General features: G+C 37.5%; 1 protein-coding gene across 7 annotated transcripts; it reads right to left on the bottom strand.

Annotated features, from left to right (window-relative positions):
- Positions 1–20,703: 20,703 nt before the first annotated feature.
- CTNND2 (catenin delta 2) lies at positions 20,704–656,741 on the bottom strand. Of its 7 annotated transcripts, XM_030971655.1 has the most exons (24): positions 656,465–656,496; positions 653,430–653,488; positions 535,139–535,272; positions 408,377–408,489; positions 321,144–321,178; positions 320,534–320,650; positions 297,565–297,737; positions 288,236–288,368; positions 266,910–267,104; positions 247,438–247,690; positions 185,509–185,641; positions 163,798–164,011; positions 148,402–148,585; positions 118,316–118,433; positions 115,140–115,325; positions 105,178–105,351; positions 92,978–93,128; positions 58,691–58,901; positions 55,322–55,406; positions 50,128–50,253; positions 35,887–36,013; positions 31,663–31,794; positions 24,405–24,478; positions 20,704–23,047 (listed from the first exon to the last, which is right to left on the bottom strand). In XM_030971655.1, the coding sequence occupies exons 1-24, from the start codon at positions 656,479–656,481 to the stop codon at positions 22,787–22,789; spliced, it is 3,405 nt and encodes a 1,134-aa protein (XP_030827515.1). In that variant the 5' UTR covers positions 656,482–656,496; the 3' UTR covers positions 20,704–22,786. The 7 variants fall into 7 exon arrangements, with proteins under 7 accessions (XP_030827515.1, XP_030827516.1, XP_030827517.1 ...); XM_030971656.1 differs by lacking the exons at positions 653,430–653,488; positions 656,465–656,496 and adding an exon at positions 656,636–656,741; XM_030971657.1 differs by lacking the exon at positions 653,430–653,488 and having other exon boundaries at positions 656,465–656,514.
- Between the last annotated feature and the right edge of the window lie 332,589 nt (positions 656,742–989,330).

Genomic DNA, 989,330 nt, shown 5'->3' with positions numbered 1-989,330 from the left:
GTGGTGGCTGTGGATACTTGAAAATTTGTCTCCAAAATGGTGTCTTAGTTAAGTGTAGAGTACAGTCCCTCGTTTAAGGGCCATAGCGATGCTGTGGGTAGGACATCCAGGGATATGGCGACAAGTGGGCGCCATTCAACTTACATAATAAAGCAACACTGTCATTAGTTATCAGGACCCACGGCAGTTAAACACATATATTTGCATCTTGTTACCACTTTTTGTGGGTTCAAAATTGCCTTTAGTCTAAAAACACACAAACAAAAAAAATTACTTGCCTTCTCTAGTTTATTCAGTAGTGATTCTGGCAGTGTAGGGCAAGTGGTGTATTTGAAAACTGAAGAAATTCAGTGTTATTAATAAAAGCAAGAACTTACAGGCCTCTAGAAATTACACCTTCAGCTCCCTCCTACGAAAGTTCTATCTCAGGAAGAAAAATCCCTCCAAAGCAAACTGGGCATCCAGCAATGCAGCTGTCTTTGTAGACTGTTTGAAGTGAAATGGTTTGATAGAATAGATAATAAAGGAAAGGGCACAATGAAACCAAAGAAAAATTTGGTATGTTTGCAATACCAGCCAGCTGATGGAAAAGCCAAACAAGTGCTGAGTGAGTCAGAGTCTGGCTGAGAGGCACAGCAGGTGTTAATGGGCTCCAATGGCTGAAGGGGCTTTTGAACTGAAAGGTATGGAAAAGTCAGGCCAGGATAAGGATGGCTGCCTCCTAAATTCCACCTTAACGATCGGCTAATGTGGAAAGAAAATGAAAGTTCAGCTCAGGCTCCATATTGGAACAGGAATTGAAAATTAATATCTCATAACTCCCAGTAATGCTGCCCAAGGATACGTAATGGTGTTTAAATAAAAGAATCTGTAGAGCCAGCTTGTTCATCTGTCTTGCTAAGAGGGTTAATGTTGGGAACCAAAGGCAATTAATCAGCTCATCTTCCAAACCTGTTTATTTCCCGTGGGAGTTGATTTCAGACTTGAAAGTCTTAGAGTCCTTATGGCTAAATAAAATAACTCAGTGCAACATTTGAAGTATGCAAATGGTTCTATGACAATTGTAGCTCTTTTTCTTTCAGCAAAGCATTTGCCAACAGGCTATGAATTTGAATTTGTTCCCAAACCAATTTCAACATAATTTTAGCATAATTTTTGTCAGCTTGCCATGATGAGTGTTCATTGTTTATTTGCGTCGTATGAATATTCATTCAAGTTTGCAATGATGTTTCTCTCTACTGATTTGGCAACAATCACATAAGCAAATAATTCATTGAATACATGTAATTTTTAAATACATCTTTGGTCTGAAGTCTACCAAGAGCATTGCAGCGCTGAGAAAGTTTTTCTTCCAGACACTCTCAAAAGTATTTGTGTTAGTGGATTTGATGTTTGGCTTTTTACAAAACTTCATGAACCCGTCATCCTCAACTTGCCACCTCAGTGCTACAGCACAGACTGCAGTCACAGATTTGCATAACTGCTGAAGTTTGAACTACTGATTTAATAGTTTATTCATGGAGTGAATAACCTACAATATACCTAATTTAAGATTTTGTAAACCATCTTGTGGTGCCTATAGGCATGTCTGTGTCAAGTGTTATGCTTATGTAATATACAAGTTTTCATCTAAGGCTCTTAAAGGCAAGGTTAGCAAAAGGGATTTCAAGATAATATAGCATAATGAGGATTATTTGTTGGTTATGTTTAATGCTGATTATTTTAACGATCCAATTTTCTGACAGAAAAGAAATTGATTTGCTAATGGAAATGAGAACTTTTCAATTTTCCATTCACTTCTATCTTCTTCCATATTTCATTTTATATTTTAAAACAAGAGAAAAAACTAACTAAAAGAATATTTGGGTGGAATATTTTTTTGGCTGCCATCACATTTTTTAATGTCTCCGAAGCCCACAAAGAAATCATGAGGTAGTTGTGGCACTTTTCTTCTGATTATAAATTGATAATGATATGCAGAGGCTCAGTCTTAGGGTAATCTTTTTAAAAATATTTTTGAATCTCAAAAATGTGTTGATAAAAAGATAGTACAAGCAATCCATAGCTGCTGTCAAGGGCTAGTGAAGTTTCTTTGATAAAATTCTCAGGCAGCATATTGTGAACTTCTCTGCAGTGATTCATTCCAGAGCTATTTTCCAGTTTACAGTTTCTCTGATTATTTGAGTAGAATAAAACCTGGGAAAAGAATACAAATAAAGGACCAGTAAACCTTTTTCAGCTTGGATTATATTTAGTTTTTGGAAAATTGAGAAATTTTTCATGCAACTGGAATGGCATGTTTCTCTTTTCATAATTGCTCTGTATGAGATATTTTTAAAATAGAACATTCTGGGTGCAAACCAACTGCATTATTGTTACTGTGTTATTTTTTGTCTTTTGACCACTTTATTGGCTGTTTGGTAAAAGGAAAAATCACTAAGCCTTGTGTTCATGTTCATTGCCATAGTCTGAAGATAAAAAAGGGACAATAGGCAGGGTTTTACGAACTTTTTATCTTGATTTGCCTTTCACTTGGATTAATGGAACACATTGCTTAAATTCCTGCTTAATATCCCACTTTATTCTTAAAGCAGGTGGCAACTGGTACTCAAAGTGTGCAGTAGGTCTGGAAACGGCAATCAGACATCTGCCGTGTGTGGAAATGAAGGGGGGTGTGTGTCTGTATATACATAAATACCTAAATATACACACATACGTACAAAAATGTGCATTCATATTTGCACCTGTCTGTGTACACATGCATGCAAAAGCAAATATACATGCAAATTCTAGATTTTCAAAATAAACCCTCAAATTAACCAGCTAACACATTCTGCTTTAGAGTTTTTCTCTGATTTCACTGCTAATATTTCCATGTGGTGTTTTTTGTTTTGAAAATAAACAAGTAAATATTTTCTGTCTGAACCTCCTCCACTCACATTATCTTCCCAGACAACACAATTTCTCTTCTTTATTTTCCATTTCACGTTTTCTCTCAAAGAAGCACCTCTGACTGCTTCTCCAAAATCACAGGGTTCTGACAGCTGTCTGCTCTATACTGATTTTTTTTTTCTCTTTGAAATACAGCATTCCTGGCAGCCCAACACCCTGTACTGTAACTGCATTTTAGTTTTAAATTCTTCTCCACCTTCCACACCCATTAGTCACATTCTCTTCCCCACGGTGGATCTCTGTGTTTATCTTGCTCACCATGATGAATTTACCCTGTGCTGGTTAACGATGTTCTCACAGAGCCAATTCATAAAACTAAGTTAGGTATTTATTAAGAGCAGTGATGGAGAGGTGCAATTGCACTTGCCTTTTAGCAATGTGTACACATGCTTCAAATCATGCCTTCCTCAGGCTTGGACTCACCAATTCCCATGCAGCCTGGTAGTGGATTTGAAAAATAGCTTGTAATGGCTTGGATTTCTCAGTTATTCCTCTGTCAGTTTATCACTGCCATATCTGTATGGCACTGCTATAAAGCCACCTGTGAAGCCATGTCTATTTCATATTTTGCATTGGGGCAGTTGGCCTTGAGACATCATCTCAAAAGCAATTTATTGACCTGTGCAATGGAAGGGTGTTTGCAAGATAATCTTCTAGTTAATTAGCTCTGCTAGAAATCCCATCGATGATCCTCCTTCCAATAAAGTAAAATGTCTTGGAGGGAAGTCTTTCATCTGCTTTCCAACAGAGCCAGGGAACATTTGGGCAATATTTTATGCATTGTTGTATGTGTAGGAAATGTGTCCTGGAGGAATTGATTGTAAAATCTGAGGAAAAACTTGCCTGAAACAGTGGCCTCCCACTTATTTCACAACAGGTACAAGTTAATAAGGAAAACTACAACTGCACTCCTGAACTTAATTTAATCAGCAGTGTTTGAGCTCATGCATAGAGCAATTTGCAATACCCAAACTCTTCCTTTCACCAAAAAGAAAAGGAGAAACCTCATCTATTTGAAGTGGTCTGAGACAATTCACTGAGGGTAGGAAGTGGGTGACTTCTCCCAGTTGTCCCACAGCAAACTGGCAGCCTGCTCAGATGAATCAGTTAAAAACAATGTAGGTTTTTTCTGAAAATAGAAATTATTATCTTTTACACAGTACTTAGTTCTTCAAAGCCTGTGTTCAGAGCAGTTACTATAATCTATTTCTGTGCAAATGATGTGAGACTTTTGCAAAGTGCTGAAAAAATACTTAATTACAAAAGAAATCTGAGAACTCTGTCTTTTCACAATTATATCAGAGCCTTTAGAATTTCATTTGCTTAATTACTGTCAAGAAATGTTTCAATGGTTTTGAGTGTAGGGTAGAAACTAGAGATGATAATTGCCCTGTTTTGCATGTGATACCTAGCAATAACCAGCAGTTTTAAGTTATGGAGAATAAATGAGCAAGAGAAACTGAGGCTGTGTCCTTTGTCAAGCAAAGGCACTTTCTGGAGCCTGCCTCCCACCTCTTCTTATTGCTCCTTATTGCGGCTTATCAGAGGTTATTTAGAAACTGGTGGTGGATTTCCCCTGCCTTTGTGTGGTCCTTGTTTGGAAAGGACACCAGGATGTTGAAGCATCTTCATGCTGTGAAACAGGAATGTGACCTGGGCCAGCCAGACTGGGGCAGAGCAGAGGGTTTGTAGGTTATATTAAGTGCTGTGTCCATTATTCTCTTGCTCTAGAATTGATCTTTGAAATCTTTATGGTCCAAATTTTAATCTGTGATGGTATCATGAATCTGTAGATGACATGCTTTAAGAGCAAATTGAATTGGTTCATTACCAATATCAGAATTGTGCTAAGCCAGATGCTGAAATAAAGTCCTGTACCAAATATACCTATGCACACACATACACAAACCATGAATATATATCATTCATATGAATGACAATGCACAATGATTTAACAGCACTCTTACAACATTCTGTTAATTTTATTTTCACTTTACCTCTGCATGCCAGCTTTAACTTTTGATTTCAATGTTTTGGCTTTTCTTATTTCAAAAAACCTACAAGTCTGTTGTAATATTAACAGAGTTGGTTTGGGGCTTAGATTTGTTTCTGCATTTTTTATTTTTTTTTACTTTAGAAAAGAACTTTTGCCTTGAAAGTGAGTTTAGTATTTATAGATTCCAAGCAGGTGCTGTAAATAGACATCCAGATGATGATATAAAATGGAAATAAAATTTGAGAGACCAGAAACTCTTCTCAGAGAACTAGAACTAAATCTTTTAGATATTTCAAAATTTATTTTTTTGAGTGGTAGTAAACAAAGTTATATGTTTGTATGTTGGTTATATAGTCAAGTTAGGACTGCCTTTATGAGGAACCTGACTAATTGTTTTGAAATTTAATCCCCTAATAATGAAAAGTCAGTATTTCTGCTGCTTGTGGGTTTTTTATAACCAAAAATAATGATGTTTAAGACATCATTATTTCTTAAGAAGCTCTGAAATGATTGTTGCCCAGTCAGGAGTGAAGGTGGCAAGGAACCCTCCAGTTGCACAAGAGACCAGAGCACAACAACCTCTCTGCTGAGGCAGAGACCCTTTAATGGGACTTACTGAGTGGCGCTAATTACACAGTACTTACCTAAATCTTATCATCTCTGGCTGACTGGGCAGAATCAGTTTCCTTCCCTGCAAGTTTCTTATGGCTTTGATTCAGGTGGCTGACAGCAGCTTATAGTGGAAAAGTCAGCAGATCCATACCTAGAGCTGAGCAAAGTCATTTCTGTAATACACAGAAAAAAGAAATGTCAGCTGACCCTAACCACATGAGTCTCACAAACTGTGAACAATTTGGAGCAAAATATTTTCTTGAGCTCAGTATAAAACAAAATCCCATCCTGTGGTCAAATATGTGAGAAGTTTAAAACTTCAGACAAGTAGTACTTGTGCCAAGATGATGTTACCTGTTTCAGTATAATATACATCAGATGTCAGAGAAGGGCCTGCTTGGTGAGCCTGAAAGCTATAAAGGTCTCAACAGAGAAAATTACAAGGTGCTTTATGGGACAATGTCCAATATTACAACTAAAGTAACAGAGAAGCAACACAGGAAACCCACCCCCCCCCCCTTCATCCATGTGCACTCAGCTGAGCCGTGGTGCCCTGAATTACTCCAAGCTGGATTTTTGTTGTTGTCTCACCTCCTGCTCATGCTCATGCTCATGCTCATGCTTGCTATTAGTCAGAAGAACATTACAAAACAGGATTGTCATACAAAAGTTTTTCAGGTCTTAAATATAATATCTGGCATTTGGGCTCCAGGGAGTGTACAAAATCAGATCAACTTAAGGGAAAATAAAATAGTTTTAAGCAGAAATTCCACTGATTTACCTGGAAGTGACAGAGGAAGCTGAGGCCCCTGTTCACCCTCAGGGCAAGGAGGAACATTTTGCACTTCAAAGCCCAAGTGGGAAGTTAGGACTCTGATCCTGAAAATAGTGCACAGTCCTGTGCAGCTTAACACCTACAAATGGTCTTGCAAAACCTTGGGTCTATTCATGGAGGCAGTGGCACTCACATGCAGAAATATCTGCAGCATCAAGCCCAAGTGATAAGTGGCAGTCCCAGATTTGGTACTCATAATTCCCATTTCTCAGGCTCAGTTCTAACCACCAGAAGTCTTTAAATGAGAAGGCCTGCTGTCCTAATTGTACAGTGAATTGTGATCTTACACATTGTAAATATGTTTAAATCATAATAAAAATAAAACCAGATTTATACAACTTTCCCCCTGCTCCTGAAGTCCATCTTATTTTTTTTTCTAACTGATCCTGAAAACTATTTAGTTTTTGTGTTTTATCACAGTCAGTCTCTTTCAGAGAATAATGTGTGTTTTCAAATTAGGAAGACTTGGACAGTCCTCTCTTGCTAAAACTGGAAAAGGTCAGTCTTGGCTTGGGTTCTTTCAAATTTAAGCTCTTGTCCATTTCTATTGTTGTTGTTGTTAAAATATTGTAAGTATACATCCAAAATCTCCTAGAGGTGAAACAAACATCTGGTGCAGGAACTTCCATGCCAACATTTAGCCTCGTGGCAATGCAAATTTTTAGCCCAAATTTCAACTCAAAATGAAAAGGCAGAGGGACAGCAGGGATTCAGGACCTGTCAGGTTATGCTTACCTGTCAGGTTTCTTTCTATCATCTGCCAACTAATTAAAGTAACCTTGTCAAAAAATTAAATTAACACTCAAGTGACATGACAGAGCTTTAGATGTTCTGGTTAGAGGTTATCCCATTTCTCTCTTCTTGGCTGCAAGTAGCTGTTGCACACAGCTTTCTGCGGCCCCACTGATATTATTTTACATTGCACCACTGAGATATTGCAGAGACGATTAATCTTTCTTCTTCACAAAGCCAACTTCTTTTTTCTCTCTGCTTTCTTGTTGAATTTTATGCACAGCAGTCAGACAAAACAAGGGTTGCACAGTGGAAGGATTTTGGGCTGTAGAAACACAACATAAAGAGTGAGGACATGGTGCCCATTTTTGCTGGCATTACTACAAACACACTGTGCAGCCCATCAGCTGCTTGGTAGAAGATGTATTTTATGAAAGAGGGTCAGGGAGACAGTTTTCAAAAGGAACTCATGTTTACTAATGAGATCTTCTGAAAAAATATCTGTCCATGAAAATTATGTCTGAAGCTTTAAAGTGCTGAGCATTTTGTAAATTTTTTTAATGCTTGTTAGGTTTATCTCTATGCTTTGCATTACCTTGATTCTTCATCCATGTAAGAGTGGTTTGCCTCTTACAGATATTTAGGGTAAAGGAATTGATTGCTGTCTGGAACACCATCACCACCTGAGAAAAATCACTGAGACAAACCCATTGGGTGGGCTAGAGGGCATCCTACTGCATACACCTAATCCCCATTTTCCACCTCTGGCATCTGTGGTCTGTTAAATTCAATCAACATAAATGGGGCAGAGTTGGAACTATAGCTAGGTTTTCTTCAGGAAGCCCCCAGTACAAATATCAGAACTGAACAAGATAATAAAGTAGATTGTTTATGAAAAACTCAAGTAAAAGAGCCTGTTGAATTGGAAAGATTGGAACAATCACTTAAATTAGTGAAAATATGACAAGAAAAAAGGAAGCTGAAGCAGCAGTGTCAGCTAAAAGTAGAGTGATCAGTGAATTTAATAGCTCTCCAGGGAGGGGGAAAACTCAAGACATAGAAAAAAAAATTGCAAACTCATTGAGGCAAGAGAACAAATGATAAAGGATACAAACACACTTGCTTATATAAGAGGTAAATAAGGAATATTGGAAATGAATACTGAATTAATAAGCAATGCTTGGAGCAATTATTTTGCAAGAGTAACACATGAAGAAAAAGCAAGAGAGGAATTAAATAATATAAATCCAACTGGGATGAGATAGGTTGTATTTAGAAGGAGCAAGTCATAAAACCAGGTAGGAATATCAAAGTGAGGAAAGTCTCTTGATGAAGTGCCAATACATTTGCTGAGGTGACTTGTTATGGAAGACATGTTTGATTGTTTTCCTAAGTCTAAGAAAGTACTAAACCAATGCTGTGAAAGCTTTGCAGGGTATTTATTTAAATGTGGAAAAGTGTTAAGCTCAGCACAAATTCAAGTGAAATGGTACTGCAGAATATGAAGCCTTGGCATAGATTACTGGAAGCATCTGTAGAGAGACTGAAATTTAGATGTGTTAGACAATTTCATGACAGGAGAGAGTGGAAAATTTGCTGTATTTATTTTCTTGAAAATGCAGAGAAAAAAGATAGCTACTGAAATCGTTCTTGTAGAAATGGAAAAGGTACATGTAAGAGAATGAGAACAAACAAGCTGGTTTGGAGAACTTTGTATGTGTCACCTTCTCCAGAAAAGGTGCTCAAAAGAGACAAAATATGAGGGGGACTACCACAGAACATGCTATCACATAATGAGATTCAAATCTTGTGATGGCATTTCAGCTAAATTTTAACTATGGCAACACTTTCTTACTTAGGCATGAGTTAGGGTGATCGTTGGCAAGACTGAAGCCTTGGCAGGAAGTGAAAAGCATCCTCCACAAGTGACAGCAAAGAACAAGACTTTAGAGAATGCAGTTCTAATACCTCTTTCTGATCACTTTTTCAGTGCACTTTAGCTCTGTGGTGAAAGTGTAGCTCAGATATTCTTTAAAGATTGTGTAGAAAATTATTGTGCTTTAATTTCTGGAAATTATGCCATATAGTTGGTAAAATGCTTGGCTACTCTGTGAAAGAGGAAAAAAAAAGAAGACATAAAATATTTTAGTTCAGCTCCAGACAAGCAGGGGGATTAAAAGGAAAAAAGGCACAACTTTGTCTGGGTTGTGCACATGCACCTCAGGGCTGTATTAGTAGGACAGTCCTAAAATGACAGACAAAGAGGCGATTGAGAGAGAGGCCATAGACTTCACATTCAGACATGATTTAGAAGCAAGAAAATTTTAAAAGAGATAGTTGGTTACAGGCATAGTAAGGAATCATGCAAATGTTCCTGACTTCAACCAAGGAGAATTGTATGACAGAAGAACAGCTAGGAATTTTGCCTCTTTTCTAGAAATCTGTCATAATCCAAAAATGCTGTGTTGGGAACACAAAACACAGAGGAAATGTATTTGGCATCTCAAACACAGGCAAATAACCTGTATTATAGTTCAGTTTCCTCTTCTTCTCACAATGCAGTCTCCACATGTGCAAAGAATATGTCTAGACAGACTGTAGGGTGTTGGTGTCTGGCTCTTTCACCAGCCTTTGGAAGCCATCAAAAAGCTTTGATCCAAAACCTTCAGTGCCCAAGCTTATGATCACATCCGTCTAATTATGGCCATCATTCAGGCTGCATGTTAAATTTTTCATAAGACTGACATCATATTGCCTACTTTAGCACTTTTATGACTGGACAAAAGGGGCTGCAAGCTGATTGTGAAAGCTGGACATTTCAAATGAAGAGTCCACAGCACTTACCAAGTCCTCAATTTGTTCTGCATACTGCTGCCGAGTATTGGCTTTGGGATTCTTGTTTGTTTTGGGATGTGGTTTTGTGTGTGGGTAGTCCAGGCCCTCCCAGCTCTGCTCTACAGATACAGTGTGGTATTCTCGTGATGGTTTTCTTTCACAGACATCTGCTGGCAGATAAAAGACTTTTGATGCAGAGCTCTCTCTTCAAGCTGTTAACCCTGTGACTAGCTAGTGCCTTGTTAGCTCTCTAGTACATTATATATTATTTTGGATTCTGTAATTATTTTCTCTAACATTAATCTAGCTTACAGTTGGCATCAAAAGCCATGGATTTTGCTCACACTGTTTTTCTGCCAGAAGAAACAATTCTTTAATATGCAAATCAGAGCAGCAAAATTAGATGAATGTATTCAGCATGCCCTTGAAGGAAAGAAAGGCTTTCATGGAAGACTCAAGGTTGCAGTTATGTTCCTAAGAGTGATGAAAAAGCTACTTAACCCTTTAGAACAGATAAGGGGAAAATTGTTTTCTCATGAAAAAGAAATTGTTCTTGTGTAAGATAGAAACAAAAAATGGGAGCTAATTAGTAGAAGGGATGATACAAGGAAACTGAACTGTCATTTTGACAAATGTTGCAGGCTTCTCTTTCTTATTTTATTGGACATAATGGACATACAAGCTCTAGTCAACATCCTAAAAAACCTGTCCTCATGCACACCCTTCAGGAGTCCATCTGGAAAATATCTTGACAAAAGAAGTATACTTATGCTAACAGGTGTTGGATTAGGCAAATACAATTTAATTTGGTTACATCACTATAAAGTGATTGTGAGCCGTAAGATTTGAAGCCTGTCATGCGATATGGTCATGCAGATTCTTCATAGTTTGCTATGCAAACCCAGACAAGGAAGATTTTTCTGATGAGTGCAGTTTCCCTTCAGGACTGAAGAGTAATACTTGACGTACTGAAATGTATGAAATCTTCTGCAACAAGTCCTTGTGCATGCGTTTTTCAGAAAGCACAGATCTAGATGAAAAGCTCAGCTAAAATGTATGTTTGTCCTTATTCAGAACTTCTCTTTCCTCCAGCCTACATCACATCTGTGAAGTCCAAAACAAGAGATGTTCCCTGCAACACAAAATTTTTATTGATTTTGATTGGATGAGTAAGGGAATTCTGGAACTAAACTTGACCCAGGACAAAAAGCTCTAGGCACCCTCTGATGTAAATCCAGTGTTAGGGTCTCATTTATGCTTTTATGAAGACCCTTCAGACAGTTTTATAAAGGACAAAACTCCAATGCCTATTGAACTCAATGACTTGATCACTCTTCGTTCTTGATGCCTCCTGAAGGCAGTAGAAAGCCAGTTATGCATTATTTGATTATCACTGTAAGGCTTCAGTGAATTAATAGAAATTGCAGATAAATAGTCTGTTTCCAGCAAAATCAATATAATCCATATTGTTCTACTGAGCTCTATCAACATTAAAGAAATTCAATAATAATGCAAATCAATTATCAAGCACATAAAAAGAACATTCATCATCCTTTCAGGAGACAATAATAACAGCATAAAGAACACAGATGAGAATACCAGCATTTGATTTCTTCTATCTGCACTGAATTCTGTCCTTATTTTAAAGCATCTGTCCTAATCAGAGTCAGCATCATCAGGCCATAGGTAAAGGATATCCCACTCTGCCTTTAGAAAACTGAGCTCAGGAAGAAAGGTTGGATACAGCAAAATCACCGCCTGATCAAGTACAACATTTTCATTGTCTTGTGGACATCCCCTCTGCTGTAATTAGTCTTCAACAGGCTTCAACAGGACTTTTGTTCCACACTCTACTGAGTCCTCTCCCATCATATTCCAGCAGGCAGGAATGCCATGTGGCATTTTCCTCTCCTGAAAGCTTTTGATTTTTTGATGTACCCAAGGGAATTTTTCTTTTCCAACAAAATGAAACAAAACCAGAATTGAGCAGTTCTGTGACTTTGACAGCTGAGAACTGACTGAAGCAGTACCTTATTAGAATAATTTTTGAGGTCCTCACCTATAAATTCAGAGTTGTAAATGTGCTAGGAAAAAGTAACTCCCCTTCTGGTTTTCATGCTGGGACAGACATGGATGCTACACTGATTTACAGGTTTTGGATACTTGGTGCTGCACACCAGCAACTTGGCAACACTTCCTGATTTTTGATGTAGTTTTAGCATGATCTCACACATGTGAAGAGACACACATTCAGACCTAAGCTCATTTTCCTTGCCTAGGCTTTCCAGGCTTGAGAAATGTCAGACTAGAGCTCCTTCTGCCCAGAGCATCCTCTTCTGGTACCCCTGCACTGAGGGGAAAATGCAGCATCTCCTTCACATATCTGCTGCTCACCAGTTAACATCCAGTTCCTGTCACAGGTTGCTTGGTTTGTGGGCACATCCATGCTTTTTAAGTGGTGTTAGCTTGGCCTTGGATGCAGCTTATGTCCTCCTTTCCTCCCTCATCACATGCTGTTCATGCCTTAAATGTGCAACTCTTTAATTGGTAATACTTTATCCCTCTGGTATTTGGATGAGTATTTTTGCTCATGCTGACTGCTGACACCACACAGTTTTGCAAGGCTAAGCAAAACCTGAGCTAAGACATACAAATACTGAGACAGCCAAAGAAAGATGGATAGCAAAGCTGCTACTGCAAAATGGGTTAAAACCCAGACAAATCCAGACAAGGTCTGAGGCTTAAAACATTCTAATATTGTTATAAAGATCAGAATTTACTGTAACCGTGCAAATGCATGATTGACATTAATATAATTTTTGCTTGACAGCCTTGCAGACCTTGGTGAGTCTCTGTCCCATTGTCTGAGTTCAGTGAAGCCTTGGTTCCCCATGGCTCTCCTTAGCTCCTGTACCTCTGCCAGTGCCACCCATGCATGGGACAAGCTCTGCTGCTGTCCTGCTGTGGCCGCTCAAACTGTGCCAGACGAGCTGCTGAAAAACCCTTGGCAGTGTCATCTGCTCTGGGGAAGAGTGGCTGGTGCCTGCTGTCCTGAGCAAAGGCACTGAAATGCAGGTGCAGCAAACTGGGTCCAGCTTGGCAGGCAGCAGTGCAAGCATCTGGCAGACCCAGTGCATCTCTGCCTCTTCTGCAGGCTCGGCGCCTTTCATCCCTTTCTTTGTCGAGGGGACCTCTTTTTTCAGGGGACACTTTAAACCACTGCAGGATCTTGCAAGTCTCCTCCATTATCTCGGGGCTTTAGCTGGTCAGAGTGACCCCGAGATGTGTTAGAAAGTCTCTTTTCCCAGCCTGGCAGTCGAAGAAGGAGTCAGGGCTCTTCATTTCTTGGTCTCAAGGTTGTTTATTGTATCTTATCTATAAAATTCTTTCTCCTGACCTGCCGAGGTCTGCTCAGCAAGACAGTCCAGGGCATTCTGCCTCCCCCGGGGCAGTGTTATGTCTTTATGCTAAAAATTACGTATACAATGTTTACAATTACTGTCCAATACCTATCACCTATGTTAGACAGTGAGCTTCTACTCTGAACCAATCTAAAAGTGCCAACATCACAGCAGAAGATGGAGGCCAAGAAAAAGAAGGAGAAAGGCCGGACATGCCCAGATTCCTCCCTCTTGCCCCCTGAACCCCCATTCTAAAAATCCCAAAAAAATCTATTTTTCACCCTGTGACTATCATTCTACTTAAACTTTTGTGGCTTGTAATTCTTGATATAAGGTTGGTAATTGTTTTTCCAAGGGCTAAATCAAAGGCACAGGGGTCTTGGGCTCTGTGCCAAGGTCTCTGAGTCCCCTGGTCAGGGGCTCGAGTCCTCCAGGGAAGCCAGAGGAATTTCCTGGGTTCCGACACCATTGCATCAAACTGCTTTGACTTTTTGAGCCTCAGTTCACTTCTCTTCCCAGTGGCACTATTTCATATCAGGTACAGGAACTAGGCAAGTCTGCAAGGATGTGGGTGGCAGTAAGGGGAGCAGTGGGTACATTTAATGAGGTTGCTAATAAACCAATGGCTTCAGCACCCTTAGAGGTGCTGAGGGGAAGGAAATTAGGCTGAAAGATTTTCTGCATGCAATAAGCTGATTTCTCCCTTTGCCATGGGGCACCCTTTGCCACTGGAGTATCCACACCAAAAAAAACCAACAAAAAAACCCCAAAAAACAAACAAACAAACAAAAAAACCTATGGGGCCATTAGACAGTTTTAGATGCTCCTAGTCCTATGTGGTGATATATTTCAAATAGGCTGGGGCAGTGATATCCCCTTTCTGCTCTTCTAGCCCTGTGTGGGGTGGACAAAGGTCTTGGAGCAAGGATCAGGAACTCAGTTGTGACAAGATGCAAAGCTGCTGATTTCCTTTCCAAGCACCTATTGCCTCTGCTGAGATGTCAGGGAAATATTGTTGGCCTTTTGCTGGGGTTCCAACAGTGCCTTGACAGATGGTCTTGTGAGAGGCAGTAAGTGCCATCAGCAAGGAACAGAGTAAATCCCTGGAAGTAAGAGTTCCAGTTTTTCTGGGGTAATTCATGATCTCTGGATATGGTATTGGAAACACAATAAAAGACTACATAGTTCATTTCCCACTTTTTACATCCCTCAGTCCAGCAGGTCAGGCTTAGTTGTGACTGAAGGTGTTCTGGTTTATAAAGCTAGTTTTATTTTTTAAATGAAAGTTAATACAGCAGACAAACATCATACTTAAACTGTGGCATGTCAGAGACAAGATGCATGACAGCCATCATCTGTCATTTATTAAGCAGCTACACAATCTTCCTGTCTTTTAACATTTTAACTTTAATTTTGCTGATTTGAGCAGTCATTAATTAACTATGTATAGGATACACTGCTGATAGACCTGGAATTTCACAGTCTATTAGAGTATTACATAATTTGCATTTACATCACAGTGTTCTTGAACCAAATCATTATCTTAAACTACACATATACATCAAATTTTAGGAAATCAAATGAACTTGCCTCCGGTTGGTTTTTTTTCAGTTGCATTTATTAATGTCCCTTTTCTTTTTGCTTATTCAAAATATATTCCACAGCTGGTTGCATCAAAAATGTTATTGCCCTAAACCATATTAATAAAAGCAAAAAAAAACCCCAAAACAAACCCCAAAAAAGCCCAAATCCCCAGACTACAGACCTTAGCAGCGGGAAGGATTGCTCACACTTTACATAGTAAACAATTGTAGTGTTAAATCTCCTGGTCTCTGGTTCCCAACTTTATATTTCCCTCTTGGTAACTTAAAAAGCCACAACTGATGTGGGGACTGTGGAGTAAGCCGTGGTCAGGGTGTCCCCACTGTGGCCAGGGTGTCCCCGCTTTGGGCAGTCTGCAGCCGCCTGCCCAACATCCTCCCGCCGTGTGCCCGGCCAGCTCAGGGCTGGGAGCTGTGCCCAGGCTTTCGTGCACCAGCAAGCCGTGCATGCTTAAACACCCCTAACACCCCTTTGTTTTGCTCAGAACACATAATCTAGGAACTGAGATTATTTTTTTTTCACTACATTACAGATAAACTGTGAGTGCAAGAGCAGATTGAGCTGCTGACATGCAAGCATTGGCTCTGCACCTGGGTTTTGGCAATCGGAGTGGACCCTAACCACTGCTTCATTATTACAAAGAATATGAAGAGAACAAAACAAACCCGAAAGGTAAGCTCTTAAACCATTCTGACTAAAGGCAGATAGGGATGGGACAAGTGGAGTGGTATTCAACTAAAAGACAGGAGATTTAGATTAGATGTTAGGAAGAAGTTCTTCACTGTGAGGCTGGTGAGACACTGGAACAGGTTGCCCAGAGAAGTTGTGAATGTACCCATCCCTGGAAGTGTTTAAGGCCAGGCTGGATGGGGCTCTGAGAAACCTGGTCTAGTGGTAGGTGCCCCTGCACACAAGAGGGAATTTGGACTAAATTATCTTTAAGGTCCCTTCAACCACTCCATGATTTTATGAAGTGTTGCATTGCTAGAAAAAGGACCAGAAGGGAAAAAAACCAACCAACCAACCAAACAAAAACAAGCAAAAAAACCCAGGTTACCTCTTAAACCATTCTAACTGAAAGTAAAGCAAAAATATGGAGAGGAAAGTCCCTAGCTGAGCCGCAGGAGCAGAGAAAGACAGCAGTGCCTGGTCAGCTCTGAGTCTCTTGAAGCTGCAGCACCCTCAGCACTCTCAGACCAGCAGCAGCTCCTTGGCCCCAGCATTTGTGCCCTGCTGAGATCTAAGATGCTTCTGCCCAATTTTGCCCTCTGTGCCCACCCTTGAGCCCCACATCCTCCTGCCCGTGGTGCTCCCACAGGCTGTGGGCTGCCCCACACTCTGTCACAGCCTGTCCCACTCAGCCCTGTGGCAGGGACAGCCACAGGCAGCCTGTCTGTCCTGAGCAGCTTTGCACAGCTCACTCCTTTCGCTCTCGGCTGTGCCTGTGGAACAGGAGGCTGACACTCTCTTTTTTCCTTCCCCTGATGACAAGCCTGCAGTGGTAGCCAGGGTATTGGAAGTGGTGGCTGTCACATTTGGCAATGCAGCTGCTATTTGGCATATTTTGATTTAATTTTTGCTTAATGCTGCTACAGCCCTACAGTGGGTGGTGCTCTTGCCCACATCCACAGACCTTAGGCAGAAACAAAAGCAACACAACATATTGTTCAAATATTGCATATAGAGCAAATTCTCGTCCCTTCCTGCCACCCCAATATAAAACTCAAACCCAGGGTAGCTTAAGGAAAAGGTTGAGAGGTTTTGGGATGGTATTTTTTTGTTTGTTTGTTTTTGGTGCTGTTTTCCCGAAGGAAAGAGTAGAAGTCTTTTTCAAAATGGACTTATATTTGCTAAAGAGGATGTTAGGCTTCAAATGGTGGAAGAGGCTTTTTTTTCCCTCTCTTCTCCTTGATGACAGAGGTAATAATTGATATTGCCTGCACACAGTAGCCTGAATTCCATGGCACAATTTTTTTTTTTTTCTCTTCTCTTGATGTTATTAAACAAGTTGCTGTCTTGATGTTTAGCTATCAACATTTTCTACCTATGTAACATTAATGTAAAAGAAATAAATTTTGTGAAAATCAGCCCCCATTGCCAGAGTTACTATTTTAATTGAATTTGTGAAAAAAAATGAATCAGCAAACCACTGCCATTTTGCTTTCCTAAATTTAGCGGCAAGTTTCAGATTTTACCTGCTTGGTAAAGAAAGATATTTTAGCATTTGAAACTACTCATCCAACTACTGAAATGAACTGCAACTATCAGTCACTGTGAGTACTTTTTATCTATGTCACTCTCTGAAAGCAGTGAAAGTAAAAGTGCAGAAAGGCAAAGGCTCTAGAGTAAATTTTGACAGATGGGTACTAGCAAATAACTTTTTGCTCCTGTTAGCTATTAGAAGGTTGCAGCCTTTGATGTGCTGGCAAGAGTGACCTTGATGAGGAGGTACTCCTTTGAGAAGGTTGTATCAATTCTTCACCTGTTCTCACTTGGGCCTGCTGAAGCTGATGAAAATCTTTCCAGGGAATTCCATAGGCTTTGAAATTGGGTGTAAGCTAAACATTTACAGGTTGCAAGAGTTTAGCATGTGCTTTCCTCTGGCAAGGCAACACCAATGCTTACAGAGGAAGGAAACTGCTTTTAAAATTGCATTAAAAATACTAAAGCGAGTTTGACTGAGAATTATGTTTAAGAATAATGAATTGGCATGGTGTCCTGCTAGACCAGTGCACCTGACTAGCAGCAGTACCCATGCATGTGCCTTGCTGGACTTGCAGAGGACTGTGGTCTGCTGCTCTTTTGACTGATGTGTCTCAGTTGAGAGGGTGCAAAACCCAGGGGGAGCACTGGGAAGGAAGAAGTAGAAATGTTTGTGTTATGTGGAGCTGTTTGGTTTGGCCCTCAGAAGCACAGAGCACAAGTTAGAAGCAAGTGCTCCTAACACAGGTTGTCAGAAGGTGTGCAATAGCCAGTACAGCTCTTCTCTTCTCTTCTTGTGTTTCAGAACAGCCTGGAAGGTGGGCATGCCCCTCTCCTCACAGGTACCAACCACAGGCTTCAGCCCTCTTGCCTAGGGATGAAACTCAAATCTCTCCCTTTCAGCCTGAATGTTTGAAACTGGCTTTAGGCCACTATTTAGAAACTGTCTAGTCCCCGGGAAAGAGCCAGGATTGCACAGCTCTTTGGCAGATGTTGGTGCCCATCTGTCCTCCAGGGAAAGTGCTGGACTTCAAATTGAAAGTGGCTGCAGCTGCTCAACAAGCTCAGCCCTGGCTCTGGCAGCTGTCAGACACACACCTGCACCAGGTATTTTCCAGCTGAGAGAAAAGAGCCTTTGCAAGGCCCTTGATAGGACTGCCCCCCATGTGCACCATGTGTCTGCCAGGGGAACCTCACTCTGCCATGGAGGATGGTGGGGCAAGGGGCAGGTTTGCAAAAAGTAGCCTCTGTTTTAGCTAATATTGTTTTGACTGAATCTGAAAGGCTTGGAACTAAAGTTATTCCTCAAAAGTCATCCCTCTCCTTCACAGCAGTAAGCAGGCCCTGCCCACATGCCCAACGTCTGCTGGCTAAAGCTGGGAGTGCCTAGTGGTGACCTGTGACTTCTCTCTGATGCTCCCTCCCACTTTTCTAGCATAAAGCTTTGTGTGCATCACACTGCTACTATTAAATGTTCATTACATTAACTTGATAGTAATATTTGAAGATCTTGCTGCATAAAATCTCCTGTTGGGTCAGTTCCACTGTTAGTAATTATGGGTGAGGATCTGTCTTCATGAACACACTCTGTATTTTTTAGGCCCTTCTGTTTCCTCCCCCTGGTTGAGATTGCTGTCTCCATCTCTCCCACTCATGATACAAGCAATAACTCTAAACTCAGGGCTCTTTCTGTCTGCTGGCAGGAGAAGATGAGTAACAGTGACAGAAGAGATGAGAAAGCCTCCCTTGCCATGCACTGGCATGCACAGCCTGTGCTGTGCCAAGGTACAAAAAAAAGTCAGCATTTCTGATTTGAGTTGCAAGTCTCCTGGCGAGACGCTTCTGCAAGCTCATGGAACCTGGGAAACAATTATTCCTGAGCCTTTATATGCACTGTGTGCTGGGTCTTCCAGCAACGCACAAGTAAATTAATGTTCTGCTCTTTGTTTCTTGGCTGTGGTTGATGTAACCTGTGGCCAAGATCATATATTTTACAGCATGTTCCTATCCAGTGGCACCAGCCTTGAGCTTTTCAGGTTTTTTTCTAGGGGTGTAGAAAAACTCTCTACTAGTGGTGGCAGCTGAACCCTTGCAGGCGTAATTAGGGGTGAACTGGGCGCTCTCAAAAATATCTTTTCCCTTGGCTGGTTGATGTAGAGCGGGTTGAGCTCATCAACCTTGTGGAGAGGGAGAGGGCAGTGACTGACTTCAGAGCTGAAAGTTAGGTTTCTGATCAATATTTAAAATACTTAAATCACAAGGATCTGTTTGCTGTGTGAAGCTGGGCAGCTTCTACAGAGTCAACTTCTGAGTTTAAAGATACTGCACTATGACCAGCGATTCTCCACAATACAGTAGGATTTATTAATAGAAAATACGTCAATATGAGTTTGTCTTTGTACATGTTAGCAACATGTACAGTGAAACATTTTTTTTTCTCAATCTATATTGTTATAGTTCTTTTGTGTTATCTGACATAACCATTTATATTTTGGGCTTAAATATGTTATTTGTCAAAATGTACTTTCAGTGTTAATATACCTTTAAAATCATAGTTTATCTTTCAAATATTGAATTAATATTTTTTTTCAAATTAATATTGCTCATGTTAGTGCAAATTTGTTAAATCTTGAGATAGGTTAACCATTCCTTCCAGACCATAAACAGCATTTAATAAAACAGTGAGATTTATATAGCTCTACACAGCTGAACAAGATTCTAATACGAAGCTTGTTAAAAAAAAAAAATCCGACATTTTACAGTACATCAATTGCATTTTATACATTTTTTTTGAACAATTTTGTTTCTTCTCTATTTCTGTGTGTGATCTAGTACAAGAATGAAGGGAACAGCAACAGGTAATGATACTTTCCTCAGTATTAAAAAGAATGCATCATATATATCTTGCTCAGTATGGCAGCAGTGTTGTATTTCCAAACCTGGAAAAGAAGCCAGGGAATTCAACACCTTCTCAAAACCCAGTACAGCAAGAGTGAACGATACCAGTCGGAGCACTTGCCACTACAGAAAAATGGAAACAAACCAACACAAAGTATAGACAAAAGGTATTTTATGCCACGTCATCAATCCAGAATCTCTCACTTGAGCAATGGTCAACATTTGACTCCCAGTAATTCCTAAGAGGAGCTGAAAGAGGGCAATGTGGGCATTTCAGTAGTTTGAAGAATGGAAATATATCCAACTTACAATAATCTCCTGTCCTAAGAGCTTCAAACAGAACGATGCATCCCCTCGGCCTGTTGGCAAACCTGTGCCTGGAGAGCTGCACCAGCCTGCTGTTTGTCAGGCAGTCAAGAAGAACTTCCAGTTGCGAGTGACATTCTTTATTAAAAAAAAGTTTTTATACTGAAAATGTGCTTTGTTCAAAAGAGCACTGCAAATGTCACTTATTAAAATCAATGTAATAAATAAAATATAAACAACCTGTGTCCAAAACTATGAATAGTATTTTTATCTACCTCACTATACATCTGGCCCACTGCGCCCCTCCCACCCACCCTTTCTGAAATTTTTAAAAAGTTTTTTGCATGCTATTTTTTTCCCCTTGTTTACTACAAAGAGCAAAGGTTACATATCGTACACTGGGAAAAGCTGCCCAAAAGATTAAACTATAGACCTAGATTACCAATAAACCAATTCTACATCACAATACCTGCCTGCATGAACTACTTGGGCTGCGTCCTATAGAGCAGGTGATGACTTGTGAGAGACTCCTCCCCCTGGGCAGAGCCAGAAGTGTGCCAGGTGATGTTAAAACTATTACAGTGACTAACCACAGAAATGCTCGCAACCTAAAACAAATTCCTTATTGGCAATTTAAGCAATTTACAACTACTCCATTAGTGGTGGGTCTTATGCTCTGAAAACTGTATGCTGAACTGTTTGTTGCCTGAATCATGGAAATGAAGAAATGCTTCTTTTTTTTTCCTTCCAGCATTACAAGAGCTAAGATGAATATGCCAGCTCTTCTGGCTTCCTAGCCTATGTAGCTGTTGTTTACTTTTAAAATTAAAAAAAAATCCTCTGTCCCTTACATTTTTTAGAATTTCACTTTAAATGCACAGAAATGGTCTTTATCATCATATTTGAGGAATGTGTTCTGGGTGTTGGCTTTTATTTTTGGTATGGGTTAAAATAAATGATTGTCCTAATGGTTCAAGAAATGGACCCTTCTAAAGAGTCTGGAGAGTCCAGATTAAAGTCTGATGGGTCTTAGTTTTGCATTCCCTCAGGGAGATGGCAAGATCAAACTCTGCCTTCCTTGAGCACTTACTGGTTGGTGGCTGGAGAGTAATGAAATTTCCTCAAGAGGAGATCAAAAGATGTTATTTTAAAGGAAATGGCACCTAAGGGTGATGGAGTTGGTGATAAAAAATCAGCTACCCCTTCTTTTGTGAGCATGTGGCCTAGCAATGTTGAATTGCTATCAATGGTTACGGAAGTGAGTCAGAGAAAGCACATACTGGAGTTTCCACTGTTTAAAAGAACTGAAAATCAAACAAAAACTGAAGCTCAACAAGGAGAACATTGGATGAAAATAAGAATTACACCACACAAACACACACGCTCAAACACACGCACACAGAATACTATGCATACGTGGACACACACGAGTAAGAATGTGTATTTGTATGGTAGGTTCTTGGAAATAGACATTCTTAGCAAATATGGATGACAGATCAATTGTAATTTATTTTCTTTTAACACTGTATCATCATAAAGAAAACTGGTATAAATGAAAAAAATCTATTTCAAATATCTACATCTAAAATTTTAGGCAGTGAAAAAGCACTTTGTTGACAAGGAGTGTGGAATGATGAATGTTAATTGTCAGAAACTGCTGAATGCCTTTTTTTTGAGTTGCCACAAACAAAGTCACATATCAGAACAAACAATACTGCTAAATATTCCTTTTTGTTTTTTTGATTTTTTTTTGATTTTTTTTTGTTAAAACGCACTGGGGAAAAGAAAACAAAAAACTGGAAATTCATACATCTTTCAAAATTTGAAATTGAAGCAATATTTAGAACCATAGATGAAGAAACACTGTGGCATTGGTGTAATATACACAATGCACCTTTTTTTTTATCTGTAATGTACATCAAATACTTTACAACAATGCATTAACAAAAGGCAAGAAACATCTTGCTGTACAGAGGAAACCCCAAATGCAACTTGAAGCCTAGATTCACAATGAATGAGGATATTAAACAAGGTGTGAGAAGCTGTTCCCCATAAAGTATGTATGCTGCTCAGTAACTTGTGCTTAACTCTTGACCCAGATCCACTGTCATGTTCTTCCTCCTTCCTTCAGCCACGTTCAATATACAGCACTCAACTTTAGACTCTACAGGCCAACAGTAAAGTTGCCCCACACTGTAAAATATATATATGTATATATATATTTCTTTCTAATTACTCCCAGGTTTAGCTTTCATATCTTTTACCCTTCTAAAAAAATCTCTTAATTTTCTCCATACTGGTTATCTGTGCCTTCCTATGGAACAGGCTTTAACAAACTAAATTTGCAGGAAAAAAAATGTCTCGTGGTATGCATGCACATGCACAGTTCCTGGAGCTTTTGTATCTGCCCAAGTCTCAAACCCAGGAGTCGGGAGAGGCTGGATAGTGGCTTGTTTCATAGTTAAGTTCACTATAGGGACGAGCAGCTGAGTAGAAGTCGACGTAGTTGCCAGTTGACTTTAGTCCCAGGTGCATGTTGTATTCGCTTGCAGGTGGACGATGATGCACTTGGTCCTCAAAGAAGGACTCGTCATAGTTTCTTGTTGAATTCTGAAATGACTGATATGGTTCATAATCTTTTCTGCTGGGCTCCTGTGGAACTGGCTGTGTTGAAACCTGAAAGACAGCAATACCCACAGCTTGTTAGATACAACTTATTGTAGGCAACAGGATGGAAGGAGTAAATTTCACTTACATCTCTCATGCTAAAAATACAAAATTGTGCATTATCTTAACTTTGATCAAAGCACTGCTTTAACAGTGAATTAATTCCACAGCTCTGCCTTGTCATTTTATTTCTTTACATTTATTTAATTGCATTGTTATTATCGAATATATTTATTACTTAATATTATTGCTGCAAAAGATGCTCGTTTATGTCAAAAGTAGTTAATCCAGCATAGCTTATACTTCACTTTCCTAACTACAATCTGTATGTAACTTGCAACTGTATAATGCAAATATTGGTGACCAAAACTCAGCCTCGAAGAATTTGAATATAATCAATTTACATTCTAAAGGTGCTAAACATTTTGCATCTGCCTTTGACTGAAGTGACATTTAGGGGAAGAGATGAAACCATATGCTTAAAAACCATTCACAGTGTTCAGGGCACTGACATGAGAAAAGTGCCCTGAAATAGGTTCTTCTGCTACTGTTAAGCAGAAGCATCTTCTTAACACCTCCTCAATACTTCAAATTGACATTGTTGTGTTGTTGGTACCTTGAAGTGGGAATGTTTTTGATGAGCAGAAAAATAAATCTGAGACAGTCCTCTAACCTAAGGTCGCCACACTTTTTTTTCAGACATCCCTAGTGAATCTCTGATTTTATAGCTGAGACTTTATTGAAATCTGAAATGTAAAAACACATGATGACTATCTTAGAAGACTATCCCCTGCTTCATGCCACCTCTGTGAGTTTGGGCAAACTTTGTGACTGCAAAAGGTAGCCTGTCATTCCTCAGATGGCTATCACTGGGAATACCAATGCTCAGACACTGATGTGAGAACACTTTGTGGATCCTGCTGCTCTGCACATGTTAGTAATGTTCCCTCAAGATGGCAGGAACAGTCGCACTGCTGTGGCCCAAACTTCATGATATTTGTTCAAAACAAATATTTGTATTGCACTCTATGAAGGGATTGAGAAAGGCTGCCTAAGTTCACTACTTTTAGCAGTCCCACAAGTGATGTTACAAGTTTTGGCCCGATATTACAGCTGCACAAAGGAGTGTAACTACTCTAGTTTCTAGTTTCTATTTCTAGAACTGCTATCAAGGAGTAAATGACCTTCAGGACCTCATTTCAGTTCCCATATTCAAACACAGGTGTTTGATTTGGACACAGGAGTAAAATTCTACATGAAGCAATCTGTTTATTTGTGATATTTTTAAATTTTTCCCATTTCCATAAACAATGTTGCACTGGTCTTTTGACATCTGGAACAGTAACATTTTAGTCCCTGTACTTACCTGGTTATGTTTGATATCTTCAGCAGGCGCACCATACGAATTCCTGTACAAAGTTGAGATTCCAGTGTTCTGAGCTGCAGAGAGAGAAAAAGCAGGTTTACAAAACATACCTCTTTGGCCCCAAAGTGAATTCTTCATTAAATACATCATACAAAGCCTGTTTCCCACAAACCAAAGTCTTTAAAATAATCTGCAGGCTCTTCCTCCCACTGAATGGTCATCATCTTTGCTTTGGTGTACATAGATCTCTTTGGTATTCATTTATTAATGGTAACAGGCGCCATGTCATGCTCATAACAATCTTGTGCACTTCTTATATGCATCAACAAAATAATTTCGTATAAAGCTAGCATTCAATAATAAATTTCAGGTTATAGATGGGCTTATGTAACACATGTAACAAACAGCAGCTGTAAATATTGAGATTAAGGAACATTTCGATTCTTTCACTTCAGTTGGACGACGTGGATCATTGATCCTACAGTCATTTTGCTTTATCATGAAATTATTCAAGCATAAAGTGATTAAATATAAGTGACAAACAAGTTATGCAAAAAGTATTATGTAGTTATACTGGAGAGGTCTGGTCAATATAGTCTCAAATGCTGTCACTGCTGTCACTGCTGCCACTTTCTTCTCAGATGTCCTACTACTCAGATGCACAGACAAAACTGAGCTACGAGTTTGAAACTGGAAGTATTTCTAAAGAGAAGGAGGATAGTATACAGTCTTGCAAAAATTTTTTTCCGATCCAGTCCCAAAAAAACCCAAATGAAAAGCAAAGGATTTTCCTTGCAAAGCTGACTCCACTGATCCCTCTGATTTGGCAATGTAGCTGAAGCTTAGTTTGCTGGTAAGACTTGAAAGACTGTAGTTCTCATATTTGAAAGACAATGAAGGTAGCATTTTGTGTGGCTGCTGCACACTTTTCATGCATTATTAACTTGCCAGACATTCTAACCAATGACTGAATGCTGTTATGAGGACTCTTACTGTTATAAAAGAACAGGCCTGAAACTAAAAATTGAGTAGCTGCAAATCAGAGTCACAAGTGGAACTGAAACACGTGGGTCATGACCACTCTCAGGTCTCTGTACAATGGCAAAAAACCTGGAGGCACCAAGAGTGGCCTTTAGTACTTTAACAGCTCAAAACTTGTGATGGCAAGTGCTGAGCATCAGAGCTGAAAGCTGGACATGGGATCCATGTCAGTCACACCACTAGGAAGAACCACATTACCGATGATGTAAGCACTCTTTCTTCCTTTGGCAATGCGCAAGCACAGACATCTGCACGTGAAACTTCCTCTATCTTTCCTCCCACCACTGCACCCTTTGAAAGGAATGGCATAGCCTTCAGCCAGAGCTGACTGGAATACATCACTTCTGGTCTTCACATGTGCCATGGGTTCCATGCTGAAGGTATAATTTTTGTCAGTTTGATGCACTGCTCCATGTTGCTGCTTTACACATCTCAGATGGTTTTTCTTAAAGATCTGCACTATGTTTGTAAAAACAAGATAAAGGCAGGGCTTATATTGTGACTTGATGAGCTCTAACAGCTGGAAAAAGAGACTTTTCATTTCACAACCATTAACTGATAGGGGTGAAACCCCTCTTGTTCCTTGAAGAGCTGGATGCAACAACTAAGAAAGTGCAGAGTCCTGTGTAGGAAATGGAGAAGAGCCTCAGAGGTCTCCAAGTGCAGCATGACCCTTTTTTTTAAGGTGGCAAGAATATGAACTCTAGTGACAGAGGCTGGTTGGGCTCCTCCAGTGGTAGATACTCTTAATTCTATCTATATGCCAACAGGCTGTAACAGATAGAAACAGGAGAAATGATGGAAACTAGTGCTTGAGTAGTTTTCTTTGGTTGTCAACATTAACACCAAGGAGTTGATCTGCAGATGTTCTCACTGTTCAGGTAACATTTTGTCACTTAAGGGATTTTTGAGACTTGACTGTTATTTCACTGGGTTTCTTTATATTCCAGCTGCAGCCTCTGCTGTGGTGTTTGAAAATACCCTTCCTGATGATCTTTAGTATTAGAGAAGTTAGCATCAATATTGCTCTTTATGGTGCATCTTATAACAACACGACTCTCAGTAGTACAGCTGCCAGATCTTTCCTTGATACCACCATCTTTTTAATGCTGTTTTTCTGATTTTCTTGCTTGTCCCACAAAATGCCAGAAGAAGTTTTGTTATACAAATTCCTCTTCTCAAGATCTAAAGATATTCAAGTGTTTCAGATATCCACTTCGTGAAGTCCTAGTTCTTGAAAAAACACTAAAGTGACATTCAGTGTATCAGACTGTCATAGATGGAGGAAGAACTTCTTGTAACCATTTTGCTTTTATGAACATATCTGCCCAGACAAGCGGGTTGGAAGTTTCATGCATGTGAGTTTCTAGTCAGACATGATTGGACATACTGAGTTCAGACAGGTCAATGCTGTTCCTGGTTGTTTGATGTCAAGAGCAAAAGACTGGTGCAAGGTGCAACTGTAATCTGAGGGTATTATGAAGAATCTGATGAAAAATAGCAAACTGGACACATGCTAATTTGCCTGTTGTTCCTTCAGGCAATCAGACATTAGAAGGGAGGTCATGACCTTTCCATATTGAGATATAAAAAGACATGTGGCACATATGTGCTGCTATTAGCCATGACTATTATAAACCTAGAAATAGTTCAGAGTTGGTGTGTAGCTGTCCAGTGCACTACTGTGACATTTGCACTGATGTGCTCACAAATGTCACATACCAGACTGAAATTTTACGGTCTCTCAGATCACATATTCTGCAATGGAAAACTGATAATTTCAGCTTCTGAAAATAGTTGCAAGCTCTGTGTTGCTAATTTCACTGCAGTGATGAGAATACAAATTCAAAAGTTAAAAATGAAAAAAAACCCTTCAAGCCCTTAGCAATATTTTCTCAAAACAATAAAAAACAATGAGACATAAAATGCTTGAAAATAAATCCCAGGAGTTCAAGAATAAGAAATCTTGGCTTAGGCTAGCTTGGAGGTTGAGGTAATTCTGATTCTGGAGGAAATGCAAGTCAAGAATGTAGCTGCGTGCAGTGAATGCAGCCCTGCTACAGTACCTGCTCCTGAACATGCAGGGGGAATCCCTGGGAACTCCATTACCACTCTGCCATGTTAAAGTGAGCAGTTGACTCTCGCTATCCAAAAGCAGAGGACAAATATACAAGAAAGGAGAGAATGAGCTAGATGAATGGATAGATATTGTGTGGTTAATATCTGATTTTTCCTGATAATATTGTATATTATACAATATATTTACATCATAATAGAACTGTAAAACAAATGGAAAGAGAAGTCAATGAAATATTTTTTTAAAAATAAAAATGGCAAGAGAAGGGAAGGGAGTGAAAGGAGTAAGAAACAGAGGTATTTCTGCAGCCACATTTCTTCACAGAGATATGAGAACTAGCTGAAAATTAAATTAATAGAGAAGTGATCAGTGTGTGTGTTTATGTGTGTATTTTATGCAGTCTCTATACATCAGTCCATGATAATACTGAAGAGGCACTTTCTGGTAGGCAAAATTGTGAGCATTCTAAAATGAATACTATGATCAACCTGCAGTACTTTGTGGTTCAATTGCATACAGGACATTATAGAAAAAGAGCTTTCTTTCTCCCTTCTGTTCAGTCTTCTAGGTGATACTGGTTAAAAAAAAAGTCACATAGTTGCTTAGAACAGTTTTCTTTAAGACAACAAAAACTGAAAATTATGTTACTCAGTGCTTTAGACGACAAAGATGTCATTGACCAAATTCATCCCCATATATACCAGTCACTTGATTCATGGTTTAACATTCAGCTGTCAGATCTTGGAAGTGCTGTAAATTCTGAGCACTTTTACAGACACTTTGGAATAACAAGATGCTAGCCTTTTGCCCTTAGGAACACAAAGTGATAGTAAGAAAGGACAGCTCAGCTGGACAGGTAGTCACCCTCATCTGGTATCACACAACCTGCTTTTTCTGCTATTAGCAGCAGGTCTCCATTTAAAAAAACAGTTCAACACAGTAAAAGAAAATGTTTCTGTACCTCCCAAATCTTAGGTAACAAAGATCATTACCTGTCACTACCACTGCCACCTTCCTGCACAGTGAAAAATGAGGTAAGGGCATGAGAAAAGATTACAGTGCACTATAGTTTCTGGAAGTAATCATAATAATAATCCTGACCACTTGTAACACCTGATGGCGGGTTTTTTTTGTGTGTTCCAAATGTGCATGGACTTGACAGTAAGTTTAAATAACAAAAGTATTCGTGATTGATTCTCCACAATCAAAGGAAAAAGAAATTAATCAGAAGTTTTTCTCTGCTGCTGGAAGAGAAGACACAGCATGTTGACTATGATGTACATATTAGTTCACTGAGGGAACTAAAAAAGTAAAAGAAACCTCAAAGAAGGAGTCCCATGATGGTCCACAGGAACCTTATCTTCCCTGTTCTGAAAGAAAACACCATGGCATAAATAACATTATCACGTGCACTTACAGTTCCCATTTTCCTAAACGGAATATAATAATTTTTGTCTTAAAAATATACTTTAGGTGACAAAATTTTATAATTGGTTATTATTTTCTACAGAGAGGAGAGAATGGACAGTACATATAAAAGGCATCATAAACCTGTGAAGAGAGCAATGAAAACTTTGATACTGTGTCTCTTTTTTTATCTATCCTCATGAAATCAATGTAAGTTATCATCTTCAGCTGAACTGTTTACTTCATAGATTCTCCATTTTTCCCAGAGGTTCCCTGACAAATCCTCAGGATGGCAGGAAGCCAACCTTCCTACTTCGAAAATCCATCAAAAAACCTTCATTTCAGTCTCAGCCCAAAGGTCATAAAATTTTTCAACTATAAACTGAGAAGAGCTTTGGAGAAGAGCATGGAGACAGTCATGGATAAATTGGGACTACAGCTGTGGCTCTATGCTCTGTGTAAAATCCATAAGTCAAAGCAAGCTTTGTGTAATACATCAGCTTGGCACAAAAGTAGAACAGCAGATCAAAATATGTGTGTGCCAGGTGGAACCTGAGAAAACATTCATCTAAGTCCCATCCATGTGGATGTATCGGCTGCAATGCACTGTCTGATGCACAAAATGAAACGCAGGCATTGCAAGAAACTTGCTGCATGAACTTGTATTAGGCCACTCAAGCAAAGTCAAAATGTGTCACAAAATCACAAATACTGACTTTATATGTTTTTTAAAATCAAATATTTATTATTTAATGAGCTACAATTATGCTACACAAATTCCATGTTGAATGTTGACGAGCAAAACTCTTTCCATCATTTTCTTTTGTTTCTATAACGGTGCTTAATTTGAGCTTAGACCAAACGTCCAGAGATTTGGTGATCTGAAAGAGAGAAAGTTACTTGTTAATTCCATATTTATTTGTACATTGGTCATGTAAGATTGTGAAATTTTACATTTTTTGATTGGAATTAGTTTGATTTTTTTTCCCTTCACTGAGCTCAGGAGCTGGAAAGACAGTTGATAGCTGAGTATGATGCTAATAGTTTCAAGTCTCCTTACTAATAGCCCACCCAAATAATCAACAGAAATAGACAAAATACAAGACAATATTAGAGGAAAACACAATGGAAAAATTAAAGTGGAGTAAAGGTTGCTGAGGCAGTACAAACCTCACAATTGGAAAATTATACTGTGAGAGAAAGGAAATAAGGGAAGTAGGAATCGGACAAGAAAAGCACCACACAAAAAAAGAAAGTGAAAAGGGGTGTGAAAAAAAAAAAGTCCATTTTTTAAACGTGTGGAGAGAGGCAAGATTATATGCAAGGAAACCCAAATTTTCAGCATGGAGACACTGTATTTTGGTGAACTTTCTCATATAATTTGCTAATCTGAATTTACAGATACAGCTAGAACAAAATACTACTGTTTCTGCCTTTTCCTTTGCAGCCTGATGCTCTTATTCCTGAGATTCACCCTTTATTGGTCCTTGACAAATGGTTGAAAAAACATCGGTGCTGTCCTTCACAATCAGCCAAGTAGGGGCCACTGAACTGTTATAGAAAACTACACCTCGTGCAGTGACGCTGAAACACTCAAAACACTACAGACACATAAAATGCAGTACCTTGACTGAATCTTCTGCACTTTCTCGTAGCACCCCACAGAAGTCATTCAGGACACTCCGAATTTCTGTGGCTTCCAAATGCTCGTGACTCTGATTCTTCTCTTCAGATTTTCACCTTCAGGCTAGTTAACATTCCATATAGCATTTTCACACAAGTTCCAAGGCTTCTCTTTATGTTTTGATTACATAATCACATTTAACATAGTAGATACAGTGTGAGTATCTTCATATCCTGCATACAGCCTTGAAAGATGGATCTTATGGATGGATTGATGCTGACTCACCATGTTCCTGGTAAGCAACTCATTCTGCTTCTGAGCAAGACCTCTACAGAGGGCATGGGAGAAGGTAACAGGCATTCAGACTTCTCATTGAGATTTTTTGCCTGCTCTAAGGTAGCAATTGAGGAAGAGGAGACTGTGATGCTTGGTACTGTATAAATGTGACAAGAAGTTCAAAAATGGTTATATCAGCCTGGGCAATGGTGATGGAGACCAGCATGTATTTTGCAAGAGAATTCATGAAGAGATACAGCACTGGGAAAAGCAGTCACAATTTCCTAATTACTGAAATGCTAAGAGATTAATGAGCTCACTGGGGAAGAGAGGCCTTCAGAGAAACCTGCAACAGATGCTACAAAATACACAGAAAATTACTGCATTCAAATCAGCCCTGCTAAGAAAGCAACATGGATAAACTTTACAAAGAGCCACAAACTTCCTATGAATACTGACATACAAAATAAGGTAACTCATCCTGGAGAGCATTTCCTGCAAAAGACAGATGTTAGGGATCACTGCACATGCTCAAATATACCAGTTAGTTCAAAGTGATCAACCAATTTCCTCCTGAAATGAAAACAAATGTAAAATGCAAGATTTGATTTAGAGCCTTTCTTCTGTGAAGAACCATGGTGTTTACAAATCATTTTCACATAGTCTTGTATTCATTCAAATGTATCTTCAGTTGTATTTCTCAAGGTGCCAAAACTAGGGAATTAACCAAAGCAGGCCAACTCTTTCCACAGTGCAGCAAGCCCAGGCAATCCTATAAAATCAGTGTTCTATCATAGCTGATTTCTATATATGCTATGCAAGCAAAATCTCACCTGTCATGGTGTCTTTCCTAGAAGTGTGTTCTCCCTTGCTTCCATGGTAAGTGGCGTTAGTTCCAGTTGATTCATAGTCTGTTTTTCTTTCTTTTAGGCTGATCATTTCCCGAGGTGAGGCTGGGGCACTTGCTAGATAACAAAAATGGATTTTTTCTTTTTTTAATCATACATGACTGAAAGTAGGGTTTAACTCTTGAGTAAGCATTCCAGTAAAGTTTATATCTGTTAGTTTTCTAACATGAAGCTGATTGAAGAAACACTACCACATAATGGAGGAAGAGATGCTGTTATTTCAAGGGCAAGGCAAATGTATTCATTGGACAATCAACTGCAAACATAATTTTATTTCTAAATGTTAAATTTCTTTTTACTTACATCCAACATCTAAGATGATCGCTATTCAAAAGGAAAAGTACAACAGTATTTTTTTTCTCCTTTCATTTTTCAGTTTCTTTAACTTGGCAAAACTTTCTGGTATGGACACTTCCATTTTTTTCCTCAAAATAGTTATTTTACTTCCGTTGAAAAGACTGTTAACTTTCAACTGTGTGGGAAAAACCCTTATAAAATTGTTTTTTTCCCTTTTCTCTTGAAAATAAATAAACCAATTAAGTTATTCTAATGGAAAAGGGAAGAAAAGAAAGCCTTTTCCCCCCTAGAAAACATATATCAAAGAATGCCTAACAGTTAAAGGTAATTCAAATAATTTCTCTGTTTTTAAATATCTATATGTGTGAATAACTGCCACTAAAGCAACAACTGCTACTTTAGGCAATTTTTATTAAAACTAAATCCTTTATCACCTATACTCACGGCACAACTAAAAGGAGGAAAGCACAGGTAGCACAAAAGAGAACTGGGTTTTGTACTCAAGTCTCACACACTGGAGAATGTGGAGGTGATCACTGGCACTGATCATGAAGCCTTAGCGCTTGCAATGCTTAGGAAAAGGGGAAAAGCAAAGGAAAAAATAATGGCTTTCAACTAAACTGACTTCAGTATATTTAGGTGTTGGTAAATAAAGTGCACTTTCCCTGTTGTGGAGGGCAGGAGGAGCACTGGGTGAGTAGCAGAGCTCCCCAGAACCTCATAAGGGCACAGTGGTACAAATATTACTGAAGTACTGGTGCTTGCCCCTACTCAACTGCCTCCATCCAGGTATTTGCTATGTAAAAAGAAGCTCAAAACCAGTAACAATCCCTTTGTTCATAAACAAAGAAAAGAAAAAAAATTAAAAATGTAATACAAACTCTTTGTGAAGCTCGACCTTGAGGCATATCTTCCAGCATCTCTAAATATGTTACATTTTTTAGTTGAGCAACAGTGAAGTACTTGCACTCAGCTATGGAGTAGGGAAGCACAAGTGAGGTTGAAATCTGCTTCACTTGGTTTTGCTGGCTCTGGCCTCTGAATTTACAGAGCAAATTTGGGACAGATGTTCTTTCTTATGAAGCCATTAGAACTGGGGATTGCTTTTAAACTGTTTGCCAACAGTGATGTAAATCTAAAGCTGATAATCCAGCAGATATAAAGAAACATGACGTTAAACCAGCAAATCAGCTAATGGCAGCTTGAGTCTAATGGGGAGAGGGCCAGAATGCAAACCTTGAAAAAGCTGCTAGCAGAGAGACACATTTTATTTCACATACTCTGGTAATGGTTATAAACACTCTGGTGTTTTGAACAAAATTGACTGATACAGATAAAATAATCTCTCTGTTCCCTGTGGGAATTCCCTCGCTCTTCCCCTGAGAGGAAAACTACTTTCTGGAAAGCATTAAAATGCAGAACTCTGAAACTCTTTCAGAGTTTTTACTGGAAGCAAAGATGAAGACTTTGGTTGATATTAGACTGAAAATTGAGATAAGGTTTTTCTGCTCTAATTCTTAAAGGACACAGAAAAGCCTGTTATCACCCAGTCCTAGGGATGGATGGGATGGTGTGAGTTCGTTTACTTCAACTCTTTATCCCAAAGTAGGATCCAGTATACCAACATAATTCTTAACAGATTTTCATCTGGAACTAAAGATCTCTAATGACAGAGATCACATAACAGCTCCAAGCACTCTGTTCCAGTGCTTTCTTTCCCCACTGCTAGGAAAAATCTAGCCTGACTCCTTGCTGCTCATTATTTCCATTTGTCTGCTATGAAAGCAGGAAAAAAATCACACCATTCCTCTTCATGGCTGGCTGTTACATGCTTGAAGACTTGGTGTGTACCTCTTCCCACTGTCTCCATTTCATGTCTCTTTTACTTGAGTTAAACAATTATAGTCCATTCAGTATATTCTCATATCCTAATTTTTCCACCTTCCAAATCATGTGTGCAACTGACAAAAATCCCCAGATAATTTTTAAAGAACTTTAGAAATTAGGAAATGTCACCTAGTCAGACATTCTCCTTATAACTTATTTTTAAAGGATTGGTTACTTTTTTCCCTTCGAATATTACCTCCAATTTTTCAGGATCAGTTTGAATTACAATAATGCCCATCAAAGAACGTGAGTTTCTCCCAGGTTTATGTCACCCACAAAGGTAAGAGGTAACTTTTGCATATTATCTGGGTCATTACTAAAACCACTGAAGAGTACTGGACCCAAGGTAGGCTCTAAGCACAGCATTCTGCCATTTTGGCAATAGACAATACTCTTTCCTTGTGAATGGTTTTCAGTAAGTTTTTTATTTACCACAGAGGATGTTTTCTGAACTGCTGGCTAGCTTGCCTTAGGCTTTTCCATAAAAATGTTGTGTGAAAGAGGCTTACTGATCATAGGATATTGTACTTACTGACTTTTCTTTCTGCAAATTCTTGTAGCAGGAATTCAGATGGATTTAATAAGAGCAACTGGTATTGAATCAATGCTTGCATTTGATATGGATACTACCAGACATACAGCAACTTACATTATTATGTAGAAATAGATACTCCTAGAGCTAAGTACTATATTATGTTCCTACTACCTTTGAGCTGTTCAGGTTCTGATTATTTGTTCCAGCAATTTTCTAGACTGACATTGAGCTGACTGGTATGTAATGACATGGGCTCTTCTTCCTCCAGAAACAGCCACTATTATTTGTGCTTTTCCAGTCTTTTCTAGGATAACTGAGGATGGCAGTAAAATTTCATCCGAAATTTAGAGTAACAGAAGTGAGAAGATGGTTCTGGCAAGAGACAGAACTAAGATCTTAGGGCTGGCCATTTCAAGTACCTTGCACTTACAGTCAAGATGAGATTTTAGAGAAGAAAAAAAAGAACAAGAGCCCTTTATGGACTTGTGTAATGGCAGATCTTAAAAACAGAATAGCAGCTCTCACTGTACTTCTGGCTACATTTTCACATCTCCTCAATTGTTGTTCTGCAGGACTAAGATGCAGCTTCCAGATAATTAACAAAACAATTTCCTTAAAAAGCAAACTATGGCATAATGGTAATAATAAGTTTGGCAACTTTAATCCTAAACTCTTGGAATGACAGCGTTTGATTGAAAAGCAGCAGAAAGGCCACTGAAAGACTGTCAGTGCACTCTGTTTATCGTGAAAATTTTTCACTGGGAATGACTTTATCTAATGAAGAAGGTATGTTTTACCTTAGAATAAAGTGAGGGAAAGATTACCCAATTTCTAGATAGAAAAATTAATTTGCACTATGGCATTAGTTGAGATACGCACATTAGTTCATTGTGCAGATCATATAAAATTGATAATAGCTGGTGTAAATATGCTATCAATGTTAGGAAGATGTGTAGACAAATCTGTGAAACTTACATTTGCATATGTATACACACATACCCAGAATAAAAGCTGACAAAAAAAGTAATGTCGGTCTTTAAACTTCTGCTAAGTGTGCAAAATGGTCATAAACCACATAGTGGCTTTCAAGACTAGCAAAGTGAGCAACAGAATTTCCTGGTGCTACCAATAGGTGCCATTGCCCTGAGACCTAGTCAGGTAATCCCCATCAAGAAAACATTTTGGGAGAATTTATGACAAAATGTTATGGAATAATCTTTCTTCTGTACAACTTTACGGAATAGTCTTTCTTCTGTAAAACTTTACCAGATGCTAATGAAAAAAAATTAAATCCTGTTTTGACCAAATAATTTGGTGACAGTAAAGAACGCACTTTGTGCCCTTCCACCAGAGTGAACAACAAATCCAGATGTCAGGGAAAATGACGGTGATGGATTTTTACCTGTGCCTTTGCTTGGGCCTGGCCTTACCTGAGCGGTTGTTGGGAGACATGCGCACGGGAGAGATGGAGGGCGTGCGTGATGAGGAGTACGGTCTTTGCCGATCCCTTTCTATTGTTGAAGATGAGGCTACAAAGTGATACTGTGACCATCCATCCTGCAACACCAAGAATGGTGACAACAGTCAGTGAAAATGCCACACAGCTCCCTGCTTTAAGCAGAGTATTTTTCTTTGGTGTTTTCACTACTGATACACCAGTAGGCTGCTGTCTTCTTCCTGCCACTGGGTGGTAAATACAGTTAGTGGTACAGGATAGGATGTGCTGATTGTATTGACACAGCAAGATTAAAAATAAATGTAGAAAGTTCTATAAAATAACACATCTCAGGAAGACTCAAATTATTAGCACTTGTTTTAGACTATTTGTTTAATAGTTCTGCCTTTTTTCCAAACCTAAATTTTCACATTATAAACAGCATTCTGGCTTGAAATATTTTCCATTTTATGCAGAGTTTTGGAATGAGTAGATTGGGAAGTTCCAGGATTACCAGACTGCACATCAAATTCAGCTGAGTTATACTAACTGCCCCTTTGCTCACACGCAAGAGAAAAAGAATCAATGCATTTCGTTCCAGTTTTCTTCAAGGCATATGGAATGAAATTCTATTCCTTCTATTTAAAACTGCGTTCATGGTGATGTATTAAAAAAACTGCAACAAAGTAATACAAATACTAGAAACAGCTAGTTCAAAAATAAAAAAGGAAAGTTTAAATATTTCATGATTTATTCCTGCACCATAACATAATGCAATAAAACAAAATAATGTACTTCACATTTTTAAAAACGTATTACATATAGTCTGAAACTATCATGAGAGCATAAACTGACTTCTGGTAGTGTTCTCATTAAATGACAGTATTTCAGCTGCCTTCAGCATTGATAGATTGCAACTGTCTTTATCAGTGTTTAATGTTAAATCTAAATCAGTAACATTGAGATTTCCAGTCTCACACAGTTTTGAAAATGCCCACTTTCTGTTGGGCTCAGTGGAAACTGAGTCAAGCACCAGGCATGCTGCTAAACAAAAGTTTTGCAACGAAATGCTGAAAAAAAGAAACACAATAAAACATTACCAAAAACCAGCTGGAATTTTCCTCTTGCTCACAGAAGAATAATTCATGGTTGGGGTAGTAAAGATATTCCCACCCCCCAACTCAGCCATTCCACACATCCAGCAATGAATTCCACACATCCAGCAAAATGCCTTTGCTCAAGGGATCTGTCTGACTTTGTTCCATCCACAGAAACCATGGGCACCTGGTTCTCAGAAGAGAAGATGGGTTGAAAATCCCCTTTCCATGAGACTCTTAGAAAAGAGAACTCAGCAAGACTGTGACACAGCAGGAGGAATGAAGATAACACTTCTTGTAGAAGGATATTTTATAAACAACTTAGGACAGCCAGAGGTGACACCTGATTACGGGTGCTGAATGACTGTACTCCTCATGTAATGCATTTGTACAAATAGGGGTGTATCTCAGCTGCAATTTTAAAGACAAAAATAAGGAAGAATGAAATCTGGGCTATGGCATTTACAGCACAGTCAGGACTCTCCCTGGAGTCAGCAGTGACTGTTTGTCCTCCATCGCTCCTGTTTAGGACACTTCACTAAACTGCACCTCATATTTAATCACAGTCATATAAGAAAATATAAGGGAGAAATCTTGTTAATTAATAAAAAATAGTAAGAGTAACTTGAAAAAATAAATACTTGATCGTTAATACAACTTCCTCAAACCAAAATTTTCTATATACAACATTTCCAATTTATATCTCATCTCCAAAAAGAAGTTTCTACACAAACCACATCCTCCAAGGTAGAGGGAGGGTTCATAATAATGGAAGAAAAAAATCTGTGAAGCCCTAACTTCTTAAATCAAATTGGAAATTACTCTACATGATATGTACATATATATAAAATACATGTATTTTAAAGAAGACATGATAGTTTATAGTTAGAGCTGTAATGAATAGCTGAAGTCCAATAATCTTAACCAAGGCTCCAAGTAACACATATAACCTTATTTTTTTTGTCTCTGGTTGACAGTAAGTTGTGCATTCATTTCTCTATTACGAAACTGAAGGAGCAAACATGTAAGAAGCCCATGCCTTTATCCTGATGAAGAAAAATGGTTCTTCTTTCTCCTTCTCTGGGGTTAAGAATTTCTTAAAAGAAAGGTGACTATATCTCATGCTGTTGTAGTTTTCTACAAAAGAATTTATTTCTTTTAAAAATAAGTTTTCTTTTAAACAGATGGAAGAAGGGGAAGCTATGAGGAGGACAGCCTTTAGATCTGACAAAAGGAAAAGGGATGTACTATTCATTACTCTCTGCCTGCGAAAGAAGAGACATCAACCATGCTTACATAGAACAAAGTAGAAATGTTTACAGTTTTGTGGATTTGGATACGTCCACGGCCAAGTATACTCTCCGTTTGCACTCTTGTTGCCCTCAAGTAAAACCCTGGCATATTTTTCAGAAAAAAGTGACAAGAGTCTTCCCCTAAGTCTTTCTTCTTGTTGCCTATTCCATTGGTGTTGTATACATTAATACCTGCAGCCTGGTTCTGACGGGAAGCAGATTAAATAAATCCCTGACACCTGCACTGTCCCACGGACTCTGCAGGAACAGCACATGGCACTGGTTTGGCTGTGCAGGACATCAGCAGGTGCTTTGTCAATGCTGCTTCCTCAGACACAGCACCGTGAGGTGCCTGAGCATCAAGGAGAGCTGCATGGATGCCGGCATCAGCAGTCTTTTTCTGCAGCAGAGGCTTTCCCTTCTTCTCTTCACTGCAAATTTTCATTTTTCTCTCTGGTGACAATAGTGCTTATAATGAGGTCTTTAAATAAATTCTGCTACAAACTCTCAAGCTGGCAAGCCAAATCAGCTCAACAAGACAAGTGAGGCAAACAATAAACTCTAAGGCAAGTTTTGTACTGGCTTGGCATTGCCTTTGACTAAACAAGGCACACTCCTACCACTGTATGACAACTTTCATGGTGTTTTTCCACAGACTGTGGGCAGCTCCCAGACCTCACAGTATTTCAAAACCCTAATACTTTCAAGTTATTTATCCTTAGCTCTCTTCTGGAGCGAGCAACAAGCTTCTTTCCGTGAAAAGGTAAACAGTTTGTAACAAATTTATTAAAACTATACCCATTAACAATTCCAAAAGCTATTAGTATTAAATATTGAAACTAATTTTTAAGAGCCTAAAGGGGGTATTTTCAATTTAATGGCTAAACAAATACCACCTGACATGATGGCTGCTTTCATTATTTTGTTTCAGGTCTACTGCCTGTAATGAAATTTAATTAAATTGACTTGCATACTTAAAGGTACAGTATACAGCAGTGTCCTAAAGAGATGAAAGCTAACTCAAGACCAAAGTATGTGAGGCTGAATTTAAGAAACCTATTTACTTGCCATAAATGTGATCTAGGAGAGGAAGAGTAAGACAAAAGCATCTGACAAATTGGAAAGCAATTCAATGCAATTCTGTTACAGAATGGATGTATTTTTTAAATGTAATGTTAAATGTATTTTATTAAATTAATTAACAGGTGGCAACTGCACACTACAGGAGGACAGAGAACAACCAGACTACAGAAATACCATTATACATCCTTCCAACACATCTTCTATTTGTCTATATTTTGACTATACTGAATATATCCATTATACTATTATATCAATGCTACTTTGTACAGTCCATATGCTAAAGCTTGATTTGCAGTGATGTCTTTGTGACAACATCCTCTTGAAAAAGTTTCAGGATTAAAATTGGGATGGGAGTTGGATGTTCACTATAGAAAATGAAAGTGATATTGTAGTCTCTCTGAACACTCTGCTGGGCTTAAGGGTTGAACAGGTTCTTTATCTCCTGCTCAACTTTCAGTCATTTTGAAAAGAAATCATTTTCATCAGGCCCATGTGAAAAGAATTATTTTGTCAGGATGACTAAACTTATTGCACCAAACACCTATTGCATATGTCTCATGAAAATATAATCTTCCTTCCTTCCTTCCTTCCTTCCTTCCTTCCTTCCTTCCTTCCTTCCTTCCTTCCTTCTTTTTTTTTTTCCTCCTTTCCCCTTCTTTTCTTCTTCTTCCTTCTTCTTCCTTCCTTCCTTCCTTCCTTCTTCCTTCCTTCCTTCCTTCTTCTTCTTCTTCTTCCTTCCTTCTTCCTTCTTCCTTCCTTCCTTTCTTCTTCTTTTCTTCTTCTTCTTCTTTTCTTTTTTTCTTTTTTTTTTTTTTTTTTTTTTCTTCCTTTTTCTTTTCCTTCTTCCTTCTTCCTTCTTCCTTCCTTTTCTTCTTCTTCCTTCCTTCCTTCTTCCTTCCTTCCTTCCTTCCTTCCTTCCTTCCTTCCTTCCTTCCTTCCTTCTTTCCTTCCTTCCTTCCTTCCTTCCTTCCTTCTTTCCTTCCTTCCTTCCTTCCGATGATATCAGACACACTACTTTCCCTCTTGTAGTACAGTAACATTGTGAAGACTGAATTAAATTAAGTCCTGATGGGAACTGACAACACGTTGACCCAACAGTTCCCAACAGGAATGAGGCATGTCCAGGAGTCAGGAAGGGTACAGTGCCTATCCTGGATACCTCACAGCATCCACTCAGAAAGAAATCCCACAACAGTCCATGTGATAATAGCCATGCAGCAAAAGTGAAAACAAGCTCTATCCTCTGACTGATCAACTTCTATAAGAAGACACTGACTGGAAAAGCACTGAGTGCTCTAGAAGAACTGTACGAGGTATGATGGCTGTGTGATAGCTCAGTATCTTACAGTGTTGAAGAGCACAGTCTGCTCTGACTCCCGGCCATAGGTACTTGAACATTTTCAGGAACAGAGAAGAGCAACTTCCTGTAAATGGAAAATTCCTACTAGAGAGAAAAAATTAAAATGATGCAAAAAATCCAATTAAAAAACAGCTAAAGCCTGAAAAAATATAGATAATGTTGTGTCCTGCCTTCCTGAAATTTACAATGTTGCCAGCACACTACTTCTTGCTTCAGGTCTGATCCTCTTGTAACCTAATTTAATAGATATTTACAGACAACTTGAAGCACACAGAACCAGACTTGCTTTGTCATCCTACTTCCTTATCCACAAGCCAGCTTTTTACTGGTTCCAGGATATTAACTGAAGTAATATCTGTTCTTGTAATGGTTATAAGGTGTAGAAATGTGAAGTTTTGATAGATAACTTCTTGCGGGGATCACTAACTGGACTCACTGTGGTGTTAGAAGTAGGTGACACAGCAACAAGGCAAAGCGCCTGTAAGTATGTAAGGTAGGATCTACTTGCTTTGAAACTGAGTCAGACACTGCTCTGAGTGCTGCTTCCTTCACAAGCCAAAGCAGCACTGTCAGGTTAAATGAAACATCCCAACTGCTGTGCACCAGTGTGACGCCGTCTACAGCAAAGGATAAATCTGATGTGAATTAAGTCAAGGCTCATCAGACTTACATAGGTCTGGGCAATTCTTCAGTGGTAATTTGCTGTCACAACTCTAATAGGACAAAGCAGAAATTACAACTGGATCAAATAATCTAGATACATTGCCATATGAAACTTATGTCTATGACTTGACTGTGGTGAGAAATCTGAAATGGTCACAAAGTTGGGTTATCCACATAAATATCTCATGGTGCTCTCACATGGGATTTCTGAAATAATCTATTTTTTATGATCACCAACAACCACCCTTACTTATTAGGATTCACAATCTGGAATCATATTATTTTGTTTTAATAAAAGAAAAAGAATAAATATATTTCCCAATGTTTCTCAAAAAAGATACCAAGCCAGCCCTGTGGCACCAAGGGAAGAAGCTAACTAGTCCCCACCAACAGAACCTGTGCGCCACTGGAGGGGGTGACAAGGAAATGTGAGCTGCTGAGCAGGAGATGGTGAGACAACTGTTCTCTAAAAAAGCACCTGCCTTTGTACTTGAGGAGTATTTCCTTTGGAAGAGAGATTTTAACTGAATTCTTACAGCTTCAAAAACTCTAGAAACACTCCTGAAAAACAAACCAACTAGTTTTATATAAACTATCTATTTTAAACCCAAAGGCTTTTTTAATTTTTAATTTGAATTTACAAATTCAAATTGAATTTACACTGTCAAATCCTAGTAACAGAAAATGACTCCTCAAAGTATTGTTTGTTTCTGGATTTGCTTGTGTTGTTTCCGGAAAAGAATTCCTGGGCATTGATCTGCTTTACTATGTATTATGAATAAACATTATTTTACTGCCATCAGTTACTCTACAATTCTAATGAGTATTACCATTTTTATTCCTAGGATTTTATCTTTTGCTTCTGAAGAGGTAAATCAAGATATGCTGCTCAAGAGAAGAGTAGGGATTGAGTGTGGAAGATCCTGGTGTTCCCCCAGTTTACATGTCCATTTGGTTTAAATCCTTTCTTCTGGAGCAATTTCAATGGCTTCAGAAGGGCTGCTGACTCCAAGTGTCATGCTTCCCCTCCTCTCCCAAAGAGTTATGAGCCAAGCACCCAAAATCAACAGACCCAAACTGAAGACATGCATCACTGAAGCTCATCTTAATTTGAAGATTTTAGTGTTTGTGCTTGTAGTCTCATTTCCACAACTTAGGGAAGCCAGAAGATTATTTTTAGAAGAGAAATTAATCATGTTTTGGGGCTTTAAAAATATTACATTAATTTGGATGAAAGTTGGGGACAGAATGAGAAGTTAGACAAAGCGGTTAAAGGAAACACAGCTTGCTTCCCATGCCTTTTCATGATGATGATGAAGCCAGTTGTTTGCTGGTTAAAGGTCATGCTGAGCGTACCACCCGTGTGAGCCTCTGAGGAAGGACACTCCCTCCTCCTCTGTACAGACCTAACTGGGGGGAGAGGATGGAGACTGCTGAGAACCCCATGGAAGCAATGCCATCACTTGAGCCAAGGCAAAGAGCAGCATTAGCAGCAGGGCCAGGCAGGTGGCAGAGCTCCACTGGAGCAGCCACCTCTCCCAGGGACCCTCAGTCCCCTGTCCCAGATGCTGCGGCTGCCACGTTGCTCCACAGCTGGTGCAGCTGTGTGACACACGTAGTGCTTCCGTCTCCTATCTGGTGCAGAGGGCTTGACCTCAGTGCTTCTTGTCTTCTCACTCTGAATTTCAGTGTACAAATGGCTTTTACTTATAAGTGACCCTTTCTGCATCCCAGACACAGCACAAGTTCAATGCTTAAGAAGCCAAAAGACAAATAGATATTGAAATACGTATTTAGGGCAGCATGAGGCTTAAAGAAGGGCTCCTAGTCAGACAGTCATTAACTGCAGCAAAACTGTCTGGAACAGGCTGAGGATTATTAAGTTTTCTGTAGGCTCTTTGAAGTGACATTTTCAGAATCGGTGGTTAAACTCTTTTTTTTTGAAATGAGATATACACCTCCCAGCCTCCACCTCGGCTTCTCTGAGAGCAACACCATTATTCTCCCACTGTCAGCATTCCACCTCAAAATAATCTACAATATTTTCTCTCCCTGTTTTTCTCTTCCATTGCAGTGCAAGGGGTACTATATTCTTCTGAGACTATAATCCATTTTTTTTCTTTCAAAATACCACAGATGGCCTTGGTGACTTTTCTCTTTTTTCAAATGCACTTCTTGATGTGCATTGTTATCATCTTCTAATCATAGATCTTGTATCTTAATTTTACACCTCATCCCTTGATTTTAGCTATGAAGAGACACAGGATGAGGGAGAGATAAAGTGCTAATTACTTGCCAAATCTATTCAAGTGAGAAACAGCAAGGAAACTATCCCCAGTGGTTTTATAAAGTGCAAGTCTTGGATGTTTTAGGCAATCAGTGAGGCATTGCTTTGCCTATCCATAATTAATTATTGATTTCCTGTTGTGTGAATTGCAAAGATGACAAGACCTAATCTGATAAATAAAATAGCTGCAAGAAAAGAGAACTGTATGTGAGGCAAAGCATGAAGGACAAGACTTCAGATATGGCAGAGTTCATTATTCATTTTGCTAAGGTTATATGCAGCCCAAAAATAAAACTTTCAAAACACTGCAATAAAATGAAATAAATTCATTTCTCAAAGCATCACTTTGCCTCTTATACAGAAAAGAAATTGTTTTAATATATTTTAGAGGAAACGAAGGCAGTACTTGGCCTTTCAGCTAGATTTTCTGTTCTTCTATTTTCTCCTGCACAAGGTATATAAGCTATAATTTAAACTTTTAGAACCACAAAAGAACTATTCTTGCTTGTATCTTCTATGTACAAAAAATATGTACAATGATTTTTTATTTGTATTCTAATTTTCATTCCAGTAATGCAATTCCACCTATCTAAACACGTATATTATCTAGAAATGTGAACTGTGGCTCTTGGCCACAAAATTTCAGCAGAGAGACAAGTACTACTTTATGTTCATGGTCAGTTTCTTAAATCTACTGTCCTTCCAAAGGCTAGAAACCAACCAACCTCTTACTCTTACTTTTCATGCATTAAACCATAAAATCAACCAGATACAACTCTTCTATTATACCTATGAGTGTGAAACATAAAAAAATCATTAGCAGAGTGAAATCTGCATCATTCTCCCTTATGGTAAAGAACATGGTATACTGATGATACTGACTGTGACCAAGAGCCATTAGAAGTTTGTGCTTCCCAAACAGCAGCAGTGCAGCTGAAAGCAGACAATCATTTCGTTCAAATGTGGAGCCGTCTGACAGAATAGGAATCAGTGCCCCTTCAGAAAACTCACTGGAGGAACTCATGCTCTCCTTGGTTTTAGGTGAAAAGTTTGTGCATAATACACTTGAATCAGAGAGTTAGAGATCCAAGTGATTGCTGCTGACCTGTGTGAGTTTAAGGATATTCTGCTTGAACATGGAGTTCACCAGCATACGTGGACGTTAATAATGAGAAATGCACATTGTTTTTTACTGATACCCCTTTAACAGTTTCCAATTCACAAAGTATATTGTTAACTCAAAGAGAAACATAATATTGAACCAAAGATTACAACTGTCAATTTAGAGGATCCTCAACTTTCTCTAAAAGCACTCTGTTCAATTAAAAATAATAAACCAATTCAGAAATTTCTCATTTCTACTTTTTGCAGGAAGAAGTAGCTACAGCTCTCTCATCAAGACAAACTGTATCAGCAAGTAAGGAAGTAAAACACTCAGAACAAAGCACACATACTACAAAAGAGACTCCTTTCAAAAGATAAGGTTTCTTTCTTTTTTAAAGTCTGAAATGGCAGACATATTTAGGGCATTTTTGAATTCCTTTAGCAGTTTTAGGAAGAGAAGAAGGAAGAAATGAGAAGGACTTCCTAGTAGTTTCCCCCCATTATTAGATCATGTAGAACACCAAAGACATGAAAGTAAGATGTTGATGCAGCAGCTTAATATTTCATTGACCTTTGACTAAATTAACATGTACCAGCCATACTGAATACACACTTTTGACCTCCTTGTAGAACCCAGAAGGATGAGAATGGTGATAGTGTCAGTATGGCAACACAGCCAGCAAAGACACCCACTGTTATGCATTGACTATCCCAGCTCAACTATTTACCTCTGAGACAGAAATATGCTGTGACTGACACAGGAATTAACTGATTTCCCTCCCCTCTGTGCTCCATGAGTGTGCTACTACTGCAAGTAAGAGTTCTACTGGTCTGATTCATTTGCAAAGCTGTGAGCAGCCATCCAACACCACTCAACAATTCTGCTCAAGTCTGCTGAGAGGAACTGAGTTTCTCACCCATACTCTTAACTGCACATCTTCTCTGATCTGTGCCTGAACTTAGATATGCAAATATTAAGCATACAAGTTAATGAAATATGACATTTTTTTCAGAATGGTAGAAATCATATTCCTTGAAAGAATTTTGGAGAAAAATATTGACATCAATTAAAAATAGTTTCTCTTTGCATGTATCTTTAAAACACCTTTGAAAGTCTTTAGGAAGATGTCTGGATTTTTTCCAGTATTGTACATATGAATCCATCTATGCATTGTTTGCCATTAACTAATGTAAATTAGTTTTAAAACATTTAATACATTATTTAAATGGACTAAAAATGTTCCCAGTACCAAAAGATATGTAGTTAATCTTCTTAGGTCACTATATTCTATTCAAATATTAAAATCCAATTTTATTCTAAGGTACCATACTTTTGAAAAACATCTGTAGATGTGACCTATGCCTAACCTTCTGGATTCTGGATGCCTCCTCATAGCTCTACCCTAAGGATATTTCAGAAACTTCAGTTATACAACTCCCTTCAGAAAGAAGGCTTTAACTTAAAGTACTGACTCCTGGGCTGCATTTTAAATTTTCTTTTCTTCAGAAAAGTTCAAAGGGTGGAGTACTTTGGGGACAGACTTTACGCAAGTATGAGATTAAATTTCTGTCTTCTAAATCTGTACTTAGCAACCTTAGAGTGGACTTGAGTTTTTAAGTGAACAATACCTCATCATTGCCTTATGAATACGCTAGAGCTTACCATGAGACCCAGCACCAATGCTGAGGATGCTTCAGTGTCACATATATATGGTGCACCCTGGAGAATTGTTCGGATAAACTTTGATTCTCTACTCATTTGTTTAGCACCTCTTGAATCTAGTAGATTTTGGATGAGAATGGAGCCAGCTTCCATGCTCTCCTTAGTGATTATCTGGATGAATTACTGCTAAATTTGGTTGTTGAATTATTGCTTGCTACAATGCTCAGTGCTAAAGGGAAGTACTATTATGCCCTTAGCACCCTCAGGGGAAAAGCAACAGTCAACTATAGCTGTAGATACTTTCTAAGCACACAATTAAAACCATTAAGGTTTATTTCTTTACATATTCCCAACTCTCTTTGTTTGGACATAGAATCACAGAATCTCCTGAATTAGAAGGGAGCTGTCAGAATCATTAAGTCCAACTCTCGCTCCTGCACCTGACACCCAAAGGTCACACCATGTGCCTGAGAGCATTGTCCAAACCCTTCTTGAGCTCTGTCAGGCTCAGTGCTGCAACCACTTCCCTGGGGAGCCTGTTCCAGTGCCCAATCATCGTCTGGGTGAAGAACCTTTCACAATATCCAACCTATGGGTATTGTGGGCACCATACTTAAAGGCAGGGTCCTCTAAATCTAATCTGTGGTTGTGTTCAAGTTTTACATCAACAGAGTCCATTTGTGTATACATGTACATGTATGTACAGAAAGGTATTTACCACCAAACACACAGATATGTTGTTCAATAGACACACAAGTATTTGCAAAAAAAAAAAACCAACCCATTAGTTTTGCTCTAATTCTGCTCAATTATCATACCTGATATTTTAAAATCTCATTCATTATTGAAATAGTACAAGTAAGGGCAGGTCTGTTTTCATGAAAAATGATCACTGGTATTGAATTTTCAGTTCAGCCCAGACTATCTTAGATTACTATTAATATTTTCAATATCAACATAGACATGGAAAATGTTTTAGAGAGAAACATGTAAATACTGAAACATAACTAAAGGAATGGTAGGTGATACTGCATAGTAAAAAATCTTTGTTGAGGGCATCACAAAAATTTTGACTATGTAAAATGCAAAATTATTAAAATAAATTATGATTATTAGTATATAGTAAAAAATGAAATCCATAAGGGTAAAACATTTGAGAACATCTCCTTCCAATAACTGATGTTGAAACAAATAATTTGATATTCCTCCATGTATTGCCATTGTGATATAGGTAAGAACATGAATAGTTTGCATTGCAAAATGTTTTTTACCCTCTCTAGGCCATGCAAAGTGTATTTTTATAATAGTAATCACTTGCTATCTTTCTAGTACTGTTTGAGATTGTTAATAAACTGAAAATTAGAAGGACTACAAAAAAAATTACTTGAGATGATGAAAAAGCCAAGGAAATCAGAACATATTCACTTGACACCACTAGTGAAATGATAATTATGAGCATTAAAAGGAAATCAAAACAACATTGTTTGACTTAGCATTTTGTAATATTTTGTTTTTTTAAAAATTGTTCTTCTTAAAAAAGTAGCCAAAAGATTTTGAATAGTAGCGCAGATAGGTGAAAACAAGACGTGTTTTGACAAATGATGAGATTTTTCTGTCTCTATTTTTAAAAATTCAGGAGTGGTTTTTACATCACTTTTTACCTGTGTGAATACTCCTGACTACTTCTGCATAAGCCAAAGAGTTTGCCTCTATATGTCAGTTCAATTTATTTGCACAATTTCCCCTTTAGGATTCATGATTTTTCTCATGATATGTAAATTCCTATTGTGCAGACAAATAGGGTGCTATTCAAGCAGGCAATTGGCAATCAAAAAGCCAGAAATGTTAAAATTTTCTTGCCAAAGGTTTGAATGATTCTTAAAAAAACAATCCCTGGGAAGGTTTATGCAATCAAAAGAGGAAATAATTTAAATGGTGAATTTATATGGTGATGCTGCCTAGGGAAAATTATGTTGAAAAAGTAACATCAGGGTAAAAAAGAAATTCCAGACTCTCATATCATTGCTCACTGAAGAGGTTCTCGTGTCTCTAAGAAATAATGTGAAAAGATTATCATATTATTCTTTGCTCTGCAGCAACTACCTGTTATTTGCTGCACAATACAAAATATGCCTTTGTTTTAATGATGAAATTCCTCATATTTTTGTGTGCATTGGGATAGGCAAACCTATCTGACATGAATACTGGAAAGTAATATTCAGCATAAAATGCAGAATTAGGAATGCACACACACACAAATCAGTAATGCTAACATTTTCTCTAGTAACGAACCTAATGACAATTTCAGGATTCAGTATTTCGCAAGATTGCCAACTGATAAAAAGCCACATTTAAAATGCTCAACTAAAGGCAAATTGCATGTTCCTTAAGAAAGAAAAAACAGATGCATACATTTGTAGACTATAACTCTTTTGCTATATTGGTTACAGAATCTCTTTCTACTAAAATTAATCAGATGATACTTTAAACAGGCCTGACAGTATTTTACTTCGGCAAAAAATTTCCACATTTCCTTTATTTGAAGTCAAATTAGGACTTTACCTAGTTCCTAAGCAAAAGAAAGTTCTGTAATATATCAGATGATGAAATGCTGGGTGTTTTAACTATATTCCTGTTAGCTAAAGATGAAAAGGATTTACCCTAACCTTGAAAGATATTTACATCTGGAGTGTTTAAATGAGGTCTTCTCTGATGTCTTCTCTTTTCCAGGCAAACGTAGTACAAAAAACCAAAAAGATGAAAGAAATAGCATAGCTACCATGTTCTGCGGGGCCAGAAAAACATGTAAATTCCAATTTCCTCTAAATATTTCATCAGAGATAATATACAGACATATATGTATGACTGTATATATAGGTCTGTATAATAAATAAATAAATAAATAAATAAATAAATAAATAAATACACACACACACACATACACACACATGCATAACGCACAGACATAAACACAGTCACTCCATGGACTTACTAGGATGTTGTACAAATGCAGAAGGCAATTTGGTTTTGCCGTAACGCCACAAAGTAATATTTTATTATGGAAAAAAAAAAAAAGGCCAGTCCAGCTAATTCACATCAATAATTCTGTCTGAAGGAAAAATATATTATCAATCTTAATAAAGATTTCGAAAATTAGCATTTTAAGAATTTCATTGGCTCTTGGACACTGATTTTCTACAGATGTGCCAGTTTACCTAGGACCCCTTATTGAAATGTACAGTCGTTTTTTTTTAAAGATGTTATTGTGCCAGAAAACAAAGCAATGTGCTTGATAAATTTAAAATGCTGTTGCAACATAGTGCTTATCAGCCGCCTCCTTTCTCTTTGAAAGGTTGAGACAATCAGGAAAGAGATCAAAGAAATGCTAGAAGGATTGTCAGGGAACTGGATTTAATGCACTTGTCCCTCTCATTGCTATGTGCTGTCCTCAGAGAGAGCAGAACTCTGCACACCTTCCTTGCAGGTACTCTCCTAACTGAAGCGAGGCACTTTCCTCACTAGAACCTACAGGGTTCAGTGAATTACACTGTGCAACTTAAGAACATATTCTCCAGTCAGGCTTTGTTACTTTTGATTCACAGGTCTCCTGAAGAACTGCTTTGGGTACAAATCTCAGTATGCATGAAATACAACAATTCAAGACTGGTCAGCTGACAGCCAGAATACCTGGGTTGGGGAATAGATTCTGGTTTCTTGGCTCTGGGAGAGAGTATGCTGAGCGTGCCATGACCCAGAGTCGTGGGTTGGTGAAAATCCTCTGTCATCAGTCACACTGAAGCTTGGGGACGCCCACTGCCATAAATCAATCAATCAGTCAATCATTTATTGATCAGGTACTTGCATTTTCATAGTTAATATAAAAATGGGCTCTGGACAATGCCTTCTCTATAATGATACTTTAGCTTCATATTACAGAAGGAGGTTTATCTTAAATTAATTCATCCTTTTTCTAAGAGGGTGACATATTAATCTGAAAAAGCTTTTGCCAATTGTACAGAAATAAATTAAGCCCCGCTGAAAGATCAGCACTGCAAAGTACATATGCTCATGAATAATCTGAACACATGAATAGTTCCTTCAAGATAAGCCACTATTTTTTGAGGAATTATTATGCTCTGGATTTAGAATTTAGATCTTTAATGTATGGTTTAAGTTCTGCACAGACCTTTTCACTAGATAAATTTAACCTAAACCAGCTTCCTTTTGGGGGATGTCTGACTGATAATAATAACCTTACCAGAAGAAAATCCAAATGATGTGTCCCAAGTTTACATGATTGGACATTGTAATTAACATTTTTAAAAGGTGAGTAGGTATATTTTATTTAAGAAAAGACTTTAGATTCCAAAAGTCCCTGAGACTAAGATTTTGAATTTTAATGCTGTCAATTTTCATGGAGCATTTAGTCATAAAGGACTTCTCATAAAAGCCATCCTATTATTCTGAAAGTCACATGAAAAGCAAGTCTTTTTCTATACTCACATGGCCTTAACTGCTAAGAAGACTTCAGGCAATTCTATCTATTTTTTCTGACCAATGACAGACGAGGCCATCTTCAGAGTGACTCCATTAAAAGTCTATCACAAAAGTATCCCTGCTGTAAATGGCACAGTACAAGCTGAAGGACAACTGCCCTGTACAGCCTCCCTGGTTTCCAACACTGGGTGGCATTTTTATTCAGATGGCAGGTGAATGGGACAAACATCTCTAATATTCTGTGCAGAACAGAAACCTACCACAATAAATTGGTAAGAAAAATATTTTCTATGAATTCATCATGACCTCTACTTACATACTGGAAGACAGAGTAAGTGTAAACATAATGATAGAATGTAAACATATTTTGTTGGAGCCTAAGTGGTTAGGCAAAGCAAACCAATTAACAGAAAACATATTCTTCCTGACAGTTCCTCCAGCTCTTTAATACTACACACATTTAATGCTAATTGAAGCTTGTTTTTAGCTAATAAATTTTCTTTCATGTTAAGCTCATTTAGCACAACCCTTTTGCTCAAATTTCCTCATGTAATTTAACAAGCTATCTGTATTTAAGAGTAGTTGGTGATTTTCTTGAATTTTGACATAGAGAAGAGTTTACCAGCTAATGGAAGTTTGCTCTCTTTATAGACACACCTGTATTTTCTCAGGTGTCCCCAAACATTCAACCAGTGAATACCCTAGAGACTGGAGCAGGGACAGCGATACTGAGTCAAAAATAGGTGCCTTGAAAGAAGCCATGTAGTAGCTCTTAAAAGGCTTAGCATAAATGGGGCAGGATCTCTCTTTCTGGATGCTGTAAGCAGCACTTATTTCTCCTGCTAACTCTATAATACAGGTTGCTAAGACACTTGAAGAGGACAGGTGTACCAGGAGTCTGAAGCGTAGGAACAAGCTGCAGGATAGGTCCTGTACCTTGTTTTTCCGACATGTTGAGCCACTGATCCACCCATGGGGCTTTGGGCCATGGGACCCTTAAGGATGTGTGAAAATCAGATTTTAAGTAATTTGGAACAGACTCATGAAAACAGAGACAGATTAATGATCATTTATGATTATATGTCTTACTTGTGAAAATGATGATATTGTCTTCGGGAGACCATATTTCCTCTACTGATGAAAAATGACATCACCTCCTTTCTAGAAATTAATCACACTAAATAATCTAATCACTGTCTATATGTGACTAAACCTGAACATTGTTTTCCTTTTGGTGGACTTTTTCAGACTAGATTTCTGTACCAGCTATTGCTTGTAAATTAAGCAGTATTTCCAATGAGTTCTTGCATGATGCAGGACCTGCAACTTTTGGGGTGGCTGGCAACTCCGTCATTTCAAGACTAAATTAACAGCTTCCTCTTTGTCTGTCAAGCCTTCATTTTTTTTGCTACAGTTTTAGGACCAGAAATATTTATGCATTTTATAAGTTTTCCTTGCTGGACTGTGTTAGGATAGTGCCAACTTAACCACATCAGGGAGCAAAATTTATTTTTTTCCCCTCAAAGCACAAGCCTACAGAGGACTATGTAACACTATTGCCTCACTCACAGATCTGAATGCTGTTTACTTGCTATGTCTTTTCCATGTCAGCCCAGCCTAAAGAGTCTGTGTGTCCCAGTAAAGCCACAACACAGCTTCCTTGACCTGGAAATCCCCAGACACTGGATAGAACCTGCCAGTGCAGGGTACAGGTTGTGGCATGGCTCTGCAAACACAGTGCATAAGATATTGTGGACTTAAAGAGCATCCACACCAATTCCCAACTCTGGATTTCTGTCAGTGCAGTTTATCTTCTGCTGGCTGTAGGATGTTCCTTGCAATGTTGAGCAAAATTAGAAAAATTAAAGAGTTTTAGTACTTTTGATGATCCAGTTATAGTTGGACTAAATATATTGACTGCTACTGTATCAGCAGTAAACAGGTATTGCCTTCTTTGCCCATTAATACAAAGAATAATACTTCTATTAATTTTACAACTTCTTACCTTATTGTGAACATGTAGCTCTAAAATATACCACAATTCAAACTATTTGGTTATATTGTTTCTCAAACAGAAGATAAGTGTTGCTGCTTTCAGCTAACTATAATGGGATGCTTGCAATTTCCTTGTATTACAATACAAAATTGTGTCTCTGTTGGCCAATTCTTTAAAAGCAATTGTATAGATACTTTGGTATATGGGAGCAAATTGCTGATGGTTATGCAATGGGATTTACCTGCACTTCAAAAAAAGGCTGCGCAAGTGCAAGATACTGCAAATGCTGATCTCATTACACTCTACGTTCACTCATTTTTACTGGTACATATATATTTTAATGGGAGAAAACAAATATTGCATTAATCCAGTATCTTTATATTACATAAGTAGCTGACTATTACTGTAATGCAAACTTCTCTAATTTCCTGTCATAAAACCATTGCCATTGCCTTCTAAGCAGTGGTTAAACTCAGACAGACAGCCTAAGAGTCAGCCTATTACAGGCAAGTTTAATAAATATTATAATTTTATAAAGATTATTGTATGTATTTCAACAAAAAGGAGTATTTAAAATTAACTATCTGAACATTTTATTAAAAGAAACCATATTTATACAAGGCTTAACAGCACATATAATGGCATGTAAATAATATACAAATATGTAGGAGAGACTGACCTTCATTTTAAGATTTTGTGTAGGAGTTAAATAATATAGATATTAATACAATTCTCTTCCTGATAATATAGATTATCTGTCTGCTATGAGTGTCTGGGAAGCTACCTCTAAAACTAGCCTGCCCTATTTTCCATATCACAAGTATGTATTTGTGGCCATGGAAAATGCTGTTGTAAGCATGCAAGGTACTTAGTACCTGAGCATGCTTAGTATGTAAGTCCATCACCAGCAGTCACACCAGCAGCCAACAGTGTCCCTTAGGTAGCAATAAACTCAGCAGCCACACAGCACAAACATTATTACCTCCTGCATGGAGCAACCCCAGAAACTGCTTTTCCATGATGGCATATATATACAGACAGAAGGCTGGACACGAGCCAGATATTGTAAGAACCTCTAAGTGATTACAGTGCAGAACAGCTCAGCCTCTACAGTGCAGCCACCCACAAGCACAGAAGTCAGGCTATGCACACTTCCAGTATGTTACTGCCTTAGATCAAGAAAAGCCTGCTCATGTTTGCTCCCATCCCTTAATGGGACAGTTGAGGACCAGCTTGTTACTTGGAACGTCTTCGCATATGGTATCCCTAGGGCTGCCAAGGATGACTGAAAATACTGGAAGTGAACAATGGGAGAGACTCAACAATCATCTTCCTCACTCCTCAGACTTGACACAAGCAGGGCTGAGGCATGCAAAAGAACAGCATTTCACACAGAAGGTCAGCTTCTGCCAGCTTGAGAATTGGTGCATACATTTCATGTAACTAAGCTATTTTCTTGTGCAGAATAAGTACAACACAGACCACACCATTGTGAACTTTCCCTCCTTCACAATCCTTATGCCTCAGCCTTACCTACGGCCTGAACTGAACATGCCACATGAAGTCTTAGCTCTCCCTGATGAGATTCCAAATAAAAGTATCACTCACATAAGATGTGACATTCCAAGCAAGAAGACATTGAAGAACTAAATCTGCAGGCTGATACTCACATGGAACAATGGAATGGAATTCAGTTTGGAAATATTCAGCAAGAATTACTGTAAATGTTTCCATTTACTAAGTAGACACATGTTAAAAAAGCTATATAGAATCTTGTTTCACATTGTTGTATTACTCTACTGCAATTCATTTCCAAGAGGTTAGCAGGCCTATGGGAATGGCATGGTACTATGGACTCAACAGGCTGAAAACCAAGTATATGGTGCCACTGTCTGCTGGCTGATTAGAAACAAAGCTATAGGTTTCTGCCCAGCTCCATATGTAGCTGGTCCCTAAGCACCTCTCCTTCAGATACTCTTGTTTACAATCTCATGAGGAAATTTGGGAGCTGAAGGGCTGGAAATCTGGTAATCTCCTTAGAAACACGAGGAGGTGTAAGAAAGACTGTTTCAGTAGGAGAGCTTATATACGTTTGTCCAGTGAACAGAGGATTTCACTCTCCAGGGCTGTCAGATCCAGCACCTTTTGTATGAATTTATTTCAAAACCAAATTCACATCTACTTTTCACCACCACACATGTTTTCAAAGGGCATTTTTATGTTAAAAGTAGAAATTAAAGAAAAAATATGAACTCCAAGTATCTGAAACTTTAAACTCCAAGTGAATTTCCAATTACATACACAAATATTTTGGTCTAAAGTCTCTCAGCCCCCAAATTTGGGTAACAGTATGAAAGATAATAAATCTAGAAAAAACCCAAGCCTTACCTTCTTGTAGAGACTTCTCAGGTCTCTGTACTGCCACATACTATTGAGGACCTGAGATGCTGCTTTCACCACTTTAGGCGAATGCCTGTTACATACATACATTTAAAAGGGAGAGAGAGAGAAAGAAAGAGTGAGAAAGAGACTGTTAAATAAAGGATACCATTCATTCCAATTTTCAGATGCATTGCTACAGATTTAAACTTTTCCATTTCTCACAAATGAAGTGTGTTTCAAGTATACTCAAGTTTCAAGTATATTCAAGTAAGATCTTTGCTTGGCATCTTGGAGACCAAGGTGTTTTTAGGCAAGGGCAAGATATCTCTATAGTAATAATCAATCAGTGAGGGGAAAAAAAACTTGTGCATCTCAGTACACACAGGGATTTCTGCTGAGAGCATAGTAAGAGGAATAGGAGGTAGCAATTGGTAAAATTGTTGAGGACCCAACTGGCATTATGTACATCTAAGATATGCTACAACTTTTGGCATAAAGGACAAGGAGACAGAGCAGAATTTCTTTCTTTGCTGAACTCTAGCTCAGGACAGTGTGCTCAACTCACTTAGCTCCTCTCAGCAGTGGCCAAAAGAAACTCTAGATGGGTGATGAGCACTGGTTTTGAAATGTATAGCCAAGATGCAGAAATACAACTGATTACAAAAAGTTATGATAAATTTCATTAGGAATCCAAATGTGGACTAGGATTTTGCTCACACCATTATCCTTTAATGACAGGAATACAATGTGGTGTTGAAAACCATGTAACTTCACATGGTATTTCCCTTCACAGAAGTTTTGAAAGAAGATCTAAACTATTGTTACAATCAGCTGGTATCATATAATCCTGCTGGAAAAGGTAATTAAAAAAATCTAAAAAAAAAAAAGGGTCAAATAGAAAAGGACCAGGAAGATAACCCAGCCCATTAAGGAAGCATACATTGTGCAGAATCAAAAACACATATAAAGCAGTAGAGCACTAGAAAACCTTGCAAAGGCCGAAGTCCAGAGTGAGGGTTGATGGAGTCTGGGGCAGTCATTGATGTGATTTATGTTTTACTCAGAAGAGGCATATGGTTTGAAAGATCAAAGAGAAACCAGAAAGCCAGAAGCAATCCTAAGTTGCTGCTTTGGGCAGGGGCCAGGCTTTGGTTCATTCTGTGACTTGTGAGAAGAATCACTGGTAGGCTGACATACAAGCTGGCAAAATGCTGTTATGACACAACTGATTTATTAATACAACATTTCCCTAGTAATTTATTTGGTGCTTCTTTCCCCACTTCTATTCCATTTCTCACCCAGAGTAGAGCAGTAGGTGGGTAATTGGTGAGTAAACAGGGTTTTGATAAACCCTTTCAAGCATAATTCTTTTTATTATACTTCCAGCTGTACTGGCTAGTGGGGTGCTGATAAGCATGGAGCAACCAGGAAAATAACTGTGCCAACCACTCCATGAGTATTGAGGAGAGGCAGGAGCTATGTGAAGCTGATATGGGCTTGGCCAATATAAATAACCTTCTGAATGCCAGTTCTCTCATGTGGTCATACAGACTGTTCAAGCCCTGGGCATATTCCAAAGGCTATCAGGGCCAGCTCCACACTACTGGCACTGATACCTACCAGGATGCATGGCCAGTTCAGTATCCTGCACATTCAGAAGCAGTTGCTTCACACTGGACAAAATGACTTCATACAGAAGTGATTTACTGTATTAAAGTGAGCATGTTAGAATTTTCTATCAGTCCAACAACCAGCAATTTCGGTTTTCAAACAATGAATTACCTGTAAGAAACCAAACCAAACCAACAGCACACAGTACTGACATTTCTGAAAGCTGAAAAATTGAACTTTTACTTAAGATGGGCATTTGCAGCACTGTGTGTTGACAGGTTTTCTTGTTCTAGAACTGTGTAACTTGTAAAAATAATAACATGGGACTGCGGGTCAAAGTACTTGCGAGGAGGGATACATATCATGACTTGGAAGGGCATTTTGGAATTACTGTGCTCTAGATTAATTAGAAATAGATGTCTTTCACAGTTATGAGGTATATTCACACAGGGAATTATGCCCTTGGATCCTCCTAAAACTGCTCATGATATTTCAAAAATTCCAGACTTAACAGGTATTCTTTACCAGATAATGAACAGGTAGACAGATGCATTATTCTGAGGAAATACACATTCAACTTAAGAGAAATGGATATGAACCTGCTTGCAATGTCAGGACATTTGATCTAGAAAATGTATTAAAAAAATTTAGGTAGATTCAATAATAACAAACTGCAAATATAAATAAATTGGCAGAGCATGGGGAGATCCCACAGCTGGAATCACATACTTGGTCACACTACTTTTTACCCCTTACAATTTGAATGCAAGAATGTTTCAATAATGAATTTGGTATGAAAGGAAAAGAGTGACAATAGAGGAAAAGAAATGCGATTAGATTATATTGGCAATGCTCTGATCACAGAGGCGAGCATAAGTTCTCATACCAAATGTAGGGTGCATAAATCTTTCCTTCAGGTTGTGGCCTGGCTTTGTGGGGCTCTTTAAGAGCTCTGATGCTGCAGTAGGCTGTGTGATGACAGCTCCGAGTAGCTGGACTGATGGGTTTTGTACACTACAGTGAAGGCTTTTTGTTTTCAAACTGCCATAGTCCCATTGCACTATACTTCATCAGGTTGACAAATATGAGAACCAGGCTATCTGTTTTAGGCAAAAGAAGGATAAAGAGTGAACTCTTCATGAAGAGTGTGTACATAGCCAAACAGACAAGATGAAACCATAGCTGTTCTGAAAATGTCACAGTTGTGTGCAAGACATTTTTTTGCCTCACAAAGCAGCCTAAAGGCTCTCTCAGAAGCAACCAGTCAGAAAATCCATGGATCTACTACCAAGCTGGAGGCAGGGAAAAGGGTGCTGTAAAGAGAGACAGTGACTTTACATTCTTCACTCCTAGATCAAGAGAAGCAGTACCAGAACTGTGGTGAGGTCCTTCCTTTCAAAGGACCCCTCCACCCGCATGTCATGCCTTGTGCAGGGTGCTATCCAACCACTCTGATCCCTAATGTTTATCGGGATCTTCTGCAATTGCTTAGAGGTAGGGTTTACTGTAGATAATTACTCTTTCTTAAAATGCACATGGACTGCACTCCCTGCACGGTGGATGGCACATCAAAAATAAACCAAAGCAGAGAGAGACTTTTGGTATTGGCATTGTCTGATTCTTATCACCCTTTGTGCTGGGCATGTGGTATCTGTTGAAACTAAAGGATTCAACTTGCGATTGCACAGAGAAGGCAAACACACTCAGGACTTGTAATAACTGCTGGAGAGGTTAAAAAGGTGCAAGGTGATTTGCAAAACATACTTGTCTCCTTTACTCTTAGATATGCCAACCAGTTTCTCAATGCCGCCCGCGTCCCGTAAGGCCTTGGCATTCTCCATGTTTTTAGTGATGACTTCGTGCAGAGTGCAGCAAATGGCAGTCACGGTGTCATCAGACATGGCCTTGCTCGCTGAGCTGTTGCTGTTGTTAGCGCCTGGCAGTCGGTGGACCAGATCCCTCATGGCATACTTGCCTTTGTTGAAAGAAAACGAAGGGACAATTCAGAAGATACAGCAATGAAGGGTGACGGAGAAGTAGAGGGAAAACATGCAAGACTAAGAGCACCATTTGTGTCATTGCAGGTAATTTAACTGGACACTGATATTCATTTGGAGCAAGTGATATTTACATGATTGCAATGTTCAAGCATTTCACACATTACAGACTCTGTTAATACTTCCATACTGCATCAGAGACTTCTGACATGGCCACATCACACCTGTAAGAGAATGGAACTGTGATGGTAAAGGCCAAGTATACGCACAAAGATAACCTGAATACCACAATTCACAGAACTTGGCAAGTCCTCATCTCTCACCAAACAACTCACAGCTTGTTACCATAAAATGAATGTGCATCAATTGTTGAAACCACAGCAGTGAATGCAAACCCAGTGATGTTGTTATTTGTGAAAAGGTCTTCTCTGAAGACTTCTCCCCTGTACAAAGTTAATTCTATTCTACATGCAGCAATTTAAATGGGTTTAGTAGTGTTTTTTAGACTGTGTTGCTCAAAAGGATGCGATCTTTTTCACACATCCTTAGTTGTATGCACGGTACTGGCCAAAAAAGGAGTCTTTCTAACATCTATTCCAATCTGGCACTTTGCAAGGATTTCCTGAATAAAACACTAACCTCTAGAACTTAAAATCTCCTCAAATGAGAATAATTTTTAAAATGGTCACATCAAACATTTAAATAAAAAGAAATTCTGTATATTATGTTTGGGCTTGATGGTCTTTTCAACCTAAGTGATTCTAAGATGATTATAATTTTTTTATGCTTAAATTAACAGATTTCTTTTTCAAAATTGCACCTAAAAGTCATGCAGTGCTGGTGAAAATAATAAAAAAACAGCTTCTGAGAATATATATCTATGCATATGGCAGGATTAGCACCAGCACAGACACACAAGGAGCCTCACATCAGTTCTAGAGGATTGCTATTATGGTGAATGCTCAATCCTTCAATGTGATAAAGAGAAGATCAGAGAAGGTGAAGGCCTGATGGAATTATTACCGAGGTCAGTGAAGCAACTCTGAATCACCTTCAGTGCAGATGGGCTAGGAATTTGCATACAGCAATCACCATAAGTGTATCATGCAGGATGAAAAGGACAGGAAAATTGGGAAATATAAACATAATTAGTAATCTAATCTACATTACATTTTGTGAATGATCAGGTATGATTATTGTATATAATATGGAAATTTAATCAGATTTTTTTATGATTTAAAAATGTTTATGCAGAGTGTTTATGCATACTTATTAAAAATCTTATTTCTGAATTCAAAATTCAGTTGTTTGTATCCATATTTGAAAGAAGAGGCAAGAGGAAAATCACATCTTTTAACTATCAGACATTCATAATTTTTATTTCTCACAGTTTTGCCTGATGTGGTGGAACTACAGTCAGTCATTTGAACAGAATATTCATAATACAGATAAAAACTTCAATCTCTGTACTGAACTGTTAAAGATTATCAAATAGATTTTGTGGTAATGTGAAGGGTTAGAAAATACTCACTCTATATTATGTAAAAACATTCCTGATTATAAAAAGCATTAGACTGTGTACAAAATGTGTACAGTAAGATTTGAATCTTTCCAGTGTGCTGCAATACAAATACAAATCCTGTCCTCAAACATTTTTATTTCTTTGAACTTAATATTTAATTTACTTGCACTGTAATGATTTTAAGCAATATTATTAATATCAGATGTAGAACAGTTGTTAGCACCTCCTTCTCTTTCATAAATTGTTTGAGCAAACTGAAAACCTTCTTTTCCCCCATACATTTATGAAATATTTGCAGAAAAGTCTGAAATCCTATTTTCACCTGCATCTGTCTGTTCTGTGCAACATGAACACATTAATAGCTGTATATCACTTACAGTGAGTACTTCAGTTTGCAACACATATCAAATTAAGCTGGTGTTTCAAAAGATAAACTATCATTTGATGCAGCTTTTACTCCTCTAGTGCAGTGTCTGCCACTGGTTGGAGTAAGTATAAGTAGATAAATCAGATCAGTGAGACTTTTCTGCTTTACTCTGTGCACACATCCAGAATAGACCATATTCCTTTTTCTTTTTGGGCCTCACTTAAATTGCAAGAGAGCATCTCAGCACCTCAGCCCTCTGGTGGAATCAGTTAATGATGATAATTTCATTAGCAGCCAAAGATTACATCCCAGAACACTGGGTGTAAGGAAATCTGGATGGCTGCCCCAAGCAGATTTCTTTCCTGGAACTAGTCTAGTATTCCAGGCAGTATTCACACCAGTACACATGCCTAGACATGAAGATGCTTCTTAAAACAAAGAAATGCTTTGGAGCTATTAGGGAAAGCTCAGTTGGAAAACTAAAACAGACACAATCAAGCAGGTTATAAGCATTCTGGAAACGCCAATGCTCAGCAGTTCTAACATTTCTGCTGTGCACACCCTTCAGTAAGGCACGAGAAGAATAAGTCAGTATTAAATACTCCAAAACAATAAAACAGGCTTTTTATACATAATGTGTAACAGTGGGATAGTACAGCATTCCTAATTCTGAGCAGTTGTAGTAATTCTAGCCTATTATTACCATTCAATTCTTAATCAGAAGCATATTTGAAGTAAAATATATCCTGAGTGGGTTTGCTAGGTTTTTAAACTGCTTTCCCCTTCTTTCTCCACCAAGAATTGCATCAAATTTAGCCTTTGGATAGCAAGTACTAGAAGACTCACATTTTTTAGATCTAAAATCTAGTTACTGTATTTCATCTGTGGCAGCTGTGCAAGTTGGTGCCCACTTTGGAGACTTCCCTACCAGAACCTGTAACATCAATGCCAGCTCCCCTGCCAGGAGCTGCCTGTTGGGGATACAGGCTTCCCTCTCCCTGCCCTGTCCCCAGGAGGCAGTAAAAGGCAGAACTGGTGCTTCCAACAAAGCTGCTCACCCATGTGGGTGCAGCAACTGACCACAATTCAACAGGCATCATGGTCAAGGACGTCAAAATGTTCTTCCAGAGGTTCACCAAACACAGGTGGCACACCAGCTGGAAGAAGAAGGGAGTGGCTGAGCTACAGAGTTGATCCAAGTCACTGTTTATGTGGGTCCTAAAACCTATTAAGGAGTGTAACTGTTAGCACATTTTCTGTGGTTTAAGTACTTCAAACACTGTGTTAGCTATGTGAAAATATATGAAAAAGCAGGGAATTTGCTTTAATATAGAACTAAGCCATGGAACTTGAAAGTCAAGCATATATAAAGTATATTCTTTATACTGCAAGATGTTTTTCTAAAACTATACATATAGTTAGTTAATAAATCACTGCAGGACATTCACAGAAAAAAAAACCCTGTTAGTTATTGGTCCATTTATCTCAGTTATTCTCCTACTTCTTTACTGCAGACATGAAGAAGAGTCATGTTTTCAACCACCAGCTATAGAAGAAACCTTGCTCTACAGTGGTGTGAATGTGAAGTCCTCCCACAGCTACTGTTGCACCAGCCCAACACAACTGCGATCCCTGACTTCTGCACTGGTGCGTGTTACATTCTGCAGAGCATTTGCACTTAGAATTTTGTTTGTCCGTGTTAAGAGCCCCTTCTGAAAGCAGACTGAAATGTGTAATGGAAACCAATGCTGGAATGTCAGCAACATGTTATCTAGCACCACTATTATCTAGCACTACTGGTAGGAGAGCTGGGCAATTCGGCTTGCAATATAAGAAGCCTTCCTGAATAGAAGAAGTGAGAACTGATGAGGATGCTGGGAAGAGAAGCAGACATGTGTGAGGATTATATTAAAAATAAATAGCCTTGTAATTTTCATTAGGGTCCATGCAGAACTACTTTAATCTACAAACAAATTGATTTTTTAAATTTATTTTTTGTATTTGAACAACATTATACATTGTAAGACCCAAAACTGATTTCAAGCTTTTAAAGAGGATTTACATAATATGATTAAACATAGCCAACAGCTCAACTACGAAAAAAGAAAACGTATTTAATTGTCCAATTTTACTCTTAAAGGAAGGAAGAAAGACATAAAACAGACATAACAGGAAAGGGGCTATCTTGTGGGTGCTTGGAAGAGCATTTTTCTGACACTATACATTTAAAAGTTATTTTTCTAAGATAAGACATCCATCATTTTCATATTAAGAAGGTGATTCATCTAACACCATGCACTAAGTCTATGACTGTAAGAGGACAGCATCTGCTTATTACTTCAACAATGAAGATTTAATGTCTTTTCCTTTGCATGATAAAAGTCTCAGCAGCTTATTACCTGCCTCCATTACTTAATTCAGGAAAATTTTCACATCAGAGGATCAAATAACTGTCCTAAGAATGATTCTGCCTTCAGAGGTAGATTAAACCAGAGCAAAATCATCACAGCTAGGGTTCTACTTCTGGAAATACCTCCCTACTATTGCCTTGAGACAAATTCGCTGCTGTTGTAACATTGTTGAAACCACTTCTATTTTCACTCATCTCTGAATAATGTCTTTGACACATTGGCAAATTTATTAAATAGTTGTGACATGATTCCTAGTTTGAGAGTACAAGATTAGGGAAATTGACCTATTAAAGAAACAAGACACCCCAAACAGATATTAATTCCAACAAAGACCCCTGTCCTAGAGATAGATCTTTTTCTATAAAAGTAATTGTTCACTATTCCTCCCCTCCAAAGATATCCATTAATTCATATCATGTAGCTAGCTAATATAAAAATGGCAAAATGCCACTTTGTTGTGAAGGCGCAGATACCCTATTCCAGAACTACCGGTGCCTATATGTCAGAATATATCTGAATTTTCTTCTCTTCATGCTAACATGTGCACTCCACTGAGACTTACGTGGTTTTGAGCACTTTCACCATCCCTGTGTTTTTAATACTACTCAACTTCAGCGTTTCACAGACTTACGGAAAGAATATGACTGGGAGAGCTTTTATTATTACTTTCAATCATTACTTAAGAAATGTGCCAAAGCTGTCTAGTTAATTTTTATGGAACAGATTTTGGTCTTAAGTCAGTGTATTATTCAACTGGTAGTCTAATACATTAGTGTGTATTCATCACACGACAGCAGCGGCTATATTTGATGATTCATTCCTCCACCGTGCTTTCCCTGTCAGATACCACTGTTCTAAGTGAAATATATTACCACTACTGGCACCTGTGTAGCACCTGGAACTCCCTCAGAGTCTAGCTGTCAGTGTTCCAGAGGAGCCCTGTGCATACTCTGAACACTGGAAATTTTCTAGTACATACTGAGGTGCAAGAGGGAAGGTAAGAGCCCATAAAAAAAGAATTATTATTGCAATATGTAGCAGACTCTGGTCTTGGACAATACAAGTTAAGTTATAGTGTAGGCATCAGAGCAGCAGTCAACCTCATGACATTCCGGAGGGTAAAGGTGTGTTAGTTTGCATAAGGAGATTTTCTATCACCAGTGAAAGACTCGAGGGAGAAAACTTCCCTGAATTTTAAAGACAAAATAGGCTAAGAGATAAGAAATGCTGTCATACTGGGTCTTAGAGCCAAACACGTGCTTTTTTTGGGTGCAGAGTTGGAAGCAAGCCCAAAGAAGCAGGGTAATGCCAGAGCTGCTGAGCCAGGAGTAAAGGCAGCAGATGGAAGGAGACACAAACCTATATCTTTGAAAGCAAAAAAGACTACAGTACTGAGGTTGAGAGACACTTGACCCACTGAGTAAATGATTACTCCTCAGACTTTGGGGAGCAGCAGGAAAGGTGAGTGAAGAGTAAGAAAAAATCGACCTTATGAAGCAATGTTGGTTTATAAAGGTTCGTAACCTTTTGAAGGAAGGTTTATAAAAGAAGACAGAGCAGCACAACCTGAAATAAGGGTCATCAGGCAGCACAGAGTTTAATGCCCTCTCACTCACCACTAAATGACATGACTGTCTCCAGACAGGCTTCCCACTGCAACCACCAACCAGTGACTTTGCTCTCTGCCTGACTCTGAAAGACACAGTCTGTGGCAGTGCCTGCTGCAGGGTACCTTGCATGTGAGGGAAGAGGGACTGCAAGTCCCATAGTTTGCATATAGCAATGCTCTCTTCCCTCTCTCTGGGGCCCCTCATTTGACATGACTGCAGCTGTGGACAGAGCAGGTTTATGATACTCCAAGGTAGGGTCCACTGTCAAACCCCCATGGCCTGGCCTGTGCTGGCTCATGGTCTGTGATGCTGCTCATCACAACGTATCTGTCCCTTTTCCTAAGACCACTGTGCATGAATTGTTACTGGAAGAAGAAAATGGAAAAACCCTGGAGCAGTAGGACTGAAAAGCACGCCCCAAATAGCATGAGCCCCACCACTTCTCCAGGTGTCAGAGAATGGATGATTCTGGATCACTTTGGCATGGAAGTGTAAAAAGAAAAAGGATCAAACCATTTTCAGGTAAATAGGGGGTAATTTATGTGTCCAAATAAATGGGGGCAATGTGGTTTCAAATTCCCTTGGATACTTGAGATACTTGCTCGGTTAGTAGACCTATGGAAGACAAACAGGCTTCTGAAAAAGCACATGTAAACAAAATACCCTTTGGTCCTTAAAGTTTAATGCTTATCTCTAGGCACCTAGATACCATTCTCAATGTTTGGCCAAAAATGCTGATCAGGCACACTCAGGTCCTTTTACTTCTTATGTTAGTGACATGCACAAACATTTGCAACCCGCAGCACTTCAAAATAAAAACGTATTGCACTACATAATGGGAATTGACTATAGTACTGCAATTATTCCTATCCAAAAAAACTATCACCTCAGCTCAATCATTTATAAAGGAAAGAGTGATGAGTTAACTTAAACTGGTTTTAGTAAGCAGCTCAAGCCTTATGGGCTGGAAGCCACTGTTTTAGCTGCTCCATATTAAGCATAACTTGCCTATTAAGCTGGGATAATGAGTACTTTGAGCTAGAGAACAATGCCAGATATAATTTCCTTGCAGTTTTTTTTTAATTTAAATTTTAAGAGTTTGTAGGAGAATTATTATTTGAGAATAAAGAAAGAATAAAAACCATTATACACACATGCCCTCCTGTGCCCCCAAGGATCCAGGTGCACTCTGCTGATGGCTGCTGAGACTGAACAAAGAATCAGGTGGAGGTCTCAGATTCCTTCTTCACTTCAGATAAATGATACACACTTTCAGTTTTTCACCATCTCTGATGACAGGCAGCAAGATTTCCAGACATAAGATTGGTATTTGGTATGGACCACAACAAAGAGGAACAGTATCTTCCCAGATGCATTATATGTGATGTGTCAGTCACTGGTTTTCTTTTTTAAAAATCTTTTTTATCAAGAATAAATTCAGCCATCAGCAGTGCAGCATATAAAGCCCTACAGGGAGCAGGAATAGTCATCTTTTACAGTTTTAGGGAAGAAACCCTTGAAGTACCACAGAGTGATGAAAGCATGTAGAACACTAATAACTGCATGGCAATGTCAGTTGAGATTTGCTTGTAAAAGAATCAAATATCTAAAAGGGTAACCAATATAGAAGCTTTTATCTTTTGAAAAACATTAAAGATGTTGGTTCTATATTTTGCAAAAGGTATGAGGAGAACAAGGAATGACAAAGGGCACATCCATAACAAGGATGAAAGAGCAGCATGTATAGAAACTATCAGCATTGCACAAAGACAAAAGAGAAGCATTTTGGTATTTTGAACCTGAACATGCCATGGGAAATCACAACTGGGTGCAGTGCAATCACCGCTTTTCAGCAATATGCTTTCTCAGACCCTTCACAGATTTTCTTTCCTGTAACAGCATTTTTACCCAGTTACCCTCCTCCTTCAGTCTCTCTGAAGCTTTTCTTTCTGCTTCCAGAAATGTAACTTTTCCATTTTGTATGTTTCCTGCCTCCCTCTGGCTGATTACTTTTCTTGTGTTCAAATCATCTTCTCAGGGCTACCCCCTCTCCCCTCTACTACATGACTAATAATTTTTCTTCCTTGAGCTGCATCCCCTTGAACCTTTGAGTCTTAACTGTGAAGTTTTCATCGTCCTTTGCCATGTCTTGTAAATCTCTGCATCTGCCTTGTTTGCCAAGCTTTTCCAATCTCTCCTCATTTTGGTTTCAATACCTACACTTTGATGGCCATCTAGATGCTGCTTTTGTCACACACCCTGCATTCCCAGTCCCACCCCTACCCACCACAGACTCACACTTTTTAATGTTCTGAACTAAAGGAGAATTTAACTAGTTTGTAAGCACAGATTTTAGACTCAAAAGTACCAGTGTGTTTAAACACTATTGCTCTTGTACTACTCTTGTTGCCTCTCTCGTATATCTCAATTCCACAGGCAGCTATTTGATCTGCTGTTACTTCTAATACTGATTTTACTCCTTTCTCAATGGCACTCCATATTCTGATTGTCTCTCACACAGCGAGATTACAGATATTCACACTTTATACCACTTTATATTGTAAAAACTACAGACTGAAGAATTCCCAGGGCTCTTTGGCTGACCATAGCCTACTGATTCATGTTCTAACATATGCTTTAAAGGCTAGATGCATGTCTGTACTTTGCATGCAGAAGCACTTCAGCTGGCTCTGTCAGAGGTAATGCCAAAGGTAGAGCACTGCATTGAGACCCTGCTGAACAGCTCTGCCTCTTCCATCTTTGCTGCTGTCCTTTTGGCAGTTTTCATGGGATGCAAGCTGCCTGCCATGTGGATTTCTGGAGAAACCAGATGTCCTTCCGGGGCGTATATATATCTGCAGCAAAACAGTCAGAAGACTAATCCTGAAATGGATTTATGTGTACCATGGCCAAATGGATTTTCTGTTTTGTAACAACACCTCTCACCCAGCACAGTGGATGGCTTCTGCTCTGAATGTTCAGCCATGTATCAGTAATCCTCCCTCTCTCATGCTGCAGAAGCGAAGCAACCATGAAACGCAACCCAACTCAAGGGTGTGCTCTCTGACTTGCAATCTGGTTTATGAAGATGAATTTGGGAAGAGGTGCAAGCATTAATTTGTTGACTGTCTCACCCATGCTGGGACTATAAAAATGAGCCAGTTCAAGTTCAGCATGACCTGTCTAATTATCTGCTGACCTGGTATGCCAAACAACTGCTGGGTCCACAGAAGGAGAAAAATCTCCACTAATAAGATTCTATTTGTCACCCTCAGCAGTGAAGAAAGCAGCATTTTTTAAGGCAATCAGAGGCATTGCTACTGTTCTGCTGCTTTGGCTGTCTTGGCCAGGAAAAAGAATTTGAGTGGTGGCTTTGCTGTCTCCCTTACAGACTTAGCTTTGGAGGGTTGTCTGAGAACAAAAATGACAACCTCAGGCTTAGTTGTTGTTGGATCCAAGGAATTTATTCTTGCATGTTTGGGTTTTATATCCAGAATGGATGGAGTCCATGTGTGCAATAACTCAAATAATTTCCTTTCTAATTAATTTTGATTGCATTTCCTGCCAGGTATACAAACTAGAAAATGCGTGGAAAGGAGCTGTGAGCCTACCTATTGCTTCAGATAGTGCAAATTTATCCAATTAACCAGCTCCTTTATACACCAACAGAGCTATTTCTTGTTTAGACTGCACTGTCATCTTTCCTTTCATCTTTCCACTAGCCCAAGGTAAAAAAGATTCTGCAAGGGAAGTGATTCCTCAGTTTAATTGCTGCAGGCTAAGTTTTCTGATTACTGGAGCTGGTTTTAGTCCCTTGCTATGCTCTTCCCTGCTCCCTGCAGAGAACAGAGCTTTTGGAAGGCTGAATTTTTAAAAAATATAGTCATTTAATTAATGCTATGATTAATCAGTGATGCTAAAATGCTTTGAAGAGGAAAAGTACTATGTGAGAGTTGAGTGGAATTTTAGTTTTATCTGCATTATTTTCTGAGATAGGATAATATTTTGTTAATAGTCTGATTCAAGGGACTTCAAATTAGGGCATAATGAAGAAATAAAAATGTTATCTATTTTTGGAAAAGTAAGTTTAGGCTTCCTGATCTATAGCCTGATCCAACACCCACTGAAATTAATGAGCCTGTCTACCAACATTAAAAGGTATGAAATCAGATGCAGAAAAAAGTAGCTTTTATTTTCCACTTTGGTTTTTATTTTGTGTCCAAAACAGAGCAAGATTCTGACAGAGGTAGTCAGAGGAAATTGCAACTAGACATTATCCTCCTTTAAGTATCCATGAAGGAATTGCAATTTATTTGCTACTCTTTTCGGCTTCTTTACTTGGGCTAGAATATTGCCTGAAACTCAAGAAGAAATTTTTCCCCGTGGTATGGTCTGAAAGACTGACTGTTTTTGCACGCTTTTATATACAACACCATGGTGAAAACATGAAGATTCTCTTACTTCATATTAAGAGAAATAAAACAGAACCTCATGATCTACTCTGTTATTAAAGGTTAAATAAAAAGCAAAAATGTAATACATGTAAATGTATTAGCTCAATAAATAAAAATCTTGGTAAAGGGGGAGTGTCTTTTGAGAGCAACTCTTCCAACAGACATCAAAACCACTTCAAGTCATACTGCAATGTTCATCTATTTTGTAATTACTTCAGTGTTCAAATATTTCTTAAGTCATCACCATGAAAAAGCTACATGGAATAGTTAGGATAATTAATCATGATGGTATAACACATCTGAGGGTATGCATGAGCATTTCCCATTGCTTTACTGTGCACCGTAAAATAAAATAATTTATATTTCAGTTACAAAATACAGGTTAGTTTCTAAGGCTCAGTGAAATCACACACTAACTTTACAGATTTCAGCGGCTGGGAGAAGGACATAAGGGAAAAGAACAAGTAAAAAGAGCACCAGAAAAAGTGATGGGTGTTTAAAAATTATTTTTTAAAACTTTAAAGACAATTAATCCACGAATGGGTAAGAATATAATACAGTATTTGATTTTTTTTCCCCTGCACTTTGCAATTGTTAGCAAATACCTTGTGGAAACAGTGTTCACCTGTTGAACTACTAATGTATCACTATAACTAAACCAGACCATCCAAAGGTCTGCTGGGGTAATGAAGCTATAAATACATTTATTAGAAACAGGGCCTCTCACATTACTCATGTAGAAAGTGGACATGTAGTTGGTTCTACAGGTATTTTTTAGAGGTCAATTAATTTTGCAAATATTACTAATGTTCTGACTCAGTTAAATTCCTGTTCCCTACAGTGTTTTACAGCCACTGGAAAAGAGCAAACTATATTGTAGTTCTATATTTTAAATCATCTAAAGCTACTACAATATAAGTACAGTAAGTGAATACAGTAAGTATGTGAGAAGGGATATGTATGATGCAGAGTCAAAGTAGGTTCTGTGTTCTCATAGGAAGGCCAAAAATGCATCCAATAACCTTCCTCAATAAATGAGCAGTATATTATTGTTTTGACTACAACACTACCAGTTCTTACATTTCTCATAAAAAAGTTTCTTAGCTCTTCTAAGGTATATAGCTCATTATTGTGTTTAAAGAAATTGTGTCAAACAAATCCTAGTCCCAACTGATCCATCAGAGAACAGATCTACTGGAGCACAGTTCTGTTTGTGCTTCCTCAGGAGGTGGGAGTCAAACTGTTCATAACGTGACTTGCTTTTGGTTTGTGCTACTGCTGATCCTTTCAAAATAACAGCTCCAGGCATCACCTTCAGGCTAGGAGCTGATCAAGTCTTCTCTCTAGTGGCCCACAAAGAAACCTTGCCTCCAGACACTCATTTGAGGTTGCTCAGTGTCAGTAAATTGTTGCTTTTTTAACCCAAGTCACAGCTGCTCACCTACAACCCAGTAACACGTGGCAGGAGGATTCTCAGGACTCTGTACCTACTCAGTTTTCTTTTCTTACCTCCATGGAGATGCAGTTAGCCAAATGGCAAGAGTCAGAGAGTCCATACGTTAAACTTGTTATGCTGGGATTTATCTCCTTCTTAGAGATAGGCTGGACAGAGGAGAGTCGCTTAAGGCAAAGCCCAAAACCTCCTAGATCCTTCAGGTTCACTCACTTCTGCAATGTTGGCTGACCTCAGTTACTTCCAAAGAGAGGGGGAAAATTGGGCAAATATTGCAAAAGTTTTCTTCCCCCTCCGGATTAACGGAAAAGACAAATTTGGCAGAGAACAGCTGGCTCCCAGGCTTCAGTGCCTTATTTTAAATGATCAGAGTGCTCTGAAAGACTACGGAGGAGTCAGAGTGAAAATTTTACATGTACTCAGCAGCCTTGCTACTTCCCTGAGATGTGGCAGAATATAAACTACACTCTGCATTGCAGGGAAGGGATGGGAGATCAGTCTTGGAGTGCTGGAAAAGATTTGACATAACAACAACAAAAAAACAAGGCTGAAAAAAAAAAGCTCTCAGCTAAACAAAACAGGTAACAGGTCAGATGCAATGCTGACCTCCTAATCACAGGAGATTCAGGAGACAATATTACCAAAGGTAAAATATTTCTTGATAGACTGCTCCTCTGAAAACCTTAAGTCTGCAGAATGTCATGTTCTCTTTGTGAGAGCAACCTTTATTAGTGTCACCTTGAAAAACTTTATACACAAATATATGACTTTGCATAATCTCACACTAATAGAAGCATTTTCCTCTAATTAAAATTAGCACTGATGATTTGCTAAAATAATCCTGAGTTATGAAATCCAAATAATGTATAAAACATATCACTTTAAGAGCACCCTGAGTAGCACACAATCTAAGAGATCCTGTAACTTTTCTCCTGAGAAGAGTGAGTAATGAGACAATTTATTTTTCTCATATTGCACATTAGATCCACCAAACAGCAGGTGAACTCTGAACACCACCATGGCATATTCTTTTGGTACACAGAGCTTATGCTGCAAAATCTGTAAATCTGGACTAGGAGCATTTTCATCTTAAGGTTGCAGAGAACTTCTCAGAAGAAAAGGTTACAGCCTATACCTTGAATAAAATACAAGAACAGCCACAAAACAGCAGGGTCACTCACTGGTGATTAATTAATCGACTAAGCTCCCTATGTTAGAAAGATTAGCCCATCTCTCTTTGTATTCCCCAAAAGACTAAGTGTGTAAAACTGAAATGCAACCACGAATGACTGAGGCCCCTAGCACAGTCATGCTTGATTGTGGACCTTGATGCTTCGAGCAAAAATTAAATAAAAATGTATGCAAACAATTTCCTTATATATTATAGAACAGTCGAGGTTGCCAGGATTCTCTAGAGATAACCTAGTTTAACCCCTCTGTTCAATGTAGGTTCAGCTCAGTGTTCTCTTATACTCAGGTGGAATTTCCTGTATTTCAATTTGTGCTGATGAACTTTTGTCCGGACACAGGGCAAGACTTGTCTGGCTCTGTCCTCTTTAAATGCCCATCAGGCATTTAAACAGCATATAAGATCTCACTGAGCCTCCTCTTTTCTGGGCTCAACAATCCCTGCTCCCTAAGCCTCTCCTCACAGGAGAGATGCTCCAGGCCCATAATTATTTTCAGGGCCCTTTACTGAACTCTCTCCAGTTTGTCTGTGTCTCTCCTGCACTGGTGAGCCCAGAACTGGACTTGGTGCTCCAAGTGTGGCCTCACCAGTGCTGAGCTGAGGGACATGATCTCCCTCACTGACTTGCTGCTAACACTTCTGACAGCCAGGAGGCTGCTGGCCCACTTTGCTGCTGGGGCATGCTGCTGACTCCAGGACTTTTTTAGATTTGTCTTGACAATGAAAATGATGGCAGCCTAGTGGGTACAGCAAACACAGGAGCACACTGTTTAAGCCTGTACCCAACTCTGTCCACTAACACAAAGCCTGTGTAACCTGACCCCTAACCCTTACCCCAGCACCCTTCACTAAACCCTAACCCCAAGCTCTATCACAAAGGCCAAAAACCAAACCCGAAACCCTTTATTTTATCCCTATCCCACATCCTTGTTCTGATGGCAGCCCTAATCTGCTGTCCCTACCCCTAATCCTAGTCCTTACTGTGACTCCACCTCCAATCTACAACCTACAATTGCTTACCAAAAACTCTTCATGGAAGTCCAAACCATGACCCAAAGCCCTTCTGTCACCCTAAAGGCCAATCCCTCTCCCCAAAAGGCAGGCTCAACCTCCAGCCCTAGACCTATGCAGATTCCCAAAGCCTAAGCCCTCCTTCTTCACCCTGGACATTCAGCCCCTCTCTTGACCCTAGCTCTCGGGTGCCAGTGCCCAGGAGGTAGGAGATGGGCAGAGGTCAAGGAGAACAGAATGTTTCTGCTGGATCTCTGGGGGTCCTCATGCCTCAGCCCTTGAATAGGCAGGATCTGGAGGCTGCCATGTGAAGCTCACACAAAGGGTGTGAGCTGGGCCAGCAAGGAAGGGCTGATTTTGTGGCTGTAAGTGGGTTTTGGATGTTAGACCATGCTTGTTAAGCCTTTACACTAACTCTGACCACTAACTCCAAACCTGACTCCTAGCTCCTACCTCTCCCCACCTCATACCCCAATCCCAAACTCTAATCCTTGACCCCAACAGCACAAATGACTTCTGAATCTATAACAAAACCCAAGACCAAGTAAGCCAGTAAAAGTACAAAATAAGCTGACACAAATGTTTGTAATTCCAAAAAAGAAACCAGTTTTTTTGGCATGATCTTGCCCTCATAAAGCTGAGCAGGAGCAATGAGGTAAGGCTTCATTTATCACTGTCTCAAGCAAACATTAGTCTTCACTATGTGAGAAAATTAAAGATTTTACTCCTGCTAGCCCTGCTTTTCCTGCAGCTCAAGCTGGTTCCCAGCTTGATTTAGCAGAAGCACCCAATTAAAATTCCTGCCTATGAATCAAATATGATGCAATGCACTAGCAAGTGGCAGTGGTCTTCCCTTTAACAATTATGCTAAATACTCCATTTAAATGGCACCATTAAGCTAAGTGGACCTTAAATATCATAGTGCTACTCCCAAAAAAATCCACTCAGATAAAATGAAACTTCTGTGAAAAACCATGAGGGAAGGAGAATATTAGAATTGGCATATCAGCTTTTGAGTGACACAGTTAACAGCAATATTGTGCAGCCACACATTCATTTAAACAAGAGCTCCTTATCTAATATAAACAGCAATACAAAGCACATTTGCAGTCATGTTGCATCAAATTTATAGCAGACAAACCATACTGAAAAGATTCTTTAAAGATCATTAATATAAAGCATTCTCTTACCAATTATGAGATATTCTATTGGGTAGCTCTTAGCTCCAGATTTATCCACACACACATCTCCTTATCTTTGAAAAGGTCTGAAATACATCCTTAGTACACATTTATTTCAAACATTAAAAGTAAATATACTGAAGCGCATCTTGGAACCTGGCCCACTTTTGAGCTATGAAATCCTCTTCTGAAAGCAAATAAAGTAGATAAAGCTGTCATTTATGTTCAAGTTCTTTTTATCCTGGAATTACTTCTCCTTTCAGAGACTGAGCCTGAAAATGCTGTCCTTATAATTCACAGAAGTATTTTACTTTATGCAGGTACACATGAAAAAATGCTTTTATTAATATCAAGTAAATTTAAAAATTACGTGTAGAACCAGAATAACTGAGGTTGGAAAGGACATCGGGAATTTTTCTAACCTAACCTCCCTGCCCACAACAAATGCAAAACCATCACAAGACAACTGCAGATCACTAGAAAACTGTTAAAAAAATACACATATTATATCTCATATAGTTGATGTAACACACTAGATGGCACATAATAGCCCCTCTGCTGCTCTCCTGTCAAAAAGATTATTATTCATAATGGAAGAAACATTTAAATACAACGAATGTGTGTCTTCAGGTGTGCACATTTGTTTAGCCTCTTCTCCCAGTACAAATTTTACCCACAATTTTAACTACATAAAGACGACAATGGACTGCATTCTTTTTGATAGGAATATATTCTGGGATATGAAGGCAGCAAGAGTATGCAAGAAGAAAGATTAAGTAATACAGAGGAGAAAATATGTATTTATTGACAGAACAGGGATGGAAGCTAAGATGGAACTGGTGCAGAAAGGATGAAAAAAGTTCACATGGTGCTACTCAGAACAGGTACTAATGAGTCATCATTTAAATACAAGCATTTATCAAAAGAATTTGGTAGAAAACATATGAACTAATTTCTGTAGACAGTCTTCTATCCTGGATATATGTCCATCCTGTGTGACAGTCTGCTGTATGGACAGAAACAAGGGCAGAGGGTTAAAAATGTTTGAGGACTGGTTTAGATTTCAGTTATCTTGATTTTGGAAGATGTAATTCATTAAAGTCAAATGGATAATATTATTACACAGAAGCAGGAGATGATTATCTGCAGAAATACAGAATGAAGAACAATTTACTGAGTAGCAATTCTGGAAGGAAGGGTCAGGAAGCCAGAGAAGATCATAAGATAGGCATGTGTCACAAGATGGGTTGCTGTGGCAAAGACGGCTATTGAGGAGTGTATTAACAACTATTCCTGGCAGAATATACAGATGATATGTTCCTCTGTGCAGAGTTTATGGAGAAATACCTCAACTAGGCTGAATGGTGGACTTCAGGAAACACAGGGACCAACCAGAATAAGTCCAAATGAAAGCAACAGGAGTAGCTAGGAAGACAGGCTGAACTGACTGCCATCTCAGCTTTAACTAGGTATTCAGCTACTCTACCCCTTCAACCAGCAAACAAGGAACAATGCTGTGTTCCTTATGGTAATGTACTGCAGTGGCACCACTCTTACTCAGTGTCTTCATGAACAACATACATGGCAGAGGAGGCTGCTACTGGAGACTGCAGGTCACCAAGAGACAGCAGAAAAAGAAGAGTCCCTGGACATATGGCCCCACTGCAAGTTTAGGATGAGGTCTTCATATAATCTACTTAAAGAACTGGAAGAAAGAAAACTGCAAGTTAGTGTCCAAAATGGGAAGAAAGAACTGGTTCATATGGGAAATTTTACTGTTTATGAATTTATGCTTGCAAGCTGCTCTTACTGGCCTTGAAATAGAGTGATTCACCTTATATGTGAGGTCCATCTCAGTTTCCCATTTTTTATGCATTGAGCTAAGTCCATATTTATAAAGGTCAATTAGGACTGAGAAACAGATTTCTTCAATGAGATAGTCTGGATCCCCAGACTATCCCCTTCCCTTCCAGGAAGGGACTCGTTCTGACAGGTTTTGGGGTCACAGTACATCAGGCGCAGCTTCACTGATTTCAGGAATGTTAATCCATGAGGCCCTGACATTATTGAGAGGCTAAGAAGCATTTTATTTTTCTCTTTGACCAAGAGTGGAAGGTTGTTTTTTGCAGACTTTGAAACAGATTTCTTGCTATAGTCCATCTGGAATATACCCTGTGGTACAAAAATACCACCTCCAGACCCTATGGAGCTGAACACACCACCACAGCTGTTAAATACACCTCTTGCTGTGGCTGCAACAGTGTGTCTGTGGTCTTCCTTCTCATCCTTGAGTGCTGAAGGGCTTATAGGAATGGCTTTAGGAACAGCATTAACATTATTGGGTTGATACTTAGGATTGTTGAACCTGTTCACTCAAGGTATTGTAGCCATTCCACTGTCAAACTTGGGAAGCTGCAATAAGCTGTGTGCTTTTGAAACAGCTTAGTGAGAATTGGTTTGGTGAGAACAGGGAGATTTGATGGTGACTGTGATTTACATTGAACTTCATTTGTCAAGAGATTGTGTTTGGCTTTAGGACTTTCAAACTTGTGCTCAAAGGGCCTTGCAGCACTAGGTAAGGTTTTATTTTAAAGCAGTTGTAAGAAGGACTGAGTGTTTTCTGAATCTGTTAGTTCCTTTAACAGGACCTTTGTCAGGGAAGCTTTTCTGAGGATAAGAAGTGAACTGCACCATGTCCTCTCCAGAGGATCTGAAAATTGCTGGCTTGTTCTGAGGTGGAGGAGGGTCAGGCACAGAGTTAACTTCAGAAAGTGGAGGCTTGTAATGTGCTGGAAGAGACAGGACAGGACTATCAATTCACTGAGGTTGTGTATGCTGTATGTTGAAAGAGTGGAAGGTGGAGCTGTAGCTTGATGGACTGGCTCATAGTGCTTTTTACTGACAGGCCTATCAACTGATTCAGCATCAGTTATTTCCCTCTAGAATAACGGGTGAATCTCAGCTGATTCTGCAAATGAATTGGTTTAGTGGGCTCAAAATGATGGCTGGCAGGAACCTGCACACAGAGCTTGTTTTCAAAACTCCTGCAGTCAAAATATGATATCTGCTTTTCATAACACTATCTTCTTCAGGATCATAATGGCTTGAGACTTTTACTTGAAGTCTCTGTGGTTCAGGGCCCTATAAATATACTCCTTAGATGAAGTACCCTTTTAGCTTGTGAATGAGTGCAATACTTGTTGGATGATAATATGATCTTGCAAAAGGAATGAACTGCTTAACTTCCTGGTATTTGGAAGAAAGGGAAAAAAAGAGCTCCAAGGCAAAAACCTTGATGAAAAATGGCAGATTCAGAATATGAATCTCCAGACCCAGGTCTCTGAATATTTTCCTTACATTTTCTAATTGTACAATTCCTTGAGTACATTTGACCACCATCCTTCTCTTCTCGCTCGTTGCTGTCCGCTCCCTTTCTTTCAGAATCAGGCGAAGCAGAATGCTGAGATATCTTATCTTCCTCCACTCCTTTTCATAATTCAGGGAATATTCTTTCTCTTTGTTCACAGCCTTCAGGTGACTCTGCTCCTGGGTCAGCTGCTGCTATGGCCAGATGGCCAAGTCCTACTCTGGCTCACCCATCCTGCAAGAGCTATGCACACACTGACGGGCCAATACTCAAAAGCACTGCTCTTTCCAGGAAGATTGTGTGTGAACAGCTCACCTTGGATGCTTTCTCCTGGGTTCCCACTGCAATCTAATCCAGGCTGTGCCCCAGGACCAGTTAAAAAGTCCATGCCATCCTAACTTTCAAATTAGTACCGCTGCTTCTGGAAGTATTTCCATCATTTTGTAATAATGATGTGCTTCTTAGAATTTCTTTTAATGGGTGATGTCTAGACATTTTCTGCACACTAATTGTCTCTCACAATGACAAAGCCACCCGTGATTATTCATTCACAGTTACAGAAACCAAGGCAAGATAGGCCAATGTCCAACTCAAGAAACCCCCTAAGACTTAATGTTTTTCTCCTCAGGAATGACTGAAGCAAATGAATTCTTCCAGCTTCAAGATGAGGTTTTTTAGTATTTGCTTTGTAAATAATTTCATTCTCTTTCTTTGTTTCTTTTGGTGGCAACTCTACAGCTAATCTCTAGCCACAGGGCTCTGAAGTGCAGCTTGTTATTAATATTGCCAGACTAATAGTTACTGATCTCTTAAGTTTTAAGTAGATTTTAGAATAAAATGGGGAAGGAAAGAGACAACACTTAATTTTCATGAGAATGTGGGAAGGGTTACAGTGAAGCTAATCTCTGACTCTTAATCGATTTTTGTATTGTTTGAAGATTGAACTAGAGGTGTAGTTCTTTTCTCTCTCTTTTAATAACTTTGCCTCAGCTTTGAAGTTTCTGTAAGCTGAGCACAGCTTATCAGAAAAGTCCTAGTGAATGAAAGATGCTCAAACAGGGCTACAACTGAACGAGATGAATTTCAGTCTCCCTAGGAAGAAGCTGAGCCTTTCAGTATAAGGCATATACATATTCAATCCCAAGGCAGAAGAATGGATTTAAGTACAGTGGATAATGCACAAAAATCCATCCTCAGAACATCCTGTCTCAAAGGCTTTGCTTGTGATGTACTTGGTATTTCAGATTGTTAGTGGCTCACAAGAGAGAAGTAGACATGGCCTTTTCTTTGGGGCTTGATTTAGACATTGTGGTACAGAATTGTACAGCAGAGGATAACACCTTTATCTGCTGAAGATTTAATACCAATGTAGAGAAATTATACATGCCAGTTTGCCAGCCTACCTGATACCATTATATTCCAAAGGACCCTGCTTTTGTCTGTCCAAGGAACACAGCTTCTTTGTTTTGCTATTCTAATTTTCCAGTAAGACATGAAGGAATTCCCAAAACTGGTTGTTTTGTTTTGTTTCATTTTGTTTTGGGAGGGATGGAAGGAGGGAGGGAGGGAAGAGGGGGAGGGTGGGTTTTTAGTAAAGTAACAGTTTACAGTAGTGCAATAACATTAAGGATAGGCTTCATGGTGGCTGGATTCTAACAAAATAAAACATCTTTCAGGCTGTGGGCAGACCTCCAGTATGCAAGTGTGAAAATGAATCATTTTGAGTCTCAGAAGCACTACTGGGGCAAGTCAGTGTTTTTCACATCTCAGGTCAGCTGCTCATCTGAGTCATTTGAGTTTGTTGGGTTTAATGAAATTAGTCAGTAAGAGGAAACAGTAATCCTTTTGCTCCCCCAGTTCATTCTGACAGATTAGTCAGGCAGTGCTGATTCCATGTAGATGTGATGTGCTAATGAGGGGCTGAATAGAGCCCAGAAGCAGGAGGATATTGTGTCACTGACTGGTTCACAGTGAATTACCACGGGTTAGGTTAGGGAACTGTAGTTTCTTAAAGAGGCTAACTCAACCAGCTGAGAACCTATAATTTTCAGAGTGAAAAGAAATTCCACTATTAAAAATGAACTGTATTATATAATATATTTAACATTAATTTGTTTCTATTAAATATACTTAATGGTGTAAATACAGCATTTTCAAAGAATCAAAGTGAATTAACTGGCATCCAACTCTGGTTTTCATAATAAGCTGTTAGTTCCTTAAAACAGTCCATTTAATGCTAATGTTAGGACTGAAAACAGAAATTCAGTTCTTAATTTACCATCAGGCACCTAAGAATTTTACCCAGATGTTATTAACATGGTAAGAATCACTTGTACTTTCACTTTACTCTCTTATTAATTAATTGATTTAAAGTAGACTTTAACATTGTTTGGCATTGTATGGTGATTAGTACCTATGCAGCCTACTCACTCTATCTTAATAATGCTGCTTTGTTACTCTGAGTTGAATCCTGCTTCTCGGAAACTTGATGGAAAAATTCCTTTTAGCTCCCATGAGATGATTAAGCTGACAGCAACAAGATTTTCTTCTAGTTGTTGCAATTGTATGCCATAATACAATGTGTGTTTTACAGGAAGGGAGTAATTTTCTACATGCACGTGTACTCCTTAGCACAGCTTCTCTTCCTCTTTGGTGCAGCTTAAAGGCTGGAATAGAACCTACCTAAATACAAATGAACACACACTACCACATACATATATAGTGTTGCAGTGTGTATATATTACTGTAAATAAAGATTAGGTTAAAGGTACTCTACATCAATTTAATATGCAGATACTTTTGCAGATGATATTCAGAGGTAAATTTCGAGTAAGTTATTTTAAAGGACAGAATAAAAATGCTTTTGTATATAAGAGTGTTCTGATTACATATCTAACAACCATTTTTTCCATGAGTGTAAAATAATTTAAAATTAATGTTATTGCTGCACAATGGAATTATGTATCAAATCAGAATCTATTAGTCTACATGTGGTTAGTTTAATAATAGGCATCACTGCTGAAGACTAGAGAAATTACATTTATTTCCACTGATTTGAAAGTAATCAATTCCAAAGACAAACTTAAATGTTAGGAAAAGGTTTTTCACCCAGGGGGTGGTTGAGCACTGGAATAGGCTCCCCAGGGAAGTGGTCACAGCACCAAGCCTGACAGAGTTCAAGAAGGATTTGGACAATGATCTCAGGCACAGGGTGTGACTCTTGGGGATCATCCTGTTCAGGGCCAGGAGTTGGACTCAAAGATCCTTGCAGGTCTCTTCTAACTTAGGATATTCTATGACATTCCACAGTATTTCCTTTTTAAAATCTACAAGTACGGTGCCTTACTAAAAATGCAACAAATGGAGCTACTATTACAATTCCCTCTGGTAAATAAAGCAAACTTCTGTGTTTAAGCGAATTTAGTTACAATTATCCTATTATGACCCTGATTCCACAATAAAATGGTTATTCCCTGAAGCTTATACACTGTCACACTGAAACTGTGGTTTAAAATTCAGCGAACCTTGTCCTGAAGTAACTTGAGTGTCTGCAATGATGTCACTGAGGTTAAAGACATTTAAATTGCATTTATCCACTTCTAATTTAAGAATTAGAGGCTTTACACTGCTTGAAATAACAAATGTGTCAGTTTACCCTTACTCCATATAGTGTCCTTACTGAGATTTTGACCAGCTAAATAGATGATATGGTAGGCAGAAAACTGGCTGGACAAAAGGGCTTCATTGCCAGTATGAAACCCAGCTGCCAGATGGCTACTTAGAGGTGCCCTGTAGGTGGTGGTACTGGGGGCAAGATTCTTTCACAACTGCATTAACAGCCTGAAGGACAGGACAGAAAAAAAGACTCTGGAGCATGTAATGCTGGGAGGAGTAATCAACACACTGGAGGGCAGGACTGCCATGAAGATGGACAGCTGAACAGCAAACTGAAAGTTCAACAAAGGCAAATGCACTCAAGATTAAATAAGCCCCTGTACCAGCACACAGATGGGTGTCAACTGGTTAGAAAGCAAGTTTTTAAAAAAAACCTCTGAATCCTTGAAGTGCTGGTAGACAAGTTGAGCATGAGTCCAGAATGTGCCCTTGCAGCGCAGAAGGCCAGTGACATCCTGGGCTTTATTACATGGAGTCCAGCCAACCCAACAAAAATATGATTCTTCCTCTCACTCCAATAGTTCTGCATCTATACTACACTTAGAGCACCACATGCAGTTTTTTTCTGCCCAGTTCAAAAAGGCATTGCAAAATACTGGAACAAGTTCAGTGGAAAGACAGCTGGGGACTGGAACACATGGCAGACAAGAATTGCATCATCTGGGCCTTAAAGGAAGGTTATGGAGAGATCTTGCTATTGTTTACTTAATCAAATGGTGTGGAGAAGATGGGGTCAGGATTGTCTTAAAGAGTTCCACAGCCTAAGAAAAAGAAGCAAAAGACATGCTGGAATACAGGAAATTCTAACTGATAAAAGGAAGACTAATTTTGCTATGGTGGTGGTCAAACAACAGAACAGGTTACCCAGGGAGGTTGAGGAATCTCCATCTCATCTTCTGGATAAAGTCCTAAGCAACCTTCTGTTACTGGACCAGCTTGACCTCTGGAGGCCCCTTCCAAGCCAAACAGATCCAGTAATACCAAATTTTGTCTTTACTGCACTTGCAGACTGAAGCCTTCCCTTCAACCTGAAAAAGTTACTTTAAGTGTATTTTCCAAAGTTACCCAGTTAACTTAATTTTCTAGACCTATATGGACTACAGGAAGTAAACTGGCACAATATCATCCAGTGACCAAAGGAATTTCATACTATATGTATCCCAGACTGTTAGCAATTACTTAACAACTGAGACCATAAAGACAAGAAATTTTGAAATTCATTGTTGTTTCCTTCCCTGCACATTTATCAAGGTTTATAAACCATCAGCAAGGTAGGTTTTATTTCTATTTCTTTTTGTAAGGCAGGGCTTGTTAATCTACTGACAATTCTCAAAACTATCTCTCTAAAGGTGTCTCTCTGATTACGTTTGCTTAGAATCTTGATTCTGGAATATTGGAGTGATTGTATCAATTATTTAGTTCATTTTTAAAGAAATAAAGGTCTTCAATTTTAAGTGCTGCCATCATGCTGTTTTCTTTTGTCTTAACCTGGTCTTTCAAACTGCACTACTCATATTACACATCTATACAAAAAGCATGGATTTAAGCATTAATGCATCTTAATAATTTCTTAGGTCAATTCCTGAAATCCAATCTATCATTATAAAATATCATACATTATACAAATATGAAATTGCTAACTCTAGGGGGTAGTCATTGAATCTTTTTCACGTTCACACAACCTCTTGCATAACACAGCCACAAGAAGCAAAAGAAAAATGGAAAACATAGTAACACTGAAGATTGTATCACTAATACCAGATTTCAAGTAATTTTATAGAGATGCCATGGAGAGATCAATGGGGCTTTGAAGCTGATTCTGAAGGTTCTCTAGGCTTTCCTTGGGAGCAAAACTGCATTTCTTTACTTTTGTTTAATTGAGCCCATCAAGATATTAAGTACAAGAATCACAGTCTTACCTTATGGAATTATGATAATAAGCCCCTCAGCAAATTGATTATTCCCTCACTTATCTCACATGATGAGAATTTGTTACCCTTTTAATATTTTGTAACTGTGTATTACAAAACTGCGGCTGTTCAATCCCACCAGTTACAAGCATGAAACAGCAGATTTTGATTTTGTAAAATACTGCTTGTTAAGTAGGGGTGGAAATGGATTTTTCTAAGACTTATTTAACCAATAAAAAAAATAAGAGCCCATAAATGAGCAAAAACCTAAGATACAGTGACAGTGCTACCAGCCAGTCCCAGCCAGTGCCTTTTGAGAGGTACTACATGTGCATAAAGGTGCAATATTCATAGGAAACACAAGCATTCATTTGCAAAGGCTGCAGCAAAAGACCATTATTCTGCTTTCTGTAATTAGGAGGATATTTGAAGTTTTACTAGTGTTATCTGAAACAAGGGCCTTTAACTCTAAAACCCATAATAAATGATGGAAACAACCAGGGTATGACCGTTATTACAAGTGAAAAAATCCTACATCAAAGTACTTAATGAGGACAAATTAAACTGTCAGGAAAGAGAAGCCTCTGAAGATGGCATGCAGAAGCCAACAAGTATTGTGACTGACTGCCTTTTTTATATCCATCAAAGACTAAACCAACACATGTTCACAGGTATTTTGGCACAGAGTGCACATAACCCAAGAAAGAACTACTATCGCCTTCTGCCCACACTGGGCAAGTGCTACGAACCAGAATATTGTGTAAGCACCTAATGGTCAGGAATAGAAAGAATAAGTAAATTCAAATTAACTGCACTGAGATTTAATTAAAATGACAGTTGTAAGAACCCAGACATTCACAATCTTTCCTAATCCTGCATTCTTTGAACACCAACTCTCTGGTATCTACTACCTTTGCTGTAGTTCTCGTTTCAATCAAGGACAGAGTTAATTTTCTGAGTAGCTGTGATGGGGTAGAGTCTGGAGCTGTGTGGATGTAGCTAAGATATGGTGCAGCTAGACACTATCACTGTCTCAGGCTTGAGGGAAAAAGAAAGCATGGACATGGACAGTCTGTCCACTGTTTTGTTCACAGTCCTGGTTGGAGAGCAATTTTTGCCAGTGAAACAGCCTCTTTTTGCATCAATTTTGTATCTTTTTGTTATCAACTTTGTTGCTGTTCCTGTTACTGTCTGTCTTCTTATCTCACTGTGGTTTCCAGTAAATTGTTCTTATCTCAGCTTGGTATGTCTGCCTTTTGTCTCTCACTGGAGGGGATGGGGACAGGGAAGCAGCTTGTGGTTTTTCACTTTAGTGGGAGCACTAAATTAAGGAATACCATTTCTAAACCCTGACAGTTACATTTTTATCCAGTGACAAAGAGACTTTCTATGGTGCATTTTTTAATCTAATTGATGATGACAAACATAGGGGTTGCATATTTGCAGGTATTTATTTGTGTGTTAGCCTACAATTAGTCCTCTTGTGCAAGGACATAGCTTAGGTCCCTGCAATCAGAATTTTCTACCAGTATCACCTTTGTGAATGGTGTTTGGGTTTTGTCCTTAACATTTTTCCTTTTCAAGCACTCTAAAATACGAAGAAAACAACTTTGGGGACACTAAAATAGAAGTGGAAGTATCTCTCAAAAGCCACACGAGGTGAGAGGGACATTGTGTGCTGCCCAGTTCACCTGTCAACATCTAACTTGGGAACTAGGATTGAATGAGATTTTGCAGGAAACAACTGCACTAATTTAGAGAGTGCATGGATGTAGATGCACAGAGAAAATTACTGTTAATATGATTGAAAGCCATCTATAGATAGTTTAAATTTAATCAATACACATTCATCCTTCCTTTTCTTACTGGTTTAAATTTTTTCCATTTCTCAGATCCACCTTCAACATCTTCTGAAACTACAGTGGCCCAGACCCATTCTCAGGGTCTTCACACCTGAGAAGAAAACCACATTCCTTTTCAAATGCTAATTCACCTGCCATGTTCTACTGTCTTGCACTGACATGTCATGAATGGGAATTTGAGTTTCTTCAAAGAAAAGTGCTTTTAGTAAAAAATGCCATATATGTCACTTCTATAATTTAAAAGTCATTTAAGGTGGTATGTATCTCAGGGGAAAACACTATTTTGAATCTTACAGAAAATAAAACCAGCTCGCTGTTTCATCAGTTGAAGTTCATACAGAATAGGCTGGAAACATGTTGTGATACACTTATCTGTTACTGTAAGGCTGTCACAAAACTTGGATTTTCAGAGCTGTTTTTCTATTCTCATGGATTTAAAAGTGCTTTTAAAATTACTTTGGCAGTTTCTGAAATTTGCATTTCTACCTTTGTATATTTCATGTGACTAAATTATATGCACTTTTTAGATCAGAACTCCAAAAGGTAAGTGGCACTTCTCAGCATGAACATACAGAGAAACAGAGATGAAAATTAATATTAAATTGTTTGAAATGTCAATCTTCTGAGTGAGAAAAGCCGATGCAGTTACAGTTTAATTGCTTGCTACTCTGTGCAGGAGAACAGAAATGAACAGAAATTGTTTATTTCAAACAAAATGTAAGGTGCAGGTCAGGGCACTTTATGATGTGTGAAATACACATCAGTGAAATGAAAAGGCACATCCCTCAGCTGTTTTTGGAGGTGGTGGTGTTTTTGGCAGTCACAATTAATCTAGGCTTTCTTGGGCCACCTCTACCAGATTTTTCAACTTTTATGACTTTCATTCAGAATTCAATCTTAAATAATACTGAATGTGAATACAAAATAATAAAACCTATAATAAAGACTTCAACGTTTATAAACCTTAAAGCTCTATATGGCATAATTTAACATTACCATCATCATCTAGAGAAGCTGTCATGGTGCAATACTGAAGATGATTCTCTTGATTACAGCACTTAAAATAGAAATACAGGCATTTTACAGGCATTTCCTCACAGCTTATTCCACTAGAAGGTACAGCTGACCTATGGCTGGGTTGTGGTTACAATTTGTGAAGCATCTTGACCTTACTATGACAGAGGTGAAATGATTCTTTGACTTGGCATTACAAGGAAAAACAGATCTGTGGAAGTAGTATCCCCCATTATCCTAGATTTGAATCTGCATGCAGTTATTTCTGCTGTTTTGGGTGACAATGAAAAATTGTAGAGCTTTTTCACTAATTGCCCTTGCCGAGTCTATTGACCTAATTAAAGGGGAGCAGGACAGTGCTTGGTCTGTATTACAAGAACAACTTCTGATGGGATACGACTTCGCTATCTTCAGTGACACAAAAGTTGGCCACTCAGTCTCTGGCCACTTCTCTAGGTTCTCACACAGGACCCATTAGACTGTAAGAGCAAACATTTTACCTGATAGAGATAAGTGGGATGAACACCTAGAGGTGCCATTTTCTTTCTACTGTTCAGAAGCCCAGCTGACTACTTGAAACACCATTTTTTCCAGATATTTAATGGAAGAGAAAAATCCCTCCAAATCCAGAGAGGTGTACTTAGACAATAGGGAAGTTCAGATGTAGAAGAGTTGATTGAATTCTGAAAGTGCTTGATCTTGAATTTGATACTAAAAAAAAGAAGTCAGTTTTACCAATGTTAGTTTTCCTCCTAAATCTCTTCATGTGAGAGTGTTTAATAAGAAATGACTGAGATTGAAAACCTTTTCTAACCTCTGTAACTACCAGGTCTGCTTGTCACAAATATATTTGAGGAAACATAGAGCAAAAAGCAACATGCAAGTGGCTAAGGCACATGAAAAGTCAACATCTCCTTGATACAAGGCTTTTACACCACAATGGAAAAAGTACTTAACATATAAACATTTATCAGGGTAAATTCTCAGCTAACTCATTTATACAACACTAAAAACCAGGGAGTTCAGATGTTGCTATACAGGTGCTATAAAACATCACCGTTTAATTATTTCTTTACTAACTTAAATAGCATCTTTCTCTTCACTGATGAAGACTAAGGAGCACCAGTTATTAATGCATGAAAACACGTTTAATTTTGTAAATCAACTTCCTCAACTTCTTGATGACAGCCTGTTCTCATTCGGGTATCTGTTTATTGTTTTGCCCAGCTCAACTACCAAACACAAAAATGAAGCGCAATAAAAACTGACACAATTTAAAAATTGCAGGATATACTATGTTTTCACCTTCTTCTGAACAAATGCCTGATTAGTGCTTTCTGGAATCTTCTGCATTGCGAATTTATGTCAATTTAGCATTACAGTGACTAAAATACTTTATACATCAATTAAAAATTCAATAAAAAAATTCACTCTCTCTCACTGTCAGCAGATGTATGTGTGAGAAATTTGGAAATGCTCACATCCAAAAATAAGAGAAAGCTGCATGTAGGCACTCTTAAGGGGGATGAAAGCTGCATATTTGATTTAATCATCTCCCAACACATCCCCACATTCACTATCAATGTACATTACTAGGACTTAGCTGTTGTTCTTGTAACTGCAAAACTGGAAACTCTTTTCACTTGGATTTATTACTAATTCTAAAACAAAATGCAACCATGCTGTAAGATAGGAGGACCCCAGGCAGCTGTTAATGTACCAGAAGAGCCATGCTCTGCTCTGAGAATGCAAATACTTGATTCTGATCCATTTTCAGTCTCACAGCCAAAAAGCAATCTTTCCAAACGTTGATATCACACTTTGAAATAACATATCTGACCTTTCTTTGAGTGCAAAGCTAGGCAAGGTGACCCTGTGAGGTTCCTTCCAACATGAATTATTCTACAAATCTAACAATTGATTAGAGTTGTGAACTCCTGATGCATCACTCAGTCAAACTTTCTCAAGTTTAGCAATGAAACTTTGAAACAAACACCAGGCTCCCAAATGGACTCACACTGCTATGAGATCACAAGACATACACTAACAATTTACACACTTAGATAATTTTCATCACTAAACAACAGTGATATGGTAATACAGGGTAACTTCCATCTTCTCACAATAAGTAATATCTTATTTTTAGACAAAATAAGTCACTTTCTGTGAGTCTCTCAGTCACCTATAAGGGCAACAGTTATCTTATCTTAGACAATTAATTTCTAGACACCTAGCAAAAGTAAGCAGTTTCCAGCACCCATTAGGTAATAATTTAATTGATGTGGTACTGTTGAATTTTGCATGTATAACTGCATTACTGACAAACAGTGAAAAGAGGATAATTCAGTACAGACACACAGTCCCCAACTCAGGAACCATTATTTAAAAATGAGCCCTGTTACAGGCCCTGTTTTGAAACCTAATTCAAAACCCTGTGAAGGCAGAAGAAATCACACCACTAACTTTACTTGTCTGAATCAAGCTTTTACAATGACAGCCGCATCAAGAAAGTTTTAATTATTATAACACTTCAACTTATCCCATCAAACTCCATAGAATCTAGAGCCCTGAACAGACTGGATTCTCTAAACATTTTAAGGGCATAGGTATGCAAGGACTTCTTTTCTACACAGTACAAGAAGTCAACAAAAAATTTTAAGTGGAACTGTCCTCCTTTTTCCCAAGGGATTAAAATACTACCAGTCTCTAAAAAAGAAAAAAAAAATCTTTTATTTAACTGTAGAAGTGCAGACCAAGACACCAAGAGAAAAAATGGTTCTTTTCAATTACTGGTACAATATTCCTCTTAATCAGCATTCTGACCCAGACCGGCATTAGAAACCACTGTCAGGATAAAATGAAAGTGACAGAAAGACTTAAAGCACAAAACTGTGCATTGAAGTTTTATACATTTTACCTCCAGCTCTGCTTTCTCTCCAAAGCTCGTACTCTGTGGACTTACCACTGAACAGTACTAATACAAATTCCAAATTTTCCTTCAAGTGGAAAAATCCTATATTGTACATATTTTGCAGTTCACGAATAGTGACAAATTTCTCATCTGGGGCAGCTAAAAAAATCAGTTTGACTTGTTTGAAAGACCACTTACTGCACTTTAAAATACCACAGTAACTGCCATTTAAAATAAAAGGTAAATGCCATGCATACACAAGAACAAGGAAAACACAAATTTTCAGGATAGTCATCCTTCAAAACTTTCAGACAGGGATAGTCTGAACCTGCTTCTTCAGGTAGAATAACAAGTCACATCATTTTTCAATTAACTGTACAATGCATAATGTTAAAGAGGTCATGGATAGCAGCAGAGAGGAAAATGCTGTCTGTCTTTCAGATAAAAGAAAGATGAAGCTGGCTTGTCTCCCTGGACTGAATGGGGAATCCTGATTTGGAAACCTTCTCACATGCAGAGTGGGTAGAGAAGGGAGGCCACTGCACCAGTGCTGGCTGGGAGACTCCTAAGGACACAAGTGTACAGTGCAGGCTCAGGTAACCCACAGAAAGTTCCCTGCAAGTCCAGAGGACTGTGTGGAAGGTGTTTAAACCAGAAAGCCATTGAAGGTTGCTGGGGCAGACTGCAAGGAAACAATTAATCCTGCAAAGATGTGGTTTACCAGAGAAAGGTTTACTTTCAAGCTTTTCTGCCCCATCCAGCTGATCCAAGTTTCTTCTAATTAGAGAAAAGAAACTACATTGAGTTAGAAATTTCTGATACCATGCCAATAAAATGTGGCTTTAGAGAATGGAAGTTTGTAGGTGCACTCAGTGTAGGGAAGACAGTGGGACAGCTTTGGTGTGAGGTGCTGGCCTGACCGGCACTGCCAGAAGCAAGAGGTCTGCAGGTAATCCTCAAGTTAAAAACTGCATTCCCAGCGGAAAGAGAATGATGTCATATCCTCAAACTAACACCAGTATAGTTCTGAGGAACACAGAACGGTGGGTTTGTTATTCTACTTTCCCTTACTCACCTTTTCTTCGAGAGAAAGGGACAGATGAAGCAGAGGGAAAGAAAATGGGAATGACATAACTGCACAAAGGTCTTCAACATAGCTTTTAGAGGACCTGTGGGATAAAAGTGATTTTCTTCTGCCTAAGTGAACAGTCAAAAGCAAATAAAAGTGATTTTTGTCAACTCAGTGACATCTACTGGGGCTGGGGGAAGAAGCTAATGGAACCATTGAGAAGTTTAGCTAAGACAGAACCTGCTTGAAGGACAGAAAAGAAGCCTTCCAAAATGCTGAGCACAGGAGTAGAAGTGGAAAAATGTGATACCAGAGGAACACAGGGATGCTGGGCAGCCTAGATCACTGAAACCAAGGAAGAACAAAACAGGCAATATCAATAGTGGATCTTTCCCTCAGCTGGAAGAGAGAAAAGGCTGAGAAATCTTTCCCTTGGGTGCTCTCTTGGGAACAACAAAGACTGTGTACTATTTTATGCAAACGAGGGTCTTGAAAGTCAAGTGAAAATGAATGTGGTCTAACCTGTGACCAGGAATGCACCTGGGCAGTGTGTTCAAGAAGAGAAAGCTGGGTGTTGCATTTTCTATTCCAGTACTAAATAGGCCAGATTTACCATGTTTTTGAGTGCAGTTGAATTTTGGGAAGGAGAAGGATGAATATGTCTGCTGTCTCAGCCAAGAGACACATGGCACAATGCAAAAACAATGAAGAAGAAGAAGAAAAGAACAGGTCCTTTTAAAGACATGGAGCATGCCTGAAATGAAACTCAGGAAGAAGACCTCAATATAAATAAAGAAATTGTTGCTATGGGGACGGCTCAGATAAATTATAAGAAAAGCCTCTCACCAGCCTTTAGCAATATAACATCATAGTTGATAGATCTGTGTGAAAAACAAAACAGATTGGTCAATCCAATGAAGTCTAGTATGAAACTTCTGGCCATCAAGAAAAGGGTCTTTTTGTTTGTTTTGTAGCACAGTACAGGTGAGCCTGGATTTTAGCAAGCTTTCTAATATATTTCCCAGGTTCCTCAATACTGATTTATGGGCTGCTTGGCAGCAGCAGAATTAAATATATCATTCTCTGGCACATTTCAGTAAAAAAATGTCAGTTGGGAATGGAACGACAGCACCACTGAAAAGAAAGCTTTATAAAGGCACTAAAAAACCCCCCAACCAACTCAATTCTAGCTATGTAACTTTACTATATATACAGTTAGAAAATTCTCCTTTAGGAAAGATAACCTTTAGGAAAGGTTATTTTATGGGGAAAATTCCAGCTTGTGAGGCAGTGTGTGTCACCACAAGAACCTGATGCACTAACAAAAATCAGAAAGAGGAAAGATAAATAGCATGTTGATTTTGCCTAGGCAGAAGGATGCTTGAGGAACTACCCTGATAAAGCACAAGCTCCTTTTGAGGCTTCCTTTGCATAGCAACAGCTAAGGCATCCTGCAATACATATACAATACACAGAAGTGCAATATCACAAAAATGGATGGACTACAACATGAGTTGAAATCCTTGACCACTGCTGATGTTTAGCATTTCTAAAAATCAGCTCTATGATACGCCCTATTTGCTAAGAAATACTAGAGAACAAGAGCAGTAATGACTGCTATTACTGTTTCTTTGAAGTTCAGTGATGAAAGCCAAAGAAATGAACATACAAAGATCACAGCTGAAATGGCCCAAGACTTATAATTGTAACTCCCCTGTCATATTGGCATGTTTGGACTGTTTTTAAGCTGCAGCAAATTACTATTGCAATTATGAAGTACAATTTCTCAGAATAACCCTACAAATAACATAAAGCAGAGCAGCACTCTACAGCTATTATTAGCTGGCTATGTAAATAAATATATTAGGTTATTATATTCACCAGATTCTTCCCACATTTTTTAAATTTATCTTTGCTTTTATGATGTGTTATTTAAGAATTTCATAAAATACTAAAATGTTGAGGTTGTGCAAATTTACTATCCATAATTTAACCAGTATTTTGAATGGCACACCAGAGTAAAACAGCTCAATTTTAAATGTAAAGTGTTACATTCCTAAATGAAATCTGCAGATCCGGGAACATTAATACAGTAAGACACTCCTCCCAATATGAGAGAAGTGATTGCCTTGTTTTAACAACTTGCAGAGCACTGATGTAAAGAAGCATTAACCCTAAGATAGCACAGGATGCAAATAATAAACATTATGATCATAGAATCTATTTATATAATTCTGTAATTAAAAGCAGAGAAGAAATATGCTGTAATGAGAACAAATCAACAAGTTAGGAAAAATTACCAGAAAATATGCTCTTAATGTACAGAAGTAGAAATAATCTGGTTATGATTGTTGAAATAGTTAAAAATCAAGGCAGTGATTATTTTTCAAAGACAGAACATGAAAATAAAAGCTCAATGACCCACAGTGTTTGTATGAATTTCAGCTAAAAAATCTCACCAAAAGCTTGAACAAAATAAAACCCCCATATGTGTGCTCCTGTATGATCAGAATTTAGGGACAATCACCATTTACAGAAATTATTGTCCTTTTCCTTAACACAATATTTGTTTGTGAAGCAAGAGTGTCCCAGTTCTCTTGCTGGAGCTACTAATCTGCCCAGTAAATTCCTATAACCTTCTTAAAATTTTTATGACTTGTTACTTCACGACTCCAAAGTTACTTGCAATAGGTAATCTGAGGATCAGGAGGGGTGCTCTGCTTAGATCCTTTATCTGGAAGATGCAAGTGCTACTGCCAGCCTAAGAATGAAATGCTAAAGCAGAACAAAGCCATTGCTTTTCTTACAGATATTACAGCCTGAGAGATCAAGAAACATTGCATGATGTTTAATTAATTTAACAATTCCTTGATATATACTAGCAAGCTGTCACATAAAATCTGAATATGACACACTAGAGAAAGAATTAAAGAAATTGTTCTAGAAATGTGAGAATAATTTTCATTGTGCTCATTCTGCTGCGAACTGGGAAAAACCAAAAACATCCCCAAGCCCACAGTATGTATCGATTGTTTGGAAAGAACATACCTATTAACTCTTTATTTCTGACATCTAAGGCCATGTTTCGTAAAGCTGTAGCAACTGCACACACCACCCGGTCATTGTCTATCCGGAGCAGCTCCACCAGGATGGGCAATCCTTTCTCCTTGCGGACGGCAGCGCGGATGTACACTGACCACTGCAAACACATGGGACAGGGAGAGAGAGAGAGGGGGACAAAGTGAGCAATCCACCACAGGCAGTGAGGCACCTGAACTCACAACAGAGTAAGGGCTAACAGAAGCATCTGGATGCAAAACTCAAAGGAATGAAAATAATTGCATTGATGACACCAGGCAACCACTTGATTTGGCAATCAGCACTCAATTTTTTTAATGGTGACAGAGAAATTAAAGATGAATTGACTTCCTTCCCAGCACACCTGGTTACATTTTCACGGTCCAAAGTCTGCAGACAACTTACTTTTCACCAGCATTTTGTATGCAACATGTAATGATGCTTGTTTACTGCTAAACTAACAATATTTATTTTACAAAATATGTATTTGTATTACAAAGCAAGTTCAAGAGGTCTGAGTATTCTTTGTTGTTACCATAATTATTCAGTCTATAAACATGAAAACACTATTATCATTTCTCTTGTGACTGTTAACTTGTTTAGAAGGAAAACTGAGGATATCTACATGCCTGGTTTTGGCAGCTGTAGTGATCCTAACTGGAATACTGTTGTACATTGAAGTGTTAGCCATTCCCTCAAGAGCTGACCTGAAGGCAGTGTGTGCCTGTGCTGTGCCTGGCTTCAGGTATCACGTGGGGCAGGATAAACCCAGTGGCTGATTCTACCAGAGAAGCCTGTAGGCATCTCCCACTTGACAGCTGGTCATGACACCACTGGCACGGCCTTGTCTTTGTATCAAAGCGAGCGGTATGTTCTCATGTAAACATCCTTTTCATTTGACAGCAGAAATGATGAATGGAGTTGTTTACCTCTAAAAAACTCTTCAGGAGCTCTAAAGATTATCATGTCAGTGAACAAGGGATCTGTGCAGTGTGCTGTAATTGATTAGGAAATCCATCCAGAGCTGTACAACTTGGGGTTCCCAGCACATAAAGGGGTGAAAGATCAGCTATATTACTCTGTTTTCCATTCTGCTGCTATCTCCAGCAGTTGCAAAACATATAAACAGGACAGCAGCTGTGACCTTGTGGGTTTAAAGTATATGGGTACTGCCAAAGTTAAGCTGTTTGGACATCTCTGGATGTACAGGTCTCCTCAGCACAGTCCCCTTCAAAACAAGCCATCCACAGGCACACATTCCTTTCACTTCATGATCTCTTCTCTGCAATTTTCATAAAGCTCACATTCTTATTCCTTGTACTGACAGTTGAAAGAAAATGATTGAAGCAGAATGTCTCCTTTCTTTCAGTGCCATGGTATGGATGCTTATCTTGCCATTGTACCTGGAAGGTGAAGACAAGTTCTGGAAGACCTTTGCTTTTGAAATATTTCAATTATTTCAGAAACTAGGATGATAAGTCTTAGGATCTCCTGATCTAGATGGCTCTTCTCTTTTGACAAAGACATCCCACTGTAAAGAATAATTACATTGCAATAGCATTACTCCATAGCCAGGCAGAGTAAAAAAAAAAAACCAAGGTTAGCCCATTCACTGTAAGCAGACCCTGCTTAACCCCTGCATACAGCCTCTACTTACCACAGCTGAAGAGCTCATTTTAAAAGCATCTGTTTGTATCAGATATATGCCCTGAATAGCAAAAACCAGAATATATATTTATGATAAAAACAGTAGATGTGGAGATAGACAAGAACTCCAGTGCTGCAATCTCCGTAGTGCAAATTCATTCCAGGTGATATGATTCAGGGGAAATTGGGAAAAAAAAGGAACACAAACCAGAATTTCACACCTTTAAGAGCATTTTTTAATTAATTCTCCTCTGTAGTAACTATGCATAAAAAAAGCCAGTTGGCTGGACTTTGCTGAAGATGAGAGTGCTAACAGTTATGATAAGCTATCTTGTCAGCTACATTGAGCAAGGGGTTCTCAGCATACCTGAGCATAGAAATGTGTCTAAAACATAAATGTGCTGACATTCAGTACTGCAAAGCAAACAGCTTAGGGTAGATAAGTGATAGCAGGACTCTTTGTTGATTTTATTCCATGCTCTCTCCTCCAGTCTCTTCTCTAGAATCAGTGTATAGCATGATCATCAGTTAAAAAAATAAAGCAGATCTTAAGGGTCAACGAGTTAACAGGAAGTATTTTGTGAAAAAGTTTCTTTCCTATACATTAATTTTAATGGGATATTAAGTATAAAGGATGCTATGGAAACAACAAATGGATATTTCTAACCTTTCTGGCATAATAAATATGTATTTACCTGCCAGTTAGATTTACTCTCACCTGCAACTGGGAAATGAGCAATACCTCCTTGCACTTAAAAAATGCTGTATTTTGTACATCACTCCCAGGGGAAGCATCTGTTGTGTCTGCTGTGATTACAAGGTGACTGCCAGCGTAAGAGTTCAAGATAACAGTGAGAATATTTTGAGAAAGAAGTGAGCCTGTCTGGTTGAGGTGAGAGTTCAGGCTGGCTGAGAGTATTATGAAAGATGCTGCTGTTCATTGCAGAAGTAAATCACAGAAGTAGCATCTCCAGAATGGGCTACATGGGGAACCAGTGGGGGTGTTTGTTTTGAGAGAAAAAAAACGTATCAATGTTGATTCAATACCAAGGAGAATCAAAAATAATCCCTTAGATTATTCACTATATTTTAAAAACCTCCGTATTAAAACCTCAGTAAACAGTTTTTCTTTGATTTTTTTTAGACACCTACCAAGAGAAAACATAAGCACTTGTTTTATAAAGCCAGGTTTACAACAGACTTCTTAGGATGTGGCACTTTCATTATCCATTCCAACCCAAAAGTTTAAGAGGAACAAATTAGGGAATCTTTTGCTTTTAAGCCTAGAGACAGTAGGAGACATTGTAGGAGAAACACTGAAATAACTCAGTATGAAAAATAAAGAGAAAATATAAACCTTCTTACTAAATAAACAACATGCAAGCCTTCAGGATCTGTAATGAACCAATTAATTTGATTACAACAGTAAAAAAGAGAGCTCCAAAGCTTTCACAGGGGAAAGATCTGGATATAATGTTTTACAGATGCACATATGCATACATACATATAATACAATGGGTGGAGTACTACAGAAAAGTTATGTACAAAACCTTTCCTCTCCCCTTTGCACTCCTTCCCAAGCTGTCTTTTTCCAGAGGATGTCATCCACTTTGGGAAGAGTTCACAGACTCCTCAATGTGTGATTTGCTATCATTTAATCTGCTGTTTCAAGTTATGAACCTTAGGCAGAAAGAGAGAAACACTTTTAATTGTTTCAAGGGTCTCTGGAGAACTTTCCATGTGGAAAGTGGTATGAACTGTCTGGTCCTCTTTCCTTAAGCTGCCAATTAGGACAAGTCTCTGCAAGCAATTACACTGCACTGTGTGGATTTCAGGAAAGCTCAAATGGAGATGCCTCAAAAGGCTATTTCATTCTTGCAGAGAATGGAGAAATTGATTCAGCCTTGCGTACACTGATGACCCTTCTGTTTGCCTAAAGCCATTGTGTGGTGCCTGCATTTCCACATTGTGGGTCAATTGCTAATATGAGCTCAGTGAAGCATAAAAGCAAAGAGATGAAAAATCATAAAAAAGAAAAGAGACAAAGGGTTTGTTGCCCATCAGTAAGTAAATGAGGCACTCTGCTAATACACTTAATCATCCTGTTACTGCACAAATCAGTGGCAGCGTCAACGATCAAATAGCTGTTCAGTTTGGAAAGCAAAAGCATTCCTGTAGGAACAGCAAACACTTTAGCAGGAACAAGTAGCTAGAAAATAAAATAATATCATTGTTGTTGCATCAGATTGAGGCTAAATTATCAGAGACAAGCACAGGAGCCGAAGTCTGTGCATGAATACACTTTAACCAATAACGGAATTTGGGGGGCATGACTACTACACATCACTTTGAAGGTACACAGTAGAGCTCTATGTCCACTTTCATTAGTAGCTTCCTTTTTATTTTCATCACAGCAATTAGGTAGAAAAATAGAGTAAACCTGCAAATTATTTTTTTGTTTGTCAGATACCAACTGCACAAGTGAATGGCTCTAGGGATTTAAGATTATATTAGGCTGAAACTCAAGAAAAGAGTAATTACTCTAGATAAAACTCAATTATATTTTTCAGAAAAATTTAAAAGCACTTATTTACTTAACTCTTTTTGGTGTTTCATATGGTTTTCTTTATTTCCCTATGAAGCAGCAATGCAGGAGACCAAACTGAACAATGAAGAAATTTCCATCATAAAATGAGAAAGAAGAAAACTACCAAAATAAATTCGCCCCCCAAAAATGCAAGAAATACCAACAACTGTATACACCTGACATTTTGAATGGATTCACTTTCCTGCCATTGACATTGGTGCTCCCAAAGTATCTGCAAAATATTTCATCCCATACTTCAGCTTGGACTAGAATTTGGATTGTACTGGTACAGTTCAACACTGTGACCCAAAGACTATTGAGTTATTGAATACTAAAAGGAACTACTGAGACATAAACCACAACATGAAAGCTAAATCAGGAGAGCAGGCATGACACAGTAAACTAAATTACTCAGTAAATTAGTATACCAGGAAGATTAGAGATATTTGAGGTCTGCTAGGAAAGGCTTAAAAAGAGTCCAGTAAAATAGCAGACCAGGGAAGAGAACTGCATTTAAAGATCAATGAGTAATTAAAGATTAATATTCCTCTCTGTTCCCTCTGATCAGACTCAATGTAATAAATCTATCAGGAAAAAAGAAAATATTCCTATATTCAAAAATTACAGATCTACTTTAGTCAAATAACTCTACTGGGATTGCTAAGAAGTCACATGAGCTGACAGAGAGCAACTTGGTTAACTTTCTGCAGTTTCTGAAGAGAGCAGTAAGACACATCCCAAGGACTTTATGCCCCCTGATTGCGGTGTTCTGCTCTCAGAAATGATCCTATCTGGTAAACTACTAGCAAGTTCTCTACATCTTTGTGTTGGGACAAGAGAAAAGTATTAACTGGCTACTCTTTTGCTCCACAACATTAGTCAAGGTTAAAGAGAAAGGAAAAAAATCCAGTGGGTTAAGATACAAAGTTAAGTAAATAAACTAGAGAGAAATGAAAGTGTTAACAGATGTTACCTTAAACAGGAAGACAAAACTGATAAGGAACTGCACTTTCACCTCATCATTCTTGGTTCTGAAGTACAAGTAGATATTGTTTCCAAAATGATTTGAGAACTTTTACTATCAGTTTTCCAAACATTGTAACCAATATAATTTAAAAAAAGAAAATATTTGGGACAAAAGTGACACATCTTACAGGAAGAAAACTGCTTATAGTAAGGGATTACCTTGAACATGAAGCCACTATGAACTACTGTGCTTCCCATTCCATATACAGATGGCCATGCTAATTTCCTCATGATGTCTGTAGTACGAGTGTTTGCAGCAGCAGGTCTTGCTTTTTAAATATTATCCTGTCCCTTCAATTTTGTCTTCTGTCCTCTAGAGCCAATACGTCTCCCTTTAACAATTGATGCTGCCTCATTAATGAGGTGTTTCTACCAGGTAAAAATTCCTGACAGAACAAAGCATTGGAATTCCTGACAGAATAAAGCACTGGTTATTTAAAAAATTGACTTTGTTGATCACATACTATAAGTGGTCTTCTGCATCCTATCATATAAAGATTCACAATACTACTATTTTGGAGAAAATGAAAGTAAGATTTTTCACTATAATCCAAGAAAATTTTCTCCTGGAACAGTCTGATAAAACTTCAAAGGGTTAATACATAAATAACTAGAGTAATCAGAAAAGTCTGGCAAGGAACCCACAATATGTCCTTGCCTGATAAGAGAAGATTGATAACCTAGATGTCTGCTGCTTTAAAAAATAATTACTCATTATCTTCAAGAGTCTGCATGGTAAGGAGCTTGAAACTCTTTCTCATACCACTCTTTGAAGCAGCTGCACTGACCTTGTGCCTAAAATGGTCCCTTTTATGTTTTCAGTTTCCTTATCTAATAATTTACTTAATGGAACTCTTGCTCCTATGAGAGTCAGATTTCCCTCGCATGGAATTAACAAAATAAATGCAGTTGCTTGTCTAAGGAACAAAGACTGAGATAGCATCTAGCCTATCTCAAGAGATCAGGCCAATGACCCATAAACACCATCCACATGGGTATTGTACCTGTATATTAGGGATCAAAGGCAGGGACATTCAGCAGTCTGACCAAAGAGCTCCTCATTCCCTGCTGAGTATGATCAAACATGGAACAGAAGGGAGAGGCACTAGAAAGAACCGGCCAAGGAATGCTGGAGTTTCATGAGACTGATACTGACCTCAACAGAGCAGCACTTCCTCCTCAGGTTACAGTCAAAGGATAAAAAAGGAGGAGGCTCAGCAGAATTGGTACCTTGGACTTGCAGAGGACAAACTCTGGTCTGTGAGGGAGACTGGTTTACAGAGTACCTTGGGAGACAGTACTGAAGGGCACAGAAGTTCAGGAAGGCTAGACATTGTTCAAGTCGGAAATCTTAAAAACTTGTTCCAGTTGTTGAGAGGGAACAAGTCATCCTTGTACGTTTAAAGATGAGCTGGTGGGGAAAGCAGCAGCCTGGCTGAACAGAGCTGGAGCTTAGGAAAAAATGAACAAGAGTTTTTCCCTCCCTTCAGAAGAAGGGAGCTCTGGAGAACTACATGGATGTTCTGAGGTTTCAGGGAGAAAATCAGAAGGGCCAAAGTCCAGCTAAAACTTAATCTGGCTACTGCTGTAAAAGACAACAAAAATGTTTCTATAAATACAGCACCAACAGAAAGAAGGCTAAGGAGAATCTCAATCATTTATTGGATACAGAGAGAAACACAGTGACAGGGGATGAGGAAAAGGCTGAGGTACCAAATGCTTCTTGCCCTTGGATCACAACAACCCCAGGCAGTGCCACAGCTAGGAGCAGAGTGGCTGGAAAGTGGCCCAGTGAAAAAGGACCTGAGGGTCTTCTTGACAGCGGCTGAACACCATCCAGCGTGTGTCCAGGTGGCCAAGAAGGCCAAGGGCATCCTGGCATGTATCAGCAATAGCGTGGAAAAGGAAGCTGGCCATCCTGTCATTAAAGCAGATGAGGGAGTTCATAAAGCCTTTAAAGTAACTGAGACAGAAAACTGAGTGCACAGAAGGGACTAAGCAAGGCCCAGAGCAGGTGTGCTATCAGTTCCAATGTAAGCCAGAAGAAATAAAGTAAATCATGTTTCCTGGTTTTAAAAGATAGGTATTGCCTACATAAGTCATGATAGTATTTTTTTTAAAGAATCAATATGAATGAAGAATTTATTTTTAAGGGTTTGACAAAACTAAGGAAATGTCACTTGTGGTGACAGCATTGTGTTACAGCCACATGTAACGGCAAAGGTAATGCAGGACCAGAGACAATGGGCAATAACTGAAATACAGGACTTTTGCAAAACAGCAGGAATTGCTTCTTCACTTGTGAGGGGGACTGAACACTAGCACAGGTTGCCCAGAGAGGTTGCAGAGTCTCCAGTCTTGGAGACATTCAGAAAACCATCCAGACATGGTCCCAGGCAACTGCCTCTAGGTGGCCTTGCTTAAGCAGGGGCTGGACCCGATGATCTCCAGAGGTCCCTGCCAACCTGGGCTCCTTCGTGATTCTATGAGTTCAGAGCAACAGGTCTTGCAATATTGCAGTAATGACTGGCAGATAAACTGACATCAACCTAAATTCAGCTGTCAGAAACACACACAGACACAGTAATAAGGAGATATCCTAATATTTCCTTTCTTCCTGAGAGGGTAATTTTATTCAGAAGGGACATAACCTTGGATGCTTGACATTGTTAACTCGAGGACATTTTGCATATAACTTTTTACAGGCTAGGAGATTTAATGTGTTAATAGCCAATTGACCAAGGTGAAAACTAAAAAGAACTTGCCACTTTTATTTTTACCATCTGAGGAGAAGTACTTATGTCAGACTACATATAAAAAGATAATCTTTTACAGGATCGCTCTTGTAATTTTAAACCATGTAATTTTTTCAATCCAAGGCATTAAAAGAAAAAAATTATATGAGGTTGCAGAAAGAACTTCTGGTTTGAAGAGTTGTAATGGGAGAGATTTCTTAATAAGCAGGCAATTGTCTTCAGAAGAGAGCTGAGAGAGTCAGAAAGTCTCCTTCTTTCTTATTTTACATTTTTGCACAAATTTGGTTAAAGACAAATTAAGTGGCAAAGAAAAATAACAGAGCTCCCAGCGAAAGTTAGTACCTAATGGGAAATAAAGAGTTTGCACTGCTTCCAAAGGCATGTCTCAAACCTTATTTGTTCAGGGAAAACTCCAGCTAAGATTGATGAGGAAAGTGTTTCCCTAGTTTTATTATTTCATATTTCTAAGCAGTTTTAATATTCAAGTTCACATCAAGTATAATTACAAAAAGCCTATTCTTTGAAAAAAAATCTTAGAGAGGCAATGAGAGGAAGCAAAGCCTAACCCAATGGCCACGCTTTTCACATGCTGCTCCTTCTGCCTGCAGGATGATCAGGATATCATGAAACTACTGTGGTTATGATCTGATGGGACAAAATGTTTTGGGAAGCAATGACTTCTCTAAAACAGCAACCCTTGCAGTCCCACATAGCAGCTGAGCTCAGCAGAAGGTGGTGGGTGGGTGCAGATCCAGGACTGACAAACTGCCCCACTGCTGTCAGGCAGCAGCACTGTGCTTGGAGTGTGTATTATGGCAGTCACCAGCCCTGCAGTGACTGCCATAATACATGCAGTGACCCCCTGCTGGTGTCAAGGTCACTGTGCAGGGCAGCAGTTGGACCTCAGGTAATGTGATACTCTGGCAGTGATGTGGATAATGTTAATTTGTCCAGCCTTTCCAAAAGACTTACATATTGGCTGTCTCCATAGATATTGTTCCAGAAGAGCCAATCCTATTTTTCATGGATGCATCAAGTAAGCACATGAACAAAAAAGATATCTCTGTGTGGATATGCATGTAATTTTCCACGACAAAGATGGTTCTTCTCCTTCAGATTCCAATACCAGTGTCCTCCTTATGTGATGACATTTTGATGCAGAACAGTGAGAAGAACAAATGTCCATGTTTATCTGAAACAGTCTCTTCCAAAATGAGTTCTGCTTTGTATAGAAGCTGTCAATCTTTTTCAAAACCAGAATATACACCAAAGTCAAGATACACAGTCATAAATTATGCCAGGTTAAATTTTCACATTGAAAATATTCTTCCTCATACCTCAAAATCAGTACCATGTTTTATTGATAAATCTTCATTTGGATCTCTTAATGTATTTGCCACCAAGATGCTCCTTTTCTGGTTTGTTACATACAGCGCTTGGTGTAATTATAATTGCACTGACCAAATATTTCATTGGTCATTATAAAAAACTCCCAAGTTTTACTTTGCAGATGGGTAATATATGTAGAGACTTTAGTCCTAAGTGTCTCATTTTGACATAGAAAAATTGTCCATAAATATAAGTATGTCCCACTTTTTTCTTTTATGTTAGTATTTAGCTTTAGAAGGAATTCCTGCGACTGAAGCAGTGCTAAAATTGTCCTACAGATTATGTTTCACCATGCGCATGTGTTGATTTTATGTGTATGTATCCCTGAAAAACTATACACCCTGAAATAATGAAAACTTTCAGCCTTTCTGAGCTATTAATCCTTAAAGCTACATACTGCCGCTTTCTTTTTGTGCCTGAAATTCTCCAAAGCAGTCTAGGGGATTTAGACACATATCATGTGCTAATTCTAGTGGTAGACATTTATCTAAATCCCCTACATAATTTTTTATTTTTTAAAAATTACTCAGGCTTCCTTTTATCTGCTCACTTTCTCTCTGTAATAGCACTGGCTAAGCACTGTCTGTGTTAAAAATATTACCTCTTGGCCACCCAAGAGGATTAGACAGCTTTGTACCAGAGGAACCAAAAGGGTGAAACGGCTAGGAAAGAATTGTGCAGTGTATCAACTGCATTGTATTTTTTTCCAGAAGAGACTGTATCTTCAGTTGTGTGTGAGCACACCTGGTAGGCTGGATGCTTCATATAGTCTGTGATTCTTCTGGTATTAAAATAATGCTAATTGGAAAAAGCCCACAACTGCTATTGCTATTAATAGCAACATTGTTTATCTTCACACAGTTTGCTCTTCTCTCTTTCAGTTAAAAGTTTCAGTAATCACAAAGTTCTTGAAAGAATTCAAGAAAAAAAAATTTCCATTCTTTATATAATTACCATTTGTTGGAGGAACTAAAAAGATTAAAATCTCCCTTATGAATAACCTCTTCTTTTAAGAGTCTTCTATCTTTTATTTCAGTCATTTTATATCTGGACTGCAGCAGTGGAAAGAAGAGGTCAAAAGGTGGAAACATCAATGCTTATGTAATCCCCAAAGAGGATTACTCCCCTCACAAAAATGGCTAGTATGACATGTGAAATTAAGGATATTCATTCTGTGTCTGCACATCCCTTGTAATAGAATTGGTGAATCTTTAGAAAAATAGAGCAATATGAGAACAACCCAGCTTTTCCCATGGTATCAGCACAGATAGCATTAAAGTCCAAAACAAGTTTTTCTAAGCCAGCACTTGCCAAAGAGCTCTGCAGAGCCTCCCTTCCTCTCACTGTACACTTCTGCCAACTAAAGGATGACAGGTATACAGATTTATTAGAAATGGGAGAAGGGACACCACTTGGATTTTAGCACTTCTATTAGTCCTGGCAAACATACATGCATTGTTTTCTCATTTGGACCAGGGCTACACCCATTCCCAGATGGATAGCACACATTTATTGCATTTTGCTGCCAGGATTACAACATCTGAAGCAGTCTACAACATGAGAATAATAAAACCATAATGATTTTCAGGCACAGTGCTTACATAGGACAAAAATCACTGAACAGATACTTTGTTAAATCATTTTACATGCCACTGAATGCAACAGTCAATGACGTATTATAAATCTGGTGGAACACCATTATAAAAAAACCCCAAAAACATAATATGCCTTGGAAGAGCTTGTGAGTGTGCCAACCCAACTTCCAATAAAACTTTATGTGAAAAAGAAAACAATTTCTTAGTGCCAGTGCTAATATTTCAAAATGAATGCCTAATTAAATTGGTATTTACATATCACATACAAATGCCCAACTGCTTAAAACCCAACAGGATACCTTTTGAGACATAACTTTGATCAGTGCATTTCCCTGTACATGACTGTTTTCATTGTAAATGAGAAAAAATCCTGCTGAGAGTTAATTTAAAATCAATGCATTATAGTTACACCATAGGATTACACCGTTAGTACTTTCAGCCAATTAAACCATTTACCACCAGGAAAGTTGCCCTAAAAAGTAAACAAAGTTCAATATTGAATTTTACTGATCTGTTCTAAATTTGAAAGCATTTTCTTAAATTTTTTACTGGACCTACTGCAAATAATACGTAAAAGAAAAATGGTGCTTTTGAATAGAATTGAAAAATAGGATTAGCTAGAGTGCCTTGATTGCACATTTCCTCACTCATTGTATATAATTAATAATATTATGAATGTATTTTAATAATGCCTTATTTTAAAAAAAAGTAGATGCTAAGATTACTTGGTGTCACATCATTTATATCTTGCTCTGCCATGCCCTGCCTTCTCCTAAGGGACAGAATGTCAACCAGTTTCTGCAGTGACAAAACAATATGGTTTCATTTGACTGTCACTGGTGGCATTTTTGGCCCATTTTTCATGGCTCTGTCACCCAGGTTCATAAAGAACTGCTTCTCCTTATTCTCCACATTTGGATATTGGTTTTCAGTGGCAATTTTTCATACTTGACTTGACCGATGCAATCTCCGCTGCTGTACGCTGACATTTGCTATGATATCAGTACCTAGGACTTGAAACACTGTCTCAGGTTTGACTTCAGATAGTTCTATGAGAACAGAAGGTTATTCCACTACCAGAAGCAATTAGATACATTTATATCACCAACCTGCTGTCAGCTGTAGGTTTCAGAACTGAAGAGGAAACATGTATTGGGTTAACATTCCTACCTTCCAACTCCCAGCAGCCAAGTTCTGCAGTGCCCCCGCTGCCCCCTCCAGCGTGTCTGGATTTGAGCACTCAGAAAGAAGTGTGAGGTAGGGTTTGACTATTGAAGGGTGCCACAGCATCTGGATTCCTTTGGGTGGTTCTGCACAGTCTGGGAGAGGTCCTACGCCATCCCACTGTTGGAAAGCACAAATCAGATTGTCAGCAAGGAACAGTGAAATACATTTGAGAATTGCCTCAGTTGAAACTATAACATCTGTGAAGGCATCTGCCCATAAACAGATGTTCTCAATTTTTGCACATCATGTGGTTCTTCCTGGAGGAACCAAATTTCCAACTCAGCATTCCATATAGATGAACTATATGATTGGCAGAAATGCCAGTTTTTTAGCTAGCTGAAAAAACAAAACCACTTTTCAATGTATGTATTTTTTTTGTGTGGGAACAGAAGCTCAATGAACATTATCTTAAGAGGCAAATCTAGAACTTGCATGGGGAGAAGAGATTTTCTTTTCACATCCTTCTCAGTTCTCTACATTCTCTCTCTTCCCATGAGAGGAAAAACAACACAGAATGCTACTATGGAAAGCAAAATCATTCAAGGCCATGAGCCCTCTGTCCCATGAAAGGCACAAGTGTGACAAGTCTTCTTCAATGGCACAACTTCTGTCTTCTCACAATGAGAGTGCAGGAGGTATTCAGCCAGCCAGCTGTGTGGTCTGAGACTCCAATGCAACTGGTAGAATCAGCCCTCACAAAACACGCTGTTCCTCTCATCACATACAGAGTTTTGCCATGAAAAACAACCCAAGTCTGATATCCAAAATGTGCAGTACTTAAACCTGAACAAATGGTAGGTTATTGCACAAAACCCACTCTTAGCAGAAATAACTACTTTATTCCAGGAGGACAGGGATTCTCCTCTCCATGGAGCACACAACACTTGCACCTACGTACGAAACATCCCAAAGGAAAATATACAGACTTTCTTTTTGCCTTTTAAACAAAAGTAAGATGTGGAATGCACTTTCAATAAAATTTTAAATGGAAATCTATATATATATTTATTGTACATTTTGTTTTGTTTTGTACAGATAAATAGATTTTAATAATTCATGGCACTAGTGCAACTGTTATGAACAAGCCTTAACTTTTTCATAAATATCTTTTTTAACACTTCTGATGTCCACATTGTGTAATAGAATAAAAAGTAAATCTTTTAGTACCTTGGGTTAGAGGTTACTGTGCCTATATAAACAAAAAATCTGTACCATAACATTAAACATCTACTAAACTGATAGCATAAGTTAAACTAACTCCTGGTTTAAATCTGCAACAGTTAATTTAACTAGTTGTGAGTGTACAATAATACTTGCACTGGGAAAGACCTAGAACCTCTTGTTTTCAGAAAGTATCAACCATAATTTTATTTACACTAACTTCAAAAATAAAATACATATATTTTAAGGGACAATCAATCAAGTCTTCCCCAATAACAACTAACCCAATTTCAACAAGGTTTTGTGCGATTAATACCTTTAGGAATGAAACCTGCTATTCTTTTCTAAATTAAATCAGAACAAACACCTAAGTGGAAAGCTAGAGGAACTATTTCATACACATGAGCGGTTACCAGAAAGCAGCTCAGGGGTGAAACTCAGTATGCTGGACAAATGCTATCATAGTTTAAAAGAACTGGCCTAGCAATGCCCAGTGGTGGTTGAGAAAGTAGAGGACAAATGCCTTCTAGAGAAACAATGCCTTCAAATGACACTGTTACGGGGCTGTGTCTTTGAAATTTTTGATGCATTTCTGCCTTTAAACCAATAGATTGTTTTCAGTGCATGTGACTCGATTCTTCTTTTTCCTCCTTATAAATCACCAGCCTTGCTAGAAATGAGTTCTTTTCAGCTCATAAAAAATACATTAAAGCCTGCTTCTTATTTTAACTCTCAGAATTCAATCATTCACACTGTCAGATTTTTTTTGAAAACAAATGAGAGACATATCTAACAGGTCAAATCTGACTTCACACCAGGTTTAGGTTTTGCACCTTAGTAAGACCACTAATGAATGACTTGCGATGTCCAAGGGCACCAGTTCAAGTCTTCACTTGTCTCATTCCAACTTGCATGAATTATGCATTATGCAACTAAAGAGTGTTTGTACAGGGTATATTATTTCAAGGACAAAGCACATGAAATGCATCAAATGTACCAGATCTACCCATATGAGGGGGTATATGCCTATGTGGGGGTATGATTTTTTTATGCTCAGCTATTTACACTAGTATGATCCCAAGGAGTACTGAAAATCAGCTGATATAAATAGAGCTCCATATACATGTTCATGCTGTGCTGGTACATATAAAGGACTAGAAACGATCTAGCAGATAAATTAATATTTAATGTTGTTTTGCCATTCTGCCGAGTAATGAGAAAACATAAAAAAAAAAAGGAGACAAATTACTGCATTTCCCTGCCCTCCTTGCAACTTACTTTCAGCATGATTGCATTAATTTATCACCAACTGAGAGGGAAGACCTTTTTCCCAAGATGCTGTGATGCCTTAGAGTCCATGTAATAATGATGAAAATCTTTGGTACCACACATGCATGTGCAGTGAAAGCACAGGAAATTCAGTCACCCTGGAAAATGTCCTGCAGTGCTCGCCACATGGGGTGTGTGTGCCCAGAGCAGCTGAGTGGCTGCACAGGGAGGGTGGCACTGCTCACCACGCTGTGCGGCTTTTGGCTGGGTAATTACCTTCGCAGTAGTTGGTATGCGGCCACGTTTTCAATTTGTGCTGAAACAGTGTTGGTAACCCAGGGATGTTTTAGTCACAGCTGAGTAGCACTGACACTCACACTGAGTAACACAGCCTTTTCTGCTCCTCATCCCATCCCACCAGCGAGGAGAATGGGGATGCACAGAGCTGGGAGGGAACACAGTCAGGACAGCTGACTCCAGCTGACCAAGGGGACATTCCATACCACATGGTGTCATGCTCAGAATATAAAGCTATGGGGAAGAAGAAGGAAGGGAGGGAGGACATTTGGATGGGGTTTATTTACCCAAATCACTGTTATCCGTTGTGGAGCCCTGCTTTCCTGGGGATGGCTGAAGATGGGAAGTGTTCATGCCTGCCCATGGGAAGTGGTGAATGAATTCCTTCCTTTGCTTTGCTTCCCTGTGGGGCTTTTGCTTTCCCCATTAAACTGCTTTTCCCTCAACCCACACATCTTCTCACTTTCACTGTTCTTCACCCCCTCCCACTGGGTGAGGCTGTGTGGGTTTTGTTGCTGACTGGGGTTAAACCATGACACCTGTGGCTGCTGTGTCTGTGGCAGTCTCTTCACTGTAGGGCTTGGTGGCTTCTGGTGTCTTCTGCGTAGCTGAGACCAGTGCCTGAAGCAGTGCAGCCCAACTGCTGCAGGGTATGCAGAATTGACACGGGTAAGCAAAGAGGCTATTGCAAAAGAGATTTGTCTGATCTTCATTCATTTATTTCATATTTCATAAACATCAACCACCTGAGCAAAAAAATGTTTTTCCCTGAGTGGTATTAGAGTCCATATCTAAAAGAGTGGTTAAGGCATGGCAGAAGTTACTTTGCAGTTTGCATTGCTAAATATTAATGAACTGAGGCAACATCCTCAGCCAGTAAACAGCTCTCCCCAGTAAATTACTGGAAGAGTTACTGTATTGTTGCTGCCCATCAGGAATGATCAGGAAGGTCTATTTGAAAAAGACTGAGGCTGCAGTAGGAGCCTCTGAAAAAGAGGAAAACATGCAATTACTCTTCCTAGCTTATACTAAGGAGAAAAAAAAAAGTCATAAACAAATATTCCTTCCAGGCTTCCTTCCTTCAGCTGAAATTACCCACATATATTGTGGTTGAAGCTGACAAACTGCTTGTTACGTGGGTGAGATACAAATCTCTCATTTCCTGAGACTGGTGCAAAAAAAGGATGAAAGTCTAGAAAAATAAAAAGCCAAATACCAAGATCTTTTAAGAACAACAGAGTTTTGACAGTAAGAGTACTCCAATAAAATTTCCAAATTTTTGTAATTGTAAGGAACTTTGAGAGGAGAAAAATATCACTTATCGAGATGCTTTCCTGTGCTGCACAATAGATTATCTACCACCACCTCTCATTTTAATGAAAGTAAATCCAAATTTATAGTGCAATTGTACTAAGTACCTGAGAAGGCTTCAGCTCAGCAAGAGAAGTATATTTATATTCTGCAGATTTTAGGGTTTCTACTAACAACCTCAAATTGTTGGGATTTGCTTTTAAATTGGTATCACATGACCACAGGCTTTCCTGTGATAACAAAAAAACAGTGTTTGATTTAAACCTGTTACATATGAATACTTCCTTTATCCAGTCTGTACAGAATACCACTACTAAAAAAAATCTAGGAAAAAATTAAAACAAACCCCAGCAATGTCTAACACCATCTAGACCTCTCTCCAATGATCCCAGACATTTGGGATAGTATGATTACACTGTAGCTATGCTCCTTGAAGCAGCAGTGACAAAATTCACATGAGCAATTACACAGCGCTTATTAAAACCATCTCTGAAATTACAAAGACTTTTAAATTAACAGGCCCCTAAGAAGACACTGATATCTCATCCTGCAATGTCTTTAGTAGCTGTGACAGTCTCTGGCAGCTCTCCCTAGACAGGTCAGTCCAAAAACCTCTTTTGGACAGCTCTGTCCAAGAGGTGAATTGGCCAATACTGAAAAAAGAGCAGAAATCAGAATTCAGCAACAAAAATACAACCAAGTCACAGAGCTTGATTTCAGAATCCATGCAGCTGGCACTAAGCAGGCAGGAATACTGCCTTCTCCTCTCCACTGTTTACATCAAGTCAAACTTCAGTTTAGACATCCAGGCCTGAATAAAGGTAGTGAATATAAGTGCAGATGTTAACTGACACAGAGACTACAGGAGCATGGTGGGAGAGAGCAGAGATCATTGCATAAATAAAGGTACCTTTCCCAGTTTGCTGCAACAACATTTGCAATTATAGGAAAGGTGTTTGAAATGCTTTCAAAACATTCAATGTATTGAATCATTATAATTAATCTCAGATATTAATACATCTAAATTGTACTTTACATTATACATTACACTCTTAAAATAATTGCCAATGCCTTTATTCAACTTTTTAATATTAGGCTTAATATTAGCTAAGAAAAACATATTAATTTAGTTTGTACATTTTCTCTTTGCTTAAAAACAGACCCTTCCCAAATGAAGGGGGATGGAGTTAAAGCTGCATGCCCTTCTCTCCACAGAAAGCTGAACCTAATTGGCTTTGTAGTATGTTCCACAAACTGACAAATACAAATTATATTTAATAACCCTGCAGTCTTGACATTGAAAACAAATTGGCCATACATGACACTGAGAGGCTCACAGAGTATCTGGCAAGATGCTGTGTTGGCAAGCAAGAAAGCAGAAATGTCTTCCAAAATGCTCTGTAAGGAATTGCTCAGGACAGTTGATTCTTGCTACTCAACATTTGACACAACCACCTTGTGGTACAAGATGAGGAAGCAGCAAGTGGAAATAATATTCCTTCTGAGCAAGAATGTATTGGCAACACAGCTTTTCATCCCTAATCACAGTTCATGTTATTGGTTAAACCCAGGGCCTGTCACCATTTCTCTGTTTCTTGGCTTATTAGCTTGGTATGGCTTGGTAGACCATGAAGCACACTTGGTAAAATAGTGGTCTCACCACGTGAAGAGACTTATCTGGCAGGTTTATTTTTTATGCTTTCTGAAATATTATTGCCTTAAACCTTCTATTTCACATAGATAGAAGAATTTATAGGCCATTTAGCAAGCATGCTAAAAAGGTGTGCCAGTCAATTCTTAATGATATATGACTTGAAATGTTGCTGTTACAGCTTAAGGCTCCTGACAGAAGGTGAAAAAGAAGGTCAGGCTCATTTCAGAAGTGTCACTTCCAATCAAAAAACAGACTTTGGGCTAGATTCTGGTTTGACAAGAATGATCACAGATAGGGAACTTGAGATAAGCATGAAGCCAAGAAGTCAACCTGTTTCTCTTAGAGAAGAAAGGAAAAGAAATGAAATTGCGCCACATGTATACATAATGGGCTGTGTAACAAGAAATAAATAAGGATTAATGACAACTCCCTGACATTTTTTTACTGAAGTTGGACCATACACCTGATTTGCCCTAACTGCTTTTTGTCATAAACCTCATTTCTCACACAGCTCAAAGAATAAATCTGTTGGCAGCAGTGAGCATGCCAGCAGCATGAACAGCATTCTCAGCAGTGGAAGAATCAGCTTCCATTTGAAGAGTGCCACAATATAAGGCAGAGAGGTTGATGTCTACAAGGTCCTAGTCAGAGATGAAGGGGTCTGAGGCTGGAGAGCTTATTGGGGTGAGGGTTCATACCAGCTGATCACAGGTAAGCAGCAGAGAAAAACTAACAAAACAGCAGAGCATTACAGTCCTGGAGGTTTGAGACAGAAGCCAAGTGAGATTCTCTTATTTTTTCTGAGGCCTTAACAGAAGTTTTGCTTTCTGTGTTTCCATAGATAAAACCAGTGCTATACCTAGATATTATCACAAGCCTTCAGAAGGTTTGGGCCTCTTCTAACATTTAATTTGTGCAACGAAGCAGATGCCTCAGAAACCTCTCTCAGGTCTGAAAAACAATTGTGGGCTCTTTCAACACCACCGACCTTTACTCTGAAATGTGGAAAACACTTGTTTCCTGTGATCCTAAGGGAACACCTTAAGTAAAGTAATTTGCAAGGTGTGATTAGACCTATGATCTGAACACAGACACATCTCTTACTTGATTCCAAGATGCACAGAAGTTGCCATTCTAGACAACTGATAGACAACTGGTGTCATTAATAAAAAAAAATCCAGTTTGTTCTTGAAAGGCCTTTGAAAGAAGACACATTTTATACTACCACTCAATTCTGTTCTTTCTTTCAAGTAATTTACATGTGACTACACCTGAAACATAACTTAGAAAAAATTGGGATACTTGCTCCATAAATCATAAACCAAAGAAATTAACTTGTACTTTCTTTGTAGAGAAAACCCATGAGAAAGTGACTTTAATATCAAACTTCTCTGTTTTATGGCTTAAGAAACAAAATCCCCTGTTCTGTGAAGGATTTTTTGTAAGTACAGAAAAGTGCATCTTCATCCATATTCTTTGTCTAAAATGATACATCTGTTTTTCTTTTGCAACTACAGTAGTTTTTCTACTATATTTTTACAAAGACTTTTATCCAAAAATTAAAGACTACCTCATAAATGCACAACGAAGTTCAAGTAAATACACATAAAAATGAAGAAACTAAGTTACAGCGATAGCGTAATAGGAAAATTTCAAAATTGCATTCACTTAAATCTGAACAATTTTCCTCCACACTGTTTTGTCCATCTTATATTCTGAGAAGGACTGAAACAGCAATTTTGTTTCGCAAAAACTCCATGGGCTGCCAATAAAACTAAAAAAACCTATACCCTGAACACATATCTTCTGGGAACATAAAATGTAGTAACCATAGACTGGATACTCCCCTGCATTGAGGTGTCACAACTGACAGAGATGTGCCTGTGCCCTGGGCTTTACCTGAAAAGACAAAATTCTCAAGTATTAAAGGAACCACAAAGACAAAGACGCAGAAAGAACAGGTCTTTCCACACAATTGGACAATTGTGTCCACACTGCACAAGTACCTCTGAACATACTTTTGTACTTATTTTTGCAAAATAAATGGACAAAAAGGTTAAATTTACCCTTATCACAGTTTAAGTTATTTTATGGTATTAATATAAATGTGGTTACATGAAAAATATTGCTTTTCTTTTCCATTTTTGAGGGTAAGTTAGGAGAACTGTTTCTGGCACAGTGATCTTGCTGCTATTGTTTTTGGTGGCATTCTAGTTAACTTGATAATATATTAACTTGATAATATGCTTCAAATCATTTGGAATGTTCAACAGCAATCGAAGATTATGTGGTGAAAATAACCTGCAGAAGGCTCACAAGGCCCCCTTAAAATTCCTGAACTGAGTAATATCCACATGTGAGACGTTGAATACGGCAAGATGAAGTAGGATGTCTGGATTTAAAGGAACTAGATGAAAGAGAAAACATTAGAAAAATGTTTCTAATACTTGTAAGACAAAGCAGTCCTATGCACAACAGAATCAGTTCTGGAGAGTAAATTTATGTCCTTGCTGCAGAAAATCCTAGTGATCATAAACCTGAAAAATATGTGTGTAGTTTTATTGTTCTTTAGACTTTGAAAATTATATAAAACCCTTCCATGAAGCCAACACTAACAGTTCTGAGGAGATCCTTACCATGCAACATGCTGATAATAAGCACTCCTAGAAACAGACAAAAAATATCTAAGAGCAGGCAAAAGCATGCACATTGTAAAGGTAATTGGCCAAAAGAGCTCAGCTCTTTGGCCTGGAGGAGCAAAAAAATGTTTTAAAGGGAACCATTACAGTACAGAGAGGCCTCATGGGAATACTGAGAGAGTCAACAGTACAGAGTTAAAAGCATGACTGCGAGATCCAAAAGTCACAGAAGAAAGAGAAGCGGAAGACTTAAAAAGCCTTTAGCTAGTGAGTGTGTGTGCATGTGTTAGTAAACAGAGCACCAGAGAGCAAGCCAAGCTGCAGTGTGACGCATTCATACCCAGACATACTATTTTTTGCTCCTGCACTTTGAATAACTGCAAGCACAGTGTGTGAGAACTGTTAATTCAGTAACAGGGATGATGACTACTTCATGGGATAAAATTAGTTTGCTTCAACACTTCTAATCTCACTGTAGCCTAACACAGGAATCCCAACAAAAGGCCATAATAAATTCAAGTTATCTGATGATAGGGTGTTTAACCACAAGAGTAGGTGAAATAAGTCTTACTAGTAACGAGTGCTGCATTTTCCAGTATCCAAGCTATAGCTTAGTAATGTTGCTAGATCCTTTCCACATCAACACAAGTTGGGTCAGGAACTCAGGAATATTTTCAGTACTGGTTGACATAATTTATTACCCTGTGCACTTAATTGCTTACTCAAATAAATATTTTCTTTGAGCAATCTGAAACAGAAATAAACTACAATGCAAAAAAGTGAGTAAGTGTAGGAAGAGGTGGAAAACTTATTACTGCCAGTACAGGCTGTCTGAAAAAGTCCATAAATCAGTAGCCATTCTTATTGCTATTTGCTGTGTGTACAGATGCAACAGTGTCTTTCTCTGCAATACAACAGTCAGTATTCCCCAAATTATAAGTTCTTGATAGGATTAAAAAAGAGATAAATACACTTTAACAATCAACCCACCCGAAATGATAACCTGTCAAATAACTTGAGGAAGCAATCAAGGCTTAGCTTTTCAAATTTTCTTTGGTAACAACATAAAATATATCAAAATATGAATGCTTTTATAACATTCACTCATATGACTTGATTCAGTCCTGTACAGTTTTCTTTCCATGTGTAGAGACATGGTACAAGACCAACTTTGAGGCAAGTGAGTGTACATATACAAGCCTGATGTTTGTTTGCATTAAACCCTTTCTACACACATGTGGCTCTGTGGAAGTACAGTGTGAAGTATATGCAGATTACACTTCTCATTAGGAATGGCTTCCTTTCAAAGGGCATTTTATGGTATTTATGGCATTCACAGTGTACCCATGACTACAGTTTCCAGGTGCACCATATAATGTACAATTTCTCAAGCAAATGTATTTTATTACTCCAGATCCATATTCTACTTTAAGCTCTCAGCTAATTAACAAGGACCACAGTTTTGTATATTATGCGTCACGCATTTAATTTCTAATACAGTGCATTAATTATTTATATTTTAAATGATGGGCACTTCAACTACTCACAACACAGCTGCAAATAACTTTCATTACCTGATCTTGTGATTTCTTTTTCTTCTTCTTCTTCCCCCAGCACCCTGAACTCTCTGCATCTTTTCCATTGGCATCACCACAGAGTAATCCATCAAGTTCATCTGTTCCCATCTGCTGTCCCTGAGATGTTTCTGCAGCTAGCCTGTATGAGAGGTTCCTCAAAATGCACACACAGTTTTCAACGGTCTGAAAAGTATGACAAAAAGAAAAATACAGAAAACAGAGAAATATTAAAATCCTCCCCTTGCTCACTCTGAATATGAAGCAGAAGGAACGTCATCTATCTTTAAACGTGCATTTTCCCAGCACAATTCTTACGTACACATTTCTGAGTACTCCCCAGTTAATCACAGGTTAAGAGATTCAGAAATTTTTATGGTAACAAAGCAGTGGTCTGGACAATACTTTTCTGGGAGTTTTTTTATTGTTGTTCTGAATTTCACACTGGAGCCCCATGTGAAACAGATGTTGAGGTAAAAAGCGATCAAGAGAACCTGAACACTCCGAATGTCAGAAAACTCCCACCTCAGGGAATAGAAAATGCTACAGAAAGTGGCAATAGATCCTGGGTTTTGTCCTTTTAAAATCAGAAAAAACCTTTTTTTTTCTGGCAGAAATTCTATGTAAATTGCCATAAAATTTGGTCTGAGTTCCATTTCACAAGTACTTGTAGCATGAACAGATGATGTTTCTCCAGTCCCAAAAGTAGGACTAGAAATCTGTCTTGCTGCCTTTACTGCTTCTAGCCAGGCTGCAAACAGATACCTTGTGTGCAGCCTTTCCCTTTCATCCATTTATCTCCCTAATATGTTGTGCCTTCTGTAGAAGATGCAAGCAGGAATCCATAAATGGATGAGACCCAGTGGAGGAAAATTCACTTGTAATTCAACCTAATTTCTCCAAGTCTAAAAGAAGTTCAGTTTAGACGTGAAACCTGCTCATTTAGTTGGTTCAATTTGGTTTGATTATCCCTAATAAGAAGGATATGAGCTTAATTTTCTCCCCACGAGGAAAGCATGGTTAAAAAAAGCCATTCTCTATCTATTTATTTCAACTGTTTCTAATGCTCTATGGAGATAAAAAGCAATAGCCACTACATCCCAGCTCTTTTGCTCCATTAACCCAGAATGGAATGACTGTGAGGCTTTCAGCTCTACCATACTCTGCCATATTCACCAATGAGGCAAACAGATGGGGCTTTGCTTCCTTTCATGTATGGCATGAGGTTCTGCCAGGTATGCACCCAGCACATGCTTTTTGTGATGACACAAAGCTCCAGAGGTGACATTGAATTCAGATTCATCTATACAGGAACACTTACGTATCTGTTTTTTAACATAGATGAAATGTCACAATTTCGCAATACATTTGTACTTATTTGAAATTTCTGCCAAATATATAACCACATGTAGAAATAAGTATGCATGTGTGTGTCTGTGTCTAGAAAGTGCTCTTAGTGCAGCTTTCATAGCTGAAAGCCTTGCAAACATCACAGTGACCATAATTCTTTTTCAAAGTTTGCTACCTCTTTGGTTTTTTTAACATGAATTTTATTCACTTTTGATATAGTATGCTGAAGTTGAAGATTGCATTTGTTGATTAGAATACTAAACTTTAATTTTCCTTTTAATAAATAATAGTTTTTGCATTTAAAATTCTAATTTTGTGGAAAACATAAGCTGAGCCATCACAAGGACAACGTTACCTTAAACTAAAAACTGATAAGCAAACTTCCAAGGCTCAAATTCAATCAACACCTTTTCTCTATTAAGGTGAACTCCTACAAGCCAAGAAAGCTGGTTCTAACCACACAGCTGGACAGACTTCACTCCTCCTTGACTTTCAAGGATTCTTGAGATGCTTATTCTGTTTTCAGTTTCATCATAAAGGGGCTAAGCACAAGCTCACTAGTTTTTCTACTCTAGCTGCTTTTAAGCTACTCTGAAGCTGATGAAGTTAAAAACACCCCTGTGTTTGGGGGCTGCTCTGCAGGAAGTGTCTGGGTGGGGTAGTGGCGGCTGGCAACAGCCAAGTTTGCCCGAAACCTTGCTGCCAGGTGTTGTGCCTGCCTTACAGGTTGGTGTCCTCTGAACATCCCTCTACTAACTTCTATTAATGGAAAACTGATCACAGGGTAATGGGTTGTGAGATTTTTTTGGGTGTTTTGAACGTTTTTGTTTTTTTCTTAGAAAAACCAAAGCCATGCTCTTAGCCCAGCAACTCATGCTATGAGCTTCTCTTAATTCCTCTCTCTGTCCCCTGAATTCACAGGCAAATTTCCCCTATTTGATTCAGATGGTAGCCAGAGACTCCTGGAGGTTATTCCTCTCAAATCTATAAACCCATGGGGGTCCTCAGACAACTCTGTAAAGTAGTATTTGGAAATACAAGCCCAGCGGGCTTTGAAACCTTGCTGCACAAAAGGCTGTTCTCCTGCAATTCCTAGGGGTTTGCAAATGGACCAAGGTTGCCCTAGAGCAGCAACTGTAATTAATTTAGCACCATTTACTGAAAGCAAAAGAAACTGGCCTTTTTCTTTTTTCTCTGGAATACTTTAATGCATTACAAATCTTCAATTTGTAAATGCTTGGAGTCTTTTTAATTAGGGAGTGCCTTTCACCTCTGGAGAAGCTTGTTCATATCCTAGCATTTTAAGAGAAGTAAAGTTGACATAATGAGGCATCTTAACACAGTTGTTATTGAAAGCATTCATTGATCCTCTTCAAAGAAAAAATAATGTTGGTTTTACTGCAAAACTGCCTATTAATTGCCCAATTCATTTTTGCTTGTTTGCCTTCTAAGCCTACCTCACTCTCATTAGCTCTCATACAGGGTACTAAAAATAAATTTTAAGGTAAAACTGGAAGAGCAATGTAAGGAACCTTACATGGAATATGATATATTTGCTCTTCTTAAACCAGTATCATACTTTCTACTTCAATAATTCAATAGAGAGGATGACATGCTTACCTGTGCACAGGTACAAATACAATACTTAGCACATGAAAATAAACAGCTCAGCATAAAAAAAAAAAAAGAGATGGGCTAAATTATGCTTTGCTAAGACATTCCTCACACTGCATTAAAAAAAGAATATCATGAAAAAATGGTCTCTTTATAGTCCCCATGTACCCTGAATACCTGTATTTGCTGCTGAAAAGACAAAGACGACAAACCTTACTATCAATTTCACTGCTCCCCAGAGCAGACTGGATCACGTACAGCAATGCATCTGTCAGGCCATCACACTCCCTCATTCTTCTGCGGGCCTCCTCTCCAGCAGAGCTGACATTCCTGCAAGGCAACAGCAAGGGTCACTTTCCTCACAGCTCCCTGCCCCACGTGAAACCTCACAGTTCACATACAGATAGAACACACGTTTTCCTTCTTCCTCTCATCAGGTCAGAGCTGTGAATAATGGAGACAGCTGCCAAAGAGCTCAGGAAATGTAACGCAGAGGGGAACAAATGGAAGACATCAGGTCCCCCACAGGATGGGGCTGAGTGGCCAAGCAGCATGCGCCCACCTGCATGGGGAGACTCATGGCCCACTAAATTTGGAGAAGGGTTGATAATTTCCTCCCTTCCTTCCTTCCCCTCCCTCCCTCCCTCCCTTCCTTCCCTTCCTTCCTTCCCTTCCCTCCCTCCCTCCTTCCTTCCCTTCCTTCCTTCCTTCCTTCCTTCCTTCCTTCCTTCCTTCCCTTCCTCCCTCCTTTTCAAAATATGCTTATGTACATATAAATCAGGATTTCAAAAGTCTAGAGGTTTTGACAAATACATCTCCTAGGAACTGAAGAGCCCAGTAGTTAGGGTTCTTAACCAGAGAGAAAAATATTACCAGAGCATAATATAAAACACCTGCTGTTGCTTGTTTCTCATTTTACATGAGTGTTTCCTCTTCTCTTTTATTTTGAGAGAACATTAATGCCTCAGTCTTCTCTTTACGTAGTTTATTTTACATTGCAAAACTTAAGGCCTCAGAATATTGTAATAATATTGTAATTCTTGTGTTTCTTAGATGGGGTCACATGGCCTTCTGAATACATTTATACAAATCCAATTAAAACAAAATTCACCGCATAACATATTGTGTCATAAAGTTCAAAGTACTGATACACAAAGAAACAAATATGTATGAATGAGCATTTACAAACAGAATCTATACTTGCTAACATCAAGTCTCCCAGAGAAAAACTACATGCAAATTTGCATAGCAGGTTTGATTTGGAAATGGGTGAATTAGTAATCTCAAGAATGGGGTCTCCTTCAGTAGGGGAAGATAGCCCTTTGCTGATGTGGCTCATCTGCAGCTCTTCTCTCCCCACTACTAAAGTTTATACAAAGAAGGAACATAAAAAGCACATACACCAGCCCTATGTATTTAATGCTAACGTGTGGAAATGGAAGGGAGGACACTGGCCCTTAAATTTGGGAAGAAGGCAAGGCACTTTGTATCTTTTATGCCATTTTCAATGACCTTTGCATTAAAGGTGGGAAAAGCACAGGAATCCTGGGAAGGGGGAAAGAATTTCAGATAGAAGAAGATGAGAGGACTTAGGGCTAGCTTTCCTTTCAATTCTTTTTATGCTTTATCTACTTCATCCTGTTCTGCCTCCTTATTATCTAAAAAAACCTGAAAAAAAGCATTTTCATTTCCCCAAAGCAACAAAATGTCTTAAAACTGGACAATCCCCCAGTTCCAATGCAGGTTCCTAACTGACTCTGCCCCCTAAACATATATGATTTGCCATCTATACTTGCATCCCTACACAGTCCTAATTAGCGCTGCTCTCTCACACACAAACTGGCCCAATTAATTCAATACTGCTCCCTTCACCTCAGAAGACAGCTTGACAGAAAACATATAGCCCTGGAGCACTGGAATGAATTCTTGTATCTCTCTAGCAAACAAATTCACTCTCCTTGAAACCCCTCATTTTTTGCCACATTACACAGCAGACGCCTGCCCTTCATAACAGCTTGCAAGTTTTGTGTTGTCTGGTTCCTCTGGTCCCTGAACTCCAATGCCTCCTTCCTTTATCTCTCTGGTGCTATAAGATCAGCAGGTGAGGGGTTTTCCTCCAATTCATGGGGAAACTTTCTTCTAGGAAGTAGGGTCTGGATAACATCAACTGGAAAAACTCTCTCCCTTAGAAATGATGGAAAGTTCTGACTTACCTTTGTGTGGCAGAAACAAGAAGGTAAAAATATAGAGCATGGTTTTCCCCAAACAGAGTATGTGCCTGTATTTGCAGGGCTGGGGACTCCACCTAAAGTAGAGTAGACCGCCCTCTTTTAAAGGCAAGAGCTCCACCGACATTCTGAAAGGGCAGCACATGTAGGAAAAGCAGAATCATGGACCAGAAAAGCTCATTGTGGGGTACAGAGTGAGGACAAGAAGGATTATTTGACTTCTTTCTGGAATTTCCTTCTCTTACCCTCTAGGCATAAAGTAGGTAGATAAATATAGATGGAGAGAGGGCATTGAGGCACTCGTGCAGGTTACCCAGAGAAGTTGTGGATGTCCCATTCCCTGCTAGTGTTCAAGGCCAGGCTGGATGGGGCTCTGAGCTATCTGGTCTAGTGGAAGATGTTACTGTCCATGGTAAGGTGTTAGAATTCAGTAGTCTTTAAGATGCACTCCAACCTAAACCATTTTATGATCCTATGACTCTATGATGAAGAAAGCGGTATCCAGTCCTAGAAGAGCAACTGCAGAAATTACAATAGGAGGATGCTGAGGAGGAATTCTCAGCATGGCCTTGCGCCTTTCTTCGCATCACTATGAAAAAAAAAAAAGCTGAAATATTCCTGAATCCTTTTAAACAGAGATAGATCTTCAAGTCTGTACTAGAATGATGTGTAACTAGAATAATAAGGCTTCTTTATATACTGAGGGCAAGCTCTCAAAATAGACCGATTTAGACACCACCAGAAACAGAGAGATATAGTCTTCCTCATCTTCTAATTGAGGTGATTTTTCCTTCTCTCTATCACAGTGAACTGCATGTCACCTTGACAGTCCAGAGCTTGCAGAGACTGTCAGCCTTTCAGCTCCTCTTCAAGTTCACCAGAAACAACTCCTCACCAAGACAGCAATGTAGACAACCTTATAGTCCCTGAGCTGTGAGCTATCTGCCTCATTCATTTCCAGCAAACAGAGAATATGAGGCCTTTGCACAAAGTAATACAGACACACCAGGGGCACATCTTGCACAGACAATGCATCTGCTGGGTCTGTATGGAGGAGATGTAGAGTCGGGTTCTTCTGTTTATCATCCTTCCCCATTATGCTCCAGTTGCTCCTTTAATCAAGAGATGGATATTCTGAACTCCCATGACTGTCTTTCCTTTTCTTACAAAAGTCACTGTTTACTTTCTGAACTGACTCATAGCTACTACAGCCCTCACTGAGATATGGTGCATTTATTTACATAGGAAACAGCTAAAACACAACACAGATCCAAACCTTGCATCAGCATTTTGGCAGAAATCATCAGTTGATTATTTCAAAAGAAATACATCCCAATATCTAGCTAGTCTCATGTCACCTCTACTGAAGTAATCACTGTTAACTGAGATCATTCACAGAGGGTCTCTAATACCGTCATGTTCAGGCAAAAGAGAAACAATTCCAGATTACATGAGCGGTCAAAGAAAACATGCTGTTGTTTAAATTCTGTTTTTCACTGTTAACTTGGACATGCTGTAGCTGTCAGTGTGACAGGGAATAAGACATGATTTGTCATTTGTGGATTTACAGGTCACTGTGCAGATGCTAAACTGGAACATTAGTAGTATCTACTGTTGGTAAGATGTCCCACTAAGTCAGGATATATTTTTCCAGTGTCATTTTTCAAACAGGTGAAACCATGTTTTCTGGATGTCTTACAAGATGTGGAGATACGATGCACAATTTTCAGGGCAAAAATATTTCTCCATTCTAAATGCAGCCCACCCCGTATACTTTGATTCTTTGCGTAAACTCTGCTCATGGTATACGTGAGCCATAGGCTGTCATTTTGAATCTAACAGGGCAAGGAGTCCTTCAGCCTGCCATAAACCAGTAAAATGAATTTCAAGTAGAATCCAGTCATGCAGGAATACCAAGAATACAGAGGACTGAAGAATAATTCTTACTTTAGTCAGAAGGTTCTAGTTAGACCTCTAAAATTCAGGTAACACAAATAGCTTTTTCTCACGAGAGGAAGACTAAGAACAGATAGTCAGAGCAAGAGCTCAGACCCATGGCTCATCAAACTGATTTTCTGAATAAATGGCTGATTGACTTTGCTAATTACCTAGGAATGGGAAGAGAACTAAAATAATCCAGCTTTAGTTTCATGGGAAAGTGTGCCAACTATCACATCACCACCTGAAAAATATCAACAGGCATGATCCTCCTTACCTAGGGCATGTCAATCCAAGGTTCTCGGGATATGAAGGGTGTGGTATAAAGGAGTGCACTGTGCAGAACACACCTCACTCCTGTCAAGCCTGGCACTGGCATTAGTTATTCAATGCCATTTTCAGGCTCTGAGGTAGGGGAAGATGGGTGGTGCCAAGCAATTTCTTTCTGCTTTAGGGTCATTTTCCATACATTCATACAAACTGTGGGAGGTTCAGAGCAATGTCCTTATGATTCTAGGATAACTAAAATCATCTGCCTTATACAGGGGAGGGACATGAATTTCTACAGAAAGATCATCCAGAAGGCAAGCGAGTGTGCTGAGACATGACCTCTGGATATGGGAATATTTAGCAAGCTATTGACATTACTCCCAGGGCAGTTTTATCCATCTCAGAGACAGAATTAAAGCATCTGCACCTGCCTTCCCTAAGCATGCTCAGGTCACGCCAAGTAGTAGGACCTTCACTGTAGCAGCTACCAGTCTTCAGATTGCAGATCTCATTGCAGTCATGCCAGATAAGGGTTGAAAACAAATAATCTGCATTTAGCAATGGTGAAATTGAGAAAGGTATTCCTCAAAGCCCCATGATAAGAATTATGTTTAATATCTAGTGTATGCAATATTTTTGTCATGGACTGAATAAGAGAGGACAGACATGGGAAGGATAATATCCTAAATTAGCTGGAAAGCACAAGTTATCTTCAGCATGAAACTTCAGAGGCCTTGCAAGTATATAATTATTCCAAGAAGTTTTGTGTAAGAGGGACTAATCATAAAAGCCTCAATCTTTTTCATCTTTCTAGGTTATAAGAGCCACCAAACAAAGATTTTTCAAAGTAAGGGGGAAAGTTTTACACAAATCAAGAACTACACCAACCCCATTAATATTACAGTGACTGCGATTATGTTTGCTGGAGGATACCTAGCAAGGGAAAAGCCCTCAGAATACTGAGTAACTGAGTTACAACTGGCACACAAACTAATTTTAAATTAAAAACCCAAACAAACAAAACCTCACCCTGAAACTGGCCTCCTCTAGATGTGCTCTTTTATATGCTGCCTGTTTCTATTTCTGTCTGATAGACTGAGCATTTCTCCTTCAGGGACCAAGCCTTGTCTCAGGGGCAAGCTGGCATCCCCAGTCCCATCAGAGGGTGCTGTGGTGATGATCCTCTGAGCTGGCCTGCCATGTAACACATGATCCCCTAAGAGCTTTTGCTTTTTATGTACACTCCCAGCTGTTTCAGTCAGCATTCAGGCTCTTTGCTGCAAGGGTTTAATACAATGACACAGACAGCAAAATGAAGCAGTTAACACCATGCATGTATCCATCTAGTGTGCCCAGCGTTGTCAGCAGACCCTGTGCAACCATACAATCTGAGGGGCTTTTTATCGTGAAGTAGACCTCGAGTCACACTGCCTTATCTGTAAGTACTCAGTGCAGCCTTTGGACATGGAATAGATAGGTTAGCTGTAGTAGTTCTAGTTACTACTGTTACTTTTAGACAAATTCTGATTTTTTATAATTTGTACAGTAAGACTTTTTAAAATCATCTCTTTTTGCTGGAAACTAAACTAGCTGATAAGACTAGCTACTTCTGAGACAAAATAGAAATTTAAACAAAGCAGAGACAAAACAAAGAAAACACAAGATGATTCATTCTTCATTATTAGAGTTTCTAAGTGTTAGGTTTTCAGTGAATATAAAATCAGCTATAGTTTGGAAGTAAAAATAAATTAAAATAGATTTTTCAGTCACTGCCACAGATATCCCTTTAACTTTTCCTGATTTGAATGACAGTTCAGTGCAGTATCACCAAAATCAGCAAGATTTCTTTGTAAGTATTCTTAGCAACACTTATAACTTTCTTTATCTATTAGCTGGCTGTCAGAATTCAGCAATCCTTCATGTGGATTCAGTATAACATAAGTTTTGGTGAAAACCCATCTTGTATTAATTAGAATAGCCCAACTTAGTTAAAGAAGACCATTCTATATCAACAAGGAACTTGGCCTAAGTGAGATCTTTCTCCCTTAGGTATCACTTTCACTTTAAAAGAATACTTTTTAATTAGACAAACATCTGACAGTCTAATGTGGATACAGTCTTGGTTATTAACCTTTCTATCAAATGCTATAACAATGTTATTTAGCTTTGGTTATTCAGGTGGTACCTGTTTTCAAAGCATCAGAGCAATTAGCCCACCAAGTCAAGCACTCAACAGGTGCCTTTTACTGCTGTGCTTCTGCATGTCCAATCCTAAGGCTAAATGCACTGTTCTTAAAGACTGCTCTGTGGGATTTGTGAAGCAGTTGACTCCTAACATAATTTTTGCTATTTTGATAGTTTTGAAAGATACATGATGGGACAGCACATGAACTGCAATAAACACCTTAAAAGAAACCATCTCTGTAAAACAAACCCAAAACCACCCCGAATTTTCTGGCAGGAACAGTCTTGGTAAGATTTCATGCTATAATCAGCCATAGCTTCATCTAAAAGAAAAAAAAAAATTCTAACTACCCCTCTCCTCTTTTGCTGTGTTTTCATTTGATGTGCAATTCTATTTAACTACAATACACAGAATTAGACATAGTGTATTGAGGGAATCTTTAAAATTATGGTATAATGAAATCCTACCTGCATAAAATTTCTATTTTGATATTGAATTTCTCTGACATTCAGTATTTTGTTTCATAAAAATCACTGCACTCACTAATGCTCATCTGTTTATACAGCTTTTATTACACTACCTGCTCATTCAGAAAGAGCTGAAGTATTGAGTCACTTACTGCCCTTGGGAAGACCTGCTGTGGTACAGACTCTGAAGGTTAAAATGGGAATGGTTAAACATGTCAATGTCAAGATACTTTTCTCCATTTACAATTGTCATGTTGCTAAATGGAGCTCTAGATGTGTTGAAGACTGCGAGAATGTAAATACAACAGCATCAGCTTTTGATGATCCAGCATTAAATACCAGCATCAGCTCAGGCACTTCTGTCCTACAGAACCACTATCCAGAGGACTCTGCAAGTCTTACTCCCTGCATGGACTGAAGAGCAACAGGACACATTTGTAGAGAAGGATGGCACTGAGGCTGCCAAATGCAGGTATCACTCCCTCCACCAGCACTCAGTGAAACACCCACATGGCCAGTGGGAGCACGCCCTGAGGAACTACTACCGGTCTCATTCCACATTTCTTCCCTGGCTACCTGTTCTGATCACTGTGAAAACTCAAAATTACTGTGTCAGATGCTTCAGCACTGGAAAGTAGTCCATTTTTATTTTTCTGTTCAGCTTGTTATCTTATTCAGAAAAAAACTAATCAGACATAAACAGTTTTCAATTAACCTCATTCTACCTACTGTTTATCAGGTTATTTTCCTCAAATGCTTATGTATTGGTCTGTTTTGATGTTCTTAATTGCCTTTCTCTACATGAACCATTCAAGCAATCTCTAAAGTATTATAATTCATATTATTTGTACATCATTTCTATGTCTACTTTTCCTCTCCGCTAAAAGCCTCTGTTTGTCCTGTTCAGGACTGCAGGAAAGCCTTTGACTTGCATGAGCTGCCCTAGCAAAAATACTTCTGCAAGAATAAAAATGTCTCCTCTTTTATTTTTTGTAGGCTGTAGTCTCAGGAAAAACTTGGTATTATGACTGCATTCTTAAGAACAATTGAAAAGAAGCAGACAAAATGCTTTAGAGCTTGCAGTAAGCATCAAAGAAATACACTATCTGTAAAAGGCAGTAATTTACTATGTCTAAAATATTATTCTGTGTACCAGCACGCCTTACAGTGCTGAGACCTCTTTATAAAATTGTTTGAATGTTATTTCTCTAATACAATTTTAGCTGTAAAGAAAAATCACTCTCCTTCAGTCAAAATTGTAACATGCACAACAGCTGAGGAAAGAATTTTCATTCGTACCTGAACCTTGGAAAAGGAATTTAGCCAACCTTCCCAGTGTGTGAAATTTCTTGCCATCCTTTGATGTATTTGACCTTTTTTTTATCTGAAGAACAACTAGTACTAACAAATGAAAAAAAAAACCTCTTAGTTTTGACAGCTCTTTCCCCTTGACTTAATCCCAGTGTAGCTCTTGTGCTTTTCAGGAATACATGCAAGCCCCTTTTCTATGCAGTGAGAAATACTTCAATGCCTGAGTTGGTCATGATAAAAGGGGAACTTCAGGATCCAACACAGGGCCAAAATACACTCCTGACCTGCTGCCAGGTTTTACCTGAAATTGGTCACTACTAGTGGGCACATTCCACCAACAGAAGACATATTTGACTATAGTAATAGAAAAGGACCAGATCATCACATATAAGCATGATGCTTTTTGTAGCACAACAGTTTTCTTATTTAATAAAACTTCTAAACAACAACAACAACAACAAAATCAATGAAAAAGTTTCACAAGTATAATTTCTGTAATCAGGAAAAAACCCTACAAAATCTAAAAGCAAAACCTACAAAAAACAGACTTTGGGTTAATACCTTCTTAAAGGTTATTTGTTAAATATCTTGTGGTCTTAAAGGACTAATTTGTGCATCCTTTCTCCCCTCTCTCAAGTAATGATGATCTCAGTACCAGAGATTTGATACCCTCTGGAGCCATCCTCTGCTCCATTCTAATAAGGCACTTAGAACTGGGTCTCCAGCACACTCAGAAGTCTTTGTACAAAGAATGTCATTGCACTACCTCACAGAAGAAAAAAAGGAAGTGATATGAAGCCCAATATCTCTGCATTAAAACTTTCTCAGTCATTTGAGTGTCTTGCATTCCAGTGAGTCCTACTGTCCCTAAATTCTCTTAACTGAAAACTATGGAAGAAAAAAGCCCTTTAATGCCTAAGTTGTAGGTCCCTGTCTTGGTCTCCTTTGTGGCTCATACACACAAATGCAACAGTAAGAAGTCAGTTTGCCAGAAAAACCAGTCCATTTAAATATCAAGTGAATGCTTGTTACATGGAAAACAGTCCATTTGCCACATAGACCCACAGGCCACACAAATTCAGTTTAAGAGCAACCAAACACAGGTAGTAAAAAGTCAAGTGCCACAACTGTCAAACTCCTTCTACAACATGATGCAAGGAGCTAAATCTGTGATTCGGGTATAAACCCAGTAATTCTACATTTGCAAATAAACAGAGACTTTGAAAGGACGGGAAGCTGAAATGAGCTCTCCTAGTTTGATGATAAAGGGATGTGAATGCATTTCTAGGCAAACACAAAAGCCACATCTTGAAAAAAATTAAAAAAACCCACCAAAACCAGAAAAAGAAATAGAGCTTATTTCAGACATAGCAACTCAGGAGAGCATCTGTATGAGGAAAAACTACTTTAACCCTGGGATGGGATACCATGACCATGTCATTTTGGTTTCTCACTCTGTTAAAACAAGTATTCTACTTGGGCTAGATGACAGTTCAGATTTGACTTTCTAGTTGTATAAATATGAGAATAAATAATGGCATTAGAGATGAATCTTGGATTCCATTTTGACATAAGATTATACTTTTTATGCTATGATTTTCACTTTTCCATTGGGTATGCTGATTTTTAAGTTGGCACTGTTGTTACTAAACCAAACCTAGAAGTTTTGGATGAGGTATTACAACATAGTGCACATTCTTTTTATATACTTTGGTAGACACTTAAGCTCAGTAAGTCTGTTTGCCTCTGCCCTTAAGTTTGAAACACTTAAAAGCATTATCAGGAATGCAGTTCTTCTCAGGTCTTATAAATCAAAGTACTGGAAAGTTATACCGCTCTCTTGCTTTGGTTTTAGAACTCAGTGGAAAAGATAACTGCAAAAATAAGACCAGAAACAGTGTAAATAGGTATATTTAATAAAGTTACCACTGTAAAAATCCTATGAATAAAGATTAGGTTCCAGAAAAAACACAAGAAATATGCAATCCTATCAAACTGGAGGAACAAACAAATACGATCGTGATTGCTCAAGTAAGATGATTCCCTTAACCTACAAAGCAATCTCCCTGTCACATCTGAGTTTCAAGTGCCTTCCTGCATCTATTTTGCAGTCTTGAAAAGCCATTATCAGTGCACTGCCTTGAGAAGAAAGGAGGGTAAATCAGCTTTGGTTGTTGACTAATCAGATGAGCACAATTAATTACAACACCAATCAGTTCATTAGATTATTAGCTTCATCTCTTTTTGATCAGCCACTTAGAAATTTTAATACAGAGGATAAGAAGTCACAATGCAGAACACTTATTAGTATCAGAAGTATGAAATGCTGCTCGGAAACAAATTAAGTTAGAGCACAGCACAGCAAAGCAGAAGACATGCTTTCCATCTATGTGATTGCTCATGCTCTCAGTGAATTGACTGCTACTGATATTTCTCTGGCTGGAGTCTCTCCAAATCTGAGAGGCATCCTTCTTCCCTACCAAACTAAAAATCTTTAGAAATGCTGCTTATTTGCCATTTCTCCCTGTTCTTTGTCTAAACTAGTTTGCAGTATGTAAATTCTTTTACTGTCATAATCCTGTCACAAATGCTCTGTTACCAGCTCCTTCTTCAAATTTTCAGTTAGGCATCTCAAAATTAATTTATTATTTGCTCATATTATTTCTTTCTAGTCACATAATTAAACGATCCTGTTCCTGTGAAATTGCATTTTCTTATTTCTAGAATAATCTCAACCCTCAATTTTCTTTTCTTTATGCTTTAACTCCATTAAAGACATCAAGGTATCTAAGCTGATTCCCAGTAATAGCATCTCACGGTGTTATGAATTTTTGAGCTAAATACCTGTTAAAAAATCTCATTATCATAAATTGCCTAATTGTAAAAAACATATAATGCAATGCATAATAAATTACAATTCTTACGCTTTGTCCAAATGTGCCTTCAGCATAAGAAATAAATATGTATGTTCGTGTCCTATTTTTATGACAGTTCACCTGAAATTGCCTGTGAGCATCCTACCTCAAATTATGTCACATCATCCCATCTCCAAACAGCTTTATGTGCACACTGAGGGATGGAGAAAGAACTGACCCTCTAGTGTGTCCTTCAGCCTAATGAGTCCCTGTGCATCACTGCTGCTCAGCACCATGCTCTAACCAACTGAGCTAATCTCAGGGCCAACCTGTACAAAAAGAAGGGGATCACTCTATCACAAATCTACTTACCCCCACCTAGTCCATGCCAGAACAACGAACAAACTCTGCTATGAGGGTTACTGTTGATGCTCTGCACCCCTTTGGCTGATACCCCAGGGATGGCATCTGACAACCTGGATCTTCTGCCAGAACAAACTTCTTACAAGACCCTACACTGCCCTGTTTTGATGCCTAGCTCTGCTGTATGTCACAGGAACTGCTCAGGAGGGAGATATTACTTATTGTGAGAGATTAATTTTTTCCCTTTTCATTTTAATACATACCCTTTGAATCAATTTGCTCATTCCTGCTAAACTAAATCCCAAATTCAAACTTTGCATTGGTGCCTGAAGGTGTTTGCAAAATTCCTGCGTGTGTATCAGACTCTGTACTTCGTTATTTGCTTGACCATGAAATACACTACTATGCTTCAGATATTTTCCCCTCCCATCTGCAAAGACATGCATTTAACACATTTTTCTCATCCTGATTCTTCCTATAAATTGCACCAAAACACTTGTATGCCGTGAAAGAAGAGGACACCTCACCTTCAACCCTTCCTTTCCCCCAAAAATATAGTTCGCGGGAGCTGTGTGTATCTGATTGAGCAGTTTTCTGCAGAATCATTGTCTCCTTTCTCTCATGATGCACCTTTGTCTCCTTTCTGTCATGATGGACCTATTTTGATCAAGTTTCACCTTACATAAGAGGACATGTACATAGATACATATTTCTTGGGCCAAGAGACAGAATGCATTGTGTTCTAGAAACCCACAATTCACCAACAATAAAAAAAAAATTAGTGGGGGAAAAATTTATGCAAATTGAATAACCAGAAAAAGTTGAGAGCTGGTTTCAAATACAAAGTTACTGGTGCTGTGACAAACTTCTGCCTTGGTCTCTAGTTAATTAGTCCTACGCTGAGGAACTCCTGCAGTTGTTTTTACTTTTCAGTTGACAATAAGAATTCCCTGAGCAAGAGATACTCAGCACCATCAGTATTGCTGCCATGTGACCTGCTTTTACAACAAACCTCACCTCTAACAGTGTTCTGACTGCAGTGGTGCTATGCATGGGAAAAGATACATCCTCTGTATGCTTCGTTTGCCAGTCAGACCAAATTAGCAAAAAGATAATTACAGCTTATAAAGGTGCCTGTTCTTTTATGAATAAACACTCATTCTAATTTTGTAATTATTATTTTACCATTCTCAGTTAATTGTCAGTTACTCGAAAACATAGCTTCCTCTGAAACAGTGCAAACACAATTCCCTGAATTATAGTAAAATTTCCTATATTAGGTATAAAGACTGCAAATTATTTAACAGAACTTTAGGAGTCTTAGTACTTATTTCCCAGCTCAGAGAAGATTTCCATTGCCAAAACCTTGCTGAAATAAATATGTTAGTACCAAATACAAGAGCATTTTTTCTTCCTTTCTTAGCAGGTGGCTCTGGTAAAATGACACTCCATCAAGATAGTAAGTGTATAAATTGAGTATCAATAATGCTCCAGTTCCTTGTCCTTGAGTTATCTTTCTGCCCAGAGCAGATTGTCTGCATGTCCCTCCTCGGGACTTGCTCCATGACCTTCTGATTTTGGGGGCCCCAGAGCTGGATGCAGCACTCCAGCTGCTCTCTCAGGAGAGTACAGCAGTGCAGGAGAGCCACCTCCCTCAACCTCCTGGCTACGTTGCTTTTGATGCAGCCCAAGACACCACTGGGCTGTAAACACACACTCTTGCCTCATGTTCAGCCTTTCATCCACCAGAACTCCCAAGTGTTTCTTGGCAGGGCTCCTCTCAGTGGCTTCTCCCAGTCTGCACTCACCTCTGTGATTGCCTGACCCAGGTGTGGCACCTTGCAGTTTGACTTGTTGAGCTTCATGAGCTTCTCATGGGCCCACTTCTCAAGTTTGTTCGGGTCCCCCGAATGAGACCCCTTCCTTCTCTTGTGCCAACGGCACTGCTCAGCTTCACGTCATCTGCAAACTCACTGAAGGTGCACTCGATCACTGATAGTGAAGAGTGCCGGCCTCAAGACAGAGCCCTGAGGGGCACCACTCATCACCAATGTCCCCCTAAAGATAGAGCCATTGACCACAACTCTCTGTCTGCATCCATCCAGCCAATTCCTTATCCACCATGTGAGGCAGAGGTATTGGAGGGGCCTCAGCTGAGGCTCACCCTCCTTTCCCTACTGCAATCAGAATCAGACAGTGATTGGGCTTTGCTGGGCACAGGCACCACTCCTGGTATTCTTGGGCTCTGGCAGCTGGTAAGTGGGTCTCTGATCACAGCTCTGGGAACTTCTTGGCTGTATAACACCACACCAGGATTTAGAGGAAGGGAAGAACTGCACACATGCACTCCAGAAACAACCCCAGGCACCAATGGGTGCCACTGAACACTTCAGGAACATTTAGACACTGCATCAACTCTTCTACTGGAGGAAGCTTTGGCAAAGTTATCTGTATTTCATGTGCAGTATTTATCCTGCACTAACTTCCTCTGGAGACACAGGGTCTACCCTGAGAGTATTCACTGGGAGAATTATTGAAAAGTAATTATTCTGCAGTTCTTTGCTTTATGTTATTCCACAGTGTAGTGAAGTCCCTAAGATAAAACTCTTGGTTACAACAGACAAGTAGTAATCCATATGCAGCTTCAATTTTTTCTGCTTAACCTGCCTGATTCTCACCAAATATATCCTCACTATTGCCTCACCATTTTACCCTCAGCATCATGGTATTAAGCCACACAACACCACTGTCATCCATGTCATCTATTCTCTTGAGAATCTCCATGGAATGCGGCACCCTGGCAGATGGAAAAAACAACTTCAGTGTTTCCCCACATTTTTGGGGATGTGCTGGGCTTCTCCAAATACTATGTGTGCTGAGCAGTGGTACTGCTGTGATGGCTGCAGCCAAAGCTACTCACATGATTTTGGTGAATGCCTGAAATTCAATCCACACCATGAAGCATTTTCTCAAAACATGCCTAATTAAGTTGAGCTGCTAAACATTCCTAATTCAGGCAGCAAAACCTCATACACTTGTCTTTGCTATTTGTTACAGCCTCTTACAGGAATCACATCATGACTATCAATATGCCTCCTACCCTCTTTCCCCAAATAAAAGTTTTATCACCTAGGTCTTCAATTTACACATTTATAACCCAAAGTCCACTTGAAAACTGGCACTATAACCTGCCTCAGAAGATTCAGGCAGCCTGCTAGGCTGTAAACTTGATTTACAAATCTGCCCTGTTAACTGAACAAAACATGACAGCCAAAAAAAATAGCAATGCCTGAGAAGTTGATCATTACTATAACACCAGAAGGAACAGCAGCAACAAGTATAAATTCTCAAAGTTTACTTTAAAGATTAAGTGCAACCATCTTTATTTATTTAGACCAATGGCGAAGTCACTCTGAACAAACAGCAGAGTTCTGGAAATACTTTAGTGAACGAGTTCACGGAACTCCAGAAAAATATGGAGGTACCAATGAGATTGAAAAATAAGACCTAAATATCCCGAAGTTGTACTAGTTAGGTAAAGTGATTAACAAAAAAAATCTACTGTGTTTCCTCTATGTCCAGTTCTTCAAGAACTGTAGTATTAATATTTTGCATAGAATTTTAAAGTTTGGTTGCAATTTCAAGAGGATTTAATGGAATTTAGAAACTTACAAATGGCAAGACATTGTGAATGTAATGGTCAATACTTTTTCTCTGTAATTTCATCTTAATGTAAAGAATACAAAAAGCAGCTTGCAACTGCAATTCTAAAAGCGTCTATTTAAATTAACATTAATTAAAAATGTCCAATATTGTAACTGTACATACCAATTTAAAGTACTATCAAAATACCACTTACTTGCTTGTCTATTAAGAGAACCCAAATTAACACTTATTAGCCTATGTGACCATAATTGAAAAAAGATTTTCAAGTACAAATCTTCCTCGAGCTGTTTGGCTGACATTTGAAAGTAACATACTTGCAACTGCTAATCAGCTCATTGTTGTATCATGCTTTACAGAACAGTACAGTCAGAAAGTCAAGCACTGAGAACTCACACAATACCTAAATTGGCCTCTGCATCCTTCATTCAACCCCTTTTACAGAATGGTTGTGATGTGTTGTCTACGCTGTCACTTTTCACCCCTGTAGAACTCAGTGTGTGTGTGGGAATCCACCACACACAATGGATTTATTTGATGTGAATGCCAGTTTTGCTTAGAAGGGTTTGTAGGGCTGTTTTCCATTAACCTGCGCACCTCTGTCAGCAAGTGCTCCACGATCAGTGCAAGGGAAGACAAATAATGGCCGTGACATGAGAAAGGAGGTAAGGGAATTTTGTTCTGTTCCAGATTTTGTCTCAGAGCTTGTACTTTCTGTATTCCCAATTTTCCAGGGGCTTGACTTGAAATTCGAGTCACTCATGTAATCTTAGAATTTTTGGTTGGAAGAACCATTGGGAAGCCATGAGAGTCCAGCCTGCTGCCTATGGAAGGATTGTCAAGACCAGATAATGTCAGTGGTTTTGTTGGAGAGCCTTGAAGTGATCAAATGATGGACATTCCACCACCTCTATGTTCCAGCATTGCACTGCCTACCTGGAAAAGTGCAATGTCCAATGTGAACTTCCCAAACTGAAACTTGTGACCTCTTCCCTGCACCCTCTCCAGATTCTGAGAACTCTTATTGAATGGAGTAGTCCCAAACATGGAAACAGTGTTGCCCAGGCGTCCACAGCAGTACCAAGAAAACGGAGACAATATTCCATGCACCTGCTGGTCACAGATGTATCCCAGTCTGCCACATACAGAAAGAGAATACATTGCTGGCTCATATTTAGATTGGTGTCCTCTATAAACCTCAGTTCCTTTTCAAAAGTGTGCTGCTTTAGTCAGGATTTACAGCCTGTACTAAGAAAACAATAAAGGAATAGTATATTCCATCAGCATTCTCCTTTCATCCACGTGGACAAACACTTTATCACACAAGGCAATCACGCTCACTAAACATGATTTGCAAGTGGTAAATCCATGCTGACTGTTCCTCCATCATATGCTTTCAAATGGATTCTAAAAAGTCGTAGTCCATGCTTTTTTCGAGGTTTGAGATAAAGATGATCTTCAGACTATGTTTCTGTTCTCCTCAAAGCCAGATTAATTTTCAGCCTTTTTCTACTTCTCAGCCACCTCCCCAAAACACCAGTGTGACAGACGCCTCTCAACTGCACCAATCAGCTTTTTTTGCAGTACCCTTGGGTAAATTCCATCCAGTGTCATGGATCCAAATACATGCATACATATATATATGTATGTATCTTCTCCAAATAGCCCTTATCCTGTTGATGCCCATGCCTGCTTCTTCTTCTTGCTCTTCTTAAAACATACTGAAATGTACACGAGTCCAGTATTTGCCTGATAAAACTGTGGCACAACAGGTGTTGAGTTCTTCAGTCTTTTCCCTTTTATCCATCACTAATTTGTCTTCCCCATGCATTAATGAACTTATAGTTTCTCAACTTCCTTCTCCTTTTAGGATACATATGGTTGTAAAATCCCCTGCTGTGACCCTTTATATCCCAAGTTACCTCCTGCTGGTCTTTGATCTTCCTCATTTTATCTCCAAATGCAGCTTCTCATATTCCTTTAAAGGAATATGAAAAGCTGCATTTGTTGTTCAGGTTTCCATTCTGGTTTCTTCTTGTGCTTCAGGAGACTTTCTGTTTACCCAAGTGAGTGGTTCTGCCATAATTTCCAGTCCCAGTATAGCAGCATGATATGCTTCCAGGTTCCCAGCAAGCTGATTGATTTTTCTTTGGTGGTTTGGGGGACTTTTTGTTTGTTTGCTTGTTTTTGGTTTTGTTTGGTTTTTTTTTTAATTCATGCACACCTTTCTCCTGTGAAATGGATTCAAAATCCACTGAGTGAGTGACTGCCATGGATACCTTGATGCTGTGGTTAGGAGGAATGATTAAATACCTAAGCAGGCATGTTTAACAACCAAACTTAAACTTGGAAGAATGCCACTAGAGTTGAGAATAACAACCTAAATGTATAGTAAACAACCACAGGAGGTTGATATCAGATGCAATAGTCTGTACTACTGGCTGATGTGAACCTGCTGCAGGGCACACGTACCCAGTGCTGCAAGACACCTTCCACTTGCACTGCCAACATCATTCCGATTTCCTGCCTGGGTATCAAGGACTGCAACAGCAGTACTGCTTCAGGTGAGACAGTAGCAGGAGCTGTGCTGAGGTCCCTAACCTCATTTCACACTAACTATGAAAAAAGCAGAGCAAACTCCCAAATGGCATCTGCTGGAAACATTCTGTTTCTCATTGCAGATTCTAAGCATGAACAAATATTTATTACTGATAAAATTGATTAATAATTTGTTTCTTACTGAATACATGAACTCTAAAGAATGAGCAGCACAAGGACAGACCTCCAGCAGAGAGGAGTAAATGTGAAATGATTAAACAGGAAAGGTATGAATAAGTTTAGATGCCTGCCAAGAGACCCATTCCAAATATTGCTGCATGTCTGCAGCAGTAAAAACTCCAGGTATTCAGATGTCACTATAAACATGATCAATCTCCTTTCTTTCCTTATCTAAGAATAACAAGTAAGGAAAGAAAGTAGGAAATGTTATTATTAGTACTATTCAAAACCAAGAAGAAACGGATGGGTAGTTTCACTGTTATCCTCATAACACATTCCTGCACTTGATTTAAGAATGGGGGTTATCAGGGTAATTTAGATTATAAGGAACAATGGAAATCAATTACTTTTACTGTATGACAGCTACCTCAGAAGTTTTTGATAGATGAAGGTCAGTACATGACAGTTACCACAGTATTAAATAACCTCCAGATCCTGCATATTTTAAAATATCGATTACATCTGATACAAGCTGTGATTTGCATTAGAATCCCCCAAACTATACTAAATGGAAAATACCTGAAGTAACCTCACACAAAGTAAAATATATTTACTTTGCTAAAGTATGATCAATTGAAGTTCTCACATATTTATAGGGGAGGAAATATAAATAGTAACTAAGGGTTATGCTACTTTCACTTTGTAAACTCTAATCTTTTTAGTTTATAGTATAAAGATAATTTACTATAATGGTCTACCCAAACCGTTGAAGAATGGCTGACTACATAACCCATCCACTAGCAATAAAACATAATGATAGGGCTCATGCTATGAAAAACTAACATTTGTTTACATAAATTAGCCTCTATTTAGTAATTACACTGCATGTCTGCCATAAGGTCAGGCAAAATGTAACCCCAGCAGAAGCGACACTGTAAGCATTATAATTTAGACAGAGATACGTTGGAGAATTATGGGGGATAATTAATCAGTTAATGCTTTCCATGGTGTTTCATGATATGTGGAGCCATGATTCCTGAATAAAATATTTGTGCTAATGCAATCACTTCCCACTGCCTTAAAACAAATTCTACTAACCCCATTATTCAGACCAAAGAGTACAAAAAAAAAAAGAAAAATACATAAATACATACAATCCCCTCTAGAGATGCACACATCTTCCTGTTTTACTAGCAAGTAATTATGCATTTTCATTACAGATGATAATACTAGCAAAGTGCTTAAAGTACCTACATATTCAGGGGAAACAATTGTAAACCAAACTGATTATTTACAGATCATCTTCGTATACACAAATGTGACATACATACAGCACTAGTATGCCTCTAAACAACCAGTACCTCATTCAGGTGTCTAGTTAAATAGGACACCTAAAACAAGTCATAAATTGCTTTTATAATCAAAGGAAGACAATTTGTTTTCCTGAAATCCTTCAAGGTGGAAACACCGGCTATTTATGTATTCCAGTTTTTTTGATTAAAGCCCAAATAGAATAATAATAATACAAAACATCTTGGAAATCTTTGAGTAATTCAGTGCCAAAGGATTCTTTTAGCTGACTCTTCTATAACCTAGGTGAAGGCAAAAACAAAACTACCAATTCTCTAAAAGGTAAAGGAAACAAAAAAAGCAAACACATGGTTCTTGAAAAAACAACTAAAAACTCCCATGTCATTTCTGTATAAAATTTCAGTTCCGAAAATGGTATCATTCATGTGAATTTCCCTCTTCCCTGTTTCAGTGCTGGTGATTCCAGTGGCAGCCACACTCCTGCTGATTTTGCTGGTGGATCTTACGCCTTGTGTGTGGACCAGGTGTCCTCAGTAATCTCTGCAACCCAGTGACAGGGAAGGGTGATACCGTTCCATCTAAGAGTGGGCTAAGTAGGACTGCACTGTTTCCAAAACAGATTGATATCCAGCACAGAAGATACCACCCCAGTTACATCACCATCCTTGATGTTAAATTAATAAAGCTGCACCCTCCTTACTGAACTTGTCTCTGTTGGTTCTTCTCTTAAATGTGTTCCAGCTGATCCTTCTGTTGTGCATAGCAAATATTTATCCTAACTCACAAATGTTTGGTTTTGGTCATGCTGTTGGGGAACACAAAGAGAGACACTACTCCCTGCTCTGCTCCCTTTATCACATGGACTATAAAAAGGATGACCACCCACTTTAATTTGTTAACTAAAAATAAGATTGTCCTTATTCCTGTGGGTTTATGAAACTTAAATACTTCTGAGGTGATAAGCTGTGCCCAAGGCCAGGCAGCTGTGGGTCTCTCTTCTCACTGACTGCAAGTGCCCACCTGTGCAAACCACGAGCACAGGCAGCTGACCCTAACACATAAGTAACTACCATGAGTGCAAAAAAAATTGTGCATTTCCTCATATTTGCATTGATTAGAAGACACTTCTTAACATGAAGTCTGGCAAGCAAACACAGCAGGTATCAAAATCAACCAAAGTCAATCAATTTGTCTAGTCAACTAAAAAACCTCCTCAGCACAAATCAATTATATAAAGCGAATACAGGGAATTAAGTAAGTTTTTTGTAAATAACTATTTTTATTATCGATTCTAGTGGGTATTTTTACTTCATTAGGGGATTAAAAAAAAACCCTAAACTCAAATTTGTGTGGGCACAATACTTATATTGTGCCCTCTCGTGACATCTTTTTTGAAACACTTTCCAAAGATTGCTCTTTTGTGCACAGTAAATCCAATACAAAGATGGATGAATGACAGCAGGGGGAGAAGAGGAGGTGTTTCACAATACTACTGTCCTTCAAGAGGAAACACTGAAGCTGGAACCAACTAACTGCAATAAATGACTACATGACAAAAATAAATGAGCTGTGAATGTAAAAAAGCTACACTAGGACAAATACTTCAGAAGTACTTTGTCACAGAAATTGTCTGATGGAGTGTGCAATCCCAGCTAAAAATACTATTATAGAATCATAAAATGGTCTGGGTTGGAAGGGGCCTTATACACCATTTGGCTGCAGCCTCCCTGCCATGGGCAGGGACACTTTCCACTACCCCAGGTTGCTCAAATCCCCATCTCACCTGGCCTTGAACACTTCCAGGGATGGGGCATACACAAGTACTCTGGACAACCAGTTCCAGTGCCTTGCCACCCTCACAGTAAAAAAAATTTCCTTCTAACATATAATCTAAACCTACTCTCAGTTTGAAACCATTCCTTATTGTCGCTATATGCTCTGGTAAAAGGACATCTTTCAGGCAGATGTTAAATGTTTTTATAGTACAGGCTTATGCATTTAAAATACTGGATTCTTAATTTTTTTTTTACTGAATATATTCTTTCTTTTCCAAGAAAACGGTCCCACCAGTAATAAAGACGTTGAAAGTACTGTATATGAAGCTAATTTAGGGAAGACAGTAGGAAATAAACACCTGAAATACAAACCCCCCAGTATCTCTAACTAATTTTTGAAGAGGGCAGTGTGCCACCCTGTTTTCCATATTAGACAGAAATTAGCACAGACTTTGCCGGCAGAACAGACAAAAATCCTCTCCTTTTGTGCTGCTGCTGCCTTTCTGAGGCAGTGTTTGCAATGCTGTGTGTGTCTCAGTAAGCTGTAGCTGGAAATCAGCACCAGCTTGCCCAAGCTTTAAATCATCTCACTTCACTTGTGTGTTAGTTTGTATTATGACCACAGAAATATTCAAATTGGATAAAATCAACGAAATAGAATTGAATTAGTGAAAAACATCACTTGCTTTTTACTTCAGTCTTTACAGAAGCATCAATTTACCCTCAAATTACCTGTCCACTTTACTAATCCTCTCAGAAAGGGGGGGGAATCCATTTTATTGCAAGTAGTGGTCTTCATCTCCATTTCTCAATGTGTTCTTACCAGACTGCCCTCTCTTCATCAAAAGAGATCAATGAAAAATCATCCAAAGTGCTAAAACTCCTCTATGGAGATTTGCAGTGATGATAAGAACAACATAATCTCAACACTCACTAGGTAAAGTTTCACAAAATATGATATTCGGAAATGATCTGCTTTTCAGCGTTCAGATCAGACATTTTAAGTGGACTGCAAACTAAGCAGGCCTGGCAGTCCGCATGTTTCATTCCACCCCTCAGGAGCTGTATTTTTATTTATTTACTTACTTCATCAGGAGAGCTCTTGAGTTCTTGGGAAAATGTTTCCCAAACAGAAAAAAGTTGCAAAGTTTGTGAATGTGATTAGTAGGGACTGCAGCTCTTGGGGCTTCAGTGCTACACTTACTGCTGGAGAGCATTTCTCACCAGCTCTCAGTAGCTCACCAACTTGCAGACATTGGGAATGCCATCAAAGCATCTCTCAGGAGAAGATTTGAGCACTGCCTCAACTTGGGTTGCTGGCATTAATTACTCCTGTGCCTGAAGCCCAACAGTTCACATAACCACAACATTCTGAAAGGAGGTGATAAAATGTTTACTCTGTGATGTTGGCTGGCTTATCCAGAAGGCTGAAGCAAGCTCAGTGTACTTCAAATACATCTCTCTACTGCAAATCCTCAGACTGAGCAGAGACCAAATGATCTCCCATTCCTAGACAAAGTTTATTCAGATTTGAAGCCATTTATCAAGAGACAAAGAGGGAAAGTTGCAGAAGTACAACTGCTTTCCTTCACTATTCAGAGCCACATGTTTTCACAACTTCCTTTTTCATACTGCCTAGTAATGCAAATAGTTTTAGGAAGAGAAAATCTAGTCAATATAGAAACCATGCAATAAGCACCAAAGAACCCAAACTTCCTGAGTGTTATTTTATTATCTTTTGTGGAATTGAGTGAGCAAACAAACTCTGAATGACTGTGTTTCTCATCTTTCTTGGGTAAATAAAACATCATCTTCTATCATCAATCACTGTGACCATGAGTGGTGCCACAGAATTGTCACAATCAGCTTTTCTCTCATGCTGAGACAAATAATATTTTCTGTGGAGCCAGACAATATGAGCTTGTCAAAGTACCCATTCAAAAATGACTATTTAGGATTTCTGATGGTCCACAAAGCCACAACAGAGGTACACCTTGATTCCCAGTGACACTTGTGGTTATTCTTCTCAATGGGCCCAGACAACCAAAAAAAAAAAGGCTCCATCTCTTTATCTTCCTACACAGTGACTGCATGGATGAGCTCTAAAATACATGTGGTACCACACAGGCTTAGGGGGCTCTTCCCAAAAAGAAAACATCTGTGGCACTGTGATACTCAGCTCCGCAGCTGGCCAGTGAGAAGGAGACCTGTCATTGTCAGCTGTGCTTCAGAGTCAGCTGAAATCAAGCCAGCAGGACACTAAGACTCAAATCAGACTTTATTACAGTGTCTGCCAAGGTAACACTTGTTACTGCATAAATAGAAACTGTTTTGAAATGACAAAAAACCCAAACAACAAATTTGAAGCCATTTCATAAAAGAAACTATTTACTTTCTTCAAAGCATTCACATTCACAAGGCTTAAACCTCTGGCAGAGGAAATGTAAATTAACACTACCTAACTATGCAAATAAGAATGGACATTTAATTTTCACATTAGGCAGTACTTATCAGTAGGCATTCAACCTGAAAGGAATGAAAATCATCAAAAACTGGAAAAACAGTCAGTCCTTCCAAATATACTTGAGATATTCAACACCCCCCACATTTAAGGCTAGGATACATCATAAGCCATTCAGCATTAGAAGCAACACTTTATAATTTTGCCACTGCTGCTGAGCCTAAGAATATCGTAAGATGCAAAAGGCATATTCATTCTTTTCACATGTAGATCTATAATTTCCAGAAACAGTAAATTACTTAAATACAGGAAGAACACACTCCTGCCATAGCAATAAGTAAATATTTCTAATTGTATGACACCCAGTTAAGCTGTGGAGTTTTTTCCTGAAATAATCCACATACATTCATGTTAAAGAGAATAAAATATGTCAGTTGAAGAATAGGAACTAAATTTCAGCTAGGTCCTTAACTCTCAACATATAGGTCCAGTATTTCTATTTGGTGTCCAAACATGAAGCCCCACTGACCCATGATTGAGTTTCCCTGTTTGCCCAGGAACCACTTACACAATATTTTGAAGATGTATGTTGACAGATCATGTTTTGGCTAACTCTGTGCAAAATCAATACATTGGGAGTTTGTTCTGTGTTTGAAGATTATAGATTTTTGCAGAGCAGCCCAGCATTTCTTTTATCAGATAAAATGACGCAGGAAGGAGGTATGACACCAAAGCTTCTATGTTTTTAAGTACAGAAAAATAAAAAGTGGCTGGAATTATGTTGCATTATTTTTTAGACCAAAAAAGGATACAAAGAGCTTTCCATAATATCAGCTTAAAATCAAAATTTCTGTTTAAGATTTTCATTAGCTTGAGCCCAGAACAAACTTCCAGAGCTATATAGAATTTGAACCATCAATTTGATATGTTGAAATAATGCTTTTACTAGGAATGCTGAAGAAGCATTAAAAGCACTATACTTGAGAGTGCTATTTGAATGCCACTGCTATAATTAATGCAGTATGACCTTGTATAAACCTTAAAAATTAGTTCATGAATATGCAAATTAGAAATAACTACGCTGTGAAGAAAAAGTGGGGTGCTTAAATATCTGACACAACTACACATTTAATTCTGTTGGTACTTTTCCCTTGAGTATCTTCTGAATAAAAATATTACGGCAGTAATCAGAGGACACTGATCTATTCCTACTAAAATCTCTCTCTTCCTCTGAGTCTTAACATTATACTTTTATTTCAGCTACATTTCTGAACAATTGCAGCATTCAGGAAGGAACAATCTCTTTAATATCTTGCAGAAATTCACCTTCAAAACTTTAGGCTTAACTGGAATGCAATTGTTGTGACTTCTCAATTGGTTTGTAACTCTTTTCTAGGCTGGAACCTAGATTCTTGAAAAGATGAAATACACATTTTCCTGCAGACTGACTTTTTTATTTCTTGTGCTTTTTTCCATTTTGGCTTGTGGGAATTGCTTGTAGTAACAGTCCCCCCCTTGAGGAGGCTGTCTGTGGAAATACACAATTCATTTGAGTTTTGTCCTAACTTTCCATTCTGACAGGTTTCTTCCTGACAGAAAACGTGGGCTTTACGTGGACAAAATTGCATGGTCAGAACCTGAGAAGAGCTCCAGGTTCTAGAAAAGCATGGAGAGAACTGAGGTGGGTTGGTAAGTCCAAAATCTCTATATCCACCACAGCATCAACAGAGATGGACAAAACATGACTGCTCTGTTAACAGGAGGAGAATCACAAAATCAGCAACAACAATCCTGGTCCTATGGTAAGAAGCCAGCTGCATTTATACTCAACAGCAGATATTCAGGGCTTGCAGCAGTCAGTGAAGACAGAAAGGTACGATGGCTTCCACAATCATCCTTTCTATATCTGAATGTATACAACACAAAAACACCCACAGCCTTGCACATAATACATGTATCACTTTAGTCTCAAACACGTTTCACATACATGTGTGTACATATATATTTCTCTAGAAACTGAACAGATGACAAATAATACAGTCTAAGTCATTTATTTGATGCTGTTCCCATGTCTTATTTTGTTAGTATGCAGCAGAATGTTCTATCAAAAACAGAGTACAGAAGTTCCTAAGGACAGGAGTCAACAGACTTTGGATGTTTAGAAGAGAACTGGAGAAGATACAAGACAGTGAGACAAATGTATTGGATGTAAATCTCTGTGAGATACATCACTCACCCACAAACCAGTTGAAAACATTTGATATTCAAGTTTCTCAGCTAACAAAAATTGTTTTAACAAGGCAATTTGTTCCTTCCAAAAGTTGATCTATCCAGAAAATACGACTGGGTCAGTTATTCAAGTCATGTTTTAAAAGCACTTTTCCCCTTTGCTCTTCTACTTTGAGAGCTTGTTACATATTTATTCAGTTGAAAAATAATTGAAAATAATAAGGTATTTTGTTAAAGGTTTCACAAGTAAGAAAGTACGAAGTATGAAGCTTGGAAAGATATAGAGCTTTCTAAAGAAATAACTTCTTGAATGATACTCCCATACAATTTCTAATAGACTGATGGGGTAAAGAAAAATATTTTCACAGGCCTTTGATTTTCACAGTTGCCCCTGTACTTTCAGTGTATGGTTAAAGATTAAATATAACATGGAACAAAGAAAAATAATTTAACAATTCTGTGTCTAAACCCACATTAGAATTTTAAAACAGTAAAGTCTTAAAATTCTTTAAAGTCCTCAGATTGTATTAATTTGATTTAAATTCATTTTGAATTAATAGAAAAACAAGGTTCGAGATTGCACATGAGGCAAAAATTTTTGAAAATTTTTTGTCTGCAATTTTTTTCAAATAAATCTCCGGACAGGGATTTATGGTTTTGTAATAAGTAACCTTGATGTTTCAGGTTAAGACAACATTATTCAATGTCTCTCTTGTTGATTTTCAAATTTCAGATTGGGGATTGCAAACCCCTCCCCCATTAACAGCTGGGATTACAAATTCAGTTTTCACCTGACTATTCCTGACTTTAGGAGAATCAGAAATTATAAATCAAAGATACAGTATTTCCCTAACACAACTATAAGAGTCGCAGCTAAAATACAAAAGGAAAAAAAGAAGTCTAACTTTACCAGAGCTTAATGAGGTAAGGTACTAGTATCTCAGTAGGGAGGCAACTAAATTGGGTGATTACTCCAACATGTCACACTGAGGTCTGGCAATTTATGAAAGCTGAATATTTAGATTAAATTTGTAAGTGATAGCCATAATGCTGTATTTAGATCTTTGAATTATCTAAATAATTTCAAAGTGTTCCAGTTATTAATTTGTTTCAAAATTATTTTGTACGATATTGTATTAAAATACTTTCTTTTTTTCAAATCAGAAAAGTATGCAAAGTGCAGTTTGTAAATAACATGTTTAAGGAAAAGAGAAAATAACAGGAGAACGTCTGCTATTGCCGCTGCTTTTCATGTGATTTCAGCTGCATTACTGGGTGACTGGAGTTACAGACATAAGAATGTGGTTAAGAAAGATAATGAGTAAGCATGAGTACTAAAAATTGTAGGTAATAGCCAAATTTTTAAATTGAAAAATTGTAAAGAAATTCTCATCAAGAAACTGAGAAAACAAAGATCAGCAGAAAGAATAATAATTCATATACTGTTGTGACAAAAACACAAAACAAAGAGCTTACTATCCTGTATAATGGTCATTGTAAACTACTTACTAGTGTTGTATATGGGGTGGATTATACTACATCAGCTCTCAGATACTATTTAACATTTTCAGCAGTGAATACACCAGACAACCAAAGCCACAGAAGACTTAAAAAACCCTCGAACACAAATCCTCCTGGCATATTTGTTAGCATTAAACCTATGTAATACAACCTGAAGTCTCTAAAATCTGCCAACATTAGATGTTCCGAATTTGTCAAGTATCCTGAACACCACTACTCTTCCTCTGATACTGAGCACTGTCACTGGTAATCCCAATGCAAATGAATTTTAACTGTATCCCCTCAAAATGAGCTCTAGCAAAAACAGAAAACAGCAGAGGACGACCAAACCAAAGTCTTAGAAGAAATTCTCCCATGGAAGATGACAATGGACTTTCCATTTAGCAAATAAGGACAGCACAACCTCAGCCAGCAACCACATACATCTTTTTGATTTACCTCCCTTGTCCACTGAGCTCTTGAAATGGAACTACAAGTCTTGTAACTAGACCCAAGCGGAAAGTGTGGAAGCTGTTCAGTTTATTGAGGATGGTGGGTATTTCACCTGAACAGAGCAAGACTCCAACCATTTTCACATTATTTTCTAATCTTTTAATTCTGACACCTGCTATTTCCTCCAGTCCACAGTCCCGGTATATTACATTAATTCAACAGAAGAAACCAGTTACCTTCTCAGGGGTGAGCTTGCACTTTTCTCTCTTGCACAATCTCAGATTTGACATTTTGCATAGAGAGAGATACTTTCAACAGTGGGGAAAAGTAAGCAAGAGAAGTTACCGCTGGTGTGAAGTAGAAATAAGTTTCAATCCTCTCCAAATGTTCTTGCTGTGCCAAAGAGCATCCACACAGACTCAGTGGGATGGAACTATCTAAAGATGATGGATGGAGGCCAAAAAAAATATCTGAAGCCATTAGAGAGGATAGAAAGATGCATTTGGGAAATAGTGAGGGTTTGATATCCGAAAGATATTAAAAAGCTGTATTATGACTGAAAGGCCTGGGCTTAGAAGGAAGACCAAGCTGCTCAGGACAGCAGTGTGAGCTGCTGCTACAGCTATCTGTGAAGGATTGAGGAGCTCTAATATGCACAGTCTTTTGCAGGCAGATATGAGCTTATTTAGCACGAGCTGCCCAGAAGCCATTCTGCTGTGAGAGCAGCCCATCAAGCGCTGGGTAGGAAGCCTTGCTGCAAAGCCGTGTGTGTTCCATAGGCAACGTACCCTTCTGCCGTGGCCCCAGTCCTCAGGCTCACCCGGGCTGCAGGCTACTGTAAGCTCACATCAGTTTGCAAATGGGCGTGCACACACACTCACAAGAGAAAAAACAGAAAGAAGAAAGATTTCAAGACCAGTGTGCAATGAATCCATCAACTAAGAGGCAGGAAAAACTGAAGTTTGCAGGATCAGGGATGAGCATTGGTCCCTGAGAAGCAGTTGAGAAAAATTAATAGGAAGATGGAGCTTATGGTGAGGGGAGCGCAACACTGGACATGCTCATTCAGAGAGGGGACACTGTGAAGCTCCAAATTTGTACAAGAAGTATCTTTCAGAGGCAGCTCTTTAACTGAGACACATTAAATACTGGAAATGTGAGACTTTTAATGTAGGAAAGGTCTTCATGTAACATCTTTTGTCACCTCCTAGCGATTATAGCAACTTTTTTTGGTAGTGATTTGAATTCAATGTAACACAATTATATCATAAACTCTTTTCAAAAAAAGTCAAAACAACTCAGGTACAAACACCTGGCTTCAGTCACATACCCCAAAATAGCTGGTATTCACATAATCACACCTGGGTTGAAGTTCAATACTGCAATACTGCATTTAATTCCATATTTGCAGTATGGAAGTTATTATCTTCTATCTTTCATTCTCTTCAGATTGCATATAAACTGTCAATAATATTTATTGTTTTTTCCCTTAAACTTTTCAAATATAACTTTGGAAAGGGAGACATTTCATTTGATGAAAGAGCACAAAGACAAAAAGGTGCTTGCTACACATACATTAAAAATATTGCTATTTTACTTTGCTTCCTATCACTTTTTTATTTAGCTCTTTAATGTATATCTGCTTTAGATGCAGCGTACACCATAGATTGCCTTACTGACTCTTACTATTCACTATGTTATTTTCTGTGATCTATGTAAAAATATTAACAAATCTATTTTCATATCTCTGGGACAGATTATTTTCTCCAATATACGTGAAGAAAAAAAATCTACACTTAAAAAGAACCTGCCTGTTATCTTAAAACATTTCACAAAACTGATACGCATTGGAATTCAGAAATTGCTATGACTCTCTCCTTTAGTAAGATTTTGTCAAAACTGAAATTCTTCCTACTCATTCTACTTGCATTCTCACATCTACAGTGACTTTTAGGAATGGACAGATCAAATTGCACATATTTATATAAATGCACCTTTGCATTGCATATACAAATTTGACATTGAAACACAAACATAAATAGTTATCATATTTGTTAAGAATTTATTTAAGTATTTTGGTTGAAAAATGTTAAATTGATTGGTCTCTTTTTGAAATTCTCATCTTCCCAGAGCATAAAAATCTACTTATATATTTATCACAACTCCAGGAATGGCATCTGGAACCTTTAAGACACATTACTTTTTGTGAATATCTTAATCATTTTTTGTACTGATTAAATTTGATGTAACAGTGGGAACATACTGACTTTAGCAAATGGAGAAACAAGACAAATCTACAAGAGAGGAAATATATGTACTATACAAGCTTGGATGAAAACAGCTAAGAAAAGAAAAACAGAAAACCCCCAATAGCCCTTCTAAAGATTGTTTTTTAACGACCTGAAGCTTGTATTCCAATTAATTTCCAACTTTAGGTTCACATCACTGAAAGTCATCATCTTTCTTGATGGACAAACCAATTATTTAGTTCATGGATGACTAAGAATGAGGAATACCAATTCAAACAAAAGCAAGATGATTAAGGTAAAGCACAGGTTTTGAAGTACTCACCGTAGGCACCCAGTGGCATTGCGCAGCACCTGTGACGAATGGAGCTGTATTTTATGATCATCCTGGAGTGGAGAGTTTTCCCATCCAGAGTGAGGGATGATCACTGCATTGGTCAACACTGCAAGGGCATCCTGGATGATTGGCATTTTCAGTGCATCACAGGAGGATAGATTCCAGAGAACTCCTACAAAAAGTAAAATGACTAATAATGAACACTTCTCCAAAACAAGTTGGAATGTTTTTTGTTTAAAAAAACCCAACACAAACCAATATATTTCACAGCATTGATGTGTTTTATTTAGCTGTTTCTGTCAAAAATAAAACAGACTACATTGTAGATGGGGCTGAATGACACCTGCAAACTTTTGCAGCGGGAATACAGCTTTAAATATGAAACATGTAGACACAGGAGCACTGGAAATTTCTCAGAGCTCTGCCTAACATCTGAGCAGCTGGTTATGATCTAGGCCTATGCAGGCTGTGAAGCACAAATGGAATGAAGGAGTATTACAAGGAATTTTTTAGGGCTTGGTCTTCAGATATCTTCATTCTAAGTAAAATTAATAAAAACCAGTAGCAGAAAGCAGGTTCTGATTTACACTAAAACTTTCAGTGTTGATAGACACAAAATGAGAGAATAAAACCTCCACGCTGTGATCATCACTGTAATGGAAGTAACTGTCTAGGCTTGTTGGTACTACAAGCAAAAAGACTTCTTTCACAACCTGATACAGTAGTACTTTCAGCAAGTAATATTATATTATCTAAATATTTAGCTATACAAAGTTAGAGAATACTGTAATTTTTACATGGAAACAGCAAGCTCAGTGGTGCAACTAACAAGGAGATTTACTGGAGTTTCAAAAAACTAAAATCTCATCCATTGCAACTCGCAATGTGCCAAAGAAAAAGAAGAGAAACCAAGAGCCAAAGTTTTCTAAGCACATCTGCAAAGATCAAGGTCACTGCAATTGTGCCACACAGAAGGCAGGCAAGAAATTGTTAGGAGTAAAAGACACACTGCTTCCCATTCCCATATTTAAGTATTTGTGTATTTGCAGGAAAAGCACATGGGACTTTAGTGCTGTGCCAAGTGCCTGCTGCTGCTGGGCAGCTCTTACTGCCGGGGGAAGCTGGAGGACAATTTGCTGTTCTGAAGAACCAGTGGCCTTTATTTTAACTCAACACCCTCTCAGGAGTAGCTGGAAGAGGAAGCCTGCCTCATCATGCCACTCCCCTTGCCAACATGCATCCTCTTCTGTAGAATCCAATCCTACTCCTCCCTACTCTCCTTCCCAAACGACAGTAGCCTGGCCCCACGTCTGACCTTGAGTGGCAAAACTGAGTTTGGATTTTACATCTAATAAAGTTTTCAACCAAAAGAGAAGAATTACTACCATCATAATCATTGTATATAGGTTACAAATACAAACACTACAAAAAATCCAAGAGAGTGTGGTGGGAGGAAAATGCTGAAGGAAGGCCTTAGGAACACAGACTCAGTTATTTATAAATACAAGCAGCAAGAACACTACTTGCTCAAGATTTTCCTTAGCATTCTGTGCTTTGACAGAGCAGTGTCATTAACAGGAATCAACTTACATTTTTGGATTTCCCTTTAAAATTAATTACCTCTATAGGGAGACTGTTTCAGTTATAACATTTCATGTTTAAATTATTTTATATGTAACTATCTGCAAAGGTAGTTACACAGTTAATTATAAAACTTTGATCAGTATAGTAGTAAAAAGAAACCCTATTAACATGATCTGCATGAGGCAGACCAAATTCAGCTACAGACAAAAAAACCCAGAAATAAGAAAAATATTTTAATAATATTCATTTTTTCATTAAGAATTGCTACTTTAAAGAGAAAAGAGTCTTTGTTTGAATTCTGTTCTGAATGTCATTATGAAAAGGAATTCCATATTTAAAGGAATAAAGACCTTCATAAGGCTATTTATACTTGCTTTTCTATGTGTTCTTGTTCTTGGAAAGCTTTAATGGCACATCTTCTATTCTTGAAATACCTAGCATTTTGCTGGGTTTTGTCAGTAAGAACAACAATACAGTTGCCTTTTTTTTTTTACATTTATCTAGACAGGTGTAAAAGATGTGCATGGTATAAAAGCAGAGAATCAGAATGCAAATCTCTCCCCCTTTAAGGTTCAGTTTAGTTCTTATGCAAGACAGTGTACTGTAACTTTGTAAAGAAGTCCTATTTTAAAAGTGAAGCAGAAGAGAGTGTTTTGATGGCAACAAAACAATACTTTGGGTTTCAAGAAGTAGTCATGAACTGGAAAAGCAAAAATAATACAAAACAAGGCAAACATAAGAGCCCCATCTAGCAAAATGCTTAAAAACATGTATGTCAAAACTATTTTCTATTAACTTCAGGTTCTTGATAATTTAAGATAAATTCACATAAACATTGTGGTATGCAGCAACAGCTGAGCTCAGAAATATTCTTTAAGCTATCTTTCCCTCTGACTTCTCTAACTGGAAAATTAAACCTTCAGAGTAAGAGGATGATGGGATCACCAGCCTAAAATGGCTATTACACCTTCTCCTAAAATGATTTTAAGTCAAGGCAGAAGTGAGCAAAATTTAAGTCAAGGCAGAAGCATTGCCCTGATTCCTTCTTCCAAGTTTTTACTCATAGTTTAAAGAGTGAGATAATCCTCTTCCCTCCAGAACAATGCGTTTTATCTAATTGTGAAACCGAATACCGCCAACCACATGAACCAAAAATTTTCTACTGACATGTTACAATTTATTCTCACAAGCAGTGCAGTCTGCTACATGCTGAGGTTGGCATTCTACACATCTCCTTGTAACCTTCTTAATGAAGAAATTTGCAATTACGAAAGGGCACTGGCAATTCACTTCTCACTGCTTTTGCTGAGGATAACCTGGAGCTAGATTTATGTGGGGTCTGAGAAGACAATCCAGTGCCTTGACTCTTCAAGGGAGAATGACAATAAAATAAATCCTTTACCTGATACACCTTCCCTTCCAGAGCCACCTTCTCACCCCATGATTCTGAACATTATTTTCCAAGTGTGTATTCATGACATGCCCTTTAGGGCTACTGTAAGAAACTCTCAGAATACTCTGAAAGCCCTGCTTGAACTGGGTTTCTGAACACAAGAAGCAACTCTGCAAAAGCCGCAGAGGTGCCTTGACTAACCCCTGGAGAATTTGCGTTGTCATCAGCTGCTCACAGGAAGGTAAGGGACTGGACCCACCAGTGACTGACGCCAAAAAGCGGGATCCACCCAACAACCCAACAGTCCAACGCAACCATTTACCATCTGCAGATTGACTCTTGTGAGAGGTATGAAATAAAAAACTAATCAGTGCTGAACATCTATTAATCACTTTCATTCATATCTTATCTTCTTCTTGCTTATAAAGCTGTGAGGCATTCAGATTAAGCATTTTGTGTCTCCATTTTCAGATCACTTTTTGGTTATATTGGAAGACTTGTAGAAAGACAAAAAGAGCTACACCAGACTGAGCAAGTCTTTTTGCAGGTTGAGGTTTTTCACCCTTACATATAAAAAATGGAAATACAGTGAAAAAGTATCTTGCAATCACATTTTAAGCTTAAAACTGAGGAGAAACTGGTATTGAAAATATTCAGTTGATTCCAGTTAGAAGATGAATTTTGGGTCTGAGTATTATTTTAGCAGACATCAGATGAAGGATCCTTAGACTACAGGAATGCTTATTCTGGAGATCTTACTGCATCAAGTTGCATCTTCTGGAGCAGTTTATCAGAAGCCATGCAACTGCTATGGCCAATGGGTTGCTCAATTTATTGGGGCAGTCAGAGAGAAAACTCCATAATCTCTGAATCAGGCTGGAGCTCAAACTTGCGCTGATTAAACACTTCAATGCATTTTTGTGCTGGTGTTTTAGTTAGAGCTGGTATATGTATATCTAAAGTCAGATATAACTCAAGACCTGATAAGCCACATGCTATCCTTATTCCATTCAAAGTTAAGAAAATAGAGATCACATGCATCTATGCAAAAAATACCATCATAGCAAGAGAACATATGCACAACCAGGGACGTCTAAACAACTATTTAGCTCATGATTTAATGCGACCTCAAATGACAACTTATATATAAAAAACAAACCTCTCAGAACAACTTAAGACTACAAATATAAATGGAAACCAAGAAACTGGAAAAGTCATCTTTTCCAAACAGCATTGCCCCTGCCACTATGTTTTTAAAAATAAATTATATGGTAAAAAGATTGTAAGTAAACAAATACTATTTGGAGAAACAAGACTTCGATTCTTCTCAATATGGATGTTTAAGTAAACTTTCATATTCTCTGTAAAAATAAAAATCCAAAAGTATTCTAATACATCCAGGTTCTCCTTTTCCATGATAATTTAATAGGTTGGTCATGGAATGATGCAGAAACCCATTTGATAGTGCTGAGAGACTGCATCCCACAAACAGAGACCAAAGCACTGGCAGGCATTTTTGTTTATATGCTGAAGGCACAGAAATACTACTGGGTGTTTCCCTCATGAACATGACAATTAAGATTGAAATCTGAGTGCTAAATACCCTGCACAGAAGCCAAGCACAAGGGATCTTTTGCTGGAATCCTTAGGAAAAACAACTTCTAGCCCAAGCTCCCAAGTGCTAGAAAAGTCATTTGCTGGCTGCCGCTTGGAGCCCCCACTGTAATTGCAAGGCTGCTCTGCAGAGCTGGATCTGCTCCCTGGCAGCAGGTGTGGGCTCCTGATAGATCACAGCAGTTCTGCTGCAGAGATGCTGAATATCAGCCACAACATTTCTTAATACAAAGTGCAGTAAGACTTCACAACCAGCTCAACCGTGAGAAACTGGCTCAGTAACAGACTTTCTGTAGGAAAGAAAAAGTGGCTGATTTGAAAAGTTCTGGCACCTGAACAACACACAGCTCAGAAGGAATCTCCTTAAAAGCACACTCTGACAGTAAGTTAAAAACTGGCATAACAGATGAGGAACTTTCACCAATTTTCCTGAAATATTCATCTGGTTTGTGAATGAGTACTATGCATACCTTGCTGTAATTCACTGGTTGACATGCACAGAGGTGGTTTGCTATCTGTGTATAAGCTGACATAGGAAAATTCCACATTGAGAAATACTGAGTTTCAGTAAAAGCCATGAGCAGGCAGGAGCTTATGGAACGCTAAGCAAAGTTGCAGCAATAATTATTTTGCTTTTGCATCCACTCATAGCCTTACAGGGGAAAAGCTTCCACAGAGGAGAAGGATTATTATGGTATGGGTTTTTTTATTTCATTACAAAAAATACAACTGATCTTGACTACATAAAAATACAAGACTACATAGAGTATAAAAAGTATAAACAATTCCTCTGAAAAACTAGCCCTTTTTTTCCTCAATTGCTGCTCTTTTCATCTGAAAATTACATCTTGGATTTTATTAAAACAAAAAGGAGGGGCCAATTTTTGTATTGATTAAGACCAAGTTCCACCCAAATGCTATTGCTGTATTGTATTACTCTAATGGGACTGAATTTGGAGCTAAGGTTGCTCCTCTTTTTCTGCTGTACACTGAAAATTAACACATAGCTGTGGAAGGGAAGAAGTATCAGCCAAGAATGTTAGAGAGTTGTTAGCCTTCATGTTAAACAGCAAAGGAAACACTAGAAGAGTTGACCAAGGTTACTGCAGAAAGATCAGTGGTTCCTGCTTGACTTCCTTTCCTGGCTGATGAAATTCAACGAGTCCTGTTAAACACTGAAGCCAAACCAAAACCAATTCATTCTAAGTGACAGAAACACAGAAAAAATATATCAACTGCTTTCAAAAAAAGTTTTATCCTAACACATGACTAATGGCAGTTCCATTCCAAATTAAGTACTTTATTACAAAACATGGGAATCTAACAAGGATGGATATATATGAATGGCAAGATGTTTTTCAGTGCTTACACCTGTATTAGCACTCAAAATCAAAACATATGTTTGATAACAGATCCTAACAGAGAGAATAAAAATGTTGTAACTAAAGCTGAACATTAAGTTACAGCTCTAAATACAAAACTTCTTTCTAAAAAGAACCAGTTAGAAAGTTAGTCCTATCTATAAAATTGCATCTGTGTGCAAAATGAAAACCTTGGTGTATAGTTGCTAAAAAAGAAGAAAATAGGAAACATTTACTAACCAAATTGTTCCTAAGAAAAAGAGAATACTGTATATAACATTAAATGTAAATAACATTTGGGAGGGAAGAAGGGAAGTTGGCCTTTGAACTTAAAAACAACAAATAAAATTTAAAAAATAAATAAAAATAATAAAATTACTGGGCATAGTGAAAACAGTAATTTGACCACAGAATGAACATGTTTCACCATAACCTCAAAACTTTAGTTTTGTAAATGAAAAGTGAAATATTCCAATCTTTTTCTCAAAAAAAAAAATTTTCAAAATAAAATTTGCGTACTTGGTGTGGCAAATCTCAAACATTTCAAACTAAAAAGTGGTTTTAAACTGTAAGCATTTTAATACTCCATCATTCAGGCAGGCCCATTAAAACTGTATGTCCAGCTGACTTTTTCCAAAGAATTACTACTTGCTGAAAAACTTCAATGCAGCTCTTATGTCAAGCCATATGCTGCAACAGATGTCCTCTATGTATCACTCCAGATTACCCTGTTTGATATTTTCTCTTAAACTTAAAATTTGACTGAAGTAAAAAAATAAAAAAAGAAAATTATTTATGTAATATATTAACAAGCAAATTATGAAATCAGTTTCACTGCTCCATGAATTGAAACATGGGCAAAACTTGAATGACTTTTCTATAGAAGATGCATCTCACTGTACAAGAGAAAACAGTAACTTCCCACTTAGAAAAGGAGAGCAACAAGGGACCGCCTTGGGTTTTATGTTGGTACTGAGGGTGGTAAATGCAGGACAAATGAATGTGAATTTGCCTGGGAAATTGGGAGAAGGAAGCAGGCTGTGATGAGAAAACAGATTAAACCAGCCCCAAGCAGACCCCTAAAAGAGAGGAGAGGGACTCCCCTAGCAGGAGCATCGCACTGTTCCAGCAGAGACCTCAGCACCCAGTGACTTCTGCTCTGCCACATTCACCTGCAGGGAAACAGGCACTGCCAGCCTGGGGAATGTTTGGTATTGCCGTGGAACAGTACATTCCCTTCTACCTCTAAAAATCCTTTGGATTTAACACCTTACATGATAAATCAGTACCCCAGCCTGTTGCTAAGAAAGCAGGGTGTAAGATTTGAGAAAGTATCTATTTTAACACATCTCCTGATTTAACTGGGAGCAGCAGGGGGTGAAGAAGTTAATCTGATGATTCAGAAAAAGTTGAGAATAACTCTTCATGAAGACCACAGATTCTATCAGTGGGTTTTCCCATTTTCAGAGCCAAAATAGTGACAGCATATTGAGGAAGGGGGCAAAGATTGTTTTATAATTAGACAGTAAAATTGTAATAGATACAGTGTAAAATGATCCAGTTGAACTGTCAACATTGTTTGCCTAAGTGTTATTTGATAAGACAGCATAATTTCTGAAGAAAAATTACACAATTTATTAAATTACTTTTAGATTTGCTGGTACATATGAAGTATAAATAGGATGTGTTTTGAATGACTCTGGAATTTCTTGAAGATGTCACAGTCTATAGGCTGGAAATCAGTTTCCCAACATCATATGAGTGTAAGCTGTAGAACCCTTTGCCTTCCTGTTTTGCAAGGAAAATGACCACAGAGATTTGGTATTTTGGTGAGTGGTTTCACACTGGGTTCATATGACAACTTCATAAAATTCCAATTAATTCCTGCTCTGAATTCGTTTGAAAATAATTTCCACATTTCCAGAAATAATGGCAGTATTTTCTGTAAGTGATGTTAAAGTCTAAATTTAGATTTAAAATCTAAATCTAAATTTAAACTCTGCCACACTGTAGAATCATACTGTAAAGTAAAACGCACAGCTGTGCCTGGCTGTAGCACATCCACTGACTATGAAATGTCAGCCTATTAGTCTGGAGAAGTACAAATAGTACACAAAATACAAGCTTTAAGTAATTTATGAAAATGATGATGATGCAATAGTGATTTTGAGAGACTGTCTGTAAAACCTTTAAGTAAATGATGACTGGGGTGGAAAAACAGAGTTGCCATGCAGCCCACTAACCCTGCCATAGGGTTTGAACTACCTTGGTGGAGTTGTTTGAAGTTGTGTTGGGGCTCTTGGACCTTCAGCGAGATTAACTTGAGCAGCTGCTCCTGCAGACCACAAGCCTTCATTTATTTTGCTATTTCTTAGCTTTGATAATGATCTGGATTAAGCCAAATTTTATCAAGGTAGTAGTAACAAGTAGTCTTTTTGAGTTAAACAAACCCTTAGTTTCCTTTTGTCCCCCCAAAAGATTTTAGATATAACAGTATAAAATGACAAACTAGCCTGTGCAAAGTCTTGACTGTGAGATCAAACACATGGTTTTAAAGGCAAGCTGAGACTTGCAGGGGATTTGACTGAGTTTGGCTTTTTTAAAAAAATTCTCAGTGGTTCAGAGAACTCAGGGTGGAGATTGAAGTAAGGAGGTTGGCTTAAAAGTATCTCAAGCTAAAGGAGTGAGTCAAATTACTATGTAACCTCAGGGAACTGAAAAGGCTCTTTTACTGAAAGAAATACTGAAGAAACTACAATATGTAATTCCTTATTCAGCCACTGGCTTCGATCCAGAGTAAACAGATAGGAATTTTCATTACACAAATAATCTTGTTAATGTTGAAAACAACTTTTATTTAAAACACCTAATTAGAAGTAAAGTACTTCATAAGCTTTAATCAACTTTTAAAATTGATTGTGGTAGGATATTGTACTTGCTATTACATCCATTTAATGAAGGAGTAGGAAAGGTTTATTAGAGCTAATGCCGTTTAAATCTCCATTTTGAATAAAAATCGTTTAAAACAAACAAGCAAACTTTAGTGCCCAGGCAAGTAGATTTGTAATTTGTTAATCTTATCCTAAATCTGTTGGTGGAAAAATAATTCAAGTCTGTAAGGCACCTGCCTCTGTGCTTGGCAGAGTTCCTCAAAATACTTGTTTGAAGTTACCAAAGAGAATTCGCTTATGTTCAGAGCAGACACTAAGTAAGAAATGAATGAACATATTTTCCTGCCAAAATCAAAATCATCACTTCTGAAAGCAGTGTTCTGCGCTAGCAGTTATCTAACTCCATGCTTAACCTTTCTAATTTCTTTGACTTGAGAGGACACAGATACTGGAGGTGGAGGAGCTGCATCTTAAAAGGCACTTATGTACTTTCTGCATTTATCCCACATCTCCATTTTGTTTTGCCACATAGAGTTATGGGCCCCAAAGGATATTTGGCAGTCCTATTCTCTTAGCTAAGCATATATTGGACCAGAGCTATGTCAACCTTGTAGCAGCATTCTTAGAGCATGATTATGCCATCATGACAATTTAAGCACACATATATGGCTTTCCATGTCATCTGTTTGAAAAGCTTGTGATAGGCAGGATATGTATCTGAACCTGAAACATGTATCTTTATAATCTGCTTTTCAGTTTCTGTAATGCTGAAAACATCTCTTTGGTTACAAGAGCAAGTCACTTTGTACACTTATCTTCCTACTTGTATTTTTACATTACATATCAAAAGCTGCTAATTAATTAGGCCTTTCTCTGGTCAGGCTTCCCCACACTTGCATTGCTCCATTACAAAACTTGAACACAGTTAAGAAATGGGATACTTAATATGAGCAATACTGCAGCAGCACCTAATATAAACCTGCAAAGGAAAAGGGATACAATAGAGATTTAAGGAATTATATCAAGGTGAAATACTATAAGAATACAGAACTCATAGAAGAGTTTGGTTCTTTTTTACTTAAGGCTATGGGAAAGTCATCTCAGAATGGGATAAAAGAGCCTTTATTCATTTTCAAATCAAATTTCCAGAGAGCAATAAGTTTACAAATAGGTGCCACCTCCAAATGAATGTTTATATCACAATAAAATTTCACATCTGTGTTTACACACTCCAGTAACTAAAGTATGTCAAGGGTACATTTGCAGAAAACTATTAAATTAAACGGCTTCAAGATTCTAAGTACTAAACAGTCAACCCTTTGCCACAATATTGTTAAATAAGATTTAATATTATATACATTTATATATTTTTTTATATATATATTTAATATACAAAAAAATCACAAGTGGGATACCTTACAAAGTCCAATTAGAAAATAACATTACCAATAGAAAACAATTGCAGCCATGTGATTTTGACTTTGGGAACCCCCAACAAAAGAACTGCCATTGTACTAGGAAGTTAAAGATTCTAAATAATTGGCTAGAATTACTTTTAAAAAAATGAAATCCGATTAAATCTTCCACTGAAGTGAGCTAAAAGGTCCATTTAAATAGAATACTCCCTTAACCATGCTTTACATATCACTGCAGGCTCATTAACTTACGACTACACAGATCAGCAAAGGCAGATACAGGGCTCAAACGGGCCTTCTAGAGTGACTTGACCAACCTGCCAATAATTTATGCACATGCTAAGCAGCAGCATGCAATCAAAAGGAGCTTTCACCTGACAGATTTAAGGTGAACAGCATGTCATTGCTTTCAGTGACACTGAGAGCTTATCCATAAGGTTATAAACCCCTCCTTATAAACATATAGCAGCTACTAAAACTGAAACAGGACTATGCAATAATATTGCATAACATGGGGTGAAAACAGGGGACCAACCAGGCCAAAACTCAAACAGGCCAGAGCTGAAATTAAAGACAACACTAATGACTACTGCAATCCAAAGTCTGGGAAGTATATGAAATTTTTCCCTGTCCAGTTTGACAGTGGGCTAAGGAACCTTGAAGAACTAGTGCTCCTCAGGAAAAAAACATTTTGTACACAGTATCTTGTAGTGTTTTGCAGGAATGGAATATATGCCATTTAATTCAGTGAATAAAAATATGAATGAAGTACACAGAGTCAGTATCTACCTATCTATATTTGGTATGTATGTATAGTGTTAGTTTCTGCTTTATAATTTTTTATGCACTGATTTTTATAATTTATATATTTATAGTAGACAATAGTTAATCTCTGACACTTTACTGTCAACCAAAATAAGCAGGAGACTGGCTGGTAGCGCAGGAAAAAACCAGTTTCTCCTGACATTATTTATAGCTGCAGCTCTTTATCATCATGTACTTTCTAAAAGTGGATTATCCACTTTTACCTTTCAATCAGAAATGGTATTTACAGATTTTAAACAGGTGATGCAGTCATACAAGGGCCCTCTTTAAAAGAAGTTTCTTAAATCCAAGTACCTCATTGTTCATAGGCAGAAACTGTCATTCTAGCTGTGAAGGATCTTGTTTGTCAAAACTGAGAAGAATAACAGTTTAAACCATTTTATCTGAGACAGGTACCCAGTCAACCAATCAAGCAGATGGAAGAAGGAGCAAGCATAAGTTGAATTACAGAATCATAGAACAGCCTGAGTCGGAAAGATCTAGCAACAGCTGCTTGACCTCACCTTCTGCACAAGGCATCCATGAGATTCCTCTGTTATCCTTGCTAAAATGTCAGATTTTTCCATGTATTTTTTCCCTGACAGTAAAACAAATAGAAAAATTATAAACTTGAATTTTGTGGAAGGGTTCATAATTAACTTGTTAAAGGCAGGAGAATCAGAAATCAGTTACTCATTGTCATTATTACCAAGTGAAAACATTTCTTTCTACCATCTGCAGGATCTGTGCTAATTTTGTACTGTGTTCCTCTCTATTTATATTTATTAGAAAAGTGTTAACATTTAATTATTTTAAAATAGAAGGCTTTTATTTTTTCCCATTAACAGGTGCTACTGTGGAAACTGGCAGCACAGTGCTGGGGTAAAAAGATGGCTAGATTAAGTGTGGTGCATTCAGCTTACACCTATTTCTTTTCATTTACAGACTTACATTGTGATTCAGGTTTGAGTCTTTGGAAAAGTACCAGAGGCTGTAGGCCATGCCAATATCTCTATTTCTATCAGAGTATTTCACTTTTGCACAAACGTATATATTCATGGGTATACCTAATTTTATCCATGTTCTTCAAGTAAAAACCTGTAACTGTGGAAGTGTTTCTGTATGAATAATCTTCCTATATCTTAGGAAATACTTCCTGGGCATTAACATCATTTAATTTCATAACAGCCAGGCAGCACATTTCCCTCAGAGCTTCTTCATGGGAGCCTGCACTGCAACCATTTCCTTGACATAAGACAGCCTTGAAGCTCTAACACTTTGCTATAAGTTTAAGTTTGTGCAGTCCAAAAATTTGAGCATGGTAAGGTTTTCCAATACTAGCCCATGACCTCTGCTGCTGAGGAAGAGAAAGACAAGATAAAGGAAAAAGTAAAAAAACTCTGTTTTGGAGAGATTACGGCAGAAAGAAATCTCTGGAAAAGAGGACAAGCCACAAATGGTGCTGAAGGCAATCCTGACAATCAAGGAGCTACTGGGCTAGAAAGCTGGTCTGCAGGTTTAAATACCCTTCCAAAACCAGGCTTGAGATTGCCAGAAATGGAAGTCATAATCTACTTAGAGAAGAGCAACAAGAAGGAAGAGAATGTGCATGTTTGAGGAAGAAACTAATATCAGAACTTTTGCTCTGCTGGGCAAGTGCTTCACGGTACTTGGGGCAGGCAATGAATGCTTCACTACTGCCAGACAAATTGAGCTGCTAAAAAACCTCTCCAGGCCATATTTCTTCCCTTGCAGCTGGGTGCCTACTCAGAGTGATTCACACCTTCATCTTGCCAGATTTCTGGACAGGTCATTTACACTTGATAGGCTCAGCTCCCCATCTGTAGGACCGAGATAATGATACTTCCCCACCAAAGAGAAGTGCTCTGCAGACAAATGTGGATGACTATTTAGGGGCAGCCATGTCAGAGCCTGTATGAATTCCTAAGGCATGAACTTTGTGTCCTCTCTAAAAGTAACAAAGAAGAGCAGCCCGTATACACACAGGATGCACAATGAACATGAGATAGAAAGGCTCAAGGTATTATGTTTACTCCCAAAACAGACATTTGTTATTATTTTCTCTCCATCTCCTCCAGGCTGTGGAGCCCCTACTGAAATAATTACTTTCCTGCCACCTCAGCTCAGGAAGGCTGATGGAAAGCATGAGGAACTTTTTATTCTTCCTTATGCCTGCCACCAAGTCAAATCTTTTCATTACCAAGGGAGCTGCTGCAGGAGCTACCTTTCATTCCCCAGAAAGGACAGAAAGAAGGAATTCAGCTGTCACACTACAAAACTTAAACAAAATAAAAAGGAAAGGAGAACTGATTCAGATGCACGACTTTAGCCTGTTTCCTAAGAGATGCAAGATGAGAGCTGCAGCTATGAGCCTTGCTTTGGAAGGAAGCTTTGCAGAACACTACCACAAACATGTCTGCATTTTGAAAGCCAGGGCCAGTGATCTGCATTCTGAATGGCACAAAACATCTGCCTTTCAGAAAACATGGCACTGTGTGCCACGGCAAGCAGTGGCCTTCTGGGATGTAGTGGCTATTAAAAACAAACAAAAAACTCCAATACAAAAACAGGCTCAGGAATAAAATCTTGAAATACCACTGACTTTGACTCCATTCCTCAGGGTCACCATCTTGGTCTTCTCCCCTGTGTACACATCCAGCACTCCTGATGCTCACCATCCCTGGGAGCTGCATCTACCTGCACAAAGGCAGGTTACTGCCCATCATTGATGGTCACTACCTAATCCTCTTGGTAATAACACTTTGAGGGCATACTAGAAAAGAAACACTCTTTCTTTCAGTGGGAATTTGGGAATATTTAACAGCACACTGTGCAATGGAACCAACATAAACTGTAGCCCAGTATCTATTTTTTAAATGACCTAATGACATTGTTCCAGCTACAGATGGTGTGGGAAGTGCCACGGTGAATGCTGAGGTGTATTAGCAGTTTGCCACTTACTACTCAGAATAAATAGGCAGAATGTTCCCTGGAGCCAGGATACTGACAACATAACCAAGAGACAAACAAGTATGCTGAATATGAAGCAGTGGTTACACTTTATTAGATCTGTCAGTAATTCTGTCACTCCACAGGAGGCACAATTTGAGCTCATGTAACCTGTATCTCTGCCCCATTAATCCTGACTAACAAGTAGGAGGTGATAACTGTTGTAACTAAGAAACAAAATTAAATATAAAAAATCTACATTTAATAAACACCATGCAGTTTATTCAAACACCCTCAAGGAAGAAACCTGGACACAACCAAAGGATGATAATCTTATCAACTGTATCCTAAATGAGGCCTGATGTACAAGGCTAAGTAATTTCTGCACAAACACAGATGATAACGCGTACTGTGATGATTCGTGACAGAAATGACAAATTTTCTTACATATTTTAGTAGGAAAGTCATAATGAAAATACAATTGAAAACTGGAAACAGGATAATGAAAATATTTTTGATTTATAGTGTTAAATAATCACCAAATAGAATGAAATCACAAAGTGAAAAATAAAAAAACAACCCTATATCTCACTTCTGTTTTGCATATTAGATACACTAGCTTAAGGGCAAGGTGAAAAAACCTCCAAACATTTCATATCAGTCCTGTTTGACAGCATTCCTGTATTCCTGAATACCAGCACCCCTCCCCTCCCTTGAATTTCAGAAAGGAAAAAATCCACACAATCTTAAAAAGACCAGATCCTCCTACATCAAGAAAATAAATAAACTACTACTACCTGCATGCTCTGTGTGCAACACATCACATAGCATGCTACCAAATATCAGACAAAAGGCTTCAGAAGATGACGTCCACCACTCCAATACAGTTTTCCACTTTCCTGTAGGAACCCCCAGAAAGGCAGAAAACCCCTGAACAAATCCTCCCTCTCACAACATCACTACATAGGATATAAAAGCAATGAGTAACAGTTCTAAGTAAATTCAGTAAAATATGGCTCTTGCCTGTCCAGCCCTACATCAGACAGGAGGAGAGCAGAGGATTCCCACCACAACATATCCATGTGTGGAGCACATCTCCCACAAGTGCACTCACGGCTCACCAAGAACAAAGTGAACCAGCAACGACAGGCATAAACCATACATACATCTGTAAACTGCATGATATTGAAAGCCATTCATCCATTACATAAATCCAAACGGCTTGAAAGCTTTTTGCTATGGCAAACAAGATGGTCATGAAATGGTTACTGATGGAGCAAGTGGCATGTGGCACAGAACTGTGCTTGCAAGAATGACAGAGAATTTGAACAAAAATATAGAAAAATTCAAACCTGTGACCAGTTCTCTGATTTCCAAATCTGTAGTCTTGCGGAGTAACCGTACTAATGCTGGGATACCACCACAGTTTTTCAGAGCTATTTTGTTGTCATCATTTGCTTTCCCATACACCAAGTTTCTCAAAGCTCCACAGGCACTACGGTGGACTTCTGTCATCCGATGGTCCAATAGGTCCACCAGTAATTGTATTCCACCTTGTCTTCTTATCTGAAACAGGCCAAAGTGATAATCACACAGTTAGGCAATGAACATCAGTACCAATAAATGCTGTCCAATGTAATGAAGCTGTGTTTTATGCAGGCTGCAGGCCAGCAAAGGTGCGCTGGTAACATCACAGAGCTGCTACATTTCTCTGCCTTGATTCCTAGTATTATTCTTTCAGTGGCAACATAACTGTACGCTGACAAACCAGAACTTCTGTAAAAGCAGCTAAAATTAGTCAAGTGTTGCCTCATCAAGATTTCTCATGGTTTGTCAAGGTTTGCCTGGGCAAGAGTTTCTTCTGCACTCATCAGGCTCATCACCTTCAGAGTGTAACACATCACAAGCTAGAGAAAAAACCACAAGACTACAGCAAACAAAAAAAAGCACTTCACATCATAAAGTTTTTAGGTGTCCTGCCTTTACATTTTATTACTGGGAATGGGAACAACTACTGTAGTCTCAGTAAGGACATTTTATCAACTAAATCAGGATGAGCAATGATGAAAGGAAAAGGAGGAATCACCAGAAACATAAAGATAAGGATAGGAAATAAATTGTGGTAAGCTTGTTCTAACAATATTGAGAGAGACCCGTAAGTGATGCAGGAACAGAAGTCTTATGTGTACCCAAGGTGCCTACAAAATAAATTTCTAATGCGATATCTCATATAAAAATCATTCTAAAAAAAGCATATCTACAAAATATTTGGGAAAATCTATCAAGAAGATCAGGAATACTAAGTGCAATTTATTATGAAACCATTTCAAACAAATACTTTATTGTTCTGTGGCACTATTTGTTCCTCAAAGAGTAATCGTTCTTGGATCTAATTTTAAGAAACCACACAGGTTCATAACTAACATCTGAAGAGTACAATGCTTTAGCTTCAAGCAAACTACACAGACAACTCTGAAAAGGTCAAGAAGTTTCCCCATATGTATAGTTGGCTAAGGCCCAAAACAAGCCAGGCATTTCAGCTGGCCATTTTACATTTAGGACAACCAAAAATAATTTGAAATATTTGTGAAGCAGTTTTTGCATGGCCATGTGTTCTTGGGGCTCTGCAGGGGGAAGTCTTGGAAGAAGGAAACACTTAAAGTACAATAAAATCTATAAGGAATTCAAGCTTCACTTACTAACTTAAAATCTTTATGTAGAACCAATTTATAGGATTTCATAGATCTAACACAAGCTTAAGCAAGGTGAAGTGCTGGATTCTGTGGTACTGTCACAACAAGCCCATGCGATGCTACAGGCTTGTGGAAGAGTGGCTGGAAAGCTGAACATTGGAAAAGGAACTGTCTACAGCAAGCTGAACATGAGCCAAAGTGTGCCCAGGTGGCCAAGAAAGCCAATGGCATCCTGGCCTGTATCAGCAATAGTATGGCCAGCAGGAGCAGGGCAGTGATCCTCCCCCTCTGCTTGGCACTGGTGAGTATTCAAATCCTGTGCTCAGTCCTGGGGCCCTCACTAAAAGAAGGACATTGAGGTGCTGGAGCAAGTCCAGAGAAGGGCAATGGACTGGGGAAGGGTCTGGAGCACAAGTCCTGAGTGGGGCAGCTGAAGTAGCTGGAGGAAAGGAGGCTCAGGGATGACCTTATCACTCTCTACAACTGCCTAAAAGAAGTCTGACCACAGGTGGGAGTTGGTCTCTTCTCCTAAGTAACAAGTGGTAGGACAAGAGGAAATGGCCTCATGTTATGCCAGGGGGGGTTTAAGTTGGGTATTATGAAAAAATCTTCACCGAAAAGGTTATCAAGCATTGGAATGGGTTGCCCAGGGAATTGGTGGAGCCACCATCCCTGAAGGTATTTCAAAGGTGTGCAGACATGGCACTTATTGGTGGAATTTGAAGTGCTGAGTTAATAGCTGGACTACAGGATCTTGATTGTTTCCAACCTAAATGATTATGTGAATCTATGATTCACCTCAAAAAAGACTGAAAAGTGTTTCAGGCTTTAGGGTTCCAAAAATGAGCTATATGAAATTACTTACTGCTAAACCAGAAGGTCTCCCTTTCTTCTTCAAGTTTATCTGGCATATTCTTATTTTTTTATAAACAGCAAAACCAAAAAATAGAACAGCTGTGTTACCAAAAAGCATATACACCATGATGTTAAAGTATTAAATTAAGATGTTTTAATGTCTATACAATTACCAAACAACTTTGGTCTAAATGCCAAAGTGAGAGTGTTTAAAGATAAAATAGGATATCTTTCCTTAAATAGGCATTATATCAGCACTAATGTGCAACTTTCTGAGCAATATGCAGGTCACCTCAAAGACTACCGCAGCTGGCACTATATGATGCATGAAAAGATATGAATGGACATTGGCGAAATATATCAATTTCAGGCAGAAAAGTTCACCAATGTTTTGAGACTTTATGGTTCTGCTGCTTAGAGAAACCATGACCTCTTTCAGTTTAGAAATGAGAAAAGCAGGTCAAAGAGAAAAGGTGCTGCAAATTATATCACTAGTCAAATATTTTCCATGTGAACAGGATGACTTGCAATTATATAATGAGCTCATTTCTGAGCCAGAAAATAATTGACCAAGTTAATCTGGGAGAGATGCCGGGTGAATCTTGCTTGTTTTGTTTGCTTGGGTTTACAATCCATTACCATTTAACCTTCATATAAAAATACATTTGCTTCCCCTACTAACCAGATTTTAAAAACCAAGCATGCTACATGAAGAGCCACCTACATGACAAAACAGATGACATTTACTAAAAAGACTAGGAACAAAAATTTATGCATCAGTTCTACAAAAGGTGAATCAACCACAGAGCTTCACACTTCAACCTTGGAAAAGAAACAAGATCCGATAGAAGAAAGAATACAGTTAAAAAATATATGAGTTGCCTGGTGCGATGAGTAATATCAGGAACGACAGAACGAAAACATGCCTGCTGATCTTTGTGAATTATATTTTTAAACCACAATATGTTGAATGAATATTTTAATTGCTTTGCTGCTAAAAAAAAAAGAGTAAGAATGTGAAAAAGTATTAATTTGTAGAAAAAAATCATTCTGTGTTTTACAATTCAGCTGAAGACTCAGAGGGCTCTGTCTCCATTCAGAAGGACTCTGTGCCTATGCTGATTTTCCCAGTCCTTCCCTTGCACACAATCAAGTGGCATCTCATGCTCCCCAATAGTTTATCCTGTGGATGCTGTCAGGCGACAGGTTTTGCTATCTTCTGCTCATTTCTGAAGGGAAATGTGTGGTTCTGCTACACTGAGACAGTATTCCTGAGCTGCACCTTCCCTTTCCAGTTATGGTAGCTGACAGCATACTAGTGTTCAGCTCATGCAGCTCTTCCTCTCACAGGAACCTGAAGCCAGCAGCAGACTGAAGTGATTCAAAGATAGTTTCTTAAAAGCAAAGACATTAAATATTAATCTAAAATGCATTTCTGTCAGAAAAAAAAAGGGTAATACAACAGAAATGAAACAGTTGTTACATAACACTTTATATAACTTGACAAAATTTCTTAAATTTTACTGAAGAAAGAACCTATTCTTACCTAGGAGATAGAATATTTATTTTACAAACTTTCATTGAATTTCCAAGCTCAGGTATTTGGCAGAGTAACTGTGTCATGCAGGGAGAGATGGAACTGATTGTTCACAACTAGGAGTCCAGTTTCTGACGCTGTTTTTTATCTGGACTACTCTCTCGCTTTGTTTGCTTTGTTTGTTTTTTTTTTACAACAGGCCTTTATTCATTCCATCTTCATGCTTCTATCAAATATCTATATAGATGTTTAGAACTATACTCTCTAGCACGTTGAAGTAAGCCTGACAAATTGTGAGACTGTGATGGATGTCAGCAGGATCAATTTAAATGTATTGAAATAGAGGCAAAGGAAATGAAATTATTTGTTCAAGTCCTTTAGGAAGCTAAGAGCCATAGCCAGGAGGACAATTCTGATCTAGTCTCCTGGGGCATATCTCAGCTAAGTTAGTCACAGCTCCAGTGAATTCAGCAGTGCTACTGCCAAATGTCTATGCCAAAAATGCCTGGATGGATGGATAGGCAGCAATTTGTACCAATGGGGCATCAAATCCCAAATCCCAATTTGATACTTCTGTCTCTTTCCTAACTTAAGATGAAGAAAACATTTCTTAATATAATATTTACTGACATATCAGTGGCTGCTGCCTTGTTACATCTAGGAGGAAAAGAAAATAGAATATGTCAGAGTCTGTTTGCCTAACAAAAACAAACAGTGGAGTACCAACTTGTCAGGAGATACAGAGGACCAACTCTATTCTCACACAGAGCAGCCCCAAAGTAGCCACTTCTGATCTCAAAATAATGACCTTCAACTCTCCAGCAACTGAGTATGCCCAGTTGCATCTACCCATGTCCCAAATGCATTGTCCCCTTTTTACACCATCTTTTCTCAAAAATAAAAAAGAGAAGGATTAGCAATATTCACAAGGCTGGGTGAATCTGTGTTGTGTTCTTTCTCCTGATTCTCTTAATCCATGGATACCAGTAATTTCTGAAAGTTATTTTCCTTCCTTTTTCTCACCGAAAATATTTTGTGTATGTCTTTGGAAGACACTGTTAGAGAGCTGTTAAATACAGAGCTGTGATTAGGAATCTATGCCAATCAAAGTGAAAACTGAAAGAACAGAGATTACATAAATTTTGGGGAAAAAACTATTTCCATGGAAGAATGAATCTTCTTTCATCTGAGGAATCATGTTTTCTTTTACCAGGATATTTTCAAACTTTCCTTTAAAGTTGGCTCTCTGCCATTAATGTTACTGTCTACTTGCTGGCCACAAGCACTTTACCAGGCTCACTAATGCCAAAACACAGGCAGACAGGACAGGAATAGGTGCCAGACTCTCTAGTACACGGATTGATAAAAGTGCACTCATGTCAGCTTGATGACAGAGTCTTCTCTCTGAGAATATGTATTCGCATCCACACTACAAAAATAAAACTTAGATTCAAGAAGTAGTTCAGGGCACTACTGGAGGCAGTGAAGATGTCAATTATGTTCTTAGTAAGGACAGCTTCTATACCCCATGCCAAGAGCCTATGAGAAATTAATTTATCTGTTTCAAGGTTTATCTTTGACTCAGTGGTGTTCATCCTAAGAGTGGACTGTTAGACACTTAATCTACCAGGAGTTACACATGACCAGCCTGAAGCATATGTGAGGATAAAAACAAGTCAACAAGACATTGACAATATGTCTGAAACTATATCTGTATCTATATATATATATATATATGCTTGATTACTGTAAGATTTTAGCATATGAATTCTTGATAGCTTGCTTTTCCAATTCAATACAACAGATTGTCTGAATGTGTGGAAGAAAATGAAATGCAGGATGTGAAGGGTATGTAGATACCTGGAATGTAGAGGCACCTGTTTTGTGAGGACATCTGCTCAGGGGCTGTCCAGCGTATAAACAGAGATGAGATGGGAAAAGTAATAAACCACACTGACGTACACAAACCCTGCAGAGCAAGGGACAATGCCAAACACCAGGTCTGGGAGGTCACTGCTCCATGGGCTGCTGAAGGAACCACTCCAAGGCTTGGAGAGGTTCAGCCTGAGCTTTGTTAACTGGTAAAGTGGGCACACGGGGAAGAACGAACGGAAAGGTCCTTTGGTAAAGAGCATGCTGATGGGATTGTAGCAGTGCACCAGACTCACAGGATGTTTAGTAGAAGGGCAAAGAAAGGAAAAGGGAGTCATTCCAAAAGCATGGGGGAGGAATAACATGAGGAAATAGATAAGGGCATGATGAAAGGGATTGGTCATCTGTAAATAAGTTGTGCTTCAACATGCGTGTCTGGTCACACCCCTCATTTGATCACTGCACCCTGTTTTACCTTCTTATTAATCCTAATTGCTAACAATGCCATAACACTAGTGAACCTTTAGCTGGAATAGCTGAGAAGAACAGGAGATGTGGGAAAGAGCTATCAGAGACACTGTGGTTCTCAAGGATAGACACCAATGAGAGCAGAGTGAACAAAATGTAGGTGAGCGACCTCTCTTCATATCAAGCTGTGAGAAATCTGGCCCTGGAACCTGGCTACTGCTTATGGCTTTGCAACAGCAGAAGCAAAGTTAAAGCAAATAGATATTATCTGTTTTGACTCTCACTAAGGTTTTGAACCCAATTTTGAAATATATTCTTTGAAATCTGTGGAGTGAAAATTATTCGATTCCCCCCAGCAGCAAAGAAAAGAAGCAAAACCCGTTCTTTCAATCACTACATAATGGAAATTGCCTCTTGCAATTGGAATTCCTTGGAATGCTACAAAAATTAGAGCTAGAGATACAAAAAGAAAGAAAAGTGAAGCTTCAAGTTTTAAACAGTTTAGCCAAAGACTGTTAGATAATGAAGTATTCCAAAACAGCCTAAAAATACTTCTGTAACAGAAATCAAAACACCCTTCCTATTTATACTCAGCAAGTGGGTATCTGAGATATTGTTCAAATTTTGCCAGTAGGTATAAGTGAAACATCTTTTTCTGCATTTCATTCTGAGTACCCTGCCTAACAAAGTAAAATATAATGGAAACAGAAGTACGAATAGGTAAAAAAAGATCTGTTAGACTGACAGAGTGATGAAGTGTGCTGCTAAAATAACACAATCTTCTCTTCCCAGTAAGACATTAAGTGTTCCACTATTAACAGCTCCACGTTCCTAATTCAAAGATTAATTCATGGTTAGATGCTTACTTTCCACATTTTTCTTAATAATCACTATTGAGTAACTCTTCATCCAGTGGAGGTGAACGAAATCTAGCAACAATCAATCCTTTCTACACATCATAGATATTAATTGCCAGTTTAATTGACATACACTGCATCATCTGCCACATATTCTGTGACATTTCTGCTATTAAGAAAGCATGTTTAAATATATCAAAATACACATATTTAAACACGTGGAGTTATTTTTAATGTCACTCTGTTACATACAGAACAGAACTAAAAAATAACTGGCTGCCAGTACAGATGATGTTATGTATCCAATAAACACCAAATTAAAAGGACAATTCAGTTTAAGTCTGCTTCTGGAAACAATTAGTAAGAATTGGTTTTAATGTTGTTAGATACTGGTTTTCCAACCAGCAGGACAAGTACTAACCACTTCACACGTGAATGGATTTCGAGCAACTCTGTTCCACCAGTGCTGGAAGGAGAAGCTACAAGAGCCAAACCAAATTCCCAAGAATTTTTAAATGGTAGCAGGCTGTGTAGTGAGACACTCTTTGACTACAGGCACCCTGCTCTTGTCAGGCTCACTGTGTGAGCTGACTGGTTTGGCCACAAGGACCAGGGCACTGCAGCAAAGGCCAAGACAGCTGCACAGCAACATGACTGCACTGACTGTTTATCCACAATATCTATGAAATGATTCTATTTCTTCATGTTTTTACTGCAGTTACAAATTCTCTCAGTTATTTATCTTTGCCTTGCTTACATTACTAAAATGACTTCCATCTAAGAGGGTAAGAACCACAATTTTTTTTTGGAGAAGGGTTTGGAAGACAAGCAGCCCCACTGCTAGCTAGTTTCAGAGGGCCGACTCCTAGAACTTGAAATGGATGTGGAGGGGGGAAAACAACTCATCAGAACAGAGTATGGGAATAATATTTAGTGGAGCACATCTCTTAAGACAAACATACTGGTTCAAACTTTAAGTCCTCTCCACTATTTCTTCTGATGTGCCTATAAAACAGCAGGTAGACAATGCAAAATCTGTACATTGCAAATGCACACGAGATTTATTACAGACAAATTTACCTGTAACATCATGGGGTAATTTAGCCTCATTAGTGAAGTAATTTGCTATAGGTTTAAAAAAGTGCTGAGCAATTTTAGCTGAAAATAGAGCAGAATGTTATGCAAATTGCTGCATTAATTCCAAAGTCTAATTTGTTTAAGGGATCTAAATCAGGGTTTGGATGTAGCCATTTAAGAATGGCTTTCTCATTAGGATTTTTAGATCAGATACAAAGGTAACATAAAGCTGTGAACAGGCATAATGTAAATAAATTCAACTACCAGTATATATACAATGTTCTGCATAAAATGAAACAAGACTCGTTCCCTCTGTGTTAAACTGCACTGTGTGGAGAGGGATGGGGATCTTTTTTCTGTGTCTATAGAAACCAGGTGGGTGTTTGGTGGAAAGGTTGTGTGACGTGAGGATGCAAACATGGGATCAATACTCAGGAGCTTTTTTTTTTCAGTAGTGGGTGTCTTATTTCTGTTACTGAGTACAGATTGGTTTTTTTCCCCTGTGTCTCCTAAGTGACCTCTTTAGATCTTGGGATCTATGTCTGGGGTTGACAGAGGGTCAAAACCATTTTCTGAACAGGAGGAGACTCAAAATCATGTTCTAAAATTGCCCTGAGAAGGTATGAATAAATGTGTTGTTTTCTCAGTCAGTAAGCCTTAATGTATTCTGCTCTGTGACACATTTTGTTTTTCATGCTTGGTAGGAAGGCTATACCTATCATAAATCAAAGTTTTCATGTGATTTGAGATTTTACAAAAAAAAATCCCTGGGTAGGCCTGAGTTACCTATAATTGTAAAGCACTTTAATACTTTCAAAAAACATTACATTTGAAGGACAACACAAGTATCCTACTCTCATCATGAAGGGCTAGTGGGATCTTCCAAATAACACTTCTAACTGCAAGCACAGAGCTGACCTTTAGTGCTTGTCTGACTGAGAAGGCATCAGAAAAGCAATTTTCAGTCCCACTGCTAAAAGCAATATCTCCTAAATTTAACAGATTGGCACTGACCTACATTATAGACTGAGGAGCACACATAAATATGATAAAATACACACATGCCAAAGCCCTCAGTAGGTATTTCAACTACTTGATATTGATTCAGGGTCTTTATTTTTCAAAAAATGCATAATGCCAAAGAAGCTTCAGCAGCATGCACTTCATAGACAGTGTAATAGCAATATTAATTTAGGATGTAAAGACATTGGCATTACTCAACCAATCAACAGATTTAGTACTGTCTGGCATTAAATGAAAACTGATGATTAACAGCAACGGTTTGGATCATTTACTTTCCGGTATTTAAAAATGATTAATTATCTATTTGAGAATGGAGGTTTACATTTATTATTGGTGAAAAGAACTGACATATATATTTCAACTAAAAACATCCTGGTATTCCTATAGCCAGATACCTAGTGAAGTTTAACAAAATAAAGAAAATTCAATTTTTTTTTGGATGTAAAGCAAAAGTAAGTTTTTTAGAGATGGCAGTATGTCACTTCAAATATTTTAACAGCAACAAAGGACATCACCTCAGTGATATATGAAAATTTTTGAAGCTGTAGTTCACTCTATTCAGTTAAGGGTGTAATAAATGGGATTTAGTCAATGTGAACAGAAACAAGACCAAAGAATTTTTTTTTCCAATCATTTCAGCCCAAACAACAAAACGACTCTATCTGACATTTCAGCTGTAATTGGAAATTCAAGAAGTTCCTTTTTATTGATGCTTGCTGTAGTTACCTCAGTCTGCTCACAGAATAAACAAAAGGGTCCTTCTCAGATTAAAAATACATTTACAGTTTATTATGTTGAACACCATACCTGATGACCTCTGCTCACAGGACATTCTATACTGTGATTTGAATGTGAGGTGTTCTCTTCTTAGAAATGAGGTATTATCCTTCAAAGAATCTCTCAGTCACATGAGAATTTTCTGTCCTGAAGTATTGTGGGAGCAAGCTACTCCCTCAAGAGCTAATGAACACATTCTAACAACATCCCTCTTTGGTAGGAAGTTTTGGTAATAGAACCCCAGGCACATAAAATTTTAATTTTTGTCTAAGTTCACAAAGGCAGGCTATGACGTGTAGTTTAAGAATTTCGGTGAAGCAGAAAGCTGCACTACAGAATCTTTCCTCAATCTCCCCATCTACATGAGTTTTATAAATGAAGTAAAAATCAGCACAAGTAAACACCTGCCTCACAGCTAATACACTTCATATTACCCACAGATCAATATGCAAAACTTTTAATATATATATACACATATATATATTAAAAAGTATGTATTATATAATAAGTGTGTGTGTATAAATACATATGTAACTATAAATATAACTATAAATATATAAGTACTGGTTTCAAGGAGGGCATTTCTGTTTTAGAGCCTCAGGTGTTCTTATGTCTCTACAAACCTGTGCCTTCTGCTGCCACCACTCTCAGCAGCTTAGTAACAGCCATCTCTTTGTATTTTTAAACACATTTTGAAGATCAACTGATGGTCTTTACCTTAAAAGTTTCATTTGGCAGGTCCTTTTTATCAGGACTATGATTTTCCTTATTGAAATCATTTTGCTGCCAACCTTTTTAGTAGAGATATGTTGAGAAAGCACCAAATTACAGATATTGATATCAATCTGGGTTATTTTATTTCTACATATAGTGTGCAAAGTCTTACCATGGCTTGCTGGGTGATGAGAACAGTAATAAAAAATATGCTCTACAATAGGAAAGTGATCCTCTGCATTCACACATCAGTCTAATAAATCAGAGAAGCAATTGGCAGGTGAGTTATGAATAGAAAGAAATCCATGGCATACACAGTAGAGCACTATACTGCTTGAAAAAGCTGCAAATGTATTTATTACCCATTCAAAATGTCATACTCCCTGTGCCAAATGACACTGTCTTTCAGTGAATTACCCTTCTTTCCCTACCACCGAATATTTTCAAATACAAAATATAAAGCTTTTGCAAATGTTTTGATACAACTACAACATGCTTTCCTCAGACCAGTGGAGAGAGAAACAGTACAGTGCAATGCTCTTTCTGTGTCTGCTGCATGCCACAGAAAGTAGCACAAAGGCATTCATCTTGCACACATAATACTGCTTTTTTTCCTCTTCTAACTGTATGAAAAGTATTTTCACCAGATATTCACATCTGAATTTTTTTGCTTATCAAATTCATTGCCTGAAGTTCTTTTCTACGTGCTTATTCTGGCTGCCCAGAGGTGAAAAATATAGAAACCTTTACGCAATATTCCTATCTCCAGCAAGGCAGACAATGTAGGAATGAATGCTAAACCCAGATAAACAGGGAGTATAGACAGGTTCTTGTCCAGACTCACTCCCTTCAGCCTGCAAGAAGATCAGAACCAGGACCCTAAACAGCAGCAGAACAAAGGTCAAATTCTGCATCCCAAAGACGTTTGTGAACAGCTGCTACCAGCTTCCACTGTAGTGAATAAACCGTAGAGTCCAAACAGCAAAGCTGCAATTATCCAAATAAAACACAGATATTTGTTAACTACTACTACTATTACCTAAATATGTATAAAATTTTGGCTCACTTTCACCCTAAATAATTGCTGCTGACTGTTACTATAATAGAAAAACCTTAGAGATAAACTTCTTGGAAGGGTGGGAAAAATACTGTCCTTTTGGTTATTCCCTGTAAGGGAATAACTGGGCAGTGGGAGGGGAGAAACACAAAAGCAGTGTAAAGCAGTGTTGAGATGAAAACACCAACATACACTCTCAATATTAAGCCCATAATTTAGTAAAATAATGTTTTAAGTCACCTTGTAAATTTGCTTGATTCAATCTCTTTTCAAGATGAGATGTTACAAAACAACTGAAAACAGTAAGGTAAGAAAAATGTCTAATTTTTGCTTACCCAGCATTAACTCAAAAAAACCCAACCACAACTAGATGTTCCATTACATTTATGAAATAATACACTCTTAGTTACTTCTTTTTAAAATCATGTCACTTTACATGACTAAAGCTCTTTCCAACAGAAATAATTCTTGCCATAAACCCAAAGCATTTATCAAGATCCTTAGCAGAGCAGAGGAATACAAGACAAGAACTGGCCCTAGTAATTTGCCACTACTTTGTTGTGCAATCTTCAGTTAACATGCCAGCTTAACATCCTAAATCTGCCTTTCCCCCTTACTCCTGCGGGGCTTGTCATTAATTCATTTATTGAACAAATGGAACATTTTCCTAAACTTAAATCAAGTGAAATATATGCCAGGTACATAGTAAATCATTATTATAATTCAGGCACAGTATCTTGATGATGAAATCAAGAATAACCTTGGTTTAATAATCCCAGAGGGATCCCAAAGTGTAAAATGTCACTTTAGTGCTACAGAAAGCACATATTATGGGGACACAGCACAGCACTCAGTGACAGTCATTAATACTCAGTCTCAATCAGTGTAAAGATTGTGCACAAAACAGAGATGAAAAGAGAAATATCATCTCCCATCAGAAAAGAGAACTATAAGAAAATGGTGCTGTATAAGTAAGATGGCAAAAAGAAACACAGAAATGCACTCAGAATTGCTTTTGAAAGCAAGACTGTCAGTGTAAGATTTAAATGCCAGATAGAAAGTACACTTTTATGCTTTTGTCCTGTGAAAAGGCTTACCACTTTATAGTTTTTTTCTGGAAGTTACTAGCAAAATTAAGACAATATATTAGCAAAAAAAATAGAGTGATATACTTTCATAAATATTATTTAGTAACACAGTTTTGGTCTCTAGACCAAGAAACATAATTACAATACTTTATGTGAAGTGATTGAAACTGGATTTTTACTAGCATTTTAATTAATATTGAGATGGTTTTAACAGTGTTAACATAGACTGTTGTGTCAAGACCAATGTAGCCATTTCTGTCTCACCTGTTCTAGTTAATATCAAAGAGGAAAAATTTTCAGCCACAGGCTAGTACTATATGCAAAACTGAAAGAGGAGAGAGGGTATCATGGAGATGGCATAAAGGGACATCCAGAGCAGACATAGGAGATACTTCAAACTGGCACTGTAGTTACTGAAATGCTGTCATATAAACTCTCTTGTACACTTGTCAATAAAGAAGAGCTTGAAGCGCAGATATCATTGCTTTGCGCAGTAAAGACAAACCATTTATATCTGCCTGTCTTAAAAGAATTCAAGCTACTGACTGCTGGAATGAATAAAATGGAAGGGAGCAGAGTGATCACAAGTGTAGAAGATGGGAAAAAAAAGAAGAAAATCAAAACCAAGTAGAAGTAGCAGAAAACAAGGGCTAGTCTACTATTAAATTTTCTAAAAAATTTCTGTGGAAAGAAGGTGGGACAAGCCATAGTTAGTGTATCCAAGTGATGGGATCATGTGAGAATAAAAGGACATCATTTCTATTTCAAACAAAAAGTGGATTCATCTTTCAGCTGTCCCAGGTGCTTTAGAGATCTTCCAATAGGACAGGGGAAAGATATCTTCAGCCCCTCTATCCCACTTCAAATTAGTGGGACTGCAAGAAGAATACCACAAGATGTACGATGCCAGGCAAATTGCCTGCCCACACAAAGTGATGGAATAGGAAATTCCTTGTTTTGCTGTGACAAATTAATACCTTGGTTTGCTTTCCTAGTGTATGTGGCTTTTGCTCTCCTTATCAAAGTGTCTTTATTGCATCTCTTGAATTTTTTCACTTTTACTTTTCACTTTTTTCAGTCCTCCATCCCACTGTGGGGAAGTGAGTGAGCGGCTGCGGGAGTTTAGCTGCTGGTTGGGGTCAAGCCTTGACAGAGGAACAGCCCTCACAAATGTTTTCACCCTGAAGCCATGTAGGAGTTGGTATTGACAGGTTATTGCCAACTTAGAACCCTTAAGAAGAATAAAAGGAAATAATAATAATAATAAAAAATTAACATTCCCATTTACAAGAGTGTCCATCATCATGCAGAGCCAAAAATGGGCCACGAGTTTGAAACTTAGTCAGATGCTTTCCCTATAAACCCTTTTTATTCCAAGTACATTCATGTGTACAGCTTTTACTTAACATGTTCATTATTTGTAACACTCTTACATATTTACCCCTTTCTCTTCTCTGTCTGATGATAAGGAAACATAAATATGTGGGGATTTTTTTCATGTCACAGCATGATAGGAGTATTTGAGCCATAGGTGTGCTAGAGAAAGCTACAGCAATGGATACTCATATTGATCAAATTTATCATTCCTGTCACAGTTTGGTTTTGTAATTATCAACCACCCAGCTGACCAAATGTCATTTAGTAATTACAGGTCAGTTATTTGACACTCAAAGTTACTTCTTATGTAAGGTATATGCAGTACACCAGAAATACTGTAACAGTGCAGCCTCTTTTGACTGAAATGCATTCTTTAAGTAGTTCAAAAGCTCTTTGGAAAACTAACATTAAAATATAAATAAAATTTTGAAGTAGAATTAAAAATGGCATTCCTCATTCTAAAGAACAAAAAATTTGAATGTAGTGGGACAAGAAGTAATCATATATCTCTTTATATGCCTTGTCTTCCTTGTCTTACTGAGAAGAGTGAGACTCCCTGGTGGTGTTGGTGGCTCTGCATGGAAGTTACACCTATCTTTCTCTCAGTGTAAAATCATATCCTTGAATAACAAGACGCTAAGAGTGGAAAGCCTTGCTGCAGAAACTACTTCAACAATGCAAAATAAGACAATTTTGCAAAAGACAAATCAAAAGACAAATCAAAGGATCATTTCCAAAAATGACAAAAGACAAATCAAAGGATCATTTCCAAAAATGCTTTGAAAGTAAAGTATAAAAAACCCCAAAAAAGCAGCATTTTTTCTTTGAATACTTGACAGTAAATAACCCATCAATCAAATCTCCCAACCTTTACTGCAAAACTTATATACCATCTGTTGATTGACTTCTCAGAAAACAAACCAGAGATCAGTAAGAACCCAAAAGGGAAGTCTTGTAAAATCATCAATGAGGCTTTAGAAAATTAAAAAAAAAAAAAAATTCAAAGACTGTTTCTGGGTATGCCACTGGTTGCTGCTTTACTTCATTTAAGTAAGTTCTACCAGTAAAAACTCCACAGAAAGTGTATTGGAAATGGATTGCTTGACATCAGCCTGCAGAGATGAATACAGCTGCCCAGGGGGATGGGGGCACAGACCCAAAGTGTACTACAGTAATCCAAACACAGGTAAGCAAAAGCATGAACATCTCAGTGTTTGTTTTAGTAATCAGGTACAGCCAAGCACCTTTTAATATAAAAACTCATCACTACAATAGGAAGTTCCTTGTGAAGCCATTGAGGGAAGTATTTCTCAAATTGTGAGATCTTACCCATAGAGTTATTTTAATATATGAAAATTATGGTACTTATCAGAGTACTAACAAAATGTTTATGACCAAACAGGGAGGTAAAATTTCTCCAAAGGTATACAGGTGTTGTCTGCACTAAAATGCACTCTCAACAAATGCTGTAGAGCCTCTCTGCAATTACTACATTACTTTTCAGTATCACCTGTGAGATACTTCTTTCACTTAAATTAAATACTATGCCTATACCTTCTTCTATGCAGAGATTAAAGGAGTTCTCGTAATGTCTTTAATGGAAAACTGACAGGATTACCAGTGTACAAGCCACATTCCAGCCTTTAACTGAAGACATTTTAGAAGTAAAAGGAGAAGAGCAAGGCTATGTATAGGAAAGTGAATCCAGAACTATAATTCTTATTCAAACACATAGGGGGGGAAAAAAAAAGAACATCAAGTCATTTGGGTTAGAAAAGACATTTAAGATCATTGAGTCCAACCATTAACCCAGGACTGCCAAGTCCACCACCAAACTGTGTCCCCTAAGTGGCACACCTACATGACCAGCCCCTGCAGCAGCTCTGCTGCCCTTCTCGAGACATGCTTCGGCACTTTGATGTCCTTCTTGTAGTGAGGGGCCTAGAATTGGACTGGCACTCAAGGTGCAGCCTCACCTGTGCTGAGTGCAGGGGGACAGTCACCGCCCTGCTCCTGCTGGCCACACTATTGCTGGAACAGGCCAGGATGCCACTGATCTTCTTGGCCACCTGGGCACAGCTGGCTCATGTTCAGCTGGCTGTTGACCAGCACCAGGTGGAGATCCTTTCCTGCTGGGCAGCATTCCAACTTTTCCAGTAACTCTCTTCCCCAAGCCTGCAGCATGGTAAAATAATCTGCTTTCTCTGATATCCTTATGGAAACAGAGAGGAATCTTGCAGAACACTGTAGAATTCAAATCAAGATACCCTCTGACGATGAGGTCAGCACTTCCAATCACCCTTCTGGATCCTTCAAATACTATGAAGATTTCTGTCAGTCAGCATGTGTAAAAGCAACATTATGGACTGTTTCTCCATCACCCCATACTAAGTCCAAGTATTCCCTGGGAGAAAACCATGCTAGAAACAGGTATGTGAGTATCCTCGATCAAAAGGAACCTAGCAGTGCAATAGACGACATCAAAGTTACTACAACACTGCAACTATGTGTACTATAAAGATGAACAAGGGGCTAATAGAGTTTATGTCCACTGCCTGACATGTGAACAAGCAGGGTACTCTGTTGGAAGGGTGCTAGACACAGTCTAAAGAACTCACAGAAGAAGATGTAGAAATACCTTTAGTTTAATGACAAAATGACTATGAATGATGGGCTTCAACGAGTTGGGAAAATAGATGCTTTCAGCATGCAGTCACTCAGTTTTTACAACCCATGTGATAGTGTCTGGACTGACACTTTTCTTCTGAAGGGAGTTTATGGAAATGCTCTCCAAGATAAAGAGGACACTGTCCAATTCAGCACTATTTATTAAGGATGCAAGGGAAAGCTTCAGGCAGGACAGTTCAGCAGTTGCTGTTCTTTTATTTGGCATCTTTGAATTATTTTCCTGAGACGAGAATCTCAAGTGTTGTGACTTTGCTGGCAAAAATTAATTTCCTAGCTTGAGGAAGGGAATCACTGGTGCCAAAACCCCCAAGTGAACTGTTACACCTCTGCAGCTGATGGCAGGCTGCCATTTTCCATGAGGGTAAAATGGTGTTGGCGTGTGAAACTGCAGAATTCAATCCTTTTATATGGTGACCTCATGCAAAGGAGGAAAATGTCATTATAGGAAGAAAAGAATGCTGTGGAAGAATGAACCCTGTGTTTAATAGAATGTGCTCTTTTAAAGAAATTTTCTCTGCAGAGTATTTTAAAATGCTTCTCCTTTCCTATATCCCCTGTCTGTTCCTTTTGGCATCCAGGAGCAGCTACTCTGGCCCTGCTCACAATCTCACCATTGTTGGTGTAAGAGCCTCTCCTGAGGAGAAAAATGCCATCTGAAAGGGTCTTCTTGTGCTCTTCTGCCTGATAGGCTTTTCATTTGCTTTCAAATATCTGATCAAAACTTCTTCCCTCCTTCCCTTTTGCCTTTAAGTTACATTCTTCACTGTTACCAGTGAAGGAATAATTTATATAAGAATTTACTGAAGTATTCTGAGACTCTCAATTTTGGAATTATTATGCCTCACGGTAATGGGTTGCCCGGCAATTTTTATAATCTTTATATTATGACTTCTGCCTTCCTATGTCCCCTTCTACTTATGTGAGACCTTCAGCAATGATTGGTCACTACTCAAAGGAAGATGAAAAATCTAACTATCAAACAATACCAAAACCAATCCAATTTCTTCAACTCCATTCTAATATCTGCTGCACCACATAAGCACCCAGCACAGGGAATAAAAATAAAGGCAGAGAATGAAAAGCACTACTGAGAACATGCATAGCACCTGCCTTGCAGTCAGCAAGACTCAAGGAGACTCAGGAGTAGCATTTGCGAAAAACTTTCAGATTAGAGCAGCAGTTACAACTGTACTTTGAAATAAAGACTTGCACTGAATGCTTTTGAGCAGCATAGAAGTGGCAGCACCTGCAAGATGTAACACCACTGTCTTTATCAATGGCCAGTGTTTACTGCATTTGCCTATTGCTGTTCTGCTGTGATCAGGGCTGACAAAGGAAAAATAGAAATTCTTCCAGAAATACAAAACCTAATTCGCTCCAGAAGCTGGGTTTATTCTGTGAGAAAGAAAATTACTTCCGATAACCTTAGCATTCCACCTGGGACATCTTCACATAAACAGTTACCAACTTTGAAGTACTTTAAGATAGAGAAGGGGATTTGCAGACCTCATTGCTACGTAAGTCTGAGCAGGACATTTACGCTGATGCAGCAATAAAAGCACATTTCCAGTGACATCACCAAATTCGTAAGAACATCTGTGATCAATGTGCTCTAGAAGTAACACCTACTATAAAGAACATGGTCAGGAAGGGAAAAATAGCTCTAGTTTCCCTAGTCATGCATCCAACATTTTTGACTGAGCACCTTTTTCTCAGATGTTTTCTGGAGAGCATTTCCACTTCCTTTTCTTGAGGGGAGGGTTCAGAAGAAGCAAGGGGTAGTGTTCCACACTTCAGCCACAGAAATTGAAATATTTTAGAAGATAAAAACATAATAGTAAAACCATAAAAGATACTAAGAACCTCAGAAATGCATATAGTCACAGCTGCTATTTTCTATTTCTGTCTAAATTTTAGGTGACACTCTTCCACAAAAGGAATATAAGGTAGGCCTTTGTTCTACCAAGTACCTGAGGAGAAATTTTATACATATCCCACTAATTTATGAGAGTAGGACAAGTCTGCCACTATACAAAAACAATGGTCAGGTTTAGAGGAAAGATCCTTAATCATCTTTTTGGATAGGTGATACAGTATAAATCATGTTTAAAAGAATAATAAAAAAAGAAGTATTTCAGAACAGCTATTTCCAGAAACTCTGGATGAAATAGCCATTAACTGCAGTGTGAGAATTTGATGCTCAGTAGTGATAAAGGTAAGAGATTTTTTTCCCTGTCAGGTAACTCCAGAGTTAAAACTTTAACAACTGCATTACATTTCAAATTCAATACAACCAGGTAAATAAACTAAATTGTTGTACAATATTATTCTTTCTGTGCATGCATGACCAAGTGTACATTAAAGATTAACACTTAAAAAGTTATTTAGTGAATTCCATTTGCCTTTTCTTGAGTGGCTGTCAGGCACAAAAATAGCAGCAGCTATTCTTTACTTACACATATTTATGTTTGTTCTTTCTCTAGGATTTGAAAGACCACCAAGACAGTTTCTTATCTTTAGCCCAAGTCCTTTGCTATATTAAAGCTAGGTATTTCATCAAAGAGCATTTTTCTCTCCTTCAAAAGAAGTTTTTGGAATTTTTTTTTGCTCTGTAAGAGATTGTAAGGAAAATATACTGTATCCTGGTACTTTTTTCCTTGTGTCAGAGCTGGCAAGATTCCCTGCAACCATGTGCAGCAGGACTGGAATGCTGCCATCATGAAGAAGGAATTCAGTATTAAATGTGGTCATTCTCAGACAGAGGAAAACTGGCCACAACACACAACTACAACATAAATACTTTGCAGAAAAGAGAATTTTGGTATCAGTGTGTATTATTTAGGTTTATTATTTATAATTCAACTCATAATTCAGATACATCCTTAACAGTTATCACAGGAATTGCCCTGGGCAGGTTTGACAGGACTGCTCAAGTTCCTCTGGCTAGGTATACACCTACAAAGAATCTGAGGTATCTGTTGTGATATCTCCTCATCAACAGGATTTTGAACTCTCACAAAAAAGGCTCCTTGAGAAACTGACTCAGTGGAAGGTTGAGCAGGCCCTAGGCACACTACTATGCCATTTGGGTAGACTCTGATCCCAACAAGCAAACACAAAAACTGTTTCAAATGTTTCAAGTGCTCTGCTGAGGCACGACCTAAACACAACAGGAATTGCCATTAAATAACAGAGGTTGGTACATAGATGGATACAGACAGAGATAAAATAGTTTGATAATGCTGGGTGCTTTAGACTGAAAAGCTCCACAAAGCATTAGGAAAGTATTACAATACATCCCCTTATTTTGTCATCACAAAAATCCAAAGTACCAGAAGTTTGAAAGCTTATTCTTAGATGAACTGTTTTAAGAAAGGTACTTTGTTTTGTTTACATAGCAGTTTGTATTATTACATAGTGAGGGGTATATAAAAGTCCTGAATAATAACAAATGAAATGGGGGAATCCTTGTTTTATCTGCTATCCTTTCTCACAGAAGAAGCTCCGAATGCTGCCTAGTGCTCTACTGTTGTATTTACCTACCTTCCCCTCCCAGCTCATGAGCCTGAAGCTTGCAAGGGCTGATGTCCAAAGGCTGCTGGGACGGGTGAGATCAACAATGATCAGACCCCTTTTTTCATAATGGTTAGCAACAGAAATTAAACCATCTGCCTCCCTCAAATGGGATAGCTACTTGAGGGGTCTCAATCTGTGGCTAACAGGAGACAGCAGAGATTGTGCAATGAGTAAAGTGCTCTAGTAATTTCACTTCCTTTCTCAGAGATTTACCAATTCTTTTACTGAAAAACTTATTTCTGAATACAGATGAGAGTCAAGTACAGAGAGAGCACACAGTTAAAATTTTCAGTGATACCTGTACCAGAGCTCTCTTCTCCAGTGCATAAACATTCTTCACTTTACATTCATGCACATTTTTTTTTATTACTATATCTAAGATGTTTGAGGTGATGTTTGCAACCAGTGCAGCTCTGCCAACACCAGCAGACTACATGCTTACCCACTAAGGAATTTCCTGAGCACGAAAAAGCCTGCAAGGGAAAGTTCTATAGTGGGACAGATCCACGGAGTGGGTTGTGCTGAGGGTGAGGAAGATGAAGCGCTGGCAAGTCAGCATCACTGCACAGTTCTGACAAATAAGCAATAGCAGATCTTGATCTCAGTTTCCCTTTACATGCCAGGCTAAAAGGTGCCAGTAGAGGCACAGATTTATGTGCACACCACATGTCCCTGATTAGCAGTGTCTCTGAAAGGGGCAGGGGAAGCAGCTGGGGCTGGTAACAGCTTCACTCATTCAATTTTAATTGACTGCTGTGTGTTTGTCAGATCCCTCAGAGCTTCTGTTTAACTTGTGCCAAAAGCTGTGCTGGTCCTATTAACCACAGGGAACAAACAAGAAAGAAGTACCTGTCAGCTCCAGGTACAGAACAAGCTCTATACTGATGTCTGAATTACATTTTAGATACAATCTGCACTGAATCCCAAGATCATAGACCAATGAGCACCATTCAACCTGCAAATACAGCCAAATTAAACCTATTCACACAATTATGCATTAAAGGATGTATTGATTTAGAAATTTCTTGCTTAATTTTCATATTCTGTGTTTGTATTTAGTGTCTAGATGGCTCTCAGAGAACCCTAAGGAAATGCACATATGTTTCAGAGAGATCAAGACTACACCACCGGCTGATTACTGAACAACTGCGATACAGTGTTTAAATGGTATGCAATCAATCAAACTATTCCAAAGAAAAAAAACAATGAGTTACAACAGCACTTTATGCATTTTTTTTCATTTTGTAACAGTAACAAATGACTTAAGTAAATGCTTTAGTAAGAAAAGAAAGTCAGCCATATATCCACGATGTCTCTTTTAAGCTTTTTAAAGCACATATAAATAATTGTTGATGATAAATAGCAGACAGCAACAGTACTGGAAAAGGGGTTCATAAATCTTACCTCTGCTTTTATTTTATTGTCTCCAAAACAGAGGTGTTGTAAGTAGGCTGCAGCATTCGACTGTACTGAGGGAAACTGATGCTGTAACATCTGTATAACTTCTGGAAGCTCTGGATCCCGCCATCCAAACTCTCTGTGCGGAAGCAAATACAAAAGATTCATCAAAAAAATCTGCTATTAGCAGACAAATGTGCCAACAGTTAGGTCAACAAAGAAGACAGAAATGTCTAAATAAAATCTTTTTTGCCCCCACTACTGTCAAAGCAAACATTAAAATCAAATTTGAAGCTATTTGTCATTATAAGCTGTACTTCTCTGGAAAAGAAGTATACAAAGTATAACTAGAAGAAGTAACTTTGTGGAATTAGTTCTCTAACTGATTAAGTTTTCTAAATAAAAAGGCTACATGAAATCTTAATATACGGAGAGAAAGAAAATGCATGCTTATATCACCACAAATGGTTTGCTACGAAATGCTAATTTGCAAAAAAGTCCTTTTTTACTTATTGCTGTCTCCATGCAATACCAATTGCTATCTTATAGAGAAAGCAATGACCAATTTTGTCTTTTGTTTGGGTTTTTTTTCAGATACAGTCAATGTAAAACTCTTACACATCTCTGGCCCTACTTGAGCACTCAAGTCTTTGCACTTTAATCATACAAAACATGAAACACCATTAGCATCACATAAAATAATTGAATTCAAGTATGCTGAACAAGTCCCAGTATGTATTATGAAGCTTCCAGACCTGAACTTAAAATCAATCTGTCACTTCAGGTGAATTTTTCCACTCTGGGTTTACAGGTAAAATCATTCATGGAAATGGCTTTGGACTTCGTGTCCCTAAAACCAGAGATACACAGAGCCTCTCTACATGATATACTTCGTTATCATATGCCTTTTCCCCAAGAGTTTATTTTTTGTGCCATTTTCCATCTAGTGATACATTTTTAAGCTAAAAAAAGGAAATTAGGGAAACTAGGAAAAAGAGATAACTTACAAAAAAGTTCTCTGTTGCAGTTATCATGATCATCTGGGACATCATTGCCAAAAAAAACCCTGGCAGACCTGTTGCAGATTCCAGCTATAATATCTGGCCAAAATAATAGTGATCACCAGTCTCCTTCCTAAATTATAGAGATTTTTCTGCACTGAGGCCAAGTTTACATCACTAGGGGAATTCACAGCATCTCTCCAATCTGTCCCAAGCACACTTTAAATACAACAATTCTCCACAACATTTCAGGGAAGGAAGACTTATCTTACAATAATAATGAATTGCTACAGAAAGAGGGATTGTTTGGTCTTTTCTCAAATGTGATGTTTGCCAGATTGAGAGTTGTCACTACAGCTGTGTCTTTATGGAGATTCTGAATATGAATACAAGATGTAAAAAAACACTCCGAAATTCATTGGTTATTTCTCCTCTGCCAAAATGTAAGTTAACTCATAAATATTAAAATTCACATTAAACATTTAATACAAAGAAACCATAAAGAAGTAGTAATAAATCACATATGGACTATTCCAATGAATTTTTAGATGATAAAGACTGTTGGAAATCTCTGCAAGAGACATTTGCATAGGTTCAAAAAGATTTTAACATTTTATTGATGTTTTGAAAAGTCAGAGAACATTGTAAGAAGTATCAGGGAAGGCTACAAACTTCAGTAGCCAAAGACTGTGAACATCACATTTCCAGTTAACTATAACTCTGTCAACAGGTGAAAAGGAAGTGATTCACTGGGCGCACTTTTTTAATGTTTGAATCGCTAGAGATGATAGAAACAATGTTATCTGACAGGGTACCTTCCTCTTACATCTGCTTTCTTTCAATTAACAATATTAACACTTCCTAACAGGTTCTTCAAACCTATTAGACCTGCATGCTATAAAAACAGCTCTAAACAAACCAAAGACATCTTCCAGATTTTTTGTTTAAACAAAAATAAGAAATGAGAGCAAAATCCAATAAACTAACTGAAGACAAATTAATTAACCTATCTCCATTTCTTATTTATTCTCATTTTCAATCCTAGATGTCAAATGCAGGTGTGGGTAATCTGGAGATCACACAAAATACCAGAAGAAAACAGCTTGAATGAAAAGGCTACAGTACATCTTGAAGTGTGGGAACTTCTACCAACAAATTCTCTTGAAAAGGAAATTTCCTCCTTCTCAACATGTGTATTACTTAATCCAACCAAGAAACAAACCAACCAAAACCAAACTAAACCTAAGGGTCATTATGTGCAGTGGTACATTATGGGCTCTAACTATCTGCTCAGGTTTTTCTTCCTCATGTCCTGGAATCCAGAACAAAATAGGCAATGAGGGAGCATAAGGAAAAAGGTCCCTTCACCAATAAAACAGTTAATTGTTCTGAGAACCTGAAGCCTCTACATGGTACTTAAGTATGAAAACAAGGCTCTCCCTACTTTTACCCTCTGATCTCCCAAAGCAGTAAGCATATGAGTGAATTATGATTACTTGTTGCAAATGGATGTTAGCAGAAAATCAATTCAGAAAATAAGCCCTTAGCACCGAATACTGAGTTTGTTAAAGGAACCAGTTTTTGGAGAGATAATGAACAAAGCAGGAAAAGAAGTTTAAAAATTTAGCCCTAGTATGCACTGTCATTTTAAGCAGATGGTCTCTAAGATGATTTTATTTTTAGTAGTTTCTAAATGAAATACAGTAGCTACATAAAACAAACAAAAACTTCTGTCAACAGTTAGGGCTGCCTGGATAATTGTGATAATTTTAGCCACCTTCAGGGCAAGAAAGAGTAGTTCCTAGGAGTTAAAATTTTTCAATTTTTTATGTAAGTGTTGTATAGGTGGAAAAAAGTGAGAATGAGAAAGGATTTTTTTTAAGAACAGCAAGTTTGTGGCTCTATTAACATTTATTTTAAAAAATTAAATATAGGTTTATTTTTTTCTTAATTTAGCCTTATTATGAAAAGGAAGAAAGGCTACTTAATGAAGTCATCTGGCACATGCCTGGAGAAGGAAGGAGAACTGGTATTCCTTAAAGACAAAGGCACAAAATGTATGTGGAACAATTTGCATAGATGTGGGGGAAAATCAAGGCCATGTCTCCAAGCATACTTACCTAAATGACAAAAAAAAATGTATTAAAATAGAGAGCCAAACAAAAAGTAACAACTAGTAGGAAGGAGCTGGAACTAAGTGATCTTTTACTCCCTACTAATGAAAAGCAGTAGTGTCAGTATTTGATAGAGATGAGATTAAAGGAAAGTAGAAGGTTAATGAAAATCCAATCTACCTTGATTTCTGTGAAACATCTGATACTGTGCCACACGCAAATTGACAAAACTTGCATTTAGTAAAATTATAAAGTAGAATTAAGCAGAATTTGAAATGACAATGAACATCCTAAACAAACACTATCTAAGCCTGTGTCCCTTATTAAAACATCACCATGCTTACAAAATCTGAGTGAGGCAATCCACACAGATGGTGAAACCAGCTGAAAGGCTGGAGTAAATCTGAGGAGGTGTGTGGCATTTTGAGAACGTTAACAAAGTATCTGTGTGGCTGATCCAAAAATGAAGAGTAAGGTAGTAGCTGTACACGCAAGATCTTTTCCAAATCTACCATTTGCCTATGATTGCCTTGGAGTAAGAGCACTAATCCATTTAGGTCAGCCAAAGGCTTCTGCTGGCAGTGTGAGTGTCCACAACAGAATCCCAGCTGTGCAAGAACTTCACAGTTTGTCTGGAAAGCACCATTTGCTGGGGACTCCAAATATTTTGGCAGGTTGTAAAAGTGCATTTTTTCTAGGAACCATGTTCATCTGAGGAGACTGACTGGAACACACCAAGGTGTTCCAACCTTCTTTCTTTGATGAAAACTGTGCTCTAGGATTGTAGGATTGACCTGATTTTGAGTCCCGCAGAAGGTTTTAGCTTGAAGTGGTGACTAAGGCAGATGTTCCATGGATTACACCAGACTGCTGCTCCTGCAGTGGAAGAGAACCCAAAGGGGAACTCAAAGCTAGAGTTAGAGAGTTAGAGTTATATATGCCTAGAGTTATCCCAAAAGGCTGCATCATATTATGAACAACTGAAGAGATTCAAGGAGAAGTTCTACATGAGACACAACTCTGACACAGAAGCAGTAGCACCAAGAAATCCAGGCTGACTTGGGTACTGCAAATAATGCACTGAAAACAGGTCCTGCTCCTGCTGTAGTATCACATACATGTGCCAGGAAGTAAAAGAGATGCAAACTTAAGGTGATTGTTTGTAATACAGCTGGGTGCATTGGCTCTGTGGGTTCACTTAGAGGTGCTGCTGAACACAGAGGATGTACTGCATCTGAATATTTGCTTTAATTATGCCAGAATTTTCTTCTTCAGCTACTGAAAATGCTGATGGTATACAGAAAAGCAAAACCCAAAATCGTGTTACATATATATATATATCTGCAGTGATTTTAAAAAGGCTACTAAATGAGCTTCAAAAACACAGGTCTCCAGCTGGTAACTAAGGATACTGACTGCTTCTACAAAGCATTGCAAGAGCAGGTGTGATGGCTCTGTCTACTCTCCAGCCATTGGTCACAGTGAATCTCACGAGAGCTTGGTTCGTATTTCTGATTTACATTATTAGAGCAGAACATTCACATCTGATCAGGCAGTTGGCACAGGCAAGCACTGACACCCAGAGCTATTCCTGTCTCTGCAGCATTCCCCAAAGGCAGTGCTGTGAAGACGCCCGCTATAAAGAACCATATGCTTGACAAAGACTGAACTACCACCAAGCATTTATCAAACAAAGGGAATGCAGAATTTTTTATTAAAAGATTGTTTAAACCAAACTTGCCTGTGTGTTCCTGGCTGTCTTAATATGCATGTGAAACAGTCTTAACCAGTCTTCACTGGTGAAGGAAAGGTTTTCATACATGAAGTGGTGCTCAAAGGCAAAGGCAATTCAATTTGAGCTAAGAGTATTTCCTCAATTTTTACCTCATATACATTGTGGCATTGTTAATGCCAGTCTAAAAGACTTTCTGTTGAATTTATGACTACAGACATAGACCTTTCTGTTTGCTTCCTCCCTCAATTCAATAAATAAAGTCTGAAAATCTCTTTTCCTTCATTTCAGAAAGGAGACCTGTGAAAATGGTTTTCTAGTAGTACTAAAAGAAAATAAACTACATGTAGCTCAGGATCAAACAAGGAGAACTAATCAAAAGCCAAGAGAAGATCAAAGAACTAGCTTCTGTGTTTAAAGAGAGAAATTAACTTCTATTAAAATATTTGGAAGGCAATATACCAATACTACAAGCATCTCTAAGGACTTGGTACATTAAAAAAAAACCAAACAAAACCAAACCAAAACAAAACAAAACAAAAAAACAAACAAAAAAAAAAAAAAAAAAAAAAAAAAAAAAAAAAAAAACCCCACCAAAGATAGGAAGTTACACCCAAATAGAAAAAGAAATCAAGAATACTTAAACATAATCCACAGAAAATGAATGTGATATAAAGAGGAAGGAGCCATCTAACAGCTCATTTCCTTATTTTCTTTCTGTGGTTCTCTGACAGTTGGTCAAACACAAGAGAACACAGACTTATTAACAGACTTACTACACTTAATTTATTGTGAGTTAAATTTGAAGTGCTTCCTTGAAGTACTTTCTCTTTTTCAAACACACTTCTCCATATATACACACACACATACACAGAGATTGCCAGCCCGCTCTGTATTATCTCCTACAGTTTAAGAGGAAGCAGAACCACTATACTTACTTTGAAAATGGAACATATAAATACTGGGTAACTTCAGCACTCAATTTTAGGAAACAAAATAGATATGTCAATCTCTCTTCCTCTCCCCTTGGAAAACCCTCAAAACCCTTCAGCATACTCACTCCCCAGTCAAACTTGGTCAAAGGAGTGTATCATAGCAAGCAATTGACTGTCATTCTCAGACCCATGGTGACACAAACAACACATAACCAAACACAAGATGTAGTAATGGCCTGTTTGGGCCTAATGCAAACCCCTTAGGACAGAAATGAACCCTTATCAGCAGACAGCCCCTATGCTTCTCTTTTTGTCCTTTCAAATTAGATAAACCAAACCTTAGTGAAAAAGTAAGGAACAAAATAATCTGACATTTTAGTCTAAATTTGGAAGTACCAGAAGGATGACAGAGAAAAGGCACTGAAGATGTATCTTCCATGAATAAAAACATTAAGTTATTATGAAAAAAAGAAATATGTTATTGTTTATTCCAACCTGAAAACTGTAGCCTATGTAGTGCTGGTCACAGGTAATCCACCATCACATGGACTGAATGTGAACATCTCACCAAACCTGTGATTCCGGAATCTTGCAAATCTTCACCACTTCTTTCTTCCTCTAAAAGACCTCATTATACATTCTGAAAAGTTGCTCTTGTTAGAGCTTTTCAAATTCAACATGACTGTATGTAAAACAGATGAAAAAATATCTGGCACTATTGCCAAAAATCTGGATGTTGTTCTTGGGTTATGACATTTTCCTTGGTTTATGCTTTCATGTGGCCTAAACTAAAACTGCCATGCAGTAGTTCTTACACAGATTCAGCACAATGTGGTTTTTACAACACATTGTGTCTGCTAATGAGGTGCAGAGAAGGATGTGATGTACCACATGCACAGGATTCTTGTCCAGCTCTGCCAAGCAGCGATGGAGATGCTCAGCATGTCCCAGGTTCTTAACACAACCATAAACCTGGAGTTTCAGGGTTTATCCAGTACTTCAAAAACTTACATCTTGAATAGAGCAAAGGGCTAAAACCGGCTTGTACGATGGCAAATATACCCTCCTGCAGTTCTGCCTTTGTATCCCTTACATTTTCTCTGATAAGGCACCACTCTTCTGCTATTTAGATTTTAGAATTAAAAAACCCCTAAGAGGTGAGCATGTGAAGAGGCAAGATGAGAACTACTTCTCATGTAGAGAAATGGCCTAGAGCCGAACCATCTCTAGATTTTGTAAACGTTTCATTTAAGAGGACAAGATTTTAAAGATGATTCAGTTGAGTAAAGATTATCGAATTACACTGGACCATGTGTTACTATTTACAGTTCCAGGTTACTGCCTTCAACACAATATGATTATATTCAGAGGTATAAGTATCATCATTTCATTTACAAACGTCTTTTTAATGAAAATGTTTTTATGAACATTTTTGAAATATTTTTTCACTCTATACCAGTACTGATCAATATATTAGTTCTCTCACAGCTTGTGAGGGAGCTTGCATTTCTTATTCTTACGAGAAAAGTTGTCTGTATTGTGAGGTAACCATACCCTCAGTACCTGGTACAATGTTATCTCTCCTCTAGACTGTGTTTGGAGCAGGGACTTCAGTGCTTTAGACTATCTCTTAGTTTCCCATTTGTATTACTTAGTTTGTTTAGTTTGTCTTAGTTAGAAAGTGGTATTTGTCTTTTGGGGCTGTTGAGCTGAAAGTCTTGAAAAACTTGTTTTATCTGTTCCTCTGCAGGTATTTGCATATAGAGGGACTGCCTCTGCAAAAGCAAGTAAGAGGCAAATTAGCTAAGCTATCAAGATGTCTTTAAGCTGCCTAATTTGTCTTCTTTTTCCCTGTGATGAATAACATTTTTCTGACCTACAACTACCAAAGGGCTTTACAGTAGCTTAATACATTGCAGCTGTGAAAATATGCCAAGTTAACCCTTCCCTGGGAGACCAGCTTACACTTGGCCTCCTTCCATCTACACGAGTTCACACGTCACAGGGCAGATTCCAGGAGATTGTGAAATGTTATTCACTGGCAGCACTGCTGTTACAGATGCAGATATGCTTTCCTCATAGATCAGAAAGGTGGGAACATAGGCAGGAGATCAGAACAGTACACAGACCTAGGGGATTCCAGCCTTGACTCTGTCATTGACTTACACTGTCAGACAGAATTATTTACTTTAATGCCTTTCTCTGAGCTTTGAGAGGTTTTCCACCTCCACAGACCCATAAATCAAAGCTGTCTCCTTTTCTAGAACTACTATTTCAACTAAGAGGCTCCTAAACCATTCTGTATTTCAACAACAGGGGAAAAAAAGGTTTTTGAGACTCTGCTGCTATACAGCCATATAGAAATGTATCCTTTCTAAAGAACAAATGTTACTCTACAAACCCCTGATCTCCCTAGGAAAATCAGAGAAGAATTCTAGAAAGGAAGATATTTATTTTATTTCCCTACATGTATGATAACACCTAAATATTGCAGCTATAAAAAATGAAAGTGAAAAAAGCAGCAGGAGCATTCAAACATTAGCCGAACAGCACCAATGTTAATGACTGAAATCACATTCATCTGCAGGAGGGGAAGCTGGCACACACAATGCTCCCTGAAAGGCTCAAAGCATCCACATTATTTTTTTTAATAATCAGAAACATGAAAAGTTCCCAAAAGGTTTTGAGGCATTGCACCTCTCCCCAGTCAAAGCTTTTCAATGTTGTGCAATTAAGCAGCATGAGTTTCACAATAAGGGATGTGACAACACATGGTTTGTCTCTCCCTGCTGCTCTCTTTGCCTGATGAAACTTCTGGCTCCAGATCCCAAGTTCGATGGCAGTGACAGGAAAACTGCTTCTACCCTTTTCCAGCAGGGATGACAAAGCCAAGCTTTTTAAGGTTTAGGCAAACCAAGAAACAATGAAACTGGATGTTTCTCTCATGTTCTCAAATGTAAAGCTTGGACTTGCCACTGCCTGGGTAACCTGGAACTGCCACAGGAAAGCAGTGACCACCAACACTAGAAACTGGGTGTTTTCTACGTGTGCAAATAGCAGAAAATGGGAAATTCCAAGAGAGCATACAGTTCAGCACAAGCTGCAGAAATACTTTTTACAAGTTGGGGTGGGGTACCAAGGAAAGGCATTAATCTAAACTAACAGAAAGTCTTAATCCTAAATATTTCATGTTATCTCAGTCCTTAAATGATTACTCCACTGAGTGCACTTTTGCCTTGATTTCTTGCTGCACAGCAGAAATCCAAACCATTCTCATCCCCACACATACATACCAGGCATCATTCTTATCTATGCAACATTTTCCAGCACTCCCTGTTTTCCTGAGCACAGCAAACTCTTTGTAATAGGCATTCATTTGATGGTTAATAATGAATATTAAACAGTAAAACTTAACAGTGACTCAAGATATTGATAAAAACAATACAAATTTATAAGTTCAGAATTTGTCCTGAAACACCAACTCTGGAAAGCCAAGAAAAAAGCCTACATAAATTTCTAATACTGAATTTTTAAAAAGAGAAACAACAAACAGTATTCATTTTCTTTTCTTACAACTAGACTCCTATTCAGTCTTTTGGAAAAACTGAGGAATTAATTCTGTTCACTAAAGTTGCGAGCTGTACAATACTATAAATGCACTTGAAATTGCTTTTCTTGTCAAAGGGCAATACAGATTAATAGTCTTCCTGTGCTGCCTTTATTTCAGTTTTCATTAAGCATGGAAAAACTGATCTCCTGCATGCTAGCTTGATGTACCTCACTGTACAACCACCAAAACAATGCAATAATGCAAGACATACTTGACACTCATGAGACAGAAAGTTCATGGAGTCAGTAACAGGGGAGTTAAATTGTTAAAAAATTGCTCAAATAAAAGCTGTTGGATTGAAGAAAATGTATCTAACAGCAGTGAGTAGTGATACTCAAATACTATTGTTATTTCCCATCACATGCTTTTCATCTTCTTCAAAGCTTTGTAGAAATTCTAGGGAACTCTCCTAATGGAGTACATAGATATCATCATCTTCATGCCAAGCATGGGTAAAGAGAGAGAGTGCTTACATGACTCTCTGATAGAGGGGAAAAAAAAAAAAAAACTGGCAAAAGCTAAAAGGGTTGCTATTAAATCCTCAGTCCCGGAACCCAGAGAGACTGATGCACCATTAGCTGACTGCAAAAGGTTTTCAAGTATATAAAAAATGCAAAGAATCTGGACAGCACTTCAGGGGAGTGCAGGGCAAGAAGAGACCTTCTGGGCTACCAAAGCCAACCTCTGACTGCGACCCTCCTGCTCTTTGGCGTGGATGCTCCCACATACATTCCTTAAGCTACAGATGGCTTCTTGTAGCCATCAATTGGCTTGAATTTAAATCAATCTCAGATTCTGTTGATATAAACTGACAACAGTTTCATTTTATAAATAATAACAATAATAAAGATCTGTCTCACATTCCTTCAGAACAAGTGCTTTTTTGTTATTAGTATTGCTGTTTCTAACTGGGTACTTTGATTTCATCCTATTCTATGCAAAGCACCAACAAACATAATACATGTCCCACTTTTCTGAATATTAAGAAAACAAGAATGTACTTCAGCACTTAAAGGGGGAAGTAAACAGAGAAAGGATGATTTCTAGCTGGCTATCTGGCATGGTAATGTCTCTGATCTCTATTTGGGCCACAGCATAACCCAGAGAGTCTTATCAGTAACTCAAAAGCCAGCAGAAGAATGATGAGTTTGTCAGTGGTTAGAGTACTACCAAGTTCTTGTCAACACCAGAGAAATCCACAACCCTGAACTGATGTATCAGCAACAAAGGCAGACCAAGAACAGTGAATCCCAGCTAAAACCAGGAAGTGTCTTACTAAAATTAATGCAAAAGCTGAATCAGAAAAAGAAAAAAATTTACATGGATGATATTCAGATATGATATCCAGATATTAATATGATATTTAGTGCTGAAGTAGGCTGTATCTTTTAAAAGAACCTAAAATAGACATTTCACATATGTATTTGATAGTTTTATCTGAGTAAAATCCAGCTCACAGAAAAACACCCTTTGAATGAGGAAAATTAGCTCCTCCCTTAATTGCCATCCTGCCAGGATACAATGGTGAGATAACTCTTCCATTCTGGAGTAAAAGAATGAGGCTGCAGAATGTGCTGTACAGCATTTCTACAGAAACGTTTCCAGCTGAACTGTGAAACACTGCAAGTATCTAATAAATCCACTGGAGACAATAATCATGGTACTGACTCAAGGCAATTGCCCTTATTAACGAATGACAGATATACTGCCAGGGATCTGTCATTTGGAAATCAGAATCAATATCTTAAAGAGGCCTTTGAAACTTGAATATATTAAAGGAAAATATGTGCCTCAATCTATCAAAAATCTTTCCTCGGCCAGTGGAAGTACAGCTATTGACAGAAAAACAATGAGTTACTAGTATTTTGCTCAGTTGCTACTTGTATGGAACTTATTTCCATGCAACATGTTCTGGGTGGATTTTTCATCTGATATACTAAATTCCAGTGCCCATTACAATGTTTCACTGACCCAATAACTGAGTTGGTGAGCGACACTCTGCAATATGTTTTGCCAGCAGCAAGAAGTACAGACTGTGAATCGTACCTTTCCCTTTTCACTTCAGAGCTGATTTCTTTCAGACTTTGCTAATCTTTCCCTCCGTATTTCCTTATTGGAACTGAAAGGACAACACCACTCCCTCAAACTTTGAAACTCTTCTCTCTCTGCTCAACTGATAGCATCAACTACAGCTATAAAGTCCTTCAAAGCAGAAAAATTACATTTTTTGCACATCCTTAATTTTACATTTTTGGTCATGTTAGGAAAGATATGTATGATTTGGAAATTCATGTTGCAAATTCTTGTTGCAAATTCCAAAGCCAATTTCAAACATGACAAAGTTCACAGATTTTCAGCTGTGTTGTTTGCACGAGGGGTCTGGAAGTGGGAAAAGTCTGAGTTTGTGTCAATACCTGCTGTTCATAAGTTTTGCTCTAATGGCAAATACAAATTCACATAGGAGCTAGTGTTCTTGATATAACTTGATAAAAATGAAACTGATATCCAATTTCATTAAAACTCACTGCGGAAAATCCATGGAACTGTTCTGCAACAGAGGATATTATATCTGGTATTATTTATTTATTAGGGGAGAAATCACTACAATAGGTATCGAAATTATTTTTCTCTGTTTCATAAAAATATGTCCCTCTTCTATGTTTTTTCATTTCAGCATAAAGAAAGATGATCATACAGTAAAGCCCTGTAGGCAACACTGCACATGAAGTTCAGAGCACACCAGACTTCTGTTTGGGATTGCACTTTTTAATCACTACTTTAATTTATACTGGAGTCTCTTTCACTCTGAAGTCAATGGAAGACATATTATGCTCAGAGGTGGCTTATTTCTATATATGAATTTATATGCACAAATTAAATTACTGTATTAGATTTTTCCCAGAAACTGATACTAATATACATTAAGGAGAATGTTCTGCAGCCTTCCCTTCACACTTGTAAACACCTGAGACATACAGCTATAAAGGGTATTTTTGGAACATATAAAATTACATGTTTGTTTGCAAACACCTCAAGGCTTTTCAGTCTTTTAGGTGGGGGTCAAGTAATTCTGTTCTTTGGTTTTCAGGACTGTACCATGACTAGGCACTGCAGTACTCTAAGAGGTATTTAGTGGATGTATCTGAGCATGAAAGTAATTTGCTCTTTTCTTCCTAAAGCCATGCTAAGGACTAATGCCAGCTGGCAACAAATACAAAAAATTAAAGTTAGATATACACAGAAAATAAAGTCTCTATCTTAATTTGCTACACAATGAGATCCAAAGCAATTTAAATTTTGTGGAGAGTACAAGACACTGATGCTGTAACTGCTTTAGTATGAATTACAGATATAACTGTCAAACTGGCAAGTACATGACTTACTTGCATAATATATATTTTAAGTAGAAATAAAGTTTGTTAATTAGCTACTTTTGTCCACTGGAAGTTCAGACTAGGAAAACTAAGAAAAAATTCCAGCAAAACAATAATTAAAGAGAGATTTAGAGTGCACTCCCCATTGGCTTTGCAATATATTAATTTCTCAAGCTTTAGTATAACTGATTATATCTTTTTTAAAAATTTTTACAAGTAAATAGCAAAACTAATTAGCTGCACACTATTAAGTTAATGCACATTTATCTACAACAATTCGATTCTGACTGTGAAATAATCTTTCTAGCCCATAATTACACTCCAGCTTAATTAGCATAATTTCCGCAGCACATTCTTTAATAAAGAAGCTGACATAAGGGTTGTTCTAAAACACCAAGGATATTCTAGACAAGTAGAAAAAGGGAGACAGGCAGAGCTGCATTAAACACCTATTATGTTACAAAGATAGTACACATAAAACAAGAGTATGAATTCAATACTATCTGTACCAGCACAAGAATCTCAAGATGCTTTCGCTAAAGATAAGCAAAATACTTGAAGGATTTGAGATGTCTCTTGTCCACTTCACTAGAAGTGGTTCCACATCCTTCACAGCTCCTTCCTCCCCTGTCGCTGCATCTCACCCCCCTCACCAAGGGCAGCCTGCAGATTATTCATTCTCCCACTCCATGTATTAGTTTCCTTCAGAAAGAAAACACATACTGTCTTGCATTTCTTACACTAATTTAAGCACAGGCAGAATATTTTCCACTGAAGAGAGTCACTGTAGATGAAAACACAAATCAGTCTCCAGGCTCATTTAGTCTCTGGTTTGCTAGTGAGGATTTAGCAACTGGCACTCTTATGGACACCTATTTCCCTGGTACTACCAAACTAGCTTTCTATGGCAAAATGCAGACAATTCATATGTGGACAATGGCACCTGAGTACTGCTGTGCTCGATATTAACACTGAGTTTGGAGGAGGGGCTCTGCCTCCCTCAGCAACCCTCTGATTCAACTTGTTCTTCTCCTGCCAAAGCCCACGATGTGCTGGGTGTCAGAGTGTATCAGATTTATATCTCTGGTCTACAAAATGTAATCTCAACCATAACACAAACAGTCACAAAATCTCTACTGACAGTAAAGAACTATAATTTAAAAAAACTGCAAACAAATAAACTTTTTTGTGTCTTCACCTATCTATTTCTAAATAAAGGTCTTTTAAAATGAATTGTTATCTGAAGTGCTCTTGGGTTCTGTGAAAATTTTTGACTAAATCTATGCTGTTGCTGAGGATGTCCTTGTACTCCTCCGTAGCTGAGAGTGGTGAATTTCACCTGTGAAGGATTTCCATTTATTGTGAGAAATGATGAAAGACTCTAAGATTACCAAAATCAGCCAGGTGATTTAAAGCCAAAGTTCTATTTTCATGTAACCTCATAAAGGATTTTAATTTAATCAGGTTTCCAAAACGCCTAAGACTCTCCTGAAAAAACACAGACTTCAGCTTTTAAATCACACAGGCACTTTTAATAACTTCACTTGCTCTAATTAACTTTTTATTTTGAGGTTAGCACTATTAGGCAAGACCAGGACCAAAATGATCTCTGCATACTAATCAGTCACGGACTGCTGCTGCTGCAATATAACATAGGAGGAGATGTCCTAGAAATTCAACAAAAATTCAGAGCAACTGAAAAAAGAGGTCTTTGAGAAAAAAAAATTGGGAATACCTATTTCACTAACTGCTTTCTTCGGAATACGTACAATTAGGCAAGTTCTGCCTGATTAGAATTTAAGATAAGGAAATACATCCTAAATTAGCTCCTAAAAGAATTTTTGTTCAGACATATAAATGATGCATCAGCTACTGTCTCGATTCTATACAAACACAGCAGGTTCAACAGGTTTCAGAAGCACAAGGAAAACTGAAGACGCCCCTCGAAGCTGCTCTGCTGCCCCGCCCCAGAAGTGATGCAATCCAATATAGAGGGAGCCCCTGCTTTAGCAAAGCAGGGAGGGACTGAGGCCATGGCTAACTAGTTCTGCACCTGCAAAATCTGCTTGACCTTCAGGCCCAGGGCTGCATAGGAGGATGCTCCTGGGACAGGCAGCTTGGGTCTAAAGCATCACCAGCCAGGTTTGCTTACAGTTGCAGCTGTGCAGCTCCCAGCAGTCTGCATTGCAAAGCCAACAACAGCTGAGCCTTCTGTTCTCCTCCCTTTGAACTGGAGTTCCACACAGCAGAAATTAAAAGCTGGCTTGTCAGAAGACAAGTATTACGTTTTTTTGAAGGTAAACTTTCCTTGTTATAATTAAGACTGGAACACATGAACAATAAAAATAGTCATATTTTTCAACAGACTGAATTACCTTTGAAAATAAAATTTTACTTTAGCCAGCTGTTTAAAATCAGGTTATCTATAAAGATAGCATGGTAGCCAAGTTTATTAAATGATGCTAACAGTTTTGGCTGCCAAACTACAAGGGCTTGGCTGTGAGTCTTTGTTTGTCAACTGCACATCCAAAATGAATGCACCTAAAATTACTAGCCAATTTTGAAAACCTTGATCTGCTAGGTTTGTCTTGTTCTTTCTCTTTGACAGTTATTTACCTCTGCCAAATTTTCCTTGCAGAACATCAGAGCACTGAGAAAAGAAGAAAGCAAATCAGCTTTGCCTTCAGTCCCGCAGCTTTGAGTTAGGAGATAAAGAGTTATGGCTTGAAGACATGAGATAAAAGCAAAGCAATATAGTCACAGCCACAAACTCCTTGAATTAAACTAAGAAAAAACCCCTGTAGGTCAGACAGAGATCATGCAGAGTAAGCAAAGCAAGAGACAAGGAAATGGGAGGCATAAATATATTGTTATTTTTTCCATGTCATTTCATATCTCTATACATCTGGTTTGCTACCTATTAAAAATATCCCCTCTGAATGGCCCTTCTGAAAGATTTTTGAGACCTTGCTATAAAAATCACTGACTCCAGGGATAAAAGGTTATTATCAGCGCTGCCACAGAAGTGCAGAGCAGTCACCGAGACTGAAATGGTTTTAAAGAGGGTGAAGATCTAAGACAAAAAAAACCATCAGGAGGAAAATTATTGACTACCATTTGTTAAGCAAGCACTGTGCAAAAGAAAATGAGAGAAGCTTAGTAAAATGCAATTTGTTTCACATGCCTAAAGAAATTCTGTTTCTCAATTATGTTGTCAGGTATTTTGCCCTAAAACTCATATTTCTTGGAATAGAATCCTAACATCCCAGTTCTGAGAACTGATGCTGACTGGAGAATATAGGCACTACATGCATCTAAAGAGAGGCTTAAGAAAAAATTCCTCACCTTATTAAAACTAATCCCAGTGTATGCAGCTGCAAAATGGTAAATTACAAATACTCACTGAGGACAGCCCTTAATAAAATAACACCTTAGGTCAGCATTTTACCTGATCTGTTACTACATTGCTGACAAAATACATGAATGACTCTCACAGTTGAACAATTGAAACTGGGTGGTTTCACTACTGTTTTAGCAAGTTAGACTTGCTCTTGATTTTTCCCATGATAATGGAATTACTCAGCAATACAGAGGCTGAAAACCTGGATTTTGCTTTACATACACTCAAGAGCAATGTAATGACAAATCTCGAACAAACCTAGGATGTACACACAGGATAGCTGAGTATTTATATGATACCAACCACCAGACTCACCAATACCTATCAGCCTGTACTGCCATCTGTTCAGCAGTCTCAATTGTTTACCAACTGGGAAGCATCTAAATACCACTCCCATCATCTTCCTTAAAAATACTCTCATCATCCACACAACCAGATAAGAAGCTCAGATTTCTAGAGAATGCTGCTGGTCTTGGAACTGATTTCCTTCCACATCAATAAGGGGTAACATTTTTAAGAGTCAAAATTTTACTTATCAACATGATTTCTGAGCATTAGATTTTCTTTTCAGACATTTTGATTTTTATATGGTAGCCACATACTTAGATGGCATCTTTTATTTTATTCTAAGTGATAGCAGAATTATATCAAATAGTTTCTTTGCTGACTGAAATTCACTGCTGTATATTTTATTAATTGCATTTTATGTGTTAATAGTTTGGCATTGCATTTTATCCAATGCTCTTCTTCTCACAAATGGTATCTACAACCATACAAAGCACAGCATCAGACTCTCAGGGGGCTGCTTCATGAGGAAAGTCAAATGTGAATGAGAGAGAACCAGGAACATGACAAGTAATTTTCCATTATCCTGGATAAGACTTTTGAGAGTTGAAGATCAAATAAGCTGTGTGACTATTTAATGAGCAATTAACTGATCCTGGAAGGAGGACAAAAATTTTGTGCAAGTGCCATGGGGGTATCAATAGAGAGGTAACACTCACCCAGGAAATAAGTAATTGAACTAATCAAACCATTTGCAACCTTTTATCCACAGCTGTGTTGAGTAATCGTTAAGAACACATTTATTACCACATTAAACCTTCTGTGTCTTTCCAAGACTATCTTTGGTGCATGGTAAAACTCATGAGCCAAATGCTTCTCTAACTTTAAGAGTTTATTGACATACTGCACACCTACTTTCTTCCTGACTTCTACACATCTCAAAATAAGGACTTTAAAGGAAAAACTGTTCTAAAACGCCCATTGTGAGGTGAAGTCATGAGCCTTGCCTGTGTAAAACATTCCCACTGGCTGCTTCTTTGGTAGGCAGACAACTGCCCAGGATCTCCAGGTGCAACTGGACTGACTGACAGGCAGTTTCTTACACATCCAAGTGTTAAATCAAAGAACTACATCACACTTCATTGTGATGATTTAGCATAATCTAAGAACTCCAAAGCCCTGTTAAAACTCATAAGCAGGCAACGGTAAGACATGACAACCAGATGTCATATGAGCCCCAGAGAAGAGGACTGCTCAGCCAGGAGCCTGTCCAAGCTGTTCAGCATTTCTTTGGGTGTATCTGTCCACCTGGACTGTGACTGGATCAGGGTGTCCAGCCCTTGGAGATGCACTGACTGAAGTAGCTGCTGAAATGACAAGAACTGTTTCAGCAAATCCCACTTTGTACAGGTAACATCTCATGGATATTTAAAAAACATTGCATTTTTAATGTTTGTAATGAAATCCAGAAGTTAAAAGTCTGTGATAATTCAAACATTTCCTAGAGCTGTAATGGAGGTAAAAAGCAATTATTATCAATATTTTCATGTGATACAATTTGAACAAGAATTTCTGAGGCTCACTATTGCTGAAATTCAGATGGGCATCAGGAGTGAGTAAGATCATCCAGCACACAGCTCAGTGACAAGGACAGTGCTACAGTTAAAAAAACCTTACAGCTCTCTGTGACATTCATTTGACAGTGCTGAAAGTTAAGGACTAGCCAAAGAAATATACAGAAAAACTAAATAATGACTTGCATTCTGCAAAGGCTTGGTTTAAGGTATATTCAGAGCAAACTGGCCTTCAAGTATCTGCTGATATCTCAATTTCCATTTCAAAGGTGTGCACAGACATGGTAAGTAGACAAAAGAACTCCCAGCTTTTCTCTCTTCCCTAAGAGAAAGCAAAACCCTTATATGACTATCTGTTGAATGTTGTCCTACCACTGGTAGATAAAAGGACATGGAAAAGATAACAATCCATCACTGCAGAGCAGAGAGTTACCAGATTTAAACTCAGCAAGATCCAGTGAGAGAAGCAGCAATTAGATGTGGAACACTGCAGTCAGGGGACAGCTTTCTGAGCTGAGGATGCACACAGGCACGCACAGGATGCCAAGGCTGTACCAGCAGCTCCTAAGACACAAGAAAGTGGTGCCATAAAACACCCACAAGGAGCACTGAAATGTGCAGTCAGGCTTGAAAATGTGTGCTTCTCAAAGGTTTGTTCACTTAATCACTAGGATTTCTGCATCTCCCTATGACCTTCTACTCTAGCTTTTAGTCTTTAAACAGAACATTCACTTTCCATATAGAAGATCTGCTCCTATTTCAGTAAAATATGTGAAAGCAGCAGGGATAAGTTTTCTCCTCTTTTAAATAGTGATGGATCTTAGGTACAGATACAGAAATCCTTAAAAGTTACACACACTTCTCCCTTTCTAAAATTTCTCCATGCACATTAAAACTGACAATTAATAGTGCTAGATCTTGTAGTGGAATGCACTAGAAGATAATGAGGTCCAGCTGTCTAGACACAGAAATAGGGGAAAAAATACAGGATCACCAGCTGTAGCATCCATTAGCTTCAGAAAAGCACAAATATGTACACTGGGGGTTAAGCAAAAGAAGTACAAAACCAGAAGATGTCTTCTGCACCATTCAACTGGACCCTGAAACATCCTAAGTTTTTCTGGTATATATTTAACATGCCTTTTCTATTTCAGCAGAAAAGAAATTAAAACATTTCATTTAGTTTGTATATGATACTGATGTTCAAATAATTTGCATATTTTTAAGCTAACTTAAGAACAAAGAATTCTCTCAAGTGGTTGAAAAACTGGCAGCTAATACATACAACAGTCTTTACATTTTCAGACACGGCCATTTAAAAAATATCTTTGCAACAGGAAGGAGGTCAAGCTGACACTGCCACTGCACTGAAGAGCCGTGTCCATACAAAGCCTTCTAACATGGGCTGTTGACACTTGGGAACAAGTGAGCTGTGTCCTGCTTCACAAAACAAGTGAGCTAAGAGCAGCCAATTTTTAGAAGGATAGCACAGCCTTGTATTTGCACTATCTATTAGAGAGTATTCTGAATTTGGGATATATCAACTGCCTGTTGTTGATACAACACGTGCTTATGTGAGTCTTCCTTTATCACTGGTTAAACAAGATGGACAGTGTATGCAATTAACATCTCTATATGCAAACTTTTGTTTTAGATTGTACATACATTCCTGTGATCATGAATTCAAATCAGGTTTAAGAAACTTGCACAAAAAGCTATTTAGCTTTAAAATGTTTCTCAGCCTTGGCTATATATGAAGCAAAAACCTGCAAACACTTGCAGTTCTTCATAATAAAATGAAAAGTCTGCCCATGAAACTTTTGCTTTCCTTCTCACTGTAACAGAAAGAATACAGAAAACTGACACAATTAATACTTTGGTTCTTTAGCAAACCCCCCCCACTTTTAAGGTTTTTAAAAACATTTTCATTAAGCATAGTACAGAATATATCAATATATTTATTTGGATCTGTGATATAGCATCATTTAGCCACAGTGAGGCAGCCACTGAACTTGGCAGATTTTAAGCTTCTGACAGGTTACCAGGTATTTTTCTTCATTTTCTTCAGTTCAGTTGTTTGGCCATAGAGCTCTCTGACCACCCAGTGCCACAGAAAATTTGGGATGAGTGTAGTATATTACACTGAAGCCCCCAGTGGGGTAGCTGCTGGCATTCTGGCTTAATAGGGAAACATGGGTATTTTAACTGCCAGAGCAACTCAACTCTGAGCACATGCCATTCATGCACAATGACATTCTGTCAGCAAACTGCACCACTGAGCAATCCCAACGTTATTAGATTCTTAAATCCTAATTTGTTTCAGGTTGACATGACATAGTATGTTTCAGCTCCTGCTGTTAGTGATATTGTTGCAATGAAGAAAAAAAGCCCATCTGTATCTTCCCACACAGTCAATGACTGTGAGAATCTGTGTGCTAATGGATTTTTTTGCTGCTCTGGAGTGTGAAGACATTAAAATATATCTCTACCACAAACAGCATGAATGAGTTATTTAGATTTTCTAGTAGGTTTGTTAGTTTTTTGTTGGTGTTTTTTTTTGTTTTGCTCTTTGGGGGGGCATGGGGTTGTGTACAAACGTACATTTTTTCCAAAATCTTCCGTTTTCTCCATAGTTTTAATTTTTGAACAGTGCTTTGGATCACGTAGCTGAGTCACTGTATTCGTTAATACAGTGTTGTTAATAATAATTGTTAATTGCGTGTTTTAAATTAGACTGGCAGTGTTGGGACAGAACAGAAAATAGCAGTTGGTTGTGGAGACCCATAGAAGCGATTTAAAAGTCTATTTGGGACACACTTCTGAACATCATTTATGACTCACAAAGCAAAAGATGACTGATGTAGGGCTAGTACTTACACAGAAGAAAGGACAGCATGTGGTAAATCTCCATAATTACACTTAATAAAAAAGGTCTAATTTTATGAGTTGGAGGAAAGATACTTTAGTAATAAAAATGTATTTCACTGGTGGAGTAGATTTTAAGAAGACTGTGAAGAATTGCATGTGGACTAAAACCTTTTACTCCACCAGAAATCAAGGTTTATAGTAGTTCTGACAAAAAGTGTAGCAGAAGAATGGGCCACAAGACCCTCATCATGCCTCATACTGGCTTACAATGCACCACATGTCTATGTGAATTCATGACTTTTCCATATACATCACTTCATACTTGCACAAAATCAATTTTAACTGATTTCAGTGTGGCATCACAATTTCTTTCTTAAAACCTCCATGCTTTTCTCTCACACCACATTGTATTAATATATGAGCTAATCAGTTCTGCTCTTGATTGCCTTTTCTATTAGTCTGATGCAAATGTGATTCTGAGCTGCCTAGACCTACTTGGAAGCCCATCTGGAACACAGGCGTCCTATGAGACATTTTGTGGGGGCTAAAAGAGAAACTATAGCCTTCAGTTTAGCTCTTTTGTTTCTGAGTGTTCTTGCTACTCTTGGATTAACATTATCTAGTCCTGGCAATCTGTTATTCCTAATTTAGTATTTGTTCCCCAATTTTGCCACCGATACATTTTGAGATACTTCCTGTGATAAGTTCTTTTTCTCTTCTCTCAGAAATGCTTCTCAGAAGGAGAGAAAGCCAAAGCTTTTCACTTGCTCTTCAGTGAGCAAGTGCTGGCAGGGAAATTCAGGAAGAAATAAATGTTCCTCTAGTGTAACAAACACTGTGATTCACAGGCTGAACTAACTATTGGCAAAGTCTGCACAAGCAATCTGACACCAAGGGCATTTTCCCTGAACTGTTCCATTACATTCTTCTTGCCTTCATGCAAGCTCTTGTCACTTCTATGCTTTGCCTACCTTGACTTCAGAATGTCTGACTTGAGAACAGAACATCATTTTACATGATGACACAGGGCAGCTTTCCAGGTTAAAAGCTGGCCATCAACTGGGAATGGGCATATACATCTATGCCCTTAAAAACTGTGAGAAACAAATGGGAGGCAGTGAGGGCTAAGGGGGCCAGTAGGTCAACAGGTAGCGCATAAAGATGTGTCTCAAAGCTACCCAATGCTACCCCATACCCATAGCTATGACCAAATGTCTCACCATCCCTTATGCAGTAGAGGAAATCCAGACATTTTCTTGGCAAACCACAGCCTATGAGAGAAGGGGAAACCTGGAAGTCTTACAGACCAAGATTACCCTGTCAGTCTTCATCACAAGAAAAGGAGTAAAATGAGATTGGCAAATGCTGTGAGTAGGCTTGGGAACTTCTATACTGCATTAGGAATGGTAGGATGCAAAACCTCACACCAGGCTCACTGAATCCAGCAGGTTTAGCACATTATGTTTTGGACAATCCCTTATTTAAGAACGGCAATTTCATTCATGGCACAGTGTATATCAGAGAAAAAAAGATCAAATTTAATGCAGTGTCTCAAAAATAAAATTTATCAACATTTTAAGTGAAAAATTTAGAACAAAATTTAAGGTTAATTGTTAGATAGTGAAACTTTCCATTCTAAACACTATGAATCAGAATGTACTAAGCCAGAATTCGACACCAACCTTCTTACTTCTTCACATAAAATTTGTAATAGTTATAGAGAGGAGGAAAAAACGTGCAAGTTCGGTTGAGGCACTCTCAGCTTTCCATGTTCTTCTGTCTCCTCAAGGAATTATGTAGACACAGATCAAACTCAACATGTAATTCTTGGCCAACTCTGCTGTATTAATAAGAAACAGATTCTTTCCTGACAGTAGGTATAATTTGAATTAACCACAAGATGGGGAAAAAACCAAAACAAACTAGCTAGGAGAACACACATATAAGACTAAACATTTTGGTAGTTTCTGGAACATCTTATTAAAAGAAAATTAAAAATCATCTGATTTTCAGAGGAGCTACAGTCCCAGTATTGAGCTGTGCAAGCATCTGGCACTTCTGGAATGCAACTGCCTTTAAACATATTGATCATCTCTATTCAGTAGTAGTTGACTTTAATACATTGAACTTTGGGTTTGTTTTTCTTGCTTTTGTTGTTTCATTGAAAAGATGTCATAAACTGTGATTGTGACAAGGTAAATTACAAAAGTAATTCCAATTACATATTTTAATATTAATTTTAGGTCAATGAGAAACTTCATAAATTTCTTTTTTTACAGCAATAAAAGTTATGTGATTTGCTTCTTCATTATTTTCAGATTTTGCAATTTGCTTCTCCAATGAAGAGTAAAATTTGATTTAGATAAACACAATTATTTACATTTTTTCAGCAAATGCTTCTCAGATGAACTAGAAAACAATTACACTCTGCATACCCAAAGGAATAGCAAAATTCTTGCAAACAGCAACACATGCAGAAAATTTTAATTAGCTTTTTCTTTCCTGTGTTAAATTTAACACAGGTGCCTGTCCATCTTCTGACTAATTCTGAAGAACACCTTCCTGCATGTTATCCTGGCTAGCTTTCAAGTCATAAAATTTTTTGCACTTAACCATAGAAGAATCTTGTAAATTACTGTATCTCAAACATCATACCTGTAAAATATCTGATTTGCCGTCCACTCTCATTCATCATAATTTTTTCTTCATAATCTTTTTCAAACACATTATCAGTTTGAATTTAAATACAAGGATTTTACTTACTGACTTTTCTAGGTCTTTCATGTTTTCCTGTTTTTCTGAGGTACTGTAAGGCAGGCTTCCAAAGAAGAACTGCTTATGGCTTTTATTATTATGCTTCCTCACTCCCTCTTTGGCTTTTTTAATATAGACATCTCATTTAGAATGATCAGGCACAGATAATATTTCAAAAAATATACATTTTTCCACAATATAAGCCAAAAGATTTAATAATCATGACTAATCTAAAGCCTTTAACAAGCTCTTGGAATAGATGACAACATTCAAACTGTAAATATGTGAATTAATTTGAGACATATTTCATGTGACACAGTATAAAATGCAACCCTAAATCCTAATAGATTTCATATAAACTCCCCAAAATACTAATTAAAATTGCAATAAGAAACACCAAAATTACAAACGTCTATTCAGTTTTCTGTAGTACAAAAAAAAAAAAAAAAAAACAACCAACAGGACAATAATAATGAAACAATGGCCATAGAAGATTTATGACTGCTGGAAATTTATAATTGAAGTCTGAAACAGCCCTTTAAGAAAACATCCAGGCTACAAAAGAATAAATACAGCAAGAGAAAACTGGGATAAGTAAATGAATCAATGCTGTAAGTCTTGAGGAAAAGCTCATGTCATTTACACATCTATATGTCAAAGTCTGTTCCCTTGGAACACTGCTGAATCACTCAGTGCTCAGCAGCTACGTATCCTCCCTTACGCAAAACTTCTTCTGACACAAAGTATCTCTGAAAACACAAGCCATCTATCCTGCACAAACCAAAACAGAATAATGCCTTTTCATATTGCTACCAAACACAGACATGCAGCCACAGTAATGGGAAACAAAACATGATGATAGCATTTCAAATGCAGAAGGTCATTAATGACTAGTGGGGGCTCGTGGCAGGAGGGGTAAAAGATGGAGGGTACGGAGTAGGGTACATGGTCTAGGTTGGATCTTCTGCTGATGAAGACAAACAGTAAAACTCCTGTTTAAGGAGTTCAAAACAGAAAGCACAACTCTTGCCTCTGATGATGTGTAATCTCTTTGAGTTCTTGCAACTGAAGACACATTCCTCAAGTGACTAGAATGTCCTTTGGCTCAACATCCCAATGTGAAACAAGAATACCACAATATCCTCCAGTCTCACTGAGTTTCAGAGAAGGGAGCTACAGAAGAAAGGACTGTTTTCATAAAAGGGGTAGTGACGACACTTAATACAGTATCGATGCTCCTTTACAACATCCTAAGGAAAGGACAATAGCAGCAGGAATCACCTATCAAAAGGAGCCTGACAAAAAGGAAATATGAGCAAAAAAGATGAGGAAAGTTCATTTTTATGATGTGCTTCTGAGATCTTTGAAAACACAAGCCAGTGAAATCGAAGAATGAAGATCAATCAAGAGAAGGCTTAACTCTTCAACTCACTACAGGCATTGTGAAATTATATTGTTCTATCTACATTGATTGCATCAAACCCATGAGATGTGTCAGTAATGGAAGAAGCATTTGCATAGAGGTCAAGGATAACAGAAATTATTTAAACTGTTTTGTGATGTGCAAAGTCAAGAAGAACCTATGAAAGGAGAACCTGAACAATTTTTGTACTGTTCTCATTTCATCCTAAGAGCTGAAAATAAAAACCAATTTACTGAGATGGATAAAATGTCTGGTTTAAGAATGAAGCCACATCTAACTGGGACTTAACAGTTACTGAACACAATTTCCAAATGATCAGAAAGAGCATATCATTATTTCAGTGTAAGGCTAGAACAGGAGCTAGCTAATTATCTCACTGAAGGAGCAAATAAAACTAGATTCTGCCAATGAGGAAAGAGTCAGGCCTTTAGATATTCTCTCTCCTTGCTGGCACTCCCCTCCCATCACTCTGGGCTCTGAAGATGACCCAAAAGCAGAGCTACCCTGCCCTGCTGCCTTCCCAGCATCATTCAGAGGTTGTATTTGAATGTGCTTTCTGGCACACACCTGCAAAAGTGATAAAATCTGAAGAGATGGAAGCACAAGCTGGGAGGAGGAGGAAGCCATACTACAAGTTAAGGTGAGAGACACATTTAGAACGCTTTCCTGAACTAATCATTATCTTTTAATTTTGTTGCATAAGGATATATAGAGAACAACTCTCTGGACAGTGATCAATGAATACTTGCTATTTGCTACTAAAGCAGCAATTGTGAAATCTTTACAAGCAAATAATTTTCAAAAGCTGAATATTATGAAACCTTTGGAAAAGTACTGCTGTGAAAAAACAAGGGGAAAGGGACAAATATGGGAAGTTAAAAGAGTAACAAGAAATTCTAAAGTAATAAGTCAGTAGGGAATTTACCCTCTGGATCCTTTCCCTTTTGAGATTTTGTATGACTGGCATGATCATTAGACTATTGAACTAGACAGTTCATTAGTCAAAATGTCTCTTGCTCCTGAAGAGCATCATGGCCAAGAACCAGTACCTAAATTCATCTAAATCTGTTAAAAATAGCTTGAAATACTTAAAAACATTAAATGAGTTTATTATAACTAGTGACAGTGTTTAGTAAAATGAGATCAGTTGCATATGTGATTTAGTGAATGTAACTTGGGCTGAAACAAATGTCTACTGACCATCATCAATGACTAGTTGCAATGACTAGTACTTTAGCTACTTTTTCAACGCTCTAGTAACTAATTTTTATTGAAATCATATCCATGTACTTTGTGAAACTCAAACATATGCCTCCAGGCAAATTACTGAGCCATTTTTGTGGATTTCCAGCACTGATAACAGATCTATCGAGTTGATGTTCACCAACATCAATTCAAAGCCAGAAAAAAGACATCAAGATCATTATGTGTGATCTTGAAATGAGTGCCATCTCTTGTACTGCAGCTGAGTTAACTCAGGCAGTACCTGGAATCCTCAGTTACTGAGCTGGCACACATTTCCAGAGTACAAAAACTGTATTGATTCAGAAGACTGTGACCTTTTTGATACAGCACTCGATCTGTATTTTAGTCTACTTTAGTGAAGTATGTGGAAATTAACTACACATATGTAAGCAACTAAATCCAAGCTAAATTTTCAAGACTTTCTATTGCACAGAAGTACCATGGCTGTGTGATGCTTGGTTTCCAGCCTGGGTGAAACCACAGCTTAGTACACTTTTATTTTTACCCCAAGTAAATCATAACACATAAAAACCAGAGAAGTAACTCTAACCTGGGTCATTGCTTGGACTGTTATCATTCCTTTCCTGTTGAATCAAGATGGTGTGATCTGATGTCCAACCATGGAAAATATGGAGAGGAGACTCTTGGTGACTCCAGAGAAAATATCCTGATACAAAAATTCACCCGTAACATTACCTGAGAGAACACTGGGTCCCTGCTATTCTCTGAACTGCCCGGATAATCTCATCCTGAAGGGTAAAAATCTTACTGATACTTTAACATTTGCATAGTGACTGAGCAGTACTGGCTTGAGGTATTTTGAGAGACAACTAAAGAGATTACAGAAAAAGTCAAACTAAGAGACTGAAAACAAGCATTTTATCAAACAAATTTCTTAATCTGACTGGAGAAAAAAATTCTAAAGCAGATTTCAAAAACTGTAAAACTAACAAAGAGCAATCTCAAGATTATCCGGATAAGGTTTTAAAATAAATATTATTACCTTCATTAATCAATGCATATGAAGTTTGTCTTCCCAATAATTATTTGTCTATTGTTATTCCAGCTGATCAATTTCTTTCACTTATTTACTATAGTCCTAGTTTTTTTAGGTTCATTTTCCAGCTTGTTCATTTATTATCCCCACTTAGATAAAAACACAGCAAGATGTTTTAAGATGCCAAGCAACAGCTCCTCAAAGAGCAGCTTCATGATTTCAAGCAATGAAGAACTGTGTGTAGTGAAAATGAAATAATATCAGAAATTTATTATTACATCTGAAATTTAAATGTGTTTTCCTAGACATACACTCCTGAAGATGTAACTGTATGTATTGTGAATTAATTTCTTAAGCGAATGGTTATTATTCCAGGGCAATCTCTCTATGAAGTGACTCACATAAATGCTATGTTACACATACTATGTAAACATCTGTCCAGCTTACTATGCAGTCACTGTTTCTTGAACAACAATCTTCAGAAGAAACTGTAACAGGAACACTGTAATGACTGGAATTTTCCTGCAGGATTCACTAGAAATAATAAAAACAATTTGGTATAAACAATGGCATTATATCTTCATTTTCTGAATTTTCTATTTATTACCATTAATTTAACATTTAGTGAATTCATATTTATAAACTATAAAGCTAGCATTACTTGCTAAATGCTAAGAAGTACTTTTTCAATATGTATTATAGAAGCAAAGTTTTAATATGCTGTGGAGACTAAAACCAGCAAGATATACTAGCAAATATCAAGCAAATGTCATGCATAATCCCATATGCAGCAGAGGACATTACTTAAATATTCTCTACTTTTTTGAGACTTCTTGAACAGAAATTTCAAAAGAAATACATGAGAACAGAACACAGGTGAAGAAAGTAAATCTCAGCGTTTCAGCTCTGCAATTATTCTACTATTTTTTTATTATTATTAAAGGATAAAACCCAAACCACTGTTCCACACAGAATGAAAGCAATAAGGAAGAAAGTCAAGCACAAAGATACCTGTTGCTAAAATAAATTTGCCTTCCCAGACAGCAGATGTAAGAGAAATGCTGGTTTCTTTTCTATCCCCCAGTTTCATTCACCACAGTGTTGGCAAGCAAGTACTTGCTGCCTGAAGGAGTATCGGTGCAAGAAACACACTTGGCATTCTGAGCTGTTGTAAAACATCTCCAGTTTTGCTGTTCCTGTGCTTGTGCTGATGAACTTCTGCATGGCAGATTTTTCTGTTTTCCTGATAACTGTTTATGTTTTTGAATGTATTCAGATGGCATTTTCACACTGCAAAATGGCCAAATTCAGTGGCTGCCTGTAGCCTCTGTTCTGCTTAAGAATCCATAATAGTTTAACCACACTTCCAAGCTTTCCAGAACATCCTAGTGACAGATTAAGCCATATGCCAGTTTTTTTTTATCCCTGTGAAGTTTTAAGTCAACCCTCAACCTGTGATTTGTTTAAGTGCAGAACTGGTGACTCAATTTACTGATTACAAATGATTAAAAGGAAAACATGCACACTTGCTCAACACTGTCACAGATTCTAGTAGTTTTCCTTAAATCCCAATTTGACCTGGTTTTCCCCTCTCTGTCAAACAGCAACACATCTTTGCAGGAAAGTGCAGCTCTTCTTTCCTCATCCATGAGTGGAGAACTTTGTAATACAGCTCTCTGCACTCCCATCATGCTGCCAGGGAGAAGGAATGCCAAGGGTCTCTTGTAGTAACATTATTTCCTACATGAGTGTCTCTGTCTCTAAATAAATAAATTGGCCTCATTTCCCCTTAATTTCATCAGTTTGTAATTTCCAAGTCAAATACTATTCTGCCATTTTTTTCCCCCCAATAATAATATAATCATGCCAAATCACATTATGCTCTGTCCTGACTGGTAAAGTACAAGATTCTTCAATTCATAAGGTTCCATTTATGAAAGAAAAATATAAAATAAAACTTAACATATGTTTGCATTCTTTCCAAATTAATAACGAAGATAGAGAGTGGGACTGTTCCTAGCATCAAGCTCCTGGCACCATATGCTTTGCTGTCTATCCATACATTGCTGTCTAACCTTCTAAACAGTGTTTAGGTTATTTTTCCTTATGAGATCCAGCTTTTAGTTCAGCTGCTTTGAATTCATGACAGGCAATATCAACTGTTACACAGACACACAAAGGCTACATCTCCTCTATCCAATTTCTTCCAGATAGGACATATTTTTCTAATTTTTCTCGGGATTAAAGACTACATTGATAATCTTCCATTTTACAGTAAATTAATGTTACTTGCATGAACTTTACACAAAGCATGGATGAGTTTCAGTTATCACTGGAAACCTAGCTGACACTTTTCAGAAAATTCCAGACACGTGTTCTAAATACTGATTTATTTGTAAAATTAATTCAAATGAAGAAAATTAAGGCTAATTAACTGATTTATTTTTAGCATTTTGTTCTCAGCTTTTGTCACAGGACAAAGTTTGCATCAATCAGAAAAAAACCTCAAGTTTTAATGCTGAACAGACCACAAGCCAAGATTACTTATGTTAGTGTAGCAAGTAAAAAGTCTGAGGAACTCACCACGGAACTCCAGTGTAGCAAGGACGGGTACATGGGATACAAGTGAGGACAAGATGTGGAAAGAGGAAAGCAGTAATACTGCCTGAAAATGCATGGGTGCTGTTAAGAAAACTAAAAATGAACTTGAATTGAGATATGCAAGCAATGTCAAAGGCAATGAAAACAGCTCTTATTGCAACATTGACACCAGAAGATGAACGATGAAACCACAAATTCGTTGCTAAACCACTAATCGCACTCATGGACAAGATCAAGGTACCTGATACCTCCTGTGTCAGCCTTCCCCAGCAAAGTAACCCAGGGCTTTATGTCTGAAGAGTTCAAAGAGGAGAGACATTGACAGAGAAAAGTTTGCAAACAGCAGAAGACTTGACAAATCTGCTGCATGTGATGGTGCAGAGAGCCTGCTGGTGACCCTGAAAGTCTGCCATTTGGCATGTAATGTAGATTGGCTAAGGTCCTCAATAACAGAGGGAAAAGAACAACTACACTGGTGTTTAAAAACGGCAAGGTGATAGGATAGCAAGTCTTTCTTTGGCACCTGGAAAAATCATGGAGGAAGTTGTCTTGAAAGTCACTTCTAGGTACACGGATCAGAAACATTAATCTTCGCACTTCATCCAAAATTTCTCTGTTCCAACTCGTGTCTGCTGCATTTTATCCTATCTGGGGGCAACTTTGAGAGCTGCGCAGACAAACTTGGGGTCAGACTGGAGGAACAGACCAGCAGGAACCTCATGACATACAAAATGGACAAATGCAAAGTTCTGCTTCCAGGAATAAACACCTGCAATGGGACAGGGTGGGAAATAACTGTCTGGGGAGCAAGACCTAACAGCAACTCTCCTTTATGTAAGAGGAGGTTATACCAAAGGTTGATCTCTTCACTGAGATCCGTGGTTGAAGCATAAAAGATCATGGTAAAAAATTAAAATGAGGGAGGCTCTGACTTGGCATAAAGAAAGGAATGTTTAAAATCAGAAGAATTAAGCACTATAAAACTTTGCCTAGGGAGGCAGCATAATCTCTGCTCTTGGAGATTCTCAAGGCACACCTAGACAAAGCCTTCAGCATTCTGGTCTAAATTTGGTGTTGACTTTTTACTGAGAAGACGACTGGATCAGAACTTCTCAAGAGGTTACAGGGTGAGAGTTTCTACAATCTAAATAGCTCTTTTCAGGAAAGCACTAACCTGGTAACTAAAAACAAAGAACAAACACACCACTCCCCCCACAAACCAAAGCAAACCAAATCAAACCAAACCAAACCAAACCAAACCAAACCAAACCAAACCAAACCAAACCAAACCAAACCAAACCAAACCAAACCAAACCAAACTACAACAATAAAAAAATCACCACCAGTAGCATAGCCACCTTCTATTTGGCTAATATAATGTTTTCCTAGCTAGTTAGAATTGACACTGGATTTACAAACAGTCTCAGTGTTCATACATTGCAGATTTTTCAAAACAGTACTAAGTTGTTTCCACTTCAATGATTCAAGAATTTAATAATGTTTACTTCATGAGATAGAAAACTTTTACTTCTTTCTATGATGGTGCATAATTTCTACAGCAACATGCAAGTAGCAAATTCAGCTCTTCACCTTTTTAGATGTAAACAAAGTGGGAATAATGCCATTTTTCCTGCTCAATAAGACAGATACAAAACAATGTTTTGGTTTTTTTTGTGTGAGATAACAGAAGATTTTCTTACTGTAGATGGTCTGTGCAACCATATCACAATGTAACCATACGTATGTTCTAGTTTCTTGGCCAGCACTGGTACAGATATAAAAATCATTAAATGTGTTTCACTTACCCTTAATTTCAGAGAAGTATGTGCACCAACTCCAAAATCATTATTAATGAGCCTCAGTAGAAGCAAATCTCTTGAACTGATAATGACTAGTTGTGTAAGAAGGGACTATTTACATGAGAAAGGAACATCAAATACTTCCCATCTCAAATATCATACCTTAATGAGTATGTTTATTGTGTATTTATTTGATGACTGAACAGGAAAAGACTTAATTTGAATTTCTCTTTTATAGTTAAGCTACAGGCTAAGTAACATAAGCTGCTTCTTCTAATACAAAAATTATTTTAACAATCTAACCAAGTTAAACCATAAAGCTACTAGGAAACAGTAATTACAACTACTCATACCTCTTAAGTGACCTGTTCAAATGGATTAGAGGGGCAAATGAAAATATAAAGTAGTTTAAAAACCTTTGTGCTGTAACAATTACTCCTCTCTAAAGGATTCTCTGACCTCCTAAAAAAATTTCAGCAGTGATTAATACTTGCCTACTCTCATATAAATAGGAAAGCAAACAACATGTACAAGATGATTAAGTCTTTCTTTAGGAATATTTAAGTACTGAGGTATTAATAAAACAACCTGCGTTTATGATGTTTGAGGGAAAAAAATAGCAACATGAAAATTTTGTTTCAAATGAGGGCAAAATTCCTATTATGATTTTTTCTTTGATTAGTGCCAGCATGAACATACAGAACACAATAAATTTATAAACCAATTATCTTTCCATAATGAATTATTGTAAGCAGTTTATTTTAGAAACTCATAATGCATATTAAATATTAACTCAAGTAAACAATGCATGCCAATTACTATTTATCTTCTTTTTTTTCATGCAACCAGAAGGTTACTCAGAGGTTTCCCACAACACAGATACAGGTTTTCAGCTCCTCAGGCTAAAACATGGGTTGTAGAGATATATACAATACTCTAATCTAAAATTTCAATTTAGAAGTGTTTGTCCTTAAAATGACTTTTTAAACTATTGATTCTTTTTATGATATTTACCACTAAACTACTAAATCCCTTATGAAATACTGAGCAGCTATATGTTAGACATTTATACAATAACAGAAGTTACCAAAGTGCTTTGAACATGTAAACTATGATAAAATATTACAACAGTATTTTTCAACTTAATTTTGACTTCTCTCTAGCATCTGTCCCACATTGCTGCAATGAGAACCCAATATAGTTTTCTAAACTGTGTACAGATTTTTTATGTCAAAACTTTGTGATGAACTTCATCATTTAAGGATGATGAAGGAACTGGATGTGAATTATGAAAGGCCACCATCTGACAAACAGGTCTGTGACTGTCAGCTAGCTACAGAAACAACTCCTTTGTCCTATGTGCCTTACATGTTTGCCTTAGTTTGCTCCCTAGAGATAAAAAGATTATCAAGGATTTGCAGTCCTGCAGATTTACAGAATCAAAGAATATGCTACATTGGAAAAGACCTACAAGGTTCATTGAGGCCAATCCCGGTGCTATGCAGGACACTCCAAGAGTGACACTAATGTGCCTGACAGCATTGTCCAAATGTTTTTTGAACTCTGTGAGACTTGGTGCTGTGACCACTGCCCCAGGGAGCCTGTTCCAGTGCCCAGCCACCCTCTGGTTGAAGAACTTTCTCCTGATATCCATCCTTTCTCCTGATATCCATCCATCCTGCCCTGACTCAGCCTCATGCCATTTCCTCAAGTCCTGTCACTGGTCATGAGAGTGAAAATATCAATGCCAGCTCTTCCACTTCCCATCATAAGGAAGCTGTAACTGCAATGAGATCTCCCTTCAGTCTCCTCCAGGCTGAACAGACCAAGTGACCTCAGCTGCTCCCCTTACAGCTTCTCCTCAAGGCCCCTCACCATCCTTGTGACTCTCCGTGGGGCACTCTCTGGTACTGCGATGTCATTTTTATATTGTGGCACCCAAACCTGCACACAGGACTCGAGATAAGGCTGCCTCAGTGGAGACCAAAGTGGGAATAATCCCCATCCTTGCCTGGCTGGTGATGCTGTAACTGATGCCCCCCAGGACAGGGTTGGCCTTCTTGGTTGCCAGGGCACTGCTGGCTCATGTTCAACTTGACATCTACCAGGACCCCCAGGACCCTTTCAGCAGCATTGCATTTAGTTGCTAAAAGTTTACTTAAAAGAAATTTGCCTCTTTCAATTCCTTTAATCCCTAAAAACAATTAGTATTTCAGAATAAACAGCTGGAAATGGTAAAATAAACACCAATGAAAGTATAGCAGTACCTACGCCTTGAGTTTTTGCCAAATGTGAATACTGACTTCACAGCATCAGTTTCTCTAGGAAAAACATATATCCTACATATAATTACGTATGTGTAAATAAATACATAACTGTATGTATATTAAAATATATGTATTCAACTCTGTGCCAATAAATGCATATATGCATACACATACATAAATATGCACAACTTCTTGCAGTACTTTGCATTAAGAGAAGCAGAGTCATTGCACCCTGTGGTATTTACACATTTGTTTACTCTTTTAATATGCAAAAACTGCATTGATCAACTTGATCCCTTTCCTTTCACATGCCATTAGGATTCATGCACTATTTTGTGGAGTTTTTATAAATACAAGATTTTTAACAGGTGATTGTTATCTGCCACAGTCCAGATTGTTATCTGCCAAAGTAGAGGGCGAAAAAACACCAAGCCCTCTGTGAGGAAAGAAATGCATTTTGATACTGAGTCCAGAGCATACACCATGTTTTGAAAACTACTTTGATTTGGCCCCACAATCAGATTAAGCTTGCATTGAATTAAAAGTCCCATTTCTAAGGAAAACCATATGGTGTGATCCTAGAGGAAGGTAATACACCTCTAGCTGAAACAGCAGAAAGGTTTATTGTATCTCTGAAGTGCTGATCACAGCAGCTGAGACTTGTCTTGCATTGAACACACAAGAATCATTTAGGTTAGACAACAAAAATTGGGTTATCTTCTACAAGACTAAATGCTACAGCAAATAGTTATTAATGCTGGCAGAAACGTTTTGTTTGCTATTTTTTTCAGAAGGGTCCACCTAACCTCTGATTCAGCATTATTTGATTCATAGTCATGTTTTTTCTATTAAAGGAAAACTTTGATCCACATATTGATCCACATATCCACACATTCCTTCACAGATGTAAAACTCCTAATACTTTGTTGAAGTTAAACTAGAAGGTGAAATTTCTCTGAAGTGAATACTATGTTGTGAAATAACTACCATACAAACTATTAGATATATACTTGGGATGGGCTCTCAAATAGATTGTTCATGGCTACATATGAGACTGACAAATCCTGACAAAAACTGCAGTGGAATAAAGACATCTGTAAATGATGCATTAAATCCCAGTTAATCTTAGTTCTGTGGAGTCCTAATGGAGATAGTGCTTTTTCAACTGACATTAATGTCAGCACAGAGTGGAATTCACCTTTCATTCTTAAAAATGACAGCTGATTCCCAGCTCTTTTGGTCATCCCGTAGTCGCTGTGACAAATGTCTGAGCAGCAAGCCTGAATTGTGACATTCTCACTAAGATGCAGGGGAAAAAGCTTTCTCTGTCTTCCAAACATGACCTGAAGGAATCAAATCTATGGCCCAGTGGGCAGTTCAGAAACCAGATCCAGTCATTTCTTGTATGTTTTCCTATCCATTATCCTGGAGAACACTGCAACATTGTGCCTGGAACTGAACACCTATTCTAGGTTCCTAATACTACTCGACCCCTTGGAAAGCAGCTGTGATCCCTGACGTTGTGCTGTAGCCTCCATGCCCTCACCAGCAAGAGAGGGTAGAACATAACACTGCTGAGGCCAATCCCTATCAGCTCAAATGCTCGAGCACGGAGTTGTACATCCAACAAGCCCAAGCACTGGTGGCAATTCCTGTCATGGGACACTGACTCCATATGAGCTAAGTCCTCTCCTACCCCTGCCAACATTAAAGATAAACTTTAAGAAATATAACACCAAAAACTATTTCACTGAAAAGCATGCCACAGCCTGTATGCAAACAACCAGATGGAGAAAGGAGGCAACTCTCATTTGCATAACAACTTTAATTGGAAATGCTTTGCAAACACAGCATTAACAGCATGTAATATATCATTGTTACTACAGTGGCATCCCCAGATAGCACCAATGGGATCTAGGCCTCGTTAGAAGATGTACTCTATAAATGTATATGTAGAGACATAAACCATACTTTTAAAAAACCTTTCATCTATTACAGAATCTCATCTACTCCAATGCAATCTCATCTGACTGCAATGCAAGGAAAGGCAACAGATGGTTCAGATGGCAACTGTAAACAAATTTTACAGATAACTAAACTGCTCCTAAATATATCAGCTTTAAGATCTCCTGTTGCACCTTCACAATTCATAGTGTGCAGCCCCCTTAACCTCTCTATAAAAGTAACTACTGACTCCCTGCTTCTAGCTCAACACTCTCTCTGTCAACTGGAGTTTTTCCTTGTTCCCTTTATTAGTCTTCCAGAAGGAATGGAAAAGGTATGGAAAAGTGTTTCCCTTAGCTACTGCCTGAACTAGGAAAAGACTGAACAGAACAGCAGCTCAGGCAAAATTCACAGTAGGGGTAAGGCAATATTTCTCTGTGGTCCTGCCTTAATGTTGCCTCCTTGTGCAATAGTATCTGGTAGGGTCTTGACCAGCCTCTCAAAGGGCCAAGGAACTGGAGCTCCAGCTCACTGAGACAAGTCTGTTGCCATGCATAAGGGTGGCATAAAGGCACCTGGCTCCCTCTCTCCTCATTTGGATATCACTGCTCCCACCCTTCAGATGCTCCATTTTAGTGGACAGTTTCTGGTTAGTTACAATAAACTATTTAGGCTCTCATTATTTTCACTGCTTCTCTTTACAAAGAAATATCTAAAGCTAAATGCTACCTTGTAGAGGAAAAAAAATAGATCTTTTGTTACCTACAAGGAACATTTTTATGTGGTCGCCATGAGAAAAGTGCAGAAAAGTACTACTCTATTTTGAGAGCTTGAGTCTGTTCTTAGCTTTTAGTAAACTGAATGTCTAATGACTGCCTCATATATTGTGGTTGTAATCCCAGGATTCATGCTCTTTTCCCCAAGATAAAAGGAATGTGCATGTTAACAGGAAACACACACATGGATGGAGGCTGTAATTATGCTCCTTTCTGTCCTCAAAGTCAGCTACTACCTACACCTCTTTTTTGCAGTATGGACACAGAGCACCAGTCACATGTAAAAAAGAGAAACAGCACCTACACCCTAGGTCCAAATGGTGTCCTGAAACAAGATTATGCAGAGCTCATTCACTACCATACCTATAACAGGACTGCAGCTCAGTTTGGTTAATAATCTTCAGTCTAGTTTAACAATGGAAGGTTTTATTTTGTCTGTCATTGTGAAAGTGTACACAATTTAAATCATACTTTTAATTCTGAAATGTTTCATGAAGTAAGAGTTTCTTTACTTTAAGTCCAAGTTACAGATGTAATATCTGTAATTTAATTTTCAATGCTGTGTTCTAGCAATATTTTTAAACTGAGATGTTACACTAATGGATGTATTCAACCCTGATTCCCTGGGAGAAACACAAGCAGCCAGCCTAAATGAAACAGACACATTAGGAAAAAAGTGCTCAACAACCTTAAGGCAAGCAGAACAAAAAAGTGCCATTCATATACAGCAGCACTTGTGTTAGGCTTACTTGATTTCTTAGCAGCGTATTAGGAATTCTATATACCTGAATTGAGTTTTAAACCTAGTAAATCATAACAAATTCCATCAAAACCTCAGCAGCTTTGGGCAACATTTTCTTCCAGGGGAAGCATTGTAAAGTATCAGATCTGACTCTGCCTCAGGGACTACTTGTCTTCCTGTGCCAGCCTTCCTAACAACGAGTTGGGTTCAGATTGCAGCAAGGTGCATTCAAAGTCACTTGAAATTTAAACTGCTTTAACCTCCAGCTAATTAGAAAAAACACAATGGATATAAATAGGGAATTCAGATAGTATTTTAAGAGTGTTGAAAAATGATGATCCACTGGGGAACAGAGTGCTTTCACAAAGAATTATGACAGAACCAGCAACTGTGTAGGGACCAAATGACAGCTACTGATGTTCAAAGTGAGCTCCTGGTAAGTTTGCCCACTGCTTGTTCCTCCCAAGCCTTCCATCTTGTTCTTCTTTTTAAGAAAATCTACCCTGCCTTTGAGTACTCCACGTAAGGATACACAATACAGCAAAGACACCTTTGGTCATGGAATAGTAAGTTAGTAACCACTCTTTAGCAACAGATTGCAATACCCACAACAAACTGGTTTATTTCACATCATCCACACTACTTTCACTCCTAAACCCTAAAAAAATCATTAATTAATCTCAAATTCTTCATGTACGTATGTATGTGTATGCATGCACACACACACACACACGCAAAAAAAAAACCAAAAACAAAACAAAAAAGCTTGTAATTTTTTTCTGAAGGTGCAGTCAAACAGCAGGTAAGAATGAATGGTCATCCTTGGATGAGCTCGTGAACAAACTCAGAAAGTTTAGGTTGGAAGTGACAACCAAAGATCACCTCCTCCCACCTCCTGTTCAGATCAGGGTAAGCTTCAGACTAGATTGCCAAGAGTTTAAACTTGCCAGGTTTCATGTCTTGAAAATCTCAAGGATAAAAAAACCACAGCACCTCTGAGAGCAACCTTTTCCCAGGTTGAGTCTCCATGTGGTAAGAAAGGTTTTCTATATGAGCTCTACACCTCTCCTGTTTCAGCCTTTGCCTTCCTCCCATCCTTCTACCACACAACACTGTGAAAACGCTTCTCAGTAATCCTCCTAGGCACCAGAAAAGACATCACCAAAGCCTTCTCCATAAGCTCCATTCTCTGAGACTCTCCTCATGGGACTTACATCTGGCTCCCTGCTCATGTTTGAGGTTCTCTTCACAGAAGCTGCTTTGGTTTGCTGACATCTCTCCTGTATCAGCTGGGGGGACTGTGCACAGTAACTTACATGTGACTCAACAAGCACTAGCCAGAGACAGATCATTGCTTCCCCTGCTGTCCTGGCTGTGCCCCTGTAGACACAGCCCAGGGTGCAGCTGGCTGTCCCTGAAGTCAGGACACAGTGCTGGCTCCTGCCCAGCTTGTGCCTGCCAAGGTCCCAGGTCCCTTGCTGCAGAGCTGCTCCCAACCAGTCAGGCACCAGCCTGAGTCACTGCATGGCCTTATTCCTTGTCAGATGCAGGACTTGGCACCCGTCCAGCTGAAATTTCCTAAGGTTCCTCTGCTAACCCGTTTCCACATCCTCTCTAGGTCTCTCTGGATGGTGGCCTAGCCCTCAAGGGTATCAACTGGTCACCCTAATCTGGTGTCATCTAGATATTTGAATACAGTGTTCTCTATTATTTCTAGCCAGTTATTGATAAAGAAATTAAGCAGGAAAGGTCCCAGGATATTTCACCTGCTACTGGCCTCCAGGTATAGGATGTCCTTCAATCAGCCTCAGTGATTCTGCTCCTCTGCTGTGGTGAGACCCCACGTGCAGTACTGCATCCAGCTCTGGGGTCCCAGAGGACAGAAAGAACATGAAACTGTTGGAGTGAGTCCAGACAAGGGGCACAGAAATGACAGAGGAAAGGATCACTTCTCCTATGCAGAAATGCCGAGAGCTGGAGTTGAGGACCTCTTATTGTGGTCTTTCAATACTTAAAGGGAGTGTCTTAGAAAGCTGGGGACGAAGTTTTTAGCAGCAACAGAACAAAACATCGTTTTAAACTGAAGGAGGGTAGTTTGAGACAAGATCAAAGGAAGACGTTTTTTAGGTGTCTTCCAGATGAGGATGGCGAAACACTGGAACTGGCTGCCCAGAGAGATGCCCCATCTCTGGAAACATTCAAGGTCAGGTTGGATGGGACTCTGAGCCACCTGGTCTAGTTGAAGATCCCTGCCCATTGCAGGGGAGGTAGACTAGATGGCTTTTAAAGGTCCCTTCCAACTCAAAGTATTCTATGATGGCATGCACAATGAAAGAAATGCAAGAATGAAATAAGAGAACCTCTAGCTAAACTGTGCAACCTCCTGCTTAAAATTATATGTGTATTAAGTAATGGGGGGACGGACAGATAGAGGAATGCTAATTAATAAAGAAGAATATTTGGGGAATCACAGGCCTGTAAAAACCTGGCCAAATTTTTAGAAACTATTTTAAAAAACTGAATTAATGAGCACATGCAACCACATGAGCCACTGGAAGCTTGTGAAGAAGCCAAGGAGTGCATTGTTTTTCAAAAAATGAAAAAAAAACTTGGATTACAACAGTTCTAGGAAAGTATCAGCTTCATGCTGTGAGACATCTGTGAAATCAATATGTGATTAGAAAAACAATGTAAGACAAAGGCACCATTGTCATTACCTTTACTTGCATATCTATGGTACACACCTTGAATGCCTGGTTGTAGCCTCCCTCTTGCAAAAATAATTAAGTAAATCTTAATGAAAATAGAGAAGATGGTAAGGGAACCCTAACAGTTAATTAGCAGCTTCAATAATATGTACTTCTAAATATACAGAGAATGCTTCAACCTATAAAACAAATGAGTTACAGGACATGTGGTAGAGGTCTACACAATTATGACTGCCATGGAGAAGAGAAATATGGATCTCCTTTTAAAAGCTGTATTCAGTACAAGAACTGAAAGACATCTAACTAAAATATCAAATGTAAGTTCCCCAAGAGATCTTCAAAGAAGGTGCATATGAGTTGAAAAACTCCTTGAACACAATATGGATGCAAAAATATTTTGCATAATAACATCAGGCTTGCTCTGTCCTCTTCCCTGGTTGCTGGCCTCTGTCAGAAGGGATACAGGACTCAAAAGCCCTTTGAGCTAACTTAGAATCACAATTCTGAAGTTTCACTGCTTGTTCTTCCAGAATGCTGAGTGTACAGACCTCATTTAAAATCTCAGATCGAAATCACCAGGAATTTGAGAGGAGGGGAAAAATACATACATGTCCCTTGCATGCTTAATAGTGGTATTAATAAATAAAAAAGCATGGTGACTTCACAGGAGAAAATCAGCTAACACACCTCCACTGAGGAGTCTCCTTTGAAGAACAGTCATCTCTTAAGTTAAGGGGGCATTCAGCCACCTTAAGGTAGCCGATGATGTGACCTTGTTGCAGACAATCAGCCTGCAAGGACAGGCTCATCTCGTGTATTGTTACATAATATTCTTTTTAATCAGTAATATCCTTCCTTCACTCTGCTACCAAAGTACAGAAGCATCTGCCTTTGTATAAAAACTGTGTATCTAGCTCAACTATCTCTCTTTCCCTGAACTGAAAGAAATAACAAGGAAAATGCTTTGAAGCACTAATTTTGTTCATTTTTTTCATTTTCAATAAATGAAGCCCATTTAACAATTCTAGGCTTCAACAAGTTGCACCATCCAGAATTTTTTCTTTAGTGGCAGTGACATTCCTGGCTGCAGCTGAACTCCCTAGGACAAGGAGTGTTTTAGACTTTGAACAAAGTATGTTATGCCATTATTCTACTCTTATATTTTACCTGGCTAAATCTAACTAAAGGATAGTTACACTTTTAGAGAGAGAAACACCCTCAAGAATGTTTGGCCTAAAGAGTATTGTTTTCATTGCTATCTAATGATGAAATAGGCAGTCCAGACAGGCAGTCTACAATAAATAACATATTATAAAAACTGAAGTAACTTTAAAAGGATTTTCTAGCAACATATTGTAATAAGAAAATAGGAGGCCACATAGCTAACAAGCTTCATGAGTAATATCAATCTAAAAACCACCTTCCAGGTTATACAGTGTGATAAAAATAACTGATGTTTTTGAAGTTTATAAACTACTTTAACCTATATAAGGTAAGAAATGCTCAGAATCGGGACAAGCTGTCTCCCTCTTGGATTTTAAGTAAGTGAAGTCTGTAAGCAGAGCACAAAAAATATTGTAGTAGGAGGGTGTAAAAAAAACACGATGGGGAAGCCCCGCCCGGGGAAGTTGATTTTAATACAGATCTTGCACTGTACTCTACAATATCACAGTGTTAAGAAAAATAAGTACATTGTTTTATCATCTAAAAACCCATATGGCCACCAAGGAGCTGTTATTCAAGATAAGCTCTAGCATCCCAGAGGATTTTCAGTTTAATAATATGAAGTCAATTATGCATCTGAAAAAGTATGGCAACACTTTTTTTCATCTCAAGTCTAGTTAATCTTGTTTTAATGTATGGAGAGATATGGCCAGAAGTAAAAATTAGCACAGTACAGCTTTCATGGATAATTTCCAATGTGTTATATGACAAATCTCTGTCGTGATGTCTGCTTTTCAAATATTCCCCTGCTGAACAGAAAATGTTCTCAAGCATGTAACAGGAAAACAACTAAAACTGCTAGTTTGGGTTGTGGTTTGTTTTTATTTCTTTTTAAATTCAAATCACAGTGTTCAGCCTTCTTATGTTCAGAATTTTTTTTAGTAGTAATACAGTGCCTGCATGTCTACATTTAACCTCTGGCAAAAATGAGAGGTATATAATGAACCCAAGAGGGTTTTTGTGGAAGCTGAGCAACAAGATTTCATATGCACGGTAGTTGCTTTTTCACTAGATGATCCTATAATCACACATGGCTGAAAAATGCAACTACAATTCGGAAGGCTATTCACAACTCATTTGTAAAAAAGATGATATTCTTACTCCCAAACCTTTACGGAGATATAAAGCAGGTATTCAGTCACCATAAAGCAAAGCAGACACAGCTGATAATCAAACTCTGTCAAGTAATCTAAAAAACTCCAAAAACCCAAACAAACACAAAAACCCCCTAAGAAAGAACCTTTAAGAAGGTATGTTCAACATTGAAAATAACCCCCAATATACCCCAAATAAACTCCAAACAAAATACTCCAGGTCAACCCCTTATGTCACTTCTCTAAACACTATCTACACAACTACCGGATGAGTTCGCCCTTTACTCTCCAGTTAAAGTTCTGTGCATGAACCGGAAGTATGAAATAATATTACTTACTACCTGTTAGAATGAATTAGGATAACAGTACCTCAAGAAATTTCCAAGGATTATTTCAATTAGCAGATAAGGGGATTAAGGAGAGTAGGTAAATGCTCTGGGCCTGAAGCAACTGGTGGCAATACAATAAATATGGATCACAGCCTTGCATGCACGACTGTAGAATAAATACCAAGAACACATGAAAGGGATCATGTAAAAAACCCAACTTCTCTCAAAGTAGTGGAAAACAAAACGACAATCTGTGTCCAAAATTAGTGTTTATAACTGAGAAAAGCAGCATTTTGCTTCATGGGTAAGGCTGAGACAGGAAAATACCTGAACAACAACTATTACATACTAAATCATGACTGTATCCACAAGCCAAACTGGACCAATATGTGCTGGAGCTGCACAGTCACTGTGACAGCCACCCTGTGACATGACACAGGCTGAGTTCTGTACTAGACAGTGTAAATGAAAGATAAGGGATGTCACATGCCTTTTTTATTCCCACTCTTCCTTCTCTGTAACTACTATCCATCACACCTTTTATGGGACTTAAGAGATTAAGCCTGTTTCTGTGATACACAAGCAGCTACACATGTATCACCTCCCTTAGGACAATCTGCCTTCTCCCGAAGATGACAGTGGACAGTAAGGTGGGTAAAATTTGCAAACTCAGAAGCCACCCAAGCTAGAAATCATGTACTCTGTCACGCATTCAAATACTGTCCTCTGGAAGTCCCAGAGATGGATATCCTTCATTCACATCAACAAACAGATTTTCTTGACAACCTGTGAAAATTTTTGTTGGAGAATTCAGTAATTTCAGTGTATGTACAACTTAGACAGAGTTTATGCTGACAATTCAAAACAGCTTTCAGTTATAGCTGCCTCACCTACCCACTGAGATAGCACCTGATAGCCTCATTTTTTGGATTGCTTCACAGAGCGATCTTGGTTCTGCACATTTTTATCAGCACCCAGGCTGCCTGGCTCAGGCTCACAATAGATTATTTATGCTGCCTGTGTAACACTAACAGTACTGTACATGCACCTTTAGAGACAAGGCATCACCTTCAACACTAAGAGCTTAAAGAGGGGTTGCAAACAGTGTATTTTAGAACATTTGTTGTGAATCAGATACTATACCTTCTGTTAGAGATAAGACCAAGTGTCCAAACAAAAAAGGTAAATTTTGTAAACAAAATGAAGAAAGCAGTTACATGTGAGTGCATTGAAAAATTTCCTCTCAGTATTTTATACTCCAGATACTCCTGATACTCCCTCCACTCAAATTCTATTAAAGAAAAACTTAATCAATGTATTTGAAAGCATAACTTTGTATCTTAGAATGCAAAGACCAAAACATAATTTTATGCCTCATTTATTGATAAAAAGTTCAAGAAAGGCACTTTCCTTTCTGAAGGCATCTATATGCTTCTTCAACCACATAAAAAGGCAAAATACAGAAAAAATTGAATTTTGTCTGAAATAATTTAGAATATTTAAACTGTTTTGTAAATTCAGAATGAAGGCATAAAGGCAATTCACTTAAATACACATTAAAATAACTTTAAACCAGCAAACATTTAGTAATGCCATATTTTAGTAATTTACAGGTTCATATCATCTTCAGCTTTACTAATCTGTTGGAAGAAGAACCCTCAGACCTCTCAGTCTTTTCTGTGGGGAAAGGCAGACTTCATCCCTCGTTCTTGTTTTCTTGCTGCAGAGCAAGAAAAGCTGAGGTCACTGATATCACCTGCAAGTAACGGCAACATGTCACAGCTTTCAGGCCAGCCTTAATTCTGAAAATATTCATTAGCTATGCATGACAGAAGATTCTTGATCCTTGCTTCCCCCCTCAAATGGCATTCCATATGGCACATCATAAATTGCACTGCTGCAGTCTAACTACAACTTGTGGAGGAGACAGGGGCATGGAGGAAGGCAAAAAAGGCACCCTCCTCTATGTGCCTCCAACCAGTTTGAAAACAAGTTGTTCAATTATACAATACATGTCCAGTAACTCTGAAAAAGGAAATCCAGACCTGGTTTTCAGTGTTGTTTCTGGAAGTCTGATATATGCAAAAGGCTCCTACTATTAACTCATTAATATATAATTTCTCACTAGCAGCTATCAACCCTCAGAGCTTCTTCTACCAACTCCAACCAACATGGTTGTGCTTATTAGACCTGCTCTTAAAACATCAGACACCACCAGCTAGAGAACGGCCAATAATGACAATCCAAATACTAAACAAAAATAAGTCAAATTGATATAGCCTAGGCACACTGTGTACAGTACAGCAAGGAACAAGCCCCTCAGTATGCGTCTCTTCTACCATCAAGTTTAAGTTTTAATTTGCCCTATGAACTATTCTGAATGATGAGGCATTAAAGCCTTACATTTCACAGCTGAAGTATCACCACACTGTCTCTTCTACCCTTCCTAGCATGTAAACAAATAAGAGCTCAGCTTCACTCTCTCAGTTACTCACAACACTTTCTGTAACCATAATAAAATTCTGCTCTGAATTCTTGCTCTTTCAGCAGAGAAGTTAGTAGTTATCCCAATAAAAAATTGGCCAGCATCCTGCTCTGTGAGGAGAAAAAAAAAGGTGTGCGCATGAAATGGAATTCCCACTTTCATCAGGGACCACTTTAGAGTCAAAACCACATGAGATGAGATGGCTGCACACCCTGGCACACAGCACATCACTAGAGGCTCTAAAAATGATTTTAAAAAAAGGAGAAATAAAGGAAGAGACCGAGTGCCATTCCAAGGGAGTGTTTGACAGGACACATGTATGCTACAGTTCGCAAAAACATTACGAGAGGAAATCCTGAATGATGTCTTACACATCATACTTCAAATTTGAAGGTTCAGAAGCCCAGGAGCCAGAAATGCCTCCTAGGATGAAAATAAGCAGGTAACAAATTCGCAACTAGGATATCGCTCTTGGAGTTCACAAGCAAGTCTACTTTACTGTAGGTCTTAAAAAGTTTTTCTGCTTCACCCTTTGACAAATTTAGAAGAAACACATCCCTGCCAATCTTCTGACCATTTTAATTCATTCTAGTTTTATATCTGCCACTCACCTACATATTTTTAGCTACTTGTTGAAAAATCACTCAGCTCTGTCTAGTTGAAGTGTCAAATAAGAGAACAGGAAAGGAAGAAAGTACCTATTCTAAGAACTTCAGAGACTCAAGTCTTTGGTGTGGAAGTGAAGGTAACAGAAGGGGGAATTTTCACTTGACTCCTACTAGATTTGTATTCTTGCAATGTTTCTGAGATTCCCCAGTGATACAAAAAAAAAAAAAAACAAAAAACCCAAAAAAAACCCCAGACAATTTACTACTTTCCCTAATTTCTTGAGGTTCTATGGAGACCAGTCTTATGTAATAGACTATAAAACATAAATCTCTATTAAGCACATAGAGAATCTGCTTCTACCCAAAACAAGGAAGCATCATCTTATTAAATGTAACATACAATCGTCTTAAATTATTTTACAGGTCTTCAGCAAATGCAATTTTGAGCTTAAAAATTAAAATTAAAACACTATTCAGGAATAAATGTTCTTACAAATTTTTTAATAAAAAGCAAACAAAGAAATAAACAGTACCACATCACCCAATAATTAAATCTCATTTGAAAATAAACAACTTTGTTGTCCTAAATGGCAAATGTATCTTTTTACAACACAGAATTTGGTCACATATATGTGAAATATGCAAATACTTTACTTATATGTAAATATATATACTTATTTCATATGAATATTATTATTACTCTATAACTAATGCCCTTAAATTGTTCTAGTACTCTTTAAAGTTTAGGCAAATCCAGGTCTCAGTCATGCATCTTCTAGGAAGAGCAACATCTCCTAGCAAGCAAATTAGCTAGGACTTCAACAAATGCTACTTATTCCTTTACCTTTTTTGAAATGGAAAGCTTCTTTCCATCGTAAACTTAGTCATGAAATGAAGATAGAGAACTTCAGTCTCACAGATTGGCTCTACTGGGGGAGAGCTTCCAAATATCACACCCCTAGTAAGACACCAGCCTTTCCTAGACATACCAGCTGATGCAAACCAAGTCAGAACTCTTGTCACTTCAGGATTACACTACCTTGTCACATATTTTGGTTCTTCATATAATATGCCTGTGGATGTAATTTGGTGCAGCATGTGTCAGTCTGGTTAACCACTGAACTGGATTTGTGTTACTATCCAAGGTAAAGTTTTAAGCTACAGCAACTCATTAATGTGAAACCCGGGCAATATATTGCTCTTTTCTGAATACTCAGATTATTTTCATTTCTTTTTGACAAAACATCCATATTAACTCTGTATTTGAAACCATGGAAATAAAAGAGAATCTCTGTAACTTGCCTGTAACTTAAACACTGTAAATGACCATGACTGTTCCTTGAGCTATCAGTGAAAACCATCACAAATACCTGAAATAAAATGATACTGCAGCTTCCACTTTATAATAAAGGAAATCCCAATGGCATAAATAAAACTAGCTGCTGCAATTGAATTTGCATACGTAAAATTTGCACCTCCTGAGCTTGTAATTTCAGACAACAGAGAAGATACTTTGGAGAGATCATCATGAAGACCATAAAGGATATGGGCAATGACTCTACCTTCAGCAGAGGACACAATGAAGATGTATCTTTTCTGAAGATGCCACAGGACACACCATGTCCTTTGAACCTGAGGTTTCTATGTGAGGAGTGCTGGAGAGGCTGAGGTCTACATCAGGCCAAGTGCTTATCAGCATTTCACAGAATCATAGCATCACTGAATGGTTTGGGTTGGAACAGATCTCCCAGTTCCATGGGCTGTGACCTTTCACTAGACCATGTTGCTCAAAGCCCCATCCCATCAAGCCTTGAACACTCTCAGGGCTGAGGCATCCCCAGCTTCTCCTGGCAACCAGTTCCAGTGCCTCACCACCCTCACAATGAATAATTTCTTCCTAATATCTAAGCTAAACATACTCTCTTTCAATTTAATTTACACAAGGAATTTCAGCAGCAGCCAAGGAGATTCCACTCATGCTGTTCTGATCCTGTTTCTTATAAACCAAAGTAATCTCACATGTCTTTCAATAAAAATCACACCCTGCTCCTGTGCTCCATCTCCTCACCTACACACACACGCTGTCAGCATACAGATTCAAGCCAGACAAACATGGATTATGGTTGTTACATATGCATACATACTATCTATATAAATTGTATTTATTCTATATACAGAAAGACTGAAGTTTCCACAGGAAGCCTTCCACTGTCCTGTCCTTGCTAAAAATCCTGTGCTGTGTGCTTTCTCTTTTAAAGACATTCCATGGCCAGTACATGCTCAGGCTAAAAGCCCTACTTAATACTACATACAGAGATAAATACACAAAAATATATGTATATATAATAAGCTAAGAATAGTAAATGCCACGTGTGGAGTAGTAAAGGAAACAGATTTTTTTTCCAAGTTAGTTAACCAGACTTAACAGTCATGCAGTTAAATTGCTACTCTACTTCAAAGATGTGAGTTTTTCATTGCAGCAATCAAGCTTTCAAAGCAATTTTGATTTTTACAAGATGGTATCATGAGACTGTTGAATACAGTTGGGTACATTTTCCACATAGTTTTCTTAGATGTCCAAGGTCCTTCAGAGTTCTGCCCTTCGCTGCAGTCTTTGAAAAGCTCTTTTAACAACAACCTTGAGCATGTATTTGCCCACATTTTCCAAAAAGAATTTTGCAATTTTCACACTGCATCCTTCCTTACAGGCCTTCATAGCAGACCTGTCCAGAAAGAAGCTACTGATTTTTAATATTTGGCATCACTAAACAATTTAACTGTTCTTGTTTTTAATCCTGCCTTTCTTTCTCTTGTTCTTCATCAGTCCAGCTTTTCACATCTCATTTCAAACTGAACATGAGCTTTTCGGAACTAAACGTGTACAGCAAAATGAAACCACTGGACCATTTAAATGCTAGCAAGATGTGCAGAAACAGTGGAATCAATCCATTTTTACTTTTGGTTTGCATATTAAAAGAGGAGGCTGGCCAGTAAGTCTCCAGGCACTTTTCACAGCCTCCATTCCAACTTGCATCTTCTCAAAAGAATTGCATCACTATCACAGGCACATATTGAGAGAGATACATAAATCTTCACACCAGTCTCCTTTTCAATGGGATCCTAAGTGAATTCAGTATTACAAAGCCTAAATTTTACATGGGTGTGGGGAGAATGAGGAAGAAAATGGTCTTTGCCAAAATGTTCTTTGCCCAAGGTAAAAGAAACAAAGGCAGACATTGTAGTTTTTAAAATATTACAACACTCATGTAAAAGCAGCCATCTCTCTTTCCCTCTGAACTTTCTAAACACTCAATCAGTCTTTAAATTCCCAGAAAACATAAAAGCTACATTTATTAATTTTAGAATTTATTCTTTTTTTCCTGGCTTTTATTTCAAAAGAGCATTACTTTTTTCAGAATTTTCTAAACAAAACCAAATGCCAGCATATGAAAATCTTACTTGCTCTATTAAATGTTTGCTTTACTTTTTTACTGCTGAGAGTTCAATCTTTAGGTCTTACAAGAAAATCTAAAACATGTCTCTCCAGAAGTTTAAATTTTTTTAAGCAGGATGCATGACATCCCAACTGAAACAAAATTCTTACTTCAGAGAGATGATGACAATAAAAAATGCTTTTCTTGTAACACTGACATCTTACAATTTGAGTGATAAGTTATTAGACAGTTAATATCCAAGAAATGTTATTTTCTTGTTTAAATCAAGCAGCTTTATTTGTCTGAAAGTATGAAAAAAACCCCATCCCTGAACTGCTTCTAGCTGCTGTGAACTTGCTGAGAGACTCAGTTGTTGCACATAAGAGAGGTACAGGGAAACTACAAGACGATTTTAAAGGAAACAGGATGAAAATGTTTTCTCCACATATTTCTCATTGCACATATTTTGTGAACTTGACAACAGTGCCTTTTAAAAATTTTCTCCCCCACATACAAGATTCATGAAGTGGAGAATAATATACTGATAAAACTCCAGACTCTGGTTCTACTGTGAACAAATGCTGAACTTCAAACTGTCATCACCAAATTCTCAAGCTTCACTAGTTTACACTGTAATCTAACACAATGTCACACGACAGTTTTATCCTCTTATCCTCTTTTTTTTTTTCCAAAAACTAAAAAATTGCCTCTTAACCACCGATGATCAAAACTCATGGTCAATACTCCAGTAGAATAGAAGTTTATTTGAATTGTTGCACTTACTCCATTCAAAGTCATGTTACAAAGTAAATGAAATTTTCTCTTTGAAAAGACTGCAGGATTTAGCTTGTATTGCTTATATTCAGCACAACTGGGAGCACCATAAGTTTAGCTTTCCCAAGAAGCCTGCAACAGCAAGGAACTAAATCAACACCACATGCAGAGAACTGCAGTTTCCAAAAAAGTTTAAAATGTTAGAGACGTGAGCTCATAAATAGTTTTTCTTTAAAATGTTTCTGAAAAAAAAACTTTGCGCATTTAATGATCCTTCAGGCTGTGCTGAAGTTCTCAATACAAGTGTAGCAGGCTATCTTCACTATTCTGCATATCTCAGCTGTCACCTACCAGCTCTATCATTTCTCTGCCATTCATTCTATTCTTAATTGTAGAGAGGCAAAATAAATAAATAGTGCTCTGAAATAAATTTTAGTGAGATTGATACATTTTTTTCCTGACAAACTCTCTTTTGAAGGAAAACAGCTCCATCAGTTCCTCCCTTCACCCTTCCAAAACACCTTTTTTTTTTCTTTTAGCAATGAAGTGTACCCTGTTTTTCGTCACATGCTCTTGGAAAACAGTTGAGAAGCTAATGACTTCTACCCCATTCTTAGTGCTAACTACAAAAAGTAATTAACAAAAAAAGTCCACAATACAAACACTGAAACAGGATGAAAATTAGTCATGTTTAATATTAATAAATAATAAAATCTAAACCAAAATCTGATTTTATTTTAGAACAACAAGAGCAAAGAAGATGCAAGCTCGGTATCAGATAGTTTTATGTTAGTGAATATGAACTGAAACAGGAATAAGGCCTCTGCATTCACACTGCAGTTATTAAGTTATTCTGAGAAGCTGTCTGCATTATTACTATGAGGCAAATCTGGCTTAGTAATAAACCTACTGTGGATTAGGAACTATTAGGCTCAGTTTCACTGCACCCATGTGTACAACTGAAATGATTACAGGCATATAGGAGGTGATAAACAGGCTTCTCAATGAAAGTATTTCCACTTAGCTGACTTGAAAATTGATCAGCTCGAACTCATAACTGGAAAGGAAAAGGTGGAGAGATGTCCAGTGTGCATTTCTCCTGAATTTCTCCGTGAAAGTCATACACACACACTTTTGAATGAGAAAATTTCATGCAGGTCATTTCCCCCAGTGCAAAAGCAGCCCCCTCCTCCTGTTAAGCATAACCAAATTGCTCTAAAGTGTCTCTTATTAGACCCAAGAACAGGTCACTCACATTAACTGAAATCATTTATATAATCTTACATACTTCAAATGAAGTTTTGTGCAACACTTCTCTATGGTTTTGTTTTTGCAGTTTTGTTTTGTTGGTTTTTTTTTTTTTTTTTTAGGAGGGGAGATTCTGGTGTGTAAATCATGCAGCAGCAGAAAGGTAACAGATGGTTGCTGGAGCCACGCCACAGAAAAAGCAGTGGCTGACAGGATCTGTTATCCCTTCACAGCTGCAGATAAAACCTTGACAGTTTGGGATAAAATTTCATTTAAAAAATGTAGCTGCTGACAAATGAAAAAACATCCACCAGTGAAGACTATGCAAAGAAGATTTCATCCTGCAGAGATGATTTCATGTATTTAAATGAATTTCTAAATACATGAGAGGAAATGCCTTGCTGAAACAGAGGTTCTGCAATTTGACCAATCATGGCAAACTCAGGTAAAGGCACAAGAGATATCAAATATACTTTCTCCCATTTTTTCCTGAAAAAGCTAACAGCAAAACATCTAAAAGATTCCCCTGTGTGTCCATTTGTGTGCAGACAGAGCTTTACAAGACATTTGACAGCTATTCTCATGCAGAAAAATGTCAAGCTTTCTTTATAAAAAGGTATTGGATGGAATCAGAACTATACAGAAACATAAAAAGGTGTAAAAAGGGTAAGCCCATAAAGGCCAATTGCTTGGAGGATGAAAACAAATTCCTTTTATTTCAAGGCCATAAATCTAGCCATGGTGTAATGTAATTCATACTACATATGTAATTACAGGATCATTTCACCAAAAACCAGAGGCTGCTTCTCTCTGTGAATCACTGGACATGAATTAAAACTGACTAAAACAGTACAAATATTTTGTGTCTTCAGCTGCAGTAAACTTCACTGGCACCAAACCCCCTATTGTGAGCAGGCCTGGACATCCTGGCTCTCTGCAAGCAGGGAACTCCTGCTTCAGTCCTCAGCTCCAGGTTCTGAACCCGAACAGGCACAGCAGTAACCTCACACAGCTAACAGGAAAGTAACACCATCTCTGAAAAACAAACACCTCTGGGTTGCTCCAGGCTCACCATTTGCCTAAACACCTAGCAGCCCTCTCCTGGTCAAGAAAAGGGACCACTTTTCACACTAGCAACAGGAGCTGGATTAAGTGAGGCTGATGGATCAGCACAGATTCTGAGAGAGAGTCGCAATGAAATGTCATGCAGCCCTGGCTAATGGGAAAGTAATGGAATTGCTTTTACTAAGAAACCTGTTACACCTGTGTTGTTGTACTCATTCTTCTCACCAACACACACGCACACACACGATCACTCTTCTTAAGCTGCAGCTATTAGGCCCAAAATTTCAAACCAAGTTTTTACACTCAAGATGCTCAAATTCAGGTAGGTTCAGAAAGAAATTATTTTCAGAAAGAAAAACACAGCATCAAACAGAATAAAACCAAACATCAGTCCTCCTCTTCAAAAAGAAATTATGAAATAAATACATCATGTCCTCACATGGAATGAAAAGATTATCAAGCTAACTTCAAATGATTTCTAAAGAGCAAAAAACTATATTAAAATATTTTCCTTAAACCCGTGTAGCTTTTGGTCATTTCCTGACATAAATTATTTGTCTTGGGACAGAGTTTACATAGCTCTTCCTTCTCCTCATTTTTACCTTTGGTATGTTCAGAAAACCTAGATACCTCACTCTTAGCCCTCCTTTGGGCAAAGAAAACCCGACCATTTCATTCCAGGTCTTCAGCTATCCAGAAATTAATCAGGTATCCAGATCCTTCCACTTCATTACACAGTGAAGACAAACATGACCCCCAAATTGTTAATGGTAAATGGCAAGCTAAGCAGCAAGTGGTCCCACTGATGCTGCAGTGGCTTAAAGAAACAAACAAACAAAACCCAAACAAGTAAAAACCCCATATATTTCACAGTAAGTCTAGGGACTAGGAGTTCCCCTGGAAAAAATGGCTGCAGTTTTTTATGGGATCAGTGGTATCTTTTGCTTCCTAGGAAACTGCTTGCTTAGTGCTAAGAACTGAGGTGAATCTCTGAACCTCACTTATTCACTGAGCTTCTGGAGTGGGGCAGTGGAGTGGGCTGTGAAAGAACAATCCAAGTGAAGCTGGTGGAGATCGCCAGGGAACAGTGATGCACCAGAGAAATAAAAGCTCGAGTCTGGACTTCACATCAGGCTCTGATCCCAAAAGAGGGCTATGAAGATGGTGAAGGGCCTTGAGGGAAAGCCATATGAGGAATGGCCAAGGTCACTTGAGCTGAGACCTCACTGCAGTTACAACTTCGTCATGGGAGGAAGAAGAGGGGCAGACACGGACGTCTACTCTGGTGACCAGTGACAGGACCCGAGGGAATGGCCTGAGTTGTGTCAGAGAAGGTTTAGTTTTGATATCAGGAGAAGGCTCTTCAACCAGAGGTCGGGTACTGGAACAGGCTCCACAGGGACCTCCACAGGTCACAGCACCAAGCCTGACAGAGCTCAAGAAGCATTTGTACAATGCTTTCAGGCACAGGGTGTCACTCCCTGTGCAGGAATCATCCTATGATCATTTGATGATCCTTATGGGCCCCTTCTGACTCAGAATATTCTGAGTTTTTGTGATCTGAGTGAGTTAGCAGAGATAGGTCTATTACTATCTAACATTTTAAATCTACATAGAGCTGAAGTTCTTAAAGTCAAGTTTTTAATTTATAAAAGCTAAAAAGTTCTGCTAGAAACTAATAAAAGTTGTTGACCATTCTTTCCCTTCAAACATTTTAGCTCTGCACTAGACCAGAGATATGTTTTTAGCAAACAATTGATATTATTATCTTGCAGAATGTTCTCACTCCCAATGTTAGCTCTTGTTTCCTGCTTATAAAGCAGCTATGGTATATGACACTGAGGTCTGGGTTCTGAAATCTGCATGGCAATTTATCTCAAGATCAAGGATGACTTTCAGTTGCTTTTTTTAATGAAAAAAATTGAGACTATGCATCCTGATCTTCTATCAGTTCTTTAAATTTCCCCCCATCCAGCCCTCTTCTTGCTCCCATTGTATTTCCCATGAAAGTAAAAGCAAGATTATCATTTGAACTTCAATGCACTTAAAAATTTAACTTATTCTCACTATCCCTGTAAAAAGTAAGATCATTATTATCCATTTGGCTGATGAGTTGTCCAAGAGCTATTACTGAGAAGCTTCTTATGTGGTTTATCTTGCCAGAAGATCATAACAGCTTACATGAGCCCAGTAAAGCCTGAAAGTATGATTCTTCTCATTGTTTTTAATGTCTGGTTGGAAAATATACTTACAATATTTCCTGGCTCTTACAGTCTGTCATCACAGAAAGGCACCACACAGATTTTGCATCTGTCAAAGTTTGCAAATGAGGCACAGGATGCTGAGAGAAACGTGTGGCAAACAAAGGCAGAAACTGCACTGAAACATATATTTGCCATTAGCAGCTCAGTAATGCCATGCAAAAACCAGAAATGACCTATGAACAGTATGAAGTACACTGTCCACTGGTTTCTTCTTGGATGAATGAGGCCATTAAAATACACAACAGATAAAGAGAGAAAGAGAGCAAGTGCTTTGTTGCTGTTCTTCAAGTGGCAGACCAGCACTGGGGAGGAAGGAGAAATGACAAAACTTCAAAAAGGAAACATCAGTCTCATCTCCTCTGAGCTATGAGAAGTGCATTTACCACACTACTGGCTCTCCTGCCAGCATCCTCCTGAACACCCTGCCTCAGTCACAAGTACCTAAAGAGCCTTTTGCTTCCCTCCCTTCAGCATTATGGAAAGGAATTACTTTCTGGTAGGAGAAGACTGGAAGAGATAAACTTGCAGATCAAAACAAGAGACAAGGTATCATCTCTCTCAAAATTATACCCTGTTGCTAAATAACCTGACAAATAAAATGGCTACACATAACCTCTTCTACTCTGCTCGCAGGTTAGGAACTGTAAGCTCTCCTGGACATACTCATTATTCAATTCCAATTCATGGACCAGCACCATCCATCTTACTACAATACCCTGAAAGCACGATGTTCTGTGAGCACAACAGAGCAGATTTTCTAATGAAAGGATCAGATTTCTTGAATGACAGGATGGTAACATTACTGAGTGGCCTCCTGCACTGTCAGTAAAATGGTACCAGTCAAAAAGGAGAGAAAGAAGGTAGTAAGTACTTAATGAGCTAAAAGCAGAGTCACTTAATTCCTGTAGTTCCAAACAGATTTTAAAAAATTCCTATTTCTTGGTTCAGTTTGGTTGGGTTTTTTTTTTTTTAACTACCAAGCATTTATCCTAGAGAAAGAAGGTTGCTAAATAATATAGGGAAAATTCCAGTGAGAAAAAATAGCAAATACAGGTGGATAATTCTGTACATACAGAATTGCATTTGCTGTGCTGTGAGATGGTTCCACCTGTGCCCAACGCCTCCCGCCTCCCCAGCCATTTATAAACCACATCAATGTAAACAGTGGAAAGACAGGAACTGTTGGCACATACCACAATGTGCTCAAATACACACAAAAATAGGTTTTACAAGTTCTGGATATCAATTCTTTACCTCACCCTAAGTTCACACTTGCCATGATAAGTTAGATGCTTGTTTATTTTGCCATGCTCAAGCTGGAACTAAATGCTTGCTGGGAAAATCTTTTCCAGACAAAGTTTCCAGCTAGGTCCCAAAATCCCAAATTACCAGACTGTAGGACAGTCTATGTATTCCATCCCCATCTATTTTAAGGAAGCAAGATTCATCCTTAATAATCTTCATCAGGAAAGGAAAACAGATTGCTGTTTATTTTATCACAGCTACTATGCTTTTTAAAAACTAACTTGTGCACTAAGTAAAAATTCCCACCTTCAATGTAGAAGAGATCTCTACGAAGAATTGCAATGTGCTCCAGACTTGCTATTCTTGAATTGGGTGTATCTTTGTGCTGTTTAGACTCTTCAAATTTATTCTTCTGGGATCAGTTTGTCATACTGAGGAGTATAGATTAAATCCTGAGAGACTGTGTAGGGAAAGTAAACCTGGTATTTCCTTCCTGTATGAAAGAAAGACTTAAACACAGACCCATGAAATGAGCACTCTCAAACACTGTCCGGTTGGTTCTACCAATACAAGGGGCCTGGCCTGAGTAAATTTGATGCAAAAAAATCCCCAAAAAATTAGGGTGCTCACAGGACCTAGAGAGTTGAAACATGTGCTTCCAGAGACAAGCCTACACTGCCAAAATTTACATTATCTGATTCACTAAAAATGTGTTTCCCATGGCTGCCCTACTACCATCACCTCTGGAGAAACCTTCCCCTTTATCCTTAATTTCAGGTAAGGGTAAGAGGGACCAATTAAGAGAAAAGGAGAGCTGCCTATCATGCCTTGTGTCACATAAAAGCAGGAAGAGTATCTGCAAGCCCTGTTCTGTCTCATGCAGACTGTGAATTTGAACTTCAATCTTCTGCACCTTGCATTAGAGAGTTAGGCCAGAAACTCACCAATGCCACCACCAGTCCCTTGGAATTCTGAAAATTCCAGCCAATGTCTCAGGCCTGAAAACAGCAGTGTTGCACAGTGCTGCCACCAGCTATACCACAGTCACAGCAATGCCTTCCATCTCACCAGAAGTTTCTTTCTGAAAGTGACAACCCTTCCCAAAGAACCTACCAGAAACATTCCTACCAAGATTGCCAATGTCCCACCCATGCAGGATTATACTGTTATGTTCTTAATTCTTTAGACTCTCAGAGTGCCTGGCTGCTATTCAGACTTACAGCAGACTAACACTATTAATACTGAGACAATCTTTGTAACAAAGTGAGATTAAGTATTTGGAGAAGACTCCTGCAGAAACATTTAACAGGCCATGCTCCAAACTCTGTGTGCTAATCTCATAAGCAGTTTTACGGGAGCACAGAAATTAACCTAGAGTTTATTTTACTTCTGTCATTTTTCCTACAGAAAAAGAATGCTCTCTAGCTTGTATTTTGCAAATGAAATATATTTCTGGGGAAAAAAAAGGAGAAAAAAGATGAGTTCTGAAACTTACAGTTCACACAAAATGTTGTGATCTAATTTATATCCTTTCGTAAGCGAAAAGAAAGCTAGTTTAGAAGTTTAGAAGATAGCACTGTTGTTTTCTGCTTAGGAGGAAATTAAGGTCAGCAGAGGTAATGAAATGAGAAGTTGACTCTGAAAATGCAAAACCGACCAGAAATGTTTGAGAGTATTACAGTTAAATCATGCATCTCCTGGAAAACTTTTGTCTCTGTGCTGACTTACACCCAGACAGTTCTAAAGGTGAGGACTGCTACAAGATAACTGGGGTTTATTTCTTTTTTTTCTTGTGAAGTTGCAACATGATTCTCTAATGATAATGTTTTCTTCTTTTTAAACAAGAGCCAAATAATTATTGTAGTCTGTTCTATAATGCATAATGGACCTTTTACAGTTTCATTCACCAAATTACCCCACCTTTTCTGAATAAATAGTTCTAAAGGTTCTGAAGCACATGGAAAGTGAAGCCATAACGGAAAGTTTTAAGTGCAGATCAATATAATTCAAGGCAATATTAAAAGGGACAGTGAGCTCTGAAAATCACTTTGGTATCCATGGTGGAGTGTATTTCACACAATTCTTGCTGTTACCTCAGCTTTTTGCCAGCTTCTTTGCAGGAGATGACCTGTGTATACGTGTGTAAATAAAAACAGGTGGGAAGTCACACAACAATGAAGAATACCTGGTGACTGGACACATCAAACCACACAGTTTGAGTTCATAAACCAGCAAAACCAGTGCAATCACAGAACCTCACTGGTATGTATATAAATGGAGGAGATGAAAATGTTCTATTTTCATCTGTTGTGTAGCAAGTGTAACTTAGCCACAGCGGCACATGTACACAGTTTCTTACTAGGTTAAAACTTCAAAAAGTAACTTTTTGTCAAGTTCATACATATTTGGCAAGTTCAGAATTTGGAATTAAATCTGGAAGGTACACATACTGACAACTGGATCCCAACATTTCTAGGATTCCCCAGTTTTCCTAAAATTTAGAAACAGACAAAATAAAACTGGAGAATAAAATAATAATAAAGTAATAACAATAATAATAAGTATACACAAGCCACAGATAACTTGTTAGTGCCAAGAGAAAGATTAATCTTCCTTCATGAAAGTAGGCCGGAAAATACCACATTAACATGTATTTCTGATACCTTAAAACACTCAAGACTTCTCTCAATCACAGTTCAGAAGAAACCAAATAATTATGAAATAAATATTGTGTTATTTCCCTCCTTATACCACATCTTCATATAAGAAATTATGGCATGAAACAGTTGATATCACAGCCCTAGCACGTATTTATTTTCCATTTTTTTTTAATATGAAGGAAACATAAAAGAATGTTCTGAAAAATCAGTCTGCAATGATACAAAATTTTCCATTGCCCATATGCAGAACTTCAGTATTATTTCTGACAGTGATATGGGACTTATTTCCTTTTCAAACAGCAAAGCCTCACTCTCCAACAGGATAGATGTGTAAAGTTTTTACTACCTGTCTATAAACACCTATGAGCTAACAGTTTACCTGCATAAATTAAAAATTATCCTGTGCCAGAAACTGGATTGTAAACATCTTTTAATACCCTTTTTTTTTAGGCTTTTGTCCTAAACTCTAACTTAATGAACACTGAACTGCATTTTATGACAGCTGGATGATGTAGAACAGATGTTACACTAAAATTGCATTTGCCAAATGTCAGCTCAGAACATATATTCAAAATTAAGAGTATCAGTAAGACAAACTACATGGTGAAAACAATGGAAAAAAATGTCAATTACATCAGTGTCTGCCAACCATTTTTCTGGGCCTCCAGACAGAAATTCTGTCTGAATTGAAGATTCCAGAAAATTATGTTCAATTTCAAGAATGCTAATTGCTTATAAGGGTGAGTACTATCTCTTCTGGATATCTACATTTTCATCTTGAGCTGAATGATACATAGGCTAATCAAAAGCCTACAAATAGTGTGCTTTTGTCTTGTAGATTTTCCTCTGCCACTAAGCATTTTTTTGGACCTCTGGTTGGACAGGTAGGTTTGGTGTCTGAAAATGATGCCTACTATTGCCCTCTACAACTTGTACACTCTGACCACCAGCCAACAAAAGCAGCAACAGGTCTGTAAGGACACTTCTGACTTATCGGCTGACAAAGTGCAGCTGCTGACCAACCTGTGTACTTTTTTATTGCTGTGTAAGACATAACTGGTAACCCTCTGGGGCATACAGCACAGCTCAACACAGCCACTGAAAACCTGTATTGCATTTGGGTCATCTTCCTTTTCCTGATTGTATCTCCCACATTCTACCCAAAGTAATTTCAATCCTTCCATATTATTTTTTTGAAGTATATGGAAAGTCTTTCATTTTATCACTTTCTCACTTGTAATATATTGGCGTTTTTGTAATCTATTCATGTTAAAACAACATGTTAAAAGCATTCTGATTGCTTTTGTTACTTTTTCCCAACTCCTTTCAAATGTCCAATGTCTTTCCAATAGCTGAATGATCAGCAACTATTGTAGGCCACAGACAGTTTCACAAGTCAGTCTGCCTCGGCAGAGTATGGTTTCTGGGGATTAAGGCATAACATAACCAAGTGTGTTTCTGATATTTCTTTATCAGAATTATTCAAACCAACATGCAAGGGTAGAAATACTAATGTATACCACACAAAGCCTACAGATCAAATAAATGAAATCAAGAGTAATGCAAACCTATTTACAAAAGTTTTGTACAAATTTCCAATCCATCTAACAGTAATCAGTAATAACATTTAATGATCCCTTTAAAGGGTTGATGAAGTTCATTTTATACCTAGATGCCTCCTCACTCCTATTTTACCTCCAGAAATCAATACTCATGAATGTACAAATGCCACGACAAGGAAGAGCCAAAAAAGAAGCAAATGAAAAATACTAGCACATATTCTATATATCCTGTATATCCTATACATTAACAGTTGCAAAGTGATAACAAAGGAATTGAACAGAAATAACCTCTTCTTAAAAAGGTATTATGTCTAAGCCCTGTAGAGATACTGTAAGTATGTCTTTCCTGTTTAGAGGGAATAGCATTTTCAATTCTATCGTGCTTCTCCTAAGAACATTTCATATAGATTACAGTCATTTCTCATCTGGTCTAATGCTCTTCTAATGTAAGTTTCCTTAACTTTCAACATAACACAATTACAAAGCAAAGCTCTTTTTTATACATGGGCTGTATTATTTTGGAATAGAAATATAATATCATCATTTCAGAAAAATACCTTTCCCCTCTCGTTACTAATATTTGCTTTGGCACAGGGGGAAGAAAGGAAGCAATTAAATACAATTTTTTTTCCAAATTTCTCCAGTTAAAATTAAGAGGGCAAAAAAAAAAAAGAGTTGAAGACAGAACAAGTAAAACTCCACAAGCAGTGATATTTCTGATGTGCTATAAGATGTTATCTGCTGTTCCTGGGTGGAGAGAGAGAAAGAACTGCTATAATGCTAAACAAGTTAGGAATCAGTTTATGAATTTTTTTTTGAGATTTTGGGAAAGAAGTTTCTTCAAATTGTTACTTAAAAACCTCCAGCATTTTTGTTGTAGGCAAATTTTTGGACTCTTCTATCATTAAATTACACATCACAACAAACAAATAAATAAATCACACCATCTGCCAAAGAAAAACGTTGGTATAAACTAACACTTTCAACAAGTTTAAACTCAAGTTACCAAAGGGAATTCCTTTCTTTTCCCTCAGAAAACTGAACAGAATCACAAAGTGCATTGAGGATTCCAGCTAGCACTTCCGTTGATGTTATAGAAGTCAAATAATTTCCCAGAAAATTCTCTATCTATGTGACTGCTTGGGCTGTAAAGTTTCCTCTTTGCACTTTCCCTAAGTAGATTAGGATGGTCACCAGCAACATTAAAAATTGTGCTAAATACTTGAAAAGAATGCACAGCAATAACCATTTCTGCAGAACTGTAATCATACATTCTATTACCACATACTGGCACTGCAAGCCTGTACAACACATGGGATGAAACACAACCCTGGTTGCATGGTTTTTTCACATTGCTCAGTCTCACTGCACAACACCCAAATATCCTTTTCCACAGCATTTTAAACATTACATGTAGACAAACCAAGAACTTCAACAACTTCTGCCCAAGAAGCAACTTGAAAAGTCAATCCACAATGGCTACAGAGTCAACAGTCACTCCACTCCTCCCATTTCCAGAGAAAATTACTTTTCTTAAGCTTTTGAGGGGTGGCACTACTGAAAGCAGACTAAACACACATATTCAAGACCACATCTATCATTTCATCACACAGAACAGCTCATGAGAGCTTTCCGGGTGAAGCATTAGGACAATGCTGTCATGCAAACAAAGTCTTTCATGTACCACCACGGGCGTTTCTTTAATATCCAACAGCAGAAACACGCAAAGCAAACCGCAATTACAACCCTCAGCGCGAGCGGGAAATAAAAGACAATGAAGAAGGTTTCACCCACCTGGGGTCTTTCTGAATGCTATCAATGGAAGGTGACCTAGCCAAGGTCCCTTCAGGTGGGATGGCTGGCCCAGATTTGCTGTATGGTGATTCAACAGAAGGACAATACTGCAGCTGTCGGTAGGGGTCTGCGTAATTGGAGGCTGGGCCGGCCGCATAGCTGGCCCTCTGGAAGGTCGCGGTTGCGTTCTGTGTGCCGTGCTGGCTGCCTGTGCGCTGTAAGGGTACGGAGTCGACACCAGGGGAAGATGGGGCTACGACAGGAAAGTAGGGACAAAGTAAAAAATTGAGGACCTGTTCACAGAAATGGTTAACCAGGTCTAGGCAGAGGAAAAAAAAAACACACACATATAAAACGAGGGTTCAAAAAGAATGAGAAAAAAAACAAACAAAAAGAAACAAGCAACATTGTCATTTTCCAAACCTTAGAAGGAAATAACCATCAAACAAATTTCTAAATGACATGCCAGTTCTGCATTAGAAGACCTTAATTCCAATTAAACAGATTGGAGAGGTATTTTCACCTGGGGTTCTAACTTCACTAACACAAAATGAAGCGCAGAAGCAGCACGGGAATATTCAAGCTAAGGTTCACAACCACCACTGAGTGAGGCTTTTGCAGTCCTTACAGGAGTGGAAGTCAGTCAGATCCACCAACAGGAGGAGGATCAAAGCAGGCTCAAGAGTCCAAAATGACACAGATGGCTCTCCAGGAGAAGAAATACCCAGCCATCCTAGATTTGTAGCCCTGGTATCCATGAAGCAGGTAAAACCAGACACCTGCTACTGAGAATCACTGCATATGCTTTTCCCATCTCCTGGAAATTCACCTTAAGACTTAGGAGAGTGTTATTGCTAACTCAGTCTGAAAAACAGCTAAGCACAAGGTGACCATGTAGATGTCTTAATACACACCAGCAGCGACTACGCTCATACACCAGAGCTCAAGATTAATGCATTACCAGTTCTGAGCAGCTTAACCAATAGCTTTAAACTGGCTTAATGCTTTTGCTACTCAAAAATCTTAATCTCTCTTGTAGCCCATTATCTTTCTGTTACAGCACTGGGTACCAGTCCACTGGATTAAACATGCAGTATTTTTGAACCAAAGTCCAGTTAATGGCAAATGGATTACCACTGTAAGGGCAAGAGGACCAATACCCACACGATCTTTGGCATGGAGACAGATACAAATTAAATGCTGGCTCTGCTCAGAAGAAAATTTGGACTGTTTGAAGTGGCACATGAACTCATGGTGGTTGCCATTTCTTCCTGTCCCAAGACAACAAGAATACTTTTGCCAAAAGGAATGGCCTGAGTCCAGGGCTGTTTTTAGCTGGGTCAAATTCATATGCTAAACTGCAGACAAAACCACATACTGAAGAGACATGTTTTTATAACAGATTTCTCAATCATTTTTCATTGGCATGCACATTTAAAAATAAATATTTAATGCATTATATGTTCATGAAAGGGATTGTAAGCATTTTATCTCAAAGTGTCAGCAAATGAAATACAGTCAGCTTTAAATACAATTAACATGGTTTTGTATGACCTTGTACTTATCAAAATTACAACACCTGAAAATTTTAAATTTATATTGATTTTTTTACTAATTTTAATTTTTTTCTTATGGTCCAAAAGTATTTAATTTTACAATGGCAAGTATCATAACTTAATTCCAAACATAAGAAAGTGGGATCACCCACTTATCTATTACCCCATCCCTGGAAGTGCTCAAGGTCAGGTTAGATAGAGCTTGAGCAACCTGATCTAGCTGAAAGGGTCCCTGCTCACTGCAGGAGGCTGAAACTGGATGACCCTAAAGGTCCCTTCCAACCCAAACCACTCTATGATTCTACAGTCACATTTACTCGCATATATAGTAACATTTTACATGTATTGTTTTGGTTTAATTACTAGTCTGTGTAGATATATATATATGTATATACTTCCTTAAGAAATGAGTAATTAAGACACACAGACCTTTTCATAAAACTGCATCAGTTCAAATACATTAACAGTATCAACATATTTATACATCCCATGCACAAATCATGCTAAATTCAGTGTTAGAAAGAAGGACAAACATTGCATTTTAACAGAAAATACAGAGTTCAAAACCAAAATCACGTGCCTTGTGAGAAAAAGAGTAATAAAACAAGTTAGAGAAAATACTAGAAATATTTTCAAGTGAAAAAGAGAAAATGTAATTGTATACTGACCTAGCATACTCTTAAGCACTGTCATTCCATAGAATATGCTACTACCTTTTGACAAATTGTATGGGGAATTGCAAAAAACTCTACACCAATACTGCTGAAAACAAGAACTTCATCGTAATGTTTATTGGTTTGCAAAGTATTCCACTGTATTTCCTTCATCTTCTTTGCAAGACAGTTCAATGATAATCATGTTTGTTTTTAAATTATTTGAAAAGATTTCATTGTATTTTCTCCTTTGTCTTGTTATCAAAATAGGTATTTATATAAACTGAAATTGGCTGTCATCCTAACACCTACAAGCTTATCAAGTCACTCTGATTCATTTCTCAAATTACCTTCCTAGCAGACTGCTACTTCCTTTTGAATTTTATCACTATGAACACAGAAATGCCATATTCAGAATATGAGAATGAGACAAATCTATGACTTAAACACTCGCAATTGTGTTTATTTGAACTGTTACCCAGATCAATTAAAAGAAAAACAAAAAACCCAAACAACTACACATTAGAAAAACTTCTACATCTAACTTGACTACTTCCACTGTCATTGACTGTACATGAGTTATGCTTTAGCAGACATTTTTACAAAAATAAGTGTATGTAAAACTGAAGAAAAGTCATCTTCTACCAATACACTTCCCTTGCTTAAACAAAACCCTTTAGCAGCCAAACCTACTGAGTGAACTGTGGCTCTTCTAGGCTATGGCAAACTACTGAGAGCTCCCTTCTATTCAGCTATTCAAACAGCAAAGCCAGAGCAATTATGTCTAATGAAACAGATATAGAAGTTGATTTCCTCACCCAGCACAGTAAATCTTCTCTGAGCACAGGGCATCCAGAAGGCACACACCTGGACTGAACCAGAAAGCATTCACATACCAGGTACATTTGCAGATGGTCATGCAACCTTTTAACCTGTTTGTCAGGTTAAAAGGTTGAAGACAGCCTTTTCTCTAACTTTCGCATTTGACTGTCCTGTCAAATCCAAGCCAGCTACACTTTGACCAGAACCAGGTCAGTTTAGATGAGCTGACAAGGATAGGGGGTTTGCCCCAGCAAGGAAAGAGAGGAACAAAAAGGAATTACAACAGAACTGTTCCTGTGGAAATAGGCTGACCTTCCCTCTCCCACCAGCCTGAGATCTGGCCTGGCTGAAGCAGAATCATGGTCAAATCATGTTGTTTCCCTGGGTCTACTGCTGACCCTATTCTGCCTCTACAAAAAGGTAAAACCAAAACTCATAACCACACCGTGAAGAAGCAGGTTTAGTTTTGTGAAGTTTGAAGGTAAAGGTGTCCACAAAACCAGATCTTCCTCTGGTCTTCAAAGTCCCAAAACTCACAAGGAGATCAGATTAAAATCAAATAAGCAGAAGGACTCCAAATCTTATTTATCCTGTATTGTGTCTTGCCTAAGTGAAAACACTGCTTTCAGTAGTGACTGCTTTCCTCACCTATGAAAACACTGCTTTCAATAGTGACTGCACTCCTCACTTTTTAGGAATTTACCCGGAAATTCAGTGCATTCTGATGTCCGGTAAGTTTCTGAAGCTCTGCTTGCTCCTTTTGCACTGGTTGGCTTTCCCACAGCTCCTGCTCAGCACAGTGGCCTTGCAGGGACACAAGGAGAGGGTGACTGGGACCCGACCTCCCTTCCCAAGTGCCCCACTCCAGACATGCAGGAAGGGCTTGCGCAGTCCATGACCTGCCGCTGAGGCTGGCTCATGCTGGAGGGAGAGCCATAGCACACACTGTGCTGCAGCCAGCAAAGACCCAGCACAAAAAATGACATGCTCAGTTGTAGGCCAATGAATCTCTATATATTATCATCAATATTTTAAACTTCAATGTAAGAACTGTCCTTGAAAAGGAGAATTTTAATTTTGGGTTGAGAAAAGGGTTTCACTGAGAATTTCTGAAATGAAAATTTTCCAAATGAGCATTTCACACTGCAAATCAAGCACAGTCTCAGTGATGTCAGTTTGTCCCCTAAACATTTAAGATCTTGCTTTAATTTGCCATGTCATTAATACCTAAAAGATACTGTATCATCTCAGCCCCTGACTACTCCAACCAGAATCAGTAAATAGAGTATCTGGGGTACCACACAGACATTTAGTATGTTCTTACAAACATTTGTCGAAGAGAAAGAGAAGTCCCTGTTAAATATAATGAAAACCCTTTGAAAACCTGATATATGCCCTGATTATGGTTCTCTCGATTGCAGAAACAGCATATAGAAAAGCCAGTCTTTATAATTTAAATATCACAACTTTTATATTAATGCTGAAAATTTAGGTGTATCACTAAATATGCTCATAATGTGATACTCAGAAGCTGACTTTCAGCTTTTGAATGTTCTTCTCACATCTGTGGCAGATGTTAGGAACCACTAATGTAAAAAGCAAGACCACCTTGATCTATGCAAGGATTGTAATTGCACTATACCTGAGTATCTTATAGGGAGACCAAGTTTGCATATGAACTGCTAAAAAAGTTCAGACTTCTAAAGCCAAAGGACATTTTGCCAAGTTAACATAAGAAAGATCAGACCTTCAGAAATTATAAATTAATTAATGAGAATTATCTTGCTACACCTACTTGCTGAAAATTACCTCACTGATGCTGCTGTTTGATTTGCAGGTATTACCTTGTAATTTTGTCTTCTTATTATTTGATATTAGACATTCAATTCCTGTGCTAATCTTCTCCTAGTTTCTTCCATGGAGATTTCAAAATTATTTTCTTTGTTTTCTCCCTTTATTTGTTTTCTTCACTGCTTTGCACTTGCAGTTGATATATACCCTCTCGTGAAAGTTGAAAATTGGATCCCAGTGAGATATCTTTTCAGTGCAAAGTATGCCCACCATCCCACCATGAGTTCATAAATGATATAAATGCAGTACATTCTGTTGGTACCAAATTTATAAGAAGATTTATAAAGCAGATCCTTTTCCCACCAAATATACCATAAAAATAACAAGTGTCAATTATGAAAAAAACTCATCGAGCTTGGGACACACAAACACTTTAACTCAAAATGCTTAAATTAGTGTTTTAAGGCATGTACCAGCCTTTTTGGCATAGAAGTTAAAGAAAATAGCTGTTAATCAAGCTAGTAGCGAACTGGCAATCCAAAGGAACAAGCACAAACAGTCAATTTTAATACTGCTCAAGGTGCATGGTATTACATATAAAAATAATAAATACTACTAATAATAACCTGCTTAGATGTTACTTTTAGAAGCATTTTTCCACATGGGAAGTATAAAATTTTAGAGAAATACGTGCTTGAGGGAAACTGAAAATATTTACTGAAAGAGGGGAAAAATCCTTCCCTGTACTTGGTATTAGCAACTACCTCTAATGCTGTCAAGATTTGACAAAGGCACTATCCTATCTGCTGCTCAAAATACACATGCACATGCAATTTTGCACTTCAGACATGCAAAGTGAGAACAAAACAAAACAAAACAAAAAAGCAAACACTACAGGATTTCAAGATACAAGGCTTCAGTTTAGATTTAAAATATTTAGGACCTTCTGCAAATACCAAATACCACAGGAGTTCTGTGGAGGCTGAAATCTTTGCTATATGACTTCTCATACTCAAACCAGAAGAAACACCGTAAAAACTACAACAACTTTATATTTCTCTTGTTTTCCATTTGTTCCTCCCTCACTTTTCTGCACTCTTTATTTTGTCCTATCTAGTTTTTCTTGCAATCAAAATCCTCAGCCAGGGACAAATGAAAAGGACTTTTCAGCAAATCTTCCTTTGCATCCTCATGAGATGGGCTCTTCACCAGCCAGCCAGCCTTTGATTTCAAACACATCAACCTTTTAGGACTTCCAGGATTGTTCTGCCTAATTCTTTCTGCAGGCTTCAGCTTTCTCCAGATGCTCCTATTTTGTGTAAGTCAGGGGAAATACATCCTCCTTCCCTCCAGTCAGCTTCCCCATCCTCAGCTCCATGCTTTAAGCAGCTGCTCCTGGCAAACAGGTCTCCCTGCTGCACAAGGATATCTTTCAAGGGAACACAGCACAATGTACAGGGGAAATGCAAGCAAACTAAAAAAAACTAATACAGAACAGGATGGCGCATAGCAAAAAAGGCCTCTTTTCCACCCACAAACATGTTAGTCATAATTTCCTCAAGTACTGGTTACACCTAGCTGTCACACCTACTTGTAATTAGTATGTCTACAAGCTGGTAGAAGTAGGTATTCAGTAATATTTTAATCATCAGATGTTTTCATGACATGGTGAGGAGGAAGCCTTTTTATCAAGGCAACATCCCTGTCTACCAGATACCATCACAGGAGATTTAGATTTTTCTTACTTTTCCATCCCATCTTAAAAACCACAGGTGGCTGTTTAGCTGCTATGCTCCCACTGCTATGGGAAATACTCAGGGCCTCTCTGAATTATTTAATAGGCTCATTGCCATTGCTGGCAGCTGTAAAGTACTAATCCTAATGAAGGTCATGAACGTATTCATAGGGAGTGTACACTCCAACCAATCATCTCCTTACCACTGCAATATCTACATGCCATTCTTTTGCAGAAGAATTCCTTGTTTCAGAGAAACCAAGGAAACATCACTTGTGCTCTGTATATTGAGTTCAATGAGTCTTTCAACACAAAAATGGACAATCTTTGAAGACTGAAGAACTGAACTCAGTGCTACTGCACTGTGTCCTTTCAGTTCCATTTTGTAAGAATGTTCTTCAGATCTAACACTAATTGTAGTAGTAAGGCTGAACACTCCTCTCCTTTGCTTAGAAACCTACGTTTATTCTATAATGCAGAAAGAGTCAGTCAAAGAAAATAATGCTGCTTTGGTTTCTGAGCTATTCCTCTCTTTACATTACAGCTGTTACCTGGGCAATTCAAAGGCTTTTGTCTATCTTGTTCCACTTCAGTTTGCCCACTCTCACATTGTGTCTTAGTTCCTTTTTTTTTTCCTGTTGGGGGAAGCTGCATAACTGCCACTTCCTAACCTTCAGCATGGAGAATTATGGAATTATTTTCTTCATCACCAATTTAGACTTAGCATTTCTTTACTACTAATTAATTTACTTATGGGTTCGTTAGGCAATTAGCTGGTGTCAATCTGAAATCACCTGGTACCACCAGGATTGGCAATGGAAGCAAATAACTTTATGAATGAAGTCATCTATAAAGATTTTTGTACTTCTAAGCAAATGTTAATGCAGAAACATGTGGATGAAGTAATTCAGTGAGCACTAATAGTGACAGAATTTGTATTTTAGAAACCTGTATTTCAATTCAACAGATATAGTGGCTGAGTGAGTTCCTGCCCAAGTTAATTTTGCAACAGTGCTTAATGGGTCTTCAGTGAAGCCTGAAGTCCAAACCTGAATGCAGCCTCTTCCACAGCTGGGTTTGTCATGGGCTTCACTGCTGTGCCCCATCTCACATCCCCACATCCATAACCTCCTCCAATTCTACATCCTTCCCTCCTGGTCATTTACCACCAGGAGGTTCCAGAGTTACAGGGTGTCCAAGAGTTCCAGAGTTACAGGGTGTACAGTAACACAGCCTGCATCTCAAAGGCCTGTATCTCAAAAGCACATATAGCTAAAGCATAATTTTAAAATCCACCTAGTCCAAGTGGACACCAGGGTTTTATGCAGATATTAGAATTTCAACTGTATATTTTCAATTATTTCAGATTTCCAACTCAAGGCTGGAATGACTTCCTTGTTTACAACCAAACAGAGGAGAAGCCTCATTTTTCAAGTTATCAGTATTAAGAAATATAACACTTTTTTCCACCTCCAGGAACTGACTGCATTTTAAATCTGCCAGATTTTAATCTCAGTAATATATGCAACTTTCATTCTCAGGTTCAGCTCCTACCATGTTTCAGTGATGCTGCTCTGCACGTAAAAAATGGTGCGTACACATAATGTGATAATCAGATGCCAACTCTGGCTGCTGAAGACGTTATTGCCAAGATCTTTTCTCAGATTGTGTCTTCTCTCTCTGAGCTCCATCCCTCAGTTTAGGAAGAACGTGCAGTTTAATTCATTTGTTACATGAGCATTTAAACAGAGAAATCAACAACTGCCCTTCCAGAATTTGACATACTAAAATTCATCATGGGAATTTCCTCACTAGAGATAAAATTCAACCCTGAGCAATGGCACAATACAGGAGACATATACATCTCTTTCTTCTCTTTGCAGTAATACATGATTTCACACCCTGTGCGTGGGACAAAATGACCCAATCACAGCAAATCCACACAGACCACGCCGCTGCACATAAATGAGCCTACTGCAACTAAATCTCTGCTTTCACTCCTAAAACAACCTTCTCTTGAAATTTCTGAAGTTTCCTGTCCATCTGGCCAGCATAAAGCTGAACACATGGACAGAAGTCATAGTTAATATATAAAAAATATATATAAATAGTATGAGACGATAACAGATTAACAGACTGCACTGCATCATGCTACAGTCATCGAGCACATGGACATCATCTCCGTCAGATTTTGAGTTTTCCTTATTTAGGGCACTATAATCCTAAGCAGTCAAGTGGCTACTAAATGGTATTTCTTAGAACATCCTAATAAACATCAGCTTTTTAATTAGTAGTTTCCACTCTGGAATAGACAGTTGTTTTGTTATTAAGGTAATCACATTTGTGTTCCAGTGCCAGACCATGTGGTATGTTCACCTTAAACATTAGCCTAACTTCTGCAAATGATAGTTTAAAAATTGTTGAATACATTTAAGTAAAAACTACTTTATTTGTATACTTGTACTCATAAAAACTACAAGTGAACTGCTGAAAGTACGACAAAGGAATAGTTCTAAAAGTAGCCAGCCTTGTACTAAGAAAAAAGAGAAAGAGTATAGCCTGAGTAAAAAAAAAATGGACTGGTGATTTTTAAGGGTGCCTTTAAATGTAATACTGCAGAAGGAATGGTCCTCTAACAAAAGATTTAGTCATCTTAAAGACATGACTGGGGAGTTACCTGAGGCACAGCAGTGTTTTTGTTCAGCAAAGATTTACAAGAACAAGATTTATGAAGGGTGTTTGAATTGAATTTTTATTTCATGAATGACAACCTTGCATTTCTACGCAACACTGAAGTATACAAATGAGAATGGATGTCCTGCATCACTTAAATCTAATGTGATGAATCTTTAAAGAGAGACTACAGCTGTACAGTAAATAGATGACAAATACACCTACAGTTTCTGGCACAAACACTGTATTTTCTCAGTAGTGGCAGATGAGATTTACAGAGTATGTACTCCCTTGAGCAAGATTTTATAATCACAGCTCTCCCTCAACAGGTGGCAAAAGTCAAGGGGCACCTGAGAAATGCTCAGACATGTTACAAGTCATTCTCTTAAAAAAAGGAGAATACAAGAATTAGAAAATATATGGAATAAAATACAAGCCTCTGGAGGTATCCTGCTCATGGGACACAGGACAGAATTCACAGATACTAACCATTCTAAAAGGTTTCTATTCTGAGTGGTAAAATCTTGTCTGTATCCATATGGGTACAATTCCTCTACAGAACCCAATCACGGGCTCAGTACTTTGAAACTACAACTATTTTATTTGGAGAAATGCTTCTGCACTGTAAGGGGGGATATTGCTTTCAGATTACAAAGATGATTCTGAAGGGTTGTAACATCTGGCCCCTCCCTCTCCATTGCTGTCCACAGGATACTGCTGAAGTTGAAACTAGTGCATTTTGTTATTCCTCTGCTAAATTTTTAATAGGAAGGAAATAAAATAGAAAATTCTTTCTCACAGAAGAAAAAAAATCACCTAAAACATATATGCAAGACTATAACACAGGTAAGACTATACGAGCAAACCTGGATCTGACAAATGAAATGAGATTATGACTTTGTATTGCCTTGAGGTGATTTGTTATTCTTTATGCAGATTACTAAGGTATTTTCTGCTCAATTTACTTTGTACTGAAGATTTGTTCCCTGCTTGCTTCCTATAATTCTCTCTCCCAAAACAATGTTATCAAGTGGATGTCAGTTAGGAGTACAGGTCTATTATCACAACATCACCAAACTGAAAGAGATGTAGTTGTAGGAGTAATTCTTCTTTTTAATTTCTTTGAAAACATTATGTCCTATAGCCAGAACTCCATGCCGTGTGATTTATCAGCATGATCCTCAATTAATCTACAGCTGTGCCATCACAGCACATCCATGTACAGCAGCTTATGTCATAACAAAACAACCTGTCCCCCAGCCAGAAAAAAAGCCACCATCTAAGCAGAAAGAAGCAATATTTGGTATTTATAGCTAACTCTTTTAGATCAGAAAGAATGAAAAATTAAATACAGAATTAAGAAGCAGCATAAAGGACAAAGAGTTTAATCTAAATGGGGCAATTGAAAGCTGATAGTTCTGTTGTTCCTCCTTTTCCCTTGAACTGAGAGTTTTAGAGACAAATAAAAAAAATGTATATTTGAAACCAAAGTTCCCTTTTTCTTTTAAATCATGTATTTGTAATACAAGAAAGAGCATGTGACAGGTAACTTTTGATTAACAGCTAGCTGACATTCTGAAATTAATTACTATATCAATGTACTCACTGGTGCCTCCTGTAAGAACCTGACAACATCTAACTGCTGGTATACACAATTTTTTTTCTCCTCTAAGCCCCTTTAAATTCCTTTCACTCATTAATCTGAAGTCTATGGAATTAGAAGTGATACATCTGGTTAGCTAAATTCCAATTCCCTGCTGAAAAGCAATACTTAACCTGAGAAAGGATAACTGTCCATTTACTGGGATATAAAGTGCCTTTGGAAACTGCCACTGGGGATATGCAAGGCTCAGGCTTCTGATTCCCAAAGCTGAAGTTATGTTTGCACATCTTACAGGTGCAGCAAACTGAACTAAGCCCTCTGTATGTGATTCATCATGGCATTAAAATTGCAGTCCCTCAATGTCATTCTACATAGTCTCATTTTATTTCATGCTGTGTTAATTTTCTAAATTTTCTTCAGCATGTTTAAATCATAAGACAGCTTCACTGATTTGAAACAGCTAAAAACAAAGAAGTTACCAAGGGACCATCAAAAAGATATATCTCCAAGTAAAGCTTCAAAAAACCCCCCTTGTATTTGTTTCAGGTATCATCTCAATGTTGAGCATCAAATGCAAGGTGCAGAAAACCTGTGGTATCAATTCAGGTGGGGGATGAAGGGATTTAGAGCAGCCCTGCCCAGAAGGACCTGGGGGTGAATGAGAGGCTGGACATGACCCAGCCATAGGCCCTCACAGCCCAGAAACCAATTGTATCCTGGGCTGCATCCAAAGCAGTGTGGGCAGCAGAGTGAGGGAGGGGATTCTCCCCATCTATGCTGCTCTGGTGAGACCCCACCTGGAGTGCTGCAGCCAGCTGAGCATAAGAAAGACACAGACATGTTAGAGATGGTCCAGAGGAGGGCCACAGAGATGGTCAGAGGGCTGGAGTGCCTCTCTGATGATGGGAGGCTGAGAGAGTTGTGGTTGTTCAGCCTGGAAAAGAGAAAGCTTCAGGGAGATTTGAAAGGGTACCTGAAGGAGGCCTAAAATAAATCTGGGGAGGGACATTTTAGCAGGGCTGTTGCAATAGGACAAGAGGCAATGGTTTTAAACAGAGGCTAGAAAGAAGGAAAGCTTGTTTTACAATGAAGGTTGTAAAGAGCAACTGGAACAGGCTGCCCAGAGGCAGGTGGTAGATGGCCCATCCCTGAAGACATTCAAGATCAGGTTGGACAGGGCTCTGCACAACCTGGTCTGGTTGAAGAAGTCTCTCCCTACTGCAGAAGGCTTGGACTACAGGATCTTTGAAGGCCCCTTGCAACCCAATCTATTCTATGACTCTATCATTCTGTTCTAAACTATTTCATGACCACCATTAAAAAATCCCAACAAATTTCAAAGGTCAAAATATTAAGGTTTAAAACCTTAAAATTGGTTCAAGAACAGTTTATCTGTAAAAGCATACCTAAAACCACAACCCATTTGTGATAAAACACAACTACAATAAAGTAGCTTAACTGTTCTTGAAAGAAGAGTACATCACTCTAAAGGATTCAGACATCTAAGTTTTTCATATGTCAAATTTTTGAGTATTTGAAATTACTTCACAATATGTAAAAAATACCCATTGAAATAATGACTTCTAAAAATTTCGAAGATATTCACTACTTCATTAGATACCAAGGCAAGTATTTATGGTCTTGTGTAGATTATGTACTTTGGCTCATTTCATGCATCCTTTGTAGACTCATTCTCCTTTTCTACAGGACAACAAAGGAGGTTAGAGACATGACAAAATGTTGAGAACTAAAGAAAGGCTAAGCTGGACCAGCATAAAAAACATGCAGCAAATGAAGCCCTTGGGTATTTCAAAGCAGCATTAAGAAGCCCACGCAACACCCTCCTCCATCCTTGCTGCAAAAATCTGTTAAAAAAATTCCTTGGACCTACTCATCAATTACTGTTCCCACAGACCTCTGGCTCCCTTGCTGGCAAGGCAGGGCCATCAGGCAGCAGAGCAGCACTCCCTCCCAGGACAAGGCAAAGTCTCTGCCCCACCAGGCCAGCTGCAGAGGGAGGGCAGGGCAGAGGCAAGGAGATGGTGGCCAGGGCAGCTTTCCAGAAGCCACTTCACAATGCCAGACTTCTGTCTACCAGGTCAGTGAGATGGAAGTTTGAAGAGGTCAGGCCTTTCATAGAGGGAGGGAGCCCCCAGGGAGCCGGGGCAAATGACACATGAACCTGGCTCTGAGAGCCTGGACTGCCTCACTTCACTTGTGCAAAGCAAATGAGAAGAGGAAGAGGTCAGAGCCATTTGAATACCCCCAAGAACCAAAACTAGCAATGTCCCCTCCCTGCAAAAAAAACAAACTCAAACAAAGATTACAATTCATTTTGTATGGGGTATTCCTGCCTGGGGCAGAAGAAAAATGGGCTTTTGGCTTCTCCCTCCTACTTCTTCAGGTCACAAATAGAGACATGATCCTCACCATAGACACCTCATCAGATAGAACAAGGAGGCACTCAGTCATGTTGTGAAAAAGCCATCAGCCCGTGACAAAACAAGGACTAGGTTTTCTTGTACACCTTCTCCTTAGACACTGCTTAAACTCCAGGACAGCAAAAGCCCAGGCCAAGCACAGCAGGCATAAAGCAGCAAATGCTGCCACTGCCACCTGGCTCCTCTTCTCATCCCTCCAGCAGTATCTAGTCCACGAAGAAAGACTGGACTCCAGAAAAACACCCTGCTTCTACCCTACTAAAGAAGGGTAGAAGGAGAAATGCAACATTACTACAAGCAGCACTTGAGATAAAGCAGCCCTTAGTGGAGACACTTCCTTCAGCAAATGAAGTACCAGGCAGGAGTGGGATGGAAGGCAGAGAAGAGGACAAGAGCATCTGTCCAGATACTCAATGGCAATTCTCACCTTTGGCAGTTTTTCCTGACCTGCATCACAGGACAATGAAATATTGTGTTTATCCTGCCACTGGCAAATGGCCTGGAGCAGCAGATAACTCTTTCCTTTGAAAAGCTGCTGTCTTGGCTGTTAACCACTCTCCAGTCAGCATTCTTCCTCCACACAGAAATCCCGCTTGCAAATAGACATATTTCTGCTTTGCACCTGCCATCACAAATTCCACAGGTCTCTTCTCTTGGATCTCTGTGCCATGATGCCCAGGAAGTGGTGCAGCCTGTGGCAGTACAGCTTTTGGGAACAGACATGTTCAGAGCTGCTGGTGTACTGGTGGAAGCACTCAAGCATCAGCGGGAGGAATCTCAGGGAGGTGGACCTGGCCTGAAGGAATGGAGGCCATCAGAGAAGCCTGAGGGCAGCCTGGCAGCTGCCTGCACACACAGGGCCATTGGGCAGCTCTGAGGGTAGCACAGAAGTGCTGCAGTGTGCACCTGCCACAAACACGCTCCCTGATAGGTAACCCATTGCAAGAGCATGCCTGATAAGCCCTGCAGATCCCACCCTAAGCAACTCTTCAGAGACAATACAAACTTGTACTGCCTAGCCTTCTACTCCGCAATCTCCTTTCAATAAATCCTTCCTTTCAGGGTTCTCTTCAATTTCAGCAGATCAGTCACAGACTCCTCATCCTCCTAATGCTCTCAGAATGGTCGCTGCAGTACTCTGCATGCTCTGTCTCCATCAAGGAGATAGCTCAGCTCCATGCACCCAGAACTCCAACGGGTACCAAGTGGTCATGGAACCACACCAAGCTGCTGGACTTTGAAGCCCATTCAACTATGACTGAACTGTGTCACAACACCTTCCCTATGGTGACCTTCTGGGGACTGAGACAGAGACCATTCTCAGGTTGTGCATGCCAAGACCATCCCTAAGCTTTCATCCAGGCTGCCAGGGCTGTCCTGATGCCAGCAAGATGCACGTGCCCTTCACAGAGCTGAGGAGGACAGGTTCACCCCGCCAGCGCATCCTTGTCGCTTTTGTAAGGCTGGGGTCTAAAGTATTTGCCTGCAGCCCCTGAAACTAGTGAGTGCTCTTAAAGCATGTTTTAAGATCTCTGCAGGTTTTAAGATCTAAATGCTCACGGTTTACCAGCTCTTACACAGCAACACTTACTTCATCTGATAAAGCCGCTCTTTGTAGAGAGTTCAGAACAAGCACAGTTCTCCCATTTCTCATCCCTCCCTCCCAGACCACTGGGGATAGTGTTCTTTCAAGGCTTTTACAAACTTTACCTGGAAATTACATCCTTTTTACAGAAGAGGGCTCATCTGTTTCTCTGAGAGACCACAATAAAAGCATGAGCTTCCAGACAGTGATGCCAGCCTCTGGAGGGTGATGACAACTGTTCATACAGACCCCACAGCTGACAAAGCTGTGCTCCTGAGCTCAGCACTGACAGCCCACAACCAGAACAGTGAGGATGCTTTGTCCTCAAGGCAGCTACAGAAATCCCAGGCTTGCAAAATAGCGTGATTTTGTCTGTTTTGCCTGGTTTCATGTTTGATGTGGATTAAATGTCAATAACTATAGACTAAACCTCTAGTTCAAAATTCTAATTCTGCAAAAAAGCAAACAATCATTGACTCCATGTGCCACTCTGGCTGAAAGGCAACCCTTCCTCCCTCTTAATTAACAGCCCTCTTCAAATTCCATCAGTGTTCATGTAAACATCCCATCAAAAAAGCTTATCTCTCCTATATGAATAATTCAAAACCTTTAGGTTTATGAGGAAAATCAGTAACAAACCTGTCTGAACAAAAATTATTAGTGTTATTTAGTTGAGTTACAAATACAAGCTATAAGTTGCTATTCAGTAAATAAATTAATTTGCTTTTTCTATTGTGTCTGAGTGCTCCCTTCAAGCACATCCTTTGAGGCTTCCCATTTCAAAAGGAAAATTTCACACTTATTGCTTTTAGTGCAAAAGTCTGGGCTGGTACTTTTTATATGAGAGAAGGCATTACCCTTTGAAGAGCAAAAGGGATTGTTAAGTAAAAGCTTAACAACCAAAAGAGCTTTTACAGCTACTGCTGTCAAATTTGAAACATTATTTTTAGCTTGAACAGCATGACAGTAACACACCCAGTTATAATTTACACTACAGGTACAGGCTGGCTGGAGAATGGAACAAGACTAGACCTGGGGAGACAGACCTGGGAGAGTTTGTGGATGAAAAGCTCAACATGATCTGGCAATTTCTGCTTGCACTCCAAATATCCAACTGTGTCCTGGGCTGCATCCAAAGCAGCATGGCCAGGAGGGCCAGGGAGGGGATTCTGCCCCTCTCTTCTGGTCTCCTCTGAGACCCCACCTGCAGTGCTGCAGCTCTGGGGTCCTCTGCACAGGAGGGACAGGGAACTGCTGGAGCAAGCCCAGAGGAGGCCACTAAGATGCTCAGAGGGCTGGAGCACCTCTTCTGTGAAGACAGGCTGAGAGAGTTGCGGCTGCTCAGCCTGGAGAAGGCTCCAGGAAGACCTCAGAGCCCCCTTCAGTACCTGAAGAGGGCCTACAAGAGCTGGAGAGTGACTTTTCAAAAGAGCACTTAGTGACAGGACAAGGGGGAATAGAGTTAAACTAAAGGAGGATAGGTTTAGATAAGATATGAGGAAGAAATTCTTTATGCTGAGGGTGGTGAGGCACTGGAACAGGTTGCCCACAGAAGCTGTGGACTCCCCATCCCTGGAAATCCTCAAGACCAGGCTGGATGGGGCTCTGAGCAACCTGGTCTAGTGAAAGGTTTCCTGCCAGTGACAGGGAAGACAGAATGTCATGATCTTTAAGGTCCCTTTCTACACAAACCATTCAGTGATTCTTTGAAGAATTCATCATCGCCAAAGGTATTAGGGGGAGATGTTCAGACATGTTTTCTATCTTCTGCAGTATGCAGTGCAGAACAATCACCATGCATTTCATTCTCAAGTGAAATACAAAGAAAATACTAAAATTAAGAACCAAAACACCACCCAAAAAACAATGAGTATATACAACAAACTTAATTTAGTTCACCTCATAGAGAAATTTTAGCTTATTGTATTTTGCTTACTGAATGTTCATTCACCTAGAAGACAAAAAGCTCTTGAGAGGGCTTTATCCTCAGTTGTGTAAACATTCTTGAATGTAATATGTATTTAAGGGCTCATAAAATAGAAAGGTGATGTCTATAGTAAGTGACCATTCTTGGTTACTTTTCCAAAGTAAGTGAAATTTTCAAATTCAGGAATAACGTTCTTTAAAAGCAAACAAACAAACCAAACAAAAACCCCATAAAAATCCCTTCAAACCCCACAAAGTACAACAAAAGTAAAAAAAAAAAAAAAAAAAACCAAACCAAAACCAACCAAAAAAGAAACCCCACTAAAAAAGAAATTAAATGGCTTGCAAGTATAACTAACTTAATTTTTATTTCCAATGGGCAGTGTGAGCTGCAGAGAAAAAAATCCTTTGGACAGCATCTTAAAAGTTTGTCTTCCCTTTTTTTTCTGTTGGATGAGGAAAAGCATGCATCATCATCATGATTAAAGCTATTTTTGTCACACACAAAGGGTGTGAACTATGGTGTACGAAGGAGCGCTCTGAAGTCTTAAAGCTCCCCACTCTGCCATGACTCATGCACACAGAATATACAGGCCATGAATCCTTGGCACCTATCTTCACGGAGTACACAGTAATCTATATCCCCCATATCTTACACCAAATAGCAATCTAGTCTTAAATTAAAAAAAAAAAAGAAAAATCAACACTTAAGAAAACCCAATAAAGGAAAAAAAAATTATGTGCAAACTTGAACTCCTTTCTCTCCTCTCTGTTAATGTGAAAACAATTGTATGATTTCCATCAGAAAGGATATGTTCCTATTGGTATTTGGGCTAGAGGCAGGAGTCTGAGAGCTGATCCAATCCAGCTCAAAATTCCCTCTGAGCACTGACAGCTCTTCAGCCTGGCTGTGTGAAAAGCTGACAGCTACCAACACAGCAAAAGAGTGATCAGACTGGCACACATCTATCTGCTTTCATTTCCCCTGACCCTGATGATAGGGGTGCAGGGCAGAAGGCATGGGAGGATCAACCCAACACAAAGTTGGACTGATGGGGTCTTTCTTCAGAGTGAGCCTGCAGCAACATTCAAATCCACATCCCAAGTGGCAAAACAAAACTCATCTTCACAGGGGATGTTTCTGCTACCCATATGACTGTGGGGTTTTTTTAATTTTTTTCTCTTTCCTTTTGAAAACCCATCTCCATGTGTAACCAACTAACATCCCGTGTCCCAATTTAATTCACTGTAATTGGTATCTGTGTTGACTAGGTTTCCTTCCTTACTGAGGTGCTGTGAACAGTACAGTCACAAGACAGCCTGCTACTTCAGCACAGACAACCAAAGGGATATTTTGCAAGTGAAACAAGAAACCATCTTCAGGGCATGTCTGGGAAAGAGCATCATATAGGCAATATGAGGCAGCCAAAGGTGGAACAGAAGGCTTAAAGTTCAATAGAAACAGTAGTTTCAAACACTACCACTGCCTCCACAACTCATTGATGTAAGCAGAGATTTTTCTCCCTTTCATCCAAAGAATAGTAATTTTTCTTCATATCCATGTATGACTCTATAGAAAACATGAGACACTGACAGTTTCTTTAACAGAAGGGAAATGGTGCAGTGGTGCTCTCCAAAAAGCATAAAGCTGTTGTTACAGGTATTTTGCTAGATAATTCTCTGGCTAAATTTCCTTTTTTTAAGATTTCCTCTTGTACTCTGAACAACCAAACTTGCATAAGGCAGTAGGACATGCAAAAACGGCCAGCTTTTCCCTTGGAGAAATGGGTTTTTTAAAGAAGTTTTAAAAAAATAGTTTTAAAAGAAAGTGAAGTATCTTGCTCTGAAAAATGCACTTAACTTTTCCTTGATGAAAATAGGAGCGATCTGAAAATGGACATAATCTTCCCTCTTTGATAAACACAGCAAAGATGAAACACCAGAAATACTTACAATTCCTAAGGCAAGTTTCTTCTACATCTGCTTTAGGCTATTTTGGCTGTAGCATTTATATACTCTAATTATTTTGTGCATTAAATACCATAAATATCCCTGTTGATTTTTGATCTATTTGTGGGTTCCAACATACAGCTGTATTTCATTTGGTTGAGAGGACATTCTGCAAGTAGGACTTGTACACCAATGCATTTCAGGGACAATCATTATTATTTATGGATAAACCAGTGATGCTAATAGCTTTTCCCTATGTTACCATTCAATTTTATGTCTGTGTACCTACACCAAAGCATACCTCTGTGGGACAGAGGAAGAAAATGTATTTATGATTTACTTTGAAATCAAGTGAACAATCACTTAGCTTTATGTGGCAGGAACTTTGCAGTCCATTTGCAACACAAAAAATATCCTAGCAATTTCTTCAGAGACAACAGATCTTTCTCCAAGACAATACACTAGATTAATAAAAGTATTTTCTCTCTCTTTATGAGTAAGCTCCCTCCCCAAATTAGCTTAACCTACTGTACATGTAGCACATCATTAGGTACTTCTCCCTTTTGTGCATGTATCTGGGATTCTATTGGTAGCTGCCATCTGCAAAAGGTATTTTATTTGACTGGCATGCACAGAATACATTTGGTTAAGCACATCAGGAAGAGAAGAAGAGTTAGTAGCAGAGAGTAAGTTACATATCTCATAGAAAGACAGTCATGCAGGTTACATCCACCTACCTGTACTAGTGCGATATGTGCCTGTGTGTGCTGGTTGCAGAGGGTCCCCCTGACTCTGGCTGAGACTCCTCATAGGGGGCTTCTGATAAACTCTGTCTTCGTAAATAGGATCTATGTGGTGCTCTGGAGACTGCAGTGCCCTCAACTCGGAGCCAAGGTGGCTGTGCTGGCTGCTGTAAGATGCCCGAGACCCAGCTGCAAACAGATTTATAAGAGACGTTTAAGAGGGAGAAAACAAGAGACAAATACAGGATCTGACTGTTAAAATTTTACCTAAAAGTAGCATTTAAACACCAAAAAAAAAAAAAAATCCCCAAAGAAAGCTAAATAGTAAGTGTTTTCAACATGCAAATAGAAATAGCAAACAAGGGCAGCTACAGCTCAATTTAAACCCTTTAGCTGCATCATTCAGCTGCCTGCATCTACACAAAAATCCTATTTCTTCCAAGGAAACTATATATTTTGGTGAGATAAATATCATGATTATCATCTCTTCTTAAACAGAGACCAAAGAACCCACCACTTCCTCTTAAAAAAAAGAGGAAAAACCCCAACTCTCCCCCCTCCAAAAAACAAAAAAAAAAACCCTGAACAAATTAACCCCAAACCAACCCCCCACCCTCTCATTAAAAATAAAAAAAAACCAAAACCAAACAGACAAAAACAAACAAACAAGAAAAGGCAAAAGCTGTACAACCCAGGAATGTCCTCAACTAAACGGGTCCAGTACTGGGGAAGGTAGGAGGGTTGGGGAGAAAAAACCTGCAGCAGTCAGAACGAGTTTCACATGTTATGCCCATATCCGAAGATCTACAAATTAAATAAGCTGGAGTTGATGAATGGATGTAGATTTACACGAAGGCTGATCTTTCAAATGCTTCTCAAAATTGCAAGAGAATGGTTGTGTCTTATCAACATTTTGTCTTCAACACTTTGAAAAAAAATCAAGTTGCTAAGACTTTCTACAACTTAAATATCCTCTGAGAATGAATAAATTAAACACACCTCCTGAAAAAACCATTTTAAGGATACAGCTTTTTTTTTTTTAAATAACAAGACCAAATGCGATTTTAATAAAACATCTTCTTATTCTACTATTAAAAACAGATTATATTAGAACATTTAAAAAAGAGACTTGTATATTCCAGCTGTGATTGAAGTTGCCACTTCAATCCTTTTGCCACTCAGGTACTTCAGCTCTGTGGTCTGTTATCAAGATTGGCAAGAAGAGTCATGGGGATGCCATACAAACATTACACATTTTGAAGGTAAGAATAAAGTAAAGTAGGCAATAAGTTTGCAAGTGACACTTTACAAATGTCAGATCTATACCACAAAGTGATAACATGCTACTTAAGTGTTTAGAAAAGCAATCAAAGACACCACTATTCTGGCCCTTGCTGCTAGTTCTGTGAGGTTGAAATCCTGGATGTAGGTGATGTTTCAGTAGGCTGAGCTTGTACTGCTCACACCATGGGTGTAGCTATTCCTGCTGAAAGCCTCTGCCACTATCATTGTGTTTGCAGTGGTTTTGTTGCATAAACAGACACTAAATACTTTTAAAATGCAAAGCACAGATATAAAGTAAGATGAGATAGCAACACAGGATGGAAATGAGAAATATACACTGACATAACATTACTTAAACTTTAATACAAATTGTCTGGAGAAAAGAATAATTTATTCCCTTTCCTTCTTCTAATCAGCTTGTGCCATATACGTGTTTTCTTCTGAATTTTTCAACTTTTGTGCATGTTTTTAGCGGAATGCCCTATTTGCATATTTTTCCCTTCAAACATTTTTCAGTCTGAATTGCCATTAGCACACTGCTGAAAGTAATTCTGTTGCTCCCCTTACTAGAAAGTCTGCCAAGAATCCCAAATATTTTATCTATAACTACAGCAATTATCCAGAAAGTTGATATTACTATTACAGAATTAAATTCTTCATGGTCTACATTTTCAAAGTGCTCTTTAGCCTCGCACCCTTGAGACTGATTTTCAGAACAGCTGAACTGCTCCCACTAAGATCTAGTATCCTTCAGAGTGGCCTGAAAAACAGCCTGTTGTGATTACATCCAAATTTCAATGCAAATTTGGCTCAATCAATCTGCATCAGAGGAAAAAATACAGAAAAATTGAGGAGAACATTTCAGACATTTAACAGTGTATCAAAAAATCAGACTTGCTACAGGATAAAGAATTACAACTCCATTCTAGAAGCATTACAATTCTTTTGCCCATGTACAAGTTAACAGTGGTTTTCAAACAACAGATTTTCTTCCTAACTCAGCTTCCTGTAAGCCAAAAGATTTTTCCCATTGAATTCAGTAGCAGTATAACCCAGATATCAGCATGTTTCCAAACTGTTATGGTAATCTAGTGAGGTGGGCTTAATTCAACCTCCTTCATACTCTACCAATAGTTCTCCACTTACAAGTGCTGGTACTAATCTAAATAGAAGTTTAATATTAGTTTATTATGCTAATATTGAACAGAGATTGATTTGCAAATTATACATGTAATTAAGACTATAACACTACTGTACTAAACAGTAAGCACATGTATAACTAGAGGAACTTCTTGACCAAAACCTTTAACCAACCTGATTTGACTGAAAACAGTTAAGCAGCAATCTAAAAACAACTTCAAAGCATCTGAGTTAACAACATTATGACTGAACATCCCCCCAAGAAGGTCAAGAGTTAAAACCCTATCAGGGAGTAACTGCCACTATCCCTCTAACACTTCAAGAAAATGAAGATTTTAACAGGTAACTAAAATATTTTCATTTTAGAAACTAAACTACTCCCAAATCTCAGAAATTAAGGCCATTTTAAAATCACGTCTCTTAAACACCTTAAGTTTTAAGCAAAAATGATACTGTTCTGCATGCAGTTTTACTACTCTATTTCCAAATTATCAGGTATCAATATTTAAACACAAAATACTACTACCCTTTAAGGTTTTTAAATCTAGCTAAAAAGACAATAAATCCGAAGATTTAAAAAGAGATGTAACACTATCAAACTTTTTAATGTTTGTATTAAGTTTGTATTTTAAAAACTACAACAGCAAGTTGATTAAAGTTAAAATTTCCTTTCAGTTGCTCCTAGAAGTTTTTCTATGTATTAATTTATTCAAGTCTCAACTAAGGAGCAACAGTTTTTTATTGCATATTTTATTTAAATATTAAAATCAACTGACTAGTAGCTGTTATACCAAGAGTTATATCCAGGAAAGGTCACACAGATAACTTGGGGATTTCAGACAACTGAATCCCACCTCATCTACACACTCAACCCTCCACCATATTCTGCTGCTTTGGAAGGCACTGGAGAGACAGTTGAGATAACTGATCAAAACAAAGACCATGAACTCAAAGAACTGATGTCACTGAGAAGGAGAGGTGTAATGGGTCTCCTGCCTGTATCCTGGGTTAGCAGCCAACAGCTACATCCCTTCCTATTTAAAGCTGCAAGTTGATCTGTACCACTGCCTTCAAAAACTCTTGCGTTAAAGCAGTTTGAAGCTCACAGAGGCTGGAAAAGCAACCAGGTCAGAATGGAAAAGCAGCAACCAATATACTACTAGGAAGCAATAGAACATAAGATCAGCAAGGCCCATGAGCAGTTTCTCATTAAAGGAAGCTCAGCATCCTCAGAAGTGGTTTCCCTAAATGTAGAGGCATCATGAAAGCATGGCTCCCCCCAGACTGCACTCACCAAACCTTCTTATCCAGCTGCCAGCCCTTCACCCCACTAATAGCACTGCACCTCTCTGGGCTGCCTGAAATCAAAGCAGTGATGTGCAGCAAGGCCACACACATTTCTCCTACATATTCTGAAAATTGACTCAGCCCTACTCCCTGGCCAGCCTGCCCTGACATCAACGCTGGTTTTCTTTCAGAGACATCATCAGGCATCAAGCCCATTCACAGACAGGTCTATGCTCAAGTTCAAAGAAAACTCATCATTAAACTTTCAGTCCTGCTAGTTGTTATTTACAGATGATGTATTCAGCACCAGAGCATAGTCAGAACTTTCATGATCATGGTAGTCAAAAAGTGGGGTAGTAGATTAATTTAAAAAGTCCAAACAAACCAAAGCAATCCAAAACCATTGAGAAGAACTAAACCATTATTTAGGGATTCAAGAAACCATCCATTAATCAATTATTCCAATAGTCCAATCTTGTTTGACAAAAGACTGAGAAATTATTTGATTGCAGTGCCACAGATGCATCACAGCAGAAGGTATACAGAGGACTATACAGCTCTAAAATAGCTGTGATAGGCACCAAATTAAGAAAAAAAAGTTAAATATAATTTTTTTAAACAGAAACTGATTAACTATATGAACAAAAGCATAAGATAAGGAGAATCTTCTGTCTTCTGAAGCCTTCAAGACTGAAACCTGAAGCAAGTGGAACATCCTATCTTCTGCATCACTGTGGAGCTTTTAGAAGTCATCTGTGGCAAGGTTCCACTGGGGTATCACATGAGCTCCCAGCCAGGTGAACTGGATTAGGGCAACAAGGATAACCTAGAACTGTCCAGATGAAAATACATATTCCTACATGTGGTATTTCCTCTCTTCCCACTTTCAAGAGGGGCAATAGAAAGAACAAATGAAAAGTGCAGCCCTACCAAATTGGATCAAAAAGTCAATCTCTACTCTTCACACTTAAAAAATGCCCACCCTACTAGCTAAATTTTTCCATGTTAGTTTGATACATTCCTTCACAGCATAGGGAAATAGTTGTTTCCTAGGAAATGCTCTTTTTTGAAAAAGTCTCACTTCCCACAGGAAGATAAATACTGTAATCAGACAAGTGTAACATGAGAGATATACACCAAATAATCCCTAATTGCTCTTCATAGCTGGTGCAGGCTGTCAAGAAAATAAATACAACAGACACATTTGAATGACACTGCTGATCTGACAGTTTAGGTCAATAAAGTAAACCAATATATTGGCATTTGTCATTGCAAGAAACTAAAGACATTAAAATTACTGAAATTAATGGATCACGGCCATTGCATATGCTCTAATAAATCTTGTACAGTTTTTATTTGTGCCTCTTTTTAAAGGCTCTGTAACTTATCATCCTGCCTTGCTACACCTTTAAGAAGAAGCCCTACAAAGTCATGATACTCTCTAAACATTTCTAATAGCAAGAGCATGCGGTACTGTCCTCCTGTCCAGGATTTAAGAGCTCCTTGGAAACACAAAATATGCAAGTGATAATCTCGATGTTAAAAAACCTATTCAGATTTGACCAGGTATACCATTCAGCCCTCATTCAGAAATCCTTGATCATTAAATACATTGATCAAGAGTCCTGTTAAAAAATTTCCTTATGTATATGATGGAGGAGCATCATTAGTGACACATGAGCTGAAGATCAACAACCATTGTATTACCCCTTATCAGTTACATGTTAACAACTTAATTTAATTAATTAAACTTTGTTGCAACCCCACACCTATCAACACACAGCAGACCTCTGGCTACTTAAGGCTCTAAGTACCAAAATCAGACTGAACACACTACAACACTTTGCACTTAGAAGATGCCTCTTTCTGACAAGGAAGATTGAAGATCTACAGCTGGCTGCATCAATTCTTAACTTTAAATATAATGACAACGTTGCTTGCACTAGAAGTTTAAAAAAAAACAACAAAAAATAAACAACCACCCCAAGACTATGGTAAAATTGCAATAAGCCCATCATTGAGATAAGAGCCTGCAGGCACAAAATCTGAAAGAGAATCATAGGAATTTTGTGGCTTTGATTTATTGCATGCTTTTCAGAAGACTGAAAGAACTTTTTGATTTAAACAGCACATTATGGCTGAAAACCCTTTTTGATGTACCTTTCTCTTAGATGCTTGTCCTGAAATGTTACTATTAAGTAAATAGTAGCATAATAATAAAAATGCTACTTATTAAATAAATATATGTATACAGTAGATCAGGTCATAGCTTCACTGCAATTCTGAAAACATGTGAGAAAGAGCATATGAACAGTGGGATTTTTACTTTGAACTCATATGTTATGAAACCTGTTTTACAGACACTAACCTATTTTAATTTACATAGTAAAGAAATTGATGTGAACACAAGTGCAGAATTAGAAGTGAACAGGAGGAGAAGTGGAGTCAAACATTCACAGCTCAAGTTTTGATACTGACTTTGTTTTGTGCCAGAAATTTAAGCAGAAACATCTCCAAAATGCCTGCCTGAATGCATACTTCTTCAAGTTATAACATCGAAAAAGGAAAGTATGATCTACAAGTAATATGATTATAAATAAAACTAATAGAACTCAGATAAGGGAAATGTAACAGCACTGTATGATGAAAATTACTGCACCAAAGAGAAGAAAACCCTTCTAACCTGACTACTGAAAGTGAACACAAATTGTTAAGACATGACAGATGGTTAAATTAACCAGTAAGACACGACAGGCCATATGGCGGCTCCAGCTAATGCACACCTTGGTACATCAGCTTGGGCCCCTAGCACACCAAACACCTGCAGTCACTAGAATCAGGACACAGTCTCCAGTGAACTCTTTTTAACTGGGTTTAGGGCTTTTTTAAACACAGGATTCTCACCTGTTTAGATTTTACATACACACAAACACAAATGTATAATTTTTTTCTTTCCCAAAATACTAGAATGAAAGATTAATGAAAGCTCAGAACTGAAACTCATTTCTGTTTTTACACTTTTTTCATTCTCACTACATCACTCTCTCTCTGACTCAGGACTATTTGTACAGATACAGAAAGAAATAATGCCTTCAGTGAATTAACTAATTACACATGACATCTTTCAACTGATATCAAACTCTGGATGCCTGAAAAAAGCCCTACGGATATGCTACTCTGGCATCCTCAGCCCACATGACAGGAGCTCACCACCAAACAAAAAGCCCCAATATTCAAGTCCCCAGAACTAAAAGAGCAGCCTTGCCTCACCTGTCAGTATCTTAAATTTCTTTTCCCCAGGTTTTCTCCTTAAAGGATTGAAGTAGAATATGATGCATGGTCTGGAGTGTTTCTGCAAACTCTCACTGCACTGTTAAACCTATTAGCAGTGTCACTGTCAGGGTACTGCCACATTCAGCTCACACTGTGGAATTCCCCAGACATAATTTGTCTGTTAACTAGATTAAGCATCTTAGAAAAGTCTCCTCAAAACAGATTGGCTTTGGCTGCTTAAGGGACACTGCAAAACCAACATCTGAACTAAGGCCAGCAGTTTTCACATTAGTGCTAAAAATAGAGAAAGGACGGAGGAAAAAAAAAAGAGATTACACTTTTGTAAGTGTAATAAACAGGCCCCAAATAAACTTTAAAAATCATTCAATAAAGTTTATTATGTCTTATAAGAAGTACCCACATAATTTTTATCCTATTTAAACTAACCAAATATTAAGTTATTAAGTTTTTAACCAAATATTGGCATCCATTACATTTCTCAGCATGTTTAAAAGAAAAATAAAGGTAGAAATATTTTTAAATAGTCCATAATTTTAGCCATGCCATCTAACTTCACTGTAAAGTATTGTATCAGTTATTATAATTCTAAGAATCTAGGGAAAACAGAAGGACCACACTAGAAATTTGTACCTCATCCTGAGCATTTTCTTCTTTCTGCTACTGCCCTTGTTCTGTTGAAAAGCCCTCACCTGCTCACAACATTTTATCAAAAATAAATTGCTAGTGGAAAAGAAAAGTTTGACTGGGAGCAAAGATATAAGTGGCAAATATAGCCAGGAAGAAATAGCAGATTAAATGTGACAGACAAGTTCAGGGAGATAATTCCTATTTCATTTCTCATCTAGGGTACTGACAATGAAGAAAAAACTAAAAACAGAAATTGCCCCAAAGAAACCACTACCATACATCAACAATTTGCCTTCAGCTGGGAAGTAAAAGATAATTTTTTTAAAACCATTTAGCAAATGATCATCCTGGGTGTTACTTTGTGTTTGTTTGGTGTTTTTTCTCTCCCCTCTCTTAAGCTCTGCCTCTTCCATGCCCCTCAGCCCTGCCAATTTCACAAGAAAAGGGAAGAGAAGTCCCGTGCAAAAATGGGAACAGATGCTGCTATCTGGTTATACAAATCACTGTGCCTATCTTTCCTGCTCCCTACCCACTTTGAGTGAGGGCCGAGTGCCTCAGCAACAGGATGATGTTACTAAGCAACATGGCCAAGCAGCTCTGCAGAAGCAGTTTGGATAGCTCACCACAGCTACGTGACTATTGAAAACAATATTAGGCCTTTGCAGCAGCAGAGATCTTTGAAGTTTTGCTTATCTTGATCTTAGGAAAGATAAAAATTTATTATTTCCAATTCTGAATGTTAATAGTTTGTGTTGCACCATGGGCTCTATGCTGATGCAGGGGTTGTGGCAATGCATTCAAGTCAGCAAGTAAAGGTATGAAATACTGGTGTATTCATGAGACAGGCCCCAAAAGCAAATATCCAGAAATAAACCCTCTATGGGAAGCCCCACAGTGAATGCTTCATTGACAAGGATTGCAAACCAAAGGGAAGTAACAGTTCATCCTTAATTCCCCAGGCTGTGTCTTCCTTCTTTCACAAGGCTGTACCTAAGCAAACTTGGAGACCCAATTTCTGCTGGTTAAGCAGCAGTATAGGCTAAACATCCAAAACCCTGAAGGTCTTTGGAGGGCTAGAGACAACTTCCAGCAGCATGAGTGATTTGCTAAGAAGCACTGCCGCCTCCAGCAAAACAAATCAGGCACTACTGCACTAATGCCTGCTGGTGAAAATTTAACTCTCTGATCGTGTTTAACACTGTGGAAAAGCACAGCAGCTAAAAACCCCAGCAATTCTGAAGCCTTCCCCCAAACCAAGCATCAGCTCAGTCAACCTTAAACGGAGCAAGTTCTCACAGCAGCTCTGGTGCAGGGGAAAGGGGAAAACCTTTCTACATCAACTCCTTCCTGCACAGGGAACAGAAAGAATATCTAGAGCTTAAATCCAACTAGAAGAGAAATTCTCAAGATTTTTAGAGAATTTATTAAGGAAGGTGCTTTGTGGAACAGGGGTTCCCAAACGAAAAAAAAAAAAAACAGTCACTGTGCAACACTCTGGAAGAGGTAACAACAGAAAAAAACCCCAAAACTCAATTAGATAATGAAGTGTCAAGTCTGCCCAACTACAGTATTTCTCAACTGACTTTTGCTGGGCAACCCGAATTCTTAATCTAATTGTAATGTGCTTCCTAGAAGTTCACTGTTCCAAGAGGAGGTTTTCCTGCTAACACGGAAAAGGAAAACATAGTTCTAACAAATCTCAATCACACACGCACCTTTTAAAAAGTATTAACTTATTGTGAATATTTTTGTTTTGAAAACCTGTGTTCCAGTTTCTGACAGACACGGCTGAAATCTTAGACACTGCATCTGGGGTTTGCTCACAGAAAAGTGTTGGCAACTTGTCTTTTGTAATTCCTTTTACAATAAGATTGCACATTACTAGAGGTCTGAACAACACCAAATTTGGAAATTTTATCTGTAACTCTTTGTACTCAAACTTGCCTTTCATTAAGAGAATAGAGAAAAGCATTAGCAGTATTTGTTCTTTCATGTAAGGCAATCTTTGATAGAGTCTTAAACACTTTCTCCTCCCAGAGGCTTTCTCCTCTTCAGTGAACACTTAACTTGCAGCCCCTGGTTTCCAGACTTCACCAAGACATGAGGTGTAAGTATGTGACATTCCAGGAGAAAAAAATGGAGTTCATTATCTTTGTCTTTTTCTCAATGCCAAATTCAAGAAAGGGAAGATATCTCTGGATATTCTGTGATACCCTATTACTCATCAAGTTTTCACTATCCATTTGAGACTCATTGCATTTAAAATGCGGGAGTTAAAACATGGATGTTTTATTAAATGTATACAAAATCAATTTGAATGCAATTGAACTAAAGAATTTATTTATGACTGTAAAGAAGTTTAGGCCAACAATTACTCACTTTTAGAATTATGCTCAAAAGATTACTGTACCATTATTCAAGCTGGTTTTAGGTTGTTTGCATTATGTACCTATTGAGACCTCTGCTAGAAAACTTAAAATAGTTTCCTATTACTAAAGTCATTATAATCTAAAGCAATTCTAACAGGGATGCTCTAAATAAAAGAAACGCTGAATGTAGAGACAAAGAAAACGAATACTGTTAACACCATGACATTAGTAGCTCAAGGACTTAAAATTTATGCTGAAATAATCATTGCATCCCATAAAATAAAGTTCTCTTTTAATTCATTATTCTTACTAATATAGCAATCACTCAATAGCATGCATTTAGTATCCAACTTCCAAAGACTCAGAAAAATACCTGAAGTAAAACTTTTCACAATAAGCAACAAGCAAAAGAGGAAATGGATGGCTACAGATTCTTTTTAGCAGGCACTTATTGTAAGGAAAAAGAGGAAAAAAAAGAGAGCAGAGAAGAAAAGAAACAAACACAGAAGAACAGACTTTGCAATTAACCTCACAAATTCAGATTATTGCTGAAAAGCATGGCCAGAAAAGGACCTTAGGCTGAAAGAGTGCTGTCATTCCAGCAGAGCGTCCATGCTAAAATGAGACGGCCATGACAAATGCTGCAGGAGACAAATGGTGAAAGAAGGTCACTGGCAAAAGGAAAGTAGATCTAAGATAAGGAACATAAGAAATGTGCTCACAGCAGTTTGCAATAAACTACTGGAAGTGTTTAGCTTCAAGAATAGCTTTAACAGTAATTCCAATTAGAAGGATGCGATTCATGCAGTCCAAAGGTGACAAACACTTGAGGCATTCTGAAGTGTCACACCATTAGTTACTGGTTATTCATAAATGCAAATTGACGCTATTTGCATGTCAAATGGCTGCCCTGCCTGTGAAGCCAACACTTCCATGGCCATTTGGCTGGCTGAAGATGCGTGCATCAAGTTGTGCCTGATTTTACAAAAGTGGTCCAAAATCTAGTGTCGACTGAAAACAGCAGTGACATGCAATCACAACCTTGATAAACTTCAGAGAAAAAGAGTTTTTCAGCTAAGACAATTAATTCCTGAATTTATGGATTCACAAGATAGGATCTTAAGATGGTAGGACACAAACTAGATCACTTTGGAGAAGATGCTCAGTTATGTTCAGCATTAGCTGATTCTTGCCAAAGGCATCTCAAGATGCAACACAGACAAGGATGACATGAGCTACACAGGAACTACAACTCTGGAGAGAAAGAAACAAAAAATTTCAATCAATAAACCTGGAAAACTTTGAAGTTTGGTCAGAGACCAGACAAAGTGCAATCATGGCTGGGAGGTCACTGTATTCCCTAGGGCTACTGGGTTCAAATATTTTGAGGGAAAATGGAGGAGCACTAGCTGACAAAGATGCTCCAGTCAAACACATCATAGATGGTTAGTCAAAGCCCTAAAACCAAAGGCTGATGGTAAAAAGCAACTCAGGAGATACCTTTAACTCTCTCTCCCTCCTTGGTAAGATGAATTACAGAAAGACTTGAGTTGGAAATCACCTAGTTTCAAACATCCCTCACCATAGTTCATCAGAAATGAACTATACTAAAAGCTGCCAGGGACTCAACTAATCCTGTCTTTTTTCAAAGAAAGTAAATCCTTCATCAAATTAATTATTCTTACCAGGATTCATCACTCTTAACAAATAACCTCTATTTACTCTAAGAAGCTATGTAATCTAGCAGCCTCTTCTCTGTTAAGAAATGGAAGAAACACACTAAGTCAGGTCTATGCACAACAAGCTTCTTTATTTCTTGATAATCCATGCAGGACAGTTCAGAAGAAATGAAGGCTAGAAAGTGTCTCTTGCCTAGAGAGGGTCACAGCTGTGTACAGTTCTCCAGATGAAGTCCTAACCCTGTGTAACGCTCCCAGTTTTGCTTGTTATGTGAGGCCATGAAATATTCTATTATGTTCCTAATACAGGTGGCTGAGATATGCTGTACTCAACCAGGTCACATAGGTATTTTCCTACACTTCTTTTCAGCCAAAGATGCTGAATATGTGACTAGCTTTTAAGTGTATTATTACCTCAGCTCCAATCCTGTTCTTCCCCTTTCATCTTTCCATCTTCCATCCTTCTACACAGGATTTATCTTCCTCTCTTCAGAAAATGCCTCCTAATATTTCACTATCAAGAAGTTTCCTTGGCTTATTTCATGGTTTTGTGCCAAGATAATAAAATTAAAAAGTACTTTTCAAGTAGCCAAAAAGAGTTCTCCTTGCGGAACTTTATTAGGAGTACCCTTCCTTTCCATTATTTCAATCTTCAAAATGACAAACTGAAAATGTTCCTTTACCCAGATCCCTGCCCAACCACACTCTTGCAAGAATATCCATCTTCTCTAGCTTAAGTAAACATTTCCCAAGTGGCACTACAGAAAATCCATGCTCAGAGCCCTGACAGGAAATAGAAAGACATCAAATATCATCTAAGAAAAGGTCAGTAAGCAGGTCATTCCAGCACAATCTGGTTTTGGAGAACTCCTGTTGCAAACTATCCCTTTAACCATTTACTACCTTCATTCTTATATTATCCTTTCTATCAGTTTATGTTGCAGTGTCCAAAGAGCACTGTGATTAGCAGGTCTGTAACTTTTCTTCCACTCAGTCCTCCATTTCTCCATGGTATATTAGCCCCAAATACACAGAGGGCTGTCATCTTGTCCCCCTCCACCTTCTCTTCCCCCACAAATATCTGAAAGAGTCCATCTCACCCTCCTTTATGGACCATGCTCCCAGGACTTTGAAGAGCTTGTGACACCTTTTGGTGATCGAATGTAAACATTACTGCATTCCCACTGAACTAGGATAGTCAGGAAAGTAGTGGGGTGAGGGAAAGACCCCATGGAGAGGTGTCATTTTGCTCTATAATGACAGGAAATCTGCTCTGGTATCAGAGGGTCACAGCTTCTTCTCGACCCTTACTTTCCTCCCAGGCAACACTCTTTAAACCCAGGGACAGCTTTAGCTGGATGATCAAAAGCTTTTACTGTCTCAGAGCAGCACAGCTGGCTAGCTGATAAAAGGGATGCTTTGCACCTGGATTGGACTGGGAGGATAAGGGGCCATACGGCAAGACATAGACACACACTGTGGAGGAAGTAAATCTAGAAAAGCATATGTAAAAATTTCCTCAGTAAAGGGAGGATTGCATGAGATTTCGAACGACTTGTATCCAAACATAGCACTTTTCTATTACAGCATAGCAGAATGGTTTGGGCTGGAAGGGACCTTAAAGATTAGTTTCAACCCCCTGTCATGGGCAGGGACACTTCACTAATACACTGTAAGTTGCAACTTGATGTACTTATTAAAAATCTATGTGATCCAACTGGCAGTTTCATATGCTATGCCTTATAATTGTAAGATTAGTCATCACTTGGTCCTTCTCATTTCAGCATATTAAATTGTGACTTTTGCTTCTAACCGCTTATGGTAATGTACAGTTCCATGAATTCATTATCATTAGACAATATCTCTCTGTCCTCTCCAATATCACTTCTATAAAACCAAAAGGTATTCTGTTCTAGGTCTACATCTATGTGATCTTCAAATTTGACCCTATGATTACTGAAAAATTGCCTCATTTATCTCCCATGATTGCTCATAGAGCAAATTTGGCCCAGTGTAGCTTCTGGCAGCTGTTAGCACTGACAAGTAATGTGTTTCACCCATGAGCAGTCTGCATGTGGCACAGGCGGACATGGGCAACCTCCCCACACAAGCTTTGGCCTTAAAGCAAGGGGCCTTCCACAACTGCCCATTTTGCCATCTTCTTTCGGCCATAAGCAATTATTCTTGACCAGAGGCACCTGCACTGCTTTAAGAGAGTGTGTGCACACAACAACCAAAAAGCCATTAGATATGCCAACAAATGAATGCTTATGTTACTGATGAGCTGCATATTACTTCCTAAATCTGAGCTACTCCATCTATTACTACAAGTTTCTGTGCCACAGCAACTGGAAAGGATGATATTTTCTACCACAGTAAAAATGAAGGGCTTGTTTTCACATCCCTTAAATACCCAAACCATGATGAACATAAGATTTCTGTCATTTTATATCAATACTTTTGCAACAAACATTTCCAGGCTGCTGGATAACACCTTGCAACAGGGTTTGAGACTGAGGAAGCTGCAGCTTTCACATGTGCCTTCTTTGCTCAAGACAAACACAGTTATCCCATTTTAGACTGTACAGCAGAAATAAATCTTTTCACTCATGCCATAAAAGACTGAGTGTCAGAAATTTGATAGAAGGGGACCTTGCCTTTGCTTATACTCTCTATCCCATACGACAGCACCCTCCTCTGCCCTCAAGGAGTGAATTTGAGGCCAAAGACCTATAGCACAGAATCATGCTCCTGGCAACTGAAGAGAACAATAGGTACATGAGGACACCACTGAGACCTGAAGGCAAAAATGGGTTGTAATAGGCAAGGATGAGACTTAGCCTCACTAGCACACCCTTAAGACTGAAAAGTTTGAATGTATAATCGTTTATGAGGCCCTATTATCTTCCTGAAAACTCATACTAAACAGAACACAGATCAATATAAGCAAGACAAGCACAGGAACTGTAGTGCCAGCACTGGTTAATGTATGTCCATTGTTCTAACCTAAATTCCATAAAGTCAAGTTCCCAAAACACTGCCCTTTGACTTCATACATTCCATTGGATTTTAGTAGCCAAGAAAACTGGCAAATTCCAGCTCCTTGGCTTAACCATCCTTCTGCTAGGGACAGAGACTCTTCTCTGTTAGCTTTTTGTCAACTTCGCCTCCTTCTTGTCCTCCTGCTCAACAGGTGTATGAAGCAGAGAAATTTCAAATTCTGCTCTGAGGCTTAAGAAATTTCTTCTAGTGACTTTCATGCTTAAATTTGAATCCTGGCCTTCTTAAGTACACTGCTAAGGTTCAGGACCAGAGGCCAGAAACCACATTTGTGGTTACCAAGCAACAGCACAGGCCTCAGTAGTCCCCAGAAGCATGTTTGATGTTACATTCACCCAAAGTCCCAGAAACAGCTACTGCAAACAGTTTCCCAGTCATTTGGTTAAAATACTTGCAGCTTTATACAAACTGAGCCTATTTTCAGCAGTACTGCACACTGGTGCTCTTTGCCCAAAAAGCTTGTTAGTCTGCAATATTATTTGATTTGACACCCCTCTGAAAGATCATTATGAGGATCAGCCAAACAATGTCCCTTATCAAGAATGGGAAGCAAAGGGAAAGGTGGTAATCAGTGAAAGAACAGGACCCAAGTTTAGACATATTTCTTGTGTTTGCACACATTGGGAGCTAACATCAAGTTCAGTAGCTCAAAGATGCACATGGGGCTTCTGTATTTGCCTCTTGTCAATTATTCCTCTATTATGAGCAAGTTAATTTCATGTGATCTAAATCTGAAAAATACAGGAGCAAAAATCATGGCAATAATAACATATTTCAAAGTCATCCACCTTATTCCTTCTGCTTTCTTGCTGTACACTGTCCATTGTGGATACCTTTCCCAAACTGGAAATGAGCACAATTGTAAAGGTTCCAGCTGTAACAATTAGAAACATAACTATTGCTAAAGAAATAGGTAGAATAAGTAACAAAGAAAATCAAAGTGAACATTTAGTTGTATATTTGTATCAACTCTAAAGCAACACCAGCATACCTAACCTCCAGGTTGCAATGTGTGAGCAAGTAACTTTGTATCAGAAAGACACCAAATTCCATGTTCTAATTAAAATCTGATATATTGCTGGATATTACTCAAAATCGTCCACTTTGTTTTCTTATCTGAAAGAAAGAGTCTCAAAACAAATAAGAGTAAAAGGAGAAGAAAAAACTCCTAAGACTGCAGTGTCTGTCCCAGAAGAAAAGAGCATTAACAGTGTTCTCATGTGTAAAGGCTCTGGCAGCAGATAAAGGAATTTTCCAGCTAATAAAAACAAAAAAAAAAAAAAAACTTAGAAAAGAAATCTATGGAAAACTACTTAGGTTAAAATTAATGAAGTAATTTGGTTCTCTCTATAAAAGATACTCTCGGGATTCTGTAAAAATACAGAATAGTTACGGGAAACAACTGAGTGTCCTTTCTATTATGACCAATCATATAGATGGTCCAAGAGCTTATCTTAAAGCCAAAAAAAATGCAAATATTTTTCTTCCTTGCCTGCCAAAAAATGTACAATGGCACATCACACCTAGACTATTTTATTAGGTCAGCCCTGTGTCTCAGGTGGGGATTTAAAGGCACAGGGAACTTTTAATTCTGGGGTGATTTAGATTTACTTTGGCTGTAAGTTAACAGTAATGCAGTTCTTCTAGCACAAATACAAGTGTGGTGTGATTTATTGGAGACCTCTAACACTTAACAAGATAATCTTTTTAAAGATGGCAATGAACTAGTGATATACAGATGATCCAGTATTTTCGTGCAATCAAAAGGAAACATTAATCCATGCTAGTAGTAATGTACATCAGTTATCCCACAGGAAGTTGCTTAAGCTGTTCTGTGCCCCTGTGATTCACACTGACATGCTTTAACATGTCAACACTCACCACCAAATAGGAGTCCTACCTAAGCCCCAACAGGAAACCAGGGTTCAACACATCATATACAGTGAAAAGCTTACAGAAGGAGAAAGGATAAAGGATGGTCCTCAGCAAAGAGAGATGAGTGAGGCAAAACATATGAAGGAGCAGAAGGAACCAATTAAGAGCCTGATAAATTTAGAACTCTTTGCTCAACAAGGAGTGGAAAGCATATTTTATATATTAACCCACGCCACATTTTTATAAACTGCTGTTATTTTAATGTTAGTATTACACTTGCATACAAACAGTCCTCTTCAGATAGGAAAAATTCTTTTCCATTTTGTTTTACTTGAAAGAAGATTATAAACACCAGGCTGAGCACTGAAGTTTTCAACACTGGTAGAAGTAGAGCTGTCTAGAGGGATGCTGCAGCTCTTGTTTCAGTGAAATGTGTCACCACTACATGAAAGATAGCGGTGTAATATTCTTTCCATCTAACATTACATCAAGTGATTCACACCAACACTCATTTCTTAAACTTAACCTTTTAGTACAGCTTATGAAATATGGTGCAGTCTTCACGCAGGATTACTCTCCTTTGAATTTTCTGTAATAAGGCAATACATAAAACTACTTTCCATTGCTTTGCATGTCCCTAGTCTTCCCTAAACCTGGATGAAGAGGCAGGAATGGCTTTGCAACATTGGGGCTGCTCCCAGGGACATAACCTGAGGCACAAACCACATGAACAACACAGCTTGACTGCCTCCTTCCCCTTTGTTCCTAAAGAAACTCAGTACTCCTCTAGTACTGTCTGTCTGACTCTGCCCACCAGAAGATGCATCAGAAAAGCATGAAGAGTGGGCACCTGTGCATGACCTGCCTCCTGAAAGAGTTTTCCCATGTTTCTGCTGCTTGCTGTCCTAAACATTCCTTCTTCCAGGCAAAATGGGCTGCTTTGGTGAGTTTGGCTCCCAGCAGCACTCCGAAGTGCAGTGCAGGTGTGGAAGCTGCAAGAAGGTATTTACAAACTGTGCTTTCTGGATTTGGATCACTGCTTGAACAGACGGTCGAATATGCTTTGGAGCCGTGCAGAGCAGAAAACTACTTCTAAAACTGTAATTGCAGATCATAGCAATGAAGCATCTAGACTAAGAATAAACACAGCAAATGTACACTCACCAGAGCCACTATATACACATGTACACACACACCCATACACACACACACTTGGCAGTGGCAGTAGCTCAAATATAACTAGACTAAAAGCCATTTCTGAAGACGTTTCTAAGGTTACTCGGTTAAAACTGAGTCATTGCACACTGTTGCATGTCTCATTTGAAATTCAGGATGAAGTCTAAGAATTGCCATTTTTAAAATTTCAAGTTGTTTCATAATCAAATTTGTAGGAAATTAATATGAATAATGCCATCTCAGTTAAGTCTCGGACAGATTATGTTTTGGGTCATCTATGTAACTTTTTACTTGATTTTTTTAAAAAAATGGATCTTATCTGAATGTTTTATCTTTTAAATATCTAAGTCTGGCACTGATACAGTTTGGCTTGTTTAGCACACTGAAACCCAGTAGTATTCATGAACTAGATAGCTCCAGGACAAATTTCTAGTATAATGCAAAAATAATTAAAACAAATGCATCATTTGTGGTTTTAGTAATTACCACAAATACTTATTTTTTTATTGCCAGATATAAAAAAGATTACTTAGTATAACATCATCCCTGTGATGACACATCCATGCCAATGCAACTTCACATTAATCACAGTAGGCAAACCATCAATCAGTGCAATGTGACAACTGTTCTCCATTCTTCCTCCTCCTCCTCCTCTCTCTCTCTCTCTCAAAAACCCCAAAAAACTTCAACTCATCTTTGGATGTTTTGAACAAGAAGCAAAACCACTATTTATTGAACATTAGTTTTTCAAAGTACAATTGCTTGCTTTCCTTCTCAGTGGGTTTGATTTCTAACACAATGACTGAAAAACTCTTGCAAAAATATTATATACTTAGAGTTCAAATTCCAAACCTATTCTGAGCAAAAATACTTACAGAAAGAAGGAAGAAATTAAGATTACCTTAGTAGTATCTGTAACATCTGATCCTGGCTAACTCTAAAGCATATGCTAATTTTAAGCCTCTGAGTAGTCCATTGGTTTCAGTGAATCCAGTGAAAGTCTAGAAGATTAGTCAGGCACTTAACACTGCTGGCAAATGTGTAACTCTGGGATGGCAGTCAGGCCAGAGCAACATGCATAAGAATGGCAGTGGAAAATAAGGGGTAGGAGCTCACAATAGAAAACCTTTGCAAAAGAATGGATCATGTGATAGAGCTCCTTTCAAGGACTACTTGAAAGGCATGTCACCACTGCAGGGAAAAAAAAAAGAAAAGGTATTTACTAACATACTGTTGCTTACACTGAGTCTTTGAAGTAGCAAAACTTTCTCTCTCCAGGTCTGCCACCTAATACTTATTCAAGTTACACGATTTTCCATTTGTTATAAAATAAAACAACGAGGGTTTTTACATATCTTAAAATCAAATCCCTAAGGGATGAGTGACCCAGTAGATTGTTATATTTGCTCTGATCAGCCCAGTACCAAGCAAAGTTAGTGCTGCTTTATCAATTTTTACAAACTCAACAGCAAACTCAAATGGTCAATCACTACTTCTCTCCCATAGGAAAATCCACACAACATACACCAGCCATTTCCTAAATGCATGTATCATCTATAGGCTTTATATTTCACCAAAGCCATAAATCAGTAAATCAGGCAACGCCCTGCAGTAGGCTTTAAAAAGATGCAGGTTATGCAAGATGCAGAAGTCTTATCAAAAGCTTTTATTTAAAAGCAATTCAAGAAAATGAATGTCAGTTCCTTAACTTTTATTCAAAACAAAGTAGAAAATTCTGTTAGGAATGTCTATAGAAGCATTATTGGCCAAGAAGGCCAAAATAGCCTAAACCCAAGTTTCAACTTGGATCTAGCTCAGGACAAACAGCTTCTGTAGCACTTCAGAGTCATTATGCTGGACCTTAACCCCTAAATAAAGAAGTTTTGGACTAAGCTATCATCACAGACTTGATGCTGCAATGATACAAAGATGCCTCCTTAAGAAAAACAAATCAAAACCAAACCCCTAGTACAACACAAATGTCAATGCTAACAGTCCACAAACAGGAAAAAGTACTATGCCTGTTAGAAACTTCCCAAAGCAAAGACTTCTATCCTAGAATAAAGGTAAGAAAAATCAGGCAAATACTAATAGCTCATAGCCACAGGTATATAAATTTCAAATCGATTTTCTTCTCCATTCCCTTGATGCTGACATCAATGATGCTGACATCCATGCCTTTTTAGACTCAAACTCTTGCTATACAATGAAGTTATAAAACTGCCTAAAATACAAAGTCTGTGGCAATCCTAAATTTCTACTGTATAAAGCCAGTATTTAATACTTGTGGCCAACAGTGTATTGGACTACAGCAGGAAGAAGTTGTATTAATATAAATGGTAAATAAACCACTTAGTATTCTAAGACTCAGTATTTGACATCAGGCTTGATACAAGCATCCCGAGATCTTGAATTTCACCTTAATTTAATGATACTGCCACTTTACTCATTCTGAAATTAGAACATGGTGTTATATATATATAAAGACATAAAGTTTTAAAATCTCTGCCCTTTAAATATGAAAAAAAAATCCAGCAACTAGTTCTTACAAGGAGATAGATCAAAACAGTATTTTATTATTAGTTAATTCTGTCTGTGTGTTTAGACACACAGGAATTATATAGGATGCTGACAACAGCTGGAATGGGGGAGGGGAGGTGGGTGAGAGGAGAAAGGGGGGGAGGTCTTCACTCCAGTAAGAGACTTGTGTACCTGACTGATAAACTCAGCCTAACTTCTTCATGTATCCTATTTATCTTCAAATCTATTTATGTCACACAAGAGAACATATGAGCATAGCAGCTGTTACTATAGCAATGAAACTGAAAATTTTGAGAACACAAAAAACCCACCCCTGAAGGATGCTCAGTTTAGCAAAGAGATGGTTTAGAGAACAGCGCACCAGTATCTCACTTCTTGGATCTGCTCAAAGTCTGCATTTACAGAGACATTAAATCAGCTCTAACAGCCTGTTCCCCAAAGAGCACTCGGAGCCAAATCACCGCTACCTCTTACTCGGCACGACTCGGCACACCGGGAGTTCCTGCTAAGTAACCCCAAACTTGTCAAGTACGCCTGAGCCGCCTGTAAATCCGGTGAAAAGCGATTCCCTGCAAAAGGCTCAGAGGTTCTGATGGCGGCAGAGAAGAGATTCGCCATAGTAACAAACCCCCCACCCGCACCGCGGGTCACAGCGGGGAGCGCGGCGAGCCCCGCACCCCCAGCAGCACGCACACCTGCCCGGCGCCGGAAGGCGCCACGGGCCGGGACAACTCAGGTACTTTGCTCAAGCAGCGGCAAGCAGCCTCTCCGAGCACGGCCCGGGATGAAACCCACCCGCAATTCCCCCAAATGCCGTTCTCCTGTCAAACGCCCCCCATTCCCTCCCTCCCTCCCGTCCCCGGCCGGCGGCCCTGCCCCCCCACCTCACGCCGTCCCTCGCCCCTCACCGCCTCCCTCCGCGGGCGCGCCGGCCCCGCGCAGCCCCGGCCCCGCCGCGGACCCGAGGCGCTGCCGGCCGCGGTTTTACCTGCGAGGGAGCCGGGTCTCTGCAGGGTGGCGGTGGCGTACAGCTCCTGGGAGTGCTTGCTGTACTGATCGGCAGCGTGAACAAGCCGCTTGGTAGGCGACAGGGTGGCGTAAGTGCCGATGGTGGAGCTTAACTGGTGGATAGGAGAGGAGGAAATGTTAGACTGGACGGTGGGCGGGGAGGTCACTCGGATGGGGGACGGCGACAGTCCCGCCGAGGAGACGACGATGTTGATGGGCGAGCTGGTGCTGTAGGACTTGGCCAGGCGGCTGGGGGACTGCTTCGGGGAGGAGAGGCGCTGCGCGGTGGCGTAGGCGGCGCCCTCGGCGGCGGAGCCGGCCCGCGGCAGCTTGGTGGGGGAGCCGCCGGGCTGGGCGGGCAGCGGGGAGCTCACCCGCTGCGCCGGCAGCGTGGAGCTGGCGTAGTAGAGCGCGGCGGCGTGCTGGGGCTCGGGCAGGTGGAAGGCGCTGCCGTGGCTGGGCGCGAAGGGCTCCCGCGGCTGCGGGGCGGCGGGCGGCGGCGGCGGCTCCGGGCCGCCCGGGTGGGCGCCGCGGCCCCCGGGCCCTGCTGCGGGAAGGAAAGGCAGAGGCGTCAGCGGCGGCGGGCGCCCGGCTCCCCCGGCCCTGCGCGGGGCGGTGCGGGCCCGCCGGCCGGAGCAGCCCCCCGGACGCACGCAGCCCCGTCGCTGACCTCGAACCAGGCCGGCACCCGGCGCCCACGGGATTACGGGACTCGGTAATCTGCTAAAGCATTCCCGGCCTTTCAGGGGAAAAACAGCGGCCGGCTCGGCCCGAGAGGCGTCGAAACTCCTCCCGACGGCTGAAGCCGGCTCCCGGCCGTGGGGCACAGCGCTCCGGAGCGCCGGCTCCGGAACGCGCTCGCCTGCCAACCCCTAAACCAGGCAGGGTTTAGCCCCCGCTCAAATACTTACGTACGTACATACACACAGATAAATACACCCGCGCCCCTTTATTCTGCACACGTTAGAGAAGAGCGGCCGAAGCCTCGGAAAAGCCTTTAATCGAGTAACTTTCCTCGGTTTCCAGCAACCTGTGTCCCTACGAGGAGAAGCACCGCACCGGGAGCTCGCTGCTCCCCGCGGCCCGGACCTGTGTGAAGGGGCGGAGGGACGGGAAGCCCGGGCCGGTGCACGCCGAGCCCCCCGGGCAGCGCAGCACGGCACGGCACGGCAAGCGGCCGCCTCGCACTCAGTTACGCGGCACGAAAGGGGGCGGGGGTACGGGAGGAGCTGCCGGGGCCGGGCGCTTCCCTGGGCCGCATCCAGCGGGGAATCCGCATGGAGAACGAGGGAGAAAGCTCCCTGCCCCGACCCGCTGGCCGCCGGCAAGGCAGCGCTGAGCTCCGTCTAAGACCAGTAACTGAGGGGGGCTGGGAAGAGGGAGCGAGAGAAAATCCTCGGGAGATACTGCCTTATGAGAAATTTCGGTTCTGTGCCTGAGCCGCTTCTGAAGCCGCAGAGGATGGAGCTCGCCCTTACACACAGGCAGCTCCCCCTTTTTTTTTTTTTTATCAGGGATCTTCTAGGCTCAAGAGATTCTCTGTGAGTCTGGTAACATTAAAATCCTCTCATAACTGCACCCCGCAGTGAGTGAGAGCTCAGCGCTCTATTGGAAGATGCGCTGTTAGATTCAGATACTATTTTTTTTTTCTGGTTAGACAGGGGATTTACTTGAAACCTCAGAAAGTCCTCGGAGTTGACAGCATAGTTTGAATCGGTCTTCCCGGTGCTTTGCCCAATCACATGCACACGCCTCTCAGCTACTGATTTCCTTAGCCAGAAGAAGCTTTAAAATGTGAATAATGAATTTTGTGACTCAATTCAAAGAGGTGTTGTGAATGCCAACAGTAGCATTGTTATACATTGAATAGCAATGTGGTTTTCCAGTAGCATCCTACAAAAAAAACAAGTGGGCAAGAGCACCATGTTCCTGGTATGAAATTTGATTTATTTGCACCAGGATACTCAATAAAGGATTTGGTCAGGAACTGAGGACAGCATAACTAATCAGAGCAGAAAATAAACAAGATTCAGAATGCCAGAAATCTGTACTTCTTCCTATGTACACCCACTGGCAATGTTTGTGTCTTTTTTTTACTTTTGGAGCCTGCCCTTCATCTTAAATGCTTTGCGTCTGGGGGAAGAGTATGTCTTTTCCTAGACAGAGACAAGAAACAAGGCTTTGGAGAAGTTCCTCCTGGAGCTTTGCTCCCAGTTTCTAGTAGCATGGAAGAAGCTACCAGCACTGACATTGCGCAGGCTTCTTAAGAGAGCACTACCAGACCCAAACCTCTCTGGCTTTGAGGCTTTGCAGCTCACAGAGCAATGGCTTTACACATAAATGAAACATAAACTGTCCCACTCCAGGTGCTCTGTATGGTGACTGCCAGGTGAGCAAGGGGCTCACAGATGGAAGTTGCTGCTCTCTTTTGAGCTGGACTGTTCGGATTGCAGCAGCGAGTAACAAACACCACAGCTTCAAGTACAAGTCTTGACATTCTCAAAAATGGTCAACAAGCTCAAGTTGCTCACTTGAAAGGCTCCTAACAAAAATCAGGAAGGAAAACTGTGGGAACATCAGCAAACTTTTAAAAGCTACTTTCACGCTGAGCTACTTACCGTATATGCTTTAAAGTGGAAAGAAGGACTAATCTTCAGCTGACTGTCCAATAATGTATTTGACAGGAGTACACTTTTCATTTTCCAGGTTTAGACTATACGGTAACAACTTTCATTAAACAAAAAAAAGGTCGGCATGATTTAAGACAACATGGGCAGAGCAAATTTTGCACTTAACAAAATGTCATTCAAACTAGCTACATTATCAATTGATATTTGTTAATAAATTTTACTTTCTGGACTATTAAGTGGCATAATAATAATTTTGTAATAAACAGTGCTCTAAAGTACAGTCTTCTGCAGTGTTACCAGTGCACCAATTACTTCTTCAACACGCTGGTAACTTTAACAGTTTGCTGTTGATCCTAAGGATTTTAGGCAAGTACTGTCATCATGTATACAAAATTTCTTTTACTAATCTACTTCTACACTGCTTAATGTGTCAAGGATTTACAGTAATTAATTTCAAGTAAACCAGTATTATCCCATATTCCTAATAAATCTTTATAAAGCTGCGGGCATTCTGCAAGCACTAATTCAAAAAAACCCTAAAAATCCCATTTCATGATAATTTGTTATATGGAACAAGGTGTAGTGCTGGGACACAATAATTAAATGCTTAATGAAAAATGCAGTATATATCACTTCCTAAAAAGCTAAGCATGTGCTCTGTGTGAAGGAGAGAACTTATGGATGAACAGATTGCAATGAAAACACTAGCATGCAGTATTTTCTAGGATGTGACTAAGCTCAGACCTGTCTTAAATGTACCGTGAGGTTCTTAGGTTTTTTCAAAAGGCCAAGTGTGCAGTAACATTCTCCACACATCTTTTCAGAGACTAAATGTGGTTTAGTTTTTCATTGTGTTTCTCCCTGTCTGTGGCTTAAGACAGACATAAAGACAAGTCATTGTTCACCCTGCAATGTGACATACTTTGTATGGAAGAATAAAATACAGTGGTATTTTTCCCTTACTTTTTTTCCATTTATCCATTATTTTTGTCAACCTGATAACAAAACTGTGTTTAAGCTAATAAACTAAGAGCAAATTTGCTTCTCAGTAATTATATTCTCTACCATCATCCTATTTCATAGATGTGAATAAAAATCAAGGACTTTCTTACTACAGCCTCATGAATATCTATTCCAAGACACAGGGGTTTCATTTCCCTGGCATCCCAATGAAAAGTAGCCTTACTTATTTGGATTCAATATATGGATTCTGGTATATCCTTTTTAGAAACGGAAATGTGTGAAAAAAACATGAGAACATTAACACAGCTATAAAAATATTTTCTTTCCCATTTAATGTTACTAAGAAGATCATTTTCTACTGATTAAAAACAATATCTTTAGAGCTTCATACAGAAAATTACTGGGGGTATCCAGTTAGGTTATAAGAGACTAGAGAACAGTCTAACTGTTGTTTGCCTGTTCATTCAAGCATTTAATGCCCGGAATTCCGGGAAATTAGTTTTTGGGGGTTTGGGTTTTTTGTGGGTTTTTTTGGTTGCTTGGTTGTTCTTGTGGGGATTTTTTGTTGTTGTTTGGCTTTTTTGTTTTTGTTTGTTTGTTTGTTGTTTGTTTGTTTGTTTACAATCCAATTGATAATTTGAACTGGAACTTTAACCAAGAAAGAGTAAATAAAACACTGCAATATAAGATTTCTGTTCTATAGAGTAGAATTGAGAGGGCCAAATAACTATGTTGACTTATTTATTCTGCAGAAAATTTTTCATGGATAAGGAATTACAAAATGGCTAGACAACTTTAAGTGAAACTTTGGGGTCAGCTGCTAATATGAATCAGTATATTGATTCTTGGAGATTGCTCCCAGAGGTTTGAGTTAGTCTGCATGCCCATCTTAGGTCTGGATGAACTTCAGTTTAGCAGTAAATGCCAGTGCCAGTTTTCAGCTCATTTTGCTCTCTGGATCTCTTTGCCTTTATAATCTCAAACAAGTCACATCTGATGAATACTAAACATAGTCATATACAGCATACTGTGGTCCATAAGGAGACCCTTTCTCTTGATTTTAGGGAGCATTTTCCAAGTTGTGTAGAAAACCTCCCTCCAGAACACTTTGGCTTTTAGCTATTGGTGTGTGTTGGTAGCTTTAGGCAGAAAACTTGTTCATCCTGACCAGGGTTTTCCAGAGACATTCCACAGGTGCAGCTCCATTTCCCAGTCTCAGTGATGCTCTGAGCTTTTTCAGAGACTGCTAGACTTGCCAGTCTGTTGAGGGCTACTTTCTTTCCTGTAAGCCCAAATAACTTTCACTCAAGGCATCACTCTGCTGTGGTCTAATGCTTCAATCAGCACTCTTACAAAGGGAAGAGGAGGGCATGGAAATTGCATAACATCCTCTAGTCTTGGAATGCACCCTTCAGTCTTTGGCCAGGACCTACAGAAGGGCCCTTCTTCTGCAAGACTGCTGTAATGTAATTTGTAAGTTCCTGACCTGACTAGAAAGATGCTACCTATGTTCAAATGCTCTTATACAATAACAGATGCCAGACTATACCTCTGGATCCCTCAAATATGGCCTGTTCCATCTCTTTCTCCTGATTTTGTTCTATTGTTCCATTCCAAAATTCCAATACTATTAGGAAAATTTGTCAGCCTACCTGATCCTGCTCTCAAAAGTCATATATATAGATGAAGTTAGGTAATTGTAGTCTTCTACATCCACAAACAGAACTGTGTGAGATCTTTTCAGCATGTCCAGAGATGGTCCATCTCTGGTTTTAAAGCAGCCGTGAATGCTACAGTCATTACCTATGGTAGAATCAAAGCAGCATCACAGATTTCCACTGCCATAATCTCTACTAGTGAATTGTTCTCCGAGTGCTGTAATAAGAGTAATCTGTCTTAAGATTTCATCTTGTTTCCTTTATGACAGAAAAATTCTCATGTTTATATTTGGAATCTGGTTTTAAACACATCGTCATTGGCCACACCTCCCAGAAGGGAAATCTTTAGCTTTTGTCTGGGTAGTTTATCAAGCAGCCCGTTACCTTGTGGCCAGTACAGAGCTTCTGCTTAAAAACTTAATGTATTCTAGCACTCATTTGTTAGTGAGGTGTGGTGGTCTGACAAACTTGTTTATAGGGAAAAGGAGACAAGCTAGAACACTAACTGTAAAATGGGTTTTCAAGACTTTTTAATCACTTTTCCAAATCTGTGCCAGCTTATTCAGTCCAAAAGCATCAGGTGCACAGGATAATTATACAGAGGCCACAGCCTCTGAAAAGACTGCAGCATTACCAACCAACAGTTAAACAAGTCCTCATCCCACAACGTTAACTTCCTTTCCTGTCCCCTTGAAAACACATGGCAGAGCATGCAGAAAACCACTCTTTTTAGTACATGTTATACTTTATACTCCTTTGATATCTCTGCATCATAAGATGATCATTCTCAAGGTTGCACTAAACCTGGCTGGACACTGGGTTTGAAAACCAGTTTTCAGTGGGGAAGCAGAGTAATTCCCTGCCAGAGGAGCAGCTTTTGCTAAGAAATCCTGTCCCAGTAGCATTTAGAAGATAAAAGTTTTGTGTTCTAAAGTAGGCAAAGCACTGGAAAAACTCTATGATCTATAATGAACTCCACCAAATTGACAACAATGTTAGATTGCACTTTGCAACACTATACAGTAAGTCCCAAAACTAATTAGTTTGTCTTTTTTATACAATTGCATTTTCACAAATTGTTCTGGCTGTCACAGCTGGCCTTGGGACTATTTACATTTTTTTTGAAAGCATTTGGACTATCATTCATGTTGAGAGATAGCTATATTCCTTGCACAAAAATACCAAAGGAAATTATCACAATCTGAGAAGCTTCAGCTCTTGAGGCTTATTTAAATTGTAATAGGTATAGCAAAACAATTCTTAGGATTGACTTTTTTTTCTCTGAAATTGTGGGATCAGCAATAGTCATATTGAGAATTTTTTAATTTTGACTTTTGAATTTTCCTGTTTACCTCTTTTAAAACCCCTTTTATATACTTTTAATGGTATTAATTAATAGTTTATATGGCAGTTTGTTAGTATTTTCAAAATATATTTAAATTAATCTGAAGTTGTCAGGCATCTTTTGCAGCATCATGATGTGAAAAATTATTAAGTTCTCTGAATTATTTTCCTGCAGGAATATCTATCCTACAATATGTATGAAAATAAAAAGAACATCTATTTTCTGTCCTCTCATACCAAGAAAAACAAAGGATAGGAAATATTGCCTTTCTAACTTACTAATTACCTTTCTGAAGGAAACCAGTTCTCTCTGAAGTGATGGTTCATGAGAGCTTCTCAGATCTAAGCAATGTCTGATCAGTGTAATTCCAATGGAAAAAAATCTAGGTCATTAATTTTTTCCCCCTCCATAAATTGCAACTTTTTCTATCAATGAGTATAATAGAATTTATATTAATAATATATCTATTTCTGACCTTTACAAATCTGCATGACTTTCCTTCCTGACTTTTAAAAAGAAAAAGATTCTTTCTCCTTCCCCTCTCACTTCTACTTTGTTTTTGTTTCTGTTGCTCCCATAACGTGCTCCATTTCCATCATCTTATTTTTCCAGCCTCCCTAAAGACTCCATCACAGTCTTTCAGGCTAACCCCCAGGGTAAGATGCTTTTCAAAAAGCAGAACTCTAGATGATGCTATTTTCCACAAGATGCACCTGGAGAAACTGGCAGCCCATGGCATGGCTGGGTGCACTCTTCAGTAGGTAAAAAACTGGCTGGGTGACAGGGCCTAGGGAATAGTGGTGAAAGGTTGCATGAAGTGGGTGGCCTGCCATAAGTGGAATTCCCCAGGGGTCTGTGTTGTTTGATATCTTTAACAATGACCTGGACAAGGGGATGGAATGCACCCTCAACCAGTCTGCAGAAAAAAACAAGCTGGGCAGGAGTGTTGATCTGCTAGAGGGTAGGCCAGCTCTGCAGAGGGATCTGGGCAGGCAGGATCGATGGGCCAAGGCCAGCTGCATGAGGTTCAACAAGGTGAAGTGCCACGTCCTGCACTTTGGCCACAACAGCCTCATGCAGCTCTACAGGCTGGGGGAAGAGTGGCTGGAAAGCTGCCCATGGAAAAGGACATGGCAGGGCTGATACAGGTAACTGAACATTAGCCAGCATGAGCCCAGGTGGCCAAGAAGACCAACAGCATCCTGGCCTGGACCAGCAATAGTGTGGCCAGCAGGAGCAGGGCAGTGATCATCGTCCTGTACTCAGCACTGGTGAGGCCACACCTCAAATCCTGTGTCCAGTTTTGGATCTCTCAATGCAAGAAAGACATTGAGGTGCTGGAACACGTCCAGAGAAGGGCAGCAGAGCTGGTGAAGGGTCTGGAGCACCTGAGGGAGCTGGGGTAGCCTGGAGGAAGAGAGGCTCAGGAGAGACCTCATTGCTCTCTGCAACTGCCAGAAAGCCATATGGAGGTCGGTTCCTTTCTCCCAGGCAACCATCAACAGGACAAGAGGAAATGGTCTCAAGCTGCACCAGGGGAGGTTCAGGTTGGACATCAGGAAGAACTTTTTTCACTGAAAGGGTTGTCAGTTCACCATCCCTGAGGGTATTTAGAAGACATGCAGATGTGGCACTTGGGGACATGATTTATGATGGCCAGTGCTGGGTTAATATTTGGATTCTGTTCTTACCTACACAATTTGAAATTTAATTTAACTGTGCTTTATTTCATTTTTTAGTCTTAGAGAACAGGGACCTTTTCTGAGAAAATTGAGAGAATAGAATATTGTATGTGTCTCAGAATCTCACAAACTGTGCAACGACTCTAATACTTGAAATCTCTTAGCAATTTTAGGCTTTGAAATTCAAATAACTACTCTCTTCTACAGAATTCTGAACTGCAAAATGTCCTGGTATCACACTGAGATGATCTGCTTTGCTAGGATGGTTAGCATCTAAACAGAGAAAATAACCAGTGCTGACCGACACAACCCAGTTAGACTTTGTTTAGGTACAGAAGCATGAACACGTCTTGTCTCAAGTGAAGCTTAACTTTCTCCTGAGAGGCTTTGATGTCACAGTGAAAAGCACAGAAGGTGAGAGGGTTACATGTCAGAGCCAGGAGAGATGGTTTAGACAGGTAGAGGGATTTACAAAGTTTTCATGAGTATCTGAGACAATCTTTCAAAATGTTTCAAATGTAGAGGCCACAGTCCTACAATATGTGGTGAAAAAACTGTTTCCTACACTTGAGATGAGGCCATAGCACCATGTGATGCCTGGCATCCCAGGCAGGTTTCACATCTGGTGTCAGCCTGGCTTGGTTTGTTTCCTGGCACTTACTGCTTTCAGTAACGTGGCAATGCTGGCAGGTCCTAGACTTTAGGATGGACTCGTAATCAGTACAGGCACAGAAATTTGCTTTGAAAACTAAAATGCTTGAACATGCTATTACCAAAATATATATTCAGGCAAGTAAGTTAATCTGGTATGCAGATCTTCTTGTTAATCAGGATTACTTTATCACTATGCAAGTCAACCCACCGGAGATTTACAAAAATCAAGATGGTAACTCCACCCTGCTGCAGGTGTGTTGAACAAGACAGAAAGTAAAGGCAGAAATTCAGGTGTGGGAAGCAGCAAACAGCTCTTTCCTGGGAGCCACTCCACACAATTTCAGGAGTGAGAGACCACAATTGCTTAGGACACATACCTGGCTGTAGCTCTGGATGGAACCTCTGGCCTGACTGCTGCGGGACGGGAGCTGGGCAGAAGCTGTTTCGCCCAGGGCGAGGGTCTGGTTGCTGTGGTAGCTGGCTGAGTACTGGAAGGATCCTTCAGGTTTGGAATTGAGCTGGAGTGCACTCTGGGAGAGGAGGCTGGGCCCTGTGGGGACAGGATTTGTGAGCAGTCAGAAAGCCTCAGTGAAAGAACATTCCTGCATTATCTGTCAAGTGAGTCTTGAAATTTTCACATGTATCTGGCTTCAGATTTTCAGAATTTGACTTTTCAGTAATAAAAATACATGCACTACTTTGCTTCCTTAGCACTCAGTCCTCATGTTCAAACAACAGACCACATTGCTTTCTTTGTAAGAAATGTATCATTTTGACTGGTGAAGAAATTCTATGCCTGAACAAATCCAACCATGCTATTTGGTAGAGAACTGCTTTTCAACTCAGAACAGCTGATGAGGGTTTTTCCCCCTAAGGATAAGCCTTGTTTATTTCTCTTAATTATCCAGTCATTCTGCCTGGGAAATGCTAACTTGTCCCTCCCCGAGCCCCCAGCACATTAGATCTATTGATTACTGTCACTGTCCTGTACAGAGAGTGATGTAATACTTTGGTGCCTGTAGGGATGGATGGCAGCCTTTAAAATATTAATTGCTCTTCTCATCATGCAGGACACACCCTGATCTCAGTGAATCTTTGATAACTATTTTGCAGCTATCTTATCTTCCCCACCACAGCACTGCATAGCAGGAGAGCCAAGTACAGGCAGCGAGCCTGGACTGGGGCTGCAAGACTGAAGGGCATGTCAGGACCATGAACACTTTCCACAGTTATTTAGTAGTTCTGTTAAACTAAAACATTTTCTAATCTTCATTAGGTTCACCTACAAGTGATTTAGCTTACCACATGCACATAGCAAATTTCCCAATTTTTCCACACAGGAATCAAGTGCACCTGCAGCAAATTTGCAGATGACACCAAGCTGAGTGGTGCAGTTGCCACACCTGAAGGATGGGATGGCATACAGAGGGACCTGGACAAGCTTGAGAAGGGGGTGCATGGGAATCTTGTGAGGTTTAACAAGACCAAGTGCAAGGTGCTGCTCCTGGATCAGGGTAAACCCTGGTATCAAGCCAGGCTGGAGGATGAACAGATCAGAACAGCCCTGCCCAGAAGGACTTGGGGGTGCTGGTGAGGCTGGACATGAACCAGACATGGGCACTCACAGCCCAGAGAGCCAAACGTGTCCTGGGCTGCCAAAGCAGTGTGGCCAGCAGGGGAGGGAGGGAGGGAGGGGATTCTGCCCCCCTGCTCTGCTCTGCTGAGACCCCACCTGCAGTGCTGCACCCAGCTCTGGGGTCCCAGCACAGGAAGAACATCTGTTGGAGCAAGTCCAGAGGAGGGCCACTAAGTTAGATGGAGCACCTCTCCTATGATGAAAGGCTAAAAGAATTGGGATTGTTCAGTCTGGAAAAGTAAAGGCTTTAGGGTGACCTAACTGTGGGCTTCCACCACCTGAAGGGAACCTACGAGAAAGATGGAGAGAGACTTTTTATAAGGGCATGTAGTGGCAGCACAATGGCTTCACACTGATGGACTAGCTTTAAATTAGCTGTTAGGAAGAAAATCTTCCCTGTGGTGGTGAGGCAGTGGCACAAGTTGTCCAGACAAGATGTGAATAACTCACCTCTGTAAGTGTTCAAGGCTAGGTGGGATGGGCCCTGAGCAACCCAGTCTAGATGAAGATGTCCCCATCCACAGCTGTGGGGTTGGAACTAGATGATCCTAAAGATTCTCTCTGACCCAAGTCATTCTGTCATTCTATGATACACAGAGAGCTACATTAAAGAATACACACTTAATCCTCTCTCTGTCTTGACTTATATTAGTCTCTTTCAGTGTCTGGGCCCAGGAAGTGAAATACAAGAGGAGGAAAAAGGGTTATACCTTGGCCATTGCACAGGTTACCTTCAACCCAACAGCTGTCACGTGTAGCACACTCAGTGGCTCCACAGGGATGACAGGTTCACCCTCTGGTTAGCACTAACAAGCTCATGAGAGCACAGAAGGTGACACAAGCCTTAAGAGATGTGAAATGATTACAGTGATTTTGCTCCTACAGAACATGTGGTAAGTTCAGTTTTAAACAGACTCACAATGGAAAAATTCCAATGAATTTACCAGAAATAACTTCCAGTACATTCCTGATACAAAGGCAGTTTTTATGACCTTTAAATCTTTGCTATGAGGATGTAAAGCTGTTCCAAAAAGATTTCCACTTAGAAAACGTGCAAACAACCCCACCCCCGAATTACACAGAGAGTATTTTTTCCTCTAGCCTATTTCTCAGAAATGGCAGAACCATTAGAAGTGCTATTTTCTAAATCCAACCTGGACTGCTCGTATTATAAACAAATCGTAGTAGGCTATGTAAAGAGGAAGTGTTCCCATCTAAATGCAGACTGGGATTTTGACACTGTTTTACACATCAACACAATTTATACTGCAAAATCAATGGCATTCATCAGAACATTCGAGATACAGGACAAACTTAGAACTTAAGTTCTGGTCCCTGGATTTTCCTTAGAAGTACAGAAGGAGGTAGAGCCCTGTGTATGCTGTGAGGCCAGTAAAAATGTATCACATCCACAGGAGAGCTGAATTTAATCCTCTATGGGTGCTTATAAATCCAGCCTTTGGTACTTTCCACTCCCTGGCTCTACAAATAGGGTTTATTTAGCGTTTTCCATTTAACTGGTTTTGTTGCAAAATTTCTTCTTTAATGAAAGAAATACTTTCACAGATTTTTTTTTTTTAATTTTAAGAGCATAAAGAAAATACATGCTTAGTTCTAAAAAGATCTGTAGGGTTTATTTCAATCTTTTGGATTTTTAATTTTCACTGATAATTCTGTGATCAGGTGATGAACAAGATCAAGTTCAGAAATTTCACAAAGGCATAAGTTTCCCATGAGAAGCAAAAGTTGCAAGAAGAAAGAATTTTTTGTGCATGAAAGTGTTTGTACTCATTCTGAAAGTAATTATGCTGTGACATTTCTAAAGCTTAAATAATGATTAAACTATCACATGCTATGAATGCAATATGTTTAAATTTTCATTGCATCTGGCTTTCAAGTGCTGCTTTCATATTACTGTGGTTCACTAGGGGATTTACATTGCCAGCTAGAAACACATACATGGGTTCCCTGCACCATTTAGTTTAAACACTTCCATGCACTTAAAGAAACGTATCCAACCCCTTGAAAAAAGAATGTAAAAAGTTTGGCACATATAGTTTGAAGTTCACTAAAATACTGGTTTTATTTAGCAGTTTTTATTTTTTACCTTAACAAGCAGTAATGAACAATTAAAATGAACATACATTTCAATAATTACAAAGTAATTTCAGAGAGACAGATATATATTTTAAATAAGCCTAGAATTTTAAATAAGCCCAAGCAAGTGCAGAATAGAGTAGTGGTTGCTCACCTGTAAATAGCAAAGCCCTAAATCAAGCGTACAAACTAGAAGATGCATTTGAGATTAATCAAAGTGACCATGAGAAAACACAAGTTTGTTTTTTAGGGACTACAAGCAGTCCCCTCTTGTCTGATATGGAAAAGATGGATTGCTTTTCTCATTAACATTCTTGAGATTTCAATCTGAAGGCAAAACCAAACCTTCTAAAGAGCCTGCACTTCACTCAAGAAAAGAAGCTTGTGTCCTGTACACTGATGGCTCTTGACAATAATCTATCATTTCTTCCAGGCTAGAATTTAAACTCTGTTCATCCAACTGTTTTTCATTTGCTTTCAGAAGAGTTAAGGCAGCTGGAAATTCTCAATTTTCAGCTATGCCCTGGAAATCACTAGTTAACTGCTAGCACAGTTCAGTCTTACTGGTTCCCTTAATGAGACATAATTACTGCAATTGTTCAATTTAAAACAAACACTTTGGGCTTCATAAGATTTGATGTAGCAGATATCAATGATCTGTAGTATTGCTTTAAAATTTTGTACGTTTGGTTTTCATCTGAGGCTATGGGGAAGATATAAATACCTGTTCTCCCTTGGGCTTTCACCACCACATTAAAAAAAAATCCTTGTGAAACAATATTGATGTTGGATTATTCATGGTTGATAGTACCAATTTTTCACTGATTCAGTTTGTGCCACTCTCCTCCTTTATTAAAATAGTAGAGAGGTAAGAATGAAAATTCAGGAAACTGAGTCAGAGCCATCATACTGCAAGAGACACCTCTGTGGACTGACTTCAAATGATGGAGCAGAGTAGACCAATCAACTCTTTAGCTCGTCTCCAGTTTGGAGGACAGATACTGCAGACAATACCTTCCTCTTCCTCTTATCCTTGAGCAGAGCAGTGTGCAAGCCTCTCTAGGTTGCTCACCTTGGCCTCTGCAACCCAGCTCAGAAAGGAGCTGGAAGGAGAGGGAGAGGGTGGTGTCTTGCTTGGGACACAAAGTGCACTTAAGTGGGGGAAAGCTGCTGGAGCACAGAGAGAACCAGGCAAGAAGAGAAAATATGTAGATGGAGGATATGCTAACATCAGAGAGCCAACCCACAAAGAAACTTCAGAGGTGATGGAGAGTAGAGGACTTTTCTAGGATTAGAGAAGGGAAACAGGAATTTCTTCTGTAGTTTGGAAGCCCAGGTGCTGGCAGGCATTGACAGGGTTAGAGGAAAATTACTCTCCCATTCAGGCAGTGAGGAGAGGGGGCTTTCTGTGAAGCCCTTTCCCTTAGTTTATTTTATCCACCCCTCTTGCTGCCAGTTATGCTGGTTATTACATGGCTATTATTTTTTGTATTTCAAAACCTACTAGTTTAAGAGATGTGGAGGACCTGAGAGTACCTTGCACACCTCAAGCCAAATGGGGAAGAGGAGCAGAGGCAGTGCTCTCTTACTACAGAGAGCAGCACTGAAGCCCACTTGTCGTCTTCCTGCCACACTGCATTTGCCAAAGCAGTCTGACACTGCACTGACCAGCCTGTTCTTGGCACTGGGAACTCTGCATTGGCCATCGGTGTAATCTGGTGAGCTCCAGGCTCCAGACAAACCACAGCAGAGGGAGCTTCCACAGCAGCTGCCTGCTGCTGCCACGGGGGAACTGGGGGAAGCAGGAGGCCAGAGTTGCAGGGTGAGCCCCATGGCACAGCTAGGGCTGAGCTGTGCCCCCTGGCCTGGGAGGGACAGGGATCTGCACTGGCAGGACTCCTGCAGGGGCCACTGCTTTTCCTTCTGAAAATGCCATGCACAATGCTGCAATAAGGTGCAGTGTAGCTATTTAAAAACCAAACTAAGGAAGTGAGTGGTCTTAAATGATGAGACTATTATTAATTCAAGGACCTCACAGTAGGAGTTGATTACGGGAAGCAAGTGATGCAAAGAACCCAGGCTACTATTATAATTCATGACTGGGTCAAAAGTGAAGAAAAAAAAGAAATTATGAAAACATTTGTCTTTTTAATTTTCAAGAGCAATATTTTCTTTGAAAATAAAATATCTTGCCTGTCATTTCTGCTCTCTTCAGACCATGTCCTCTTCCTTCTTACATCATTCAGAGTAAAAAAACCAAAAATCAAACCAAGGAAACAAAATCACAACCTAAAAATTTAATTTTTAATTTATGTTTTAAATAAATTATTCTTGAATGGCAAGTGTTTGCAAGAAAAACTATTTTAAATAGCAGAAAAACAAAATACTAAGAAACTTCCCAGTACCTGCTTATACTGGTTCAGCTAAAAAAAACCAAAGCAAATCAAAACCAACAAAGACAAAAGTGCATCAACACATTGAATTTTGATTCAATGAAAAGTCATTAATGCTGACTGAAGCTTCATTGAGAGATTACAAAAAATAGTCATCAGCACCAGCAGTAGTTGAAAAGACAGGAATCTTGTTTGAGAGTCAGAGCTGGTGAGTCATTAAATGTTTTCTTCCCTTTCACCTTAGGCTAAGAACTTGTCTAGTGACCATCCAAGTAGCAGAGCTCACCTGAATCATAGCCCATGGTGGTCATAAACAGAAGAGTATCTCATATAAGAAAGCCAGTAGGAAATTGGGCTCCAAGGAGCTTACCAGTGTCAGAAGATAAGCAATTTTCTAAGTGCTGAGAGATTAATTCAGTACACTGACACTGATTAGAGATGGGGGGCAATGAAGCTTATCCTATTAAATTTGTAATATTTCTAATACTACCAGATCACGAGTGAGGTTTTAAAAACAAACACATGATGGAATCATAGAATTGTTAAGGTTGAAAAAAACTCCAGGATCATAGAGTCCAACCTTTGACTGAACACCACTTTATCAACTAAACCACAGCACTAAATGCCACTTCCAGTCATTCCTTGAAAACTTCCAGGGATTGTGACTCCACCACCTCCCTGGGAAGCTTCTTCCAATGCTTAACCACCATTTTGGTGAAAAAAATTCTTCCTGATGTCCAACCTGAACCGCCCCTGGTGCAGCTTGAGACCATTTCCTCTTGTCCTGTTGGTGGTTGCCTGGGAAAAGAGCCCAACCTCCACCTGGCTACAGTCTCCTGTCTGGCAGTTGTAGAGAGCAATGAGGTCTCCCTTGCGCCTCTCTTCCTCCAGGATAAACAACCCCAGCTCCCTCAGCTGCTCCTTATAAGACTTGTGCTCCAGACCCTTCACCAGCTCTGCTGCCCGTCTCTGGACATGCTGCAGCACCTCAATGTCTTTCTTGCATTGAGAGATCCAAAACTGGACACAGGATTTGAGGTGTGGCCTCACCAGTGCCGAGTACAGGATGATAATCACTGCCCTGCTCCTGCTGGCCACACTATTGCTGGTCCAGGCCAGGATGCCATTGGCCACCTGGACACACTCCTAGATCATGCTTAGCCAGCTGTCAACAGCCCTGCCATGTCCTTTTCCATGGGCAGCTTTCCAGCCACTCTTCCCCCAGCCTGTAGAGCTGCATGAGGCTATTGTGGCCAAAGTGCAGGACGTGGCACTTCACCTTGTTGAACCTCATGCAGCTGGCCTTGGCCCATCGATCCTGCCTGCCCAGATCCCTCTGCAGAGCTGGCCTACCCTCTAGCAGATCAACACTCCTGCCCAACTTGTTGTCAACAATGAACTTGCTGAGGGTGCACTCCATCCCCTTGTCCAGATTGATGATAAAGATATTACACAGGACTGGCTCCAATCCTGGCCACAACTGACTGGCCACCAAGTGGATGCAGAAACATTCACCACCACTCTTAGGGTCTGGCCATCATTCCAGTTTTTAACCCAAGTCCAAGCCATAGGCTACCAGTTTTTCCAGGAGAATGCTGTGGGAGAGAGCATCAAAAGCTTTACTGAAGTCCAGGTAGATTAAAATCCAGTCTTTCCCTCATAATCAAGGCAGGTCACCTGATCATAGAAGGAGATCAGGTTGGTGAACAGGACTTGCCTTCACTAAACCTAATCCTGACTGGGCCTGATCCCCTGATTGTCCAGTATATGCCATGTGATCACACTCAGGATAATCTGTTCCATAATCTTCCCCAGCACCAAGGTTGGGCTGACAGCCCTTGTAGTTTCTCCTTCTACACTTCTTGTAGACAGGCATCACATCTGCCAGCCTCCTGTTGTCTGGGACCTCCCTGGACAACCATCATGATAACTGATGGTAAATTATGGACAGCGACTTGGTGAGCTCTGCCAACTCCCTCAGCACCCTCTGGTGAATCCCATCCTGCCCCATATAGACTTGTGAGTGTGTAAGTGGAACAACAGGTCACTCACAACTTCCTCCTGCATTGCAGGAGGTCTGTTCTGCTCCCCATGCCTGTCTACCAGCTCAGGGGTCTGGCTCTTCTGAGGATAACTGGTCTTTCTGATAAAGACTCAGGCAAAGAAGACATTAAATACCTCAGCATTGTTCTCCCTCCTGCTCAAATCCAATAATGGATGGAGATTTTCCTTGGCCCTCCTTTTGTTGTTAATGTATTTATATAAATACATTTTATTATCTTTCACAGCAGTTAACAGATTGAGTTCTAGTGAGCTTTTGCCTTTCTCATTTTCTCTCTGCATGACCAGATAACATCTCTGTAGTCTTCCTGAGTTGCCTATCCCTTCTTCCAAAGGTCATAAACTCTTGTTTTCCCCTGAGTTCGAGCAAAAGCTCCCTCTTCAGCCAGGCAGGTCTTCTTCCCCATCAGCTCATCTTATGGCATGTAAGGATGTCCTACTCCTGTGCCATTAAGATTTCCTTCTTAAAGTGTGTACAGCCTAGCAGGACCCCTTTTTTCCTAAGAACAGTTTCCCAAGGGAAAGTCTGATAAGATTTAAGTACAATCAGTACTTATGATACGTATTTAAACTACAGGAGAGCAAGTTAAGGTTGCAGGGGTGTGGATTAACTCTATTACACGCTCAAAGATCTGTACAGTTTTTCTGTCACATTGTAGCACCATTGCTGTGTCACAAAGCTAAATTGGAGTTTCTTGTAAAGGAGGAACTCCTAAAAAGAAACAACAGAAATTGCTCTCTTGGGTATATCAATGACAATCTATCCCTACTGGCTGCCTGTAAAACATCTGAAAAGATGCTCCCATTTCCTAATCCTCAGACCACAGTATCTTAGGGAATACTTCAAACATTTTAGCTTCACAGTGTCTAACAATTCAAGATAATACTATAGCAATAGTATGGTCAATCCTTAAAACAAACAAACAAAACAAATAAAATAGCTGATTTATGAAACAGGATTAATATATTATACTACAGAGCAGAATTTAGTGTAGAACAAGTATTCAATAATACTTTATCTGGTAGTTTTTCCATTATAAAATAAATATCAGATAATGACAAGTTACATACAGTGCTACATTATTGCAAAATAATGGTATGATTAATTCAGTATTCCAAATCTATGCAATAATTACCTCTGAATTGGCTAAAATAATTACAGTACAAACAACAGAAACATCTACCTAGTCACCCTCTGTGAGGTAATTGCATGTTTGTTACCTGAGTTTTTCATATGAAGTTACAAACAAAAATAGCAGGGAAATGGAAGGAGAAGGGTTTTTTCTTCTTGAGATTAAAAGTCAGTTGGCTTCCCATTTGCTTCTCCAAGTAAGTAGTAAAGTGTAGCACTACTATTGTGCTATACATCTCCATTTGGTCAGTCATCTATTACGATGCCAGTTCTAATTGACAAAGGAAATAGACCAAAACGTGCTTGAACGACCATTTAATTAGCTCCCATACCAATTATAAACAACATTTCACTCACCTTCGATCAACTGACAAAAGTAGTAATGATAAATTATAGAGTAAGTGTAAATAAAGTGTTTTTAATTAGTGTAATTAATCACTTCACACATTCTTCAACCTGCTTTGCTCATTTGGATAACAGCTGAAAGAAAAACACCAGCAAAACTCCTTTAATGTCCTTTAAACATTCATTTACAGAGTTAATAGGTTGAGGTGCCTCACATCGAGAGGAGCCACCTCCTAACTGTTAGTATATGCCTAATTAAGGATCTCAAATACCAAAAAGTCATCACTTACTTGTTTCTTCTGCCTCTCAGGTCATTTAGTTTGAGTGCAAAAAATCGATTCCTACCCTACAACCTACTTTTTTATTAGTTCATTAAAGTGTCTGCACTCTGACTAAGTAGTTGCCAACCTCTCCTAAACCCAAGTTCTATCTGTTGCCCAGTTTTGCAAAGGAATAGATAATTTAAAAAGAACAGCATAACAAGAGAGAGTTTCTGATGGTAACCTGCTGGTGTCTTTCCACAGTATCTGCCATAGAGAAGAGGTGATGATAGTTAATGATAAGGTGGACAGACCTATTCCTGGTGATACTAAATTCTTTGGCATCTCACTTGTACATCCTATTTTCTAAGTCCTGCTCCCAGAATTAAACTGCTCCATCTGCAATGAGGAGTAACCCCTCCTTCTAACCCCCTCTGTTGCACTATGTCCTATTTTTGAGGTCATCTGAAACATTCTTTGAAGAAACTCTCTGTTGCCAAGATGATTTAGGATGGTTTTGGAAGTGGAGGAATTGAGAGAGCAGAAGGGAGGCCCTGCAGGTACCACAGAGGGTGGCAAAAAGCTGTGGCAATGCTATATAGGTACACACCTTCTCCATTTTCTAGTCTCCAGGGAAGCTGTGAGAAATGCAGACGCCTGGGGCAATAAGGAAAGTCCTTGGGAACTAGATGACAGAACTTTGTGGCAATCATAAAAAGACATTCTCTTAATTAGAAAAGGGAGAGATTTAACCAAGGCAAAACTTAAGTTCTACAGTTGGAAACACAAGTGGTCAAAGAGAATCTGTAGGAAAGGAAGGGTTTTCAAGGCACATGTTAGTCTGACCTCAAATAGAAGATAACAAGCAGCTCTCCTATACCAACAGGAATAAACATGGCACCCATTCTCCCTCCAAACCTTAGACTAGAACTAGAATAGGTCTAGGAAAATATTTCAACATCTACCTCCTAGGAGATATTAAATATTGAATATATCAGTAGCTTTGTATAACAAGAAAAAATGCCAAGGCTGCAATATAGCAAAGGAATTCCATACCCTAGAAATGAAGAAAGTTGAAGGGCAAAAAAAGGCATGGGGAGAGCAAGAGGGGGGACGCCATCTGCATACTTAAAACGTAGAAATAAATGGTAATACTTTAAATGCTTAATCACAAGCAGCTCCCTTGTTATGAACCAAACACATCTCTTTAGATGAGAGGCAGCAAATTTTAAATGGGTACACTGAAAACAAACCTGTTTTACAAAAAAGGAAAGTAATTTATATGCAATGCCATGCTCTACCAGCATTAAGAGGGCTATGTTCTACCTACAAATAGAGAAAAGGTCTTTATTACTGCTATAGAATGTATTCTTAGGTACTGGAAAATAGGATTTTGTGGAATGCATTCACAAGTGTGGAATAAGTTTATTTTCAACCAAGAATTCTATAACTGATATATATATGGAGAAATGATGCAAAAACTAGGCTGATACCATTATATAAGTGAACAATACAAGGATATCCCTTCTAACTCTCCTTCTGACCTAATTACTATTGGACAGAAAGATGAAAAACACTTTATTTCAAGAGTAAGTGAACTGGAAATAGAAACTAGTTTCATTAGATGCTGATTATCTTATGCTTTTTACACAAGATAACGCTTCTGCCAATACTGTAAAAAAACAGAGGCATCTTCTAGGATTTGAAATAATAAATCTCTACTCCAAGGGATAGCAAAGCACCATAAATGTCCACAAGAAGTAGTAGAAAAGTATAAGACTTGAAGAGCATAGAAAAGAAAAAGGGTTTGCATTCCATCTCAACAGTAAATATTTCTTTTTTGATTCCTGGAAGATTTTTTTTTTAACCTCATGGAATAAGGTAACATAGCAAACCTTAAGTAATCCTGACATGATACGGTAACTTCAGATAGTGTGTATTTTGCTTTTTATACCATATCATGCATAGCATTACTCCAGATGTATATATGAAATGTAAAACCAACCAGATCTTCTTTCATAAGCAATACTGGGTAATGTTTGACAGCAGGAAAAATCTGGAGTTCCATTACTAATGAGAGAAATTCCTGAAGATGCTGCAGACCAGGACTGAAATACATGCACTGAGCAAGAATAGATCTATACATATTTAAGTTCGCAATACAGAAGCTGGCCTTGTTTTTGTTTTTCTTCTGTTTGTTTGTTTTGGTTTTTTAACAGAAAAGCTATCCTCAACTGAGTTTAAAACCAAGGATAACCATACTGATGCAAGTTTTTAATTGACCCCAAGATTAAACCAATTTTTTTTGGTAGAGGATTAATCATATTTTATGAAATTATTTGCTAAATCCTGCAGATATCGAAATCAGATAGTCTCTGAACAAGATAATTTATCATTGGCCATTAGGAAAATGAGCTTTATTAGAGCAAAAGATAGAAACAATATAAGAACAAAATGGGCAGCAAGGATGATAACTAAATTACATTTCTGCATTACAGAAGACACAAAGAGGAAAAATAATATCCTCAAGCCTTTCTGATGCTGCTTCTGTGACACTGTGCAACACTAGGAATGGTAGAACACTTCCCTGTAACAGAAGCATGCTCTCTATTAAAATATCACTGTGGAACCACAGGAGAACAGTACCTGAGCAGGGCTCCTTAATGGGATTAGATACATTTGTGAAAGTGACCAGAAGAAGATACTCGTGTACAGAAGGAGGCACTGCACGTTGCAACACAGACAGGAAACTCCAACTCAGAAGGAACTGCCATGTTTCCATTTGAGAAACACTGGGTTTTGGCATTAAAAACTGTCATTTTTAAATTTGTGTTTTCATTATCAGTGTCCCATTTTTAAAGGAATAACTATATTTAAAATGCTGTGTGGGCTTTGATTACAGGAAAAAATTTGGTTGACTACGTTAAGAACATATTTTGCATTATTAAATCCTAATTTTCAGAAGTGTTTTCTACCTGTGAAAACCAGCTGCGAGCATCAAGTGTTTCTAGTCACCCTCTGTGCCTAGCACAGCCTAAAATTGCTATCAATAGTACTTAACTAATGTGTTCGCTTTTTATTACTAGGAAATACAATCAGATGTTTATAGACATCCCACAAACATGATGCACATGGAAGCTGAATGCATTATCCGAAAAGAAAACGAACAGACAAATCTACTCTGGTAGACCTAAATTAGACTGTTGGAAAAAAAAAAAAAGAAAGTGCCCAACAGCTTCTGATTATAAAAGTCTATAAAACCTCTCACAGATATATGGATCTAATACAAAAGATATCAGCAGATCTATTACACTATTATGTTGTTCTATGAACTTAACTACTAGCACAAAACAGGTTTCCTCTTCTTGTGCAAAGTAGAACTGCATTTTTTCCAGACCTTTGACAGGCTTAAATCCTGAATCTTTTCTGTCCACAAAAGAAAATGACTATTTGGTCTCTGAGGCGAGGCAGTTCAGAATGTGTTTAGCTCTGCTGCAGAAGTCAATTAAAAAGTAAGTCAAAAAGGTCAAAATTTTATTATGATCTTTTTCATCTGCCAAAACCTCCTCTGCCATAAACCAGAAAGTATACCCTTCTGCTTTCTTTCTCTATGTCCACACAAATGTGCACCATTCTCTGCTCTCACACTGTCCTGAGAAAATGCATTTCTCCATTTATAAGGCCAGAATGGAAAAAATGGAAGCAGCTCCCTAATCTGCGTTACCACAGAAGTCACAAAAATCCTACTTGATTGAGAGCTGTGTAAACTTCATGTAGCACAACAGAAATCAAACCCAAATCCATACCTGCCAAAATTTTATCTTCCACATACATCATTTTACATAGGCTAACAAGCCAACTACCTTTTTTTCAGGGCTGCCTCTCCACAATGCTTATGCTCACAAGCTGGCATCGGCAGATCCCAGAATTATGCAGCTCTTGGCACTCCTGACTAAGCCGAGTGTGCAGGCACTGGCACTGCCACTGAGGCAGGAGCAGGGTGAGTGGTTGATCAGTCTGTTGTGGGGATGTGGGTGCATTTGTTTCCTGGCCCGTACTACAGGCACAATATTTACTGATGTTCTTTTGCGCTCTGGGTTCGCATGCCAAAAGCCTTTCTTTGTTCTGCTCCTACAGATGCTGCTATAAGTCACTGTCATTTCCTAACGAGTTTCAGTAGCTGCTTCCTGCAGTGGATGAGGAAACACCTGGTTGCCTGTAAAGGATTTGTGTTTGACACAGACTAAGCATTACAAACCGATCATTACCTCCTATCCATCTTTGACATTGCCACTAATTGTTCCTGCTGTCCTGGTCTTGACTCTCATCTTTCCATTTCCCCCCTCCACGTATGTTTTACCTGCTGTTACTGCTTTATTTTTTTTTTACTATTCTGTACTACAGTACTAAAGCTAGATTGTGAGGGCTTGTTTTCCTTAGGCATGGATTTTAAGTCAGTTGCACAGCATTAAATGACACCAGATACCAAAATCAGATTTGTCACAGGACAAGTTCAGAGATATGAAGTAATATTGTAATATCAGTATGGAATTTATATATAAACACATTTCATCTTGCAGATATAAGTAAACTCCAAGAAAATCCATGTTACAGGTCACAGCACATTGAAACAAAAATTCAGCCTGTAGGCTGCTGTGCAGAAATTGAGGGAAATTAGAAATTCATTAGTTGCAATGTTCTCATAGTGCTACCTCTGACACAGCAATACACAATATGGGTTTGCTTCTACTTAATGGGAAAGCATGTGAAAAGTCAGGATAGCAAGGTCACTTATATGCAGAAAATGTGTGGGTTTTGGGGAGTTTTGATGGTTTTGGGTTTTTTTTGTCTCTGAGGATGAATGATCATCTGTTTTGGGGACAAGCACTGAGGCTTTATTGCATGACGTGAAAAAATAAAAGATAAAGGAAGAAGATAAAAGAAAAGATGTGAATTAAACAAGAAAGGATGCAAAAGACAAGGATGTGGCAAGACAGAAATGGGTGGTTTAGGGAAAGATGGTGCACTAAGAAAAGGCAAGAGAGCACAGAAAGGGAGAAGGCTGGATGTTACGATGGTGTGTCTCCAGCTGGAGAACTTCCAGAGGAGAGAAAATTGCAAGAGGCAGCCTGCAGAAGTTTAGGTCCAACAATAAGGGCATGTACTGGGCTACCAGTTTTAAACAGCACTTCTGCCAGTGGTTTCTAGTGCTTTGCCCCTAGAAGCCTGTAAACTCATTCAGGTACCTACCAATCTGCAGAAGGGCAGCAGAAGAATTGAGATGATTGAAGCCCTGCACAGGAGGGTGCCCACAGCAACTTCTGTGCCACCTCTGAGGAAACCAGGGAGAGCATAAACTGCTTCCCTGAACACTGATGGTCCATTCAGCCTTCACCAGGTTTCCTGCTTGCAACAATCACACATGAACTTGAAGACAGGCAGCAAACCAAAGAGTAACTGGACCTGAGTTCATCCTGAAGTAGATACCAAAGTCTGTCAGGAATCCTGGCGGTGAAAGCCCATATTGTGACTCTGCTCCTAAGTTTGTTCTCCTGCCTGCATAAGGGAAGCAGCCAAAAAGGAAAACTTCACTCATGCCCTTAAAGTAAAGAACACTGACATGAATTTACCAGGATGTGATATGTCAGTCACAAAGATGTGCCTGTTACACCATCCTGATACCCAGAAGGGCAGAGGTGATGGAGTACTGCATGGCAGTGTTTGAGCTACATCTCTTCTTCTGGTGCTATTCTCAATGCCTTTGAGCTCTGCCTGTTACAGAGAAGGAAAATATTCAATAGAGTTCAAGCTAAGGATGCTTAGTGCTGATGGAGCATCTTCTGAGGCAGCACTGGCTGTAAACACTGATGCTGAGATGTAAGAGCTGGCTCTCAGCAGCACTAGAGCCGGCTTCATTTCATCAAATCCTAATGTCTTAGTGGGGTGTAGCAATGAATCTACAGGAGCTTTTCATCGTCAGCTATTTGGTAAAGACATTCATCTCCTGCTGAGGATTGCCCCTGGAAAGCAGGTCTCTGTTTGTGATCAGCCAGTGGTTATTACAATGTTAAATGACTTAATAGCTATTTCATGCTCACACTTAGGGTGACTAGGGCCAAAAAGGGGAGATAGGTAAAGGAAACAACACCTTATCCCCATTTCTAACAAATCCACATATTTAACAACTACTTCAAAAGACTGAATTTGACTCACAGTTGAGACAACTTTCTCTGTGAGAACACACAATGAACAACTGTGAAACCACCCTCTGAAAAATGGTGCTCCCCTTTCAGAGATTTACTCCATTACAAATTGGGCAAAGATGACTTTAAGGCTTGTTTTAGAAGAGATGAATGGAGTAAATAGAGGCATCCAAAATGTCTAACCATCAATATTTACTCTAAATACATTACAATACTGACAGAAGGTTCCATAATAAATGAAAATTTCATCAGACTTCATACTCTGAGAGATTTACCTGGAGCTATGAACTGTTGTGTCAGACACTGCCAGGTTTGAATTAATGCAGCAGACAGAAAGATAATGTAGCCTGTGTTAGGCACTTATGCCACTTCTACTCCTAAGTCTCTGATCCTGAAATGGAGGAGGGGCGTGCACAGTTCCTAGGGGTTTTGCAGCTTGGAAACACTCTCAAAGAGCACATGATTTTATTAGTGTGTATGTTTACCAGGAGATCCCACAAGAAGACCTCCTTTGTGTGCACAAAGAATGACTAAACTGGATAGCCCTGGCTGTCAGGGCAGATAATGAAATGGAAATAACTTCATCTGTCAAAAACTGTGATGTCCACTGTTGCCAAATTTCATCTCTGACCATGTCCAGCCATCTGACAGGTGGCAATTTCACAAAGCAAGAGCTATGGGATGGAAAACAGACATCCTTTTAGACATTCATTGTGTAAATAGTGCCTTTTTGTTTCAATCCATTTTCAGCATCTATAATAAAATCAGCTGATAAAAGCTGAAAATCATACAGGTTGAACAAGGAGTGCTTTTTTCAAGCTGGGACAATTGCTTTCCACTGGGTAAGGAGGATCTCTCTTATTACAAAAAATTGCTGAAACAAAAGTGAATTAAGAGAATAAATTAAGAGTTTAGCCTACCTTTTCAGCCTCATAATTAGACAGGGGTTTTAAGTGAAATCTACATCTGTCTAATGCAACATCTGCATGTAATTTCATGTGGTGAAATGCTCTTGTAACATAATTAATTCTTCAGAGGGAAAAACCGCAGCATCTAAATGGTACTGCTACCTGTTTCTGCTACATTTGGGGCAAATAGTTTCAAATTACTATAAGAGTTAATATATTGTGGGATTGAGACCAGAGTGGCAAACCATTTTTTTTCTTCCCTAGAAGAACTTGGACATTTAATTGCCTGCATTTCTGTCAATATGTAGCATCTGTGAAGTGCATTATGAAATGGCCTTAGCCAAGAAGATGTCATTATTAAATCTTCATTGTATTTATCCCCTTATCAGTGCTCTGAATTCTGCAATTAATCCTGAGCACCAGGATAACAGGGTCACAGACATAAATAAAAATATGTATCCAGAAAATGTGGGGAAAAAATTCATCTGGAGTACTGGCAATGTTGTGTGGGAAAAACTGCAATTCTAATAGAAACTGCTTGTTCTAAAAAAAATTAAAAACTGAAATTAAAAATGAGCATTTAAAAATTATCAAGACAATTAGGAGAACTATCCAGAAAGTTTTCTGATCCATGTCAACGAGAGCTCTGTTCCTACAGTCTGTACTGTTGATTTAGAGAGCAAACAAGGAAGGTTGCCAAATGAAGTGATGAAGCAAGTGAAAAATAATTAAATTATTCTGTTTCAGTTAGAAACATAAACACTGAAAGCTTCATAAATCTGCCCAATAATCCTTTAAAGACCAGCCCGATGGTTATTTTGTGGAGGCTGAAGCAAAGGAAGAAGTGTGGAATATTTAAGAATAGATAAATTAAAATTAGAGACTTCTGTATTAGCAGACATTTGTGCCTGTGGTTTAAGCTAGGAAGAAACTGCCAATGGATTTGCTCAGTAATCTTAGAAGTCTGCTAACCCTCCTTTTGCTAATGCCATGACAGAAAGAAAAATCACTGCCTGTCTTCACCGCTGTAGACTGCAAGGATGCAGTGTGTTCTGTAAAGACTCAGTGAGCTTCAGCTAATTCTCTCAGAAATTGTTTTGATGACAGTGTCATGTCAATCCTCTAATGTGGCATGCTAGTGATCCACAGGAATAGGGGGACAGAGAAACTAATAGAAGGGAAAGAACTATAGAACCAACTTTTCCCCCTGTTCCACTTTTACCTTACACTACTCATCTGTAAACTGTGAATTTACAAACATCATCAGGAAAAGGTAGTTTGGTCTTAACAGCTGCTTAGAGGACTCCAGTTTCTCTGTCACAGAGGATGAACATCTGGGGGCCTCAGGCAGCTCATCAGGACCTTTCCCACTCATCTGCAGGCCAGACTGCAACCTTATTAAACCTTAATGACAAATGTCCTCAGCAACCAATCTTCTTAACTGAGACAACTGTATATCTGTGTTTACTGTCCTTCCTTCCATGCAGCTTTCCACCTTTTCAATTGTTCTTACATATAATGTTAGTGGAAAAAAGGAAAAAGAAACCAAACAAAAACAAAAAAGGAGGTGCATTGACAAGGCAGTAAAAGGAATGGATCTGAAGTAGTTGTGTGATTTTGAGACAGTGGTGCAGTGATGGGAAGGGCAGGAAATAATGTCTTGCTTCTTTATCCCGCATTTTTCCAAGATTTCTAGTCAGAAATATTAACTTTTCGTCTCCACAGTGCATACTCAGCCCTCACAAAATTTATTTTCATGTCTTTCCTCACTAGATTAAACCATTCTGCCATGAAAGTACCTTTCCTGAGCTACATTCACTGTTCAGTATTGCTGTGTCTCCTGAAACATCCTTAAAGAGATAATTCTGTTCTGAACTAAATTTTGTTCCTCTGCATGCTTCCTCACCCAGTGATTTCAGGTCCTGCAGTTACTGTGCATTCCCATCCCTCTTCCATGACTCGTTTCCAGCATCTTATATGGGATTACGTTGGCTCTCACACGTCTGGTCTTTCCCCTGACCCTATTTAGGGTGACAGTTACTTATCTTCATTTATGCAAAAGCAGTACTTTTGAGTTCCTGTTAGAAAAAGCTAGTGGCAGAAGGAAGAAATGTTTTCAGAGAGGAGCTGCCAGGCAAGCCGAGTGTTACAGCAATGAGGAGCAGGGAGGAGGATGGACTGAGTGCCCTCAGGGTGAACTCTGGACCCTTTGTACCTGATGTCTGCTGACACCAGCAGGAGCTGTAAGTGCCCTCCCTCAGAGACTGAGGGGATGTGTGGACCACTGTTGTTTGCTGATGATCCCCAGGAATGCTCAGGACAGGCTGAACAGCCCTCTGAGGCCACAAAACTATGACATGTTTGATGTAAACTGGAGTGACATAGTCTTGACAGATCTAGAGCAACAGAGAGGTGATGAGAAATCAGTGCAGTATGGGGAACTGGACCATGGAGATGCAGGCTCAGGCTCCAGTCAGCTGCAGTTTCTTGCATAATTTTGGAAGTTCCCTGATTCTCTGTCTGTCGGTTGCAGCTGGCAGCACATGGTTTGAGGAAGACAACTAACACTGAGTTGGGACAGAAGAAAGAGGCGGGGGACAGTGCAGGAACTCCCCTTGGTTGCATGTAACTTTGTCCCAGGGTCAGCTCCATCACAGGAAGCATGTATGAGAGCTTGTGGCAGTTATGAATGTGTCTGTCTGATAATAATTCCTTTAAAACCAGTGATCACTCTGCTTTCATTTCACCAAATAAAGAAGTTTTATGTACTTAAGGTTTTTTACATTTGCTGATTCACACTCAGTAAAGATAATTAGCAAGCATCTCTATTAGCAATCCAGAGCCCCTCCTGTGTAAGCCCCTTTCATGTGACTTGTCCCATTAGCCTTTTTTCCATGGCTTTTATTTGCTACCAAAGGAATAGCATATGTGAAGTGATGTTTGGGATTTGGAGTATTATAACAGCTCACTGCTATGTGACAACTTTTTACAATTAAGTTTGAGAAAATCAGAGTGCATGAAACCAAATTGTAAAGATTCTGAGTAGAGACACACTAATCCTCTACAAATGCAGGGCTACTGATAGATTAAGTCATTAGACTAGATGCACACAGTTCAGAAAAGGAAGCTCTGGTCACATCACTGGGCAGGCTTTCATATGATTATTTCAAAAAATCTGCTTCAAATGCATGGCAGGCAGGAAATGCTCTCCTCAGAGTCAGTCTTGTTACTTAAAATATAGTTTTGCAGTCAAACTGCAGAGAAGTAAACATAAGTAAAATTGTCAAATTGGGAGCTCAAAAGTTAGAAAATGCCAGACTAAGTTTCCTTTTCTGAGTCATCGCTCTTCCCCTCCTTCCTTGCCTTATGGCCAGTGCACACAATGCAAAATGGTTCTGTGTTTTTTACTGCATCACATCAGGTCTCCATTGAAAAATGTTCAATACAAAGGAAAAAAAATAGCACCCTGGAGGATAATTCTACAACACTCAATGTTTACTTCAGATATATCACAAATGGTGATTTTTGGAATACCTGTAAAGTGAGACATTTATACAGATCTCATTTCCTATTTCAAAATTGAAAGGATTAAGAACTGAAGTGTCTAGGAAATGCAAATACTGTGTTTGAGACATTACAGAGTGGGCTTTAAACTTCTTTTTGTATCATGCTTCAAATATTTGAGACTGTGCTCCCAAAGTGTTCTGTTACAACACTTTGTTCTCAGCACACCTAACTGGGAACACCTAAAACCATGTATCAGCAGAATATACTTTCAATGATTTCTCAACTATAACAGGAAAGCTTTACAACACAAAGGAGGGACACAAAAAAATCTTAAGTAAATATGAGACTTTTGTTTTCATTGTGTATGTGTTCTACTCGTTGCTTACAGAAGTCAGAAGCACTCTCCCCTCTAGTGTGCTGTTGCAATTTGAGCCTTAACTTGGGGTAACTGGGCGTGGACAGAAAATGTACAAAATAAGGCATAATAGTTGTTTTCTAATGCATTCATAAGAAATTCAAATTATGCTGTACAATCTTGACTTTTGTACTTTTGACTTTTAAAACACAGTAATGTTTTACATGTCTGATGTGTTTGTAACATTTTACTCAAAATTCAGAAAATACCTCCAAACCAGGAAAAAAAATCCAGTATATGACATCCTAATTATATTTATGAGTGATTAGCAGAGCTGCAACTGTTAGCTTTGGCATATAGATCTGATTCTTAATTAAACCCATAAATGGCAAATAGCAATCTAGTTTTATTACAAGCTGAGCCCAGAGCAGAGGAATAAGGGCACTGTGACAAAAGGCTTTATAAATATTTCCTGACAATGCAGAAGATCAAGCTTGCAGCCCTGTGGGGAAGCCTGCTTCCCTGTGAGCACATGCACCTGCCTGTTCTCTCCAAACCTATATTTCTTAGTGACAGCTACTGTCCTGTCCATAATGATACCACTTTTCCTTTTCTTGACTGTTGTTCTCATCGCCCTGTTGTTCCCTTTCTTTGCACTTAGCTCTTGCTCCCACAGGCAAATCATCCAGCCAAGCAAACTCAGCTTTCAATATTCTGTATGGACCTCCTGCTTCAACAAACCTCAATTCCTCTCCTGATGATCCCCTACAAATCCATCTCTATTGTTCCTCTTCTCCATCACCATTTTCCATTTGCTCATGTTCTTTATTTTTCTTTCTATCTACCTGCATTCCTATTTGTCTTTTAGCTTATTGTGATGCTCCCCAGAAATGTCTTTAGTATTCGTTTTTTTCATGTACACAAACTTCATTCCATGTACTATCTTCATCTTTCTCCAATATTTTTTTCTTAGTTTCCACCTCTTAAGCCAGTTTTTGGCAGTTCTCCACACAAGTTGGCCCCACTCTGCTCTCAATCTCCTCTATTGCCATCTACCCCATTTCATTTTTTTATCACAGTGCCACATTTTGAAGGCAATCCTTATCATGCTAGTCTGTTTTGTTTCTCCTCACCCCCAAATGAAGAAAAAACCAAGGGCTTGCATTGTTTCATCACTTTCCCCATTTTGTTCAGATCAAGCAACATTTTAACAGATGTCAATCATACAGACTATGTTCAGATTAAGCAAAACCATAACAAAAGTGTTAGTGACACTGTTGGCCCAGAAATCTTGTGTACATGAAAAATGAAACATTTTTTACTGTCCCAGGATTTTCAGCTTTAATTTGACAGCAAACCTTGTTTTAAAATAATGAAAAGTGTTCTGGAAAAATAAAATTCTGTATCCAATGTGCAATGTCTTCCTTCTGTCACCTGATGACCATATTGCAGGTGATGACTTGTCATTGCTAGAGATGCTTTGAAGAAGGTGGCTGTCACAGTTCATCAACTTTTTTAGATGAAGGGGAGATTTTCCCTTTTGATAGCAAGAAAGCTGAATTGGGCAGCCACCTCCAAAGATGTGACTCAGTCAGAAGGTACTGGGTAGCAGGGATCAACTGAGAAAGAGGGAATGACATGTAGAGGAATACTAAAAAAAAAGCAAAGCCAGTGTCAAGAACTTCAAAGAAGTGAATGTGGGTTTATATTGTGGCAGATGGGGACAGAATATGAGATAGGAGCCTGAGAAAAAAGAAAGGAATCTAGGGAATTAACCTGCCTTTTCATCATCTAGCGCTACATCTGATAACAGACCAGTTAACATGCTGGAAAACAGTCTTGGTGTGACTCATGAGCACAACTGTTGGTAGACATCTGCTCTACAAACACACTGAGTGGCATGTCCCTTGACACTTTTGCTGTTGTGTAGCCTTGATTCCCTTCCCCAGTGGCTGGTTCTAGCCAACAATCCATCCTCTCACTGCACAGCTGTGCCAACAGAATGGCTGGTAAGTGACCAGTGAGCCAACCTTGGAGGAAAGACTTCACTTTTTTTGCTCCAGCTGCCATTCTGTGCATTATCTTTAAGTTCACTTCTTTCTGTCTATGTATCCACAAGAAAATTTTAGTTGTAAGGAGTTACCAGCTACTTGGCCAAGTGGTTACAATCAGATGTCAGACTTCCTCACAGCCACCCAGTATGTTTTCATTTTCATTTTGGATAGTGAAAAATTGCTGTTTGAATGTTGTTTTCATGATGGTGATGCTGAAGTTTTGTAACATGACCTTATAGTATAGTACAGCAACATTGCAATTAGAAAATATTTTCCTTTAAATATATTTCATGTGCTTGTTTTCCCCCCAAAAAACTAGCAGAGCTTAAAGACATGCATTCAGTTTTAAAGCAAGAAATTTTTGAGTTCTAGAAAACGTATTTCTAGTAACTTACTTTCACTGGCTGAATAATCCTGTGGATCAAGTATCCCTGATTCCTGCAGCGATCTAATACAGGAGTCCACCAGCTCCAGACCAGTGGTGAGTTCATCTTCTATATCTTTCTGACCATCTGTAATGAAATTAACAACATAAAAATGTAAAAGAAGGCCAAAAAGGTAAAGCCATATACAAGGCAAAAGCTAAAACCAGTTATATGTGACTAAGCATTCACAGCTGATGAAGGAATGGAGGCCACACATTCCCAGGATGCTGGCCATACTGAAAATTGTGCCATCCTTTGAAAGTGAGGCCTTGGATTAATAAAAGCAAAATGAGAATATTTAGGTCTAGTAGTAAAAAAAGTAAAGACACATTTAGCAATGTCCCTTCTCAAAACTCTACTTAGTTTCAGTGTACTTTTTGTCAATCCTAAAAACTTTTGCCAAATCTTGTCACTTTTTAAGTACAGTTTTCACACACTAGCAATGAGAAAAAACACAAAAAAAAAACCAACAAAAACCTACACATACATCAATGTGCTTTTCCCCTCCATCTTTTTTAGGTAAAAATGATCTTTCTGGGAAAGAATGTAAGTGATACATATATGTAGATAGGTACATTACCTTGTGTTTGCCAGTGAAACTGCTCTTCTGTTGAACTGGAAAGAGAAAGAAAAAAGTGATCATTTTTAATTAAATTGTTTTGTAGTGTGCCATGAATATTCAGATATAAATCTATTGTGAAGGAACTGATTTAAGAGAAGAACACACTTAAGAGTAAAAAACGTATTTAGAATACATAATTTTACATATATTTTTAATTAATGACTTGTACATCATTCATTCAGCTGGAGGAAAGCATCTTTATTTCTTTATCAAGTAATTTGAATAATGCATATAGAAACTGGCCTCTTGGTCTTGATATACAAACTACACTATTTCAAAAAAACATTAGCATTCTTCAACTTTTTGGATCTTCCATTTGTCTGATTCTCCATGTTTATAAAGAAAATTATAAATTACTTTTGCAAGTGAATAGTTACATGTGATTTCTGAAAGAAATTATGAGTTCTGGTTCTACTGATCATCATGTGCATTTTTATATTATTCAAATGTGCAGCCAAGTTAATTCAATTGGCCTACACAGGAGAGTAAATTTAGATGTGTTTGTGCTTTTATGTACAAGCACTTAAGCAACAGAAGGTCTTAATTTTAAAATAATGAGCATGCACACCAGAGGATGGGTTTGGTAGGTTTTTTTTTTCAATAAAATGAAAGATACCTTAAAATGAATGATAAAATAAATTGTATATTCAATTAGGCAATGACTACATTTTCTTCCAAGGCATGTTCTGTTTATGCTTCAATACAGGGCTTTCTCACGTGACAAGAATACAAAAAGGATTGAAGTTACTCAGTACTACCCATTCTTTTGATAACAGTGAACTGATTATTATACCCATGACTGAAAGGTTTTTCTGGACATTTTTGTAAGATACTTATAAGGGAGAACAACATCATCTGTTGCATCTGTAAGCTAAAAAAAAAAAGAAAAAAAAGAAAAAAAATTGAAATTATTTTAACTTTTCCAATATTTTATTTATTTTTTCATTTATTTTCTTATGTTGAGACTAAATGCTCTTTTGGATGAATAAAAGGATTTAAATCTCTAATTGTTTTCCCTTTTCCCAGCAGATGCTGGATCACTTATGAATATATCAGTACACCTTCTACTATCTATGTTCTGAACAATAGTAATGTAAATGAAATTAAATGCTTCCATGTGGAGGTCTATTTTTACAGTAAAGAACTTGTGCAAATTATTTACCAGATTTGATAGTGTTAAAAAAAAAAAGAATTATTTTCTAATTTACATAAAAAATAGTTCTAAAAGAACTTTTAATTTCTACCTGGCATCATAAATGTTAACATGGCAAGTTCAAATCTATACATCATCATAAATTTCCTAATATCAATGGTCTGTGGTTTATATTGACTCAGAGTAGTGAGATGTTATAGATTAAGAAGACAGTCCTTTGATGAGATAGCGAACTAAAATTCTTGCATTCAAGTCCACTGAAATCAACAATATTGAAGAAAAGTGTTGCCAGAGTCCTCAGACAAACAATAATAACTGCAAAGTGCTGAACTGGACGAAATTAATTTAAATTACCTTTGAAATGAAGTCCTAGTGGTGACTAGGGACAGTGACTTTTTTTGAAATAACACTTTTTTTCCAATTTAACATTCCTCTTGTCTGATTTTCAGATGTACTAAATAACTGCAGCTTCATCTGACACACTGGGACTTGAGAGCAATCTTCCCTTCTGTAATTAGCACAATCCATAATAAGTAAGGTACTACTTTCCACTCCAAAGTCCCTCTTCCAGTATCCAGATTTCTTTGTGATAGATATCACCTCACCAGCCAGATAAAAAAGTAACATCTCAGGTGGCATTCTTGCTGGCAGAATGAATTACTAGATGTTGCTGGCAAGAACACCATGATGTAAAATCCTATGCCACCTCATCCAAGTAAGTTAGAAAAGAAAATCAAGTCATGCATAAAGAGTGAATTACCACTTCCAGGAATTCCAGCTTAGCCCTTTTTAAGTAGCAAACTTGCACAAAATATAACAAAGGTCATTATGTTCAATGAATCACTTGTGGTTGATTCATAGTAATCCCCAATACCACTTGTCTGACTTCCACAAAAACACTGTACAGTATCCATATTAATCTCAGGATCACAATGAATTTTCACTACATTTTGATTCTCCAATTTTAGTCATGCTTCTCCTCACCAGTACTGTAATGGTCTTTCAATAAATAATGCAGCTTTTAGAGTCATGATGGCAGATCCACCATCAGAATTTTTATCCTAATGCTACCTTCTTATTCAGCATGTGAAACATGAACCAGGCTGAGCAGGGCAGTGGTGAGTCCCCATCCCTGGAGGTATTTAAAACATGCATAGATGTGACACCTGGGGACATGATTTAGTGGTGGACTTGGCAGTGCTGGGTTAATGCTTGGACTTGATGGTCACAAAGGTCTTTTCCAACATAAAAGATGCTAGGATTCTCTATTAAAGTTGTATTTGCTCCTACAAAGATATCAGTATATTCTGGTATCAAAAGAGTGCTGTTTTCCTTAGTTAAATCCATGTTCATTAGCTTTTTAACAATCCAGTATAGTTGGATATTGAGCTGCCATTTCTTGGTTGCAATCCAATGCCAGAGCCTTGCAAACAAACATTTAAAGGGTTTCACTAGAAAACTTTATTAGAATTTGCCATAGGTTTAATCTAAATACTCTTTATTTTTCCTTTTTCCCTTTTTTTAACTGAGTTTCCCCTCCTTTTGGCCTGAAAAAAATTCCTGACTGAAGCAACCTGACTTGTTTGTGCAGGAAGCCTTTAGGCTGTGTCACGACTGTGCCAAATCTGCTGGAGTGAATAAAAGGGCACACTTTTCTGTCCTTTTCTTTCAGGTGCTTCCCAGCTGCACAAGAGATCAGTACAATTGACTGTATGGTTACGTCAAATACATGAAAAGACAAAAAAACCATTAATTAACAGAAGTATTGTCCTAATAAATTTTTTCAGCATGTTCAACAAAATGTATTTTTGCTTCATATTTTTTTTTAAAAAAGAAAAAATGCATTAGCAACCACTTTTCTGAATATTCCCATTCCTCATTATGTAAGCTTGCAAACGTTAGTATCTTTGACTGAGGAAAATGAGAAATAAAATTCTTTATCAAGCTGTTCTGAGCTATGGTAACCTGAGCCCACCTTAAGAGTTTTAGGAAGGGATTTTAACCAGAACTACACTAGTATAGCATTAGAAAATCCTAGCATAAAAAATGACTGACCTGAGAACTCAAGTAGATAGAATTACTACATCCCTTAACCCAAACTCAGAAGAATAACTGTAATTTATTTATTCTTCTTTTATTTTTGGTAGTCATTGCCTCCTGTTTATACTTCAAATGTTCTAGGTACAAATAACACTGCTGTTCTACTTAATTCTACCTGACTTACAGAAAGTAAGTCACTATTCAACTATGCAAAACTTGATTCTTCTATGCTTATATTGCCTTTGGAAAACTCAATGTATTGAAGGAAAACCTCAAGGAAGCTGAATAACTTAAGAATGAGAAGATAATGCTAAAACCCAAACAAATAAACAAAACACTAAGAGGAATATTGTTATAAGTTTAGTTCTTGATGTTAATGTTTAAGCTAATGAACCTGTCTTCTGTAAGGATGCACTACATTGTGCTTAAAGCTTTACCTTTAATAACTAGGATGTCTCCTTTAATAACTAGTATCTCCTAGGAAAGGAGATATTCCAGTAAAAATTGTTTTGCCTCCCTAGGCAAGAATGGGGAAAGTAAATATCCACAGAACAGTCATCTTAATTCCAGCTGAACTCACACGTTCCCATTTCCGCACAAATGTCATAAAAGCACCAAAGCAGTGAGAACCCTCTGAGTGTGCCCTTGCATAAGGGGAGGGTAAAAGGCAAATGAGCACAGCACGCTGCAGGGAGCTCATTTTGGGGAGCATCACCTGGGGAGCTCTACCTGCCTCTGCACAGTGAGGGAACAGCAGCAGCACAAAGCATTGCAAAAACCACAGATTTTCTACAGCCGGCTGAGGATGTCAGACTATTACCACCAGCTCTGTACATCAAGTTTATCCCTTTTCAGGCACAAATAGAAAAATCTCAGACTGACCTATAGTTTGTCCATAAGCAAGCAACAAACCAGGCCTTAGGGAGCCTTAGTTTTTTCCTGTGCCTCAAATCAAGTTAAACAAGAAGTGGGTGCCCCTTCATGATGGACTTGATAGGAATCCACCATGATAAGATGGGCTCTGTGTAGACAGCCAGCACCTGCATAGCAAGATGAGTTACAGAAGACCATCAAATGCGTCGCCCAGCAATTTACTGGAGTCAAAAGCAGTTTTGGTGGTGTAGCAGTGAATGCTCCACATGACACCAAAATAACCCTATCCTGGACAACATTCAGCAGCCATGTTTCTATAAAAGCAACCAAAGTCCTCAAGGGAGGTAACCCATAGGTGGGGAATGCTATTGAGTATTTTGGCAGAAGGAAAACTGCCTGAGACATCTCCAGACTGTGTTGCTATTAGGGCCTGTACAAACACCCAAAGATTCACTTCCAAAGCAGGTGCTGGGAAGCAGCAAGGGCACCTTGGACTCAGCTGAACTCCTGGAAGGTGGATGTGTGCCTGTGGCACTGGCAGCAGGGACAATGGTAGGCTAAGGTAAGTTACACCAAATCCCAGCCCAAGACACATTTTGCACACTACCTGGCCACAGCAGTGCTTGCAGCATCACATGGGCTTAGTTTTAGACATTGCATGGCCTAATGTGAGACCAGGCCCACTTTAGAGGAATGCCTTGATAGGTCCAGAACCATTCAGTGCAAGAAGGAGCTCCACTGCCCTGCACACACTTCTCCAGCAACAGTATTTACAATGCATCCTGCAGAAATTCATTGTTCTTACCACATGCACCAAAACACACCAGTGCACATGCACAGCAGGCCAAAGCAGTTATGGTTATTCATTGCCTTGCTGTTCCCCAGAAGAACACCACAGCAGAGAAACTCACTTCTTGTTGAGAAGGGAGGGAGGTAGGTTTTCTTTCATTCACTGTTTCTGGCACACTCCTTGCTTTATCACTGAGCCTGCATACAGGCTGCCAGGACAAATTCACACTTTTGTATTCCTCTAATTACCCAAGAAATGTTTGTGTGCCTCTCCTTTGTGTGAAGTCATTCAGTTTACAGTTGTCACTCATTTTTTGAAAAAGTGCTATAGCTATCTGCTACAGCAAAATATTCTTCTTGTTTTCTAAAACAATTGATGAAATTATACCTAAAACAATTAATGAAATTATATATAACACTACTGTAGAAAAGCTATGAAAGGATTTTACAAGGAGTTGTATCAGCACATGATCTTTTAAATTATTTCTACAATGGAGCTACACAACCGTTGCTGCATATAATTACAGGCAGATATTGTCTCATTGATTTTAAAATTGTTTTTTTGTTGTGGAAGGTGGAAGAAAAAAGATCCAGAAGCATTTCACAAAAAGCAAGGAGGCTGAAAAATTAATATTCCATCTAAAGCAAAGGAGAAGCAGATTTTAAATCAGCAGTACAGTTCAGGTTATCTGCAAAACAGTAAACAACTTTTAGTATCAACTATCTAGTGGGGGAAAAAACCAAACAACCTAAGAATAAATTTTACATTAAATAATCCTGCAAAAAAGTACCAACCCTTCCATAAATTGCCATAATAAAAAGCAATCCTCAAGAGCAACTTTTGGGTTTTGAGGCCAATTTAAAATAACATCAAAATCTGTGACATTGGTAGGCACTCCCTTCACCTCTATAAATGTGACACCATAGGCTCTCTCAAATATTGAATAGCACTCTATTAGTCAGCTGTGGTATCAACTTGGCTACCCTATCAAAAAGTCCTTTTTTTTGATGTTCCAACAAACCTCATCCAATTCCCTACAATGATCCTGGAAAATGAAAAAAAACCCAAAAACCAGCCCAACAAACCAAAATAAATAAACAATACCCCCACAAACCCACACATATTTTACTGATGGCTGCTCTCTTATACCTTGGAAATTTCAAACTGATTCTTAAAATGATGACAAAGTTCTTAGCTGCAGATGGCGGGAAACCATTCAGGTGGTTAATTCCCACCTTTATTAGAACAGCCTCGCTTCAAGTTCCTGCAGGGAAAGAAAACTGTCTAATTTTTTTCATAGAAAAATGATTTTTACTCCCTAGGTTTTATGAAATCAATTGCAGAATTTTGTGGCTGTGCTGTGAAAGTTTTGTACTTCTTTCCAATGATACAGGGAAACACTTGCAGCCAAATTTCCAAACAGGTCTCAAAAATCAATTTCTTCTACATTTAATACCTGCAGAAATTTACATGATTTTTCTTTAAAAACAATTTTTAAACTGTTTTAGTCCTATTTATATTCAATTTCCTTATGCTGACTGTGCTTAATAAAAGTGTTCTGTTTCTTCTTATTTAAATGTGATTTAAAATTCAGGTGCTACACCACTCAGAACACTGTTCAAGTACACAGCATTCATGGAAAGGCAGCAGCAGCCTTGCATTCCACACAGAGCCCTGCTAAAGGGCTTGCAAAGCAGGTGCCAGAGGCTGTTATTTAATGGACAAAGCATAACAGCTGGTTTTCTGTAGTTTTGACCATCACTCCTGAAATGGTCTACAAGAGCATCAATGACAGTAAATTTCATTTTGTTTCTGAATTAATTTCACACAGACCAAACCCCCAAAACCCATTTACTTCAGTTTTGAATGAACTTGGTCACCTAGGGAGAGAACACTTGCTACTTCACTTGGAACCAGCCAGTTTCCTTTAGCTTCAGTTCTGCAGACAGACCTGGCATGACAGTGAACACAGAGAATCCCTTCAGAGTGGAAGCCTTCGAAGCTCTGCTGTTCTAAGGAAAAGAATTTAGAGGGCAATAGGTACTTTGTGTATTTATTTAACTTTAAACTTGGACACAATAACAACATTAGGGTAACAAGCACCATGTGATTGCCCTGCTCTCACTCTTCCCCTGATGTCTCTTTCATGTCCTTAAGCATTCCAGCCAGGATACTGGGCTAAGTAGACCCTGGTTTTGAATCAATACAGCCACTCTTCTGTTCTTATTTAGAGAAGCCAAAATCAAACCAAATTACTTAATTTTGTAATTTCCCATTGTTAATTAATTAAGAAAAAGGATGATGGTTCACAATAAGAAGGAATTAGCTCAAGGCTGGATTTCTGCTAATACTGTTCTTCTGGTTTGCTTCAAACCTATTTTTATTTGAGAAAAGAGCTCATTTCCCTAACTGAACATGGCTACACAGGAACACATTTAGAAGAGAACAGAATTAGAATATTTCAATTGCAAGGGACCTACAATGACCACTGACTCCAGATACCTAACCACTCCAGGGCTGACTGAAGCTTATACAGCAGGTTGTTAAGGTCATTGTCCAAAAGCTTTTTAAAGGGACAGGTTTGGGGCCTCAAGCACCTCTCTAGGAGCCTGCTCCAGTGTTTGATCACTCTCTTGGCAAAGAAATGTTTCTTCATGCCCAGTCTGAACGTCCCCTGACACAGCTTTGAACTGTTCCCGGGTGTGCTCTGTCTCTGGATCCCAGGGAGAAGAGCTCAGCTCTTCCCTCCCTCCTTCACCTCCTCAGTGAGCAATGAGCTCATTGGTCAGCCATCTTAAATTTTAAATTTTGCTGCTTCTACACAGCAGAGCAGTTTAGACAGCAGCATACTGTGATATTCCTTCAGTCCCAGTGGTGGTATCTGAAACTGATCCAAACTCAACAAACATCTAAAATAGAATCAGAAATGGCAAATTAAAGAAATCAATAGTGGATAGATAGAATCATCTCTGCCCTAAGGCAACAGAGCAGTCTGGTGCCTGAATGATACCACAGCCTATCAGTACCCATAAAACTGTGTTCTTCAAGCATGCCTTATTGACAACATTGCACAAAATGTAGGATAGTTGTTGCCATGCTTTAAAGAAAACAGTACCATGCCCTAAAAGATAAAGTGAGATCTAGTTTCTTCATTCCCTCCTCCCTCTTATTTCAAAAGTTTAGCTATTAGAGCACTCGTGCACAATGTGATGGAACCAGTTACAATATTTTGTAAGAAATCAAAGCAGTGATTAAGTTCAATGTAACATCAGGCTATTCTGTCTTTCCTACTGAAATCTGTATTCTGTATAGAAAACAATACATTATTTGTTTAAGAAACTCCATTATAAAAGACACCACCACAGCTACATTTCCTTCACATCAAGTTTTGAAAGATGCCTTCAGGGAAAGTGTGCAGACAGTAGCACTGAGGAAAGGTATTTTCCTAGTGGAGCAGAAAAAGTTACTGAAGACCAAGGAGTGAGAGTGAACTTCTTGTAAGGTGCCTTACACAACCTGTGTTTTGATGCTGGGTAAGTAACATTCAGTGAATATGAGATCAACTATTTTCTGAGGCACATAGTTCCCTATGCATTGTATGAGCACTGTGGTTTGGGTGTTAACTCAAACCATGGATGTGTGGAGACAGTCACCTAAAAATAAGAATTACAACACATTTTTTCAGTGTATTTTTGGTTCTGGTCCTTGGTACCATAACATTCATTTCCAAATATATATGGTGTAATGTAAATGAAATTCCTTTAAGGAAATCCACTTCTGTAAATGAAGATATTGCAATATTTTTTTCCTAGGGACAGCTAACTGCTAGAGCAGGTAAAAAAGATACAGCAGTAGTAACATGAAGCTCGTGTCTTCTCAATACCAACAAATTGCACAAGGATATCCCTTCTGCAGTAGAGTTAATCCTTAACATGAAGTTCAAGCTGAGAGCTTCACGCTGACCATTGTTTTAGGTAAATTATGTAAAGTATGATCACACTTTATACGACTGTTTCAGCTACAATATTTGTTCTGTGTTGTCCTTGGTAAATAATAGAAAGGGATTTTCTCCATGTTTTCAGTGGATGATTCATTTTAAATTCAGCACTTCCTTAGGGAAATAAAGCAGACAGAAGCCAGACGGCCTCTACCTTGAAGAAAGTGTATTCCATGCAGGAAATTCCCAATACACACACACAGAGCCTGTCACTGCGAAATCACACATCACAGCCCTCCCCAGTTCTTCTCCCTTACAGCCTCTTCACATTAGCTTCACTCAGCTGCTTCCAAGAAACCTCCCTTCACAGGGCTCCTCACCTTCACCTCTTTCCTTGTAAACAATTCTTTCCTTGTCTTTGCATTCCTTTTCCCCTCTACAGAAGAAAATACAGAACCAGGATGTTTCTTCTTTTTATTTAGCTACTTCCTTCCCTTCAGCTTATGCCTGTTGGAGCCAAGAAGCAAACTCATACTGTGCCTCCACAGTGGTCGGAAAGCCCCTGTAACTAACAAAGAACAGTCTCAGTGTCAATATATTGTCTGAACTTGGCACTGAAGAGACTGCATGGTGGTCACCCACACCTTATAGGTTGTCTTTTGTTTCTGTATTCTCCACCAGATATGTGAACATGAAACACTCTCATTAAACACTCCCATGAAACACTCCCATGAAACATTCCCATGAAACAAGCTGATTCTGCATGAAGCAGGAAAGATTTTGTTGATCCTTTTTATGAGAGAATTTGCCAACATTTGGCCCAGTCCCCACTTAAAGCTGGGCTACTTTCAAAGTACTGTCCTGAATGTAACGCAGTAAAGCATGTGGAAGACTCCATCAGTATTCTGCTGTTCAGCATTTGTTCAGTTAATTATCTTTTTTTTAAACAGAGAAAATAAAGGCCGATAAAAGGTGAAATCAGAAGAGTTTGGTGAATTTAGATGAAAGAATTGAAGTTTGAGAAGGGAGCACACCTGGCTTTTATAATTTAGCAAGGCTGAAGAACAGGAGAAAAAGAAATAGTCAGAGGAAGCACATGTGGGACAAAGACAAACAAGTTCAAGCTGGTCACTGAAATTTTTGATGGGACTTTAAAAAAGGTATTAAAACATCCCAGAAGCAGCCCACCCCACACAATTTGAGCTGAGGTGTGAAAACTATACTCACTCTGCTCTTAGAAGGCTGGTTGGTAAGTTTATTAGAAAGAGCTGATATTAGTTCCAGCTTCAAGGAACCGGAGGACAGCCCAGGATGGTGGCTCCAGTTCTGTATTTGAAACAACCTTAATCTGTGATGCTGGCAAATTGATGATTGTTACAGAGCAGTATCCACACATAACTGATACCACCAGAAACACAGGCAATAGAGTTTTCTAGAAGCAGCTAGTACCAAGAATAATGTATGTAAGAACTGATGAGTGGAACATTTACATTTCACTGGATGAACATAAAGGGAGCAGAAAACTACTTTCTAACCTAAAATGTTAGATGAATGTAAAGGTAATTGGGTCTGTTAGGTGAGTGATAAGCAGCTGGATCAATCCATGAAAAATTGCTATTGGTTTATGATTTTAACAACAGGAGTGAAAGTTCTTATTTGTAAACTGTCTGTTTGTATACAGAGTTGACAAATTATCCAAGTAACTAAAATGGCACATGGTAATAACAGCTATTTAGCTATATGGATAACCTTTAATCACATATTTATTACTGAAAATGACTAAAATTATATTAATGCAAAATGACAAAAAGTAAATGTAACCTTTAGACAGATTGGGAGCATTGCTGTAAGCACAGAGTCTTTTTATTCTGGCTTTTTCCAACACTAAAGTGCAGAGGGGAAAACAAGAATCAGTTCCCTATGAAAATAATATTTCTTCCATTATTCACTGCCTACCAGAAGAAATACAACACAGGAGGCACGACACAAGTAAAACCAGGTTCCTAGGTCAGACATTTAGCAAAGACAGATGTAAGAAATATGCTGTATTTTTAAAAATTATATGCAGGCATTAAAAAAAATATTCCTAAAGAGTAAAAGGATATTTTTTTAGAATAAAGAAGAAAATATTTTACAGATATCATACTAGTGATGCTGAAAAAAATATTATTTTCAATCATCTTTATTCTTAGAAGAATATTACAATATAAAATATTGTGAAAGTTACTAGACAACTGAACCAATCCCTTGAAATTTTGTTTTGTTAACAAAAGGATGAAATCATCTTTCTACTTATATATTCTTTACATCCAGAACATGAAGTCTCACAAGACAGTTATATATTGAATCTTTAAATTTCATATATAATCTACACATTTCAATACTGAATCACTTCTGTTGCAATTACTTTGCAACAAAACTTTATGTCCTGATCCGGTCCCGAAGGTTTGCCAACCAGGTGAACCAAGACGGGATGTACTCTAGTAGCCAAAGTTAGACTAAAACTCTGATCAGATCCAAAAACAAGCGCTCATTCAACTTTGGAAATTCTACATCACTGCAACTTCTTTGGTTTTTTTGGCTTTTCTATAACCCCTCTATTGCTCACTGTCTGCATATTGAAGCAAGTACCAAATTCCCCATCTACACCTATTGCCATGCAGCTGATATTGCTACAGCCAAACTGCAAATTTTTTCCTAACACTTGTGGCCTGTTTTGGGCAATCTTACCAATAATCATTAAAAACAAAAGCATACCCTTGAATTCCATATCAATGCTCCATTAAGCTGCAAAAAAGACCATCTTCCTCTCCAGAAAATGGGGAGACCAAAGCAGAGTGTAAATTGGACAAGTAGTGAAAGCCGTCTGTTACTTATTTATTGCAAAGTTTTCCAATGCAAATGTGGCAAATACTAAAGAAGTGACTATATTCCCAAATATTACAGGTTTTCATGTTGCATTGAAAGAAAATGCAGGAGGCTTAGCAAAGTGCTTTTATTACTTTTAAATATTTAAGAGACCAACTAGTCTGTCACCTATGGTAGTACTGAGTTCATATCTAAGAACTTTTTCATAAAGGGATTCAACTGCTGAGATGGCTTGTTTGATAAAACAAAATTCTACCTACTGCAGTCCTCAAAGCACTTTTAACTTTGGAAGTTGTAAAAATTTAAAGTATTAAGACAGGGCAGTGATCCTCACCCTGTGCACAGGACCATCTAATACTTTCTGTAAAGTCTGCACAATTATGCAGAAAAATGTTAAACTATATTTGGTTAAATAAAATCACTACTTTTCTATGCTGCCTCTGCTGAAATGGCAGACAAAGGAATGAAACCCAGATCTCAAATAACTAGCTAAGCTTTACATTGGCAGACACAATTCTTTGAAAGTTCTTTGTTTTGGTGAAAAGGTTACTGAACCATAAGAAAATTGAGTTTTTGGCTACCTATGCAAATCCCCCTCTAGGATGCCTCAACATCACTTGTTCAAAACAATTAATTAAAATTCTTTCTTTCCATGCCTTGTAGATCCAGAATCCAGTTAGTTTTCACTAGACCTCATGCTACTATGTAATATTTTCCTCTTCGTGCCCATCTAAATCACCATGTTCCTTGTTCAGAAATACTACATATACATAGGAGATACCAGCTTTGCATTTATTTTAAGCTTTCTTTTCTCTGATTACACTAAATTAAACTTCAGGGGGTTGTCAACTGAGTTATGCCATCAGTCACTAACTCTCTTAGCTTCTTTCTCCTTGAGTATCTTAATCTAGGCTTAAAAGCTGATTGTAAAATTGAGATTTTATATTACTTATTCAGTGCATCTTGGAAATAGTCCAATCAAAAAGCTAAATCTGTTCTCACTGCAAAACAGAACTAATATGAAAAGCAAGGAAACCGATTTATTTTTTTTCTCTCAATATGAATCACATAAAATCTGTCCTAGACTTCACAAAATTAATTTTTCACAGTACAGAAATGCTAAAGCTAAGAGCTGAAAACAATAATTTTGCTAAAGAATGCAATGAGTTTTGTGGCCATTTTGAGGAAGAGCAGTATTTGCAAGTTAGCTTTAGGGCTGTCAGTGTCAAGAGTAGAGACAAATTTTTACTGCTCATCATGTAGCAAAACCTCTGCTCAAAGCCGGATCAATGAGTGCTGGCTGGGAGGTATTCCTAGCCTTCAATCGTTAAAAACTGTATCCAGATCCTAATTTTAATTTTGTTTAAAAAAAAACCAGAAAACAGTGACTAAGCAAAAAGTTTATAAAGAAAACAAGAAAAGACCCACAGATAAACAAAATTCTAAGAATCTCAATTTCCACAATTTCTTGTGTTGAGAAATATAGTTCAATACAACCCTGTGCACAACAACTGGATAGTTTAGACTTCAATGCAAAACAGCTTTGCTGTTAAGATGGACTGGAATAGAAGTGACCTGTACAGAGACAAACATTATATCTGGCCTGTTTTCAACAAGAATGGTGTTCTACTCAGGGATAATGGTAAGGAGAAATTGAATAATACAGTATACTCTATGTCCCATTATGAAAGATGTTGTGTCCAGTCCATAAGTGAAATAAGCAGATATAATCACACATTTTGTTATTCCATCAAGCTGGGGGTGGTAATTTATAAACGGACATTACAAAATATCATACTTATTTAAGGAAGGAGATAAAAATCAAAACTATCAACTCAAGCCTAGGCTGGCTTCTAAAGTTAAAAATTTGCTAGTAAGTTAAAAGGAAAAGAAGTAAATGCACTTGATTTTATTAAGGTTTCATAGAGCACAACTTCTTTCATGGAGTAAAACCAAAGAAAAGTAGATCTAATACATCTGGAATTCCACTGGGCATTTGACCCATTATCAGATGACATCGCCAAGTTAATAGCTTCAAAATGAAAGTGAGAAACAGTACAAGATTCAAACACTGTACATAAAAAGAGCTAGACAAGAGACAATTGGCAGTGTTAAACTGAAGCTGAGCAAGTGAGACACAACCCAGCATTCCCTAAAAGTCAGTCCTGGAGGAATTCAGTTTTCCACAGAAGTATGCAAGACAAATTCAGGCAGTTTGAAAATGAGGCAAGATCAGTACCTGAAAAAAGTATTAAAGCAGTCCTTTGGTATTAGATAAGACTGGACTTCTTGACCTCTGTCTGAAACTAAATACTATTAAAATTGCATGTGAAATGTCAGTGATGCACACTAATAGAGGCCAAAAGTTTTCTGCCCTTATTTTTCAAGTCATTGTTTTCACTACAGAAGAAAAGAAAAATTTGAAAACCTGTTCTTCTGCAAGAATGTGAGCCCGTAACACCTTTAAAATTTTCACATTAGACGTAAACACTGCCTTCTCAAGATTGACATGTTCTGTGAAGTCCCCTTTACAAGAGCAGAAGCGCTTTCGAGAAGTAATCCATAATTAAAGTAACCTACACAGGAATCCAGGTTGCACTCCATCACTGAGTGACTCCCCTGTGTGCGAGGTCAGTTGCAGGCAGCTGCAGAGCGCAGAGCTGGGGACACTGACAAGAGGTGACCTTGGTGTGACAGCCAGCACCTTCACCTGCCTTTTCACAGGGTGAGCTGAACTGGTGCTGGGCAGAATCCAGAAATACCGAAGCGCACGAGTGAGCACATCACCAGTAGTAGGAGAAGAGGATTGAAGATTCCCTGGTACGTCTATGTGAGGGAAAGCTCTCCTACAGCACATGGTGTTTGTACACATGGTGGGTGGCCTGACTGCCTAGTTAATTCCTCTTCACTCCAACCCAAAACTTCTATGTTCCTGCTCCCCAGCACCTCTACTCAAAGAGCTGTATTTCTGAAAACCTTTAACATGACTTCCTTGGGGTTTTTTTAAGATTTTGTTCAGTTTCCCTTATTTCAGAATTATCATCTCCTTCTCCCATCTCCTGCCTATTACAATAAGCATTAATGGAACCTGTGACAAGACCAAACACACTGGAATCTCAAATATTATTTACCCAGTGAATAAATATATTTATTGCAATCAATTAATGGATCCTTTTATTTCTTCCTAAGCAGATTTTAGATTCAGATTTTACTCACTTTAGTAGGAGTTGAAGAAGGTAGATTACTATGCAAGTGATGTTGTCCATAAAACATGAGATTAAAAATGTTGGTATGTTAAGCAACTTGATTCCAATACATGAAGCAGGTATATTTGCACATGCCAGTACACAGATTCGACACATAGATTTAAGTCCTGTAAACCCAGAGCCAATGCTGCTTAGAAAAAGCAGGTGGTTTTTTCTGGCTTGTTCAGTGTGCATTACTGTCAGTGTCCTCCTAACCAGGACATATGTAAGAAGGTCTGGCTGCATTTAAAATCCAGTCTCAAATTGCATTGCAGACAGGGAAAGGAGAAGGTGAATGCAATCCCCACGTTTGCTTTGAACCTGAGAAAGTATAACCTGGAGTCACTGGGACAGCAGAAACAGCAGGCCATCATACTATCTTCTCAGGGCTGACTTACATTTTCAGAAACGTATTTGAAAGGAAAGAATTCTTCCGACAACCTCTTCAGCTGAGGGCAATGAGACATATGTGGCATCACCGGAAAACCAATTGAAACTTGTGACCAGAAGCCTGCCTTCATGGAAATTCACTCTTTAGAGTGCTGACACAAAATATGCATGTGACAGATAGGGCTGCAGAACAACCTGCTAAGCAAAAGTGTGGCATCAGCTAAGTGAAGGGCTATCTGACATAAGATGGGCACCTTCCCCTTTCTCCTTCAAGCCCTTTGTAAGTGTGCATTTGAGCAAAAAACACTTACTTCTGGAAAAAAAAAATTCCTTGTCAGTCTATAACTAGCTCAGGACACTTGACATAATTACTATGTGTGGCAAATTCAGCTTTATGGGAGGAGCTGACCACACAGTTTTTCTGTAGTTTTCACTTTCTTCCACAAGGCTCAAGCTTTTCTGTTAATCCAAACAAATTTGTAACACCAGCCACATTATTTTATGAAAGGCTTGATTACCTGAATGAGCCCATAAAAAGCCAGGCCCTACAATGATGTGGATTACACCTGCCCTGAATTCAGCCTTCTTTCTCCATATCCCCCAATGTCCCAGTCCTATGTTACATCTTAAATACCCCAGCAGGAAATCTCCAGTAGATTCCATATTGTCCACTGCAGTGTATGTCACCTGTGTCTAACTTACTGTATCAGAGCCAAGGGTGCCCACAGCTCAGGCACTCCACTATTGCCACTACACCTTTCTGAGCCTATCACACTGACTCCAAGTGCATTTCCATTTCCTTCCTGCTCAGTGACAAACTGAACGTGGTTAAAATGTTCTGCATTGTAGTAGCCAAATACTGCCTTCCTTAGGAGTACAAACTCCTCTCAGCTTCTCAGGCAAACAGACTAGCCAGGGCCAGCACACCTTGTTGGTCCCACTCCTGACATGTGTACCAGCAGGTGATCCCCTTGACAGCCACACTCTTTGGCTGTGGAAGTCACAGGCTACTAGACTTGTCAGAAAACTACTTCCCCTACAAACTGGCCACATCTATGTAGCAAGTTCTAGACATATATACAGCAGCAAAAATATTGAATAATTCTACATAGAATTATATAGAATAATTCTATAAGACTAGAATATGGCCCAATCAGAAGGTAAGAGGTTTATTTTTGTTTTATTTATTTATTTAATTAAAGAAGCTATGCTCACTCCTCGCATCACAGTGTGAATCACATTTAAAATTAATTTAACCTTATAAATATTCCAGTCATAAAACATTTTTTCTATCCTTTTCTGACTTCCATGTCTAAATTCTATTTTATCAATTTTCAGCTTTAAGGTTGTGAGTAATACTTTGATTTTTATATAAATGGATTACTGGATCCACAGCTGTCAGTACAATTATGGCCAAGAACTTTGTACCCTAAACAAAACTACAGAAACATTTAAATAGAACCTACTTAAATGAATAACCAATAAACCACTATTCCTGGTAAAAATATCATATTTCCAGGGAGATAGTTATTAAATATGTTTTTATTGTCCATTAAGCATGGACTTTGAAATTGTGAACTACTATGTATAGACTTATGTAGAATACAGATTAGGTACCACTGCAGTAATTTTATGATGCTATTATCTCCTAAAAATTTGATAAAGCAATATGTAAAAAGACATTTAGACAGAATGAGATATGTACTTAGGGATCAAATACAGATAACAGTAAATTTATGAGATGTTACATGTGTAAGGTAGAAGAGGAATATAGTGAAAACAGAAACATGTGCTAGAGGTTATTTCCCTTTCATTGAGCCAGACCCAAAATTAATACATTTGGTGCTCAGAATGAAGTCAAAATGAGGCCTTGCATCTGAAAATGCTCCATTTCTACAGTATTCATACTAGACTCACCTAAGTTTTCAAGTCCAATATCCTTTACATCTGAACTATTGTTTTGTAGCCTCTTGTGAGGCTACAGGAAATTAAGAAGTGGTCTTTTGTTGTTTGCATACAGCACGTCTATTCCCTAACATATATTGCCTCTCTTCATCAATTCAAGGGAAAGGAAGATGTGTGAAAATACCACATGAATTAAATCAGTGTGGAGATGAGCATTTTAAGCATCATAATTTAACTGTGTAGATAATAGGACAGAATACAGCCTCAGCAAGTTTAGAGAAGATGAAAAATTGTGAAAAGTGTTTGAGAGACATGGGGATTGTGTTGCCATTCAGAGGCATCTAAACAGACTGAAGAAATGGGCCAACAGAAACCTCACAAAGTTCAACAAGGGGTTAAGGAGGAACAATCCCACCAGTGCAGGCCGGGGTCTAGCCAGCTAGAAAGAATCTTTGCAGAGAAGTCCTTTTGGGTAATAAATAGCACTCAAACCAACAGTGTGACCTTGCAGTAAAAGGTGGCAAAGAGGACCCAGAGCTGTATGAAGGAAATCATTGCCAGTGAGCTGAGGGAAGTGATCCTTTCCCTCAGCTCAGCATGGGTGAGGCCACACTTGGCACACAGTGGGCACTTCTGGGCTTCAGGACATAGGATAGAGAATTCGAGTGAGTCCAGTGAGGGCCCACAAAGATGACAACTGCACTTGAGTCTCTGCCATGCAAGGAAAGGCTGAGAGAGCTGTGAAGGCTTCAATAAGGAAAGGCTTGGAGGGATCTTACTGATTTGTGTAAGAATCTGATGGAAGGGTGCAAAGAGCCAGACCTCTCAGAGGTAGTGAGTGAGAGGACAAGCGGCAATGAGCCCAAATTAAGATTGAAGAAAATCCCCTTAAACATGAGGAAAATTGTCTTAGAGTTAGTAACTAGAACAGGTTGGTCAGAGAGGTTGTGGAGCCAACTCCACTGGATGCAATCTTGAGAAACGTGCTCTAGTTGACCGTGCTTTGAGCTGGCACCAGACACTTCCACACGTGCCTTGCAATCTTGACTGTTCACTGGTTTTACATCAGAATGTCAAAAAGATGGAGCATATTGGGATCTCAATGTGATTTTAAAAATACTCGTGTTTTGTAAAGGAAACCAATTTCTAGATTACCCTAAGACAATGTTAGCAAGATCAGATAAATTATAAACCAGAATTTAAACCCAGGCATGCTGAAAACTGCAAAATAAACTGATTAACAAAAATGCTAAAAGATCATTGTCTTCAACCTTTACATGCAACTTTGTGGGCACAGAGAAATAATGAACTTTCTCTGTTTAGAAAAGTAAAGCATGAACTTGAAATGCAGCTCTCAGCCCTTAACCACAGTGGTTCTCCTGGCTGAAGTGCTGATCTTCTGAAGAGATCTGCCCCACCCAACATGCACCTTACTGTACATCATCACTTTTCATTTTTAATGAAAATAAAATGCACCTGCTTTTGGAATAAAAGGATGATACAGCAGGTACAGCACTCTCTGACTGCTTAACAACATATTGCTCCATTTTGATCGAGTCTTGAGGATGCATACATGGGAAAAAACGTCACGTAAGTTACCCTTGTATGCCTCCTCCCCTGCTGCTTGCTATCACAATCAGAGACCTAATTAAGAAGACTCTATATCATTATTTTTCAAATTAAAAGTATTTTGAAGACAACATAGACACATTTTTCAGAAGACAGAAAGTGATGTTCGTGTTTGCAAAAGAAAGTACAATCAAAAACAAATTTTTAGAAGAATCTTAGCAGAACCCCACTCTCCTGGAACTCAGATTCTTTTAAGTTTCAGAACTCAAATGGATTATTGTTCCATCATCTAATGGTCAGCTGGAAAAAACTGAGATTTGATTTAAAACTGAAAAGACATCCTGAAAATAAGAAATGTTTGCAGCTCCCAAAACCCCTTGCCAGCACATATCAACTTAGCTGGATCATAAGCAAGCATCGGAAATACCACTTCTATTTTCAGAACATCATGAATCCAGGATGAAAGCTGGGTTCCTCCCACATCTAAATTGCTCAGTAAATCTTATATTTCAAGAACAGTCTTATGATAAATGTCAATTTTTTGCTAACTGCATTCTGCAAATATTTAAACTGAGATGTGTACAAAAAACAGATATGGTTTTTCGAACTGAGGATGCACCTTGACCAAGCAAGAAAAACATTTAAGCCATGTTTTTGTATACCCTTAAGAAGAGTTAAAAATATAACTTTTCATACAAGTGGAATGATTAAATATGAAGGTATGTGATACTACAAAATAATTACAGTTAGAACTTGAGGAAAAAAAATTAATAGACAGATGGTCTCCACTTACTCTGAGAAGTTAAAAAAAAATTATGATCACTCTAATCTCTGCACAGCAAACTATTTTTAAATTCCAGATTTTTGTGATGTATTAAAAAATAATCTGTTCAAATCAGATAGACATGGAAAATGAAAGCCTTGTTCAAATTTATGCCAATGTTGATTTCAGTTAAAATTATCATTACCTGACACTTGAACTATTAGAAATCTTGTCTTTCATGAGAAGTGTGACACCAGCACTCCTTCTAATTAGAACAGGGATTGCTACTAAATAGCATCTTTTACATATGAGTTGTATCAGTACAGAAAAAAGAAATTACAACTCTGAGACAAACTAGCTTATCATTCAAAAGAATCAAAATATTCCATTATTGGGTTCTAAATCTCAGAACTAAATAAATATCTACCATGACTACACCCCTAAACTGCCTGATTTTTTATAGTTATGTTCTTCTACTGCACTCAGCAGAGCACAGGCAGATGATAGGATAAGGATCTCTTCTTATTGTCTAAACTGGAATCCAAATTGGAAAACTGTGTCCCCAGCTAGCTGGTGGTCTGTGGATTAAAATTGAGTGGATAGTTTCAGTTCAATTTTTCCACAGAAAAAACCAAAAATAACTAAAGAAAAACAGCTTGGTTATCAGTCTTAGTGCAGTAAGAGGTAGGCCTGGAGATGATCACTATCTCTATAATGTGATATCCCAACATGTACTCTTGAAAATAGGCCTAAAATTAGTACCTGAATATTCAGAGCATTTTAGTCTTTCCTGTACTTAATATCCTCTTCATGAAGTCAATATATTATTTCACTTGTTTCTGGATATTTGTCATGCATTAAGATAAATCAGAGGCCCTTACATCAAGTTTCATCTATGCAAAATTCTGAGGTTGTAGCTGTATCAAATAACAAAGGGCAAAATCTGAGCAGTACACAGTAAGTATTGCTGCTAGAAAGGCATCTCTAAGAAGTCTGGATAAAGCTACTGAAGATGCAAATACTGACTTTCTCTCACTTGCAAAATATTGTCAAATCATTATGACAGTGCATGCACAGCTGTACATAAATGTTTAGTAATGATGATGGTATCCGTGCAAGAAATGAAAGAATAAGGATAGAATAAGTGGCTCCAGAGTCAACTTGACAGAAAGAAAAGCTTCTTCTGAAGAGATCTATAGATAGTAAATAATATAACTGGTTACTGAAAGCTATTTTATTTTTAAAATATTTGAAGACGTTTTATAGTGTAATCATTATGAGAAAGCCAAAGAGAATTTTGGCTAAAAAAAATTCAAACTGCATAATCAAGTGGAGAATAATATACATAGATTGAAGGAATGTTTCTAAATGGAAACATCATGGGAATATATTTTGAATAACATTACTCACTACCCAATATTTCTTAGGCTCCAGCTGCAAAAATCTATAACATTTTTATTTAATAGCTGAAGCTATTGTATTTTACTTGCTCTACAGAATTCATGTTTCTCCTTAGTTGTCATTTCCTGGAGTAAAAGATTAAACTAAAAAATTTGTATTGGAAATAAATGTTTCAATGGGCAACCGTGAACAGAGTATGAATCTTGTACTTCCCTATCAGCTAGAGAGAACAAACTTCTAGAAGATGCCTGAAGTAGATCAAAATTTTGAAGGGAAGAAGCCAAACTCTGCCAGTGTTTAGAAGTTTTTCCTCAAAACTACGGAACAGTGAAATATATTCTCACTGTATGGCGCATTCACAAAATTCACAAAATTGGCATGTAAAAGAAACTGTAAGTCGTTTGACAAAGGCAAAAGGCCATTCACTGGACAGTTAACAGTAAGCACACACCAAAGGAAGGGAGCTGTTTTCTCCTGCTCCTATCTCTGGATATTACATACTTTTGAATTACTCATTGTGAGTACCATATAACTTAATCAGGCTAATCACCAACGAGTGCTGCAAAGTGCTGTGATGCTGCATTGTTCTTCCTTATGAGCACATTTGCCAGGAAAAATGGAAGTGATTACATGTAGAGCTCACAGCAATGTGAACTATATGCAAGCATAAATACTTTAATTTTCACATTGTATTTTTGCTAGAACTGTAACATTGGCACATGCATTATCTACATGCTCCTGGTTCCTTAAGTGTTTTGGACAATTTCACACAAAAATAAGAATGGCACTTCATCCTGTAAAATTGACACAATTGTGATGCTTTTTTTTTTTTCATGCTGGACAAAAGAATTTAATTGAAAAAGGAGAAGAAAAAGGTCTTAGCTTTATTATAAATGACTGTAACAACTGCTACTGTCAAATGCAGCATCACTTACCAGACTTGGCAAAGACATGCAAATCTTTGTATTTACTGACTGAGGGGATCATCCACCCTATCAGCAGGCAACCAGAGCAGTCCCCGCACCCTTTCACCTCCAGCTCTCACACTGTGTGGTAATCCAAGCCATATGGCTCCTACCTACATCTCCTCAGCCGAACTCCTGAACGGGACAGTCAAGTGAGGAGAGGCTGCTTAGGTCTGTGAACCCTTCACAGCTGATTCTCAAGTGCAACTCAGCCACCAGTGAGCACTGCTACAGGTGTAGGAGCTGCTGAACTCACTGTGGCCTCTCTGTTAAGCCTGGTGTAGAAAGTACGGTCTGATATTATGTCTGATGGTTAAAAAAAAAAAAAAAAAGGTAAAAGGCAAACTGCCCACCTTTCCCCTCAGAACTGGGTAGTGTCACAAACATTTTGAACATCCTGCACACCTGCAGGCATATAAAAACCTACAGAAACAGATTTGTCTCAATTGAAAAGTAATCTTGACACTGCTGTGATTCAAATGTGAGAATCTAATATATTATACAGTCCAAACTACTTAACAATTTGAATAATGGAAAAGAGAAGATTGCGGGGTTTTAATTAAAACAAAAATTTAATACAGAAAACTCTACATTCAGTTAATAGGTTAATTTATTCCTGGATCCTACAAAAAGAATGGTGAATTATTTACAACAGATAGCAAATGCAACACCTTACAAAGCATGTGAAGCGCAGTTATAACAATTCCAATACTGGTTCATTTGCCCATGATCTCAAATGCTGATTCCAAAACCCTTCTGTCTCAATGAATTTAAAAAAGGTCAAGGTTAATCTCTCGCACAATTTACACTTAGAAAATTATAAGATTCACAATGAAATTTAAGTCACACATTCTAGTTAGCAACTTAGATTTAAGCCTGTATTCTAGTAAGACAATTAATTGTAAACATACTGACTGGCTGGACTATGCATGAACATTCGGGTACTATTAGGCAGTCTTGCTTATTTTCAGGAATACACTGAATACAGGACTATATAGCTACTTTGTTCACATCACTTGTGATCCAGTTATCAGACTACATGTTGGTTCAAACTGTAAATTCTTTTAGAGAACTCTGGTCAACCAAAAAAAAAAAGTATATTATTCTAAGCATAAATTTGTCAATAAATCATGCCTGAGTAACAACCATGGAAGCTGAAATTCTTTTGAGGGGTTCTACAGCAAGAGGGAGGAGAAACAACTTTATGAAAGTCTTTTTACAATTTTGCTTTAGTCTACCTTATTCTTCCACTTGCCGAATCAATTGGTGGGACTGTTAAGGCATTTTCTCTTTGCAATGACCAAGAGCTGGTCCCAAATGTCAGGCAATAACAGCTTACCAAGAATAGTTATTATGAAACCAATCTGATTGCCTTCCTAGATCTAAAGTTTCCCTTTTTTTAAATTAATGGTAGATACAGTTTACACAATGCCATTCTGCATAATATTTTCAGACAGAAAATAGGACTGGGCAGAATCAAAGCACATGTAGAGAAATGGCTGACATCGTCTGTAGCAAATGGGACAGTATGTAGGACAGCTAATGCTATTTTCACTGACGAGCTGTAAGAAAGTATTACAATGTCTTTATAAAGCTTGCTGATGCCTGGAATTGGCAAAATTATTAGATGTGAAGGAAACAAATGGAAAGAAAAATTGTGATTACTTTCCTAGGTATAAGTGTGTTTTATTATGGTCAAAAGAAGAGTAATTCATTAAACAATAAGGAATTCTGGTTTTTTTTCTGAAAAATGGAGAATGTATCTTGGAAAACAGTTAAAGAGGATTTTTGGTGTCATGGTTAAATATCTATTTATTTAAGCAATATGCCGTGGCAGGAAGAGCAAATTTAAAAACCTTGAATGTAAAAAGAGCACAAAAATAGTGGAGAATATTCTATTTCAGTTAAAGGCTTCCAGAAATATTCTTGATATTCAAATATTGCTCAGAGTGATAAAATTCAAAAGGGGTCATTAAAGAACTGGAGAAAAAAGTGAAGAATAATACAAATTAAACTAATGAAAATGCCTCTGTATGACCTGTATGATTAAAAGGCTTCTTTTGATCAGTTAATCAAGAAGATTGAGAGGGTTTCTGATTACAATATATGAAACTTTCTCTCAGTCAAAGCATTAGAGTTTTCTCCTGGTACAGAAAGCAGAACAGGAGAACATTACAATAGCAAACTCTTCCTTTGAATAATCTGATATAAATATTCATGAACGTATGTAACCACTAGAGCTGCAAACTACCAAGGGCACTTACTCAGACTCTCCATTCCTTAATGCCTATACACCAAGAATTTACATTTGTCTCAAAATTATGTGAGGTAAACACATGTTATTCAAGTACATATAAGCTGCCTGAAATGAAATGGCTTAAGGCAAATGAGAGGTCAGATCTGAACACTCACAGGGTTATTTCTGTCCATGATACTTTTAAAGACTGCACCCAATTTTTATCTACGTAACAGGGAAAGTAGTCAAATCCATACACAGAAGTTAGTGATTATGATGAAAACCAAAAAACCAATGGCAAAAGTCAGACATAGTTTCAATTACTGGTATTTAGTAAGTAGATTCTTGAACTCCAATGGCATCTACAATGTCCTGATGGCCATGGTCTAGACTTCACATTCAACTTTTCTCCAGCAGCTCCTCTACCCTATCAGAATTCTGCTTCACTTGAAAAACCAAGAGCATGAAACTCTTGTCTTTAGAAGCAACTGCATAAGAAAGGCAATTAGTGCATACAGCATAGTGCCTAAGTGCTTTAGGAATGCCAAAACAAGCTAGGCTTAGTTTTTATGAAAAGCCAGTTTCTGTGCTATAAAATATCCAAATAATATGATGATGGGTGAAGAAGTAGAAGAAAATGGGTGCCCTGAAGTGGCCTTTCTTATGTCACATGGGCTGTCTTCCAGTTCTGACAGCCTTCCAGTTCTCAATATCAACCTGCTCTGTAACCATCAGAGAATGCTTTCAGTTTTATTCAGTGACTGTGACAGAGTATATACCTCACTTTTGCAGCTCCCCTCACAAACACAGAAGACATCTGATCTGACAGCTAGGTGAGCTGAAAATTGACTTTGGACCTTAGCAATCAGCTTGTCCTATTCCTCTGTAAGAGTCTCACACAAACATTTTTAAAGGATGAAAGTGCAACAATGCATGTGTCAGAATAATTTAGGTCTTGTATGAACTTGCTTAAGAGGTTCAGACTATTTGCATCAAGTTTTCTGAATTCTCAGCCAGATATAGAATGAATAAATGCTTTCAACTGCCATAGGCAATCATGAATTGATGGGAAATCAGAAAATAATGAACAAATGAGGTGCTGAAATTCATAGCTGCAGATTAAGTGTTTATTCTTTATTTCTGATTTCACCTAAAGCATTATTATAATCACAAACACACACGTATGCTTTTCCATGTTGCTCATGAAATTGCCTGGATGATTACAAAGACATAAAGATGAAGTGCACTACAACAGATTATTCTAACACTTGATTGGTTTCAGATAGCTGCAGGGCTCTGACAGCTGATACTTGGCAGATGTGCTTCCATTTTAATACTGTTTATCTCCAAGTGATCTACTTCAAGGCATTTGATCTTTTATTTGGAATGTGTGATTGTCTTCAAGCAGGATCAGGCTAACCCTATGTAACCACTGGACTGCATGCAATGAACTGGAACTGTTAACTGTACAAAAAAGTGTGCACTTAGCTTGTAAAACCTTAGAAACAAGATTCATAAGGATAATTAATCTTATGACATCTGGCTCAAATGCTAAGGCTTAATATTTTACAAGCTTTGTTTCTCTTTGTTCATGCTAGAGATTTATGTGTTGTCACATGAGCAACAAATTGAACTTGGATGTTCTTTCTGTGAGAGCTACTACTAACTTAGTGGTTGTACTACTTCTCAATGTAGAAAAAGCTGGTGGGAGAAGGAAATTACCATTCCTTCTCATCAGCCTTCTGCTCTCTTAACTAAAATAATTTCTTAGTTAATTTATATCTACAACCAACTGAGAGCTAGGTATACTTGCAGGTAATGGGAACAGCTCTTGTCCTGGATTTCAATAGAAGATGTGATTGTCTAAGTTACAGTTCTCTCTTTTTTTATTTTTTTTTTCCTCCCTAAGGTTCCCAATACCACTGGGATATTCTCAAAAGAGAAGTGCTCAAGTATGACATTTGTGTGTGTTGCCAACAGCACAGTAGCAGTGATGCGTAAGATCATATCCACAGCTCCATGGGTGCTGATTTAAAAAAAACACAAACCTTTTGAACAGAAAGCCTGTAACTTTTTATAAAGCCCACCAAATTTGATATATACTCTCACCTCCCTGTGCCATTCTTATTGAACAACCTTCAACAGTTTCAGTTACACAAACTGTATTCTCACCTTCTCATAACAAAAGACACCACTGCTTTTTATAACACCAACAAGCAGAGAAATGACAAGACATCTTTCCATTTATGTTATTTCATTTGTTTACCTCAAAAAACAAATCACTCTTAGCAAATGTGGCATGTGGTGGTGATAAAGGGAAAAAATAAAAATAAAAGCTTTACATTTTAAAGGCTGATACTTCAGTCCATGAAACCACAGTACAGAAACAGTCCTGGAAGCACAGATGGAAATGCAGGTACCTCCCCAGCTGTCAGAATAATGTTCCTTGACCTCTTTCCACTCTAGTGAATCTTCAGTTCTGTGCATAGTAGAACAGCCATCATAGGGAGTATAAAAATAAATCTTAGCCAAAATAATTTATATTTCTTGTCATTAGAAAATCCTCCCTGTCGGTTGGCGAAATGAACTGAACTTAGCTTTCATACATTTTCTACGTAGAGCATTGAACACCTTTTCTGGTGGCCTTTTGGACATGAGTGGAAGACACCTGGTACATGTTTTTATATAGCAGAAAAGATTTAGGCCAGCATGCCTTAGCTGGACAGAGCTGACCTCCTGAAGCTTGCAGTGATGGACTGAAAATGTGAGTAGCTGTGTACAGCTGTGTTCTAATATGCTGTTGATTCAGGCGGTGCCGTGTTCAGTATGCTGGCTGCTCCACATCACAGTGACAAACTCTTAACCTCATGTGGTTTAGCTCACAGTAACAGTAAATTAAAGACAAGTTATGTCTACTGTAGGCAGTATTTAAACTCTTTGGTGCACAGTGCACTTGAAAAAACTCCAGGCATACCAAAGGACACTCAGCAAATGTCTGGTGGAGCAGTAACTTCACTGCTCTATGCACCTACCTGTCCAAACCACAAATACCAGAGATGAGCTCACAGAGCCTTACACACATGAAATTGAAGGTAACAACATAAATATGAGCTACAATCAAATGCAACCATACTAAAAGCTATGTATCTTTCCAGGATTATCCAAAAGATAGGTTATGATTATTACTATGTTGGCCTTAAAAATATTTGGATACAGGCCAAATGATAACAACTCAGCCTTATTTTGAATTACACTATTTTTTCTGGACACTGAGACTCACAAGGAATTTGTTTCAATATCCTTCTAGCATTTCATGATAAATCTTGAAGCCACAATTCCATTTTTACAGAGCTAAAATTCCAGTCATCCCCAAAGATTTTATCAAAGCTGTAAGATTTGACCGTGAGATAACAGATGTCAGAAGAGATACGTGCACAAATTTTTAACACAGGAAAAGAAGACAGGTATGTCCATGATGCCTAGGCAGGACCAAATAAACAGATCATCCCTTAAAAGTACCTCAAGAATCAAAATGGAAAAAGAAAGAACAAACTTTTATTTTGCTTTATCCTACAAGTTATTAAACATTACACAACTTTATGAGCACTATACAATCAGGAAACATACATTTTGTCTCAGACTTGTGTCCTCTATTGGTGTGACAGTTCTTGTATCTGCTGCTTATTGTTTTTAACTTTCTGTGTAAAAGCAGTATTTAGATACCAGATAATTGGTAATTCAATTTATGTTAAAGGAAACTCTGAGAAGAGTTGGTGCATTTGATTTCATTATTCCAAACCAGTATTTGGCTATTATTATACATATTTTGGATAACACATTCCTTTTCTATCTGAAATTCCTTTACAGGTGGACCCTCTGCCACTTTCACTTGATTTTCTAGCGTGGTAGCAATGCTATTTAGATTTAAATCTGTAGCAGCTTTGGCAATCTAGACTAAAGAACTTTTTACTTTCTGAAACATAAATGCATGAATATCACACAGTGTGATTTTAGTCTTCAGCACACAAATATGCAAAGGTCCTGCACTTGAAATGGTGTTAAGAAGTGCTCTGAATTTCAAATCTCCTGTTGATTACAGCTGGTTGAATGTAGATAATGAACATTTGATTCCTATTAAGTGCTTTCTTTATACTGGGCATTCACCTGATGCTCAGTTATTTTATTTCTGCCAAAATTATGCTTCATAATACTACCCCCAAAATGAAGTAAGAGAAACATTAAAGCAATTACTAATGCTGCTGTCACTTCCCCGTTTGCTATAAAAATTAAAAATTGCTATATACCTGTTCTCTTATATAAACATGTAGGAAAGTTAATATTAGGAATTAGTGCTTAAACTAGTCAAGTATTGAAGTGAACTTATAACTAAGAATTTGCTCTGGTTAAAGATGATTTTTCTTTTTAAAGACAGAAGAAAAAAAATGATTTGAACTGATAACTTCCAAGGGATTTGGCACAGGTTTTTTTTTGTTGGTTTTTTTGGTTGCTTTGGTCATAAGAAAAGTCACTCACATGCATTTTAGCTAAATGCAAACAACAACCTCACCTCAAAGAATCAATTTTTTGTCTCTTTGCATTTAGTTCTAGAGGAAAATCACTGGACCTTTGATATAAAGAGCAAAAAAATACCCATAAACATATTGCCCTCTATACTTTGGCCGAACTTGACAGTTCATTTCCAACAAACTTGCTTGCATCCTTCCTCATCTTGCAAGTCTTAGACCCCATCTTATCCCTACATTTATAGTTAATTTAGAACTGTTGTAACAAATCTTTTGAGGATTAAGAGAAAAAAATATCAATAAAGGCATTTTATTCGTTTTCTTTATATGTAGAGATTTTAATTGTAATGGAATATAATTGTATCTTCCTGCTTCTCACCCATTTACAATACAGAGTAATGTAAGAGAATCATCCAGTATGGTAAAGTATATCGAAGACAGGACTTCTATCATTTTCAACATGTGAAAAATGCATCTTTCTATCTAATAAATGAATAAGAAAATATATAAAATTAAAAAGAAGCTACTACATTGAATAGAGAATTAAGCAAATTTTTTATGCAGTAGTTTTTGTGTCTTAGATAGCTGTATTTATAGAATCATGGAGCAGGATTGTTGAAACTGGCTTGCAATAACAATCAAATAATGCAACTCAATGCACCTCCCTAAATTAGTTACCATCTTACCATCTTGCCACACTACAAAAGACAAAGGTTTAAAAAAGTGTTTATAGCTAATATTTCTCACAGCAAAAGAAGACCACAGATAGAAAGCTTGATTGATATGTATCAGCAAGGCTTTTGTTTCTGTCCCTTCTAATAGCACAGTGGCCTAGCATTCTTACATCTTCTCCTGGCAAGTCACTATTCTTCCCAAAATACTCTAAGCATTTACTCCCTCATCAACTGCTGTTCCTTGGACTTAACAAATAGAAAATCAGATCCAAGAGCTCATCTCCTTTGCCTTTAAAGGGACAGCATTCAGACACAGCAGAACACAGCTTCTCATTTCTTGGCTTATTAAAAGAGTAAGAATAGGTGATAACTGCACTTTAAATCCAGTGCAACATTTTTCATTAGAGAAGTAAAGTAATTTCCAACCAAAAAGCATTTGGCAGCACAGAATTTGTACTGCTTGCCATGCTGTGGTCTCTTCTATTAACACAAGGGACATCTACAGGCAGGGCCATGAATATGCAGTGCTCAATCTCAACCATTCTTATACTTTAAGAAATAGAGATTCCTATCACAGTTGTAAACAAACTACTGTTTGTAGAAGGGAAAACTAGAAACCATAACTTGCCTTCATGCATTTTCCTAACACACATCAGTGCTTGTCTCAGAAAGTGAAAAAGTGACACACACTGCAGCAAAGTAGAGCTGGCAAACCCTATAGGGGATTTTAGGGTTTCTGTTGTGGTGCAACCGTTTTCCCCTCCCCTTTTTAAAACAATTTCTTGGTCTCACACGTAATCAGCCTGACACTGCCATCCCAGTATTAACATGAGCTGCAGCCCAGGGGGAAAAAGTAACCAAAAGAACAAAAGCTGATAATGCAAGAAAGCCACAAGAAGTGTGGCTTGGAGAATAACTGTTGCAAGTACATGGATGAAATATGAGGTCACAAGGGTCAAATAATTAGTGAAATTCAGATCATGTTTAAGCTCCAAACAAGGTGGCATCAATTTGAAATGCATCCTCATAATTGCAGAGGGAGAGAAAATGCAGTATTGAGGTTCTACAGCATTTTTAAGTCATTACTCTGACAAATACTGTATTCTGTGCCTAAACAACCCTGCTAACTGTATGGCTAAGCTTGAAGAAGCAAATGATTCATGGGATATCTCACCGTTATGTACCAAGTGATGTACCTACCTAAATAAAATCTACTGAGTACAAATGGAAAGTATGAATGGAAAGCAGGAGTAGTTCAGGAAGCTTCAGAAATCATATCCAGAGTGACTATGCAATCATCTTTTAGGGTAAGAGATGAGAAGATTCCCATGGAAGACATAAGGACACCAGCTTTTGTGTCAATTTTTGACCTAAATTTCATCCTCTAAACAATTCAGATCCTACAATGCCTGGTGTTCTGCATTGCAGCATGGCATGCTTTAAGAGGAGAGGAGAGGAAATTTATCAGGACAGCCATTGTGGATGGCATGCAAGCCCTTTCTTCAAATCCTGCACCACCACAACCTTTTTTTTTTTCTTCAAAGAACCTTTCATGTTCCTGGTAGTATTACCAGTTAGTAAGTTTTAAATTTGCCAAAAGAACTTCAATTGTGGACTGGATTATTTCACTGACAGAACTTTCAGATCAGAACAGAAGTATATAGGAGATCTTAGATGGTCTTCACATTATTTGACATTTCAGCCCTTAAAATTGGATTTAAACAGTAAATTCTAGGGAAAATAATTTTCAGAAAGTCCCAAGTCTTCCATCATCTTTTTAGACCAGACAGAAAATTGTTTTTAAGTAAATAAAGATTAGGAATGCTTGAATTTCCATGCTAGTTGACTTTGAAGATGTACTAATGTTAATCGGCAAATCAAGACTTAAGACTAAATCACACTTTGATATATAAAAGCCAACGAAAAACCCAATAACTTGCTTGCTGCTCATCAATGTTCAAATTTCAGAACAATTTTTCAATAGTATAAGGATGACATGCAGTAATCTTGAGGGAAGCTGGTGAGGGGTAAATGCACTCCCGTTGCTTATTGAAACAAGAATACTTCTCTAATTTTTAATACAGTACACTTCAATTTGGGAACTGAGTACATCACTAACCATGATTACAATCACTGATAATCTGTGATTGATCATGACTGCAACTATTATAAATGGTGACATATTTGCTAAAAGACAAAAAAAAATTGAATAGAAAGTCCATGTATGATATTTTCACCTAAGGCTGAATAAAAAGAGAAGGAGGATTTGTTGCTCAGATTACTAATAAATCGGAGACACTGGAATGCAATACTCTGAGGAAGTGATGAGTAGTCATAACAGTATCAGATCATGTAGTAAGCAACTTTACTACCACTAAGTTGATTAAGGTTAATAATTACCTCACTCACATTAACTGTTGCATTAGTTGTACCAGCCAGTAGGATTTCCCAGCCCATTAAAATAATTACTTTTAAATGTTTCTTTCACTCTTTGCATATAAATTACAGGAAAGAGAACAGATGGTTTCACTCTGCAATGATTTCTGGATATTAAACCTAGTAGAACATCTTGATGGTTTTATTGCAGATACAATGTTACTGGTTTTCAGAAGTCTACTAAATTACTTGCTTCTTACAGTTTTTCCACTGATTTAAAGCATTTCTATGCAAATTTAGTGTTTCCTCTATCTTAATTTTTAATAAATTCCTTGTTCTCAAATTTTTTTTTTCATTATTTTACCAACTTACTAACCCTTGGATTGATTAGTCATTTAGGTAGCATCCACACCTGTGGCCAGTTACAGGATTTCAAGCCAGTGTCCTTAGTTAAGGACACTGTCCTTTAGACAGTCAATGATGAACTTTCATTGGGAAAGGTAAATTGGATTATGGATTATCTAATCTCCTTCAGGACTAGCCCATTTTATTTCCATGGTGAACAGATCAGCAATGCTTCCCTGAGCACCACTCTTCCAGTTCAATTAGGCCAAATTAAAAGTGGAAATTACGCCACTAGACAATTTGTCACCTAAAGCAATACAGGTACTCAAGAAATTTCCTTTTGAGAGACTAAAGCTATGTGAAGTTTGTTTGGCTGTTTGTTTTTCTGCTTTCTATCCTTTTTACAGAGCAGAAACAGAATGGAAACTGGGTAGCAAGACAAACTCCTACCTGCACCAGCAAGACATTTCCTTTGCCAGAGGGTTCTGGGAAGCTCTCTGAGAAAAGTGTTACAGGCTGCCACCTTCAATGCTTTAGGGAAATGTGCAGAGGCCTCCCCATTAGCCTAAGGCCTCAAATCTTTGACCAGCTCTTTCCCTGGATAGATGGTAACATTTTAGTATTCATTTTCTGTCTGCCCTACACGCCTCACCCTTCTTTGTGGACATACAGCGTTACAAATAAATCTGCAGCTTATCACTTTCTCCTGTAAGAGTCTTAATTTCTACCTTGGCTTGCACCCACATTCCAGACTCTCCCCTCAGAACCTTCCTGTTACACCAAAACACAAGGATAACTTATTGTATCAACACAACCTTATGCAAGACACCATTTCCTGCATCCCCCACTGAAACAGGAAGATGAATGCAATGCAGGAGAACCCATGGCAGTTGCTACGTCAACTTGAAACCAAGTGAGGAGAAAAAATAGCTTAGGAATTTCAGGTTAAAAAGTAATGCAGTCATTTTTTTAGAATTAGTTAATTATGGATGAATTTCTTACTGTTGTCTATATATTTTTTTTTTGCAATAAGGAGATGAATTATATATGTACATAAGGATCTCTTTTCATGTTATACAACTGGTATCTACATAACTTGAAGCTGACTGCTCCACCTTAGCAATACACGACCATATGAGTGTGTAACTGTGTTTTCAAGGCCTGTCCTGATTCTACAGGGAAAAATATGCCAAGCAAACACTGCTCCCTAAAACACCAAGATCGTACATTCAATTAATTTCACTCTTTGCTAAGGCTTCACAGGTGAGTTACAGTAGATGTAAGACATCACACAGATCAAATTCAAAGCTACCTAAACAAAGACTTTTATAAGCCAGGAAGAAGTTAACACACCTACATCAAAGCCTTAATTTGGAGATGTGCTTCCTGCTGTTAGCTCTTCCCATTCCTCTCAAAGGTGTAGGGAACAAACTGAGGTGGTAGACACACCCACTGAGTCCTGCCTTAGGATCCATCTTGTCCCTGCAAGGGCCAGAGCTTACAGCTGTAGTGAACAACAGCAATGCCTACTGAAGGATTGCTACTAGGCACCCAACCAATTTATCTACTTTATAATTATGAAAAAACAGGTGTAAGAGCAGGACTCTAAAGACATCTTTCATGATAACAGACATCGTTTCCTGAACCCAACACGCAACAGCTCAATACAAGATGACTCAATTTTTTTTTACTGGCATACTTTTTAACAAGGCTTTTCAAAATGTGCAAGTCTGCCTAAAGATAAAGAAATCACAGCACATTTTTGTATTCTGTAAGATCTTGCAACTTACCATATTTTTCTCACAATTATTTCCCTTCAATCATGGCAGCTATTTAACTTAAGATAAATGGACTTTGTGACTACAAATCAGCAGTATTTAATTTTCATATAGCTATGTGCCATGAAATTCAAACATTAACTATTTTTGTGACACCACTGAGGAGAGTGATTCTACACATATTTCAGAAATAAAAGAAATTCACACGTAACAACTCCAATATTTACTTCTGTACCTCACATCAGAGAATTCTTTCTCTTCGCAGTTCAGGTATAATCCACATTTGAATTCTTAACTAAGTTCTGCAAAGAAGCCCTAGAGCTGCAAGAAGAAGGATGCTGACTTCTTCCAAATACAACAAATTAAGTGCCTGAAAACAAAAGGTATACACCAGGAATAAAAGACTGCTTGTAAGAAAAGTCCAGGATCATACATACATACATACAGAGTTCTTTCCATTCACTGAGACTGCACTACTAAGATTTATGTTTTGCAGATAAATCCTATTAGACATTCTGGGTAAGCAGCCATAAAAATCTAAAAAAAATGGAGGAAATAATTCCACCTTATCCCTGCTCCTCATAAAGGTGCCATACAATTTTCTGGACTTGCAGTGAGAAAACATGAATTGGAAATCACACAGTTGGTAAAGAGACACTTGAGAACTTGACTTCCCTAAAAAGCGTTTGCATTATGGCTGATTTAACACATAAGATTAGGTTTAGAGGTGTTACTATATTTTTGTTTTAATTATAATTATTTATTTTTAGACTGTCTGGCCAAAAATTGCAAGGAGTGCCTGGGAGACAGAAGGAAGTGTGGCAATTCCAAAGGCATCCAATAAGCTTTTTCCTCTCAAATGGCATAGTTCTGCTAGAGTGAACAATACAGCATAACTGGATTAATAAAATTTTAATATAGTTTACAATTAAATAACTTATATTGAAGCTACATTGTGGATAAATGTATTTCCCACTGACTTCAGCACTAGTTTATGCTGAAATTTCTTTAGCCTAGTGACATTTGAAAGCAGCAAGTTTTATTTCTAAGAGAAATTGCCTGAGCTTACTCTATTATGACTTGACATTTACATCACAGTCACAGCCTGCAGCTCCAGCCAAGATCAAACCCTCACTGTTCATGCCCATATAAATGAATGGTCCCTGCTCCAGGGGATTTAAATCTGAGGTCATCTGCTAAGCCAGCTACAGAAAACCAGAGAATCTAAATAAAAAATTACTGAGGTAGCCATTTAGACGACTACCTGAGGTTATAGTTACTGACATACAAAAGCCTGAAGGAGGATCTTTGTTACCCACAGCAAAACTACTTTTTGCATGCCGTCCACATAATCTGGGTAAATATGCTTTCTATGATGGAAACCAAACAACATGGATTTGTTGTTTGGTCTAGTATTTGAATACAGCAGCTTTTCTTGTGCATTAACATCATGCTATTATTCAAACCACTGAGAAAGAGTCATTAATTTAGAATTCAATTTATTTTACTTGCACATGAAAGGTTTGCCTTACCAATTTCACTGAAGTTGCATTATGCTTGCTCAGATGAAAGCATACTTCTTGAAAAGGGTTTCATTTTCTATTTAAAAAAGCAGACCTGTTGGAAGTCTACACTTGGGTCTTACATTTGATTGTGAAATGCACCTTAACTTAATTTCTATGCCACCACAACTGGACAAATGTTGAAGGGCTATCTACAAGTCAAAGACCTGGGCTTTTCTCTTAATGCAAGGCAACTAAACAATGCACTGTTTAGCTCTACTTCTGTATTAGTTGCTCTTAATCCCTTCTAATATTCCTTTCTCAACTCCTACCCTACAATATTCCCACCTACATTAAAAAATCAAATTCAAATATAGATCAGTAAATACATATCAAACATGCAGCTGCCAATGCTTAATCTTTTAAGCTATTTTACCTGGCCTAAAGTCTATTGTTTGATGTAACTGTGCAGCCTGTCAGTGAACTGTGAGCAGTTGGCATCCAAAATTCAATTTTATCCTATTTGGGAAGGTCATACAGCAGGACACTGATAGGTTTCTCAACCCTCCCTCATTCTGTCTCCCGTGCATAGGTGTCTTTAGCAAGAAATTCTCTGGTGTCAGATAAAACACCTTCAGGCACTAATAGCATTACAGAGACAGGGCTTTTTCCATCAGTGTTGCAGCAATTGCTGGTGACCCAGCCCATTGTAATTCTGCAACTGAAGTAAGACCTGTTCTCTCTTACAAGACATTTCCTTAAGCATGCTCATGAAAGATTTTGCTGTCTCAAACACTTTCTTAGGCAAAACCTGTTGAATCTATTGTTTCTTTCCTTGAAAACATTCTCCATATAGAGGTTCTTTACAGCGTGTGTTTCCAGATGTTCAAGACTCTAAGACTGCCACTATATCCTGTATTTTTTTCTACGCTCAGCTTGTTGTTTACATGTGGAAAGGTACCGAGCTTCTTTCACAACTGTACTAATCTTTTGTAATTTATTGCAAACTACTTCTCTGACTACTTAGGAAAAACAAAATATTTGGTTTTCATGGCTGGAGAGTTTTCACTTTAAATTTCTCTGTCTGAGTAACTGCTTTCATATGCTGTATTTGACATTCTTTTACCACTTCAGATCAGACAGAGGAAAATTAAAAAGGCAGATATTTTGCTCAAACATAATTTTGTAGGGTTTATAATTTGCTGGAGCAAAGAAGTATAACTATTAGAGCTGAATCTTAGGAGCTAAAAAGCCTAAAAGACAAAAAACTTTACACAGTAGAATACATAACGTGAATTTCATTATTAGAATTTCTTTTTCTTCATCTTCAAATAAGTTTTCAGATTTTCTGTTAAAAGAATGCTTTCTTGTTAATCCAAATCTGAGTTAAATTCTTGAGTTAACTTTTACTATTACAGTTGGAATACTTTTTGCAATGCCATTTAAATTCTTTTACTGCATGACTGCATACCTCTGCTATGAAGAACTTTATTGGTTTGCTGGATATACTTCAAGTGCTATTAAAGATTACTCAGGATTTTGTTTCACTAGTTATTTTCCCACCAGTGAACACGAACTATTTTGTTGCACCTTTCACCAGTCTTGATTTGATCAATTTTATGCTTTCAAGGTTTTTTTCAAGTCACTTGCCAATAAAGTTGCTCAAATACCTTATTTATTAAAAGTGGCTGCATCTTCTGCTTAGTTAGGTGGATGAACCTATTACGAGTATTTATTGAATTAAAACAATGACTGAGGTTTTAACTATTATTATAATTTTCTCTGATTGGGATTATATCAACATTCATATTATTCATAGTGGTATCCTTTGAACTCTGAAGGCGATGAAGAAACGGAGATGCCACTTTTAAGTCAGTGAAGTTCTGAAAGCCTTTAGGCTTCATGAGGAATTTAAAAGTCCCATATTACTATTAGAAAGCTCTTTTACTGTATGGTTTGCATACATTTCAAACAGAGACACTGACAGAACATGTCTCTGTCCCTGGCCCAGCCTTTAGACAGACCTGTTGACCATCATTCAGATAAACACCTTCCAGTGCACTCCCATTTGTCCTCATTTGTCAAAGTCTACTGGGCTGTGAAATCCTTCAAAAGGTTTGAATTCTGCCAGGGTTTCTACTTCATTAATGACAGCACCCTCTCAGTCACAGAAGAGGAAAGGGAGACTTCAAGAAGAAAGTGAAGGAAAAGACACCATCTCTCCAGCCTAACTACAAAGAACTCTTTTTTGAAAATTACAGCCATTTTGAAAAAAGAAAATACAGGTCAATAAAGAAACCAGAGTTGCTCACTTCAGCTGGCTGCCCCAATGCCATCCCGGTGATTTACTCCACTGGACTCTCCACATTCCCATAGAAATGCTAAGCCACCATGACCTTTCTTTAGTGTTGTCACTTACAACACTGGTTGCATAACAAAGATTTTGCTTCATTTTCTCCTGTAGCTTTTGAAGGTATGTCTAAGGTGTACAAACATTCTATTGTAATGCCTGTAATATCTACTTGCAGCTGTTTGAGGTGTTCATTTTTTTTCCCTACAAATGCTGCCAATAAAGACTCCTGCTGTCATGAGTGGTCAATTCATGAGCTGCCCAGACATGTCAGGAACCCATGTGTTGCAGACATCTTTTGCGAAAATCCTTTTCTTTATAATTTTTCCTTCTGAGAAGCTGAGGCCTCAGAAACAAAATGTAAACAATGATTATCTGCTGCTGTGGAATGCATCAGGTGTGTCTGTGATTAGGCCATCTTTAATGTTTACAATTAATGGCCAACCACAGACTAGATAGGTTGGACTCTCTGTCCGAGCCACAGATCTTTGTTATTCATTCCTTTCTATTCTCACCTAGCCTTCTGAGGAAACCTTTCCTTCTATTTCATTTTAGTATAGTTATATTGTAATATATGTATCATAAAATAATAAATTAAGCCTTCTGAATATGGAGTCAACATTCTCGTCTCTCCCCTCATCCAAGAACCCTTGTGACAGCTGTCACACCCATGAGGCCTTGCAGTCCCTGCCCAGTCTTCCTTGGTGCTCCCCAAACCTAGCCACAGCCCAGGACCCCATGTCAGACCCCCAGGGCTGTCAGCCTCTACCCCAGTGATGCTGCAGCAGGGCCAGTCTCCAGCTCCCCACAGCCCTGCTCAGCCAGGGCTGGGCCCAAGTCCCAGCCTGACCTTATTTCATCCCCAGGGAGGTGCCACGGCTGGAGCTACCCCTGTGCCTCCCTCAGCTGCCCTGCTTGATCTGACAACTTCTAAGTTCAACACCAGCCCTAAATCATTGCCTTTTTTGCTGCCAGCACAAATCCAAGCCTGCCACAAGCAGCTCATGGGCACTGTGCTCCTCCTCACAGTTTGTGTCAATGGAAATACCCATCATGCAGAAAGGCACAGACACTGGCAAACAGTTATTGAAAAAAAAAAACAACCCAAAACTTGCTAATTTATGTGCTTTGCCTTGGGTAACACTCCCAGACATACACAGATTTCACACACAGCATGGCCAGCTGCTGAGTGGCAGCAGCATCATCTGCATGCACCCCTGCAGCAGTGGCTGCAACTTGGGTGAGATCTCCAGACTGTTTGTTCTGCTGGATTCCCACCACCTGTCTGTCCCTGCTCCATCACATAGGCACCATGTCTCCTAGCTGTCTTACCTCCTGGCATCACCATTTCTGCATCCAGAGAAATGGCTTACAATGGATCATTTAAAATTACCCACATGCAGTTCAGCAAATTTGATGGTTGAAGGCTCCTGGTGATGGCCACTTCCAGAGCAGTTGCAAAGACAAATCCTGAAATAACACAACTCTAATTCTGAATATGGATAATCATTTGGGTTATAAACTTTCTTTATAAGAAAAAACCACAGTGCTAATTTTAATATAATGATGGTCTATTCCATTCAGCAGCGCTGCAGTAAGACCAACCCAGGTGAGTACTGGAAGATGAGGAATGCCAGAAATAGGCTCATTTTCTCATGACAACACTGATTTCTTACTAGAAACATGGCAAGCTATTTTGTCAAATATTGCAAAAAACCACCAAGTTCAGGCCCATCAGCTTTTGCCTTTTTTTTCTGAATATTTAGGCACACACAGACAAAACAATTTTTGATCACTCTGAATCATCAAATGGTTCTGGGCTGAAAGATGAATATAGACTACGTGTTATGGAGTCTTTCTTGGCAAGATTGAAGGTTTTAAAACGCTAATCACAACCCACAAAACTCAAAAATCAAGCAGCACATTACCAAGTCACAGTAAGAGGTGATCTGAAAGTCAGTTTGCTAGAAACAGATGTTGATTCTAGGAGGGTCAAGTTAAATTTTCTTGCTTTTCAACATCATTTTAACACTGCAGCCATATATACATGTTAGTGACTTCTTTAAACACAAAATGAAAAATGCTCACATTTATATGCAGTGTATCAAACCTCACAATGTACCACAACCTATTTCACTTAATATTCAAATACTTTATTTGTAGTTTCAATCACCACATTTATACTGTCATCTTTTGCAGATGTCTAGCTGCTAAAAAAATCTTCAAAAATACAGTGTGAAAACAAAATTAGTTGATTAATTTTATTTCTTTGCATATACATAGTGACATAACATAACCATTACAATGTAAGAAACAAAGTGACTCTATACAGCCTATGAACAATTACTGAAATGCTAATAATCTCCTGACAGTTAATAATTCTTTGATGGTTATGTCCCCTCGAGGCTTTCTTTGGATTAACCTGAAGTGATTGATGTTCACTTCAGAAGGGTAGAAGGTATTTAAGCACACTGGTAAAAAGAAACCACTAAACATGAGCAGTTAGTTCAGTATCCTATATTCCAAAACACTTTGTCTGATGAAAACAATTTTTTTCTGAAATAAAAAATGAAACAGAAATCATTGTAAGGCAAAAAAGCAAATGATGAAGCAAGATTGCTCAGTGACACTGACCAAAGCCCCGTGGCACTTAAATATTCCCAGGAGTTCCTGTGTCTGTTAGGCTTTTCCTGCTGAAGAGATGAGACAGCATTATGCAAATCTGCAGTGGGAAAAGACAATTTCCATTAGCAGTAAGGCCAGGTCTTCTGTAAAGAAAGAACTACTCACTGAGTGGTGAAAGCATGTGCCAGGTACAAAGGGAAAGTTCAAAAGTATTACTGACAGATGTACCACTTCGTGCAGATGGTGCACACAGAATATTAAAAGCAGTGCTGCCATCTCTTGGTTGCTTTTGGCTGTAGTAAATACTCTATTTGCCACATACAAATAAAACAAACAATGAAACTGCAGAAATGAATGCCACAAGGCAACACTGTCAAGCAATGTCTGGATGAAAGGATATGAAAGGGTGACATTCAAATATTTCAGTAAATGGGGCTACCCTTACAGATTAAGTCTGTGCCTCCCTATTTGCTACACAAGAGACATATATACAGTGGTGGATGTTTTCCCCCTTTCTCTTTTTGCCTTTTGGGTAATTTTACTTCCTGTAAAAAGATCATATTTGGGTTAGACAGAAACAAAATATCTCAGGGAATATTTAGGACGTTATCTGTTAAATCCTAAGCCTATAAGTGTACGAGTCCTGCAGGGAAGATTTCTGCTGGGTTTCATTTTTTTACTCAAGAGAATATGTGTTCTACATTTCTATTTTTTTGTATGTATGCATATAAGTTTTTGCATATATACAAGAATATAGAAGCAATAAAATGGCCCTGTTACCTTGGAGGAATAAAAATCCATTTATCAATACTGCACAGACGTTTGGTGTTGCCCTTCTGGCAGAACCCAAAAGGCAAAAATTCCCAATGAAACATCAGAGTCATAGCCTTTTCTTCTCTTTCTGCATTTCAACTTCCTTGATTTGTAAACAAGGATTGTATTGCATATCCTTCCATAGAAAAAATACAATAAATCATGGCACAAGAGAAATCTACATCCCATCTCTCTTATGATTTAACACTCTTAATATTCTTAAAATAGATGCTTATTGCCATGGCCCTATTCACCTAAGTTTTGCTTGGATATCAATTTTTGAGACTCTGAAAATAGTCCTGTCTAACTTAATTTTTAAGACACTCCAATGAAACAGAACTTCTGTATATATAATACTGGTGTGGAATATTTCCTCCCTACAAATCCAGCCTTTCATAAGTTCTCGGCTGAAAATCTAAAATTTGAGTCAGTCACTGGTCTGTACTAAAAAGCAGGTTAAAATGTTGTTCAGAGTAAATTCACTAGACATAGTGAAAGTCACAAAATTCAAAAGCACTTTCTGAAAAATGAATCTTATTTAAGTTTGATTTCTTCTTTTACATTGAAAATTATATACATGAAAGTAAAAAACATCATTTGTTATTCCAAATTCAACAATGAAGTTGCAACACTAGCTACTTTCTGTTACCCTTGCAGGGCTCACCCTGGCTTATCATAAAACTATAGAGAAATTAAGGTCACAAAGGACCTCTGGAGACCATTTAGCCCAGCTCTCTGCCTAGGGTACTTCCAAGTAGATCAGGTTCTCAAGGCTGTATTTGTCTGACGATTCAATATCTATGAGGATGAAATTCCACAACCAAAGTGTGCACCTGTTCCCAAACCAGACTGCTCTCATGGTGAAAATAAAAGAATCCACAATATTTAATCAGAACTGGCTGTGCTGCAGTTTGTGACTGCTGCCTTTCATTCTGTCAATGCTGGTTCATGTCTACTGTACACCAGGGCCCGAGCGGCTTCCACCCAGGCAGCCCCAGCCCTGCTTTTGGATGGGGTTATTCCATTTCAGATGCAGAACTTATATTGTGTGTAAAATGGAGAGAACTGGAGGACATGAGACAATCGTCACAAGTGATTAAATGAAGTAGAGGGTGGAATAATAATACTGAAAAATATTCTTTTTAATGCGTACCCACTTCCACGGTTAGTTTTGTTTGGGGATTTTTTGCTTGTTTTGTGTTTGTTTTGATTTGGTTTTGTTTTGTTTTGCTTTACAGCAGCTATTTGGCAGCTAATTTCTTTGTCACCAGGGTACAGGTGCAGGATGGGAAAGGCATCAGATTATCAATTATCTGATGTAGCAGGACAGCCAAGTAGCGAATTGCAATTTATAATATAACTCTGTCACACTCGGCTTCCTGCTGCTTTGCTCCTGCATGGCTAACTCATGACAATTCAGCGGCCTTTAGATTTGGATGCAGGTAAGGACTCTGTGGCATTGGGGCCCCTCTGTAAGTAGCATGGGAAGAAAAGAAGAAAAATGAGAAGCCAAAACACAAAAATGAAAAAAACCTAACCATGATAAATAGAATTTAAAATCTGCCACAGATCAAACTAAGACATTCTGCCTAGAGCTGCAAAAGTATGCTAGTAATTAATATGTCAGGTAGCACAAGAGAAGAGAAATGCTCTGGTACTAAGCTGCATGGAAACTAAACAAAAACCTTCAGTACACAGTACAAACTTAACTGATTAAAATTATCTCAGTATCAGGAAATCCTGTATTATATGTCAATATTGATACAGTCAAGCACTTCAAATGGTGCACTCAGACATTTATATTTTTTCTTTCAATATCCCAGTGTTTTTGTCCAAGGGGATATAAGCAAAAACAACTTCTACATGAAGAAACTTATACTTAAGACTGAATGGATATCTCCATCTACTTAGCTGTGCTTTGGCCTGATGTGTCCAAAAAAAAAAAAGAATCTTTAAGTCCAAAGTGTGCTTAATTATTTAAAATTGGAGAAGTTGCAATAAAAATCAAAAACCACTAGGATATACCATTCTGAACCTTCTTTCCTTATATTACTGAACCAAATTTTCAACAATAAATGGTCCTTCATCAGATTATATTAACTAGTCACCAACATGACGAGAAACAGACAAGCTGTGGGAGATGTAATATTATGTTATGCTACAAAAATTGTATCTCTCAGTGACATCAAGAAGAATACAGAATCACCTTTTTTACTCAAATAATGCCGGTTAGAATTGTTTAAAATAATTTCTAAAGAAACCACAAATAATGCTTTTTAAGATATTATATGCCTGTTGCAGTATTTTACCATATAATTCAAGCATCATTTGCCACGCAAACAGTGTTTCAAATTAACTAGGGGCATCGAAAGGGCACCTTGTAGTATGGAAGTCATCAGATGCAAGAGCTGGGACTGCTCAGCCTGGGGAAGAGAACACTCAGGAAGGATCTTATAAATGGCTACAAATGACTGAAGGGAGGTGCAAAGAAGATGGAGTCAGACTATTTGCAAGTGGCAACCAGGGACAGAACAAGAGCCAATGGACACAAGGTGAAACACAGAAAGTACTGCATGAACATCAGGAGACACTTTTGTACTGGCCAGGTAGTGACACAGCTTGCTCATGGAGGTTGTAGCATCTCCATCCCTGGAGACACTCAAGAGCTGCCTGGACATGGTTATGGACAAGTAGATCTAGGTGGTTCTGCTTGAGAGATCCCTTCCAACACCAACTCTTCCATGAGACCAAGCAGGCATGAGAATAACTGGCACATAATAAAAGCAATCATCCTGCACCAACTGTAGGAGCTAACGACCATAGAAAGCTATCAAAATATTTGAAGACATACTTCAAGATGTAAAGCATTTTTTCTGTATGACAGTTGCTCATGTAGTTTTCCAGGGCATTATGTTTATTACTTTCAATAGCATTTGGGTCATAAATTAACCACTTTTCACAGACACACACTATATTAACAAGAATGGTAATTACAATAGTGTTTTATGTACTATTGACCTTCCACAAGTATATAATCTACATAACTGTGAATTTTTATAACAGCATCAGTCTCTGACAAGGCTTTTATTTATCACTTCTTTAGTTACAGTATCTAACCCTGGTTGTTTATCTTATGGATCCAACCATAATCTGGAACCAAGTTATCTCCTTTTTTGGAGACACCTCTACTCTCATCAGCGCAACAATGTACTGTCGTTATTGTGACTGATGGCCATTATATGGAATTTTATGGGTGGGACAGTGGAACAGAGGCTAATGCCATAATCACCTGTAACTTTTTTTTCAGTACCATTCCTGTGGATTTTCCAGGTTGCAATATAGGAATGCTTGTTAGTTACTATTAATTACTATTTTCACTGAATCTTGTTAGGTATTTTCTTAGTAATCTTACTGATACTATTAGAAAAATAAGAAAATTAGAAAAATAAGAAAAATGAGGAGAGACCCTAACTCAAGGGAAATTTTCAGAAACTAAATAAGCAGATTTATTTATGTAAGACAAACAATAATACAGGCTGGGGGTAGAACTGTTCAGAATGAAATGAAATGAAACTCTTTTACTGTTGTTTTGTTCACAACAGGTACTACCTGAGTGCTCTTGGCTAATATACATGCATGGTTTTCTTATCTACTTGAACTCGAACTGCCTTGCACAAGATATAACATTTAATTAATGATGGTTTTGTCTCATATAAGCTCAGAGGGAATATTGCTCTTCCTAAATAAATATGTCAATAGCAGTGAGTTTAAGGGCTTAAAGACACCATCACTTTAGTAATTCACAAAGTGGCCAAAAATAGTGTTATTTTAGTTATTGAAATTATTACCACATATGAGAGAAGGGACAGAAAGTTATCTTCAGGAAAAAATTCCTTAGTGAAGCCCATTTCTCACCTTAAATTCACAAAATGTCCTATTTCAGAAAACCAGCATGACTTCCAGGATTCAACACAGTTCTTGGCTTTTCTGTAAACTGTACATCCACATGAAGCCTCTGAAACCTCTGCATCCTCCAGTGTCATGTCCCACAGGAATCCAGGTACTATCAGATCTTTCTAACTGTCTGTTAACCATAAGACTTGCCTTAAAAAGAAATCAGTTGGTGTGGAGACAGCTATAGAAAGGAAAAATTCATCCCAAATTTGTCTCCTTCTTTCATATTGCCAGTATAAATATAATAGACAGTGGTACATTCTGTACTATTTATCTCTATTCCCTTCTATGAACTTCTCACAAGAGAGTTCCCTAGCTATAATGAAGAAAAAAATAAAAGAGGTGCTCCTAGAAATTCCAAGAGCAAGGAATTTGTTATGAAACTTTCTTCAGTTTCCAATGTTAACCCATTGAAATGTACTATGTGAGGTCAATTCACTTTCCTAGAATGTCTGTGAAGCACATTCCACAGTTAGAAACCTTTTACAGACAAGTTTCCACAGGCTCACCACCTTTAAGTATGAGCCATAAGCTTAAGAGTTCATGTTATCCACAGCTGTGATAAGGATAAAAGCAAACTTTCTAACAGACAGGTACTGGTCTTTGATAGTGGCCCAATGGCAGATTTTCTCCTAGGGCCCCATCTGAAAAAAGATCTGAGCTTGTCTCAGACAAGGCTGTTACATGGAAGCCAAAGAATAAAACCTACAAGGAGGGAACTGAAAACATTTTCAGGAGGGTGAATGAGGCCCATTTTACAGCAACATGTACCTCCTTCATCCTCCAGGCTAGAGAGAAATGTTTGCCATGGATGTGGCATTGATTTCAACATATCAATGCATTTTCAATGTTTTTCTTCTACATCTGCCCTATCCTACTTCCCCTCCAATGTTAATGTAGGATGTGCATTTTCAGGAAGGTATATGTGTCCAGATCTATGAAGCTTAAATTGTAACTGTGAATCAAAGACAAAATTATAAATCAGTCATGCCTGGGTATGAGGGATTTATTTGTGTGCACATCCAGGATGTCAGCCATCAGTTCCCCGGGTGGACCAAGACCTGCCATGCTTGGGTCAACCCAAGTGACACCCATGACTGATCTGAGCCACTGGACTAAGTGATCTCCACACTAGCCCTTTTCCAACAAACAGCCTGTCAGTGAGCACCTGCTCTATGCAACAAATATATCCAGCTGATCAGACACTCTGGAATCAAGGAGAAATGTTTCTCAGCTAGGATGAAAACTGATAAAAGCTATTTTCCCTGCCCCTATTATATCTTGCAAGTCCTTAATAGGTATTGTAATCACAGAAGTCTTCATTTTATTTCTAAAATTCTAAAGGGTGTGTTTATAATTATCTATAGTGAACCTATAATGAAACAACTTTCTTTAAAAACACTTCCATTTCAATTTCAATTTCTAATAAACCATTTTTATTTCATGCTTTACTACTTACCCATCATCCTGGATCATGTGAGATGCTTCTACTGTTTATTAGACACCAATTGACCTTGGCATAACATCCACCTCAGAAAAAAACTCAGTGAATGAAATTATGTTTAGCTATATGTGAAAGACCTAGACAGTTCTGATGAGAGAGTATACAGTTTAATAGAGGTCCAGGCTTTGGGAATTGCATTACCACTTGCATCAGCCTAAATGATCCTACAACAAGCATCTCACATTGACACAGCTTGCAGATTTATGCACTGTGTAGCAAAGAGCCAGCCTTATCACAGCTCATCCTCTATCAAGTGCTTGGAAAAGATAAGAATTCATTTGCATTTTTAATGATGGTTCAATGTCTTGACTTCTTTGCAGATGCTACACTGACAAATATAAATTATAGCTGCAAAAATTCACTTCCTCTAAGCTTACTACATATATTTTGGGGATGTATTTCTTCAGTAAAGATCAAGTACTTGTATGGCACCAACTGACACAGGTGAGTAATTATGCAATATTTAAAGCTATATTAGTTCTTTGATGGAGTATTTTAATATAACCTAAAACCTCCTAGATCAGAGGACTGAAAACCTCATTTGCATTCCAAGTCCACCCTTCCAGTAAGAGAAATCACTAAAAAGGGTTGCCAACTGATATACACAACACAGAAATTTTTTCGATCCCTTATTTCCATTCCTGTTCTGCCCTCATCAGGAGAATATGCACGGAAGACTGAAATAATCCACATTCATTTGCTAAACTACCTGGTTATTAATGATAGCTATTGGGCAGACTTTGACAGTTATCTCCTTTGTTTAGTTTTAACAGATATCCTTTGTTTCACCAATGTCCTTCCTCAAAAAAAGTATAATAAAATGGATGTAGGATATCCTGGATAGGAAAATGTTCGCAAAAAGGCAATCTAAAATACTATTAATGAGCTATGCACTATCTCTTTGACTTTAAGATAAGCATATGACCTTTTTACTACAAACATTTTTAAAAAGTGGTGTAGATCTCCTGAGAAGATAAGCTGAGATGAAGAATAACTAGCAAAGATTAACATAAAGTGCAGGTTGCAAGTCATTTAATTAAACATTTAGTTCTGATACATTTCTAGGAATGTACACTGAGCTTATATGATTTCTTACGTCTGTACCCATAATTCTGTATACTCTGAATTAAACACTAATCATTCACTTTCAAGATGTTAACTCCTTATACTGCATGACTATGGAACATTAACCATCCCTGCTCAAATCTCAATTGATTAACAAGGCTGCAGCTCATCTTTTGAGAGATCTGGTAAGGCATGGCAGATAAAGACATTTAGATAAATTCCATGCTGACACACATAATGTGCAACTTCACTGAAGGATTTGTATTTAAATCAGCTGAAGCATCTTGTATCATCATCACATGTGTTTTACAGCAGCTATTTAAAAAATGCAACAGCAACTTCCTGGAGGAGCTTCCACAGGAAACAGCAACAGAAGAGGCAGGTTGCAGAGTGCTTCTTCCACAGGGCTCACTTATTTACAATTCCATCATACGCTATAGCATGTTCCACTGTAGTGACAGTTATATGCAATTTTCTCTCACATTAAAGCTTCGGTTATATACAAAAGATAGAAAAAGTGGAAGTAAATCACTGTTGACGGTGAATACACTGTAGGAGACTCAAATATGCTTTACTGTAACAGTGATGGATGGACTGTTCAGTGGACAAGGAATTACTCAGATGGTCATATCCAGAGAGTAATGGTCAATGGCTCAATATCTGAACAGAGATCAGTGATGAGTGGTGTCCCTCAGGGGTTTGTACTGGCACCAGAGCTGTTTAACATCTCCATCAATGACACAGACAGAGGGACTGAGTGCACGCCCAGCAAGCCTGCAGGTGACACCAAGTAGCATGGTGAGCTGACATGACTGAGGAATGGGATGCCATCCAGAGGGACAGGCACAAACCTGAGAAGTGGGTGCATGGGAATCTCATGAGGTTCAGAAATGCCAAGTACAAGGTTGTGTACCAGAGTCAGGCTAAGCCCTGGTATCAAGAGTGGCTGGGAGATGAAGGGACTTGAGAGCAATCCTGCCAAGAAGGACTTGGGGCTGCTGGTGAATGAAAAGGGGACATGAGCCAACAATGTGTACTTGCAGCCCAGAAAGCCAACTGTATCCTGGGCTGTATCCAAACAAATACAGGCAGCACGTTCTGGCCCTCTGCTTCGCACTGGTGAGACCCTGCTCTGAGTACTCCATCGAGCTCTGGGATCCTCAGCACAGGAAAGACATGAGATGGGTTCACAAAGCAGCCACAAAGTGAGAGAGTTGGGTGCATCAAGACTGGAGAGGAAAGGGTCCAAGGAGACCTTGTTGTGTCCTTCCAGTACTTATAGGATACTTCTAACAAAGATGAGGACAAACATTTTAGTGGAGCCTGTTGTGACAAGAGAGGAGGTAAAGGTTTCAAAGTGAAAGAAAGTAGATTTAAATTAGATGTAAGGGCAACATTTTTAACTATGAGGCCCCTGAAACGCCAGAGTGATTTGCACAGAGAGCTGGCAGATGCCCCATCCCTGGAAATATTCAGGGCCAGGTTGGGTGGGCCTCTGAGCAACCTGACCTAGATGAAGTTGTCCCTGCTCTTTGCTTGGGGTTTGGACTAGATGATCTTTAAAGGTCCCTTCCAACACAAATTCTGTATTTCCATAATAATGGAAATATATCTATTCTATAATTCCATAACAATGAAAACTAACAGCTGGAAGTGACTCGTGAAATGTAAGAAATTTTCTCAAGATGTGTCTGAAAATACAGGCACACATCACAGTTTTATTGCAGTATGAAACTTTTTCTCAGTATTACCTACTCTGTTACTAAACACAATACTCTAACCAGCAACAGCGCTATTTCACAAACCCATAGCCAAATGTAAAACTTGGCAACACACAGGCTAATTAATGTGTGTCCATCAAGAGAGCATAAAAACAAGTATGCATTTGTTGGACTGGATATTTAGTATTTGTTAACAATTTTGTTAGCAAACAACATACATGTTTTCTCAGATTTCCATCTCTTAATTACTAGATTTTTCCTCAAAAGTGAAATATTTGACTTCTATTTTATACCCTTTCATCCTACAATACAGTTTTATTTATAATTTTATTTGTGCTCTCAGACATTTATATTTTACATTAAGAACTTAATATTTGTACAAGTATTTTGATTTTTTTTCACATGAGAGAATCATTTCCATCTAAAATGATAAATCAAATTCTTCAGCTTTGAAGGAGGTTTAAAGTAATTAGACCTGCAACTCTTCCTTAAACCAACAGGAATTGATAACTTTATCAAGGCTTCTTTGAAAATCTTAATCAGAAGATCAACTTACAAAATTTTAATTTTTTTCTTCATTTACCTAATGTACCTTGTATATACAATTTTAAGTTCTTGTTCACATTAGCCGTAATCTTTTTGTCCCATATTTTTACAACTCTTTGTTTCTATTTTACATAGTTTTCTCTTTGTGCTATCATATATTTGCTATGTTCATATTTCACTTAAGCCCAAGTCACAAGGGCAAGTGTAGCTACCACTTGCGTATGCAGCACATGTGCATGCCTGTGTGAGGCACAGAGTAGGCTCATGCCTTTTAGGACAACTGAGAGAAGCATTTTTTGGCTCAGTGCTCTCAGCTCCACACAAAATGAAATCACAATCTAAGTCTCTACCCTTCTACCTCTTGCAAGCAATGATTGGACAGAAAACTTATTGCTGTAATGAAAAATGTTTCATCCACAGACACCCTGCAAAGAAAAGAAAGAACAAAACAAAGGGAAGTACTAACCCAGGCCCACAGTGAGTTACACACTTGGCATCGCAAAACTGAAGTCAAATTGCAAAATTAATTCCATCTTGTGAAACCAGTGAAGTAATCCCAGGCATTTTCTTCGGTCCCACACTCAGTCCTCTCTTTACACATCTGTCCTGCTAGTTCATATATTCTTGGTTGCTTTTTATCACCAACGAACTTAATTTTACTAATTTGGTGAAGTCAGAGATTTTTTCAATTCACAATTTTTGCATCCCTTTAGCTGGATGTTAAATAAAGATGACAGGCAATATCCACAGTACACTACATGTTACTGTATGCATCAGAAAATTTCATCTGTAAAGTAAACTACTCACAATACACTACTGACCATGCAAAATAAATCTGAATCAATGCAGCAATAATAGCTCCTTATTTTGGTGAAAATATTTTCATGCAACATTTGAACTATTTCAAAAATTCAATGAAAGAAGTCTCCATGTATGCTGTCAAAACCCTGGGCTTTTAGCAAAATACAGACGTAGTCATCCATTGCTGTTTATCTGACCTGACAGGCAACAAAATTACACAAAGCTCTGGTGTTCCAGCACCCCTTTATGAGAAAAAGTTGCCTTCTTCTGCTGAAGACTCCACACCTACCACTTCATTAACTCATAGGTTTAAATAGGATTAGTCCCTACACTCCAGGAGCTCTTTGAATTAATTCAATGTCCTCCCTTTGACCTATGTGATGGAGCATTAGTAAGTCTGCAGGTGGTAAGACAACACATTACTATTGCTTGTTGACCTTTTTTATTTTTTAAGCAATTTTAGATAGGCAACCTTAAGACTGCAGTAGCTCATCTTTTTGCATTCAAGTACAAGTACTGTACACAAGCACTAACTAAATACATTGATGGAACGGGATAAAATTTGACATTTTGGAATGTAGGAAATGTTACTAAATCAAATTTTTAGAGAAGTATAAAAATCTCATTTTATTAGAAGGAATCCATCAACCAGATATTCTGATCTTTGCATGCCCTGCAGCACAGCATCTGCACACAAATTACAGTTTTACTGGGAAACAAGGAGCAATTTTCAGTAAACACAAACAGTTAGGAATATAAAAATCACTTATGGAGAAAGGGAATACACACATACTCAAGCCACTAAAAATGTAGAAATTAAGTGTCCCACATAGTTTTTAGCAGTAATCCGATTGAGACAGTTTCAATGTGGCACACTCAATAGCAGATGTGTGGAATACAACATTCTCTCAGACAAACAGGAATCATGAATATCAGCTTAAGTTTCCAAGAATTTAAAAGTCCTTGAAAAAAAATTCATAATTTTTCTTGTCATGTCTTCCCATACTCCCTGAAATAGTAGTTCAGAATTTAAACTGAGATGTAAAATAGATATGTACAGTTAACTTCTGTTTTACTTGTATACATCCTCTAGAAGAAGGGCAAAATTTTAAAAGAGATGCAGATATGACAAAGCAATGGAAAGGAGAAAATAATGAAGAAACAGGATAATAAAGTCTCACTTTCTCCATGTGCTCTTTACAGCCTTTAGAGATTTGAGACAGTTTAAGAGTCCACAGTGGATTACCAGTTTTCTATGTCAATCCTTCAGATTCTCAAAAGGAATATGTTTGTTACCTGCAAAGCTATGATTTTCAAATAAAAATCCTGGCAGTCTGGGAATTCATGTTGAGCACATACACACCAGTGCTGAAGTTTTGATTAACTGATCCAGAAAAGGGCTCCTAAGTAGGTCAAAATAACTCTGCCGGTCTGATGAATTTACTTGAAGGCTATAGACTCAATGACCGTCAACACATTTAATGTCAATATTTCAATGTTTTGGAACAGGCTCCCAAATTCACTGTTGTCAAATGAAATCCTCAGACTTCCATTCAGTTTTCAGTGGTTAATTTGTTACCTAAAAAGAGGAAGTGAGTGTTGAAACATGACTGAGTTTTGCAAGGTCCATCATTAATGATATTTATGTGCCAGCAAAACCACAAAGTGGGATTTCACAGTAAATAAAATCACAAAAACTAAATACTGCTCGTGGTGGTGGAACCTCTGTGTACAGAGAACAGTGACAAATAGAAGTCAAACAGTCATATCGTGAAATTTTACTATAGCTGATTTCTCAGAAATGGAAGATTTTCCTCTTTCTTCTCAGCACAAATGCATTGCTTCCATTACAGTCCATGCTCACACCTCACACTTGCCCTCTCTTGAGAAGCCAGTCAGAAAATGTCTTTAATAAGTTTATGGGGAAAAAAAAAAAAAAAAAAAAAAAGAAGTGAATAAAAAGAACCAGGAGATCTAAAAATCTTTATTCTTAAATGCTTGGCAGTTGTGGAAGTCACTGCTAGCAAATAAATTGTCCATTCCACTCAAGGCACATGAGCTGAAGACCACGACTTTGACTTGTCATCTGTAGCCTCAGGAGTTGTTATTGAAAGAGTTTCAACTTTTGTTTGATTGTAATTGCAGGGTTAAACCAGGAAAGCTCCAGTGCAGAAATAACAGTGAAAAATACACTTAACTTGAAACAAATGTTACTAGCTCTTATCTTGAATAGAGGCCTTAATGTTTTACTCCTGAATTACAGAAAGGATTAAATGCAAGTCCTTTTGCTGCATCTACAGTCCTGGAATGTTTCTTGTCAGTTACTAGTTACAAAAGAAAAACAAGCAGCAGTTAATCTTTAAAGAAAGCAAAGTTTGTCAAACACTCAAGGTATTCTCCATAAATACTCATTTCTCCTTCCTTCCTTCTTTGTGGAACCACCTCAAGTTGTGTGACTTATGAAGTTACTCAAATTGATATAGTATCAAGGTCACACATTGGAAAAACAAGACAGATAGAAGAAACATAATTTTGGGGTTTTATCTGATATTATACTGTAGCCATTTTCAGTTTTTTCTCCTCCTAACATGTAATTAGACTAGTCATCAATAAATACTAGAGCTATTTGTTTGAACATGAAATACAGACATGCACTACTATCCCAACATTTGTTCTTTTGAACTAGGTATTTTTAAGGAATGTTTTTTCTCTCGAGTCAGGAAAAAATACTAAAAAGAACAAGCATAATCAACAAATTAGGTAATTGCAACCCTTGTCACTTGTCAAGATGGTTTTCAGTCAAAGATAGCTTCCTTATGTCACAGAATCCTTTGGGTTGGAAGGCACCCTTAAAAATCTTCTAGTTTCAATTATGTGACAATGAGATGGAGTAGATGTCTAAACTGATGACAACTACTACTGTCAAAATTACATATCTGGATGTTTGCAGAGATTTAAAAGAAAAAAGATAAAAATGTTCAAAATTAGTAGTATTTTCAAAATAAGAATTCTTTAAATACTGGCCATCTTTTATCAAATGTTCCCTTCAATTTTACTTGCTCATCTTTTTATCTACATATTTTTCCTTCTCTACTTCCTTGTCTTCTTGATTGATCTTTTTTCTGCATATGGAAGCTCTGATCCGGTTAAATAATGAGTTTTATTGACATACATGACCAGATGAAGTGGTCATCTTGTGCAGGTATTGTCAAACAGAAGGAAACCTGATTAAAAAAAATCACCACTCTTCATAAAGGTGAAATGCTGCAGATCATATACATGAGAGCCTCCCTGAACCTCTACAGGCATGGAAGAAAACATCAGCACTGGAAATAAAATGGCAAGTCAAACCTTCTGAACTACTGTCACAGGGTGACACACATTAGTTACTTCTAACAGGATTCTTTTTTTTCGACATGTCTGTAAGTACTGATGTTTTTCTCTGAAAAAAGGTTCAGATTCTCAGTTTAAGATAACTAACCTGATCTCCTGGATGTTTACAGTAGCTGTTTGCTTAAAAATCCAAAGAGCTTAACCTGTTCAGGGTTCTTTTGAAAAGACTGGGCCCCACTACACAACTGCAGAGTGTAGACCAGACTTCATGTATTTGGGATAGATACCGTGTGTGATCTCCTCTTGATGAAAAGACAATAATGCTAACTAAACACAAGCTCAGTCACTGAAGCATTAAAAAAACTCTGAAATGTGCATTCTGTAAGCAACAGCATTATCTTTTCCAAATGAATGTGGAACTCCTTTTATTCATGAAGTTAAAGAGAGTATGCAAAAATAATGAAGATTAAAAAGATGAAAAAAGTAGCAAATTTAAATGCTTCAAACCTATCACTGAAATACTTGGTAAAACTTCTTCTGCCCTTTGAATTTTAGTATGCCTTCATCTTTGGTTTAATTTACATATTGGATTTTAGTATCTTTGAATCTTAAGTGAGTCCTGAACCTACTATGGGGTCACAGTGAATATTTAGTTATTAATTATTTAATTGTTATTATACCATGGACAACCATTTGTTCAAGTAAAAGTGGCACCAAATAAGCTTGTTGCACCTTTCCAAATTGGTGACCAAAGTGCAAACACTCCAATTGATAACTATTTGAAAATGGATTTAACCTCTTCCAGAGTATGCTGTCACCTCAGAAGACAAAGATTTTGAAAAAGCAAAGACTGATTTGGTAATAAAGCACGACAAGGGGAAAAAAACCCAACTGGGTAGAAGTGGCCCACTAACCCATGCTATTAAGTACAAAGCCCAAGGGCTCAGAGCCGATCTGTACAGTGGGGAAAGGTTAATTTCTTCTGTATATTTTGTATTCCATTTTTCCTGGTCTAGTTTCAGAAATCACCTCAGAAAATCTGAGTTCTAATTTTTTAAAGCACAGCTGTTGCCTTCACAGAGTAGGTGTCTTAGCTTCCATTTGGCCACTTACAAATACCTAGATACTTCTTTAAATTTCTAGTTAAAAACTGTATCAAATAGCTGCTAAAAAAACAAACAACAGAAAAACCTTTCAATCTATCACTTGTTCCAATTATGTATCTATATATAATTTCTCTTGGACTCAAGAAACCCTTTCTCTTGTACCTTGTTTTTAAATAAACTGGAATTACCTTATCTTCAGCAAGGCCTTGTAAACTAAATGTAAAAAGAGGCCGTTGGTTTAAATCTGCTTTTGTAATCCTCTCTTTTGCTCAAGATTTTATGCATGTAAAAATTGTATTTTAGCAGAAGAACGAAAAAAAGTTACAGAAATTTAAACAAAAAAAAAATTTGGCATATTTTTCTTATAGTTTTCTACTTAGCTTTATTCCCCTTTTTTGCCCATTCTTCTGCACTTAGAGAGTTCAGCTGAAGCTTCTTTATACAATTTTATATTTTAAACCTTGGTGATGGGAATCCCAAAATATTTTGCCAAGAGTAAGGAAAAGTCAATCTAAAATAGGACACTGAATCACATACTAGTTTGAGTAACTAATTTCTTGTTCAGCATATATACTAAACCAATCATATGGCTCAGTTACCATTAGTAGTGCACACACAGTCTGTAAGTGAGAACAGAATGAAGGAAACAAGCAGGGAGCTCAGGTGTACAGTGCAGCTTTAGAAACACATACCTAAAATTATACTGTGGTAAATAACTAAATTTTTACTTCAACAGTTAACCAAGGCTAAACTCTTTGGATATACAATATCATTTAACAGTGTCATGTGTCAGAATTTAAAAGGATCTTTTTAGCACTTGTTTTAATGTTCTGTTTTCCAAACATATTGGGGGTGGAGGGCATAGGCAAAGAACAGGATAGTGCTAAAAACGCAGGCTTCTATTTAATTTTTTAAAAGCATATTCAAATATGAAGGTTTTTATCAATAGGTAATAAGATTTCTAAAGTTAAAAGAACATTGTCAAACTAACAATGTGAAAATGTGCAGACAAAATAAGGGTAGTAACAGTCTTTGTTCACAGGCAACTGTAAACCAATAGAAGGGTAAAAAGCCAGACAAGCTAAAAAGACATGTCACTTAGAAGATTTCTACACATTATTTACTGGATAGATATTTGACAAATTCATCTTACTCAGCTTGTGAAGAAGTACAAAAGATTCAAAACACAATGTCAGTGTCAGCTTTTTAGTGAAAAACCCATCAAGCTGCAGTCCCGACAGCCATTCAATGTTTCTGCCTGCTCTGGTGTGACACTTGGAAAAGCCACTCAACAACTATTTAGTAAAGGGCACCTTTTCTTGTTTCCCTGCACCTGCCCATTTTCATAGCACACAGACCCTTATTAGCAGGTGTGGTATAACACAACAAAGAGGACTACCACTGAGAAAAGATGCCAGAGTTACTTTGAGATGCTGAGGAAAACTTCCTCCAATCCTGTGCTTGGAATTAGGAATTTTCCTCACTCATATATTGTCTCCAGCGAAGCAGTACAAAATCACACAGAAACTAGGGAATGTTGCTCAAATGAAGAAATATCAGCTTTATTAAGTCCTGGTTACCAGCAAACCCATATCTCTAACAGTATTAAAACACTCTTCCCTTGACTGTCTAGTGCTAACAGTAAGCCTTTAAATTCCAGAATAATTAAGGCTGCAGGCTGTTATTCCTTAAGTCAAGGGCAGCTTTGTTTTGCCTCTGCCCGAACTGTGATTTAGCAATTGCTGGAAAGCAGCAAGCAGCTGCATGCTGAGTAATTCAGTGCCTGTTGGGAAAGCTCTCACCATCCTCCCCGTCGAGGCCTGGGCTCCCGGAGGTATGCTCCGCTCCCTGAAGGGACCAGGCTGGAGCTTGTGCTTCCCCACTGGGATGCCCAGGGATGCCACTAAAAAGCAGACTGCCTGCTGGGGCAGGTGGCCATGATAGGATGTGAGGTGTGGGGGGAAGAAGAGAAACCAGAGGAACTCTGGAGCAGCTCAACATCAGGGGTAAGCAGAGAGGAAATGCAGCAAACCATGGCAGAGGAAGGAGGAGGGGGAGAAAATGTTCACAGTTTGCAACTCAAGGTCACTAGCTGGCATAAAACAAGGCCAGAAGGACTAAATCACTGTACCATGACACAGTAGGAACCACTTTCATCTCTGTGCTGTTTTCTTAGTCATTTGGAAATTTTCTGTATTTAAAAGATAAGTTTTCTACCTTCTTTTTTTTTCCCCTCTGCCCCTTCTGCACTTAAGAACCCTTTTAATCTTCTTTGGGCAGCTTATTTTTAGGAGGAAGACTAGGCTTGCTCATCTCACTTGAGATCTTGTCACAACTTCCCACATCTAGCAGCAAGGTAACTTCAGTAAGGTTCTGGTCTGAGGAATGGTTTTCAAACCAGATACCACATAGTTTTTGCCTTTTCCTCTAAGAAGCCACAAGTACAAAAATAGGGTGATGTGTTCTTCTGAAACAGAAGTTGGAGTACTGGAATGGTATCATCACATTGTCAGAAAGACTTAAAGACATTATACTGTATATGTATTTCAGATCAATTATCCTTGACAATAAACTACTATGTCTATAAATCATTTGGGTGTTCTAACACTTTCAGATTTTGTAGCATTTTTTCCAAAGATAATTGAGGCTGCATATCCCTTTTCACAAATTAAATTCAACACAATGTTCTTTATTAACTGTACTAATCCAGGAATTTGGCAGCATTGCTTGAATGCACTTGCCATTTCAAAATAAAACTTTCCAAGTGTACTTAAGTTGAACAGTTAAAAAACCACATATAGCAAAAATATTTTAATTTTGCATACCAACCATGTAACATTCAGAAGAAGAACCCACATAACAATTTTACAGCCACAAGTTTTCCTCATGCTTTTCTTCGTCTCTGGGAAAAAAAAAGTCTTCCAACTTTTATTCCTGACAAGTATGTATTAACTTAAGTACCAAAATAAATTTTACTTTATATATATATCTTGAAATTATTTTCTTTACTAAAAAACTTCCAGTTTTCCTACTCACTCCTTTCCAGTACACCATTAATCCAGTCGGAAAAATAAACAAATAAAAATTAGTAAACAAAAATTACTAAGCCATCGAATATAGTCTTCCCTAAACACACAGACAGTTTTGATTTAAGGGACTTTGTGTTTTTCCTGAATCGCTTTGTGCTGTGTCATTGCTCTATGCTGCTTTTGGCTGCTTCTCACTACCTTTCTACATGACAGAAAATAGATCCTGACACCTGTCAGAGTTCCTGTTGATCACAGAAGTTCAACAATGTCCCAGAACATTATCAGAGTAACCAGAAATCTCTCATTAAGTTAATTATTTAATTGCAGGGAAACAAAAGCAGAGAACGTAAGAAAAAATAACAACCTTTAATAGCGGCTGGTGCCTTTAGTGGGGTGAATGCCAAAGAAACTTTGAAGCACAAAAAACCCTCAGCAGTTCCCTGCAGACGCCCTGCTGAATGTCCCCACAATGCCCAGAAAGCTTTGCATGGGCTGTACATAAAACAGTGCCTTGATTCGAGTAATGAGGTCCACAAAAACACGACACTAAATAATCTATTCTGGTATATTCGGCAGGCAGGTCACAGCTGTCAGCTAGTGCCAGAAGAGACAGCTTTCCACTTCCTAAAGTCTGCCCACTAAATTGTGCCCAGGATCCCATAACCTTCAGCCAGGAGAGCTAAGAGCATAATAAGTTCATAGGGACAGGTGAGCCCGCTCCAGCATGGAAAAAATACCCCATGCCTCATAGTTATGGAAAGGGGAAGTCCTTCCCAATGGCAGTGAGCAGAAGAAATTGCACAGAAGGCACAGCTTGCTCACAAAACTGCAAGGCATCACAGTTACCTTGCCTTGCTCTAAATAGCCACGAGACACTTGCTAAAAAAAATTTCCTGCAACTTTGCTGCTTCACAAAATTTGATACTACAATGTTGGATGTGAGGGGCTAGTCCTAAAAGAGAGAAAATGGAGGGGCCTTCATTTATCCTTTTATTATACTGTTTAAGACCACGTGAATGATGCTGTCACTTATGCTGACCACAAGGTTAGCATCTACGCCTGGTAAAGTAAATTGAGTATTTGAGCTCCTGTTAATGATTTACAGAAACTTTTTTGTTGCAAGTATGTGGAATGTAAATAAGGAAAGTAGTCCCTCCCTAAACTGAGCTTTCTTTGGTTGACATGACCTCCATGAGTCATGGAAGTGATGAACAGAGGCCCTCACAGAGACCACCTAGCTTGCCTCCTATCATTCCCCCCCCCACCTTCCTCATGGCAGAAGAGGAAGGAAAAGTCTGTGGATGTGTCTTTCTGGAAGAAAATTAGATACTCTTCTGCTGATAAAAGCACATCCAGGGGGTTGAAGATCTTAAAATTATTTCCCTTAGATTTGCACTGTGGCAGGGCTAAGCTACTCTGCCTACAGGTACTTGAAAGAAAGTGTCAGTCTCTGAAAGCAGACTTTCATAGCTGTCTCGTCACTAGTTGACATGTACGGTCTGCCTCCAACATCATACAGAGCAGAGATTAAGTGTCATAGATCTGTGGATATACAGTATAAACAAGCAGTCCTATATAGTTTTTTTAAATTTTTTGATTATTCTTGACCATTCCATGTACTGTGGAAGATATGCCAGTAGGTTGTCCTTGGAGGTGTATCAGAAATGTCCTTACTTTGCTAAACATCGATCAAAAGAGAGTATTTTCTTATCACTGTTATATGGGACACAGAGGTGAGACTTCCCAGTGATTGTCTGGACTGCAACACACTCCAGCCCAGCTTTGTGTGGCAAAAGCCAGTGCTGAGACATCCTGGCAAGCCTGAAAGAGCTTTTCAGGAGGAAGCTGGAAGAAGCTTTGGTGGCTGCCCTACCCCTTATGTAGGAAAGGCTGCAGAGCTGAGGCTGCCACACTTGACCACAGACCACGTGAGCTATGCTGCCACCACACTGCAGGTGCCCGTGCCTGGTCACTGGCCCCACTGACCCAGACCCAGACCCAGACTGACTTCCCAGTCTGACACAGAAACTGCCTCGTCCCTGGGATCTCGCCTGGTGCCTCTGCACTCAGGCTCACCCAGCTACTGCCTCTGGGCCTGCCTCAAGCAGGAGTCACTGACTGGTGTTCTGGGCTTCACCTCAGCCCTGCCTCATCACCAGGAACTTATCTGACCTCTTCTGAACCTGGGGTGAACTCCTTTCTCCGCTGAACCTTGTTCCTGTCTCCAGACCCACCCTGCTCAGATCCTGAGGGTCGGGGTCCTGGCTGGTGAGCCCCCCATGCTGCCAGGCTTGTTAGCATGCTCTGCCCGGGCTCCCCAGTGCTGATGGCCAGCCATCCCTTGCTGGGGCTGACAGTCACGCTGGAACTGGGAATACAGACCGGATGCCCACAAAATAAAGGTCTGGCACTGTGTTAGAGCCCTGCTGAGTTGGAAAAAGAATCCAAGAGCATCCTGTTAAGTGGTAAGAAATACTATTTTGTACTTGAACACTGTAGCCTTTGTGAGGGATGCTGGCAGAGAAGCAAAGTAAAACCTCTTGAACAGTCATTCCAAAAGCAGAATTTATACTCCTTCAGCCTGACATTGGGCAAAAGAGAACCTCAGCTCCCCGCAACAGTTTGTGGTGTGGGATGATCCCACACAACAGGAACAGACTGCCAATGTGCTGACTAGTTGATCACAAAGGAAGTCTTCTGGCCATCAAATTTTAGTGCTGGGCTAGTTAAACAGCAATTGAACATAACCAGTAAATTACAGTATCACCCTCTAGTGATATTAAAAGCAAAGTCACATAAACAAGAAAACTGTACAAGATTCCAGGCACCGTGACTGAAGTTTAACATTAATGAGAAAATACACTAATTTTGACACGGAAACAAGTGGTACGCTGTAATACATATACAGAGATGAAGACAATCGCCAAAATGCTCAAATGTTCCATTAAATCAACATATTCTGAGGACTGTAAGTTCTTAACAGTTTTTTCAGATAGAGTCATCTAGAGGCAGTGTGATCCTGAGCATCAACTGAGAACACTCAGCGCTGTGCTGTATCTAATATTTATTGCAGATTATAACCTATATCTTGACACTGATATTTGACAAGTGAGCAACTTTATAAATTTGCATTGTCTGATACTGAGTTGCCAATTTTAAAGTTGCCCCACACAAGATAAAAGAATACATTCTTTTCTTCCTTCTGTTAGTTCATAACTTAAAATAATATCATCCATCAAATCCTGATACTTGACCCAGCCATCAAAACCTGCATTTCCCACAGGTGATGCACCAAGTTCTAAGAACTGTGGCCTGACAAAAGAAGGGTAAAATTGAGGAAAATAGAGGCCAACTAATTGTCCTTCATACTTTTCCACTGCAACACATTTAAGCTCATTAAGTACATCACTTACACCACTCTGGCTACATGAAACAAGTCAGAGCCACAGCTGCAAATCCCTGCAGACAGTCGTTGCTGAACTGATTGTGTAACCTGCTTCTGGCACTGCCCTCCCAGAACAGTCTGTGTCTTCTCCCATAGTGCTGCACACAACTGTAAGTACAGCAAAACACAGCACAGGGACATCCAAGCTCCCTGAATGTCTCTATAGCCAGGAAGGACATGAGAAAGCCCAGCTAGCTCACACAAAAGGCACAGTAGCCCCCTGGGTAAGGTGGCCACTCGGTCCCCAAAACACCAGCAGTTCAAGTTCTTGGGCAGCCGATCAGCAAAAATGAATGTCTGCAAATATTGCCACAATAGATTTTGAGTTATAATTTAAACTTCCTCCTTCTCCCAATCTTGGCATTTCAATTGCAGCTAAATAGGAACCTTTTTTTTTTCTGCAATTCCAGATCTGAATTAGTGTGTCTGTACTTTCCATGCCCAGAGCAAAAAGACCTAGACAGGGGATGAGCCAGAATGTGCAATGAACATGCCCTCTTTGGAGTTAAGTATTGAGTTTGAACAGTGATCCCTGAATCACTTACTTTGCCACAATAAGAATCCTTGAAATTAATCAAACCATGTAAAGAAAGCTGTGTATGCACCAGGTTTTCTTCCCAAAAGATACAGCACTGACCTTTTTCCAAAAAATAAAAATCAAAAATTAACAAAGCCTCCCCATCGGTGACACATTTCTTGGTACATTCAAGAAAACCTAAAATATATGTGGGTACTAAGTCATACTTTTTGAGCTCAGTTCCAATAAATCCAATAAATTAGATTGATAACTGGGTTGAAAAATCATTTTTTTCTGAAAGATAATCAAAATACATCTAAGCTGAGCACTTACTTTACTGTACTGATATCAAACAAAATTGTTATTGCTTTTACCTGCCATTTAATGCAGTGGAACAAAAATCCCTGCACTATAGCCTCAACACAGAACATGATTGTCTCATTATAAATACATGTTTTGGCTTCATCCTCATCTACTAGTTTTGTTGATAAATTCTTCTGTTCCTAGAAAGGAAAAAGCAGACTATTGTCAAAAACTGAATATCCAATTCAACTGTTTTCTCTTAAGTATATCCACAATATAACAAAAGCACAGATTAAATATGTTTTTCCATTAGGCTGTAACTGGCACCTTGACATGATGCAACAAACCTATTACTGCAAGAGAACAGGAGTGGAGAAGTCTGCATGCCTCCAGAGATATATATTTTGTGTGTGTGTGTGTGTGTGTGTGTGTGTGTGTATATATATATATATATATATATATATATATATATATAAAAAGATTATTAGGAACTTATTTTTGAGAATATTGAGCAGAATACAACCGATTTAAATATATTAATCTTTAATTTTTAATATCTCAAACTGCATAATGATGATGGACCATTCTGAGAGCTGACCCATCCAGTTTGCAGAATGATTGTGGAAAAATACCCTTGGATCACCCTCTTAAGCATTGTAACTTAAAATGTATAAAATACTATTTAACCTTGAAAATCTTCAACACAGATACACACTACTGCACAGTTTTCTCCATTACTACAGCATCATGCTGGGACCCATGCAGACAAATAGTACGATGAGACTTTCTGAATTGGTTTTGCATTCTGTATTAATAGAGTAGTTGGCAGATTTGAAGGCTGGTACATTTCGCCTGTAAGAAGACTGGACATACTTCCCAATAGACACTTGCTGACAGCAAAGAATGGGAACATGCAGGATCAATTCTGAATTTAAATTCAATTTCCTGGAGTCCATTAGTTCCTACTCCATAAGGCTACCTTTTCTCCAAGCCTGAGCTCCTCTGCGTTATAGTGCCAAGCTCTTTTGCCAAGTCCTGTATCCACAAGTACTCCATAAACATAACTCTGGTATCCCTTTTTTGGGTGGAGGGAGTCAGACTCCATCTCCCTATACAGCGACATATAGGTTCACTTTTCCAGTTTGATTATAACTCCAGCATCTTTGTCTTTTCCATCAGCCTTTCTCCCTTAGCTAAGGAAATACAGTTTTGGCTAACACTAGCACAAGGTCAGAGGCTTGCTGTTCAGCCAGGAGCACGGGATCTGTGGATGTGTCTGGCTCTGCCTTGGTGGAAGCTGCTTTTAGCTGTGGCAGCAGTTGTCTGATGGCCACATGCCTGTGTTTGGTTTGGGGGCACCCAGAGCACGGGGCTGGCACTCCTATGTAACCACTGTGTGACAAACAGCCCTTCCAGCATAATGGGACTTGGGGAGGCAGTGTGCAGCTCCCCAGTTTGGAAAGCAGAGGGAAGACAGACTGTGGTAAGATATTACATCAAAATATCCCAAGACTGAGGAGAAAGGGACTGCCTCTGTGAACCTTGCTCAGCAAAGCCCTCACACTGCTGAAAACTTGTTCTAATTGCCCCCTTTCCTCTTCAGAAACATTGACACTTTCAGCTCCAGAACCCAGAGGAACACTGAAAGAATACACACAGCAGCAGGGTGAAGGGGCACCTACTTGAAAGTGTCTCTTGTATTAAAAATTTAAAAGCTATTTCCAACGAGGTTTTCCTTTCTTTAAAATTATTTAAACTTTTAGACAACTTAAGTATTTATTTGCATTGGAGAGTTCCTCTTTACATATCTATATGGTGTGTACCCTTTTGTTGATAATAAGATTTTGAGTCTAGCAATCGTCATTTTGTGCTGAAACAGGTTTTCCTTATCTATAAACTGTGTACCCACTTCCTTTGGCTCCCATCGACCTAGCCTAGTTCCTTTCATAATCTCATGTTACTCTTTTCTCAAGTTATGGTACACCACTGCCTTCCTGTGTTTGCTCATCCAGTCTCAGCTTGCCACTCACCCTCTCCTGCTCCTAACTTACTCTCCTTACCTTGCTACTAAATTCCTGAGCCTCTCACCATTAAACATCCATTTAAATTTCTCTGCCACCTCCTCATTTTTTTAAGGTTTTGCTCTATTCTGCTCCTACCTTCCCCCTTTCTCATAAAATAGTAGCAAAACACAAGGAGAACCTTATGAAGACAAAAGGGAGAGGTCTGGAGGCTTACACTCTCTGCGCAGAGCAGACCCTTCTGAAGGCCAGAAGACTTATGGACTGTATCCACCCTCCTCACATTTATCAAGGACATGCAGAGAGAAGGCACATTTGCCAGCTTCTTTCCAGAAGCCATAGCTATTCATGTGAAGGTTCAAGCGCTGAGGGAAAACAGGGACTGACTTGTTTGCTTAGGTGAGATCTATAAAGTACTTAGGAACAAGGAATTCACCAATTCTGTCTCATAAGTTTTTAAAAAAAGAAATTTACAGAATCATGGAATATTCTGAGTTGGAAGGTGTGGCGTTGAGTGAGCTACAGAAGGGACTCACAAGGATCATTGAGTCCAGCTCTTAGCCCTGCAAAATAACTCCCCAGAATCACACTATGTGCCTGAGAGCATTATCTCTTGAACTCTCGTGGCTTTGGTGCTGTGACCACTTCCCTGAGGAGCCTGTTCCAGTGCCCAACCACCCTCTGGGTGATGAACCTTATTCTAATATCCAACCTAAACCTGTCACGACACAACTTCAGGCCATTCCCTCAGGTCCTGTCACTGGTCACCACAGAGAGGAGATCAGTGTTTGTTCCACTTCATGAGGAAGCTGTAACTGCAATGAGATCTCCCTTCAGTCTCCTCCAGGCTGAACAGACCAAGTGATACTCCTCATGCAGCTTCCCCTCAAGGCCCCTCATCATCCTCATGGCTCTCCTTTGGATGCTAAGAGCTGAATGTCTTTTTTTTATTGTGGCACCCAAAACTGCCCCCACCACTCGAGGTGAGGCCGCCCCAGTGCAGAGCAGAGCAGGACAGTCCCCTCCCTTGCTCAGCTGGTGATGCTGCGCCTGATGCCCCCCAGGACAGGGTTGGGCCTCCTGGCTGCCAGGGCAGAGTTGACTGAGGTTCAACTTGCCATCAACCAGAACCCCCAGGTCCCTTTCTGTGGCACTGCTTTCCAGCTTCTCATTCCCCAGTCTGTCTGAACATCCAGGGCTGTCCCATCCCAAGTGTAGAATCCAGCACTTGCCCTTATTAAAATTCATATGGTTGTGCCTTGGATTAGTTTTTGTCTTGGACTATTCTTAACTTCCTTATGCTGTTTTTTCAGTTGGATGAAACTCAGAAGTGCAACCAGAAGAGACACAATCGTTTCACCCAACATTATGGGGGTTCCTTGGGGACCCTAGGCAGAATGATGAAGGCACCAGGGGTTAGGAGCAGGGAGTACCTGCGACAAATAGATGTGGGTCCTACTTGAGGTCAGCAAAATTTCTGATAAAATTACATGTATGCAAATTCTCTGCAAATAATGACTCTAAAGCTTGTTCTAGCACAATCCTTAAGCACTCTCCAGAAGCAATTACTTGGTAATTTCTGTCTAAATCTCCAACACACAAACTTACATACTTCAACATATCCTGTCACAACCTTGCTGGACATACTCACATGTGTATTTTTCACAGCAGAAAAATAATTTTGGTTTCATGAATAGTAGCCATGGAATTGTCAGTTCAGCCAAGGTCTCCATAGCTAGATTTGTTTATCACACTTCACTTTCCCAAAGCATGCTTAATGTAATGGATATAATAAACATCAGATACCTTAAATTGTTCAACCATTCAGTTGTAGTCATTTGACACACACCTAGTGCTAAATCTGGACGGTCCTAGCTACAGGCTCACAACTGCAGGATTTAATTAAGGCCAAAGGATCTTCCTTGGTATCTGCTTCAGTCTCCATATTTTAACAGTGTGTTGGGCAAATTGTGCTCTTGAATGTGATGCACAAACATTATCTGCTATTATTGCTAAAAGTGTGTGTGGTCAGCTATCTTTCCTGGCTGCTGCACTCAGAACAATTATCCAGAGGGAAGAGGAAGGGCTTCCAGGATGAGGCTGAAAGGCAGAAATGCCCAGAAGGGAGAGGCTCTGCTCAGAGCAGAAAGCAGACCTCAGCCACACTGCAGAGCGACCTCTGGGGAAAAAAAGCCCAGACCCTTAAGAGCCTAGGAGGAAATGTATGGTACCTGTTCAATCTGGAAAAATCTTTGCAAGCTGCTAGCGTACAAAAGCAGCAAGAAACAACTTACAGTACAAGAACACAAAAGATTTTATTTTAAAACTTCCACCTTAATCTGCCCATACATCAGCACTGAGACTTCCCAATTTCCACAACTAATATGCTCTAATTAGATAACCTTATTTCTAACAAAATGTATATTTAGGGAATAGAATACCCTCCTGCTGTTTCTGTTCTGTTTAGTTCAAAGTGAGCTGAGAATAGTTCCAGCAGGAGATTCAAAATTCACTCCTTGACTGAGTGGTGTTTTAATATGGCATTTTAAAGAGGGTTGTTGGTGGTGTTTTTTTCTTAGAAAAAGATAAATAGATTGGAAAGAAAGCAGATAATATGCTTTTTGTAAATTATAGGTAGAAAAATACAATACCAAATTTTTATCTTTATCATCATCCAAGTACAGATACACAAAACCATATTAAAATTTGGAAAAATACTGAACTCATCCTAAAACAGATTTTGGAAAGATGAATAAAAGAAGCATGATCTTAGTGGTGCATTACCTACTGTATCTGCCTGTGAATATAATACTGATTATAACAGTTCACTGTTACTTTCTGATTTTTTTTCATTCTTCTGAGAAGGTCAGAACAAAAGAAGAAAACCAAACACATATCCAGTGTTTTTCCATTTGTCAAGAAAAACCTCCACAAGACATCTGACAATGTTTATTATCTGCTGAAAAAAAATGTCAGGGATTTGGGGAATTCCACCACACTTTTTTAAACAGTGACTCCTCAGCTGTGCAAATTCTCAACCAGTAGCAACAGTGTCTTCTCTAAATAAACTCTAAATAAATGATTCTCCTTCAGGGTGTATTTCCATATTAGACTTAATTCAATCTAAAAACAGGCGGAGGCCAGAGGGGGTAGACCCGTATTCTCCCTGCTTTTCTGACTTCTTCCCTTGAGTTAAATTTAGTAATTGTGCAGCTCTCTAGAGGCTCTCCTCAGCTTGCTGATCTGAGGGAAAGCTCGGAGGTTTTCATGAATTAGCTTTCCCTCCAAGCAGGGAATGTTTAGTGTGACAAGCAGAACTCAGAAGAGGAAGCAGAAGGAGCACAGAAAAAGTGATGTGAGCATGAGACAATTATTGCTCCTTTCAGTGGCTGGCAGTCATCATAAGATGTTCTAAGGCTGCATCTATGGTACTCTTTTCAGTCCTAAGCAGTAATATCATTTTGAAGCAAATCCATGAAGTAAAGTCCCATTGGAATGGGTACAGTGCATGCTAACTAGATCCTTTAAGGAAGAAATTTAGCTGAAAACATTGTTCCAGAGGTAAACCAAATACTCACTAAACATTCATATGCCATCCAAAAGGCTCTTGAAAGGCTTAGGGGCTCAGAGCTACTTTCCAGTGCTTCTTATACTACACTGCAATGTGCAAGCTGACCAGGTGCTGCATTGTCTTAATGAAGATGAAAACCTTCATCTTTGAAGACCCTAAACCACCACTAGACTTTGGGGGTAGCAAAACAGACATGTCTCTGTTACAGAGATCCCGAGCTCATTTTCACATGGAAACACAGCACTTAAGCTTTGTTCTCATTTGGATTGCCCCACCCACAGAACCAGGATCATCACATGGGAGAATCCTTCAGGATAGAAGTCTTCAAGCCCCCAAGGACAGAACACCCTTGTGAAGAAACATCCAGGGACACACCTTTGGTCTGCTCAGTGCCCCACACTGTGCTGTGGATAACCTCCTCACTTTTGCCAAGGAATTGAGCAGAGAGGGTGGTATCAGTCTACTTACAGTTCCCAAAACAGTGAAGTAACTGATTGGGTCTAGAATCCATCCAAGGGCTTGAGTCACGAGCATCCAGAGATAGGGCTGGGAACAGACCTGAATACAAGCTGTAGTGCCTGTCCAAGAGGTCCATCCAGGAGAGAAGTTACCCATAATATATATTCAAGGTCCCCCCGGATGACACAGCAATGCACACGGCTGAAGACATGGCTACCTACAATGGACATTCAGTGCTCCTAGAGGAAATGGGACTGGAAAAGGAACACCTACAAACTGGCTCTGTGCCCTTAGGACAGTGACATTTGGTCTCAGTGTCATACATTTTCTGGCTGAAAGCTAGTCCATGTGGAAAGACATGGAAAGTTTTCTAGAAACTTGAGCATTATTAGTGCACCATTCCATAAATTTATCCTGCGGGGGCAAGGATACCCACACTCTTCATTTGTTTTCCATTGGCCCCTGAATGCCTTACCAATACTATGCTGACAGCAGACAAAGAATGCTATCACAGATAACTTAAATTGCTCTGGGTAGGGTAATGAAATGGAAATGACATTAAAGATACCGGTGTATAGGAAAGTAATGGTGACACATTCATTTCAAGCATGACCTGCCTATACGTTTATGGAGTAACATAAGCAAACTGAAAAGCGAGTTCTGTGTTACTGTCACTCTCACAGCCAGTCTGCGAGTGCAGTCATCCTGTACACATCTCAGAGAGAACAAATATATTGCCACTTGGCTGCAACACTTGGTAAAACTGACAACACTATCTATCAGAGAAGCAGTATACATTTTCTGCAGGTGAAGCACTGGAATACATTCAGAAAGGATTTTCAGGTATAATTAGTTCAGAGAATGCTTAAATAGTCCCCATTAAGTAATTCCTCGCCTTTTTATTTGCTACAGCTTTTTTTCTTTACAGGTACTCTCTAAAAATGTCTGTGAAAGCCTTATGTATATATTTTTTTATAGCTTTCATTGAAATGGGGTCATTCCTTAACACCACTTGCATTTTATTACACAGTTATCCTGTGTACAAGGGAGCAATGACAGGTGCCTTGCTACAGTACATCAACTGTCCCCGTATGTCATTACCATGAGACAAGAGCAAGCATAAATTTAAAGTTTCACAGGCAAAACAGATTAAAACAATGAAAAATTCATAAGTGAAGTAAGAACTAAAAGGCACAGTTGGCTTCCACTTGAAAAGAACTTGGCTAAACAGGCAGTGATGGAGCCAGAACCAGACACCCAGAACTCCATGTCTGGACAACTGGTGGCCAAATGCAATGAGATTGTAAGGCACATAAAGCCAGTCACTACAGAAACCTTAAAGTTGCTTTTATTCCCCAAGTACCAGTAGAACAACTCATAGTATCCAAAATATCACAGTTTTGAATAAAATTGAGCACTATCTTTAATAGTTATAAACCATTTTGAACACTTGAGCTTTTAGGTTTTTTTACTTACAACATGTTTAAAATCTCAGAGAAAATCTGGAAATCAGTGAAGAACTCACAACAGACTTTCAAAGAATTGCCTAATATAATTTTCATTAATTGCAAACATAATTTTGATTCTGAGAAAAAAACTTCAGCTATTTACATAAAATATATTTCCTTTAGTAATTATTCTATAGCTCATGAATTTAGATGAAATATGAAAATAATCATATGCTGCAAAATTGAAAAAAAATTAATCTGAGCAGTAAGTCATTTCTTATAGTAATGTCGGAATATAGTAATAGTCGGAAATCCCTATGGTTGCCATAACTTTTAATAATGTAGTGAGCTTGTTTAAACTTATTTAAAAAAAGATATTTTGGGAAAATAATCACTAATTGCAATACCCAATGCAGTCAACACTGGCATTTGAAGGCATTTTGAACAGCATTCAGAAAGCAAGCAATGCCATTTCAGATGCTATATTTCCCATAAGAGGCTCTGTGTCCTCATGTATTTGAATCTTTTTTCTTAGTGTTAATAGCTTTGCCCCATGATGCTACCAAAAGGCCATCAAGATGCAGTGGAAAAGATAAGAGAAGTCACACTAACTGTGCTTACTGTCCTATCAAAAAAGTAAAGTAACTTTATACCACACTCATTGCTTCTCCCCTCTGTTGCCATTTCTTTCACTGCAAGCTTTCTGCTCACAGAGAACTGGCCAAGGTTTTCCAGGCAGTAGTTCATGGTGAATCCTTCCCATCAGGCTTCATGCTATCACACTGCAAAACCACAGGCCTAAAAGATCCTAGTTATAGAAAGTCTCCAACTTCAAAATAAAGGAGGTATCACAGTGTGACAATCTTGGCAGAGTACTGATGCCACAGAAGAGAATGGCTGCCTTGGCAGAGCTGAATGCTTCATTCAATCCCTGCCCTTCCTCCATGCAAATAAAGCTCTTTTTTTCCTTTTTTTTTTTTTTTTTCTTCTTCTTCTTTTCCTTTTTCTGTTTTCCCATTCCCCTGCACATGGGAACAAAAGAACTGAAAGAAGGAAATCAACTTGTCTCCACAGGGTACAGCACCTAGGTCCCTTCCTTTTAAAAAGAAGCATGACAATTCAGCAGAGAAGTAAAACTTCAATATTTATCTCTGTTCAAACTGTGTTATAAAAAGCAATTAAGATTTCAACTTTGGACCATAAAAATGGTCCATTACGAAATAACCTTGAATTTCTGCCCTGATGTTCTTTATAATCTTATTCCTACAGATATTCAGGGGTCTCAAGTTCCACAATAGAGAAATTGTAATTTAATACATATTGTCTAAATTTAACTGTGACTGTATAGGCTGTTTTGAAGCCTCTGCTTTCTCTTGTAATTCCATCTTGCGAGAAGGACCAATGTCAACCCCATGCTGTAAGGTGGGGGTTTTGCTTGTTTTTTCCCATTTTGTTTTTCTTTGATATTAACCCTTAACCATGACATAGTAAGTTAAAGTAAATACAGAAGCAGAAGCAAATCTACAGAATGTGCTTTTAATTATGGATTTACTACCTTTTGTTCTACTTCCACAGTTCTTCTCCATAAGAATGATGCAACATTTAAACAGACAAAATCAAAGGTCATTTTCTAACTTCTTTACCCAAGAAATACCATTTAAATTAATGAGCAGTCAATGAATTGAAGACTGGCTGCAAGATGTGTATCTTCCACTAAAAGGCTTGCTGCCTGCTTACAAGTCACATTGCATGGTATGCCTCTTTGAGATTTGTCTGCAATAAAATGAAACATCAGTCAAAATGGGTTTATTGGATTAATTTTTTAATAGATCACTTGCAAACTTCAGCAACATTAGTGGAAGACTTTCAGACTGAGCAGTTCAAAGGAACCCAAGTCAGGAAGGCAAACACATTTAATTGAAAGTAAAAAAAATTTGAGCTGCAATAAGTGCATGTGTTTGCATATAGTATTCTATTTATAGTGGCTACCAAGAAATGTAGCATGTAGTATTTCTGACAGACCTACATGGAAGTTCTTTTTTCAGTCAGATTGCTGACTGATCATCAGTCCCAATGAAAGCATTACCATTTTTTCCAAACTACACTATCTCTTGTCTTGTGTCCCCTGACTCTGACCCAGGAACCATTACTGAATTAGCAGAACATAGAGGGACCTATTATCATCATAAAGTGATGGAAAAACTAAGGGGACAAAGCAACTTGATTGTTCTTGCAGAAGCAAATAACAAGATACCTCCAAAGCCAAAAGAGAAAGTGGTATGGAGATTCTAAAGAAAGTAGACTGGAAAATCCTGTATCTCCTCCTAGATTAGCTGAGAACCAGAGATGATCAACAGAGAAAAAAAAATCTCTGTCCTTTCAGACACACCTTGTTTTTCAGAGTAGGTTAATTGGTAAGGATTTGCAGTCATTAAGACTTCAGGGCCCTTGGGTCTTGAAACTCATGAATATGACATCACTCCAGTAAAATAAATTATTTACCTCATCAGACATTCCAGGGTGGCAAGACCATTGAATCATACAGAACAGATCCGTGCTCATCAAAAGGCCTACGCCTTTATAATATCAATAGAAGAGAAAAGGAGAGAGAGAAGAAACTGCTATAAATATGACAAAAATTTAAAGCAGAACTGAAATGTAAAGAAAAATACAGAAGTGATTGAAAATACAAGATTTCAAAAAGTACAAAAATTACATTGAGAATATTCTTGTAGTTTCTTTGACATGAGATCTGCTGTACCTCACAAGCCAATTCAAGCCACTTGAACTCTGAACAGCAATAGTAACATCAAAACAACTTACTCCTGCGTATAGTTTGAACAAAAAATGCAAAATAAACCTTTAAAATCCTATCTTAATAATTGGATTAGATTAAGAATATTTAGCATTATTACTGCTTAGCATCACTTAATGTAGCTTTTAAATCATAACAAGATAGAGTAAAAAAAAATTAAGATCCAAAAAATTGTACCCCAGGCTGGCTGCACTCTTAAATAATGATGTGCTACTATCAAAACATTCAGCAAATGCAGTACTGTTTTTCACTAAAGTCAACATTAATGCACAAAGCTGTACATTAACTATAATATCTTTCTAAATGACTAGCCACAATTGTATCTCTTCACTATGTGTATCCTGCATTATTTTGAACAAAATAAAAGCAATTCATAACCTACATTTTCAGTAAATGCTTTAAATAATCAAAAATGCCTTTAATAATCAAAACCTGACAAGGGTTATATTATGCATGGTAACAGGGCTTTCTTTAAATTTTATTCATCAAGGGATAAAAATCATGCTTATTGAAATATCCTTGATGTTAGGCAGTTCCTGTCACAGATTATTTTAATAGCATGAAAAAGGGCATTTACTGTAATTATAAAAATATCCCTTTTTTGTTGTTGGGTCTTTCTTCTAAGCTGAATATAAACTATCATCTAAATTCACGACAAAGGAGTAAAGCAATATAGTACCAGTGTCTCGCTGTAGAAACAGAGATTAATATTGAAACAGTTGTATATTCCAAAGTCACTAAAATATGTCCATTTTTAGGTTTTATTAGTAGAGTTGACTATAGAAAGATTTACATGGATTTAAAAACCAGTTCAAAATCAGAACAAAAGCGACTTGCAGTACAATTAGATTCTTATAGTGGTAGTACAAAGTCCTCTTCAGATTACTGCCGAAAATAAAGACTCAAGGAAGGTGAAATTCTTAAAGTCTTTCTCTTCAAATATAAATACAGTGCCTTCTTAAATATGGCACTAAGTGAGAACCCTATGAGGATCTAAGTTAGGAGGAAAGGAAAGGAGAAGAGGTGGATGAGAAAATACCCAGTAATAAAAGTCCTAGTCTTCTGACATCTAAATGGAGGTATTTTTTACATCATAAACAAAAGCTGGGAAACATAAATGCTGCTACAGAAGCTGTTTCAGATTGACTTCTAGAATCTACTGCATAAAGTACACTCCCCTTTTCAAGAGCAGATTTATAAACACCATTATGTATGGATAAACTAGATCTCTGGCTCATTTCTTCAACACGATTAACATGGACTGGATGGAAGAAATCAGAAAGCTTTTTGTAAAAGCCTTTCATAAATATACAGAGTTCCTTATGCCCTTATGTTCACATATCCCTAAGCAGCAATATGTAATAGATTGTGATGCAATATATTTAGCAGACTAAGAAAGTGGAGATGATGATTACTTCAAATTATTAAAAGGGTCTTCTTCTCATCAGGAATTTGCAATGATTATTTCCTCTTAACAGCTACATTTACCAATTTACATCCAATACATTTCATTGACAAATTATTTGGCCATGAGCTTCCAAAGATCTGCCAGAGCTTTCAGTGAATCAACAAGAAGGGGAAAATTGGATAGCTGAACTACAAAGCACTGATTATAACCGAATGGGTCCTATGAGTGCAATAAAGAAAATTCTTGTAATGCTCTCTATCTACTAGTCTGGTGTTCTGACTAGAAGTGGCTCCATATAGACTAACACTGTCAGATCGATGTTGCTGAAATGCTGTTCCTGTGTTAGCCTGAAGTGGTTGAAATGGGTTTAGATTTAAATACTACTTACAATTGGTTTTTAGAATAAACAAATTTATTCATGAGTGATATAAAAGTGAAAAGGAATGGTATAATAGCAACCCAACTATACATGCCTCAGCTTACAGAAGGAAACTTATCCCAGTACAGGCAATACATGCCTTTAAGGACAAGATCCCTTAAGTACTGGGAGCTACACACAAAGTGTGGCATGAACCTACTGTAAAGATAACTGTACACATTATTCAGTAAACCCATAACCTAGGCCAAAAATTAAAATATTAATGACATCTTTTTCACACTGTGAGAATGGGGGGAAAAGGCAGTGAAAGAAGGAGGAGAAGAAGAAAACTACAACTTTGATGTGGCTGCTGCTGCATTCCCTTTGCAGTGCCCAATACTGTGAAAGGAGGACTACAGCTCTCAGATGGTTTAAGTGAGGGGGAAACTCCCATCTGCCCATCTACAGCTCCCTTGCTTATCTTGCCAGCACTACTGTCTTGCACACCTTTCTTGCAGAGCCTGACCTAAAGCAGGACTGCTTCTAAAAGGCTTCAATCAGACTCCTCAGCAGAAAAGTTATTACTGTGAGATTAGTCCTCCATCCCAGCACTCTCCAAAGTGGGATGCAGATACCCCAGGAATTCCACAAGACGAGTTCCTGGAGTGCAGGAAAAAATTCTTTTTGCACCATTAATACATAAAAGAAACATCTTTTTATAAAAAAATTGCGTTTACTTCATTTTTATCTCATACTTTTTTAATTTCTGGGCGTTTTATGGTTCATAAGGTTCATAATATAGTAATACAGTAGTACACAAATGTAATGGATAAATAAATAACCATATATTGTGGGTGCATGCTCAAAAATGTTTTACTGATAGGGGTTCATGAACAAATAGGCTTGGAGAGCAGTGTCCAAACCCAGAAGGAAGCCTGGAAATACTGGCCCGAATCCATAGAACCTACTACCAAGTTAATCCTCTTGAAACTGTGGATTCAATGGTGGGGGGAGGAATGCCATTGCTGTGAAGCTCACTGAAGTCCCCCTGAAACTTAAACTCTTCTACCAACAACTGGTGCCCTTTATTTTTTTTATGCTTTTTCTGATAAGCTTTGAAGCAAGCATTCTTATCCAAGCTAAAGATATTCTTTTCAGGTTAGCCACTGGCTCCTGCTAGCCATTCATGAATAAGTCAATAAAGTCAGTAGCTCTATTGGGAACATTTAAGGTAACTTTCATACGATATTTGAAATTAGGCAAACTTCACACTGTATTCAGTTCAATATGATATCTATCACAGCTGCACTCACAGCCAGCTTCGTGATAATCAGCATGTTGAAGACTTTCAAGAAAAAATTCAGAAAGTAGATTTAAATGAAAATATAGGTATATAATCTTGATCTAGTTAAGATAACAGAACAAACATAAATGCAACATTTGTACTAAATTTTCCTTTTCTATACGTGGGGAGTTGGGGTATATTGCTCTACAGAGAGAGAAGAAGCAGTGCATTGATGTGTGCAAAAGTTTTGGGGTTTTGCTTGGTTTTGGGGTTTTTTTTTTGGTTGGTTGGTTTTGGTCTTTGGGTTTTTTCATTGTTTGTTTATACAAACAAGCAGGATAGAGAGCAAGGTAAAAACAGAAGGGGTAAAGGAAAGCCAGCAGGAGGCACAGTATTTATTCACAATTAGCAATAGCTGAGAGTACATCTATGAGCTGAAAGCATGAGAAATTTAAAAGCTACTCTAAGTTTAACGTAATAAAGTCTATAAAATATTCCTTAACTGCTGAAGTGGCAACATGCCTCGAAAGCATCTAAACTTAGCCATTCAAAGTACACTGCTATTCAGTTCTGAGATGCCAGTGGAATAGAACTGTGTCCATTCATGCCTTTCATGGAATTCAACTAAATATACTAGCAATACTTCCTGAGCCCTTCTAGTAGGCGAAATACTTGAGTATCAAAGAAGGCATAGCTCAGTTTCCACTACAGAACAGTCACAGTTGCGGCAGCATCAGTAAGACGTTCATGTCAATCCAACAGAAAAGTATACAGACAACACAAAGGATAACTGGGACCAATGATCACATATGAGCAAGGAGAGAATACCTAATAATTAAGAGCAATAGAACAGTCAATTTCTAAAGTTAGGATAAAATAACAGAAAAAAACACTACCCCCAAATTGTTTTCTAAGTGAATTGATAAATTTTTAATTTGCTATATCAAACACTACAGCTAAATACAACAAAGTTCATCTTTTTTTTATCAAGACAAATCATGGCAAGATACAGGATCCACTTTTGCTCTGACTGCAGAAATTACTACTTCCAAGAGGAGTGTATCTTTGAGAGCTGTGACTACTGGGAAGTTTGCAACTTCCACCAATACATTTCTGTTGAAAATCAGTTTCTTAAGATTGCATTGGAAAACAACTATGCTTTTATTAAAATCAAGAACCCAAAAAAAAGCCACCTTAACAGAAAAATAACTTGCTAGGGACAGATAAAGTAGCCAGGATGAGGGTTTGGCTGGGACCTTTAGTAACTGTTCCCATATCTGCACTGAAAGGTGAGCAGGACTTGCCAAAGCAAGGAAGTACTGAGAGCAAGAGGTAACAGCTTTACTTGCCAATATACAGTGTTTAGTGATTTAGGTGGAATTTAAATTTAGGCAGGGTTGAAGAAGAAAGATATCAAAAGAGTGGATGCTCAAGACATAATTCAAGCTTGTCTACACAAGGTCAGATGGTGAGAAGCACAAGGTAGGGGTGGTAAAGGGAGAGAAATTAGCATGCCTGACTTTATTTCAAGTTCTTTGAAATATTTCTTTGAAACTCAACGTGACACTTTTTTTTTCCCCTCAAGAAAGCAGTAAGATAGGCTTTGTTTTTAGTGGTGGAACACACACAGGAAGGAAAGGTATAGCTGGAATTCTGGGACACCTTCAGCTGGTTGCATTTTGACTTAGTCCTTGTACAAATGCATTGTTACACAACTTCTGTTTCATGATCACTTCATTTCTAAACTGCTTGAGGGATAAGACATGCTTGTCTGGAGGGACACTGTTGTTTACAGGACCAATAGATTTCATAACTTGCAAAATGTGCATTAGGAAAAGAACTGTCTGTCTCCTTGTAATAGCTGAAGGCAATCCAATGGAATTGTACCTGTGGAATTGCTCTCCCGCCTAATGCTGCTAATGGAAAGATTCATTTGAATCCCTGTCAGATATTCTTTGTTTCTTATTTCTCTGTACAGCCTTCCAGACATGCAGGGATCCTAAAAACCGATCAGGAACCGCTGCACAGATGTGATGACTGCTTATAGCAGCAAATGAAGCCAGTAAGATCTCCTCAGCAATTACTCTGAGATTTCTCAGACTGAGTAGCCAGGATAAAAGGGTATTTTCAACTTGAGCCTTCGATCCTCCAGCTGTAAGGAAAGAACACAGCTCCCTGACTCCTCTGCCTTAGCCACCTCTTCTGCTCTTCTCTGCTGCTGTTTTTTCCTCATCCTTCTTCAACCCACTCCTCACTTCTCAAGTCTCCAATTTTGACCAATCTACACTTTATAGATTGAATCTGAATTCTACCAGATGTCTCATCCACATTTTGAACAAAGGTTCCTCCTCTCTAACTTTCCCCCATACATGCATTAACTGGGATGTTAAATGCAGCTGGAAATCTGCTTCTTAACCTCTTGCCACTGCACTCAAAGGACACCTCCTTACCCTGACAACATGGAAGGAAGGATGGAACAACACTGAAGAGACTAGACTTCCCTCCAAGCTCCAGTATTCTGCCCCCACAGTAGGTAGAAGACAAAAAGCACTGTAGGAAAATAGGGAATTATCTCCATAACTCTGTGCAAAGGTATGTTTCATTCCTCTGATAACAGCAATGTCTTTTGGTGCAAATTTATAAAACAGCAAGAAAGTTGCTTAGCTGAAATTCCCTTCAAAACCTCAGTATGTGCATTTTGGAAAGGAAATACTCAACCTGGAAGGTGCACCTTACTAAAATAAGGAACAACGGAAATCCTGGTTCTATACAAAGCACCAGGCAACTTTGATGACAGCACTTTGGTCTCTGTCCACAGTTTCTCAGAACCAACTCCTTGAAAAACCTTGGATACCTTAATTCTGTTTCAATGTTTGATGTCGATTGCCCATGGCCATTTTTTACTGGCATCATGTTACAGGATTTGTTCTCAGCTGTATTCTACATCTAAGATATCAAAAAATCACTATCTAGTACCTTTGACTCACAAGCAGTAAGCACTAGAAATGAGCATTCCTAGAGAAGTTTTATCAAACTTGCCTTCAAGCACTCTAAATTCAAGAACTTTTAATAATAAGGCACTTTCTCTCAGTATATTCTCAATTTTGTCTTCCTCCTAATCGACCCAAAAACATGCTGACATACAATAAGGAAGGATAGGAACAAAAAGAATGCTGTCAAATTACTAAAGCAGTGCCCAGCAAGGAGAGCTAGAAGGGCTGTAGAGAAATAGACTCGTCACTTGTGTCCCATTCTTGATAGATACTCTACATATCCTTAAGTTTCAAATGATAGTTTTTATTATTGTGTCCTTGGGCAAACTACTACAGTGCTTATCAACTCTTTATGATAAACTGAAGTGTCCTGATATTTCAACAAACAGCTTGTGAACAGCAGGCTGAACACAGAACCTTACTTTGCAAGACATAACCAAGTTTTACATTAACAATATATTTTCTAAGATCAGCAATTCCATGTATATTTCATATTAGCCATACCCAAGTGTCAGGCTTTCAAAAACACACTGAAATTGTGAATACAAAATTTGGAAACAGTTTTCAAATAACTTATTAGTATGCCAAAAATGCACTAAGGTAGAGAATTTACTATTAAGTATAGTCTTCATTGGCCTACGTATCAGTTAAAGTTGATATGTAAAGTATTTTTCTGTTGTCATTTTGTGGTTTTGCTTATGTTCTTTTTCATGTATTATACCTGTATGTTCTGTATTAATAAAACAGAACACATAATGAAAAGCTTGAGAGGGAATATAAGTGACAATTGGCAGCCCCATATAAGACTTTCAGACTATAAGACCCTTTCTTAGGGCAGAAAAATGTCCATATCCTTACTGACATATCTTCTCTTTATGAAATTAAATGAAAATCTGATACTTGATTCCATTAACATGCCAATGTAATGAGTTTGGCAATGCTGAATATTACTGTATTACTCCTCCCATGGAGATGGTGTCCCTGGAGGGTATTCAGCAAGCAGAAAAAGAGGAAGAGTATCTGTAGAAAGGGTGTTTTAAAAGTCCTGTTGGAGCTTGTGCCTTCAGAGATAGATCTATCTGGGAATTACATGATCCATACTACTGCTGTAAAAGATATGGATGTACATTAAAAAACAAAATTACACCAAACCTGATTGTTTGAACAAATGCTGGAAATTTGCCTTTCAGCAACAGAAGCTAATCTACTCCAAAACTGTGAAACCAGTTAGTTTCTGGCAGAGGATGAGAAGACTAATCTAATAAATGTTTTCTTGACATATTTCTTGCGGAGAACCAGAACAAAGAAGCTACAAATATTCCAGTAATATAAATACACAAAAAAATTGGTCAACTTTTGACTTCATCTCATTTTTTTGCTCCTGTACCAATTCCTTATCTCAGTATTTTTAAACCATTGCCTTCAACACTGGACATACTATAAACTGAGTACAAACAAGCTCAAACTTAATCTAAAATCAGATTGTTCAGAATTATCAGATAACAAGTCTGATACTTTAATCCAGTAAAATGTCATTCTTCAGAATATAATTAAGTAGGCACATTACCAGTATTAATTGTGTCAACTGTTCCAGCCATAATTTATTTCCTAGAGTGACATTTTCTTCAAATCTTCTTCTATTGATGGATTCAAACTAACTTATTGACCAAGTCTAATAGTATACAGAGTTCATCACATTTCAGGTCTCTAGGTGTCACAATCAAAAGATCAAGAGGTACCAATTACAAGGTGATACTGAAGTATTGAAAATATTATCCTCAGTATTTCCCTGGGTTCTAAAACCTTTTCTCTGACTCAAACACTCTTATATGCGGTGGTAAACACAACACCAGGAATTTGATGTCAAACTGTATAGGAAATTAGGCCTGGAAATTAGATACACAGTTACAACAACAATCAGAATCTGCCCCCTCTACTTCCGGACAACTTATTGTATTCCACAAAATTCTGGTTTCCAAGATTTCAGAATCAGAGAAATATAGAATGTGCTGAGTTGGAAGCAACCCACAAGGATCACTGAGTCTCCTGATTCCTGGCCCAGAGCATGACACCCAAAGAGTCACACCCTGTGCCTGAGAGCAAACACTTCTTGAACTCTCAGGCTTGGTGCTGTGACCACCTCCCTGGGGAGCCTGTTCCAGTGCTCAACCACACTCCAGGTGAAAAACCTTTTCCTGATATCCAACTTAAACCTCCCCTGGCTCAGAGCTTCATCTTGTTTTGTGCCTTATCACTGGCCACAAGAGTGATCAGCACCTGCCCCTCCACCTTCCCATCATGAGAAGTGCCTAAATGCTGTGACTGGGCATGGAAATAAGTAGCCCAATTTTCAGAAGTGCTTCCAGCTCTTTTCAGAAGGATTCCAGCTATTACCTAGCTGGGAACACATAGCACAGCGACTATCAACCATCAGCTAGCAATCCTAGCAAGCCAACAAAGTCACAAACATTTTTTGTGATAGCTCAGTCGATTATTGGAAAAGATGAATGGCATGGGGAAGAATCCCTCAATGACTGAGTTAAGCTCTAGGCTGAAAACTGACATGGGAAAAAAACCAAACAAACGTCAAAACAACAAAACAAATCAAACCAACCTTTTAAAAAGTGGCAAGCATTAAACCCACATTGTTCATTCTAAATTATGGTCTGACAAAGGCTGCTTCAGTTTCTTTTTTCTGAGATAATACAAATGAACTCCTTAAGGATTCTCAATGTAAGAAAAATACCATCTTTTCAACTTTTTTTAAGAATATCTCTGTGTTTCGCTGTTTGTTTAGGGGTTTTTTTTGCAGTGGTGATGTTTTTTAAAGGTATTTTTTTTTATTCATGCCTTCCAGAGATAGCAAAGAACTCAAATAATGCAAACACTTCAATGAAAACCTTCTGGTACAACAAACTCATGCACATTTTCCCATTGTTTTGTTCTAATTGAATGCTTCCTTCTAGCTAACTTCATTTTCATTCTGGCTTAACAGCATTATAACCAAAACTAGGTTTCCTAGCAAAAAATGGTAGGATGTTTTTAATCTCTTCTCCCTTGAAACCCACAACATATTTTTACTAGAATGTTCTGCTTTATCACAAGCCCACACAAAGTTTTGCACAAGATCTACAAATATATCTGATAGTACCATGCTTAACCCTGACCAAACTCTCTTCAGGAGTAGAGCAATCTGCATATTTTTGAAAGGTTCTGCCTGACCTGGTCACTTATAGCAACATAAAATCACAGTGAGATAAAGGCAGGAGGGGAAAAAAACAACAAAAAAACCCCTACAAAATGTTCTCTTATCACAGCTAATTAATTCTGACTTGTAGAATTTGTGACTAACATTTTCAGAATCTTACATTTTCAAAAACCTGCATGCTTTTATTGTCATTTTTAATTTTCTTTCAGATAAACTTTTTTAATAATTCAGTTGACAAAAGTTCATCCAAGTATGAATTGTTAAGCTTTACACAATCCACAATGATGAACAACAGTGTGAAAAAACTTAAAATTTATTCAGCTTCTGAACTACTAAGTAAACACACATTACAGACTGAGATTAATTTTAAGCTACAACATTTGCTGACAAAAGTTTAGTAAAATCTTCTCTTCCCATTGGTGAAATGTCCAACTCTTTAAAGAATATCACTTTTTAAAATCCTGGTAAAAATAGCCATGCTATTGGCTTGTTTTTAAAAAATAAGTACAAACATTATAATTGGCATTTTCATAGCTAATAATAAAATCCTTTTTAATTCTGCTCTGCAATAATTGTTGACTTTTTTTTAAAGTTAGCTTTCTAATTTACATTTAATTAAAAGGATTTTTAAATTTTTGTTTTCAAGTTAGAAGCTTTCCAGTAGCATTTGGAGATACTACTGTAAGCATACCAATGTGAAACAATTTAACACATTTAACTGATAAATCTTGAGTTGACAAAGAACCACAATGCAGGCTAAACTATTTTCTAACATGTACTGAAATCTATGTTCAATATGTATGATGGTGTATAATTTTTACTTGAAAGCTGCAGTGTTTTTTCCACAGGACTGTTGATCAAACTCTGCATGAAAAACCCCTGTTCTGTCCTCATGATATGACAAACATATCTGTCTCTTGGCTTGTATTTTGCTCCACAATCCATACTAACCATGTACTTTTCAACTTTAATACCTATATTCTTATTTTAACACCCACATTCACAGGCAAAAGCAAACACATTTTCAGTTCAGGTAAGAGAGGGATTTTTTTTTCTGAAATACTTGAATAGAATCACAGAATATCCTCAGTCAAAAGGGACCTACAAAGATCATCAACTCCTGGCACTGCACAAGACAGCCCCAAGAATCTGACCATGTGCCTGACTTATCTAAATGCTTCTTGCATTCTGGCAGCCTTGATGCTATGACCACTTCCCTGGGGAGCCTGTAATTTTATGGGAAAAAAGAATATAGAATACTAATACAATTCTATTCCCAGGACTTATGAAGAAATAGTAATAAAAAAACACAGGAAAATTTAGGTGGGAACACAGAGACCTTATTATTTCTACAGATGGAAACTCTAGAATCTATCAGTGCAACCTGTGACAGTGTTTAACCAAATTCATTCTGAAAAACACCTTACACCTAATTAGAATGTTCTGTTTCCCACTTCCATCTGTCACCTATCATTCTACCCAATGCACCTCTGAGAACACTCTTGCCCTGTCTTCTGTATGTCCTTCTTTACCTGGTTGCAATCAGAAGTTGGCCCCTCCTGACCCTTCTCTTGTAGTTAAAATCCCTTATTTCCTCAGCCTCTTTTCACACCCCAGGTGCTCTCTGGCCACCTGCCTTCCTGGCAGCCCTGCACAGAACCTGCTCCAGAATGCTGATGTCTTTTCTATAGAGGGATGCCCAAAACTGAATAGGGCACTGAAGATGTATCCCTTCAAACAGAAGGGATGAATCATTTGTCCTGATCTCTTGGCTACACTTTTGCTGCTGCAGCCCAAGGTACAGCTGGCCTGTGCTGCAAGGATGCTGCTGACTCAGAATCACTGAGTAAGTATCACAATAATTCAGACAATCACTTAGGTTGGAAAAGACCTCCAAGGTCCTGAAGGTTTTTTCCTACAAGGCTGTTTTCTATCCCTGGCTGTGTTGTAACAAGGGGATACTCCATCCCAGATGCATTTGCAAATAATTTATGAATTTCAACTTGATAAGGTTCCATTCAGCCCACTTCTCCAGTCTGTGCAGGTCTAGGTTCCAGCAGCCTTGCCTCTTATGAGGCTACTGGATTTGACAATCCTTAAAATTAACTATCTAAAAAGACCATATATCCCTTCACAATAAGTAGCCTAAATTACATAGAACACTGACAGCTGTACAGGAAAACTGTAATTGCTATTTTATTTACTTGACCAACACAGCGGCAGTTGTCTGCCTATGCCACAATGCATCCCAGTTATTTCTTCAATGTTCTTGAAATTAAGGATCTTATAGGTTTATCAATTAGACTTGCTGTACTTTTATTTTCAGTGAATTTGTGAAAATTGTAGCTAACTAAGGAAAATATAATTTTCCTGGTAATAAAGTGCGAATAACATAGGCATTTCTGAAGGACAGAACTTTACTGAAAAAAAGAATGTACAAAGCAGTTATGTTTTGTACACTATTTAGTTTATTAGACTGTATTTTTGCTACTTGCAAGATACAGAAACGTCATCATATTGCTTCAGGCACTCAGGCACAAATGCCAGTCTATTCAAGAGACTTTCAACAACTAAGGGCACATCACTTCTACCAATTTCAGTAGTGAGTAGAAATTCAGTTGAGAAAAAGTCTCCTGCCTGACCAATTTGCAAACACTTTGTTCAAGGAATAAAAGTAGGCTAGGCTTGAGCAATGCTCCTCAGTTCGAACACTAAGGCTTTTTCAAAAAAAACACCCAACCCAAAACAACAAAAAAAATCCCAAAGAAACCGCTCAAAACAGTGATAAAGACTATGAAACAGAAATTTAAATTTTTAAGGATTTGCTAACAGTACATTTCTTTAATATGTGCTTAAAATTATCAGAGACTGAAGAACTCCAAATGCTGGCATCTAATTCCCTCCCCCCCAGTACCAAAGGGAGTGACAGATTTTGACAGCTCTGGCCCAGAAGGAATAAGCACTTCAGCCAGAGGAATGGAGTAGCATGGACCATGACTTGTCTCCTTATGGAATGTATCATGAAATTTTAATACTCAGCAGGCTGAGTAATGAACTGTTCAGTATCTGCCAACAGGGAAACTGGGGAAGGAAAGAGTTCACAAGTTTTGTCCTAACTCATGGTCTAAACATTTTATTCAGTTTTATCAGAAGCGACTGATTCTGCCTTTGGTTCACATCCAAGTACCTGTTCCTGAAAAGAATGCACCCAAGTCCTTTTTAGCAAAATTCCTATTGAACACAGCCCCCAATCCCCTACAAAAAAAAAAGACTACAGATCAAGTATATGTCAAGAATACAATGCTAAAGAAACTTTCTCAAATCTGGATGACCACTGGAAAGTCAGCACAGCAGTCAGAAAAATATCTGACTGCATTTTGTATTTGCGTTAGTTCTAAGCCCCTCTAGTGAGGATTTAGAATTTTTGGGCAGAAGATTACTCATTTAATATATATGGGATAAACAACAACCCAACAACAACAATATTAGATTATTATTTATTTCCTCTTTACATCACTTGCCAAGACTAAGGACAGCTATCTAACTGTAAACTTTCAATGTTATTTTCTACAAAACAGTATTTCAGGTATCTCTTAGTATGTATTTAGCTTAAATGCTAGAAACTGCATATGTAAAACATCTCAAGGCCAATTACTGACATCAAGAATTTGCTTAAAATCTCTTCTGTTATACTATTCCGTTATTCTGTTATTCACAGACAGATTAGCAGTCCAATTATTAAACTTCTTGAATAACTGGAGTCTCAGAACTCATTCCAAGTCATCTGTCCTTGATATCACTCACAACTCAAAAGTATAAATTTATCAATAAGAAAAAAGTTCACCAAGGAAACATTGCCTGCACAGCAAGAAATTTCCCAACCTTCATACTACTGACTGGAATAATCCCAAAATAACAGCATTATTTAAACATACCTCAGTATTACTCAAACATATTGCAGATAACTTTCTTGAAATGCAGTCATACCATTTTTAAATTAAAATTTAAAGTGCTAGAGAAGCAAACTTGATGCGCCAATATAGACCATGCTTAAATAATTTAAGTCACTTTCTCTAATGTTAACAAGTCTAGATGGTGACATTATATAAAACAAGAGTTTATCTAAAGGAGTTAATTCTCACCAGATTTATTAAGAATGCTTACATTTAAGTCAACTTTGCATACAGCTTCTTCTGAATTAGTGAAAGATTTTTCTGACTTCTGCCATTTTTAATTGACCTTGCATTCCATATTTGTGTCACATCTTTGGCATTCTACTGAACAGTTATTTCTTACTTATGGAAAAATCATTCACTTGATTGAAGAGTAGTTTGAATCGCTTAAACTGAGGAAGTGATCAATGCTTTTTGTATTTTTGCTACTATTATCACATAAAACTTTGCACTAAGCTTACCATGTTATACTTCATATTATCTCTTCATATTTCCACTGATAAAAAAAGAACACATGCCTATACAACTTATTTCTTTCTCAATTCTTGAAACTCAAGTACCATCATCTTCCATTTATTAGGTTCACTGAGAAAACAAAGAAACACATTTATCAAGAAGCTAAAAAATGAAAAGTCTTCATTTCCATGAAATTCACCAAGATATCAGTTTCCTTTTGTTACAATTTCTTAAATAAAATTGTCATCCTCCAAACAACGGACCAGAAGAATTTCTTAAAGTAAACCAATGTTTAAACAAAGAGAGAGACTTATATCTCGTCACGAAGATGTAAGATACACCTGACATTTTGAAGATAGCTTTACATAATTCATTCTAAACCTTTTAATACCTTGAATGATAAAATTATGGTTAAATAGGTTCACAAAACTTATCAATACATCTCTGCAATTAGGAAGCTAAAAATCTTCAGCTGAAAATTACAGCTGTATTGGTGGTGGAAACAAGTTGCTGATAGTCCATTCAAGCTTCAGGAAATCAATGAATTCCAAATGTGACTACTATTTTGTTATTGAACAAAGAAGATACAAAATTGCAAGAAATTTTCTTTTTAAAAAGCAGTTCATAATGCTAATTTTCAAACTCCACTAAAATCTCACATTCCCTAGTGAATATGATTTTTATAAAAAAAAACCAAACTTGTTCTTGGTGATAATTCATAACAGCAACAAAGTTTACTAATTATAAAGATATCAACAATTTGTACATTACCTAATGCTGCTCATGCTTCCAGTTTCTGATCCAAGCTTACATCTCTCCAGCTGGCTCGCCACAATCTGACGTTCAGCCTCAAGTTCTCGAGTCAGTCTCTCAAACTGCAGTTCCTGAAAAAAGTAAGTTAAACCATTTGCTTTGACTTCTCTTGAGATTAAGAAGGAATTTCAGCACATAAAAATGAAATTTGTGCAAGAATTATTAGCCTAATATCTTATAACAAAGTTTTCTTTTTTTTCTTTTTTTAACACATTCAAAGTTCACATTTTTGTGATGACACCTACTTGTTCCTTCATTTATTTTAATGATGTATGTCACAGAATAAGACTGTTTATCAGGAAAGGAAATTCTAAATATATTAAATAATTTCACCTACAGAGTTTATGCAGATCTCTCAGTAACACAGAGATCTTAGCAAACTGACGTGTCGTAAGTGTGATAGGACAACTTGTGTTACTGATAAAAAATATGCTAAGTTCTGTGGATAATCTAATTTAAGTTTCTGCACTTATAAAGATAACCATCACAGTATACACCAGTGAAATAAACTGAATGGAAGGTGTGCTGATTTGGCCTGAGCACAACTTAATTTCTGCAGTTAATGATGTGCAGAAGGGAAACTCAAGTAGTTTTGGACAAAAGCTGTGCTTAAAAGCCTACCACTAATTTAATTTATTTTCTTTTATTCCATCAAGGAAACCAAACCAGTCCTACTAGATAAGATTTATCCATGGAGCTTATAAAGGTACTTATAAAGTGGCTTTTTTATAGACAAAAGATTCTTTTTTTATTTAGAAAAAAAAGGAAAACCAATATAATTAAAATCCCCACCATTTCTCAATGGGCTACATTCCTCACACATTGTGGCACTAGTTTTATCAAATAAAAAATTAAACACCTCTAGGGAGTTATGGTTATTGTATATTTGTCAAGTGTTGCTGCCCTTTCATTTTGATTAGTAACACTGCATCATTTTCACAGGTAAACAAAAACATCTCTTCTGCCCTTTTATTTAGGTTTGTTGAAGGCTCAAGGAGAAATATCTAAAGAATCCATTTCGTAAATAATTCCCTTATGCACACAAATGAACCCATTATCTCTTTCTCCCTCTATTTTTTTCCAAAACGACCCCCGTGTAATGCAGAGGTCTGGGAGGGAGTCCCTTGAATAACTCCCCGGCAAGGTCCTGCTGGGCAGAACAGCACTGGAAATTACTTGAGTCATGACTTATGCCCACCAAGGGACATTGAAGGACTTAATATTTGAGAAAAAGGAAGAAATGGTAGAAGTAGAGTAGGATTTGTAAATATTCATTCTAAGTCCTACCTACAACTTCTGACCAAGTAATCAAGGGTAAATAAAGGCCTGAAATTTTTCAAATCTCTGAAATGAGGCAAATGATAACTGAAATGTTATCATTTGCCTCATAGAAGGAGCTAGCTGGTCATCATTCTGCCTAATCCAGCTGGATCACTCCTCTTTGTTTCTCTTGCTATTGTCACGGAATAATTTCTGCCCTGCACTATGAGTAAAGGGTTATATTCTACATAGGTTATATTCAGCATGAAATAGCCAGTGAATACTTAAAAGGCCATTGACTATGTGACAAAGCCTGCTTAAGTGTGAATTTATTACTCCAAACAAATCTATACAGAGTACAAGAATACCACTGAAAGTCAGATTGGTGTAAAGACCAAAACATCACTGTTCATTAAATGTCAACACTGCTGTAGTAATCAATAGTTAATAATATTCTCTGCACATTTTTGTAGTGTTGCAGCAACATCTTTTTCACTGTTTTCTGAAGATATGATTAACAAAAATCACCTGACAATAATCATCTATTTCATATATGCCTCCTTCACAGAGAGCATTTCTCTCACCCAGAAGAACTAATTGCCTGAAAAGCTGAAGAGACAGTTTATCGGCTTTCCAAGGGTTATTATTCAAATCCAGATCTTGTTTGCATAAAATAAAACCCTTAATGCAGAAAGGATTGTATTAGAAATATTACTAAATTGTTGAAGAATGAAAAATCAAAGTGGTACAGTATTTGCTATGCCAGCATGCTTAAATCAAAGTAAGCCTGGAGAAATTTTGATAGTATAAAACACCCAAGAAGATCTAACTGAGCATTATGTTTACTTTCAAAGTACCAGCAGAACTTCAACGGCTATTCTGTGCCACTGCAATTTTTAAGCCACTTGAGTCTATCTCAACAATGCAAATTGAGGTGTTTAGCATAGATTTTCACCCAGTCACTTCAGCTCTCACCATCCCAGGTGAGGCAGGTCAGAAGTGCTCTTTGCCATGGCTCAGCACAGGCACTTGCCTTACCTGCCTAGTGAGAAGGTGCAGCTGCGCCCTCAATGCTGCTGAGAGAATGTTAAGCACCAAGAACTCGGGAACAAATGCCCAACACTCTGTATGTTGTCCACTTGCCTTTTCCTAGACAAAAAGTGCAGCTCCTTGTGTTCTTTAAGTCTAGTAGGGGTGCAAACAATTGTTCTCTAGTTTCTCCGCTTTGTCCATGCTATTCCAACCCAAATAAATACCTCAATCCTATTTTACTGAAATACTTCAAATGCCTCAATCCTATTTTACTGAAATACTTCAAGAGTAAATATTATTCTGCCTTTTTTTTTTTTTGTTATTTCTTTAGCTCTCTGGATCATATGTCTTCTCATACCTTTTCTATGCTTCCTATTCTCTTCCCTCAGTTAATCACTCTGGTTGACAACTTTTCCAGAAACTTCTGCATTTCCTCAACAAACACCCTTTTGCTATGATTACTGTTTTTTTTTTTCTCATTATTCTAGTCTCCAAAATATACTTTTCTACTCTTCACTCTGTCATTTAGGTTTTTTCCTACTTACAGCTTTCTGTTCTCTTCTGCCTTCCATCTTTCTTTCATTTCCTAGCGTATTTCATGACTCATCCTCCACTAAATCTCTTTCAGTCCTATTACACAGAGTGCTACTCCAGCAAATGCCCTAAATTGATTGGTTTAAGGAGTTTCTCTCATTCTCTCTCTCCCTGGTTCCTTATTGAGGAAACTCTTCTTTTCTTAAGATGTACAAATTGATGTTTTCTGGTTTCACTGCCCACGTAATTTAAGTCCTGCCCTGCAGAGATGATTAGGAAAGGGCAGTTGTATCTATGTTACTCCTCAAGCAGGAAGGCAAGATGTACTTGATCACTTAAGAAAGAAATAGCCTTGGGTTTCTAACACATGAAAATGGCTAGAAAACATGAACAGGAACTTCACTAATAGCTTTTTAATTGCTACTATTTCTTACTTAATTTATTTTGTCAGGTGCCACCAGAAGTTAGAAATGAAAGAAAGGAAACAAAAGGTGGGGAGGTAGGATATGTGCAGAGCCAAACAATTACAACTTCAAGATTTGTCCTCCACATTGAATTTAATAAGCAGTTTTCTTTGGTATTCCCTCATGCCCATGAAAAAGGTGCAGGTCTCCAGGGTTGCCTTTGGACAGAAAAAAGGAAAGAAGAATTCAAGTAAGATTTGTGAATATGTTTTCCCTCTCTACCAAGAAACCCTGGCAGAAAACAAATTAATAAGCCTCCTTGTCTTTGTTTGGGAAGCAGTGAGAGTGACTAGTATTTGAATAAATCCATATGTTTAGATTTCAAGCAGCTGTCATAGTGCAAGTAGACAGAAACCAGAAATAGCATTTGCTTACATTTTATAAAAATAATCACTGAACCTGACTCCATCATTTGTATTATTTGTTGTGTTTACAATCATTCTCACCAGTTCATGCCACGTTGTGTTATCTTCACAACTTTCTATTATTTATCTGAATCAAGCTAATCAGAACATCAAAATTAAAAACAAATTCCTATTCACTGATTATGCAAATCTGTTGTCAAGACAATTGCAGAATGAAAAACAGCAGAAACTACAATGCAACATCAAAATTAATTTACATAATAACATGTCAAGAGCAGCATCAAGGACTGTGCTGCAAAGGGCAATAATGCCAAAGCAAGTGCCCACACAAAGGCAGTACAAAGTGCAGCGACCAGCATAGCAGTCCTTAGCACTTGGCACCAGGAGGGGGTATGCGAGTGGGAAGCCACCAGAGATCAGAGATAATGATGAGAGTAATCCAGAGAAATCACTCAAGAGAGCAACCTGGAAAGGGAGAAACTTCATGAAAACCTAATTAAATTGTTTTGAAGTGATACAAAGTATTTATCTGCTAAGGCCTGAAGTAATTTATGTTTAAAAAATGGTATTTATCCACAACCATGGTGGGGTTTATTTTGTAAAAATAATTCATTATTCCATAGATGGCAATTCAATGTACTTTCATTATCAGCGTGAGTTTTGTATTTTATCTATCCTCTGCAGCCACCAAAGCTTCAAGCACAATATAAGACTTGAGTCAGGTCATAACATTTCACAGTGGTCCAGACACTGAACAAGCAAGATCAAAATCTTCACAGCCTTTGGACAAGTCAGGAACTCCTGAGCTCAGGGCACACCAAACCAGAGGGTATTTTGTTATTTTTTATGCTTTACATCTGATGGGTCATCTACTGTATAGACCCATTTGAATGTTGCGAAGGATAAAACAGGACAAAAGAAATTTGGCTGGTATTTTGAGTTGATCTCATTTTACTTTGTCCTTTACAATCTTAAAGTAATCCTTCAACCCTTTCACAAAGAGATGTGTATCAATGCTAAGAAAAAGACATAGCAAAATCAGTAGTGATGGTAAAAAGCAGCTAAAAAAAAAAAACCAAAAAAAATACCCTTAAAAAAATCTAAATTTAGGCACAAGAGGCTTGCAAAAGTATTGGGTTCCTAAGAATCTTTAGGTCAAAAAAAGATAAGTGTCTAGCTTTTGATTGCAAATATGCTATACAAAACCTAATTGGGGCACTGGTGATCATTTGAATCTTGAAATACAGACAAATAACAGCACTGATAATACAGGGTGGGAATCCCTGGTGAGATGAATACAGGAAACCTGATTACAACTACACAAACAAATAAATTGTCTCTGGGATTGAAGTCTATCAGAGGAATATGTTAGAAACCACAGAACTTCAAAAAGTACACAGGCTGTGAAAGTGTACAGCATTGGCTCTACATTTTTGTAGCCTGGTAAACAAGAAAAAACTTACCTCTATTAACATCACAAATATGTGAATATTTCTAGGTACATCCTATAGCATCATGCACAATTCCATATACTCCACATCTGTACATTCCACTGAATGCCACTACTCAGAGTCATGTTGGCAACAAACTATTTTTAACCTACAGTACCAACCGCACATGAGCAGCAAAAACTGGAGCACATACTTCCTAAGGAAAAGAGCAAAACCTAGGAAGGTCTAACTTGGCAGAAATATAGGGACAGATATCATCAGACATAAACCAGACCTGACAACCCATCCTGTAAATAGAAGGAAAACAGTGTCTTCATGCTTTCAAAACAGGAAAAAAACACCACTAGCAAAGCCCCTACACATCTGACACTAAATGTTGTTCAAAAGCTTCAAAACTGGGCTTTAGAATGTACCAATCAATACCTTTCACATTCTCTACACTCTCCATTGTTGGACTGCATTTTCATTTATTCGGTTCTTATCCTTTTTCACTGGATTGTTTCATTCTTCCATTATACTGAATAACATGGGGTGATGGGAAAAGCTCACAGAAAGGTAATTATGTAAGCAGAGAGGCAGCAGATTCAGAAACTCAGTGGTGGGTATGTACATTCTTGCAGAATCATAGTGGAGAGATGACTGCACCTGTAAGCAAGTCCAAGTTTCCAGGTAACCAACCTGAAGGAAGCAATTCATACACTGGAGGGCAGGACTACCATTCAGAGGAACTCTGACAAGCTGGAAGAACACGCCAACAAGAGCGTCATGAACTTCACAGAAGAAAAACACAGAGGATGGAATGCCATGTAACAGTACAGCATCTCCCCTGGAAGGACCTGGGGGTGTGGCAGACGCAAAGTTATGACTTAGCAGTGCATTCCTGTGGTGACAATGGCAAACCACTCATTTCACTGCACTAACAAGAGAGCTGCTAGCAGAACAAGGAAATGATTGAACTAATTATTCCCTTTTATTTCCTACTCCTTAAGCTGCATCTTGAGTACAGTGGTTGGCTTTGGGTCACCAGAACAAGACATGACAAGATTTTGAAGCAAGATCACCAGAGGGCCACAAAGATGGTCAGAAGATTAAAGCACACATTATACAAGCAGAAGGTGAAGGATTTGGTTTGTTTAGCATGGAGAAGAGACATCTAGGGAGGATGTATTTTATAGAATCTCCAAGGCTGGAAAAGACCTCCAAGATTAAAAGTCCAACCTTTGACCAAATACTGCCCTGTCAACTAGACCATAGAACTAAGTGACACATGCAGTCAAAATTTCTTGAACGCTTCTAAGAATGACTGACTCTATTCCAATGCTTAACAACCCTGCCAGAGAAAAAATTCGTACTGATGCCCAACCTAAACCTGCCCTGGCACAGTTTGAGACTCTTGTGCCCTTGTCCTCTCACTGGCTTCCTGGAAGAGAGACTGATCCTCATCTTGCAATACCCTCCGGTCAGGCACTTGTAGAGAGCAACAAGGTCATCCCTGAGTATCCTTTTCTCCAGGCTAAACAACCCTAGCTCCCTGAGCCACTCCTCATACAACTGACCCTCCAGACCCTTCACCAGTTCTGCTGCCCTCCTCTGGACAGGCTACAGCCCCTCAATGTCATTCTTGCAGGGAGTGGCCCAGAACTGAGCCCAGGATTTGAGGTGCGCCCTCAGCAGTGGTGAGTACAGGAGGACAGTCACTGCCCTGCTCCTGCTGGCCACACTATTGCTGATACAGGCCAGGATGCCCTTGGACTTCTTGGCCACCTGGGCACAAGCTGGCTCATATTCAGCTGCTGTCAATCAACCCCCCAGGTCCTTTTCTGCTGGGCAGCTTTCCAGATGCTCTGCCCCAAGCCTGTAGCTTGGCTGTCGCAGACTTTCACTTCTTTAAGGCGATTATAGTGAACACATCACCAGGCTCTTGCCAGACATACACAGCAAGCAGACACAGGCAACAGTGACGAGCTGCAATGAAGTAAATTCTAACTGAACAACAGGTAAAAGAACAAACACAAACAAAAAAATTAATTAAAAAAAAATCCAAAACCAAACAAAAAATCAAGGGTAGTGAAACACTGGAACAGGTGAAGCATTAGTACACATAGAATCGCCATTCTTGGAGATTTCAAAAGTCATCTTCACATCCGATCTAACACTGAACCTAGACTTGCTTGAAGCAGACTTCCAGAGTCTCTTTTAACCTATTTCCTCCATGATCCTAGAACTGATGAGCTCTGAATATTTTTTCAAGTCTTTATACCAAGGTTATTGATTAGATCAGAGGTTACAAAACTCTCTGATCATGATGATTACATAAAGACATATTGATGATTACATAAAGACATATTTCACTTGATGTAAATGATTGTATTTTATCAGCCTGAATTTCTCTAGCTTATTCCTTCACCTGATTTGACTGTTTTAGTGATCCCATGCTTCTTTACAAGAGATTAGCACAGCATCTAAGCTATTATGCATATAGATTATTTATGGGATAAAGAACTAGGTTGGCTGATTACAGTGTTTAAAAATAAACTATTCCTTCATTTTCATGTAGGATTACTTCAAAGAAGTCCCTTTTATGCCTTTAACAACTTTTATAGAAATAAGGCCCTATTTTATTTTCCATGTTTAGGATTCTCATACAAATATGGTGACAATTGCATTCCAGGGCATTGTTTTAGCTCTCTAGGCATACTGCCCTGCTCCTCTGTGAATTGCAGGCAGGCCTTGCTCTCTGAAGGCACATTGCCCAACTGCCTGGACTTCTGTTCCTAGGGAAATTGCATTCTTTCTTTTCCAACATAATCACCAAAGTTTTTAAAATTTCAAATGGTCCTTTTTTATCCCATTTTTTCTTCTCTTTGTTTTATGTTCAGCTTCAGTTTTTAAGCTAACTCTTTTCTTCTTCCCATTAGTTTTTACATCCCTTGCCAACACTCCCAATGGTTCATCACCAACCATGATTGCTGTGCTATTCCACTTCCTCCCATGCAAACTACTTCTATCCATAAAGCCATAAACTCTAAGTACAAACTTTAGAGTGTTAGGACAGGATTAGGGCTTCTATGAGCTTTCTAATGTAAGTGCTGTGCTTCTCCACCCTCTGCAGCAGCAATCTAAGGAGGATGTAAGATAAAATTGACTTTCTACCTTACAAACTTTGACCTGCTTTAGGGCTTACTGTTATTGTCCGTAAAGCTCAATGTGAGAGCAAAACAAATCATCAAAGTGGTAAGCCTGCTCCAAGGAGAGCAAGAGAAGTAGAGCTGGAGGTTAGTAACAGACCCTTACTCTTCAGTCTTACACTGGCCCGAGCTTGTAATTCTCATTTACTTCTACCTGTCCAAGCCCATGTCTAAGTGGAAAAGGGTAATTCCATTTACAGTAGCAGCTCTTGAAGCCTGACTTTACATTTCCAACAAATTTAATATACCAGACAAAACTGTGGACTGATGGATTTTTACCTTGATTTTCCAGTACATATCTGCAGAGTCATTTTATTGAAGATGGAAGATGTTTAATTATACATATATTTGTATAGTTTAAAGACATGTGAAAAGCAAAGGAAGCTGAACAATGTGGTCACAAAATGTGAAACTTCTAAAGATGTCCTAGATGTTGAAGCATTAGGAATTTTTGGTTCTGACAACATCCTTAGGTTCCAGTTTCCCTTTCTTATCTGACTAGATCTGTGCTCTGTTGGGCCGTGTGCCAAGATGCCAGCAATAGCTGCAGAGCTGTCAGAGCACACACCAACACGTGCACACCAGTGACACACACAACTTCTCGACCTGCCTGTCTACATGCTTAGAGATCTGAAGTCTTCTCCAGCATTTTATTCATGGAGTTCTCCAGTTCCCTATCAATATGCCTTGGAACTAGTTCTCCCTCCCAGAGAATACACATCATCCTAGGCACTGGGAACAGATGGAGAACCAGCACAATAAATCATTAGCTTTACACTTGTCCAAAATGGTCTAAATGAGCAGCCAAATATTTCTTTTCTCTTCTCCTACTTGAACTGAGGAAATTATTCTGGTGAATAATTTTTTCTTTTGATTTTCCTCATCTTATAAGAAAGATCTATTTCTCCACACAGACATAGACTATAAGTACAGCATATCCAAGAACACACTCCATAATTTGCAATAATCCCTGAATTTCTGAATTAATTAGGATACTAGACCTGAATATTGCCATGAGTAGCTATTAAAAAGCTGGTCATTAGCAAGTTACTAAGAGATTCAAAAGTTACCTAACAAAGCAAGATGGGCCTTTTAAGACAACCTAGCACATGCAAATGAATACCTATAGGATTTTTTTTTGTCTTAAGACTAACAACTTAGAAGCTTGATTTTCTGCACACTTGAGACATGCAGTTTGCTACACTAAGTTAATCTGAATGGACTTTCAAATAAATAAAGGATTACATCAAATTTGTAAATTCAGCTCAAATACAGAGATGTTCATAAACAAAAATTCTAATATTCTAGCTGACCGTATATTGAATAGTCAAATAATTAATTTATTTCTGCTACTAAGTACTATTAAGTGCTAAAGAAAAAAATTCCCAGCATGGGCTAAAACAATTTGAACTCAAGGACTGCAAACTCTTGAGATTTGCACATTTTCTTCACAGATGATTCTATGGCAGTAGCAGTTAACTTTAATAGCTTTTGAATATTTCCTCTTTTATTATATCTTTTATTACAAAGAAGAGAACTAGTAAAATAATTAGGCAATTCATTCCTTTTCTGGCTACCCTATGGAAATACCACAGTTTCATGAAATTCCCAACAGATTCATATTGTTCCTTATGAAAGAAAAAAGCAATTAGTAATGAAAATGTTAGTTTTAAGAAGTATCATTATGATCTTATTCTCCTAATTACTGGTATGAATAGCTCATCTTTTCAACAAAGTAAAAGCGTTTTCATAATGAAATTATAGTCTAAAAATCACCTGTTTGAAAACAAATAGGTAAGGAACACGTACTTCAGGGTAACATTTGTAGTATGGGCAAGGATAGGTAGGAAAAGAGCTTAGAACCAGTAGAAGAAACAATCTCACTGAATAAAAATTCCTTTTATGAGTTGACATATGGGTTGATGCCGTACTGAGTTGGCAGAGATGTTTGAAAGATGGATACAAAACGCAATAGTTCTGAGAGTCTTCAATTACCCCAACACTTGGTACAAAAAAAAAGAAGTAAAGTAACATGACAACACGGCACATAAGCTGAATTTTAGATAATATTATACACAGATGCTTGGGATGCCCACAGGAAAAGATTAAATTCTTGACTTGATCAAGCAAGATAGTTTCATATCCTGCAGTTGAGAAGCCAACCTTAGTGATCATTCTGTACTTCAATCCAACATCCCCACAGAAAGCAGAGCATCTGCCCGTTAGGAGCCACATAAAAAGAAAAGAAAATTTAAGAAAAAATATAAAAAAATTTTGCTTCAAGCTAAAAGTAAAGTATTTATAGACAGCAGGGAAAATAATTGTTGGAAGTGTATGATGAATATACAGAATCAAGGCAGCGTATCAAGAAAAGGACAAGACACAGAAGGTTAGTAAGGGAAAAGGCAGCTGTTACTAAAAAAAGCCCTTTTTCTGAAAGTTGAAATCATCTTCAGGGGAAGAAAATACAATAGCGTAAATGTTGACAGGTTAAACATAAGAAGACAAGACAACACAATATGATTTTAAGTGACAAATAGCCAAAAGCATCAAAGCAACCAACAAATATTTCTCCAAATGCATCAGGAGCAAGAATCTGCCTGGAGAGTCTGTAAAGCCACTGGTGAGGATATAAAAGGGCTCACAGAAGAGAAATCAAATGAATCCCTCATGGAAATTTTTACTATTTTATGGGAAATTCTTGTGCTAAGAAATCACTGAGGGAGTCTTATCAGAAGATCTTCCCGAAATTGAAGTGAATAGGTCATGAAACAAACCGACAAAACAACCTGTAGCAAATTGAAGCAAAACTATTGAGCAAATGGCATTTGCTCAACAGTTCTAAGAAACTAAGAAATACACAGCTTTAAATTATAAGACATTGAATGTAATGCCAGTTTCAGGGGGATCTAGAAGACTACAGACCAGCAAGCTAGATAGTCTTACTGGGCAAATTATCAAGAGTCTGTAACACAGAACAGAATTCGTGGCCTCTAACATAAACATGAACAAGTTATCTAGAAGGTTTCTGCATGGATAAGTTTTTCTTAAACAGGAAGTCAAATCAGGAAATAAATGGTAAATTCTCCCAGCTGAAGGTGTCCACCAGTGAAGTTCTGGTGCCATGTTCCACTGTTTAACACATATAGAATGACTTGAAACAAGGAATGAGCAACAGGTCAATAAAGTTTGGCAACAATAAAAAGTTATGGAGGACAGTAGGGCTGAAGGGCACCAACACTTGACCCTTCTGTTTTATCAGTGGTTTGCCATTTGCTTTGCTGTTTCTTGTTGACACAGAGTTTTGGGGCCAGATGTTACCCAAGAAGAGAGGCCGAATGCCTCAGCCTTTTCTGTGCCATTTTTGATGAACTCGCTGGCCCTTAGCAGCAGCAGAGCTGTATCTTTCTTGTACTTCTACTTGCTAACATACTTGCAGAAACTCTTAAGTTATTCTTATTATCTCTTGCTGCTTTGAGTTCCAGCTGAGCTTTTGCCTTCCTAATTGCATCTCTGTAGACTGAAGCAGTACCTCTCTATTCATCTGTGGAAGCTTGTCCCCTTTTGCACTGCTCCAGTGATCCTTTTCTCATTTGAGCTCTTTTGGTAGCTTGGTGCCTTTCCAACTGATTTCTTTTTACGTCTGCTCCTTTTCCTGCTTAGGGGGATAGACTGCTCTTTTGTACTCCAAGAAGCAGCTGCACTGGGAAATCTCCCAACATTCCTGAACTTCTTTGCCATCCAAGACAGGTTCCCATTGGATCCTTCCTAGAAATTCCCTGACTGAGCTGAAATCTGCTTTTCTGAAGTTCAGGTCTTTATTTGATCATTGGTTCTCCTCAAGTCTTTGGCCTCTATGCTCTTACAGTCTCTGCAGCTGCTGTTGACATGTTTATCTTCCAACAGGTCTTTACTGGTAAACATTCAATCCAGGAGAGCACTGCTCCTAGTTGGTCCATCCATAATGACATGAAGAAGCTGATCCCAACACACCCTGGAAATGTCCCAGATTGTTACGCACCATTGTGCTGTTTTCCCAGTACCAGACTGGCTGAATTCCGTCTTGAGAACCAGAGCCTGAGGCCTCTTGGAAGCAAAGGTTTGATCCACCTCTTCTGCCTCACCTAGGTGCATAGCAGGCACCATGAGATTTCTCTCAATAGCTCTGATTTTGACCCAGAAACACTCTACTGACTTGAAAACAGAAGAAAGAAGATGACTCTTCATGTAACAGGTATGCTTTTGATGGTTACTAAGTACATCATAATTTCACTGGGTCATGAAAACCTGAAAACTGGTGGCTTTTGAGTATTAGAAGACAGTATCACATATTATGGCCCTGTCAGCATATACTTGATGTCGTCAGTGAAGACAGTCCATCCAACCAACAATAGCTGCTCTTGGTAGTGAAACATACATTTATTACCACCAAAGAGATGCCAGAAAACATAGTGTATCAGGTTTTTCTACAGAAGAATAGATTTTCATCCTCGAAAAATCCAGATTGGGAATCCAGGCTATTCTTTCAATAAAATACTAAACATATTTTACTACTGAGTTCTCAAACAATCAATCAGAAAGATTCTAGATTTGTACTACTCACTGTAAGTAAAGCAATGAATAGAACAGAATAGTTAAATATACTGGACTGGATTTGTGGCTACGCCTCTGGGAGATCAAACACCCAAGCAACACTTCCTGCACTCCAGAATTACCATGCCTCACTAAGATAACTGTGCTGCTTCCACAATTACAGCACAGATTTCACTTCAAAGACTACTCAGTTGCCACCAAAATGATGTCAAGGAAACTGTCAGTAGACTAAAACAGAGAGAAGCATCTCTACAGGGATGCTCCTTACAGACAGAATATCAAAATTACTTCTATGATACAATTATAAAATAAGAGAAGCATAGGAATCATTGTTACTTTCATTGATTCAGGGGGAAAAAAAAGAGGGAAGAGCGAATCAGTAGAAATAATGAATTAATAAATTTGTTATATGACTTCAATCAGAATATTTCATTGATAGTATTGTGAAAGTCACCTAAAATTTAAGTCTTTATTACAGCAAAACAGAGTCATCAGAACTGCATCTATCCCTGTGGAACTGGGTTCCCGCTAGGAACCTTCTAGCAGTGTTGGTAACAGGTCCAAGACCTGTCTCAAACAATGCATATTACTAAAGCCCCTGATTCCAAATGCAGACTAAGCAGGGAGGACTTGCAGCTCCCTTTTCAGGAAAAAAAAGGGTTCATGATGTCACAGTATTGAAAATGAAAGGCAAAGTAAATGGAAACAAGCCATGCATGCAGAATTTTAAACTCAGTGTTTTAAGTGAATTTAATGGCAGAGAGGCAATTCAAATTAATTTCCAGATATGGTTTCCAGGCTGCAGTTTAGAGACATACAGTTCTTTACCTCGCCTCCCCATCTTAAATCTGACATCTCTTCACCCAGTGGGAATTTGGACTGGGTAAAATGAGGCCTCTCTCCTCCCCACACCTGGCAGCAGCTGAATGCCACACATATTCCTTCTTCTGTGACTCCAGGCACCGTTTCCATGACAGCAACAGGAAAGTAATTTCAAACTGGTCTGGGAGGGAGGGAATGAGAATGACCCCTCCAGCAGAGCTCCCTCTCACCTCCCTGGACAAGGCATTCTGAGAAACCAGGGACAAGAGTGAAGCTGATTGCACATCCTGGGAGGGACCGAGGGCCCAGCAGCACCATGCAGCCTGAAAACCTCTCTTTGTGCCTGGTGACAGTTGCTGAGGTTCAAGCCCATGTGATGTGGTGGATGGAGTGCCCAGTTTTGCTGGTATGTGGGAGCAGATCTGGGATGGGCAGCAAGCATTTGGCTCTCCTGCCCTCCAGGAGCATATTGACTGTACAGCAGATGGATTTCTGGCCATTCCATGACTGAGGGGAAGTAGAGATATGTACTTGTTATGAACTAAAGGAGCACAAGGGGAACCTTGTTTTTACTTCACAAATCAGAAATACCAAACCTGTGGTACCAAAGTTTTAGCTGGATTTTTAAGCATTTAGAACTGTGCATGTGTTGAGATTGCTTGTCAAAGCTATATGATTTGCACAGCCAAACATCTCAAAGACAGAAATGAGATGCGATGTGACACTTCTGAATGATCTTCGCTAGTCTGAAATAATGAGAATCTGGAATTGCAATCTCTGCTTACACAACATAACTCAGACGCAAGATTACTCTGTCTGTTTCCAATCCCCAGCCTGCTCACAAACCAGGATGTAATGCATCAGCACTAGACATATGCCCTAACCATGCATGGCAGGCACATTTAAAGGATCACAGAAGTGTGGAGGTAGGCAGGGGCCTCTGGAGGCCACCATGTCCAATTCACAGAAGGCCACGCTGAGCAAGCTGTCCAGGACCCTGTCCAGGTAGCTTTTGAATACCTCTAAGGAAGAAGAACCTACGATCTCTCTGGGCAACTTGTTCCAATGTTCAGTCACTCTCCCAGTAATGGTGTGTCTCCTGGTGTTCATACAGTGTCACTGTCATATGTTCTGAAAAATCCCTTTGCCAGGATTTCTCCTCTTGGGAAGCTGAGAAGCCTCAGAGAAAAATGTAAATAATCATTATCTGATTCCCTTCTCCTGTGTTTGCTGCTTTGGAATGTGGTTTGGACATTGTTTATCAACAGGTGCATGTTTGACTGGTTTCACGGGAATTGTTTTTATGTAATGACCAATCACCATCAGCTGTGTTGGACTCTGAGGAGTCAGTCACAAGTTTTTCATTATCACTCTTGCTAAACCTTCTGTCTGTATCCTTCTCTTTCTTTAGTACAGTTTTAGTATAGCATTCTTTAATATAATATCATATCATAAAATAATAAATCAGCCTTCTGAGAAGATGGAGTCAGATTCATCATCTCTCACTTCATCCTAGGGACCCTCACAAACTCAACACAAACAGCACCTTCTGTGTTTCAGTTTGTGTCCACTGGCTCTGGTCCTGTCCCTGGGCACCACTGAAAAGAATCTGACTCCCTCTTCTTTGCACCCTCTGTTAGGTGTTTGTACATATTGATGACTTCCTTCCTCAAGACTTCTTTACCCCAGGCTGAACAGTCTCAGGTCTCAGCCTTTCCTCAAAGGAGAGATGTTCCTTTCATCATCTTAGTGGCTCTTTGCTGGACCCCCTCCAATGTCTGTATCCGTCTTGAACTAAGAAGGCCAGAACTGGACCCAGTGTTGAGGTGTGGCCTTACCAGTGCTGAGAAGAGGAAAAAGATCACCTTGACCAGCTGGCAACACTCATCCTCCTAAGGCAGCCAAGGACACTGGTTACCTTCTTTGCCACAAGGGCACATTTCTGTCTCATGCTCAACTTGGTGTCCACTAGGACCCCTCAGGGCCTTTTTTGGCAAAGCTACTTGTCAGCCAGGTAGCTCCCAGTGTGTCTTGGTGCACAGAGTTACTGGGCATAGCGCTCTCTGAAACTAACCTTATCAAGGTTACTGAGGCAAACACATCATCTCAGAAGCAGCAAAATTTGACCAGACAGTTGTCAGGCACACTGTACTACGTAACTTTTTTTGTGCCATCAAAATTACTCTCCCTCTCAGAACACTTCTGTAGTAAAAGAGAGATTTTCTAGAATTTTTCTCTGTCTAATCAGAGTGAGAGGTGTAGCTTCTTCCTAGTGAGCCTGAAGGCTAGGAATGTGTAAGATATCCAATTATATCAATATGGGAGAATATTGTTCTATTTTCTGAATTGATCATAGATGGTTCAACTTGTTTTACCTTACAAAGTAAGGTAACCTTACCTTATTCCTCTCATCTCACAGACTAATTTAAACAATAGCCTGTGCCATGCAAAACACTAACCTTCCCTAGTCTGACAGCTGCACTGGATCCAGTCCTGAGAAGCCTCTTTGCTCAGTAAGTCTGGCTTCTTGGATTCAGACCCTTTCGAGGAGAGTCTCACCAGACTGGAATACACAAATACCAGAAACATTTGCAATGCTAAACTGTAAGAATAAAAGAAAAGCTACTTAATTTTCTGGACCTGTTCTGTTGTCTATTCCTTCTGTATTTTACATTATCCAATCATGTGACAAGCAAAATGTGACATCAAACTGATTTAGCAAGTGCTAAAAATTTATACAGCAAGTTCCTCTCTGTCTTAAAAAGGGAAAGTATATATTTAGTGCACCAAAATCAGGATTTTGAACCAAATTTCACCTCTGCTGAAGCCTTCTTATTATTGTGTTACTTTCCCATCCCTAAAGCTTGATTCCTATTTAGTACAGACTATTTTTTTTATTACATGGCTGGCAAAGTGTATTTCCTTTCCAAAAGCAAGTCGCTGAAATTAGAATGAAAGAAATAATTTAATGGGATGCACTTTACCTCATTTCCTCAAACAAGAGACTGCATTGACCAGGAAAGACATTTCTCTGGCTCATATCCACTACAGAGAAAAGCCAGAAAGAGAGAGACAGAGAGAGAAAAATACAGCATACCCTCCCTTGAATACATTCATGAAAAGTGGGCAGAGACCTTGCAACAATGTTTGGGATGTCTTTGACAGCATCATTGGAATATAAAGTGCCTCTAACCACTTTTCATGACTTTTTCTGGAAGAGCAAAGTCCTCCAACAGTGTAATACCACTTAAAGATGAGGCCTTTGACAATTAAAGCCTTATAAATCAGTTTCCTTCCTTTTAAGCAGCTTTACAAACACTGCAGACAGTTTCTACCTTTTGTTCCTCATGTTTGATACAGGAGATGTGCAAGGAGCCCTTCTGGATCCAGTACTTGCATAGGGTGCAGTCTCTATAGACAATCGTAATTGAAGTTTGGCAACTGGATTATTGTCAGGACTGGACGGAGGGGAACATAACCTCCTGGAGGTAAGCCAAAGTGCATAGGGTTTGGTTATTTTCAGATTTTACCTTCCTTTCCTGAATTTACAGAACACATCTCTCAAGCCAGTGACACAGGTTTTGTATATGCTAGCGAATTTTCTGCACGCCACTGCTTTGGGCATGTTTGGTGCCAGGCTGGACTATCACTTTCCTAGGAAGACAGGATGACAGGTGTCTCCACAGCAACTGAGTACACATGGTTCTGGATACAGTACCTCACATAAATAACTCGCAACTATGTGTTCCCTAAAAGAAAATACTCTACGGTTAGAATTCCACTAAAATGGAAACTACAAAATTATTTACAGTGAAACAAGCTTAAGCTTGAGAAGCAGTCATGTGAGAAATAACACTCCAAATAATGGATAGCACAAAAACTATGTGACCTAAATTATAATTTCAAATATTTCTAAATGAGAAAGCTTTGGATAACTCAGACAACTGTAACCACTGAAAATGCTAACTTTCTAATGACAATGACTGTATGCAAATGATCTAATTACAAACATCAACACACAGTGCCTTGTTGAAAAACAGGGGGAAACATTTTGAGCAGCTTAAGAAGAAAAAATTACACTTTGAAAATATTATTATGCATATGGAATAATGAGACCTCATAATAAATGCTGCATCTTATTTACTAAAATTTTGCTGTTTGATTCAGATGTTAATTTTGTGCTGCATTAAATGAATAGCAGATAAACCCCCTTTCCTTTAAATGTTCACATCAGCTTCAAAATTATAGTTTAATACATTTTTTGAATTAATCTCACAAAGCACTGAATTTAAATTTGCAAGCTGTGTTGATTTAGAATTTTAAGGAGTTCTAGTAGTGGGAATGAAAAGAGACAGGAGCAGATAATGGAGACAGGATGCCCTACCCATACCAACAGGACCTCCTGATGATAGAACAGCTGGATACACCACCACTTTTAATTATACATCAATGGATCTGAAGAACAATGACTCAAACATCTGTCTAAATATTTTCAGTAATTATTGCTACACTTTATATTCCATAGATCAAGTTGAGTCAACATTCTATTTCAGTAATTCTAGGAGTAGACATACTTCTGGCACACACAGAGCAGAACATAAAAAGCAAACGTAAAAGTTATTCAGTTAGATAAACCTAGAGGCTTTTTTTTCCCTAAGGGTGACATTTGAAAAGTGTGCAATTTATCTTCTTCTGCCTGTGAAGGTCTGAAGTATCGAGTCACAGCAAGAATACCCTGTTGTATGTCAAAACCATAAAGCAATTCATCCCACTGTAGTCAAACCAAGCACTTCAATATATTTGGAAAGAAAGAATAGGGGAAAAAAAAGGTAAAAAATCCTGCAGCTAAGGCTGCAAAATATGGTTGCTGCAACAGGTGAACTGTTTTGCAAGATGAGCAGCCTGCCATAAAATCCTTCTTTGTAAGAGAGCAAAACACAACACGACAGTAGATAAACTCCATTACAGTGAGCTTAAGTACGTGTAACCATGTAGACAGAATAAGCCAAACATCTGCCCATGTTTTTTTCTATACTTTGTTGATGTTGCTATCATCTGGACACATTATCCACATGTCCCCTGAAACCATGTATTGCAATTTCCATCAAATGGTATTACACCTGCTGAAGAGGGCAGAACTGATCGACTACAGCTTCTCCTGCTGTTGAGCTCAGCCAACAAGCTGTTTCTGAATCCTGCTCATGTTTTGGTAAACTGAGCCAAATTGATTTTATTTGCAAACTGATTTTTTTAATTAGTTTTCAAACTATTTTTTTTTAATACTGTGTTTCAAAGCTATGTTGTGCCTCACTGGTGCATGCTTCAAAATTTCAACTAAAATCAGTATGAGGTAAATGACAAAAATCATAATGAAAATTAATTCCTTTATATATATAAAAAAAATAGTATGTCACGCACAAAGATATTCTGAAACAATAAGGACAGTGCTGCCAAACAGTAATGACTGGGCCTCCCATTCCCAGAAAAACTTTCAATCTGTTCACAATGCTTGCATGTAATTTTTTTTTCAAAATTCCCTTTCAAATATACTGATTTTTAGATGGAAGAGTGTGTTTGAGATTTTTTAAATAAACCTACTCTGCCATTCAGAAAAATCAATCATAAAATGCCAAGTCCCAATGCTGACTGTCTCAAATCTGCATCTGACTTCTCCCTCCAAATAACAAAATGGCTAATTATTCTTTTAAAGCATTCCATGAATATTAACAATAAATGTTTAAAGAAAGGAAAGGCAGCAACCCACACAAGGAGGTTGTGTAAGAGCTTGGAAAATGCACCTATGCCCAAATAGGAATTTCACTGATTTTATGGACAGCTGTTTTACATGAGCCAGTACTAATTAAAACTTAGGTTCTGTCTCTTTCCTGTCTTAAAAATGTTAAAAGATTACATTAGGAGGCCCATGTGCAATAAAAGCCCAATCATAAGGCATTTTAGAGTTTGTCTAAACAGATATCCAGAGTCTATCTGGAGGTCACAGACAAGCAGGCAGTTTCCTTATCCTGCAGCTCTATCCTGCAGCTACGCCACAGTCACCCCTATTTGTATGACTTCCTAAGACAAGGCAGTTATTAACGAGTGTCCAGGCACTGCCTTTATCCATTTATCCAAGCTTATTTTCATTTTAAGGCATTATAACACTGATGCCAAAGAACTAAAAATAAGAATAGGAAAACAGTTGAGATTATTGCTACCAGACTTTGAGTTGCAGCCCCTGAACACACTACAGAAGAAAGCAGTGTAATGAGATACTGACAGTCAAATAATGTCATAGATTTCAAGCATGCAAAACTGATAGCAGGGCACTAACTAACAGTATGATTCAATAATACCCAAAATCTTAAAATAAATAAAATAGCAAATAAATCACATTTTGTTTGGAAAAAGAAAATCAGAAAGTTTAATCTTCATGATATATAGACAAAATAAAATCTTTTTTGATGGATGCCGGTGCTATTTGTACATGCATTCCTCTTTAGGAGCAAATGAGTCCACTTATATCTAATGCTGCATTTACCGCAGCCAAATATATAATTTCTAACCATTTCAATAACTCAACAAGAACTCAGAATTTCATTATAAGATAATTTCAGACACACAATTCCTAATGAAAAACAACAAACAGTTCAATATATAATATCAGACAAGAAAATTACACCCCTAACTCAGAGAACTCTTCAAGAATGTAGCAAGACCCATTCATAACACATCAGTAGAGAATGGCAGGAGTGAACACAGAGCAAAAGTTTGGGAGAAGAAAGAAAGTGGTGCAGCAATGCTCGAATCACTGCTGTACTTGTTTACTCCCAATGCACTAATTATTCCTGGGGAAAAAAAGCAGAGAGAAAGTAATGACAAAGAAAACGTTCTCTTGCATAAGCCACAGGAGAGGAGACAACTCTCAGAGCCAGGAGACGCAATGGAAGTAAGGCCATCCTGGAGCCTGCCAGAACAGACACCCTCCCAACTGCTCAAGGCTTCTTCAGTGGTCTGAGATCAACCAGGGAAACACTTTTAAGCACATAAACATTTAACTCCAATCTGATTTTAACATCACCTGGCTCCCAGAAACACTGGCTGTTTAGCACACTAACCAAACTTGTCATGCTGCTTCTGGATTTCACTCTCTAGAAAAGCACAAAAGTGCAAACTCAAGTCAGGGATGTCAACATTTTTTAGCTCAGATGCTGCCAGCTTACTAGCTTGGTACCTGACCATCCAGGTAGTAACAGAAATGGCCTCAAGTTGCAATGCAAGGGGCTGTCCTTCACTTGTGAGCACTTGAAAATGATGGGCAGCTGCTTTGTAACTTACTTGTCTACACATCATAGCAAACACACTCCAAAGTATGTAGAATTTTGTTATTATTTAAAACAGCAAGCATCTTGTCCTAAAACCACCTTCACTTCTGTCTTCATGTTAGCAGTGCAGGAACATGGATGACAAAGGAGCCACAGCCAAATTTATTCCCTCTATTTTTCCTCAAACATCATCAAGCACGTTCACAAGGCTGAGACGCCTTGTATCTTTCCAGATGGCAAGGCTATAAATAAAATCTCATATACTTGAAGTAGACTCCTGGTATTTCCAGAATATTAGTTCAGGTAACATTTTCTGCAAAGAGATAAATTCACATGTGTAATGCACATGCTCTGAAGCAATGCTATTGTGTCTGTGTGCAAGTCATCACCAACACATGAACAAACTGGCAACGTTTAAAAAAAAATCTGCCATGATAGCTTAAAGAAGAGAGCCTAAAGATACAAGTGTCAAGAAGCTGTTATCACAAGAGTTTATCCATTAAAGGAAATCCTGTAACTTTTAAGGAATTTTTTCAGGTAATCCAGCAGACAGTGTATTGCTGTAGTTCACAGGAAAAAAGATGAACTTTGCCCATTCCATTTGAGTGTAACCCAGTCCTGAGATGCCTACAGGGACATTGCAAAGGTGCTTTGGGTCTCATTCAAGATGTGATGGATCTATAAACCCTTCTGCTTTAATCTTTCCTTGAAAATGTCTATACATTTTTACTGTGCTGTTAAAATAATAGCAGCCTTTTTTCTTTAGTTGGAAGGACCAATATGTCAGCTAGATGTCCAAATGAAAAATATCACTACCTTTTAAGACTTTACTTTTTGTTTCCCCCTTCCCCTTACCTGCCTCCCTGAAGCTGTGACCCAGTGTTAGCTCTTCAGCACAGAACTACAGCTACCAAGCAAATGAAGTTCTGGCCTACTCCATCAACTGAATCAAGGAGCATGTGTCTGATTTACAGCAAGCTCTCATTGTACAAAATTTACAGTATAAGCCAGACAGCTCATACGATATTAGAAATAACTTATATGTGATGTGCTGCACAGCTTCAATATGATAATTTGACACAAATTAAAATATATACTTTAAACTACTATTAAACACAGTGAAAATTAAAGGTCGTCAAACTAAAAGATACTGTGAAAATAACAATTTGTTAAGACTAATGTTATGTGAAAGGCCGCTCTTCAAAGACAGACAACTTGTGCAAAGAGCACTGAGGGAATATATAGATGCACATTCCAGGTAAAGCTCCTGAGAAATACAGAGCTAATTTGGACATGGCTAATTTTGATATCATTCTTCATATAATTCAGCGCTGTATGCGTATGTACATGGGCTTTAAAAAAACTGCAGAAGCTTATTTAAGAGGGGCAATGGCACTTCAAAAATCCCACTTATAGGTATACTAAAACAATAGTTAAATAACTTTTTTTTGTGGTAAATACTTATTAGAAACAAAGTACATAGGGTATCAGAGCAATAACTACATTACAGTTGAAAAGTGAACAAAGTAGTTATTTCATCTATGAAACAAAATTTAAGCAACAGTTGTAAAAGCACAGACGAAGAACCAAACCAAAAAACCACAACAAAACAACAAACAAACAAACAAAACAAACGCAAAGAATGACAAAAACAAACAAAAACCAACCAACCAACCAAACCCCAAACCAAAACCATGCACTGCCAGCACATTACAAGAGCAGTAATGGGAGAATGGAGGTATAACATGACCTCCTCAAAAGTGGATGCAAGTAACTCATAAGAGAAAAAATTACTGAGAAATCTATACACTCCGTTATGCTATTGCTGAAGGAAAATTCTCCATCTCTGTAACTATAATTTCAATACATTTCATATTTTGGTACTGAATACACAGTCTGTATTATTTGTGATGAAAATCACAAATCATTGCTGGACCACAGAATATATAGCCTTACAGTGAACTGAGGTAGAAAAAGAATTATGAACAAGGAAAAATGATTAATGCTAGGGTTACTCAGTACTCATATGTAGTATTAATCTCATACAGGAACAATTACATTAAAATAAAATTGCTCTAAATTCTTTTCTATATGTTTGTTCAAGAATAGATTAGGGAATGCAAGTTATTCATCAGATCCTAGCACCAGCAAATCATTTACTGGAAATGACTTTTTAGGCATCTGTGCTTGGTTAAAATCAAACCCAAAATACATCAGTGTTTGAAACTTTATGAATGTCAAGCACACACCCTTCCAGTGCAATGTCTACCCTTATGACTGTTTAGAGGGGAACAAATATGGTGAGGATGCTGTAAAGTCATTTAGGAAAGTCCAAGGGCTTTTGCAGTTTATATATTATTTTCTATCCTCTTTTAATTACATCCTTCTGAGCACATAATTTTAAATACAGTTTATGCCGATAAAGCTGGTGACATTTCACCTCCTCCACAGGATATGCCAAGATGTGCTGTAGTTTACTATGGCTGAAGTTACTTAAAGCAGTTGTGTAGCAGTTTCAGCAAGAGCACAACAAAACATATGGATTGCATCAGGTCAGGCAAGTCTTCCATAAGTACAAGGGCAATATAAGGCAACCCAACACAGATCCACCTCCTGGTAAGTAAGCCAAGTTCCACTAATTTCAGCAGATCTTGATACCTCATTTTAAACAATCTGAGAACTTCTAGCTTTGACTGACTATCATCAAGTTCATTAGGAAAAAAAAAAAAGTAAGTACTAGAGACAGATCACTAAAAATATTTCCTCTGATTCAGCAGCCACAAACTTCCCGCCCTAATGGCTCCAAATTTCACATGAGAACTGAGGAGCATCCCTCTCCCCAGCTAATGGCAGGGACAGGGCTGACAGGAGCTTTTCTGAAGGACTTTACCCATGTGACTGAGTATCAATTAGGTGGGAATCATTTAAAAAGAGTCACAGCTCAGCAGTATAGAGCTGTGAATACATAATGGCTTTGAATGCCACAGAAAGACAATGAAAAACAACAGAGCCACTGTGCAGACTGAGGTGGAGAAAAGGAGCAGAGACCAAGGACAAAGATGAGAACCCGCTCCTCACAGAAAGCTGTCATGGAGCCATTTGCACGCTTGGCTCTCAATTTGAAATTTGACTATTCAATTTTTATCACATAAAAAGCCAATTGAGAGGGTCAGCTGGGGAGCCAAAAGAAATCTAACCTGAAATCAGGGCAGGGCAGACAGGTAGCACTGTGACCTTAAAAAAAATAAAAATTGCAAAACTGTTTATTGGGATCTGAAGGGTTTTGTTTGCTTAAAATCTCTGCTATCCTTCTCTTTTCATTCTTTATCTTTACCTATTGTCAATTAACCATCTCTTGCATTAGAAGAATGTTTTAGGTTTTCTAAGTTAGCTCCCAGCAATAGGCTGACTTTTCTCTTGCTTCAAGGCCATCTTGTGACAACTAACAGTTTCAAGACTTTAAAAGACAAAAGCATGATTAGAAAGTTCATGGTAGACTGGGCTCAGCAATAAAATACTGACCCCTCTGATGATAGACATTAACTGCAAAAAAACCCTACAAGTGTGTAATATTTCCTCTTCACTTTTTGTCAATGTCATATTTTCCGAAAAATCCCTTTGCCGGGATTTCTTCTCCTGGGAAGCTGAGAAGCCTCAGAAGAGAATGAAAACAACAATTATCTGATAGCTTCTCCCTGTTTTGCTGCTTTGGAATGTGGTCTGGAGATTGTTTACCAACTGGTCAATGTTTGTTTGGCTTCATGTGAATTGTTTTTATTTAATGACCAATCACCATCAGCTGTGTCGGACTCTGAGGAGTCAGTCACAAGTTTTCATTATTCATTCTTGTTAAGCCTTCTGTCTGTATCCTTCTCTTTCCTTAGTATAGTTTTAGTGTAGCATTCTTTAGTATAATATGAAATATCATAAAGTAATGAATCAGCCTTCTGAGAACATGGGGTCAGATTCTCAATTCCTCCTTTGTTCTGGGGACCTCAAAGACTCGACAACTTTTATATTGTTTTCTACATTTTAGTCAACACTACCCCTCTGACATTATTGATGATGCAGTCATTTTAATCCTCTGTGCAAGAGATTTGTATCAGACACGTCCCTTTTGCACATTCATGAACTCTGTCAGTTAAGAAAAGTGGAAAGAGTTGGAAACACAGAAAAGCAGACTTAATAGATTTCAGATTTACTACAAATTCCAACTGTGCAGTGGGTTCACAAAATAGAAATGAGCAACTGCACAACCAAGGCTGTAGAAAAAATGCTGTAACTTATTTATAGTCTGCTGGGCCATCCAGTAGGCTGGACAAGCAGTCTGCCCTTTTCCCACCATGGCAACCAACATCATCCTCAAGCCACTCTGCATGCAGAGATCACAAGGAATGGGTACCTGTGCCAGGTGAAATAGCCCTGAGCAAATGCCTGAACGAGAGCCTGTACATACTAGAAAGCAAAGGCATCTTTGCCCTCAGTTTCCTAGTTGACTGCTTGGTATCACTCCACATGTAGATATCCTTACAAAACACTCGTACAAAGCTAAGAGAATGGCAATAATCAGTATTAATTAATTTATTCATTACACAATCAAAATATCTTAGATACACAGTGTACACCTGCTCAGTGGTAATATTATTTAAAAGAAGTCAAGTTTTCTTAAAAAAAAAAATCAGTATTCATCTCTACCAGGAAAACTGATGCCACAACTAGGAAAAATCCCCAAAAACGTGATGACATCTGAGTGCCTGCTGATCACCAAACAACTTAATGTAATTGCTAAACAGTTCAAAAAATAATATTTCTCTGTATATTGTTTTAGAAGAAATTGTCAATAAATGCTTATTGCAGTCTCAATAGACTTCAGAATTCCTTGGCACAGAAGAAAGAGGTGTCCCAAGACTTAGCTACTCTGACAACTGCTAAAGCTATGAAAGTTATATGACTCCAACATGTTTCCTTCCACTGAGAAAAAAACTCATAGAACTGGTCTTAACAGGAATTACATACAATGGTGATAACTCCTTGTGTAAGCGTTTTTCTTATTGACTCCTACGTTCTGATTTGGTCCACTGTGCTAACAGGAAGGACTTCTGCTGAATAAGATGTCTGTGCACACTGTCATTAGAAAATGTTAGACACAGAGTGTATTAAGTAGAGCCTTATTTCAACTAAGTGTAATGAAAGCTGTGTTTCCACCTACTTTTTCTTCCAGACCCCTAAAACTGCACAATTTTGTAGCACTCAGCAGTGACAGAGATGTTTTTCATGTGTTCATAGTTGGGAGGACAAAGTTTCTGCTGTAATTTTCAAGTTAGCTTTTTAAAAAGCCAATTACTGGAATGAGCATTCTGAGAATGCCACATAAAAGCCTTGATCTCGGGCAGAAATTATCCATAATAGCATGAACTCCATGCTAAGGGTCTTCTGATAGGATCTCTCTGGATCTTAAAATTGAAGAGTTAAATTTGACATTAACATTTCTACATCATTATCTTCTGAAAGAAAGAAATAAATAAAGCTCTCCCACAAACAATAACCTCTTCCATATACACATTTAAATGTAGGGATAGTAGCTTCCATCAAATATATTATATACTCTACCATCTGACTGACCTGCTCAGAGCCAGCATTTTAAATCTAGTCCAAGCAAATGATCAAGGCTTTCCATTTTTTGTTACCTCTGCCTCTCATTGTAAGTTAAAGCAAGTACCTAGTTATTTAAAATAGAGATACACGTACAGTTTCTATACACGCATACACACAAATGCAGCACATCAGTATCATGGGCCCAGACATGAAAGGCTGCTTAAAACAGCCAGAGAGAGTGGATTGTGGTACAAAGCAGTGTGTCAAGAACGTCTACGTTAGTAGGTTATTAGGATGAACTTTTACCAATGACAGAAAGATGGTTTATCACATCTCTCAGTCACTTCAGCAACTAAAACACTAGCCATGGTGGTTTTTTTCAGAAAAAAAAAGAAAAAAATAAATTATACATTCTGCTTACAATTACCTTAATGAAGAAATGCTTAAGCTACCAAACATTAATAGTTAGTGTACAAACAACTCTTACCTGTATAATAAAATCACCAAAGTAATTCCTACTTTGCCTTGGACTTCCAAAAAGCAAGATGTACACATATGGTTGAATTAGCTCAGTTACTCAGAAATCAGTGGAGTAATACCAAAGATAGATTTGGCCCATTATCTACCTGCACAGCACAAATGAATAATGCAAATGTGTATGCAAAGGACCATGAAGTAACTCAGCTTAGCAGTGCATTTAAAATGTATCACTAACTTTCAGCTTCTTGAAATATTTATCAACCGCAGGAGGTTCCACTGAGAGCACACTGTATTAGGAACTTCACTGAATTTTTACTTCTACACCTGACTCAGAGGACTTCAGTAAAGGAGACTGGAATTAACCGCTGTAACAACTTCAGGTACTGCTCTGACACCACAGGTTTCACGAGCACTTCATGAGTGTTTCTAAGTCACTTTAATGTTTTTCCCACCGTTGAGACCAACTGGGGCCTTTACGCAGCACATCTTAAGAGGGAGAGGAAGAAGGTACCCAGTTTCTGCAAACGACTTCATAAGCCACTAAAATTAAACTGTCTGCAATTAGAAAGCTGCTGAAAGAATCCACAGTAAATGAGCACGCTTTAAGATGCCACAATCAAGTGAAAAATACCACAGAACAAGTTAAGCAGTCTTACTAAAACCAGTCTAGTGGTATAAACTTGTTAAAATGACTAGTTGGATCAAGTGAGAAAAAGCTTGGATCAATTGCACACAACACTTAAACTACTGAGCACTAGTCAAATGTTAAATTTGTCTTACAAAACTTTTTTTGAAATTAAATTTGGTCTTGAAGTAATTGCAGAAGTTCTATTGGTCTAATGAAGATGGGAACATCTGAAGAAAGATGAATATTCTAGATTACCAGAAGGAAAAAAAAAAGGAAAAACAAAGAAACCAAACCCACACCACAAAACACCCAAGCACTCAGCTTAACACTGAGTAGTTATACCATTTTGATCTAGAAAACCTTTTGTTTCCTACTTTAACTGATAAAAACTAACTATATCAGAAAAAAAATCCCCTAAGTCATGCATTTCAGTCCTTATGGACCTTGGGAGGATACATGTTTACTCCTTTAATTGCACAAATGCAGTAATCTAGTAAACACATTAAGACATTCCTGCAGTGTTTTGATTCAGGAAAAATACATAAAAACAACACGCTCTAAAAACTCTCTTTTTTTTATTGTTAGTAGAGAGTACTAGACATAAGGAAGGGTGGTTTGTTTTTACATTTTATGTATTTCATTTATTCAGCCAAAAGATAAAACTATTGAACTGTTACCTTAACAAGTATACAGATCTGTGTAAAAGAAGGCCGTCGGGACTTTTTCCACACAACTGACTTCCACATGAAGTTCATTTATTTAATCCCTTGAACAGTCAGCCACATTTCCCTGGGACTTGGGCAGCACCAGATGAAACTAGCAAGTCATAACCATGCATTATTTTTACTATCTGTAATGAATTTCAAATTAGCTGATGCATCTAAAAAAAAATCGACCTGAAAAGCCCCCAGCAAAGCCTGAAAGGCTAAATATAATTATAAAAAATGCAAATCCCATTCTCACCTACACAAGACTATAATTTGAAAAGAGATATATCACTATAGTTGAGTATATGGTATTTTACTGAGAACATTTTCTAGGGTGGAAGTTCAAAGCAACAGGTCTGCGAACTCGAAAGCATGCATCTACAGAAACACATTTTTGCACAAGGAAGATCGGCTGGTTGAATTATTATAACTCAGTGGAATTACTTCAAGCTTTCCTTTAGACGGGTCGCACCAGGAAATAACGGCGGTCAAATCAAGTGCTGCTGAACAAGAACACGAGGCATTTGGGGGAAATAAGGTACTGAAGAGTAACATTTACTTTCTTGCCTTTCCTGTGAACTCTAAAAATCAGGCTAATTATGCTACCTATGGTAAGAGACTTACAGCATTTTGAAGTAGAACACCATCCCAAAGACATTCAAAAGTGACGTTTTAAGAGAAGTCATAAACCTTTCCACGAAAGCTCCCATTCCATCTCACACAAGAGATCCATCTTTCAGGATTTACCTTTTGTTGCCCACTTGTAAATTAATCTCCCGAATCACTTCGCTGCGCCCTGGGAAGCCTCCTCACCGCCGGGGCGACTTTCCCTCCTCTCCGGAGCGGCGGCTCTAGCAGCTCTACTCTTCTTTTGTAATGCCCCCTTCTCCTTTTAACCCTTACAAAAAGAAACTTGGGGACAGCAGCAGCGGCCGTTCCCAGCGGCGGGCAGAGCGCGCGGCCGACAACAACAGGCAGCCCAGCCCGCGCCGCTGTGCGCTGAGGCGGGCGGGGGCCGGGGGCGCGGCCGGGCCGCGGGCAGCGGCGGCAGCTGCCGGGCCCGGGGGCAGCGCGGGCGGGCCGGGGGAGGCGCTCGGCGGGCACAAAGGGCTCCATGGCAACGGCGGGACGAGCCCCCCGCGCCCCCGGCACCGCCGGAGCCGCCCACGCCACCCCCGGCCGCTGCGAGAGCGACAGCGGCTCGGGGGAAGCCGCGCTCGGCGACACGGGCCGGGAGCTGCAGCCCCTGGCCCTGCCACTGGCTCACACACACCTCTTCAGCATTTTCTTTTTTCCTAGCAGAGTGCAGATCAATCTTCATACACAGGTATAGTCATTTAGGGTTTCTAATTGAGGGAAGTCGATAAGCTACTAGTGAACAAATTGGAGGGCTGAGCAATCACCAACCCTGCGAAGTTTAAAAAGGGAAAGTGGGCCGGGCAGTCCTGGGTGTATGGGCATACTGGGGAGCCAGAGGCTGGAAAGCACTGCCATGGAAAGGGACCTGGGGGTCCTGGTCGATGGCAACTTGAATCTGAGTCAGCAGCGCCCTGGGGTGCATCAGACACAGCATCACAGCCAGGCAAGCGAGGGATTATCCTGCTCTGCTCTGAGCTGGGGCAGCCTCGCCTCGAGTGCCGGGGGCAGGTTTGGGTGCCACAATATAAAAAAAGCTTTAAGCTTTTAGACACTATCCAAAGGAGAGCCACGGGGATGGTGAAAGGCCTTGAGGGGACACTGCATTGAGGACTGGATGAGGTCACTTGGTCTGTTCAGCCTGGAGGAGACTGAGGGGAGACATCATTGCAGTCACAATTTCCTTGTGAGGGGAAGCAGAGAGGCAGACACTGATCTCTTCTCTGTGGTGACCAGTGACAGGACCCAAAGGAATTACTTGAAGCTGTGTTAGAGGTTTGGGTTGGATATTAGAATAAGGTTTTTCACCCAGAGGATTATTGGGCACGGGAAGCTCCTCAGGGAAGTGTTTACAGCACCAAGCTTGACAGAGTTCAGGAAGTGTTCAGACAATGCTCTCAGGCACATGGTGTGATGTCTTGGGGCTGTCCTGTGCAGGGCCAGGGGTTGATGTTCCTTGTAGGTCCTGTCCAACTCAGATATTCTATGATTCTATGCATAGCATAACTTCACACTGAATGGATTTAACTCCACATCAGAGTCTTACAGATCTTATCAGTCTCTTACAATACATAGCATTACATTTTGGGGCATATATTCTTTTTTTAACTTTTCTTTTAAACTTCTGCTTTTCAGACTATATAACCTGAAGCTGTGAAACTTTAAAATATACAGTCATCTAGAAAATAAAACTTACTCTTGAATTTTTTGATGTGCACACAGCAACAGGTGAGAAGGTCACAAACTAAGGGATAAGTGCCCTGGCCCAGCCTCCAGTGGGGACAGCTCTGAGGCTCCAAACCACGTTGCTAGGAACAGATCCATGTACAGCATTGCTTGCCACTGAATGCAGCAAGACCTTGTGTGCACCCTGAAGTCTGAAGGCTCTTGGGTCAAGGTTCAAGATGCCAAAGGTGGAAATGAAACTCAATCAATATTCATGACAAATTTCTGCCACCCCAGGCAAGACCCCCATAGATGTAATTATGCCCATAAAAGATTGGTGGCGTTTTTGGCATGGTGCAAATGTTAAAGTTCGATTATTCTGCTGAAGTCAAAAATATTTAACTTGCTCCTAAAAATTTCTTGCTAAAGTGCCTTATTCAGTACATGCATTTCCATTGGTCAACATCTGTTATCTGAATGCTGGTAGAAAACAACTGTTCCATTACTTTGTATATAAAGATCCTGTCAGGCAAAATAGCCTTTCCCTTTACATAAATATTAAGTTTCATACTCAAAAACTTTGTGTGAATAAACTGTCAGCTTAGACTCCAAAATGAGTCCTTCCCAAGTTTTTTAATGTAATTTTTATAGCCATTTTCATTTTTAAAGAATTCCTTGCACACAGCCTTTGTTATTTGCTGCCAATGATTAGGTAAAAGGCTGCAGGACTTGACTAGAGACTTGCATTTTAGCCTTTTCTTAAAATTCCATATTCAATACAGATCTCAAAAAAGCAGCTCCTTTCTACTTACATAGAGCCACCCCTTTCTCTGAACCCCAGTGACCATGTACTTAACATCCCCTATCATTAATATGTACCACTTTTGATTAGGAATCATAAAATTTCACTGCACACTTCAGTAGCCTTCTCTCAAAATGTCACAATGAAGCTGAGGTCACTTTTGCTTGATTTGACAGGACGAGGCATATACATCGAGGAAGGAAAAGCAGCATTTCAGCATCTGAAGGGACAAAAAAGTAGCTGATTTGGCTTCTACCAATCTTGCCTGGGTTTGTGTGTGCTGCCAGGTGCAGGGGTTGCCCTCAGCTTCCTCCCAAAAGGGAGGGAAGAAACAGATAACTCCAAAGAAGGTTCAGAGGTTTAGCACTAGAAGCGTATTTTAAACACCTACTGAGGCCAAAGAAATAATAATAATGGTAACAACAACAATAATAATAATATAAAAGGACACAATCAGCTACTTATCCCAGAAACTTTTGGAAGGGGAAAATCCAACAGTTAATTGTATTTCTAAAACTTCAAGGAAGTAAAATGTTGCTGGGAGCAACGGATAAGTCCTTTATTTTAGCTCCTGAATGGCAAACCTACTAGCTTCCTTGTAACTCTGCCAAGATGTGTCATTTAAGGAGAGCAATACAACAGTTTATTGTTGTGCTCCAGAGCTGCTTAGGATGTAGAAAGAAGACTGTTTGTGATACATTAAAGGTCACAAATAAATGGCAATTTAATAGGAAAAGAAATCTACTCTACATGCAAGAATATCTCAAAGGCATAAGTTAATTACATAGCAGCCTGAGCATGTTCTCTTTTATTAAAATATTGTGAAGGGCCATCCTGTTTCATTTCAATGAGCTAATATGCATCCCCACCTCAGAAAAGCTCAGTTAAAAAAATAAGAAAACAGGTACTATAAAGTTATTGCATCTTTTGCAGCACTGCACAACACTCAGGCCATTTTGCAGTATATTTAATAGAGAAATTTGACCTATCAATACAATTCAAAGGGATTTCACTCTCATTGCCAAAATCAATGATCGGTATTAAAATGGATTGCCACATATTCATGAAAGACTTGTTCAATCATTTGACATTTGTGCAGATTGCTATCTTTATATAAAGGGATTCTATCTCATAAAACTGATTGATGGAAGTGGAGCAAAACTATTCCCATTTCAAACCCATACACTGTTACTGTATATTGGTAGAATACCTACTTTTTCTGAATCACAGAAACTCCCACAAACTTAAAATTGATCAACTCCTTAAGTGCTCTGTTGATATTTGACCCATTGTATGCTGAAGCTGTGCAAACTTTGGGAGTTTGAACAGAGAGAAACAGAAAGAAACCCTATAATTTATCCCTGAACTACTCGAATAAAAGGAAATCTGTGTTGTAGTTGGAATGCTGAGAAAGGAGATCAGGTATATGATTTTTCTTTCATTCATGCAACACATGAACAGTTATCTCTGAACCATAATTCAGTGTTTTTATGCAAACATCCACACCTCACTTTAATCTACACAAGTGCCCATTCCCCTTTTTTCACGTTGGCTCATCAAGAATAACTTGAAACATTTCCAAACATCAAGAGTGTAGGGCCTAGGTGGATTCATTGTAACTTTACTGAAAAACATCAATACAGAAATCTATGTTTTCAGAAAAGATACATCTGTAAACATTTCAATGCAGTTGTACTAAGGCCAGAGCCAAGGGTTAGCTTGTGCTACCCTAATGTGTGTAGTGAGCCAACACTCATGCACAGGATAAACTGCTGTACCTATTTCATTTAAATGAAATAAAGTAAATATTTACTGAGGTAGTTTCTGTACTGAGTTATGGTAGGGTTTTTTTCCTCCTTAACCCTTTATAGGGGGACCCTTTGCTGTTCTTCTGCTTGACAATCTATGCATATGCAGAGATTACTCCAGAATTTTTCCTTTTTCTCTACTGACATTTTCTGGGACACTAAGTTACCATGAAATAGTCCTCAAATACTGAAAAACTTCAGATGTTTTTCAGAAGCTCAGGCCTCTGTCAGAATATCTTACTATATTTTACTCATGTTTCTCTCTTGATTTGATAACCCTATGAGAATGACCACTCTAAGAATAAGCAAGAGGTTTGTGTGATACTGGGCATGGTGACCCTGCAGATCCCTACAGTTTTTCTTCCATGACATACTAAACTCAGGCAAAATGAATAAACAGGGAATTTTGTTCTTGCATAATAAATTAAGAAAGGCTTTTTCAGGGTCTGAATAGACAGTAGTAGATAGCACTTATTTCTACCAACTTTTGCTCTTTATGTTCTGTAACACCAATGAATAGCAAAATTATTTTTGAATTACATTACAGGCCACAGAGTCTTTAAGACTTACTCTGTTTTCCTGTTTGGGGGAATAACCAATTCAGTAACAGAAAGCAAGAAGAGAAAATGCCCATTTGCTAGCCAGCTTTGTTAGAAGAACTACTAAGAATTTCCTACTACTATGTAGCAGCTTTGAGAAAAACATGATTGCTAAATGTTTTTAACACACAGCAAGAACTTTGCAGAATGTGAGCCACATTTAAGTCATAGAATAGAAAGCAAAACAACTTCAGAAGACATGCTGAAGATAATCCCAGTTTCTTGGAGACAACATGAATCACCTGGGCCTTGTTACAGAAAGCTGCTCTGAGTTTTGTATCAGAGAAGTGGGATGGGACAAAAAAGGGCAAAAAAGAAGGAGGTTATTCCATAGTGTAATCCACATGGTTTTTTCTGTTGATGATTTAATCACCATCAAAACCACGGGATCTGATAGTTAACCTCATTCTCCAGAAACCCACACCACCCTCCTCTCATAGGCAGTGCTCAACGGTCAGACTATTCTGTGCTACTTAGTAGTCTTCACTATCAGAAAGATTAAATGCAAGCATAAAAAAGGGCACAGAAGCCATGACACTGGGGATTTTTTCCCCTTGTTTTTCAATTCTTGGTTGTTGACTTATGCAGAAAATATAGAAGAAACTGAAGAAATTCTCCCTCAAAAGAATATTCTGTTTCTACCATCTATGTGCATTTACGGCTATATTGCAATGAGCACAAATGAGACTAGTTTGTAGCCTGCAATTTGTTTATAATATTTCATCTTGAATATCTATAGTTAAAACAGAAGAAAAATGGTGCACTGGTAGGAATTACTGCTAGGTAAGTCATCCAGAATAGCTTCATTGCCTCTTCACAACATGAGAAAAATCTAATAGATGCCCAGCAATGCAGAATACAATGCATTAGGATAAGAAGAAAGAACCACAGATTTGTAGAATAGTTTTGGTTGGAAGGGACCTTAAAAATCATGTAGTTTCAACTCTCCCTCCATGGGCAGGGACACTTTCCACTAGACCGGGTTGCTCCGTGCCCCATCCATGTTGGACTTTGAACGCTTCTAGAGATGGGGCATACACAATCTCTCTGGGCAACCTGTTCCAGTGCTTCACCACCCACATTGTAAAGAATCTGTTCCTAATATCTAAACTGAACCTGCCGTCCTTCAGCTTAGGGCCATTCGCCCTTGTCCTGTCACTACATGCCCTTGTAACAAATCCCTCTCTTGCTTTCCTGTAGGCCTCCTTTAGGCACTGGAAGGTGCTATAAGGTCCCCCTGGAGCCTTCTCTTCTGCAGGCTGAATAGCCCCAGTCTCTCAGTCTGTCTTCATAGGAGAGCTGTTCCAGGCCTCTTAGCATCTTCAGGGCCTTCCTCCACAGCTGGATGCAGCACTGCAGGTGGGATCTCACAAGAGCAGACCAGACAGGCAGAGTCACCTCCATTATTGATCTGCTGGTCCTGCTTCCTTGATGCATCTCAGGATACAGTTGACCTTCTGGGCTATAAGTGCATATTGTCAACTCACATCAAGCTTCTTGTCCAGCAATGCACCCAAGTCCTTCTCCACAGGGCTCCTCTCAATCCATTCTCCACAGAGCCTATATTTGTGCTTGGGATTGCCCTGACCCAGATGCAACACCTTGCACTTGCTGAACTCCATGAGGATTGCAAAGGTCCACCTCTCAAGTTTGTCCAGGTCCTGCTGGATGGTATCTCTTCCTCAGTCGTGTTGATCACATCACTGAGCTTGGTGTCACCAGCAAACCTGCTAAGAGTGAACTCTGTCCCAGTGTCCGTGTTGCCAACAAAGATGCTGAAAATCACCAGTCCCGATACCAATCAGTGAGGGACACCACTTGTCACTGGTCTCCACTTGGACTGCCAATTCACTTCCCTCACATCAAATTGTTATTAAAGATTTCCTGATCAAAATTTGGTCTTTCAAATTTGATGCCAGTTCAGAGTTCATGTTCACACCCTTCTAGAACAACTTTAAGAAATGTAGGGAGGGAAAGTGCTTTGGTTACATGTGTATTCTTATTAAACTTCAACAATACAGAATTCTGAAAAACCAAATTAATGAGAGGATGTGCTCAACTGTTTAAAATCTTGGAGGATTGGGTAATGTGAGCTATTTTCACTTGAATTATAGGATCTTTTTTAGTTAGTATTTACTGTTTGAATAGAGAAATCCTCAAAATTTGCTGCATTTGACCTCAAAGAAAGTCTAAGGCTACATTGGAAAAAAATTAATCAATACTGGAACTAACAAATGGAATGTGAAAATGTGTTATTACAGCCATGTACTCCATTGCTGGCATGGTGATCAGTGGCAGAAATAATTCATCATCACAACACGAAACAATGTCTGTAACGCAGCTTCACTTGCTTCATCTTGTATGATGTATACAGGCATCAAGAAAAGTTCAACATCTGCGAGGCTGAAGCTTTGTAATAGTCAAACATTATGATGGGTTTTCTATCAAACTAAAAAGAGTTCAAGACTCAATACTTTGCACTGAACAAGTGCACAGCAGCGGTGTATGTCATATACAGCCTTACACGGTGTCACAGCTTCAGCCTCCAACTCACTTGGAACAAGTAGAAGGCTTTTGAAGTCTGACTTTGTGTCACAAGAAAAAGAAGAAATATATCCTTTTATCTGGGAATCCATCTCTGACCAGAAATAAAGACCTGATGCTCACAACAGGTTGTTTTTCTTCTCTTTCTGAATATAAAAATACAGTGTGGGTCAGGTAGCATGAGGCTGCTTTCTGCTCTCAAAAAGATCTTTAAAATGAAACTACACATTTGGAGAAAGAAGGTTTGGGTTTTCAAGCACACCAGAATATAAACAGGTCAGGAGCTGGTAATCAAAGTAACAACGCACAGAAATCCATAAAGGGAGTGGAGAATATTGACAAACATGCTTTTCATTAGAAAAGACTTTTTTGCATCAATTTTTGAATTAAGAAAATCAATCAGGAGGGAAGATATATGGACAGCAGCATGAGGAAGCAGCAAAAGTTCAACAGAGAGAAGCAGTGCAATCAATTTGACCTTTTGTCAGACACTTTACCAACTCCACAGAAACTGGGTATTAACCAAGTAGCCATAAAATAGGTTGAATTATTTAGCAAGTGTGGGACTTCTAAATCAACCCAGGCCATGACCTACCTGTGTCAGCAAATCCAACTGTGCTGGAAAACTGAGTCTCCCAGGATGCAGCCATGGTTTGATGGGAGAGCAAGAACAAGGAGAAGTTCTTCAGGACAGAAAAGCCAAAATCTGTGTTCAATTCAGTTAGCTAGCAGATGCAACTAAAATTTTAGAGGGAAATACAGAAGTGTTTCTAAAATCAAACTGATGGGAGAAAAAACTGGGGGACGTTATGAGTGAGCATAAAAGGTGTTTCAGGCTTCTCTTTTCATAGTTAAAAACTCCACTTTTTGAAAATTACTGTATGATACTGACTTATTTTTTCCATGTATATTTAAAATGGACATTATAAAATCATTGGGCAGAGACATAATAATGTTAACAACTCCTCTTTTTTCATGCAAAATTTCTTTGACAACTTGGCATATAGTTAATCACTTTTTAAAAACTGAATGCACCCCAATGCAGCAGACCTAATTTTTTAATCTGTCAGCCAGAATTTGTCATTAACAAACTTTAAAAAACTGATTAAATACTTCATTTTTTTCCTCAAGCTTGTGCCTTGCCAATGGGCTGAAGAAAATGTGTATTTCCAGCAAGATTAATGAGCAATTATTGGTTGAGATTAAACTGCTATATAGATTTAATGGATTTCTGTTTTGGCTGTAGAAGTACTCAGAATAAACTGATGAATGATTGCCACAAATGAAAACAAGTTAACCTGATCAGAAGGGAGTTGTGGAGGCTGAGGGATAAAAAGAGAACAGATAAAAAGCTGGGGATGAATCTGATGTTCAGAAAGGTGTTTGAGACACTGATACTACCAGGAAAGAGAAAGAGGCACCTGTTAATGACTACACCCACCATTCCTTTCAAGGTGACAGCCATACTAACCTTCGCTTGCTACAGCAGTCATATCAATTTAAAAAATTACATCTGTTTCAGGGAATTCTTTTGGACAATCATGACTGCTTGGCTACTGGAGTTTCAGTTTAGGTTTTTAATCAGATAAGGATGGAGCTGTAGTTTTGGTGTGGTTTTGGTATTGGGGTTTTTCCTCCTAAAAGCACACAGTGCATCTGTTCCATAAGTTTTTTTACAGACACAATGATTTTGTAGAACAGTAAGTTATGAAGTATAGTCACATATTACCATAGCAAATACTAAATGCCTCACATTCTACCTGTTGAATATTTGTGGCAAATACCAAGAAACAATGTTGTATACACCCAAGAGAAAGAAACTTGGACAATGATTAACAGACCAATTAATTATTTAACTTTCTGCTAACATTTTCCAGTCAATAAGGCATTCAGTCTAATAACAATGCTACATTTAAATAACATCCTTTTCACACTTCACTCTGCAGCTCTGTATTTTTCTTCTTCTCTTCTCAATCACTCCCCTATTCTTTCCTGTCACTTTGCTCTCCTTACATTAAATCCAGTTCCCTTAAGGAAAAACAAATCCCAGCAACATTCAAGCACACAATTCCTTCCCTCTGTTGGCATGTTATCTCTCTGCCTGTGTTCTCAATTGAATCAAACAATATTTTGTGAAGAAATAACACCTACTGCTCTTTCTGCACACACACTTGGAGACTATGTTGCTAGTTACTTGTAGTGCAGTAGTATATTTTTTTAAATCAAACTTACCTTCAAATTGCCTCTTTCCACTTCAAAATATGGCAGGAGGTTATTAGCACCCCAAAAACCTCAGTGCCCCAAAACCACACAACTATTTCAATTCAGCCTGGAGGCCAGATCCACCGTTTCCTGTGCAGCACCAACAGGCTGCAGTGCCAGACCTTCACTGCCCATCAAAAGCACACACCCCTGCCCATGTGAGAAGGGGCTGAACTCCAGCTCTGCTTTGAGCACCAGGTGCTGTCTCCAGTGACCATCATGGAGCAACAGGGCTGAGCTGCACTGGAGCAGGGAGAGGCATGCCTCCACCATGAGCAGGGCAGTGTCCTCCCCAGGCAAGGTGCTGTCCTACAGCGCCTCTTTTATTCTTCAAGTGTGACAGTACACGTAATACCTACAATACCTTTCACCCAACCTTTATGTGCCCAGTAAACCACAAGTAGCTTTGACCAGTGGATCATTATTTTTCTGTGCACAGGGTGCTCCACCACAATATTTTCTTCTCCCTCTTCAGAGATGCCAAGAGATTTTGGTCATTGCATCTTCCCATGCTGTGATGCAAATTTATTGTCTCCTTTCTTTTCATGGCAACACATCGTGCAAGAATTTCTGCCTGTGTCTTGGCCCATGCTGAGCTGTCTGTCAGCCTTTACACCTTGCCCACAAGTGTTAAATTCAAAATCTGTTTCTAAGCTTTTTGAGTAGCTGCCCTCGTGTGATATAAAAGCTATCAGTAAACCAAGCTGATACACTGGGTAGAAAACATTAGTGGAAACTACCAAGTGAATGTTCGGTCTAAGAACTTATATTTATGAGATTACATTATCTCTATAAACTGGAAAGTGAAAAGTTACCATGTGTTGATCCACATACGAACTCAAACTCCCTACATTCAAAGTATTTGCTGGGAGTGGCCACAGAAAGGTAGCAATACATTTCCCAGGATGTCTTAGTTGAGTAAGGAATTTAACCCTTCTAATATGAACCGTTTTCATGCTGCCTACCTTTATAAGAACAGCTAAAGTCTTCCCTAACTCATGGCTCCCGAAACAACTTTGAAATAGCTGACAACACCATGTCTCAGGGAAGACTGTCTCCTTCCCTTGGCCTCCAGAGTAAAAGGGGTGTCTTTGGGGTGTGCTCAAAAACTGGTGGATAGGGCCTAGTTACTGTAAATGAAGTTGTCTTTATGCTTTGCTAGTTACAGACAGAATTTCTCCCAGCTAGGATGTTATGGAGATTAAAACCAAGGGCATGACAGAGAACAGGGACTTTCTGCATGAATACAAGCAATTGTATCTGCCTAAAAGAATCTTGAGACCTATTCTGCAGGCATTTGTGTAAATTACAATTGAAATTTCCTTCATAATGAGGAAAGTGATGCCTACTGCACATTTCTAAACTAAAAACCCCCTAACTGCACAGGCACATGGTGGGTTTCTTCCACTTACAGACTGGGTTGTGCCCCCTGTGGCCTTGGGAGAGCAGTTCTGCTCACTCACATGCAGACATATGCCATACATGTCAGCTGGAGCTGTTTCGGAGAACAAAAGAACTGATTCTAATGGACCTGCCTGGCTTAGACAGCATCCAATTTGGCCTTTACTTATTCTAACAATAAGAATAATTGCAAATAAATGCAGAATCATGGAAGGAAGTTACACTTGCTCATGTTGAAAGGTCTGAAACAGGTAAATGTTTATGCAACATTGGAAAATGTGGCATATAGCTGCAACATAGCTGCCATATGCATCCCAGGAGTAAATATATGAGCAGAGAGTGTTGCACCCATTTAAATAAGTTTTTCCATACTTGAAATCTTTATGCAAAGGGTACCTAGAGATTAATCTGCTTAGAACTTACAGAATATTATATTACTTATAGCTGCAAGCAGTACAGCCTTCTAGCAGGTAGTAAATGACAACCTCCATGTTCTTAGTGACTGCATTAATACAGCAAGATGTACCAAAATAATAATAAAAAACTTCTGGGTTTTAATAGAAAGGTTTTTTTATATTCAATAAAACAAGTAGACTTATCAAGCATCTAGAATTTCAAGCAGATGTAAATAAGTGATAATCATAATTGATAATCACGTCCACCTTTCTGCTCCTTTACTGAAAACAATGAGAAAATGAGACATGCTTCAGTAAAAAAACCAATTCTTTTGCCAGCTGTTTAGCACTAAGTAGTGAAATAAAGTCAGTCTGGAGATTAATTCACACTACTTCATAAGCCTAAACCAAATTATTTAGACTGTGGGAAGGCAATTGAAAGCAGTGAGTAAGGAGAGCGTAGAGCAGCGATTTCCCCTGCTCTCACAGCCTGAGGGGATATTCACTTTTAGCATTGCAGCAGGAAATCATGGACAAGAGCCTGTGGCACTGTGCTCATGGGCAGTGTTCCACTGAACAGGACAATGGCTTGGAAACACCATGTTAGAAGTCAGCTGTATTCCTTATACCAGCCACCAATTCACACAAAACATTCTGGTTTTGGGGTACATCATGGGCTTTGAAACATTTTGGGACCTTGATAAGAAAGGCTGTGGAGCATCCTGGGGAGAAGCATGAGTGAGTAAATCTCAGTCATTCAGAAGGGCAAGGCCTTTTCTGGGGTGTTTGTCTCTTGCTGACAGCTGGTACTCTTAATGAAGCAGGAGGCGGTGAGGAGGTAGAGGAAGCATTTAGCACTGAACACAAGGCTTGGTGCAGAAAGTGTTTGCTTGCTTGGGTTTTCTTGGCTCTCTGCAACCTAACATTTTGAAGCTATTTTTCTTATTCTGCCTTTTCCAGTTTCTTTTCTCCATCGCTCACAGCTTTTGCTGTTTTTATTGGAGTGTCTCTCTAATTATTTTCTCCCATGCTAAAGTAAGGGCAACTATACTTTTCCTTCCCTTAAATTTAAAATTGTATGAAGTTCACATGGAAATAACCAAGTTACCACACAGTATTTTTCCTTTTAATTAAGATAAGTACTTCACAAATCTACTAAATTCTATTTCACCTAAAAATGGCAGGTAATTTTTTAATTCAGAATTTGCATAAAACAGAGAACTGCAAGCCTCCTACTGAGTGCTTAATTAAGGAAAAATTTATATGGCCTAGAAGACATGAAAAATTCTCTGTGGCCCAGACATTTTGTCATCTGCTGCACTATCACTGGAGATATAAGCATCAAGTACCTTCAGAATTTCTCCTATAATAAAGATGCTTTGATCTTTAGGTAAGTGAAATATCCAAGACAAAAAAAAAATCATAGAAAGTATCATGTGGCAAATGTGTCATATCTTTCTCAATGTGAAGATATTTTTAATTTGGTAAACTTACCATGACCAATCTCTTAAAGTAAATGCTGGCTGTATCAAGCAATTAAAGGTCACTAAGGAATTGTTTAAATGTTGACATTATTACACAGCCTTATAATATGTTTGACTTGTAGACTTAGAGAAAATGTATGAGTATTATTTATCAGATCAAAATACACTGACTCTTTTCTGGAAAAACACATTTTAGAAATGGAACAAGTTCATAAATCCAGAGCAACCCTATACATTAAGAATTAACACTTTGTTATTGAAGACTGAAACAAGTTAGAGTCATCCTTATGGGCTAAATAGAGTATTGGAATATAAAAATGTAAAATTATATTAAGATAAAGGCAACAATAACAAGAACTGCATATCAGCTTGGTGCATAGTAACAAAGGAATACATGGAATTTACATAAGAAATTTTAAAGTACAAACAATAACACTTCCATTCCACCATGATTTTATGTATTTAGAACCAAATGTGTGAAAAACAGACACACAGTATGTAATTCTTTATGTAAAATATCATCAATGAGAGAGAAGTTAGGACTAAATGGCTGTGTGGAAGTTAAGGAGTATTCACTTTTTGTTCTGTTATCCAAAGTAATTCACTCCCCAAACACAAAATGCCCATGGTGGCTTGGTGTCACTATAGGCACTAGGAGGTACTAACATAATTTCATGGTTTCAGCTGATATCACTAGGGCTAATCACATGTATTTGTACAGTTAAAAAGTTAAATATCATAGCTAGGAGGAGTTACACATTTACTCGTTGTTACATTAAAACAAAACTTTAATTCTTTCAGTGAGAAGGAATTTGGAATGAAATTACAAAATGCCAATTAAGAAGAATAAAGGCAATAATAGCCTTAAATAGCACATGATGTTTTCAACTTTTTAAACACTGTCAAAATAATTAAAGCACAGTACATGTATTATTTCAAAAATGGCTGAGATATAGTACCATAGTACTATGAGAATGTGACACATGCCATGTCAGGTTTTGTCTGTTAGGAAACAAAATGATTAATTTTTAAAAGACGTTTATGTGGCTTTAGCAGTGTAATAGCCTGATAGATTGTATGTTTTGCATCAGCACTCAACCAAAATGGCACTGCCATGCACTGTATTTGAAACCTATTTTGTGGAAGGTTTTTGAAACCAACAAACCAGAAAATCTGTTGTTTGATAAAGGAATAAAGCTTTACTAGAGTATTAACCCCCCAAATGGTAGGTATTTGAGACTTGCTCTTGGAAAGAAGGAGAGCAAAGAATTAAAACCCCCTTGTGTATGTATCTCTTGCATAGAAAATTTGTTGCCTGAAGTGCAATGATATGAAATAAATAGAAAGAAAGAAAAATTTATTTGTATTATGGAAACAGTATTCAAGCCGACATCAAAAGAAAAGTGTAGTCTGAGGCTATCATTTCCTAAAAATTGAATCTCTCCTTTTTTCCCTTCTTTTCCTCTCACAAATTGACTCAAACAGCCTTGAACTCTCACTCTCTCAAAAGCAAACACCACAACAGTATTTCTTCGTATTTACAGGATCAGTGCTGCTATAAGAGATGAAGTGCTTGGAAAAACTACAGTTTATGAGCAATGTCAAAAATTTATCCTGCACAAGATACATTTAAATATTTTCATCCAATCTTTTTTATTTTCTTGAGGGTCTTTGAACCTCTGCTGTGCAATCTATACGTACAAATCCATCTGAGAAGGTGAACTCCAGAAGGGTGATAGCACACGGTCATTCACCTCATTTGCACAATATTTTACAGAATCACAGACTCACAGAATCAACTATGCTGGAAAAGATCTTTGAGATCATCAAGTCCAACCTATGAACTAGCACCACTGTGTCAACTAAACCATGGTACCGAATGGCACATCCAGTCTTTCCTTAAACACCTCCAGGGACAGTGACTCCACTACTTCCCTGGGCAGCCCATTCCAGCATCAAATCTCCCTTTCTGTGGGGAACTTCTTTCCCTGGTGCAGCTCAAGACTCTGTCCTCTTATCCTACTGCTGGTTGCCTGGGGGAAGAGCCTGTCCTTCACCTAGCTACATCCTAATTTCAGAGACTTGTAGAGAGTGGTAAGGTCTCCCCTGAGCCTCCTTGTCCCCATTCTAAACAGCCCCAGGTCCCTCAGCCACTCCCTTCAGGACTTGTGTTCCAGACCCTTCACCAGCCTTGTTGTCCTTCTCTGGACATGTTCAAGCTTTTCAACATGCTTCCTAAGCTGGGGGGCTCAGAACTAGACACAGCACTCAAGGTGTGCCCTCACCAGCGCTCAGTACATGGTGGCAATCGCTGCCCTGCTCCTGCTGGCCACACTACTGCTGATACAGGCAAGAATGTCCTTGGCCTTCTTTGTCACAGACATGTTTTATGAAAAATCATTTCCTTAGGATTTTTTCTCCTGAGAAGCTGAGAGGCCTCAGGAACAAAATGTAAACAATTCTTATCTGCTGCTGTGGAATGTAACAGGTGGATCTGTGATTGGTCCATGTTGGTTGTTTCTAATCAATGGCCAATCACAGTCAGCTGGCTTGGACTCTCTGAGAGTCAGGAGCTTTTGTTATCATTTCATTCCTTTTCTGTTCTTAGCTAGCCTTCTGATGAAATCCTTTTTTCTATTCTTTTAGTAGAGTTTTAATATAATATATATCATAAAATAATAAATCAAGCCTTCTGAAACATGGAGTCAACATTCTCACTCTTCCCTCATCCTGGGACCCCTGCAAATACCACCACACTTCTTGGCCACCTGGGCACACATTGGCTCATGTTCAGCTGACTCAACCAGCAACCCTAGGTCCTTTTTCACCAGGCAGCTTTCTAGCCAGTCTCCATTCAGCCTGTAGCACGCAGAGGGTTGTTGTGGCCCAAGTGCTGGACCTGGCACTTGTTTACCCTCATATTGTTGGATTTGGCCTATAGATCCAGCCTGTCCGGGTCCCTCTGCAGAGTCCTTGTACCCTCCAGCAGATAGACACTCCCCTCTACTTGGTGTCATCTGCAAATTTGCTAAAGGTAGACTCAATGCCCTCATGCAGATCATGAATAAAGGTATTAAACAGGACTGGGCCCAAGCCAGATCCCTGGGGGACACCGCTAGTGACTGGCCACCAGCCGGATGTGGCACCCATTCACCACAGCTCTCTGGGCCTGGCCATGCAGCCTGGAGTGCGCCTGTCCACGCTGCAGGCTGCCAGCTTTCCCAGGAGTATGCTGCGGGAGATGGTGTCAAAGGCTTTGCTACCATCCAGGTATACAACATTCACAGCCTCTCCCTCAGCCACCAGATGTCTCACCGGGTCATAAAGGGAGATCAGGTTGGGCAGGCAGGACCTGCCCCTCCTAAATCCATGCTGGCTGGGTGTTACCCCCCCAACCACCCCGTAGGTGCCGTGTGATGGCACTCAAGATGATAACTGTTCAAGTTATGAATGAAAGACTGAGATCATAGCGAAGACTAAGGAAACTGGAAAAATCTGAGTTCTGTGAATTTCATAAATAAAAACTTTTTCATGAGAATGGTAAGTCCAATCCTGAATAAGGGCCTCTGGCCTTTATGAACTCAGATAACAAGAATGCCATTGCTAACAATCTAATTTCAGGTTTACAGATAAATTTAGAAATTAAAATAGTTATTAGTTACCTTGCAACATTTTCTTTCTTTGTATCATACATTATTTTGCTTTAATAGTGCAAGTGTTGTTTAATAGTGTTTTCTGCCCTACCTAAGACAGAATGGGAAAATGTGTAATATGGACTTTTCATCTCTACTAATCTCCAGAGTCCTGCTCTAGTGTCAGCCTGACTTCTCTGTACTTTAATGTATTGTTGCTTTACTCACAAAGGTGAATAACACTGGGACAGACTCTTTGTGCACCTTCTGCTGACTTTTTTTGCTTCGTTATTATATTTGCAGTTGAAGATGGAGAGTAACACATTATTAATGTTGATGATGTTCCCAATTGGCATTGCAAGCTTTATGAGTGGGGATGCTGAGCCAATTTGGACAAAGAGATTGACAGCAGAAAGGCAGTGATGCATGTACTAATCACAGAAACCAAGGGCCACACTGCCTCAAAGGCTAATTTTTCTTCCCAGCATGTCTCAGAACATTTCACTGCACAGGGTCACATAAAGAAATAGTACAGCAGTGGGACCATTCCTGATGTAATTCAGCACCCCTTTGTTTTCCCCCTGAAAGGTTTTGCTTGTGTTTTAGGAAAACCAGGATGCAGCTGGGGGAAAGAAAAACCATCTGAGACAGTGTTCTAGCCCTCCATCTTCTTCAGCAGCATAGACAGGAGTAGAGAGCCTTATGTTGCTGCTGCTCAGTGCGGCGAGACATTACAATATTCAGAACTGTCACCAGACCTAGAACAGGCTAGAAAGACAGAATTTAAGGCAAAGGCCATTTAAGCTAATATCTCCTGAATCCAGTCTCCATTTTCTATATTCAATTTAGGTCAAAAGAAGGCTTTCAATTATTTTCCATAAAAATTAATAAAACTACTGTAACACTGTGATAATAATGAGAAAGTCATTGAGTTCTGCTTCTTCAGAAGCACGAGTACACTGGATTCAAAATACTTTTCTCTACAGCCCCTCTAGTATTTACTCTTGGTGCCATCTATAGGTAGCCCTCACTGAAAAACATTAGTCCACTAAGACAGTGAAATGTGTTATGATCACCAATACTTTTTTTTTTACTGCAGAAGTGTTGGGCTCTTAGTAAGAAAAATTAAAATTTCACTTGTTTTTAAATTACATCTAAGCACGATTAATCTAAACTTAAGACTCCAACTCATCTTCATTTCTTTGCATTTTTAGAAGTCACTCAAATAGCCACTGAATGTCTGAAAATTGAATTTTCATGTGATATGAGCAAAAAGTCGAGACAGAAATCTCAGTCTAAAATAGCTATAAAAGTTACCAACAATTTCTTCGGCCAGCATACAATGCAGATGTAGGATTTTGTGCGAACACTGTTAGGCTGATATAAAGACATAACTATTTTGGAGTTATACCTAGAACAGGAAAAGAAAACCTTCTAATATTCCCTTCCAAAAGTCTTACACAGAAAAAAAGTCATCTTCCTCTGACCCAGCAAAATGAAAAGGGGAAAAAAATGCTTTCTTAATAGGCCATGAAGAAAGGAACCTAGGAAAAGAACTTTAATATATGCAATATTATTGCACTAATTTAAGATGTAGTATTTTTTTCTTGTCTTGCACACATGTACTATCATGATGACTTAGCTCTTTTATGATGCAGGAGAGGAGAAATCAATTATTGTAGTCTAAATGCAAAACCTGTATTTGCCATAACCTAAAACAAAAAAATAATTGTTCATATGCATGTGGTGTGTAGCAGATTTCAATTTGTTTTATTAAATATAAAACACTTAAAGGTAAAACTAATAATTAAATCCATGGTACTTCCACATTTTTCAGTTCAGGATCATGCTTGGTTTTGGTCTCTCAGTTTAACTAGAATACTTTATACAAACCATGAGCATCACCCAAGCAATTCTTTTGAATTGTAACCTTTATGAATTGCCTAATTTAAATTATCACCAGGAAGAAATAATCTGAAAAGCTTTAGCTATAGTATATAAAAAGGATCTACATGAGAAAGAAAACCTCTTTAGTTGACAGTTCAAGTAGGCTTAGGTGAAGAAAAGTAAAAGAAATTGATAAATAAGATGGAAAGCTTAAACAATAAAGGAAATAAAATTTTGGAGTAACTTTACAGCATTGTACTGGATTATGCATCACTTCCTCTTTTTATACTCTGTCTTTCTAAAACAATTCAACAGATTCACGGCTTTTGAAACAAATATTAGGATTGTTGGCTGAAATCCTATGGCCTACAAAATATATCATGGACTATCAGAATGTCCCCCTTTATCCTTACAATGTATGAAATAAAAATCTGAATGGATGACAGCAGAGATATCAAATGAAGACGTTGCTCATAATCATAAATACAAGTATTTTTAACCTCACAGTACACCTTTAGAAGGTATATAGCCTTAGAATGTGAATATACTCAATTTTTGCATGTGCTCTGAAAGGTATTAATGTAAACAGGAGTTTTTTCATGTAAATACATAATCACTTTAATTCAAATAGAAATAATTCAAGATGTGGTAGAAGTGGAAAGAGAAAACAAACCTAGAAAGAAAGAAAGGGAAAATAAAGGATTTTAATATTACCCCAAAAAATCTGAACTGATGTGTTCTTTTATATCATAGCCAACAATAAATAACTTCAGTATTTCATTATTAGAGTTGTAATGTATTTGCAAAAGATAGGAAAAGGTATAAGACATTCTTTTTCTACATGTGATAGTGTCTGCAGCAAATTGATATATTTATACAGTGAATGACAAGCCTCCACCAACATTTACACGGCTTCAACAAGCTCTGTCAAGTACCATCCTCTGACATCCTTTCCACCTACCATCTATTTCCTGTTTTATACTTACCCTGGAGTCCAGATCATTTAATTAGCCAATAAATGCTATCAGGAAAAGGTTTGCCTGATGCCTTTTTTGACTGTTCAACTGCATGTTATAAACTGATTATTTGTTGCCCAGTGATGCAAACTGATTACCTGAGTTAAAACCCTTAATTAAATAGCCATTCATTAAACTCACAGTTAAACAGAACACATGATACTTTGTAATTAAAACAAATAGTTGTACACAATATCTTTTAATTCGATGGATTTATGACCTATTAACAGTATATGAAGCTTGAATACAAAAGAAGCCCTGTGACTGAAGTGAAAAAAGGCATATACCATATGCTTCAAATGGGAAATAACTATATAGCAAGAAATAGTTATAATTTATTACAGGTTTTATTATTTTGTATCACATTTAAACTAGCTCACAATTATCTCACTCACTGGGGCCACTTTTTAATGCCTGTACATATACTATGTTTTCCATGAGGTGATCGCTGCTCTCCAAATAGAACATTTGACTGGTGCTGCCATCTACTATTATTAGAATATAACAATTCAGGTTTTCTTTAGCAGAATATAAATAAGCACAAAATCATTCCGGTTCTACATTTAAGGATTTGAAGATATTTCCCTGACCTGGTAAACCAGTTTCTTTCCGAGGCTTTTCCCAATATCACCATTTGTTTTTTGAGCTCCAGCATGGCTTCCTTTCACCTCATGACAAGACTCAGAGAGTTTTCTAGCTTCACCCTTGTCCCTGCTATTCTCCTTCCTGAACTATTCCTTTCACTTATCCTTAGCCATCTGAGGCTAGTCAGGTCATCCTGCTCTTTCAGAGAGAAAGCTATTTCTTTTTCATCCTCCCAGGACAGTACAAGGACCACTTGGACTAGACTAAATGAGAGCTGGAAAGGAGGTGATTTTTATCACAGCAGGGCAAAAGGTAAGATAAAAGCAGCTTATGCAACTCCATACTACAAAGAGAAAACCACTATGAAATATCTGGCTACCTTTGCCAAGGATACATATGAAAAACCATGGCCTTTTTCAAGGGAACAGTTATCTTCAAATCACAAGGCTTTGCTGGTTTATTCTTCAACTGCCCCTTCACTGCTCTGTTGCACATAGGTAGATTTTCACCCTCTTATGGAATAAACCCAAATCAACACTGTGAATTCTGTCAGTTTCCTCAGATGAAGCGGTAAAGAAAAAGAGGAGGAAGAAAGTATAACTCCTTCATTCTTCACACTCCAAGTCCTCATATGGGGAATAATGACCCAAGAAATTGAAGTATGTTCTAGGTGAATTTTTTATTAGAGGGCCCAGGAAGAAAAAGAAATTGAATAAAGTTTGCCCAGCATGATCTCTGTATAATATAGAGTACTTGGGTTTTTTTATATTCAACATAGACAAATAATTTCCTGGTTGGAAGCTTCTGAATAATGGCATTTCCCTCTATTTTGAGTTCCTCTAATTTTTTTCTTCTGTCTATTAAAAATAACTTGATAAAAATAGCTTTATAAAGAATAACTTAATAAAATGATTACAGTTTAATCCTTTAATGAGAATCAGCACATAGTACCAATTTTATTCAAGTGCATTTAAAAATCTTACCTACTTGCTGCTAAAAACTGAATTATCTGAAAGTCAAGTCAATGTCAAATTAAATCTTGCTTTTATCCTGCAAAAGAAGGCTCATGAAGATCCAAAGAGCTGCAAGATTAAGGCAGCATAACTAATATCTGAAAGCTAAGATAACTCACTTGGTTTTACTTTTGGAGTACAGTGCTCTGTGTGCAGCATGGAATTGGTCTCACACCTTGTCCTAAAATTACAAGTTTTTATCAGGATGTCTGCCTGTGCTGGGGTGAGAGCCATGATCATGAAGTACAGATCTCAGTTAAGTGGTAACCCATACTTGTAACATGGAAATGGTTTTCCTCACTTGTGCAAAAATGAAGGCAAATCTCAGACAAACAGCTGTAAAGAAAGTGTTACAGTCAAGAACACAGCATTACAAAGTAATATTAATAGAACAGACTATTCACAATCTCTCTTGACTACTGATAACTGCTATTAAGTTGCAGGCATAGTGCAACTCTGAACTTCATCAGTCATCATGAAGCCTACCCTTTTCTCACCTTTAGCTGCGAACATCAGCTGAAAGGTCTTGCTATGTGCCCTTTATTTGCAATATTCCAAACAACCTTCTAATCCTACTGGACTACTTATCAAGGAGATACAGATCTGCAGCGATGAGACATTTGTCTGCCCAGGCATCAGAGTCAATGTGAAGTGACAAGTTCTGCACTCATTTTAGGAGTCTATATAATACATGTTTCGAAGTTACAATATTTATTTCCACACAAGAAGTAGTTCTCAGAATATGCCAATTCTGTTGGTAATGGCATATATTACTTAACACTCCTGAAATTGTATAGTCTACTTCTCAAATGAATTTGTTCTTGTGTTAGTGCTGTATTAAAAAATGGTACACACAATATTAGCAAAATCAAACCTTCCCTGAACCCCTGTTCCTTCACTGTACCACTTTTATCACCCTACGCTTTTTCCTGACTACCATTATCTCTCTCCCTCTCAGTGTTTGCCTCCATTCCACTGCCTTTCCCACTCAAATAAAACATCATCACAGAATTTCCACAATATTTCTTCTATCATTCTTGTTTGGTGTACCCCTCATGCTACATATGCAGTGTGTGTCCACTAAACTGGTCAGGATAAGATGGAAACTCTACAATTTTCTGTTTGCCCAGTACCTAGAATGATTATGTTTAGCCTTCATTGCTTAGTCAATGTAACTAGGAAGTCAGGGATTATGATTTATGTGGAGCTAAATGATTTCTGTTACAGTAATATCTGATAGCTAATCCCTTTTAATCTTTTTCTCCTTATGTACACCATTAGGCAGGGAGATGTGGAGAACTGGAAATAAAGAAATCCAGTGTCATAAAAGCATTAACAAGAGAAAAAAACCCAGTAAGCATCTGGTACCGATTGCCCTGTCAATTGTGTCTCACCACCACAATCCATGAGAATCGTTACCTCCTCTCAGGATGAAATTCAACCCCTGTATCACGAATATCCTTTTAAGTGCTCCCATTGGTCTTGCTGTTGATGCCATAGCATCTAAACCTCTAAATACAGGATAGTGTATCAGTAACCACTCCGCCTCCAGCTATTCCAATAACTGTCACAATGACTATGGGGAGCAGCTGAATTGACCTACATCACTACTCACTCACACAGTTACTTTATTTTCACAGCACTGGAACAATAGGTTTGTTTGCTGCATTTTAAATCTTTGTTTTGTCAAATAACAACAATCTTTGCATTGTATTTTCACTTATATATGCATGCAAAAAAAAAAAAAAGTCAAAGGCCTTTGTTATCTACAGACATTAGAAAGATTTTTCAGTGCATTCAATTTCCAGTCTTCTCAGAGTCTGAAATATGAGTTGTTATTCACATCTGAAACCTCTCATTGGTTGTAAGTGAAATTTTGATAATGTTATAGTGTATTAATATAGTATTAATTAGGGAAACACAGAAATCAAGCAAAAGTAATGACATAAACTTGCCAACATAAAGGGATGATCAGAGTTTTTCATAACATAAAGGAAAAAATGCCTAAACTATGAAAAAATAAAGCATAAACATTAATGAGAACACTTTTAATTTAATGAGAACACTTATCTGTTTTCTTTTGGCCATCTGATTCTGAGAGAGACGCAAAGCCAAAAGTCCAAGAGTATAGACTAGAGCAGGACTTCTTGGTAAGGTAAAAAATGAAATAGCATTCCAATACCATAACTATTCAGAAAAAAATTGTCCAATGTATTTTTCAAAAGGGATCTTGCTTTCCAGAATCTGACCTATCAGGATACAATATGGACTGGAAATATGACAGCAATACAGATTATGAGAGACTTCTTTCAAAGATGATAAACTGGATTTGGGATTGAATTTCAGTTACATCCTACCCAAGTCACAGTTAAGTGTATTTATATGACTAACACATGTACATTGGCAGAATTTTTTTTCAGGGTCCAAAAAATGGGCCTGTAATGGAAACTGATAGTGTATTTCGCTGCTTAAAAAGGGATGATACCATTTATACCACTAGATGAACTTGCAAGGGAAAGCAGATGAGAGACAGAAGACAATAATTGCTTAAAAACTACCCTCCCACCTACACATATAGATTCTCACAAATTGCCTTCTTTGCACATCAAAAGACAAAGTTTTTGAAAGCTCCTAAATAAAGTAACACAAATAGAACTTGTTTTGGTCCTCTGCTTTGCCCCCATTCACCACCAGAGGAAACAAACTGTTAAAGATGCACTGCTGAATCTTACTCAACCATCCTTTGCCAAAAAGAATTGTTTTTGTGGAGTAAGCAAAATGTGTAAATTTGGTTCTAGAAGAGCTGAGCATCTTGCCTTCTTGCCAGTGCGTCAGGAAGGGGTGAAAAACTTGTCTTGGCCAGGCAGACCTGCATTTTGTCAGTCTGCTGACCATAACCTAAGCTTGTTATAGTGTTCAGGGATTTCTTACATAACACAGTCTACAACATTAGTAATTGTCAAGAACTAGCTGGAGTCAATTTAGCAAGCAATTTAAATAACAGAATTTTTTAAATGATCCCAATAAAATTCATTTATCAGTTCAGTGTGATTCTCATCTCGTTGTGTGCAAAGTCTACAGAACTGCAAGGGGGATGTTGATAGAAAAAGTGTAAAGACACCCTAGGAGTCAGCAACTGTCCAAGCCAGCACATTCTGCCATGGCTGCAAAGGATGACAACAGCAATTAAAGGGATCACTCTGTGCACTCTATTAGATAATTATCCAGATAAGGTCAAGGCTCACATTCTCCTCAAGTGCTCTGATAATGGTTTATTACAGCAGCCCATTTCAAGTCACATTAGGCTGACAGCTGGTGTATGGAATACATTTCAGCACAGCTGCAACAAAACAGTCTGGAGATTAATGGGGGGGGACTGGCAGTCAGAAGGACAGGCTTCTTCTCTCCCCACTTCCTCCCCAAGGGCTGGGAGAGTGGCACATAAGGCTGCACTTTCTGTGCAGTCCCAACAGGATACACACCCCCAGAGTGTGCTACTTCCTTAGTCACATGAGACCTGGGCATTGAACAGGCAGCTTCTGCATCCAAGGGTTTCTGCTGATGGGCTTTGAAGACAAAATGTCTCTTGTGGTGTTAAGAGCCCACCCCTGGGATTCTTGTTATTTGCACAAGCCCTGCAGAGATACCATAGCCAAGCCTTGCAGTAAGGCCTATTTAATTGTTTTAATGAAGTCCTCTTTTCATCTATACTTGGTTTTTAAACCTGAATTTTCAAAACAATATTGTAATGACTAAAAAGCACTTTATCACTGCTGTTGAAGATATAATTTTAAAATTACCAATGCATACGTGCCCTTGTAAAGCTCTAGCTAAAATAAAGAAATTAACAAAAAATATAATATTTTTTTTCTTCTACTGATGTTAATGAACTTTAAATTATGCCTATTAGTGACACTCTTTGACTTTCAAACACCTGCTGTAGCTGCAGACTCTATCCATTTGATATTAAGCCCTGCTTACGAGAATTTATTTATGGATGAACTCTTCAGAGAAGGCACATTATGATTTCCCTATCTAATGAAAACCCTTCTTAAATTTTTTAGTATTCTGAGAAGACAAGATTACCAAAGTTAGCTTTGTAATTCCATACTTGAAGCAGCTGTTTAAGTGACCTCATTAAAAAAAAGAGAAAAAACCCAAAAACTTTGCACATTTCCTCTTAACTTTACTGAGAGATGCTGAGTGCTCAGAACTGAAAATAAAGTTACATTTTCAGCTTCTTTACTTTGATTTAATTCATCATGCCACAGTTCAGAAAATATGGTCAGAAAGATTTTAAATCAAATTTTCAATTGCAAGCTGCAGAGGTTTTTCACCTCCCAGGATTTTGCTTCCTAGATTAGAAAAGGAACTTGGCTCTCTGACATAAATGAGATTGCTCAGATAAAAACCAAATAGATTGTACTCTCTTGTGTCTTAGATTTCACATTGTCCTATTAACTCCTCTTTGAAACTCTCTGTAAATGCCAACTAATTAATCCTCACAACACAGTGGGAAGAAAATACCACATTTTACAACTGGGAGAAGAGAAGCAAGAACCACACCTGCCAAAAGAAGCCTGTAACAGCAGGTAGGAAAGCTCAAAAGTTCTGTCCTCAATCCCCATTACTAGATCTGGGCATCCTGCTGTACTGTGCACACTGACCCCATAGGCTGTCTGCCTCAATCATTTATCAAGAGCACAAAGTAAGTGGTGGCAGTGCACATGCATCAACAGTCTTGCTGTTACGGCATAATCTTTTGATTACACCACTCTGTCAAGTGACTAAAATAGCTGTCTTGAGACAGCATGCTATCTTGCAGCACACCTTTTGAGGTCTCGTAGTAATTCCCTTTGTAACAAGAAAATTACTCTCTCCCTCCAGTGACGGGATACTACCAGAACAGGTGGGCCAATGAAAGGGCTGGCTTCAAATAATTTCATCAGTCATCCCTTTTCTCCTGTTGGGATTTCATGACAGATCATGACTGTTTGTTAGTTCACAGTAGCTTTAGGCTTTTCCTCATGTACCTACAATGCCAGCTACCTAAATTGTGTTGATTGTAAAAAAAGGAGTAAATATTATTCCAGCACAAGAAGTTAAGCTGCCTGGATCCAGCGGCTCTAACCATGTACAGCAAGCATCTCCACTGGATGGCAGAATGCTTGAGATTGGCAGGGGCCTCTGGAGCTCATCTGCTCTAACCTGCCTGCTCAAGCTGGGACACATAAATAAATCAGCTTGTTCAGGACTGTGTCCAGGTGGCTTTTGAATACCTCCAAAGAGGGAGACTCTGCAGCCTCTCTGGGCACTCTGTGCCAGTGCTTAGCCACCCTCATAGTGAAAAAGTGTTTCCTGATGTTAACAGGGAACCTCAATGTTTCAGTTTGTGCCCATGGTCTCTGATCCTGTCACTGGCCATCAATGAAAAGAGCCCAGCTCCCTCTTTGTTGCATCCTCCCTTCAGGTATTTACATACATGGATGAGATTCCCTCTGAGCTCCATCCTCCATCATGTAATACTTCAGCAAGCAGCAGTAAACAAAAGTCGAGGTCTCAAGTGTACACATTCAGAGTGAATGCAGCATGAACAGAGGTTGATGCATGCATATATATCAAGCAGTAACATTTTTTCTTAAAGCTTAGGAAACCTTGCCCATAGCAGATTCTGACTTAAAAAAAAATATTACTTTCTTCCCTTAAATTTATGACTGTTAAGCAATAATTCACTATCTAATTCACTAGTTTTATTTTGGATTTGAAAGCAAGACTACAAAGCTAAGTCCTTCCTGTGCTAAGCAATACATCCAGCAGCCATGCCTGTGAGGCACCATTTTGAAGATCCAATTGCATCAAAATTTTAATGGTATCTGTTAATAAAACCTTTTGAAAATATTTAGCCAATTTTTGTCTCAGATGTTAAAAATGAAATATTTAGTCCTTACAACAATGAAAGGGTGTGAAAGCCAGTGTTTAAAATAATTCAAACCAAAAACTTAAAACACCTTTTAGACCAAAGTGCTTTGTATTTTTAGGGTCTCTCTCCTCACTCTATCAGCATGTACAGCTCAACACATTCTCATTATAGGCATTCTCCTTGTAAAGCACACCTGCCTGCCCACCAATTATGCACAGGATGAAATGCTTCTAAGTATAGCTGCTCCCTTTTGCAACTAAGACCTTTTAAAAAAATGGTGTACAGCAAGCCAGCTTGCCTTTTAGACTTCTTCGATCTTACTCTACGTCTCACTCTTATATCTTACTCTTTTTCTACAATGATTTCCTACAAACATACTACTATTTAGGTTCCTTCCACTTCTTTAGAGAAAAATAGCAAAAAATAGTATTTTTTCCCCATACTAAATTATCTTAAGTGAATAGATCTTTATCCTTATAGGAATTCAGCACATTACAAGGTGTTGGAGATGATCCAGCTTTTGATCTGTGAAGTGTTTGCAGTAATGATCCACTGTATATATAAAAAAAATTAGTGAGAAGCAAAAACTAAGCTGCTTTGTACAGTGAAGATAGGGTTGAAAATCCTGTTGAAAACTTCTAGCATTTCGCTGTTAAAGTAAAAATTAGGGGGAAATATATGATCCAGCATATTTAAAATACATGATTATTTTTCTCTATCATAAATTTGCTACAAATCTTTTCCCTAAGTTAAACTTACCAGGACAGAGCTCCATAATGGTATCTGTTGAACTTGTCAAAAGGAAGGCAGGCAGGCAGGAAGGCAGGAAGGAAGGAACTGAATTAGGCTAGGACAAGAGTGAAGCTTAGTTTACTTGCTTTTTTATGGACAAAATGCAGCTTGAAGACATGGTTGCTAGGAAATGGAAGGATGCAAGGATAATGCACTTTCTCGAATTTCTCTCCTGGTAAGGACCAATTCTTTATTTGCTTGTCTTCTAGCAGGCAGGATTTCAGACATTCAGTGCTATGTGAACAGAAGCTGAGAGTAAAGTTGTTTATAATTATTAACAGAACAATCTATTTCATACTGAAATTAATCATCTAACTTTACAGAAAACATTATGTTCAAAATCTCTGCTGATTATCATACCCCTGTATTATGTGGCCATGCTACCAACATTAAGGTTTACATTTTTATTCTTATTTCTTATTCCTTAGCTGAAATACTTGCTACTGAAGCATACACTAACCTACCTTTGCTTTTTTGAGAGTCTTACATACAAAAAACTCCCTTTTTACGTCACTATAAAGGCTAATGTGTATCTTACTTCCCAATAGTGGGATATTGCAGGATAAATAATATCTGGTTATAAAGCTAAATTCTAAAACTGATTTTTAGACAGGAATCTTGCATGAGTGTAGAGAGCAGTCCAACATAACAAAAAACAAGCAAACAAACACAAAAAACCTCTAAATCCTGAAACTCACTATTCTCTCATCTATTTTGCTAAGGTGGAAATCACACCAGACTATATGGGACTTAGACAAATGCATGAGCAACAGTAGGAAAGACTGCTCTTATCCAAGTTCTCATCCTACTTTGGAAAGGAATGAAATTCATTGAAGTCAATAAAATTTTTGACAAGAAAATTATATTTGGAAGTATTATGGATTATTTTTGTAGTATTTAATATGTATCAAGGAAAAATGTTGCATCCCAGTTGACGAACCTAGTTAAAATATTCTGACAAATAATTTTTCATCTATATTGATTACAGTTCAAACATGCTGTAAGGGTTAACACTATTAGCAGTACCTGTGGATTAAATCACTGAAAATGCACAAAATAGAGAATATTGGTTGAAGTGGTAGTAATTATAAATTTGAATGAACTGCTAAAGTGGATTTATTGCATAGATCATTGAAATGTTAAAGCAATTAGAACAACTTTTTTCAGCAGATTAATTCAGGAAAAATTCCAAGCAATGGTAAAGTATCTCTTGGAAAATAATTACTAATACAGTAAACGGAGTTCATAATCAATAAAGATGCTAACTTAAAATAAAGCACAGTTTCCTCCTGAATAGATAGCATGTCATGTCATCATGTCACATGTTTTGGTTGGTTCAGTTTTGCTCAGCCTGGTTTTTGGTAGCGGGGAGGGCACAGAGGTGGCTTCAGTGAGAAGCTGCTAGAGGATTTCACCATGTCCAGCAGAGCCAATCCCTGATGGCTCTGAAGATGGACATGCTACTGGTCAGGGCTGGGCCAATTAGAGATGATGGTAATGCCTCTGTGATAACAAATTTAGGAAGAAAATAAAAACAAAAGCACACACAGTTTTTTCCTAGCCAGAGGGGGGGGGGGAGGGGGGGGAAGTGAGAATATGTGAGAGAAACAACATGGAGATACCAAGGTCATTCAGGAAGGAGGGGCAGGAGGTGCTGATGTTCCTCTGGAGGCTGTGGTAAGACCATGGTGAAGCAGCTGTGCCCCTGCAGCCCATGGGGATCCACAGGGGATGCAGAGATCCACCCACAGCCCGTGGGGGAGGTGCCCATGCTGGAGCAGTGGATGCCTGGAGAAGGCTGTGGTCCAGTGGGAGGCTGGGTGGAGAGAGGGGCCCTGTTTCCAGGCTGGAGCAGCCTGGCCTTGGAGGACTGCACTCTGTGGAAACAGAGTCACAGCAGTTTTGGGAGGACTGTGTGCCCTTGGAAGGACTCATGTTGCAGCAGTTTTGCCACTGCTGCTCATGAGATTGGAACCACATATGAGAAGTTCACAGAGAACTGTCTCCCATGGGAGGGACCCCACAGTCTCAAAAGGGAAGGACTCCTCTCCCTGAGATGTGAAAGAAAACCTTGGGTGATGAACTGACCAAAACCCCCACGCCCTCTCTCCCTGCCCTGTCGGTGGGAAGGAGAGAGGGGTTGGGGGAAAAAAGGTATTTTAAGGGCTTATTTTACTTCTCATTATCCTGCTCTGATTTACTTGGTAATAAATTCACTTTGTACCTTTAAATTGAGCCTGTTTTACCCTTGAAATATTTTCTCCCAATCCTTAACTCAACTCATGAATCCTTTGTTAATTTTTTTTTCTCTCCACTGCCCAGCTGTGGCAGGGGAGGGCAAGTGAGCAACTTTTCTGTGAGCCTCGCACTTGGCCAATGTCAAACCACAACATCACCCTAACCAACCTACGTGCAGGTCACTTGAAATCATATTTTGAGGAAAGAAAACAAACTACTACAGGAATGGTGTGTCACACGTCACATTTCTGCTGGAACTGCTTTAATTTAAAGAAATTGTAGCTACTCATCACTGAAATGTAGCTTCAACACAATAAAGGACATAGAAGTTAAAGGAACGAACAAAGAGGACACAATGTCTTAGTCATGGTAGTATCATGATAGCTATGAGGAAACTATTTCACTAACTAGTTCCAAATGCTCATCTAAGTAAATGCTCAGAGAAACTTTAACAGCAAAAATTTGGGGCTATTTGGTAGGCTAAAGCAAGGAGAAGAGATACACGGCAGATCACATTAGCTCTCTGAGAAAAACTACAATTTTTGGAGCCATTTTGTGGTACATTTAAAATATATTTTGTTACAGATCACAGACTACTATACTGTTTAAAATCTGTAGTGGCATTTTTTGTTACCATCTAAATACATCTTGGATGCTGCCTTTCAGAATATTGCAGGGAGTTTTGTTGTGTTAATATAAGAAATGCCACACTTTCGGGGGGGTTGGTTTGATTCAGTTGGGTAAGGGTATTGACGCTGCAAGTTTTCCTTTCAGTTGAGGGGGGGGGGGGGGGGGGGGGTTGCCCTGGGTTGTACCAGAAAGGGGGGGCCTCCGACGGGGTGGAGAATAATTCATCTGACTCCATGCATATCAGAAGGCTTACTAATTACTTTATTATACTACATTATTTCTTACTTATTACACTACTCTAAACGTCTGCACAGCACCCAACCCCTCCCCCTCCCCCAATTCTCTCTGTCACCAATCCCAAACACACACACCCTTGGCCTGATAGGCCAAGGAAAAAAACACCATCACTTTGGGTAAACAATCTCCATGTTGCATTCTACTCTGGCACAACACACGCACAGCAAATGAGATAAGAATTGTTTAGATCATTCTCTTCTCTGCTTCTCTCAGGTTCAGAGAATGTGAATCCCACAATCTGCTCTAGTGCCAACCCTTCTTTATCTCAGCTGGGTGCCACCATCCATGTCCCTGGCTGCTGCAGCTGGTCATGCTACAGCACAGGGGTTACACTCAAGATATTGCTAGTCTATTTAGTGGTTCAAAAGTCTAAAGAGACCAAGGCAGGAGAGCCACAGGCATGTGGCCTCCAGACAGCTGCTGCCGCTGCTAAACCTAGCTCTCACCAAGGCAAGGCCAGACATGTCCTGAGACACTATCATGTCTGCATCAAGCCTGTGACCTCCTATTGTCAAAGCCAAAATTGTATTTACTGGATTTCAGAGTGGGAGGGATGATGGAGAAATCAGCACCAGCTCCTGTAACATCTGCTTTTGGTCTATTTAGCCAAAACAAGACTTGAAATCTTGTGCAAAACAGAAAAAACATTAGTCTGATTAGTGGTTTTAATTTGAAGAGAATGCCTGGCAGAAAGTCTGCTCTCACAGCATCTTGGCTGTTGAGCCAAGTTCTTAATAGGGGCAAGGACTACAACAGCTGACTACAACCTCTGAAGGGGAATATTTTTCTGGAGGAGACACTTAAAGGACTTCCTAGGAAGACTGCCTAATGGGACGTGGAAAAATTCAGAACTGAGTGCAAGTAACAGGGTAGGCACTGGACTGGGGTTTTCCTGGCCAGAGGGATATGACTACAAGGCTCATTTCTTCATGGACAGTTCTTCAATGGCATCTCTGTCAACATTCCTTCTCACTGGAGTGGGCAACACATGCTTAGATGGAGACTGTAGCTGCTACAGGGGAGGCTTCAGCATGTAGAGGCCACCTAGGCCCTGGCAGATGAAAAGAGCCACAAAGAATATACTCTATCATGCCAGACTGCACAAAGGCTGGCCAACAGAAACTGGACACCCATTCTGCATTTTTAGAATCTGTATGGGTCAGTCAGTTTCAGTTAAGAACAAATTGTTAGGGTTTTTTGCTTTTGTTTTGTTTTGTTTTCGTTTGGTTTCTTTTTATTTTTTTTTAAACTCAATTGCTCCAGTATGATTTGGCCATGCAAATTCTGGCAAGGCAGAATTCCTGTTATTCAAAGACAGTATATTACAATATGGAGAAAAGAAAAAATAATTTGGAAACTCTGGAAAATTTGGCTTCTTTCTTTTGTCATATACAAACATACAAGGGGTAAAATCTTGCCATTTAATCTTTCTCTTTCCTCTAGGAGAAGAAAAAAATGCCATAGAGTTGGTAGAATAAGCGCTTTGGATGCTCTTCTCTGTAATAGGAAAGCCTTCATTAATAATTAAACCAAGAGATTAATCAATGAAACACAGTAGAAATAACCTGATTAATAGAATATGGAAGTCTGATGGATTTTGAAAAATCAGAAACAGGATACACATAAAGTACCACTTCACCTAGAATGTAACCTATTTTGGTTTTACATAGTTTCTTTCCATGTATGAAATATGAGTATTATTTTTTGGAACAAAATGTCTGCAGTGAGATTATCCAAAAAAAGTCCTGCTGATTTCATGAAGCTTTAATTGGAACAGTATTTGCAAAGGCTTATCATATTTTAAAATACTATTTTACTGATCCATTTATGCAGAAATTAAAAAGTTCATCCTGAATTGTTGTAATAACTATTACTTACCTCTGAATCAAAACCAGGAATAAAGAGCAAGAAATATGGAAATAACTGTAGCTTAATCCATCCCTTTGAAATGGTGAATGAAAAGGTTGAGGTTTTTTAATGAACTGTTATGCCGGGATAAGATGGCACCTGTATGTTCAGCTTTCTGAATGGATGGAAGGATTATTCATGTTTATTTAAGAAAAGACTCTGTCATCTTCATTTATCAAGGTAATTGCTTTTCTAGGCAAGTAGTCCAACTCTCTCAGCTAGGGCTTTCATGTGGAATAAAGTATAAGACACTGTGAATAAAGATGGTAGGAATTGGCACAAAGTCAGCATTTTCATTTCCTTTTGTGAGCCAGTTCGTTTACCATATAAATTATCAACAACTTTTTTAATATGCTTAGAAATTCATCAGTTATTTTTTTCTTTAAAAATCAATTGCAGCTGAACCAGTATGTTGATAAAACTTGTGAAAACCTCAATGACCTTCTAGCATAATTAAAAACAGTTTTACGCAGATCATTCAACCTAATATTCATAAATATGCAAACTTATTCATAATTTCGAGTCAACAGACATTTCTTTCTCATTCTTCTAACTGAAGTTTTTCAAAGATATAATCTAATGATCAAACACATTCCATAATCTAAATTCATTAGAGGTTTTCATTAATATTCATTCATTACATTTGAAGCACTCAGGTAGAGAACTGCAAGGACAGTCAATTAGCAAGTGATCAGAAAGCAAAGAAGTTTCACTTGTGCCACATTTCAAACAGACCAGATATTCTTAAAATGCATAAAATACATTAGCTCAAATTAACCCCTATCAGACACTCAGGAACTGGCATCCCCAGGCTTATAGATGTGGGAGGCTGCTGGAGTGGGGACTTCCAACTGGAGTCCAAGATACAGACTGCAATTTAGGGGGCAACCAAAAAGGCAAAATCACAAATAATTATTGTACTTTGAGCATTATCTTCAAAGCTGAGAGGGAAAAGTAAGAATCTTATTTCTGTTTCAGCACTTGCAAAGTATTTTTCACTCAAGTATCTACTTCTCCTTTAGAAAAGATGGTTGGTATTCACTACTTCTAATGTACAATCAATATATAAGAAGTTCTGTTTAAAAGGCTTATCATTCAGTGTTAGGTTGCACCTTGGGATATTGAAACTCTTAAGTCACTTCACCAAATATTAGGTGAGAGAGTATTATTTTTGTCATTCTCTTGCTAGGTGGCAAGCCCTAAATAACTGAGGAAATGCCTAATCCTAGCCTGGTGTATGAGTTTCCCAGATTACATACTAGCTTGTGTGTTATTTCACACATGCACATATATGTTGCACACGTACAAAAATGACTTCAACATGTCAGTTGTCACAGCTGAAGTACTGCAATTTCTGAAAATGTGAAATAAGAATCCCAATACATAGATTTATTCCCCCTTGCTGTGGTCAGTTTACTTAGCAAGTGCATCTGAACAGCCCCACAAAAACTGAGAAAGACAACAGACAGTACAGATGCAGTATCTTTCTTGAAATTACTTTCTCAGACCAGCAACACTTTGACCACTTCTTACACAAGCAAAGTTATCAGTTATCCTTGCGGTAAGATGGCAATAGGTACAGTATATAATTACTAGAGTAAAAACACAAGTTGCTAGGCAGGAAGCCACTTTCCATGAGCCTCCACTCCTAGGGAAATAAAGGTAAATAAATGCTGGCTACTTTTGGACTGGGGTTTGTATTGCTGAGCCTCATAGCTGAACTGCAGAGAAGAGAAGAATTTAAGTTGCTTTTGTGATGTTTTGTTCAGATCAGAGAAACTTCCAAACATCCAGTCTGCCTCTATTCCTTCAGTCTTCATTGCAGGAAAGAATTTGAGCACATAGTTTCAATTTGCTTTATTGGGATTTAAGGGTATGTTAAACTACTTCTAATTGTATTCTGACTTGGCATCTCAACAATTAACACACCAAGAATGTTGTCTGTTGCCATTACTGGGAACCCAGATGAGTTTTAGACAATGGAGTGGCCTGTCATGAGGTGAGAAACTGCTTCTCAACACACTGGAAGACATTTCAAGCATGAGATTTTTAATCCCATCGCTTTAGAGGTCAATCATATGTACCAAGAAAGCAGAAAACATGGCACTAGTTCCACAGGCTTTTGCAATACTTTTAAAATCAAATTAGAAACTATGTTGTTGAAAACACTATTCACTAATTTTATCCCCCTCCAAGTTAATTACTGCCATGCTCCTGCAATTTATGTGATCTTGTGTAAGAGAGAAATCACTAGATTTGTATTTGAAAAATATGTATTTTATAATTACAAGCAACAGCTGAGATAATTCCAACTAAAAGGGATTTGGGAAAGACTAATTACACAAATATATGTAGTGACTTTACATCTTACAGCTTTTTCCCACCAGGAAGATGAGCCCTCACAACCTATGCTGAAGCTATTTTATGGAAACAAAAGGAAAAATGGAGTTTTTTTTTTTAATTTAAAGAAATCAAAATATAACCACGAAGGAATAGTATTTCAGGTAAGGACTAGTGAAATCTATGGCTCAAGGCCAACTAACAGTATGAAACTCAAAATCACTATTATATAACACTAAAAGTGTCTAAGAAAGGCATTCAGGGAGGAAATTTCCTGTTTCATTTTCACAAGATGCTCCAATTAAACAAATTCCCCATGAATGCAAACTCATAACACTGGAAATTATTTCTTACTGACCAGAAAAAAAAAGTCTTTGTGACTGACAGGTAACTGATGTCTTACTGAAGTAGTCAGGCTGTTCATTAGCCTGAGACCTGTCACAGGAACACTACATTACAGTCTGAGACTGCTAAATTTTAAGACCCTTGCTGTGGCTCCTCATGTAAGATTACCCAGTATTGCAGTAGATGGTCCAAAGCAGCCTTGTCTTTGCTCCTTGCTCCTGTAACAGGTGTGACTTGTTAATAATAACATTAACTTATTTTTAGATATTATTGAAACCTCCACTCGTAACACCTGCAAGTGTAAACTCAGAATCCAGATTTTCAGGGACAGCATGTAGGGCTCAGATTCAAAAAGCACTTAAGTAAATATTTTACATGTGGTTTGAGCTCCAAAGCATTCCTGCAATTGTTAATGGGCTCTGGAACAGATTTCAAAAACATCTTCTTTACTAAATGAAAAAAACCCCACCATGTGGACATTAGCTAGCAGTAAATAGAGTGCCCCTGTGGAGTGAGAACTGCTCTTATATTAAGCTCAGCAGGAAAACTCTCAAGTTCCCTGGATTGCTGGTACATTTCTCACTTTTTGCCAATAAACTCCCATACATTTGAAAAACCAGATAAAAATAGATCAGCATTTCTAAAATAAAACACGCTAAACTGATTCCCATCACAAAAGCCCTATGACAAGGCAAGCAGTTAGGTAAATTTTGACAAATTCTTGAAATATTGGCCTTGGTTGCAAGAACTACTCTGCGCATGGAAAATTACTGCAACAACTATTTCTTCCTGACTACTGACAAAAAATCACTGGTTTCAGCCATCTTGATACTCAGCAGCTGCCAAAGTTTTCCATGCAACTAAAGATCAGCTATTTAAGTATCTACACTGAGGCTGAAGTAAACAGAAAACTTTCCTTATTTAAATGCTGGCAGTGTCCCTGCACAACACATTTCCAACAAGGACTAGAAGTTTTGAAAAGAAAGTTGCATGGATATAATTTTATTGAACATCCTGAATGCTCATGTAACAATGGGTTGCAATGACATGGAACTAAACAGGGCTTATCTATTGGGCAAGCTGAGCAGGGCCTCTGCTGGAGCACTGGTGTGTGATTACAAGCCAGAGTCTTTAGCTCAGCTCAAGCAATACACATTTGCAACTTTTATTAAGTTGCAAGCTTGTCATACTGGTCCTGCTTGTTACTTCTGAATGACCTCTTGCACATTTGAGTTGTGCATCAATGTCTGCTAACTTTAGCAAACATTCATGCCCAAGATGGCTTCATTTTTCTGAGCCATTGTCATCCTACTGTCTCCTACTTGCTCCAGAGGTCCACTTCACTATATAAGAGGCTTATAAGCAAGATAGAGAGAGGGTTTTTACCTAGATCTGTAGTGACAGGACAAGGGGCAAAAGTTTTAAACTGAAAGAGGGTAAATTTAGATCAGATAAAATAAACAATTTAAATTTTTTTTTTCTTTAAAGACGAGAACACAAAATATGTTATGTGGAACAGGTTGTCCAGAGAGGCTGTAGATAGCCTGTCCCTGGAAGTTTAGGGCCAGGCTGGATGGGGCTTTGAGTGACCTGGATCATTGAAACATGTCCCTGCCCATGGCAAGGGGGTTGGACTGTGTGATCTTTAGAGGTCTCTTCCAGCTGAAATGAAACTGTGATTCTGAAATTTCATTTCTGTCTCCAAGGTATATATGACTGTAGGTCCTTCACAGATTAAGGCTTTTAACAACACATTTATTAGCTAAAGAAGGATGGAAATTTTGGCCTCAAAATGTTTTGTTTTCAATTAATTAAAAAAAACCCACATATGTCCAAATAATTACTGTTGTGGTAGGTTTTAACTGTCTTTTAGACCTGGTCAGTCCCTTTTTCGTGTGTACCCTGGAATGATGCTGAAGCCAACTGGGTGTTTTCTACTCATCCAGCCTTTTTATTTCTTCAGGAACTTTAAGCAAGGGGTCAGTATCAGCTACACCTATTCATACCAATCTTCGTTTTGGTTCTCCCTTGGCAGTGATAGTAATAAAGTTCAATCAAATTCTTTCCTAAAAAACGTATTTGGAAATAAATACTGTAATTACATTTTTCTGAAATACAGCAAAATAATTTGGTTTCTTGCCTCAGGCAAGAGCTAATAATTTTCTAAAATCAAGATTGGTACTGATGGAAAAAGTCATCTTCCTTTCTAATATTCCTAAAGACTTTCTCTATTAAAAAATAAAAATCCTCTTATTTTCCAAAGGCTCCCTAGAGGCAAATTATCTTCTAAATTTCAAGAGTTTCTTTTATAACGCAAAGATTACATTCTCAATAAAATCTTCCTTTTACACTCTAAGTTTCTATTCAAATGGGCATACTCCATCAAGCAGTCTCCAAAAATTGACTGGAGAAGAGGCCCTCTCACCTGACTGAAGTTTTCCAGCTCACCAATTCCACTTTTAAAACTCATCAGGTATAACCATTTTTCTTATTTATAAAGAAAGGAAAAATACCCTCACTTTTTACTACTTCATCCTTGAAAAGAGCTTTACTGTTTAAGCTTTAGTGTCTCATCCCCATCGGCTGCCATCATCAACCCATGTAGAAAACAACAATAAAATGAATTCACCCATAGAGGTCATTCCTCTTGTCCTGTGATAATATGAAGACCCAGAAGCCTAGCAATGAATTCCAGAACTTTAACAACCTGAATAAATTGTGAAGTACAAACCAGAATGAATATAGGATATAACAGTCATTTCACATGAGTCAGTGCACAGAGGTGCAGTCTGAAATCTGCAAAAATATCCTCTTGTTTTTACAGAGGAAAAATGACAATGGAAGGAAATTATTGCTTTTTATATACATCTTTCTCAGTAAGGCAAAATCATTTTTTAAAGATGTAAAAAAAGTGTGAAAGAGTAAATTATATACATCTGAATGAAAGCGCTCCAAAATTGAAACTGAGGACCAGTGACTGACCCAAGGCTTCTGATTATTCCAGTTCTTTTCTGTCTCTCCGTCTCCCCCACTTCTTTTCTCTTTCTCTTTGTTCTGTTCTCTCTTTCCCTCTTTTCCTTCTTTCCTCCCTGCCTCCTTCCCTCCCTTTTACTTCCTTGTTCAGTTTGTGACAAACAAAACCAACAAAGCCAAACCAAATCCCAAAATCCATACCTAAAACTTGTTACTAAGCTAATTCCTGAAATAGACTTGTAATGACTCAAGCTGGATGATTACAACACAAATGCTTATTTAACAGCACCATCTTTTGATTGAAAAAAGCTTCAGTCAAGCCTGATCATCAAAATGATGATCTGACAATTTTCATTCATGGAGTTTTATCACTCTAAAATACTAGCATTACTTATGTGATAGCACAGAACTCAACATTAAAGAAAAATAGAAACAGCCAAATTTTCCAAGCCCCCAATATGATCTCTTGATGACTCAGCTTCAAGAACCCAAGCATGATTATCACCTTAAGGTTTTGAGATTCATATGAAGAAGTAAAAACAATACATTTTGTAGATTCAGTAACTACAGCAGGTTGGATATGACGCCATCTTTCAAGTTGCTTTCAAGTTGCTATTTCTTCCTCACAATATGACCCTACATTTGTTTTTATTTTTTTCAAAGATCTACAATTGACACCTATGATTTATGTCTATTTCAGAAATATACATTGCTTTCTGTCTGTTCATTGTTGCCAATTTGTAATTTTAAGACTGACTGGTTGCCCCAGGGAAAAATCCATAGCAAATGTGCCTCAAAGCAAGGGAATACAATAAATATAAGCAGTCATAATTCTAACATATATCTGAGTAGTTGTATGTTTACTAGAGAATTTTTTTCCAGAAAATAATGCTTTATGGCTTTTGATTCCTTTGTTTATTTATTAATTCAGTTTCTGCATTAAATAAGTCAGGTGATATATATGACACATAAATGAAAAAAAAGTCATGCCTTGTTTGGCCTGTTATATATTGCAGTAAAATTATATTTGGCAGGAAACAATCTCTCTCGTGACAGAATTCACTCAATACAGAGACAAAGAAAATTTTAAATTGGACAGATAAAGATTTTACAACAAAAGACATAAATTAAGTGACATTCAAGGAATAAGTATTCATGACTTAATCTCTGAAGCTTGAAGGAGAAGTATGATCTCTGTTTATACTGCCAAGTCCAATGTTAACCACAAGCTACAATCACATGAAATGAAGCTTCTAAAGAACCAAAAACCCCACTTTGGTTTACATGTTTATATTTCCTGCTCATCCTGTGCTGACATAACAACAGCAGTGTGATACAACACTTTTATTCTATGAATTCCAAGGGGCTTAAATTAAAATCACAGTTTGGGTTTACCAGATTCACTTTAAAGACACGAGATGCTTTTTTCTTCCAGATGTTGCACTCCAATCAGACAAAGTCTACAGACTTGTTGGAAGGGACAATCACAAGAAAGATACAAGAGTTCAATCAAGTTAAGCAGAAAGATTTTAACCAACATAATAATGCTAAAAATTCTGCAGTCTTCCTGACAGGCTTAAACTTCAGAAAGGAAGATGATGGTATTATATCCAATAAGTTTTTCTTTGGAAATGAGAAACAGCAGCACACCCTTATTATAGAAACTGAAAGTGATTACATCACATTACCATGGGACCACTTATGCAAAGTGTGCAGGAATAACAGGAGAAACAGTAATCAGAAAATGTGTCATTGACTTTATAAAACCCAACGTTTCCATTTCCTCTCTCCTCAACATGCAAAAAAGCTTGCTATCAGCAGTGATTTTATGGCTCTTTCTAACTTTAGAATTTTAATACTATGCACTTCAAAAACTGTATCACATTATCCTTTGAAACAGAATGCTGTATAAATTAAGTACAATAAAAGGTCATGTTGCAGGAACCTCAGAATGACAGTGCAAAATAAGGAGACACCTTTGTCAGTAATTGCTCAGAGCCTCAGCTCCCCATCACTGAAAGATGGAATCTGTATTCTTCCCCTGTAGTAAAGTCTGTGCTATTAGAAACTGTCATGGAAAAGCCAATGAGGAATTTAAAACATCTATCTTAAATCACAAGGCAAGTGGTAATAATTAATAGGGCCTGAAGCTGAAAGAAGGTAAAACAAATCACTAAATAGCTAAGTGAATACTAAACCCTTTACACAGTAAAGAAGGCAAATGCTGTGAAAAATTGTGTTGTGACCATGTAATAGGAGATTTTCTAAGTGTGAACATAAATAGTTTCCTGACAAAGCTTAATCCCAATGACTCAAGTTTTGAGCAACTGGTTATTAAACTTAGGGTTTAATAACCCTAAGTCACTTCTGCTGTCTTTCTGCAACCATTTTAAAAATTAACAATATCATATTGGTCCTATTGTCTAAGTTTCATAAAATAGAATGACCAGGAGAATGTCATTCAACCTCTCTGAAATTCACAAAGCATTTCCTCACTTTCAATTAATTTTTTACCAGCATCTTCATTTATTTTCCCCTCCAGAGTTTTTTTCCACAGGCAATTATCTCTGATGTGAAAGCCTGTCAAATTCTTTTTGAAATGTAAGGATGCTACATCCTCTAAATTTTCCTTATCTTTCTTACCACTAGTATCTTCAAAGAACTCAAACAGATTAGCTCAGCATGACCTCTTCTGCCTGAATTCATGCTGGATATCCTTTATCAAACTATTTTACTAGGTGTTATTCTGCCACATCTTTCTCAAAATAGGGGCTCTGGGATATTGTTTTTTTTTCATTTTACTCTCCCTTCAGACAACTATTGTGCCATCTAAGAAATCTCAAGCATTGTATAGAATATTTAATTAATCTTCATAACAGCAAGTGAGAGTTGACCTGAGGTTTTTTTTAAACATTAGATACTTTGCAGATAATGCATATATTTAATAAAGGCTATATCTGTTCTCAGTGTACTGAATCTCAGGTTTCTGTACAGAATTTCTGTACCTGTTTCTTGCCTATTTTGCCAGCACCATCTAGTTTCAGGTAGTAAGGAAGGTGGCCTATGTTTTTCATATATATCCAAGCCCTCTGAGACAGAATTTCTCCACATGCACTTTTTAATCAGCCAAGGCAATTTGATTTAGCATTAGAATGGAAAAGATCCATACCCAGACCATCTCACAGTACCTGAGATTTTTTGGAAACTCTTCTCCTGAGCTGCATTTCAGTACAATTATACTGGATTAATAACTATTCTTGGCTATTTATAGCAATAATTTTAGCGCAGGAAAACTTCCTTGACATACCTCCCACCAGATGGAGAAGCGCATCAGCACAAAACTGCACACAAGCAGAGAAGATAGGATAAGCAGGAGCACAGACAATGAAAAGAAGCAAGACCTCTGCTCTTACAGAGAAGAGAGTGTTCCTGTGGAAACCCAAACCACAGCAACAGATGTGGTTGGGATTATAAACAACTTTAGTTCTAGTTTTCTCTTTCATTGTGTGTCTTTTTCTTACACAATTTAGCCTCTTGACTCTCAAAACCCCCCTCACTTATAATTATCTTCTATAAGGAACAAGCATCTCACACCTTATTTTCAGCCATAATACTATACATTTAGGCCTTTTTCTGTGGTGATTAGGTTCTGTTTTTCTCTGCTTCTTCTTCCAATTAGAAATTCTTCTTTTCCTGGTTGCTGTCACCAGTTTACTGGTTCTCTCTATTTCATTCTTTATGCTACTTCTAATTCTAATTCTCTTGCATTACTACTAAATGATAGTGTTCAGTCACTTTCTTTACTCTGCATTTTCATATTCTCAGTGTGTTCTTAATTATAATAAGCTACAATTCTTTTACAATTGCTTATATTCCTTTCTCACACATTTTAGGTTTTCAGTATGGCTTTTGGGTATAGGTTACTCCACACTTACATATCTCTACTTTCCAGTACAGACCTTTCAGATGTTACGGAGTTTTCCTCAAATCATTCTATTTTCCCTCAGAGTCTGTTTTACAGAAGTCAAATATTTTCCTACTACTGCTTGCAGAACCCATTTTTGGCATAGTAAATTCTAGGTGCTCTCCCAGATGAATGCATTTATCATACTTGACTCATAGCCAGTAATTTTCCATGTCCAGTGTAGCTTTTGACTGTATTGATTGCTCAGCATTCTACATCTGACTGAAATTGCATTTGCAGCTTAGGTTACACTGTCAAGATGTCTAGTTCCCATTTCTGAGAGGGAATTTCCCTACATAAGAGGAAATGTTTCTGGCCTTTTGTGCTCCCCAGTATCTGACTGCCAGAGAATTCTGCCAGCTTTGATTAGCACAGAGTCAGGAAAGGACATTCATTGGCATAGCCGGAGTTGAATTCCAGACCAAATGGCAAAGCTTGCTTATTCTCCCCTCATGTTATTCTCTCCCATCTCTCTCTCTCAATCCTCTCACTTTCTTTTCATTGCACTGTTCCTTTTGTGCACTCCTGTCTCTTAACTTCCTACTTCCTTTTTATCTATTTAAAACCAAGGAAACACTTTTTCCAGCTCTTTCCTTCTGTTGGAAGAGGATGCTATCCAGCATCCAAGACTGCCATAAGCTTTGACTCAGTGTCCCACCTTGGGGTTCACTCAGGACATCTCACAGGGAAGCGGAGGAGGCTGACAATGCCCTTGCACAACCCTTGGGCAGCATATTCTTGGTACCAGCTAGATCCTGCTGTGTGTACTGAGAAGCTCCTGCTAAGCTGTTGTGCTTCTGAGATTATTTGTGGGAACACAGTGAACAAGAGTTGCTTGTCTTTGTCCCTATTCTGTATTTAGCTGTCACCAATAACCTTTTTTTGTGCCAACTGTTCAGTGTTTGAAACCATTGTTCTTTTTTCTGCATTTGCTTCCTGCCAGATTTTTCTATTACCCTTATAATTACCTACTTGAATGAATTTTTTTACTACCAATGTAAAATGGACTGGTTTAAATGAGTAAGGTATTACACAGTCCAAAGATCTGGGTTAAAGCTAGATTTTATAATACCAGTAGTTACATTTGTTGATGATTATGCTTATGTTTCATAACATGAAAAAAAAATGAACTGCAAGAACCTCATAATAGTATCTAATACTGAAGAATGGAAGTATTATACTATTTTCCAATCAACTTTACCTAAATCAAATTAATCTGGGCAACTAACCTGAATATAATGAAGTGTTTTACTTGCAGGTAAAATAGGCCATTTGATATTATTCTCTATCACTCTGTTTGGCAAAAAGCTATAATAGTAATGCATTCCTTCATTTCTTGCCTTTTTCAGGCACAAGCTCATACATTTATAACTGGTGACACTGTCCTACCCTCCCATGCTCCAAGCCCCCTAAATACACCTTCTTTACCCATTTAATATGACACAGGCGTCATACCACCAGCATAGTATTTTCTTCAATCAGTTGTTTTTTGGTTGTATTTCTGGGTTGGTATGCTGCACACAAACAGCTGAATTAACTGAATTTATATTCTAGGGCAAAATCCAAAATTGGATCTCCAGTGGGGTCAGCCTGATTAAAGGAACAATTATACTTTGATTTCAATGGCAAGCATCAGTCTTCAGTTTCATAGAAGTCAAAAGTGTCAAAAAACAAGTTCCCTACTATATATGTAGATTAAATTCCTTTCCTTGCTATATATTTGCTTTTATTGAATAATTTGAGATACCTAAAGTCCCAAATTAGAAAAAAAAACCAAAACAAACCACTAAACAGAAAACAAAAGCCATCCAACCAACCAAAAAAGAAAAAAAAAAAAAACAAAACAAACAAACAAAAAAATAAAAACACCAAAAAACCCCCTAATCCTGAAAAAATATTTTTCGGAGTCTATTAAAATTTATTATTTGGTAATCATGTGAGAGGTAAGACTGCAAAAGATAGCAAATCTTCTTAAAAAGTATTTTCCTTCTTTCTAAAGATTTACAATCTTTTTATATGGAGAGAAGCACTCTGGCAATCAGATAAATCTGTGTAAAAATAAGAGTTGAAATGTCATTTTTAATAAGATTTATTGTTTCTCTCATAATTTATCACATTCAGATGCAAAATTTCTAAAGTACTCACTGGCTCAAAACCCAACAGTGGTTATTTATTTATTTATTTTTCTTGCACAGGCTTGCTTGGATTTCGGTGAATACCTGCAGCAGTTTCTGAATCATGCATGTATAAAACAAAAAAAATCTCTGTACTCAGTGAGCATCCACACACACACAAAAAACCCTCCAACAAACTAAAAAACCCTAAACACCAGGCTTATCACTTCTCTACCATTTGCTGTGGAATAAAAAGATAAAATGTTCACTTCTGTCTCAGCCAAGATTACCAATTCAGCTTATAAAATCTAAAAACAAACTCATGTTTATTTGAAGTTCTAAAGAATTATTTAAACTGCCCTTTAAATGTTCCCTCTTAGGCCTTCCAATCTTTCAAACACCTTCTTGCATAAATATTGATTGTAGTATATAAAGATGCTTTTTGTTCTTGTTCATGTTTTTTTGATTTAAATCAAAATGAAATTAAGTCACTAAGTTTTAAAAGTCTTATTCTATTTTTTTCTATCCTTCAAAAAATTTACTTCTTTCAGTCAGTAATCATTAAGACATATTTCATTTCACTTTTAAATGGCTGAATATAGATACAACTGCTAACTACGGAAATGAACAAGGAAGGTCTTAGTGAGGTTGGGGACAAAATTAAAGGCTATCAACATATGGCTCAAGAAGTAAATGAACAATTCACTCAATTTTTAGAAAGGAAAACTGTTTAAGAAGGAGTAAAGGAGAATGACAAGTGGAATGGAAACAAATAGCAATGTCCAAATTGGAAAAAGTATTGAAGAAAAAATAATGGAGCTTATCATATTCAAACCAAGACATGATAAAATGTAATGACTGAATTCTAATGCAGCTAATATAATATCACTCAATGATGAATAGCAACCAGCACATCAAGTGACTGTAAAACATCATAACTGAGTTTCAGAAAGGGAAAAACATCTTGTATATGACTAGAGATACATAAAACACTTGTGTTCATGACACAGGCCAAGAGGTATTTTGTGCTTTTGAAGTCTTGATTTTTGAATGGCCTAGAGAGCCCTTCAGCTGTGTGTCTTGATCTCTTTGCTCAAGCTGTGATGGGAGTGTTTTCTAGAGCCTCAGTGGCAGCATCTTCTCTGCTGTTCTTATGCAATCACCCTTGTGGTATTACTCCTATAGCCTTTTACCTGCTGCAGACCCCAGCAGTGTTCTCCTGGTGGTTGTTAAGGGAAGGAACTAACCCAGGTCACTCCTTCCTTCGCCTCTTTTCATTGTAGCTCTTGTTTTCCATTTGGGCAATCAATATATGCATGCAGAGAGCTTAACAGGATGGGGTCCCCTGGCACTTCTCCTTCTCCTGCCTATGGGGGAGTTTATCCTTTCCCTCCTGTTCCTCTCCTCCTCTTTTTCCCTTTTCCCCAAAAGTTTCCATTTCCCACCATTAGAGCCAATATGTGGCTCATTAGCCACAGATCTCTGCATCAGTATATATGAACTCTCTTGTATTCCTTTTTCTACACATATTCTTATGACTGAACACAGGACACAGGTGGGTGGATCTTTGCACTGGCTTTGTGTAACATTGACTATGTGAAGCACAAATTGAACTGCTATAAATCAGTGAACCCAATTCTTTTGTATTATGAAGGATTACTGACTAATACGATTGTTTTTAACAGTGAAATTTGAGTAATTAATTATTTCCTAAGGCAAAAATATTTTGTGGTAAGTAACTATATCTACTTTTTCTTCCAAAGCAAAAAGAACTTGCAGTGTTTTTCTGAATTAAGCATTCATAAGGTTTCTCTGAACTAAGCATTCACAAACAATAGAATAATCTTGATGGTATATATGTGATAATTCTTATAACAGTTTATCAACCGGTTATCAAAATTAAATCTCATTTAATTTTATTAACAACAATTTATTACCTGAGTCTGAATTTTCATAGCTTCAATTTCCAGAGTTTGGATGATTTACTTCTGGTGCACTACAGATTAACCCTGTTATCAGACATCTTTTTCTAGGCAGGTACCTCTTATCACCCCTTGATAAACTAATCAGATAAAGTTCTGTGACTCTTTCACCACAGAGAAAGTTTTCTTGGTCTTTGGTCATTCTCATTCTGTAAATACTCTTAAATTTATCAGCATCTTTCTTGAACTATTGACAAATAAGAACTATTTAGTAAACTCCTATAGGACTTGAATTAAAAACAAAGACAGTCTTAAAATAATCACTCCACTCCAATTAAATAATATGCTTGGCTTTAAAGTCACCTTGGAACTGTCCCATCCTGGCTTCCAGTCATTTGCCCAACAAAGCTGACTACTTTAAATATGGTCTGAAATCTTTGTGTATACAAGATACAAAGATATATCTCCATAATTATATCTAGCTAGCTAGCTAGCTATTTATCTATCTTGCATGACATCTTCTTTGACCCTTCTGAGACAATATTGATTAACCTGTCTGTAAATTTGCTAGGCATGACTTGCTCCTTTACCAACTACAAGCCTTTTCTAATAGTAGCATTCATCCTTAAGGTACATGCAGTATCTAGCAGGTAAGCAACATTCTTATTCTGTCATCTGGGACACTACAAAAAAAGACTTACAGTAAAAAGAGAAAGTTCTTGCTGTTGACTACACATAGCTGCATTTGAAGACTTTTTCCTGATACATCTGAAATTTATCAAACCCCTGTTTTTAATAATTATGTAGCGCATGCTATTTTAATTTCTTAGGACAGAGGTAATATTAAATCAAGTGTATTATGAAAGCCTATTCTACTATTTCTGTCATGTTTATTAATGCAATTTGAATTTAATTAAGAAAAGGTATAATCATCTTGTTTCTTCAGTTCTTAATTAAACAGCAATGATTCTGTTTCCTCTTTGAACACTGTAGTAATAATACTAATAACAACAATAAGCCCCCCATTAATTAAAGTAACTTTTTGACTTTTAGTATGATGTGTAATATCAACTCCTGTTATACTTCAAAAACCACTCTTTTGTTGCCTCAACTTACTTTATTATACTTCTGTTTATAGTTCTCACCAGCTATTTTCTAAATGTTCCAGATTCCTCAGATTGTGTTTACATCCAATGGCTTGAATTTTTAATCTGTTTGTGTGTATACACATATGAATATATACATATTTTTAAACTGACTTAGATTGCATTTTTCTTCATGCTGCTCTTTTCTATCCCAGTTTATTTCTAACTGGCAGTAGGTTCTAGCTATCTTGAAAATTAATTGCTTTCCAAATATTATTTCTTTTTCTTTCTTAAATACTTCCTTCCAGAAAATATGCCTTATAATGGTGAAAACCATTATAAAATCAGCTATTTAGAAACAGCACCTATAATTCCTATTAACTTAGATTTTAATCCTTTCAATGCAATAAATAATAATCTGATATTTTATAGAGATCATTTCATTAACCTTTATTTAACAGGTGAGATGCAAAAAGGAGCTTTCAATTATTAACTTAAGCTTTAAAAGTAATGTCTCCACACTTATGATCTGAGAACTCTAACAATACTCTCTCTTCCTTTTGCCACTCAGGATTTGCTGGGGCAGGATGCGTTTTTTCAGTTGTGATTTTCTGAGCTACTTCTAACTCTGGAATATGACCACAGATGAAAGAAACCTTAAAATACATCTCACTCGCTGATATTCCAAGTCTTTGCATTTCTTCTGTGTTCTTCATTCGTCTTTCTCATTTTTTCTCTTAGCCAGTATCACAAAAGGCTTCTCTTGTTTTGTGCCATGGAATTCTGATGTATCCCACCCCACAGACCAGCAGGTTTTCATGTAAGCAGGTTACAAATTATCCACAAGAATAAGAATCAGGATGGCATAATTGGGAATTTCCATTCTAGTATACACAGTTGATACAAAATGCTTTGCCATTCTGGGGAATCTACCATTAAAACAAACCCAGCTCCTGGTGAATTACTTTGACAAAGAATATGCTGAGTTAGGAACACCAAATGTAGAACACATCTTGGAAACAGGTTTGTCTAAAGCATAAATATGGAAGATGTATCACAGAGATTTTAATAAGAGTCACAGTCAATGGCTAATCCCCTCTATAACTCTATGAAAAAGAAGCTCATGAAACTGCGTTAAATTTTTTTTGAGTAATAAACAAGCAAAGAATCTTTCTAAGGACACCATGATGGATATTATTAAGCCAACATTTTAAGAACTACTGCAACAAGAAAAATAAAAAATAAATTATGACAAAAGACATGGAAATATTTCTTAGAAATTTATTTCTGCTGTAGAGTGTTGCATCCAAAATACAGAACTGACCAGTTATTCTCCATGTGACAAATAAAAAGGATTAGGACTGTTTCACTTCCCTTTTACCACTGAAAAGAACAAAAGATCTGAGGTGATTTTTGCACTCCTCTCAAATATACTGATAAACTATTGCAATTGTTGTATTTCACTTCAGTTGATCATCATTATTTAATCCATATAGTTTAATGAGTATGCCTATTTTGAATTTCTGTAGCTGAAATACTGTAAAAATCTTCCAAATCTGTGGGTAGCTTGAGAAAAGGAGGGGGAAAGTTAAAATAAGTTTAAGCAATTTTACATTTATTCCTATCTTTTAAAAGGATTTGAGATGAAAAACAGTTAGAAAACACAATGTGGGATGAAAGAAGATCAATGAAGGCTGAAAAAGGATTTAATTGATTATCATTAGAAGCTGTAGCAAAATAGAGGTCAATTAAATGAATGAGTTGCAAAGAAATATACTTGTAATATTAATATAAAGCATTTATTTAACACTTATCAGAGAAGTGCTTTGTGAACAATTAATATGTCTATACAAAGAAAAAATTACACTGACTACAGGAGAGGAAGGTTAAGAAGGCCGGAAAGTTGATTTCATTTCATCTTTTATCTTTGTTGTGAGCAGAATTCATTATATTGTATTACAAAATAAGTTACCTTAGAATAGGGAGTTAAGAAGACGAGAAGAATTGACTATGGCTCAGCAGGTTTGAACTACTATCTCATTTTAAAACACTTTTTGTCTCTTGATTACTCACTTACACACAGCTGATACTGTTTTATTAAAAAAATGGAGAAATTCAAGTGTCAGAACAAAGATGTCACATATAAATGAAGTAACCTTTAAAGCTTGCAAAGAAATACCTCATGTTTGTACTGTAAACTGTTAAGATAAAAAAGACAAATTTATGTAAATGTAGATTTTTAGTCAAGCACATTATGATCTGAGCCTGTGATTCAAATTTAATTGGAAGCTGTGTAAACCCATTAAACAGCTTAGATTGCTGGAAACAATACACTGAATGCAAGTGTAAATGAAGTAAAAGCAAAAGTGGTGGAAGTCCAGTGCTTGAAGATGTATTTCAGAAAAATGATATCTGGAAAACCTAATTAAACAGACGTGTTTTGTGCTTGTTGGGTGTTTGGGTTTTTTGGGTAATTTTTCTTTTTCTTTTTACAGGAAATGGTAATTTCTTCATTCTTTTGGTAGAATACACGCATACAAGCAGAATATGCTTTTTTTTGCAAGTTTTTTCCCCTTTTTCAGAGAGGCTGTGAGTACATTAGCAATCCCATTTAGATAAACACTCTCAAACCAAATTCTCTGGTTCGCTTCACTGCGTTTCCTGTGTGCTTGCTCAGTTCTCAGAGCAGTTTTGAGAACAAATTAGATTTTAGAAAAATCAACTGGAAGTACTGCACCAAAGTGCTCTACAACTCTGATGGGGATAATTAGGTCCAAACTCCTACAGAGTTGACACTGCCACATGCAACTTTCGGCACCACTAAAAGTTTGTAAAGCACAGCAAACATGAGGAGGCTCCTCCACTTTACCAAGTGACTGAAAGTTCTCAAACTATTCTTCAATTCTGCTGTTGTTTCTTCAGTCACACTCATTTTCTGCTCTGAAATTCTTTTCTTTACCTGCACTTTCTTCTACTGCAATCATGTCTGGTTAAACTAATTTTTGCTACTATTACCTATTATAGTTTTCTATATTTAACCATCTTCTGTCTTATCAGTCAATGGCTACCTCTTGCCACTCTTGGAAAAAGAGAAATGACTTCATGAATACGACATTACCTTACGTATCTTAACCTCTAAAAGAGGTTTGTAACTTAAGCTGCAGTCCAGTGTGAGAGGAATATTCCATTAAACCAAAAAAAGTGATGCCAAGTTTCTTGAAAACAAGGAATAATAATCAAATACAAGTAAAACTATTTTAAGTAAGACATTAATCTACTAAAAAGGGGGTTCAGACAGGACCACATCACTGAACCCTCCAGTTTATAAGGGACGAGCTGATCTCTGCAAGTCTTCTGAACCCAAACTCCCAGGCTTGCCATGAGGGAGAACCTGGGAAGCCCACACCATCCATCACTGAAGTATTACTCCCACATGCATTCCTTACATGTTTATCCTTGGGGGTGTGGGGACAATGTGGGTGGCCCAGGAAGCACAGACCCAGATGCGTCAATGGCTCATCATAATTTGGGAAGTGCATGGACACTCAGTGAATTGCTCCCTTTAACCTGGTGGTAGGTACACCAGGGCGCTTGGTCAATAACTGCTCCTTGTGCAGAACAGACTTCGGAGAACAGAAAAGGTTTCTGTGTGAGGTCTGAAGTTCCTCAGACTTTTTGCATGGTGATTATCCATCTGAAAGTAGAAGATCCATATCCACTCATAGCACAGAGAGGTGGTATCTCCTGAGAGTTGAATATAGTGTGGAAAATAAGATGGAGGCTCTTCTCTCTCTGGCCAAAGAGAGACAAAAAGACTTCCTTATTGAGAGGGTTCTCTTCCACAGGCACAATTAACTACTTCTGCCCTTGGTTTAACTCTCTCCAAGAAGTTGCCCTCTCTCCCAAGCCATGGACACTACATTCACACCCTTTTCAAGTCCCCCTTCCATTCTGTCTCACAGCACCTACATGCAGCACCTCTGCTGACAAGCAAAGCCTCTCTCTCTTGCTCCTGAACAGGGACTGCTGCTCCCACAGTTCCTTACTCACTTTGCACTCCCACCTCCTTTCCTTGGGCAGTGATTTGCAGAGCTCTGAGCTAGCAACCAGCTACCTAGATCCTCTACTAATAAACAGAAAGTTCAAAACCAGAAAAGTGTGGGACTGTGCCAGTGGCTACTGCTGAGGCTTCAGGACCTGGGGTTCAAGGAGGCAAGGAACTGCCATCAGGTAAGGGATTACTCATGAGAGCTCAGCAAGTCTGTAGATCTGCTGCACGGCAACATCCAAGGCTGCTGCAGAGCCGGCTGAAGTCTTAAGAAAGCCAGTCAGCCCCATTTCAACCCAAAGGAAAATCATAGAGCAAGTTCTCTTGGAGCAAGTTTCTGGGACGTGAAGGACAAAGACCTATTTCAGTAGGAGGTTGGCATAAATTCCTACTGAGGTGCCTTTCAGCCTGAATATCATCTGGAAAATTTACAGAGATTTATGCCACTGACAGTGCTTCCTGTATAGGAAAATAAAAAGGCACTGGAGCAAGTGTCCAGAGAATGGAAGCATGACCTACCATTATAGAAAAGATTTAAATACACAAGATATATGGAGTGCACTGATGACTATAATTGATAAAAAATATTCCAAGTATAAGGTCATTTTCTGCAATCTTACTAGCAATGTGCATAAACTAAATCACAACTAGAAAGAGCACATCTGCATATATAATGTTGGCAGGTAATATGTATGTATTGCCAAGTAATGTAAAAGCTTAAAATTTAAAAAGACTCCCAAGAGTTATAGCTTTTTATTCTTATCTTACACATATCAGATATTGTTCTTCATAAGCACAAATAAACCTTTTTGAGTTGAAATTTTCATTAATAGAAATTATAAGCACTGAAAATTCTGTAGATGAGACCAGATGACAGTAGCAAAGGAACACTGAGCACTTGTATAAAGCTAATATCAAAATGCCTTAAGGCTCCTGGAGATTGTGATATGACAGAATGCCACTACTAATGTGTGTACAGGCAGCTGGAGTACAGTGACAGAAGTCTCTAGAACCACAATTTGCACCACTGACTCTGGATGTCTGAAACAAAATGTGGAACAAAAATAATGAAGGAAGGAGAAACAGGCAGGGGGGACAAATCCAGTAAATGTCAAACCCCTTTTTATGATACCCAAAACAATAACATCCTGCATATTAGTAGGCTTCTCATTACCACTTCCACACAGTGCTTGAAGTAGAATTACATGAAGACAAAACTAAAAAAGAAATTTTCAGCTTCTTCCTTGTCCTTTCACCAACAGAGCTACTTCATCTTTTAGGTTCCCTGTGATACCATGACCTAAGACAAGACAAAAACTGTTCTACTACTTTTCAGGGAGATTCCTCCTTGAATCAACACATAAAGCTCTCTGCTTCAGCAGCATATATGCTTCATTTAGCAGCCCCACTCAAGAGCTTCTTATACTAACAACTTTTTTGAAAATATTAAAAATTTCAACATGTCAAAATAGCTTGCTTCTTCATTTCTCATTTGACAGTCTCTCATGTAATATGTTTTTCCATGTATAACTAACATATTTCCCCTCTTAAGTTTTGGGGGCTTTCATTAGGCTTTGGGAAGTTTGAGTTTTTTCACTTTGTTTTGGGTTTTTCTTGTATGTATTATCATGCCTCTCAATCTCTCTTTCTAAAACCAGTTATTGGGGTTTTTTTAAAATACCTTATGTTAAAAATACTACCCTTTTCTCCTTAGCAACAACAGCTTCCTTTTTTTCCTTTTCTTCATTTGCTAAATTCAGAATTGTTTTGTTGCCTCAAGTAAATTTACAGCATTTGGGGAGACATCAAGTTATGAGATTTTCTTAGTATTTTATGAAGGGTTGGGAACAGAGTGCCACTGAAACAATGGTTATTATAAGAAGCCCTGACTACTTAATTATTATGTTTTTAGTAGTATTAGCATTAACATTAGTATCATTATTATTAAAAAAGCAGAATAGAAGAGCTTAGGTTTGGCCAAGCATTAAAAATCTGAATGCTCAGATGAATTCTGTGTTCCCCTAACGATTTATTGGAAGATAGACAGTGAGATTATATCATTCAGTGTGCTAGATGAAAACACAGTTGAGGCAGAACGATCTAAAACTGCAGTACTGCTGACACTTTTGCATGTGAGAAAGAACATGCAATCTGCTTACAATTAAGTTATTCAAACATTTGAAGGAGGGAAAGTTTGAACTGAAAAATGACATTTTACTTAATGGCAATAATTATAGTAGTAGAGTTACTTCCACCTTTGGACTCTAGGAATTAATGAGATGACCTCATAGGTCTTCTCTAGTTTAAATTTTTAATGGTTCCATGAAACAAACCAGATGAAAAAATGTGAAATGACAGATTATACTCATCTTTCAATGAACAATATAATCTGTTTCCAATACTCTATGGAATTATGTTAATGCCATAGAAAAAGACATACAAACTAAATGCACTGTGAAAGCTTATAATATTAAACCTTTGCCAAGAGCAGCCTCCCTTACTAAAAGGAGCTATTGGGATTTCTGATTATATGTTTGGCTATAGCATATCTGTAGGAAGGGTTATAGGAAAAATAATGACCTTCTTTTGGGAACAAGCTATCATACTGCATCATCTTATTTGGATATTGCAAATGAGTGTTGATGTTGGGTTCCCTAAAGCAATCCAACAGAAATAATCAAGCCTAATGCTGTGGAAATGCAAGACAAAAAAAGTTTGAAAAAAGACTGTGACCATCTGCAGCAGCTTGGGGGAAGCATTTTGGCGATGGGGGGAAAAAAGTAAGAAGAATAAGCTTTGTTTTAAATCAATCATTTTTCACCATTTGATAAAGCTTCTTCCATTTAAAGTCATTAGCCACAGTTAACAAGGCATCCAAGTGATGATCCTCTCTCAGTTTTTATGCCTTAAATTGTGATTTTCAAGACAATAAAGTAAAAGGAAAGGCTTTTAATCTACAGTAAAACATTAGTTACTTTTACTCCAGTAAAATAAACTGCATGAAAAATCACTATATGCATCTGTTTGGCTCAATGTATTATGCAGAATGAGGAATTTGGGACATGTGCTTAATAATAAATTCATACTTAAACTATGTAATCAAATGTGTGAGTGACATTTCTGAGTAAAGAATAAAAAGAATATGAGCAGTCTTCTACTGTCAGATGTTGTTTACAAAAAGAGTTTCAAACAACAATGAATTATTTAAAGATATACAATTTGGGTGCACCTGCTGACACTGAACAGGACTGTGTAATTCTGCTACTTGAATGAACTTGAGGGAATATGAGACAAAAGACATTCACCAAGAGAGACAGAACTGCACAGAAAGTCAATAAAAACTACTGAGTGATAAGGCTTTCTGCTGTTTTCTAGCACGGAAAACATCCTGAAGTGCACCTTGGGGAGTTCGTTCTCTCATAGGCATTTTACAAACAGGTAGTTGAACTGTTAAAAAGAAAATGAGTTTGTGTAATTCAGTTCTACCTAAATGTTGAGATAAAATGGATTAAAATTATAAGACGCAGTCATGAAAATACATTTTAAATGATGTAATCTTCCCAGATAATTGCCTAGGTGTTATTTTTTATTAAAAAAGTCCATTGCTTTCTTACTCAATTATAAATTAGGTATGGATAATTAAAGTCTCAGCTATAGTAACTGTAGATTGCTTCATACTCATTTGATCCTTCTCCTGATGAATTTATATGTGAAGTGCTTATCTATATGGCAGTTAGATTATAAATAGAAAAGCATGAGAATGCATGAGAATGCAACAAAGATGATGAAAAGGACAAAAATGTACTTAGTCTGTTAGATACTTGAGCTAAATTCTAGCAAAACACGTTCTTCAAATTTTTTTTCCTGCAAGAAACTGCTCACATCCTTGCGGTGAGATGCTACATACATGGCTATGATCTCCTATGTATAATGTTAATTTTGTCTGTAACTATTTATATACTGTCTGGAATTCTTGGTTTTAAAGTAGAAATTTGGAGAATTCCCTTAACAAACTTATTTAAATCTAACCCAGTGTGCAAAGGGTTTCTTTTTCTCAGTTGCCTTTTGATAATGAGTAAGTGAACAAGAAATTATGTTTAGTGCACAAAACAGCAAGGCTGCCTCTCAGACAACTAGGTCTGAACAGCTTGCTGGACCCTGTGCAGGTAAATGCCATAATTATTGTCCTGGCCTTCCCACTGTTACTTAGTAATTCAATAATAGACCATCTGCAGCTCACTGCTAGTGAATCATCTTGCATCTTAATACATTTTTTGAATTATCTTCATACTACTTAGTAGATGTGATGCAAACATTATAAGCAAAATATTTAAGATAGCTGGCTGTGTATCTGAGTAGCTGCTCCTTATGCTCCTAAAGGAGGATTTATAAAATAATCTAAGCCAATCCATTTGGTAGAAGTATGGTTCAAGAAAGAATGCTTCTACATAGCCATATGCACTACTTGCTATTAATAAAACTAATGGCAATGAGACGATATTGCACTTCCCCTACATCACCTGGAACTTCAGAGATGTCCTTGCAAGGGAAATATAAAACAACAAGCAGCCAGCCAGGTAAGTTCTCAAAGCAGCCCTTGCCCTGGTCAGATATCAGATGCCAATCTTAAACCATGCAGTCAAAAGCACCAGAACAGTGTATTTTTTCTCTAGGCATCATCTCTGGGGCAAAAGGTGAAAGGAAAACGGAGGGAAAAAAGGCCCCACAACAAAAAATAAAATAGAGAATACAGAAGTTCCTTTCACAAACTTAAGCCATTAGAAACAAGATTTTTAACAAGACTTTTTCCAAAACTTGGTAACATCCTTAAGAAAATGTAAACGTACTACAAAAAGAGCTGAATTTTTCAGGCCTACAGCTTGTTTTCAAATTCTGCTTGGGATTTTGATCTCTATTCTTATTTCATCCAAGTTTTATAGTCTTGTTTTCCATTAAACCCAGCTGCCTTCCCTGCCACAGTATGCATTTGTGTAACATGGTAATCTTGTGCTCTGTTCTTTCCTTTAAGGCATTTCTTTCCTTCAGAGAATTGTGTAAGTGGAGGGAACAGCCAATAATTGAAATACATGCATATACACAAACACATACACACACATATAGATATATACATTCCTTAGCAAATGCTGAGAAAAACCCCAAATTTTCACCTTAGAAATGTCCATCAACAAGAGACTAGTAAGGCTAAGGTTAGAGTATTTAATTTCCTCCCTGTTTTTCATCTACAAAGATAAGCTTTCAGGCATATGCATATCTTAAAACTGTTTGGAGATTTTTTGTTTGTTTGGGATTTTTTTTTTTTGCTTTAGGTTATTTGGAGAGGTTAGTTGTTCTTTTTCAGCAGTCCTCATAAATACATTAAAATCTGCGGAATAATAAGAGCATAAATCGTTTTTCCCTAAATGATAATACATATTGTTATACCAGGGAAACATCACAGTCCAACGGATCCACAGTATTTTGGAGAAGCAACATCTGTGGAATATAACATGGGAAGAGAGTAAGAGAAACGACTATTTTGCTAGAGGCTGAAAATATTCAATTTGTATCCTACTCTACCTAGCTGAACTCAGGGAGCAACTTTGCTCTCACATAGGGCACACACCTCCTCTTTCCTTAACTTTTGTTATATCATTCTGACCCTTCCCAGGGTCACAATTCTTGTGTGATTTAGGAAATCTGAGAAAGTCTGGATGCTGTGAATTACCCTGAAAAGTCAGTCTTGTATTCCATGTATCCCTTGTGCTTCCTATTCTGTTTCATATGCTGTAGGGATCAGCAGGAGACAGCACTTTTGTCTGCCTCAGCTGTTTTTCTTCACTTCCAAGAACAAAAGGGCTCCTGACATTCATTGGAAACCTCAAAAAAGTAACCTAAAACTTGCCAGGATTCACTGGCTAGGGAACAGATGCAAGTGTAAAACCCCAGGGAACACATGTGGAGAAGGCAACAGAGAGTTAGTGCCTTCTCCTCCAGCAAATATCAGCTTTTTTGTAATTGTTAGAGGTGATAACAGGTAACAGCAAACGACCAAAGGGGAAGGGGAGGCTGTATAGGGGTAATAACACTGCAGAGAAGCTCCTGAAACAGAGGCAGTAACCAAAAGGACACCAAGCTCTGGAGAAGTCTGTGTGATACTAGGAAATAACATGTCTTCAAGGCTTCTTGTGGAGGCCATACTGACCGCTTACTGACACTGAAGCTTCCACTAGAAAGACTAGTGGAAGCTAGTGGAAAGACTAGAAAGTGTCTTCAGCAGCAGCCCAGATTCAAAATAGTCTTCAGTTGGTGGAAGTCAATGAAGACAAAAGCTCTTCAGATTCACCTTCAGCTCCAGCAGCTTTCCCACTCAGGCACTGCATGCCATATCCTTCAGCAGAGGAGGCCAGCAGAAGGACATGGGTGATGGTGACTCCCACAGGCAGGGCTCAGGCCCATCAAAAATTGGGAAAAGTGAATCTCCCTGAAGTAGCCAACACCTGATTCCACCAAGGCCAGATTTGTTTCTTGTGTGATGCAGCTCAGTGTCACTGTCAGCCCCAGGACTGAACCTCCCTGCCTCTGTTAGAAAGTGCTGCAGAATTAGATGACAAACTGGTACCTTCTCTGTCTCAAGTTTCTGCAGCACATGCTTTCCCTGGAGTCATACTTAGGCAGATCAGGCACTTGAAGGAACAGAACAGCAGACTGGGCAGTGAGAGCAGCTGTAGGCATACTTGAGTTAGCTTACCCATCAGTTCTAATCTTCATACTTTTTAAATGGCACTTTTTAAAATTGGTATTGAGCCACATTACTTGAGACTTAAAAATCAAAGGCTTTTACCCACCAGATTAAAAGAACTTTGCATCAGCATAGAAATAAAGCAGTTTTCTTATGCAATTGGCCACAGAATTAAGATACAGGCTCTTGAATTTGCTGCTTCTTCTCATTATGAAATGAGAAATTAAAATATCATTCTTATCCATACTGACTTATTATTGGATTGAGTTATGAAAGGAAAAGCAGTTTCCCATAAATTTTGCAAAGTTTTAAAAAGCTCAGGGTTTTTTTTAAACAACAAGACCCCGCCCAGCAGATTTACCACTCAACAAGATGCAGGGTGCAACCTGAAATATTTTGCTTTTAATCTGGCAGAGTGAATATACAAACCAGCTACTCCTGGCTTATTGCTCTTTTCTTAAATATGGGTCTCAAACAGTAGCAGTTTCTCAAAGCCCTGCTAAGATGACACCAAAAAATTACAATTAATTTAATGCAGAATTTCTGAAAGGTTTAATAAATTTTACCATATCTAACCTACTTTATGATTACACATATGAGGCTTAAACTCAGGGGTTTTTTTTAAGGCAATTTATCAAGCCCTTCTCTTCTAAAGCTGAAATTTAAGCCAACTATGAAGTCACCCACCAAATCTTTTTATTTGCATATTTAGAGAATTAAGATTTTCAAGATTGCGTAATATAAGTAGATTTTAATAAATCTGTGGTTCTGAGATATTTTGCCTCCCACTTTGATTTGACATTTTGCTTAGAGATGATCTGAAAAGGTATGATTTTCTCTATTCTGAAGCCTTTTTATTACCTTGTTCTATCAGTCTACTTTATCATTTGCAATTGTATTCAGCTCTCTCCTGAATGCGTTAAAATTCTTCGATGACACATGTTCCTTGTATCTTTATTAAAATCAACACACCCTATTTCTCACCTTACTACTATGTCAGATTTTTCCAATAATTTTCATACATAAGGCTTTGATAACTTCTCAAAATGTCCCTATTTATGATTCCCATTGTTGTTCATAGGTCAAAGGTTGACTTCAGTGTTCATAATCTGTATTTCATCTGAAGCACTTATACTTGCAAGGGGAAGCTATATATTAAATAATTTCTATGTGCTTAGGAATATAATTAGTACCTAGGACAATTGCTTCTAGCAAACTATGTTAGTCTAACCCAAGAACAGGCATCACAATGCCTTGAACATCTGTGTCAACTGATGCTCAGAAAATTTGAGGGTAATATTTAAGAAGGAAGTTGTATGGAGTGAGATTTTGGAAGATGAGGCTGAGGCTGAGCTACACAAAATGCGTAAAACAAATATATACAATATGAGGTATCTAAGCCAAGGTCAACAAGTATTAAGTCACCTAATAAGAAGTGGAAAAATGGAAGAAAATTATGAATCACAGAAATTATGAACACAGTTGGACAATATAGTCTATCAAACATCTCCAAGACCTAATCTGGTAGATGCTAATAAAAAGACCAAAAGAGAACCAAAGGTTATGAAAAGCAGAACAAAAAAACAAGAATGCAACAGAAAGCTGCCAAATGAAGATGCAAAATAAGGAACACCTTTAGCAAAATAAAAGATTTTTTCCTTTTTTTTTTTTAAACAACTATCAGGTTTGGGGGAGAAAAAAATAAATCACAGATCACCTAAGAACATAGCGCTTTGCATTTCTGAGAACAAAATGCTATGATCTCTCTGAGAAAAACATGTTAATGTGTTTCAGATCATTGGAGTGTTAAAGCACATCTTTCAAAAGAAAAGGGGCAAAAAAACCAAGCGCCCCTAAAAACCTTGCTCACTGTTTCTTCACACTAAGTATTTTAATTTAAATGGAATAGATAAAGTAGATTTTTCAGTGCTGTTTTTTCCATACTTTTCCAGGTATCAGCACTACAGTTATGTAAACTCTGTACCTATTACAAAATAAGCTTAAGGCAGATACAAATTTTGTATTTTTCTTTATCATTTGCTATTTTTTTAACTCCATATTCTATAGATAATTGCTGGCACTTAGGTTTCTATTCTTCTTTACCTTTCATTACAAACAAAATCTATGTTCCATAATTCCCCAGTACAATGCCATCTGTGTGGGCTACAAAATAGGACTGCAGTAATCTGCAGTTGGAAGACTTCAGGTATGTTCAACAGATCTTTTATTTCGTTATAGGGGTTAAACATATCTCTTACTTTCCCAAGGTGTTTCACTGGACTGCTACTGGGCAAAATACTGACAAAACACAGAGCCCTACACAACCAAGGGTTCTCTGCATAGGTTCTTAGAGCAATTTTTGGTTTTTTATTCACTGGGAGGCCTTTTTTAAGACACAGAATGGCCAAGAGCAATCCCTTCTTGTAGGGTGGAGAGATATGATGTAGCTGCACTGAATGTGGCAGCCTAACAAAGGGTCCCTGTCTCCAGAAGCTCCCTCTGAAATTCTGTTTGAAGTTTGCCAGCTGCCTTACAGCATGGTCAGGTAAAAGGGAAGTCTTTCTGTGGGAAGCAACTATGCAGTGAGAATGGGATCTTCCTTTTTAACTAGTGCTGGAACCAGAAATAGTACCAGTAAAATATCCACGCTATTTGGAGTATTACTATAGAAGTGACAACAAAGAGAGAGATCATGAAGAAATCTCATTGAAATCAGTCATGAGCAAGATGCTTATGCACAACATTTGCAACTTGAAAAAATTGTCTATTACAATGATTTTGACCTATTCTTGTGACAAATTTAAACACTGTAACTAAAAAGGGGTTTGGAGATGGAAGGATTTATTCTTTTAGAAATGCACTCTCTCCTGTACAATCCAGTAAATAAAGAGAGTACTTTAGACTATCCAGATGTCTGTACCACACATAAAGAATCCCTTAAAGTGAGTCAAAACCTGACAGGAGTCCTACAGGTTGTGTCTATTGTTTGTTTTTTCCAGATCCATTTTTCTTCATTAATTTAATATCATCAAGTGAGAATAAAAACAGTTGGTATATTAGGTAACTTTGACAATGAAAATTAACACTTAGCTTAAATTGGTTCATTAGTGAAGAAGACACACAAAATATAGGGATGCACATAATGTCTTTTTAGTTAATCAAATAGAAAGAAAAATGTGTTTCCTTTCTAAAACAAGTTTCAAAGTTTATTTTATTTATTATACTATGCCATAGGATACTGGCCTTTTTAATTCACAGCTATTTGACAATGATAGAGTTCAAGTGATAATTAGATTCTCCTTTATTTTTTTGGCTGGTAAGTAATCAACCTAATCTTGTTACATTTTCCCCTAACTTTGAGATCTTTTATGATTAACTACTCTGGACACATCTTTGAATTGTGTAGCAGCAGAAGTAAACATGACTCATATTCCAGCATGGAAATTAGTGTTATAATTCAGTCACTCTACTACATATCCTGAAACATTTGTTTCTAGTGTGCACACCTCTTGCAGGTACACAAGAAAGGGGACCTGTAACAAATAACATTCAGAAAGCTTTTGGGACAAAACCTTTCTTTCCACTGCCTTTTACTCTTTTTTATTTAAGAGAAGATTCAGACCATACACAAACTTGTAAGATGCCCAAAAGCAGAAATAAAAAACTTCACCAGATTATTGAAATATTTTGTAATGTGCATAGTTTACAGGGTGAAGATTGGCCTCTTGATACTTCAGATGTGGAGCTGTACTTTGTAACAATCCTGAGTAGGAGGAGAAGAAAGATGAACCACTGACAGCTGATGAACTCTGTTTCATGGGATTCAAACTGATATATTAAAGGAACTGAAAAACATATCTTCATTCCCAATGAGTATCTCACATGGAAGGATGCAGCCTCCATTTATAGGATGGGACAGTTGCACAGAGATGAGACTCTACCAGATGATGCAAGAGCATCTGCCATACAAACAGTGCCAAGAAAAGGCAAAGGCACTGTAAGGCAAAGTCACTGTAGCTCGTGTGGTAAACCTGTGTCTGTCCCACACCTGTCATGCCATGCTCTTGGACCTCAAACCCCCAGTCATTATTTAGAAAATTATGTTATACTTAAATATAAATATTCATAATCTTCTTCATCAAAAGCTATCAAAATAAAGAGGCAAGAATTTTCTGAAATTACTGAGGTGTTTTCTCAATCTGCTTCCAAAAAGTTGAAGTGTCTGGCATTCTTCCTTAAATCAGAAAGCCTCTCAGGAAAATAGTATTCACCATGATTACATCATTACAGGCAAAGAGTGACAGCAACTGAAACCCACAACAGAAAAAACCAGAAAAATTAAGAAAGACACTCCTATGCAAATTTTCAAAGTTGAAAGAGTTGCATCTTTTCAAACCTAGGACACTGAGAAACCATTTCTAAGACAAGTGAACAAAGCAATGGAAATTACTTTTTCAATCAAGCTTTAAAACTGATTGGATTTTGGCTTACTGGCAGAAATTCTGAATGTTTAGAAAAATAAGGCTATTAATTTATCTAGGAAAAACTGACCAAAACAATTTCTGATCAATCTAAGATGTACAAATAATTTAGAAATCATTCTTAGGTAGCAAAACAAAGTACAGTTCAGCTACAATAAACTTTATATAGCTAGATACTGTGATGACAAAACTTGATGTAATATCAACTCCAATGTGGTTTTAAGTACAGCATTACTGCTGTTAGTTCATAAAATGAAATCTAAATAATATTGAGTGGGTATTCAGTGAGGCTTCTAAACAAATTCATTAACAAAGAAATAAGATTATATGCCTAACCAAAATACAAAGAGGACAATATAGATATATTATTTCATTTCTCGGTTCAGTTAAACCCATGCCTTTCATAAACAAAAAACGCTAAGTAACCCTCATGTTTTCATTATTGCCAAGATGAATACAAAAACTATGAATACAAAACCAGAAACCAGATAATATGAAACTATTTTAAATCTTTAACACAAAGACAGGTAAGACAACTCCCTTAAAAGCAACCCCTACAGAAACATCTAGGATCCTCATCACTGGACATACTATTACAGCTGCACATATATTATATCCACTGTTTACCTCAAATAACCTCAGTTTGGAACTCTATATATGAAGGAAATTTATCACATTCAAACGGAGGACCAGGATAAGCATTCTGCCTCTCAGCATCATCAGGAACTGATGCCTCAGCCTTTAAAGACAATACGTTTTAGGTGCAACACAGAAGCAAAGGCCACTTAAACTTTACAGCTGAGAGCACTGGTCTCCCTTTTTGGACACAAAACAAAAGATTCCTTAGTAGAAAGAGTTAAATAATGAGGTAAATTAAACCATATTAAAATAAAAAAATAAAAAAAATCATGACCACTGAGGAAAAACCACAATACACCAGATTAACACTTCCTCTTCATTACCACTTATCTTGTTTCCTCACACTATGAAATCTGTCAGTCAGTGCTACAGAGGTAGGATTTACTCTTTAATCCCATTTTACTCCAAACAATTACTCAATGCCACTCTGGGGTACATATTTCACATCCTCCCTTCTCTCACAGAGAGTTGAAACATACTTGCTGAGATCCAAGCTGCTATCCACAATAAGGCTGACGGAGAATTTACTTAGCATCTCCCAAAATGACTGTACTCCATCTTTCACAGATGGGTAAAGAGAGTGCTCTTTGCCAGATTTTAATGACATGGATCAAGATATGAAATGAAAACATTCCATACAAAATTTTATGTTACATCTTCTTAATAACAAACTTAATTGCTCTGTGAATGCTTTCAAAAATGTCTGTTGGAAACAGGAACCTGTATATAATTACTATCAAAATAACAAATTGAATGGGTATGCCTTTTTTAAAAAAAAACAAATGTTTTTCTTTGGTTTTTGCCATCCTTTAGTAAGTTAACTACAAAATCTATATATAAAGTATAAATGTAGCCTTTTTTAGCTGATTTCCCCTATCTGAAGACTCAGGGACAGGGTGAGGATTCAGAAACTGGAAGAAAAGCCAGGAAATACCCCTACAAGAGGTATTTGTTTGTCTGGTGAATCAGCAGGGATCAGTGAGGATTTGAAGAGTACGTTTTCTCAGAACGTTCCTGTAGGTACACAAAGACCATGAGATATGAAAATAATCAATATTATCTTCAGCCAGAATTTTCAGAGCTTGATGTCTGAATTTAGGCTTGTAGATCTTTTTTCATTCAGCAAGTGCATAGTTGCTTTTAAAATGTTGATCACTTGCTGTATCCATTAACATCAATAACTTTAGAGTGTTCACTAACTAACAACAATACACCCCTTTCTGGATGCAAATATTCAATGTCTACACAGAGGCTTAGGGCTTTAGAAACCAAGTTTTGAAATTCTCTGTTTTCCTTCAGTTTTTGCAAAAATGTATGTTCTCAGTCACATGAATATTTCATTTTGCTTTTATTCATGTAATTATATTACTTTGAATATCCAGGCTACTTCTGACTATTATGAATAACAGTTGTGTTCCCGCATCCCTCATGCAAGCTTCACCTGTGTGTAGCCTAGACATCAAGTTTTAGCAGAAATATGTAAAACATATGTAAAATATTAATTTGGGTGTGTTAAGAGAGAAATGACCAATTTACAAGCCAACATTATAGTTCATGTATTGGGAATTTAAAAGGGAATCTTGTGAGGCTAGACCTGACTCTACATTCTCACAATATTACAATTAAAAATAGTCATGAATAAACTTTAAAAATATAGGACAATAAATCTGGCTTCTTTTATATTTCAAAAATAAGAATTATTTCCTCGGGCTTTTTAATGGTACAGAGCTTGACAGCACAGAAATGAAGTGGTCTTGTTTCTCCATGATCTGACAGAGTTCAGATGAATCAATTATCAACTGGATTTAAGGTATTCTACTGCTGACATGTACAGATACTCACACTTCAAGAATATTGGCATATGCAGTGCAGCTCTAAAATTACTGCAAGTAACTCCAAAGGGAATAGCAAGGATCTACCTACACACTTCCTTGCTTTCATGCCCACTCCTGCAATTAATATTTGTAAAAATAGGCTGTGACATCCACTTGTCTGCTCAGCAGTGTAGCTGCTCAAGGCGATCAGCAGGGATGCTCAGGACTCTGGAACCATTTGGAGCCATGCTGCCACTCTTCAGGTCATCCATTTCCTCAAATTAACACCTGTGTGACATTTGAGAGGCACACCCCAACAAGCTCTTTGCCCTTTCTTTGACAATGTCTATTCCATCTACTGCTGTTCTCTGGTCACGTGTCCCAGACTGTGCAACACCCAGCTCTGATAGCTGCAGGTTGAAACTGCAATCAGGCTTCCAAACCTGTATTTAAATGCATAAAAGCAGGATACCTTTTAAGTAGTATGGATGTCAATGACTTACCAAAATGTTTTCAGTTATATAACAAGCAACTTCTAAGTCTGACATAAGCTTTGCTATGCAAAAATAGAATTATTTCTGTGTTCAAATATATTCTGCCCTGACGATTTCAGTGAAATTGAAGCGTGCCTTTGGAAAGCAGCTGTGAAAAAGCACTTAAGGTTGTGTGGGCATTGGTGATAGGGATGTTAAAGTTACATGAGTGCCCTAAGTGTACATTTCCATATCACAATATGGCTCACCTAATTTTAGAAAAAACATAAATAGCTGAAACTTCATGTATCTAAATAAGGTTTGTACCTTGCCATATGTAATGGGCTTCATTTGATTCACTGAACAACTCTTCTAAATTACTACCTTATCTCATAACTCCCCTTAAACGATGAATTTTGGAATATTCAGTAACACTTATTGTCCTCTTTATTTCATAACAGATAAACAACATACTGTCTCTGTTGTGAGTGGGTAGTAACAAGACATTATCAAAAGAAAACATTTGATCATCATATGGATTTTAACTTTAATCATAGTTAATATCACAAGATAGCAATTGAACATTGTTTAGATTATTGTAATAATAATTTGGAACAGAATAACTGGTGATTCTTTCAGATAAATGTGTTACTACAGTGGTAGGCAGAGACACACTAGATAAGTAACCAAGCAAAACAACTACAGATGCACAGAAGTGACGGTTTTCAGTGGTTCTTTTTTCTTTTTAGTATAGGCTATATTTAAGATTCGGTAATCATACAATATATAAAAGACTTGAGGCTTAGTTAAAAATTGTTTTAAAATCATATTTTCCATACAGGTTTTCTTACTTATCTCTCCTTCTGAAATCTCTTTATTTCATGTACAATTTCCAAATAAATATCAATACTTAAAGAATTAACTGGAGAAATCATATTTAAAAAATTCATTTGATTTCAAGTCAACTTCCCTCCCTATTAATACAAAACACACATATAGAAGTTTTGAAAACAGAATCCAGAGAAAGACATCATTTACTCCAAGAGAGTTCCAAAAGAAACAGAACTATGATTCTGAATATTTTTATTACTGCTAAAAGCACTAGTCAAATGCAACTTTTTTGTACTCCATCTATAAAATAAACTGGGCCAAATTACAGTCACTCCAGTGGTGCTGAGGATAAATGATAACAGAAAGCAAAGCTTTCACATTGTGTATATCACATCAATTCCTACAGAAGCACTTAATAATGTTTTTCCACCAAGTGACTATTATGTACAAACTGATGAGAGAAAGCCCACATAGAAGTCTCCTGTGTACCTCTTAAAGTGCAAGCTTCAACTGCTTCTATTTATATGCAGTTTCCCAGTTTCTCACACATGCAGTAAGGATTCACATAAACTAAATATATCTTGAATAAAACTCTTCCTCCGTCAGAAGATGGAAGCAGAGACAAGCTATACAGGAGGAGTTTGAAAACACTGCCTAGGCATGCAGGGGATGGTTTAGGAAAGGCCAAAGCTGAGCTAGAGTAAGATTTGCAAAAGAAATTGAATACAACAAAGAGACCATTAAATTACTGGTAAAAGTGAAACAAGGAGAACATGGGACTATGGTTAAATAGGGTGGATGATTTAATAACAGCAGACATAGATACACACTGAGATAACTGATGCCTCCTCTGCCTCCTTCTGAAGGTGAAACAACAAGGTCTCCCATTCTCTATTTCCATAGGAAAAGATAGGAAAAGAGAAGAATTACTAGACATGGAGGAGGATCCAGTCAATGATTACCTGAGAGATCTTGACCCACAGGTTGGACATGACTGGCTTTCACCCAAGCATCATGAGAACTGTCTGATGTTCAGATCCAGAAGGACAGCTGGACAGTGGACCACAAATTATTGGGAAGGATATAGGGTGGATACAATTCTTGTTGTTGTCTTCATCAGAGGGTGGGGGAAAGGAGCGTCTCAGACCTGTCTCAGAAGCCTTTTCATTTCTGCTTCATGGGACTTGGATCTGACACCCCTATCTTCCAAAGCCACAGCTTCCTTGTTAGTGTACTGGAAAGGCGAGCTCCTTGCCCTGTCCTTGCATATTTGATGGAGCACAGCCCTATTGCCCTGTGCATGTGATCATTTCTGAGATCCAACCTGCTCCTCTGAGCAGAGCATGAGATGCCTGCTGAGTGGGACTCTGGTTGACAACTGGGATGAAACATGGAAAACAGGCAGGGCTGGTGCCTCAGACAGGTGTCCCCACCACTGGGACAGGTGATGTACAACCACAGAGCTAAACAAGCCTTCTTACTTTCTAGATATCTGATAACACACTCTCATCCCTCTGAGAACCTTCTGTGCCTCTGCCTTTAGTAGAATCAAGTTATATTTAAAGAGGATTTCTAAATCTAAAAATTGCATGCTTACTAAAATCCAAAACGGTTGTGTCAGTGATCCAAATATGGGAGGGAGATGGTGAAGGAAGGGAAGGAGGGAGGCAACAAGACGGAAAAGAGACTTTAAAAAAATCAATTTTCTTTGTATTTGTATTTTTTTACTTGTTTATTGGATTTGGAAGTCTGTGTTGTTTTATTTTATTAGAAGGCTTAATCAAAGGCTCCCATCATGTTCTAATTTCTAGGAACATATTTTAGACACTAATATGATGCAGGTACTATAAGGAATGAGCATTTAACTAAGAAATATGGCCTACAAACCAGTGGGATGTAGCTATATGCAGATCTGAATTTAAGTTCTACTCCCTATTTTCCTCTCTAAGACTTTAGTCTCTCCCTTTGCCTTTGTTAACTCTGTTGCCGTATGACAACCACAATCCTCTGCAGACTTACTGAAGTGAAGGAAATGGTCAGACAGATGAACAAATCCTAAATTTTGGTTGTGAATGAACAACTGAAGACAGGTTAAACAGGAGAGCTCAATATAATATATAAACTGAGCTAAATGACAAACTACTTTTTGTTGTCCACTGATACACTGTTTGAGATACTCACAGAGGGCTAAAGAAGCACAAAATAGAAAAATGGCAATATTTGAGTAGTATCAGCTTCTAAAATTACTTTAAATGTTGTGGGCAAGGGAAAAGGTAAAAGTGATGGCCTACATGTTGAAAGGGATGAGCGATTAGGGAGTGGAGCAGCAGAGTTAATCAGCTTAAACTTAAGAGTTAGATGCTTAAAATTACTTTTCCCCACAGATGCCTTAAGCTGTTAAGGCTGAAATGAAAACTGTGATTTCATTCACCAGCCTCATTAAGTAGTTAAGCTGAAAAAATCCAGCTTCAGCCACTCCCACAGCAGTGCAGAGAAGTGGGGAGAAGCCCTTTGCCATTGTGTATTATCCTTGTAAGTCATGGTGAGAGCAGCGCCACAACCGCTGGCTGCAATCCTCACATCTGCCCTGTGTGCTCATGGCCTCCTGAAAGAAATACTTGCACTACACTTTGATTAATTACAAGATATATGGTTAAATTCAGACATACTTGAATTTGTCAGTGCTATTTGTCTTTACAAACCAACTTCAGTTACCTGAATACTCCGAAATCTAGCATTTGAGATACATGTCTGATAGCCAGCACTGTTCCCCTCCTCCAGAGACTGCCTCCAAACTTACACAGTTTTACTAGAAAGCTGCACTGAAATAATGACTGAAATGCCCAGTTTACTCTATATAAAGAAAATAATCTGCTTATGCTTACACTGTTTCCAGCCTACGCAATCCCGCCCATCATACGCACAGTACCATCCACCACCACACTATTTGTACTTGGCTAGCATTTCACTTAAAAACCTCATTTAACTTGCACTTCACTGCTAAGGATCTCTACGGAAAAGGACATATATGTCTGTATTGTAAAAAAAAAAAAAAAAAAAAGGAGAAAACTTCCATATACATTTACTTGTTTTGTTTTTGCTTTATTCTGACCAGCACAAATAGAGGTATATCCAAATGGCATTCTCCTAGCAAACAAAACAAAGCTAAAAAGTATTAAAACATTGTTTAAAGCGAAGTAAACCTCAGTAAGCCAAAGAGCCCAACTCTTCTAGATTTAACTCAAATGTGAGAGTCTATGGGTTGTGCTTTAAATCCTTGAAAGAGATAAATGCTGAGATGACTTTATTTCATTCAGAGGACCTGATATGTAGAATGCTATATAATTATGATGTGGAAATTTAATATAGCAAACTGTCAACAGGATAGAAGGAACAACTTTGTAAATATTCAATGAATATAATTTTACTAATAATCATATCTTTTGCCTTTCTACCATTCCTTCCTAGAAAACTGAGTCTCACTGAGTAAATTAAACTTGCATCCATTCCAAGCCTAACTACTTGAGTCTAACTTCTTTCACAAAAAATTACTTTTTAATGAAACAGTTCAAATTTTATGCAGCTACCACTCACAGTTCAATTCTGTACTGGTATTTTAGGTTCCACTCCTTTCCACAAAAAAATATTTCAGTAATGTTCCCTCTACTTACAAATCAATGCAACAGTATAGAGTTAATATCTCATAAAGTACAGTGTTTTACAGGGAAAGGCCCAGAGTTATTGCACCAATTTTCTTTATGAGAAGATTAGTGTTTAAAGGTTTGCACAGTCTATGAAGCACAGAAGGTTGAAACAAAAGTTTTATCTTTTAAGTACTGTAGTTGAAAAAAGATCTTAATTAGAAATAAAGAAGTTTGGTGTTCCTTGCCTTTTTTTACTTTTTCAAAAATAAAAAATATTAATTTTTTAAAATTAAAAATTAATGATCTCAAGTTGAAACAGAGCCTGGAATAATTTCAGCCCCTGAAAAGCACTTGAAGTTACAAGCATTTGAAAATCTATGGGTTAGGTAATGAAAACTGCATTTCAACATGACATTTGCTTATTAGCACTGTCTCCCAGACTCTCAAAAACCATTTAAGCAGTGTCTGAGCTTTGTAGCTGTAAACCACAGAAATGCAAATCTTCTCCTGACTCCCAGCAATGCATCATGGACAACCAGACACACAGGTGAGATTTGCAGCTGTATTCTTTATGGAGATATGGACAGGTTTAGAGTTTTAAAACTGTAAAGATAGGAAGCACCTTACTGAGTAATCCCAGGATTCCATGGCAAGTTTAGCTGTGTCCATGGGCACACAGCACTAAGAGAAGCAGCTCTTAGTAGAGATCCACGAGAACCAAGAACAAGGTGTTGATTTTCTTTTGGGCCCCTCTACAAAGGTTAGCCCTGCTTCAATGTGGCCAGCACTGAAACAGAGCCAACAAGGTGACTTATACCCAAGCTGAGTCTTAATTAACAAGTTAGGTACTTGAAGGATGAACCCAAAGCTCACGTCCACAGAGATTTACCAGAACAGTCTTGTTACATGTACAGGGAGCCATTTAGGTTGAAAAACCAAATGTGTGCAAATAGACTTTTCTGGTTCACAGACCACTTGTGCGTAGAGCTTTACACACAAATGTAGGAGTTACCTCAGAATTAGCCAACCCATTTTTGTGTCTTAACACACACCATTGTGCATAATGGGTGACCTCACTCCTGGGCAGCCATCAGAACATGTGTGTGCTTAAAATTCCTGGTATCTATTTCTACAAGTGCTCCAGGGCATAGCTGCCTTTCCAAGGGTACTGTGACACACGGTATTCCCATTGCATCACAGATAACAGGAAGCTAACTGCATTACAGAAAACTGCATGCTCCAAAATATTTACTGAAGAAGGCTATAAAATAGAAAAAATAGAGACTGTACCTAGGTTTAAATATATGTCTTTACTGCCAGAGAAAAGAGCGGGGTTTTTTTAATGGGTTACAGTAACAGGGGACAACCAGAGGTGACAGCAGATTCTGATCTGACTTTTGTATTTACTATGTTCTTGAGGTAATGTAGTCATTTGAAAAGGTTCTAGTGAATAAGAACACATGAAAAATGTGAAGCCTGACCATATATTAAGTGGACTATAAAATGAGTATCTAACATACATTTTATTTTAAATATTAGGTGATATGGATTTTCAGGCAGGAATGAATTAAGTGAAAAACTGTTATGAAATCTCAGTGTTTACTCTACAGGGATCACATGGGATCAATGCACTAATTAAGAATGAGGTGACAGTGAGAATTTCACATCCTCTTAGTCTCAGCTACCTGCAGAGCTGGCTGTGACTGGGTAAACAAAAATTGCAAACTGAATCATTCATCAAAATAAAATATCAGCTTGCTCATATAATTTGTGTTGTATTTCAAGAAAATTACTCTTTAATAATCACTTCTAACTATGACATGACCACAGATGGAGCTGGAAGCAGTTTTCACTTTACTCCTTATCCTGTCATCAGAAATACTATATGGCAAAACCATAGTATTAAACTGTTCATTCTCTTGCTGAAAGGAATTTGAGACACTCCTATGCATATTGGTGCATTTACCCCCACTAAAATAATTTACTATGACATTTTTTACAATTAGAAACACTACTTTTTGCATCCCCATTTTCACTAATTTGTTTCTCCTCTCTCACCCAGAAATTTTGCAGTCTTATTTTTGTAATCACTTCTTAAAACAAGGAAAGTCTTTATATGTCAGTATAAGTCTTACTGACTGTGATGACATGACAAATCAAGTCCTGGGCTATTTACTGTATCATCAAGGCTCCTTGATGTTTACATTTTCATATCTATAAGTTCAGATGAAAGAGGTATCTACTCAGTTTTCAATGTAACTTAGTGCAGAACTAGGGTCTAGAGCTGGGATGTGCCCAGAAACAACTGGAGTATCCGGTACCACTTGGACACTCCCCTGAGTCAGTGAGAATCTTACAACTTCCTGCTACTCCTACCAAGCACCACCCTTATGTGTGCTGAGTCACTGGTGTAAAACATCACCCAATCCAACATAAATTGCTCTTAATCAAGCTGACTTTGACTTTAACAAGAATTTAAATACTCTCATTTTGGTGACACTCAAAAAGTGCCCTGCTCCTAATTCTGATTCTGAAAGTTGGACAGGCTGAGGTCTATTATTCCCCATAAACCATTAGCAAAATATCACTGGCCAAAACTACCTGTACCTATTTTCAGCTTGTTTAATTATTTTCTAGTCTATGCTGAACATGTGTCAGGTATTTTGATTTTCTGCCCATGTAAAATTCTGCCATTACTCAGGTTTTGAGATTTCTGCACAAGTACAACAGTAGCCAGAAAAGTAGATTAAAACCTGTACCTGTGCTGGCCAGTCAGGAATTCTAAGAAGGCTGTTATTTAAATGCAAGCCTGACAGCAAATTAAATATTAGTTTAATTTGAAATTACACTCTAAATCAAATTTTCTGGTAGGGGCAGTGAATGTTTGCTACTGAGTGATGGTTTAATTTATTTCTAACAGGGGTTTAAAAGACTTCTCTTGTAATTGTAACTGAAAAAAAAGAAGTGGAACAGAGTAAATGAAAACAAAAAGTCTTTTGTAGATATTAGAATTTAGGGCATTATAAAAATGGCAAGTTAAAATCTTTTAGAGACTCATAGGCCATGAATTTTAACACCAGAATTATCTTTTGAATTATTTAAATCATTAGGGAAGAGGAAGGGATTGATCAGAAACATTTGGGGGACTGCCTTTATATTTTATTTTACATGGCTCCCTGGAAATGGTAAAAAAAAAATTCCTCAACAGTTTCAGTCCCTGTCACTACATACTGCTACTAGGAATATAAAAAAAGACTGGAGTCACCAAAATATTGACACATGAATTACTGGCTTCTAGTGACAGATTGATGCTCAAAACAGCTGGTTTCAATATGTCCCACCACTGGATATTAGGTCACTTATTTACCCACACAAACGTGAATTTGGTAGGCTGATATCAAGATTAAAACCAAAACCAAAATCAAAACAACAACACACAGATATACAACTCGACCCAAAAGACTCTACAGTAAAGGAATGGAAGCAAATAAGGCCTCATTCTTGCCCTTCCCAGAAGCCAAAACAATATTTTAAGTACACACCATTGCATTTCAAGTATTTACAAGAACGTGACATCACTTTGACTACCTGGCATCTGAAGAGTTATCTACTGTGTTTTTAAAGCAATGGTGTAATTGCCAGTGTTCTGCTGATACAGATATTTAGATCTGTGATAAAAATAAGTGGAGAGAGGCCGCAAAGACTATTCTTTTATCTACTACACTGAAGACCATGTTTATAAAAAGCACCAAAAAGTAATGGAGAGACTTGAAAACAGCTTAAGATACCAGTGGCTTCAGTGGCTGTTTTATCTTTTTTGCCTTGAACATTCTGAGAAACTTTGACAAGCAATCACAGTAATTTTTCCTTACATTATTTTTCCATTGAAATGATTGTAATTCAAATAATATGTAATATCCATAAATATACTTTAACTGAGCTAAAGGTTTGAGTAGACTTATTTGAAACCAAACTAGGAATTACTTCTTATTAGGAGCTTAATTATTTTATTGTAAAACTATGAAAAAATAAGTATTGCTTCTGACAAAGATTTAGTAATGCTTTGTCATTTACTCCTCATACTTTAAACTGAAGTAAATGTTAATTTTATCCTTTGTGTTTAATGTAGAGAAATGAAAGTTTTCTGTGTGTTTACATTTCTACAATCTATTAGTATTGTGACTCTCAAATGAACCCAAGAGTGGCTTACTTATAGCTCAACAATGCTCAACTTCTACTTCAAGGAAATAATTTCAATAAACACACACATTAGTGGATTGACTATATAGTACCTGCTTATTTAGTATGTCAGTCATCATAAATGGAGACAGTTATTCTAGGAATTCCAGTACTTGAGAAACAGTAGCTAAGTTCAGACAACTTTACAGGCTATCTCTTAGCTTAAGATCCTGTAAGGAAGAGTTATTTCCCCTGAAATTCAGAATTCTCTCTGAAAAACACTCAAGAATAATAAGAAACCCTACTGTTATTGTTCCTGAAGGGATGCAGCAAATTTTTCTCATACTTTGTCTCTACCTACTACAAAAGGTAGGTAATAAAGGAAGCCTTCAGTCATTTTTGTCATATTTCCTGAAACTTCTGCCTTCTTTCCTCTCTGGTACTCAGCAAGAAAATCTAATTTTTCATCCAAAAAAAAAGGCCTATATTTATGTGAAAGCACGGAAGTAAGTGAATTCCTATGTTCAAAATCTGAAAGATTAAACAAAAGCAAACCAAAATAAAATTAAAGGATTTTTCTTGGTCTGTCAAATCACATTTGGTACTAAAATTCGTGTCTGAGGAAGCTGATGCTCTCCATTATGATACAGAAAAAGAAATCTTTAGAGTGTTGTTTCTGCAGATACCACCAGAGTGGCACAACGTAAGAGCCCATCCTGCTTCCCTCTCCTACAATGAATAGCCTTGTAGGAGGCAGAAGTTTCTCTCAGTACAAGATATAATAGTAACTTATCAGTGCCATTGAAAACGTGGTCACTTTTTGGAACAAGTTTAAAGAATTACTTTGAAGTTCAAATCTTTGCATTGCCTCCCCAGCATTCTGCTTGATGTAATAGAAGAGAGATATAAAAGTATTTATGGCAACAAAAGATTAAATTAGGTGTTTCCACATGTGAACCATGATAGAAAATATTCTTGTTTCAGCATATGCCAAAAACTACTACGTGTGAACGATGAGCCAAACCATGCCAATTCCTTAAGAATATTTTAAAACTTACTAGGACTAACAACTTCAAGTCAAAACATTTCAAAGCCCCTTATCCTGCAGACAGCCGGCAGCATATTGATCTCTCTGGATATAGAAGGGCTGCTCCTTCCAGGCTGGCCAAAGAAGAGACAGTGCTATAGGTTATGCTGGAAAAACAGGAAATGCAACCCTCAGTGCAACACCAAGTCACCAGCACTTGCCACTGTCTTGCTTCTTCTCATTTTACTCATCCAGTGTGTCAGCAACATCCAGAGGTAATGGATTTAGCAAGCAGAGTTGAGCACTGTAGCATGCATTCCCACAGGACTTGAAGCACCAACCACGCCTTACTCCATGACTTGAAGCAAAGAATAAAATTCCAAATTTAAAAAAAAAAAAAAAAGGCACAACAATATTTTTCCCCTCTTGAAACTAAAGCACATCATCTGTGTAAAATTCAATTTTTATTTATATACTCATATATGAATAAATTTTCCCACTCTCCAAGCAAGGGAATGCAACAACTTTTTTCCTACAGTGGAATATTTTCTCATTCTAACAAAAAATACAAACAAAAATTTATTTTAGCGACTGGAGCTTTCACCTTTTTAAAATCTGACAGGAAAAAGGAAAGAATTTTTAAAAACTGTCGCCAGATTTACGTGGAGGGACACAGGCACCTCAGGCAAGAAGAAAATTAACTGCAATCATATCAGAAAATATAATTTGAACTTTCCTGTTTTACTAAGAGCAAAGATAAAATATTTATATGTTATTGCAAAATTATTATTTTTTATTATTTTTATATTTATTTGTTTCACTGAAACTGACACTTGGCAGAGGAGGTATAAATACATACAAAACCAAAAAAACCCATAAAAATAGTGAAAATATTTGGATGGCAGATTTGTTCCTTCAGTCCTCCTTTTCAGTTTCAAAACCTGCCATTAACATAACTGCAAGGAGGGAAGACCAAACAGCTGCTCAACTAATTGTTTGTTTCTTAAAGTACTAAAGAAATAAAATATTAATTTTCTAGTTATTTATTTACCTTGGAAATTAAAACCAAAAAGCAAGTAAGAAACTTGTATTGAATTGAAGAATTTCTTCACATAAATAAATAAATTCATGAATGATCTGTCAGATTTGATTCTTAATAGCCTTCTGGGGAGTCTAATGCAGAAATCCAAAATATATGTTAAAAAAACTACTTTTAAAGCTATCTTTTAAAAACTCCACACTGTCTATCTGACTGATAAAAGCTGATTAGAGTACATTAAAACTATTTTGGAATGAAGGCGTGGTATTACAGTTCTGAACAGCACAGCCCTTCAGCAGCTTTTTATTATGTTCAAGTGAGGCTGGCTTTATGCTGAAAGCATCTTATATCCTTTTGTGCCTATACAGACCATGCAGTCCTTCCTTCTATGCCAGCTGAAAGAAACTGTGCTCATGACACATACCCAGCGCCACGACTTCCCTTTGTACACTTCCATGTTTCTATCAGCTCCTTGCACAGCCTAACCTGCACTGTGCCTTTGTGACCCTGACGCAAAGCCAGGACAGACAGACAGCCCGTGTGAAAGCACACGCTGCCTCTGGAGTCAGGCACGGAGCTCCCTGACTCCAGCCTCAGCAGACAGATTGCTGCTCCCTGCTTACAGCACTGCCTTGATCTGAGCTTCTTAGGCCAACCTGCACCACTGGGAAAAATCTCAGGGCAAATCAACGTGAAATCTTCAAGGCACAGTTTTTGTGAACCTACAGAGTAGGAACAGCAGAAAACAGTATTTACAAAACAAACACATCCTGCACTAAATATGAATTACAAGCAGCAGTTCAACAGGTACAACCCCACTAGAAAGACGTTCCCTCATTCCAGTCTTTATGCCTGCTGTGAAATTATCTAACTGCAGAGTATAAAAGCTTAAAATACACACTTCTATATACACAAAATAAATGGCTTTATTTTGATAGCCAAGATCAATATTCAAGCACAGCTGTTTCTGCCACAATTACACACACTCAACTAGAGTGCATTAGGATACACTTCTGTTACTGTAAGACAACGTAAATATGAGCAAAAATTTTTCCATATTGGTCAAACTTTTAGAAGACAGTGGGAGCCCACATTTCTCACTGACTTGAAAAGACAAAGAATGCTAAGCATCTGAGAATTAAAGAGACTATATTTTCTTTCCTTTTTGTTTTTGGGTGGGATTTTTTTTTGTTTGTTTGGCTTTTTTGGTTTGTTTGCTATTGGGGTTTTTTTTTTCCTCTTTTTCTTTTTTACCCCCAGGTTTGGTTGATTTTTTAAACAATATTCCCAGTGCAAAATTATTTCATTTTGAGAGATTCACTTGTATATTGGTTTTGGCAAAGTTCCTGAGATCTATAATCAAGCTCATTTTGTCCTGTTTTCATATCTGCAAGTAAGGATGATGAGGCAGTTCAGACTCATATCACTGCAGCTGTGCAACTACTTGTATTTCATTTAGCTTGCAGTGATAACTAATAAAATTCAATGAGCTTGCAAAGAAGTAAATGACGACGGAATGCAAACATTCAGAGCTCAGAGAAAAAAAAGACAGTAGATGCATGAGATCAAAATGATCGCTCTCACAACTCTACTATACCAGCAGAAATAAAATAGCCTTGCAGTTTTCACTAAATGCATCAGATTTTGTGCATTTAATGAGTAAGATCTTTAAAAACAGTTCCTCTTCATGTTAAATAACAAATGTAAATTAATTTGCATCAGTAGTTTGGTAATATTTATAATTTTCACTGCTTGTCATATTGGAATTGGGTTGTTCAAGTGGTCCAGAATTGCTTTGCACACTGATTAGGTAACATTAAAGTTTTAGCTGTACTATCCATTAGATTCCCTTTAAAGCATTCTGCTGAAATATTTCCTTGTTGGAAAATGATTATTAGTCAGAAGCAAGATATTACCTTGGAAGTCAAGAGACAGAAAGCAGGGGAAAGGAAGAAAGGTGGAATATTTCAACAAGTGTGGAATGTTTCATCCTGAGCATGTTTGGAAAAATAACAGTACTTTTTTTCAGAAAAAAAAAAGAAAAAAAAGGAAAAAAATATTTTGGACAATTCTTTTTTGGCACCTTGCAATAGAGAGAACAACAATGTGCAGAGTGTAGTTCTGTATTACTGTACGATATTACAGGAAAACTAACATTGCTAACTCAGTTAAATAATCCTCAAACACCTACAAATCACACCACATCTTCTACCTACACATCACACCACAGTCTCCAAGTCCTCAATTGGACATTATCAACTTTCTACTGATACAGTTATTTTAATTATCAATCTCCTAAGGGTTATTATTAAGGTTATATTAAGTTTATATTAACTAATGTTTTGCTTTCAAATATTTCTCTCCAATTGAAGATATTTCTTTCTGGTCATTGAAAAAACCCCAATTAAAAAAATCATCACCAACACCACCAACCAACCAACCAACGAGAATATCTTGAAAGACATAAAAGCAAATGTGCTTTTTACCAAGAGAGAAATAACAAAAAGTCTAATGAGGATTTAACTTAATTTCTCAAGTGAGACTTTTTCAGCACTAGACTAGACTTTTAACATTCCACAGACCTTTTAGTATTTTAAAATATAAAGGAAATTTGCCAAATCCTTGTACAAATACATAGATAAAGATGTCTTAAATTTGAAACCCATCTCAAGTTTGAAATTTATGAAAAACTAGACAAAACCCTTCAACAAGCCAAATAACTCATTGCATACTATAAGTTGTTAGTATAAAATATTCACACACAGGTTATTTGCTATATCTAAAATCTGTGTAATATTATGGAAATAAAAATCCTGCTTCCTTTTAAAACAGGAAAGTAAGTTCAAACAGTAAAAAAAAATAAAGCTGCTGTAAAAAGTAATAGGATTTGGATATTATATCACTTACATTTGGAAATTTATATGCTAAAATTGCTTTTGTATTTCCATATAAGTATTTATTTTCAAAGTTAACTTAAACATCACTTGAATCCCAGTCTTCAAAGCCATCTCTTCACAATTAAAATCAGGATTCTACTCAAAGCTCTAAGCCCTCCAACTGGCAAACAATTCATACAAGTAACTTCACCAGCTGTATTATGATGTTCAGGTGAGAAGAGTTATGCTCAAGGATCTGCAGGATTTTTCCCCTTTCACTATAATATTTACACAAAAATTGCTTGAAAATTTAACTTCTAGCTATTCATATGAATACAGCTACATCAGCACACAAGAAAGGACTCCCCAGATGCCCAAGTACAGCAAGAGTATGACAAGAGGGAGGTCACATGAAGAACTTAGTAACTCTTTCCTGCCTAAGAAGTAAGATCATTTCATATTTACCATATCCAGACAAATAGATGTGCTTTATGATCTCCTTTGTATAATTGCTTTTTGTATCATTTCATTTTCTAGCAGCCCTGTAGGTGCATACCTTTAGTACCTTTCACAGCTCAGAAGACTGAACACAGCTTGGTCTAACAAAGGCAACTTTGGAGCATGGAGAAAGTGAAGTTCAGGGAATTGAATCCCAGAAGAAAGCAATGTAACAAGACAAAGTCTTGCACCTAGGGAATTGTGGAGAGATGAGAGGTCAAGAAGAGACCGGTAGAGCACCAAGCCTCTGTAAGCCATTCAGCACATGCTGGGATCTAGAAGCAATTAATTTATTTCATTTTGAGACTACAAGTGCTCAAAACCATGGGGAATTCTGATCACATGAAGCCACCTCAGGTCTTCCTCAGCATATTAACAAATGCAATACTAGCCCTCCTAGACACTGACTGTCTGTCAAGCCCCTGAGAGAGAGCTACACCTGTATTATTTATGCTGCTCCATTACACAAGCGTGCAGACAAAAACGACTTGTTTACAAAAACGTGCTCCTAGAGATTGTCCTAACTTACTGTGAAAGTGTCAAAGATACTGAAGATTAAGTTATTTTAATTCAAAAATTGCATGACAGCATCCATAGGTCCTAGCAATAGAAAAGCATTTTACTGTGTTGGGAACAAAATGATAATGAAAAAAGTAAGCTTTTTATGCACTATGCAAGTCCCTTTTTCAATAAAATATGCCACACTAAAGAAAACAAAAATTGAGTTACAAACATGATAACTGCATAGGAATTCTTGCACTGTAGAGCAACAACTTCATTAGAACTAAAGTTAACTAATTGAAATGCAAAACCTACTGAAAAAATAATCCAGCCCCAGATGATATCTGTAATCCAAAGTTAGGCAGTATCTTAGTCAGAAAGCATCTTGATTCATGTAATAATCAAGAACACTATGGCAAAATTAATTTAAATGGCCAAAATCACAGAAACTTGCTGTAGACAGTAAGGCTTTACAAGTATATGAAAATGCAGAACCATCAGTTTTAATGACAGTGATGCAAAGAAGGAATTGGAGAAAGTAAACTTTAACTGTGAACAGACTGCTGTAGAAAATGCTTGCACATTAGACAATGCACATTAGCTGCAGCAGATTCTGCAGAAAATTTTATTATTATTACATCCCCCTTCTGGGCACTGCTCAAATACATTGGATTAGAGGGTATGGCCCAAAATTGAACAACAATACTCATTAAGAGTAGCATAAAAGGTAAACCAGCACTGTTGAATTCCATCTCAGTAAACTACAAGAGTCTCACAAAATCCCTTAAAGTACACATTTTCTTTAAAGCACCAAGCATTTCTTAGGATTTAAGGAAGGAGGGCAGGAATAGGTATTGGTATATGTCTACTGTATAAATAGTCTGATAAATTAGGCAGAAATAGACCACAATCACCCTTCTGTTGTCTGAAATCCTCATCTGGCATGTTGACACTGGAACTTCCTCTAAACAACTCCTAAAAGAACAAGAACTGTGTCTTACGTGAAAGTCATGTATTTTCATGCCAACCAGTTCAGTATTAGAAAGATAACAATCAACATACTATATCCTAAAATCCATCACTACAACAATTACATTGTATTTCTCCCTCAGCTCTAGGGAGAGCTGAACAAACACTAGGAAATACTTGGCTGAATCTGAGGATTAACGCAAAGAACAGTCTCCTGCAGAACTGATCATGGATTCAAAAAGTGTTGACTGTTCTCTGTGCCACTGAGATCAAGCAGTCACAGACAGCCAGTTTATTGCAGCAACATGAAATCTCTCAGTCTCCTTTATTAGCAATATCTTGCTCTGGTTTCCAGCCTCATTATTTATATGCTACACACAGCCTATAAGGTGATTAATTTTCCTGCTGAAGGCCTAACTGACTTGCCTGGACTTATTTTCTGTGACCTGAGGTCCAAGTCACATGGGGAGATCCAAAGTCTCTATGAATTAGCTCTGAATCCTCTGAAGGGAAGGTTCAGCCCTCATGAGATAGGAATCTTTGCCACATTAAAGTGTGTAACATCGTTTTCATACCTGTTTTGCTCTTCTCCAGATATTCAACCTGACACAAGCAACTGAGAGAAAAGTGCCCTATCTCCCTTAAGGGACCTATGCTGTGTTTCTTCTTGTACATATACACACAAGCTGTCTGAAAAAAAGGTAAATGCTACTTTTCCAAATAAAAAAAATAAATTAAAAAGCTAAGGCATTGTGAAAAGAATGGATCAGTCATAAAAAGTTTGACAGAAAGGATATCAAATCTAAATGTGAGGCTACCTTTACACTTTTGTATTATAATATCAAGAAAACACCATTTATTTATTTGCATGTTTATCTCTTGCAAATACTAACTTCTGGTAGAGTTTGAGAATTAATAAATTTGGTGTCTAAAATCTATTTAAAAAGATAGATGACATCTTCAGGGTTGAAAAAAACCTAAATCTTATCCAAATCTTCCAGTATTCCACTCTGTGTTAGCTAATTCTCCTCTTTATCCACCTGTTCTGTTGGTTGATCTATTTCATTGCTTGCCACTTAATATAAACATTGAAAAGTATTGAGATTATACTTCAATAATCAGTTATCCTCAGTTTCTATCCTATTTTTAAAGTATTAAAAGCTAAGTAGTCACAATGGGGGAAATGTTAAGCTACGCTGCCCTCCCTCACATTTTATTTTCCATGGTCTACGTAAAAAATATTTATATCATAATTACAGTAAAATTGTACATTATCAAAGAATCAATATAGAATCACAGAAATTTTGGCTACAAGTCACTTAGTCTCACCTCCCACTAAAAATATGATAATTTCCAACATCAGATCAGGATTTATGTAGTTGACTGGAAAAGATCAAACTCACAGCCTTTCTAGTCACCTCTTTCATTACTACAGTAACCTCTTCATGAAGAAAATTTTCCTCTGTCCAGCCTGAATTCCTCAAGCTGTAATTGATGGTATTGTCCCCTGCTAAACTGTATACCATTACTGAGAAAAGTTTGGTGCCATCATCCTTGTCCCTCCTTTTGATGATATTGTAAACTAACCTACACTCACACCCTTAGCCTCTGCTTCACCTGGCCCAGCTCCCTGAAAATCACAGCTCCTTAACTGCTCCCATTACATCATGCTGTCTATGCCTCCAACCAGTTTAGTATCTTGGACTCAAGATTTCTCAACATCCTCTCTGTTTTAGGGGTTACCAAAACAACATACTGTTATGCAAGAAGCAGCTCCAAGTAGGGATGGTAACAATTTCCTTCAGTCTGCTAGTCACGTTCCTCCTTCCTTCTCAGTACAAGGTGAGTTTTGTCTGCAGTGCTGGCTCCTATTCAGCTTGACATTCCTAATGATTACAGGCCCTTTTCAGCAGGGCTGTGACTCAGGTACTTCCCAGCCATGGTGTTGTTCTACCTCCGATGTAGGATTTCAATCTGTTCTTTTTTAAATACACGGGTTTCCTATTGGCTAAGTCCTCAGTTCATTCAAGGTCTCAGAATGATTTAAGACTGAAGCTCAATCTGGCTTTCCAAGTATCACCCTAATTTAGTACCATTCATAAATTTGCTGAGGGTGCATTCTGTTCAGTTCTGTCATCCAAGTCACTGCAGAATTGAGTAGCAGGAGTGCCAAAATCAACCCTTGAGGTATTTTCACTCTTTACTGTCTGATAGTTGGTCAATTGGTTAGTTGCTAATATTGATTACTACTCCTTCAGTACACTAGTCCAGCCAAATTTCAGCCCACTCAACACCCAGCCCATGCTTCCTCAGCTTACTACTGACAACAGTGTGGGAGAAGGAATCAGAAGCCTTAATAAAGTTACAGTTTACACCACACCACATGTGCTCGCCTCATGCACAGGCAAATAAAACACTGACTGCGCTGCAGAAATCTGTTCTGACTCTTTCTAGACACACTTGCCCTTCTCATATCTAGAAACAAGAGGATGATGCTCTCCATGATCCTACTGGAGACTGACACTGACCTGACACAGCCTGTGTATCCCAGTACCATTCTCCTTACTTTTGTAAAGGCTGCTGTAAGATTAGTCTCCTAATTTTCAGGACTTTCCTCAGTGACCATGTTTCCTCTTGGATGACAGCTGCCTTGTAGTACTATTACATAAATGAGCTCTTGTCAGTCTTGGCATAGACTCCCCAAGAAGCTGAATACATCCATTTTCTACTAAACAGTCCTGAACCTGTGTCTCTGTCATGGTACTATCCCTTGTCTGGGAGCTGCTGAAAAAACAAAGAAAATTTCTGTTTTTTCTATATTTCTATGTCCACCATTAGATTGCCTCCAACATTCAACCACGGACCTGCAAATTCCCTGAGTTCCCTCTGGAAAATACTTGAAGAATCCTTGTTATTCTGTGTGTTCACATTCAGCTCCAAGTAGGCTTTGGCCTTCCTGATTTCAATTTCCTTCCATCAGAAATAATGAAGGAGAAATTAAAGGCACTATATGAAGCACTACAGCAAACCTGAATTAAACTTAAAGATCATAACAAGGTTAGGAACAAATTCTGTGTTCTTTGAAGGAATGGTGGTGTAGGCTTTTTCTTCAGTGACATAAGGCATCACACAGAGAAACTTTTATCCAGTAGGTAATGCAGGTGAAAAATTTCTTAGAAGTCTCAGGGATCATTGCAGAAAAAAAAAAAAAAAGAGTTTTTCCTCCTATAAATCAACTAGTCTGACACCGATGGGGGGGGAAAGAAAAGCATACAGCTGGTGATAACCTTTTTAATTTACCTAATAAAGTGGATGGAATTGAAGTAATCTTTCTGATATTATGCATTTTAGTAATGAATAGAAACATTTTAAAACTTGCATGGCAATTTTTATCGAAACCAATTAATCTTGAACTCCAGGGAAAAAAGGCAATATTAGACCACAACTGCAAGGACACCCTGATGCCACCATTTAATGACTCTTTCAAGTACATATATAGAAAACAAATCTTTAAAGTAAACACACCCGACTAGGAAGGTCTATGTCAAGAATATTAAAATCAGAATTATTTTTATTGGAGTAGCTTGTGCATCTTTGTCAATGTTAACCTGAAGATTTTCACTTTTCTTTAGTCTGTCCATTCATACCTCACCACAATCATTGACGAGAGTTTAAACAACCTCTCTCCCTATTTCTCCATTTTCAAGTAATGAAGATTATTAATGCAGATTACAGATCAAATAATTCAATTTAAAAAAACAATTTAAGTTTCACAATGTGGAAATCTTCACAAATATCTAAAATACTGAACAGAACAGACACACATTAATATTCTTTTTTAAAATAGTTTGCTTCTCTGTATGCATACCTGTGCACTGCTACACTAAAAGAAACCGTTGACTGTACTAAAGAAAAAAGGTAAATATTGAGGTGCATATGTTAGACCACAGTAAAGGGTGCAGTTGGCCTCATAAAAGTTGTTAATTATACCTATAAATCTTGCATTATGGCTACAGAGTCAAAGTCTATGTTATTAAATAAAAACCAACTACAACCAAAAAATCAAGGGACTCTATGTACCATTCAAATTTAGTGTAAGAAGCCATAAGGCAGCTCTTTGCATGACCACAGATTGAGAGGACGTATTCAAAGTTGTCAACACAAGAAAATAAGGAGCAAAACTTCTTATGTGGCGGGGAAAACTGAGATCTTAAGATTAGTCTTCACATAAATCTCACCATAGACAAAAAAAGATGAAAAAAGGAGGGAACACACTTGTTTCTGTTCTGACTATATTTATGACAACCAGACAGATTTCTTTAAATCCTTTCATCCCAATGCATAAAGGAAACACAATCAAGTATGGCCTTTGCAAACCAAAGTGCACTAACACTAGTGACAGTGTAAAGGTTCTCTCTCTCACACAAAAACAACCTAGCAAAGACTCTAAGTACTGGAAAATTTCTCCTCCTAAATATGGAAATACAGTTGGAGATCACTGACACATCACTGGTGCAGAAAGTACTTTTTAACTTGTTTTTATTTTTTAAAAATTGTGGAATAAGCTGTAGTTCACTTTCTAAAATTAATTGGAAAGCACTTAGTGGACTTCTCATCAGCCTTTAAATATTGATGTATTACTAAATAAATAAGTAATTTATTTAAGTTATTAACTCAGCTCTTCTGCATTTAGATAGGCATCACTGTGGCATATGCTATCCATTAATTTATATTTCTGTGTCTGACAGTGAATCTGGCAGGTAAAGCACAGCACCAGCAGCAATGCAAATTCAGAATCAGCCAACAGGCACTGGCTCAAACCTCAGTTTTAGTGGCCATCAGATTTATCATGGACAACTGTTCAGGTTTCAACTGTTCAGTCCTCATGCAACCTCAGTGTGACAAACCTTCAGGGTGGATGCTGGTGCTGCCTTTCAGCTGGGGGGGGACACTGTGGCAAATCCTTTCATCCTGCAGCCTGTACCCCTACCTACACCGCTTCTCAACCCAATGTCACCACAGTGGGACACCCAGTCCCACTTTCAGAGACAGAGGCCTTACCCAGTGTTGTACCTGGTTCCATAATACATTTGTTGTGCACATAGAATGAAAACACATTGCTAATTTAATCTCAAGAATTTATTCACTGTTTATATAAGCCTTTAAGGACTAGTACAGCATGTGAAAACAAGTCATTTTTGGATTTTCAAAGCTCCAGCACCACATACAGCGGTCAAAATTTTCAGAATGGTGCCCATGCACATGCTGCAGACAGAGCTGCTCCCAACTCCATCCCTGTGGCTGTAGCCATACAGAACACAACCTATTCCCAGGATTTCCATGCCTGAAATTTTTTAGCCCGTAGAACAGCATCTTGGAGCTGTATCATACAGCTACCTTTGTAGCAAGAATGAGTACTGTTTGGTTGGTCTCTGACACAATTTGTGCTAAACTAACAAACAAAAAACTAATCCAAAGAATCATCTATTTTCACAGTACAGGCTACTGAAAGATACAGTAAGAGAAATAGTATCCTCTGTTTTCTAAGATCTGGAACAAACAGAACAGCATAAAATGTGTTTGAACAAGTTTTCTTGTGCAAGCACTGCTTTGTGAAAACAAAAATAGACGTTTTAAAAAACATAATTTAAAAAGAGATCATTTAAGGAGTCCATTTCACCCTTCTAAACAAAATTAGTAATCCTGTATGAATTCAAAACTACTAAATTCTGGAATGTCACAGTTTTGAAGATGTTAATTAATTAAACATGATTATGTTACTGGGTGACAGAAGAATGCAGTAGATCTTCCATTTCATCAAACCTACTACAAAGCCGAGAATTTCCAAGTGAATCTGCTGACTTATTATGAAGAATCAGCCCTATTTATAGCATCAGATGTACTTACCCTCAAGAGGTCTGTCAACAAAAGCTTCAAATAATGACCTAGATTGACAATGAGCTGAACAAAGACGAATCTAACTATGCACAGGAAAAATAAAAAAGGAGGGAAAAAATCTGCAACTACTTTGAAACATGAAAACAGTATTTTCCAGGTGTACCAGCTGTAAAACCTAAAGCACTGAGCTACTTCAGAAAATAACAATACAATAAATATGTAAACAGGATTTTACCAAGATGTGTTACTCTGCTGGAACCAGACAGGGGGTGAAGAAAATATTTACTGCTTTCAAGACAACATACAGTACAATTCTTAAACTTACTTATTTACATTAAGATTCTGAAGATTATGAAATGCGTAGAAGTGAACAGATAAAGTTGGAAAATTTTTCCATTTTGAGCTTGTTTTTTTTTTCCTTTTTCACTGAAAAAATGTTGAAAATTGCCTAGCTATGTGAACATGAACTACAATTTTTCCTGGACAAAGGGGCTGGTAATGGTATACAAATGGCTCAATTTAAATCTTATTTACAGTCAGGCACATAACTGCACTGTGTTACTGTTGGGGTAGATGGATAATCATGACCATGGGATAGCAGTGCAACGAGAATTGCAGGTTAGAGTGATGGAATACCACACTAAGCAGCAAAATGTCATTCCAGACTACTCAGATCATTCTGTTGAAGGGCACTAGAAATCCAAGCAAGGAAAAATCAACACAGACAGGAGCTAGTAATGCATAAGACATGGGACTGTCTGAAAAATGTAAAGAATAATGCCTTTTGAGAAATCCAGGAAAAGCAAATGTGGCAACTAAAGGAACAGAGATGAAATTTGAGAAGTAAAGCTTACATTTGGAAGCAACTAAGGAAACAGACTACAAGCATCTATCTGTTGTGTTACAATCCAGACTGAAGAAACCAAGGGAATACTAACAGAAACAGAAGTTTTACTCTGTATGCTGTCATGTAAATAACCAGTGGCAGGTTTTTGCTTACAAAAAATGGTGTCAAAAATGGTTATTACCCAAAAAGGTAATTTTCTGCACAGAGGAAACCAAATTTTCCAATCATATACTGTTAAAATAAGGGGCCAAAGAGCTTTAACAGATCAAAGACACCCCCTCCTCACACAGCCCCCTACACACTCACAGCTTAGACACGCACAATGAAGGAATGCTCTGAAGAGATAAATAGAGACTACATGACCTGAAGGCTCAGGGGAGAATAATGGCATGATTGATCACAAACCTTGAAAAGGAAGCCAGACTCATCTCTCTGCCAAGGGAAACCCAAGGGTGCCTTTGTTTTAGACAAACTGACTGTATCAGCAAAGTATTTTGACTGTTTGCCTAAGAGCCTGTCCCTGAATGAAAGGAATGCAGACCCAAAGCAAAACAAAACTCATTTCAGGGGTTAAGTTAGTTTTAGCTAGTTTTAGTTTCTGGTTGAAATAATGTAACTTCTGTATGTACTGGATCTGCTTATAAATTATCATCCTATTACTCTAATCAAGGGAATCTCTTACTCATATAATAGGTGTTTAGATTATTGTTTTATGCTTTTCTGCAGAGCCTAGCCATGCCCTCATGCCTTGTCTGCTGTGATCCCACCTACGGTGAGTGACTGATGAAGTCCCAGTGCAACAGCAGACTCCAGGCAAGTGGGCTGAGGTGGGACACATCTCCTGGGAGACCTGCGTCACGGCCCTGAGGCTGCCAGCCTTGAGCTCCAGCCATGCAGGACAGCTCATGCTATTGGACTCAGAGGGTGATGAAGGGAAGGAATATGGTCCCCACTGGGGAGCTTGCTGGATAGCTTTATAGGAATTATATGGAACTCTTAATGAACTAGCTCCTTTCTGAACAGAGTTGTGGCCTTCAGCTGACTTCAACAAACACATTCCTTTCTGGGGACTGGGAGATGCTCAGCACCATCATGGTGAGTTTGTTCTAAATAATTAAATTCCATTTATATTGTATCAATTATATGGCGCAATTGCTGCACCTCACTAACTCAATTTTGATTTGAGTCAATTGTTGTATCACTTTCAAATCAAAATCCCCTGTAACTGCAAGTAATACGAAATTAATTAAACTTCTTGCTATAGATTAAAGAGTCCTCTACATGTATCTAAAAGAACATAGTCGAAAAGTATTGCACCATGACAAGGTCTCAATAAGGAAGGAAGTTTAAGCTGCTGTCATCTCCTATACACCCCTTAAAAAAAAACAAAAACAATGAAATCTTTGAGAAAATAAAAAGGAGAAAAACATTTTTGGGCCTCAGGACTTGAATTTACTCTTTGCATAGAAAAAAAAAATCATTCATAAAAAGCAGTAAGGAACCCCCACAAAAAGTCTGGCTCCACTATTAAGCATGTTATAGGTTATACATCTAAAGCCTTCCTCCAAAACAAAGTGAGTAAAGTTTTACCTAAAATACAATGCAATACTGAGGAAAAGAAATATGAATTAAGCAATTAATTTGTCTAGATCTTTACTATGAATCTTCAAAGTACTTTTTTAAAAAGAATAATGTCCTTTGCTGGCCTATTACCCCTTTACAGTGGAAAGATCATCATCAGAAGCAACTAGAATTCACCAGAAATTTCAGAGATAAACACATTTTCAACTCAGAGGAGGAAAAAGAGAAGTACATGCTTCACATGTTGAAATCGATTTTTTATGTTATTCTGAACTGGTTTATTCTTATAATAACTCTGTAACTCACAGCCTAGGTTAAGGTTATTTTGGTAGTAAAGTACATTAACTCTGGGGTAGACTTAAGTTTAAACTTAGTTTAGGATTTCTTGGGTTCTAGTTTTCATGTATGGGGATAAACTAAATTGTAGCTTATTTCATCAAAACATAACATGATTCAGCCTACCCCTAAAGTAGTTTTACCTAGAAATGTAAAAGATTTAAACTACCCACATGAAGATATAGTTTCCTTTAAGAGTAAATGCATCAGGACTAGAAAATAATAACATGTGAGAAAACACATAGAAACAGATGGGGAAACACAATAGAAGTAGTGAAGTTTTCAAAATTACATAAGAGGAACAAAAATTGCTAAAATAATTACAAAAATCAAATCTCCTTCAAAAATCCCATTTAAAAGGTAAGTTTTAAGAGCAAGCTGCATGAAAAACACTGGCAAGACAAGTAAACAGGGTCACTGTGGAATCTGGAAAGTGCTCCAGTCATTTTTTTCATTCCCCAAGAAGAAAGAAGAAATAAAAGCAATCACTAACTAAGCCTTCAGAGTTTTGCCTTTTAAAAGCACCTAATTTTTTCTGTAGAAGAGGTGTGATGGTTTTGAAAGCCTTGGAACTCAAGCCTCAAATATTCTCTATGCAAATGAAAATTACTGCTGATGGATATTGCCTAATTCAAGTGCAGAAAGAGAAAAATGCTGAAAACAGGTTGGATAGCTAAGTCTCATAAAGACTGTAATTTGCTTTTAGAGAAACAATGGGGCAGATTTATGGGAGACACATCCAAAACTTCTGCCCCCCTGAACAATTATATAGACCTATTATGTTGGACTTTCTGAATAATTCCAAATATTACAGCAAAGTTGATTAAACTCATGGTCTGAAGTATATGTTAACAACAGCCATGCTAAAAAAGCCCAATACTTGCAAAGAAGCCGACCCATCTGCCCTTTACCAAAAGGGAAAGCAACACACTCGACCTCCAATAACCCAAAGCTGCCATCTCATCTTTTCATATTTCCAACCCACTCAGCTCCCCAGCAGCATTCCCCACATGGCTGCAGAAGTACATTTTTTGCCAGTACAACAGAGGGAGATGCGTCAGAAACAGAAAAGGCACAACTTGACTCGCTTCTTGTAAGTATTTTAAGCTCAGATCTGCCTTTCAAGTGACTTTGAGGTGAAATAACCACTACACTGGTTAAAAAAGTCAGGTTTAGAAGTAAAAATATTTTATGTTTAAAGAAGCCCTAATGAATGAAACCAGAGAGAAAATAATCAACGATCTTAAAAACTTATAAATGTAATATGTTAAAATGTAAAAAATGTAATATTCTAAAATTTAAATTATGTTGGCATTGAGATCAATATTATTACTTTCATAGGGTATCTTTATTCTAAGTTTGAAACTATTCCACTACTAGCAAAAAAATAAGCTAAGGCAGAAGTGCTTTTGGATTACCAAAAGCATGTTCATATACAGGCTGCCTGATAAGAAAGGATACTTTGCCTTTCTTTGTGATGGCCTTTATTAATGCTTTAAATTAGCATTAGACTGAGCTGTGGCTAAGTGGCTTTCTATCCAGCTTCTCTGAAATTCCTGGCTTTGAAATATTAATTTTTCAACATTACTTCAAGTCAAAATAGTATCATAGTTAACTCTAATTTTATTCTGATAATTAGCATTTTCTTCTCTCTCTTCAAAAATGGTTTTGCTGGGAGGATATATTGCCTCAATACTCTTCGATCACACTAAATCTCTGCAGAAACCTTTCCACTTCCAGCTCATTTTAAACTATACCAAAAATGTTTTGGGTTATAATTGCAATCTTTTATCAGTGAAGCAATTTTTAGTTTCTTCATTCTGCATCTACTATGGCTACAGGGCCTTTGGCATGACTTAAGGGCTAGAGGGTTTTGAACACGAGTAACTGTTGCTTGTCTAGGTCTCCAGTCTTGTTAACTTCTCTTTCCTGAGAAGCACCACACAAATACACTCACAGTTGCTCCAAAGAACTGTGTGAAAGCAGCCCCAGACTAAATGAAGAGCCTGAGAATCTTGTAGAGCAGGGTGGATACCAAATACATTACACGATTTCCTGTCACTGTTAAGACGGTCGTAACAAACAGAAGAACACCATGTATTCGAGAAGTCTTATCTCTCTTATTTTTGCAGCATGCTGTCTTTTTATACCTTCTCACAAATAAAAAATAAATCAACAGTGGTGTAAGGTGGTCTCTACCACAGTTTTCCACCAAAATCTAACTGCAAGCCTCTCATTTATCTCTTCTTCTCTGTTTCCACGCCAACGGCCTTGACAGAAATCCTTTCAGGGGAAAAGACAACTCTTATCAGCTTCTATTCTTCAACGAACTCTTTCTGACTCACAGACCAGCTGTGAGCCCCTTCCACAATTTCCTTCTTCAACAGACAATGTGAGAGTGTTCTTCAGAACGTCTCCACTCACCTTGCCATTTCCAGTAGCAGAGTAGTACATCTCAAAAGCAATTCCCATCAACCCGAAGATGTATCTGGGAAACACCAGCTGTACTCCAAAGCTTCATATTTCAATAATGTGTTGGTCTATTCAGCAACTTAGAAACACTGTACAGACCTGTGCTATTCTAGAGCATACAATACAGCAGGGTCCACTTCTTGTCTTAAATCAATATATTAATGAAAATAGAAGAGGAATATCTCTTGGGAATATTTTAAAACTCAACTGGAAACAAGGGACTTCTATAACTAAGGAAATGAATATATTGACATGCTACTTAAGGGAAATTATGAAAGAAATACCTATTGATTGAATACAATTAGCATTAGTTCGAAATAGAGTTGCTAGAACTTTTGAGAGCAGACACAGAGCCTGCTGTTTGAGGGGAAGCAAGACATGAATATATCGTAATTGAATCTATTTAGAAAACCTGCTGAACACTTGATACTACTAGAGTAATTACTGGTATCCAAAAGGCAAGAATTGAGTTTTATTTGGTGAATATTACATATTACAATATGGCATGCATAATATTAGGGAAAACAGTGCATATGTCATTCTGTAATCAGATTTGGGGGCCCAAAACTTGGATGACTCTAGGAAATGCTATGACCTGCTGGTCAGACTAGATGATTTTACATCTCTTCTGGACTTAAGACCTCAAAAGATATAGTCTGAATTGAAACTTAACCTGGCAGACCAAAGAAAAAAAAATTACTGCAGTTTTTACTTACTTACATGTACCTATATAAGATGTGCATGGCATACATAACCCTGTTTCCAAAGGGTACTAACACCTAATGTAAAAGTTTACTTAAGTCAGATATATTGCCCTTATTTAATACTGACAAGAATAATAACACTTAGTAATTATTGCCCTGTATGTGATTTTAACATAGTTTCAAATCATAATTTCTTGACAAACAAGTAGCTTTCTAGTGGAAAAACATAGTAAATATTAAAAGTAACATAAGCCATTTTAGGAACAAAATGCATCTTGCAAAGACAAAAAAAAATCCCAAATAACCCAACCCAAAAAGCCCAAACCAAAAGCCACCAGCAACCATAAAAGCCAGACTTCTGCATTCTCTGCAATCAGCAATATGATGTAAAGTACATATCAATCAATACTTATTTGAACCGTGTGAGAAATATTTCAAAAGGATTAGTCTAAATGTTTTTCTTGAAAGGGTGCAACTGGAAATGAGTATCTTTATTCGAAATAGGTATGTATAAAAAAGACTCAAAAGAAATATTAACATTGGCACAACTTTTTCTTTGCATAAGTTTTCTGAAAGTGAAAGCTGTTCTCTGAAACAGCCTACTACTAAGATGCTAAAGGAATCCAGAGCCACAAAGAAAATAAAAGAGATGCATGATACTATTTCTGAGTTGAAAAAAGCTGCCCATACTTCAAGTTGGATCTTACTGCTAGGAAATTAATTTATCACATCTTTTCCAAGTGTTCCTATAAAAATAAAATCTGCCAAAACAAGCCTCTGCTAGGTCACTGCAATCCTGCTCAGCTTCCAAGGGAGCACTTTTCTGTATGCCAAGAACCAAGTACTGTGAACTACATATGCCTGGAGACTTCCAGGAAAAGCATCAGCTTCATTACATATTTACTCAAAAGGCTCCCCAGCAGCTATTTCCACCTTCAAAAAAGCATCAACAACAGCTCCCTTCCCAGGATGTTTTTTAACAAGTGGGCTCAGAAGTCTCTTTTGCTGGTGGAAATTCCCAATCAGAGGCACATCATACTTTTTGCAGAAATAGTTGCATCTATCACATATATTCTCACAAATTAAGAGTTCTGATATCTCACTTTTTGTTGAAGAAGTCTTCCCGTATTTACAGATACAAAACCAGATGACAAACTGCAAAGAGAAATGTCCTCATGTTTTCTAAAACGTATGAAGCATTGGGCCAAAGGTGTTTGCCAGTATATCGTAAGGAAAAAACTCCTTCATACATTTAATGGAAAACTGAAATTATGTCTCTTTGCTTGATTTCTCTTTAAAGAACTTGATACTGTCTAAAAATCTCAAAAAAAAAACCAAAAAAACCAAACCAAACCAAAAAAAAAAAAACCCACACAAAAAACCCACACAAAATAATCCCAAAACAACAGCTTTCATTTTCACAGAAGTTATTTACTACTTCTCTTCATAAGGACTGCTCAAAAACAGCTAAGCCAAAGATCACTGCCTGGCATCTCATGGTTTCTTAAGACACATCTTGAATGATCCTGACCTTGCCTCCAGCAGCGCTGTCTAACCTTGAGAAAGTTCACAGCAAGGGATAAAGAATGGATTCAAGTTCCTTATCTATCAGTTCTGAATAGCATCTCTGAAGTCTGAAACCCAAACATGAATCAGCACGCTTGTCCAGAGGTAAAGCACAAATGAAATGGCCTGTATTTCAAAGCAAGGTGCTTTGCATTTGCATTTCCCAAAATCAACCTAACTCCTCAACAGCAAAATTTCTCTTTTGACAGATACCCTCAGCTTGAACAGCATGTGGCTAAATCTTCTTATCGAGTCAGGACAATCATGTGTGTCACTTTACATTTCGCATATCAAGCACAATTTTTTGCCCCAATAAACTTTTTAGACCCAATAAATCAGTTCCTCAAAATGTGACAGCACAGGGATACCTCTTTTTCAAACCAAGCACAGCAAAACTTTAAATTTTCTGAATATATCATTTAAGTTTCATATAGGACATTCAAGTAAAACAAATAAATGCAACATTTATTACCACTTCTCTGTGCCTATAATGTATCCTGCCCTCTTCAAAGATTGCAAACACCTTTTACTTTTTTCCATATCATAGATACCATAGTTTATTGCCATCACTCAGTGACAATGTTCTATTTATTTTATGAGAAGTAACACATGAAGTTACCCCAAGTGTTCCAAGAGAAAAAATGCAAGGAAACCTTTTAAAGCTAAGCATCGGCAGAGAAAAAGAAAATGTAATATACTTGATTAGTTGAAAACCATCCTAATTATGACTGATATGTTGAAAAACACCTTAATTTCTCAATTTTGACAGTACTTTTGAATAATTGTATCTGTGTAACTCCAGTTATATTTTTGGCTACAGTCAAAAAGCATGCAGAGCAAAATCACATACCAGACAGTAAAGTAACTCTTTCCTTCTTCTAAAGAGCAGGTGGCTACCCATTTGAACAGTCAGTTAGAAACTTAACTTAATTTACTCCAACAATGGAGAATCAGTGCAATGTATTTTATCTGTCTGAAGACTAGGACTATGGCATTTCCTAGAATTTTTCCAACAGAACATTAAATAACGGAAGTGTGTCAAAACAATATTGTGGGGAAAAAGGCTGGAAGCAGGTTGGGGGTGGGGGGTGTTTAGTGTAATATTATTATGTTTACTATGGTTGTTATTATTATTATGGTTATTATTATTATTATTATTATTATTACTACTTGGTTTTGAGCTTATTATAGTCTTCCAGCTTCAAGATAGGTGTGACTAGAGATATCTGCCAAGAAGCAAATTTCCTTAAGAGAGCACCTGTTAAATTTTGGTACCTTGTATCACAATAGTTCAAGACATTATCTTTTTAGTCTGCAGTACCTTAGGTTAGCTGGCTAGGCTGTTCTTGGTGATAAGTGAATGCAGAACTACTTTATTACAGGCTCCTTTCTGCTGTGGTTCACAGGAATCAGAAATAAGTCTGCTAATATATTACCACTTGAAATCCCTTTCATCTGGTGGATTCAGCAGCAATTTCCTCTGGTACTCAATTGATTTATAGGGGTGGAAGGATCATTTGTAAAACACATAACCAGGTATAAACTAGCGAAAATCACAACACCAAACAGAGAAGTTCTTGTCACTATTCCATACTGTGAGTCACACTCCAACACACATATAACTTCTATCTATGTAATCTCCCTGTATACTTTTTCACTATCAAAGAGTCAGAAAGTAAGGCAGGTACTTTTCTACAAAATAATGCAGTGACACAGGCAGAAACACTGGCACACACCCAAGAAATATCATTGACATGGAAGAGAATACAAACATCTAAACCATGGGCAATTTTCAATTCCAATGATGTGCCACAAATCTCTAGACAAAGCTCCACATTATAACATTTCATTTTTGCAATCCTCTTTTCAGAACAGAAAATATGACTAACCTCTACCACCCAAAAGAGAGAACTGGCATATAGCAAAAAAAAACCAAGGAAGAGTGATGTTAAAATTTTTATAAGATCTCTAAGACTCAAGAGCTATTACTCCAGTCCTGAGAGATATCATAAGCTGAACTCATGCATTAATTTAAATCAAGAGCCAGTGAATGTCTTTGGCAGGGAAAGATCAGTACCTGATAAAGGAAGAACCAATTTAAACACCTTCAGCAAGGAGAAAGCTGCCTAAAAGCAGCTGATTTTAATGTCTCTCCTTGTTGATGCTGTCAAACCAAAGGAGGTAGTGACAGAGACCAATTGTTTGCATTAACTGAAATATTAACCATCCCCTAAAGTACAAAAAGGCATTAAAAGCAAAATCTCTGATATTCTGCCCACAAAAATTTACATTAAAATGTCCAGGCCTGTTTTATTAGCATCAAGCAGACCATGACACTGAAGAGCTTTTCCTTGAAAATTTCTAATATTTTTGTTTTAATCATCCAAAACTGAGTGCCTCTATCTATACCCAGTTTTGCCCTGAAATAATCTCACATCAGGTTTTACACAAACCCCCAAAAAGATGTACATAAATTTTAAAAACCTAGGGCTCTTACTAATCCTTTAAAAATTCTACAATACACATCTTTGCCACAATTTCTCTATAACTCTTACATGCCAGTAAACTGTAACTCCACATGCAGACTGCCAACAATAAAAGGAGAGACATCAGAAAACCACCATCCACAGTAAAGTGTGAAAGTGGAGAATAAAATGAGCAATTCAATTAAATTATATTAAATATACTGTAGGAAAGCTTACAGAAGTATATTAAAGCATGAAGAAATGGTTAAGATTCTTTGCAATATGCATTTGTGAACTAAATTATTCAGATACCAAATATGAAACATTTGAAAAAAAAAAAAAAAACAGTAAATCATGCTGTTGTTTTCCAGCCTACAGATGCATCACTTGCCTACCTGTTCTTTGACTGAAGCTAGAATGGCAGAGGTTGTCTCAGTTTCGGAGCCATCTCCATTGGATGTGTTCAACACAGGACTAAGGGAACTTGTCTTGTCAGAAGACGAGGGCTGGTCTGGAACAGGCATAGTTTCTGCAGTTCATGGAGAAATAAAACAATGGATTTGTTATCATAAACCTGATAAATAGCAAACTCATATAAATACAAGAATAACAGTCATTTAAAGTAAAAATTATAGAATATGCTTCTGTTCTGTACTTTAGAATATATTACTTATTTAAAACATAAACAATTTCTGAATTAAAAAAAAATTAATTTATCTCCCAGTCTTACTCTGACATAGTTACCAGCAGTACATTTGGAAGGATTCAAATAATTTATAGCTGTGATTTTTGTATAGTAGTCCAGTGGCAGCATACAACATAAAATTATAGTATCATGAAAGTAATGAATCATGAAATGCTTTGCAAACAGAAACCCAGCAAATGATACATGAGAGAAATACAAGCTATCTAGTGTTTACTTGCTAACACACATGTTTATTTAACATATATTATATTTTAAGCCTAGGTAACTTTCATACTCTTTCTTCTAGTCTAATTTTGCCAACATTTTATCTGAGTATTTTTATGAAAAACAGCACACCAGTTGCTAAGCCATTTTTAAGATCTCTTACCAATAAAAAAAAGGGAAAAGAAAAAGAAAAAGAAAAAGAAGAGTCTTGGCATTTGAAGGCATTTCTAGCATTTCTTTTCAGAGGGCAAAACAGTGGTGTGACTGTGGAATGATTTATCTTTCTGAAGGGTAAGCTACAGTGCAGTATCTCTGTTTAAATGTCACTATAGGCACATCTCCAGAGGCAGACACGTTGTGCCACATTCCAGAAGTAAAGGAGCAGAGAGGCAGCTTGCATGGTTATGCACAGGCACGATAGGATAAAACCATGTTCATGTGGGAGCTGGCCAGAATTGTTCTGTGCAAGAGAAGTGGCCCACAGGCTGCCAGCTGGATGGGCCTCATAAAGAGCAGCGGGGATATTCAGAGCAGCCACCACTTGCATAAGAAACAAAACTCCTGCCTTGGCTCTATTCTGCTAAAATATAATAATACAGCTTTTTCTTGAAGAAGTGAGAAGGCTGAAAACAGTAGGAAAGGGTAGTTGGTAAAAACAAATACAAAACTCAATACCCAGCCCAGGCATCCCTGCATCAGTCTGCCATGGAAATTAGATTTCTAAAATAAGGGAAAATGACATTCTATAAAGCTTTGTCTCTGAAGCCACAGTGCTGCCCAAGAAGACACAGCTAGCCCAGCTGGGTAGCATTTTTCCAAAGCTTCCTGAAGCTCGAGACACTGGCACACATATGCAAGACAAAAACATAAAAGCACAGATTATTCATTAAAAAGCCAGTTATTTGTTAGAAGAAAAATCTCCCTAAATCTCAGGCTAGGTTAGTTTATATATTGAAGAATGTGATAATATATAATTTTAGTTAAAGAAGCTACATATTTTCATAGAGCTTACTTTTTGTAAGCAAATCTGGCTGACAATGGTAAATACTAAATCTTTGGCTCTGGTAATACCCTTGCTCCAGACACAAACACTACTTGAAGTTAAACTAGAAAACCTTGGGGAGAAAGAAAGGTTCCTTGGGGGGAACATAGAAAACCTGCTTTCTTCTATCACAAGTACAAGCAGACCGAACAAAACTTCTTAACAATTCCATTACCTCAATCTAAAAGGACTTCTTGGATTACATTTTCTTGGGTTTTTTTAACAAAAGAACTGACTTCTGTTACAGGAATTTAACTAGTTTGTGACATATAATTAAACCTGCTGCTGTCTTGTAAAGTAAGAGAGAAAAGACATGCAGGCACACACATATAAACCTTTATTCTGTTACCTTGCTTTCAAACCATCTAGTTATTATATTTTCTTAGTAAATTAATAATTACATTATCATAATAGAAACAAAAGTAGGGTTTTTTTTTTGTGTGGCTATTTACATCCAAAAAAAGAAATTACAAATGGCCTAATAATTGATTTTGTTGTCTGATAGTTAATTTTGCAGAGTGATCTGTGCAGAAATCACTGTGATGCAACACTCCTTGCTATCAGCTCCGTAGCCTGCAAAGTCTGAAGGAGCCCAGGGGATCCAAGCACACGAGCAAGGACAAGTGCAGCAGCAGTCCCACCTGCCTGGCATACACTCGGCTCCAGGTGCAGGGAAGCTGTGCTCCCTGCTCGGGGCAACTCACCAGGGGGACACGTGGAACTACAGCAGCATGAGGCTCCAAGAACTGCATCTGCCCATTTCTTTAAAAAGGTTGCAGAGTTCACAGGTTGGGCTAATTGCTGCCAGGGTGGAGTTCTAACTGTTTGTTGTTGTAATCACCTGTTGTTTTTGTTAACTACCTGTTGTTGATGGTTAAGAATTCCCCCTTTTGTCGAGTGGCACCCTGCTGCTTCCTGGAAGTGAAGAGGAGGGGACATCGGAGTTGGCATGCAAATGACCTCGGAACCAGCATGCAAAGGAAGAAGCCACTCACCAAACCTAACAAAAACCTCTAAATACAATGAGCCAACATGGAATTGACGGACCAGAGTGATGTCTAAATATGAGGAACAGAATCCAGTATCCTCTAAGACCCTTTTTACCCTCACCCTAACCTCAAAGATGTCAGCTGGACAAAGGACCTGGAATGTCAACCCCAAGCAACGGGCAGTGTTGTGCTGCTCTCGTGATGGTTGAAGTAGTAGTTCTGCCTGCAGTCCAACGGACAAAGCTGCACTTTTCTGTGACTATGTTCACAGGGGTTCGAGGATGAGGGTAAGAGATGAGGATTTGACTCCATGTTTCAGAAGGCTTGATTTACTATTTTATGATATATATTATATTAAAACTAAAAGAATAGAAGAAAGGATTTCATCAGAAGGCTAGCTAAGAATAGGAAAAGAAAGAATGATAACAAAAGCTTTTGTCTCGGACAGAGAGTCTGAGCCAGCTGACTGTGACTGGCCATTAATTAGAAACAACCACATGAGACCAATCACAGATACACCTGTTGCCTTCCACAGCACCAGATAACCATTGTTTACATTTTGTTCCTGAGGCCTCTCAGCTTCTCAGGAGAAAAAATCCTAAGGAAAGGATCTTTCAGAAAACATCATGGCTACACCTTTCCTCCTCCTCCATGCCACTCCTGGAAGCAGCAGCGGGCGTGAGCGTGACCCGTCCGTTCTTCCCATCCGAGCTAGTTTTTAATAAAGGCATTAAAAAGGAGAAAGATCTCCTGCCCTATTTATTTCAACCAAAGCAGTGAATGAGGCGCCTGGGGAAATGTTTTCGGGCTCCCTGGCTGGGAGCAGACCCCTGCTGCACCCTGCTTTCGGTGCCATGCTGAGGGAGCTCTCTGGGAAAAGCCCCTTGTCTGCTCAGCTCATCCCCACGCTGCCCCAGGGCTGCCTGACCCCGGCGGGGAGGCTCTGCTGAATCGGCTGTTCCATAAACAACACTCGCCCGAGGAGGTAAAACCCAGCAAAGTAAACAAGACTGGGAGGCCAGGACTACACAGAATGTTTGCCCTAGCACAAACGCTCCAGAATATTTAAAGTGTATTTGGGAGTGACTGCAGGGCTGCGTGGCCAACGGGGGGAATCTGCTCTGCGACCAAAAAGATGCTACTGGTACAACAACAACACTTTATGCGAGATCAAAACAATTACATCCATGAGACACAGGCAGCAGCTGCCTGTTGCTATTGTTAACTTCTTTTAGGGCTATATCCAATTTCAGTAAATCTTAATTTTTAGTCTGTAAGTTTTTTTTAAACTCTTTGTTTTTACCAAAGAACACTTCAATAACTGCTTTATTAGTCTACATTTGCAAGCATTAGTTTAAATGGGAAAAAAACCCTGATTACACAATCAACTACTGTCATAAATTGTACTTGCTTCAAATAGGTTCAATATCTGGACAGTAGCTAACATTCTGCAACCACTGCATGTTTTCATAACTTTTGTTTGTTTGTTTTTAAGTCTAGATATTAAAAGAATGGGGAAGATTAAAAAAAAAAAAGGCATGCTGCACATGTCCTCTTCATCTAGAAACATAGAAACAGAGAAATCAAAATAAATGTTTCTGACATTGAAAGGAATGTTTTGTGCCCCTATTAAAATGTTTTTTCTGGACACAGAATGTAATTTCAAACATCTATCATATGAGTTCATTTGTTACTATAGTTCTTCAAAGGGAAAGGTTGCAGCCAATAGCACTTAGTAGCCCAGTGTCCCTGGATCTACAGCTCTGGGATATCCAGCTGAAGTGTTAACATTATAGACTGTAACAGTTATTTGTTCATTACATAAACTTGTACGAGAGATACCATACGGAAAGGAAACACAGAATGAATTTTCACAAGCTACAGAGACAGTACTGTACTGAAGGTAAAGTAGATTAAAAAAAAAACCAAACATGACTTAGCAACATAAAACAGCGTTTCAACGGCAAACATCAACATAGCAAGCACTCACATTTGCACATGTGTTCAGAAATGAATTTTAATTTAGCTCAGTCTTCATCATAAGAAATTTTACATTCTCAGGTTTCAGTGGGACCTAAAACTGCTAGTACTGTAGAATTAGAAAATAAAATATGGTTGAAATGAGCCTCTGCACCCCTTGTCCACTACCAAATCTCTAGACAAATTAGATTTTTTCTTGTCATTTCACATATTTAACACACAGAACCAGTTCTGCACAGCCTCTCTCACTGCAGCCTCTCTTACTGCAGCCTCTCTTAGCAACCTCCCTCTGCTCCAGGCTCCACTGGCCTTATCAGTAGAAAATTTGCTTTGCTGTTTAATATAATACATATAATCTCCCTGTTTCCTCCACCGTTCAGCATGGGCACAAAAAACCTAATAATTTCACCAGTTGTCTTCAAAAAAGCATTTTCCCACGTAATGATAATGACCATGGTACCTTTCCTTCTTCTCTGGCTTCCCTTCTCTAAAAAAGCCACCCCAATACTTTTCATTTTTCATCATAAAGTAGGTTGGCTGACCCACACTCCTGGGAACTTAGCACCAAAAACAAAGGAAAGTTAGAGGGAGTACAAGAAGAAAAAGAAAAGCTAAGCAGCTTAAGAGAGTACACCATAGCTGAGAAACTGCTAGAAGTAACTTGGCTACATTTAATTTCCGCAACAGCAACACTATTTTCTATCTGTGCCACAAAAACACAGATGAAATTCTGTAAGTCAGAGCATAAACATGCTCCTGAGAGAACAGAATTAAAATCTTAGGCGATCATAGACATGAACAGGGAAAATACTACCAGCCTTTTGGGAACATACTGGGAAGTGAGACATAAATAATTCATGGTTTCCCGTATTCCAAAGCGCTGGTAAAATTCTGTCTAGAGTTTGACCCTTTAATTTTTTTTCCCCTGTCCTTCTAAGAGCATCTAAAAACTTCATCTCAATTAAAAAAAAATAAACAACAACTCTGTAAATCCGGACGAGACCATCCTCTCCCTCAGCTGGGCTCAGTGTTCTGCTCTGTGAGCGGCCAGCGCTGCCCAGGCCGGCCCCAGGCGGTGCCAGCGGCTGCAGCGGCCCCAGCGCAGGGCACGGCTGAGCCCCTGAGCCCCGGGGAAAGCCTGGGCAAGGGAGGGCAAAACGCTGCCCAGAGCCAGGGCTGAGCCGGGGGAAGCGAGCCAGAAACAGCCCCGCGAGCCCCGAGGGGACAGCGGGAGCAGGGCCGGGGGCAGGAGAGACCCGGCAGGGATGGCCCTGCGGCCTGGGAGAGAGCCCGGCCGGGCTGGGCTCTCCCTGTGGCCCCCGGGAAGGTCCCACCCTGAAATAGGGATAATGTGAGGAGGAAGCCCGGTAGAAAGCTGCCTGGCAGAAATGGATCTGGAAGCCATCACATGTGCCCAGGTGTCCAAGAAGACCAACAGCATCCTGGCCTGTACCAGCAATAGTGTGGCCAGCAGCACCTGGGAAGTGATTGCCACCCCGTATTTGGCACCATGAATCCTATGTCCAGTTCTAGGCCCCTCACAGCAAGAAGGATGTTGAGTTGCTGGAGCAAGTCCAGAGCAGGGAGGTTGAGGGAGCTGGGGTTGTTTAGCCTGGAGAAAAGGAGGCTCAGGCAAGACCTTATCATTCTCTACAACCACCTGAAAGGAGCTTAGGGTTGGTCTCTTCTTCCAAGCACCATATGATACAACAAGAGGAAACAGTCCCAAGTTCTGCCAGGAGAGGTTTAGACTGGATATTAGAAAAAATTCTCCACCAAAAGGGTTGTCAATCATTAGAACAGGCTGCCCAGAAAACTTGTGTAATCATCATCCCTGGAAGTGTTTAAAAACACATGTAGATGTGGTGCTTAAGGACATGGTTTCATGGTGGACTCACAGGGCTAGATTAATGGCTGGACTCAATGATCTCAGAGGACCATCAGTTTGTACCTGTGTGATCCAAATCTTTGTGACTAGATCACACAAATATCTGGCAAGAGTAATAGCATGACATTCAGAACCAGAGAATAAAAGATGACAAGACCACATTCCTTCTGTGACTCTTGGGATGGCAGTGGATGCTGGATGGCAGACACCCTTCCTTGTAGGAGGATGTCAGGCCTCCTCTGAGGTAACACATCCAATGTAGCTAGTTCCAAGGTCAAATTGCAAAAGTCTGTTCAGGCTAAACTCAGGCACAGAGGTCCATTCTACACCATAAATAAATCCTTAGATAAAACAAAATATTTATGGGATTTAAAAATGCATATGCAAATGGCAATGTGAGATGATGAGGTTTCACTTAAAAGTTTAATTTTCCACGCACACTTTGCATAGATTATGGGCAGAGATTTACTACATAGGGAACTAAAAAAGTATAGTCATGAAGATGTCATTGGTGAAAGCAATTTGGTTGCATAGTTCTCTAATTACATATTGCCAGTTTTTCTGCTCTTTCTCAGATGGGGTAGTTAATCTGCCTTTCACTGGTCTTATTCTCCTCCTCCACATCAGAAAAAAAAAACAAGCTTCATTCACAGAAAAAAAATTTAGAACTTAAGAAGCCACAGCATCAATGCTTAAAGAAGGAGAGAGAATGTTGCTTAAAGAGGCAGACTTTCAGGTTTAAATATCAGATTGAAGTTCCTCTAAAAGCAACTTTGTTAATGATGTTTATGTAGTCTAATGTTTTATCACTCTTTCATGGGTAGAAAGTACATATAGGTTAAAAAAACTCAAACCAATCAGCTCCACAGTGTCTGAGAATCCATGGCAAAAGCCAAGTCAGCCACTAAACTAGCAACTGCATCAAATCATGGAAATCAGAAAATCCAAATATCTTTCTTTAATAAAAAGATATTGCAGTAAGAAACACGTACACAGCTGTGCGTTCTTCCTGTACAATGAACCATTAATCAGCGAGTGCACTCATTATAAAAGTGTAAGTCATGCTGTCTTACTGCACAGTAATCAAATCTGGCATGTTACTGAGCTCATCTGGAAAGCCACAAATGATACTGAAGTAGCCTTGGATAAGAATCAGTCACTTTAAATAATCCAATATGCAATCATGCATCAAGAAAACTTTTTTCTTCCTTTCCTCTACCTTACACATGCTATGTAGAGATTACTGTATGACTAGAATTTAATCATAGGCATTCCTATTGTTCCTATTAGAATTGCTCTTACCTTTTTTCTATCGTTTGAAATACATGAGGACTTATTGTAAAATGAAAATAATTTTTCTTTTTTTTTTTTTTACCAAAACTATTCCTGCACTTAAATTTACTGTTTATGATATCTAAACTAATATCATGATGTCAGAAGGGCTGATGTTGATCCTGTTTCTACCTGTGTACTGAGTCATTCTGATAAGCTAAGAATTCAGTGGGTATAAATGATGAGTCAAAATGACACAGAATGAAATAGGCCTGGTCATTCTTGCAAATTATTATATATATTACAAGTCATATTAGGTACAGATATGGATGGGAAAAAATACCCAAAATAGTAATTCTCACTATTACATATTGTAAAGTCAATTCAAATATTATCACATACAACTGGCAGACTAATAAATATGTTTACATCAGACTTTTGGAATAAGATTCCAACTGGAAGAAGTAGAAATTGGCACTGCTTGAGAATTTAGATATGCAAATTATCGCTCCCAATAGAAAGATGACCCATTATTCCTTCAGTCATCTCAAACTATGGAGGTGACTGAAGGCTGAGATAGCATTGGCTCTAGACAGCAGGACACGTACCTACTAATGCTGCATTGAATTTTTCTGCACTGAATCTGAATCCTGCAGCTGTGGGACAGTGAAACAGGGTAGAGAGTCTGTAAACATGGGCCCTCCCTCCTCCTGCACAAAACCCCTTTGAAATTGCAGATTTCTGTTACTGTCCTATCTAAGCTGACAAGCCTGGTTCAATTTGTGTCTGGGTAAGTGTTCTTAAAAATAGGTTGATAATCTCTTGAGTCAACAGTAAGATAAGAAAAACTGCCAGAACCTGCCAAATACCTTGAAGGCAAAAATGTCTCCTGATTGCCTAAGTAGTTATCACAACATCCTAAAGCACATATCTCCTATGTTGAAATTACTAAGGCAGGAAAACAGATTAATTAAAGGAGACACGATATCTTAAAGACCTTTGGAAAGGCTTAGGCTCAATTAAAGATCAGGGATATGTGGGATCAGTCAGCACTCTTCTTATTCTAGCTAACGCATCACGAAGGCTTTTCAAAGAGCAAGGGCTGTTTTCTTTCTGGGATTGTTCTTTGTTCACAGACTCATCCATCTCCCTGCTCATTAAGACAGATGAGTTTGGCTTTTGTCTTCTTTTGTGACTTCAGCTTGTTGCACTCAGTTATTTCAATCATACTGCACAAGTATTTAGGACCTCTAAGGGTGTGAAAAAGAATTCTCTGGTTTAAAGTTTAGGCAAAGTTGAGGTTCAGGTTTGTTAGATCATAACATTTCTTTTTCTGTCCTCCTGCTCTTTGCAGAAGTGTGGTAGAAGACATAAAAGATCCCCACTAAAGTAAAGGATAAAGACAACTATATTCTAAAACCTGAAAGAAAAGAGGCTATACTGGAAAACTTCCTCCAATATTTTCATTGACTTAACCTGTTCTAAAGTCTGATAGATAAATATGAAATACCTAAAATTTCCTTCTCTTCCCCAGATGCCTGACTCAAAAAGGCATTTCCTGAAACATTCCAAAGACTATAGCTCAAGACAAAAAAAGTTTCTTCCTCGGGAACTCTCTACTTCTGCCCTGAGTCTTGATTAAGATATCTCTATTTTCCTTCTCTGCATAGAGGAAGCAAAACAAAAGGTCTTATGTACACAACAGCCTGAGGCCTCCACAGGCTGTATCAAATATTTTCCTGACTCTGTCTACATTAACCAGTGTAAGAACACTGCAGGCTGTATGAATCCTGAAGTCTTGACTAGTGCTTAAGCCATCTGCAATGATTCCAAACTTCTTAGTTCAATACGATCCTGCTAATTTTTTTTTCTCAAGTAATATGTCATAAAACATGGCAGTTTTGCTTTTTGCTATAATGTTTACAATTTCAAATACTTTTAATTACTTTTACAGCCAGCCTCCTTAAAATTAAACAAAAATTCTAAGTAATTCCCAATTATTTTAGCAGGATAACTCAGAAGTGCTTATGAGAAAAAAGGTACAGCATTTGGCCCAAAGGACCTTGAAGAAAGGCAAAGTCTAATTGTACATCCTTTGTTGTTTTTTTCTCTCAAACCAGAGCCTGAACCACTGCTGACCAGTGCATGAAGATTTAAAGATCAGACTCAAATTACAAAGCCAGAGCTGTGTCAGTTCACTACCCCCAGCCCCCTTCCATGTCAATTTATTGTAGCGACTGAATAAGTGATTAATCAGAACAGATAAACCACATGCTGCTTCTTCCTGCTTCATTGGTCCTGAAACCACCCTCCTAATCTGGAAGGATTTACCCTAACCAGCTAGCATGACCATCTGAGAACTGAGCAACCTCCTCAAATTCTTAGGAAAATATTTCATTTGGAGTTAAGTAAGGCAATCATATAGAGAAACCAGCATAAAAAAATCATCCTTCTCTCAGTATTTTAGAGACCTCAGCATGAGGATTTACAAAAATTTATTTCAGTTTTGCTAGAAAATCTATTCAAAAAGCAAGCAAATTTGTTTCATTCATGGAATCCAATGAGAGAATATTGTTTGCTGCTCTTACCGAGGGAACAGGAGTTCTTACTTCAGTGGCAATGCCAATATCCTCAAGCATAGAGAGCAAAATGCACATCTACAAACAAAAGCCAGAAATAGTCCTTCCAATGAATTCTTAAAATCTTGTATTATGTAGACACCATGTGAGTAGGTGATACTAACATAATATTTTGGTGTTTTTTTTTTCATCCGTTGGTCATTTATTGCCTTGGGGTGAATTGAAATAAAAAGTGTCATTATGTTTTGTTCATGGTGGAATGGAGTTAATTTTCTTTATAGAAGCTCAAGTGGTAACACTGTGATTAAAAAACTGTTTCAGCCACTGCTGAGTGGTACTTGCACAGAATCGAGCCTTTTCTCTTTCCCACTCAGCCCCTCCGCAGGGTAGGGAGGGGACACAGCCAGGATAGCTGACCCCAACAGATCAAAGGCATACTCCATATTGTATAATGTCATGCTTAGCATATAAACTCGGGGCAGTTTCTCCAAAGTAGCTTTTGCTTGGGGACTGGTTGGGCATCAGTCTGATGGTGGTGAGTGCTTTTACATAATTTGTTTTTTTTTTTCTTTTATGTATTAAGTTGCTGTTATCTTGACTCACTAGAGGTTTTTTCCTCACTTTTGACTGTCCAGTTCTCTCCCTCATCCTGCTGTAGTGGGTTAGCAAGCAAGTGGGTGAAGGCTTAGCTGCCAGCCAGAATCAAACCCCAACCACATCATGACTAATTCCCCCAAACACCACCAACAGTAACCAGAGGAAAAAGAAGTTTGTAATGAAAGAGATAGGGTCAATGGCGGAAACACCTGAGGACACATGTTCATTTCAAAAAAACAGAAATAGCAAGGCAAAAGCACAGCCCTATGAGTCTGGCAAATAATCCGCTAAAGTTCTTGCCAAATTAGACTCTTTATTACTACTACTTTAAATTTAAATTGCAGGCTGATTCATGCTGACTACTCTTCATGTCTCCCATGGTTCTGAACCTGAAGGAAGATAGACAGTTCTGGTATTGGTGTAATCTCAGGACTAATCTACTTCCTCACTAATTCCTGCAGTTAAGGAGCTTACTTATATATATCATACTGAATTGCACAATCCTCTTTGCCTCACATCTTTCCCTTTTATTAGAGCTAGACAGCAGAATGCATATTTCTAAGCCCCATACAACACTCTGCAACCTACCTCCAGACTGACCTGCAGAGACACAATGTCTGGCAGGTAGGGCTGCCCTAGGGAACCAAGACAGCAATTACTGAGGGGTTCTTTCCATGGCTGTACCCCTTAAATAAGGGGTTGGAAGATGAGCACAGCATCTCCTCACTTGTTTCATGGCATGCTGAAGTAGGGATCTGCTGAGTTATGGACATCTGCTTTTTAAACATCTGGATACAACTCCCCCAGCCAAAGATGAGCATGACAATCAAACATTTCCTAAGTGTTTTCCTGAAGAATGCTGTACTCCTAATGGGAACTGTAAGTTCTTGTCTTCTCATTCCTTTGATATGGGCTTATGCACACAGCCCAAGCCCCACAAAAAGTAGCAAATCCCAAATCAGATTCCTGTGTGAAGCTGGGATGTCATATTACTCTTGTTCTCCATATATGCATCATTTCAAGTTTATCCGCATAAATTTTTTGTCATCCATTATTTTGATTTTTTTGCTTCATAAACTCTTTACAATATTTTGAGAGTCTAGGGCATCTCCACAAATAACACTGCAGAATGGGAAGTTCCCTAAACAGACTTTATGGCCAAGAAAGTTGGGACAAAAAGGAAAAAAAAATACAGAACTTAGGGTTTTTTCTTCACTCGCTGTAGCAATTAGCATGATTTATGTCCAGACAGGATAGCTGTTAGCATAAGCCAGTAAATGGTAAACAGCTATTTACTGTGGCAAAAACAGATGAAATACAGTCAGCCAGCTGTCCCGAAAAAGAGAATTGGTTTTGTGTGCTGAAGAAAACAGGTAGCCAAACTATGCAAACTGTCTGATCATCATCAAAAAGTGCAAAGACTCAGTATCGGGAACAGACTGCGAGCAGCAAGAGCAAATTGGGAAAGATAAAGATCTGAAAGGACTCATTACTAATGTGATATTCCCTGCCTAGTCCTATAACTAAGGATATTGAATATTGTCGGAAACCAGAGTACAAAAGTGAGAGGTGAGAACCTCATGACTCTACAGCAAGATTAGGAACCACCTCACCGGTATGCAGAGGACCCAAGAGCATCAGAGAGTGCTCTGGGGGACCCCATGACTCCACATCAGGTCTGCACACAGTCCAGCTTGAAACACTGTGCTGACCCACCTGCATTCTTTCCTTGATTTCACTGTCACCCTGCAGAAAAGAGAAGATGTGTGAAGGAACAATTGCACTAACCTGCCCAGATTTTCTCCTGGACCAAATAACCTCTCTGATGGATATCAAAATCGTGTGACACTTAAAACTGCATACATGTCTATAGAGTCACAAAGAGGCAAGGTATCTCACCTAAGAAACAGCAGAAATGTAAAGGGCATCAGAGTTGAATTCAGCTCTTCTAAGAGTCAAACTTCTTCGATCTATGTGAAAGTACATACAATTTAATGGAGAAAACAAACCAGAAATTCTATCAGTGCAATCCTAGACATTTTTCTAAACTCTGTACAGAGGAATATTTTATGTGGTCCCAAGCATGAAATCTGGATTTTCATAGAACTAAATACTGACAGAAATTTCTGCTGAAACATCAACTGATAAAGTCCATTAGAAACATAGTCATTAAAAAAATCCAATAGAGTAGAAAACCGTTTCTGGATCTCTGCCTGCCAGAAAGCAGAGGCAGAAGTCCTTATATTAATGGATCATTTTCTGCTAAGTATACTTTACACACCCAAACCAAGTTTGAAAGTTTGGATTTAACTGAAATAAATAAACAATGACAATCTTTATAAGAATGTGATGACAACGGCATTTTCTCCACAGTTTGTCGGAAAGTTTGGAAATTACTAACCCCTCACAGTTAAACTGAACCCAGTGTCTCTTCACAGTATGTATCTTCTGTTTGACTTTCTTTCTAGCCAAAAATTATACTATCCAGGAGATAGCTTATTGACAGAAAAGAATAAAAATATGTGTGTTTAAGTTGTGTAAGACTGTAATAAGTCTAACAGTTTCAGTCTTTACTATGTCACACTGAAGGGGTATCAATTTACAGTGTTACCATCATACCCATATGTTGAGAGCATTCTTAAAATATATCGGTTAAGCATCATTTGCAAGGCTCATAATAGACTGGCTGTGTTAAGTCTGTCTTCTTCCTGTTTGCTATACGAGCCAGATAATCTGTTAAATAGTAGTAAAAAATTGCTGGGGGAAAAGTATGAACAAACCTAAACCTCTGTATAACTCCCTCAGAGCCAATTGTTTTACAGTTGTTTTACGAGGCAGAACAACCCGCATCATTTCCTTGGACTTACTCAAAGTTCTTGACACTGTCCTGCATGACATTCTTGTGACAAAATTGGAAAGACATGGATTTGATGGATGAACCACTCGGTGGACAATGAACTGTCCGGATGGCAAAGGGTTGTGGTCTGTCTCATTATACAAGTGGAGACCAGTGACCAATGGTGTCCCCCAGGGGTCAGTACTGGCTGATACTGTTCAGCACCTTTGCTGGTGACATGGAGAGTATGATTGAGTGTGCTCTTAGCAAGTACAGCACCAGGCTGGGTGGTGTGTTAGACACAGGGAGGGAAGGGAGGCCATCCAGAGGAACCTTGACAGGCCAGGAAGATGGGCCAATGCAAACCTTGTAAGGATCAAAAAAGCCAAGTGCAAGTTCCTTACACCCGGGTCATGGCAATCCCAGGCACACCAACAGACTGGGTGGAGAAGTGGTTGAGAGCAGCCCTGTAGAGGAGCAGGGGGTGATGGTTGATGAAAAAGTCAACATGATCCATAGTGTGCACACACAGCCCCGAAAGCCAATGGAATCCTGGGCTGCATCAAAAGAAGTTTGGCCAGCAGGTCAAGGGAGGTGATTCTTCTCCTTTACTCTGCTGTTGTGAGACCCACCTGTAGTAGGACAAGGGGTAATGGGTTCAAACTGAAAGAGGGGAAATTTAGGTTAGACATTAGGAAGAAAGTCTTTACTGTGAGGGTGGTGAGACACAGGAACAGGTAGCCCAAGAAGATTTTGGATACCTCAACCCTGGCAGCATTCAAAGCCAGATTGGATAAAGCCTTCAGCATCTTGGTCCAGTGGGAGGTGACCCTGTCCATGGCAGGGGCATTGGGAATAGATGATCTTTAAGGTCCATTCCAACCCTTAACATTCTGTGATTCTAAGTGCAGAACTAGTTCATTCAAATATTTTTGTTGCTAAGCAATAAAAAGACGGGAGGCAGATAAGGACTCTCTGTTGCTTAAGAAGAAATTCTCTCCAAACAAAGGCTGACTAAACTTAAGCAGGAAGGAGGCTCAGACTGATGGTTTGAACTGTATTTGTGAAGAACGTACATCTTGTCTTGCTTATGCATGGCCATTTTGCTTACAAGACCACAAATGAAAAGCGGCCTCACATGGCATTAACTGACTAATCATTCATAGAACAGTAAAGCGTCACCATAACTCACCCAAATGAATGGTCCTACAGTGCCATCAGAACTTTAATCAAATTCCTTATTTCAGTGCAAGGGATATGTTGCTTGAAGAACCACAAACTCTCCCAGAACAGAGATATTGGACCATTTTTCAGTGAGGGTAAGTAGCTAAACTAACATAGCAACATAAATTGATCTTTATTATGATTACATTTTTATTGCACCTACAAGTATTCTGGGCAAGAGAACTTGCAATAATTTTCCTTGCAAGCCTAAAGCTATGGCCTTCTTTTACAACATTATCATATCACTGGCTTTTACTGAGGGCTTGTTTACTTTTGCAGGACTTGTCAAGAACATGTAACAGTACAAAATTTGGTTACTAAATAATGGGCCCATTATTAAAGGCTATGCTAAAATATCAGAAACAATAATTAAGTTGCAGTGGCAGTTAAGCATAGGAAGAAACTCAGCTCTCACATCAATGACTTGGGTTTAAACCAGCTAGCTGCACAGAACTAAAAATCACCTGTGATTTACGTGTACTTGAATTTCATTATACACTGTGTAACTCTGTTTTTCTAACTCAAAGTTATTAGCAGCAACAGAAAAGAAATCAATATATTCAATTCAATACACATCCTCCAGTATCTACTTCTTCCATTTGTGTAGCCCTACAAAGATACACTACTCCTTTCTTTTTTCCTTAAACACTCTCATGGATTGAGAATGCATCCCAGTCTTCATGCAGACTGACTTCTTGTAATCATTCTTTCTTTTGGGAGTACTATTTTCAAATCCACACTATTTTCCAAGTCTTCAACAGAATTAAAGCTAAATTACTGCAACATGTAAGTCCTTAAAATTGCCTTGCTGGGTTAAACTGGAGTTGTGTAATAGTTTTTATCTCCCATTCTCATTGTGAGGTTGATTTAAGACAGCACTGAATTCCTTTGCACTGGCTGGAATGGCAGCAGGATCCACTCAAAGCTGATACATTTGAGTGCCCATGGAAAGACACATACACAATTCTTTTAAGTTATACACATTTTCCAGTGCTGGTTTTGGCTGCTTGCATTACCTAGTTTTAACTTCCTACATACATACTTTGAATGTATATACAGCAATCTTTAATGTACTTATATCCACTTATATCCACAGAATCTCAGTTGTTTTTGTGATTCTAATTGCATGTTCATCCTGTCAAATTACACATCATAACAGAAAATTAAATATCTTTGCCATAAAAAATGTTTGCACAAGTTAAACAAACATAGTGTTCAGGAATATACTGCCAGAGATATATCCCATGATACTGGGGAGGAGGCCAAGCATGTGGGCAGGAAGCCGAGAAAGAAGGTGCCACTCCTCCCTGTGCCTCTTCTTCCTTTCCCCTCCCTTGACTGAGATGAGAAGAGCTGCTTCCTGAAATAAAGCCGGTGAAGAGGGGGAAGGTGAGCAGTGCAGACCTGAGACATCAGAGCTTCTAGGAAAGCAGTCAGCAACAGCAGGAAGTCAAATTTGCTGGGAAGAATTTTTAAAAGAGTTCTGGGGGAATTCCATGATGTAAAGCTGGTGAGGACGTTTCACAATTTTCTTTCTGGTTGCAGACAGAGTTAGCAGTGTTTAGCACTTCTTATTTTAAGGTCCTATTTTAAGCCACTTACACTTTTCACAAGCTCACTGTTTGGGCTGAAATACTCTATCCGAGCAGCTGTCTCGTAATCAAGCACACACACACAATCCCCCCTGTCTTTAACTGTTCAGGCATTTCCAATACTTGTATTTCTGGAGAGTATCTTTTTGTGTTTGCATTATTAAAAAATCTCTCAAGAAAGTGGAATCTCTGGAAGTGTTTCTGTTCTACAGGGCACAGCAGCAAAATAATTATTTGTACTATAGGAATATCTAGAGCCTTCAACTGCAAATGAATATCCATTGGCCTGAGGACTGTACAAATTACAAAAAGACTAGAAAAAATATAATAAAAGCATAATATGCAGATCTCTACTGAATTCAGTATTGTCAATCAAGCACAGAATTTAACACATGCAGGTATTTTCTGACTAAAAAATAAATTATTCACAAGGATTATTCATAAGTTATTTGATACTGTTATTTGATAAGATACTTGGGCTTGTTAGTCCAGACATACACAGGGGAAAAAAAATCCACTGGAAGTTTACCTGTCTGCAGTAAAGCCAGCTATGAGAAACCAAGAGATTAAAAGTGACTCAAAGCTGAGGTGATTAGAACTTCATGATCTCTCTAAAATAATTAAAGAAGCACTCTAAAACATTTTAAGTAAGTAGAAAATCATTAATTTATGACCAGCAAACATATGCAGGATTTACTGAATGAAAATACTAAACATAGTGACAGTACAAGGTTAGAAGTAGCACTTCACTGGCTGTATTCATGATTACCCATTTCTTTTAATAGAAGTGTCAGAATTTGCCAGAGATGCTTGAATGTACAACCCCAAAAGAACAGTCGTTCTAATGAATCCACTAGACTTAACACTTACTACAGTGTTGCCCACAAAAGAGAAATCTTAACAACACAGACAGCTGTTTCCTATCTTACACCTTAAACTCTCAGATAAATTCTATATTTTGAGCTGATTTGGCATTGCTTTCATTGTTCAGCTGCAGGCAGTCTTTGAATGCTAAGCATTATTGCCATCACCTTTAGCCCAGGAGTTCAAGTTGGGCTTTTAGAAGTGCATATCAATTACATGAGTCTTCTATGAAGTACACACAATTCTGCTGCTAGAAGAATGAACTTGCTTTCAATTACTTTCCGAAAGAAAAGAAAGAAGTAATACTTCAGATTTCATCTGGTTTAATCTGAAGTAGATACAAACTCATGTCTGACTTGTCCTGAAGAGGATTAATGTATTGCTAAGGGAGAAGAAAAGAGGTATGTATCCAATATCAATCTGCTTTTAAGTCTAGCTAGCAATCAAGAAAAAGAAGCATAAGAATAGGAAGTTCCAGTACAGGTTTGGAGTCTTATTTCACTGACATCACTTCTAGAGTTTCCAGTCTCCCAATGCTACTGTGGTGGGTATGCCAGGCGACCCCCAAGCTGCTCTACCACTCCCTTTCCCAGATGGACAGGGGAGAAAAAACAAGGTGGAAAACAACTCATAGGTTTAGATAAGAGAGTTTACTAAAGCAAAAGCAAAAGTTTTCATGAGCACAAGTTAAGACCAAAAAAAAAATTTTTCTCTACTTTAGCAACTAATGTTCAGCCACTTCTCAGGAAGCAGGGCTTCAGTGCACATAGTGGTTGCTCCAGAAGACAAACATTGCAAATAATAAATGCCACACCTTCCTCCTCTTTTCCTTAGCTTTTATATCTGAGCAGATGTCTTATGGCATGGAACATCCCTTTGGATATTTTGGGTCAGCTGGCCTGGTTGCATCCCCTCTCAGGATCTTATTCAAGCCCAGCCCCTTGATGTGGGGAATATTGAGAGACAGAGCTAATTCTGTGCCAGTGCTGCTCAGCAGTAGCCAAAATACTGGTGTGTTATCAACACCTTTCCAGTTACCAATGTCTCCTGTGAGATATCCAGAGATGGGGAAATGAAAAAAATGCACACACACACACAAAACCCCACAACAAAAAAACTACAACCTAAACCAAATCCAAAAACCCCAAACAAATAACCCCCAAACCAAGCATCACCACTCCATCACGTCCTGCAAACAACCCACTCTGTAGTATAGATGGTGCTGACTTCATGTTTCCAACAAGTCATCATACCAGGTATGTATCTGTTCCAGATATGGGCTCCAGCTGAGTTATATTACAAAATTCTATGCTGAAATAGACATTTGCATCAGCTACAAAATCTAAGGATAGTTTAAAGCATTTTTTTTTAGTTGAGTTCACTTCTCTTTCTCCCAAGTATTTCTATGATATTTGAGAAATAAAAAGTGACACAGGATGAGTCTGAATGCAGAGATTTAAAACATAAGCATATTAAACTAGTTCTCCTGGAAGAGCTAAGTGCCTAAAGTCCTCTTCTAGTTTATAGGGTAAAAGAGGGGCTTTGCAGAGTGATTAATTTTATCACAAGTCAAGTATCTGAGGCAGACAGCATGACTCATGTTTGGGGATAGGAAGAATCATCTCTATTACCTGTAGTGGGTGCCTAGGCAACTATTTTAAACTCAGTGACTACCTTTTCAGGTAGCTAAAATTAGGTAGATGAATTGCATCTGAGATGCATGATAAATATACCAACAAACAAGCTCATCAGGGACACGCTATATAATCAAAAGGTTGTTCAAAACTTCTTCTGGAAAGATGAGTATAATTATCCAGGACTTAGAAATTGTCCCTGACATGAAAACATCCAAGCCCAAGCTTGCCTGTATCTTTCTTCTTTTTTTCACACACAGAATTAGGCATCATCTGAGATTTTTTAGTACAATATTTTCAGCAGAAATATATGCACATGCAGATTCAGTACAAAAATAATTATGCTAAGTATGCAGCATTTATGATAGAGTTAATTGTTGGGTTTTTTTTTTTCCTTTGGAAAAGGAGATGATATAATACTCCTCCAGTGCAGGGGAGGAGGATTTATTTCAAACTAAAATTCCTTACAAAAATGATGTTTTTGCACGTTTTTGAGTTATGTCTTGTATTGAAATGTAAGAACTCAATCATGGGAGTGCTGAATGACATTATGAACAAATCTGTTTTCCAAAGTATAACTATTTCTTAAAAACATTGCTTTTATCTAAGAAGCTGGATTTTAATAAGCATGCAGGTAAGAAGGTGAATATTAGGAAAGAAGCAAGTATAAAATGAGCAATGATATTACAAAATTAATTATTCAGGCCAGAAGGGATCTCAGCAGACTTTCTGATCCAACATCCCAATTCAAGCAGATCAGGAAAATCTGCTTTAGCCAGGAGATCACATTCAAGACCAGGTTACTTAGGCTTTGTTCAGTTGGCTCTTGAAACATCCAGGAATGAAGATCCTATAGCTTCTCCAGGCAACCTCTTCAACTGCTTAATTAAACTTATGGTCAACTTTTCTTTCCTGGAAGTCAAGCCAAAATATCTCCCCTCAATTAATGAGTGAGCCTCCAGCCATACATCTCACAGAAGGGCCTGCCTTATTCTTCTCCATAACTTCCTCACAGATACGAGGTGGCTGCTAGGTTCCCCCAAAGCCATCTTTTTTCCAGGTTTAACAAGTCCCATCTCTTTGCACAGAGCAAGTGCTCCTGCTCATCGTGGAGGCCTCTGCTGAACTGGCACCAGTGTATCAATGTCTTTCCTGGGCTGGGCTGTCCCCCACACCTGAGCATGGCAGTCTAGGCACAGTCTAATGAGTGCTGACTAAAAGCAAATAAACTTCTCCCTCAGTCTCCTGGCTGTGCTGCTATTAGGGAAGTCCAGGATGCAGTTGGCTGCCAAAGCATCCTGCCAGCTCACACTCAGGCTGCTGGCTACGATGGCCTGCAGGTCTGTAACAGCAGAGCTGCTTGCCAGTGACTGCCCAGGATGTACCAATGGATGGAGTTTGTCCATTCTGTCGGGATCTCTAGCTTGTCAGACTGACCCCAAGAAAAGTTTGAAAGTCTCTTTTCCCAGCCCGGCACTTGAAGAAGGAATCAGGGCTCTTCATTTCTTGGTCTTGTTTATTGTATCTTATCTATAAAATTCTTTCTCCTGTCCTGCTGAGGTCTGCTCAGCAAGACAGTCCAGGGCACTCTGCCTGCTCCCAGGGTGGTGTTATGTCTTTATACTAAAAATTACGTATACAATGTTTACAATTACTGTCCAATACCTATCACCTCTGTTAGACAGTGAGCTTCTACTCTAAACCAATCTAAAAGTGCCAACATCACAGCAGAAGATGGAGGCCAAGAAGAAGAAGGAGAAAGGCTGGACACGCCCAGATCCTGACATCTTGCCCCCTGAACCCCCATTCTAGGAACCCCAAAATCTACTTTCTCACCTTGTGATAAATTTACTATCATTCTGCTTAATTTGTCATGGCTTGCAGATCTTCATCTAAGGTTGGTATCTTGCTCCACGGGTCATAATCAAAACCACAGGCATTTTGGGCTCTGTGCCAGGGTCTCTGAGACCCCTGGCAGGGGTCTTGGCTACTCAGGATAGCCAGAGGGATGTCCTGGGTCCTGACACATCCAAGGCTCAAGACTAAGTTATCTGCCTCATTTCACAAGGTCTCTGCCAGCTCTCTCATCAGTCCTGTGCAGTCTCCTCTGAATGGCAGCCAGGCCTCTGAGTGCTTTGAGTGCGCCTCACTATTTGTGGTGATCTACAAACTTGTCAACAATGCCTTGCATATCTTCATCCATGTCACTGAAGAAGAACTAAAGAACTAAAAAAGTAAAGATACATCTCTGGTCTGATGTTCCACACAGTTTTTCATTCATCTAGTAAGACCATTAATGTTCCAAGCTGGATAAAACAATGCTGCATCCGCCTGTGCCAAAGCCTTTCTTAAGTCCTTCACTGAAAGTTTTGGGGAAAACTTTAGAGGTATTACACAGGTTAGAAAGTTCCTTCACGAGTGATTAATTTCATGAGGACAAACAAAGCAGTAAGCTCTTTCAGCAGACATCACAGACAAATTCCAGGAAATAGCTGGGTTGCAAGCTAGGTTTTTATACATGTTCATACTGCTCACTCCTTTTCTTTTATTACAGGTGGTAATGAAAGTTGCTAATGATATGAAATTGAAATATTACAGAAAATGGTCAGTTAGGGAGAACAGCAGAAGCCCTTGCAAGACTAAGTGACTGGGCAATAAACAGCAACTTGCATCTTGAATAGTGGCTCCCCTTTGTTTAAAGGCTACAGCAGAACTGGAAAGCCAGAGAAGCGTGACAGAGACAATCAGAAGCAAGGAATGGCCCCCAGAGCAAGAATAAGGATGCATGTCAGAACTCCTTAGTTCAGAGAAGACAGAGCTGAGAAGATGAATGAGAAAACTCTGAAAGTCTGGGTAGCACAGAAGGGATGGATTAGGAACAAACAGGGACAGCAGATTCAGTGAGTGAGTGGTAAATTCCACACAGACAAAAGGAGGAAGCTCTTTGTACATTACTGAGCTGTTGAAGTCCTTGTGAAATGCTCCTGCAGTTGCTAAACACATACATGGTTTCAGGTGAGAAAAATGCACCAAGATTACTAAATAAACACACCAAACTACACCTTTTCTGGAAAATGCCTGAGGCTGGCACTGTGCTAAAAAGATAGGTAATGCACACTTGCTGTTTTCAGACCTTTTTCTCTGATCATTTATATTTGGTAATTTTTGGGGCAGGATAGTCAGATCCTATAGAGCTGTTCTCATCACAATACTCAATTAAAAAGTTGAGTAGCTACATTAATTACATTAAAGGTAACCAACAACAGGTGTCTACTGCTGCTTGAGAGGCTTTTGGGTCTCTCTCTCCTGCCTGGAGTCCAGGTGGCACTCAGGAGGAGTCTCTTGTAGGTCCTGTATTGTATTTGCTATACTGGAACTGCAAAAACAGGCTGTCTCAAGTGGCACTAACCATCTATGTTGAGGTAACTGAATTGGACCCTTCATTCCTAGAACACAGTGAAACAAGAGAAAAACACCACATAAAGAGGTTAATGCAGGAAAAATTTATGTATTTTTCATGGAAAGCCATTGTTTTTGCAGTGCACACATGATTCGGAGAAACCAAAGCTTGCTACGGAAACAAGATATTTGTTTTTACTCCATGCTGTGGAGCTATGGAACAGGTTTAATGCATAACCAAAGCAGCACTGCAACCTCTCAGCAGTTGCAAGTTACATGAAATTTAAGCATTGAATTATGAAAAGCTGCAAAGGCTTAAAATAAAACCTTATTAACCAAATGTGATAAAAAAGCCACATGAGCTCATGAAACAGAAGTCAAATTGAGCAATATGGATTTGGTAAAATAGAAAAAGTAACATTGATACTGGTAAACAATTCAAGATCAGGACTATGCCAGTGATAAATTTGCCTATTGTAAGCAAGGAGACAAAACAACTTCTATGAAGTGAAATTCAGGCTTCTATCCCTCCCTTTTTAAAGGGTCTGTCAGGGAATTTGAATTTGGTTTTGGAAAGATCCTACACTGTGATAAAGTTGGCCAGATTATTTATTTAGAGTTGCTTTTAATAGAAAACATGTTGCTTAAATAGAATAAAAATCTTTGTAAATTCAAGAATACTTAGAAAAATATTATTTCCTTTGCTCCCTAAGTCATTTTACTAAACCTCTGTAACTTAAAAGGTCTATTTTTAAAAACCAAAATATCTATAACTTTGTTAAAACAAATTATTTTTCACTTTCCTATTTAGGCATGCAATAATAGCCATCATAGAAGACTCATGACCTACCAACAAATGCTGGTTGTTGCAAGTACACCAGAAGGAAGCAAAAAATATTCCCAAACACTCTGTGACCCAAGAATCTAAGAAGTGGCCAGCAAATTACTCAGAATTACCAGCAGGTAGCAGTGAAATGTGGCCAGACCACTCACTGAATGAAGTTGCTTCCTTCAGATGGGCTGGTGTTCAGGAGTGACAAGGCAAAGTGCCACCAGTCTGTCACATTAGACAAGCTCTCTGACTCCAACAATCACACAATATTAAGCTCTATTTGAGCTGGTGGATGTGAACTTAACTCTTTCTGTACGAAAAAAATCCTTGACACAACTTCGTGTTCCGTGTTTTATTTTTATGTTCAGGTATAACTGCTTTTAAGTCACATATTGCAGGATGATGTATATAATTTTTAAAAAATCAAAATTAGGATAACATTTGAAATTAGGAGTGGACACCTAGAAACTAAGGTCCAAACCAAGAAATCTGCAGGAAAACAAATGTAATTAATACTCATAATACTTAAAATTGTACTTTTACATTTCACATTTAGGGTAAGTTATATGTACAGAGTGCAAATAACAAACTGATTACACCACGTTATTGAGAATACAGATTCAAATTGGTAGTTGTAATACCAAAGGTTTCCTCAGAAGTGAGGTTTTGCTTGACTATTTGCATGAAGAATTTTTTTACTAAAAATAATAATTATCTGAGCAGGAAAGCAACGAGGCCCACATAAATTACATGACAGACTTGAAAAACAGACTTATTGTTTCTCTCTAAAACTACATCTGTATTACCAAGCTTCTGGCTATCTGAGATAGGCCACATCCAGTACAGAGGAAGGCACAGTATTCACTGGGTGGGAAAACTGTGCTGCCTACTGTCAGTGAACCTTTGGCCTCTTGAACAAGATTGTAAGAGAGGTGCATCAGGATCAACCGTGGTGCACAATCTGCTTCCTGCTCTGTACAATCTTACACATGCATTCATCAACATCTGCCAACTGATAAACGATGGACAGCTAGATCTAAACTGCTGGACTGAAAATAAAGCACAATTTCAGCACCATTATCAGCACTTTGAATTATTCTGTTTACAATGGAACTCTCCTCTTGCCCACAGCAGATATCTCAGTATAAATAAAAATAAATTGTTTATTGAAGTGATACTGCAATGATTTTCACAGCTATGGAATTTTTACTGTATGAATTATCTCTTAAAATGTTTCCTTTTACAGTTTAAAGTATGAAATCAGGTGCATCGAAAGACACGTACCCAAGATGATGTACAACAAAGATGAGAAGACGCAATGAAGTTTTATCATAAATCTAGGCTTTACAAATTCCTGTGTACATGTTTTGCAAAGCATTTACAGATTTGCAGTATTATTGTTTTTCTTAACGGAACGCAATTTGCAGTGCACCACGACAGTGTTCTTCTTCAAAATGCTTTCTTTTTTTTATTGTGACTTGGTTAAGAAAAAGATAAAACACAGGTATTTTACCATGCTTATTGCTTGCTTATTGGCATTAACAGTGCTTCCTTATCCTTTACAACCACAAGCCTTGAGATCGGCTGGATAGGCAGATTACTTTGAATAGAAAAGAGAATTTCAGCAAAGTCCATACAAAAATTGCTATACTGGAAAAAAGAGGAGTGATTTTTAAATATCTTCTTTAATGCTGACCTTCAAAAGCAACACAAAGCAGCTATTTTAGAAAAACATAAATACCACAACGTACTGCCAATTGTGAAAAAGCCTTCTGAAGAAATTCTTCCACAGATATCAGATTTTACTGTAAAACTTGCTATATATTTTATTTTAAATAGAGAATTCCATGATTCTGTGAACTGACAAAGTACTACACAAGTTTAGAAATCCTCCATATAATGTATATGTTTTAAATACCCTTTGTCTGAAAATGTGCACCTGCAGGGAGCAGCAGTTTTTCCAGACTATTTCCAGTTTTTCCTCCAATAGAGACAGGTATTGTTATGTGCAGAGTTAAAATTCCTACAAAGATTATCTGAACTTCATCCAAATATTTCTGCACTAATTCTAAACTGTGCATTATATTTATAGCCCATAATGATCACAAAAGCATTGTTGTACATGGCTGTAAGAGTAAAGCTTATGTCCAACATGAATAACAGCAACGAGATTTCATGGAAATCAGTGTTATTAGAGCACAAGAAGAACAATACATATCTAACTTGAAAACAACTAACTAATATGTATTGGCAAAGATCAGGAGAATATTAATGAAGTCTAGTATTTCAACACTTATAATCTCAATTTCTTCAAAAGATATGAAGATAAAAACATTACTGGGTAGAAATGCATATATCCTTCTGTATCTGAAATTGGACTTCAGTAATTTACAGGAGGTGCTTACTGAGTAAATTTTGGGTGAAAATCTAGCAGTCCAGAGATTGCAGAACTGTAAAGGAGTCCTCTTGGGCAGTTTGTCACGTCCAGTTGGAAATCATATGCCAAATAAACCATTTACTGGACTAATACACAACTTATTACTGCTGTGAGGTGACTTGTCCTTAGTGTGGTCAACAGATTGTCACAAGACACAGAGAAGTAATCAAATTACTAGTGACAGCAGCCAGTCTTTTTGAACAGTGCTAACAACACCAGGCAGAGAGCAGGACTGATTAAGTCAATAAACAAGACAAGATTTCCACCAGAGCTGACACACAGAGATACAGAAAAGTGCCTCTCTACTGAGGACAGCACTGAAGTAGGATGCTGTTGAGAAATGCAGCATCTGAAATCAATTCATAAACTGTTAACCAGAGATTGAAAGACAAATCAGAGAAGGAATAGAAGCCGTAGAAGATGACCTTGTCGTATTGACTCATGTCCTTTCACTGCAAAGGATCCACAGACACTAAAGTTGGAGAAAATCACCAAAGAGTGGGGATTTGTCTCTGTGCTTCCAACAGTGAATAAGATACACTTTCACAAAAGCTTTGAGACCTATTTCAGTTCCAAAATGTTCAATATGCTAAATATTTTCTCAAGGAAATGCTGAGCTCTGGTATGCTGGGTAGACAGGCCCCATTTCCATTCACTATGCAGTGAGAACCCCATTTACATTTACTAAAAACATGCTAGTTTTCATGTATTCATCTTCAAGGAATATTTAATCTCTAAGTATCTTCTCAATGGAAATAATTAACAACTGCAAAGTCTAGTGCTTTGATTTAACCTTTTTGAAACATTTAGCACTTGCACACAGTTGCAAGGCAGATCTGGTAAAATGCAATGTACAATAATTCAGCTGGCTACAAGGAATCACTTTTCTAGCTTGCTTAATGCAATGCTAGTATTTCCCTTCCCTCTACCACTAAGACTGATAAAAAGAAATAATTCTCTTTCTCCACCTTCTTTCACTCCCTCGGGATACAGATGAGTCACGTAATTTGCACTAAAATCCGTTTTCCAAGGTACCTAATACGTACCTTACAAGGAAAAGAAGCTTGGCTGGGAAAGAAATATTTTCTGCTTTTTGGGATTTTAACTGCCACAAAATTATACTTCCGCGATGGAATGAAATGAAATACACTAATAATTTATTTTGCTCTTTACAAGAAATCATTTCCTGTTTTTAGAAAGGTTTCTCTATTACTACTTCATTGTATTTATAGAGCTTGTTTGGGTTTGTTAGCTTCTTTGTTTTATTTCCCCTTCCTCTTTTTGTGGGCATAAATGCAATCCTTTCTGCTTTTGATCTTTAATTGACAATTCCTTTTCCATGGCTATCCCATGTTCTGTCTGCTGCAAACCTGTGTTTGTGCACTGCAGCCGTATTTTTACTTTTTCATGATTTAGCTGCATTAATGTCAACAATTTGCTTCATGAAGAAGTCCATTACCATGTTGTAGGCTAATAGTCCCTAATCAGTTGCACAATGCCCTTTTACTATCTCTCTTGCCCTGGTTCTCAGTTTGTGAATTGTGTCTTGTCCTTAAATCTGATAAAATTTCCTTCTCTCCCAAGATGATAAAAAACATTTTAAAGTTATCCTTAACACAAAGGGTTAATTTGATTTGTTTTGATGAGTCATTTGTCAGATGCTTCACAGAGACAAGAAAGATCCTCAAAGGCTTTCAGATAAAATTTCCTTGTAAGGTTTTCACCAGTGGGGATGACCAAGCCTATTTATATCTACACCACAACAAGCTGATGTACAATGTCCCAGGTCCCTGCAGTGTGGAGATTCGGGGCTGCCTTTTAGATCTGCTTCACAGCATCACTACAATGTCATTTGCTTTTCATTTTAGCAAGATTGCTTAAACACAGACCTGCCTATCATATCTTCATTGGTTTTTTGGGTTTTTTTTTCCAGATGTTTGCCTGTGTAATCCTCCTACATTTATTTCAGAAAGTTCTGAAGTATTGAGAGCATGCTTTGCTTTTCTAAATGCCTCATTACTTCATTATGCCTCTTTCTAATTCAAAAATTTTGTTTACCTTATTCAAAGGCCCATGTGCATTTGCCTTTCCTATAAACCTTTCCACAGAATTCTCCTCAACATTTTAGCAATTAATGCCTCTCCCTTCACTTTTGCACCTTCTTCTACATTGGTTCTCTTTATGCATAAGCTTATCTAACATTTGTAATATCACCTTACATCTTTAAGTAAAGGCATATCCAATACCAAGACATGAAGTGGTTTCTAAAATAAGAAAAGTATTAGCATGATTTGTACTTAGCACAAGAAGTAAATTTCAGCCTGATTAAAATTTGTTCAGAGCCTGTTTAATTTTTCTCTTGTGAAACTCAAAGGCAAGAACCATGCCGTTCATTTCATTTGGAATGGCATAAGCAAGGTACAAAATAATTTCTGCTTTGACTTTAGTATTCTTTTCCCAAAACATTTCACTGGTATTATATGCACTAGTATGATGGTTCTTTGCTGGTGGGTGGCTTTAAAATTACTTTGGCACTACTCCCTTATTTTCTGACTACAAGTGGGTAAGAGAATACATGATATCCATGTCTTATATAACTATAGATACTTTTTATAGGATAACAATTTTATTACCCTTAGCATAAATTTTATCCATGAGCTGTGGTTCAAGAAAAACAGACATGATGTCCTACTTATGTTAAAATCCACTTGAGCATTGCTTATTGGTGCAAGCACAAACAAATATTTCAGGAAGGCATTGCATTAAAAAACTAACTTCAAAATCAATCAGTGTTATGGATCTTAATATACCCAGTACTATCAAACATATTTAAAGGGCAGTGTCTCACATGCAATGGATAACAATGATCTCTTCCAGAGGCATATGCAAAAGGGGAAAGAAAAGAAAAAAGTAAAAAAATCTTTCTTTGGACATAATCTCAATTGAAGTAGAGAATGTCAGAGATTTTGCCTTCATTTTCTACTTTGTGTAACTCCAAGTCTCTTTACTGCCCTTGTCCAAACTCCAATGAACATTAAGTTTTGATTTCTGCATAATTTCCTATTTCTATGCAAATTCTCAAATAATCAGATACATAATTTTCTTCTCTGATGTACATGATGTTCTCTTTCCAGCAAACTCCTAAAATTTGCTTCACTAAGCTAATTTGAATAAATTTGTATTTCAGCCTTTTCCAAAACCATCTATGAATTTATTCCATGAGATTAGAAATATTCTGCTCAGTGCATAACATCCTACACTGGTTCTGCTATGGAATAAAAATCTTATGAAATTACAGGTAAAAATAAAAATGTGAGCACATGATAACGCTACACACAAAGTTGCTTTCTTAATAAAGCTGAATTTAAGACTCTGACTAAGCAATTTGAACTGCAGTCTGTAGTACACATACTCAAGTGATTCAGTTTTTTTACAATTAAAATAATAACTCACTAACTACTGCTGAAGGCTAAACAACCTTCTATTTTCCTTTTGCATTTCCACTTACTTCATCTTTGCTTCTCCCAGTTTTAATTTCCCTGCTCTCTTGCTGCCTGATGCTGAAGGCACACATTCTCACTCTCCACAGAGAAGGTACCTATCAACCTCCATTTGCAAGGGTGGCTCAGAGCTTTGATTTAGTGCAGTAATGATTACAATGCTGTAACTCAAGGCACAGTAAGGCAGGTAGCTGACAAGCTGAAGTATGTTGACATCGAGAGAATTACTTTAGCGCTGGTTAAGCTTTTACGTCTACAAGGCCACGGTGAGAATCAGCCCTAAACAAGAGGAGGTTATGACACTTCAGGCAGATAAAGTAATAATTTTCTTTAGCTGCAGTGAAAACACTAGGCACTGATTTTTACTGTTCACATGCAGAGTAAACTTTACCATCACTTTTTGGCAATAGCTCTAGGTAGAAGTAAAAATAATGTAAAACAAGAATCTAGATCTACACTTGGAGACACAAGTGATGAAAAATATTCTTGAATATTCCTGCTCTAAGTTCAAAATAATGCACTGAAAACCTATTGCCCAAAAAGAATACATCTTAAGTGAAAACTGGTGGGGGACTGGCATGACACATGGACACACAAGGACAGGCCACAAATAAAGCAAAAATAATACTGGAACTTCAAAAGATTGGCCATATGTATTGCATCCACTGAGGTAAGTTATGAACTCACAATTATTTATGAATTAGCACAAGTCTCTTTTCTGCAAATCAAAAATACACCTTAAAGTCTGGCAGAGAATTCTAACAAACAAAAAGCAAGTATCATCAGATTTTTAACATGTCTTAGGAATAATTTAGTTTGTGTATATTTCTGCACCAGTGTGAGGAGAGATGTAGCTACAAATGCTGGACAAAATTGTTCCTATCACAAGAGTAGCCAAACTGGGATCTTTAAACTGCCTCTCACTTGGATACTACACAAATATGCAAGACACAGCCAAGTTCTCTCCCAGAAAATTCAGCAAGAATAGAAACGCGTATCAAAGGAAATTTCAAAAACAAAATTAAAAATTCCACAGCAATCAGGTTTCCTTTCTTATAAAAGCAATTTTTATGTACTGTATCACTATGCCAGATGGTAACTGGACTAGATGGACAGTGTTACAAAGGGATCTCATTGTCATAACATTAAAATTCCAGTGGATATACTGGAAGTTTATCTCCAGTTCATTTTTGAATGAATTTTGAATGAATTTTGAATTTTCTTTCAGTTGAGAGGCCCAACTCAAGAGAGGACAGAGAAGGGAAAACACAGCTATTACTTAAATAAAAGTGATAAATGGAAGATTTTGCTAGCAGCATTTTTTTAACTCTGTGTAGGTGACTTAGTAAGGACCCTAACTGATATGGTTACTTTGCATCAATTTTTGACTGATAATAAAAAGCACAGTACTCTGACATCTGTCAGAGTCAATCCTAATGAAGAAGCTGCAGGTTTACAACAGCACTTCTGAAGGCAGAAGAATAGCGTTTAAAATTCACATTTTGAACTGACAAGCTCAATCCTGAACCAGATGTGTGTACAGAAGGGAATAGTCACACTCATTCATTTCAAAGGGGGAGGGAGGGGAATTAAAAAAGGAATATTAAGAGTAACATTCTTTCAATTTCATATATTCTGTTGGTTTATATGTCATCATGTTATTTTGAAGCTTCTACAGAAAGAATACCTGTTGTAGGATGCACATTTTAGCACAAAATAAAACTGCCTCTCCAAGGCAATTATTTTGAATGAGAACCACAATTTCAGCTTTTCATCTGGCATATATTTACAGAATATAAAAACAGAAACAAATTGGGCAGATGCAAATTCTTTTGCCCCCTTTAGAGAGGATATTGTGGCAAAAAACAGTGAACTAAAGCATACTGTTCCTCTGGCCTTGCCACCTAAGCTGACATTTGCAGTATGCATATGCAGTACTAATAGGATAAAAGCATCACACATGCACCATTAATTCATAAAAGCATCACTGAAAAAAAAGAGAAGTGGAAAAAGGAGGGAAATTGTTTCAAAGCAGTTGATGGTCCCAGCCTGATTACAATTTGGCAGGGATTCCCTCCCCAGTTCTGCTTCAGTTATGCAGTAAATTTGCACTATTTCAACCAACCATGTCAGTCTGTCAAGAAACAGATGCCCCTATTTTCAATTGCTTCCACAGAGTTTGAATAACTTTGAGAAAAAAATATTTTAAAAGTTGGGGAACTTAAAGTAGAAGAATGCTGGGGGAGAAAAACTCAGCCACCCCGTTTTTCTCCTGTTTTGACCAGAGGGAGAATGTCTCAGCCATATAAATGCTGGTACAGCAGGACTCTGTTGGGAAGCCCAGCATGGCCACCATCCACAGTGTACAACAGGTTTCACTTAATGTCTGGGCTTCACTTAGCTGTCTGTTCTTTTCTTACATTGTCTGCTTCTTCAACTACCAAACTCCATGGCAACATTCAGCAATAGCACAAGGATGGCTTGCTAAGTGGAAGAGATTTTAGTATGACTTAGAGCAGAATGTTTGGACCCTGTTTTCACATAATCAGATTTCCTTCTGATCATGGCCATAGCTACTATGTTTGATATCATGAATAAATTAAAAGTGAGGGGCTTATACGCTTTAAAAAAATATATACATTTACAGTATAGTATTAAGCCTTTGCATTCCCCTTCCAATTTTTTAACAATATAAATTAGAAAGTAAAATTAGCTCTGCGGTTCTTTACAAATATGTACTCTAGATAATTAGTTTTCTAAAGGGAGATCTCCCATTGATATTACTTGAATTTATTGCTTGGCAAGCATATATTTATTTTAAAATATATATCTAAAATGCTTTAATTTAAATAAATTTATATTGAAATTGTGTGTGATTATAGATTTTGTTGCTATAATAATTGTAAAAAGGAAATTAAACTTAGTGCAGTTGATCCATCTATTTCATTCGCTGTTTGAGAAAAAAAGCATTTTCCAAGATCATTAACATCCAAAATTTGAAATTTGTCAAATACTGTGATAATGAACAACCTCCCTAAAAAGAAGTGCTGAGAGAATTGGTGTCATTCAGCTCAGACCGAAGAAGGCTCAAGGAAAACCTTACTGCAACCATTCATTATGGAAAGGCTTATAATAAAGAGGGAGTAGGCCTTACAGCAATTTCTGTAGGGATTGAAAAAAGGCAATAGTTTTAAAAGGAAAGAGGGCATGTTTGGATTAGACATTAGGAAAAAAATCTTTACTGTGAGAGTGGTGAGGCACTGGAACAGGTTGTCCAGAGAAGCTGTGGATGGCCCTTCCCTCTTAAGTGTTCAAGGCGAAGCTGGATGAAGCTCTGAGCAAGGTGTCCCTGCCCCTGGCAGGGGATTGGAACTGGATGATCTTAAAGGTCCTTTCAACCCAAACCATCCTATGATTCTATGACAATGTGACCCTGTTCCTTCTCTGAGCTATTACCTCCACCATACAAAAAAACCAAATTATGGACTTACAGCTTTCCACAAGGGCCAGTATTTTTTCTAGCATTTATCCTGAGCATATACCTCTCAGCACATAACAATTTTTGAATTATATTCATACCTTCAGGCAGCAGACCAGCACTCCAACCTTTGCCCTCTCTAGTAATTTTTTTCTTAAAACTGAAAATTGAACAGCCTATGCTTTAGTTTCAGGAACTAGCTCTCTCATTCCAGCTCCTGTGTTTTAGTTGAGACAAGGTATGGAAAGAAGGCAGCTGTTTCCACTCCTCTGGGTGTATAAGAATTTCATCACCGTACAAAGCTAATCATTGCTACTGATGGCTCTCTGCCACCTTCGATTAACTGGTCATTCCAATACTCCAGTGGAAGTACTTTATACGCTGAACAAGCTGAATCTAGAATGCACCCTTTTAGGGCTAGCTACATCTTCAACCAAACACCAAATGAATGCCATACCACGCCTCATGGTGACAGAGCAGCACTAAGAATGCCTCAAGAGAAAACGAGCATTTTCTAATTTGATGCATATCCAAGCTCTTGAGTTACCAAGAAAAAAGAAAAAAAATTAGGTAACAAAAGAAAAGGAAACAGAGGGTGAAAATGTATTGTTTTCCAAAAGAAAAAGGAACTAAAGAAAAGGAAACAGAAGGTGAAAATGTATTTCCAAAAGACAAAGGAGACAAAAGGAGGCGGTGTATCTAGAGGGACTGCTTAGGATCTGAGGATTTCTTATAATGCTCATTTTCTTAAGCCTGGGGGCATGCAAGGGAAGCCTGCTTCAAGTATTTGAGATTGCGAATTTATGAGTTTTATTTATGTGTTTTTCAGGGAGCAGATTTCCCACAAGGTCTAATATTTCTCCCCTGAATACTCTAAAACGCAGTCAGCCTAGTGACATGGGATTCTCCAGGACAACCCACCTTGCCACATCCCATGAAAATGGTATGGATGATGACAAGAGCAGCACTTCAAACCTCATTCTCCCTGCATCACAGGGAATGCAGTGGAATGCCAAGTATGAGAAAACTACTGAAGGGTAGGACACAAAAAGAAACCACTGACAAAGGACTGAAGAAATACTCTTCATCATCCCAGCATAACACTTTGCATTCTGCCACAAGTCCTCTACCAGTTTTAGCATGAGAACTTTTGGAGACACTGCTGATGAAAAAAATAAGCAAACAAAATTGAAAAAAAAAGTACTCAATCCATAACAGCAAGATATACATTAAATATGTTGCTTCAAAGAACTCTCTGGACAGTCAGAAAAATTATAGAGAACAAGAACGCAAAAAGGAATATGCAGTATCAACCACAAGAAATATCTGGCAGCAAGGATGGCTTTCCTTCTGAGTTACTCTATATGAGGGTGAATAAAATGCAGACACAGAAGAGAAGCAGGAAGGAGTGTTAGCAGTAGTTCACCAACTAGCAAATTACAACAGAATTATGTTTAAAAATGTACTGTAGTATGTCTATATATTGAGCTTATACGGGAGGAAAGGGAAGATGCTAAGAGCTGAAATATATGCAGAAGAACACAAAATTTTGCCAGACTTTTTCCAGACAATAAATTAAGAGCAAAGGATTTTTCCCTATTAGGAAAAGCATAATTCTTTTTCCTGTCTGGAAAGAAATGCTCACAATAAATGAGACTGTTGAGTGCTTTAGATGCACGTTATATATATTCTTGCATCTAAACATTAAATGAACTGCTAAAATACAAGATGCCAGTTGATCATGCGCAATAATATTTCAATATTTATGAGGAAGAAAGTTGTTACAAGTACTTTTATCAATGATGCTCTTGAAAGTAAACTCAGTAATAAATTACTGATAACTTCCATGTAAAGGTAACAGTAAAGGTAAATGTAAAGATCTAAAAACTCCAGTAAAGCTGTAAAAAAGTCTTAGAGCAGATAGGAGTCTCTCTAAAATGACATTTTTCTGACGAAAAATGTGTAAACAGACGTTCTTGTAATACAAGAATTACAGAAATTTGAACCTAACTCCAAAAATAGCATGAGAAGTCTCACTTCTGTTTAAAGCTCAAACTTTTGGCTCCACCAAAGCTTTCCCCTGTTTAAGGAAAAGCCTTTCCCTATGTCTGAGGCATACTGAAAATATTCCCTATTCCAGATGCCTTTCTAGGTTTGCCACTCCTATACTCAAAAGTCCTTTACTTTTCATAGAATCACAGAATCACAGAATGAGCTCTTTTGGAAAGGATCTACAGGGATCATTAAGTCCAACTCCCACAAGCCATCCTGATTATTGATTTATATCACACCAATTCTTTCACTAGGTAAGAGTATGGGGGGAATCTGGGCTGACCATGATGTTATGGACATTGTAATTCTAACATCTATATCATTCAGACTTCCATGACGATTCTGAAAACAATGTTCAGCACAAGTGAACTGAATATTATATAGTACTTACTCAAGATCAGCTAATTTTCATTGTTTTGTCTTCTTTTTCACTATTTCCTTCTAATTTATATATCAGAAAGCTTAAGACCATTTTAATGTAGGGTCTAAAAATAATACTTGCTATGGATACATATTGAAGCACTTCATTGCAAATTATTCCAAGCATACATTCATCACACGCAAAGGTTGTTCAAATATATTCTTTGTTCAGTGACTACCCTTGTCTCAAAAGTGAATGATCAATAAAAGAAAGTCAAGACCTTGACTACAAAAAATCCACATTGTAACACTAAATCAACAGTCATTTGACCCACTTTGCATACATTCATTTACTCAAAATCTTGCTTGCATAATTTAATGACTTTACATTTTTGGTATTTTCCTCTACAGGAGAACAGTAGTCTATACCACAGCAGCCCTGCCAAAGTACACACTGAGATTATGCACTAGACCGTGACTTAAAGGAATGGGAACAAAATGAATGAAGATTTTGAAGAAAGAAGAGCAAAAGCAGGATACAGGGTTTTGGAAAATGGTCCAGGAGCTGCCAGGAGTCCCTTGGGGAGGGATGTTCCGCCAGGCAATCTTGAGGAGCAAAGAAAACAAGCGGACAAGACAAAAGAAGGCAACTTAAGTGTCGCTTGTCTGAGCCAAATCTCAAAGCAAGAAAACTCACATTGTATCTGGTTGTTTTTTTTTTTTTTTCTTATGGGACCTAGGGAGGGCTGTTTTCTTCTTATGATCTCACCAACTTGCTGCAAGGCAGTTTCCCATATTCTGAGGGACCAAATCTCCTAGGCTCTGCAGAAGAAAAGCTTTTCCTCTCGTAACTGCACTAACTGCTGAGGACCCACCCAGCTTCCCACAGAAAGCACTAATCATCAACAGAGGGAGAAGTTTAAAAGTTTTCCCAAAAGAAGGGTAGGGCACAGTGTAACAACAACCAAAAAAATTTACAAGCCTGTCTAAACTGATCATAGGATAAAGTTTAGATGCCAAATTCCAGTGTATCCTGTTTACTGAAAGAGCACAACACTGATAATGATATTTCCGATTTTTTAATATTAAATGTCACAGAATTTAAGTTCTGCTTATCATGCAACTACTCAAAGCATCCTTAACTACAGGAGCATCAGATACTGTGGCTTTTAAACTAAACTGTATCTGCCATTTTAGAAATATTTCAGGTGCTATTTGGGAAGAAAATATTTCTATGGCAAATGAAGAAGTAGCAATACTATTTAAAGTCAACTTAGTAAAACAGTTATCACTGCCAAATAGACTTCCAGTTTTGTTACTACAGGGGGAACAACAAATGGTCCAAACTCATACCTACATATAACATTAGGGACAGAAGTTTTAAATTTAGAAATGTTTCCTAAGGCACTTTGAATACTAACAAATTGCAGTCAAATTTACAACAAAAATCATTGCCTAAACATAACAAAAACTTAGGAAATATCAGGATGTTGATTCACTTCTCTTGAAAGGTTCTACGTACTGCTTTTATAACTGATATTTTTTCCTCTGCTAGCGAAAGCCAAATCTGTCTCCTCTACCTTGGGAAGGAAGGCAGTGAATGAAAAATCAAGCATCATTCCATTCTTGGTGATTACTCTTCAAGGGCCTGGAATTTCAAAAATTTCTCATACATTTGAGAAGAATGTCTTACAGAGTTTTGTTGTTTGGAGTGGGAAAATACTGACAGGAAACTGAATTTGTCCAGCCTAGATCTATATTATAAATAGATATATCTTTTTATTTCTTTGTATTTTTGGTACACACAGAAGTCAGTGAAATGTTCCAAAGTTCTAGACTAGGACTTTGCTGTAAAAACCTGCATCATGCTTTCCAGAATATGCTGTTATATGGGAGATGAAAGCACAATGTATGTTTTAGGCTGTGCTGCTGCTCTGTGGCAGCTGGCAATATTCTGTGTGAAATGCCCAGTGCTGGGCAGTCAGTCTAGCTGGCAATTCCCTGGACGCAATGCCTTTTTGAAGACTCACTGTCTACCCTTCTCTAACCCAACGACACAAAGTTTGATGGGTTCCAAGCATTTTGGTTTCATGCACCCAGAAGGAGGGAATTCTTGATGGATGATACCTATTTCTGGGGTTTGCTACTGGCAGAAATTAAATCAAGAGCAAACTTGGCTATAATCAGAATGAATCACAAGACTTCTTTTCCCTGGGTTTCCTTCTGACTAGAGGCCATGACATCCCGAAGCTATGTTCACTGAACAGATGCTACTCACGTCCCCATACTTCAAGCTGTAGGCAATGTGGGCAGTATCTTAATTTTTCTCTTTTTACAGGAAGTATTAACACCTCAAATGTGCAGCCTGAGAGGTTTACACAAATAGTGTGGTGTCTGTAATTTTCTAAACATATCCAGCACATATCACTTTATGAGATATTAACTCTTATGAAATGTCTCCCAATGATCCAATTATCTACTTACATTTTACATCACAGATTGAAATAGGGGAGAAGCATGGTTACTTCCAGAAAGGTACTTCATCTAAATTAAATACTGCCTCCAAGGAAAAACATAAATGCTTTGCAAAACAATTACACTATTTGGAAAAGAAAAACAAACCACAAACAAAACCAGCACAAAACCAAACCCCAAAAAGAAAACACACAAAAAAATCCTGAACCAAACACAAACAAAAAAATCAAAACCAAACACCTCCATCCTCCATAAACCACACTAAAGATTAAAATAGCTAAGCTGCATGCCAAACCAGTTTTACTTTTTCCTGTTTTGTATAAGCCAAAATAATTAGTTATTTCTGACTTATGTTTAAAAAAGAGATCAAAATATTCAAAAAATGAACTTCAAAACTTAATTTTATATGGCAATATTGTCCAAGAAAACATCATGGAAATCAAGCATATACAGTAAGTGTCAATTATAATTCTTTTGAAACAGAGAAAAATGATGCTACAAACTGGATCTTGTGAAGCAATTCTTACAGATGCAATTCTTACATAATGGCCTGTAAAACTCTTAACATTCTATTTTTTTAAGTTTACCTTGAACTTCAGGAAGGATATCTCTGAAAACAGTTAAGTAAACTAATAAGAAACAAAGCTGGTTTGCTAAGACAGTGCTTCCCTTAAAATGTCTTTTCTGTAACATAGACATGTTGTTAAGGTATTTAAGTCACATTATGAATAAAGCTCTTTCCCCCTTAAATCCAATTGATCAGATTATGAAATTACCAGGAATAATCCAATAATTTTTTTTCAACCAAGAATATCACATATTACTTTAAACTTTACTTTGTAATTAATGAAGAAATATTGTCACAATGGTTTATAAGCCACAAGCTTCCAACTTTTAATCAGACCTTTGACTTTCATGAAAACTGCCAATCCTGCACTACCACCTCATTTTCTTTGGCTGTCAGCAGAGGATGCAATTTTTATGAAGACCCATACTTTTATGATAGGCAAGTCTTTTGCCGTGTCTGCAGTGCACTTTAAGCATGATTCAAAGTCTACACAAGATTCAAAATTCTCCCATCATGTTTGTACTGGCAACACCTGGGTGCACTGTCCAGAGAAACCAATGGTCTCTCCTGGGTCTGGCAACCACAGAACTTGAGAAAAGAATTTCAGCCTCTTTAATCATGAAGGCAAAAAGAGAAAGTACCTCTCCTAAATATTCTCTTAAGGTGCTTAAGAAATCATCATCCTAATGTGCTTAACCTCGATGCAAAAATAAACACCTTCTGTGCTCCTGATGAAATAATTTTTTGAATCAATATGCACAACAGCTGAGGCCTGATATTTATTTTTGATAAATGTTTCATACTGTAATGACATTTATCTGGCAGCATCATTATCTATAGTAGCATCTTTATCAAGCAGGAGTCGTGTTGCTACAACATTCTTTTTTTGATGGTCAGCATTTTTTGTAATAGCCATCACAAAGAGTACTAATTTTATATCCTTGGAATTTAAGTGTTTATTAAGGGGTTGTTTTAATTTAGATGGAGAAGAATAAAAGACCACAATAGCTAAAATGACATCAGAGCTTAGGTGAGAGGATGCTCAAAGTAAAAATATTGAGAGAAGAGGTGTTATAAATAGAGCAAAGTCTGGGCTTGGCTAATATAAGACCAATAATAAGGACATATTTCACTTAGGAAAGGGTTTCAAGTAGCAGGAATGCTTTGTTACTTAATTACTTGATTTTCTCACAAGCCAGCAAACACCGGGCAGCAAAGAGGAAGCATAGCTTGGGAGCTCATTACTAAACCCACCCCAAGTTTAACTTCTGCAGAGTTTGTTCCTTTTGGCTCATGCTTATTAATATCATCATGAGTACCTCCTTTTCAGTTTCACAACCACTAATAAAATCTGAATCCAGTTCAAACAGAGATTGAATTTTTCAAAACTGTCTTACTTTTCTCTTCTTGGGAAACTGTTTCTTGACTTTGTTCCTGGTATCAGCAGTCACTCTAGAGCAAACATAAAAGTTATTTGAAACTCTAAGGAAGTAACACTGTCTTACAAGGGCAAGGTATAAATGGACATGTTCACATCACCTAGAAAGACACACTGTTCAGGAGCTGTTTTCATTTGTTCTTGCAATGAGTTGCAGGACTTGGCAAGATTTCAGGTTTATTTAGCTATACCTTAAGTGGAACCCCTGAGCATGGAAAGTGCTTTATCATAACACAGCTTTGAAGGGAAAAAAAATCAAACTTTTTTTCTCCTCCGTAAAAACAAAACTCTCATGAAAATCTCCAAGAACTGCCTACTTGATAACCATGGTGCTCCCAGGAGCTGGAAAATTCCCAAATGAATGAGAAGATAAAAAGCAGAATAAATGCAAAATCACAATAAGTTCATGATCACTTCTATTAAGAAAAGCTTGTGTTATTTAATGATCTACCATGAAAACAACAGATTCTTTCTGTTCTTTTGCTGGTCTCAAAGCAAACACAGCCTAATTAATGCATTAAATGCACTATTGTTTAAGGTAACAAAAGACTTCATAATTTCATTTTCCTTTATAAATTACACAACAGTAAGGTATCATATCCACATATATGCAGATGACAAATTTGCTACAAGCTGCAATTATTGGATTTCAACATTATGACACAATTTTATTGCATCTGCAACAAGATGTCATTATAGTATAGACATAGAGGTAGGACTTCTAAAATTTTCCTAAGGAAACATAACAGATTCATTTATTATTGTGCAGAGGAAAACTGAGCAGCTGAAGAGTACATATTGGTGATTAGACTTTGAATTAAGTATCAAATTATCAGTAAGTGACTCTTTCTTTGGGCTTGTTTTCAAGCCCCAAAAGCCCATTAGCTTTTTACTTATTACATTTTTAAAATAGATAAAATTTATTACTGGAATGAAAAAAAACCAAAAATGCTGTAAAAAAAAAAAGAGAAAAAGCTCCTGAAAGAAATAAAGGGTAACTGCTGCCAGATTTCAAATAAGCATTCTTAGGAAGTCTGGGCAAGGGAGGGGAAGAGCTTGGCAGGTAGACAAAGGCCATTTTTCCCTCTGGCTTTCAAATGAGCAATAAACTAAAAGCTATTCACTTCCATCTCTCACTTAACATAGCCACAGTCAAAGCAATGATTTCTTTGCTCAGATGAAGTGCCCTTTAAGCATGCCCTAGATTTGCAATGAATTCAGCATGATTTTAGCTATACAATTTCCCCTGACTTAAACGGAAAATGCATGACAAAAAGACCAAGCAATTTTATATAGAACTCCTAGAGATGATCACTACACTCATAAGTCAGGTTTTGGAAACCTAAAGACATCTCTATTTTTTCAGTTCCTACCACCAGCAAATTGTAACACATGGATTTTAATTTAAGTACATGCATATAAAGAATTACAGAAATGGTACATCACCAACAATAAATACACACATTTAGATGATTAAATAAGATGGGACACTTCTACTCACTAAGTGAGTAGTTTGGTCAATTTATTATGTAAAATTATATCTGAAACAAAATTAGCTTCCCTCTTTAAAATTTAATTTTATAGAAATACACAACAAAATACAGTATACATAACACAGCAGTGGTTTCTTGCATAGATCCCAAGAGAGAAGCTTTCAAATCCATCTTGAACAGCTAACACCCCATTGATGAAATGCCTGTATGTTACTTTCTTTTTCTGTTTATGCTTTTCAGGAACTATGACTACTTCAGTGAAAACATGGAAGCTTTAAATAAAGGAAAAATAAGTGGAATTTGGGTGGTTTGGTTGTCTTTTTTTTTTAAAGTAGCACATGTAGGGAAATTAATTAAAATTAATAATATCATCCATTTGGTACTGTTTGGCTAAAGTTGAAGAAGACTTCAATGAGAGGCACTGGTAAAGTCAATCAAACTCCATGCATGAATGAGAGTAGCATAATCAGTTTGCTAAAGCAGATCCTTTATTATAATTTTTTATACTTTTGCATAAGGTCAAATACTCAGTATGACTATTTAATATTTTAAGAAATACATTAAATACTAAATTTTTTTCAAAGCTATTGCAGCAGTGGAAGACATTTGATAACAAGTCTTTGTTCACTGCTGAAGCATTAAGAAATCTTAAAACTTCCCCTAAGTTGCTTATCTTTCACAAAGTTTCCCATCAGAAATGGAAATAATTTAAGACAGAAAGCAAAACCTTAACTGGAGATGAAGAATAATTTTTAATAACTATTATGTAAATGTATATGTCCAACACTATTTTGTCTAACTTTTTTTTAAGAGTTAGCCTGAAAATAACTAAGACACCACACATCTGCAGATCAACACCTCAGTCTTGCTGTCACAGCTGTCAGTGTTACGTTTGAATTTCTTATAGTAGAAAATCCTAAGGGAATTGTACAGCTAATGCTTTAGAAGAAAACTATGAAAGCTTCACTTTTATCTGTTAAAAGATGGAACAACATAATGAGAAATATTCCTTCTTTTTTTATCCCTTCAGCTTTGTAGTTAGAATACCAAAATATACTAAAATACCAGGTTGGAAGAGACCTCAAGGATAATCTGGCCCAACCTTTCCTCGCAAAAGCACAGTCTAGTCAAAATGGCCCAGCACCCTGTCCAGCTGGCTCTTATAAGTGTTTGACACTGGGGAATCCACCACTTCCCAAGGGAGATTATTCCAATGCGTAACTGTTTTCATTGTGAAAAAGTTTCCTTTTATGTTCAACCAGAATCTCCATGAAGGAACTTGGATGCATTACCCCTCATCTTTTCCATGTGATTCCTGGTAAAAATGGAGTCTCCATGTTCTTTTTAGCCAGCCTTTAAATACTGGAACATAGTGATAAGCCTTCTTTTCTCCAGACTGAACAAACCCAGTGCTCTTGGCCTTCCCTCATATGGCACACTTCCCAGTCCTTTGATCATATTTGTGGCCCTTCTGTGCATCCTCTCCAGCTTGTGCTCACTTTTTTTGTGTAGCAGAAATCAAAACTGAACACAGTACACAGGTGTGGGTGCTGAGCTTGTTTCTAGAAATACTAGCAAGTGTAAAAATACAATAACTAAGAGACAAAAAAGATGTCTAAGGAAGGGCAAGTCTGTGTATTCATCAAGCAAGAGGGTTTTCAGCTTAAAAAACCTCCGTTTAAAAAGTACATATCTGCAAATACACCCTACAGATTACAGGCATGTTTATGTGGGCATACATATGCATGCATGCCTGCATATTTACCTTAAAGAACTTACTACATAGTAATCCATATCCTGTGAGCCTTATGTGACATAGATTCATGGGAGCCCTTCATTGCAGGCTGCTTCTTTCTGTGCAGTGGACAAATTCAAGTAGGTACATATTAATTAGTACAAAGATCTTTGAATTTCACTGTTCCACAGAAAGAAGGACACTGTGAGAAAGGAGTCTCCCTCACTTACAAATCAGTGGGACATCTCATCTGGGCAGCTATGGGTTAAGATGATAGTGGTTTGGAAAACTGCAGTATTTGGTGTCCTAAATCTCACAGATGTGTTGACAAGCAGCACTTTGCTCTTCAGAAGCTGTAGGACCACACTTGAATTCCTTAGTGAGAAAAGCAGGTCACTGAGAAAACAACGGTGAGGGAATGGTTATCAGAGGCTACATTGCTCCTTTAATCAGTGTGCTGGCAGATTTACTTTCCTCCTATATCTACTTTCAGGAACAAAATACTATGAGAACCTTGGGGATACTGGTCTTAAAACAATAGGTGTGCAAGCTTTCAAAAGGCATTGGGGCACATGTTCTCTGCTAGAACCAGAAAGATGGGAAGGACACTGCAAGTGTGTTTTTCTCAGTACAACAATGGAAAGCAAATTACTTTCAGTAGCAAAATATCAGTGAATTTAAGAGGTAGGACCCATGCCTATTAAGGCTTTCTCCTGTGTCATGCCAGGTGCTAAACTCACCTGGATGAATGAACTACATTTTCTTTGGAAGAAACTTTCCAGTCATAAAAGAGCTGACATCCCGGGCTTTCATATCATGAATATCCTATGGTAGACTGGGTCACTGTAAGTTTCCACTTCATTTTCTAATCATACTGTAGCCCAGTTTTCAGCCTACCACTAAGGATTTCATGTTTCTACCTAGAGACCAATGAAGCTGATGAAATCTCTTCCTGAAGGGATCAGATCAAGTGAAACTAAATGGAAGCCTAAGTAAGAGCTCACTCTTTGCCTGCATTAGTAGCTCCCTGTAGTCAGGCTATAGGGAATCTTTTGATGTGAATCTGATTCATTTTGAATGCTGAGTCCAAACGAGCCTAAATTCTAAAACATATGGAGAGAGTCCAAAATAATTTTTGCACTTTTTGAAGTACACATATTTCTAATTTTTGCACATTTCCTGACTAGAAAAAGAGAGCATGTGGCTGCATCCAGAAATCCCAGTGCAGTGTGCACTTTAAACACAGCTGAAGGCTGCTCAGAACACAGCCCCTGCTTGCAAGGCAAATAGAGCACATGTTGTGTGCAAGTGCCACTCTTGGTGAGAGTTACATCGTTCCATGTCACTCCAGGAGGTTTTTCTTGTAAATGTAACAAATGTATATCCTATCTTTAGAGTGAGTAACAAAATAAAGAGGGGGAAGTATTGCTTAAATGCAGCCAACTTGCAGATTCAGAAATAAGAAAGGGAAAATGCCAGGACAACAAAGAAAAGTAAAGGGGAAGAAAAGAAAATACAGTTCATTGAGTCATTTCTTCCTAAAGCATAGTGCTGAGAGGAAATGTTAAAAAAAAGTGATTTTTTTCTTTTTTTTTCTAATCAATGTACAGTTTACCACAACCATTCTTGGATTTGAACTGCAAGTCCTTCCTTAGTCCCTGGCTCAATTCATTGGTGCTGGAAAGCAACAAGGCCAATTCCTTAGGCCCCAAAGATTACCAAAGACATAAAAGAAATGCCTCAAAATAAGAGCTCTGCAGATAGTGCAAGCAGTGAGCTGAAGAGGATGAAAGCTGTTTGATCCCCTCTAGGAAGACGGAAGGAACTGGCCAGGAATAAGGCATATTAGTGAGACTGCTGAACAAAGATAACACTGGCTGTGCTCTGTCTCCAGAGAAAAAACAATACAAACCAAATAAACAAACCAATGTTCTTTCAGGACACATCCTCTGTCCTCTACCTCTCAGATGATTAAAGTCAGCTTGAAAAACAAATTGAAAAGAAATTAAGGAGACAGCTTTAACTTTATAAATTTCACAGGGAGTGCAAGCAATTTTAAACATATGAATTCAGGGCAAAATGCCTGCTCAATGCCCACCTTGCCATTTCCTCCTGGCACCTGTACCATTACCTCTTACCATTCTTTAAAAAAAAAGAAGTTATCATGTTGGAATGCAGCTTCTGCTCTTGAGAGTGTTGTGAAAACTGAGTGGACATCAATTAGTCATCCCCACACACAAGCATATGCTGCAAATTTCAAAACACTGTGTAATTAAAGAGTGCTTTAGATTGCTCACATATGGTGCTGCAGTTCACCTCTAAGAAAAAGTCAACAGTTTTCAGCCTCTTGGTTTTAAACATTATTACAACATTATGTTTTCTCCTCTTCCTCCTTGAAGAGACGCGTTTCCACAGTCATGTAATTCTCTGATCTGTCTACAAATCTCTAATACAGGATGAAAACCTGAAACTCTGAACTTTATTGTGCTTGAACAAAAAAGCCCCATGCACAATAGAATATCACATAAAGACAAACTTGATTTCAGGATGACAGTAAAAATATTTTAGTATCAAAAGAGAGCATCTGAAAAATTACTATTTTCTAGTTGTCCCAAATAATTGAATCATAGAATGGTTTCAGTTGGAAGGGACGGTAAAAGCCATTTAATTCCAACCCTTCTGCTGGGCCTGGGACATCTGCTATTAGACTAGTTTGCTCAAAGTCCCATCTAATTTGGCTTTGAGCACTGTGAGGGATGGGAAATGCAAAGCTTCTCTTAACATTGCATTCCAGTGTTTCGCCACACTTCTTACAAATAATTTCTTCCTAGTATCTAATCTAAATCTACCCTCCTCCAGCTTGATGCCATTCACCCTTGTCCCATCACTACATGTCCTTGTAAAAAGTCCTTCTTTGTCTTTCTTGTAACCCTCCTTTAGGTATTGGAAGTCTTCTATAAGGTTTTCCCAGAGCCTTCTCCTCCAGAACAAACAACACTAATTCTCAGCCTTTCTTCGCAGGAGAAGTTCTCCATCTCCCTGACCATCTCAGTGGCCTCCTCTGGACTTGCTCCAACAGTTCCCTGTCCTTCCTGTGCTGGGGCCCCCAGAGTTGGATGCAGCACTGCAGGTGAGGTCTCAGCAGAGCAGAGCAGAGGGACAGAACCCCCTCCCTCCTCTGCTGCCCATGCTGCTTTGGATGCAGCTCAGGACACAGTTGGATTTCTGGGCTGGGAGTGCCCATGGCTCGTTCATGTCCAGCCTCACCAGCACCCCCAAGTCCTTGTGGGCAGGGCTGCCCTGATCTGTTCACCCTCCAGCCTGGGTTGGTAGCAGGGGTTACCCTGATCCAGGAGCAGCACCTTGCACTTGGTCTTGTTGGACCTCATGAGATTCCCATGATGCCAATTTCCAACTAGAGACACTTCAGCCACAACTTGTGTGGTTTTTCCCAGGTATCAAGTATTAAGCAATTTCCCCCCACAATTAAGGCTATTTTGTTATCTCCAGACCCCAAAAATGTTTAAGGTGAGATGAATGTATGGACATTTTTTTTTATAATTTGGAAGGCTCCTTTAGAATATGACCAGCATTTTTGTATTTCAGAAGGGTTCAATAGAAACCAGTGTCCTTAATGATTAAATAAACTGGAATATGAAATTGCATTATGGTTTAGGAACAGAATTTAAGGTCCTGCTGAAGGAACTCTGGCATCCTTTTCTCATCTCCCTAGTTTCTTAATGATACCTTAATGAAGCTTAGAGATAGAACTAGTTCTATTTAATTAAAAGTAACATTGCTTGAAAGAGAATTTGATTAAGAATAAGGAAAGTCATATGGCAGAGACTACAGACACTTGGGTCCTTTCACTGACCACCTTAATGCACCTTGAGTGAATAACATTTTCTTTTCTCTTATCCTTTTCCCCATCTGTAAACCTGGGAATGAAAGAGAAGGAAGAAAAAAAATATACTGGCCACTGTTACAAAGTGTTTGAACAATAAATTTTTTTTTCTTTTAAATGGTAAAGACATGGACATTTCAGAAAACAGGGATCAGAATGGATTTTAGATACATCAACTTGTATATCCAACTACTAACACATGTATTAACATATGAAATGTAAATCAATGTTATCAACAAGCATAGTACAAGGTTGAGTTGCTTTCAATGGAAGCTTAAAGCAGTTCAAACAATTTCAGAGGCGCTCCCTTTATTTTCATGTTCTGTGCAGTAAACTGAATGGTATGTACCACATTTTCTTTTCTCTGTCTTCAAGAATAATTACTTTTTTTTAAAATTTGAGGTAAAAATTACATTTTCCAGAACTGAGAATGAAACAACTGGCTTTGTATTCTCTTCTTAATGTATAGAATGTAGTGCCCTGAAAATATCATTTTTTAAAAATGACATTAAACACTGCACAAAAATACAGATAGATCAACTTCTTTGTAATGTAAAAATTCCTATAACTAGAAAGGAAGTTGTATTAAAATAGACAGTAAACTATTGTACTGAGTCAACTAATGAGGAGGTCCAAATCCCCACTGGTTTTTGATTTAAAAAAATCATACAGGGTGGAATTTAAATAATAAGCATCAAAAACGTTATCAAGTTTTTAAAATATTTACAGTCTTGTCTTTACATATAGATATATATATTAATAATGAAGAAGCCTAGTTATTAAAACCTTCTACAGTGCTAAAAAAGATATTTCCCCCAGACAGTGCATTCTGCTGGCCTTGCTCTATACAACAACCACAAATCATGATTCAGATATGAAAATGTTTCCCTTGGCAGAAACCTTAAACTTTGCACTAGATGAAATCTGATCATCAGAGTCTGACTTTTGGCTTTGGAAATCCTACCACACTAATTTCAATATCCAATTTAAAGTATCATTTCAGTGTCCAGTAGGATCTAGTAAGTCTTCTGAAATCTTCATAGTCCTGGATGGCTATATAAGCTAGATACTTCTATTAGCATGTCCTGTAAGTGATAGTGTGCAACCTTGTTATGTTTATTCATTCATTCCACTAATTCAGATGAAAAAGTCTGTTTCATTTAAGGGAGATTTTGCAGAAGCAACTCTTAACTTCATGTTATAAAAATTACAGCAGAAAAGTATTGAAATTTCACACTGGAAAGTCTTTACACCTTCTCTATAAGGTCACCTTCACAAAAATAGCACGATGGGCTTGGTTCAATCCATATCATTTTCCTGTTAAGATTCTGAATTGATTCCATAATCATATAAAACCAAGTTCAATACACAAGTAGAGCTGTTGCCCTTGCAACTAAAATGCACACAGTAATTTGTAAAAAAAAAGAAATATATTTTTTCATTTCTTTTCTGAGGTTCACTTCTTAGAAAGGTATTTTCTACAGTAAGTGACATTTCTCAGCATAATTCTGAGAATTAATCAGATTGATTTCAAGAAAATGTCAAACCATTGCCCCAAGCAATGCTCTGAAAATTAAACTTACATTTCATTCTGTTCAAAAGAAATGAACTCCTTCTTTCTAATGAACGCTTTTCTTTATATTAAAAATGAACATATTTTCTGCTTAATGTAAACATGCTTTCAATTACAATCAGCTTTACTGTCCCGGATATCTGCAATGTGATAACCAGAAACTTTGATTCTAATGTTCCACATAACAGGCGAACAACAAACGTATTTGTGATACTGATACATTTAAAGAAAAAAAAAAAAAAGAAGGGTCTTTTACTTGATAGGCAGTTTGGATGAACTCATTTTCATATGAATTGATAGCTTTGCTGTAAATTCTGCTCAGCACTTCTGAAGGACAGAACTAGAGACAAAACCATGTATTTTTGAGCACACTCAATGAGCTAGAGACCTCAAGCAGCAACATGGTACATCAGAGAAGACAGGGCAAAACAAACAGATATTTTACTCTCCCCTCACAACAAAAATGGAGTTAGAATTGAGAAGGGAATAGGGAGAAAAAAATGGGGCATGACCAGATCCCATGCAGACAACTGTCAGATTCCAGACAGAAAACTAATGACACAAAAATGAGAAAGAAACAGCAGAATCAGCCCTGCAAAGAAAGGTCAAGTAGCTACCAGGAGAACCTGTGGCTTGGTTCAGGTGTCAGTCTCTTCTCCCATGTCACAAGGAGCAGGGCAAGAGGAAATGGCCTTAAGTTGCACCAGGGGAAGTTTAGTTCGGATATTTGGAAAAATTTCTTCACTGAAAAGGTTGTTGAGAATTGGCACTGGCTACTCAGGGAAGTGGTGGAGTCACCATCCTTGGAGGTATTTAACAGATGTGTCGATGTGGCACTGAGATACACAGTTTAGTGGTGAATTTGGCAGTGCTGTGTTGTGTTGGACTTGATGATCTCAGAGGTCTTTTCTAACCTAAATGATTCCATGAAGTTCATTCATATGGTTATGAAAACATCATGCTGATGTGTACAGGCAGCTGCACAGCCACCTCACTTGCTTCTCCGAGCGGTAAATTGTCATCTGGAAACATAAATATTGCCAGCAGCTTCACCCTGTTCACCACTAGCAGACCAGGATAAAGGTCCACTAGTGGGAAAACCATGCTGTGCAGCTCTCCAGTGACTGACCTGACATTCTCAGTCTGCCCTGTATCTTATGTCTGAATCCTCTCATCTCCAGTGGCCTCATGCACAGACACTGCCACCCCCACACTGTTTCTCTGGGAGTTCCCCAGTAAACTCTGGTCACTCCAGCAGCCAACTCCTGATGCTCAGCACACCTGCTTCCCAAAGCCCTCAACCTCCTCACCAGCTGGAGTAATCTTGAAATGCCCTTCTATTGCAACCCACGATTTGCCCCATATCCTCGGGCAGCAAGCACACACAGACACTGCAATAGGTGCTCACAGAAATGTGTGTCAACCCTAAGCCATTAGGCTGTAATAATAGTTTCCCACCTGCCATCACATCTCTCTTCCTTCACACAGGTGTAGATGTGCATTCTCGTATATAACTTCCTATCTTGAAAGGGAGTCATCAGATAAAGAACTGTAAGAATGCGTATGAAAAAGTGAAGCACGGAATAACAAGTCTTGTATGAAGTACTAAATATCTAAAACCAAGTATGAGGCAAAAAACACAGTTGTACTTTATTCTGTATTTAAATGTTTATAAATACCTAATTCATTGTTTCTTCTAGCAAGTCAGTCTACTGAAGAAAATGCAGCTTTCATGGTTTTCAAGTTCAGATTTGCTAGGAACCAAAGGTATTTCTTCCCCTGCTTCATCAGTTCTCAGCCCACCCCATTTCAGCCAAGGTATTGGCTGCTCTCATGTTCTTGATTTTTATCTATATTGTTTGTTATCTATATTAGTTTGTTTTATTTTGTTTAGGGAAGGGAAGGAAAGATCAGCACTCAGAGATGTGTTACTCCAGCAGAATCTTTATTTGCTCAGTTTTTCTGGGGCTCTAAAGCGTAGGTCTGTAATATTTTCAGTGACAAATGGGAATGGAAATAAGGAATGCAATATGCCTGCTAAGTTGTAGCCTCCCACATTTTCATGTCAGGGCTGAATTCACTTCCCACAAGGAATTGTAATGGAATGAAGAATACATCCAGAATTTTTATGTCACTATCCAAGACTTAGCCACAGAAGCAAACATTAATTTCCACACACAAACTTCTTCTCCTCTAGTGCTTAGACTCAGGTATTCTGGCCATTCAGTTTTAAACACCAAGGTGTTAAAAAAGTTAAAACTCTTCTCAGTCCACCAAAGATAACTCTTATTACTTGACATGGAATTTCACCAACTGAAAGACATCAATGTCTCTCATTAATGTGCTCTAAATTAAAAACAAAAATTAAAAAATCATTGTGTTTTACAAGAAGCTTAAAAGTCCTTTTGCACAACTGCTAAGGAAATCCAACTAGGGCTTCTGAGAAGCATGGCACTATATAAAAGTAATAAGGTTTCTGAACAAAGGTAAAAACCTCTTTTCCTAACCAGTGGCATTATACTCTTTTTAATATGCAACAAAAAACTATCAAATATTTTCTCATCTGAGCAATGAAAAAACTCTATCCAAATTGTAAATGTGAAGACATTATTTTCTCTTCTCTGGTAAAGGACAGCCAGGAATCACACCAGGCATTTCTAGCAAATAGGCTGGACAGCTCATTACCTCGAGAAGCTAAATGAAGTACCCAGTTGCTAGATTACCTTATCCTACTTGATTGATCTCACTACTTCAGGTAGCAAAATATTCTGAAAATCCTCTGGTGGTTCTATATTGTGCAATAAATATAAAGGCCCTTAAGAAGTATACACACAGACTGATAGGAGCTGACAAAAGTGAAGCCTGAGCTAAGACTGAGACTAGACATCAAGATCTATCCTCTGAGAACTTAGAACTTCTGTGGTAATTTGCTCTGAAATACACAGCAGTGTGCTGGCAAACACAAAAGTACCTTCACATTCCCAAAGCACACAAGCACCAGAGTTATGGGATGGAGCAAGACAAGGGGCTGTGCACTACTCTGTGCACAGCAGCAGCTGGCATCTCCCAGACTGTCAGGGGAAACAGAAACAGGACAGCTTTTGGGTTATGGGGATTTCTTATCACCCTTCCTACTCACAAAATTATTCCAATGTCCCAGTAGCTGTCAGGGGGCAGGGTGAAGGGAAAATCATGGAGAAATAAAAAAACCCAGTACGTCCTCTTTTCCTGCTGTCACTCAACACCCTACCAGACCAAGGCTACCACAAACACTATACTAGGAATAGCAATGATTGCATTAAAAACAAAGGCAATCATGATCAGCAAAAACAAAAGCAAAATCACAAAATCAAACCCTGAAAATTCTTCATTGCCTCTTCAGATGGCCTTAGATGTTTAAATAAAAGAATATGAAGTCATTTGTTTTAAAGACCTATTATGCGTATTGCCTTCATGCCAAGGAAAATTAAGTAAACTTTTACACTATTCTAAATATTCTGTAGCCCAAAACCCAACTGCTCTCCTGTTTATAAGAGAAAGGCTTGGTGCTAGACTGCAGGGCCAGTAAAACTAACCTGTAAACACTGCACAGAAGAAAAACTAAACAAGAATTGCTAAAAACAGTATTTAAAGATCTCAGAAAGCAACTCCATTCATATCAAATACTCAAGTGATTTTCCAAGCCTTTTCTGGACATTGTTCTGCAGCAAGCTCTTTGAGTTCAGTACATCTCTTCTTAATATATAGAAATTCATTACTTTCCTCCAGCTATATCTTAATTCCTATTTGTTTCAAGTACAGAACACATTTTTTCACCACAGATCTGCAAAGACAAACCATGACCACCTGTGACCAGCCAGGTATCCTTTCAGAAACTGGGAATCAATAAACTCCGTGTATTTGCCTGATATACTGCAATATTTTGGGGCTATCAAACTTTCTTGATAACAAAAGGCAATGGCAAAAATCTAAATATTCAGGGATGAATGTTTTCCTGCACTAAGCATTAAATCTTGTTTCTTTCACCATCTTTATACAGGGTATGACTGATTAAAAGAGACCTGTAAGTGCTACAACAGAACTACTTCCCTTTCAGCAGCAGTCAGTGACTTCAACTCATTTTCATAGAATCAAAGGCTAAATCAGGTTGGAGAGTGTCTCAGAAAATCATCAAAGAAAAGCTTCTCCTCAAAGCAGTGTCAGCCATGAAATCTGACCAAGTTGCTCATGGCTTCCTCTATCTGGGTCTGGAATACCCCCAGGGTTAGGAGGCTGCCCAACCTCTCTGAGCAACCTGATCCACCTCCTTACTGTTCTTGTGGTCAATTACTTTTTCACCAGAAACAAAATTTACCTAGACTGTGTAAATAATGCTGGATTTAATATTTGTGGTCACAGTGTATAATTATAATTATTTTTCTGTGTGAAATCGGTAAGGTTTTTATATAATAGTTCATTTAAATAATTTTCTTTTATCTGATTTCAGAGAGTATTAGTTTTAAGCTTTGTTATTTAAGATACTCATCTTTAGGTGACCAAAAATAACACCTTGTTTAGAAGCTCTTGTTGAGAGAACAGATCTGTCACTATCACAGGATGATTTCATGAAAAGTTCCAAAAATGCCAAATGTAAGGCAAGCTGGAAGACAGAGAGATATCTTAGCAATGCTTTAGCACATGCATTCCTCTGTGCCAGCTACCATCATACAAATGAGCTTGAAAACAGTGTTTAATGTGCAGCTCAGGAAGAACCTCCAAGAGCAGCCTAAACCAACCAAATGCTGGAAAGGAATCAGTAAAAAAAGAATTTTCTACAGCTGTGAAGGCAGGGGAAACACTTGGAAAACATTGGTTCTAAAGGTTGTGTCTCATGCTTGTAACCATCTGGACTGATAACTTCCAATAGCAGTAGTCCCCCATAGGAGAAAGGAAACACTGCAAAAATTATGTATGCAGCTTGAGAACGGGACAGCCCTTTACAAACACAGGCTTGTCATTCCACAAGTTTATCTGAATTCTTCATTGCTGCCAGCCAAATGCAAAACCAAAATCAAACAGAATCAGAATAATCCAAAATACAATATCTCATCTACCTTGCTAAAAATACATCGCTTCAGTGCTAACCACTAGACTGTGCACCTGAAAAAAATGCAGGAAACAAAATATAAGAAGACACTTGAAGAGCAAATCCTTCTATTTATAAAACATTTTTGTTAGGTCATCTATTGCAACTAGTAAAAAATAAAAATCAGAAAATATTAAGTAATTTATATTGAGTAATTTATTCACAAGGACAGACAAAGCATCTGTCTGCAAAAAAGACTAGAATAAAAAAAAATAAATCCCATCACTGTGAAAATGTTTGCTGCTGCATTTATTTCTCTCTATCCTCATTTATTTGTGGCAAGGTCAAATGTCACTATACGGCTGTGGTAGTGATCTCTTCACACTAATTGCTGAGAAGGTTTCTACTGGGTTTCTACTGTCATAACAAAAAAAGGTCAGTAAATGACCAAAACAAAACAAAAAAAGTCACTTATTCATTAAGAAGAAAAATGTGAATAAAAAAGGGCACTTCTGTGTTATTTGGAAGATTCTGAGATTTCACTGTAGACTGCAAATCAGCCTACAAAATGATTAAAAATCCTCTCTGATTTCCATAAAAAAATTTAAGGGACTAAGGTTAGAAGAATACATAGTGTCACCATTTCCCCCACCTCCCATAAAGTGGGTTGGAAAATATATGCTCAAAATATATGCTTCAGCTGTAGCTTTGCTTAGCCATTTGAACAGAATATGCACTAAAATTCTCAGAGACCTTAAGATCATCTCTTTGTGCTATGAAAATTTGTCAAAATGATGATTTCTTTGATTTAAAAAGGTGGTTAAGGAAAGTTAAGATACATCCAGAAAAAATATTCAAAATTCATAACCTGGAACGAGAACATACATATCTAACAATCTACAAATTCTCTGAAGAAAAAAAAAAGTGTTATAAATCACATTATGCATACAGTTATGAATAGGTTTATGTCTTGATCTATGGAAACATTTTTCTTCAGGATTATATAATGGCTATTATTTGTCTCATTTATAACCAAATAAAATGAGAAATATAGCCCTAAAGGGCACCTTTTTTGCCTTTTTTTTCCCCATAGCCATTCAGAATATAGATTGGCACACAATCAGTGTCCTATATAGGATATGGATTTGGAACTCTCTCAGTTTAAATTACTGGAATAAGGTTTACACCCACAATTTGATTTCAGTGTCTCTTCATTTGAATGTCCTCCGGAATACTGACACATGGACATTTAAAAACAATTTAATTATACTTTGACCTAAACCCCTTGCAAAGAGGGGATTACTTTTCATACTTACAAAATGTGACTAGCAATGTGAGTAGTAATAACCATAATTAGCAGTCTCAGTTTACAAATGAAACACTGCACCAAGCTTGCATGTTATTACTTTTACTACAAACCGCATTGATTTAAACCTTACAGATGTAAGCAGTCAACTTAAATATGGACAGGACTGAGGTACATTGCAGGCAAGCAGGCAAGGGGGAGATATATATATATATAAATATAAATGCCAGATTTACAGAAGCACTTACATACCTAATTACTAGCATGAGAAGAATTTTGTACAATTTTAACCCCCCCAAAAGCCAGGACAGATCTGGCCAAAGGCTGCCTGCCTTCATACCCTGAGGTAACCCTGGACACAGACCCAAATCCCTGCCTGCAATTGCAATGCAGAGCAATCTCAGGGCAGCATACCTGCTCCATATAATAGATCAATCAATAAAAAACCCAGAATAGCTGGGTAAGTTGATATGCACAAGTTAAAATGCCACTTAGAATTCTTCCCTGATAGCAGATTACATTTTACTTTGCAAGTGAAATTACCAAGAACTGTTCCTAAAATATTAAATAGGCTGAATAAAAAGAATACCCCCTGTAAATGCTCCATTGATAAAGTAATTAAAGCAATTATGTGTCTATCAAGATAGCATTTTATATTAAGTAAGGAACAGAATACAGAAGGACAATTTTCCTCTGCTGAAAGCAGTAGTAATGTTAGTGTTCTCCTCTTAGGACATTTCTTTATGTACATTTAAATATTCCAAAAATGGATCCCCATGGTACACACTGAATTGATATACAGAGGTATGTACAGATGTGAAATTCTCTGTTCAGTAGGAAAGAGCACAGATAACACCTATGAACTGAAATGACAGTTAATAAAAGACAGTTAATAAATCCAAAGACAAGCACATGGTAAGTGTGTTAAGTTTGGAAAGAAGGTGCACTGAAAGAGAAGCGAGACAAGACTTCTATAACTAAAAAAAACCCCCTTATGTTTAAAATCAATTATCAACCACCTGGTAGGTTACAGAAAAAACTTGATTTCTGTAAATATATGGGAAGATATAAACGAGACAGAAATATTACCTTTATGTGCTAGACCAAGAGGTGGATCTCAAGGACTGCTACATTGGCATTCTGAATGCATTTCAAACCTTTAATGAAAAAGCTAATCATCCACAGCAGCAGCTTAGCAAGGATGTTTATTCACAGTGGACATCTTGCTTTACAGGTAAAAATACTGCCCAAATAAGTTTTCTGAAAATGAAAATTTTCAGATTTTTTTTTTCAGGGAAAAGGACAGTTTTAGGGAAAGACAAGTGAACTTAGTGTTCCTTCCCTGGATTGAATTTATTTCCTGAAACTATTTCCCACAAAAGATTTTTCCAGTTTTCCTACTCTACTGCTGAACTTCAAAATAAGAAGGGGAGTTTAGATTTCTTTTTTCCTTAATTTTTTCTTATTTATTAATTTAGACTACTGAATGTCCCAGACCTTTGCTTTATTTAAAGAATTTTAGAAAAATTTACATTCTGTCAAGAAATAAAAAAACCCCAAACATAAAAAAAAAAATCAAAAATACCCCAAACAAACAAAAACAATAACAAAAACTGCCAAACAAACAAAATTGAGGACCAAGTGAGACTTTGCCCAAAGCTACAAAAACTTGGGTGCGTGCAGTGCCCTTGGACGAATTACAACATAAGTATCAAAGTCTTTGTGAGCAGGACACTCAAGTCCTGGGCAAAATAAATGCATTTTAATGAAGGACTACATGATTACTCAAGCTCAAAATATTTCCCTCTCAAGGTACATCAAACAGTCTTTGCTTTAATAAAAAGCATAACAAACAAAGTTGCCTCTTTTGTAATTACAATATTTCAGCTGATCTTAGGTAGGGCTTACCAATAAAAGTTAAAATACCATTCACACAGCCTAAAAAAATCAGCAAGAGCCAAGAAAGTAAAATGATTACATTTAAGTCTATTTCACTCTTTCTCTGCATTTCTAATGCGGTGTGCAATCCCATGAAGGCATATTCTTGGAAGAGATCTGAGCTACTGATTAAATGAGATCAAGGATAAAAAGCAGGATAAAATGCAGGCTCTTTTGAGGTGTAGTTCCAGGGTTTTTTCATTCCTGCTATTGAGCTTAAATGTTTGGTTTCCAAAGGAAGCATGCATTATATAGCTATACCTGCCCTTGTTTCATTTATACTTACCACCTGAATGAACAGAACAATCCATTAATCCTAAAATACTTGGTTTTGGCATATTACCAATACATTAAAATAATTTTTGCACCACAGAAAGCGGATTATGGAAAACTCTTATATTCTACCATTGAACAGAAAGAAATTTGTACAAATTTTATTGGGTCTTTATTACTCAGAGGCCACTGATTCAGTGCAGGTGTTTCAGATGTTTATCCATTTGAATTCACTCTTTGAATAACATAGTTTACATTCTAATTTTTTTCTGAGAAATTATAGTGATTTACTCTATTAAGCTGGATTCAAGTTCACCTAGTGCAACCACAAACAAGTCATGTTTGTCTCAGAGAGACTAGAGGAAAAAAATGGTTTGTTGGTTGGTTGATTTAAGGAAAAAAGGGATACCTAGCAAAACTTTTGTTTCTTTCAATCCTAAATTCTAAGTGAAACCATCTGCAAGGTGCCAGGCAACATTCCAAGAAATCCTCTGAAGTAACAATCGTTGTATCTTTTCTTGTAGCTGTTGAGTCACGGATCATGCTGAACATTTAGAATATATCACATCCTGGTCAAGGTATCTACGTTTCTGGTCTAGTCTGTTCCTTCATTTAACCAATAATTATAAAAATCCTAGATCATGGTCAAGAACATTTAACTTCATGTTTCTCTCAGAGCAAGGGTATGTCTGAAGCCATCATATAAGACAACTGAGATCTTTCATAAACTGCTTAACATGCAAAAAGACAAACCAGAATCCCCATCACTCCATTTTCCAAGGATCTCTTCATACTGTTTTACTTTTTCTTTCCCTGTAAATGCCAGTTAATACAATTGTGATGTTTTCATATTGTGTTCAGTCACAGGTAAGGATAATTCCAGATGCTTTGTTCTGATGCTGAATGCATTCTGTATCATCCTCTCACTGCTATCTTTGATTTTTCACATTCAGTGCATCCAGCCTTGAAAAGAAAAACAAAAAACCCACACAACCACAATTTGGAAATTTTCAATAACAACTATGATTTTTTTATAGACCATAAGGCTGCTGAAACAGTGAAAACACAGATGAACTCCCTAAAATACATTCTGACATTTTTGTGTACATACTCATAACAAGAATGAATAATTTTTCTAACTTAAAATTCTTCTGTGATTTTAGAGCAGAAAACACAATTGTTTTCATTTGGGGGTGAATCAAGGGGAAAAGGGAAAAAAAATCAACATCTTTCCATACTAATATTTGAGAATATTATCCTGAAATTTAAACTAAACTGAGCACAAATACTACTCAGCCCACTATCACACAAAATTGATGAAAGCACTGATTCAAGACACGCAGTAGTGCTGTTTCCTCATTAAAAAGTATCTGTATTTGGTACTCATTTTTCTGAAACTTGTCAGCAATAGGTAAGGAGAGTAAAGTTTTGAAACCAAGTCCATGCTGCAACAGGATAAGAAATAAGAAGTGAAGAAAATTGGACAAGATGTTCACTATATCAGCAACCTTCACTTTGAATTTGAATCTTCCTCACATAAAAGCAAAGTCTGGAAAGTTTTATCTTTAATACAGACTCATTCCTATCATCTTGTAATTAGCCTTTGAGCTGCTTTTATGCATGCAAGTTCCTTGAACTGACATTAGATTGAAATAAAGAATGAAATTACCTCCATCACCCCTATGCCCAAATCTTTTGACACCATTTGCTCCCTCCTCCAATAACAGTTCTGAAAACATTGAAGCATTGTCCTGAAAACTGTCATAGGGAAAGATTTGCAAAGTCATCCTTTTAAAAATGGAATCCCTATTACTTCCTTTTTTACAGCTAGAAATCCTTTAATACTGCATTGTTTGGCATCCTCTCCTTCCCCCTTTTGTTATTCATTATCAATTTGAGTGATACTCCTACATCTTGTCCCCTTTGCTCTTGATTTATTTGCTCATAGTCAACATAGTGTCCACTGGACCCCCATGTCCTTTCCAGAAAAGCTGTTTTTCAGCTGGGTGTCCCCCAGCATGCACTAGTGCTTATGGTTGCCTTTCCTGAGAGTGACTTAGCCAGGAGACATTTGTGAAGTCACACAACAGCCTGCTCAAAACATGACTCAAGCTAACTGGAATGGTCTTCAGGCAGTAACTGTGGAGTCATGAACCAGAGATTTAGTGCATTGTTCTTGCTTAACATCTCAGTTTCTGGTATAGTTTAACAAGTCCTACTTCATTTTCATCTAATAAGTAGGATGCCTACAGTCATGCAACAGGTAGCCCTAGGTATGCATTCCTCATTGGTTTGTATCCCTCCTTCTACCTGCCCTTGATGCTTTCCTTCTAAATACTTCCATCCTTTCAACTGCATCCATGCTGGCACGTAAGGTAATGTAAACGTCTTGTCCTCCCCGAGAATAACTTTTCAGTTGGAAAGGGAAATGTTGCTACTATGAAGCAGGAAGTAGAAAAACAGACATGACACTAAACCCATAAATACAATCTGTGGAGAATGCATCAGTGTTAGAAGCAGAGAAGCTTTCCACTTCCCCAAAAGAACTCACAGGATTTGTCATAGCAGATCACATTGCTGCTCTGTAAAATCCAGCATGCTGCCTCCAGCACTGGCCAATACCTGATGCTACACAGAAAAGTGAGTAGCAGCATATTGCACCTGGCTAATCTTGAGAGATTTGCTCTTTAATTGCTAAGCAGAGCAGAAAAAAACCAAACTGCCCTGAACTTCCTCTTGGGCTATGTAAGTCATTCTGCTCATGTTTAAATTTAGCAATATAGACACTTTCAGGTGACACTGCATTAAATGCAGTCAATTAGAATTAGCTTCTTGCATTTATTTGATGGAGCCAATTTAGATAAATGTTCAAGTAGCTACAAATAATACAGCTCTGTCTCGCATAAAAGCTAACTTACTAATGTGACATTCCTAGTCACTACATGAACAGGTAACACTCAGGAATTTGTTTCATATTTCTTTTCCCCACAGACAAAAGGAAGGGTGCATTCCACAGGCATTCAGGACTGCTAAAATTGTGATCTGGGCTAGTATAAAATTACTGACCTTAGCAGTAAGGAGGTTAGACTAATTCCAAAACTCAAAAAATATTTCCATGAATAAGACTGCAGAAAATAACAACCATAACAAATAATCATTAGGGGTTATCATATCTGGTGGTGCAAAATTTATCTCACCTGTTTATTGTTGCCCTTCCTTCCCCCTCCATTCCCACTTTGCCCCCAGTCCTCCTTATCTTCTATTTCTGTCTCTACCAGAGAAAACTCTGAACAGATAAATTTCCACAGAAAATATCACTCATTGTATCCTGAAATAATACTCAGGCAGTGATAAGAAACAATGAGGACAGAGGAGCCACATTTTTATAGTGAATGGTTACAACAACTATCTTTGACAACACGATATGAAAGTCATTTATTCAACCCAACACCAACATAATGGTTTCATGGAAAAAAAAATGAGAACCCTTCATAAATTACTTCTTATGACTAAATTATGCCACATTCAACTCACATTTTTCTCAAGTTATCTCATTTGCTTTACAGATTGATGATGGTCTTCATCCCTAAGCCTCCATATTCTACAGGATAAACATTTTCAACCTACTCATCAATCTGTCACATTCCTCACATTTTATGACCCTCTTCAATTTAGTCAAACTACTTTTGTTGGCAGAGTAGGGTACAGTGCAATTGGTTTTCTCACCATTTGAGATAAACAAGATGGACTTTAGCCTTCTTTTCTCAAGTCTTTCAAACACTTTTGTACAGATATGATATGGGTCTTGGAAGGCTGCTTGTTTTTGTTTCTTTTTATAGGACTAGTTTTGGTAAGTTTTAAATGGACAATAAATAAATATGAAGCCAAAGGAAAAAAAATTTTAACGTATTTTTTCAGGCCAATCCCACTACATGTTTCCCCTTACAATTAGCCCCTTACTATAAAAAAGTCCACTTCAGGTGGACCACTTCAGCTGAGATCCTTAGAGTCAGGAAAGCAAAATTCAAAGTTTTTAAAATTCTGTGGACTGTCTTTAGTTTTCTGATATTGGCATCAGAAGAGGCTACTGGCATGGAAAAGACTGAGAATGCCTACTAGCTTAGGGCAATCTTATCACACTATGATTTTCCTCAGCAAGGAAACGGCAAATGGTATGTGTCCAGATAAAAAGGGATTACTATTTGGCATTGGTAGGTTTATTCTCATTGCTGGTAACACTGTCTTAGTTGTCAAACTACTTGCTTATTTTTTTCTATCATGTTACTGAAAAAGACATTTATTTTTATATTGTATTAATTATGTAGCAATCACATTGTCCAACCTTTGAGATGTTTGCAACCAATGGAGGACTTTATACTCAGCCCATTACAGAAACAAGAGCTACCTATTTTATGTACAAAAGCTCTCATTTGTAAATGCTTTTATCTACTAAGCGTTGCACCAAGTCACAACAAGATACTTGAATACACAGAGGAAAACTGAAGAAGTTTCCAGGAACCTCTCACTCATCCCCTCCAATATGGGGAATGTGAAAGGAGGATTTGGTACTTAGACAAATGAGAACATTTTGAATAACCTGAAACACCTTTGGCTCTGGGGTTTTTTAACTTTAAAGTGAAGAATTTCAGAAGTTTCATATTAATTATATTTAGTGAAATATGAGTTACATGTAAAAATCAAACCAAACTAAGGAGAAGTCACAATGAAATTCAAATGTTAATCCTCACATCTTCGCAGATGCCAGGACTTGTTTGCAGAAATCATACAGTCTGTACTCTTCACCTTCATAAACTGGTGAGTAGCAATGCTGTACAAGCCAAGATAACTAACTAGCCTTTTTAAGATGATGTCCACCCAACATAACTTGAACGTGTTTAAATGTACAAGAATAGAAACTCAGTAGTACAGCCTAATGTCTCAATGTCTATTTGCATTGAAAATACATTTTTTGGCTGATGAAGATCATAGAATCATAGAGTATTTCAAGTTGGAAGGAATCCATAAGGATCCTGGAACCCAGAATCTCATTGAACTCTGTGAGGCTTGGTGCTCTAACTTCTTCCCTGGGAAGCCTGCTCCAGGGGCTGACCACCCTTCTCAGTGAAGAGCCTTTTCCTAAAGTCCAATCTGAACCTCCCCTGAGAGAGCTCAGATATGATAAGGTGATGTGAGTAGACAAATTCTTACACCTGTATAAAACCCACAAGTCTGGCATGATCTGCGTCATCGGGTAGAAATGGATAGACTTTATCTGCCAAGAGTCCATAACACACCACAGTAATTGTACTGACAATCAAACATTCCAAAACAGTGGTGGGTATTTCAATACAGTGCTCAACATAGCTCAGTCTGTCTGCAACAGGATCAGGCAAATTACAGCTTTACACTGCTGAATTTCCCCTTCTCCTACATTCCTTCTGACCTGCAGAAAGAAAGACAACCACATTTCAACTTTTCCAGCAAACTCCATTCCCCACCATCATTGCTCTGCTATTTTCCTTTATGGCCATACCCATCTCCTTAAACTGATGTCAGTTTGGCTGTCAGCACTGATCATGTCAGATACGCTAGAAATGGGTGCATTCAAGGATGGTGAAAAATACAATGTTGCAGGATGGGATACTGCAAGAAAAGGACTGAACAACACTTATATTCTAGGAAACAGAATTCTAAAGGTAAACATTCAAAAATTGCCTCTGAAGCTGTAGTGTCTCAGACTTCAAGTAATCCTTGTTTAGAAGTGTGAGGAGATCACATTTTTGTGGCACGACTTGATCTCAAGTAGGATCAGCGCTACTAACCAGATGGAAAGCCACATCTATCATGCCTCTGCAGTGGAAGGTTACCAAGGTACAGTACTTCTGAAAAGATGCTCACTTTTCACATGAAAGAGTTACTTAAAGCCTGAGGCCAATTAACATTTTAGAAGGGCAGGGGATGGAGAGCATCAAACACTGTCAGAAGTGTTGGTTACAGGCCTGACTCCAGCAGCCAGGTAACTGGTCTAAGACTGACCTCTCTTTTACACAACAAACCTGAACCAGTTCCAGTGGAACTGTGCTATTTATGTTATGGCTATAGCACAAAAACACAGCACCACATTTTGCAGCAAAGTGCAATTCATCATGACATATTACAAGAAAAATTTGGAAACATTAAATCCAATGAAAAATCCCCATTGCATTTCTTAACCTGGAGACAGGCAAAGGGCAAAGAAAAATCTGATCATGGTTATACAAAAGATGATGACAAGATAAACCTTTTTAATGTATCTACTGTTTTCTCCCTTCTACTGGACTACAAAACTAAAATTGTACAGACTCCTACACAGCATTCAGGAAGTTTTTTTACTTTTTAGTTATATATCTTGTCATATTCATGAATTCATATATAAGGACGAAGTATACTGACAGGGATCAAAAAAATAGTAAAATGGTATCCATCCTAAGTGCTCCTGCCAGCAGAAGAGATGAACACGCCATACTCGAGCACCTCTGCCACTGCATAGCTATCAAGGAACTGTCACCGTGACACAAGCAGCAGGAGCTGCAAGGCCACTCTAAACTGAGCCAAGGACTGAAGAGGTCTGTGATACAGATGAGTAACAAAACCACAAAGAACTTTCCCTATTGTTCTTCACCATTCTGGAGTTCTCAGCCTTGGAGGCACTCATGTTCAGGATAAGTGAGATCCAGTCTTCCTCTCCTCCCACTGGGCTGCAAAAGTAACTATGGGATACGTTTTGAGTGATCAGGATTTCACACCATGCACAGGCAGCTTCTCAGACAACTGATTCTTAATTCTGCTACACATAGTTAAAACTGTCAGACTTGACCTTCACCTTTCACTTTCAAGTTCCCACCCTGTTTTATTCCTCTTGCATATTTTCCTATTATATAAGGATTTGTAGTTTTCCATATCATGGTTATTCAGCAATTCAACAGCTCCTTAAAAAGCTAATTTAGGATTCAATACCTCTTCTGACAAGTGTTACATAACATTTCCTATTTTAAGGCTGTATCAGTGCCAAGTAATTTATGATTTCAGATTATCAACACGTTGATAAAATGTCACCAATAAATTCCAAATTCATAAGCTTGCTTGATCTCTTTGATAAACTTGCTACAGATGACCTGGAGTTCTTGTCTGGGTGGTAGAAGAAAAGAATCCTTTTTCCTCATCTTATATACACTGTCTTACACAATTTTTTAGAGGTGGTCCCCATGTGATGATGGCACCGAAATGTGAAATTTGCCATCAATGCTGCTTTCCATGGAATAGAGCCCAGTAACCAAACTGTAACATGGAAAAATGTAAACATTTTGGGGTAAATAATTTTTCATTTATTCTTTTGGGTAAATAAAACTCAAATATCCCAAGTCTCCATGAAGGCATGCATGAATAGGTCAATGTTCTGCCCCCAGCTACCACACTAACCTCAGCTGACAGATACATGTCATAGTAGCAGACCATGTTCAGTAAGTCCTTTACCCCAAATGAATTCCTTTTTCACTGCCATGACATATGTGGACAGTTCCTAAATTAAAACAGAGCCATGTTCACACTAACATCTCCTACCACCACAGGTTATTTCCACTAGCTGACAGAAATGAAACAACAAACTGCTGCCACTGTAGCAGCAGGTACACAGGCAGAGTTGTGGTTTTGACAGCGTTACTTATTCCACAAAGGAATAGGAAATAAAACTTCAGCCTACAGTCAACTTGCCAGCTCTGTTCCACTGCTAGGGTCACATCACAAAGCTTCTTCAGCTTAGACATATCCTTGGAGACTTTTTAGCTCAAAAAATCATAATATAGGTGGTAGTCATACCCAAGCCCCTTAGAAATTTTCTTTTTTCTTCATCCCCACATAAGGGCACTGACCTCAGAAACTCAGTTGTTTTGGGAAGGCTTTTTTAAGAATAGGTTTTTTAGGGGGTGGCTGGTTGGGGTTTTTTCAATGTTACTTGTGTCTCATTTAAATTAATTTGGAAACAACAAAAACAATTTAGCAGAAATGTTTCACTTGATGGTGTTAACATGTTCCAGCCTCTTACTTGGGATGTGATGGGGAAGTTAAGAGGAGGAAGGAAAGGAAGAAGACTGAAAAGTAGACTGAACACATAACACATAATTTAGGAATAAACATTTCTTTTATCAAAATATGATAGTGCTTATATTCAGTTCTGATTTTGGAATTCTGGGAAGTTTGATACTATTCCAAAACAGGCTAAAGAAATTATTACATTAAGACTCACCTGTCAAGAATAAGTTTTATGCATAATAAAGGCATGTACAAAATAGGCAAAGACTCAGAATTTCTTAATGCCATACTTCACAAATCAAAGAATCATTCTGGTAACAAGTGTGAGATTCTGAGTGGGAAATGATTTTCCAGCTTATTTAGAGACGTTCATTAACCATCACAATTAACACGTCATTCTGAATTTGGGTTTGGTTTTTTGTCTTTTAATTGAAGCATTTAAGCATCAGTGACTCTGCCCACTCCCAGTATTTTTCATTATCTTAATTAGTTCTGGGTTTCAACCTCTGAAAAATACTTATAATTTCAAGCCTTCTATTATTGTCCCTTAATTTTTCTTTCCTTTGACTGACTGGTTGCAAATGTACGTTCCACACCTACACTCACATGCATCACCATAAAATCCAAAGGACATAGCAAAATAACTTCTCTTTTTTTTTTTTAAATTATATTTAAAAGCTTTGCAAAGGTATGGTATTAGAGCAAATTGATAAGGAGGATACAGATTCCCTTGGAAGAGTTAGGGTAAAGTCACTTTGCCAAGGTTCTTAACAAAGAAAGGGGAAATGGACTTCATTCTGTCTGCATACTATATAAGGCCATCTTTGCATATCTTGGGAGTGGGGAGTAGATATAAAGAATTTTGGGGACTTCAATTACAACCTTGACATTTTGATATTTAAAGAATATCAGCTTATTCTGTTAGTTTAAACAAATACAATCTGAACTGAATGTAAGCTGAAAATCTGCTGAGTGCTAGTAAGCTAAGGTAATTATTCCACCTGCGTAAAGTAATGCAAATACTCCTTAGATAAGTCTAATTTGGAGCATAAACTTGAAAGTTACTAATTTACAAATTTACTGGCTAATTTGTGGTTAAATGATGAGCCAATTAAATAAAGATCCTAGACTATCTTTTCAAAGAGCAGTACTTCCAAGACAATGTTAAAGCAATCTGGGATGGGAACTAATGAGGTTCAGCATCTTAATAATGCTTAAGTGACTTCTGAAGGAAAAAGTCCAGCTGTTTTCCTGGTCAGAAAATCAGGCAGATACCTATAGGCCATATATATTAAATGTCTGCAGTAATATCTTTGAGCTTTTTAACACTTTAATTATTGTACAGTTGCATGGGGAAAGATACCCAGAAAGATGCCCAGTGGGAATGGACAGCTGAAGCAGTACAAACTCCATGCAGGAATTTCTGTATTAAACCTTCAACAATATTTAAAGCTTTCCAAGATGCAGAAGAGTTTGCATTGGTCCATCATGAGTAACAACCCCATAACTGCTGCAATACATGCCTGGAGCACCGCTTGGTCAGATCCACAAGACTCTGGAAACCCTGCTGTTGGCTGGGAAGTCTGGCTATTATTGACAGAGGCTTAAGCGATCTGCTTCTCTAATTTCTCCCTTTAAGTGTCAACACATACTGACTGAGATGTCCTGAAGTGTATCTGACCTTGCAGACAAAAAACTACCACTGAAAGCCATGTCACTGCAGCGCTGACCAAGTGACACAGCAATAGAAAAAATAGCTTGTTATCAATGAAATCATGCATTTCATTGAGAAACATCACATCAACTGTATGCCTGTGACAGAACTGAGCTTATCTTTCAGAAGCATTTGTAAAGGCAGCTGAAATGGGCTAAAAATGGCACACCACTCCACACATCTCACACCTGGAACTGGCAGTACAGTCTGATAACTACTACTGAGAACCCCCCCGGAAAGAGCCCTGGGTCTACACCTGAGAGAGATAACTCCTGTCCCATGAGATAACAAGGTCATTTCCTTGAAAACTCTAAGAAACAGGATAGTTTTGCAGGGAAGACAGAGAATGGGAGCACTAGCAACCCAATCAGCTCCTTATACAAGGATTAGAGATTATACATCATTGAGTAGTGCTTACATTAATCAGCCAGAATACGCCACTGTATTGGGCTGCTCTGCAGCAACATCCTGCCACCTCTCAATCGCTCATTTTCATAGGTCTGTTAAAAGGGAGAGGGCAAATGTTTTCAACTGAGCCCTTTTAAAATAAAATCTTGAAATTAACAGACTACAGCTGATACAGAGACTTAGACAGGCTTTTTAAAGACAGCTTATTTAAAAATTAAAAGGCAAAAAATGGTACCAGGTAATTCAATGAGCTATGGAGACTGAAAGAAAGAAGACCAGGGAGGGGGTGACCAATATAGTCTACTCACATCAACCTTTATTTAAGATACATTTCATTAGGGATAACGTCTCATTTTCATACTTCAGCTCCATAGACTTTTTTTCCCTCAATAGTGGATCTGAGGGGGAGGGGACAAAAAGATTTAACAGGGTTTTCCAAGGTTTGGAAATTCATTAGAGTAGACTATTGTAACAGTTTAGAGCTCTAAACTGCTGAATCAAGATTGCTACACAAGATTAAGTTGACACACATTTTAAAAAAAAATCTGTTAATGCCTCAAATGCATTTGGTTAGGGATATAAAACTTACATCCAGATTTGGTTGTGCTCTCTAAAAAATAGAGAAGGAAAAATATGTTTCTCAAAGAATAAATATTAGTCAATATTAAGTCATGGCACTAACATTTTTCCTCTATCACATTTGTAGAGAGCTCCAATTAAAGACTTATTTAAAGCAAAAGATCTTATTAATGGGTTGTTACTTTCTATAAAATCAATTTCAGTTCAGTAGCCCTGATTAAGTCTCAATTTATAAAAGTGGAAGAAGGCCAACACAGAAAATCGGTGTAACTCCCTAACAACATAGATTTTTTTTTTTAAGAGCAGTTCTGAAATAGATTACAAAGCCTTCTAATGAAAATCAATGACATTTTAAAGTTAAAGGCTTAAAGAGCAATCAAAAATTTAAAATGCCAAAAATGGAAACATGTGCTCAAACTCTGATTTTTTCCCTGTGTGCTCAAATCGTCTTGGTCAGTTCATAAGCTTAAGGCAAAAAAGTGACTTTTTGAACTTCCACTATCTGACATAGCATAAAGACCTCCACAGATGCACGTGTGGAGTGATGGGTAACATCTTCTGATAGACTGTCCACAGCTGATGTGAAGCTGTACTTTGCTTGCACCCACCCTCAGAATCCTCTCCCTGGGCACCTCCTCTCCTCAGCTCACATGGTGTTCATGCCCCACCCCACGGTGCTCTTCCCCCCTGCCCCTGCAGCCCCAGCCATGGACATCAGAGCCCATGAGCAGCTTCACACTGCTGGCCCTGGGGCCTGAGCAGAGAATGCTTTAAATGGTTATGGGTCTGCTTTAGCTGCAACTGCAAGTATTGATAAGGATCAGGAAAGGATGGGAAGATTATATCCTAGAGCTGGACAGTGACTCTGGATACTGAGAGCAGTCCTGAGGAGAAAGTCTCAGAGGTCTTGGTGGATAAGAAGCTTGACATGAGCCAGCAATCTGGACTTGGAAGCCAGAAAGCCAATAGTATCCTGGGCTCCATCCAAAGCAGTGTGGCCAGCAGGGTGAGGGAGGGGATTCTGCCCCTCTGCTCTGCTCTGGAGAGACCCCACCTGCGGTGCTGCATCCAGCTCTGGGGTCTCCAGCATGAGAAGTATGTGGAATTGCTGAAGCAAGTCCAGAGGAGGACCACAAAGATGATCAGAGGAATGGAGAACTTCTCCTGTGAAGGCAGGCTGAACGGTTTGGGAGTTGTTCAGCCTGGAGAAGAGAAGGTTCCAGGGTGAACGTGTAGCAGTGTTCCAGTACCTAATGGAGAAAGCTGGACAGGAACTTTTCACACAAGGGCATGCAGGGATAGGACATGGGGTAATGTCCTTATGCTGATGGAGGGTAGGTTTAGATTAGATATTATGAAGAAATCTTTTATAATGAGGTTGGTGAGAGACTGGATCTGGTTTCCCAGAGAAGGCTATGGATGCCCCACCCCTGGCAGTGTTCAAGACCAGGTTGGATGGGGCTCTGAGCAACCTGGTCTATTGGGAGGTATCCCTGCCCACGTCAGGGAAGCTGGAACTATCTTATTTTTAAGTTGTCTTCCAACCCAAATCATTCCATGATTCTGTGACTCTACAAAGACCTATTTTCTAGAGCTTGACAGGATATTCCTTTGCTAGTGCTTTGTGCCATGGTGTGCTTTACCCTTGTGTTGTGATAATGGTCTGAGTCCTTGTGCAACCACCCTTCGAGTCGTTTAGAAAAGAAAGAGTGCCTGAACAGAGAGCAAATATATAAAGCCAGATCTAAACAGACCTGAGACCAAGGGGGAAGCTTGTCCCTCATGCAGACAGTACCTCATCACTCCCAGAGTGGTGCCAAGGACATCAATGTTGCCCTGCCTTCCTGTCCTCAATCCCAGGACATTGCCTGACCTCAGGACCCAGGCAATGTTACATGAGCATGACACAAAAGAAATCAATTCAAGGACATTTATGAACAACTTTAAACATTATGTTAATGAGGTTTTTTTTGAGTCTAAGATAACCTGGTATTATTAGTCCAATTAAAAGGACGCTTCTTGATTAGACTGCTACAATTTCAATTAGACTAACAATAAATTCTTGTCTTGGTGTGTAAGGTGTGCTTCTTTAACATACAAAAATATATCAGGTGTAGTGCAGCACTGTACACTTCTAAGCATGATAGCTTAACTTCTGCTTTCTGTGTTCATGAAGAGCACAAAACCCTGTTCTCTCCCAACAGTACTCCTCTTCCCTGCTCTCCCTTCATAGTGGTAGAATGGATGCCTTAAGATTTTAGCTTTTAATAATTTCAAATCCTGTACTGCACTAGTGCAGAGCTCTACACTCCATATAATGTGTAGTTAACTGTCATTACCTTTTGGTTAGACCAAACAATCCCTCTAGGCCTGTGATCCAAGGACATACCACAGCATCAGGCCCCAAAAAGTAGAAACAAAAGTGAATTGAGGGGGGAGGGAGCAAACTGGGGGTATCGCTTCATTATCTGAAGCTATAATTGGAGAATTAACACCTGATATGCAAATAAACCAGACTTATATCTCTCTGAAAAACTCATGACCATCATCCATGTTGGTTGTAGCCTCTGCAAGGCTTTTGACTGCCCAAGATGTATTTATTGAACACCTTTAATAAGCACCCATTTTATTTTCTTAACTCTGTCTAGCCTTTGCTCTAGGTAGCCAGTCCAAGGCACCAGAATAACTGGCACAGTAGCCACAGTGTCTTCCCTGTGCCTCCCCTCTATCTGTTGGCCAGAAAAACCAACCAACTAAAAGAAAAACCACACACCTCCTCCACCACCACACATTTTTCCATCCACAGCTAGCACAAGCACAGATCCCAAGGTGCTGTCCAACAAAACTTTTACCAGGGGAAGAAGGAATGGGTGCACACTGCATTAATGCAGTCAGCTGTAACACAGGGGTGCAGTGTGTGTTAACAGTAGAGATGCTTTATTGATGCTTCACTCCATGGAAAATGCATGTGCTTGTTTGCTCTGGATAAACATGCTAAAGCCATACCATGAGTTCTCATCATTCTGAATGAATGAATGAGTGAATGAATGAATGCCGAAATGAAGACAGAATACTAACAGCACGTAGAAAATTAACTTTCAGGAACCACCTTCACATCAATATTGGGAACTTGATGCAGAATGCTGCATTCTTTAGAGCTTCCTTTTCAGAATTACAAATCTGAGAGATCAAGTAAAATGTGCTAGCATAGGAACACTATTTTTCATGTATCATAGGAGATCAGTAACCTTAGTCTATCAGCCTGAGACAGAAGTAGTTTTTAACCTCTACCAAATCTCCCACCTGCAGAAATAATTAACATTTTTGAGCTTTATATCAGATCGAATTTGTATAAATTCAAGGGGACTCTTCTCTGTATAACCTAATAATTTCATTTTCTTTTTGACTACTTAATATTAACAATGTTATTTTATACACAATGTATGTATCCATTACCAAACAATACCACTGAATTAAGTTAATTTCCCTCTGCTTACTAAACCTGTTCATGCACACACATGTCAATGTCTGAAAGTACACTACATGAAATTTCACCTTCCCAAGTTCATAATTTATATGTCTACAAAATATTTTAAGTACAAGCTTATGAAAGGGTAACAAATAAAATCCTGAAGCACATAGAAAATGCTTTAGAAAATAAAGACCACAAACACCCCTACACCAAGTCCCAATAATCAAGACAACTCCCAGAAGAGAAAGAGGCAGGAGAAAGAACTGGAGAACAAAGTATGTTGAGTAATGACCTCATCACCTCCACCAAAAAGAGAGGAAAGGAGAGCACAGGGAAGGGGAGAGGAAGGGAGGGGAGGATATAGTTCAATTTGCAGGGACCTACAGTGATCATGTAGTCCAACTGCCTGACCATGTCAGGGCTGACCAAGAAGTGAACCCCATTATCAAGGGCATAACCAAATGCTGAAATGTTTCTTTTTTTAGGCACTGACAGACATGGGGCATCCATCACCTCTCTAGGAAACCTGCTCCAGTGTCCAGTGACTGAACTGTGGTCAGCTATAGAGTGATCAGGTAGCTGGACCAGATGATCATCCAAGTCCTTGGAATCTGGAACCATTCTATGGTATGCTATGCTAATTTTTTGGTTCATATAGAAGACAACCCATCAATTTTCCTTCAGAGAGAGTAAATACATTTATCTAAAACTCTGAAGTTCACATTCAGATTCCACAGTCTTCACATGAAGCTGAGCAATTTCAGCACTGTGTATCTGTTTTCAGAAAAGATGTAACTAGAGAAGTACAATCGGTTTGCTCTTCATGTCAGATCAGCCTAGTATTTCCTAGCTTTGATATGCCTCCATGCATAAAACCAACTAGCAAACTTATTCTCAAACGAAATGGTTCCTCCTTCAGCTTTCCAGTTCTGTCCAGTGGCTTGTGGCAGCTCCTACCCCCACCTTCAGCACATGCTGCCAGTCAGAAGAAACACCCCAAGCACCACTCCAATTGTCCATCTCATCAAAAAACACAAGCAGTCTCTTCTGAAGAGGAATATTTTCCAGAAGCCAGGAACACAGATTTGACATTGCTAGTGAATTTCTCCACCACTTAGACAAAGAAGTCATGCATATTTGCATGTTCTAAAAAAATGTGATCTACTTTAGGCTGAGGAAAAAGCAAAAGACTCAAGAAACTCAATTTTATTTGACTAAAATATTTGATAATTAATACTTTGGGATTTTTTTCTCATCTGTGTCCTTATTTGTAATATCTCCTTGTTCACCAAATAGGTTACTAAATTAATTGGAAATTTCTTATAAATGCTCAGCCTGCCAATTGTGCAGAATTGATTTTTCTCTACAATTACATTTCACAGAGAAAATGCTTTGTTTTACCGTTTAATTTCTATTATAGTAGCAAGAAGGAAATATTAATTATATATTCCCATTGCAACTATGAAATTTAAGCTCTTCCATTCTTTCACAGACAAATGCTCCCTTTTCAAGGTGGATAAAACATTTTAAAACTGTTTTACAAACTGCTTCTGTAATGGTTTTTATAAAAGAAAACCAAGTTTCACAGTCATTGTGCATCTTTCCTTGGGCACCAGGAAGTCTGAGTCAGGTAAAAAGGACAGAACAAAACACTAATTATTGAAGCAATCCTGAAACTAGGTGTTTGCTCAGAAAGGTGTATCTTTTCAGCCAACTATACAATCTTTTCACCTCTTTTTGTCTCACTATGTCGTCTGTCAAACATTAAAAAAATTCCACTAAACAACAGGATGGTTTTTGTCACACCTGTGCAGTAACTGGCAACTTAAGCCAAGATGTTTCTGATTTAGACAAAAGTCCTACAGCAGTATGTGCTACGCATATAGAAATGCAAGACACATGATTATCTAATGATGAGGAACAAAAAACACTTAAAGATGTGATTGCGGACAAAAGAGCAAGAATTCTGTCAAATCTTAGCGAGGGAAAGCAGGCAAAAGAGCAAAATTAATTAGTTTCTGAATATAAATTTCCAATATTTTTCTCTATTGTATTTGAAGGTCTGTTCCTGCAGGTCTTTCTCATGTCAACAATCCCACTGTTTCTTTTTAATGCCTCAGTTAATGAAACCAATTCCTCAAACTTGGTTTAACAAAGTAGGAAGCAAAGAAACATCAGGAAAAAAAACAAACAAACAAAGAGAAATGAAGACTGGAAAATGGAAACTCATTGCATGCGAACTACAGTTAAGTGAACGGAACTAAGAAATTTAACCATATATATTATTCCTTGATATGAGAAACAAAAGATTCTTGTGTGGTATAGCTAAAGTACTATATTTATGCCATCATAACATATCTTACCACTGAAACAAAAAAGTTGCTGTCAAGATTGAAGGAGTTACAAAAAAAGAGAATAACTTCCAGTTCTCCTGTTACATGTTAAAGATCTTGCATTGAAATCTTTAAGTATTCCATTAACCATATTTCTGCAATAAGTCATTGTTTTCACAGTCATATTTGACATCAAGGAGGGAGCTGAAAAAGAAGCTGAAGCCCTGATACAACAGTAGCTTCTGTACGAGGTCAACTATGAATATTCTCATGTGCATGGCTTTGAAGTTTCATAAAATTATGAAACAAGATATGACCATGGTTAACAGTGAATGTAGTTTTAATAATTTTTTCAGCTGATGGTTGTACATATCCTAAACAACTTTTGAAATGACAAAAAAAGTAGAATAATCTGATCTAGGAAGGATGTTCTATCGCCACGATCTTCAATTGCAAACTTTTTATGGTATTCTAAAACACCTCTAAACAAATCCAGCAGCTGACAGAAGTTCTGATGGAGGCATAGGAGTACCACACACAGTCCTCCTCTCATTACATATTCACTGTAACACAAAAATTCAACCCATGCCACCAAAGGACTTCAAAGCATGTCTGCTTAGCTTTGACCTGGATGATCTCAGAGAGCCAGTTCTCAGTTCTCACAATTACAACCATAGACTCCTGTAAAATGGACACAGCCATTTACACTGCAAGTACTATGATCATTTTGCAAATAAGGAAAGAAGCTTGGAACACAAATAGAATTTCTCGGAGTCCCCTAGCAACTAATTTCTAATTGCAGACCAAAAGATATTTATTGAGTGGCCCAGCACCTACTGTTTATCTTCTCTCATTGACCTTTTTCCAGAAATGAGTGTTAAAACTCCAATGACTTTGGCTATGTTATTGAAACTGGTCATATTTCTGTCAATAAGTAAATACAGAATCATTGCACTAAGTGATTAACATCATTGTTAAGCAATTGCTTTGCCATACCTTCCCCTGCATTCTAGAGCAGTGCTTGCTTTCTTTAGGACAACTTTAATGTAAATTTATAGGCCCCAACAACAAACTACATTTGCTTGAGTTAGAAGTCATCTTCTTGCACACAGTGATGTCATTTTTGATCCACACTAACAAATTATAATGAACATATTTTTGTGGCAGATAGATACATTCAAACATCTCCTGTTGTCTAAATCACCCTGTTAACATACCAGCAACACTTAGGAGCTTGGTAGCTATTTTGCCATTTAGCACATGCACAAAATATGAACTGGTTCAGAAGAAGTAGTCACTAAGCACATCTGACATTACCTGTCTGTCACAAACATCTCATCAACTCCATTCTGATACTATTTCATTATTCCCAGAAATGTTTCAAAACAAGCATTTGATCATTCAACATTAACAGACTGCATGTGTGAAACATGACATTGTTCAGAATACTTAACTTTCTTTCTCTAAATGGTTTCAGAGTATTCCCACAAATTCCCATTACATCATCCAGGCTACTTATTAAATTCTTATTTTTGCTGTTTGTGTGTGTGTGTGTTGTGCTTGCTGGGGGTTTTCTGTTTGTTTGGTCTTTTCAATAAAAGCAATTCTAATTGGTGCAAACAAATAAAATAGGACCATCTGAGCTGGAACACTTACCATTACATGTGGAGGTTAGGGACCACCAATATAGAGACAGATAAAAGTAATCCAAAACCTTTAACACATTCTTTTATAACACAGCTGCATAAAGGATGCCAAAATTAGAAATGAGTAGAGTGTTTGCCAGTTGATTATTCACAGCTGAACACAAGCATTTGAGCTTACAGCTTTAGGAAATAAAACAAAAAAATTGTATAAAAAGGTTAAGTAAAAGATGGTACAATGCACATTGAATATTTTGTTTCACTGCAAATATTTTCAACTAGCATAAAGTAAACAAAATGGACTAACTGTATTTAGGTACTCTTAATTACATATAAAAACAGAACTTTTTTAGTTATGAACTTCTGTGATCAAGTAATAGACATAATCCATTGTTCCTGACTAAGTCTCTGAGTTTTTAAATGGATGATTAAGTATGTAAGACCAAAACCAGCTGAACAAAAGAGTGTATTTGCTTAATAGCATCACATTTTTGCTTTTATAGTATACACACAAAGGTACTTGTTTCTTCCAAGTGTTGTCTCTTCTGCTTAAAATACAATATATCATTGCTTTTTGCCATGCCATGTAAAGACTGTTCTAACAGTAGCTTAGAAGACAGTTTAAACTTGCAGATACAGAGATGCTCTCTGGCTTCTCCAGATGTAGCTCAGTGCAAAGAATGCAGCACATGGGAAACAACAGTCTTCCTACTACACTACTCTGTGGTGACTACTAACACTTGTTCCTGCACTGAAGGGGAGATGAGAACTGTGTGTCAAACACCAACAAAGAGCATGCCAAGACACAGCCTATCCTTACTTGGAAAAGTTCATATGGAATTTAATCCCTGTTCCAAGTTTTTGTTTCATAAAACATGTTCCTGGCAGATGTAGTCAGGGGTGTACTTCCCTTTCACTGTCCTCTGCATCCCACCCACACACTTCTCCAAGGCTGGATGCTGTACCCACAAAACAGATTCAATATACATCAAATCTGAAGTGGAAAAGAGCACATAAAGCTCTGGAAGTTCATTAGTATTTCTGGAGTTCTGTTCCTACTTCTGAAGCAGTCATCACATATTTGCTATTAACATAAATTTATTCAAATATGAGGAAGCTGTTACAGCAATTCTCTATCTGCAGCTCTTGAAACATGTTGTGATGATTAAAAATCCCACACGCATTGAGAAAAATTTACAGTGCATAAATTTGTTGCAATACTCTCATACCCTATGCTCATTTGAAGTGCCCAAAGCACACTGTGTTAAATCACACACGCTTGACTCTGTACTGGGTATTTTCTATAGACTATTGCATGCTGTCCACCAACTACACTGGTCAAAAATTTGCTAATTTAAAAAGCTCGCTTTCATGGCATGTGGACTTCAGTTGCCTACGTGGATTTTCCTGTGAAGTCTGGATTTGAGTATGATTGAATGTGATTAAACATTGGATACTTAGTATGTGCATGCACACATTCCACTCCTGCTTGATGTGTTGCCCAAAGGACAAAGTAGTCCAAGTATAATTTTTTTTGCTGTCTGAAATAGTTTCCTTCTGACCTTATTACATCAAAGTATCATAAAGTTACTGCTCTAAATACCTCTACATATATGATATGCCTATTGACATCTTCAAAGGACAGGGTTTTTTCTTAACCAGAGAAAAATCAGCTTACAAGAGGATGAAAACTCTGTGGAAAAGATTCAGTGATAAAACACTTTTTCCCAGACTGAATGGTGAACGGTTCCTGAATGTCAACAAAACCAGCAGCAAGGAAGAAACTCTGTGTCCTCTTCCAGTAAATACATCCTTGTAATTTCATGCCTTCATGACCATTCCAGGTTCTTAGATCATTGGTATTAATCAATTATTGATCAGTTGTCAGACTGTGACATAATGTCATTTTAAGGTTTGCAAATATGGGAAATTCCGAGCTGGTACAATTCACACTTAGGTAATAGACTATTCCTTTAATCAGAGCACAGCAGTACTAATAGTCAGGTACAGAGTCCTTTCCTGTCTCCAGTGTTCATTAAAACTAGGCTTTTTCTCTCATGTACTCTTGTCAAGTCTATGGTAGACTGCCTGTAACTGATTTTTTAATCTTCCATTATTTCTTCCATTTTTTAAAAAACAAATTGAAGGTTATTTATTTATTGACTTTTAAATTAACAGCTGCAGCAAGCAATCCCACCCAACTGCCTTTATTAGGGGCAAATCACTGGCTTGTATTTTCCACCTGTTTCTTGTTTGCTGCATTTGATGACCATGTTTGCCTGCTAATGGAAAAAAGAAGTTGTGCCTTTCCCTGATAATTATTTCAGCTTGCTGTACTTCCTTGATCACTGCTATACTTTTGGAACACTGCATAATTTTGGGGGTCAGAGGGATGCGTCTCTCAAAAACCTGACATATGGCCTCTTAAAAACTATTTGAAATCTTTTTCTTGATCAGCTACAAGGAAGTAGACCTATCTTCTATAAACCATTATCTTTGACAGCAAATATTCTTCTTCCCAGGATCTTCCTTGGTGATCTTCCTTGGTTCATAGAATCAAATTATAAGTCATGGTGGAAAGGAATTAGGTGGTCATCTACTCCAATCTACAGAAAGCAGAGTAGATTCTGAATTCAGATCAGGTTGCTCAAGGCTTTGTCAGGCAGGACTTGAAAAATCTCAAGGACAGAGATTCCACAGCCTTGCTAGGCAGCCTCTCTCAATGCTTAATTATCCTCACAGTGAATGGATATTTCTCCTTAAGACTGAGCCTCTTATGTCTTGATTTATGTCCCCGGTGTCTCATTTTCTGGCCAAGCGCCTCAGTGAAGAGCCCAGCTCTACTTGATTGCCTCCTTATCTGTCATGGAAGGCTGCCATCAGGTTACCCTCCCCCCTTGAAGCATCTCCTCCAGGCTGAGCAAGCTCCATTCCCCCATCTTTGCAAAGGATGTACGCTTCAGTTTCCAACTGTTTTGGTCACCCTCCGTTGAATATATTCCAGTCATTCCATGTCTGTCTTGAACTGGGCTGGCAGAAAGAGGAGAGGTGGCGTTGAAATCTCAACACAGTATTCCAGGTGGGTTCTGAGAAGTGTTGACAAAAAGGGGAATGGAACACTTCCATCAGTGTTCTGTCTGACACAGTCCAGGACGCTGTCAGCTTTCACTGCTGCCAGGGGACACTGCAAGACACTACATTTGTCTACTGAACTTTAAACAAATTTGCTCATCCCTTGCCCACCTCTGATGACACATGTGGCGCAGTTCCATTGAGAAGCTTCTCTCTCTTATGTGTTTGTAAAACTATCCTGAACTTGACTTCCTAGATGCCACCACAAAACCAATTGCTATTGCAAAATATGAATTAAAATTTCTCCTTACTTAATGGCTTAACAATGTTTAAATACAGCATGGAAATATGTAAGACACTATCTCAGTTCAACTTCCACAACCACATTTGAAGTGTTGGAGAATGGCTCAACTTGACCATTAAGAAGAGAGGGAGAAGTCACAGGCATTAAAAAATCCCCTCCCTCACCACAAGAGCAATCCTTCTTGTTTTCCCTACAGTGATGGAGAAGTAATTCTACTGTTCACGAGACTGAGAAAAATGAGATTGTAGAAATTTGATTCTGGCTCTGACAGGTATTTGATTGGGGAGATTACAGGCTCTAAAATGTTTGGAATAGAGATTGTACTTCAGCATTGCCTATGTTTAGGGAATACATTCGCCAGACAGTAAACACTACAGAAGAAGAAAATCACAGCTAAATAAAATAATAATTTAAACAGCAGAGATGCTTGTCTGAAATTTTTGTCAAAAATGAAATTGCTCACTGTAGTCTGACACGTTAGAGGCTAAGTTCTTTTGCTTGAACTGTTCTTGACAGATTTTAATGTTAATTGGTTTGGGGAAGATGCCAGGCAATCTAAAACATTTGCTGCAAAACAAATGTGAAGGAAATATGGCTCAGGGTGCTGATCTCACAATTCACTTGCAACTGCAGAGAACAAGCACCATTCTCTACAGAGAATGACAGAGCAAGACAAAGAAAAAATTAATTTTAAGAAGTGGCAAGTAACAAGCAACTGTGCCACAAGATTTACATGCTGTACATTAAGCAGCAATAGAACGTTAATTTCACTATAGTAAAAATGCTGACTATAAACTCCAGCAAGGTCTCAGCAAAAGTACAAAGCCGTTGCAGTCAGCAGGATCTTTCTGTATACAAATTACCATTTATGGCTAGCAAAAAGAAAATACTCAAGAAGGTAAAAGTAATGGAAACTGAATTGTGAAGAAGTCCCTCAAAGAGAAGGCAACAAAGGTTGTCTCATCCCACATATTAACTTAAAGCACTCATCCCTTCTGCTCATTCCCCATGCCACAGCTGCAAATGCAAAGCTAGAACAACTGAACTACAAACCACCCACTTTTATTTTGGGGTCTAGCAATGTTATTGTACCTCAATACAATTAACAGACCAACCAGGCCACTATTTCCAAAGGAAGGGAGCTTTGAACGGCATTGGCGGGCAACTCATCTAGTGTTGGCTGTGAAGCAAGTGGAACCTCAGACTTCTCAGGGCCACATTCAACCAAGAGATCTGCAATTTTAGGAGCACCCCTTCTCAAAAAAACAACCATGTCTTACACTTTGCAGAAGGACTTAGCATCCCAACATGAATTGGAGGGGGGGAGCTTTGAATCACAAAGTAGTCTGGATGCCCAGTTCTGATTCATTTTCATTAACAGTGTGCACTTGTCTACTTAACAGTCTCACAAACTGATGAAAAGTTGAAAAAACATCTTTGGGTAAAGCTGCAGAGACATGGAGGTTAGCCAAGCAGATTTCTCTGTCTGGATGGAGATCTGCTTCCCAGACCCATTGAGGACGCATGAGCACATGCAGTCTGCTGCCTAGTCTTTGTGTAACAAAATTTTAGTTCTGCATAGTCTCCACTAGTACTTCTGTCTGCTTCTAAAAGCCAGAAAGAGTGCACTTTTCCTTCAAAATGAATGGGTAAAATACTTCAGTATTTTACCAAGATACCAAAAGTGCCCAAAAAAGGGGGAAGGAATGGAGGAGAATGAGAGTCTTTGTGTAGTACTTTTGAGTAACAGCGAAACTAAACCTATTTCTGCAATGAGTAACCAATACATCAACATAAAGAGAGCTCTGACCAAAAAGAGAAAGAAAATCTCACTTGTGCTTAGTCAGGAGCAGTGAAACACAGACATAACCAACTGCAAAATACCATCCTTCTCTTTCAGAAGAACAAATAGGCTACACTGACTATCAGTCTCTCCACCATTTACAGAGAAACCCCAGCTATTTATCCAAACACAAAGGCTCAAAGGCAACCCAAGGTTTAGCAGATAAAGGAAACAGAGAGATAACAGAAAAGGAACAAGAATTTTGTAACAGCAGAGAATGCAAACAGAAGTGAAAGGCTTTACTTCTCTCAAGAACAATTGAGCACCCAATGAAAAAACCCAATTAAATTCTTCCATATATCTAATTTTTTTAAAGTAATAGATCTTCCAGTAAAAGTAGCTTATAGTAAACATTTGCTGAATTATCTGTGCATGCAATTCCTACATTTCTTTGAAAGCTAAAATTTATCATTAAAAAGTTGCTAATTTTTTATCTTCTGAAGGTGTTTCCATCTTTAAAATCAGTGTAGTTTTTAAACCATTAATTTAAAACTTAAGTTTAAAAAAATAGAAATTGAAGAATTTTGCACAGAACCACTGACATCATGCCACCTGTATTTAAAAAAAATATTTAAGAAATTGTAGTGATGACTTTCTAAAGCCTGGTACAGGTCATACTTCTCTAATTTATTCTTTATATAGTACCAATTAAGCATTACTATCTGTCATTATAATGAAATGGTATCTAAGCATTGTAAGAGGATCATCTTTATCATAGAAAAAAAGTTTTACATACAGCTTACTTCATGAGACTGCTACTAATGAGCTATTATGAACTACTGCAAATTCATTAATGCCATTAATTCCCCCTGCCCCTCAACACCGCAGCAGAGACACACCTGACCTTTCCTTCCAAGACCATGTCCTCAGAAAAGGCATCTTCCATTTAACAGGGAACTAAATGCCTGAAGTCAAATCAAGAAAATAATAGCTTGCTCAACATGCTCTTCCATAAAAAATCTCCACTACCACCCATTTCAGGCTGGTCTGCAGGAACTGGTCTGAAATGTTAAGCAAGCTTACCTGTGAGATACAATTATTGAATATAATGATTATTTAGCCCTACACTTTTTTTAGAAGAATATTTCCTGATAACAGTATCAAGCCCAACAAGTCATGTCTTCTAGAGGAGATGTAAACAGGATCTATTCTGTTCAGGATTTTTCAGAAGTGAGACTGGAAAACACAGAGATGTCTTCCATTATTTTCCCTTTTCTGGATGCAGTTACTACACAGCTGCAACAGAAGCTTGTAAAAGAATTAGCAAATCTCATGTACTTGAAGACATACACACATATTATATTGTGACAACATTTAACTCTGTGCCCCGACACGTGAGGTTGAACAACTGCGGTGGCCCATGTGTTGCCAAGCTTGGAAATGTTTCACAAAATCATGCTACAACATCAGAGAGCAGCACTTCTAGAGTTATGTGCAGACAGCTGCTTCAGACAGGTCTTTCTGATCAGGCTGGGAATTCAGCCTATTACCCATGACAAGCTCTTAATGCTCTGGTTTACATGCAAATTATGAAAATCCAATTGTTCCTTCACCTACGTGAGAGAACCTCTGAACTAGAGAGGCACAAGCCTGAAAGAAAATAGTCTGCCTCTGGAAGGGCAGATGGGCAGCAATGCTTTCATTTCCTGTACACTGAGACTGCAAATCAAGAGAAAATAATCCCTACACACACCTTCAGCAACATGACCTCATACCTTTCAGGGCTTTTTAAGAAGCCATTGTGAGAAATACAGCACCATATTTGAGACTGCTATAAGAAACCTGACAAGACAATGATTAATACAACCAGCACCCTAAAGACAAAAACTATGTCCATTTTAAAGAAATATTCGTTGAACATATTGTAAAACCAAGTTTATTTCTGATTATGATAGTAAAGTTCTCTGAAATCTCCTAAACTGGGAGAAATACAAACCAAATGCTTTACCATTGACAAACACAATTTTACAAACCAAAGACTTTATACTCTTAATTCAATGTATGCTATTTCTTTTTTGTTAAAATGTCAGTTTTTTGTGGTCATTTATTTTCAAAGAAATTAGAAATACCATACTTAAATTTTTGCGACCTTTCCTGCCCCCAGCACAAGGATCTTCTTAGTATTTATAGGCTTCCACAGTAGAAATACGGAAGTAATGTTTCTATCCAAGATTCAGTCCAGATATGCTTTTTCTCAGCCAGCTACTCAAGTCTGCCAAGGCTAAGAAATTTCTGTCAGCCTTGGTTTTCACTAAGGAAAGTGTTTATTGTACGTGCAGTTAGTCAGTGCCATTCTCTACGATTAGGGTTGACTGCCACAGGGGGACAGGCATGCTTTACATGTCAGTGGTGTATCCACCCTTCTAAAAAGTCTGCACTTGAAGCAACAGAACACCAGTAAAATGTTGTCTAAAATTGTTACCATGCATACTCCATCCCAAAAAAGAGCAACAACTTTTTAGCAGCCTGGGTATGATAACAGCAGACTCCCTCCCACTTAGCATCCATGAAGCTCAAGCAGATATTTGATTCCCTTGATATTTGAGGCAGAACAGCTCCTAGCAAGTCCCTTGTGTAGGGCAAATAGATGCTTTGCCTAGAATTGGTTTTGATTGTAGTTTTTTTGTTGTTGTTTTGGGATGTTGGTGGGTTTTCTTTGAGTTTTATAGTTTTGGGATTTTTTGGGGGGAGGACTGCGGTTGGGTTGTTTTGTTTTGGTGTTGAGCTTACAAGTTGTTCAAGTACAGATCTAACAGAACTGTTTCAATTACTTCACTTGAGTAGGGATGACTGGTCCATGGATTTAGATTCTGTTATTTAGCATACAGCCATGTCTGCATGAACCCCTTGTGCTTTGATCTCCTATATTCTCTGTCTTGGATACAGGCTCCCTAATTGATCAGAGGGGAATTCAAGAGCAAAGTAAGTTTCAAACAACTACCACACAATAAATATCACTTTAATGGGACTACTGCATAGGATATCTTTTTGATGGGGCTCTGAAGTTTATTCAAAACTAGGCAAGTACATTGTTTAATAAACCATGTTGATATATCACACCTTCAGCATTTCTGTAATTGAGATACTCTGCCCAAGTAAGAACCAAAGTTCAAAGACCCATTGAAACCAGGCTCAATGGCTCTAATTAATCTGTAGGAAATAAGTCAGCAGTGCTGAATAGCATGAAAGCTACAGTGCTTTAGGTAACACACATCATTCATAGAAACTGCCATGCCGTTCCATTCAAAGGTATCACACCATTTTTTAATTTAAGGATTTTGTAGAGGTATAAATTATATTTCATCGATTATTTCAAAACAGCCAAATGAAGTAATTAGAATAAAAGGATTCTTAGCATTTGTTGTTTATTTTGGATAGCAAAAGGCAAAGATAATTGCTTATGGTTTTTGGTTTTTTTTTTAAATACCAACTGCGTTTCAGGCAATTTACAAAACATTAGGATTGTTTTAAAATGAAATGACCTAACATTTGCCAGATTTCCACTGCCAGAAAAAACAATTATGTGCAAAAAAGGTTTGAGAGATTATTATTAAAGCCCGTAACAGTCATAGCATTAAATGAGTCCAAACACAGCTCAGTGTTTTGCAACACAGCATTAAAGAACAAATGGAAAAAAAAATGATACCACACAGTAACAAAGACGCTCTTACTGCTTTCTGATTCTAAAAACACATCATATACTCAGAGCTTCATAACACTGCTTAGCAAAACACGTAGTCCATAAAGGAGGCAAAACACTAACAAAGAAATACCAATGAGTTTCACATAAACTGTGAGAACAGCTCAACTCCCACAGCCACTTGGTACATCCAAACTCAGCAGCCGAGAGTCCAGCACATCAATAAAATCTCCAGACCCAGAAAGCTGCAATATCATGGCAGCATCTGTGCAATATACAGTCGCTGTTCAGTCCCCCAGACCATAAAAAGTAAAGAATATAAAGCATGGAAGAATCACAAGCAAGAGCATGAATTAAGGATGTTAATACTTCTGTCCACAAACATGTAATTGTCATAGAGAGATAGGATTTACACATCCTAAGAATCAAAAAGACAGGATTAATTTTAAGTAGTATTTCACATAAAACTCTTTCCCAATTAATAAGACCAAAGATGTCCTTTCCTACACAAAGCAAGGCCAAGAATTACATTTGTGGAGAAATCTTTTCTAAAATCCAAATTATTTTATTTTTTTCCTCACTGTGATGTATCTAGGCTTACATCTCATACCTTTAGCAAAAGTAAACACAATAAAAAATAACCAGTTTAATTACATTAGATTAATTAAATTCAAAAGTGAATGGAGTCAAGCATATCAGAAGTCTGGCTGCACAGGATGTTTTCCACCATATTTGGAACTCATTTTGCATGTCATTCAATAAGCATCACCACAGAGTAAGAAATTTCTCTTATCTTCAGCTTTTGCTCAGTATCACTCAGTGCAGAGAGTCAGACATTTACTTAAGGAGAAGTTTCTTCATTCTGTATTAAACACAGCTCCATATTTTCCTGTCCAAGGCCATTGGTGTCCACCACACCTCCTCTCCCTCAGGTAAAATAATCAGGGTCCCACTGCTACAGACTGGGACCCTGAAATTAGTTTAGTTGCAATAAATGAACCACAATCTGGAGGCTTACACTCTTTATCAGTGGGAGCAAGCACAATTGTCAAAGCCCAGAGTTAGTAACTTTCTAAACCAAGTTCTGTAACACACAGTTTTCTGAAGGAAGATAAAGAAATAAGTGTAAGCACTTAATTGGGTAATGATTTATTTTAACCTAAACTGTAAATTTTCTTAACTACTGAAAACTAAAAAGCATTTAATTTTACTTTCTGAATAAAAGCTTGACTTGTTTTCTAACCCTGTGAGAAAGCAAGCCTTTGCCACTGTTAAAATGTGGAGGAAATATAACACTGTATCAGTGTTGTCATCTTATTGCAGGGATTCCATACTGTTGTCTCCTATCACAAAAGTTTCATACCTTCTTGGTGTTTCTCATGGGCAGCTCCTCAGAGCACTGACTCTTTCTTCTTCACAAAGCAGCCAACAGACTCCAGTTGCTTTCTCAACCAGCCACCCCACTCTTTTATAGCACTCTTCTTCTCATTGGTTACAGCTGTGGCCTGTTAAATTCAGGCCTGTTCCTAATCTTTGATAATTGGCCCAGCTGCAACTCCTTAGGGGTAAGATGACTTTCTACACTATCTTTATTTTCTTATATTCTATCCCCCTACATATCAGTAACTGTGGGTTATAAGCATAAATCAATATTGTTTCAATGCCATATGCATGTTACATGTTTTTTTCTATTTACAGCCATATTTCATAATTATTTGATGGCCATGTTTTATTGCAAGACTAGCCTGCAAAATGTCTAAGCATTTTACATCTTACATCCTATGTAAGCATTTCAGGAGAAAAGCTGTGCTCACAAAGCAAAACAGGACTCCCTTATTCTTTTACTAGTCTTCTAGTCATTGGTTTGTATCTTCATTATGAAATTCAAGTTATCTTAACTCTATGGTGAGAGTCCTTTTAGCATAGGAACATATGGCAGGAAGACAGCTGAACAATAAACTTCTATATTCAAATAAAAAAATTATACATTGACTTAACACTGGTTCTGCTTCGTCTCTCCTCATCCTCCTCCAGGATCTAAATTAAATAATACAATGCTTCTTTCAGAATCCTAGTGAATAATAAATAGTAATCCTGATGGAGAGAATTCCTTTGATGTTGTAGGAAATCATATTTTAAAGGAATTTAAATAAAATAAGTTAACTTGTGGCAAAAAATTAGAAATACCTGAAAAAATTATTAAAGCAAATAAGCCTGAGACTTCATAAGGTTGCCAGCATGCTAATTATTCATTTACCTTGTAATCTTTACGTCTTCATAATAAAAGGAGTATTGGATGGATTATCCATAGCATCTTTCAGACAACTGAATTTGTTCACCATGAGTAGGATGTACTTCCAATAGAATGACTTAAAAAGATCTCTCTCCTACTCGAGAAAATTTTCAGCCCACATCCCTGCAGCTAAAAGAACAGATGACTAGACTCAGACTAATAAATTATCAGTTTACTGCTGGTGAAAATACATTTAACACTTTTAGGAATCGAATTTCAAGTTAATTTCGTTACAGCAAATCAAAATCCATTCATGTAAACAACATACATTTTTTTCCCACTGTCTGTGTGCTTCAGTAAAGTCTACTCCTCCAGACTGATGTATGATGCCAAACATTTTTCTGCCTAGGTACAGTGTGGCTTACACAGACATCCCACTGAATGAACTTTTCTAATACTATTGCTGTGTTACAGTCTCCAGTCTCCCAGACTTCTGTAGATCCACAGTACATGCTTCAGCAGCTTTGGGGGAACAGTATGCACACCACACCTTTTACCTCACAAATGCATTTATTATGAAAATGTACAGATCACAAGGTAAATGAGTAATTAGCATGCTGGCTCAGATAGAACCATGGCCTTGTTGTGACCCCTGTACAGACCTAGGAAACTTCTGCTACCATGCATCCATATTATAAAGAACAAACTACATCTTGTGCTGGCAGAACAAAGCATCTTCACACCAATGAGAGAACCTTGTGAGAGCCCAAGTTAAAGAATAACTGAGAAACCCCCAAATTTAGAAAGACTTCCCAGAGCCTAACACCAATGACAGAAAAGGATTCTTCATGCATGAAGAGTAGCTTGCTTTACAGATGTTATTGAATGGAGGTACAAGTCAAACCGCTGATTTCTTTTTCCTATTAATTCACCAGACTCATGACAAGGAGTGGAAAAAACAAAGCAAGAAATTTACAGTTACACACTGATTAGACCAGTGATGGCTGTGAAATACATGAGGGTTTATAATTTCTTTCCAGACATAACTTTTCAAGTACCATGTACCTATTCAAACAAAAAGAATGGAGTCCTGAAAACCCCACGAGCAACCCACAGCTTTTTTTTTTCCAAACATTTGAGGAAGATGAAGCAAAAGTTCTGCCTTTCTTTTCATTTAAAGCAAAACCCAGAGCAACTTTTGTTATTGCTTTGACCTGATACCTATGGCATAAGGGTCTCCTGCAGGAAGACACAAACCAATAAACCCCCCTCCCTCTTCACACCCCACTCACACCCACCAGGCAGCACCACCGACACAAGCAGCGCTCCAGGACCAATGCACTGAAGAAGCATAACAACATCTTGGTGATTGAGTTTCTCTCTGTGTGTTTTTCTGCTTTCATTTGTGTTTCTAAGTGTTTTTCCAGTACTTAACTGCTCACAGATGGGATATTTGAGAAAAACATATGCAGCACCCCACCGAGACCCTATAAGAGTGCCATAATCCTCAGTTACGTCAGGAGCGATGCATGCAATGGTTCACTGGTGAGCAGATGCCAGTTCTATGTAGGGAACGCTGCTCCATTACCGCGGTGCTCCTGTAGCAAAACTTACAGGCAAGTAAGGTGGATGTGCTTTTCAACAAAGCTGCCTTCAGTCACTCACATTCTTGCTTTCATACCCAAATATTCACCAGCACCAAAACTCACTGGTCTGAGCAGCCTGCCCAGTGGTGAGGCTGCAGGGTCGGAGTGTCACTGGAGTCCACCCATGGCCTCCCAGGATGATCTGGGAGCCAAGGTGCTGGCAGGATGAGTCCTCTTCCTGTCAGATGGCAGCCATAGGCAGCTATGTGAGGCTTCTTCCAGCCTTCAGGAGCTGCAGTTATCAATCTTTCCATTGTGAGAACCACCAGGGCCTAATCACTGCCCCTAAACCCAGGGCTCAGGAAAAGCTGCATTTAGATTTGCCCCTTCCTAAAGCCCCTTTCGTCCAATTTATTCCTCCTGGTGCTTTCATACCCATACATTCCTAACCAGATCATCTTTAACAATACTGCTGGAATTTTCTGCATATGCAATAGGAGGGATCAGACCCCACTGATTTTTCCAGCTACATCTCAGTCCATGGCTAGTACAGGAGACTACGGGACAATATTTTCAGAAAAACAAAATCTATTCTGGGTCAGCATGCAAAAAATAGCCTATCACAGAATTTTTTTCCTAATCCCTTTGTATTTTCTGTCTTAATCCCATATAAAGAAACATTTTTGTGTATTTACAGTTTTTTTAAGGCTGGTAATCTTTTTACTCTCCAAATCTAATTCTTTTTTTTTCAGAAATTTATAGCCAGTTACTTAATCCTCATAAAAATAAGTTAATCAGCCTTTTCTTATATGAGATAGGACTTAACATTGTAAGATCCATTATTTTTTTTCCAGAAAGATATCAGCCAGGCATAAGAGCGTAGAGACTTCCCCAATCCTGTGCACGCAAACCTGACTCCCACTGCATTCACTGCTTGCAGCCTGCTTACTGCACATTAGGGGAGTAGAGGCCCAAATGCAGGACAGTGCATTATACTGGAAGAAGCAGCAGCTTTATACTGAAAGCTTTATCACCATCTGCAAATTTACAATTCCTAGCTATGCATGTATTTTGACTTACTTGATTCGTTTCCAAGCATTCCTTGATATAATTCAGAATCAGCCTTCCAGCTGAACTGGTTTCTTGTGCAGCTATAACTGATGAATTTATTCATTAGCTTTGGTAAAGCCCTAGGCACAGTGACAGAATGAATAATATACAAAGTAAAGCCCAACATGCTCAAGAAACACCAGTTTATTACAGAAAGCAAATAAAATGGGAATGGGGAAGAGGGGTGTCTCCCCCCTTCTCTTATTAAGAAACATGTACAATCTACAATCTCGATAGGCAGGATAAGCAAGTTCCTTACTTTTCCCTAGATGTGTGCATATTAGAACCCAAATGAGCTGAAATACATATGGCATGTTCTATTCAAACACTCCCATAAAACTGCATAGACTTCTATTAACTTAAATTTAGACAAATAAACTACTTGCATTTTAGTTATAAAGTTTATTCATTCTCTGTGATCTCCAATAATTTTGCTCATAACTCATACAGAGGAAAGGAGGTCACACAAACCTTGTAAAAAACTAATTGGAAGCAATAGTCTGAATTCATTAGTCCTATAAAATTTTAATTTAATCATCCAATACAACATAAAGAGTAACAAGTATTCTTATCAAGCTGAAACACCTCTAAAACTTTCAACCAAATATCTTTCATGCATAGTGGGGCTTGTCCTCTACACTAACTAAAAAGAATCATCACCTATAAGACCTTCTCTACCCTCTCCTTTGCCTCATACAGAAGTTTATCTCGTATTTTTCGGCAAAGTTCAGGTTGTATGGTCATTGCAGCAGTATGAACTTGATGAGATTAGGAGTAGTAAGGGCTTTGGGGTGGGAGGAGAGCTTTCTAGTGTGCTAACATTTAACTCTCATTTAAGAGGAAGGAAAACAGGCTGCCAGGCTGTTTCATCTTCTCACTAATGCCTCAATAAAATTAAAGATATATTTAATATAAAGACTAATGTCTTAATAAAATTAAAATAGACATAATCCTTTACTAAAAGCTAAAGCCATATATAAAAGGTTCTGTAAATCTATAAAGAAACACAGAGGGTTCTTTCTTTATTTTTTAATTAATAAAGAGAAAGAAAACATTTTTTACACAGATCATGTAATATACCAAATAATTCACAGGACTTCCTACTTCCTTGTGACTTATGTTCATTGTAAAATTACTCTTAAATAAATATTACACCATGATTTTTTGCTATTTATATTGTGGTGTTCCTTTAGTCAGCACTGTGTAAAAGTCAATTTCAGAATTGTACAGCAGGATTAAGTACTTAGCAAAAAAATTAAGAGTCTTGATGACCTCCATACCACAGTGTTTCACAGGCTCCCACTGGACACTGAAATCACTGACAAATAAGCATTATATTTTTCTGAAGTTCACAATGGGAACAGAATAAAATCAATGCACACAATAAGTGATGAAGCTGGCTATTAAACCAGCTATTTCAAGTAATATTTAAGTATTTTTATGCTAGTTTTTATATATATGAACACTATATGGTCATCTCAAGATGCAGTTTTTTCCTCCATAATGTATCATGTAGGATTTTTTTTTTATTTTTAAAAAACATTTGCAGAGTAAATAGCAACACCCATGATTAAACTGAATTGTCTGAGATCATTAGGCAGGATATACACAGTCACTCCTTCATTAGCTCTCTCTTTGAGTAAATAACAATGGAAGTTATTTACAGATGCTAAAAATCAACAGCAGACACTCTTTACTTACTAAAAAGTGGCACCATAAAAATAACTGTACAATTACAAACAGAAGAAAGAGAGAAAGAAAGACAAAACATTAAAAAAATTTGGAAATTATTCAGTAAAGAAAAAAAAAATTAAAAGACCCCAACACAACGACAAAACCCTCACATCCAACCAAACAGAAAAACCTCATACCATGCTACTAAGACATCCAGTAGGGACAAAATAAACATGTTATTTTACCATAGATTAAAAACCTGGTTTCTTACTTAGCCTCATAACATCTTGTCTGAGCTAATCCAGTGCTCAGACATTTAGTAATGACCTATCAGGCATTACTGTCCTATCCTGAAAATCCTTACGACAAACGGTATTTCTTCCAGGATTGTAGAATGGAAAAATCCTCCCTAAATCAAATGGATCTTCGCAGTTTGCTGCCATGACAGCCATGCCCAGCCACGAGAGCTCTCCTTGCCAAGGCACACTTGGACAAAAGTTACTCAGAGTCTTCCTCTCACATTCCTGTCTCCCACCCATCACTTAAGTTTTTTAACCAAGGAATATCTTCCTCCCTGGTAAAATCTGATGCTTTCTTAATGTAAAAATCATTCAGGCTTCTCTGGGGACCTCCTGAGAGGGAAAGGTCCAGGGAGCTGTATGTCAAAACCTCTTGTCACTCAGAGCTACATGGTCAGAGCAGGCACTTTTATTCAACTTCCTGTGTTTTCCTCACTGCTTTCATCCCACAAGCACAAACAGCTAGGAAAATGCTCCTGGATTCACTGTAGGTAGAAGCATGCTCACAGCAGATCATGCCTGCCTTGGAGGTGCTAGAAAGGCCAGGATACATACAGAAACCACTTCTACCATCAGCAACAGCCTGGGATCCCCCAGCAAGCAAAATTATTCCACCTCATACCTGACCACTGCCTACAGTAGAATAGGACATGGAATTGGAAAGCTAGACACAGAAGCCAGAGAATGTCCAAAACCTGGCAGTAATCTAGTAGAACAGATGGGTAATTCATAGATAAGACCACCAGTCCTGAAGAGACCCCATACCACCAGGACCTAGTGCAAGAGGATGACAACTGGCACATTCTTTTCAGCTACAACACAATATTATTGCCATAAAATGGTTTAGATGGGAAGGAATGTTAAAGACCATCCAGTTCCAGCCTCTCCACCATGGGCAGAGATACCCTCCAATAGACCAGGCTGCTCAGAGCTCCATCTAACCCAGCCTTGAAGGCTTCCAGGGATGGAACACCCACAGTTTCCTTCAGCAATCTGTTCCAGTGCCTCACAATTCCTCATCGTAAAGAATTTCTTCCTAATATCTAACCTAAACCTATCCTCTATCAATTTAAAGACATAATCCCTTGTCCTGTCACTATGGGACCTTAGAAGAAGTTTCCCTCCATCTTTCCTATAGGCCTCCATTATTATGGAATGCTGTGATAGTACTTGCCTGGAGCCTTCTCTTCTCCAGGCAGAGCAATCCCAGTTCTCTCAGCCTGTCATCACAGAGAGGTACTCTATCCCTCTGATCATCTTTGTGGTCCTCCTTTGGACTTGCCCCAGAGCTGGATGCAGCGCTGCAGGTGGAGTCTCAGCAGAGCAGGGCAGAGGGGCAGAATCCCCTCCCTCACTCTGCTGGCCACACTGCTTTGGATGCAGCTCAGGACATGTTTGGCCTTCTGGGTTCTTTGGACTGGACATTGCTGACCCATGACAGGTTTTGTCCCCCAACACCCCCAAATCTTTCTCCACAGGGCTGCTCTCAAATTACTCTTCACCGAGCCCCTATTTGTTCTTGGGATTGCCCTGACACAGGTGAATTTTGTTTGCAATACTTAAAAATGCAAAGACTTTTGTTTACACCAATTATAGACATGCTCCAACACGACCTGAAAAGCCATATCACTAATATGAAGACACCTTTCCCACTCAAAGTGAAATACACCTCAGCCAACAGGCTCAGCAGAGAGCTGGAACTTCACATCAGCTCTTGTAAAGCCTTAAAAATATTAGTAAGTTAGGATCCATACGATCCATACCCTTTCTGCTGAACATATGAAAAGGGCATATTTCACAGCTACAGCAGAAACCCAAGCTCTGCACATCAGCAAAAAAGCCCAGCAAAACACAGAAATGCAGAGCTGGCCTTAGCTGGAGTCAGCAAGCAAAGATGCCTGGTTGCATTGATGGACCATGTAATAGGCTTGATGCTTTGATGAATATTCACCCTTACAGACCTTTTCTTCACCTTCTCAGACAGCTTCCAAAAATACCATAGGAAGTTATTTGCAGCGCAGTGCCTCTCATTTGCCAAAGTTTTCTAAAACACTAAAGCTGAATATAATATTTTGAGTGGGGGAAAATCTAGATAATGGTGAAATATCACCCTGAAGAGAGAAGCACAGAATAGAACAATGTTTCAACAGGATTTTTTCACCACATTAAAATTCATCCAATATATAAAATGGAATGGCTCTGCAATTGAAACAAATGTTTCATTTAACTTAAATTTTCTATTTTATCAAAATTTAAGCAACTCCACATCTTAAAAGTTTGCTCCTAATATAAATTTTATTCCTTTAAAGCACTTGTGGTACTTAAGCTTACTAAAATATAACAAGTTAATATCTGGTAAAGATCATTTCAATTTACAAAAGGTTGAAGGTTGCAAATGAGTGAATTTATTTAAAGGTATACTTGAAAATTTACATTGACATTTGAACGTGAGTTTATTCTGTGCACACCAAAATAGATTGGCTCTTTTACCTAGACACCTGAGAAATCACCCACTTCTAAATAACAGCAAGCAGATGGAGTAATTTCTAATTTCCCAAAATTAGCTGCAGAAGAAGCTTATTAAAGACCCGTAGTAAATGTGCAACTTCATGTTCTTCCTCAAACTTCAAGATAAATATGACATTAAATGAAAGGACACATTTTAATATAACATTTAGGAAAAAATTTTGACTAATTTTAACTGACTTGTGAACCATGTCTGAACTGGATGCAAATGACAAATAGTTGGCGTTTATCTGCAAGTGTTGTTCCTGCATCATAGATATACTCATCTGAGCCTGAAAAAATACACTCCATCTCTTCACAGAGTGGAAGCAGCTGCAGTGACAACTCATTTTTGGCAACTTTAGTCCATATCTACTTGTAGATAGCAGAAGCAGCCTCAATCACATATTAAAACTAATTAACAAACCCACTAAACTACACCATAGCAAATACAGATGCCAGCTTCATCAGCAAGAGCAAATATCTAACTCTTACACTGCATTTCCACAGCAATTTTGAAGGAATTTTTATGGCAGAGGATAGCAGGCCTGTCCATCTCAGATCTTCACATGGATCTCTCACCCCATCTTTTTCAATTCATTGCAAAGGCAGGTAATCTGGACTGTGTGCATTAGACCACGACATTAAAATAAAACAATTAATTATTGCAGGAGAAGTATTACAATTCAGCAGATGCCACAATACTGAAAATAAGATTCCATTTCTGTGCAGTGCTGCACAAAGGAGATTTATGCATTTTCTTTGAAACTTCATGCTAGGCAGGAGAAATTTCTGTGTTCATTACAAGAGAGCACTCTGTGATTGAGACCCCATAATAGGAGCAGAAGCATGAAGTGCTGTAACAGCAGCATTAGCAGTACAAAGCAAGCCACGGTGCAAAACAAATCTTTTGCATGTGACTTGCTTGCTTTGGAAGTGGAGGGACTTGAGAAGAAAAGGGTTGAACAGATCCTGGTTCATGAGGAATAAAAAATTAAAATCTTGCCTAGTAGGTCTGAAACTCATTACACCTTGAAATACCTAAAACCCATGGTTTTTGGTCAATCAGCACTGAACGCTTCAAAAGCACATTTAAAAGTGAGGCAACCACTGTACAGTGAGACATCCTCGAAAATCCTGCTCAGACTTTTTCTTTTGTACCCTTCCTCCCACTGAGAAGGGAAATACGGAGCAAGAAAAACCCAAGAGGTCAGGACATGAATGCAAGAAGTCCTGAAACCTGAGAGTGCAATAATCTGGAAAAGGAAGACCTTTTCTAAACCACCAGGAGCAGTTCTGAAGATCCCATACAGAGGACAGCAGAGAAGCCAATGCTGCTACAAAGGGACAGCAAAGGCAGCCCCCACTCTCAGGAGTGGAGTTGAGAAGGACCACAACAAGTTTTCTTTTACTATGGACTAGCAACAGCACGCATACTGCTTAAAAAAAGTAACATCCTTAGGAATGTTTAAACTAAACTAATGTGGCTCAGATGCAAGAGGAGCTTTTTCTTGACTCAAGCCCTACTCTATCTGGGATTACCACTAGCACCACCACCCTGAAGTTATCCTGGTAGAAATCAGACAAAACACCCAGATCAGACTACACAGCACAAAAATGTTCTTAAATTGATATATTACTTTGCTAATTATCAAGAGGTAAAACCTCCCAAAGCAAGCCAAACAGAGTAGAAGATTTTCTGTTTCAAATTATTCCATAACAATAATAATAATAGTAATATTAATACTAAGAATAAGAAGCCCTACTACATGACATAATAGTAAACCTAAACTTGGTAATGCAAAGTGCTGTAATGCTGTCCCCCAAGCCAGCAGACGGAAAGCTGAATTAATCTCTGCTGTTACACATGGGCTTGTTAAACCGCAGCAGAGTGAAAACAAAAAGACCATGTTATTATCGCTCAGCGCTGCCACTGAGAGCCCAGTGGGGAGCCACGACACCTCGCATGAACCACGCTTATTTCACAGCGCTGCTGTTGGCAAGACCCTGTGAAGAGCATCTGAAACAAGTGGTGCAGTTATTCATGAGCTAAATGAATGCCAGAAACACCACAAAGAGGATAAAGGGATAGCGAAAGAAATTTGCACCTCTGTTTTCGTCTGGCAAAACCAGTAGGTGGAAGAGACAGATCTGTTTCTCTCTGTCCTGATGTCTGCATTGGCATGGAGGTTTTGGCCAAACCAGGAAACAGCTTCAGCTCTCACATCCACTCTACAACTGGGCTTGAAAACACTCTCAATGCCAGAAGAGAGAGAAGGAAGCTGAGGACTTTTCCTACAGCTCCACTGATCAATGCATGTATCCTCTAAATGATGAAAAACAAACAGCATAAACTGGAGCAAAGTCATTATACAGGATCTATCCTTACAGCAGGGATAGAGTGGAGAGACTTTCTGTAACAATGACCTAGACAGATATTAAAGTAGCAGGTGTCGCATACATCTGGGAGACAGACAAAGCACTATTAATCTCAAAGAAAAATAATGCAGCGTGATAACATGACATCTGGTCATGCACAATAAACACACTGTAAAACATTTATTCCTCCCTATTTGCTATGTAAGCAATGACGCTTTTAATTATCCACATCAAATCCAGGTTCAGAAGATGGCAATGAAAACATTTGAAACATCTGGAAAATGCTTACACATGTATTTCATACTTAGTAAAAAAAGGGTGTTAGTGCTTGTGGACCTGATTCTGTCCATGTTTATCAAGTTTCCCTCTTGAAGTCAGTGGTTATCTGTGCACAGGAGAGAGCACATTTTTTAAGCAGGATTCTAAAAGTGAAAATAAAGTTCTACCAATGTCATTTCAAATCATGTTTGAATCTGGCTTTGTTCTTTTGTTCTTCGTTTGAGCATTTCTGCACCCTTTTTGTGAGTTATTTTCCTGTTTTTAGTCCATTCAAAAAAAAGATGGTCATACAATGTCTTAAAAAACAAAAAAAAATCACAAGATTCAATGACACTTTCCAACTGCACAGAGCAAGCACCAATGCAGAATTAAGCATGTTTGGTCACCAAGGACATAAACATTAACTGTTCTGAAAACAGCAGTAGTTTTTCTTAAAGTAAGTTAAAAAAACCAAAAAAAAGACAAACAACACCAAAAGCAAAGCAAACAAGCCCGCACAAAGGCCGCCCCAACACTCCCATCCTAGTCAAGTTAAAATGTCTTTCTGAACTAGTCTAAACTCCACTAATAGCTAAATATATTACATTTATGGGTGTTTATTTAGAACTTTCAATCAGTTCCTTAAACAGCCTTGAAAAGAAATAAAATTCTTTTTATAGTGTATAATGTTCTCCTTGCTGAATTTTCTACTGTATCTCCAAACGATGACAAAATCCTGCTTAATGTGTTCTATAAGTCAACATATTTCACCAGTTTCAGGAACAAAAAAAGGTCATACTCTCACATTGTTACACACATCATTTCACAATGAAGTAAAGCTGGTGCTATCACATTAGCTGCTAATCACTAAGTCCACTCCCTCTTCTGTTAAAAACGGAGTGAAATTTAATGGATTTACCATAAGGAAGGGTGCAGAAAGCAAACTGTCAGCAAACTGGACTGAATCTTGTCATGATTACTTCAGCTTGGAGATGTTTCAAGGCCCATTACATAATGCTCTTTTATTTCACCTGACATGGCAATTGCTCTTTCAAGCATGATTTATATAAATCGAGAAAGCATCTTGAGTTCTCCTTTCTGAAAGCCTTATCTTCAACACAGCAGTTCCACCCCCTGCTTCAGAGTGACAGTTCTAGGCCCAGATCATGGTGCAAAACTGGTCCCTGCAGCTGTCCAAAGACTCAATTCATTCAGAACACACAGTCCAACAGCAGCATAAAACCCATGTCTCTCTTGACAAAGCCCAAAGGAGAGGCTCAAGGAAAGCTACACACCGTTTGAGTGATTTCACAATTTATCCACTGCTTAGGAGAGAACCTTTGATGCTTTAGCCAAAGCCCTCAGAGAACACTTTAAGAGGCAACAGAGAGAATAAAAGCTTGACTTTCAGACAAGCAGGTGGCTGCTCAAGGTCCACCAGTAAACAGTGGTATTTATCTAAGATTTTGAAACTTCACCTCTGCCTCGAGGCACTAGGAGACCATTATTGTAATTTCCTCCAAACTCTCTGAAACAAATACCAATACCAGAAAAAAAAAATCCATTATCTCTGGATTTTAAGAGGCCAACAGTCTGACAATCCAAATAAAGTCATTACAGGGCAGTGTTAGCATCCTCTGAAAAAAAGGATCCTATGAACGAAGACTGCTTGAGTAACAAGCTTGAGTAACCTAATACAACTGAAGGCAATGCCTCATCTCTCCAGGCAAAAAAGAAGCAGTGAAACATGGAAGAAATAGTCCAAAGTGAAAACAGACTCAGAATTTCATTCTTGTGATAAATAGCCCAATGTATTTTTTAAAACCCCAAGAGCGGTAGTGCCTTTAAGCCAGGCTTCTAATTAGCCACACATAATTGAAATATGCAGCTGTTAAAACTCTGAGGATAAAAATAAGCACAAGAATAATTTTCTACTTGCACGTGCATTTCGCTGTCAATTAGTTATGAGATGCTCTATTTCTGAATGCTGAAGTTCACTAAAGATCTGTTACTACTATAATTGAGGGAAAACAGAAAGAAGTCTCATTGTCATCTGACCCATTTCAATTTATAAGTGGAAATGATTGTTAAAAAATTGACCGTTTTCATCATTAAACTCTTACAAGAATTACTTTGTTCTGAAGCATGTATCATCATATAACAAATAATTTCTAAACCATTTGAAGATGCCTAGGTTACACTGGTCATCACTCTTCAGAGAAAACATCATCACAAATTGCCATTATATTTTGAGAGAAACCAGGATTTAAAAGACTTATCCATGCTGTCTTAGAACGAGCTGGACACATGGAGCTCATGCAGCCCACGTGTTTCCTTTATTTACGAAGCAGTAAAATGCAACATGTTACAAAAAAAAAAAAAACCTGTTTGGCAAACTCCCCATTTTTAATAATGGCTACTATAAATTCCCAATAAACATGCCTAACACAGTTTTACTAAATGCCCAGAAAAGTAACAAGTCTCACACTTAGCAGGTAACAAAATAACCTGTGCTAAATATAAATACTAGGAAATGGACAAGAAGGTAGATACAAAACATTACATATTAATCAGCACTACCAAGAGTGGAAGGCCAGGATATACAATATACACAGGGATGCATGTCAGGATATATGGTTTTAACAGTGGACTGATATGGCAGAAATGCATGAGAAAGAGCATCACTTTCTGTTGCTAATAAATCTAGTTCTGCGAGTAAAAATTGATACAAATTACCCTTAATTATCTATCATTAAGAATAAAAAAAAAGGTGGCATACTACATAATACATCAAGGTTCAGAAAAGTGGAATCTTAAGACTGAACTTGTAGGTGTCTACATTGTTAAAACAAAAAGCTACCCAGTAGTCATCTGGATTTTATAAAGGTTATCTGTAGTTTTTACTGGAATCTTAGGAAGAGATCTTTATTTCTTATGCAAGAAATTTGGAGAAGAGCAAGCTAGAAATACCAATCCCTTTTTTACCCTCACTCTTTAAAACATAAACAAATGCTTTCTTGCCCTTCATAACACAGTTCAGGCATTTAAAATTAATAAAGTTCAATTAGCACACCTGTGAAGCCTAAATTAAATTTCAGAAGTGCCAGTCAGGTAAGAAGTCAGCTGCAGGAGAAACATGCTTACTCTCAAATTACAAACCCAAGCACCACCACACTTCAAGGGCGCTGGAAACCTGTGTTCTATACACATGGAAGAGTGTAAGCCTCATAATTCTATTTCTTTATAATATTGTTAAGAAACTAAGTGGCACATACCTTTTCAAGTATTTGGATATTCAGATATTGCCAAATACCAAAATACTCAGTAAGCCTGTCTTGATTGTACAGTCATGTTTAGGAACAAGTTCTGGAGTTATGACAGAGAAGGTTCCCAAACGGGCCAGCAGGACCAGGGCAGCGACTGACACTCTGTACTCAGCCCTTGTGAGGGCACAACTCAAATCCTGTGTTCAGTTTTGTGTCCCTCCCTGCAAGAAAGGCATTGAAATGCTGGAGTGTATCCAGAGAAGAGCAATCAGGCTGGTGAAGGGTCTGGAGAGCAAATCTGATGAGGAGCAGCTGAGAGAACTGGGGTGTTTAGCCTGGAGAAAAGGAGCCTCAAGGGAGACCTTATCACTCTCCACAACCACCTGAAAGGTGGAGGTCTGTAGCCAGGTGGAGGTCAGCCTCTTGTCCCAAATAACAAACAACAGAACAAGAGCAAATGGCCTCAAGTTGCACCAGGGGATGTTTAGATTGGATACTAGGAAAAAGGTCTTCACAGAAAGACTTGTCAAGCATCAGAACAGGCTGTGCAGGGAAGTGGTGGAGCCACCATGCCTGGAGAGGTTTAGAAGATGTCTAGATGTGCTGCTGTCCAGTGGGGACAAGGGTCAGTGATGGGCTTGGCAGTGCTGGACTGATGGTTGATGATCTTAAAGGTCTTTTCCAATCTGAATGACTCTATGATTCTTTAACAGAAATGCACTATACAGAGCAATCCTTATGCAAAATCCAGAGGTACTTGCATTTCTTTCTGAACGGAATGTCATCATTTTAAGGCTACACCACCAGAGCAGTTTGTTTTAGAAAATTATCATAAACATTTATTACAGAAAGAACCCTGCGGAATTTGACTGTCTTCCTGTGTTCCTCAGTCATATTTGGTGACATCATACACCAATGAAGAAGTTCAATGAAGAAGTTCTGCAGCTTAGCAAACAGCAGCAGAGACAAAACCAACTCCATCTTCTGCAAATTTTGTTACCAGTTAACACTTTTTAAGTTTATTTTCTAAAAAAACTCACATTCATTATGAAGAAAGTAAATTAGCCAAGATTTGGAACAGACATTTATGACCCTTGCTATTCTAAGACAAATTCTAACCAAACAGACAGACAAACTAATGACCAAGACCAAGAGAATTACCAAGAGCCTACATCCAGTATCTTTTACTGTATATTAACAAGGATCTTATTGAAGCCAAAATCTCCCTTGTGCTTTTGAGAAGCAGATAGAAGTAAAAACCTAAAAACACTAAGAAAAGGTAATCAAATGCTATGATTTGCCTTCTGGTGCTAGTTTTGTCGAATATTTCAACAAAAAGATAGAAACCTGATTGTTCATGAATTTCAGATGGTGAAGGAAGCAGGTCGTTACAACTCCACATGAGATTCTGTTCATGATTTTAAATTTCATAAGGTTCTTACATTCCACCATCATGAAATGAGAACAAATTAAACCAGGGTTTACTCTACCTATAAATATATGGTTCTCTTGGAATCATCCCAGAACCAATGGTAATAGAAGCGGTAAATATCAAAATTTTAACCACTAGTATTACCTTTGGTGATTTAAGTAGAAATAAATGAGCCTCAAGTGTTCTTTCAAAAGCAAGGACGGAGTATGCAAGCAGCACACTGAACTAGTGAGCAACTGAGAACAATTTAAAGAATCTTCTGAAGTGCATTAACTCAGTAATGAATTCAGTAGTAATGGCAGAATATACTATCATTTGATAGCTACCACAGTTTATCAATCAGACTATTTATGTATTTTAAATGTATATGCAACATTCAAGAAATATATCCAGACAATTGTAATTTGATGGTTTTATTTCCATGATGAACTACAATAAGTATTAAAAGTCTAAATTCATTTCTAAAATCAATTGTTCATATTAGCCACCAACTCCAAATCTCATTGTTTTATTTGCCAGAAAATCAAAAAGCCATCCAACAGAAACCACTTTCCCAAGAGGTACTAACAGTCTGCAATAATTTGATTCATCTGGCAAAGGAAAACAGCTTGAGCTTCTTTATCATCTTCTGCAGGTGTGCTTTCGAGATCATGATTCACTCCAGAAAGACCCTGCCAATACACCTGCAGCGTCTCAGCTGACTGCACTGAAGGGCAAGAATCCTTAAACTTTTGCTGTTGTGTGGTTTTTTTGGGTTTTTGCGGGTTTTTTTGAGATTGTTCAACCAATTTTTAATCCAATAAACAGCATGTGATTTTGTCTGGGACAGACTCATTACTCCTTTTTTCTTAATCCCCAAGTTTTGCTCTTCCCTAGAAATGACATCAGATTTTCTCTGCACTTGCATGATTAGCTTCATAAAAAACCTTTTTGGTAAACCAATTGATTTTGTCAATTGTGCCCATTAGCCTTGCCATTCCAACAAGTCAATATTTTACTGGGACAATCTTTAGCTAGTCTTTTCATCGTATTTTCTCAGCACCCTATTCAAAATTAGCATATCCACTTAAGAATATATGCTACCCTTCTTTTTAAGAGAAGTTTTTTTCAGGCTCCTAAGTCTGCAATGTTCTTAAGGTCCTCTTTAGGCAGGTCATGTAATTGATTTACATGCAGCACAATTTCTGTAGACTAAATATTGATCTTGATCATAACGGTAAAGGTTGTTAATAATAATGTGTTGTTAATACATACAAATTATTAAATTCCTTTGGAGATTACATAATTTGGGGCAAATCCCACTGGTTTCATTCATGTAAAGAGTTCCATTGATGTCAATACTCTCAAATAGAACTTTGAGAGTAATTATGAACAAGATTTGATTGTGTTGACCAAAATACAAACATCTTCCATACCTTGAAGAGTGGGGGCAATGGTCCTAAGTCATATACCAATCCCCTAAGCAATCACATCTTAGAGCAGAAGCTTCCAAATCCCTACAAAACTCTTGAGAACATTCTTCCCCAACTTCTAATTTGTGCTGGTGGTTGAAACTTTGATATAGCACTTTATGTTTAAAGGCACATCATTACTGTCTATAACCTCTACAGCTGTTGAGGTTGTGTGCAAGGCTGCCATTGAGAAGAATTCCTAGCAATATTTCAAAATAAAATACGTAAACACACCCAGGTATTTTTTGGCACACCTACACAGAGAGAGACAGCAAACAAAGCATATGTCATGTCTCTTACAAGGTGCAGCAGGAGCAATTACAAGCCAATTGCTTCTGATAGTGTCCTCATCGCCCCTAGCTAAAGATGATTGGCATTGATGCAGCTTGATACATTGTTCAGTTGGCAATACTTTGTCATGTACATGTTTAACTGCTAGAAAACAGTGTTTATTAGAAAAAAAACTGATCTAGTTATTCTTAAATTGTAGCTACATGACAAGAAGTCAATTAGAAGTAACTACTAAGAGAATCTCTTTCTGGAGCTTCTACTCTGCACCAATCTCCATTACTGAATTCCTCCCTTCCTCCCTGCTCTGTTTTGGTGTTTTGGAGTGAGGGGGAGGTTAGGTTGGTTTTGGTTTTGTTTTGCTTCCCTTTAAAATGCAGCGTGTTCTTAATGCTAGCTGGAGCTTTTTAAAACCTGGCAATGGTGAAGGGCAAGATTAAGAGTCACAAAGGAATGGGAAAATCTACAATTTGTAGACATCTTGAGTCTGCTGGTACAAGAAGCCTTGGTCAGATAAACACTACTTATCTTAGTGAATGCTCTGTGTGACATTAGAAACATGATGTATTATTCCCATTTGGAGAAATTATAAACAAAGATTAAACAAGTTTTCTAAAAAAAGAATTCCAATGCCAGTCCTGTCAATCATACAGTGCCTAGTATAAAAAAAAGCCTACAAAAAAGATTATTATCACAGAGTAGGAAGACTTCAGAATCAAATTTAAAGGAGTGGGGATTTTAAAGGTACCTGAATTACTGGGAGCAGGAAAAGCTTTCAGGGCCCGATCTGTGACCTGCACTTCTCCACTTCTGACATTAGTAGTGCAGGACACAACAGCTTCTTTAACCAAAACCAGTTTTTGGCACCCTCTAGAGGTTTTGCTCCCACAAAGAAACAATTCAGAAGATAGATACTTTTAAAATTTAGAAGAGCTTACAACCCAGAACTCAAGCCTTGAACCAGTGAAGCTTTTTACAAAAAGGTTTATGCAAGAATGCAAAGCTAATACATAATAAAATCAATTCTGGTTTCATTCTTTGTGATCAGATTGCTCATCTCAGTCCATCAGTCCAGGACTTTTGGATTTGTAATAACAACTAGAAAAACAGATGACAATTAATTCTCCCCTGTTAAAACATAGGGAATCACCACAGAACTGTGTCTTTATAAGAAATAATGTTTCACTTAGTTTATGAGCAAATTAACCAACCTGGAAGACAGCTAGCAAAATAATAGCTCACCCATCTATGCAACACTGTAAAATAATATTCCAAACCTCTACTGTCACATGGATGTATTTTTATAAAGTGGAAGTTAAATTTTGTTCATATTCTCTGAATAAAAGCAGAATTAATAGTCAATTTTGCCATCATTTTTCCAGACACCTTCCCACAAAATCCTGTCCGTACAAAATGTGAAGGGAAAAGAGCTTTCTATTGCAAAACTGCCTTCTGGCTTTTTGACAAAGTTAGTGTTAGGATGCCGTTTTCTATACTATATAACTAGTATAACTAGTTCTATACTTTATAATTGTTCAGATCTCAGTAGATCATGCTCTTCAGGTCCAACACAAATATGATCAGGAATGAAGCATTAATTTTCTGCTATCATCACTTTATATCCAGAAATAGAGGGTGTTTCTAGCAGATTTACACAACTTCCTAAAAAAAACAAAGCAGAAAGCATTAGCTCATTTTAGATGCTTCATTATGAAAGAAAAACTCCCAACAAAACACTCTGCAACCTGAATATTGAAGAAGCATTTCTCGTCATCAATTATATCACAGATATTCTGACTGTGAAGTGTTTATTTTTAGAATCCTTTGAAATTGCAAGCCATTAATCCAGAGCTTTCCAACCACTGGCCTTTTGCTGCAAACATCTCACCTCGATTTCCTTAAGAAAGCAAATTTAAAAAACCCCAGAACACACAGATTAGGGTGTCCAGGGTATCCCAGGAGAAAAAATAAAAAGCAGGAATGCTATATCCTTAGCCCAGTTCTTTTCAACATGTTCATTAAGCATCTGGACGCAGGACTCAAAAGAATACTAAATAAGCTTGCTGATGACACTAAATGGCAAGGAGCTCTTGACTCCCTTTATGGCAGAGAGGCCCTGCAGAGAGATCTCAACAATCACCAACTGTATGAAGTTCAACAAGGAAACGTGCTGGGTTCTGCCCCTGGATGTATGGACAGACTGACTGGAAACAAGATCCTGGAAAGCAGTGCTATGGGAAGGTCCCTGGGGGTCCTGGTCAGTGACAAGTTGAACACGAGTCAGCAGTGCCCTGGCAGCCAGAAGGCCAACCCTGTCCTGGGATGCATCAGGCTCAGCATCCAGCTGGGCAAGGGAGGGGATTGTCCCACTCTGTTCTACACTGGGGCAGCCTCCCCTCGAGTGCTGGGGGCAGTTTTTGGTGCCACAATATAAGAAAGGCATTAAGCTGTTATAGAGTATCCAAAAGACAGCCACAAGGATGGTGAAGGGTTTGGAGGGGAAGCCATGTGAGGAGCAGCTGAAGTCACTTGGTCTGTTCAGCCTGGAGAAGAGGAGACTAGAGGGGAGACCTCACTGCAGTCACAACTTCCTCATGAGTGGAAGAAGAGGAGCAAGTCCCAACCTCTTCACTCTCATGACCAGCAATAGGACTTGAGGAAACAGCATGAAACTGAGTCAGGGGAGATTTAGGTCGGATACCAGGAGAAAGTTTTTCACCCAGATATTGGTTGGGCACTGGAAAAGGCTCCCCAGGGAAGTGGTCACAGCACCAAGATGGTGTGAGTTCAAGAAGCATAAGGGAAATGCCCTCAGGAACACAGTGTGATCCTTGCAGTGCCCTGCCCAGGGCCAGGAGTTGAACTCGATCATCCAGACAGGTTCCTTCTAACATAGCATATGTATTTTCTATGATTCTATACATATACTTCTCCTGTTCCAGTATCAGACTAATTTGAGACATATGCATCACTTTATTCAAATTAGATTGCCGTATCAGTGACTGGTGAAATGAAATGACGACCAATTGTTAACAAAAATCATACAGCATCTGCTTCGGAGAAAACTGTAATGAGACTCTTGAAACATCCCAATGATGGCTCCTAAGGGACACAAGTCTAGCTACTGTGAATTCTGAATTTCAGGAGACAAGCTCTTGAATGTAGAAAAGGCAGTCTCAGACAAGGCTGAATGGCTCTGCACAAGCACACTTACTGCAGTCTTTTGGGCTCTGCTGGAAATCATGCAAAGCTCCTTTACATCCTGAAATGTCTACGTCTTCAGGCAGCAGTAGAGTATTTCCTTTCCATCTGCCTGTCAAGAAACAAGCCATGGTAACTAATGCAAGTGACATCCTTGGGATGACCACCAAATTCAATGAACAATCTGAAGACCACATGCAGATTCCCATTTGCAGAGAAACAAGTTGTCTATTGTGTTAAAAGCAAGCATCAATGGAAACACATCAGGCCTACACCCAAAATTCTTCCATGGTTAAACAGCTTCCATTGCTGGTTTAAAGCCTCGTTCTTTGTTCAGTATTCAGTAACAGTTAAACTGATACTACAGTCCATTAATATCTGAACTTCTTTGAGACAATGGAGATGTCAACACTTAAGTCAAAGAATGTGAATTATCAAATACAGCAGAACTGTGCACAGTTGTCCAGACATGGCTTCATCAGTAATGCATAGAATGAAAAAGTCACTTCCCTCTGAAGCCCGGGAATCTTGTTGGATCTTTTCTGCCATGAGAGCACACTGCTGCCATCCACCAGGAACTTTCAGATCCTCCTCTGCAAAGTAGCTTTCCAGCCAGCCAGCCCCAGCATATAACTGGCACAAGAGGTTATTCCAACCCAGGTGCAAAACTTGGCATTTTGTCTTCATTGAACTTCACAAGATTTCCTTCTTCTCTCTTCTCCAACCTGGTGTTTCTGAACAGCAGCGCAATCCTCTGGTATATCAGCCAGATACACCATCTTATCAATCTGGTGTATCCTCTGAGTTTTCTATCAGCTGCAAACTTGCTGAGTGTGGCTCAGTGTCCCATCACTGAGATAAGGAACAAACACAAATGTTCAACAACACAGGACACAACAGAAACCCTTGGTGTATATTATTAGTGCCTAGCTTCCAGCTGGATGTCATTGCTGCTGACAACAATCCTTGGGCCTAGCAGATCTGGCAGTTTTCAGCCTATGTCACTGTTCATTTATTTCTTCCATACTTTTAAAGATTGAGTAGGAATAGATTACGGAATGCTGTCAAAAATCTCCCATAAATTCAAAATAAATTACACTTGTTGCTCTTCCTTCATCCCCCATGGCCATCTTATCTCACCATAGAAGGCCATCAGGCTGGCAAAGTTTGTCTTCCCCTTCATAAATCGTTATGACTACTCCCAGTCACCTTCTTGTCCTTCATATGTTTGGAAAGTGTTTCTGGGAGGATTTTCTCCATCACCTTCCCAAGGATAGAGGTGAGGCTGACTTGACTGTAGTTCTCCAGATTATTCTTCTCGACAGCAGGGATGATGTCTGATCTCCTCCAGTCCTCTGGAAACTCCCATGATAGCCATGACCTTTCAAAGATAATTATTAGAGATTTTAAATCTCACATAATTAGTAGGTACGTAGAATTTTTAAAGCAGATGATGGGCAGATGCCATGATAAAGAGGATTGGTATAAACTCCTCCACTCTTCAGTGAGCAAATATGGCAGAAATGCATGAGAAAGAGAGAGATATCACTTTCTATTGCTGGAAGAAACTATTGTCTAGAAGATAATTCTGAAGCCCAAATCAGCCATTTATTAGCACTTGATCAGATATGTTCTTGCATCTGTAACAGAGTCCACACCAGAATAAAAGAAAAGGCCCTACTTGAAACATCCTGAGACAGCTTGATAATCACAGACCAATAAGGAGATGCCAAAGAATTTCATGTTACCACGGTCATGATGAGTGAGCCCAGGTTTTCTGTCACTAACAGCAGCCTGTGCCCTAAGTCAGGAAAAGCAGAATCAAAAACAAGCTAGCTAGTAGCTGAAAACACAGGAAATAAAGCCTAGAGCAAAGCTCATGAAAGGAGACGAAGTGATGTCAGGGAAAGATGCTGAACTGGGGCACAGTCTATTGAAAGTAGAAAAAAAAAGATTTGCAGTCTAACCATTCTCTGAGTACATAAAAAAATACCTATACCATGGATAAATGTACTACAGTCACATATATGGGTAAACAAACATGTCCTATAAACTACGGGTTTTACACTGAATTTTCTCTTCAGATTATATCTGTAGGAAACACTGTAGTCATTGGTGCTGTAGTTGCCCTTTTGAGGTGTAAGTGGTTTGTTAACTCCACAAGCCTTGCTGATTGTAATCTGACAACCTAGAAGAACAATGGATAAGAAAAACAAAGACATGCTTTGAGCAGCTCCTAAAATAGAAATGTATAAAACCGTAAGGAGTAAATGCCTTATGTACACGCTTTTAGGATAGTGATATTTAGAATAATTAGAAGGCAGATGTTCTAAAATTCACTGTGAATTTCAATAGGCCATGCTATCAAGGCTGACTACAAATATATAAATGGATCAGAGTTGAGTAAATTAGATTTCTCCTGTAAATTAAATTAATTTTGCTCAGCAAACCTTCTTTAATTATTACTTTGACTGAAAGAGCAGCAGCTACAAAAGCTACAACTAAAGTTTCATGGAATTTGTTAGGTTTAACACATTTTCTTTTTCAAATTAATATTGCATTAATTACGGTTTTGAGAATGTATTCTATTACTACCCGTAAATTATTCCAGAACAATAAACACAATCTATAGTATGTCCAAAAATATTACATATTCTTGCCATCAAAGTAATTACATATATTTGTTGAGATATTTCACTTTATTTAAAACTCATGAAGTGATAAAGGCAACTTTTACCTAATAAACCAACTACAAAGAAAACTCCTTGGTTACCTTCTGATCCACTGAGCCAAAGCCTAGGGTGCTCCACCACCTTGGCCCTTCTCTTTCCCTTTTGTTTCTTCTGTATTTTGTTTGTTTATTTCTCCTTACAAAATGAACACTAAGAAATACTATATCAGAAAAGACCACTTGTGAGAAACCTTCTAAAAAGCACTGAGATATTTTCAGACAAATATTGAAATAGTATTAATGTTTTGTGAAAGTGAAAAAAAAGCTGAAAGATTGTTCAAATATTCTAGGGCTTACCTATGCTAGTTATTTTGCTGAAACAATCTCTAATAACTCCAATATCAATTTTACCCTTATTAAAAGAAGAAAGCCTACAGATGTAGGGAATTCAAGCATTTGTCCCTCATCTTCCTGCTCTGAAATGGCTCCTTTTTGCTTGAAACAACAAAGGACTGACAAGACTACTACTGGTACCACAGCAAGGCTTGAGCAGAAGTTGTCTGTCCACTTCTCTCTTAATACATAATTAAACAATAGCAACCTTTGCCTATAATGAGTACAATGCCATTCCTTACACATTCTGTTAATACAATAGAAGTAACAGTGTAGTAAGGGACCAGCAGCAGGGTATTTGCTGATGCTTTCTAGGGCTTCATTATTCTTGCCAAAGCAAGTTCTAGTTTTGTTCTTTAAAATTCTCACAGAGAAAGGATCCAGTACAGCTTACTTCTTCCTCCCCCACCCCTGCCTTGTTTTCACCCCTCCAAATTACTCTCTTTTTACTTATTTTAATTTTCTTAAAGACGTAAAAAAAGCTCACTAATGACATTTTCTGGTTTGGAAAAAAAGAGTCTCTTATATCACATAAAATATTTTTTTACTTGTTTTGGGAAAAAACAGTTGAAGTCAAACAAAAGTTAACTTTTATGCCACCCATGCACAAAGAGCAGTGTAGCAAGCGCTTTTTGCTTAAGCAACATGGAAAGGGTTACATGCTCTAGGAGACAGAGTACATAAGCAACCAGGATCCTATTTTCTTGCTTGTTCCTGACCTATTTTCAGCCTCTCTTGACTTGTTTTCCCTTCAGCAGTCTTGTTAGATAGGTTTTTGAACTTTTCAGCACAAGGACCATCTGTGAGTGTGTTTTGGACAGCACAGGTTCAACAGGGCTGTGATCTAAGTATGGCTGTCAAAACACTGATGTAATACAAAATAAAGAGCCACCACTATGTTTGATTGCTTAGATGAGTCCAGTCTGTTCCTCCATCTGCATTCTTGCATATGGTCTCTCATACACAGTGCAGTTAATGAAGCTGCAGCATGCAATTTTCTAAGCATGCCCCGGGAGGGAATTGGTTACACACCACTCTGCAGAGGCAGAGAGTGCTGGAGCACAGTCCAGCCTGTAGTTCTGGTTGTTATTATAAAGAGTCACAGATGGACTCAGGAGTGTTGATCTCACTCTGTATTTCAGTGAGGGAAACACTGGGATATTTACAGCTAGCTTCAAGGTCCTGCTCTAATTTAGGGCTAAGGTCCAGTTCCATAACAAAATTCACCTACTGAAATTCAGTATCAATAAGAAGCAAATACATCTCCATGCAAACACAGAAGTTTGGTTTCCTGTAGGCAGAATGATAAGAAAGTTTGAAACAACAGCTGCAAACAGGAGTGCTGAAGGAGCGCTGAAGGAGCCTCCTGGGGGTTCCACTGTGAGCTAGCCTGCATCTAGAATTAGCAGCTTCAGGCCCTTCACAATATCTTTTTGCACTATAAAATTATTTCAGGGGTAAAATAGTATCATAAGCTGTAGAGCTTATCAAAATAGAAAAAAAAAAATTAAAAGCAAGAACAGAATTCATAAGAATTCATAAGGCCACAGCTATTTCCATGATATTCTATTTAACCCATTAATGACTGTTTCAAGACAACCAAACAAAAAGTCTATTCAAAAGAAGGAAGCCTGCCTGGCAGAAATAAATAATAAAGAGATAGAAAGTATTGCTTTATATGCCTGTTACACTTTGGGTAATATTTGAATGTCATCTTTAGGTACTATTAAAAGCTCTGCATACATCTTCGAACTTCAGAAGTTTTGGATGTATAAATGCTCAGACTTTAAATTGCAAGTCCCTTTTATTCTTCTCTTCTACATATGTAGGAAAAATGTGAAGATTAAAACATCAGAAATATTGAACAATGTTCTATAAATTCATTCAGCAAGGTAAGTCACCTTTTTGAAGGAGCTTCAGAAGGATTCATCTGCAAAAAAGAAAAAGCTTTGTGCTGGCCTTCCTTTCTTCAACTGTTCCTGTGAAATGCAGATGTATAGCTGTGCCTCTGAAATACACTTTGTATCTAAAAACTGGTATTGTGAAATCAATCACAAGTCTCTAACCCTTTCCCTTCACAGACTATGGACAGAAGTGAAAGCTTTGGATACTGATAACACAATCAGACATAACCATTCTTCTCCATGCTTCTTGAATGCACATATATTTATTTGTGGGATATTGCTATTCAAATAAAAGTTTTAAAATAAAAATGAGAGAGAATTTGGACTCCATGAATTTCCCATCATGTTATTAGGAAGTGTGGTAGCCACTGGAAACTCAGACTAGAGGAAGTTCTTTACTGCTTTTTAAGAAAAAATGTTTGTTTTCTTACAGTGAAACAAGAACACAACAGTAGCTCATAATAATTATTGTATAACCAACTTACGTAGAGGGTACAAGAGAGACAGACATCTATCAGGGTCTGTATCAAGGTGCAGGAACATACTTAAAGGTAGAAAAGTCTACATAGAAGTGGTACAAGTTTTCAGTGGATGTTCCCATTCAGACAAAAACCAGCCTCAGCAGTAAGTGGTAGTGACAGCACCTCAGTTTGCCCGTAAAATTCATCGAGAAACTTCCACGTTGGAATGATATGATTTAAGACGTGTTTTGGGTCAGCTAATGGAAGCAATATCACTGCAATAAATCTTCTACTATTTCCATAGAGTTTGAGGATGGCTAAAATAATTTTATTTCTGCATCCTATTCCCTTAAATGTGCAACTTAGTGTAGATGATGGGAAAGAGTTAGAGACTCGTAATTCACAACACTAGGTTTTAGACACAACATTTATTTCTGAAGCACAGCTATACATCTGTATTTCAAGACTGTGTCACTTTTCCATTTGTTCCATTCCTCCTGCTCAACTGTCTTTTTAATACCCACCACTCATTCTCTTTTGTTTAGCAAAAACATGAATGCATTGTGTAGTATATAAAAATTAGACACTCTTAAACAAAACCATATGACCAAAAACCCTTTATTTTTGTCAATCTGCCAATACTATTTAGTTATTAAATCCAAAGTGGAACCAAAAGACCACATTTAAGTAAAGATTTATTAGAAAAATATTTGAAAAACATGGATACTTGAATGTTATTATGAGAATATTAAGCCCTTCAAAAATCAGGAGTCCCTGCTTTTTATTACAGTATTTTACTGGAGGCATGCTAAATACCTTATCAAAAAGTGAATTTAAAACAGCAGAAGGGGAAGAATAAATTGCTTTATTCCCAAGAATGCATATTTCCATAAACTCAGTCACTTGTTTTAGGAGATCTGTACAACTTCCTAGAGAGCAATTCCATTTGATGACTAGCATACTACTAGGTATGCTAGTATCAGGTATACAAACTATCAGGTATACAAACCTTATACTTCTAGAACTATACTGTTCTACAGGACAGGAAGAGTCTATCAATAAAACAAGTTAGCTAAACCAACTTCTTTTCTGATCTTTTCCTTCTCCTTCCCACTTCTCCACCATTTTTACCTCCACCTGTAACTCACATATTGACCAAGTAGTATAAAAACTATTAGCTGCTACCGAGTTTACTTGTCCTGCCTGTTTTATGATAACAGTGTAATATGTGCAATTTTCTTAAAAAAAACCAAAAACAACAAAACCCTCCACCAAACAAAAACAAAAGCCACTGAAAAGCTCACCTCAACTGTTTCATTGCAAACATTATCTTGTGGAATTACTAAAGAGTCAAGTGAAAGAAGGCAGAAAAAATAGAAAAAAATATTTTTACTAAGGGATATCTAGTAAAATACAGGGGTCCCATGGAATCAGTTGGATTTCTGTTACCAAATTCAACAAGAGTACAGCTGGGTTTTGCCAGGGGGAGATGACAACACTACACTGCTTTTGAGATTAATGTGCAAGTTGTGTAACATACATGCAGGAGAGGAATTTTGACATTTGACAGAGGTGCAACTAATTCCATATGTGCTTAATGCACAAAAATAGAATATATGCATGGATGCATGTCTTAAACATGTTCAAACTCTATTTTGCTTATCTGTGCAAGGTGTTAGAACTGATGCACTTTAGTAAATAAAACACTCCCAAAAATGTATTTCTAGAAGCATTTGTTAGAAATCATCAGACTGGATCAACTACCTGTGTTAAGAGATTGAATTTGCATCTTTCCTATTCCTTGACAACATGACAACATAGCAGTTATGCCTTCCAGTCTGTCTCCCAGTCTCTATATTCCCATCCAGCCTTTTATTAGCCTGCTATAACCAGTATCTCAGATATCTTCCTTTGCTTTGGAAACTATGTACAGTAAAAACAAAACAAAACAAAACAAACTCAAATGAAAACTAAACAAAACAAACCCCAAAATGTAAAAGAAATTTATATTGCAGACTCTTTGGCTCCTTGACAAACATCATTGCTCCGAGTCTGTTCTGTCAATAGATCACCAACAATCTGTCATTTGGGGACCTGAAATATTTCTATCACCACTGATCAAAAGCCAAGTAGTTCCTCCCTGGATATTTTTAGAGGGAAGACAGTTTCAGGCAGAGCAATCCAACAGCAATGTCAGCCTGAGGACTTCAGTGGGCAGAACACAGCTGTGAAGGAAAACCTGCTCCCCCCTCACTGGCCAGCTCCCCTCTGAGTAACTAGATATAGGGACTTCACACACAAACAGGAAAATCAGGTTCTTTGAAGTGGCTTTGTTCAGTCAGCTTTCCAATGAAATGACACCAGCATGTTCAGGAATCAGAGATGCTAGGTCTCAAAAATCCAAGATGTCCCAAAATCCCAAGAGTGGGTCAAGTTTATGTTGCACTTAACTGTGACCGTCAGGTATAGTGTATTCCTCAAATACCAGTGTTGCACTTGCTCACAAAAAAAAAAAAATTAAGTACAGAAATTTTATTCTGGAAATCAGACTAAATTACTTTACATATCTGTGTAATATTTTACCCACTCTAATCTAAATTGAAGGCATTAAACATGATTGAAACCTGGAATTTTGGTTTACCACACAACACCAGATGTCTCCTCCGTTGAGTTCAAATACTGTTTTTCCAATACACATGAAATAGAAGAAATATTTATTACTCACTACAAAAAAATTCACGTCTCTTACTGACTGCAAAAAAAACCAACACAAAACAAAATAAAACAAAACAGCAAGACCAATACATGCACTGTATCTCTTAAGACTTAGAGATAGAAAAGTAAGAATTAATAAGCAGATTACTCTTGGCTACTTTTATATATAAAGTATTTATGGAGAGGGAACATGTAAGCCAACTAATCAAAACTTAACATCAAGAAAAGAAAGAAGAAATGTAAAGCTTACATTTTACACCATAGCTTTCCACTCCATTCACATATGGTACTTGCTGAACAGATCTATGCTACATAAGATACATGGAATGTAAGGAAATGTTTGTTCCTTGCTGAAATGAGGAGTATTAGCTATCGTTTGGGTGCTCATTATGAGAGTCTGCATTGAGAATTAAGTGCACAGGATCCCAGTGGAAACTGGGAACCTCCATGGTTTGACCAGAATTGCATGCTTTGGAATTTTTTTAATTGAAAAAACTATGTAATGACACATATTAGGAAGGCCTACGTACCTGAGAGTATTAAACAATTGCTTATCAGAATAGTTCCTTATGCTTCACAAATATACCATGGTTTCATGAAACCAAGGATTTTTTGGTATCATGAGTCTGCTTTTAATGCCAGTTCTTAAAATGTGTGATTCTAAATTTACTCTTTGATTAGACATGCATGTTTCTAATTAAGCTCAACCTGTCCATTCTTCTTTGAAGAGATTAAAGCCAGAGTCCTCCAAGACTCCTGAGACTCTGTGCAATAATTTACTTGTTCTTGGTAAAGGCAATAGAAGTCAGAAGTGAAAAATAAGTGCAATAAGCTGCCAAGCTTGTCAGAAACACTTTCAACCAAAAATACATACTACTGAATCTATAAAATCTGTAAGGGACTATCATATTTATTATGGCAGAAAAAGAAGAATTGGTGTTGCCTATCTCCTACGCATTCAACTGTAGGATGATGTAAGTCATCAGTAAAACAAACGTATGTGCAGTAGCTAATCCTCAAGGTCTGCAGCAGATTACAACCCCTTTTTTTTTTTCCCAGAATGGACCAAACTTCATAGTCTGAAAATCACACAGGCATAGCTGAGAAGGATCTGGAATTAACCTAGTGAGATGTAAGCAGGACAGGACTTCCAAACCTTTTACTCAAAATCCTGGGAAGGTAAAATATTGGGAAGGTAAACACAGTTAAACGTCAGAAGTAAAGAAAACAGAAGCCAACAGTCTTCTGTTGCGTTATTTGTAATGAAAATTTTGAGAATGCATTCCATATTTTTGATACTAACAAAGAAGAAATGTGTAGCAGCAGCTCTCTGACCACAGAGAGAAACACAACTTTCCGAGGCATCATTCTGGGAAAAGGCTGCGAGATCAGAGAAAAGAATGAGAAACAATTCTTATCTTAACTCGCTGCACCTGGTATTATGAACATGTGGAATGTGTTATGGAGATTTGTTTACCAAAGGGTAGTTTCTTAATTAGCCAATGGTGATGGTGTTTTAATTTAAGGACCAATCAAGTACACCTGTAGCGAACTAAGATATAAAAGAGCAATGGGTTTCTTAATAATAATATAATATAATAAAGAGATTAATCAGCCTTCTATAATACATGGAGTCTCTGTAAGCTATTACCTGCCGGGAGGCTCCCTGCAACGATAGAGATGCACTATCACACTTCCAAGTTTTGCCCTTTGTACCATCAGATGACATGCATCAGCACAGCAGTGGAAATCCACATATAAATCACATTATTCTTTTAACTCAGGCTTCAAAACCATTTGCAGCAAGAATTCTACAACTCATCAATTACTGTCAACCTCCTTCATTAAAGCACAAACTTTTTCAAATACCCAGAACTTTTTTGTTCTATTCACTGCATTTCTAAGCACACTAGGTCAGACAAGGTTAGGCACTGAACTGAAGGTTCAGGTTACCATCATGTGGTGATCAAGGATACAATGTTTCATCAGAAGTACTCAGAAAGTATCAAATATGACTAATCATTTTGTTAAATTTTTTCAAAATGTTCACAGACTAACCTAGATTTTGATTTGTAAGGATTCACTAGATGTACCACTCTGTATTTAGTGCCTACACTTTTTAGCAGCCCCAACTTCAACTTCCCATAAGATTTCAATTTCTCCATCACACAGAATCTCACCTACTACAGCATCACACCAAACACAAATTAGATAATGCCATTAGGCATGTTCAAAAGTTGTCTTGAAGCTTGGTTGGCATAAGAAATGTGAGAAAGTTATAGTGTAATTAATGTCTCCAAGTACCTGCTTATTTAAAGAACCGACTCTACAAATTCTGGTGTACAAAACAACAACAAGGTTTGTCCAGGCAAGATTTATATGTTTAATTCTGAGGCATTTTCATTGTTGAAAACCTTTAAGTTGTTGTTTCCTTAGATAATCATTCTCCAACCTAGCCTTCTGCCTTGTCACTCTGCTTTTCACTGAATATGAGCATCCATATCTAATGTCATGACATTTTTCACACAAAAAAAGAGCATGAAAAAGCTTTTGCCTTCCCATATGCCAAACAGGTAAAGCAACAGTCAACCTCTTGTCAAGAAAAATAAATTTTTTTGAACAAGAAAATTTGACTGGGACAACAACATGCTTTTGAAGAAACCTGAGCCAACGTGCCAGGATTTGATTAATTTATAGCATTTTCAGAAAAGCTACACTCTTTGCTCACATAAATCTAAACCAATGTATACATTTAAAAAACAAAAAACCAAAACAACAGCACTAAACAAAAAAACCCAAAAAACAACAACAACAAAAAAAAAAAAACCAAAAAGCCCACCTCAAACAAACAAACAAAGAACTATAGCCACTTATAGATCAGCTAGCATATCAGAAGCATACAAATTCATGAATTCCAGCATTTAGGTGGAAAACTGTTACGAAAAACTAAAACGTTCACATGTTCTGTTTATAACATCCAGTGCATGTTTTCTTGCCTTTCAGATACCCAGCTTCAAAAATTGTAGAACTCTCTTGGGAAGCAGGAATTAAAATACCTTGAAACTCATTGTCTGGAGCCTTGAGTTACCTCTCAGACCATCCTTGCCAGTCACCCTTCCAGAGTGCTTGCTGGTTCTGATGGAAAGCACAGTTTTACAGGACAAAGATAGTCATCCTAGTGGAGCTAAAAGGTGCAGCAATTTTCTACCAGCAGACTGAAACTTATTCCTAATTATTTTCCCAAGTATCTTAGACATTTGAATGAAGCTATCTAATATAAATCTGATATAACTGAATATGGAAGGGTTAAGTCTTATTCAGTGGGTTTAAAACAATCAAGAATCCCATCAGAAAATATATTCACACTGCCTGTTTATTTCCTTTGACTCCCTTCAAAAATTCAGCCTTAAAGGGGTATCTTGGCTACTTAATTGAATAACAATTCACAGTCTTTGAACAGGAGAACATACCCATGGCTGAAAAAATATGTTTATGTTACATTAAGCAGGCAAATTTAAGTTACACTGTCAGTAAAAGTAATTATCTTGACCAAAAGGAAGTTGCTCCACTGTGAAGATTTTTGGGAGATGAAGAAATCAATTGTAAATTTGGCAAGGAAAAAAGAGCAGAAGACAAAAACATCGAAAACATAGAAGGGAAAAATGCAAAATCCTCCCCTGCAGAAAGTTTTATGTAAAGCCCTTTTGAGTCTCAGATGTTCTTGATTTTGGATGCTACAAGTCAAACTCTACATATTTGTGGCTTCTTAAAATGAATTAAAACAGTGGAAAATAATAGTTCATTATATAGTAGAATTATTACTATTAACACAATAAACCAGTACAAAATGTAACATTGAACACGGTTATTTTATATATATGAGTTTTAGAAAGCTAACACCATTTTGGCAGCTCTGAGAAGTACAAAGTTTAAAAGTTTCATTGGAAACCTGGGGGGTTTTTTGTGGCAGTTTAGGTTGGGTGGTTTTTTGGGTTTTTTTTCAGAAGCTTTAATAAAATAGGCAACAACCAAAAGGACAAGACAATACATTTTGTTCCATGCTTTATATGTCTTATAAGTTATTGCTTATTATTATAATAGAATTTTGTAAAGTAGAACAGGCAGGTTAAGAGCCAGTAGGATGCACTAGAAGTTACCATGCCAAGAGCAATTTAAACAAATATTAAATGCTTGCTCTCATAGATAATGAAATGTTTCTCTGTTTCTTAGTTCTAGACTAAACTGGCAGTTTATATAAGAAAAAAGAATCTATTAACATGGCAACTGGTTTACATAGAAACAAATAGCATATTTCCTTTTCAATACTATTGAATTTAAATTTTGTCCAGCATAATGCCAGACAATCTGGTCAGGCAATCTGCTTTTACAACCCATTTACTACACAAAGTTAGCACATCCCAAGGGGATAGAAGAAATTGTTTCAGTGTGTCATGGTGCATTCAGATTACTTTCCAGGTGAGCCTAACTACCAAGAAGCCATTTAGCCAAAGGGTTGTGTGGTTCTGCAGTGCATGAGCAGCGGACTACTTACCTGTCCTGCACAGAGACTTCCTATTCATATGAGAGGAAAATACTTTTCCCAACATACCCCTGTTAAAAAAGGCCAAAATTACAATGTTTTTTCCTGGTATAATATCTTCTGTCATGACACAAGCAATCTCTTCTTTAAGAGTAAATGTGGTTTAGTCCAATTTGAGAGTCATTCTGTCACTTAAGAAATTAATTTTTCCATATTTAAAACTGCTGCCTCTATTAAGGTATTTTGTTTACCTGTATGTTATTAATAATTCTACTACTAAACTTAATATTGTGCAGGTAAATAAGCATCAAAATTCATCCTCTAATAGGATCTTACTGTGAGCTTCAAAGAGAAAAAACAATCACTTTCATTTTTGTCAAACCTCAGCTGTAACTTCAAATATCAAACTCTTTTTGACTTACAAGCACAATCAATGAGCATCAAAACCACAGGTCCTTATTTAAGTGAAGAGTACTGTAATAATGCATTTTCCTTATCTTGCTGATACTCCTGAAAACAGTTGCTTCTCGGGTAGAAACATATGCTTGAAATCCTAACAAAGATATGCTGGAATTTCCACAAGTGATCAGCTCTAAAAATCATATCACACTGAACCATGAAATAGAAAATGTACCCGAAATTTAGTGCAAAATTTAACACTCATGAGTTCCGCTGATTCTGTTATCTGCTCCATTTACATGCCAATCTACACCTCTACCTAAAAAGGCTTTTCTTAAAACACTTAAAATAAACTACTCCAGCACTTCTTTCATAGCATAAGTTGATCTTACACGTGTCTTGAGCAACAAATACTCAGCACCAAACCATAGTCATTAAATTGCTACCGTCTATCAGCAAAGGTAAATTATACAAATCAGAATTATGCAAAACATTTTTTTAGTTGCTACTATTTCTGTTTTGTGAAACTGACTGTTAGAGTTCATTATGTGAGGATCAAATTATCTTGGTATCACTATTAAAAAAACCCACAGCAAAAGTCAGAGGCTTGTGTCACTGATGAGCTATTTATTGCCTTTAACATCTATTAAGGCACCTGACAAACAGAACTCGAGAATTGTTGCTGGAGTCCTCTCCCAAAAGCATCTTTCTTATAATCCACAAAAAGTCACGCAACTGGCATTTGGAAATAAATACTTAGCTTCCTACTAGCAGCTTTGGGGGTATTTCCCTCGGCAGGTATCCATAGCACAGCCCGCTACTCTTCTTTTTTTCCCAAGCCTCTCTTACATAACAGACTGCAAAAACCATCTCTGAACAACGTGATCAAGATGTGATCTCCTCTTTTGGAACTACAACATTCAACATAATCACATTCAACCCAGTCCCGAGCTATTAATCAACTTCTTACTAATGACGATGATCGAGATTGCAAGTTCTCTGCAGTTTTGCAGCTGATAGTCAGTCAAGGCTCCCAAAGAATCATGTCATTCACAGCCTGAAAGGAGACAGCTTCACCAACTCAGCTCAGAAATTCGTCTTACAAGGGTATTTGATCATCGTATAATGTTTTGCTTAAATATCACAGCCATTCCAGGTGGTCTGGGTTTAATGTTGGGGCTCCTCCCCAGATAACCTGGGTAAAGGCAACAAAAGCCCGAAAGCCACTTGAGTCTCAGAGGCCCACAAGTAGGATATACAGCAGCTTTCTCTGGAAAGAAAGATCTGCCCTTAACCCCTTCGTGCCATATCATTTATACACTGCCAGCTAACTAGGCTGTCTGAAAAAGATAAACCCAGCCTACATGAGTTACATAATCAGTTTATTTTTTAAGACAGGATGAATATATCCTGAAGTACAGAATGATTAAAGATTTTTTTTCTTCTCTTGATTTTGCAAGAGACACAACAGACTTACATAAACTCCATATAATTCTGGGTTGTCCTCCCTCTGTCTTGAGGTACGTAAGTCTTGACGTACCCTATGGAAAGGTTTGCTACAAAGCACAGTTCAGGCTGACTCACTGTTTTCACTTTACATATAGGCTACCTATAAAGGCTTCCAAAATAAACCTGCAATGTGAAGTTTTTACTTTACCTTGTTATTTCCAATAAAAAGGCATGCATGCTTTAAGGGGCACAGTTATCAGTTACTACAGCCACTAAAGTTAGGAGCTGGGTGTTCAACAAAGAAGCCAATAAATATCTAAATATTTCTTCTAAGTTTTGGATTTTTCTTTTCTGTAAAGCACAGGGTTAACTGTGACACCCTGAATCCAAACAAAGCACACCCTAACAAAGTATAAGAAAATGTAACAGCACAAGATGCTGTATTACACTCTACCGTGTATTCGTCCTTCCAGTCCCTCCAGAGGAAATTTAACATGGTTTCTAAAATTATTCCTCTAACGGGTTTTTTCATTTTTCTCCAAGATCCCTGGCCAGATGAATTTGTGTATTACATGTACTGCCTGTGCCGCTGCACCTCCTTCCTCTGTGGTGACTTGATTCAGCTGAAGCTACGATTTGACCGATCGATGCAAGCACATTACACACCAGAATAAGAGTAAGGTAAGGGTACAGGAAAGAAAAGCATCTCTTCTTTCAGCCATTAAATATAGATCAACGAAACATCACAGCGCACATCGTGGCTCCCCTCCCCACCCCCTCCGCCCGCTCCTCGAGCGCAGGATTTCGCAGACGGTGGCTTCAAAGGAAGAGCACACACCCCACACACCCCTCCGCACACACACACACAGACACACAGACACACACAAGCACAGACACACAGAAACACGCAGCAGCCGTCGCTCGGAGCCGCCCCAGGGCGCGGGCTCCGCGCAGGGCCGGGCGCTGCCCCCGCCCGCGGGTCCCCGGGCCCCTTCATCTTCTTTCTCCTCTTCTTCCTCCTCCTTCTCCCTGGCCCATGACTTCACCGCCGTAACGAGCACATTAGTGCAGGGCGCCGGGAGACACTGTGCCGCGGATGCCCTACATAAGCAACGACTAACGTAGCAAGAAAGGGAGGAAAGCGATGGAGGGGGGAGGCCCGGGAGAAAGAGCCATGAGGAAATAACGCACTTTGTTACCTTTCAGCTGAGGGCATAAACACCGCTCCTCGCAGCCCAGCCCAGCCCGGCAGCCTCGCCGAGGGGAGCAGCGCAGGACCCCGCACCAAGAAGAAATATCACGCAGGCGGGAAGGGTGTGTGGGGGGGAGGGGGACGGACCTGGCACCATTACGGTGCCTGTCGTACTCACCGATCGGCGCCGATTCAGCCTGCTTGCTCCCAAACATATACCAAAACCCAAGAGCAAATCCTCAGTCCGCTAAGCGAGAATGAAGCGAGCGAGCGGGGCGGGGTGGGGGGGGAGCGACGGCTCCGGGCTTCACCGCAAGGTCCTGACCTTGCCCAGCTGCAGCATCTTCGGCTTGCCCCCCAGGGCGTGCGTGTCCGCCCGTGTGCGCCCGTGTCCGTGCAAGCGCGCCGATCCGGCTCCGAGGGGCTCGGCCGCAGGACAGCTGCCCGCTGGCTGCCGGGGCGAGGAGGGCTCGGCATCCACCGCCCCGCCGCTGGGGCGAGGCGCGGGGCCGCTGCTGCTGCTGCGGCGGCGGCGGCTGGGGCAGGCTGCGCGGCGGCGCCGTAGCGCAGCGCGCCGGGCGGGCGCACCGGCCGCGGGATGTGGCCGAAGGAGACACAGCCGCCGCCGCAGCATCTGCCGCCGCCGCGCTCCCGCCCGCCCTGCCTCCCTCCCTCCTCCCGCCTGCCTCCGCCCCTCCCTGCCCGTCCCCTCCCCAGCAGGAGCGCGCCCGCCGCGGCCGAGCAGCCGGCGCTGCTCGGGGGGGACACAGTGGGGCGGGCGGCCCGCCGCCGATGGGGCGCTGCCGCCTGTGCCGGGCGGGGCTGAGGTAGGGCCGGGTCCGGACCCCCAGCCTCGCCGCAGAGGGGCGCGTCCCCGTGTTCACTCAGACCCCCGTGGCCGGGGGGCTCTGATTTATTGGGGAAGGGGAGGCAGGGCGGAGGGCGCAGGTGTGGGAGCGCGCCCTGGGGCGGGGGTCGTCTGTGGCGAGCAGCCCCTCGGCAGTGACCGCGGCTCCTGCTGTCATGGGTTGGGAACTTGAGGTCGGGCAGCCAAAACGGTGACAGCAACAGGGAAGCCAGAGCTCGTTCTCCGGCTCGTGTCTACCTCAGGTCTCTCTTCCCATGCTTGGGAAACCTAGGTGGAAATCCTACCGTGTTTTCAGAAGTATTCTTGCGAGCAAATAGGGTAAGGAATATGGAAGTCATGTTTTACTCCTGCGCACGCTTAACCCTTCGTTGAGAAACTTGTGTGGAATGCAATTGTAGCACTCACCTGAAAGTTGCCACTCCACGGCTCCTTTCAACTCGCCGCTCGGAGTTTTGGTACCGGAGCAAAATCACCCAATTTTTTGGGGTAGTTGCCTGGGGTAACCTCTGCTAACTTGCGCTCGCAAGGGGCTGAGCATCGGCGCGGCCGAGGCGCCCGGCCAGAGCCTACAGCCGGTCATTTGCTGCCCAAACTCGCGGTGCCAGCACCTGCCTCGCAGGGAGGGACCCGCGTGTCCCCGGGCGCCAGGGGCAGCCAGGCGGGCCGCTCCCGTGGGACACGGCGCTCCCATTCATCCATCCCTCCCTCCCTCCCTCCCTCCCTCCCCTCCATCCATGTATCCATCCGTCCATCCCCGCGCCCCTCCAGCCCCGCACCGCGCGGATGAGGCTTGCCGGGCCCCGCAGCGGTGCCCGCGGCCGGGCTGAGCACAGGCGGCAGCGGCGCGGGCCGACCGCCGCCACCGGGCTGCACGGCGACTCGCTGCTGCCACCTCTCGCTTGGCGTTCTCGCAGCTTCCCCAAACTCTGCTGAGAGCAGGAGATCCACCAGGCTGAAGATCCCACTTCTCACCGACGGATGGTTGCGGTGGCTACCCCTCCCTTAATGTCACGGGAAGGCCGAAGGCTACGTCTTCTCAGTGCCAGAATGCCGTCTTTTAGGCCTGGGGTCATTTTTTGGGGAGGGGGAGCAAGGGCAGTTTATTTCCATATTTATTGCACCATATAGATGACTAGTATGTGTCCTTTCCCTGGGTAAGGTGAAGGTGGCCCATCCACCTGTGACAAAATCGGTAAGCTACAGCTGAGGGTGATTCAGCCTGGCAACATCCCTCAATGCCAATCCAGATTTTGCCCAACTACTAGGACTTGTGAGAAGAGCACTTATGGGCTCAAGTACAGAGTAAGCCCAAAACCTCATTTTCAGGTTCTGGTCTGGCATGTCTTTGATGCCTGCTGAGTTGCAGCTATAGAGGGGAGCTTGCTGGTGGCAGAACACAGTGGCTAATCCAGTCTTGAGTAGAGAAGGAACCAACTAGCCCATTGTCTGAACTTTTGGTTGGACCAAAAGTTCATTTTTTCTGCTAAGAGCAAGACCCTGGGTTTGTGATTCCCAGCCTGAGGCAGACATCTAACTCTGAACTGAAAGTAGCGGGTCACTCAGTAGTTACCTGGAGTCACTGTCTTACAGTTAAACTTAAAGACATACTTGATAATAAAATTACTGGGCGCCACAGTATCATAGATATGCCATAGCATCATGGGATCCACCTTCTGCAGTCCAGCCTCTTTTTCGGAGCTGAAAGGTCTTTCTGGCAATAAAGGTAAAGGAGATTGAAAGACTAGAAATAGGCTGTGTCCTCCTTCCACTCCCCCTCAAATATTCCCATGAAATAGGGACATTTCATGGCTCTGGGGACTGTATCCATCTGACCTAATTGTAGGATAAGCAGTGTGGGCTAGTGAAGAATGAACCTAAGGCATCTGATTCTCCCCACTCTGCAAAGGTTACCCAGCTGGCTATACTGATCTGAGTAGTTAGTATGGAAGCTGTTAGCCTGGAAGTTCAATATAGTAACTATAAAGATATATAATAATGTAGACTCTGTCGGGAAAGTGAGGCCTGGAGAGATAAAGGTTTTAAGAATCTCGGAGGTGTCTGAAATCTATTTTTCTCTACAAAGTTTCCTCCTTTCACATCACAGTTTTGCATGAGAGGGATTTCATCTCAAGATGCTGCAAGACTCAAAAAGCTTCTCCTGTTCCTGTCACTTTGCTCCTAGATTCTCCCTGATGCATCACATTTTCAATATTCCCTGATACAATGTGAGGTCAGAGAGGGGGCCAGGACCAAGCCCTGCTTATGGATATGGAGAAATGTAACAAAGGAATTAAATCAGAGTTTCCATATGACTTTTTCCTGCTGTTGTTGCTGTCACAGAGGAAGAGTAAGGGAGATCAGTGAGGGTTAAGAATGTGAAAAGCAGTGAGATCAACTTCTGGAAGAAGCTGCATTCCACAGAGCTTCAGGAAAAGGTCTGCCAACTTTATTCTCAGTGACTAAACCTCTTCTTCTGACGAGCAAAAAGCATACGTAGGTGGAAGCTGTTCATTTTTTTTGGTCAGTCCCAGACTTCTTGGATATAGACAGTCTGTTTTCTCAGGCCTGTACCTAGAAGTGGTTTATCTATCCTAATCTTTGGTTAACTTCCCTGAGGGTTTTTTGAAGTTGGAGTTTGTTTTTTTTCTTGAAAAAGATGGAAAAAGAAAAGGAAATTATCATATCAAGGCAGATCTTTTCTAGCATGAGAACTGTAAAAGCATCTTTGCCATTTATATTTACCTGTTAGATTTACAAAGGTTCTTGAGCCTCCAATTTCTATTTGGTTGAAGTAACAGCAAGTAAAAATTTTAGAAAACAGAAAAAAAGAAGTAATAACATACAGTTAAATGCGGTAATATAATTTTCAGATAATTAGTCCTCCAAATGACTGTATTATTAAAAACAATATCAGTAAAAAATTTTTCAAGTTTAGGCTCAAGGGTTCCATCTTGGAATAGCTGGTTACCAGTGATAATTTTCCCATCCTGCTAAATAAAAACACTTATTTTTCTTTGTGAAAAATTTCATCATGAGGTAAAGGATGAAGCTAGCAGTGGAGGAACCCAAGGAAAAGTCGATTAGTCAACAGTTGAGTCAACAACCAGGATGAGTCATCTAAAATATGGGATGCCTAGATACTAGTTGTGTCTGCATGTTCTGTCTCAAATCATATTTAATTTTTATTTGATCCTTCTTGGAATGGAGTTTGGAAGCTTGAATTTTTGGACAGAAAGGAAAACATTTAGTTTCTGTTTTGACTGTTTTTAAGATTATGTTTAAATTTAAATGTATACTTCATATGAAGATTGTTGAGATCCTTTGTCTTGTCCAGGTCCAGCAACTTCTTTTTTCATGCTGAAGTCAATGGGAACTTTCCATACTAAAAATGTAACTGAAGTGAAACAAGCTATATGTAATAGTTTCATATTTCAGGCAATCTTTAGCAAATCTAGAATAAAATTGGGAAAACCTGTTTTAGCCCTTTTTAATAAACTGAAAAATCAGTCAAGCATGGATAGTTTTTAAGTTTAGAGCAGTATTTCAAAGAAGTTCCTGAAATTACTGTCTTATCCCTTTCTAAGAATTATTTCAAAGCGAAATTATTGAAAGACATTGAGGACATCCACCAAAATACATTTCAGATAAGAAAGAACATGTTTCTTGAGTCACACAGTATGATGTCTTAGTGAAACTAAACTGACAATGAATTCAAATAATTAGTCCAAATTTCTTCTCTTTTATCTGACTTTGATGTTATTTTTAAAAAGTCAAATCATTCTTGAAATATAGTAATACTATATGAATTTTCCATTTCTCCTAAATTGTTGCACAATATTGTATAACAACAAAGTACCCATAAATCCGGGCCTGAGGATGATTTTCTATGCCACAATGATGACATGACAAGAGGAGGTTTGCATGATTGTATTCTCAAAAGCTTGCATTCTGATCTCATGAAAATATTTTTAAATAGAAGTCTCCTAAAGAAATATACGGTATTTTCAATTCTGAGGCACAGCTGGCTTTGTCTCAGTCTGATTATGAGTAAATTATTGTTGAAGTGCTAAGCTTGACTGGCAATAGGAAGATACAATTGAATTTGTAGTACCTGCAGATTTTGTAAATGAATCTGTATTTGCATTGGGAGAGTTGTTTTTTATGTACTGAAGACAACTCACATCCCTAGGACCTGACTGAGATTTTCTTATTCCGAGCTTCATCCATTGATGACCAAATAGGCAATAATGAACAAAATCTCTCTGAAACAGCCATATTAAAATATTTTTGGACCTACCTTACTTTAAAAAATCATGGTAAAAATTATTGTTTAGTGAGTAGCTGCCATTGGTTTCCTAAACAATTTGGCATTTTGAGCATGTCACATTTTCACATGAAATTATACAAAAGGTTAAAAATTCAATTGAATTCAATGGTGTGTGTCTGTCACAATCAATCAGAGCTCCTATTCAAGATATGGTCAGGAAACTACATTTTTTTATTAATAAAACTTCTTTTAATTGTTCCTGATTAAGAAGATAGTTGGAGTTTTACTTCACAGAAAAACATGGTGAAAATATTAAGAGGTTAACAGACAATGTAGGTGCTTTTTCCTATCAGTTAAAGAGGTCTGATTTAAAGACGGCTTGGGGCTTTTAGTTTGTGGGCTTTTTGTTGTTTTTTGGTATATTGTTATTTGGAAGATGGAAGGGTAGAAGTTGAAGTGAAAATTAGCATAGTGTAAAAACTGTTCTTTTCAGCATCCAGTAAAACAAAGTTTACTGTTATAAATTCACATACCCTATACATGAATAGGTTACACAAAGAGCTGATTGTTCTGAAATAATTCGTAAACATTAACCCCACGAAAGAAAGTCATTACATTCTGTCGTGTTACCCAGTATTACTAGCAGTACAATGTCAACTCAGCTGCAAATTGTAATCTATAGATTAGATATCTTTGAATCTTCAAAACATGTTTATCTCTATTATTGTCAACTGAAATGACAAGCCATTCTCAGGATACATCCTTTAATTTACAGCTATAAAAGCATTTAAGATTAAAGTATAACACTTACAGAACTATACTGTACTTTTGGATTCTTTTTTCTCTTTTCTGTATTTGTATATTGAATAAGTCCATCTCAACAAAAAAGACCATCCTGCAAAAAGTCAAGCAGAAATCTTGACACAGATTAAGAAAATGATGATGTTTGAATAAAAGTTAGTGAAACCTTTTTACAATGATTATCCTTTTATTTAATCCATTTATGTCTGGGTTTTACTTTGTATCTTTCCACAGTGTAAAAGACTGTCAGAGTTCAAGGAACCAGTAGGTTGATTATCTAGTTAGACCTCATATTGCATGAGACTGAGATATTACCTACCCTGAAGTCAAAATTAATGACTTGGCATTATGGAATTATGGAATGCTGGGTCATTTTCTAATCTTGGCTCTTTTATAATTACTAAGTATCAGGAAAGATGAAGCTAGTTTTACTTCACTGTTATACTCCATGAACACCATGCTCCAAAAGTGACACATATTTGCCTTTTCCAAACAGTGTGATTTTAATTTTCTGGAGAACCTTGGTGTGTTTTTCCAGTGCCCAGAAGAGCTTCTCATCTGACACTTTTTCAGAATCTTACTCTAAATTTAGATTCATAGTTTCACTAACAACTCTTAAGAAAACCCACACCTCGGAAGCTCCATGGGTATTCAACCATTAGCAAGGACAACTTACAAGAATTGTCTTCTTATGAGGCATGCACATGAGTGTTTCAGTGTGCAGGAAGACACCTGGTAGTATTCCCCATACCTGAAGTTTCTTGGATATGCCACTGGTGCATTCAAAATGTTTGCCCCACCCACCAGTAGCACCAAGGATGAAGTCACAGTGGGGGCTGTCTGGAGAGCAATGATGGCAGTGTGGACACAAGGCCCTCCAGCATGTCCTGTACATTGTGAGGCCCAAAATACTTAATTTAATTTTGTTTCTCAGCTGAGCTGTTCTGCACTTCATAGCTGTGAAGCAGACTGCCTTACACTTTGACCTGATAATTTTCTCTGTCAGGCCTCAGTCCACCTCAAAAAAGGTGATCTGATTCATGCCTGCTACCTACTTTTACCACTTTTTCCTACAGGCTGTCTTGCATAATTACCTATTTCTGGACCTATACATGGTTTGTAAAGAGGTGTGTTTGTCATCATCCTGTAGAATTTTCCGTTGCAATCTTACTTCTACAAATTAAGTTGTTTAGAAAGAGTAAATTTCAGCAACAAAGGAGGACCAGTTGCTGCAGTGTAAATGTCCATTTCCATAAGAGTTGAAAGTCTGACTGTGCAATGGATGAGTACAATACTGAATTTTTCCTAAGAAGGTTTACAACATCATGGTTTTCTATCTGGGAAACTAGATTTTCACAATGATGTTTTAAAAATGGAAATAGTAAAAAAATCTGTGGCACAACATTTAAACAATTATAAATTGTTCAGCTTGGTACCATTCTTAAAGTCTGTTGCTGTCTCATGTTCTTTGTGATAGCTTTCAGTACATCTTTTAAGTGCATCAAGAAAGTATGTGTTGCACAAGGGGCAGGAGGTCATTTTCCTAATTTCCTGTTCTACTCCTGCTCTTCCAATTTCAGGGTAAAAAATTTTGAAGGAAAACTTGAGTTTCTTATCCTGTGCTTTTTCAGCAGAAAAATGAACTGCTTATTTTCATGTAATCCTGTTATGTAAATCTCTGTATTACTGCACACCTGACCTCCCTTTTTTAACTTAGTGGAAAACCCAAAGATATGTTTTATCAGCTAAAATTACAAAGGAAAAGATAACTGTGTTTAGTATTTTCTTACCTTTTATGAAAGAAGAAATAAATGAAAGTAATAAGCTGTAAAGCAGTACCAAATTCTAGAAGGGAAATAAGATATTTTATGATCCTGATGTAAAAATTTTATAATCACTAATGTTACTTATCAAGTACTTATTAAAATGCATTTATATAAATTTATGTAGTCAGTCATTTTTGCTAAAGTTTGAAATTTCCACAACTTCTACTGTGGTGATACATTATGGAAACAGCTGTAGCTGTTCAAAAGTAACATAGTCAGTCCTAGCAGAACTCCTTTTGGAAAGATATTGAAAGTATACTCTGACAGGCTGATGAGCTCAACAGCAGAATCCATTTAAAGGGGTAAAGCCTTTTAACTGGGTTACAAAAAATCTTTGACATTTTCCATGTCAACTCTGTCCGTAAAGTAAGTTACTTTTGTCACATAAAGAGTACAGATGGTAAATCTTCTCTTTTTTCACTCTAGGATATCAATTTAGAAATTTGTATTAGATTCAGTGACCTTTGGTTATATTTATGTTATTTGTGATGCCAGTGAGATTTTTCAGCTGTTATAAAGCAGCTGAGAATGGTACTATGGTTTTGGAAGTTAAAACAGATTCTGTAGAAAAATACAGGTGAGCAACTATCTATCTTTGGATTCTTTTTTCCTGTTGTTTATTCTAATGAGTGATTGACAATGTAGTTGCCAATTTAACCTAATACTGCATCAAGCAATTGTGTGACACAATTTTTGATCTTCATACACTTTGCATGATTTTTATGGCTAGACTGTACTTGCACTTTGTCGAGGTAGCTGTTTCTTTTAAAAAAATGATCAAACCACAAAACAAAATGTAGGAGATGTCAATATGCTGTTACTTCAGTAGTACATAGTGGCTAACCCCCCTCACTTTTCAAAAGCTTCAGTTTTTGTTTCCATACACAGAGCTCATAAAAACAAGAATCATAGAATCACAAAATGTTAAGGAGTGGAAGGTGCCTTAAAGGTCATCTAGTCTCGACCCCTCTGCCACTCACCTCCCAATAGACCAGGTTGCTCAAGGCCTTATCCAGCCTGGCCTTGAACACTTCCAGGTATGATGCATCCAAATTTCTCTGGTCAACCTGATCCAGTATCTCACCACCCTCACAGTAAAGAATTTCTTCCTAACATCTAGTCTAAATTTCATTTTGTAATCGTTACTCCTTGCCTCTTTATAAAATGCACTATGGGCTTATGATGGCAAGCATTAATTTCAACAATTTATAAATTTTATCCTTCACTTAGGTTTCATCTGTAGAAGTCAGTGTATTACACTGAAGAAAAATACTTGTAATCTGTAAAAGATATTTCATTAGTGGTTATTTAGCAACTTGTTCTTCAGATATAATATTACATTAGTCTATTATGAAAAATATGATCTGGAATTTTTACAGATTTAATAAAAATCTCCATATGGCCACAGTCATAGGGATAGAAGACAATTTGTGTGTTTAATATATATACATATATATATGAGGTGTTCATTAAAACAGAGGGCTGAGGGTCAGGATAGTCTGTTACAGTATCCTCACTGAGATGGGATTTGTCTGTAGCTTCCGTGCAATCAATTTCTACTGTTTCACTTATTGAATGGGTGTATCACACTTGTTAGATTAGACTGAGGTTTTTGGATAAGGAACAACATATAAGCATGATAGAAAAACTCCCCCAATATAAGCAGTGTACTCCAGAATGGCCAAGTATAAAGAGCCACCACAAAATGAATGTCTGTGAAAGGCAGACTGCCCTGACTGACTGTTTCACAGGCTTCTCCTCTCCCACTGGTTTGTCAGGGAGGGCTCAGTTTTCCCCCTTATGAGTAACTGGCAAATAAATATGATGTTACTGGAAGAGGTGGACCACAAGATGCTGCAGATTAATATATTTTTTTTATGAAGAAAGACACAAACTAGGTACTCCTGACCATTTTAGTGAAAGTCCTGACTGCTCTATCAGCTCAGACAAGCAGTGGATGTTCATCATCTTTCCAGAGCAAGGGGGAAGGCTATTCCACTTATATATCAAAGGTGCCTCCTTTGCCCTTAATTTCTTGTCTCTATAGATCTATGATCACCTGATTTCGCTTCAATGTTACTGTCTACATCAGCCAACTCTGTCAACCTTTGTTTTGAATCCCCGAACATTCTATAGTCAGTTTCATCCTTGCCTTAAAGCCCCTTAAAGATTCTAAAAGTGTTTGTTCTTTTCTGAGACCTGTGAGACTCTTTCTCCCTCTCTGCACCCCTTCTTATCAGTTACAAAAACCTGATGGAACATCTCCAAGGCCTTGAGTGATTTGTTCAGTTGTGTTCCCTCAATCTGTGAGCTGGGAGATCTGGTCACAGATATTGTCTCTGTTATCTTTTTTTCCAGAGGGTCTGTGTATCGAGGTGGGGTTTATTACTTTTTCTGGTCTTCTGATTTTTTTTTCAATAATATTCTCAAAAAATGTCCTTACATTACAAATGTCACATATCCGTTATACTTCACACAGCTTTTACCTTCTATCTATCCTTACGGTACTTAATAGCAACACAATGTTTGAGCAACTGGAGCCCATCTTCTTAGGAGAACTGATCTAGATGAAAAAAGCTAAGCCAGTTGTTTTTGTTCAAGTCATTTGTTAAGGGGATTCTGAAGGTTACATCACCTGGTGTTCTTTCAAGCAATACAATGTATTTTTTGCACACTCTGAAGAGAGCAACAGCTACATAAAATTACTTTGATTTTACAAATTATTTTGCTGGTAGAAGAAGAGCACTGATATTAAAAGAAAAGCACCCCTGGTAACAACAAATAGCTAGCCACTTGGATTATATAATAATTTAACATGAAGACTCAAAAACAACTCCAGTGAGCTTTTGAAATACCCAATAATCTTCAGATCTTTTAGTGCTGCTTTGACAGCTATATTACAACAGCAGCTGAGACAGTCTGCATATTCTGCACAGAACTCTCAGCATTCAGCAAAAGCTGATAAGCCAAAATGTTTTAGCTGCAACTCTCTACTTTTTCCAGGGTAACTTCCTGAGCTCTTTCTAGGTAATTTCCCTGCTCTAGTGCATTATGTGAGAATTTGCTCATGTGACTTCATTTCACTTAATGTTTTTTTAGTTGTGAATCAGAAATTATTGAAATAGCTCAGTTTTCAATAATTATTTTTTCCTACTGGAAGAGAATCCTTGAAGAACATAAACCATCATGTGAAGGGAAAAAAATAAAAAGACAAAGGAACTGGACAAATTCATCTCAGTTTTGATTGATTAAAATATTTTGACCTATTGTAGACAGTCTGTCAAGATATTCCATGTACCTCAACCCCTTCCCAGAGACAGTTTACCCTTTCTTGCTGTGTCTCCAAGTGACACAAACCAGAGTTGCACTCACCTTAAGGTGTTCAGACTTTTGAATGAGCCAAAAATTTGATAGACTTCTTTGATCTAGTGCTCTAGATAGTAAAAGAGTGGGGAGGTGGGAGTTAAAGTGATTTTGGCCTTTCCAAGAATTACTTCAGGAAAGCATCCTACATCCTAGATATAGGAAAATTCATGGATGAATAAAAATAATTTCTGAAAGACATGGCATAGGCTTTTATAGCCTACAAACCTTTAAAACGTTTGTGAAAAGAATTGATATTGCATATTACATAGTATAATACAAAAGAGAACATCTTCCTAGAAACTGGTGATGATTTTATTTATTGCAGATTCCTAAGAATTCAGAGATTGAGGTAATTTCCCTCTAAATTTGATCCTCACATGCTGAGTCAGCCAGCTAATCTAGAGATCAAATATCCATCAGGTCGACTGCAGATACATTTCAAAAACTCAGGGAAGGAATGGTTGCTACTGGAGGCAATAGTAAAGAAGAATTATTGTCTAGATAACCATAGTTTTCTGGCATGGTTTATCTATAGAGTGGATATCATCCTTTTCTGAAGTGTATTTAAAACCATTAAATTCCCCAAATTAGATCTTACCTTACCTAAAATATTCAGTGTACATAGATGATACTAAATATTCTCCTTTATTCTTGGTATATGGACAACAGGACTAAGTAACAGGTGCACAGTGTGAACACATGGATGGCTTAAAACTGTGCTGCCTTTCAAAAATGATCCTCTAAGAGTAACTTTCTCATGCTTACATAGCTTATTTCTTCCTATAGGACTGACTTCTAACAGGTTGCTTTTCACCTTTTGCATGCACAACTGTGCACTGCTTTTCTAACCACTAAAAACTTTTTATTAAGTTGTAGGATCATCTCTGCAATTTATCAAAGTCGTTTTGAATTCTAAGCTTATGTTTCAACATGCTTGCAGTCTCACCTGATTTTCCATCATCTGTGCATTTAATAAGCTTGTTTTTACTTTAATATCAAATTCAGCCATGACAAGATTTAAGTAAAAACAGATTCTGAGCAGACCTCTTCTACTGTGGGCGGCAATTCATTGACAGATATCCTTCTGATTACAAGTTTCCAAAAAGATTTACACCCACACTGTAGCTGATTTATCCAGATCGTCCTGTAATATCTACATCCCATCTCCCTAACCTGCTTATAGAGTATCATGTAGGGCACCATTAAAAGTTTTTATTATCCTTGAGATATGAAACATATATCTATGTTCCTGTGTTTCCATTCTATCCACAGGTTTCATCACCCCACTGTAGGATAAAATTATATTGTAATTGACACTTTTTTTTTTTTTACAAATCCACATTAGCTGCTATTAATCCTGTAATCTTTCAGTCGCTTGTCTGCTTGGAAATGGTTTAGTTGCTTGTATCAAGGTTGCTCAGGGTCCATGATGAAGCTGAAACATCTGCAAAATCCCCATGAAATTGTCCAGATCACTTCTTTTAACTGTTCTTAGTGATCTTAGGGCATTTAGGTCACCTTTTGTATATATTTTCAAAAATAACTGCTAATATATGTGTTTATTTCAGCCATTTTGATAAATATTTTAGAATTAAATGTATCAGGCCCAGCTGACTTCCCAAAAGTTATCTTATCTAAATGTATTCACACCTCTTTTCCCCTTGTTCTAAGTTAAGATCTTATCCCACTGTGTGAAGTAATCAATTATGAAAACCAGTGATAATTGATGGGGAATTCTGGAAAGGCAAGTTTCAAAAAGGGCATGAAATTAATGGGTTTTCTTCACTGTTGGGTAAGGAGCAGGGATTATTTTCCTACTCTTCTGCTAGCAAGCTGTGCATACGTTATGGGAATATGTCTTGTCAGTTTCATGGGGTTTATACTTTGGTCTTTTGTTTCCATATATCTCACCTACGTTGTTTTGCATTAATCTTTAGCAACCTGATTTCATCTTCACTTCCTGGATTCTTCTTTTGCTTGAAGTAATTGTCATTAGTTACATCGATCGCTTCTTATCCTTCCCCTTCACTGCACTACAAAATTGTGTGAAAATATGACTGCGGCTTAAAAGTCATGTGTGACATGACATTCTTCAGAAGAGGTGATGCCTACTCAGAAGTGAATGTGATGGATAAAAATGTATCAGAGGGAGATATACAGCTAATAAAGAGCAAATTAGCTTTTTCTAAATCAGATGAATATTTCATTTACATAGCATGCAGAGGCATTGGAATTGTTGTGCTTTATCAGTTATGTATTTTAAGATTAATATGAACATATTGTCTAGGAGAGCATTAATGCCTTTTCCAGTTTTCACCTGTTTTTATAAAGCCTATTTTATAATCCTACAAGTCTGTTTTGCAAACAATGCTAATACCAGTCAATTATACTAGCTGGCATTTGACAAGACCTACAAACACCTAACAAATTACCAACTGAGTCACTACACGAGCAGGAATTTACAGCTATGAACAATGCTACTATTTCTATTTATAGGTGTTTCTGACTGATTTTGTTTTGATTACTTACACACACATGCACATAAGCGGGGCTCATCAGCTCATTGTGGCCTCACAGTTGACTCAGTCTGGCAGCTGATGCATCTACAGCAGATCAGCTGTTCCTTTGTTAAAAGCTGTCACTGCAGCCTGTAAGAATTATTATAATTCACATTGCAGAATTCAGTATCTCTGGACAAGGATGGATACCCTTATACAGAAAGCATTAAATAGTTTCACTGTTTACATAACAAATGACATCTGACAAGGCACCGTATCTTGGTCCTTCATAATTAAAAATTCTAATTATATATATAATACGTAGTATATTACATAATATTAATAATATTTTCTATTAATTCTGGAGAAAATATGACCTCTCACTCTATGAAAAGAAATGGTTTAACAAACAATATAAAAAGAAATGAAAGATCTTATGTTTGTGCTGTCATACATGCAATCAGTGATGAACAAAGGAATGTCTGCATTACATACTTCAGACTGTGAAATATACCTTTTTTTTTTTTGAGAAGAAGGGCTTTTAGGGTCGATTTGGCCTTCCATTCTTCTTTTGTGATGTCATCAGAAGAGAGAACTCTTCAAAACTCTATATCCTGAGATCCACAGTGAAACTCCCATAGCCCTATAGCACCTCCTTGTAGCAAACAATTTATTCTACTCTATCTTTAATGTCAAGACCATTTTTATCTTTCTTTTTCTATTGGATTCACCTCTGATGTGCTTGATTCAAGAGGCACAGTTGCTCTTGTGCAGAGAAATTCTTTACCATTTCAGGACAACATGCACAAAACAGTTCCCTACCACACTCCAGCTCCTACCTCATGAAGCTTTCCCCTTGCTGAGAAAAACATAAGGAACTATTATAATACTGAAGGTCGAATATGTGTTTCAAATTCACAGAGCTTAGCTTTATAGAGCATAATACTCCCACAGGCATTGACTGAGAGGAAAAATGAGCCAGGTCTAACTTCTAGTCTTACTTACACTCAAAGAATATGCAGGGGAAGCTAGTCACTATCTGGTCCTTGCTTTGCTTTTGGGAGTCAGAGCAGAGGTGGTGCTCCAGGATGCGGCTTGTAGCGCCTGCATTGCCTGCTACTGTCAGAAGCTATTGCTATCACAGGACAGAGCAAATGGGTGAGCCAAGGAAGGCCGGGAATGTTCATCAGTTGGCCTCTTCTGTCCTACTGGTGATGAAGGAAGCTGAGAGAAGGGCTCAAAAAGGCAACACTGAGCACCGCAGGAAAACTGGGGAATGCCCAGCGCTTCAAACAGCCACCACCTCTGGGAGACCTGGACCTCACATGTCACCTGGGCACTCTGGCTGTAACTGCAAAAAAGATAGATGAGCTATGACTGGGCATCAGAAGGGCTGGGACGGAAAAACTGGTATGCTCTGGACATAGTCAGATGGTGAGGAGTATGCAACATACACAAGAGCTGCTTTCACATTTGTTGTAAGGCCTTTTCCCCTCTTGTCTGTCTAGTTTTTGATGTAGTAGCAAGACTTGGCTCTGATTGCATTAGAACAGACATTTTTGTGTTGCAAGATACACTCAGGTATCATTTTGGACACCATTTGGCAGCGCCTAGAAAACAAATAAGGATTCTCAACCTGGACACAAAAATGAAGCTAGCATTATTTTCAAAGGCAAAAAATGCTGAAAGGTTTTTCATTTTATGTTTGAAAATCATCTTATCAGAATGCGCCAGTGGTTAATTTTCCTAACATTTTATGTGTGTAACATGAAGGGACAATAAAACATTGGGAAAGGTAAAAACAATCAGAGGTTGTAGACCATATGGTGAGGGCAGATCTAGAAGAACAATAAAGTCATCATCCTCTGGCCTTTAATGTTCATTTGTTTTCTGGTTGTTTGTAATGTGCCCTGTGGCAGCATTATAAATCTTCTTCCTGTGTAATAACTCTTACTACTTCTTTTCTTGCAATTACAAAAGGTGTTTATTTTTATCAGCCTTTCCAGACAACACAGATCCTATCTAATGTATATCTGGAGCAGTAAAAAGATTGAGTGCATACGTGTCTCATATAGTGTGATACATAAAATCAAACATTAATAAAGGCTTTTGACAACCTCCATCTGTTTGATCTTCACACTTCTCCCTCTGCTTTTTTAAGAGATAAAGTCTTGAAGTATTTCAGCATTTCCTCTAACTCATCTAGCCTGCCAATTTTTTGCAGCAACTTCTCAGTTGCTTAGTCTTATGACCAAATCAGAGAACACTGTTTTTGTTGGGGTCATAGGTGTTACTTTTGTGTCTCTGGAAAACACACAGAAAATATCTTGGAGCACTTCTGAATCTGAGGATGAGCTGCCGCAAAGCGTTGACTGTGGGGTCATGGAAAGTGTGACTACATGTACCGAGATGTAGGAGTAAAAAAGATTGAGAAATTCTTGAAGAGAGTTTTATCCAGTTATAAAGCTACACTCGAGCTGAAAAAAGAATTACCATTTTCTTGTTTCAAGTATACAATATCAGGATAGGTTTTCTTGATGCAGTTTGTTGAATGTCCATGTCAGTAGCTAAAGCATGGGAAGTGCAGATCTTGATCAAAAGAATTCTCTTATCACCAGTTCAACCTTCTTTTACTCAAATTAGATCCAGAAAATTAAAAGTAAGTAAATAAATTGATAGTTCTGTCTCTATACTTAGACCTCTGACACGGCAACTCTATTTTATAATGCTGTCCTGGAGTTCAAGCTAAAATCAAAATTTCTCAGGCTTAAAAAAATCCTATCACCAACAATAAAAACCAAACACAAACATCCCCCCAAAATCAAGAAGTATGAATACATAGGCTGAAAATGAGCAGGTTCTTGCTTGTCTTCCACATATGACTTGCTGCTTTCCTGTAAGCACAAACATTAGGCTACAGTTTCATGCTCTCATTGAGTGTAATGTAGGTAAATAGATGTAAGATTCATACATAAGAAAAAGAATTAAAACTATATATTTTAATGTGTGAGGCAATAGTCTGACAATTAAACACATCTCAGGAGTTTTCATATAAACCAGTGAAGCCCTTGGAAAAATTCAACCCTTTCCTTGTGTGGTTTTTTTAATATAAGTAATTATTTTCTTTCATTTGCTAAAAGTGATATTATTCTATTTTGAAAGATGATATAAAAATGAAAAAATTATAATCAAAACTTGTACATATCATGCTATGAGAGACCATTTAGTGACATTATAATGGCCTTAGCCTAATTCAAAATTTCTTCTTTGTGAAGATGTATTCTCAAGTACTACCAGAGAGATGAAAAAACACTTAAATGATTGTTCTTTGCTGTACTTTCATAGGTGATGCCATATATGGTGTACAGAAAATATTTGTACCAATTTTAATTTTTTGTAGATCTTAATTCTAACATATGCAAGCAAAGGGAAATGTGTTTTAAGAAGAAATAATAGAAGATAATATAAGAAGTTAAATCTATCTGTAGAATAAATGTATTACGAGTTCCTTTTCATATAATCAAATTATTTCCTATGTTTTCACAATGTAGCACAGCATTTCTTAAGAACATCAAAACCAGGCAGGACCAAAACAAACATCTGCCTGCTGCTTATGAATAAAAATCAAGCAATCTTGTATTTGTTCATTTCCTTAAGGAAGAACTGCTTCACTAAAATTTTAGCCCATGGTTGTATCAATAAAAGAACTTAAGAAAATACTTACCAGAGGATTATGAGTTGATGTCAGTGCAGGAATCACATTTTGTTGAAATAGAAGCTGTGAATATTTTGATAATTTCAAAAGGAGCCCCACGAAAGACTCAAGAGATAAAAAAAAAAAAAAAAGAAGGCAAGTGTCTAACAGAATGTTTCTCCCACCATACCAGTTGTTTGTTTTGGTTTGTTCAAAACCAAATACAGTCAGGAAAATCAGTTAATATATTTTCATTTCCAAGAGTGGGACAACATCATTGCTGTTCTCTTACAATTAAATCCTTTGGAAAATTCCTGAAGAACTTCCTTGGTGAAGTATGTGTGAGGTAGTGTTTTTCTGAATCAATACAGAAGGAAATATCCAAGGAGTTTTCACAGGACTTTTACTATATCACAGATGTCTCAAATAGCTTTAAGGAGGTTTTCAAGATCTGGCTGGACAAAGCAGCCTGGTCTGTGTTGAACACTGACTGTGCTTTAATAACAGACTTGTGAATATGTGATCTCCTAAGGTCCTTCCCTAAACTTATCAGTGACCTCAGTGTGATTTTTGAAACGTCTATTTATGACAAACTAAGCTAATGTATGATAAATATTCCATTACTTATGAAGTAAAATTAGTTTTAGCAGCATTATTCACTTTTATCAGCATAGTTTAAAAAGTGACTTCTGGACCAGATATGATGTTGTGACTGATTGCTGTGCACCTACAGAAGAGTGAGTAACAATTGTTCAAAGAAATCAGTGCTACTAAAACATCCAAATACCTCCATATGTATTTGAACTATTTTTCCTCTGTAGAGCAGACTGTCTCTTCTGCCTCCTCTTTTTTTTTTAATATTGTTTACGCAAAGGTTTTTTGTTCTGAAGTGGTGTTTCCATATATTCTGCTAGGTCAAATTTCATTTTCTTCTTCTACTATATTATGACCCTTGAAAATCTTTCATTTTTTAATGACTGTAAAGAAATCGGAATATTGTCATTCTATCTTAGAAACTTTATTGCATTTCATTTCCTTTAAATTCTAGATCTGCATATGTTCTATATCCACTAGGACAAAAATTTTACAGTAAAATGATGGTTGAAAAAAATGTGGAACCATGTGTTACTATAATACAGACAAAAATATTGTTCAAACCCAGATTTTTCTTCATTTCATGCACAATTTTGGTTGCAATGTAAAAAATACAGGCTCTAGGGAGCAGGATTGAGAAAGGGGGAACTTAACATTCATGGATATTTAATGAGGTAATGTGCTAAAGCCTCAGATAGTATTCTGATGTTGAGGCTCCCATCCTTTTTCCATACATAGACTGGCATTGATCAAACTGTATCTTTCTTGTGGAGTAACTGAGGTGTGCTAGCACTTCTATAAAGCCACAAGGAATTCTTGTGGTAACAAGGCCATTTCTCCACAAGACAATGAAACTTCATATGCGCTTTGTCCGTCATCCACCTGAATAGTCCTCCCCAAAAAAAAAGTAGAGAAAGAACTTCTTGCATTGTCTGGACAGGCTCCTAGTGAGAGTAAATGCATGTGACAGCGCACCAAAGGGTCCCTACTTCCATCATCCTTGACACTTTTACCATCATGCTTTAGTACAGGGCTCACAAGTGGATTTTGCTGTCCAATCCACTCATTACTGTTATTTATTTCCTTCTTGTCTCTGTGTACCTCATATTCCATGATTCTTTGGAAAGACTTCATGCCTATATTCTTTCTCCCAATCCTTTCCCAACAGATGGCACAGAATAACTCTGCTTATTTTCTTTAGACTTCTTCAGACAAAGCAAAGAGCCTCTCCAGTCCTTTCCTCCCATTTTCGTGTAATCACTAATTCCAGGATTTGTCAGAGAGTCTCTTTTTGCACTACCATTCCCAAGAGTGCTTAGAATATGAGTACTCCTGACTTTACCTGAAATCAATCTAGAATTATTTGTAAATGGACCAGCATGAACAGATGTGTGAGTGCTTGTTCATGCATACATATGTTTCTGTGTTACAGGTATAAAGGGAGTTCCCATTATCATGAGACCAACAGCACTTCAAAGTTCTTGAAAATGGAGAAAATAGAAACATCAACAATTTTCCTGAACAAAAACAAAAATGTTCCCCTTTTTATTTTAATGAATGCTACTTTTTGTGTAGAATCCCTATCTGCAAAAAGACAATAATCTCCTGCTAATTGCTAATCTCTTTCTTGATTTTTAAAACCAAAAGAAGACTAAGAATAAAACCAGTAACTATCACAGAAGAGCTTTTCTATGTGAATGTTTTCTTTTTGCTCCCTCTGTACACTTTTTAAATTCAGACAGCCTATAGCACAGTCTGAATTGTGTTACAAAAAACTGCATAAATCCCCTCTGTGTTTAAGCAGCTGGTTGCTGCTAAACCTTTTTTCTTACACATGATGCTTTGTCCATTATAATATCCATTTCTGCCAGATGGATGTGAGTGTGAGGATCCCTATCCATGGATGTTTACCTACAGCACCATCATTTGAGTGCATTGCTGAATCAATGATCAGAATTCTTAACGAGAATCAATATGTTGTTTCATTTGATCTGAGATACCACCTTAGCGTCCATTTATGTAAACCTCAAAGGTCTCTGGAGATTACTTTGCACAACTATTTTTTTCTGAATATAATGAAAAATTAATTTAAATTGGCAAGCACTGTTGGTAACCAAAATCTGTAGAATTTTATGTATAGAAGAAAATACTGTAGATAAACTCCAGGTATGAGTGTGGCTGGTCATTCTGCAAAGAATGATTTTTCCTTATTTTCACTCCACTTAATTAATCTGACTCCACCATATCTTGCAAGTGTAGTGTACCAAAGAAAAACAAGTTTAAAATAAAACTCAGATCCAATACAAAGCATTGAGTAAGGAGTTTAGTTCTTTAAAGAATATCATATATTTTGAGCATTAGAGGCTAAAAAGGAATATGGAATAATTTCAGTCCAGAAACTTTCAAAGTGATTTAAAAACATTACAAAATAATTCACAGCTGGCTAGTACTTGCATTTTACAGTACTACATCCCTTCAGACATATGAAACCAAGTCACCTTAATTTCAGAATACAAATATACTAGTAACTAAATATATTATAGTTCCAGTTGGCAAGAAAATAATTTATATCCAACTTAGGGAAGGTTTAATAATCAATATCAGTGCAATTTCACTGGGATGAACAGCCAGCAATGGAACTCACTTCAACCATATAGCAATCACAAAGCAGATGCCTTTATTTAAATACTTGTTAACTCAGAATTTAAATGGCTGTGGCATCTAAGGAGGAGACAAGCTGTAAATTCCTATAATAAAGAGAAACCTGTATTAATATAAACCAGTATGTGATATTATACTGGGTGGTGTATAAATTACCAAGTGATGCGTCTGACTCAAAAGTCTCAAACTTCACCTGCTGAAATATAATTAAAGTCTTGGGTTGAGTCATATGCCCTGGAATGAATTCTGTCTAAAATGAAACATAATAAATGTTTGAATGAGGTAAGAAATAAGACTGTGGCATGACCGTGGGGAGAGCCTGATAGTGCAAAAGGGAGGTGAAATAACCTGGACATGTAGGCAGTAGAGAACATGTCTAAGTAACAGCAAGCTGTAAATAATTCATGGAGAAATTTCCTAAGTGTTAACAAGACCATATAATTTCAGAATAATTTCATTTTGGGATGTGCTGGTAATGCAGTCCCACTACATATGAAAAAAAGAGGAATTTTTCATATTCTGCGATAACATTTCACACTTCAAAATTGGACATCTCCTTTACCCATAGAAATTATTTTTCAGACATGACCAGGAGGACCCGTAGTGTTTTGCACTATTCATATAATAGCAGATATGAAAAACATAGTTGCCCATAAGCCTCCCCCCCTGTTTATCAAATTAGACTATATTTTAAGCTACATTGGGCTATTTAAAGAGAGCTTACACTTCAAATATCTTCTCTATCAGTAATCATGGGGGGAGGATAGTGTCTGTGGCTCACTTTCAGCAAAATGTGCTTATTCTGAGCAGCGTTCATTAGTCAGCAGCAGCTGTATTCTGGCAAGGAAAGCAAGGGCAAAAAGTTTTCCAGGAATGGATGAATGTGGATTGGACAACAGCAGCTGCAGTGTGAACAGTGCTCTTTGTTTCTGCGGTCTGATGTCCTGTTATTTCTCAGCTGAGTATCAGCTCTTCAGCCCTTCTGCCACAGCCCACCAAAGGGAGTTTGTTTGATGGTATGAGTGAGCAGATCTGGAGTCACTCAGGATTGTCAGTATTACTTGAGCTTCAGCACAACTTCCTTTATTTAAAAAGGATAAATAAGCAAAGTGAATTATCAATATTCATATGAAAACTCCATTGTAACAATGTGTCAAATGGTAAACAAGTTTTAAGTAGAGGTCCTTATTTACTGTTTCAAAGAATCTAGAAAATACACGTTAAAATGAGAAATAACTATTTAAAAGAAAAAAAAAGAAAACAGCATCACACCTGATTACAAAACTGGAAACTATGGTCAAAAATCCCCAAAGAGCCTTTTTAAATGTCAGGATCTAGCAGTAAAAGTAATTTGTTGTTGTTGGGACATATTTCATAGGGGAAAAAAGGCTATTTCTGTCTTTAAATTCTTTGAAAGATGGTAGTTTTCTTATTATATTTTAAAGGAAACAAGCACAAAATAAGGAAAATTGTATCTGGTAACAGAGGAGAGCTCTGATCTTATTTTCTTTTTTTCCTCCATTTTTTTTAGTGCTTTTTACTGTTCGAGGCTGGAGCTCAATCATTGTAAGTTCTATCACCAAATTAATTTCCCTGAGTCCTGGGCAGATAACAGAGAAGGAAGGCTTCACATTAATCAGAAAGGGGATTTTGTTAATTTTATAATGAGCTAATCTGGAAACACCCTTAGGGAGACAAGTTCAGAGATCAAAATCAAAAGCTGAAGTCTCTGGAGTGAAAAAAACAGTTATTTCCCTACTTGATGGTTGAGTTTTGTGTCCACTTGCTCCTTTCAAAATGCCTCTTTAAAGACCATTAAAAAGGCAGTGATTAAGGGCAGATGTTGAACAGACTGTGTTTCCAACACACCAGTTTGCCTTCATTCATTTCTATGCTGCTTTTTTTTTCTGGGTAAAGACAGTGTCAGTGCACTCCTTTTATCATATCCACAGACAGATATAATTTGTAATTTTTCAATATTCTTTTTTTCTCTCTTTTCTCTCTCTTTGTTAACTTTTACCGCACAGTTTATGTTATTAACAGCTATCAAAACATTTTATAAACTTCCATTGACTTTGCAACCCTTCAGCTCACAGCCAGAACAGACCTCATGAACCACAGTTATTACACTCGGCAGAAATAGATCCATTATTTTCTCAGTGTAAAGCTGATTCAAAACTACAGTTAACAAAATTGAAAAAAATGAAAGTACTCACCGCTGCATCACTGGGCTTGACATTTCTAAATAGTCTTAGCTTTTCCCTTGTCATTTCCACCATCGCTCAAAGATTCAGGCTCTGGGAAGTTTTCATCAAATTACACCATTTTGCAGGAGACTACATAAAGTGAATCTTTTGGTCAAACCTGGACCAAAAGAAGCTTCTAATATAAAGTAAATATTTATGGTTATCTCTGTGGTATTGCATAACTATAAAATTCAATATCATAACTCATAAATGCAGGCTGTGTTTGCTGATGACTAAACTCTTGAGTTAGAAACAAGACTTTGGTGAAACTCTGGAGTAGTGCCTGGCACTGGAATTTTGCTGAGGCTTAGCAAGGTAATGCCCTCAACTTTTTCTGAAACAGAGCTGATCCAGTCATGTAGTCATCATGTTGCTTCAGTGAGGAACCCTAGAGAATTAACAAGTTGTTTAAGAATGCTTATTGCAGATGGTGGGGGAATCAGTCCAGATAAAAAAGAGATGAAACTCAGCTATTGCTTCTCTTGTACTTGATCTTGAACTCTAGAAAGGAAAAACTTGTAGAAAAGTCACTTTGAAAACTCAGCAGGCGGCTTGCCTGACTAAAGCCTCCACTCTTAGGCCTGTAATTGCATAAATGCTAATTAAAAAAGACAACTAATGAGAACTGACTGACAGGAGCTAAGCAGAAGTAAAGAGCAGCTGCTTTTTGGGATTCTGCCACATGTAGTCTTCATCCTACTCCAGCAACAATTTCCCATATTTCTCTCTCTTCTGTACTGAATGTAGGCTTAAACCAATATCCCGTCTGGCTTGGTTAATTCCCAAGGTAAACAAGTCTTTTTGTTCCCTGAGGAACAAATTTAGCTGTGCTGGGGAAGTAAGAAGGGAATCAGGTAAGAGACAGGGTGACAAGGACTAGGAGAAAGGAGATTCTTTCCATCAGAGCAGACAAAGAAGAAAATGGGAGCGGATAGGGGCAGTAATGGCCCCAAAAGGTGAATGATGCCAAAGTGACTGTAGGAGAAAACTGAATGTGAAATACTTGGGAAATGCAAAGGCCTGCTACAAATATCACAAGTCTGTTTGAATTTTTCTAGTGGGGATTGATGTTAAAGAACTTCCAGTCCTAAATTCAAAGAAGAACCAGAGAATGGAAAAATGAATTGCCTGCCATATAGAACAAGATATGTGGAAGTAAGGTGAAAAAAAGAGATTCTGATAGAAACAAAGAAAAATATACAAATTGCTATTCTTGGGGTAAAATATTCACACTGAAATGGCCCAACCATAACTGAGCTACATGTGGAGGAGGAGAAGAACAGAGGCACAGAAATAATATATTAGTCAATTGCTGCAAAGAATTGCAACAAATTAGTACAACTGCAACAACATAAAAATATTCTAAAGATTCTGAGAACTTAAATCAGTGGATCTTTTTGTTATAAATACTACAAGTATTTATATTTCTGTGCTTACCAGACTTTAAATTTCCTAGATATGGATAACACAAAAAATTATTGCAAAGAATAACAATATCATTTCTATTTGCAAAAGGTAAAAGATTTTGTCATTCAAGAGTGATACAATGTCAAGAAATGAAGTTATTCTGGAAGGCTTGTAAGCGCTATGTACACAAACCAGTATCTTGGAGTTCGGCTTAAATCAAAAAGAAGTTTAAAAATCCAGGCTGCTACAAAATTCTTTCTAGTTCAAACTCCCAGATTTGAGTTTTACAAAGGAATTCAGGTCAAACGGAGAGGATTCATGTGTCCAAGGCTCTGGAAGGATGTGAAGGAAACATTTACAGTACTTAGAGTTTGTTGTCAAGCACAAAGGAAATTCTGTAGGGCTCTAGATTTAGTTGAATACCTAGGCAGCTGAAACAAGATGTAATGAAAACCTGGAAACTTGGATGAAAAAAATGCTGAGGAAATATTGATCATCAAAGAATCTTATCAGGAATACCAGAAAGTTAAGAAAGAAGATGATTAAACAAAGTTGAGTGCATCCTGATCAGTGATGAAGGGTCAAAATAATTACAGGGGTGGCTAAGTTAAAGCAGCATTCGGCTTCTCTTTGCAGAAGATGGGACATCACTGTTGAATATATAGCAGGAGTAAGATGGCTATGAGAAGGATTGTATGGAAATGGAAACTGAGACATAGAAAATGCCAGGGAAAATTAAGGAGGCCAGATCCTCCTCATGGGTTCCTCCTCAGTGGGGGAAGAGAAGTGGTCTACCTGTTAGGATGCTTTACCTCCAATTTTTAGATTTCCAAGTACAGAAACATAGTAAAGTGTGCAAGTGAGTCTAGTAGCAATGATTTTTTACTAAAAACTCAATTTTTTAAAGTATCAAAAATAGTTCTTGAAGCAGTAACTTTTCTAAAGGAATAAGTTGTCTAGGCAGCTGCAAATAGATGACTTTGACCTCTACAGTGTGCAAGACTTGGAATATATTGTCAAAGAAAAAGTAATTAAGACTAGAAAGGCAAATAGGAATTGGTATAAAATGCAAGAACAAGAAGGTCTTGCTACTATGGATTGATAAAGGAATTTTATTCTATAAATGGAAGGTTCATGAAAAGGAAATGAACCAGTGACAGTGGAAAAGAAAAGTTTGAGTTCATCAAGATGAGTCATAAGTTATCAGTGTGATGTGGTCAGGAGAAAGGAAATATAATTAAACATATCAGAAGAATTGGCAGGAGACTAAGAAATATTAAAAAGTCCTAGAAGAAAATTATCATGGAGAGTCCTACATACATTGTGATCATCCACATTCAGGAAAAAGAAATTTGCCTTAAAAGGAGTACCGAGATTGCTCAGAGAAAGGGCAAAACTTCCTGCAAACAGTGACTAACAGAATTTGGTTTAATAATCTCACTAAACAAAGACTGAATAACACACACTTGATCCCTCTGTGAGAGGCCTTCACTTCCCTCTCTACTTTCTAGACCAAAAACTGTGGAGGAGTTTGTTAAGCCAGAAGAAAATATTGATAAAGGAAAAGTAAAAAAGCTCTATGCTGTAAGTTTAGATTAGAATTAAAAATACGTTCTTCTACAAAATGAGACTTTGAACCATCTTTCCAGTAAGAAGTGGGGAGAGAAAATGAAACAGTTGTAAGATAGAATCGGTTGTTTTATGACACAATTAGACCCAGCTGCTTGGCACAGTTGAAAATTCATGATAATTTCCTTGTGATGTTTTTATGACCTGCTTTTTATTGTACAAACAAGTAACTGGCATGCTATATTTATTTATTAATCGAGAAATTATAGAAAAAGTTTAATTCTCAGAGGTCATGAATAAATGAAAAGAAGTAAATAGCAAAATATATCCAGCAATATATGTTTATTAAATTGTCTACTAAATACTTAGACAGAGATATACTGATTAATATATGCATCTGGGAAAATTCTTTTGCTGTACCTTGCTATCAGGAGTCACACATTTATCGTGACAGTCACAGAAAGAAGTATCCAGGGGGCGATGAGATTCTTATGAAGCCTTTTTCCTAAGCAGCAATAAAGACTGACTGTTGTGTCAGTGGTGAGCATAAGAAAGATGCATTCCTTGCTCAAAAAATGAAATGAAGTATGCTATAGCTGTGCTTAACATCTTCCATTCCCCAGAAGGCACTTTCTATCGTTCCAACAAATCCCAGTGATATTGCTTGCTATCAAATAGTGGAAATGAGTTCAGAAGCCAAGCTTGACATAATGTACTTCTTATTGTAGCCTGTATACATGGTGGAGAGAAGCATTTTAGATGCAGTCTGTCTTTTATTTTTTCTTTTGGCAACCAAGCACTTGGGCCTCTGTACCTGACGGCTGGGCTTCTGCCTCGGCCCTCACAGCTTATGAGAAAGAGGTGGCCAAGTCTGTAGAGAGTCCAGCACTGACAGGTCAGTGGCTGTGTGCTCAGCAAGTGGGCTCCTGGAGCAGTACCCCCGGCTCAGTGGGGAGCAGATATATGCACATACAGCATTTATATATGTCCATATATGTATGGACAGTACACCTGTGGATACTCGTACACATATAGACACCAGATATGTCATTCAGCCAGAGGTGGAGAATTGTGTGAAGGTGCTCCAAACCACCAAAATACTCACTGAAAAAGTACTTTCAGACAGTATTGTGACACAAATTCTTACAGTATTGGTGTTACCCCGGGTCTGAAGCAGCCAACTCTTCACTTGCAGCAGTATCCTAAGCATCTAAACGCATTGGGAAGCACTGGCTGCTTTTTAAGCACACCCACAGAAGCCTTATAAGCCATTTCTTCCTTTCTGAGTTCTTGTTTGCTCAGATCAAGACCTAAGTCATAACTCAAGTGTTTAGCCAGACGGGATTAGGTATATATATACTTTTTGAGAACTTTCAAGTTGAAAACAAACAGAAAGAAAGCTCCAGCAAGCATTGCTCGCCCCAAAAGCTATCAGGTCACATGGATGTAAAAATCTGCTTACCTGGGTTGCAGACACTTGCAAGGGTAAACTAAAATCTGAACTGCATTATGAAAAAGAATACTGCTTAAAAATGAATGCAAATATACCTTTCCCCCCTTTTAACTTGTAGTTAATTTACATCCATCACAAGGAATTTATAACAGAAATATTGCTTTTTTTTTCTCTTCCTGGGTAGTGAAATAAACTCTAAAGAAAAATAAGGCAAAAATAATTGAAAATTAGTAGAAACTAAAAGTAAACTTCTGAAAAATAAATGTACTGTTCTTTGCACAATTTTTGATATAATTTTTCCTCATAGAATATTATTAATTTAATATACTTAGTAAGAAATATCACAACTGTTTATTGAAACAAAACCAGTCTCAGGGGTAGATACATTTTTAGATCTGAAAGAATTTATGTCAGCTGAGACTTACACTGTGTTTTTAACATGGGATATGTTGAACCTCCTCTCTGTAGTTGTTCTGACATATGAATTCATGGAAAGACCAACTTCATGAAAACATTCAAGTCTTTCAAGATGTTAGATTAGAAACCTCATGGTATTTAGTGTAGAGATGCAGGGAAAAATGTTCTATTTTAATTAGGCAGGAGCATTTATAGCAACTATAAAGTACAGCAGCTTTTTAAAGTACAGCAGGCCCTAGATTTTTTTTTGTAGGTGTGTGTTTTTTGTGACTCTATCCCTACTTGACTTCAGTGGCTGCCTAAGGTACGTGTGTTACACCTCTTTTAGGGAAAAAGCTATCTTTCAGTGCTTTCAGTAGTCTCTGTCTGCCACCTCCACAGATGTGCCCTAATGATATAGTCTGCCCTGCAGTGCTGCAATCTTCAAAACCTGAATTTTGACATAATAGTTGTTAATATTAGAATCTGCTCTGTGCTACATTGAATCCTCTTACATTTTACTGCATTTCTTTTTCTTTGGTATCTCTTATTGGGGTGGCTAATTTTAATTTAACACATTTATCCAAGACAAAGAGTGGCATAAATAAAAACACAAAACAGAGAGAAATATTTATAAACAAATTAGATAATGTTTGCAAAGCACTTCAAATGAGGTTTGCTAAATCAGCACTACATTTTATCAACCTGAAATAATTAAATCATAAATAACTAGGTTTTCTTTAATTCTGCTTCACATTTTGTAGCCTGGGAAATTGCCAAGAACCATGACTGATTCCAGTTCTTCACCAAAGCAAGGCATCTTCTGTTCAGCAGGAAATTAAGTTTTGTCTATTTTTCACCCTCAAGTGGTACTCTGAATTTCTATAGTCCTTAAAATATTCATATTGTAATATGTATTTTACTTTCTGTGGAACTTACTTTTAGGGAAACTACTTAGGAATTAAACTTTTTTCTTTGGTTAGCAAATTTGAATGACTATCTACTGAAAGAAAAAAATGAAAAAAGGTTCCCATATATATATATCTATTTAATCTGAAATTTTACCATCTTGCTGGGATTTCTATGGGTCTTCCAAAATATTTTTTCCTGCTGCTAAGCACAGCTAGATACTCCATCTGGTCATGATCAGCTGTCCATATACAATCTTTAATGTCCCTCTTTTCCCTGGACAATCACATTGTATCTGGTCCAGATTCATAGAGATTACCAACCCTCCCTACTTTGTTCAATGACAGAGCGCCTATTGTCTGAAAACAGCATGGTATTAAGAACTAAAAGATTGTCCAATCCAAAATTCACCATTTATATTCATTAAGTAGAGCATGCAGTGGGAAATAACACATAGCAAAGTAGAAACCAGAATTTTAACTAGAAATCAAAGGTAAGAATAATTGGAATTTCATTTTTGATGGAAATTGAGAGTAGACAACATGACACTCTGAATGATGATACCCTGGAAAGCATTCCAACTTTGATGTTACAAACTCAGGAGCATTTGAAAATGCCAACTGCAGTAAAATTAAGTATGTAACGATTGTTTTATACTGACAGGTCACTCATGAGGAAAAATAGTTTAAATGGACCTTGTCCAGAATAAAATTCTTGCAATTCAGGACAGAGGCTCATATTGTTCATCACACTTACATCGAGATGTTAGTACACTCCCTTGGTTCCATAAATTTCAAGGTTAGATTGTCAAGAAGATGTGTGCATTCAAATGGGATATTTTACTGCTCTTTGCTTCCATGAATTTTGGGATTTCAGGTGTAGACAATCATTCATAGGCACAGAATGATGAAGCATACAATATTTTTGCAGTCCTTGAGGTCCCAGGGTAGATTTTGGTTGAAACTAGCTTATATTTTAGAATTGAAGAGTAGGATGAACGTAAGCTAAGGAAAAAATAAGCCAAACTTGTAACATTACACTTTTGATTTATTGTTACCTTTAGAGACCATTCCATAAGTCATCATATTACTGAGTAAACTATAGAAAGCGATTCTCGATAGTATTCTGTCTATGAGACTTCATATTTTATTTTAGACAATCACATGATAGATAATTCCTTAATTCTGTCATTGACCCTAGTATTTAAAATTGGGATGTTCAAGAAATTTCTTTCTAAGTATATGATGGCCATTATACTTGTGTTCTGCAATGCAGTAATGAAGGTACTTGACAAACCTCTCATACACAAACAGATCCACTTTTAACTCTCAAAATGTCTGAGTCTGAATTTAGAGATCATGGGCTCTATTTTCAGCGTATGTGTAATCATTGACATAAATGCTTGTGCATAAGGTTGCATCAAAGTAATTTAATTTTAATATTTGCAGTCTGCTTGTCTAAGTTTGTAGCAAGAGGAGAATCTAGTTCATGCCAGATCTACTTGAAATATTTCAGAGGTAGAGAAGTGTTTGGTGATTCATGGAATCAGGGTAGACTTGCTATACGCTTAAATACTAAAGGATCGGTCTTAAGTTTCAGGCAACCTGGGGCAATCTTTTTCATTTCTGTTTCATCTGTGATAAATATTAGACACAGTCAACACCCAAAGCATCTTCATACATTGCAGTTTAGAAAAGTGTACTACTTTGAAAAAAACTGTGGCTTTAAAAGCTGGGGTTTTGTATTGTTGAATCAGTCTTTTTTTTTTTTTTTTGGCACTTCTTGATTTTTCATTAGATAGCAATGTGCATTGCTAAAAAAAGGAAGGAAAACACTGATATCTACAAAAATGTACACTAGTTTATCTGCAGCTGATCCTTGATGTCACATGGCATGGATACTTGTAATGCTTAGAAAACTTTGGGTTCCTTTCAGCACATCTACTCTATGGTTTCTGCTAACATGAATGAATTTTCAGCCTAGTACCTGCTCTATGCAGTATATAACAGACTATCTGCTTGGAAATCAGATGGTTAGCTGAGTTCTCACCCTGTTTCCAGTCTCCTGTTGCTGTCTGCATTGCCAGGTTCCATGAGGATACTGTGATTTTCAAGCTATTACTTCATTTCTGATCTCTCAGTCAGAGCTGGAAGACATCTGTTTTAGCGGATGCTTCATAAAGGGAGATCTTCCAAGGCAAACAGTAGCTGAGAATCAAGATTCTCTGTAATGACTAAGATATCATATATAGTTTCATGAGGATGATGTAGAGAACTTCAGAAAGAAAAGGAAAACCACACTTCAACAGAGTGGTGGTATCTAAATCTCTCAGGTACTGAGTGTCAGTACAGGATAATGCAGGGAAATTTATCTCAGGGGAAGTCCTGCTCTGATTTTCCTGAGTTAATTCCAGTTAACTCCAGTAATTTCGGTATCTGTGTCTGTATTTCATCATATTCTAGAATGTGACATTTGATAGGCGCAACAAAGTCAAAGCTCTGGTTTATTTTTTTGTTTATTTGTTTTTTTGTTTTGATTTTTTTTGTGTTTGTTTTGTTTTGTTGTTTGTTGCTTTTTTTTCTGTTCAATTGCCTTAACTATCCAGCAAGATTTTTTCAAAAGTTCTTTGAAATTCTGTTTCTGTTAAAATAAAAACGCATTTAGTCACTACTTTTAGTAGATAAAATTACCTGCAGCCAACTAATGATGGCTTGTGAAAAAAGTAATGAACTTTTATCTTCACTATCTCTTTTTTTTGATTGTGAATTTTCTTGAAAAAGTAAGGCTATTTTTCTCTGAGATTTTCAGTTTCTCTTGGTTCCTCTTCCTTACACATCCCTGAATATCCTTGACAATGCAGCAGGTCTTTTACCAAACTTTTGCTTCTTTTAAAGAAAAGATCTTTTGAGAAGCACAAATTTATTTTATATTCAGGTGTAGTCTTCTTATGTAATTGTAGTCCATTTAGCAAAAAACAATGTTAGATGAATCCTCATGCATTTCCCAAAATATTTGTATGAACATTAGTCTTAAAATTGGATAATCAAAAAATATGCAGGAACCAAGAGGTAATAAATCTTTTAATCCTTGAACATGCAGACTATATCACGGTTCTGTAAGATATATATGCTATTCTGTAACAAATACCATTTCTGTAAGTTCAATGCTTTCTTGAGCTCTTTTTATCAAGTGGATTAAAGTATAACAAAACCAGTCTTGGTTGGTTAGTTGGTGTGGTTTTTGTTTTTTTTCTCATGGAGGGAAATCTATTTCAGAACTTGTTGAAGTTTATCAACATATATTCCAGAAAATCTGGAAAATTACCCACCAATAGACTTTTTGATAGTAGACCTAAATACTGGACATTGTCTTAGAAAAGATCTTGAAGGAAAGTGTGAAAAGGGACAAGTGAGAAATGCAATTTCACCTTTTGCTTTTTTTTTTAATATTTCCAGTTTCTCAGAGAAGGGATCTAATCCAAAGAATGTTTAAGTTTAGCATCTGTATGTGACTCCTGTACATTAAAAAAGGGAGGTGTGGATGACAGAGATTGCTAGTGAATTGTGAGGTAGATAAAAAAATCTTGAGGAAAAGGGACACTTTAACAGTTGTCAGAAAGGATAGGAATCATTTTTTGGTGACACTTGAGAACGGGATCCTGTTGAATAGATGCAGTACTGGCCACCAGGTAGGGGCTGGCATGGGTTAATTTCATCAGGGAAACAAGAAATCTGGAGAGGATTGTCACTATTGTGGAGACATAGGAATAGAATGGTATTAAACAATAAAAACTCAGGCACAGAGGGAGCCACAAACAGCTGCTGTAGTTTGATCACTTGTCCAAAAGGAGACAACAGATGACAAGGGGAATCTTGTGCACAGTCATCTGGAGAAGGCATCTGAGCCGTCCCCCTGAGTCGTGTGTGAGAAATGCTGCTGTTTTAAGATAAGTTTGGCAAAACAGGGCAGCAGTGAGTTTGGAGAGAAAACTGTCATCTGATGGGGACATAGAATTATCAGAATTCTTTTTTGAGGCAATGTCAGGACTTCCTCTGAAATAATATATAATGCTTAGATTAGTGTTTTTCAAGTTACAAAATTCCTATCTGAAAGCAGCCTGTGGTTTGCTAGACTAATCAAAGGAGAAGACTGTGCTAAAGAAGTGGAATTAAAAGTAGTCGACTTGTTTTGATTAGTGGAACAGAGTCTGAGGGGGTTGTTGACCACTTATTAAATAAACAAGTAAATTTCAGGGGAGGAAAATAGCCACAGAAATGCAAAAATAAATTTAAACTCCGTTGTCAGAATCGTCATTGTCATCGTCATCTTCACTGTCTTTCTTCTTTCTTCTTTCTTCTTTCTTCTTTCTTCTTTCTTCTTTCTTCTTTCTTCTTTCTTGTCCTTTTTTCTTCTTTATAGGTTTATGCTCAAAAAAATTTTCCAAAACAGCATAACAATGAAGAATCATCAGAACATGTCAAGTTCATGGAGAAGATGACAGAATATTTGAATATTTGAAAATTGAAGCAGAATGTCTGCCTGTCTGATGTATTGATATTTTAATAGAGTGATTGTTCTTTTTATATGCTGTAAATGGATAGTTATATTGATATGCTTCAGAAATTTTGTCTGTTGCCAAATAAGACCAGCTTCGTTTTTTATTCCATTAATAATGTGGGGTGCTTGTATGTTTGTGTTTTGTTGCTTCTTGGTTTTTATTTTTTTTCTCCCTGAAGTATTTTTTTAATTGAACACAGTGGCAGACTGGAGATTAGTGGTCACTAGTACTCTCAGTAGCATCAATTTATCAAGTACAGTGTTTTTGAGCCCTGCTCACATGATCAGAGTTGGAGTGGAGACCATACTGGAAATCAGGAAGACTGTTTTCTTGCGGGTCAAAATAAATGCTCAAAGAGAGCATTTCTTTTCTTTCTTTCTTTTTTTTTTTACTTTTTCTCCCCTTCTTTTGTTCAATGCTGTGGTTTCCATTTTTTGTTTAGATTAAAATCCTTCCTTTTTTTTTTCCTGTAGTAATCATTATAGTTATGGCTATTGATTATTGAGATTGAGATTATTCGATTCTTTGTAGGTTTCTGTGGATTACTGTTTTCTGTGAAACTTTCTGAAATTAATTATTTCATTGCTTAGCTGCTATGGTACTAGAGTGGAACTGACTGCAGGGGTGATTCTCTCCAATTCTGTTTAAAATCTCAGGCAGGGTCTAGGTAGGAGCCAAAGTTTTAGACATGCCACAGATTTGTTTTATTTCATGAGTCACATTTGTAAAATTGCACAGCATTATTTCATAACAGAAAAAGAAATGAGGCTCTTATAAATATTTCGTTGACAGCAGTAGAGAATGACCAGAAATCATAGAAATATTTCTTTAAATTGGATTCTCAATATCTCGTCAGAAAAGTTAGGCTCCAGGGTTCCAGTATTGAAATTTTATAATATCATATGAGTATGACCTGCCTTTATTGTAAAATGTGCCAAAATTTCTCTAGTTCAAAGTACTCCAATAGAGAAAAATAACCAAGTCAAAAAAGTGAAAAATGGGAGCAACAATATCTAGAATAAACTCATACTTTCACAAAAATATGGTTGTAGCATTTTAAATTCTTTCCCCTATTCTGTAGTGTTTGGATATTTGTAGCTGCGGTTTCACATGTTGATCTTTCAGCCCCTCCTTTTGTTATCTTGAGCAATCTGGATATTTTTTCCATGATATATATTGTTTTTCCATTATTCTATCCTCTCTTTTCTTCCTTGGTGCTAGTATCATGTTTTAATATTTGGGTGTGCTTCATTATTTTTGGCTTTAGTCTTGTGTTTTCAGTCTGCAGTACATTGGCTTTACAGTTTCTGTTTACTTCTCGCTTTATGGCTAAGGAGAACATCAGTGTCATATTTTCATTTTCTTTGCAAGATTTAGGTCCACAGTAGGCTGTGGGTTGGTCTTTTGTAAATCTCTAAATTCCCAAGATGTAGAAAAGTGTTACATTCAAATTTCCAGATTTGCATGCTCTATTTTTACTCCTCATCTCTGCAGGAACTGTTTAGTCATCCCAGGAAGTCTGTAACCCTCTCAAGGTTTTGGTTTGTAATGGATTTTTCCCCCTGAACTTCGAGCACCAAGCTAATATATTGGACACAAAAGGTTTCTGCATCCTCTTCAGTTTCAGAGGTTCAGAGGTTCTTGAACTCATCATTCTAGGCAAACATGATAGAAAATTTCCAGTATTCCTCAAAGTTTGTTCTTCTGAAATTTTAGTTGAATTTACTGACTCAAATTATAAACTAAAATTTCCTTTTGCTTTGGTAAGATTTATCTCACTAAAGATAAAACTTAAATTAAATAAAACTTATATTTTGTTGTTATGTCTTAACTGTTTAACAAAGAAATACATTTTGGGTCTTTTTTATCTACAAAGGAATGTGATATCTGTTGACACCCTTGCATTAATTTTCTAGAGGTAGGTTTAGAAAATTAAAATTACTTAATAGCCTACCACTTTACTGTTTGTCTTCTAATTTTATAAACATTTCTAAGCCAAGACTCAGTTCTCTATAGCAAATACTAACTTTTGGGAGACTTTTGCCATTTCTCATCAAAAATTACTAATTTTGTACAAGTCTTAAATTCAAAGCAATCAATAATTTACACAAAATATCCCTTTGACTCTAATTTCATTTATATCTTTTCATAAAGATGGTACAGACATAGGTTTGTGTTATACAGATCACAGACCTGCTTTCTGTCTTGGCTGGCAAAGAACTATTTTTAAATGCCAGCATACTTATTTAGGACATTTTGCATGCATTTAGGACATTGACATGTATTGTACTGTGATGTGCAAGAGCATGAAATAGACTTCCTGGTATACATTGAAAACTTGGGCTAAAAAAAAGGTTTAAACAAAACATTACAAATTAAATTCTTCTTTCCTTATTTTCTTTTTTTAAATTTTTACTTAGTTGAGACTGTTGCCTCTATGTTTATGTAAAATTATTAAATTATATTTATAATTTATTATTAAATTATTAACATAATAATTTAATTATTACATTTATTAAAACTTGGTCTCAAATACTCACAAAATCCTGGTTTTACAATGGTCAGAGATCCTTGATTTTAGCTACTGAAAAAAATATTAGTTAAACTCAGTATGATCCCGTTAATCTACCTAGTCAGTCAAACCTGATGCTTTACTCAGGTCTCTTTGTCCCTTTCATTTTAATTTATTTTGCTAGAGCTTTGTAATTTAAATTTCCATATCTGAAAGCATAAAGAAGGAGGGAACATTTTGTTATTTTGCCCCTCTTTAAGCGAAAAACCTTGGCACTGTTTCCATCACTGAAATTTTATAATTGCCTTGTCTGAAGTAGGAGGGGTTGAGTGCTGATATAATTTTCCTTTAGGATTAGCAGTTCTGTGATACATTTGTCTTGTGGGTCCTTGAGAACTCAGGTCTGTACCTAAGGAGGGGTAAAAGCTAATTATCCAGCAACCTAAACAATATTCTTAGCAGAACTGAAGAATATAAAAGGAAATTATATGTAATTCATTATAGCTTTTTTTTTAACAAGCAAGATCTTGCCTGTAATGGAGAGTTGGTGAAAGTTCAACTGAAAAAAGTCTACCACCACATAGTAATTTACAAGTATTAAATATGTGTATGACTAAGTAAAGATAGAGTAGAATACAGAAGATTATAATTCATTGTGTATTCTAATATTCTAAGTAAAATGTACATGAAACCCAAGGCACATATAATGCATACAGTGAAAACAAGGACCTAATAGAATGATTTTACATAATGTTAATATGAAACAGGGACTGAAACTGATCATATAATTAAAAGCAGAGATGAGGTGGGAAATAGTTTTTGTACCTGCTTGATGTATGAACCAGAGGTAAAACAATTGTTAGTTGCTTTTCGACTTTCAAAATACAAAGCTCAAATCAGTTGAGTTTGTCAAAGATAATTTCATATACTTAAGCTTAAAGGAGCTAACATGATAAACATTATTTATCTCCTTCAAATGTTGTATCTTTTTATGTATGGCTGCATAGTATCATATATACATACATTTGAAGTCATTTGCCAATAACTCCATAGTTATTCCTGGATAGTTCCAGTATTTGAAAAGTAGTATGAATTAAAAATAGACTTCACATTTGGGAATGGAATAAGTTTGCTTTTCCTTTTCTTTATTAAAAATATTTTTGGTATAGATTCCGCCACCATTCATCTGGAGTTGCCATAAATCACATACATGTTATTGTGGATGCTCAATTACCACTTTCATAAGACAGTTATGTAAACGAGAAACCAACCTTGCCATTGAACCTAACAATCTGAAGCTTTTAATTCAGTATATATTTGCCTAATCCTTGTCAAATACATTCAAACAAACAAACAAACAAACCAAAAAAAGGAAAAGTGCTCTGTACTGAAACTTGTGGTTCCTGCCTGCCTGCTGTGTCTGCAGCCTCTAGTTTTGTTCACAATACTCTTCCTTAGAACACTGAGGAACAGAGCCCATTTAAAGAATGAAACAACAAATTCTTTTGTTCTCCTTTTTTCAAAGAGGGGAAAAAGGGAGCCTGAAGTAGGATAAAGGCAGAAGGAAGAATGAGGAGGCCAGATAAAAATAGGTGAAAAATTAAGTTAAAACAGTCTGGGTGATGAAAAGTGGGAAAAGTGTGGTTAATTGTTGTGCATCACTGGTTGTAAGTAACCCATGAGCAGTTTAGAAATAATCTGTTATCTTGTGCAGGTGATGTCCAACCATCTCATGTGACAGGAGAGGCTAACCTGTTGAAATATGGAGCATTCTTTCAGACAAAATTGCAAATGACAAGATAGTCTCTATCCATTCCATGAAATATTTTTGTTGGACCTTGAGATCAGAATCCTTGCTATATCTCCACAGTGAGCAGGATCGAAGGGAATGGAGCAGGAAGGAGTCGAGGCTGAATACAAGAGGAGCAGGCTAGAGAAATGTGGGTGTGATGGAAGGAAAATTGCTGGCAGGCCACTTATCTCTGGGGCATTTGGGCAGCACACACTCCCTCCCCTGTCCCTCACACTCAGACACTCCTGGGCAAAGAAAGACACATGTTGTGCATTTCAGGGCTCACACTGGCAGCTTTGCTGTGTCAGCACTGGTGACAATTAAATCTTTAGTGACTTTATTTTTAAAGGTTCAGAATAATACTTTGGCATGTGATCAGTGCTAGTGCTCACAGCCAAACATTTTATAACTGGTAGTTTATGTATTTGGGTTTGCTGAACTGATTTTTTTTTTTTTTGTTCTTGTTTTCTCACAAAAAAAGGGGTGTTGGTTATTCAGATACCTGAAGGTGGGTTCCTGTGCCATTTTAGTACAGGGTATGATGCTTAGCTTCCAGCTGCCATTTCAGAAGAAAAAAAGGCCCTGTGCTACCCCTGTCTGTCCTATCTATATTTCTCAGGTATGCCATGTCATATTAAAGGGGCTAGATCTGCAGTACAACAGTAGCTCCTCATTACCTGTCTCCAGGATGGGCCAAGATCATTTGTCAAATGCCTTATGAAACAAAGAGTAGATTTATTAATTGTTACTTTTGCTTTTTTCAAGAATCAGAGTTACTATGAGAAAACCAGAATATGTGGTACTGCAGTTCTTTCACAAACCTGTATATATGAGTATATGCAGGCACGCCCATTTCACCCTGAAGTGACACCCAGCATGGTTAGTCTACTGTGAAATAAAGGAGTCCAATATCATTTACAGGTCATGTAAATGTCAGGCTCAGCAGTTCCCTCCACTATGAAGTATGCTGGGTTAGATTTACTGCTCCAGTGGGAGACCTCTGCATGCTCTGCTGGTGCAAAATAATCTACTACAACTGGTTTATCAGCAGACAAGATGAAATGGGAGATACACAGCCTGCCCAGTACCAGGAGCTGCAGGCTGCTTTTCCCACTTTTTTGTTATAACACCCATCCATAACACTTTAGGGTTTTTGGAAATAAACAGACCTTTTGTCTCTCTCCTCTGGGCACTGTCTGTATGTCTCTGCCATATGGTACAGTGTGAGCCTGGAAGTGGACATCTGTTCAACCTTGGCTTGCTTCCTCTGCTGGGTGAGTCCAAAGTGATACAGAGCATGTATCCACATGTTTTTTGACTGTTTAGGGCATGCTCTGTTCCAGCTAAAGACACAACATGGATAACATGAGCACTCTGGCTTACAATTTTCTTTTGCTGACAGTTTTCAGTTCTTAATGATGTTATTTGATGAAGGGTGTGATTTGCTTTCTCATGAATGTCTTTTCCTGGTCACAAATGGAAGCTTTCCCCTTCTAATGTATTTTCTGAATCTCTATGCTTCTTTATTTAAAAAATGCCGCAAAATTTGTCTTTCAAGACATCGATCAATGAAATAATTCAACAGAACTTAGTCATGTCAACACTTCCTTACAAGGATTTCATAATTTCTTCATTTAGAAAGTCACCTTCTAATCTGAGTGTTTGCTGTGCAGAAGTAATAAAAATGTCAATTTTTAAACTTTATTCTTGAATGTTCTGACTCAAAGTTGTCACCTATTCCAAGTCATTATGCTTAGTTGAGTCCAACAAGTTTCAAGGCATTATCAGAGAAGAAAAATGTCTTGGAATTACTAGTTGGTGATAAGTAACAGACAAAAACATATCTATAGGCAATATATACTCATTTATACTGTGAAATGAGAAATATCCATGAGAGGATCCTTCTAATCTCATTACATTTGTTCAGTTCAAAAACTGCAGTGAGGTCATTTACTGTGAAATCAGCCTCATGCTCTGCAGATCATAGGATTTTAGTTTCTGAAGCTTATTAATGCTAATGCAACATTTTTCATTTGCTTAGTGAGCTTTCAATGAACCCAGAAGCATCAGTTCAACAAATCATCCCAGTACAAGTTTCATTCTGATCAAGCCCAAGGAACATGGTTTTTGCCCATGTGATCAGACTAAATGGAGAATAAGGCCATGCTTCTATGCTTTGCTGCATGAGAGTCCAAATACATTTAGCTGGTCTATATTTCTGGTCACCTAGTAAAGCTTTTTGTCCTTTGGGAGCTACACAAACATGGTTTCTGCTCAGTGCTTGACAGAAGTTTTAAAAATGTTAATCCTGCTCAAAGATGTTATTTACACCCTGGGAAGTTTTAACCAAAGATGAACTGTACAGCAGCTCATCTTTCAGCTTCAGTCCTTTCTTATCCAACCATAATTCTGTAGACTTTCTAAAGCCTGACACAGCTTCAAGTGGGTAGTGAGACTCCTTGGCTTTACAAAGAATGAAACATAAACAGAGGTGCTGTTGCTTCCCTTCCACATACACCTCCCCAACTCCTACCAGCTCTAGTTTGACTTTGTCAAAAAAAAAAAAAAAAAAAAAAAAAAAAAAAAAAGGAAGAACTTCATCTTCTGATTGTAAAAGAAAGCTAATGAAGCATTGACAAAACAACTTGAAAATAAGTAGTTTTTAAAAGGTCTTTCCTTCCATTAGGTGACACGCCTGCCATTTAGAATGTGCTTTTCATGAAGCTTTTTTAAGGATAAGCAGTCCACAGCATGTGACTGAAAACCTTCCTGCTCATCTTTGCATCTGCTGGTTCATAAGAATATTGTATGTAAAAGGGTAGCAAGCATTGGAAATTTTACTGCAGACTTGAAGGGCTGTTAAAGAAAATGTTTGATTTCAGAAATATTTTTTGTAAGAAATCCCAGCAGTATTAAGGTATGAATCAAAAATTGAAAGAGGGAAACTCCTTAACATGGTACCATTCAGAAATCCCATTTCAGAAGTAATGGTTAGAGAACAAACCAATTTTCGTCTTCTGTTTGCTAATAATTTAGATCGTTATTTGCATAATTTCCCCAATCCTTCTTTGAATGCTTTTTTTTGCTCTTTAAACACGAAATATTATAATTTTAAGGTGGACTAGTTTTCCGTACCTTTGTCTAATTTTGTGTTTCAATTTCCAGTGCGGACACCTGATATTTTTAATTATTGTTGTAATGTTATTTGTACAAATGAAAATCTACTTTTCCAGAGAAAGTTAAGATACACAAATAAAATCAGTACTCAGAGGTATTCCTAAGAAAATAACAATTTAACAAGTGCTCATAAAGAATTAACATAGTGTGATGTAAAAGGCATCAAAGTTACCACAATAAAGGTGCTCTAAAGAACAGTCAAAAATGGGAATTAGACAGTTTTGTCTTCCTGGCCTTAAATACATGCTGCAGTTTTGCAGTTCACATTTAAGTTATATAAAATGTTGGTTTAAAAATGTTATTACAGAGACCTAAAGGAAAATCTCATATTCCAGAGATCTTTGCTAATTTTAAAGGTTTAGAATCTTCTTCATTGCCTAGAACTTTTTCTGAAAACCTATGCCCCTGATCTCTGTTAAAATCTTATAATAAATTATCCATACTTAATTATTTTATGCTTATCATGTTACAGGGATGTAATTAGTGCTGTTCATTAGCCTCATTTCTTGTGATTATAAATCTGAAATTAATTCTATTTTATTCATTTTGGACATGTACAACATAATTGTGATCCTGCACATTACTTCTAATCTGTCACTGTAATTCTTTTGAGATATTACCCTTATTTGTTCTGCATACAGATAGAAGAAGGAATTTGCTAGTTGAGCAAAAATGAAGATGAAAAGGACTTGTGATGGAAGTGCTAATGCCCAAGAGAACACCGACACTTTGCCCTGGAACAGTGATGCTGCCATGCTCAACAAAAATTTTTTTAGTGTAGATACATTTGTTACAGTATGGTTTTCTACAATGTCTCGTGGGGTGGCCATCTGATTTAAGACCTTTTCCATCAGAGATTCTCCTACTTCCTTATGTCAATCTGAAAGCCCTCAATGTTTCCAGGGTTAGAAATCCTTCAATTGAATTTTAAAATGAATCAAGAATCTCATGGAAAAAAAGGAATGTAAAAAAAGAAAAAAAAACCTTAAAGACCAAAACTGATAATGTTAGAACTAGTATTTAAGACTACTACATTTACATTTGAATGCATAATCAATAGCATGTACTATTTGACTTGATTTTAAAAAGAGTCTACTGGGTCTGATCCATAAAGTCTCCTTTCTTTGCTTCCAGAAGCAAAACAAGAGTCCCACGTTTCCAACAGAGAGAAGAAAAAGCTATTTCCCATTCAGTGCCTTTAAAGACTTAGGAATACAGGAAGGAAAAAGAAGGCATGTGGTTACATTGGAGTAAACAGACAAAAAAGTCACAGACAAAGGATTGCAGGAGCTCTACTCTTATGAAAAAAAGCAAAACAGCAGTAAAAAACACATAAAAGGATCTCAGCTTCTATTGACTAGAAAAAAACCCTAAATTAGAAGAAAAAAGTAAGCAGTTTTTCCAAACAGCTTTTCAAATGCAAGGCTTTGGGGTTTCCAGAGTTACTAGAAGATTATATACATGTCCAAAATTTTTCATTGACCTCTTCATTTTTGTGGACCTAATTTTTTCAACTGTAAAAAATATGACTTTTGTTTTCTAATTTCTACATTCTTCAGGCTCTTGTTTTTTAAATACACAAAGGATCTACCTACGTGGAAATACCATTCACCATTCTGCAGCAGGGTAGGAGGCACCTTTTGCTCTGTCTGTTTACCTCCCTTCTTTTTGTTTTGTAAGGAAAACGTGTTTTCTCATTTATGAATTGCAGATCAGTTTCTCATGAACTGGCAGGACTGATAGCAGTAGTTCCTCTTCTCAGCAGTCTAAAATTCCACTTCTTTCTCATTGTTTGTCTGTTTCCCCCGTATCTATTACTTTCTCCTCCATTTATGGGCAGAGCTGCCTGGAATACTAGATGGCAATTACATTCTGCAGTGGATTTCTGTAAATTGGTTTACTTTTCAAGCACTTATAAGCAAAATTATTTTTGCTGAGACCACATCAACTTAGGGAAGAAGGAACGTGTATATTATTTACATGGTAGAATATACAGGCTCAAGATTTGAATGTACCAATACTATTTACATTTGTTAGACACTGTAATTCATCTTTGCTATTTAAAAGTATTTTTAGCAGTCTTATTTTTTCAAAGCATAATTTTATCACTAGTCCTTTTTTTCCCAATTAATCTAGTTGTCCTCTTCTTGTTTACTCTGTGTTTAACTATCTTATTTTTCTTCATTTTTAGCTGAAATAAAATATGACAAACAGATTTCTAAAAATGCTCAGTCTAGGTTAGTAATTGGTAAATCTGGAAGAGGTTGTACAAAAGTGAGCATCTTGGGAAATCTCATTATTTATAAATCTTCTGTGTGTCTCATCCTAAAGAACCAGAGTCCTTGCTTCACTGTAACTGTCACTTTGTGGATCATGAAATAATAGAACCATGGAATGTTTATTAAAAGGATCTCTACAGATCATCTAGTCCAGACACCCTGCCATGGGCCAGGATGTCTTCTGTCTGATGAGATTACTCCAAGCTCTATGCAACCCAACCTTAAACACTTCCAGAAATGGAACATACACAACTCTTCATGTCTTTGTTCACATTGTAAAGAACGTCTTTCTTATATCCTCTTTCAACTTAAAACCATTACCCCTGTCCAATTAGTACAGCTCTTCATAAAACGCATCCCTCCATCTTTCTTGTGAGACCCATTTTACATACTGAAAGGCTGCAGTAAGATCTTCCATGAGTCTTCCCTTCTCCAGGCTGAACAACTCTGGCTTCAACAACTCTCTCAGCCTTTCTTCATAGGAGAGGTGCTCCAGCCCTCTGGTCATCTGTGTGGCCCTCTTCTGGATCAGTCCTAACATCTCCATGTGATTGCTGAACCCAGACCTGGACTCAGCACTCCAAGTGGAGTCTTCCAAGAGCAGAGACAGAATTCCGTTCCTCACCCTGGTGCCCTGGCTGCTTTGGATGCAGCCCTAGTTACAGCTGGCTTTCTGGGCTGCAAGCACACATTGCTGGCTCATATACAATCAGTATTCTGAAGTCCTTCTCTGCAGGGCTGGTCTCTATCCATTCTCCACCCATCCTGTATTTGTGCTTAGGATTTCCCTGACACGGGTGCAGGATCTTGCACTTGGGCTTGTAGGACTTCACGAGGTTCATGTGTGCTCATTTCTCAAGCCTGTCAAGGTCTCTCTGGTTGGCACGGCTTCCCTAAAGCACACCAGCAGATAACACCAAGCTCCCCACCACTGACCTCGGTGTTATCTGCAAACTTGGTGAGACTATATTCAAACCCACTGTCTATGTAACTGGTGAAGTTATTAAACAGTATTGATTCCAGTATGGGCCCTTGAAGGACACCACTCATCACTAATTTACACTTGTCTATTGAGCTGATAACTGTGACTGAACTTCAGACGCAGTCATCCAGCAAAATCCTTATCCATCTAAAAGTGCATTCATCAAACCCATATTTCTCCCATTTATCAAGTAGAATATTGGGGAAGGGGGGACATGTCAAAGGCCATGTCCACTGATACAGTCACTACATAATAAGAGGCCACTATCTTAGGCAGCTAATTATCTCAAGACCCTGACATACATCTCATCAGATCACATAGACTTATGTACACTCAGATTTCTCAGGTGGTCTTGAAAATAATCTTCTAGAGCCAGACAGATCACTCCCTCATCCTCTCTCTTGAGGTTTAGGGATTTGAGAGGTGTGGGAGGAGAGATTAAAACTGAAAATAGAAGCAGAAAAAAATTTAAGTACCTCAAGTCTTCTTCATGCTTGTTGCCATCAATTCCCTTGTCTTACTTATCAGGGCAAGCACTTTTCTTTTTATCTTCCTTTTCATATCAACATACATATAGATATCCTTATTATTCTTCGCATTCCTTGCTTAATTATGCTCTAACTGAACCATATCTTTCCTGATACCATCCCTACATATCTAGGCAACATGCTATATTACAATCAGGAAACCTGTCCTTGGTTCGACTGCTTGTGCATTTCTTATACTTAATTTGATCAGGAGGTCCTTGCTCAGCCATGCTTATCTCCTTGCCTTCTGTGCCTGATTTCTTAAAAAGGGAAATTGAAAGTTCTTGTGCTGCGAGAAAAATATTCTCTAAGCTCTGTTCAATCCTTTATCCCTGAGGGCAGTTTCCAAGACGCCACATCCACTAAGTCCTCAAACAGCTGAAAGTTTGCTGACACTAGTCTTGACCTCTCTAATTAGTTCAGCTATATTCAGATATGTTTTTTACTCCCAATACCTAAAACAATAATGGGTCACTACAAGAAAATGAACATCTTAAATAATAGCATACACTCAGAAGCTTTTGTCAATAACAGTAGTCAACTAAACTAACAGCATATACCTTAGAAGAATTAATATTTGACATTCCATTTTAAAATTGGCAAAAGTAATAGTGCACCCTTTATTTTTAAAATTATTGAGCAGCTTCATATTTTCCTTTAATATCTGAGACCCTTCAAAATGTTGTCCAATATTTACTAATTTATTTGGAGAAAATGAAATTAGATGACTCAAAATTAACAATATTGCAGTTCTACAGTTAAACCTTCTCTATTAAAATTTCCAGTATTTTCCCTAGATCAGGTGGATTTTTTTGGTGACTACTGATTTTGACAGATAGACTGAGTTGAGGAATTATCGTTCATGACATTGACAAACTCATCAAACTGAAAGAAATTTTAAAGGCAAGCTGATTATTTTGGGATGATGGCCTCTACTATTTTTGCATTATGTTTCAGGAAATTTCCCTAAATTAGATGCTGATAGTTTAATTCAAGTTTTGCAAAACTGTAACTGATGTATTTTTCAGTGAAGAAAAAGAGAGATGAAAAGACAGAGAGATGAAGAGATAATTGATAAAACTATTATTTTCATTTTATTTATGGCATATATTTACTTTGTCATCTTAAATCAACTTATCGTGTGTCACCTTTAATAATTATAAATTTTATAAAGGCTGCAAACAAAATTATACAAATTAATAAGACCAATGAAAAGCTGAAGTACTAACATTTTATCATATTAAATGCAAGACAGCCAGCCATTTTTTAAGGTTGCAATTCCTTAAAACTCTGAGATAGAAGCTTGATAAGATACTGACATGATGGTCAAACACTCTTAGGTTGCAAAAACCTTCAAGGGATACAATTAATTGCATCATCAATTATAGTGAGATTGTCAAAACCTCAAGACTGAGTTCAGTCGCCCTGCTAACTTTTCTTAAAATTATTTAAAATTACTTATTTTTTTAAATGGATGATTCAGTTTTTTAATCTTTTTACTTTTTTTTTCTCAAGAGCTACAGAAATGATTCCTGCCCATATGGTTAGACTCAATGACCCTAAAGGTCTTTTCCAACCTAAGTGATTCTATGATTCGACAAATCTTGCTAATTTTAGTGTTTATTTATCATTTTGAAATAAGTGAAAGTATTATGTATCTCTGCTACAGGTGGGGAACCAGTGTATTTTACACCTAAAAAATCTGAAAGGGAAATTAATTAAGAATTGCCTGAATTTTATGTGCATCTCTGAAGAGAGAGAGATAAGTTTAGAAAAGAAACTAGAGAACACCAAAAGATCATTATACTACAGCTACTTTGCTACCTGAAACAGGAAAAACACCTGCAACCAATCATATGTGTAATGCAGACAAAACTGAAAGGATATAAAAAACAGAAAATGCAAAATTTCTCAGTACAAGAAAATAATCTACTTCTTCTATCAGTCCTAGGAAAACAAAACAATAGACAGAAAAATATGCATGAACAGTTTCTATGAAGTCATATTGACCAAAAAGCCCTGGGGGAGAATATGTAGAAAAGTTTCTCAGGTTTATTTTTGGGAGACTTTTACTTTAGGTTGTGTTCATTACTTTATGATATGTATTAGGTTCTCTAACTCTTGGCCTGGCTTTATAATGCAGTTGTAATATATTTATTTCAAAAGAAATGAAAAGTTGCTGTAGCTTGATGGCAATTGACACATTATTTCTGCATCTTTACATTGGAAACAGATATCAAATGGTTTATATTCTTGTAAAATAAAATTAAATTATAATATTACATCAGAAGTTTTCATAGATGGATTTTAATTAATAGAACATAAATCAGATGTTTCATTCTCTTCCATTCTGTCTGAAACCTCAAAATCAAGGGAACAATATCCTCAGACTCAAAGATATATTTTATAAATTCTGATTTTGAACTGAAACAGTATTTTGGAGAGTTCTCTCAGGCTACTATATTGTTTCTGAGATGGATTGATGACTTTAATTTTATATTTACCTTCTGTAAATTTCATTTATCAAAAGAATAATTAAAGCACACTAAAGGAATTAAAGCAGGCTTCTGCTTTCTCCTTTACATTCATCCACCACTCTATCACCCAGTCAGTCACTACTAGGAAGTGCTTTTGTCTTTTTCACAGCCACTGGTCATATATGTTGTATCAAATAACTTATTAACTTTGACAGACTTTTCCATCTCACTGCTCAGCATCCTTTCAAGATCATTAAAAACTAAATTAAGAATTATGGAGTCAAGTGCAAATCACCAAGGAATACTTCTGATAATCTTCCTCCCCTGTGAAATCTAACTATTTTTGCCACTTGTTTCCTACCTCTTAAAAAGGAATTTATTTATTCATTTTAGTCCCTTCTCCAGAATCATCTTCATCTGTTTTAGTCTTTGTTACATGACCTTGTTCAACACCTTTTCAAGGTCAAGGTGCACTTTATCAGCCTTCTTGTACCAGTCTGGAGGCATGATGATTACTTTAGAGTACTGAACATTTGTAAAAACTATTATTCCTTTGCAAAAGCCATATTGCTCTTCCCTAATTATTCATATTTATGAACCATAATTGTTCATATTTATTCAGATGCACATTAATTTCATTTTTCAGGCAGTTTCAACTAATTAACATGGTGGATGCAATGAGCTACTGGTCAGTCCTTAGGTTCCCCACCAGCTTTCTGAAATAATTGATGTCAGGATGTGTCAGTCCTCTTCTTCCACACTGTATTTGAGACAGAGGTTTGAGATTTTTGTGCTTCATCTTTAAGTCTCCCTAGAGCCTAAAAAGAAATATCAATTAGAATTGCAGATTTTTTATTCTTAATTCTATTACTTCAATAACTTCTGCTGACAGTTAAGAGTATTCTTTAAAGAGACTATAGCTAAAAACCATGGTTCAGATCAGAAATCTCCCTGAACTTACCCAAGTTAAGCAGGGATATAAACAAGTAATTTTTCTTCTCTGTTGTGGCCTCCTTTCCTCTGCATGCTCTTTTTATTCTTTGATTCCTTTCTGTGTGCTACATATTCCCTGGAAAGCTTCCCCTTCATCCATCTTTCACATAAAATTACCCTTAAACCTGAGATTTCTTTTTGTTGAGACAAAACTAGTTTGGTTTTTTTGGAGGGGTGGGGGAGGTTATGGTTGTTGTTGGTTTGGGGGTGTTTTGTTTGGTTTTGTTTTGGTATTTTTTTTCAGTTACCCATGTTGATTCATCTCCTTTTTAATAACAAAATGTCTACAAAAGCCTAGTAAAACAAAACAGAAAATTATCTTGGGATCAAGGGGGAGTTTTACAGGAAATGTTCCCAATGTCTTAAACCTTAGGTTTCCATTATACTAAAACTATTTGTGCTTACTAATTTAGTCCCTGCAAAACTTGCAGCTCCCACACTTCCCTTACCTTTGTTATACAGTGCTCCAGTACAGAGATATAATTCATAGCATCTCTTATCTTTCCCTTGAAGAGTTAATACATTAATTGTTGCTGCAGAGCAAACACTTCTCTTTTTTACCATTCCAGCCGTGTCTTTCTTCATTCACTGGTTTCAGATGAATAATCTTTCAGCTGAAGTTTCTGTGAAATTTCCAGGGAGTTTACAACTCCCAAAGGATGGCTGTAAGAACAATATCAGCTATACTATTGCAATTCTTTTATCACTAAATTTAAAGGTAGGGTTTTTTTTTGTTTGTTTGTTTGTTTTTGGGGTTTCTTTTGGATTTGGTTTGGGTTTTTTAGTTTTGTGTTTTTTTGGTGCGTGTGGATTTCACAACTTGTTGCTGACTGCTTCAGGGCCCGGAGAGAGCTAAGCTGCTTTGTGCTAGATTAATTCCTTGGCAGTTTCTTCTCGCTTAAAGAAATTATGACTAAGACAGGGTGCTGCATTGACAGGCACAGCCTCTCTGGAGTCGCATAATGCCACAGAGCCCCACCAGAGAGATGCACACTCTTTTACAAATGGTTAAAACCACATATGTAGATTATGGGCTATGATTGGAAGAATGATAAATTCATGTCATCTCCACAGGCATTTCATGCAGACAATGCTTATCATTATTTCTTGATATTTGTTCACAAATGCTTATCATTATTTCTTGATATTTGTTCACAAGGCCAGTTACTTTTGTAGGGGAAAACCACCAAAGATTTTGATGGGAGCATCTATAAAAATGTAAGTTCACTGAAGAGAAAATAAAAATTTTTTTTTTCCTTTCATTACATTTCATTTATCCTTCCCTTTTCTTTTGAAACATTGATACCAGCCACCTGTGAATGCAGGAAACCCCAGAGAAGACAGCATTAGTGTTCAAATGGCATCAGTAAAACCAATGACCCAAAATGTCAGCTGTGCTATTCTTGTTCTTATGCCGTCCTGGAGGGAATCTGAATCAGATGGATATGAGAACAGAACCACACCACTCAGTGACACACAGTTAAATTTATGTAATAAGGTAAAAGAGGTGAGTAATAAGTTCTATTCTAAGATTTCTGTTGCACAGCACTCAAGTAATTCTCACATAATTGAGGCCCTGCAGTGCAGGTCTGACAAGCACCAAGGATCTGGGGCAGCATGACACTGGTCTAATTTCTTAACATGTGGCAGGTGGCCTGACCCCTAACACAGTGGTTCACCTTGGACTCAGTCTTCATAGCGTCTGTGTTTGAGTTCCCCTTGTCTCCCTAGAATTGTCTTCATCATTTAGTGTTTTCTAAAATAGATTTGATTTTGTAATGGGCCAAAATTTTAATTTTGGGCTAATCATGCAGCCCAAGCCAATTTTCTTGTGTTTCCTTATATTGAAGGCCTTTTAATATTTTTTGTCTTGATTTCTATGACAGTCAGATCTCCTGTCCCCAAAAATGTTAAAAGGGTATGAATGTGGCAGCAGCAATTTAAAGTTTATGTGGTCTTTTTTGTTTTCTAGTGTCTATAGTGGATTGATACAGTCAGGGCTGTGAAGATATAAACAGGATCTCGTTTATGTGGGCAGCGCTTTCAGGTAAGCTTCATCCCATAAGACAGACTCTGTGAAACAATACTTGCTGACTTTGAAGTGAGAAAGGAATTTTCTTCCCAGTCAGACTGACTGAGACTTTGGGCTTTTGTTTATGTTCCTCTGGGGTATTGAGCAGTGGCTGTTGCCTAAGCCTGTCAATGAAAGCCTATGCTTCTCTAAATGATTTCTGCTGGAGCATAAGCCAAGGCTGTGCTCTTGCTTTCCCTCCTCCTAATAGGGCCTCTGGAAACCTCTTTTGTTTGTGGCATGATAGTCTGCACTGCTGAGACTCGAGGAGGAACTGGGATCCTTTCACATTTTTGAAAAATATTAAGCTTAAAGGATCCCAAAGAGCCAGAGAAAATGGTGCAGAAAGTGGCTAGAACTCTGGGGCAGAAAAGCTTGGCTTATTTTTTTTGGGAAACATAATAATCCCTAGGTATTCTTATTTGCTTTTCCAAGCTGAAATAATTAATTGGAAAATAAATGGCTTTTGCAGAGATGACAGCTCCTCCTGATGGTAAAATATGGCAAATAACCCTGGTAAAATTCAATATGGGCAAGCTATTAAACCCCAAACTACATTTATTATTTTAATATTTTTTTATTATTATTGAAACCTTCTCCCTTGACCATACTGTCATTTAAAATATCACTGTAATACAGGAGAGATATGGTTTTTCTATACTATTGATTGTTCTCTGCATGAGTATAAATGGTGTCACCAGATGGAAGACAGATCAATAGGTCAGAACTTACTGATGATATAAAAATTCTTCCAGGTTTCAAGATAAATACATCAATTCTTTCAAATATGGTTGTAAAAAACTGCCCATTTTCTTTTTACAAGTTGTCTTTAAGAACTAGGAAACAGTTACTTTGCAGTCTATTCTGCTATGGCAGTTTTATTGTCTTCTTTCTGGTCTGTGATGGAAAGGGTATATATTTTCAGCATGGAAAGGTTTAAGATATGAAAACACTAAGCCCTGAATAGACTTTCCTCAAAAAGAAAATCTCACATCCAAGGTCTTTTCAGGGAAACAAAACACTGAGGTGCCATTGGAGTAAATGGATGCATGCAAGTAAGAGATGAAATAGATATTTTAAAAAAGACACATAACTAACTCTTCTACCCAGTCCAGTAGTGAAATCTGTCTCTACCTCAAGTCTGGCATCTTGCCTCTTATTTGCACTTAGTAGCAAAATCATCCAAAAATTTCAGATGAACAGCATTACATGCAGGACTGCATATCATAACTCTGTAATCAGAAAGCCAATGTAATGATAAATACTAAGGGTTGGCTTTAGACATAAGGCCAGCTCACCTATAGAGTATTATCTTTAGATTTTGCCCAGAAAGGATCATTATGGTACAATAAGCCTTCTCCAATGATTTAAAAACCTCTTTGTTCAGTATTCCAACTTTCTTTTATGAGACTAGACCAGCACAAGGTGACAAGGGCAGAACATTTGAATCCCACATTATTCTAGGGGGCTGTTGCCAAGCCATTGTATGGGACTATTCATCAGCAAATCAAAGAAAAAAATCTTTTGAGCTAATGGACATGCATTAGTAATAAAGAGATGAAAAATAAATCACAAAAAAGTAAGAATAATAAGTGATAATAGGTAAGAATGGCCAACACCATTTTAACTAAATGAAGAACATGATTAACAAGTCTATTTCCTTTTTTTCACCACTACTCTCCTCCCAGCTCAGCTGTTCTGGGCTTGACAATTGCAAGAGAAGAGAAAAAAGATCAAAAAACTCAAGTATGTATGACTTCTATTGATGAGAATACATATCTTACCATAAGAGTAAAGAAGAACAAGATTGGACCCCTTTGCTAGGTTATGGCTATGTTACTGAAAAATATGAGATACAGACCTCAAAAATCATTCACTACTTAGTATTTAATCAAAAGCATTAATTTAATGTTAAAGTGTGGTGATGTTGGCCCTAATTGTACTCAGATTGTAATTTCAATGCCAGCAATGAACTCTTCATCACCTTAGCTTTGCTTCAAACTTCCAGCAGGGTCTTTGTCTCCCTGAAAAAAAACAAACACTAGGCAAATCCATATTTGGGTACGTTGTCACAGGCCTTTCTTTTAAAACAGTAAATAATTTCATCAGACCAAGTATCTGTAAGTTTTCAGAAAGGTAACTTGCTTTTGTTGAACTCTGCATACATTATAATCTTGATAATTTCATCAGAATGGGTTATTTTTACAGGAAATTATTCTTCTGCCTCTAGATAAATGCCTGTTTACTGAAAATAACAATTGGAATGCAGCAAAGATGGATTTTAAAAATTGAAGTGGTTGAAATAAACCACTTCATGATTTGAATAAATATTCATTTGAGGAGCACAATGGCTTTTTGTGTTCCATTAAATGACCAAAAGGACCTCAAGCTTTTTCTGATGTACTTCAGAATCAAGTATCAATTCACTTGATTCTCAAAAAATGTCGTCATAAAATAATTGCGAGTGACTTGTAAGTGAAGAGCAACAAGGCTGGTGAAGTGTCTAGAGAACAAGTCCTGTGAGAGTGGCAGAGGAGACTGGGGTTGTTTAGCCTGGAGAAAAGAAGGCTCAGAGGGGACCTTTTTGCTCTCTACAGCTACTTGAAAGGTAGGTGTCAGTCTCCTTTCCCAATAAACAAGTGACCATGCAAAAAAAAAAAAAGCCTTAGGTTGTGCCAGAGAAGTTTAATCCAGATATTAGAGAAAATATTCTTCACCAAACGAGCTGTCAAACATTTGAACAAGCTGCCCATGGAAGTGGTGGAGTCACTATCCCCTGAAGTATTTAAAATATGTGTCAACGTCATGCTTGGGGAAATGGTTTAGTCGTGGTCATGGCAGTGCTGGGTTAACAGTTGTACTCAATAACCTTAAGGGTCTTTTCCAACCTAAACTATTCTAAAGAATTCAGTTCTTTTGGATCAAACTACCCAGCAACACTCATCATGCTTCCAGCTGAATTAATAGCTTTTGTTTGCAGACCTCGGTAGAGACAATTCCAAATGAATTTTGAGATTTTTGTTTTGTTGTGTTATTTGTTTCTTCCAGCTGCAGTCAGTTGGTAGCACATATTCAACAATAAAATTTGTTAAACTGCCATTAGGAATGAGCGGCATGCAGCAATTTTACAGGTAGTCAGACAAGAAGAACAGTTATAACCATTATATACATTCAAGCAGCCTTAGAAGTATAGTGCTGTAATTATGGAAGCTTTCTTAGTGATTCCAGAAGTCTACTGAGTGTTATAATAAAGGCAGTTTATTTTTATCCTGGTTTCCTAAACAGAAAAGTTGTATGCAATCATGTGGTCCATGGCCATTTATCTGTCTGTCAGTCTGTCAGTCTACCTAACAACTTTCAAACAAGGTATCAAATTTCAAAAAAAAAAAAGTGAAAGCACAGCTGAGTACTCAGAGTTTTTAAGTTACCAGAAGCTTCATAAAAGTAAACTCTTGCATAGAACTGGAAAGTTCATATTAGTGGTCCCTTGAGTGAAAGATCACAGTCTCAGTACAAGAAGTCTGTCTGGCAACTGGCCCATTAGCATCTTCATTCAAATCTTCTGTAATGCATGTTACTGCACTTGCTGGTCACATCAAGTTATTTCAGTGAGTTAAAGAGAACTTAGAGCCATATCCAGCCACAAAAACTCCCCGTTTCTTCAAAAAAAAAAAAAAAAAAAAAGAAATAACCTGCTTCTCTGCTTTTGTCCTTCTTGATTCTAACAAAGAATTAAGAATTTCTGTCAGTCAATAGCTTAGCATGTCATTTATATCAGCATATTCCCTATTTTGAAATAAATTAGCTTTTTTTTTCCATGGTGAAACCTGACCTACAACTATAACTCATGGAATTATCTTTTCATTTGCTGCAGATTAATTTCAATATAATTACGGTACAAAAGGGGCTGTTGTGATCTGAGATCATCATAGAAATAGAGGAGTTCAGAAATTAGAAAAATGATTGGGAGACAATTATTAATGTACTATAATGCTAACCATAGTCTGATAATTCTGTGTTTGATATTTGACAGTGTGAAATAATACAGAAAGCCAAATCTAGAAAAACTGGCACGATACAAGCACCTTTGACATTTTGTTCTGAAGTGTCAGTTTACAAACCTTGCTTCTCTAAAATTCTCTCTAGGATTTAACTACGGAAGTACTCACCAACCATGTCAGCATCAAACTCCCTTCTCCTTTCAAATTAAAACTTTCTCCTGGTGCCATTTTTTGGCAATGAGCTCTTTCAGTGAATGACACACAGTAGTACCAGATTAGCGACCCTTTTTTGTCCCCTAAGAGAAATGCAAAGCGATTTACTGTTTTCTGCCATTTTTTCCCTCTGGAATTCATTGGGGTTTTTTTATACCAAAAGGCATTTTTATTCTTCTCTAAGATAAACTTAGATATTGGAGAAGAACTTCTTTATGGCTTTTTCACTGCTTCTGCTGATTCACATTGACTCTTACTAAGCCTGATCCTTATGTCAGGCTTTCTCTTTCTTATTAAGACAACCAAAACTGAAAACTGTTCTTCAGTTGAGCTGTGTAGCTGGTAGAGAGTTCCTTTTCCTACATAGCTGTGCCTAAGTAATTGTATCTACCCCACAGTGTTCACAAGAAGTTCATTGTAACCCTTGCATTGCTTTGTGCTTGCTAACTCTATTTTTGCATGAACAATACTGCGTGGCATCTTCTGTTTACATAGCTGCCCTAAAAACCTCTAGAATGTATTCTGCTGCTGCAGGCCCAAACCCTTTTCAATCATGTGAGAAGTTACTTTTTTTTTTCCTGATTATACTCTGTTCTACACCACTAATTACTGCACTGTGTTCTTCTAGTGTTGGCTTGAAAATTTGTGCCTTTCCACAGACAGGAGATACTACAAACATTTAACATTTCTTGTTTTGTCACACTGGAATTTGTGTACATAGTTATTTGATAATTAATGCTAATTATGTATATTAGTTATCAGAAAGTGACATTAAATCAACTTTACATATAAGGGCAAGGCTGATAGGTGTGAGGTGAAACTGGATTACTCTGCAGCTGTATCCAGGCCTTTGCAAAAACAGAGAAAGATGAGGCATTGGAACGGACCTTAAAGATCATCAAGTTCCAGCCCCCTGACATGGGAAAGGACACCTCCCAGTAGACCAGGTGGTTTGAGACCTTATCCAGCCTGGCTTTGAACACTGCCAGGGATGGGGCATCCACAGCCTTCCGGGACAACCTCTTCCGATGTCCACTCTCACAGTAAAGAATTTCTTCCTAATATTTAACCTAAATTTCCCCTTTCAGTTTGTACCCACTCTCCTTTGTCCTGACCCTAAAGTTCCTGAAGAAGAGTCCCTCTCCAGCTTCCCTGGAGGCTCCCTTCTGATACTGGAAGTTTACTACAAGATCTCCACACAATCTCCTCTAGGATGAACAGCCAATACTTTCCCAACCTAGGGAAGATGCTCTAATCCACTTACTGACTTCATGACTCTCTTCTGGACTTGCTCCAACAGTTCCATGTCCTTGTTATGTTTGGAACACCAATACTGCATGCAGTACTAAAGGTGGGGTCTCACAGAGTGGAGTAGAGGGGCAGAATCACCTCCCCTGACCTGCAGGCCAAGCCCATTTGGATGTAGCCCAGGATTCCATTGGCTTTCTGGGCTGTGAGCATACACTGCTGGCTCAGGTTGAGTTTTTCACCAACTTTTATCCTTAAGGCCTTCTTCACAGGGCTGCTCTCAATCATTTCTCCTTCCAGCCTGCAGGTATTCCTGGGATTGCCACGAGCCTGGTGTAGGACCTTGCACTTGGCTTGGTTTTTTGCTTTCACTGCCATTGAAAGGCTCCAGAAGTTTCATTTCTATCCTACAATGAGGCATGGCAGGCAGAAGAAGTTACCCCAGAACTTTACTCATGGCATGTACCAGTAGAGAGTCATAGACTCTGTAGCCTTTACTCGTGTTCAGATGGAGTACCTTGATGGGAGCAATGGAATTACTCTGGATATCCTGTTCCTGCATGCCTGGACTCATGACCTTGTAATTTGCTTTGAAGTACAAGGATGTTGTGTGAGCTCTTCTTTCTCTTACTGTGCTTAATCACAATTCAATTATTTGAGTTTATATTGATAAAACTTGAGCTAAGTTTCCATAGCAACCATAATGATCAGAACATTGTAATGTGGTATACAAACACTGTTCGTTTTGGAAACTTAAAATGAGATGAAGCCAAGTAAAGATCAAAGAATCAGTGGCTAACATTCACTAATTTAGAATTGGATACATCTTGCTGACCTTTACTTCAGCACCAAGTATTCGTGGATCTTTACACTACCTTTACATCTCAAGGGAAGAGACGGGACCTTTCAAAGAATGATTCATTTCTCTCTAAAGCAGCTTAGATCTGATATATGAAGTTAAGGAATATCCAGGCTTAAAAATTTTTCATCTCATTGATAAATATCCTCATTTTTCACACTGCTGCGTCCTTTGACTTCTAAATGATAATGCTAGCAGACATCTACCTCCTTGAAATTGGACTTCTGTTCTACGATGCACAGCTAATGACATGCAAACAAATATTCAGTTTTCCCATCTGTTAAATTATTACAAAGGAAAAAGGAGGGTAATTGCTGTATTTGAGGGCAGAGGAACACAGGATCCCAGTAGGATCCTATATGAGAATAATCTTCCCAAATGTTAAGTGATTATATTAACATAGCTTATATAAATATTAAAATTTACATTAGATCATCATTAGCTCTTGCATCTTAGTTTTCCATGCTAGTGGCTTAGACTGGAAGAAGTTGTCAAAGCTACAGTGTCTTTATTTAATATTAGGATGCAGGCCTTTTTCTTAGTTGCCCTTTTCAATTCAGTTAAGCAAAACTACATTTATATTTTATTTTATCATAAATACAACCAAAGAAATTACATTCATAGTTTTATGTACAATTGCTCGTCTTTTTGTGTCAATTGAGATTCCTCCCATGTCGCTCTTTTCTCTCCATGCACTCTTTATACATATTTCTGGATTTATGACCATTTATCAACAACAAATTCTATGTTTACTCATAGATTTTCTATTCTCAATCTTGTACTGTACTCTTTAGAAGCTTTTATTTGCTTTAAACAAAAAGATCTATAAAGAGCATCTAGGACTTCCTTCAAAATGCCTGTGGATGCAAGCTGAAAACTTGTGAATAAAGATGCAAGTAATGACAAACTTACACCTTTCTTCTGTATTTTCTACCTTAGTTATACTTATAACCAGTAAAAAGTCAGTCTGAAGTTTCTCAACTTTGAAAAGTTAGAAAGGCTTTGCTAAAAGTGTTTAGCACTTAGTTTCTGACAGAAATTATTGTTTTCCTTGGCTGTCCTTTCCTTTCTTAGGGTTTTTTTTTCAGAATTGCTTTATGTGAGCATTATTTCTGATGTCAAAACAAAGAATGTTTCAGGATTCTTAGAACAGAACCTAGAAGTTCTGAGATGTTAGCTAATGTTACCAGTTTGGACGTTATGCTTCACAGATATATATGCTCAGAGTTTACATGATTTATCAAAGAGAAGAAAATAAAATGTGGAAACTATAAGATTGACATAGTTCATCGCAAAACTTGATAGCAATAAATTGAGAATTGAAAAAGACATGAAACAATGATTAAAGGGATTAGAACAGATGAATTATGAAAATTTTTGAGAAATTTCTATTCTAGTTGTCTAATACTTTTGAAAACTTAATACAATAGGCTTGAAAAATCTATTGACAATAGTGGAAAAGAACAGAAATGTTAATTGGCAACAGCAACAAGGTTTGACTCCAACAAGGCACATGGTTGATTTAGACAATTCTAAAACATCCTGATTAGGAAATATTAACATCTGGACACTATTTACTTGTAGGAGAGTACCAAACACGAAAAAAGTCAGCAATAAAATGAAATATCTTGAAATTCTACCTCTCTTGCAAGCAATCCCCATTGAAAATTGTGCCAGTTGAATGTTGTCTTATGTTCACTTTAGTGAAAAGAAACGAACACACTCTCTAAACTTATACCATACCAGTTTACCTTATAGACTTCCATGCAGAAGAATGGTTTTGTTATAGTCCTTGTTAATTCTGCTGATAAAACATCTTTTCCCTGTAATTTTTTTTAAAAGATTGATAAATGAGATAACATTTAGGAATGGATGTGGAGGAAGAAGATAAAACTGTATTTTACAGTTTGTTCTTTGAGACAGCCAAAGAACACTTGAAAAAACAGATTTACACACATATATATTTAGTTTTCCAGCAGAAGAAGAATTGGCACATCAGTCCTGGAAGAGTGTCTGACATAATTTCTTCCTTTGAAAAGATGACATAAGTATGTTCCTTAAAAAAAAAAAAAGCTAAGCAAAAAAATTAAAAAGGCAATCCATTTCTCAAGTGAAAGTCAAATGAAACCAACCAAAACATGATAAGCACAGCTAAACATTTTATCTAGCTCTAAGGACTGATTTGTGGGTATTTTGCAACTGTATTCCAAGCAAAGAAAGTATTTAAAAATGAAAGATACAGAATTCACTTTTTACTTTCCTATATGATTTACATTTTATTTCATTATAAGAAGAATTCTTATGACGAAAGCCTAGAAACACGAGGGAGTGTTGAAGCAGATTGATCACTACTATGAGTGATTGCATTCTGGTTCAGGCAACACTGAAAATATATGCATGTCCCTCAGTCATGGAGTTAGGAACGCATTTGTAAATATTTTAGTTTTGCATATGGTGGGTGTAGCACAATTGGTTTCAGTAAATTTTGCTTTTTTTATTTGATGCAGTTCCAGTGAAACCCTGTTAAAATATACCAGCTGCAGAGGAACATCAACTATTTTCTAAGCTTCTCATGAAAAATCTTAAGTAAATGTGTAGGGGTAAAAAGTAAATGTAAAAGAATAGGTGAAAATAAATGTTTTCACATATTAGCTGAATGTCTATAATAGCCTTCTCCAGCATATGCAGCAAAGGCATCAATCAATATTTGACAGAATTGTCTGAATATTATGTGCATTGTTTATGTTGTCTATTCATGCACATTCTACTGGATGTGTTCAGTGATGTTAAATCCAATTATATTTAAACTCTTAGTACATGCGGGATGGGGGAAGGAAAAAATCATGTGGGTTTTATTTGAATAGTCTTTCTTTGAAGCACAGCTAACCACAGAAAAATATGCACATTTTTAGGTAAAATTAGTTTGCTTGGACAGAAATTAAATAAATGCTCAGAGAATTAATTACACCTTATTTCTGAACTTAATTAATTGGTAGTGTGTTATCCAGATCACCATGAGACTGAATGATGCTGTTGAAAATTGAATGTATTAATTTCCTATGCAGGCAATCATAAAGGACTCTGTGAAAAAGGTACTCAGTGCCAGCACTGAAAGCTATGGTATTATTTTTAAGTAAAAATATTTCCAATTTCAGAAATCATGTCATGTCCCTGCCCCTGATGTTTCAACCTGGAGAACAGATTATTGGATTTTACCTTCACCTGTTCACAAAATGTTTTGTTATTTTGACATCTGGCCCTGGAGAAGGACAGCCATGCTCCACTGACCTCAGTCTAGACATTGGCTACATTAGTCCTCCTTATGTCCAACTGTGCTATTTACAGTGGCTTCAAAGTAGTCGGATTAAAATAAGCCAAGTTGCATTTGGCCATTATACTGGGAAAACACACCCAAAAATCTAATTTACCTTGATATATTCTTTCATTAATGGGCAAGTAAGGCAAATTTTTTTTTACAAGTGTTTGCCTAGATTGTACTTTTGAGGACTGAAACTTTTACACATTTTAAAATTTGTAAGCTTGTATTTTCAACACACTTCCATAAGACCAGTTCTTGTTTGTTTTAACTTTATCTTCAGATTTATGGTTAAGCTATTTTAATGCCTTTTTCCTGTGTGAAATCCCTTTTTTTTCCCTATCACATATCTTCTCTGGTCACACAGACCAGCTTGACCTTTGGGAGAATATTTAGCAGACTATCAAGGGAGAAATGCTCCAAAATGTTTATTCTTAATTCGTCCTTTTGGCAGAAGAGGAGGAGACTGCATGGAATATGAAATACTAGATTTCATCTTCATATCCATGGATGACTGTAATATTGACCAGTGCTTCCAAGGAGCCTTCCTGAAAGTCAGGCATCAATGCAAATGTCCTGAAAGAGCTTCCTTTGCACCTACTATTTGCTCTTCAGACCAGACCAAAAGGCAACCTGACCTCTTTTTGGGCAGAGATTTGTAGAGTATGCCTGGTAAAGAATATAAAAACAGAGCAATCTTAAAGTGATGCTGAACAAAATGTCCAGCATTCAGCTGGATAAACACTACATGCAATGGGTGATCAGCTGGCTCATGGGCTGGCACAAAGGGTTACAGTGAATGGGATGACTGACATCAGAGTGGGAACCGGTCACTAGTGGGGTTCTGCAGGGCCACATCCTCGGCCCTGTGCTCTTCATCTGCATAAATGCCTTGGACACAGGACTGGAAGGGATACTGGGTAAGTTGGCAGATGATACAAATCTGGGAGGAGCTGTTGACTCCCTCCAAGGAAGGAGTCCCTGCAGAGAGACTTCAAAAAATGAGAGGGGTGGGCAATCACCAACCAGATGAAGTTCACTAAGGAAAAGTTAGATTCTACACCTGTGACAGGGCATCACTGGATATATGGACAGACGGACTGAGGGTCCTGGTTGTTGGCAAGTTGAACACAAGCCAGCAGTGCCCTGGCAGAGCCAAGTGTGTCCTGGGGGGACAGCAGATCAGGCACAGCATCGCCAGCCAGGCAAAGGGGGGATTGTCCCACTCTGCACTTGGGTGGCCTCACTTCGAGTGCTGGGGGCAGTTCTGGGTGCCACAATAGAAGAAGGATATGAAGCTGTTAGAGAGCATCTGGAGAAGGGCAGCAACAATGATGAAGGGTCTGGAGGGGAAGCCGTATGAGAAGCAACTGAGGTGACTTGGTCTGTTCAGCCTGGAGGAGAAGGGAAGCCCTCATTCAGTTACAACTTCATGAGGGGAAATGGAGAGACAGGCACAGATCTCTTCTCTGTGGTTACCAGCGGCAGGACCCAAGGGAATGGCCTGCAGTTGTGTCAGAGGAAGTTTAGGTTGGATATTAGGAAAAGGTTCTTCAATCAGAGGGTGGTTGAGCACTGGAACAGGCTTTCCAGGGAAGTAGTCAAAACATAAATCTTGACAGAATTTGACAAGGGTTTGGATGGTGCAGTTGGGCATATGGTGTGTCTCTTGGGGAGGGTTTTATACAGGGTCAGGAGTTGGACTCAATGGTCCTTATGGGTGCCTTCAACTCAATTTATTCTATGACTCTCTGATTCTCCAGTGTAGTACTGCAGACCAGTCTGAAACTCAGTGAAGCAGATGAAGGTTTTCAAAGTTACTCTGTAAAGCCTGAAAATTTTTCATTGTTCATTGCTCTCAAACTGCAAAGTACCAGAACAGAAGACAGTTTTTTATGTACAATTTTATGTAATTTTCCTATTCACCTGTTCTCAGCTTTCTATGGGCTGATGCAGTGTTAATCCAATTTTTGCCTACAACAGTGCATTCATCTGAAACAGCCTCAAGTCCATATCTGTTCTGGGTTTTTAATCACGTTTACTAGTCAGACTAGAAGTGTGCTGGGTAAGTGTGTTGAAGGTTGTGGTGTCATGAGACCCAGAAGTGGTACTGAAAAGGTGACAGTAGCAGGACTGTCTGGACATTCTCCACTAAGCATAGGAAGGTGTCTGGATGTCCTTGGTCTGCCTAAGAATAGAACCACATTCACCACTTTATTTATGGGCAGAATAACAGTTCCGTTTTGCTGTGCTGCCAGGGGTAGTAATCAAGCACCAAGACCATTAGCTGCTCCACCTATATTGCTCTAACTCATCCTTAGCTGCTGCTTTCTTTTCCCTTTCTTCTCTCTCAGGTTTTCCTCTTTTTACTACTGTTTCCTACAAAATAAACAATATTTCCCTAATTACTTTTCATATCATGTTCTGGTACATCTATCTGCACTCTAATCTAGTATTTCTGCTACTGTTATGGAGGTGTTCTCAGCCATGTGCTACTGCTGATATGATTTTCTCAGTATCTTGGGCCTTGCAAGATGCCCTTTCCCAAAGGTCCTTTTCACCTCTTGTCAAGTTTGCCTGTTTCTTGCATACCTACTCCTGACCTGTCAGTGAAATCCAATCATCCCCTCATGACACTTGCTACTGTTGTTAGATTCCCATAAATACATCTCATCACGTCCAGGAGTTTCTCTTGTCTAGTAGTTTACCATGCCCATTCAAGTCAGTAGGTCAAGATTCAGTCAACTATCTCCTTGCAGTCCCAGGAAAGTGGGGATAGCTTGAATGACCAAAAAAAAAAAAAAAATCATCAGAAGAAGATATCTCTTCAGTAAACACACACAGAATATCAAAATGAGTTTCAGAAAAATTGCTTTAATATCTTTTTTTAACAAGCATGGCAATGCATTTTAGATCCCTGTCTTGTTTAGAAGGAAGAATCTGATTTGTACTATGCTCACAAGAGCAATCCCCACTGACAGAGTAAACAGCGGAAGGAGGAATGATGCAGGTGTCCTTGCTTACTGAAAGGAGAGGATAAAAGCAATGTGTTCCATTTGCCTCATTCATGATGCATCACTGCCTTCACAAATAATAGCCTGTGTGATTTAGTAATTAAATATCTCTACTACTTCCCACCTTATGTAATCACATTTAGTTTTAGGACTATAGTGCTCAAGAAGACCTTCTGACCCATCAAATATACCCAGCTGTGAATTACAGCCATGCATTAAATATCTAATCTAGAAGGGACCATACTGACATACCCTGAATCACAAAGCACTTCAGTGCCTTAGAAATTAAGAACTTTAGTGTGAAAGATCACAAAAATAGAAGGAGGGCAGGAACAATCAAGTGTATCAGCAATCCCCATATCGACAGAATGGCAGATAACTTTTTTTAGGTGAATGTGCTCTGATGAGCCTATGAAACCTATGACACATGGTGATACAGAGGAAGGTAAAAATAACTTGGGTACCACAGCAGCAAAAAATACCACCTCATCAGAATGATGAGTTTTTCCATCAATTTTGTATCCATGTAGTTGAATACATAGAGGGAGTTCAATAATACCATGGAAAATTATAGTATGCACCTGAAAGAGCAGAAATAAAATGATGTGAGGATTTTTAACTTGCAATTTCTTTCCTTTTAAATTTACTGCATGATCATTTTACTGTTTTTTTTAGATTTTAGTTTTTCTTGAAACTTATAAAATTTGATGTGTTGAAAGGTATTAGACTGATAAAGCCTCTGTAAGGGTATACTTATAAAGGTAAACACTATTTTAGAAATTCTATTTTTTGTAGGGAAGCTTTAAATACTGCAAGCATTTTTTGACAATATATTTGAATTTTCAAAAGAAATCCAGTACTTTGTTTAGAGTGCTTTCACAGCTGACACACAATATAGACACTAGCAAAATTATAAAAATAATATCTATTACTTTTTCCTAAATTTTTCTGACCTTTCTTAATGACATGTTTTACTGTAAGTAAAAATTATGTTATAATTTTTCTTACAGTTATGTTTGTTTCAGTATGTCAAGCATGTAGGGGGGAATAGTAAATAGTAAAATCATTTGAAGAACATGAGAAGGATATAACTTTCTAAGAAACATTTTCTCTTTGATTTCAATGATACTTTCATGCACATGTCAATTCAGGTTTACAAAGCAGTTCCTTTGATGTAGGTTGTATAATTTAAATGCAAAACTAATAAATTAATTGTTAATAAATTAATTAATATAAGTAATTAAATATAACTTGTTGTTTTCCATGATGGTTTTTGAAATAATGAAAAATCTTCGCAAAAATTTATATATATATATATAGCAGATATTTCTGTTATCTCTGTTATCAAGAGAAATGTGATTCCTCTAGGGTATTGTTAGGATCAGGAAATTTTCGATACTTTAAAGCAATGTACTTTCTTAATCTTTTTTGCATTACATAGATAATGAATCTATGAAGGAACAGGATCATGGTATATTCATGTATAATGGTAATCTCTGCTGTGTAGTGTTTAAGGTTTGTTCAAGTGGATCTTAGTCTGGGTACTTCAAATACTATCTTGCCATATCTCACTTTAATTGTACATTTCAATTACTCTCAAGAGTTTTCAGTTAAGTATATTTTGTGTGGAAAATTATTCAGCTCCCAGTTTTTCATATAAATAATCTGCAATTGCTGTCACCATTGTTTATGCTTATTTCACAAATATTTAGTTAGACGTGGGACCAGCTGTGGAGTGTCTGTTATTTGAGTTTGTACTGCAGTTTTTTGTGTTTCATAATTAGCTTCCAATGCTTCATCTGCTTTTAAAGTTGAAAAGTTTTTAAATTACTTATTTAAGAATGACAGAATCTAAAATGGAAAATATGATGATATTTAACATAATTACTTGAAGGGTTACTTAGTTGTCATCACCTTAACTTGAAATGTAGATGTATCAGTTGACTTTGGAAGGGAAAAATTAGATGCTTGGATTCTGTGAGTTCCTAAGATATATCCTGGTCTCCAATCACAGTTTTTTTTCCAAAATATCTTCAGAAGTTCAATAAGGAGGATTCCATTGTACAGGTTTCCTCTCTGCCCAAAAGGTGGGTTGAAATAACTGCAGTCCAAATGGTTAAATTTCTAAAGAAAAAACTTGAAGAATATGCTAAAGAAGTCTTAATTATGAATCTGTAGGCCACATGCATTGCTTCTGTAGTTTTAGAAACATGCCAAAGCAACCCATCTTGTACAATCAATTTCTTCCAAATATTTAATAATGAAAGCATGGAAAAGTCACCAAACCTTACATTCAGAAGAGTCTGTGCTCTTTATACTATAATACTTATCTTGCAGCCATGACAAAGTTTCTCGTGGATGAAGAGTCATGCTTTAAGCATGATGCTCTGAGAAAAGTGACACCAAAATTCAGATTAGAGGTTGTTTATTCATAGTCATACTGGAAATTGGTAGTGCTGACTGGAAATTCCAGAAGACAGTGGGAAATATTCACAAGGGCCAGAAATTGGATAGTGATGATTTCCTGCACATTATGACTGTATCAAAGGTTAGCTTGTGACTCCCAGCACGTGCAGCACAAACATTCAAATTCTAGAGGACTCTTTAGCTTTATCCATCTTTTGAGATATCCTTTTCAAAAACATTATGTCTTTTCTGTTTTAGGAACTCCTACAGCTGTATGTAGGGAATGATTATGTAAACATAGTTAATATAGATAACGAAACATTACTTATTTCTTTTGGGAAATGAGATTTAAGCAGGAAAAAAAAGAAAACTAAAAAGTCCAAAAACCTCAAAATATTCAAGAAAAGAGCTGGTCTGTGAATATTTATATTTGTACTTTTCTAAAAAGGAGACTTAGTCTTTGTGAATGATGAAGACTAAGCAGGGATAAATTTGAAATTTCATTTATTTTTTTTTTCTAACAATATTTACTTTTAATTAATAGTTTACCAGCAACATTTAAGCATAATGTATCACAGTAAAAAGAAAAACTGGGCAATTATACCTTGTTAAAGCATCCCTTCTCCTGTTCAGATGAGGCAGTTTCATTTCAGTAACAGAACTGGCCAGCTCTGAATGATTATGTTTGGGACATAAACAACCCAGACATCTCCATGACAAGATTAATTTTTTTGACAGGTTTGATCAAACTTTCAACACAAATAGAAAGAATGTGAAAATAGTGCAACTTGTTCTTTCTAGATCCTTTTCATTCAAATCACTGACATTTTGAAGAAGCAGACCTGGAGAAGGAAGAGATCTTAGAGATCTCAGAACTGTTCTTTAGAAAAACAAATAAGAAATTAACTCATTACAATCACTGAATATAGTCCATATTACTGTATGTTTTCTGTCCTTGATGCTTTAAGGATGACTCTAAAGACCTCTGAAATGATGGAACCCCATTCATAACAACCTACAGAGCAACTCCTAGTCTTTAAGGTATTAATATCAATAAAATTTGATATTATTTAATTTAACCCTGATAATCGTCTATGACATCATATTAGCAAGATCTGTCTTACTGCAAACAAAGAAACTTGTTTTGCTCTCCCATCAAACCTATTTTTCCCTCTGCTCAGACAGGAAACGTCATATAAATACATATTTCCACATTCCCCACCAAAAAAAAATCCTTTTAGGTCAAAAGAAGCTTTGGGAAGGTAAGAAGACATATAAAAAGGGTGTCTATTTTTTCTGCTGATGTAGAAAACTGTTTCTTAGCAGCAGTGAGTAAATGGAAAGAATGACAGGGTAGTAAAGTAAACATGGCTAGGAATGAGAAAGGCCAAAGAGAAAAGACCATATTTACTTCCCTGTTTTTTTTAATAAAAGCTGTTCTCTCTGCGGTGGACTGTAAGGCAGATACTCAATGCCTTGAGAGCCAGAAAGAAGCAGACATGCAATTCAGGTGCCAACAGGCTCTAAATTGGACACAAAAAGTGCCATTTAGAACACAAAGTGAGATGAGTGCTGTTTCACTGACTGAGTCTGGTTTAAGTCCAAAATATTAAGGGTGCTTAGAATTTCCCCCTCACAATCTGTAAAAAGTTGGAAACTTGAAGTTCACTACAACTTTAAGGCTGAAATCCACACCTGATTATTACAAGTACACTGAAAAACAGACCAGAGAGAGGCATGAGGAAAACCCTGCTAGCTAATTATATGAAAAGCTGCTGGTTGTATATTTATAGGATAACTCAGGTTGGAAAGAATCTCAGAAAGTTTCTGGTCTGGTTGGCTGTGATATCAGACTAGAATACTCACCATTTTTTTCTATGTTTTTGAAGGTATTCAGCAGCAGAGGTTGCATACAATCTCTGGGCAACCTGTTCCTCTCCTTGAATCTTTTTTCATTTATCAGGCTAGATCTTCTCTAGTTCCTGGCTTTGTCTGTTGTCTTGTGTTCTCCTATCATACACCAGTGTTAAGTGCCTGACTCTCAGAAGAAGCAGCAGAAAATATCACATTGGCAAAAAAAGATCCGTGATGCTTTCATGCTGAATGTTGGCTAAAAGACTGAAAGATATTTTCTGTTTCCTCATAGTCTACACTCACGTTGAGATTGCCTTCTCAGTCCTGAGAAGCCATTATTCGCACGTACAAACACAAAACTTCTGCACAAAAGCAGTTCTTTTAAGAGGTCTTTATATATTTTTTCTGCTCATCTCCAAAGAGGGATTGCAGGTTGCCCATGGCTAAAAAAGTAAAAAGCTGTTATTTTACTTCCTAAAATTCACTAACTTTAGTGAGCAGTATATTAAATCTGTATTAATTTCAATTTTTCATTTGTAGAGGACTTGATAAAACGCACAGATAATGTTCTGAATCTGTTCAAGTTGTTGATCTCCAATGATTTCAATTTTCTCTTTTTCTTCCTCTGAGGTTTATAAGTTTGTAAGAGATGTTGTGCCAAGCCAAAAGTGGCAGAGATTAAGGTAATTCTTCCATTTGAAAGGACAGGGACAGTGTTCACTGGATCCAATGAAGAACTTGCTTTTCTTGACCCTACAATGTAGATCAGACCCTCACCTAATTATTGTTTCTGGATTTCACTCTCACATCCAGTTTGGATCTTCTGAGTGTATCAGAACTCCTACTACATTTAGCTTGGGCAAGTTTGCAGTGCTGTTATGGAAGTTTGATAATTAATTTGCAATTTTTGTTACTAACATTTCATAAAGGCTTTCTAAAATGTATTTTTCTAGTTGGTTGTATTTCAAGCCATATGGTGCAATCAAATTGTTGAAATGAAGTTGTATCATATTTACCACATCTTCCATTCAGTAAGCCTCTGTTCTGCTGATGAAGAACATTGAGTCTCAGCAAATTTGTATCTGTCATTTGTTACATTCTTGAATTTATATATGCACATCCCAATTACTTAATTAGTGCTAAAATCTTCCAAGGCTAAATAGCCTCATATTTTCATCTTTATTTCCCCTGCTTGAGATATAGATGTTGTGCTACAGCTCCCACACCTCCAAGACCAGGGCCATCATCCTGTAACTCCCAAAGTTAAACAGCATGAACATTTCCTTGGTTGACTCTTAAACACCTTATTATAAACCCTGAAATGTGACTGATTTATCTATCACCTTATCAATCTATTCTTTCCCTATTTTGTTGCTGTTTCGTATCATTATCACTACTGATAGGTTAAAAGGTTGGCTTGTGAATATCCTTCCTTAGCTGAACATTGAAACAAAAAAAAGAGACATTACAATTCTTAAGAAAAAAGGCATTGGCCCATGTCATTACAGGAAAAAAATCAATATTCATTGCTATAATGAAAAGCTATCTATAATTTTGATTGATAGCTTCTGAAAAAGTTCTTAAATTAGAATCCTGGTCCAAAGTAACACATGAAGCACTAAAGAATGAGCTTTTAGCTTACTACATTAATGAATTCAAGAGGTATATCAAAATTTTAACTAAGCAACATATACTGGTTTAAAGATGCATGGTTATAATACAGATGAATCAAAAATAGTACCTAGTATATTTAAAATACACTATTAATTTTTCAGTTTTTCCAGTAAGACATAATTCTTCCTGCTCTTGTTGTTGTTGTTGTTGTTGTGTTGTTTTGTTCTGTTTTGCTGTATTTTTTTTCAAAATATAAAATGGTATGCAGATACTTGATCTCTTAAAGAAATTAAAAAAGATCAAAATACAATGTCCTTTTAATGAGCTCTGAAATAAACATAAAATTGGATCCTCATTCCTGTGAAGTGTGAAGGAAGAAAGTAGAAATTGAAGTATTATTAACTAGGACTAAAGGATAGCATATGTACAATCTTCATGTCAGTTAATACTGAAGAAATGCAAAATGCAATACAGAATAAGATTTTTCTAAAACGATGCAGAAGACTTTGCAAAAAGCCTTACCTAAACATGACTAAAGCCACATTCTTTTTCACTACTATATTAAAGATTAATCAATCTAATTAACAATAATCCTCCTTCTACAGCTTGTATTAACACAGGACAATAATGTTCAATGCAAAAATAACTATCCAAATTGTACATAAAGCTAATTTTATCAATTTCCACCTAATTCTATGCTTCAGCTATGTAAATAAAAATGTGAAGGAAAATTATATAGCTAATAAGGCATCTACAGGAAATAAAGCAAATGGGTTCTTCTCTGTGAATGGTATTTAAAAGGATATCTGCTTCAAAACATGCATTAAAAGAATAAGGGGAAAAAACCAATGTTTTGATGATACCAGAGTTTTCATGTCTTAGCCTTCTCAAGATATCTTTCAGTGGCTGTTTCAGTAGAAGAATACATTGTAAATTGATTTTCGACCTTTTGAAAAAGGGCAGTAGCAAAGAAAGAAGAGAAGAAAAACATTCTATTTTGAAACAGCTTCTGCAAATACTTCCCACTTTCGGGCTGTTATATTGTACAATAATACGGGTGTGGCAAAAACTAGATTCTCTGGAGCCATGCACTTCCACAGTTTTTCTGGCTGGTGTAAAGATGGGTAGTTGTGAACACAAGGTAAATTCCATAGAGATTTCTTATCTGACTTCCTTCTCTTTTTCATCATAAAGAAATGTCATCTGGGCCACAGAAAGAATATAAAACACAGTGTTTCTTTATTTTAGAGTAGATCCTATTATCTAAGAATATGTGACTTTTAAAAAAAAATTAAAAACACTTTCAATTTATAAGAGAATGCAGTTTCCATTTTCTTAGTGGAAGACAGCACATCCAATCCACCCTCTTACATATGGCAATTTTTATTCCTTTTATTTTTCTAGTCAAGACCTAATTTACTGGGCCCTGAGCTATAGATGCCTCTGAAGCCTTCTCTATTTTGTTGGAGCTGTGAACAAAGAATTCTTTTGTATGTGATGCTCTAATATAATTTGAACTAAAATAGATTCAAGACTCAGCAAGCAAGCAAACTAAATAACTGTCTGAATAGAAAACCAAGTCCATAATTCTAACATAAACAATTGCAGAGTTGAATAAATAGACATCTGAGGAGTTATCAGAGCACTTCCAATAATGCATTTTTAATACTTTAAGAAATGAGTGCAGAAAGAAATCAACATAGTCCCTCAGGCTATAAAGAGCTTCAAGTGGCTTTTATCTTACATCCTGTTGGATTATTAAAAGTTTGTAATTATAACTATATTAATATTTCAAGGCTTCTTACCTCACAAAACCTTCAAACAAGTAGAAATCTAAGAAAAACACATGGTAATCATACAGAAGATTGAAAATGTTAAATGCCATTTATGGCTTTCTGATCATACCTCTTTGTATCCTATTTTAAATTGAGGGGTAGTTATCATTTTATGGTTCTATGTGTAGTGTGTAAGTACAGAATATAAAATCTGTTACTGCAGATTCAGTGCAGGCATGAGCAATGTATAGGTGGCATTTAAAAATTATCAGCCTTGTTTGAATTGTTTTATGTTTGTGAAATAATTTTGGAAGTCTCAATAGAAGTATGGATTAATATGACAAATACACTGTTTTTAATTTTGTTCAAGAATGTGAAAACTTTGGTAACAAGATGAATGGCAACTAAAGCTTGATACAAAACCTGATATTCTTCATGTGACATCAATACTTTTGTGCACATCAAGCCATCATTGTCACTCCTCAAAGTTTCCTGCATGTACTGATTGCTGCAATACACAACATGCTATGCAGACAAGTAATTCTTCACTGTCACTAATGTCTTAACACTCTCCTAGAATGAGAGAAATGAATAGGAATCCAGTGTCAGCTAAAATTAGTGTCTCTTGATGGCTCAGAGGACAGGGAAACTGGGAAAGATTAGTCCTGTCTCTGCAAATAGAAAGAAAATCTGATGTTAACTCTCTAGTGCTGGAACTGAATTCCCTTAACTCAGAACAAACTTAGATTCTGTTTCACTAGAGTAAAATTCAAAGTCAGGCCTAGGTCGGTTTTGAACCCAAAGAGAAAGAATTTGCATATGTGAAGGGGTAGAGCTTTTTGATGGTTGTGGTCTTATTTTCATATCGAAACAAATGATTGTATTTCAGAATAGACTAGTACCTCACGTGCTAGGTTATTTTAAAAAAATCTGCCATGATGGTCTTCGTGGATACCAAGTATGAGGAAAAAATGATGGTATTTAATTGTCTGAAAGCTTTTCTGTGCTTTTTGAAAATCTGCTTCATCTGTGAGTCTTCAGCACTCTGTAAACAAAGTACTGCTTCATTCACACTGCACTTCGTCATAGAATTAATAATACAACAAATGTGTTTTTAAAAGCACATGCTGTTCACACCTACTTCTTTCATTGGAAAAACACTTGCATGCATAAAGAGTTAAGCACCAAAGATATGACCTATCCTTTTTTTATGCTATGCCTCTTTTACTCTGAGAGCTATCTGAGTGTGCTGTCTAGAAGCTGACATGCAGTGTGCTACATGTAGTAATTAGATTCAATACTTCTGCTGCAGCTCCTGGAGATGGATTTCATCTGCTAATTTCTGATGAATACCATGTTAATGGGAAACTAGATAAGTATTGGATTGTATGTAGCTGGTAATTTTTTTCTGGCAAAAAATAAATTATTTACACCTCTTTAAAGACTGTTTTAAAATACACACGAGAATCTAACTCTGTTTAGTAACTTCCACAGAGGAAATAAAAATTACTAAACAAAATATCTTACTGCACAATAAAAGTGAAATACAAATAAATGCAAAATAAACATGAAAATCCAACATTTTAAAATCTCACAAGAGCTTATGTTTAATTCAGAGTCTGTCTCACACCTTAGTGCTATGTACAGGAGTAAAAGAGAATTCTATTCACTTTTAAATATGCAGAAGATGTGAGGAATACAGTGTAAGGTATGGCTAGAGTGACATTGCTTTTTTCCTTAAATGAATTGAAAACTTAGAATATTGAAAATAATGGTCATAACTCAAGGAAAATCAGTGACACCAAACACTAAGAGAACCTAGAATCTCTAGTAACACTGAATTCTGATCATTGCTATAGTTCCTGGCTATCCAAACCTCGTCCTGGTCTCACAGAGAATTTTAGGTTTGCAAAATGAATTCGTTGTTATCCAAATTTTAATCTTATTATATTTTTATTCTGATGATGTATCAAAGGCAATGTATGGCAAAACATTGATATTTACTCTTGAAATATGTTAGAAAATAAGTTTTTAAATAGAGGAGCATACAAACCTTGACTTTTTCAATATTTATTAACTCATTATTCTTTCATTATGCAAAACAGCAGCATAAACCTAACTGCATGACTAAAAATCTGTCTAGAAAGAAAGGAAATTAAAGATAAAACAACAGATTTCTTCACAAAGTGTTCTCCAGAATTAATGAGGTTAAGAAGAAAATTTCGTGATGCATAATCCTTTATGTAATCTCTGAGTTAAAGAAGGAGAAACAAGGTATCTCTATTTTCTTCTGACTGAGCAAATTTACCCCAATAACCTCTTTTTAATGTAGTATTACTGCTGCAATGACAGTTTAGGGATACAGGCAAGATAAAGATTACAAGTGGCATTAACATTTTTGTTACATCCACTGCCATCAATAGAAAAAAAACAGAAAAAGTTTCAGGCAAACAAATCTTTCAGATCAATGAACAGAGGGAAAAAATCTGAAAACAAATTTTGAAGAACCAATGGGAATTTAGCTAGATACATATCAGTTATACTATTTCTGAAAGATAGTGCAGCTGCTACCTAAGAATTGGAAAAATATTTGAGATGAGGGCAGTGACTTCTAATTCTCAAAAAAGATCAATTTCTGAGAGCTGAGAAAGTAGCAATCTCCTAAATCAAGGATAGAGACAAGTAGTTTATGGTCTTTGTAGTCTCTGATTTTAGACTGTGAATCTTAGTACTCGAGGAAAAAGTTGCTACAGCAGGAGGCTGCCAAATATATGCTCTTAATTACTGGTATTTTTAATTACTTATTGGTGCTGGTCTTAAACCCTGGACTACTTTCCCTTTTTGCAGTGCAGGTACTAACTGTAAGACATTTCATGTTACGTGCTTATAATTCAGATAGTTCTTGAGTGTTAATTCAAAGGACTTTCAAAAAAAGGCATTGGCAACATTTTTCATAAACCTTAAAAAACTCCCAACAAATAGGAAGAGGAGTAAAAGTACTGGCATGTCCAAAAATTATTTGTAGGGTAAATGCCAGGAAATTAGATGAAGTATTCACCTCTTGGAATAGAAGCTGGCCAGCAGTGAGGTTCTGCAGGGAACTGTGGTAGTTAATTTAATCTCAGATACCCATGAAGAGATTAAGCAGTGAAAGGCAAAAATCTGCTAATATACCAGGTTACTCAGAACATGAAAAGTATGGGCTGCTTGTAAAATTGCAGGAGGCAAATTGAGAGGCAATAGAATGTCAGGTGAATCTCAGTGTGAATGAATATAAAGGATAGCACATAAGGAAGGTGGTATGAAAGTGTAACTGGGAAAGTGAAACGCTGGGCTTATGCTGATGACTTACCGTATGGCCATACCCCTCCCTCCCAAGGCTTAGGCACATCCTCAGTGAAGTTTTAGCTCTGAGAGCCCTGGTGAATGACCTTGGAGAGTCTGCCTTCAAGGAGATGGATTCTCAGACTCTGCCAGAATGGCCATGCTGAGGAGTCAGTGGGGTGATTGCTTTGGGGGAAGTGTCTCCACAGTGCATATCTTCATGAGTAATTCTATAGCTTCAGTCAGGTGCATATGATTTGCTCAGTTTCTCAAGCTACTATAAAAGTATACAACACACCAGATGAAGTTGATTAGGTAACTTTTTTTGCTCCTGCAGTGCCAAATAATATCACTTGAAGTAGAGAGAAAAGAATAAATAAAATAAGAAAAAAGAAAATAAGAAAATGCCGCTGAAAGTTACCAAGAATCTAAAGTTCCTATGGGATAAAAACATAGACAGAAATTCTTGAGATTGGCAGTATCTCTTCTCATATTTACAGCCAGTGTGTTGGATTGACCCTGGCTAGCAGCTGAGTAAGTCAGTTGTTGGCTTACTTCCAACTCATTGGGTTGGGAAAGAAAATTGGAAGAATAAAGACAAGGAAATTTGAGGATCAAGATACAAAGACTTTAATAGATAAAAAAAAAGCTCACATGGAAGCAAAACAAAATAAGGAATTTTTTCATTAGTTCCCATTGGAAGTCCCTTTCTCCCAGATGTTCCAGCTGATCATGATATCATGTGGTATGGAGTATCCCTCTGGTAAGTTTGGGTCAGCTGCTCCCAGCCATGTTTCCTCCCAGTTTTTTGCACACCCCCATCCCACTCATGAAGGGGAGAGAATGGGAAAAAGATAAAGCCTTGTTGCTCTGTGAGTATTGCTCAGCAATAGGCAAAGCACTGTTGTGTTTTCAACACTGGTTTAGCTACAAATGCAAAATAGAGAATGACACAGGCTGCGAATGAACAAATCGACTCTGTCCCAACCAGACCCAGTAAAGTCAGAAAAACAAGAAGTACAAAAGCATGAATAGTAAGCAGCAGCCTATTCTTAAAAGATACTTTTACTAAAGATAATATAAAGTAAACAAAATTAACCAACCAGGTAAGATTTCTCCCCTAAGAATTTAAAAAAATAATTGGAGTGAGAAAAGCACCACTGAATAAACTGCTATATGTTGCAGTTTGGAAGGCAACAAAGTGACCTAAGAATGAATTCTAGTCTATTTCTTTTCTGATTCTGCACACTGGATGGTTTTTGAATATTTGTTGCCACAGAGAAGAAGGAAATTGTTCCCCAGTCTCACCATAAAGAAAATATACAAATAGTATGGGCATTTAATTGTAGGATAAAATGGGATTTCTCTAGACATAAGAATGGCGGAGCGACTATCACTGGGGATTTTTAATAAACCTTGATAAGCACGTGTTAAGAAGAGATGGGTATGATTATATTTGTCCGAGGTAATTTCCTCTTTCCTCTATCCTCTTAATTTCACTTCTTTTGTTATGGTTCATGATTTTACTACTGATGCCCTACAGGACTGTTTTTCCCTATAGTTCAGATAAAAGAACTGTCATTGTCAGGAGGTAAATACCAAGACATACACACACAAAAAGCATTCCACTATCTTTGAAGTACTTACTTAAAAAGTAAAATAACTTATGCAAGCACAAAGCTGCATAAGTTTGACACATGTTCATACATCGTATTTCATGTCATTTGCTTTCAGGCTTTCATTCCTACATTTCATGTTCCATGTTGCTTGAAATAACTGTTATTTCCCTTTCATGCTTTGTTTCCAAGGTCTATCATAGGTTTAATTTATCCATTGAGAGGATAATGGGTGTGTTTTGTCAATTACAGCAGTAATGTAAACATGCTTTCTTGACTTTCAAATGTGTGTTTGATTTGCAAGTGGCAGGAAAAGGTAAAAAGATCACAGTGTGTAATCCTTGCAATGAGAGCTCATGAACAAGGTGTTCAATAAATCAATACAAATACAATTGTGAGTAATTAAGGTCTGGAACCTTGTTTCCTTAGTCTGTTTTCTGGTGCTGTGCTGACAGATGTAAAGTTAAGCATAGCAATGACACGGCTAAGAAAATTAGTCAGTTCTACGGAAGTTCATAAGGAATTTTACATCAAAATAGGAACTGCTAAAATAGTGACATTATCTATAATGGGTAGTGCAGTACATATGGTATATTTTTTGGGTACAAGGTTAAAAATCTTATTTATATCTGCAGTTACTGAGTAGTAGCAATGGATTATTACTTACCACCTTTCTAATTTCCCTTTTGTGTTAAAATCCTCTTTTTCTAACTCAAGCTCTTGGCATATGTTTTCTTTCTGCTGCCAGGTTCAGCTATCTGAGGAGCAAAGGCAAAGCAGAATACCGAGCAGCAGAGAGGAGGAAACAATTGCTATTTTTCCAGATTTTTGAGCACACCAGAAGGATAGCAGATATCATGGCACAGCAGGGGCACAGAAGGGCACATTAAAACCACTCAAGGCTCGTGAGGCTGTTTGAAAACTATCTGATAATGGTTTCAGCATGCTGAGGGAACATTCTTTGGTATTGACTGGTACAATTGCCATTGATGCTTTGGAGACCTTTTTCCTGACAGAGCTCCAAGGAAATTATATCCATGTTCCGCTGCAGAGCTCTGGGGAATGCCTGGTCCCAGAGACCTCCCAAGTGTGAGATGCGCTTAGCTTGAGGCACTGAGTCACTCAGTGGAGGAGCTGAAGGAAGAGGTGTACAGGTTGTGTATAAATAAAAAGGAAAATAAAAAGGTGGTTGAGCGAGTCTTCACAGAAAATTGGCAGAGACAACAGCATGAGCCATACAAAGCAGCAAAGGAGAAACAATCTGAGTTCATGATCAAACAAGCAGTGGAGGTTCACTCTCAAGATGGAGAAAGCTGGAAGTTTATGAGTTCTGGTTCCTGCTTCACCTGCAGACCTGAAACTTAAGAAGACTTTTTAAAGGAGGTGGAGAAAGCCTCAGAATCGTGGGTCACAGTGCTCATGTGTTAAACTGCTAATATGTTTTCTGGAAGAGCAATAAAGTGATGTACAAAAGAGCTACAAGAGTTCTAAAATGTACAGAAGACTTGTTAAATGTAAGTAATCAGTGAATCAATTCAAATGTTTTCTTGGGCCAGTTATTTATTCCCAAGGAAGTAAAAACTGGTTTAAGATATTAAGGACAACCCTGGCTGCAGTGACTGTGAGACTGTGAAGTTTAAAATCCTGAGAGAAGTAAGCAACACATATATTTAAATTTTAGCCTTGGACTCAAGAGAGCAGATGTTCAGCTCTTTGTGGACCTGCTTGGCAAGATTCCCCAGGAATCTTGCCTGGAGTTCAAAGAGCCCAAGAAAACTGCACAGACTCCTCTGGGGAGGCTTCAGTGACAGCTTACTTAAAGGGAAAGAATGATCCATTCCAACACACAGAGAGTTGAGCAATCGCAGCAGTAGGCCAGTGTGGATGAACATGAAAATTCTGTCTGATTAAAAAAAAATTACACAGAAGGTGGAAACAGTCTGCTCAAAAGGAATAAAAAGGTGTTGCCTTTGTGTGTAGCAATTTAGCTAAGAAAGCTAAAGGTTAGCTGGAGTTCAATACAGTGATGGAGGTAACAGAAAACAAGAAAGGATTTTGTAAATACATTGACAGTTTGAAGAAAGGCTAGGAAATGGGTCTGCTGTTCAGTGGAGCAGGGACTTAATGACTAGGGATGTAGAATACATTTCCTTTGCCTCAGCTTTCACTGATAATATTTACTAGTGAAATATTTATCATATTTACTCAGGATCCCAGGTCCCTGAGCCCTCTATCAGAGTCTATAAAAGTGAAGCTCTACTCACAGTAGAGGGAGAGTCTGGAATCACTTAAGCCAGGTAGAAATTGAACAGCCCTTGGAACCAGATGGAATGCCTCCTCCAGTGCTGATGGAGATGGCTGATGGCATTTTAGGGGTGCTCTCTGTCATTTCGTAATGGTCATGAGAGCTGGGAAAAGTTCTTAATGACTGGAAAAAGGCAAGTATCATACCCATCTTAAAGATGGGCCAGAAGGGAGATTCAGTTAGCAAGCTGATCAGCCTCACATCAGTCTCGTGAAAGATTTTGGAGCAAGTCTTCTTAAAAGCCACTCCCAAATATGTGAAGGACAAGAGAGTGACTAGCAACAGCAAGCTGAGATTTACAAAGGGCAATCCATGCTTGAACAATCTCATGTCTTTTATGATAAGATGCCTAGTGTGACTCCCAAAAGGATGGTAGTGAATGCTTTATACTTTGACTTTATTTAACAAAGCTTCTGACACCATCGCCCATAGTTTCCTTGTCACCACATCAGTAAAACATGGCCTGGTTCTCAAGGTGACGGAAAATCAGCTGGACTGCAAGTCTCAAAGAGTCGTGATCATTGCCTAGTCCATCTGAAGGTCAGTACCTAGTGGCCATAACTAGCATTGATCCAGCATTGTTTAATGTCTCTGTTAAAGTCTGAAGGATGGGACAGAGTGCACTCTCAGTGAATTTGTGAATGATGCCAAATGTGGGAAGTGATCAGTATGTTAAAGGACATGGGCACCTGGGCAGACTGGAGGAATGGTCTGATAGATTGTCATTATGTTCAGTGAAAGAAAATGCAGTCTTGTATCTAGAGTGGGATAATCCTATGCAACAGAACAAGGTGGGAACAGACTAGCAAGGAGGTCTGAAGAAAAGGACATACTCAACTTGTTATCCATGTTGGATAACAAGTTGAGCATGAATGAGCAGTGAACCCTTGCAGCGAAAAGACCAGCTGCATCCTGGACTTATTAGCAGCAGTGTAGACAGAAGTTTTAAGGAAGTGATCCTTCCAACTTATTCAGCACTTATCAAATTAGATTTGGTGTTCTGTGTCCAGTTTTGGGTTCACCAGTACCAGAAAGATACTGACATCATAAAGCAAATCCAGTGGAGCCCACCAAGATTGTTAGGGTCTTGGGGCACATGATGCACTAGGACAGACTGAGACAATATTGTTAGTTCAGTCTGGAGAAGGCTAAGGGGAGACCTTATTGCTGTCCAAAATTTCTTGTGAGGATACAGAGGAAACAAAATTAGACTCTTCTCAGAGAGTGACAAATCAGGATGAAGGAGGAACAAGTTGGAACATGGAAAATTCTGATTAGATACAAGGATTATGTTTTGCTTTCCACAAGGTGAGGTAAAATGAAAGAACAGGTTGTCCAGAAACTGTCCTTGGAATTGTTCAAGACTTGACTAGACACAGCCCTTAGCAACATGATCTAATGAGACTTACTTTGAGCAGTGGGTTGAATAAGATGCCCTCTGGGGCTCCCTTCCAATCTAGATAATTGCATGACTCTACAATTCTACAGTCCTATTAAAAATAGATGCAGCCAAGAAACACTCTTCAGCTGACTTTTGTAGAGGATAGAGTAGCATGCCCAGAAAGATGAGAAGGGGACAACAGGAGAAATAGGGAGGTACCTTGGTACCAGTGGTGAGTTGTCAACTGATGATCCTTCTGTACTTTGCAGTTCCTGCTTATGCACATGATGAAAACAATTGGAGGTACTTGGTGCTTCAAGAAAATGTTTAGGCCACAGGCTGGTTTGTTTTTTTATTTTTTTAAAGGCAGTATGAAGCAGGATTTAACATTGCAGATGACTGGGAGGTGATAACATGATATTTCTTAAATACAACTCCAATGCAGAAAGAGCTTTGAGGTAAAATGAGGGAAAGTAAATACCTGTCAGTTATCACAACTCTAAATTTTGGTCTGTGTTTATGCTTAAATGCTATCCTGACTTGGCTTTCAGCTTCAAGCAATTTTTGCTGGTTCATTCTTTTTGCTTCGCTTGTTTCTCATGCATTTGTGTTTGAAAGAAGGAATAAAGTGACATTGTCAGTCTTGGGTTTCAATTATCTGGAGTCAGAACTTTTTCCTTAGTAAGGAATAGCATTTTTTCCTTAACTTATACTTTGAAAGTTCATTTTGGAACGTCAAAATCAAGCTCTAACTTTCCTTGAATATTAAACTTTGTCAGTTATTTAAAGGAGAAGCTCTCAATCTGTTTACTCTGTGACCATTGAATGCATTTGCAGAAGTGATTAAGTAATTAAGAAAAATTAGAACTTGTGTAAAAGTCATCATTAATAAAAAAGAAACTTATTCATTGTTCCTGAGATGGTTTTGTTGAATTATTAATGGAATATGGATGAAGATGAACACCTGACTAGAATTTTTAGCGCTAAAAATTTGATGAAACTTACTTGCCTGTAGAAGCCCAAGCAGACAATCGCTGCCTTTTAGTAATTAGAGAATTATGACTTTTCTACCAATAAGCTTTCTACATAATGAAGGTCTCTTTCTCATTTGCCTTCTTCCTTAGAATATCTTTGTTTTAGTTTTGCTTTGACTTCTCATATACTGTGGTTATCTAGAAACAGAATAAAAATAGCTTTTTTGATGAGATAAGAATGAATTCTGCAGGGTGTTTACAAACACAGAGCAAATCTGAGCAACTTGCTACAAGTTGGCAAATGCAATCTGAGTGCCAGCCAAGAAAAATTTCAAACATGTTCACAGTGTGAGTCAAAATCCTCAGATTGTTCTGATAACACTGCCAGTTGTTTTTCCCTTGCATTTTAAGTCTGCTACTTTGTGGTGCCTTCTACTGAATGTTTGCAGGTTACCAGAAGGCTTTAATTTTTTGTTGTTATTTAAAGCTTTTGTTCTGGAAAGCTGTACTACTAAAAATCTAAAATTACTCATGCTATCTTTACAGGTTATTTTGCCCATCTGAAAGATGGAATCAGTCTGTTAGACTTAAAAGGCTTCTGCCAATGGCTCAGCAAGCCAGTCTTCCCTTCACCTAGGACTTAAGGAGAAAGAATGAAAAGGGAAGAGATCCCAGAGTTATTCTGGAGGGCAAGTTGTTTTTTTCCGACTTGTAGTGTAACTTCCCTGTCGTTTCTAATCACTACACTGTCACTGGATTTGTGTGTTCTAATTGACTTAACCGACGTGATGCAAGCACTCTTCCCTGGTTCTATTCAGTTCCAGTCTCTTGACTTCCCCTCACCATCGTATATATGATCACTAAAAGGACTGTTTTAGACTGCTACTTTGCTCCAACTGGACAGGTTTCTACAAATTAAATATAGTTAGGAAAAATCACTATTTCAGTATATCCCTCTCTTCTTCTTCTTCTTCTTAACATACATTTACATTGGTAATATGTACTCTGTACTGACTTTGTTCACAAAGTGTATGTGTTTATGAGACTTTTTTTACATTTTGTACCAACTTGTCTTATGTTGCCACTAGGTTAATAAAAAAAGTATTTTACTCAGTTTTGATTTGCACATCATTAATTTTAAAAATATAATGTAACTATTGTATGTAATAGATTTAGATATCTGGAAATATATTTATATATATATATACAATAGATTTACTAATCCTACATCACACCTCATAATCCTCCCCTAGGCTTATAAATCCTACTTGCTGTATGTAATTCCTATGATTAATTTACAAATCATCGCAATAAATCCAAAATTAAAATGAGTAGATTTGTAAATCCTTTCTTTGCATTTGAAGTACAGAACAAGCAGATGACTTGCAAATGAGGTCTTCAAAGCTTGACAGTTACAAGTAAATCTATTCTTATTCATCTTCCTTCTCTACCTTCCCAACTTTCCCTGTAAATCCTGGTTATCTGCTTCTTTCGTGAAATTAAGTTTTATTTAAACAAGACAAATTGCGTAAATCTTCATTTGCTTCAGTTGGCTTAACCACCCTGCTGTAATCACACCAGCTTCAAGCCCCCCCCAACCTGAGCTGTACTGGAGAATGTGGATTGAACCAGAGACCGAAGAGAGCATGCAGGATGTGTAAGGAAGTGGTGATGGAAATTCAGCTGAAAGCATTTTCTTCTGAAAAGGAGCCCCTGCATCATGTTCCATCATGATGTTTGGTTATTCTATGACATTCCAGATTTCATTATAATGGCTCCCAAGGGTGTTGTTCCTCCAAAATGTAACAGTTTCTGTGCCAGAAATTCTCATTTTACAGATAGTTAAAACTCACATAATTTATAAACTCAAAAGGGAGAGTGTCCCACCTCTGCCATACACAGTTGCTGAGAAACAGGGAAGATGTTCATGTCTCTGAAAGCCTCAAATGTATTATCTAAATTACTTTCCTGTGTCCTTCAGGTCCACATATATGTATAATATTGCACACACACTTATACAATCCCTCAGTATCCAACTAAAGACATGGACAGCTTCAAACTGAATGGAAGAAACAACTTTATGTGAAAATCAGGTTTGATTACCTATATATGTATTAAGTGGCAAAGACTCCTTTGTTATTTTGTCAGCATTTTTGCAGTCAAGGTTTTGTCTGAGTCTTTCAGCCTGTCATGCAGGGAATGGGGAACACTTAGCAATTCATTGGTTCTCTCAAGTCTTCCCTCCAGCCAATACAACCTCCATAGTTTGCTAAAAAATTTCTTCCCAGGAGAAGGGTTTTCCATTACCTCTTTCTCCACAAGTGCATAGTTATTGAGCACTTTGAATTTCACTCAGCTCTTATTTTTCTCAAAATTCAACCAATACCCTGCCCATTCCATTCCCCAATCTCACATTCATTTTTTCTGACCACTTCCATGTGCTATCACTGCCTGACTGCAGGGAGCAGCGTGAAATTCCACTTTTTCTTTTTTTCAAGTCCTATAGCCTGTCCTGCACAGATCCCTTTGTATTCCTCTGCGGGGTTTTCTCGCCTTTATTCCTGATTTCTGAGAAGCAATTCAAGGAGCTCAAGGAGACAGGGTAGTTGCTAGCAGGCTGGAGAAAAAGTGCTTAGTATGTTAAGGACTAGCAGAAATGAGAGACTTTGAGAAATGTGAAAGTTCTACTTTTCAGCATTTTTTGAGGGAGGGGTAATTTTCAATTCAGAAATGTCTATATTTACACTTCTATGTGCATTTGTATGTACAAGGTACGGCAGGGGAGCTTGTAGAATACTTTCCCTTGAAGAATCTCCTTTATCTGAAGTCCATTGCTTATTCAAGACAAATTAATTTTTAAATGTTTGTCGGGAATCATTTGACTAAAAACTGTTCTAGAAAATTTAGCTGACTACAGAAGGATGAGTAAGTTTAAATCCCAATCTTGAAAATTAAATATATGAAAGAATTATTTCACTTCTACTTTAAATAGCAGGTATCTTGTTTTTATAGTCTCCTGGATAGATCTATAATTCCTAAATTCCAAATAGTGAGCAGTAGAAATTTTAATCTTCAGACTGAGAAATCAGTTAAAACAAATAGAAATCTCTAAATTGGTACTGCAAGGACTGTCTAGCACTTGGAGAAAATGACTTGTTGAAGGATGTTCTTTTCTCTCTTCCCCTTCTACATTAAGATTTAGTCACTTCTGTTTCAGCAACAAGCTGCTGGTGTAGATCATGCACAAAATTTTAATTAGATTAGATTTTTGGACAGGTGATGTCCTTAGCCACTCTGATACCTGGAAATTCGAACTAACTTTCAAATTAACTCATTTGAGCTATACTTTCAAAGGCAAAAATGTGCCTATTTCTTTACATATATGTAAAGACATATCCCATGTAATATATTTGTGTTAGGATATGTATTTTGCATGTGTGCATGTCTGTGTGTATATTCACACAATAATACAGAAATACTATGCTAGCAGTATAGCTTATGTTATGCTTTACTAATACACACCCTAATATATGAATCTGCATGAGTGTATCTATACTCATGCATACAAATAGGTGCTATCACACACTGAAACTTAATTCACCCCAGGTGTTAGAGGAACGTTATTACCTCTTCATTGGTAATACAGGCTAATGTTAACAGCTCAGAGGGGACATAGTATTTTCTCTGTGTCATTGTTTCTTGGATATATATAAGAAGAGAAACAGCTAGGCAATATGTTTTACCTAAACTGTACTTTTCTGTGTTATCTCTTGCCTTTTCCAATCAGTTTCTAATCTCCTATATGACTTCTTAATTATACAGCTACACATTTGTATCCCCTTTTACACCTTCTGTTCCTCTTTTGGCTAAGCTGTCTTCAAGGACACTTGTGACAGGGGCTTTCTTTGTAAGTAATCAGTCTCTTTGCAACATATAGATAGGGATGGAGAAAAGTTTTAGCAGATAGCCAGCTTTTCTGCAAAGGGGGTGGACACACCATGTCCAAAAAAGTGAAAAAGAAATCAAATCAGTGCTACAAACCTAAGATTAAATCCATTCAAATGTTTTTCAACAATGGAAGAAGCAGCTAAAAGAGAAGCCAGGAACTAAGTTTAAAATCTTGCCTGGAATTTCAGGAAAGAGGCCTGTATTTGCCATAAAGAAAGTTTATCAGTCCAGGGTAATAGAGGGTAATAGATTCAAAGAAAAAACCACTTTTTGTCTGTTTGCATAAAACAGGCAGGAAAAAATTTTATAGCCCAATTTTCCTGACAAAGCCAAAGAACAATTTAACAGAATGTTTCGATAGAAGTGCAATGTACAAATACTTAAGTATTCAACAGGTAATTACTTATATGAAACAGGTTATTTTACACTGATGGCTGCCTCAACATCTTCGTCATAGATAAGGAAGAATATTAGTATTACAGTATAATTATAGCTCTAGACTAACTGCAAGAATTCTCCCATCATTTTTTTTTATAGTTTTCTATAGTTTTGTTTAACAGGTTTCCAAGTAGAAAATCATAAAAACCCAATTCTGACTTGAAAAAAGATGACACCTTCATCACTGTATCTGTAATTTTGTGTCTGTTGTTTACCAGATCTTTTGAGTATTACACTTAAAAGTGAAAACCTAATTAAATGATGAAAAGCAAAATTCATTTGCATTTAGTGAATTATCCTATTTAGAATACCGCAGTGGCCTATGCCAAAATCATCCCAACCTAAAGAAGAAAAAACCTCTGTGCACCAGAACCACCAAAGTCACAGTAATTAGTCCAGCTTAATTTTATAATGAAATTGCTATTACTATAACCACAAATTTTAGTTTATTGCATCCCTGTCCTTGTTACTGAGCTTCATAATTGTTAAAATTCTTTCAATTCAGTCAGTAATACTAATTGTGAGGCAGGAGAACCTAATTCCTCATATTCTAATGATTTTGTAGCTGCTTTGACAGAGGACAGAAATACACCTTGCTAAGAGAAATGATATTATGTAAAAAACCCAATCTGTTAAAGGAAAAAATACCTCTGAAAGATAGAAGAGGATTTTTACAATACAACTGGAATTCTAGCTTTCTCCATGTTCTGCCTGTCAATATCATTCTTTTATGCAAACTCATGATTTAAATGTTCTAGGGACTGTAAAAATATATCAACCATCCCAGACTTTCTTTTATTTCTGATTTATTAGTGTAACAGAAGCAAGGTCAACAGTAAGGATTATAAAAATAATATTTGAAAACATTTCAAGGAAATGAAAGACTTTCATTAGCATATACAATTTCTAGACAGAAGGTCAAAAATTCATTGTAAAGACTAGCAAACAAAGAGAAGCTATTAAGTAAGAGTAAAGGCCCTGGATTCATCCTCCCTCCTGTGGCCTTGGCTGCTGGAGCTCAGGGCCAGCTCAGAGGTAATGCAACTGAGGCCTGCCCCCTTCCTGATCAACTCACTGGGGAGAATATTTCCAGGCCCATTTAACTTCCTACATGCTCCCAAATTGTCCCCAGAGAGGGACTTGGTATGTGGAACTAGAGCTGCCTGTGGTGCTCTCCACCCTTCCCTCACCATGCCCATGAAACCTTCTCGTCATGCTCCTGTTTTGGTGTAGAACCATTTCATGACCTTGGAGAAAAATACTGCACAATTTAAAAGAAAGAGATGTTAAAGCTAAAAGTAAACATAGGTAATGTTTTAATACCAATGACTGGTGTGTGTGAAGGAATTTCCCACTTTTGTAGCCATCACATGAAATGTGCTTCCCTCAATTAAATATACATGCTCATAAGAGTGTCAGACATTATATTCCTCATAATTAATAAGCTGCTTAGCATCTATATGCAGGAAAAGAATCAATCAGATCTTTATACAAAAAAATCACTTGTAGATTTTATTCTACTTTCTTGGGATAATCATAAATGTGGAGGAAACTAGATTTAGATCCATGCACCTGGAGAGAGGCTTAACACAACCAGAGACAAAGCACTGAAGTCTTCCCTGAAACTTGGAATGAGGCTGTGGTGCTCCCAAGACATTTGGCTTCTCCTGAATCCTTTTTAACTGTCTCTTTCTAAATGCTTGTACAAAGACAGGGAGGTGCATGTGAACCATATGGACTCCACATTTCCCTAGCCATTTTCAGCTCAATTAGTTCCTTTATCTGCTTAGTCATTTTGTATCTAATTAATCTCAAGCCATTCCTAAATTAGATTCCACCCTGCTGACTTTTAGAGCAGTCTAACCACTGCTATGTTGCCTACTCTCGATACCCTCTGCAAACCCTTTGGCATTCTGTATTTTCCACCTTGACTTGTTTTCCATATGTACTGATGTCAGTAGAGCAAAAGAAAGGTGTTTGAAGTGGCAAACTGAGATGGTAGTTCCTTATTGCTTTCCCCAGAAACCAAAATATTCTACTTCTCTTATCGAGCAGCAGGGAAGACTAGGCATATATTCAGATGGAAAACCTTTAACAGCAAAGCAAAGTGTCACACCATTTTTTAGCAATTTACATACACTGGACTGAAAGCTGTCATTTCATCATGTCATGAAACACTAACTGTCTTAATGAATCCTTTTGTCACAGTCAAGAGTTTGCATTACTTCAGAATATTATTAATGCTTTTGAATATAAACTACTTGGTAATAAATCACAATTGTTAAGAGTCTCATAAGTATTTGCAATTATCTTTCAAGTCAAGCGGATCTTCAGACTACTTTACACTGCTGCTTAGCTTACAAAATTGAGTGTCACATAAAAAAGACAGCACTTTAGTGTTTCAGTCAACAGTGAATCCATGGGACACAACTGTAGTGTGTATTTATGTTCTCATATAAAAATAAAATGAAGAATCCATTCAGTGCTTTTATGCCCGAGTCACAAATGAATAAAAGATCAATAGAAGTAACTAGAGAATGAACACTAAATTCAGCTCTTTTTCTCAGGAAGGCAAATTGTTTTCTAAACAACAGAAATGTATAGATTAACAAGAATTATCACTCTCACACCCACAGTTATGCTGGACATCATGTACCAGTCTTCCTATCTAGCCAGTTAAAAAGGCCTAGCTCTAGCCAAGAAATTGGGGTCAGAATTACTTGAGAAGTATAAAACAACAAAAAATTAGGGCAAGACTACATCTGCTTCCATTCTTACTGCTGAGCTGGCAGCAAGACATGAAGCAGCCTGACTCCCTAAGCATAAGTTTTTCTTCTTGTAAATAGAAATGTTCTTGGGTCATGTCCTGATTATCTTCATGTACATATCTAGAGATGGTCCTTTCCTATGACTGTCATAGAAAGCATTTCAAATTTTTGAAACCTGAAAACTCTGCTTTTAATTTACCTTTCTGAAGCATTTCAGTGTTCAAACTTACTGAGAGAGAGGTTTAATTTGAATAATGTCTAAAACTGCAGTAGTGGGTGTCAAAACTGCGGAAGGCTGCTACTTACTCTAAAATAGGAGGCATATTTTAATGGGCTGGTATTATGCCTTGTACCACATGGGAATAACACAGCTGGAACCTTTCTGCTCACTTCTGTCAGTAGATGGTAACTCTAGGCATATCCAGCACCAAGAACTGAGATACAGAATTCATGAGTAGAAGAAACACTGTCAGTTACAAACTTTGGGGTCTGGAATTCAGACAAAGGCTTTTAAATAGGCCAGGGACAGTTCTTGGGCTTTGGAGTCAATCAGGAAGCCCACATTGGTGTGCTTCCTGGGAAGTCTTACACAAAATGTGAACTGGAAAGAGTTCTTGGTTCATACCACGCCATGAACTGGGCATTGACATAGACAATGGTAGCTGGCACAGGCCAAAACTGGGTCAAGGAATGTGCTAGAAATTAAATGGTGAAGGTTATTTCATGCCATTCTTTCACTTTTCACCTGGCAATTTCTGGTGTAAATATCGATGGAGGAGTAGAAGTGGGATTTTGAAAGATCTAGAGTTGTCCCATCTCAGAAGAACAGAGGCAAGGACTTCTTATCAGGGTAGACTCACATGTCCTTTATTTCAAAGAGCAAAGCAGGTCTGTGTCACACTACTAGTTATTAATGCCCTCTAATTCTCCTGATGCCACTCATGCAACTGCAGATCAATTAGTTGGTTCTTTCCCTTAAGTAAAAGAATACAAGTCTACACATAAAATTTTCTACAAGAATGTTCTAAGTAAATAATAATCTGGTTGTTGGGTTCTGGAGATATTTTCCAGCAATCTTATGGGGGATTTGACATTTGTGTAGATAATCCAAGGTCTATTTGGCCAGAGACCAATCACAAATGAAAAGTTAAACCAAATGTTTTAGAAAAGGGAACTATTGGTAGTGTTTTCTGATTCAGGAAATTAATCTTTTACCTTGTTACCCTTTTACACTCCATTAAACATTCATGCTTAAATGAATGAATGCTGAGTTTTCCAGCCATGTCCTCCTGAGGTGTTTCAGTACACGTGAAGTTTATAAAAGATGAAGCTTAACTGTTAGAAGGAGTTTCAGAACTTTCAAACAAACCTGGTAGTTATGAATTCAGGTGGACATCCATGAAGGAATCCCTGTTCCTGTGTTTGCAACAATTCAACAGGGGCTTGAAAAACTCCAGATGTTGGACTTGCATTTTTACAGTTTGAATATCTAGATTGTTTTTTGATCCCAATAACCATAGAGAGTTTTACTGTGTGTTACTGTTCTCAGCTGGTGATGTTCCTTGTGTACTTACCCAGGTCCTTGTTGAACTGCCATTCTCTAATTCCTTCTATTTCATAAATAGAAGAGAGAATTTTTTTTTTTGTCACAAGAAAACCGTAATGAAAACAACCCCCCAAAAAGATTCATTCCTGTTCCACCTTCTTCTGGCAGAGATGTGGACAAAACAGAAATCTGTGCACTGGTCTCGGCTGTAGCATGCCACTATAGTAATAAATATGATGCATGTAAAAGTACTTTATACTTCAATTCCATTTGTAGCAAAGCATACAATAATTTCTAAGAAATTGTTTAGACATAAGTGAACATGATTCTGAAATTCTAAAGTAAGCCTATTAAAAATTTCTAATGAGCTTAAAGAATCCTTATCAGCCAACCTGTTTGCTTAATTCATTTGTTAGATTGTGCACCTTGGCATATTACCTATGAATTCCTCAGAAAAGCTCTGTTTATTCTTCTGGTTTACCTCATTAGAATTCTTAAAAGAAGGAAAACAAACACCCAGGAAACAAAGAGACAACTTACAAAATGTTTCAAGTTTTTCAGACAGCAAAGATGCCAGACAGCTACTGCAGTTTAGAGTCTTGTCAAATAAGAGACCTAGATGTTCACCTGAGCTTTTGCTTTATACAGCCAACACTGTTAGAGAAATAAACCTAAGACTGTCTTAGTAATGTCACATAGATTTGCTTGGTTTGCATTTGGTTTTGCTTCCATTTGAACATTAATTACTCCAGGGAAAATGTGGCTTCAAGAATAAGGTAGAACAGTTCAATTATTTAATTGAATTGCTGATACAGTTGCAGGCACCAGCAGATATCATAATTTTTTCTTTCATAAAGTTATTGCCTAACCTTGAAAGAACTCTGTGTTTTAGAGTTCAAACTGGGAATAAATTTTGATTGCCAAGTATATTCAATTTGAATCTCAGTTTGAAGCTCAGATCTTTTTTTTTCTTGGACTTTCTGTGAGTACAGGAGAAAAGTTAGCTGTGATGAAGAGAGGGAAGGAGCAGCTTTTCAATTTACTTTGGGAGTTTGGCTATATAATATTTTCAGGGACCTAGTGAGATGTTTCAACCATAATCTTGGGTAATGCCTTTTATGACAAAACAAATGTCATTTTTAGAATTAATCCTATTAAGTCCTATGAAGGTTATGAATACTTGTAAATCGCATTTTCATTGGAATTTAGACAATTAGTTTTTAGTAATTAGCAATATCTATATAATAAAACTTCCATGTTTTAAGAATTGGACAAAACCTGTCGCTGAATATTGGATACCACTGACATTTAGGCCATTTAGAGCTGTAACCATGGGGAAAAAAAAAAGAAACTGACAAGATTGATCTGTACTCTCAACATAGCCTCAAAATTGTTTTTTAACATAACAGAATCACTAAAGGGTTGAGGTTGGAAGTGACCTCTGGAGGTTACATGGTCCAATTCCCTTGCTCAAGGAGGGCTACCAAGACCACACTGCCCAGCACTGTAACATCTTTTTAGTGTCTCCAAGGATGGCTATGGCACAATCTCTCTGGTCAAACTGAACCAGTGAAAAAGTGTGTCCTGAAGTTTTGAGAGAACCCCTCGTGTTTCAGTTTATGTCCATTACCTCTGGTCCTCTCACTGGATACCACTAGAAAGAACGTGGTTATAACTTCTTTGTATCTTCTTTCAGATATTTATATACAACGATGAAATCACCTGAAGCCTTCTCTTCTCCAGTGTGAACAGTTCCTGTTCTCCCAGCCTTTTCATGTAGGAGAGAGGCTGCAGTCCCCTCATCATCTTTGTGTCCATTCACTAATGTCTTCCCAGTGACTCCTTATCTCTTTTGTACTGGGGAACACAGAATGGCCATATTGTTGTTCAAGTATACTTCATAGTAATCATAGGAAAAATTAATTTAGAAAGGATCATCCAGGCTTGTAATCCAGGACTAGCTTCAAAGACAGATTACTTTGCTCAGGACAATCTAATTTCAAAAACCTTTGAGGATAAAGGTTTCACAGCTTCCACAGTCCACCTGTCCAAGTCCTTGACCACTGCATTTGTTTGTGAAGATATTTTCCTTATACCTACCTAGAATTTCTTTGGTGCAGCCTATGAATATGGCTCATCTTTTTATTGTGCAGCTCAGGGTTTATTTTGTGTCCCTGTCTTGCATAACCCAACCTCAGTGCAATGGACAGCTGCAGTTACATCTCCCCAACTTTTCTCATCCCTATTAAATAAACAAAATTTTCTCAATTTCTTTATGTCTATATGATGTAACCATTTCAGTAATACTTCACTGGACTGTTATTAAATACTTTATTTAGTTCAGTCTTTCAACTGTGTTGGCTTACGTTTATTGAATCTAGTTTGGATAAATTATATCAGCGCTTTCTTTGTAGGTTTTTCAGCAACTTAAGAAACGTCAGTCTCTGATCAAGTTAAAAATAGCAAGCTGACAACTGGTCTGAACTCAAAATTTGAACCATAGGATCAGTACGAATGTTCTGCTCACACTGTCTGGACTACAACCCATAGCTGTGCAGAGTTAAAAATCCGCTGCAGGCTTGGTAACATCAACTATGAAGACTGTCCATTGAGATTCCAGCTGTGAAGGAAAAAAAACCACGTAGTATCACTCCCACTACATTATTAAAAAAACAAAACAAAACAAAACAGGATGAACAACAAGTGCAAACTGTCCAGCTAAGAAATATACATTCACAAGAGTTATCTGCTGGACTTTTTTCCAGCTAGAGTTCAGTAAATGTCTGATATCAGAGAATACTATTGTTAAATGTAGGTGGAAACACCAAAGTGTTTTCCTGATAAGCAACCATTTGCAGTAGGTTACAGCTTGATTGAATTCAAGGTTTTGCAGTTAATTTTTTATTTCCTGTGCTTCCATCTGCCTTTCATTTCCATTCTGCCTTAATTTAATTGGTGAGACTTCTGCAGTTAAGGGAAGCAGGAGCATATGCCATTCTATAGCAGTCGTTTCTGAGAGGAAAAGTATCTTATCCTCAGCTGTTCTGTTACCATACTGAATGTTGGTCTTAGGTCCTATGGTCCTCCCTGTCATGTTAGGACCTTGCTGTCAAGCTGTAGGACTCTTGCAAGACTACATTTCCTCACACTTGAACTTATGTGTCAACAGTTAAATTTTTCCACTACCCATCTTCAGTGGGAGGGTGCTCCATGCCTTTCTACCTAAAATTGATGACAAGGGTTATTTAAACTTCCTGGCCTTCACTGAAGAAAGTTAATATTTATTTTAAAAGACACTTCTTAGGAAGAAGGGGATGAACGAGTGATTCAGTCTTTTTATCTGAGTTCTGTAAACACAGGATACACTTTTCTATTTGTTAAAAAAAAATCTTGCAAGGTCTACCAAGAATTAAGTCTTTGCATGGGTGTTTGCTTAGTAGTTGTAGCTATTCTTTTTGAATGAGATGATTCACTATGTTTACCACATTTTGCACAGCTATAGCACAGTCACAAACTTCTATCAGCTGACTATTTTTCTCAGATAAAGTAAATATTCTTTATGTTCATTTATGTTATTTTTCAATGGAGAAAAAGTGACATTCTTGATAAAGAACATTGGAACTTCTACCTCATTTGAAAAGAAAAATATAACATTCATCTAAGGTATAGGAGTGATGAGTGGACAGAAACTGTCTGCTAAGAGGTAGTCTTGAAGTAAAATTTCAGATGCTCTAGATGATAATAAAATGCTGCTTAAAGATAAGAAGTAGGCATGTTTTTGTAATAAACTCAAAAGCAAAATTCTTTACTGTGCCAACTACTGCTGCTGGTTTTCATGTCTCACATGGCCTACTCAAAACTTCATTACACTATGATATTTTCTTCCTTAACCCAGGTAAAACTAAACCAACAAAACAAACCAAATTTATTCATAATTTAAAAATGTGAATTTGGGACTATTTCCTGTTAAAAACAATTCCCAACATTAAATTGTATCTAGTATTTCCTGTATAGAAACGAAGGGATATTTTGAGACATCTTTCTAGTATACTTCCTTCAGATTCCATAATACGTAATGTTTCTGTAAACTGAACTAATAAAATCTGGGGGTTTGACAAGGTTTTGCTATCTTTTCCCTATCTGAAAGGCCTTTCCATTATTCCTTTAAAGGTAATGGCCTGGAAAAAAAAGGGATATTACCTAGTTACATGGACATAAAAATATGCAGTTGTATGATTTGAAAGAAGAAATTAACAGACTGATCATCTGTTCACGTCCAAATAAGTATGTGATCCTGTTTGTCTTAGCATTATTCACAGCAACAGTACCAGAAAAAAAAATTAATCTTAAATTATGAAAGCACAATTGGGTGAAAATTAGATGAATATCTACTTTATACAGTGAAAGAAAACTTATTCCTTAGCCCCAAAGCAATTATTCTATTTGGATCTGACTTCAGTTTGCCATATGGCATTGTGGATTTCTGTCCTGCTAAAGCGTGCAATACCTGCGGGATTCTTGCAGCTGAATCCATAGCAATTTTTAGATCTCTTAGGCATCCTCAGTAAGATGCAATATGTGATATTATAATTTTTAATTTGTTATCCCACTACTGAAATAGCACTGAATAAGCATTTGACAGTGACATTTTCTAGTTTTAGCTGAGATTTACACTCATTGCCTAAATAAAACTCCAATCTCCATAGACAGAACAGAAAGGAAATGCTTGTTCAGAAATTACTATTACAAGAGGTGCTGGCTTTTTCTGTTGAATTTCAAGGGATGATGTCAGTTATAAATAGAGGAATTTAGAAAGTTGACATTAGGAAAAAGCTATCAAAATGAAATTTTAAGATGGAGTGGATGGCATTCTGTAATACAGAAGCCCTATTTACTCTTGAATTATTAAAATGCAGCATTATTGAAGAGTTACAGCTTACACAAAGCAATAAATTTGTGTTTTTCAATATTCCTAGCTCTGAGTGATCTATTGATCACTCCTATGTGAAAAATCCCACGTGAAAAATCCTGTAACACCACAGAACAGCAGAAAGCTACCATGTTAGGACTATAAATGATATACAAGAAGCCAGGAATTCAGTCAGCAGTAAGACCAAAAAGAAGACAGTGAACTAAAGGATGGTCCTAAGAGTGTAGAAAATGATAGGAGCCTTTAAGACCAAACTGTTATGGTGAAACTATGCAAGTGAAAAGCCTTTTAAGATGTCACTGACCAAATTTTCTTTCCCCACCAAAGAATACTTGAAACAATTGGCCTAATCAGAGAGGCTGAAAAGGAAATCAGACTTTGAAATTAGAAAATTGGCAGTCGTGGCTGAAAAAAATAGATACTGTTTGCAAATAATGACATGGGACTGTAGAAGGCATAACAAGCACTACAAGTGGAGTCATGGTCTGTTTGAACCTCTTAAATTTAAAGGACAATATACTCTGTAAATGAAACTCTACTTTTTGAGGAAAAGCAAACAAACACTCAACCTTACTTGTACAGGCTAGCCAAACATGAGTTCACTTAGGTAATTCATGACTCACAGGTTCTTTAACTTTTACTTACATGCCAATGACCAAACCCCTTACCTTGCAAAGGGTGGGAGTGCTCATTCTTTCTCTTCCCTCACAGCGCAGGTGTCCCTTGTGTCACACAGAAAAGAATGAATGCCTCAGCAGTCTGGCTGCTATGGGATCTATTTCAAAATCCCCTTAGGTAAGATGATGCATTTATAACCTCAGGCTTGGAAATTTGGCCTACATCATTTCCATAAATTAATGGATACAGAAGAAGCTTCGGGCAATTAATATGCAAGGATGGAAGACACAATGGCTGGAGGAGACAGGAAGCAGCAGGTGACAGCAGCTGCGTGATGACCTTTGTGCTGACCTATCCATCCTGCCCTGCCTACATGTGGCTCTCCTGCTGACCTCATGGTCCTGCTCCCAGCACACATCAGGTCTTAGTGTGAGCTGTGTACCAGGCCAAGACCCAGGCAGGAGCTGAGTGAACAGTCAGAGGGAAGAGATTTAGATTTATATCTCTTTAGGGATATTAATAGACTACTCCTAAGCAAGACAGGCACTTACATCTCATTTTTATTTCCGTTGTAATGCTGCTGTCCTGAGTAAACAGTGCTTTTCTTGGGGAGAGCTTGCTGATCATTAACTGAACTTATCAGTGTTCTCACAAAGGAAATGTGCAAGTACCAATCTGAATTTAGATTTGTTGAGATGATTATAGCATATTGCAAGAGAAAATTAAATTGTGCAATTCCCCTTTTTCTCTGCCAAAGGCTGACCATGGCTATACCACAAAATACAACTCCATCTAAGAATCATGAAGCTTATTAAAAACTTATTTTTTTCTATATCTATGATATTTCATTGTAATGCTCTGGACCTTTCTGCCCTTTGATGAGGGTACCATATGCAGTCCTCAGCCTTTCTGGCTGTCAGACTCCATAGAATCATGCAGGGCGTCCCTGCTTTGCATCTGCACCCCAAAGCCTTGTGTTTTAATATTTGGAGCTTGAGTTTTAATATTTGGTTTGAAGAAATAAAATAAATGCATTTGTTTGTTTGTTTGATCTTTTTTTTCCTGAGAGAAGGCTTTGGATTTATGCACTTTGACTTTTGCTTAAAACTTAGAGAGCATTTGTCTGATTACCAAAGCAATCAGATACTCCTATCATGGCAAAGATCCTAGGTAAGGTTTCTATGTCCAAGCAGGCCCAACCTAGGCAGCCACAGACAGTCTAAGCTTAAGAGAGACCACATCCAAGAAACATTAATCACTATGTCATGCTGTATATTTTGGTATTGCTATTATTTTTGCTGTATTATAGATTATATTATAGTATTGATGATGCCTGTCCTTGATCCTGCGGCTTGATGGGATACAAGTCAGATCTCAGCACTACCTGATTGAATAATGGAGCATTAACCTCTAATATGTCCTAATTCCACATTCTAGTTTTTCATCCAAACATCACTGAATTGCTTCCATTGAACAATTCCTTTTGCTTTTCTCCAACCAGTTGTCCAGAACATGTAAAATTTTCCTTAGATTAATTATGACTTACTCATAGCAATGGCAATACTTTGCAGTATTGCAATAATCATGCCTGCTACTCTTTGACTTTTCAGATTCTTTTAAATGTTCTTGTATTTCAAGTGTGCAGACCCTGTGGACACTAGGGACTTATAGTATATATAGATTTCAAAAAAATTGTCTCCCCTGCTATAATAACATGCTATATTAGTTTTTTGTTGTACTAACTGGTCCTACAAGTAGGTTTATCTGGGTTAGGTCCAAATGACATACAACATTATCAAATGAAGATGTTCTTACAAAATACCAGACATAAATAATTTATTACTATTTTCCTCATTCTAACCAAATGGCTGTGCTGGTGACATTTTGTCTCCTAAAGGGCCTCCTAAAATGCCACATACACACATTCAGAAGTGATTCCTACATGCTGTTTAGCAACTGATTTTAACATTTAGAGGAAATTAGAAATTTGATGGTGGTAGAGGTTTGAGGAAAAAAATGCAGATGTTGTGAAAAGAAGAGAGCTGCATGCCAGGCCATGAAGAGAAAGCACCAGAAAAGAAAAGGTCACTGATGCAGGAAAACAAAAAGAGGATTGAAAAGAGATTGCTAAAAAGAAAAAGATTGGCAAGTAAATATATTAAGACAAAGACACAAAATATTATAAATTCTTCTCTAACCAACTTCCAGAGATTCAGCAAAAGACGCTGATTGCTGTTAAACCTCTTTTAAAACATTTGAATATGTGAGGTGCAAGAAGTGTAATTTCCAAAGCTTTTGCTAACTCCTAGTATACAGAGCACTCATCTAGATAAAAAAATCAAGACAGAGAAAAAGTTTGAATTTCAGCTGCAAGATGCAGAACAGGATTTGCACATAACCTGAGTATCCTTTTCTTTGGCAAAAGCACATAATTTGTGTCAGTTTACCCTAAGATCTTTCTGTGTCAATTAAATGCACCTTTTGCTTCATTGTTGAGTTTAGTTTTTACAGAATCTAAACGTGATAGCTGAGAGCAAGAAGTTAACTGCATCTAGCTTGTCTAAAGGGATAGCAGATCCTTAATTCAAGAGCTGATCTGTATGGTGGATTTATACATTTGTTTAAGTATTTGTTTAACTATTTCACTAATAAACTCCTGAAATAAGCATTTTGGGCAAATCCTGTGTGGGTAGGAAATGTATATGTTTCATAAAATACCTTGATTTTTATGAACTAAGCACAGAAGTAATTATTTTCCTTTAGGGATTAAGAAATCTCAGTCTTCAAACCAGGAAAAATTTGGCAGGCTGACAACTGGTCTGAACTCAAAACTTCAACCTTACAAGTAGTATGAATGCTCAGCTCACACTGTCTGGCCTACAACACATATCTGTGCAGGGCTAACACACCATGACAGGCTTAGTAAGACCAGCTATGAGGACTGACTATTGAGATTCTGGGAGTGAAGAATTAAGCTTCTGGAAGACAAAATAAGCAGTTTTCATTTAATAATTTTACATTATCCAACTTTCAAACATATGTCAGAGCAAATATACATATATATGTATAAATCTCACACAGATTTGATTTGCAAAGACCATGGCAAAAAAGGCTCAGAAACTGTCACAGCTGAGCACTCTAAGGAGAAAAACCGCCATGAAAAACCCTAACTCCCTGTCCTCACTTTTACTCTGCTCATATCCTTGCCAAAGGGGCTGAAGGTGTGGCACTAACAAGGGTGGAAGTAGAGGAATTGAGATTGAAGGCGTGAAGTTGAGACTTGGAAATGGGGCAGGAAAGGTGTTGTTTATTTGGTTTTTTGTTTCTCACTGCCAGGTAAATAATATTTAGTTTATTTAGCAACAAGGTAAGTTAATTTTCCCTGAGTTGAGAGTGTTTTTCCCACACTGGCATTTAGTAAGCAATTTTACAGTCTTAAGCTTGACCTGTGATCCTTCTCATGCCTGTTCTTCCTGTTTTCTTTCCTTGTCCCCCTGCAGATGAGCAAACAACTTGGTGGGTGGGTGTTTGACTGTCAGGTAGGTTAAATCCACCGCATTCAGAAAGGACAGCTTTTATACTTGTAGAATAACTACTGAAACTCCCAGAAGTTTTCATGGCACCCAGCTTTCACACACATCATCAAAATCATTCTACTTGTGTTAATTTTTTTAACGTAACATATTCTCAGTCTCAGATGGTTTAAGGAGAAATATTAATATGTGCATTTGGCAAAAGAGTGAGAGTGTTAGGTAGACTCTGAGACAGGAATGAGTAAGTTAAACTTCCCATCTGGTATTTTTAAATGTTTAACAATATGCTTTTTCTCATCCCAGTTACTGAATTATGGGACACTTATTATGATGAAGTGTTTTATTTCTTGCATCTAGGCTAATCTATCTTCTTTTAAGGGACACCATGAAGGACAGTGCTTTGACAAGTACACCTGTGCCAGTGATGTTTCTGAATCAAAATTGAAGGTACTAGGTAGAACCTGCTGTAGAACCTTACCCTGGTCCCTGGTATTAAAGGGTTCAGATAGCACAGTTGAAAAATATTTGTTGTTTCAATATTCTTGCAAGTTTGCTTTAGTAAGCAGTGGCATTCAGCTATTAAGAACTCTTGGTAGCTCTCAGTTATAAAGAATTCATGGTTTTTCAAGCAGGAAAATAAGGACAGACGTACTCCACACCTGATTTTCATTTCACTTCGCTTTGCAAAACACTTAATTGGTGTAGGAAATGTCACTCATTGCAATAACAGGGAGGTACAGCTTGTGCATTGGCCATTATTCTGTACTGTGTTATATCTTTTCTGCCTCTAAACAAGAGATTTCAAATGTAAAAATGAAATAAATAAAAAAATAAAAATTCCAATATAGAAACTTTGCCAACTTTTGACAAACATTTACCACAACATTTCACAACAACCTGAGCCATGGAAATATAAGTGCAAAGTTTGCCTTACTAGCTGGTCAGGGCTTTCTGTTTTCAAAGGCTCACACAGAATTACAGTCCAGTGCTAACGTCATTCAGAATGGTTCTCTCCAAATGTGCCACATCCTCATTTTAAACAGCAAAACACTGCTCTGTGGCAACTTTCCTGTGGCTGCTGCTTTATGAAATGAATGTGCTGGAAGATCAAGGGAGATAGTTCACACTTCAGGACTGGTTCCTGCAGTTTTAACTGTGTAAATTTTGAGCTGGTGGCCACACAGGTTAAGCAGCCAAGGAAGCTCTGTTATCTGGGGAGTTTTAACTGTTGGCAGACAAAACAGGCCTTACTGAATTTAAATTCTGGGTTTGTAGTGTATTTTTATGCATAAAATTCATTCATTTTAAAGGTCTTTCACATCTGAGAGGAGGTGTTGTTTTGTCCCTCTTTTTCCTCAGATTTGGATCTGAAGCCCATTTTCCTCACAATACATAATTAAAGGCTGACTTGAAGCATCAAAATGTCTGTAAGGCATAGGATATTCTTCCTTTGAAATTTTGTCCCAAAGAATGATAAAGTTGTCAAATAGCTTTATGCTGTGAAAAAATGCATGTAAAATATGGAAGCACAGGGGATTCTGGCACCCATGCATGTGGAGAATCCTAATGAAATGAATATGGCATAAGCAAATATCAGTTTTGATCCTTAAAAATTCATCATATATACTAACATAACAAATGAGCAATTTTTATTTTTTTGACCACAGACAGAGAAGGAAGTCAGGATAATCACCTATTAATTCAAAGAAGATAATGCAGAGGTGAATACAAAATCTATGAGCAGTAAATTTTAATATGGGGTAATAAAAATCAAATGTATGAATATAAACAAAATGTAAATGTGTGGTCTTGTAAAAATGAAATTTGATGGAAAGCAGTAATGCATCTACAGCAGCTGGGAAAACTGAAGAATGTCCTCTCTACTTTAGGAAAGGAAAAAGTGAGACACTGAGGATTTTCAAGGTGTCGGAATGATTGATTTCACTCCAAATGAAATCAGTTGAAGTTGCTCTATTTCATTACAACATTAGATTGACTGCTTGTAGAAATATTTTTATCTGCAGCCTCATATTTTTAAATTTTCTGGCAAATAAAAAATAATAAGAGATTATGAAATGTATTCTTTAGAGAGATGGAAAGCAAAGCAAGGAAGAAAAAGAAAGAAAAATTTACAAGAAATGGAGAAGCAGTCAACTCACTGAGTAAATAAAAGCAGACAGAAAATTAGCAAAAACTAAATATCTCTACAGTTAAGCTGTAGCCAATTTGAAGGAAAAAAACCCCAAAACCCAACAACCAGGATTAAATCAGATTTAATTATTTAAATGCAAAAAGAAAATAGCAAGACCATTTCATATTGACTTCCTTCTCTCACATCTTGACTTCTTCTTTAGTGCTTGCTGAAGGTAGTTTATGTCTTGTATCTTCTAGAGAAGAAATGAAGAACTGTAAAATCACGTGATAAAAATGACGTTCTGATGGATGTATTATGTGCTGAGAGAATGTGATGACTTCTGCTTGTACCTCTCATTATCTTGATGTATTGCATCTTCAGTAGTGAGAAAACTGTTCTTTACTATGAAATCAAATAGATTTCCAGAAAAATAATGAACTCAGAGAGGTATAAATTGTAAATAGGGTCTAACTTGCACATATTATGTAAAACATGTAGTAGCTAAGCTATACTTAAATGAATATGTTTTCAGCCGCTGTGATTTTCAGATCTTTAAGGTGCATGCTCAGATGGAAGTTTAGACTTTAGCCTTTGTCTTAGGCCAACAGAACAAGTTTCCAATTATTTTCCAAACTCATTTTAAGTCTACTCAAAAAATCTAATATTGTCTTCACATGCATCTATATAAAATATTCAGGTTTTAAAAAATGTAATTACATTTAAAAGACCAAAGAACACTTTACACTGTCAAGCACCATCTCTCATTTTCATTGAATTCATTTTGGTAAAAGCTCATTACCAAATTAAACTGTACCTGTCACAGTATAAATCTTGAAGAGTTCAAAGCTATGCCGCCCCATAATTATTACGATTAGACCTCTAACTGCAGCCTGACTTCAACATTTAGAAATTGATGTTTAAAAATTAAGTCTTCTTCTTGTCTTTCTTTTAACATATAATGAACCCCAACAACTAATAAACCCAAGAGTTTTCTGAAAGGAACTAAAAAATAAACAAAAAAACACCCAAAACCAACCCTATTCTGTGTATTATTGGAAAAAGACTCACTTTCTAAAGTATCTGGAAGTGGCTATAAGCATACTGAAGATAAGATACCTGATTGTAACTCAGAAGACATGACTGGACACTTCAGGCTCTGTACAACTCAGCAAGAAGTCCTTTAGTCACCACCAAAATGAAAATTTATTTCCAGACTAGGTCTGTTCTTCAAAATTATGATTGTATATATTCAATGCTGGTTTTATTTAGATATTCTTAATTTCCTGCTGGGTGGAGTAGATATTGGCAAACTCCATGGTGGGGAACATATGGCTTTTGCAGGGCATTGAGTGTAGGGTGCCATACCCCAAAACACAAGTGATGGTAAGCAGAGAGAATAATTGATCATGAAAGAGTGTACTGAGATGTTTTCATGATCTTTTAGAGGTAATCGTTTCAGAAAGTTTGTCATTTAGACAGAGGAGGTTTCTCCATAGCTCATGGTTAATTGTCAAAATGCCAGCAAAATATATAATAAAGCCAACTGCAGAACAGCTTCTGATGACGCTGGGGCTTTTGTTTTCCCCAATTATTGTACTCCCCAGTTGTTCCCCCACTTGTACAAGTTAGAACTGACTCAGAGAAGCAATAAATGTTGATCAAACTAATCAAAATGTGATAATAAAATAATGAATTAAATGATAATTGGAGATTTACCTAAAGCTAAACTATGACATCTTGGTAGTACAACATGGTAACTGCCATTTCATTTGAGAAGAATGGAGGTTTGAATGAAAATGGCATGTTTTTGTCCATGCCAACCGCTGCCACAATCCACGGAAGTATTGCTGCATTTCTGATGTTTGCTTATTGCTGAACTTCTGGATAAAGGAATTAATTATTTCCCATTTGATTGTTTTATGGACAGAAGTTAAATTCCATTAAGAATTTTTAACAACAGCAACAACAACAAAAATAAATGCCAGATTCAGGTTATTTGAAGCTTGGCACTTTTTTAAAAAATATTTCAAAGTTACTTTTCAGAGGGGTCTGTAATGAATACCTGAAAAGTGAAATCAACCATTTACATCCAGCTATCTTTTTTAGGTGAAAGAATAGTTAAATAAATGCCAGACAAGTTAGCATTTAGAAACTTGTGCAACAATCACTAGAAAGAATTGGTAGTTGAGGGTTTTTCTGTTATTTCTTTTCTTCCACCAAATTCTAAATGTATTTGCAAAAATTCTGGAGATCCTGCCTTTATCTGCCTGATGACAATGGCATCTTGAAGCACATCCCCTATCAGAGTGTTATCTCAATACACTGACATCAAAAGGTCTTTGAAATAGTTTCCAATTCCTGAAGCTAGTTTTATATAATAACCAAAACACAACAAATCCAACGGCAAGTTCTACATATTGCATATTGTACAGGTTATGAGAAAAAGATATTGTTAAGGTTATGAGAAAAGGATATTGTTAGCAAGTAAAAAATGTGGCTATCTCTTCAAATTTCCAATGGTTTTTCACATTCCAGTTTTAAAATCCTATCCAATGCATTTTCATATTGAAGTTTATGATGCAATACATTAATAGTGCAAACTTTGTAACTAATTTTTTAAAAGCAGTTTGGAACAGTGGATGGGGTGAAAACATCCTCAACAGCAAAGGTTTTCATTAGCAGAAGCAATATTGAGATTGAAATATCTGAATCTTTAGCCCAGTGCAGTTGCTTCCTCTGGGTGAAGGTGTTGACCTTTCAAGAAAACACAACTCTAGTTTAAAGTTTTCACTTCAGCAACAAAAGTGTACAAAAATTGTCTGTGTGCAGAAAATATAAACTTAATGGTTAAAATCACTAGAAAATTACAAGGAATGGCTTATATATTAGTGGTTTAAATTACTTACTATTTTTGAGGTTTAAACATGTCTTGTGGCTGCTAGAAATTATCAGGAGTTCTCATCCTGTGTAGAGAAATATTTAATCTCAGCAATAGAATTGTTTAGATAGATATGATGTTTTAGGAGATTCCTAGAATAATAAGAAGGAAAGAAATTACTGTCTTTGCTATTGACTCTCCATTTAAATAGAAAGATTGAAAAGATACAGCAGTAACAAAAATTGACCTCAAGGGTTACTTGTTTGAAATTGATGCCTGATATACTGATCTATTCAAAGGAAATAACATGCTGAGTATCTATGAAATGAACAAAACCAGTCCTGAATAAAAGGAAATGAAAATACTCCAGTTTCCTCATATTAAAAAAAAGAATCGATATTACTGTTGCTTTGGGAATAATAAAATCAGGGAACAACTCTGAAAAACTATTAAGACCTGTTTTGTTTGAGGATATTTTTTGGCCTTTAAAACAATCTTAAAATATCTCTGAATCTGGATTATAAATGTTGTAAGCTAAATGCTCCAGCAGTACAAGAGAGTCCTAAGATTTTACTTTAAAACAAGTTATATAATGATGATCTGGGTGCAGCACAACATGGAATTTTCACACAGGCTGAGGAAAAAGAGAAAAATCTAGAAGAATTTCAAACACATTTGCCTCAAAGGAACCTTTAGAAGGTCCACTCAGTCTATCTTATATGAAGGAAAATAATACTTGAAACATGTCTGGTTACCTACCTCTCCTAAAAATCTCCAGTGAAAAGGATTTTATAAACTCATCAAAAAATCCTTTTTCCTGTTTATAATTAGCCTTGCGGGTTATATGCAGGTTGCCTGGGGATCTTGTGGATGCCCCATCCCTGAAAGTGTTCAAGGACCTGTTGGATAAGGCCTTGGGCAACCTCAAGTTGAGAGATGGTCTAGTGGGAGATGTCCCTGCCCACGACAGGGGGGATGGAACTAGATGGTCCTAAAGGTCCCTTGCAGATCTTAACATTCTAGGATTCTATGAAAACTTCTCTTAATAACTGATCACCTTTGATAAATATCTATTACCAACCCTCTCTAAAAAAAAAAAACCAACCAACAACAGAGAAAAACTGACTGATCATTTTCAGCAATCTTTTCCTTTTTTTTATGTAGTAGAACTTGATCTTTTGACTCAGTCCTTACAAGACAGTGTAGCAAATATTTTACATTGCTGCTTATGCTCTTTTTTTATTCTCTTTGCTGTCAGCCTCTATATTCTTAACAACCTAGATATGGTATTTTGGCAAGGTGTCAGCATTGACAAGCAGAGGAAAAAAAATTATGTAACAATGTAACAATGATTCTGTTAAATCTTTTTGAAAGTCCAGGTGAATTTTTTTCTCCATCTTCTCATTAATCTAACCCATGAGTATATGGGGAAATGTAGTATGCACATTCCCCAGTTTTAGCCTGCTGAGACCCAAGTGTCTAAGAACTTGAAGAAGATGTGGAAAAGAATAAATAATATGTGCATGGATAAAATATGTTTAAAATTCCCAGTTACTTTTCTGCTTTGAATGTTGGTTTGTGTATGGATTCACATGGTAGGGTTTTTTCTTTCCTTTTTCTTTTTCTTTTTCTTTTTCTTTTTCTTTTTCTTTTTCTTTTCCTTTTTCTTTTTCTTTTCTTTTTCTTTTCTTTCTTTTTTTTTTCTTTTTATTTTCTATGGAAAATATGCTAATAAAGATATCACTCATCAAGGCACCTGCAATAATATTGGCTCTGTCAGAATATACTTTGATCAATGAAGGCAGATCTACTTGGGTCTTAGATATTTTAACAAAGTCCCTGATCCAGATTCTCGTTGTGCAGAGATCTCTAACTATTGATCCAAACAACCAGGTTTTTCAGAACAGTCAGCACCTTTGCAATAGGAGATAATTCCTGCCTTAATACCTGTAATCAGGCAGATATTTCTTTTTTGTCAATGGAAGAGTAGACTACAGACTTGCAAAGATTTTACTAAAAAAATAATACAGGTATTCTGTGCAGTCAACAGGCTGTAGCTCATTGACCAGCTGATGCTTACATCAGATAGCTTACCCATCTTTGGAGGGTTGGGCTTTATGGCGTTCTTTTCTTAAAGCCTCTTCTTGCTGTATTTCAGGCAAATCTTTTTTGTCATGCTTCTTAATTAGAAAATTTTTTACCTGGCAGGTAAATGCATTGATCCTCCTTAGCAAGATATGGTCTGCCCTATTGACCTTCATTATTAAATTAATGAAACATACTATTGGACATTGGGTGTACTCTCTTCACTCAGTCAAAACGGCATAAGAAAAATCTGTGTCTTATTTCATTTTTTTTTGAAGTCTCTTGTTGATTTCTACTTCCCACAAGTACAATTTTGGTACAATCTTTTTCACTATCAGCCACTCACAAAAAAGGATGGAAATTTGTTGCATTGACCCAGAAGACTGAGTCTATGCAGGAAAAAAAAAACCACTTGAGCTCATAAATATAAAACTAGAAAAAAAAAAACAACTGGTTTTAATCATGTTAGTACCAAGTCACTTCTTCACCTTAGATAGAACCTCAGATAAGTTGTGACAGAGGTCTCATTCATCAAAGAAATAATGTAAGAGGGATTACCACCACATAGATCTCCTGCTTCCTAGCAGAAGAAATAGCCACAAGAAAAAGTGTCCTTACAGACCGAAAAAGAGCAATTTGCAACTGTATAAACTGTAAAACTGTATTCTGTGCAGAAATAAGATTTCTGGTTAGCAGAATTGGATTCACAAATCTCTAAGAATCCAGTAAGAATAATATTGGAATGAAATGAGGAAAGCAAAGAAAAGGAAATGGCTGACACAGAATTTGTACTTCTACCCTGAACTCAATTTCAGCACTTGAAGGCAGATGTCTGTGTCAATTAGAAGGCTATACCAGCTACCAGGCATTAATAAAATCAGTGGTAGTGATCTTCCCCCTAGCTGGTCCCGGGGATAGCTATTATGCTTGAGATTTAGAAGATCTAAATTGGCATTATGGCCCCTTTTATGGAACCACAGGCAGAACCTCTGGAAATGGTTGCGGTGTGTTATCAATAACAAAGGGAGGAACTGAATCAAATCTGCAATTACACTGCTCTACTCCTGAGCCAAATTGAGCCTTTTCTCTAGCAACCAAGATCCTCACAATGAAAAAATCCCCAACATCTTTTAAGAGAGACACTGAGAACTCACGGCTACCTTATGGTGTTCTTTCTTCAGCAAGAGCAGATATTAAAATCAAATAGGAGCATACATAGAATTATCTCACTACAATATTTATAACCATTAATTTGGACCTAACTTCGCAGTGATTAAGAAGAAATTGGTTGTATACTTAGAAAGTGTTGCCTTCTGGGGCCTTTTTCCAGCTTCTTACTGCCCTGTGGATATTTCATTCACCCATGCCAATAAGAAAGTGGTAAACGTCAGGCACAAAAAAACCCATAGATTGTGCCTGCAAAAGGAGTAAAACCTTCTTATTGTTCTTCCTGCTGTTCCAGGAATCTGGATGTGCTAGATTCTTAACCTCTTTTTCAAGTAAGAAAAAGGATTATTTTATCTCCAGTAAAAAACAGAAGGATAGCCATATGAGTGGGTTGGTTTTGTAACTTACTCTCCATTCTAAAGTTGGAGCTGTCTTCAAGTAACTTTGCAAAACTTGGGAGGATTTTTTTTTCCAGACTGAAAGAGGAACTGAAATTTTCCAGACTGAAAGAGGAACTGAAATTGCAACCCTGAGCAAACTGTGTGGTATAAAGAAAACAAACAGTTCCTTACTAGGGAAAATATATAAAAGCTGACAAAAACTAAAAAATAGTGTCCATGTGTTTCTAGTTTCCATTCAACAGTTGGACTTAGATGCCCACATGCTTCTGTTGACACAGTGTAAGATTATTTTTTGACATCTCAGCTAAACAGTGTTTTGCCTTGAAATCTGCCTTCTTCAAAATTTCAAACAATAAGAACAAATAAACATTGCCTTTTCAGAGGAGGAGAAACTCTAATAGAATCTAAGACAGATTTCTTGCTAGATCCAGCCCTGGAAAAGAAGAGTGAGCTTTTGCAACTCAGAAAGACATAGGAGGAAACAATGAACTTAGTGTCCTGTAGTGTAGATGGGAGCCTCTGATACTTTATTAGCAAGAATCAGGAAAGATTTTCCTCTAGGCTTCCTATTTTTAACTTTTCTAAGCAAGTCACCCTCACTGCACTTGGGGTTGGCACCAGGGTCACTGAAGGGTTGTCCCCCTCATTGACAGGAAAGTGTTCCTGCTGTTTGTATTCATAGGGGTCTCCATCATCAGAAAGCTCAGTGCCTGCTGGAGATCAGACTTTTGTCTCAGATAGATTGTCTGATGTCTCCTTTTTAGCAAAGTACTGGTTGCTTTTAATTTATTTTGATCTTGTGAATATCAGATGCATTTTGAATTATCATTTTGTTCTTTGAACTAGAAATTCATCTTAGAATGGCACTTTGTGCAAGTCTTACAAACACAACCTTGATTATTTCTTTCTTTAAAGCCATTAATGAAAATATCATTTAGAACTTGGCCCAAGTCAGAACCCTACAGGCATGCATCTAAAAAATCTCCTCAGCTCATCAGTGAACCATCACTGTCCACTCTAAGAGCACATACTGACTTGGGAATTTGGCTTATGCCCATAGTATATAACCTGGCCATCATTATTTTCAAAATGCCATGTGACTAGTGCCATGAAGATTACTAAGGTAATAATATATCTCAAGTATTACATCATCATTATCTTCTATGCCAGTTATTTTGCCAAAAAGCAATGGCAATGATCAGAAAGAGTACATGTTTTTTGCTGTTGCTTACAAATTGATAACTCAATGAATTCAGAAGGAAAGTTGAAGCACTAAATCTATAATTTATCAATTATATCTTTTTTCCATTGATACAGTTTCCTTTGGAGGGTAAATTTCCTGAGGTAGCAAACCTAACTATTTCTTCAAGAATAACTGCAATATGGTCTCTATTACTTTTGAGGTACTCCAGAAAGAATTTTATCATTCTCTGAACATTTGAACCTCTCTAACATACCCTATGCAAATTTCCCTTCCCCACATTTTGTAGGACTGTGCCCTACATACTCTTTTCCAATAAATAATTAAGTACTCAGTCCCACATTGCTTTCTTACTTTGGTTGCTGTTGTTGCCTGATCAAAAATTTAATCTGCAGCTTCTTTTTGATAGGAGCTTTTGTTTTGTTCTTTCTCCTTTTATCTTCACCTAGAGAAATGCAAAAAAATTGCCTCTCACCTTATTCTCAGCTTCAGAGAGTGACTTCAAAGCATTCTTGATCTACAGTATAATATTGGTCTCCTTTTCTCCTGTTCATGCTTCAGGAATAAATGGTTTCTGTTTTACTAGACTTCCAATTCTACTAATTTGTTTTACCAGCTTCCTGTGATGTTGATTAACCAAGTTTTTTGGTTATAAAGCAATATTTCAGATCTTTTCTCTACAGTTCCTCTGCTGTTTCTAGTTTCTGCTGATAGTTATACGGACAATTCCTAGGTCAGCACATCAGGGAGGAGTGTGCTCCAAAATAAACGCTGCATGTGAAATGTTCTGTAGTGAAAGTAGTTTTGATGCTTTCATTGACTGTAGCTGTTTATAATCATGGATCCCAGTCTGTTGCTGAGCCTGTATATGAAAGCCACACCCTTAAAAATACAAATGAAATCCACATCTATGGCAAGTCTCTGGAAACATCATGAAGTAGTGAGTGTCCTTAAACCTCTCATTAAATGATGAGTGCTAAGGATGACAAACACTTTATTATATCAGATATTTAATTCTTTGTTTTGTTTATTTCACAGGCATTGGTTTCTGTGAGAGGTTTTACTACACCTTCTAGCTTTTATAAAATATCAGTTTGAAAGTTTTATTTAGTAGGATAGCGATCAAGAGTCCTGATAGATATCAGAACAAAGTGATGTCCCTCAGGAGTCCATACTGAGACCTGTGATATTTAACATATTCATTAATGGCATAGAGGGATCAAGTGCACTCTCAGCATATTTGCAGATGACACCAAACTGAGTGATGCAGTTGACACACCTGAAGAAGGGATGGCATCCTGAGGGACCTGGACAAGCTCTAGAGGAGGCCCATGGGAATCTCATGAGGTATAACAAGTGAAAGGTGCTGCTGATCAGTATCAACACAGGCCTGGAGATTAAATTATAGGGAACATCCCTGCCAAGAAGGACTTGGGGTGCTGGAGAGGCTGGACATGACCCAGCAATGCGCACTCACAGCCCAGAAAGCCAAACGTGTCCTGGGCTGCATCCAAAGCAGCATGGGCAGCACACCAGGGAGGGGATTCTGCCCCTCTGCTCTGCTGAGACCCCACTTGCAGTGCTGCATCCAGCTCTGGGGTGCCCTGCACAGGGAGGACATGGAACTATTGGAGTGAGTCCAGAGGAGGCCACCAGGGTGATTAGAGACATGGAGCACCTCTCCTATGAGGAAAGGCTCAGACAATTAGGATTGGTCCCAGGTGGAAAAGAGAAGGCTTTGGGTGACCTAATTGTGACCTTCCAGTAGCTGAAGGGAACCTACAAGAAAAATGGAGAGGGACTTTTTCCAAAAGCATGTAGTAATGGGACTGGGGATTGGATTCAAACAGAAAGAAAACAGGTTTATGTTAGATATTAGGAAAAAAATTCTTTACTTTGAGGGTGGTGAGGCATGGGAACAGCTGCCTAGAGAAGCTGTGCTTACCCCTTACTTTGAAGTGATCAAGGCTGTTATAGGTAAAAGTTAAGTTATGTTAAATTAGGGTATAGTTCAATTGTATTGTAGTAATTATGTTATATTAATTGTATTATGTTAAGGGGGGGGCGCTGATTAGAATGTTCCAGGAGAAGGGTCCAGGGTTTGGTGGAAGGGCAGTCTGGCAAGGCAAGGCGAGGTCAAAGAGGGATTGGATGGAAGATCTGACCAATAGTTTGAAGCCCTGCAGAAACGATTGGTCCAAAATGAACAGCATTAAAGACCAATGAGCAGCCTGGAAATGGACCAATCACCATGCGGATCCAAAATGGACCAATTCTGGACTCGAAGGGGGCTATAAATAGGGGGAGTTTGGTTGGGTTGGGGTTTTTGTTTTTGGATGCTTGTTTTCTGCGGGGAACTCGGTGCACTTGGGGATAGCGCACTGTTCTGGTTTTGGCTCACTGTGTGGGTGCCTTGGCTTATTCTGGGTACTCCATTCCTTGCAGCTATTTTAATAAACGAGAACCTCTTTCTCCAGAGAAAGTTTGGCCTCGTTCATATTCGTAGCAAGGCCAGGCTGGATGTGTCCCTGGGCAAGCTGGTCCAGTGAAAGGTATCCCTGCTCATGGTAGGGATTTAGAACTAGATGCTCCTTAAGATGCCTTCCAACCCAAACCGGTCTGTGATTTTGATGTAGATTTGAGATACATGTCTGTGGTCACAACTCCATGGAAACTCAAAATATGATTTACAACTCCCTGACTTCTGAAGATTTGGCACCAGAATTTCAACTACCACAGGGGAAGCTTTGGTTTTAAATGCCTAAACCTACAACTGTGATGCCAGTGTTGCGCTTGTTTCAAGTTTATTATAGATCAGGGAGTTGTGCCATCATTGTGAAACCTGGACACTAATTTGGAATTCTTTGTACTGTACAGAGCAATTTTAAGATCTATTTTGACCTCTTAAAATTTTTGTAATATATTTCATGCCCTAAATCTAAATGAAGTAATGTAAATTTTAGGTCTAAATGCAATGCAGCTTAAAACATTTCAGTGGCAATCTTTGGTGCCAGAATAGAAACAGAAAACCTAGCATGCTTCAAACAGATGAGGATATCCATCAAGTTGTTTAAATGTTTATACTAAAATACATACAAAATCTATGTGTATGTTAGAAAACAATAGTTAGGGAATGCAGTTTCATTTAAGAGCTGTGTAAGGCAGAGATTCAGTTTTATGATAGCTGTCTGACTAATGAGTTGTTTTCATATTATTCTGCTTTTCTAATTTATATATTGAAAAAAAAAAACTTATAAGATAATCTATCGCTATAAATTACCTCATTAATTTCAAGCTGATTATTTTCAGGTGCCACTTTCTTTCCATATAAATGGCACTTAAGATTTTGTGTAACAATCTGTAAGGTCAAGAATTGATAAAACTATATGTAAATCCTAGTCTATCCTATGTACAGACATGCATTTCTTTTTGTCTGCAACATGAGGAATTTAAAAAAAATTCTTGGATTGAGCTAAGAAATTCAGGTATAATCCATGGATTGGATATTATACCCAATGCCACCACTTCACGCCTCTTCTTGCATGAAGTGGTGGTATTGGGTATAATATCCAACACCACCAATAAACCTTTTGCTTTATTGGTGTCTTTAATTCAAAAAGCTGCCTAATTAAAATCGTTTGCCACATCCTCTTCTTTTCTCAGTCACACAGGTAAGCAGATAGAGATGCACCAAAGCCCTAGACCACTGGTAGAGCCATAGGAGGTTTTGTGAGCTCACAAGCAGATTTCCCACTAAATATAACAACTCTTTAAATTACTGGGGAAAAAAAAAAAACCACAGCAAACCAAACATTGTGACTTTAGCATTTGCCCAAGGGCTTATGCTCACCTGAGTTGGAACAAGTTTGAGCTCACACTTCTGAAGAAAAATTCCACTGTTTCTGGAAAGCTCAGAATGTTCAGGCTACTTCTCAGCAGCAGCTTTGCTACTGCTGGGAACAGGGAGTTTTCAAGATTCATGGGATCAGACAGAATAATGGACAGGAGAGCCTGCATCTCTAATCTAGTGATGAAGCAACTTGCTATTGCCATTTGCATTAAGTAGTTATTGAATAAAAATGAAATTAAAATAGAGAATGCTCCTAAGTTACATCTGCTTCTAATTCTTGGTGAGAAGAGAGGTTGTTTCCAACATGGTACAAAGGATAGGTAATTAGGTCTTTTTTTGATGATCTTTAAGAAGAAAAAAATGTTAATACCGTTCAGATATGTTTTCCAGGTTTGAAGTAGAACATGATTATAGTTTAAATTCTTCCCTAGGATTTGAGAAGGTATTGTGACTCCTAACTTGCAAAGATGTGGAAGTCCTTCTCTGTCAATAACACTATGTTTATACCAAATGCTACCACACAGTTCTGTATATCATGTGTAAATTATCTTATTATGGAAAAATTATGCAATACCTTATCCTTATTCCTACTGAACATATGTGTATGTAAGTATTATTATATATAATCCTTATATATATATATAATATATATATAATATATATTATATATATTATATACATATCAGCTAGAAAACCATCATGATGTAACTGTTCAGAAGAGTGGCAAATCAAGCCAGCTTTAGAGTTGGTTTGTTAGTAGCAGATTTGTTAGTGGTCAGATTTTTATAGTCATCATCAATAATATATGCACAAAACTCTTTGTCTTTTGAGAATCCCACTCTAAATTAGCTGTCAGTGCATACTACCTTGGAGCACGTGCCATAAAGTTACTGTCAATGGGTGGAGCCCTTGGTGTGTTTTAGTTGCAGAAATTCTGCTGATCAGGCTTGGAATTTATTCAACAAGAGAAGTCAGAAATGAAATGAGCTTGTCTTCTTTCACTTTCTCCCATTTTCCAATTCTACTCACTTGTGTTCCATGTGCTCGTGCTAGTGCTGTCCTATCACAAGAGGAAAGGCAGTTTTATCCCATAACTTTTATCTTGCCAGTCATCCACAGGTATTTGGAAGGATGTCTCTTATTCTTATCTTGTTCTTGCTCTGGCAGTTTTAGTTATCAGGAGGCTTTTTATATGCAACCAGACTTAGCTTTTTTGACTATTTGGTGAATGTATTACTCAAATATTTAGGCAAAGTTCTGTCTGGCTATGCTGTCGCAGTGTTATAAATACATATTACTGTTAATTATAGCATTTAATATTTCATATTTTATAGTGTAATTAATGTTGATTATATCTTCATTAGTCCATTTATAGTTAATTGGTGACACAGGGCTTTGCATTTTAGCCTCTGGCTAAAATCTTATTTGTCTTGATTTATTTATTGTCAGTTTTGTTTTTTTCATTCTACTGTGAAAAGTATGTGGCACAAACCTTTCAGACCAAGAGAGAAAAACCCATCTACCTTCTGACTGTCTGCAGAGATGACTCAGCCTCTTCTACACAGTGAGCTTGCCATGGCAGAACAGCTTTGCTTTTCCTGTCCTTATTTACAGTGTGGCACCTGAAGACAAAGATGCCATTTCCCATCTACTAAATGATTGTATCATTGTCTGTAGAGAAGGAAGTATTAAGTTCCCACCAGGATCAGCACGTTCAATATTAATGCCTCTAATGCTGAAGTGGTTTACTTATTTCTTTAATCAAACAGCCAAGAGAAACATCATTATAATAGTACAAGTGTGAATGGCAAATTAATCAAACCTCTTTAAAGTTCTGATTTTGCAGCTGGAATTTTGCCTGCTGTAGCTTAGAAACCTTTTGCCAAGTACTTAAGGTGCTCAAAATTTACAAACCAGGAAGTATGTGAATTTTTTTGGCAAATATCCTCTGGATCTACTTCAGTTATGTTTCTCTTAACTGTCACTCCAGAGTAACAGTGCTTTGCTAGTTCTCAAAGTATGTGTTTTACTACCAGAGAAGAAGAAATGCAGCTAGTGATTTCTCAGTCTAGATGTATTTCCTCCTGACCTGTTCTACATTGTTAAATTGAAGTGAATAACGAAGGCTATCCTAAGCAAGGACTCAATAAAACCTACAAAGTAAATGAAACTTTGGTTCTGTTTAATAAATGGTTACTCAGCAAGAACAAGGAAACAAGTCTCTTCTGTAAATACTACTCATTTGTCCAAGTGCAGCTTTCTCACTGCATCCCCCCCACCCCTTGATCCTGACACACAGACTGCCCAAAGAACAAGCTGTTGTGGAGCCATTGACCATGTGTGTGTGTTTTATCATAACCCAAAGGCATTTATTTGGGCTTTACCCAGTTCATCTCTACAGAAATTTTACCTTGGGAGAAAATTAATGTCTCTGAGGAGACTCTTTTTAAAACCAGTCCCAAGTGACATTTTTAAAAAAGCAAACCAAGGGAATGTCAACAAAGTAGTCAGTCTGGGATCAATCCACCAGTCCTGACTCACCTCCTGTGTTAAGGTGGGAAAGTGAATGTGTCTGCCCTAGAAAGGAGAATTAATCTTCACTGAGGTTGTTGCAGACACCATTTTAAGTTCCAGATAGTTAAGAACTGGCTTGGAAATCTGCTCATTGGTGCCTGCAGAGTGAGACTGCAAGTGACTATTCACTCATCCTCTCCTCTCATCTCCCTCTGGTCCTCATCACTTTAAGTATTTAGACTAAAATAGAGAACCTGTCTACAATGCCTTCCAGGTGCCTTGCTATAAGCAACTCAGTCTTCATTTTGGTATTGCTTTTTTTCCTGTTTTGTCTGTCTCTATGCAAAGAGAGCCAGAAGAAATTAATAGTAAATCCAAACTGAATTAGCATTAATCTGGATGAAATAAATGCTATTCCTGCTTTCACCATCCTGTAAGAAAATAATATAAATTGATAATTTGGAATCTGGGGACTAGTCAGGCATTACAGGGTTACCTCAGGGTTCTTTTTCTGCTTTTAGCTCTCTCTGTACATGAAAGATTATGGAAATGGCTGGGAAAGGATACATTAGTAATTTTATTTGTGTAGAACATATATCATTTAGCAGGGGTCAGCAACTTGCAAAGGTTAACACCAAAGTACTGAAAAATCTGAGTGATTAGTAGGATAATGCTTTAAAAATGAAAATTTGGACCAAAAATATCCTTAGCATTCATCTGTAAAACAAGATTTGGACAATATAATTTCTATTGGTTTCCAGCAAAAAGTTTCTTGAAATGAGTATTTCAGATAAATAACCTTCATACAAATGAGGTCAGGTTGAAGTCAACAAGTACCTTATTGCATTACAAATCTCGTATCTCATGCTGGGTTGGCAAGAAAAGATGGGACAAGGGCAACACACACTGACTTTTTTCCAAAAAACAGAACATTTCCTGGTTACTTCAGGGGAAAAGAGTCAACAAGGAGAAACATCCATGAAATTCTCAATAACCAGATGCTCCATAGTTACGCACCATAGAGCTCGAGTGTGAAGGCAGTCACGGAGTGGGTAGAATGAAAGGATGGTTGTATCATATTAGGGCCCAGAAATGTATTCATACCTGCTGGAATATACCAAGAATGGAAAGAAACCCAGGTTCACCTCTGCAGTCATGTGAACTGTGGAGACTTCCTTCTACAGTGCTCAGGGGACCTATCCCTGTTTTATCAGGGATAAGAAACAGAATTTAAAGCTGTGAGACTCAGCAAAAGATCTGAATTTCTTTTTAGATGTGTTGTGCCATATCCTACTGTAATAGGTAAAATACAAGATTGAGATGTGAGAAGAGTTCTGTAAAGAAAGTCCCTTAATCTTTCCTCAAGTTGTGATCCCCTTTCAGAAAATCCCAAAGGGAAATGATGACACAGACCCAGTACACTTTCTCTGCTAATCTGATTAATTTTGTACTCACTCATTTCAGTGAGACTGATATGCTCCACAGGCTTGCTGCTTGCTTTGCTACAACAAAGCAAACAACTAACTTCAAACTTTCCTCTTTAATATCCTCTTTTTTCCTACTTAACTATAACATATAGTGTTTGGCAAGAATAATTTTACCCAGAATGAGAACTGATGGAATGGGACAACAAATTTTTTGTGCAGTGCTTGCAAATCTGGCATAATACCCAACTTTGCGTTCTGCACTACATTTGTCACTGCAAAGGCACTACTGAGGTGAAACAAAACTAGATCTTCATATCACCTTTTGCAGTCTCATTGAAATAAACACAATGCTTTCTTCCACAAAAATGTGATTAATTCTTTCCATCAAGCAGCACAATGTAATATTCATGTGATGAAAACTATCTTAGTATAGTCATCAGAAGTATAACTACAGCAGGGAAAGAGACTTTTCATGATTTACATAACACTGAAGACATTAATTTGTGTCTTTCATTTATTTATTATACGCTACTAATCAATAAAGGACTAAATTGAATACCTCATTCTCTGTTTGCAATTAAAAAAGGGAAGTCATCACTCAGGGATACTACTAGAATTAACCTTCTTTTGTGGTTAATTTAAACATATTCAGTACAAATAATCCTACTTGAGGCAGATGGACAGCTCAGAAACATTCATTCTGTTTACCAAAAAAGATTTTCAGTTGCAAATATACAAATGTATTTATCTCAGGTTCTGTTGCAGCTAAATTGGGAGCTTGTACTTCTTGTGCATTTTAAAATTACATTTCTTTTCTATTTCTGCAATCAATAACAATGGTAAATAAATACATTGATCTCAAACAAACAGAGACTAACAAAAATTGTTTAACATAAAAAAGAAATTTATTTTAAAATAAAAAAATAATTAATTTGGGATAAAGTGTTAATGAAATAGCAGAAGAAAACGTAATTTTTGGTTTTTTCCTAGAAATATCGTGTTGCAGAGCAAAGTCCAAGCCCTGCACAGTTCACATCGTTCTTAGTCTGGGTCACTGCACAGCAAAGGTCCTGGACCTCACAGTTTGAATTTATATTGGAAGCAAAATTCCAATGGCTCAGATGATGATAAAACCAAGTGACCCCTACTGTTATTCTTCTATAGCAAATCAGTTTATGAAAAGAACTCACTTAGGCCCAAGTAGTATCACAGGAAGGCCCATGGCAAGTACTAATTTAAATCACTCACTGGATCAATTACCAAATGTGCTTGGAACTAGGGAGCAAGGCTAGGCTCTCTCTCCAGGTGAGGAGTTTAATAAGTAAATATGGTAATGTAGGGTTTTAGATGCCATGAGCACAAACTTTGTGTCTCTGTCTGACCTGCTGCATGAGATTCTTTGCTGTGGAAGAGCAGGGTTTTAGCAGGAGCAGAGGGATTCCCTGACACATGTTGCACCCCAGACACTCCCTCCGCCAGCAAAAGAGAGGGGTAAGGCAAGCTGTTGGAATGGAATGAAAGGGAAGAGAGGAGGGACGACAGTGAGCTCACTTCTGTTTGCTCAGCACTGACATGTGCTGACTTTGAGTGCGCACAACAGTTGTGGAGTATGTCAACATGGATTCAAAGGTTTGAGCCCTTGTCATCAAGTCAGCTAAGGTTTTCACATTCCTACCCTAGTCAAAATGCAGTTTTCCAAGTAACGCATATTTCTTGTTGTTTTTCTTTTTCTTCTTTTTGCAAGTGAAGTGGTTTTGTTTGCTTGCTTTTCAACTTTGACATATATTTTTTTTTTCTTTTTAACTTCCAAAGCACTAATAGATTATTTCTTATTTCATGTAAAATACAATATACATAACAAATTTCACCTAGCTGGCAATGTATTTCCCTTTACTCACTGCTGTATCTTTCAAATTCAAGGATGAACAATGAGGGTAGCTTTAATCCCCTAGAAATCAACTAGTTTATCATCTGGCATAATGTATTTGAGACTAACAGAGTATCCTAAAGCAAGACAGCATCTCAAAATTTTATTATTTTCCTTCCAGCAAGTGTCTTCAACTCTGTCATGGTCTCTATATATCATAATGTCTATGTGGTGTATGTTGAATTTGCATTCAGGTCATGTTTCAAGTTGGAATATGGACTGGCATCAAGTAAGTATAAAAAAATTACAGTTTCAGCTGACCCAGAATGTCTCCAAGTGAAAGAAAAGATCAGTGCTGACACACAGCAATCTAGTATTTCCCCTTCTTACAGATTAGATCTTTATAAGGTGTAATGCTCACTGACATCCAGATTGACAAGTTTTCTCTCTGTGAAGTTTTTTAAGTTTTCATTCAAGATCAAAACCAAATATTTTTTTATTTCTGGGCTCTGATTCTGGAGTTTTTGATTGTGGACTTTGTAAAAGTATTTGAAATTAACAAATTGCGTTGCACATGTATAATAATCTTACAGACAGTAAGGAAAATAAAGGTATTTATGATCCACCAAAGATAAGGCACAACTCATCAATTAATGAAGACAGAAAGATCTCTAATCTTTCTATTAAGTGTTTCTGTATCACCTGCAATCTTGCACAAAAAAATTCCATACATGACATGTAACATTAGCAGAAATATGTCAGTAACTTAAAATTAAAAAATACCTATGATAATCTCAATTTTAATATTGGAATATTAGATTTTTTTAAAGAACACAGCGATACAAGCATTGTAATATACTTTTCAGTAATGAATTTCATAATATTTGAATATACACTCCTACTCTGATGCTAAAATCTAATCTAATATCTATAACCTGCAAAGAGGCATTTTCATCAGCAAAAATATAAAAAAATCTTTAAAAGCTTATAGCTTACATGAATAATACAAGTTGTAGAGTATAGGTTATATGATGAGGGAAAAATTGCTTTAAACAAATTTCTCATTCTTAGTTACCTAGAGCCTGCATTTTTCATCTGGGAAAAACTTATGATTATATAATGTTTTAGAATCGCTGTGTATGTCACAATATTTTTTAATCATGTGGAAAATGTGGTGCAAATCTGCAACGTCTAAAGCTGTGCTAGAACAGAGAAGGCTGCAGACTGTGCTGCACTGAATAGTGAAACAAGATGTACTGGATGGTCAGAGTGATATATTTCACACACAGCTCTAATTTTCATAACACCTTTAGATTGACATGATCTGTAGTTTAGAATAAGGACATTCCTTTGCTTTTTGGAATGGGCGTAGTAGGGATCAAAGAAGAATAAGATCTCTGAAAGCAAAACATTGTTTTAAAGGTAAGTCAATGAATTTATTTCCTGTATGGAGATGCCGTAACTGGGCCTCTTCTTACAGAAGCAGTCTGATGAAGCCTTGTGTCTTTTTAAGAATTAATTTATCTGAGACTAAGAAATTGCTTTTCTTAGTTCACTTTTTTGTGGGTTTTTGTTTGGTTGGTTGGTTAATTTTGGTTGTTAATTGTATGGGGTTTTTGGCTTTTTTTTTGTTTTGTTTTTTTTAACTGTCCATTTTTTCTTTAAGGATCTATGCAGGAGCCTTGGGAAGGGAGCAATGATGGCAGGCAGGGCAGATGCTTGTACTTCTAAACAGCTAGAAAAGCATTTCATATGACCAGGGGCTGCTACAGCATGCTCTGTTAGGCTGAAAATAATCTAAAATGTATGCACAATCTGCTGAGCAAAAGCCTGACAGAGAGGCCTTTCCAATTCTCTGTTGTGAGTGTTCAAAGCTAAGCTTTCAGGAAAGCTATTACAATATGCTTAAAAGAAGTCCTTTTGTTGAAAAGCATCCCTAAAATATACAATTCAGAGGAATTTGATACAGCTTGCTGTGACTTAAAACACAACTAAAGGTAAAAAGCAGATTTAAGAATATTCAGTTTTTCTAATATGTATTACGAAGAACCACACATGATCAATATGTCCTAAAAAGATATTGTTGCTGGTTCTGTAGTCAAAACTGAAGTTTGCGTTTCATCTTGGAATTGCATGACAAAATATTTTCTCTAAAATTAACTGTCTATATATGAAACACTTACTGTATTGAGATTAATTCCAATTTCTCAGTGACTATCAAAATATTTTAATTAGGTGCTTTAAGAAATATAACCTGTTGTTGGAATGCTTTTTTGTGAATGAGAGTAGTCAACTGCCAGAGACATGTAAACTCGATACAGAGCACAGTGCAACTAAGCAAATAAAAAAAAAAAAAGGGAAAACAAGGAGAACAAATATTTTATTGGGGTAAACTACTTTTTTGAATTTTTTTTTCTGCTAAGAAAGGATTCTGAAAATGATTGGGGGTTTTTGACCATTTTTTGTTAAATTTTTCTAATAGCTATGATAACTTTGAATAAAGACATAAGTTAATACATAATCATATGCTAAAATGCAGTGAAAGGCTAGTAATGGTTCTAAACACCTTAGCTAATGAGGATGGCATAATAGGCAGTTCAGGATGAAATTTTAAAATTTTATATAATTTCTGAACAGGCTTCTACTTTTTTAAAATTGACTTTGCTGCCAAATTCATTCAAAAAGGACCTGTGACAAGTTTGGCTGACTTGAATCTTTATTTTTCAGTGACAGTTTTTTTGACTAAAAGAAAATTGTTCTCTCCTGTCTGCAAAATTTCAATTAACTTATGTGCTAGCTACAAAAAATATCTTGCTTTTTATTAGAGGGATTTCTTTTGGTGTTTTTTTCCCTTTTTCCTTTTTATGAAAAGAGTAGAGCATATAAATTTATTGATTTTAAAACCTGAAAGATCAAAAATAATTAAAAACTATTTCTTATGGAATACTTTACACAGTAAAACACAGAAATATTTTTCTTAGCAATTCCTTGTTGTGTTTTGCTTTTATAATTTCTTATAACAGGAATACCCAGGTAATACTAGTAAAGTATCCACTCACCAATAAAAAAATCTCATGTTATGAGAATCTGAAAATAACTTATCTAGTGAAAATAAACATAGGAACAATGTTCTTTTGTTGTTGGATTTTACACTCAAGTTTTTAATAAAAAATCAATTAGAAAACCAAACAAATTATTTTATCATATATGTCGTTAAGAAGTACAGAAAAGTTAAAAACCTGAATAACAATAACAATAATAATAAATTATATTTCATCACTGTTGGAACTTGTTCTTCATTTTTCTTTTTAAATTCAATTACAAGAAATTTAATCTGAAGGGAACATGTAGGATAGATTGAGCAGTATCTTACAGGCGTTTATCAAAGTATCATCTTCACCCATCTTCTGTACTTATTTTGGCACAGTTCAGTTGGATTATTCACCTCCTCCTGAATTCCCCATGTAAAGTAACAAGTTAATTCTTGGCTAACCTTTCTGCTTGACATGTTTAGAATGTTTTCCATGCTTTTGACTTTATTGCCTTTTTTCAGTCCTTTTGCATCAGAATAAACAGGATGGTGCATAACCATGAGACAAGATGGTACTCATCTTCTTTATTCCATAGTTCATTTATTAGTTTGATATTCAAAGGGTGAAATTAATTAAACAGAGACTCTGTCAAAGAAAGTGCCTCCAGGAAACCAGTCTTCAGACTTTTTTTTGTTACTGTCATTTGCCTAATAAATTTTTAGCCCCTCTAAAAACTAGTAGCATATCTGGTGTCTCAGACTGGCATGTCTAATAACATAATAAGATGTCTGTCTTTCCCAGTAACATCAGCTGAGCTAATAGAAGTTATAACTTTCCTCCACAAATTTTGTTGTGTCCAAATATACTGAGGAGAACACATTGCTGCAGAAGAAGAGCTTTATTGGATTTCAGAACTGTCAAACTTACTAGGAAAACTGTCCTTATTTGATAGATTATCTTATGGCTGTTCCTCTGACAAAGGCTCTTTAGTTCAGAAGTAGTAAGTTTGGGTAAAAGCAAATAAGGTCTGTGAAGAATTCAGAATTTCTGGCACTTAATGAATCTTTCTTGCTTCAAAGTTTAAAAAAGGAAAAAACCCATTAAAGAACAGAAGACATTTTTTTCCTTTTTTCATTGGTTTATGTACTAAATCATTGCGCTTTTGTCCTACACGTGTCAACTTTGTGATGTGAAGGAAACATAGATTTTACAGGAATTTGCCCGAAACATTTCCACTTAACTGGAATATTAAGATATTCTTGATTTTACAGCATTTCCACTGCTACTTATGTTAGAAGAGTTTTCTGAAGTCTACTGTCATCCTTCTGATACAAAAACATCTACTATGCCACCAAAACTACAATCCTCTTAGCTTTAACTGCAGGTATTGTGAGATAAGACAGCCACTTGCCAACCATTGTCAGACTAAGTCTCTATTTTTCCACAAACTTCAAAGCAAATATTTGCCACTGGCAATGTCCTAGGTTTGTCTCATAACAAATATTCAGGGCCTTACATCAAGTACAGCTGAGTACCATAATAGGTAATTCTGCTGCTGTGTTTTACTGATAACCCAGCTGCCATGGTTTCTGGATCATTTTCAAAACTCTGAAATTCTGCATTGTTTTGTCATTGTTTTGGCTTGACAGCTGGGATAGTGTCTGAACCAGGTTGATATCACCCCCTTTCCAGGATTTCAAGTACATTTGGTCTCTTATCTAAAAGAAAGCTGCATCTTTGCCTTGTGTATATGAAGTAGTTCAGATGGGAGTGCTCAGGGAATGTGGGAGACTCAGGGGAGTCGTGACTCCTTGAAGAGGCACTTCTTCACACATTGACATGGACAGAAAGCCTGCAGAAAGCTGAATATCATCAAAACAGGTACTGCTAAATCTTCTTGATGCCACTGCCAGAGCCTCCTGCCAGCACTAGCATTTTCAGTACATCTCTCTGCTCTGACCTGTTCAGAACAAGGTTTGAAAACAGCTCCAATATTTCCTTTTTCTGAACAGTTTTGAAACACCTCAGCTTAGAAGGTGTGATAGCTTCAAACAGCTTCTTGAGTTTTATGTAGTAGCTGGCCCCTTGTAACAACTGTCGGTACCAAGGGCTCTGTTCAGCTAAATAAAAATAGCAAAAAACCCTTTTTTTAAATTTATTATTTTTAAGTCATTTCAGCCCTATCACTTATGTATGTTGTATAAGCCCCAAGAACATGCCCAGCTTGCAACTCTTTCGAGGGTTATCGTTTTGTGTGACACCATTGGACATTTGCTGAGAGTTTGATTTCAGGGAGACATCATCCATCACCCAGTCAAATTTAAACTCACTGTCAGTCACACATCAGTGTCTCCACTGTGTTGTCCAATTACCTGTCTCATTGAAAAGTTGCAGAAAAGCTACACCCCACAATACTGTCTCCACAGACTGCTGAGTGAGTCATTCTTTGAAACAGACAGTTTAATATCAGTGACTGTGCCTAAATCTGTGAAGTGTAGATCTCAGTTAATGCTTTCGTTCTCCATATGCAATTTTGTTTAGATAATCCTTTCAGCCAATTGTTCTTCCTCATTTTACTATTTTATAAAACCCCAAATATTATTTCTGTATGTCATGGTACAAGAAAACTTTAATTCACCGTATTTGTAGGACCAAATGGCTCATTCTCCACCAGTGAAGTTTCAACTTTTATTGCAATAATTCTTTAAATTTTTTGAGAAATCCTAATGGCTCCTACTTTGAAATATCTTTTTTTCTTGGATACGAATCTTTGAGATTCATATCCAAGGAATGTATCTTCATTTATTAAAATTATCTGCTTCAGAGTTTGTTTAATTTTTTATGTATTTATTTCATATATTTGATTTCTCTGTGTCCTTTGTGTGATTTTAAAACCTCATTTATATGGATTAACATTTTGCAACTTCATCTGGAACATTAGGAGCTATACTGAACAAAGGTACTCAGGCTACTTAGAGTATCTTATTATCTATGATCTGTATTGCATGAATCACATGCTAGGGAAGAAAGTTTCTAGTCACATTTCTAGTCACAACCCCAAAAATAATTTAGGAGAGGAAAAGCTGGTTTATCCAGAGTATAATGGACCAACAACCTGCAAACTTCAGTCTTCCTTTCCTGCCTGAGCCCTACAACATTTTCTTCCAAAAGTCCCTATGACATAGGGATCCCAGGACTTCAAAAAACTGTAAAAACACGTGTCTCTCATGCTGGAAAACAACAGTCTCCTGCAGAGCATTTTGTTACTTCTTGCAGATGTTCCAGAAGAGAAAGAAGATGTTGTAATCCCAATCCTAGGACCACAGAAGGATAACCTGGGGACTGGAAGAAATTGGATTTTTGGTCTGATTATGCTGGAAGAAGAGATGCTGTCTGGAGAATTTCCCAGTAGGAACACCTGGAGAAACATAATTGAATAACTTTTGCCAGAAACATAGATTAGTGATGTTTCAGGGAAAGAAAACCTGATGGAATGAAGGTCAAGGACAAAAACCACTAGCCAGGAAATATTTGTACTGAAATAATGTACTCACAATGTAGTGTTATCCAAACTTCATCTGAAAAGACATCGATGTACAGCAATGTTCACAAATACACTGGGTGTTGTGAGACAAATTAAGAGAGTCTGCACTCTGGGTCAACAGCGAAATCTGGATCGGAACACAATGAAGTGGACAGAGAACCCCGTTCCAGGGCTTTAATTTTTTCACCTGCATTCTCTGGCTTTTTGATAGTTTGTCAAAGCAAACTATCACCACTTGTCTTTAACAGCTCAGAGGAAACCTGGCAAAAATAGTCTATGACTGCTTCTGGAGAAAATGAATAATCAGTGGTCCTTAAAAGAAATATGTGCCCAGTCTGTATGTGGAAACACATGTACAGCACTCTTACCCTTGCCAGTATCTTTCAGACCTTGTGGTACTACAACCAAAAAAAGCCATGTAAAGTGCAAGGGGCTGCCACAGAGAGTGAGGAAGTGGCATGCCAAACTGACAGATCCTACATCTCTCACACATTACAGAGAGCAATGATATTGTCAAAACTAATCTCTCAGGTGCAGAAATTCCATTTCAACATGCAGTGATGTGTCTCAGCCACAATCCAAACCGTGGATCTAAGACTGTGTAAGGCATACCAGCTGCCCACCTGGATAACATCCTATAGGCCAGCAAACATCTGACTGACAGCCGTGATCACAGTGGGATGTTCATTCCCAGGCTTCTCTGGTGCCCTCTCAGAGGAGACCCTTACAGTTTACACAGCAAGAACAGAAGTAATGACATAACATGCAATAGAGCAAATTATCTCAGAAGATATGGCAGCAGGCCTAAGATTAAGTTTCCAGAGTACCAATCTGATGTATATATAATTCTATTATGACATAAACAAGGTATGTAAGCTGGAAATTGGAGAACAGTGTAAAGAAACTTCCATTATGTGATTGCAAGGGCCAACCTAATTAACATGTTTGGAAATGTAAGCAATTTACCAATGATCAATTGTAGGGGTTTGTCACTGGCTAGACACCAGGTACTTACCAGTACTCCTCTATCACTCCCTTTCTCAGCCAGACAAAGAAGAGAAAAAATAGCAGAATATTCATGGGTTGAGATAAGGACTGGGACAGATCACTCACCAGATACCATCATGGGCATAACAGACTCAACCTGAGGATATTAACTGAATTTATTCCTAACAAGATCAGAGCAGGACAATGAGAAGTAAAATAAATCTTAAAAACAACTTTCCCCATCACTCCTTCTTCCTGAACTCTATTTCCTCTGCTGCAGTGGCACAGGGAGATGGGAAATCAAGGTTATCGTCAGTTCATGAAATGTTTTTCCTGACATTTCTCAGGGAGAAGAGTCCTTTCCCTGCTCCAACATGGGGTCCCTCTCATGAGAGACAGCCCTCCATGAACTTCTCCAGTGTGCATCCCAAGGGTAACAGTTCTCCATGAACTGTTGTAATGTGGGTCACTCTTCCATGGGGTCGGTACTTCAAGAACAATCTGCTTCAGAGTGGATGCTACACAGGGCCACAAGTCCTACCAGGATATCTGCTCCAGTGTGGGCTCCTCTCTCCATGGGTCTGCAGGTCCTGCCAGGACTCTGTTCCAGCACAGGCCTCTCATGGGGTTACAGCCTCCACCTGCTGTGGTTTGAGGTCCTTCATGGGCTGCAGGTGGGTCTCTGCATTCCCGTGGGCTTCCATGGGCTGCAGAGATACAGCTTCTTCACCATGGTCTGCACTAGAGCCTGCAGGGAATTCTGCACTCCAGCATTTGGAGCACCTCCTCCTCCTCCTTCTGCACTGACCTTGGTGTCTGCAGAGTGATTTCTCTGACACATTCACACTCTACTGTTCTCTGGCTGAAATTAGCTTTGCACAATATTTTTTGTTGTCCTTTTTGAATATTTTATCACAAAGACAATGTTATCATTCCTGATTGACTCAGCCTCGGCCAGCGGTGGGTCCATCCCAGGAACAGCTGGCAATGGCTCTTCCAGGCATGGAGATAGCAAAGCTTCTGGCAGCTTCTCATAGAAGCCACCTGGTTAGTCCCTCTGCTATTAAAGTATGGCCACACACCCAACCCACCAATTCAATTCACTGTGTTGCTTTAAACATGAAGAAAAAAATGAAGTATAAGCAGAGTAGTCTATTTCTCATCCTAATTTTCAGCAACACTCAACAACTTCAAAAGGACTTATAAGCAACTTTGTGTCCAAGGCAAAGGTCAGGGAAAAAATTGTTTAGAATTTCAGTTGTTAATTTCTTCAGTTTTGTGCATTTATTGAAATACTCCCTATAAGAATGCATTTCACACAATTCACACTATATATTCCTCTTTCACAATTTTTCAAAAAATAAATGAATAAATAAAGAAGTCACCCAGGATACACTTAATCTTTCAAATATATTCCCATTTGGAATTCCAAAAAGGGATTTTCTCTTGGTTCTATAGGAACGTACTCCTATTATATGTACTGCTGGAGACCTAGCAGGTACTTCAGTTTAGCTCAGGGTGGAGTGGGGAGAAACACTTCAAGTCAAAATGTTTCTTACTAAAAGCCAAAATGTTTCTTACTAATTATTTTATTGCACTAGAAAAGGAATATTTTTGTGCTAATCACCACTACACTACATGTTTAATCTCTCTGGGCCTTGCCTTGCCCCTGACCTGCTGTCCTTGTGTCAACCTTTCTCCATCTCTGACTTTCCGTGGGTCTAGACATATCACTGGAACAGAAACAGAGTCCTTGGGGAGCGAGAACATTACAGATCTGGAGTGGGGTTAGAGACCCAGCCATTCCCTATGGTTCACTGAAAATCCTTGAAAAATTAAAGCGCCATTAAAAAGCGTGGTCTCTGCCATCCACCAGAGCACTACTGAATTTTGTTGGACAGTAATTAATAGGAAAATAAAACCGTTATTTCATGACACTATAAGTTGTGTGGTGGAGTCAAAAACAACCATCATGGAAGAACCAGTTAATCTTTAAGTTGATGTCTAAATCACTACTTCTCTATAACACAGCAAGAAATGTTAAGGTTTAGTGGAATAGAGAAACATCTAGTGAATTAAAATAGAGAAACTCTCTACTGAATTAGAAGTGGAAATGCTTTTGTATTCTCAAAAGAAGAGCAGCAGTGCAAAGTTTTACTGGTTTGAAACATTGCTCTGTGTCAGTGCACCACTGAGCTCTGAGAAGTGTTCTGCTGCCATATATCCTTGCTGCAAAACAATGTGCTTTGCAGGGAGCTTCAGTGTGACTAAAATCATAGGGAGCCTAAGGGTGTGCAAGTCCACTGTTTGATCACTAATATTTTCATTGCTCAAGGTTCCATTTCCACAATACCTCTTTAGCCATCCTGCAATTTAATAAAAAAAAAATGCCCCATAGTTCATCAATCCTTTTTTTTTTTCTTGCTGTCATTCTGCTGTCAAACCCACAGATCCATCAAGCGCTTATCTCAGCCTTTACAGAGATGCTCCACAGAGAACACAATAGAAGAGTAATTGAAATAGGTTATATCTGAGATTCTTAATTATCTTCTCTTCTATGCTTTCAATCTTCTATGCTTTCAATCCCTGCTTTAAGTAAATTCTTGCCTGTCTCCCTCTGGAAGCTTTCCAGTATATAACTTGACAATGTATCCTTTCTCATGAGAGTAAGGAGATCTTTTAACTTTCATAGTCTAGGCACTATGATGAAATTTAGCTTTTTTTATTTTCTTTTTTTTTTTTCCCCAGAAGCTCCTAGTGATCCTGCTGGACTTTAGGATGAATAAAGAGGGAGGGAAGAGAAAAAAGTTCAAAATAGGGCCATTGAGTCTCCAACTCTTTGCCCTGCACAGGACACCCCAAGGGTCACACCATGTGCCTGAGGGTGTTGTCCAAATGCTTCTAGAACTCTGTCAGGTTTCGTGCTGTGACCACTTCCCTTGGGAGACTGTTCCAGTGCTCAATCACCCTCCAATTTCCGACCTAATCCTCTGGCACAACCTCAGGCTCTGTCACTGGTCACCAGAAAAAAAAGATAAGTACTTGCCCCTTCACTTCCCTTCGTGAGAAAGCTGTAGACTGCTATGGCATCTCCCCTCAGTCTCCTCTTCTCCAGGCTGGATAAGTCAGGTGACTTCAGCCATTCTTTGTATGGCTTCCCCACAAATATTTAGTTTTCAGTCTTTTTCTATAATTTAATGAGCAGTGGGTGGAAGCATATACGACCTGAAGTCCCTTCCAGATTGCATTATTCTGTGTTTTCAATCTTCACCTTTGAGAAGAAGACACTGATTCAGAAAAGTTTGGATGTTCCAGCTCCAGCTGGAGACCCCATATGCTAAAAGAGTAAACACATAACTATGACTGAACTGAATTAACAAAAAAATCTTAGAAAAATTCAAGCATTGGGGATTTTTCTGATACAGAAACTCTATCCGAGTTAAAATATAAGTTAGAGAGGATTGGTGCTTGAAGTTACACAGTTCATAGCTGCATTTTTGTTAAACTTTTGTAAAAGTAACAGAAAATAGTAGAACTTTCACAGAACTTGAGGATGAAGCAGATATAGGAGTCTCAAAACTTTTTCTTCCCAAAATTGTTGAAAAGGCACAAAAGTTAGGGCAGTGAAAAAGAGACAACTATTCATTGTTATCACTTCAAGGAAAAGTTGGAGAAATCAAGAATGATCACATAGGAGAAGTCAGTCCTTCCTATGTAACAAATATTGGCATCTGTGAGGTGGATAAAAGCAGTTATCTTACGGTATGCTCTTTCCAGATAGAAAATCTGTGTCTTTACCAAATAGCTTCTGTGAATGTTACTTTCTTGCCGTGTAGATGTAATACAAGTTTCTAAGTTTATTTTCTCTTTATCTACCTGATGTTTCTTTTGGACCTCTAAATTGTCTCAGTCCTAGCACATAGTGAATATAAAATATTACTTTAATTTGAGCAAGAAATTTGCTGAAATTAAAACTGCCAACAAAGGAAACATGAAAAAAAAATAAAGGGGATGTGCTGCACATTACGGTAAAACAAGAAATCACAGCATGTATTTTTCATGTTGTTCTTTCTTGGGACAGGATAAATAAAAGGCTCACTTAGTACTGGCAAGATGCAAGAAAAGCTCATACTGGGCTGTTCCTCATCATCTAACAGCCACCTAAGACTCTGAGAAGGAAAACAGAAAGGGCACAACTAAAAACTCCCTCTGATTTGCATCAGTATTGGAGTTCAAATTTATATTTTCAGCAAGGGTTCTTCTTTAATTCAGCGTTGCAAAACATCAAGAAGATGTTGACTTTCCATCAAACAGATCTTGATCAGGCTGTTCACTGTTGTAATTTACTAGCTATGGTTGTTACTGGAGAGCTTCATGTAACTGATGGTGGTATTTGATCTAAAAGATTATTGATGTACAATGAGTGATCTTTAAAAAATTTCTCTGACTGCAGCAAGCAAGCTCTTCAAAGACAGCAATATTTTCTCTTTTTTCCTAATACATTATTCATTAATAATCTGAGTGTATTAATTGGCATATAACTTTGAAATAACCAGAGACTTTATACGAATTATAGGCCACTGTGATCTTCATACCACTGACATTTATAATTAGTGAAAGGGCTTAGATTTTCTTCTGACTTGTGACTAGTCCTTGAGTATTTAGTCAGTCTTCAGACATATCTGCTCTGAAAGAATGAAGAAGACATTGAAGAGAAGAAAGGCTAATGAAGTCTTCTGTGTGAAAATAGTTTTTTTATATTTTTTTAAGTCAGAAAAAATTGAGTGCCATTTTCATAGATTAAAATTATGGTTTAAGAGAAGACTGTAGGAAAAGAATCATGAATTTGGCATAAGCCAGTACTCTGGCATTTTTAAAAATGAAACCAATTGCAAATATTTAATGCATTTTACAGTGTCAGATAAAGAATATAATGTCCTCAATATTGACAAAAAAGGTTGAAAAATGATATCTGAATATCTTTTAGCTACTTAATTCAGTGCCATTTTTACTCGATGGCATAATTGCTCAATAAAACATGTGATCTTACTTCATCATACTGATGGGAGGGAATATTTGGAAAAAATGTTCCATGATGCCACAAAGCTAAACGTTTTGTGCTAACACAATTACAAAGAAATGAAGTAAAAACACAGTTGAAGAAGGCAGGTACAGCCCAAGGGAGGAGAGAACAGTACAATGATATGTAGTGTTTTTTAGGAGGCAAGAATTACTTATGGCTTGCAAAAAGCAAGATAGTAGACTTCTATATTGACTTCTATATTGACTATATTGACATTATTTGAAACTTGTGAGATAAGAACTTTTCAGTCACATAATCCAATGCAAAGGATGTGAAGTATGTTCTCAAACAGTTTTGACCTCAGGTACTTGTAAAGCAAATAATTTTATTGAGTGCAGGTGTCAAGGTTTTGGTAGCAAAGAGTGGCTTCAGGGTTAGTATCAGTGGTGGGAGATAGTCAGGGGTGAGAGAAAAAGTGTGATAAATGGCCCTTTGAGACCTGAGGAGAAAGCAGTAGGAGCAGAGGAGGTGCTCTGGGAGCCTCAGGAGATATGTCCGTGTGGTCCCTGCAGAGTCTCTGGCGGAGGAGATGATGTCCTGCAGCTGCTGGAGAGGCCTCATGACGAACTGGGTATCCACACTGCAGTGCCTGGAGAACTCCACTGTGTGGGTGGATATTCCCTGAAAGAACATGGCTCATGAAGTCCATGCTGTAGGACTTACTAAACTTTCTATGGGTCTTACTGGAGGACTTAATAAACTTTCAGGTTTATCCTTAAAGGCCCATGAAAAGTATCTTGGTTCTCACATCAAAGGTCTAAATAGCATATTATGGTGTTACCAGTGCTTAAGAAAGGAAGAATATAACTCAGTCATCCTTTTGGTATGACTGCAGTAGATTTAAGCAGAAAATGAAAAATTATTCCTTACATACTTTCTCTATATTCATGATTTCATTACAGCCATCTGTTTTCAGCTTTTTAAAGAGAAGTACTGCAGTTGGTTTTTTGTCTTCTGCAGAAAGCTTCTGACCCCCGTTGCTATCTTCTCTGTAGCCCTGGTCAAAGGGGAAAATAGGTAATCAAGAAGTGCAAGCAGTACACAAGTTGTGGTAGCAATGAGTTTACTTAGTGGGATATCATTCTTTCTGTTATTTTTGCTGCAATTATTTGAGCATTCTGTGAAGAGGGAGATGATAACTACAATTATTACAATCTCTCTTTTAAGCAGTGGCAACTACTTCTGAACGATAATAGTCTGTGTATGGTGTTGTCTGTGCTCCCATGTTTTATTTTTCTCATGTGAATATGAATTTTTATTTGCAATTTTTTTCATCATTATAAGATCCTGATGCAGTTCTCCAGAGAGTTTCAGTTTGGGCTGAGACAAGGTTGATTTTTCTTCACTTCAAACTCCATAACTTTGTTATCTATCCTCTTTTTCAAGCATTTGTGAGTATATTGACTGCACAATTTCCTTCTTTTCCCTCACCATCTTTGCTCCTCCATGAGCCAACCTTTCCAGCTTAACTAGTGCAACATAGGGCCTAAAGAAAAGAGGGAATACTTAATGCTCTAGGGAGGGCACATTGGATTATTTCTGGAAAAGTGTGAATTACTTGCTGTGGTGCACTCTCATAAGACAGTGAAATATCACTGATATCACTTATATTTTCACTGTCAGTGATATTTCACAGACAATGAAAAGATTATGAATGTTGCCCTGCACTTCTTTAAGACTGCAAAAAGTTCTGCACACATCAGTATTCCAAATATGTAAGATATAATATTTTTATGAAACAATTAAACATTGTAAGAATCTGTTCTTTATTCACACAGAAAAGTATAGATAATATTTCACTGTTTGGATACAGTGGTGATACAGATAACCATCAAGAGAAATACAGCAGCATTTTTTACTCATATCTTAGAGGCATCCTTAAGTCAAGTACCACTAGAATAAGAGCTAATAGAATTAAAATGCATAATTTAAACACATGTGGTAATGAAGGAAATACTTTAGAGATAGCGCTGGAAAACTAAACCTGACAGACTAAATACAGTTGCAATATATGAAATATCTAAAGTAAAAATATTCAGTTACTCTTCTGTTGGACTATGCTTTATGCAGGGAAAGGATGAGACTTAACATCTCTCCTTCTTACAAGATTGTTTCTGTCAGTTTAAACCCTGCACTCTGAAATTCACTAAATACCAGCCAGTCTCCAGGAAACCCTCTTCAAAGGAAAACTTAGGGCTTTCTTTAAATCCAAAGAAAACCCCAGGAGATTGCTACATTTCTTTTCCAGGTATAACCAAAGAGTTGCATGAAGAATCTGTTTATACTGCAGAATCTCTTTATACAGAAGAAAAACTCCACATTAATTTAAACAACTAATTATTAATAATGGTATAATCTGAGCTACTTAATAAGCTTATTAATATATCCTGCAATTGCAAATAATGTTGTGCTCTATCCCTAGATTCAATGGAGTAGCATTCAGTTAATTTCACTCTTTCTTTCCCTACTCTCCTTCATCTCAGAGATAAATGTGACCACAAAATGAAAAGTTTGTCCTACAGCAAGGCAGAATTAATTTGAAGAAAATGAGGCTTTCTAAAAATTAAGGAATCTTTCACATTCAGGGTGATTCTGAATCATGACATTTACCTATGTTGCACATAATTTCCATCAGTGTTTTATGCAAGGAGAAGATTTCTATTGCCATTGCCAATCCTAAACTCAGACATTATTTTTATCTTCAGTGGTATGCCCTTTTTCTGAATTTCTGTTGAAAAATTACTGTATTAATAATTTATTTAGTATTACTCAATAACTAAAATTTTTAAAAGACTGAGGGAACACCTAGGAAGAATTTGAATTATTTCAAATTTGAATGGTTGACAGAGTAATTTGGACTCCACATGAATGGCACATGAATGCTTTGGTGACTCATGCTACAAGGGGATAATGCAGATGTGAAAATTTGGTTCCTGGTGAAAATCCATGGGTTTGAGCTGTTAATCAAAACAAGGAGATTTCAGTAATTTTAAAGAGCAAGTATTTAAAAGAGAGATTATAAAGAGAAGCTTTAGACTTTTAATAAGTAAGAAAATAAAAAAATAAGAGAAGACTAACAGAAGAAATACTATTTATTATAATATGCAAAAAAAAATAACAGAAGAATACTATATGAGCTATCTAGGTAGACAAAAAAACCCCTACCTTGTCAGTTACAATGTCTTTAAACCCAGTAATTTAAGGATCAAATGAAACAAAAATTCCCTGGTGATATTCTACAGTAGATTATTCATCTCAAGGGACTTTCTGTGTGTCAGAGAAACGCCAAATGTAAGAGCCTACTGTTCTAAATCGAAATTGTTTTTTATCATTCTTGATTTAGGACCTAGCTGTCAGACTAAATTTTATTTTCTGAAAGAAATCCTAGAATATATTTTTAGCTTTAAAGATACTTTTTCTCTATCAAAAGATATTCATTCACATCTAACAGAGGACTGGGACTAACAAGCATAACTGAATATGTATATGATTTATTGAAATATGTTCAGGGATATTTTTTCAGGGAGCTTTATTGAATCACAGTCTGAAGTCCAAACTGTTAAATTACCCTCTCATATTAGTCTCCTGTTAAAAAAATTGCAGTGTATATCCTACCCATGGGGCAGAATACTAGCATGAAAGTTAAAAACAAATTCTGAATTGTTCATCTAAATGCATCAGTTTTAAAATACTAATGTAGAAATTTTAAAAAAAATCCCATAATAAAATACATATTCTCTTTGAAATCTCCAGGAATGCTTCAATTCTGTTCCACTTGTAAATCACCTAAGCTGATCACCCCCTAAAATTAAGTAGGGAGGTTAAACTATTCTTTTTGGTTGTCTGAATTCTGGACAGACAGTTAGTCATATGATCTCAGGTTCTGTAGCACTGTCATATGACAGGATGATGAAATCAGTCAATATGCCCTTTTTGCCTACAAGAAAATATGCCCATCATGCAAACGATTCTCAGTTTTAATTGTCATTAGGGAGAAAAGATTTACAGATATATTCATCTGTATACTAAAAGAATAAAGGGGGAAAGTTCAGACTCTTAAACTGGAGTGGATTTTTTTTTAAATCATGAAAAATGAGCAATTTTTTTTTAACATAAACTGAAAATGTTGCATGAAGATCTTCTGTTATTTCTATCTCCCCTAGACTTACAAGATATTAGAATTTTCTTAGAAAAGTTTGATCATTTGACAAGCTAATTGCTTCAAAAGAAGTCTGAGTGTTTTCTGATTTTCTCCTCAATGCAATAATGCCTGGTGACACATTTAATTTTCTTGTTTCTTAAACCTGCTCTTCTCCAGGAGGAAATTCTCTCTTCCTTCCCATAAACAGGATTCTGAGTCCTGGATGTATCACAGTCACCTCAGAAATACCAGTACCTTTCATTTAATCTCTTTTGGATAAAAGTTCATCACAATTCATCAAAGTCTACCTGGAAGAAAGAACAATGCTATTTCAATGGAAAAAAAAAAGTAACAATGATATTATATGACATCTGTAAATGGGGTTCTGAAGGTAATAATTGAAAACTGTTGATGGTAAAATATAACCTGCATCATTAGGCACTCTCATAAACAGTAAATTTGTGCAGTGACACCTATGACAGCGTTCAATTGGGATAATCACTCTGGTTTTGATGATCTGCTTTCAGTAAATTTAAACTTTCATCCAAAGAAGTCTACATTGCTTAAGCCAAGGTCATTAGTAAATGCTAAATAAATTACTACATAGAATGTGTAAGGATTTCTCAGCGTCTGTGATTTCCAGTGAAACAATTCATAGCTCTGGTTTAGGCACTCCAGGACAAACTTGGTCAACAAAATGCTCTCTTGTTTGTACTGGTGAGCAAAGCAATACTTTTCTAAGATCTCATCAGGTCTCTTTTTCTGTGCAGGTTAACTATTTCCTATTAGCATTTTTCTCCACTGGAATGACAACAGACATACTTTTTCCAAGATATTCGATGACCTTCCAGATGAGCCATCCAAACACAACCAATATAATTTGACAAATTTACTAATCCTAAGGATTATTGATGTAAATGTATTTAACACTTAATTTAGCAACTCATATAATTAGGGTAGTAAAAGCATACAAATAAGGAGAAACTTGACGTTCTCTCTCTCCTAGTACTCATGAAAGCACAACATGAAAATAGTGATGATAGGGCTTAATAGACCAGAACTGTTGACACAGATTCATTAAAAAAACCGTAAAAACCAAAACCAAACAACCCGCAAACCAAAAACAAAACAAAAACCCCAAACAAATAAAAAAAGCAAACAAAAAAAACCAACCGAAAATACCCCAGGTAAAAAGTAACAGAAAAACACTAAATATGTTGGTTTATGGCACCAGTGTTTGCATGGATTTCTCATGCATAACATGTTCAGAGAAATATATTTCAGCTGTTAATGTCTAAGATTTGGGATAATTTAATCACAAATACTAGCAAAAAATTACAGGACCCTAAACTGACATGTCCAAAAGCAAATAAAATATTTTTTTAAAATGCAGTAGTTCAGTTCCTTAATATTTTCTTTCTGGCTCCAAAATAAAAGAAATGTAGATTTCATAGTTTCAATCATTTCAATGCCACTAAAGCTTCAGTATCTGCTTCCACAACTGCTGAATTAACTTAAAACAGAAAACATTTGTTCTAAATATAGAGAATGACTGCTAAACTTCCACTCTTTATTACCCATAGCAATCACTTGTAACTCCTGTGTACTGCTTTGAGACCTAAATCAGCGTGCATTTAAACATAGGTTAATAGTTTTTTTCACAGCATCTAATCCTGATGGGCTTATTTTCTGCTGATTTTACTTAGTCAGAAAACACTGTTGATTAAATCCTGAAGTACCACAAAATAAGAGTGAGTCTTATTCAACATAACTTCTTTGACTTTTAAATTGTTTGCAGTTCTGTTAATGGCTGTATTTTGAACACATTGTTGCTGTGTGGGCAGGCTCAAGAAATGGAACATTTCCAGTAAAAGCTTGAAAGTTTTGCAGGGATTTAAGAGTTTCCTAGCAGAACTACCTTTGCAGTTCCCAGTTTAAGGTGACCAGAAAGGTCAGAGCTGAATGGCACTTACACAATGCACTGGTAACAGCGCCGCAATGGGCATTAGCCACTTGCAGGCTCACTGGGAAGCAGTGGTTGTTAGCAGAGAGCCAGTCCTGCTCTCAACAACAGAAATGTCTGGAGAAAGATGCCACAGGATGCTCAGAAGCCTCAGCTAAAAGGTAGTAAATGGGTGAAGAAACTGAAGAAAATGGAAGAGAGTTGCACATCTATGATCATTTAGCAAAGGAAATACCAAGCCACTGATTTTACACATGGGAGATGGAAGTTCATCCCATTATAAAGGGATCATTCCTACTCATATGGGGGAATGTGTATGGGGAAGAGGGTGGTGAGGTATAGAGAGGAAAGAAGGAAGGGAGAAAGCTGTCTAATAAATCTTACAATTTAGCTTCCTAACTGCCAGCTTTGGGATAAGTCTGAGAATGCAATGTGGAAAATTGTGACAAACAAGGGGCTGAGGGGAAATCCCACAACTAAGTCTCCAGCAGTGGCACAGTCACGAGTGTAGTAGGTTTTATCATCTGTATCAAAGCCACACAGCAAGCAAGGGAGAGTGGGAAGTGTTGGGCATGATATATTTGAGCAGTGGGTTTATTCTACACATGGTACCCAGATGCCTGTCCTGGAATGTCAAATTATTGTAGAGCTTGCTCAACACACCTTTTTTGTTTTTAACTTTCTGAGTTTTTCTTCTTCAAAGCAGAATGCATCTTTCTTTCCTGGCTAATCCATTTGTTTCACACCAATTTATAGCCTTTCTCAAAGGCTCATAATCAAGGAACAAATCATAAATTAACTGAAGCAAAAGAGCAGCTTATGGCATACAAAATTGGAAAACAGGTAACTTATGTTCTGCTTTATCCTTGAAAGAACAGAAGTCATGGTGATTTACATATTTAATTTTTGACTAATTAGCATTAAAACCCTTTCTGTTCCACTGGTTCTCACCTGTTGCATCCACATTGTCTTGTAAAGTGAAGAAGTGATGGTAATGATGAAAAATGTGGCTGAAGAGGAAAAAATAGAGGTGGTAAATATTATTAAAGGCTCAGTAAAATTGCACATATTGTGAAACTGCTGCGTAGCTCATGTTCTCTCTCCCTGGCCATTTTCTTGCAATCCTGACTCGGTTAAATGTTTTATGACTATATGTACCTGGTGTTCAATGATTATTTGCCTTAATTTCTTGAAAATCTTGCATTATTTCCCTGATATTCTTATGAAGGTAAGAGTTTTAGCTACTGGAATTTAAATGTTTATTGGTTTGTTTGTCTGTTTGTTTTTTCTGAATTGCAGAATCCAAGTAAGAAACAAAGTGAAAGAATATTACACAGTGAAGTTTAACTAATTTTTTTTTTGTGTTGCAGGTGTCCTGATCTCAAAACTGTGTTGTTGACTGTTTTTGCTGCCACATTCTGAATGGTTACATTGTAGGAAAAAATAAAATCTCCTCTGATTTCCTCTATTAATAATTTCTTTAATTGACTAATGTGAACTGAGAGTTTGCATGGATTCAGCTACATGCCCTAAATATTTTGAGGCACAAAGCTTATTATGAGAACATATTGCATAATAACCTAGATGATAATTTTAAAATATAAATGTATTTGATATTCAAGACAATATCTGTGTCACCAGTCCTATGTAGATATGAGGTTACTTTAGAAATTGCTGTAATAATGATTATCTGATAGACTGGGAAGACACTTTCATTTCAATTTTACAGGTAACACCAATTAACCAGGAATAAATTTCTCTCAAGGGTTTATCAACAAAAATACATGATAATTTCTTGAATTTTGCTAATCATATGACTACTTTTAAAAATGTTTTAAGTAAAAAGTTCTAATTTACAGGACTCTCATATTTAAACATAAGGACAGAAAATATATGTGTTTGTATAAACAGATGTATCCTATCCATAGCATATAAATGAGATGTATACTGTTCCTTTGCACATATATATCACATGCATACATAATTATGAGCAGTATTCATAAAGTGTTACTTGTAAAAATGCTTTTGTTATTAATTTAAAAAAGCAGAATTTCAAGTTCTTTATACAATGACAATTACACACATTTGACAACATGTATATGTTTTGTATGTTTTCCAATCTTGTTTCTTTTCCCTAGTTACTCATAAAATTGCATGCTTAATTTTTTTTCTCCTAAAAGACATCTGTATCCGTTCATGTACAATTATTCACGACTAGAACTTGAGCTTTTAACCGGTGCTTATTTTGGTAATCAGAAAAACAGCTATTAAAACAAATTTAAACATTAATTGAAAGCTAATATTACAATTTATGCTCTCACTACTGTGCTCTCTGGTAGCTTGTTTTCTTGTTATTTATTCTAACTGACCATTTCTGGTAGCTATGTTAAAAGGATTGCAATAAAAAAAATGTAAATCAAAGGGCAATCCTAAGCAATTTTCCATGCTGCATAAATATTACATATATATATATATATATATATATATATATATATATATATATATATATACACATGTAAAGTATTGGATATGTGTATATAAATACTTAGAATTATTTCTTTTCCTATGTGTGGAATAAGTGAATAGTTGTCAAAAGGGATGTAACCTCACTAATTATTCAGACTTTCTGCACAGAACATTTCAGTGAAAAGTTTGAAAAAACTATTAGAGAAAAGTTCTGACCTACTATTTGTGATGAGACTCTCCCTCATCAGAGACTGAATGCTGGACTGCTCATTTCAGGAGAATGCCAAACCAGGCAGGTCACAGCCCTCCAATGCCTTTGGGCACGGTGTCCAAGCTGTCCTCTGAGTGATGAGAGGGACCAGATGATGTCCAGATGTCCCAGGCAACGCAAGCTTACCCAGGTCTCTATTCTGTGGCTCTCTGAAGAGGAACCAGGATTAGCTGCTGAGCTGGAGACTGAGAAAAACCAAGCAAATTCAGAACATCTTCACAATTACTGATATAAACTACTCAGAATGGTGAGAGACAAGTCTTCAGAAGGGAAACAACTTTGTCAATGCTGCACTGGCAAAACACAAGCGGCTGCTCTTCAGCAAATAGGTGTAGTCCCCGTAAATGATTCTGCTATGTAGTGATAAAACAACATCAACTCTTTTGTCTTTAGTATTTGACATAGCATCAGACTCTTACAAAGTCGTATTTCTCTGAATTGGAAGCCATCACACACATTATATATATACTAAAAACAAATGTTTAGTGGCGGACTAGGAAGGGCTAGGTTAATGGTTGAACTTAATTATCTGATTTTTTTCCCAGCCTAAAGAATTTTATGATTCACTGGGACACAAAAAAGCAAGATAAAGAGTGCAATCCAAACCTCTTCATACACAGACTGTGAGCTTTGGCTTTGCAATGCAAGGAACTGAGGTAATGGCAGATAAGAGAGTAGACTTCTGCACTCTGTATGCACTCTTCTGTTTCCAGCTATTGCTCAGGAAGAACAAACCCCTTTTATGTCTCACCCCAGATATACTCCAAGAAAAGCCACCAGGGTCATCCTCTTTCAGATTAAAAAAATCTGAACTTGTGTAATATGCTGTGGGCTGGAAAGGATGAAGGAGGAGAAACTTTTACAGGAGAGTGGAGTTCATCTACTGGGACAAAGTCCATTGTGAGGAGCCTATGCAGGAACGGAGTAGAAGGGTAGGATTTTTCTAGTGTAATTCTTCTCGAAGCAAGAAGGAATTTGGGACTGACATCTTCTGTGGAAGGTGTTTGTCCCATGATCTTTTGCAGAAACTTCTCCATTTGCCACGCTTGTGGTGGTAATGTGCCCACAATCATCAAAAAACCTCCTCCTGCATCACTAGTGATAAATGTTACTATCCTGGAATTCTCAAGGCTGTACTGGATCTTATCTCAGTGCTACAGTGCTACAGTCACTTTGACCAAGATCAGAAATATGACCAGGGTATGGAAAATCAGTGGTTGTACTTTTGTTATTGATTTTTTTTTGATTATTTAAATAATTTTATAAGAAAAAGCTGTTGTCTTGTCCCTGAGCCTTTTATTTTACCAAGTAGAATCTAAAATGTGTGAATATTCCATCAAACTCAGGATATGTTTGTGCAGTTCATCAGTCCCAGTGCTAATATTTTGAGTTGAGAAGGCTGTCAGGGCTGAATCCCAAATACAAAATTATATGTGAAAAGATGTATGTGCAGCAGCTTTGACACTTCTAGTTAGGAAAAGAATTCATGACTTTTCCCAAGCTTCTGGCCTCTGCAGAGCACATACACTGAGATAAAGGACAAAATTCAGAAAACAGCATGACACTGAGAGGAGCGCTTTTAAAAGGTAAACAGTATGTGTGAAAACAAAGGCATGTGCTCTGTCAGAAGCCTGGAGGGAAGAGACAAAGTAGTAGTGTAATACGCTTTCCAAGCAAGGAGAGAAAAGTTGGAAGTAAAGCAGATTTATTTGTTGATTGGATTTTTGGTTGTTGTTTGGGATTTGTTTCTTGTTTATTGTTCTGGGTGTTTTTTTTACCAGACAGCTCAGCTATTACACTGATTGAGGTGTCTGTGCTGAGCTGGGCACGGTGCATGCTGTGAGCTGTTGGTGGATGTGAGAGGGGAGCCTTGTCCAGGGAACAAACTCCTGCAGGGAAAACTGAAGCAGCGCCTTGCACAAGTTCTTAAAGGATAAAACTCTTTTTCAGGATACTGGCATGGGCCAAGTCCTGCAGCCTTCCCCACCTCATAGCCACCTGGCTTAGGGCAGTCATGACACTGTGAGCTGTTAGGGCTGAGGACAGGTGACAGTGCGTTGTCCCCAGCAGTACTGAGCTACAGCTGGCCCCATCCATGCCACCAAACCCCAGTTACAGAAAATGAAGCATATATTTATTTCCTCTGCATACTCATCCTTACAGAATCACAGAATCATAGAGTCATCTAGGTTGAAAATGGCCTCCAAGATCACTGAGTCCAACCATTAACACAGCACTTCCCAGGCCACAACACCATGTCTCCAAGTACCACATCTTCATATCTTTTGGGTAACTCAACCACTTCCCTAGGCAGCCTGTTCCAAGGGATGAACAGTCTGTGGAGTAAAAGTTTTCCAACCAGTGGAAAATTGGATTAAACATAGTTCCCAGAAACACAACTCATATCATAATAGCAATTCTCAATTGCAGAACCAGCAAAAGCAGCAGTGCCTTGTCATCCCAACAAGAGCTAAACAGAGATTGCAGTCAGAAAATGACATGACAAAGAGTATTCTCTCATTCTGTTTGATCATGGTAACATATTTAATGATCTTAGTAACAGCTCACTCTTTAAATTCTTCCTATATAGGTTAAAAAAATGTAGGCTGAGGAAAAGAATGGATTAATGCTTCACTTCAAGAGTGATGAACTTCAATGCTTTAATTTCGGTAAAAACACATGTCAGTCTGTCAGCTCTTATCCACCCTTCCACATTTTTCAGCTTATGAGGAAAAATTTATATATGCTTTTAAATTAGGGCAGTTGTGTACTACAGAGCTGAACTGAAATGTAAGTCTGAGCTGAAAAAATACATCTGAGCTGAAAAAATGCAGTCATGATACCTGCATCAGCTGGAGTGCAAATACAAAGCAGATGAATGTCACTGAAATTTCATCTTTGTGTGGTCTTTGACAGTGCGGCTGAGAGGTCAGTTGTGATTTTTTAAGAAGTATGGACCATCACTCATCTTGACCAGATGGCAAGGCTTGATCACTATATAGAAAAGAATATCCAAGTACCAAATGGGGTAGCAGATTTCCATTTTCTACAAGGTTAAGAAGAAAAAATAAGTCAAAATATCAAAGGAGTCAGTTTCTGGATTTATGGTTGAATCAATTTCATAGTGATGGGAAGGGGTTTACTTCTCTTGGGAATATCCAGAGGAAAACATCTCTGAAAACATGCCTAGGAAAAGAAAATCATAAAGAAAATAGAATTTTAAAAAAATTATTTTTTAAAATTCCTGTACATTCTGGATGGCTTCTTAGCATGTTCGAAGTTAGAGATTCTGGCTTTAATAAAAAATGCTTAAAATTGATGGCATTTTTTCTCTAATTGACCAGCTGGGGCTTCCAATTTTTCAGTTAATAGCATGATGTACTGCTATTCTTACATAGCACAAGTACTATGAAGTGAGCACTGGAAAGTTGTAAAAAACTATTTGACTTCAGTAATAGCTAAATCAGAACATTTTTCATTGTAATAAGACCACACATAAAGTTTTGGTGCACCATTGCAGCAGGGTCTTATTTTTAATTGATTATGATGCAACTCATTCTTAGACTTCAGTCCCGTGCAATTTCTTGGAGAAAGGTTGAAGAGCTGGAAAGTCAGGTAGGAAGAGATGTCTTTCTTAAGGTGCTAACAGACAATGCAGATAATTTTCAGGTTTAGCAATTGTAATGAAATTGTGTTAGAAAAAATATTCTATTATTGAATGATTAGGATGTTTAAGATTTTGAAGGTGTATTAAGATTTGTGCTTTTTCATATGCTAAAAAGTTTTTAATTGTACCTTAGCGTTACTTCATACAAATATTTTAAGACAGAGAAATGTCAGCTCCGAATGAACTTAATTTTTAATTAATTTTTAAGCTATTAAAGTGAGGTGAACTTTGCCATTGACCTTCGTATGTGTTATTCTTTCCCAGAGAGTGAGTCACAAAGATTGTTAAGGAATCTCACTTAAAAACAATTGAGAAAAAATGTTTATAATTTTCTAGACTGTTTAAAAAAGACCCCTCTTATTTATTAGGAAATCAACCTACTGCATCTCAGCTGTATTTCAAATTCAGGCTGCCTTTTTTAAAGTTTTACCTTTTTCAGATAATATTTTCTTTCAAAGACCTCCGCTCTTTCCTGCTACCTGTCATCAAGATACTTGCCAGGTATTTCAGTTTCTGAGAATCTTTTAGATACAGAATTGTTTTTAAGGCCCAGATCTAATTTCCACCTTACATTGCAGGTGTTCAGCATGCTGAGAGGAGGGAAGTGGCATTTTCATTTAGCTTAAAGGAAAAAATACTCTTATTTCAACAAGTCCAGCTTTCTAAGAGTTCACATGTTAAGAATAATTTGTCATCTGAGACATAGAATATTAAAAATATAGATGTTTAACATCAGTTGGCATTGCTGAACAGCTATTTTGTAGAGAAATAATCTGTGATACAACTCACCGCAAGAAGCCACACAAAATTTTCTAGCAATGTTTTCCTTATGCTTTTAACAGAATTAAAAAGCAGCAGACCACTAATAATTTTCTTTCTTATGAAAGTTTATTGCATAATAATTTTCAGTGAAGTTTCTAGATGTTCCTATGAAGCAGTGATGTAGATAAGGTGCTGGACTGGACAGCTGCCTGGTAACATTTAGACTCACCCCATACATCTGCAAGAGAACAGCCGACTTTCTTGGGAAAAGATCAGGATCAAACCCACAACATTACACCATCCCCCCACTCATTTTTCATGTCGCATAAAGAAGCAAGCTGTCACAAAGATCTGTGGCAAACATCTTTTGAGTGGGGGTGATGCAAGGAAGATTTTGAAAAAGTTAAAATTGGAGTGACTTAGCTGCAATATAATTTTGAAATTAATTTCAACTGTCTTCAGACTATGCTCAAATTGTGAAATATCCTGAAGTTTGATCTTATGTGATCTGTTTAGATGTGGCTTTATATCTGTAACTGTGCTCTCTTTTCTGTTCTGATGCATCATTTAGATTCATCTAAAAATTACAACCCACTAAATAGGCAAACTTCCCCTCTCCCCCTCCAATAAAGCTATGATATATATGTGAAGTTTTATTTTGAAGCCTTACTGCTAACTGAGAATATTGAAGAGTGATTAACTGAAAAAATAGAGGGATTTTACAGGAACACATACAGATTTATAGCTATCTTAAATCTGTCTAGTGCACAAGTATAGCTTTTTAATTTTGCATTTAGATATACATTAAAGTTCTTTGATTTAAAAAACTTTGACCTTAACTAATCAATTTCTTTTTTGTCCAGAAGCATAAATTCAGGAGACATAGGAAAGAATTCTAGAGAGAAGAATTAAGAAGATAATATCTTTGAGAGGAAAAGAAAGGTTATTAGCAGGATGAAGAGGCTGGGAAAGCAACTGGCTTGATAAAATGGGGATCTGTAAAAGAGAAATGAAGTGTCACAGATAGAAGTGTGATCTGAGGTAGGGTGATGTGGGTGAAAGAAGTAAAAGTATCAGCACTGAATGGCAAGATGTGGATAGTAGCAATACCAAGTTAAAAAAAAAGGTAGGAAAAATGACCTGTAAAAATGTTCACCTGAAACAGAGAGGGATAAGAGAGGAGTGATTATGATATTCTGTAATTTATTCCTGAACTCTACAAATCTACTCTGCCCATGGAAAACTGATTTCATTCTCATGTTTTTGTCAACAAACATTCAAACACATTTGACAAAATATTCCAAACAATACAAGCAGTAGCTGACATATATTCCAATCAGTAACTGACATAATAAATTTTTTATTTAAATGCTAAAACTTTTTTGTTTTCTTCTGAAAGAGTTCATGAACCTCCATCCACATTTTTATGATATGACAGGCTACACTATGCAAGTATGTATTACTACTTTAAGCACTACTCTGCTTTACCAGCCATGCTTTACCAGAAATTAATATCTCCAGAGAGTATTCTGAGTTAATATTTATCCTGAACGTTTTCAAAAAAATACTGAGTCCCTGGTAGCTGCTTTCAAGAAGTAGCTCCCTGCAAAGCCAAAAAAAAAAAGGCAAAAAAAAGGCCAAAAAAATAAAATTCAGAAAGTTGGTGGCACCGTTCCTAAGGAACTTAAATTATACAATTTTTAGAACTGCTGTTTGAAACTCACATTTTATAAGCATATATATGGATACACATATATACATGTCTGCATGTCATTGTGTTTTCAGTTAGTGTGCTTGATAATTGTTACAAATGTGTAAGTTTTGATTGCGGACTTAAATCTCAGCTATGATATATGACAGACAGGTACCAATTATTTAATAATCTTATTTGTCTTAATAAGAATATAATTTTTTCAGCCATGTTTTAGGCATTCATCACAAGTGTTGCTATAACATCTGTGTGACTGCTGCACATAAAGTTAATGAACTAGTTTCAAGGCATGGTGCTTTATAGACATAAATTGGAAACATTTAAATAGGACAGAAATCATTCTGTTGTGAGAAATAAACTACCTGATAGAAGCCTAAGGGTCCAGGCTGCAATGAGTCCGCCAATACTGTCAAGTAACACTTGCCACGGAACTACTGGTGGTTCAGAAATTCAGAGCAGCTCAGAGGTTGCAATGCATTAGAGATATTATTTTTAAATAAAATAAAATAAAATAAAATTTAAAGAAATTAAGCAGTGCTGGAAGATCTAATGGCAGCTAGAGTAGTTCAGAGCAGCAGATTCCTGTAGTGTGGCATATGTTCACTCTGTCTTCTATCCACTCACAACCTGTACTGTAAAAAATGCAGTTTCCTGGAAGTATTTTTATTATATACTTTTGGTTGGGGAACTTTCAAAGGGGTCTTACCTCACCTATCCTGTGCCTTTGCACTTCTCAGAAGATGTTTACAGTATTGCATTTCAGTCAGTTTTCTGTATTCCCTCTGTTGAAGTTTCAGAACTTGCCTCAACTATTTTACAGAAGAAAGATCCTGAGAGATGAAACTTTCCTATGACATTTGACTGAGTTCAGGCACTGAGCTCTATGGAAGAGCTGAAAATACATCTGGCAGATTTTGTCTTCATATCTGATATGTACATCAACAGGATGTTTGGTGTCTTGAATCCCTGTTTCCTTGGTATCGTTCAGCATACTGAACAGCAAGAAAGGCTGACCTCCTGTTCTGGTGATCTGTATGTGAAAGATCCAGGATACTCCAATTTAAACAACATACTTTCAGTGTATTTGTTAATCCAATTCTCTAAACAATTCAGAAGATAATCACAGTGTGGATTATCATTTTCTCTTCAAACCTGAGTGAATTTACCTGTGTTTCTTTTCCAAAAGTGGTTCTGATTAGTCGATGAATAAAGAGCACTGGAAATTAATAAAACCAAAAATATTGATGTTATTTGCTAAACATGTGGATCCTTCCCAGTGATTTACATGTCATTTTGATGACAATTTTATTAGGCAATTGAAAATTATTGGCAGTAGAGAAAACTGTGCAAGTACATAACAAACTGCATGTGGTTTGTCCTTTAGCATGTAGAATTAAAATATCAGCCACTCACTACAACATGTAATGATTTCAGTGTAAAGTAATGTTTACTTGTCACTATCAGAAATGTATTAGTTTTTAATAATCCTGCCCTTTGGTTGCTATTTGCTTATACATCTTCTGGATTTCCCTATGTAATGGATTTGAGATGAAAATCGATCATAGCATTGTTTTTCAAAAGTGGTGTGTCCACTTGAGAAAGTTCCACAACTTTTCTGAAATTTTATGTTCTTTCCCTTAGTTCAGAGTGTGGGCAGAAGGGAACAAAAACCTTCAGGAAAAAGTGGTGGCAAACTAGCATATAATATAAAGTACAAGTGAAGAGAGAGTTAAAAAATGTTGACCATTGAAAGCAAGTTAAAGGTATTAAATTTATTCAGAATCAAAGCAGCACAAATATATTAGTTGTAAATAAAAAAGAGCCATTACAAATCAGAGCAGCTACAAAGAATCACTCAAAACATAACAATGAACTGAGCATTATTCTGACATTTTAGTTTTTTGTGTGATACTGAGGTGAATCTGGAAGCCTATTTGGCAAAAATTTGGACCAAGATTTTTGACCCTGTTTTTCTGATTTGAGAGTTTTTTCAGAACTTTGTTATTTTGATAGTCAGGCATTTTCCAATATGTGTGCTCAGTTTAATTATAACCAGTTCTCTCCCATTTGTGTTTTTGCCATCATTCATATTTAGCTTTAACAGCTTCTTTCCTAAGAGCTTCCCTTATAACATATTCCAAGACAGAATCATACCCCTTTTGAATCTTTGTTTCGCTCATACAAACAGGACATTCTACCAGAATCTTCTCCAACTATGAACTCCCCATTCTCCTGATGTTTCTTGTGCTCTTATATGCAGCTCTTCTCATTTCAGTTTCTTTCACTGAGTATGGCTGACTAGAACTGTTTTCCAGATGAGTTTGGTGTGGGACCTTGTACAATGGCACAAAAACTTCCTTACTTCTCTTGGAAATGTTTGCCCTGGAGCATCTTAGAATTGAATTTGCCTTCTTCACAGATGCATCACATTATTTCAGGAATTTGATTCCACTGAAAAGAACAATTAAATTAAAATGACATTGAAATAAGCTCATTCTCACCCTGTTGCTATATTGACTCAGTAAACAAAGTACAATTTTTGCAGACATCTTTCCCTCATTATATATCAGAGTCCATCTTTTCGTCATAAAACCAGAATTTCTGGTTTAACAGTTTTGTTTTCCCCAATAGATCTAACACGATGATCCTCCATATGTGAAATTCAAATGTGGTTTAAGCAAAAACGTTTAGAAAGCATAGAATGAATTTTTATGGAGCCAATTCACTCTGTTCCAAAACATTTGGTTGCATACGTTGCCTCTGTGGAAAGTACAGTTTTCAGAAATACACTGCAAATTAATTTAAGTTGATAAGAATATATTGAAAAATCAAAAGAGGTTTCAGTTGATCAATTTTATTGTAAGAAGCCATAAGAATAGAAGGTATCTCCTTTGAAAGTACATAAATAAATACACTATATATATATATTTAAATCTAATAAAATATTAAAATACTTATTGAACTATATTAAAATTTTAAAGTACATTCATATCCATTAAAATCCAGGGAAATTTCACTAATGTGGATGAGAAAGTACTGAAATGACTCTTAATAAATGAATGAATCTTAATAAAATGTACAAAAAAGACACAAACTCAAATTACATGATGATAGAAAAACGTAACTACATGCAAATTGCAGAAGAAATTCCTAGAAACCAATAATATTAAAATGGGACAAGGATTATGGTTTTATTAAAATGACAAATAAATATATTGGGCTATATAGCAATATTGGTGACAGAGGAACCAAAGAATACCTGGACTGGAGACAAATGGAGAGAGGAAAGCAACTGCCACATCAGTTCTTTAACAAAAGAAAGACTGCTTTCAATGGTTAATGTCTCCTTCTGAAATATTCAGATTTCTGATAATTTTATTAGGATATTGTGTTTTAAAAACTTCTTATAAAAATGATCATCATAATAAATTTAAGTATAGCTAATTTGAAAGAATCAGGACAGAAGTAAGAAATTCAACTCAAAGTAGGTAAATCTACAGTTTTATAAATTAATTTGTGGGCAAATAATTTCTCCTTCAACACACTACAGAAAACAGTGCTGAATCAAGGAAATGCATCAGACTACTCAAGTTTTATTTAAATATTAGGGAATATCACCTCACCATTTTGAGTGTCATTTGTGTCATTGCATCAATGTATCCTTACAGTATGAAAAAACAGAAATCTTGTTAACAGTTCAATATGAAGTGTAATGATATAAAACTGGACAGAAATGCAAGAATTTCCAACAGAGCCTGAACAGCTTAATTTTTTATTGTTGACTTATGCAATAAATAAAAGATAATAGGTTCCAGAAAGGTTTGCATTATGGTTAAAATTAATAAACCAAGAGAACTAATCACAAGGTGAAAGAAAAGGAAACATGCTTTTTATGGGACGTAGTAACTGGAAAAAACAAGAAGAGGGAAACAATGACCAGGGAGTGTAGTACAACGTATATTTAAACTGAAATCTGTCAGCAATGTACTGTCAATAATAGGAAGGATGAAGAAAATGGCAAAAGAGAGAAAATGGAAATCAACAGGTATATCCAAATGTGTGTTTATGTATGTTTATTTTGGACAATTAAATGCGCAGTGACTGATGTAAAATCTCTAGCACCATGAAAACCAGATTAAAATCTGCTCATTCTTCCTGTACATAGTAAGAAGAAGAAATCCACATTTGATTGTGTTGCAAAGTTTGAATACATATTGAGTGCTTTTAGATTTAGAACATTAAGGGTTATTTAATTCTACTTTTGAATTCTATTTTAAATTCTTCCAGCAACTCTCTCTGCATTGTGCTGCTTGACAACAAATATAAATCTGGTGCTTGAAACAAAGCTGAATGCTCAGTGGTTCCAACAGTAGAGAATCAAGAGCCCAGGTCTCTCATCTGTAATTGCTACTGTCAACCTTGCTTATGAGCTTGTTCAAGTGGGCTGATTTTACCTTATCTGCAATTCCCTTCAAGATGGAGACTAATAAAAATAAAATAGAATGAAGTATTGCATTTTTAAATATTGTTGTGACTTTAAAAAATATTGTGAATTATATAATTTCTGAATTGCCTAGTCCAAACGCTAACTATTATTAACTAGATTTTGAGACTAAAAAATCCTTAGAAAAGCTTTTTCTGTCAGACTGATGATACTTGGAGATACTCAAGCAAGGTTTATACATTGGAAAATATTGTATAGCGTAATCCTACGATGGGGAAAAAAGACAAGACAAAAGTATTGCGGAATGAAAACCAGGTTGCAGGGAGTCAGTGACAAAGTGTTCTCTGTGACATTTTCATGAACGATTTTCAGAAAATTTCCAATAGTCTATAAACAAGTGTTTAAATCTGCCAAGAACCCCAACAAAAGAAACTAAACCCACCAAAACAAATTCTTCTTGCTAGATATGCTTAAAAACTGGGCCAACAGCAGAGATTTACAAGATTGTTTCAATATAATTTTTCCATCAATTTTGTTGAAAATTTCCAGACAAAAATTTTGGTATGACTACTAACTGGTTTTTTGAGAAACATGTTAGTTGAGGCTTTATTCTGCACACCTTATTATTGCACAATAATTTGTTTCAGGGCAGTTCTTTAGAAAACCTTTCAATTCTACAATCCCATGTTCATTTGACCCCAATGTAAAAATAATGTGAAGATCAATATCAACAACAACAACAACAACAACAACAACAACAACAACAACAACAACAACAACAACAACAACAACAAGAAGTTTAATTACTCGCTTTTAACTAACTGGATGTCCTATTTCACTTGAATCACAGAAGAATGGTGTTTGGACCGTGATCCTGAACTAGATATGATATCTTAGCATTTACACCTCCATATAGGCAGCAGCATGTTCCTGTGTTACTGTGAGTAGGTTTGGGGTTTTTGTGGCTGACAATACAATAAACAGAAATTAAGAAAATTAATAAAATGACAAAATAAATTAAGTTTGAAGATCTTGTACAACAAAACCTTCCAACTCTACTAGTAAAGCAACTAAGCTTTCAATGCTTTCAATCCTAAGTGTGTCATTATTACAGTCTATTGCAATTCTTAAGCTTTCTTGTTTGAATCAAGAAAGAAAAAAAAAAAAAAGGAAAATGGGACACCAGAAAAAGTAATGTTAAATACATCTCATTCATGACAAACTTCATTATTGCATGTCTGTTCAGCAAGTAAGAAAGTCCATAAGAGTATTTTTACTGTCTGAATGTTATAATATTAAAAAAGTGTCATCTTAAAAAAGGGCAGTTTGTAGTGATCTAATGATATTCTAGGGTCAAGAATATCAATGTTGGAAATTAAAGTGAGGCTTATTAACACCAGTGGAATACCAAGGTATATCTTTTTTACTATCTTGGCTCTTTCACACATTTTCCATAGAAGTACATTAAAGTGAACTGACCTCTATGAGTCACTGAACAATTTTTACTTACTGGTCTGAAAAAAACCCAATCAATCAAAAAAGGCCTGAAGATATGTGGGTAGACATATCAACCACTTGTAACAGGTACCTGCATAACCAGGGATTACATTTACACATCTGCCTTACTTAGCTGAAAAGTTCTGCTCCTTATTCTCTTTTCTAAGACAGAAGATCCTGTTTTGGTGCAGACAACTAAAATCACCTTTCTCTTCACAGCTCATTCAGCCTGCAGGCCCACTGTCGAATGTGTCAACACACACACTTTTGCCAATGTAAGTGCTCTCCCACTGGGAACTGTTCTGAGTTGTACACAGAGAATAGACAATGCTCAACAATATAAACTCAACAATATAAGGCACTTTAGCAAGTTACACAGGAATGGGTCAGACCAAGGATTCCTCCACCTCAGAATCTTCCTTCCAGCTATGTCCATCAGCCAGCTCCTCAGACTGTTTCCGGGGAGTAGAGGTGCTGCTGCTGGTGTCCCTGTTTTTCAGGTGATCTTCTTGGTTCCTAATTTCTCCACTTCCGAGCCTTTGACTCAGTTCGTTCTGTTGCCCACTCCCACCAAATTTGTGGTCTTGAACCCTTCATCCCCCCACCCTTCCAATATCTTTTAGTAACCTCATTTTCAGGGAGGGCTTTAAGAGCATATTAGAGATTTAGGTACTTTCAATGTGCTAAAGAAAAATAATAAGCAGAGTAGGTATGTCCTAATGATTCAGAAAGAATAAAAACTGGGCAAGAGTACAAGATGTTTCCTCTTAATACCTTCCAGCCTTTCAAGTGTCATGATCTCAGCACCCTGATAGGATTTTTCTTCCTGCAAATGACTCTTTAGAATAAATGTAATCTTCTTATTTTCACAGCAACCTTTGGAAAGGTTGCTGAATGTTGCATGAAGACTCACCTCCTTGTTTGCTTTGACTTGAGTCCTAATGGCTTTATTAAATGGATTTGAAAGGATAAGTAACAGAAGAAAGCATCATTATGCTATTACTTTCAGCTTTTCTCTAAAAGTGAAATCTTTATCATAGGCTTCTTTCCCAGCAAGATAAGTTTTAGTTTGCACTAGTTTAATAATCATAACTTCTTGCCTTATCTCCTGAACTTGATTCTTGCTTTTCAACAAACAGCGTTTCAGCTCCGAGTAATATGTCACATTGCCCAGTTACACCTCTGTTTCATGGTGCTAGACTGTCATAAAAGAAAAGCCAATTTAGAGTTAATCAGAAATACCAAAAATCAATCAAGGAAAAGCTGTATGTGTTCTGTTCAGAATTATTTCTAGACCAATTATCAGTAGGAGTGATACAGGTTAATGCACTGCTTCTTTTGTCTTGCATATTTACTGGTACAATGCTCATCTATTATACACTTTCAGGTTAATGTCTTTGAAAGAGGTTTTGTTATCTTGAACTGCAAAAGAAAGCATGTGTTACATCTCTATTGAAATGTGTTACTGGTACTTTAAAATGTGGAAACTATTAAAGTATAATAGTAACGATATTTTTATTTAATTTATTACTAAACTTCCTTTTTGAATTTGTGGTACCTAGATTTGGGTATTGTGGAAGCTGTGATGCTACTGTTTAAAATGTACTTCATAATATAGAATGTAAGCAATTACCATTGAAGAAGTAAAAACATTTTCATTTAAGAAAGGAGCAACAATTTACATTGTTTTATTGCAATTGTTTTCTGTCTAGAAAATAATCAGATCATTAACATATTGTGGGAACAACAGTATGAGAAAATTCATGGTGCTTTAGCTGGATCAGTGAGATTCCTTGAACTGCTTAACTCCTATCCACTCTGGCCCACAATTCTGTGAGACTTCTCAACATGCATTATTTATTGCTAATAATTTACTTAAACAATGTACAGAATATCTCCTAACTACTTAGCTGCACAGAGAACATTTATTTGCACTTCTAGAGCAATTTTTTATGACTCTTTAGGAGTCTCTGACCTGTGTATGGTGCAAATAGCCACATCAGAAACTCTGAATCTCTGGGTGGGATGTGTGTCTCTGGGATGGCCAGATTCCCCACCTGGGATGTTAATTTACTCACTGAAATATGCATATTGGTTTAGGTACAGCAGGAACTGCATGAGATGGATCTCCAGAGCAGTCAGAGAGATCGTAGCAACTGCTCAAGTACATAATTATGGAGGTGGATAGGGGTTCAATAATTTGGTCTGATTTTAGTCCACTGTGCAAATTACTCCATTGCCTCATTTTTGCATATGAATAACTGGGAAGCTACTAACTGAAGAAGTTAATTACTTTAGTGCACTATAGGTGAAGATAAGCACAACACTGACAAGTATGCTATAGTTAGAATACAAGGACAAATTTTAATTTCATCCTTAAAACTAATTTCCAACTGAAGTTCCTGTTGCCACAGGACTAAATCACAATGTGTGACTGAATCACTCTGTGCATGTGTGCCTACTATATATGGCACTTGATCTCCTGGCTTGATTACAGTCATAATTTACATAGACCATTATGAACCTTCACACACTGCAGCAATGCAGATGTACCTGTTGAAGTAGCAGGTCTTTTGAGTTGTACAACTAATGAGCTGTATAAATAAGAAGTTGGAGAAATAGGAAAGCTCAAAATATTCAGATTTTTTTCCCACATTTAATAGATCTTCATAATCCAAGTGAGTTTAAGCTTGCTCTAATACCATAGGAAGTAAGAGCGTTAGGAGATTTATTTGTACCTTTAGTTTTCATCAAACTGCTTCTAAATGGGTAATGAAAATTGGGCAACCTAACATGACTGGCAGTTTCACCACTCTCTCCATAGCTCAACAAAAGGCCTTAACTGCACATTGAACCAAGCAGTCCATCACAAAATTTGGCTGAAATTGTTGTTTAAGAAATAAGGTTTATGCATACTTACTCCACTCTCTTGAAAACTGATTTACATCAGCCACTGAACTCTCCTAAACTAAATGATCTAATAATTCACATAAAATGCAGTCAGAAGTGGAAACTAAGATGTGCTTGGCATATATTCAATGCTTTCTTTAGTCACACCAACCTATCTTCATGCACACACACATTATAGTCTGCTTTGACTGATATTCATGGTGTCTTCTGCCAACAGCCAACAAAAACTCTTTCAATTTTAGAACAGACACTTAAATGTGGAGCTCATGGAGCTTAAGAATAGCATAGAATTAAAACATAGATGAAAGAGATTCTGAGCAAGGACTTGATTTTTAACTCCCTCTACCTATACACTTGTATCTAAAGGACTCTCATTTTAAATTTAATCAGGCAAAAGATCATATCAGGAAACAAGTGAATATTTCACACTCTAATGTTTTTTAATAAATGCATGGCAACTGCAATGTAATTCTCTGGTTGTTTTTTTTTTCACCTGAGCAGTCCATTTGGTATCAATATCTTACACCATAAGTTTCTATGTTGCTTTAAAAATAGATACAGAAAATTATCCAGACAGTAATTTATCTCAAAATTAGTATGGTCAATGTATAACTTTTTCACTGTAAAACTATATGTGATGGTCATTCCCGTGTCTGTCTCTCCCATGGCATTTTGTCTTTTCACAGACTTTGAGTTCCAATCAATAAACTGAAGTAATTTTCCAGTGCATTCTCTCAACTTTAAAGAACAAAAACCCAGGAAATATCTCTGAGATTTGCATTTTTGCCATCATAAAATTCTTCTGATAATGGTTAGATACTAGCACAGTCACAATTAAGTGAGTCACATTTGCAACTGATATGAGTGAAGGATGGGAGGAAAATTCAAATCATCATCACGCTTTCATAGGCAAGTTTTAGTTTAACTGCTTGTTCCTCCTTTAAGGTTTATGTGTTTTCTACCACATGAATAGGGATCAGGTCAGAGAATCATAGATTCACAGAATGGTTTGGCTTTGAAGGCACCTTAGAGATCACTTGGTTTTACTCCCCATGCCATGGACAAGGACACATCAAATGCCCCATTCAGACTGGCCTTGAATGCTTCTAGGAATAGGGCAGCCAAAATTTCTCTGGGCAGTCTGTTCAAGTGCCTCTCCATACTCAAAGTAAAGAATTTCTCCCTAATATTTAATCTAAACCTACTATCTTTCAGTTTAAAGCCATTCCCACTTGTCCCATACATGACCTTGTAAACAGTTATTTCTTTAGGTCCCCGTTAGGTATTGAAAGGTCTTATTAAGTCTCATAAGAGCTTTCTCTTCTCCAGGCTGAACAACCCCAACACCTAGCCTTTCTTCATCATATGAGTGCTCCAGCACTCTGATCCTTCAGTAAATTCATTTTACAGCCATTTTATGACAGCTACAGCACAGGTATGGGGTTCAGAATTTGAGAATATGGAAGGTGGATTATCAGGGAGGTGATTTTCTAAACCATGCTGCATTATTCCTGTTGCAGGATAGGATTTGGAGGAAGGTCGTTCAGGCAGGGATTTTGAATTGCAGTTGTCTACACTGGTTTTCAGCTTCACTTCAGCTCCCAGTGATTTCTTTTTTTTGCAGATTTTACAGCTGGAAATAATCTTTAAAATCCTGAATAGCTTAACAGAGTCAGCAACTTTGTCATTTCCCTTTTCCAGAATGCATGTGAGTAGGATGAGCTCCAAGGAACACAGCATAGATACCTATGGACATTCTGCACTGAATTGTTTTTAACTGCAAATGTGGTTATTCATTTACTCCTGTTATATGTTTCCTAAGTTTTTATAAGCCTTTACCTACTTAAGAGTAATTCTGTTTAGTTTTCTGGAAAACCTTTGGTGAGGTACATAAATGAAAGAACCCTGCAAATCCACAGGAATGGTAGTCAAACCTCCTTTATCTAAATGGCTGTTAATATTTTCAAAGAACCCTACTAGTTTTGTGACTTCTCATAGGCATCCATATGTCCCTTAATTCCAGTTTTTATCCATCTGCGGTTCCACTGGAGTCTTTTTTCAAAAAACTGGCATTGTTTGAGCCACTTTCCTGTCCTTTAACAAGCACTCAGTTTTTTACACACCACGTTTTTTAGTTTGGCTATTTCACACTTGAATTCCTTTACAGCTCTGGGGCAGAGGCCACCTGCTCCTGGTGATTTCTTATTGCTCACATCGTCTCCTTGATCCATTCACCTTTTCTGCCAATACTTCAATTTTAAACAAAACCTCTGACACATGCTCTGTAAAGAAGGGTCCCTGTTTCTATACTTCAAACTCCTCCATAGTTAACATAGATGGGGGAAAAAAAATCGATGTTATAACCATTGTTTACTTAGGGTATTTTTTCTATATTTTAGTTATTCTACTATGTCTTAAGATTCTCTGGACAGCTTCTGCTTTCTGTTGTGTACAAAAGAAAAGATATTCTTTTTAAATGCCTTCTTAATTTCTTAGCTTCCTTTACATTGCTGTTTACCTATTTCTCTTTATCACTTCTCAACTCTTAACTGGTATGTGTCATGCTTTTGCTCTGTGGCTCCAATATGATTCCTATGCTGCCTCTGAACATTTTTTTTGTCTGCTTCTACTAGCTTTCTGTTTTTCTTGTAGATCCCCTTTTGAAAAACTGTACAGCTCTGCTGTATTTCTTTTTTTGTTAACTTAATGAAGAAGTCGTGATGTGCATCTACAACTTCAGCCTTATAATCATGCTTCAGCTTCACTCTCCTCTAATTTGTAGTGAGGTAAGTTAACTCCTCAACTGATACTGTGCTTCCTGTTTTCATTTGCCTCTTTGGCTTTCTCAGCATGTTATTGGCACTGCCACCAGGCTAGAAAGAAATGCCTCACATTCCTTTTCTCAGATTTTTGGGTGTGTCAGAGGTAGCAAAGGGCAGAACTGAAAACATGAACTGAACAAGTCTGCTCAGCTCAGCCTCAATTTTTCCATATACTTCATGTTGTTTCTTAAATACACTTGCATTTTATCATGTGGACTCATTACTAAACAGAACCTAGTCCAGATTCTTGCATCTTCTCTCCCTGTACAGCAAATGTAAGCTTTCTTTTCCTGTCTCCCTATCCAGTCTTATCCCCCACATCAGCACCCACCCCTTTTCCTCCACCACACCCTTCCTCACATATGGTTCCTCTTTCTCAGTCTCATTTTCTTCTTTATTGCAGATGTTGTAAAACTATAAATTCAACATAAAGGAGTACTTAGATGCCATAGTTGTAATTTGTTGTCCAAACCAATGTGCATGGATGTAAATGCTTAAATATTTGCAAAACCCTTGAGGTGAAATAAATTGGAACACTTCATAATTCTGCAGCAATGAGTTAATATTTATCACCGCAAAGTTATATTGCCATATTGTAGTGATAGGTCATACTGCAGTTTTCTTCCATTTTTAATGCTCTTCTTCAGAGACTTTCATATAATCTCTTTGAATTAATGTAATAAATGTGAATATATGACCCTCAATAACGGCAAAATAAAACAATTTTTGCACATCCTTCTATCATTTTTCCAAAATAAATGCAAGGTCCAAAATACAGCTATCTGAATGTTTTCCTCTCCTCTTTTGTTTATATTTGCTTCCTACTCATCAGACTTCTCAAACAGTTTCCAAATGTGTCCTTTCAAGTTGAGTACTGTACACAAAATATACCTTCAGCCTGCAATGCCCAGGTAAATATTACCCATTGACAAGAATGATGCCTTATGCTCCAGATGTAAACAAACTCCTAGTGTGAATGACATCGGCTGTCTGTCTGTCCTAGGAAGATTATCACTTACAAACCTCAGATACAGTAATTTAATTTTAGGAATGGAATGAAACTCCAGGATTGCATAATCCACTCTCAATTTTTACAAGCAACAATGATGTAGAAGCTAAGTTCACATAAAGCCTCAACCACCAAGATGAAGGAAAAATCAGAGATACTGCCACAAGGAGCTGGATTATAGGAATTGGACAGCCTGTTGCTGAAAGATTATATGAAACTCTAGTCTCTGTCAGCAGAAGAAGCCAATGAAGGGTTTTGCTGGTGGTGGGAATATGTTTTGATGGTGAAACACAAAATTTGAGTAGACCCTCTGGGTGACCCTGAAAAGAAACCAAGAACAGTTTGTAAAATCAGCATGCTTCAGCAATGAATGCTATTATCTGAGGTGCACAGCCTGCAGTGCCAGGCATTTGTGAAAACCCTTGTGAATCAAAACACAGACATCCTAAGCATAATTTTGTCTTAAAGAGAATAGCAAGGTGTTTCGTGGTTGGTTTTTTTTTTCCTCATTACTTCATTTTTTTAATGTAGATTTTAAAATTTGATTATTATTGTGGAGGTTGTAAATTAATACCTACACTTGTATTTTACCTTATTTCATTTGACTTAAAGAGGATTTTCTGGTTAATATCAGCCATTTGTCACAAATGGATATGCTAATTAAACATGGGATACTTGAACAGCCTTAGAAATGCTCTAATCCCAGCATTAATTTCCATGAACATGAAGAAAAACTATGGTCTAGGATGATTTGATATTGTAGAAATCAGGCGTATCTTCTGGTGATCATCAACCTTCCCTGTAGGAAGATAACATGCAAGAGACATTAAAAAATACTTGAGAAACATTCATCTAAGGTCCTATGTTATCATACAACTGTTCAATTTATACCACATTTCTAGCACTTCAAATCATGATATAGAAATGCAAAAATCAAGAAAGGCATCAAGACAGAGCAATAACTCATATGTAATCTCAAAAGACAAGTCAGTGCCTGTGGTTGGAATATTTATTAATTTTTAAATTAGTTTTATGACTTGTGTGCTTTTTTCCATAAATCCTCAATCAGTTTTGCTAGTTTTAATACATTAAGTTCTGGGAATTCAGGTTTTCTTACAATAACTTTGAAATCCTTTGAGATAGCATAACACCTCTTTATAATAAGCAAGTGCAAGTCTTTCTTCTGACAAACAGCCAATGATTAGCACGATGTGGATATGCCTCCACAATGGCCACGTTAACTGTCTCTTCTAACATGGCAAACCACCTGTTCTTATTTTTTCATCCTTTCAGTTTAAGGGTTAATTTCATATTGAGCTTCCATTAATTCATACAATTGTCTTTCCTGCAAGCAATATTTTTATTAAAAATGGCTCCTGCAACTAAATTTCTTTTTCCTCATGAACACATTTTAATAGTTAGCTTTCAGAATTTACTTGCCCTTTATTATTGCTTCCAAGCATCCCAAAGTCCCTTTTCAGTATATCAACCTCATGACTGCTACTAAATTTAAAATACATTTCCCCAAGATCTGACCTTAAGATAATGCATTTGCAATGTCTAGCTTCTGATAGCAAAAGGCAGAAGGTAAGCAGGATTAGAAATGACTGTAGCAGAACTGGCCTATATCTCTACTCTTCTACAGTCTTTTCAATTGTGGGGGGCACTAGTCAAGAGTGAAAAACATTGAGAAGAACAGCTGACAGTCCAGTAGTTTAACAGACAACATTTCCTTGTCTGCCTTGGGGATCAATTCTCATGTAATGTGACTGAATATTTAAGCAGATTTATAAGAGTGGTACAGCCAGCACCAAACATTAAAGCCAAAGTTGTACTTACTTGCTGTGATTTTGTATCTTAATAGACAACTGGTATTTACTTCAAACACCACTCTCTTAAGATAAACATTCCTTGAAAGGATTTATCACCTAGAAAAACAATGCAGTTTTCGCTTATGTCTCGTATAAGTTACCTTCTGCTGATGCAAACAAATTTTGAAAAGAGAATCTGCATTTCTGTGGAAACTCTGAATAAATCTTTAATAACTGCTGGGAAGGAGAAAGGCTACTTCTTAGGTTACCTTTCCATCCCAATTTACTGCCTCTCGAGGTAAAGGCATCCGATTAGGCTTTTTGGCAAGCAGAATAAACTTCAGCTTAGTAGCCTAGGGCAGCTCTTATAAACTGAAGGAACAGGACTGTGATGAGTCCAGCAGCTCTCCTGATCTATCAATTTGCTTTCATTCTGAGGAGATGTCTCCCCTGCTCTCCCTGCAGTGCACAGTCTTGGGGGAAGGGGATTCCTTCTGGTGCCTCCAGAAGTGTGTGGAGAATATTATAAGAGGAAAAAAGTCAGGAGAGGCAGAACATATCAAGCCAGAATTGTGCGGCAGATGTGGAATGAAACCCAGGGGATGGGTATGAGGCAACAGAAGCAATTCATCATCAGAGAATATTTTTGTGGGAGTGAGCAGTTGTAGAACTGATGTTTCAACTCCTTAGTCAAGATGGAAATAATAATGATCATGAAACACATTATATCTGAGAATGGAGAGTACAGAAAGAAAAATGAGGAAGACTGAAACCCAGAATATAATATGCCAAAGAATTTTTAGTATTCCAACCTAGTGATCAAGCGATTAATTTTTCATTGATTAAGAAGGGGCTTCTTCTGTCATACGTACTGCATTATTGGAACTTATAAAGGTGTCACTAATGAAAATAATTTATGAAATTGTAATGGAAAGAGCAAGGATTTGTGAATGAAACAAATCAACACTGAAAGAAATATGAAAAGAATAATGTAAAAGACTGTAAAGGTGCAATATTATCCATTTAAAGCACAACTAGTTCTTCAGAAAGAAGTGCTAACATGAACACAGCAGATGCGAAATACAAATCTAACATACATTTTAGGTAGGAAATAATTTTTCCCTTTTCTTCTTCCATATAAACCTCTGATTAGTTAACCTTTGTTGTCTGCCAGATGCTCACCAAGCTGTTGCCTCACCTCCTTCCTCAGCAGAAAACTGAAAGAAAATAAATGAAGAAGATCGTATTTTAAGATAAGGACATAGAAATCGTTCAACAATTACTCTCATGGGCAAAACATATTGGTTGGACTTGGGGAAGATTAATTTATTTCTAACTAAAAATCGAGTCCTTTCCATGTGCTACAGTCCTCCCAGAATGGCTGCAGTGCTGGTCCCCCACATGCCACAGATTGTGCCAGAAAAGCTGTGTGTGGGCGCTGCTCCATTGACTGCAGATCCTGCCAGAAATTTGCTCCTGCATGAGATCTCCATGGCCTGCAGCTTCCTTCAGGGCGTATCCACCTCCTCCAGCATGGTCTCTCTACTGGTTGCAGTGTGGTATTTTCTTCAGTAGGTCTCTCTGTGAACTTGCAGAGGAGAAGGGAAACACCTTCTCCTCCACAACTTCAGGAGTTATCAGGAAATCTCTGCTCAGGTGCCTGGAGCACTCCCTCTCCCTCTTCCTTCTCTCACCTTGATGTCTGCAGGGCTGCTTCATTTTCCTTATTCCTCTCTCTGTCACAGCAGCTTTGTAGCATTGTTTACCCTTTTCTAAATACACTACCACAGAGGCTATGCTGGAGTTGCTGGTGAGCTCAGATTTTGGCCGGTGATGGGTCTGGTTTGGAACCAGCTCGAATTAGCTGTTTCTGACAAGGGGTCAGCTCCCATTCTCTTCTGATAAGAAACTGCACACCCCTATCCCACACTGAATCCTTTCAATATAAACCCAATACAAAATCTAGTGCTAGTTTATTTATTTTAGTCTGAGTGACATGCAGCTAATTCAGACACCAACCACTCACTCTTAATTTGATTTTCTCTCTCAGAAACCCAGAAAACTTGTATTTACTTAGACTGTACAATAATACAATTCTATAGAAGCCCATGTGTGCAAAAATGGAAGGTATAGGAGGCTAAATGGAGATTCCTTTAATAAACCTCAACCAAGAAAACAAAAAGTTGAAAACAATAAATCCTGAAATCCTGTGTCTTCCAGTAATCATTCATTGTGCATTTTAGGGAATACATTTTTTTATCTATAGCAGCCAGTGTTTACAAGGAACGTAAAAAAGTTTGCATTTATTGGAATTTCTCTGTCTCTTGTACTCAAGCTTCACTGGAAAAAATTAATGTCATAAAATAATAAAATCCTAGAATGGTTTGAGTTGGAAAAGATCTTTAAAGATCTTCTAGTAGAACTTCTCTGTCATGATTAGGGTCATCTTCTCTAAGATCAGGCTGCTCAAGGCCCTGTCCAATCTGACCTTGAACACTTCCAGAGATGATGCCTGCAACCTCTTCCACTGTTTCATCACTCTCACTGTAAATTCTTTCAGAAGTCTAATCTAAATCTACTCTCTTTCAGTTTAAAACCACTGCCTTTATCCTGTCACTAACTGCTGTGGTGAAGTCTCTCTACACCTTTCTTATAAACCTGCTCTTTGAAAATATGTTGAAAGGCCACAATAAGGTCTCATGGTAGCCTACTCTTCTCCAGATAGAAGAATCCATAACTCTCTCAGCCTGTCTTCAAAGAAGAGTTTCTCCAGCACTCTTGATCATTTTTGCGGCCATAATGAGGGAAACAAACACAGCAAATTATGTTTAGTTTGTGGATTAAGAAAGATAATTATAGTAAATCTTAAACACATTAAAAGTTTAGATTGTGTTTAGAGGGTTTTGAGGGTTCATTTTGCATGTCTGTATGTTTTTGTTTTTTTTTTTTTTTGGATTGTTCTCCTCTGACCCTTAAATTTTCAAATTTCTTTCTAAAAGACTTTAAAAACACCTGATATAATTTTATGATTCCAAGTTTACAGAATGTTAGAATATAGGTACCTGGAAATCTTTACAGCCCAAGTTTTTATCTGTTTAGTTTTGCTCAGTTGTGGAATTATCTATTATTCCTCTCTCTATCCTAAATTAGTGTAGCTAGGATTCTAAACTCACTCTTTAATTTGTTTGGAAGTATTTTTATTCTTACAGTCCATCTGAAAAAAGAAGCTAGTGAAAATTGTCACATATCAAAAGCAGAGAGCTCTTCCACTGGACCATTTCTTCATCATATTTGCTTTATCTCTTAGACTGCTCTTATTTTTATTTGTTAGTGGGAGAGCTTAAGCCAATACAGAGGCTGGAGCAGCCTTGTTTTGCTTTGCTTTTTATTTGAAAGACAAAATCACTAAAGAGAAATTTTAGTATTGTAACAGGAGTGTGGACCTGAAAGAGATAACAGAGAAATTCAACTCTCTTGTTTTAAGTTCATTTTTCAGTCATGGTATGGATTTCAAGAACCCAATGTTCCTAACTGTCCCTCATACCTAAATCGTATATTTTTAGCAAGGCATGAGGACCCAAGCATGGAAGTCATCTGAGTGCTCATAGCTTTCATGAATTAACTTGATCACTCAATGAAATATTTTATTTCATGCACTTTTTACTCAAAACATACTATTTAACTAGTTATTTCAACTTTAAAAAAATTATTTTCCTTAAATAATGGCTTTCTATTACCAAATTCCAATTATCCATGTAAAATTATTCCAGAGCAAAATATTCTGTCAATATGAATTTTAATTAATTACTTTTTCATTTTAAAAAATTTTATGAAAATATCCTGATCACATTAAGACAATTAATTTGCTTCACATTTCTGCCTTACTCTCATAAAGCTGGCTGACTCTTTTTTTAGCTTCAGGAAAACAGCCTATTTTCTAACATGCATCTGAAATGTATGTTTGCATTAGGATCTAAAGCTGCTTAATACCTGATATTAGAGTAACTACATAAAGTATTAAGCAAGCATATGCATTCTACTGATAAAAACCATACCATTCCTTCCTGAATGACATAATAAATAAGAGAAAAACCCCTTCTTTTTCTTGACACTTTTACAGCAGAGAGGAAACTACTGAACAGATTTCAAAACAAGAAGAGAGAGCTAGAACTGTTTGCTATCTGGATATCAGTGTAACTTGCAGTATTTTTTCATAGAGTCACTGGAATTACTTTGACAAACACGAGAAACAGAAAGCTGAAAGGAGCCCTGAAGTCCAAGTACAGATAGAAGATCCTGCTATTGTAATGAAATTTATTTATGATGCATCATAATTGCCATTTTGCATGAGATATGTTTGATGTGTGTCTTCAGGATATACTATTTCTATAACTCTGGAGTACATTAAAGAGGGAAGCCTGAGGGAAAAAATGGTATAATATCTGAAAGTAGAAATAAATAATATTTTTATTTATTTTACCTCTGTCAATTTAGCCAGGGTTAGAGGTTATTTCATTACTTCTTTGTAGGGGGAATGTTTATTCACAGCCAGCTATCTGAGTTATAGGAAAGACAGACAGGTGTTTTAGACATAATAAGAAAACTAGAATGAAGAAAATGCAAAATACAAACCAAAAAAATCAATGCAAAAAGTTTTAGATACAAGAATGAACTTAACAAATTAAATAGCAGCCTCCCCTCCCCCCCAAGTAAAATATAAAAATATGCTGAAACAGTACACCTTGTTCTTCAGGAGAAAATTTTAATACTTTAGTCAAAAATTTAATATCACTTGAGGCACCTAGTTATAGTATACAGGTGTCTGAGGAAATCCCAAGCGTGCCCTATAATAGTACGTTCCATGAAGAGAGCCATTTGCATTAAACATTTCCCTCATTTGAAAGAGATAAAGCACCATTATAAGAGGAACAGATGATACATTTCAAACGTTTCTCTCCTGTGGATTCAGCTAGCTCTGACATGGAAAGAAAAAACTTTTAAGTCTTCAGCATAATATCTTCCTCTCCCAAAAGCAAGTAGCTGGTATGTTAATAATGTTTAGAAGCTTTAATGATGCTATAATATAGGCAGCAGACCATCAGCAAGTCTGTAGTTAAATTTAATAGAGACTAGGAGCACTGCAATGTTTACCTAATAAAATGCTTCACACCAAGAGAGAGCAGTACTCCCTTAAGCAGAGTACAAAGAGCAAAACTGACTTGTCACAGCTATTACTAAGACAACCTCAATTTTAACAATAGCTATGTATTGGTTTGTTTATCCTATTTGAGAAGATTTCTGTTAAACTGCAAAATATTTATTATTGTTTGCTTGTTAATTATGATAATAGGGTACAGAAAGTTGATCGTCACTGAGAACTCCAGCTAATCACCACCACATCACACACGGAAAATTTCCTAGATGCTCCTATCCCAGTGCAGGATCAATTTCTTGGAAGGATATTAAACATAATGAAGAAAAAGAGCACATGCTTAATGAATGCCTTCTCTGCTTTTTGTGCACACTTGTACCAGTACAGGTTCATGATGATCATCAGGTGTTTATCTGGGGCAAATGGTCAGACTTGCTACAGTCAGAGCCTTAAATCTGAGGTTTCAGTTGGAGAAGAATTGATGAGGCTCTTTGAGAAAAACATGAACTGGGTCCCTCATCCTGTACCCGCCTCAAGCAGAACCTAATGACTGAAAAATGTTTGCAATGAAACAGAGGACTCATGGCCTGATGTTGTTTCAGCAAGAGACAAAAGCCATTAGTCTCAGTCCCCCTTTACTGTGCATACCAAGCTTTGTTGTAAATCTGGTGCATTAAGGGGATAAGGATAAGAGCTCAAAGACCCTCTGGGGTCAGACAGTCTTTACTGCCACCAAAACAGGTAGAGGCAGAACTAAGCCTTTAATTTATCTTTTGAATCAACTGTAAAATCTGACCAAAAGTAATCAAGGCCCTCACAATCCCCATTGCTTTGTTAAGTTTCTTACCCATAAGAATGGAAATGAAGAGGAAGAGAATATGCCTTACATATATGACCACGGTTTCCAAAACCCAACCTACAAGACACACAATTGTTCCACTCCTTTGAGAAGGGCCAAAAATTATAGTATTAAAAGAAAGTGAGCTCCAGAAAAAATAAGAGAAGAGAAAAATGGGAAGCACCTCTGTTTGCTTGAGATCAGTAGACAGACTGCGTATTTATATGTATATAGTACTAATAATCTCTGTTACTATGCCTTCTGTAGTGGCACATATTAACAGTCACTAATTAGTGAATTTGCCACTGGCAATTCTGAACCTGTTGCCCTGTTGTTTCCATAAAGTGTATTTTTAGTGAATTTGGATTGTGAAAGTTCTTACAGAACTCCGCCAGCCTCATGGTGTTGGATTGGTAAACTGTGCTATTTGTGAATCTGCGCTGGTGAAAATTATTGTTGAACATGACTTATAGTGTTGAATTGATTCTAATCAGAAATTAATTCAGACACACTAAGTCCCTTTAATCCCTGAGGCCCATCTGGAAAGCAAGGGGTTTTATTTTCTTCCAAATTTCTGTACCCTTTTTGCACTACTACCCCCTCCTTACATCAGTGACCCAAGTAAAGAGATGTTACCCCGTCCTTGGAAGCTCCACTTAATATCAACCTATGCTCAGACAATTAGTATTTTGAACTAAACTACTCTTGGCTCCTAAGTGCAATGGTCTGTTGCAGAAATAACTGGAATTTGACATGCAGTCAAATCAAAAAAGCAATTTATTCCTGTACCTGAGGGAGAGAGCCCAGGACAGCAGATCCAGGCTCTGGCAGGAGCCTGCATGGAGCAGTGACAGAACTTGCATACCTTTAGGTTACACAACACATTCTTTAATACTGGGTCAGATATACGGGATTTGGTAAATAACAGCAGACATCAAAGTCTTTCAGCTACTAAGGCTCCATGCAGGGCATTCGTTTACAAATAATTCACTCCTTTGATAGATTGTGCTGACTGACAGACCATTGGCTGCAAATGTTTTTTGGCTAGTGGGGCCTTCAAAGGTCTAACTTACAAAGATCTAACTAACAAAGCCGGCTAACTGATAACTGATTGATTAACACTAACTGCTTTGCACCCACAGGAAATGTGGTGGAAATTACAAGGAAAAGCACAACCCAAAGATGTATCTTCAGTGAAAGGAAGCAGGCTAATTAACATCCATATCTAGGTTTTGGTATAGTCTCATTTCTTTGATCAAATGCCAGACGGAAAATAAGTGATGGTTCAGTGATGGTTCTATGATTTCATTCCATTGTATAATTAATTGTTGTATTAGGGCATCAACATTCTTAGATACATGACTAGCTGCAATTTTTTGTCAAAATCCCAAATGAACTCATGACTAGCACTCATCCACAAAAGCTGTTGTTCTTTCTATATGCAGGCACATGATTCACATTGATATGCTGTCAAGACTCAGGAGAAATAGAAATTTAGAAGAAGGAGGACTCTTCACCATAGAATATGTAAGGATGTTCTTCAGTCTTCCTTCCTAATTTCTAGCCTTAGAAAAACAACAGAGAAGACAAGATGGAAGTGAATGACTGAAAGTCTTTGCCTGCAGTCCAGGAGCAGATAACATTTGTCCATGTCCTGAAGTATAAGGAATTAGTGGAAATAAGCAAGCCAGTCCACCTTCCCTATCAAAGAAGAATAAAACCAAAAAACCAAATTGAAAAATTAATGTACTTTCTATATTACAAAATTACTTGCAAATTTCTAATTTTTGTAGTAGTTCATTTCTTTGCAGTCAAGCAGCAAAAGACAGGAGAAGAAAATGAAGAAAATGAAAGCCCGTGGTTAATTTAGGAATTACTGATATAGATATAGATATAACTATAGATGATATAAATATAGATGATATAGATATAAAGATAGATAGATAGATAGATAGATAGATAGATAGATAGATAGATAGATAGATACTTACATACATACATACATACATACATACATACATAGATATATAAATTCCCCTCCAGAATCGAATTGGGGGGACGGGTGGTTTATTAGAGAATCGAAAATGTACAATGATCTTAAAATAAAGTATTTTCTCAAAAATATAAAGGTATAGAAAGATGCTCTGGCTTATCAAAGACTATTTTTGATTCCAGCAAAGGAGAGAAAAATTTCTTCCTCTTGCCACTGATTTTTAAAACAGGAATGCAAACTTGTCCAAATCAATTTACAAATTTCATTACATATTTACATCCTCCTCTTTTGTTTCTTTGAAGGGAAAAGAACATATAGCAGAACTGCTGGGCTGAGTTGCTTTTTAAAAAAAGAAGGTTTCTTTCCCTAAGGCTTTAATTTTAAGAGCAAAGAAAAAAATGCAAAGCATTTTCTTTAGTTAGTATTTCAAGATACTATGCTAAAAATGTTTATACAGCATTAAATATATTATTTAAATAAATTTTTTTCAAATATATCTAAACTTTGTTTTTGGAAACAAAGAAAATTCCTGAAATATTTGAAGTTTCCTAGGTTGCCTGTAATATAAATATGGAAGAAAAATATATGATGGAGCACAGTTCAGGGCTGTTCAAGTGTTATCCAAAGAATATGAGCGCAAAACACTTTTAAAAAAAAATTAGAACAACAAACAAATCGGCTTTTCTTTAAAGAGGGGTACCTGCAACAAGTGCAGTAACATCCCTGGGGAACTTTCAGTTCAGGGTCAAGCTACAATTCAGATGTGAAAAACATTTCTGAAGTAAATCACATTGTCCCTGTTTGCTCTACTTTAGTTTCAAGTGAGCAAGCTCTCACTTTTTGCAATATTTGTCTTGGAACAAAAATAGGAGCATGCTCCAGGAGCACACCAACAGTTTTGCTGTAAGCACCTATTCTTTCTCACCACATGATTTGTTAAACTAAACATAATTTGAGAGTCCCATGATTCTGAAAGTCAAAAAGCCATGAACAGTCCTTGCCATGACAGTTTCCCAGTCACAGGACTGTGGCTCATCTGCACAGTGCAGCAGAACTCTTCTTCTCACTTGTCTTGTTTCTCACCACCTCAAGTTTTGTCCAACCGTTTTTATGAAGACTTTTTCTGGTTTGAGGATGGAAAGGAAGATTAAACTATAGGCTTAATGGATGATAAGGAATGGATAAAATATTCATAATATTTTTCCCTCTAAATTCCCTAAAGATATTTACATACAGTAAAATCATCATAAAGTTTGAAGTGGGAGATTTAGGTAAATACTTCTCAAGCAGAACATGTTTGCATTTTTTAATGTGCTTGGAAAGCATTTGGGGACAATTTGACATAAGAATTTTGCAGCCCAATGCAAAAGTGCATCGAGACACTAGCTGAGCTTATTCATGTTAATAAATTGTGCCTTAGGAACTCACAGCTACATGCTGGAATGCAGTGTCCCAGGCCCCAGTGGGCCACAGGCACGAGCTCCTGGTGCTCTTCTGGGTTTTCAGTCCAGAGGAGGTTCGAACAGTTCCAAGAAAAAGAAAATCCACAGTCTAGGGAACTTCACTGCCTCAGCTGGCAAAAAACTAATTAAATCAAAGGAGAGCTCTCTCTTCCTCTCCATTCCACAGACAACACAGTCCAGGAGAAGGATGTATGTGAGCAAGTGCAGTTTCTGATAACAAACTCTGCACTTCTTCTCTCCCCCTTCACTCTCAGAACCAGTCTTAAAGGTGCAGAATTTAATATCCAGCATAAACAGAGCAGATGATTCGGGATACAAGCATCATAAAGCCACTCCAGGACATTTCTAGTCTGGGACATTGATGGCCCCAAAATTAAGCAGAATAAGATTTTCAGTCCACCTTTCCTCCAGTTGCAAAGTGTAACTAAATAAACTTAAAAACAAATGTTTGCTGCATGCCATATGAGAATGGCTGAGCTGTGGCTGTCTCTAATAGCTGAATCACAGTTCTTCCATAGACAGATGTGTCATCAGGAAATTCTCCTTTTTCAGAACATGGATCTGGGTTGTAAATCACATCTCAATCTTTGTTCTTAAAAAGAAATGAAATAAAAAAGAGGAGGACTTCTGTGACACTATTGTTAAGGGAAAGCCCCTTGTACAGCAATCTCCTCCTCATTTAATAACTACTCACAACTTGCCCCATTCTGGGTGTGCTTGCCTCTAGGCCTAGCAAGAAGAATAAAGTGCTATTGCAGACCAGAATTCAGCCCTTCCATATGCTCTTCTCCACATGTGTAAGGCATAAATGCCAGTTGAAAAAGTGTGGCTGCACGTACACAAAAAGGTGCATGGAAAGCCCTTGGGGAAATGTATTTTTTACAGTGATAGGCGCTTGTATAGACATAAAATTGGTTAAGCATGTTAATAACACAACTTGAAATATACTGCAAAACAAAAGCTGTCTCTGTGAACTGACTGGAAAAACAGTGGAGCAGTGCAGACCTATAATCATCACAGATCACGCCACACACCACTGATTGTTGCCATGGCAACAGATAGTGCTTCATGACGTCACCAAAATCAAGCGGGGATAAGCAACATGGGCAGACAGATACTAAACAATTTCTGGAAGGAAAAAAATTTGAGAATATGCATTGAGCTACCTACAATGTGACACAAACCAAAGGGTAAAGGAAACAGGACAAAAGAGTGCAAGAAGAGCGCACGGAAATTTCCAGTGAACAAACAGGCTTCATTGTAACCTTACAGTTTTACCATGGAAATTGCATTTGTGTTGAACATCTTTAGTCTTCTCTGATATTTTTCAGTAATGTGATATGGGAAACAAACTCTCCAGGGAAGTGAAGAAAAGAGCAATCCCTTTTAATATTTGTTTTACTTTAGAGATGAGAAAAAAAAAGGTATGAGTAACACTCTTACAGGGGGAGACATATCTTCAGTGAATAAAGAACAAGTAAATAAATGTTGTGGGGAATTGGAACCAAAACACTCCTAATGAGACTGTGAGAGTCAGCTGGCACAACAGCTTGCTGCAATCCAAAGAACGATGTTCTTATGGAACTTAGCATCATTGAAGTCTAAGTATTTTCATGGATTTCTAATTGTTTTGTACCTTCCTAAAAAATTGAGTACTTTGACCTTCAATATATGCAAAAAAACCCAAATTATGAACTGATCCAACCTCAGATTTCTCAGGTTACTGGTATTTTTCTGCTGTTCTGTAGGGCTAAATTATGTGAGTAAGCCTATATAATAATTTAACTAGATTCTTATTTTCAAGTTTGTTTCCCAAACCAGATATTTTGTTGCAGATTACTTCTTGATAGCTTTCTTTCATTTACTGATAGAATTTTACATTGCTGTTTGATGCTATATTTTTGCATGGTCTTGCACAAATTGCATAAAATGACTGACCAGTTATCCATAAAAAGAAGAGTTGAAAGGAAAAGAATAAGTCCATGAAACAAAAAAGGATGATGAATAAGAAAAAATTGCAAGTAGCAAGAATTCTGTGGAGAATGAAGTAGTATTAGTTCATAAAGGTGAATACTGTCTCATAGAAATTTACTTGAATTTAGCCATTTATTATTTTCAATGTAATGATTGCTTCTACATCTTCTATAATGCATAATGCAAAATATAGGACTGCAATTCAGCCATGGCAGAAATTAATCAAAGAAAAAGAAATATAAAAGTAAACAGGTGAACAAGAAGTTTTAAAAAAGTGCATGGAAACTTACATGAATAACAAAATTTATTCATTAGTTGTGGGTATACAAAAATTTCAAAATATGGCAGTTGTGGCACTTAGTGAACAAACTTTTTCAACAGTTACTCAGATTCAGAAACTTTTCTTTAATACCTACTTAGACATATATGATCTAAGTTTACTCTTTCTTTTTTTTTAAATCACTGGTACAAAAAGCCTACTAATCATGTTGAAAAATTGCAGGATATATAATTTCCAAGGTGTAAAAATGCAGAACTAATGGTTCACCTTTAAAATTAGGCTTCTATAGGGAAGCAGGATCAGCATTACTGAGGGAGTGGGTTTGTATCAGGCTGACAATATAAGAATGCAAGACGTGGCATGCTAAGACGAGGGCATTCTTCTTAGAAAACTGAAGTTTCATGATTTTAGAATAAATTAAACTGTGGAATTGTGGGAATCCACAAAATCAGAGGGTTTTGGGAAAGCTGCAAAAGGCAGGCCTCAGAGACAGTAGAACTGTGATTAGAGCTAAGCAGTAGCCATGAGATTTGTCAGCAGAAAAATTATTTAAAAAGTAGAAAAGCAAGGACAAATAGAACAATGGTCTGTGTATTAACACTTGTCTAGAATAACTCCCTAAGCTACAGAAAAGTTTATCTAGCAAGATATTAGGAAATTTGAAGTTTAATAATGGAGCTCTGTGCATTGTGTTTTAAAGCTTACAAGTAGGTATTGTATTTGAAATAAGCAGGCATTGTTTTAACCAAAGGTACGTGTGCTTATAGTGGTTGGATGGAACTACTGTCAGAATGCTTTTGCTTTGTATAATTGGTCAAAAAGCTTATAAAGTAAGTTGTAACATTAAGTTCTTCATCTGCTGCCTGGGATGTGAGCTGGTGGCATCTTCCCATTGTCATAACCATGTAATGATGCTGAAAAATAAAACAGATCAAGGCACATTCCCCAGCAGTCCCATCTCATTTGTGATTTGTACATAGATGCCCGGCTGGCGATATGGAATTAGAGATGGTGTAACTTGATCTCCTCTTGCAAAATAAAAGAGAAGTTCCAGTTATGCATAAAATAGTTAGGATATAAATTTTCTTTTGACTATGAATAAAGCTTGAAAATATTTATGTATTATAAATAGTCACAAGCCATATAACAGAGATTTAATCTCTTTTAATAGTACTTTAATTTAAGACTGATATTGTGCTTCCACTTCAGGGTACTCTCCAAATGAATTAATTAAATACAGTTTAGTTCATGTATCAAACATTTTTACGGAGCTGACAAAGCCTTTTAAATTCAACTGGCATGTGCAAATTCTTCTCCATGTGTCCCCTCTTTAATTTCAGAGATAAGTTCTTTGCAAACTGAAGAAACAATACAGATGAAAGTACAAAATTATGTTACAAATTATATTCCAAAACCATCTCAAATATCATCATCACAACAGATGCTCATGGAGCTTTATTTTCTTTATTTTAACAGAGAAAAAAAACAACAATGTCAAGTTTGCTCCAGAGCACAATAATTTATTTCTTTGGTTTTTGTTCTGATTATTCCATTACAGTATGCCAGCAGGAAGGATTTTGTTGCTACTTTAGAGCAATTTCTGTCTCTATGCATGCATTAGTAAGCTATAGGCAACATTTCTAAGAAACCTTAAAAAGGAAACCTTGAATGATTAGTTATGTACAAATACATATGTACCAAGTAGACATTAGCAAAACCCATAACAATGGACTTTAATTATGTGCCAGCAGTAGCAAGCTTCTTATCAAGAAGAAATTATTAATGCTACAGGGGAGAGTACTGCTGTACTGGTAGACCCTAGAACTTCACAGAAGCTCTCTCAAAGTGCTGTGCACATACTAATCTAGCCACAAATAGCCCTACTGAATAATGTCACAGCTCACATGGTTAGCACTTAGTCAGAAGGAATGCATCCCAGCTCCAGGGAAACCTCAAAAGGGCAGCTTCTGAACATTCAGTCCATACCTCCACAGTGCTCGCAGTGATGCCTGCACAGGGATGAACTTCACTGAAATGAACATAAACAAAGTTGCTTATCAGGTTGCAGTAGTGCACTATCATTTTGCTGTAGTCTTTATGCACTCTGATTTCAAAGAAAAAGAAAAATAAATTGAAATAAATCCATTCAAGTATAAAGAAATTTCATTTTATTTGTTTTGTTTTTATAAAATGTTGTGTTTCCTAACAAAGGAACAAAGGAACAAAGTGTGTAAGGAACAAAGCAATTAATAAAGTAAGCAGCTAAAAATCCTTGTCTTTTAAAAGAACCCTACAAGGAAATTACCTTTAAAGAGGATCAATTCTCAGCAACTGCCTGCCTATGGGAAGTGGTGAATGAAATCCTTGGTTTGCTCGTGTGCATGACTTTTGTTTTCCATATTGAACTATCTTAATCTCATCCCACAAGTTTTCTCACTTTTACTCTCCCAGTTCTCGCTCCCATCATGTTGGTGGGGAGTGAGCAAGCAGCTCTGTGGGGCCTACTTTTCAGTCTTATTTTTTTTATCTTTTTTTTTTAATCAATTGATTTAAAAATATTATGATTTACTGATTGGAGCCCTTAAAAATGGTGTCCTTTTTATAAAACTGGAAAACAGAAAAGTACTAGGTTTTAACTAATGAAACTTGAATACCATATTTTTTCCTTCAAGATTTGTCATACCACAGAGTTTCAGGAAGAACAATAGTCTCCATAAAGTCAGTTGATTCTAGTTGGTTATCATGAAAATATTTTTAACTAAAATGCCAAGTAAATAACAGGATTCCAACCACTCTTAAGCTGACTGGTTTCATTCCTTCACCTGAGAAATGTTTAATTATCAATTCGAATGCAAAACACAGCTAGGTAACTCTGTTGTAAAATGTCTTGATCCTCAGTATTAGTTCCCCATTGTTCAGCTTTTAAAATTGTTTTTCAAATGTTCCATATGTCCTAGAGGTTTATAAAATTGTGTTTTGTGGTCCAAACTGAGATACACCAGCCAATCCAATGTACATTTTTTAATATGAATATATGTGAGGGTTAGGATATTTGGGTCAATCAAGCAATGAGAAACCTCCTAAAACTTTTGGGTGAGCTTATCTAGAAAAAAAAAGACCTATTTCTTTGTTTATTTTCTTTAGTTTATTTCATATTAATTGTACTAATCATATTTGAGCTGAATTAATGTTAAATCTTAATTCAAAACAGTGATTCTCCTAATTCAGAAGAACTGAAACAAATTTAAACATCATTAAACCCATACCAAATCCTAAAAGGATTTTGAAAACAGATCTTTAATCATAAGATTAGACTGGTAAGTAACCAGAGGAGGCTCCTAGAAGACTTATCTTCAAATGTGCTCTTAAAGTTTTAGAAAAAGGTTTCAAAAGAGACATGGATTTCATTGTTGTTTTATTTATAGAAATAAATTCGTTGTGAACAAAAAAGAAGTAGAAAATATCTATTTTCTTACTTCTCAGAACTGAAAGCATAGTTTGATGATTAATCTGGCACAGCTCATTTTAGGAGTAAGGTGAATTATCCTAAAGAACAGGGATTACCCAATAGACTACAATTTAATATACTTACAGAGATAAGATGATGTACTAATTGCATTACAACTGTGCCTTTTTAATGATTTAAGACTAATGCCTGCAACCATTTGACATCAGTTGACATCAGATGTTTTTGGGATGACACCGTAAATCTCCTTGTATTTAAGTTTTTGCCAGGGTTCAAGCACATATGTCAATGTTTTATCCATATTACAAGGCATAGAGAAAAAAATATTTCATCTGTTTAAGTCAGTAGCAATAACATTCTTATGTAAGAAGCACTTTTATAGACAGAAAATATTGGGAGTTGGCACTTAATTATGTTAGCTGGCACTTAATTATGTTTCCAACTGAAATGCTTTAATAAGGCTGTGTGTAAAAAATTATTTGTGGAGTACAAGACAGATCTAAGTTATCAAAACACTCAGAAGGACAAAGTTCCACCTAACAACTTCATTCAGAATTTCATTTCCATAAGGCAGTTACCTGGAGAAGTGGTTATACTATTGTTTGGTTTTCTTCATGTGAAAAGGATATATTTCACTGGTAACTGGGCTGAGATCGCAGACCTATTCAGTCATGGTCACTACCCACACAAGAGACTGATCACAAGAAGTGATCAGGACTGACACAGGTCAAGCAATGTTTGGTTAAAAGACCTCTGCTTGTTATCAAAACAGTGAAAACTCAATATGTATAAAGTTGAAGCTGTACTTGAAAGAAGGAAAACTTCCCATAAGGGGCTCCTGGGGGAGGAAAAAAACAACAGTATTTTGGTCATAGGGAGATCTTAGAAGTGGTTTTTAGAAGTGGGCTGATTGCTTTTGAGGAATATATGTAGTTGTAGTACCTCTGGTGCCTCTGCAGAGATTTCTTAGTGGTGTGGATGTAATTATTTTGTAGATAAATATAGACCTCCTTAAGACTTTAAAGAACCATATCTCCATCTTATGTAGAATTCTTAATATTTCAAATAATGATAAAATGCTCCAAATAGAAGCAAACAAAAAATACACTCCCTGCCTCACAGAAGTGAACTTATTTTCCTGTTTCATTTATGCTAAAACTAAAGGTTTAATCCTCTTCCAAAGGGTTTCAAAATCTTGTGTCCATTAAGAACAGGGGTGATATTTGTACTTACAAATTTCTCTGTGTAGTAGCACACAGCAAGGACACAGTGTGCTGCAGACTGACAACATCTGAGCAGTATAAGTGGAGCCTTCAGTAATGGCACAGCAATTTGCTTCTTTTTGATGCTGCCTCATTTTTGCCAACCCATGCTGTGTTTTCACATTTTGTACACATTCATTCTAGGAGGGGTTTTCTCCTATGGTAGGTCTATACAATGGCCAAGAAAATGAGATTCTGACAGGTACCTGTGGATACAATCCCTGTGCAAGTTATAAATAACAATGGCTAGTAATCTGAAAGCACAGGTTTATTTGATTGACATACTAAAAACAGTCCTAAATGCTAATTTGCTTATTGGAAGTGTCAGGTAAGAGATGTACAATAGCCACATCAAAGCTTTTGTCCTGGCATAACAAAGATTTTCAGGTTCTGTGCATATAATTCTATGCCACAGAAAGGGATATTCTTGTGAGGACGGAGCTGCAGAGGATACTCTGAGGAATGATTTCAGTTCCATCACCCAACTTCAGAGAGGGTACCACTGTTTTTAAGTACTCCAGAGGGCTTGGATTGCGAAGTAGCTCCATATGATGGTGAGACTTTTCTCCTTTCTCCCTTTTCACAGAAGGAAATGGGGGAAGCAGAAGGACCGCAGTATCAGCAAGAGTGTTTCTTGCCTGGGTGAATCACTGTGACGCTTACACCCACTGGATGCTCACTCACAGGTCAAGGTTTGGCAAGGTCTCTGGTGTTGAGATGACCCCGAGGTGTTAGAAAGTCTCTTTTTCCCAGCCCCAAGACTGAAGAAGAAGATAGGATTTCTTGGCTCTCGTTCTCAAGGTTGTTTATTTTCTGTTATCTATAACATTCTTCCTCAAACCACCGCAGATCTGTTCAGCAGGTCGGGTTGAGGCACACTGACTGCCCTCAGGGTGCTGTTATCTTTTTATACTGTAAATAATGTACACTTAGTTTTTATACTAAAAAACTACATGTACATTATTTACAATAATTTTCCAATATCTATCACCTATGTTAGACAGCTTGTCTCTACTCTAAACCAATCCAAAAGTGCCACCCTCACAGCAGAAGATGGAGGCTAAGAAGAAGAAGAAGAAGGAGAAGGACAGAACACACTGAGATTCCTCCATCTTGCCTCCTGAACCCCCATTCTAAAAACCCCATAATTCTACATTTTCACCCAGTGATAAATTCACTATCATTCTATTCAAACTCTCGTGGCTTGCAACTCCTTGCACAAAGTTGGCAATTGTTTCCACGGGCTAAGATCAAAGGCACAGGTGTTTTTGACTCGGTGCCAAGGTCTCTGAGCCCCCTGTCAGTGTCTTGGGTCCTCCAGGGCAGTCAGGGGAATTTCCTGGGTTCCGACAAAGGTTAAGCCCTGTCTACAGAATGAGGCGCATCTAACAAACTGAAAGAGCTAAGTTTCTGTGTAACAGCAAACAGCTAAGAGCTGTGTCATTATGGCTGAAGGTTTGCACTTTAAAGAGGGACAAAAAACCACTGGAGAACTAGAAATTAGCTTCCTATATGAAATGTATTGTGTTTTAACCTACCCCGTGACTCATACCAGCTCATGACTATTTTAACCCCCGGTCTGTTGAAAGTGGATTTTTATTGTAATGAAATGTACTTAGTAAATGGGACCATTAGTTTATCTAATGGAGTGTCCACATTCACATCTGCAGGTGTAAGCTGCCTTCATTTTTGTTGCAGGGAAAGACTATAAGAAAACTTAACAGTATGTAGAAGATTGATGTGTTTCATTAGACAAAGAATGGCTTTTCAGGCTTATGAAATCTTTCAAAAACTGATTTAGAATAAGAAAGGAATAACTATTCTCAAACTTGCCTGATCAAAATCAGTACCAAGTGTTCAGCTGTTAGCTTCAAAATCCTGTTTGATGAGTTATTACAGAGAAAACTGAATCAATTTTTACCATTGTGCATTAATGGCTTCCTACTGATTTTTAACTTAATATTTCCTCATCTGCCTGCTTAAACGTCAATTAATTCAAATGTACATTGATTTCTTTGTAAAAACAAATAGATGTTAATCCACCTTCTGTGACTTTTCCTGCCTTATTTAAGAGCCATATGTTCCATAGAATCCAATACAAAGCAGTCATAAAAATACCTTCCTGCCTCCAATAGTGTGAGTTGTTTTATGTTTGGTGACAATAACCTACTTCTGAAGGAATGCTTCACTGGAAGTGCTAATTAAGCACAACTAGGCAAAGATAGCAACATGCTTCAAAAAGTTATAGTTAGTACATACAAACACAGATTGGCTATTTAAATGTAAAAAAATCATCCAACAAGACAACACTGTTTTACATGCTATTTTATGAAATTACAAGGCATTTGTTTCCTTTATTTGTGTCTGGAAACCACAGAATATCATATCAGGGAAGCAATGCTAAGGAACACAGGAAATATGGGTCTAGGACTCGACCTTATAATTCCCACTTTTATATCATGTCATTTTTTGCCATGGCCAAAACAACAGACAAATCCTTCCAGAGGTCAGTGTTTAGGCTTTCCTAATAATGTACCACTATGGGCTATATTATCCTGGTGTATGTCCTGGTTCCAGGCAGGACAGAGGTAATTTTTGCAGTGGCCAGAAGGGGCATGGCCAAGACCTAGAGGTTATTCCCTACCACCTCACCTCATTTTGTACATATCGAGGAAGTGGTCCTTATTTTTTATCTTATTGAAATTGAAATTTTAATCCAATAATTATATGAAAACTAATATAAGGACATGCAATTTACACAGGAAACTAAAAATTATGACCAATATTTACTGGCATTTACAGGAAAATAAGACTTAAACAATGCTATGTCTTATTTTGAAAGCCAAAGGTTTTTTGTAGGAATCTAATTTTTGGTCAGGGGGGTCTGTTATCCACAAAAATAATTTCCTATAGAGAGAATGCAGGTTCCTAAATTACAGTAAAATTGAAGGGGTATTTAACCACAGGCAGGAGAAAACTGATAGCTAATAATGTGGGAAATGTGCAGATCATCCTGGGAGACTGTACCTCCTACTGCAAATGAACACGTTCACACAAAAGATAAAATATACTTCCCTAGGTACAGGGTAAGGGAGCCCAAGATTGAGTGGTCATCAAGCACTGCATCTGGAGGGCAGCAGGGATGGCTGAGAGAAGCAGACAGTAGAAACAAATTCAAATTACAGAGGTGATCTACAATTATCTGGAGACTTAAAGAAGGATTTAAAGAGTTTGCTGCAACCCAAAACTAAAAAAAAATTGTAGATGTTCTTAACTAAGAGCAAGCTTGAAAGAAAAGAACTGGCCTCACTCATGTCCCAATTCATTCTGTTTAGTCTATTTGCAAAACTTCAGGATGTTTACCTCATTTTGAAATACAAATTGATTTTACAGGTTTTGGTCTAAATATAAAAGTCTGCTCATACCCATCTGAAACTCAGGTCAGCTCTGGGTCTTGTCACAGATAGATAGCAGTGAAAGTTACTCTGCAACAGAGCCAAGTTTGATCAGTCTGTTTAGGTGGCTGCAAATAAATAACATCAAACAAGTGACCTCTTCCCTTTCCCTCTTCCAAAACAAATGTCAAAACACAAAATCAGTATTCCTGCTAAATCTGTTTTGGCATCCAGTAAGCATGACAAATGATATCCTATGACCTATAAATGCAATTTGCCAGACAGTCTAGAGATGTAACAAAACTTTCTAATCTTCTAATTGCTGACATGACAATATGTACTATTAATTTTCAATTTCATTGACAACCTTTAACACTCAAAATAATCCAAATTAATTTAATCTCCTCCTGCCCCCTAATTTAGTTCCAACAAAGATTTTAGTAAATACTTTGACTGAAAGCAGTAAAACAGCTACTACATTGCTGGGTCAGTTAACGCATATTTCATCTCTTTCACTGTTACACTGCAATTTAGAATTAAGTGAATTTCACCAAGCAGAAAAGGCTTCAATCTGGAGACCACAAGCATCATGGAGGTTCTAGGTCATCACAGAATTACAGAACATGCTGAGTTGGAAAGGACCCACAAGGACCATCATGTCCAAGTCCTGAGCCTGCACAGAACCCTCCAAGAATCACATCATGTGCACAAGAGTATTGTCCAAAGGTTTCAGGGTGAAGAAGCTTTTTGTAATATCCAAACTAAACCTTCTTCCCTCAGGTCCTGTCACTGTTAATCACAGAGAAGAGATCAGTGTTTGTTCCTCCTCTTCCCCTCAGGAAGAAGCTGTAACTGCAATGAGATCTCTCCTCAGTCTCTTCTCCTCCAGGCTGAACGGACCAAGTGACCTCAGCTATTGCTCATACAGCTTCCCCTCAAGGCCCTTCACCATCTTTGCTACCATTCTTTGAATGCTCTCTAATAACTTGATACCTTTTCTTATATTGTGGTGATGCCTTAAGTTTTAGTTTTTATAATTTTCAGCTCCTGTACTGCATGAGTGTATAACTCTGATCTCCGTATAGAGTGTTAGTAAATTCTCTTCACATTTGGTTGCGACAAAATAATCCTTCTAAGCCTGAGAACCAAGGATATTCTCAGCTTCAGGCCCCAAAAAATATAAACAAAAGTGAATCAGGGAGAGGAAGCAAACAGGGGGGTATATGACTTCATTGCCTGAAGCTGTAATAGGAAAATTAACCTCTGACATGCAAATAGACCAAACTTATATATGCCTGAAAAACTTGTGACCATTGTCCATGTTAGTTGTAGCCTCTGCGAGGCTTTTGCGCTGCCCAAGGAATATCTCTTGAAAGCAGTTAATAAATACCCACTTTAACTCTGTCTAGCCTCTGTTCTAGATATCCAGTCCAAGGCATCAGTGAACTCAAAATTGCCCCCAGCATTTGAGGTGAGGCCACCCCAGTGCAGAGCAGAGCAGGACAGTCCCCTCCCTGATGCTGTGCCTGATGCCCCCCAGGACACTGTTTGCCCCCTGGCTGCCAGGGCACTGCTGGGTCATGTTCAACTTGCCACTGACCAGGACACCCAGGTCTCTTTCTGTGGCACTGCTTTCCAGCTTCTCATTCCCCAGTCTGTCTACACATCCAGGGGCACCCCACCCCAGTTGTAGGATCTGACACCTTCTGTTGGTGAGCTTCATGTGGCTGCTGACTGCCCAGCCCTCTAATTTGTCTGGGTGTCTCTTCAGGGCCTCTCTGCCTTCAAGGGAGTCAACAGCTGCTTCCAGTTTTTTATCATCTATGAACTTGCTTAATATCCCTCCCAGCCCTGCATACAAGTCATTTATGACAATATTGAAGAGCACAGGGCCGAAGGTGGGGCCCTGTGGAACCCCACTAGTGACCGGTTCCCACTCTGATGTCAGTCACCCCATTCACTGTAACCCTTTGTGCTCGACCTGTGAGCCAGTTGCTCACCCATTGCATGATGTGTTTATGCAGCTGAATGCTGGGCGTTTTGTCCAGAAGGATCTGTTGTGAGACAGTATCAGAAGCTTTACTGAAATCCCAAAAGATTACATCAACAGTCTTCCCCTGATCAGCTAGGTGAGTTACTGTGTTGTGAAAGGAAATCAGGTTTGATAAGCAGGACTTTCCTCTCATGAAGCTGTGCTGGCTGTGACCAACGACTGTGTTGCCTTTCAGGTAATTTTCAATACCTGCCAAAATAATTTTCTCAAAGATCTTCCCAGGCATTGATATGAGACTATGGGGCATTCTCACAGCAACACCAATTGCTGTGAGAATGCCACTGCCCTTACTAGTCAGAGCTCACTGGTGTTAGTCAGCTGCATTATAGAGAGATTTGTAAATATAGGGAAATGTTTAAAGAAACGTGAATCAGCTCTTTTTGTGGTAACAAATGAAGAGTAACATTGTTACTATAATGAATTAAACTTCCTTTGTAGTACAGGCGCACAGATCCTCTCACATGGAGCTAGATACTTGGTATTTGCCTATTACAAAAAAATACACAGGCTTCAGACTTCTACCTGCATATATGGTGAGCCTACCTGCATATATGGTGAGCAAGAAGCTATTGAAAATTTTTTCATATGTGGGTAGACAGCAGTATTTGAACTAATACAGAATGTATGTCTTGAGAATTAGCTATGTTATTATTCCTTTGCCAGCAACCAACCCTGCCATTAACTTGCAAGCTAAAGTCTGAGAAATATCCTGCCCTTATTTTCAAAAACTTTAGTGGGAGTTAAAATTCAGTGGGAGCTATAATTCCCCATGGGAGAAGAGGGAATCTGCAAGCCGAGGTAAACAAATCTTCTCCAAGTCATGTGTGCACATATTTCTGAATTTCTTATTCATGTCATCCAAACTCAGGATTAGGGTTGAAACAAGAACAAACAGCTAAAAAGGTGCAGGAAATACATTTACCATCACTGGGCTAGACTCTTTTTATGTGTAAATCAGGTTGGTGCCAAACAGCCAAAAAGCTGCATCAATTTGCAGCAAATGAATGTCTCACTTTATTCTAGGTTAGGAGCAAGGTCATTAATATCTTTTCAGTTTTATATTAGAAATCAGGCATATTTTTAAAAAAGCTTATTATCTGTGAAAACCCTGGTGACATCTCTTTTTACATGCTGTATTACTAATGCACAATTCCAACAGGTTGACTGTGCATTGGGATGAGTGATAATCAAAGGCAGATGTCAGTAAGGGACAACTCACCATTTCCAAGTGTAAAAGACAGACTATAAAACCAAAATGTTCTTTTCTTTCCTGAAAATGTACAGTGCTTGTATGATCACAAGTCTTGCATAGCCATTAAATAGCAAAAGAAAATCAAACTTTTACAGCTGCTTTTCTAAAAAGGCAGAAAAGAAAATCTCATAAGTTTCCCTGTGATCTTGAGCATGATAGAAGAGTGGTACAGAATTTCTGTGTCTTTAGGTGACACAGCGCCTTTCCTTGAAGTCTTGTGTTTAAATGTATCTAGTAACCTGACCCAGACTGGTCACCTTTCTCTGCAGAAGTCAATGCTGAAAAATCCCAGACTCAGAAAGAGTGTATTTAATATATCTTACGCGAGTATTAACAGGTCTTCCCAGGCAATTAAGAACTTAACTACCCTTAAACATCCCCGGTTGAAAAGCTTGAGAAAAATGACCTGAAGTAAGACCCTGAAGTAATGAAATAATCGCAAGACAAAACATAAACATACTTGCATATTCATGGATATGAATAAATTTCTCCTGCACTTTCCAATCCAGGTCACTTAAATATGTCCCATTTAAGCTTGTACATTGACAAAGAACAGGGGGGTAGCAAACTGAAGAACAAGGCATGTGGACTTCGAGCATCTTATTCAGTTATAATTTTTTTGTTTTATCATAATATAAAAAATGAATAGAAAGATATTACTCTGTATGCTTCTATTACCTTAGTAACTTTGCATTACAGCTGTCAATAAAAAGATTACTAAAGCTGAAACTCAAAACAACATATTTAATATGGTTAACATTGGAATATGTAAGATAGGAATATGATTGCAACAGAAAACTTATTTTTATCTCAAACAGTACTAAATTATTGACTGTTGCATTGTATACCCTCTTATCATTGAAATTATTGCACTAACTTTTTCACAATAAAAAAAATAGTTCATGATGCATATGGGAAAGAGTAAATTTTACAAAATATTTTTGTTTGGGGCAAATGTAATATTTAGGATGTGAGAAAATAATTCAACTTCTTACTCCTCTGTTAAGTCATGTTATCAGTTATTTACAACAAAATAAATCTTGAAATACTGTACCAAGAGATTTGCAACTTGCCTAATAGACACAATAAAAGAACGTGATTTGTCCTTGAAGCAAGAAAATATATATGGTAGTAGGGGACATTTCAGGCTGAACTCTAGCCACCTGCTTTCATGATCAACTTTCTTTTCTGATTCAATAAGCAGTTTTTATACTATTATTTAATTTAGTTCCCTGCCACAATAATTTAGAAGTAATTTCAGAATAGAATACTAGAAGTAATAAAATCTAATTTAAGGTAAATTATCTTATTATCTTTGCCTGCTGATTGAACTGACTGAGATCTTATTTAGGCTGGGGTTAGAGGTGATAACTACCCTCCCCTAAATTTCCCAGGAAACATAAAATTGAATTGGATAGAGTAAAAACTCTGGAAATCAAGGAAGATGATGTGTTTATGCAGTGATTAAGATTCACAGGGAAATGATGCAACCTTTAAATGTTAACTGATGCCTAGGGAATTAATTATATTTCTTGTCTGAAAAATGCCCAATAGTTAATGCTCTTAGGGTTGCTTTAAGACTGTGGTGGGTCAGTATGTCTAACATTACATGGGATTTTAGTTGATGTTACCTTGTGATGGTATTGAGATATTGAGGGATATCTCAAATTGAGATATCTGGGACTGATTCAAACAAATAATTTGAGATAATTCAAAAAAGGAGATAATTCAAATAAAAACAACTTCATGTACTTCTGTGTCTCAATTTGGTCAAACAACACAAAGTTGTAGACTTAATAAAAGGAAATTAGGCTGTCAAGAAAATCATGTGAACTGATGTGACACCAATGTGAAAGTCTGAGTTGAGTTGTAATGAACATTTCAGTGTAACCGCTGGTTATAGAGAAATAGAAATATAAACAAACCTGCCTTGGTGTCTACCCATGCTGGAGCCGAACACATTCAGACTTAGGTGGAAGAACAGAAAATTGGGCAGATAGTCTATCCATCTTTCTAGTGCCCAAAACACTGTATGTTTCTTAAGACAGACTTCAGAGATAGGTAAGCTGCTTAGACCAGAAGTGATGACTTTGTTACTGCTGCATAACTTCACAGGGGGTGCTTAAGTAAAATACCATGGGGCTGGACCTAAGAGCCAGCCTGGCTCAGCAGGTGAAGTACCTGGCAGAGGTGAAGTGACAGCTTCTTGGTGTTATCAAGGCAGGTTATGAATATGTCGAGTTATAGAAATGCATAGCGCCTCTAAAGGAACTTTTCTGATGATGCTTCATGCTTCTGCAGGGCAGTTCAGTACCATAAAACAGATCAAATTTACTTACATAGCGCATGGTTGAATATGGAAAGGAGTTCAGGCCCATAAGGAAAACAGCTAAATTATTTTGGTCCAAGCTTATGAAACTTGCAGCTCCAGAGATAGCCTTTTGGTGTTTGCCTCAGAATCTTTGATCTAGATCATGCTGCAGAATACAAGCATGTTGCTGATTTTCTAGGGAATTTAGAGGCAGGGAAGAAATGGTTTGAGTGGTTATCTTTTCAACTTGCTGCTCATCTCTATTTATGGAGCTAGTCTAATGAACAGATTTTTGCCTGACACAAAATATTTTGTCCCAAAATGTTCACAAATTTTAAAATCAATCAAGATTTTGTGTACTCTTTACACTTCCATTTTTTTGGTTGACAGAAAATGTAAATGCTGATTGCTATGCTTGTTTTGGCTATAGTTTCATTATCATTAAAAATAAATATGCTTTGTCCCCTGCAACACACTCTTTAAGCAGCCAGCAACAAATACAATAAGGTCCAGTAATAGTATTCCTCCTCAGGCTGCGTTTCTCACCCGCACCTATCTGGACCATTTTCCACTTTTGTCAAGTATTATGGAATAAGGCATGTTCAAACAATCATTATTGCACAAACCTGAATGACTGCCTGATGAATTTTGGAACGACGCCTTAGTGTGAATCCCTATTTATGGGATTGTGACAGAATTAGGGCAATAGTAGCTTTCCCAGAAAATCAGTTTGCTTCTTGACAAGAAGGAAGGGGCTAGTTTGATGTCAAAAGAGTTCACAGTTGTGAGATGAACTGTATATGATGAATACATAGAAATAAATACGCTTAAGATCTCTGAACAGAACACTGCACATAACTCTGAAGTTCATGTCCAGTGCATGTAATAAGAAATTGCTAGGCATGAATTTAAGTTTTGATTCCCAAGAGGTATGAGCTAAAAAATATGCTTATATGTTTGAGAACAGTAAGGGCAAATATGCAGTTAACTAATATGATAGGTTTTAAGTGTGAACCAAAATCATGTATAACTGAGTAGTTCTTTACCTTTCAGGCTCCCTACCATTCTTGATCTCAATGGGATTATTTCAAAGATCTTTGTATAATAGTCTTTTTTTCAAGGTAAAGATACACACATCTTTTTATAGGATATTGGTGTAAAATAATAAACTCCTAAAAGAAAGAAGTATTTTATCTTTATTGTCTAGAATAGGGACACTTAGTAAGCTGAAAATAAATCCATATTGATTTAATGCCTTCATATTTCCTTAAATATATAAAATGTAAAAAAATAAGGATTAAGTAGAGAATGGTTCATAGGTTATGTAACATAATACTGATAATTTTTAAAGTATCTATCAAGTGAGTCAAAAGCTGTTTCATTAATTAGCCCACCAGATTTATCCAGAGAAGGTTTACTACACTTAGCAACAAGTGTAGCAAGAATAATTTTCAATGTCAGATTCCTGTGCAAAGGCCCAGCAGTTCTAAATATTTAAAACAAATAGAACTAACCTACCAACAGATATAATATTACAGCTCAGGATTTGTTCGCTTTCTAAAATTTATAAGAGTATTTTTATTTTGTACAGTTTCATTTATTACTATGCCTATCAAAGTTTTATTGTTCAACTTTTAAAAAAGATGAGGATATTTGTAAAACTAAAAGCTTCCAGGCCTCTCATAATGCTTCAGATATTTTGCTGATCAAAAGAACCCAACAGTGAAAAATCCCTTTCAAATAATGAGTTTGGGGTTTTATGGTTGTTGATTTTGGTTTCAGTTTTGTTTTTTAAATTATTTTTTAATTTTAAATTCTCTGACATTTGTCTTTTTTTTATAACTAGTACCTGTGGAATGTGGCTGGGTCAGGTAGGCTGTAGTAGTCACTGTGACAGAAAGGTTAATACACATTTAGTACTTCTAACTTCTAACAGTCAGGAAACCAAGAAATCTCTGACTGTACAATGACAGAAAATAAAAAGAAGCATATTAGCAATTTCTAACCTCGATATAGACCTTTTTTATGTACTAAGAGATTCTTGTAGTCTTCAACAATTTGAGTGACAGACTAGCAAATATTCCAAGCACATGCACTGATTAGGCCAAAAGAAGCCAATATAAACAGTTATCGACTTAAATCTATGGATTTTACACATTGTTGATGTTATTGGAGTAATTGTTTTGTAATCAGTAGTACACCTCTTCAACAGATGCCATTCTCAGAACTGTCACAACTGTCAAAGCCATGCTTGCCAAAATATTAAAATTTTGAGGAGAGAGTAGGAAAATGTTTCCAAAAATTTACTACACCAAATGTCTATTTTTTATGAAATACAGCTCTGTAAGAAAATTGTAGAAAGATACAAATAATTATCAAAGGATTATGATTGAAGAAAAAATACTGCAGTCAGATTACATCACGCTTTCTGGAAAGACCTTTATCCCAGCTAGTTCTATATGAAATAAAGAAAACTGTCTATTGAAGCTCCACTGAGGTTTCCATTAAAAGAAGTGTTTCTCATCAGGCAGTAATTCAGTCCTAATATTAAAAGCATCAGTACAAGTTCCTCTGATGTAACTTGAAAACTTATATAATAAATCATCTGTAAAACATTTTACCCTATGAATATTTGAAGCAGTGTCACTAATTTTTTAAATTTCTAGTATCACAAAAAGATGAGAGAACACAAAGTCCTGAAATGCCAAATTCGGGATTTTATATTTTTTCAGTGTTAGGGAGACTACTTCATTCTCATGAAATCTTAAAATTTTAAATAGAATTTCTTCCAATACAAGTTCAGGGCTTCTTTTTTTAAGTGTATTTACATTTAATACTTTGGCTTTGATGGTTTTCTTCCCCATTGCTAAAATATTAAATATGCAGATCTTGAAAATCACAGAAACCAAAACCATTTAACAAGTTAATGGAATATGCTATGAAGGTCTTGAAGCACAAAGTTTCATGAAAAAACCAAACCACTGAGACTTTGACTTCAATCAAATGAAATATATATTTAGAAAAACTGTCTACCCTACAAATAGCTCACATAGCTCCTTTGGATATGTAGATCAGGATATAGCCAGGAAAGATATCCAATATCCTTAGAAATCCTGGAAAGAAATTCAGCCTTTGTGCATGATGTGGGGAACCTGCTCTTTCCAGAGAACCTATTTAATGGTCTTTCATTGAATGAACAAAACTGATCAGAGTGATCTGTGCCCACCCTTGGCTTTGCATGGCAGGCATGGCAGAATGCAGGGGAATAAGAAGTTTTGTCAATATCATGAGACATAATAGTGCCATTTTTAAAATATGCATCAACTTAAAACCAAAATTATATTGTGGCAGTAACAAGATCATTGCAGAGAATACATTTCAGAAAGTACAGCCAGTTAAGAGAAAATTTATGAGACAGCAGTAAGTGCCTCAATAGCAAACCTGTACTTTAATGAGCATTCTTAAACTATTCTGCTTTAAATGCTAAGGCAAGTGGATTAATTTAGATAGACAGAAACTACTGTGTTCAATACAACTGATCAACAGCACAATAAAACATTTCAGAGGGCATAGCTTCAATAGCATGAACATTATTAAAAGTGACAAAACTTTATCTGTTTTCTGGAAGCTGAGTTTCCCAAGCTATGACAAGAATGCATACAGCAGCAGCACCTATTTTATCCCAGCCTTCAGACTATTTTTTTTCCTTCTCAAAACAAAGCCTGTGCCTCTGAATTGCTCTGGTCTTTGAACAAGTACAATACCGTAGCTCATCTATGCTTCTCCAGGTCAGAACTGCAATCCTCATACTCAAATTAGTTACCAATAGTGAGGAAGGAAAAACAATTTTAGGAATTTTGCCTAGATTTAATTCATGATTAGCCAGATTTGACTTAAATTGTAGACTTCAATGCAGAAAACATACATAGGTTTCCGTCTTTCGTTAACTGATCATTTTGAAAGATCAGTTATTAATGGCTCAGCTTTTCTATCCCCAGTTAGACAGACAGCTGATTAATCAGCAGTGTGTCCAGGTATCCAAGAAGGCCAGCAACATCCTGTCTTCCATCAGCAATAGTGTGTCCAGCAGGACCAGAGCAGTGATTGTCCCTCTGTACTCAGAGGTGGTGAGGCCACACCTGGAATCCTGTGTTCAGTTTTGTGCCCTTCATTACAAGAACAATGAGGTGATGAAGAGTAAAACTGGGAAAGGATCTGAAGCACAAGTCTGATGAGGAGCAGCTGAGGGTCCTGGGGTTGTTTAACCTGGAGCAAAAGAGGCTGAAGAGGGAGCTTATCACTCTACAAATACCTGAAAGGAGGCTACAGTCAGGTAGGTGTCAGCCTATTCTCCTCGGTAACAAGTGACACAACAAGGGGAAAAGTCTTCCAGTTGTGCCAGGGGAGGCTAATTTAAGAGATCAGGAAAAACTTCTTGACTTAAAGGTCATCAAGCATTGGAGTAAATCACCCAAGGAACTCGGTGAAGGTGAAGTCACTATTCCTGAAGGTATTTAAAAGAAGTATAGATGTGACACCTGGGGACATAGTTTAGTGGCAGATTTGGCAGTGCTGAGTTAATGGTTGGACTTGATGATCTCAAAGGTCTTTCCCAAGCTAAGTTGTTCTAAGTCTAGTACATTGCTAAAGGAGAGACTCTAGCCTGACTTTGGCCAGACTCCACCTGGAAGTACACAAATCAAAGGCAATCTTTGGACTTTCCCTGTTCATGGACGCTTACAAAAAGCCCAAGAGGTGGTTGAGAATATTTTTCACTCAAAAGCCCAAAGATGGCAGAGCTTCAAGAAATGTTTGTGCCATTAAATATTTTAATTCTTTTATTTTCAATGTTTTATTAGTACTGCAGGCTTGACCCTACAACCCTTGTTCACTCAAAACTTCCATAGCTTTGATCAAAGTAGTGACTAGAATATGGGCTGGTACAGTAGTGAAATCTGTTCACAGTTCTTCCATTTTCAAACATCCTTGAAGAATATCTAGGTCAACTTGCCATGGGAAAAAGAAATATCTGGTAAATTTTAAGGGCTTCACTATGGTCAATTTTTATTTCTCAGGGTAGGGAGGGTTATGTGATATGTCTGATACTGTTTGAATAGTCTGTTTTAGGAATACCTCAGCTTTCCCAAGAGGCATCTGGAATATACATTTTACACATTGCAAGGCAACCAGATACAAACCCAAACAGTTAGTGGAAAGGTAACATTTCTCGTGATTACTATTAATAAATACTTTGGATTGATTGCTTATTGATAATTTTTAACTCGGAGCATCACAGATGCTGAGGATAAATTTACCAAGTTTTTTTAAGTGATCTTGAAATTGTTTTAATCAGGAAAATACCACAAAAGAATAATTTAAAAAACCCCAAACTAGTGAGCTATGAAAAGAGCACCAAAAATCTTCCAAGAAACTTAGCTGGTTTTATAAGAAAAAATGCACACATTCTGTGAAAATTCAGCTGTGGCACAAATGGGGCAAATTTTTACTTGTTATGACATTCTTTAAAGAGGACTTATTAAAAGACAAGTATAGATGTAGACTAAGGGATGGATGTAATTTTGGTGGGAAAAATTTGAAAAACCCAAAAATCAAAACAAACCCACAATCTGAGACATCTATGAAAAACAAATTAGCCTGAAACATCAGCACAAACATGTCAAATACAAGGCTGGAGAAAACTGAGAGATATTCTCAGAAACAGCTGCAAAAACTGCTATTTTCATTCCTTTTAATGAAACAGGATTATAAAACCATATTGCTAATCCAAAATCAAATTTTCCCAGAGATCGTAAATGACTATAAAGACCTGTAAAGGGCTTTATTTCCACATACATGTAAATTATCTGCTACTTGTGTTACCATTTTATTCAGAGGGTTAAGGGCACCAATATAGAAATATGCTAGATTTTATTTAATTAGCTCAGCCACATGACAAAATCAACTGAGATAAACAAGAGTTCTTTTATTCATCCTAGATTAGGTTCATTTTAACTAAAATGTGTCTCTAGAAGAGAATCAAACTCACAATTCCTGTAATTAGACGTGGAAAGACACATAAACCTTCAGTGGGAAATTGAACTGATTAGTCATCATTTCTTTTTGATCCTCTAATGCTGGAATAACAGATAATATCTTTTCCATCAAAAGTGAAGATACCTATCAATTGAGCTCTACAGTTCTTTGAAAATGTAAAAATAGGCAACTAACAGTGGAAGAAACAGGTGATTTTAGTCCATTGCTCATGGAATTATACCTTTCCCCTGAAAAACTCCAAACCCATAAAAAAGAGTAGAGCCTTTTCACTAGGCAGTCAAATACACATTCAGCATCTTCTAAGAAAAGATGGAGTGAAGGGAAAGGAGGAGTTTGAGGAATTTGGGGATATTAAGAAAATAAAGCATTCCACAAACATTATCCTTTTATTTTTCTGCATGGTTAATGATAGAGCTTTTTTACAGAGTAAGAATTGCTATTCCATTCTGTAGTCAAATTTCATATTGCTCAGAACACAATCAAGACTGAGACCATACAGACTGAAAAAAAATTAAGTAATTTTCTGGGAGAAATAAACTGAAAGAAGAAAATATGCAAGATAGTTCCTTCACAAGAGCAGACTACAAAAATTATCATGTGCATAATATCTCACAGGAAACAAAAACAACATCCCAAAGTAAAACTTTCTGAAATGGATTTCAAGTCCAAGGTAAGTGACAATGCTAAAGTGAGAGTGTGTACCCTAAGAATGAGACTTCTGATGGAATATGTTCCTTCTATTAAAATGAATTTAAAATTCAAACTTGATTCTTTATTCCCAAAATGATTTTGTGGAGAACATTTTCATGGTTTATGTGCTGCCCTCTTCTTTTTCAGTTCTCAAGAAATTCCCTTCTACCTGCAAAAAAATTTATCCTGTTCAAATGGAAATCATAAGGACTGGTATTGTCAAATGTGTCGAACCTAACAGCTTTTCTTCTCACAGCATAATCTACCCAGTATTTCTTGCATGCTAGTGGGATGTTGATCTTTCCTTCCACTTCAGCACTGCAGAAACTCTACTGCCAATTTCACAATTTTCTTTCTAAGAAGTAACCTTGCTTTTGCTGATATTCTCTTCCTGGGTTTGTGGAAAGCCCTCTCTAAAATCATAAATAAATGGGCAACCAATTTGGAAACCCCAGTGAAAACCCTTCTGAACACTCAGTTTTTCTGTAGAAATTCTCCACAGAGCTACACAGCTGGTGTCTCATGATTGCTCATTCTTGGAGAATTTGTGCCTTTGTTTCCTTATGTTTTCTATTTTTATAACATTGTTTATAACATTGTTTAAAGTAAAGAAAAAACCTATATTTTTTATGCCTAGCATTGCTGCAAACAACTTATCATGAGGCCTTCTACAGCAGAAAAAAAGGTTAAATACGATCCTTGAATCCACATATCAATATGCAAGCAGAGTTGATTTATTTCAGGTCTGTAAGGCAGATATTTTTGTTTCCAAAGACAGCACATGTTGGAAGGTTCTAAAACAATAATATTTAAAAAAATGCTCAGGGTTTCACTTGAAAATACTTTTTTTTTTTGCTATCCTTACTACAGGCCAATTCAGAAGAAACTTTTTTTCTGAATTGAATAATGTGCAAAATTATCTGAAATGAAAGGTGCTACATAAATTAAAAGCATTATGAAGTGTTGTGTCTAATACCACACTACTTTTTGAAAGCCAAACATTCTTGCTTTTTGTCACTTGGCATATGTCATTTAAATTAACCCAGCTTTTAGGTTTTCATTTTGCTTCTGATCTGTTGGAAAATCTGTGTTACAGTTCGTGAGAGCTGTTTGTTGTGTAAGTCTAAATGTGTAAATCAGGTCTTGCATTTCATTTCCTTACTCTAAAGCAGGGTCAGCTGTACCTACAGATACCACTGTAAAACCTTATCTTAAAGATCTTGAATGATGGAGAATTCTCCCTCTCTGCAAACATGATTTTATTTTCTATTCCATTCTATTTCCTTTTCTAGTTCTTGTTGTGCAAACTGAACTGTGCTTGCTACAATATGAAGAAATTCTTTGTGCTTCTAATGAAGTCAGTTAAGTAGTCACAAATACTAAGTGGATAATTTGTATAATACCGCTGTACTTCTTTGTCTAGACTGTACATTAAGTGTACCTGAAAGTGTTCGGCAAAGGAATTAAATACTCTGGGGTCCTTTCTTCTAAGCAAAGTTCTTTTGTAAAGATTGTCAACATCCTTGTATAAATAATAATACAGGATTTTTAAATGCTGGAGAATCTCTTGAAGAACCTTCTTTGCCTAAGGTGAAGACTAACTTTAATTCCTAGTTGGAATAACTTGTAACATTCGTTAGTTTACAGGGTTGCCACAACCAAGAGAAATATTGTGTTGTTCTTAAATTGCCCTAAATCACCATCGTGCAGAGGTGGCTTGGTCTGCTTTAAAGAATCACCTTCAAATGCATGGGCAAAAAGCAGGTTTTATTAAGAACTTGTGAGACTTTAACAGAGTTTGATGCCAATATTCACTCTATCACTTATTACATAGATGAAACATACATAACAAAATTGGGTTAGAATCAATTTAGAACAACTTAATAGAGACTGGGTACAAGCATTAGATGGTACCATAAAAACTAATTTATTTTTCTGCTTTTTTATTTTTATCCAGAAGAATATTTTCTTGTTTGTAATAAGCTATTTGTTTCAGAAAATGCTGAAGAGTTAATGTAAATAATCTTCTTCTCTTCTAGTTGTTTTTAAATATCAATAAATGCTTTATGTCCCATGTAACTTAATCAGTAACACTATTCAAACCAATTTTAAATTAATGGGCATTTAAGTTATTCAGTTGCTTTTTTCTTAAGTTGACTTAAATTTAAATTGGGGTGGTTTTTGGGGTTTTTTTTTTGGTTTTTTTTTTTTTTTTAGGTTTTTGTTTTGGCAAGGAATAAATCCCCTGAATTAAAAGATTCAGATTGGACAGAGTGTAATGTCTTTAATGAGTACGGCTTGAAGAAAAATTGGTATCTCCCAAACTGAGATGTTACTCTATCAGAGAGATTAAACTTGAAGAAGGAAAAATAATTATTCAGGTGACATTGAATATTGAAAACTTACTTATTTTTTGTTGCAAATGGGAAGCTTGCAAAGAAAAAGGTAGACACTTGCAAAGAAAAAGGTAGATAAAGAAGAAAAAAATAATTCTGACAGTAGTGCTCTCATTCCCTAGAAAAGTCATCTTGAGAAATAATGAAGAAAAATACTAAGGAAGAAGACTTTTTAAATTAACATATTTAATTCACATTTTTGGCTATTTAGCACATATATGTGTGTGTGCATAGTAATGATATTACTAATTATGATTTACTGATATAACTAATTCAAATTTTTGCGGATGGAACATTACAGAGAGAAATCAAATGCTTTATAAGGAAATTAGTGTGACAGAGTCTCATCCGTTCTGGCCAGGTTCTTTTGGACATTCTCTGAGTGGAAGATGCAATGTTTAGCATCACATTTACTTGCATGAGGTAGTTGATGTCAAATGGAATTTCTCATTTAGCAGAGTTATACAAAATATACTGAAAAAAAAATAACATGAATGAAAGTTACACATCCAAAAATAAACCCCAATTTCAGTATGGGATTTAATCACAACAGCAATGAGGTCCCAATTACCAGGTTCTGCAACACACTCACCATCATGATTCTGGGTGTCCCCAGATGCTGGGAAGGAGAACATGGGTTCGAAACAACTTATGCTCATTGCTCTCTTTGAAATATCTTTGTTAATTGTTTAGCTTTTACCTCTGAGTTGGGCTGGGCCATGTATTCACTTTCCTGGTCTGGCTAACACAGGGAGACATTCAGGGTCATTTAAGGAACTTGGGGGAGAAACATTTATACTGCAGGTTGATGCGCTGAACTGTTAACAGTTGTTTATCTAAAATTTCCATTAGTCCCCACTGTGTCAAGATACAGACAGCTTCTGCGCACCAGCTGTCATCAGTCACACCCTGCAGTACTCCCTGAGCTTCCTGGGCCTTCTTACCAACCTTCTCTGAGCCTTCTTCCATTGTTGGGTATTATTGGTCAGTGACTCAGTGACATAAAAGATATTATTTATTAGTTACATTTACAACTCTGCAAATTAAACATCCCAAGTACCTCAACATGTATTCTGGCTTCTAAATTAAATATTTTTGGCTTACACAATATAAAGAAGTTAATCAAATGATTAAAGGTAAAAAACTAGAAAGGCTTTGACTAAAGAAGGTCTACATCATATGAACTGCCTTGTTATGCATTCATGAAATTATATTTAAATTATAAACTGGTGTAGAACTTTACCTTTATTTTATCAGTTAGTTCTAGAAAATAATTTTTCCACTACTTTTTACATAACAATTGTGTTACTGAGAGCCAAATCATAAGGTTTTCATGTACTTTTTGAAAAGAGTTGGATAAGAAATTTTTATAAAAGCTGTGAGACACATCTTGCATCCAGTGAATGGTAACACCCATTAGAAACATCATCAGTACCACTGACAGTCTACTGAACATTCACAACTCGTAGATTTTGCCCTTTTGCAGAAGCATGTTAGAAGTATTAGAACTACTGTGCTGCTGCAAGCCTGTTCGATTCCAAGACTGAGGACAATGTCTAGAACACTGTTGCAGAATATTAAAGCTCAACTCAGTCTAGTATTCCTTTTATGGAGAGTTTTCCCTTCTCTTGTTCACCATCCACCCAAAAACTTTGGGTTTTTTTTTGCTTCTTTAGCCTAGCTTATGCATTCATTTAAAAAATCCTAAAGGTCAGCAATCAATGGTCTTGTCTCAGTTTTGAAACTGAAGCTTTCCTGTTCAGGGCATGGACAAGTAATTTGTTGAGTTGTTTACATCATCCAAAACTGATCTAAATACAGATGTGCAGGAACACAGGTGCATATAATGCATGTAAGTACTGATAGAAATACAATAGCAGTGAAAATCCTAAAGATAGGTTTAGTCAAGGACTTTAATTTGCCAACAGTTTGCACTGTCAAAGCTGACTTATGCTTGAATATCTTTCTGCTATTCTTTACCCTTGGCTTGATAAATATCCATCCAATGTATGAGTTCCATCCAGATATAATTAAAACACATTTTAAATACCTAAAAGAAATATACTTAATTTCTTTTATTCCCACAGTTCAGCAGTTGCTTTGGTTGCATACATCTCTCCTTACCCCCACGCCCAAATTCATGTCACTGTGTCAGATCTAAGACAAAGAAAGTAAGAAACATATCTAAATACATGGATGTCAAGGGAGTGATCTACCTAGCAACAGTAACTATGTGAAAGTTTTTCAGAAATGTCTGTGCATGTGATGGTACCTTAATGGCTTGCATTTAAGAGGTTTGAAGAAATGGCTGGGAGGATTCTAGCAAAACCAAGCATCAAAGACATTCAATGCACATACATTCTGGGAAATATAATGCCATCAGTTTGCAAAGAAATTTATGCTCATACTTTCAATAAATTTTGTAAAGATTTTGCTCATAAATCCATAGTTAGAAAAACATTGTTTCACTCTGTGCTACATTGCATAGAAAAAATGTGTGAACAGAGGAAACATGTTAGGATAAATGTTTCTCTGTTCTAATAGCCATCATTTTTTAAAAGCAAACCACCACATAAAGAATTATCTGAAGTGTTACAACAATAACCCTGAGAATAAGGAGAGGTAAAAAGCTGAGATGGCACTGTGATATATAACTATCTACTGCTGTGTCAGTAATGCACACTGCTGATCGATGGCCCAGGGGATCAAACCCTAATGTACAGTGAACAGCTTTTTCTTAAACAATGAGATTTAATAGATCCCACTAAAAGAAAGGGTGCTCCCATCAAATCAGCATAGTAACAGGTGAAAATAAGTTAAAATATTTAAAATCCAGAATAATTCAACTGAGGTGTTAATCAAAGTCATTGTGCATAAGAATCTATGCTGTTTAAATTCAATGTACAATCTAAAGCAGAGTATCGAGATGAGATCATAGCTCAGCAAAAAAAAAATTCTCTATTTTTTCTTTTCTATTCCTACCTATCCTCTCTCTTTCCACAGACCTTTGTCTTCCATTCCTGTAAATGCAGTGTCTTTTAAAAAGAGAATGTAACCTGAGTCACCAAAATTTTAATGTAGATACCCTGTAGTGAGCTCCTAATGAAGACTAGAAAGGTTAAACTCAGAAAAATCAGCTTTTATTATAGAAAAGTAATTAACTTTTTAACTAGGAGAAGTTCAAACTAGATCAGATTGAACAGAAATAAAGAAGAGCTTACAGCTAATCCTGCTTCCAGGTGTAGTTTAGGCAACTTTCCAAACTGTAACAAACTCAGCATGTTCCAGATTGGCTCTCCAGTCATCTCTGAAGGTACTTGATGCTCCTCTGAGGAGGATCTCTTCTTTCCCTGCTGAAGTCTCTAAATATTTTACGCCCTATGAACAAACTCAATTGCAAGCAGTGTCCCCGTACCTGTCTGAGCCAGTATGGAAACTCCCAGCTGAGAAAAAAGGAGCACAAAACACCACATGAGTGATGCCAGCCATATTTCTTTTCTTCTTCTTCTTCTAAGACACGTTTCCTTTTCTGGCAATATTTATTGTATTTTTCCTCTTCTGTAGCCTTCTTCAACCTGGCTTCTTAGAACAATTTCTATATCTTCCTTTCCCACAAATGTATTTCTTAACTTTGAGTCTTTGCATGCAGTTTCATTCCTCCTCTTCCTTACCAGTGATTCTAACAGCTCATCTTTCTCCTTCCCAAATCTTCAAGATTGAAGAGGTATTTCCAATGCTGTTCCTCTAACTCAGCTTATTTCTTCTATCAGACTGTCCAGTCCCTTAATGCTCCTTCCACTCATCTTCCCACATCAACAGTCACTTCTTCCTTTCAGACTCTTCCACTGATCTTCAAAATATCACGACATTGTAACAATAAAACGATAGTAACAGGATCACAGAATCACAGAATTAACAAGGTTGGAAAATACATCTGGGATCATCAAGTCAACCTGACACCACCTTGCCACATGAACTATGGCACCGAGTGCACATCCAGGTTTATTTTTAAACATCTCCAGGGATGGTGACTCCACCACCTCCCTGGGCAGTCCATTCCAGTGCCCAATCACTCTTTCAGTGAAGTATTTTTTGGTAATTTCTAGTCTAAACTATCCCTGGTGCAGCTTAAGACTGTGTCCTCTCTTTCTGTCGGTGGCTGCCTGGAAGAAGAGATCAATCACCACTGTCTGCAATCACCTTTCAGGAAGCTGTAGAGAGTGATAAGGTCTCCCCTGAGCCTCCTTTCCTCCAGGCTAAACAACCCTAGCTCCCTCAGCCATTATTCATATGGCTTGTGTTCCAAGATCTTCACCAGCCTTGTTGTCCTCCTCTGGATGTGTCCTTCCTAAACTGAGGGGCCCAGAACTGGACACAGAACTCAAGGTGCAGCCTCACCAGTGCCAAGTACAGGTGAAAATGTACATATATGACTCAATTCTTGATAATTATACAAGTGACAGGAGAATGTGGCTTTGTTACTGTTTTCAAATGAAATAGCTACAGCTTGAGAGAATCTCAGGCAAAGAGGCCAACACTACTGGAAGTACTACCAAGCAAATAAATCCTAAACACCAAAATAAAAGCATTTTATCTAAATTTGACTAAATTCAGTTAGCAAGATTCTGTGGACAGTTCCAGTAGTCTTGCTATTCCATTAAATTCTTCCTGAAGAAACATTTACAACCATGTATTTTAAAGCCCTCTGGATTTTCGCTTTCCAGAGAATTGGTTACTTCAAAATTCTGCTTTACAAACTGTAGCTGAGGTTCTGTGATTTCTGTTATTTAAACATCGACTTCTCTTCTTTCCTTGTCCCCTGTGATATATTTTGCTCATTTAGTTCCAGTGTGCCTGTGGCTGGTTCTAGCCACCTGCTTGCTGCCACCATTTGTTTTGTTGGTAAGAAGCAGTAGTGACCATAAATGAGATCCATGTTATGTGCTAAGAGATCTGTGATTGGACAATCTGGATGTAGCCTAGCCTTAGCACTCCCACCATGCATTCTCTTTCTTTTTCCTGCTGTCGTTATCTGCCCTAAGATGTTTACATACATTATTCTCTCTCTGTAGCAAGCATGTAGGCCACATGAACCCGCCTTGTTTGCCTGGGTACTCCACCTCATCTGACTAGCAGCAGAGATTAAGTACTAGTTTGACATGGGGCTTGGGCTCAATTATCTGAATAATACTTCCTCTTTCTGACACCAAACTAATGAAATCCTGGTTTTTCTCTGCCTCTAAAACAAGAAAATCACACACAATCTCCTTGTTGTTCCTTTAGCTGACAAATGACTTGACTGGAGGTTAATAAGGTGTACTAGAAAAAAGGTACAAACAAAGAAATCCACAGAAAAAATAAAAAATATTCCACCTTTAGAGTCAGTTAGCTATTTTCCATGCTAGCAATGTACTCACCTGTTAGCAAATACTGGTATTGTGGGAAATAACACAGATACACCTACTTTCCTTGTAGTGAAGAAGGCAGGAGGAGAGGCACTAATATGACCTTGCTTCTTACACTGTTTAGAGAAGATTCTTGACAGAACAGAGAATTACTTGCTCTTGTTGAGAAATGTTCTAATTTCAAATTTCTACCAAGGCAGAAAATAACAGCCATGGATGAAATGCATCTCCGCTGAACCATGTGTTCATGGGCAACATGAAGTCAGTTTGCATGAAGTCCCAGATCTTAAAAGTCATAGTATGTGTGTTTTGCAAAGGTTAATGGAAAACCCATTTATGAAACACTATTTCTGGACTACAGTTTTGAGACCTTGAATAAGAGTATTCTTATTCTCCATGGACCAGCTTTCATAGCACAAATGTTAGTTAAAAAAAAAAACAAAAAACAAAAAAAACAAACAAAACCCAGCAAAAGTGCAGCTAGAGCATTGTAGATCTTCAAAGATTCATTTTCTCCATTAACCATGTATTCTATCTGTGCACTTCATTTTACTTTAATTTTTTGTCAGTCATGGAAAGAACTGTAGAGTGTTATATTAATTTTCATGTACCCATCACTCAATTTATAGTAAAAATTTCAGTGCACATCAAAAAATCCAACCTTTTATAGAAATTTGTTGTGACAGATTTAAACTGTATGAAATTTTTCAGTATTTGTGGAACTCTTAAAGTAATGTATTTTTTTTTCTAGCAAAACTATTGTTTTCTGAAGTACAAAGAGTGTTCTATACATCACTTCAATAATGTACAGGGTATATTAACAAAAATTTTTGGGCAAACAGCAAGGTATACACTCTTGTAAAAAGGAATATTTTAAAATGGCATAGCATGTATGGCGCAAGATTGTGCCATAAATTTAAAGTGAAAAATAAAAAGGGCCAGATGGCTCTTTTTATGCTTGGTTACTAATTTTATACATACATGTATGGGATTCATAGTAGGGTTTAATCTTTATTGGTAGCCTTTAGTGGTTATACTTTCCAATAAAAATAATTTTGCTTCAGTGATTAAAATAAGGTTTACATGTGTTTTATATTAAATTTATTATGCAAGCTTATCTTTTACAAGTACATTTAGTTGTGATCCCTGGTTAAAACCCACTTCATGACTTCAGGTTAGAAACCACAAAACCAGAGGGGAAGAAGATCTGTCCATTATTGCACAAAACCCCCATCTGTTTGCTAAGATTTAATTGCTGCAACAAGAGTCAACTATGACTTGAGCACTGGTAATATTTGCAGTTTGAGAAGCTATTCCCTCCTGTGAAAGTATTTGTGGTATGGATGTTTTGCCTACAGTGGATCACTGTTTTAACATAATATGAATAACAACACAATTCTTTTATAAAAGTATGGGTCCTTTTTATTAGCCTGGCACACCTAGTTTGGTAAGCTTTATATGTACCTATGAGAATGAAGCTTACTGCTATATATATGGAATGAGGTGAATGACCTCATTCCATATGGGAAATTTGACCTCATTCTTACATGGATGGTAAACCTAACAACAAGAATTTCTGTTTTCTTCTGGTACATGCATTTCTCTGCATTGCTTACAATTTGCTTATTTATATTAAAGCTTTCATATAGTCATTTTCAAATAAGAACATTCTTTTAACATTCAAATAGTTTGGATGATACTTACAGTATCGTGTATTATGGAAATCTATTTAATAAAAACAATGCCTGCAGATACAACCTCATGACACTCTGAAAATTACTTAATTGGAACAATTTTTTCTCCACAACATGATGTGCCATTTAAATAATTTTACAGAACTAAATTTTGAATAACTAGGGAATGGGAAGGGTGTGCTCTGTAACTTGATTTTCAAATTTCTGAATGAGAAATAATAAACTTGAAACCTGCATGATATGTATTGCACAGCATGTGAAACTGACAGAAACATTTTTCTATCTTCTCTAATGGATTATGAAGCACTTGACTTTTTGCCAGAATATTTTCTCATTACTTGTTCAGCTCAGAAAAATCCCTCATCATCCACCCAGCACGTCTGTATGAATTGTCAATAGAGAAATCATCAGCTAAGCTGAATATGAGGCATGGAAGTTAGACTTCTGTAAAGTGTAGAAAACACTAAGATTTTAAAAAGCCCTGCTCTTTTCACTGAAATTAAAAGAAAAAGCTCACACTCATTTGTAATAGTACTGGCATCTCTTCTGTTTAAGCCATGAGATGACAGATTCAGTGAAAAAGGCTTAAAAGTTTGACTGACAGTTCAGCAAAGAGAAACCCTTGAAGGTGGCACAGCTAGCTATTGTAGGATTGATATTGTAACATGACTTGAATAAATGGAATTGAAGAACAAAAGATAACAAAATAAAATCACCTTGTTCATCAGCTCATCATTTCCAGTCCAACCTGCTACAAATAGCACAAAACCAAAACTCTGAAAGCTTGCTTCCTGTAAGAAGCTCAGTCTGCAGCTCCTCTGGCTGCTAATAAGTGTTCTCTCCATAAACACTCCCATTTTAAATGATTTGTTGTAATACTTGGGAAAGTGGTTCACCTAAGATATACAGAGACAAAAATAATTTCCAGGTTACAAAGTAAAAACCTAACTGAGAATTGAGAGATTTATCTGCAAGGCAAGAAAGAAATGTTCCATGCCTCTGTATTTTATGCAAGAGAGAGGACTAGTTAGTGCATGATCTATAAAAAATCCACACAGAACTGATCCTTGTAAAATGTCATGTTCTCCCAGAAACTCTGAGATTTAAGGCCAAAAGGACCAAGGAAATCTTGGATCTTCAGAAGGGGTTCAGTATCTAGAATGATTATGGTTGATGGGGTGAGAAGAAAAAGCCATGGTAGCTAAATGCAAAATACCATAAATCAGTGGTACGTGTGACATTAGAGCATAAATAATTCAGCTAAAATCTAGTGCGTGTTAACATTCTGGCAATTTTCACGTGCAGTGATTCCTTTCAAAACCTGTAGAACAATTTGATAATCAAAACTGAGCAAACCAAAAAGAAATTTCACTGAGGCTTTCTGTTTAAATTATCACTACACTGTATTATTTTTTCTGTTAAAGAAAAGCACCATTAGTTTCTTGTGCTTTGACCATTTATTGAGATAAAAATTCAAGGTACTTTGAATACACATGGAACCCTTTAATTATGCCATCAAAATCTTGTGCCTTTGCAGTGAGATAATGGATTTATTAAATAGATTCTTTGACATATTCTGCAGGAAGCTTGCTGTTGGCAGCTGCTGCTGCATCTTCAGGGCAGTGACAGAGTGAGGGACAATACAAAAACTCTACCTTAAGAGACACGCAACATTATCCTTCATGCATTTTAACTGGTAATGATTGTGATAAAAATATATCTTAATATCTGTAATGTTTTAGTGCTTGAACTCCATTCTGTTGTAAACTTTCCAGGAAATATGAAACACGAATAATAGATTGTAGTTGAGGTCAAGTTATGCCATAGCTAGCATGTGCACATAAGACCTAGCAAGCATGAATGTTGGCTGTATTTCCTGTTGTAGTCACTACTTCAAGAGATATGCAGAATTTTAATAATCTGATTTAATCTGGTAAGATTCCTATCACTGGAGAAAGGAATAAGCTAATTAAAACTCTTTAACACCTAATTGCTGGTATTGCTAATAGAAGGATCTTCAAAACATTCTTTCTTTGGGCTACAGTACACTTGGACCCCTGAAACAAAGCAAAAATATAAATTTGTGATCAATCTGTAATGAAAAATTTTAAGGTCTTTTTTAATGTCTTTTGTCCTGGCGAATTTAATGGAAGATGTCTGAGTTCCAGTTCATACACAAAGGATTTTGTTATTATCAGGAAGAAAAGTATCATCTGCTCATGTGGGCTACATGATGAATGGGTGAATTTGTTTTCAACCACCTCACTCTCCTGGTAACAGTTTGGGTTCCACCTTTATACTATATTACTCCTGAATTTCATTACTTCTTAAAGGCCATCTATTCCCAGATAACTCACTGCAGAATTGTATCTCTATTGGGTGTTTCTGGAAAATAGGCTGCCAGCTCTTTGGTCCTCAAAGAAAACAATATAGCAGAGAACCTTGGATGGATGTTACAAGATCTGATCCTCCTAACATCCTGAATATATCTTATATTACACTAACAGTTGCAATTCTTGTTTGAATCACATAGTCATAGAATTCCAAGTGAATGTAGTCCAAATGAAGAAGTTTCTGAAAATTCATAGAAAGCACAAGCAAAGTTTCTCTTTTCCTTTCTGTTCTGATCCATCTGGGCAATTCCTTATATTTCAATTTCCATTCATAGAAAACACCTTGGTAGATAATTTGGCATATATTTCAAAGTGTTACATTCTCTTTAGCTCTTATAATCTTTCTCACCATTGTATTGGCTAAACAAATTACACAAAATAAGGATTTCTTAGAATCACAAAATTATTTGGCGCATTGTGGGTAAGCAAAGTATCTTGAAAAAAACCAATTTATTGAAGTTAAGTGTATGTACCTCTTGGACACTGTAGCTATGAAACTAATAACACTTTCTAAAAACAAGCAAGGTTGAGTGACAAGGGTTCACTAAGTTTATGTCTCCCTGCATTTAAAGGTTGGTTTAAGCTTTATCTTTCAGAGCATCCGAAGCAAAACACACTAAGATATCAGTGTTAGGGTGCTGTGGTTTGACATAGCTTGGTTTTAGTTAAGGCATAGACATTAAGCACCAAACCCACTACATAGGGATTCATCATTTGTTTAGTAAGTTGTTTCCTCCTCTTTTTCATTTATGACCACTCATGATGAATATGTGCTTATTTTCAGAGGTGAAGATGAGCAGTTCATGGTATGTGCTGTGACTTTTTTGCATGCAGAGTTGGAGAGCAGCAGGAGCCAGATAGTCCAGGGGAGAGCAAAAGCCAATTGTTGAGAGACAGCAGAGTGGGAGGAGCGGCACCTCCAAAGATAAAGGACACAGTCTCATGGTACTCAAGGGAAAAGAGAAGCTCCAGTGATTTGGTTCAGTGGACAGTTCAGATCACCAGGCTAACTTATAGCCAGAAGGCAGCTCCAAGACCAAGTTGGAAAGCCACAGAAGTCAAATCCGCAGGTCAGGAACAGTGAGATACACAGGTGACCACAGGCACGGGCGAAGCTGTAATATAGCTCTGGCAAAGGCAAGTCTAAGCATCTTGGCCTGAAAACATTTCTTGTACAAAGAGGAACGGGTTGCTGAAAAAGCTTCTCACAGTCTTTTCCATCCAAGCTGTTTTCCTAGCACTCATTTCCACAGCTGCACCAGATCAGAGCTGGCCTTGAGCACAGTCAAACCCCAGAGGGGAAGCAGGAGAAAACTCAGGACTCTGACACATAATTAGAAATGTTAATTTTTGCAACTGCATGCTATACCTGGTGTGAACAGTTACCGCCAGCTGTCATAAACTGAATAAATTAATAATGTAGAATTAGTTTTATCTCCAGCATGCAGATGAAGTTGGTCTCTGGAAAAGAAATCCTGAACTCAACAATAATTTGACCTCAATGAATGAGGCCGGGATTTCATCCACAGAATTTAAATGAGTTTCCAAAGATCACAAATGGGTCCTAAAATCCCTCTTATATGTATTGAACAAGTTCTCATGACAGTTAATAGGCTTGCATTGCCTTTATTTTTTGCTTGTATTATGAACTCAGTCTATACTTGTAGCAAAAACAAGGATAAAAATGACAATCTATTTACTTGAGGCTTCCAATTTGATTTGAAAATGGTACTTGCTTTTCAAGTGCTTCCTTTATAATACAATATATTTTTTCACCTTCTTGAACTTGATGAGACAAAGAATGTAGCACGTACATTCTTATCATATGGTTTTGGCTGGTACAATACCATGCTCTATATTTGTGCTGAAAACAGCATTGATACCTCAGGTATTTGTTACTGCTGAGTGGCACTTACACAGAGCCAAGGACTTTTTCTACTCCTCACACCACCACACCAGCAATGGTACTGGGTGTGCAGAAATACTTGGAAGGGGCAAAGCTGGAACAGCTGACCTCATCTGAGCAAAGGGAAATTCCATATCATGTTCTGCTCAGTATATAAAGCTGGATGTCAAAGAAGGAAGGGGAGCATGGCATTCATGGTGATGGCATTTGTCTTCCCAAGTCACTTTTACAAGTGATGGAGCCCTGCTTTCCTGGCGATGGCCTGCACATGGGAATGAATGAATGAATGAATGAATGAATGAATGAATGAATGAATGAATGAATGAATGAATGAATGAACGAAGGAAGGAATTAATTCCTTGTTCTGTTTTTTGTGCGCAGAGCTTTTACTTTCCCTATTTAAGTGTCATTATCTCAATCCATGAGTTTGTTTTTACTTTTCTGATTCTCTCCCCCATCCCACAAGGGGACAGTGAGCAAACAGCTCTATAGGACTTTGTTGCGGGCTGAGGCTAAACCATAACAGCATAAACCCAAAGATTTCATTATTTCTGCAGTCTGGATTAAAATATTTCATGGGACTACATCTAAATGAACTTCTGCTTAAGCTGACTTTCTTGTGTCTCCAGTTTTATTTCAGGTAAGACCCAGCACATTTTTTTCCAAAAGCTTAAGAGTTTTGACAATGTTTTCTATCTTTCTTTTCAACAGCTTTACTCTTGGTTTTTATTTCATGTTTAGTAATTTATTCCCAGAATTGGTCTAGAATTTTCGTACTTGTGCATTTTCAGTTCTTTCATAGAATAATAGAATAGTTTGTATTGGCAGGGACAACTTGTATTGGCAGGGACACTAAACCAGGCTGCTTAAAGCTTCTCCAGCCTTATTTTGAATACTTCCAGTGTCCACAACTTCTCTGGGCAGCCTCTTCCAGTGACTCACCATCTTCACCTTTCTTCCTTCTCTGTTATATAAAAGTAATCTTTTTCAGATTAAAATCTGATATAAATCTGCCTTCTTTCTGTTTGTTTGTTTGAAACTATTGTCCTATCAGCCTTGGTCAAAAGTGTTTCTCCAACTATCTTATATGCTTCCTTTAGATATGGACAGGTGCTATAAGGTCTCCCCAGAGCCTTCTTTTCTTCAGGTCAAAAAACCCCAACTCTCTCAGTCTTCCCAAGCAGTCAAAATGTTCCAGCCTTCTGATCATGTTTGTAGCCCTCCTTTGGATCTGTTCCAAGAGGTCTATGTCTTTCTTGGTCCAGGGAATTCAGAGCTGGATGTACCACTCCAGGTGGGGGTCTCACAACAGTGGAAGCACAGAACCAACTCCCCTGGTCTGCAGGACATGTTCCTGTTTATGCAGCGAAGGATGCAGTCGGGCTGTGAGTGTACATTGTTGGCTTATGTTCAGGTTTTCATCCACCAGCACCCTCTAGTCATTTTCCAAAGGGCTGCTCAGAATCCCTTCATCCCTCAGACTATACCAACGTTGGGGATTTTTCTGTCCCAGGTTCAGGGCCTTGTACTTGGACTTGTTGAATTTCATGAGGTTTTCATGGATCTTTCCCTCAGGCATATCAGGTTCAGCACTCAGCTTGGCGTGACATGCAAAGTTGCTGGGGTTGTACTCAATCTTACAGTCTGCGTAACTGATGACTGGGTAGGTCCCTCTACCCACCCTTGAGGGACATCACTCAGAAGGGACTTTCATTCTGAACAGTGAAAGCTCAAAGTAAAATGCTAAAAAGATGCTCCATATGATTCCCACATTTTCTAGGTGGTCTTGACACCATATACACTGTCATGTAAACTGCTGCAACAGCAGGTGTGCTCAAGATTCGTGTGCTGAGTACCCATAATTACTGAGACAGTGATTTACATTAACTACTCCCTACCTTTATGGGTATCCATAGTCCCATCAGGCCAGGAACTGACCCTGCTTTTAAGGATTTTTTTTAGGGTTTTTTGTTCTTGTTGTTTTATGATTGGTTGGGTTTTTGTTTAGGTTTTTTTTTGGGTAGTTTGTTTGCTTGTTTGTTTTTAATTTATAGATGCCATATTTAGAAATGAAGTACTGTAAGATGATGAAAATAGAAGAATAGAGACAAGCAAATCTGTAAAGGACCTCACAGAAATTGCTAAGAAACAACTGAAGCAATTGAATTTCGTAGCACAGAAATCAAAAAGGATAAGAAACCTTTATAAGAAGAGAATAAAGCAAATATTAAACAAGCTATTTATCTGGCCATATAGTGTAACATTATGGATCAAAATTAAATGTTGAAAACAAAATTTGCTGTACTATATTCTTGCTGACTTTTTTGGTTATGTGACAGAAATTCAGCAGCTCTCCATGGTGCTTATCTCCAACCTTCTCACCAAAATAAAATGGAAAGAATCAGATCCTATTATCATTAAGGGAGTGGAGAAGGTTATAAAGGGAAAATGATAAAAGACGGCCAACTGTCTACACTGCAAATTAGAATCACTTCACAACCAGGTCAGGACACAGCAGCACTTTAATCAAATTCTATACAGTTCATGTTTACAGTATTGACAAATCCTAATTGTAATGAAATACTATTTGTTCCCTGGTGTTGAATGTTTCTGTAATGACTATAGAGATTTGAACCAACTGAGCACATAATTCACTTTCTTGGTTGAGACTAAAAAGTTAAAAGTGAAAGCAATAGAAGAGAGATGGAAAAGAGGGTAAGTATAGGTCAGATGCAAACAGAGATGTTGAAAAGTCCTTCAAAACTTTTCTTTCTGTAAAGCCTGTCATTTATTTTAACATCAGATGGTTATCCAAGGGTACTCTTGAAACTGCAACACAAACTCAAAATGGCGTATTGCTGATGACATTACTACCTCTTAAAAGCATTCATTAATATTAATTTTATTAATAGACACTTGTTTTCCTTTATGTAGTCACCATAAGATTACTTGGATCACTGCAAAAATGTCTTGTCTATTGACTCTTGAACATTTGTACTTTGCATTTTTTGAACTCGGGAGGTTATCTTAATAGTCATCAGTATGATGCTCCAACAGAAATGCTGGAAAAAATATTCAGTAGCATCATTCAAATGTTAATAGAAGCATAAAAGTTAGTAAAATGAAACAATTTTATAAGATTGCAGTGTAAGTTTTTACATGTTCAGAGCTCCATTAACATACTTTAAAAAAAATGTATTCCCTTGTATAATTGCAGTCAGGTTAATGGGATAGGTGTGAAATGAACTACCAGGAAATGGTAGGTTGTAGTTTAGTCCTCCACTGATTTATTAAGGGCTTCAAAAATTAATTTTTTTTATGTCATGCCATAATCTTATCTAGAGTAACAGTGTACTATTTGGCCCATTACCTCCAAATAGCCTGCTTAAGATGAAACTTAATATATCAATATTAAGTTAATCAGTGTTAAGTGCAATCATCAAACACCTTACAGTTTGATTGGATCTTTGTGGTGCTAGTAAATATTTGGGCTGCATAGGGCCAATTATCTCAACCAAGCAGGGCTGAAATAAAAAGAAATCTAATGTTTTAAAACTTACATAACTACTTTACTACCTTTCAAATAAAAATATTTCTAAGGTGCTTGAAATCCATTATTACTTTGAGAAATAATTTGAATATATTTAGATAATATAACTGAGTGTGTGACAGCACAGGAAAAGTCAGAATACAATCAATGTATATTTAGCTCTTTGCAGATCAGATAAATTTCCACCAATAAGTAGTATGCAATATCAGGAGTGACAGTAAACAACCAAAAGTTTATGTTTCCATAAATATCCTTCTTTATTTCTTGAGCCTGTGAAATAGCTGAACTAATATAGAAAATACCACTTACATCATTCTTTTTATATTGATTTTTGTTATAAATAAAACTTTAAATGAGCAGTTAAAAAATTACAATTTTTTTAATCCAGAAAATTTCCATGATAAAGGTCAATTCTGTATCTCAATGAGGAAGCCAATTATTTATGAAAATGTCCTTCTTGGTTCTAAAAGTCATTGTTCAATATGTTCATATTCAAACATGTTGAATTTATATTAGTTCAGATGAAAAAGCTGGAAAAAATGTTTTGTTGTTTTTACTTTTCCTTCCCTCTTTCAATTTTTAAATTATTTTTCTTTCTATTCCCATTGGGAAGAAAGAAAGCTGAATGAGAAATGTAGAAAACAAGGGAAAACACAACTCTTCTTTTGTGCTCACTCACAAAGAAGCAACAAATCCAAATGCAAACAGAAAGGGCAAGAGGAGGCAACCTTAATCATTGAACTGTGAATTACCTGACACTGCTGATTATTTATTCCAAAATTCCAACTCAGCAAATTATTCTGAAACAATTAAGAAAAATGTTTAGTCTGTGACAGTGATAAAGGATCACAGAAGCATTATTTGTCCTTAAAAATTCACAATTTTTCTCACCACAAATATAAAATTCATACCCCATTGTTTGCTTGTGTCTAACTTTTCTATTAAGACCCTTCTTGCCTGGCTTGTTACTTGCCCTTGCTAGTTCTAAAATGTGAATTTACATTTTAAAGAAAAAGAAAACTAGGAAAACTGTATTTTGCAACATAACAAAGTTTAAAAAAGAAAGATTAATTTATAAAATAAGTTTTCTGAGAAAATTTTCAACTGTGTTCTCTAACCTCTGGATACAAAAGGAAAGTTGTCAAAGGAGTTTGCATTATCCTTGTTCAGGGCAGAGATCATCCAAGACAAGAAAAATTATCCCACAATAAAATATTTTTAAAAAATGAAACTTGGAGTAACATAAATAATTGATTATAGATGTCACTAAAATAATTATAAATAAAATTAATTATACATTTTTATACAGGAGACACTGAAGATAAAGAAGTCAAGAACAGAAGACTAAGAAGGCTGAGGCAGGGGTAAATAAAATGGTAGCAAAATTACTTAAGAATTGAAAAGGAAAAATTAATTTTCCAATACTAAAGGAATGGAAACATGTCCTCTAAAATAATAAGACCAGCCCTGGTGTTTTGAGGCATGGGAAAGCACAGAGATGCAGGGAAAACCCCAAAGAAAAAAAAACCAAAACCCTAACAAACCACCAAAAGCACCTGGTTCAGAGCTGTAGAGCTTTCTTTTATATTTGGCATATACAACATCACTAAAATGAAAAATATATCTGCATAACAAGATTTGAACAGTATCTGTGGTGTTTGCTGCTGTTAAGAGTATGAACAAGTTTTCTTACATAGCTCATGAATGTACTCTTTGGACTGTATATTTACAGTGGGAAAGATATTGTACTCAGGAACATTCATTTCTGACACTAGTCTCACAGTTAATATAGCCAGGTATAAAGTCCTGACAGAAACAGCCATATGAATTTTATTTTGAATTTAGGTTATAATATGTATATTTTTTGGTAATACTAAGCCTCAATTTAGAGAGACGCTATATAGCTCTGTGAAATTTGACGGATTTACACCTCACTGGCTGAAAAAAAAAATAAACACTAAGGTCTCTTTTGCTTACTAATTTTTAAACATAAAGAAATTTCAGATTATCATGATAACAACTGACTGTGTGTACTATTCCTTCTGCTCTCATGTTGTCTCTGGGAGAGCAAGACACTCATTCATTGGATTTTGGAGATACACAGTGAAGAAAATAACTGTGTTGTCAAGGAGTCAAGGAAAGGAGTATGTTGTGTAGTTCAGGATGGTCCACACTTGACATAGCAGCAGTGGCTTGCATTCCCCAGGGATTTTCTGTATGCATATACAGGAAGGAGTTTGTTTCTCTCTACCTTGCTCTTACCCTATGAGTACAATTGTAACCCTAGGCCCTGTGAAGGCATCAGAACAGAACGCAAAACAAGACCAGTTTCTCCTCAACTCCTCAGAGAAAATCTGACAAAAGAAGATGTATTTTATGCAGCAGTCAACATTTGGAACATTTTATTATAATCTGGATTCAAGTACAGGATGGATCCTTTTATACTGTTGCTCTTTAACCTGGACAAACTCGGAAAAACATAAATGAGTAATACTGAGTGACAACTATTCACAAAGGAGATCGAGAACAAACTGACATTATATTCTCTCTTTGGGTCACCAACCTCAAATTCTCTTGTGATCTGTAAAACATTTTCTCTGTGAACATGATTGTACTTTTTAATGATGAATAGTGCTAAACTAAAAGCTGGGCAAGTTTCAGAGTCACAAAAGAGTTATGAAAGTGTATTAATTGTGAAGGTTCAAAATGAAAAAAGATTTTGAATCCAATATTATGACATTAAAAAATTTTTACTTATTTTAGCTGATGCTATGGCTTGATGTGTGGGGCAGCCAGAATGAATTCTGAATGTTTGTGCTAGCACTGCAGTATCATGTTTTTCATGCCACTGCTTTTTTTTTTATAGAGTGTATATGTCCTATGTATGTCTTCTCTACTGCCTCCATAGGAAAATTTGCATGGTGGTAAAGCAGGATCCAATTCTAAGCCTTTACTTTGTGTTAATACTTAGTGTTACTAAGAACTGTTACAGGGACCCTCGCATTTCCCTGCTAGTTGGTAATAATCTGTATATGGATCATGTAACTGTTCAAATAGCACACTGTGTGGGCAGAAGTGAGTGAAAAGTTACATATAAGAAATCAAGAACTGAATTCTGTCTGAAATGTGTTTAGCTTACCTAAGTGACCAGCTGGGCATTGCAGACCGGGCAGTAGCTGACTCACAGTGTTCCTTGTTCAGACAATTTCAGCCATGTTGAAAATTGGGAATTGGCGTTCTCTCAGAAACATCACAAATTTCCTCTGTCTTCACTTTGAGATACTTTAAAAGTTTTCAGATTAACTATGCTTTCTTTTCTACCTTGTTTCTCTGCCCTGCATCCTCTAGTTTCATTTTCCTGGCTTCCAGATCAGGCAATCTTGCAACATCACGAATCTTGTTTGAAATAAGTGAACATATTTCAGCTGTAGCTCTAGCACAGAACAAAATATATGGCTACTGGCTTGTCCCTGAATCAGACAGGAAAAGTGGAATGCTGATGAAGCAATTTAAAATCTGCTGCAAGTGCTGAGAGTCCACATACTTCTAGTAGCTCAGTAAAGCACTTTATCTTTTGCAGCCATTTCTAACATTTCTGTTATTCCATGAGATTTCAGAGAGGCAGATATGAATGGACAGGTGGAAACCAAGGATCTTCTCTGTTATCAAGCTGTCTCCTTATCATCTAATATAGCACATCTGGAGCAATACACAATAGAATATCCCTGTACTTGCTTCCAACCTTTACCATAAACTGGGAAAAAAATGGTTTCTCCTGCCTTACACATAATCTTGGTACAGCCTTAAGGTTAAATATTTGCTCACTGTTTTGTGGTTAGGAAGTTTGTGAATGGTAAAAAATAAGCTAAGGATGCAAACTTGACTTGACTGTAAAAATGAACTCTGGATAAAAATTAAGACTTTTGTAGGATTATTTCCAAACAGCATCCAGTATGATGTCACAGATATTGTGCAAAAAGCATAAGAGGAACTTTGATTTCTTCTTTTTTTTTTTTTTTTACTTATGAAGATGCCACTGAAAATTGAAAAAAGACTTATGCTTGTATGTAACAGCTTGCATGCCTCTGTAACTTCAGCATGCTTGAAGAACTAATTTTTCAGCTTCAGCAATAAGTTAAAAAATGTCCCTGACATTCTGGCAAGTCACGGATCTCCAACATACATCACTTGAATTTTTACAAGATTGGTTTCAGGCTTTGGGAGGACCATGATGTTTTTCAGTTTTCGTAAAGAAGCAGGTGCAGAAATGCTTTTGGATTCTTGCTTTTGTTTACTTCCTTTTGTAATATTGTGGTGCTGTTGTAGCTGACCAGTGTGAACTTCCAGTGGACGAAGTTTATTTTAGTTTCCCAAAGAGCCTGCAAGTTGTAGTTCAGTGCTTGAATACAGTTTTTCTCACTGAAGCTATATCCTGATGTCAACATTTTTCTATCACACAGGTTAAAAACTTGGTTACCAACATGGCAGATGGGTAGAAATGAGCAAATGTGAATTTCAGGCATTTTTCTTTCTTCCTAACCACATATGCTCAATGAAAAAAAAAGTTGTAACCATCAGCTAATCTCAGCCATCACAGCAGGTAACATGAGTCTTTTCTCTCTGTAGACCTTTTTTATTTTTTTATAACAGATTTTTCTGGTCTCGAGTCTTGCAACAGAACTCAGGGTAGCACATACTCGAGGCCCTGCTAACTTGTGTGATTTTTCTTACTATGAGCTAAAAAGAGATGTACACTTATAACAATCAAACTTCAGAGACTTCCTCTCCATCTCTCTACTCTCAAAGTGAATGTGCTTTTAAAACACTGGTGTTAAGTTTTTCTTACTCTTGTGGGAATTTATTGAAACAGTTAAGCTGCACTTTTATTTTCCTATTAGATATACAGTTGTCTTTCACAAGAAGACAGAGGCCAAGGCCATGAAAATCTTTGGCCTCATGAATGAAAGTAGAAGCATGCTGTCAGTCCTGCAGGCTGAGATAATATCCTTCTAAAATAAAAGTGATGATATCAGAGCAAAGTATCTTTATCAGATAAATAAAAAAAAAAACCTCTCACATTGTTCTTTTAACATAATCAAATGGATGACAGTCTATCATCATGAGGTACAGAGGAAAATACGCTCATTAAAATAGCTGGTGTCTGGACAGTGTTGATTTGTCAAATATTTGCTTATGATCTTAACAAAGCAAATGACTTTAGATAATAAGATAAAATGACAAGAAATGCTGTTTTAGGGTGATATAACCATGTGTTAACTCAGTGCCCTTAATGAAAATACTAAGACACTAAAAGTAATTGTTTTTGAGCAAGGAGTAAGAAAACGGGATCATAGATTTATTCTATTATAAACAGCACCACTCTGTAGATATTTATGAATTTGTGGCTCACTATACATTGCATTATGTAGTATAAAAGTTCTTCACACTCTTCTTCTTTTTCAAGATGAATGAAATTTGATTCTGTTGTGGCTTTAGCTCCTATTCTGCACTAAATGCAGCACTGGGAGACAGAAACAAAGCTTTGAATGGGTAAAACCGAGGGTATCCAGGAGTGTTTTTCAGCTCAGCATCCAGAGAAGCATAGCTACAAAAGTCTGTAATATGATTATTTATGATCTTAACAAACTGTTGTATCTTTAACAGTTCAAATGTATGTCTAAAGTCATTATACAAACTGAAAGAAATAATCTGACATGTAAGATCAGAATCATCCCTTGTTGCCACAAGAAAAATATTCTACTTTTTTGGTGTATGGTGCAAAACATCAGTACTCCTTAATGTAAAACTTTACCATTTCAAGGGAAGAATAGTTTTGATGAGTTCTAAATACTAACTAGTATTTACTATTTTACTATAAATTGTGTTGCGACTGGTTTCCAGAACAAGCCCATAAAGATTTTACAAGTATTGCAGGACTGAGATTGTTTCAGCAGGAAAATCAAACCTTTGTGTGTTCTAGAGAATACACAAAGGCTAGATTTCCTTAAGACAAATCACTACTTTAAAATGAAAAAATCTTTAGTTGAGTAGGATATATTTTTCCAAGAAACTTGGCCAATAAATATAAAAAAGAATTTTAGCTAATTAATTCGGTGTTGTGAACTTCTGGGGCATTAAATAAATAAATGCTGTCTCCCCCCCAACACTGTTATGAGTAAGAAATTGTACAAAATTTTATGTCTTGAAACACAGGATGGAAAAGGAGGTTTCTGCAAGAAAAAACAGACAAAAAAGTAGAAAACACACGTTTTCATGAGGTTCTAAAGAAGACTTTTTGACACTAAGGGGTCTACTTCTCCAACACAGCATTGTATTTCTCAAGTGAACATATGCACCACTTAGAGGAGAGCCAAATGTCTGTTTTAACATAAAGTCTTTCTTCATGGTGGAAGAAGGCATGATCTTTTTTTCATTAATATTTTTACCATTGCTTGGCTTTTTTCTTCAAATTTAGGCCCTTACTATCGTTTGCTTTCCTTAATAATACCTGGTCTCATGACCAAACACTGAGCTGCCCCTTTGCTTACTTTAAAAAGCTGATCCTTTTAAAAAATCAAGCAGTTGATATTGCTGGTTGCCTTTCTTCACCAAACTAAGGTATCTGATTACAGCAATTTCGCTTTTTTCATTAGAATAAAAAAGTGTCTTCAGTTAGAAGATTACAGCTTCTTTGACAGCTATTAGAATTCCAGGTAGTTCTCAATCCATGTCATAATGATGACTAATTTTTTTTATACCTGCCTGAACTTACACCTCCGTAACAGTGATAGACTGGTTAAATATTCAGATTTTTTATTTCATCCCATACAACGTACAGCTCAGTTGCCTCTCTCTTTCCTTCACAACTTCTGTAATGAACATAGTCCATGAAAGTTTCCATGATAAAAACTAAGGCATTTTATTCATTTCTTCCATGCAGCGTTTGGGGTTTTTCTCTAAATCTTCTTCATCCTTTAATTGCGTAAGTTAGACCAGCTATCAAAATGTAACTCAGCACCAGGAATATGTGACTAAGTGGGCTTTTGCCATGTGTATCCAATTCTGTTAGCCCCTCTATTACATCTGTGCTGATTCAAGAAAGGTCAGATAAACACATCTTTTGTTCATAAGAAATGTTTCCTACACAAAGGAAGCCATATTTTTTTAATATTAGATTCAGAAGATAGCATTGTGGGAAACACAAGTGACAATGTGTTGACTTACACAATACAATCCCAACATCAATCTTGCAGGATCATGGTAGAAGAAGGAATGCAGGCATTTGTGTAGAGGTCCATGTCAATTTTCCCTACACTGAAGTTTACTCTGACAAAGCAGTTTTTAAGTATCTCTTGTAAAAGCTAACACATAAATAGTTTCTATGTTGAACAAGAACCTCTGCAGACTTCAGTGGCTTATAAGAGGCTTCTACAATTAAGTCCAAATCTATCAAAACTGATCTGTAAATGTTGGCAGGTTTCCTGATTCCATCTCTAAAAATACGTATATAAAATAATGGTAATGCATGCATGGAATAATGTGGTAATGGCAGCGAAATGATGAGGAAGATGAACCTTGGTTTACTGCTGGTATACTGAAAATGTAAAATTTGATTCTTTTCCTAGTGGATATTTCTTCTATTTTTGGCTTTTCTGGTTGCTTTTGTGATATTTTCTACAATCTTTTCTTTGCAACCTGAAAATCCTACTTGAAGCTCTTACAGAGTTTAAGAATTTCTGTAGTTGTCCAGTTCTAATAAATTTCTTTTTAAGATCATTTTGGCATTGGAATTAGATTTTAGCCTTGTTCTTTCTGTAAGGTGTTATATGGTCTCTTGGGCAGGGGAAGATAAAGAGAGAGTGTGTAAAAGAATTTCCAGCCAAACAGTCAGTGTTACAGTCAAAATCTCTTGATAAATTCCCTTTTTTTCCTCCTTTTTTGTTTCTTCCACTAACAAGCTGAAAATAGTGGCAATTCATCATACTTAAGAACAAAAGCAATAATCTGTCCTGTTCTTTTCTGTTTCTCTATCAACTTCTATCAGATCAAGTCTCCTAGGATCCTTCCCACCGAAGAATAAAACCACTTATGCGCTCTTCTTCTACAGAGAATTTTGTTTAAATCAGGCAGCCAAGAATTATGGCTTTGGTCTGAGACCCAGTGTATGTGCCTAATTTTCTTGTAAACTCAAACAAATCATTACTTTGCATTCCTTGAAAGGTGGTATATATGCTTTTATTTTATCACCAATACATCTAGTTATTTAGTGATTTCTATCAAATCACATCATCAGTTTTTACTTTTAATATTTTGCTCAATGTTCTTGTTCTTGCTAGTAATTTATATTGACTACATGCTGGTAATTTTTATCAAAAGATCTCAAAGAATATGGAAAGACTGCTTAGATCTTACTGGCTTTCAGTTCAAAGAAGGACTGGTCTCCAAACTCCAATGGCCAATACTCTTCTTCTCTATCTCTATTTACAAAGTTAATATTTAGCTTCCCAGAAGTCATGAGCTCATGCATGATCTGCCTTAGTATCTATTTCCCCAGTTTCTTACCTTCTTATTTTCACATAAATGTTGAGCTCTATTTAGACTATAATGATGCTTTAAAACCTCTTGCCTTTACAAAACACATTATATAGTCTTTACTTACCCTGCAAAGGACTCAGATTTTCTTCTGAGTTTCTTAGCAGAGCTTATCAGTTGTGCATTATAGCTATGCTTGATAGCTTATATTTTTCTTACAAATACTACTTCTATCAATATCTAAAGGAACTTTACCCTTCAGACCAAGATTAATGTAATTACCTTTGTTTATATCTAAATTATAAAAATTATTCAAAACCAAATGATTGTAATCATTCTAACACCAAAACTCATAAACCAGTGGACTTTCACTGTGCCTGTGCTTTATGTTCATATCTGTAGGGCAGAGGTTGTTCTCTCCTTGAAGTGACAAAGGTGAATTCTTTTAAACTGTGCTCATTTCAAGCTTCCTATCCACAGCCTCCTGAATGCTTTCAAAGAGAATGACTTCTAAAGGTAATAGAGGTTCCACAGGCTGAACAATAGCTCAAATCTGTTTTGACATGATTGAAGGGATTATGGTCTCAGCAAGCTTTTCCTTCTCATTCACTAGCTTGACCCTTCCCAGCTTCAAGTTTCTGTTTGACCTTCGATGATGAGGCTCACTGGTTTGAGAGAGGCATCACCTGCTCTGGATTAATATGTGCACAATTACACTCATAAACATAATGGGGAGAAGGGCATAAAATTCATTGCTTTTTTCAGCAAACTCTTTTTTTTCCTGTTTCAGGGGAAAAAAACACTAGTTCCTTCTATCAGACCTCAAAGGAAGGAAAGTACATTTATCCCTCTGAAATAGTCCATGCATTACATTATCTAATTTACCAAACTTTTTGCAAAAGGGTGGCCTTACATTTTGTATAATGAAGACCTTGACAGAAAATATCAGAGACTCCAGCTGAAGTGGGTAAGGGATTTTTAAACATGGATGAAAGTTCTGGAGAGAAGACTGCAGGCATGAGCAGGTCTTCTCTGGAAATTATTACAATAACTAAAATTTCTTGGTGCTATCTTATAATGTGTCAGCTATGTCTGTGCCTTATTAATGTCCCGTTCTTACTAAGTTTCCACGAACATAAAATAACAAGACATTACATGCATCTAGACTATTCCCTCTACACAAAGGCACATGTACTAGCATATTTCATCTTAATATAGTCAAGCCTTCTGAGCAGTAGCAAAATCTTTCCTGAGTAGTAGACAGGGTTACTAGGAATTAGAGTTTCTTCTTTTATCCAGCTCTTTGCAATATCAGTCATTCCAGTTGGAGGAGATACTGTACAAAATAAGGACAATCAAACAAGAAAGACTTGCTTAATTAGTGTTGATTAAGAGTCTTACAGGCACAGAGTTAGATGCAGACTGAACCAGATTGCAGCTTTCCAGATTCTCTGTTCCTGCCACAAGGAATGACCATAAAATACATTTTAAAGATGCACTGAAGGACATGGAAAGGCTAACCAGAGTTTGCTTACCTCTGGTTCTGGCCCTGTATTGAAGGTCTGCATTTTTGCTGTAAGGCCAGCTCTGTTAAAGTCACAGTAAATTGATTATCTGTGTAGTAGGTTTTTTTAAAAGTTTTTTTTCCTCATAATCTTATGTTGTGTCTTCTGTGTCATGTTGCCTAGAAATGTGGTCTCAGTCAGGACTGTTTACTGTCATATATGCATGGTGTCACAACACATGCCTCATGGGAGAGCAGTAACGAGCTTCCAGTCCTTCTAAATAGAAGCCTGGCTGCCAAACATGAGCTCTTGAGTAAGAGATGTTTCCTTCACTGAGCCTTCCTGGGCATCATTTACCCTGCTGGTGTCTAAGTTCATATGCAGTTATTAGAGCTGCCTGGAAATATTCAAATGGAAAATATGGCTGCACTTCTAGTTTTCATATCAAAACATAATAAAATGTAAAATTTTGGCTGCTTCTATGAAGTGAAAAATCCACTGCTCGTCAGCTCTGATTGCTAGAACGCCTTTCCAAATACCCATAGAGGAGGTGTGAGTGGGTGATGTATGTCTTACACTTATTTCTCATTTTTCCACACAAAGGGAATAAAACCAAAACCAAAACCCTCTTTCCCCTTGGGAATGTTTGATCAGCAGACTTTATAGAACTGCCATTCTTTGAAAGAAAGCTGTATTTTCTTTTTTGCTGAACTCAGTTACTAATAATACATAAACAAAGTATTTTTAGGAAATAAGCAATCTCACTGCTGCATTATCTACACTGTAGGAGGAATTATCACAGAATTACAGAGTGATTTGGGTTGGAAAGGATCTTAAAGATCATTTACTTCCAGTCCCCTGCCATGAAGAGGGAAACCTTCCACCAGAGCTGTTTAAAGCCACATCCAGCTTGGCCTTGAATACTTCCGGGGATGAGGCATCCACGGCTTCTCTGGGCAATCTCTTCCAGTGCCTCAGCACTTGCACAGTAAGAATTTCTTCCTAATATCTCATCCCAGCCTACTCTCTTTCCCTTTGAAACTTTTCCCCCTTGTCCTGTTACTACGTATCCTTCTAAAAAGTCCTTCTCAACTCTCTTGTGGGTTTCCCTGGAGTTTTCTCTCCTTAAGGCTAAACAATCCCAATTCTCTCAGCCCATCTTCACAGGAGAGGTCCTTCAACACTCTGACTATCTTGGTGGCTCTACTCTAGACTTGCCCCAGCAGGTCCACTTCTATCTTATGTTAGGTGGATCAAAGATGGATGCAACACTCCAGTTGGGATCTCATGAAAGCGGAGTAGAAGTGGAGAACCACATCTCTCAACCTGCTGGCCACACGTCTTGTGATGTAGACCAGATATGGTTGGCATACATTGCAATTATTTCCAAAAAAGTTTAAAATTTTATATTTCCATGTAATTTTCCACTGAATTGCAAAGGTTTGCTGTACATGTAGGTCAGAATTTAGTCTGCCTCCATTGACAAACAATTGAGGAAAATGTTTGAGGAAATGTCTTGAGCTACAGCACAACGTGGTTGCAAGCAAGTAGAAGTAGGAAAGAGAAGGCATGTGGATTATATTTGCAATAGTAAATTAAGCTATTCAGGAACAGCCTCTGTCACTGATGCCACCAGCATGGAACAGTCTTTTCTATGAAATCATAACTCCCTGTATCATGAAACAAATCAGCCTTGATCAGATTGAAAACGAGCTGACACAGATCCTGACACAGGCTTTAGAGAATGTTCAGAACTACGATTGTCTTGCGCAACATGCCTGCCATGTTCTGCCATTATCTGCTGTTATCACATCTTCTTCTTTTTTGAGAAACAGCCCGTCCCCACCCTCCCTCTTCCAATTAGTTATAGGGAAAAAGTATACTTAGTATAATTAAGAACTGGACCCAGTTGCCCCAAGAGTCTGTAAAATCTCCAGCTCTGGAGGCTTCCAAAACCCAACTGGACAAAAAACCTAAGCGCTCTGATCAGAGTTGTAGTTGAACTTGTTTTGACCAGGAGGTTGGGCTAAATGACTTCACAAGATCTCTTTTGTGGGGTATTTTCACAGTCTACCCTTGGCAAATGGCCTAGATAAGAGCATCTGCTGTAGGTAAGAACATGAAACTGTTTAATGCATGTATTGGGCTGAGAATGCCAAACTGGAAAACATTTGCCCACAAAACATTGTACTAAATTGAAAGACAACTATGAGTTCCCAAATGTAAAAGGGAAAGACATAAATCATCTCAAAATGAATAACCAAGGAATTACACAAGGACTTTTTGAAATGAAGAAGGAGCCAGCATAAGAAAAAGTATGAAAGGAGTCTGACAAGTTGGAAGATATTAATAAAGACCTTGGAGTAGACATGGTCGTAGTAGAATCCTGTTTTGACACTGCTAGAAGTCATTGCACTGTCACCCTGGTTTTTTAAGATTTTCTAGGCCTTCTCATGTTGACATTCTTGTGGTGAACTTTCTCACACGCTTTCTGTAAATAACTGATTGTTTTGTCTTCTTTTATGGAGGAGGAGAAAGTTGATGGACTGTTGGTTTGACAGTGTCATTGGAGAGGTGTCGCTGTCACCCTCCAATCTGCTGTCACTTTTGGAAAACTATAAATGTTGGAGTCAGAAAATAAACTTCCTCTTTCTTCCTTCACCTTGAGAACGGTGGTGTGCTTGTGTTCTTTCGTGTCTTATAGTGACATTGCACTGGCATCACTCTTCTTCTGTGGCACGACAAAGCAGTGTGGTCAGATACCGTAAGCTGGTTCTCTCTGGTCAGGGGGACCAGCAGGGATTACTGCAAGGATGCGTGTGAGATCATGGGTGTCACCTCATGAGATGCAGGGAGCATCAAAGAGTCCCAAAAGGTGAGAGCACCCACAACTCTTGAAGGATGAGGGTACAAGTAGGGGAAACTGTAGCCCCAGACAGGGCAGGGGGTACTTGTAATGCACAAGTGCTGTTAGAGGGTGGGATGTGTACCACCATTTGTGTTTCTGATTAGAACTACTTGGGATTACTATAGTTATATTTAGAATTGTTATAGTTTTATGTTATGTTTATATTTATGTTTAGAATTGTATGGTTTTATTAACATTTTGCTTTTAACTCAGTATTAGCAAAATTCAACTTGCATGTATACATCATTGATTGCTGGTTAATTACAAGTTGTTAGTAAACGAATCAACCATTTCAGACCTGCTCTTGGTTTAAACTATGCAAAATTAATAGTCTGTCTCTGTGGCACCTTCCAACAAGAATGATTCTCTGATTTTATCCTGTGGTAACATTTTCATTGTCAAAATGTGCTTGGGATTTCTTTGGTAAGGCAGTAGTTAGCACAGGCCAAATTCATGTCCAAAAACTTTTGTGTGTGTGCTTGAATTCACCATACAGAAGTAAGCAGGTACTTGCTACATGCACCAGGCATTGTGCTCTAGCACCAACATCCACATTTAAAGGTAGCAGATTTTCTGGACCTAATTCTGTATACACTTAAAAGCACAGTACTCAGTGATGTGTTTGGCTTTGGTTGTTTTTTAATTTTTTTTTAATTTTTTTTATTGGGTTGGTTGTTTGAGGATTTTTTGGCCTTTGTTTTTAGTGAGCACAAATCAACTGCAAGTGTCAAACATGGAGAACAATCTGATCTCTTAAATCTTCTAGGATATTTAACCCAGTTTGCTTAGACAGTGCTTAGATTGTACAATCTTTTATCAGTTTTGGAATAACTGGACAGGCTCAAAGAAGCAAAGGCAGAATTGCAGCCCCACAGGACTTGGCCTTTTCTTTAAAATTCTTAGAAACAAGCCTATCATTACTCCTTAAGGAACCTTGCTACTGTGTTTCCCCTTCATGATTTTAAGGTGCAATCCAGCCTTAGCATGAAGTCAAATTGAGATTATGCTCTCACCCCCTCACAAGCATATGCATGTCTTTTGGTTGTAATAGCAGATACATCAGATATATTCTTGAGATGAAGATCCTCAGTCTTGCATAACCACTGCTCTGCTCATTTGTCTTTACATGGGAAAAAGAGAAGCATTGTGTTAAAATCCAAATTCAACAAGCTCAATCTCCAGATCAAACATCATTACACTTCTCATTTTTATATAGACTGCAGGAGGCTATATTTTAGACCTGTCAACAGAGCTAAGAATCACAGTCAGCACAAGAAAAAGTTTAAATTCCTGGCAGTACGGGACGTTGCTGGAGCCAAAAGATTAATGGAGAAATGAGGAGATTAAGTAATGTGCTTTTTGGAAAATAGAGATGAAAGTTTGGGTCAGGATAAAGACACAAAAGTAAAATGAAATAAGCATTTAGGGAAGGAAATTGATCAGTATAAGGGGAACACATCTTTACACAGGCAGGCCACAAGCCCTTATAGCAAGTTTTTCTACTTTTCTTTCTTGTGATTTTTTTCTTTCTTGTCTTTGACCTTTTGTTGTCTTACAGCACCATGTAAGTTCATTCTCCCAGTTACAGCTAATCCCCATTGAAAAGATGTAAAGTCTCTAAGTGAACAAGTCACTGAAAAAGAGAAGACCGGCTGAAGCAGAAACATGACTATTATTTTAGTATCACTGCCACATTTTATCAGCTAGAGCAACAGTAAAGTAGATTATCTGACTAGATCTAGTAGTTAAGAAATTGTATGCACTGGAAGAAAAAAATCATTCTTGCACCAGGGAATATATAGTAAATATAGAGAGCCTAACTATAGGTTTGTACAGCATTAACTCCCACATCTTTAAGCCACTGAGACTTCTGGAAAGCCTCTGGACAGTATCACTAGAAAGTAAAGAACATGAGGTGAGCTGATAAGCCAAAATAAAGTAGAATTTAAGGAGAAAACACTAGGCAATTGTTTAATACTTGCTTCAGGATTCTGATTATAGCTTTGCAATGTCAGTGCAATCAGAATGTAAAAACTGTCGTGCAAGATAAGCAGAAGAATCTGTTTCTGTATCATAGGTCTCAAGTATAAAAGTCCAAATGGTGATTACCTTGTCATTTGCATCTGAAAAAGAGAATGAAACTCCAAAGCAAGATATATGAAAAATTCAAGAACTGCTTGCTACTGAAAATTGGTTTGAGCTAACTTTAATTTTTCCTGCCCCAAAAGGGTTTGATTTTCAGATTCCATCCCTGAAATTTCCTCCTTTTTCTTCTAAAATGTCTTTATCATTCTGCATATAGATGCTTTTAGTTCCAGCAGATATTTCTCTAATAAGCTTCAGAGGGTATGGCTTATGTGTCCTTGGTGGGACATAGTTATCTGGTTACATTTCTGAAATGTATTTTTAAATGACAGATTGCCCACCTATACTGATATATCAGTGAAATTCTTTCCCTCTTTTTCTTATCAACTTGCCCATCAAAACTGAATAAATGTTCCTGGAATTAAAACCTTCAGGGAAAGAGTTCTGTTGGTGAATGGACCCTAAAATCTAATTCTGCTCTGGGACTAAAAAATATCTGAATTTTTCTTCTAATGTAATTTTTTTTTAAAAATGCGCCAGAAGAAATTTCATCAATAAGGCACATTTTCCATTTTAGCAATATCATTTTGCAAAGATGACTGCTGAGAGGGAAAAATTCAGACAATTTCTTTATAGATTCAATTTATTAATGTAGAATGCTACTAGCAGCTATTTCACTGCATCAGAAAAATCCATAGAGATCTTGTAGAATGCATGGATATCATTAAATCTGATTGCTCTACCAAAAAAAAAAATCTTTAGAAGTGTTTTGTTGAACTCCTCCCAAAATTGTGGAGTCGCTAGAGAGGAATTTAAAAGTTAATGTATTGTTTTCATTTTTGCATTCTTGCAGGAGTATTTTTTAATAACAAGGAATGACCAATTTTGATTTCATCATCTAAATAGAACAGAGACTGCAGTTATGGCTGTGCTAAAATACTAGTCAGTTGAAAGTCTTTTATTTTTACAGGATTTGTTTATGTATAAAACAACTAATCATGAAAAAAGAATTCTGTATTTGGGTCTACAAGACTGATTGATTTATGTACCACTAAAAACAGAGGAAAGGCTCTAGCTGTTTTATATGTGTAGGAACATCACTCATTTCAATCACTGCATTGTCACTTTTAAAGACAAGTTTGTTATCCTTTCACTTTTATTGTTAAAATTACTGGCATCAGGGGGAAAAGCATTTTATAGAGACTGCTCTCTAGAATAAGTAACTACTCTGAAGTTCACCTTTAGACTCAATTTTTTTTAATGTTTTCTGCATGGATAATTTAGCATTCCTGTTATACATTATATCATAGGTTTTGGCACTGACAGCTCAAAAATATCAATCAAAAAGAAGTTGGATAAGACTTTAATGCAACTTATATACTTCTCTTTTCATTCCCCTCTCACTTTTTAAGACTATAAGAATAGAGAAATTACCCTAAGTAATGGCAAGCTCTTAGAACAAATGCATGTAACAAACATAAACATGACAACATGTGCCATAATCTTTTATAATATTATGCATAAACTGCTTTACTTTTAACTACAGGTGGTGTAGAGGTGTAAATTAACAGTGCAAGGTCAAATTAATCCATTTTATTTTCCTTTCCTATATTTTATAGACAAAAAATTGGACTGATCATCAATATTTCCAGGTAAGAAATATATTATTTAATAAAGTTTTCTCTCTATGATCTGTGCTGTCCATAAAGATTTTATATCTTGCTATATTTTTGTCTGTCTGCCTCCAATCACAGCAAAGTCAGTGTAGATGATTCAAATAATAAAAAATGAGTAACAGATCAACGCCTGAACATCATCATAAAAATGATCTGTAAGCACCTAACTGACTTTCTACAGGTAGAGATTTTCAGTCAGAATTTCAATTGCAGAGATCCCTTTAGGGATCTGAAAGTAAAGGAATTAATTTTTCTATATATCTGTTCCTTTCTTTCTTTGGCAAAAACTCTCATTGACAGAACACGGCTCCTTCTTAAGGCAAATTAAGTAACAGCAGCTGGCAATGTGTGATTCACACAATCTGGGGTCTTGCAGTGGTTCTGAGAGGTTCTTCTACAGGAACAGAATGATGATTTTGGGTAGAGGGTGTATTGGCACAGGGTCCTTATCAAGCCTTAAACCCATCATTTTTGGCACACAATATTATCATATTAATAAAAACAGTAATGTTCCCTCTTTATCTCCTCAATAGCCTACTGTCAAATCTTACTGATGGTCTTTTAAGAACAGAACACATCTAAAATATTGAAATTATATAAAGAGAAATAAAATTATTGAAGAAATAAAAAAATTGAAATCTACATGTACAAAAATAAAGACTACACATTTGATGCAAAGGATTAATTAATTATTGCCAATTATTAAGACAATAAATGTCACATTGCTGGGATTTATAAAAGGGAGATTGTTGTAAATAACAGTTTTCCTACGGCATATTAGACTTAAATAGGGATATTTTATGAAGAAATAAGGAATAATTGTTTTTCACTGAATTTTACTGTCAGTGCCATTTTTGCACATAGGATGTTTTCTTCATCATAAACTGCAGAATGTAAGCCATTTTATATGATATATTGTTCTAAAGAGGCAAATATTTTTCCACATCTGTAGTTGACTTGGAAGGCCAGAAACTCTTGGAGTAATTTCAGGAATATTTTTCTGAAGAGGTATTTGGGAGTGCTTCCTTAAAGCTATTTTTTAAAATTAGATTCTAACATGAATCCTGTCAAATGGGCAGTATCTTAAGATAAAAGTCAAAGTACAAATGTAGAAGAGCTTGCCTTGACTCTAGGTGCCTTCTCTGAAGTTCAGTGCATTTTGAGTGAGGTACCAGAGCTTTTGATAACCTTTGCTGTTATATTAACTTGACTCACAAGAGAATAGGGAAGAATAGAAAGGATTGAAATGGCCTAATATGAAATGATAAATATACATTATTAAATTAGAATGATAACATTCAAGTAGTGGCATTCTAATAATACAACTAAGGCAAAATTTATGGGCAAATCATCACCCTATAGCATTTCTTCTCATGCATGGAATATCTATGCGCAAGTCATAATCACAAAAAATCTACACAAAAAATCCAAATAACAGTGACTTGAAAGACTGAAGTGACAGTTCCTGGGGATCAGTGAATCCACTTGGCTACCACAGGGTGGCATTGTCAAAGAGAGATTCCTTAACATCTAGTTTATGTCTTAAGTCGAACTGTTAAGTCAAAATTCCTCCTTTCCCTGGGAGAAGAAGGATGGTAAATTTCAGATAGTGTACAGCTTCTCTAAATCAGGATAATCCTTGCATTTAATCAGTGGTATTGACCAAGATGATGGAAAGTTAAGCCACAACTATGTGCAGTGCCAGTGCCTTGACAGGGATCCAATCTTAAGTCTGAGTAGCAGGCAGAAATCCAAATTTATTAATGTGTATTTGAACAATTAAAATGTAACAGGGCTTTTGTAGTTACCTGACTGGTTGCCAAATCAAATTCAAGTCTACTCCTTACCCTCTAGCCCTTTTGGTCACTTTGTCACTGTCAGAATGAACAACCCTGTTATATTACTCACACTAACATTAGCTTTATTTTAAAAATCACTAAATAAATGTTTACTGTATATAGCTGCCTGAATTTTTAAGCATTTTATGAAAACTGAGTTGCAAATCCAGCTTCATTTTCTTGTATTCAATAGTTAATGTTATGCCTTCTTATTTGACACACAAATCTTTAGAGTTGGTCTACTCTTCTTCATTCTAACCAGGGAGACCCCAAAGGGATATGCATGAAAAAAAATGGTTCTTAAAACCAAAAAAGGAAGAGCTTTATATTTTTCTGTTCAGCAAAATTATGGTTTGATATCAAGATGAAAAAAGCAAGAGCCCTTTTAAGAAAACATGTGCTACTATTTGCTGACATTTTGTCAGGTACATAGTAAATGTTATCTTGAGGAAAACAGAAAAGAAAAAATCTCCAAACATTTTGAGAGACAGCACTGTAAGAATAAAAGCCAATAACAGACTAGCAAAAACCTAGTTTTTATGATGGAAAACACACTACAGAAGTGAGATGATGGCTGTCAATATCCTTATAGCAGAAAGGCCACTTTTCAGCTACAATAGCGTCACTTAACTCCCTTCTGTCTGCAGCCATCCCCAGAAGATAAATCCCAATCATAGCATGAGTTTTGTCCTGTGATGACATGCTTGCCAAAAACAATTATTTAAGCCTTACCTAGGTAAAGACGCTGAAAAAAAATTACCTGGTTTAACTTCTAGATGACTTACACAATGACCAACTTTTAAATAGAAACAGTAATTTAGGACCAGAATGTATGTGTTTTTGTTTAATTTATTCTTATTTCCAGTCTGAGGGAAACTGAATCATGCCTCTGAATGATGTTAGGCAAACATAAATGCTACAAGTACTAGGTCTATTCCCATGCTACTGAGTGGCAGAATTTCAGTCAAGTGTAATAGGAATATTAGTTCTAAATGTAAGGTCCATTTTCTAAGTCAAAGTGATCGATCTCTCTTGTGTCATGAAGACAAACAACAACATTTGAAACAGGAAAGGGATGTATCACAGGCTTTTGTAAAATGCACTCTCAGACTTCACATCTTTGCAAAACTGCAATCCAAGATGGATCATTAGATATGGCATCTACAAATTCCCCATGTACTTGGAAAAATTAAAGTCATAAAAAATAGATTTATTCTTTTTTTTTTCTTCATGGCCTAGTGGGAGTCCAGAATAAATGCCACTATGCTTTTTAATGTACTATGCTACAGGTATTTTCACTCAGATGTATCTTCACTTAGAAATTCACCTGAGTGGATTTCTCAGGTTCAAAATTCTGAGAACATAGATGGCCTGTGTGAAGCTTCAGGCTGATATGTCTGAATGGTTTTTATTGATGGAGCTGGCACATACGTTTGCCTCATGACATGCTGAATGTTTTCCAAAACAATCTTAAAAGTCTTCAGAATGCAAGGCCCTTCTGCTGCAAACTGCATTCACAACTTAGCTATATAGCTATCCTACTCCACCTCCTACAACAGATCAGGAGATATGATTAATTCTCTCCTTCCCACCAGCACATGATGCCCAGCCACTTTCTAGAAAGTAGAACATCACTCTGACTAGTATTTGTTTTGGAAGATAAACACTTTAGCAAGGAATTTCCCACCTCTTCCTGCTTTCCTTTAGCTTTTATTGCTGAACATATAAGGTATGGACTAACCCTTTGGTCAATTTGGGTCAAATGTCCTGGCAACATTCCCTCCTAATTTCTTGCCCATCATCAGCATGTTAACCTTTTGGGTGTGTCTGGTGTTGAAAAGTATAGATTACCCTGATAGGGAATGGAAGTGCAGAAAAGACAATAACATCTAAAAAGTTTCATACAATTTTGAAGACTCCAGAAGAAAAGAAAGGTTGTATGCTTTCACCAAATTCAAATACAATTGAATCTTATGAGGGCAAGACAGTGTGGTTGTCACTGAAGAAAATTCCAATAAAACATAAAAGTTTTCTAGAAACAACATTTTCTCCGCAGCAGCATTTCAGTTGAAACACATTCCCCTCTTTTTCTCTGAAACTGTTGAAATTATCTAGTACCAACTGTCTAAAACTGTACCTCAAATTGCAGTATAATTTCTTTTCAAAGGGTATTATGTTGATGGTCCATGTTGCAGTGAATAGTCACTGTGAAAAAAGTACCCCTGCAACAAAAAATTGAAAAAATGTTTTTTATGAATATGAGCTCCATAGCTCTCATCCTACTGAATATCTGGGTCTGTTTGCACCTTGAGGTAAAAAAAAGGATCTGTCAGCCTTTGGCAACATGGGCATATTTTTTTCATGTAGGGTCACTCCACATACTACTTTTACAAAATAAAATCAACTTTTACTAAATAACAGGTTATATTAACCCTGAGGCAGAGAAAAACTGTTACCTGCTACAGCTGAGAATAGTGTCATTTGACAGGAAACCATGAGGCTGAACTTGTGTTTCTCTTTCTTCTGGGTCATTTGATATCCCTTCCATGCAAGTGAGATATGTAGATTTCACTGTTCAATAAAAAAAATTCACAGCTGGATGCTGTTATATTTTCCTGAGTTTTGTACAGTACATTGTTAAGTAGTACCGTGTTAGGGGATTTTTGGCATTTGGAGTAAAAATAGAATGCTCATTTATATGGGAACCTCTATAACTATCCTGAATAATCACATTGTTTCAGGCATCTTCTTTATTGCTTTTTCTCTATATTGTTCCTCTGTCTTTAGACTCTGAAGTATGGAGAAGACTCCTTCCAGAAGAAATGGAAATGTCACTTCTTAAAATTAGTAGTTGAAAAATTGATTTAAAAAGCAAAGGCTTTCCTGTTCGATTTCTATGATAATACTGTCAAAAGTCTTCAATTTTTTCTACTATTGTCTCTTGATAGAGGAATTATTTCTTAGTTTTCAATTATGGGAAATATCTGCTAATATTAGAAGCACAAAAGAGCAGATAAATGAAGATTATCTTCGCTTCAAATAGATTCTCCCGATTAGATCTACATTTCCAAGATTTAGATCGTTTCCATTTTTAAACTACCAACATAAGAAAACTTTCAGTATACTACATGTCCCTTACCATTCTGAGAACTCTGGTATTGGCATTTAAGGGTTTTTTTTCCTAGACTTCAGTTTAAATACTTGTTATAAGAATGCTTTGGAACAATTCAAAGCATATTTCACCCATCTGACAAGGTATATAAATTTCAGACTGTATATTAGTTCACAAAGTAAGCTTACTTGCTCTTTTGGGGCTCAGAAGACAATAATTGCCCCACTTCAGTTTTCATTTTAAATCCTGGTAGAGGATTGTTTCTTTAATGTGAATGGGTACAGAAACCTCCAAATCTACAATAAGAGTTACAGCTTTCTGTTAGAAAGCTTTCTGTTCAGGAAGTCCTATGCAGTATTCAAACTGCTGTTTCACATCTACTTTTTTCATGGTCAAGAAAACCAATAAAAAAGATATTAAAATATGTTGTATGGGAAAGAAGTTATATACCCTCCATTTGTTTTATTTTGCTTTTTTATCCATTTACTGTGGAACTCAAGAGTGCATTTGCTTCTAATTCTTTTTCAAAAGGAGAGAAAGATGTGAAAAACCATCAACAGGACTATGCAAAGATGTCAAAAAATATGTCTGTGTGAAAGAGTAGGATGTATGAGAAAAATCTTGGGTTTGTTTGTTTGTTTCAAACACCTAACCCACCCCTCACCCTCATTTTCAATTTAGATAGTCATAAGTTTTGCTTTTAAATCTTATAAAAGTTGAGTTTTGTACTTTATTTCAGTTAGAAGCAAAATTTAGTGATGAAGTCAAGTATCTCAGGTGTGATCACAATTATTTATAAACAACTAACAGTGGGATCTGAATAACAGAGAAATCAAATGAGCGGCTCTTTGGTTTGGTTTGGGTTTTTTTCTCGTCTTGTTTATCTTTCTGGCTTGTGGTAATTCTTCACTGCCCTGTCTCCACTGAAAGGAAGAAAGACTTGTAGATGTGGTAAAGTTCCTAACGTGGACAAGTTTACAGCTGGTGGAAGAGGCTGTGTGACAGGCAGAGAGGACAAAATCCATCCATTTTGTAATTGAATATTTCAGGGCATAACCTGACACAAACACATTCGTATCAGTGTCTGAGTTAAAGACAGTCGCCTACAAAACAGCCCTTAGAACATAACCAGAAATAAAATGGGCCCATTTAAGATCCTCAGAAAATCTCATTAGAGGGAAACCACCTGCTGTTGGGGGAAATCTAATTTCCACCATTTTTTTTCCTATACCCTCGCTGACTGCTGGAGACTGATCAATCTGAATCTGTGCACAAAATGCAGGGAAACTAAAGCAGGCAGGGAAATGTATCTAGCTCTTCAGCAGGGCAAGTTATGGCCTTCTTGCAGCCATGCTTTGCCACTAGCTGTATCTAATTTGCTGCTCATGGTCACTCTTGAAGAAGGTTTGGGATGTTAGGTATTCTTCCTTTCCTCTAAGTGTGTATAGTTCAGAATAGCTATTATAGCTATAATAGAGTGCTATTTCTCCCTTCAATGCCAAGTATAGGAAATCAGGGTTTCTTTAGACAAAATCTAAACCTTCAAGTCCTGGTGATGTGAAAAGAGGCAAGATTTCACTTTAAAAAATTTTTATATGAATAATAAAAACATTATTTCAACCATGATTTATTATAAAATTATCTGTTCCATTTCATAAGGAAGAATGTTTCAAACAATAAAAATATGGCTTTTTTGATCTTCTGGTGCATATAGGTTCTTTTCTCACAGGCACAATTCAGTAACTCTCCAATAATGCCTCTCTAATGTAGATAGCACTCAAACCCAAGAACTATAAATACTGTATTTCATAATCTGTCTTTCTGTAGTTAGCCACAGCTGAAGTAAGCTGATGCCTATTCTTTAGAAGACAGAAGATGATGAGCAACACATTGGTATGTAAGACATGCTGTACTTAGAGCTGTTAAAAATCTGGCATAATGCTAATATGGATGCTGCTACACAATGTCTAGCACTCCTTATATCTGAGGTAGGATGCACTATCATCTCCATCAACCATAAAGTCACTCATTTGGAAAAGAGGGGTTGTTTCTTGATTTGTTTTAGCTGAGAGAATGTCTGATGTAACAAAAGGTAATTTCTCAAGAAATAGCTTCTGTGTCTGCATTAGAAAGAATTTTAAAAAAATAGAAACAAAAATTACCAATCCAGTTTGTAAGTATGCATGCAGAAAGAATCAAGTTTGATTGTATTAAAGAAAAGAATGCATTGTATTTTGAAAATCCATTGTTGTCTGGTATGCTGACAATGTTGCCCAACATTTCTGCTATTCCCAAAATCAAATTAAGTGTCCTGGAAAACACAGAGTAGTGAAAACTCTGCTGGTAGTATGCTCAACTCCTTAATGTACAACAATGTACATTAAGGAGTCGACATCATAAAAATGTCCCACTGTACTCTATCTCACATATGAAGGCATCTTGCCAGCTTGCTGACACAGTGAAAACCAAGAATCTTTGTTTCTAATTTCAAGCACATTGATCTACTATGAACAGACTAAAAGTGTGAAGAAAATAAGTTGGTTAAGAAACAATTATTGTGTTCTTCTTTTGTAATAGGCAGAATAACCTTTACAGCATCCTATGATTCATTAGTGAATATGTCAAGAACCTGTAAATAACACTTGAAGCTTGTGCTTTTTTTTTCTCTTAATTAAACTAACGGTGAAACTCTTATCTCTTGAGGCATATGTTGCTGCCCTGAATATTTTAAGCAATATTTCATTTCTTGCAGTTGTTTTCACATTAAACATGAAGGTGAATTAAACAAGTAATAAAATACTGTTCAAACTCAAAACTACCAGATTAAACATCTTTAATAGATCCAATTTGCTTGATCTACACCTTTCTGATCTGACCTTTCTGATTTTTATAGGGCATAGTTTATTTTATATTAGTTGATACACATAGTCCTTTCTACCGTGGTTTAGTAGCTCCAGTTTTGCAGCAAAATGAACTTTTCACTTTTTTTTTTAAATAATGAAGCTGTAGCTAAATTTTGATCTAAATTTCAGCACCTCTTTTCCCCTAAAGAGAGATTTATATGACTCTTAATGATTTGGGAGTAGTTCTGTAACTGCTCTTCATGTGAGTAATCATCATTCATCATACAAACATGACTATTGGCATGCAGGATTCCTCCTCCCATTCCTCCATTTACTTCCACCTTCCATTCTCAATTCATGCATGTTCTCCAGCATTTATTGACCAAGTGTTTGAAAATTCCAATATTCCGATATTTAGTCTATGCACAAGGTGGGAAAGGAAGCTAACTAAATTCATCTCCCATCTCCTTACAAACACAGAATTACCTGGATTACCTATTATTTTCTTTTAACTGGCTTGAAAATTCCAACCAGAGCACTTCGAGTGCAATCAAAAGCTTATTTGAGGAAATTGGAAGACAACAAATGTACATAAAGACCTTGGATCAAGTCCTTGGTATGTAGTAACCTATTCTTTTTCTCAGTAACAAACTCAATTATGACTATCCCCAGACTTTAAACTTGAACCAGTGAGTACTCTGCTTTGCTAAAGGGAGCAGATAATCACAGTCCTTAAAGTGCCCCATCTGTACACAGACAGCTTCATTTTTTGGCATGAGAAAGCAAGGAGCTACTTTAAATCTCATCATCACATTCTGCTCCATGGTGGTCAAGAAACAGCCAAATCAGTGAAAAATAATAATTTAGGGTCAGGTCAGCCCTGCTTAAAGACGCAATGTCTTATGCCCTCAGTCTGCAAGCAAAATACCATTTCCTTGTTCAAACATGCCCTCATTTAATCATAACAGTAGCAAGAGATTTTCCTAAAGAATATGCTAAAGAACCTAGAAGTTATTCACCTTTGCCTTTCTCTTCCACATCTATCATGTGCTAACTACCCATTTTATCACGGAAAGACAATAGAATGTGACAGAAGTTTTAAAATATTTTAAAATCAGAAAACAGCTACCATGAACACATAATTGATTCAAAGGAAAAGTCAAACCAGTAAAACAATTAATAGAGTCCATCATGTGAAAATGTTTAAGTATTTTGAAACTTTTCATAAAACAGGGGAAGAATTTCATTATTAAAATGTTTTTGAAGAATGTGAGGTACTGGACCAGATTTCCCAGAGAAGCTGTGGATGCCCCATCCCTAGAAATGTTCAAGGGAAAGTTGGTTGGAGCTTTGAGCAACCTGGTCTAGTGAATGGTGTTCCTGCCCATGGCAAAGGGATTGAAACTAGGTGATCTTCAAGGTCCCTTCTAACCAAAGCCATTCTATGATTCTATGATTCTATGAAGAAAATTATCTGCATCCAAAACCACAACAGTAAGGCATGAAAAACTACAGGCAAAAGGCAACCCAGAAAGCACAGCCTCATTTGGATAAATATAGAATATGTTGCTGAAGTGTCCCATGTTCCAAACACACTTTAGAAGCCCAAGAGCAATACTAAGAAGCACTCTGAAATAATGCATACCCAACCTCAGAAAATAAAGGTTCCTGTTCACCAGTAAGCTCCTAGCTTTTTCTAAGTTATTTATAAAAAGGGTACCATCTACAACCTTCTTTACATGCTACAAGAGCAGACTGAAAAATAACTTTCATAAGAGTGAATTTTCTTGGTTTCTATATCTATGTTGTAGAAGTGTAAGAAAGTTGATCTGAAATATTTTCAGTTTGAACCTCACTGTCACTTGCTTTACCATTGTGTTTGCCATGACTGCGCAAGTTTTGTGGGCATCAGTATCAGAAATTGTAATAAAAATTTGTTTTATAATTTACAGTAGTAAATATAATTGTATTTATACTTAGATTTTCAGTTACTTTAGTGAACCCTATTATTTGTGTTTTGTCTTCTTCACGGAGCATCCCATCTATCTAATTTGCATGTAAAATTTTATTTTTGAATCTCTGGAATTCATTAACCTTGTGCATCTCGTCTCTCGAATCCTACTGATTTAAACTGTCTCCTTTTTTTCTTATTTTTAATACTGACATCAGTGAATAATAGCAGTGCAAAAATCCACAAGTGAATTTGCATCTCTTTCAATCTATATATAGAATGTGAGATACGATACATTACTGTCTCAGAGATGGCACATTCCCTATGGTCATTAGCCTTCTTGTGACAGCTGTTTAACAGTGGTAACATTTTGGAGCAACAGAAAAGCTTTAGATGCTTCTGTAACCCTGGTTATCCTGCAGAAAGAAACCATTCATCCTTTGCTGATGATACTGACCCCCTGCCTGGTAAAGATGAAGCTCATTGTTTTTTGGGAAATGTTTAGGCTTCTCTTTAGCACTGAGCCATTGTCTCATGCTGTTCCTCTTCCTGCCTGGCTGATCTTGAGCTAGGGATAATTGCTGCAGAGGTCACAGACTTACAGATGAAAATAAAATGTCTATCTCTATGGTCCTAGATAAGCACTATTTGATGGCAAAGGAGATACTAAGCTGATGCATTACATGGTATACCTAAACAGGTATTGCCCTTACTGTGTCATTTAATACAGCAGCCTGTAGTACAGCAGAGGAGGGGAAGAATGAGCTGTAAAACATTTAAAGAACTTTCACTTGATGAAATCAGGAGTATATCTGGCAATGACCATATTTTGTCTTTAGACACCTACATCTATCAAGGACAAGACAAGTTATAGGACAAGGATTCAAAAGAGAATGAAGTAAGTGAAGCAAACCTAATTAATAGTAATAGGATATTAAATCTACGCTATATTACTGACTCCTTGTATCCATCTTAAGGTGATGACCAATTGTATAGTGTGTAATTTGGTCTACACAACCTTTCTAAATCTGCAGTGCAAGTTTATTAATGTGAATTAGGTATTAAATACATCACCTGAAGTAACAAATATTGCATGGTTTCTTGGGAAAAAGGAAGTAGAGACAGATAAAATTTTTAGATTAAAAATTCAGTTTTGTGGTTTCCTTAAATTACAGAAGTGAAAAAACTATTTCTTGTGGTTTAGCCATGAGAATTTTATGATACCTACAAGACAGAGCTGCAAGCCAGTATTACCCTTAACATGTTGCAAGTGATGATTAAAATACACATCTTTAAAAGAGAGTAGGGATTTTTTTTCCTAGCTGCATTATTCTAGTAGCCAAAAATGATTATCACTTGAGTATTTGTGAGTGCTGCTAAGAATATAGTTTGAAAGGCATAAGACATGACACAAAATGCAAATCAGGTGGTTCTAGTTCTCTGTAATTGTCTATTTCCAGAAAAATTAGAAGGCAAGAAAAAGCTTTTAACTTTTCAAACTGAAAAATAAAAGAGTGAATGCATCTTTCAGTAAATATGGTGAATTAATTTATACAGGAGTTTTGGTTGTTTCTTTGCAGGCTTGGGGGTGTTTTATTTTCTGTTTTTACTGTAAGAAAGCAAGAACTTCTTACAAGCAGTCTAGTAAAATGCAGCATATTTTGTTATGGCTCAGAAGAAAATGTAGACCATGTTAGTGTTTTTGGCATAAACTCATGGCACTACTTTCAATTTATCTTTATATCTGAAATGGTGAGAGACTTGTTTGTCATTGCCGTGATGACAGGTAAACACTGAGGCACAGAGCAGTGGCACAGTCTCCAGGAGGTTTAAAGATGCGACTGGATAAATCTCTGAGCAACTAGGCCTTAACTGACCCTGTTTCAAGTAAGAGCTAAGACAGGATGACCTCCTGAGATCCCTTCCAAGCTTGAGCTACTCTGTGACTGCACAAGTCTTGGAATGTGTCTGCAATCTCTACCACGACATTCTTTGCTATCTGTGCCAGCTGACAATTGTGTTATTTACTGCCTAAAGGAGTTGTTAAAGGAATATCTCTGTCCTTCTCATATCCAGGTTGCTTCTTCTTCATGTAAGATCACAGAAGACAAGGTAGCAAGAACCGTTTTTTCATCATTATAAGGGACATGGAAGAGAGCATCACCTGCTAGGACTAGGAGTTAAATCCCAGTTAAACCAGTAAGATCATAGCAACAGTGTCCTCACACACTGACCACTGAAACTCACTAGAGTCCTACTCTTCTTCCTCTTTGCATAGGAAAGAATGTCTCAAAAACCCATACTCAGTGTAACCTTTTATTGGATCTTTGACTCCTTAAAGGAACTTTGCTTATATGTTTGTTCCAACTCACATTGTGACAACCTTCTGAGTGCTCTCCCAGCTGCCACTCAAAAAACCACAGGATTGTGTCTGGGTGTTGTTTTTGGCTTAAAGTATAAAATCAAAGATTCCCCTATGTCATGTATACAGACAATGTATTTCAAAGAGCAACAGTTTTGTGAGGTAAGCATCTCAGAAATAAAATTTCCATTTTTGATGACTGAGAGGCAGTGACCTCAGGACATTATGCACATATCTTCAGAAGAGCTGTCAATAAGATTAAAGATTTTGCAGTCTAACAAACTAAGTATAAACACATAACATGACTTCTCAGTAAATACAGCTCATTGGTACCAACTAGAGAAGGTAATATTTCAATTAATCAATAAACCAACATGAACTAAGAATTCCTAATTCCAGAAAAATTTCCTGATGTCTGAGTAACACTCTCTGTAAATCCTAGAATATGTTTTCTAAGAACAAATGTTAGATTAATAATATTTTATAAGATTATTCTTATCCATAAACAGGACAGAAAAAAAATTCTGCTATGACTTTTCAAGAGAAAATATATTACTTGTGTTACAATAAAAAAAATTATTTATTGTGTATCAAAAAAACAATGTTTATTGTATAAAATTAAATATAAACAATAAATATAAACTGCATTTATTCCAGCTGTCATCAGTTCATACCGTTTGTATTTTATTTTCTTTTTTTAACTACATAAATTATAATAATATACTGTTTTACTTTCTGCTTGGAAGATTATAGAAGCTACTGTCCTCAAAGAAGAAACATAATATTAGCTGAATGAATCATAATTGCCTGCAGGACTCTAAGCAGATGCAATTTGATGTCAAAATCTCTATAAAAATGTCTCCACATTTCAAAACAAGTATTTCATATTTTGTTCCAAAAAACGATCCTCAGCCTTTGTACAAATTAGGTAGGAATTTATAATTCTATTATTTTGGGTTTAAAATATACAGTGCTTCTAAACAATCCGATATTTTTCTGCTAGGTAGAGGAAAAAAATCTCAAAACAAAGCTCTACCATTTACACTGTAGATCAGCATGAAATCTCACCTCTTTTCTTTCTCACCCTCCCTTTCACCTGAAAAAAAGAGTTTCATTCTTCAGGTGGTACCAACCTGGTTTTTTTTCACAGTTCCTTAGGTGTCTTAACCTTTTTATACTGCTAAGGACCTTCAGCTTTCCCACTCTACATCCTGCAAGCTCTGTACATCTTTACGCGATCTGCTGTGACATTGTTTTCCCAAAATTTTTCTCATGCTGTTGTTTTGCTGCTGTGATTCCCATGCCCATGGCCTGGCTCCCACAAGCTCAGTGGTGTTGCTACTTTAGTTACTTCTGAGAAGCAGTTGTCACTAGTGTAAGAAAGACCTTTCTTTACCATTGTTCTACCTGCTGCCCAAAATAAGCCCTGGTTGTGCTAGTGGGGACAATAATGTGCATCCAGCAAGGTCAGCAGCCAGGCAGTGTGCAGTACCTGGCCTGATGTCCTCAGCACCTGAAGCATCACCAGCAGGAACAACCAGCTGGGAGGCTGAGCAATTCCTGATGGAAACTGTGTAGTTGCTAAAGTGCTACAGGGAAAAACAGCCAGCTGCATCACAGAAAACATACAGGGAAGGTATTTGCCTAGTAATTCCTGTGCTTTCTTTAAGAACTGTCCACTAGGAAGAGTTTTCCCTTCCCTCTCTCTCTCTTTCATATTTTTTTATGCCCCAAATCAGCATCTGTCACCAATAGAATGGCTGTTCGCCATCAGCTGTAAACTGCTTTATTAAATTTTTGTGCATTTGAACCTGTCCCAACATTCTTTTCACAACACTGTGTACCTCTGGAACAGGTGCTCTAGCTAACTTCTCTGACAGCTTTGCTCCTATGATATAAGAACACGAAAACCAGCTTTTACTATTTCTGAATGTGATGCTAATTTTCCATATAGTACCTCTCATGATGCTGTGTTTTGGATTTTGAGCAGCTGTGTAGGGCTTCACTGCCTAAAGGGTTAGGGCACAACATTGATGAGAGTTTTATGTGGTCACCATGTCATTATACTTCAAAGTATAATATTAAATTTTATATAAATATATATATATATATATTTATATATTTTTATATATATATATTTATATATAAATATATAAAGGATTATACTTAAAAATCCTGACCTATAGATTGAGAAAATTTAGAAGAAACAGAGGCATGGATATTTTCAGATACTAAATATATGTACCTATGTATATATGTAAATACAAATAAATAAATAAATTTGCATATATATACACACATATAGGTATAGGTATATAAAAGATAGAAGGATTCAAGTCAAAAATAATTAAAGAAAACCTGTTTTTTCTACATCCACCAGAAGGTTCAGGCAAAAAAAAAGCATTCCTATAATATTAGCACAGATTAGAAGGTTGATAGTAAACTCATATAATCTATTAAGTTATTATGCATAATATAGTCACAGTATTTCAACTTTCATTGAAATATTATCCAGGAAAAATACCCTTCTCCAAATAAGTACAATCTCCAAAGAAAAAATTACAACATGCTTTATGTAAATTTAATGGCTGTACATAAGAAAGCACTGTCTCTTCAAAAAACTTTCAGAGAAGACTGAATCGGAAAAGCAAAAATAATTAACAGGCTCTTGATAACTTTAAGAACTCTTCCTCAACAGAGGAATAGTTCCTGTTTATCTTCAAGTAAAAGTCTTTCCAGAGGAAAAAAAATCCTTTTTGTTATATTGGATAGCAAAGCTAATTTTCAGAAAGCAATTGAGCTACAACAGTAGGAAACTCAGTCAGGAAATCTCCACTGCATTTCCCACACCAAATGGTTCAAGAAATGCAAAGCATTTAGAACAAAAGCATTAAATCTTCAGTTTTTGAAATATAGTATATGTTTGAACATAGGCTGTAGTCATTGCATATTTATGAACAATTACCTGAAAGATTGATTCAAGGTATAAAAGCAAGGGGTATGTCACAATATGCTCTGAGTGTATTGTGAACAGATAGTTCTGGCTTTGTTAAGAGGATGAGAAACTACTTCTCTTTAGAAATATATGTATGTTATTATAATTTTCATAATTCCCAACATTTTTGTCCCTATTCCAAAATCTCCTGCTGCTGTTAAAGGTAAGCTTCCAGCCTTCTTTCACTTTTATTTAAATAAAACATAAAAAAATCCAGCCTCCTCTGGGAGAGAGGACAGAAATCCCTCCTTTCTAGTTAGCTGTCTTCTGTAATCTGGCATTCTAATTCAAATTAATGGAACTTGGTTGTTTTCCATCAACCAAGGAAACATCTTTATGTACATTTCATAATGTGTAATATTAAATTCTGTGTTCTCATAATTGCAAATTCAGAGAACTTAAATTTCACTCTTTTTATTGTGCTGCTTTTTGTTTGCTCCCATAAGAGATCATGAAACCTCTGTTGTTTATATATGCATCCAGGTGAAAACTTACATGTGTATTGGAGGTTCTTAGAACCTAGAAGCTTTACTAGTTCTTAAAAAGTGTTTTCTAACCTGCAGGATGATGTCTCTAAACACATATTCTGTTAAAAAATGTTCTGTCAAGGCATTCTAGGTTCCTTTCCTGAATAGTATCAAATTCTTAGCTTACTTTAAAGGTTGACCTTCAGTTTCTGTCAGTTGCAGAGAAATTACCGATAGAAGGTGAATACTGATGTTGCATAATTTTTGTATATAAATATAAAAGTGTCTAGTAATAGCCAGACACTATCAATGTCAAAGAAGAGAAAGTAGCCCAAGATGATAGATCATGGAATATAATCATTAGCAACTAAGCTATGGAATCATCTGTCTGATATACCCCCTCAGGCTAAATGGCCTAGCCTGAGCCCCCAAGATATGAATCAAGCCAAGAGATTCTCAGGTTTCAAAGACCATAAAGAAATTCACATTTCTTTTCAGGTGCTTACATAAACATGTAATATTCAGGCAAAGTCAAGATGGTTGTGTTTCTTTAGAAAATTTGAAAAACTAGCAACAGATAGGACAATGTACCAGAAATGTGTAGTGCCATCAGGTGAACAACCAGCTGCTGTCTCCTACCATTTGAAAAAGAAACCTATGTAGAATCAGACTTGAATTTCTCTTAACAAGAAAATGTGCTTTTAATTAAAATTAATCTGGAAATTTCTTGTGATATTAGTAAAAACAGTGTTCTGACTGCTTTGTGGTTGTGCACCTTTATCAGAAACAAGGTCTGAGTAGCTCTGAGTAATGGCTGTTGATAAAAATACAAAACTGAAAAGCAAAATATTAGCCCAGAAACATCCCAAACAAACAAAACAACAAAAAACCCAGAACAAAACACCACATCCAGATGCACTCAGTTGAGCTTTAATGGGTAAAATGCCAAGGAATTGAAAAATGATACAATCACAGCTATGCTGCAAAAAGTAAAGAAGATAAGAACCTATGCTACCAGGCTTGACCAATGGTTTAATTTTTATGTAAGCTTCCTTTCATTTCACTGCAACAATGAGCAGCTGCTAGCTTGATTAAAATAATAAAATAAAGACTGTATGCTTTTCTCCACTGTCAAAGGAAGAATGGCAACTCTTTTTATTTTTCATGACAAGCTGTCTTTCTCCTTCTGAAAGGGCAAAAAATTAAATAATCAATGAGCTTCATCTTTATTTAGAAGTGAGTTTGTACATTATCTACAAGTCAGCCATGTATTCACACCTGTGAATCTGAAATTGCACAAAAGAGAAATGAAATCTAATGAAAATTATTTTTTGCAAGTTATCCCTTCATTTCTCTTGGGCTGGGGTTTATGCAATTGCTTCATCTCTGTGGGGAATAATTTTGAGTATTAACTAAACCCCAAACCCCTCTTAATCTGTATTTATTTTTGGGTACCTAGCTGTGCCTTCCTGGGTTAATCTTGTTCAACTTCAGGTGTAGCACAAAACAAAAAAAATTCTTATGCAGCTAAAATATTCATGTCCTGCAGGAAAGCAGAGTTTTTTCTGTTAATATTACCAATGAAAGAAAAATGACTGCCTATTGGACTTTGCATTGAAATGGAGTGGTTACATTTTGCATCAGTCTCTGTCATCTCTAGCTAGTGGTGTGTGTACTCCTACTCTTTTCATCACAAACTCAAATGAGTTCACCTATACTGTGTTTTGTCAATATTCTGTTTGATTTTGTACTGGAAGGGAAGCAGTAGCCTGATAGGATCACTTACAGTCAAGAGGAATTTCATCTGTACCTTATCACTTCTCAGCCAGTAAATTGAGATTGATAGCTGATATTTTGTTTTGATTCATGAGTGTTATAATGCAGAAATCTATATGGCATTTAGGAAAAAGTTTCAGTTTGACTTCTGGGGGACATTCCAGACTTAATTAGAATACAGAATAGAGATACTGGCGGGGAAACCAGCAGTTTGGTTGATTCAAACTAAGGTTCAGTGATGGCAAGATGAATCAGCTCTGTGAACACAGTGCTGGAAATTTAGGAAGAACGGCATCTAGTGAAGTTATTTCCAAAGTTGGAGTATAAAACCTTAGCCAAGCATATGGTTGCATTTATATATCCTGTCAAATTTTAATGGAGACTACTTTGCTAGTAAAAAGAAATATTCAGTGGTTATTTCCTAAGAGTCTTTTCATGTGAAAAGAACAATATACTTTTTCAAAGTTTCTTTTATTTCTTCCTTCATCAGAAATTTCACAGTAGAGCAGGATACCAGATTTTTCTGTCTTTTTGTTACTTCACACCATAAGGCTTCATTAAGAGAGTCTAGAATTTACAAATTCATTTATTTTACACCAAATAAATTTTGTTGGGAAGCAATAGCCAGATTGGTGTTTTAATGCGTTCATCTTATTAGAGGCTTTCTACTCTAGGCAGAAATTGTTTTCTCTATTTGCAAGACAGTCTTCCTTCAGAGCTAAAAATCATGTTAAGAAGTGAACTCATCATAATAGGTATAGTTTTTCAGTTGTTTGTCTTCTGAAAATTGTCTTCAATACATTTTAATTACATGTTTATGTTAACATTTATATGATTTAACACAAAACTACTTTAGCTTTGATTTGCATCCTGTGCAGGAAAGAATTTTTCTGCAGACTGATTCTACTCTTTGTTATTTATTGAGAACTGACCTTGACAAGGAGGCTTGGATGGGCCTGATATCATCTTGAATGAGAATTGCTGCCAGGCAACCCATCATTCCTTTCCAGGGTGAGTGAGATGCTACAATATTATGAGTGCTCTACTGACTGCTGTGAACAAGCCAGACCTAAATATATCCATTGGATAATGATAGATAACATTCAGGACCCTCAACAAATGAAAAACAAAGCATGGAGAGATGAGATAGAAAGGGAAAAATCTCTTGTCTTTCTGGGGACTTCATTTGGCCCATGAGAAAATCTAAGAATTCTTTATAGCAATACATGCATACAGATTTACTGAACTATGAGTTAAAATAATAACAGATATCATAGTTAAAAATGAAGATATGTATTTTTTCAATCCATTGTTCTAACTTATTGGCATAAAAGCAAATTAATGGCAAAAATATTTAACAGTGGTATCAATTATGAAAAATTGAAAACCAATATTTTTAATTCAAACAAAACTTACTGGACTTCTGGAAAGTAAAAAACCCTACTTTAATTGTGAATATTATTTACAAGTCATATCTGATGTACACAAACAATAGATCATTTGACCAATGCATCCTATATATCTATTAAGCAGTACAAATGAATGTGCTACAAATGCAAGAGCACAATTGAATTACATCTATGTAATTAAATTTCTAATTTCAATTAAAAAATAATCAGTGTGTATATATAATATAATATATTATTGTGCATTGGGTGCTACAGCTAAATGATATCTTGCTTGTAGATCTTGATTCAGTGTACTGCAGTATGCAAAGTCATCTAGACACAAAATCATCTTCAAACCCCCTCTGTTCTCTACTCTGAAAGAAGAAATGGAGAAAGAACTCCAGCAAAATAAAGTGGGGATGAATTTTATAGCTGGCACCTTTCTGAAAAGATAGTATACATCTACGCATAATACAGATCACTTATAGCATCAAAGAACATTTTATCTCCTGAGAGCAGAGTAGCTGTACTGAAGAGGTTCACTCACTAAATTTAAGAACACCCTTGAGCAGATTATTCTTAAAAAGCAAACAATCCTCTGTGCTGAGAAAGGCAGCAGAACTTCATGGAGACCTTTAAGAATATCATATCACACAGCAGAATGAAAGTCTAAACAGCAGTCTTGTTTTCTGGGAGGACACCAGAGTGAAAGAAAGGCGAGATATCAGTGTAATTAAAAAAAAAAAAGATGGCCATTTAACCTCTTGCATGGAGTAAACCTCTTTGGAATCAGAAACCCAAGTTCCAAAGCAGTACTTCAGTGACAGAAGATGCTATTTCAATCCAGTAGACAGTCTCTTCTCCTTCTCCCAGAGAATACTCTATAGTGATTTTTCTGTTGATTATAGAAGAGCCGGATCTCATAGGGAGTCTGGATCCATCCTAGAAAGATCTGGAGAAAAGCCAACAATCCCATTTTGCATGGATACTGCTGATAGAGAAGAACAAGAAAAAGAATCTGAAAGCAAATTTCAGATAATTCAGAAGAAAGATGACAGTAAGCATGGCTGTGTCAGTGAAAAATTCCTAAGAAGTTGAAGAATCTTATTGTCAAGCTCAGAAAGTGCCAGGAGTAAGAACTTGGGTTCATCACAAACCGAGCTGGATTCATCCAACCTCAGTGGATGAATAAAGAGTATATATTAGGAAGGAATGGATTTTAACTCAGTGACAGAACTAGGTTTCTCATGCTTGAAATAAATAGCAATAATTAAGTTCTGAAGGAAGATATTCACACTCAAGCAGAAGAATTAGGAATGGTTGTGGGGTCTTCAAACAGGATGCTGTCATGTTTTAGGAATGGTAGTCCACAATTAAGTGAAATACTCCAAACCTCTTGCCACTTAATCATTTTCCCTGACCCCTTCTTGCATCAGGCTAGAGAGTAGAATTGGAGGGAAAAAAGGTGAAGATCATGGGTTGAGATAAGAACAATCTACTAGAAACAAGAATGAAACTAGAAATTAACAGTAACAGCTACAATGTTAATAACAGTGTGTACAAGAGGCGAATGATTCACGTGTGAGCTCTCACCACATGGAAATCATGAATACCCAACTGCTCCACCATGCAACCCAACCACTGGGACCCTTCTTCCCCAACCCCTCCACATGGTGGGAGGTGGCATAGAATAACTTCAAGGTCCCCAGGGTCCATATCCCTCCTGGTACTGCAAATATTAACCCTCTCCTGGCCAGAACCAGGACAGAGGCGAAGATAAGAACAAAACCAGCAGTACTTATGCTTCTGCATCAAAGTTGGAAGCTTAAGAAAATTGTGTGAATGATCTTAGTCTAGTACTAAATGAAGACATATAAGAGAATGCTGAATATTTATCTAATCAGTGGGAGACTGTAACTGGGTTACATAATGTGCAAGATTAATACTGAAATATATATGAAACATTGTTTGCCCCAGAAGGTAAGAGAATCCAAACAGATTGAAATTTCTAGTCTCAGATAGGAAGAGTATACTTTTTTGATGTATTTTTCTGATACCACATGATGGTGACACTGGTTGTAATCTGCTTATAGAGATTAGAGGAAAGAAATACAGCAGGCATGGTAATCTTGACTCCATTTAAACTAGAAAAATATCATATAAGGCTCTAATGCAGAGACCTCAATTTTATACACTGTCAATGACTAGCAACTGGCTGGAAGCTTTGCAAGGAAACTAGGGATGAAAGCATGCTACTCCTGGGGTGCAACTGGTTTCTGGGTTGACCCACTAATAGCAGCTCAGCCCATAATCCTTGGACAAGTATTGTTCTGCTGCTGATCATGTAGCATCACTAGGACATTGCTCTCAAATCTACTGGGCTGCACGCCCCCTAACCAGTCATTATGTTCCTTAGTATATTGCTATTGTCTTGCTCTATTTACAGACAGCACTTGTCAACTACTCAAGGTACTTCTCTTGTCAGATTGTGAGTATATTTTATAGTAGTATATCTTGTACACTTTGTTTGTTTAGGTAACTGAATCTGCTTTTGGAAACTCATGTTTATGGAAATAAAGTTGTGGTTTACAATCATGGGAACATCTCTGATAACAGGAATCCATACAAGCAAATGTTTTTGTAGCTATTGGATATTACTTCAAAATCAGGAATGTAATTTCCACCTTAGTTTGCCTAGCTATATAGTCACCAAGTACTAATTCACACAGTGTATCAGAACAGAGGCCTGAGCTACCTAGAGGCAAATATATCCTTAATCATTTAAAATTCTCCACTGGGTAAGAAAATTAATTCAACTATCTTTGAAAAATGCCACTAACTTTATATAAATGTAAAATTGTTTTCCACAAAAGTCTGATTGTCCCTTGATTCCATGTAAAAACTATATACATCAGCAACAGAAAGAAATTAACTGGAAAATTACAGATATGTTGGCATACTTGAGTGCAATGATTAACCAACGAGAATATTTGCTTAGGGTAGATATAATTACTTGAAAGAGTAATTGTATTCTCCTGTAAATTTTTGACCATTTCTTTTTAGCACAATACTTATTCCTTTCCATATTCCACAATGCATATCCCAAAACATCTAAGCATTTTTCCTTTGTTTCAGAAAACTAGCAAACCATGCCCTAACTGTTAAGATTATGATGGTCTAGTACCTGAAGTTTACAGAAATCTCTTAAAAGTATGGTCTCATAAGACGCATTGTGACTCCTTTTGTTTTTTTCACAGGAAGTTTATATGTGCCTGCTACAAGAATAGCTTCTATTTCTACATTCTATAATTTTGAAGGTAGTGAAAAATACATGTTTTGATTACTTGTGTTCTTATAATTCTATGTGAACAACATGGCTTAGACCATTTTCTTGTCAAGACCACTTTGTATCTTGCTGTTTCTATGGCTGAAGGAAAGCATGGTTCAAAATTACTGAGTTTTTTTTGCAAAGTTGCACTAATCTGACACAATGCTGAAATTCATAAGGTTTGGGAAAGATTTGCTTTCTGCTAACAAAAATATTTTTCCCAAAATGGGCTAGATAAGTTGTTTTTAAAAAACCAATATATTAAGAGAAAAAAATTATTCAGAAGACTGAGTATGTAATTTAGGTTAAAATTAGTTCATTTCTACTCAGGGCTGTGTAGCATTTATCTAGTCCTTGTTAAAGAGGAAGAAGACGGATTCTACTGACCTACACATTCAATTTAGCATATAATTCACTTTGAAGTAAATATTCTCATATAAGTATGATTCAATTTGAACTAAATACCTGGTATTAAAAATTATAAATCACTTTAATAAGTTGATGGCTCAATGTTAAAATAGTTTCAACATTTTGTTTTCTAGACTTAGCACCAAAGCCAGTACATGTTGGAGTCTAACTTAAGAATGTTTTTGTGTAAAAGGCAGCTGCTTCTCTTTTATGTACTACAAATAAACTAGAGCAAACTCTGCAGCTGCTTTTTGCTTGTTTGTTTGTTTTTTGTTCAGGCTAGGTATTACTGTCATGGCTGTTAAACCTGATGCATCCTTTTAAATTGAATTTCAAACATCACTCCACAAGCATGTGAAAAGAATGATTTTATTTCCTTGCTTTCTACTGTAAATATTTTGAAGCACCCCTGTTCTTGATCAAAACTGATATCTCAATTGGAAAATCTACTCTCAATTTCCTAAATGAGGTTCCATACATTGAAGAAAAATAAAAATGTTAATTGTGAGTATGATGTATACATGTTTTATAGTTTATGAGTATTTTAAAATTTGGATTCTTTTTGTCACATTCCAATTCCACTTAACAATGGTCTCAAACTGAGTTCTGCTATTAAGAAAAGGGAATTTTCAGTTTTACCATAACTAGGCTAAATATACAAACTTTTTTAAAAGTGTGTTTGTGCACACTTCATTCACGATTGAATGCATAAATACCTTTTTATGTTCAGCTCTTAGTCTTAATTCTCTATAATAGTATAATTAATTCTATGCATACAGAAACATAATTCTCCCGTGGGGATTCAATGACAGAAGAGCCAAATACCAGAGTGTGAATAGTATTGTTTTACACTGGTTTGTAATTTGAAGTCACAGTGCCATTTAACAAGTGGAGAAGTGATTAGCAGAGCATAAATTAGGTACTTGTAAAATGAATGGTACAGTGAGGAGAAAGTATTTTCTATTAATTTTAATGTTGTCTACTGCTATTGTCAATATAAGAAACATATTTTAGTAAAAGTTTAAGTCCAGGTAGATTGTTAATAAGGTAAGTAATCCATGGGACTTTAAAAATTCTTCATTAAAATGAATAGCTCTCATACTTTCACTCTATTCATTTCACATCCAATACCCCCATTTAATTTGTGGAAGTCACAATTTCAAGTATGCCACTTGAGAACTGAGCTTAATAACTAGCATTATTTAGATGCATAAAATGAGAAGAAAAATGTGAAAAATCACACTTACGAGTGCAATTTTCAGAGCATTTAAGAAAAACTGTAGCATAAAGAAGGCCAAGCACAAAGTTTGCCAATTGTTTTGGTAGCAATTTTCTCAGTTAGAAAGTACAAGCACACAGTGATGAAATCTCAGTCACACACATACACACACACACATACACATTCACGTTCCTCTCCTCAGATTTCAAGAGAGTTTTGAGCAACTAGAGAGGTCAGTTATTTTTCATCATTATATTTTTAATTGCTGTTTTATGAAGTTTTTCCAAAGCCTAGATAAAAATTTCTTAAAACTACTAGCCCTTGAGGCTTCAGAATACTGAAGACGCAGGCAGAGCAACCATACTAAAAAACAAAACAAAAACTACTACAAATCTAAATATCTGAATAGTAGTGATAATTATAAATTCATGCTTTGTTCATAAAAAAAATCTTACTTTTTTTAAATCTTAAAGGGTATAAAAAAATTATATGATGAGCTGGGATGCACTTAAAGATATTCACCTGACTTGTTCTAAAAAACCCTCCAGAGACATCTCATTGTAATATTTTCCTTTCCCCAAGCTTTTTGTAGTGTCTTAGTGTGTGTGCATACATAGGAATGTGCAGAAATTGGAGCATACTACTGCCATTTTCTATTCTTATCCAAGAATATTTTATGGTCTTTAGAATTTTTCCATCAATGTTTTTATTGTTCTTAGTCCATTTGTTAAATGGATTTTACAAGCTGCTTTCATCTACTTTCAAAAAGAATGCAAGGCTTTTAGCCATACATGGTATCAGGTGAACATTTAAGAAATGAGAAGGCAAATATTAAATCTCTGGCGTACCTACTAATCTTGCAACTCCACACATCCCCCCCAAACATAATATTTTATCATTCACAATCCTCCAGCTTCTAATATCTGCTCTCTTTTCAAGTAATCCACCTACTTTTTTTCCTAAAGTTACAGAAGTATTAGCTTAAAGCAAATTTTGAAGTTCATGAAGTCTGTTCTCCAGCTTAAACAAGCACTACACCAACAATGCATCAAGTCAGACTTGGCTTTACTAACTGAGTCATAAAATTCACCCTGGACAGAGAACCTGCAGTCTCTCTGGATAACCTCTCTTGGTACTAAATTACTCTTTTGCTGAAAATAATTTTCCTGCTGGCTAAACCGAAGATCTTTTTAAACTTTCATTATTCCTCACAATATTTTCTTCTGCTAGTACTTCCTCCTTAGACTCTATTTTTTTTTTCAATTTTAACAAGATCATCCCATCTCAGAGCTGTCTCTGTTGTGCCTTAGCATTTTCATTTATGGCTGTGGGTGCAAAAGTTTTCCCATTCCTTTTATGGCATATTTCAGTGATTCTATATTGATCTGTCCCAAAAGACAGAAACACAAATTCCTTTCCTAATTCTGGAGATAAAAGTAAGTTCCATGTAGCTTCTTCAGCGATGTTGATCGATGAGTACTTCTCTAAACACACCCAAAGAAAATACTTGCTTAACAGGTAAGCGACTTGCACTGTTCTAGAAATCTCTATTACCATAGTGAATTACTGTGGTAATAGACATTCCCTGTGATAGTATGACAAGGCATGAGTATTTCACAAGAATTTGTGACCTTCTAAAGGCCAGTTCTTCATACCTACAAGTACAAGGTACATTTTTGCAAGTGTTTTTCTCCAGATTAGATGTTTATGAATAAATGCTTTAAATATTGAGAGACCTTACTACATTTATTTCTAGCAGAGACCAAGAAAGGAGGTTTCAGTGGTGCTAGATTTCCTCTGTTTCATGACTCAGGAATATTATCTATTACATCTTCTCCCAAATCTTCTTGGTCCTGCTGTCTGTACTACTTATAGTTTTAGAATTCATTTTATATTACATGATCAAGGATTGATCTCCATGTTAAAACTCTCACTGCTCAACTGAAAAGACTTTTAATTTTTTTAGCTCAGAACTGTCATTCCTGTTTTCAGAGATTTTGCTGTAAAGAGAATCACATTTGAACCTTTGATTATTGAGGAGGTTTAGCTCTAGGGCTGATGGTACTTCCTTTTAATGAAGATACTCCTGCATTAAACTCAGAAGCACAGCTATTTCCATTCCTCAGCTTCTCTGTTCCCTTCCTTTCATTGCAAAATTTCCCAATTCATAAAAAAAACACACCTGGCATTCTACATACCTGATAGTCCACATATCAGTTGTCCACAGGGCAACATTAACCACAATATTAGTGAAACACTGTTCAGAAACCATCTGCAATTAAAAAAAAAAAAAACAAAAACCCTGAGTTGGTGATAGCTAGAAGATGGGTAAGCTGCTGGTGGCTGTAGCCTCAGCAAATTTGCAGATGACACTAAAGCTGAATGGTGTGGTTGATCCATCTGAAGGATTGGATGACACCAAGAGGGAGTTGGACAAGCTCTAGATACTTCTAGAGGTGGCCCATGGGAATCTCATGATTTTTAACAAGACAAAGCTACACCTAGGTTGGGGTAACCCCTCGTGTCAGCACAGGCTGGGGGATGAACAGATCAGACCAGCCCGCTGAGAAGGACTTGGGGGTGCTGGTGCATGAGAGGCTGGACATGACCCAGCCATGGGCACTCACAGGCCAGAAACCAAATGCATCATGGGCTGCATCCAAAGCAGTGTGGCCAGCAGGGGAGGGAGGAAGAGAGGGGATTCTGCCCCTCTGCTCTGCTCTGCTCTGCTCTGCTGAGATCCACCTACAGCGCTTCATCCAGCTCTGGGGCCCCAGCACAGGAAGGACACGACTTATTGGAGCAAGTCCAGAGAAAGCCAACAAGTTGATCAGAGAGATGGAGCACATCTCCCATGAGAAAAATCAGAGAATTGTGATTGCTCAGTCTGGAAAAGAAAAGACTGTGACCTTTGGGGGGTCATGTAATTGTGGACTTCCAGTACCTGAAGGAAAACATGGAGAAGGACTTTTTGCAATTGCAAGTAGTGACAGGACAAGGAGGAAACGCGGGTAAAGATTTTCTTCCTAATATCTAATTTAAACCTACTTTCTTTCTGATTTTTAATGAGAGGGTGGTGAAGTTGCCCCATTCCTGGAAGTGTTCAAGGCCAGGTTGGATGAAACTCAAAGAAAACACGTCCAGTGAAAGGTGTTCCTGCCCAAGCAAGGTGTTTGGAACTATATGATCTTTAAAGGTTCCTTCCAACCCAATCTATTCTGTGATTGTGGTGAAGTAGTGGTATTTGACATTAGACTTGGTACCTTGTAACTGATACTAAACCTATAAAGCAAGTTATGTGCGACAATATAATTTTAATAAATTATTACTTTAAAATAAAATAAAGCTCAATTTCACAAATACTGCTATATGAAAATATAATGTGGTTGAACTTGATGAACAAAAACTCTAACCATAAAACTGCTGAAATGAAAGTATGAAGGAACTTTATTTAAAAACAATTGTATTCATAAAATGCTCATATTGAACATCACCATAACATCTGAATCTGGAATGTGAACAACTGAGACAAATGTACTCCTCCAAGTGTAATGTTTTCACAGTATGAATACAAACAATCCATAGAGATAGAGAAGATTTAGAGATTGAACCTAAAAAAATATTTGGAGTCCTACACTTCTGCAGTTCAATAGGGTTTTTTAAGTTCTCTGGAAATTTTCTCATGCAAATAGGCAAAATATGTTCCCTTAATTTGATTATTGGTTTATTCTGCAGGGTCTGAAAAACTGAAATGGTACTTGATTAAAAAACAGGCTCTTTTCCTCTATTTGGAGACTGCCTCTATCAATTAAAATTTTAGCTTTCCCTTCTTTTAGCAGTAGTCCTGAAAGCTGAAATTCTTTCAAACATTAAATTACTAAAAATATGTATTTTCTTAATGTTAACATAAAAAGGTTGAAATTTTTGGTTGACAAGAAATTCCTGCCAATGAAAATAGAAAAATAAACTGAGTTTGTAGCAGTTTTTCTAGAAACAATCTGAATTCTTGGTTGCAACAATAAATGTGGTTTATTTTGCAAAAGACTTCTTTTAAAAATAAAAGTAAAAGCCATGAAAGCAGTATCGTCCAAAGGAATATAAAATTTTTTATGTCATCATTAACATTGCACTTAATTTGTCCAATAAAATTAAACTTGAGACAAGGTTTCTAGAAGTATATAATGAATTAGCTGCTCAGTTTTTATCAGACTCTTGACTTATTTAGTGTTTAGTAGTTGAAAGGCGAAGATTTCACAAGCTCATTGGTCCATTCCAAATTCACCAATCCTGATTCTGTAAATTCAAGTAAACTCAGGCTGCTGAGAGAAGCTATGGATATCCTATTCCTGGAAGGGTTCAAGACTAGGTTGGATGAGGCTTTAAGCAACCTGGTCTAGTGGAAAATGTCCCTGCCAACAAAAGTGGAGGTTGGAACTAGATGATGTTTAAGGTACCTTCCAACCCAAACTATTCAGTAATTCTATGTTTCTATGATTCTATGAGATTTTGAGAGTATTAAAAGTCCTAGTAATTTCCTATTGTCTACCAAGTGTCACAAAAATATCTGTTCTCTCCTTTTTGGTGGGTCTCAAGAACATTGAATGTGCATGCTTTTCTCTTTGAATAAAAAGTTGTAAAAGACTTCAATACTGTGTTACCCAACAGAGTTATTACAGTATTAAACTAAAATTATTAAAAATGTAAGGAAGAAAGTAGAACAGAAAATCACAGGTAAGGAAAAATAAAATACCTTCTCAGGAGTACAACCATGTGACCTTGCTGTCACGAGGCAAGGATAATGTGTGCTTTAAATTAGATATCTATGTATGTCAAGTTTATGCAGAATCCTTAGAAGAAGGATTTTGTGGGTGTTGAAGATTTGTTTTGGTTATAGGCTTTAATAACTTTTTCTTGTATGTTTAAATATTCAGGTGAATTGGTCTTTGACTGCTTGAGGCTGATTGGGCAGAACACAGACCTAAGGCACATGTTAGGCATCTAGAATACTGAAAATTGGGGATTCTCCTGGCATCATCTCATCCAATGAGAATATTTACTTAGTTTTCACCTTGTGTCAAAGCAGAAGAATCCCCAAGACAAATGACTCAGTTCATCTAGCTGGATAGACTGACTTGACAGAATCATTGTGAAAGTGCTTCAGTTAAGTACCTTTGGGATGACAGCCGGACAGAAATCATAGTTTCTGAGGCAGATGTGGGAAGACAGAGATGAGACAAATGATTCTGCTTTATTGTTCATAGTCCATGACTGTTCTAGACAAATATGGTTCATCTTATTCTATTATCTAACTGCAGCTGTGGGAATATAGGGCTTCCCGCCCAGAGATGTCCCGATATTTTCTTAGGATACTTTTTGGTTCACTTTAGAAAGTGTGTTTCCTTGCAAAGTGAAGGTAGGATCAAAAAGGTAGCTCACATTCTCATTAATATCTTTAAAGCTTCCCTTATCAAAAAAGAATCTAATCTAGTCTGAAAAGTGTTGAGCTAGCAAATTAAATTTCCTAACTTTCAAGCAAAACCACTTTATAAATATATAAGATACTAGACTAAAACTCTACCAAAATTTTTAGTATAAACTTAGCTGAGGAGAGTTTGCACATAGAATGCCCCTGCCCTGTACAGAGCAGATGAAGAAGCAAGCTGTAAACCTTGAGAAGTATAATCATCACTGTACCTGAGGACTTGACCCTGTTGCTAAGGAACACTGAAGAATTTCTAAGATCTTACAAATCCACAATGTTGTAGAGGTGGGCAAAGCAGTCAAGAAAGAATCTGGCTGATGTGTAGACCCAACCAAACATTAGCCACATTTGTCGGCAAAAATATTTATTTTATATATATATATATATATATATAGATACCTTTGAAGCACACCAAAATCATCTTTGTCACGTGAAGATCAACAATAAACAAAATCTGTTGCTAAATAAACTGTAAAGGGATTTTTAATATCGATTAAATGAAGCAACAGTAGGAGAGTGAAGTCTAAAAGACCTTTTGTAATTTGGGACAGAAATTTAGTAATGAAAGTCAGCCATGTCAGCTGGATACCTTGGGTTACCTGGAGCAATACCTCTTAATTTGAAATAGGTAAAATGAGCACTTAGAAATCTTTCAAGAGAATGGATTTTGAAGTTAACTGAACTAAGTATCAGATGTAGTATCGGTGGGATAAGGCAAATGCTACAGACTTGTAAATTATGCAGGCTACTTATGTTTCTTTGACATAAATATCTAAATATCCCTTAAGAAGAAGGTTACTACTTGAAGGAATTTGGGGAAATTGCAATTTTCATGACTCAAAAGTTTGCAGAGATCACCGTACAATTATCCCTTTCACATTCCGCTTTCTTCTTAAAAGACATTATCTTCTTCAAGGGATAACCCAGACCTAGATGAGAAAAAAATCAACTTTGAGATATTACTCTCTCTTTGACCACATAGGGGACAATGACAACACTATGCAAAAGAGGTCAGGGATGCTTTGAGATTAGGGCATTCAAGAAAAATGGCAGACTTGACTTGCCTTATTTAAACCAGGGAAAGATCACAGAAGTTCTCTTAAGAGGCAGGGTAATTTTTTATTTGGTCCTCACCAGCACAAAGGATGTGATTCTAAATGCTAATGCTTGAGGCCAATTCAGTTACAGTGACTGATTTTCTTAATTCAGTATTTATAAAATCACAGTGTCCTTATTTGGAAGAGAAAAAAATAACCTAGGAGACAAAAATCACCCTACACAGGGCATCCCCAAGAGTCACACTGTGTGCCTGAGAGCATTGTGCAAGTGCTTCTTGAACTCTGGCAGTTTTGTGCCATGACCACTTCCCTGGGGAGCTTTTTCTGGTGCCCAGACACTGTCTGGGTGAAGAAACTTTTCAGAATATCTAAACTAAGCCTCTCCTGACACAGACTCAGGCCATTCAGTCCTGCCACTGATCACCAGAGAGAAGTGATCACTTCCTGCCCTTCTGCTTTCCCATCTGAATAAGTTGTGGACCACCATGAGACCTCTTTTCAGTGTCCTCTTCTCCTGGCTGGACAAGCCAAGTGACCTCAGCTTCAAATGGCTTCCTCTAGGACCTTCAGCATTTCTGTAGCTCTTTTCTGTAGCAACAAAAGCAGATGTTCACTAGAGCTGCAGTCAATTTAAAAAGGTGAGCAACATAGAAATGAACAAATTTCTTGAACAAAAGGTAGAAGAAAAATATAGGAGGTGAAAGTCTTCTCAGGCAACATGGAAGTTACTTGCAGACCACATTGGAAACAAAAAATTATTGTGTGCTTCTCAGAAGTAAAAATCTCTTGAATCCTTATTAACAGAGAATTTACTCTGTGATTAGTAGTGTGATTAAAAAAATAAAGAATTTGTAGACTAGATCAGAAATCTGACTGTAATTCCAAATAAAATATCTAGTAGTTGAGCATTCGCATGTAAGAAATCATTCCTAAATCTCATTTTAAGAACAGATTGGCTCTTCTCCAAGAAAAACAGCAAAAAACCCACATTAATTAATCACACACAGGTCTACAGTGATACACAAAGAATAATTACTATGTATTCTCTGTCTATCCTTCAGATATTTTTCAACTCTTTTGTAAAAATGTGCGTGCACAAACACAAAAATTTGCACATATATACACATGCAGATTTTTGGAGAATAAATTGATTTCATAATTTCCTTAATGTTTGATACACAGCACACATTTAACTCTTGGGAAATTTTGTCTGAAATGTCTTTCTTTCATGTTATTTCAAAGATAAATTTCCAATAGTTTTGTTGTTTCCACTATTTTTTTTTATTATCTGGAATTGACCTTGCAAATGAGCTTAGGAAGAACAAATGTTCTGAAATCACAAACTTTAAAAAGAAGGAAGAAAAAATAATTCTGCAAGTAAATACAACATTTTCACAGTTAGAATCTAAGCTACTTTCACCCAATCAAGTAAACAGGAAAAAAATCGATATGGTTTATGTTGCCACAGTGATGCTGCTTAGGTTTTGCCTTTTTTCTTTTTTATGTTCTCTATATGCTTCACACATATATTGGTAGCCCTGTAGCCTATTGTATTAGTGGCTAGTTTTCCCAGTAATTTTCCATGGTCTTTCCCTAGGCAAAAAGACAAAACAAACTCCAGAGCTCCAAGCCCCAGGGGCTACAAGGCCTCAGTGCTATCTTGGTTCTTCCTGGGAGCCAAGGCCAAGAACAACTCTTCGAAATACGTGTCACGGACAAAGTACAGCTAGTGCTGGGGGGCTCCAGAGAAGGAGCTTGACCTGGGGGAAATGCATCACCACTTGTCCTCCTAATTGGTGCCTTTTATCAATTATGGTAATTTCTTGAAACCTATAAATGTGTACTTATCCCTGTAGGGGTGGGCTTTTGTGGACATCTTTTTATAACTGCCTCTGAAGGCCTTCAACTAAAGATTCCCTTTTATATTACCTCCTTACTAAAATGATCTTGAGTTTCATTTTCGGGTTGGGAAAAAGGCAGCAACAGTAAGAATCATATAATTCTGAATGCAAATCTAGTTAATTACTTTGGAATGTTGCTTAGACCTGCAAATCACAATACAGAGTATTCTTGAAAGTATCTGAGGTGGTAACTAAATCTGAGAGGGAATGTGGAAAGATCAGGGAACATAGTCAATTAAAGGGGAAGACCCACTTAGGAGTCATAAAGTGGGAAGACCTGCTGAGGGGTCTCCTTTATGCTGTTGGTGTGTGTCTCTGAACAAGTCAGCCAAACCACTCTCCATTCCAGTGACCTGCTTGGTGAAGAGTCTCCATAATAGCATGCTGACAGACTGGTTGGGCACAAGGATGTCAGCTTCCCTGGGACACTGACAGACAAACCAAATACTAAGAGTCAAGGAAATCTCTCCTCTTTGTGTGACAAGAGAAAAAGGAGTGCATTTAGTCTTCTTGGCAAACACCATTAACTTGTTCTTTGATTATTAGAAGAAATTGTGTACAGTTTTCAGTTTAATGAAACCAAACTGGCAACTACTGAAAAATGAGAATTTTCAGTAGTTTCAGTTTCAGCAAGTTTCACTGGTGACAAATTGGAGGTAAACACCAAACTAGCCAAACAGCTTGTAAACTTGCTAAGTCAGATGTACAAATCACACCATTTCTTGTAGTAGCTCTACTAATAGTGAGTAATTTAATCTGAGAAATTCAATTCTGTCCTGTTACTGTAACGCATATGGATTACCTACAATGCATCTTTTGCCTTTTTTTTTGTTCTTAACTAACTCATACATATTACTCAGCCCTTATCTGTCCAAACTGGAATGCTGATACAGAAAGACACATAGGATCAGATGTCTAGAGCGGTAATCCATAGTGTTCAGAGTTTTCAAAAAGACATGCAGAGGAAGGGTCTGTAGAATATAAAATGCCTCTGTATGGTTTTCTCAAAGTCAAAATCAAAGTGGCCTTTTCACATCTTAGAGAAGGTCAAAGCCACATAATTGCTAGATGACACATGAGCAGAACATCCAGGGCTCAAAGTTGTTTTTCACTGTATTACCTTAAAAACATGCTATTCAGCAACAACTTTTTTTCATAATTATCTTAAGTAGAAGTTTTCCTGATTTTTCTAGTTAGTGTGGGTGATATTACCTTAAAATACCAGTTCAGGTTTTCCAATAATTAAAACCTATAGATGATGAGAGACAAAAGCTTTTAAAAATCTGAATGTCCAAATTATTATAGCTTTTTTTTCCTGTGTATACACCATACAAAGACACACACACAAACACACACAGAGTCATGCATTTTGAAATCATGTAGAAATGATACTTGCATATTTTTCTAGCCTGCAGGGAAAATCGTTATAGCTTTTATCATTGAGGGTATGAAAAATTCAACATTAAATCATTTTGAATTAATGGGAATTTTTCTCTTAGGGCAAAAATAATTCTGTGTGGTACCTCCTGGAAGCCAAATAAGATGATTTCAGTCTCTTGGGAGGTGATACAACAGCTTCACAGAAGAAGCCTTTTGACTGTCTTACATTTAATTCCCAGTAGGTGTTTCATTTTCTCTTAAAGATTTAGTCATTATTTTTCCTTTTTACTCAGAACAAACATCTTTCTCTTCAATTGCAATAAAAAAGATCAAAACTCAAAGAGCTTACTTTTTCATAAAATATAGGACATGCACATTTTCTTTCTAGAAGCAGTGTTCTGATTCATCTGAATGATGAACTAATACTGATGAATGAAAGAGAAGAATTAATGTATGTTTCTGCAGGTCCAATGAAAAAAAATGAAATGTTAAAAGATAAATATATGGATAAGAAAAAATTCCATTTTCAACCCAGCTTATCTTTTTTGACACATAACATTCCACAGATTACCGTACCAACTGAAAAAAAAAATCTAAAATGGAAGCAGAATTGTTACATGTTTATCTTTTCAGAATTCAAAGAAATGTAAAGTTCTCCATAGGAGAATTATTAACAACATTCTGAAGGGAGTAAGAGAGGGGACAGAAAATGGAACCCCAAAAATGTGGACTCTATCATATAGATGCAAGTAGACTCAGGAAAAAAGTAGAGATACTGTAGGTAGACATAGATGGAGAACCTCTAAAATCAGAATTCACATTCTCTACAACATTAAACACACTAATAAGATTACCACATTTCAGATAATCATATTACAAACTTAGCTTTTAAAAACATTCCTACAAGTCCCTAAATAAGTAAGTTTTGGTATGAATATATAGTCATCTTTCATGTCTTCTCCCTCAGCAAAAGGTGTATAAGTTATCCCTTCTTTCGCACATATGTTTGTAATACCAAATTGAAATCCCATTCTGCATTTCTCAAGAAACAACATTAACATAATATTTTACATTCTCTCACTGTGAGAATAATAAGCTATACAGAAAATTATTTTAGCATTCTCTGGTTTGTTTTTTTTTTTTTTCTTTCAAGTACAAGGCAAAAAAAAAATTAATGTAGCTAAGCCAAAGAATAAGAATGCATTTTCTCTAGGAGTGCTGTAAAAGTTCTCTATGTAGAACACCTGACATGAACAAAATGCATCAAGGTGAAGAAAGGTGCAAGCAGGTGTGTAATCAGCAACCAGTTCAAACTCATGAAAAGTGGGAAGCAGAACCACAGGAATTCCAAGGGCTGATGTTATGAAGTCTGACCTAAATGGCTAATTATGATGTTTATTATATATATGACTAAAAAGAAACTGCAAGGTTAAGTCTTTTTATAGCTTTTGGTAATTTTTGAGTTCTCCTCCTGAATCACAAGCTACCTTTGTTTCTTAGATAAGTGCCTTTTCCTGAAATATGCAAATACCTACAGAGTTAATAATAAGCCATAAAAAAACATATTGCAATCAGATATTAGACTGTAGAGTTTGGTATGAAACAAGGATTCAGAAATAGAAAAGAAACCAAAGAAGAAAACAAAATCGAACAAAAAAAAACAAAACCAGGCAACCAAAACCCGAACCAACCAACCAAACAAACCAACAACCCCGCCCCCACCCCCTCCACCCCAAAAGAAAAGAAAAGGAAAGAAAAACCAGAAAAACTTGATTTTAAAATGTTACTAAAGGACTTGCTAAGTAAGAATATCCTCAGCTACAAAATGTTTCTACTGTGCTTTAAATTCTGGAAATTTTGATCCTAGTTACTATCACTGTATATAGTATTTTGCTGTGTTTTTCATATTTTGTCAATTGTAGCTGTTAATCAACTCAGAAATCACTAAGATTTGAAATCCTTTCATGTTCATACTTGTGACAAACTGTATGAGTTGAAAGAAAAAATAAAGAACTTTTTGGGTGGTTGCTGGTTTTACTTTTTCCCTAAATGGGCTTCTGTTTAACATTTTTTATGTTCAACAACTTAACACAGCATGGAGAATACTGCAACTCATCTTTCTGCAATTTGATAATCCATTTTCTAAATCAAGAATGCCAGCTTCCATGAGTTTATTCCGCTTAACAGATTCTACATTCAGTAGGAAGTGGATGACTACACAAACTTGTAGAACGGGCACTAAATTTTGTCACTAAATTTCAAGTGTCAGACATGACTAAAAGAGAAAGTAATTGACAGCTGCAATTTCTGATTAAAGAAAGTACGAAGAACATTCTTGCTTATATCTTAATTTATTTAGAAATTTGTCTATGCTTTGAAGTCAAAAGGTAATTAAAGCAACAACATATTACCAATTCATAATCAAAATTAAGAATTATCTCTCTCTTTGCTAAAAAAGAAAAGCTATTTAGGAAAACATATTCACTGATTCACTCCCTGTGAATATGAAATTCCAGACTGATCCATGCCGTGATACATGGATTAAAATTGCTGGTGTTGAGCAAGTATAATCTAACAAATGCTGCCCTTCTACCAGAGAGTTAACTCAAGATCTACTTTTCTTCAAAGAAAAGTTCAGGGAAAAAAACAAACCAGCAACTCAGTATACCTAAATTACCTAACTTACTTAATAAATTGTAAGAAAATATGTTGATCTTTGACTATTACTTTTCTGCCAGCTTCTTGCTATTGGGAAGTACTGTGTTTGTTTTAAATGCCCCAAGTAGGGTAAATAACATTTAAACAGCAGATGCATACTATGATATAATAAGGAACTCCTGTCCTTTCCCTTTCTTCACTGTAGATACTGTGTTATGACAGCACCCAAATTTAACATGAGTCCTAACAAAATAAACATTTCCATGTTTCTTTCATCCATTCTCACTTTGCTATATTGAAAATCCTTTTTGTCACAATGCAACAATCTTCCATAAATTTCTTCTTCTGTTCAAAGTCTCAGTTCTATACATAATAACTATGTCATCAAAATGTAGAAATCTTTCATTCCAAACATGGAATGAAAAACACTTAAAAAACCTAAAAAACTAAAACAACAAAACCTGAAAAAACTCCAAACTGTAAATGTGATTCACTAGTGAGGGGGGAAATTTTGTGTCTGTTGTTTTGTATTTTAGAATCTTACTACCTAAATCTGTTACCAGGAACAATTAGAAAAACCATAAAAGGAAAAGTCGATTTCAAGTTTTAATAAACATAAAAAATAACAATTAAAAGAATCCATGGTTCTAATTCCTGGGAGAAATACACATATAGTCTTTTAAAAGAGACTATTTCACAATATATTAATGAGGAAAATACAAGCTTTCAAATAACAGATGGTCAAAATAATAACCATATAACCCTACTTGCATTAATGGCCACATAATCCAACTAGTCACTAATAACAAGCTGATTTTATTAGAAGTTAAACACTGTTGGGACACCTTGTACTAGAAGAAAATTAATGGCTTCTTACTTCTATGTCTGTCACTGAACTGATAAATAGATAAAAGTCTAGCCTGTTTCACACACAAAATGCAAACATTTCAAAGTGTAACTGTACAGCATGAAGAGGTACGTTGCATCACTGGGTACTCATTAGAGATATAAAAGCTAGAATCCCTCTACTTGGGGTACATTTAAAACTCTAGAAGTCTACTGATTTAAGATTGTTCTATATACACCAAGAAAAATAAATTCTACTTAAATGTTAATTACTGAAAAATTAATTCTTCAATACATAGAATAATAAATTGCCGTTTTAACAAACTCTCTACAGATGAATATGATTTAGAAAAATTCCTTCTCCCTAGACAAATTATAGATAAATAAATTTTTGAGAAATTAATCCAAGAAAGAAGTTAATTATTTTCCAATAGCTCATCACACAGTACAAACTGAACTTGCATTACAATGCAAAATATGAGCATTGTATTTAAAAAGTAAATATTTGAAGTTGCTAAGCAACAGTCTTTGTTTATTATATTGTTTCTGAAGCGAAAGCAATAGAAGCAGAAAGCAAAGAAAACAAATATACAAGAATATAATCTATTTCGTACTCAACATAAAAAACCTCTTTTGTTTACAGAGTATAAATTAATAAATATTCTTGACAACAACTTGATCTACGGTTCAATGAAATTTTCCTCTATACATTGTTACTGTTATTTTGACTTCACTTCCAAAACTTTAGAAAAAAAGACATAACTAAATAAGAAGTAAAAAACTACAGAAAAATTGTCTTATTGAATGCAATTTCTGGGAAATGCTCAAACTAAACTCGTTCTAGTGTGGACACAGACTGATAGAAACAGGAAATATTAATTTATAATAAAAATATCTACGCATATAGACTTGGTTTGTCCAAATGTATTCATTTATTCTCACTTTAAAACATATGTTTATTTCTTATAAAATAACATTTTTATGAATATTTCTTCTTATAAAACAGGTGATCAAAGACAAGTTGGATGGGGCTTTGAACAATCTGGTCTAGAGGATGATATCCTGTTCATGGCAGGAGTGCTGGAACTAGATGAATTTTAAGGCCCCTTGACATGAAAATTATTCTATGAATCTACAAAATAAAAGAGGGATTTATTCTTCCTGTTTCTGAATCACCCAGGTTACAAAAAAGCCAAGTTTGAGACTGTGTATCAGGGGACTGCATTGGGCTGTCAAATTGTGGAGCAGTGTAGCCACAATGAAGGAATAGCTGCTTCCCAAACATATTGAGGCAATTGCTGAAGCTTAACCATTTTCTTCTTGTGACAAATCCTCCTTGCTGTGAGTGGAGAGAAGGGAAGTGGACTCACTTTGTGAAAAGGAGTATTCTGTCTTCATGATGATTCTCAGGTGGAGAAGTGCCACCAGACCCAGTCTGACTTAGCGTTTGAAACCTGAAATTGAACTGCCGTCTGCCCTGCAACTACCTGCATTTTCTCTGTTTGTGTCATCATTTCAGTTCTTAAAAAGACATGTGGTTCTCTTTCGCAGCTTTCAATTTTTTCTTCAATGTAAGTAAATGACCTCAAGACTTTCTGTAAATGAGACAGATGACCAGCTAGGAAAGGTGACATTGGCCATCTTGTAGCATGCCTGACTGCAGTCATCTCAGGAGCTGAGATTTTGTACCTCTCATTGGATATACTGCTGAAGTGGATGAGGCCTTGCTCACCCCACAAAGCGAACTTCAGACTCAATATATAATAGAATTGTAAAATATGCTGAGCTGGAAGTATCCACAAGGACCACTGAGCCCTAGGCCTGAACCTGTGCAGGGCACTCCAAGAGTCACACCATGGACCTGAGATTGTTGTCCAAACACTTGAACTCTGGTGTTGTGATTCACTTCCCTGGGGAGTCTGTTCCAATGCCCAAGTACACTGTGGGGGAAGAACCTCTTCCAACTTGTATCCAACCTAAATTTCTCCTGACTTGGCTTCATGTTGTTTCCTCGAGCCCTGTCACTGGTCATGAAAGTGAAGAGATCAGCGCCTGCCCCTTGTCATCCCCTCGTAAGGTCGTTGAAGAGCATTATGAGGTCTCCCCTCAGCCTCCTCCAGGCTGAACGGGCCAAGTGCCCACAGCCAGTCTTCATAAGGCTTCCCCTCCAAACTGTTTACCATCCTCTTGACCCTCCTTTGGATGCTTTCTTATAGCTTAATGTCTTTTTCATGTTATAGTTCCCAAAGTGCCAATGTTTCACCTTTCATTGTTAACAGCGCATGTCAAGTTTTTCCAGGGTAGTTTCCTGACTGTGTGGAAAAATTCTTGGTCTTCTATCAATATTTTCAGATCTTTGAGAAGATATTTCTTCGATCTATCCTCACTTTTCAAGTACACTTGATTTTTACCTCAGTTGCTGCAAATGTTACCATATGTAAATAAACATGGACATGAACTAGGGCAGTGGAAATGCTGCTATTTTATCTCACGATCCTCAGACACTTTTATCCCAGATGACCTGGGGTAGTCCTTCAAGATAAACATCTGAAATCATTCATGCTTTTGGGGTATATATATATGTTTTAAAAAACAGAAAATGTTATGATGAGACTTTTTCCCTTAAACAAACACAAAACCAAACCAGCAAGGAAACCAACCCCATTTTTTTCTATGTATTTTATAATGCCTTATATATTTTTTTTAAAGAAAAGACAAATTCAAAGAACAATTTAGGCTCACATTCAATTCTCTGTAAGTATCTGTAAGTATTGGGTCTAAGGTTTGTTGTTGTTTTGTTGTTTTGTTTGGTTTTAGTATTGGGTTTCTGTGGGGAGGAGCTGTTGTATGTCAGTAGAATGAATAAATACAAGTGCTTAATGTGGCAACTGAACTTTCAAATACATCATTTTGGAGGTAATAATGAGGTATTTTTAAGCTTACTCTTATTCTTCTAAGATAACAAGATAAACCATCTGTCTTTAGTGTTTTATTTTTCAATAAAGATTTCTCTCTGAATATTTTTTGAAGAAAATGGGGCTTGATTGGCTCAGTCATTCTTTGGCTTCTGGAAAAAACAGCCCATTCTGATGTCTTAGCTGCCTACTGGGAGCAAGGGTCAACCAGCTGAGCAGATATTTCTTAAGATAATCAGTGACTGTGAGAGGAAAATCCAAACTAAATTAAAACAAATCAATGTAAAAATATTTCCACCAAAATAGGAAAATGGTCTTGCTCTCTAGGTTTTTAGTCTTCCTTTGAAAAATGGGGAAATCGTCAATGGTTTGGAAAATACAGGAGAAAGGAATAATTTTAGAATAATGTCCTCTGGGAAGGTGTGCAGTGCATCCAAACATGCCATAACTTTAAAACTCTGGTTCTGAAATACAGTACTGATCTGCAAAGAACTGAGTACCTTTAGAGACAACCAGACTGTCCTGTTCTTTAATGAACGTTAGTGGATAGTATGATAAGGACTTGTGAAAACACAACCTTAATTTTGAGCTTTGCTGTGTGTGATATGTATCCTTGTCTCATAGAATGTTGAGCTCTCAATGTAAATACATATTTTGAGAACCATAAACACAATGTGATCCTATAAAATACTAGAAGAAACTGCAGGCCTGACTTCTTACAGCTCCCACTGCTATTCAGCAACAATTCCTAAAGGTTTAAAGGCATGGTTTAATAAGCACCACCAGAAAAATAAGCTCCTTATTTTACTAATGATGTTCAAAATAACTGCTAAAAATAGAACAAAAAACCCCTCCACCTGAAGGCTAAAAAAAAGAGAGAATTAAAAAGAAGAGTCTGATAAAGTTATAAAGTTTATTTCACAGAACACTTTTATTGGGTTATTAATCAACAAGTTAAGTTATTAACCTATGAGTCAATTACAAATTTGGAGGCAGCCAAGTATTAGGAAACAAGAAATGGGTAGTGGATTCAAGGCAATCCTGTTTATGGATTAAGGATGTAACAAGTTCTACTTCCATGAACACAGTAGGAAGCTGTCAACAAGGACACCATCTTTACTCACAATTAGTATGGAGCCACAGGTACTATTAGCTAATTTTCCTGCTCTTAGAATTGCACAAGACTTTTTGCTTACTATCTGTGTGGATTTTTTGTTACATAACTTAAAAAAAAATAATTGTCTCCTCCTTCACCTTGTTAAAAGCCGATTGCCAGAACATTCCCCCCACCCTGTGTAAATTCTCAGTCATTCTTCAGCAGTGTGGTACACTGCCTAGGTTGAGAAGTAGCATATGGTCCCTTTTGAAGGTCCCTTCCACTTCAACTGGACCTTAAAAATAATACCAACACCTGACACTTAATTGCCACCCAACAGAAGACAAAAAATATTTAATGGAAATTTTTTAAGCCTGTACTTGATATTCAGAATACTTCCCCAGTTTGTTGAAAGGACATAAGGCAGCTGAACATGTAGCAAAGGTGTGATGCCTTTTTTTTTTTTCTGAAGGAATTTTTCAAGGTATTTCCAAAGAAAACTTTTGCAACAAGCAGTTAACCATGAAGAACAGTGTGTAAACTTATGGTTCCTTGTCTTAATCCCAAAGCCTGAGAGGAAAATGTTGACAATAAATTCCTCATCATCACAAGCATCACTTCTTAGGAAAATATGATACCATTAAATTCCCTGCACAGAGGGATATGGAACTATATGAATTATACTTTGTATTCATTAAGTTTTCGCCCGTTTCACTAGCAGTGTTTTTGGCTGCCCAGCACAATTCATCTCTCATTATCAGGATGAATATGGAATAAAGCAAACAAACTTTTCAACTTTATAATTGTTGTTGGCAGCATTTAACATTTACATACATGGAATATTAGCACAAGGGATACAAAGTCATTATAAACTAATTCTTTACAAAGTGGAAAGACAATATCCTCAGCATCACTCTGCGCTGCATTTCAAACGGCACATTTCAGGCGATTTATGCTAATTTCCATCATTTACAGAACATAATGATACAAATCTGTTAGATTTCAAAACAACAGCCTCTAAGTATTTAGAACTACAAGGAACATGGTAATGGTCTCATTAACTGTAAGTCGAGAATCAAATTTCCATTTCTAGGCAGAACTGCTATTTCTTTACTCATGACCCACAACACTTTTCATGTTTCACAAGTTATAGCCACTGGTCAGCTCCATATCTTTCCCTTAGTGGCCTCATTGAGTAACCCCAAAGCAATAAAGAGAGAGCAATTGATACTGATCTTACCTGAAGTAAATTGTTGACCACTTTCTGGCTGGTACTTGCTTGACAAAGGACAATGATATCCAGTTTCCCTTGATGTGTTTAGGAGCATTAAGTATATACAGGGTTCATAGCTTAAGCCATTGATATATTGAAAGAGGAAGGCAATAGTGCAGCAAATGTTTGCCTTTCAATCTGACATTATAGTGAGAAGAATAATGAACACTGTGTTCATAAGAAAAAGTATGGCTAAAGCAAGCAAAAGCCATCATTTCTGAAGTACATGAATGCTGGGAGGTATTAGGAGAAAAAGGTCAACTGACTGTCCAAAGCCTATCAAAAAGGTTAGTTACATCAAACAGTACAGCCAAGATATGCCCTGGATCAACAGTGGAAATACTTGTCTATTTATTTCTTCTTCCCATCCTCAAAAATTTTTATCAGTAGTTTTGAGTAGAATATTGAAAAGGACAATGACTAGTTGAAAAGAAACAAATTTGTTCCTGATTATACTTCTGAACATTGGATTCATCCCATCACACTGACAAGGCAATGTACAGTTACTCACCCATAACTGCAGATATATCACAATTATGTCATTTCCTAAACTTGTATTTGCTAAGGGAAACAATTTACATAATGACTGTTCACATCAAAGTCAATAATGATACCGCTGTTTTTCAAAGCTTTATCTTCTGAATCATTAATATCCTAGGACTGCAGGAATTTGTGTTGTAGATGATGTTATAAATTTAAAAGCATAACCTAAATTAAGTGCTTATATACAATGACCAATCATTGTACATATAAATAACTTTCCATAGATTTGCATTTGGAGCAGAGAAATTACTCAGCAGCTGTCAGTGACTTGTCTGACACAGTTACTTGATCTGATACAGTGTATCTAGAAAAATAACAATCAAAATGAAATTCCATCAATTCTTAAATAAGCAAATTCTTAAGTGTTATTTCCACATGAAAGAGGAAAACAGAGAAATGTTTAGGTTACCCAAAGAGTTTAGAGATAATAAATTATAGTAAGCATCAAGTACATTGTAGAAATTGAAGGCATTGCAGTGTAGCAGAGATGAAAGATCCTCCAGCATTTCTGTAGCAGATCATTTTCCATTAGCAGCAGTCAATAAGCCACCAAAGGTGCAATGCCACAAGAGATTACAGACTTAGAAATGTATAAATGCAACGTTTAAAATTTAGAGAAATTGAAAAAGTATGTACTGGGAGTCATTTAGGTACTAACACTATGCAACCATATTGTTTTACCCAAATTGCATTAGTTTGATCATGAGCAGTATAAACAGTGGCAAACTATCAATAATGAAATAATTAATAGATTTTTTTCTTCTCTTGTTACTAGCCCAAAAGACTTTGTGGAGGTACAAGAAAGGCTGTAAAGTGTATTATCCCATAACCCCTAGAACATTCTTTCTCTCTCTTGATTCCTTTCCATTAAATCACTTCTACACAAACAGACACCCATACTGGCCTTCTATCTGCCATGTACACTTCTGGTAACCCTACTGAGCTGTGGCAAAGTGTTCTACAGTTTAACTCTGTGTTAGTAAATCAATTTATTTTCTTGGAACAGAAAGTGAACAGTTTATTTATATTCCACAGTCTGTCATAATCTTAGGGATATCTGTATCAATCCTCCAGCATGACTTCACTGTGGCTGGTTTCTACATGAAGTTGAACTATTTATTATCAGCTAGTTCCCTGTCTTTTAGCTTGTCTGGTATGCTGTATCTATCCACTAGGTCTGCAGTTTATTTTCATTTTTACTGAGGTGCTCAGTAAATATGTCAGCTTTATTAAGGCATTCACTGTCCAGATAGCACCAGGAATGTGCTGAAAATTAAAGCTGATTGCCAACACAAATTTCTACCTTCTATATCTCAGTTATTATATTTCATTTTAGAGTGGAGATCTGCTCACCTGTGACAACAGAGAGAAATTCAAGACTGTTTGTCATTCATTAGCTGTACAAACACACTCCTGGATCATCTTTTTAACACCAGAGAGAAAGAAAGAAATATTACGTCAATTTTAGCAATGATGTAATGAACATAATAGATAATTACGTCTTAATAAGGCCATAAATAAAATAAATTATGCAAAAAGTATAACATATTAGGAAGTCAGGAATGATAGATTCTGTACAAAAAATAATTATAGCTGAAAACCTTCCATTTGAGAGTTTTCAAGTCAATCTGCTATGACTTCTTTGCAGGTGTTTAGTTAAATCCTTCTCATTGACTATTTATGTACCAAGATCATTTGTCTGGCTTTATTTTGCATACTAATTACTATTTTAAGCTACTGTTGCTTTAGAAAAAGCACTGTTAATATTTTTTCACCTAATTCACTATGAATTCTGTGTCACCTTTGATTTACCAGATAAAAATATATTAATTCGAAAGACAGGATGAACATAGAAGTAGCTCTTAAAATATATTTTTAAGAGGAAAAGATGCAAAAATTGATTGACTTTCGAAAGGTAGTTTCTATTCACAGGCTTAGTGAATTTAAGTTACAATTTTGTAGACATCACAATACTTATGGATTTTTTAAACCTTCAGCGCAATCTAAACACAGAAATAGGAAAACACTGAGAGAGGAGAACACTGAAAACTGAACACTGAATTTGCAAGAAAAGTCAGCTCACAATGTAACCATTGCAGTATAGAGCTGACATTATAAATACAATATTTTCTGGTGTATGAAGCTTACAGAAATGAAAGACTTAATTTATTTTTACCTTATCCGACTTGCATGGGTGGGCAAATTATATATTGGAAGGCTGAAGGAGAAGAAAAACGGAAATATTGTTTGGCATCCTTAAAGTTTCAATCTGTCTCCCTTTCAAAATTTAAGAGGGTTGAACCTTAACGTCAATAATATCAAGAAGGACACCTCTTCACTTTATTACTTTTGTGAACCCTGGTTTCTTTGTGAGTAAAATTCATGTTCAGGAGAAGCACACTGATAAACAAAGACTTACATGAAAAACAGGAATAACAAGTTAGGAGAGAGAGCATTTGGTTATTTTTGTCATCTGCTTTTGGGTACAAGTTGCTATCAGCAACCCTTTTGGGCTAGTAAATTGATTTCTACATGCACTTTCAATTTAAACTGATACACTTAAACTTGCATTCAAATACCAAAATATTATTTGTAGTCTTGTAGATTGGCGCCTTCAGTTCACACTTGAACAGATGGAAAAAGAAAGCAGAGGACAAATAACTACAAACAAGCCTCTCTTTAGAAAGACTAATATCACTCTTATGCAGTCTAGACTGTATGTAGTGCAAAGAGCTCACAGGGCAAAGAACTAAACTCTGGGATGAAGAAAATTGCAACCTTCTCATGCATCTTGTCTTGTTCTTCCTCTTTTCACCACAGTTAATTTTAAGCAAAGTGCAAACCTGCTAAAAGTTGGAGACTCATGATGGTAAAAATTTTTGACATATGTTACTTGTTAAGATTGGAAGCAGAATCAACTCTGACTGACAGAAAACTCCAAAAACAAAGAGTTCCCAAATTTTAATTATATTTCTTTATGAAGCAATCTTTCAAATTAATGTATCAAATATAGTATATTAATATATTAAACATCAATTCAACTTATATATTTTTCTAGCTTCACTTTGAGCTGTCATTGGCTGTTACAATCAAGATTTTGTTCTTAACCATGCCAATATTATGCTTTAAAACATTCTCAATCTCTGTCTGATGGAACATGTTGATTATGACCTGAAGTAGTAGCCAATAAAAAGATCATGATTTCAAAGTAAAAAAGAAGAAAAATCCATTGCTTTCTAGGCCATTAAAAAAACATCAGCAAAAAAGTCAATTTCTAGTTTGCCTATAAAACACTGCTAAAATTTTCAATTTTTCGTCTCTGTGTAGGAAAAAATAATCACTTTTACAACTTAAAGTACATTCAGAAACCAAGCCTATTGAGATGTGAATGAGAACAAAACTGGTGGTCTGTAACACAGCAAGGGATTGAAATACTTTGTTATGATTTAAGGACAACATGCACAGGCGGCAAAACTGTGAAGTTGGTGACCTAGACCTCAATGCATCAGTCAGGGTACCTTGAGATACCTGCAATGACTCAGATATAAGTGATGGATGCAGTAAATTATTGTCCATGGAACTACTCCATCAGATTCTCCTAAGAACGGTTCATCTTTGGATGTGGTTTTATGAGACAGAGCAAGATTAATCCTAATTGATGCAGCAGGCTTAAAAGATTTAAATACAAATTGATTAAATACAAATATCCCTGGTAATCTAAAAAATGAGAAAAAATCTTGTACAAAATAAAAGAATATATAATTTGATAAGTGCTAAGTGAAAAGTCAGTTTATTTTCTGTCACTAGGAAAAATCACCACAAACTTTTTACAATAATAGTATAGGAGTAGCAATGCTGTGTTTCTATGAAAAAAAATTGGCTTACATCAGTTCAGGGCAAGGTTATGGAAGAGATCAACCTAAGTGACATTACTTGGCAAATGCAAGACATGAGGACCTGCCCTATGGATTTTTGAAAGGAAAGTCCTTCTTAACCAACCTCAACTTCAAGATCCAGATGACATGCTTACTAGATGTGGGAAAAGATGTAGATATTGTCTATCTAGACTTCAGTAAAGCATTTGATGCCATTGCCCACATGCTCCCAGAAGAAATGGCAGCTCGCAGCTTGTATGCGTGACTGTGGTGGGTAGAAAACTGGCTGGATGGGCAGCTCCAGGGGATTGTGCTGAATGGAGTTAAATCCTGTCACTAATGGTGTCCCCCAGGGCTCAGTTTTGGGGCTGGTCCTGTTTAGTATCTTTATTGATGATCTGGACGTGGTGATTGAGAACACCCTCAGTAAACGTGCAGATGTTATCAAGTTGGGTGAGATCTGCTCAAGGGTGGAAAGGGTCTACAGAGAGACTGGGACAGACTTGATCAACAAAGTAAGGACAACAGCATGAAGTTCAATGAAGTAAGCCCCCTGGCTCCTGTGCTTGGGTCACAGAATCACAGAATTCTTGCTTGAAGTGACCTCTGGATATCGTTTAGTCCAAGTGCCCTGCCAAGGCAGGGTCACCTAGAGCAGGTGACATAGGAACACATCCAGGTGTGCAGCAATCCGGTGTAGTAAGGCTTGGAGAGTAGTGGCTAGAAAACTGCTCAGCAAAAGGGAGCCTGAGGGTGCTGGCTGGCAGCTGGCTGAACATGAGCCAGTGCATGCCCAGGTGACCAAAAAGGCCAATGACATCCTGGTCTCTATCAAGAATAGTGTGGCCAGCAGGACTGGGGTGATGAATTTCCCCCTGTACTCAGCACTGATGGGGCCGCACCTTGAGCACTGCATTCAGTTTTGGGTCCTTTGCTTCAAAAAGGACATTGTGGTGCTGGAGCATGGGGGTTTTCAGGGTCCTAGCTGCTGCCAGGAGCCCCGATTCTGGGTGGGTGCGGGCAGACCTCTCCCGGGCGTGTCCCGCTGGGGGTGTCTCCGCCGCGAATACACGCACAGTCCTGGATGACGAAATGTCGGCGTGACCAGGTAAAGGGAGGACTCGGAGGCTCCAGTGTTATTCCAATCGGCTTTAATGCCGGGAAGTCTGAGGGTGCAGGCGGGGATGGAAAGCGGGGTACAGTCACGGTTGAAGGTGACCGGAGCCAGGGTGCCAAGCCCGAACCCGGGCGAGAACGGGGTTTTTAAGGGGGAAGGGGTAGGCGAGCTCGGGGCATGATTCAACCATTAGGAAAGGGGTACAGAAGAGGGCTTAGAGTGGGGTGATCAGGGGTACACCAATAGGGAAATGGGGAGAGGGTGTTCTTTAGGGAGAGATCCAATGGAAAAGTGGGGAGCAGGGAACTTTCTGTAACAAAGGGTGTGGGTTACATATGATTGATTCATTCATCCCAGGGTGTCCCAACCCCTTCTCTTCTGTCTCCTCCTCCCACAGGAGCATGTCTAGACAGGGGCAACAAGGTTCATGAAGGGTTTAGAAAACATGTCTTACGGGAATGGCTGAGGGAGCCGCGCTTGTTTGGTTTAGAGAAGAGGAGGCTCATTGGGTGCCTCATTGCTCTTGACAACTGAAAGAATATTATAGTGAGATGGGGGCCAACCTCTTCTCTGCCTGCAGAGAGAGGACCAGAATAAATGACCACAAACTGAGACAGGGGAGATGCAGATTAGATGCTAATTATTTTTTTTTTTTTTTACTGTTAAGGTGATCAGGCACTGGAATAGGTTTCCCATTCCCCACTAGAGAGGCGGTGGAGCCACCATCCCTGGAGATGTTCAAGAGGTGTCTGGATCTGGAGCTGGGTGATGTGGTTTGGTGGCTTAGGGGTTGCAGTGGTAGTGCTGGGTGAATGGTTGGATTAAAAGATCTTGAAGGTCTCTTTCAACCTTGATGATTGTAGGATTCTATGATTCTGAGCCTGTGTGTGTCTAGTAATTGAAAATATCAGTACAGGTTTATTTGTGTGTGAATGTGTGCATAAGAAAGCTTATTACTGAGTTATTTTAAGCCACATCAAACCTGGCACAGCTAAGAACTCAGGCATTTAGGTTCTCAGGCAGAGAAGTTTGCCTCAAGTTCTCTGATCCTTCTGCCTGTTTTACATACTTAGATGAGATGTCATGTTCATTTATGTCTCATACAGTATAATGTGTCATTTGACCAGAGCAAACTTTTCTCATGAAATATGTCTGCAGTCACAGATAGTATTTTGCTCACATTGTATTGCTGCACCACTGCAAGATGGCTCTACTCCACCCCTTGGAGTAAGGCTACATATTGTTGTTCTAGTGCAAAAAGTAGCCCAGTTTCAAAGCTCCCAAAATTGCTGTTTTTGACAAAGTACAGACAATAACACTAACCTTGTCTTATTTGAATACATGTAGGAAAGACACTGATATTTTAATGGGGAATCATGGGTAATTACCAAAGAAATCACCTTAGTGTATTCAGCTATGTCTGAAATCATGACCATTCCTTTGGTGTACAGATTGTCTTGTTTGAAAACATTTTGTACCAGCTAATTCCAAGTACAACTGGCCCTGATGTCATCAGCTATGCTTTGAGGGTATGAAATATCATCATCACCTGAAATTGACTATAAATTGGTCTGAGAATAAAGTGGTATAGTGGGAAGTTTGCAGAGCTACAACTTAGTCACATTTGCATTTTATGCTTGAACTGAATATGACTCAAGTTTCCAATCAGAGAAACATGGTATGTCAGTATATAGAGAGATAAATTGAACAAGTTTCTACTCCTACCAAAAATTTATAATTAGGACCTCAGTGTGATAGGCTTATTTAAAACCAGACACAGGAAATTCCTTGGAAGACATAATGAGCTGCAGAAGAGTTTATGGTGAATCCTTGTTGTTACACAGAGTCAAGAACTTTATTGAGAGAGAAAATTTCATAATTTGCCATTTTGTATACCCATGTCTTTCTCTGTCTTGAAGATCATTCTTTTCTTTTCTTGTCAGAACACAGATAATACTGGAAATGGTTCAGAGAGGAATGCCAAGGATGATGAAAGGTCTAGAATGTGTTCTGTATCAACACCACTTCTCTATATAAGTGTCACGTGTTCATTTGCTTGTTTGCTTCTAAATGTTAAAGGACACAAAAATAAGAATGGGAAGAGGAAGAGGACGGAGACTTGCAAAATTGTGAGCACCATAGGAAAAACAATTATGAAATATGTTTCGCTATCCTACAGTACGGGTAATGATAACATCAGTTAAAGCTAGGAAGTGAGGGGTTCAAAGCAGTAAGATGGAGGAACTTCCTCTGGCACATTATAATTAAGCTGAGGAATTATTTTCTGCACGATGCTATTAGTTTACCAGTCAATTAAATAAATTGATTAAATGAGAGTGCACTGTATAACCCAATAATTTTATACAAGTAACACCAAAGATGTAATTTTTTACTCATGAAATCTCCAAATATTTCTCTTTTCAGCTTGGTAAATCCTGAGTATGCATTACTTTATGTGTACGCTCTTTTGTCATCTCCATGTTTGTATATCTGTCCACAAAATGGTGGGCTGGGCAAACTTCTTGCTTTCATGTAGTATGTGTGTCCTTATACCCTTACTTCCTTTCTTCTTTACTGGCTATGACAGTCTCCTGACTGCCTTCAAGAAAAAGAATAATTAAAAAAGAAAATAGAAGGCAGCTTTCTTTTATACTATGTTGTTCATATTGCTGTTTTTCTTTTCAGCTGATATTTGGAAATCCAGGTGTGTCCTCATTTCCAAGACTTCTGGTGAATGGATAACATCACTCTTAAGAATTTAAAAGATTTTTTTGAAATTGTATTGCAGTGAAATACAATTATCTCACTGTTATAGATTATATACCTTTCTTGCATTAAGGGCTTTTGGAAAAGAGTTTATTTTTATACTGGACAATTTCCATATTGTTGATTTACTGCGCTCAATAGTGTGTGTAATTCCCATTTCTTCTGAAAGTTTCAGCTTTTATTTTGTGCTTTCAGTTTGTTTATGGCATTTTCACTTTATATGTAGATATAGATACTGCATATCAGGATTAAGAGGTCCAATTTGTAAGACTGTTTCTTGCAGAAAAAGAAACATCTTTTGCATAAAAATCCACAAAAATAAATATTTCATATTTACATTGCTTTAAAACATTAAACAAGACATCTGAAGGTTGTTTTACCCTCACGAATTCCTAGATAATTAAGTTTTCTATCAACTTCAAAAGAAAACAGGGACATCGCTGGCATGTGTTACACCATCATTCTTAAAAAACTCAGGTTAATCTTTGGCATTATATGTAAAATTGTAGAATTGTTTATGTTGGAAAAGAACGTTAGGATCATCATAGAATCAATGAAACCCTGCTGGGTTAGGAACTGGCTGCATGGCCGGGCCCAGAGAGTGGTGGTGAATGGTGCTGCATCCAGCTGGCGGCCAGTCACCAGTGGTGTCCCTCAGGGTTCTGTGCTGGGGCCAGTTCTGTTTAATATTTTTATCGATGACATGGATGAGGGTTTAGAGTCTTTCATTAGCAAATTTGCAGATGACACTAAGCTGGGAGCATGTGTTGATCTATTAGGGGGACAGAGGGCTTTGCAGAGGGACTTGGAACTGTTGGATGGATGGGCAGAATCTAATGGGATGAAGTTCAATAAGTCCAAGTGCCAAGTCCTGCACTTTGGCCACAACAACCCCCTGCAACGTTATAGGCTGGGGATGGTGTGGCTGGACAGTGCTCAGGTGGAAAGGGACCTGGGGGTGCTGGTTGACAGCCAGCTGAACATGAGCCAGCAGTGTGCCCAGGTGGCCAAGAAGGCCAAAGGCATCCTGGCCAGTATCAGGAATGGTGTGGCCAGCAGGAGCAGGGAGGTCATTCTTCCCCTGTACTCGGCACTGGTGAGGCCACACCTTGAGTATTGCATCCAATTCTGGGCCCCTCAGTTTAGGAAGGATGTTGAGATGCTTGAGTGTGTCCAAAGAAGAGCAACGAGGCTGGTGAGGGGCTTGGAACACAAGCCGTATGAAGAGTGACTGAGGGAGCTGGGGTTGTTCAGCCTGGAGAAAAGGAGACTCAAATGTGACCTTATCACTCTCTTCAACTTCCTGAAGGGTGGCTGTGGTGAGCTGGGCGTCGGTCTCTTTCTCCGGGCAGCAACAGACAGAACAAGAGGACACAGTCTCAAGCTGCGTCAAGGGAGATACAGGCTAGAATTAAGGAGGAGGTTTTTCACAGAAAGAGTGGTCAAATACTGGAATCATCTTCCCAGGGAGGTGATGGAGTCACCATCCCTCGATGTGTTTAAAAAAAGACTGGATCTGGCACTTGGTGCCATGATCTAGTTGAGGTGTTAGAAGATGGGTTGGACTCGATGATCTTAAATGTCTCTTCCAACCTAGAAATTCTGTGATTCTGTGAATCATTAAGGTTGGAAAAGAGAGAATAATTTTAGGTTGGAAAAGACCTTAAAGATCAAGTTCAGCCATTATCCCAGCATGGCCATGTGCACCAACAAACCACATCTCTAGGCACACACCTATAAGCCTTTTGAATAGCTCCAGGGATGGTGACTCCACGACTTACCTGAGCAGCCAATTCCAGGGCTTAACGACCCTTTGGGTGAAAACTGTTTTGCCAATATCCAATCTAAAACTCCCCTGGCACAACTTGAGGTTATTTCATCTTGTTCTATCTCTTGTTACCCAGGAGAAGAGACCAATTCCCACCTGGATAGATGTGAAAAGAAATAGGGACACCCCTGAGCCTGCTTTTCTCGAGGCTAAACAACCCCAGCTCCCTCAGCTGCTTCTTACAGGACTTGTTCTTTAAGTCCTTAACCAGCTTTATTACCCATAGACATACAAATGCATTACATTGAACTAAAAGAAAAAAAAATACTAAGTAGAGCTTATCCCAGGGAATGCTAGTTAGTTTCAGTGAAAGTCCCAATGAGGCATTTACACTACCATGATAGATTTGGAATTCTTACAGAGCAGAGGTATTCATAAACCATACATGAGCATAAATATTCAAATATACAGATATGTGAACATTTTCAAAACTAAATATTTTCCTCTGCTTATAAATTATTTGTAGATAGTCATTCTTTCCCTTTGCAATTTTAATGGAATTTTACAGCAAGTTTTAAATACTGGTGCATTTTCCACTATGAAAAGTTTCACTATAGTATATTTGCTATTTTCTATTTTAAATTGTTATTAATGATGTGCAATTTCATTGATTACCTTAATTTAATAAAAATGTGTTCTTTAAAAGAATTCTCATACACATAATTGTAATATACCATGTAGATAATAAGACTTCCTAAAAATATGTTTAAAACCAGCAAAAATGTCATGAATTGTCAAGTAATCATTTCATTTTCCCCACTAATGCTCTTTAAAAGAAAAAGTGACTTAGCCAAGCATTTATAAACTGAGATACTAAAAACCTAAAAGATACCAGTAAAACATATTGACATTTTTATATTTCACTGAACTATTTATGAATGTATTGTATTCATTTTTGCTTTGCCTTGATATTTAACCTACTTTCTCTGATTTTGCTGCATAGTTACTGCAAAACACATTTTACAGTAATTTTTGGTCAATAAAGTAAATATTTTGCTAAGGCTATTGCTGTGCTTCTCATACGTCTGATTCTTGCCTTGGGAAACTAAAAAAACAAAGTCAGTCTTGCAATACCACCTTGCTAAGGAAAAACTCCACTTTTGCTTGTGTATTTCCACATTCATGAGTTTGATTATTCTTTCAAACCATCACTTTTCAGCTAATCCTTTTCTTATTCTTTTTTTTTAGCCCCAGCTGCTAATGAAAAAACCAAAAATTAGGAAAAATAGTTTCATGTTACACAATTCAAAGCTGTGATCCATGAAAATTATAACATGAAAAATTACTAGGAAAAATAGGATTTTTTAAATTAATGCTCTGTATGAGCAATCCTTTCTGCAAGTTTAATACAAACTAAATGCTCCACAGAAAGCCAACATCATATAATTCGTGGGGTAACCAAAAAGAGATTTCAGAGCAACAATAATAAGGTAACATTGATGTTTCACAAAATGTCATCTTTCCTGCTCAGGGATACAGTCTTTCAGTATAAGTAAATTCTCAGGGTCAGTAAATGTAAGAAAAATTGATGACATAACAGGGAGAACAGAGTTCTCTTCTGGGATATAGCTGATAGCAGATAGTGGGGAACAGCTAAAATTGAAAATCATTCAGAATCAAAGTTCAAATTTTTATTTGCAAAATTATTTATTTAAATAAAGGAAGAGAAATGTCTCTAGCATTCTGCAAAGAGCAGGAAAGGTGTTATAGTCTAAGTTCAACTTTTTCCCCTTGTTACTTTGATGTATTTGCACCCTTACTCAGCAATGGGACCTGTAATTCTTGCTGTTAACAGCACAGTTAAAAGAATGGTACAGTAACAGTGTTTCTCTAGTGGAGAAAATAAAGGTTTTTCCTTTGCTGTTTTATGTTTTGGGAATATTAATCACTCATATTTACATTAGCAACTGTGGGACAGCACATGCACCAACTGCTGCATTTTCATGAAAAGCCTTTTTACTTTATAGGACAGTGCCATTTTACTTTATACTGTCAGTGCCATGAAAATCATGCACACAGATCAGGAGGTTTGTAGGTTAATTATTTGTGCTCTAAAAGGAGAAAATCACTGGATATGACTCATCAGTCCTTTATTCATCACATGCAGACACACAGTCACTATACCATTGCATAAGCCTTTGCTTTAAACAAAACTGCAAAAATCAAAATAAAACCAATAATGAGAGAAAAACAGGTAAGACGATAAGACTTCAAAAAATAACAAAAATAAAAACAGAGCTCTAGAATAGCATTTTCATAAGGTTTTTGTTTTAAAGGGAACCATGTAAGATATTCTGAAAAAATCTCTCTTATTCTACATCCTGGTGGATAGAAGTCCCCTGAAATTTAGGGAATAAAGAAGCAGTAGGAGAGAGGCTCTTGCAGACACTAGCTGTCCAAAAATAGCCAGTAACCTGGTGCATAAAAGAAGTAGAAATATGATTGTAGTAGTTGAGGGCTCAGAACAACCTTTTATTCCAGCTTTGGACTGCTAGAAACATTCTCCTTAGTCCTACATTGCAATGAACATTTAAGGAGAGCATCTCACATACTGAGTCACTTTTTGCAAATTTATTTTAGGTGACAAACTGAAATCCAAGTCACATAATGTCTTTCAAGTCTCCTCCACTCACTGCAAACGTCTTTTTGAGAAGGGCAATTAACTAATTTTCTTGAGTGTTGAATCCTCACAACCTTAAACAAAAATCATTTGAAGCTCAGGTATCCTAAGGAATTGGAATTCTTTCCCTTCATGACTGACAATTCAGAGTAGCTTAACCCATATGCACAATGCACAGCTGAGTAAACTACTGGTATGGGGGTTTATTTTACTATTTTGGTTTTGGTTCTGTTAGTGAGTCATGTATAGCAGCTTGCTCATTTTTCGTCTTGTTCACATAAAATATAGTTACTTCAGATGTAGGAAAAACACTTGCACGTGTATCTGTTTGCAAATTTTACATTTTGCCACAAATATACAGGATAGCCTGTTCTTTTTGTGTGTATCATTGAGTACTTTAAGGGCAATCTAAGCTGACAGATGCAGCAGAACCACAGAGCTATACTTCCAGTTTCCTGCTTCAATTGTACAAACTGCTTTGATGCAAAGAAGCAACATTATTGTTGACAGAATATATTTCATGCTGTGGTTAGCAACATGATAAGAGTTATCGTAGAATCATATAAAATATAAAAGCTTGGATTGAAAAGGACCTTAGATTACATATAGTTTCTACCTCCATGCCATGGGCAGGGATGCCACCCACTAGATCAGGCTGCCTGGGGCCTCACCTAACTTGGCCTCAAACACTTCCAGGGATGGGCCATTCACAGCTTCTCTGGGCAACCTGTTCTAGTGCCTCACTACCTAGTGAGTAAATAATTTCTTCCTAACATCCAACCAAAATCTCTAATTTTTTAAAAAAATTAAACTATCCCTATGAGTGGACAAAGTTTTATGCCTTCAGTTTTTCAGCATTTGAGGGCTGGTGTCATGTTCTTTCTCCATTTGCATTGCAATGAGCCTTAAAAACAAAGCTTTCTTCACATCTTTGAATATAGGACATCTTTGGATGCTCCAAGAGGCATAACGAAGTGTTGTACTCTATGCAAACTGAGAACTGGTTATTGACTACCACCACAGACTCTTCCTTCCATCTCAGTCCAGGAGTGTCAGCAAGATACTGTCTTCCATCAAGACAATTATCTTATACGAATGCCTTTTCCCTGGTCCTAAAAATTAAAATCCAGACACGATTAAGGCATAAAAGCTTTTTACCTCAGTATTTATTAAGGATCCTTATGGTGCACTACTTTGCCAAAGTGGAATGTGCCAACATGCACACACAAGATAGATTGCATATACAATTTTATAGACCTTACAAGTCAGGATATCTAACAAAGATGCCTCAATGACAGGCTTGAATGAACAGTGTTCATATCTTCCCATTCTGAGGAATTGCCCTCTGACGGGCTGAACCTTACTTTACAGGTTATATTCTAGAGAGGTTTCTCAGGATAGTGTAGGGATTTTCAGCCTCCAGCCACGAGGCCTCCAGGATGTTTGGTCTCTTGACTTAACAGAATTCTAGGACTATGCTGAGGTCCTAATTCCTGACTTCAGGAATTACAAGTATGCATGTTAGGAGTACTGAGAATACATAAAAGGTATATAAAAGAAAAGGCAAAAAATCATCTTGGCATCAAAATGGGAACATAGCTCATTCTTTCTCTCTCTCCAGCCTCTTTTCTGGGTGAGCTCCCCAGATGTTCTGGCTTGTCTTCAAGTTCACAATTGTTGTAGGGTCCTATAGAAACCTATGCTTAATAACTAAAAGCAACTAAAAAAGAGAGAGAGGGGAAAGGTAGAAAGGTTTTGTTTAAACTGTTGAGAAGTAATTATTTTATGACATCAAAAAAAAATCAGTATAACTGCCCAACCAAGCTGATAATGTTGCAGCTTGCAGAACAAGACTTTAGATTGATTCCTAAATTCTGGGAACAAAATAGTTTACTATTTCTGTACTTTTCTGGACTGCTCCAGACAACTACAGTGAAAACCTAATTAATCATTATGTCACTGCAAAGTTATGCCTGTTTAACTTTAGCAGTTTCATTGAGTTACTCTGATAAATCAGGACCATGAAGAGTGTAAGCTACTATGAAGGCCCATTTGTTGGACCAAATCACACTCTCTGCAAAACATGAACAGCTGTTGACTATAGAAAATTAAATTCAGAGGTTTTGGCACTGTACTGGATTGAGTCCTATTAAGACGTATAGTAAAGCAAATCAAGACCTTACAACGATGACTTTCCTCACTACTGCATTATTGTGTAATTGAAAAAGCATAACAGAACTTCTGAAGAAATGAAGAAATGAAGAGGTTTGAGGATCCTGTTCTAAGACAATCTCTAGCACTGAAACTTGCTTGAGAGAAAAGTAGAGTTAAAAAAAGAAATTAATTCTTTACTGTCCTAGATGATCTTTACAGCTCTTTCAAGATGGACTCTTCTATGATTCTGCAAACAGAATAAAATGACTATGCACCAGCACTTTGTTTCTTGGAAGTATGCAACAAGATATAGAATAAATTAAAAGAAATTAGAAGTGTCACAAAGGTGAAAAGTTATATTATTATAGACAGTTATATGAGAACATGTGCTGATGTTATGTTGGTGTATGAAATAGGGCATAGGAATCTTCAAAGCAAATTCAAGGTATTGTGAGAAATATTTGTTTACAGAGTTATCACTTGAAATAGCCATAAATAGAAATGTGCTCATTTTAGTTTGGGAAATTCTGGTCCCAAAAATGTCAAACATAATCAACAAAAAGAGCAAAAGTCTTTTAAAGGACTAAATACCACTAAAACTTTAAAGTCTAACAAGCAATATACATATAGAGCAAAAGTCATTGTTTCCTTGTGTCCTCATGTGATACCAATCTTTTAGTGAGGCATATAACGATTTTTAACAGGCACAAGCTTCATGAAGAAATAGTTATTAAACTTCTATATTAATTTAGGATTTTTATAATGCGTACAAGTAGACCAAATATTGCTTTAGTTAAGTATGGTCACAAACTATAAACCAACTCAACGTCTTATTAGGTATTAATAGGATTTCTGCAATAGCCATTCTGCCTTTCTTATTATGAGGCAAAATAAGCCTACCTTATTAAAATTTTAATTTAATTACAGCATTATTGGTATCTTTAAGTAAAATCTACAAAAAATTTGAAATTACCTTAGGAAAAAAATTGCAATAACAACAGTTTTTCATCTCTTTCTCAGCATTTTCATTTCAGTTCCCTCTGATATCTCTCACCAATGTAGTGAAGGAGGGGTGCAGAATAAAACCACTTCTGCCAGAGGATCCTATTAAAAGTCTAGGGCCAAGAACTATGGATATGTTGAATATTACAATACCTAGACCTCATATCAGATCTGCAACAGAAGCACCATGAAAAACCAGCAGCACATACATGGTTCATCTATGACATCAAGCACACAGAGAAAACCTTATCTAGTCTTTTGGACTAACAACAGAGTTACAAATTCAAAATAAACACAAGCCCTGGAAGTAATAACTTTACAGCAAAAGTTAATAAAATCAGAAGTATTTCAGTCAGGACCTACTGTAATAATCTCCAACCTTTCTTCAAGTTTATTGAGCTTTGTCCTAATCTGTACCCTGTATTTATTGAGAAAGAAGTGTGAGAAAAAAATAAATCAAGTCAGAATTTTTGATAGTTAAAGCAGTGCATTCCCAATGGTGTCATCACAAACGCAGCCTTTGTGAAACCAAAGGTCAGGCTGACAGTTGGTAGGAGGAGAATCACATGGCTGGAGATTCATGACAAGAGTGTCTTAGGGCTGCAAAAGAGAACGTTACAACATTTCCTCCTTTATCCCTCTATTTACTGTTCAGTCTTCAGACAAAAATATCCTTGGGCTTTGCCTTGCTTTCCAGGGATTTACTGTGATCTTTCATGGACCACAGGAGGATTCTTAAGTCTATCATTCTGGAAGATCAGAAAATGCCAAGGTTGGTCAGGTTCCTTAACTTGTCCTTCCAGAGTACAAATTCTGTGTGTACAAAGGAAGACTTTGCTTTATAATTTTAAAAGTTGGTGACAACAAAAGATAACCAATTACTTCTAATTATTCTTGCATTAGTTTTGAGATGGAATTTCATAATGTCCTTGTTGGGGATTTTTTTGTTGGCATTGCTGGATTGAAGGATATAACGTCTCTGATTTAGTAAACTAGTATACTCTGCCCTTTCTTATCTATTACACTTAGTATTAAAATTGAGAGATAATTCGGGTAAAAAACAAACTAAAAACATCCCTGACTTCAAGCAGAAACAACAACAAAAAAAACAGTTTAAGAGACTTTTCAGGGCAATGTTTACTTAAATACCCAGCAATGTCCAATAATGTTCAAGGGTAAGAAAATCAATACTTGAAATCAGGATTAGCCCCCCAAAATACTTTTATTTATAAAGTTATCTGCAAGAGCCACTTTGAATCATACAGGATGAATAAACTTGCAGAAATAAATGTCAGTGATAGACTTACCAGCACCTTCCCTCTCCTCACAGAACTTAAGAAAACTCTCCAGCTTCTGAACTGCATTGTTTGAATATTTTTACATTACCCTACATAGTGCCCATAGTTCTCCATCTTTGTTTGGCTAACTTCTTTTTTTCATGGAGACTCATGCAATTAGGAAACACATAACTTCCATGAAGAGTCACTGAGAAGACCTGACAGAAATAAAACTTCAAAGAAGTAAAAGAAATATTTTCAGAAGTTTTTCCTTTCTTTCCTGAGATGACTTTTGCTTCTTCACACAGGACATCTGCACTGACATTTAAATGAGGAACAAAAAGGAAGAGGCAATTAGTTGTGATTTGATTGATCATCACTCTCAAAATTGTTGCATATAAAAATAAAAATTTTGGCACTTTATATAAGCAATTTTCCTTATGAGAAAATTGTCTTGTTAAGACACAGAACTTTACTGTTTGAAAATGCAAATGGTGGAAACACAAGCCATGTTACAAAGAAATATCGCAATCAAAACACAAACAAAACAAAACAAACACACAATAAAAACAACAAGAAAAACCCACAAAAAATCCAACACAAAGAGTATATAAATTCTATTAAAATTGGAGTTTCAGCAGCACTTTCCTACTCTCATCATCCATGTCCTCTTTACTATTTCTTTGTGACTAGAACAGCAGTAATCAGAAGGAAAGAAAAAGGCAACAGGTGTGACCATCAAAATTTTAAAATAATTTATGTTCTTTTTTATATAAAAATAAAAAGTATTGTTATTCTCGCTACTAACATTTTGCAATTTCCTTCTTTTTTGAAGGCTTAGATCTCATATAATTGAGTTTACTTCTTCTCATGTCTTCTGGTTTGCCCCAGTTGATCTTCAGATTTCTGAAAAGTGACTGCAAATCTACTGGAATTGTGAGGTGATGCGATTAGCTTTTTTTGCTCAAAAAACATGGAAAAAAAATAGGAAGGTCTTCTTATTTAACATGGAGAAAACATAACCTGTAGGAATGAAGGATGTGAGAGAGAAAAAAAAAATCATGTCTTCATCTTGTTTAACATGAAAACTTGATTTCTTTTTAAGACCATCCATAAATAAAGCCTTGTTTTTCCAAATGAAAGGCAGTTGTAGGAGTATTTGCGGACTTAAAAGCTCATTGTTTTTCAAACTGTGAGCCTATTTACAAAACACTAAATGATGAGAAGTTATCTGGTTGTAATCTATTGAAGGATAAACAACATCTTTGACTACTGCTCCAAATGCAATGCACCTTGACTATACTGTCCATGCTAGATGGAACTGTGTAGATTCTTGGGTTTTGCTGGGGATTATTTAATGCTTTTATCAGAAACAGAATAACACTTAGTCTTTCATCTTAATTATATTCTTGACGAGACAAAGTACATGATCGTAATTGAAAAGTACATTTCTTTTAATTCTTAAATATGCTACAATTTTCCTGATCTCTGTAACCAAAAAGTTGCTCTGATATCATACATTCAAAGTGTTAAATATGTATTTGTTTCTGTCATGACACTACAACAGTGCTAGGCAATAGGTGAAGCTGCCAGTCTCCAGAGGTGTTGCACCTATAGTAAATAGCTGTAATATATGACCACTAGGGAAAAATTAGTTTCACATGCCATTTTCCCAGTTATTTCATGCCATGGGGTAGGAAGCTATCTTCAGCCAGGTCTGTCATAAGTGCACCTTGATGGTTATATGTGAAAAATGAAAAGAGTGACATTAGAAAATTTTCATACCAAGACTTTTTACTTTCTGTACATAGTTTTAGAAACTGACATGACTTCAGTGTTTTTAGTATATTTACATAAATATATGTGCAAATTCCAGCAATTTAGTTTTATCAACGAGAAAAATTCAAATCCCATTAAGTTATGTAACTGAAAATCCAGATTCCTTAAAAGTGTTAAATTTTACCATAATTTTAAGATAGCTTGCAAAAAGCTGCCTTTTATTTGATTTGATGCTGAATATTTTAGTCTTTTCTTTCCCCTTTTTGTTTTGAACTTCAACTTTTAACTTCTCCACAGCAACTTAAGAAATGCAACATTAATATTTCCACTAAGTCTGTGGGAATACCTTAAAAAATATCCCTGTGTATCAGACACTACTGATGCATTTGACATAAGTTTATTCACAGTACAGTGTAGACTGAATTTTAATGCTATGAAAAAATACTGCAGCGCTGTAACCAGAAATGGTGAGACCACAAGTGGCAATGATAATTATGGTGGGTGTCTGTAAGTCACCACTAACTTCTTTTCTGCTTACCTACGTAATTTAACCTTGATATGACAAGACCACCATTCTCCAAGTAATGGCAGCACAGAAGGAAGTGACAATGTTTATTACGTTTTATGATTAAGACATTTGTCAAATGGGAGTTCAGCTGTAATCTTCCCTGTCATTTCATTTAGGTGACCCATTAACCAAGTGAAGATGGCTGCAATGTCATTGTACAACCTGTGAGCAGAATATAATCTACACAGTGATTGCAACTAACATTACGTAGTTTCATGAAGGTTGTACTAGCCACAGCTAGACAAGAATTTTGTTATTATCATTCAGCCACAGGCTATAAATATATGCCGTTCAACCATGTTGATTTTGTTCAGTAGATTTGTCTTTGGAAACCTAAGGGCTACTTTAAGCATTTAAGACTGAGACAGAACAAAGGCTGAAGCTGACCTGACCTTTGAACACAATCTCATCCAAATTCCACTAATCTATAGCAATGAAATAGGCTGGCATGCCTATTTCAACATATCCCTGATTTTTCCTGTAGGAGACTGCTTCTTCTCACATCTCAAACTATCAATAGCCAAGTAAGGAAAAGGCAGAAGGTTGGTCTGTGTGTCTACATTTAGGTAAGTCTTCATCAAATAGATCTTGGCTTTCCTGAAATAGGAGTCCTTGTGGTCTGCAATATGTGGGGGGGAAAAAAAAAGTGTTAACTGGTAATAGAGCATAAAACTGAAGATATAATCCCCAGAATTTATTTTTACCCTTCATTATACTACCTGGCACAATACCAAATTTTTAACGACCAAAACTGAAAACCTTAACTTAGTCTTCATTAAAGTCATTGGAATATAACAGACAATATAACAGAATATAACAGAAATAAGTCTTAAGGGTAATATAAAAAATTCATATACTTCATTTATTTCTTTTTATACTTTAAGTAGCTTGGTGTTCTGCCAAACCAAAAGATATAAATCTTGCTTTGCATTCCTCTGAAAATGCAATTCATTTGTCAAAGTCAATTCTCCTCAATGAAATTTTTTTATTGCAATGGGTCCAAGATTATTTCTTTCCATTTTTTTTTCTTATAGAATACTTCAAGAGGCTTACCCTCACTGTTCTGCTCATGTATCTAAAATAGTAATTCTGTGCAATTACTGTTAGGGCTTCTGATCAATCAAACCTCTTTTATTTCTTTCTAGATCAGAAACATACATTTTTGTTCCAGGGGAGAAAAAAAAGCAACAGAATCTAAAAAGTCACACACAAAAAAAGGAAACATACTCCAAAACCAAAAAAACTGTCACTAAAGAAGCTCCTGCTTCTTTTCCAAATGTGTTATGTATTGATAACCTTAAATATCATGGGGTTTTTTGGCTGTTTTGAAAAACTGAATTAGTGTCAATCCTTCCAACTACATTTAGTTAGTTTATTTGTTAAATGATAGGCAGACAACAGAAGGTGTATGTGTGAATATACATTTATGTAGAAATAAATAAATAAATAATATATATTTATATATAGTCTATTAGTATATTTCTGCTACCCTTAATTATTATGAAAGGGCAGTTAACCACAGCAATTTCAAGATACTGGTTCAGTTTGTTTATATTCCAACAGTAGTAATAAATCTTAATAACCTCTCTCAAATCCTACTGCAGCTTAAGCACGTAGCATTTACTATATAATTGTTATGAAGAGCAGTATTGTGGACAAGTGTGGACAAGCTTGAAATGCTTTTAAACCTATGTCATTTTTGATAAACTCCAACCTGGCCTTTTTATGAGGGAGCTACAAAAATCACTATGGTAATAGACTTCGCATCACAGGATAGTAATTTCAGCTTCTCTCTTTGCCAAGAGTATCCCTGAAATTTCACTACATTTCAAATCTTTCCCTTGGTTTTGTGTGTTACACTGATAGCTGGCATGCCTATTTAAATACATTGTATCTGAATTTTGTTAAGAAAATACATATTATGTATTGCAGGATGTGTAATCCCTGTTGTTAGGCAGTTACAGCAAATATGGAAGAAACTGGGGAAAGCAGAGCTTTAAAATGATTGTTATGCTGAAGGACATTGACCTGTTCAACATGATAAATACTCATTCAGGAAGAGGTGGAAAACATGACTGCTGCATACCTTTACCTTTATTTTAACTTGTGTTGACAGTCGTGGAGTTTGCAAACAACACACTGTGAAGCATTAGAACATAATAAATAAGGATTGCTTAACACAAAGAACTTACTGGGTCACAACTAGATCTTTAACAAGATTTCTATAGGTGAAGTAGGAAGAGTTGTGATATGAAGTGATCATTGAGAGGCATTGAGAGTTTGGTATCAATTCTGTTGGTACTAAAAAAAAGAGTCAAAGGTGAACAATTGCATGAGAAATTGCTTTCTTTTATTCTGCATCTGGTGCAGAATTTCAAGGTTTAAGAGCTTTCCAAACATGATTGAATGCTAACTGAATTCAGAAGGTTTATTACAGTTCTGTTTTGTATGTACTTGACAGTTGTCATCCAAGCTCAAAATTCATATTCTTCATTTTAATTCTCAATAATGGCAAAGAAAAATAAGCAGTCTGTTGTTTTCACCCTCTCAAATTCTTCTGAACTACTTTTTAAAAAGTTTGCTAATAAACTGCAGCTGACTGTACTCAAAGATATTCTCTCTGCTCTCCTCCCCTTTTGATCATTGAAGTGTTTTCAGACACTGTAAATTATTTATGGCTTATCTATTACTTCCTTGGGCTCTCAGGGTTTTGTGCTCCAGTGGTTTTCCTGTTACCTAAGTTTTACTTCAGTAGCTCTTGTCATATCCTTCCAGCAAGACCCCAAAATTTATTTATGCTTACTTCTCTTTGCCCCACTTGTGCAGAGGTTTCTGTGCTGCAATGCCTCCAATGACTATGCTCAGTTTCCTGTGTAACCCTCAACTTTAATATATCCAGCTTTTCCCCTACTAAATTTTCAGTTGGATTCTGGCTTCTCTTAGATATTTTAACCGTAGGTTTTACTAAAAAATATTTGTATTTGCTATACATTTAGCTATCTGCTTTTCCAACTGTGAAAAAGAATTTTTCAAATTATAGGCAAGTTAGTATTAGTTATTGTTTTTCCTCAATATGCTCAGCATCCATGACTTTGTATTTATTCCTACTGGCAATATTTTTGTATTTAATCTAGACATTTCAGCGCTTCATTCAGGTTGTTTGTTGAACTCATGCCCCTTTTTATGAACCGCTGTGTATATCCACCTCATGAATGTTTGGTTATCTTCAAATTATCCTAGAAAAACTGTACTGCATGTGGTTGCATCTGTTTCTTTCATGATTTCCTGAATTAATTATACATTTTGAAGAACATGCATGCATATAAGAGGCACATATATACATCATACCTTTGTAAGTATAACAGATTTTCTCTCTTTCATATTCATCCCCAAAATGTTTTCTCTATTTTGTTTAGCATGTATTTCTGCCCCTTGATTGGGTACTACTTTCCCTTCTAAGAAACAAACAAGGCATATATCAGCTGCAATGTTTAAAAAAATGACCTGAATCAATAGGTAAGATTATGTTTAACATGAAATCTTTTTAGTGCAAGAAATTTCACTTTTCCTGTCAGCTGCCCTACTTGTCTTTGTAGTCAGGTTGCATGTCATACCTAATTTAAAACTGTAAAGAAAAGAAAAAAAGAAAAAAGAAAAAAAAACCACCAACAAAACAAACAAACAAACGAACAAACAAAAAAAGGAAACAAAAAATCAAAAAAAACCCCAAGACCTAAAAAGCTTCAAAACCAAGAGCACAATATAAAAGTACAAATATTTCCTCACATCATACTATATGTCTAAGGAAGAAATTTTTCCTGTCACAGTGGTTCTAGCCTCCCACTGTTGAATTAATCTGGATTATTGCCATTGATTCATCCGGAATAGGTACTGAGTCACTTTAAGGCAATGGGGGTGATAAAAGAGCTGTGCAGTCTGTCAGATGGATTATCTTTAAAGAAGATAAACAGCTGTACACATTTTAGTTATAGCTATTATTAGAAGTTGATGTTGAGGTGATAATTTAATTAGTAATGTTGTGAAATATTAAACTTAACATGCTGCATATTGATGTTTCTTCCCAGGAAATCCTTGATGCTTACTGTTTCTGTCAGACAAGGTAACATGCCTTAATATTTCATCTGACAGAAACAGCAACTCTGCATAAGCAGCTCTGGAAAACATCCAAACAGTGAAAAGGGGCAGCTAAATATTTTTAATGGTGCTCATAAAGTAAATTCATTTTGTCCAGGAGCTGTAAGACTCTGTGTGAAGGCACTCTATACTCACTTTAGACAAAAATTATGGATATAGACAGACAGATAATATACTGAAAGGGTTCATACTTGCTTCCAAAGGCTGCTAAACTTCAAACTTCTCTGTGGGAAAAAAGTAAGCTATTTAATGATGCTGCTGCTAAATAAATGTACAAAATGAAAACTGCATTGTTTTCTATGACTTGTAATAATTAGATTATAAATATCTTTTTCAGTGCCATGTTTATGCACTATGTTGTGTTAATCTCTTTGCCATGGGAAAAAACCAAATGTGGTCTTAACCTTAACTTTGCACTATGTAGACTGTGTGCTGTCACAGTCAGTAAGTACAACTACAAAAGTCCAGCACTATTCTGTGTAGAAGACTTCTGGAAGATTTTGGTGTACTGCAGAAACATACTTATCAACAAGAAATAAAAGCCTTGCCTCTGTGCAGCAAACATCACTTTTCAGTTTGGTGTTTATGAGTTCAGCAACTGGACAACTCCTTTCCAGCCAACTTCTCACTGACTGTGGAGGTCAAGACTAAAGAATATGCTGCTGGCCACAAATTGCATAACAGTAAAATAATGGGGAGATTACATATATTCCCTTACACTGCACATCAAATTGTGAAGATGAATCCATTGAGCACCTACAGGCCTGTATGCAAAGAAATTTTAACTTTTGCAGGAAATTCCACATTTGCATTTAGTTGAGTTTTTTCTTCAAGAGATCAATACAACTCACTAATATTACCAGAAAACATTATTATGGAAAGGCAAATATTTTTATCTTTCTGCCCCAGAGGGGAAGGGGAGGAAATGGAATTTCCAAGTAGCTGGAAAAACAGACCTTGTTCCAGTGTCTTGCAATTGTTCAAGCAAGGTCCTGACACATATATAGAAGCAAAAACACTCTTTGAGAAAGAGAATTTCACTATATATTAACATTCAGAAGTTATGTGAAAGTAAAAATGCTAATACATTTTTTAAGATTAAAGAATTATGAAATAATGTCTAGTAAGATTAAAGATTATAACACCTCAACAGAAATATTACACCATTTTAAAGCACAAGTTTATTACAGTCTACATATTCAAGAAGAATAATTTGATTAATTTCTTATGTATATTCAATTAATGACTTGTTTAGACAGCTAGAGAACTTTAACAGAACCCATTATAAGATATCAGACAGTAACCAGAATCACAGAAGAGATTTCAGCACCAGATAAAGTAAGGGAAGTCTATGCATCTCTGTCAAGCTGGAAAAGAAAAAAGTAAATTCATCCATGTCTAGAAAGCAGGCAATTTGTAGCTATGCTCTGCAGACTGACCATCAGGAAATTGGAAGTTAATAACACAAGTGGAAGAATGAGGAATTGACTCCCTAGAGCAAGCATCTGTTGAAGGAATTTGGGGCCTCTGGTAGGCACTCTCTTCTTTTCCTGCAAATACCATGCAGAACTTCCTCAGAAAAGGAATGTCCACAGCTAAATCTTTCCTTTACCAATACAACTGGATATTTGGAATCCAGCTATGCTAAAGTGTTACGTGGAGATCAGAGCAGCACAAATGCAAATAGGCAGTTGAACATTTTATGTGGAAGAATTGCTTCAGACCAGATATGCAAAAAAATAGTTGCCATTTTCTATATTCATTAACTTTTCTGTATTTTCTAAATAAATATGTGTGACATACCAAGACAGATCTTATGGTGTAAAACCAAAACTTTTCTGTTACTGAGTGCCTTATCTCATTTGATAGCTCTGGTGACTGGGCTGGAAAGGTGTCAGGTTGTGTGGGCCTGACAGTGGGGTTCTGTTGCAATTAACCTTATGTTTCAATGTCAGTATAGCAGAAATTACTGATACATAAAGTTTAACACCCAGAGTAAAGACTGTCTGTAGCAATAAAAAATGATATGCTTGGTCAGAGATTTAGCATATGTAAATTTCCTACACATTCAGAAGGATGTTAGACATCCATATTACCAGCGAACCTTTGATACAGAAGCCAAGCAACTGCATCACCCAGAGTTTGATTGTTTCTGCAATTTGTTTTTCTTGTGGCTTCTTTCACAGTCTGTTTTCTCATGCCTTTCATACTGATATCTAAAGGTCATCAGCTTGTTTCGCATTATCAGGAAATGTTTATCAAATGAAATTTCTATAATTTTAACACCAATATGATCCCAATGTGCTATGCATGATTTTATTATAGCACTATTCCATTTTTGGCAATTTCTATATTGTCCCAAGTAACTACAGTGAGTCACGTAAACATCTAAACAGAGCTGTCTGCCAGCGCCCTTGCTTCCCATCCCTGACTGCAATTAACAACAGCACTAAATGAGGATGGGACACATTAATTCCTCTGCCCAAGAGGGTGCTCTTCACAGCACATCAACACACTGTCTCATGAACCATATGACTCATTGCTCTGTGACAACTGGTATTCCCAAACCCTGACAGATGCTCGCTAACACAACTTGAGAACTGAAACTACATTTTCTTATTGGAAATAGTGAAAATTATGCAGATTTATCATTTCTTCCCAGCTGACAAAGTCAAAAGATCTTTCTGTGTATCTTCTTTATCAATGGTTCTAGTAAAGGAAGCCTGAATTTTCTTTCATAGACAAGAACTTAATAATCCAGGTGTGTTGTAATGATGACGTAGCTGAGTCTGATATGTGATTGAAGTAGCATAAGCACATGTTACTATGGGCTACTGCAGAGTAATTTTTAATCAGGGCAAGAATATCTTAAAGGTTTGACTCATGGCTTTAGTACAGTTCCAAAGTCCTTGCTAGCACATGTTATTTTATTCAGGCACACTGAACGAGTGATGGAAAGTAATATAAAGTTTCCACAGCACCTTCTGATATCAGGAAGGCATGTATTTGAAATCATCCCTACTGACAATTAAACAGCCAAGACAGAAACAATAGTCTCCAAACCATAAATATATATTAATGAAGGTAATTATTTGAAAGGGCAATAAGAATTTAAGAACAGGAATGACAAATCAGTCCAGGCTAATTTTTTTTATAATTAGTGCTTGATATATTCCTCGTCCTTGAATCATCTATCCAGCTGATTTTAGTATCTCAAATATCCAGTTGACACAATTCTGCTGTTTAAGTGACCCATTTTAGAAAAAGCAACCTCTAGCTTTTTTCAAACCTCTTGCTGATATTCTAATTTGGCACTCTATTGGATCAGAAGACATTACTAAGCAATTGCTTTACTTTTTGCAGATCCTTTAAATTCCTGTATCATAAAAAACATGATTTCCAAAGTTCTATGTACAGTGAAATACTTTGTCTTAAGGATAGCAAAGAATTTTCTCTTTTTTTTTTTTTTTTTCATCAGAGACTATAGTTAGGTTGGTCAAACAGGCATTTAGCTTCAAAATTTCAAAGTTGACTTTTACACTGGACATTGTACCACATGATACAATACTTGTACTTTCTCATTATAGAAATACCCGCATTTGCTTTTATAATTTACAGCCAGAGAATTCAATATTGTCCATTTTTAAACAAGAAATGACACATAGCTCGTTTATAAGAAATAAACATTTTTTAAAAATGTGAAATGGTGGTCATTTCTAGCAGACAGGGTTAAACAGCAAGTAAGATTTAGTTACATTGGAAAAAGTGAGAATTTAGATACCAATTTTTCCTTCCTTTTGAAACCAAACCAAACCTTAGTTCAAATATTTTGATATAAACGTTAAAGAGCAGGTGCAAGTCTAAGGACAACAAATTTATTGAGTCCAAAGTATGGGTAGGGCAATGTCTCATGTATTAGACAGCTCAAGACTTTGAGGTGACAAAGGATGTAAGTGGAAACCTAATTCAACAGTTGGTACTAAGTGGGATCCTCATCATGGGGTTTACTGATTGTTATTGCCTATTACACTAAAATATGTCCAGAAGATCCTTTGGATATTGTAACCTTGTATTTCTGTTCTACCTGATTGGAGCATTACCATAATTTGAGTTTCCTCAAAAACATTTAGTGTCCTAAAATAACAGATTGCATATCATGATCTCTGGATACCAAAAGTCTGTTGTGGGAGAAAAGGACCCTCTGTCCTGTCCAATAGGATACTCATTTTGAGACAGAAGAAAGTATTTTTAGCAATGGAGAAAATGGGCAGCCTCAGGGGATACTGCATTTGCTGAAAAAGGGAGCACATTTGATGACAATAGAAAAGAATTTGCAGAAGAGCAGCAGGAATTAAATAGAATTGACCAGACTTTTCAGTCATCTGTTGGAGAGCAGTGTTCTAGAAATGTATTTAATTAACTGAAGGTTTCTAAATAAAACAGCAAAAAAGCTCTTGGGAATTAGTGATACAAAAGGACAACGAACATCTAATAAAATTCAGATTTTTGGCTGCTAGTCATATTTTGATTCCCCTTGGAAACAAGACAGAAGACAAAACAACTGTACTGTTTAAAAAGCTAATATCCTCATGTTTGAGATACAGATTTCTTTCTGTATCTTTCAGCATAATCCAAAATATTTTATTACTATCAAGAAAAATTTTCTTTTCTTGTGACAGTACTGTTTACTGCTTCTCTTTGCCATTTTTCAGATCTCCTAGACTGAAAAAATCCTGAACATCTGAGGGAGTAGTATCTCATCTGTATTACCTCCCTGGTATCTTTTTTGCTGTTTTAACTGTGATGCAGTGGGAGATGTAATTAGCGACACCAACAAACTCTTTTACAGCCTACAGATGATTTATCTATATCACTTTGACTCCTCTGCCATTTGCATGAAACTCACAGTTTCACTCTTTCAAAATATTTCCAGCTTTGAGATAAGGTCTTTTTAAGAATCCAGTTGTGTGGGCATGTAAAAAGTCTGAATACAAATTTCCATGGTCTAATTTTTGACTGATTCATCTGGCCACTTTAGTCCTGCACACCTAGATCCCCACCAGTAAGGCCAGTCTAATTAATGAAAATTCACTGTGCTTATTAAAAATTAAGTAAAATTAGCCAGTTCTATTAAATTGAAATACCAACATGTGAGGTGATGACAACTTAATGGCAGATGGAATTCAATGAACCACAGAAAAGAAAAATTCAAAAACAGCTGACTCTGAGTGAGGTTCTGTCAGATGGAAAAATAAATGTGTGATGCCTTCCTCACATTTGATTAGAGGAAAATTAAAACACATAAAAGACATCTTCAGAATATGTTGTGCTCTTAATTAATGTGTTGTTGTGATGGTCAATGAACAGAAAAAGTGAGTCCCAGCCTGCATGGGGGACTGGCATTTAAGTTGCACTGAACAAACCTTCAGGACTTGGATGCAGATTGCAGATGTCCACACACTTAGCAGAAATCCAGGTGAGCTCAGCCCCTTAGAAGGGTACTGTGGGCTGGCACCAGATAACTGCTGGGAAAATGGCTAAGTGGGCTAAAAGCATAAACTCCCCAACAAACAAACCCTAAAACAGGGAAGCTCCATGGTTCCATTTCTTGGGAAGCTGTTATGACAAAACTGATTGTATTGAGCAGTATCTTATCACTTTTTAGTATCAACCAAATCAATATCTAGAAACAAACATTGGATTTCTGAATCCAAATAATTTCTTTCAATTTTAATTAATGTCTAAAGCAAGAAATCTTTCTAGTTTTAGTCCTGAATACTTTTTTTGTAGTGTGCACAAATGAAAGTAGAGTCTAGTTAGGGTCATAAAAAAACCCCGTGAAATCTTCATTGTTCCTTGAAAGCAGTAGTAGATTTAACACACTAAGCTACATTCCAAGTACTGCCCTTCGTAATATAGAGTTAACACCTGTTGGTTTTGACAGAAATTGTACATACAAAATAAAAACCCACTTTCAGTTAGCTCTGCCCTTCAGGGCAGTATTTAATTGACCTTAGGACAGAGAGCAGGGTTATCTCTCTCATCTCATAGACCAGTTGTAGTGCTGCTTCCAGCAATGAAATGTTTCAACCTTCAGGAGAGAAATCCTTCAGTAAAAGAGTGCTGTTAAATGCTCCTGGTAATATTCTGAACAGGATTGTTACTGAGTGCCCCATATGACACTGGAATTCTGGCACTGAGGAATAACTGGTGTAAACTAAATTACTTTCACTCCCATCCAGGATATCAGAACGATCTGTAGTAGTTGCCCTTGAGCAAAAGGGCAAAAAAGAAAAAGGGCATTTGATCTTAATAACGACTTACTAATTCTCATTAATGAGCAGGATATCCTTTGTGAATTATAAAAGGAATAATGAAATGAAAGAAAAATGTATTGATAAAAAGCAATTAGAATAAATCCCAAAGACGACCAACTCATGAGAATATGGAAGTTGGTTTATGGTTGAGTTGGTAGAGCAATCATATACACATTTTAAATTACTTCACTTTTTTCCCCAGGTTCTAGATTTGTAGATGGCCATGGTATAATCAATGGGGTCATATTATATAGTTGTTTTTTTTTAATTGTTGTTTGAAATATCCATATCTGTAGTAGATTTTCAAATGCTTTGAGAAACTATTATTGCTTTTTTCTTTTAAATAGCTGGTACAGGAAGAATTAAAGAATTTCCAGAAAGCTATTCAGATTTTCTTCTGAAAGATTTAAATAGTGGGTAAATAGAACAAGTAATTTTTAACCACATCCCAAGCTACTGAGGTTTGTGCCCACAGCTGCAGACACACATACATTTGTAAATGCTTACAGCAATATTTTATTCTTGTAATTCACATTTCTCTAAAATTGCTTTAAATATTATTTTTGATCCTGTTAATTTTATATTTCCTAATAATCACCCATAAATATTAAACTACATTAAATACCGCCTAAATATTAAAACATTTTAAAAAAAGGGTTATCTGATAACTAGTGAAAAATAGCCAGCTATATAGGAATTAAGAACAGGTAGAACTGTAGTGCAAATAACTTTGCCAAATACATTTGTAACAACCTGAAGTATTTCTTTTTTCTTTTTCTCTGTAGTTGAATTGGACCATGGTTGTGGTTTAGCTCTGGCAGCCAACAAACCCCATGCAACCACTTGCTCATTGGAAGACGAAGAGTGAGAAAAACCATGGATTGCAATGAAGAAAGTTTAGTATGTGAAGTTAAATCTGCACTTGCAACCAAAGCAAAACACAGAATTTATTGCCCACTTTTCATGGGCAGGCAGTGTTCAGCCACCCCCAGGAAAACAGGGCCCCGTCATTTGTAACAGTGATGGAATAAAAACACCAGAAGACAAACACCAGCAGTCGTCCTTCTGCTTTATCTTTCTTTCCCAAACTTCTATTGCTGAGGATGATGTCAGATGGTATCAGATATTCCTTTGCTCAGTTGTGATCGGCTGTCCTGGCTGTGCCTCCTCTCACGCCTCCATTTGGTAAGCTCCAGTCTATGTCTGGAGGGAACAGAGTGAAAAACAAAGACCTCAATGTTATAAAAGATAGTAAAACAGAGTATAAGAAATAGCAAGTATAAAAAGTGTTAAAAAAATCTGAAAAAAATCAATGGATGAAAAAATGTTGCTAAAAATCCCCTATTCCTAACCTTACCCTTTTGAAATCCTAGCTTTCAGTTCTAATCTGTTCTCTTGCTATTACTACTCTAATATCAGAAAAATATTCTAACCATTCTGAAAATAAACGCTTGAAAATGCCTAATTTAATAATGTTGAAAAATTACATTCATTTTTTAAAATAATTCTTATTTCAAACCAAAGTAGGTATATTTTGAAATTAGTCTAAATTGGGAAATAATTTGCATTACACTTCTTCATCACACTTTAATAACTAAGCTAATTAGGTATTTTTTTGAGTAGTCAGAAATTTCAGCTATTCACTTAGGCATATCTCAGTCAAATGGGTTTCACAAAATTGTGGATGCCAGAGCTGTGATGTCAATACTCTTGATAAGTACCCATGTTCGTCATAGTAACCTGCATTTTACATCAGTGAGGGCAGACTTAAGATTTACATGGAATACTTAATTATCAGGAATTTATTTATCAGGAAAAGCTAGGAAAATATTTTTAAGTCATTCCAGTCTAGTAAATCAATTCTGAAAGATCATGCTGATGACTGCCTGATCACAATCAGTAATGTAGAAAATAAGAGAATCCCAAAGTTCCAGATCACATCTAGGTGGATAATTTATGTAATGGTTATAAGGGACTAAATCTATTAAAATGTTAAAAGCTGTATTTCTAAAGTGCTGCTCATCTATTTCAAGGAACCTTTGAAACTACTGTAAATGACAAAGAAGGAAGGAAATAGAAGGCTTTGTGGAAAATCATGAAAGTTTTGCAAATAAATTTTATTTCATTTGTTTTTAAAAGTAGCAATTTAGGAGCTCCTCAGTGGTAAAATTCATTGGCAACTCTTAGCCATAAGCTATCTGAAAACTTTGAATAGGTTTGTTTTATCTGCACTATTTTCTTCTAAAAAATATTTTGGATAAGGCAGATTTGAAGTCACATTCATCTGGCTTGGCAAACAAAACTCATATGTATGTTTTGTTTAGATTATCTTAATTAATTATGCCCATGGGAAAAATCCTCTTATTGCTGCTTACATCATAACCATTAAAAAAAACAAACCCACCCAAACAAAAAAGCCCCCAAAACAAAACTCCAAAACCATCTGTGAGGGGAAAAAAAAAGTATTTCTGGATTTAGTCTTACTAGAATTTTATGTAGATTATTGCAAAAATGTCAAATTTGATCTACTGTTCCAGCTATGGATGCAGAGGAATAGAATGATACTAGTTTGTTCATCTATTCTTTGAAAGAGCATGCCTGGCTTTTTACAAATGAGCAAGACTGAATAATTTAAAGGGAAGAGACAAAATTAGAACAGGACTGCATGTGAATAAAAAAAGTGTTGCTGCCAATAGGGAGTGACCTAAACTGGCATCTCGTGTATACCCAAAAGTGTACCAATCTCTTCTTCACTCAATCTGTTCCTGCACTCAGAGGACCTAGCTGTAACCCCCAGTCTTGTGCAGCAAAAAAAAAATTCCATGCATTTCTCCTCCATAGCTGATGTGACCAAAAGTCTATTGAGCTCCCAATTTAGTATAGATTCTTCCCTAGATTAGTAGCTTAATTTTACTGACTTGTCATCTGCTTTTCAGAAGCTCAATCTAATGTTTCCCAAGTTCCCCTTGAAGCTACCGTCCCTGAAAATCTGGTCGTGCAGTACTAGGTTTGACATCCAGTGCTATAATTCCTAACTCCTTGCCCAATCATTTCCTGAGGAATAATATCCGTTGACTGTCTGCCCAAAGTCTTCACAGCAGCCCCTAGTCCAACTAAAACCATCCTATCTTCATGCTCAATTCCTTGCTGCCAGAGCAGTGCCTGCCTCCATATTACAATGCTGGAATCCAAGGTCTCATTTCTTACAACCTCAGCCAAACACGGCCAATTTTAACAGCCCTGAGTAATACAATGCTTTTACGTTGAAACTGGAAATATGGCCAGAACTGAGCCTTTCTGGAAGCCAAGAACACATCATTTTCTTGCTCTACAGAGAAACACCATCAATAGCCACAGAAGCCCAACATCAACACAACATGCTAAATTTTCATTAATTGAATGCAGCTGTGAATAGTCACAGTGTGTTTCATCCTGAACCACAGAGTTTTGAAAGGATTCTCAAGGCTGGCATAACCATTGCTTGTTGAATAAAATATCATTTTGATCAAAATTTACAGTCAAAAAAGAGTTCCTCTATGTTTCATTTGATGTAAAATTTGAAGTGAATTTGTATTGTTGGTTGCCTATGAGTCAGGTCAGACACCATAGGAAACAATTAACAATGGATGTTGTTTTGACATTCTATTACATTCTGCAAAATAAAGAATATAGAGAATAATTCTGATTTCAGTACTTCAAAAAAAAACTTTTTAGACAACCAGGTTTCTTTTTCTTGTTTTACATTTTCCTCATGCCACATCATATTGAACCTTGGTTATTAAAGTCTCCAAATAAATTGCAGTCTGAGCATTTAGAACATTTTTTAATCTTCTGAGCACTGGTAATCTTCTTCATTGGCACAAAACACTCCTAAGCACTGAGAAGCCTGAAGGAAGTTGTAACTGAAGTCTGAAGCTGAAGACATCTGCTCTTCACAAATATTCCCACTCTCCATGATGTTCTTTTGCATACCATTATTCAAACATAGAATTTGATGAGTCCTTAGGATGGACTAACAGCAACCATCAAATACCAATAAAGGAAAGCACAGTCAGAATTCCAATTTCTTATGACAGTTTATGGCAGAAAGTCTTGAGATAAGGTAAATATTTGCACTCTTTGTTTCCACAAATTTATAACAGATAGGGCAAGGCTTGTATGGATGCAGAATGAATGAAATTCATGTTTTTGAGCATCAGAAGAAACAGCACAAAAAGGTTTTAAAAGGTAGCCTGCACTGGGAAAAAAAGGGCACCCTTCCCCAGGCACTGTTCTCTTGGGAGGTACTGAGGAAGATGTTGCTTATGACAAGATGACAGGCCTGCCTTCTGAAAAGGTCACAGCACAGATGACTTTCTAGCTGATGCCCACTACCCTCACACAAGGAAGAAGGAAACTAGGTTGCTGCATGTAGTACACACCATCCTATTTTTCTCCTTGCTCAAAAGAGCAGATTATGTGCCCACAAGTGAGTAAAAGCATATGATAGACATCAACATATTCCAAGATTTATGAAAGCATAAATTGGCAAGATTCTGAAATGCGACATCTGGTGACTCCTAAGGTGTGCGAGGGAATTGTCCAGAAACCTTTTTGTCATCTCCTGTCAAGAACTAATGCTTTTCATATTGCATGCGTGAGTGAGAGAGTGTGAATGCATAAAATCCCTTGCTTGAGGAATTTGTAAATACGTATCCAGCACTGAGCTTTACTTCACTTATTACTACACTACGGCAGTGTAGAGCCACATTATTAAACTAAGGAGGTCATATATTCAAAGATGCTATTGCTCCAAGTGATTATAGTGTATCTCTCATGTTTATTCTCACAATAAAGGAAAGAAGAGGCTGTTGCAAGGCTATGTAAAAAATCACCTTACTTAAAATAAATAATACAAAGGCTTCCAGTAATTTTCTTGCCTTAGTTTCAAACATTGAATTATTTATGTTTATTGCAAATATCCTTTGGTCATATGGAACTTTTAAATTTACCAAGTAAATATTTCACATTTGGTCCATTTTCTTTAGGTAAAAAAATCGCCACTTAAATCTGTGCAACTGTATCTTCCAGAAACGCAATTACTTCACTCTATCTTTGGTGCAGCTGTACTCACTTCAGCACTCAAATTCACAAATATTAGCAAGAAAACAGCACAATGAATGAAATAAATTCTCACTTGTGCAATTTCCTGGAAAAGTAGCAATCAAAATTAACCTTTTCAGTAGGATGTGACAGAAGTTCAATGATAATAGAAATACTGCTGCTTTAGGAAGTTCTCAGGGTTTGCAGACCCAATATTCATCATTGCTGTTCAAGAAAGGTAAATAGTAGTACTTAGACATCAGCATTTCAAAAACATCCCTAGGCAAAGCAAAAGAGGTCAACAGTTCCATTTCCTTTATGTTTCTTTGAAGAATAGCTGAGAAATATTTCATGCTACAGAGAATGAATGCTTTTAATAGCTTAATATACTACATTTATATATATGAAAAAAGGCAACAGTCCATCAAACAATAAAGTATTAAGCATTTATGAAATATGCCACTACATAAGGTAAAGTTAGTAAAACCTACAAGTCAGTTTTGTGTGTGAGCATTGTCTTACACACACACTGCTTGCTATACAGAAAAATGATCAGCCTAAAGCCCTGACCAAGATTCAGTACTGATCAGAATTCCCTTTTGTTCCTGTGTAATTTTTTTATTACTTAAATATAGATTGGCAAGAAACATATGTTTTCTTTTAGATGCTGAAAAAAATCTGAATCTGATTTCCCAAAATCTGAAAATTTCTGAAATACAAAACCAGTTCTAACATGGTGAGGTTTTTGTGCAAAAATGTTTTTTGCATTACCTAGAAAATATTCAGAAATTATAAACATTGAAAATAAACTGGCACTACTCTGGGAATGAGTTCATAGCTATGGACTCATTTACTGGTGCTTAAATTATTGAATGTTTAGTCTTTCAGGCTACAAATTATGAAAGAGGCTAGATTTACAATAGATCTGGTCCATTAAATATATTACTCAGAAACAGTTTTTCTGGTGTAAAAAAAAAGCCATGCGTGTACAGCTCAATATATCATCACCTTCACCAAGGACAGAAGTGGAGTTCAAAAAGACAGGACAGAAAGAGGTGGAAAACTGTTCCAAAAAAAGCAGCTGAAACTACATAGGGACGAATATAAGATTCTGCACTTAGTCAGAAATCACAAGCTCCAGAGTCACTCAGGACAAAAAAAATCTTGAAATATTAAAGAAGGTACAAAATCAGTCCCCTGCTTTGAACCTAATGAGATCTCACCTGGAAAAAAATTCTTATATTTTGAAAAAATCTCTTTAAAATAGATTAAAAAAAAGGGGGAGCAAATCATCCCCAAATTACCTACTGAGGAAAAGGTAAAAAGTGACCACTCTGTAACAGTTTAAAAATAAAAAATAAAAACGTAACCAGACAACAGGATAGATTTTTGGTGAAGATGCAGAACTTCAGTTGCAGACTGTTTTCATCACTTAAAGCAATGCAATTTCTGCTTTAGAAATAATTTACATCCTTCTCCTTTCTTGACTATTCTCAGAATGAAAAAGGTTTTCCTTCTATCCAGTGTGAAAGTCTTCTCTTTTTTCAACTCACATTTCTTGCCGCTTATACTCCCACCAAATTATCATTTGTAGGTTTTTTAGGCTGTCATTAAGTTTCCCTGAATTCTTCTCCACATCTGGTTCCTCAGCCTCTCCTCAAAGGTCATGTGCTGCAACACAGTGATCTCAACAGTGATGCTGCGTGATTTCTCCTTCCTGCAGTACATGGCTGGAGGTGGGGGAAGCAAGGCAAAATCCTAGATGTGATATTCCAAATGCCAGGCAGATGGGCTCAATCTCTTCTCTTGATGTACTGGCTTTCTTCCTGGGAATATTGCCTGGGATATTGCTTGAGACCTCTGTAGTCAGGGCTTTATTCAAAGGCCTGGAAAGCATATAATCCATTCTTACATCTAAATAGATGCAATATCTATGTACCCACACATACAAAACTAACACTGAATTTAAAACTTGTAGTACTTTTCCTTACATTCTAGCATATCAAAATCAGAGTTCCATATAACTAATATTAAAAAAATATACTAAGGCCAGAGGCATATGTACAGCTATAGACTGAATATCAGGACACAGACTTTGCAGTGAGAAGTTACTGGTTTTGTTGAAAGTAGAGGCATGAGGCTGTCTGTCAAGTCACTCGCTCAGGTTTGTGTGAGGTAAATAAAAAGCAGACTGAGTTGCATCACAGTGGAGAAGTCATGCTGCTATAGGGAAGTATTTTCTCTGTAGGAGGGCACTTTGATGCCTGGAGTGTAGAGCTGGAACCTCTTTACCACTTTGAAAACCTTTATGCTACATGTATTCTTGGTTATGGGGTGGCTACCTAGGTACACAAATACTGTCTAGCAGATGGTACCTGGAAAATAGAAATCACTGGGTAATTACTTTACAAATGTGAGATGCTGGTGCACAGAAAAGGGAAGGAAGAGTGGAATGAAAAGGAAGCAAAAGACAGTAACCAATATGAGAGAAATTTAATCAGTGTTGCTGAACAGTGTTTGTACCCAACAGGAAGACTGAGATGAAAAGCAGAAGCTGGAACTACAAAATTAGACTGAAGATAAAAAACAATTAAGGTTGCATGTATATGTATACTTATATATACTTATATATACTTATAACTTGCAATAGAGTGGAGGGGTTCCATCTTGCAGGGGAGGTTTCAAAATTTGGAAGGAAGGAAACATCAATCTTGTCATCCAGATGTGTAAGAAGGAGGATGTGATGAACTATAACCTTGTCAGCCCACATGTTGATCTTTGGGAATGTGATAGATCAAATCTTTTTGGAGACCCTTTCCAAATACATTAAGGACAAAAATGTCATCAGGAATTGGCAATATGGATTTACCATACTGAAATTTATCTTAATCCACCTGATGTGACTGACATGGCTGTTGAGGGGAGGGTGGTAGCTGTTGTTACAAATTAGAGAAAGGCTTTCAACATTGTCTCCTGCTGCATCATCTGAGACAGATGAATGAACAGGAATTGACTGAAAAATGGCTGAACTGCTGGACTCCAGCTGAAGGCCAGACACTGGTGATGTGTTCCAGGGGCTGACCTTTTAAAATCCTTGTTAATGATCTAGAGTATGGGCCAGAATGTACACTCAGCAAGTTTGCAGGTTGTACCAAACTGAAAGGAGTGACTCACCAGCAGAAAGTTGCTGTCATTCAGAGTGACCTTGACAGATTGTAGAATTGGGCAGGGAGGAATCTCATGAAGTTCAGTACAGGGAAATGCCAAGTCTTGCCTGTGGACAGGAATAACCCTGAGCAGCAGCATCCAATGGGCCTACACAACTGAGTTCTTAGATTCAGCATATCTGTATTCACTACCACGCAGAGAACGCTTTTTTGTAATTTTCTGTAAGTAATAATATTTAAAAACTAGGTCACTAAATTTAAGAACGATTTTAAGGGCCAAGTTGAACTTTCAAAGATGAAAATTTGTGTGCAGTAGGGATGAAAGTTAGGCTTAGAGATCATAAAAAATAGACAATCATTTTCCACCAAATCACCATCACCAACATCAAAAATATTTAGGAGACTGATAATCTTAAAAATTTAACTTCAAAAAAAGGCCTGTGTAAATGGCCTTTTTTTGTAAATGTTTAAACACTTTGGAATTAACTCTTGCATTATTCTAATTTTGACAAACATTTTTCCCTAAAAAGCTTCAAAAAATTAGGGAAAGATATATTTCAAAATGTTTTTTGCCAAGTGTACTGGCTTTGCATGACAAGGCTTTTGGTAGCAAGGGGGTGCACTAGTGGCCTCTATGAGAAGATGCCAGAAGGTCCCCTCATGTCCGACAGAGCCAGTGCCAGCTGGCTCCAAGATGGATCTGCCGCTGGCCAAGGCTGAGCCCATCAGCAGTGGTGGTAGCATAAACTGGCATAACACATTTAAGAAGAGGAAAAAAGCTGCTCAGGATCAATTGAAACTGGAGAGAGGAGTGGGAATATGTGGGAGAAAGAAATCTGCAGACACCAAGGGCAGTGAAGAACAAGAGGGTGTGGTGCTCCAGATGTTGGAACAGAGATTCCCCTGCAGCCTGTGAGGAAGGACCTGATGAAGCAAGCTGTCCTCCTGCGCCCAAGGCAGAGCACAGATCCAGCTGCAGCTAAGGCTGGAGCTGATGGATGCCCAAAGGAGCCTGTAACTCTGTGGGAGATCTGTGCTGGAGCAGGCTACTGACAGAACCTGTGACCCCATAGAGAATCCCTCCTGGATCAGCTTGGTGCTGAAGGACTGCCCCCCTGGGAGGGACCTACACTGGAGTTTGTGAAGAACTGCAGTCTGTGTGAAGGACTCATGTTGGAGATCTCTCTTGTCTCTCCTCTCTTGGGAGGGACTCCATGTGTGAGCAGGGGAAGAGTGTGAGGAGTCCTAGACCTGAGGAAATAGGAGCAGCAGAGACAACATATGGCAAACTGGCCACAGGCCCCATTCCCTGCACTCCTGTATTGCTGTGGGGGCTAGAAGATAGAGAGAATGGGAAATGAAGTTGAGTCCAGGAAGAAGGGAGGGGTGGAAGGTGTTTTAAGATTTAATTGATTTGTCGTTACCCTGAGAAATTATTTCTTATTACTCTGATTTGTTCAGTAATAAAATGAATTAATTTCCCCAAGTTGAGTCTGTTTTGCCTGAGATGTTAATTGGTGAGTGATCTCTTCCTGCCTGTATCTCAACGCAGAAGCTTTTTGCTATATTTTCTCTCTGTTGTGCACCTGAGGAGGTGAGTGATAGAGCAGCTTTAGTGAACACCTGGATTCCAGCCAGAGTCAATCCACTACATGAAATTTCAGATATGTTCTTGCCATGTTACCACACCACATAGTAGGCAGCAGAGTATTATTTTTGGTAATTAATAATGTAATACAGCTTTCAAAACTCACCAGTAATATCCCTATTGGTTACATGTGACCATTTGACTCTTTTATAACCCTACTGCAGTAGCTCAGGCAAAAAAGTGAACTCAAGTCCTTTCTCTAGAATACCTTTCACAGAATGCAGGCTAAGGTTTCATCCTGTTTCAGTGGTGCTTTTGGGGCTACCAGGTTGCTAGCAGAGCTCCTGCCTGCAGCTCAGGTAAGATAAAAGGTAAAACAGCCACAAAATATTGCTCAAGGACTCCTAATAAACATTGTGGCCCTGACTGGGAGACTATCGTATATTGAGGAGTTAGTGCCCCACCAGCAGCTGTTCTGAGTGGGTGCTGGGCTGTGTTGGGCTGTACCACGCATATTACTTAGCCTCAAGAGCTGCGCTGTGCTACACACATATTTGATGAAGGATAACTTCAGTTCCCAAAATGTTTTCAGAAGTACATCCTCTTGAAGAAAATGCTAAAAAACTCTAAAGGCAACAGTAGCAGCAAACCTCACCATAAACAGGAATTTTGTTCAGAATGCCAGTCCCTAACCATTCCCCAGCCTGTGTCATCACTCCAACTTTTCATCATCATACATATAATGTTTCCAACATACTATCACTTCTGGACTATCAATATGTGGCTTTCTTTCTGGGCTCCAAAAAGAACCAGCATATTCTGAGATAAAACAATAAACAAAACTGTTAAGCCTATGTTAAAATGTTGAAAATTGCTTAAAGCTATCTTCTTCCCTTATTCTATTTCCACCTTTGTTGTCCCTGCAGACCCCAGTCCCAGGATGCTACTGATTACTAATGTAATATCTTCCAGCAAAAGATTTTCTACATCTATCTATCAAGTTGATATCTTTAGTCATGACATGATGATAAAAAGACAAAATTTTTAGTTCTGTGTGACCTTGTTATAACAGTGAAACTCAGAATTGTAACTGATAGTGTTATACAGGACCTAAATCCTATTGTGAATGCTATTAGAGCAAAAAAATGCTTCACAGCATTTTACTATTTCTTTATGTACACATCATGTACCTCTTTGGACTTGCACAAATCCATGTACAAAAGTAATAATTTCATTACCTGAATTCCTAGTTCTCTATTTTATTGACATTCCAGGGCTTCTCTAGATATGCATTTAGTTTCTAACATTTCATGAAGTTTTTCACTGGTAATATGATACTAGATAGTTTTCGAAATCTTTCTGAATATCTAGTTGAATCCTTTTTAATGCAGTGCAGTGCTTCCAAAGAGAAATAAAACAAATTAACTAATACCCCACACATCCCAGTTTATTTCCCAGATTATTAGAAAATAAACAGTTCGGCAAATTTGCAAATAGTTTAATCCTTAACATATCCATAATGCTATAAGAATAACACAAATAGAATGAGGTATATAAACAGGGAATTAAAGTATGGGAAACAATAAATGGCTCAAGAAAAACTAATGCAAGAAACAATTATCCATTTGTTTTTGAAAGGGAAATTGTCAAGCATGCAGTATTGTTAATAGATAAAAACCTCCCAGCAGACTATGAATGTTCCAGTAGAGAGCACTTTTAAGGTTTTTGTTTGTTTGGGATTTTTCATAGTCTAGAAAGATCTCCCTTACCTACTCCTACTGGTTCAAAAATTGTGGCAGGAGAAGGCTAGAAATATATGAGTTGTAGGATGGGCCAGAACTACAGCTCTGATTATGCTATTAATTCTCAGAGATATTGAGAGATCCCTATGGATCAAATTTAATGCTTATTGTTCTGTTGTTTGCCCTCATGTAGTTTTAATTTAGAGTTCTTTTTCTTTGTAAAAATATTACATAGGTGAGAGAATTTGTCTACTTTGCTGTTCTTCTTTCTTTTGTATCTCTTGTTTCATATAGATTAACTACACTGCCATTGTGAATTTCTTTTTTCTTAATAGTTAGGCTATGGTATTATTAACCAAATCAACAGTAATTATGGAACATTTCGGCAAGCAGAAAGCAGGATAAGAAGGTTTAGGTTCATAATGTTATTGGTGGCACTGATAGTAGAAGTAATGAAGGGTTTATGGTTTTAGACAATCCAATAAAACTCATGAGACTACCACTTAATTAAAAGATCGTAAAGCAAATGTTCTCTCTTCTTTCAGTATCTGCCTTGAAAATGTTTTAAGTCAACAGATAGATTACTGGTATGTAATACATCAGATATCTGTGGAGAAAAGAGATTCATCCTGGCAAAATCCATTTCACAATTTTGTTCCCCTCAACCAAATTTGTGTAGTATCAGCTGCAAAAAAAAAAAAAAAAAAAAAAAAAAAGAGAGAACTGTTGAAAATGCAAGTACATAAAATAAAACCCTGAGACTCAAGGACTAATAATTTTGAGTAACCTTGCAAAAGTACCAACTTTTCCTCATTGATTTCTGCCAAAATTATATACAAATCTATATAAAATTCTTGTTTCTTTTACTTGACTACATGGAAACTCAAATTGTATTCTTATTCAGGTAAGCATATTCCCACAATTCTCTGATGTACTATGGCTTTACTGTATACTTGGGTAACATATCCTCTACTGAGAGTTTAGTTGGTTTAATTTTATTTGGGTTTTTTTCTGACTTAGATGGTCCCAGAAGTAACCAGTGGCCTTGCTGGTTAAGTTACCCAGGCTAATCTCTGAATTTCACTGTATCTAGAGTCAGTTAGCACAGTTTCTGGGATCACTTCTGTTACAGGGATGCGAAACAGTGATGTTTTGTTTCTTTCTCACTTATATTAAAATATCAGAACAGGTATGGTGATTTTGGCTGCAGTAGAGTTGATTTGCTTCGCAGTGGCTATGGGGCTATGTTTTGGATTTGTGCTGAACACAGGGTTGATAATGTGGAGATGTTTTTGTTGTTACTGAGCAGTGTCTGCACAGAGCCAGGGCCTTTTCTGCTTTTTGCACTGCAATGCTGGCAAGGAACTGTGGTGCTTGGGAGGTGGGAAGGAGGAGACACAGCTGGGACAGGTGATTGGAACTGACCAAACAGATATTCCAGACCGTGTAACATCATACGCAATATATGGCGTGGGAGAAAGAAGAAGTGGGAGAACATTTGGAGTGCTAGAGTTTGTCTTCCCAAGTCGCTGTAGTATCTGATGGAGCCCTGCTGTCCTGGAGAAGGCTGAGCACCAACCATGGGAAGCAGTGAATTAATTCCTTGTTTTGCTTTGCTTATATGGTGGGTTTTGCTTTTTCTTTTAAACTGTATTTATCTCAACCCATATTTTCTTTACTTTTTGACATTTTGATTCTTTCCCCTATGTAAGAGCCAAAGTGAGGGATGTGGGACCCCAGGTGGATCTCCAAAATGCAGTTTATTGTACCCAAGAGGTTACAGCAGTCCAGGGCCGTGGGCAACAGAGCCTGTGCCTACAGCTGTCAGCTCCAGCTGCAGGCAGGCCTGGAGACCCTTTGGTTTTGGTTACATTGCATTATATACTTTTTTTGCTTAGCATCTTAATACAGTAGAACCACTCTATAGCCTAACTATTATCTATAGCCTATCATAACTACTATAATTACCATATTCATGTATTCATACTATTCTCCAATCACTAAAAGTTAGTACATTACAGTTTAAGCTAGAAGTTGTTTTTCAGTTTTCTTGCAGTGGAAAATTCTGAGACCTTTTTTCTACTTGCAGCTTTGCTGACTTGTTTGCCTGTGCTATCTTTCTGCTTGGTAAAAACATCTTTTTTTTTGAGGTGGATTTATCCTTTTGTCTAAGTCATAAAAACCCCTTCTAACTAACATACCCTTTGCCTTCTTGGTTATCCAGTAAGACTGGATCAGCAATTCTTTTCTTCTATATCAAAACTTGCTTCCATCTCTATTCCTTCATCAGACTCTACATTTAAAAATCTTTCTGCTAAACATACATATCTGTGAGACTTTCTTGTCAAATTTTCATCTTTCCCAACACCCCTACCCATCGTGAGGGAGTGGGCAAATTGCTGTGTGGGGCTTGGTTACTGGCTGGGCTTAAACTGTGACAGAAGGGGAGATGCTGTCCAGAGGAATGTGACACATCTGCCCCTAACCATGATCTGGGTTTTTCTTCTTTTCCCAGCACATATGAACGTCACCTGATCACAGAACTGGGTAGTGCAGTCAAGGTCTCATTTTATCTGATATTCTTTTGGGAAAGGTTCACTCAGTAATATTTTAAATCTTAGGTTAGTCCTTCACATTTGTATACACACATTGCTTTCTTGATTGAGGACAATATATACATATTTTTGCCATTAACTTAATCTGTTTTCAAATACATTTTTGTGACCCAGTGAGATTTTAAGGTCTGTATACTGTGTACTATGTGCAGCTTATAAAATTAAATATGCAATTATTCTGTAGAACATCAAAAGCCTCAACAGTTAAATGGAGTTGAGTCAAAATATATGTAGTCAGAATTTGAACAAATATTTTTGAGAGAAAAACTTTTTAAAAATAGTCTTTTCTCTTTCTTCTGAACTAGATCAATATGGTATTCGTTTTACCATACTTGGCAGTAAAATACATAAAAGTATCCAGCTGGTATTATTTCAGTTTGCCATTGAGGTTTGCTGTTTTTTTTTTCCTTTACATTTTTAATCCCAGTAAATCGATCTAATTCAGAGCCTGCAGCGTCCCCACTCATAAAAGGGACTGCTAAAGACTGCCACTTGAATAATATATGATTTATTATATCATGTGATATTCTCCTGCTTTATATTTAAACAACAGAAAGCTTTTAAACATCTCCTGCATGCTTCTATCAGTACAAGAACTTCTCTGAAGTTTGCTCTATTAGGCTGTGAATATTCCCTCTATTTTTTTCTGTTCTATAGTTCTCATAAACCCCAAAGCCTTCCAGTTGTTTTTTCCTCTCCTGTTTTAAGATTCTTAATGTAAAAAGGTCAAGCCTCAGTAATGTATTGATATTACTAGAAGATTACTTTCCTGGTGTGCAATATTTTATTAGAAAACAAATGTATTTCCAATTTTACACCAACAAAAAAATTCAAGAATCAGCCAGCTGGATCCTCATAGCTGTAGCACAGTAAACTAAGCAGCAGAGTACTTAAATGGTTATATGGGATGTGCTACATCTTATTGCCTTAATTTGGGGAAGTCATATTTCACCAGGGAAAGAAAAATTTTCTTATATTTAATAATATGGATTAGTAAAGAGTGATCACTTCCAAAAGGATATGGTTGGAAATTCCCAAGCTTGCTAGTAAAGAACTAAGAATTCATCTCATAGACATTTTTTCCTTAATTGAAAATTTCAATTTCTGGAAAATAACCAAGGCTGTAATTTCCCGACTGCAGTTGAGACATTAATTTGGATTCAGTAAATTGTGTTTGTACACTTACCATGTCAGTGAACACCAGCTTCAAATATTTAACCATGTACAAATGGTCTACTTTTTAATATCACTGCAATAATTCAGAGGGAAGCTATGGACCACTTACAATCTGTTACCCCATTTGCACTATATGCTGTCATAATGCAGAACTATTTCACTTTCAGCGGTGTCTAAAATTGGTCTAGCTCATGTGTGGTTTGTCATACACCATTTTAGACTTACCTAATTTCTGCATAATACCAAACTAAACAGAGTTAACTAAGCTAAATTTTTCTTGCTGAGAATTCTATTATTTCCCTTTAATTTTGAAATGTAATGTCTTTGCACATTCTGCAGGCACATTTTTGCTTCAAATAGGGTGTTGTTTCCATGACAACCACAATATTAATGTCCAGCATGTGCATCAAGATGGCTGACTACTGACTACCCTTCTCTCTGCAAGACAGTATCTCCAGAAGGTTATAAGGGGCTGTTTTAGTCTGGTAAAACCTAAGAAACACAAAAGTTAGTCACATACTGTACACTGTATAACACACCTCATTAGGACACAGTCCTCAGATATCACTTCCTTGCCATTAAATGAGTAGGGGTGAAAAAGCTGAGAACCAGCCATGATGAGCTACCAGCTTTTGGAATGAAAGGCAATGCACCTGTGTGTGGAACTCCTGCGTGCCACCAAAGAGAGCTATCAGTCAGAATTCAGGGTTTGTGATGCCTGCTGGCACAGTCTCAGTCTACCTGAATGCTTTTTAGTTTGCAGGAGTTGAGATGCTACTTCAGCTTTCATGCCTTGTGAATATAAGTGTGAGACTCTGCATTGTTGGGCTGAGTAAGATTACTCACATCACACTACACTCACAGATGTGAGCTCTCCCACATCTTCTAGAAAGACAACCTTTAGACATGGTTGTATGCTTGATGGACCCTGTCTATACTTACAGGATTTCCTGCACAGTATCACCTACAGGTGTATTGAGCAGCCACACTGGCGAGAGGATGGATGGATGGATGGATGGATGGATGGATGGATGGATGGATGGATGGATGGATGGATGGATGGATGGATGGATGGATGGATGGATGGATGGATGGATGGATGGATGGATGGAAGACCCTGTACATCACTGATACCTGTTACTTCATACTTTCCAAAAAACAAACAACCACTTTTTTTTTCTGCAGAATTCTCAAGAGGAAATTTGCTCCATTGTGCATGTCTAGTAGCCTAATTTCTCTAAAAAGTGAAAAACAATGTGCCATTACAAAAAAAAGCCTGCAAAAAACCCCAGTGACTGTATCTGAAGTTTCTTCTTCATACCAAGACTGAGAATTAATATATTCCCTCTCTCCCAGTTCCTCTGATTATGCACCTCTGTTTCACATGAATAGTCAATGTTATTGTTAGCAGGTTCAATTAAACAGCCTTCATTCTGTTTCCTCACTGCCTTAGGCAGTAGGTCTCCACAATATTTCTCAGTTCTGAATAATAACATTTCAATGACGACATCTCAGATAGAACAGAGGGAGGTATCAGGCAACAACCTAAGTTAATTTTTTTTTCAGAAGCAATCATCAATCATTCCTTTTTCTGCAAAGAAAAGGAGTCAGATTAACAAAGTGCACATATATCTGATATCTACAATTGATTTCCAGGAATAATCTGCATTAGAAAAAACATTTCTTAACCCTTCACAAGATATCAATTCTTTTTTAAACTAATACTTTCTGATTTTGATTTACAGTGTTTCCCTTTTAATCTCATTTAATAGTTTAAATTGTTACCTAATAGATCATGCATGCAGACATTGAACATAAAACATGTATTCAGGTTTGGGTAGAAGAACATTCTGATTAAAAGTGCTAATCCAAATCTATATAATCATTAGTAAGCAGGAAAGGCCCACAGCTCTAGTATCAGGCTGCACTTTGATAGATATAGATTAAGTACTTGTTCAGAAGGTGGCCAGACAGTGTTTTCAAAGGCCATACCCTTTGAAAGGAAATATCCATAGAGTTTCAACTTCTATTAATGACAAAACAGGTACTCCTGAAACCGGCCCACAAAGTAGACCAAAACATTGGCTCATGCGCCATGGTTTCTTCTTTATCCCTGACCTTGTAAAGAAATATTTCATCAGCATTTAGACTGTTCATTAATTTTGAGGGCAGTGTTTCTGCAGTATATGACCTTGTTAATTACCTAATACTTTAAACTTACTCTTCTTACTCTAATACTACCATAAAAGTCATCCCCTTTCTTCTCTTCTTCAACATCTTGACATTTGAATTCATTAAAAAACTTAGGATTTTGCCCTTGTGAATGCCAAGACTTAAACGGGAAAGCACAACTGTGGAAGCCATCCTTTGCTGCTATGTGTGATCTGCTCTTTTCAAGTATCTTGCACGTCTGTCACAAAAATGAAATAAACTCCTGTTCTTGTCCCAGTCAACATGCAAACAGTTTGGGGTCAGAAAGTCCATAGCAGGTAGGATAGCACAGAGACCATAATGCAGATCATCTACCCGTGACTGGTGCGTGTCCACAGTATCAGTAAGGCCAAGCAAACTTAGTGTGAAGGCATTGCGCAATCCCACCTGCACAAGGAATGAATGAGCACACTGCTAAACCCTCAGAAAGTCATGCCCTTTCTGTCCTTCTTTGCAGCCATAGGCCCCTGCAGAATTTCTACAGCAGCTGAAAGGTCTTGCAGTCACAAATCCTGAAGGCTGCTGTTAGGCTTTCAATGAAGAATCACATATATTCTGGTTGTTTCTGCCCAAAGCTTGCAGCCATTCCAACAATAACTAAAGGACCTGTTTTTGGATTAGGACCTGTGGTCCTATAGAATCTCATTGCAGTGTTTGACCTGCTGATTTTGAAACAGAAAACTATGAGGGACAGGTTGGACTTCAGCATGCTCAGTGGTGCAGAAAACATCTAGCTGCAGCATCTTAGTTGTGACTGAGAATGCAGGCAAAGTATTTCATAAGGAGGATTCACTGCAGGATTGGGTCCTTCAGCTCATGTAAATCTTGCCTGACTTCACTGCCCTCATCTAGTTAAGGGCTTTTCCGTCAAAATATTCATGAGGATTGCAGCAGTATTCCATCAGCCACATACCAAAAAGCAGGTTTTAAAAATAGATCTGGGCTCTCTCCCACGCTCTATATGGCACTAACATATTTTCTTGATGTACATCGGTTCTTTTGACTTAAAAAAAAAAAAGAAAAAAACTCACAACAAAATGAAATGCCAGAAGAAACAGACAAACTAACCAACCCAAAAATATATAATAGGTACTCCCTCTAGACCCAATCATATAACATTGACCATTTAATTCCTACCACCTCAATCTCCATTGCCACACCATCTGCTTGGAACACAGATCATCTGATGAGGTGCAAATTTGCTCTGCTAAACCACAGCCCCTTCCCAGCTGTTCTAGCATGTTCTCCACCTACCTTCTCTGTCTTCTCACACAGACTTTTTGCATGAGCCCTGGGCACCCACCACCCACACTCACCTAAACAGTTTCTAGATTCCACTGCATCAACCTGTCTGTACAATACATTTCAGCTTGTAGGTGTTGAGTTAGACCTTTCTTGCATCTCTATATTAGGAATCTTAAATGTTGTTCTTCTCTGTCTATAGATAGATAGGTGGGTATTATGCAATGTTTGCTTTCCTATCATTGTGATACAATGGTGTGTTGGTGTTGCAAAACCTGGTTTTTGGTAGCAGGGGGCCACAGAGGTGGCTTCAATGAGAAGCTTCTAGAAGCTTCCACCATGTCTGGCAGAGCCAATCCCTGATGGTTCTGAAGATGGGCATGCTGCTGGCCAAGGCTGGGCCAACTAGAGATGATGGTAATGCCTCTGTGATAACAAATTTTAAAAGAAAATAAAAAAAAAGTGGGGCATAGATTTTTTTCTAGCCAGAGAAGAGGAGGAGGGAAGAACATGTGAGAGAAAAAACACAGAGACAACAAGGTCAGTGGAGAAAGAGAGGGAGGAGGTTCTCCAGGTGCTGGAGCCACGATCCCTCTGCAGGCTGTGGTGAGACCATGATGAATCAGGTTGTCCTCCTGCAGCCCATGGGGATCCATGAGGGATGCAGAAATCCACCTGCAGCCCGGGGGAAGGTGCCCATGCTGGAGTGGGTGGATGCCTGGAGGAGGCTGTGATCCAGTGGGAGACCCATGGAGAGGGAGGGCCACTGCTTCCAGGCTGGAGCAGTTTGTCCTTTGAGGACTGCACCCTGTGGAAGAGTGACGCACACAACAGGAGTTTTGGGAGGACTGTCTGCCTGTGGGAGGGACTCATGTTGCAGCAGCTGTGAGAGGACTCCTGCTCATGAGAGTGGATCCACACTGGAGAAGTTCATGCAAAACTGTCTCCTGTGGAAGGGACTCCATGGTCACAGGGAAAGGACTCCTCTCCCAGAGCAGAAGAAGAAAACCTTGGGTGACAAAATGACCAAAACACCCACCCCCTGTCTCCCTGCACTGTCAGTGGGAAAGAGGGACGGGTTGGGGAAAAAAAGGTGGTCTTAAGGTCTTATTTTACTTCTCATTCTCTTCCTCTGACTTTGCTGTTAATAAATTCGCTTTTTTACCTCTAAGTTGAGCCTGTTTTGCACTTGAAGTGTTTTGTCCTGGTCTTCATCTCAACTATGAAATCTTCCTTAATTTTTTCCTCTCTGCCCAGCTGTAGCAGGGGAGGGCAAATGGCTTTCATGAATGCCTGGAATTAGGCCAGAGTTAAACCACAACAAGTGGTTTTAGGAAAATTCTGTCTCTCCCCAGTTTACCACGTTGACCTCTACTGCAAGCGTCTATTACCCAACATATCTGATCACAACAATCAAACTGCAACACCCAAATCATGAACTTAGGGAAGAGATAGGAGGGAGGATAAAAGTTGGAAAATACTCAAGTATGAGCTGCCCATCCAGACCTGCAGCCAGTCTGCTCATGGCAAGACTCATAGACTGCAATTGTAGGGTGCTTTCCTTGAATCTGAAGATCCCTTCCCCTGCAACTCCACCTGGCTGTGAGAACAAAAGCCTGCTCTCTTCTCCAAAGGGTGGAAATACGTGGAATGATCCTTTAAGTGCTCCTCCAGTGCAACTGTAGAACAACATAACAGCATGAAGGAGTGCATGGAGTTATAGTTTGGTGGAGTCACAGCGCCTGCTTGAATGTTGTTGAAAGGCAGAAACAGATCCAAAGAGATATTTTAACCACTGAAATATAGCTGGGAATTATTTGGGAAGATTGGTACCTAGCATGGGCCAAGCTGATGCAAGTAGCATCTCTAACAACCTACTTCCATAGACAAACTTATTCTACTTACGGGGAATTTTCTCAGCCAATGTAATTTAATAATGTGGCTATAGTCCTTAGGTATATGCAGAGACAGTGATGATTAAACTAGCACTTTGATTCTGTTTTCCAGCTGTGCTAATTTTATTCTGGTAAGCCACAACCTCTGTGTCTCTATGAAATGGTTGTAGAAATTATGTTCTGCATCAAAGATTAACCCAGAAAGAAGATCTCTGGGGAACAATACCATCATAACCATACCACTGTATTTATAGCTCCCTCTCATGGTACCTATTCCAAATTAAGCATTTCCAGGAAGAATTAGATCAATGTAACTATAGCAGTAAAGATGATGGCAGTAAATTTTCCATGCAGACAAACTCTAAAGAATTCATACTGAACGAGAAATGTGTAAGAGTTGGAATATTCTTATGACCTTGAAATCTTGAGAAATCACATCTGTGATGATGAGTGTAACCACACTGTAGGTTTTTTAGTTTTGTTGTACTGTTTAGTTCATTAATCCATAACACATGATTTTCTCAAAGACCTTTTTTTTGTGGCATGACCCTAATATTTAGATTGTGGATTAAAAAACAAAAGGCAATCACATGCTTTGTTCAAAACTGATCTTTTTTTTTTGGTTTGTTTTCTGACTTAGAGTAAAATTTCTTAAGGTTGTTTGAAGTAGGTAAGGGAGATAGAGTAAGAAGAATTTGAATAGGAGTGGGCGTGTGGTGCCTGTTTTAGGGCTACATTTTTTACTTGAAAGACACGTGCATAATAGCAATTAAGTTACCTCAGCATCAGTATTTTACAGCATAAAAATAAATAGAAGTTGATTCAGGAGAAAGAGGGGAATCTGTAGTGGTCATGAAAGCTCTTTTCCAAAGTCTTGCGAAGATCTTGCAAATATTTATTTAGGTTCCTTTGTGCAACATTTGTACTTATCACAAACATGCTTGCAAATAAATTTATACAACCAAGTGTTTATCAATAAGCAAACAAAAGGGGTCATGAATAGGAATGAAATTATATGGTAGCATCTATTTATAACTATAGTTAACAGACAGCTTTAACTGCAATATACTTGGTAATTAAGTGGATGTTTACTTCTGTTATCTATAATCAGACAGCAGGCTATGGAGAGAAATCTAGATAATGATGGTCCTCATTCTACCACTCCTGCTGGTACTGATTTCAAAGGGAAACAGCCAAAGGGGTATTTTGAAGAAAAAAAAAATTAAGATTCTAAAGCAAATAAATGTTTCAAATGATGTATTATGAAGATTTATGTTACTCTACATTGATTAACAGTAGAGCAAAGTATTACTTCCATATTTGCAGCAGAACATAATCATATACTTCACTCAGAGAAAAAAGAGGCCATTTAGGTACAGAACAGAACACACAAATTCAAAGTGCCTACAACTGATCACGAGGAACTAACACTCAAAGCTTCAGGTGATCAACTACAAGGAACAAGGCTTTCTTGCATTAAGATCAAGATGCTTAAGCACTATACAACTATTTCACAATAACCACGTTCACAGGAAATCACAACAGGAAAAGAACTGAAATTTTGTCAGATGAAAGTGATTTATGAGGTATGAGATCAGAGATGACAGTCCTGATTGAATAAGCCCAGCTGCTGCCTGCTAGATTACTCATCTACAGAACTCTCTCAATATGTTTTTAGATTGTCAGGTTTCAACTCCTGTGAACTATTTTCCTTTGAAGTAGAGACACATAGCTGGAGATAAGTATAAAATCTGTGCACTGTGCCATTTAAATTAAACCTTAGGAGCAAACAATTATTCTGTAGCAAAAATGTTATCCATCACTAGGTAATTCCATCTAAGAATTAAGAATTTCTCCTGATGCCAAGAGAGGCTACCTGGAAAAGAGGCTGGACAGAGTTAAAGGAATAAAGTAGGTATTTAGTAAAAGGCCTTCAAAAGCTACACCTTGGGCAGTACAAGAGCCTGGCCATGGCTCTAGCCAAGATGGACCCAAGATGGACCCAAGATGGACACAAGGCGGACAACTGGTCACGAGTTTTCACAGTTTTATAAGTTTTGGTCCATACATAATGGGGTTAATTGTCCAATTACAGCTTCAGATTACGAAGTCTCATCCTCTCAGATTGCTTTCTTCAATTCACCATTGTTTACACTTTTTTGTGTCAGAAGCTGCAATGTTGTCCTTGGTTCTCAGGCTGGAAAAGGATTGTTTTGTCCAAGCTGTGAAGAGAACATGCTAACCCTTGATATGAAGTTCAGAGTTACACACCAAGGCAATACAGAATCTGAAAAATATGATAGCTAAAACTTAAGGCATCACCCCCACAAAGGAGGTGGCAGGATTAGCAGCCCAGTTGAAATGCATCTATGCTAACACATGTGTATGGGCAACAGACAGAAGGAGCCGGAAACCTAGAAACCATTATGCAGCAGGAAGACTATGACATAGCTGCCATCACAGAAATATGGTAGGATAACTTGTTCACAGCGTTGAGAATTTATGGGTAAAAATCAGGGAAGGACAATGAGATGGATATCCTGGTGGCAGTGTCCTATAGACCGCTCAACCATAATGAAGAAACAGATGAAATATTCTATAAGCAGCTGGGAGAAACCTCACCATAGGGAACTAGAACTTATAGGGTGAGATATCTGCTGGAAATAAAGTACAGCAGAGAGGAAACAGTTTAAGAGTTTCCTAAAGTGCTTGGAAGATAACTTCCTGACACTGCTGGCAAGTGAGGCAGCTAGGGGAGGTGCCCACTTGACTATCTTTGAACAGAGGTAGGACTGGTGGGTGATGTGATGGTGGTGCAGGCCATCTTGGGAATTGTGATAATGAGCTGGTAGCTTTTGATTCTCAGAAAAGTAAGGAGAAGAGTCAGCAGATCTGCTGCCTTGGCCTCTGGAAGGACAGACTTTGGCTGACTGGTTGGGAGAGTCCCTTGGGAGGCAGTCCTGAGGGGCACAGTAAGTTTGGGCACTCTTCATGAATGTAATATGAAAAGGACAGAAGCACGGCATCCCCAGATACTGAAGGATGAACCAATAGTGAGGAAAAGTATCCTGGCTGAACAGAAAGCTGTGGGTGGAACTCAGGAAAAATAGAAGAGTTTTTAACCTTTGGAAGAATTGGATGACATCTCAGGAGGACTACTAGAATTTCATTAGGTTATTCAGAGAAAAAAATTAGAAAGCCAAAACCTTAACAAGAAATTAATCTGGCTACTGCTGTTAAAAGACAATAAAAAGGTTTATATAAATACAAGAGTCACAAAAGGAGGACTAAGAAAAATCTCCATCCTTTTTTGGATGCAGGGGGAAATATAGTGGCAAATAATGAGGAAAAGGCTGAGGTGCTTAATGCCTTCTTTGCCTCAGTCTTTAACAGCAAGACCAGTTGTTCTCTAGGTAGTAGCCCCCTAAGCTGGAAGACAGGGAGCATAATAAAGCTCCCGTAATCCAAGGGCAAATGGTCAGTGACCTGTTAACACCACTTGGTCTATGGGACCAGATGGAATTTACCCAGGGGTACTGAGGAAGCTAGAAGTGCTCACCAAGACATTTTTCATCATTTTCCAGCAGTCCTGTCTAACTAAGGAGGTCCCAGGTGACTGGAAGTTCACAAATGTGACATCTATCTGTAAGAGCTGGGCAGTGGATCCAGGGAACTACAGTCCTGTCAGTCTGACCTTTGGTTCTGGGGAAGGTCACAGAGCTGATAATTTTGAGCATCATCACACAACACATGCAGGACACCCAGGGGATCAGGATCATAAACTCAAGATGAGTTTATGAAGGACAGGTCTTGCTTGACCAACCTCATTCCCTTCGATAGCAAGGTGAACTCATTAGTGGATGCGGGAAAAGCTAAGGATGCTGTCTACCAGGAATTTAATAAAATCTTTGATACTGTATCCAATAGCATTTTTCCTGGAAACAGTGGCTACTCATGGCCTGGACATGTGTACAGTTTGTAAGAAAAAAAACTGGCTGGACTGCCAGGCTTAGAGAGTGGTGGAAAATGGAGTAAAATCCAGATGGTAGCACGCCGCAAGTGGTTTTCCTTGGAGCTCATGTTGGGGCCAGCCAAGATTAATATCCTTATCAATGACCTGGATGAGCAGATGGAGTGTACCCAGTCTCAGTTCTCAGATGACACCAAGTTGGGCAGGAGTACTGATCTGATGGAGGGTAGGCAGGCTCTGCAGAGGGATCTGGACAGGCTGGACCTATGGGCCAAGTCAATTGTATGAGATTCAAAAGGGCAAGTGCTGGGTCCTGCACCTGGGTCACAACAACCCCAGGCAGTGTGACAGGCTGGAGCAGAGTAACTGGAAAGCTGCCCAGTGGAAAAGGACCTGGAAGTGCTGGTAATAGGGGCTGAAGAGGATCCAGTGTATGCCCAGGTGGCCAAGAAGGCCAGGGGCATCCTGGCCTGTTTCAGCAATAGTGGGGCCAGCAGGAGCAGGGCAGTGATTGTCCCCTTTACCAGGCCACACCTCAAATCTTGCGTCCAGTTCTGGGCCTCTCACTACTAAAGAGATGTTGAGGTGCTGGAGTGTGTCCAGAGAAAGGCAACCAAGCTGAGGAAGGGTCTGGACCACAAGACTCAGGAGGAGTGGCTAAGAGTTCTGACATTGTTTAGCCTGGAGAAAAAAAGAATCAAGAGGACCTTAGCACCCTCCACAACTACGTGAAACAAGATTGTAGTGAAGTGTCTCTTCTCCTCACTAACAAGCAAGAGGGATGGCCTCAAGTTGCACAAGGGAAGGTTTAGTTTGGATATTACAAAAAAAATTCTTCACCAAAAGGGCTGTCAAGCATTGGAACAGGCTGTCCAGGAAAGTGGTGGAATCAACATCCCTGGAAATATTTAAAAGACAAAGGTGTGGCACTTGGAATATGGCTTAGTGCTGGACTTGGTTGTGCTGGGTTAACAGTTGGACTCAATGATAATGAAGGTGTTTTCCAGCCTAAACAGTTCAACAATTCTGTGATTTTGTACAGTCAACCAAGACCCAAATGGACAACCCCAAGCACATGGATTGCAGTTATCCTTTAATTTGGATATACTTATACAAACTGAAACTGGAAAGCAAAATTCCTTTATTTTCCAAAGCAACTTGGCACAAGACCCAAACTCACAACTAAACACTGCCACCACACCACCATCCATTCTTTTTAGCCTTGTATACTGTGCAATAATTCAGATTATCCAGGAGACCCCAGAGAAGAAAATATTGTTGAAATAAAATCAACAAACTCTTTTTTTTCTTAGCAGCAGGAATCTTCATGTTATGCACGCAAAATAAATGAGACTTCACAATCCTTTTCAGCAGCATTTCCTGCTGACTGTTGCAGGTGGGAGAAGGAGCTTCACAAAGCACTGCAGCTGAGTCTCTGCAGGTGAAGGCAGCAGGTGAGGGCAGCAGAGCTGGCTGCTGGACCTAGTGGATAAAGGGCATTTGAAAGAGATCAGGAAAAGCAGAAGGGAAGGCAATCCTGGGTGAAGGAGATTTTAAAAGAATTGTTTAAGTTAAAGGCTAAACACAGGGTGGTAAAGATACCGAAACTACGTGTTTGGTATGAGAATTTGCAAGAGCATTTTGTGCTGGAATAGAAAGTCAGGTGCTGAAAATAGAAATGCTTTATATTGGATAGTGAAAGATACTTCAAAATTTCCCACTCAGTCTTTGTGGACTCATTCAGGCAGGGATTTTGCATACCATAGGATTAATGAATAGAAATTTATTTCTGAAGACACTTTATTTGTAAAAATTCACTTATCAATTCTGCTACGGTTGAATTTCAAAGATCACATATTGGAAACAGAAATTTTCCATTTTACAAGACTTCATACCATTGAAAAAATGTTCTTTCTTCTGTTGATGGGCCTTTAGATTAAGCTCTTGATACTATTTTTGACATAATTTTTATAATTTAAATATTCTGATTTAATATGTACTCTTAATAGTAGATCAGAAAAGTCACAAGGTAAAACAATGCTCCAGATATCTAGCATTCTGCTGACATTAACACCTGTATGCAATGGATAGATACCTTGTATTTTATTAGTTTCAGCTTTTAGCTGCTAAATTAAAATTACTTTGGTATGAAATACCAGAATATGTCAGTGATACTGTGAGAAGAGTCATCATACAGATGGTGACTAAGTGGTATGTCCCATCTAGATATCTTGAAAGTCACAAAGGCTCATTTCTCAGAAAGCAATACAATTATTTTTTCAAAGAGTAGATAACAATTATGTTTTAGGAATAAGGCAAATATTTACAAGGAGCTCAAGGTAAGAAAAATATTAGCTGAGCTGAAAGAGATCTTGCTCAATACCTTGAAACAAATATGGCAATGCTTTGTTCCAGTGCTCTTAAATCTAACTTCTCTCTGTAATTTTTATTAGGATGCAAAAACTTTCATATTGATGTCTTCAGTATTCCACATTTCTTCTCAGCTCACTAATAAGTCCTTCAAAATAAAACAGCATTATAGATTTCCCTTATTTTCCAAAAAATATTAATCAATACATATATTTTTAAATCTGTATATATAAACAGTGACAGTCCTTTATGATTTAATTTCAGTATTATTTGTGCAAGATAAAAAAAAATCACATGTCCACTGAGAAGCGTCAAGAAGTAAATTTATCTCCTAAAATGAAACTGAAAGGCAAATCATCCCAGTGTGTTTGTCTGTAGTTTATTATGTTCAAGAAGTGGATAAGTACACATCTAAATTGCACATAAATATAAAAAAAAAAGATGTTTTAGACAGGAGATGGACACAATAAGCTGAAAGCATTATTTTAGACATAGATAATGGAAGATTTTTTACCTAAAAACAGTTTCAAGAAAATAAACAAATGCTTCATTTCAGAGAGTTTTGAACTATGAAAAGATAATTGAAACTTACATCTTGATGCATGGTAGTTAGTGTCTTCTATCTCTTTTAAAATAAACTTGTTTTTACACTTCTACAGATACAGTTCTTTGGTCCTAAATATACACAATTTTTCTGCTTTTGTCACATAAGTACACAGCAGCTTGAAGTCCCCGCTCAAATACAAGCTGAAGTGTCTAAGTATTAGGAAAAGAAAAGAAGAAAAATCATAATTTCATTCTGAAACGGGACTTACAAAGGGCATTTAGAAGTCCAACTGAGTTACAGCAACACTATAGTACAATCCTGTGGTACCTTTAACAAAAAAAATCTCTGAGCTCTCTCCAACTTAGCACAATTCAAAACACCTTTAAGTAAAGTTTTTCTCAGCAGGTATACTTTGAAACAGCTTTCTAAAAGGTGCTAAGACAAAGACTTTTGAATACAAACATTGAATTTCTTCTGCAGAACAGCAATATTTACTAAAATATCCATCTCCAAGATGTCCATGGTAGGCTCCAAGCAATGAAAGAAATGTTTCCTTTAAAAACAGTTAAATATTAAACTGAAGTCATAATAGATAAAATATCTGTAAGAAGTCATAAGACAAAAAATATCTGTAGGAAAACAGCATCATTTCCTAAAGAATCAATATAAGATGAACAAAAAAAAAAGATATCTAAGAAACACAGAGTACTGTGTATTGTACTGTGTCAGCCCTGATCACCAAGAACAGTATTGTGGTAGAAAAGATAGCAGTAAAATGCAATAAGGAAAACCTGGAGTGATATGACTGCTGAAGAACCCTTAGTTTTCTTTCTCTGTATTTATTTCCATACTCTGCCTGAATGTGATGCAGAAAGAATAACAAATAAGCCATTTTTACTTGAAAAGCTCCTACATCTCAAACAACCTGTGAGCAGGGGTCAGGATCATTGAGGGGACATCATCGATCAGTTCCTTTCCTCATCCCACTAGTGCTCAGGTTTCCTTGCTCTTAGCTCTTTGTACCTTCCAGTCTGCTTCCTCACAATTATCCTTTGGCACTCAGGGTGAAATATTACCCTGCTCTGTTTCAGCTAGTGTCATCACAGAACCGCCTCTTTGTGGTTTCATCCAGAAGTAGGAAGAGCATAGAAACACTGGGCTTTTCTCCAGAATTGTCAGTCCGAGAGTTTCTACATAAAACTCTGCTGCAGTAGCACCTTGATAACAGAGGATTGGGAGGTGAATGCCATAATGCCTTTATTAATTTTAAAGAAGACCAGAACAAATTTAGCTGCCAGTCCTGGCATTATCACTTGATAGGAAACATGCAGGAAAGTAAAGTCAGCAGCCACATAAAAATAATAATGTGGGAAGCAGTTGACACAGTTTCTTTGGGAATGAAGTGTGCCTCAGTTCCCACTGGCATTTTCTAGCAAAATTATCAGACTGACATTGCCTACTCAGTTATAAAAGGAAATAAAGTAGTGTATCCATCTTCTTATAAAAGAGTGAAATGTGTCCAGAAAAATGAAGGACTGTAATAGAACATTTTTTTATATTGAAAAATTAAACAGAAGGGTTTTCAGAACAGATTACCTGGAGATTTCCACATTTTTCCTATATCCATTTTCCCTGTTTACATCTGGATGCAAACCAGGATCAAGTAAGGAAAACAAGGCCCAAAAAAAACCACACTTCTCAACATTCAAGTTGAATGCTTGAAAGAATCTGCTTAGATTTCATTATCTTTAGTTTCTCAAAAGTGTCCTTTTATGCATAAAACACCACATTACAACGAGGTACTTCTAATGAGAAAAAAAAAAAAAAAAAAAAAAAACCCAACAAACAACCCACAGAATATTTTGGAAGTTTAAATGTTACATATGACGACGTGAGAAAACAAATGGCAGTTTCCATTTTACTTCCATTTCAAAGGTCAGAAGAGTATCTTCTGTGTCACTTGAAAAATGTGACACAGAAATTCACAAGACATGCCCAACATATTTAGAGACCTCTAAAAACAGATGGCAAGCACCGCTGGCCAACTCTACTGTCATAAAAGAATGAGTGGCATTTTCTGCAATACATATCAAATGCTGTAGAACTGAAAAGAGCTAGGGTATACCATGTCCTTGGAAAGTGCTATAAAAAAACCCCAAAACTATAAAGACCTTTTTGTGAAATCAGCAATATGGTTAACGTGAATCATTCTTAAAATAAACAGAGGAGATTTGCTTTATTCTAAAAAGCAGCAGAATTACCATACCCAATAGAAACAGCCAAAAATCTAGACAAATCAAAAATTCAGTTAGAAAAAAAATAGATTAAAACGTCTTAGGTGCTTGCAGAGTGCTCTCTGACACAAAGGTTAAATTTGTTGTCTATTTGTAAATTTAAGCTGGAGATATCACTTTAAGAGCAGACACAGAAACAAAGATTTCATTAAAAAACTTCAGATGGCCCACTAAGAAATTTTCCTCAAATGCTGAACAAAAGAGTGCCTTTTACCCTAATGGTGAAGAAATAGGAAATAATCTAAATCCAGCTTTTTTTCTTGTATGGAGAACACAAAGTAACCAAACTTAGGCTTGTTAGCTTTGAAAATAGATGTCTCTAATATTTGAACCTTTGTAGGAATATAAATGTTGAATTTTTGGAATTGAATCGGGAAAACAAAATTTCTAGGGATATAATTTCTATCAAAGGCCTTATTATGTTGTTTAAAGGAAAGTTTTACAACAAATTTATAGCCATTACCAGGAGAAGTATCTACAGATGCTCATATCAGAACAGTCTCCATCAACTGTAATTTTTGCACCACTCAGAAAGAGCTTAGTGTTCATTACAATACAATGATCCAACAATGACTGAAGAGTGTCACTGCTTTTTTAATCAAAAAGGGTAAAATTTGTCAGTTGCAAGATACTTTTTACTCCTGGCCTTCCAGGTGTTTTGGTATAGCCACAGCTACCAACTAATCACCACACAGATGTTTGCTCACTCCTTCCCTCCTCCCCTCCCCTCCCCTCCCCTCCCTCCCCTCCCCCCTCTCCCAGCTGGATAGGGATGAGAACCAGAAAAAGATAAATCCTGTGAGTTGAGATAAAAACAGTTTAAAAGTTTAAATAATGAAAAATATTATAATAATGATAACAATAACCATAGCAATAATAGCAATAATGATTATGAAGAAATTGGAGATAACAAAAAGAGAAGAGTGGTGCACAATACCATTGCTCAGCACCTGCTGGCTGCTGCCCAGCCTTTCCTTGAGAAGTGAATTGCCTCTCCTGGCCAACTTCCCTCAGTTTATACATTGGACATAATGTTCTATGGTGTGGAACATCCTTTTGGCCAGTTTGGGACAGCTGCTCTGGCCATGCTGTCTTCCAGCTTTTTTTTTGTACCTGCTCACTGTCCGAGCAAGGGAAACTGAAAAGTCCCTGACTTAGGGCAAGCACTGCTCAGCATCAGTGTGTTATCAACATTATTATCAACCTAAATCCAAAACACAGAACCGCACCAGCTGCTAGGAAGAAAATTAACTTTCCCAGCTAAACCGCAGACAATGGTACTTTTGTTTTTCAAGCAGTGAAGAGTCAAAGGTGTGGTGGCTTCATAAAATTTCAGTGCTAGGGAGTTTGATTTAAAAGAGATACAGCTTGAAAATGATTACTTAGTTATTTTCAGAGAAAACCAAATAAAAACATAAATTAAAGCTATTTTCAAGACATCAGCATAATTGTAAACATTTCTGGAGTGGAGTACATGATATTTTTAATAAACTGCTGAAAAACTAACTGACCAGAGTGCCAAAAATTTTTACTAGTTACATAACTTTTCATTATTTACCAGGATTATAGATTATAGTTATAATATACAAACCATATGAAATATAATCCCAACTCTGAAAAGCTTACAGTCTTGAAGCAATCCACATTGCCACATGCAAGTAATAAATTAGTATAAATATATATATACATATCTAGCAGAAAGGTCCACATGTTCCTCGTGTGGGTTGTTTTTTTCCTACTTGTATATCTACCCTGAGGCTTCCAATACATAGTATATACATACTTTGAAAGATAGTTTCTGTCTTCAACAATTTAACAACAAAACCATATTTTCTGCAGTTTCTAAGAATTCTTCAGCGTGAGGGTAACTATGACAGACTATTTTGTATGGGACTGAACAATGCGTATCCTAACCTTTTCATTTCATATGACAAAGTTGACAGTATGCTGTAGAAATTAGATGAGGCACAAGTATAAATATACATAAAAATTCAGCAGCTAGACGATACAAAGCATGCCTCATCAGCAAGTTTCTGCTGAGATAGAAGGGCATCTTTATCTGTCCACTTCCTATTTGCTCACTGCCTTCTACTTAGGAGTCTGAGTTAGACTCCTAAGACTCCTTTTCCTTATCACATAGGAAAAAAAAGTATTACTTTTAAAGAGCTCAATTTTATCCAAGTTTATTCTTGTTAAGCTTGACCACTGTCACACTCAAGTTTGCTGACTTAAGAAAAATAGGAAAATGTTTTTTCCATCTAATATCACATTCTCATTCCATCTCCTTCTATTCCAAAATGCATTAAGAAAGACAAGCTAAGTATGAAACCAGAAAATTAAGAAGTAAGGTAAATATAGCAGTGGAGAATCTGCAAGAAGGGACTCTTGTTTTTGCATAAGAGTTTCAAATTTTTTTTGTCTAGTCAATGACTTTAAAGAGAGCAAGAAGCACAGAAATCATGTCTTCATAAGAAATCATTATGAATCAGTCCATAACCATGTTCTGTTGTCTTGAAAGAAAAAGAGAAAAAAAAAGGAAATAATGGTTTCTCATATTGGATAAAATACTTTCTGGTATTTGATGTGCTTTACACTGCTACAGTGGAAAGCAGAATCTACACATCTTAATTCTCATGTTTGGGTACTATATGGGTGCTTTATATGTAAAAAGCACCCTTCAGTCTGAGCAATCTGAAGCTTCATACTTTTGGATGAAAAAGGAGGGAAACTATGGAGAGCAGGGATGGTCCATCATTAAAATTCCTTAAAATAAATGTCTATGCAATGCTAAGGTACCAGTTCCACTTGCAGACAGAGAGCTGAATAGGGAGTGGGGTGGCAATAGACAATATTTCCTGCAGTTCCTATGGTCTTAAACATGAGAAAATATGTAGATAAAAAAATTTTGTCTCAGAAGATACCACTGGCAGTCAAAAGAGCTCTTCATTTTCATGATTTTCTTTGATGTTAGCTTATTTTATATGGATCATGCAAAGTGGGAAAGAAATGAAAAATAATGGAGGAAGGAAGAAAATATCAGGGTTTGGCCAATTTTTGTTGAAAAAGGCAGTACCAGTATAAGATTTTGTGAACCACAGTTCAATGTTAGTTACCCTGAAAAAAATAAGAGAAAATGTGTGCAAAACTAAAAAATCCTCTGGCAAAAAAAATTCCAGTTTTCTACTTGAATGTTTTCACAGTAAAATTGTGAGAAATCTTTGAAATAATATTTAAAAATTCCATAAAATCCAGATGAAGTTTAAGAATTAATTGGAAGAAGGATAGACATTTTTTCTTGGGACATACAGACACTCATATCCTTTTATTCACATGAAAACAATATTTACACTATTTTGCACTGAACAATACCTTCTCTTAATTCTCAAAGTGAAAAATATGAAAGGGCACTTCTCACATCAGTATTTCAGGTCAGATTTTTCCATCAACAAGATCACAAGACAAGTCATAAAATTTTCTCTGAAAAATAGGTGCATTCTTTAATGAGAGAGGTTTAGATAATTATATGCATATATTGTCAATACCAAACATATCACTGAGACCCAGTACTTTGAGTAGTCTCTTATCAAACTGGTTTAAATTTTTTTTATTAATTAGTTTGGGTTAAATTTACATTAATGTTTCTTTGGATTAAATATGGGTAGCTTGTAAAGTGAATGTTTGGAAACTGACCAGTCACAAATAAATATGTGCAGCTTCAGAATGTAGTTTATGGAAGATGATAGACTGACCTGAAAGCAACCTAAGTTCAAATTAAAGCACACAATTTGTAACAGAATTTAAACATTAAACAAACATTTCCTACCATGAATATGAATTCTTGTACCTAATGAGAGTTTCAATCTAATTTCAAGATAGGGATTTTTATAAATCATATTTCATGTTATGGACTTTTCCCAACCAATAAAAGCTGTCTTTATTTTTGTCAATTAATAATAAGTTTTGATATCCAAACAGCTTCAGAAAAATACAACAGCAGCTGAGCAAGAACTGATCTAGGATCCCACACCCTTCAGAATAGTGTGTCACAATTTATAAAAAGTTACTTCTACCCTTGAGACCTCAATTCTAAAGAATAAAAATTTTCCTATTGTGAATTAAACTAACTTAATTGTTTGAATCTGTAACTTCAGCTTTGTTGTCCTGGTAACTACAAAAGTAGCCTTGTCGTGTAACTGTTCCATTTAAAGTGACTATTGTTTATGTGAGTGTATGGAAAATGGCTAATTTCCTACAGTTAGTCCTTCTCACAATGAATGCCTGAATATTAAAATTAACCCTAAAATTTTGATTTCCATGAATATTTTGCACATACTTAAGTGATTTTACCAGAAAAACTTCATAGAAGTAGTTTGATTAAAAGCATTAAAAACATATGGTATTCAACAGAATATATATTTCAAAGCTGTCACTAAATGACTAATCCTGTAGCCTCCATCTTTCAGTAGACATATCATTTATGCACTTTTTATTTTATTTCTGAACTGTGATAGAATTTGATCCAGGATGAATACAGATGTGAGCTGGCAGGAAATAAATTTATGTCATGAGGAATTAGATTATTTTTGTTCTGTATTTGACTTGTCATTGATTACTGAATTTTCCGTATTGAGTCCTATCTTCACCTCACATACAGCACAGATTGACATGACAGCTTTTTGCCAGGGTATCACTTGAAGTCTAATGCTGTCTTCTTGTTAGGAAAAAAAAGGTCAACTTTTCTAATGCTCTTCAGTGAAGAAACTTACCATTTATTTTGAAAATTATGTATCTGGAGAAGATGAAATAGAGATTTATGATGAATGTATTGTCCTGTGAATTCTTAAGTATCTTAAAGTTAGTTGTAAGCTAGATAACCCTTTAAAAATATGTTTATTTAGCCAATATTGGGGAAAAATATTTAAACCATACTTGGCTTGTTTTTTGAGATATATCCTCCTTGTGCCACTGCAACAGTAATCTGCACTGTTGCTGGTCAAAACCAATTCTTCTTCCATCAGAAAAAGAAAAGACAAGGTTGGAGAAATATTTGCAATGTGTATTGTTTCTAAAACTAAGAATAAAATCCTTTCTATTCCCAGACCCTCCTCTGTTAAAACAAATTCACATTTGCCTATCTGTAAGGTGTATTATACATATATCTTACAACATTTCATATGTATTCCATCACAAATGATT

The sequence above is a fragment of the Camarhynchus parvulus genome, chromosome 2, assembly GCF_901933205.1.
Source record: "Camarhynchus parvulus chromosome 2, STF_HiC, whole genome shotgun sequence".
Taxonomy (NCBI): Eukaryota; Metazoa; Chordata; class Aves; order Passeriformes; family Thraupidae; genus Camarhynchus; species Camarhynchus parvulus.
Note: the sequence above shows the minus strand (reverse complement) of the source record. Positions and strands in the feature narration are given on the sequence as shown.

Coding starts and splice junctions, on each gene's coding strand:
- CTNND2 (XM_030971661.1), bottom strand. CDS start 653,544: ATGACAGAAGATATTATACCAGGAAAAAACATTGTAATTTTGGCCTTT. Junction 267,105..288,235: donor GAGACCCGGCTCCCTCGCAG/GTAAAACCGCGG, acceptor ATCTGTTTGCAG/CTGGGTCTCGGGCATCTTAC. Junction 164,012..185,508: donor ACAATAAAATAAAAGCAGAG/GTAAGATTTATG, acceptor GGCCTGTTTCAG/ATAAGAAGACAAGGTGGAAT.